At 45.1% G+C, this 1,153,433-nt stretch overlaps 8 protein-coding genes and 1 long non-coding RNA gene across 19 annotated transcripts in view; 3 read left to right on the forward strand and 6 right to left on the reverse strand.

Moving 5' to 3' along the window:
- Window positions 1-10,657, forward strand: part of CCDC66 (coiled-coil domain containing 66) — a 54,814-nt gene extending 44,157 nt beyond the window's left edge. For both annotated transcript variants that reach the window (XM_073644599.1, XM_073644600.1), the window contains exons 15-19: window positions 5,126-5,634; window positions 6,854-6,894; window positions 7,188-7,453; window positions 10,058-10,185; window positions 10,418-10,657. In XM_073644599.1, coding sequence (XP_073500700.1) covers window positions 5,126-5,634; window positions 6,854-6,894; window positions 7,188-7,453; window positions 10,058-10,185; window positions 10,418-10,471 — 998 coding nt within the window. In that variant the 3' untranslated portion in view covers window positions 10,472-10,657. The remainder of the gene's footprint in view (window positions 1-5,125; window positions 5,635-6,853; window positions 6,895-7,187; window positions 7,454-10,057; window positions 10,186-10,417) is intronic.
- A 29,316-nt stretch (window positions 10,658-39,973) lies between these two features.
- On the reverse strand, window positions 39,974-124,819 carry TASOR (transcription activation suppressor). 6 transcript variants are annotated; one of them, XM_073644602.1, is made up of 25 exons: window positions 124,279-124,819; window positions 119,548-119,690; window positions 119,093-119,185; window positions 113,511-113,583; window positions 113,087-113,178; window positions 112,692-112,850; window positions 112,251-112,381; window positions 110,385-110,459; window positions 105,289-105,320; window positions 103,096-103,201; window positions 102,903-103,006; window positions 102,704-102,807; window positions 90,230-90,302; window positions 89,847-89,921; window positions 85,320-85,964; window positions 72,578-72,936; window positions 65,077-65,200; window positions 59,711-59,770; window positions 51,345-52,198; window positions 49,178-49,300; window positions 48,870-49,029; window positions 48,534-48,642; window positions 42,448-42,626; window positions 42,210-42,368; window positions 39,974-40,648 (listed from the first exon to the last, which is right to left on the reverse strand). In XM_073644602.1, exons 1-25 carry the CDS (start codon window positions 124,613-124,615, stop codon window positions 40,176-40,178), a joined length of 4,842 nt encoding a protein of 1,613 aa, XP_073500703.1. In that variant the 5' UTR covers window positions 124,616-124,819; the 3' UTR covers window positions 39,974-40,175. The 6 variants fall into 6 exon arrangements, with proteins under 6 accessions (XP_073500703.1, XP_073500705.1, XP_073500706.1 ...); XM_073644601.1 differs by having other exon boundaries at window positions 39,975-40,648; window positions 72,539-72,936; XM_073644606.1 differs by having other exon boundaries at window positions 40,535-40,670; window positions 72,539-72,936.
- Window positions 124,820-124,907: 88 nt separating this feature from the next.
- On the forward strand, window positions 124,908-213,375 carry LOC141157398 (uncharacterized). The gene is made up of 3 exons (XR_012247791.1): window positions 124,908-124,983; window positions 202,338-202,417; window positions 213,105-213,375. It is a non-coding gene; the product is annotated as an uncharacterized lncRNA (long non-coding RNA).
- Window positions 213,376-214,959: 1,584 nt separating this feature from the next.
- ARHGEF3 (Rho guanine nucleotide exchange factor 3) lies at window positions 214,960-577,832 on the reverse strand. 3 transcript variants are annotated; one of them, XM_073644608.1, is made up of 12 exons: window positions 577,619-577,832; window positions 452,527-452,593; window positions 381,851-381,919; window positions 242,786-242,893; window positions 235,079-235,249; window positions 232,703-232,765; window positions 230,995-231,091; window positions 230,393-230,469; window positions 224,599-224,856; window positions 219,935-220,105; window positions 216,548-216,734; window positions 214,960-215,626 (listed from the first exon to the last, which is right to left on the reverse strand). In XM_073644608.1, exons 1-12 carry the CDS (start codon window positions 577,654-577,656, stop codon window positions 215,280-215,282), a joined length of 1,653 nt encoding a protein of 550 aa, XP_073500709.1. In that variant the 5' UTR covers window positions 577,657-577,832; the 3' UTR covers window positions 214,960-215,279. The 3 variants fall into 3 exon arrangements, with proteins under 3 accessions (XP_073500709.1, XP_073500710.1, XP_073500711.1); XM_073644609.1 differs by lacking the exons at window positions 452,527-452,593; window positions 577,619-577,832 and adding an exon at window positions 398,358-398,514; XM_073644610.1 differs by lacking the exons at window positions 381,851-381,919; window positions 452,527-452,593; window positions 577,619-577,832 and adding an exon at window positions 263,084-263,490.
- Window positions 577,833-663,205: 85,373 nt separating this feature from the next.
- Window positions 663,206-742,784, reverse strand: IL17RD (interleukin 17 receptor D). 2 transcript variants are annotated; one of them, XM_073644611.1, is made up of 13 exons: window positions 742,611-742,784; window positions 681,651-681,705; window positions 680,723-680,842; window positions 679,303-679,421; window positions 677,783-677,903; window positions 674,932-674,976; window positions 674,690-674,841; window positions 672,717-672,782; window positions 671,538-671,592; window positions 670,599-670,709; window positions 670,063-670,247; window positions 666,513-667,431; window positions 663,206-664,045 (listed from the first exon to the last, which is right to left on the reverse strand). In XM_073644611.1, exons 1-13 carry the CDS (start codon window positions 742,776-742,778, stop codon window positions 663,939-663,941), a joined length of 2,223 nt encoding a protein of 740 aa, XP_073500712.1. In that variant the 5' UTR covers window positions 742,779-742,784; the 3' UTR covers window positions 663,206-663,938. The 2 variants fall into 2 exon arrangements, with proteins under 2 accessions (XP_073500712.1, XP_073500713.1); XM_073644612.1 differs by lacking the exon at window positions 742,611-742,784 and adding an exon at window positions 710,660-710,680.
- A 63,719-nt stretch (window positions 742,785-806,503) lies between these two features.
- On the reverse strand, window positions 806,504-808,887 carry HESX1 (HESX homeobox 1). Its single transcript, XM_073642747.1, has 4 exons — window positions 808,657-808,887; window positions 808,193-808,389; window positions 807,939-808,040; window positions 806,504-806,734 (listed from the first exon to the last, which is right to left on the reverse strand). Exons 1-4 carry the CDS (start codon window positions 808,865-808,867, stop codon window positions 806,636-806,638), a joined length of 609 nt encoding a protein of 202 aa, XP_073498848.1. The 5' UTR covers window positions 808,868-808,887; the 3' UTR covers window positions 806,504-806,635.
- Window positions 808,888-826,452: 17,565 nt separating this feature from the next.
- On the forward strand, window positions 826,453-863,264 carry APPL1 (adaptor protein, phosphotyrosine interacting with PH domain and leucine zipper 1). Of its 2 annotated transcripts, XR_012247792.1 has the most exons (23): window positions 826,453-826,603; window positions 828,000-828,098; window positions 830,216-830,275; window positions 831,097-831,168; window positions 832,385-832,472; window positions 832,560-832,601; window positions 833,338-833,396; window positions 834,042-834,188; window positions 834,280-834,362; window positions 835,900-836,058; window positions 836,241-836,429; window positions 840,722-840,764; window positions 843,110-843,166; window positions 845,142-845,230; window positions 846,786-846,968; window positions 847,142-847,188; window positions 851,375-851,549; window positions 851,639-851,675; window positions 853,251-853,397; window positions 854,692-854,742; window positions 854,823-854,912; window positions 855,209-859,075; window positions 859,120-863,264. XR_012247792.1 is itself a non-coding variant. In XM_073644613.1 (22 exons), the coding sequence occupies exons 1-22, from the start codon at window positions 826,550-826,552 to the stop codon at window positions 855,356-855,358; spliced, it is 2,121 nt and encodes a 706-aa protein (XP_073500714.1). In that variant the 5' UTR covers window positions 826,453-826,549; the 3' UTR covers window positions 855,359-863,264. The 2 variants fall into 2 exon arrangements, 1 of the variants encoding a protein (XP_073500714.1); XM_073644613.1 differs by having other exon boundaries at window positions 855,209-863,264.
- A 1,645-nt stretch (window positions 863,265-864,909) lies between these two features.
- ASB14 (ankyrin repeat and SOCS box containing 14) lies at window positions 864,910-880,923 on the reverse strand. Its single transcript, XM_073642749.1, has 10 exons — window positions 880,481-880,923; window positions 879,362-879,492; window positions 879,179-879,231; window positions 878,010-878,141; window positions 877,193-877,351; window positions 876,477-876,722; window positions 873,688-873,859; window positions 871,632-872,175; window positions 870,015-870,168; window positions 864,910-865,665 (listed from the first exon to the last, which is right to left on the reverse strand). The coding sequence occupies exons 1-10, from the start codon at window positions 880,493-880,495 to the stop codon at window positions 865,487-865,489; spliced, it is 1,785 nt and encodes a 594-aa protein (XP_073498850.1). The 5' UTR covers window positions 880,496-880,923; the 3' UTR covers window positions 864,910-865,486.
- A 1,883-nt stretch (window positions 880,924-882,806) lies between these two features.
- On the reverse strand, window positions 882,807-1,044,314 carry DNAH12 (dynein axonemal heavy chain 12). Its single transcript, XM_073644615.1, has 74 exons — window positions 1,044,210-1,044,314; window positions 1,031,333-1,031,490; window positions 1,031,162-1,031,252; window positions 1,030,377-1,030,403; window positions 1,018,817-1,019,006; window positions 1,016,711-1,016,786; window positions 1,016,463-1,016,621; window positions 1,016,151-1,016,346; window positions 1,012,964-1,013,152; window positions 1,010,007-1,010,163; window positions 1,007,200-1,007,291; window positions 1,006,005-1,006,183; window positions 1,004,433-1,004,568; window positions 1,003,901-1,004,026; window positions 1,003,634-1,003,768; window positions 1,002,448-1,002,641; window positions 1,001,144-1,001,393; window positions 1,000,650-1,000,835; window positions 999,008-999,208; window positions 998,566-998,760; window positions 998,152-998,273; window positions 996,727-997,009; window positions 996,371-996,490; window positions 986,948-987,104; window positions 982,265-982,437; window positions 982,001-982,153; window positions 981,667-981,906; window positions 973,724-973,969; window positions 962,341-962,460; window positions 960,471-960,580; window positions 960,193-960,373; window positions 959,507-959,647; window positions 958,913-958,996; window positions 957,168-957,356; window positions 956,958-957,077; window positions 955,780-955,968; window positions 955,253-955,404; window positions 954,660-954,798; window positions 953,917-954,083; window positions 953,564-953,819; window positions 952,624-952,923; window positions 952,158-952,336; window positions 938,940-939,132; window positions 938,698-938,859; window positions 937,740-937,934; window positions 937,513-937,646; window positions 936,786-936,948; window positions 936,548-936,628; window positions 934,771-934,947; window positions 934,566-934,697; window positions 932,784-932,873; window positions 932,567-932,707; window positions 932,240-932,481; window positions 930,842-930,989; window positions 930,364-930,509; window positions 930,039-930,253; window positions 928,325-928,517; window positions 909,640-909,832; window positions 907,411-907,583; window positions 907,186-907,326; window positions 906,931-907,089; window positions 905,591-905,735; window positions 904,756-904,906; window positions 903,654-903,910; window positions 899,953-900,093; window positions 899,733-899,870; window positions 898,272-898,505; window positions 897,647-897,835; window positions 895,281-895,384; window positions 889,016-889,220; window positions 888,196-888,333; window positions 887,085-887,176; window positions 886,270-886,337; window positions 882,807-883,883 (listed from the first exon to the last, which is right to left on the reverse strand). The coding sequence occupies exons 2-74, from the start codon at window positions 1,031,488-1,031,490 to the stop codon at window positions 883,693-883,695; spliced, it is 11,889 nt and encodes a 3,962-aa protein (XP_073500716.1). The 5' UTR covers window positions 1,044,210-1,044,314; the 3' UTR covers window positions 882,807-883,692.
- Window positions 1,044,315-1,153,433: the final 109,119 nt, after the last annotated feature.

Consider the following 1,153,433-nt stretch of genomic DNA (forward strand, 5'->3'; position numbering starts at 1 on the left):
CATTGCTTCCCTTCTACCATGCGTTTTTCATGCGTTTCCGCGGCGTTTACGCAACTGCAAAAACGCCGCGGAAACGCATGAAATACGCATCGTGTGAACACAGCCTAATACCCAATACTCTTTTTAGGTATAATTTTATTTAACCCTTTTACCCCCGAGGGTGGTTTGCACGTTAATGACCAGGCCAATTTTTACAATTCTGACCACTGTCACTTTATGAGGTAATTACTCTGGAACGCTTCAACGGAACCCCCTGATTCTGAAGTTGTTTTTTCGTGACATATTGTACTTCATGATTGTGATAAAATTTCTTGGATATCACTTGCGTTTATTTGTGAAAAAAACGGAAATTTGTCAAAAATTTTGAAAATTTAGCAATTTTCAAAATTTGAATTTTTATGCCCTTAAGTCAGAGATATGTTACACAAAATACTTAATAAATAACATTTCCCACATGTTTACTTTACATCAGCACAATTTTGGAACCAAAATTTTTTTTTTGTTAGGGAGCTATAAGGGTTAAAAGTTGACCAGCGATTTCTCATTTTTCCAACAAAATTTACAAAACCATTTTTTTAGGGACCACATCACATTTGAAGTCACTTTGAAAGGTCTTTATGACAGAAAATACCCAAAAGTGACACCATTCTAAAAACTGCACCCCTCAAGGTGCTCAAAACCACATTCAAGAACTTTATTAACCCTTCAGGTGCTTCACAGGAATTTTTGGAATGTGGAAGAAAAAAATTAACATTTAACTTTTTTCACAAAAATGTTACCTTAGACCCAATTTTTTTTATTTTTGCAGGGGTAACCAGAAAAAATGGACCCCAAAATTTGTTGTGCAATTTCCTCTGGGCACGCATATACCCCATATGTGGGGTAAAACCACTGTTTGGGCGCACAACAGGGCTCGGAAAGGAAGGAGCGCCATTTGACTTTTTGATTGTAAAATTTGCTTGAATAATTAGCGGACGCCATGTTGCGTTTGGAGAGCCCCTGATGTGCCTAAACAGTGGAAACCCCCCACAAGTGACCCCCAGGTGCTTCACAAATTGATTCGTAAAAATGAAAAAGTGGAAAAAAAAAACACTTTTTCATTTTTACGAATCAATTTGTGAAGCACCTGGGGGTTCCAAGTGCTCACTATGCACCAAGATAGGTGCCTTGGGGGGTCTAGTTTCCAAAATGGGGTCACTTGTGGGGGAGCTCCAATGTTTAGGCACACAGGGGCTCTCCAAACGCACCATGGCGTCCGCTAACAATTTGAGCCAATTTTCCATTCAATTTGTTAGTGGACACCATGTCGCTTTTGGAGAGCCCCTGATGTGCCTAAACAGTGGAGCTCCCCCACAAGTGACCCCATTTTGGAAACTATACCCCTCAAGGATTTTATTAAGGGGTATAGTGAACATTTTGAACCCAGAGGTACGACACAGAATTTGATAACATTAGGTCATCATATTGAATAAGTTGTCATTAGTCTTGAGCGCAAGTGCTCGCTACTTGAGTTTGCATCGGGTACTCAGGTATGCACCATGTACTGCGTGTGCTCGAGTGACAAGCTTGAGTCCCTGCCCCGCATGTTTCACGGTTATTAGACACCCCAAAAAAAACATGCGGGGATCGCTCGTGCATGGCAGGCAATCCCTGCAAAGTTTTTTTTGGCCGCGAAGCATATGGGGCGGAGACTGGAGCATGTCACTCAAATACCCACGATACTCAATGCATACCAGAGCACCCAATGCAAACTCAAGTAGCGAGCACTTGCGCTCAACACTAGTCGCCATATCGTCATCTTTTTTTCTTACTTTTGAAAAAAATCCCAACCCCATCACAACCCTAACCCGAGAGTTTATTTTTTACGCCGTTCCTCGTGCGGTATAAGTGATTAGACGACTTTATTCTTTGGGTCGGTGCGATTACAGCGATACCAGAATCATATGGGGTTTTTATGATTGACAGCTGTCGCACACTAAAAGACGCATTTTTTGTAAAATCTAGTTTTTGCATCGCTATATTTTGAGAGCTATAATTTTTCCAGATTTTGGCCGACAGAGTCATGTGATGGCTTGTTTTTTGCAGGATGAGTTGATGGTTTTTATTGGTGCCGTTTTCAGGCACATGACATTTTTTGATCGCTTTCTATTCCGATTTTTGGGAGGCAGAATAAACAAAAACCAACAATTCAGGAATTGTTTTTTTTTATTCTGTTCCGCGTGTGGTAAAACTGATAAGGTAGCTTTATTCTTTGGGTCAGTACGTTTACAGCGGTACCACATTTATATTGTTTTTCTATGTTTTGCACTTTTACATAATAAAAGCAATTTTATAGAAAAAATTATTTTTTAGCATCGCTTTATTCTGAGAGCTATAACTTTTTTATTTTTCGGCTGATGGAGCTGTATGGCGGCTTGTTTTTTGCGGGACGAGATGACGTTTTCAGCGGTACCATTTTTATTTATATTCGTCTTTTTGATCGCGTGTTATTCCATTTTTTGTTTGGCGGTATGGTGATCAAGCATTGTTTTTTGTTTCGTTTTTTTATTTATTTTTTTTACCGTGTTCACTGAAGGGGTTAACTAGTGGGACAGTTTTATAGGTCAGGTCGTTCCGGACGCGGCGATACCAAATATGTGTACTTTTATTGTTTTTTTTTGATAATATTTATTGATGGGTACATTATATTTTATTTTTGGTGGATTATTTTTTTTTTTTTTTAATATTTTTGCAATTTTTTTTTTTTTTCCACTTTATGGCAGTTTTTTTTTACTTTGTCCCACTATGGGACTTTCACTTTTTTTACTCTGATCGCCTGCATGGCACAGGAATGGAGCACCATCCCTGTGCCATGCAGGCTGTCAGCGCTGGACAGGGAGAAGATAGTTTGGAAATGCACTGCGCATGTCCAAAAAATCTTCTTGCTGTCTGGTGACCCGGATGTTGTCATGACGACATCGGGTCGTCATGGCAACATCCTGGAAGCCACGGCAGACAGCGCTGGAGGCCGGAAGAGGAGGTGAGTATCCCTATCACCTCCCCTTAGCCACCGCAATGCTGCGATTGACTGCGATCGACTTCGATCGCAGCATTGCGGGGGTTAATGTGCCGGGAGCGGTGCGTGACCGCTCCCTGCACATAGTACCGGGTGTCAGTTGTGACAATCAGCTGACACCTGGCGGCGATCGCGCCCGCACAGCCTGTGTGCGGGTGAAATCGCCAGGGCGTATAAATACGTATCTGGTCCATAAGTCCCAGGGCACAGATGGGGTGTATTAGTACGTATGTCGTAAAGGGGTTAAGGGACTGTCGCATACATTTTTTTTAAAATGACTAAAATACCACATGCAAGGGACAAATACGGTCACACCATAACCAGACCACATATTACCACCACATAGTGACTGAATAATACCACAAGCAAGGGACAAACACCGCCACACTGTGACCAGCCCACATTACCACCACATAGTGATCGAATAATACGACATACTAGGGACAAATACCACCACACCATGACCAGACCACATTACCACCACATAGTGACCGAATACTACAATACTGATCATTAATAAAGAATCATAATACTAATATTACCATAAGGGACATTATACACAGGAGCCCTATGTATAGTATACAGTGTACAAATAACACACTGACACTGGTCGAAGTCCTTCATCTTCGCTTTTCCTTTTAATCCAGCGCAGACCGCCATCACTTCTTCTAGCCAGGACTCCTCTCTGCATAAAATAAGACAGTTATCTAGAGCAGCTTCCAGAGCACATTCCCCAACTTCTACGCTATACCATCTAGAAATAAATAAACACCGATAAATCATTAGGCCAAAAAAAGAGAGACAATGAATAACACCAAATTAGGGCAAAAGAAATGAATACATAGCCCAGGTAAGAATTTGCCAAAACTTTAATAAAGACATATAAAGGTAAATACACACAATAATAAAATCAAAGACACACCACAGAAGAAAAAGGATGGAGAATCTGGACCCCAATCGTATATGAGGTAATATATCCTACTAATAGTTCCCCCAGGTAAACATGTGACCACTAATATAACATTAAAGGGCATAAAATGTAAGGCAGCAAAAAATGTGAAATATAAAGAGATGACTGAAAATTACCAAAATGTTTTTTTATCAAAATATATAAATATATACAAATGGCAAGTGAAATATAGGTTAGTAGAATAAATAAATATATATGGTATAAAATAACACCACCCAATTATACATATATATATATACACACATAGAGCTGCATACATAGATGACAGTGTCAATAAAAAACAGCCCCTAACAGTATCATTAAAGAAGTAACCATAATTACCCACGGGAAGAAATCAAAGGTCCAGATCCCCACCACACACCCGACGCGTGTTTTGCATAGGAAATGCTTCGTCCAGGGCTATGTATTCATTTCTTTTGCCCTAATTTGGTGTTATAGCTATACCATCTAGGCTGAAGCCTACCGCTGTGGTCCGGTGAGCCGAAGAAGGGGGGCCTCTTACTCACCAGGCCCCATACGCCAGTAAGGGCAGTAATGCCCTGATGGCGCCCTGTGGACAACCCCTGTAATTCCTGTGGCTGGGCTTCATAGGAGAACGTCCTTTGTTTCTACTTTTTCCATTCAGTTGGACTTTTTTGCTCCGTTCCCTGTACCTTGTATTGTAAAATTAATTGTGTCATTCAAGACTACAACTTGTACAAAAGAAAAACAAGTCCTCGTAAAGCTATGTGGACAGAAAGAGGAAGAAGGTATGGCTCTTGAAAGGAGGTGGGGGGACTAAAGCCCAAAAGCGAAAATTGGTCACATTAGGAAGGGGTTAATCTATAGGACCCTAATCACCCATCATATGCCTGTAGTGCATCTTTTACACCTGCTGGTGTGTTTTTAACCTTCTCTTGCTGATGTATGCTTGATGCGCAAAGCCGTTTTTGGGGTTTTCCTTTTTTGTATACACGGTGTAACAGCTTTCTTGTAACTTAGAGACTTGAGTTACTTATGAACTTGAGAAAATACAATAATAAGGATCCATATTATGATGTTTACAGATTTTGTTCTGAAGAAATATCATTCTAATTTCTCCCATTTGTACCTTTTTATAGATAACTTGAATTTCGTAATGAAGCCATATCCTGTATCTCACTACAAAGAGATGACCTGGAGACATCCGCACAATGCTTCTCCTGATATTCCCATAGAGTTTAAGGACCAACAACGCAAAGCCGATGTACAAACAAATAAGTCGCACGTCCAGAGAGACAGAAATGACTCCAGCAAGGAAAACACTAATGCTTACAATGATGTTTACGATCAATTCGCGAGAACAGAAAAGCAGGGAAAGGAGCACGGTCGCAAACCAGACTGGAATAAAAACAGACCTCCGAAGAAATACATCCCTGCTTCGGAGCGGTACCCCAGAGGGCTTCAGAAGCAGAGGGAGGAGAGCAAAGTGCGGAGACAGATGGAGCTGATGCATTTAGTGGAAAAGAATTCTTCTAACAACTTGCATTTGAGAAAAGGGAATTCTCCAGAAAAGTCTCCAATTCCCAGAGAAGAAACCAAGATCTCTCCACATCATGAAGACATGAATACTGTTCAGGAGGCCAGAAAGGTAGTAATGAGAGGGTTTGGCACAAATGTAAAAAGTAGTGAAAAAGCTACTAAAAGTTAATTTCCTGAGTTACCATTCCTGGAAACTACGGGCCAAAAATACTTTACATAAGTACTCCTATGTCCTCATGACAATGCCTTCTTTGCGCTGGCCTTGTCTTGTCATAAGAACATGCAAAAAATTTAAAGCCCACGCACAATAACCGTAAACTAATTCGGATGCAGCCGTTGGGAATATGTATGGAAGCAAATACTATGACAAGACTAAACCAACAGAGCACTTTGTGGTTGTGGTATAGGAGTAGCACAAAAACTGGTAAGAGGAAACTGTCATGGACTTTCACCAATCTTTGGAAAGAATGTGCTGCCGCTGCTCCTTAGCTTAGTTTCACACGTTTCAACCCTCATTAATAACTCTGTCTGAAGACCTGAAAGACTGGATTCAGATGTGTCCCTGACTAAGCCATAGACTTCACTTAGTAGTAGACTACACTATTGCGTCTGGCTTAGAAAACTTGACACCCCTGAAAAAAGGTTAAAAGGGGTCCAAAGTTGCAAGCTTTTGTACCCTTTTGCTAATTGATTTCTTTAGCTCCGCTGATGTGCCACGTCTGAATCCTATTGTTTAGGGCTTCAGACAGAAGCTCCTGATGGAGTCAGGAATGGGGACTGAAACGTGGTCTGAAAGAAAAACTAAAAGAGCGCTCTGACGTGTTCATTCTCCAGAACGTTTCATAGCAATATTACTTTATAAGATGGAAATATCACTTTGATGGGAACCTGTCAGCTGATTTCTGCTGGCCAAACCATGGGCAGCATGAAACAGAGCTTGGCTGCACGATTGCAGTCGGATATATTTTCACTGAAATGCGCCGGTATTTCGTAAGGAAATATATTAGAAGGTCTGGACCATAGTTGAAGACAAGACTAGTCCCGCATTGCCCTAATAACAAGTCTCTAACACTGCAAAAGACTTGTTAATGTACTCTAGCAGCGCTGTGTAAAGCTGCCAAAGTGTTTCTGAGAAGATTGTCCGATTCATGATGCCCAAACTGCAGGCAGCATAAATCATTGGATAGGTTCCTTTTAAACTCTGCAGCCTGGAGCATGTAATCTGCAACTCAAGTTAGTGGTTTGTTTGTTTTTACATGTTTTTTTTTGTGTTTTTGTTTTTTTTGTGATGGGTGACTTGAAATATTTTTTTTTATTATTATTTTTAGCAAGAAGGCAGAGTCCAAACAGTCGAATCAAGTTTCAAGAGGTAAGTAGATCGGTCTTGCTCGTTGTTGCTTCAATCCCCACAAGTTTACTTTCTTCTAAAACAAGTGAAGTTCTCTATAATCCTTTAATATCCATTCAAGAATATCTATGTACTGTACTGTGAAGTAGGAAAGCATATATGTGCGTAGGTTAGTAATGTGTCGTTTCAGCACCATGATTAAGCGTAGTGAGGTAGGTAAACCTTTCATTTTAAGATCAATTTTCAGATCTGATTTTCACATGTTACCTTGATGGTGAAGTTACTTTATTGTCACCAGTGCGTTTTTGTCACAGACCAGACTCTCCACCCGTCCCTGCGGTGAAGAACAGATTACACCACGCTCAGAAGAGATCCACCGTTACACCCATTCCTTCAGTTCACAATGGAAACACTGTGTCCATCCAGCGACATGTCACTCCAGACCTGGAGAAATTGGAATCTGACCGACCTCCATCTTCACAATTTGTTCCGTATGTTCGGACAAAAGAGATTTACTATCTAGATCCTGATGCCCCTATTTCCAGGCCTTCAACACATGAACCTCAACACAATCCACCAGGTAAGAAACAAATGCAGTCTGATCAAACAATTTGTGTGTGTCTATTTTGGCTAAAGTTTCTGTATGGGTACGTCTATTCATTTACGTATTGCATGATTTTAATGGATGGATCCATTGGTGCATGAACAGTAGTGGAAGAGACTACCCCCCCCCCCATGCAAAAATCATAATATTTTGAAGATTGTCCTAGTGACAACCCAAATAGATACAACTGGAGGCCCCTAGTTCAAAGTCCTTCTCTCCCTAGAATGACTCAGGAGCCGAGTTCCATGTGTCGGCAGTGGGCACTGGTCGTAATATACAGCTGATTCCCTGCTGAAGTGTCTGGGGATTTCAGCTACCTCATCCCAGGCCATTGAATCAGTCTTACCTGGGACATCCTAAGCAGCTGGACAGAGGCTCAGGGCTACGTCTGTCACCCGGTCAGGGATGCTGATGGGCAAAGGCCCTAGCATCTGCCATTGCTTGTGAAACCCGACTTAATACGTGTATATAAACAGGCACAATACACTGCTAAACAAAACCATTGTGATGTATTACACACGCATTTAAAACTAACCTGTCGTTAAGGTTCTTTATACTAAACTGTTCTAGCTGTGCTCTCTTATCACCACCGTGGTCCGTCACACCATAGAGAAATGACTAATGCCTTTAACCTAAAGGTGGTGCATGTACATTCTCCATAAGGAAATCATCGCTGAGCTGTCCAAGTGCATCTTGGGTCTCATCAGTCTGATTGTCTCATCAGTATTTTGCTCCTGTGTAGCCGCCATCTTTATCATATGGGTTTACTGCATCCTGATAGTGCATTAGTTCTGAGACCTGGGCAGGTAAACACTGCTGCCCTTTCTTGCAGTGTTTATTCTTGAATTTGGGGGAATTTTAATTCCTCATATTGTCTTTGCTTTTAATTTCCCATCTCGGCCTTTGTAGCAAAGGGTCAGATGTAGTATACAGCTGACATGGACCGGATGAAGAAGGCTTTGCTCCTGAGCTTGCCCCATATACTCCCTGCATCACCCACTTTAAATAGATGGCGCCAAAAGGTTAACCCTAGAACGCATGACCATAAAAATCTACATTTTCACATACCTGGGGCCTTTTAGGCCCGTGTGCAAATAACATGGAATAACTCAAACAAAAATGACAAACAACTATATACCTGAGGAATACCTAGAGTTTCAAAATTCTAACTAAAGTAATCTTGCTGAAAATAAAAAAACAATTAACAGGGCGGGCCTGCGAGGCCCCAGGTATGCGTTCTAGGGTTAAAGGGGATTTCCACTTAGAGCACAAGTGTTTTTTTTTTATTTATTTTTTTTAACACTTTCAGACATGTAAAATATCAAATACTAATACTTCCTGAGTCCAGAGCCAATGTTCCAGTAGATGGCTTGTCTACAGTGATGACTTGTGATGAGCGAGTATGTTCTGTTAACCCTTTCGGCGAGTATGCTCGGGCTGAGCACCGAGTAGTTAAAGCTGCTCGGTGTTCTGTTTGAATCACTCCCATGTGCATGATTTGCAACTGTTAGACATTCCTCACATGTATTATAAAGCTGTCTATTTCTTACACATTCCTCACATGTATTAAAGTTGTCAAACAGTCGCAAATCATGCACACGGGAGCGATTTAAACATATCACCGAGCAGCTGTGACTACTCGGTGCTTGGGCCGAGCATACTCGCCGAAAGGGTTAACAGAACATACTCACTCATCACTAGTGGTGACATGTCAACTACAGTGCACATCACCGCTGCAGCCAGTCACTGAGCTCCACAAACTCTGCTAGACTGCACAAGTTGCTGAGCTGAGTGATTGGCTGCAGCTCCCTGAGCTCAGCGATTGACTGATCTGCCCTTTCTGGCAAGATCTCAGTACAAAGCATGTAAACTCTGGGTACATGAATCTTTTCTAAGCTGGGTGTCTTGTGTTGAAGGCAGTAAGATAAGGCCTTTATTTTATAAAGTACTGTGGGAGCAGAGTTATTCTCCATAGAATTCTATAGGTGTTGTGTAATTCATCTGCTCTATTGAGGTGCGATATGTAATGTACATCAGCCCTAGGTACCGCATGGCTGGAGGATCATACTACACTAGGGTTTCTTATAGTCCACAGCCTTGGGAACACACAGCTGCATTTTTATTGTAATGTTTTCTCAGGAATAGAAATAGGCGAACCCGACCAGAACTGTTTGGTGTTCTTACTGGACAATAACAGTCCGGGGCAGAGCACTGACTTTCTCTGGAAATTCAGAGTCTGGGTGTAAGTCTGTGTTGATGAGAGAGAAGAGGGAGAATTTTTTTTTTTCATTTCAGAGTTCAGGCAACCTTTATTTTTCAATGGGGTTCGGGTTGAAGTTCTGGTACCCAAACTGAACTTTGAAATATAGTTCGGGCCGGGTACCAGAACCCAAACTTCAACCAGTCTGCCCATCCCTACTCAGGAAGTCACCTTTTTCCCTGCTACCCATCAGATTCTTTCATCTCTTCTTACTTCTGCAATCAGTGGGCTCACATAACCAGTTTTACCCGAAATTATGTGAAATTTATGGAGAAAAAAAATAGTATTACTAGTTCTCAACAAAATACCCTTCTCTTTAGGCAATGACCTGGAATCTCGTCAAATATTCAGCTGTGATCATGGAAAAGACCCTTTGCTGAATCCTAATGTTGTCAGAAATAAGGACCGACAGCAAGCTATACTGAGGGGGCTATCAGAATTACGGAAGGTTGGTATGCTCTTCATTCTGGAATAATCGCCACTAGTTGTTGTAGAGTCAGGGCATTGTGTATTTCATAGTTTCTCCATAACAGATTGAACCATACCAGAAAAATAAAAGTGGGAAAGACCTAAAATTTGCGGCTAAAAAAACAGTGTAAATGTAGCTGTAATTGTCCAGATACTGCGGTAATCATCAGATAATGTAGTGTGTGGTTTTAACTTTTGTTCTTTTTCTTTAGGGCTTGCTTCAGAAACAAAGGGAATTGGAGACCGGATTGATGCCGGATGTTTAAGCTGGCGGACCTGGCTTCTGTGTATTGTACCCTAGGACTGTGCGTGACTATTATTATTATTATGTTGACTAGATGCACTGTAACATGATTAATGTGAACTGTGTTTGCTGCTGTGTATTTATCAGACTTCTCATAGGAGTGTTTGTCTATTTTGTAGATTTGTTTTTAATAAAAATTATTTTTGTATTTTTTTTAATTTTATTTTCGCAGCCCACATTCGCGTTATTAACCCTTTTTAAGAATCAGGAAAAAAAAAATCACATTTTTGCGCTTTTTTTTTTTTTTTCTCTTTGCTTTCAAGAGCCATAACTAATTTTTCTATTTTTACATCGACATAGCCGTAAGACCGGCTTGTTTTTTTGCAAGACCAGCTGTAGTTTTGAATGTTGCCATTCTTTTTACCATGCAATCTACTGAAAAATGGCCCAAAAAATTCCAAGTATGATGAAATGGGGGAGAAAATAAAATGTAATTCCGTCATTTTCTAAGGGGTGGGTTCATTTTTATGACATTCATTGTGTTGTAAAAATGGCCGGGAAGCATGATTCTCCACATCAGTCCGATTGCGGCGATACCAAACTTGCATAGATTTATTTTTATATATACTGTATATATCTAAGTGATTAATGTTTTTTTTTTTTTTTTATCACCTATACCAGATTTTTACGAACGTGGTGATACCAAACATGTTATTATTTATTCCATAGCGCGTTACATGTGAAAAAGGGGTTATACATAGCAAAAACAATCTTGAACAAAAACGCGACAGCTACTGGTACAGGAGGAGAGAGGACCTGTGTTTTTGGGGGTTTTTTTGTTTGTTTTTTTTCCCCCTTTATTTTTAATGGGGGAAAGAGGGGGTGATTTGAACTCTTATGTATTTATTTTTCAAACTTTTTCTTTATAATTTTTTAGTCTCCTTAGGGGACTTTGAATTTATGACCCTTTGATCACTTGTGCTATATAATGAAAAAGGCCCAAGATGATAGCAACCGGGGTCATCGAGCTGACCCCCGGCTGTGATGGTAACCCATCGGTCCTCTGTAATTGCGTCACAGGGGGCCGATGTGCCAGTGCATGGAGGCACCAGCTCCTGTTCCATTTACATGCCGCTGTCAGAGATAAACACTGGCATTTGAATAGTCAACAGCCACCTTGCCATACATACTAGGATCAACTTTATTCACTGCCATCTTACTAGGCTCTTGCCATATCTCCTCCTCATGAATGATCATAACCGTATTTAAAGGGGTTGGTCTCGTCAGATATGTCTAGCTATCCAGTTTTCAGAATTGTTGCGTACAGTGTTCCATGGTTTACAAAATTAAATTTTTGTTCATGATCCCAAACTATCTTTCGCTGCACTTCTCCACCTGCCTCAAGCAGCTTTTTTGTTTTTAATGCCATCCAGCTTTTTTCAGAGGAAGGATTGATAGACCCTGTGTTTTTTTTTTTTTTTTTTTTTTTTCTTTTTTTTTTTTTTTAGTGGTTTAGACCACTTCTACTATTTTTATTGATGTCCCCAGTAAGTATGACCCAGTATACCCAGCACTTGACCTTAAACACTGTCAAGGTGAAAGATTTTTGGACACTCAATGCATATGGAAATTTTTCTTGTTTCATCATTACGGCAAGAATGTGTATTAATACATATCCATCTAGCATTCTATTAAGCTCAGCCACTGCTAATTTGCTGCATTCCCATTTTATCCTGGCTGCTGCCCCGTGAGGCACATAGTTCCTTGCTTCCATAGTGCCTCACAGGGCTGTGGAGTTGGTAAGCCAAACCTTCGACTCCCTCATACATGGCTCATGTTTAAGTGATACATTTTCTGTAGCACAGATTCATCTCAGCTAAAAGTCCAGACCCTTAGATCAGGAATAGGACAGACATTTATAGGACATTTCATAACTTTCTCAAATTCTTATGAAAAAATATTCCCCACAAACTGCATTGAACTACTGTATCCAATTTATTATATATTTTAGGAGTCGGTCCATTTTATACCGACTCCACCAAAATGGATACCGACTCCGACTCCACAGCCCTGTTGCCTCATACCATATCGTACTTCAATAATATCATGGTCAAAGCCTGAGTGCTAAAATAGCTGGGTCAAAAGAATATTTTGGCAAACTTGCTGATTCTATGCAGCATCATTAAGACGAAGATGAGCATTGGCAGAATCTAGCATGTTTTTACTGTTTTTGTCTATAATGGAAGAATGTATTTGCCTATTTTTCTCATAACTTCACCGAAAGAGAATCAAAAACCTGGTGCATTAACTCGCCAATGCCTCCCAAAGGGTAGTGAATCGGTCAAAGAGGACAACCAGAAGAGCCTTCATACCACCCTCTACATCAGTGTTTCCCCAACCCCAGCCCTCAAGAGCCACTAACAGGTCATGTATTCAGGATTTCCTTAGTGTTGCCTGTGCAGATGATGCAGTTATCACCTGGGCAACACTAAGGAAATCCTGAACCCATGACCTGGTGGGGGCTCTTGAGGGCTGGGGTTGGGGAACACTGCTCTACATACTGATCCCTTTGGGTGGATGATCAACCACTTCAAATCTTTTCTCCACCTCTTTAAGTCTATAAACTTTACTGGGCTTGTGCTTTAATATCTCTGTGGCTGGAAGTTTCCTCCTGATTATAGAATTTTTCACTCTCCATCTGCCTGTCTCATGCATTCAGGGCTACAGCCTGATCCCCGTCTAGAGTTGGATGCAAGTTCTGGTTCTTATAATTTCTTCCCTATAAACTATTCAATATGCCCAGTTTCACCCTCCTTTCCCTCGCTACATTGGTGGATCCACTTCCTTCCACTTAAATGGAGAATCGTAACAGACGCCAAGCTAAACAGGTGGGTAGTAGTCTATTAAGATTGAACAGTCCAAGAAATCTGGTCCCGTCAGCAGTTCCCCTTTCTGATCAACATTCTGGAGCTATATGCCATCCTTCTCTCTCTCTCTGAGGCTTTGGCCCCATCTGAGCAGGTCATCCAGTCAGAGACCAGATGGACACCCAGACATGTTGAAATCAAAAAGAAGCCTGCAGTAAACAAAAAGCAAACATCCGAAACGACTTAGCAGTCCTCGTTCCAGGAGTGAACAAATGATTAGGTGGTTTTGTCACTACATCTAGACTTGTGCGCTGAACTCTGCTCTAGCCAGGGTCTTATAGACGTTGACCTCATGGCCTCCCTACAATTTGCCAAGGTTTGTGTCCAAGACTTGGAGTAAGTGGTGGATAGATGTTACGCAGCATAAAGTAGCCCTAGATTTTATTTTTCCAGATCACCAAGAAGGTCAAAGCGAAGGGCATATTATTGTTTGACTTTACTGCTGGAATTAAGTAACGTCATAGATAGACCATTATTTTTAATCTTTAAAGATTCCATAATAACAGGGTCTGTACCACACGACTGGCGTATAGCAAATGTGGTGCCAATATTCAAAAAGGGGACAAAAACCGAACTTGGAAATTATAGGCCAGTAAGCTTAACCTCTACTGTGGGTAAAATCTTGGAGGGTTTCCTAAGAGATGCTATACTAAAGTATCTGAAGAAGAATAACCTCATGACCCAATATCAACATGGGTTTATGAGGGACCGTTCCTGTCAAACTAATCAGATCAGCTTTTATGATGAGGCAAGTTCCGGACTGGACCAAGGAAATGCAGTGGATGTTATGTATATGGACTTTTCAAAAGCTTTCGATACGATTCCACACAAAAGGTGGGTACATAAAATGAGAACAATGGGAATAGAGGAAAATATATGTATGTGGGTTAAGAACTGGCTCAGTGATAGGAAACAAAGGGTGGTTATAAATGGAACACACTCAGACTGGGTCACAGTTAACAGTGGGGTAACACAGGGGTCAGTATTGGGCCCCCTTCTTTTTAACATATTCATTAATGACCTTGTAGGGGGCATACAGAGTAGTATTTCAATATTTGCAGATGACCCTAAACTGCAGGGTAATCAATACAGAGGAGGACAATTTTATATTACAGGAGGATCTATGTAAACTAGAAGCTTGGGCTGATAAATGGCAAATGAGCTTTAATGGGGATAAATGTAAGGTAATGCACTTGGGCAGAGGAAATAAAATGTATAATTATATGCTTAATTGTAAAACACTGGGCAAAACTGTTACTGAAAAAGACCTGGGTGTATTGGTGGACGACAAGCTCACGTTTAGTGGCCAGTGTCAGGCAGCTGTTGCAAAGGCAAATAAAATAATGGGATGCATTAAAAGAGGCAGAGATGCTCATGAGGAGAACATAATTTTACCTCTATACAAGTCATTAGTGCGACCACACTTAGAATACTGTGTACAGTTCTGGTCTCCAGTGTATAAGAAAGACATAGCTGAACTAGAGCGGGTGCAGAGAAGAGCGACCAAGGTTATTAGAGGACTGGGGGGTCTGCAATACCAAGACAGGTTATTACACTTGGGGTTATTTACTGTGGAAAAACGAAGGCTTAGGGGTGATCTTATTACTATGTACAAGTATATGAGGGGACAGTACAAAGACCTTTCTACTGATCTTTTTATTCTGAGGCCTGAGATGGGGACAAGGGGGCATCTTCTACGTCTGGAGGAAAGAAGGTTTAATCATAATCACAGACGGGGATTCTTTACTGTAAGAGCAGTGAGACTATGGAACTCTCTGCCGCATGATGTTGTAATGAGTGATTCACTACTAACATTTAAGAAGGGCCTGGATGCCTTTCTTGAAAAGTATAATATTACAGGTTATATATACTAGATTCCTTGATAGAGAGTTGATCCAGGGAACTAGTCTGATTGCCGTATGGAGTTGGGAAGGAATTTTTTCCCCATTGTGGAGCTTAGTGTTTGCCACATGGGTTTTTTTTTTTTTGCCTTCCTCTGGATCAACATGTTAGGCTATGGGTTGAACTAGATGAACTTAGTCTTCCTTCAACCTTAAAAACTATGTTTCTCATCACTCCAAACAAAATTGCTATGACAATCTAGTCGAACACCTAGTCAGTGTTTAATAGATGCTCAGATAAGATGGTTCTCCACCCAATACATTTTTTTTTATAGCCAAAAGTGGTAGCAGTATTCCACCACAATGCTGATAGTGTTGCTGTTATTTTGCAATTTTTTACCATACCAGGAAAAAGACCATTAATAATTTTGATATAGTCCAGACCGCTACCTCTCTCAAAGCACCTCATTTCAGTAGTCAGATTTTTTTTTTTCACTCTACCACAGGGTCCCAAATGGGGTCTGGTGCCATTCTGAGCCAATATAGCCTGTTTAATCTGGTCAACTGTAAATAACGCCTACCGCTCAATCTTTCCATTTCAGAGTCCATTTTACACAGTCTGTAGGGCAATTGAGGACTTTTTGTCACAAAGCCTCTGCCCTACAGGTGTACAAAGGGGCCATCTTTTCAAACTTTTACCAGTTTTACAGGGTACATATTTTTACATTCGCTGACACTGCTCTAGCATGCAGAGTGTTGGAGACGGCAGTTCACTGAACTTGACCATTTCCAGTGTTGTTCAAACATAAGGCTAAGAGAAAGACTGTAGGTAAGAAATTACCTTCGGGAGAAAGGAGGGAAATGGATGGTGGACAACCTTGCTCTTGTGGAGGATAATGAAGGGAGAGTAACAGAAAACCGACACAAACTCCAGAAATTCATGAATAAAAGTTAAGGTGACTTGGAAAGACACCTTCCAAGAAAGGAGAGGAGGACATCCCTGAGAGGTCCAAGAAGGCTGCCTAAAAACATCTCATAGAGGCATGGGTACAGTGGAACTAAATGAGCAGCGCACTTGAGGAAGGTCTTGACTTGGGAGTCTGGAGTCCAGAGTCTTGTAAAGAATGAACAAAGCAAAAACTTAGCTTTTCAGGGAGCTCAGGGTGAGGCCAAATTGAAAAAAAGAGGTGGAGTGGACAATACAGTAAAAGGTGAAATAAATATTGCACACTGTGAAGGCTGGAGTCCAGCCCACGTGATGTCATCCCAGGGGGTGTGTGGGCAGGTCTCCCCCTTCAGCATAAAAGACCCCACTGAAGATGGGTCAGTATTCATTGCCGGGGGAATAGAGATTATAAGAAAAGTATCACGTTTGATAACGGTCAAATCAAAGTGGGGTGCCCCCCCTTCCAGCTATACTGAATCGTCTCTGTGATCTTATAGTAAGTTCTCCTTTAATCCTTAATATTTTGTGTAAGGCTGTGTGCCCAATATGCGTTTTTTAAGCATTTCCGCAGCGGCAATTCCGCCGCAGAACACTTAAAAAACGCTTGGTAGAAGGTCTGCCATGGTCCCCAATGATAATCCGCATGTGCTGTGCACATGCTGCAGAAATTTCTGCTGCGGATTATCATTGAGGAAAAATCCGCAGCACTACCAATTATTTTGCATAATCGCGGCGTTTTCGCCGCCATTGAATTGCTTAATATCCGCATGACTACATGTGCACATGCGTATATTAAGCGATTCAATGTGCAGATGGTAACCGGGTTTGGAGAAGAGGAGACTCTCCTCTAGACCCGGGTACCATAGTACCTGTTAAAAAAAAAAGAATTAAAATAAAAAAATATACATTATACTTAGCTTCTGATGGCCCCTGGTCTCCATAGCGATGCGTCCTGACTTCCCGGCAGCTCGCGATGGTCTAAAAGGACCTGCCATGACATCATTTAGTCATGTGACCCACCGGGAAGACCAGACGCATCGGATAAGGAGACCGGGGGCCATCAGAAGGTAAGTATAATGTATTTTTTTTATTTTTTTTACCATTTTTTTTTTTTTTTTTAACTAACTTGGTCACACTATATAAAATCCATGCCGGTTGCATGGATTTATATAGTGTGACCAAGTTGTCAAGCACTTTCCAAGTGATGCTAAAATCGCTTGGAAAGCGCTTGACAACCCGCATGCGAAATCGCATGATCAAAACGCTTCAATTACGCTTGTCCCTGGCAGGAAAAACGCATGTAAAATCCGCATGTTTTTTCTGCCAGAGAGATGCAGAAACGCTCAGTAAAAATCCAGAGCATTTCTGCATCGTGGGCACTTAGCCTAACTGCAAATGTATTGAATTGTCTCCTTTTGTAAAAACTTTTGTATATTTTTCCTTAGCACTGCCTCCCTTTTGGATTAAATATAAAATTTAATAGTTGTTTCTTTTGTTCTGCAATTGTTCCCTCCCCCGAAGCCATATACGCTACCAGAACGCAGGCGTCCGACCCGGCCTGTATTATATTTCAAATTGGGTCGGTGGTGGCAGCGAATAATAGTAATTGGGCTATCGTGAAACTGGCAGTAACCGTAAGGGAGCATATACACATATTTCATGCGTTGGAATCCGGAGGTGTATACGCCATATGCTCACAGCGCGCTTGCTGATAGCTACGTAGTGGGTAGTCGGGACCGTGTGCGCACGAATTCCTGCTAAATCCTGACAAAGTGACGGCAGCGGTGGGATATTATGTGATCTCCCCGGTGTCGTCGCTGGTGAATCCCTGACAAACGCATCACCAATTTTCTAAGTAAATATATTTCTTAAGGTGCTATTGCCATGAAATTCTCCTGACCTGAATCAAATAGAGAATTTATGGAAGGAACTAAAGCTCAGAGTGCGTAGGAGCTCACGGGACCGTCTGGATTTGAAGAGTGTTTGTGCGAAAGAATGGGCCAAAATCACACCTCAGCAATGCCTGCAACTAGTTTCTCCATACAGGAGGCATCTTGAAGCTGTCATCACCAACAAAGGCTTTTGTATGAAGTATTAAATACATTTCAGTAAGCGTGTTTAATATTTTTTCCCTGTGTCATTTCTCATTATTACACATAACTTAATTTATGAACATCTATGGTTTGATTTCTTTGCTTGTGTGGATTGGATGGGTTGTTACTGACATCTGATGAGAAGTTCATATGAATAGCACCTTTAGAAATATATGTACTTAGAAAATTGGTGACGTGTTCTAGATTTTACAGCGGGTGAAATAAGTAATGGACAGATGTGGCACACAACACACAGAATAAGTATCCAGGTACGGTGATTAAAAGGAACTTGTCACCAGGTTTGTCCCACATGAGATACGGCCACCACCTTTCAGCCCTCATATACAGCATTCAATATGCTGCATATAAGCCCTTGATCCAGCCTGCAACAAAAAAAAAACACCTTTTATTATACTCACCTGCTGGGCGGTTGGGTCCGACGGGTGTCACTCCTCTTGGTCCATCGCCTCCCTTCTTCTTTCGATGTTGTCCTCTTGTACTTTGTGTGGATTGCGCGTTCCACAGGATCGTGCTCCTATGCAAACTTCTCTGTCCTGACTATGGCAGAGTAACCTGACCACTAAAAGCCTAACTACCACCAGCATGATCAGGCACATGTCATCTAAGCACCCGACTTGGTGGGCCGAATGCCTGAGTCCACAAATGGTGCCAGAGGGGGACACCACTGCATCTTCCCCTGTACTAGGTGTTTTACAATCCCCTGTCTATGACACTGGTGCAGATGCCTACCACCCTACACCTGTCGTTACACATTCTGAGTCCCAATCATCAGGCACTGACAAAAATGTCACCACAGCATTCATCTGTCCCTACCCCAGGCCTTGGAACAAAAAAGAAAGTACCCACAGACCTGAATGCTAAATGAGCATAATTCCAGGCTACTTGCCATGGAATTGTTGCCGTTTAGGCTTGTAGACACGGAGGATTTCCGCCAACTCATGGCGGCTGCCGTCCCTCGGTCCTCAGCCATCAATTTTTCTCCCGGTGTGATTTCACCGCCTTTTACCAGCACATGTCCAAGAATATTACCCGTGCCCTTACCAACGCAGTTACTGGGATTGTACACTTAACGACTGACACGTGGACAAGCACTTGTGGCCAGGGATGCTACATTTCCCTGACAGCACACTGGGTGAACATTGTGGAGGCTGGGGCAGAGTCCCAACCTGGCACAGCACATGTGCTACCAATGCCAAGGATTGCTGGCCCTATTTCTAGCAAGGTTTCCTCCACTTCCTACACCTATTTAAGCATCCCCTCCTGCTCATCCTCCATCTCCGACGTGTTATCTCCGAGCATGTCGTCCACATCGGCCGGAAGCTCTGCAGCACTGCCTCAGCGAAGCAGCAAGAGGCGCTGCTGAAGCTGATTTGTCTAGGAGACAAACCACGGAAGCTATTGAAAGGAATAACAGACCACACAGATCTGTGGCTCTCGTCGCTAAATCTCCAACCAGGCATGGTCGTGTGTGATAATGGCCGTAAGCTGGTGGCAGCTTACGTACCATGCTTGGCCCACGTGCTCAACTTGGTGGTTCAGCTTTTTTTGACAACCTACCCAGATTTTCCAGAGCTCCTGGTCAAGGTATGCCGTGTCAGCGCCCATTTCCACAAGTCGGCTACAGCTACCATCTCTCTAACAGTGCTACAGCAGTGCATACAAGTATCAGCTCACCGACTGGTGTGCGACATCACCACGCTCTGGAACTCCAGACTGCACATGCTGGCAGAACAGCTTGTGAACAGCAGAGGCCACTTGTTGAATACCAGCTCCAACACACCTGTCGGTATTTTGGGCTGCCTCCGCACATAACTGAAGAGTGGGCATGGATGTCTGACATTTGCGCAGTTCTCCAAGACTTTGAGGACACCACAAAATGGTGAGCAGCGATGATGCCATAATCAGCACAACAATCCCACTTCTGTGTCTACTTAAACAGTCGCTGCTCACAATTAAAGCTGAAGCTTTGCATGCGTACCAGGTGGAGATGGAGGAAGACATGAGACAGGGAGATACAGCCCAGCCTCATCTCCTCTGCTCAGCACAGATTGGGTAACAATAAGGAAGTGGAGGCTGAGGAGGAACAGGAGCTGGTTGCTAGCACAACAGAGTCTAGTACCCACACAAGCTTCGTCCAGTTTCTCCTACGTGGATTGGCTGTAGGGAGCTTGGTCAATATGGCTGACTTTATATACCGCTGCCTTTCCCATGAACCTCGCGTTATATTCATCTTGGCCAACCTGTTGTTCACCCAGCTAGACCCAAGATACCAAGAGAACCTTACATCTCTCCTTCCAGAGGTGAAGAGGTCTACTAAAATAGTGCTATACCAAAAGGCCATTGTGGAAAATATGTTGAAAAAATTCCCATAAGACAACGCTAGCGGCAGGGGGAAAGCTTCCTTCCCAACCAAGGAGGAGAGGCGAGGGAGATATACACCAGGTACAGCAGAGGTAGGGGTACACTGTCAAAGGCCTGGCCTGGGCCAATGTCATGACACCCTCCTAGCATCCAGGCCCTGATGATTGGGTATTTTTTGACAAGGAGGGATAAGTTTTTAAAGATGTCAAGTAATACCTGGCCAAAAAAAATAGCGTACTCCCTAATTCCTCTGTGACCTTCAACTATTGGGTCTCAAAGCTGGACACCTGGCATGAGCTGTCCCGCTATGCCTTGGAGGTGTTGTACTACCCTGCCGCTAGCGTCTTGTCTGAGAGGGTTTTTAATGCCGCCGGCGGGTGGTCATAACATACAGGCGCTTTCGCCTGTCAAAAAGGCTGACAGGCTCACTCTGATAAAAATGAACAAAGCCAGGATTAGCCTCAACTTTTCCACACCACCAAATCGGGTTTTTAAACTTCAATATTTGAATGAGGCTTGCCAATTGCTGCATTCAAGGGTCTATGGATGACCCTCCTTATAATTTTTTACTGGCTGTGCAAAGCCTTTATGAGTATAGGCGTACATCAACTACCCTTTAAAAATATTTGAATGAGGCCGCATGTTGTTGCCTTCAAGGGTCTATGAATGACTATTACCCTCCTTATCATTGTTTTCTGGCTTTGCACTGTGTGTAGAGCTTTTATGAGTGTAGGAGTACCACAACTACACTTTCTTAATATCTGAATGAGGCATTCCAGTTGGTGCATTCAAGGGTGTATGGATGACCCTGCTTGTAATTTTTGTCAGGCTTTGCACTTCGTGCATAGCCTTTATGAGTCTAGGAGTACCACTCATGACAATTTGAACAGTCTGTGTATGAGGCCCTCCTTTATGTCTAATACAGAGTCCCTCTTCCATCAATTCTTTGGCAGTTCTTGCTTCCTTCATAAATTACACTGACATTTCCAATGTTTTAATAAAAATTCAGATTTTGGTTTACCTAAAATTATTTTTTTTAAATCCTTTTTACATTTTGCCTTATATACAAGTCATTATACAGGAAAGAATGTTTCTTAACAGTTTTTTTCCTGTAAACTCGATTTTGAATGTTTTGTCAGTCCTTAAAGTGGAGTAAAAGTGTGACAACATTGTTCTCAGCAGTGATCTGGGAGTCAGAGATGCTTCCACGGGTCTTCCCCATGCTATTCTTCCATTCAGTACTTTTTCCATCTATTTCAATTTTTAATTTTCACAGCCCCACAGACCTCCTTGTAAGGTCTGACGGAAAAATTGCTCGGCTTTCCCATTGACTCTCATTATAGTCATTACTCAAAACGGACATCCGAGCATTAAGGAATTGCTTGGTTCGGGTAACGAGCATCAAAGAATTTTAGTGCTCGCTCATCCCCTACTCATTATCTCATCATCTTATTTTACAGGCTTTATCTTACCAGCTGAACAAATATAATTATTGCTAAATTTATGTTTTTAAATACTTTGTGTCACACAGATTCTTTTAGAGAATACATTTTTTTCATGTTTGCTTTGTTTTCTATCCACAGGTAGAAGGCTGTACAATGGGGGCAAAATTCTTTCCTTCATTGACCAACCTTTACATGTCATGGTGGGATGAAAATTGTCTGTATGCGACCACTAATCCATTTTTGGAACACATCAGATGGAATGGTCGTTATATGGACGACATCTTACTCACCTGGTGAAGTGATGAAATTTCTTATTTGTTTTTTTATTTTCTTAACTCAAATAAGTTGAGCTTGAAGTTGACAATGGAACGTCATAAAAATAGTTTCCTTTTTAGAATATTTGAGGATGAAAATGTTAGGTCCATAAAAACAACATTATACAGATATCCCCCATGATAAAGCGGTGAATATATACAGCGAAACGCTCGTAAGGGGTCCTTGAGGGGGATTCTCTTTTTGCTGGCCCATCGTTCTTTGAGATCTGTTTGCTACTTTAGGACATTCTGGGATGTTTTTATGAGAGGATATGGTATTTTTAACTAATAGGTTTGAGCACAGTGATGCCTGTGATATATTATATGTAGTTACTTGACATATTCCCAAATGCTCTACCATATACAACCCCTGGCAAAAATTATGGAATCACCGGGCTCGGAGGATGTTCATTCAGTTGTTTAATGTTGTTGAAAAAAAGCAGATCACAGACATGGCACAAAACTAAAGTCATTTCAAATGGCAACTTTAGGGCTTTAAGAAACACTAAAAGAAATCAAGATAAAAAATGTGGTACTCAGTAAGGGGAATTTTTTTTCAGACCAAGCAGAGGGAAAAAATTATGGAATCACTCAATTCTGAGGAAAAAAATATGGAATCATGAAAAACAAACACACAAAAGAACACTCCAATACATCACTAGTATTTTGTTGCACCACCTCTGGCTTTAATAACAGCTTGCAGTCTCTGAGGTATGGACTTAATGAGTGACAAACAGTACTCTTCATCAATCTGGCTCCAACTTTCTCTGATTGCTGTTGCCAGATCAGCTTTGCAGGTTGGAGCCTTGTCATGGACCATTTTCTTCAACTTCCACCAAAGATTTTCAATTGGATTGAGATCCGGACTATTTGCAAGCCATGACATTGACCTTATGTGTCTTCTTTCAAGGAATGTTTTCACAGTTTTTGCTCTATTGCAGGATGCTTTATCATTTTGAAAAATGATGTCATCATCCCCAAACATCCTTTCAATTGATGGGATAAGAAAACTGTCCAAAATATCAATGTAAACTTGGGCATTTATTGTAGATGTAATGACAGCCATCTCCCCAGTGCCTTTACCTGACATGCAGCCCCATATAATCAATGACTGTGCATGTTCTCTTCATGCAGTCATCTTTATAAATCTCATTGGAACGGCACCAAACAAAAGCTCCAGCATCATCACCTTGCCCAATGCAGATTCGTGATTCACACTGAATATAACTTTCATCCAGTCATCCACAGTCCACGATTGCTTTTCCTTAGCCCATTGTAACCTTGTTTTTTTTTTGTTTAGGTGTTAATGATGGCTTATGTTTAGCTTTTTTGTATGTAAATCCCATTTCCTATAGGCGGTTTCTTACAGTTCGGTCACAGACGTTGACTCCAGTTTCCTCCCATTCGTTCCTCATTTGTTTTGTTGTGCATTTCATGTTTTGGAGACATATTTCTTTAAGTTTCCGGTCTTGACGCTTTGATGTCTTCCTTGGTCTACCAGTATGTTTGCCTTTAACAACCTTCCCATGTTGTTTGTATTCGGTCCAGATTTTAGACACAGCTGACTGTGAACAACCAACATCTTTTGCAACATTGCGTGATGATTTACATTCTTTTAAGAGTTTGATAATCCTCTCCTTTGTTTCAATTGACATCTGTCCTGTTGGAGCCATGATTCATGTCAGTCCACTTGGTGCAACAGCTCTCCAAGGTGTGATCACTACTTTTTAGATGCAGACAAATGAGCAGATCTAATTTGATGCAGCTGTTAGTTTTGGAAATGAAAATGTACAGGGCGATTCCATAATTTTTTCCTCAGAATTGAGTGATTCCATAATTTTTTCCCTCTGCTTGGTCTGAAAAAAATTACCCTTACTGAATACCACATTTTTTTATCTTGATTTCTTTTAGTGTTTCTTAAAGCCCTAAAGTTGGCATTTGAAATGACTTTAGTTTTGTGCCATGTCTGTGATCTGCTTTTTTTCAACAACATTAAACAACTGAATAAACATCCTCCGAGCCCGGTGATTCCATAATTTTTGCCAGGGGTTGTAATGGTGTAAAGTTCCTTCCTCCTTCTCTTTCTGTTTCTCCCATGTGTCACTATGTAACCTAGGTTTACATTTATTGTGACATAATTATTGTGAACTCTTGCTATATGCAATAGTAATATTGTGTTGGCCATGCATTGTGTCATTGTATATGTCTCCTGTCTTTTTGTATTGTTTTTTATGTGATACCCTTTTAATGGTTCTAAAAATTAAATTTTTATACACTTGAGTCTATAATACTCCAGCCCTTCTCCTGATTCCTGATTATACAGAAAGCCTATTAATGGAAACGCCATTCTTCATGCGGACAGTAACCATCCCAGACACACAATCCGCAATCTCCCCATCAGTGAATGTTAGACCAAAGCATACTTAAACTAATAATATTGCATATGCACAAGAAGCCAAGATCATTAATAAAAGACTAACACAATGTGGCTATAAAATTAGAGAACTCTAATTAGGGCTAATAAAAAGAACTAAAAAACTGAGGATTAATTTTTCATACCCCAAAAAACTAATAATATAATTTTTGCTACTCCCTACAGTGTAGATTATGACAGTATCACTGGATGCGTTTTGCGCCAACTTCCCATTTTATATCAAGATGAGAGTTTATACAATTTAAGAATTTTGGATAATGTGTGTGTCTTGATGGGGAGTCTGCATTAGCAACATGATTTACGGAGGGATACAAAGCTGTTAAGGGGGATCTTTTCCATGTGCCACACCTAGATGTAATAAATGTAAATATATACACAAAACAAATCAGTTTTCGTCCTGTGCTACAAATAAAATTTACATACCACAAAAAAATCTAGAGCGGCATGTGACCGCCAGACAAGAAGAGATTCTGACACAATAAATAAAAATTAAATAATTTTATTCAAGTAAGGAATTAAAAGTACATTAAAATAGACAAGGAAATGAACCTCCAAAAATAGGGGGGATGGAATACACAATGCGGTCTACTGCATATACAAGATGTCAATAATGGCACCCACAGGATTATACACCTAAACAAGGTATGGTACTAAACCCTAACAGCTACAAGGCATGTGAAACAGAGGACTACTACACCCTAGTATTGCGCTAGTGCGACAAGGAGAGTATATCCACTGTATGTATCATAGAAATAAACCAGGAAAACTGAGGGATTTAGGATGGCAAAAAAACAATCTGCTGAGTGGAATCCTAATGAAGCAAAAGGAATGTGTGTGTAATGCCTGTGAAGGAGGGAATTGGAATACCTTGTGGTAAGGTGGATCCTGGTGCACTGGAGACCAGATGTGTCCTCCCCACACCCGACGGACGCCGTTTTGCTAAGTTGCTTCTTCCAGGGCGTGTCATACCAGGGGAGGGTCTATGATTGGTATAAATACAGAATCTAGCCAATGGAAGTCTGGGAGAGCCTGAATGCCCAGCTGAGGGATCATTCAAGAGGCAGGTACAGAGTCACGTTGCCCGGCGTCATAGATGACGTCATGCGTCTTGATCCATCCTCCTGATAAAGGGGACTTCCGGAATCGCGCTCCGTAAACCACAGGTGGAACGCACCGCGGTCACGTGATTGAGCACTTCCTTAAGTCCGGGAGGATGCCGATCAAGCGCAAGCGTGCTGACGTTGAGCAAGGCAGGTGGATCCGGAATGCAAGAGGGGTGGGTACTGAAAGCGATGTAAACCAATGAAAACAGAGGGGTAAATGATCCATGCATGCTGTTGATTTTATATGCCCTAAAATAATGGGACATAATTCTAAATGCCTGAAGCATACTAAAACCCTACATACTAAAGGGGACCTATAATTAATAACATAACACAAATAGTAAATGTGAATAATCCAAAATACATACACTAAAAGCGGGCCAATAAATATACTCTAAAAAATCTTAAAACAATGATAAATCCCACAGAGGAGTTACTTAGCGAGATAAACAATTATGTGTAAGAAAAAAAAAAGGAAGAGTGTGGGTCGAATGTGAGTGACGGAGGTGCCTACTGGAAAGGAGAAACGCGGGAAAAGGAAGTGCCAGATGAAATACATTTATTCATGGAAAATATTTAAACATAGAAAGTGCAAAGTGCATAATACTGTGCAGATTATCCAAAAAATAAGGGAGATCCTATCAAAGGATCACCTACAAAAAAGATCCGAAAAAAGGTAGGAGTGCTTATGCACAAAGTGCATGGTGGTAGCCTGCTACAAAAACGTGCGGACATGCACAATGAGGCCCATATTTAGTTGAAGAAAAGAGGGAGGGGGGGAGAGGGTCTTCTTTAGAAAATTACATGGACAAACAAATTATACCGAGAGGTTTACATATACAGCTTTTTCCTTCATTTGAATTAGAGGAAGAACCTTTACTCAAAAGATGGATTTCAGCAGCTACCACCTGCTCCTTAGGGTATGTGCACACGATGCAGAAATGCTCAGGATTTTTTCCTGAGCGTTTCTGCATCTCTCTGGCAGGAAAAAACGCATGCGGATTGTACATGCGGTTTCCTGCCAGGGACATGCGGAAGTGAAGCGGTCTTCACTTTCATTTCCGCATGCGGGTTGACAAGCGCTTCCCAAGCGATTTTAGCATCACTTGGAAAGTGCTTGTCAACTTCACACTATATAAATCCATGCAACCGGCATGGATTTATATAGTGTGTGATGTCAAAAAATAAAAAATAAATCTATACGTTACCATCTGATGGCCCCTGGTGTCCTGCTTCATCGGTCCCGGCTGCCGGCAGTGAAGACTGTAGGACCTTCCGACGTCAGCGTCACGTGACCCGTCACATGACTCTGACGTCAGCAAAGGTCCTTCATTCAACCGCGAAGTGCGCGGGAAGCCGGCAGGACGCAGCGCGGGCCGTCAGAAGGTGAGAATATATATATTTTTTATTTTATTCTTTTTTTTTTAATGGTACCTGGGTCTGGATGAGAGTCCTCTCATCCACACCCGGGTACCATCCGCACATTAGACCGCATGAAAAGCGCATCAACATATACAGTGATGCGGATTCCATGCGGTCTAATGCAAGTCAATGGCGGCAAAAGAGCAGCGTTTCCGCAAAATTAATTGACATGCTGCAGATTTTTGACCGCAGCGTTTACGCTGCAGAAAAATCCGCATCATGGGCACAGCACATGCGGATTTCCATTGGGGAACATTGCTGCCCTTCTACCATGCGTTTTTCATGCGTTTCCGCGGCGTTTACGCAACTGCAAAAACGCCGCGGAAACGCATGAAAAACGCATCGTGTGAACTCAGCCTTAGAGTTCATCCAAATCATCATTGATAAAAACTCCATGTCTTTAAAAGAAATTGATGAGGAAATTGAGGAGCTAGAAAAATTCCTATTAAAAGATATTCCAGTGGATAACTTTGACAAAATGATTGTAGAGATTAACAAAGAGGTAGACAAGTGGGAACATGAAATTAGTCTCAACAAACTAAAAAAATATCAGATAGACAGCAGGGACTATGATAGTGGCAATATTTTCCACTGGCAAAATAAGAAAGACAATAAAACTAGTAACAGAAATCTAAATATGAGAAAGGCGAAGGGATTTTCCAAAAGCCCCTCGGAAAGCTCATATCCGTCTCAAACGGATGTGTCATCAAGCGACAATGAGGGTACTAGCACACAAACATTAGGTGCAAGTAGCAGACCTGCTAAACGTCTTCCGGATATCTTTACGAGATCCAGAGGTCAGGTGACAAATGAGGACCGCCAGAAGGTAATCAATTTGTCAGAGCATGTATTGACATCCTGTCAACTTAAATTATTACAAAAAGGGCTAACTTTCTCCCCCACGTCTCATTTAGATCCGTTCACGACGGTAAAGGATTTACATCTATTCGCAAGGAAATTAATCCTTAAAAAACTGCATTTTAAAAAGGAACCCAGTAATAAATCTCTCTACATTAGAAGAGAAGGAGGCACTCCAGATTTTAGAATCCCTGTTGGAGGAAAGTAACGATGATGAGGTGAGTGACTTTCCATCATCATTGTTCACTAAATCGAAAAAATTCCCACCATTGAGTACCTGTCCTGCGGTTGAAGTATTCACTAAATTAGTAACCGCGGACATTGAAGCCTTTAGTCACAAACCGGGTTGGGCCTCAAATCTAACAGCACTAGAAAGAAAAGCAGTAAAAGAATTACAATCCCTCAAAAATGTTGTATTTAAATCAGCGGATAAAGGGGGAAATTTAGTATTGTGGCCCACGTCGCTATATGAAAAGCAAGCTTACACTCTCCTTAATGTGCCTCACTGCTACAAATTACTAAGTTTTAATCCTCTCATCAATTTTCAAACTGAATTAATATCCATTTTGCAAAAAGCTTTTGAGAATGGGATTATCCCTAAGAAAATGCTGGACAGCATCAGCAAGTTACAACCTAAACTCCCAACATTTTATTTGATTCCCAAAATACATAAGAATCCCATAGATCCCCCAGGCAGACCTATAGTAGCCGGTAATGGAGGCCTTTGCGAGATCATCTCAATTTATTGACCATTATCTGAAACCATTGGTGCCCTCTTTGCCTTCCTATATATAAGATACCACAGCTGCTCTACAGAGATTGAATCACCTCTGTCTGGAAAAAAACATGACCATGGTTACAGCAGATGTAGAGGCTCTATATACTTCCATCAGACACGAAGATGGATTGAGAGCGGCTACTTTTTATTTGAAATCGAGTAATCTGCGTCCGGCCTTGGTGGAATTGATCCTCACCCTCATGGAATATGTCCTTAAAGACAATATCTTTACTTTTAATAACAATACATATTTACAATTACAGGGGACTGCGATGGGGGCGTGCTGTGCCCCTTCGTATGCCAACCTGTTTTTGGGAGCGTGGGAGAGGGACATATTCCAGGGAGATGACATTGTAGAGATCAACCACATCCAGGGCTGGATGCGATATATCGATAACATTTGGTTCTTGTGGGAGGGCACAGTTGTGGACTTGGAAAGACTGATGGCAAGATTAAACAATAATCAATTGAATATTAAACTGACTTACAAATTTGGAAGAGATTTGGATTGTTTGGACCTGAAAATTACGGTTTCCGAAGACGGTAGGATTACAACAGATGTCTATAGGAAACCTACATCCACAAACTCTTTTCTCCATGCAACATCATCCCATCCTCCATCTACCATCAAGGGAATACCTATGGGGCAATTTTTGAGAGCTAAGAGGATATGCTGAGAAGGTAATGGTTTTGAGAATCAAGCGGTAGACCTAAGAAAAAGCTTTTTAGACAGGGGATATAGTCGACGTTCCATCAATAGAGGGTACAAAAGAGCTAAATATATCCCTAGGGAGAAATTGATCTACGGTATGTATGAAAAGAATCGGACTAACTCAAAAAATCAGATTACGCTTTATCTCCACCTATAGTGATCGGTGGGAGGATTTAAGAGAGGTTCTGTCAAAGCACTGGAAAGTTCTTCATAAGGATCCTATTCTTCGAAAAATGATCTCTCCAGCTCCATCCATGGTAGCTAGGAGAAGTCAAAATCTAAAAGACCTGTTGGTGCATAGTCATTATATTCCCGTCAGAGATCCTAAAAAACATGACTTAAGAATGGGATTCTTTCCATGTGGCCTCTGTAAAGCCTGCCTAAATTTAAACAAGTCAGTTAGTTTTGAAAATTTCAATGGAACCAAGCATTTTCAGATCAGAAAATATCTCACATGCTCTTCGAAAGGGGTAATTTATTATGCCAAGTGTCCATGTTATTTAATCTATATAGGCCTCACCACACGAGAGCTGAAAGTAAGGGTCAGAGAACATGTCAGAGACATTGAAAAGGCTAACACTATAGATGATTGGAACCTGCTAAAAACGTTACCGCGCCATTTCAAAACGTACCATGAATGTAATCCTGTCGGTTTAAAGATTAAGTGTATTGACCAGGTCACCATGGGGGTAAGAGGGGGTAATCTGGGTAAACTTCTGGCCCAATATGAGAGCCAATGGATTTATCGTCTTGGTACCCTTACCCCACAAGGTCTCAATGAAAACCTTGGTTTTGGGTCCTTTTTGTAGCTACTCTGAGGGTTTCTTTTAAAATGGTATGTATATACTTTTTAATATGTTTGTGAGTCTAATTTTTATTTCTCTATTTATAGTACACATACCAATGGGTATAACTGAAGCAGATGCCGTACATGTGGAGACCTGGCTTACCTAATCTGGGGGTTAATTTTTCTGTCCGAACCTTAAATACGGAAGATCTATTTTGGCTTTCTGATGAACACATGACTTTCCGGATGGATGAATGGCCTCAGCACTTCTTCTGGTTGAAGATATCAGTGGGATGGACTCGCGATGGACTCGCGATGGACTTCCTTCCTCCCCCGCCTCTCCCCTGTCCACCTTCCTCCCCCCCCCCCCCCTCTCACTTCCCTCCCCTCCCTCTTTTCTTCAACTAAATATGGGCCTCATTGTGCACGTCCGCACGTTTTTGTAGCAGGCTACCACCATGCACTTTGTGCATAAGCACTCCTACCTTTTTTCGGATCTTTTTTGTAGGCGATCCTTTGATAAGCTACCACCATGCACTTTGTGCATAAGCACTCCTACCTTTTTTCGGATCTTTTTTGTAGGTGATCCTTTGATAGGATCTCCCTTATTTTTTGGATAATCTGCACAGTATTATGCACTTTGCACTTTCTATGTTTAAATATTTTCCATGAATAAATGTATTTCATCTGGCACTTCCTTTTCCCGCGTTTCTCCTTTCCAGTAGGCACCTCCGTCACTCACATTCGACCCACACTCTTCCTTTTTTTTTTATTACACATAATTGTTTATCCCGGTAAGTAACTCCTCTGTGGGATTTATCATTGTTTTAAGATTTTTTAGAGTATATTTATTGGCCCGCTTTTAGTGTATGTATTTTGGATTATTCACATTTACTATTTGTGTTATGTTATTAATTATAGGTCCCCTTTAGTATGTAGGGTTTTAGTATGCTTCAGGCATTTAGAATTATGTCCCATTATTTTAGGGCATATAAAATCAACAGCATGCAGGGATCATTTACCCCTCTGTTTTCATTGGTTTACATCGCTTTCAGTACCCACCCCTCTTGCATTCCGGATCCACCTGCCTTGCTCAACGTCAGCACGCTTGCGCTTGATCGGCATCCTCCCGGACTTGCGGAAGTGCTCAATCACGTGACCGCGGTGCGTTCCACCTGTGGTTCACGGAGCGCGATTCCGGAAGTCCCCTTTATCAGGAGGATGGATCAAGACGCATGACGTCATCTATGACGCCGGGCAACGTGACTCTGTACCTGCCTCTTGAATGATCCCTCAGCTGGGCATTCAGGCTCTCCCAGACTTCCATTGGCTAGATTCTGTATTTATACCAATCATAGACCCTCCCCTGGTATGACACGCCCCGGAAGAAGCAACTTAGCAAAACGGCGTCCGTCGGGTGTGGGGAGGACACATCTGGTCTCCAGTGCACCAGGATCCACTTTACCACAAGGTATTCCAATTCCCTCCTTCACAGGCATTACACACACATTCCTTTTGCTTCATTAGGATTCCACTCAGCAGTTTTTTTTTTTGCCATCCTAAATCCCTCAGTTTTCCTGGCTTATTTCTATGATACATACAGTGGATATACTCTCCTTGTCGCACTAGCGCAATACTAGGGTGTAGTAGTCCTCTGTTTCACATGCCTTGTAGCTGTTAGGGTTTAGTACCATACCCTGTTTAGGTGTATAATCCTGTGGGTGCCATTATTGACATCTTGTATATGCAGTAGATCGCATTGTGTATTCCATCCCCCCTATTTTTGGAGGTTCATTTCCTTGTCTATTTTAATGTACTTTTAATTCCTTACTTGAATAAAATGATTTAATTTTTATTTATTGTGTCAGAATCTCTTCTTGTCAAGCCGCTCTAGATTTTTTTTGTGGTATTATAGTTTTGAAGTTGTCTGACCTCATGTTTCTGGACTTAGTTTTGATTTAAATAACATTTACAGTATTAATTCATTCATAAACAGTAATACAACACATGGCAGCAAAACGAGAAAAATGAAAACAAAACACATCTCGAAACGGTTCTCAACAGCAAGATAATAATCACAAAAAAAATGGTCAGGAGCATCATGAGATTTCCTAGAGATTCACTCTGGGGATTTAACACATTTCAAGAGTCTCAGGAATAGAGAGGGTTAAAACACAACTGTCCATGGCAGAAACTGTTGATGCACTGTTAACCCAGTCACCACCGGGCGATTTTCCGTTTTCTCCTCCCCTTCTTCCCAGAGCGATAACTTTTAATTTTTCCGTCAATATAGAAGTGTGAGTTTTTTCGGGACAAGATTAACTTTTGAATGACACCACTCATTCTACTACATGGTGTACTGGAAAATGAGAAACAAATGTCAAGAACGGTGAAATTGCCAAAAAAAAGGGCAATTCCACAATAGTTTTTCTTTTTTTTATTTAACATGTCCTTTATAAGGTAAAACTGATCTGGCAACATGATTCTCCAAGTCAATGTTTTTTTTTTAATGTAAGTGGTGAACAAAAATTGTGGAAACTTGTAAGAAAATTTTTTTTTTGCTTGTGTCACTATATTCGGAGACCCATAATGTTTTCATTTTTCCGGATATGGGGCTATGTGAGGGCTTTATTTTTGCACCCAAAGTTGACGTTTTTTATGGACTCCATTCTGGGGTAGATACGTTTTAATTGCCTCTTATTTCAATGTTGCGGAGGCCCAAAAAACGTAATTCTGGAATTTAAATTTTTTTTCGTTACACCGTTTAACGACCGGAATTTTATCGTTTGATTAATCTGACATTTCTGAATACAGCAATGCCAAATGTGTATTTTTTTAATGGGGAAACAGGGAGGTGATTGGAACTTGTGTTTTTTTATTTTTTTCATGTATATTTTTTAAAAACTTTTTTTTTTTTTTTTTACTTTTCAATGAATTTAACTTGAAGCTGCGACCATCCACTTGTGCTATACATAGCAATGATCACGATCACCCTAATTAAGTATAACGCCAAAGTCTGGACGTTGTGTAAAAACAAGAATGCAATGATTTGGAAATCTGGTAGCCATATTTAATTCACAACAGAATATAGATCACAGATCAGAAAGTGAAAAAGAGTAAAAAATTAACTCATTTTGAAATTGATGGCAGCAACGTTTCAAAAGTTTAGCCCGGGCAGTGTCTACCATTGTGGAGCACCCCCTCTTTTTATAACAGTCTGTAAATGTTTGCGAAGTGAGGAGACCAATCGCTGAAGTTTTGGGCGAGGAATGGTGTCCCATTCCTGACTGAGGAAGAATTCTTGCTGCTCCACAGTCTTGGGTCTTCTTTGCCGGATTTTTCATTTAATAATGCGCCAAATGTTTTCTTTTGGTGAAAAGTTCTGGACTGCACGTGGTCAGTTCATCACCTGAACTCTTCTGCAAAGCCATGCGGATGTGATGGGTGCAGTATGTGGTTTAGCAGTGTCTTGCTGAAATATGCAAGGGCTTCCCTGAAATAGACGTAGTCAGTATGGAGCAATTGTTGATCTAAAACTGCTATGTAATGCTCAGCATTGATGGTGCGCCTTTCATGTGTTAACGACTCATGCCATAGGCCAGTGGTCCCCAACCTTTCTGACCTTGAGAGCCACACTCAGCTCCGAGAGAGGTTGCGAGCCACATCCAGCTGAAGCCCCCTTCACAGTAGTGGCAACCAGAGCCCCCATTATCGGTATAATGATAACCATAGCTTTTCCACAGAAATCACCCTGAAGCAGTATACCAAGATTCCAGGGGTTCCCACAATAACCCCAATCAGTATTCTCCCATCAAGCACTTCCAACACACTGTCGCACCCAGCTTCAATCATCTCCTTTGACAGGTAGTATCATCTTGTCTCCAGCGTACCATACTTAAATTATCTCTACACCCCTAGTGTGTGCCCACTATGTGTTTTTCAAAAGTTTTTGATGCAGGATTTCTGCAGCGTAAACGCTTACAAAACGCTTGGTAATCCATGCCCCATGATCCCCAATGAAAATCTGCATGTTCTGTGCCCATGCTGCGGAATTTTCCGCAGCGGATTTTCCTTGCGGAAAAATCCGCAGCATGTCCATTATTTGTGCGTTTCCACATGTGGATTTGAGGTCCCAATACATTTGAAAAACGCAAGTCAAATCCGAATGTAAAAACGCGTCAAAAACGTGTGTAAAATCCGCAAGCGTTTTTACTGCCAAGAACATGCAGAAACGCTGCAGATTTTTTCTGCATCGTGGGCACATACCCCGAGACCAACATATGTGCATCCAGTTCTGCTCTTCTGTGCAGGGGTACACACAAAATTCACCAATTTAAGATGTACGCTTCATACCTGGTAGATCTGGAGCTAACGCACCAAGTTGGCAGACAGCCGCGAGCCACAATTCTTGGGACCGCGAGTCACATGTCCCTCCCGAGCTACAGGTTGGGGACCCCTGCCATAGGCACTAATAATAATATTTTATTTTTATATAGCGCTAACATATTCAGCAGCGCTTTACATACGTAATCATCGCTGTTACCATTGGGGCTCACAATCTACATTTCCTATCAGTATGTCTTTCAAGTGTGGTGGAAACCCACACAAACACAGGGAGAACCTACAAACTCCTTGCAGATGTTGTCCTTGGTGGGACATACTATCAGAGATTTAGGCAATTGAACTGTGCACTTATAACAATCAGGACTGTCACTCTCCTCTTGCGTTCACAGGACATGGTATACATGGTTCACAAATTTCACATTTTGATTTATCGGACCACAGAACAGTTTTCCTTTTTGCCTCAATCTGTTATAAATGTGCAGTGTTTTTGGATTCTGTTGATGTATGACTTCTTTGTACAATAGAGCTTTAAACTTGCATTTGTGGAGCGCACGGTGGATTGTGTTCACAGAACGATTTATGGAAGTATTCCTGAGCCCATGCAGCAATTTCCACGACCAAATGATGCTCGTTTTTAATGCAGTGGCACCTGAGGGCTTGTAGATCACGAGCTTCCAATATTGACTGTCCCTGGTTCCTTCTGGACATTGATTTCTCCAGAATCTCTTAATCTGTTATATTTAATATTATGTACTTTAGAGGAGATATTAAATTTCTTTCAAATTTAACAATGAGGAACTTTTTTTTTTTTTTTTTTTTTTTTTTTAACTGTTCCACAATTTGTAGGCATAGTTGATCAAAGATTGGTGAATCTCTGATCATGTTTGCTTCTGGGAGACTCTGCCTCTCTAACATGCTCTTACTGTCATGTGACTTAGCTGTTTTTTTTCCTGTTACATTTCCAGCCTCTAGTTAATCCTGTCCCAACTTTTTGAGACATGTTGCTGCCATCAATTTCTAAGTGAGACAATTTTTACAAATGAAATAGAAAAATGTCAACTTCTAACGTGTGATCTATGTTCTGTTGTAAGTAAAATATGGCTGTAAAAGATTTCCAAATTATCGTCTTCTTGTTTTCTTTACATTTTACACAGAGTCCCAACTTTAAGATTTTTGTTTGCATGACCAGGGAAAAAAGTTGAGGATCTATTAAACAAAAAAAAGTGGGGGACATGTAAACGCAAGTTATTGAGGTCTTGAGAAGGTCTAGGAAATGCGTCATTACAATGGATTATTAAGAAAACTATCCAAATTCATTAGTCTGCTTGAGGGGAAAAAAAAGTATCGGTGAGTGCCACCTTTCAAGAACACTTCAACGATGATGCAGGGGGGCATGTGGAACACATTATGGACGAAGGCCATTTCGCGCTCCAGCGCTTCTACGGGTCCTGTGTTACGGGGGAAATGATGAAGGTGCAACTTAGCCACGTACCATCCCTCAAATTGCGTCATTAACATATGCAAATTAATTAACCCCCGATATTGCACACAAAGAAATCACCTACAATATCATCTCTACAGTATGTATTAAAAGTAAAACATGTCTACCACGCTCATAAATATAAAAAGACAGCAATAGCACTAAGATGGATGGGGGGTAAGCCTCCCACTATCAACCAGTGGAAAAAGTTATTGAATGAAATACCATATGAGAATATATTATATAGAAATAGAGGATGTCCCCAGAAGTTCAAAAGGATATGGGAAAAATGGTGTGACTCGCCCCCAACATCCTTATCCCCTAATGCCATGACTTCGTCAATCTCACATTAGGAGCCCTGATATGTGCTCCTTTAAACACATAGAAAGTGATATATGATATAGACTAACATAGTGTACTTCTGATATAGCCATAATTGGTACGTGTACTGAATTTTGATAAGGAACTAGCTAAGTTAGTAAAAAGAGTTCAATGCTTCATAACGGAAGCTGTGTTTCAATTTGTTTGTTCGTTTTTCTTTGTTTACGCTAATTATTGAGAATGTGATGTTACATCCATGTTACTGTATTGAATTATTCTGACCTTATATGTTTGTAACTTTTATCCTGTGGAATCTTTCAATAAAAAGTTAAAAAAAAAAATTATAAAAAAGACAGACATGTCCAGTTTATCGTTAAAACCAGCTAAACCATGTGCCCGAGTGCACATTATCCAACTGGCTTCCTTCCTGAGCAGGAGTCTATGAAGATCTCCCCACCCCCCCCCCCCCCAGACCGGTAAGTGGACATTTTCTACACCTGCAAATCTTTAAAACCTGTGGGTTATGTATATATGTGTATGCCAAATATGTTGAATCAGTCCGAGCCATTTTTTTGGTTTCTATACATTTGAAATGTTCCTACAATTGGACAAATAACGCTCAAATTCTCTTGCCTGTGTAATAAAAGCCACAAGGGCGAAATATGACAGACAACACACCTGGTAAGACAGGTAATTAAATCCTGGACTGTATGTACAATGTCACCTATCTTCAGAGTTTTTTCTGTCAGATGAAAACAGCAAAAGTTATAATTGCCGCATCTGTGGTTGTCTGTTTATTCTTATTCAACCAGCTGTTCGATGTAGTTCTCAATCTGTTGTGGACCAAAACATCTTTTAGATTCTTGCTCTTCCTACAAGAGATCAAAGGGCTCACGCCACTACTTCAGCTAAACTATTATCTTGCTCCAAGACGGGCCAATTTTTATGGATTGCTGATCTAATCAGTTTATTCATGGCACCAAATTTGAAGCTGAAAATGAATCTTTTCTCTGTTTTTTCTGTCTAGTGACCTTTTAGTAGATCATGTTAGGAAAAGGCGCTTGCTCTCTGGAGGGCTAGATCCACAGTGGATTTAGGGTATCTCCTTTGTAAAAAAAAAAAAAAACACTTTTTTTTTTTGGTCGATTGCCTGTTCTCTAAAGTGTTCCTCATGCGTATTAATTCTCCTCAGCCTTAGAAACTGGTTGTAGGGTAGGGATTGTTTAGTGTAGAGAGGATGAGAACTGTCAAAATGCAGAAGGGAATTCATTGAGAACGGTTTCCTGTATACTTCTGTAACTGAGGAGCCCTCATTGACCAGAATTTTGACATCTAAAAATTCAAGGGACATCCCCCCATATGTGGAGGTAAATTTCATATTCATATTATTGGTCTGGTTCAGATAATCTACAAATTCTGAAAAGAGATCCTGAGACCCCGCCCAAACCATAAATATGTCATCGCCATATCGGAGACAAAGTCTGATCTATCTGAGATAAGGATTATTAAGGGCATAAATTAATCTATCTTCAAATACTGCCAAGAACAAATTAGCCAATGTACTTGCCACCAGGGTCCCCATCGCTGTCCCTGTCTTTTGTAGGTACCAGTTCTCCAAAAATCTGAAGGCAGTGTGTTTTAGTATAAAATCAACCCCCCACACAGATGAAATCAATGGTATCTGTACTTTTGCCCATATTGGATAGTATTGCTCTTATTACCCCCGTTTTAGAGAACAGGCAATTGACCTAAAAAAGAGGTTTTTATGAAAGGGGTTACCCTGAATCCACTGTGGATCTAACTCTCCAGAGAGCAAGAGCCTTTTCCCAACATGATCTACTAAAAGGTCACAGTAGACAGAAAGAAAAAAAAAAAAAAAAACAGAGAAAGGATTAATTTTCAGCTTCAAATTTGGTGCCATGAATAAACTGATTAGATCAGGAATCCATAAAATTGGCCAGTCTTGGAGCAAGATAATAGTTTAGCTAAAGTAGTGGCGCGAGGCCCTTTGACTTCTTGTAAGAAGAGCAAGAATCTAAAAGATGTTTTGGTCCACAACAGATTGAGAACTACATCGAACAACTGGTTGAATAAGAATAAACCATAAGGCAACCACAGATGAGGCAATTATAACTTTTGCCATTTTAATCTGACAGAAAAAAACTCTAAAAATAGGTGACATTGCATATACAGTCCAGGATTTCATTACCTGTTGTACCAGGTGTGTTGTCTATGTGATATTTTGCCCTTGTGGCTTTTATTACATAGGCAAAACAATTCGGCCATTATTTGTCCGATTCCGGGAACATTTTAAATCTATAGAAAGCAAAAAAGGGCTCAGACTGATTCAACATATTTTGGCATACGCATGATGGTAACTCACAGGTTTTAAGATTTGCAGGTGTAGAAAAGGTCCACTTATCCATCTAGGGGGGAGATCTTCATAAGACTCCTGCCCTGGAAGGAAGCCAGATGGATAAAGCGCACTCGGGCACAGGGTTTAGCCGGTTTTAACGATAAACTGGACATGTCTGTCGTTTTATAATTAGGAGCGTGATAGAAGTATTTTCCTTTTAATAGATGCTGTATAGATATTGTTGTAGGTGATTTCTTTGTGTACAATATTGGGGGTTAATTTGCGCATGTTAATGACGCAAATTGAGGGGTGGTAAGTGGCTTTGAGTTGCACCCTCGTCATTTCCCCCGTAACACAGGATCCGTAGAAGAGCTGGAGCGCAAAACGTCCGTGTCGTCCGTCATGTGTTCCACATGCCCCCTGCATCATCGTTTTTAATGTACAGAATAAAGAAGTGTTCTTCAAGTACCGGTGACTGCTACCTTTCTTTTCCCTTAAATGGACTATTACAATTGTTTTTTTTCATGAGTAGCACCCAGTACACACAAGGCTAGGTGTTGATTATTATCCCTAATTATATTGGCAATTTTTGGCAGTATGTCCTGGGTGCAGTTTCTTTTCACTATCCAAATTCATAAGATGCTGCCATTTTTCAGCTCAAAATACTGGCATGCATGAGGTGGCGTAAAGAATAACGTCTGGTATACTAAAGAAGTTGCACCAAATTTAGCATCCCGTATGTGCAATTTTGATTAATTTAGTAGTTTTCACCATTTTTACTCTCATATGAGACTATTAATAACTCTCCCCTAATGTTTTGTAGTCATAATACTTACATCAATGAATAAATACATTTAGGAACACCTGCTTTAGTGTTAAATCGAAAAAAAAAAAAATCAAACAAAATAGATAAACAGAAGTTAGTAATTAGAGAATGAAAAAAAAAAACACTTTCAATCTAAAGTGCAATTCTTTCAGTTTCCGTAAAAAAATTTATTTATTTGATGCGTAATGTACATGACAGAGAATCCAAAAAGAGGCAGAGAAAAGAGGGCTTTCCCCTCAATACATAATAAAATGTTATTTTTCTTTATGTAAGAAACAAAAAAAAAATCTTACAAAGTCATTTATATATAAATATTTTGTTTATATTGCAAGTAGATAGAAAATAAAAAAAAAGGATCTATTTTACATTCCACTTATGATCCCACTCAGAATGCGGTGCAGTCTCCTGATCCGTTGACTGACTGTATGAATTTGTGAAATTGTTTTCCCCTGATGCTTGGTTACGCAGCATAGGGTATACACTTGATCCAAGAAAAGTCTGATGTGTGAGAAGGTTGAAAGGGGAAATACCTAATTGCTTGCTGTTGTAGTCCCGGAAAGACAGGTCATCTCCTGTCACACTGCTATTGTCGCCCGTCGTGGAGCCGGCTGTGGAGACGGGCGTCACCGGCTGCATGTAATCGGTATCTACGATGGGAGACCTGGGATTTAAGCCCTCAGCCTGAGTATCTTCAGCTTCTGATAGGCTTGCAGCTTCACTTCTCTCCGATTTAGGGTTTGCAGAGTTGGCGCATAATTCAATTTCTAGAGATACGTCAGCAGAATCCAGGGACATGTCATCGTCTTCCTTAACATCAGCTGTGCTGAGAGCTGTTTTACAAAGAGAATTTTCCTAAATATTTGACCACAAAATGAGACATTACTTATTCATGCAATATAAAGTCAGAACTTTCTGGCATTTCAACGTCTGTCATAGGCAAGGAAGCAATTTACCTTCAAGTTCGATTAGGATCCTCTTAAAGAAGTTTAGCTCACTTTATATAATAGTAAATGTAGAGCTCAGGTTTAACCAAGAACTCGTGCAAATGGATATATTAAGTATATGTACAACCAACAAATTGAAAAAAAAACTAAAAAAAATTCTGTACACGTGGCTTAAGACGCACTTTTTAGCAAGAAAAACTCTGGATAAATGTGTGCGTCCTATAGTCTGAAGGCAGCTTCCTGTGATGGAGGAGAACGTAGACCGTGTCTTTCCCGATCACAGAGAGAACAGCTCTCTCCCTTCCTGCCCGACACTGACCGATGTGGTCAGTGCAGAGCAGGAGAGGAAGCTACCGGGAAATGAACGGAGACTGCACATCCCGAGCAGCTGAAGGACTTTCCACCCGACTGATCACAGGACATGAAATGTCCTGGAGCTAGTCATATGCCTGGAAGAAACTGCAAGATGTGGTAATGTATACACTGTGTGTCTACGCATGCATATGTAGCAGAAGTGTGTGTATATGTAGCAGAGCTCAGTGTATAACGCCCATGCTACACTAGATTTATTACATCCCTATTCTACCCTACAGCAGACCTGGGCATGACATCATCGCGTCAGCTGTGCACTGCGGAGAGGCATTGCACCAGAGACAAGAGCGAGATGAGCATGTGGGTTTCTTTCTTATGGATATGGGATGTTTGTATGTACATAACCTGCGCTGCGCTGTATACAGGAGGCCATGTGGGGGCTCGTGCTGTATACAGGTGGCCACGTGGGGGCTAGCGCTGTATACAGGTGGCCACGTGGGGGCTCGTGCTGTGTACAGGAGGGCTCGTGCTGTGTACAGGAGGCCACGTGGGGGCTCATTCGGTATATAGGGGGATGTCAGCATACTTAATAGCTCAATATTAAGTGATACAATTAAATGATAAAATAATTATAAATAATAGGTTACTAATATTGAGCAGAATTAATTTCAGCCTATTGGTTCGGCCCTCCACAAGTATCACTGTCTCTCATGCGGCCCCTCTGTAAAATTAGTTGCCCACCCCCGTCCTACAGCATTAAAATTTATGATAATGAACCCTCCACTTTACACCACCAGGGAAGTTTTAAAACAGGAAAAAAGTTTTCTCATTTTCTGCTGTCTAAACCTGGAGTGCATCTCATGGTAAAAAATACAGCAAGTAGTTTATGTTTTTTTTATTATTATTTAATTCGACAGAAAGGAAAATCTTAGAAACCTTCCTTACAACATGTATGGAAGTTTGGTGCTATACAGAGATACACCAAGTCTCTAAAGCTCTGTAGTATAAACAGTTAAGATGTGCATGTCATAGCGAATTGTCCACAGATCTAAGTTTTGATGCAAAGTGTAAGCAGGTGTCCGTTGTAAACTAATAGGCATCGTATCTAGACAGAGAACACAATCTCATTAAGTACCTGTCTCCTTTTCTTCAGTGACCAGATTGGGCAAGCATATCCCTTCACTGCTGGAACTATGATGGCCAACAAGGTTGGTAAAATTCTGCATGAACTCATCCATTCTTGTCACCACAATTCCATTGTCAGCGTAATGAAGAAACAAAGATACATTTTTCTCTGGAATAAAATATTAATTTTGTGTTTAGTTTGTCAGAGGCAAACAGTATTGCACGCAATAGAAATGTTTCACTGTTACCTGTCAGAAATATGAGGTGTCGCTGCTGTATGTTCTGGACCTGAAGTTTGATCAAGCACTCGAGTTCTGGAGCTTTTCGGCTCTGAGAATCACAGTAATGATAGGAAAGAATTTCGACTAGATGCTTTTTCTGGTACGTATTGAAGAGGGCCAACATTTTCAGTGCATTTGGTTTTGTCCTAAAATGGGATCAGAGGACTAAATAAAGTAAAAATATCACACTGAAATTCTTTAAACTGTAATGAAGGAGGCAGTGGAATGACAAATTTAAAGTAACCATGTTAGGACATTAATTTGGCCAACTGTTAAATGGGTTTTATAGTTGTATGCAAATACAATTTAATTACAGTAAATGGAAAGTTTGACAAATTTCTAATACACTGTGCTACAATGCCTCCCAACTTTTAAAATATCCATTTGCCCTCAGAGCATATCTTAGAGCACATCTTAACTGCCCTTTTAGGCCTCTTCAGGGCCTAAAAACTAGTACATAACTGGTTATGCTCTCTTATTAATTACACTGTGCTCCTTTTCATCAGCACTTCACAGACATCATCACTGTCCCCATTGGGGCTCAATCTAAATTCCCTATTAGTATGTGTTTGGCGTGTGGGAGGAAACCGGAGAACTTGGAGGAAACTCATGCAATCATGGGGAGAACATACAAACTCCTTGCAGATATTGTCCTTGGTGAGATTTGACCCCAGTGCTAACTACTGAGCCACTGTGCTGCTCTTAACTGAAAAGTGGATATAACAGAATTCTGTCACTGCTTATTAAGCCAATTACAGCTGTACAAATTGTGATTGTTTGCTAGAATGGTGGAATAAGCAGTGATCTTAAAAAAAACAGTGATTTTCCCCTGACCTTATAGGTTTTCACACAACAGATGGGATTCATTTGGAAAAGGCCGTCATGATAGCTGACAGACATTATGTGACCCATCACGGATCACTAAGAGAATCTGAAAGCCAAAAAGGCTTCTAATTGTAGGGATAAGGCCACAATGGCCCTTTTCAGATACAGACGGTGGAGGTAATGTCCCCAGAGATGAGCTGGGGACAAAATTCTTAATCAAGGAAATACGAATAGTAAATGGGAAACCTTCAAAATAATTCTGAATACTCAGTGCGAGAGGTATATACCGTATGGGAATAAAAGGGCCAGAAATAAGAGGAAACCAATATGGTTGAATAAGAACGTAAAAGGGGCGTTAAATAGCAAAAAAGAGGCATTCAAGAGATTAAAACAGGAAAACAGCAAGGAGGCACTAATGTGTTACAAGGAAAAAACGAGAACCTGCAAAAAACAAATAAAAATAGCAAAGGAGGAAATAGAGAGACGTATTGCTAGGGAAAGTAGATCTAATCACAAACTGTTCTTTACCTATATAAATAGTAAAAGGATTAAATCGAATAATATTGGACCGATAAAAAGTGATAAAGGCAAAATCATAGAGAAAGATGAGGATAAAGCTAATCTATTAAATAAATTTTTTTCGTCAACTTTCACAAAGGAAATAGAACTAACAGGAGAAATGAGAAGTGACAAGCTTAATCCTCCACTAAGTATGACAAATCTAACCCAAGCTGGGGTACAGAAACGCCTCAGTAACATTAAAATAAACAAATCACCAGGACCTGATGGCATACACCCACGGGTACTAAGGGAACTAAGTAATGTGATAGACAGACCGTTATATCTTATATTTAAGGACTCTGTTGAGACTGGGTCTGTACCACTTGATTGGCGACAGGCGAATGTAGTGCCAATATTCAAAAAGGGAGCGAAAAGTGACGCCGGAAACTATTGGCCGGTGAGTCTGACGTCCGTTGTGGGCAAAATTATTGAAGGCTTTATTAATGAGGCAATCATGGAGCATCTTGATGCTAATAATCTATTAACCCCGAACCAACATGGATTCATGAGGAATCGCTCCTGCCAAACTAACCTGATTGACTTCTACGAGGAGGTTAGCTCTCTAGTAGATCAGGGGGAACCAGTGGATGTCGTGTATCTTGACTTCTCAAAAGCGTTCGATAGCGTGCCACATAATAGGTTGGTATACAAAATGAGAATGATGGGGCTGGGGGAAAATGTCTGCAAGTGGGTAGCTAACTGGCTAAGGGATAGAAGGCAGAGGGTGGTTATAAATGGAATATACTCAGATTGGGTAAGCGTCACTAGTGGGGTACCACAGGGGTCTGTACTAGGCCCAATGTTATTTAATATCTTTATTAACGACATAGTCAACGGGATAAATAGTAAAATATCAATATTTGCAGATGACACAAAGTTATGTAAAACAATTAATACAAAAGAGGACAGTGCAGACCTACAGAGGGATTTGGATAAGCTGGGTAGGTGGAGCATTAAATGGCAAATGAGGTTTAACGAGGAGAAATGTAAGGTCATACATATGGGAAGGAAAAATGGAAGTCACCAGTACTCACTGAATGGGAAATCATTGGGGAATTCAGAGATGGAGAAGGACTTGGGAATCTTGATTGATAGCAAACTAAATTGGAGTGCCCAAAGTCAGGCCGCTGCTGTAAGGGCAAACAGGGTAATGGGATGTATCAGAAGAGGTATAGCTGCAAAGGAGGAGAACATTGTTCTTCCACTGTACAAAGCTCTGGTCAGACCACACTTGGAATACTGTGCTCAGTTATGGGCCCCAATATATAGAAAGGATATAAATGAGCTTGAAAAGGTACAAAGGAGGGCAACAAAATTAATAAGGGGAATGGAGGGACTGCAATACCCAGAGAGGTTGGCAAAACTAGGACTATTCAGCCTGGAAAAGAGAAGGTTGAGGGGGGACATAATAAATGTGTACAAATATGTTAGGGGACAGTATAGAGACCTTGCCCAGGATTTGTTCAAAAGGAGGGATATTACGGTAACAAGAGGGCATTCACTAAGACTGGAAGAGAAAAGGTTTCAGCACCAGCATAGGAAGGGGTTCTTTACGGTAAGAGCAGTGAGAATATGGAATTCACTGACTGAGGAGACGGTAATGTCGGATTCACTAAACCAGTTCAAGCGGGGACTGGATGCATTTCTAGATACCAGGCAGATTTCAGCATATACTTAAAAATAAAATAAAATAGTAGGTTGATACAGGGATTTATTCTGACTGCTGGTTTCAGAGTCGGGAGGGAATTTTTCCTCAGGTGAAGATTGGCTAAATCATTTGGGGTTTTTGCCCTCCTCTGGATCAACTTTAGCAATTACAGAACTAACAGGTCGAACTTGATGGACGCAAGTCTTTATTCGGCTTTACTAACTATGTAACTATGTAACTATGGTGATGGCCAAAGAAGAATAAGAGGATGATTATGTCCTCACACACTTGGAAGGCAAAGACCACCTTGGCAAAATAGGACAAGGTGGTCTTGCGCCCTGTTACTAAGGAGATCAAGGAAGGAGGCCTACAGGACAAAAGTAGCAAGCACAGCCACTTAAGACCTTAAGTTATCAACCAGGAATTCCACTTTCCACAAAAAACTTTGGTGAGATGCTGTGGAGAAGCTCAATGGAGTCTCTTGGGGTGCAGAAAAAACAAGGATAAGGTCTCAAGTAGTGATGAGCGAGTATGTTCTGTTAACCCTTTCGGCGAGTATGCTCAGGCCGAGCACCAAGTAGTTACAGCTGCTCGGTGATATGTTTGAATCGCTCCCGTGTGCACGATTTGCGACTGTTTGACAGCTTTAGTACATGTAAGGAATGTCTATTTCTTACACATTCCTCACATGTATTAAAATTGTCAAACACTCGCAAATCATGCGCACGGGAGCGATTCAAACATAACACCGAGCAGCTGTAACTACTCGGTGCTCAGCCCAAGCATACTCGCCGAAAGGGTTAACAGAACATACTCACTCATCACTAGTCTCAAGGCTTGACAGGATGCCTGAAAAAATGAAGTAACGAGCTACTCCCTGAAGAAAGGTCTTAGCCTGTTGGTGAGAAACCAGAATACACTGGAAAAGAATGGAGAGGGCAGAAAAAAAACATCTTTTTAAGAAAGCAAGAGAGTCCTCATTGTAGACCAGCATCAAGAAGAAGAATCCTAGGAATGGAAAGAAGTTTTGAAAGGAGGTCCCTCTGATCACACAAACCAAAGTAGAACAACCAGGTATGGCGGTAAGCCTTGGCAAACTGACTTACAAGCCTTCAGAATGGTCTGGATAAATGAGTGAGACAGACCCAAGGCATTTCAGAATCTCGTGTTCAACAGCCACATTAAGAAACGCAGTGATTTGAAGTGACGTGGGATGGAATAAGGGACCTTCAGAAGGTCAGGATAAGAAGGAAGGGTCCATGGAGAATATGCGATTACCAGGATAAAGCCGAGGTATCATGTACTTTGAGGCCAATACAGCGCTATCAGGATCGATGGAACACCCTCCGCTTTGACCAGCTTGAGAATGTGGGCAAACGGCAAAAAAGGAGGGGAAAAAAAATAGGGCAGAGAATATCTGTCCATGGAGTGACCACAGTGTATCACTGGCAAGAAGACTTTCGGCCTTGGCAACGTAGGATGAACCTACTGATTAAGGGCGTTTGTTATGCCGGAAACGAGTCAGAGGTGCAATATGGAGCCATGCATGTACAGTAACTTTTCAAACAATTGCACGAATAAAGCAAACCGAAGTTTTAATATTCTTGGAATTACCAGCTCTTTTTCTTCAGCCTCCACTTTTTTTCTAGCTAGTGACGAGCATTTTAGTGGCAGGGTATATACCCATGGTCCTGTGTCCCCAATGTCATTATAGAGAAAGCACAATTTCCGGTACACCCAGCAACGAATTTGGATACAAAAAGGTATGATTTTTATAAGGGTTATGCCTCCTACAAGGTGCTGCACCTGGTTTGAACAGTCATTTTGTGCTGACTAATTTAAACCACTCTTCTCATTTACATCTTCATGATTCCTTCCCTGTGATCCAGAATATCTGCCATGCAGACAGCCATATTACCACCTTACACAGGTTTCCTTTTATTGCTAGAAATGATTAATGGATTTAACATAAAATCTGCAAAAACTTGTACAACTTTATAGTGATTAAACAGTATTTGCATAAACCGGAAAACCCCCTTAACAGTTATTCCCTTCTCAAACTAATGAGGTGACCAATACAAGGCACCAACTTGTTCTTTTGTTTCATGGTTCTCTAATGATCACAAGCAAACATACAGCTAGATGAAAATACTGTAGACTTCAACACAGTTATTTCTTATCTAGTAGAAAGAGGAGGTATAACATAGCAACAGACTAGGCGCCTTATCATAGAAAAAGAGAATCAAGCAGGGAGCACTTCATAAAACATCAAGCTTTATTGAAAGCCATATTAAAATCCAAAAATGGAGAAGTGTTGTATATTCTCGCGGACATGTTTTCAGAGTGCATCAGTCCTTACTCATGGCTTACTGAGTAAAGAAAGATGCAGTCCGAAACATGGAGGCGCTGGGGTGTATAGTCCAGTCAACAGGTTTTTGACAGTATAAGTACTGATACAGTCAAAGACATTTCGGCTAGACTATACACATGGGCACCAAGTGGCTTTTAATGTAATTTGAATTAAACCAAATGGTTTTTATGGATAAGGGATTATCTGATTCTCAGTTTGCCGTTGCCCTGTTTGGAACGTCCATGCATGGGAAGGATTATCATTAACAGTGGGGAACAGACTATTTGTTTTGGGTGCCCTATTATGCCATAAAGATATCATACCCAAGTTATCCTACATGGACAAACCATCTATTAAGTCTGCAGACCACTTTTCATAACCATCAGTCTTATGTAGCCAAAATCAGGGTTGATAATACTGCACACTTTCTTTTCACTGTTTGCTAGTTGGGGCAACCTCTTTCTTTACTCAAGTGACAAATAGGTCTGTGTGACAGGTCGATTTATATAACAAATGAACACATTCTATAATAAGCTTTTAGAGTATATTTAACAAAAGAAAGTGTTGTCTTTGTTCTCAGCATAAACAAATCCAATTTTCCACTCTTGCCTGTGCTACCATCTGTGACACAATGAGGGTGACCCTAACTTTTAGCACAAAATCCCTCACCTTCCAAGCTCCTTTAGTTTTTTCTGAAATTTGCAATGGATTTTCAGTTGCCACTTTCTTTCAGGACTGTTTATTTGCTCAAGAAAGATGAGGAATTTTTCCAGTTCACCTGCAAAATAATATGAAGTATTAGTATACAAATTAAAGGAGTGCATCTATAAGACTGATTTTACCAAAAACTGTCAGAGAACATGAAAGTATTGTTTATCACATCCTTTCATCTCAAAAGCTCATTTACCAGTCTGAGGCTTTGGATACAAAAATAAACTAAGCACTGGTAAAATTTCGCCAAGGTTAAAATAATTAGGGTCAAAGTAGCCATCAAAGAGATCTTACCAGCTGTGACAGAATCTGGATTTAGCACAGAGTCATCAGGGACAATAAATCCACCAGACACGAAAAGTTCATTATATGTGCGGTTCTTCAAATCGTCTAAACTGTCCACACCGGCAAAACTGACGCACGACCTCTTTTTCAATTCGGTCAAGGACGGTATCTATTAAAAAGGAGAAATCAATAGAAAACTAGTAATGAATGCACCACTTAAATTAACATATAAATGTAAAAAGGTAAGATGTGGAAAACCATGGAAATGAAGGCAAAAAAGACTGTCAACACAGCCAAAGATGATTACTATAACTCACCGTATGAACGTTTTTCTCAATATCTTCATTGTGAATAACGATTAAGAGTTTATCAAACGCTGAGCTACTGTGCACATACTGGTCTGGGTGACAGTGTATATTACCAAGTTTTGTCAAGTAATTCTAAATATAAAGAAACAAAAGGAGAAAATGTTACTTAATGCGAAAAGACCAGACTCCAAACAAAATCCCAAACCCCTCTGATCATATGAAGACAAAGCAGCATAAAAGAGACTGTCCATGATACCCTGGCAGAGGAATTTCTCTAGTTTCGACACAGCGCCACGTGACTGAAAGCGTCCTCCCATTTTTGTTAGTGTCAACAATACCGTGACCTCAAAAGGCTTGTGGTCGCTGTTGTCCCAACACTAATGTGAGGTGGATACAAGGTGCTGAATTAGCTGTATAAGGGCGCGGTCAGATGGCCGCATAACACAGATGACGATGGCATCGCAATGCCTGGACTGGCTGTCAGCTCTCCTGACCTGAGTGTGACAGCATTTATTTCTATGCAGCTGTCACACTCGGGTCAGGAGAGCAGACAGCCAGTCCAGGCATTGCGATGCCATCGTCATCAGTGTACAGCGATCAGACTGTGCCCTAAGCACAAGTTTCAGCTCCGTGTGCTCACACTGCCTTAAAAGGACGGAAATATTTAAGGTACAGAAGAAACAAAGTACGGTCGGACTTGTTCGGTACCACCTCAAGGAAGAAGCGGTCATCCTAACGGGGTTAATTTGTACCATTTTTTAACATGTAATAACTATGAAAAAACAGGTTCTATTGTTTAATAAAAAAGGCTACTTTACTATCATAGACGAGGCCATTATTATCTACTTGCTTGCCAAAATTTGTGCATTACTCTTGAAAGAAAACTACCAGAAAGCTAGTCTGTGCTGTCACAATTCTGTTAGGGACAGGGAATGAGCCCCTGCCCTGGTGTAATCTAACACTAGGGGCGCCCTAGCTATCCCTGCTCCCCAGATTACTTCTGATGGTGAAGATGCTGGGGCCATGTACCTTGCTGAACTCCTGAATCAGCCCTATATCTGTCCCCCACCCAGGGAAGTGGAAGGAATAGTGTATGTAAATACAAAAACCAGACAAACAAGGAAGGATGTACAGGGATAAATGAAAATACCAATCATACACACATGCACTCACAGACAACAGTGGGGAACATCGGAGCGAAAAGGAAGAGAAACTAAATAGGAGAGGATGAGGAGTTGCTCACAGGCAAAACACCTACCAACTGTCAAAGATAAACACTTTAAAAGCCTCTAACAACAACAGACTCCTCCACTCCTCACCAGGCAGTACAAGACTTAACACTGGCAATCCAGCTTGCCAGAGACGAGTATATATAGGACAGGGGAGTGACCAATACTGAATAGCCAAGATCATCCAAGCTGGGAAGCGTCAGAGACTCTAAGCTGAACAGTTTAACCCCTGCACTATTAACAGAAACCTACACCGTTTAATATGAAGAAGTGCTTCTGATCAGTGCAGGAGCACATGAAATCAGACACTGTGGTCTTCTAGTCCCCCTCTGTCGCGGTAAACCCGTACCATGTGCATTGCCCTCTAGCCATTCTAACAGGTTATCTTTTAAATACCCTAAAGTCATCTTTGTCTAGCGACAGCTGCCATTTAACATATGTTCAGGAACAATCATTGCTCAATGACTTTAGTAATATAAAAGTAGTGGACAACTTCTTGAATACTGATGCCCCATCCGTAGGATAGGGCATCAATGTGTGATTGGCCAGGTTCCCGCACCCGGCGCCCCCGTTGAACAGCTGTTATCGGTGCAGGCAGCAGCGGCCGCTGGATGGAAGTGCTTACTTGCGGAGCTTGGCCTTCTAGCTGCAGTGGCCGCCGCGGGGTACTGCACATCCGCCTCCTATTCAATTCAATGGGAGATGGATGTGCAGTACCCCGCGGCGGCCACTACAGCTAGACGGCAGGAGGTGCCAGGTGCGGGACCCCGGCCGATCAGACACTGATGCCCAATCCTACGGATGGGGCATCAATGTAAAAGTAGTGGACAACTTCTTTAACAATTCAGTCAGAAAAAAGCCAGCATGTATGTAAATATGCATCTGGACATCTCATATTGTGTGGAGGATTGTAAATGTAACTCAGGTTTATGTCAGAATCACCTTACCTTGATTTCAGCACATAACGTGTTTTCTTCTAGTTCTGCATGAATATAAAATTTTACCATGTTTAACTTTTTGTTTTCGGGAGAGAAAATCTTTGCCAAGTTCTTGTATACATCCAGATTTATTTGGCTTATTAAAAAAGCATTAATCTCCAGATTTTTAGGCACATTATCCTGTGAAGTAGAAGGTGCTGTATCTATACAAGGAGCAGAACTTCTAGGTGGTGGAGTATCCGGCGCCTTGTTGGAAGGAGCCTCCTCTGTGCAACCATTATGATCCAACCCAGGCTTTAATGTCCTAGAAAATTCCATTTTAGGTGTATACTCCGCTGTACTGCATCCTTGCTGTCCATGCTCTAAAGCACCCATATTTTCATTACTTTCATATAATCCATCTGTAGGTCTTGCACGTGAATTTACAACAATATCCAGCTTCAAACGTAGGTCCTCAACGTACTGCTGCACAGATATCTCAGAGGCTTGAGTTGAAATCCATTCTGAAAGTTTGACCACCCTATCCTCCGAAGACAGTAAAGGCGTTGAGGTGGCATTAAACAAAATATCTTTTCCTCTTAAAACCTCCTGAAGCTGTTCTGAAAACTTACTGTACACCTCCACCACAGTTTGCTCAATCAATCCATCATGACAGTGTTTGCTCTTAAAATGTCCTTTCTTCGTGCGATCTCGGTAAGGCCCTTTATCGCTTCTGGAAGAATGCCTCCTTCCTTTCCTATACTCTTCAAGTGGGGAATATCCAGAACCTTTGCTTCGTTTTGCGTGGTTAACTCTCGGATCATTTGGAAGAGCATCTTCTTGTGGTGAAGAGTAGACAGACTGGTCTTCAATGAGACTTAACCCTAAAAATGGAGAAATGATGAGAGGATAAAAATTAGTTGATCTATAAAACCTTTTATCAGCTAGTTAAACCTACAATTATATTCAACCAAGTAGAAAAGGTGAAAATCCTTTTCTAGTGCCAGAGTGGAAATAAGTTGAACATTGAAATTTCCCTTTACTCACCATTTCACACAAACAAAGGTCTCACAGAATTCATACAAACTAATCTTTCAAATTATTCATAGCAATTCTTTAATATACAGTGGAAATCAAAATTATTCAACCCTCACTGCAAATTAAAAAGACTGTCCAGGCTTTGGGCACAAGTGTGCAGTCACTCCATGTGACTGCAGACTTATGAATCCTCACAGCGAACACTGTCAGGATTCTCTGGTGTCAGGAGCGGATGGTCATGTCACTGCAAGTATGCGATTTGCACACTTCCGGACACATTCCGACTAGACTGTGCCCAACCTCGCTCAGTAAACTTGTATTAAGGGAGGCCTTGTATGCCTAGACGGCACGTGACCACATGTAGGCAATTCGCATTATTTGCTGTCACGCGCCTACCAGCTCCCATCAAAGAATACTGCGAGCACTCCCACTGCGCGCTGGGAGGATCACAAGTTTGCAGTCACAGACTTGTACCCCAAGCCTAGACAACCCCTTTAAAGTCTGTAGTCACCATGTGACTGCAGACTTGTGAATCATCACAGCTCAAGAATCGCATGCACAGGATTCTCCAGTGCCGGAAACATGACAAAAAGTACACTTTCGACCACATTTCAACTAAAGGTGCGCTGCCTCACTCAATGCAAGTGAATTGAGAGAGGCCAAGCAGATCTAGCCAAAACATGACCACATGTATGCAAATCACATATTTTCCAGGTATGTGACCGCCAATTTTGCCGCCGGCACTGAAGAATTCTGACAGCATAACACTGTAAGGATTCAGAAGTCTGCAGTCACATTGAGTGACTGCAGACTTTTACCACAGATTTGAAAAAACCCGTTTAAGGATTATTAGCAAAATTTACAAACTTTTTGCTGTTTGCAATAAATTAATCAAGCAAGAAAAATTTAAATAGCTTTACACAGGTAATATAACTGGTGGTTTCTCCAAATCAAAATGCAACTTCTCTTCACTACTACTCCTTCTCAAAATCACTTCATGAGCAGTGTCTAATACTTAGTAGAGCCCCTTTAGATGTTATGAACTGCTACAAATGTGCTGCATATGCAGACACCAGCTTCTGAGCGCGTTCCTAAGGAACCTCAGCCTATTACTAATTTGACAGTGGCCTCAAGTTCACCAATATTCTTGGGTCTGTGTGCAGCAACCGCCTTCTTCAAATTCCAAAGTTTTTCTATAAGGTTCAAGTGATGCAACTGCGAAGGGCATTCCAGAATCTCCCAGAATCTTTTCAGGACTGTAGTCTCAACAGCCATACTGTTAAACTAAGCCAAGTTAAAGTGGGATGAAATAGTAAATCTTGAGAAAGGCAGTCAAGAGAAAGAGGCCACGAAGCATCTGCAAGCAACTGGATGATGTCAGGGAACCAGGCCCCATAAAGCAGGACAAAGCGTTAGGATTGTTTGAATGTCCACAGCCTTGAGAACGTCAGTAAGGGGAACAAGAGGAGAGGAAAGAAAACAGAGCGAGAACTCAGAGTGTTAAGCAAGTCCCGGAGCCGCAAGTTGGGACCTTGTTGTTGAGGGACATGAAAATATCTAAGTCTGTAATTTCCCAGCGATGGCACAGTTGGCCAAAGACCTCTAGAAGAAAAACCCACTCTCAGAGCTGTAATTTCTCTAGTAAGTTTGCAGCCCAGTTGTCCACCCCACATGTGGACTGCGGAGAGTGCTGGAACATGAAGCTCCACATAGTGAAGGATTCTGGACGCTTTCATCACTGCAGAGGAGCAACAAATGCCACTTTAGTAGTTAAAGTAGGTCACCACTTTTAAGTTGTCCATCTGGACTCAACTTAGTGTCATAGTAGAGATGGGATCAGTGGAGAGCTAGAAAGATGGATTTCAGTTCCAAGAAATGGATCTGGAGCAAAGTCTGTTCCAGCAACTTAAGACCCTGAATAGTATATTGGGCAAACATCGTTGGCTCAACCCAAAAGAATGCCATAGTTTATCGTCACCTTCCAAATGTAGGGTGAGGAAAGAATTTCACGAGGGCAGAGCAGGGGCCGCTACCCACCAATGGTGGTTTCAGGGGACCATTATACCCCCAGATCCTTCAAGCAGAAGCGCAATGGAGCACAATAACTCAGTTTATAGGTGGGACTATTCAGACAGAAGGGATAAAAGCTTGCCTGAAGGTTGAAACGACCATCCTACAAAAGGTGACAAAGGTCTTTCCCAATAACTTCATGCCTTTCGTTGGTTGAGGATTAAACCAAAGAACTCCAGGGCATCCAAGCTGTCTTCTCTGGATGGGGCCTTCACTAGTAGATTGGGTCAGGTAAGGGGCAATCTTTCGATAGCTAGATGTGGTGCCATGAGTATGGTGAGGAACTTACATCATGTGTCCAGTTCACATGGGAAATTTGGTGAAATAGTGACTGCAGAGTGGAATAAAACTTCAATTTAATTTGCCTCTCTGTTACAGAGATATTAGCAATCAATGTATTTGGCACATAAGGAGTTAACTTTAGTGAAGTTCAAGTGGGTGGTATTAGATACTTTTCACTGGAGGTGTGCACTTCTCCTTGTAGGAGTTGCCATCTGATAACATCCACTTGGACTGAAAGCCGGAGGCTGCCGAGAAGAATAATGTTAATTTTCTCCCAGTAGCTGGACTTTCAGAACAGCGGCCAGGCAGCTTTGGAATGTTATTATTCTGCACATTATCATCATATCTACAGGTTAATAGTGTTTTGAAACATGACAGGTTCCCATTGAAGAAGGCCCTAAAGGCTACAAAGAGTCAACAAAATGAAAAGAACAGTCAACTAAGCAAAGCAATTGCTGTTGTGATAAGACAATTGAAATGGAGGGATGCACATCCTGGTTGTTCACATTAGAGAGACACTCTTACTCCAGTGGCTTGGTGACTCAAATGCAGATCATAAGGATTCCATCTGAAATCTTTAAATCCACACACATCTGATGAGTCTCTTCAAATCAGGATGGGTCTAACTGATATATGCTTTTTTGGGACATTAAATAGGTTTGAGTAGTAACCTTGGAACAGGAAAAATGTGATTAGCTTGAAAGAAAGCAAACATGCAAGTCTGAGTCCTTGGAAGAGTTGAAGGAAAGAACCTACTTGGGTAAACAGCATCCAGGGGGTACAATGTAGAATGATCCCATGTCCCTGACCCAAGCATCACCCATAAGGGCAAGCCAAATCTATCTGAAGGAGAGAAACAAATGCTCACCCGATGGGAAGTTTCGAGTAGGGAAAAAACCCTCATTCAGAAGAGTTCTTGATTGTCTTGAGTGGGCAGTCCAGGAGGGTTTTAGTTTAAACGCAGGTCTTCTAGAATCAGAAAAATGAGAGGACTTCTTGACACCACTGAAGAAAAGTCCCCAAAGAGGAAGAACCTGTCGGATCACCTGAATGGTTGTGAGCATCTACTGTTTTAGAGAAAAGCATTCTTTGTCCCGGTGAAACCATAGAAAATTTCATCCAGATGCAGAAAAGCCTACCTCCAATAATGGGAAGGCCAGCAAGGTCATTTTTGATGCTGGATTGGCCACCCATGATCTGAGCTAAATGGAGCAATGAGTGTGCAACAGAATTAGCAGTTGGCCTGTCAGCAAGCTGTAAGAAATTAGAAGTCCAGAACTTTCTTCTAAGGGGCTCCAGAAGATTGGATCTCAAGTAATAGTCTATACTACACCATACAGATCTTGCAAACTTAAGCAGAAAATGCAGATGCAGAGTGGAAAATGCAGCTAGAAAGGTCACTTTGAAGCGGGTATCAATGTTATTTGGAGGGTCACTCATGGACAGGACATTGGGTAGAGGCAACATGGTCACTCTGGGGAACAGAGAGACCTGAGAAATAACAGGAGTGGACCACTTGGCAACCAACTTCTGGAAAAAGGGTACAGTAGGGCACACACCAGTACCCAAGAGAGGCAGACAGCGGCGCCGCCCAAGACACTGAGCTGCTGCAGAGAGCAGGAGCTGAGAGATGTGCCTTTAGAAACAGCTGCTAAGAAGTGAAGAGCAAAAAAAAAAAAGAAAAAAAGTTAATCTCAAAGAACTAACCCCCCTGACCATATACTCTAGCTGGGCATATGGACACTTCTCTGGGAGCTAGAGCAGTGCATCTGTATTCCAGTTCTTAACAATCCCCAAGCAAGTCATGTGCACAGGTAACACTGCTCTACAGCCAAATTGGCTCAGAGAAAAATACAGTTGAACTTAACTAATTTTGTGATGCTGAAAACGAATATGATGCTTAAAAGTTTGCTGATTGGCTCCAATTTTCAAGATCCAGAGGAGGTTGTAATTACTTATGACACCTTTCATGCAGGTTTATATAAAAATCGTGTCTTAATTATTTTATCATCATTATTGCATTGTTAGTAGCTAGTCTATTACATCATCGATTTTGTCTATTGAGCCTTCAGTATTCTATGTTAGGGTGACCAACCACAAATCGCCAACTCAGCCGAGATGACGTAATCTAAGTTACAGTTGCATCACCTACTTTTATAAATGCTTTCTGTGTAACGCATACAGTTTTAGAATTTCTTAGCATATTGACAGGTTTCTATACGTTTTTTTCAGATATACCTAGTACTTTCATTAACAAAGCAAATAGTTTTTGCTACACATGCAGAGAAGTCATTTTTGTGTCACAAAGGGTAAACTTGACTACCATAAGGAAAGCCTACAACCTGTACTTTGGTTGCAAAAGAGGAAATTAGGACAAGGGTTGGGCTCCACACACATGCTGCAAAAGATATGCATCACACCTTACCCGGTGGTTGCACGAGAAGAGGAAATCTATGCCTTTTGTAGTCCAAATAATCTGGATAGAGCTAACCAATCACGCTTCCAGTTACCATTTCTGCATGGTGTTCCCCATTAGGAAAGGAGTTTCAATGAAGAAGTGGACTTTACAGTATCCAAACATTCAATCTGCAACACGGCCAGTACCACATACAGAAGAACTGCCGGTTCCAAAAGCACCAGAAACATTTTCAGTCGAGTCAAGTGAGGAAGCATCTTCCTCTCAAGACCCAGACTGTCAGCAACCTCAACTGAACCACACTTTATAATACAAAGTGAACTGAACAATCTTGTTACAGATTTGGATCTGCCAAAGAGTAAGGCTGTGCTTTTAGTTTCCAAGCTACAGCAGTGGAATCTCCTAGCCGGCGATATTCAGATTTCTTTGTTCCGCACCAGTGATAAAGATCTTGTCCAATACTTCTTCATGGAGGGCGATCTTTGGTCATGCAACAACATCAACAGTTTAATGGAAGCTCTGAAGATAAATCATAATCCAAAAGGAAAGAAGGCTCTTTATCGATATATCCAAAACAAGACTAAAAGCAGTCTTGCTGCATAATGGCAATGTACAACCTTCAATACCAGTTGGTTATGCAATCTACATGAAATAAACCTATGACAACATGATACAGCTGTTGAGGTGCCTGAACTATGACCAACATTAATGGCCGCTCTGTGATGATTTAAAGGTGGTTGTCCTCTTTCTAGATCTCCAGGGTGGATACTGCTGCTTTCTGTGTGAGTGGGATAGTCGTGCAAGAGGATATCACTACAATTAATCAGACTGACCGCTCCGACATTCACTTCAGCCAGGGAGTAAAAACATCCTGAATCAAGGACTTGTTGACCCACATAAGATTTTGTTACCGCTATTGCATATCAAGTTGGGCCTAATGAAGAACTTTGTAAAGGCAATGGATAAAAATGAAAAAGCATTCAAGTATCTCACTGATAGAGGAAGGAGTCTTTATTGAACCTCAGGTTCGTAAGCTTCTTCAAGATGAGGAGTTTCTCTGTTTGTTGCAGGTCAAGGAAAAGGCTGCATGGGTAGCATTCGCTTCGCATTAGTGGTAACTAATTTTTTGGGAAACTCAAGAGCAGATAACTATGAAGAGTTGGTGGAAAATCTCCTCAAAACATATAAGGATCTTGGCTGTAACATGCCATAAAGATTCATGTCTTACATTCGCATCTAGACTTTTTCCCACCAAACTGCGGAGAAGTGAGCGCCGAGCATGGTGAGAGATTGCACCAAAATATGGCGGCTATGGAGAAAAGATGTCAAAGAAAAATGGAATACATCAATGCTTGCAAATTACTGTTGTCAATTGTAAGAGATGATCCGATGCAGGAGTACAAGAGACAAAAAAAAAAAAAAAATAGATGTCACTAAATGAAGAGGAAATTTTGTAGTTAATTTCTGAAACAGTTTATAATTCACAATGGTGTTTAGACATGTCTTAGTCATTTGAATTGTGGCTAAGTTTCTCCTAAATAAATAAAATTGGCATAACAAAATATTCTGCATCTTAATATTTGCAAAAATAATAATGTTTCAAAATACTGAAACTTGAATGCATTAATTATATGTGGCAGTAAAAGGAAAACTCTGATATAGAAACAAGAGCCAAGTAAAAATGTTCATTGTCAGATTTGAATTCAGGTCAAAACCATTGGGAAATGGCACATTTTATAACGGAACCTGACAACTTTTGAACATTTGTAGAACACTAACATAATTACTGTCAACGTCTCAGAAATAGGCATAAGTAATAGGACATCCTAAAATCATGACCGGTTGGGGGGTACTTGAGAAAGCCGAGCTTGTGAATACAGCAGCCCACATTCTATGTCTCCAAAATATGCCCTGCAGTAGATACTGCCATTTTAACTTTAATTAAAACAAAACCATTTTACCTTTGCTGTAAGTAATGAGTAGTTAGACACACACACAAATAAAAATGTGTAATGTACATGCAGATGAAATGATCTTAATTGATAAAAAAAAATTAGTTTTTTTTTTTCCAGTGAGGATGGTGACCGTGTCTGACCAAAAGATTTAAAAAGGACTGCAATAGTGTGGCCACTACAGTTGTACATGCAGTCATGAGACAGCAAGATGGTCTCCTGCAAAGCAGTTTTAGCAATTGGACCTCATGCTCTCCTGTCATTACTCTTAAATATATGTTTAAAGTTATCACTTAATCAGCTCTTACATACCGACCTAATTTATTTTTTCCCATCTTACTTGAACATCTTGAATTTTAAAACGCATCAATGCATGATCAGTATTGTAACCCCACTGACCTCAAAATCTAGGGGGCAACAATTATTCAACAACTCAGCAGTATGTTACTACTAGAGCAAGCTCTGAAATGGTTATATAGCCAAGATTTTTTTTCTCTAATAGAAGTTCTGCAATACCAGACAGCTCCAGCCTCGAAGTATGGAAGGCCCAAGTACAAAAAGGGCTTCCACACATGCTACAATTACATCAGCGCTTAATACATAACTTTAATTTGGATCACACACATTCCTCTCCTCACCTTGTTGTTTTTCATCTCTAAGATTTCCAATATGATCCTCAGGTATTCTTCCTTCCTCTCCTGGGGGAAACCAGTAGTTAGAAATCATGGATTCTTATCTAGGGTCTAGTCTATAGAATCCAATAGGTTATAAACAGGAGTTTGGCAACCCAACTACTACAATTTATAATCGCATGATGAGGTGATAGAATGGTTGATGGCAATGCTAAAAAAATAAAGGTACACACACAAAAACTTTGATGTATTATACAAGAGCAACTTGCTAATATTTTCTACAATAGCAGAAATAGCAAAGTGCTAAAATCTTATTTACTCGAACTAGTCTTTGTCTGACAGAGAAATTAGAAAACAGGCAGATCTGCATATAAAATTCGAACTCCCCCCAAAAATATTTTTTTATGTCCGTGTATTAGTAGACGTCCAGATCCAAAACAAAGACTTGTATAAACAAAGTAATGAGAAGATAGGGAAGGGAAAGGTCCAAATTCCTAGCAGCCTTGTTTATATACAGTACAGACCAAAAGTTTGGACACACCTTCTCATTTAAATATTTTTCTGTATTTTCAAGACTATGAAAATTGTACATTCACACTGAAGGCATCAAAACTATGAATTAACACATGTGGAATTATATAGTTAACAAAAAAGTGTGAAACAACTGAAAATATGTCTTATATTCTAGGTTCTTCAAAGTAGCCACCTTTTGCTTTGATGACTGCTTTGCACACTCTTGGCATTCTCTTGATGAGCTTCAAGAGGTAGTCACCGGAAATGGTTTTCACTTCACAGGTGTGCCCTGTCAGGTTTAATAAGTGGGATTTCTTGCCTTATAAATGGGGTTGGGACCATCAGTTGTGTTGTGCAGAAGTCTGGTGGATACACAGCTGATAGTACTACTGAATAGACTGTTAGAATTTGTATTATGGCAAGAAAAAAGCAGCTAAGTAAAGAAAAATGAGTGGCTATCATTACTTTAAGAAATGAAGGTCAGTCAGTCCGAAAAATTGGGAAAATTTTGAAAGTGTCCCCAAGTGCAGTTGCAAAAAACATCAAGCGCTACAAAGAAACTGGCTCACATGAGGACCGCCCCAGGAAAGGAAGACCAAGAGTCACCTCTGCTTCTGAGGATAAGTTTATCTGAGTCACCAGCCTCAGAAATTGCAGGTTAACAGCAGCTCAGATTAGAGACCTGGTCAATGCCACACAGAGTTCTAGCAGCAGACACATCTCTTCAACAACTGTTAAGAGGAGACTTTGTGCAGCAGGCCTTCATGGTAAAATTGCTGCTAGGAAACCACTGCTAAGGACAGGCAACAAGCAGAAGAGACTTGTTTGGGCTAAAGAAGATAAGGAATGGACATTAGACCAGTGGAAATCTGTGCTTTGGTCTGATGAGTCCAAATTTGAGATCTTTGGTTCCAACCACCGTGTCTTTGTGCGACGCAGAAAAGGTGAAAGGATGGACTCTACATGCCTGGTTCCCACCGTGAAGCATGGAGGAGGAGGTGTGATGGTGTGGGGATGCTTTGCTGGTGACACTGTTGGGGATTTATTCAAAATTGAAGACATACTGAACCAGCATGGCTACCACAGCATCTTGCAGGGGCATGCTATTCCATCCAGTTTGCGTTTAGTTGGACCATCATTTATTTTTCAACAGGACAATGACCCCAAACACACATCCAGGCTGTGTAAGGGCTATTTGACCAAGGAGGAGAGTGATGGGGTGCTATGCCAGATGACCTGGCCTCCACAGTCACCAGACCTGAACCCAATCGAGAAGGTTTGGGGTGAGCTGGACCGCAGAGTGAAGGCAAAAGAGCCAACAAGTGCTAAGCATCTCTGGGAACTCCTTCAAGATTGTTGGAAGACCATTTCCGGTGACTACCTCTTGAAGCTCATCAAGAGAATGCCAAGAGTGTGCAAAGAAGTCATCAAAGCAAATGGTGGCTACTTTGAAGAACCTAGAATATAAGACATATTTTCAGTTGCTTCACACTTTTTTGTTAAGGATATAATTCCACATGTGTTAATTCATAGTTTTGATGCCTTCAGTGTTAATGTACAATTTTCATAGTCATGAAAATACAGAAAAATCCTTAAATGAAAAGGTGTGTCCAAACTTTTGGTCTGTACTGTACATGCAGCTAAAAACTAACAGCACAGGAAAAAACACAAACGACAAAAGTTACAGAATATAGCCCAATATTCTAGGCAAACTCATTCTCTAGAAGTCATGGCTCCATATGAATACATATATCCTGCTGATACGCTTCTGTAAAAAACAAATAAAGCCCCTTTAAACAAAAATAAATTCGTTTGGAATTGGGTATTATGGGCCAAAGTGTTTCATTTTGTGAAAAGTATCAAGGAAAAGCTCTTCGTTTTTTCCCCCTCCCACACCTCGTGCTGTGTGGCATGCCACTGGACAACAGGTTCATATTAAAGGGGTATATATACTATATCTCGGACATTTAAAGGATATCACTCCTAAAGGGTATATGCACAGATTAAGTATTTGTGGCAGAAATTTTTGCACCATTTCGGCATCTTTTTGGCAGGAAAAACGCTGCATAAAATAGACGTTTTTTTTACATGCATTTTTGTTGCAGATTTTTCCCCACTGATTAGTATGGGTGAAATCTGAAAAATAAAAACTCTAAAAGAACATGCTACAGATTTATATCTGCAGGGAAAAAATAAGCAACATGGACATTAGACTTCAGGAATCTCATTCATTTTGCTGGCATTATGTTTTGTGGCAAATCTTGAGCAGAAAAAAAAAACACAACAAAACTGCAACGTATGCACTGATCCTAAGGCTGTGTGCACCCGTTACATTTTTGCAGCGCAGATTTGTCACAAAACCTGGAGGGTTTCCTGATGCCAACAAAGTGAGTCCTGAAGTCTCATGCACACGTTGCTTATTTGTGACTTGCATATTTTGCCAATTCTTTCAGCGTTTTTGCTGCAGATATCACTCTTAATGAGGAAGAATCTGTACCAAAAATCTAATCTAAAGTACCACACAACCCCTTTAATGGGTAAAATTGCGAAGTGCTTGTAAAATATAAACCCTCTCAGTTATCAAAAACGGAAGGATTGTACAAGAAGCCGGGAGCGTAACGTCCCAGAACGGAGGGGGAGCACTAAGGAGCAGATCCAGCTTCACATTAAATAGCTGGTACTGTCAGATTATAAACAACACAATGGATGTCAGTTTATGTTCTGTTTTTCAGTTTAGGAAGGCATGTCCATTAAAAAAAAAATTGTAATCTCCATGGAGAATCCCTTTAAGGTGGTCAATTTTGCTGAATCCAGCCATCTTCAGTGCCCGTGTGCTCTTCCCATGCTGCATAGGCAGAGCTGCCTTCGCGTGGAGCATTGGAAAGAGCTGAGTTCTGGCCAGCAGTGCGACAAAGTTGGTTTGAAATGTCAAACAGATGAGCACAGCCCCTGGCAAGCAGGAAACTGCTCCTGAAGTGCAAGATGAGAAAACCCCTTTAACAAGTTGAATGTGGTTCAAAAATGATAGGTTGGGGACCATGGGCATAGAAAATAGTGTAAGGCTTTAGGCATCAAGAACACCGGTGTGTTACAATTCTGTACAACCCCTTTGAGTTGTAGAGAGAGTAAACATGGCAATTGTCTTGTACCACTGTAGCTTTTGACTTTACAGTCACAGATTTTGCACCATTATTAAACAATCTGTGGCATTCAACATTATGGTACCAGTATGAAGAATACCACAATACTGTCCTGTACTGAAAAGTATACAAATTTATAAGTAGACACAAGTAATTTGTTAACATAGTTTCGTGTGTGTTCCTTGAAAACTACCATAAAAGCATGTCAATTGAATAGGAAAAATTATTTTTCATTTGCAATGTTTAGATTTCGGCCATATGTTTACAATGGCAACAAGATGCATTTTGTCACATCCTATTCATATACAATCAGAAAAGTAATTTCTTAAGTCTATGAGTCCCCCATACACGGCAAGCTTCAGGAATGCAGCTTCCAGAATAGGTGAGTAAACCCATTACTACAGGTATATCCTTCCGTGTGCCATCTTGCCTGAGCTGCCGCTCTGCCCTTAAAGGCAATTCGGAGATTTGCAGCAGCCACAGGTAAAGAAAGCTTAAAGCATGAAGATGGCTCATTGACTTTAATGGGAAGAGTATTTTAAGACAGTTGTGTGACCTGAGAGGAGGTCACTGAAGAGGTGAGAATATGAGCAGTCTGCACCATGTTTGTCAGTTGCGTGATGCTGTGTTATTTGCTCCAGATGTCTGTGATAATAATGAGATGACTGCGGACACGTGAAGTAATCTTTACAGATGAGGAAGTGCCAACTTTTTATAGGGCCTTGCAATTAAGTAAAAACTAGAAGATTTTATTACTTTTTAAAAACACCATTTCGTTTTTGTGATCATTTTTTCCCTCCTCCTCTTCCAATAGGGGCTGGTGTGTGCAGAAAAGGACTCTCCATATTGCTTGTGCCAGTGATTAACAGCAGCATTTAAAAGAGGTTAACAGAAGATCGGAACTAGTCAGATTTTGGCTAAGTAACACAACTGCCCATACACTCACACCTTGATGTCATAGTACGTCATGGGATGGGAAAAGGCTAAAGATGGTGACATGGAAAGTTTAGACATAAAAAAAAAAAAATTAAAGTAAAATCTGGATTTTAACAATAGGTTATTGCTTGTTATTAGCATCGGAGGACACAGAATTGTGGGTGTAAGCCCTGTAGCTAGGAGACTCCATTTTTAAGGGGATATCTGGGACTTTGATGGAAAACAATAATTGGGCCTAAGCACTAACAGGCCGTTCTTAGCCGGCACAGAGCGGTCACAGACTGCTCTTGCCGGCGATTCAGCTGACGTCACGTCGATAAGAGTGGCAGATTCTTTTCCACTCAGCTCGGTTGACAGGGTGGGACTTCTGACGTCATTCTGATAGACATCTGGATTCCCGTTGCTTAACTGGGGGAGCTAACTGTCAATAAACAGGACTTTGGAAGTCACACCCTGTTGACTGAGCAGGGCGGAAAAGAAGGCACCGCTCTGTCAACGTGACGTCAGCAAAGGTAACAATCGCCAGCGAAGAAAGGCGCTGGGCAGAACAGGCAGGTAAGTAGCAACTACCTGCCTGTTTGTGAAAAACAAAAAATGTGCCTAAGCACTAAGTCCTGGATATCCCCTTTAATGTTTGTGCAAGTTATATGAAAAAAAAAAAAAAAAAAAAACTTTAAATTGATTTAATTTGTTGCTATATATTTATATGTAGCCTACTGTGACTGCCCTAGAAAACAATTCACCACACACAAACACAAAGTTAAAAATAAGCAGATGAACTACCTGTGATTGGAATCAGTTTCCAGTGCATTTCAGAATCCATATTGCTTGAAGCAGAATTCTGTTGCGAGTAAAGTTCTTCTGTTGGTGTGCTAGGACAAGGACTGGCATATCCCGAATATGGCCCCTAAAAATAAATTGAAAAAGAAAAATTATTCCACCAGGAAAGTAGGATTTCTGTACTTAAAAGTAAAATTCCTCTCTCGTTGAATACATGAAGGGACAAAGGACTGCAAGTATAGGCCCCGCCACTGGAAGATTTGATACTAAACGGGGGGAAAAAAAAAATTATGTTAGCTCTGCCCAGTGGCCTATATACCCTGTCCTCAGACCTTAACCTTTTCGCAACCCTGGGATTTTAAGTTTTTGCTTTTTCGTTTTTTTGCTCCCCTTGTTCCCAGAGCCATAGCGTTTTTATTTTTTGGTCAATATGGCCGTGTGAGGGCTTATTTTTTGCGTGACGAGTTCTACTTTTCAACGCCATTACTAGTTTTACCATATCGTGTAGGGGAAAAAAGTTCTAAGTGTGGTGAAATTGCAAAAAAAGTGCAATACCAGTTTGTTTGTTTTTTTACCACGTTCACTGAATGCTAAAACTGACCTGCCATTATTATTCTCCAGGTCATTACGAGTTCGTAGACAGCAAACATGTATAGGTTCTTTTTTATTTAAGTGGTGAAAAAAAATTCCAAAGTAAAAAAAAAAAAAATAGCACCATTTTCTAAGACCTGTAGCGTCTCAATTTTTCGGGATATGGGGCTGGGTGAGGGCTTAATTTTTGCGCACCGAGCTAACGTTTTTATTAATACCATTTTTGGGTAGATCCGCTGTTTTGATCGCCCGTTATTGCATTTTATTGCAATTTTGCGGTGACCAAAGAAGCAATTCCGGCGTTTAGAATTTTTTTCTCGTTACGCCGTTTACCGATCGGATTAATTCTTTTTTTATATTGATAGATCGGGCGATTCTGAATGCAGCGATACCAAATATGTGTATGTGGGTTTTTTTTTATTATTTTATTTTGAATGGGGAGAAAGGGGGGTGATTTAAACTTTTATATTTTTTAATTTTTTTTATATTTTTAAAACTTTTTTTTTCACTTTTTGCTTGCTTCTACAGTCTCCATAGGAGACTAGAAGCAGCAACTGTCCGATCGCCTCTGCTACATACAGGGGACGAGTAGATCCCCTGTATGCAGCAGAAATGCTCCTGTGCTATGAGCGCCGACCACTAGGTGGCGCTTATAGCGACCAGCTCATGACAACCACAGGCGTCTGCTGCAGACCCTGGGTTGTCATGCCCACCCATCGGTGACCCGCGACCATGTAACGGGGGTCACCGATGGGTGGGGCTTAGGACGCGCTTCCCGGAAGCGCGAGTTAAAATGCCGCTGTCAGAGATGGACAGCGGCATTTAACATGTTAACAGCCATGGGTGGATCGCGATTCCACCCGCGACTGTTGCGGGCACATGTCAGCTGTAATAATCAGCTGACGTGCTCGGTTCAGTGCGGGCTCACCGCCGGAGCCCTCACTGAACCGGGGGATTACAGTCTGTGCGTACTATTACGTCACAGGCTGTAAAGGGGCTAAGCAGCTCAGATTCTGTTTAATGCCAAGCAATAGAAAAGCAACCCCCCAAAAAAGTACAATTTTGTAACAGGAAGCAACCAGGGACCATCATAATATGAACCCAGGAAAGAAATTAATGCCCCAAAAGCAACCTGAACTAATCCCAGGAAAAGAATACAAGGAATAGGTTAAGAGCTGTATCCACCAATGCATTTAACAGGAAGGGGATTTTATGGTATGCACAAAAATCAAATCTGCTTGATAAAAAGCACTGGGGGACACAGGAACTTGGGACATCCTAAAGCAGTCCCAGAGGGTGAGAAAAACAGATGATCACGTAGACTGCTTAGCAGACAGCAGCCTGAAGCACCTTATGCCCCAAGTTGCCAGAAGTCGGAGAGTGAGTCTCGTAGAACTTGGCAAAAGAGTGGACTCGTGGAGTCGGTATAAAATGGACTGACTCCAACTCCTAAAATATATAATAAATTGGGTACAGTAGTTCAATACAGGTTGTGGGGAATATTTTTTCATGAGAATTTGGTAAAGTTATGAATTGTCCTATAAATGTCTGTCCTATTCCTGGAGTTACAGACTTTTAGAGGAGATGAATCTGTACTACAGTAAATTTATCACTTAGACATGAGCCATGTATGAGGGAGTTGTGGAGTCGGGAGTAATGGAAATTGAGGTGTCGGAGGTTTGGCTTACCGACTCCACAGCCCTGGATGTTTTGCATGCCAAAAAAAGGACCTTATTACTGACTGCTCAAAAGGCCCTTGTGTAGCCAATTAGGGATTACAAAGAATCAGATTGCCAAAAGGCTTCCATAACAAAATGGTAGGTCCTAATGGCTCAAACGAGATTCAGACCGACAGTAAGGAGAACGCTTCTAGGTATGGATGCGAGATGAGCAAAAAGGAGGGAAGGATGAGGTCTTCATTGATATGGCAGGCTAAAACTACCTTTTGAAGGAAGGATGGTTGGAGGTTCTCCATCAGGACAAAATAGGACCACCCTTCTCCCGATACAAAATAAAGAAAGGAGCGTTGCAGGAGAGTGCAGACATCTTGATACCTTCCAGAAAAGGAACCTTAGGGAGATGCTGCAAAAAGGATTAATGGGAGGCTCTAAAAGCCCAGAAATAACTCGAGATTGGGGTCCCTAGGTTCTGAAAAAAGACCATGTGAAAGGACGTCGGGACGGGGACTAAGAGGAAGGTGCCATGGAGCATCTGTGACCAACTGGATGATGTCGGAGTACCAAGTCTGCTGAGGCTAGTCAGGATTGCCAGAATGCCTTGAGCAGCTTGAATACATGGGAAAGAAGGGGGAAGAGAAGCCTGTGCAAGAAGTGACCAGAGTGTCAATTGCAATGGGTCTCAGGACCAAGGTAACATAGGTTAGGACGGACCTAGTGATTGAGACAGGACAAAAAGGTCCACATCGGAGGTGCCCCAATTAGGCAGCACTCCCTAAAGATCTCTGGGAGATCACCCCACTCTCCTGGATCTAGGGTTTCTTAACCAAGAAAGCCCAAGATCCTATTTTCCATGGCAGGGATGTGAACTGCAGAAAGCGCTAGGATGTGAAGCACTGCCCAGAGAGCAAATCTGGTGGTTTACCTCGTGGTTGACAGGCTCCTGGTGTCACCTAGAGGGTTGAAGTAGGCCATTGCCTTTGATTGCTTGTGTGCTTTCAAAGTGGGAGAGGGATCTGGAGGCAGGATTCTTCCAGAAAGAGTGGTATTATGGTTGAACACTGCTCCCCAGTCAGATATACTGGCACCAATAATCGCTACCTTCCACTGGAGGCCCAGCCATAGAGCTGAACACGGGATGTCAAACACTAACAAAGGTCTCTGCAGTCTCAAATAGGGAGACAGATGTGAAGATCCACTGGCTTGCTCTAGTGAAACAATGTAGTGCTTTAGTGGAATTGGCATGAAACTGGGAAGAGTACAGCCTCGAAGACAGAGGCCATCCAGCTCGAGACCCTCATGCTGAAATGGATGGAACATGAAGGTCTCTGTCTGCAAATGACATACTCCGGCCTGAAAAGGAGAGAGTTTGTTTAGGAGAAAGAAAAACCAACTCACCAAGATGTTAAAAATCTAGCCCAGAAAGTCAAGGCATTGGGAAGCCATTAGACATGATGACTTCTGTTGGTTGAGGATCCATCCAAAAAAAACATTCCAGGGAATCCTAGGCGATCTGGAGAGTGGACAGATTTTCCACTGTGGGCGGGGCTTTCATCCAAAAATTTTCAAGATGAGGATTGATTACCACTCCTTTAGCAAGGAGAAGCATCACAAAAGGGAATGAGAGCCCTGGTGAAGGCCCTATGTGCATTATGAGTCGAAAGGGGAGTTTCACAAAATGTAAATGAAGAAAAGTGCCAATGAAGCAAAGGAATCGTTGGTACAACTTTGAGATGGAATATTGATACAAGTCACATATATATCCACTAAAGAGAGTGTTCCTAGCTCCAGAGAAATCTACAGATCTCAGAGATTGCATGCAAAATTTTCGGACACAAGACATTCTGTTGAGACTCTTAGGGTGCAGTATAGATCTGACCAAGTTATACTTTTTGGGAACTGTGAACAGGAGCAGTATTCCCTGGAAAAGTTGTGTCTGGAATAGGAACAGAGACTCCTTGGAACTGAAGGCCTTGAATGATCCAGACAAGCTGTTTGGGGGCAAGGGCACAAACTATCTTGTAACCCTCAGATGCTACCACCTTGACACAGGAATCATCTTTGAGAGCCAGCCAAACCTTTCTGAAGAGAGGACGTCAACCCACCAACGAAGATGTTTCGAGTGGTGAGAGACCTTCATGTAGTTGAGGACCTAAGAATACCTCAGAACTCTTAGAGGCAGATCTGCACCTCTCTAGGAGTTTCCATTCCTTGGCAAGATAATCAAAGTCTTTGTGGTTTGGAAAAGACTTGTTGCCAGCTGTGCTGCCAAAAGCAAACCACTTTCTGGGTAAGAGACAGGCTCATTCTTAACTTGGAGGGTGACCTCACTGTCAGCATAAGGTTCTGGTCGTAGGCAGGGAACGGTTAATCCAGGGCAGGCAGAAGCGGACGGAGACCCGCCTGTCTGACTAGTCTACAGTGGGATCTCGATCTTTAATGGCTTTTAAAGTATGTGTCTCCGAAAAGCCACAGCGTTTTAGAGTCAACTATAGCTGTCTGAGATCATACAGCCAGTGCCTGATACATGTTGCCCATGGATTGGCAGCATGTTCACTTTAGCTGTACCTCCTACTGGCCCAGCATCTCCACTGCATATGTTGGCAGTGAAGGCCCAGAGAAAGAAAAACCCTGGGTACAAGTAGAGGAAAATAGGAGGACCCCAACAAGAGAAGACACCCCACCCCCAAGTAGTGCAAGAATGTCAGAAGGATGAGTAGAATAAAAAACACAAAACACAGCCTTATACAAAAGCAGGCGAGAGGAGACTCAAGCAGCCAGTATACATGGAGGAGAGGCAACCACGGGAGTGACTGGCCTAGGGGTCAATAAAAAGGACGTTTTCAAGAAACTCCAGAAGGGACTACATAGAAAAAGGATCATGGAACTAGGCCAGGTGGGTGGGATAGATTACATTCCCCATTCTTCAGACACCCACAGGTTCATCTTTTCAGTGGCCAAGTGACTGCAGTAGTGTACATCCCTAAAGGAGTACAGTGTGTACTCCCTAGAGTGAAAAAATTGTGGAGGACATTCACATTACCTAAGGTTAAATGGAAAAAAAAATTGCAGAAGACTAGATACAGGTTGTCTGCCTTCTAAAGACCCCAGGCTAAAACTGAGCGGCCTTGAGAACAACATTCCTTATTTGACTGAGGTAGTGCACATGATATTCCAACGTATTGGACTATTTATTGACCTCTGTGAGTTTAAAAGGGTTGTCCACTACTATTTAAAATATGCCAAAGCATTTTTATGATGAAAAGCAGCTTCTTTGTAATTACCTCCCTCTGCCTTTTCTGCCTGTGAGCGGCGCCATCACTGGCCGCTCACAGGCATCACGTGACCCCCGGCTGCAGCCGGCTCTGACATCCGCTGACGTCACAACAAGTCCAGGCTGCAGTCGGGGGTCTCTCTTTCACGTTCCACGGTTGCTGCTGGGCTGTGGGTGGGGTTATCCCGACGCGTCATACCCAGCATCCACCGCGTTCTGCCTCTCCCCATTCATTGGGAAAGCGTGCTGTGGATGCTGGGTGTGACGCAGTGGGGTAACCCCGCCCACAACCCAGCGCTGAGTTACGCCTCAATAGACGGGACGTCAGTGGGGGGTCACGTGCTGCCTGTGAGCGGCCAGTGATAGTGCTGCTCATAGGCAGAAAAGGCAGAGGGAGGTAATTATAAAGAAGTTGCTTTTCAACATAAAAAAGCTTTGGCATATTTTCAATAGTAGTGGACAACCCCTTTAATTTGCACTAGGTATTCCTATTAAAATAAGTAATAAAAGTTATATTTTAATCGTCCTTAGTTAGGGATTTTTTGCCTTTTGACAATTTGTACTGAAAAAAGGCATAGCACCCCAGGGAGAGCGAACACTTTTCAGGTAACGTTAAAGGGGTTGGCCGGTCCAAACAGATAAGCCTGCAATCACTGTTTGACTGCAGACTTATTGTTCACCCAGCACACGCACTGTGGGGATTCACCAGTTTCAGACCTAGGAACAGAGGGTATGTATGAGTATGAGTGGGCACGACCTCGCTCTCCATACACTTGTATTGAGCAGAGGCCGCGTCCTGTCTAAGTGATGCGGCTGTCTGGTGGGCGGGGCCGGCTAAAAAGCGCGACCTTGCTCAATACAAGTGTATGGAGAGCGAGGCAGCGCCCATTGGCCGGGCTTATGTATAACTCATAAATAGCCTCCATTCCCGGGTCTGAAACAGGCGAATCCCCGCAGTTTATGTGCTGGGGGGTTCATAAGTCTGCAGTCACACAGAGACTGCAGACTTATCGGTTTGGACCAGACAAGCCCTTTAACCCTCCTTGTGTTAAGGCGTATACTCATAACCCTATGCCCCCCCAGTGCTATTAAAGGTGTGGTCCAAAATACAAATTCATTTGCATCCTAAATGCCCTTTTTATTTAATGCCATAAAGTAATCTATTTTATAATGTACTTAGAATTAAAAATCCCCTATTCTTCCTCAACTATACTATCTATCTAACTGCATTTCCTTTTTTTTTTTTTTTTTTTTTTACAGCTTCTTTTCTGATGAAGCTTCATTTTAGAATCCCAGTGCATGCTGGGATACTCAAAGAGTCATTAGGTCACTGCGGCATCCCCAGCCAACTCGCTGAAATGAAGAATCATTGGTGAGCTTAGTTTCATGGGCTGCGATGTGCAAATGGTCAGTGTGCTCTCTTGCCGGCTCAGATAAGTAGTAATGAGCCAGCAAGAGAGCGCACAGTCAGTGTGCGTTCTAAATATACCTGGCGTGCAGAGACCAGTGCTACCTCCACAAGTGACGACACTTAATTGGGTGGCACTGGTTTCTGTAAGCTGGGTATTTGTCTGACAACGAGCACTGACAGTGTGCACTGTTGCCGGCTCGTTATTACGGATCTGAGAAGGCGAGAGAGTGCACTGTCATTGTTCACATCACACTGACAGAGCAGGGACTAGCCAAGCCCCTGAAGCGAAGGTCACCAGGCACAGTTTGTGTAGTGAGGGAGGATAGGGAATTTTTGATTAAAATAGATTAGAAAATAAATTACATTATGACATGAAATAGATAAGCATTTAATGTGAAAATCAATTCATATCCCAGACCACCCCCTTTAATGGAAAATTTTTTATCGCCAACATAAATGCAATCTTTATTCAAAAGCAAGTAACACATGCAATTAAATAAGTAGCATTATTACCTGGATAATTTCCTCATTTGCCGATAAGTCATCATTTACCTCATCTTTCTCGCCATAGCCATCATCTTCAGGAAGAGCTGTCACAGGTGTCAAATCTACACTTTGTTCCTGTACATAAGTGCTTTGCTCGTAATGTGTAGCATTAGAGTCTGATGGCAGTGAAAACTCCATTTTATCGATCTCTTCATGTGCAGCTTGTAATTGATCAGGAAACAATTTGCTAATAGATTCTAATAAACCGATGGCTTCCAACGACTTTTCAAGCAGTTCATTGTAATTTTCAGGTTGTGTCGGTTCTGTCTCCATTTCCGGGTTCTCCTCTCTTAGATCGGTATCTTGTCCACCAAGCTCAGATATCAAAGTGGAAACAGAATGTGCCGAATCCACTGCGTCCTCTCCTTTATAAAATAAAACATTTCCTTTCAGTATATTTCAGATCAGCATGTTACTGGGGGGGGGATTTGAAAGTGAGGTGGCATCGGTTTAGTCTTACTGGCCTGAATAACATGGTACTGGATTATTGGATTATTATGGTAAAATAGAACTCCCATAGATCTGACATGAAATAAAGACCATAATGAAGCTGGATCACTAGGATTTGAGAATTGGGTAAAGGACAACTTTAAAGGGAACCCGTTATGTCCTGTGTACTATGTAAACTGCCCCCATTGCGTTGTTCGTGATGCAATGTGCATCACAAACACGCTTTTTTCATTAAAACTGGTGCAAATATAAATATATAACATTTTACATACTTATAATCATACCTGCTCGTTCAGTCATAGGGCTGTGATCCTCACATTCAGTCATGGGTGGCACCCCATCAGTGAGGGCCTGGCGCCGCCCACGTATTTGAATTTTGCTCCCGGTGAGCGCTCAAGTTATGCGACGCTTGTGCAGTATGACACAGCCGGCAGTAAAGCTTTGCAGCGCTGGGAGCCAAAAAACGCTTAAATGCTTGCTAATACGTGCCCTAAGGTCCCCAATGATAATCCGCATGTGCTGTGCACATGCTGCAGAAATTTCCGCTGCGGATTATCATTGCGGAAAAATCCGCATCATGTCCATTAATTTTGCGGACACGCAGAGTAATTGCCACCATTGACTTGCATTGAATCGCTTAATATCCGCATGACTACATGTGCACATGTGGATATTAAGCGATTCAATGTGCGGATAGTACCCGGGTCTGGAGAAGAGGTGACTCTCCTCCAGACCCGGGTACCATAGTTTGTTAAAAAATAGAATTTAGAATAAAAAAGACGGATTTTGGTAAGACCTTACCTGTAAAATCCTTTTCAGCGAAGGAAGGAAGGGAGACACAGTCATTACTAGTGGGTAGGCGGAGCCCACATAGGATAGAACACCTCAGATTAAAAAAAGAGTGTTGTCCGGCCCCTCCAGCTTGGGCTCCTCCTACTCCAGCTCTCCAGTCCGTACACAAGCTAAGGAAGAGCAAATATCACCAGCGGAGCAACATAACCCCTTCTGAAGAACTTCAGAGAAAAAACAAGAGACAGGTTATGCATATAACAGAAAAAAACACACAGTCCCAGGTACTACTCACTGGACCTGACCACTGTGATGAGCTGGCAATGCTGGAACAGAGCCTTAGCGCGCCGACCTCAGCCCAGATAATCGCTATCAGAGAAGGGTCACGCTGCATCTGAAAACACAACAACACACTTCTGCCATGGGAGGGAGCTGTGTCTCCCTTCCTTCCTTCGCTGAAAAGGATTTTACAGGTAAGGTCTTACCAAAATCCGTCTTTCAGCAGCAGATGGAAGGAAGGGAGACACAGTCATTACTAGTGGGACGTCCCAAAGCAGTCCAAAAATTAAGGGTGGGAAAAAACCAACAGAGGCAGAATCCCAACAACCTAGAAAAATGCGCAACTAGCGCTAAATACAAGTTAACGATAACTTAAACTACAGCCGCCTGCAGGACCCTACGTCCTAAGGCTGCATCAGCGGAAGCACGGACGTCCACCTTATAACACTTTGTAAAAGTGTGGACGGAGCGCCAGGTAGCCGCCCGGCAGAGTTGAGCTGCCGAGGCCCCTTGATGAAAAGCCCACGATGAACCCACAGCTCTCGTGGAGTGAGCTCGAATCTTAATTGGACAAGATTCGCCCTTGAGTCGGTAAGCCTCTAAAATGGCCGACCGAATCCATCGAGCTATAGTGTCCTTGGAAGCTCGTTGACCACGCCGACGACCTGCTGGAATCACAAACAGAGAGTCCGATTTCCGAAAACCTTGAGTAATAGACAAATAGAACTTCAAAGCCCGCACTAAATCCAATGAGTGCAAGGCCCGTTCCTTCGCATTCCTCGGTTCCGGACAGAGCGAGGGCAACACAATATCCTGGTTAACATGAAATTGTGACACCACCTTAGGTAGAAAGTCGCCCCGTGTGCGAAGCACCACGCGATCCGGGAGAAACTCCAGAAAAGGAGGCGAGCAAGAAAGAGCCGCCAGTTCAGAAACCCTTCTCAAAGAGGTGACTGCCACTAAAAAGGCAACCTTCCAAGAAAGCAAAGAAAGGCTAACGGAGTCCATAGGCTCAAAAGGCCCATGTTGAAGAGCCTCCAAGACCAGATTGAGCCGCCAAGGGGACACAAGCGCCTTCCGCGGCGGAAACTGACGGGTTACCCCGTGAAAAAAGGAACGAACGTCCCTACGCGAGGCGATAGCCTTCCGAAACAGCAAGGACAAAGCAGAAACCTGACCCCTCAGAGTGCTAACTGCCAAACCCTTGTCCAGGCCATACTGCAAAAAGGCCAACAAATTTGGAATGGAAAAAATCCTCGGGTTCCTTGAAGAACCCGAACACCATGAAAAGAAGGCCTCCCAAGACTTGTGATAGATCCTAGTAGTGGCAGGACCCCTGGCAGCTCGCAGAGTGGCAATGACTTCGGCTGAAAAACCTTGATGAGTCAAGATTTCGGTCTCAAGAGCCACGCCGTCAAACGCAGAGACTTCAGGTCCGGATGACGAACGGGCCCTTGGGTTAACAGGTCCGGGCGAAGAGGGAGAGGAAGTGGAGGCGCAGCCAGAAGCGACACCAGCGTCGAGAACCACGTCCTCCTTGGCCAGTCTGGGGCTACTAACATAGCCGGGACTCTTTCCAGTCTGATCCGACGCAACACCAGAGGAAGTAAGGATATCGGCGGGAACACATAGATTAGCTCGAATTGGTCCCACGGAGCCACCAGAGCATCCACCGCCACAGCCTTCGGGTCCTTGTACCTGGACATGAACGTCGGTAACTTGGTGTTGAACCTTGATGCCATCAAATCCACTTGAGGAGTTCCCCAACGGGAGCACAGCTGTGCAAAAATTTCTGGGTGAAGACTCCATTCTCCGGGATCCACCTTCTCGCGACTGAGGAAGTCCGCCGTGATATTCTGAACTCCCGGAATGTGAATCGCAGAGATGGCTGGCACCTTGGCCTCGGCCCATACCAGGATCCGAGACACTTCCATCATGAGCCTGGAGCTCCTCGTTCCACCTTGATGGTTGATATACGCGACCGCCGTCGCGCTGTCTGTCTGCACTCGGACTGGCAGACCGTTTAAAGGGACCGTCCAGTGTTGGAGGCAAAGGAAAATCGCCCTCAATTCCAGGATGTTGATCGGCAGGACAGACTCTTCCGACGACCATACTCCCTGAATCCAGAGATCGTTCCAGACACCCCCCCAGCCTGACAGGCTGGCATCGGTGGTTATGACCGACCACCTCGGAAGGAGGAAGGACTTCCCCAGGGATAACGCTTCCGGACGTAACCACCATTCTAGAGACTCTCGCACCCTGTGGGAGATGATGACACTGCGATCCAGCGAAGCCTGTGATCGATCCCAACGGTTCAGAATGAGCATTTGGAGAGTCCTGGAATGAAATTGGGCAAACGGAAGTGCCTCCATTGACGCCACCATCAAACCCAAAAGGCGCATACACCTTCAAAGGGACATTGCTGTCGAAGACTTCATAACCTGTACATGTCGAAGAAGACTTGCTTGCTTGTTTGGAGGCAGGGACACCACTGCTCGTACCGTGTCGAAATGCATCCCCAAAAACAGGATTGACTGCGACGGTTCCAGAGACGACTTCTTCCAATTGACCAGCAACCCGAAGTCCTCCAGGAGCTGAAGGGATAGATTGCGAGCCGTCACCGCCTCCTCCTTTGAGGACGCCACAATTAAAAGGTCGTCCAGGTAGGGAAGAACCGTAACCCCCTGTCTTCGAAGGATCGCCATGAGAGGTGCCAGAATTTTTGTAAAAACTCTGGGCGCCGAGGCCAACCCGAATGGTAGGGCCACAAACTGGAAATGGTCCTGACCTATGGCAAAACGAAGGAAGCGTTGGTGGGCCCTTCCGACGGGAACATGCAAATAAGCGTCGCGAATGTCGATTGACACCAAAAAGTCGTTCTGCGACAGGGCCGCCACAACCGAGCGAAGCGACTCCATGTGGAATTTCCGGGTGCGGACATGCCGATTCAATCTTTTGAGATCCAGAATGGGGCGAAATTTGTCCTCATTTTTGGGGACCACAAAGAGGTTTGAATAAAACCCTCTTCCCCGGTCCTCCGGCGGAACCGGTACCACCACACCCTTCTGCAGAAGGGAATCGACCTCCTGCCGTAGAGCGGCAACTAGCTCGGGCTCTGACGGAAAGCGAGATCGGCAAAACCTGTCCGGGGGTCGAGAAAGAAACTCTATGAAGTAGCCTGCTGACACAACCCGCGTCACCCAGGCGTCCGAAACGCGGGACGCCCAAGTCGATTCGAATTGGAGCAGGCGACCCCCCACTCGAGAGCCCTCGAGTGAAAACCTGGCGTCAGTCCACCTTAGCGGGCTTTTTGTCAGCTTCCCGCTTGTCTTGACGGAAGCTCTGTTTCCAGGGAGTGCGGGATTTCTGAGAAGCCTTTTTTCCTGAAAAAGAGGGACGACCCGATCCCCAAGAGGGCTGACCGGACCGTCCCCTGGACCGAAAGGGCCGCCGACTACTACCGGCACTAGGCCTGCCCGACGCAGAAGCCACAGTTCTTCGCTGTGGTAAGGCCGCTTCTTTTGCCTTTGCCTTGACAATCAGCTCCGTGAGGTCAGATCCAAATAACTGACCACCCTTGTAAGCTAAAGATAGCAAACCTTGCTTGGAAACCGCGTCCCCGGTCCACTGTCTGAGCCACAGTGCTCTTCTGACTGCCGCCGAGGATTGCGCCCTGGACAGCAGTGACGCGGTATCCAAACCTGCATCACTGCCATATCGGGCCGCATCCTCCAACAACTTGAAAAGCCCATCTACCTCGGATAGCGGGGATCCATCCTGCCACGCCGTCCGTAGATGGTCCAACCAGCTTAGGGAAGCTTTACAAGCACACATGGATCCTAGCACCGCTCTGAATCCATGACCCGCGGCCTCGTAGATGGATTTCGCCGCCATCTCCGTTTTTCTGTCCAGCGGATCCTGCAGACTCGCCTTCCCTTTAACAGGCAGTAATGAGGATTTGCTAAGCTGGGATAAAGGGACATCCAATTCAGGAGAAGGAATCCAATTATCAATCAACTCCGTGGAACACGGATACAGTGCCTCAAAAAAACCGTGTCCCCTGAAAACGTTTATCTGGACACAGGCGTTCCTTCTCCACTGCCCCATTAAGCTCATCCAGAGATGGTAATGCCAAGCGCGACCTATGCGACTCCTGAAACATCCGGGCCGACTTACCAGGACGTCTAGTTACCTCCTCCGGAAACTGTAACGCCTCCCTCATGGCTCCAATAAAAGCCTCTGCACGGCCCAAAAAAGAGGCAGAGTGCCCCTGCCGATCCTCCTTATCCGAATCGGACATCTCCCCATCTGAGCTTGAAGGGGAACCCTCCATAACAGAGATCTCCGAGTCGCTGCGTGGGGAGGGCAGCACCGGCCTGTGGCGCTTCCTGCCATGAGAGGATCTAGCTGACACCCAATAACCTAGAAGGTCAGACAGGCCATCAATAGAACGAGTGAGGGCCTCCATTTTGACCACTGCCCCATCACCGAAACCCCCGACCGCTGCGCTTGACGCCGTCGAGGACTCCTGCGTGTCAGACACGCGAGACTGATCCTGTAGCGGACCTCGGAGACGGTCCGCACCTCCTGGACCCTGATCTGACATGCCCTCACACAGTATATGGCAGGTTAAACCTGTCAGTAAGTAGGACAGTGTGGTTTCTTAAAAGAAAGCTGAAGGGTTAAAGCTCTTAAAGAGAGCTACCCCAGCTGACCCCCAATTAAGGGATAACCGCCTAATAAGGGGTTAATGTCGCAGACTCCCCACAACCTCTGTGAAATGAAAAGGATGTGCGAGCCCCAGACAAAAAAAGGAACCTCTATATGAGGTAATAGCTGCAGGACAGCACAGTCTGCCACCTTATTGTGCCTCAGAAAGGTGCCCTGCGCTGAGGGGGTGAGGGGTTAAGCTTCTGCCCTGACAGGCAGAAGCAACTCACCCAGCTGGCCGCGGTGCAGTGTTCCTTCGGTCTGTCGGGAGGAGAGGAGAGTGAGGAGCCCGATGGAAGCCGTTCAGTAATGGCCGCCGCGCTGTGAGGAGAGAGAAACCGGAAGAGGAGGGGCAGGAGAGAGAAACCGGAAGAGGAGGGGCAGGAGAAAGCGCGCGCTCAGAGCGCTTCCTGCCCGCGAAAGCGTGAAGCCACGCCCCCCGCCGGCTTCAAAAAAAGCGCGCGCGACTCCTCCGCTCCTGCCCCGCTTCCATGTCCTGCAGGCATCCACCTGCGGCCAAAAAAACACAAGTCACCACATGAATACATGTAGCAGCGGCTGCCGCAGCAGCCGCTGAAGCACTCAAAACACATTAACATGCTGAGTACTCACCCAGCTGAGCGCCACAGGGACCCCCAGGGATTTGTGGCGCTGTGCCCAAGCTTCCCCCCAGGGCGGAGAACGCAGGGACCCCAGATGCGCGGTTTGCGTCCCCGCCAGGGAAGCATCCCTCATCCCCCCGGGGCCGGCAGGGTTCTGCAGGGACCTCTCTCAAAGGGTAATGCAGATCCGCCAAGGGAGGGATGGGGGTCCAGCAGCGCTGAGACCTCAAGACCACGGGGGTCCAAGTCTCTGTCCGATAAAAATAAAAAAAATTTCTGAGGAGCTGCTTCCAGCAGCGACCATCCTCTGTGACCTCAAATTTTAGACTGGAGAGCTGGAGTAGGAGGAGCCCAAGCTGGAGGGGCCGGACAACACTCTTTTTTTAATCTGAGGTGTTCTATCCTATGTGGGCTCCGCCTACCCACTAGTAATGACTGTGTCTCCCTTCCTTCCATCTGCTGCTGAAATAAACATTATACTCACCTTCTGATGTCCCCCGGTCTCCTGTAGGGTGCGTCTTGGCTCCCCAGCAGCTCGCGATGGTGTAAAAGGACCTTCCATGACGTCATTTAGTCATGTGACCGGTCATGCGACCGCTGAAGTCGGCGCTCGCGTGACCTGTCGCATGACTAAATGACGTCATGGAAGGTCATTTTACACCACCACGAGCCGTACAAGAGACCGGACGCACCGGAGAAGGAGAGCGGGGGCCATCGGAAGGTGAGTATAATGTTTATTTTTTACCATTTTTATTCTTTTTTTAACTATTAACTTGGTCACACTATATAAATCCATACCGGTTGCATGGATTTATATAGTGTGACCAAGTTGTCAAGCACTTTTCCAAGTGATGCTAAAATGGCTTGGAAAAGCGCTTGATAACCCGCATGCAAAAACACTTGACAGACGCTTCTACCTGGCAGGAAAAAAGCATGTAAAATCCCAATGCGTTTTTCCTGCCAGGGAGATGCAGAAAAAATCTGCAGCATTTCTGCATCGTGAGCACTTAGTATCTGAGGGGAGGGTATAGCCTACCGGGCTGAGGCTAAGCGGCTCAGTTTAGTGCCAAAAGCAGTAGGAGCAACTAACAAAAAAACTGCAAAAACTTCATAACAAAAAAACTGAAAGCAACCAACATAACCTGAAACCAGGGAAGAAAACCACACAGATCACAAGCAAGCAGGTTTGACTTCCGGATAAAAGAAACAGGAATAGGGTAGGAGCTGTGTCCCCCAGTCTATTCAACTAGAATGGGATTTTACGCAAGTACAAAAATTCAATTTTCTCGATAATAGCATTGGGGACAAGACCGTGGGACGTCTCAGACCGGTCCCAATGGATGCGGGACAAAAAAAAACAGCTAATCATATAGATCACTTAGCATCACTGTATGGCTTCTGCCAATGCCAGCTTGACACAGAGTGGATCTTGTAGAATTTGACCAGGTAGTTTTATTATAGACCTGAGAAACAGAAGCCTCGTGCCTGACTGAATGGAAGAAGACTTCGTAACTGAAAGATAGGCCCTAAAGGCCCTGACCAGATCTAGACAGTGGACAGAATACTCCAATTGATGAACTGGAGGTGGAAAAAAGAGTGGAGGACAAAGTCCTCATTGATCTGGAAGACAAGACCATCTTTAGAAGAAAGGAAGGTACGGGGCATAAGATCACTTTGTTCTGATGTAGAACAAGGAAAAGAGCCCAGCAACAAACTAACACACCCTACAGATGAAGGCTAAAGCCACCAAAAATGCTACCTTCCATGAAATGAACCTGCATAGAGGCTCAAACAGATGCCTGGAAGGCAAACAGGATAAGGTTGAGGTCCCAGGAAGGAGGGATGCAATGTACCACTAAGGAATGTCTTAACTGGCTTCTCAAAAGCTAGCACATGCCAAGAGTATATAAAGGGCAAAAACATGTTGCTCCAGAGAAGCAAAGCTAAGGCCTGCATGCAGACTGGACTAAAGAAAAGAAAGTATCCTAAAAATGGAGAAAAACATGGTATTGACATCTCAGTCATCGAAAGTAGGGCCTCCAGGTACAGTGGTAGAACTTGCAGACTGAAACTTATAAGCATTCAGCATCGTTTGGACAATCAAGTCAGAGAGACCCTTAGATCCCATAAAACACACCTAAAGCAAGTGGAGTGAAACAGAGAACCTTGTGAAAGACATTTGTGAAAAGGAAGAAAGAACCATGGATCATCTGCGATAAGCTGCATAAGGCTGGAGTAATATGCATGAGCGAGGACAGTCATGAGCAGTCAAGATCACCGGAATGCCCTTCACTATGACTCCTTGAGAATGCGGGGGAAGAGGAGGGAAGACATAGAGCAGAGAGAACCCTGTCAATGGAGTGACTTGAGCGTCTAACGAAAAAGCCTAGTCTCTAGTGGTGTTAAACACCACTTCCAAGATACTGGCATTGGTCATCATCACCTGTCATTGAAGGGGAAGGAAGGATCTGACAGAAAGCAGAGTAGGGACTGTCAGGTACAAAAGAAGATCTCTGCGGACTCGAATGCAAAGACAGATGCGATGATCCAAGGAGTCAAGTGATTTGTTCCAAAGAGACAGTATGGAATGTAATAGTGGGCCATTGTATAATTAGGCAAATGGCACCGCCTCAAAAACAAACCATTCTGTCCACGGATGGAGCTCAAAAAAAAGGAGACACCTTTATAGTGGGAGGAAAACTCAACCCACCCATTTGCCAAAGGTCATGCTCCGAAACTTTAGGTGCTGAGTTGGAGTCAGACACTACTATCGGTTGAGGATCCAACCAAGTGCTCCAAAGAGTCTAAGGTGATATGGAGATTTCACAGATTTTCCTCGCTAGACAGGGTCCTTCAACAAAAAATCATCAAGATAAGAGATGACTGCCACCCCTCTGGCATAAAAGAATACCATAAAAGCACAAGCATCTTGGTGAAGAACCTTCGAGCTGTCAATAGTCCAAAGGAGAGTGACAAACCGGAAAGAAAAAATTGATAAAAGCACAATTGCTGGTGGGATGGTGTTGTGAAGATACAGGTTGTTTATATTAATGAAAAGAGCAATTCTCCTAGTTACAGGAAAGCAACGATGGATCATGCAAAATCTTCAAATGCACTAATTTGTTGAGTCTTTTCAAGCCCAGAAAACGTCTGACCAAGCAGTTCTTGGAAACTAAAACAGGTTGGAGTAGTAAGGTTATGTGCACACGTAGCATTCTTGTAGTATTTTTTATGGCCGCGAAAACGCTAGTAAAACAGTCTGCCATGCAAAGCAATGTGAATTCGGATGTGCAAAACGCAGCATGACCATTTCTACCACGATTACGCCGCAAATTCGCGGCCATCGAGGAACATTGAAACGCAGCAAACCCGCAGGTATATGTGGATTTGCTGTGTTTCAATTAAATTCAAGGGCCGCGAATTTGCGGCATAATCGCGGTGCGTGTGGTACCCAGGATGAAGAGGAGACTACAACTCCTCTTCCATCCCGGCTATCAAGCGGTGAAAAAAAGAAATAAAAAAGTTAAAAATAAAAGAAACCTGTATACTCACCTCTCCGGTCTCCTCCCGGCGGCGGCGACCCGCTCTCCCCTCGGCGTCCCGAGGTGTACTGGCAGGACCTGGGGTGACGTCATTTAATCAGTTGATGGTCACGGGACCGCTGACGTCAGTGGTCAGGTGATGGTTACGTGACCATCAGCTGACTAAATGACATCACCGCAGGTCCTGCCAGTACACCGCGGGCCGCCGAGGAGAGAGGATCGCCGCCGCCGGGAGGAGACCGGAGAGGTGAGTATACAGGTTTTTTTTATTTTTAACTTTTTAATTCTTTTTTTTTTTTTTTTTTTAAACTATAGATGTAGCATTTAAAAACATACAAGTTGGTCACACAATATAAATCCATGCCAGTTGCAAGGATTTATATTGTGTGACCAACTGGTCAAGCACTTCTCCAAGTGATGATCAAAATCGCTTGGAAAAACACATGTAAAAAAGCACTTCTCCCTGGCAGAAAAAAAAACGCATGTAAGGCTATGTGCCCACGATGCAGAAATGCTCCGGATTGTTCCTGAGCGTTTCTGCATCTCCCTGGCAGAAAAAAACGCATGCGGATTGTACATGCGTTTTTTCCTGCCAGGGACTTGCGGATGTGAAGCGTTCTTCACATGCATTTCCGCATGCGGGTTGACAAGCGCTTTCCAAGCGATTTTAGCATCACTTGAAAAGTGCTTGTCAACTTGGTCACACTATATGAATCCATGCAAACGGCATGGATTTATATAGTGTGACCGTAGAGAACGTTTAAAAATAAAAAATCTATACTTACCTTCCGACGGCCCCCGGAGTCTTGCTTCACTCTCGTCCTCTCATGCCGGCAGATCGCGGTACACTGAAGGACCTGCCGACGTCAGCGTCGCGTGACCCGTCACATGACTATGACGTCAGCGCAGGTCCCAGTCCATCGCGATCTGCCGGCATGAGAGGACGAGCACACCGGGGGCCGCCAGAAGGTAAGTATAACATTTATTTTTTATTTTATTCTTTTTTTTTTTTTTTTTTTATAACAGTTTTCTATGGTACCCAGGTCCGGAGGAGAGAGTCCTCTCCTCTAGACCTGGGTACCATCCGCACATTGAAAGCATGTATTCCGCATGTGCTTATCTAGTGAAGCGGAATACATGCGTTCTAATGCAAGTCAATGGCGCCGAAAACGCATAACTTCTGCAAAATAATTGGTAGTGCTGCGTTTTTTTTCCGCAATGATAATCAGCAGCGGAAATTTCTGCAGCATGTGCACAGCACATGCGGATTATCATTGGGGAACATGGCAGGCCTTCTACTATGCGTTTTTTAAGCGTTTCTGCAGCTGCGGAAACGCTTAAAAAACCGCATCGTGGGCACACAGCCTAAATATGCATGCGTTTTTTTCTGCCGGGGGGAGAGGCAAAAACGCGCTGCATCAAATCTGCATCGTGGGCACATACCTTATTACCGTGGAAGTATTCTACATCTGGGACAATGACCCCCTTGGAGTTAAAGGATGAAGATGTAAACTAGGGGTCTCTGTTGCAGATAAGTGACTGGGAGAAAGAAACCCAGGTCTCGAAGTGAGGAGGAGAGGCTGGGAAACAAAGGAACCCTCCCACAATATACAAAGACAAACAGCATTGACTGCCATGAAAGATCCTGTTACGCAACCCTTCCCAGAAGGGAGTTCAGGAAAAGGACTAGAATTAGCTGTGGCCTCGATTAGCTATGGCTGTCATGGTCGTAGATGTCTGCGCAGTAGGCCAAAAAAAGGAAGGAAAGATTAAAGCCCAACAGAGAGGGCTATGGGGGACCAGAGAAGGTCCCTCAATAGCAGGAAAACCCCAGAAAATTGAGTAAAAGGCACCATAACAGTGGTCAGTCCAGTAAAATAAAAAGCCAAAGGGAAAGAGTCCATGTGGGATGTAAAGATTATACCCTTCCAACATCTTAAATGCCCGCAGGGATCAATGCCTTTGGTAACCGCTCACGAATGTGGGGGCTGGAGGTGGAGATTTAATGTCCACAGGGAATTACACTACTGTGAAGTACATGGTATGTCCTCCCTGAGAGTGAAGAAAAAAAGCAGAGGATATCCACAACATCTACCTAGAAAGAAAATAAACTGTAGAAGATACTAGGCTAAAAACGGAGCTGCCTTATGTTGGAGGATAGGGGATAGCACACCAGACAGTCACTTTTCTCACTTAAGGTAAGCCTCCTAAATCCAGGGTGTATCCCCATGGTTCAGAGTCCCCCAATGCTACTAACGAGAAATATCTTCTGCTCACAAAAATTGCCAATGGAAACCAATTGTGTTCACCTCATATCCTAAAAGCTGCACTGCACACAAACCTAATACTTTAATGGAAACATAAGCCAATACTTACTGTTACAAAGGAAGTTTTCAGTAGTACGTTTCCATTCTGTTTCTGGGCTGTTCTCTGTGTTGTTTTTAGTTTTCAGTCCACTGGAAGCAATGCTATTTTCCGTATTATTGGAAGCGCTTTTCTTCATCTGAATTAGGTTAATCAGGTTTTTTATTCTGTCCTGATCATAACTTGCATGTTCGGACAGTCTTTCATTGGCAACTTTTTGTGTGTTTGTTGAGAGGTCATGATCATCTTCAATGGGTTCATAATCAGACACTGGACTGAACTGCTGAACCCTTCGAGTTTCCACAATCAGCTCTTTTGCCCTTTCTAAAGGGATGGTATAGGCTTCTGACCCATGAAGATAACTATTTAAAGAAGGGTGTATCTGAGCTCGATCATAAGGTGCAACAAAGAGGTTTTTTTTCAAATCCAACCTTTGATCATAAGGTCTTATAACATAGTCTTTGTGCTTATGGGACCCTTCTGCTCGCTGTTTCAAATAGAAGCGCACATGTTTCTCCACAACGATGTTGAAGTTATCAGAGGTGTCAGTCTGACACTTTAATATGGCATAGTGCAACGCAGAGACAAAGGTTGGCCGTTCTGGTATAATTTCTTGGCTGTCTGGCGTGGGACTAGATGGGGCTTTAAAATGTGATGCTGCAAAAAATAAAAAAAATTTAAAAAAAAATGCTTTTTTTTGTTATACTTAAGTTTACAACAAGAAGAAAAAAATATGGATGACTTCAATAAGTAAAATGACTTTCTGAGAAACTATAAAAATGCTGAAGTCACTTCAATTATATTTACTTTGTCTATGCTGTTTTAGAGACCCATATGAAGCTAAAATGTTAAAAGGAGTTGGCCCCTACTTTACATGTCCCTTTCATGTGAACTAACTGCCATAGATAAGCACTTCACTAAATACTTTGTTGCTGGAGCTGATGTTCTGGTCACATGATCTCTGGCTATAAATCTCCTGCTTCCTGTGATGTCATGACAGAGTCCCCCCTCACTTCTGGGGCTCTGAAAAGGAAAGGGGTGGGCAGGGCTGCATTCAGCAGAGCTCACTCGGTTTTTGATAAAGGTGCCAGACACAGCTCTCTCGTATCTGTATGTATACAGCACAGAGTTTACATACATGTGCATACACTGCTGGATACCTTGTCTAAAGTATATCTCTTACTAATATATACAGTAGTAAATACACCAGCGCCTCCAATCAAAGTACTAAAGATGCAATACTGACACACTGCTAGCTACTGGAGATAAATTATAGTTCTACGCACCCCATAGTAGTTTAACAATGACCAGTATAAAGCAGGTAAAGAATCTCCGCATGATTAATATAATGAAGACAACTACTTAACAGGCAGTGCCCTACACCAAAGACAACTGCTTAACAGGAGGTGCCATAGCACCAAAGACTGAATGAATCGAATCTACTTGATACAGCCATGGAATCAATGGCGCTATATAAATAAATAATAATAATATCCATGTGACAACTACTACAGATCTTTCATAACAGATATTGAGGGAAATTTCCTTACCATTTCTCTCCTTAGTATGCCATTTATATATAGATATTTTTTTTTTTTGTTTTTTGTCAAAGTCGCCATTTATATTTTGTTCTACTTAGCAACCTTATTTTTATTATTTAAATCGGTGATACAGTCATCATTTTCATGCTAGGTGCTTTTTAAATTTTCAATTATTGGTTGCTCCTTTTAAGCATGTGTCTTCATTATACTAATAGTGCAGAAATTCTTTACATTCAGATCTCTCCTCATCCATCCAGCCATTGTACATCCCATCATCCATGTAAGTGAGGAAGAGTAGGGGATAATCTTTATTTTTAGGGCTGGTGTAATGGTGCTTTATGCATTACTTCTATTCCCTTAAGAGTTCTGTACAGGACAAAGTGCTGGAGTTACAGGTCGGTGCTCACTGCCGACTTGCAGCCCAGCAGAAGGAATAATGGGAAATGTAGGAAGAAGAGAGCAGAGGATTCTGAAGAGGAAGCGACTGCTGTAACAGCTGATGCCAGGGCACAGGAGTCGAGATAGAGAAGCATAAAACAGGAAACTTGACAGAAAAGGTATACGAGATTATTTAGGGGCATTATCCTTAAAGAAGTTGTTCACTACTTGGACAACCCATGTTCATAACCCTCGCTTGGCCCCCATAAAATAAAACCTATACTCCCCTCCTGTGCTGCAGCCGTTCCCGCGGTGTCACACTCGCTCTCCCCGGGGCTCCCATGCGGTTGTTGTGACACCAGCACCCAATCAGCACTGAAGTCACTGTCCCAGTCTCCTGTTGAATTCAGCAAGAAAAGGAAGTCAGAGCAGCTGCATCCTTGGACTTCCTCTTCATGTTCGATTTGTCCGAAGGCGAGGACAGTGATGCTAAAGCTGATTGGGCACCGGCATCACGTGTCATAACAGCAGCAAGTGGGCCACGGGACCGCGAGCGCCGACACCGCCGCAACGGCTCCAGCATGGGTGGTAAGTATAGGCTTTTTTTATTTTATCGGGGCAAAACATTTTTATCAAGAATGGGTTGTCCAAGTAGTGGGACAACCCCTTTAAGCAGTTATGGAAAAACTAGTAACTCAGTCAGGGTAGTAGATAACTTCTTTAATGGACTGCCTATTGCTCCATTAATCCAGTTGCGATGCTCATGTGACCACTCTTAGGCACTTTCAATCTTCAGCATGGGTACTCTAGATGGTTCGGGGCTGTGCACACAGCTCCATTTGCACCAAACTGCATAGCAGTGTGTACAACTCTTTCATAGCATTTTTGAGATGATCTGAACTAAGTAATCTACCCATCACAATTTGGCACTTTTCAAAGTTGCAAATATCTTTACATGTGCCCATTTTGCCAGCATATATCTTAATTCAAATATCCTTAAAAGGTGATGTTCGGTCTTTAAAAAAAACAAAAAAACAACTGCAGACTTATAAATCCTCACATCGCACACACTGCATGCTGTGGAGATTCTCCAATATGCATACTCCCGGCTACATTCCGACTAGATAGGCAAGGCCTCGCTCAATGCAAGTGTATTGAGCAAGAACGTAAACAGTCTAGTCGAAATGAGGCTGGGAGTATGTGTGGCACCCCAGGAGTCCGGTTGCCACAGTGGCATTGCCTCCCTCACAAGGGGGGTGATGCCATGCCTGGAAGCAAGGAGGGGTCCCCTAATCAGGTTTTGCTAGCATGCAACACTTTCCTGGCTCCAGACCAGCAAGGGGAGCTCCTCCCCTTAGCAACTGGGATCTGGAGGCGGGGTTAGTTAGTGTGAGGACAGCAGAGAGGAGTTGAAGTCAGGACGTCGACGAGGAAAGACCTAGGGAGTGGAGCTGCACGGCAGTTCACCCCAGAGGAGAGAAGCGCAGAAGAACCCGGACAACGGAGTCCGAGGTTGTGGGGCACTGAAGGCCCAGCAGCAGAAACCGGAGGGCAGGAGACTGCAGGTCTCCTGGCCCAATAAGACGCCCGGAGGCTCAGCAGCACGATAGGGCCCAGCACCGCCACGTGGGAGCGACACTCCAGGAAAGCCCGAGCTGCCTCCCATACGGGTGAGGAACAGACGTTTTACTCAGGGACGAGGGCCACAGCACAGCTATAAGCAGCAGGGCCAAAGAGATTAGCGCAAAGGGAAGGCCTACAACTTCACCTGGCGAGGTGGATTCCCAACTTGCTTCCAGGCTGCCCAGACCTCTACTACCAGTTAGTACCCATGCCCCGGTTTGCCTAACCACCGCAAGTAAAGATAAGAGGAAACCGCCATTAAGTTGTGGACTGATTATTAACTGCGCCATCCTCTGCACTACACCGCACAGCAACATCTATAAAATCACCACTTCCTTCCCTGGAGCTGAGCTCTGCCTGTGGAGAGCTGAACCAACTCTGCTGCGTCATCATCGGCTCCAGAGGTTCAGCACCGCAGCGGTGGCTCCATATAGCCGCATACCACAGGTGGCGTCACAAACATTATATAAAAACTATAATCCCCTTTCTCAAATTCCCCTTTTATTGACCGCCCTTTGTCACGGACCGGGTCACCACCACTGTGACATCTCCCCTAGCAACGACCGGCCCGGCTACCGAGTACCCCACGGCCCAGGGGGCGCGTCATATGCATATGGCATACTTGCGGTCACATGACCACTGCCCCTGCCCCGGAAAATCCCCACAGGATGCAGTGCGCACGGTGTGAGGATTCACAAGTCTATAGTTACATAGAGTGACTGCAGATTAATACCGGACAACCCCTTTAATTGTGCTGTGGTGAATTCAACCAACATTCTGGATGATTTGTTTTTAAAAAGCTGGAACAATTTAAAATGGTTACAAAGATCAATATCCTGTCTGGGTCAAGAGCATATTTTTTCTTTAGTAATAAAGTTGTAACTGAAACAGTTAGAAAGGTTTTTTTTTAATGATTTGTGTTTAAAACAAGGTTCCTATAAAGCAGTTGACAGACAATACCGTTGATTCATAGAATTTTTATCAGGATCATACTCACCAGGCTGTAGAGTTTCTTTGGACTCTGGATAAATAAAAAGTGCATGCAGGGGGTACGACTTTGTACTTTGAGCACCTGAAATGTTAAAAACACCATTTTAGATTTACTAGAAACTTTTTAAAAATGGGTATTCTAGCCATAAGCATTTGCCATCTACCCACTCAGCTGTTTGTCAGTGCCATAGACATTGAGTGAAATAGCAGGGGACATGCTTGATTGCCACTTCATTCGAAATTCATCTAGTCATGGCTGTGTAAACTAAGGTTCCCCATTCTAATGATCCAACAGCTTGGACCCCTACTGAATAAACATTTACCATATAGGGTAAAAATGTATTTGGCTGAAATACCCTTATAATTTTCTGAAGATAACAAAACACCTACCATAGGAACCAGTCATAGGGGTTGGGAAATAGAATAGTAAGAATCCTCCATCGGCCAAGGGTTTTACGAGAGCCTACAAGGTAGATAAATATTTAAAATTTCTTTAGAATTTCAGAGGAATTTAAAAATTTCAAGTTTTTTTTCCAATGATAAGATTTTTAGGAAACAAAGAGAATTAATTCTCTGATGTTCTTGGACATTATGCTACATGACAAAACAATTAAACACAAAGTGTTTCACCTCATTAGGCCAGAGTTGCTCAAAAGAACATCTCTTGTTCCGGCAGCCCTGTCAATTCATCTGAAAGCTCAACATGTAATATTATATTACCCATGCAAAACACTAGAACTGTGTAATATGCAGCTTTATTGCATGATCAAATATAAAAAAAAAAATAAAAAAAAACTCATGCACATACTATGCACTAATTTAAAGTCATCCTTTCACCTTGAAAATAACCCTATATCTGCAGGTAAATGGCTAACATGCAGGCTAAGATGCAGGATATTTGTGTTTAAACCCTGCAGATCATGTATGCAGAGCAGGCTGTCAAGAGTACAGCGGAGCGATTACAGCTGTGCTCGCTGTGTAGTAAACATTGGGAGTGTAAGGCTAAGTGCCCATGATGCAGAAATGCTGCAGATTTTTTCTGCTTCTCCCTGGCAGGAAAAATGCATGCGGTTTTTACATGCATTTTTCCCGCCAGGTAGAAGCATTTGTCAAGCGTTTTTGCATACGGGTTATCAAGCGCTTTTCCAAGCGATTTTAGCATCACTTGGAAAAGTGCTTGACAACTTGGTCACACTATATAAATCCATGGAACCGGCATGGATTTATATAGTGTGACCAAGTTAGTTATAAAAAAAAAAAAAAAGAAGAATGATAAAAAAATAAAGAAAAAAGATTATACTTACCTTCCAATGTCCTCCCGGTGTTTTCTCCGCTGCGTCCGGTGTCTTGGGCGGCTCGCGGTGTTGTGAAGGACCTGCGGTGACGTCATTGAGTCATGTGACAGGTCACATGACTCAATGACATCATGGCAGGTCCTTCACAACACCACGACCCATACAGCAGACCAGACGGAGGGGAGAAAACACCGGGAGGACATCGGAAGGCAAGTATAATCTTTATTTTTTATTTTAAATTCTTTTTTTAACAGGTTTTATCGTACCCATGTCTGGATGAGAGTCTCTTCTTCTCCAGACCTGGGTACCATCCGCACATTGAACCGTGTGATATCCGCATGTGCAGATGCAGTGATGCGGATGTCACGCGTTCCAATGCAAGTCAATGGCGGCGATTACGCTGCGTGTCAGCAAAATTAATGGACATGCTGCGTATTTTTCCGCAATGCTAATCTGCAGCGGAAATTTCCGCAGCATGTGCACAGCACATGCGGATTAACATTGGGGAACAAGGGGCACGTATTACCAAGTGTTTTTTAAGCCTTTTCGCTGCGGAAATTCCACGGCAAAAAAGCTTGAAAAACGCATAGTGGGCACGCAGCCTAAGACTTTGCTTCTCAGTCGCTTTATTGGTGGGAGGAACACAGGAAACCATGGGTGTGTGCTACTGCCACAAGAAGACTAACACTAAGAATTATACTTGAAGAAAAAGTCGGCTCCCCCTCTGCAGACTCCATCCATCTGCAGACACCGGACTAAATTAGTTAAGCTTTGTGTCACGTAGGAGGCAGACATGTCTGCCTATGGCATTTTTTTAAACAAATCTTTTTCACTCTTCTCCTTTAAATAGGGAAACAGAGGGGGAATGGCCTCGGCTGGTGTTCCTGACATAAGACAGTACAGTCTCTTGTCTGAATGGCAGGACCATTTCCTGAAACAGTCGGCGTTCAGGTACTGGTGTGGAAAGTCCTTGCCTCTTGTTTCCAGCCTCCCAGAACTTGACATGCTGCATGGAGCGTACAGAATCTAGGCTACCTAACTCGGTAATGCAGTGGCATCAAATCTGACTCAAAATCAGACAATTGTGTATTCTAGAATCAAGCTTCTTCAGGACAGGAGAGTAAAGCCCCTTCCTTGAATGCTGCTGAGTTGTGCCAGCACTCCATCCCATGGACAAATAGGCTATCTGCTCCTCTAGGACCTCTCTGTACACAGCAGCATCCACTACCTCCTTCCTGCCATTTGCATTCTCTTTCTCAGAGAAGACTGCGCATACCAGCCCACCCGACACTCCCTGGTCACCATTTTGTTTGCACCCAACGAAGCGATAATTCCCATAGAACCTACCACTGGAAGCCCACTGAGTCTTGTGACGAGAGCACTCCCCTCCCTGTATGGGTTAATACTCTCTCCCAATTAGTGCCCAAACTGAGTAGGTATCCCAGACCCTATTCATAATTATTGAGCGTCTATCTATGCTGACTACTCCCTGGTAATCTGTCCGCTACACACAGCGAGTCAGACCCAACTACTCCACATCCAAAAGTTAGATTGTAGCATCAGTTTAAACAAGCTCGAGCAATTTTATCATCTCGGTCTCTGTATCTCACCATGTCTTCTAGTTTGCACTAGTTATCAATAACCGCAGAAATCGGACCAGCATGCCAACTTGGAACCGTGCCTGGATTCCGACTAGGCACTCAAGATAGAGACATGATCAACGCCCCGGTGTCGGGGCAGTGATCCAGTCCCTGAAGGTAAGGGATCTCTCCTTTCAGGGCTCCCATCTGTTTGAGACCAAGATGCACAAAGATCATCTGAGATGATCCCACAGGCTAGATCAGAAGACCTGCTAGCAAAGGTTGCATCAGGCGTTCTCCCCCCTCCCCTGTTGTCTTCCATTTGCCAAAAAATGCCTACACGCCTCAAGAAATGAAGAAACCTTCCTTTAAGCCGGTCCTCACGGCCAGTCAGACAATTCCTCCAGTTACAGAGGCATCCCGTTTTGCTCAGCATTACAAAGCACCCTACCCAATTAGGAACCATTTGGGGTAGGTGGCGGTTTTCACTTTTTCCAAGACATGCAGTTTCTGCATTTCCGACACATGGTTCTGAGAGGTCGTCGCCTCTTCTCCAAATGAGCAGACTCATCCTTGTTCTTGAAGCCTTACAGGGCTTTTCCTAGAACTGATCCAGGACATTTCTTTCCTAGTAGCAATACTTCCTTTAGACCAGTCTCCAGCTGGCAGCATTCTCCTGTCACTTTTCGTTCCTTGTATCTCTCCAAAATAAAGGTGGTCTTCGTCCAGTACCTTGCTTCTCCCTAAGGCAGCAACCTCAATGAGATTGTTCTACCTCTGTCTGTTGCACTCATCTGACTGAATAATCTTTACACAAATTAAACGTGATGCACTGCTCTTACCACTATCTATCAGTGACTGACTGCCTCTGAGATGTTCAGACTCTGTCCTTCTGGAAGGATCTCGACATAGTCTCTCCATCCTAAAGAATTCCATCGTTTGCTGCATGCATTCTGCCATTCATGAAGTTTATCCAGGAAAACACCAAGGTTACTTACCGGTAGCCGGTTTTTCCAGAACCCATGACAGCACACATGAGAGAGAATCCGCCCATCGAGGACAGGAAACCATCTAAAATAAAAGGGCAGCACCCCTACCCCGCTTAAGTTGGTTACAGAGCATTGAGAGGACCTACATAAAAAGAGTTATACAAAAATCCAACACCACATGACATAACACCCAGCTAGCGTGCACACCCATATGGTGATAAAAAAGGGGGGGGGGATATGCAGGTACTGTCATGGGTTCTGGAAAAATCAGCTACCGGTAAGTAACCTTGGTGTTTTCCCTTCACCCATGACAGCACACCTGAGAGACTTTTGTAGAAAGAAACACCTTAAAGAGGGACCACCGCTTGCAGCACCCTTCTACCAAAGGTTAAGTCAGTTACGTAGGATAGATCGAACCAATAGTGTTTAAAGAAGGTACATGGTGACGACCAGGTAGCAGCCTTACAGATTTGCTCTATTGATACCTCTGCCTTCTCTGCCCAGGAGGTAGCCATGGCTCTGGTGGAGTGAGCCTTGATGCCGTCAGGGATCGGGGTGTCACTGGCAGAATAGGCTAAGCAAATGGCCTCCCTATTCCATCTGGCTATAGTCCCTTTTGTCACCCCGCAACCCTTCCTACTCCCCTGGAAAGCTACAAACAGGGATTGGCCTCGTCTCCACTGGCTAGTTACATGTATGTATTGCAATAGAGCCCTTCTAACATCAATGTTATGACAATTTTGTTCTCCTGGGGTCTTCGGGTTGTCACAAAAGAAGGGCTGAACAATTTCCTGAGTTCTATGAAATTTGAGCGCAACCTTAGGAGGTATGCTGGGTCAGGTTTCAACACTACTCTATTATTATTTATTACTATAGCTCCATTTATTCCATGGCACTTTACATCTGAAAAAGGGCTATACATACAAGAACAATTACAATAGCCTCAAATATTTGTGTATATGAAGGATTTATGGATAGGGCCTGTAAATCGCTTACTCTGTGGGCTGACGTTAAAGCCACCAAAATAATTGTTTTGAGAGTAAGGTATTTTGCCGACAGCTCCTGAACTGGTTAAAAGGGTTTCTTGGTTAAAGGCTCAAGTACCAGATTCAAGTCCCACGGGTGCGCCTTGGGTATAGAGACCAGCCTGGACCTACCGCAGGATTTGATGAACCTTGCACTCCACTTATTAGCTGCGAGGTTGCAGTTATATAAAGCCCCAAAGGCTGATATCTGGACCTTAAGCGTGCTGGTAGCTAGTCCTAACTCGAACCCCTTCTGCAGGGACTCCAAGATGGCGTTGACTGGAGGTTTTCCTAGAAAATGTAAGAATTTTTTCCATGTTCTACCGTAGATTTTGGTAGTTATGGGTTTTCTGCTCTTTAACAGTGTAGAAACCAAGCCTGGTGAAAACCTCTTGCCAGTCAATATGGCCCTCTCAAATTCCACACTGCAAGGTGGAAACCCTTTACTTGAGTGAAATATTGGTCCCTAAGCAAGAAGGTCCAGGATTTCCAGTGGGATCCATGAGTCTGATAGTGACGACATTCTCAGGAGAGAAAACCATGGTCTTTTTGGCCAAAAGGGTGCAATGAGAATCACTCTCGCCTGATACTCCCTGATCTTTCTCACTCTCCACACTGTAATCATTCTCCGGGGTGGTATGCGGTGATATATTAAATAACCAAATTTTATTAAGATAAGCATACAACACGTTTCAGCTCTTTTGAGCCTTCTTCAGGTACTACATATAGGCTACTACTGCTTTGTGCATTTTATATATAAGGTCAGTGCATATCATTTTTGGGCGTGTGTTTTACCAAGGTTTTAAATCCTTCACTCCCATTTTATCAAGAGCTTTACAAGCATAGAAGTATAAACATTAAAAACTAATCTGAATGAAACCAAATAAAAATTTTTTTTTTTTCCAATGTCTTAAGAGTGGAGGAATCGTCATACAAAATCGTGCCGATTACCTAAGGGAGGCATACAATATACTCTCGGGTGAGAGGTATTATGGGAAATTGGATATAGATCCCTCAAAAATTTTTAAGGAGGATTATGACAGCCTGATTAATAATGCCTTCAAACAAAACATCTTAAATAGAAAAGAAAAACTATTTTTAACAAATAAACTTCCAAATAAGACCCTATTTTATCATCTACCAAAGGTCCATAAAGACCTATTGAATCCACCAGGGCGCCCAATTATATCAGGCATAGGATCTTTGACCTGCTACCTGTCAAACTAAATAGTTCTGTTCTTACAAGAACAGGTCAAGAAATTACCATCTTTCCTGCTAGATTCTAGTCAACTTATCACAGAATGTAGAAATGTAATATGGGAGGAAGACTGCATATTTATAACCATGGATGTTAATGCACTCTACTCTAATATAGAGCATGATTTGGGTATACAATCAGTTGCATATTATTTATCAAAAATAACTGATATGCCAGAAAAACAAAGGGTGTTTTTGTTGGATGGTATAAAGTTTATTTTGGAGCATAATGTGTTCACCTTTCAGGAACATCAGTATATACAGCGGCTTGGCACCACAATGGGGACTCAGGTTTATGGGGAACTTCAAGTCCACATCGCCAATCTGCCAGCCGCCCTATTGTCATCATATAACATTATCGCCACTATATAGACAACTTGATCCTATTTTGGAAGGGTGAAGAGAAGGCGGCACAAGAGTTCATTAGAGCAATGAACACGAATACCTGGGGGATCTCCTTCTCTGCAGAGTTAAAGAAAAAATATTTTTTTTGGACCTAGAAATTAGCCATCAAAACAAAATCATTACAAAAACCTTTTTTAAAAAAACTGATACTAATGGCTTTTTGGATAAAAACAAAATATTCCTTTAAGTCAGTTTTCGCCGTATCAGAAGAAATAATACCAATGATAAAGACTATATAGAACAATAAGACTATATAGAACAATCTAAAATACTGTATAATAGATTTATGGATAAAAAATTCCCTAAAAAACTTATGGGGGAATTTCTATCCAATTTAGAAAAAAAATCAGGATGAATGCCTCAGCAGGAAAGGAGTTAAAGAATATCAAAAAACAAATGACAAAGGGGAGGAAAATAGTGGGAAGTGGCGATATAATTTTATTACTGCCTTCAACAGTGACAACATCTAAATAAGAAATATTTTAAACAAATATTTTAAACAAATATTGGTATTTGTTGAAGAATGATCCATTTTTAAAAAATTGTATACCAGAGAAGCCCGGGATTACTTTTCGCAGGGGTCATACAGTTAAGAGTATTATAGCACCAAGCAACCTCAGAAAAACATCAAACGAGGGACAAAAACTACCAGAGAAAAAATTCTCTAAAAAACATATGGATGTAAAACCAGGGGTGTATAGATGTGATTCTAATAAATGCTGTAGTTGTAACAACATTGGACATAATAGCAGATCCATTACAGCCTACAGCACTGGAGAGACGTATGAAATCACACAGAATCTAACATGTGATAAGGATTATGTCATATCTGTGATTACCTGTGCCTGTGGACTACAATATGTGGGCCGCACAACACAACCCCTGCGTGCCCGCATGAATTGCCACAGGCACAAAGCCAAAAATGGAATATTAGAACATAGTCTATGTTTAAAACATAATAAACAATTTAATGTTATTGTCACCCCAATTGAACAAATAAGTTCAAAGTGTTTAAGTGTTTAGCAAAAAAGGAAAAAGGATAAATGAAAAAGAAAGGAGGGAATAGAAGAGAAAGAAAAACCCACATGTATTTATTTTGTTAATTTATTTATTTTTTTATTTTTTAAAAGGGGAAAAAGTGGGAAGAAAGGGGAGGAGAGAGAAGGAGAAAGGGAAGGAAGGGAAGGGGAAAAAAAAGTTTTTTACTGAGATATGAATTTTATACATGACATTGGAAACATTACATTTTTTAATTGGTTTCATTCAGATTACTTTTTAATGTTTATACTTCTATGCTTGTAAAGCTCTTGATAAAATGGGAGTGAAAGTTAAAACCTTGGTAAAACACACATCCAAAAATGATATGAACTGACTTTCTTTATATATAAAATGCACAAAGCAGTAGTAGCCTATATGTAATACCTGAAGAAGGCTCATAAGAGCTGAAGCGCGTTGTATGCTATGTTAATAAAATTTGGTTATTAACTATATCACCGCATCCAGCCTACCGGGTTCCGGGAACGCATACCACCTGGAGAATAATTACATATGTGGTTTCCTACTGAAACACCTTGAGTGCTTTCACAAGTGCCCAGGATTATGCGGCAAACCGTGAACAGGAGGAACCTACAACTAACCCACCCAATGGAATTATTGACAAGTTTATTATGACATCAAAAAGGTGAGTGCAACCAGCACTGATTTTATATATACTTGAATCTTGATACTGCACTTAGATTCTGCGCTCTCTCCCCTCTCTCCACTTTTCTTATTTGATCTTTCTCACTACAAGAGGAATCATAGCCATCAGAGGGAAGGCGTAGGCCAACTTGAAAAGTTCCGTAGTATCTGGAGAGCATCTATCACCAACGGGTCTCCCCTTGTGTCTAGAGAACAGAACCTCTCTACTTTTCTGTTTCTGACGGCAAATAAATCGATCTCTGGCAGCCCCCATAGCTGTACTATCTGCTGGAACACTCCAGCGTTCAGGGCCCATTCCCCTTGCGTCAACTTGCTGCGGCTTAGAAAATCTGCCCTTGTGTTCTCTATACCCCGTATGTGTAGTGCCGTGAGAGAGAGGAGACTTTGTTCTGCTATCTGAAAGAATCTGCTCACCGCTTCTAGAAGGGAGTGGGACCTTGTTCCTCCTTGACAATTTATATATGCTACGGCAGCTCTGTTGTCCGACAAAATCCGACTCTGTAGCAGAGGAAGGAAGGCCTCCAAGGCGTTCTTTACTGCCCATAGCTCCTTTAGATTTGATGAGCTCTCTCCTTCTGGGACTGACCATGACCCTTGAATTATGTGGTCACTCGGATGCGCCCCCCAGCCTGAGCTGCTTGCATCGGTCGTGATGACGTTCTCTATTGGTGTGCCCCATTGGACCCCGAGTGTTAGATTTCACCTGTCTGTCCACCACAGGAAGGAGTTTCTGACTTAAGGAGAGATGTACCTTTCCTTCCGAACACCCTTTTAACCCTTTTAACAATTTCTTTGCGGACAGGACCTCGCACTGGAAGTGTCTTGCGTGAAATTGGGCCCACCTTACTGCCGGAATGCATGCAGTCAAGGTTCCTAGCAGGGACATATCTGGGTTTTTTATGGCCACCGAGACCAAATTTACGATCTTGTCAATCTTGTTTTCAGGCAGAAGACAAGTTTGCCTCTCTGCGTTGAGAACAAACCCCAGGAAGGTCTGACTCTTTGCGGGCTCTAGTCTTAACTTTTGGGTGTTCACCAACCAGCCTAGATTTTGCAAGATGACAGTGACTTCTTGTAGTTGTGTAGTACAGTGTTTTTCTGAATTCCCCACAATAAGGAAGTCGTCTAGATAGGGTATGATGATTAGGTTTCAAATGCGTAGGAAGGATGTCATTTCGGCTATCAGCTTGGTGAACACCCTTGGAGCCATTGACAGTCCGAAGGGGAGGGCTCTAAATTGGAAATGCGGGCACTTTTCTTGAATGTAAATAGCAACACTTAGATATTTTTGGTAATCTTTCAGATCGATCGCCATAAAACAATTATGATAGAGAAGTTTTATTGCTGTATTTACAGACTCCATCTTGAACGTATGGTTGCTTATAAGACGGTTGAGGTCCTTTAAGATTTATAATGGTCCTGTATGAACCGTCCATTTTTTTATCAAAAAGAGAGAGAATAAAATCCCCTTCCTTTTTGATCGTCTGTAATTTCGCATAAGACTTGTTTCTCTAACCGGCTTGAAATCTCCGTTTCCAGGGCCCTTGGTTCCTCCGGAGACTTCCTGACAGGAGTCATCACGAAAGAGTGTCGCGGCTTCTGAAGGAATTGAATCTTCAGTCCATCCCTCACTATGCTGAGGACCCAGGAACTGGAGATGTTCTCCCAGGCTTGAACAAAATGAAACAGTCTTCCTCCTACTTGTGGCCTGGCGTCATTGTGGAGGTTTCTTGGAGGTGGAGGAGCGACCTCCGAACATATATCCGGATTCCCTGTTTTATAAATCCCACTATCTTTTCTCTCCTAGGAGGCGACCTCTATTAAATTTCCCCCTCCGAAATCCAGGGAACCCTTTTTTTTTTTTTTTGCTAGCCTTCTTCCCAAAGAGAAATTGGCAATCGCAGGGTATGGAACACAATTTAGATCTTGATTGTAAGACCCCAGGGCATCCCTTGAGCCACAAAACGCGCCTTGCTGTGTTTGATAGACCGGCCGACCTAGCCGCCAGTTTTACAGGATCAGCAGAGATATCTGCTAGGAAGGCTGCCGCATCATGGGTAAGGTTGGATAGATTTTTTTCCCCTTGAGGTCTTTTTATCTTTTAGCTGATCTTCCAACTGCTGCAACCACACAATAAAGGAACGAGCAGTACACATTCCTGCAATAGCTGGTTTTAGACCTCCCGCTGCTGATTCCCAAGTATGCCTTAAGAAGGTATCTGCCTTCTTGTCTAAGGGGTCTCTAAGTACCCGAGTCCTCAAAGGAGAGTGCTGATCTCTTTGATGACCTAGATACAGAACAGTCAATTTTTGGTACCTTATCCCAATTTTCAGAGTCATTTAGCTCAAAGGGATCCTTCCTTTTTGAGGATGAAAACAAGGCCCCTGCTTTATCTGGCTTCCTCCATTCTCTATTGATAAGTGCCTGGACCTTGGCGTTTACTGGGAAGGTGTGTTTTTTTCTTTTCTTCCAACCCTCCAAACAGGTCTTCTAGCGACTTAACGGATTTATCCTCCTTTAACCCCATAGTGGTTCTGACAGGTTTTACCAATCTATCGGTGTCTTCTATAGGAAAGTATGGTCTCCCCCCTCTATCACTGTCTGAAAAGGATGAGGGTGAAGCCTCACTACAACACTGTCCATCCAACAACGCAGGAGGCAGAATCAGAAGAAGAAATGGGTGATTTTTCTTCTCTTCCTCAAAATTGTTTTAAGGGAAGCCTCTACCTCCGATCTGATGACAAACCTGAGGCTAGCTGCAAAATCCGGAGTACCCTCACAAATGGTTCTCTGAACGCAGTCCGAGCAGAGCTCCTTCTGCCAGTCTATCGCTAGAGGGCCTTGGTATAACACACATTCCTTGTTCCGCTTCTTGGCGGTAACTTTCCTGGGTTCCTCATGGTGATTTAAACACACAATAGGAAGCCCATTAGCAAAATATATAGTGACATTCACGAAGATCATTCACCCAGCCACGAAGGATACCAGAATTGAAGTCTGTTTCAGGATACGCGACGCATCCCTCTTGGAGACCGTGAAGTCCTCAGAAGCTTTGCTCCTCTGACTGAGACGGCTGCTGCTCTTACCGCTGGACCCGCTCGACCAGCAAGCAGACGGAGGTGGTGATGAAGGTGGTGGCAACCGTGGTGGCGACAGCTGCTGCTCTCTGTCTGACATGATAGAACTTGTGGAGCAGTGTTCTGACCCCAAGTGCTCCTTTATATAGGGAGGTGGGCGGGGCCAGCCACCTCCGGATTCCTGCGGCCTCCTTCCGGTTGATTTCACCCCCGCCCCCAACCGCAGCAGCTGACACCACCAGCATTTGCCATGTCGGTCAGCATTACACAGGGCTCCGCCATCTTTTTTTGGCGCCGCCCCCGACGTCACCGAGGCATGCCCTACACAGAGTGCCCCGCACCGCGACGTTAGAGGCGTGCAACCGCGTCACTTCCGGTCACGTGCGCGGCAGGGGGAGGGCAGCACGGTGGTGTACGGAAGCTTAGGACCTCTTCACCACCCGCACGTGCAACAGGTTCCCAGGGAACCTGTGGACGGCGCTACCAGCACCTGAAGGCCGGCGCCACAAACCCACAGCCTGTTCTTCCAGCGCCGGTACAGGCCTGGGTAAGTTGATGTTCTCTCTTGACAGCCGCCGATTTCTTCACAAGGATTCCCATCAAGGACAGGAAACCAAATGAAGTGGGGGAGAGGTGCCGCCCTTTTATTTCAGATGTTTCCTGTCCTCGATGGCTAGATACTCTCTCAGATGTGCGGTCATGGATGAAGGGAAAAGACAGGGTTGCCTCTGCCGGCGTTTAGGCTCAACACACCCAGGTGGTGGGGGCCTCCTAGACCATTCTCGCCATCAGGCTTTGCTGTTCCGCAGCTCTGTAGGCTGAAACTTGATTCTCCGTCCACATGTTCTCAAACTTTTACAGGGATTTTAGCTGATGCTAGACCGGGTAGAAAAGTGCTGCAAGCAGCAGGCACCCAGGTTATGGCCTGAGGGATCTGCCTTAAGATCCCATAACCTTTTTTTTCCTGGCTTTCTTCTGTTTCCCACATCCCATGGTTTTTAAATATCCCCCAATGAAGTCATAGAAAAAAAAAAAAAAAGATTTTCGGACCATAAAATCCGTTTCTCATAGTCCATTAGGGGACACAGCACCAACCTTGATGGCTCTTTAGGTTTCATTTCTTTTGCGGTTTATGACTTCTTGTTCTGCTCTACTGTATTGTACTTAATAGTCGTATAGCTCCTCCTACAGCTTTCTCTCTAACTGGTTTAGTCCGGTATTTGCAGGTGGGTGTAGTCTGCAGGGGAGGAGCAGACTTTCTTTGTATGTAATTCTTAGTGTTGATCTCCTGGTGGCAGCAGCATGGATTTCTGTGTCCCCCCCCCCCCCAATGAAAGCCATGAGAAAGGGATTTTACAGGAAGTACCAAAAATCTTCTTCCTTTCTACCACAAAATCCCTTTCTTCCTGCCAGCATTCTTCAATTAAGCCAGGTTTAAACACTATTTACCTGTAGATTACCATTATGTCAGCAGGTAAATCACATTTCTCGAGGTGACAGGTACCCTTCAACACCAAAAATAAACAAAATCTTACCAGTTTTTCCTTCTCCAATTTTTGTAGTAAACTCTGCAATTCTTTTCCTGTCTTGGTCTTGTTAGACACTTCATAGAGACGACTATATATTCCACCTTTTAAAACTGAAAAGACAAAAAAAAAGCAGTAATTAAAAAAATATAAAAAGGGCAGTTGTATTAATCACCGTACCACATTCTAATAATATCCCCAGGCTCACCTTCCTTACACCTGCTGTGGGTTTCCTTAAAGAACAGCAATGGTGGAATTCTTCTTTTAATCTGCTCCAGGCGCATAACAATGTCCAAGTCCAGTTTATCAGGCCTAGGGTATGAAACGTATTACATTTATTGTATAGCAAGGAAAACTGAACAACTCTAACATGCAAACATAGAACAAATTGGGGCACTCACAGTTTGTATGGGAAAAAAGGGCCGCTTGTGGATTTCAGAGAAGCAAGGCATAGAAGTTTTCCTTTACTCAAAAGCTGCCCTCTCCATAAAATGAAACTGCTACGGTCTACAAAAGTAAAGAAATAATTATGTTCAATATTGGAGTTGCATATCAATAACCATTATACTATACAGCATTTAGTTAAGCAAATACATATAGCGCATCCAAATCATAACTTTAAATATCCAATATAGGTAGTCCCTGGGATAAGGTAGGTATGATCGTAACTTGAATTTGTATGCAAGTACAAACAGATGCAGGGATGACAAAAATACAAAAAGGAAACTCATACCTCATCACTCCAGTCTCCAGCTGCCCCCAGTCCTCTTCTACCTTCCATTGTACTCCTTTTCTGCAAACTCTTAATTATAGGCTGCATCAAGGGCTCAGAGGTCAGTGCATGTTTCTAAGGTTGCAACTTCAAGACATGCATCGCGACCTTATAACGAGCAGTGACCTACGAGGCTGAAACACAGCTCGAAGTCCTGACCTATAATGAAGAGGCTGAAGATGCGGCACATGATGGCAGAAAGAGGAGGACCGGACAGCAGGCAGCCAGGTAGGTGAGCAGAGGCATTGTTTTTTTTTTACATCTTACGTTTGTAACACGTTAGAGGCGAATGTAAGTTAGATGTTTGTAACTCGAGGACTGCCTATACATGATTTAGATGGTAAACAGTACTTTTTTTCACATTGTCCTGCCTGTATATTCTGTTAAAGGAGTTGTCCACTACTCGGACAACCTTCTCAATCCTTATGTTTCCTCTTTGTAAAAAAAGCACAGCGCTGGATACCGGAGAAGATGGCAGTAGGTGAATATTCAGACACACTGACACGACACTACTCTCACAGGCTTAGTGGGAAACAGTTAATGGTAGGGCTTTTTTAACAGCAAAAGCTGGAGTGAAACCAAAAAATAAAAAAAACACATTTTCAGTAACAAACCAAGGTGTTCAATGGTAGTAATTGTAGGAATGGAATCTTATATTCTTATGTATTACTATTCTACTGAAAAGCAGCAAAGAATCTTTTAACAATGTATAAATGTCAAAAAATGTCTGCTCCTCCATCAGCAGGTATTCTAGGTCAGAAGTGCTCGTCAATTTGTGAGGAAAGCTGGCCTAAAAAGTGAAAGTGCTCAACCCCTTTACGCTATAATTCTGGTTCATTTAGTTTAGTAATCTACACCAGTTTCTGAATTTCGTCAGTGTTTTGGGGAGTAGACCCTAATCCAGTTTTCAAGTAGATGATCCAGGTCTCAAAAGTGTGTAATAAAATAATCTTGTTTTCTTTCATATCCTTAAAATACAGGACAGTAACAATTGAGATAAAACCTCAACTCCTTAGGACTCAGCATCCTTCGTCATGTAACCCTAAACCAACTGCAAACACAATTCAACTAGTAAACCACTCACGTGGTCAATCTGAGGAGGAGTCATAAAATTTAAAGGCCGTGTAAAGCACCACTCCAGCGTTTGCTTTTTTTGGTAGTGCTTCTAATCTAAGGTCCCTGGCCCTACTCTCATACTTACCTGCCGCTGTCTTCACCTTTTATCACCGCATCTCCAGTCTGTCTTTGGCAGTTTGTGACTTGCTGGATCACTTCAGCATTTCAAGCGAGTCAGAGGTCACAACTCAATACAAGTCAATGAGAGCTTCATTCTGGCCCTCAGACTTGCAGTGAGACCTTGTGACGCAACTTCTGACTTCCGGACAGTCAGAAGTTGCTGTCACAAGATGGCTCTGTGGGATTGGAGCGGTGCCGGAAAAAGGTGAAGTCACTGTAGGGCGAGTATAAGACTAGGGGCAGGGACTTTACATTAGAAGCACTACTCCAGCGCTAAAAAAAAATAAATAAAGTGGTGCTTTAAGCATATAAACCACAGCAGGAGGTCTCTTTCCTCTTCTAAATGGGACATGTTCCCCATAAGAAAAGGGATAACCCACAAGAAAGCAGATTCCCCCACGTGCCGTACTCCGCAGCAAACCAGCCCAACATGACCCAAACGCCACCCACAGATTATCACTGTATTCCACAAGCAAACAGCACCCCACAGGCAGCAGTCCTTTCAAAATGTGTCCTGAAATCGCAATTATAAATGCATATTGTAGACTTAGTATGGCATGGAATTGGCTTTATTTCACATACATACCATTATAATGATCAACACTGACGTTTACTGGCCTGTTTAAAACAAAAAAAATACCATATTAGGTCAAGAAAGAACTGGACTATTATCGATTTTATACTAGAAAATTATTCAACTGTATGGAATTTGACAAACTTTTCTGTCTGACAAAAGAGAAAAACATATGTTAGACCGGGTGAGGCAGTTGTACTTACTTGGAAAATCCAAAGCAGAATGGTATGGTGTTAAAATAAGCATTTTAGAAGTCCAGCTAAGGAGCGCGAGAGCTCATTAGTCCCAGTTTATTTACTATCTGCCCACCCAGCCTGACTGAATGCTGCAGCTGTTTCTGAGTAGTGTGAGATCTCAGCAGCAGCGTGGAGGAACAACACACTAAGAAGCTGCCAATAAGGCCATTTTGGTGGAATTTAAGGTTTTTTCCAGTACTTTTATGTTAATTACCTATCCTATAGAGATTGGTAGGCTTTCGGACACTCGACAACCCCCAATCAGCCTAAAGATCGATGTAAACAATGAATGGAGAGGAACACCACAGCTCCATGCATTTAGTGCCTGCTGCCAGGCACTGGAATGCAGCACCTATTCTTTTAATCCCTTGCCACCATCGCCAATTTTTGTTTTTTTTCTTCCTCTTCTTCCAAGAGTTTTAGCTTTGAATGACATCATTTTCCGCAAAGGAAAATAACAAAAAAAAGTGTAGTGAAATAATGAAAAAATGCAATATTGCCATTTTTGGGGATTTTGTGTTTTAATAGGATTAACTGTGCAGCTAAAATGACTAGGCAGCATAAGTACTATTACAGTAAAACCAAACCTATCAAGTGGTTTGGTTAAAAAAAAAAAAAAAAAAAGTGTGTCTTTATTTTCTGAAACTCTAAGGCTGAGTTCACACGATGTGTATTTAATGCGTTTCCGCTGCGTTTTTGCAGCTGCGGAAACGCATTAAAAAGCATGGTAGAAGGGCAGCAATGTTCCCCAATTGAAATCCGCATGTGCTGTGCCCATGATGCGGATTTTTCCTCAGCGTAAACGCTGCGCTCAAAAATAAGCAGAATGTCAATTAATTTTGCAGAAACGCGGCGTTTTCGCCGCCATTGACTTGCATTAGAACGCGCCAATTCCGCAAGACTGCATCTGTACTTGCGTTATTGGCGCGTTCTAATGTGCGGATGGTACCCGGGTGTGGAGGAGAGGAGAGTCTCATCCACACCCAGGTACCATTAAAAAAGCTGTAAAACAAGAATAAAATAAAAAATAAATATATACTTACCTTCTGTCGGCCCGCGCAGCGCTCCTGCTTGGTTCTCGGCACTTTGCAGTGAGTTGTAGGACCTGCGCTGACGTCAGAGTCATGTGACGGGTCACGTGACGCTGACGTCGGCAGGTCTTTCAATTCAAAGTTGCCGGCAGCCGGGAGAACGGATTGAGCAGGACAGCGCGGGCCATCGGAGGTAAGTATATACACTCTCTCGGGTCACACTATATAAATCCATGCCGTTTGCATGGATTTATATAGTGTGACCTAGTTGTCGAGCACTTTCCAGGTGATGCTAAAATCGCCTGGAAAGTTCTTGTCAATCTGCATGCGGAAAAGCATGTGAATCCGCATGTGGATCCACATGTATTCTGCAGGAAAAAAGCATGCACAATCTGCATGCGTTTTTTCTGCCAGGGAGATGCAGAAATGATGCAGAAATTTTCTGCTTCATTTCTGCATCGTGTGCACATACCCTAATTTTTCCATCGATGGAGCTGTGCAAGAGTTTGTTTATTTGTTTGGCAAGCTGATGTTTTTATTGATAGCATCTGGGAGGTAAATATGATGATTTGATCAGTTTTTGTTGCATTTTTTGGGGAGAGGTGTGACCAAAACACTAAATTCTGGAATTTTGATTGCTGCTGTTCCAGGCAGATGCCGGCTGTATAACACTAATATATGGTGCAGGCTCAGCTGAGCCAGCTTCATGCACCTGACGTGTGCCATACATGTAGGACAGATTTCAGAAGGATATATTCATAGCAATTCAACCATTAAAGAAGCACTTCCATCAAAGTTTTTATCCTCTTAATATATTACAATCATATTATATAGCACTGCGTACTTACAATTGCTAATTCTGCATTTCTACCCAGCTAATGCCTCTGTCTTCCATTAGGTCTATGACATCACGTGAATAAAAACTGACTAGCTGAATCCTAAGCTTTATGTAGAAACAAATGGTCAGTTTCTCCTGCATGATTCATGGGTCACTGTAAATATCCCAGGCAGGAGGGAGCAGCTGGGTCAGGAGTTGAAGAGGGGAATGAGTCATACAGGGAAAAGAGACTTCCTGTTTCCACATAGAGCAGAGAAAAGAGAATTTACTGTGTAGAAAGGCAAAATGAGCAACTGTAAGTGCACAGTGCTGTATAATAAGGTGACTGCAATATATTCCGATAAAAACTTTGATGGGAGGAGGAGTGCTTCATTAATATTGCATTTTAAATGTTGGCGCTGTTCAGAATATGGCATGCATAATGTGTTAGAAGAAAAAGTAATAGAATTGCAAGATAACTGGGAATATAAATACTAACATTTTTACAACAAAAAGGTTACAGCGGCAAATTAACACTTTTTTTTTTTTATAGTTTACAATTGATGCAGATGGATTATAAAATTATATATAATTATATACACAGAAACCTATACAAACACACAGACATCATGTATACACACACACGCACCAGTACTATAATAAAGCTTTTGAAGTTACACTTTTAAGTTTCTGTGTTTCATATTTGTCACATGTTCATGAGCCAGTTCCTGGGCAGGATCATCATTCATACACTACACTTCATGGCAGGACTTCTGGAAATGCATGCCACGTGTCAGCAGCCCTTCCATGAAGTGGGGCATGACGGATATCCTTTATACAATCCACTTCATCGTAAGACCAATGGCAAGTTACTCGCTTTCACCAAGATTTCCTGTAATCCTCCAATGTTCATTTACATATGACAGGCATCAGAATAATAGTTATTATAAACCACAGATATGTTTGATTGTAACTTCCAAAGCGTCATATATTTATATTGGCAGTTTCCAAAGCTTGAGAACCTGAGCGATTCACTTTAAGCCCTCTTTCCACAACCAATTTTCATTATTGTGCTTTCAGTGTTTTCCTCCCCTCTTCCAAGAGCCATAACGTTTTTATTTTTCCGCCGACAAAACTGTATGAGGGTTTCTTTTTTTGCCAGACAAGTTATAGTTTTAAACGTCAATATTCGTTTTAACGTTGCAGGAATAATGGGAAAAAAATTCCAAGTGTAGTGAAAAAAAAAATGCAATTCACTCATGGTTTGTAAAAGATTTTACAGCATACAATTCTGTGGTAAAAATTACTCTGCCTCATCATCAGTCTCTAGGTCAGTAGGATTACAGTAATACCAAACTTGAGTACTGTATATATTTTTTTGTGAGAACAAAAAAAAAAAATTTTAACAAAATTGTTACCGCATTGCCATTCTCCGAAACACACAACATTTTTATTTTTCTGTCGATTGAGCTGTGAGGGCTTGTTAATTTGAGCTATATACAATATTTTGATCTGTTTTTATTAGAGAGGAGTGGTGACAATAAAAACCACAACTCTGACATTTTAATTTTTTTTCTCATAGTGTTTACCGATCAGGTTAATTTCATTTTTTTTTTTTTTTATAGAATGTGGTGATAGTAAATATTTATTTTTTTACATTTCTTTACTTTTAATGAAGTAAAAAAAAAGGATATGAATTTTTATATATTTTTTTTCCCTAAACTTCGTTACAATATTCTAGTATAATGTAAATTCCGGTCTCCTTTGAAGCTCAGTGTATAGTCTAAGCTTCAAATGCCATAGTAACCAATAAGCACCCCGCGATCGCATTATAATGAGACACGGAGCTGGTAAATGCCAGCAATGGCACATGTTCCATTTAAATGCCGCTGTCCGAGATTAACAGCAGCATATAAATGATTCATGGCTTAGCTCCGACTGAGACTGTTGAGCCACGTTTACATGTTCAGTATTTTACATCAGTATTTGTTCCATTCCAGATTTTGGCTTACAATCAGAGGAAAAGTATAATAGAAACATGTCACCACTTCTGTATTTTTCACCTACTCCTGGTTGTGGCTTACAAAGACAGATGTAAAATACTGAACATGTGAACGAGGCCTTGGTAACACATGCCAGCTACGTAATACAGAGAGTTTCTGCCACGTGTGGAGAGAGCTCAGTTCTTGCGCCAGTGATCACATACATGTCTGATTTTTTTTTATTTATTTATTTATTTTTTTACTAAGAGTGCACAGTTCCCTATCCTCCCAACTGCTGCTATAAAGGTTCGTCAATTGACGCTGTAGCAGTGAAGCTGGCCGAGATCATGAACTAAGAGTGCCCTCCATTGAGGCTAGCTAGCCTCAGTGAAGTGCTTTCTTTCAAGTACTGCGCATGTGCATCCATTGCCAGACTGCAGCAGTGGCTGCTGGTCCCTTGGCAACAAGCAGTAAAAATTAAAAATTAAAGTTTAGCAAGGAACGTAGGGGCCAAATTTTTAAATAAATTAATTGCAAATTTGACTTAGTAAATGCATCCATCTTGGAAGATGGGAAGAAAATAGTAATTGCTCAAGAGGTTAACAAGTGTACACTTTCAGACCCTATATACTTCATAAAATCAGATAACCGGACAAGTACAACAGCTATTTACAACCATGTCTACGTTCATAAAATTTTATGACAAAAGTCACATGCAACTATAATTAGCATTCAGTCTTACATACTAAATACATTGGAAAAATTAGGCCAAACCATGCCAGATTAGTGTATAGCACATCTACAAGACCTTGTGCTCATTCCGTGAAAAGTTGTCAAACATATCCACTCTTAAAAACACAACAGGCAAGGATTAGGGATACAAATCGATTCACACTCGCCAACTTCGTGCAACTTGATCATCAGGTTATTACTAATTATTGAATTTGCTTGCAATGTTTTTTTTTAATCTCTATACTTATCACTATGACAGACCCTTAACAGCACTATGTAAATATGTAAAATGTACAGAATTCATACATACCGCACATGCCTATGTCTGCACACAACTTCCTCCTCAAATCCATCAAACTTACATGAATGCAAAATCTTTTTTTCCCTTGCAAATATGAAAAAATGATAGTGTGAATTACACAACCTAAAATGTTTTCTATAACCAAAACTAAAAGTATTTTTAATAAAACTGCAAGAACGTAAAGAATGAGGGTACGACTTTTCAGTACAAGAACATCGGTAAAGACATGGCCGGGAGTCCATTAGGCAGGTCCCTACCAGCTTCTTCTAGCCCAGCTAGACTGGCAGGTCTCCGTATGTGTGTATAGGGCGAGACCTGTCAGTCTAGCTGAGTGGGAGGGGACATACCTAAGCAACAAACCACCTTTGTCCCTGGCAGTGCTTTCAGTGTTTTATAAGTAAAGCGGATGACTGTTATGCAGTATCCTGTTGCAAATTCATTGTGCCCGGACCATATGTGACAACATGTGATTGGGAATTCCTTATCCTCCCCTATACTTCAGTAACCCACAATTGTCAATCCCTAAACCTAATCTGAAAAGGCCAATGAAGTAAGAAAAGAAAGTCAGCTCTGTGAACCACCATAGAGCCTCTTCCTTAGCACTCTATGCTATGCAGTTCCTATTATTCCAAGACAGGGGTGGGGAACCTCAGACCCCCAGGCAATTTCCAACCCTTGCTGACCTTTGATCTGGCCCCCAGGCAGATTCCCGGGGACCGCAGTGCTTGGACCAGCAGCTGTATTTTGCTAGCGGCCGGCCCATTAATTTCTTCTTGCTCTGTGAGCATGCACACACAGTGTTCACTACTGAATGCTGAAGCGCATGCAATGAAAGATTACATCCTTACTTTGTGAGTGGAGTAAGAGCGCAATTTGTACTACCCCCAAAAGGATGGTGTAAATATCCAAAAGATTCCCCACCCCTGCTCTAAGACAATATATGAAATAAAACTGACAACTAAGCATTATTACCCTGGTTAATGGGGCTTGACCCTAGACCTTGCGAATAAGTACTGACAGTGTTGAAGAAATGGTACACGAATGACACAAAGGGAAGAAAATAGTATTTACTAAAGATGAGCACTTTCCTGGTCCGGCATCTAGTATGGTCCTCTGCGGCAGCCGGCTCTTCAATTCAGTGCCTGGCATCTTTAATCCAGCATCTTGGGTGCCAACTAGACAGGGTGACATCATGAAGTTGCGGAGCACCAGAGGTGCTCATAATGCTGGAGGAAGTAAAGATCAGCTGCCAAAGACCACCACAATGGAAGCAGGACCAGGGCAGTGCAAACTGAATTGCTCATCTCTAGTGTTTACTCAAAGAAAGGGCTGGAAGCACCTGGTATTAATAAAGAAGCGGTCATAGGAGAAGTTCCGGTAAGGACTGAGATAAGGGATAGTGTAAAATGTACAATCTTTATTAAAGTGTGTTCATGTTGGGTGTAAGTGCTTGGTGCAACTTAAATTCACAATCTTCAGTGATGGAAAACATCCGGTTCAGAGCCGATAAGTGTCCTGGTTAGGCTCAGGGCGGTAACTAGTTGAGCCTGCCTATTTTCTCAGCCCTTTAGTATGGAAAACCCCTTTTGTTACAAAGGGTATGTATGCCCTGATCGGTTAGGTGGTGTAATATGTGATCTAACGTTCACATATCACACGCGTAAGGTGATGAAGACCAAAATCAAATGTTCAGCTTCCACGGTCTGCTTCCCCGCCCCTTAAGACATTGAAGAAAAGAGCTCTAATTTCATGCGGTTCCCTGCATCAAAAGAATAAGGTCCATTGCATTGAGGTCTGGATGCATATTGTCCATGGTGAATAACATTTTTGTTATTAATTGGTAAACAGGAAACAAAATGGAGATAAACTACTAACCCTGGCAGAGGTGAAGATGGTCTTCTGGTTGGTTTCTGACCGGTCTTGTATAAAAATGACACAACAGCGTATGGACACACGTGGCGAGGTCTCTTGAGAATTTCATCAAATCCATACTCATAGAAATAATACTAAAGACAGGGAAATTATTTTAGACAACTGAAGATTATGTTTTTATTTTTACATTACATATACACAATTCAAAAGATTTTATTATAAGATGAAGACTGATATTGATGGAGCACAACAGGATAAGAATGGTGTTCAATGTGATTTATAGCTATCTTTTTTTTTTTTTTTTTAAAGGTGCTTTAATATGGACTATATCAAAAAGCAGAACAGGTCTTTCCTTTATAATTATAATTCAGTCTAATATGTTGAAATTTATTGAAGGCTGGGATTTTAATCAGCAAGTGCACATATATACAGATAAAATGGTACCTGGGAACGCTCAAATGCCCTGTAAGACAGCAGGGTTGTGACCGCATTCATGTTCTTTAACACATGACACTCATGTTTAGGCGCTGGATCCAGAATGGTAGCGCCAGAAAAAGACTCCTGGTTATTCCTAAAGTTATCATAAACTGCTTTCATTTTTCCCTATGAAAAATAACGAAACATAAACCAGATTAAATTATATTGGGGAATTTGTATTGAGAATGTCAAAAATGAAGTAATTTCCATGTAAAACTGCTAAGAGATGGCAAGTCGCTCTCAAAACATAGCAATCCCTTCCTTCTAAAGGGTGATGGCGAGATCCAGGTTATTCTCACTTTTTAATGACAGCATATAAAAAAAATGAATAAATATAGTTTGTGCCATTCAATTAACGTTACCTTTATTACTTTAAATATGAGAATACATCCTGTTGCTCCTACTTCTAAAGGATTGACCTGCAATAAATCAGCGCACTTAGACAGGTACACACCTAGAGGTAAAAAAAAAAAAAAAAAATCAAAACAAACACAAAAACAAATTATTTCCGCTTGAGCAAAATTTAGGTCTAATGTTACTCAAAACCTAAAAGAGAAAGCCCAAGGCCTCAAAAAAGGATTCATGGATATTCGCCTTGAAGGATAGCAGACCTTTTGGCACAAAACTTATTGAATAAGAGTCTGAAAATCACACTTCTATTCATCTGTATAGTCTCAAGGGGAGGCCACAGCTAAAATCCATTGATTGGTGCGGGTGGGGAGGTAAACTTATTTACGGTTCACTAAAGTCTCCTAAAATAAAAAATTAAAAATTCCAGTAACTTACCCATTGAGGACTTGCCAAGTGTGGTTAATTTGGAATTTCCCACTTGTAACCCTTTCTCACTTATCGTTTGCACCTAGAATTAAAAGCATGTCCATCAGAAGGAGTTTGGCATCACAGTAGTGATGAAATCAAAGAAAAGGGGAACTGCATATTAAAACCACAGACTGCTGTTAGACCTCCAACCAACCTATACGGGTCATTTCAAGTGCACCCATTTCAGATAACTTTTCAAAACAAGACGTCATATGCGACCTATATCTTGCATTTTTCACCATTTTTTGCTATAATTTTCAGTTATTTCTGAGTTAACTCCTGAACACCGCACACTGGCAGAGGGATTCCTGCTCTCCTGTGTCTATGTAGCACATATTCAGAAGAGGCGGCAGCATGGAGGATATTATACGGTAGTACTGAGCAGTGTAGCTGTGAACCCAAACACTGGCGTGAGGCAAAACACTACTAGAAAGCAGCAGCACAATAGGTCTCTCTGCCGAGGCTCGCTCTGCTCCACCTTCCAGAGCTTACAGTCTTTAGCTTTTGGCTTGTTTTTTTATGTTAGGATTCAGGGCTGAGCAGAATAAAATCGATTTGTAAGTGGAGAAAGAAGCAGATTTCTCAGAAAAAGTACTTCCATTCATTTGGAACTTTAAAGGGGAAGTATACTTTCACGTAACTTTTCAGAATAAGCCACTATGTGCAGGACGATTAGCACGATTTCTGGTCATTGTAAGATTTGTATACTGCATTTTTTCACCAGTTTTATCCTGAAATTGACTGAACTGTTAGGAGGAGACATTGCTCTGATGTCTCCCATACACTAAAAGACACAGAAGAAGGGATTTTTGCTTTTTTTCCTTAAGCAATACAAACGAAAGCAGCAGCGTGGAGGAAATTATGTAGCAGTCATGAGCTGGAACTGTGCAGATGTGAATCCAGAACTGGATAAGGTTGTTGAAATCTGCACAATCTTTTTTTCCTTGCCTTTCACTCTGATACTCACTACTCCCTTCCCATACATTTCAACATATTGCGCACAATTCAACATCTCATTGTGCGGGCAGGCCTGCATTTGAGCAAGACCGTTTTAAGCAGTTTTTTTGAGTTAATGAGATGGTCAGGGGAAAAAAAAAGTCCCTGATGATATTATTACTACAGTAAGTTTCACATTCAATTGTAGTATTAATTAATGCAAAAATTGATGAAGGCGAAGTTCCAATCCAAGACCCACATTTAAGTCATAGAGCCAGCCATTTGGTAGAACAGTTTGACCACCTGATGTGTATGGCGGCCTCCCAACTATTCAACCAACAGATATTGGGGAAGAGTAGGAAGAATCAACTAGTGTGAATTTGAAACTCCCAATATTTTTGTTCTCCTGCAAGATAGCGGCTTACTTCCCTTTTCCTGTTGAAAACACATGAACACTTGTTTTTTTTTATGGAGAGTTGCCAGTTGAATGAGAGCACAGTTGACTATCGAATGTAGTTTTTATCTGTATTGGAGTGTATTCTCAACCTTTGTAGGAGTTTGTATTGCTTTTATATTTTCTATCCTTCATTAACAATCTGTTTAGATATTTTCTTTCATTATAGATGGTATGCTTCTGGTGCTTTCCATTGCTTTTGATTGTTGAGTAACACATGCCCTTTATTGACTCATGTTTCCCAAGACAGGTTCCGCCTTACCTCTAAGTTAAACCTCTTTCCTAAGCTCATATTGAGGCCTTGGTGAGCACACAAGAGGTCATGGTCCATCCATTTGACGTCACCTTGATGCTGGTCGATATTTTATGAAAAATGTATACACCAAGTTAACCAAGGGCCTCACTTTTTTTTTGTCATGTGTCGCATTAGTGGAATTCATGTATTAAATTTTATCACAGTGTATGCATACAGTGGTGGCCAAAAGTATTGGCACCCCTGCAATTCTGTCAGATAATACTCAGTTTCTTCGTGAAAATGATTGCAATCACAAATTCTTTGGTATTATTCTCTTCATTTAATTTGCTTGCAAGGAAAAAACACAAAAGAGAATGAAGCAAAAAATCTAATCATTGATCATTTCACACAAAACTCCAAAAATGGGCCAGACAAAAGTATTGGCACCCTCAGCCTAATACTTGGTTGCACAACCTTTAGCCAAAATAACTGCGAACAACCGCTTCCGGTAACCATCAATGAGTTTCTTACAATGCTCTGCTGGAATTGTAGACCATTCGTCTTTGGCAAACTGCTCCAGGTCCCTGATATTTGAAGGGTCCCTGATATTTGAAGGGTGCCTTCTCTAAACTGCCATTTTGAGATCTCTCCACAGGTGTTTTATGGGATTCAGGTCTGGACTCATTGCTGGCCACCTTAGAAGTCTCCAGTGCTTTCTCTCAAACCATTTTATAGTGCTTTTGGAAGTGTGTTTTGGGTCATTGTCCTGCTGGAAGACCCATGACCTCTGAGGGAGACCCAGCTTTCTCACACTGGGCCCTACATTATGCTGCCAAATTTGTTGGTAGTCTTCAGACTTCATAATGCCATGCACACGGTCAAGCAGTCCAGTGCCAGAGGCAGCAAAGCAACCCCAAAACATCAGGGAACCTCCGCCATGTTTGACTGTAGGGACCGTGTTCTTTTCTTTGAATGCCTCTTTTTTCCCTGTACACTATGTTGATGTTTTTTCCAAAAAAGCTCTACTTTTGTCTCATCTGACCAGAGAACATTCTTCCAAAACGTTTTAGGCTTTCTCAGGTAAGTTTTGGCAAACTCCAGCCTGGCTTTTTTATGTCTCGGGGTAAGAAGTGGGGTCTTCCTGGGTATCCTACCATACAGTCCCTTTTCATTCAGACGCCGACGGATAGTACGGGTTGACACTGTTGTACCCTCGGACTGCAGGGCAGCTTGAACTTGTTTGGATTTTAGTTGAGGTTCTTTATCCACCATCCGCACAATCTTGCGTTGAAATCTCTCGTCAATTTTTCTTTTCCGTCCACATCTAGGGAGGTTAGCCACAGTGCCATGGGCTTTAAACTTCTTGATGACACTGCGCACGGAAGACACAGGAACATTCAGGTCTTTGGAGATGGACTTGTAGCATTGAGATTGCTCATGCTTCCTCACAATTTGGTTTCTCAAGTCCTCAGACAGTTCTTTGGTCTTCTTTCTTTTCCCCATGCTCAATGTGGTACACACAAGGACACAGGACAGAGGTTGAGTCAACTTTAATCCATGTTAACTGGCTGCAAGTGTGATTTAGTTATTGCCAACACCTGTTAGGTGCCACAGGTAAGTTACAGGTGCTGTTAATTACACAAATTAGAGAAGCATCACATGATTTTTCAAACAGTGCCAATACTTTTGTCCACCCCCTTTTTTAGGTTTGGTGTGGAATTATATCCAATTTGGCTTTAGGACAATTCTTTTTGTGTTTTTTCAGTGAAGACAAATTAAATGAAGATAATAATACCAAAGAATTTGTGATTGTAATCATTTTCAGGAAGAAACTGAGTATTATCTGACAGAATTGCAGGGGTGCCAATACTTTTGGCCACCACTGTATATGATTTGTGAGTAATTTAATTTCTTGTTTCGAAGGAAAAAAAAACTCCATACAGATTAGAGTAACATTGTCCAAACTCACAGATTTCACCTAAACCAACAGACCATCTAATATGTATAGGCTAGTCGGATACTCTGAGAAAGGGGTCAAGCATGATGTATTTCACAAGAGGTGACCGGCAGTCGATCTCCCTTTTGAGCTGAGCATACATGTGAACGAGGAGGGGAGGGTAAGCTGACAGCTATTTTAAGCATTTCGGCAGCTAAAGTTCATAGATCTGTAGGCTTTATTAAACTGCACTGTGTAATAACGTCAGCAACATCTAAAGCAATATTTCTAGTAAAAATAAAACTGGTCATGCACTAGAAACTCTCAGTTGTCTTTTTGTGAAACAGGCATCAGGTACTGCCGCAGAAACATCCTCCAAGGTGAACAATGGCTTTGCATCCATTCAGAAGAAAATATATGGCATTGTAGTCTAAAATAACTTTTACAGACAGACTTAATAGCTGTCTACAAATATGTCAAGGGCTGTCACATTGTAGAAGGATCATCTTTATTCTCATTTGCACAAGGAAAGACTAGAAGCAATGGGATGAAACTGAATGGGAGGAGACACAGATTAGATATTAGAAAAAACTTTTTGACAGTTAGGGTGATTAATGAGTGGAACAGGCTGCCACGAGAGGTGGTGAGTTCCCCTTCAATGGACGTCTTCAAACAGAGGCTGGACAGACATCTGTCTGAGATGATTTAGTGAATCCTGCTTTGAGCAGGGGGTTGGACCAGATGACCCAGGAGGTCCCTTCCAACTCTACCATTCTATGATTCTATGATTCACAAGTTGTTCAGCAAATGTCTGACTGTATGGCTAAGACTAAACCAGGTAACAGATTTTGCAGGGAATTAAGTTTTGTTTCCCCCCCACCCTCCCAATCGAGTCATGTTGGGACAAAGCATTCTGAGACTTGCCAACACAATTATAAAACATTCTGAAAGCCTAAAGGAAGTTCAACCCACATCCTGAAAATTGCATTCCTACATAAACTGGATTACAAAAGAACAAAAAGTTCTCAGCTGAGGTGCAATGCTCATTTAGAAAATCAGCAAGCAGCTCAAAGCTTGCATGCACTTTTAATTTGTTGCAACTTCCTGTAGGATTGATGCCACTTTAAACTATCCAAACCACAAGATGCTTGATGTCCTTCCAAAGGATTTCTCACATATTTCTAGGTGCCAAGAAAAGCTGCAGTATGTTTTCACTTCATGATATCTTTTCACAAATGGAAGAAAGTCCTAGGTGCATATCTTTCCACTTTATTTTTTTATTTTACCAGAATCCTTGGTGGTTTAGGAGATTTCATGTTTCTTTCCGTTAGAGTTGGTGAGAGAATGTCCAAACCGTATATTCACTACTCTTTAAGCAATAAAATCCTTCAAAAACCAGATATGGACTTAGTCTTTTCATGTGAATACTGCAATTTGAACGTGTGCCACCAGATTTCCATCAATGCACATAAAAATACTAAACAGTAGCTGACTAAAACAAAGTCAATTTTGTCCAGAAAAACACCTAATGCGGGTAGCAAAAGATATGCTGTGAGATCTAAAACTGCTAGAAAACTGAGAAATTAAAAGAATAAAATAAAATGCAAGTAGATAGTGGTGGGAACATTGTCCAATCATCTAAACCCTGACTTACATCAGAGAATCACTGAAAAAAATATTGCAAGCATTATCCGAGCTTTCATATTCAAGGTTCTATTTTTATCGGCTATAGGCCATCATTAATCTGACCAAACAGACTCCGAACAACGTATAATTGCAAGAAACGCAAGGAGGCAGCCAAATCCTCAAAACTGACATTTTAGCGCAAGATAGCAGTTCATCTATATTAGAACCGAATTTTCGTGATAGTTTTAAAGGGCTGTGAAAATAGTATAGACAAGCCTCTATACCAGCAAACGTTTTCTTCAGCGTATACTTCGCTAAAATAAAGGACTTCATGAACAATCAACCGCATTTGATTTCCTTACCTGATCTTCATCAACCAAAAGAAAAGCGTAAGATTCGACAAGTTCTTTATCTGATCGACTCTCAAATTTCAATTGTCTTCTTTTTTCAGTAAACTAAGGAAAAAAACAAAAGAAAAAAAGACGTATGGAATTTGGGAAAGGATTGGTAGAAAAAAAAAATCAGACGTTCCTCATCCTAAGTAGTAAAGTAAGCACACAAAACAAGTGAACATTACTATGTGCCAAGTAGGATGCCACTGTCTTGATTTAAAAAAAAGGGGTACATATTTCACTTTCCGAGAGGTACTTTACTGGTTTCTTTAAAGCAGGTTAAATCCAAAGCCTTTGAGGCGTTTCTTTTTTTTTTTAACGCAGTCTTCCAAAAGAACAATAGTGATTAAAGAGTAACGTGCCAGAACAAAAAGGTTCTACAAAGCACAGGTGATCAGTCAGATGACCAATTTACTCTCACTGACCTCTTTCTCCAAGAATTCGTTGTGAACCATTCGAGCAGACTGGTACGTAAAATGCATCTTTGAATTTGCATCCAAGTATGACGAATGTAGAATTTTCAGTACCTCCTCAAAATCCCGTGAGCCAGAGTTAATTGGCTGAAGAGCTAAAAGATGAACAAAAAAAAGATTTTTTAAAGTTTCTTCCAAGATATGTTGTGTACCTTTTTGAATTGTCAAGTCATTATCGTGGTTTTATTAAAACAAAAACGCATAAACAAAACAATGGTGCAAAAATTTTATTATGCTTTACTTAGAATTAAAGAGACAGCATGAAAATCTGTAAAAAGAACATTTACAAAAGAGTGATATTTAATTTTAGCGTTTACTTAAAATTAAGACACTGCTTTAAACACCAAGAAAATATATGAAATGGCAAAATTAAGAGCAGCAAAAAGACAATGGTATTGTGCAATCGCGGACAATAATTTAAACTTATTGACTTCCAACGTGAATTGGCATGCATCCTCCGGGGACCACACTATTTTAGCATAAATGTGAAAATCTCTTACAATTGTAACATTTTTACGCAACAGAAGGCCATCTGAGATCAAGCTGTTAAGCATGGCTTTAGGTTACCTAGGTCTGCAAATTAGTGAACAGAGTAAGTCAGATTTCCATGCACAGCTCTAAACAGGAGAGAAACCTAGTCTCCTAGCCAATTTTTTTTTTTAAGCTTCAGATCTATTAAGACACCAAAAAACATCAAGATTTATACATTAAAAGGTTTAGTAAAAAAAAATTTTTTTTTAACAAAAATCATGCTCATTTTAATCAAATTTGTATAGAATTGTTCTATTTTATATCCCTGCTCCATTTTATATCCCCATTCTTCTCACAATTCATAGGTCTGACATGAAATATACCAGGATATGTTTTATAACTTGTCATAGTATACCATTAAAATCAAAAATGGTCATATACCAATGAGTGGAACCAACCAAAATCTTAAAAAGTGCAGGACTATTTTTTATTTCCATGAATAACGCTAATCATTGACTCTAAACCGCTCGTTTTGCCGTCAGCCTTTCCTCCTGACCGCCACATACACAAGTACTATCAGTTTCGAGGAGCATGCATGTGTACTGAATGAGGGGAAGGAAACTAAACCACTGCTAGGCACCTCCGGCGCTGGTTAATTTCCCCCAAGAACAAAGGATCAGTTATTAATGATTTCCCCTCCCCCCCCCCCCAAAAAAAAAAAAAAAAACTACAAACGGGAAAAGTAAATCGCAGGCCTATCTCACTTCAGAGAAAAAAATAAAGACTAAATTTGACTTGTATGGCCATTTATTGCTAGAGATTAAATATATCCCAATGGCTATGCATCTATGGAATTTAAAAGGACGTGCACACGATGAAGCATCCATAGATTTTGAGCCCTCGCGGGCAGGGTCCTCGCTCCTCCTGTACCAGTCGCTGTCACATTGTGTTCAAGATTATTGCAATTGTTCTTGTATTATACCCCTTTTTTCACATGTAAAGCGCCATGGAATAAATGGCGCTATAATAATAAATAATAATCTTGCATAGCATCTACAAGAATTTGTGCATTGGGTAGATTTTAACAGAACCTCATGGGTGGAGCCAAACTATCATCCACTCCTTGCGCTTTTCCTGAGAACGCAAATTCTACTTTTTGTGTTTTGAATCAAAAATATAGGATATACAGTTAACTGAAAAAGTTTGGGCACCCCTATTAATCTTAAGCTTAATGTTTTATAAAAATTGTTGTTTTTGCAACAGCTATTTCAGTTTGACATATGTAATAACTGTTGGACACAGTAATGTTTCTGCCTTGAAATGAGGTTTATTGTACTAACAGAAAATGTGCAATCTGCATTCAAACTAAATTTGACAGGTGCATAAGTATGGGCACCCTTATCATTTTCTTGTTTTTAAATACTCCTACCTACTTTTTACTGACTTACTAAAGCACTTTTTTTGGTTTTGTAACCTCATTGAGCTTTGAACTTCATAGCCAGGTGTATGCAATCATGAGAAAAGCTACTTAAAGTGGCCACTTGCAAGTTGTTCTCCTGTTTGAATCTCCTCTGAAGAGTGGCATCATGGGCTCCTCAAAACAACTGTCAAATGATCTGAAAACAAAGATTATTCAACATAGTTGTTCAGGGGAAGGATACAAAAAGCTGTCTCAGAGATTTAACCTGTCAGTTTCCACTGTGAGGAACATAGTAAGGAAATGGAAGAACACAGGGACAGTTCTTGTTAAGGCCAGAAGTGGCAGGCCAAGAAAAACATCAGAAAGGCAGAGAAGAAGAATGGTGAGATCAGTCAAGGACAATCCTCAGACCACCTCCAGAGAGCTGCAGCATCAACTTGCTGGAGATGGTGTCACTGTGCATCGGTCAACTATACAACGCACTTTGCACAAGGAGAAGCTGTATGGGAGAGTGATGCGAAAGAAGCCGTTTCTGCAAGCACGCCACAAACAGAGTCGGCTGAGGTATGCAAAAGCACATTTGGAGAAGCCAATTTATTTTTGGAAGAAGGTCCTGTGGACTGATGAAACCAAGATTGAGTTGTTTGGTCATACAAAAGGGCGTTATGCATGGCGGCAAAAAAACACAGCATTCCAAGAAAAACACTTGCTACCCACAGTAAAATTTGGTGGAGGTTCCATCATGCTTTGGGGCTGTGTGGCCAATGCCGGCACCAGGAATCTTGTTAAAGTTGAGGGACGCATGGATTCCACTCAGTATCAGCAGATTCTTGACAATAATGTTCAAGAATCAGTGACAAAGTTGAAGTTACGCAGGGGATGGATCTTCCAGCAAGACAATGATCCAAAACGCCGCTCCAAATCTACTCAGGCATTCATGCAGAGGAACAATTACAATGTTCTGGAATGACCATCCCAGTCCCCAGACCTGAATATCATTGAACATCTGTGGGATCATTTGAAGAGGGCTGTCCATGCTCGGCCACCATCAAACTTAACTGAACTGGAATTGTTTTGTAAAGAGGAATGGTCAAAAATACCTTCATCCAGGAACTCATTAAAAGCTACAGGAAGCGACTAGAGGCTGTTATTTTTGCAAAAGGAGGATCTACTAAATATTAATGTCACTTTTCTGGTGAGGTGCCCATACTCATGCACCTGTCAAATTTTGTTTGAATGCAGATTGCACATTTTCTGTTAGTACAATAAACCTCATTTCAAGGCAGAAACATTACTTTGTCCAACAGTTATTACATATATCAAACTGAAATAGCTGTTGCAAAAACACCAATTTTTATAAAACAATAAGCTTAAGATTAATAGGGGTGCCCAAACTTTTTCATATAAATAAATATATATATATATATATATATATATATATATATATATATTTTTTTTTAAATGACACACTACAATGTGTAAATTACACCACCTAATGGAAGGCAATCCTGTACAGTTAATGTATTCCCATGGAAGCTTTGAATTCCCAAAGGCTCTTCAAAAATATATCACGTTACACTATTGAGCTGCGATTTCTTTTATTTACCGTTAATGACACAAGACGAGATCATGTGAAGCCATGGTAATTACTTAAAAGTACAAAAGTAAGGCACTGTTGGGAGATAACCATGTGTATATATAATTACAACCATCCAAATGGCTAACAGCCACAGATGATATTGAAAAGTGAATTCTGTAAATATAAAATGCCAAAACCAAGTTACATTGCATTTTTCCCACCAATTTAAAAAAAAAATCCAGAACAGAAATGAAACATAATGTGGAACTGTAAAAAGTAACAGCAATAAGTTTAAAACTTTCCCTCAAAAAAAAAGAAAAAAAAAAAAGTTGTGAACATTTTTATTTTAGATTTTCTCAAACTTTGAAATATACTGTAAATCCAGAAAGTAGTAATCAAAAAGCCATTGAATCCCCAACCTAGAACAGTCTAACTGTATGAGGATGCCAAAGTTTACCCGATCCCACAAAAAAACAACGTTCTCAAAATAATTAGAAGTGTATATATTCTCAAGCAGGAACCTGCCACAAGGACATCCGTACAACGCCCCCTTTACGCTAAACCTTGAATTGCATCTATCCAATCCCCCCTAAACAGGTTGAATCACTGGCCCTAAATCACAGGTGTCAACTAAAACACTGAAAAAATAAAAACTTGAAACTTAAAAAATATATATGCCTACTACAGACTTAGTGGAAGAGCCAGAATCCCTATTATACTGTAAGCTAATTCCCATCTTTATTACTGTGGGATGGAACCACAATCTATAGCGCTCAAATCGTATAAGGAAAGCCCATTCAGAGACAGGTTTCCTTTAGAAAAAGTGTCAATATAAAAGAGAACCCCCAAAAACTACACACTAACTGCAATGCATAACATCCCAAACACGTCCTCAATAAAAAAGTAAAACCACGCGTCATCTCTGGTTCCCTGCACAACGCATGGGTGTGGCCCAACAGCGTGGGAGGAGCCGTCCAACTGTCAACGCCCCCTTTACAACGGAACTGTTGCTCAGCTCACGCTCGCCCTCTAGTGGACAGAGACTTTTTTTTTTTTTACCGCGCTAGTAATACAAGTCAGTCTCTCCTCCTACATTGGCCCTACAGTGTGGCCCCCGGGATAGCGCCGAGGTGATGGGTTACTTCATAGGCATGCAACAGGACACCATTCACATAAGGAATGCTAGCTACACAGGGAGGGAGAAGATGACCACCTTTCTTTTCTCTGCTCTTCTTAGGAATCTGAAACCTCTTTCTGGGGGGCTCTTCTGTGGGGGTGCTACCCCCTCTAACGCCCTCCGTGCTGGCCGGTTCGCTGGTAACACTGCTGTTTCTCCTCTTGCAGCTCGCTCTTTCCGCAGCTGCCATCGCCGCCGCCTCGTCCTCTTCAGCTTCGCCATTTTGTGAGTCACAGAGTCTTGTGTCTTCAGCTGCTGCTGCCTGTCTGTTATTTCCACCGCCTCCCCCGTCGACGTCCATATTAGCCGCACTGAGCTGCTTCTCTTCTTCCATCGTTTCAGCGTCTTCTTTCTCTCTGTCGCCGTTGGACATTACACACACGGAGCGTCGTCAAAGTTTTCTTCGTCCTTGCTTCTGTCACAAATCTTAATGGCGCGGGGAGAACTTGGTGAGAGGACGCCGCATTCTCCTCAGCTTCCCCTCAGGACGCCATCTCACTGCCGTCTGTGCCCGCGTGTGCCGCGCTCCCGCACTACACCAACCCCTCTCCTCCTCCCTCCCCTACTCTGCCCAGCAACGTCACGAAAGGCGGGAGAACGAGAGTTGACCAATAGGCGAGCGCGATCGGACCTCACTGACCAATGAGAGCCGAGAAGAAGGATTCCTGTCAGGACCGGCCGCCATTTTAAATGCTTGTTGTTTTTTTTTCTCCTTGAGACGAGTCTCGCTACAGCTCTGAGGTGCGCGGTTTCCTTCTTTTTTTCTTTTCTGTCATATGCTCACGTTGTATGTTATAATCTGCTTTTCTCAGTATTACATTGTACAAAGTTTTCATTTTGGTGATACTTTTGGTTTAGTATATATTTTTTTCTTCGATGCATTATTACGCACGTACTAGGTAAAACTTTGGTTTCAAAATATAGCAAATATTTAAAAAAAAAAAAAACTATTGCACCCCTAAAATTAAAAGCATAAAGGTCTACATTTCAGAGGTTTCAATGCAAAACTGAAGAGTTTGGAAGTGTATTGACAAAGGGACTATGAAGGAAAAAAAAAATGTCTTGATGGTTGTGCTATATTTATAATGGACATGTTTGTGGTGGTGAAACAGCACAGCAAGACTGCAAAGGATCGAAATGTCCCTGTTAATGGGAACAGTGTACCTAAATGGAGAGAATAAAGGCTGCCAAGTTTGGCATAAAAGTGGTGCAACTCTCTGTTTACCCCAGCGATGAGTAACAGACATTACCGCCCTTCATGTACCTTCTTCTGTAGAAACAATTGCTCAATCTGCCAAGAAGTGGAACGGTAGGTGTCAAAGCTGCTCTTTGACGGCCAAAACTTTTAAGAGGTTGCCCAGCTGTATTCTTGATCGGACCTGAAGAGACGTAAGTGAAAACTGAGCCGTATTCTTGATCGAATCTGAAGAGACGTCAGTGAAGACTGAGCCGTATTCTTGATCGGATCAAAAGAGAGACGTCAGTGAAGAGTGAGCCATATTCTTGATCGGACCTGAAGAGACGTAAGTGAAAACTGAGCCATATTCTTGAACGGACCTGAAGAGACCAGGGCTGTGGAGTCAGTAAGCCAAACCTCCAACTCCTCAATTTCCATGACTACGACTACGACTCCCTCATACATGGCTCATGTTTAAGTGATAAATTTACTGTAGCACAGATTAATCTCCGCTAAAAGTCAAGCGCAAGGAACAGGCAGCCCGCTACATCGTAGGGATTCAGCTTAGTCTTACTGTAGGGACAGCTTTCCCCTTTCTTTCCTTAGTACATGTTGCAGATCATAACAGTAAGTCCAGCCCGAAAAACTAAAAGGAAAGTTCGGGGATCAGTATGGTTTCCGTCCAGGATTTGGCTCAACGCTTGCAGGGATTGTCTCTGGAGGTGGCCGAGCTCCAGCAACACGTGAGTAGCTGTTCAGGAGCGCATTTTGTGGAACCCAAGGTAGGACTGCCTGATGTTTTTTATGGTAAACAGCAAGATTTTTTTCCCTTTAAAAATGCTTGTTTATTATATTTTCATTTGAGACCAAGGTCCTCTGGGAATGAATCACAGCGCATTGGTTTTATTATGTCACTTTTGCTCAATGAACCAAACGGGTGGGCCTTTTCTCTCCAACCTAATGATTCATGATTAAGGTCGGTAGAAGAATTTTTTTCTGCTATGGGGCTATTATATGACGATCCTGATCAAATCTCATCTGCTGAGGCAGAACTCAGGCGTTTGAATTAGAGGTCAGGTGATGTTGAAAATTATTGCACACACTTTAGAAGATGGGCTTCTGAAGTTAAATGGAATGATCCTGCTCTGAAGTGTCTATTTCTTGCTGGTCTGAGTGAAAGGGTTAAGGATTTGCTAATTGCATTCCCTGCACCTGAGACTCTGCAGGATGCCATGCAATTAGCTGTTTGTGTGGATAGGAGGCTGAGGTCCAGGCTGAATGATGTAAAGACTCCTGTAATGCCAGGTCCTAGTCCCCAGAAAATCTGCTCAGACGGCGGAGAACCGATGGAGGTTGGGGCGATGTCACTCCACTCTCAGGAAAGAGATCGGAGGTTCGCCGAGGGATTGTGTCTTTATTGTGGTAAAGCTGACCATTTTATTAAGTATTGTGAGCTTCGTTTAAGTAAAGAAAAAGAGGTCAGGTACGCCCATATTGCTTGTTTACGCTCTGCAGGAGTATTTCTTTCTGGGAGTACTACTTTGCAGGAAAATTTGATTGAATTTCAGGTATTATTTGTGGAATGTGGTTGAACACTTATTGTGATTGATAAAGGGTTTTTGGAAAAACTTAAATTGAAATCCAAACCTTTGTCATCACCTATTTCTGGGATTGCAATTGATAACACTCCCTTGAAATGTATTACTCACAAGGTTGCTGCATTTCCCCTCACTATGAATGGACTTCACCAAGAAATTTTGGACTTGGTTGTATTAGATAATTTACCCTCTCCGGTCGTTCTAGGTTTGCCTTGGTTAAAACTGCACAATCCTTTACTGGACTGGTCTACTAATGTGATTAAGCCTTGGAGTCCGAAGTGCTATGATAAATGTTGTAATGGTTGCATTGCTGTGGAAAAAGGGGAATTACCTGTACCTATTCAAGATTTTTGGAGGGTTTTTTCGGAGGAGTCGCAAGTTTTACCTACTCATAGGGATTATGATTGCACCATTGAGTTTGTTCCGGGAGCTACTCTTCCCAAGAGTCGCTTGTTTAATCTGACTATCCCTGAAAGAAAGGCCGTGGAGGAGTACATACAGACTAGCCTGGCTGCTGGTCACATTAGACCTTCTAAGTCTCCTGTGGCAGTTGGATTTTTCTTTGTTAACAAAAAAGGACGGGGGTTTACGTCCATGTCTGGATTTTCGTGAAATTAATAAGATTACCGTACACAATTCCTACCCATTGCCGTTAATTCCTGACTTGTTTAACCAGTTAGCGGGGGCCAAGTGGTTCTCTAAAATTGATCTCCGGGGGGCATACAATTTGTTACGAGTGAAGGAGGGTGATGAATGGAAAACTGCTTTTAACACTCCGGTAGGTCATTTTGAGAATCTGGTAATGCCTTTTGGTCTTACCAATGCACCTGCATTTTTTCAGAACCTTATTAACGACATCCTGAGACCTTTGGTAAGAATGTGGTTGTGTATTTGGAATGACATTTTGATTTATTCACCAGATCTAGAGTCCCATTGGCAGAGTGTACGTGAAGTTTTGCAGTTATTGAGTGATAATTCACTCTTTGCTAAGCTGGAGAAATGTGAGTTCGCTGTGCAGCAAATTAGTTTTTTGGGCTACATTGTCTCCAGAGAGGGCTTTGAGATGGACCCTGTGAAGGTCCAGGCTGTGCAGGAATGGCCTAGGCCTATTGGTTTGAAATCTATACAGAGATTTTTGTTTTTTGCCAATTATTACAGGAAATTCATTAAGAATTTTTCTGTAATTGTTAAGCCTCTAACCGATCTCACCAGGAAAGGTATGAATACGGTCCAGTGGACTACTGAGGCCATTGAAGCGTTTAAGTATCTCAAAGAGAGGTTCAGTTCTGCCCCTATCCTTATGCAGCCTGATGAGACCAAGCCTTTTTTGGTCGAGGTCGATGCTTCATCGGTGCGGGTCGGAGCTGTTTTGTCTCAGGAGAACAGGGATGGAGTACATCCTTGTGCCTTCTTTTCGAAAAAAATTTCGGAAACCGAACTAAATTATGATGTTGGAAATCAGGAGTTGCTGGCTATTAAACTCGCGTTTGAACATTGGCATCATTTTTTGGAAGGCGCTAGATTTCCTATTCAGGTTTTCACAGATCATAAGAATTTGATCTATCTGGATGCTGCCAAGCGCTTGAATGCCCGTCAAGCTAGGTGGGCACTTTTTTTTTTTCCCGGTTTCATTTTTCTGTTACCTATACACCTGGTACTAAGAATGTTAAAGCCGATGCTTTATCTTGCAGCTTTTCTCCTATGGTCGGTGCCAAGCAGGAGGAGAGCATTTTACAGAAAGGAGTTGTGGTGGCGGCATTGGACTCCGTTTTGGAGAATGGGATTCTGAAAGCTCAATATGATGCTCCATCTAACACTCCCCATGGCAGGTTGTTCGTGCCTAGAGCCTTTAGGAGAGACTTGCTTGTGGAGTGTCATGAGTCTTGGTTGGCAGGTCATCCAGGAATTTCTGAGACTAAGAGACTTATCAGTCGCAGTTTTTGGTGGACTGGATGGCAGAATGAAGTCATCAAGTGGGTGCGTCAGTGTACTGTGTGTGCTAGGTCAAAGGCTTCACATACTCCTGCTGCGGGGTTGCTTTGCCCTCGGGAGATCCCTAGTGCGACTTGGACGCATCTCACAATTAATTTTATTACTGATCTGCCTGTGTCCGAGGGTTTTACTGTCATCTTGGTGGTCATGGACCGTTTTAGTAAGATGTGTCATTTGGTTCCATTCATTAAGTTGCCCTGCGCCAAGACTCTCGATAAGGCGTTTGTTAAGGAAATTATCAAGCTTCATGGCATTCCCATGGATATTGTTTCAGATAGAGGACCTCAGTTTGTGGCTCGCTTTTGGCGTGCGTTTTGTGACAGGTTGGGAGTCCATTTGTCATTTTCGTCTGGGTATCATCCTGAGTCTAATGGACAGACTGAAAGAAAGAACCAGGATGTAGAACAGTTTTTGCGATGTTTTGTGGCGGACAATCAAGAGGTGTGGTCTGAGTTTCTGCCTCTCGCAGAATTTGCTCTTAACAATCATACATCCTCCTCAGCTGGGTGTTCTTTTTTTTGTTGTACTGGGAGACATCCGTCTTTTGGTTTGTTCTCCAAATTGGGGTCGGCGGTGCCGGAGGAGGAGAAGTTTTCCGGTGATTTGGAAAAAGTTTGGACTAATGTACGTTGCAACCTTCAAGAGGCTAACAAGAAGTCCAAGAATTATTTTGACAGGAAACGAAAGGAGGTTTTGTTCACTGTGGGTGACATGGTTTGGTTGTTCTCAAGGAACCTGCGGTTGAGGTTTCCCTCTAGAAAACTGGGTCCTAAGTTTGTGGGTCCATTTAAAGTGCTTCAGGTTATTAACCCGTCTGCAGTTAGGTTGGATGTCCCTACTTCCGGGAAGATTAATCCTGTGTTTCATGTTTCCTTGTTGAAAAAAGCTGATGTATCAGATAGCGATGCCACTGTCACAGTTCCTCCTGTGGTGGAAGACAGCGAATATGAAATTTCTCGTATCTTGAATTCTAGATGGCATACAGGGAGGGTCCCGAAGATAACTCCTGGGTAAGGGCGGATGATGTCTCTGCTCCTAGGCTTGTTAGAGATTTCCACAGGAGGTTTCCGGATAGGCCTGGGCCTGGAGGATGCGGAGGATCCTCATAAAAGAGGGGGTACTGTTGGAACCCTCCTGTTTGTTTTTTCCATCTTGTGTTTTGCGGTCACGTGACCATCTGCCTTTATATTCCAGCTCCGCCCTTTTGGCTGTGCTGGACATCAGTGTTGTTTGACTGTTTTGCTAGCCAGGTGCTTCGGTGCCTATTTCTGTCAGTTCTTGGTCCTTCTGGGACCTCTAGTACCTTTTTGTCAGTTTGTCTTTTTGTGTTCTGCAACAACTTTCTCTGTTCAGGAGGTGTCCCATTTTTTTGTTACAGTCCTTAGTTCTTTTAGGAACTCCTTCCTTTATTTTATAGGTCTTCGTTCAGACTAGCCGAGGACTAAGGCGGGCCCGTTCGCAAGGAACAGGCAGCCCGCAACATTGTAGGGATTCAGCTTAGTCTTACTGTAGGGACAGCTTTCTCCTTTCTTTCCTTAGTACATGTTGCAGATCATAACAAGAAGTCAGTGAAGAGTGAGCCATATTCGTGATCGAACCTGAAGAGACGTCCGTGAAAACTGAGGCGATCGTACAGAAATTCCTTAACCGTTCATTTAAAAAAAGGGCACTCCCCCACCTCTCCCCCACCAGTTAAATAAAAATTACATGCATCCGTATAAGTTTGTCTATACACGTATAGGGGCTTATGCACTCGTCAGTGATTTTTCTCGTAAGTAAATTGGTCCTCCTTTTATCAAAGTTTCAGCAGCTTTTCTTTGATAAGAAAAAAAATGTTTCTCCACCTTCTATCACTCTTGAGAAAAATGGATAGCATTCAGATGGCATCCGATTTTATTCATGGCCCCTGTTCCCACAGTGAGTTGACGCTGCTTATTTAAAAAAAAAAAATGCAGGTAACCTATCTTAATAGGCGCAGAAAAAAATCACCAAAAAGCTCATCGTGGAAACGTAGCCTTAGACTTGCATTGCCAAGATTGATTTGACTCTTGGATAACAATCAGATGTCTCTGGATTTTGCACAGATCACTCTGCCCGCGAGAAATCACGAACATCTCAACAGACCCATAGACTATCATAAATACCAGTGCTATTCGTGAAAAACACAGCATTCACACGCGAAAAAACGGATGTGTGAATGAGCCCTTATTCTGAATGTACTTATCATTTTTTCAGTTCACCGTAAATGCAGATGATGATTCATATCCGTATTATGGGCTTTAGATATGTCTCTTACAATGTTAATAATTGCGTCAATAAAAACAAGTTGGCTGTTCGTGATTTTTTTTTGATAAGCTGTCGGGGGAAAAAAAAAAGTGGGCAACCCTGCATACTATTCCTAGCGAATATAAGGGCTATGGACTCAGTATAAAATGTACTGACTTCAGCTTAAAAAAATATACAGTCATGGCCGAAAGTGTTGGCATCCTTGAAATTGTTCGAGAAAATGAAGTATTTCTCCCAGAAAATGATTGCAGTTACATGTTTTGTTATACACATGTATTTCCTCTTTTGTGTATTGGAACAACATGAAAAAAAAGCAAATTGGATATAATTTCACACAAAACCCCAAAAATGGGCAGGACGAAATTGTTGGCACCCTCAACTTAATATTTGGTTGCACACCCTTTGGAATAAATAACTGCAATCAATTGCTTCCTGTAAGCATCAACAAGCTTCTTGCACCGCTCAACAGGAATTTTGAACCACTCTTTTAAAAACTGCTCCAGGTCTCATATTTGAAGGGTATCTTCTCCCAACAGCAATTTTAAAATCTCTCCACAAGTGTTCAATGGGATTTAGATCCATACCTGTTTCTGGCCACTTCAGAACTCTCCAGCACTTTGTTTCCATCCATGTTTGGGTGCTTCTTGAAGTATGATTGGGGTCATTGTCCTGCTGCTGGAAGACCCATGACTTAGAACGCAAAGCCAGCTTTATGACACTGGGCACTACATTGTAACCCAAGTTCCTTTGGTAATCTTCAGATTTCATGATGTGTTGCACACAGTCAAGGCTCCCAGTGCCAAAGGCACCAAAACAACCCCAAAACATCTTTGAATCTCCATATGTGACTGGAGGTACTGTGTTTTCTTGTAGGCCATTTTCGGTAAAAAGTAGACTGATGTCCTTTACCAAAATGCTCTATCTTGGTCTCATCTGTTCACAAGATGCTTTCCTAGAAGAATTTTGGTTTACTCACGTACATTTTTGCAAAATGCAGTCTAACTTTTTTTGTGTCAGCAGTGGGGCCCTTCTGGGTCTCCTGCCATAGCGTTTAATTTCATTCAAATGTCGACGGATAGTTCATGCTGACACTGCACCCTGAGCCTTCAGCAAAACTTGAATGTCTTTAGAACTTGATTGGAGCTGCTTAACCACCATCTGGACTATCTTGCATTGCAACCTTACATAAATTTTTCTGTCGTCAAAGTTCATGGAGATTAGCTACAGTGTCATGGATTGCAAACTTATTGATTATGTTGCGTACCATGGACAAAGTGCGCAAGATCTCTCGAGATGATTTGTAACCTTGTGATTGTTTGCTGAAATTTTTCAACAATTTTGGATCTCAAGTCCTCAGACATTTCTCTTCTCTTTCTGTTTTCCATGCTTGGTGTAGCACACACAGACACACAATGCAAAGATTGAGTTAACGTCTTCCCTTTTTATATGGTTTCAGGTGTGATTTTCATATTGCCCACACCTGTTACTTGCCATCGGTGAGTTTGTACAAGCTTCACATGCTTGAAACAAAGTTGTTTATCCACATTTTTGGAAAGGTGCCAACAATCTTTTCTGACCCATTTTTGGGGTTTTGTGTGAAATTATGTTCAATTTGCCTTTTTTTTTCTCCGTCATTTTTGTGTTGTTCCAATACACCTAAAGGAATAAACGTGCAGGGGTGGATTAAGAGTAGCAAGGGCCCCGGGCAGTTTAGAAGGCGTGCCCCCCCCCCCCCACACACACACACACACACACACCTGATGTATCACGTGACTTGTCACACGATCGCCCTTTGATAGATCATGTGATAGTTCATGTGAAATTAATTCTGCACAATATTAATATATTAATTATAATTATTATTTTTATATTAATTGTTTGACTTAATATTGAACACAATTAAGTATTCTAACATCCCCCTAAGTATGTAGGGTCTCATACTGTATAATATGAGCTTCCACATAATCCTCCTATACACAGCAGGACGCCGCACGGCACCCCACCCAACGCAGAGCCGGAGGCCGCACGGCGCCCCCCCAGATACAGCCGGAGGCCGCACGACGCCCCCCAGATACAGACGGAGACCGCACGGCCCCCCCCCAGATACAGCATGGGGCCGCATGGCGCCCCCCCCAGATACAGCATGAGGCCGCACGGCGCTCCCCCCAGATACAGCATGAGGCCGCACGGCGCTCCCCCCAGATACAGCATGGGGCCGCGCGGCGCCCCCCCTATACAGCATGGGGCCGCGCGGCGCCCCCCCTATACAGCATGGGGCCGCGCGGCGCCCCCCCTATACAGCATGGGGCCGCGCGGCGCCCCCCCCTATACAGCATGGGGCCGCGCGGCGCCCCCCCCTATACAGCATGGGGCCGCACGGCGCCCCCCCCTATACAGCATGAGGCTACACGGCGCCCCCCCAGATACAGCATGAGGCCGCACGATGCCCCCCCAGATACAGCATGAGGCCGCACGATGCCCCCCCCAGATACAGCATGAGGCCACACGACGGCCCCCCCCAGATACAGAATGAGGCCGCACGACGCCCCACCCAGATACAGCATGAGGCCGCTCGGCGCCCCCCCCAGATACAGCATGAGGCCGCACGATGCCCCCCCCCAGATACAGCATGAGGCCACACGACGGCCCCCCCCCAGATACAGAATGAGGCCGCACGACGCCCCACCCAGATACAGCATGAGGCCGCTCGGCGCCCCCCCCAGATACAGCAGGAGGCTGCACACGGTCACGCGCACACACAAACAAAAGATATACAGACATATACAAAGACAAATACATACACGCAAAAACACATTTGAAACACAAAAATACATATAAACAGACATATCACACAATGATATCTGCACACACAGACATGCACTGTGCCACACACACCACTCACCATCCCCCTGCTCGGCTCCCATCGTCCAGCTCCTCTCTGGTGGTAAGAAGACATGCAGGGCACACTGCATGACGTCACGCTAGCAGACACTGCCGCACACAGGGCTGTGTCTTCTAGCTGTGACGCGGCCAGGCCAGCTCACGCATGGTATGCAGACATGCGCGCAGGCACGGTACGCAGAAATTCGCGCAAGCACGGTACGCAGACATGCGCACATGCACGGTACGCAGACGTGCACACACATGCACATGGTACACAGATATGTACACAGACACATGCATACGTACATATCTTATAAAAACATAAAACTGTCCAGCAGCTCCTCATGCATGTCTCAGTGCAGGGCCGCCGGCGTGTCACAAACATGGCCCTGGCCCATCAGAGGGGTCCACTCGCCGTTGGGGCCTGGGCTGCTTCTACGGCATCTGTGTAGGACCTTTGGCGCTGCTTGATTGCCGGCACTTCACCTGTCATGGCCGTGCGCTGTGCGGTTGTGTCTGGTAGTAATGACGCGGCAGGGGCAATACACAAGCACAATTATCGGCACAGTGTCGCCCCTGCCGTGTCATTAATACCAGACACAGCTCACGGCCATGTCAGGTGATGCCAGGCACAGATGCCAGGGAAGCGTCCCGGGCCACGACAGCGAATGAGCCCCTCTGATGGTTCACAATTACATAGACATAGATACATACATACACATACATACACATATATGTGTGTGCGTATGTGTGTATATATATATATATATATATATATATATATATATATATATATATAATACTGTAAGGTAGCGCTATTCATCACTCTGGGGTACTCGCTTCACCGGGTCAATTAAAGCACACATGCAACGTTTTTCTAGTAATATGTAGTCCAGCAGTTTATTACACATCATAAACCGCACATAACAGAGTCCATCTCAGTGGCTCGCAGGAATGTTACGCATGTATCCTAGAGCCTTTTCAGTGGCAGCTATGCTCGCTTGGCTTCAAATACAGACTTCAGCAAGGTACAGCAACAATATTCACTTATAGCGCCGATATACCTTTGCCGGGTCTCAGCTGCTTCTGTCAGCTCAGTTCTGCCACAGCTGTGGCTTTAAGGCTTCCCAAATGTGGCCTCCGGGCCACGTGCCTTCCAAGGCTACTGGTATCTCAAACACAGGGATCCAGCCTCTGCCTTCCAGGCTAGTGGAGTCCCACACAGGGACCAGGCCTCTTGCCTTCCAAGGCTACTGGTATCCCAAACACAGGGATCCAGCCTCTGCCTTCCAGGCTGCACCAGGCCTCTCTCTCTCTCTCTGTTTCAAAACCACCAGGATTTATATATCCTTCTGTGCCCACAGGACCTGTGATGATGTCACAGTCCTGTGATCAGTCACCTGAGGGGGAGGTAAATGGTCAGCCAGAACACACCCCCTGGACATTTTAGCAATGCAGCAAGCCTCTGCATTACATATCCCCCCCCCCACTCTGTTCAAACTTGTGGGGTTGAACACATAATATACACAATCATTATAACCCATAGTTCACACAGAGACCATGTACTTGACATTTGCGCTGCTCAGCCCCTGGAACATTAGTCATCAACATTAGCCCTTTCCTTAGGGACCTACCACCTGTCTGTGTCACAAACTTCGTCAAGTCACATTTCTGAGTCGTAACCTTGTCAGACCTCCCCCGCTCCCAGCGGTCAATACAGCAGTGTGACTCAATTGCCCTTGTATCTAAGGTCAGGTCTGACTTCGTGTTGTCCCGTACTCTATTGGGTCGTTTGTATAGGCCTCTCAGACCTGAGTTACTGGAGGTCTCACTACCTCTAAACCCACGCCCACTATCCTCAGGAAATCTTGGAAGGTCTCTAACTTCTACTGTAGCCGTCCTATTATTTGAAGGGCCCTTTCTCTGTCTGGTCCCACAACTTATAGACGGCTGCCTTCTTCTGCTGCTCAGACGATGCCGTCTTTCCATTCGCAGTTTGGCGAGATTCAACTGTTCTACCTCTCGCAGGTAGGTCACGCGGTACTCCATCAGCATGAGTATTTATACAAGATTTTCTTCCGTTCCGACAGCGGAGAATAACACATTGCCGTCTTCATCTGATATCCAGTCCTGACCATCACGTGGACTGCTTACTTTCATCACACCAGACTTCTTTACCATCATTTGCATGTTTTGACCATTTTTCCCAATGAGCTTTCTTACCAAAGCATGAGGCACCCGGATGACTTCTTCCTGCAGACTTTGAGCTTTTCTCATAAGCTCCAGTTGTCTAATGGCTTGTTACGTTTTCAACAGGACAAACCGCTTCATGCGAACACATCGCCAGTGCATGTCACTTAGGATAGCCACCCTCTTCACTGTGACTTCAGTTGTGGACAGAACCACCAGCTGTTTAGCTTCTGAGGTCGAGTACACCTTAAAGGCTCTCTTGGCCTTCTTAAACTCTTCATGCACTGACTCTCTGGTGCATTCTTCTCTCAAATCTTCGGGTACATCTATGAGACACTTGTACCGAGACGTTTCTGTCTCACCAGTGGTCTTCAAATGATCATCTGGCTCGGGTTTCAGGGACAACTGACTTTCATCTTCTTCACCCTGTATGCTTCCCCTGAGCTGACTCACAGCTATGAATTCAAGAATTCTCGTCTTGATCACTTCCATTTCATACTTATCTTCTTTTAACACTCTCTCAGGTCCACCTTCTCATGGTATAAAGGATTAAGCGCAACTTGTTTGCCCTTTTCCTTCTCCAAGGAGGCCTCATTCACTGATTGGTACTTTGCCAGGCGACCTTTGAGCTCGAAAACTTCTTCCTCTAGCTCAGCTACTCGCCTCTCTGTAACCCATCTCTGAAGCTCTTCCGGCTTCAACTGCTCCTTTATCAGCAGAATTTTCTCAGACCTCTCTGTCTCCAATGCGCCCACTTGGCTCTCGACAGCCAGTCTCTCAAGCTTCTGTTGCTTCAAATGGGCTTGTAGTGTCTCCTTGAGCGCCTTGATCTCGGCTCTTACATCCACCGAATCATCCAAGCTCGCATTATTCTCGGAGGTATTTGCTTCATACCTCTCTTCTCCGATAGACTCCTCCATCCTGCAGATTCTATCCTTAAGGCACGTCTCTACCCTCTGGATATCACCACAGAACGTCTGCAGCTCCTTCATCTGAGCTTCCAGTCCCGGGATCTTTCTGCGGAGATCATCATTCTCATCACGGGTGTCCTGTAGAGTAGTCTCAATCACTTGGCGCATGTGCTCTGCATCAATTTTATCATCCTCTAGTTTTTCCTTAACCTTGAGGAGATCCTCATAGTCTCTCTTGATTTGTTGCAGTTCCCTATTGAACTTTTCATGCCTATTTTCTGCCTCACAGTCGTGACCAGATACTTCATCTTTTATTGCCTCTTTCAGGGCGGATAGCTCCCGGTCTCGCTGGTACAGAGAGTCCACCAGTCGCTCCTTCTCCTGCATTAGAGGCTTTACCATACTCCTTCTTGGAGTCACACAGCTCCCGGTTGAACTGTTCGCGCAGTCGTTCTAGGTTTTGTTCACGTCCAGAAGCTTCATCCTGCAGCGCAGGACAGCTCCCTATCCCTCTGGTGTAGACCCTCATCCAGCTTTTGCTTCACCTGCATCAGCTCTAACTGTACCAGGGAGAAATGATCTTTTATCTCGCACAGCTCATCTTCAAACTCCGCTTTGTCAAGCTCCAACTGAAAAACCTCCTCTTTATTTTTCTGGAAATTTTCCTTCCAATTGTTGACTTCCTTGCTGCTTTCCTCCAGTTCTCGTTGTAAGTTCCTCACAACCTGGTTTATTTTCTGCCGTTCAGACTCCTGGCTCAGCTAGTCTGAGAACACGTTCTCCAGGTTTTTCCTTAGTTTCTGCATGTCTCTCTGATACTGCTGCCTGACAGGCTCCCGCTCTTGGTCAGGATTGGCCACCTCCTCCTTCAGGGCTGTCGGTTCCTGATCCTTCTGTCTCAGTAGATCATCCTGCTTGTAACTAATCTGCAGAACTGCATCCAACTCTTCCTCCTTATCTTCTGCTTCTAAAGGAGGATCCACACTCGGAATAAAGGCACACAACGTTTGCATTTTCTTTATTTGCCCTTTCAGCAAAGTCTACAGGAGCAACTTTTTTGTGGCCCTTGCACCGTCGACGACGAGAGGGGGACTTTCTCACCTCATCTCGCTCCTCCTGACTGAACTCTCTTTCTACTTTCGTAGTGTCACCGTCAGCTATGGGGTCTGTGTCACTCCTCATGGTGTTGTAGACCAACAAGTCACCTCCCACTTTGACGTCAACCCCTTCTACTGGAGCTACCCCGTTATCAACGGTCAAATTCTCATTTTTAGGCGGTACCAACCCACAACCAGTAACCAATTTTGATTTTCTATTCTCACGCTCTTTTGAAACTCCGCCCCCTTTTGAGACTCCGACCCCTTTCGGACACCCACACCTGTAGGGGGGATTTTTTAAAAAAAAACAAAAAACGTGATAGTCTTAGGACCCAGTTCACAACATCTCTTACCACCTCCCCGGGCACTCTGGGACAATACCGGCACCCCAGGAGAACTCACAGAATGGTCCGCTGCCGCCATTCTATACGGTGCCAAAAGCTCCTGCCGTTCCTGCACCATGTCCTGTTGCTTTAACTTTAACGGGTACCTTAACCGCTCAGCAGCTTCAGTCTCATCTGCTGCTCCCTTCACAGCTATCTTTATCTGCTCCTGCATTTCTTCAGAAAACTCTATTTTGCTGTAGAGCGTTTGCAGCCGGTCATCTAACCACTTCTCCATTCCGTCTGGGGATACGGCTCCATTCATAGCCATCGTGGTATACTGTTCACACTAGACACTTCACACCGCTCTCCCTGGAAAATTTTCGTGGCTCCACCAAGTTACAGCAAACCAGGTTTGAGTGCGACGACAATTTTCGTAACCCCACCGAGTTACAGCAAGATGCTTTAATCTTCGTGACCTCGCCGAGCCACAGCAAACCAGGTTTGAGTGCGACGACAATTTTCGTAACCCCGCCGAGTTACAGACAGATGCTTTAATCTTCGTAACCCCGCCGAGCCACAGCAAGATGCTTGCATCGTCGTCCTGTGCCGTTACCCCTAGCAACCAGGCTGCAGTTGTCCGCATTCTCCAACCACATGTAAGGTAGCGCTATTCATAACGCTGGGGAACTCGCTTCACTGGGTCAATTAAAGCACACATGCCACGTTTTTCCGGTAATATGTAGTCCAGCAGTTTATTGCACATCATAAACCGCACATAACATAGTCCATCTCTGTGGCTTGCAGGAATGTCACACATGTATCCTAGAGCCTTTTCAGTGGCAGCTATGCCCGCTTGGCTTCAAATACAGACTTCAGCAAGGCCTCTCTCTCTCTCTGTGTTTCAAAACCACCAGGATTTATATATCCTTCTGTGCCCACAGGACCTGTGATGATGTCACAGTCATGTGATCAGTCACCTGAGGGGGAGGTAAATGGTCAGCGAGAACACACCCCCTGGACATTTTAGCAATGCATCAAGCCTCTGCATTACAATACACACACATATTGCACATGGACTTACCCTTTCTGTATATGATGCAGGTTCTTCCATCTTCTCTGTGGGGCAGCCTCCCCTCCTCTTGGGACCCAACTGCAGAGCTCTCGGTGTAATTGCAGGACAGGAGGAGGAGAGCGGAGCAGTAACATTCAGAGCAGGTGAGGGGGCAGGAAGAGCAGTGGCCATGCTGTAAGCTGGCTCTGTGCTCTGCTGGAGGCCAGAGCTTGTGGGCGGAGCCTCCTCTCCTGGACTTACACAGCAGCTGGTGAGTCATCCTCTGCAGTGCTGATGGACACACCAGTTTTACAGGGCAGATTCCGGGCCCTCCTGTCACACATTAAAATGAGGGCAATCTGGCCTTGGGCTCCCTGGGAGCCCTGAGCCCCGGGCTGTAGCCCAGATTGACCTCATTATAATCCGCCTATGTAAATGTGTATAACAAAGCATGCGTAATTGCAATCATTTTCTGGGAGAAATACTTCATTTTCTGGAACAATTTCAGGGGTGCCAACACTTTCGGCCACGTCTGTATATATTATTGAATAACTCATTTAAGACCTTTCATAGGAATTCAGACAAATTTACAAATGTTAGCACATAAAACATATTTATATTATTATCTGGGGCCCCTGTTTTAAAAAAAAAAAGATTGCTGTGATATCATTTTGCTATAGTGAGGTTGTTATTACTAAATTTTGGCTATTCATTGAGGAGTCAGACTGTAGAAATATAGAATTGCAGGCAGCACGCTGGCTCAGTAGTTAGCACTGCTGCTTTGCAGCGCTGGGGTCCTGGATTCAAATCCCACCAAGAACAACATTTGCAAACAGTTTGTTTGTTCTCTTATTTGCATGGGTTTCCTTCGGGTTCTTTGGTTTCCTCCATCACTCCAAAGACATACTGATAGGAAATTTAGATTGTGAGTGCCAAAGGGGACAGTGATGATGATGTCTGTAAAGCGCTGTGAAATACGTTTGTACTATATAGGCAAGCAGGAACAAAATTGGAGCCTTGGCCTACCAACTCTACAGGCATGTTGAGTACAGTGCACAGGTCCTATACTAATAAGCAGCACCCAATCACAATACTGGCTACACTTCAGACTTTTGCCTCAGCAACTACACTGCCAAGTGTGGAGTCCTGATTATCCATGCCTGATGTCAAGATTTACATTGCTGCTATGGATAAATATTCCCTTTTAAAAAATTGCACGTGATTGCATCTTGCTTTATTATCCCAATTTATCACCTATCTCTCCCCTCTTCCCCATATTACTCACAGGAAACTGATCTATGAAGAAGAGTGTGGTGGATTCCTCTTACTTTAAAGTAGCTATAGCTCACCAACAATTGCCCTTATGCATTGTATGGATTTAATATACAGTGTTTCCGGCTTGGTGTGAGGAGCCACTGAAAATAAGCCATTTTTTTAACAACCATATATCGCCCATATGGATGCATATTGGTGTGTGATAGTTCAGGGATGAGGGGAGTGCACTGAGTCTCAAAAGATCCAAATTCCTTGAGTTATTCCTTGAGTATCTCTTTACCAGAGCAGAGCTACAAAGCAGATGACACTGAAGGAAATCAATAGCAGGTAAGCATTAACCACAGTTAGCAAATATTACTTTGTAAAGCTAATAGGACCTTTGAAATAGTGCAGCACATTACCAAGCTGTGTTCGCATTCATGATCAACAGTTATTTCCACGTCTAGTGTTGGTAGAAAATTGTGGCTTCAATTATAGATGGTTGGCCTTGATAGACAGATTCTGATTTACAATTTCACTCTAGTGCTGAAGTTATTATTCTAATACACACAATGATGACAACCCTAAAGATGGACATTTTTAACATTACATTAATCATCATCTTTCCTATCTAAGGCAAATTCAATTGTGTCTACAACGTACTTGTATAGGAATTATAAGACTAGTATTAACATTCAACTGTTTGGTAAATGATTATGTGTGGATTTTCAATTATTGATAACCTGTAATATTACTAATTGATTTCCGCTTTTATATTGGTTGTTTATCAGTACAATTGTTAAAAAATGTAGAATTGTAAAAATAGTTCGGCATAAAATAATGTTAAGGTCACAGACTTAAGGCAGCTGTTGGCAAAACAATCATGTGTAAAATTTTGCTATCAGGGGCATTGATGTCTCCAGACTGATGATGCAATCTACTGTAGACTTTCTATAAATTGCATCATGTTTTTAAGAAACTAGAAACCTTCAAATAGCTGAAAATGAAAAAGCTTAAGCCTATGTGTACAGCAGAGTATATAAAACATACACTGCTCAAAAAAATAAAGGAAACACTTAAACAACAGAATATAACTCTAAGTAAATCAAACTTCTGTGAAATCAAACTGTCCACTTAGGAAGCAACACTGATTGACAATCAATTTCACATGCTGTTGTGCAAATGGAATAGACAATAGATGGAAATTATTGGCAATTATCAGGACACACTCAATAAAGGAGTGGTTCTGCAGGTGGGGACCACAGACCACATCTTAGTACCAATGCTTTCTGGCTGATGTTTTGGTCACTTTTGAATGTTGGTTGTGCTTTCATACTCGTGGTAGCATGAGACGGACTCTACAACCCACAGAAGTTGCTCAGATAGTGCAGCTCATCCAGGATGGCACATCAATGCGAGCTGTGGCAAGGTTTGCTGTGTCTGTCAGCGTAGTGTCCAGAGGCTGGAGGAGCTACCAGGAGACAGGTCAGTACACCTGGAGACGTGGAGGGGGCCGTAGGAGGGCAACAACCCAGCTTCAGGACCGCTACCTCCGCCTTTGTGCAAGGAGGAACAGGAGGAGCACTGCCAGAGCCCTACAAAATGACCTCCAGCAGGCCACAGATGTGCATATGTCTGCACAAACGGTTAGAACTGACTCCATGAGGGTGGTATGAGGGCCCTACATCCACAGATGGGGGTTATGCTCACAGCCCAACACCGTGCAGGACGCTTTGCATTTGCCACAGAACACCAGGATTGGCAAAGTCCCAACTGGCGGCCTGTGCTCTTCACAGATGAAAGCAGGTTCACACTGAGCACATGTGACAGACATGACAGAGTCTGGAGACGCGGTGGAGAGCGATCTTCTGCCTGCAACATCCTTCAGCATGACCGGTTTGGCAGTGAGTCAGTAATGGTGTGGGGTGGCATTTCTTTGGAGGGCCGCACAGCCCTCCATGTGCTCGCCAGAGGTAGCCTGACTGCCATTAGGTACCGAGATGAGATCCTCAGACCCTGCGTGAGACCATATGCTGGTACAGTTGGCCCTGGGTTCCTCCTAATGCAGAACAATGCCAGACCTCATGTGGCTGGAGTGTGTCAGCAGTTCCTGCAAGATGAAGGCATTAAAGCTATAGACTGGCCCGCCCGTTCCCCAGACCTGAATCCGATTGAGCACATCTGGGACATCATGTCTCGCTCCATCCACCAACGTCACGTTGCACCACAGACTGTCCAGGAGTTGGCGGATGCTTTAGTCTGGGAGGAGATCCCACAGGAGACCATCCGCAACCTCATCAGGAGCATGCCCAGGCGTTGTAGGGAGGTCATACAGGCACGTGGAGGCCACACACAATACTGAGCCTCATTTTGACTTGTTTTAAGGACATTACATCAAAGTTGGATCAGCCTGTAGTGTGGTTTTCCACTTTCATTTTGGGGGTGACTCCAAATCCAGGCCTCCATTGGTTAATAAATTTGATTTTCATTGATGATTTTTGCGTGATTTTGTTGTCAGCACATTCAACTTTGTACAGAATAAAGTATTCAATGAGAAAATTTATTCATTCAGATCTAGAATGTGTTATTTGAGTGTTCCCTTTATTTTTTTGAGCAGTGTAAATTGTTTATCTCATGTCTTGCAACAGCTTTTTTTAACCCCTTGAGGCTCTTGCCAGTTTTGACCTTGAGTACCATAATAATTTGCATGATTTTTTTTCCTCTTCGCATTAAAGCAGTCAACTTTTTTATTTTTTATTCTAAGTAGTTGTATGAGACTTTTTGTTTGTGAGTTGTGTTATACAGTATATAGGTGCTAATTTTGGGTACATATACAGATACCTAATGTTTACTGACTTGTAATAAAGTTCGGAATGTTTAAAAAGAGAGAGCATTTGTGGAGGTTTTTTTTTAAAAAATAAACTTTAGCGCACTTCATATTTTTGTGCCAGAAATTTAGTCTATGTACTAATTGTGAAATGGAGGGTGTCACTTGTTTCATGTTGCCCCCAGCCAGCCAGTCATATTTTATTCTGAAACTCTCAGGCTATGTGCCCACGATGCAGAAATGCTCCGTTTTTTTTCCTGAGCGTTTCTGCATCTCCCTGGCGGAAAAAATGCATTCGGATTGTACATGCGTTTTTCCTGCAAGGGACAAGCGGAAGTGAAGCGTTCTTCACATGCATTTCCGCATGCAGGTTGTCAAGCACTTTCGAAGCTATTTTAGCATCACTTGGAAAGTGCTTGACAACTTGGTCACACTATATAAATCCATGCAACCGGCATGGATTTATATAGTGTGACCGAAAGAATGGTAAAAAATAAAAAATAAATATATACTTACCTTCTGATGGCCCCCGGTGTCTTTTATCCAATGAGTCCTGGCTTGCCGGCAGCTCGCGGTACACCAAAGGACCTGCCGACGTCAGCGGTCGCGTGACCCGTCACATGACTAAATGACGTCATGGCAGGTCCGTTTCAGACCATCACGAGCTGCCGACAATCCAGGACGCATCGCTATGGAGACCAGGGGCCATCAGAAGGTAAGTATAATGTATATTTTCTATTTTATTCTTTTTTTTACAGGTACTATGGTACCCGGGTCTGGAGGAGAGTCTCCTCTTCTCCAAACCCAGGTACCATCCGCACTGAAACGCATGGATTCCGCATCTGCAGATGCAGTGATGCAGATTCCATGCGTTCCAATGCAAGTCAATGGCGGCGAAAACGCCGCGCTTCGCAAAATAATTGGTAGTGCTGCAGATTTTTCCGCAATGATAATCCGCAGCGGAATTTTCCGCAGCATGTGCACAGCACATGCAGATTATCATTGGGGAACATAGCAGACTGTAACATCCCTGGCAGCGTGCTTGCATGGCTTACCACCTCCCACCATGCAAGACCTATCAGGCCAGGCTGCACACTTTGCTCCAGTATCTGCTGTTTGTATGTCTCTTGTCTGCTGGCTTAGGGCGGCGGCGCTGTTACTTCTTGATTCTTAAAGCTACAGTGTGCGCAGTCCTAATGCGTCCCCAGCCTATTGCTGTGAGTCACTGGATGCTTAAACCCCCTCCACCCAGTAGGAGGGGCCTGAGCAACACTTTCTTCCAGTGTGTTCTGTGCAACTGTGAGTTTCCAGGTCCTGTCCTGAATCTTGTCTGTTTCCGCCACCCTGGGGGCTGAGTACCCAGGGCCGTTACCTGTATCTCTGACTTCTAGTCTGTTTACACCTCCCTGGGGGCTGAGTTCCCAGACTCGTTCCTGTATCTTGTTCCCAGTTCAGTCCCTGTCTGAACAGTGTCCTAGCTCGTTTCCTGTTTGTCTCTATGTCCGAACCTTCCCTTTTCCTGCAGTGTCTGAACCTGCACCTAACCCCAACTCGTTGTCTCTGTACTGCTGTTTGTGAGTTTTGTGTACACTCGCTACTTCATTGTAAGTACCTTGTGTTTATCTGGTTCTGCTTGTTCACCGCTGTGACGGGGTATGTGGCAGAGCAAGAAGAGACCACCGGACTAAGAACGATCCAACGGGATTTATTAAAACAGGCAGCATACCAAATCAAAAATCCATGTTATTCCTAAGGTCCATAATAAGTCCACAATCACCGACGGGCGTGAGGTCTTGCCGCAGCTAAGAGCCCCCACTCTTCTTCCTCCAGAGATCTCCCAACACAACACTGGTCACGCATAAGTCCATTGTCTTGGGCTACCGGGAACAGCCCAAGGGTAGGGGAGGAGAGGTTTCCCCCCTCCTAGTCGATGGTTTAGTCCATGGCGTGGCTCCGATGTGTCTATAAAGATGTGTACTGTGAGTTCTCCCCCTGCTTAAGAGAACAATGGGGAGTCCTCTAGCGGTGTTGACACAAGCCCAAGTTAAATTATGGTTGAGGAACAAAGATCTGGGAAAGGGCATGGGTACTTACATCACATCATGACATTTTATACATAAATGCAGGACAGGGAAAACTATGTACCATGACAATTCCTTCCCCTCCAATTTTGTGTATGTACGAGGGACCTCTACAGGTCGCTTGTTAAGTACACACTGGCAGGGCTGACCGGACTCAGGGCTCCTCCTGCCTGGACAGTCCATCTGCATTTTGGTGTTGGCTGCCTCTTCTATACTGTACTGTAAAGTTATAGGGCTGCAGAGCCAGACTCCATCATAGTAAGCGTCCATTGTCCCCAGAGGCTCTGTTCAGCCAAGTGAGGGGATTGTGATCAGTAACCACAGTGAATTCTCATCCATACAGATACGGCTTTAGTTTCCGGAAGGCCCACACTATAGCCTGACATTCTTTTTCCACAGTTGCATAGGCCACTTCTCGGTCCAGCAGTTTCCTGCTGAGGTAGACGACGGGGTGCTCGTCCCCCGCTGCATTCACCTGGCTGAGTACAGCTCCCAATCCATAAGCAGAGGCGTCCGTCTGCACAATGAATCGCCTCTTGTAGTCCGGAGCAGCCAGAACAGGGTCACAGACCAGGGCGTCCTTCAGCCGGTTAAAAGCCTCCTCACAGGCTGGAGTCCAGATTACCAGCCTGGGCATCGTTTTCTTGGTCAGGTCGGTAAGAGGCTTGGCCACAGTGCTAAAATGAGAAACAAATTTTCGGTAGTAGCTAGCAGTGCCCAAAAAAGCCATAACTTGTTTCTTAGTTTGGGGTACAGGCCAGTCTCTAATAGCCTTGATTTTTACAGGTTCTCTGCGGAGCTTCCCTCCCCCCCTACTCTATGCCCTAGGTACTGGACTTCACCCATCCCCAATTGACATTTATCGGGTCGAATGGTTAGGCCGGCTGCAAGAATCAAGTCAAGAATAACGGCTACTTGATTCAGATGTTCCTCCCACGTCTGGCTGAAGACGGCGATATCATCTAAGTAGGCACAAGCAAAGTCCCCACATCCCCGGAGGATCTGATCTACCATTCTCTGGAAGGTTGGCGGGGCATTTTTCATTCCAAAAGGCATGCTTAGAAATTCATACAGACCAAAGGGGGTTATAAAAGCGGACCGTCCTCTCCCTTCCTCCGTCAGAGGAATTTGCCAGTATCCCTTACTGAGATCTAAGGTAGTGACATATCGGGATCCAGCCATTCGGTCTAGAAGTTCGTCAATACGGGGCATTGGGTAAGGATCACTGACAGTATGGTCATTAAGTCGTCTGTAGTCCACACAAAATCAAGTACTCCCATCCTTCTTTGGTACTAACACCACAGGAGAGGCCCAAGGGCTATGAGAGGCCTGGATTACCCCCAGCTGTAACATCTCCTCTAGTTCGTGCTGCATGGTATTTCGAACTGATTCAGGTACCCGGTAAGGAGCCTGTTGTATGAGACGGATACCCTGAGTGTCTACATGATGTTGGGTGACGGTGGTTCGACCTGGTTGATATGAGAAAGCAGCCCGTCTCTGTTGAAGCACTCCCAGCATCTGGTCTTTCTGTAAGGGGTCCAGGTGATCTCCCAGAGGAACCTGTTCCACAGTGGACGGGGCTCTGGTGGCTTCCACGAGATCCGGTAGGGAGTCTTCTATCTCGGGACCGTCTTCTGAAGCTAGCCGACAGCTTGCTATCATTGGAAGGTTCCTGTCGTGGTATTCCTTAATCATATGGACAGTCTTTTGTCTTAGTCCCTGATCATCTAGAGCAAGAAGGTAATTGGTGTCATTTAGTTTCTTGAGAACCCGGAAGGGACCCTCCCACGTGGTCTGCAGTTTATTTTGTGGATGGGGAATAATCATTAAGACCAGTTGTCCTTCTACAAACTCCCGATAGCGTGCTTTACGGTCATACCAGGTCTTCCGTCGGGTTTGAGCCATATGCACATGACTCTGGGCAAAACTAGCAAGTTGAGCCAGGGTTTCTCGCAGCTTTAGGACATAAGGGACAACAGGGGCTCCTGTATCTTCAACTTGCCCGCCCAGTATTCATTTTTTGAGTTAAGGGTCCTCAGACCTTTCTTCCATAGAGGAGTTCAAAGGGGGAAAACCCGGTGGACTCCTGAGGACCTTCCCGATAGGCAAACAAGAGATGGGGCAGGTACTTTTCCCAGTCTGAATCTCTGTCCGTGAAGGCCCTCAGCATATTCTTCAGAGTGCCGTTAAATCGTTCACAAAGTCCATTTGTTTGTGGATGATACGGTGTCGTTCGAATCGCTCGTACTCCACAGGTGCGCCACAGACACTGGACTAGTTCTGACATGAACTGGGAGCCTTGGTCCGACAAGATCTCACTGGGAAATCCTACTCTGGTGAAAATGGTAACCAGGGCCTCGGCCACCTTGGCTGCAGAAATACTGGACAAGGCCACAGCTTCCGGATATAGGGTGGCGTAGTCCACAACAGTGAGAATGTACTGCTTTCCTGATCTACTTGGCTTAGCTAGAGGCCCAATGATATCGACAGCTACTCTTTGAAATGGCTCTTCTATGATAGGGAGTGGTTGCAGAGGGGCCTTTGGGTGATCTCCGGGTCGCCCTCTACGCTGACATATATCGCAAGTTCGGCAGAAATGATCCACTGCCTGAGAAATCCCTGGCCAATAGAAGGTTTGAGTCAATCGTCTCTCGGTGCTTGTTTTGCCTTGATGGCCAGCAGTAGGGATATCATGAGCAAGGTGTAGTAGGGGAATCCTGTATTTCTGAGGAACAATCATCTGTTTGTTACAAGTCCAGGGCTTATCTGGGGAGGCAGCATTGGTAACCCTATACAAAAGTCCATTTTCTCGGATAATCCTTTCCCTGTTCTCCCCTAACTGACCTGTCTCAGCTCGTGCTCTAAAACTAGCTAGGGTGGGGTCAGTATCGACCTCTTGTCGAAACTGAACTCTATCCCAGGTATCACTCACATTGTCCCCACAAGAAGAATCACTCACCGGCGGTGTCGGCGGTTCTGGTGGCCTCATTTCCATGGATGAGTTGTATGCGTCCCCATCTGCTGCTCTCTTGGCTTGACTTCTGGTTACCGCACCGACGAAGTGGCAATGCAGATGTCCCACATCATTTCCTAAAAGAACGTCTGCGGGGAGGCCGCTCATCACACCGACCACGCATTGTTTGGCCCCAAAGCCATAATCCAGGGTCACCCTCGCTCTTGGAATATATCTCTGGGTGCCTCCAGCCAATTCAATGGCAATTCCTGGTCCCTTTTGAATTGCTTCTGGCTGAAGTACACGGGGATCGGCTATGGTGAGAAAAGCCCCAGTGTCACGGAAGCTGACAACCTTTTGGCCATCCAGCATGACCTCCTGTAGATGTTTGTGCTTACGGTCAGAAGAACAGGTGGCTGGGGCTCGCACCCCATAGACTCCTGGTATGGGAGCCAGGGTATCGGAGTCACTTGGCAAGTCGTCAGGGACTGAATCCAGCTCTTCTCCTGGTGAGGGTGTCTGTAGATAATGAACCGGCAAAGGCGGTCTGTAGCTGTCCTGCCTCCGAACACCTGGACATTGGAATTGCAGATGCCCAGGCTGCCCACATCTATAACATCTGCGCTCTGGGACTCTTCCTCCACGTCGTAGTCCCGAAGGCGGAGCAGGAGTAATGCGAGGCACAGTCACACGAAGGTCACCATGAGTGGATGGTCTATTGCAGGGTTCCCCAACTCCAGTCCTCAAGGCCCACCAACAGGTCATGTTTTCAGGATTTCCTTAGTATTGCACAGGCAATAATTCCATCACCTGCACAGGCAATAATTCCATCACCTGTGCAATACTAAGGAAATCCTGAAAACATGACCTGTTGGTGGGCCTTGAGGACTAGAGTTGGGGAACCCTGGTCTATTGGGATGGTGAGTATGGGAGGCCGAAGGACCAGGGGCCACCATCGTCAGGGGGCTGGTAGTTCTTTTCTCACTGAGTAGTAGTTTTTTCCATTGAGGCTTGATGGTGAAAGCCTCATCCGCTAGAGCTGCAGCTTCCTCCACCGTGGCTGGTCTCCTTTCACGCACCCATTCTCGTATCTCAGCGGGACACTTGAAGTAAAACTGCTCTTTCAAGATGACCTGGAGGAAGGCCCCCCAAGTTAAGGCCTCCTCTCCCTCCAGCCAGCGATGACATATTTGTTTGAGTCAGTGGGCATACATCTTGAAAGACACCTCCTCATCACAGGCCAAAGTGCGAAACTGGGTCCTTTAAGTGTCTGGGGTCACAGCATAGTGTTCGAGAATAGTCCGTTTAATGTCTGCATACTCACAGTCCCCCCGAGGGTCCATAGCTCTAAAGTCTGCGGCAGCTCCACCCTCTAAGAGCCCCACCAGATGTCGGACTCGCTCCCTTTCTGGGACTTCCATTAATCGACACTGATGCTCAAAGTCCTGGAAGAAGCCCTCAATGTCACCTGCAGCCTTCTGGAACGGCTTGAAATCTTTGTGGGACACTCTGGGGAGTTCCCTCATGGTGGGTGCTGGGGTTACAGTCTGTCTGGCGCTTCTAGCTGCTTCCAAAGCTATCTGCCTCTCCAGCAATGCCATCTCCTTAGCTCCTCGCATGACCTCCATCTTATAGTCTATGGAGACCTCCTCTCCCATCATTGCCATCTCCTCCTCGTACCACACAGCCCACTGACTTTTTTGGGTATTTACCTCTGTCTGTTGCCTTTCCTCCATTGGCTGTGGAGGTGCTTCCTCAGCGTCCTCTTGCAGGCGAACTCCTTCCAAAGCCTCAGTTAGCTGCTCCTTTGAGAGTCCCTTGTAGCTGACCCCCAGTTCACGGGCCTTTGTTTGTAAGCTCACCACAGTCCAGTTCTTGTACTCTGAGGCTCTGGTTCCAGCAGTTGATGGGCCGTTGTCCTCCATTCCTTCTGCTCTGATCCCACCGCTGCCAACCAGTTTGTGACGGGGTATGTGGCAGAGCAAGAAGAGACCACCGGACTAACAACGATCCAATGGGATTTATTAAGGCAGGCAGCATACCAAATCAAAAATCCATGTTATTCCTAAGGTCCATAATAAGTCCACAATCACCGACGGGCGTGAGGTCTTACCGCAGCTAAGAGCCCCCACTCTTCTTCCTCCAGAGATCTCCCAACACAACACTGGTCACGCATAAGTCCATTGTCTTGGGCTACCGGGAACAGCCCAAGGGTAGGGGAGGAGAGGTTTCCCCCCTCCTAGTCGATGGTTTAGTCCATGGCATGGCTCCGATGTGTCTATAAAGATGTGTACTGTGAGTTCTCCCCCTGCTTAAGAGAACAATGGGGAGTCCTCTAGCGGTGTTGACTAGTATTGAGCGAACATGCTCGACACTGCTCGGTACTCGCCCGAGCATCACGCTACTCGGGATGTTCGGCGAGCACCGAGCATTTCCGGGTTACTCGGGCGGGAGCTCGGGTCTCCGCCCTGCATGTTTGGCGCTCTTTACAGAGCCAATGAACATGCAGGGATTGCCAGCCAGTCACAGTAATGCTGCAGCCATGTTGGTTGTGGGCATTACAGTGATTGGCTGGCCGCACAGCGTCACCTCGAGTATTTAAAACGGGGCGCCGCCATCTTTGACACAGTCGCTCCGGATTAGACAGTGTAGGGACAGCGCTGCTGATTTAGAGAGAGATATAAACTGCAAAATAGTTAGTGTAGGGTCTGTAAAGGCTGCCAGAACAAACAAACAGTCCTTTTCAGGACTAATATCCATCCCAGATACCAGGCAGGCAGGCTGTATAGGAGACACAGTGGTTATACCAGCAAACGCTGCATTACAGTCCTGTGTGCTCCTGTTGCTGAAATTGCTGGACTTAGCACCAGGTGTCGGGGGCCAGGAAAAATCCTTTTTTTTCATCTAAATCCTCCTTTTTTTTTCCTCATTCACACTGTACAAATACCCTTCTTATTAACCTTTTGGTGTGTGTGTCCCCCCCCCCTCCCAAAAAAAGCGTGTCTCTGATTTTTCAGACACAAATATAACTGTTGAAAATAGTCTGGTGTAGGCTAGAGAAACAGAAGTGTTGTTTTGCACTTCCACGGTTCAAACCTCTGTATTATTCATTTTGGGCCATTTGTATCTTAAAAAAAAAACAGTTTGAGTGTGTCGCTCACTGTTCAGCCGCAAATATCTCTATTTAAAAAAGTGTGGTATACCCCAGTAAACAATAACTGTGGTTTTGCCATCCCACGGTAAAAAATCTCTATTATTCAGGTTTTGGTATTTTTTTCCGTAAAGAAAAACAGTAGTGTCTCCTGACTGTTGTGACACAAAAATATATCTGTTGAAAATAGTCTTGTGTAGGCCCGACATCCCAGTGTGGTTTCGCAGTTCCACGGGTCAAATCGCTGTACTATCCAGTTTTGGGCCTTTGGTATCTAAAAAAAAAAGCAGTTTGAGTGTGTCTCTCACTGTTCAGCCGCAAATATCTCTATTTAAAAAAGTGTGGTATACCCCAGTAAACAATAACTGTGGGTTTCCTCTTCCACGGTTCTAATCTACTCTTTATTACCCTTTTTCCATTGATAGTGCAAGTGTAAGCTATTTTACTTCATTTACAATGGGCAAGGCGCGTGGCAAGGGACGTGGAAGTGGACGTTCTGGTGATGGTTCGTGCAGAGGACGGGGCTGTGGCCAAGGTGAAAATGTGCCACAACCAACAGCCACATCTTCTCGCTCCCACTTCTTGACCGAATTACTAGGGAAGCACAGAACAACACCAGTATTGAGAACTGATCAGTGTGAACAGGTTATTAATTGGATAGCAGATAATACTTCCAGTTACCTGGGCACCACCATCTCCGGTCTGTCTTCCACACGGTCAACTCTTAGTAGCCGTGAGTCTCGACCGCATACGCCTCCTCTCCCTGATGCTCCTTCCTCCCACCATGCCGAGTGTCGTCAGACAGCAAGTGATCCCACACTTGGACACTCTGAAGAGCTGTTCACTGGTCCATTTCCATATTTGGGCCCCTCGCCTGATACGCTTGAAGTGGTGGAAGAGGAGATCCCATGTTGCGATGCCCAAATATTTGAACAGCCACGGCCACAGGAAGTCGACGTTGGCAATCTGTCACAAGAGGTGGACGATGACGAGACACAATTGCCAGGAAGTGAGGAGGAGGAGGATCGTGGTGCGCAAGTGGAAGAGGAGGAGGTGGTGGATGATCTATTAACTGACCCAACGTGGAAGGAGGACATGCAGAGTGAGGCCAGCTGCACACAGGGGGAGAGAGGCAGAGTACCCCAACAGGCAGGAAGAAGCAGTGTGGTGGCCGCAGACAGAAGGCTGGCAACCGTTCCCCGTAACACCAACACGAGGGACGTTGCCAGTACAAGCGGTAGGTCTTCCAGAGTCTGGAATTTTTTTAAAGACTCTGCTGATAACCCCAAAAAGGCCATATGTTCCACCTGCCATGCCAGCATCAGCAGGGGTGACAAAACTACCAGCCTGACCACCACCAGCATGATCAGGCACATGGCAGCAAAGCACCCGACTTTGTGGGGCGAAACCCAGGGTCCACGACCAGTGTCAGCGGCTGTCACCACTGCTTCATCCACTGTTGTGCGTGCAATAGAACCCCCTGTTGTGTGTGCAAGGCAATCCCCTGTCCATACTGCATGTAAAGATGCCCCCTCCTCTCAGTCTTCACTTGTTATGGCAGTTTCTCAAGAAACAGCATCAACGTCCACGTCCACTTCCCACCGCAGCGTTCTATTGTCCATATCCCAGACCTTTGAACGAAAGCGGAAATTCGTAGCTAACGCCCCACAGGCCACAGTCCTAAATTCGCACATTTCACGACTGCTTGCATTGGAAATGCTGCCTTTTAGGCTGGTGGAGACGGAATCCTTCCGCAATCTTATGGCGGTGGCTGTCCCTCGGTACTCGGTCCCCAGCCGACACTATTTTGCCCGGTGTGCCATCCCCGCACTACACAAGCACGTGTCCCAAAGCATCTGCCATGCCCTCAACAACGCAGTTACTGGGAGAGTCCACCTGACAACGGACACGTGGAAAAGTGCTTGTGGCCAGAGACGGTACATCTCTCTGACGGCACACTGGGTAAACATAGTGGAAGCCGGGACCCAGTCGGACCTTGGGACGGAACACATCTTCCCCACACCGAGGATTGCGGGCCCTATGTCAGTCTGAGTTGCCCCCACAGTGTACAGCTCCTGCGCATCCTCCTCCTCCTCCTCCTCATGTTCAGCCTCCATCTCAGATATCACCACATCAGTTACAAGCTGGAAGCACTGCAGTACTGCCTCCGCCAAGCGGCAACAGGCTGTGCTGAAACTCATAAGCTTAGGTGATAAACCTCACACTGTTTCTGAGTTGTGGACAGCTGTGAAAGAGCAGGCAGATCTGTGGCTGAGACCGCTGAACCTACATCCCGGCATGGTCGTGTGTGACAATGGCCGTAACCTGGTGGCGGATCTGAGGCGAGGTGAGATCACACACGTGCCATGCCTGGCTCATGTGCTTAACCTCGTGGTTCAGCAGTTTCTTAAATCGTACCCCGAGTTGCCAGATCTGCTCGTGAAAGTACGCCGCCTGTCAGCTCATTTTCGCAAGTCGGCTACAGCTTCCGCCGCCCTTGCTGTGTTGCAGCAGCGTTTGCAGCTTCCAGCACACCGACTGGTGTGTGATGTCCCCACACGTTGGAACTCTACCCTCCACATGTTGCAAAGGATTTGTGAGCAGAAGAGAGCAGTTGTGGATTACCAGCTGCAACAAGGCCGTCGATATTCAGGTCAGACTCCACACATAAGACCTCAGGAGTGGACCTGGATGTCTGACATATGTACCATCCTGACAAACTTTGAGGAGGCCACCAAGATGGTGAGTGGCGATGACGCCATCATTAGTGTCAGCATCCCACTTGTCTGTCTTTTGCAACGCTCTCTGCAGAGAATTAAAGAGGAGGCATTGCTGCCAGAGTATGATGAGATGGATCAAGAAGCCGTAGCGGGCGATTACACACAGCCCAGCCTCATCTCATCCCAACGTGCATTGGGGGACAATGAGGGAGAGGAGGAGGAGGAGGAGGAAGAACAGGAGCTGCTATCATGCGTTGTAGACGGTAGTACGTGTACAAGTGTCATACCGTCGGTTCAGCGTGGGTGGCCTGAGGACAGGGGGGAGGAGGAAGAGGAGGAGGAGGAGAGCATGGTCAGGCGTCATCTTGGTGAGGACACGGAAATCTTGCCCGTTACCAGTCTGGCACGCATGGCTGACTTTATGTTACGCTGCCTTAACCGTGACCCTCGCGTTGTCAAAATGTTGGGTGACAGTCATTACTGGTTGGTGACACTTGTAGACCCCCGCTACAAGGAGAACTTTCACTCTCTTATTCCTGAGGTGGAGAGGTCTACAAAAATGGGGCAATACCAGAGGGCCCTTGCTGCAGAACTCTTAAAAAAATTCCCATCTGAACACGCTAGCGGCAGAGGTCACAGTTCGTTGCCCAACCAAGGCGTACAGGCGAGAGAGATGCAACTCCAATTCTGCAGAGGCAGGGGAACACTGTCAACGTTCTGGGACAGTTTTCTGACACCTGCCCAGCTTACAGGCCCTGAGGCGTGGGGTACTCTCACAAGGAGTGGAAAGTTTCAAAAGATGGTGAGGGAGTACATTGCCGATCGTACCAGCGTCCTCCGTGATTCCTCTGTGCCTTTTAATTATTGGGTATCCAAGCTGGACACTTGGAATGAACTCGCTCTGTACGCCTTGGAGGTCCTGGCCTGCCCTGCCGCTAGCGTGTTATCGGAGCGTGTTTTTAGTGCCGCTGGGGGAATTATAACTGATAAGCGCACTCGCCTGTCAACTGACAATGCTGACAAGCTGACCCTTATCAAAATGAACAAGGGCTGGATTGGGCCAGACTTCTCATCACCACCAAATGACAGCAGAGTAACATAAAGTCAAATCCACTGTGTTATTTCGGGAGGTGTATTCACATGCACCGCTTCACACCCACACATGGGTATACGCTTCCTCGTTTCAGCTGTTTAATCTTCTTCTCCTTATCCTCAGCCTCCACCACCACTATACCACCAGGGTGCCAGCATTGCAAGTTCCTCCGTCCTTATTTTTGGCAGCTTTTGCTTGGAAAGCATAAGCAAATACTATGGGACACCCACTCCCCAATAATGGGACTTATGTTTGTAATATGCTGTACTGCATGGCTCTTGTAAGGGGCATTGCAAGTTGCTCCGTGTAACGGGTCCGGGAGGCGGAACCTCTGAGCTACTATACAAGGGGGCGGCCCTTGTAAGGGAGCGGGTGGCAGTCTCTGGGTGAACGGACAGGGAGTTACGGCAAGTGATCAGGGCAGTCTCTGGGTAAGGGGTAGGTACGACCTGTGATGGCAGAGCCTCCGGGTAGGCTAGCAGGCAGATGGTAGATGTGTGCTCCCAGGTGAGCAAGCGAGAGTCTCTGGAATAGCAGGTGGTCACGGCACGTGACGGCGGAACCTCCAGGCTGGCAGGCAGGTAGGTAACGGAGAAGCGCTCCCAGGTGAGCGGGAAAGAGTCTCTGGAATAGCTGGTGGTCACCGCACGTGACAACGGGACCTCCGGGCTGGCAAGCAGGCAGGTAACGGAGATGCGCTCCCAGGTGAGCGGGCAAGAGTCTCTGAGATAGCTGGTGGTCACAGCACGTGACAACGGAGCCTCCGGGCTGGCAAGCAGGCAGATAACGGAGAAGCGCTCCCAGGTGAGCGGGCAAGCTGGTCCATAGACAGACTGACCGGAGTAGTAAGGCAGACCGTCGGACCTCAGGCAAGCAGGCAGGTAGCTGATATGCGCTCCCAGGTGAGCGGGCAGGCTGGTCCTTTAGACAGACTGACAGGAGTAGTAAGGCAGACCGTCGGACCTCAGACTGGCAGACAGGTAACAAGTATTCAGGCAGGAATCAGGCAGGTAACTGGCAGGTAACTAGCAGGAAACTGGCAGGAAACTGGCAGGTAACTGGCAACGGGACCTGAGGGCTGAAGCACAGGTGAGACACAGGTGCAAACAACATTGCTCGGGCACCTCCATTTTGGAGGAGGTGCCTTATATATGATGAAGTCCTCCGGCCATTGGCCGGGGACTCCTTAGGACGGCGCGCGCGGCCCCTTTAAGAGGAGGGGAGCGCGCGCGCGCGCGCCCTAAGCACAGGGGCCGGGAAGGAGCGCGCGCTGAGAGCAGAGCGGGAGGAGGACGCCGGGAAGGAGCGCGCGCTGACAGCAGAGCGGGGAGAGGACGCCGGGCACGGAGCAGAGCGGTGAGGGGAGCAGCGTCCCTGCCTAGCAGAGGGCAGGGACGCCAGCGCTACAGTACCCCCCCCTTTAGGCCCCCCCTTTCTTAGGCCAGACAGAAATTTAGCTAGGATGAGAGGGGCATGGATGTTCTCCCGGGGCTCCCACGTTCTCTCCTCAGGACCAAACCCCTTCCAATCTACCAGAAAAAAGGTCTTTCCTCTTACCCTTTTGGTGGCAAGAATGTTCTCTACCTCAAACTCGTCCTCAGCAGAAACCGGAGCAGGAGGCGTACCTGTAGACTTGGAAAAAGAGTTAAGCACCACAGGTTTGAGGAGAGACACATGGAAGGAGTTAGGGATCCGTAAGTTGGCCGGGAGTTTCAATTTATAGGCCACCGGGTTGATCTGACTGATGACCTCCAGTGGGCCGATGAACCGAGGCCCTAACTTATAGGAAGGGATCTTGAGCCGGACATATTTGGACGAGAGCCAGACTTTATCCCCAGGGCGGAATTGAGGAGGGTCCAGACGTTTTTTGTCAGCGTGTCTTTTCATACGCTCGGATGACAGAAGGAGTGCGGACCGGGTACTCTCCCATATGGAGGAAAATTTGTTGACAAGAGATTCCGCAGCCGGATTGTCCGCCGAGGTGGAGACGGGAAACGGGATCCGAGGATGCTGACCGTAGACTACAAAAAACGGGGATTTGGAGGAAGACTCGCTCTCGTGATTGTTGTACGAGAATTCGGCCCATGGCAGGAGATCCACCCAGTCAGAATGGTGGGCATTAACGAAGTGCCGAAGGTAACTGGTCAGGTTCTGATTGATCCGCTCCACTTGACCATTAGACTGTGGGTGGTAAGCGGAGGAGAAGTCCAGGGTGACGTCCAGCAATTTACAAGTGGCTCTCCAGAAACGGGAAGTGAACTGTACCCCACGATCCGACACGATGTGACGGGGCAGGCCATGAAGACGGAAGATGTGGCGGATAAAGTCTTTAGCCAGCTCGGGTGCAGACGGAAGACCTGGCAGTGGAATGAAGTGAGCCATCTTGGAGAAGCGGTCAGCGACCACCCAAATGACTGTACAACCGGCAGAGACGGGTAGATCAGTAATGAAGTCCATCGCTATATGCTGCCAGGGGGCAGCAGGTACTGGCAGAGGTAGGAGGCGGCCGGCCGGCAGGTGTCTCGGAACTTTGTTGCGGGCGCAGGACACACAGGCAGAAACAAAGTCTATTACATCCTTGTGCAGGTTAGGCCACCAGTAGTGCCGGGTAATAAGCTGGAGGGTCTTTTTCTGACCGGCGTGGCCAGCTAGTTTAGACGAATGACCCCAGTGTAGGATCTTCTCCCGATCAGGTACTGGTACGAACGTCTTACCAGGAGGAAGACTATTTAGACTCACGGGAGCCACCTGCATTACTCTGGCGGGATCGATGATATGTTTCGGATCCTCCTCGAGATCAGACACCAGAAAGGACCGAGACAAGGCGTCCGCCTTGACGTTTTTGTCAGCCGGGCGAAAATGAAGGACAAAATCAAAACGAGCAAAAAACAAGGACCACCGGGCTTGGCGCGGGTTAAGTCTCTGGGCATGCTGGAGGTAAGCCAAGTTCTTGTGGTCAGTGTAAATTATTACCGGGTGAAGAGCCCCCTCGAGCAGGTAACGCCACTCCTCCAATGCCAGTTTGATGGCCAATAACTCTCGGTCTCCTATGGAATAGTTGCGCTCAGAGGAGGAGAAGAGTTTAGAGAAGAAGCCACAAGTTACCATCCTCCCGGAAGATGATTTTTGAGTAAGTACCGCTCCGGCTCCAGAGGAGGAGGCGTCAACTTCCAGGAAGAACTGCTTGTTGCCATCTGGGCGATGCAGCACCGGGGCGGAAGAGAAGGCCTGTTTAAGGGAAAGAAAGGCCTCCTCTGCTTCGGGTGGCCACTCTTTGGGATTAGTACCTTTACGGGTGAGCGCAGAAATTGGGGCCGTCCGGGAAGAGAAGTGTGGTATGAAGAGGCGGTAGTAGTTGGCGAAGCCCAGGAATCGCTGAATGGCCTTCAACCCCTCCGGTCGGGGCCATTTCTCGATGGCAGACAGTTTCTCAGGATCCATTTGTAGGCCGGTCTGAGAGATAATGTAGCCCAGAAACGGAAGCGAGGTCTGCTCAAAGAGGCACTTCTCAAATTTAGCGTAGAGATGGTTCTGCCTTAGCCTGAGCAGGACCTGACGAACGTCCCTCCGGTGAGTCTGGAGATCCGGAGAGAAGACCAAGATGTCGTCCAGGTACACCACTACGCAGGAGTAGAGAAGGTCCCGGAAGATGTCATTGACCAACTCTTGAAAGACGGCAGGAGCGTTACAGAGACCAAAGGGCATTACCAGGTATTCATAGTGGCCGTCCCGGGTGTTGAATGCCGTCTTCCATTCATCCCCCTGACGAATACGAACCAGGTTGTACGCCCCACGAAGGTCCAGTTTGGTGAAGATCCTAGCCCCCCTCAGGCGATCAAATAATTCTGGAATGAGCGGAAGGGGGTACTTATTCTTCACCGTGATCAGGTTTAGGCCTCTATAGTCTATACAGGGACGGAGAGAGCCGTCCTTCTTTTTGACGAAAAAGAAGCCTGCTCCCGCCGGGGAGGTAGATTTCCGGATGAATCCTCTGGCCAGATTCTCCTCAATATATTCGGACATTGACCGGGTCTCAGCAGCGGATAAAGGATAGATACGCCCACGGGGAGGAGTAGTACCGGGTAGCAGATCGATGGGACAGTCGTATGGTCTATGTGGTGGTAATGTCTCTGCCTCCTTTTTATTAAAGACATCTGCATAAGACCAATAAGGAATCGGAAGTCCAGGTAGATTAGCTGGGGTAGGAGAGGGACGGACGGGATGGACGGGAACCAGGCAGGTTTTATGACAGTCTTGTCCCCAGCGAAGGACCTCTCCGGTTTGCCAGTCTAGCACGGGTGCATGTCTCTGGAGCCAGGGCAGACCTAGCAAGAGGGCGTGAGAGAGTCCAAGCAGAACATGAAAGGAGATACTTTCAGAATGCAGCATTCCCACCTGCAGGGTAATGGATTCGGTGATGAGTTGAATGGGGCGAGGTAAGAGGCCCCCATCCACGGCAGCGACAGACAAGGGTACAGCCAGAGGTTTGGTGGGGATGCGGTATTTCTCAACCAGGGACTGTGAAATAAGGTTCCCGGCTGCTCCAGAGTCAAGTTGGGCTAGTTCGAAATAACGGTTCTCCCCGTAGATGATCGAAACTGACAACAGCAGGGATGGAGAGGATTTATTCTTGTCTAGGTGGACCTCTCTGAGCGAACCTAGACACAGGCGTTTCCCGACCTCTCCGGGCAGGCACGGATCCGGTGCTCCTTACTGCCACAGTAGAAGCAGCTCCCCTCGGCACGGCGTGAGTCCTGACGGGTTTTGACCATCTTGGTCTGGTCGACCTGCATAGGCTCAGGAGAGTGTACCTGGGGAGAGATGGAGGGAATGACGGGTTTCTGGAAAGTAGGAGCTAAACGTGGAATCCTTCTCTCACGGGTGACCTCTTTGGCACGCTCCTGGAACCGTAGGTCAATCCGGGTGGCAAGGGTTATTAGATCATCGAGAGAGGTAGGAATGTCCCGACCAGCAAGTTCATCTTTAATACGACCGGACAGACCCTCCCAGAAGACGGATACCAGAGCGTCGTTATCCCAGGCCAGCTCCGAGGCAAGGGTGCGGAACCGTATGGCATATTGGCCCACGGTGAGACCCTCCTGACGGAGGCATAGCAGAGAGGATGCGGATGAGGTCTTCCGTCCGGGTTCGTCGAAGACTTTCCGGAAAGCCGAGAGAAAAGCAGGCAAGTTGGACACCAGGGGGTCTCCTCTCTCCCATAGAGGATTTAGCCAGGCCAGGGCCTCCCCGGTGAGATGGGACATGATAAAGGCAATTTTGGCCCGGTCGGAATTAAACTGATGGGACAAAAGTTCAAAGTGCAGGGTGCACTGATTTATGAAGCCCCGAGCCTGGACGGAGTCGCCTCCGAAGCGAGGAGGTGCAGACAGCCGGGGACCGGGATAGGTTACCATGGTATTAGTGGGTAGCGGAGCTGCCGGGTTGCGAGTCATGGTACTGGCAGTGGCTGCAGGTGGTGCAGTCAGAGTGTCCAGGCGAGTATTGACATTCCGCAGGTGACCCAGGATGGACTCCTGTTGGGACCTTTGACGGGACAGTTCATGACACAGGTCCGTGAGCGAGGGAGCTTGGGTGCCACCGGGTTCCATGGCCCGAGCAAACTGTAACGGGTCCGGGAGGCGGAACCTCTGAGCTACTATACAAGGGGGCGGCCCTTGTAAGGGAGCGGGTGGCAGTCTCTGGGTGAACGGACAGGGAGTTACGGCAAGTGATCAGGGCAGTCTCTGGGTAAGGGGTAGGTACGACCTGTGATGGCAGAGCCTCCGGGTAGGCTAGCAGGCAGATGGTAGATGTGTGCTCCCAGGTGAGCAAGCGAGAGTCTCTGGAATAGCAGGTGGTCACGGCACGTGACGGCGGAACCTCCAGGCTGGCAGGCAGGTAGGTAACGGAGAAGCGCTCCCAGGTGAGCGGGAAAGAGTCTCTGGAATAGCTGGTGGTCACCGCACGTGACAACGGGACCTCCGGGCTGGCAAGCAGGCAGGTAACGGAGATGCGCTCCCAGGTGAGCGGGCAAGAGTCTCTGAGATAGCTGGTGGTCACAGCACGTGACAACGGAGCCTCCGGGCTGGCAAGCAGGCAGATAACGGAGAAGCGCTCCCAGGTGAGCGGGCAAGCTGGTCCATAGACAGACTGACCGGAGTAGTAAGGCAGACCGTCGGACCTCAGGCAAGCAGGCAGGTAGCTGATATGCGCTCCCAGGTGAGCGGGCAGGCTGGTCCTTTAGACAGACTGACAGGAGTAGTAAGGCAGACCGTCGGACCTCAGACTGGCAGACAGGTAACAAGTATTCAGGCAGGAATCAGGCAGGTAACTGGCAGGTAACTAGCAGGAAACTGGCAGGAAACTGGCAGGTAACTGGCAACGGGACCTGAGGGCTGAAGCACAGGTGAGACACAGGTGCAAACAACATTGCTCGGGCACCTCCATTTTGGAGGAGGTGCCTTATATATGATGAAGTCCTCCGGCCATTGGCCGGGGACTCCTTAGGACGGCGCGCGCGGCCCCTTTAAGAGGAGGGGAGCGCGCGCGCGCGCGCCCTAAGCACAGGGGCCGGGAAGGAGCGCGCGCTGAGAGCAGAGCGGGAGGAGGACGCCGGGAAGGAGCGCGCGCTGACAGCAGAGCGGGGAGAGGACGCCGGGCACGGAGCAGAGCGGTGAGGGGAGCAGCGTCCCTGCCTAGCAGAGGGCAGGGACGCCAGCGCTACACTCCGTCCTAATTTTTGGCAGCTTTTGCTGGGAAAGCATAAGCAAATACTACGGGACACCCACTCCCCAATAATGGGACTTATGTTTGTAATATGCTGTACTGCATGGCTTTTGTAAGGGGCATTGCAAGTTGCTCCGTCCTAATTTTTGGCAGCTTTTGCTGGGAAAGCATAAGCAAATACTATGGGACACCCACTCCCCAATAATGGGACTTATGTTTGTAATATGCTGTACTGCATGGCTCTTGTAAGGGGCATTGCAAGTTGCTCCGTCCTAATATTTGGCAGCTTTTGCTGGGAAAGCATAAGCAAATACTATGGGACACCCACTCCCCAATAATGGGACTTATGTTTGTAATATGCTGTACTGCATGGCTCTTGTAAGGGGTATTGCAAGTTGCTCCGTCCTAATTTTTGGCAGCTTTTGCTGGGAAAGCATAAGCAAATACTATGGGACACCCACTCCCCAATAATGGGACTTATGTTTGTAATATGCTGTACTGCATGGCTCTTGTAAGGGGCATTGCAAGTTGCTCCATCCTAATTTTTGGCAGCTTTTGCTGGGAAAGCATAAGCAAATACTATGGGACACCCACTCTCCAATAATGGGACTTATGTTTGTAATATGCTGTACTGCATGGCTCTTGTAAGGAGCATTGCAAGTTGCTCCGTCCTAATTTTTGGCAGCTTTTGCTGGGAAAGCATAAGCAAATACTATGGGACACCCACTGCCCAATAATGGGACTTATGTTTGTAATATGCTGTACTGCATGTGACGCGCCCCCTGGGCCGTGTGTACACGTGTGTGGGATACCCGGTGCCGGGTCTCTGGGGTCTGTAGTCTCCGTGGCGGTGACCCGGTCCCGTGGCTCAGGCTGGTCAAACCAGTGGCAGTTTTTCTTAGGTTTTGAGGTTAATTGTCCGACTGCGCCACCCGTGGATTGCGGTCAGGGAGTACCACCGCTGCTTGGCAGACCGCTGAGGCTGGTGTTGTGTGCGCAGCATAGAATGGGATAACTCCCCTCGGGAGGAGTATAGCCTCAGGGCAGTGAGTGTGGATGATGGGGGTGATGGTGCACGAGCGCAGCAGGAATGACTCAGAGTCTTTGCAGTGCAGTTCAGGGTCTTTACTGATGATTATAAGGTAGACCCTCCCGGGAGTACTGGCTAGCATAAGAGGCCTGGTCAGTCTGTGAGCAAGCAGGAGTTCCCCTTGCCAGGTGGAGTTGTAGGCCTCCCCGTCTGTCTGCACTCTTCCTGGCTACCTTGCTGTAAGCGGGTAGAAGTAGCCCACGTCCCTGAGTGTACCGTGTAGTGCTCACCCGTATGGCTGGTGACTTGGGGCCTTCTGTTAGCCTCCGCTCCACGACGGCGGTGCTGGTCCCTTGCTTGTGACTGAGCCTCCGGGCTTCTATGGCCAGAGGTCCTGAAATCCCCTGCCGGCTGGTTTCTGCTGCTGGATATATAAGTCCTCACAGCTTCGGACTCCTGTGTCCGGTTCCTATTGTCTTCTGCCAGGGCGAGCTCTGCTCAGCTTCCAGCCCCTGGTCTTTAGCTCCTAGCTCCTACAGAGCTCCTTGCTGTTACTTTCCCTTGCTCTCACTCTGACTCTGACTGTTCTCTGACTCACTCAACCCCGCCCCAGATCCAGTTTATAAGGGCAGAATTCTCCCCTCCCAGGATTGGGGCAGGAGGATGGTGCATGTTTAAGGGATCCTGACCAGGAAACCTCCCACTTGCTCTCCGACCTAATATCTCTATTACTGTGGTGACCAGACTCCTGGGGTGCCACACATGGCTCTTGTAAGGGGCATTGCAGTTCCTCATAATTTTTGGAAAGCCTTCCATTCACTGCTTAGGCCTACAGTGCACGGGAGACCCAGTTGCTATAAATGGAAAAAAAGGTTTAGTTAACGCCCTCTGACCTCCATGTCATTTCCAAGGGGCATTGGAGTGGCTCGAAATTTTTGGTAGGCATTGCACTCACTGTATGCCCTATAACTGTGTAGCCGAACCGCTCCTTTTGTTACAGAAACATATCCTACAAGACATATCTGGTTGACTGGCCTGATATTGATGTGAATGGTCCCTGTTCCTCCTGCTCTTTCTCCTTTGCCACTACCTCATCCATCATTTATCACCTGAAGCTTTGTTTTAACGGGAGTCATAGAACTTGGATAGTAGCAGGAAAACATCCAGCTATCCTCGGAGGAGGTAGGATATGCGCCAAAACGCTGACCACCTCAGGCCTAGCCGCTACTACATACATGCACTTGCATTACAACAAAACAAAGCAGATGCTAACTTCTATCATCCTCGTCATGCTCCTCACCTTGGCACTCTCAACTCCCCTGATGGAGAAGCCAGGGCCCACCGGAGGAGTCTGATAGTCCGGTGGGCTCGGCCAATGCTGCCCTAAAGCAGGCCAGGCTAAGAAAAGTGTGGGAAAGGTTACCGGGACAAATAGGGGTGGCTGGGGACCGAGTATGGACACCCGGCCACCCCCTGGAGGCTGGGGAGCAAGCGGGGACACCCGGCCACCAGGCGGCTGGGGACTGAATATGGATACCAGGCCGCCGACACAGCCATGGCGTGGTGGCCAGATTCCGCCTCCACATACCTAAAAGGCCCAATTTAAAGTGCAAGCAAGCAGTATGGTATTGCAGCCTGGGGGTGGGTGGGTGGCAGGCTGTTTACTTGCGCTTGCATTGCAAGGAATGGGAGAGGTACAATTGAACACTGCCCTGGGACAAGGACTTGAATGGGGATAGTTGCAAGTCTGTAACGACAGGTGAAAGGTGGGAGGCATCTTCGCATGTACCATGAACAGGGGTTTGGCATGCACACACTACAGCGGAATAGGCTCTCCTTCCCACTAAATGCATTGGGGAGGGCACAGGTAATGTTTTGGTATACGCGCTTAATCTTATGTATAAGGCACACCAGGACAAATATGGGCGGCTGGGGACTGAGTATGGATACCTCGCTGCCGAAGCAGCCATGAGGTAGTGGCCAGCTTCGGCCTCCTCCAAACTAAAAGGCCCCATTTCAAGTGCAAGCTAGCAGTATGGAATTGCAGTCTGGGGGTGGGTGGGTGGTAGGCTGCACACTTACACTTGCATTAAAAGAAAACATAGCAGATGCTAACTTCTGTCATCATCATCATGCTCCTCACCTTGGCACTCTCAACTCCACCGATGGAGAAGTCAGGGCCCACCGGAGGAGTCTGGTTCTCTGGTGGGCTCGTCCAATGCTGCCTAAAGCAGGCCGGGCTAAGAAAAGTGTGTGGGGGGATGTTCCAAGGAGAAATAGGGGCGGCTGGGGACCGTTTATGGACACTCGGCTGCCACCAGGCGGCTGGGGACCGTGTGTGGACACCCGGCCGCGGGGCGGCTGGGGACTGAGTATGGACACCCGGCCGCCGGGCGGCTGGGGACTGAGTATGGATTCCAGGCCGCCAACACAGCCATGACGTGGTGGCCAGATTCCGCCTCCACATGCCTAAAAGGCCCAATTTCAAGTTCAAGCAAGCAAGCAGTATGGTATTGCAGCCTGGGTGTGGGTGGGTGGCAGGCTGCATACTTGAGCTTGTATTGCAAGGAATGGAGGAGGTACAATTGAACACTGCCCTGGGACTAGAACTTGCATGGGGATAGTTGCAAATCTGCATCTTCTGATGCGGTAAGGATCACTTATGATGGGCACACTTTTAGACAGTGACCTGGGAGTGAGAGATGCTTCCAGGGGTCTTCCACATGCTGTTCCCTTGTCCTTTCAGCTCTTTATGCATGTGTCACACAGCACATGGCCAGATAAGGTTGTAAAATGTTAAAATGACATTTCACGGTGAATGCATTTGTCATAGTTGAAAGCAATACAAAAGTGCAAAAACGCATAAAAAATGCTACTTGTGAACATAGCCGAAGGTGTGGAGGAGTATTTTTGTTTTTGGTCATTTATTTTAACTTATACACAAGTCTTTACCCTGGAAAGGATGTTCCTTAACATATTTCACAGGAAAAAAGTTTCACTCTCTTTTTTGAACGTTTTATTGTGAGCCTGTAAAAGTGGCTTAATACCTCTGACCACGTTGTTGACAGCAGTGACCTGGGGGTCAGAAATGCTTCCTGGGGCGATCCCCATGCTGTCCCCATGTCATTTGAGCAATGTCACTATCGTTTTGGGCACTTGTTAGGCTTTTAATAGACTGCCGGGGGTGCCACCGCAAAAATGCTCGAGTCTCCCATAGACTAACATTGGGCTCGTTGCTCGGGTCGAGCACCCGAGTATCACGGCGAGCTCGGCCCGAGCTTCGAGCACCCGAGCATTTTATTGCTCGCTCAACACTAGTGTTGACACAAGCCCAAGTTAAATTATGGTTGAGGAACAAAGATCTGGGAAAGGGCATGGGTACTTACATCACATCATGACATTTTATACAGAAATGCAGGACAGGGAAAACTATGTACCATGACAACCGCATCTGTGGTTTTGCTCTGCTCTGCTTGTTCACCGCACCGGCGGTTTTGCTCTGCTCTGCTTCTTCACCGCACCGGCGGTTTTGCTCTGCTCTACTTGTTCAACGCACCGGCGGTTTTGCTCTGCTCTGCTTGTTCACCGCACCTGCGGTTTTGCTCTGCGCTGCTTGTTCACCGCACCTGCGGTTTTGCTTTGCTCTGCTTGTCTACCGCATCTGCGGGTTTTGCTCTGCTCTGCTTGTCTACCGCATCTGCCGGTTTTGCTCTGCTCTGCTTGTCTACTTGTGGAATTATATACTTAACAAAAAAGTGTGAAACAACTGAAAATAGGTCTTATATTCTAGGTTCTTCAGAGTAGCCACCTTTTGCTTTGATGACTGCTTTGCACACTCTTGGCATTCTCTTGATGAGCTTCAAGAGGTAGTCACTGGAAATGGTCTTCCAACAATCTTGAAGGAGTTCCCAGAGATGCTTAGCACTTGTTGGCCCTTTTGCCTTCACTCTGCGGTCCAGCTCAAACCATCTCGATTGGATTCAAGTCTGGTGACTGTGGAGGCCAGGTCATCTGGCGTAGCACCCCATCACTCTCCTTCTTGGTCAAATAGCCCTTACACAGCCTGGGGGTGTGTTTGGGGTCATTGTCCTGTTGAAAAATAAATGATGGTCCAACTAAACGCAAACTGGATGGAATAGCATGCCGCTGCAAGATGCTGTGGTAGCCATGCTGGTTCAGTATGCCTTCAATTTTGAATAAATCCCCAACAGTGTCACCAGCAAAGCACCCCCACACCATCACACCTCCTCCTCCTCCATGCTTCACGGTGGGAACCAGGCATGTAGAGTCCATCCGTTCACCTTTTCTGTGTCACACAAAGACACGGTGGTTGGAACCAAAGATCTCAAATTTGGACTCATCAGACCAAAGCACAGATTTCCACTGGTCTAATGTCCATTCCTTGTGTTCTTTAGCCCAAATAAGTCTCTTCTGATTGTTGCTTGTCCTTAGCAGTGGTTTCCTAGCAGCTATTTTACCATGAAGGCCTGCTGCACAAAGTCTCCTCTTAACAGTTGTTGTAGAGATGTGTCTGCTGCTAGAACTCTGTGTGGCATTGACCTGGTCTCTAATCTGAGCTGCTGTTAACCTGCGATTTCTGAGGCTGGTGACTCGGATAAACTTATCCTCAGAAGCAGAGGTGACTCTTGGTCTTCCATTCCTGGGGCGGTCCTCATGTGAGCCAGTTTCATTGTAGCGCTTGATGGTTTTTGCAAGTGCACTTGGGGACACATTCAAAGTTTGCCCAATTTTTCGGACTGACTGACCTTCATTTCTTAAAGTAATGATGGCCACTCGTTTTTCTTTACTTAGCTGCTTTTTTCTTGCCATAATACAAATTCCAACAGTCTATTCAGTAGGACTATGAGCTGTGTATCCACCAGACTTCTGCACAACACAACTGATGGTCCCAACCCCATTTATAAGGCAAGAAAGCCCACTTATTAAACCTGACAGGGCACACCTGTGAAGTGAAAACCATTTCCGGTGACTACCTCTTGAAGCTCATCAAGAGAATGCGAAGAGTGTGCAAAGCAGTCATCAAAGCAAAAGGTGGCTACTTTGAAGAACCTAGAATATAATATATTTTCAGTTGTTTCACACTTTTTTGTTAAAGGGGTATTCCCATCTCCAAGATCCTATCCCAATATGTAGTAGGTGTAATAATAATAATATTAGCAAATACCTTCAATTAGAAATGTAGTATAATATTTTTGATTCGCTATCTCTCTTACCTCATGTGCAGGTATCGCAGGACCTTAGGTATCCATGGTTACGACCACTAGCAGCTAGCTAACTAACTGTGACTTTATCAGTGGACGTAACCATGGATACCCAGGGTCCTGCGATGCCTGCACATGAGGAAAAAGACATAGCGAATCAGAAAAAATATACTACATTTCTAATTGGAGGAATTTGCTAATATTATTATTATCACACCTACTACATATTTGGATAGGATCTTCGAGATGGGAATACCCCTTTAAGTATATAATTCCACATGTGGTAATTCATAGTTTTTATTCCTTCAGTGTGAATGTACAATTTTCAGTCATGAAAATATAGAAAAATCTTTAAATGAGGAGGTGTGTTCAAACTTTTGGTCTGTACTGTGTGTGTGTGTATATATATATATACATACAGATGCTTCTCACAAGATTAGAATATCATCAGAAAGTTAATTTATATCAGTTCTTCAATCCAAAAGGTGAAACTCATATTATATAGAGTCATTACAAACAGAATGATCTATTTCAAGTGTTTATTTTTGTTAATGTTGATGATTATGGCTCACAGCCAATGAAAACACAAAAGTCATTATCTCAGTAAATTAGCATAATTAACAAAAAACACCTGCAAAGGGTTCCTAAGCGTTTAAAAAGGTCCTTTAGTCTGTTTCAGTAGGCTCCACAATCATGGGGAAGACTGCCCACTTGACAGATGTCTAGAAGGCAGTCATTGACAGACTCCACAAGGAAGGTAAGCCACAAAAGGTCATTGCTAATGAAGCTGGCTGTTCACAGAGTTCTGTATCCAAGCATATTAATGGACATTTGAGTGGAAGGAAAAGTGTGGTAGAGAAAGGTGCACAAGCAACCGGGATAACCACAGCATTGAAAGGATTGTTAAGAAAAGGACATTCAAAAATTTGGGGGAGATTCACAAGGAGTGGACTGCTGCTGGAGTCATTGCTTCAAGAGCAACCATACACAGACGTATCCAGGACATGGGCTACAATTGTCGCATTTCTTGTGTCAAGCCACTCATGACCAATAGACAATGCCAAAAGTGTCTTACCTGGGCCAAGGAAAAATAGACTAGGACTGTTGCTCAGTGGTCCAAGGTGTTGTTTTCAGATGAAAGTAAATTTTGCATTTCATTTGGAAATCAATGTCCCAGAGTCTGGAGGAAGAGTGGAGAGGCCACAATCCAAGCTGCTGGAGGTCTAGTGTGAAGTTTCCACAATCAGTGATGGTTTGGGGAGCCATGTCATCTCCTGGTGTAAGTCCACTGTGTTTTTTTCAAGACCAAAGTCAGCGCAGCCGTCTACCAGGAAATTTTAGAGCACTTCATGCTTCCCTCTGCCGACAAGCTTTTTGGAGATGGACATTTCATTCTCCAGCAGGACTTGGCACCTGTTCACGCTGCCAAAAGTACCAATACCTGGTTTAAAAACAACAGTATCACTGTGCTTGATTGGCCAGCAAACTCGCCTGACCTTAACCCCAAAGAGGAAGATGAGACACACCAGACCCAACAATGCAGCAACCTGGGCTTTCATAACACCTGAGCAGTGCCACAGGCTGATCGCCTCCATGCCACGCCACATTGATGCAGTAATTGATGCAAAAGGAGCCCTGACCAAGTATTGAGTGCATTTACTCAACATACATTTCAGTAGTCCAACATTTCGGATTTTTAAAATCATTTTTTCAAGCTGGTGTTATAAAGTATTCTAATTTAATGAGATAATGACTTGTGTTTTCATTGGCTGTAAGCCATAATCATCAACATTAACAGAAATAAGAACTTGAAATAGATCACTCTGTAATGACTCTATATAATATGAGTTTCACTTTTTGTATTTAAGAACTGAAATAAATTAACTTTTTGATGATATTCTCATTTTGTGAGAAGCACTTCTATATATATTCAACACTGTAAGTGAGGACATGACGCTTAGGTGCTGTCACAGAAGGACATATACTTTTAAATATGGTTTGAGGGACATGTATTGTTGTTACTCCTCCATGCAGTAAGATATTCCCACACACAGTATGATCCCCCTACAGTGCCCCCAACACAGTATGATGCTCAAACAGTTGCCCCACAACACAGTACTGACAAAATAAATACTGTGCCATACCAAGCGATCTAGCCAGTCATATGGCCTTTGGGTTTTTCCTTGGGCTGTCTCCTAATATTATACCTTGGGTTTCACAAGTCATAAATAATGAAGATTTCTGAAATAGTTGTCTGATTACCCCAATAATGCTTAATCTCCCTTTTTAAAAAGAAAGCAGCTCCAATACTGTCATGGTTTTGCTGTCCATGAAAAGCTAAAAGATGTATAGGTAATTTGAAGAACACAAGTACTATTATAATTTACTCATTCTTGATTCTAATATTCTGCAGTGCTTTACATATATTGCTATAATTCACTGATGGCAATCACTCACAAAGGTCCATTTAGAACTGTACTAATACTGTGTGGGACTTCATTTGCATATGAATTAAATGCTAATTTCTTTTAAATGCAGTAACAAATAGATACAAAGGTGTTGAATATACATTTCAAAGACATGCATAAAAATGCGGTTTGGGGGGTTGCTCTTACTGACAGATTCCCTTTAAGTCTTCTGCTAGGAAAACCTAAGTATCTGGAGGGAACCCATGATTGTTGACTTTGTGAAGGTTCACCAAACATTTACAAAGGCTATTTGTGCTATCTGATAAATGCATCATAAAAACTAAGCCCAGGTAGGATCAAATCCTTGAGTCAAACCCCTTCAGTTTTTCAGTTGAATTATGGAGCAATTCAAACTCTTTCTTGCCGGATAGATTTTCAGAAGGTGAACGTTAAAGTGTCAGGTCAGAGTGATGGGCGAGCACTAAAACGCTCGGGTGCTCGATGCTCGGGTCAAGCAAATTGGAAAGCTCGGGTGCTCGACCCGAGCAACGAGCCCAATGTAAGTCTGTGGGAAACTCAAGCATTTTTCAGGCGGCTCCCCCCGGCGGTCTGCAGAGGGCTTAAAAATTTCCGAAATCGATGGTAACAGTGCTCAAATGACATGGGAACAGCATGGGGAAGACCCCTGGAAGCATTTATGACTCCCAGGTCACTGCTGTCAACAACGTTGTCAGAGGTATTAAGCCACTTTTACGGACTCACAATAAAACATACAAAAACAAATGACTTGTAATGACTTGTATATAAGGCAAAATAAATATACAAAAACAAAAATGTTCCTCCACACCTTGGGCTATGTTCACACGTAGCTTTTTTTCACTTTTGCATTGCTTTCAAGCTGTTAAGAACTAAGAAAAGAAGGGGAAAGCTTTCCCTACAGTAAGACTAAGCTGAATCCCTACGTTGTAACGGGCTGCCTGTTCCTAGCGAACAGACCCGCCTTAGTCCTAGGCTTGTCTGAACGAAGAACTATAGAATAAAGGGACGGGGTCCCTAAAAGAACTAAGGACTGGAACAAAAATAGGACACCTCCTGAACAGAGAAAGTTGTTGCAGAAAACAAAAGATAAACTGATGAAAAGGTACTAGAGGTCCCAAAGGACCAAGCGAACTGAGAGATATAGGCACTGAAGCACCTGGCTAGCAAAACAGTGAAACAACACTGAAGTCCAGCACAGCCAAAAAGGCGGAGCTGGAATATAAAGGCAGATCGTCACATGACCACAAAACACAAGATGGAAAAAACAAACAGGAGGGTTCTAACACAAGCAAGACAAATGCATTCACTGGTAAGTGTCATTTTAACATTTTACAACCTTATCTGGCCATGTGGTGTATGACACATCATCCGACACATCCTTTTTCATTTATGATGGAGGGACTCTGAAAGTCACAAAGCCTATTTTTATAGGGTCATCAGGCGGCCCTTACTATTCTTAAAGGGCCAGTAGTCGGCCCTGGCTATTGTTAGAGAGCCATCATCTGGCTATGCTTTGTTGTTCCCATTATTAACGAGTGGGTCTCCTATACTATTATTGCATATGCAGTGACTGCAAGAGCTGCCAAAAATTTGGAGGAACTCCAGTGCCCCTTGCAAGAGACGTAGAGGTCGGAGAGCCTCCTCGAAACAATGTTCCCATTATTAGGAAGTGGGTCTAACCTAGTGTTTGCCTATACAGTGAATGCAAAAGCTACCAAAAATTTGGAGACACTTCAATGCCCCTTAGAAGAGACATAGAGGTCGGAGAGCTTCCTGAAAACAATGTTCCCATTATTAGGAAGTGGGTCTCCCATAGTGTTTGCCTATGCAGTTAATGCAAAAGCTGCCAAAAATTTGGAGGCACTCCAATGCCCCTTGCAAGACACGTTGAGGAGGTGACATGGTAGATATGGTGGTGAATGATATGGTGATGGAGGATGAGAAGGAGGAGAACAAGAGCAAATAGACAAAATTAGGAAGCGTATACCCATGTGTAGGTGTGAAGATGTGCCAGGGAATAGACCTCCCAAAAAAAGACAATGGATTTGAGTTTATGTTACTCTGCTATCATTCGGTGGTATTGAGAAGTCTGGCCCAATCCAGTCCTTGTTAATTTTTATAAGAGTCAGCCTGTCAGCATTTTCAGTTGACAGGCGGATGCGCCTATCGGTTATAATTCCACCGGCGGCACTAAAAACCCGCTCTGATAAAACGCTAGTGGCAGGGCAGGCCAGGACCTCCAAGGCATAGAGAGCCAGTTCATTCCACGTGTCCAGCTTGGATACCCAGTAATTATAAGGCACAGAGGAATCACGGAGGACGTTGGTACTGTCGGCAAGGTACTCCCTCACCATCTTCCCAAACTTTGCACTCCTTGTGAGAGTACCCCATGCCTCAGGGCCTGTAAGATGGGAGGGTCTGAGAAAACTGTCCCAGAACTTTGACAGTGTTCCCCTGCCTCTGCTGGATTGGAGTTGTGTCTCTCTCGCCTGAACTCCTTGGTTGTCCAGCAACCTGTGACCTCTGCCGCCAGCGTTTTCAGAAGGGATATTTTTTAATAATTCCTCAACAAGGGCCTTCTGGTACTACCCCATTTTAGTAGACCTGTCCGCCTCGGGAATAAGAGATAGAAAGTTCTCCTTGTAGCGTGGGTCTAGAAGTGTCACCAACCAGTAATGACTGCCACTCAAAATTTTGAGAACGCGAAGTTCACGGGAAAGGCGGCGTAATATAAACTCAGCCTTGCGTGCCAAACTACCAACAAGCAAGACTTCCATGTCCTCATCCAGAGGATGACTGACCATGCTCTCCTCCTCCTCCCTGTCCTCAGGCCATCCACGCTGAACAGACGGTATGACAGTTGTTCAGGTAGTCCCGTCTATAGCGCATGAAACTAGCTCCTCCTCCTCTTCCTCATTGTCCCCCAATCCACGTTGGGATGAGATGAGACTGGGCTGTGTGTAATCACCCTGTATGGTTCCTTGCTCCATCTCATAGTGCTCTGCCTGCAATGCATCTTCTTTGATTGTGAGCAGAGAGCGTTTCAGAAGACAGAGAAGCGGGATGGTGATGATAATTATGGCGTCATCGCCACTTACCATCTTGGTTGAGTCCTCATAGTTTTGGAGGATGGTACATATGTCTGACATCCATGTAAACTCCTGAGGTCTTATGTGTGGAGTCTGAACTGAATACCAATGGCCTTGTTGATGCTGGTAATCAACAACTGGCCTCTTCTGCTCATAAATCCTTCCCAACATCTGCAGTGTAGAGTTCCAACGTATGAGGACATCACACACCAGTCGATGAGCCGGAAGCTGCAAACGCTGCTGAAACACGGCAAGGGTGGTAGAAGCTGTAGGTGACTTTCTAAAATGGGCACACAGGCAGCGTACTTTGACAAGCAGATCCGGCAGCTCCAGGTAGGTTTTGAGAATCTGTTGACCAACAAGGTTAAGCTCATGGGCCAGGCATGGTACGTGTGTGAGCTTGCCTCGCCTCAGAGCCGCCACTAGGTTCTGGCCATTGTCACACACGACCATGCCTGGCTGTAGGTTCAGCGGTGTCAGCCACAGATCTGCATGCTCTTTCAGAGCTGTCCACAACTCTTAAGCGTTGTGTTGTTTGTCACCTAAGCATATTAGCTTCAGCACAGCCTGTTGCCGCTTGGCCGAGGCAGTGCTGCAGTGTTTCCAGCTTGTGACTGATGTGGTCATTTCGGAGATGGATGCTGAAGAGGAGGAGGTGCAGGAGCTGTAAAATATGGAGGCAACCCTGATTGACCCAGGGCCTGCAATCCTCGGCGTCGGGAGGACGTGTTCCGTCCCAACGTCTGACTGGGTCCTGGCTTCTGCTATGTTAACCCAGTGTGCTGTCAGCGAGATGTACCATTCCTGCCTACAAGCACTTGTCCACGTGTCCGTGGTTAGGTGGACTTTCCCAGTAACTGCGATGTTGAGGGCACGGCTAATATTGTGGGACGCATGCTCGTGTAATGCGGGGACGGCACACTGGGAGAAATAGTGGTGGCTGGGGACTGAGTACCGAGGGACGGGCGCTGCCATCAGGTTGCGGAAAGCTTCCGTCTCCACAAGCCTAAAAGGCAACATTTCGAGCGTAAGCAGTCGCAACATGTGTGAATTTAGGAGTGAGGCCTATGGGGTGTTGGCTGCGTATTTGCGCTTGCTTTTCAAGGACTGGGGTAGGGACTACTGAACGCTGCATGGTGGGAGGCAGGAGGATTAATTAATTGGAACAGGAAGGTTGAGCGAGAAGATGTGGGTGTTCGTTGTGGCACAATTTCAGCTAGCCAACGGCCTCGGCCTCTGCATGCTCCATTATCACCATCACGTCCACTTCCCCGTCCCTTGCCAAGTGCCTTGCCCATTTTTAAATGGAGGACAATATTTTCTACGTTCAGTACAAATGGCTGGATTTCAACCGCAGTGATATGTGATACGTGTGACGGAAAACCACAGTTTCAAATAGCTGGCCTGTAGGTAACTATTTTTAACAGCGACCTCATGTCAATAATTTCACTGACACACTGCAACAAAATTTCAATGGAGGCCAGAAATGGCTGAATTTTCAGCCCAATTATATGTGATACGTGTGACGGACAAACCACAGTTTTAAATAGATGGATTTTTAGCGCTGTAATATGGAAAGGATCTGGCTGTATTCTCCAGTGCCAACAAGCAAATGGAGCAGAAAAACGGTGTTCTCTGGATTGCTTTTTAAGCAAATAATCCGGATTACGATCCAAAAAAAAATTATTCCTGGCCCCTGATACCTGGGGCTATTTCTAGAAATATCTGTAAAAGCACCAGCAGACAGAACTGGAACTCTTTTTTTTTTTTATTTATGAAAGTACAAAACACAAATGCAAAACACAAATACAAACATTATACGAGAAAAACTAAAACCCCAGCAAAACATAACCCAAAACCGCCAAGAAGTCCAAAAATTTCCAGAGTCCAACAAAATAATACATAACAAACACACAGAAGTGTCCTCGCTTTCCTGAGGACCCCCCAGCAAGGGAAGACCTTGACGTACTTTTTTGACCAACCTTGCCCGAAGGCTCACAAAAACACCAACATCCGCCCACATTCATACCCGCACATTCACACCTAACCCCTTGGCAAAAGGAAAACAAAAAACTGGCCCATCGCCCAAAATAAGAGGCCACCTGGCCAAAACTTAACTCTATACACACAGAATTTTTTTTTTTTTTTTTTTTTTACTACCCACAACCAACACCCAGCAAACAGAACTGTAATGGATCCTCTTGCTATATGCACTGCAGTCTGCCACATACACTGCCTGCCTGCCTAGCACTGATATCTATGCAGCTGGATTAGTTCTCAGAAGGACTGTTAGTTGAGATGGATATGTGTAGAATATGTTGTGGTAAACCTACACTAAGAAACAAGCAAATCTTTCCCTGATGCAGCAGCACCTCTTCCTACACTGCCTGATTCCGGAGTAGACTGTGACGAGCATGGCGGCGCCAAGTCTGATATAGACCTGATGACGCTGTGCAGCCAGCCAATCACTGTAATGCCACAACCAACATGGCTGCGGCATTACAGTATGTGGAAAATAATCCCTGCATGTTCATTGTCTCTCTAAAGAGCACCAAACATGCAGGGAGGGGACCCGAGCTCCCGCCGAGTAACCCTGGAAATACTCGGCAAGCGCTGAGCATCTCGAGCAGTGAGATGGTCGGGCGAGCACCGGGCAGTAGCGAGCATACTCGCTCATCACTAGTCAGAAATCAATTTCAAAGTAAACATAGAGACTAGTAGGGGACTGTGTACTAAAAAAAGCTATAGGTTAAAAATCCATACGTGAGTTTTAACCAAAAACTTTTTTAGGCCGAAATGTAAATACACTGTGTTCCAAATTATTATGCAAATAATATTTTCTCAGATTTTCCCAAATTACCTATATGAATTGCAGTCATTGTAATTTTCCAGTCAAATAACTATTAGAGTACAATTGAAAGGTTTTTGTACAAACTGCCTATGATAACAGTATATTTTTAAAAAATTAAAAAACTCAAACTGCACTCAAAATGCATGTTCCAAATTATTATGCACAGCAGAGTTTTCAACCTTTTCGTTTTAATAAAGAACAAAAAAATGGTCATTTTTGAAATTATAAGCATTAGCAGGTTATTACAAACTGAAAACAAACAGTTTTCAACTCAAAACTTTATTCTAGGTGGTGTAACATTTGCACATAGGACCCCTTGTTCGAAAGGAGCTTCTGAACTCTCTCGTCCATTGAATTTGTCAGGTTTTGGATGGTTTCTGCTTTAATTGTTTTGCATGAGGACAGAATACCCTCCCAGAGCTGTTGCTTAGATGTGAACTGCCTCCCGCCATCATAGACACTCCTTTTTTTGATGCTCCAGAGGTTCTCAATGGGGTTGAGGTCAGGGGAGCATGGGTGCCACACTATAAGTTTGTCCCCTTTTATGCCCATAGCAGCCAGAGATGCAGATGTGTTATGTGCAGCATGAGACGGGGCATTATCATGCATGAAATGATCTAAATGGTCCAGATGGATGGAGTGGAGGATGGCTGGTTGATGGACACCCCATGCAAACATGGCTACGGCGCTAACAAGGAGGAGGTGGAGTAATGTTTTGGGCTGGAATCATGGGGAGAGAGATTGTCGGCCCTTTTAGGATCCCTGAAGGGGTAAAGATGAACTCCATAATGTATGTTGAGTTTCTCAAACAGCACTTCCTGCCATGGTTCAAGAAGAAGAACCGTGCATTCCGCAGCAAGATCATTTTCATGCATGATAATGCCCCGACTCATGCTGCACATAACACATCCGCATCTCAGGCTGCTGTGGGCATAAAAGGGGACAAACTTATGGTGTGGCACCCATGCTCCCCTGACCTCAACCCCATTGAGAACCTCTGGAGCATCATCAAAAGGAGTGTCTATGATGGCGGGAGGCAGTTCACATCTAAGCAACAGCTCTGGGAGGGTATTCTGTCCTCATGAAAAACAATTGGAAGCAGAAACCATCCAAAACCTGACAAATTCAATGGACGAGAGAGTTCAGAAGCTCCTTTCGAACAAGCGGTCCTATGTGCAAATGTAACATCACCTAGATTAAAGTTTTTAGTTGAAAACTGTTTGATTTCAGTTTGTAATAACCTGCTAATGCTTATAATTTCAAAAATGACCATTTTTTTGTTCTTTTTTAAAATGAAAAGGTTGAAAACTCTGCTGTGCATAATAATTTGGAACATGCATTTTGAGTGCAGTTTGAGTTTTTTATTCTTTTAAAAATATACTGTTATCATAGGCAGTTTGTACAAAAACCTTTCAATTGTACTCTAATAGTTATTTGACTGGAAAATTACAATGACTGCAATTCATATAGGTAATTTGGGAAAATCTGAGAAAATATTATTTGCATAATAATTTGGAACACAGTGTAAGGTACTTGGAGCACCATGGGTGGGGTCTATGCTGCCTAAAGCAACCTCTCAATGATATAGACTTCTAGCTTAGACTTGCCATTCACCTTCACTAATCCAACTTTTCCCTGTTCCCCCTTTTGCTTAGAATCTGGTCCCTTATATTAACCTGTCTCCTCATCTTCCATGCACCCAATAGCCCTTGGTAACTGTACTTTGACAGATACTGGCTGGTGACCGGTTCATGCAGCTTTATTTGAAAAGCCCTATTTATTATAATGATGGCTGGACCATACATGACAAGCACTTTTTATCTATTGTATCCGTCCATTTCCTTATAGATTGTAAGCTTGCAAGCAGGGCCCTCACTCCTCCTGTAACTGGTGAACTATGTGTTACTTTGTAATGTCTACATTGTCTGTACATGTCCCATCTTAATTGTAAAGTGCAGCGGAATATGTAGCTACTATATAAATATTATTATTATTATTATTATTATTATTAACTCTGCCCCCTGCAGACTGATTGACATTGCTGATTCACTTGAATGAATCTGCCCAGAGAACAGTTGTTCTGCGCATGCCCAGAACTGGAGTGGAGACCATTATTATGTCCCAGGTATGGCACAGGAGTTGTGACCATGCTATCTACTGCAGGAACTGGCTGCTATATCCAACAGGCTCCGGCTGCAGGTGCTGAGACAAGATATTGCGCCGAGCTCAACACTTTATCCCCTCATATGCTGTTGTCAATGGTCATGTTTAAGTCCCTTTGAGGGACCAGAAAACACTATAAAAAGAAAAAATGTTTTTAAGTATTATTAGAAAAAAAAACTTGAAAAAAACAAATATGGTAAATAAAAAAAGATTTTTCTTGAAAAAGTAGTAAACCATTTAAAAAAATAAACCAATATTAATTGGGTATCACTTTAATCATATTGACTCACATAATAACGTTACCCTAGTACTAAGGGGAGCAAAGTCTGTCTGTGAAATCCCTATTAGAAGCTGTCAAGCTTTCACTTAGGCTATGTTCACACTAGGTGTTTTTTTATGCAAATTTTCAGCTGTGTTTTGCAGTACCAGCGAAGTCTATGAGATTTCAGAAATGTCATAGACACACCTTGTTTTTTTTTGTCGGTATTTTGTGCTTTGCGTGTTTTTTTCACAACAGAGCATGTCACTTCTTTCAGCATTTTTTAAGCGTTTTTCACCCATTGAAAGTAATGGGTGGTGGAAAAATGCTGAAAAAAATGCAAGTATCAGGTTTTGCAGAGTTTTTTTGTGACAAAACCTGATGAAATAGAATCAGAACATTTTTTTTTGTACTAACCTTTATCAGCATGCACAAGAAACAAATGTAGCATGACAAAAACACACCAAAACCTGCACTTTTGCTGCAGCTTCTTTTCTGTCAAGAAATCAGGATTTGCTGCAGAAAGAAAACACTGAAAAAAACACCTAGTGTGTTAGCCTTACAGTTTACCATTACAAGGTGTTTTCTATGTGTTGGCACCTTAACCCCTTTACGCCCGAGGGTGGTTTGCACGTTAATGACCGGGCTAATTTTTACAATTCTGACCACTGTCACTTTATGAGGTAATTACTCTGAAACGCTTCAACGGATCCCCCTGATTCTAAGATTGTTTTTTTGTGACATATTGTACTTCATGATAGTGGTAAAATTTCTTCGATATCACTTGCATTTATTTGTGAAAAAATCGGAGATTTGGCAAAAATGTATGTATGTAATTCCACATGTGTTAATTCATAGTTTTGATGCCTTCAGTGTGAATGTACAAGTTTCATAGTCAGGAAAATACAGAAAAATCTTTAAATGAGAAGGTGTGTCCAAACTTTTGGTCTGTACTGTATGTTACTCAAAATAGTTAATAAATAACATTTCCCACATGTCTACTTTACATCAGCACAATTTTGGAACCCAAACTTTTTTTTAGTAGGGAGCTATAAGGGTTAAAAGTTGACCAGCGATTTCTCATTTTTAGAACAAAATTTACAAAACCATTTTTTTAGAGACCACATCACATTTGACGTGACTTTGAAGGGCCTTTATGACAGAAAATACCCAAATTGACACCATTCTAAAAACTGCACCCCTCAAGGTGCTCAAAACCACATTCAAGAAGTTTATTAACCCTTCAGGTGCTTCACAGTAATTTTTGGAATGTGGAAGAAAAAAATGAACATTTAACTTTTTTCACAAAAATGTTACTTTAGACCCAAATTTTTTTATTTTCGCAGGGGTAACAGGAAAAAATGGACTTCAAAATTTGTTGTGCAATTTCCCCTGAGCACGCAGATACCCCATATGTGAGGAAAAACCACTGTTTGGGCGCATGGCAGGGTTCGGAAGGGAAGGAGCGCCATTTGACTTTTTGAATGTAAAATTTGCTTGAATAATTAGCGGACACCATGTTGCATTTGGGGAGCCCCTGATGTGCCTAAACAGTGGAAACTCCCCACAAGTGACACCATTTTGGAAACTAAACCCCCCAGGGAACTTACCTAGATGTGTGGTGAGCACCCTGAACCCCCAGGTGCTTCACAGAAGTTTATAACATTGAACCGTAAAAATAAAATTTTCACATTTTTCCAACAAAAATGTTTTTCAGCCCCCAAGTTTGCATTTTCATAAGGGTAACAGGAGAAATTGCACCATGCAATTTGTTGTGCAATTTCTCCTGAGTAAGCCGATACCCCATATGTGGGGGAAAACCACTGTTTGGGCGCATGGCATGGTTCGGAAGGGAAGGAGCGCCATTTGACTTTCTGAATATAAAATTTGCTTGAATAATTAGCGGACGCCATGTTGCGTTTGGGGAGTCCCTTATGTGCCTAAATACTGTAAACCATCCCCCCAGTGACTCCATTTTGGAAACTACACCCCTCCAGGATTTTATCAAGGGATATAGTGAACACTTTGAACCCAGAGGTACGACACAGAATTTGATAACATTAGGTCATCGTATTGAATAAGTTGTCATTACTCTTGAGTGCAAGTGCTCGCTATTTGAGTTTGCATCGGGTACTTGGGTATGCACCAAGTATCGCGGGTGCTCAAGTGACATGTCACTCGAGCACTCGCTATACTCGGTGCATACCCGAGCACCCGATGCAAACTCAAGTAGCGAGCACTTGCCCTCAACATTAGTCTCCATATCGTCATCTTTTTTTTTTCTTTACTTCTGAAAAAATCCCTACCCCAACTGTAACCTTAGCCTAACCCTAACCTTAGCCTAACCCTAGCCCAACCCTAACCCTAACCCTAACCTTAGCCTAACCCTAGCCCAACCCTAACCCTAGCCCAACCCTAACCCTACCCTAGCACAACCCTAACCCTAGCACAACCCTAACCCTAACCCTAGCACAACTCTAACCCTAAAGTTTATTTTTTACGCCGTTCCTCGTGCGGTATAAGTTATTAGACTTCTTTATTCTTCGGGTTGGTGCAATTACAGCGATGCCAGATTCATATCAGGTTTTTATGATTGACAGCTGTCACACACTAAAAGACTCATTTTTTTGCAAAGACTAGTTTTTACATCGCCATATTTTGAGAGCTATAATTTTTCCATATTTCGGCCGACAGAGTCATGTGATGGCTTGTTTTGTGCGGGACAAGTTGACGTTTTTATTGGTACCATTTTCGGGCACGTGACATTTTTTGATCGCTTTCTATTATGATTTTTAGAAGGCAGAATAAACAAAAACCAACAATTCAGGAATTGTTTTTTTGTTTGTTTTTTTTACGTTCTGCTTGTGGTAAAATTGATAAGGCAGCTTTATTCTTCAGGTCAGTACATTTACAGCAGTACCGCATTTATATATTTTTTTATATTTGGGCGCTTTTACACAATAAAAACTATTTTATAGAAAAAAGAATTGTTTTTGCATTGCTTTATACTGAGAGCTATAACTTTTATTTTTCGGCCGTTGGAGCTGTATGGTGGCTTGTTATTTGCAGGACAAGATGACGTTTTCATAGGTACCATTTTTATTTACATTCGTCTTTTTGATCACGTTTTATTCCATTTTTTGTTTGGCGGTATAATGATAAAACATCGTTTTATGTTTCGTTTTTTTTTTTTTACCATGTTCACTAAAGGGGTTAACTAGCAGGATAGTTTTATAGGTCAGGTCATTCCGGACGCGGCGATACCAAATATGTGTACTTTTATTGTTCTGTTTTGTTTTTTCATAAGATTATTTATTTATGGGTCCAATATATATATATTTTTTTATTATTATTTTTTTTATATTTTAAAGAAATTTTTTTTTTTTTTTTTCACTTTCTGACATTTTTATTACTTTTACACTTTGTCCCACTATGGGACTTTCACTTTTTGCAGCCTGATTGGCTGTATAGCACAGAAATGCAGAACCATCCCTGTGCTATGCAGTCTGTCAGCGCTGCACAGGGAGAAGTTACTTTGGTTGTGCACTGCGCGTGACCAAAGCAACTTCCTGCCTCCTGGTGACCCGGATGTTGTCATGATGACATCGAGTCGCCATAGCAACATCCGGGACCGGACTCAGACGCCTCGGGACGCCGGCAGAGAAGGTAAGTATAGCGCTTACCTCCTCTTGCCACCGGAATGCTGCGATCGATTTAGATCGCAGCATTTCAGGGGTTAATGTGCAGACAGCGGTGCGGCACTGCTCCCTGCACATAGTACCTGGTGTCAGCTGTAACAGCTGACACCCGGCGGCGATCTCGCCCGCACCGCTTGTGTGCGGGCGACAGAGGCGGACTGGCCCACCGGAGGATCAGGAAAACCCGCGGTGGGCCCGGGTCCCATTGGCCACGCCCCCAAGCCCTGCTCCCTACCCCCCCTGGGCCCTGTACAGAGAACAGAGGGCCCCCCCGGTTCGCTAATCATATCGGCAGCACTGCCGATATGATTAGTGATGGGCCCTCTGCAGCGGTAAAGCAGGGAGAGCGATCTCCCTGCTCTGTCTGCTGCCGCAGTGCCCCTCTGCCTCCTCTGCGCAGCGCGACACTGCCGGCGCATGCGCAGGAAGTCAGTCTCAGGGCGATGACGTCATCGCCCTGGGACTGCTTCCTGTGCGCTCTGTGGAGGATGGACCCGGCGGCGTCCCAGGCAGCGGCAGCAGAATACATGGGCTCCTGTCATGTATGTATTATTGGAGGCAGCAGAATGTATGGGCTCCTGTCAGGTATATATTATTGGAGGCAGCAGAATCTATGGGCTCCTGTCAGGTATATATTATTGGAGGCAGCAGAATCTATGGGCTCCTACCGGGTATATATTATTGGAGGCAGCAGAATCCATGGGCTCCTGTCAGGTATATATTATTGGAGGCAGCAGAATCTATGGGCTCCTACAAGGTATATATTATTGGAGGCAGCAGAATGTATGGGCTCCTGTCAGGTATATATTATTGGAGGCAGCAGAATCTATGGGCTCCTGTCAGGTATATATTATTGGAGGCAGCAGAATCCATGGGCTCCTGTCAGGTATATATTATTGGAGGCAGCAGAATCTATGGGCTCCTACAAGGTATATATTATTGGAGGCAGCAGAATGTATGGGCTCCTGTCAGGTATATATTATTGAAGGCAGCAGAATCTATGGGCTCCTGTCAGGTATATATTATTGGAGGCAGTAGAATGTATGGGCTCCTGTCAGGTATATATTATTGGAGGCAGCAGAATGTATGGGCTCCTGTCAGGTATATATTATTGGAGGCAGCAGAATCCATGAGCTCCTGTCAGGTATATATTATTGGAGGCAGCAGAATCTATGGGTCCTGTCAGGTATATATTATTGGAGGCAGCAGAATGTATGGGCTCCTGTCAGGTATATATTATTGGAGCCAGCAGAATGTATGGGCTCCTGTCGGGTATATATTATTGGAGGCAGTAGAATGTATGGGCTCCTGTCAGGTATATATTATTGGAGGCAGGAGAATGTATGGGCTCGTGTCAGCTATATATTATTGGAGGCAGGTGAATCTATGGGTCCTGTCAGGTATATATTATTGGAGGCAGCAGAATGTATGGGTCCTGTCAGGTATATATTATTGGAGGCAGCAGAATGTATGGGTCCTGTCAGGTATATATTATTGGAGGCAGCAGAATGTATGGGTCCTGTCAGGTATATATTATTGGAGGCAGCAGAATCTATGGGCTCCTGTCAGGTATATATTATTGGAGGCAGCAGAATCTATGGGCTCCTGTCGGGTATATATTATTGGAGGCAGGAGAATGTATGGTCTCCTGTCAGGTATATATTATTGGAGGCAGCAGAATGTATGGGCTCCTGTCAGGTATATATTATTGGAGGCAGCAGAATGTATGGGTTCCTGTCAGGTATATATTATTGGAGGCAGTAGAATGTATGGGCTCCTGTCAAGTATATATTATTGGAGGCAGCAGAATGTATGGGTTTCTGTCAGGTATATATTATTGGAGGCAGGAGAATCTATGGGCTCCTACCAGGTATATATTATTGGAGGCAGGAGAATCTATGGGCTCCTGTCAGGTATATATTATTGGAGGCAGGAGAATCTATGGGCTCCTGTCAAGTATATATTATTGGAGGCAGCAGAATGTATGGGCTCCTGTCAGGTATATATTATTGGAGGCAGCAGAATGTATGGGCTCCTGTCAGGTATATATTATTTGATAATCATGCCCATTGCCCAGCTCCCGCCATATGTTGATCGCCAGCCAGATAAAACAAGGCAGCTGGGGGCTGGGATTCTCAGCATGGTAACGCCCAAGCGTTCTTGGCCCCCCACGCTCAAAATCGCAGCCCGCAGCCACCCCATTTCCAGGTGCTTTACCCGGCTCTTCCAGCAGCCCAAGTGGTGAGTGGCACCCTGGGTAATAATAGGGTTAGTACCAGGCCAGCTTTGTATTATCAGCTGGTACTAAGCCCGAAATTCATGGTGTCACGCCAAATTAGACATAGCCACCATGAATATCTAGTAAACAGAAAAAAAAAAGACAATTTTTTTTATTAAAAATAAAACACATTTAGGGACTCCATCTTTAATAAATAAAAATCCTCACTCCAACGTAATCCATAGGTCTTCTGTCTTCAGCTCTGCTACATCTTTGCCATCAGACAAATATGTCTGCTGACAGAGATGAGCAGGCACAGAATGACACTGGAGCACTGTTACTGTGTAGTGTGGCACTTTGTTTCTTTTTTTGTCATTTCATGCAGTGTAGAAATCTTGGGAAAAGTGTGTATTGTGCTCTTGAAGTGATCAGTTATAGCAAACTATGTTATTTTCTGCTGAGATAAGTCCTGCTTAGAAGATGTGATATATCGCTCTGCGGCACATAAAAAACTTCACCTAGAGACATCACTGGTGAGTATGTGTATTACCTATACACACACACTGACACTATATACAGAGCTCCTGTGTGTAATATCACTGGTGATCACTGTATTACCTATACACACCACTGACACCATATACAGAGCTCCTGTGTGTAATATCACTGGTGATCACTGTATTACCTAATCACACACACTGACACTATATACAGAGCTCCTGTGTGTAATGTCACTGGTGATCACTGTATTACCTATACACACACACTGACACTATATACAGAGCTCCTGTGTGTAATGTCACTGGTGATCACTGTATTACCTATACACACACACACTGACACTATATACAGAGCTCCTGTGCATAATGTCACTGATAATCTCTACATTATCTGTACACTGACTCTATATACAGAGCTTTTTTACATTTTCATTATCAGTCACTATCTGGTGCCATTTTGTGCCATGGTGTGGCGGAATTTGTCCCTTGTATGTGGTATTATTTGGACAGTCACTATGTGGTGGTAATATGTGGTCTTCTCCTGGTGTGGCAGTATATATACCTTGTACTTGGTAGTGTTTGATCACTATGTGGTGGTATGTGTTCTGGTCATGGTGTGGCGGTATTTCTCTCTTCTATATGGTATTATTAGTCTAGGGATGGTTGTCAGTCATTTGTTTTTTCGGATATTAAGAATGGGAACATTCTTTATTTGCAATACATAATAAATACTTGGATGTTTAAGCTCTCCCTGTGTTGTGACTACTACACAGCAGCAGAGATGCACGTCAGCTCAAGAAGCAAAAAATAAGCCGTCACACAGCCCCAGATCCAAAAAAGTGAGAACACTATGGTGCACAGAACATGGCGTGAAAAGTGTGATTTTTTTTTTTTTTTTTTTTTAAAACTTATGAATTTGTTTTCACCACTTAGATACCAGTAAAGGTATACATGTTTGGTATCTACAAACTCCTACTGACCCGAGGCATCACCCTGTCACGTCGGTTTTTCCATGTAGTGTACATGGTGACTAAAAAACCCAATAAACAAATGTGTAATTGCACTTTTTTTGCAATTTTACTGCACTTGGAATTTTTGTTGCCATTTCCCTGTACACTATATGGTAAAATAAATGATTGCATCTGAAAGTACAACTCGTCCCGCAAAAAATCTGTCTTTCCTGCTGCTACAGACTTTTATATGACTACAATTTACATTCTGCTGCTTACGCAAACATTTTTGCAGTTTACAAGAAACTTCTTACACTTGCTTGCACCCAGGTTTCATGTGAAAGAGTGTTCTCAAAGCTGAAAATTGTAAAAAATCCTCTGAGGTCTTCGATTGGACAGGAGTTTTTAGTCACTCCTTCTGTTGAACATTGACTATGACATTTCAAGGAACTTAGACTATGACATTATTAATAAGTATGCAATGTCATCTTCTGTTCTGAAAAAAAAAACTTTTGTAATTTTGCTGCTGAATGACTGTTAGTGTGTGTTTATTTGTTGTTTTGGGCCTTTCACTAACAATTGAATGGTATTGTATTATAGAGGAGAGGAAAACGTGCAATACAGACTTCCAAAATGCTTACAGAATTCTTTAAGTTTTCCCAGTGGGCCAAGTTTGGTGCTGCTACAATGATGCTGGCTGCTGGGATGCTAGATAGATGCAGGTTCAATTTGTGGCACTAATACTTTAAGAGAATGTACCTTGAGGCTATGTGCCCACGATGCAGAAATGCTCAGGATTTTTTCCTGAGCGTTTCTGCATCTCCCTGGCAGAAAAAAACGCATGCGGATTGTACATGCGGATTGTACATGCGTTTTCCTGCCAGGGACATGCGGAAATGGAGCGGTTACCCACTGACATTTCCGCATGTGGATTGACCAGATCTTTCCAAGCGATTAACATCACTTGGAAAGTGCTTGTGACAACTAGGTCACACTATATAAATCCATGTAAACAGCATGCATTTATATAGTGTGACCCGAGAGAGTGGTAAAAATAAAAAAATAAATATATACTTACCCTCCGATGGCCCCCGGTGTCCCGCTCACTCCGTTCTCCCTTGCCGGCAACAGTGAATTGAAAGACCTGCCGACATCAGCGTCGCGTGACCCGTCACATGACTCTGACGTCAGCGCAGGTCCTTCAATTCACTGCAAAGTGCCGGGAAGCAAGTAGGAGCTCAGCGCGGGCCGACAGAAGGTAAGTATACATTTATTTTTTATTTTATTCTTTTTTTACAGATTTTTTAATGGTACCTGGGTGTGGAGGAGACTCTCCTCTCATCTACACCCGGGTACCATCCGCACATTAGAACGCTTGGATTACGCATCTACATATACAGTGATGCGTAATCCATGCGGTCTAATGCAAGTCAATGGCGGCGAAGACGCAGCACTTCCGCATAATAATTGGTAGTGCTGCGTTTTTTTCCGCAATGATAATCCGCAGCGGAAATTTCCGCAGCATGTGCACAGCACACGCGGATTATCATTGGGGAACATTGCTGCCCTTCTACCATGCGTTTTTAATGCGTTTTTAATGCGTTTCTGCAGCTGCAAAAACTCTGCGGAAAAGCATTAAAAACGCACCGTGGGCACACAGCCTGAAAGTATTTATTGTTATTGTTCTGGCACTTTATGGCTATGTGCCCACGTTGCATTTATGAAGCAGAAAATTTCTGCTTCATTTCTGCAAGTCCTCTCCCGGAAAAACGCATGCGGAATTCCGCACGCGTTTATCGCGCATTTTTCGCGCGTTTATCACGCGTTTTCCACATGCGGAATTGCCTTGCGTTTTTTATGCATTGGACAAAGGCAATTCCGCTTGCGGAAACGCAAAATTAAATGACATGCTGCGGATTTTTGAACGCAGCATAAACGCTGCGGAAAAATCCGCAGCATGTGCATAGAACTTGCGGAATCCCATTGGGGACCATGGGGTGCGGGTTACCAAGCGTTTTACAAGCGTTTCCGCTGCGGAAATTCCGCATCAAAAACGCTTGAAAAACGCTACTTGGGCACACAGCCTATCACACACTTGTGTGAATAAGATAACAGTGTTCCTCTTTTGCCAGGAGTGTTTCTTTAGTTTGTTATTTATTCATTATATTGGTTATTTATTGGTTAATAAAGTTGATTAATTTTGAAAGAGTTTGTGGACTTATGTTATTCCTATATACGGTAACTGCAAGGTGCTGGTGGCCCCAAGATTGATTTTTTTCCTGGTGGGCCCCAGGTACTCCAGTCCGGCGCTGGCGGGCGAAATCGCCAGGGCGTACTAATACATATCAGGCCCATAAGGCTCAGGGCACAGATACGTATTAGTACGCCCTGGGCCAAAAAGGGGTTAAAGAAGTTGTGCAGTACTATATATTATCCCCCCCCCCCCAATGTATCCCCCTGGGGCCCCTAAGGATTTTTGTGATTACCCTCTGTTGCAGGTTCTGCCTGTGAGCGGCGCTATCCTTGGCCGCTCACAGGCATCACGTGACCCCGCGCTGACATCACGACAAGTGAGGCGTGACTCAGCGCTGGGGTCCCCGCGGTGGCTGTTGGGTTGTGGGCGGGGTTATCCCCCGCGTCACACCCAGCACTTTCCCAATGAATGGGGAGAGGCAGAGCGCGCGGTGGATGCCAGGTGTGACACGGGGGGGGAATACTCCGCCCACAGCCTGACATCCACCGTGGAACGCAGAAGACAGAGACCCTCGGCTGCTGCCAGCACTTGTCGTGACGTTAGGGGTGATGCCTGCGAGCGGCCAAGGATACCGCCGCTCACAGGCAGTATCTGCAACGTAAGCTAATTAGAAAAATCCTTAAGAGCCCCGGGGGGATACATTGGGGGGGGATAAAAAGTACTGGACAACCCCTTTAAGGCCTTTACAAACCTGACATGATGCCTAAAAAGGAGGCCCCAAAATTTCCAATGTAATTGATTTTTTTAGGTCTATAGTTTGAGTTAAATAGCACATTATGTGGGATGTTTCTAAAAATGGTAAGATGAAAAGATTTTTTTTGGTCGGACAAAAAAAAGTTATGCGGAGTTCATTTTTTTGATCATTACTGCTGTCAGACATTTTAAGACATATCATTCCCATTAAAATCAATTTATCTTGTACTGGATTATTATATTTCCATAGTCACCCACAACAGACTTAAAAACTGAAATAACTACTAGACATGTGAACATAGCCTTTTATTAAATCCCAATGGGTAATTGTACCATGCTTGTCCAATACAGAACATCAACCAACAAAATAGCATTAATTAAACTACAGAATATCAACATAAAAATATATTTATTCATATCATTTAAAGAGGTTGGCCACTTTATTTTGTTACTAGTACAATCTTCCTCACAAACTGAATAGCACTTTTGTCCATTTAATGTCTGCTAATGGGGTGGACAAACCTTTCCATCAGCCTTCTCCAATGGAAAAGCAGCTTTCCAATATGAGGTGTTTAAAATTGGAGGAGGCTGATGGACTAGTCTAGTCATATGTGACTCGCCCCCAGGGCCGTGGGGTACTTGGCAGCCGGGCCTTATGGCTGCTTTTAGGGGAGATCACGGTGGCTGGCCCGGTCCGTGACCCAGGGCGGTCAGTGCAAAAAGGGGATATTTATAGGGGATTTGTCGTGACACCACCTGTGGTGTCTGGTGAGGATTACCAGCGCAGTGACAGGCAGGTGTTAGGGCAGCTTGAGATGGAACGGCTCCCCACAGGTGGAGCAGGCCTCAGGGCAGTGAAAACGATGCAGGTTGCGCTGGGCGTTGTGGTGCAGGGGGAGCGATGGCGCAGCAGATGTAACGGACAGAGACAGGGGATTTGCTTCATTACCTTTACTGGTGCTGTTGTTAGGTACGGTCCAGGGTACTCCAGGTGAAGGGCGCACTTTTGGACTTCACCCCAGTGAGCGGGTATAGGGCCTCCTGATCCGTGTCTGTCTCTGTGTACGTTCCTGGCCAGCCTGTAACTGAGCCTAAACTATGTGTCCTGCTTTTACTTCACCTGTTGCTCAGAAGTAGGACCTCTGGTTGGTAACCACTTTCCCTGGACGTCGGGGCCTTCGTGGTTCCTGCTCCTGTAGGTGTCTAGCTTCAGGTTTGCCAGGGACTTTTAGTCCTCCTGGGATTCCGGTTATCCCTACTGGGTGTAAAGGGTCCCTGTAGGTTCGGACCCGGTGTCCGGTTTGTATAACGGGTGAGCTTACTATGCTCCTCTGCCCCCTTAGCTCCACTCTCCTTTTCTCCTCGCCATCGACCACACTCGGGGCCCTCACTACTCGGCATCTGGTGTGCTGCGTCTTCACCGCTCTCTGAGCATCGGCACGCTCTCTGCTCAACTCTGAGCTGTGATCCTCTCTGAACACTCACTAAACTCTGACTAAAACTGAGCTGCCTGCCTCCACCCTCCCTTTATATATCCCTATCAGGGCTCCCTCTGGTGGTCTGAGGTGGTAGGGTGGAGGTGTGTGAATGTGTGAGGGCCTCTTGTGGAGAAGTCCATCCATGCACCCTTCTGGGTTCTGTGGCACCAGTGCGCAGCAGGGCGCCACATATGCGTCACCAACATTTTATGAACAGCAGATTGTGAAAGAAGTTGTAGTAACTGTATTGTTGTATATAGAACAACTGATCAGACTACCACAGGAACTTAACAATAAAAAAACAAACAAAAGCAAAACAATAAAAATTAGAAATAACAAACTTCTGATTCACACTTTTTTTTTTTCCACGGATGTTCACACAACCTTTTTGTTTTTTCTCTTTGGCCCGACTACTGTCCATGAAGAAAATGCTAACAGCACTTGGACCAATATTATTCAATAGGGCTGTTGAAATTACCATTTTGCTTTCACGGACAGAATGTGCCCATGAAAAATTTCACAACATGCACGAGTCTGTTTCTATTTCAGATGCGACTTGCATATTCAAGTCTATGTGTATGCAAAAATATAAAATTGGATCCCATACAGCATCCGATTGTTATGTATACATTGCAATTATTATTAATTGCATAGGAAACTTGTCTTGTAAGTTTTAATAACTGCTGATGTATAGAAGCGGATGACGATGCAGATGAAAATCTGTCTGCATTTTCTGCATGAAAATGTAACTATTTTTTTTATATGCCCATGTGAATTTAGCCTTACTTTGGTGGTTTATGTGGTGGAGACATACAAATCTCATATCAAAGCCAACTACCTTATTATTATTTATTATGCTTCTATTATATAGCGTCATCTTTTTTGGAAGTGCATTGAGCTGTAGGGTGCATTGCTGCAAAAGGGAAAAAAAAAAAAAACTTTTTAAATCTTCTTCCTTAGCGAGTGTGAACGAGTTGAGTGTGACCGGAGAGTAAGTGCAAACGAAAGTAAGTGTGTGACTTGTTTTTCAGTGACTTTGGATTCAGGGAGATTGGAAGGGAGGAATTTGGACTGAATTGCTGTCTGTATTTTATTAATTCTTTACATTTCTTTTTACTTAACATTTCTGTCTAGTGCAATCCCCATTAGGACATGAGCTCCATTATTGACAATGCTATCCAGTGTACATCTTGCCACATGTATGCAATCCTTGAACAGCCGGTCGGGGTGGCATACTGCTGCGCGAGATGTGTGCACGTTGTGCGTTTGGAAGCCCAGGTACTGAATCTAAATGAGCAGCTGGCAACACTGAGATCCATTGACGATATGGAAAGGAGTTTGCTGCTCGCTGAGCAGCTGCTCACTGGGGTAGATGTGGGGGAGGGTGGTAGTAGGGAGCTGCAGGACAGTGAGGCAGCTAGAAGGGGGGGGTAGAGGGAAGAGTGCCAGGGAGGCTAGTCCTGATCTGGCACACCCCAATAAGTTTGCAAAGTTGGCAGATGAGGGGGGTGACGGTACAGGGGTAGCACTACTGCAGCAAGGCATGTCCCCTGAAAGCCGGAGGAGTGTCAGCTCCAGTAAGGAGGGAAATAGGAGAGCAGGGCAGGCCAGGCAGGTGCTGGTAGTGGGGGACTCAGTTATTAGGGGAACAGATAGGGCAATCTGTCACAAAGACAAGGATCGTCGAACAGTGTGCTGCCTTCCTGGCGCTCGAGTCCGGCACATCGCTGATCGGGTTGACAGATTACTGGGAGGGGCTGGTGAGGACCCAGCGGTGCATATTGGCACAAATGGCAAAGTTAGAGGTAGGTGGAAGGTCCTTAAAGATTATTTCAGGGAATTAGGCTGCAAGCTGAAAGCAAGGACCTCCAAGGTGGTTTTCTCTGAAACACTACCGGTACCACGTGCCACGCCAGAGAGGCAACGGGAGATTAGGGAGATAAATAAGTGGCTCAAGAACTGGTGTAGGAAGGAGGGATTTGGGTTCCTGGAGAACTGGGCCGACTTCTCAGTTGGCTACAGACTCTATGCTAGGGACCGGCTGCACCTCAATGGGGAGGGTGCAGCTGTGCTGGGGGAGAAAATGTCTAGAAGGTTGGAGGAGTGTTTAAACTAGGGATTGGGGGTGAGGGTATTCATTTTATAGATGGGGAAGATAGTGCAGATAGTGACCTGGGCACAAATAAAGAAATCGGGGGTGGGGTTAGAACAGTCAATAAAGTAAGATGGAATAGAGGTACAGAGAGACACATAAAATGCATGTACACTAATGCCAGAAGCCTCACCAACAAAATGTTATAAGTCTCCAAAAATAATGGAAGCAGCGGAGAATATCCTCGTAAAGCAAATAGATGAAGCAGCGACTCAAGAACATTATTATGGGGGACTTCAACTACCCTGAAATACATTGAGGGACAGAAACCTGTAGTTAAAGCAAAAGTAATAGGTTTTTGACAACTATGAGAGACAATTACCTTTTCCAACTGGTTCAGGACCCAACAAGAAGGGGGGCACTGCTAGACCTAATATTAACCAATGGGCCAGACCGCATATCAAATATACGAGTTGGGGGTCACTTGGGTAATAGTGATCACAAAATAATACGTTTTCATGTAACCTTTAATAAGATGTGTAGTAGAGGGGTTACAAGGACACTAAACTTCAGGAAGGCAAATTTCCAACGGTTGAGAGATGATCTTAGTGCAATAAACTGGGACGATATCCTGAGACATAAAGCTACACAAAGCAAATGGGAGACATTTATTAGCATCCTGAATAGGACCTGTGCACAACATATACCCTATGGGAATAAACATGCTAGAAATAGGAGGAAACCACTATGGCTAAATAGAGCTGTAAGGGGCGCAATAAGCGACATCAAAGCAAAAGGTGGCTACTTTGAAAAACCTAGAATATAAGACCTATTTTCAGTTGTTTCACACTTTTTTGTTAAGTATATAGTTCCAAATGTGTTAATCCATAGTTTTGATGCCTTTAGTGAGAATGTACAATTTTCGTAGTCATGAAAATACAGAAAAATCTTTAAATGAGAAGGTGTGTCCAAACTTTTTGTCGGTACTGTATGTGGGTTAAGAATTGGCTCAGTGATAGGAAACAAAGGGTGGTTATTAATGGAAAACACTCAGACTGGGTCTCAGTTAACAGTCGGGTACCACAGGGGTCAGTATTGGCCCCCCTTCTTTTTAACATATTTATTAATGACCTTGTAGGGGGCATACAGAGTAATATTTCAATATTTGCAAATGACACTAAACTCTGCAGGGTAATCAATACAGAGGAGGACAATTTTATATTATAGGAGGATCTATGTAAACTAGAAGCTTGGGCTGATAAATGGCAAATGATCTTTAATGGGGATAAATGTAAGGTAATGCACTTGGGCAGAGGAAATCAAATGTATAATTATATGCTTAATTGTAAAACACTGGGCAAAACTGTAACTGAAAAAGACCTGGGTGTATTGGTGGACGACAAGCTCACGTTTAGTGGCCAGTGTCAGGCAGCTGCTGCAAAGGCAAATAAAATAATGGGATGCATTAAAAGAGGCATAGATGCTCATGAGGAGAACATAATTTTACCTCTATACAAGTCATTAGTGCGACCACACTTAGAATACTGTGTACAGTTCTAGTCTCTGGTGTATAAGAAAGACATAGCTGAACTAGAGCGGGTGCAGAGAAGAGCGACCAAGGTTATTAGAGGACTGGGGGGTCTGCAATACCAAGACAGGTTATTACACTTGGGGTTATTTACTGTGGAAAAACGAAGGCTTAGGGGTGATCTTATTACTATGTACAAGTATATGAGGGGACAGTACAAATACCTGTCTACTGATCTTTTTACTCTGTGGCCAGAGACGGGGACAAGGGGGCATCTTCTACATCTGGAGGAAAGAAGGTTTAATCATAATCTCAGACAGGGATTCTTTACTGTAAGAGCAGTGAGACTATGGAACTCTCTGCCGCATGATGTTGTAATGAGTGATTCACTATTAAAATTTAAGAAGGGCATGTATGCCTTTCTTGAAAAGTATAATATTACAGGTTATATATACTAGATTCCTTGATAGGGTGTTGATCCAGGGAACTAGTCTGATTGTCGTATGGAGTCAGGAAGGATTTTTTCCCCAATGTGGAGCTTAGTGTTTGCCACATGGGTTGTTTTTTTGCCTTCCTCTGGATCAACATGTTAGGCTATGGATTGAACTAGATGGACTTAGTAACATAGTCTTCCTTCAACCTTAAAAAAAAAACTATCATATTCCACAGCGCTTTACATACATTATCATTGCTGTCCCCCAGGGACGTACATAGAAATCATGGGGCCCATGGCAGAAGTTCTAATTGCCCCCCCCCCCCCCCAACAGAAAAAATAATAATAATAATAATTGTCGGTGTCACAAAAGAGCATATCTCACAATTTTGCATAGTAATTTTCTTCCTGCTGAAGTCCTAGATTCCTCTTTCATTGACCCCATGAAGTATGATGCCAACAAAAGTGTCCCCCAAACACAGTATGATACCTCCATGGTGAATTCCTCCACATTAGCCTCCACATGCACAGAATAATGACCCTACTGTCCCCCACCTCAACTCCCAAGGCAAAATATGGTGACCCCCCCAACACAGTATGATCCCCCTAACTGTAACTCCCACACTGCCCTCCATGCAGTATAATGGGCCTACATTTACTATATAATTGTCTTATCCCGTCTGTCTGTCTGTCTGTCTGTCTGTCCAGGAAATCCCGCGTCGCTCATTGGTCCGGCAGCAGCCAATCAGCTCCGCGGGATTTCTGAAAAAAGATGGCGGCCGTTAGCGGCTCATCTGGCGGACGGAGGTCAGGGGCGATGCAGCGGGGAGATGAGCGGTGCTAGCAGCACAACTTCTCCGACCGACGCCGCTGACCTCTATGCGACTAACGTCGGAAGATCAGCGGCTTGGCCCGCTGATCTCCCGACAGCAAGTGTGAACGGAGGACCGGGGAGCGGCGCCGCCGGTCGGGATGCTTCTGCTGCGAGCAGCCGCTCATCTCCCAGCTTCTCGCAGCAGAAGGAGCCGCACAGGCAGCTCCTCTCACCGGTCCTCGCTAATATGGAGTCGCACAAGCAGCGCCTCTCCCGGGCCCACACTAATACGAGGCTGATTGGTCGCAGTGGCCGGCCGCGACCAATCAGCGATATTGGCGCCATATTTAAACACCGCTCTGCTCATTGGTCGCGGTTACCGGTCACGAATAACCAGCATTATTGGCGACAAATTTAAACGCCGCTCTGCTGATTAGTCGCGGCCGGCCACCGCGACCAATCAGCGAGATGGCCGGGAAATTTAAACGCCGCTCTGCTGATTGGTCGCGGCCGGCCACGATTAATCAGCGAGATGGGCGGCAAATTGAAACGCCGCTCTGCTGATTGGTCGCGGCCGGCCACCGCGACCAATCAGCAAGATGGGCGCCAAATTTAAACAACGCTCTGCTGATTGGTCGCGGCTGCCAGCTGCGGCCAATCAGCGAGATTGGCGCCAAATTTAAACAACGCTCTGCTGATTGGTCGCGGCCGGCCACCGCAACCAATCAGCGATTTTGGTGCCAAATGTAAACTCCGCTCTGCTGATTGGTCGCGGCCGGCCACCACGACCAATCAGCGATATTGGCGCCATATTTAAACACCGCTCTGCTCATTGGTCGCGTTACCGGTCACGAATAACCAGCATTATTGGCGACAAATTTAAACACCGCTCTGCTGATTAGTCGCGGCCGTGACCAATCACCATTATTGGTGCCAAATTTAAATAACGCTCTGCTGATTGGTCGCGACCGCCGGCCGCAACCAATCAGCATTATTGCCGCCAAATTTAAACCCCGCTCTGCCGATTGGTCGCGGCCAGCGAACGCGACCTATCAGCATTATTGGCGCCAAATTTAAACCCTGCTCTGCTGATTAATCGCGACCGCCGGCCGTGACCAATCTGCGATATAGGCGCCAAATTTTAACACCGCTTTGCTAATTGCTCGCAGTTGCCGGCCTCGACCAATCAGCGATTTTGGCGCCAAATTTAAATACCGCTCTGTTGATTGCGCCCGGTCGGCCACATACCTATTCTAGAATACCCGATGCGTTAGAATCGGGCCACCGTCTAGTACAGTATAATGGCCCCACACTGTTTAATGGCCCCCACACAGCCCTCAACACAGTATGATAGACCCCCACACAAACCTTCATATTGTATAATTGCTTGCATACAGTATAATAGCCCCTAACATAGCCCTCCAAATATTATAATGGCTCCACATACCCTTCCACATAGTATAATGTGCCCCCCTAAACCTCCATGTAGTATAATGCGCCCCCATAATCCTCCATATAGTATAATACACTCGCCATGGTTCTCCATATAATATAATGCACCCCCATGGTCCTCCATACAATATAATGCACCCCCCATTGAGCTCCATACAATATAATGCCTCCCTATGGTCCTCCATCCAATATAATGCACCCCCCATGGTCCTCTATACAGTATTATGCACCCCCGATGGTTCTCAATGCAGTATAATGCACCCCCATGGTCCGCCATACAATATAATGCACCCCCCATGGTCCTCCATATAATATAATGCACCCCCCATGGTCCTCCATACAAAATAATGCACCCCCCATGGTCCTCCATGCGCTATTATGGCCACCAGTCACTGATTTAAATAAATACAATACTCACCTCTCCTCTTTCCACCCGATGCTTCGGTCTGCTGAGCCTGTGATGTGAAGTGCCCCACATGTCAGAACAGCAGGCGCGCTGTAGTGACGTCATCGTGCTCACTGTTCTGACACTTCAGACTCCAAGGCAGAATGATGGGGGTGAAAGCATCAGCTGACGCTCCCTCCGCCATCATCATTTCTCGCGCAGATGGTCGGAGCCTCCACCACCATCATTCTGTGCATTTGGGTGCTGACAGGCTCATGCAGGGCTGCAATCAGGGCATTAGTGCCCTTACTGGCGTATGGGGCCCGGTGAGCAGTGGGGCCTGAACAGGGCCCCCCGTCTGCTCACCAGGCCCCAGCAAACTGAATTTGCATCCTCGGACGCAGGTTCACTTTAAATCTATTGCCGTGTGGGAGTCTTCCCGCACAGCAATAGTTAACAGCCACCATCCAATCACAGGCCGGCAGCTGATGTCAGTGCACATGTCGCTGGCGTATGACGTCAGTGCCGGCCTGTGACTGGCTGGCGTTCGCGCTTCCTGGCAGAGTGGTTTTTCAGCCCATGTTGATACAGTAGTCGTTTCACTGTGGAAAGTCTTTTGCTTTTGTCCTTGGGTTGATATGCACATGTCGAACCAAAGCACATTCAGCTCTGGGACACAGAACCTGCCTCCTTCCTGAGCTGTATGATGGCTGCACAGTCCCATCTTGTTTGTACTTGTGTATATTTGTTTTTACAAATGAACGAGGCACCTTCAGGTATCTTGAAACTGTACCCAAGGATGAGCCAGACTTGTGCAAGTCCACAATTCTCTTCCTGATATCTTGGCTGATTTGTTTAGACTTTCCCATGATGCTACACAAAGAAGCAGTGTGTTTCAGGTGTGCATTAAAATACATCTACAGGTGTGTCTCTAATGAACTCAAATGTTGCCAAAAAAACTATCATAAGTTTCCAAACACATGACATCATCATATGGACAGTCCAGAATTGTTTAAAGGCATAGTAATCATCTTAGTGTATGTAAACTTTTGACTTTGCACTAAGTAGTAAAAATGCCTTAAAACATTCTCTCTCTCTCGTTATTCTGGCATTTGACAAATTAAAAATTATGGTAATCCTAATTGACCTAAAACTGGAAAGGTTTATCCTGATTTCATGTCAGATATTGAGAAAAACATGCATATATGTCTTTTTATATAGTGTACTAGATGGTGGCCCGATTCTAATGCATCGGGTGTTCTAGAATATGTATGCGGCCGACCGGGCGCAATCAGCAAAACGTTGTTTAAATTTGGCGGCAATATCGGTGATTGGTCACGGGTGGCGGCCGCGACCAATCAGCGAACTGTGTTAGTGAGGACCGGAGAGCTTGTTTAAATTTGGCGATAAAATCGACCAATCAGCAGAGCGTTGTTTAAATTTGGCGGCAATCTCGCTGATTGGTTTTTCGGCCGGCGGCCGGGACCAATGAGCAGAGCGGTGTTTAAATTTGGCGCCAAAATTGCTGATTGGTAGCGGTCGCTGGCGGCCGCGACCAATCAGCACAGCGGTGTTTACATTTGGCGCCAATCTCGCTGATTGGTCGGCCGACGGCCGCGACCAATCAGCAAAGCGGCGTTTAAATTTGCAGTCTATATCGCTGATTGGTCGCGGCCGGCCACCGTGACCAATGAGCAGAGCGGCGTTTAAATTTGCCGTCCATCTCGCTGATTGGTCGCGGTGGCCGGCCGCGATTAATCAGCAGAGCGGCGTTTAAATTTGCCGTCCATCTCGCTGATTGGTCGCGGTGGCCGGCCGCGATTAATCAGCAGAGCGGCGTTTAAATTTGCCGGACATCTCGCTGATTGGTCGCGGTGGCCGGCCGCGATTAATCAGCAGAGCGGCGTTTAAATTTGCCGTCCATCTCGCTGATTGGTCGCGGTGGCCGGCCGCGATTAATCAGCAGAGCGGCGTTTATATTTGCCACCCATCTCGTTCATTGGTCGCGGCCGGCCGCCGCGACCAATCAGCAGAGCCTTGTTTAAATTTGGCGCCAATCTCGCACATTGGTCGCGGCTGGCGTCCGCAACCAATTAACACAGCAGTGTTTAAATGTGGCGTCAAAATTGGTGATTGGTCACGGCCGCTATTTAAATGTGGCGCCCAAATCAGTGATTGGTCGCGGGCAGCGGCCGCGACCAATCAGCAGTGCGGTGTTTAACTTTAGCGCCAAGATCACTGATTGGTCGCGTGCGGAGAGCGACCAATCATCGAATCATCTTGGTGAGCATCGGGGAGCGGCGCTGCCTGTGCGGGTACTTCCGCTGCGAGAACCCGGGACATGAGCGGGCGCTCGCAGCAGAAGTATCCCGACCCGCAGCGGGGCTCCCGGGTCCTGTCTTCCGCATGGAGGTCAGCGACGTCGGCGGTCCATCCGCTGCTACCGGCCGGGAGATGAGCGCCTCGCGCCGCTCATCTCCGTCCCGCAGATGGGTCCGAAGGTCGAGGTCCTTCTGCTGGTACCGGCCGGGAGATGAGCGCCTTGCGGCGCTCATCTCCCGGCTGCATCGCTGCTGAGCTCCGTCCCGCAGATGAGCCGCTAACGGCCGCCATCTTTTTTCAGAAATCCCGCGGCGCTGATTGGCCGCTGCCGGACCAATGAGCGACGCAGGATTTCCTGGACAGACAGACAGACAGACAGACAGACAGACAGACAGACAGACAGACAGACAGACGGGATAAGACGATTATATATATAGATGTAAACTTCTGGTTTCAACTGTACTTAAAAAGAGTATTGGATATTATAAGAAATGTTTAATAGGTTAGAGTAGAGTAGGGTCCGGCCAGAAGAGTCTACCTTGTCGTGACGTGTCGCTTAAAAAATCTTTTGGCCAAAACAAAAGCTGATGGCTATGTATGTGATGTGGTTCAATGGGAACTGTTAACGTATGATTGGTGAGGGCGTGGTGCAGAAGTGGAGTTTTTCCAAGAGTGCTCGGTGGGACTGTGGAAGGTTCGAGCGGTGGAGGCGGAGCAGGTGTGGAGCCTGGGGCAGAGTCTCAGGAGGGCCCAAAAATTTTGCCAGTATGGGGCCCTGAAATTGCTGGTGGGAGCCCTGGGCTCATGGGCCCCATAGCAGTGGCGTGGCCTGCCATCATTGGTGGTACAGCACTGCTGTCCCCAGTGGGGCTCACAATCTAGATTTCCTATCAGTGTGTCTTTGGAGTTTGGGAGGAAACTGGAGGAAACACATACAAACTCCTTGCAGATGTTGTCCTTGGTGGGATTAGAACCCAGGGCCCCAGGGCTGCAAAGCAACAGTGCTAACCACTGAGCCAACGTGCTGCCTTACATCTGCTATGGCAGTTTTCTTGTTAGCGCTCGAAATTAAAAAGGTTGTCTATAGCTTTAATATTAATAGCCTGACATCATTCTAGTGATTAAAGGGTTTTTCCCACGAACAACAGTTCATTTTAAAAATTTTCTTTGTCTGACCGTGTACGGAACATACCACAGCTCCTGGGCAGGGGAGGAAGCAAAAGACTATACAGACATTACAGCAGGGGATCGAAAAGGATTCATTTTGTGATGTAAAATATTTCACTGCCTGTTTTTAAACAATATTTGACCTCACAAAATGAATCCTCTGTGATCCCCTGCTGTAATGTCTATACAGTCTTTTGCTTCCTCCCCTGCCCAGGAGCTGTGGTATGTTACGTACGGACACAGACAATTTTTAAAATGAATCCCTTTAAGACAAGCTATGGAAAGCTGATCATGTGGACCAGCTAGTGTCTACGTTATCAATGAAGAGGATGAGACACAACCTTTTCTTTGTAGTAATCTGCAGTGGTCCAGAGATTGAACTCCCATCAATGAAAAATTCATGGATGTTCTAAGGATTCGCCATCAATATGAATGTCGTGTAAACACCTAATGTGAAGATTTTTCCCTATTTTCGGCAACAACAATTTTTTTTAATATGAAATAATTGTCTTTAACGTTATTTGTAACATTGTTAGCAATAGGAGAAATAAACTAAAGCAGATCATAAAGCAAATAATTTGTGGGTCTATTTTAGTTTTTGGCTTGCTCTTTGAGATCATCATGTTCATATTCTGCACTCCTTAAATGTGTGTGTTATGGAAAAATTAATTCACAATTTTTTCTATAGAGCATTACATTTACAATTTTTTTTTCTTCTATTTCTGTTCCACCAGATGGCAGTACATCACTAGTAATAGTGACAACCACTGAGGACTCTCAGATTCCAATATTGTTCTATCTACTGGCTAACACGGTATAAATATTCTTTACCTTAGTAATAGTGACATAATTTTCATTCCGTTTTCTCCTAGCAATGGAAGGGTGTATCATATATTCATGATTTTTTTTTAAACAAATTGTAAGACTGCTAACAGTGTTAGATAAGCCATCTGTAGAGGTGTTTAAACATATAAGTCACCTGATGAGACTGGTGTTCTTACTTTGCAAATCCAAATCAGAATAATTGTATAATCCTTGATGAAGGTTTTCTCACCTGATATTAAATTGCTCATCTTCACATCATGATTATACAGGCTTTCTGACATAAAGTAAATGAGTATACCAGCCTCATCCAGTCTAAAAGATCTATTCACTGACATGTATTTTACAATGTGAAATCTGGTGACAGACCCGCTTTAATAAGTTGAAAAAAAGGCGAAACAGTAAAGTCTTGGCTGTAGGACTGAGCTAAAACTTTCTATCAACAGGATAGAATGACTGTAGAGAATTCGGTATCTTTCCAGTTCTTCTGGTAGAAAAAGCAGGAGCTTCAGGATGCCACATTGTTTACAAAGCTTATGCTACCAATGCTATTTACTTTGTTGTTAGCCTATAGCTACGGTGGTTTCATTCTACAATAATTCCAACCCCCCTTCCTTCTTATGGATGCATGCTTAGCTTAGTTGAGTGTGCATGTGTTCTAAATAGGGAAAAGGAAGTACGAATTGCTAACTCTAGCTACTTGGCGTATAGTACAGAGCGGCGGCTGCACAGGTGTAGAGCTGCTGATTAAAGGGAATCTGTCACCCCCTGGGCGATATCAGACCTCTACTATGGGCATACAGGGTATAGAAAAGTAAATCTATACATACCTGTATGGTCCAAAGTAGAGGTTTGATTGCAGGGAAATCTGTTTTTATAAACTCCATTTTGCACAGGCTTGGCGTCCCCCGGACGCCAAGTAATCCCCGCCTAACTGTTTATTATTCACCGAAATCCCTACCTATATGCTTAGTTACCATGTTATCCCCCCCCCCCCCCTCCACTGCACGTCACAGGGCCCTGTGAAGTGCACTGTGCTCCCTGACTTCCCGGGCATGCGCAAAGCGCCGCTCACATAGAGGCGCTTTGCTTCCTCCCGGCCCCAAATCTCTGTGCACTGCGCCGCAGGTTTCTATTGCGCAGGTGCTGGGGGTCACTGTCACTTCCTGGCGCCTGCGCACTATAACCCTGCGGCGCAGTGCACAGAGAGACGGGCCGGGATGAAGCAAAGGACGCTCTATGTTATCGGCGCTTTGCGCATGCCCGGGAAGTCAGGGAGCACAGTGCACGTCACAGGGCCCTGTGACGTGCAGAGGAGGGGGGGAATATGGTAACTAAGCAAATAGTCGGGGATTTCGGGGAATAATAAACAGGTGGGGATTTCTTGGCGTCCGGGGGACGCCAAGCCTGTGCAAAGCGGAGTTTATAAAAACAGATTTCTCTGCAATCAAACCTCTACTATGGGTCATACAGATATGAATACAACAGGAGAAACAGAGTTCATATAGGCATAAAAACAGTATAGCTTTATTAAATGCAAGATAATAAAAAGGCCACAACAGTGGCGACACCAAGTAAATCAGATTACAAAAATACAGTACATGGTAACATTCGTATAAAGTATATGTAGCAAAAGCCCCCCCAAAAAGAAAGAGGGGAGTGGTAAGCGGAGAGCATATGGAATACACCATAAGTAAAGGGTATCCGCACAAGTGTGCAGGTATGCATCAAGTGTCAAGAAAAAATTCCAAATACCGCTTACCAGTCACTAATATGGTAGGGCCAGCAGAAGAAAGGTGACAAGTAGATCAAGAACAGGGTGAACTTAATGCACCAAGTGGCCAAAATGGAGCCTCGACGCGCGTTTCGCCCCGATGCAATGGGCTTTCTCAAGAGGCATAGACTTGTGGAGGTCAAGGACCTTTTTAAAGTTTTTTCATGCGGTCACGTGACCGCAATGTTAGTCACGTGACCGGAAGTAAGTAGGTGACCGATGTTCGTCGGCGCATGCGCTGGGCGCCAGAAACTGTCGGTGCGGGCAGAATCCGTCACCTGGCAACGCGCATGCCGGAAACACATGATACGTGAACCGGAAGTGTGCGGCCAGAAGAAAGACGGTCATGCCCGGGCCGAGAGCAGCGTGCCCAGAGCGCATGCGCACCGCATCGTATGTCATCTAGTAACATAATGGCCAATAGCTGAGGCCGGCATTCTAAAGGAACAACAAAGGGTCAAACAGTCATAAGTTCTGCAATGCATTATATATATGAGCATAAGTGGACAATAATACAAATCACAATAATATAACATCAAATATGTAGAGATGTCCATGTATACAGTACACAGGGCCGGTCTCATTAGATCCAGTGTTGTTAGTCAGTGCATAAAATAGGATGCGGTTCCGTTCTCATGCTATATGTGGACAAAAGAAAAAAGGAGCCAAGAGAAAAAAAGGAAAGAAAAAAGAATAATGATTAAAAGATAAAAAACAAAAATTAAAAATACCAGATAAGTATTAGGAACAAAATAGCCAAAAAGGCCAAAATTGGTTGTATAACATCTAAGGCGGAGAACGATATAACAGGCGAGGCCCATGTCACAGGAAGGGGGCAAAGCTAAGTGCCTCATTAAGGCCCCGAGGAGACATGGTGTTCAGACATACAATCCATTTTGCTTCCTTTTGACCAAGAGCCTTTGTCCAATCACCTCCACGGGAGCCAAGATGTAAAGTATCAATTCCACGCACCTTCAGAGATTTTGGATCGCAGTTGTGTTTGCGTTGAAAGTGACGCGGGATAGTTTTTAGCTCCCGTGGGTCGGCCACCGTTCTGGCCGCGCCAATGTCGCGCACATGCTCCCGTATCCTCACTCTTAGCTCTCTCGTGGTCAAACCGATGTAGATTAAGTTACAAGCACAAGTTGCGTAATAAATAACATGGGTTGAACCACAGGATATATAATTACGGATTTGGTATTCACGAGAGCCGTCGGATGAGGAAAAGGAAACAGAGCGCACGGCATTGCGCACGCCAGACAGTGGCCGCAAGGAAAAAAGCCAATCCTTGGTCCTCGGGACCCAAAAGGGTTGGTAGGTGGGGGAACATAATGACTCCGTGTCAACATGTCACCCAGGTTATTGGCTTTCCTGGGTGTCATGAGTGGATAGTCCCCCACATATTCTCGTAGGGAGGGAGACCAAGGATTTAGAAGTGACAAATTATATATTTTTATTAAAGAGGTGTGTCAATCTGGGGCATGTATTTCATTTTGAAAGAATATGCCATTTAGTGTCTGGGTCCCACCAATAGGAAACTTGGGAACAGGAGGTGATTGCATATGCTGACCTCCCTATTTATTTCTCTGGAAGTTCTGAAAATTGCCAAGCAACCTTTTTTGGCTCCAGAAAACGGCGCATACTTGTGCTGCGTTCAAGGCGCTGCACATAGGTGTTCAATGAACACATGTGGATTCACCGCATCCTATACATTGCACCGATAGAATTTCTCTTGCAGAGACTAGCGTCTCTGCAAAAGAAATTAATATGCTGCGGTCTGTGAAGACACGCCGCATGTCCATCTCCGCGGGTGAGCAGCAGGAGCACAGAGACGCATAGTGGGCATGGGATTTCTTGAAATTCCATCCACTATGCTCTAACATCTGGCCGCTGCAGATTGCACACAGCGCAAGCGCGCTGCGTCCAATCCACAGCGTTTACTGACCGTGTGCGAAGTCACCCACCTGACAGTGTATGTAGTTTACTGAGCACAATCCTGCTGACAGGTGCGCTTTAAGTGAAAAAAGTTTGTATAGGAGTTTCTAAATCTTCTACAAAAAATGCTCCATTCTCACCCTGGTGGATCGTTGACCCACTTCGCCACGGACTGGTCTTACCCTGGAGGGTTGTGGCTAAGAAGCTACCTGATATTCACTAGAGCTCTTAATGGTGGAGTTGGACTTGAGCTGCAGGTAGCCGCCAGGTCCCATGCCTAGGGCAGTCCCCGGTACTACAGCAGCTGACCCCAAGGGTCAGATTAGCAGAAACGCACTCGGAGTAAAAGGCAGGACCGGATACACATGGTACTGACATAGTACTTTATTTCCTGCCCCCTACACAATCTTATTATGTATGTGTAAGCGTGGTGGGACTATACTGTCATGTTCCTACCCCTGAAGACCCCAATTGCTTCAATATGCACAGTATCCTGCATCTTTGTATATACAGTGGGGAAAAAAAGTATTTGGTCAGCCACCAATTGTGCAAGTTCTCCCACTTAAAAAGATGAGAGGCCTGTAATTGTCATCATAGGTAGACCTCAACTATGAGAGACAAAATGAGAAAACAAATCCTGAAAATCACATTGTCTAATTTGGATTTGTCTGATTCTGTGTTGCCCAGCGACAGCCCCAAAACATCACTGCTCTAGAGGAGATCTGCATGGAGGAATGGGCCAACATACCAGCAACAGTGTGTGCCAACCTTGTGAAGAATTACAGAAAATATTTACCTCTGTCATTGCCAACAAAGGATATATAACAAAGTATTCAGATGAACTTTTGTAATTGACCAAATACTTATTTTCCACCAAAATTTTAAAAAAATTTCTTTCCAAATCAGACAATGTGATTTTCAGGATTTGTTTTCTCATTTTGTGTCTCATAGTTGAGGTCTACCTATGATGTCAATTACAAACCTCTCTCATCTTTTTAAGTGGGAGAACTTGCACAATTGGTGGCTGACTAAATACTTTTTTTCCCCACTGTACTATGTCATGTAAATTGTCTTGTAATGTACAGTATAGGGTGTATAGCGCTAGACCTAATGTGTAAGGTAGGTAGTATAGAGATAGTGACTGTAATTTAGGTAATGACATTAGGGTAAGCTAGAGTTGATGTTTGGGACTAGACCATAGTGGGAAAACCTTAGTGTTATGGTGAGTGACTGCTTCCTGTAGGTAGTTAGAGTTGGAGTGTAATGTGAGCATTGCTGCTGTTAGGTTGATCCACACTAGAAAGTGAGACTTGCAGATAGGGTTAGAGAGATAATAAAGAAGAAGTGACTGACAAAATATAGTGGCCTTCCGGGAAGGGGGCATCTGTGGAAAGAACGCCAAGTCATAAACCTCGGGGCTCACAACGCCGAAGGTAACGTTCCTAAACAGGACTGAGTTCGTGAGACTAGTGGGGGGTCCTGAGCGGTAGATCCAGGGCGCCAGTAGTGGAAGAAATAGGACGCGGAACCGCTGAGCGAGAAGAGAGACTCACTGATCAGGAGTGTGATGACCGGCTGGGTTGTGGCGACGTAGTGTACTAAACAGTGTGTCTGCAAAGCCCTGGAGTAAAACTACAGAGGAAGGTCACGGTGTGATGGTGAATGCTTTTTACTGTAGAGGAAACGACCATAAGACTTTGTGCCTGCTATTCCTTGTATATATCCTTTGCCAAGTTATTGTTCATTAAAGATTCTATGTGTGAACGACAGCCTCCTTTATTGAATTGTAGAACCTATGATCCTGGCCACCCCACACCACCAGCTACAGGTGGCCTGCACTGGTGTGATGGCCACACAGCACAAGCCCACACACCCAGCCGGAACTCACACTTTCATGTAGCGTGCCGTTGCGAAAAGGAAATGAGTAACTCACCCTCGGTACACATGTATGTAGTGCCAGCTAGGCCAACTTAAACCTCATGTCTATGGGCAGCAGTCTACTTATTCCCTTCTTGGAAAATGACTCAAAAGTACCGTATTTTTCGGACTATAAGACGCACCGACCATAAGACGCACCTAGGTTTTAGAGGAGGAAAATAGAAAAAAAAATGTAAGCAAAAAATGTGGTCATGATGCCCTGTTAAGTGAGAGGGGTTCTGCTGCTGACACTGTTATAGGAGTAATGTCCCCCAATTCTGTTAATACATGGCCCTCATCCCCATCCTAATATGCATGGCACCCCAATCCACCATCCTGGTATGCATTGCACCCCAATCCCCCAGCCTGGTATGCATGGCTCCCTCATTCCTCTTCCTGGTATGTATGGCACCCTTCATCCTGTTATGTATGGCCCCCCTCACACCCATTCTGGTATGTATGGCACCTTCATCCCTCTTCCTGGTATGTATGGTACCTTCATCCCTCTTCCTGGTATGTATGGCACTCTTCATCCCTGTATGTATGGCCCCCCTCATCCTGGTATGTTTGGCCCCCTTCAACCCTGTATGTATAGCACCCCTCATCCTTCATCCCTGTATGTATGGCCCCCTTAGTCCCTGTATATATGGCTCCTTAGTCCCTGTATGTATGGCCCCCTTCATCCCTGTATGTATGGCCCCCCTCATGCCTCATCCCTGTATGCATGCCCCCCCTCATCCTTGTATGTATGGCCCCCTTCATCCCTGTATGTATGTCCCCTTCATCCTGGTATGCTTGGCACCCCTGATCCCCATCACACTGCACAGAAAAAAAATAAACTTTCATATTCACCTCCTCTCTCCTGCAGCGCTGTGTTCCGCTCTGTGCCGGAATAGTCACTGCTCCCCACGCCGGGACTGCGTGCGTGGGTTGCAGTGACCATTCATTCTCCCTAATAGCGTGCACGCCATGGGCGTGGGGAGCAGTGAATATTCATTTTCTTTAGTAGTGGGCACAGTGTAGGCTGCAGCAGGCGGCTGCTGCCTCCTGTGCACCGCTACTCTGCCGCTGTCGCTTCCCCCACATTCCCCACCACCCACAGCATTTATGTATATCTGACTTTAAGACGCATCCCCCTATTTCCTCCAAAATTTTGGAGGAAAAAAGTGCGTCTTATAGTCCGAAAAATACGGTAAACAGTCACTTTTATATTGATCTGTGAAAATCTGTGTTCCACTTTTATTTCAGTTTTTTGCCTTTTCATATAATTGATATGCATTATGCAAAAAAAAAAAAACTGGATTCCCTTGTACAAATGTAAATCTTAGGGCCTTAATTGGGGTTAAAATTCCTGACATCAGGAATTCCACATTTTGACCCAAATGTATCTTCATATTTATTTTCTCATAATAGTAAAGATGGATTAGAACATTTAGTATCCTCCTACCAATTCTTACCTTTCCCATCTATGTTTATATTCTGACGCCAACAACCAGAAACGCCCTTCCTTACTTTGCTTAGGCCTTTCCTTCAGAAATGCATTTACTTTCTAATCTTTGATTATTTGAAAGTGTAACTCTATCAGTGCCGCTAAAGTCTGTGGACCACAGCCAAAATATTTCCTCAGTCACTAGTGTTGTTGATAACTAGTGGTACTCCTGAAATCTAAATATATAGATGAGTCATTCCAGACAAAATCTACTTAGTGCCAGAGACTCTACAAGTATTCTAAAGAAATCACAAAATAAACAAGAAAGGACCTGAGTTACAGAAACCATAACATACATGCACTGAAAAGATAAACACACAGAAGTAGATGTTATTGTAAGGATCAGTTCATGACAGTATACAGCATCCACCTGAAAAGTGCTGTTTTTGTGCAGTTTTTAATTTTCTTTAAGCCAAAATCAAATCCGGATTGGATCCAAAAACTAGGAGCAGTATAAGTCTTTTCTGTGCTCAGTCTTGCCATTGTGTATGATCTGTGACATGAAACAACCACAAGCTCACCTTTGTAGCAGTTTGGCTGTTCCTCACCAGGTTTAAAGCCTCCCACACACCTGTTTGACTTAATGACTTTTTCAAGCTACATATGAAAATTATCATCACCACCTGTTTGGTATAATTAGTCAGTTATATATCTGACTATAATCCTACAAAATCCCTGACCCCCTCTGAAGACGTCTTGGATCCTGGGTGATGAACGCTGTGGGAGAGAGAGTGCAGCACCAGCACTCTGCTTCTATCTACACTGCCGTAGCTTCTAACTGAAATAAGTTGTCGCCAGGGCGGCGGAGATAGAAGAAGTGAGTAACACAAATGCCGCCCCCTGATGGCGATTCATTTGAGGGCGGTGTTAGAAGCTGTGGCAATGCTGGTGTCACTCACTACTTCTATCTCCACCCCCTGACGACATCTTCTTTCACAGAAGCTGTGGCAGCGGCAGAGTACCAGCACGGCACTCACCTCTCCCACAGGGTCCATTACCCAGGATCCACAACGTACTCAGAGGATGGCGATGCAAGAAACTAGTGAGTAACTGTAGTGCTCACCCCTGTGCTGTCTTGTTCCAGAAAGGGTGATGGACGCTGCAAGGAGTGAGTGCTGACCCAGCCTCCTGTGACGTCACAATTGAGACTCCTCTCAAACGAAACGTCACAGGAAGTACAGTAAAAAGCACATATAGGGAAAAGTGCAGTGTATTGTGTAATAAAGTGAATTACAAAAATGGATTGGGTGCAAGGATAGATATTTAGAAAATATATTTTAGTTGCTAGACCACCCCTTTAATTATTCGATAAAAATAAATTGTTAACGCTTCTGGTGTTGAAAGCATTCTTACTTTGCAGCATTTTTCTGTATATGTATATATTGTAAGGTGGCTAATGGACACATAGTTGATGGGATGTATGTATCACAGAGATGGCTGTCCTCTTTGATGTAACCCGGATTGTTGCTCTAGTGCACGTAAGCACTAAGAGGACTGTTTGGTGCACCTGGGAGCCGGGTTACAGGTAGTTGGAGATATGGGCGGGTCTAGCTACCCACATACCTCACCTCTGGGTGTGGTTAAGGTATAAAATGAAGGTCATTCTTTGGGACATGGTCTGTGTGTTCACTCGGCTGGTGTTCACAGTTCGGGACCCAGTCCTTTGTCTGCCCTTATTCACACAGAGGTCAACTTTGACACATGGTAAGGTTTTTTATATTAGACAGTGTAGAACTTTCCCGAACAGATCCACCTCATCGCGGTAGGAAAGATTTTATACTATTTTTGATCAAAAACAGTGTTACTAAGAACCCTATTTTATTTAAATGTACTTGCTTTTTATTTATTTACAGCAGGGTTTATGTTCATTTTGCTTCTTGTAGGTTTTTAATTTTTCTATACGGTACAGACCAAAAGTTTGGACACACCTTCTCATTTAAAGATTTTTCTGTATTTTCATGACTGAAGGCATCAAAACTATGAATTAACACATGTGGAATTATATACTTAACAAAAAAGTGTGAAACAACTGAAAATATGTCTTATATTCTAGGTTCTTCAAAGTAGCCACCTTTTGCTTTGATCACTGCTTTGCACACTCTTGGCATTCTCTTGATGAGCTTCAAGAGGTAGTCACCGGAAATGGTCTTCCAACAATCTTGAAGGAGTTCCCAGAGATGGTTAGTGCTTGTTGGCCCTTTTGCCTTCACTCTGCGGTCCAGCTCACCCCAAACCATCTTGATTGGGTTCAGGTCTGGTGACTGTGGAGGCTAGGTCATCTGGCGTAGCACCCCATCACTCTCCTTCTTGGTCAAATAGCCCTTACACAGCCTGGAGGTGTGTTTGGGGTCATTGTCCTTTTGAAAAATAAATGATGGTCCAACTAAACGCAAACCAGATGAAATAGCATGCCGCTGCAAGATGCTGTGGTAGCCATGCTGGTTCAATATGCCTTCAATTTTGAATAAATCCCCAACAGTGTCACCAGCAAAGCACCCCCACACCATCACACATCCTCCTCCATGCTTCACAGTGGGAACCAGGCATGTAGAGTGCATCCGTTCTCCTTTTCTGCGTCGCACAAAGACACGGTGGTTGGAACCAAAGATCTCAAATTTGGAGTCATCCGACCAAAGCACAGATTTCCACTGGTCTAATGTCTATTCCTTGTGTTCTTTAGCCCAAACAAGTCTCTTCTCCTTGTTGCCTGTCCTTAGCAGTGGTTTCCTAGCAGCTATTTTACCATGAGGGCCTGCTGCACAAAGTCTCCTCTTAACAGTTGTTGAAGAGATGTGTCTGCTGCTAGAACTCTGTGTGGCATTGACCAGGTCTCTAATCTGAGCTGCTGTTAACCTGCGATTTCTGAGGCTGGTGACTCGGATAAACTTATCCTCAGAAGCAGAGGTGACTCTTGGTCTTCCTTTCCTGGGGCGGTCCTCATGTGAGCCAGTTTCTTTGTAGCGCTTGATGGTTTTTGCAACTGCACTTGGGGACACTTTCAAAGTTTTCCCAATTTTTCGGACTGACTGACCTTCATTTCATAAAGTAATGATGGTCACTCGTTTTTCTTTACTTAGCTGCTTAATAAGAAATCCCACTTATTAAACCTGACAGGGCACACCTGTGAAGTGAAAACCATTTCTGGTGACTACCTCTTGAAGCTCATCAAGAAAATGCCAAGAGTGTGCAAAGCAGTCATCAAAGCAAAAGGTGGCTACTTTGAAGAAGCTAGAATATAAGACATATTTTCAGTTGTTTCACACTTTTTTGTTAAGTATATAATTCCACATGTGTTAATTCATAGTTTTGATGCCTTCAGTGTGAATGTACAATTTTCATAGTCATGAAAATACAGAAAAATCTTTAAATGAGAAGGTGTGTCCAAACTTTTGGTCTGTACTGTATCTACGCTTGCACAAGATCGATCTTCCTACAGAGCATTCATCCATCAAGTCGCCATGGCTTCAGATCGATCCAAAGGTCATTAAAAAAATAAAATGTGACAGAATTCTGGTGCAATTTGTGCCAAAAACTGACTTGCACCAAATTTAATTTTGGTTTTAGACACTTTTTGAACCTCGTCCATCAACGAGATGTGGCCTGGCTGGAAAAGGGGCATGATCTAGCAGAAATGAGCATGGTCTGAATGCAACACTGTGCACTGAAAAGAAAAGCACAAATTTCTGGAACAGAGTAAGCCAAGTAGTAGGTTGTGTAAACTTAAACTAGACAGTCTTCAAATGACCCACAGTTATCAAAGTGTTTTATGCTAGACTCTATACTGCACCATCTGAAAATTAGACAGTATTGATAAATATGCCCCAATGTGTCTATCATCTGTGTGATTTTTAAAATGATGATCAAGTGTTCAAAAAGTTGCCACAAATTAAAGGTACAATTGTGTCTAAATGTATAGGACATGCCCTTTGAATATATTCTTTGGATATTTCCTAAGCAGTCACAAAACACAAATTTACCCTGAAATAACAGCATCAAGTACTAATGCCAGTAGTGGTCTAATGAACATATACTGTGAACGCCTTTTATACATTTGGATTTTTAACTTATTACTGAAGTCTACTATCTTGTTAATTATAAGTCTACATTGCCTGAACTAAATCAACAGGCACGGAAAAACGTATACAAGGTTTTGTGCCTAGTGCAAAGCTTTAGGAGAATTTGGAAAACTATACAAAAAAATAATCTATTTTTTTGTGCTGCTCGCCTCCTTTTAATTGTCTGCAGATCGGTAGTGGTCATAGACTTTCTGCGTGTGCAAGGAAGAGCAATTCTCTCCTATGTGCGCACTTCTTCGGGGTCTTATTAGTAATCGATGGGAGTCTCTGAATCTGAACACCCAGTGAGCTGCAGACAATTAAACGGACACAAAAAATATAACATTTTGCCCCAGACGTTTAGATATTCTTCGGTGTATAACACAACGTATCCGTTTTGTGAGGAATGTTACTGTAAGTGACACACTTACTTCATTTTATTAAATGTTTAGCCTTCTTTCTATAGTTAGTTTGTGAAGATGGATCAATACAAACTTTTTCAATGTTCCTAAGATTAGAGTCTGGCACAATTGCGCATTTTAGTAATGAAGAATATTGGTAAAAATGATTTGTCTGATAAAAGAAAACATACAAACAAACTGTGCTAAATGTCTACATACTGTGACATTTTGCAAATACGTTAACTAAATTGATATTCTCATCCTCATTTGCTACATTATATTACTAGAGTATGCCATAAGATTATTATAAGTCAAGGTATGATCTCTAGGATCCAGATAATCCTGAAAATGAAAGGAGAGTGGGGAGACCTACAACACAGCTTCGCATCATAGCATCATTGTGATGGAGTTTTTCTACTCCTTTCTATTAGGTTTACACACAGCCCTGTAGTGGTGAAAAAGTTAAGAGGATATATGCTCATATTGATGCCCCACTGCTTCTCCATCTCCCGCCAGTCTCCTTTCCTTTTCTTCCAGTGTGGCAGTGCTTGACAGCTGCAACCTGATTGGCTGTAGCAGTCACATGCCAACTATGCCAGCAGGAAAATAAAGAAGACCAGCAGGGAACATGGCCAGCGGACGGAGGAGTATCTGGACAGCAATAGTCTATATTTATTTTTTTTATCACAATAGGGCCATATTTAAATTTTAAAGAGGGCGGAAAACCCCTTTAAGGAGTTCTCATTCTGACACAGGCGAGGCACCAGCAGTCATATTCCCACAAATTAGGAAATGATAGCTTATCCTAGCAAAATGCCATTACTTGTAAAGGTAAATCCCCATAGCTCACATATTGAACTTATCATGTTTATGCAATGTAATATTAAGATTTCCCTTATTTGATCTCAGGTTTTTTGTACTAAAGACACAGTGTTGATTGTTGAAAACAAAAGTAAAAAAATGTTTTTCTTTTTACAGTAAACATATATTTTTGTATATAATACACATATAGACAGTAGTTTAAGAGACTCTTCTTGACAGCATGCCGGTGGTACTATCTGGATAGACAGAATCAATCCCAATGCACAGCCGATTTAGAAGACAGGGGTAGGTGCAGGTCCAGCTCACAGTTAAAGCTGGTTGTTACAGTACTGTTGACCATGAATACTATAAGTCTTGATGGCGCCCTCTGCAAGAATATTATAAAAGTGCTTCTCTCCAGCTGCTCCATACATGGAATGCAAATACTGTACAGGTAACAAGCAGGTCAATTCCAGGTTTTGTCAAACATCACTCTCAACCTGCTTGCTGTGTATGCTACAGTCCGTCTGTTCCATCTGTTCACAGTCCATGCTGACCTCACTAGTGTCCATACTGCAGTCTGAGATACTATCTGAGTGGTCCATTTGTTCAAATCTCGCGGCCTGCTGAGGATTGCCGCTTCCCTCTGCAGATATTAACAATTGTCCTTCTGAAGGCAGCAGGTTGTCTCCTCCAGTACACAGGACTGACTCTTTAGCTTGCCGGATACAATTCAGCCACTGTTGCTTGTTGAAAGTGTCATTTGCTTGAAAAGAATGAGCCTGGGCTTGGGGTCCGTTCTTGTAACCTACTCTGAAAAAGTTTTTAACTGCAAATAGAAACAAAAGAGAAAACTATAAATATGCAGCTTTTACTTTACATTTATAAAACAACCAGATCTAGTACTGAACAGAACAGAGATACTATTTTTAAATAATCATGTTTTCTGTGGATGTTCCTGCAGAATTCCACTACCACTACAGTGGGGAAAATAAGTATTTGACACACTGTCGATTTTGCAGTCCATGACGGTGTAGTGTGTTACTAACGGTAATGTTTGAGACTGTGGTCCCAGCTCTCTTCAGGTCATTGACCAGGCCCTCCCATGTAGTTCTGGGCTGATTCCTGATCTTTCTCAGAATCATCCTTACCCCACGAGACGAGATCTTGCATGGAGCCCCAGTCCGAGGAAGACTGACAGTCATCTTGTGTTTCTTCCATTTTCTAATAATTGTGCCAACAGTTGTTGCCTTCTCACCAAGTTGCTGCCTATTGTCCTGTAGCCCATCCCAGCCTTCTGCAGGTCTACAATTTTGTCCCTGGTGTCCTTAGACAGCTCTTTGGTCTTGGCCATGGTGGAGAGGTTGGAGTGTGATTGAGTGTGTGGACAGGTGTCTTTCATACAGGTAACGAGTTAAAACAGGTGCATTTAATACAGGTAATGAGTGTGAGTAGGAGGGCTTCTTAAAGAAAAACTAACAGGTCTGTGAGAGCCAGAACCCACACTGATCATACACTACAGCATATCCTAGTGATCCTAAAACCCTTTTAAACTCGGCAAAATCAGTGCTAAAACCTTATCCATTTAAAACAACCTGTTCGCAAAATATGTTACTTGGCATTTCAAAAATAAAATAAACAAGAGCCCAACTTCAAAATCCAGCTTTTCTAAGCTCCCACTGGAAGCCTTTATTAAATTCTATAAGTTTGTTAAAAATTCGCAAAGTGGATACAATGAAGCCAGACTCACTTCTCTCATTGTTGGTAAAGGCTCCACGTAACGATCCGGCCACGCGGACCTCTCCATCTTGCAAGTCTTCCACTACAAGATCCTTTACAGGAATTGGTTGTCGATAAAGCTGATAGTAAACTTTGTCATTTTGCGTTATAGTTCTTGTAATAACCAGGACTTCTTGAAAGAGGAACACATGAAATTTCTGAGAAAGAAAGAACTGTGGTAAGTAACAGATAGTCTTATGTGGCATTTATTTTTCTAAGTGAAATCTGTTAGTGAAATATGAACCAAACATTACCCGATATGCATTAGATAAAACCTGATGATGTTGCTGTGACCGGACAACAACCTGACGTGTTAAATCGGCCATAAACATTAGATAGCCGTCTGCTTCAACCCGCAGACATCTCTACCGTCTTTTCCATACACGGGAGACGAGCTTGCTCGTCTGATTGATCCTATGTTTTCTCATGAGAAAGCCGCCAATAGACATCTCGGCCGACGGATTATCTCCGCAAGTACAAAGTGATCTGCAGTCCAAAATTGGACATGCCCGATCAGCATCTCCTTCAATGATCAATTGGCCGGCGACCCCATACACCTGTCGGCAGACCCCGTCGATATTTGCCGACATTAGTCTGTGTATAGGGGCTTTTAGAGAACCTCATGGTGGCTCAGAGGTTTCCACCGTTGCTTTGCAGCGCTGGGGTACTGGGTTCTAGTCCCAATAAAGACACCATCTGTAAGGAGTTTGTATGTTCTCCCCGTGTTTGCGTCGGTTTCTTCCGGGTTCTCCGGTTTCCTCCCACATTCCAAAGAAATACTGATAGAGAATTTAGATTGTGAGCCCCAATGGGGACAGCAATGATGTCTGTAAAGCGCTGAATAATTAATGGCGCTATATAAGCAATGCATAATAAATAACCTCCTTGATCACACCCAACAAATTATATCAGAGGAGGGAAGAGTCTGGGAGCAGCTCGAAGCTCGGCCAAATCGTGAGTTTGTGTGATGCTGACAGCTATCGCATATGTCTCGCCAGCTTAAGGTATGATAGATGTTAAATATCAATAAATATTGTCAGTAAAGAGTATAGCGAGATTAAATCTGTATAACTGCACTGGAAAATAGTGAAATTATGAATAAAGAGGAGAAAATAAGTGCAAGTTTTCTTTTGTAACCTACAATGACCAGAAATTTCACTTAAACGTTGGAGGGCGGTATAGTATTTATCTGTACTGAAGGATGAGATTCTGCAGGATTATATCTGCAGCTAGAGATCCTTCCAATATGCAGTACACATAATTAAGGGTGAAATTGGATCCTACAAGATACATGGAGCTCTTTCATCTGTGAGTGACACATGGCGCTGAATATAATGGATAGGTTACATAAAACAATGGCAGCTGGGGTGAAGTAAGAGATGTAAGAACCTCACTCGCCAATAATCATGTAATCAGTACAAATAACAAAATGATCACATTTGAAGAGCAGCATGTACAAAGATCAAAGTGCTTCAGTTCTGGCTGATGTCAAACCCTTTACTGTTGTTGAAAGGCTGTGGGGAGGGGACAGGGGTGGGGGTTTTGGGAGGCTTAATGAGTGCTATGCAAGAACAGAAAGGATCTGACTTTACATGACTTGATCTGAGGATATCACATAAAAGTGCAGAAGAGTTAAAAAGAGCCCTGTGACCTTCATCTGACAATTTACCATGAAGATTTTACAGGATATAATAAGATCATAAAGATTAAATAAATTATCTACTTTTTACTTTTGCAAAAACAATGCTACCCCCATGTCATTAAAAACTATCTGAAATCCAACCCAAAATAAAGGTTTACAAATACTAGTCTTAAAGGGAACCTGTCAACCCCAAAACTGAAACCACTTATACAGCATATAGGGGACTTGGTAACTATAAAGATCATACCTGTACTATGGATTTTACCACTTTAGTCTTACATAAAAAAAACACTTTTAATACATATGCAAATAAAGAGTGGCCAAAGACTCAGTGTACAGTTCCACCCCCTCATTTAACATCCAACGCACTTCCCCTTAACATGATTGACAATGCTCACTTGCCCAGAGCCAGCAGTGCCTGACTTGAATCCCCAACCCTGCATGTCTTTACTGACACTGCTGGAGCCGTACATACGCTCACACACATAGTGTTATAGCGGGCACACTCTAATTCCCCTCTCCTGTCTGCAGCGTTCGTCCGCTACCTTGTGATCCAGCATGCAGCTGCTGCAGAAAAGAGAGAGGGCTAAGAGCGTATAATTTACACTGTGTGCCCACACCATTAGCCTCGGTTCATTTTACGTTAGGATTTAACCTAAGGGTGTTTTCACATTGCGTTCTGGTGGCCCCGTCGGGGCTTTCGTCCAAAACCCCGGTAAAACTGGTTTCGGAGGTATGTGCTGACTAGACTATAGACTATAATGGTGCCGAGAGAGCGAACGTGCGCTCTGCCGTGCATCATTTTTGTGAGTGTACGCCTACTGGAGGCAGATACTCAGACGCAGTCTACTACATCTGAGTGTCCGCCTCCAGTAGGCATACACTCCCAAAAGCGACGTCCGCTCTGCTGGCACCATTATAGTCTATGGCCCCGTCAGTGCATACGTCCGAACCCCATTTTGCGGGGGGGTTGAACGTAAGCCCCGATGCTTCCAACGAAAGGGGCCTGAACACAATGTGAAAGCACCTTATCCTTTCTAGCATTTTTGATGACCAGAATAGAGATGTCCTTGCAGTCAAAAGTATCAGAACTAGAGATTAGCAATTTGATTCGTGCGGCCACAGTCCGATGTCCAGTCCAGTCCTGCATGGCAGACTATCTTTAATTCTCTACCCAGCATTGTGGATGCATCTATCGTGCCACGATACCATGGTATCCCAGGGTTTAGTAAGCACCAGCGGCACCCAGGATGTCATGCCGGGTGCAGAAGTGAAATCTGGATGTCATGGAGGATCGGAGTGGATGGCGGATCATCTCTAATCAAAACCCTTATGCAATCTGTTAATGTTAATGGGGTCCTTTCGGATTTGCCAGTAAATCTCTAAACAGGGGTTCAGTACAGCTGTCATGGCTCCATCAGCTATGTCGGATATGTTTTTAAACAAGTATCTTCTAATTCGTAAGGACCACTGAGTTATATTGTAGTCCTTTAGGTTTTCTTTGTAGTTATTTCACTTTTAATATTAAGCTGAGCACTGCAGACTGCACTATTCTCAACGTCATCAATACTGTAAACCCTGAAAAAGCCCTAAAAAGACACCTTTAAAATGAAATAAAAGCAGAGTCAGGTTTGATACAGTATATTATAGGTAGCAGTGTTATTATAATACTGAAAAAAAACAAAACAAAAGAGTCACATTGACTGAATTTCTTACCGCTCCTCTGTTATTCTTCAGCTCCCCATGACATGACAGAGCCCGAGAGTTATCAATTAGTGGATCCCTCTGACAATCCTCAAGATAAATCAGCCTCTCCTTGTAGTAGTGACATTCAGACTCTCCCGTTTTAATGTTAATTTCCGTTACAATCCCCTGAACAATATTAATCTGCCAGAAAATAAGGGACAGTATTAGAATAGACTCCATCCACCTACATTCTGCACATCTAAAATTCATAGAAAAAGAATGAACAATTACAGTGGTGTCATCACAGCGTGAAATAACCATTGAAATATTCCAAAAATAGAAGAGAACAAGACGGGAGTTGCTGAATTATTTAACCTCTCATATATTTTCTCTGGACTGTATTAAACTTTCCGTGACAGTCTGCAAGATAAGCAATCAACTATCCAGACAGCAAAGGGTACGCAGAAATGGGCATGTGAGGTCTTTCTGGATGACTTCAGCTTTTTTTTTATTGAGGGAAACTCACATATAATACCACTGATGGTGACATACTTGGAAGAGACTCTTTCCAGGTATAAATATGCTTGGATTGTTTAATAAACTTCTGTCCAGATACAACTTAGCAGTATATTTATCTTAGCAAGATTGTGCAGAAAGACTTCATTGTTGTTACACCATGCAGACCGGGAAGGGCAGAGGATGCCGACCTGTATTTATTGGGAGCTGGTATGATCTTAGTTTCACTGTTTATGTGATATCTTTATTCTTTTAGACAGTCCGATAATATTAATAATATATATATTTGCACTTTGAGAGATTTTGAATTGACAATAAGCTAAAAAATTAATATGTGATAGAGGTCCAACTCAGAATTAGAGCAGAAAACGAATGCATGGATAAATTCCCACTCTTGTGGACCTGGCTTGCTGCATTTATTTGAATTGGTGTCGTACACTAACATGTGTCCACTGTAGGGCGAAGTAGGAGACCACGTGTCCACTTTAGGGCAAAGTAGGAGACCACGTGTCCACTGTAGGGCAAAGTAGGAGACTACGTGTCCACTGTAGGGCAAAGTAGGAGACCACGCGTCCACTGTAGGGCAAAGTAGGAGACCACGCGTCCACTGTAGGGCAAAGTAGGAGACCACATGTCCACTGTAGGGCAAAGTAGGAGACCACGTGTCCACTGTAGGGCAAAGTAGGAGACCACGTGTCCACTGTAGGGCACAATAGGAGAGTACGTGTTCACTGTAGGGCACAGTAGGAGAGTACGTGTCCACTGTAGGGCACAGTAAGAGAGTACGTGTTCACTGCAGGGCACAGTAGGAGAGTACGTGTCCACTGCAGGGCACAGTAGGAGAGTACGTGTCCACTGTAGGGCAAAGTAGGAGACCACGTGTCCACTGTAGGGCAAAGTAGGAGACCACGTGTCCACTGTAGAGCAAAGTAGGAGACCACGTGTCCACTGTAGGGCAAAGTAGGAGACCACGTGTCCAATGTAGGGCAAAGTAGGAGACCACGTGTCCAATGTAGGGCAAAGTAGGAGACCACGTGTCCACTGTAGGGCACAATAGGAGACCACGTGTCCACTGTAGGGCAAAGTAGGAGACCACGTGTCCACTGTAGAGCAAAGTAGGGACCACGTGTCCACTGTAGGGCAAAGTAGGAGACCACGTGTCCACTGTAGGGCAAAGTAGGAGACCACGTGTCCAATGTAGGGCAAAGTAGGAGACCACGTGTCCACTGTAGGGCACAATAGGAGACCACATGTTCACTGTAGGGCACAGTAGGAGAGTACGTGTCCACTGTAGGGCACAGTAGGAGAGTACGTGTCCACTGTAGGGCACAGTAAGAGAGTACGTGTCCACTGTAGGGCACAGTAGGAGAGTACGTGTCCACTGCAGGGCACAGTAGGAGAGTACGTGTCCACTGCAGGGCATAGTAGGAGAGTACGTGTCCACTGCAGGGCACAGTAGGAGAGCACGTGTCCACTGCAGGGCACAGTAGGAGAGCACGTGTCCACTGCAGGGCACAGTAGGAGAGCACGTGTCCACTGCAGCGCACAGTAGGAGAACACGTGTCCACTGCGGGGCACAGTAGGAGAGTACGTGTCCACTGCGGGGCACAGTAGGAGAGTACGTGTCCACTGCGGGGCACAGTAGGAGAGCACGTGTCCACTGCGGGGCACAGTAGGAGAGCACGTGTCCACTGCGGGGCACAGTAGGAGAGCACGTGTCCACTGCGGGGCACAGTAGGAGAGCACGTGTCCACTGCGGGGCACAGTAGGAGAGCACGTGTCCACTGCGGGGCACAGTAGGAGAGCACGTGTCCACTGCGGGGCACAGTAGGAGAGCACGTGTCCACTGCGGGGCACAGTTGGAGAGCACGTTTCCACTTTGAGAGATTTTGAATTGACAATAAGCTAAAAAATTAATGTGATAGAGGTCCAACTCAGAATTAGAGCAGAAAACGAATGCATGGATAAATTCCCACTCTTGTGGACCTGGCTTGCTGGATTTATTTGAATTGGTGTCGTACACTAACATGTGTCAACTGTAGGGCAAAGTAGGAGACCACGTGTCCACTGTAGGGCAAAGTAGGAGACCACGTGTCCACTGTAGGGCAAAGTAGGAGACCACGTGTCCACTGTAGGGCAAAGTAGGAGACCACGTGTCCACTGTAGGGCAAAGTAGGAGACCACGTGTCCACTGTAGGGCAAAGTAGGAGACCACGTGTCCACTGTAGGGCAAAGTAGGAGACCACGTGTCCACTGTAGAGCAAAGTAGGGACCACGTGTCCACTGTAGGGCAAAGTAGGAGACCACGTGTCCACTGTAGGGCAAAGTAGGATACCACGTGTCCAATGTAGGGCAAAGTAGGAGACCACGTGTCCACTGTAGGGCACAATAGGAGACCACGTGTTCACTGTAGGGCACAGTAGGAGAGTACGTGTCCACTGTAGGGCACAGTAGGAGAGTACGTGTCCACTGTAGGGCACAGTAAGAGAGTACGTGTCCACTGTAGGGCACAGTAGGAGAGTACGTGTCCACTGCAGGGCACAGTAGGAGAGTACGTGTCCACTGCAGGGCACAGTAGGAGAGTACGTGTCCACTGCAGGGCACAGTAGGAGAGCACGTGTCCACTGCAGGGCACAGTAGGAGAGCACGTGTCCACTGCGGGGCACAGTAGGAGAACACGTGTCCACTGCGGGGCACGGTAGGAGAGTACGTGTCCACTGCGGGGCACGGTAGGAGAGCACGTGTCCACTGCGGGGCACAGTAGGAGAGCACGTGTCCACTGCGGGGCACAGTAGGAGAGCACGTGTCCACTGCGGGGCACAGTAGGAGAGCACGTGTCCACTGCGGGGCACAGTAGGAGAGCACGTGTCCACTGCGGGGCACAGTAGGAGAGCACGTGTCCACTGCGGGGCACAGTAGGAGAGCACGTGTCCACTGCGGGGCACAGTAGGAGAGCACGTGTCCACTGCGGGGCACAGTAGGAGAGCACGTGTCCACTGCGGGGCACAGTAGGAGAGCACGTGTCCACTGCGGGGCACAGTAGGAGAGCACGTGTCCACTGCGGGGCACAGTAGGAGAGCACGTGTCCACTGCGGGGCACAGTAGGAGAGCACGTGTCCACTGCGGGGCACAGTAGGAGAGATACGTTTAAAAAATGAGACTTGTAGTGATTAGCTTATCTCTGTTGAAGCTTGGGTTATCTAGTTGGGAAAACCACTTTAAATAAGATTTTTGCAAAAAAAAAACATTACCATAAAAATTAAATATTGAATGAAGAAGTTCCTCTTTTAAAGGGAATTTGTCAGCAGGTTTTTACTATGTAATCTGACAGCAACACAAAGTAGGGATTGAGACCCTGATTCCAGCGATGTATCACTTATTTTACTGGGTGCAGCAGTTATGATAGAATCACAGTTTTCTCTGCTGCAGAATGCTGAGCTGTGTATAACTACGCCAACACCACTGATTAGCTGCTTGCTGTCACAGAAAGCTGCCAATCAGTGGTGGTGGTGTGGTTGGACCAGAAGACACGAGACACCTAGTCCTGTAATGATAATCTCCTGCTGATGATTAAAACACTGATTTTTATTGAAACAGCAGAGCATAGCCTAGTAAGTGACACATCACTGTAATCAGGCTTTCAACCCCTACATCACACTGCTCTCAATTACATAGCAAAAACCTGCTGACAGATTCCCTTTAAAATCACAGATAACTTGTCTAGTGCACTAGTGTTGTTCCACCAATATCGGCGCCGGGTATCCTAGGGCTTGCGTGACATCGTTGTACTACGTGAGCCCTGCTGCCAATCAATGTCCGCTATTGTGTTGCTGAACACTTGCTTCCATCAGACAAGTGGAAGAAGTGAGAGGACATACAGCCTAATAATGGCAGCTGACTGGCTACAGGGCTCATGTGGCACAACAATGTCATGCAAACCCCGGGAGACTCGCTGGAATGGTGCTGGAGGTGAGTATATCTAATTTTTACAAGGTGGGCTACTTTCAAATAAAGAAGTTTGTTGGAAAATAGGATTAAGTTGCCGGAATGCAAAATGTAAAAAAAACAACCCATAAATTATGTACAGAATTATGCAATTACCTAACTTTACTAGACCAGACATTGTACACAATTACAGTCTCTGACATCTCATGAGACAGAAATAAAATGTCACTTACAGCCTCCTCCAAATGCTGCTGGTCCGGATGATCATTTGGAGTATGTCGGAGTATTTCCTTCAGTAGCAAGTGATATTTCACTAGCCGACTCCTAGGGATGTCTAAGAAATTCCATAAGTCTAATTTGCGGCTAAATGGTGACTCTAGACAGCGCTGTAGAAAGTCCTGCACTCGATGGTCCTGTTTCTTGTGGTCCAGGAGCGCTTTGGCTGCCACTTGATTACTGCAATAGCTGTCGTAGGAGTTTAGGCAGGGCAACTGCAAAGTGGGAGAAGAAATGTACTAATAAATGTCATCGTATAGCATAGTAATAAATGATAAATGTTATACTGGCTGGTTTGCCATAAAGATGTGCACTTGTTAATTAATGTCCTTTAACCAAGCAGAGACTAGGATTAGGTTTAGGGGAAAAATCTAATTTTTCACATCCAAATTACTTGTGAAGTTCTATGAAAAACGCGATGCTTTCTGCGGAGACAACATCCCGAGCTCGGAGCCAAGGTGCTCAGGTTCTGAATGGGATTGAGCTGTTATTCGGATCTAATTCACTTCAAAAAGTAAAGTGAATGGAAATGGTTAATTCACACTAAGTACTTAAATACTCATAACCGCTTCCCATAAAGAATGTTGAGACCAATTTATAAACTTCAAGAAACCCTTTCAGATGTGATGAGGGTCATGAAGATCAAAGAGAAACTCTACCAGCGAGTCCTTCAAGAATAAGGTTAATGGTAATTTTCAGGCTTTTTTTTGTCTTTCTTCTATCCTGATGATAATACCCCTGACATGTTTCATCAGTGACAGACAGTAAACACAATGTCAGAGAGACTGAATCAAAGGGCAGTCAGTCGCTCCCATCCTTTCACAAACGCCACTAACGGGAGTCGAACAAAGCCGGCCTGACAACCTATTGAGTCCTAACAAATGAGCTAAAATAACTCCTGGTAAGTCAGACACAGTTTTGTGCACACATTCACTGCAACACAGAGCAGGACTATAATCCTTTGTTAGAGTTCTACATGGAGGTGTATGTATGTGAGTCTCTGTCACGCTTGGCTGGGGCTTTGTCTAGTATGGTCTACTTTATATGTTATGATATAAATAAATGCATAATGCAATTTGAAGAACAGGGAGCGCCGTAGCAATGTTATCCAGTATTCGATGAGAACTCTTCAAAGTCCTGATCTAGTGCTGTGATTTAGCTTACCATTGCCTTGTCGGATTCAGGTTAGGGGGAGGTCACTATTATAAGTTAGATGAAATACTTTATGGTTTGACACCCATGGTAACTTTTAACAAAGTTTTCTTAATAGTCGTCTTGTGAAAACGGCTGAACATAATCCAGACGAGCATATGGATGTGACCTATGTACACTACACAGATCACTGGCAGCTTATTATAATTACACGTTGGTCTACATTTACTATTAGTGCATCTGAAGTCTATTGTAAGTCACACCTTTTTAGGTGCAAATCGATTCAGAAAAAAATTATTGATTTGTGCCAAAAAGAACAGATGTGTGCACTTTTCAAGAGCATCCAGAAAAGAGGCAACGTTTCAGTCTGCAATCACAGCCTGAGACGAGTTTCAGATTTTCTATTGACATGTGTATTCATATCTCCTATATCGGCGCAGCTTCTATCCTGAACTTATTTCCTCCTTATTTGTTTTCCTCCTGTTTTCTCTACCCTCCCCGAGATATTTTCTTCCCTCTCCATGAATTGGAAATCAGTCAATGAGCCCCTCCATGCTGCTGTCTCTAACACTGAGAGAAGATAGGGGGAGGGCAGAGAGAGCCATCAGGAGCTCGAAGGGATTTGGATTATTTTTGCGGATCATTCAGCTAGATAAAGGACTTCACTCAGCATCAGCAAAAAAGTAAAAAAAAAAGGCTATTTAGAAAGTTGTTGAACTTTGCCGTTAGGAAGCAAATGAATGTAAAAAAAAAATCTATGTGAAGGTGTACATAGCCTTTAGGGTTCCTTATGTCATACAATTTTAGAGTTGAAGTTTCAGACTCAAAGGTCTAAAGTGTAACTTTTCTCCTTGTGGAGAGTGACAAGCCAAGCCTGGCATGTCAGAGTAAGGAGATTTATAAGCCATGCATGCTCCTCCGGGAAATTAAACATGCAAATTGTCTCTTCAGAGAGGAAGAGGACTTGAACTGTAGTGCCACCTATTGAAAGCAGCAATCCTAAAAGTCAATATCGACTCTTATGATCCTTGCAATAGGGCTTGGGATAAAAGCCAAACCAGAATCTCAGTTTGCAGACACTGTGTTTCGGGGTGTTGTCCCTCATCAGTGCAAAGCATGAAATCTGATTTGGCTAGGTGAGAGACTCGGAGGTCGAAAGAAACTACCTGGATAATGGAAGAAAATGTCTTCCCAAACACATGACTTGTAGCAGCAATTCACGGACCGACCAGCAACACAATACAGCTGCCAATTGGTAAGCCTTTACCAATCAGTGGTCATTTAATAGCCTGTTTCCACAGGCAAACCAAAGCAAGCGATGTGCACTTTAATAGATTGTGCAGTGCACATAGGCAGCCATTATTCTCGGCAGCACAAATCCAGTAAATACAGTACAAAGCTTCTTCGAGAACGATGATCTTTCGCTCTGTGCAAAAGATCACTGCACTTGATGAACGAGTGTTTTTTCCTCATTCATCTGGTGATCGGCAGCCTGTTTACATGGCAAGATAATTGTGAAATGAGCTTTTTTTTAAGAATGCCCATTCACGATGATCTTTCAGTGTAACTGCAGCTTTACTCATCAATGATTATATAAAGGGATATAATCTCCTACACAAGTGCTTTAAGGGAATATCCCAATCTACACCAAAAACAATTGTTTACTGAAGAATAGGTCAAATCAGAAATGAGTGCTGCACCTGCAATTAAGGTTTGCCATTTAAATGCTGATTTAAGTTGCCTTGGGGGATGAATAAGTAAGACTTCCTGAGACCTGTAAATTGCTCCCACTCCTTATAGAAGAACAAAAGATTAAGTCGGTGGAGGGGGGATGTACAGCTCCAGGTCTATGAAAATCCTAACCTATCATTCCCTGCTTCACAGTTTTATCCTGCAACCTAGGTTGATAATGAAGTTCTCCCACGCAGGAGGCTAGGCAGGGTGTGTGGATTTCCTGATAAGCTGAATAACCCTGGGGGAATACAATGCATTCGCACCTCACTTAGCCAGTTAAACCGCCCTACATATGCGAAGGCGAGCCGCAGATGACAGTCATTCTTTGCGCTACAACAGGAGGTCCACAACAACAACCATATACTGGTAAAAACAATTTTGCTGCATTATAAAGGGTAGTATTACCTTTAATCGTTCGTTAATGTTGAGGTTTCTGTCACTCATATATGTATTGTATAGGAATATTCATTATTTCTTGGTTCTGAAAACCAATTACAATACATTTCTTCTAGATTCTGTTCTCTTATTTTGAACCGCAGAATTATTCAAGTTAATGGGGGTGATACATCAAACCTTTTTCGCTGTGACGAGAAGCGACAATTGCTACGCCACAAGGTGCAGAGGCTGGAGTAAGATTTGTGGCGAGTCGCCTCTTAATGAATCATAAATCATCCGATAAATAGATAAGACTCCTTCACATAGTTTATCAAAGTACACACTTCTTTATTAAATTATACACAAGACAATATTAAAAACACTAAATACATAGTAGGCAGTGAATATAATCTAAGTGAAGGATATTACCACAAAGTTATTGCCACTAGGAGCCCCTTGACGCGCGTTTCACATAGCTTCCTCGGAAGGGGTGCTGCCTACTATGTTTTGACACCGTAATCTGGGTTGTTTGTGCTTTTGTACACTTTATGTTACGCTATCACTGGAACTGCATAAAGCAAGCATGCCCACACTAGGTGTAACGTCACAGACATAATATGCTATGCAATCAGGTGCATTACAACATGGATCCGATGTATCACTATGACTGTCTGATCCAGTGTTCAGCATTAAATTATTCTTCTATTGTGATACTACCTGAATCTTGTAATCTCCCCCTATTTTCATGTATTCAGTGTTTTTAATATTGCCTTGTGCATAATTTAAGAAAGAATTGTGCACTTTGATAAATTATGTGAATGAATCTTATCGATTTGTCGGATAATTTATATTGACTCCTGGTCATTAGAAAGGCCAAATAGGTTAACTCTTAATGAATTAGGAGCGTCCGCTCTAAAACACCCACTGATTCTCTCGCTGGTCTTGATGAATCGTCCCCAAACTGTATGCATATATAATTATGTAGGGAAAAGCAAAAGTATGCAAATTTTCTCTACAGAAATAGCCTCCAACTATTGCAAAACTACAACTCATCATGCTGGGAGTTGTAGTTTCCCAACTACTGGAGACCCTTCCACTACATGGTATGCCTGGTGTTAGATTTTCAGATTCTGTTGACTGATATGCATAGTATTAGCTCCTTGATACCTTTTCCTTTCTTTCTAATGGTGCCATGTAACATAGATGACTTTAAGCCCACAACTACAGCTATATCGTTCCCCATTCACATGCATTGAGCGGCTGCAAATTGCCTCTTCAGAGAGGAAGAAGACTTGAACTCTAGTGCCATCTATTGGAAGTAGCAATCCTAAGCATATTTAATTTCCCAGATGAGCACTGCATTACTCTCCTTACACTGACATGCCAGGCCTGGCTTGTCACTCTCCACAAGGAGAAACCTTACCCTTTAGATCTTTGAGCTGCTGCCACACACCGCTGTTAATAGCTAACATCCCCTGGAAACAAAAGTATCAGCGTGCGTGGAAAATTCAACTTGCCAATCCGTGTTTTCCACAGCATTATCTATCAAAGGAAAGCCAGGAGGACCCTATACACACTGAATCTTTGGCAGGATCAGACTACTTCTCTGTATGGACGGAATTAAAATCTCACCTTTTCCGTAAACTTCTTACTTTACATAACATTATTTTGCAAGGTCCTGCCATCTAGTATGTGCGGTATAGTAAAATTACATTCTGATCGATCCGCTTTTGATTATTTAAATATAAAGCATTTTGTATTATAGACGATAGGCAGATACGTCATGCAATGTTACTATTTAGGAACACAAAGAGACGTCCGGTGAATATCGAAAAGAACAAACATGCAGCCAAATATGTGCATAAATGAGTACAATACAGATTCGGATATGGTATTTCCTCAAACAACCCATTTTACAGGCACAAGATTACGTATGTAATGCGATTATGTTATTTTAAGGATTACAAAAGTGAAATAACAAGACAAAAGTTTTCTCGGTTCTGCATTTCACTACGTGAAAGGGTTAAGTCTCGCTTCCTTATGCATTTGTAGAAATTCCATAAGTGTTAAGTATCATTTTCTAGTAATTGTCACTTGGTCATTATCACTTGTGGAAATCACCACGAAACAAAAGAATTTTTCATGTGACTCAGGAGATGGAAATTCTGAGATTTTCTTACAAAATGAACAGTGATAATTTCTTATAGGGATTATATAGATATATTAAAGTTTAGAAAACCGGCGTTCCCAAAATGCCGACATGCTTCCTATGGAGATCACCACAAGTTATCCAATCCTGATTAAACTCGTGTATTCTCAGACACGTAGCTTTGTTTCTGGAGGAGTGAATAGAATTTTTCACCCCCCCTCCAACCCCAATGCAGTTGCTTCCTCAGTTACTGGTAAATTGAATAATAATGCTGGCAAAGCACCACTGAAATGACAGGACATTAAATCATACTCCCATCTGAAGAATGAGTCAGGTCTTACCCAGCCTACTAAAATGTGGCCAACATGTTCTGTGGATCCGTCTGGTTTCCTGACATCACGCAAGCGTCTGAGGAGATCTGTGGGAATTGTAAAAATAACATGATCAAAAAAATTCTCTAACTTTTAGGGTGGATGAACTTAAAGAGAATCTGTCAGCAGATTTTCGCCATTTATTCTGAGAGCATGAAGTAGGGGCTGAGACTCCGATTCCAGCGGTGTGTAACTTGCTGGCCTGCTTGCTGTCATCTTACTACAATCACTGTATTCTCTGCTGCAGATCTAGCAGTGCTCAGAATTTGGAGCCCTGTATAACCCCGCCCATATCAGCTTTCCCGTGTACACTGTATAGTGACAGAAAGCTGCTAATCAGTGGTGGGGGTGTGGTTACACAGACCAGCTGACTAGCAGGCACGCAAAAACTAGTCTTGTAGTGATAATCTCCTCCTAATAAAACACTGATTTTATTGAAACCGCAAACACAGCCCAGTAAGTGACACATCGTTGGAATCAGGGTCTCAGACCCTACTTCATGCTGCTCTGATTGCATAAGAAAAACCTGCTGACAGATTCTCTTTAAAGCAGAGGTTGAGAAGAATGTTTACCTTCATGCAGTGGAATGAGAGAATCCAAGGTTCCAAAAATTTGCATTAATTCTTCTTCTGTCATTATGGATAATTTCAACATTGGGTCATGATATGCCTGAAAGAAAGGGAGACACGTTAAAAATAGCTAAACATTTATTATGCAGGAGCTTATGAACAGCGCCATTTTTGTCCATGGCACATGCCTGGTACTGTTATTGCTATTAATGGAGTTTTCCATGCCAGAGCTACTTTTGTCAGGTAATTGTATCATGCCGAATCTTCTGCTTGTAGTTCAAGCGGGCAACATGTGATTTTCATTCTTGCGGTCACGTGCTGAACTAGGTTCTCTTTTGTTTCTCTCACATGAACGCAAGTATACAAATCATATATGAGCGGTCAGAATCGGCAATCAGAGCAGAATCTGTATATATTACACACAGTTCAGCGGAGCAATAGAAAAAAAAACACAAGTCCTCCAATTACAATGACAAATGAAGTTAAAGGGGTTGTCCACTACTAGGACAACCCCTTCTCATTCCCCATGTTAGGCCCCGATAAAAATAAAAACCCCTACTGTGCAGGTGCTGTTCCAGCAGTGTTGGCACTCACATTCCCAGAGTTTTTGTGCGGTTGCTACAACTGGTGAGCCCTGCGCTCAATCAGCGCTGGCGTTACGGTCTTCTCCTTTGGACGCATAAGTAATCCAGAGGAAATCCGGGCTACAGCTGGCCGCTCACTTACTCGATTATGTATACGTCTGAAGATGGGAACAGTGACGCCAGCAATGATTAGGTGCAGGGCTCACGAGTTATGGCAATAGCACAAGAACCCTGGAAATGAGAGTTCCAACACCGCTGGAACAGCACCGGCACGGGAGGTGTTTTTAAAACTTGATATAAAAATGCTGGTAGATTGTTCCATGTTGATAACGATAATATCCCTGAAGAATTCCTCGGGTGTCTGTACAAATAGCTGTGTAACCGATGAGGTCTTGGATCACGTAAAAGCAAACATCCAATTGATGAAAACAACAATAATGTAAATCCACTAAATAAAATCGCTTATGATGATTTTCACTAGCACTTAATTTATTCTTTTTCTTATTATACTTCTTCATTTAGTGTGCAAGTGGGAACTATAATGATTATGCAAATTGTGTATTGTATTTAAATTAATGGATGTATGTATACACGCTTGATCATGCTCCGGAAGAAGCCGAAATTATGGACGAAACTCTTGGTCGCGCTGATCAATCAGCGTTATATGGAACCTTGATTTATAAGTATTTATTGAAGCTCTTTTTTATATATGTTTGTGAGTATAACTTAATAAATAATTGTTACTCCAATACGCAGTTTGGTGGATTTGCCCTATGATTTTTTTCATTTATGAGACGGGCTGCACGGTGGCTCAGTGGTTAGCACGCTTGCTTAACAGCACTGTGAGTTCAAATCCTACCAAGGACAATATCAGCAAGGAGTTTGTATGTTCTCCCCGAGTTTGTTTGGGTTTCCTATGGGTTCTCCGGTGTCTTCCCACACTCCAAAGATGTACTGATAAGGGGCTTACACTTTTTAATCTTCTTTTGCTCTGCTAAACTGTGATATTGGATTGAGGCAGCAACACAGAATCCATGTGATATTACTGCCGATGTTGCTGCCTGGCCCAGAAAACCCCTTTAGAGATCTCTTCTATTAGATTCATGTATTTGTCAGCGACAGCTTACCTTTTTTGCCAATTTCAAGTCCTCAATTAAGTCTTCCTCCCCTTGGGATAACTCGAAAATAGCCTGTGAAAATGTATATAATTATATATACAGTTGAGGCAATCGCATGGTATACAGTCATACGGGGCATAAATATTTTGTATTGTAAACTCATTCACTTTTTATTTTAGGTTTACGTTTCAAAACTAATGCACCATCTCCTGACTTTTCCTCCTAAATTGCAGTGTAAGAATGATCAAAAGTAAAGCACATCTTTAAAAGTGCAGCACGCAAAGATCAAAGTTGTGAGAAGAGCGAGACCTCTCACCTGCTGCCGGCAAATGCCAAACCCATTTAACATATAAAGTATTTCACACGTGTGGCGAGAAAAGTGCCGCAATCTGAAGGAGGGAAAACCGCCACTTTTCCTTGCTCTGTCATGCTGCTGTGCTCTGCAGGGGATGACCTGAGACTACATAATTACTTAGTCATGTCTATATTATTCCCTGGGAAACTATGTGATCCCTTAACAATGGTCATAGTGCTTTAAACACACATCATGCTGGGATGTAATGATGTCCATAATTATCAGTAAAACCTCTGCTGCATGGTGTGTAACGCAGCTTAGCAGGAGAAAGAAGAGGCCATGGTCTAGGCCAGGGATGTCATACTCAAACACACAGAGGGCCAAAATGAAAAACTTGGACTAAGTCTCAGGCCATCCAGTATACAGTATAATGGGCCCCGCATAGTCCTCCATACAGAATAATGGGCCCACTTAGTCCTTCATACAGTATAATGGCCCCACATAGTCTTCCATACAGAATAATGGCCCCCACATAGTACTCCATACAGAATAATGGGCCTCACATAGTCCTCCATACAGAATAATGGCCCCACATAGTCCTCCATACAGAATAATGGGCCCCACATTCTGCTCCATACAGAATAATGGCCCCACATAGTCCTCCATACAGAATAATGGCCCCACATAGTCCTCCATACAGAATAATGGGCCCCACATTCTGCTCCATACAGAATAATGGCCCCGCATAGTCCTCCATACAGAATAATGGGCCCACTTAGTCCTTCATACAGTATAATGGCCCCACATAGTCCTCCATACAGAATAATGGGCCCCACATAGTGCTCCATACAGAATAATGGGCTCCACATAGTCCTCCATACAGAATAATGGCCCCACATAGTCCTCCATACAGAATAATGGGCCCCACATAGTCCTCCATACAGAATAATGGCCCCCACATAGTACTCCATACAGAATAATGGGCCTCACATAGTCCTCCATACAGAATAATGGCCCCACATAGTCCTCCATACAGAATAATGGGCCCCACATTCTGCTCCATACAGAATAATGGCCCCACATAGTCCTCCATACAGTATAATGGGCCCCACATAGTCCTCTATACAGTATTATGGCCCCACATAGTCCTCTATACAGTATTATGGGCCCCACATAGTCCTCCATACAGAATAATGGCCCCACATAGTCCTCCATACAGAATAATGGCCCCACATAATCCTCTATACAGTATTATGGGCCCCACATAGTCCTCCATACAGAATAATGGCCCCACATAGTCCTCCATACAGTATAATAGCTCCACATAGTCCTCCATACAGAATAATGGCCCCACATAGTCCTCCATACAGAATAATGGCCCCACATAGTCCTCCATACAGAATAATGGCCCCACATAGTCCTCCATACAGAATAATGGCCCCAGATAGTCCTCCATACAGTATAATGGGCCCCACATAGTCCACCATACAGAATAATGGGCCTCACATAGTCCTCCATACAGAATAATGGCCCCACATAGTCCTCTATACAGAATAATGGGCACCACATAGTCCTCTACACAGTACAATGGCCCCACATAGGTCCTGGTGTCACGGGCCAAATAAAGCCACCCTGCGGGCCAGATTTGACACATGGGCCGGAGTTTCACATGTATGGTCTAGGCTGTATGGTAGAAAGCAGTGCAATTAAAGGGATTGTCCAGAACTCTTATTCGGGGATTGTGTCCGCGGCTTAGCCCCAACCACTTGAACGGGGATGAGTTGCAATACCAGACAGAGACCATGAAAAACAGTGGCACCGTTTCTAATCCTAGACAATCCCTTAAAGAATATAAACAGTGTTAGGCCTTGGGAGAAAGGATCCCATAGTTTGTTATGGGATTGTTCAGTTTTTGCATCTTCAAGGAGCCAGATCAGGTAATGCTACCCGTTGTGTTTTATGATCCGGCTCACATGTTTTGAAGTAGAAACTGGTGAAAAAAGCCTGATTATGTTGTTTGACATCAATTGAAGAACAAAATAATCTAATCTGGATGGCACAAATATATGGAAACCATCAGTGGTACAGACCTCCTGACGCTTGATCTCTTTAGACGTCAGCACTTGATTGACGCAAACATCGAAGGTCTCGCTCCAGAGTTTGCTGTCCCGGCGTTTTGTGATGGGTGGAGGAGCATTTCTTGACCAAGGTCTCGGGGTAAACAGATCTGGTCGGCTGTCACCCCGGAAACTGATAGAGCGCTGAAAGTGAAAAGGGATAAAATAATATACATCATTAGATATAGAGCAGCAGATTAGCTAAGGCCAAGTTCACACGTTCAGTATTTGGTCAGTATTTTTCATCAGTATTTGTAAGCCAAAACCAGGAGTGGAACAATCAGAGGAAAAGAATAATAGAAACACGTCACCACATTTTTCCCACTCCTGGTTTTAGCTTACAAATACTGATGTAAAAAACTGACCAAATACTCAACGTGTGAACGTGGCCTAAGACCAGACCGATGCAGTATGACACGGGGTCACATAGGTGGACAAGCAGCATTGACAGAATTGCTGGAAACCTTAGACGAATGCAAGAAACTTCAGAAAATCACTAGAAGATGATAATTTACAGATAAGGAATTCCAAGTAACTACATACATACAGCGCCATCTTTAAGCATGTGACTAGCAAGGCTGCATTATGAAAAAAGAACAAATGGACTAGTAGAACTTTTTAATAGAAGAAAGCGACTATTCACTTAATTTTACTTAAAAGAAAAGTCTCATCAAAATTTTTATTTCAATATCTAATTATGTAATGATATGTAAGTGTATTAAGATACTTACCGATCGTCGTTTTCCCAGTGTCCAGTGCCACCCCGGTTTTCTTCTGACCCTCATGACCTGAAATCAGACTAGCCGGCTCACACGGGTTTATATGTGGACCGCAAGTCGCTTTCTCAATGTAAATTTATGGAGCCTTGTTTTGAGTCTCATGGATTTACACTGGGAAAGCAGCTACCACTCCACAGCGTCAGCCGGCAAAGCTGCAGGGCGGTCACAAAGAACCGGAGCAGCGCTGGACACCAAAGAAAACGGCAATCAATAAATATTTTGATATACTTATTACATAGTTTATTAGAACGGATTTTGAAATAAAAATGTTGATGAGACTTCCGTAAATGGAATATGTCAGAATGTTTTTCCATGTAATCCGAGAGCAGCATGAGGCAGGGCTGATACACTGATTCCTGCTATGTGTTACTTACTGGGCTATGTTTTCCCATTTACATAAAATAAGTGTTTTATCAGCAGGAGATTATAACTACAGGACTAGGTGTCTCGTGCCTCATGGTCCAACGACGCCCCCATCACTGGTACACAGAAAGCAGCCAATCATAGTAACATAGTCTTCCTTCAACCTTAAAAAAAACTAAGTCCATCTAGTTCAACACATAGCCTAACATGTTGATCCAGAGGAAGGCAAAAAAAAACATGTGGCAAACACTAAGCTCCACATTGGGGAAAAAAAATCCTTCCCGACTCAATACGACAATCAGACTAGTTCCCTGGATCAACGCCCTATCAATGAATCTAGTATTTATCACCTGTAATATTATACTTTTCCAGAAAGGCATCCAGGCCCTTCTTAAATGTTAGTAGTGAATCACTCATTACAACATCATGCGGCAGAGAGTTCCATAGTCTCACTGCTCTTACAGTAAAGAATCCCCGTCTGTGATTATGATTAAACCTTCTTTCCTCCAGACGTAGAAGATGCCCCCTTGTCCCTGTCTCAGGCCTCAGAGTAAAAAGATCAGTAGAAAGGTCTTTGTACTGTCCCCTCATATACTTGTACATAGTAATAAGATCACCCCTAAGCCTTCTTTTTCCCACAGTAAATAACCCCAAGTGTAATAACCTGTCTTGGTATTGCAGACCCCCCAGTCCTCTAATAACCTTGGTCGCTCTTCTCTGCACCCGCTCTAGTTCAGCTATGTCTTTCTTATACACCGGAGACCAGAACTGTACAAAGTATTCTAAGTGTGGTCGCACTAATGACTTGTATAGAGGTAAAATTATGTTCTCCTCATGAGCATCTCTGCCTCTTTTAATGCATCCCATTATTTTATTTGCCTTTGCAGCAGCTGCCTGACTCTCGGCAACTAAACGTGAGCTTGTCGTCCACCAATACACCCAGGTCTTTTTCAGTTACAGTTTTGCCCAGTGTTTTACAATTAAGCATATGATTATACATTTTATTTCCTCTGCCCAAGTGCATTACCTTACATGTATCCCCATTAAAGCTCATTTGCCATTTATTAGCCCAAGCTTCTAGTTTACATATATCCTCCTGTAATATAAAATTGTCCTCCTCTGTATTGATTACCCTGCAGAATTTAGTGTCATCTGCAAATACTGAAATACTACTCTGTATGCCCCCTACAAGGTCATTAATAAATATGTTAAAAAGAAGGGGGCCCAATACTGACCCCTGTGGTACCCCCACTGTTAACTGAGACCCAGTCTGAGTGTGCTCCATTAATAACCACTCTTTGTTTCCTATCACTGAGCCAGTTCTTAACAAACATACATATATTTTCCCCTATCCCCATTGTTCTCATTTTATGTATCAACCTTTTGTGTGGAACCGTATCGAAAGCTTTTGAAAAGTCCATATACACAACATCCACTGCATTTCCTTGGTCCAGTCGGGAACTTGCCTCCTCATAAAAACTGATCTGATTAGTCTGACAGGAACGGTCCCTCGTAAACCCATGTTGATATTGGGTCATGAGGTTATTCTTCTTCAGATACTCTATTATAGCATCTCTTAGGAAACCCTCCAGGATTTTACCCACAGTAGAGGTTAAGCTTACTGGCCTATAATTTCCAAGTTCAGTTTTTGTCCCCTTTTTGAATCAGTGGTGTGGACGGGGTTATACAGAGCTCAGCATTCCGAGCACTGCTAGATCTGCAGCAGAGAAAAGTGTGATTGTATCACAACTGCTGCACCCAGTAAGCTAAGTGACACATCACTGGAATCAGGGTCTCTGTCCCTACATCATGCTGCTCTCACATGGCAAAAACCTGTTAACAGATCCCCTTTAAAGATCTAAATCTGAAACTAAGCGATGCATCACTGGAATCAGGGTCTCTGTCCCTACATCATGTTGCTCTCAGATTACATGGCAAAAACCTGTTAACAGATCCACTTTAAAGATCTAAATCTGAAACAAAGTGGCCAGTCTGTGCTCTGTCATCCTATTTTAACTACAAAAACGTATACATATAGCCATATATACTATGCATACACAAGGCAACTTCATGAAATATATGGGGTAAAGGGGGTCACCACTAAGTGATGTCATTGTGTTGCAGAATTATAATTAATACGTATAGCTTGACGGGGCCAGACTGTAAATCATCTCCTCATACAGAATCCTATTGTATTCTGAATGGGATATTTGCATCTTATGAAATGCACATCTGAAACGAGCACAGAATTATTTCTTTGTCACGGCTACTGTGGTCTCTGTCTGGTGACTTTTTGTCATCAGCAACTTTCCAAGCCTTAATTTCACTTTCTGTCTTAAAGTGGCCGCAGTCGACATTTTGGAAGGACGAAATGGCCCATGTAGACCATTTTATAACACATGAATGATCGTGACAGATGACAAGTTAATCAGATGTTTTCGGGGGGCTTTGGTTGAAGGGTCATTTATCTTCATCCCTTCAATAGACGCTCACCACAGATCTCAGCAGTGGTCGGTCATTTCAATTTATGGCTTCCAAAACGACAACTTGGACAGATGAATCATGAATGGCCGTCTGATATTCTTAAAGTATTAACCAACTTTGTTTGTTTTACCATCTGAACGGGTTTAGATATTCAGGCTCTCTTGGATACAGCACTGATCAGCTCTACCCTGTGTACAATGTAGATGTCTCCACCAATAGGCTCTACAAGGTATCCATCTGCAACCGTAAAAACTACTAAGGTGGCCGTCCACATCCAACAGAAGTTGTTTAAAGGATGAACAAGCACTGAAGGAAAAATTCTCTTGTGAACGATGTCTCTGCAGAAGTGATACACATTATAGTCCGTATTCACCAGTACAGTCGTTCAAGCTGACATCTTTAATGACGACTGATCCTTCTGGGAACAATGCGGAATGTTGTTTTTTTGCGGAAGAATCATTCGTGGACTAGTGATGAAACTAGTGATGGACCAGTGACGATAACTGTAAACACGGCTGACTTTCTACCAGACGATGACTGTCATCAGTCATGTTAAATTACACCCGTGCGAAGGTGCAAACAAACTTTTATGTTCCCCATGGAGCTTTTAAAAGGGCAAGGATAATATTTTCTGAACGCCACACTGTCACAAGATGTCTTTTGCTATCCCAGCTATCTTGATTTCTCTACTTGTGTTTAACATGTTCTTTCCCTTAATGTCCTGCAGATTCTAAAAATGTCCCAAATGCTTTTATTATAATTAATGGGAAATCAAAAAAACTCCTTTTATTTTAGGGGAAGACAATCACTTCTCTAAACACAGCCAGAAGCTGAAACCCCCCCAGCAATAAGCTGATGACGAGGGAACTTTTGTGCAGAAGCCATACAATTCACAAGCTGCAGGCGAAAAGTCATTTAAATGGATGGCCCACCATAAAATACATCATTGGGCTGGGCCCGTCATAGAAGGAGCTGAACAGCCACTCAATCTGGCTCATAGAGGGAATCCTTTCCATGCCCTTAGAAATGTCTTTATGATTAATAGTGATGAGCGCAAGTGCTCGTTACTCGAGTTTGCCGAGGGTGCTCGGGTATGCACCGAGTATCGCGGGTGTCGAGTAACTTGTTCGAGTCCCCGCTGCCGTATGTTTCGCAGCTGTTCGATAGTTAGATTTCCAGTGTTTGTCAGGCAATCCCCACATGTTTTGTGACTCAGCCAAAACATGCGGCCGCGGGGTCTTGAACATCTCACTCGAGCACCCGCGGCAAACTGAAGTAACGAGCACTTGGGCTCATCACTAATAATAAACCATCACTAGTCTTTTGGACCTTATACAAGCCACCATCTCAGACTTCGAATATATTAACTTTTTTTTTCCAATTGCCGATACATAAAGTGGAATTAATGGACACCTGGAGCTCAAACTTGGACGGTCGGCAGAATCTCTAGAAGGAGGATTTCATACATTTTTCCACTATATTATTTATGCTTGTCTTTATTATTCTGGCTTTGTCGACATTCGTTGGCCGCAGTCTTGTTTAGGTTATTATAGGTCTCGGTTACTTCTTTCCTCCTACTCTAAAGGTCTCTGTCCTTAAGTAACTGTATCCTATGGATCATTCTGTTTTGATAGTTTCTAATTCTGTGACTTTTTCTTTAAAACGTCGACGAACCTACGGTAAAATAATGAGAACATTTACAGGAGGGAAACAGCTGTTTAAGCCACAAAAGTAAAGCTCGGGCCTCTGAGAAAAGTTTAGCCAAAACATAATTTACTTTCCACATTGGTGCTCACAACTGTAACTAATAAAAAGCCTTTCTTTTAGACCTAAGACATATTTTCTTTGACCTCTTCAGCACCGGCGAGCTTCTGCAAAGTATTACACGTCTGTCCCCCGACGTTATACAAGGAGGCTGTTGGCTGCCAAGGTGGGATCTTTCCAGACCAGTGACTGTACACTATTTTCTGTTCCAGTCACGCTATATGCGGCTTTCTGGATGAGAAGCCAAAGCAACTTCAGTAACTTGCAGCCTGTCTATAAAGGCCGCCATTGTATATATCCCACAACCATATGGGAGACAGAAGGGTCCCTGTGTGTACACAACACGTAGTATGTCACAGCTGTACTATAGTGCAGTGTCTGGAGAACTAGTCCTTCTCCTACAAAAGGCCATTGACTCCACAGCTGCATCCGAGCAGATACTGACAGATCACAAGCTCTCGCCGCTTAGGTTATTTCATGAAATCTCAATATAAGAAGAGATCTTATGAGTTTAAATGCAGAGTAAACTTACGTCTCACTTCTTTAACTCGTTAGAACTTGAGGCAAAGTTTTAATCCCAAAATAAGAGGGATACAATTTTTTATGTTTACAGCTTTTAATATGCAGCTTATGCTCATTTCTTCTTTTAAGTTTCCAAATAATACAAAATATTCTACCATTTAAAGGGCGTTGTTCTAGCATCGCACTTATGTCATATATATATTCCAGTGAACATTACAGAAAACTCCACTATGGATACTTTTCAATTTATTCAGTGTTTGCTACATATACAATTACAATATATCTCGGAAAAAAAAAGCAGGCCAATTCTAAATTTCGATAATCTAAAATCATTAAGAACACCATGCTGGACAAATAGACAGACCGCCTATGGCAAAGATGTTTCTGCATCCCATATACAGATGTTACAGTGTAAGTGCCGTTGCCCCTACGTTGTGCTGATTGGGGAGGTCATTGAGGTTGATGTCCGCATTGATGCCTATTGTCATGGTTTCATATCTGACTGTGGCCTAGGGACGCTTTGAGTGACAGTCCAGTCATCCAATTTGATCCTGAGGCATGCTGGGCCGTGAGCATTTTTATTTAGAGCTCAATCTGGTCTAGCCTGTGGGGATTTCCCCAGGTGCCTCCAGTCTTTAATTATTTGCAAGCTATTTAGCTGGCTTGCTGTTTGCAGTCAGTGTCGGTTTTAGCTTTGCTTACTTAGATGTGTGTGCTCGCTCTGTGCCTGACTTTTTGATCTTGTTGCGGACCTCGGATTTGTTGTGACTATTCGTGTGGATTATCCCTTCTGCTTTTGACGCTCTCTGACTTCAGGTATCTAACTTTGCCTCTGACTATCCATTTGTTATATTCCCTTGTCTTGATGTACCCTCCTGGAATTTGACCCCCGACTGTTACCTGACCACGCCATTGTCTTGCCCATCTGTACTATGAGCCCTCCTGGTATTTGACCTTGGACCACCTGACTACTCACTGCTTGCCCATGAGTAGTGACTTAGTGTCACACCTATCCTAATAACCATTATCTCTTTAATGATCATTTTGATAAATTTAATGCTGATCTACCAGACCCCCCTTCCTTCCCTAAAATGGTTGTCCATTAGCATTATGATAAGAAGAGCATGCTAAACACTTATGTTTTCAGGTGCCCATACACATTAGCAAAATGTCAGCTGAACCCATCGATTTTGGCAGGATCTGATGACCATCTAATGTGTATAGGGGTCACTAGACATCTGTTGGTGGGGAAAGAAGGATCGGGCATGCTGGAATTCAACATGCCCGATCCTTGGTCCCAGCGGGAGATAAACTGCTGACAGAGGTGTTTCCCTCTTAGCTGTGCATGTTTGAGTCTACAAGTGCTCAACCTAAAGCTATCAGAAAGGGAACTTGTCAGCATGTTTTTATGTACGGTAGTAGTCGCATGGCTGGACAGATGCTTGTCCTCCAATACAAAAAGGATTGCTTTTTTTGCAGAAATCCGAAATGGAGACATTCTTCCAAGTGTTTTGTGACTCCCCAAGTGCATTTCCACCCTTATTTGCATGTGGTTTCTGCCATGATTTCTGATGACTGGCACATTGGATCTCTATAAAAAGGTATTATTTTTATGATGAGACAACCATAGCATGAAAAAATGCGCTGACAGGTTCGTTATAACTGTATTGGTACGCTAGGATGCTGGAGGAACACTAGGGTTACATACATAGACTACAGGTAAAGACGTCATATAGCACAGAAGATGCACACAGCAAAACTCACTTACCTGCAGTGACTGGCTGAATCGCTTCAGAGGAGTTGCACGCACCGGGGGAATGAGATTCGCAAGTGATGTGACCCTTGAAAGTGGTTTGACCCGTTTGGTACTTGGCTCCTATGAAGAAAGCAAAGAAAGCAACACATTACTGACCCCATTAAATGTGAACAAAATTTCTGGACTCAACACAGACAATATAAATAATATAAGTGATATTAGTAAAAGCAAAATGACACAATTGCCAAGCGGCCAATCTGTACGTTCATCATTAACAAGGATGTGTATATACAGTGTCAGACTGAAGAACATTGGGCCCACCAGCTGCAAGGTTTACACTATGAACTCTCCTGAAGGAGAAGCCAGGGCCCACCGGAGGATTCTCCGGCTCTCTGGTGGGCCAGTCCAACCCTGTGTATATGCATTGTTTCACTGACCAAGGAAGGGAGACTAAGTGACAATGGTGATGCAAGACCAGAGGGAAGAAAAGAAAAAAGGTGGTGGTTGGGTAGGGGGGGGGGTAAGGTAATTGCAAGAAATCATTTATTATTTTAGTGTATTCAGCACCATCCCATGGGAAATGGAAACCAAAACCTGATGCTCACAAGCAAATAGCAGTATCAGCACACTGTGAGATAAAACTTCATCGAGGGCCAAGAAAACTAGAAGTTCACATCTCTGGTGTACAGATCCATAATAGGTCACCCTTTACCCATAAAGCTGACCATACACATTAGATGGCTGTCGATCGAACGATGCTTCAGCCGATCATTCGGCTGACAGCCATTTCCTGTGTCCCATACACAGGAGACCTCGCTCGGTCGAGCGATCCTGTGTTCTCTAGAAGAAAGCTGCCGAATGATACGTTGGCTGGCGCCTTATCTCCAGGAAATCGGACATACACGATTGACATTTCTCCCAGCCATCAGTTGGCTGGTGCCCCCATGCATCTTAGACCGTCAACCGACCCTGGCGACATTAGCCTAATGTGTATGAGGGTCCTAAGTCTATACTCCCCTTGATTTGACAGGTTTATAAAGGACCTGTCGTTAATGTTCCTTTGGACATATGATGTGTATGGTTTCCTCCCGACTCTTCTCCGACCAATTATGTTGGGGGAGAGAAGGATTGAGAATTAGGAATTTCAGCGCTTGATCCTTTTGTTTTCAGGGGAGATAAGCCAAGTGTCTGGCAGCGGCTTTCTCCTCTCTCCAAGATGAACATATGAATGCTTGGTGGAGCCAAGCACTCAAGTATATGGGAGAGTTGGAAAATAAAGATGTCTGACAAACAATCGGCTGACAGCTAAATCGTGTATTTGCTGCCCATATCGTGTATGGCCAGCAAATACACTCTCCAAAAATGGAGAGTGACTAAGTACAACAATGAAAAAAATTATACAGAACCAATATAGAAAGATGCAACAAGCAAAATCTGCAATAAATTCAGAGTGGACTCTGGTATCTTGTCTGGGATGACCATCATATCCACGTTCTATTGCTGTAAGACAACAATGAACTGGGAATGTGCAATGAAGGAAATGCACGAGAAGAAAACACAAGTTCCTTGTACATTCAAAACACAAACAAAATGTTTGATTTTCGGTCAATTGTACAGGAAGTTCCTGTATCTCATCCCGACTCCATGCAGCAGTCTTTTGCCTGGGTCCTCAAAAGAATGTAGTCCCACATCTCAGACCCTATTGTGTCCGTCTGAGGCAGACGGCATGTTATCTTCAAAGGACCACAAAGTTTGTTCTGATATTTCCTCTTTTGAAAGACTTGGGTTGCCCTAGTCAATGCCCTAACAATAGGACATTAGTCACGTCAAAGCCCTCTCCGTCAATTGTCCAGTGATATGTGTACCCCAGACTGTTCATGTACTTTATAAAGATAGATCGCTGGTCATTGTCTCTTAGCTTTGTAAGGTCTACGGGGACCTGAAAAGACGGGAATAAATCAGGAGGAGACAATCCTAATTATGTAGACTGACTCCTATCTTCCTTCCCTGTATTCAGAACATAATGAAGAGATTTATCGAATTGTCAGATTGATACTACACCCATAGTACAGAAAAACACTTAAGGTCACAAAATAAAGGGAATTGGAGGCAATTGGGTGCACATGATACAGATCTATGTTGGGGAGCATTTAGATGGGCCGATTATCCTAGGACTGATCGTTTCCCGATAATCAGCCGGTCTAAACAGGCTGCCGACGAACAACTGAAATGCTTGTTTGACGGATGAAATGATTTTCATGTAACCAGTACATGTGTTGCCAAGAACAATGATATTCTATGCACAGAATGATCATTTGATGATCGTTCTATGCTTATGTAAGTGCGGTCGGCCTGTCTAAACAGGCAATTAAGCGAAATGCCGATCAGCTTCTACGTAGCCGATCGGTGGTTGTTCAAAGCCGCGGGTAGGCCAGTGTAAATGCAGACTTGTCGAAATCACTTTCAACTTCCAATCAGCAGGTAATGTAGCGCCAACCTATAAATCATATCGGCTCCTCTATGACTGGATTTCCATTTATCAGTTGTATCTGGCAAGTTGTTTTATGCTTGAGATGGACAAAACTGATGGTAAAGTTGTGCACTTTGCACATTGGTCCATTATTTGTAGCCGGGTTAAAATAATGCTGCATCCAGCTCTAGAACCAGTTTGGCACAAGTGAGGACCGGGAATGATCCTGGCATCAGTGGTAGAAACGCCGGAAGAAAGAAACAACAACAGATAACAGTATATATGAAAAGAAGACAAAAAAAAAAACCCAAGAGAGTTCTTAGAGAAGCTGCACAGGCTATGTTTTGTACGGCATGCACTAACTTTTTGCCTCTAGTTGGCATATGGGGATTGGGATTCACACAACACATAAGGTGTCCATAGATTTCTATTGCCCTATACTATACCTCCGCTTTTGTAGAAAGGAATGTTACCTTTCTTAAATAACTACGGTAAACTCTATCCTTGTTACAGAGATATTCTCCCCCAGAGACAATGTAGACTCTCACGGATGCACCACGTAGAGGGCCTACACTTGAATTATTCAACAAATATTTATTAATTTATATAATTATGTACAGGTAATTTATAATTTAAAAAAACAGTTATCATATAATTGGATATAAAATTGTGAGAGTCATCTATAGATATTTTTTTGGGGGGGGGGATTCTCTGATCTCTTTTGCCTGTCACCTACACGGCGGCCTATAGTTGTTCCCCTGCTCGCTATATTTTGATGGTGGATTCTTCTGGACGCTGGTTTTGTTTGATAGACTGTTTATAAACAGGATGTCAAACCGAAGAACTTGTCAGAGTTACAAAGAAGCAAATTAGCTCAGCAAACAAGCCAGATTAGGTACAAAGCAGCTGTTAATGTATTGCAGACACCTGAACCGGTATCACCAAGGAAAGCTGGGGTAGTCTCTAAACAAGTCAGGATTTGTATTCTGTGTGCTCCATGTGCATTGTGTGGCCATGTGTATGCAAACAGCAAGACAAAAGACCATCATGCTGTGCAAACGTGACGGTGGTAATCACATCTGGAGAAGATTTAGCTTCTAAGGTACATGAAGATTTGGCAGGTGATAAAATGTATACGGTATATATAAGGGTGCCTCCTAATCATGCCATGTAAACAGGCTGCCAATCATCTGTCGAACAAGCCAAGTTCTCTTGAGTCGAATAAAATAATTTTTAAGCTTGCTTAAAAATTACATTTCTCGGCAGCACATCAAGGGGTGTAAACAGCACATGTGCTGTCGAGAACAATGACAGTCTACACTGCAGTCAGCCTGTCTAAACATTCTGATTCTGAACATACAGGTCTCTCGTTGATCTGAAACTACATGTCCCAGCATGCTCTCACAGTCATCAGATATTAGGGCATGGTCAGAATTGTAGTTGGCGACAGCCACAAGTTGAAGATGATTTCTGTAACGACTGGTATGTGAAACCTACAGATCTCCAGCCGTTCTATAAATCCCAATTTCAGCATGCTGGGATTGTAGTTTCACGAGAGTAATAAAGTCGCTTGAGTCACTTGTGTCCCTTTTTTACCTTGCTCTGAATGAAAAGATTTAGGATTTGCTTCCAGCTGAGAAGAAGATCTGTGAATGGAGGCAATGATCAGAGTAAAGACATCTGGTGCTGCTGTAACCTGGGACGTTCAGCAGATGTCACGTTGGGATAACGACCGCCTTATTTGCCCTTTCTCAGGTTTATCCTTTCTTCTCATTTCTTAGATTTTTACTTTGTGCATTAATAGTCTCTGCCTTCTAGCTCGATTAGTAAATATAGATAATGATTGCCTGAACCCAGAAATGGAAACATGAACAAGGATGCTTCACAAACAGTAGAGATTGGTGAACGTTTGGGTTATCAAGAATAAAGAAAGTCAAACTTCCATGTGTGATATGTTATCTCTCCTCACTGGAAATGTTTAGTTTTGTTAAAAAATTTTTTTATTGGTGGTAAAACTATAGAGGCTCCATACACATTAAATAAAAGTTGTCTGCAGGGCTGTGGAGTCAGTAAGCCAAACCTCCGACTCCTCAATTTCCATGACTACGACTCCAATACCGACTCCGACTCCCTCATACATGGCTCATGTTTAAGTGATAAATTTACTGTAGCACAGATTCATCTCATCTAAAAGTCTAGACCCTTAGATCAGGAATAGGACAGACATTTATAGGACATTTCATAACTTTCCCAAATTCTTATGAAAAAATATTCCCCACAAACTGCATTGAACTATTGTACCCAATTTATTATATATTTTAGGAGGCGGAGTTGCTCCATTTTATACCGACTCCACCAAAATGGACTCAGACTCCACAGCCCTGGTTGTCTGAGCCCACTGATTCCTGTTGGATCGGCCGATCATCTAATGCGTGTGGGTGGGTCCCGACTTTTCCCCGACAGAGGATGACAAAGGAGTTCAATTTCAGCAGCCCTTCCTTTTGTTTAGAAGGGAAATAAGCTGCTGCAGCGTCTCTTGCATGGAAAACACAGGAGCACTCAGCCAAACGTTCCTATGTACGGTGGAAGACAACAAGGATGAGATTGGCCCCATGGGTTTTTAATAAGGAGGAGAGTAAGGGTCTCTTTACATAGACCAACTGAGGGCACAATACAATTGCCGATCGGTAAAATTTTACCAATCGGCGGTCGTTTGAAAGCCTGTTTACACAGACAGACCAAAGCAAACGATGCGCATAGACTGCCATAGTTCTCGGCGGTGCGAGTCCAGTTTACACAGGACAATGTACCGCCGAGACAGATGATTTCTTCTTATGCTCCATATAAGATGATTTCACCTAATGAACGAGCATTTTGCCTGTTAATTGGGTGATCTGCAGCCTGTTTGCACGGCAATATAATCATGAAACCAGAGTTTTTAACAATGCGCGTTCACAATTCTCTTGCAGTATAAATGCACCTTAATTCATTGCCAGATACCTCTTATATGCTCTGAAAATAAAGCGTCAGGCGCTTAAATATAAACACCATTTGTCGAAGAAGAGTCAGGACGCCCCTATACAAATTTAATGATCAATAAATCTTGCCAAAATCAGTCAACTTTGCTCTGCAGACATATGGCCACCTGAAACACCAAACACATTAAAGAACTGTGTTAGTTGACTGGTGGCAGACCATGAACGTATGGAAAAAAATCAGCCATGTTTAATGTGTTCAGTTGCATGCAAGTATCAAGGTACACTGGCAGATATAATTTCACCAGGAGTTGCAGACAACTGGCTTTATTCATCCCGTAGACCTGGGAGGGGATTGGGAACCTCAGATTTGCGGGCCATTTACGGCCCGCGATGACCTTTTCTCTGACCCCCGGGGCAGATACTTGGGGATCACAGTGCTTGGGCCGGCATCTGTGTTTTGATGGCCACCGGCCTTTTAATTTCTTCTTGCTTTATGTGCACACAGTGCTCACTGCTGTACGCTGAGGCGCGTGCAATGAAACGTCCTGACACCAGTGCCAGCGTCAAGACTTACTTTGTGGGCAGAGTAAGAGCACAATTTATACGGCCCCCGAAGGATGGTATAAATATCCAAATGGCCCTTGGCAGAAAAAAAGTTCCCCACCCCTGCGCTAAACAGTTGCAGAATATATTTCTTAAGTAGCTGTGATCTGTTTGTAGGATTATACAGCCAAAAGCTGAATGCAACAAGAGTTTAAGGGGGTGTCTGAGATTAGGAATAAAGGGATTGTTCCTTCCTCATGAAACTGCACCACTCTCGTTTAATGGCTGAGCCTGGTATTGCAGCTTACTTTTCAAATTAATAAAGCTGAAGTGCACTACCAAACTCAGCCTCTTAGCAGGGGTGGCGTTCTATCAGGAAAGAAAGAAAAAAGCTCAAAGTTTTTCATATTCTGTATTATTCTAGAGAACAGTATTCCTTTTTTTTTGCAATTTATTGCAAAATTATCGAAGGTCAGATTCCTCCACTCTTTCACTACTTGGTTGTAATATTGAATATTGTGGCAAGGATATTAGTGCCTGATCCATAGGTCATAATGATTTTGAAGAAAGTGTCTATTCCGGATTGTCAGGTCATGTTAAATTGTTTTTCTCATAGTATTGATTAGCGCTCTACTGAATTTCATTGCACGGACCACCCACAATCGGCTGGAGAGCACACTCCACTGAAAGTCAAGTTTGATTTGGCTTCCTAAAAGAAAGACAAACTCCACTCAGAGCCGCTCGTATTGTGCTGCGAATACAAGAGCCAGTGACCTGGATAACATTAACCACGGATTCACTGTCTCGGACCAGGTGGCATACAATAGTGCGGTTCTTTGCTTTGTACTTTATGCTCCACCAGCTGTCAAGATGGCAAAATAGTTCTTGCTTCATCTGCGGAGGTCAAAAGCTCAGGCATATCCAGGGAAAAAGGGCTCAGTAAAAAATATGAAGGTCATCTCTGACTTCACAAGCGAGCGATGGTGCAGAGTTTTATCGAGCGCAGTCACTACGCAAAATGAATGTCGGTATGTGAACCATTAAACAAAAAATGAGAACAGGCCTGGTCATGGAAGATTATTAAGGTGGGAATCAAAAACTAAAGTCGCACAAGAAGAAAATTAACAAAAAGTGATAGTATGAAAAGTATAGAAATGCTCAAAACATACCGATATGCCATGGCATAACTTGAAGCTCATGGACCCCAATGCAAAAGCTCCAATGGGGCCCCCAATTTTTGCAAGTGTTTAATAACATTGTTTTTTTCATATAGGTCAAATTGACTTTTTGGGCCCCTTAAGCACCAGGGCCCGGGTGCGATTGCAACCCCTGCACCTATTGTAGTTAAGCCCCTGCCGATATATCTGTTTTAAAAAATACTAAAGGAAATAGTTTGTGCATTATACAGTCCCTCTATTATTCCTCTTGAAGAGCCATCTAAGCACTGGGGTACTGTCACCTCCTCTGACATCTATGTTTCAGTGAATGCATGCGTTCCCCAATAATTAGCTATTCTAGAGCATGGTTTGTTCTGGGGCTTGTCGTTCCTCCTGGAAACGGCTAAATAAATCAAAAACTGGATGTTGCCTTTGCCCTTATCAAATGAGTTTGTCCCGACACAGTTTTATCAGTGTTGACAGTGTCAGATCATATAAGGATACAACTCATCGAGAAGTCGAATATTAGCACCCATTCGTTAATTTGTTCATAGATTTCCAAGAGAAATAACAGAAGAACAACTCTATGACAAGTGCTAAAAAAAAAGGACCGGTCAGCTTTCCTGATATGTCTATTTTAGTAAATACATGTAGTCATCATTGAATCACAATTCTGGAGCATCTGGTCTTAAAACTCCTCATTGTATGGTTCCTCAAGTTATCCCTCCTAGAAATTTATGAACAAATTGATAACTAGATCTTACAAGTGGGGACGTGTTTTTTCAGTCTGACATTATCCAATCAGTGCCACAAGTGTCCAGGCACACCCCTCTTAGAGAAGAGCCAGACGTCCCGCATAATTCGGGCCAGGATAATAATGTTCGGACTGGCCATCGGCTCTCCCCACCCGAGTGTGACAGCTGCATAGAAATACATGCTGTCACACTTGGGTGGGGAAAGCCAATGGCCAGTCTGAGCACTGTGCTACCATCCTCGTCCAAGTTATACGGGCCGTCTGACTCTTACAAAAAGAATGGTAACGCCCTGTAGTCAATTTATTTATAAGGAATAACAGAGAAATGGAAGAACACGCAGTAATAAGAAAAGATGATCCACAATTATTATGTCAAGGGGAATGCAAGTAATTACTAAAACAGACATGTCAGGAGAGGTGACAGACTCTTAAAAATGTTTTAGGATCACATAGACCTAACGCAGTTATTATATTGCATATATCATGTTGCAGGACTACAGTGTTCCTTTATGGAAGTTTGTGCAAGTTGTGTCTGACTTCAAATAAACTTCTTGCTACCAATGGATCACAGTCTTCTGACTACAGAGAGGCCCTGAACATTTTGCTGATGACTTAAATACATCTGAAAGCTACCGCCGAGTCCCAGAAGTAAGAGTGCGGGCTTTGAAGTGGGTTTAGACGGTTTCTGAGTTAGTGTCTGTACGGAGAAGAAAGTCTTTATGCTTCTCGCCTGGGGCCAAAGTCAAGAGTTTTGGGGGGCAGTGATTAACTATGTAGATATTTATATATGAAGATGATGGTAAAACATATGGTACCCATGATGCATCCTCAGGAGAACTGACTGCAAACTTTGGATTTGGATTTTATGAACATCTGTAGAAATAGAATGAACATCTACTCTAAAACATGAGAGTCCATGTATAAATATGACCTTACAAACTGTGCTAAAAAAATAGTTAAATATCTTGTAAAAATCTCTAAGCTCTCCTGAGTCTGCTGCTCTTTTCCGTTTTGTGCTACATCGCTCCATTGCAGAGATATTCACATTTGTTTCCTCTGGAGTGCAGGCTGTGGAATTTCTCCTTGCACTAAGTGTTTCTTGAGAGTCTTCTTTAGGGTGTGTACTTTTATCCCTCTTTCCCAGACGCTACCAATCGCAGCGCGGCAGCATCTTTGACTGCTAAATCAACTCGTGAGCTGTGATTGGCAAAATCTTGGAGGGAGAGATGGAAGCATTCATCCCCAGAGAAAGAAATGTCCAGTTTAACTGCCAGGAGAGATTTCACATACTGCGCTCAAAAAGCAACAAATGTGAATATCTCTGCAATGGAGCGACGTAGCATAAAAAGGAAAAGAGGGGCAGAATCATGGGAGGTCAGGAATTTTTACCTTGTCTGGTATTGAAGCTCAGCCCCAGAACCAGCACCACTTTATCCACTGGTTATAAGTGGTACTGCAGCTTCACTTGAATAGAGCTAAGCTGCAATACTAGACACATTTTGTGCACAAGAGTGGTGCCTTTTCAGGTAGAAAGCAGCCATGTTTTACTAACGTCATACAACCCCTTTGTATGCTCATATTCACTGCTACACAGCTCACACCCTACAGCTGGCACCTAAAGAATTCCCATGAAGTAAAATGTTACCTGAACCTTTACATTCATGCAAATTGTATGCATATAGAGTTTTTCTCAAGAACATTTGACTGCAATCTGAACTTCCTGCTGCCATACATTACCCGTAATTTATGACAAAACTATTACCCCCAAATCACATGGGGGTCAAAGAAATCAAACAGAGCATTATTATTCACAGATGTTACATCTTGCCAACCTATTAATCTGAACATAACCTACAAGATATCAAGAGCATTCAGCAATCGGAAAGGTAAGTCAACATTTTCTCTGGCTTCCTGCCAAAGGACCTTACTTTATTAGTCTGCTACTGGCAAAACTGGCCCCGAATCCGCAGAATCCTAAGAGTGGAGTTTCATAACTTGACAGAAATCCAAAACCACAGCGAACAGCAAGAACATGAGATAGCATCAATCAAAGCAGGGAGTTATGAAACCCGCTCTTGTTACGTATGCATCTATATATCACGCTGTAGTTGTGTAGCCACCTACATTATGTAGATGCACCTAAACTTATAGATACTATATCCCCGGTTATCCTTGAGATCAGAGGGACAAAAAAACGTTTTAAATCGACGGTTGTAGTTTGATAATATACTTAAGTTTTCCAAGTAAACATTTATGGAAACAAGAATTATATGACCGGGACGAGGCTGACATGGAAAGTCCTTCCTACATTTTCACCTGGTACATGGTGATCATGAAGCCGGTGCAATATGATGAAACATATTCACCAAGAAATTATGAAAGATGCTAAAAAGAAATAAACCAGAAAATGAAACAAATCTGAAAATATTACAGCAGATCCACTCTTAATCTCCCCATTTTCTTCAATCCTGTATCTAGAGATGAGGAAACCCGAGCTGTAAAATTCAGGGTTCATACCAGACAGTTAGTGTCCGGTGCTGAACTCCGAACACGGACTTCTCTTGGAAGTCCATTTTAGAGTTCGAGAGAGATTTTCTGCACCAAAGTATGGGTCCCATTCATTTCTATGGAGTTCGGATTTTGGTTCAAGTTCGGGTACAGTTCTAGCACCCAAACCGAACTTTGGACTAAAGTTAGGACGAATCCAAACTTCCAAGGGTCTGCTCATCCCTACGTATATATAAATTGAAATCTGAGAAATATAAAAAGAAATGTTCTCCGTGTCTAAACAAATAGGTCATGTCCCTCGTCCTCCTCTACCTTTCTGTCCTGCGTTTGACTGTAAGACAACTGGCTGCAGCAGGAGCCTCCCCCCTCTGCAGTAGGATGGGATATTGGTAAGCTGGACATTATTAGAAAATAGGACTGATCAGCAGGAGACTAACCCCTTTGCAGTAGGATGGAATATTGGTAAGTCGGACATCAGCAGAAAATTGGACTGATCAGCAGGACAGTAACCTCTTTATTTGCTGCAGAATTTCGGCAAGACTTACTGACTGTTTTGGGATCACACAGAAAATTCTACAGACGAAAGCTGATCAGATGCATTAGATAGTTATTGGACGAATGATCTGACAGCTATCTTTCCCAACTCCTCCATGAGCTCTATGAATAGAGACCCTCTGCCAGAATCATGTATCAGCAGCTTACACCTTCCCACCAAATAAAAGGATCAGGTGATTGAATTCCAACCTTCCAATCTTTAGGTCTCCTTACACAATCTCTTGGGAGACCCCATACACATTAGATGGTCAGCCGATCTCGCTGAAATTGGCAGGTTAGACCAACTTTTATCCAATATGTATGGGGGCTTTAGCAATCAGTGAGGACAATTGTATTTTTGGTTTAATTTCTAGGCTAAGTTCTTATCAGGGGTCATATGTAGCAAATATACAGCCCATGTAGGAGATATATGGTGTGGAATGAAGAAGTCGTCTCTGCTCAGGTTGGACCCAAGCCCATTTCTTATGGCTGATGTGAACATGCTCAGAAAAGGGAGGAAATTGTGGATATCATTCATACAGATAGTGAGAAAGTGGAAGAACAAAAAAAATATTGTGCCTCTGCTATGTTTTCTATTGGACTATGATTCCAGTATCTTCAGAAACGTGAGATGTAGTCTTTACATTCATCACTTAGGTGACTCCAAATATGTTCACTATGTACACACGCCTTCTAGAATACATGAACAATTAAAATTCCTCTATATCTTCCTTGTCTGACAGTCACACTGAAGAGAGAGGTAATCACCCTAGGGCATGAGGAGGCTAGGGCGTGTAGGTATATTATCTTCTAGATCTGGAGGCACAGCATGGGAACGATGCCCTCAGTTTCAGCTCCACAATTTACACCCTCATTTTCACGTAATTCTATAGAGATTTATGCTGTTGAAAAGAGAGACTGGTATGGTAAGATCTGCACAATTCTTACATGCTACTATAAACTACCTACATCTTTCCCATTACGTAAGATCAACACATCCTAGAAATGTTATATTCATATAAAACCGGTCCGCATGGTTTTTTTGTGCGACTATGCTTAGAATCGACACCTTTGAAATGTGGTGCTAGAGAAGGATGTTATCAATGGATGGCAAAAAGAACAAACAAATCAATTTTGGAACAAATCAAGCCAGACAAGTCACTCGAAGCAAGGATCACAGCTAGGACTTGCCTACTTTGGAAACATCATACGAAGAGAGAACATGAGAAGGACATCATGGTAGGAAGAATAGAAGGAACAAAGTGAAGAGGAAGACCAACAACCCGATGGTTTGATACTATCAAGATAACGGCGGAGAAGAACCTGGTGGACCTATCTAGGCTGCACAAGATCGATCTTCTACACATCGTTCGTCCACCTAGTCGCCATGGCTCGAGATTGAGTCTAACGGCGTAAAAAAATATGTTTATTCATCATCCACTATGGAATTAGGACTAGATATAACAACAAACACACTCACACAAATCTACATTGTGCCGTTACATTGACGATGTTATCTCTCAATGTAACTTATAACTGGCACAGTGGCCCATACCAGTTACAGACTATTTCAGTATATATGATCAAAGCCTACTAAAGTTTGCAAATTGAAGCCATGTTCCCAACATGTCTATTTGACATATATATTAGAGATGCCCTTGGGGACGCCATACAGTGGCCTCATCCAACATCCATTGCCTCCCAATGTTAACAGAAAAAAAAGTGTACAGCATGGTATACATTGTTTTACTACATACCCTTGTATGGAACAGCATAGCCTTATTACACTATTCTAGAGTGACGAATACCAACCCGACATAGAACAAAAGGACACTCTTTTGGCTTCCATTGCGTTAACAGAAACCTATGAATATGCTCAGAGTTTTTCCTATCTTCCACAAAGATTACAATCATAATCTGAACAGAACCTAATGGTACAAAGACACCTTTGGGTTGCCCTGTGATATTGCATGCGTAAGACCATTGAAAAAAGTATGATACAAGATTATGCAACAATGTATCACAATGTGGCAACTTTGTTGCAATGACTTTCTAATCTATGTGGCCCAGTGTCCTGAGTGTTAATGCCATTATTTATAAACTAACCAAACAGTATAAAAAATAATTAATGAAATAAATGTAGAATTATAAGAAATAGATCAAAATAAAGAAATATATAAATAAGTAAAAATAAAAATAAAGATCACCCTAATTTAGCCAGTGTAACAAGACAGAATATAGGATTTCCCGTTCGTGCTTTGACACAGCAGTAGGAACTCCGCGCCCCAGACACGATTATTAATTATACTGTACCAGCATATTCTATTTCAACATGTAGCAAAGATTACATAACACAAGTATATCATACACACATTAAAGGAGCCGGCTCCTCTGTCAGGACGGGAGCTCATATAAACTACTGGCATCAAAGATAGGTGTCACGAAAGTCAATGGAAGATGTTTCCAACATATTGTAAAACCAATGATTTCTGACTGGCATGCTGGTATTTGTAGTTTTTGCAGCAGTTAGGGAGCCAATAATTTGGAAATAGTGATCTAGACTAATATATGACATTTTAGCAAGAATATAACCAATAAAACACGATCGAATTTGTATTGAACAGCCAAAAGGGCGAACAGCTAATCGGCTACTGGTGAAATCCCACACTTATTGATTGTATAATCAGCCGGGTTCTAACGGAAATATGTGTTCCTCGGCAAGGACACGGTTATTTTGATCCATTTATCATGGTTGAGATGACTGTTAGCACTTTAGCGTGGCCCCTGTCCCTTAAAGGGAGGTTACAGGGTTCATTTGGTTGGGCGTATGTGGGGGTTATCAGCTGGACAGTCAGTACATACTATGCTCTGCTGGTTTAAGAGCCGCTCTGATCATCCGTAACCAGTAAGTAATTAGCAGAAAGTTATTTGAACTCCTATGTGAAATTGGGTCAGTCTTAATCAATTTGCCAAAGGACTCTGACCCTAGTCTCAGCCATGTGGAGAAATTACAGGTCACTGTTTACCTGAAGCAGTCTACCAGAATGATGGAGATTACAAGTCATACATTATGCATAGAACTGTTTTAAGTGGTGGTGGTCCAGGTGCTGAGACCCCCAACGATCAGTAAAATGAAGACCTGCTCAAACTCCAAGACTAAAAAGTGTATCAACTGGATTCAGCCGAGCCCTTCTATTCCTTCATGTTAGGGATTAGTAGGGGTTCAGCACCTGGACCCCCCCCAGTCGAAACTTCTGATACTTCTCTATGGCATGTTGGCAAACATTCATGTCCGGATTGTCAGCCAGTGTTCTGATCTCTACTGAGTCTGATAGGCGTCTATGAGGCTGTTGAGTTTGGGCCAAGAGACCAGCGGGCGATCTAGACATCGCAGTCTGTACTCGGACTGTGAATGTCAGACTTGTGAAACTAGTCTAGGGTCTAAAGCACATAGTCGAGCTGTGCGCAGGAGACAGCATGGCAGCACTTGTGACTTTATAGTCCCTCTATGAAATTAGCCTTATACAGAGGTACAGTATAGTCTCGTGGCTCCATACAGCTCAGAGGATATGGGGTCATGTGCAGAAGGCTCAAAGTTGTGTTAACCAGTGGTGCACACCTTACTGTAAACTTTACAAGCCAGTTAGACCACTTCAGAAACCAGTTTGATACTTCTGCAGAAAAGAAAGAATAAAGACAACGGCAAATTGCTAGCCGTATGTACTTCAAGAATCCCAGGAATAGTCCTGGAGCTATAATACACGATGATTATCTCCGCAGTCATTAGATGGGCAAGAAACGGAGCAGTCTGAAGAAAAGGAATTTTTATAGACTTCTTAGTAATTAAAACATTCGCACCAGTATAAAAGATTTAACTAACGCATTTCTGACAACTGTTCATTACGTTGATTAATGGTATAGGATTTGACGTCCGTGTACAGACAGCTGTTGGAATTCGTCATCTCGTTGTAGGATAGGACGTAGCGTATGAGTAATAATTATTATCACATAAAAGGAGAACCCCGGGGTAATGAATGATGAGTTGTGCAACGCAGAAGTGAGGCCTGTGATGTGAGTAACAGCGCGGAGCGCTCGGAGCTCTGCAATTACCCTATTAATAGCATGGACAGTATGTAAGAGACAAATGCTGAACCTGACCTTTCCTTATTTACCGCACTCACAAAACACGTTGAATGACACGTCCTGCGAGGACAGAAAAAAAAAAGCTTCAACAGTTTTGTGCAGGATGCACCGACATATGGAGGATGCACAATATATCTTCTTACATTCAGCTGATATCATGCCAAACTCCGAGAGTTTCAGAAAAATTGTTACATTATCCCATAGATCTGCAAGGAGTTTGTAGGTTCTCCCCGTGTTTGCGTGGGCTTCCTCGGGGTTCTCCGGTTTCCTCCCACACTCCAAAGACATACTGATAGGGAATCTAGTTTGGTAACCTTAATGGGGACAGCGATGATGATGTCTGACGCGCTGTAGAATTAATGACGATATATAAGCATTATAAATAAAATTAGTCAATTATTATCCCCCTCCCCCCTAAAACTGAAAAATTGCCAATAAATAGCTTTTCTAACCATGTGCTGATAATTGGCTGAACAAGCGCTCATAAAAATGCCGATCATTGTAAGCACACCCCGCCATGGACTGGATTGCTCATATGGTCCAAATATCATCACTGTCGGCAGCACGTCTACATGTGTAAGATTAGGAATGTGCTGTCGACAATATCTAAAATGTATGGGGACTAAACAATTATCTCAATCCTTTTGGATCGGCACATAAAAGGACTTTAAACGAGCTCCGATCGACTTGTTTCGCTCGGATCACACAACTGTTTTTCTCTGGTCGGTCCGATAATGCTAATCACGCTCTGATCAGAATTTGATCAGTGTGATCCGATTTTCTCAGATATGGAGAATAAGAAATAATATTTTTTTTCTTCTTCTCCATTCTGTCTGTGAAAATCGGTCAGCACTCATACGTCATTCGAGTGCAGTCCGATTTTTGCCACGGATTCATAGACATGAATGGCCGAGTGCAATCCAATAATCAGAAGCAACCCGTGCATGCTGCGATTTTTCTCTACGGACAGAATAGAAAAAAAAATTGGACATAGAATAACATGGGGATGATGAGTGCTATCTGTCAAAACGAGTCCTTATGGTCAGAAATCTGCAATTTTAAAACGAGATTTAGTTCCCATTCAGGTGTTTCATTTCTTTCGAAACGTGATGAAAGGTTAACGAGAAGACGGCAGTAACAAGTACCGTCACTTACATTAGGGAAGACAAACTGATTTCAGCCAGCTTAGAGATGCTCGGTATGGGGCCATCAAAGCAGGTAACAAATCTTGGCAAGAACATATCTGGGCTTTACCCCCGCCTGTGCTCATTTTCTTTGCAGTGAGAATGAGAGTAACATAAAGTAGTGGCATTTGTTGGGGGGTTGCTCTATTGCAATATCATTGGGAACTAGTTAGTTACCCTCCATTTAATAAGACCTTGGTGGCAAGCTATATGGCTACCTATACGACCCCAACAAAAGCAATCAATCATTCCACTTTGTCTCAAATTTATGCCATGTAAATGCTGATGCTTCTAATTTACTATTGCAGCCATTTACACATTTTCTCTTAGGTCTGAATTTTACAGTAGACGCTTAAATAAAAATCAGTCTTTGCAGCGGCATGTTCCTACAGGGATCCCCCTGTCTGTGACCACAAGCTGCGTTGATGAACCCCTGCTGCCCCCGGACCTGGAATGCTACCTCTTTGGCTGTAAATGTCTCTTCAAAAGACTGAGGAAACCTGTTAATCCCATAGAGATCCTGGCAGCTGCTGCATGTCTAGAAGTGCCTGAGAAAACAAAGGTCAAAGTTTTTCAAGGCTCGGTTATCTGGGAGAACTCTCCCTCTCCTTCGGAAACTGGAAATACAATCTGTAAAGGAACCAAATTCATAACAAACCATTGTTCCCGGCACAATGTACCCGGAGCACAAACAGGGCTAGAAAGAAGTCAAGCTACAGTGGGACCAGTCCTTCCGAAATACTTACAAGAAAGTGATTGAACAGGCCTTTTACTTCTTACATCAAGCCCAGATTTACCAACAGTAAAGCGGTATTGCTCATAGATCCAGACACTTTAAGGCTGTGTTCACACATTGCGTTTTTTTTCAACGTTTTTCTTCTGCAGCAAAACCTTTGTTCAGAATTTTTTCTTGCTTTTTTGCTTGTTTTTTTTGCTGCTTTTTTTTAACTGTCCTTTTTGTCTCCGTTATGCATGTACATAAAGTTCAGTTAAAAAAAAGATCTCATTCTGGTTTTGGCACAAAAAACGCTGAAAAAACACTGAAAAACCTGACAACTGCATTTTGGTGTGGTTTTTTTTCTGTGTTTTTTTCACCACTCATTACTTCCAATGGGTGAAAAACTCTGAAAGAAGCGACATGCTGTATTCTGCAAGAAAACACGCAAAGCACAAAATATTGAGAACAAAAAACAAGGTGCGTCCATGAGATTTCTGGAATCTCTTAGACTTAGCTGGTACTGTAAAACGCAGCTGAAAATTTGCATCAAAAAAAGCTGAAAAAACGCAATGTGTGAACAAAGCCTAAGTGGGATCTGTTAGTGTCTAGGAATGAGCGGACCTGGGGAAGTTTGAATTCTGGTATCCGACCCAAACTTTAGTCCAAAGTTTGGTTCGGGTGCCAGAACTGTACCCAAACTTCAACCTGAACTCAAACCTCATTGAAAACAATTGGGACTCGACTTTTGGAGCTTGAAAATATTTTCTCTCTCTCCAGACTTCCCCCGTAACTTCAAACATTAAAACGGACTTCCGGGAAAAGTCAGTGTTCGGAGTTTAGCACAGTTTTCGGTAAGAGCCTCGAGCATTTAAGTTCGGGTTTGCTCTTCTCTATTAGTGACTTGTGGTCTACCATAGATTGTCGGAAGATCACACCAAAAATTGCATACGGTGCAAATTGCTTCTCTCATTGCTAAGCTGCCTATGCACAAAGGATGAAAGTTGGCCAAAGTTGACCATTTTTATATATTATTGAGCAAATGATCTATAGTCAAAAATATGATGTGTCAGGTTAGAAAACTTCAATCATCATCTGCTAAGGTAAATGTTGCTCAATTTGACCACTTTGTGCAAACACGTTGCACTGAAATGAGATGGAAACATTAAACGCTCTACAGTACTAGAAAATAAATTGGTGCAATGAAATGGATGATAATTAGAAAAGTACCACCACTCATTCGGCATTTTATTCTCCTACTATTTGGATACAATGAAGCGTTATATGATGGTCATCATTCCCAAGGGTGGTTACCATAAAACCAAAGGACAAGGCCATTGTAATGCAGCATGCAATGTTTCTCTTAGGCAGGACAGGTATTTTCAATGGACATTTTCGTGGTAAAAAAAAAAGGACAAAACTTTTGTAAAAAACAGAGGGCATGGAGCCTGAGCTTTAGATATTTATATCAGCACAGAACCTTGATCTTACAAGGATCTTACAGCTTTGTACAAGGCAGTGCCTGGTGGTGTCTCCAACTCCGCTCTGTAAGATTCTTGCATAACCTATCACTCAATGCATCAACCAAAGTGTAAAAAGAGATACGCTGGAACCCAAGTTCACATCAGTATCTCATAAGATCACCATTTGAGCTGCCTCCGAAGACGATTTCCTGCTATTTTATCATATCAGTTGTTGTTTCCAGATAGTTACACATAAGATCTTATCGTCATTCTTCTGCTTGAATAAGATACTCAATTCAGATCAGATTTCATATTTTTCTGAAGGCTAAATATAAATTACTAATAAAACTGTTGAACAAATGGAACAAAAAAAAACTCCCTTAAATGAAACAGTGGTCGAGAGGAAAATTATTGATTTGGGGCTACATTTGCACATCAACATTCCTGCAATTGCCATATTCAGATGGGACTTACAGAAATCTAGGCACGTATTCCGGAAAAAAAAAAACAGATTTTGGGTTTGCTCATCTGAGCGTATAACTCGGGCGAGTGTAATCCGATAAAAAAAGGGATCAATGTTATTCAATGAGGCAGTGCAGATCTGCGGGTTTTTTTCAGATGAGAAAAAAATTGCAACAAGCTGCGATTTCACTCAGAAATGGGAAAAAAAAAAATCGGATGACATATAGACCATCAGAGTGGTGTCTGATTTTTATGGATACATTACAATTCTGTAACATAGGAAACTGTAAATGATTAATAACTGCTGAGTAAAAAAATGGGTTACACGTGGATGACAGGTGAGAAAAAAATCGTTCCACTATTCTGGATGAAAATTGGACCCGTATTTATCATCTTATAGAAATGATGTTCAGTAGCGGAAATTTCTGCAAAAAATATGCGGAGTGAATTATCTTGAATCCAATCAATGCTGAGTTACTATTGATATGTCACTACACATCCACTGGCATTACAATTTTTCACATTGATTATTTTGCTACTAGGAACCCTCAGGTTTGTCTTTAGTAATCACCACGTGCAATAGTGTGAATTTCCTTATGTAATATCGCCATACTGGTGAACTCTGCTTACATGTACGGTATGCACATAGAAGTTAATAACAGGCTTCAATAAAAATAAGCCAGAGAGGGATGGGTAACGATTATTATACCTGACATGTTTAGATTGAAGCCACCTACTAGAAGATTACAGGATGGATTATACTAGGTTTGGTTTGATGCTTTAACCTGTAAGAAGGGAATTCTCTCTCTGTGTCCTGACAGGTAAAGCTTCACAACAGATGTGTCCAGACAGGTTAGAAAATGTTCTGTTTTGCAGTCTGGCATGAGTGACACTTCACTGGTGTCCATTACCTGCCTAGCTAACCCAATCATTTAACCATGTCACCACTGGCTGAGTGCACCATGCAAACACCTGGGAGATTTACACTGACTTGTGGACATCTCCCACAGTGGAATTCACAATTGCTGTGATGTTTGTAGACTACACTGTATCCATAGAGTCAAAACAGACTATGAAGAACAAAGCAAATGAGACATAGGACATTTGGATACAGATATTGCACTGATTGCTACAAAAAAAACACCCTTGTCTTCTACAGTGCAGCAAAATAACCTCTGCACAGAAATCAGACTTCAGACAGAGACTTACAACCTGAATCTAAACACTAATGAACATAACCAGACAGCCTGGACAGCATCCAACATAGTATGGAGAGTGTAAGTCTCATTCATTTCCCTTCTCCAGGGAAAGCTCATATTCCTAGTAAGAGAGCACACAGACAGCACCAGGGAAGACCCTCATCATCCATCCATTCAACCATGCATTCATCTCAGGTTACCTCAATGCTCTTGGTAGTTGCACTCTTGACTTCCAGAGTTAAATTGACTCTCTTGACTGTGAGATAGAAGGGATAATCCTTCGCCACCATTGTGGCTGTCGGGTGGGTGGTTTGGGTGGTCACAGTGGATCCTGAGCGCAAAACTGATGCGTAAAAGCACAGCCTTCAGCTCCAGAGAGAGAGAACAATCCAGCTGTGATGTGAGTGCATTACACTGGCTGACTAACAGGGGAGGAGAGGGGAAAGCTTCTGGTGTCAGCAATGGAAACACTACACCAGAGTCATTAGAGAAATCCCTCCTCTCTCCTGTTCTGGGGGAGGAAGTGGCTGCAGCTCATCACCACAACCTGCGCTCTGCCAGCTCTGCAGGAAGTGCACAGAGCTCTGCAGCCACCGATCACTGGTAGCAGCCTCTCCTCCCACCCTGCACTGCTCTGCACTCAGCTCCCTCCCTCTGCCAATCATCCCTCATTGCTCTATAGCCTATGTACATCTTTGTTTCACTGTGTGACAGTCTCTCCCCCTCACTCTTTCTCTCTGTTCCTGTCTCAATTCTACAGAAGCCCCCTTTTGTCTCTCTGCTCCTTATTGCTCTGGATATGGCTCTCTGCGTCTCTCCCCCTCTCTAAATGCTTTGTATATGACTTTCATTGTCTCTTCCCCTAACTGCTCAGTCTATACCCTTCACTGTCTTGTTCGCTCTCTTTGCTTGGTCTACTATATGTCTCTTTCCCTCTGTTTGCTTGGTATTATTATTACGCATTGCTTATATAGCGCCATCCTATTTCACCATCTTCATTACCATTGCTGTCCCCAATGGGGCTCACAATCTAAACTCCCTATCAACACCAGCGCTGCAAAGCAACAATGCTAACCACTGAGCCACCTTTACAGTCTGTCTCCTCCCATATCTCATTGCTTTCATTATACCCTTACTGTCAGTCTCTTCACCTCTCATTGCTCTCTATGTCTGTCTCTCTTTTTCTCTACACTTTTCTATTTTCTGTCTCTTCCTATGTTTCTTTGTTCCATTCCTCTATATTCTTCTTGTCTCTTCTCCTCTCTTCTTGCTCCACTCTACCTCTATCTCATCCTTATACACTTCTCTGGCATTGCTCTCTAAGTCTCTCTCTCACCTTTCATTGCTCTCTCTCTATCGAACTTTCTCTCCACTTTTCACTTCTATTTTCTGTCCCTTCTCGTGGTTTCTTTATCTCATCCCTCTCTACATACCCCATCTCTCTCATTGCCTCTTTCCCTTACACTCTACGTCTCTCTCATTCTTATGTACTTCTCTTCCAGTACTCTCTATATATTGTGCTTTGCTGCATGTCTGTGTACTCCTCTTTCATCTCATCTCTTGCCCCCTTTCTATTCCTTTATAATAATAATAATAATAATAATAATAATAATAATAATAATCTTAGCTAATGTCTTTCTACACTTTTCTTTTCTTATGGTAATTTTTTTTTTGCATGGACAGATAAAATGCCCATATAAGCATCCAATGCCTATTTTTTGCAAGTCATTAATGATAACAAGAATTACAATTAAATGTTAGGCTACGTTCACACTTGAATTTTGCCATCTCGTTTGTTGATTCCATTTTTTGTGACAAATGGAATTAATGTCAAGAACAGATCTGTGGTATAACTGATGCAAATGGAAGTGGGGGGAACCTCATTGATTATTTTTGGGTCCATCTGAATTTTGTTAAATGACAGTTTTTAGAATGGAAGAACAAATTCTCGATGCTGAGCCAAGACAGACCCCATATTAATCAATGGGATCCCCCTGCTTCCATTTACATCAGTTATGTAACAGGTCCATTTTTGCCATTAATTCCATCTGTCTGTTCCAATAAAACAGAACAAACTGAATGTCAAATCACAGGTGTGAACGTAGCCTTATAACTAACTACCTGAGATCGCTCGTCTTTCGTCCCGAGCTGCTTCCATTACAAACGTCAGGCAGATCTCTGTTTATGTAAGTAAAGCACTGGCTTTATTTCTCAAAGAATTTCTATCTAAAATTAAAGGTGATAAAAAAATATTTTTTACCCTTATTCCTTGAATGTTTATCATTTCCTAATACAGGACCAATACGAGCAAGGAGCTTCATTTACACATTTCCATTCTGGGCAGGTTTTCCAATTCCCTATCAGAATTTTAGCTTCAGATACTTGTTGGGCAGATTTTGTACATCCTTTTCTATATTTTCTATGAAAGACAGGTGTCAAGACGGTCTGCATTACTGAGAAGTCCACATAGCTTCCTCAGTAAAATAAATCTAATACACGAGATATTATCAAACCCTAAGATACATGAGTCATTGTAACGCAAAACTTTATCTTGGTTTGGAGGCTTAGATGAGAACTACACTTTCAACAAACTTTGCATAAATCAGTAGAACAAATGAATATGAGAAACTTTGTAATATACCTTATCAGAGAAATCTGCGTTGTTATCCACTTATGAGTCACTTTTTCCCTTCCCCCTTGAACTCATAATTCACTTTAAGAAAAAAAATAGCAGCTCAACTCCTACTGTTCAAGGCAAGACGGACTGCCAGCATAGAGAGGTGTCTAGTTACACTTCCTATTATTTTCTACGGAGAGGGGAGTAGAGAAGTAAAGAGCAGAGTGAGAAAAAAGCAAGAGAGACACGAAAAGATTGTGCTGAGCTTTCTAACAAGTCTTTTACTTCATACCTGGATGCACATCTACACAGCTCAGTACTGCTGTATAATGTCCTCCACGCTTCTGCTGCTTTTGCCTGTGTGCTAAATAAGGAATGAGAAGCAGGAATCCCTCCCTGTACCCTTTGCTGTGTATGGGAGACATCATAGTATCTAGTTTCTTCCCAACATCTCAGACTCAATTGCAAATTATGACATATAGGGATAAACTGTTGAAAATGCAGGATACAAGGAATAGTATGGTCAGAAATAGTTATTTTGAACATATACACATGTAACCGCTCTATAAAGATACTTGAAAGTATATATCATGCCAAAAGTTCAGTTTTAACCTTCTGTAAGTATTACACATCTGTTCCTGCGCTGGGCTCTGCTCCATCTGCCCCGGTCCATTGAAATTTCTGTTGAACCACGTCGGGCTTTGCAGGTGGCCTGGCATGCTTCCATGTGATGAACTTCCTGGGCCTATTTTAGGGCTTCTAAGACACACATCCGAGTTGGCATTGACTCAATCTGAGACTAGACTTGCAGTTTATGTGTGCACAGCAACTTGGCTGTGGGCTACAGGACGCCTACTGTACACCAGCACCTTCTAGTATCTCTATCTACTTGTCCGCGGCTTCTAGTAACTTCAGAGATCTGTCGGCTTCCTGTCCCGGGTTTCCTGGACCCCCTCTTTGTGTCCGCCTGCGGTTTTCAGGACGTCTTCCTGGCCATGTGCAGCTTCCTTGGTTGCTAACTTTCCCGTTACTCCAGAATGCTATCTGCTACCTGCCTGCGATTTCCTGCACTCCACAAGCTTGCCTGCGGTTTCCTGATGTTCTCCATATGCCTGTGATTTCCTGTACTTCACCGGCTTGCCTGCGGTTTTCTGCCATCCGCTGCTTCCCTGCAGTTTCCTGATGCCCTCTACCTGCCTGCTGATTCCTGTGCTCTGCCTGCTTGCCTGTGGTGTTCTGGCATCCTCTGCTTGCCTGCAGTTTCCTGACGTTCTGCGCCTGCCTGCAGTTTCCAGCATTCCACCTGTCTACCTACAGCTTCTAGTCCCTTTACTTACCAACCTGCTGCACTACCACCCGTGGCCTATGAACTCACCTTGACCTTGAGCTTAGAGGATCCACCTCACGCAGCGAGCCCCCTGAGCTTCTCATAACAGTAGGTATTTTATAGATGCATAGAACCACTTTCTCAGTTCCAGTGATCAACAGGACTCTGGCAGTTGTGGTCATAATATTTATATTAATATAAGACTGTATTATAGCAGTGTGAAGCCAAAGCAATGACCATGTCAGGTATGATTTTTGATCCAGTTTTTTTTTTTAAATATATATAAAGAAACCGTTCTAGGAAAACCAGTTTTATGGGAAAGCCCGATTGTACTGCTCATCCACTGAAGTCAATGGAGCAAAGCACTATGTATATCGTACATGATGCTCTTTGGGTGTACTAAATATAGACTAATTGTCTATTTACATGAGCCGTTCAGCGTTCAGCCTGGCATTTAAGAAGTACTCCCATCAATATATTTATCCTCTTAATATATAGCAATCATCATATTATACAGCACTGTGTACTTACAATTGCTCATTTTGTCTTTCTACCCAGTTCATTCTCTTTTCTCTGCTCTATGTAGAAACAGGAGGTCTCTTGTCCCTGCATTTATCAACCCCCTCTTCAACTCCTGACCCAGCTGCTCCCTTCTGCCAGGGACTTTTGCAGTGACTGATGAGTCATACAGGAAAAATTAACCTCCTGTTTCTACACAGAGCTTAGAAGGATTCAGCTAGTCAGTTTTTAATCAAGTGATGTCATAGACCTAATGGAAAAGAGAAGAATTACCTGGGTAGAAAGGCAAAATGAGCAATTGTAAGTACACAGTGCTGTATAATATGATGACTGCAATATATTAAGAGGATAACAATTTTGATGGGAGGAGGAGGAGGAGTGCTTCATTGTCCTAGGCGGCACATTGTCCTGATTAAACAGTAATGATGATATTCAGGAAGAGGAGCTGCTAAACCCGGGATCAGGAGAGAAATGATTGGGGCACCAAAGAATATTAATAGGTTATATATTTAGGTATAATTAATAATGAAGTATATTTTTATAACAGCACTATCCCTTAAAATCAGTGAAATATTATTGATGAAATTCCATTTTCTGGTAAGTCAGTTTCTATATGGCTGAATGACTGGGAAGGGGTGATCACTTTTTTGTACTCTATGTAAATATGCTGCTTTCCATAAGAGAAGACACAAATAGGACTTAGCTATGGTAATGAAATGAGCCTGAAATTGGGGGGTGGTACTGACATTATACCCATTAATCAGTATCGCTACTCCACAAAGTGCCCTCTGTCAGAGACCTATAGAGTTGCAAATTCCCTTAAGAGGGGAGTGGGGAATTCTAGAGTAATTGGTGTTTTTGTAATTCGGGGATCCCATTAACAAAGCTTTTAGGGCTGTATTTGCTCCCTGGGTATGAGGTATCTGTAATTTAGCAATACCTGTAATTACCAGGGCATTTACTGATAATGCGTTTTCTCTATACCTGTTGGATTCTCAAGGGGACAGGGGGCAATGGGTTTGTTCAGAGTGAGGGGCTTTTAATGTATTTGAGAAACTCATTATTTTTATTACCATTTTTTTAGCAGAAAAATAAAAATAACCCATAAAGTAATTAGGATAGGTCACCAATATGAGAATGGTGAGAGTCCAACCCCCGGCATCAGTGCCGATCAGCTGTTATCAGTTCTGGACAGATGTTACAGTATATATAGAGTTGGAACAGAACAGCGCCGTACACTATATAGTGGTCACTCTCAGGTACTGCAGCTTAGTTCATATTCAAGGGAATTGTTGCAGGACCCAGTAGCATCCATTAAGCGGTGTATGGAGCTTTGCTGTTGGTAGACCCAGTATTGTATCAACTTTGTCGATTATGCAAATGATCTGGCAAGTGCTCTTTAATTGTCCTCAACCCTTGGAGTCCTCCAGTTATCCTCACGTAACCCTGCCTAAAGCCTCACACTAGTTCTTGTTGTGATATGAACTGAAATCTTGGGCATGCACTATCCATTTCTATTCCTGTGCATGCACGGGACTCTCCCTGCGGCAGGAGACGGCTTTATTAATATGCGTCGTATGTCCGTGAGTCCGTTACGTGGGGCATGTGCAAGATTTCAGTGCCTGTCAGAACGGTACAGCCATCAATCAAGAATAAACAGTAGGTGTTAGGGTGCAGTCAGACGGCCGTATAAAATGGATCACAATGCTCGGACTGGCCGGTGGCTCTACCCACCCGAGCATGACAGCTTCATATATTTCTATGCAGCTGTCAAGTTCAGGTGGGGAGAGCCGCTGGCCAGTCCGTGCACTACGGTCCGATCTCGGTCCAATTTATACAGCCGTCGAACTGTGCCCCTAAGAGGGAGTTTAATGCAGAGGACCTGGGGTATGCTCACACACTGTTTCTCGTTCAGGTGGGCTAAAACAACGAGACTTTCAAGCGTAAACTGCTTCAGGAAATGACATTTTCCCTGCATTTTTTTCCCTAAAGCGTCTTTTTTGCAGATTTTCTCTGACTTTTCCTGAAGTGGTTTGTAAGTGATATTTGTTATCGTTTTCTTAAGTGTTTTTTTCCAGGGCATATTTTGAGTGTTGGGGTTTTTTTGTAGCATTTTTGGGCATATTTTGAAGTTCATAAAGTAATAAGTAAAATACAAGTGTTTTTGTTTTTTTTTTTTTAAGACGGAAACACTCACAAAACACTCCAGAAAATACCCAAGCATCTTTCACTTGTTTTTTTTTAGTATGAAGCATATATAGAGTGGAAACCATCTGAGGAATAGTCAGCTCATTTATTTTAACCACTTGGAAGCCTGAACTGGTTAAAAAAACACTCAAAAGACTGAACATGTGAACAGCAAGTGGTTTTTACGTAGAAATGAAAAGAAAGATTCTTCGGAGTGGTTTCTGAGTGCTGCACCAAACCTGCCTGTAGAAGCATCGTGTGAACATAACCCATAGGGTATGTTACTGTTCTTTTGCCATACCCCTCCATTGCTTTAATCTGGCCATACACATTATATGGTTGTCAGCCCGTACACAGGAGCGCTTTTTCGGCCGAGCTCTCCTGCGTTCTTTGAGAAAACCACTGAGAAACATGTTGGCAACAGCTTATCTCCGGGAGAACAAAGTGATCGTCAGTCCGAAATCTGGCATGCCTGATCGATATTTCCTCCTCTGACAATCAGTCGGCCGGCGTCCCTGTACAAATTAGAGTGGGGTTCAGCCGACATTAGTCTAATCTGTATGGGGACCTTTACCTCTCTACTTTTTAACATAACCCGAAACACCGTGTCTGCAAATTGAGATTCTGATTTGGCTTTTATCCTAAGTCATATTGCAAGGCTCGTTAAAGGGTCGATAGTGACTTGTAGGATTGCTGCTTCCAACAGGTGGCGCTATAGAGTTCAAGTCCTTTTCCTCTCTGAAGAGGCAATTTGCATAACACTTTTTAACATGTAATTGTGGGATTTGTGATCAGTGCCACTGTGGATATTGCAAAACTCTCCATTACTGTTCCTATATAACACCAATGTGATTGTACACGATCACTCACAATACAACATGCCATTTGTGTAAATTTCCCATAGACATTGACTTACAATTTGACATTAACGCAAAAGTCAACACATCATTTGCAAGTGTAATAATCATCAGTGTATCCTAAGTGTTACCAGTACAAATTGGCACACGTACCCGTGATAAACAAACACAGCAGCAATCAATGGCACAGAGGTCAGCGACTCAAAATCTCCAGGTTTTCTGCTCCAAGAATTGACCTACAATAGTACAGTAAACGACAGCTCCTTCCCTATGTACCCAGATTTCCTTACTGTAGGGGGATCGTTCAACCTGATTTTTCTTTTCCGCACTAAAGCAAAGTGACCTAAACTTGTATATTACAATTCACACTTACAAATTTTGCTTCAATCGACATTTAAGGAACCTGAATAGAAGTGGTCCCCCATTAACGGGATTTCTCATTACTTTTTACAATTGGCCAGAGCAAAGAGATTGCTACAAAATAAAGAAATAAGTCTTGCTTACCACCCTATTCCCCAGACGCTGTGGTTTCTGTTGGGATCAGACATGATGATAGGCCATCCATTCAGTAACCTACCCCCTAATTCCACAGGCGACTACTGAACGGGATATTATCCCACCAAAAATGATAACATCCCGTTCATCAGTCACTTGGTCTTGCAGTTTGGCCTCATTAAGACGTCTGATGTTCTCATACGAGTGCTTTTCTTGGTTTTCATGGATAGCACTCGTAAAATCAAGGATACATGTCCAATTTTGATCCGAGGCTCAACTCAAAATCGACATTGCAAGTCTATGAAAAAGGTCATCAGTGTGGTCGAATTTTCACGGAATGATAGATGCAGAAAGAAAAACTGATGACGATTTCACAGGAGCGCTCCGCTCGGCTGAGAGTCACAGAAGAGCTTGGCTCAGCTGAACGTCAGAGGAGCGCTCGGCTGAGCGTCACAGGAGCACTCGGCTCGGCTGAGAGTCACAGGAGCGCTCGGCTGAGAGTCACAGGAGTGCTTGGCTCGGCTGAGAGTCACAGGAGCGCTCGGCTGAGCATCACAGGAGCGCTTGGCTCAGCTGAGCTTGGCTCAGCTGAGCATCACAGGAGCGCTTGACTCAGCTGAGCATCACAGGAGCGCTCGGCTCAGCTGAGAGTCACAGGAGCGCTCGGCTGAGCGTCACAGCAGTGCTCGGCTGTGCATCACAGGAGCGCTCGGCTCAGCTGAGAGTCACAGGAGCGCTCGGCTTGGCTGAGAGTCACAGGAGCGCTCAGCTGAGAGTCACAGGAGCGCTCGGGCTCAGATGAACGTCACAGGAGCACTCGGCTGAGCATCACAGGAGCGCTTGGCTCGGCTGAGCATCACAGGAGCGCTCGGCTTGGCTGAGAGTCACAGGAGCGCTCGGCTTGGCTGAGAGTCACAGGAGCGCTCGGCTTGGCTGAATGTCACAGGAGCACGCGGCAGAGCATCACAGGAGCGCTCGGCTGAGCATCACAGGAGCCCTCGGCTTGGCTGAGAGTCACAGGAGCACTTGGCTTGACTGAGAGTCACGGGAGGGCTCGGCTCAGCTGAATGTCACAGGAGCACGCGGCAGAGCATCACAGGAGCACTCGACTTGGCTGAGAGTCACAGGAGCGCTCGGCTCAGCTGAGTGTTCATGTGCCTTCAACGGACAGAAAGGAGAAAACCTCCAGCAACGGCTCATCTCCCCCCAAAAAAGTCAAAAGGATCGGGTGTTTAAAAATCCATCTGCCCGATCCCTCTCTCTCCCAACATGATCTGTAGGGGGAGAGTTGAGGGGGCTCAAGTACATACGAGATAGTTAGCCGATCCTACAGAAATCGGCGGGTTCAGCAGACTTTCATCTAGTGTGTATGAGGTGGGGTGGGACCTTTATCGCCAAGTTCACAATAGCCGATTGCTCAAGATCACAAATGCAGGACATACTGTCATCAGTTTATCATTGGGGAACCTTTTTAACAAAAATGAGCGTCCAATGCTGAGAATCCCTACTGTGAGTATGTCTCACTTTATGAGCAGGATTCGGTTTTGCCCTCCAAGTCTGTTTATAGCAGCCGGCGTTCTGTTTATGGAGCGGCAGACACGCTGTCAGAAAACATCATACACCCCACCAGAGGGGAAATTAACGGAAATTAGATTTTCCTTAGGTTTCCTTGCTCTGTTATGAAAATCTTTGCTGGTCACAAAGCCAGTAGTCAAGTAATTGCTGCAAATGCAAAGTGTACGATGTGCCAAGGAATAAAATTCAGGGCTCTCGCTTTCAGTAACTGAAGTTCATTACTGTTCTCTGGTGCATTTTTTTTTACGTTTCTCTTATTTCTGTAATTATACCTTCATTTTAGGACGAAGCTTATTTGGATGATCCAGAACAGAATGCTTTGTGACCATGTAATGATAAAAATTATGTAACAAGCCTTTACTGAATGTGATTCACAAGATCTGGGGCACTTATTTCATTTACTGTTCTTCCCATAACCCAAGCGTTCATTAAATCAAATCAAATTTTTATTTTCTCATTGCAAAAGTTCTGCTCCCGGCAGAGACCATTCATGTGATATTTCCTAAAATAAATCATAAGAGCCCGCCAGTGCAGTGATCCCAATGTGATGAGCAATGGACGGCATCACACTACAATGAATGCTATAGAAGATGCTCCTATCCATATGTATAGCCACTGATATGTACAAGCCCTTAAAGGGTTATTCCTATTGCAGACACCTTCTTGATCCTCTCATCTCTGTAGTATAGATATATCCTTCTTCCTTTAGGACCCAGAAGCGACCTCCACCTTCTGCTGCTGATTGACACACCTGTTTGGTAGTGAAATATTCTCAGTTTCTCCAGAGTGATAGTTCTATGTAGTTCTGTGCAGACTTGGAGCACTAGCAGTCGGCTAGTCTCGTCTTTTGTGTCCTTGGAGGACAGTTGGTGTTATCTCTCTGGTGTCTGCTCAAGTTAAGTGTTTCCCATTTATTTGTCTACCTTGTTGTCTTTAGTTTATAGTGGGGCCTGACTAGTGCTCAACCCGTCCCTTTCCTATCCAGGGCCTAGCTCTAGGGACATTCAGGGATTAGGTTCCTGCTCAGCGATTGGTGCAGAACCAATATAGGGACGATAGGGTAGGCAGAGTGATATTAGATCTGCCTAGGGTTCTACACTCTCCCATTCCCTAGTTGTTGGGCTCCCTTCCCCCTCTTCCCGTCGTTGTACACTTATTCCTTCCCTCACCTTGCGTGACACATTGGTGGCGTGTAGCTGTATCCTGAAACCTCAGTGCATGGACATGCCCCCATGCACTTCCAGACGAATCTGCATTTGGCTTCAAAGCTCTATTTCTCAGCCCTGGCACATCGGATTACTACAAGACAGGTCTCATTTTTATTGTTATACCACAACCTATACAGCCATACTACTAATTTGATTAGTAAAAACACCCCTTTAAATGGTAATAACTTCAAAAACTGACAAATATCCGCAGTTACCAGTTTAATGCCCAGTCAGTCAATCGGCTGCCAAACTATTATGAATATGTTTACTATACCTGTACTGTCAGTGAAGGCTTAAAGCGCAATTTAAAGGGGTTTTCCCAAAATTGTTGTTGTGCCCTATCCAACGTCTGAGACCCCTATTGAATCCAAGAATGGGTTTGCAAAACCCCCAAGACACAGCCCCATATTGAATGGAGGAGAGGTGCTCTCCATTCACAGTTCATAAGACTTCAGGATAATAGCTGAGCTCTGTGCTTGGCTTCCTCCAGCAGTCCCATAGACAATGAATGATATGGAGGTTGAGCATGCGCACTTCTGCTCCATTCAAGATAGGGCTGGATAATTGCTTGGGGTCCTAGCGGTCAGTGATAACTTGTGATTTTTGGAAGAATCCTTTAAAGACTTTCATTATTATTATTTTTTAAATAGTTTTGTAAACTACAGAAAGTTATGAAACTTTACAAATCACTTTATTATGACTTCATTCCTGTAAAAAAATGCTTGTAAGTGGTTTCCAACCCCCAGCTTTTCCCCCAGTCTATTTCCCTACCTTCAGCTGCACTGAAAACAGAATGTAGTCATTTGGAGTACAGATGATGACAGTGATGGGTCAGCTGAGTCCTTGTGTCTCACTAACTTTGGGGATAAGCTGCTGCAGGAGATTGTTCTGATAAGCAGAGGTCTTAGAGGAGGAGACAGGAGCTGACCCTTCACTGCCATCATCTGTACTCCACATGAGTATGTTCTGATATTAGTGCAGCTGAAAGCAGGCATATAGTTTGGGGAAAAGTACAGGGTTGGAAGCAATTTTTATAGGAAAGAAGACAAATCCCCTAATAAAGTGATTTGCAAAGTTTCATAACTTTCCACGTTGGACAAAATTATTAACCAGAAAAATGAAAGTCTAGTTACTCTTTATTTTGTTTGAAAAGACAATAATAAAATGGGCTTTATGCATTAAAAAATTCTTCCCAAAAAAATATGTGTGAGTTTTATCCACAGCAATCAACCCGATCATTGATTTTCATTTCTATCGTGCTCCAGAAAATTTTCAAAAATAGCTAGTTGGTGGGGAGTGCTGGGTGACGGACCCCCATCAATCTGATTTTGCTGACAGATTCTAAATTCTGGACAACCCCTTTAAAATGTCTAAAATCCAGGCCCTGTTTACTGATCTTGAGGACTGTGTTCGTATTGGGGCACTAATCAAGAGAGACAAGGAAAATGAACAGTGCCCCCTGCCTCTGGATTCTAGATCTCGGTTTATTATGTCTTCCTAATTGATATATTTCTGGAGAATCGCTTTTACGACAACATCAATTACTGTGTTGCAATCTCAAACATGGTTCAGTGAATTATATATGGTAGTAAAAACAGCCGCATAATGTGTATAAATGTAACCACTGTATCTCCCCGTAGGATAAACTTCTGTCTAGTGCTAGTCCCCCCCTCCACATCAAAACAAAAATGCTCGTCTAAGAGTGCACGCTTATTGGGTCACCGATAGCTGTTGTCCGAGCATGAGTGTAAGGGTACTAGCAGACTAGCCGACCCATGGTGTTAAACGACTGCTGATCTGCTATATAAAAACTGATTGGCAGTAATTTAATGGCCTGTTCAGACAGGCTGAGCGCACTTCCATGTGCACAGAACGATTGTTAACACGATCGTTCTGTGCTCATACAATACTATTTTTCTCGACAGCTGGGTTGAACTAGATGGACTTAGTCTTCCTTCAACCTTAAAAACTATGTTACTATGTTACATGTCCTGTTTACGGGAGATGTGATGATTTTCAAGCAAGAACGATGATTTTTAAATCATTTTACCCAACAAACAAGTATTTTGCTCGTTTGTAGGGTGATGTGCAGACTCCACAATTATCGGGAAGGCTCGTTCCCCATAATCCGCCATTGTAAATGTATCCTAATGTGTATGACATGTCTAAAGCTAGACTCGCACACCCATTTATCTTGGTCTGAGGAGCCTTGTAGGCATATAGGAGGCTGCTGAGTTCGGGGTCAGGAGACCCGCGGCCGGCCACTTGGACCATGACAAATGGATGTGTGAATCTGGCCTTAGGGTCCTTTTTGAAGAGCAGATAAATTGCCAGCAAAAAACGCAATCAACGATATTGCAGGTTGAGACACTTTTCCCCCCCATTTTTTTCCTACTAATGTAAAGCCCCATGTATCACAAAAACAAAAAACACAAATTTTTTATTAACTGATTAAAAGAAAATTGTCAGGAAAAAATGTCAGAGTCTTAAACTGGTTAGGGCAGTTACAATTTTTCCCTATAGATATTTTATGCAAAAACACCATGCCTGGTGCCCTGCTTATAATTGCTGTTCCTGCCGCTTTCAAGTCCTGGCACCGCTGCCTTTAGGACCAAAATGGCCACTGCAGTCGCATGGGGAGTATAGTAAGAGTATTATTATTATTGTTTTTTATTATAGCACCATTTATTTCATGGCGCTTTACATGTGAAAAGGGGTATACATAATAAAAACTAGTCCAATAATCTTAGACAATACAAGTTAGCAACTGGTACAGGAGAAAGGAGGACCCTGTCCACGAGGGCTCACAATCTACAAGTATGAGCTACTTTTACCTAAACTTTTTAAATGCTAATGATATCATCTGAAGGGCCAGGCTTCGGCTCCATTCTCATCTCTGTTTTGGCTATGATGGTATACATCACAAATATTCTCCAACGTGCGACTTAAAGGGGACTTGTCACCAGGTCCTAAGTAAGCAGTTTTTGCTCTTATTTTATTCTGGTTTCTCACCTGAGTATTCTGTTTGTTGTTTTTTAAAAATCCACCCTACGGTTTCAAAGATATGGGCCTTTGAATTTAGTATAAATTTTATGGTCTTTATAAGGAGGGCATGGCTCACAGGGTAATTATGCAAAGCAACCTAGAGACACGCCCCCCAGAGAGATTCCTTTGAGCCACGCCCCCCTTGGTAAAGCCCATAAAAGTTAGCACTACATATAAAGGCCCATATCTCTGGAACCATAGGGCGGATTTTTAAAAAACAACAAACAGAATACTCAGGGGATCAGTGGGAATAAAATAAAAACAAAAAGACTAGTGACAGGTCCTCTTTAAAGGGGAATTCCCAGAGTAAAAAGTAATGTCTTATCAATAAGATAAGGGATCATTTACTAATCGAGGCTCAGTTCCCAGCATCCAAAGCCTCAATCAGTCTTGAAGTGCATATGCTCAACCTATGGGAGTCATGGGCCAAGGAATGCCTCTGTATACCGATACAGTGGCATACGTCAGAGGCTTCCATCTGACGTATACATTGGAGAATACTCATGACGTAGCCTAAAATGAGCCTTTGCTGGCCGGGAGCTGCACGGTATCTTTGGGTAGCCGGCTGGCTCATCCGATAAGCAGTAAACAACTTATCATTTTCTATGTACAAACAGCTTTTATAAACCGTACACATTTTGCAGCGATCACAGGGATTTAGACCTGGCACAGACAACAGGAGGAAAATCCTTTCAGTTATGAAAGCAATGAAAATTCCAGAGGAAAGTATGGACTTTAAAGCAGAAATGAATTTCGCCCCTAGGGGGGAAAAAAGCCGTAGAAAGCAGAGGTTCACTTATACAGCTTCACTTTTCTTTACAACTTGTCAGCCAAGACATTTTTACTTTCGCTCTGGGCAATAATAAAGAACCTGCGATTTAAGTGAAGCATTTTCAACCCTGATTAAAACTCCAGGTCAGAAAACGGTTAAAGCTTAGATCATTGTGGAATAAAGATGTAACTGTTTCCTGGACCGGTCTCTATGAAGTTATATGTTCCATGCCGGCTCCTGCACTTTATGTACAGAGCACCATCGGTGCCAAAACTTTTTTTTTTTCATTAGTGCAAGTGCAGAAAATTAGATGGAATATGAAAAGTTTAAGTCGTCCTTAAAGGAACAGTCCAAGTCAAACAGATCCGACTCGCTATGCAAGGGTCAATCTACTACATTTTATGTTCCTTGAATCCCTGTATCAAGCAAGCCCTTCTCAGGGTATTCTTTTTGACTGGAGTGTTCCTTTAAGACAACAGTCCTCCTTGGACAACCTCCGGCTCTACGAGTCATTGATAATATCTAGTTGTATTTCTATTTGGATGCGAGCGGCTGGAGGCTCCATTTTGTATAAAACGGGTTAAGGCTACGTTCCTATTGCGTTTTTGGCTACTGTCCTTGGCTCAGTCTGGTTTTCCATTTTAAGCCCTGAAAAACGGGTTTCAGACTTTGGCACTGACTTTAATGATGGAGATGGAATCACTATATGCGCTGTCGGACATAATTTACAGTCATATCCACCAATCTGAAGTGGGCACCAAAATGTTGTTGACTATACTTTGTGGCTGGCCTCAAATAGGTGGACATTGCAGAAAATAATGTCCAAAAGAGCATATAGTGACTCTGTCTGCATTATTAAAGTCAATGGCTCCACCAGGGCAAACATTCAAATCCAGTTTTCCAGGGCTTCTGACGTAAGCCTCGATGAAACCACCGAAAGTAGTCTAAAACGCAATGTGAACATAGCGCAAAGGAGAACATACAATGGGGAAAATAAGTATTTGATACATTGCCGATTTTGCAAGTTTTCCCACCTACAAGGAATGGAGAGGTCTGTAATTTTTATCATAGGTACACTTCACCTGTGAGAGACAGAATCTAAAAAAAATCCAGAAAATCACATTGTATGATTTTTACTTATTTAATTTACATTTTATTGCATGAAATAAGTATTTGATACAATAGAAAAACAGAACTTAATATTTGGTACAGAAACCTTTGTTTGCAATTACAGAGGTCAGACGATTTCTGTAGTTCTTGACCAGGTTTGCACACACTGCAGCAGGGATTTTGGTCCACTCCTCCATACACATCTTCTCCAGATCTTTCAGGTTTCGGGGCTGTCACTGGACAACATTGAGTTTCAGCTCCCTCCAAAGATTTTGTATTGCGTTCAGGTCTGGAAACTGGCTTGGCCACTCCAGGACACTGAAATGCTTCTTACAGAGCCAGCCTTCAATATGGTGCAGTTGTCCTGTCTCCTTTGCAGAAAAGCACCCCCAAACTATGATGTTTTCCTCACCATGCTTCACGGTTGGGACGGTGTTCTTGGAGTTGTACTCATCCCTCTTCTTCCTCCAAACACGGCGAGTGGAGTTGATACCAAAAAGTTCTACTTTGGTCTCATCTGACCACATGACCTTCTCCCGTGCCTCCTCTGGATTATCTAGATGGTCACTAGCGATCTTCAAACGGGCCTGGACATGTGCTGGGGTAAGCAGGGGGACCTTGCGTGCCCTGCAGAATTTTAATCCATGACGGTGTAGTGTGTTACAATGGTAATTTTTGAGATTGTGGTCCCAGCTCTCTTCCTGACCTTTCTCACAATTATCCTTATCCCACGAGGCAAGATCATGCATGGAGCCCCAGACTGGGACAATTGACAGTCATCTTGTGTTTCATCCATTTTCTAATAACTGCATCAAAAGTTATTGCCTTCTCAACAAGCTGCTTGCCTATTGTCCTTTAGCCCATCCCAGCCTTGTGCAGGTCTACAATTTTGTCCCTGGTGTCCTTAAATAGCTCTTTTGTCTTGGCCATGGTGGAGTGGTTGGAGTGTGATTGATTGTGTGGACAGGTGTTTTTTATACAGGTAACGAGTTCAAACAGGTGAAACTAATACAGGTAATGAGTGCAGAATAGGAGAGCTTCTTAAAGAAAAACTTACAGGTCTGTGAGAGCCTGAATTCTTGTTGGGTGGTAGGTGATCAAATACTTACCGTATTTCATGCAATAAAATGCAATTTAATTATTTAAAAATCATACAATAAGATTTTCTGGATTTTATTTTTAGATTCTGTCTCTCACAGTTGAAGTGTACCTATGATAAAAATTACAGACCTCTCCATTCTTTGTAGATGGGAAAACTTGCAAAATCGGCAGTGTATCAAATACTTATTTTCCCCACTGTAAGTAACCTATGATACGGTTACCCTTCCTGAGCTTTGGAATAGTTGAGCTTTGTCCCATGCCTCATTTTTGGCTAAAGGTCCCCATACTCATTTGATGAAAGTTGAACCCACTAATTTTGGCAGGAGCAGCTGACCACCATCTGGTGCCTCCCAACTCTTCCCCAATGGAATGATGTCAAGGATCGTACAAATGGAACATCAATGCCCAATTTGTTTGCTTTCAGGGAAGATACCCTGCTCCGGGAGGTGTCCTGCAGCAGCTTTTAGTGCCCTCCATGTTGAAAACACTTGATCCCTCAACCGAATACTCATATGTTTGGGAAATTAGAGAGAGATTGATAGAGATGGACATGCCCAGCTTAAAAGTAAGAAAGGATGCAAAAAATAGAGGAGACATAAATCTCTTATTTGTTCCATTTTTGCTTTAGCTCAAAAATTGTGCAGACAAAATTGCATCAAACCTTGGCTGTAAAATCACATTGTGTGGTGTAAATCATTATCTACATCCTGACTGGCTCGTATAGTCTCAGATCCCTATGTATATCTATGAATTTAAAAAAAAAATTCCACCTCTGGAGACATTTTATTTTTACTTAAAGGCATGGATTTGTTGCCAAAAACCATTTTTGCAGTTTGATTTCATTACAATTTTTGCACCGTTTGGCTTTCCCAGGCTCTTTCAACTTTGCTGTGGTCCGTGGTTATAAATCAGCTGAGAGGAGCTCAGAGAAATACAGATAAAAGTTTGGGGGTCTCAGAGGTCAGACCCTTATTGACAGTGATGGTTTATGCTAGTGATGTACCAGATTTTTGCATTTCTAAGGCAGGAAGTGTTGTCATAAGGACATTGAAGTTGATATTCTTTCTAAGCTGGTAAAAGAGAATATTAAATTATTACTTTTATATTCTTTCCTTGCTCCAATGGTCCCTTTAATAATTCTTCTAGTTCTTAGATCTCATTAAACATGCCCCATGGAGCCTTATTCAGACGTCTGTTTTTCACGTCTGTTATCCGTGTTTTTCACAGACAGCACTCATACATATAGTGAATAGGGTAATTCACATGTTCTTGATTTTTCACGGACTCAGTGGTTTGTGCAAAATCGCTAAGACATGTCGGATTTTGCTGTAATTGTCATATCAGAATCAACAATACAAGTCCATAGGTGCGGGAAAAAAATGGACAGCACTCGGATGCCATCCAAGTGCAGTCTGATTTTCACCAACTATTAGATAGAAGGTGGAAAAACATTTTTTTTTTCACGTTCGAGAAAAACCGATGACACCTGGACCAAACTCTGATCAAACTCCGATGACAATCACTAATGAAACTTGGTCCGTTTTCTTGTCCGTGAAAATAACGCATGACATGAGCAGTAGCACTGATTTGCAAAATTATAGCAAATTGTGTCACTGCTGGTAAATATTCTAATTTGATTGATTTTTACTTAAATCTAATCAGGCACCAGACATGAAATAAAGCAATAATTATTCACCTTCCGGAGACCACACAGCCAGATATATGAGACTTATATGAGACTATAGTTACGCAATATTAACACAGCTTTTGCAATGTGTCAGGCTGACATATGTACTGACAGAGAATGGAAGAAGTACACACTTTGTATAGAATGTACATCAATATTCATGGCAATCAACATAAAAGAATTTAATAGCAGACATAGAAAGTATATAAAACCTACTCTCCTAATTTATTATAGTTTTGTAGTTTCCCTTTATTTCTTCTGCGAAGTTATTAAAAAAAAAATAACAATCTCCGGTAACTACTGTATCGGCGGCTATATTGCCCAAGAACTGTGGGGGACCATTTCCACTCAGACATAACATGCAATTTGTGATGACTGTGGACGATGGCACTGTGTGTATAAATTATATACAGCCTTCCAGGTTGTACTACTGTGTGCATCACCTTTTCTTTGTATCATTACTTTTTCCATTATTCTTGTGCTGCAGCATTACTGCAATATCTCTGTGCTGTGACATTATGTGCGCATTATAACTGTGTGTGACATCACACATTTTTTCATATTCTGTGATGTCACAATATACGTGGCAACCTTGTTTGTTTTCTTGTACTACGATGTTATGGTGTGCATTACTTTTGTGCGGTGATATCAATGCCACATCACTGTGAACAGTGCAGTGTGGATGTACTGTTATATTACTGTGTGTATTATATCCGCACTGTGACATTTATTACCCATGTACTGTGATATCATTGTATGTATATGACGACACAGCTTCTAATCTTAATTATCCAGATGATTTGTCAGGCCAGGAGAAATACACTATTATCTTTGTGTTGACTTTTGAATTTATGTGTTTTTCTTTGGTGGATCAAGAAGGACAGACTAGTATTTGTATAAACCTGAATGTTGACATTTGAGTTGATATTTACTGCAACTTATTGTATGGAGGACAGAGACTCAGGATTGGGGAACAATGATGTTTGTTAATATGCTAATTACATATTGTACTAGGCCAGCTAGTTTGTTCATTTACAGAGCAGGGGGATACAAATTGATTAAATGTTCAAACAATGAGACATGAGCCCCTGATCTGTGAATGATGACCTGAGCCACAGATGTATATATAAAAAGGGATTTCTATCATGCTGCAAGGAGAAATCAGAGAGACTCTTCAGGACAGCAGCTTGGTAGCATGGCTCCATCCAGAGGGACACAGATTTGGATTCTACAGGATGCCAGCCTAAGGGAACACATCCCTGGCTGGAAGGATACAGATTTGCACCATTGACCATCACTGACCCTATGGAGACATTAGAGGAAACCAGGATTGTGACCCTCCGGTCACCTGGTTCCATGGATATGTTTGGGTTAGCCAGGATGGGACCATCCGGTCACCTGGAACCCATGGATACACTCGGAGAAAGCCAGGTTGGGACCATCTGGTCACCTGGTTCCATGGATATGTTCAGAAAAGCCAGGGTGGGACCCTCGGGTCTCCTGGCCTTGTACCTCAATGGACTGTCAGCTTCCTAAGCTTGCAGCTACCTCCTCTCTGTGGGTGTCCACCCAAAGCGGGGGGCCACTGGTTGAGGTGGTTGGCCCTGGAAGTCCCAGAGTCGCAGCTGCTCTATTCCCGGCGGGCCAGCGGAAGGGTGAGACTGTGTAATGTTGTACCATCTTGGGTATTTGCTGGGACTGTTCTATGTGTTTATTGTCTGTTTGGTGGTTCAATAAAATATTGCCACACTGTTTTACCCTCACCCTGTGTTGTCTGAGTAGTACTATGCCCACGAAAGACCCCGGGTCTTCACAATGTATTATCCTTGTACTGTGACATCACTGTGTTTATCATGCCTGTTCTGTGTCATCACTGCTCTTATTATCCCTGTACCGTGACATCACTGTATTATCCCTGTACTGTGACATCACTGTGTATTATCCCTGTACTGTGACATCACTTTGTGTATTATCCCTGTACTGTGACATCACTGTGTTTATTATCCCTGTACTGTGACATCACTCATCATATTATCCCTTTACTGAGACATATTATGTTTATTATCTCTTTACTGTGATATTACTATATCCTTGTATTGTGACATAACTGCTTATTATCCTTGTACTATGACATCACTGCTCTTAATATCCCTGTACTGTCACATCACTGTTTCATATTCCTGTACTGTGATATCACTGTATATATTATTCATGTATTGTGTCATCACTGCTCCTATCCTTGTACTGTGACATCACTGTTTCTTATTCCTGTACTGTAACAACACTGTGTGTATTATCCCTGTACTGTGACATCACTGTGTGTATTATCCCTGTACTGTGACATCACTGGTCATATTATCCCTTTAATGAGGCATCACTATGGTTATTGTCCCTGTACTGTGACATTACTGTGTTTATTATCCCTGCACTATGACATCACTGTTATTATCCATGTACTGTGACATCACTGTGTGTATTATCCCTGTACTGTGACATCACTGTGTGTATTATCTCTGTACTGTGACATCACTGCTCTTATTATCCCTGTACTGTGACATCAATGTTTCTTATCCCTGTACTGTTACATCACTGTGTGCATTATCCCTGTATTGTGTCATCACTGCTACTATTCCTGTACTGTAACAACACTGTGTGTATTATCCCTGTACTGTGACATCACTGTGTTTATTCTCCCTGTACTGTGACATCACTGCTTTTATTATCCCTGCACAGTGACATCACTGTGTGTATTATTCCTGCACTAGGACATCACTGTTTATTCTCCCTGTACTGTGACATCACTGTGTATTCTCCCTGCACCGTGACATCATTGTGTATATTATCTCTGTACTGTGACATCACTGTGTTTATTCTCCCTGTACTATGACATCACTGTATGTATTATCCCTGCACTAGGACATCACTGTTTATTCTCCCTGTACTGTGAAATCACTGTTTATTCTCCCTGTACTGTGACATCACTGTGTGTATTATCCCTGTACTGTGACATCACTGTGTTTATTATCCCTGTACTGTGACATCACTGTGTGTATTATCCCTGTACTGTGACATCACTGTGTTTATTCTCCCTGTACTATGACATCACTGTGTTTATTCTCCCTGTACTGTGACATCACTGTTTATTCTCCCTGTACTGTGACGTCACTGTGTGTATTATCCCTGTACTGTGACATCACTGTATGTATTATCCCTGCACTAGGACATCACTGTTTATTCTCCCTGTACTGTGACGTCACTGTGTGTATTATCCCTGTACTGTGACATCACTGTATGTATTATCCCTGCACTAGGACATCACTGTATTTATTCTCCCTGTACTGTGACATCACTGTGTGTATTATCCCTGTACTGTGACATCACTGTGTGTAATATCTCTGTACTGTGACATCACTGCTACTATTCCTGTACTGTAACAACACTGTGTGTATTATCCCTGTACTGTGACATCACTGTGTTTATTCTCCCTGTACTGTGACATCACTGCTTTTATTATCCCTGCACAGTGACATCACTGTGTGTATTATTCCTGCACTAGGACATCACTGTTTATTCTCCCTGTACTGTGACATCACTGTGTATTCTCTCTGCACTGTGACATCATTGTGTATATTATCTCTGTACTGTGACATCACTGTGTTTAATCTCCCTGTACTATGACATCACTGTATGTATTATCCCTGCACTAGGACATCACTGTTTATTCTCCCTGTACTGTGACATCACTGTTTATTCTCCCTGTACTGTGACATCACTGTGTGTATTATCCCTGTACTGTGACAACACTGTTTATTCTCCCTGTACTGTGACATCACTGTGTGTATTATCCCTGTACTGTGACATCACTGTATGTATTATCCCTGCACTAGGACACCACTGTTTATTCTCCCTGTACTGTGACCACTGTATTTATTCTCCCTGTACTGTGACATCACTGTGTGTATTATCCCTGTACTGTGACATCACTGTGTGTAATATCTCTGTACTGTGACATCACTGTGTATATTATCCCTGTACTGTGACATCACTGTGTTTATTATCCCTGTACTGTGAGATCACTGTGTGTATTATCCCTGAACTGTGAAATCACTGTGTTTATTCTCCCTGTACTGTGACATCACTGTGTGTATTATCCCTGTACTGTGACATCACTGTGTGTATTCTCCCTGTACTGTCAAATCACTGTGTTTATTCTCCCTGTACTGTGACATCACTGTGTTTATTCTCCCTGTACTGTGACATCACTGTGTGTATTATCCCTGTACTGTAACATCACTGTGTGTATTATCCCTGTACTGTGACATCACTGTGTGTATTCTCCCTGTACTGTGAAATCACTGTGTTTATTCTCCCTGTACTGTGACATCACTGTGTTTATTCTCCCTGTACTGTGACATCACTGTGTGTATTATCCCTGTACTGTAACACCACTGTGTGTATTATCCCTGTACTGTGAAATCACTGTGTTTATTCTCCCTGTACTGTGACATCACTGTATTTATTCTCCTTGTACTGTGACATCACTGTGTGTATTATCCCTGTACTGTGACATCATTGTGTGTATTATTCCTTTACTGTGACATCACTGTGTGTATTATCCCTATACTGTGACATCACTGTATGTATTATCCCTGCACTAGGACACCACTGTTTATTCTCCCTGTACTGTGACATCACTGTGTGTATTATCCCTGTACTGTGACATCACTGTATGTATTATCCCTGCACTAGGACACCACTGTTTATTCTCCCTGTACTGTGACCACTGTATTTATTCTCCCTGTACTGTGACATCACTGTGTGTATTATCCCTGTACTGTGACATCACTGTGTGTAATATCTCTGTACTGTGACATCACTGTGTATATTATCCCTGTACTGTGACATCACTGTGTTTATTATCCCTGTACTGTGAGATCACTGTGTGTATTATCCCTGAACTGTGAAATCACTGTGTTTATTCTCCCTGTACTGTGACATCACTGTGTGTATTATCCCTGTACTGTGACATCACTGTGTGTATTCTCCCTGTACTGTGAAATCACTGTGTTTATTCTCCCTGTACTGTGACATCACTGTGTTTATTCTCCCTGTACTGTGACATCACTGTGTGTATTATCCCTGTACTGTAACATCACTGTGTGTATTATCCCTGTACTGTGACATCACTGTGTGTATTCTCCCTGTACTGTGAAATCACTGTGTTTATTCTCCCTGTACTGTGACATCACTGTGTTTATTCTCCCTGTACTGTGACATCACTGTGTGTATTATCCCTGTACTGTAACACCACTGTGTGTATTATCCCTGTACTGTGAAATCACTGTGTTTATTCTCCCTGTACTGTGACATCACTGTATTTATTCTCCTTGTACTGTGACATCACTGTGTGTATTATCCCTGTACTGTGACATCATTGTGTGTATTATTCCTTTACTGTGACATCACTGTGTTTATTATCCCTGTACTGTGAGATCACTGTGTGTATTATCCCTGTACTGTGACATCACTGTGTGTATTATCCCTGTACCGTGACATCACTGTGTGTATTATCCCTGTACTGTGAAATCACTGTGTTTATTCTCCCTGTGCTGTGACATCACTGTGTTTATTATCTCTGTACTGTGACATCACTGTATTTATTCTCCCTGTACTGTGACATCACTGTGTGTATTATCCCTGTACTGTGACATCACTGTGTGTATTATCCCTGTACTGTGACATCACTGTGTTTATTCTCCCTGTACTGTGACATCACTGTTTATTCTCCCTGTACTGTGACATCACTGTGTGTATTCTCCCTGTACTGTGACATCACTGTTTATTCTCCCTGTACTGTGACATCACTGTTTATTCTCCCTGTACTGTGACATCACTGTGTTTATTCTCCCTGTCTGTGACATCACTGTATTTATTCTTTCTGTACTGTGACATCGCTGTGTGTATTATCCCTGTACTGTGACATCGCTGTGTGTATTATCCCTGTACTGTGACATCACTGTTTATTCTCCCTGTACTGTGACATCACTGTTTATTCTCCCTGTACTGTGACATCGCTGCGTGCATTATCCCTGTATTGTGATATTACTGTTTGCATGTTAATACAGGTGGTAGTCAGTGGGATTTGCCTGGCACCATGTCAGTCTCAGGACAGACCTGTTTCTTGCAGAAGTTCAATATTTCTGATATAGGAACTTTGAACACAAGTGTAAACCGAGCCTTACACAATGACTGAGAGGATACACAGGGATTTGAGATTTTATTTTTACACAGGAAACTTCCCTGAGGTGGAGATTTCCTTTAAATATAAACAGAAAAAAAAAAAATCTTCGCCCAATACCGCGGCTCTGCTTTAGGCAATGAGCATTGAAGGAATCAGCAACACTGCCTCTCCCGTGTACACACCCTTGTAGTCCTCTATGTCATGGTAATTACTGACTATGGTGGTCTTGTCTTGGTGTGTCATTATCATGTACACACCCTGATTACAGCACCGTGAGGTTTAAGACATTTTTATTACTGCTTAGGCTGTGTGCCCACTATGCGTTTTTCAAGCGTTTTTGATGCGGAATTTCCACAGCGTAAACGCTTGGTAATCCGTCCCCCATGATCCCCAATGAAAATCTGCATGTTCTGTGTCCATGCTGCGGAATTTTCCTTGCGGAAAAATCCGCAGCATGTTCATTGTTTGTGCGTTTCTGCATGTGGATTTGAGGTCCCAATACATTTGAAAAACGCAAGTCAAATCCGCATATAAAAACGCTGCAAAAAGGCATGTAAAATCCGCAAGCGTTTTTGACTGCCAAGAACATGCAGAAACGCTGCAGAAATTTTCTGCTTCATTTCTGCATCGTGGGCACATACCTTTACACTGAGGATTTTACGCACTGAGGGACTTACTCATGTACAGTGCTAAATATATAAAAGAACAGCAACATATGCAAAATATCCACATAGTAATTATTGGAAATGAAGAAAATGACTGACTCTACTACTTAGCACATCTGTACTCCATTGTGGTATTAACTTACAAAGTAAAAGATACATTGGAGCATTTCACATTTTCAGATATGTCGGAGCTCTCGGCTTAAATTGGGTATAAATGAGGACATAATGCTTTTGATAATTGGTGTTGACTGTTGAGGTTTTTAACACTTAATGGACTTTTAATTTGATTTAATAAACTTATACATCGGTTGTGCCGGAATCTACCTTCGTTTTTTTTCTCTCTCTCAGCTGCAATCACCAGGTTTCTAATCGCAGCAATGGATCATCCATGTTACCAGTGTGAACAGCTCCAACCTTTCTCCTCTCCCCAATTCCTTCTCTTCTTTTGATGATGTAGTTTTAGGATTGGTCTACATGGCAACTTAGCCACAACACCGGTCGCACTGCCAAAGGTCACTGTATGCGGCTGCTACACTGCAGTACAATGCAAGACAATCGGGTTGCATTATGACTCGCAAAGTACCACGATCACAACAAGAAAGTTGCACAACGTCCAACTGGTTCAAGCTTTTTGTGACTTGCATGCTGCGATTCTTTGCGGGATGCGATGTGACGCCATTCTATTGCATTGTGCTGCAAAGTTCCAGCGATTTTTTTTCCCACATGACCAATGTAACGGCCATGGGTCCCCAGCCTGAAACTCCGTTATCAAGAGCAATATAATCTTATTTATTCCCAAAAAGCCAAAGTTGGGCTTATAGGCCAATGTTACACTGCATCCCATAAACATTTAGGTATAATACTGGTACCATAGACCATTATTTATTTTCTATATAGTAAGTGCCCTAATTATAAGCATTGCAGATGCCAGATAGTTTTTGGTGCAGATACTGAGCTGTGACAGGCTACCTTATCCTTCTTTCAGTTTTTCGATAAGTCTTAGGACTTAGTAACTATGGTGTTTAGTCTGAATGACATTCTTTCCAAAGCAACTTTGCCCGAAAACACCAAGTCCAACTGCATTGATAACTGAGCCATCACATATAGAGAGATGGACTTAATGGGTTTGTTCATACTTTCCAACTTTTGTTAATGCTTTTACGGGAGCAAAATGCTTTTTAAAAACCGCACCCATTTTTTTCAGGCTACCACCCCGCCATGCCCTGTTGCTCACCCCATGAATCCATTAGTTCAATGTGACGCGCCCCCTGGGCCAGTGTTGTTTGGGGGATACCCGGAGCCGGATCAGATGGGGGTTGTAGTCTCTGAGTGGTGGTGACCCGGTCCGTGCCCAGGGTGTCAAGCTCAGTGTGTGGCAGTCCTACAGATGTTACTGGATGTTCTTTAGTGTCGACTACGCCACCCGTTGATTTGCGGTCACTACGGCCGCCGCTGCAGCAGGGTCCGCTGAGGCTGGTGGTGTGTGTGCAGCTCAGGTAGTATAACCCCCAACGGGAGGGGTATAGCCTCAGGGGTTCAGTTGCAGAGGATGGTGGTTGTGGAGGTGCAGTGAGGATGGTAATGAAACTCAGAGTCGGGCTGTGCAGTTCAGGGTTTTTACTTACTGCTTTTGTGTTGGTCACTCCGGCCTTGAGTGACCACCCGAGCCGTGCTGCGTCCACCAGGTCCTGGACTCGGCCAACCCCCAGGTGATTCTGGAGCGTGTTCCTGAGCTCCCTTTCTGACTTGTCCTTCTCTCTGGCCTTCCCCACCAGGGATCCACCTAAGTCCGGCTCCCTCGGGCCTCTTGTTGGTAAAACCCTTGTCTCTGGGTTCCCTGACCCTATTCTTGGTTTGCCTTCCGGGTGGATTTAGTGGGTGGTCGTGGCAGATCCTGCCCACGACCTCCGGTCTCTGGCTAAGGATTAGTGCCCTCCACCAACTTGGGATCCGGTACCCTTGTGCCAACTCTTCACCCTCTGGTCTAATTTTGGGTTCTTGGAGTTCCCTCTTCTCCCCCTCTGGGTCCTTCTTTTCTCCTCTCTCTCACTCTCTTGGCCTTGGAGCTGGCTGAGCTGCTCTGCTTGTCTGACCAAACCTCTACAAAAGACCCTGTTCTAAGATGGTTCCCACCTTATATACTCCCTCTATGTGTGAGCTCAGGTGACCAGCACCCAATGAGCTCCTAGCATTACCCAGACTGCTCCCCCTATCTGCCCCTACACTACTGGGATGTTCCACCCCCCTCCCACTCCAGCCAGGGACAGACGCTGTCGTACCTGCACATAAACTGGTGGGAGTACCGTCGTTCTGTCCCCCGGAAATGGGATGTATGTAGTGCATGCAGCCTACTGAGCTCAGTTCCACACTCCATCCTTACCCGGGAGTGGAATACCACACCTCTGGCTTGAGGTGTAATACCCCTGTAGCAGCCGAATCCTCAGGGTGCTACATTCCCCCCTGGTAAATCACAGCACGTCCTCGGGCTGTAAGATATAAAAAACATCCAAAACATACAATTTTTTTTTTCATAAACATAAACATATAAAACATCACATATATTATCAGCAATAAAACTTTTCATATAAAACTTTTCATAAATAACATCCTTGTAAACACTCTTGCTCCTCCGGCCACGGTGCAACTTGTGACCGGGAAAAGTGCGACAGTCTCCTTTAGAAACACGGTTTTCCTATAAAACCAGTAGAGGGCGCCTTAGAAAGCGCAACTATATACAGGGGGAATATGGCCGCTCTCAGTCCTCGGCCAGGTAATGGGAATAGGGACACACGGGTTAACAGTTCACTCTTGTCCCAACGGGGACATATTTAAAGCAGCAACAGTTCACTGTACCCCGATGGGTAACTATTTACAGTCTCTTTACCGTACTTTAACGACGGCGTCCTCCTGCTCCTTCTTTATCTTCAGACCCGTCCGGGTCCTCTTGCTCCTCCTCACACCGCAGCTCCTCCTCCGTCAGGCGATGCACATGGAGGGCGTAGGGTCCTTTGGCACATTTGTGCCGGGTGAAGGTGACCTCGTCCCCTACATACAGGTCACGACCTCTGTGTCCCTCCGGCAGATGGCTTTCTACGTCTCTGCGGGTGACAAAGACGTCGCCGGGGGTATGATGGTCTCTTATGAAGCCCCACCCATGCTGCAGGTTGAATTTAATCACAGTCCCGGTGGTACGGGGACCATGAGCTGCACGGGGATCTCTCCTGGTCCGGCTCTTCTGCTCCGCGCTCCTTATCTGTGCTTGCTGTTCCCGGACCCGCCTCTCTCTCCGCTCCCTCTCGAAGACCTCGAGCTGCTGGCGGCAGCACTCCGCACGCTCAGCTGCGGCTGCCCGAGTCTCTTGGGTGAATCCCATGAGGTCTTCTCCGGTGGGGTCCCACGCAAACTGCGCTTCCTCCAACGAGAGTGGGGTGATCTTAACGGGCTTCGGAACCGGAATCAGGGGCTCACACAGGGGCCTCGCCCTTTGGAGTTCCAGTTGGTAGTACTCCTGGGGCCATATGAAGGGCTGCCCATCCGGGCACGTATGCTGGGCGAACAGGTCCTCACCCAGGTGCGGTACTTTAGGTGTTATGGGCGCTGTGGTGGTAGCGGCGCCCGGGTTGACCAGGCCTTGCGACCAGGCTTGGGGCACGCTAAAGGAAAAGGGCACCGTAAGAACGGCGGCGCCCGTGGTTACTCGGCCCTGCGACCAGGCTGGTGGCTCCGCGGAGGTAGGGGGCGCTGTTGGAATGGCGGCGCCCGGGTGTACTAGGCCTTGCGACCAGGCCGATGGTATTTCCTGCTTTGCCGCGCTCAGGGTCGAAGCGCGTGACGTCACAGGGGTCGCGGCCGCGGTTTCCGGTTGAGGCCTAGTCTGCGGCGGTGACGATGCAGCGACGGGCACGGCAGGGGGAATTTCGGGCTCTGCGACGGGGAGCTGGGGCAGGCACGCGGTTTCCCGGCTCGGGGTAGAGACGTCCCCTTTACCTGCCTCCATTCGTTCAGCTCCCTTCTCGGCGCCGTCTCCGGCCTTGAGTCCTCCTGCACCATCCTCAGAGGCGGTCTGTCTCCTCGTCTCGGGTGGCGTGCTCCGCTGACGGGTTTCGGTCCGCTGGGCCATCTCTCGGCTCCACTCCGCCAATGTCTCTCGCTGCACCTGGGCCATCCTCCGTGCGAGGCCCTCCAGCGCAGTCTGTGCACACTCCCGGTCTCGGGGGAGCTGTGCCAGGACCTCCACTAGGCCTAGTGGCGTTGTTGCTTGCAGCAGGCTCCTGACCACTGGGTCGGTGCTGCCTGTCTCTCCCTCCATCTCCGGGTAGGCTTTCTCTGGACTCCTCTCCAGACTTCTTGTCTCCGGGTGCGCTCTCTCCAGACTGCTCCAGGCGACACCCATCTTTGCTCTCTTGTTCTGTCTCCGCCCACATTGAAGGTGGTCCCGGGGCAACTTTGTGATTGTCAGTTCCAGGGGCAGTTCTCTCACGCTGATGGACACTTCCAGCATCACAGTCTCTGTTGGTGGGCGCGGTTTCCGCTTTTGGCGCCATTCTTCGACCTGGCCCACGATGGGAGGTAGCCTCTTGCCACCCTCTGGCACGCCCATAATGGCGTCCGCTCTTCCAAGGCGGGAAATCTTTGGAAATGGCGGGAAAAAGCTGCAAATGGCGGACAACCGGCGGGAAACGACCTGTGATGGAGTCCGTTGGCGGGGACCCTCCGGAACCGGCGGGAGACTTCTTTTTGAGGTAACGGTGAACTTTTCTTCAGGCACGCAGTACCCGGTTGTTGCGGGCACGTTATCCTGCCGACTACGCCAAAGTTGACGCGCCCCCTGGGCCAGTGTTGTTTGGGGGATACCCGGAGCCGGATCAGATGGGGGTTGTAGTCTCCGAGTGGCGGTGACCCGGTCCGTGCCCAGGGTGTCAAGCTCAGTGTGTGGCAGTCCTACAGATGTTACTGGATGTTCTTTAGTGTCGACTACGCCACCCGTTGATTTGCGGTCACTGCGGCCGCCGCTGCAGCAGGGTCCGCTGAGGCTGGTGGTGTGTGTGCAGCTCAGGTAGTATAACCCCCAACGGGAGGGGTATAGCCTCAGGGGGTCAGTTGCAGAGGATGGTGGTTGTGGAGGTGCAGTGAGGATGGTAATGAAGCTCAGAGTCGGGCTGTGCAGTTCAGGGTTTTTACTTACTGCTTTTGTGTTGGTCACTCCGGCCTTGAGTGACCACCCGAGCCGTGCTGCGTCCACCAGGTCCTGGACTCGGCCAACCCCCAGGTGATTCTGGAGCGTGTTCCTGAGCTCCCTTTCTGACTTGTCCTTCTCTCTGGCCTTCCCCACCAGGGATCCACCTAAATCCGGCTCCCTCGGGCCTCTTGTTGGTAAAACCCTTGTCTCTGGGTTCCCTGACCCTATTCTTGGTTTGCCTTCCGGGTGGATTTAGTGGGTGGTCGTGGCAGATCCTGCCCACGACCTCCGGTCTCTGGCTAAGGATTAGTGCCCTCCACCAGCTTGGGATCCGGTACCCTTGTGCCAACTCTTCACCCTCTGGTCTAATTTTGGGTTCTTGGAGTTCCCTCTTCTCCCCCTCTGGGTCCTTCTTTTCTCCTCTCTCTCACTCTCTTGGCCTTGGAGCTGGCTGAGCTGCTCTGCTTGTCTGACCAAACCTCTACAAAAGACCCTGTTCTAAGATGGTTCCCACCTTATATACTCCCTCTATGTGTGAGCTCAGGTGACCAGCACCCAATGAGCTCCTAGCATTACCCAGACTGCTCCCCCTATCTGCCCCTACACTACTGGGATGTTCCACCCCCCTCCCACTCCAGCCAGGGACAGACGCTGTCGTACCTGCACATAAACTGGTGGGAGTACCGTCGTTCTGTCCCCCGGAAATGGGATGTATGTAGTGCATGCAGCCTACTGAGCTCAGTTCCACACTCCATCCTTACCCGGGAGTGGAATACCACACCTCTGGCTTGAGGTGTAATACCCCTGTAGCAGCCGAATCCTCAGGGTGCTACAAATGCACAAAAAAACTTCTGGAACCGCTACTTTTCCTTGAGCATCCTGGACTATTAGGGAGAATTCAAAAGTATAGATTGATTTCATGAAGTCACACTGTATAAGCCTTAGGCTTTAATCACACGTTGTGCATTTGGTGCTGATTTTAGGCACAGATTTTCTTACACTTTTGCCAGCACAGAATGACTGTTCAAACTAAGCGCAGGTACTCGGTGCACCATGGCGGGGCCAATCATATAAGTGCACCTTCCCACCTACTAGTTTTCCATCTATCTCCCCTCTCACTCCCCTCTTCTTTGAATGACAGCTCTGGTTATATAGAGCCAGAGAAGAGCGGAGATGGAAAACAGGTAGGTGGTAAGGCGCACAACAAGGGTGCACCGATCTCCTGTGCTTGGTTTGAACAGTCATTCTGTGCTGTCCCTTTAAAATCCACAGCATTTTCCAAAACCAAGTTGATGAATTTTAACTTAACCTCATCCCCATGCTGAGTTTTTATGCAGAATCTGTTCGTAAATCGATGTTTGCTGTGATTATAAATCTGCTACATGTCAATTTCTGTTGTGGAAATTCACCTCATTGGTGCCTATGTTACCCCTAAATTCCCCTTGCATTTTTTTGTGTGTTTCTAGTGCATTTTGGCACAAACATATATATAAAAAAGCATTAGATAAATGCAGAAAATATGTGCAAATTTTCAATGCAGAGACATTTGAATTTCAATTTTACAAATCCATGCATAAATTCTGCACTAAGTACACAACATGTGAACCTGTCGGGATGATTTTACCATTAAAACCAGTTGTGTGGCTGTATAGGACACTAGACAACAATTAAAGTCATAACTGAATCGTGGGAAACCAATATGGCATCCCTGAAAAATGTAGGTTCCAAGCAAAATTACTTTTAGCCTAGAAGTGCACTCAGGTGTGTAGATGAGCTCCGAGTGCTTCAGCCTTCTTCATTGTTCCCTGCCTGGCACCACCTTCTTTTCTTTGATTGACAGCTCCGCCTGCTGCTACGTCAGGCATGTGGTCAGCTAATATTTCAAGCATGTGCTGTTGTCATCTAGGATGGCGCATGCGCTGCTGTCATCTATGATGGTGCACGCGCTGCTGTTGTCTAGGATGGTCCATGCGATGCTGTCATCTAGGAAGGTGCATGCGATGCTGTCATCTAGGAAGGCGCATGCGCTGCTGTCGTCTGGAATGATGCATGCGCTGCTGTAGTCTAGGATGGGGCATGCGCTGCTGTAGTCTAGGATGGCACATGCAATGCTGTCGTCTAGGAAGGCGCATGCAATGCTGTCGCCTAGGATGGCGCACGCGCTGTTGTCGTCTAGGATGGAGCATGCGATGCTGTCATCTAGGAAGGAGCATGCGCTGCTGTCGTCTACAATGGTGCATGCGCTGCTGTCGTCTAGGAAGGAGCATGCACTGCTGTCGTCTAGAATGGTACATGCGCTGCTGTAGTCTAGGATGGGGCATGCGCTGCTGTAGTCTAGGATGGGGCATGCGCTGCTGTAGTCTAGGATGGCACATGCGATGCTGTCGTCTAGGAAGGTGCATGCGCTGCTGTCGTCTAGAATGGTGCATGCGCTGCTGTAGTCTAGGATGGGGCATGCGCTGCTGTAGTCTAGGATGGCACATGCGATGCTGTCGTCTAGGAAGGTGCATGTGCTGCTGTCGTCTAGAATGGTGCATGCGCTGCTGTAGTCTAGGATGGGGCATGCGCTGCTGTCGCCTAGAATGGTACATGCGCTGCTGTAGTCTAGGATGGGGCATGCGCTGCTGTAGTCTAGGATGGGTCATGCGCTGCTGTAGTCTAGGATGGCACATGCGATGCTGTCGTCTAGGAAGGTGCATGCGCTGCTGTCGTCTAGAATGGTGCATGCGCTGCTGTAGTCTAGGATGGGGCATGCGCTGCTGTAGTCTAGGATGGGGCATGCGCTGCTGTAGTCTAGGATGGCACATGCGATGCTGTAATTTAGGAAGGCGCATGCAATGCTGTCGCCTAGGATGGCGCATGTGATGCTGTCGTCTAGGATGGCAGATTTCAGCCGGCCAATCTAAACTCATTCTAGCAGGTTCCCTTTAATATTCAGACTGTTGAGATAAGTGCTCTACGTTCATAAAGTAACTAAAAGGATATAATTGGGCCAGCGTCCCTGACATCCCTGCAGTTTCTCTTCGATACTTTGTATTTCCTCCTCGGTAAAAGTTTTATACAAACACTTTAATGCCATTAACAGAAGATAAACAAAGATGCTGGTTCTGGAGGACCATTGCGTGTGATCCCTACCCTACAAGATACATCTTTATAGGCTCTCGCAGACCACAGTAAAGGTCACTTTAATCCCCCAGTGCGGAGTGTATATAATAAAAATCATATCATAATCCAAGCTGCCACTTGCTATCGCTTGCACGGGGAAAATTTACAATAAACCTCCAAATACCAAATCTAGCAAATAAACTGCCGTAGACGCTTTTATTTTAACCCCACTGTTTACTTGGACTTATGTCTCTGTTACATTGCAGGAACTGGCGCCAAGTGAATTATGACAAAATCCGCCTATATATTTAAGGCTGTTTGCATACATTGAGCAGAAGCGTAAGTGGTTGGTACACAGATATAAAGAATAATGGATGGAGACAGTAATACATCAGCTGAGTATGAGCCACTCATAAAGAGCTGGGAGCTTTACTCCCTCCATATTTGTAAAATTCAATAAAGGGTCACATGTACGGCGGCTCTAACAAGACAGACTTACAGCTACTTAACATTCTAATACTGCTTATCACCTCTGGATTTATACTAAGCTGCAATCCCACTTAACCAAGAAAAAAAGACCCATTTGCGCCTATAAAATAATAAAGCAAAAACAGAAAACACTGATAGGGAACTAGTCAAATGCAAATATTCCAGATTAGTGTCCCTTTAAGGAGGGTGCACAGACAGCTATCTTTTTAGAAAGCAATGCTAAATATGCTGTAACTCAATATCCAGAAAAGAGCTACAGGATTGATTACATTATGTAAGGGATTTGAAAAACCCTCTAAGTGCCCTGTAGACCGGTCAGAAAATATGTTGTAGTTTTTGGCCATTATAAAAGGCCCTGGATGTGTAGGATAAAGGACCTGTACATATTAGACTAATGTCATCTAAACTCGCCGACATCGAAGGGATCAGTCGACAGTCTAATGTGTATGGGGATCTCCTGACTTTCTTCTGATGTCGGGGGAGAGAAAGTCAACCTGTTTAATTTTGATGGTCAATCCTTTTGTTCTCTCTGACCAGCTCTCCTATAAAGAGCACAGGAGCGCTTGGCCGAACTGAGTGTTCATGTGAAAAGAAGAGTCGGGAGAGATACTTATTTGTTGAAAGAATGGTGGTGTCCTATCGCTTCCTCAACAGAAGTTGGAGTAAAGAACGATTGGGTATGTTGGACCCTTCTGTATAGTCATTCAAAAAGACAGTGTGGACAGCAGTGTGACCAGCCTCTTCTTATCTCAGCACCCCTGGTATTATCAAGCAGTGTGAGCAGCCTCTTCTTACATTAGCACTCCTTGTGTCTCCAGTATTTAATCAGATACACATGCTGGATGGCAGTATGAGCAGCCTCTTCTTACTTCAGCACCCCTGGTATCTCCAGTATTAGCTCAGGAAGACAGGGTGGACAACAGTGTGAGCAGCCTCTTCTTACCTCAGCATCCGTGGTATCTCCAGTATTAGATCAGAAAGACAGGGTGGACAGCAGTCTGAGCAGCTTCTTCTTACCTTAGCACTCCTGGTATCTCCATTATTAGATCAGACATTGTGTACAACAGTATGAGCAGCCTTTCCTTACTTTAGCACCCCTGGTATCTCCACTATTAGATCAGGAAGACATGGTGAACAGCAGTGTGAGCAGCCTTTTCTTAACTCAGCACTCCTGGTATCTCCAGTATTAGATCAGATAGACAGGGTGGACAGCAGTGTGAACAGCCTCTTCTTACCTCATCACCACTGGTATCTCCAGTATAAGATCAAAGCCAGGGTGGACAGCAGTGCAAACAGCCTCTTCTTACCTCAGCACCCCTGATATCTCCAGTATTAGATAAGATAGACAGGGTGGACAGCAGTGTGAGCAGCCTCTTCTTACCTCAGTGCCCCTGGTATCTCTAGTATTAGATAGGATAGACAGGGTGGACAGCAGTGTGAGCAGCCTCTTCTTACCTCAGCCCCCTGGTATCTCCAGAGCTAGAACCAAGTACTCACTGGGAGCACATCTTCCTGCATATGAAGGGAGAGGGCATGAGCTTCTATTGCGCATGCTCACAGGCACCAAAGCTTATGATCAACTTTAGGCTGAATAAAATTTCCAATTTAACTATTTTACTAAAAAACTGATATTTATGCAGTTGCCTATGTTTTATTTCAAGGCAAAGTGTTATTTAGGGGGAAAAAAAAGTGCCTCCTTTTGAATAAACACGCTCTTTTCTTATTGCTAGTGAAATTAATTTCTTAAAGGATTATTCCCACTACAGATGTTTAGACATATCCACAGGATACCACCACCTCTAGGAACCTCAGTTCGAGAAAAAAAGGTTAGTAACCCCAATCCAGTTTCATCAGTGGTCGCTTCTACACCAAGTGTTGGAGACCCAGTGTTCTGGAGATAGCTGTGGGCCGTGTGGATGTGCCATATATGTTTGCAACGGGGATAACCCATTAAAAGAGTTATTTTCCAGAAATTGCACCACTCTTGTCCACGGACGATGACTTGTATTACACTCTATTCAACTTTAGAGTTTAGAGGATGATCTCTGTAATTAATATATTGGGCTAATAGCTGATGGGTTCCCATAGATTTTCCCTTTGTAGACAAGAGACTAAGCTGTAGGTCTTATCCTGTCCCATCCTACTGGCGTAGGCAATCACTCTCTCTCTGCCCTGCTGTACCTGGGACAGCACCGCTCCCAATCCCATGTTGCTGGCATCCGTGTGGAGTATAAAGTGTTGGCCATAGTCGGGGTAGGCCAGGACTTCGTCTCCAGCAAGAGCCATTTTCAGTCAAGTGAAAGATTCGTCTTCTGGTTTACCCCATGAATGGAGGTTTTGGGTTCTTGGCCTTCTTGGACTGGCCCACTAAGAGGTCCTGCATGGGTGCCGCTATCTTGGTGAAACCCTTGATGAATCTCCTGTAGTAGCCTACCAGCCCAAGGAACTGGCGCACTTCTTTGATAGTGGAGGGTCTTGGCCAGTCCTTGATCACGGTGACTTTTTCTGGGTCTGGTGCTACACCTTCGGCGCTTACCACATGACCTAGGTACTGCACCTTGGGCTTCAACAGGTGGCACTTGGACGGCTTTACCTTCAGGCCAAAACCAGATAGGGCTTCGAACACCTTGGCCAGGTGCTCCAGGTGGTCTTCATATGTCTTCGAGTAGACAATTACGTCGTCTAGGTACAGCAGGACGGTTTTGAAGTTTTTGTGTCCTAGGCAACACTCCATTAACCGCTGGAAGGTTCCTGGGGCGTTGCAGAGCCCGAATGGCATGCAGTTGAATTCGCTGAGGCCCATTGGTGTTGTAAACGCGGTCTTTTCTCTGTCCGCCTCTGCCACAGGAACCTGCCAGTACCCACTGGTGAGATCCAAAGTGGAGAAATAGTTAGCTGATCTCAATGCTGCTAATGAGTCCTCAATTCTGGGTAATGGGTAGGCGTCCTTATGTGTAATGTGGTTAATCTGCCTGTAATCAACACACATCCTCATTGTACCATATTTCTTTCTAACGAGAACTAATGGAGCTGCCCAGGGGCTACAACTATCTCTGATCACCCCAGCCTCCTTCATCTCCCGTAACATTCCTTTGACACTTTGATAGTGAGCTGGGGGTACAGGCCGGTACCTCTCTTTAATAGGCAGATGATCTCCCGTGGGGATATGATGTTGGACCCCTTTTACCTGCCCAAAGTCTAGTGGGTGTTTGCTAAAGACTCGCTCATATTCTTGGACCACCCGGTATACTCCATGCTTTTGGTGCAAAGGGGTGGAGTCAGTACCCACTTGTAGCTTCTCACACCAATCCTCCATCTGCTCCTTGGAGCCATTATCCTCCGCCGGTTTGGATGGAGGCAAGGGTTCCACTGTCTTTATTGCGTTGTTACTGACAGTGAATAGCTTAGCAAGGGTAGAATACCGGGGTAAATGGACCTCTTTCTCCCCACAATTCACGATGCGTATCGGTACTCTCCCCTTGCGGACATCGACTACCCCCCTGGCTGTCAAGATGGTGGGCCTACTGTCAGAGTACACAGGTTCTACCAGGGCCTGATAATCTTGACCCCTGAGACCGATTGCTGCCCAACACCATATTAACATTTCACTCCTAGGGGGCATTGCAATGGGGAATGGATCACTCATTCTGATACTGCCAACTTCTCCTCCAGACAGCTCTACCTGTTGTCTTTTCATCAGGGCTCTTATTTCCTTCTGCAGAACTCACTGCTGACTGGAACTGGCAGTCTCTGCGACCTGTTGCAACAAAACAATAATTTCTCCAAGACAATTTTCTATCAAATTGGTGCCTATAGTTATCATAGGATGACTTTCTCGGCGATCAATATCAACAATAATCATTCCTTGTGATGGCAATTCCACTCGGCCAACCTTTATGGTCACCTCTTTATACCCCACCTGAGGCAAGGGCTGACCATTGCTGGCATAGAGGTTAAGATGTTCATCTGGACTGCGGGTAATGTCTGAATCGGTCCAGTATCGTTTGAAAAGGATATATGGCCTCGTTGTCACCTGGGAACCAATGTCCAGCAATGCATTCATTGGGATGCCATCAAGCACGACAGGTAGGACCGGGCGTCCTCCGACATACTTGTCTTGCCAGCTTTGTTGGCCTGGTCGTCTTACTCCTGGGGGTTGGCCCTCTGCCCCAGGGGTTGCTCGTTTTAAATCACAGAATCTTGCGAGGTGCCCCGCCTTTTGACAGCGGCGACAGATGGGTTGTCCGTTCTGGTCATAGCAATCGCTGTTTCTCCCTCTGGTCGGTGGAATCCTTCTCTGCCATCGCCACGGGACATCATCTGGACTAGAAGCCAGCTGGATCCTTTCCTTTGGAGACACTTGCATGGTCTGCACGGTTTTGGTTAGTGTAGCCACACTTTTGGTCAGCTCCTGGACCTGAAGGCGTAGGTCTGCAGAAGGGTCATTATCTAGGGTCTGCGCGTCAGCCTCTACAGGTGCCGGGGAAAAGGACGCCACCTCCTGGTGGTATGTGATAGCTGGACGCCGGAGGGATGCAGTGCCACCTGGGGTTGGGTCTCGTAGCACCCGGATGGCTCGGTCTTTAAATTGCGCAAAGTACAGATCAGGATTTTGCAGAGCCATAATGCGCAGCTGTGTCCTGAGAGCATTAGACAGGAGCACCTCAATAAACTGCTCAGTTAGCAATCTGTCCTCGTCTCGCACACTGTCGGGGTCTACCTGTTTAATGGCCCGCCGCGCCTCCTGCAGGTTTACAGCATAGTCCCGTACACTGTCCTGCACCCTTTGTTTGCACCTGTAGAACTTCATCTTAATTTCTGCTGCGGTGCGGGTGTCAAAGGTATCTTTCAACTGGGCCAGTATTTCCTTGACAGTGCTTTTGTCCCTGCCCGGCCAGGACTTCACCTCTCTCTGGGGTGCACCGATTAGCTGGCCTATGAGGATGCTGACTTTTTGCTCCTCAGACAGGGGGTACACTTTAAACAAATTGCGCAGTCTCTCCTCAAAGTCGCTCAGGGTGTGCGACTCCCCTGAGTACTGGGGCAACCACGCCGCCCCCGATATATAAGGCATTGATAACGGCATTACAGTGGCGGCGGCCGCGCCTGCGGCTGAATCCTCTCCCAGGTTGGGCATCTTCCTCCCCCCTAGTGAACCTCAGCCAAGTCCTGAGTTTCTACTGACGTACCAGTATGCTGCTCTGCAGGCGGGAGGGATCGCTTACCCGGCGGTTCTGGATCGGGGCCTCCTGCTTCCCCTCGGCTGACGGCAAACGTCGTGATGACACAGTAAAGTCTATGGCACACAGGACCCAGTTATACCAAGCTTCATGAATCCTGTTCGTGATGCCAAGTTGACGCGCCCCCTGGGCCGTGGGGTACTCGGTAGCCGGGCCGGTCGATGCTGGGGGATGTCACAGTGGCGGTGACCCGGTCCGTGACCCAGGGCGGTCAATAAAAGGGGTGTTAAAGAAAAGGGAATATAGTTTTTATATAATGTTCGTGACCCCACCTGTGGTATGCGGCTATATGGAGCTGCCGCTGCAATGCAGATCCTCTGGAGCTGATGATGACGCAGCAGAGTTGGTTCAGCTCTCCAGAGCTTAGCTCCAGGGCAGGAAATGGTGACGTTATAGATGTTGTGTGCATTGTAATGCAGGGGATGGCGCTGTTAATAATCAGTCCACAACTTAATGGCGGTTTCCTCTTATCTTTACTTGCGGTGGTTAGGCAGACCAGGGCACGGGTACTAGCTGGTAGTAGAGGTCTGGAAGCAAGTTGGGAATCCACCTCGCCAGGTGAAGTTGGAGGCCTTCCCTTTGCGCTAATCTCTTTGGGCCCTGCTGCTTATAGCTGTGCTGTGGCCCTCGTCCCTGAGTAAAACGTCTTTGTGCTCACCCGTATGGCAGGCAGCTTGGGCCTTCCTGCAGTGTCGCTCCCACCTGGCGGTGCTGGGCCCTATCGTGCTGCTGAGCCTCCGGGCGTCTCATGGGGCCAGGAGACCTGCAGTCTCCTGCCCTCCGGTTTCTGCTGCTGGGCCTTCAGTGCCCCACAACCTCGGACTCCGGTGTCCGGTTCTTCTGCGCTCCTCTCTGGGGTGAACAGCCGTGCAGCTCCACTCCCCAGGTCTTTCCTCGTCGATGTCCTGTATTCAACTCCTCTCACTAACTCTAACTAACCCCGTCTCTAGATCCCAGTTGCTAAGGGGAGGAGCTCCCCTTGCTGGTCTGGAGCCAGGAAAGTGTTGAATGCTTAGTAAAACCTGATTAGGAGACCCCTGCTTGCTTCCAGGCATGGCATCACCTCTTGTGAGGGAGGCAATACCACTGTGACAACCGGACCTCTGGGGTGCCACATATGTATAGCCCTATGCATCCTTTTCATTACCTTGTATATGTATAACTAATAAAGTGGTTTCTATTTTTGCTAATATGACCTTTCTTGTCATTCCTTTTGGCCCTATGGCCAACTCCCCCTTTATGTTGATAGTGCTGCAGCCGATCACTAAGCTCAGTGGCTTGTGCTGCACCTGATATCAACATTTGGTTGCAGCTCTGTCGACGTGGCATCACTGCTGCAGATGATTAACAAAGACCTAATCAGCGGTGGATGCAACACTGGACCTAGGGTGGTGGGTAAAAGCTCAGTTTGTTTTTTTTGATATGCATCTTTGTGCCTACCCCTATGCCTTGTGACCCCATGGGTAGGGTCAGTCATACAAAATAAATAGCTGTCAGCTGAACATGATCCAGTACAGCTAGTGATTGGCTGCAGTGGTGACAAGCCTCTGTGTCAGGACATCATCACTACAGCAGGAAGTAGAGACCAGAGGGGAACTAGGCAGAGTTCGAATGGGAGGGGCAGGGGATTAGTAATATGATTATTTTATTTTTTTAACCCAAATTTCTTGATAGCTTTGACTTGGATTCCACTATAAATCTTCTTAATGCTCCCATACACATGAGAAGAAACCAAGCTCGTTGCTCTTGAAGGTGTGGGAGGTGACTGCCCCACCATCTACTGTTGATGGGGGTCTATAGACCATGCCCCAAGTGATGATGTCAGGAGAGATAACGATTGGGTAGATGGAATTTCAACACCTGATCCTTTTATTTTCCGGGGGCTTTCGACCCTCTGCCTATTGAAAACACACGTGTATGGTAGAGTTGGGGAGCTTTAGGCTCTTTCCCCAAATAAAACCATCAGGGTATGTTCACACAGACTTTTTCTTTAATGTGGATTTTGATCCAGATTTCTTGAAAAATCCACTTGAAAGAGTATTTTAACGGTATTTCAAGGATTTTGAAGCCGAGCTACATAAAATCCACCTAAAAAACTCACAGTTAAAATATACTAAAAAAATTAATAAATTTACTTTAATGGAATTCTTCGATTTTCCAGATTTTTTTTTGTATTCATGTTTGCCATTTGCATACCATATGCAGGAAACAAAGTCAGTAAACGGCATATACAGAGAAAAAGGCAAAGTATATGGCATAGGCTACTAATATACAAATATACATGAGTCAATATGTAAAGGGTATTGGATATATGGGTGGGATATAGGGGTCCCTGGTATACAAAGTGTCATTATGATAAGCCTGTGAGTCTTATGGATGGAGCAGATCCATAGTGAATTTCAGGTTTGACGATTTTTTACAAAATAGGCCATTGAAGGCTACAGGACTCTAACAGAACGGAATATAACTGGTGCCAGTTGATACCAGTAAAATGGAAATGTAAAAAAATCAACTTTTTTATGTAGAGAAAAATTCACATAAAAAAACTGCAATGTCTCCAAATCCATAAAGAAGGAGAACAGTAAGAGCAGAGGGTTATCACGATCCTTGGATACGTCTACCATATCAGTGTATTTAGGATAATCTGGTTACGTGGTCCTGAACAGTCCGTGATGTTCTAGCTTTAACAAAAAAATTTCTATTTTAGAAAATGATGTGATCATAAGTCACAGGGTCGTATATGAAACAATGGGGAAACCCAACCCCTGTAATTGACAAGTCAGTTGAATTGAAGTTGAAAGGACAGGAAATAAGGATGAGGAAGACATCCTAAATACTCATCAACTATTGTGGACATAGAAAAATCCCTAAAATAGCGATATTCTTCTGTCTCATCTTTAAGAAAAGAAAACCTGGTAATTTTCAAAAATCACTGCAGAAAAGGCCAAATTGACCTCTAAATTCTACGATTTTATATGACCTGTAATTTTTAAAATATTATTAGGGAACATCGAGAGGTGTTTGGCTATGCCTTCGGCAGGGGTCTGTGCCCCATCACACTCATAAATCATTAGTATAAATAGGCTATTGCTTCCTTTCTAGAAAGTCTTCGGAGTCTGTCGTCAGAATCTCACATTGACTGAAATAGGACAACAGAGTCATGTACTGTGCTGGCGATCAGCGGACACAGATCCTGATGACATCTACAGGGTCTCTGTGACATCTGATGACGTTATTTGAACAAATATTAAAGATCTCTTTTATCTTATCTGTCTTACAACACAGGCCCTCATGCAGACCGAAGTTGGCCAAACTTTTTGGCGTGACCAGCAGACAATCTTATGTGTTTGGAGGCTTCCTGACTCTTCCTTGATCAGGGAAAAGAGGGGTTGAGCATATTGAAATACAACGCCTGACCTTTTGTTTCACCAGGAGATAAGCAGCTGCCAGAAGTATCAGGGAGCGGCTTGGAGGCCCAATGCATAATAGATAGCTGTTGGCCGAGCGATGGTTCTAACGATTGTTTGGCTGGCAGCTATCTCTCCCAACTCCTCCATACACAGGACGCTCCAAAGTTCTCTATGAGAGAGCCACCCCAGGACATCTGGTGGCAGCTTATCTTGCTGAGAACAAAAGGATTGGCAGTCTGAAATCAGACATGTTGGATCCTTATCTACCCCGACATTATCTGTCCGGGATCACCATACACATTAGACTGTTGGTTGGCAATCGGACTTTAAGATGTTCCATAAACAAAAATTATCAACTATCCACTGCTCGGGTTCTGGCTGCTGAGAAAACCCCAAGTAATCCTGAGAACGAGAAACTCAAAGACCCCTGTGTTAATGAAGCGTTACTGAGCATGTGCGACCACTGCTCTATGAACCACCAATAGGAGTTATAGATACTAAACTAATAGAGTAGTGGTCGCACATGCTTGGTGATGCTTCCTTCAAACAAGTGAAGACAAAAGATGGCATTTGACGTCGGAAAAATCACTGTATAATACAGTGTTAGGCTCACCCGGTAAAGTGGACCCTCTAAGCCTTAGGTCTGGGTTGGCACACGACCTCGGGTGTTGGTGCAGCAAACAGGAAGGCACATGGGCAGCAAGGACTTGGCAAACACAGGAATCTCAGGAGAGATATTTGTAGCAAACCAAACATGGCAGACTAGAGTCTCAATCCCAAGACACAGATGTGTGTCCTAATGGGCCTTAAATGTCATTGATCCAAGCTGGACAATTAGCAAAACCCGACATGGAGCACAACAGAGCCAAGTGGGCCAAAGGGAATCAGAGACCAAGATACTGGGGACAGGGGTGTAACAAAAAGAATAAATATAATACAAAACAACACATACATAGGTATGACCAAAGCCTAATATATGTAAAACAACGATGGTAAAACAATGCTGTGAATATAAGGACAGTCCACAGAAGCTATGCATCTAAGATAGAATAGCGTGCCACAATTTTTTTTTAATTCCATATGGGAAAAAATGCTCTTTATTACAGCATAGGAGGCATAAAAAGGTAATGTAGATGGCTCATATACAAGTGCTTCTCACTAAATTGGAATATCATCAAAAGGTTAAATTATTTCAGTTCTTCAATACAAAAAGTGAAACTGATATATTATATAGAGTCATTACAGAGTGATCTATTTCAAGTGTTTATTTCTGTTAATGTTGATGATTATGGCTTACAGCCAATGAAAACACAAAAGTCATTATCTCAGTAAATTAGAATACTTTATAACAACAGCTTGAAAAATGTTTTTAAAATCTGAAATGTTGTCCTACTGAAATGTATGTTCAGTAAATGCCCTCAATACTTGGTCGGGGCTCCTTTTGCATCAATTAGTGCATCAATGCGGCAATGTGGCATGGAGGCGATCAGCCTGTGGCACTGCTGAGGTGTTATGGAAGCCCAGGTGGCTTTGAGCCTTCAGCTCGTCTGCATTGTTGGGTCTGGTGTCTCTCATCATCCTCTTGACAATACTCCATAGATTCTCTATAATAGATTCTCTATGGGGTTAAGGTCAGGCGAGTTTGCTGGCCAATCAAATACAGTGATACTGTTGTTTGTAAACCAGGTATTGGTACTTTTGGCAGTGTGGACAGGGGCCAAGTCCTGCTGGAGAATGACATTTCCAAAAAGCTTGTCGGCAGAGGGAAGCATGAAGTGCTCTAAAATCTCCTGGTAGACGGTTACACTGACTTTGGTCTTGATAAAACACAGTGGACCTACACCAGCAGATGACATGGCTCCCCAAACCATCACTGACGGTGGAGACTTCACACTAGACCTCCAGCAGCTTGGATTGTGGCCTCTCCACTCTTCCTCCAGACTCTGGGACCTTGATTTCCAAATGAAATGCAAAATTTACTTTCATCTGAAAACACCACCTTGGACCACTGAGAACAGTCCAGGTCTTTCTCTCCTTGGCCCAGGTAAGACGCTTCTGGCGTTGTCTATTGGTCATGAGTGGCTTGACACAAGGAGTGCGACACTTGTAGCCCATGTCCTGGATACGTCTGTGTATGGTGGCTCTTGAAGCAATGACTCCAGCAGCAGTCCACTCCTTGTGAATCTCCCCCAAATTTTTGAATGGCCTTTTCTTAACAAACCTTTCAAGGCTGCAGTTATCCCGGTTGCTTGTGCACCTTTTCCTACCACACTTTTTCCTTCCACTCAACTTTCCATTAATATGTTTGGATACAGCACTCTGTGAACAGCCAGCTTCTTTAGCAATGACCTTTTGTGGCTTACTCTCCTTGTGGAGTGTGTCAATGACTGCCTTCTGGACATCTGTCAAGTCAGCAGTCTTCCCCATGATTGTGGAGCCTACTGAAACAGACTAAGGGAACTTTTTTAAACGATTAGGAAGCCTTTGCAGGTGTTTTTTGTTAATTATTCTAATTTACTGAGATAATGACTTTTGTGTTTTCATTGGCTGTAAGCCATAATCATCAACATTAACAGAAATAAACACTTGAAATAGATCACTCTGTAACGACTATATAATATATGAGTTTCACTTTTTGTATTGAAGAACTGAAATAAATTAACTTTTTGATGATATTCTAATTTAGTGAGAAGCACCTGTATCTCTATGTAGTGAAAAAACTGAGCAGTAATACAGCTACGTGTGCAGGAGCCCCTACCTAGAGGATGATGAAAATGTGTGTGTGTGTATGGGTTGTTCTGTGTCAGTCGGTAGCAGAAACTAATATATATTGTGCCATTTGCTACATGATGGGAAAAACACAAATCTTCAATCCCTGGTATAAATACAACACCCATAAATAAGATAAAGGGATTAATATATTTGCAATGAAATTAAACATCCCTTGGATGGCAAATTCCAAGGTTTCACGTCTACCGCCCGACCAGCCCCCGCATTAAAAATATGTGTCTGAGAGGAGAAAGAAGCAAAGCATCCATCATCAAAGAGAAGCAGGGACTCTCCCACCAAAGCTTTTGTCTATTTTACAGTGGAATTGACTCAGGTACTTTCTAATATCTTGCGGTTTAATTTTGGAACTGGACTTGATCCCAGAAAATCAGCTACTGCATTCCGAGACGGCATTTTTCACATTATTGTATCTTCCTCCCAGATTGTACGAGGATTTAAAAAGGCAGATGAAACACCAAGGAGAGACCACCTTAGAAAGGAGCCGGTGCTGTAATCTTCTTCTACCTCTACTGCATAGTCTCACGGGTCTTATGTGCTTTGTACAAGTGGTACCGGCACGGAGAACATGTTATATATTAACTATTAATCTGGATAACAAAGTCCTATATAGTATAGGATCAATCCAGATGCAAGGCTGGGATATATAAGGATTACCTTTATTTTATATTAAAAAAAAAACAATTAAATTTGCCTTTTTTTTGGCCACCCAGCAGCCCACTAATGAAATTAAAGGGGTTTTCCATTTTTCAAAAACTTAATGTTAGGTCGGTGGAGGAACATTAGCCAATCGACAGTTTAAAGAGGCCAAAGAATTCCTGCAAGTGCAGAGTCCCCTTCATTGCTCTATACTTCTACTAGTGGTTGTGCCTGGTATTGCAGCTTAGTTCAAATAGGGCGAAGCGATAATGGTTCAGTAATGCCAGGCACTGCTGTTAATAAAACGACGGCATTGTGCATGGCACACAAAAGGATTTGGCTCCTGCAGAAGAGCCATGACCCATTCAAACAGCTGATTAAAGGGTCGGAGTCAGACGGACCCCCACCAATGCAACTGGGATAAGTATAATTTTTAAGGAGCCAGAAATTCTTAACTGTTGGCCTTTATTTAATGCTTATAGTCTGTTTGAGGAGACAATACTATCTATGGGCATCTATGGAGAACTCCGAAACATTTTGCTTCTCAGTTATTCTTCTTAGAAATATATGGATAAATTGATTATCAAATGGATGTTTCCCTAACAGTCAGACACTATCAGCATTGATTACAGTAAATCTGTCATCAGGTTTTTTCCACCTAATCTGTGAGCAGCTCGATAAGCAGCAGATACAGAGTCCTTGATTCCAGCGATGTGACACTTACTGGGCTGCTTGCTGTTGTTTTGATAAAATCACAGTTTTATCAGCAGGAGATTATCACTAGAGGACTAGTGAACCTGCTGCCATATAGACCTCCATATGCTTGAGCTCTGTGTAACCCCGCCCCACCACTGATTGGAAGCTTTCTGCCTATGCACAGGGTACACAGAAAGCAGCCAATTTGTGATGTGGGTGGGGTTATACAGGGCTCAGCATTCAGAGAACTGCTAGGTCTGCAGCAGATAAAACAGGGATTTTATTAAACTACAGCAAGCAGCCCATTAAGTGACATATCACTGGAATCGGGTTCTCTGCCCCTATATCATGCTGCTCTAAGATGGTGACAGACTCCCTTTAACAGCTAGCAGCTGTGGCACCACAAGAAAACTGTAAAAAGGAGTATATTCTCAACATAGGTTGGGTCCCAAGAGTCAGATATCACTGATCATATTGTACCAATATGCTATCACTTTTTGTAGACCCAGAGGTTTTCTGGAACACTAATATTGATGGCCTGTCCTTAGGATTGGAACTGACATGCAGTGCCAGGAACATCCCCTGCAAGATGTCCGAACCTGTGTCTGGTAAACAATGAAGAGGCATGGTATTCAGCCTGCTGCAGTTCCTTTTGTCAACTGATTGGTGATGGTGGCGCTAGTTGATTCAGTATCATATCAATAAATTTGAATAGATTTTGCAAATAGTGCTAACTTACTTTTGTCCACTGTTTCTTTAAATCAAGTAACATGGTAGAATGCATTACCAACAAGAACAAGCAACTTCAGCAACTGTAATACTGACCTCTGTGCAATCCGTCTGCTCCTATGAAACCAGATCACACAACTGATTCTACTGACACATGTGGAAACTTTGGGCCCGATTCATCAAAACTGGCATTGTTCATATCGGTCTTGATGAGGGGGCACGCTGGAGTCAGACATAGAGACAGCAGTGCACGCCTCTTCATGAATCTGGAGCGTCTGACGAGTGGCATGCGAAATCTCACTCCAGTTAGGGACTGGAGTGAGATTTCTGACATATGGAATGAGCTGTGACATCATGCCCTGGGCCGTCATGTCCCATCCCACCCCAGCTCCACCCATTTCGGCGGACCCAGGAGAAACTGGTGTGAAAACTCCAAAAGTTGCAAAATTTTGGCTACACTTGCAACTTTTCAAAACTTTCACACGAGAATTCTTGCTTGAAAGCTTTGATGAATCAAGCCCTATATGTTTCGTCATCTTGAGATCCCTCTTTCTTACAATCTGAGGACTGTGAATTTTGTTTTTCAGTTTGAAGATCACGATCAGATTTTCAAGTCTCTAAATTTTCAATAATTCTCAAACATTGCAGTATACTTGAAAGGGAGCAACTTTGTCTATATGTCTATATAAACTCATTCTTATAGACAGTATAATTAAGAATATGAACTTTTGTGTAGAAAAAAAATATTTTTACATGTTAGCTAGCATGCAGTTTACATTCCTTCGTTAATTTTCAGTGTTCATTAGATACAGTTCACAACCTGATTACATTTTCTCATGTTGGTGTGTCCTCCCCAGTAATACAGGCTGGATGTGAGTTTTGTGTGCAACAAGGGAACTGCTGTCTTCTCTGCCCTCCCTAAGATACTTTCTTCCCTCTCCATGCTGAGGAAATATGTGTACAACCCCCACCCCTTCCCTGCAATAATCTCTAACACTAGGAGAAGGAAGGGGACAGAGAAGGGAGAACCCTCAGGAACAAGAGCTGTGATGGATTTGTAACATATTTGAAAAAGCACTCTGCTAGATAAAGGACTTACGGACGCTGCAATAACAAATTGGTAGAATAATTTCAGTGTAAAAGTATGCCTGTCCTTTAAAAGGGTTCTCCGAGAATGTAATAAAATGGCCCCCATCATGTAATTCAAATGGAGGCCTGTCTAATCTCAAGTCAGGATGGGCTGCAGTCTGAAGAAACACAGCTTCTGAGCCCTGTGTCTCAACTGACAGAGGAGCTGTATCATAAACACACATAGCAGAGGGGTTGTGACAGGATAAGAAATATATCTATTTCTTTGCTGATTGACTGCCCATTGAGAACTGAGGCTGGAAAAAAATAATCTTTTCTGTTCAGTCAGCCAAGATGAAGATTTATTTCTTATAGCACAGCCCATCGGGTCACAGAGGTATATATGCTTATGATACAACTCCTCTGTCAGTTGAGACACAGGCCTCAGGAGTTCTGTTTCTTCAGACTGCAGCCATCCTCCCATGTGACTAGGTCAGGCTGCCATTTAAACTACATGATGGGGGTCATTTTATTACATTCATGGAAACCCCTTTATGTACTGTTCAAAGATCCATATAAACAAATTAAATAACAATAGAAGTTAAAACGTGAGCGTACATCATTTTTATAGTATTATTAGTTTACCAAAATGTATTATGTACACAACTATTATGTATGATTTCATATATGTGCCTGTACTTGTAGGTCAGTGAATGTATGCTCAGGAGATTATGAGGTGTGAAGTGTTACCAAAAATCAAGTCTCCTGCTGTGTTTGGAGTTCATGTAATCACAGATCAGAGTCAGGAAGGAAGTGGGAGCTACAGAAGAAGAGCTGAGGAAGGAACCAGACACTTCAGGTACTCAACAATTAAAACATGACAATGTTCGTTTGCAGACAAGGTCAATCGAAAAGTTCTTCTAATTAAGATGATATGTTATCTGTGCTTTTAGCTTATTATATGTCAAAGTCAGCACTACTACAACTGCGACTCTACCAAAGAGCTAAGCAGAATATTCTTCACAGACGAATTTGACTTAAAGGGGTTATCCCTTGAAAGTTAAAGGGAACCTGTCACCAGGTTTGACTGATATGAGATATGGCAACCACCTTTTAGGCCTGATATACAGCATTCTATAACGCTGTATATCTGCCCCCAACCCAACCTGAAAGACAAGAAAAAGAGCTTTTATTATACTCACCTGTCCGGTGGGCTGAGGTCTGAAAGGTGGTGGCCGTATCTCATATATCGGTCAAACATGGTGACAGGTTTACTTTAAAATGAACCTGTAATCACGATTTAACCTGTTAAAGTAAAGGTATGGCCATAATGGCCCTGTTATACTGATTTAATGGATACCTGTAGTGAAAAAATCGGTAGCCTGGTTCTTGTTTAATTCATCTTAGAAGTTTTGGTGCAATAGCCTCTTTGTGCATTGGGGAGGGACTGTGGGTAGGGTGTTCGGCTCTGCTGTGGCCCCTCCGCATTTGTATGAGCCTCCTTTTTTAAATTTGACGCTAGAGACGCCCTTGCTACAGGCGGCGCTTGCGCACATTAATATCCCTGCGTTCTTCAACAAAATGGCACTGGAGGCGGCACATGCTCAGATCAACCAGCAAATCGAGATCTCAGATTGGCATTGAGCCAAGATCCCAATCTGTGCATGCGCATGCACAGGTGCCTTTTTGCTGGAGACCGCCGGAGGTTAATCTGACCATGCACTGCCTCCATGGCCATTATGGCCATACCTTTATTTTAACAGGTTAAATTGTGATAACAGGTTCTCTTTAAGTTTTGTGTACAATCCATTCAAGCCTTTCATTGGAAGTATTTGTGAAAAAGATTTCAGTATATGCCATTTTCTATCCATGTTGGCGCAGTCGTTATCATGGTGGCTCATTGGTTAAGATTGTTGGGTCCTGGGTTCAAATCTGACAAAGGGCAATTTCTTATGCTTGCATTGTTCTGTACAGTGGGAAATAAAAGGTATATAGGCATAAACCTGCCTGATATAGGTCAAAAAGACACTCTTTTGTACTCCATCAAGTAAATGGATTCCTGTACTGATAAGGCTGGTGTACTTACTTTGAAAATCCATGTTAGAATGACTGTATAATACTGATATTAAAATAAGATAAGATAAGATATACTTTATTTATCCCGGAGGAAATTGCGGTATCACAGCAATGAACATTTTACAAAATGAACATTTTACAAGCCCAGCTGTAGAACGAAAGAGGTAAAGCCCCCCATACACACTCCAGTAATATTGGCCACACCCGCCGATTTTGTCAAGTTTAGCCGACACTCTAATGAGTATGGAAGACCTGGTCTATTTATTGTCGGGGAGATATAAACTGTCCAACTTCGGACTGACGATTAATTTGTTCTCCAGAGAAAAGCCACTGCCAGGCATGTCTGGCGGCGGCTGTCTCATAGAAAACACTGGAATGCTCAACCGAACGAGTGCGCCTATGTATGGGACAGCCGTCCGCGATGATCGGCCGAAGCATCATTCAGCCAACAGCCATCTCATGTGTATGGCATTGGCAGGCCTAAGTTTATTCAGTCTCCGGCCACCCAGGATGACTAACAGCTGCAGTTTGTGCTGAGCAGTGTGAGATCTCAACAGGGAGGAGGGACATTGAGCAGCTGTCATGAAGGCTAGATGGACAGAGATTCAGTCTAAACTTTCCTAAATTATTATGGATTTTCAAATTAAGAACACAAGCCTTATCAGGTCTAAGAGATCTATTTATTGCAATGAATGCACTTTGTATTGTTAAATCCACTGACAGATCCAAATAAGACATTTCCCCCTACATACCCTAAAATAGAAGCAGTACCCAATTTGGCAAGCGACAATGTATTACCTAGTCATTTATTCAGTTCCTCTTATAATAACAATGGATAAACAGGAGTGATCAAATATTCACAGTGAATCACGTTGATGCACATATATGCTGGAAATATAGGATTTGGACAATTTATAAACTAAGGCTTTCATAAGACATGAGCGTAATGTATACAGAACGTCTTGCCTTGCAAGATATATGACTACATAAGGCTTCTTTTAAAACAAATGAGCTGAATTGTTGCATGCATAGTAATGTGGGTAATAGGACATTGGAATTGACCTTTTATGTCTAATAGTGACCTCAAAGATAGAGCATGTGCAAAAGTATCTGTCCGGATTACAGAACAAGGTGAAGAGTTCAGTCTTACAGAGGATGACGTAATATTCACTCCAAATCCAGTGGAAACCAGCCGTCTACGGGATGGTGGAATCGCACTGACTTTGAAATCCTATTCTCTTTTCGGGAAGTCGTGAGTTATCCCGCTCCTCGAGACCGGCTGTGATTAGATGATGAGTAATATTTTAGCAGTCGGCAGCCACAGACTTATAACCGCATCCTCGATGAGACGACAATTATGTAAAACCCAATGCACATGTTACATACCAGGCGCAAAACCTAATAATCAAACTGTAGGATTACAAAAATTATGGGAATATTAGGCAGACAGAATACCAATGATTAAGTCTCCCCATCACAGATATACAGACTCATGGTCTGCTATCTCCCAGTCTTGACATGCAAGAAGAAATTTGGGGTCTCATTCATTCTTGCTTTTGCGCCTGATTTTGTCGAGTTCTTGGTCTTTTTTCCTTTTTTTTCTTTGCACCTGATTCATTTTTCCATTTGTGCCTTTTTTTTTAAAAAAAGTCACTTTTCCAGGTGTGTTTGTCTGATTCATCATTTGCAATTTTTGAAAAAGTCACAAAATTTGTTGCAAATGTTCTCCATGCCCCCTTCCTGTAAAGATTTCATGTAAGTTAGAAATGTTGGTGCGAATTTTGCTACAATTTACCGGATCATCAAAAAGTCATAAAACGGGTTTTAAAACAAAAATAAAGAGAGTTGTTTTTCTTTATTTTGAGCAAAATTAATTACTCGAGGAAAAAAATGGCAACAAGAGAAAAAAAGAAAAGAAAAAAGACTTTAAAAAAAATGAATCGCATTCACATTGGATGAAAGTTAGCCGGACCCGCTGAGTTCGGTGGCACCAGCCAACTATCCACTGCGTTTAGAGGCTTCTTAAGTCTCCCCCGACAAGGATCAAGGTATTGGAATATCAATGGCCGATCTTTTTATTTTTAGGGAAGATCAGCGCTCAGATCAGAGTCTGGTAGTGGCTTTTTCTTCTTTCTGCACTGAAACACAATAATGCTCCAAAAAACAAACTCTAAATTAATATTGTCATCAATGTAACGTAAAAAAACAAAACAAGGTTCACATTTGTGGTATAACTCCTCTATTTTGGTAGCACATGACGTGTTTGACGGATGACCCCATTATGCTATAATGGGGCCAGTTGTGATTTCGGGGCAGTGGCGGTCATTTTACCGGACGCAGTGTTATCTTGATTGCCATTTGTGGTAGAATCTGCGATGGAGGCTCCAAGGCAGATGTGAACACCGCCTAATATATTTTATGTGAAAGTTACTTTGATCCTACATCGCTAGCTTGGTGCTGAGCTAAGGCGAGTGGTATGTGACTGCCTTTGGCTGTTGTGTGCAAGAGACCTATAGATTGTGAACGTCTCGAAGGATGATTTAAGCTGCTTCTAAGGACCAGACTTTACATGACTCACATACCGGCCCGAGCCTATGTGTATGCATGCATTAAAATTGTGTAAAATCCAGTAAGAGTCATTGGGATACTGTCAGATCTGCCATTCCCTTATATTGATAGCCTATCCTAAAGACAGACCATCTTTATCCCAGCATTTCATGGTTCTATCTATTGACATTTTCAGATCCATATCTTTGAATCTGGTACATCCGAACAACTGTTCCTGGCCATTCCCGGCCATACTGACAATAACAAACCACTTTTTCTCTTACTTTTCCAGGTGGGTGCTTCAACTTAAATCTCGATTCTTGCATACAAACTGTCCCGGGGTTTTTCGGGTTCAAGAGCAATTTATGCTGTCACTCTATGTGGCTACAGTTTGCCAAATTATGACTGTTCAATATGCACACTGTCAGGATTCCCCTCAAATTTCCACGGGTGTACAGTCAAGTGACCGCAAAGTTCTATTTAGAGAAACAGATGAGTATCTAGTTAGCATGTGGCCACAAGGTTGCAAATCACATACTTGCAATCACTGGATCACTCATTCGCGGTGGGAATAAAGGGGAATCCAGACAGTGTGCACGTTGCATGCTGCAATTTGGTGATTTGAAGTCACAGAGTGACTGCAGGAATTTCTCTTGAGTCCAAGAAAACCTTTTAATTGGAGGTGGTGAAAAAATTGGGTGTGAAAAAGGAGCAATCATCTCACCTGTCCAGGTGCATGGCAAAATATTCCAGTAATAGCAACAGTCCAAACGATGGCCAGCACGCACATCTTCTTAAAAGGATTGCTTTATTGATCCAGCAATATAAAAAGCACAAAAAATTGTCGAACACAACAGCACAAAAATTAAAAAGGCAGAAAAGAAATATTGACTGCGCTCCCAGGCAACATGTTTCAGACCTGCACGGTCCTTTGTCAAGCTTTGTCAAGGACCATGTAGGTCTGAAACATGTTGCCTGGGAGCGCAGAGGATATTTCTTTTCTGCCTTTTTCATTTATGTGCTGTTGTGTTCAACCATTTTTTGTGCCTTTTATATTACTGGATTAATAAAGCAATTATTTTAAGAAGATGTGAGTTCTGGCTATTATTTGGACTGTTGCTATTAAAAGTATTGGGTGCTGTAATTCAATACGCCCGATCTTTATCTCCCACAACTTCATCTATCGGGGAACAGTTCGGAAGCCCTATACACACTAGATGGTCAGCCATCAAAGCTATGAGATGTTTGCATTTCGCACTTTGTCAAATCCTATCATGAGGCTGAATCTGAATGTGACCCAAGTGCAAAAACAACGAAAAACTCCTTCATTTTGAATCTTTTTATATATTTATTCATATGGTGAAGCTATATTGCTGATTGTATATAACTACTTTTTGGGTGGTATTACACTTTAGCTTTCATTTTCCTCAAACGATTACTTCTTTGAAGCTTGTTTGGTGCAATATATTTTGTCTAGAGGAGGCAGCAGCTCATCCTGACCTAAACTCCGGCTGGAATTTAGGAAGGATCGCTGTTTTAGATACAAAACACTTCATTAAGTTGAGAATGACAAACAAACATCAACAGCAGCCGCAATATTTTTGGGGATAAAACCATTGTTCTTAGCCTCTCCTACAGTAGGTCCATTATCCTTATTGTCTGTAACATTGTGTGTGGTATTAATCAGTCCCAGAGCCCGCAAAAGATAACTTAATCTCAGAGTGTGGGAATTTATAATATTTTTAACAAAACCCAGAGCATTGAGGAAGTCAGACAAAGAGCAGGGAAGTCTGACGGCAGGGAATGAAAGCACCTATTTGATGAATACTCCACGGAGGTCTCGCAGAGAGTTAAAGGGATAGGATCAGCAGATAGCTATTCTTGCTGCGAATCATAAAGTCTGAAGGAGATTTAGCTGCACGAGCAGCTGGGAAAACCCTGGATTTAACACATAAACAGCATTTTAATAAGAAAACACAGAATTCAGCTTCGATATCCACGTAGATCCAGGGTTTTCAAAGATATAATAAAAAGGAGATACAAAGTGAGATTTTGTCTGATCCACAATTCAATAATCCAAAGTGAATATTAATACATTTTTAGTTTCTATAGAGCCTTAAAGAGAACCTGTCATAAGGTCAAAGTAGGCACTTTTTGCTATTATTTTAATCCCACTACTCCCGAGTATTCAGCTTTTTTTTTTTAAATCTATCATACGGTTTCAGAAACATGGGCTTTACTATTTCACAGGATCCTCTTGGGCGTGTCTTTAGGCTGCTCTGCATAATTACCCTGTGAGCCACGCCCATTTGTAAAGACCATCTGTGATGATACAGCTTAAAATCTTAATAAACCAGATGATTAGATTAGTTAAGCCAACAGAGAAAAATAAACTATTGTGTTTACATTGACTTTTATATTTTTGTGTATTTCTAAAGGACAGACCAGTATTTTTATAACCCTGATTGCTGTCTCCTCTTGGTTAGGTGAACAATGTTGTTTGTTACTATGCTAATTACATATTATACTAAGTCAGTTGAAAGTTTATTTACAATAACCCCTGTGATATTATGTAAATTGATTAGCTCAAACAATGAGACATGAGGTTGCCCTCTCCCCCCAACCTGTGACTGATGTCCTTACACAGATATAAATATAAACAGAGATGTCTGTAGTGCTGGAAGCAGAGAATCAAGGAGAAGCAAGAGGACACACAGACTCTGAGACCATCAGCTTGGAAGCATGGATTTTACCTAAAGATACACAGATTTGGATTCTACATGATTCCGGCCTAAGGGTATCGGCCCTGACTGGAAAGATACGGATCTGCTCCATTGACCATCAGAGAGACATGGATACATTTTGAGGAGACCAGGTTGGAATGAGGAAAACCCATGGATATGTTGTTTGGGGTTGCAAGGAGGGACCCACCGGTTTTACTGGAACCCATGGAGACATTCAGAGAAGCCAGATTGGGACCTACTGGTCATCTGGCCCCATGGAAACTCTCAAAGAGGCCAGGTTGGGACCCTCAGGTCTCCTGGCCTTGTACCTCCATGGACTGCTAGCTTCCTAAGCTTGCCGCTACCTTTTCTCTGTGGGGGCCCGCCAGAATCGGGAGGCCACTGGTTGAGGTGGTCGGCCCTGGAAGTCTCCAAAGTCGCAGCTGTTCTATCCCAGGCGGGCGGAAAAGGAAGGGTGAGACTGTGTAATGTTGTACCATCTGGGACTGTTCTATGTGTTTATTGTCCGCTTTGTGGTTCAATAAAGTATTGCCACACTGTTTTACCGGCACCCTGTGTTGTCTGAGAAGGGTTACGCCCACGGAAGACCCTGGGTCTTCACACCATCAAAAGCAGTACTAAATAAAAAGGGCCATATCACTGGAACCATATGGCAGATTTAAAAAGAGAAAAAAAGCAGAATACACTGGGGAGCAGCAGGAATACAATAAGATGAAAATGCCCACTTTTGCAGAACTGACAAATCTTTAAAGGGGTCAAAATTTTTCAAAACTGGTCTAAAGGCAGAAAATTTGTTAAAATAATGAAATAATCATTAAATACCTATTTAATTCCTTGCCACTAGAGGACAATCACTCCAGATGTCCTGCAAGGACATTCTGTGCATCATTCGGTTGGCTGCTTCACTGTCCTCAGCAGTCATGCCAACATCACCGTTGAGTCCAATGACTGCCAGAGATAGCGGTACGGTGCTCAGCTATCTCCGGCAGCCCCAGAGGCAATGAATGTGACGCCCCCCTGGGCCGTGGGGTACTCGGTGCCGGGCCGGTCGTTGCTTGGGGAGATGTCACAGTGGTGGTGACCGGGTCCGTGACCCAGGGCGGTCACTCAAAAGGGGATTTTTATAGGGGATTTATATTTAATGTATAAAGTTCGTGACGCCACCTGTGGTATGCGGCTATATGGAGCCACCGCTGCGGAGCAGGTCCTCTGGAGCTGATGTAAATGCAGCAGAGTTGGTTTAGCTCTCCACAGGTAGGACTTAGCACCGGGGCTGTGCCGAGTTGATATAGATGCTGTATATGATGCTGGGCAGTGTAGTGCAGGGGGTGATGGCGCAGCAGTAATTCACAGAGACAGTGGGGTGCAGTCTTGAGAGTTTACTCACAGTTGTTAAGTTCCTCAGGTTGCACTGTACAGGTTACAGATTCCCACCTCACGCTGTGTTCACCAGGCAGGGGTTAAACAATCCCTCAGGTAGTTCAAGAGTGCCTGACAAGACCCGTTTCTATGTGCCTTCCTCAGTCGTCTTCCTGCGCTGGCTCTCGCCCTCCTGCCCTGCGCCTCACAATCAGTGTCCCAAGCCGGTAGCCTCGGGTCTTGTCGGGCGACCTGCAGTCCCCTGGACCCTCTGTGGCCACCTTCTCGGCAATATAATTGTGGTTGTGGCCACTGCACCTTGCAAGTACAGCAGCCTCCGGTTTCTAGCTGAGCCTTGTAGTTCTCCACTAGTTTAGGGGCCGGTCCCCTCTGCGGCTCGATCCCTCCACCGCCTGGCAGATTCGGGCGTACGGGTGGCCTCCAGCACTTCCCGTACCCCTGGGATCCCTTTTGTTCCTGGAGCCTATCTCCTGCTCCCTCTCCTCTCTCAGTCCTGGGCCTCTCCTCGGGCCCGCTCCGGAGCAGAGCTCGTGCAGAGCCCCTGCTTCCCTCACTTTCCTCATCCAACTGAACACTCTTACTGGACTGCTTGTCTTTTCAAGATGGTTCCCCTTTTTATACAGCTTCCTTTCATGTGCTCCCCTAATCAGATTCCTCCACCCACACCCACTACATGGTTCCCCCTCACTTGGTTCCCCTCCACTCCAGCCAGGGACCAGGCACTGTGCTCTCCCTTAGGAGCAATCTCGCCCTGCCCTACTGAAGTGGACGTGTTGGATGCAGGTGTTAGGATCCCGGGCAGCACTCTATCCTTACCTGAGAGTGGGATACCACACCTCTGGGTGAGATGTAGTACCTCTGTGGCGACTGAACCCTCAGGGGCGCCACAAATGGAGCGCTGGTGCGCATGCACGGCTATCAATCCATTTAGAAGGAGAATTTCTGATATCTTGTTATCAGGATCGGTGGGGGCATTATGGTGAGATTCACAGCCATCAGCAAGTCATTACTTATTTTTAGGGTAAGATGGAAATAACCCTTTAAGTCTAACTTAACCTCCTTCTAGATAAAACTCAAAAGTCAAACAGATCTTTATAGGATAAGATGCCCAATTGGAAAATTACCTCTGTACCAAGTAACCAGTCTCAGGCAGCAGCTGTCCGGCATGGTCAGCTTTGTTCAAGTCGGACATGTCTCCTGTTCATGCATGCACTGACTGATCTAAGTGTTTAAAACTTATCTAAAGCTGACGATATACACAAGTTTATTGCAAACTGACCGCCAATAGTCACCAATTCTTGTATGAAACCTGACTTAATTTTCCCACAATTATAGATGATCTATTACCAGATTTCACAATCCAAATTGCAAACATTATTAATTAGATCTCTGAGACCTTCTAAGGCAGGTGTACTTACTTTGAAAACCCATGTCAGAATGGCTGTATGATCCTTTCTGAAAAAGTCAACCCCCTTGCTATTAAAACAAGTTTAATATCAGGAAAATACAGCCATTCTGACACAGAATCTCAAAGTAAGTATACCAGCCTCATCAGATCTAACATATACCACTTATAATGCACACCATACATATTGTAAAATCTGGTGCCTGATCCTCTTTAATGGATCATCAAGTTGAGTTAGGTGTATATTCAGACCCCTTTAAATTTTTCACTCTTTGTTTCATTGCAGCCATTTGGTAAATTCTAAAAAGTTCATTTTTTTCTCATTAAAGTACATTCTGCAACCCATCTTGACTGAAAAAAAACAGAAATGTAGAAATTTTTGCAAATTTATTAAAAAAGAAAAACTGAAATATCACATGGTCATAAGTATTCAGACCCTTTGCTCAGACACTCATATTTAAGTCACATGCTGTCCATTTCCTTGTGATCCTCCTTGACATGGTTCTACTCCTTCATTGGAGTCCAGCTGTGTTTAATTAAATTGATAGGACTTGATTTGGAAAAGCACACACCTGTCTATATAAGACCTCACAGCTCACAGTGCATGTCAGACCAAGTGAGAATCATGAGCTCAAAGGAACAGCCCAAGGAGCTCAGAGACAGAATTGTTGCAAGGCACAGATCTGGCCAAGGTTATAAAATAATTTCTGCATTACTCAAGGTTCCTAAGAGCACAGTGGCCTCCATAATCCTTAAATGGAAGAAGTTTGGGACCACCAGAAGTCTTCCTAGACCTGGCCGTTCAGCCAAACTGAGCAATCGTGGGAGAAGAGCCTTGGTGAGAGAGGTAAAGAAGAACCCCAGATCACTGTGGCTGAGCTCCGGAGATGCAGTAGGGAGATGGGAGAAAGTTCCACAAAGTCAACTATCACTGCAGCCCTCCACCAGTCGGGCCTTTATGGCAGAGTGGCCTGACGGAAGCCTCTCCTCAGTGCAAGACATATGAAAGCCCGCATAGAGTTTGCTCAAAAACACATGAAGGACTCCCAGACTATGAGAAATAAGATTCTCTGATCTGATGAGACGAAGATAGAACTTTTTGGTGACAATTCTAAGAGGTATGTGTGGAGAAAACCAGGCATTGCTCATCACCAACCCAATAAACATGGTGGTGGCAGCATCATGCTATGGGGGTGTTTTTCAGGACGACTGTTAGAATTTGTATTATGGCAAGAAAAAAGCAGCTAAGTAAAGAAAAACGAGTGGCCATCATTACTTTAAGAAACGAAGGTCAGTCAGTCCGAAAAATTGGGAAAACTTTGAAAGTGTCCCCAAGTGCAGTTGCAAAAACCATCAAGCGCTACAAAGAAACTGGCTCACATGAGGACCGCCCCAGGAAAGGAAGACCAAGAGTCACCTCTGCTTCTGAGGATAAGTTTATCCGAGTCACCAGCCTCAGAAATCGCAGGTTAACAGCAGCTCAGATTAGAGACCAGGTCAATGCCACACAGAGTTCTAGCAGCAGACACATCTCTACAACAACTGTTAAGAGGAGACATTGTGCAGCAGGCCTTCATGGTACAATAGCTGCTAGGAAACCACTGCTAAGGACAGGCAACAAGCAGAAGAGACTTGTTTGGGCTAAAGAACACATGGAATGGACATTAGACCAGTGGAAATCTGTGCTTTGGTCTGATGAGTCCAAATTTGAGATCTTTGGTTCCAACCACCGTGTCTTTGTGCGACGCAGAAAAGGTGAACGGATGGACTCTACATGCCTGGTTCCCACTGTGAAGCATGGAGGAGGAGGTGTGATGGTGTGGGGGTGCTTTGCTGGTGACACTGTTGGGGATTTATTCAAAATTGAAGGCATACTGAACCAGCATGGCTACCACAACATCTTGCAGAGGCAAGATGGACCATCATTTATTTTTTGAACAGGACAATGACCCCAAACACACCTCCAGGCTGTGTAAGGGCTATTTGACCAAGAAGGAGAGTGATGGGGTGCTACGCCAGATGACCTGGCCTCCACAGTCACCAGGCCTGAACCCAATCGAGATGGCTTGGGGTGAGCTGGAGCGCAGAGTGAAGGCAAAAGGGCCAACAAGTGCTAAGCATCTCTGGGAACTCCTTCAAGATTGTTGGAAGACCATTTCCACTGACTACCTCTTGAAGCTCATCAAGAGAATGCCAAGAGTGTGCAAAGCAGTCATCAAAGCAAAAGGTGGCTACTTTGAAGAACCTAGAATGTAAGACATATTTTCAGTTGTTTCACACTTTTTTGTTAAGTATATAATTCCACATGTGTTAATTCATAGTTTTGATGCCTTCAGTGTGAATGTACAATTTTCATAGTCATGAAAATACAGAAAAATCTTTAAATGAGAAGGTGTGTCCAAAGTTTTGGTCTGTACTGTATATATGTATATATATATATATATATATATATATCTATATATATATATACATATATACAGTATATAAATCATTACCATTTATCTTAGTTTTTTATAACCTTATAACTCAGAGCAAATACTAAAAAGAATCCAAATACATTAAAATAAGAGTATTATCCTTGTAATCTACATGGCGATAGCTATACATGTGTATAAATCTGTAGACTTGGGCCACACAAGAGCAGTAGATAGTCCTGCAGTCTTGAGAAATGATCTGTTTCTTATCTCAGACTTAATTATAAAGGATGAATACAGTTGTTCTTTCCTTGTTTCTAAAGCTAAACATCATAAGCTTTCATATCAGTCTGAGTTGGGCTGTGTCACTTTGCCTCCAGCGTCTGCATCAGAAAAATGTGTGTACAGAGGGCCTGCAACTCTCACGCAACCGTGGGCCGATCATCCAGCATGACAGGGAAACAAATGACTTTATGAAATGAGCAAGTTCGGGTTTAACCTGGTGGATACGGCCGTCTGCTCCAGTGGATTCTCTGCAGACCAGTTACTAAGCATTTTCCTTCCGTGAATCATCATGGCTTCTGAGATTTACTAAGCACCACATAAAGAATCCATACATCAAATATCAATTTCTTCTCACTTCCAACCTCAGAAAAGCAGACGTGGCGTTAAATGGAAGTCGTGGACTTGTCTAAGACCCCTTAACTCGAATTATGTTGAACTTCCTAGAAATAAGCAAGAGATAGAGCCTGAGCTAACCATAAATCCATTGGGCTATGTTCACAAGATTTTTAAGGAGTTAAAAAACCATGAGTTGTTCAGAAGTCCCTTTGTGAACTTCTGTTTGATGACACTCAAAAACTAGGCATGCACACTGGCATCTCAAAGACATCACGTGCACAAACCATTTTGGAGGAGCTTTTCTTTTCCTGAAGTTGTCTAGAAGAGTTTTTGAACAGTTTTTTTTCTCCAAAAGAATTTTTTTTGCTTTGGACAGTGCCTAGTTTGGAGAGGTTTCCTTCAGCATTTGCTTCAAAGAAGTGACATGTACTTTCATTTTTCCTGGAAGAGTTTCGCTAAACCTTTCCAGAAAAAGAAAAAAGCTAAAAAAAACCCTCCTTATATGAATAGCAAAGTGGATTTGGAATAAAAATGACTTTAAGGGGTTGTCCAGTACCATTTTATTTTTTTTCATTATGGGCCTAAAAACTAATAGGCAGGTAGTTGCTAACAGAGATAACCAGCTACTTGCTTTGCCCAACGCTGGCTCAGAGAAGTCACTGACCATTCCTGTGGCCAATTAAACTGCTCCACTCAACAGAGCAACTCTTCTTCCAGGCTGCTCTGTCAACGGGGTGTGACTGCCGACATCGTGCTGATTGACAGCCGGCTCCCCGCAGTGAGGCAGTGGGGAGCCGGCTGTCAATCAGCATTACATTGGCAGTGACTCCCCTTTAAATGAGCAGAGAGGATGAGTAGCCGCTGCTCTGTTGATGTGACGTCAGTGGAAGCCGCTGAATCGCCAGTGGTCTATGCCGGCAGAGATTGGCGTCACACACAACAGACAAGTAGTTAACAACTACCTGCCTATTAATTCTTAAGCCTATAGTAAAAAAATATATATATATTCCTGGAAAACCCCTTTAAGAAGAGTTTTACGAGAGTTTTTTATGCAGTTTTTCAGCAGGATTTTGGGAAAGTTTCCACTCCAAGATCTGGAAAAAAAAAATCCAACCCAATTTGAACTTAGCGTTAGCAGTAACGGAAGGCTACTCTTTCAGATAGCTACACAATTTTCAATATTTCCAACATTAAAGGGGTTGTCCAATTTATCTTTTCATTTTGTATCAAATATGTTGACGACATGAATTTGTGACACTCACTAATATAAAAGTATCAATGGTTCTCCTCCTCCGACACTGCTCTGCCTCTTGTCCTCACAATGGCTGGAGGAGCATGTGACCAGACCTGCCCAGCAGCCTCCTCCAGTGCTGTTTTTTAATTGGAGGAGGTTGATAGTCATCTTAGGTCACATGTTCCTCCATCATTTGCAATTTTGAGAAAAGGAGTTGTAAGGAGAGCTGCACTAACAAGATGAAGGAAGAAAACCTGAAATATGTATATTAGTAAGTGCTAGTGATGAGCGAGCATGCTCATTACTCGAGATTTACAAGCATGCTCGGGTGTTTTCCGAGTATCTTCATCATGCTCGGCTGTTATGTTTGAGTCACGCTGTGTGCATGATTTGCGACTGTGTGACAGCTTTAATACATGTGAGGAATGCCTGTTTCCTAGGCATTCCTCAGATGTATTAAAGCTGTCAAACACTCGCAAATCATGCGCACGGAGTGACTCAAACATAACAGCCGAGCACACTGAAGATTCTCGGCGAGCACCCGCGCATGCTCGGTGAAAGGGTTAACAGAACATAATTGCTCATCACTAGTAAGTGCCACAAAATCAAGTCACCAACACATTTGTTAAACTAAAGATAAAGTGGACAACCCCTTTTAAAAAAAAACACAAAAAATCGCGGACGACCGTTTACAGTAGTACACGCTCAATATTAATAGTAACGGTAATTAGTGGCTCACATTGTATGGTATGTAGCTGGTATCCATCCTTGCAAAAAACATCTGTGAAGATAGAGTTGTCAACCACTATCAATATTAGTCAAAGAAGACATAATGAATGATCTTACAGTGGTAGAAGCCACATCAATAAAAAGTGAAAAAGAGATAAAAAATAATACATTTGGCTTTAACACCATCATTAAAGCTCAACTCTTTATGTCATTGGCATTTACTGTAATTAATTTAATTGTGCAAAATAATTTCCTTGCAATTTGCTACATCCTAATCCGTCCGACTTGTAGCACGTCTTGTTACAGAACATTATGTAACAGCAAATAAACAACATAACATACACATAAAAAGAGAATAAAACATTACTTAAAGTTTAAAAATATCACAACATTGGATGTTTTCTTTGTTATTCTCATCATCATAAATGGTTAAAATGAAAAAGTGCTTATAAAAACAAGGTCATTTGCCATTTAGCTCCTATTAAAAAGCCTCTCCGTTCTCAAGAAAAGAGGGATTTTTAATTTTACTGTTTACTGCTCGTTGGCTATTTTACTGGCCACCTCTGAAGCATATCAGAGGTGGCCGGTTTACTAGACAAAGAGCATGTGCTTGCATACTCTTTGCAATACAACTAGCAAAGGCTGCTCCGAAGATGACCAAATCGCAGGATCCGGCTAGCTTTAGTGCCCCTGCGCTCCTCTGAAGCTGTTTCTGCTTGCATCGGAGAGCGCATAGTCTCGATCACACATGTCGAACTATGGCCCGGGGGCCAAAACTGGCCCGCAGGGTGATTATGTTTGTCCCGCAACGCTGGCACCGCCCCTCCCTCCCCATTATACTGTATGGAGGCCTATGTGGGGCTTTTATACTGTATGGAGCACTATGTGGGGCCCATTATTCTGTATGGAGGACTATGTGGGGCCCATTATTCTGTATGGAGGACTATGTGGGGCCATTATTCTGTATGGAGGACTATGTGGGGCCCATTATACTGTATGGAGGACTATGTAGGGCTTTTATACTGTATGGAGGACTATGTGGGGCCCATTATTCTGTATGGAGGACTATGTGGGGCCATTATTCTGTATGGAGGACTATGTGGGGCCATTATTCTGTATGGAGGACTATGTGGGGCCACTATTCTGTATGGAGGACTATGTGGGGCCACTATTCTGTATGGATGACTATGTGGAGCTATAATACTGTATGGAGGACTATGTGGGGCCCATTATTCTGTATGGAGGACTATGTGGGGCCCATTATACTGTATGGAGCACTATGTGGTGCCCATTATTCTGTATGGAGCACTATGTGGGCCCATTATTCTGTATGGAGCACTATGTGGGGCCATTATTCTGTATGGGGGACTATGTGGGGCCCATTATACTGTGTGTAGGACTATGTGGGGCCCATTATACTGTATGGAGGACTATGTAGGGCTTTTATACTGTATAGAGCACTATGTGGGGCCCATTATTCTGTATGGAGGACTATGTGGGGCCCATTATTCTGTATGGAGGACTATGTGGGGCCATTATTCTGTATGGAGGACTATGTGGGGCCACTATTCTGTATGGATGACTATGTGGGGCTATAATACTGTATGGAGGACTAAGTGGGGCCCATTATTCTGTATGGAGGACTATGTGGGGCCCATTATACCGTATGGAGCACTATGTGGTGCCCATTATTCTGTATGGAGCACTATGTGGGCCCATTATTCTGTATGGAGCACTATGTGGGGCCATTATTCTGTATGGGGGACTATGTGGGGCCCATTATACTGTGTGTAGGACTATGTGGGGCCCATTATACTGTATGGAGGACTATGTGGAGCCCATTATTCTGTATGGAGGACTATGTGGGGCCCATTATTCGGTATGGAGGACTATGTGAGGCCATTATTCTGTATGGAGGACTATGTGGGTGCCATTATTCTGTATGGAGGACTATGTGGGGCCATTATTCTGTATGGAGGACTGTGTGGAGCCATTATTCTGTATGGAGGACTATGTGGGGCCATTATTCTGTATGGGGGACTATGTGGAGCCCATTATACTGTTTGGTGGACTATGTGGGGCCCATTATACTGTATGGTGAACTATGTGGGGCCCATTATACTGTATGGAGGACTATGTGAAGCCATTATTCTGTATGGAGGACTATATGGGGCCATTATTCTGTATGGGGGACTATGTGAAGCCATTATTCTGTGTGGAGGACTATATGGGGCCCATTATACTGTATGGAGGACTATGTGAAGCCATTATTCTGTATGGAGGACTATGCGGGCCCACTATTCTGTAGGGAGGACAATGTGGGACCCATTATTCTGTATGGAGGACTATGTGGGGCTTTTATACTGTATGGAGCACTATGTGGGGCCCATTATACTGTATGAAGGACTATGTGGGCCCATTATACTGTATGGAGCACTATGTAGGGCCTGTTATTCTGTATGGAGGACTATGTGGGCCCATTATTCTGTATGGAGGACTATGTGGGCCCATTATACTGTGTGGAGGGCTGTTTACAGATATCAAGGTTGGCCCGTGAATTTGTCCAAGTTTTTTATTTTGGCCCTCACTGTATTTCAGTTTGACATGCCTGGTCTAGATCATTGGCTCAACCAAGTCGCTGGTCTGAACGGTCAATTATCAGGAGCGCACTGCAGGAAGACAAGAGGTACGGAAGTAGTGTGCTCCTAAAGATTGAAGATGAGAAAACTCCTTTGACAGAAAGATAAGTACAGCACGCTGTGATATTCTTGCCATCAAAATTACAGAAACCCTGACAAACCCCATTATGGTTGAATCATTTTTTGGAGGATACAATCCAGGGGGGAAGGTTTCTCCTTTCAGAGAGTGACATGTTAAGCATGTCAAGGTGAGGAGCCTTTTAAGCCGCAATGCTCCTCTGGGAAATAAGCAATTTATCTCTTCAGAGAGGAAGAGGACTAGAATTCTAAGTCATATGACAAGATTCGTTAAAGGGTCAATATTGACTTTTAGGATTGCTACTTCCTATAGGTGGCACTAGAGTTCTAGTCCTCTTCCTCTCTGAAGAGACAATTTGGAAGATACAAAATTTTAGAATCGAGAAGTTGAAACCATTGTATTCTTAATCTGCTCCCAAAAGTATATATTATAACAAATTTTCGGCTACAATTACTACTTACTAAAGCTCATAACTCCCAATGTATCCTGTTGGTTCAGTGTCTGTATATAGAATAGTCAGGTGGTACCGTACAGCACTAGACTTTGACCAGGACATTTAGCACTTTAGGCTACGTTCCCATCTTCGTTGGAAGCTCCATCTCAGATTTCATTACATTTAGCAGAAAAAAAAATTAGCTGCGTTATTTTTTTCTGGTAAATTGATGGACACCATGATTGAAATCTGATGGGCCCCACAGAATCCTCCATACAGAATAAAGGCCCAACATAGTCCTCCATACAGAATAATGGGCCCCACATAGTCCTCCATACAGAATAATGGGCCCCACATAGTCCTCCATACAGAATAATGGGCCCCACATAATCCTCCATACAGAATAATGGGCCCCACATAGTCCTCCATACAGAATAATGGGCCCCACATAGTCCTCCATACAGAATAATGGGCCCCACATAGTCCTCCATACAGAATAATGGGCCCCGCATAGTCCTCCATACAGAATAATGGGCCCCACATAGTCCCCCATACAGTATAATGGCCCCACATAGTCCTCCATACAGTATAATGGCCCCACATAGCCCTCCATACAGAATAATGGCCCCACACAGTCCTCAATACAGTATAATGGGCCCCACATAGGGGTGGTGGTTCTAGTGTCAAGGGCCAAATAAAACCACCCTGCGGTTCAGAGTTTGACATGTGTGTTTTAGAGACTATATACACCTATTATTTCCTTTTTTTGGAGCCTTCCAGATTTCTGTTAAAGTAAGAGAAACCCACAATGGTCAATGAAATAACTTGAAAATTACAAAAGAAATTTCAAATTTATATTTACTGCATATCAACCAACAAAAATCAGACATTACTTATGAATTGCGAATCAAATATAAAGAGAAAAAAATTAATGAAAATGGCCTGGACATAAAAAGATGGTACCCCTAGAAAAGACTGAAAATAATTTGACCAAACAAACATGTTAAACTAAGGTGTGTTTTGTAATTAGCATCACAGGTGTATATAAACTTGTGATCAGTCAGTCTTTCTATTTACAGGGTAAAAAGTAGTCCTTGTGCTGTTTGTTATCTTTGTGTGCACCATGGACCAAAGAAATCTAAGGAGAGAGTTGTGTCAGGAGATTAGAAATACAATTATAGGCAAACATATATACACAAATACATATAAATATATCAAGATAAATATAAATACATAAGCATATACATATACATATATATATATATGTATATACATACACATATATATACACTACACCACTTGTCTGCCACAGTATTACAGTAAGACTTCCCCATCTGCATTTGCTGTAGTAACCACCCATGTTGATGCTGACCCAGTGGGATAAGGACAAGATGAAGGATTGCAGGGAAGCACATGTGGGATTGGAAGTCATCCCTCTGATCACTTATCAGGCGCACTCAGCGACTGGGACATGTTTGAAGGGCTGACGTTCACAAGTCAGAAGATTAAATGTTGACTTTGTACAGTTCTCTGAGAGGATCCAGCTGACAGCTAGTCACATTATGACCCCAGATAGAAAACCGCAAATACTTCCAAGCAGAAGTGTCAGGAAAATGACTTCATCCACTGACGGCTCGTGGTGTGAAAATATATTTCTTGTAACTGGAAATTAAAGGGCTTTGCCTTCATCTGTCATCTAACCCCTATAAGATGCACTAGATTCTTTGCTCTATTGACATCCACCGTATTTGACTCCATCACAAAATGAAAACCAGAAAGATTGGAAAGGTTTTATATTTTCCTTGCCTTTTTGATGGGGTATTAAAAAATGGGTGTCCCCATGATAAACTGTCTAGTCACAAGTACCCAGAATGTGATAAAATATAAGTATGCTCCAAATATAATTATTAAATGTTGTCGTTAGCTTGCACAATCAGTAGCGATCTATGTGACAACCTCAAAGCAAGTGTGCAATTTTCCTGCAGTGCCCCCAAAGGGGAAACAAAGTATTACACAATTCTTATTAAACTAATGAGCTGTCTATGTATCGCACAGACGTGATAGGTCTTTATAAGTGGGTGATGCTCTTTGTAGCCCATTTTGCTCTCACTAATAGATGAAAGTTCTAAAAAAATAGATGAAGGTCCTAAAAAGTATTTGAAAATTGGTTTTGTATATCAGATATTGCCGTATAGGCTCGGGCTACACAATGAGTTAGAGTCCAGACATAAGATCACGATGTTTCGCTACTATATCACAAACCAATGATGGTATATGTGGTCGTAATAGCTGCCTGAACTATTAGGCAGAAATCCAACATTGCCAAATTTCTAGGCGATTGCATTTACTGTGATTAGTTGTTTCCTTGAAGGCATCATTTGCGATTTTTAATGTTGTGAGTTTGTAAGTCGTTGTATAGTCCATACCTTAAAGGGCTTGAATCGTCTCATTTTTCATTACATATTTCTTCAGCTTTGATCGCATGTGTGTTATATCCTGATGAAGTCTGAAGACTTCGAAACACGTTGATAATAAAACCACATCAAGTCTACTTTGCATCGTGGACAATTATTTTGGATCTGCATGAGCATCGAAGGTGACCCACCTATTATTTCTCCTCTGGCATTTCTGCTTTGATCGGACACAGCAGTTGTTGCAAGAGATCAATATATACAGAGACCATCCGGGGAACCATTCACGGAGACTCTATAACACCAGAGAGGGCAAGTTTAGGAATTTTTTTTTCTAAACTTTGTAGAAAGTGGAGGGCTTTCTTAGAGTTTACAGATTTTGTTGTAGATCTGTGGAAAATCTGAACCAAAATTCACAACTGATTTTTTATTTAACTTCCCTATCAAAAGCAATGGGGAGGATCATTTTCAAATCAGCAACATATAGTAGTGATATGTCGTGAGCTTAAAATTTGCATTACCGGTCAATTTCCACTGCAGTATTTTTCCACAGTGTGTGGATGAGCTTTGATAAATTCATCATTTACTTTGCTGCTAGCCGTATATGCAGCAGATTTTCTGCCTAAAAATCCGAACAGGAAATCTGCAGCCTATCCGCCGATTCAGACCCACATCACACACACAAATATTATTTTGACATTTAACTTGTAGGTTTCAATTTATAAACACATTTTCTATGTAAGATTCATGACGATGCCATAATATAACACAGAGGCAGGAATTTGTGAATGGCTAGCGTAATAAAAACTGACAGCAACGCCATTAAAATGTAAGGTTAGGAAGCCATGCATTTTCTATGTTTGCCTCTACATCTGGAATCTATACATGTTCACTCTTGTTCCAATTAATAGCCAGAGCGAAAAAAAATAATCTGGATGTCAGTATCCTGCGCTCTATTCAATGTGACAGCTCTGGCAAGACAATTTAACAAGCAGTAGTGAGCCAGGGAGGAGTGAGCTCGGCTTTAATTGCTTTATTGCAGTAAACAGAGAGAGCTGTCAGGATAAATTACTCCGTCTGGTCAGTGGACACAAGATGTCACGTTTAAGTTCATGGAGATCTGGGGTTCTTTACCTTTATGGGTCTGGAATCCAGTATTAGAGCTTGTGTCAACTTTGGGTACCAATGGATGGATATCGTATTCCATAGACACTATATGGAAAATCATGGTTGAGTATAACCTACACATTACACCCAGTGTCAGACTGAAGAACATTGGGCCCACCAGAGGATTTGATTCTGAGGGCCCACCTTTCTCCCCCACTCAAGAGACCCATAGCAGCTGCAAGGTTTGCGCTATGAACTCTCCTGAAGGAGAATCCAGGGCCCACCGGAGGATCCTCCAGTTCTCTGGTGAGCCAGTCCAACCCTGATTACACCTACAGGACCTTTTATGACCTCCCATTCTACATCCATAGACATTAACCGCTTCCCGACCGCCCACTGTACATAAACGTCGGCGCTTACTGGGCTCTGTGCAGCGCCGATGTTTATAAACGGTCGGTGGTCCCGCAGCCCTCAGGACCCCCAGGGTCCTGCAAGCGCTGCGGGTGCGGTGCAGAGCGACAGCTCTGGCAGGGGACATCATCGGGACCTGATTGGATCAGGTCCCAATGATGTTAAAGCTTTGCTATCTTCTATATGCCACGATCTATTGTGATCGCGGCAATTAAGATAGTGAGAGGAGAAGGGGTCGTCCTCTTACCTCTCCGACGGCCCCCTGATGTCTGACAGGACCTGCCGTTGTCATGGCAGCCGGAGGTCACATGACCGCCTCCGGGTCTGCCATATATGGTGTCCTGCTAGACTCAGCCTGCAGCTGAAGTCTAACAGAAGACACTGACTGTGAAACTGTCAGCAGAGCTCTCATGCAATACAATACATGTCTATTGCATTGCATGAGAACAGTGATTAGAAAAATAAAAATTAATGTCCCATACAGGACTAAGTAAAAATGTAAAAAAAAAAAAATGTCTAAAAAATGTTTTCAAACTGTTAAAAAAAATCACAAAATAAATAAAAATAAATAAATAGAATATTAAACCAATAAATCCGTATATATTTATGCAAAAACAAAAAAAGTACACATATTTGGTATCGCCGCGTCCGAAACAACCCAATCTATAAAACTGTCACACTAATTAACTCCTTCTATGCACACCGTAATTAAAATAAAAAAACTGAGCAAAAAACTATGCTTTTTCATCATATCGCCAAACAAAAAGAGGAAAAAAATGCGATCAAAAAGCAAAATGGAAATAAAAATGGTACGGCTGAAAACGTCATATTGTCCCGCAAAAAAAAAGCCCCCATACTGCTCCAACCCTCTGAAAAATAAAAAAGTTATAGCTCTCAGAATAAAGCAATGCAAAAAAAATATTTTTTCTATAAAATTGTTTTATTGTGTAAAAGCGCCAAAACATAAAAAAATATACGGTAAGTGTAGTATCGCTGTAAACGTACTGACCCGAAGAATAATGCTGCCTGATCACTTTTACCACACGCAGAACGGCATAAAAAAAACTCAAAAAACAATTCCTGAATTGTTGGTTTTTGTTAATTTTACCTCCCAAAAAATGGAATAGAAAGCGATCAAAAAATGTCACGTACCCAAAAATGGTACCAATAAAAATGTCAACTCGTCCCGCAAAAAACAAGCCATCACATGACTCTGTCGGCCGAAATATGGAAAAATTATAGCTGTCAAAATATGGCAATGCAAAAACTAGATTTTTCAAAACAAGCGCCTTTTAGTGTGTGACAGCTGTCAGTCATAAAAACCCGATATAAATCTGGTATCTCCGTAATCGCACCGACCCAAAGAATAAAGTAATCTCATTACTTATACCGCATGATGAACGGCGTAAAATATAAATAAAACCAATTCTTCACCTGCTACTGATTTGTTTATTGTGTCTCCCAAAGATCGCAGTAAGGCTCTGCTCACATTTATCCTGCGCTCTGCGCTGAGCACTTACACCAGAGTTTCCGTGTAAATCTCTGAAATACGTGATTCAGACGGAACCCATGATGGAAGATTCCCTGTAATGAGGCAGATATAGGCCACTTTGGATGCCATCTGGCCTGTGATCCCACGGTGTCAGTTTTTTTAGGCGTGCATAAAAGTGCGGTTGGCCACAGTTTTGTGCACTTCTGAAAAAAAGGACACCGCTAAACAGAGGCCAGACGGAGTCCAGAGTAACTCTGCTGCCTCATTACAGTGAATGGATCCCGCAGGGGTTTCATCTGAATTACATCACTTGGAAATTTAGATGGAAACCCCGATGTAAGTGCTCAGCCTCAAGCGCCGGATAAATGTTAAGTAAAATGTTCCCAATAAAAGCTTCAACTCAGTCCTCAAAAAAAAGCTAGTCCCCACTCAGGTCCATCATCTGTTAAAAATATTCCAAGTTACTGGTAGCAGAAAGGCTCTGGAAAAGCGAAATGGCCCTTGTCCCCCAAAAGAAATTCAGAAAATTTTGTGCTCCCAAATCCAAATGCCTATTCTACAATAATTTGTTCTCCAATTGTCAAATAGCGCTCCGTCCCTCCCAGATCTCGCCTTATGGCTGAGCGGTACGATACAGCCACATATGGGGTATTGCCACTTTTGGAATATATTGCGTGACACATTTCGGCACCATTTTTACCCATTGCCCTGTGTGAAAATGTAAAATCTGAGGGTAAAACATTTTTTTGTGGTAAAAATATAATTATGTTTTCTTCACTGCCCAATGGTATAAATTTAAAAATTAAAAAATACTCACTACTTCCCTAAATGAATTCATTGAGAGGTGTAGTTTACAAAATGGGGTCACTTGTGGGGATTTCTGCTGTTTTGGCATGTCAGTGACTCTTCAAATGTGACATGGTGTCTGCAACCTATCCCAGCCAACATAGCGCTCCTTTCTCTTCCGAACCCTGCCGTACACCAAAGCAGTGGTTTTCCCCCACATATGGGGTATCGGCGTACTCAGGAGAAATTGCACAACAAATTTCATGGTGCAATTTCTCCTGTTATCCTTATAATAATTCAAAATTAGGGGATGAAAAACATTTTTTGTGGGAAAAATGTGAAAATTTTATTTTTACGGCTCCATATTATAAACTTCTGTGAAGCACCTGGGGGTTCAAGGTGCTCACCACACATCTAGATAAGTTCCCTAAGAGGTCTAGTTTCCAAAATGGTGTCACTTATGGGGGGTTTCCACTGTTTAGGCACATCAGGGGCTCCCCAAATGCAACATGGCGTCCGCTAATCATTCAAGCAAATTTTACATTCAAAAAGTCAAATGGCGCTCCTTCCCTTCCAAACCCTGCTGTGCGCCCAAACAGTGGTTTTCCTCCACATATGGGGTATCAGCGTGTTCAGGAGAAATTGCACAACAAATTTGATGGTGCAATTTCTCCTATTACCCTTATGATAATGCAAAATTAAGGGATGAAAAACATTTTTGTGGGAAAAAATGTGAAAATTTTATTTTTACAGCTCAATATTATAAACTTCTGTGAAGCACTTTGGGGTTCAAAGTGCTCACCACACATCTAGATAAGTTCCCTAAGGGGTCTAGTTTCCAAAATGGTGTCACTTGTGGGGGGTTTCCACTGTTTAGGCACATCAAGGGCTCTCCAAACGCAACATGGCGTCCGCTAATTATTCAAACAAATTTTACATTCAAAAAGTCTAATGGCGCTCCTTCCCTTCCGAATCCTGCAGTGCGCCCAAACAGTGGTTTTCCCTCACATATGGGGTATCAGCGCGCTCACGAGAAATTGCACTACAAATTGTGTAGTCCATTTTTTCCTGCTACCCCTGTGAAAATGAAAAAATTGGGTCTAAAATAACATTTTTGTGAAAGAAAGTTAAATGTTCATTGTTTTCTTCCACATTCCAAAAATTCCCGTGAAACACCTGAAGGGTTAATAAACTTCTTGAATGTGGTTTTGAGCACCTTGAGGGGTGCAGTTTTTAGAATGGTGTCACTTTTGGGTATTTTCTGTCATAAAGGCCCCTCAAAGTCACTTCAAATAAGATGTGGTCCCTAAAAAAATGTTTTTGTAAATTTTGTTGGAAAAATGAGAAATCGCTGGTCAACTTTTAACCCTTATGGCTTCCTAACAAAAAAAAATGTTGGTTCCAAAATTGTGCTGATGTAAAGTAGACATGTGAGAAATGTTATTTATTAACTATTTTGTGTGACATATCTCTCTGATTTAAGGGCATGAAAATTGCAAAATTTTCAAAATTTTCGCCAAATTTCTGATTTTTTCACAAATAAACGCAAGTGATATCGAAGAAATTTTACCACTATCATGAAGTACAATATGTCACGAAAATACATTCTCAGAATCAGCGGGATCCATTGAAGCGTTCCAGAGTAATTACTTCATAAAGTGACAGTGGTCAGAATTGAAAAAATTGGCCCAGTCACGAAGGCAAAAACAGGCTCTGGTGCGAAGTGGTTAATATGGAGATAGACTTAACTTTGCAGCGATAACATCTTCCACTCTTCTGAGAAGACTTTTTATATGATTTTGGAGGTGTCTGTGTGAATTTTTACCCCTTCATTCAGAACATTAGTGAGGTCAGACACTGATGTTTGAGGAGAGACCAGGCACACAATCTCCAATCCCAAAGGTGTTGGATGGGGTTGAGGTAGGTCCGGGCTCTGTGCAGAGAGGTCATGTTCTTCTACACCAAACTCCCCAAACATGTCTATATGGACCTTGTACACTGGGCACAGTTAAGGTAAACATAAAAGGCCTGCCCTCAAAGTGTTCCCACAAAGAAGAAACTTCAGTTGTCCAAAATGTCTTCTATTGAAGGATTAAGATTTTCCTTCACTGGAACTAAGGATTGAAGCCGACCGATGAAAAACAAGCCCATAGTATTATTCCTCTTTCACCAATTTAAAGTTGCCACAAAGCAGTCAGGCAGGTAACGTTCTCCTGTTATTTGGTTCCTTCCACTCCTCAATAATATCACTCACGGATGATGGGGAATATTTAGGAGGGAAGAAATGCCATGACCTGTCTTGTTACCCTGGTGGCTCCTATTACAAGACCACGCTGGTATCAGTCAGCTCTTCACCACCAGTTGTTCTGTCACATGATAGTAAAGGCAGACGACAGGCGAGGGGCCGGATGTTATACACCAGGGTGGCAAGGGGCCCGATGTTATATATTGGGGGGTTAGGAGCTGGATATTATACATTTATGGGGTTAGGGGCCGGATGTTATACATCGGGGATGAGGAGCTGGATATTGTTATACACTGGGGGATGAGGGACCGGATGTTGTTATACACCGGGGGGCGAGGGGCTGGATGTCATACACTGGGAGCAATGGGACTGATTGAATAAAATGAAGTTGATTATTAAGACATGTCCTAATACGTTTGTCCACAAAGTGTTTGCTATACTACTGCAGTCTCTAGCTCATATTAACACTGCTTTGTCATTATGTGAATTCAAGGCACAAGCACCTTTCTAACTTCTTCTGGCTTTGTCTTTCTATTTTCAGAAATGATATGGTGGTTTTCAATAATAGCGGGTATATGCTTAAAGTACACAATGAAGGACCAGAACAGCAGAGAAAGCTGGATGGTAGGTAACGAAGCAGAGCAGGACACGCCAGGAGACACAGAGCCAGGACTGTAGACGAGCACAGGAACTGAAAATGTTTAGTCAGTCCATTAATAGCAGCAGTGTTTGTATTGAACTAGTCCAGAGAAGAGTTTCTTATCCTTACAGCAGATGAAGGGTTAAACAGCAAACAATGGATAACCACTGGCAGCAGAAGCGAACGGGCAAACTTGTCTGTAGAAATCATACACTCTGATGCAGTAGTGCTTGAGGGGTGAAGAAATCCAGATAACAGTTTATGCTTACAGCAGATGAAAGGTTACTCAGCAGGTCTGAGCCAGAAAGTAGATGCCGGTTGTAGAAACACAGATGTTTGCAGAGATGATTGCAGCTGAGAGAAGTAAATGTTATCAAAAGAGTGCAGCCACAAAATGTGTATTATACCCTATGATATAGGGAAGCATGGTGGCTCAGTGGTTAGCACTGCAGCCTTGCAGCACTGGTGTACTGGGTTCAAATCCCACCAAGGACAACATCTGCAAGGAGTTTGTATGTTCTCCCCATGTTTGCGTGGGTTTCCTCCAGGTTCTACAGTTTCCTCCCACACTCCAAAGACAACTGATAGGGAATCTAGAGTGTGAGCCCCAATGGGGACAGTGACCATAATGTTGGTAAAATTGTCTGAATTGTAAAGCACTGGCGCTATATAAATAAAAAGATTATTATTATTATTATGATAATCAATGCTCCAGATTTGTTACTTAATAGGGAATATAATTATTTATTAAGGCTGACATGTCAGAAATAGTTTCTGTTCCTTCTTCTGCAACCTCAGTCACATGCATCTGAAATTACATTATACAATGCTCTAAATCCCCTACACAGACATAGATGTAAAACATGCTATACTGTGTGCCTGCTATCACAATTAGGGGGAGCTTGGAAGCTTTCTGCACATTGTTCTTTTAGTGAAGTCAATGTATGGACAGTATGCAACGAGCTCTAAAGCTCCCTCTAGTGGTGCCTAAAGAATGAAAAAAATGATTCAAACAGAATTTTGAACCTGAAAACAACATGGAGCAACAAAGTGGGAATTAACTTTAATTCAGTTTAACATTAGGTCAAATACGAGTAAACATAAAATGAATTTCCAGAAAGTGGAATCTTATAAATGTATCGCTTGGAAACTGATAGGCGAATTCTGTTGTGAGTTGGCTGAATCCAACAATTCAGAGGTCGGAAAATAAATAAGTTACAAATGAGAACTGTTAGCACCTATTGTGGAAATAATAATGCCGAGAAGCAAGTGCCAGGAAAGGTCTCAGCAAGAAGGGCAATTCGTAGGAAAAGACATTCATTTCGGCTGGCTGGGGAACATCTCCCGTTGCTGGCCTGCTGCAGCTTTGCTCATCACCCACCCAGTTCTCCTTCTCTGTGTTTTAGGTGAGGCCGTGCTATTTTTACTAAGGGAGTTAACCCACAATAAAGGCCCTGTAATTCCACGTAGATGTCTGTACTTTCCGCATTTTAAAGGAACACAGATGAGAAGATTTATGTGGATAATATTTTAATAAACTAAAGCTGGGAATGGTTGTTGTCTAAGGGAAAACATACTGTAGCTGCTGTTACAATTTTGCAAAATACAACAAGCAGTTTCTTGCCTTCTCTGCAAAAAAACACTTTACACAGATCATTACAAAGAAAGCTTAAAATAGAAAATGCACAAAAAAAGTAAAGAATAAATTCCAGCACGTCCTCCCTTAAACTCCTAATTTGATCATTTTGTGACATATTGCAAATAAAACTGAAAAATATATAAAGAAATGTTATCTATGTGTCCCTAGAGAACAGTCATGCCCCCCTTCTCCTCTCAATTACCCTGTGTCTGGCAGTAAGACAACTGGCCTCAGCAGGATCCTCCCCCCTCTGTCCTGCCTGCAGTGGATTGTTGAGCTCTGCTCTTTGGTATAGTCCTACCCTTCAGTCGTTTATCAGCCAAAAAATGGAATAGAGCAGCAGGAAACGAACCCAGTGCTCTCTGCAGGACTTTTACAAGACTATTTGCTTAGGAACGTGTGAACAATCTGGCAGTCTAACAGGGTGACCAAATTTATCACGGCTTTATTTCCAACCAACATTTCTTGTTTTAGTGTTTCTTTGGTGGGGTTGGGGGTAAAGTCGACCATAAATTTTAGTGAAAGAGCAATTATGATTTTAGCCCCATAGCCTACACCTTTTTCCATGCCATTTACATGCCAAAGTTTATCCCATATTAAATGAACACTGAACCTGAAAAAATCCCAGCAATTCTTCCAATTCCTCCCTCCTTTCATTCTATTTTGATTTATATTGCCATCAAAACTACAAGATTTCTTCTGTATATGTCCCATGAGTTCAGACTTATCCCCTATTCTCCTTCTTACAATCCTATGTCTGGCCATGAGACAAGTGACTGCAGCAGGAACCTCCCCCACTTTCAAGTCTGCAATAAGAAACAATATTAACCCCTTTACAACCCAGGACAATTTTTACAATTCTGACCACTGTCACTTTATGAGGTAATTACTCTGGAACGCTTAAACGGATTCCCCTGATTCGGAGATTGTTTTTTCCGCGACATATTGTACTTCATGATAGTGGTAAAATTTCTTCAATATCACTTGCGTTTATTTGTGAAAAAAACAGAAATTTGGCGAAAATGTACAAAATTTAGCAATTTTCAAAATTTTAATTTGTATGCCCTTAAATCAGAGCGATATGTCACACAAAATAGTTAATAAATAACATTTCCCACATGTCTATTTTACATCAGCACAATTTTGGAACCAAATTTTTTTTTTCAATAGGGACCAGCGATTTCTCATTTTTCCAACAAAATTTACAAAACCATTTTTTTAGGGACCACATCACATTTGAAGTCACTTTGACGGGTCTTTATGACAGAAAATACCCAAAAGTGACACCATTCTAAAAACTGCACCCCTCAATGTGCTCAAAACCACATTCAAAAACTTTATTAACCCTTCAGGTGCTTCACAGGAATTTTTGGAATGTGGAAGAAAAAAATTAACATTTAACCTTTTTCACAAAAATGTTACTTTAGACACAATTTTTTTTATTTTTGCAGGGGTAACAGGAAAAAATGGGCCCCAAAAATTTGTTGTGCAATTTTCCCTGAGCACGCAGATGCCCCATATGTGGGGAAAAAACACTGATTGGGCTCGCAGCAGGGCTTGGAAGGGAAGGAGCGCCATTTGACTTTTTGATTGTAAAATTTGCTTGAATAATTAGCGGACACCATGTTGCGTTTGGAGAGCCCCTGATGTGCCTAAACAGTGGAAACTCCCTACAAGTGACACCATTTTGGAAACTAGACCCCTCAGGGAACTTATCTAGATGTCTGGTGAGCACCTTGAACCCCCAGGTGCTTCACAGAAGTTTATAACATGGAGCCGTGAAAATAAAATTTTCACATTTTTCCCACAAAAATGTTTTTCAGCCCCCAGTTTTGCAATTTCATAAGGGTAACAGGAGAAATTGCACCATGAAACTTGTTGTGAAATCTCTCCTGAACACGCCGATACCCCATATGTGGGGGAAAACCACTGCTTTGGCGCACGGCAGGGTTCGGAAGGAAGGAGCACCATTTGACTTTTTGAATGTAAAATTTGCTTGAATAATTAGCGGATGTGCCCCTGATGTGCCTAAACAGTGGAAAACCCCCACAATTGAAACCATTTTGGAAACTAGACCCCTCAGGGAACTTATCTAGATGTGTGGTGAGCACCCTGAACCCCCAAGTGCTTAACAGAAGTTTATAACTGTAGCATCGGCGTCTCTGCCCCTTGTTAGGCAGAGACGCCGTCCCTCTCACCTCCCCGCTCCTGGCGCGGCGTCCTCCAGCGCTTCTCTCCCCGCTGCTTCCGGCACGCGCTCCTTCCCCGGCAGCGTGCTTAGGGCGCGCGCGCGCTCCCCCTCTCTTAGAGGGACCGCGCGCGCCGCCCTACGGAGTCCCCGGCCAATTGCCGGAGGACCTCCCATATATAAGGCACCTCCTCCAAAATGGAGGTGCCCGAGCAAAGTTGTTTGCACTGTGTCTGATCTTTGCTTCAGCCCTCAGGTCCCGCTGCTAGCCTGACTCCTCGTCCTGCCTGCCAGCCTGTTATCTGCCCATTACCTGCCGAGCCTGCCAGCCTGCTCACCTGGAGCACTCACCTGTTACCTGCCTTGGCTGTCTGTCCGCTCACCTGGGAGTACCCGCCTGTTATCTGCTGTGTCCGTCAGCCCGCTCACCTGGGAGCGCCCACCAGTTACCTGCCAGTTACCTGCCTCCTCTGTCTGCCCGCTCACCTGGGAGCGCCCACCAGTTACCTGCCAGTTACCTGCTGTGTCCGTCAGCCCGCTCACCTGGGAGCGCCCACCAGTTACCTGCCAGTTACCTGCCTCGTCTGCCTACCCGCTCACCTGGGAGCGCCCACCAGTTACCCGCCTCGTCTGTCTGCCCGCTCACCTGGGAGCACCCGCCTGTTTCCTGCCAGCCTGCCTGGAGACCCTGCTGTCACTTGCTGTGACCACCTTCCTGGTAAACCTAAAGACTGCTACTTGCCCGGCTTTCTCGAACTGTGACCACCAGTCGGCTACCAGAGACTTCCGCCTGCTTGCTGTGTCCATCCGCCATACCGGTCAGTCCCAGCCATCTGACTCGTGGGAGTCACCTGCTCTCTTACAAGGTCGTCCCCAGAGTAGCACCTGGTCCCTCAGCCCGGATCCTCCCTGGTCACGGTGTCGTTTGCTGCCGTACGACCAGGGTCGGTTCGGGTGGATACTTAGTCACGGCCCTCTGGGTCCCTCCTTGCACCTCGGCACAGAGGTTCCACCACCCGGACCCATAACAATAACATGGAGCCGTGAAAATAAAAAAATCAAACTTTTTCCACAAAAATGATGTTTTAGCCCCAATTTTTTTATTTTCACAAGGGTAAGAGGAGAAAATGGACCACAAAAACGTTTGTGCAATTTCTCCTGAGTACGCCAATACCCCATATGTCGTGAAAATACAGTGTTTGGCCACACAGCAGAGTTCAGAAGGGAAGGAGCACTGTGTGACTTTTTGAACGCAAAATTGGCGGGAATTGAGAGAGGACGCCTTGTCACGTTTGGAGTGCTCCTGATGTGCACAAGTGACCCCATTTTGGAAACTACACCCCTCAAGGATTTCATCAAGGGGTATAGTGAACATTTTGAACCCAGAGGTACGACACAGAATTTGATAACATTAGGTCATCATATTGAATAAGTTGTCATTAGTCTTGAGAGCAAGTGCTCGTAATTCAGTTTGCATCGGGTACTCAGGTATGCACCATGCTCAAGTGACATGCTCGAGTCCCCGCCCGCATGTTTCACGGTTATTAGACACCCCCAAAAAAACATGCGGTGATCGCTCGTGCATGGCAGGCAATTCCCGCAAGTTTTTTTTGGCTGCGAAGCATATGGGGTGGAGACTCGAACTTGTCACTTGAGCACCCGCGATACTCAGTGCATACCCGAGCACCCGCTGCAAACTCAAGTAGCGAGCACTTGCGCTCAACACTAGTCACCATATCGTCATCTTTTTTTTTTACTTTTGAAAAAAATCCCAACCCTAACCCCAACCCTAATATAATACAACCCCAACCCTAACCCTAGCCCAACCCTAACCCTAACCCCAACCTTAACCCTAACCTTAGCACAACCCTAACCCTAGAGTTTATTTTTTTATGCCGTTCCTCGTGCGGTATAAGTGATTAAACGACTTTATTCTTCGGGTCGGTGCGATTACAGCAATACCAGAATCATATCGGGTTTTTATGATTGATAGCTGGCACACACTAAAAGACGCATTTTTTTTGCAAAATCTAGATTTTGCTTCGCCATATTTTGAGAGCTATAATTTTTCCATATTTTGGCCGACAGAGTCAGGTGATGGCTTGCGTTTTGCGGGATGAGTTGACGTTTTTATTGGTACCATTTTCAGGCACATGACATTTCTTGATCGCTTTCTATTCCGATTTTTGGGAGGTAGAATAAACAAAAAACAACAATTCAGGAATTGGTTTTTTTTTTTTATTTTTTTTATGCTGTTCCGCATGTGGTAAAATTGATAAGGTAGCTTTATTCTTCGGGTCAGTACATTTACAGCGGTACCACATTTATATAGTTTTTCTATGTTTTGGCACTTTTACACAATAAAAACTATTTTATAGAAAAAATTATTTTTTTACATCGCTTTATTCTGAGAGCTATAACTTTTTTATTTTTCTGTTGTTGGAGCTATATGGCTTGTTTTTTTCGGGACAAGATGACGTTTTCAGCGGTACCATTTTTATTTATATTTCTTTTTTTGATCGCGTGTTATTCCATTTTTTGTTTAGATCGCAGCATTGCAGGGGTTAATGTGCCGGGAGCGGTGCGGGACCGCTCCCAGCACATAGCACCGGATGTCAGCTGTGACAATCAGCTGACACCCGGCGGCGATCGCGCCCGCACAGCCTGTATGCGGGCGAAATCAACAGGGCGTACTAATACGTACCTGGCTCTTAAAGCTCAGGGCACTGGTACGTATTAGTACGCCCTGGGCTTTTAAGAGGTTAAAGGGAAAAATTACAGTTTCCCAAGTGCCCCAATCTGCTATTATTTTTATTTAACAGCCTTCAGCTCAATCTTGAACCATGATGACTTGATGGATGAAGGCTCTGTAGGAAGATCGATCTTGTGCAAGCCTAAATAGGTCCACCAGTGTCTTCTTCACCATTATCTTGATAGTATCAAGCCATCGGGTTGTTGGTCTTCCTCTTCGCCTTGTTCCTTCTATTCTTCCGACCATGATGTCCTTCTCCAGTGATTCCTCTCTTCATATGATGTGTCCAAAGTAGGCATGTCCTAGCTGTGATCCTTGCTTCGAGTGACATGTCTGTGACATTTGTTCCAAAACTGATATTTTGATAACATCCTTCTCCAGAACCATATTTCGAAGGCGTCGATTCTTCTTCTGTCTTGTTTCTTTATCGTACAGGTTTCGCATCCATATGTTACCAGAAAAAAGACCAAACTATGCACGAGCCGTGTCTTCGTCGGCAGTATAGTGTTCCTTGATTTGAGTGAATTTACTGCTGTCTTTATAGCCTTCCTAACAAGATCTTTTTATTGTTTTATTAATTACTGCAGATCCAAAAAACTATTTTATACCTGCAGTGACGTAAGCTAATGATTTGGTGACTAGTCATGGGGGCGTTGTTTTTCACAGACTAGTCATCCCACTAATCGCGGTATCACGCCCCTGTGGGCGTGAGTAACATGATTTGCAAGAGTGATGTCACCGCCAGCTCTTTGCAAATCTCTTCCTCCCTAATGAGGGAATCTTTCTCTATTTTAATAGCGTCATGTTCTTTTGGTCATTAGACATTACAAAATAGGTAATTTTAAAGTGCACTTTAACATATGATTTGCATTAGTTATTTGTAGCTTTAATTTAACAATTAAAAGTTATGTCTTATTTTGGATTGGTTAAAATGTGACAGTCCGATGCCAATGTTTTCATCAACCAAGTAACTAAATAATGTGGAATTTAAATCTGTTTCAGCCTTTAATCTGTGAATAATGTGTAGTGTGAGAGGACACATGCCAGTAAGAGGCTTGTTCTCCTCTGTGACCCTAAAACGTCAAGTAGAAAGAGCAAACACATGGAACGGGCAACTAATTGTACATACGCCATAACTCCCACGTATGCTCCGCTACAGATCCACTTATCAGATTCTCAATTTCTTTTTTTTTTTATATTTATTTCTATATTATTATTGTGGCTTTAAAAATGACCTACATTTTACAGACAGATTCTGGGAAGTGTGTATTGTAATGTAGGCTCTGAGATTCATACTTCTGTTTTTAGTAGGGCTTTCCCAATTGTGTCAGCCATGTGTTAGAACTTTAAAGTGTTTCCTGTGTTGGCAGGTCGTGAGAACTTAGTGTCAAGGGGGATGGCAAAGCCAGCCTCCTTCTGTCACGCCACTGCATAGATGGAAGAGGGGGGCTGGATTAAACACATGCTATAAGGACTGATTGGTGTGCTCAGTTACAGTTAGTCTACAAACATTAAGGGGTTGCCCACTAATCCTTAAAGTTTGGAAGTTATCTCCAATCCAGGGAATAGGGGATAACTTGCCGATTACTGGGGTTCCCACTGCTGAGACCCTCACCAATCTCGAAGAGCCCCATGTGAATGGAGTGGTGGTCGATCATGCACACTGCCGCTTAATGCACGTAGTGCACATGATCGACTTCGACTAAAGGGTTCTTCAGAGCCCCAGTTCTCGTGAGCGGAAGGGGGTCCCAGTGGTTGGACCCCCAACAATTAGGAAGTTATCCCCTATCTCATGGATGGGATATCTTCCAAACATGAGAATACCCCTTATAGATGGCCAAAGGATGGTAGAGCAAAAAAAGAAAATGCCCACCTCGTGCACTGGAGCTGCTCCTCTGTATTCAGCACTGTGTCCCTCGTTGGTCTCATGACATCAACATCCAACATAGGCAACACATGACCGCTGCAGCCAATCAGCGGACAAAACACTGTTTTTTCTGATAGGATGAAATGTGTAGGCAGCTGCTGATCTGCCGCTTCTGACTCGTTGCAGCGGTCACAAGACGCTCACCTTGGATATTGTCTCCTTGAGATCGTCGAGGACACAGTTTTTGAGTACGGAGGAAGCTGGAGCTGATCTCGGAAGTGAGTATCTTTTTTTTTTTTTCATTTTTACACAACGCTGGGGTCATTCAAAAGGCCTTAAGAAGTGGACAACCCCTTTAAAATGAGTATACACATGAGAGCAAGTTATCCAAGCTCACAAGTTATCTTATATGTATGGGGATATCCTGATAGATCACCAAGCTACGACTTTCCCACTTTGGACACATCATACGAAGAGAGCAATCGCTGGAGAAGGACATCATGGGGGGAAGAATAGAAGGAACAAGGCGAAGAGGAAGACCAGCAACCTGCTGGCTTGATACAATCAAGATAATGGTGGAGAAGACCCAGGTGGACCTATCTAGGCTTGCACAAGATCGATCTTCCTACAGAGAGTTTATCCATCAAGTCGCCATGGCTGGAGATTGAGCTGAAGGCCGTTAATAATAATTATAATCCTGATAGATGATGTCGTATAAAAGAAGGATCGGGCATGTTGAATTTCAATACCAGATTTTTTTGTTCTCAGGGAAGATAATTCACCACTGGAAAGGACAGGGTTGTCTGGCAGCGGGTTACTCTCCTCACCCCATTGAATACACCAGCACTTTTGGCAAACTGAGCACGCATGTGTATGAAGGTTGGGGGGAATAGCTGTCAACTGGATGAGTCTTCCGAGGCTGGAGGACATTTTTTTAATACAGTAATAGGTACAGTTTTCAGGTTTTGACTAAAAAGAACTTGAAATGGAAAGTCATCATTCAAATTAATTGACAGAAGTTATTCGCATTAGTTTCTCTCTGTTAAAACAACTTTATTACTTTTTTTTTCTCTCTCTGTAACATTTTTTTTCCTTTGACCTTACTCATAATCCGCAGAGAGGACAGACATAAAATCATAAATACCTATAGAGGAGCGTGACCGTCCGCTTGGAGGGGACACCAAGTAGGAGAATAATCTTTAAAAGCTAAGTCTCATATTACGTTCACTTTGTGATGATTGATGAGGTTATATTAGTGCTGGAACTGTCTTCCGAACAATTCATCTCATTTCATCCTGTTCTTTCCATTTCTACGGGTCAAAAGACCAGTGTAGAGAAAGGAGGAGGGAAAATCCATTTCTCAGCATGTTGGTCGCCTTTGTCCTTTGAAAGATAAGTACTTTGGCAGTGGACTAAAAAAAAAATTGCTTGAAAGTAAACCTGACATTGCAGTAAAAATTTTATATCTGAAGGTTAGGGATAGGAATCCTGATATTTAGGCTTAAAGGGAGCCTCAACTTGATTTGTCTGGTCATTGAGACATGTCAGAAGACTTTTACGAGCAAGAAGGTTACCAGTTGCGAGAATGAAGCCGTTGTAGAGTACCTTGCTCTTTTGGTTCATAGTCGTATAGATTTATGCAATGGCAGCTTCATGTATCTGTAATATGCATTATGGCCATTTTGGACTCAACAGACCTGCCGTCTCCAAAGAAGTTCCTTCTGGGTGGGCAACCCAGTTCATGGACCTCCACCAATGACATCTTCTGACAGCATTGATGTCCGACTAGACTGCCATTACACTGCTTCACCCACAAGTTATTTTCCGATGGCACCAGGAACGATATAACCTCCCTCCAGTTTGGGGTGCTGCATAATGCGAGTGCTTCTAGGACTGACCAGTTTAAAGGGAGTCTGTCTCACAAGGTTGCCCGGATGGGGCGTCCTTCTTCCAATAACTTTGTTGGCTATCTCTGCCCTCTTCTGCACTGATTGACAGTGCTGAGAAGGGTGCGCCAGACTGCCCGGCCCCGCCTATAGAGCTCCACGAACTGCATTAGCATATGAATATAAAGAAGATTGTCTCTAAAACGATCCCGAGTATTTTAAACTTAAAGCGGTTTCTGGTTTTGAAAAACCCCTGACTGCAGTTTGTATAAAAATGAAAGAAAAAAACAGTGCTTTACCTACCCTCCCCAGGTCCAATGCCGAGTCTCTGCTTCTCCCAGTGTCTATTATTCTCTACAGCGCTGATGTCAAGCCAACAGTACTGCAGCCAATCACTGAGCCCAGTGGACTAAGGCAGAGCCACTGAGCTCAGTGATTGGCTGCCCAACTGTCAGCATAACGTCAGCAGTGGAGACAACAACAGACATCGGGAGCAGTGGTGGAGACTCAGCACAGGACCTGGGGAGGGTGAGTACAGCGCAGTTTGTTTTTTAAACAAAGAACGCCTTGGAGCAGTTTTCTGAAGCAGGAAAACTTCTTTTAGGTATAGTCCCTCTTTGCAAAGAGGCCTGTGTCTCTTTTCATACTCATTATGGAGCTGACAGACTCCCTTTAAGGGTAGCTTCACACGAGCGTATTTTCGGTCTGAGTTCTGTCCGTGAAAAAGCTAACAGCACTCGGACCCATGTTATTCAATGGGGACGTGCAGATTAACAACTTTTCAGATCTAAGTGAAAAAAATTACAGTATGCACAAGTTTCTTCATTGCGTTGGATGAAACTCCCCCATTCAAGTCTATGGGCGCGCAAAAAAAAATCGGATGATGTACGGAGCCACAGTATAGTATCAGATTTTTACAGATACATTGCAATTCTGTAACATAGGGAACTGTAAATGATCTTGTAAATGATTAATAGCTGCTGTAAAAACGGATTGTACACGGATGACAAGTCTGGGTTTTCTGGATGAAACTTTTTCATATGGTTGTGTGAACTTAACCTAATCATGATGGGCACATTAATCATACGCTTATTTAAAGTGTCTCATGGCAGATGATGATTATTCACGTTCACATACTCTCATCACTGGGAAATCTAATGGCAGACATTCAGTACAGACCATAAAATAATAGTGATAGAAGTGTATATTTAATACCCGGCTTGTTTAGTTAACTTTATTAGTAGTTTTATCTATTATGAGAAACTTCCTGAGTTTTAATTTGCAAGTTGACTTGAGCCTCCAGAAATAGGCAAAATGAAATCATGACTCACGCCAAGTTGTTATACTTTTCCTCCGTTCTCTATTGTTTTACACTCCTTCACAAAGGCTTTATAATATGAGGGCATCCTGCTCCGCAGAACGGGAAGTGCACAAAACCGAGCCCCCCGGAAAAAAAAAATCATTGCAATGGCTGATCAATCCATAACATGATTTATTTAATTAAATCAAATTTGGTAACTATGTACTAATTTATAAAACCTATTAATATTCTATCAGCCCTTATGACCCAATTTCGCCGCCAGTCCTGCGGCACGTCTGACGCAGAAAGGAAGCTTTATGATTTGACTTGCTGAGCCAGCCCCCTTCTCTGTTATGGCTGACGCTTCTACACATAGAGGCCCGATCCATCATTACATTTTCACCATTTTTCTTTGCGTGAAAACCTCTCAATTAGCCACTTTTTGGTTTGCGACAAATTCATCAAAGCTTTTTTTTCAAAGTTGTCTTTTATCGTTTCGTTAATTTTTCCGTTTTTATTTCAATGTGGTTTTTCCGGATATTTTAAACTGATTAATCAAAGGTGACTTTTGCAAAAGTCCTACATTTTTTGTCCAATTGTACACAAACTCTGAATTGGAGTGATTTTTTTTTTGGATGTCAAAAATTTGTGGATGAATTTTGCAAAATTTTACAGAACATGTGACATTTTTACTCTAAAAAGGCGCGGAAAAAAAGGTGAAAGACGAAATTACAGACCATTTCTTACTTTGCGCAAAATTCATGAACCGCGTGCGCCATTTTGAAGAATTCAGTCGAGAAAATGGCAACAAATACTACAAGATGGAAAAGAAACATGACTTAAAAAAAACTTATTTTATGGATGGTGACCCAAAAAAATCTAATATGACTGGCACGGGATGAGATGCTTTTCTTACTGCCGAAAAACAATCATTTGTCTGACCAATGAACAATCGTTCATTGTCCCATATTTGCCTTACGTGTATGAACTCCTTAAAGAAAATCTGTCATCAGGATTTCGCTGCCTGGTCTAAGAGAGGGCTGCTTGCTGTAGTTCTGGTAAAATCACTGCTTTATCAACAGGCAATTATTATCACTAGAGAACTAGTTAACCTGATGCCATATCGTCCTGTCACGCTAGGTAAGAGAAGGACCAAGTGTATGACGATGGGAAAAGGAGGGAAGCCCAACAACTAGGGAAAGGGAGAGTGGAGATCCCCTAGGCAGATCTTACAACACCCTGACTCCCCTACCTTCCCTAAATAGGTTCCGCACCTATTGCCGAGCAGGATACTTAATCCCGAACTGTCCCTAGAGCTAGGCCCTAGGTTGGGAGGGGAAGGGGTGAGCACTAGTCAGCCCTCACTGCACCTAAAGACAAACAAGGAAAACAGACAAGGGGATACACTTAGCTTGAGAAGACACCAGAGAGAAGACGACAATAATCCACCAAGAAACTCCAAGAAGAAACTAGCCGACTGCTAGTACTCCAGGCCTGAGCAGGGGAAAATAGTTCTATCACCGGCGACTCTCTGGAGACAATGTGAGTTTTTATATATCAAGCAAGGGTGTGTCAATTAGCAGCAGAAGGTGGAGATCACTGCTGGGTCCTAGCGAAAGAAGGATACCACTACACTCCAGAGATGAAAGGATCAAGAAGGTGTCTGCAAAGCCAAGCACAGAGATCTTCTACAGCTGGATCCAGAACGACTGTCAAACCTGATACACCCGTGACAAGTCCTCCATATTCATCAACTTTGAATAACCCCATCTCTGATTGGCAGCTTTCTGCCTATGCGGAGTGTACACAGAAAGTGGGCAATCAGTGGTGGGAGTGAAGTTATACAGGGCTCAGCATTCATAGAACTGCTAGATCAGCAGCAGATAAAACTTTAATTTTATTAAAACTGCAGCAAGCAGCCGAGTAAGTGAGACATCGCTGGAATCAGGGTCTCTGCTTAAGTGTAGAACTGTGATTTGTGTTGTTCACTAAGCCTTTTGCAGTGTCCTCCTACGTAAGTGGCCGCTTAGTTGTATCTTTATTGGTATGCAGACGGTGCAATTCACATTACATGCTAAAGCAAACAAATAATGCGATGAGCTAGAATGTAACTTAATTACATATTTTCAAGACTAGACATTTGATATTTTAATTGGAACTAGTTACTTAGAGGCTGAAATAAGTTATATAACAGAGGGTCTGAGTCAGTCTCCAGGGACAGATGTCCCCCTAAACGTCTGAAGTGTGAGACAGCAGTAAAGAAGACCACATAAAAGCTGGTGTGGAGCATGCCGCAGCGTGCCGCCCAAAGACATCTAACTCTAAGGACTGCATTATAGAACAAGGCACTAATTTTGTCAATTGTCATAGATTTGTCCTTTACTGCCAGTAATTTGAGGCCGGGATAATAGACATAAATGTACAGCTGCGAATCAACATGATATTAGGTGCATGGAATGGGACATGGCCTTCCGACCGCAGTCTCTTGTGCCCAGGGCTGCCGTAAGTGAGGTGGGTAACTGTCCTGCTAGGACAATTACACGCCCCCCCACCAAAATGAAAATGGCAGAAATAAAAATAAATAAATAAAAAAATATTAATGTTCATTTAATTTTGTATTAAAAAGAATTGATTTTATAATCAATAATTATTAATATAAAAATTAAATTCCCTTTAAATAGAATGAACACGATAATACAATATTGATAAACTGGAAAGCACGAAGGATAGGCAGGTGGGAAATCCAGAAACCTGATAGGGCCCCATTGTCTGCATTTCTATCTTACTATTTAGGGGCACCCAAACCTTTTTCCTAACAAACAACACTTATGACATGGACAAAACCCCTGTCCCCAGCTGTAGTTTTTATTTTTTTAATTTTTTTAAACAAACTAAGCTTTACTCACCTTCTCCAGCTCTCCTCCTCTGCTCCTGGTGTCTGTTATTGTCTGCAGAGCTGATGTCACGTCTACAGCACTGCAGCCAATCACTGAGCTCAGCAGTTATGAGTGACTCATGACACCAACTTGGGCTGAGCTCAATGATTGGCTGCAGCTCTGTCATCGTGACGTTGGCGCTGTAGATAATAAGAGTCTCGGAGCAGAGAAGGAGACTCATCACTGGACCTGGGGAAGGTGAGTAAAGTTCAGTTTGTTTATGTTAAATAAAATGCAGCAGGGGGACCGTGGTTTTCCTGAAACCGGAAAACCCCTTTAACTCTATAGATTAATGGTGTTATTAGTCTTGCAGTAAATCTTGATTTCCTCCAACATCAGCCAGGGTCATATGTAATAGAGAGCCCGTGGGCCTGTTTTACCATTAAGTTGGGTTTACACACACAAATTTCGACCAAAGATTTTCGACCAGGTATTGCCTTTAACTAAGTAAATTGCGCAAATGTTTTAGAGTTGGAAAAAATGCTGTAAAGTAAGAATGCCTTCAAAAATAGAAGTGTTAAAAGTTAATTTTTATCTATTTTTATCAATTGATAAAATGCAAAGTGACCACCCTTTCCCTTCAAAACAGCATCAAATCATGAAATCTAGGTACACTTGTACTCGCATACAGTTTTTGAAGGAACTCAGCAGGAAGATTGTTCCAAACATCTTGGAGAACCAACCACACATCTTCTATGTTTGAGGCTTGTACAAATCCTTCTGTCTCTCCGTGTAATCCCAGACAGACTGGATGATGATGAGGTCAGGACTCTGTGGGGCAGTATCATCAGTTCCAGTACTCCTTGTTCTTCTTTACATTGAAACTGGTTCTTAATGACAATGGCTGTACGTTTGGGGTCATTGTTCTGCTGCAGAATAAATTTAGAGCCAATCAGACGCCTCCTTGATGGTATTTCATGATGGATAAGTGTTTGCCTGTATTTCTCAGCATTGAGGTCACCATTAATCGTGACCAAATCCCAATTTAATTTATTGAATGCTACCCGAAATTTGCAGAACCCTCCACAATGCTTTACTGTTTCTGCAGACACTCATTATTGCACCGCTCTCAAGCCCTTTGGTGAACAAACTGCCTCCACATCCAAATAATTCACATTTTGACTCATCAGTCCAGAGCATCTCCTGCCATTTGTCTGCACCACAGTTCCTATGTTTTTGTGCATAGTTGAGTCACTTGGTCTTGTTTCCATGTCGTAGATATAGCTTTTTGGATGAAATTCTTCCATGAAGACCACTTCTGGACAGACTTCTCTGAACAGTAAATTGGTATAGCTGGGTCCTACTGGTTGCTGACAGTTCTAAACTGATGGCACTGCTGGACATCTCTCAATTGTGAAGGGAAGTAATTATGATGTGTCTTTCATCTGCTGCACTAAGTTTATTTGGCTGACCACTGCATCTACTGACCTCAACGTTGCCTATTTCTTGGGGTCCTCAATGCTGAGACATACAGGCAGATACTTATCCATCATGCAATACCATTAGGGAGGCGTTAGACTGGCTCCAAATTTATTCTGCAGCAGAACAAAGACCTCAAACATACAGTCAACGTCGTTAAGAACTATCTTCAGAGTAAAAAACATTAAGGAGTCCTGGAAGTGATGATCCCGCCACCACAGAGACCTGATCTCAACATCATCCAGTCTTTCTGGGATTACATGAAGGATTTGCACAAGCGACACCCACAGAAGATCTGGGGTTAGTTCTCAAAGATGTTTGGAACAATCTCCCTGCCGAGTTCCCTCAAAAACTGTATGCAGGTGTAGAACCTAGAACTGATGAAGGCAAAGGGCAGTCACTAACTATTGATGCGATTTATATTTCTCTTTTGTTCATTCACTTCGCATTTTGTTAATTGATAAAAATAAACTATTAACAATTCTATTTTTGAAAGGGTTACTTTGCAGAATTTTTCCCCACCTGCCTAAAGCTTTTGCACAGTACGGTATGTTTTTGTTGATCCCTGAAAGCCCCTTGCACCAATTAAGCGGGCCCTAGCAGGTGTCCTTATGGGCCATATTTATATTATTTTTTCATTTGGTTTTCACACAAAAGATGCAGGATAGGTTTTGATGTTTAGTAGGATGAAGTTTATAATAAGTCATCTTATGGGTTTCGCCATCTGTACATCAGTGAATTTCACGCTTTATGCCAGCTTCGCATTTCTCCAGTACCTGGCCTCATATATTCCCAGTTGTTGTAAAGAACTTTTCAGAAAGATAATTTTGCAGAGGATGGGGATTGTCTCTGACACCTCTTCACATGTGACATAGAAGGGCTTTTAAACAAAGGAAGAGGAAGCATGCTTATTAACACCATGACCTCAGCTTGGGTGTAACCCCTATGATAGAAATGAAGCATAACAGAACTTAGCACCTAATTAATGAAGTGTGACTACGGCTGCATGTCGCCGGCTGTTGTCTGATTTGCATGAGATATACAAGCAGTAATATTCACATCAGCAGTGGATACAAACAGCATAGGACCACATAGGACCCCTATTCAAAAAAGTATGTGCCCCCTTGTTTTGTTGCACTTTAACGCTCGTCTTTTTTGGCAAATCCTTTAAGGATGCACCAATTTTTGCGCCAGCAAATCTGAGCCATTGTAATCATGAACAATCCTTTACGTGCAATCCAGTAGTAGAGATTTAGTGGCCCTGTTATTATTATAATTTTTTTTAAAAGATGGTTTTGAGCCACTTTTCCTAAAGAGCCCCTATGCCGCTGCACATCCACCCACATTCACAACAGTGGGATGTGACTACTCGTTATTTAAAACAATTGTTTGCCGAGTGACCGGATTGTTTACACCAGCATCAAAATTGTTGCACGTCGTCCCAGGTAAACGGGGATGTGCTGAAGGTAACATGGTGCTGTATAGAGTCAGAACAATCGTATTAATGATCGTTGTTTTCCCATCAGTAAACATGGACTAAGAGTGCTCATCCCGATTATTGACCCGTTTAAACATACCGCAGATCAACCAACATAACACACATAGTCCATGTCGGCATAACTATCATCGTTGTCAGCACATCGTCCTGTGTAAACAGATGTGTTGCTGTATGGACAAAAGGATCATAATGACATCACTTTTGCCCATACAGTTTTTGTCAGCCCGTGTGAAAAGGCCAGTGTGTGAGCGCCGACAGGCACATAGCATAAATGAATATGTGAAGTAAATGGGAAAAATACAATAACTACAAGCCAAAAGTTGTTTTCCACTACCAGTTCTCACCCCAGTAAATTCTGCCTGGATGAACATTCACAGTCATTTCTATGGGAGAGTGCACACAGCTGTGTCGTAAGAAGCTGAGATAGGACTGCCACAGAAGTCTACAAGATCTTTACATTAGCTTCTAATATCATACAGAGGCGCAAAGAGGTGGCATACTCCATGAGATTACATATCTATGGAGGTATTCTACGAGAGAAGCATTAAAGGATTATGCTCCCCTCCATCTGATAGCAACATTCGAGTGATGTATCACTTACTTTACTGTTTTGTACACTTTCATCTGCTGCAAATTTAGCAGTTCTCTGAATGCTGAGCTCTGTGTAACCCCGCCCACACCACTGATTGGCTGCTTTCTGGTACACTGTGCATAGGCAGAAGACTGCCAATCAGTGGTGGAAACGTGGTTGGACTAGGAGGCACGAGACACATAGTCCTGTAGTGGTAATCTCTCTTGCTGATAAATCAATGATTTTATAAAAACTACACTAAGAAGCCCAGTAAGTGACATACTGCTGGAATCAGGGTCTCTGCCCCTAAATTATGCTACTCTCAGATTAGGTAGCAAAAACCTAGCAAAGGATTTTCTTTAATTGTAAAGGAGAATATCTCTGTACATATGGGGTCAACTGAGGAGCCATACAGCCACCCTACACAAGACTATCATGTCCATTAGACCTCATAACCTGGTCACACTCACCAGTTTTTGCATGCAGTTTTTCATAGCAAAAACTAGGAATGAATCCAAAAGGATGAGACTTACAAAGTTTTAATCATACTGCTCATTGATTCAACTATGAACCTCTGGGTTCGTCGGGTGAAATGATCTTTTGTGCTGCATAAAGCATCGACGTTCTCAGGAGCGCATTGTTTTATGTAAATTGGACATGTGCTGCCGAGAACAATGGCAGATTTTTTGCACTGAACGATATTTTACAGATGCACAGAAAAAAGTTGCAGTGGTCATTTATATCTGTGTGAATGGAGAGTTGGGCAGTGCGAATGATTGACCTTTGCTCCATTCACACATGGACCTTCAGAATCCAAGTTCTCCGAATAGGTCGTGGCCCCAGTGGTCGGATCTCCAGCAGTTTGGAAGTTATCTCCTATCCTAGGTTTAGAGAATAACTACCAAACTTGAGAATGCCCCTTTAAATTAACTCAAAAGTGTTACTATGGGAGCATTTTCTGGTTATTGCAGGTGAAGCTTCCAAGACTTAGGGATGACTTAATGAAAAAAGCAGCTGGTAACAAGTCATCTTATTTATGGAGTGGAGAAGATCAAAGGAACACAGTGTATGGAGAGAGAAGGCATGGCAACGGACAAAGCAGAAGCCCACACTGATAACATGGTGGTTGTAGGAGACCTCCTACAAGTAATTTATCTCCTGTACATTTCTCCTGGAGCTGTCCAATCTATTTCCCTATAACATAACACAGATTTCAGCCCAATCAGTACCATGGGTGTATTGAACTTTCCAATGAAAAAAACCCCACACAATTTCATAAAGAAAAATAAATGAAGAAGAAAGTAGATTAAATGAGCAAAACCAAATCATATTATTCTAAAATGCTTATTTCTCACAAGCACCCAGCGGTCAGGTTTCTTCATTTACACAGAAAGTGTGTAATCTTTCGATCATCAAGCTAGAAATCTTTTAAAAAGGTGCAGCCACTGACTTCCCTGAATGCCTGATTTCTGGCATTTGAGAGATAATATAGTTTGAAGATCCAGCCGGAGACCATTGGGAGTGACCAGGCTAGTCTATCTCCGCCCCTGGCCGTCTCCTCCCAGCGCTGCAGCAAGTGATTGACAGGTCTATACCTATGTACACGCAAGGGAGAGACCTGTCAATCACATGCAGTGGCGCTTGAAACAGCCAGCTCGGTGTACAGCTGGACTAGTCTTGTCTCTCCCTATGATCCCCAGCCAGATCTTCATAGAATATCATCCATGAAATGCTGGAGAGTTTCAGAGAATAATATACCTGTGTGTAATCTTTCGGTCATCCAACTAGGGCTGGAAAACTTTTTAAAAGGTGCAGCCACTGTCTTCCCTGAATGCCTGATTTCTGGCATTTGAGAGATAAAATAGTTTGAAGATCCAGCCAGGGACCATTGGGAGTGACCAGACTAGTCTATCTCCGCCTCTGGGATAGAGGGAGAGACCTGTCAATCACATGCAGTTGCGCTTGAAACAGCCAGCTGGGTGTAGAGCCAAAATAGTCTTGTCTCTCCCTATGATCCCCGGCCAGATCTCTGTGAAATGCTGGAGCGTTTCAGAAAATAATATTCCTGCCTGCAATCATGTAGCCAGGCTGCGAGTCATACTGCCTGGGGATTGGGCAGCATGAATTGCCTGACAGTTTCCTTTTAGGCTATGTGCCCACGATGCAGAAAAGCTCCGGATTTTTCCTGAGCGTTTCTGCATCTCCCTGGCAGAAAAAACGTATGCGGATTGTACATGCAGATTGTACATGCGGATTGTACATGCGTTTTCCTGCCAGGGACTTGCGGATGTGAAGCGTTCTTCACATGCATTTCCTCATGCGGGTTGTCAAGCGCTTTACAAGCGATTTTAGCATCACTTGGAAAGTGCTTGACAACTTGGTCACACTATATAAATCCATGCAACCGGCATGGATTTATATAGTGTGCCCGAAAGAATGGAAAAAAATTAAAAAATAAATATTATACTTACCTTCTGATGGCCCCGGTCTCCATAGCGATCCGTCCGGTCTTCCCGGTGTCTCGCGGTTATGTAAAAGGACCTGCCATGACGTCATTTAGTCATGTGACAGGTCACACGACCGCCGACTTCATGGCAGGTCCTTTTAGACCATCGCGAGCTGCCGGCAAGCCAGGACGCACAGTACTGGAGACCGGGGGCCATCAGAAGGTAAGTATAATGTATATTTTTTATTTTAAATTCTTTTTTTTTTACGGGTACTATGGTACCCGGCTCTGGAGGAGAGTCTCTTCTTCTCCACACCCGGGTACCATCCGCACATTGAATCGCAGAATATCCACATGTGCACATGTAGTCATGCGGATATTATGCAATTCAATGGCTGCGAAAACGCCGCGATTACGCAAAAAAATTGGTAGTGCTGCGGATTTTTCCGCAATGATAATCCGCAGTGGAAATTTCCGCAGCATGTGCACAGCAGATGCGGATTATCATTGGGGAACATGGCAGGCCTTCTACCAAGCGTTTTTTAAGCGTTTCTGCAGCGGAATTGCCGCTGCGGAAACGCTTAAAAACGCATAGTGGGCACACAGCCTTAAAAGATAAAATTTTGCTGCCACCATTAGAGGGAGCTTATGAGCTTACTGCATACTGTGTAATTATGAAATTCAATGTGTAAATTGTATACACTGGGCTCATAAACTCCCCCTAGTGGTGTCTATAGACCCAAAAGTTTATTCCCATCTCGAACATGTGCTGAGCGAAGCAATGCAAATAATGAAGGGGACGTGTCACTTGTTGGAACACCATGGTGCTTTCAGACAGATGATTATTGGGGTGCTGAGAGTCGGACCCCCAGATACCTTACATAGAAGACCTATCTTATGGATTAGTAATCAACTTTAAAGACATGGAAAGCCCCTTTAAGAGCTCTGTCTGATGACAGGTGTTATTTAATGTATTTTACACAATCAATTCTTAATAAATCTTGATGTAAAAGTACTCAGAATCTTTGGGGGTCCCAGCAGTCGGACCCCCGGCGATCAGTAAGTCATTCAGTGATTAACCCTTATAGCATGTGCGTATCTTTCTTGTTTGTGTTATACACCTTTTTTTCCAAAATGATTTCTAAATAATATTAATTAAATACCGGTGGTGTAGAAGCCCCCCGTACTGCTCCTGTATTTATTTCTTATTGCATTAGGAGATTGGCAAATAAAGTGTGAAATTCTAATGAAATTCTAATAAACTCTATTGTTGTGCTCAGTCCTACCCCAACTAATTCTTAAGAATGTAAATACACAAAAGCAACCTTCCCATCTGTGTGCAGAACACAACCACTGCGGCCGACAGACATGTCCTATCACGCCAACACATGAAGTGGGAGAAATTCCGTCTGACAGAACAGATGGTTCCTAATTGATCCTCAAGAGAAATATGTGTTCGCATAGATTAAAGATCGCCATTATAAGGGAACGATTCAGAAATATTATACAATGTGGTTTAGTACAAATGTTTTGTAAAACATCAAGTAGAGAAGTGCTAGTACTAGTAATCGGATTCTTCTCAAATACAAAATGTCCAATATCCCATCTTTAGATTATCATATGTATAAAATAAAATATTCAAAAGTCATCATACCACCAATTCTTGACATCGGACAAATGTTAAAACTTTCAAAAATTAATTTTTCATTTGGAACCTTACATAAATGGTTGACATCTCCATGCTATCCAGGCTTGGACTGGCCCACAGGAGAGCAGGAGAATGCTCCGGTGGGCCATCGCCCTCTTATATGAGCAGTAGTTGCCACAATATACTTGAATCACTATGTACAGATAAAGGCAGCATCTTATTCATTTAACAATCTACCCAATTGATTGTTACATAAATTTGTGATTGAGGATAATGTCACATTTGCATGAAGTTGAAAAGTGGGGCCCTGGAGTTGGTTACTGGTGGGCCCTTGGCACCCCAGTCCGACACTGATGCTATCCCTAACTATGCCTACATAAATTGATCTTGAACACTGGTGACTTGCGGTGCCGTTCAGTTTCCAAGATGTCTATTCTGAAAAAATGCTATCACAATACTCTTTAAAGGATTATTCTCTTGTTTAAAAGATGGGTAAAGAACAGTAGACAGTGAGAAATTAACCATGTTTGCTATTGACTTACTATTTCTATATACTCCCATTCTCCTCCTATCCCTGCTTTTCTCTGTTGTTGTTGCAGTAACGGTGGTTGAACAGGCACAGTGCTTACACTATTGAGCTTGTAAGCACTGCGCTGAATCTGGCTGGGATCACTGGAGTAGTGCACTGTTAGCTTCTGATCCCGGTCAGCTTCAGCTCAACTGCTTTTCCGGTGCTCCAGAGGATAATCTGCTTCATATAGCAACATCGGGATTGCACAATTTGGGCACTTGGGAGAAGGAAGTCATCAGTCTTGGTGTTACACACATGTCCCAAGCCCGCGCTCTGCTCCCTTCACCCCGGTAAGTTTAACCCTGTTGTGCTCCACATTGGGCTTTACCGGTTGCCTGGCGTGTGACATCATCTCCCTAGGCCTTTTAAGGTCCACTTAGACACACACTTCATGCTCTAAATGCATTTCTTTTTAAAGAATTTTTCCATGGGTTTTTTTATTAGAGAGCAACAATACACCAAAAAATGCACCTGAGCACTAAAAAAGCACAAAAAAAATTCTTGTAACGAAAGTACGAAATTCATGTGTTTTTTTTTTTTTTTACAAGCAAAAAACCCTATTGAAGGAAGCCTTCACAGGTGGTGTCATGAAGACAACCTATGATCATATATGTTATAAAGGCAAAGTAAAGGTGTAGAGGAGGGACCTGAAAGGAGACCCCCTGTGTAAGCTTAATTACAAAGTTGTCCGATCATCCGAATGGGCCATACATAATACGGTAATACATTACAGCGGTGGCCAATGAAGGGAAAATGGAATCACTTGGAAACTGATAAAGAAAGAGCAAAATGCTAGGGAAACTGGAGAATGGAGAACGCACACCCAAGGCAATCAGAGAAGGCACTTAGAGAAGGGGTTGCCTCAATTAAACAACTCCTTGATTATTAGAAAAATAAATAAACCCTGCTCACATATTCTGGTGTCCTCAGTGTTCAAGAAAAGCCCCTTTCTCCTTTCAGGTCCTTCAAGGATTCTGCACTTCTTGGTCACATGGATCCAAAATCCACTGGAACATAAACACCAAGAACAGTTCTATCACACAAGCAGTGTTTTAGTTAAAGGTCCCTTTGAATCAAAGCCTTTTCGGATCAGCGTGTAATATACTTGTCAAAATCTATGTCCTTGTAATGAAAAACATCAATAGCTTCGTAAGAGAAAGTGATTCTATCAAGGTTTAAGTCCTTGAATTTAAGCCAAACGGGAATATTCCACTCGGCTCCGAAACATATAAGGAAAGTACTGAAAATGTAGAAATACTGTGATACTCAAGATAATGGGTGAATGAATGGAGAACTATATGGGCAAAAGATGGAAAAAGGGACCAATAACATCCTGGGGCAAAATAATTGTCACATGTAAGCAGGGCTGTGGAGTCAGAGTCGTGGAGTCGGAGCCCATTTTGGTATAAAATAGACCGACTCCAACTCCTAAAACATACAATATATTGGTTGCAGTAGTTCAATGCAGTTTGTGGGGAATATTTTTTTATAAGAATTTGGGAAAGTTATGAAATGGCATCACAGTAAAAGATAATGCCTTACCAACACCAGGCCAGATTAACAATGCACTGCAGGATGCAGCAAGCCTCCATGATAAAGGCGGGGGCAGCACATGTGCAGGATACTGATGCAAACAGCCACTCACTAACCTACCAATTCTTGGAGGGGGTGGCTGTGTAGTATTATATTATTATATTATTATAATACTACACAGCCACCCCCTCCATGAATTGGTAGGTTAGTGAGTGGCTGTTTGCATCAGTATCCTGCACATGTGCTGCCCCCGCCTTTATCATGGAGGCTTGCTGCATCCTGAAGTGCATTGTTAATCTGGCCTGGTCTTGGTAAGGCATTATCTTATACTGTGATGCTTTTTGAAATGATGTCTAATGTTAACCGTATTAAAGTTATGAAATGTCCTATAAATGTCTGTCCTATTCCTGATCTAAGTGTCTAGACTTTTAGCTGAGATGAATCTGTGCTACAGTAAATTTATCACTTAAACATGAGCCATGTATGAAGGAGTCGGAGTCGTGGAGTCGAAGTCAGTGGCATGGAAATTGAGGAGTCGGAGGTTTGGCTTACTGACTCCACAGCCCTGAATGTAAGAATATCCATTTTTCTTAAGCGCTCATTGTAATTTTTCAGCTCGTTTCATGGTCGGAAGAATAGAAGGAACAAGGCGTAGAGGTAGACCAGTAACCCGATAGCTTGATACAACCAAGATAACGACGGAGAAGACCCTGGTGGACCTATCTAGGCTCTGTGCTACAGAGGTATTGCACCTCAACCAGAGGTGTGATATCTCACTCTCAGGTAAGGATGGAGTGTGGATGAGGACCCCGACACATGCATGCATTACACCACATTTCCGGGGGGCAGGGCGACCAATATGCCCCTGAGATGGGCACGACAGTCCCTGTCCCTGGTTGGAGTGGGGGGAGGGAACACCGAGGAAGGGGGAACCCTGTAGTGCAGGAGCAGGGAGGAAGCAGTTCCTGGGTGCACTAAGAAGAAGATATAAAAGATGGGCACCATTTGGGAGGAGAGAGTGAAGAGAGGTGACAGTGAGCAGGGGCTCTGCACAAGCTCTGCTCCAGAGGTGGGCCTGGCAACTGAGGCCCACGCCTGGAGGAAGGAGAAGGAAGGAAGCGGAGCGGAGGAGCTCCAGGAACAAGGAAAGAGGGGACCCCAGGGGTGTGGACCAGCTGGTAGCGACCACACACCCGAATCTACCTGAGTGGAGGGGTCAGGCCAAAGGGGGAGACCGGTCCCCGAAACTAGTGGAGGCGGGGAACTACCCTCAGCTAGAAACCGGAGGCTGTGACACTTTATGTGGCGCAGCCCCTTGCCATACCCGTTAGGAAGGCACCACATAGGGCCAGGGGAAACGGAGGCCAACGTTTACCCGCCAAGGCCCGAGGCAGCCGGACAGAAGCGTGGTCACTGGTGGGGTATGATAGGCCAGGGAAAGGACACATAAAGGGGGTCCTGTGAAATGCTCCAAAGTTATCTGGGAGTTGGCCGAGCCCCTCACGTGATGAGCACAGTGCGACGCGGGAAGTTACAGCCGGCCGGAGTAACGTGGAGTAACGAACTGTGAGTAAAGATCCCGGACTGCATTACAGAGACTCTGAGTCATTATTCCCGCGCACCATCACCCCCATCATCTGCACTCATTGCCCTGAGGCTATACTCCTCCCGTGGGGAGTTATACTACACTCTGCTGCACCCACAACACCAGCCTCAGCGGTCTGCCCTGCAGTGGCGGTTCACTCTGACCGCAATCCACGGGTGGCGTAGTCGGACATTCAGCATATAGACTGCCATTTGGTTTGACCGCCCTGGGCACGGACCGGATCACCGCCACGGAGACTACAACCCCCAGCATCCACAACGGGTCCGGTTCCGGGTATCCCCACACACACACGGCCCAGGGGGCGCGTCACTTGCACAAGATCGATCATCCTACAGATCGTTCATCCATCAAGTCGCCATGTCTCGAGATGGAGCTGAAGGCCATTAATAATAATAATAATAATAATAATAAAACAATTGGGATATCTTCTTGAACAATTACTCCTGTCTTCACTGAAGAACAAACTACTTGTAGCATGGACATTTATTGTATGGACTTTTTTTTAAAAAAAACTGCTAACCACTAGATATATTGATGGGAGCAAGAAGGAAAAAGGATCATGAATTGAAATTCAACATGCCTGATCCTTTTTTCTAAAACATCATCCGTCAGGTGAAAGTCAGGAGGTACCGGAGACATTAGATAGTAGTCTGTTCCTGCCATAACTGCTGGTTTTGGCCACCTTTTCTCTAAGATCTATGGGGCCTTCAAGCTGGCCATACACTCTTTTTTTGGCAAAAACTATTTCTCGATTTCAGCATAAATATGCACCCTCAACTCAAGGCAGCATGCATGTTTACCGCAATGAGATGAAAGAAGGAAGTAAGTGCCAGCAAGATATATTTATTGGCAGTTTGTCTCCTAGGGTAACAAATGTTTAAAGGGTTTGTCCGGTCTTAAGCTACAAGTCTGCAGACTTGTGCATCCTCACATCGCGCAAGCTGAGATTTGTGAGGATTCTCCAGTGCCGGCGCCAGAAGTGGGCAGTCATGTGACCACAAGTATGTGATATGCATACTCCCAGCCACATTCCAACTAGATGAGTGTGGTCTCGCTCAATGAAAGTTTATTGAGCGAGGCTGGAAACATACTAGTTTGGGAGTAAGGCTGGACAACCCCTTTAAATTCAACATGCCTTACCCTTCATTGCCACAATACCTGCGGTTGGGGTGTTACACATCTGTACCTCACAGACATCATCACATCATCATCCCAGGCCTTTTAAGGTTCATTTAGCCACACGCTTGTGTCTGAGTATTCAGTATTGTGTTCAGTTGCCATTTCTCTTGGAGCTTTGCCACCATTCATTTCCTTCAGCTGCAACCATCTCTGCAAACTTCTGTGATCTGTACAACCTACATTTACTGCTCTTCAGTAATTAACCCATTGTCTGCTGTAAGCATTACAAACTTATGTAGTGACTGTACACATTATGCTGCCTGCAAACTCCTGTGATTTCTACAACTCACAAATACTGCTCCTCAGACCTGCTGATTAACTCATTGCCTGCTGTAAGTGACGCGCCCCCTGGGCCTGTGTTGTGCAGAGAATACCCGGAGCCGGATCGCTGGGGGTTGTAGTCTCCGTGGCGCTGACCCGGTCCGTGCCCAGGGTGGTCAATTCAGTAGCAGTCTTAGTATTATGATAATTGTCCGACTACGCCACCCGTGGATTGCGGTCAATGGGGACCGCCGCTGCAAGGCAGACCGCTGAGGCCGGTGTTATGTGTGCAGCTAAGAATGGGATGACTCCCCATGGGAAGAGTACAGCCTCAGGGCAGTTAGCGTGGAGGGAGTGATGGTGGAGATAGTCCCAATACCAATAGTGCTGGAGGAGCAAGAAGTCACAGACAATGTGTTGCAATCCAATGTCCTTTACTCACAGTTTGTATTCTCCAGGTCACTCTCGCGAAGCAGTGACCACCCAAGCCGTACTGCGTCCACCAGGCAAGGGACTCGGTCAACTCCCAGGTCTTTCTGGAGTATGTGTTAAAGCTCCCTTCCGTCCTTTCTCTGGCTCGTGCCCCACCAGTGACCAATCTTATGTCCAGCTCCCCCGGGCCTTCTCTTGGGAGGGCTACATGCCCACGTCCCTGACGCCAGTTCTTTTTTTTTTTTTTTTCTCTCTCTCTCTCTCTCTCTTTCTTCTCTCTCACTCTTTCTTCTCTCTCTCTCTCTGTCTCTCCTCTCTCCACACTATGCTGCAATCATGTCTGCCAACTCTTATCTTTCTTCTCCAGCACAGCCTCACTATTGTGCCTACGCTCATTGGATCTATCTCCTAAGTTTAGCCTTAACACAGGGATTGTCAGGTTGCCACTATATGCATTAGATCATCAACCAATCCCACTAAATTGTCTATAATGGTGTTTTACAGGAGTAGAAAAAATGGTGGCTTACTTCTAAAAACAGTGCCACACTGCTCCACTGGTTAAGTCTAATATACCATACCAGCCCCATTGAGCTAAGCTGCAATACCAGACGTAACCCGTAGACATTTGTAGCGCTGTTTCAAGAAGAAATCAGCAATGTTCTTCTAATCCTGCACAACCCCATTAACCTAATGTCCGTTACTAGCAGTAGAAGCAATACATGGGCTTAGTCTGATACATACCAACAACTGAGAATAAATCCTGATATTGACTGTATGACCAATCATTGTATCGTGTGAGCTTATTATCACAGATCAGAATATCCAAAAACATTGCAGAACGGAATATACACTTCAGAAATCAGCTTAGAACATTGTTTAGGAGGGATAAGTATTACAGAACTAGCTCACTGAAGGATTCACTGTGAACTCATTCCAAAGATTATGTACAGTGATACATAGAGGCTGTAAAAACACATTTTTACCAAACTGTGTTAAAAAAAGTTTTGTTTTTCAGACCAAAATATATCCATTTAATAAAAAAAAAGTCCTTTAAAGGCGGTGCTCTCTCCCATGCAGATCAACTTGATCCTACTATCAAAACGGCCTCGAAACCCGGCACTCTTGCCTCTGGTTTCCACAATATAGCTCTCACACTTTAATATATAAAACTTTCTATTTCGAGGTTTATCCGGCCTTTAAACTATGCCACAATTCACCTTTCCAGTAATTCCAAAGATCAAACTTTTTATTTTGCAGACCCTGAAAAAAGACATGCGGGCTTGAAAATTTCCATTGACCATCGGCTTCTCTAAATAAAAGACGCACATCAAACCCGTACATACAAATATTTGGGACACGGATATAAAAAGAGCTTTGAGCTCACACAAACTGACAGATCCCTATTTCCGATATTACTGAAATAAAAGTGAAGAAGAAACACAGATGTTTGGGAAGGAATGTGCGCTGTCATTTATTTTAGTCTTTGCTCTTAAGTCTATTTATTGGGGAGGAATTAGGGGGGGGAAAAATGCATACAATGAAATATAACCAAGAATGCGGAGTCACTATAAATACCTTTCCTGGTTTTGTTCTGTTTCGTTTCCAAAACTTTGAGCCAAATCACAAGATCTGCTCCTTTCAGCACCAGTCAGCTCTGCGCTCCCCTGTGTATTCCCATTATATTCTTCTATTCTCACCTGCCAAGTTTTTACTGAATATTCGCACCGCTCTGTAAACACAAAAGCTGAATATAACTCGATACCATCTGATAGATGAGGGCAAAGTGTTCAAACCGTTCGCTTCATTAAAGCATTTCACCGTAAACTTAGTACCAAGAAAACCCGAGACCAATTTAACCTCTAAATGGCCAAGCCTTAAAGGAATTTTCCACTTTAAAGGGTTTCTTCGGTCTTAAAATGACTGCAAACTTGTAGCCTATGTGTCTGCAGAACTGTGAAGCCACACATCACAATGCCGGGAGCCGGGCCATCATGTGACCGCAAGTATGCGATTTGCATACTGTGACGATACAGCCTATAATCATAATAAACCAGACGTTTAGATTTGTTAATCCAAGAGAAATACACTATTATCTTTGCGTTGACTGTATTAATGTATGTGTATTTATGTGGCTGGTCAAGAAGAACAGACCAGTATTTCTATAACCCTGATTGTTGTCTCCTCTTTGATTCTGAAACAATAATGTTGATTTAAACAACCCCCTACTATACCAACTATGTAAATAGATTAGCTCAAACAATTATACTGGAGCCCTGTGAGTAATACCCTCCCCTAAACCCTTACCTGTGAATGTGTACTTGAAGGACAACTGTAACTATTTTAAGGGACATGTGCTTCTGTAGCAGTCAGACTTGGAACAGAAATTAGAAAGAGAATTTACAGGGAGAGTCAAGGTTCAGACTCTGTCACACCATTTGTTTGGAAGCATGACTTTACCTAAAGAGACACAGAATTGGATTCTACATGATTCTAGCCTAAGGGTATATAGCCCTGACTGGAAAGATACGGATCTGCTCCATTGACCATCAGAGAGACCACGGATACATTTGGGGAGACCATGTTGGGACGATGAAGTCACTTGGCCCCATGGATATGTTGTTTGGGGTTGCCAGGAGGGACCGTCCTTTCGCCTGGTACCCATGGAGACATTCAGAGAAGCCAGATTGGGACCAGCCGGTCCTCTGGCCCTATGGAAACTCTCAGAGAAGCCAGGGTGGGACCCTCGGGTCTCCTGACCTTGTACCTCGATGGACTGCTAGCTTCCTAAGCTTGCTGCTACCTTCCTCTGTGGGGCCCGCCAGAAGCGGGGGGCCACTAGTTGAGGTAGTTGGCCCTGGAAGTCCCAAATTCGCAGCTATTCTATCCCAGGTGGGCGGAACGCAAGTGTGAGACTGTGTAATGTTGTACCATTTTGGGTATTTGCTGGGACTGTTCTATGTGTTTATTGTCCACTTTGTGGTTCAATAAAGTATTGTCACACTGTTTTACCTTCACCCTGTGTTGTCTGAGTAGTGTTACGCCCACTTAAGACCCCGAGTCTTCACACATATTTCCAGCCACATTCCGACTAGCCTTTCCCGGCTTCGCTCAATACAATTGCACTGTGCGAGGCTGCGCCCAGCTAGTCGGCATGTTCCCACATGTATGCAAATCACATACTTGCAGTCATGCACTCGTTCGCTCCTGTCACGGCAACCAGTGCGCACAATGTGAGGAATCACAAGTCTGCAGTCATGTAGAGTGACTGCAGACTTGTAGCCCAAGACTGAACAACTCCTTTAATATATGCATAAAACTTAGGGCTCATGCAGACGTCTGTGCTAATCGGGCTGATTGCAATGCACGGACTGGCCACGGGTCTCCCGATTGGAGCATGACAGCGTCATATACTGTATGTATGAGGCTGTGACACTCAGGCGAGCCGTGGCCGGTCCATGCACTGTCGGCTGCATGAGACCTTACAGATATCTTAATATCTTAAGATCTGACCCCAGATGACTATTCAACAATGAGCAATAAAAACTCAAATTTAGCCTCTCCGTCAAAGCAGAGACTGGTAATTAAAAAGGTTTGTCCACCTTTGTGTATTTTTTTTTTAAATTTATTTATTTGCTTATATGCTTGTGTTTAAAAATCATTTTTGCAATTGGGTCTTCTTAAATAATTCACACAGTTTGCCTTCTATAGCCTATGTGTTGTACTATCTATTTCTGACTGCAGAGTGAGTTCACTGATAATCCATCAGTGAGCTCGTTCTGACTGATGAGAGAGTTCACCCTGATTGGCTGTTGTCGGCTTTTTGTTTCCTTGCATATTCTACTTTAATGTGGTCTGTAGTCATAAATCAGCTCAGAAAAAGACAGATAAAAGAGTTAAATGTCCCGTCAGTCCATCACAGCTCATCTATTGACAGATTCTTAATTAACTCATTCTGCAGCTTATGCAACTCAGAAGCTATAGAAGGCAAAGGTGCAAATTTTTTTAAAGAAACCCAATTGCAAAAAATATTTTTAGCCCTAAATACATGCATTGAAGTAAAAGAACAAATAAATAATTGTCCCCCAAAGGTGGACAACCTGTTTAAAGAAGTATGGCCCTGGGTCTAATCACCCTTCTTTACTCTGTGCCTGGGTCTAGACTTAACAAACTTTAACTTTCCATGGGCAGGTGTTGAAACAATCTGGACTGGGTCCTTCTCTGCGAGGTTTAATAGTAGAGATATGAACCATCCTGATTGGCTACACTTTGTTGTGGTGGGATGATCCTGATTAGGTACACCTTATCACGGTGGGATGATCCTGATTGGGTACACCTTGTTGTGGTGGAATTATCCTGATTGGGTACACTATGTTGTGGTGGGATGATCCTAATTGGGTACACCTTGTTGTGGTGGAATGATCCTGATTGGGTACACCTTGTTGTGGTGGGATGATCCTTATTGGGTACACCTTGTTGTGGTGGGATGATCCTGATTGGGTACACCTTGTTGTGGTGGGATGATCCTGATTGGGTACATCTTGTTGTGGTGGAATGATCCTGATTGGGTACACCTTGTTGTGGTAGGATGATTCTGATTGGGTACACCTTGTTGTGGGGGGATGATCCTGATTGGGTACACCTTGTTGTGGTGGGATGATCCTCATTGGGTACACCTTGTTGTGGTGGGATGATCCTGATTGGGTACACCTTGTTGTAGTAGAATGATCCTGATTGGGTACACCTTGTTTCGGTGGGATGGCTTTTGCTCTCTTTTGATAAAAATAATCTCATCTAAGTACCCTATGTTATTTACATATACTATTACTATTTATTTATTACTGTAGGTTCATTTTTTATCCTAGGTTCTGTCTGGATCTAGACTTAGAAAAGTTCTGCAACCCCTTTCTGTAAACCAATAATATTACTATTTTCACACAACTTTTTCAGATGCGCCTCCAACTCAATTTTTTCACCTCGTTACTAGATTCCTTCTTAAATTTTCTTCTATTTATTTCCCTCCAGACTGATGACAGCCATCTCTCGCATCGCTGTTTTTGACATGTTCCATGACCACTTCATTTTCAGACCTAAGTTCTGCAGGTTGAAGGGTTTGTAGACACGCTCAATCCTCAACCTTTACCCTCTAAGATCATCCGAATGTCTCCAGCTTGAGACGTCGTTTCCAATTATTGGGACAATGGAAATGAAGAGACTGGAGTCATCTGTTACTTGCTGGAATGTTCTCTTGAAAATAAGTCAATCACAGGGTGTTTCTCTGCGGGTACCCCAGCAATCAGCCATAATCTGTTGGAAAACTTGGTAATAAGTATTCAATTTCTCTGCAGCACAGGAGTAATGAAGATATGCAAAGTTTTTTTTTTAATTGAATTCCATTGTATGGATTATGGCGGTCAATTACACTTTTCCATACTTTTTTTTCATCTCTATCTGGCAATAGAAGATTGTATATACTCTATGTCTAGCATAAATATGCTGGTAAAGAACTCCTGGCATGTATGAAATACAATTCCATAAAGAATATACACAAACTGAGTTGATTAATACACTTAAAGCTTTCATATCTTTAGACAAACATTGGGCAAACTTGCCAACTGATGATCCTTTTATTCTCTGGCGAGACAAGCCACCGTCATAGTAGTCTCACAGCAGCTCTCTCATAGAGAACACAGGCTGAGAGAGCACTCCTATGTATAGAGGAGTTGGAAGAGACAGCAGCTGGCCATCCATCCTTCAGCCAACAGCTACTTATTGTGTATGGGAGCCCCTTAGGGCTAGATTCACACTCACTTCAAAGTCTCCATTGAAAGAGTTGTCCACTACTTGGACAACACCTTCTCAATCTCTATGTTACGCCCTTGTAAAATAATACCTGCTATACTCACCTCTGGTGTTGCTCCAGCGGTGTTGGCAGCGGCTCTCCTGGGGCTTGTGTGACATTATTATGTCACGTGATCCCTGTGGACAATCAGCGCTTGCTTCACTCTCCCATCTTTCGAACAAATCAAGACATCCAGAGTAAGTGAGAGCTACGGCTGCTTTCTCACTTTCCCCGGATGTCAATTACGTCTGTAGGATAGACTGCTGATTGGCATGACATAACAATGTCACGGGATCTCCTGGAGAGCGAGTGCAGACACCACTCGAACGACACAAGAGGGTGAGTATAGCTGTTATTATTTTACTGCGGGGGGGGGCATATGGATTCAGAAAGGGTTGTCCAAGTAACGGACAACCCCTTTAATCATCATGGTAGTCTACTGAGCTATTTTTTCGAGGTAAAATGACAGCCACTCAAACGGAAACCAATCACAGAACTCTGAACACTATTGCAAACCCAGCCTTACCTATCACTCATAAAACTATATAGACTTTGTCATTAATTTTTCTTTTTTTTTTTTCCCTAAATGCAACGAAAATGAAAAATGAAGCAGCTTTTAAACAAATTTTCTTTAAAATTCTCCACTTAAACAACCAACAATCTCTATATCGCCCAATCCTGCAGCCACACTCCCATCCGTCTCTCACCTCAATATCCTAATGGATGTGTGTTAGCAAGAAGAAGGGGGAAAATAGAAAGGAGTATGATGACAGAATCAGACTACACAAAGATTGTTTGTAGTCTGTTACCACGGAGATGTATATCTTTACAGCGAAGTTGTAGATATAAAATAATACTTTTTTTTTTTTTTTTAAATCAAAACAATTTGTTTCACGTTTCCATTTTAGATCCATGAGAACAATTTTTGCGACGGCTTTATCTACTATGTTACAGATAACTTTCTACACCAAATAACTGCAAATCTGCAGACGATATCCCACTGGTTTCACTAACGTTTATGGATGGTTACGGAAAACTTGTTTCTGACATAACAAAAATACTGTAGAAGTAAGAAAACATTGTTCTCAATGCCACATATATCTCCTATTCGTCTGTGTCGTGTAGCTAGTGACTCAGGCAACTAGAATGTAAAAGAGTAATTTGGCAGAAATCACTTTCTTTTGTCACCACTTTCAAAGTGATTTCTGCCCACATTGGATGAAGCGTCACAATATCCAAGCCTAAGCATACACACAACATTGTGTACAGAAGTGTGTTGTTGGATCACTTCTAGGAGTCACATAATGACGTACGTTCTAGCTACTAAAATTGGAAAAATTCTAGCGATCTGTATAGATGTTTGTGCACAGATCACTACAATATCTCCAATTTTAGTATCTGGAATGTACCTTATATAGGCGCGCACAAAGGTAACGAAAAATCAATAGCACAAAGTCTTGACAAAAAGGAGGAAAGGTGGAGACACCTCTCAAGTTGGTAGAAAGTACTTTGTAGAATAGTTGTATGTATCAGTAGCTGACAAGTATGTGAAAAATGAAGAAAGCATTGCCATGCCGAGCCTGGGGCTGCGAGCCCTGGATGTTTTTATGTTTGCAATCCTATAGACACACCTCACGAGGAAATCAAGTTAGCGTTGCCTAAAGCTGGCCAAATGTAGACCAATTTTTTTTGCACAAAGGGAACCTGTCATGTCCCCAAATTCTATTAACCTGCATATACTTGTATGAGGTTAATCTGCAGGTTAATAGCCAAAAAGTGTGGCTCCTGGAAGAAAATGAACTTTATTCCTCCCTGGAGCCGCCGGCTTTCAGTCATAGGGTTGTGCCGGAGCAGTTCAGTCACCACAATGTGACCGGCAGTTGCATGCACATCCTGGCACTTTGATTGACAACTGCACAGATGCGCTGCAGAGATCGCTATCAATCAAAGTGATGGGGACTGCTTACAACTGCCTCTATGACTGAAAGCCGGCGGCTCCTAGGAGGAATAAAGTTAATTTCCTCCCAATAGCTGCTCTTTCAGTATGACTGTCAGGGTGAATTTACCAAACAAACTAATCGTATGGCTGTATAAATTATAGAACAACTGATGATACCGTTCTCGTAATAATCTGATGTACTAGCGCACTGTACAAATCTGCAGTGAATGCAAAAGCAAACAAGAAAGATAAAGGAGCCCCCCGTGCATTAATATATAAGAAAACGTTGTGTTGTTAGAATAATTTAGAAGATATTTTGCTAACTTGCGATTATTATATATGTTACGGAGCCATATTAAAAAATGGATTTAATATACCTAAATGGATTTTCATTGAGATCACCATATTGTGGTAGGTGGGCTTATACAAATGGATCATAATGAGCACTAAGCGCATGAACCTTACACTTATAACTATAGTACATATAGCAATAGTGTAATATAAAATGACAAAAAAATATATGTTCTAATGTATCTTAGTGCATTGTCTCTACATTGGAGAAAAGGGCAGAATGTATTACTGCAAACTGTGCTGCTTATACAGTAATGCAGATGTATAGATGTCTGCAAGGAACAGATAGGCAAATATGAGATAGATAGATAGATAGATAGATAGATAGATAGATAGATAGATAGATAGATGAGGGGGCCCGCCAGCACCAGCGCCTATTTCAGCTGAATGTGTGTCCAAGGAGTCACATTCAGCTGAAGTATATCGCTGCGCAGGGACCCACCAGGTCCCCGTACTGCAATACATGCCACCGGCCAATCAAAGGACAGTAGCTGATGTAGGCGTGCTAGTCACGAGTGGGAATGGCAATGACATCATGCTCTGCCCCTTGCCGACACACTGACGTCAGCTACAGAAGAGGACGCCGCATGTCGTGGGAGTGGAGGAAGGTATGGAGAATCATTTATTTAATGTATTGGAAAAGAATGGTAGAACATTATACTAGGAAGGGGCCCAGGATGCATGCAGATCATTATACAAGGAAGGGGCCCAGGATAGGGAGCATTATACAAGGAAGGGGCCCAGGATAGGGAGCATTATACAAGGAAGGGGCCCAGGATGGAGGACATTATACAAGGAAGGGGCACAGGATGGGGAGCATTATACAAGGAAGAGGCCCTAGGATAGGAAGCATTATACAAGGAAGGGGCCCAGGATGGGGAGCATTATACAAGGAAGGGGCCCAGGATGGGGATCATTATACAAGGAAGGGGCCCAGGATGGGGATCATTATACAAGGAAGGGGCCCAGGATGGGGAGCATTATACAAGGAAGTGGCCCAGGATGGGGAGCATTATACAAGGAAGGGGCCCAGGATGGGGAGCATTATACAAGGAAGGGGCCCAGGATGGGGAGAATTATACAAGGAAGGGGCCCAGGATGGGGATCATTATACAAGGAAGGGGCTCAGGATGGGGAGCATTATACAAGGAAGGGACCCAGGATGGGGAGCATTATACAAGGAAGGGGCCCAGGATGGGGATCATTATACAAGGAAGGTGCCCAGGATGGGGAGCATTATACAAGGAAGGGGCCCAGGATGGGGAGCATTATACAAGGAAGGGGCCCAGGATGGGGAGCATTATACAAGGAAGGGGCCCAGGATGGGGAGAATTATACAAGGAAGGGGCTCAGGATGGGGAGCATTATACAAGGAAGGGACCCAGGATGGGGAGCATTATACAAGGAAGGGTCCCAGGATGGGGATCATTATACAAGGAAGAGGCCCAGGATGGGGAGAATTATACAAGGAAGGGGCCCAGGATGGGGATCATTATACAAGGAAGGGGCCCAGGATGGGGAGCATTATACAAGGAAGGGGCCCAGGATGGGGAGCATTATACAAGGAAGGGGCCCAGGATGGGGAGCATTATACAAGGAAGGGTCCCAGGATGGGGATCATTATACAAGGAAGAGGCCCAGGATGGGGAGAATTATACAAGGAAGGGGCCCAGGATGGGGATCATTATACAAGGAAGGGGCCCAGGATGGGGAGCATTATACAAGGAAGGGGCCCAGGATGGGGAGCATTATACAAGGAAGGGGCCCAGGATGGGGAGCATTATACAAGGAAGAGGCCCTAGGATGGGAAGCATTATACAAGGAAGGGGCCCAGGATGGGGAGCATTATACAAGGAAGGGGCTCAGGGTGGGGAGTATTATACAAGGAAGGGACCCAGGATGGGGAGCATTATACAAGGAAGGGGCCCAGGATGGGGAGCATTATACAAGGAAGGGGCCCAGGATGGGGAGCATTATACAAGGAAGGGGCCCAGGATGGGGAGCATTATACAAGGAAGGGGCCCAGGATGGGGAGCATTATACAAGGAAGGGGCCCAGGATGGGGAGCATTATACAAGGAAGGGGCCCAGGATGGGGAGAATTATACAAGGAAGGGGCCCAGGATGGGGATCATTATACAAGGAAGGGGCTCAGGATGGGGAGCATTATACAAGGAAGGGACCCAGGATGGGGAGCATTATACAAGGAAGGGGCCCAGGATGGGGATCATTGTACAAGGAAGGTGCCCAGGATGGGGAGCATTATACAAGGAAGGGGCCCAGGATGGGGAGCATTATACAAGGAAGGGGCCCAGGATGGGGAGCATTATACAAGGAAGGGGCCCAGGATGGGGAGAATTATATAAGGAAGGGTCTCAGGATGGGGAGCATTATACAAGGAAGGGACCCAGGATGGGGAGCATTATACAAGGAAGGGTCCCAGGATGGGGATCATTATACAAGGAAGAGGCCCAGGATGGGGAGAATTATACAAGGAAGGGGCCCAGGATGGGGATCATTATACAAGGAAGGGGCCCAGGATGGGGAGCATTAAACAAGGAAGGGGCCCAGGATGGGGAGCATTATACAAGGAAGGGGCCCAGGATGGGGAGCATTATACAAGGAAGGGTCCCAGGATGGGGATCATTATACAAGGAAGAGGCCCAGGATGGGGAGAATTATACAAGGAAGGGGCCCAGGATGGGGATCATTATACAAGGAAGGGGCCCAGGATGGGGAGCATTATACAAGGAAGGGGCCCAGGATGGGGAGCATTATACAAGGAAGGGGCCCAGGATGGGGAGCATTATACAAGGAAGAGGCCCTAGGATGGGAAGCATTATACAAGGAAGGGGCCCAGGATGGGGAGCATTATACAAGGAAGGGGCCCAGGGTGGGGAGTATTATACAAGGAAGGGACCCAGGATGGGGAGCATTATACAAGGAAGAGGTCCACGATGGGGGGCATTATACAAGGAAGGGGTCAAGGATGTGGATCATTATACAAGGAAGGACTCCAGGATGCAGGACATTGTACCAGGAAGGGGCCTAGGATGGGGGACATTATTACAGGATGGGGGCATCGAAGGGGGAGATTATTAGAGGAAATAGCCAGGACGGGCAATATTATTACATGGGGGACAAACACGTATGTCATTATAGTATCTAGAAAGTTACAAGGGCCCATACATCTGACCAACATGCAGGTGGGGGCCCAGGTCCAAATTTTGCAATGGGGCCTATCGGACTCTAGTTACGCCACTGTATAGATAGATGGTATTTGTCTGGTCAGTCCACAGGGAATGCTTCTATGTTACAGCAGTGATCGACAACTTGACGGACTTACTTTGCAAAATTGCTCGAAATAGATCTAAATGAGAGAACAAGACCAATGCAGTCAATGCAACTCTCCAAACCAGCCTAACACGACGTTCAATTTACCCTGAAGCCTCTGTCCTTTTTTTTCTGAACTCACTTCACCCAACGCCTCTGCATACAGCTGTATTATCATGTAACATATCAACTTATTATAGACCAACACATTGTCCTGCCTGGTGCCCAATTTGGTTATAACCCACCGAAGATCTTACTGATGTGGTTGAAAAAAGATTGTCCTAAAACTGGGGAACTTTTAAGACCCAGGCTATACAACAACTTTTGACATGCGTGTCTACCAGTCACACTAAAATCCCAAATCAAAGTTAGGTGCAACTTTTTTTTTTTTTTTTAACTTCTCAAAATTTGTCTTGACTAAGTTCACATCACCTATAAATTGGCTTAGTTTGTGAAAGAAATCTGTGTAACAATTTTATCGCATGATGTTGTATAATTAGTTCATGGCCCTCTTGATTAGCCATCTCCTTGATGGACAGAGCACAAAAAGTTCCTAAAAAATAATAAATATGGTGCAAATCATGAAAATCAGTTTTGGGGGGTAAATTACACCAGAATTATGCCGCATTTAAGCTCGATACCTTTCCTCCAAAGGTGGAATGTAAGGGTTCGCTATGACTTTTTAGTTATTTTAATGTTTTGCCAAGGTTATAGTGCACTTAAGTCAATAGGCGATGTGGACTCACTGGGTCCCTGACGAATATGACTATGGCTGAACCAAGATTGTGAATGCTTTACCCTTGATGGCCATACCAGAGTGTGGACGTTCTTACACAAAATCCACTGATGTCTACCCCTGGGGCAGCCTCAGCCAGCAACAACTGGTGAGCAGAAGGACTGAAAACACCAAGATCTCACCTATAAATGACGTCTACCTTTGATAAATTTTTTCTACGATTTTGTCCCTCTATACAACCTACTTCTTTGGCTTTTTTATACACCTTTCATTACAGCTTCCTGTTGTTAATGATTGTGTTACGATCCTGGCATAGTACGAAACCAGTGGCTGAAGAAGTACAAGCAGAAACAGCAAGCGGTAGTAAAATTTCTTGGAGATAGCAAGGAGTTTGAAGGAAATAGTCCATAGATGAATAGAACAGTATGGGTAAGGATGTTCAAGAGCTGGAGACTAAAACTAGGCTCACAGCTAGACACAATACTCAAGCAATGAGTAAGAGATCCATGCGGCTTTAAGTAGGCCCAAACAGGAAACAAGATGGATTCCATAGATTTAGAATCCGCCATCTTGGCAAAGGGCAATTGCAGAACACAAAAGCAGCCTCCAGAGGTAAGGAGTGAAACTGCAGCACAATATTAAAGTGAACAATAGCGGCCACGAGTGGTCAAACTGTAGAAGGGCAACAGAAATCCTGACAGATTGAGATGATTTTGCAGCTTCTATAATCAGTAAAGTGAAACATTCCATTAACAAAGCTCCAAATATGCATTATCTGTGGGCCAAATGGAGCAGCCATAGTGGAAACCTTCTCCCAGTAATCGTCTACCTCTTGACGATCACAAATTATTCCACATCTGTTAGTAATCTTCTGGTTACCAGAGTTCCTGCAATCTGTTCCTTTCCTTCCCCTTCTAGAAGATGGACATCGATACTTCCTCTGCATCCACCTGCCCTCCAGTCATTTCCTCTATTTCGCGTCTCACCTGCTTTTTTCAAACACTTCCCCAGTATATATTACATTATGATGCTATACAGGGTCTCTGGTTTTTACCTCTTCCAGTGTCTTCAGTTAATGTACAGATCATTTTATATACTTACGCCGTACCACGCCAATAATGCTCACCCACCACACTTGGCATTATTGCACTGGGCTGTGGCACTGGTTTTCTTTTAGCATGGTCTCAGGAGGAGTCCTATCACTTGGTCTCCCCAGTTAGAGCCCGTACCCCCATGGGTGTCTTATTCAGCCAGAAAAAACCCTGCTCTGTGCTGATGAGGGGCAAAACTCTGAAACAGAGGTCTGTAGATCAGTGTCTACCCTGGATAATATCCCTGATCATGTTAAAGGGCCAGACATTGACTTATAGGGTAGCTTTCTCCAACAGGTGGCACAAGTGAGATTTTTTTAAAGAGTAAATCAAAAGTACACATGAAAATCAGAAACTTTCTAATAAATCTGATAAATCTGCTTCTTTCCCTTCCTGGATTGATCTCAATTCATGGGTAAAATCTATTTTAAGTGAAGACAGACGTTCCCATTAGTGAGTTTAGAGGAGATGACAGTTAGTGTTTCCAATAGGGTTTCCAATAGATGGCACTAGAGTTCAAGTCCTCTTCCTCTCTGAAGAGGTAATTTGCATATTTGATTTCCCAGATGAGCACTGCATGGCATAAAAGTCTCCTTACACTGACATATCAGGCAGGTCACGCTTCACAAAGAGAAACGTTACCCATAGGATGCAGATGTAATGATTTTCCTTGTGGAGACCACCTAGCAAGTGTAAGGAGACATAGAGCACGCAATGCTTCCTGGAAAAAATAAATGCAAATTAGCTCTCCTCCAAGGAAGAAAGTGGTTCTCTGTTGCCACCCTATAAATCAATATCCAGCCCCATAACGAGTCTTTTCACGTGACATAGAATATTTAGCCCAAAAGGAAAATACATCATATATACCGTACATAGCTATTTTGAGTTTCTCGTCCTTTATAAGTTCGGAGTATGACACTTTTGACGGAGCTGGTGTTCTGTGACACTGTTTCTGCTTGTCGGAACATTTTGATTGTTTTTGGTATCCCCCATATTGATGCTTTAATTGCTGCTTGAGCATATATTTTCTAATAGAACCCATATGTATTTAATGGAAACTGCACTTTCAACAAGCAATAGAACAACCGAATGTACGAAACTTCGTAATTTATCTTATTAGAGAAATCTGCTTCCTTCTCCACGTATAAGCCACTTCTTCTTCACCTCCCTCCTGAACTCCTACAAGTCTATCTCGCTCAACACAAGATGGACTTCCAGTACAATGAGGAATCAAGTTACATAGCAAAATCTATGGAAAACTGAGCAGGGAAACAGATTGTGCTAATTCTAGCTAGCTTGAGCTGGATTCCCATCTACACTGCTCAGTCATGTTACTGTATAATGTCTTTTATGCCTCTGTTACTTCGGTCTGTGTGTTACCAAAGAGAAAAAAAGAGCAGGAATTCATCTTTCTTTGTATTTAGCGTATGGGAAACATCAGAGCAGTTATTCTCCACCCACAAGCTCAGAGAAAACTGAAAATTAGAGATAGAGCCTGCAGAGGGGAAAACCGGTGAAAAAAGCAGGATACAAGTCACATATTGGCCAGAGATAGTGTTATACTTAATGAACACACACAGGACAGCCTTATCTGAAAAGATATTTGAAAGTATATTTTCCCTTTAAATTCATAACCATAAGCCAATGTTAGCCAGCATTTTGTGCTGCCTAATCTCTTTTTTCACACTCCAATAGAAGCAAATTGTGAAAGTGAAGCAGCGATATCAGCATCACTGCCGTAGCTCCATTAACGTCCAATCAAGTTTCTTGGATGCAGAAAACAATTGAAACTAAAGAAGAACTCACATCATTCCTGCCGAGGCTGCACACGCTGAGAGCGTCATCCTGATCCTGGGAACTCTGCTTCCTTTTCCTCTGCGAATCAAATACACACAAAAAAAATAAGTCTCAAATTCCTCTGGTCACAGTAATCAAGTATTCACCACACACTTTACTCGCTGTGCTATTAGTTGCAGAAGAAACAGACGTCAATAAATATTGTTTTTTTTCCCACATTATTTAGTGTTTTTTTTCTTTTAGACCAAAACATCTAAAACTACATCACTGAAGAGGACCATACATTTTCGTCTGACAGTAACAGTTTCACTGTAGTAACAAAGATTGCAGGATTTGTAATATGCAGACCACCTAATCTGCATATCTACAGGTTAATAGCGTTTTTTTTCTGGTGAAAAGGGGTTGTCAAACTGTGGAGACATTTTTTTTATTTAAATGCATATATTTGGGACTGAAGATCATTTTTGCATTTGGATTTCTTTAAAAATGTTGCATTGTTTGTCCCTTCTATAGCCTCGGTCTATTGCTAACAGCTGAATGAGTTGACTGGGAATCCATAGGTGAGCTCGTTCTAATGGTCTGATGTATAATGTATTATGACTGATAACACCTCTATATACAGTAGATAACACAGGATCCACCATTCACAATAGGTGATATCACAGCTCACCTCCTCCTCCTGTACAATGACTGATAACACCCCTATATACAGTAGATAACACAGGATTCATCATTCACAATAGGTGATGTCACAGCTCACCTCCTCCCCTTCCTGTACAATGACTGATAACACCTCTATATACAGTAGATAACACAGGATCCACCATTCACAATAGGTGATATCACAGCTCACCTCCTCCTCCTGTACAATGACTGATAACACCTCCATATATAGTAGATAACACAGGATCCACCACTCACAATAGGTGATATCACAGCTCACCTCCTCCTCCTGTACAATGACTGATAACACCTCTATATACATTATATAGATAGATAACACAGGATCCATCACTCACAATAGGTGATATCACAGCTCACCTCCTCCCCCTCCCGTACAATGACTGATAACATCTCTATATACTGTACATAACACAGGATCCACCATTCACAATAGGTGATGTCACAGCTCACCTCCTCCTCCTTCTGCACAATGACTGATAACACCTCTATATACAGTAGATAACACAGAATCCACCATTCACAATAGGTGATGTTACAGCTCACCCCTCCTCCTCCTGTACAATCAATGATAACACCTCTATATACAGCTGATAACACAGGATTCACCATACACAATATGTGATATCACAGCTCACCTCCTCCTCCTCCTGTACAATGACTGATAACACCTCTATATACAGCTGATAACACAGGATCCACCATACACAATATGTGATATCACAGCTCACCTCCTCCTCCTCCTGTACAATGACTGATAACACCTCTATATACAGCTGATAACACAGAATCCACCATTCACAATAGGTGATGCCACAGCTCACCTCCTCCTTCTGTACAATGACTGATAACACCTCTATATACAGTAGATAACACAGGCCCCGCCATTCACTATAGAGATGTCACAGCTCACCTCTTCTTCCTCCCTACACAATGCCAAAAACTGTTTACTATTTTTCTTTTACTTTTTCCCTTTATTGTTAGAGACATTCCATGAATATTATAGTTTTAAGTTTGTCAATAATGTGAGATTTGTTGTATAAGATTTCAAACACCAATAAAACAACAACAAACATTGGTTTTCCCTTTTCTCACAGTGTAGTCAGTCATATAAACTTGGATGCAAAAAATAATAAGAAGAAAGACAGAGGACGGTGGAGAGTCAATACCTGGGAATGAGGAGTTTTACACAGTTCTTAATAGACATATCCTGCCTCCGTACAACAAATATGTCACCATTTGTAGCGACAGGAAATGAGGAAGGAAGAGAACGTTGTACACAAACGTCACCCATTATGGGACGTCTTCATCTCTGCTGTATTTTTCTGCAGTGCGGAACGCTGTGATATAACAAGAAATGCTCTCATCACAGTTTCCCTATGAACAATCTCATCCGTCCCGACTATGAGAAAATCAATTTAGCACAGTCCATTTAATTGGCGGGGTCGTGGAGAATTAGATGGGACAGATGATTGGATCTGTGTTTTTGCAGCTGTCGTGTTGGGCTCTGCTGCAGCGCCAGGTACCTCTGGATGGAGCTGTGCAATTGTCATTTCCCATTTGGAAAAAACATCTTTATAAATCTATTTGACGGGTCGGTGTATCAAGTAGCTTCATAGGAAATCATATGCTTTCAAATCAAAGTAAACATATGAAATATGTATTAAGAAAGGATACCATATGTCACGGTCGGCTGAGCCCTCCTGATAGCGCACAGAACAGCCGAGTCCTGCGGTGCGCCAGGAACCTGTCACACTATCTGATACAGACGTATACATTTCTTTGGAAAGCCGCCCTAATGCAGAATGTCAGCTGGGAACAGTTGTAATAATATTGCAAACTTCCACCAGGTCTTCTCCATTACGCTACTATGTAATATTTTATTTTGCATGTAAGGTTGGGGTCACAGATCGCTCTGCGCACTAATTTTGTGCAACTAATTTCTAATAATGTAGCGGAAAAATGCTGCGATATTAAGGGGGTTTCCAATTAAAACAACTTGTTATCTATCCAAACAGATGATAACTTGCTGATCGGTGGGAGTCCGAGCACTGTAAATGTAACTTTTATCCCCTTTACAAAATGAAGTGGCAGGTCGGATGGCCGAGGACAGCGCTCAGCTGTCATGAATGGAGCAGCGGCGAGCATGCGCACCGCCAGTCCATTTAATCAGGGATAGAAGTAGTAGTAGGACTCCCACCGATCATCAACAATTACCCTGTGGATAGGTTATATTTTCATCGGACAAGCCCTTTAAGGTTGGGGTTATACAGCGACACAGGTTGCACCAACAAAGATCACCGTATGCCGCTTCTATGTCGCAGCATAGTGCAAATGAATGGAGCTGCATTACAACCCAAGGAAGTTGAAAAAGATGATAACTAGTTGGAGATTTTGCAACTTGCTTGCTGCGGTACCTTGCAGGTTGCAGTGTAGCGAGGGCATACAGCAATCATTGGCCACACAACCTGTGCCGCCTTAGGCTAGGGCTACATGGCGACATGTGTTGCACAACAGCCATACTCAGACCAAAAATATTTGAACAACTTGTTGATGTGCGACTATTTCTAAGCTGAGATTTGGCTGTAAAACCAAAAAACAACTGAATCACCGGAAAGTCGCATGCAGGTTGCAGTCCTATGCAAGTCCTATGGCAGGTGAGTCACTTGAGCCTTGTGATCAGGGAGACAAAAAAAGGGAATATATTTGGAGACATTCGCCAATCTGCATCACAAATGCAGAAGACCGCAGGTTTCAATGTGATAGAATTGGAAATCTTTATATGCTGCCACATCGCAATGTCAATATCGCGCAGTACAGGTCACTGTGTAGTCTTAAATGGATCCTGTCACGTCGCTGTTAACCTGTAGATATGGAGTTAATCTGCAGGTTATTAGCATTAGGAAGGTGCCCGGCTGCAGTACTGAAGGCTGCGGTACTGAAAGAAAGACTCCTGGGAGATAATGAACTTTATTCCTCCTGGGAGCCGCCGGCTTTCAGTCATAGAGACATTCCAGCATGGCCACAGTCACTGCTCACTATACGGTAATCGCCGCGTGTGAGCACGCCCACTTAGACTGACAGCTGGCACTGCGCTGATGCACTGCAGAGCCGGCTGTCAGTCACAAAGTTGTACCATGCCGGAAGGGCTCTATGACTGAAAGCCGGTGGCTCCCAGGAGGAATAAAGTCCATTTTCTCCAGCATCATCAGTCATTAAGTATAAGTAACCATGGGCTCTCGGAGAATCCAACTGACTGAATGAGGCTTTGTAGAGACATGTTGTAATGTTTTATCCTGAGTTCAATGAGCCTCCAGATACACCGCTGGCAACAACTTTTCACTGACGTTTCCAGGTCGCTATTGTCAGTGCTGAAATATCTCACTAGTGACCCCTTTTTGCCAGCACAGAGAACAGATGTCTCCTCCCGATCTGACATTACATACAATGCTGCTGACGTGTGACATTTCATAACCAGACTTGCAAATGTCACATAGAAAAATTCGATATCAAGCTGTCAAGTTGTTTGTCTTGTATTAATTGCTCCCTTTAAAGATAATGTGCCTATTACAAGGGGCAATGAACCCCCCAAAACAATCGCACAAACTGCCCCACGATCTAGTGACAAAACTAATTTTTCTCCGAGAGCATCTTTTATGCATAACATAAAAATGATCATTTGTGGGCAGGACATCCTCTGCTGCAAACCGGGGACGTGTTACTGACAATTATGTAAAGGGTTTCCTATAAACATTCAAGCAAAAACCTCACAATGGCTGCAACACATAAATGTTATCAAACATACACCAATCCACTATATTGTCTGTCGGTGCTTGTTGCAGACCAAGAAAGGCTATTTGCTCCTTTGCACAGGATTTTTTTTGCTGTTGTCCATTTGCTTCCTAAATGCAAAGTAAACAGATTTCTAAATAATCTTCATTAAAAATTGTCTACCATTTTGCTCCTGCAGACTGTAACTAATTTATCTAGCTGAATAGTCTGCAAAAATGTTACAAATCCTTCACAGATGCTGTTCATGGTTCTGATAGCTTTCTGTAATCTCCCCCTCCCTTCTCTCTGTGTTAGGGCTCGTTCACACATCCAATTTTTACATGTACAAGAAAAACGGACCAATTATTCTGACTTTGATCAGAGTGTGCTCCGAGTGTTTTTCTTGTACATAAAAGAAAATAAATATTTCTTCACCTTCTCCTTTCCGACAGTAGGTGAAAATCGGACCACAATCAGATATCATCCAAGCGTGGTCCGATTTTTTCAAGGACCCATTGATTTGCATTGCCAATTTTGATCTGACCCTCGGATCAAAATCAAACATGCCTCTACAATTTTCCACAGACCGATAGGTCATCAAAAAATCACGGACATGCGCGTGGCTCCATAGACTATCACAGGTCTGTGAAAAACAGATAGCACTCGTACATGAAAATAGGACGGCTGAATAAGCCCTAAGAGATAGCAGCAAGGAGGAAGATAGGGTTGTAAACAGATCTGCAGTGAAGAGAATATCCAAATTTTTATGGCGAGCAGAGAAAAATGGCTGTAGACAAGGAGAAAAGCATGTGAAGAGGAAATAAGTTCAGGATAGAAGCTGTGCTGGCTGGCATATGAGCAGTGAAAACATCAGCACCCTGAATATACACTGACCTCACATTCAGCCTATATTACTGAGAGAGACACTCCCACAAGAAACAATCTGAAACTTGAATCAGACTGCAAACTGCTCTTCAGGGGGTCAGAAAATAAATAAAGGAATGAAGACTGCAGACTACAAATGTTATTAACTAAAGATAGCCACTAACATGTGTAAATAGAATTTTTTCTACGTCAATGGTATTCATAGCCTTTAATGGGACGTTCCATCTCAATATGAAAAATTCTCAATAAATGCTTAGTTAAACACATCCTCTTGGCATCTATTTTTGCCATTATAGTCTATAGGGATATATGAACAGGGCCGGCGTCAGCAGCCGGCGTACCCGGGCAAGTGCTGGGGCCCTAGACCATCAGAGGGGCCCAGTTGCTGTTGGGGCCCGGGCTGCTCCCCTGGCATCTGTGCAGCCAGGACCGCCAGCACTGCTTGATTGCCGGCACTTTACCAGACATGGTAAGCTGTGCGGCTGTGTCTGGTACTAATGACACGGCAGGGGCGACACTGCCCCTTTAATTTTGCTTGTGTGCCCCCCCTGTCGCGTCATTGGTAGCAGACACAGCCTCACAGTGCACCGCCATGTCTGAAGTGCCGGCAATCAAACACCGCCGGAGGTCCTGAACAGATGCAGGGGGAGCAGCCCGGCCCCAACGGAGAGTGGCCCCCCTGATCATCCAGGGCCCCATGTCTGTGACAGGCCAGCGGCCCTGCACAGATGAGGGGGAGCAGCCCGGACCCTGACAGTGAGTGGGCCCCTGTGATGGTCCAGAGCCCTATGTCTGTGACATGCCGGCGGCCCTGCACAGCCACATGGCAGAGGAGCTCGACTGGAGACAGGACCGGGGGCAGGTGAGCGAGGCTTGTTGCCAGCTTTCCCAATCCCCATATTAAAAATATTTCTAATGCGTGTGTGTATGATGTAAATGTCTGTGTATGTCAGTATGTATGACTGTATATATATATTTATGTTCATTTTATATATGTTTTTAAGAATTTGTTTTCAAATATGTATGTATGTCTGTATTTGTATATGTTTGTGTATGTGTGTGTCTACGTATTGTATGTACGAATATCTGTGTATGTGTGTGTGCGTGCATATCTGTGTACTGTGTGTGTGCGTGCATGTCTGCGTACTGTGTGTGTGCGTGCATGTCTGCGTACTGTGTGTGTGCGTGCATATCTGTGTACTGTGTGTGTGCGTGCATATCTGTGTACTGTGTGTGTGCGTGCATGTCTGTGTACTGTGTGTGTGCGTGCATATCTGTGTACTGTGTGTGCGTGCATGTCTGCGTACTGTGTGTGTGCGTGCATATCTGCGTACTGTGTGTGTGCGTGCATGTCTGCGTACTGTGTGTGTGCGTGCATATCTGTGTACTGTGTGTGTGCGTGCATGTCTGCGTACTGTGTGTGTGCGTGCATGTCTGCGTACTGTGTGTGTGCGTGCATGTCTGCGTACTGTGTGTGTGCGTGCATGTCTGCGTACTGTGTGTGTGCGTGCATATCTGTGTACTGTGTGTGTGCGTGCATGTCTGCGTACTGTGTGTGTGCGTGCATGTCTGCGTACTGTGTGTGTGCGTGCATGTCTGTGTACTGTGTGTGTGCGTGCATATCTGTGTACTGTGTGTGTGCGTGCATGTCTGTGTACTGTGTGTGTGCGTGCATATCTGTGTACTGTGTGTGTGCGTGCATGTCTGTGTACTGTGTGTGTGCGTGCATATCTGTGTACTGTGTGTGTGCGTGCATATCTGTGTACTGTGTGTGTGCGTGCATGTCTGTGTACTGTGTGTGTGTGTGCATGTCTGCATATATGAAGGAAGAGGGGACAGCTTGTGTTAAAGGGGCCCACTGAGACTCTTTCGCCCGGGGCCCATGAATACCTGGAGCCGGCCCTGTATATGAATATATATTCATTTCCCTGCACCCCCATCAGAACATCACAAACATGTGAATTGATCCTAACATATGCTATTTTTGCTACTATTTCCATGTAAGCACCGAGAAAAAGCTTCATAATATATTATCGCATATTTGTGGATTATTTTGGGAGGCAGAAAATGTTCCAATACAGCAGTGCTGCCCCCTAATGGTAGCAATGCACTGAAATAATTTGAAGTACACTACAATTTTTAATCTTTATTACTAGATCATGGTGATTTTATATATTATCACTCCCTTTTCTCCTCTCAGTCTGAAAACTGTAGAACTCATTTATTTTTTTTTATGTTTAAAAGATTTAAGTGGAAACTTTTTCACTCTGCCAAAGAAATCCCCCTCCCACCTAAAGCAGAATAAAGTCATTACTGGCTCTATAAGTCTACAAGTCATGTCTGAAGTTTTATTGGGTAGTGGGCCTGGAACGTTACACACTGGAAAATACAAGTTGGACGTATTAATAGAAGTAATTACATTTTAGAAGAAAAATAGATAGATTTATTGTTTTCTCAGGCAGGAAGCCCTGTAATGGTGGGGAAATAGGAAGAAACTCATCTGAGCTCAGATGTCATGAGAAGAATAAATAATAATGGTTGTGAAAAACAGGTGAAACAAATGTCCATGGCTACTGTGCTGTACATTTTAAAGGGGATTTCTGGTTTAATTTAAGGGTTTGTACCAAGTTTTTAAGTTACCGCTGATCAATGAGGGTCTGATGACTGGGGCCCCCACTGACCCTGAGAACAGAAATTTGCAGAGCCCCATCTGAATGGAGCAGAGCTCAAGCATGCACATCTCTGCTCCACTCATTCTCTATTGGACCGTTATAAGGGTATGTTCTCACTAAGTTTTTATCATGAGTTTTTGGAGAAACTCCCAAAAATCTTGAGTATTCATTGGGAAAGTTGGCTAGTTTCTGCTCCAAAAACTCCTGCCAGAAAAACTCAGTGTGAACACACCTTTAGATAACACAGCTCACCGGCAGTTAAGAGAGAATGTATGGAGCGGAAATGTGCATGCTTCATCTCTTCTTCATGCAGGTGGGTTCTGTAAAGCACCGTTCCCAGGATCAAGGGGGGTCTCAAAGTCCTAAAAAAAAAAATAAGTGTCAGCACACCCTAAGGCTGTCTTTAGAGAATGGAGAGGATGTGTGCATGCTCAACTGTCACTAGGTGAGGTGGATCCTCCATGCCCAAGGTCCGGGTGGGCACATGGGTGTCAGTGCAGTAGACGGGTGAGGCATGCAGGAGACAGATAGCAGACAGGAGACAGTTAGCAGAGGTAAGACGGCACAGACAGACAAGCAGCTGAGGTACTGGAAGCTGCAGGCAGACAGGAGGCGTCATTGAGACCGCAGACAGGTTGCAGAGGTACTGAAGGCTGCAGGCAGATAGATAACTGAGGGACTGGAAGCTTCAGGCACAGACAGACAAGTAGCTGAGGTACTGGAAGCTGCAGGCAGACAGGAGACATCCTGGGGACTGCACACAGGTTGCAGAGGTACTGAAGTCAGCAGGCAGACAGGCAACTGAGGGATTGGAAGTCACAGGCAGCTAGGAGAAGTCCTGGAGAACCCAGACAGGTAGCAGAGGTACTGGAAGCCGCAGGCGGACAAGAGCGGTCCGGGAAGCTGCAAGCGGACAGGTAGCTGAGGTCCTGGAAGACCAGGAACAAGTAGCAGAGGTACTGGAAGCCGCAGGCAGACAGGAGACGTCCTGGAGACCGCAGACAGGTAGCAGTGCACTGACAAACTAAAAATCTTAATATCAAGACACACGTGTGTGTCTTGGTAGGTCTTTTATAAGCTTAGGGAGATAAACAAATGGAAGCATGCCAGGCCACTTGCAAAGTCCAACGTGGAGCACAAGAAAGTTTAGTGGTCCGGGGTGTAGGGAGCAGAGCCCAGACCCAGGACACATGTGTAACATCAACCTCCACTCAGCAGAACTCAAGATTGATGGGGGTCCAAGTAGACAGACACCCAGAAATTAGTTAGGTATTCCCTATCCTAAGGTACAGTACAAGTAGGGATCTTGATGCGTGTGAATAATTAACCCCCAAAAAGTTGTACAACTTTTAATTATATAATGAACAAGTAATAGCAATTTAGTAATTAGTGATAATTTATTCATGCAAAGCCAGTATTCCCCTTTAATATTTTTACATGTGCGTGGTTGTGTGTCAACTCTCCCCTGATGGCAGATGTCTTGGAAAAAAAGGGTGAGGCATGATGAACTTCAGATCCTTCATGCTCACTGTAGATAAGACCCTACTCGGTGTTCGCTAGCAGCTTATTCTGTTCTCCCTATTGAGAACACATGCACACTCAGTCAAGTCGCATATACGAAGGTCTGGGGGAGCCAGGGAGAAATGCTATCGCTAGACATATAACTATCAACAGTGTATGGAGTAACAACACCAAAGATCAACAACAACCTGATGTTTATGGACATTGGCAGCCGTTTCACACTGCAGAACGGTGGTCAGGGAATACAACATCTCCAGGGAATGAACCACTATTTCTCAGAGCTATTGTAGATCTGAAGCCTCTGTCACTCCAGCTCTACTGTCATCCAGCGCCACCTCCTCCTGCTTAACTGACAGCTCCTTATTCTGACGTCAGACAGCATATAGGCTGTCAGTTAAGCAGGAGGAGGCGGCGCTGGGTGGGGAATTATTTATTTATTATACTGTGCTTATATAGTGCCATCATATTCCGCAGCACTTCACAGACATCATCATCGCTGTCCCCATTGGTTCTCACGATCTAAATTGCCTATCAGTATGTCTTTGGTGTTTGGGAGGAAGCCAGTGATCCCAGAAAAGATGTACAAAAAAAAAACAGAGAAAACATACAAACTGCTTGTAGATGTTGTCCTTGGTGGGATTTGAACCCAAGACACCAGCGCTACAAAGCTACAGTGCTAACCACTGAGCCACCATGATCTGGAGTGACAGAGGATACAGATCTTTCATAGCCATTTGCATATTAATTCACAAGCTGATTTCTCTGGAACGGAATAACGGACTGGCCATGTAAAGGTATTGCTGGACTTGCTTTTGAGAAAGCTACAAGAGCATATAAATAGCTTGGGGTGAAATCCTGCTGACAAAGCTTTTCACATCTGATAAAGTTATGGCACATCTCTAGGTTATGTCATTATTTTATTATTAGTGGGGGTCCAAACTTTGTGTTACGTCTTGCCCCTGCCTCCCAACCCTCCCCTGACTGCAAATGTAGCAGAAAAAAACGAGAATTGTCAAGCGCCCAGTTGTGCATTATCAACAGGACCATCACAGATCCCAATAGACAAATTTTGAAAAATGAAGGAAACTGGGATAAAATGTATCATATGGCGTTCTGCCAAAATTTCATTCATTTTAAAGGGGTATTCCCATCTCCAAGATCTTATCCCAATATGTAGTTGGTGTAATAATAATAATAATATTAGCAAATACCTCCAATTAGAAATGTAGCATAGTTCTTCTAATTCACTATGTCACTTACCCCATGTGCAGGGCATTGCAGTAGCTTAGGTTATAACCACTCATAGTGACAGTTAGTTAGCGGTTAGTCTTCGTAACCATGGATACCTAAACTACTGCAATGCCCTGAACATGGGGTAAGTGACATAGCGGATCAGAAGAACTATACTGCATTTTTAATTGGAGGTATTTGCTAATATTATTATTATTACACCTACTACATATTGGGATAGGATCTTGGAGATGGGAATACCCCTTTAATGCAATTTTGTAAAAAACTGGCGCAACTGTGCTACTAAACTGGGGAATTTTACAAACCATCTTTCAATGAATGGAATATATTACTAATAAAGTTCCGTGCTCCAAAATCTATAAGTAAAAAACGACAAACCGTGACCTATATAACACTGAAATAGCATACCAACTGTGGGTAAAACTGATTGTTATCCGCTTCACCTGGATATCTGATGCTGGCAGGAAATATCAGACAGATCACTAACCCTTTGCACAAGTTCAGTGTCCCTTTAAATAACCGTAATACTGAGATGTAATCATTCAGTGCTACTTAATAATAACGTTACACGCGACAAAGGAAAGGTTGATGTGGTCACGTATCCAAGGACGGAGATAAGACCTTCAAATTACTATCCTATCTGACACATGTAAGTTGCAAAACCACAGCTGACTACCCAGGACCGACTCTGAAAAGCCGAGATAATATTTCAACAGTAAAAAAAAGAGAACAATTTCAAAGAAACATCACAAGTGTGAAATCGGGGAGTACGCAGCTGAAGTTTATGGTAAACCGCACTTCAAAGTCCTTATTTAGAGTAAGTACAGTATGCCCTGTCAACGCTGAGGAACGTTTGTCGTAGGAGTGGAAACGCGTTGGCCTTAGACGTAAACTTTGTTACAATGGTGGTCAGAAACTCAATCCCTGACACTAATGGAGAACGGACCAACCGGGAAGGAAGGGCATGTCCAGTTGCACAAAGCCACGTCCACACAGGAAGATGAAGGTGACGTTGGCCGGTGTTGTTTGAAGCGAGGTCAAGGCAAGTCTACAATATCATGCAACACTTGGAGCAGGAGTGGAAGGGACTAATTACTTATTGCTGAAAGGTTTGCCTTAAAAAGCAAAGCTGGATGCAGCAAATGTGGTCTGAAAGATAAGAGCAAATCCCAAGTCGGAGATGTCCACCATGGCCGCATCCTGGTGGGGTCTGGAAAGAAATTTAGGAGCCTATGTGTGCAGCTTTCACATGTCCCACATTCACGGTCAAAGTATGGACCATGATGTCCGCACCGGCTGCGGGTTTCCTCACCCCAACTCAACAGCCTCAGGTGTGAGCTAAGGTCGGGAAACCCGTAGCCGGTTCAGAAATCACGGTTCCTTCTCAGACCCTTGGAGTAGTGAAATTGGACAGTCTTTGGGAGTAACTACCATGGAGTACATAGATGATATGGCTATTAGCAGATGTCTCACACTGCAGAATGATGGTCACAGAAAACCCAATCTCCAGGTACTGGGCCACCATTTGTCAGACGTGCATGGCATATTCACAAATGCCAAATTAAAAAATACCCCTTAAATAAATCAGGATGCAGAAAACTCCTTAGGGTACGTGCACACAAGATCTTTTTCAAGAGGAAGACACTACGGGAAATGCAAGCGTTCTCTTTTACCTTTTCCCTGAAGCGTCTTTTTTATAATTTTTTGTTGTTGCACGAGAGCTTTTTTCAATATTTTAGGCGGCCGGCAGGTTTTATTTAGCGCTTTCTAATGGCGTTTTCCGGAAAGGTTTTTTTTTTACTCCACTCAATAATAAAGACATCGCTGGAGTTTTTTAAGAAAAAATGCCGGCAAAACAGTCAAAAAGACACCCGGGAGTCTCTTGTGCCTTCTCATTGACTTTTATTATAAAGTACACAGCGTCTTCAGAGCGTAAAACGAAGAATGGTCGGGTCACTTCTTTTAACCGCTTGGTGTCTTTGTAAACATGAAGCAGATAAAAAAGACTGAACATATGAACTGCGAGTCGTTTTTATATAGAAATGCATATGTTCATTCTTTTGAGCGTTTTCTGGGCGTTTTTAAGGTGGCTTTCGGACCGGACCTGCCTGAAAAAGATGTTGTGTGAACATATCCTAAAAGACGTTTTTCCATCTCTCATGTCTCTAGTGAGGTCTTGGTGGGGATTCAACCTTTGGGACTCCCACTAATCCTGAAAAAGAAGAGGATGAAGCACTTTTATAGTGTTTTGTCCCCGACCTTAGTAAATTACAAATTTTTAGAAGCGTGTGCTAAAAGTCTAACCTCTTTCATTCTGTACAGTTCAATGCAGGTGGCAAGACCCACATTTTATTTCAGATATATAAGTCTCTAATATAGGACGATGTGCTGACGAGAACGATGATCTTTTGTTGACCAAAAGATTAGTTCACCCAACAAACAAGCAGTTTGCTCTTTCGTTGGGTAATTGGCAGCCTGTTTCGCCTGCAGGAGACAGCATGTGTTTTTATTGTGAAGGAGCGTTCCTATGAACTACCATCCATGATAATCATGCAGTGTAAATGGACGTTTAGGTATGTTAACATCCTGGGACACGACCAGCCCTTTATCAGTCATTTTCCTAAAAGAAATAGCTGAAGTTACACTATTAATCCATCTGAACAAGCAAATCATTTGGCGGTAATTAGTCATCGTATTTTGCAGATGGATGATTAAAGGTGCCCATGCACAATGCAAAGCCAGAAGACCAATGTATATGAATGTCTTGTCTTTCTGACAGCATATGACAGGGTTAAGAAGCAACAGGCATGTTGGATTCAACATGGTTGATTCTTTGTTTTCACAGCGAATAAGCCACCGCCAAAGGCTCCTGGCAGTGGCTTTTTCCTCTCTTAGATTGAGAACCAGTGCACGCTCTGTAAAGTTGCTGCAAACCAATTTGCAGGACCCTGTCCATCAGGTGCATCGATAATCTTTGGCCGACGGTCGGGAGCTTTGAGAACTGTCTCTTATCTAATGGCCTAGTGTAACATCATAATTGCATTGTGACGCACGTGTGACATTGTGCCAAAATGGAGATCGGCCTATGCTGCGAAGAAGGATGCAGTTGTCAGGCCTCCAATCTGGTGGGGACACATTACTGATGTGGTCAATGGACTGGGTGCTGCAAATGGATTCACACTAACTTTATGCATGCGTCTGAGTTTGGAAAGGGGGGTTGGATGGCCGGTAATCATTCTGTATCGAGCAATCTGCTTACTGACCACCAATCATTGATTATACAATATACTCAAGTGGCCACGAAGAGACGACAGAGAGGTAAATGTATATCAGAATGGAGCTTGCTCAAATATAAATGCCTGGAAGACCAAGATTGATCATGGATTTAGTCCCATATTGCCAAATGGTTTGCGGTGATTACTTCTATTCAATTCAATTCTACTATAACTAGGACAAAAGGTCCCCAACAACATTATACTTTAGTTGCTGAAAACGGGCGATTTCAACTAAAACGATCATTGATCATGTTTAGCCAACAGTTCACAGCAGATCATCATGAAATGAATTCAGCTCTGTTTCATTTATTTATTTATTTTTGCTTCATAGTCAAAATCTTTTGCTCAATGAAAGTACTTTCATCCACGAAAGAAATATCTTATACAGAATATTCTTAGAAAGATCGCTCATTGGCTGCCCAGTGAACACACAAGGCCCAAATCAGGCTGGGACTGGCACACAGGAGAACAGGAGAATCCTCCGGTGGGCCCCCTCTTATATGAGCAGTACATGGCACAATATAAATGAATCACTATGTACAGACAAAGGCAGCTTCTTATTTATTTAACAATCTACCCAGTTGTTATATAAATTTGTTATTGAGGATAATGTCACATTTGCATGTAGCTGAAAAGTGGGGCCCGGAGTTGGTCACTGGTGAATCCTTGGCACCCCAGTCCGACACTGGACCAAATCAACAACTGTAATGGCCAAGATGTATTAAAATGTGCATGATCGCTCACTCAATGAGTGTTCAAACATCAAACCACTTTGATCCAATGTATATGGTCACCTTAGCCCTTGATAAAACAAAAACATGGCCATGAATGGGGAAAAAAAGAATAAAGTAATAGCAGGCAGAGTCAGAGAAAATGAGACCAATAAATTCTAGCTGGCTAAATCTATATTTCTTGTTACGGGTGGAGTGTTACAAGCAGGTAAAAAAGGAAAGATATTGTTTGTTGCTCTCTTCGGGATGCACATCGGATTCTATCGTCTTAAAAAAAACAAAAAACAAAAGTAATAGCAAGCAGAGTCACAGAAAGTGAGACCAATAAATTCTAGAGGGCTAAATCTATATTTCTTGTTACGGGTGGAGCGGTACAAGCAGGTAAAAAGGGAAAGATATTGTTTGTTGCTCTCTTCGGGATGCACATCGGATTCTATCATCTTAAAAAAAAAAAGTAATATCAAGCAGAGTCAGAGAAAGTGAGACCAATATATTCTACAGGGTTAATCTACGGTATATTTCTTGTTAGGTGTATAAGCAGGGAGAATTGGAAAAATATTGTTTGTTGTTCTCGTCAGGGGGCGAATCAGATACGATAGTCTTAAAAAAAATAATAAAGTAATAGCAAGCAGAGTCAGAGAAGATGAGACCAATACATTCTAGCGAGCTAACTTTATACTTGTTGTTGCACGTAGAGCGTTATAAGCAGGCACAAATGGAAAGATATTGTTTGTTGCTCTCGTCAGGTTGCGCATCGGATACTATAGTCTTAAAAAATAAAATAAAGTAATAGCAAGCAGAGTCAGAGAAAATGAGACCAATACACTAATCTAGAGGGTTAATCTATATTTCTTGTTATGTGTGGAGCGTTATAAGCAAGGAGAAATGGAAAAATATGGTTTGTTGGTCTCGTGGGGGTACGAATCAGATGCAATAGTCTTAAAAAATAAAATAAAGTAATAGCAAGCACAGTCAGAGAAGGTGAGACCAATACATTCTAGAGGGTTAAATCTATATTTCTTTTTACATGTTGAGACTTATAAGCAGGGACAAATGGAAAAATATTGTTGGTTGTTCTCAGGGTGCACATCGGATACTATAGTCTTCCACAACATCACTGAATATTCACTAATCATACGGATTGCTACTATATTACATCATGTCAGGAGACGACCTAAAATATGACAACGGATTGACCAGCTGTCAAGTTGGCCTCTCATGATGACTTTTAGTCCTTCTCCAAACATGGTTGCCTGATACACAGATATAAAATGCAAAATCTAGGCCCATTCACATCCTTTTTATATTGAGGTCAAAAAATTGGTAAAAAAAAAAAAAAGAAATAATATAAATATATCATATTAATATATACCATGCTTCAAAAATGCAAAAAGTTCTAAACGACCCCTTGAATGCCCATTCTTCCAAGAGGCAGAGGCCATCTCCTATCCCATCCTATACGTAAGTACAGTACATACATACATTTCCATGACAATGTTAAAATTACATATCATAATAAAAGTAAAAAAAAACTTTAAAAATTAAGAAAAAATTATCTTAATGATGGAAGGAATAAAGATTAAAGATTTGGCAAATGAGGATCTTTCCAGATCAACTTGAATGCCGCAGATAATTTTTTTTTTTTTTTTCGATAAAATTGATCGAAATAGTTAAAGATCTAATAATTTAGGTGACTCCTAAAATAAGTGCTAGATAAGGGTGGACTCACCTGGTGATGCACAAAACAGCAGCACCACACCATGAGGCTGCATGAGATGGGATTCCCACCAGATATGTAATCAGCTCAGTATGTGAGTGCTCGGGACGAGTATCGGGACGCTGCAAAGTTGGCAATACTGCTTCATGATTTCCTTCCAGCTGCTTTGGTAACCCCTCCCAGTGAATAGCCTAAAGTGCAAGGCAGGAAGCGACTATCTGTTGCCATCAGAGAATATATCATTTACCCCTACGTGTGGTTTGTAAAAAGCATTCATTGGGGAAGACACATTACACCTCATGCAGCTCAAAAGACTAGGACTGATAGGACCGATGCGGATGTTTTATGCTCAGAGCTGTCATGTCTCAATCTCCAGGACTGTGGTTTGTGTCTGAGATAAGAAGCTCAGTCATCAGTGTCTTCTACATCTAGGATGATGCCTTTTGATGCTCCAAGGTGGTGGGCTCAGATATATGTGCAGCACGCCTTCAGATAGATAACGGAAACGGCTAGAAGACCACAATAAACGAGCCAACGTCTACGGCACTGTAAGCAAGTAACGTGAGGACTGGCGTAATGCAAACTTTGGACAACATGAACATTTTCTCAAAGGCTAACCGTGATTGTCATTTTTTTTAATAGATCAACAGTACACGTGAAAATAAGAAACTTTCTAATATATTTTATCAGAGAAATCTGCTTCTTTCTCCTCCTGGACTGATCATTCATTCTCAAAATTCTCAATTCATGTGTAAAATGTGTAGTCAGTGAATACAGGTTGTTCCATTAATGAGATAAAAGATTTCAGTTGGTGGTTATAAGGTTCCATGGAGAACTGTTTTAGCCTCTAGCTCCGCCTCCTCCATAGCATTTAAGAAGAACCAACTGTCATCTCCTATCTCAGTAATGGGAAAGTCTGTCTTCACTTAATACTGATTTTACCCATGACTTGAGAGTGGAAGATCAGTCCAGGAGGAGAAAGAAGCAGATTTATCTGATAAGACATAGTACACAGTTTCTCATTTTCATATGAACTATTGATTTATGAAATAAAAATTGAAAAGACTCTTTAACTGACCTTACAAGAAATTATACAAATGGCAAGTTCACAGTCAGCACAATTCAGGATACACAGTCTGACAAAATGGCAGCTAATAAAAGGTAATATCCATCACCGAATATAATTGATAGGAACTTCCCAGAAAGGAACTACTCAAAAGTCTGCAGCAACAATTACACACCATCAATCTGTGGCACCTGATGGGTACTATGAAGTGTGCCAGTCCTATTAGCCATGTTGTTGGTACACCACGTTCCCTTTCCAATGCCGTCAGCTTTTTCTGCCATTGCATGTCTTTTTTGTTCTACCTGTCAGGGGCGTACATAGAATACATAGGGCCCCATAGCAGAAGCTCTAATTGCCCCCCCCCCAAATAAATAAATATTTGTCGGGGGCACAGAAGAGCATATTTTACAACTTTCCAGCCTTTACAGTAATTTTCCTCCTGGTGAAGTCCTAGATTCCTCTTTCATTTCCCCATAAAGTATGATGCCAATAAAAGTGCCCCCCAAACACAGTATGATACCCCCATGGTGCATTCCTCCACATGAACAGTATAATGATCCTACTGTACCCCACCTCAACTCCCAGGGTAAAGTATGGTGACCCCAACACAGTATGATCCCCCAACTGTGACCCCCACACAGCCCTCCATGCAGTATAATGGGCCTACATACAGGATAATGGCCCGCAGTAGCCCTCCAAACAGTATGATGGACCCCACACAAACCTTCACAACGTACAATTGCTTTCATACAGTATAATGGCCCCCCACATAGCCCTCAAAATATTATAATGGCCCCACATAGCCTTCCATATAGTATAATATGCCATCCATAATCCTCCATATAGTATAATGCGCCCCCCATAATCCTCCATATAGTATAATGCGACCACCATAATCCTCCATATAGTATAATGCGCCCACCATAATCCTCCATATAGTATAATGAACTTCCCATGGTCCTCCATAGAATATAATGCACTCCCCAAAGTCGTCTATACAGTATATTACACACCCCATAGAGTAAAATGCAGCTCCCATATAGTATAATGCACCCCACAGTCCTGCAGTATTATGAGCACCACATACTCATTGATTTTAAAATACCATATATTTTAAATAAGCTTACCCGAGTATAAGCCGAGGCCCCTAATTTTACCACAAAAAAAGGGGAAAATTTATTGACTCGAGTATAAGCCTAGGGTGGATAATGCCGCAGCTACTGGTAAATTTCCCCATCCTGGTATGTATGGCACCCCTCATCCCCCAATCCTGGTACGTATGGCACCCCTCATCCACCAATCATGGTACGTATGGCACCCCTCATCCCCCAATCCTGGTACACATGGCACCCCTGATCCCCCAGTCCTGGTATGCATTGCTCCCTCATCCCCCAAACCTGGTATGTATGGCACCCCTCATCTCCCAATCCTGGTATGCATGGCCTCCTCATCCCCCAATCCTAGTATGTATGGCCTCCTCATCCCCCAATCCTGGTATGCATGGCCTCCTCATTCCCCAATCCTGTTATGCATGGCTCCCTCATCTCCCAATCTTGGTATGTATGGCACCCCTCATCTCCCAATCCTGGTATGCATGGCCCCCTCATCCCCCCATACTGGTATACATGGCCCTCTCATCCCCCAATCTTGGTATGTATGGCACCCCTCATCCCCCAATCGTGGTATGTATGGCACCCCTCATCCCCCAATCCTGGTATGTATGGCCCCCTCATCCCCCAATCCTGGTATGTGTGGCTCCCTCATCCTCCAATCCTGGTATGTATGGCCTCCTCATCCCCCAATTCTGGTATATATGGCACCCCTCATCCCCCAATCCTGATATGCATGGGCCCCTCATCCCCCAATCCTGGTATGAATGGATCCCTCATCCCCCAATCCTGGTATGCATGGCCTACCCCCCCCCCAATCCTGGTATGTGTGGCCCCATCACTGCACATACAAAAAAATAATCACTTAGGCTGTGTGCCCACTATGCGTTTTTTAAGCATTTCCGCAGCGGCAATTCCGCTGCAGAAACGCTTAAAAAACGCTTGGTAGTAGGTCTGCAATGCAATGTTCCCAATGATAATCCGCATGTGCTGTGCACATGCTGCGGAAATTTCCGCAGCGGATTATCATAGTGGAAAAATCCGCAGCGCTACCAATTATTTTGCGTAATCGCCGCCATTGACTTGCACTGAATCGCTTAATATACGCATGACTACATGTGCATATGCGGATATTAAGCGATTCAATGTGCGGATGGTACCCGGGTCTGGAGAAGAGGAGACTCTCCTCCAGACCCGGGTACCATAGTACCTGTAAAAAAAAAAGAATTAAAATAAAAAATAACCTTATACTTACCTTCTGATGGCCCCCCGGTCTCCATAGCGATGCGTCCGGGCTCCCCGGCAGCTGGCGATGGTCTAAAAGGACCTGCCATGACGTCATTAAGTCATGTGACAGGTCACGCGATTACTGACATCGGCGGTCACGTGACCAATCACATGACTAAGTGACGTCATGGAAGGTCCTTTTACACAACCGCGAGACACTGGGAAGACCGGACGTATCAGATAAGGAGAGCGGGGGTCATTGGAAGCTGAGCATATGTTTTTTTCTATTTTTTACTATTTTTATTCTTTTTTTTAACTAACTTGGTCACACTATATAAAATCCATGCCGGTTGTATGGATTTCTATAGTGTGACCAAGTTGTCAAGCACTTTCCAAGTGATGCTAAAATCGCTTGGAAAGCGCTTGACAACCCGCATGTGAAATCGCATGATCAATACGCTTCACTACGCTTGTCCCTGGCAGGAAAAACGCATGTAAAATCCGCATGCGTTTTTTCTGCCAGGGAGATGCAGAAAAGCTCAGGAAAAATCTGCATCGTGGGCACTTAGCCTCATACTCACCTTCCTTCCTCACCTCTGCTCCAGCGCTGCTGTGTCCTGTCTCCCAGGCAGTTCATGTCGGCATCTGAGCAGCCGCTCTCAGATGCTGAGGTGACCTGCTGCTGCCGGCATATTCACTCTTCTCCACGCCGGGACTATGGGCGTGGAGAAGAGGGAATATTCATTCTCTTTAGTTCCGGGCACTGTCAGCAGGAGCCGAGGCTCAGCGCTCCTCCATGCCCGCTACTAAAGAGAATGAATATTCCCTCTTCTCCATGCCCATGGGAGTGGAGAAGAGGGAATATTCATGTCCCTTTAGCAGTGGGCACACGTGGTAGCTGCAGCAGCTGCTACTGTGTGTGCCCCGCTCCTCCGCAATCCGCTCCTCAGCCAATACTCACCTATCCTCCTCGTTCCCCCGCTGCTTCGGGGCCCCCGGCTCATAGTCCCCCCCCAGCTCACGGGCCCCATAGCAGTGGCACGGCCTGCCGCAATTGGCAGTACGCCACTGCTGCATGTCCTGAACTCTCAGGGGGTGCAGCAGTGGATCCTTTTTTGTGATAGTCTCCCTCAGAAAACAAGGAGGACTAGGAGGTTGTCTCTGTTTTCCCATCGGTCCTGCTGTCACTCTATCAACTGTTGCCACTGGTCTGTCATCGCTCTCTCTGCTGCTATGACTCTGGAACCACACACTGACTACTACACTCTGGAGGAGCTCGTCAACCACTCTTGAGGGCTCTTCCGATCCCTCCTAAAATACTGCCCTCTCCTTTCCCCCAAACACCACTCTGTCTCTGTAACATCCCTGGCAGCGTGCTTGCATAGTGCACCACCTCCCACTATGCAAGACCGCAATCTTACCTGTCAGTCCAGCCTACAAACCTTGCTCCAGTTCATGCTATGTGCATGTCTCTTGACTGACTGTTTAGGGCGGCGGCCCGGTTACTTCCTGATTCTTATAGCTGCTATGGGCGCACCCCTAATGCGTCTCCAGCCTATTGCTGTGAGTCACTGGATATTTAAACCCCCTCCACCCAGTAGGAGGTGCCTGAGCAACACCTTCACTCAGTTAGTCTTTGCTACTGAACTGCCAGGTCCTGTCCTGATTCTAGTCTGTTCCCGCCACTCTGGGGGCTGTATACCCAAGCTCGTTCTTGTATCTCATTGCAGTAGCAGTTCCTGTCTGAACTGTATCCTAGCCTGTTACCCGTTTTGTCTCTATGTCCGTACCTTCCCTTTTCCTGCAGTATCTGAACCTGCACCTAACTCCTACTCGTTGTCTCTGTACTTCTGTTTGTGAGTTTTGTGTCCACTCGCTACTTCATGAGAAGTACCTTGTGTGTATCTGGTTCTGCTTGTCCCTTTTCCCTTCCTCCATATCTTCCTCCTGTGTTGTAGCCTGCATTTTCCTGTGTGTTCCATGTGAACAGAGCCCTGTCCTCTCTGCCTTGTCCACCGCACCTGCGGTTTCGCTCCGCTCTGTCTTGCCCACTGCTCCGGCGGTTTCTCTCCGCTCTGACTTGCCCACCGCTCCGGCGGCTTCCCTCTGCTCTGCCTTACCCACCGCTCCGGCGGTTTCTCTCCGCTCTGACTTGCCCACCGCTCCGGCGGCTTCCCTCTGCTCTGCCTTACCCACCGCTCCGGCGGTTTCTCTCTGCTCTGACTTGCCCACCGCTCCGACGGCTTCCCTCTGCTCTTCCTTACCCACAGCTCCGGCGGCTCCTCTCTGCTCTGATTTGCCCACCGCTCCGGCGGCTTCCCTCTGCTCTGCCTTACCCACCACTCTGGCGGTTTCTCTCTGCTCTGCCTTGCTCACCGCACCAGCGGTTTCTCTCTGCTCTGACTTGCCCACCGCTCCGGCGGCTTCTCTCTGCTCCGCCTTGCCCACCGCTCCGGCGGCTTCTCTCTGCTCCGCCTTGTCTAACCTGCCTGTTCCTGCATTCCCCGGTGTGGGTCAACAACTGTGACTGGGGTCTGACCTGGAGTAGCACCTGGTCCCTCTGCTCGGTTCCTCCTTGGTCCACAGAGTCAACTAAGCTGCCGTGCGACCTTGGTCGGATCGGGTTGATACTTAGTTACGCTCCTCCAGGCACTCCTCGGTTCATGGTACAGTGAGATCACTAATCACGCTCACGCCAGTCAGTCCGGGCGCGAGCGTAACAGTCTCTAAGGTACCTTCACCTGTAGGTGATAGAAACACTTCTCCAAGATATACATATATAAAGCTGTCAGTCAGAAGATGATTCGTCCGATAGTTTAGCTGACAGCCATCTCTCCCGACTCCTTCATTCACAGTTGGACGATCATTTCTGTGTTCTCTATGAGAGAGCCACTGTCAGACTCCTCTTGTGGCGACTTAAAGAGGCATTCCCAACTCCAAGATCCTATCCAATATACAGTAGGTGTAATGATAATAATAATAATATTAGCAAATACCTCCAATTAGAAATATAGTATTGTTCTTCTAATTTGCTATGTCGCTTATCCCATGTGCGGGGCATTGCAGTAGCTTAGGTGTCCATGGTTAAGACCACTCATATAGTGACAGTTAGTTGTTATAGGTTGTAACAATGGCTACCTAATCTACTGCAATGCCCTGTACATGGGGTAAGTGACATAGCGAATTACTACATTTCTAATTTCATTGCTAATATTAATATTATTACACATACTACATATTGGGATAAAATCTTGGAGACGGGAATACCCATTTAACGCTCCAAGAATAAAAGGATCAGCAGTCCAAAATCTTTCATGCTGGATCCTTATCTCCTCCAATATCTTCTCTTGGGGGAAAATTGGCTTGCATCCCCATACACATTAGACTGTCGGGGGAACTTTAGTTTATGAAGTTTGTGCAGTAGATAGCTGAACAAGTCAGAATTCCAGAGTTCCAGAATTCGGAACCAGCCTCCCCAGTTTGAAGTGAGCGGTGGTCACACATGCGAGCTGCCACTACATTCAAAAGTCTATGGAACGAATGAAGATAGCAGCGTACAATGCCCAGCTATGTTCATTAGGCCAACAAAGATACAGATCAAGACAAGGGTCCCCAGCTGTGGAAATCAGTAAGGCCACCAGCAATCAGACCACCACTGGTATAGATATTACCACCAATCCACAGATGTTTCCATCACTCCCACAGCTTCTGAGTAGGAGTAGAGGAACAGTGAACATGGGGACTCAGGACCTAGTGATCGATGGGGGTCTAAACGATTGTACATTAATCACCTACTCCGTGGTGAGGACCTCTATTAAGCAGAAATGCAGACTGGCTCGACTTGGCCGGTTATTATACATGTAATTATCATGGTTCTGAAATTCACATTAAATGCTGTAAATGTGTTACAATTAATGATCTGAGACATGATTAATTTTTGGCTTTCTAATTTGTCGGTGAATTTTGGCCAAGCTGTCCAGACAAAAATTAAACCTAAGGTTGGCAATGTCTCTGTTCGAAGACTAAAATAAACTATTGCTGCCTGTTGCAGTCACAGAGAGAAGTCTGAAGAACAGACAAGTGGTTATGGACGACAGCTCCAACTATTGCCTGCACTAGTTTTTTATATAAGTTCCTATATGTTTATGTAGCACCCCGAGGACTCGGCTGCTACAGGGGTATTGCACCTCAAACCAGAGGTGTGGTATTCCACTCCCGGGTAAGGATGGAGTGTGGGACTGAGCTCAGATAGCTGCATGCACTACACTCACCCCATTTCCGGGGGACAGAACAACGGTACTCCCACCAAATAGTTGTGCAGGTACGACAGCGTCTGTCCCTGGCTGGAGTGGGGAGGGGGGAGGAACATCCCAGTAGTGTAGGGGCAGATAGGGGAGGGGCTCTGGGCATAGAGGTAGGAGCCCATTGGGTGCTAGTCACCTGGGCTCACACATAGAGGGAGTATATATGGTGGGCACCATCTAGAGACAGGGTGAGTTCTGAGGGAGAGTTCAGCCAGGAGGGCTGACAGGGAGCTGTGGCACCGTCTGGGCCCAGCTCCAGGGCCAGGCCTGTAGTGGAGAGAAGGAGGAAGAGAGGCCCAGAGACACAAGACAAGAGGGAACCCTGAGATCCCAGAAGTAAATCAAAAGGGTGAAGGGTTGGCAGAAAAGGGTACCGGAGCCCAAACTGGCAGAGGCAAAATATCCTTAGCCAGGAACCGGAGGTCGTGGTCAAGCTTTGGCACGACCCTCACCACATTCACCAGGAAGGCATACCACGAATAGGGTCAGGAAAGCCAGGAAAGGTTTTGCCACCAAGAGGCCCGAGGGAGCCGGACAAAGGTGGGTCCCTGGTGGGGACGGCCAGTAGGAAGAAAGAGAGAGGGGAGCTCAGGACCACGCTCTGGAACTGCCCGGGAGTTGACCGAGTCCCGCACCTGGTGGACGCAGCACGGCCCGGGTGGTCACCCTTGACCGAAGTGACCGGAGCAACACCTGTGAGTAAAAACCCTGAAACTGCATCACACGTCTCTGAGCTTCCTTGCCGCACCATCACTACCACCATCATTTACGTCTGCTGCCCTGAGGCCATACCCCTCCCGTTGGGGATTATACCATCTACGCTGCACAACCATATCACCGGCCTCAGCGGACTGTCCTGCAGCGGCAGCTCCATAGCTGCATTCAACGGGTGGCGTAGTCGTTCAACATCTACTGCTAACACTCAGCCACACAGTTTGACTCCCTGGGCACGGACCGGGTCACCGCCACGAGACTACTACCCCCAACGGGCCCGGCTCTGGGTAGTCCCCGCGTGCGCAACGCTACACCAAGTAGGCCCAGGGGCGCGTCAACTTTGGCGTAGTCGGCAGGATTTCGTGCCCGCAACTACCGGGTACTGCGTGCCTGAAGAAAAGTTTATATGTACCGTCAGAAGAAGTCTCCCGCCAATTCCAGAGGGTCCCCGCCATCGGACGCCATCTCGGGTCGTTTCCCGCCGTTTGCCCGCCATCTGCAGCCTTTTCCCGCCATCCACGGAGTTTCCCGCCATTAGGAGACGATTCCCGCCATCTGAGACGATTTCCCGCCCTGGCAGAGCGGACGCCATTATGGGCGTGCCAGAGGGTGGCAAGAGACCACCTCCCATCGTGGGCCTGGTCCCAGAAGAGCGCCAAAAGCGGAGACCGCCCCCACCAGCAGAGACTGCAATGATAGAGATGTCCATCAGAGCGAGGGGTCTGCCCCTGGAACTGACAATCACCAAGTGGCCCCGGGACCACCCTCAGTATGGGCGGATCAAGAACAAAAGAGAGAGGATGGGTGCAGCCTGGAGGAGTCTGGAAAGATCGCACCCGGAGATGGAGGGAGAGTCAGGCAGCACCGACCCTCTGGTCAGGAGCCTGTTGCAGGCCGCCACCCCAGAAGGCCTGGTGGAGATCCTGGCACAGCTCCCCAAAGATCGGGAGCATGCACAGACCGCACTGGAGGGCTTGGCTCGGAAGATGGCCCGAGTGCAGCAAGAAGTGTTGGCCGAGTGGAGCAGAGAAATGGCCCTGCAGGCTGGAACCCGCCAGCAAAGGACGCCACCCGGGACGAGGAGTCTGTCTGCCTCTGAGGATGGTGCAGGAGGGACGAAGGCCGGAGACGACGCCGTGGAAGGAGCTGAAGAGATGGAAGCAGGTAAAGGGGACGTCACCACCCCAGGCCTAGTAGCCGTGAGCCTGCCCCAGCTCCCCGTCGCAGAGCCCAAAATCCCCCTTACCGTGCCCGATGCTGCACCGCCACCGCTCCAAACTAGGCCTCAAGCGGCAGGAGCCGCGGCCACGCCCCCTGTGACGTCACGCGCCTCAACCCTGAGCGCGGCCAAGCAGGAAACGCCACCGGCCTGGTCGCAAGGCCGAGTACCCCCGGGCGCCGCCGTTTCCACAGTGCCCTTCACCTTCAGAGTGCCACCGGCCTGGTCGCAAGGCCTGGTGAATCCGGGCGCCGCTACCACCACCGCGCCCTCAACCTCCACAGTGCTGCCCTTGGGTGAAGACCTGTTCGCACAACATACTTGCCCGGATGGGCAGTCCTTTGTGTGGCCACCGGAGTACGTCAATCCCCGACTCCGGAAGGAATGGCCCCTGTGTGAGCCCCTGATCCCGGCTCCGGCGCCCGCCAAGATCACCCCACTCCCGTTGGAGGAGGCTCAGTTCGCATGGGACCCCACCGGTGAAAACCTCATGGGGTTCACCCAAGAGACCCGGACGGCCGCAGCCCAGCGTGTGGAGTGCTGCCGACAACAACTAGAGGTCTTCAACAAAGAACGGCAAGAGAGGCGGGTCCGCGAGGAGCGGCTGCAGGTACAGAGCGCGGAGCAGAAACGCCGGACCCGGCGAAACCCCCGTGCAGCCCACGGTCCCCGCGCCACCGGGACCGTAATCAAGTTCCAACTGGAGCACGGTTGGGGCTTTATCCGGGATCACAGAACCCCCGGCGATGTCTTTGTCACTCGCAGGGATGTCGAGTCTCACCTGCCGGAGGGACACCGAGGACGTGACCTTTACCTGGGTGATGAGGTCACCTTCACCCGGCATCAGTGTGCCAAAGGACCGTACGCCCTTCACGTGCACCGATTGACGGAGGAAGAGCTGCGGTATGAGGAGGAACAAGAGGACCCGGACGGGTTTGAAGATTACCCTCCGGAAGGAAAAGGAGGGCATAGTTATCACTGAACGGTAAAGTTACCCGTCGGGGTACAAGAACTGTTGCCAATTTAAGTGGTCCCCGTTGGGACTAGTGTGAATTGTTTCCCGTGTGTCCCTATCCCTAACCAGGCTGAGGACTGTGAGCAGCCATTCCTAATCCCCACTGGCCGAGGACTGAGAGCGGCCATATCCTGTAAATAGTTGCGCTTCCTAAGGCGCCCCCTACCGGTTTTATAAGGAACTGTTTTTCTACTAGTGACTGTTGCACTTTACCTGGTCACAAGTTGCACCGTGGCCAGAAGATCAAGGGCGTTTTATATGAAAAATTTTTATATCAAAAGTTTATGCTGCTAAAATTATAATATGAAAAGTTACCTGTAATGTTTTATACCTGTAAAGATGAAGGAGAAAAGTACCTCCCATAAAGGGATGAGTTCTTAGTTAATGTTTTATATGTGAGTGTACACTTTAAAATTTTGTATGTTTTGTTTTGCTCTTTTCCAGCCCGAGGGCGTGCTGTGGTTTACCAGGGGGGAATGTAGCACCCCGAGGACTCGGCTGCTACAGGGGTATTGCACCTCAAACCAGAGGTGTGGTATTCCACTCCCGGGTAAGGATGGAGTGTGGGACTGAGCTCAGATAGCTGCATGCACTACACTCACCCCATTTCCGGGGGACAGAACAACGGTACTCCCACCAAATAGTTGTGCAGGTACGACAGCGTCTGTCCCTGGCTGGAGTGGGGAGGGGGGAGGAACATCCCAGTAGTGTAGGGGCAGATAGGGGAGGGGCTCTGGGCATAGAGGTAGGAGCCCATTGGGTGCTAGTCACCTGGGCTCACACATAGAGGGAGTATATATGGTGGGCACCATCTAGAGACAGGTTGAGTTCTGAGGGAGAGTTCAGCCAGGAGGGCTGACAGGGAGCTGTGGCTCCGTCTGGGCCCAGCTCCAGGGCCAGGCCTGTAGTGGAGAGAAGGAGGAAGAGAGGCCCAGAGACACAAGACAAGAGGGAACCCTGAGATCCCAGAAGTAAATCAAAAGGGTGAAGGGTTGGCAGAAAAGGGTACCGGAGCCCAAACTGGCAGAGGCAAAATATCCTTAGCCAGGAACCGGAGGTCGTGGTCAAGCTTTGGCACGACCCTCACCACATCCACCAGGAAGGCATACCACGAATAGGGTCAGGAAAGCCAGGAAAGGTTTTGCCACCAAGAGGCCCGAGGTAGCCGGACAAAGGTGGGTCCCTGGTGGGGACGGCCAGTAGGAAGAAAGAGAGAGGGGAGCTCAGGACCACGCTCTGGAACTGCCCGGGAGTTGACCGAGTCCCGCACCTGGTGGACGCAGCACGGCCCGGGTGGTCACCCTTGGCCGAAGTGACCGGAGCAACACCTGTGAGTAAAAACCCTGAAACTGCATCACACGTCTCTGAGCTTCCTTGCCGCACCATCACTACCACCATCATTTACGTCTGCTGCCCTGAGGCCATACCCCTCCCGTTGGGGGTTATACCATCTACGCTGCACAACCATATCACCGGCCTCAGCGGACTGTCCTGCAGCGGCAGCTCCATAGCTGCATTCAACGGGTGGCGTAGTCGTTCAACATCTACTGCTAACACTCAGCCACACAGTTTGACTCCCTGGGCACGGACCGGGTCACCGCCACGAGACTACTACCCCCAACGGGCCCGGCTCCGGGTAGTCCCCGCGTGCGCAACGCTACACCAAGTAGGCCCAGGGGCGCGTCAACTTTCCTGCCGACTACGCCAAAAGTTGACGCGCCCCTGGGCCTACTTGGTGTAGCGTTGCGCACGTGGGGACTACCCGGAGCCGGGCCCGTTGGGGGTAGTAGTCTCGTGGCGGAGACTACCCGGGAGTGGAATACCACACCTCTGGTTTGAGGTGCAATACCCCTGTAGCAGCCGAGTCCTCGGGGTGCTACATTTACAGCTTAGGAAACTTCCTCAGACTTCCTATCACTTCCTATATCACATAAACCCCGGCAAATTTCTACAGTCAAGGGAAGTTATGCTTTGATTGAAAGGGAGTGTGGCTTCCCCTCTTCTATCAATATGCAAAATAGCTCATACCAGCCAAACCCGAGACCTATCTGTAGACAGTGATGTTTCGGGGTTTCTGCCCTTCATTAGCACAAAGCAGGGTACTGATTGGCTGAATCAGATGCCTTAATCGCAGCTCAGGAGGGGATATATTAACTCTCATTGATGAGACCCTACTGTGAGCTGCGTTGCATTTTCTTGTTCTCATGGAACATTACCTTGGAACTAAGTCTAATACTGATGAGGGGCAAGAACCCAGAAACAGTGCCGTCTACAGATGGATCTTTGCTTTGGTTGGTATTAGCTACTTTTCATATGTTTTCCCATGGAGCATTGCCATAAAGGAGTTCTACGGTAAAAATAAGTTATCAACTACTTACAGGACAGGTGATAACTGTTAGAACCCTCCTGTTTGTTTTTCCATCTTGTGTTTTGCGGTCACGTGACTATCTGCCTTTATATTCCAGCTCCGCCCTTTTGGCTCTGCTGGACTTCAGTGTTTGACTGTTTCTCTAGCCAGGTGCTTCGGTGCCTTTCTCTGTCAGTTCGCTTGGTCCTTCTGGGACCTCTAGTACCTTTTTGTCAGTTTGTCTTTTTGTGTTCTGCAACAACTTCTCTGTTTAGGAGGTGTCCCATTTTTGTCCCAATCCTTAGTTCTTTTAGGGACCCCTCACCTTATGCTATAGGTCTTCGTTCAGATTAGCCGAGGACTTAGGCGGGTCTGTTCGCTAGGAACAGTCAGCCCGCTACATCGTAGGGATTCAGCTTAGTCTTACTGTAGGGACAGCTTTCCCCTATCTTTCCTTAGTACTTGTTGCAGATCATAACAGTAAGTCCAGCCCAAAAAAACTAAAAGGAAAGAAATTCGGGGATCAGTATGGTTTCCGTCCAGGATTTGGCTCAATGCTTGCAGGGATTGACTCTGGAGGTGGCCGAGCTACAGCAACATGTGAGTAGCTCTTCTGGAGCGCATTTTGTGGAACCCAAGGTAGGACTGCCTGATGTTTTTTATGGTAAACAGCAAGATTTTTTTTTTCCTTTAAAATTACTTGTTCGTTATATTTTCGTTTGAGACCAAGGTCCTCTGGGAATGAATCACAGCACATTGGTTTTATTATGTCACTTTTGCGCAATGAACCACAGGGGTGGGCCTTTTCTCTCCAACGTAATGATCCGTGTTTAAGGTCTGTAGAAGAATTTTTTTCTGCTATGGGGCTATTATATGATGATCCTGATAGAATCTCATCTGCTGAGGCAGAACTCAGGCGTTTGAATCAGGGGTCAGGTGATGTTGAAAATTATTGCACACACTTCAGGAGATGGGCTTCAGAAGTCAAATGGAATGATCCTGCGCTGAAATGTTTATTTCTGCTGGTCTGAGTGAAAGGGTTAAGGATCTGCTAATTGCATTCCCCGCACCTGAGACTCTGCAGGATGCCATGCAATTAGCTGTTCGTGTGGACAGGAGACTGGGGTCCAGGGTGAATGAGGTAAAGACTCCTGTAATGTCAGGTCCTAGTCCTCAGAAAATCTGCTCTGATGGCGGAGAACCGATGGAGGTTAGGGCGATGTCACTCCGCATTCAGGAAAGAGACTGGAGGTTCGCCCAGGGATTGTGTCTCTATTGTGGTAAAGCTGACCATTTGATTAAGTATTGTGAGCTTCGTGTAAGTAAAGAAAAAAAAAAGTCAGTTACGCCCGTATAGCTTGTTTACGCTCTGCAGGAGTATTTCTTTCTGGGAGTACTAATTTGCAGGAAAATTTGATTGAATTTCAGGTATTTGTGGATTGTGGTTCAACACTTAATGTGATTAATAAAGGGTTTTTGGAAAACCTTAAATTGAAATCCAAACCTTTGTCATCAACTATTTCTGTAATTGCAATTGATAACACTCCCTTGAAATGTATTACTCACAAGGTTGCAGCATTTCCCCTCACTATCAATGGAGTTCACCAAGAAATTTTGGACTTGGTTGTATTAGATAATTTACCCTCTCCGGTCGTTTTAGGTTTGCCTTGGTTAAAACTGCACAATCCTTTGCTGGACTGGCCTACTAATGTGATTAAGTCTTGGAGTCCGAAGTGCTATGATAAATGTTGTAATGGTCGCATTGCGGCTGTGGAAAAAGGGGAATTACCTGTACCTATTCAAGATTTTTGGAGGGTTTTTTCGGAGGAGGAGTCACAAGTTTTACCTCCTCATAGGTATTATGATTGCGCCATTGAGTTTGCCCCTGGAGCTACTCTTCCCAAGAGTCGCTTGTTTAATCTGACTATTCCTGAAAGAAAGGCCTTGGAGGAGTACATACAGACTAGCCTGGCTGCAGGTCAAATTAGACCTTCTAAGTCGCCTGTGGTAGTTGGATTTTTCTTTGTTAAAAAAAAGGACGGGGTTTTACGTCCATGTCTGGATTTTCGTGAAATTATTAAAATTACCGTACGCAATTCCTACCCATTGCCGATAATTCCTGACTTGTTTAACCAGTTGGTGGGGGTCAATGGGTTCTCTAAAATTGATCTCCGGGGGGCATACAATTTGTTACGAATGAAGGAGGGTGATGAATGGAAAACTGCTTTTAACACTCCGGTAGGTCATTTTGAGAATCTGGTGATGCCTTTTGGTCTTACCAATGCACCTGCATTTTTTCAGAACCTTATTAATGACATCCTGAGACCTTTGATTGGTAAGAATGTGGTTGTGTATTTGGATGACATATTGATTTATTCACCAGATCTAGAGTCCCATTGGCAGAGTGTACGTGAAGTTTTGCAGTTATTGAGTGATAATTCACTCTTTGCTAAGCTGGAGAAATGTGAGTTCGCTGTGCAGAAAATTAGTTTTTTGGGCTACATTGTCTCCAGAGAGGGCTTTGAGATGGACCCGGTGAAGGTTCAGGCTGTGCAGGAATGGCCTAGGCCTATTGGTTTGAAATCTATACAGAGAATTTTGGGTTTTGCCAATTATTACAGGAAATTCATTAAGAATTTTTCTATAATTGTTAAACCTCTGACCGATCTCACCAGGAAAGGTGCGAATACGGTCCAGTGGACTACTGAGGCCATTGAAGCGTTTGAGTATCTCAAAGAGAGGTTCAGTTCTGCCTCTATCCTTATGCAGCCTGATGAGACCAAGCCTATTTTGGTCGAGGTCGATGCTTCATCGGTGGGGGTCGGAGCAGTTTTGCCTCAGGAGAACAAGGGTGGAGTACATCCTTGTGCATTCTTTTCGAAAAAAATTTCGGAAACCGAACTGAATTATGATGTTGGAAATCGGGAATTGCTGGCTATTAAACTCGCGTTTGAACATTGGCGTCATTTTTTGGAAGGCGCTAGACTTCCTATTCAGGTTTTCACAGATCATAAGAATTTGATCTATTTGGATGCTGCCAAGCGCTTGAATGCCCGTCAAGCTAGGTGGGCACTTTTTTTTTCTCAGTTTCATTTTTCTGTTACCTATATCCCTGGTACTAAGAATGTTAAAGCCGATGCTTTATCTCGCAGCTTCTCTCCTAAGGTCGGTGCCGAGGAGGAGGAGAGCATTTTACAGAAAGGAGTTGTGGTGGCGGCATTGGACTCCGTTTTGGAAAATGGGATTCTGAAAGCTCAAGATGATGCTCCATCTAACACTCCCCATGGGAGGTTGTTTGTGCCTAGAGCCTTTAGGAGAGACTTGTTTGTGGAGTGTCATAAGTCTCGGTTGGCAGGTCATCCAGGAATTTCGGAGACTAAGAGACTTATCAGTCGCAGTTTTTGGTGGCCTGGATGGCAGAAGGAAGTCATCAAGTGGGTGCGTCAATGTACTGTGTGTGCTAGGTCAAAGGCTTCACATACTCCTGCAGCGGGGTTGCTTTGGCCTCTGGAGGTTCCTAGTGCACCTTGGACGCATCTCACAATGGATTTTATTACTGATCTTACTGTGTCCAGGGGTTTTACTGTCATCTGCGTGGTCGTGAACCGTTTTAGTAAGATGTGTCATTTGGTTCCATTCATTAAGTTGCCCTGCGCCAAGACACTCGCTAAGGTGTTTGTTAAGGAGATTGTCAAGCTCCATGGCGTTCCCACGGATATTGTTTCTGATAGAGGACCTCAGTTTGTGGCTCGCTTTTGGCGTGCTTTTTGTGACAGGTTGGGAGTCCATTTGTCATTTTCGTCTGCTTATTATCCTGAGTCTAATGGACAGACTGAAAGAAAGAACCAGGATGTTGAACAGTTTTTGCGTTGTTTTGTGGCGGACAATCAAGAGGTGCGGTCTGAGTTTCTGCCTCTCGCAGAATTTGCTCTTAACAATCATACATCCTCCTCTGCTGGGTTCTCCTTTTTTTTGTTGTACTGGGAGACATCCGTCTTTTGGTTCGTTCTCCAAATTGGGGTCGGCGGTGCCGGAGGAGGAGAAGTTTTCCAGTGATTTGGAGAGAGTTTGGACTAATGTACGTTGCAACCTTCAAGAGGCTAACAAGAAGTCCAAGAAGTATTTTGACAGGAAACGTAAGGAGGTTTTGTTTACTGTGGGTGACATGGTTTGGTTGTCCTCAAAGAACCTGCGGTTGAGGATTCCCTCTAAAAAACTGGGTCCTAAGTTTGTGGGTCCATTTAAAGTGCTTCAGGTTGTTAACCCCTTTACAGCCCATGACGTATTAATTCGCGTCTGTGCCCTGGGACTTAAGAGCCTGACCCGCATTAGTACGTCATGGCGATCGAGCGCGCAGACAGGCTGTGCGGGCGCGATCGCCGCCGGGTGTCAGCTGATTGTCACAGCTGACACCCGGTACTATGTGCAGGGAGCGGTCCCGCACCGCTCCCGGCACATTAAATCCCTCAATGCTACGATCGAAGTCAAATTGCAGCATTGCGGTGGCTAAGGGGAGGTGACCACAATACTCACCTCCTCTTTCGGCCTCCAGCGCTGTCTGCCGCGGCTTCCCGGGTGTTGCCATGACGACCCGATGTCGTCATGACAACATCCGGGTCACCAGACAGCAGGAAGATTGTTTGCTCATGCGCAGTGCATGAGCAAACAATCGTCTCGCTGTGCAGCACTGACTGCCTGCATAGCACAGGGATGGTGCCCCATCCCTATGCTACGCAGGCAATCAGAGTAAAAAAAGTGAAAGTCCCAGAGTGGGACAAAGTAAAAAAGTGTAAAAACTTTCAGAAAGTGAAAAAAAAAATAAAAAAATTGTAAAAATATTAAAAAATAAATAAAAAAAATAATCCACCAAAAATAAAAATATAATATACCCATCAATAAATATTATGAAAAAAAAACAAAAGAAAACAATAAAAGTACACATATTTGGTATCGCCGCGTCCGGAACGACCCGACCTATAAAACTGTCCCACTAGTTAACCCCTTCAGTGAACACGGTAAAAAACTAAAATAAAAAACTAAGCAAAAAACAATGCTTTATCATCATTCCGCCAAACAAAAAATGGAATAACACGCGATCAAAAAGACGAATATAAATAAAATGGTACTGCTGAAAACGTCATCTTGTCCCGCAAAAAACAAGCCGCCATACAGCTCCATCATCCAAAAAATCAAAAAGTTATAGCTCTCAGAATAAAGAGATGCAAAAAAATTATTTTTTCTATAAAATGGCTTTTATTGTGTAAAAGCGCCAAAACATAGAAAAACTATATAAATGTGTTACCGCTGTAAACGTACTGACCCGAAGAATAAAGCTACCTTATCAATTTTACCACACGCGGAGTAGAATAAAAAAATTAAAAAAAAACAATTCCTGAATTGTTGGTTTTTGTTTATTCTGCCTCTCAAAAGCTGGAATAGAAAGCGATCAAAAAATGTCACGTGCCTGAAAATGGCACCAATAACAACATCAACTCATCCCGCAAAAAACAAGCCGTCACATGACTCTGTCGGCCAAAATATGGAAAAATTATAGCTCTCAAAATATGGCGATGCAAAAACTAGATTTTACAAAATATGTGTCTTTCAGTGTGTGACAGCTGTCAGTCATAAAAACCCGATATGATTCTGGTATCTATGTAGTCGCACCGACCCGAAGAATAAGGTCATCTAATCACTTATACCGCATGAGGAACAGCGTAAAAAATAAACGCTAGGGCTGGGGTTGGGGTTAGGGTTGTGCTAATGTTAGGGTTGGGGTCAGGGTTGGGCTAGGGTAGGGTTAGGGTTGGGGTTAGGGTTGTTTTTTTTATATAAAAAAAAATGACGATATAGCAACTAGTGTTGAGCGCAAGTGCTCGCTACTTGAGTTTGCATCGGGTGCTCGGGTATGCATTGAGTATCGTGGGTGCTCGAGTCTCCGCCCCATATGCTTCACAGCCAAGAAAACCTCGCGGGGATTGCCTGCCATGCTCGAGCGATCCCCACATGTTTTTTTGGGGTGTCTAAAAACCGTGAAACATGCGGGCGGGGACTCGAGCATGTCACTCAAGCATGCGTGATACATGGTGCATACCTGAGTACCCGATGCAAACTCAAGTAGCGAGCACTTGCGCTCAAGACTAATGACAACTTATTCAATATGATGACCTAATGTCATTAAATTCTGTGTCGTACCTCTGGGTTCAAAATGTTCACTATACCCCTTGATAAAATCCTTGAGGGGTGTAGTTTCCAAAATGGGGTCACTTGTGGGGGGTTTCCACTGTTTAGGCACATCAGGGGCTCTTCAAACGCGACATGGCGTCCGCTCTCGATTCCAGCCAATTTTGCGTTCAAAAAGTCACACAATGCTCCTTCCCTTCTGAACTCTGCCGTGCGCCCAACACTGTATTTTCCCCACATATGGGGTATTGGCGTACTCAGGAGAAATTGCACAACAGTTTTTGGGGTCCATTTTCTCCTCTTACCCTTGTGAAAATAAAAAAATTGGGGCTAAAACATCATTGTTGTGGAAAAAGTTTGATTTTTCTATTTTCACGGCTCCATGTTATAAACTTCTGTAAAGGACTTGGGGGTTCAGGGTGCTCACCACACATCTAGATAAGTTCCCTGAGGGGTCTAGTTTCCAAAATGGTGTCACTTGTGGGGGGTTTCCACTGTTTAGGCACATCAGGGGCTCTCCAAACGCAACATGGCGTCCGCTAATTATTCAAGCAAATTTTACATTCAAAAGTCAAATGGCGCTCCTTCCCTTCCGAACCCTGCCGTGCGCCCAAACAGTGGTTTTCCCCCACATATGGGGTATCTGCTTACTCAGGAGAAATTGCACAACAAATTTTGGGGTCCATTTTTTCCTGTTACCCCTGCGAAAATAAAAAAAATTGGGTCTAAAGTAACATTTTTGTGAAAAAAGTAAAATGTTAATTTTTTTCTTCCACATTCCAAAACTTCCTGTGAAGCACCTGAAGGGTTAATAAAGTTCTTGAATGTGGTTTTGAGCACATTGAGGGGTGCAGTTTTTAGAATGGTGTCACTTTTGGGTATTTTCTGTCATAAAGACCCCTCAAAGTGACTTTAAATATGATGTGGTCCCTAAAAAAATGGTTTTGTAAATTTTTTTTTGAAAAATTAGAAATCGCTGGTCAACTTTTAACCCTTATAGCTCTCCAATAAAAAAAAATTTTGGTTACAAAATTGTGCTGATGTAAAGTAGACATGTGGGAAATGTTATTTATTAACTATTTTGTGCAACATATCTCTCTGATTTAAGGGCATAAAAATTCAAATTTTGAAAATTGCTAAATTTTCAAAATTTTCGCCAAATTTCAATTTTTTTCACAAATAAACGCAAGTGATATCGAATAAATTTTACCACTATCATGAAGTACAATATATTACGAAAAAACAATCTCAGAATCAGGGGGATCTGTTGAAGCATTCCAGAGTAATTACCTCATAAAGTGACAGTGGTCAGGATTGTAAAAATTGGCCTGGTCATTAACGTGCAAACCACCTTGGGTTGTAAAGGGGTTAACCCGTCTGCTGTTAGGTTGGATGTCACTACTTCCTGGAAGATTAATCCTGTGTTTCATGTTTCCTTGTTGAAAAAGGCTGATGTATCAGATAGGGACGCCACTGTCACAGTTCCTCCTGTGGTGGAAGACGGCGAATATGAAATTTCTCGTATCTTGAATTCTAGATGGCATAGAGGGAGATTACAGTATCTTGTCTCCAGGAAGGGTTTCAGTCACGAAGATAACTCCTGGGTAAGGACGGATGATGTCTCTGCTCCTAGGCTTGTTAGAGCTTTCCACAGGAGGTATCCGGATAGGCCTGGGCCAGGAGGATCCGGAGGATCCTCATAAAAGAGGGGGTACTGTTAGAACCCTCCTGTTTGTTTTTTCCATCTTGTGTTTTGCGGTCACGTGACCATCTGCCTTTATATTCCAGCTCCGCCCTTTTGGCTCTGCTGGACTTCAGTGTTTGACTGTTTCTCTAGCCAGGTGCTTCGGTGCCTTTCTCTGTCAGTTCGCTTGGTCCTTCTGGGACCTCTAGTACCTCTTTGTAAGTTTGTCTTTTTGTGTTCTGCAACAACTTCTCTGTTTAGGAGGTGTCCTATTTTTGTCCCAGTCCTTAGTTCTTTTAGGGACCCCTCCCCTTATGCTATAGGTCTTCGTTCAGACTAGCCGAGGACTAAGGCGGGTCTGTTCGCTAGGAACAGCCCGTTACATCGTAGGGATTCAGCTTAGTCTTACTGTAGGGACAGCTTTCCCCTATCTTTCCTTAGTACTTGTTGCAGATCATAACAATAACTTATTGATCGGTGGGGATCCGACCGCTGGCTGAGATCCTCACTGATCGGCAAAATGGGGCACTTTTATCCCCATTAAAATGGAGCGGCAGTGTATATGCTCGACCGCTGCTCCATTCATTCCCTATGTGGCTGCAGAGCTTTGCACTTGACTTCTTCTGACAGTCCCACAGAGAATGAATGGAAATCTGGTCGGTCGTCCAACGTACTGCTCCATTTTGTAAAGGAGATAAAAATTCTCCATAGGGGATAATCCCATTCTGCCGATCGGTGCAGTCAGATCCCCAACGATCAGTAATTTATCACCAATCTCACTGAGACATGATAACTTTGTTTTTCACTGGGTAAACCCTTTACATATTCCATACTGAGTCGAGTCTCTTCAGTGTGTGCCCCTTGAACCTCTTTGACCAAAAAAAGACATTTATGGCAAACAGACTGTATAGTACTTACAGATTCCAGCTCTCATTTTTAAAGACTTTTATATAAATAGTAGCATAAACCTGGTTTGTTGTTATAAGTATCTGCACCCCTTTATCTTTGGACCAGTTTTGATAATTCTCCACCAATGTTTATGAGTAAGGGGTACCAAGTAACCTTCTCTTAATCTTTTACCTTTATGACCTACCCATTATCGGTAGACTAAACCATGTACGCTGTGGGCTAAGGCTGGCTATACACATTAGATGGCTGTTGGCCGAACAATGCTTTGACCGATCGTTTGGCCAACAGCCATCTCAGCCGACACTCCCATACAACAATAATCAAGGAATCCATCGCTGATCGCTTGCTCGCTTAACAAGGAAATGATCAGGATTGATTATTCCTTTGCATGATCATTCAGACAATTATGGCTCCATGTAAGGCCCTTAAAAGGTTATTGTCAAGATAGTACGTTATCGCATATCTTATAACTTACTGATTTCTGGGGGTCAGACCTTTTCAGACTAACAGTGGTCCCAAGAACTGGACTCTGGGACCTGGGAACACAGCTTACAGGATGGAGGTGCAAAATCTATATTCTCACAGAGGGTGCGACCACAACTAGCCACCGATGCTAGCACATATTTCAGCTTGATGTACGTCCGAGGACACACATTCAGCTAAAATGCAATGAAGCGCAGAGAACCACCGGGGTTCCTGCACTGCAATACGAGCTGCTGCAGGCCAATAAGAGGCCAGCAGCTGACGTCGGCGTGCAAGTCATGTCGGCATATGGCAGTGACGGCATGCGAAGATATATACCAGGATTGGGGACATATATACCAGGATGGGGGACATATATACCAGGATTGGGCCAGGATGGGGGACATATATACCAAGATGGGAACATATATAGCAGGATTGGGCCAGGATGGGGGACATATATACCAGGATGGGCCTAAGATGGGGTACATATATACCAAGATGGGGGGCATATATACCAGGATGGGGGACATATATACCAGGATGAGCCTAGGATGAGGGACATTAGTAAAGGATGGGGGGCAACATAACATAATTGAGGAGGTGGACAACACGTATATCCTTATAGGTGTTAGAGCGCTACAAGGGCCCATACATCTGACAAACATGTGAGGGGGCGGCCAGTTCCAAATTTTACACAAGGGCCCATCGGACTCTAGTTATGTCACTGGTATGGAAAAACTTTTTTAAGGCATAAGTAATTATGGAAACACCAAAATATTGAGGACCAAGAGGTAAAAAACTCTGACATCCATGTGAAGAACGCTTGACCCTCAAGTCATTCCCGGCAGAGATACTGCAGCATTAACGGCCGTGATGAGACATTTGTATGGACATGAAAGACACAATATCAGGAACATGGGAGCTGTACATGCTTCGGAAACGTGAACATCACAAAGCTTGGCAGGTTGCCCTGTCCGTAGCCAGCTGCAAGTGGCTTAAAAGACTGTTTTCATATATTTTTGTGTCATAGGAAACAATGAAAATGTTGATGGAGGGTATACTGCTCTGGAACGGGTTGTCCATTCAGGAAATAAGGATTTTGCAGGACGAAGGCAGCCACCTGGCTCCATATCACAGGCTCCAAAAAAAAGCAGTTTACTCAGCGAATTATAGAATATTAACAAGCAGTAAATCGGTGAGTGGTTGTACATAAAAATGATCTATGGTGTTTATCACTGTCTACATCTTCAAAGTCTGCGTTATGTCAGTGGTGGGGAACAGGAGACCGCTCCCCATCGTTACAGGACTCTGATGAGAGTGAGACACAGATCACACGAGTAACGAAATCCTGATGCAATGTTTATGGATTGTGCGTAATCAAAGGTACAAATTGCAAAGCCCACCCATCTTGAGTAATGATGTCCTGATTTGTGCAAGACGGTAACAATTTGGGAGTCTCTTTTTGATCTCCTCCGTTGCACCATCAATCCATATTGGACGTGATATACGACGATCTTGCGATGACCTTTCAGTGGTTTTGGGTTGAAGACAGAAAACTTTTAGACAAAAGTTAAACTTTGCTATTTGCGCTAGAAAATTGTAGAGCAATTTAAGGGAAACTAATAGCTTTTGGCAAAAATTTTGATATAGTTACATGGAAGAAAAAAAAATAGAACTTTGAAACTTAATGAAGTGAAGTCTGTGATAATTACACCTTCCATTAGCACCTTATTTGGTCTCATATTTCTATTGTAGACATAGTCTGCCATAAAGCCAACAAGTAGCCAACTTCTGAATGAATATGACCCAATATGGCCACGGCGGTACTGGAGCCTTCACGTGGTGTATGGATTGAGTTCGATGTATAACAAGAGGAAATGTAATGACTATCTCACATACAAGTGAGCTTGCAGTTCCATTTATGGCCACTACACAATCTATGGAGCTGTGTCGCTTTTGGTGCACTATGGCCCCTTCAATCAGCTGATCGGTGGGGGATGCTGGCAGTCAGACTGCCACCGATCTGATAGTGATGACCTATCCTTAGAATAGGTATTGAATTTTAAAGTTTCTGGAAAACTCTTTTAAAGGGGTTGTCAATTTTAATGCAATTTACCACTACACTGATATTGTTAGGAAAGGTCATCAATATCTGATTAGTGGTGAGCCCAAACCTGACCACCTCACTGATCAGTCACTAGCAGCTCTGGATGTCAAGACCGTTACAGGGCATCTCAATGTTGAGTGGTTACTTTTGGGTACTGTAGATGAAGTCCAAGTCAAAGGAATGGAGGTGATCTGCAGTACCATAGAGAGGCCACTAAAAAGTGTGTTCTGCAGCTGATTGGTGGTTGTGCTGGGTGTTGGTCTCCCACCAATCTGATATTGATGACCAATCCAATGGATAGGTCATCCATATTAGTGTAGTGAAAAACCTCCTAAAAGAATCCTTTATATTAGAAGAATCGCTCCCTAAATAAACTGATAAAGGAGTATCTGAATCAGTACCTCTCAGCAAATGTTCGATTTCCCTGCAGTGTCCCCACAGGGAAAATGGTGCATTACACAATTTGCATTGAAACCAATGGGTTGTCCATACAATGTTGCGGTGCGATGTACTTTGTAAGCCATTCTCAATTCCGTCTTATAGATGAAAGTCCTGAAAGGGGGCCTATTAACGCATAATACCTTGAGGCCAAGTTGACAAAAACAGACCAGTGTTATTCAATGGGGCTGTCCACATGACTGATTTTTCAAGTGGACCGAGTCTGTGCATGGACAAAAAAATATTGCAGCATGGACTAGACTGTATTCTGTATTTCAAATGAGACTCACCTATTTAAATATTTTTAACACACGGGTGTGAACTTAGCCCAATGGTGTGTTCACACTGTATTGTTTTCTCTGCTGAGTTTTCAGAGCATCAACTCTCCAATATCGACATGTGTTTTTTGGAGAGTTTCTGCTCCAAAAACTCAGCAAAAAAACAACTCAGTGTGAACACACCCGAACTGTGCATTTAAGAGCCCTTGCACACAACGGTAGTTTTGGTATAAGTGCGTTCCGGCAAAATGTTGGATCGCACTCGAACCAATGTTATTCTATGGAGCAGTGCACATGTCCGATTTTTCAGTCTGTCCGAGGAAAAGATTACAACATGTCCAAGTTGGATGCAATATTTGGATCACACTCGGCCATGCAAGTCAATAAGTCCGTGGAAAGCATCGGTGCAGTTCGATTTTAACAGACTGACAGAATGGAGAAGATGGAGATGTTTTGTTTTCCATCTTCTTCTCATCTGAGAAAATCGGATCAAACTATGATCACACTCTGATCAAAGTGTCAATTGCATAATCGGCCCGATTCTCTCGGATGACAGAAAATACGGTGGTGGGACCCCAGCTAAAAGGTGGGTTTTCTATACCAGTTGTCTAAACCTTCGGTGCAATCCTGTGCAATTTTTCCATTAATTATACCCACCTCACATACAAATTACACCTTTTTAGCAGAGAATAACTGAAGTCACGATTAAACTTCTTACACATATTACCCCAACGTGTTATAATAATCACCTACGCAGAAGTGGATGCACTTGTATTGTTCACAGGGTCGGAGTTAAAAAAAAAAAAAAAGAGGAAAGTGTCCTGCGTCTCTTTTTCCTGGAAACGTTTTAAGATTTCCGTACACACGTATATCCTGGATTCTGAAGACAAAGCTTTTCACAGTATACACAGATCCGAAAACACGAAAAGGGCCACAAAAGCATGTCTGATAGTCAAGGAACTCGCATTGTAAATGTAGTTATTCTGCACTTGGTAACAAACCGACTAATAAAAGTCTTACTCAAAATAGTACAGGTTGCCAACTAGATACATATTTCTCATGAGAACTGTGTACAAGATACGGGCTTAAATAGTAAAACAGCATATTTTCCATTTTAAAAGAAAAAAAAATACCGCTATCTATTATCCTAGAATCTTTAAATAGAGAATTGCGGTTATTTATATCACAACTAATGTTATGCACAGGACGATTATCATAAACTAGAGCCAGAGGAAAAACGGAGCTGGGACATCATTTACTTTCCTAGCTGCCAGACAGACGGCTATGGCAAGATGACTTTGTACGTTACGCGACATGTAGTTCTGCAGGCGATATATCAATGTGAACCTCCATCGAGGTGTCAAGGGGGTGCGATATAATGGGATGCAAGTGAAAGTCAGTTCTCGGAGTTGATGTGTTGAAAAAATAAATAGAAAGAATATTGATTGGAGTGACTACATGGTTAGACGATGGGTTCAGAAGTCTTGTAGTGGTAAATAGATAAAATAAGTGGTCCAAGATAGGACAACCATGGGCGCCCAAGACTCACTGATGTGCATGTTGGAGTGAAGGATAGCTGTCTTGTCCGATTCCAAATAAGACCAATTATAGCACAAATTACGAGTGTCTGATCCGACCCCTGTACAACGCCAAGATCACGTGAGCATCAGAACTGGACCAAGGAGCAGCAGATCATGGTGGCATAGTCTAATGGATCATGATTGCTTTTATAGCATGTGAACGGCCGAGTATGTAGGGATCCAGCGAGCTCTACAGTAATCCCTTATGGCAGTGGGCTCCCGCCACACTGAAAAAAAATATGTTCAGGAATGGTTTATGCAACATGACAAAGAGTTCAAACTGATGACTTAGCCTCGAAATGCTCCAAGTCTCAATCTGAATGGTCATCTACGGGGTTCGGTAGAAAGAGAAATCCTACCTACCCAATATTAGGCTTTTCATGATATGGCTGATCTGCTTATCTATCTGTCTACCTATCTATTAAAAATAAAACGATGAAGCAGCACAAGTCTATCAATCAATTGAAGGGGATAAAAAACAATTGGCGCTCCCTGTGTAACACCGTGGGTAAAAGGTGAGGGTGAGTCGGAGGGTTGGTCGCTCACCTGATCAGGTTGTGCGCGGTACAACTACATAAAGGTTGATGTATAATCCAATCATGGCTGCTGCTCCGGCCGCTGTACTCACAACAAATGGAGAGAGGACATAACAAGTAGAGGAGAGAGGAGTGCGGTGGATCCCGGGCGCTGACAAAGGTTAATCCAGGTGGAATATATAAAAGCAATAAATTGGACGTCTTTTTATACTTACCGTCTGGATTAACCTTTGTTAGCGGCAGTGCACGGGATCCACCGCATTCCTCTACCCTTTAATAAAGTAAAGGGGTTATCCATGACTATTTTTTTTTACTGTAGGCCTATGAACTAACAGGAAGGTAGTTGCTAAAAACCGGCCTATTGTGCCCAGTGCTCATCTCTGCCAGCACAGAGCGATCACAGATCACTCCTGCCCACGTTTTATCGGCCTCTGCTGACATCATGTCAACAGAACGGCAGCTTCTCTTCTGCTCTGCTCTGTCAACAGGGCAGGACTGCTGGCGTCATGCTGATTGACAACCGGATCCCCACTGCCTAATTGCGGGGAGCCGGTTGTCAATCAGCATGATGTCGGCAGTCACGCCCGTCTACAGAGCAGCCGGGAAGAGGAAGAGCAGCTCTGTTAATGTGGAACAGCTGAATCGTCAGCAGGAGCGGTCAATGACTGTTTTGTGCCAGTATAGGGTAGAGCGGGGGGGTATTTAGCAAGTACTTGCTTGTTAGTTTTTAGGCCCATAGTAAAAAAAAAATAGTCCTGGGCAACCCCTTTAAGTAGGTGGTGCGAGTCCACAGGTTGTAACCCAACACACTTATTAATCACAGGCAACATTTTATGCAAAAGGAGCAAAAATATAATGGGCCATGAGTAAAACAGCAAAATTTTGGCTTCACAAAATTGCCATTTTGCACATGGGCCAATACATTTTTGCACCTTTTGCATTGAATGCTGCTTGGAGTGCTGTTATTTGGAATATTCATCCATCCATCACATACCGTATTTATATATCTATCTACCCGGCCTTGGTAATTATGCAGGATTCGCGCAAATCAAATTTCCAAAAAATTGGATTCTCTAGAAGCTGTCAATTTTTGGAAAATTCTAAATTATTTTGATTTGTTTGGAATCTATTTGCTCATCTAATATATATAATTCTCTTATCCCGTCTATCTGTCTGTCTGTCCAGGAAATCCCACGTCGCTGATTGGTCAGGCCGCGGCCAATCAGCGACGCGGGATTTCAGAAAAATATGGCGGCCGTTAGCGGCTCACCCTCACACGCTCACCCTCACCTGCTCACCCTCACACGCTCACCCTCACACCCTCAGACGCTCACCCTCAGACGCTCACCCTCACGCTCTGACGCTCATGCTCGGACGCTCACGCTCTGACGCTCACGCTCGGACGCTCACGCTCTGACGCTCACGCTCGGACGCTCTGATGCTCACGCTCTGATGCTCACGCTCTGATGCTCACGCTCGGACGCTCACGCTCAGACGCTCACGCTCTGACGCTCACGCTCGGACGCTCACGCTCGGCTGCTCACGCTCTGGCGCTCACGCTCGGCTGCTCACGCTCTGGCGCTCACGCTCACACTCTGACGCTCACGCTCGGACGCTTACGCTCTGACGCTCACGCTCGGACACTCACACTCTGACGCTCACGCTCGGACGCTCTGACGCTCACGCTCTGACGCTCACGCTCTGACGCTCACACGCTCACGCTCAAGCTCAGACGCTCACGCTCTGACACTCACGCTCTGACGCTCACGCTCTGACGCTCACACTCACGCTCTGATGCTCACGCTCTGACGCTCACGCTCTGACACTCAGGCTCTGACGCTCACGCTCGGACGCTCACGCTCTGACGCTCACGCTCTGACGCTCACACTCACGCTCTGATGCTCACGCTCTGACGCTCACGCTCTGACACTCAGGCTCTGATGCTCACGCTCGGACGCTCACGCTCAAGCTCAGACGCTCACGCTCTGACACTCACGCTCTGACGCTCACGCTCTGATGCTCACGCTCACGCTCTGACGCTCACGCTCTGACGCTCAAGCTCTGACGCTCACACTCACGCTCTGATGCTCACGCTCTGACGCTCACGCTCTGACACTCAAGCTCTGACGCTCACGCTCGGACGCTCACGCCCTGACGCTCACGCTCGGACGCTCACGCCCTGACGGTCATGCTCGGACGCTCACGCTCTGACGCTCAAGCTCACGATCTGACGCTCACGCTCGGACGCTCACGCTCTGACACTCACGCTCTGACGCTCACGCTCTGACGCTCACGCTCTGATGCTCACGCTCAAGCTCAGACGCTCACGCTCTGACACTCACGCTCTGACGCTCACGCTCTGACGCTCAGACTCACGCTCTGATGCTCACGCTCTGACGCTCACGCTCTGACACGCAGGCTCTGACGCTCACGCTCGGACGCTCACGCCCTGACGCTCATGCTCGGACGCTCACGCTCTGACGCTCACGCTCACGATCTGACGCTCATGCTCGGACGCTCACGCTCTGACACTCACGCTCGGATGCTCACGCTCACGCTCTGACGCTCACGCTCTGACGCTCACGCTCTGATGCTCACGCTCTGACACTCACGCTCGGACGCTCACGCTCAGACGCTCACGCGGATTTCAGAAAAATATGGCGGCCGTTAGCGGCTCACCCGCACACGCTCACCCGCACACGCTCACCCTCACCTGCTCACCCTCAGACGCTCACCCTCAGACGCTCACCCTCAGATGCTCACCCTAAGAATCTCATCCTCAGACGCTCACCCTCAGACGCTCACTCTCACGCTCTGACGCTCACGCTCACGCTCGGACGCTCACGTTCTGACGCTCACGCTCTGACGCTCGGACGCTCACGCTCTCACGCTCTGACGCTGACGCTCAAGCTCTGACGCTCACACGCTCTGACGCTCACGCTCTGACACTCGGATGCTCACGCTTGGACGCTCTGACGCTCACGCTCGGACGCTCACGCTCTGACGCTCACGCTCTGACGCTCACGCTCGGATGCTCACGCTCACGCTCTGACGCTCACGCTCTGACGCTCACGCTCAGACGCTCACGCTCAAGCTCAGACGCTCACGCTCTGACGCTCACGCTCTGACGCTCACGCTCGGATGCTCACGCTCTGACGCTCACGCTCTGACACTCAGGCTCTGACGCTCACGCTCGGACGCTCACGCTCGGACGCTCATGCTCGGACGCTCACGCTCTGACGCTCACGCTCTGATGCTCACGCTTGGACGCTCACGCTCGGACGCTCACGCTCTGACACTCAAGCTTGGACGCTCACGCTCAGACGCTCACGCTCTGACGCTCACGCTCGGACGCTCACGCTTGGATGCTCACGCTCGACGCTCTGACGCTCATGCTCACGCTCGGACGCTCACGCTCTGACTCTCACGCTCGGATGCTCATGCTCTGACGCTCATGCTCTGACGCTCACGCTCACGCTCAGACGCTCACGCTCGGACGCTCATGCTCTGACGCTCACGCTCGGACGCTCACTCTCTGACGCTCATGCTCAGGCTCTGACGCTCACGCTCACGCTCGGACGCTCACGCTCGGATGCTTACGCTCACGCTCGGACGCTCACGCTCTGACACTCACGCTCGGACGCTCACGCTCTGACACTCACGCTCGGACGCTCACGCTCAGACGCTCTCACGCTCTGACGCTCACGCGGATTTCAGAAGAATATGGCGGCCGTTAGCGGCTCACCCTCACACGCTCACCCACACACGCTCACCCTCACCTGCTCACCCTCACACGCTCACCCTCACACCCTCAGACGCTCACCCTCAGACGCTCACCCTCAGACGCTCACCATCACGCTCTGACGCTCACGCTCGGACGCTCATGTTCTGACGCTCACGCTCTGACGCTCTGACGTTCACGCTCTCACGCTCTGATGCTCACGCTCACGCTCGGACGCTCACGCTCTGACGCTTACGCTCGGACGCTCACGCTCGGACGCTCACGCTCTGACGCTCACACGCTCAGACGCTCACGCTTGGACGCTCACGCTCTGACGCTCACGCTCGGACGCTCACACTCTGACGCTCACGCTCTGACTCTGACGCTCGGACGCTCACGCTCTGACGCTCACGCTCGGACGCTCTGACGCTCACGCTCGGATGCTCACGCTCGGGCGCTCACGCTCACGCTCTGACGCTCACGCTCGGACGCTCACACTCGGACGCTCACGCCCTGACACTTACGCTTGAACGCTCACGCTCTGACGCTCACGCTCTGACGCTCATGCTCGGACGCTCTGACGCTCACGCTCGGACGCTCACGCTCTGACGCTCACGCTCAAGCTCAGACGCTCACGCTCTGACGCTCACGCTCTGACGCTCATGCTCACGCTCTGACACTCAGGCTCTGACGCTCACGCTCTGACGCTCACGCTCGGACGCTCACGCTCTGACGCTCATGCTCTGACGCTCACGCTCACGCTCAGACGCTCACGCTCGGACGCTCATGCTCTGACGCTCACGCTCGGACGCTCACTCTCTGACGCTCATGCTCAGGCTCTGACGCTCACGCTCACTCTCGGACGCTCACGCTCGGACGATCACGCTCGGACGCTTACGCTCACGCTCACGCTCGGACTCTCACGCTCACGCTCTGACGCTCACGCTCGGACGCTCACGCTCTGATGCTCACGCTCGGACGCTCACGCTCTGACGCTCACACTCGGACGCTCACGCTCAGACGCTCACGCTCTGACGCTCACGCTCGGACGCTCACGCTCGGACGCTCACGCTCTGACGCTCACGCTCGGATGCTCACGCTCACGCTCTGACGCTCACGCTCGGACGCTCACGCTCTGACGCTCACGCTCTGACACTGACGCTCGGACGCTCACGCTCTGACGCTCACGCTCGGACGCTCTGACGCTCACGCTCTGACACTGACGCTCTGACGCTCACGCTCAAGCTCAGACGCTCACGCTCTGACGCTCACGCTCTGACGCTCATGCTCAGGCTCTGACGCTCACGCTCTGATGCTCACGCTCTGACACTCACGCTCTGACGCTCATGCTCACGCTCTGACGCTCACGCTCTGACGCTCATGCTCACGCTCTGACACTCAGGCTCTGACGCTCACGCTCTGACGCTCATGCTCGGACGCTCACGCTCTGACGCTCACGCTCGGACGCTCACGCTCAGACGCTCACGTTCTGACACTCACGCTCGGACGCTCACGCTCAGACGCTCCCGTTCACGCTCTGACGCTCACGCTCTGACGCTCAGACGCTCTGACGCTCACGCTCGGACGCTCACTCTCTGACGCTCATGCTCAGGCTCTGACGCTCACGCTCACTCTCGGACGCTCACGCTCGGACGATCACGCTCGGACGCTTACGCTCACGCTCGGACGCTCACGCTCGGACTCTCACGCTCTGACGCTCACGCTCGGACGCTCACGCTCACGCTCTGACGCTCACGCTCGGACGCTCACGCTCTGACGCTCACGCTCGGACGCTCACGCTCAGACGCTCACGCTCGGACGCTCACGCTCGGACGCTCACGCTCAGACGCTCACGCTCGGACGCTCACGCTCGGATGCTCACGCTCGGGTGCTCACGCTCACGCTCTGACGCTCACGCTCAGACGCTCACACTCTGACGCTCATGCTCTGACACTGACGCTCGGACGCTCACGCTCTGACGCTCACGCTCGGACGCTCACGCTCTGACGCTCACGCTCACGCTCTGACGCTCACGCTCTGACGCTCATGCTCAGGCTCTGACGCTCACGCTCTGATGCTCACGCTCTGACACTCACGCTCTGACGCTCATGCTCATGCTCTGACGCTCACGCTCTGACGCTCATGCTCACGCTCTGACACTCAGGCTCTGACGCTCACGCTCTGACGCTCATGCTCGGACGCTCACACTCTGATGCTCACGCTCGGACGCTCACGCTCAGACGCTCACGTTCTGACACTCACGCTCGGACGCTCACGCTCAGACGCTCCCGTTCACGCTCTGACGCTCTGACGCTCACGCTCACGCTCGGACGCTCACGCTCGACGCTCTGACGCTCATACTCACGCTCGGACGCTCACGCTCTGACGCTCATGCTCAGGCTCTGACGCTCACGCTCTGACGCTCACGCTCGGACGCTCACGCTCTGACGCTCATGCTCGGACGCTCACACTCGGATGCTCACGCTCGGACGCTCACGCTCGGGCGCTCACGCTCGGGCGCTCACGCTCGGATGCTCACGCTCAGAACCTTACGCTCGGACGCTCTGACGCCCACGCTCGGACGCTCATGCTCTGATGCTCACGCTCGGATGCTCACGCTCTGATGCTCACGCTCTGATGCTCAAGCTCACGCTCTGACGCTCACGCTCTGACGCTCACGCTCGGACGTTCACGCTCGGACGCTCACGCTCGGGCGCTCACGCTCGGATGCTTACGCTCAGACGCTCATGCTCAGGCTCTAACGCTCACGCTCTGACGCTCACGCTCTGACGCTCACGCTCGGACGCTCACGCTCTGACGCTCACGCTCGGACGCTCACGCTCAGACGCTCATGCTCGGGCGCTCACGCTCGGATGCTCACGCTCGGACGCTCACGCTCGGATGCTCACGCTCGGACACTCACGCTCATGCTCTGACGCTCACGCTCAGATGCTCACGCTCTGACGCTCACGCTCGGGCGCTCACGCTCGGATGCTCACGCTCAGAACCTCACGCTCGGACGCTCACGCTCTGACGCTCACGCTCGGATGCTCATGCTCTGACGCTCACACTCGGACGCTCATGCTCTGACGCTCACGCTCTGACGCTCACGCTCGGATGCTCACGCTCTGATGCTCAAGCTCACGCTCTGACGCTCACGCTCTGACGCTCACGCTCAGACGCTCACGCTCGGACGCTCACGCTCGGGCGCTCACGCTCGGACGCTCACGCTCATGCTCTGACGCTCACGCTCGGATGCTCACGCTCTGACGCTCACGCTCGGACGCTCACGCTCGGGCGCTCACGCTCGGATGCTCACGCTCAGACGCTCACGCTCGGACGCTCACGCTCTGATGCTCACGCTCGGACGCTCATGCTCTGACACTCACGCTCGGATGCTCACGCTCTGATGCTCACGCTCACGCTCTGACGCTCACGCTCTGATGCTCACGCTCGGACGCTCAAGCTCGGACGCTCACGCTCTGACGCTCAGGCTCTGACGCTCACGCTCACGCACTGACGCTCACGCTCGGACGCTCACGCTCGGATGCTCACGCTCGGATGCTCAGGCTCTGACGCTCACGCTCTGATGCTCACGCACTGACGCTCACGCACTGACGCTCACGCTCTGACGCTCACGCTCTGACGCTCACGCTTTGACGCTCACCCTCGGACGCTCACCCTCGGACACTCACCCTCACACGCTCACATTCTCACGCTCACATTCTCACGCTCCCATGCTCACCCTCACACGCTCCCACGCTCACCCTCACACGCTCACCCTCACACTCTCACCCTCACCCACTCACCCTATGCTAGCCGGTCATCTCCCGGCTGCTCGAAGCAGAAGTTCCCCGACCGGCGGCCTCGCTCCCCGGTCCTCCAAAATTCATTAGGGGCCCGGGGGGGATACATTGGGGGGTTAATTTAAAGTAGTGCACAACCCATTTAAACACAGCTTCGCTGATTAGTCGCGCCCGGTTGGCCGCATACATATTCTAGAATACCCGATGCGTTAGAATCGGGCCACCATCTAGTCCTTAATAAATGCATAATATTTATGCTTCTCTATCTATCTATCTATCTATCTATCTATCTATCTATCTATCTATCTATCTATCTAATCCCCTAAAGAGTAACACTGTCGTATTATGAATCCGTAAAACTGATTAAACTGTGCATAAGACATTAAATAGAGATGAAAATCCCTGGAAAATCTCCAAAAAGTCCATTTATATCCGCTAAGTCGGTAATGAATGAAGGCTCTTGACGATGCAGCGCTGAACTCATTACTATGTATATGAAAGCCCCTATAGAGCCGTGAGCCGGATCGATCACAGTCTCAATGAATCCCCTTACACACTGCAGATGACCGAGTGCTAGTAAAGGTTGTAACAACATTCAAGTCACAAAGCGTTCACACAAGCGAGTAACGAACAGGCCCCAGTCCTTGATGTGCAAGAGTTTATAATTACGTCCTATGAAACACAGAAGCCCACCAGTCGCTGAAAATGTCCAGATTAGAGGCAGATGGTGCCGGCGCCTTACATAATGTTTTATGGTTGGTAGAGTGTATGTACGTGCTGCAAAACAAACATGTCAATAACGCTCACTGAGAAGAACCTCGGGGAGAGGTCACAATGCAGCATGTAATATAAAATAAAGGTTTATTATTGCATGATAGAAACAGAAAAAAATGACGGCAGTGCCTGATCCATCACATGATCTGAAGTCAACGGAGCTTATAAGAAAAACATTTCTGAAAGGGGACAAGCCCTTTAAAAAAGGAAAGGACCTGTCACCAGGTCAAAACTAGTTGAGATTTTTGTAATTTTTTATTTTAATCCGCTATACGGTTTCAGAGATAAGGGCCTGTTTTATTCGGTGATAATTTTATGGTCTTTACCAGGGAGCGTGGCTGACAGGGTAATTATGCAAAGGAGCTTAAAGACATGCCCCAGAGGAGCATGTGAGCCACGCTCCAGAGGAGCATGTGAGCCACGCCCCAGAGGAGCATGCGAGCCACGTCGCATAGGAACATTTGAGCCACGCCCCAGAGGAGCATGTGAGCCACGCCCCATGGGAACACGTGAGCCACGCCCCATAGGAACACGTGAGCCACGTCCCATAGGAACACATGAGCCACGCCCCATAGGAACATTTGAGCCACGCCCCAGAGGAGCATGCGAGCCTCGCCCCAGAGGAGCACGTGAGCCTCGCCCCAGAGGAGCATGTGAGCCACGCTCCAGAGGAGCATGTGAGCCACGCCCCAGAGGAGCATGCGAGCCACGTCGCATAGGAACATTTGAGCCACGCCCCAGAGGAGCATGTGAGCCACGCCCCATAGGAACACGTGAGCCACGCCCCATAGGAACACGTGAGCCACGTCCCATAGGAACACATGAGCCACGCCCCATAGGAACATTTGAGCCACGCCCCAGAGGAGCATGCGAGCCTCGCCCCAGAGCACGTGAGCCTCGCCCCAGAAGAGCATGTGAGCCACGCTCCAGAGGAGCATGTGAGCCACGCCTCAGAGGAGCATGCGAGCCACGTCGCATAGGAACATTTGAGCCGCGCCCCAGAGGAGCATGTGAGCCACGCCCCATAGGAACACGTGAGCCATGCCCCATAGGAACACGTGAGCCACGTCCTATAGGAACACGTGAGCCACGCCCCATAGGAACATTTGAGCCACGCCCCAGAGGAGCATGAGAGCCACGTCGCATAGGAACATTTGAGCCACGCCCCAGAGAAGCATGTGAGCCACGCCCCAGAGGAACACGTGAGCCACGTCCCATAGGAACACGTGAGCCACGCCCCATAGGAACATTTGAGCCACGTCCCAGAGGAGCATGTGAGCCACGCCCCATATAAACATTTGAGCCATGCTCCAGAGGAACACTTGAGTCACGCCCCAGAGGAACACTTGTGCCAAGCCCCAGAGGAACACTTGCGCCACGCTTCAGAGAAGAATGTGAGCCACCCCATAGGACCATATGAGCCATGCCCCAGAGGAACAATTGAGACACGCCGCAGAGGAGCATGTGAGCCACATCCAGATGACCATTTGAGCCACGACCCAGATGAACACTTGAGCCACTCCCCAGAGGAGCATGTAAGCCACGCCTCCTTGTAAAGAGTATAGAAATTAGCACTAAATAAAAAGGCCCATTTCTCTGGAACAGTATGGGGGATTTAAAAAAAGACAAAAAATGGTATACTCAGGGAAACGGCGGGAATAAAATAATGATGAAATTTGGCAATTTTTGACCTGGTAAGAGGTCTACTTTAAGTTGCACCAAATACGCCATCTTTCTTAAATAACTGATGCAGTCTTTTTCTATCGGATCAGAACTTTCTCTGTAAGCCGTCATTCTTATAACACCTTTGCAGTATGTGTTTAATTCCCGTTCAGGCCAGTTTTTATTTTTTTCCACCATTATAGACAATCATGATTATCTGCTGCTCCAAAAACAATAAATCTTAAATATTACAAATAAGACAGGTTTTATCGTACAATTTCATTGCTGTTCTTGGCTTGTGTCGGGTCCAGACCAGGTGTGTGATGTACAGACGAAAGCCAAGAACTGTAAGTGCTGTGTACCAAGGCAAAAAAAAAATATTTTATGAAGAAGGAGTCCAAACAAATCAAAAATGGCCAATGCCCACAGGATTTACCCACCCTTCTCTGCAGAACACCCACATGACCTTGGCATCAAAAGTTTTTTTTGTTTTGTTTATTCTTCCAATTACAAAAATGCAACTTTGAAGCAAAATCAAATCCCATACAGTATTTATTGTAGTGATTTTGCAGATCAACTGATAAAGTAATAATGTACTGTAGTTGACAATCATGTGTGCATGTTGGAGTCGGTGGAGGTCAACGTATTGGACTGTCTAGACCATCGTTCTACTTGATTCCTGGCAGCGATCCTCCCTATATGATTCACATACAGTGTTTTCATACATTGCCAGCTATGAGTCACTGGCTAAATCCTGCAGGTGCTCTGGTAATATATGAGAGGGCCGCCTATGTCTTTAAAATACTCGTATGCGCTCATTTGAGCTGTAAACACTCACATTCTTCCACCTGATTCCTGGACGACCACGAATCACGCTCCAAACAGACCATCACTCCTGCATACGAAATGATCAATAGCCGAATTCGGGTCTCACATGTGCAGTCCATGCAGTGCCATGCTACCAAACCATATGGCTCCCCATTACTGTGTCATTCTCCTCCAGATGCAAGGTTCTTTGCTTGTGGTTGGCTGGGACAACCGTCATACAGGAGACTGCAAATGAGCACCACATAACGGGAAGCTATCATCTGAAAATCACCTGTCACTGTAATTTTACCTGTTGTCGGATATCCCGGGACCAGGAGCTCTTTCCCTGTCCCTAGCCCCACATAGTGCTCCATACAGCAAAATCTGCTCCACATAGTGCTATATACAGTGTAATGGCCCAACATAGTGCTTCATACAGTATAATCTACTCCACATAGTGCTCTTTACAGTATAATGGCCCCACATAGCGCTCTATACAGTATAGTGGCCCCACATAGTGCTATATAGAGTATAATGAGTATAATGGCCCCATATAGTGATCCATACAGAATAAAGGCCCCATATAGTGTTCCATACAGTATTATAGCCCCATATAGTGCTCCCCACAGTATAATGGTCTCACACAGTCCTCCATACAGTCCTCCATACAGCATAATTGCCCCACATAGTATTCCATAGAGTATAATGGCACCATATAGTTCTCTGCACAGTATAATGGGCCCCATATAATGCTCCATGTAATATAATGGAACCACATAGTCCTCCATACAGTAAAATGGCCCCACATAGTCCTCCATACAGTATAATGGGCCCCACATAGTCCTCCATACAGTATAATGGGCCCCACATAGTTCTCCATCCAGTATAGTTATTCATATAGCAAAATTATTATGCGCTACGCAGAAAGACCCAGCAAGATTGGCACCAAACCAGCAAAGCCGCAGCCACAGACGCACTTGGCACAAGCTGCCCAGCTGGACGAGTCCTTGAAGGCCGGGAATACTCTTCACCCAGCTACCAGTAAATCGAAGGGGGACTTTGGCAGAGCCCTTCCCATGCCTACTGTCGCCGGACAGCTGGCGTCTGGTCACGCGGCTGATGCCTAGTCAAGAACAGCATAATGGCCCAACATAGTGCTTCATACAGTATAATCTGCTCCACATAGTGCTCTTTCAAATATAATGGCCCCACATAGCGCTCTATACAGTATAGTGTCCCAACATAGTGCTATATAGAGTATAATGAGTATAATGGTCTCACACAGTCTTCCATACAGTCCTCCATACAGTATAATTGCCCCACATAGTATTCCATAGAGTATAATGGCACCATACAGTTCTCTGCACAGTATAATGGGCCCCATATAATGCTCCATATAATATAATGGTACCACATAGTCCTCCATACAGTATAATGGCCCCACATAGTCCTCCATACAGTATAATGGTGCCACATAGTCCTCCATACAGTATAATGGGCCCACATAGTCCTCCATACAGTATAATGGCCCCACATAGTCCTCCATACAGTATAATGGGCCCCACATAGTCCTCCATACAGTATAATGGGCCCCACATAGTCCTCCATCCAGTATAATGGGCCCCACATAGTTCTCCATCCAGTATAATGGGCCCACATAGTCCTCCATACAGAATAATGGCCCCACATAGTCCTCCATACAGTATAATGGGCCCACATAGTCCTCCAAACAGTATAATGGCGCCACATAGTCCTACATACAGAATAATGGCCCCACATAGTCCTCCATACAGAATAATGCCCCCACATAGTCCTCCATACAGTATATTGGCGCCACATAGTGCTACCTACTGTATAATGGTTTCACATAGTTATTCATATAGTAAAATTATTATGCGCTACGCAGAAAGACCCAGCAAGACTGGCACAAAAACCAGCAAAGCCGCAGCCACAGACGCACTTGGCACAAGCTGCCCAGCTGGACGAGCCCTTGAAGGCCGGGAATACTCTTCACCCAGCTACCAGTAAATTGAAGGGGGACTTTGGCAGAGCCCTTCTCATGCCCACTGTCGCCGGACAGCTTGCGTCTGGTGACGCGGCTGATGCCTAGTCAAGAACAGCATAATGGCCCAACATAGTGCTTCATACAGTATAATCTGCTCCACATAGTGCTCTTTACAGTATAATGGCCCCACATAGCGCTCTATACAGTATAGTGTCCCAACATAGTGCTATATAGAGTATAATGAGTATAATGGCCCTATATAGTGATCCATACAGAATAAAGGCCCCATATAGTGTTCCATACAGTATTATAGCCCCATATAGTGCTGCCCACAGTATAATGGTCTCACACAATCCTCCATACAGTCCTCCATACAGTATAATTGCCCCACATAGTATTCCATAGAGTATAATGGCACCATATAGTTCTCTGCACAGTATAATGGGCCCCATATAATGCTCCATATAATATAATGGTACCACATAGTCCTCCATACAGTATAATGGCCCCACATAGTCCTCCATACAGTATAATGGTGCCACATAGTCCTCCATACAGTATAATGGGACCCACATAGTCCTCCATCCAGTATAATGGGCCCCACATAGTTCTCCATCCAGTATAATGGGCCCACATAGTCCTCCATACAGAATAATGGCCCCACATAGTCCTCCATACAGTATAATGGGCCCACATAGTCCTCCATACAGTATAATGGCGCCACATAGTCCTCCATACAGAATAATGGCCCCACATAGTCCTCCATACAGTATATTGGCGCCACATAGTGCTACCTACTGTATAATGGTTTCACATAGTTATTCATATAGTAAAATTATTATGCGCTACGCAGAAAGACCCAGCAAGACTGGCACCAAACAAGCAAAGCCGCAGCCACAGACGCACTTGGCACAAGCTGCCCAGCTGGACGAGCCCTTGAAGGCCGGGAATACTCTTCACCCAGCTACCAGTAAATCGAAGGGGGACTTTGGCAGAGGCCTTCCCATGCCCACTGTCGCCGGACAGCTGGCGTCTGGTGACGCGGCTGATGCCTAGTCAAGAACCAGTAGAGTACCTCTGCAAGAAACCCAGGAAGTGTAACCAGAAGAGAAAATGAGAAAACCCCTAAAAAGATAGCAACACGAATGTTAGCACCACTCACCACCAAGCACATAGGAACTGCAATAAACAGCAAAGAACTGAGCAAGTATCAGGATTAAATAGCCCGCCTAATGATCAGGTGTTCAATACCTCCCAATCATCCCCAGGCAACCATTCCCTGCTAGCTTGCACAGCAGAATGGACACAATCAAATCATTTCCTAGTGCCAGATACAGCAGCGTCCTGCGTTGTGTGGCAACCGGGGAATACAGCGGCTCCTGCGACCGGAGTAGCATAGTACCGAACTTGATCCATTCACAGGTGGGAGCACAGAACCACAATTCCTAACAATAATGGGCATTACATTGCGCTCCATAAAGTATAATAGGCCCCACAATAAAAAAAAAAGTACTCACCTCTGCCCATTTTCCCGCTGCTCCGGTCTCTTCATTGTGTCTTTAGATCCTATGCACATCTCGGTACAGCGGGCGCATTGTAATGACGTCATCGCGCCCGCTTCGCTGAGATGTCAGACGCATAGGGGAAATGATGGGAGAGGGAGCGTCAGCTAACACCCCCTCCTCTATCATTGCTTTCAACTGCATCAGAATCTAGGATGCTGATATAGTTCAAAGTGTGATGCCAGGCGGGTGACCCGTACGGCGTCAGCGGCCAAACAGACCCGGGGTATCCGCCCGCTGTCGTGAGTCAATAAAACCCACCCTGCAGGCCAGATTTTGCCCGTGGACCTGAGTTTGACAAATGTGCTTTAAGGGAATTAGGTAAATGAATAAAGAGCTAGAATAAATAACAATGGGGTCTTTTCATTTAAAGGTTCATGAGGGTCCACAAAGCCAGAAAAAAAAGGAGAAAAAACAATCTATCACCAACTAATCATATTAGAGGAGGAAAGGGGAAACTCTGGCCTGCGGGCTCTTTATCATCAGTAATATAATTTTCTACCATACCCAGGCAGATTCCTAGGAACTGTAGTGCTTTGGCTGTCGGCCCCTTGTTGCCGGCCGCTGGTAAGAGATCCCTCCTGCCTGCAGAGCAGCTTACTGGTACGTCAGCAGAAACCCAGGACCTGGCAGCCCCAGTGTCTTCTTTGTTATATGTACAGCAGCTCCATTGTTGGCTATGTGATGTATACACAGCAGTCAGTCCCAGTGTCTCCTATGTGATGTATACAGCAGCCCCAGTGTCTCCTATGAGATGTATATAGTAACCCCAGTGTCTCCTACGTGAGGTATACAGCAGTCCCAGAGTCTCCTATGTGATGTATATAGCAGCCCTAGTGTCTCCTATGTGATATACACAGCTGGTCTCCCACTACTTGAGTTCTATGAACGTTACATGAGCAGTGATGAATTTCCCCCGCAAAGAGTTGACTGCGATTAAGACTGACTCAAACCTGGAAAATCATCAATACCACCTAACATCAGAGCTGCACAAAAGAGAAGCAGTTTCAGCCATCATACTAGGGTGCGTTAATTCATTGTTTGACCAAATATAGCAGGGTAATCTTCAAGTTGATACTTTTGATGATGGTATAAATATACAAATAGTCTTTGGAAGTGAAAACGTTCCTCACCCCTGTATTAGGGAATCAGAACCATGTGAAAAGGGGGCTGGCTAATTGGCTCATTTCAATAGCTAAGCATGGTCTGATTTAGCAACTGAAATGAGCAGTCAGTCTGCCCCCTTTAAATACAACACTGATGGTGACCGGACACAAGAAATGCTTTACTGTGTTAAAAAATTAGTAGACGCCTTTTTAACTTCTAAATGTAAACCAGAAAGTTTTCACCCACTGGCGGCAAACAGAGATGATGGAAATGGAAAAGGAATTAAAACATAAAGTTTATTAGAAAGTTACAGAACTCTTCATTATGCATTGAATCACATTGAATGTTGGGGTAAAATTAGAGAAGTCACAAAAAAAGTTTACCTGGACTAAAATATTGAACCCTAGGGTCCCCCGTGTCCAGCACCAGTCATCAAAACTGCAAGCAGCTGCATCTGAGCCCCATTCAGGTGAATAGGATCTGAATTATAAAGGATAGGTCATAACCGGGAAATTATTTGGGGTGGGCCGTATACATTTTATTTTTACTTTTTTACTCGCTTACATATGCCCATTTATTTTGTACAGCGCTTTACAGAAATGATAGTCATCACTGTCCCCATTGGGGCTCATAAGCTAACTTCCCTATAATTAAGACTTTAGAGTGTGGGAGGAAAAGAGAGAACCCGGAGGAAACCCACGCAAACTTGGGGAGAACATACAAACTCCTTGAAGTTGTTGATCTTGGTAGGATTTGAACGCAGGACTCCCGCGCTGCAAAGAAACAGTGCTAACCACTGAACGACCTGGTGCCCATAGTTAATGGAAAGTCATGATGTTTGCTGTTGGAGATTTCGGATATCAATATACCAGATCCTTTTGGCAGATATTATTAAAAGATTGCTGCTCCATATACTTAAGATATTTATATGATCCCCCAATATTAATATATAGTGTATTCCACTGGTCCTTGTTACATTTCTAGGTCTCTACCATCACATCACTGACACTGCAGCCTTAAGGTGGGAAAGAAGATAAAATGCGTTCAGTTTCCTCCCAGCTGACAGGATATATACCCCAGTTAAATAACTGGTCTAAAATAGACATTGAATCGATAAAGGAGAAGAAAAAAAGTAAAAGAATACAAGATCGGAAGCTCAGCCATAGTAAATCATGGGCTGTGACAGAGGCCGCAGCACCAATCTGGAGGAAAGATGATTGTTTAGAGCCGAAGAAGTCATGACTCTTCCTGTACGGGGAAGCCTCCTGGGATAGCATTGTAGGGTGGGCAAAAGAATAAGGTCACTGTCTATATATATTTGTAAAAGAAAGGATTATTCTAAAGATATCATTGCGTTTGAGTGTGGTGAGACCAAGCGGTGCAGCTGACCGGGTGACTGAGACTTTGCCAATGGCCAAAGGACTTTATTTTATGGCTCTGATTCACCAAAGCAATTTCACCAGAATTCTGGCATAAATTGCCTTGCAATGTCGGAAAGTTGTCCAAAAACGTTGTGACTTTTGTTGTTTTCATGCCAGTTTCTCCCAGCTACTCCAATATGGGCAGAGCTCAGTGGAGCTGGAGCACGATGGGGGCGCAGCTGGAGTGCTCCTCTAATTCATGATGAGCTGTAGGGTTCTTTATGCCAAAAATCTTACTCCAGTCGGGGACTGGAGTAAGATTTCTGGCGGGGCACAATGAGGCACAAGCCACTCGTCAGATTCTCCTGATTCATGAAGAAGGGTACCCTTCTTCATAAACCAAGAGTGTCTGACTCCATCACACCCCTCATCAAGACAGGCAAAAAAAAAAATGACAGTCTTGATGAATTTGGGCTAATGTGTTCTCACCCTAATCGGATACCAATATTGTAAATCTCTTGCCATCATAATATTCCAACATTACCCGGTATTACTGAAAAGTGAAGGTATTTAAGGAGTGCAGGAACTCCGCCACAAAGTGGAAACCATGTAAGGTTACAGAGTAGGGTCACCGAGTGCTGAGGCGCAGAGGGCAGAAAAGTCACCAACGTTCTGCTGACTCCATAACTGCACAGTCCAGAACTCCTCTGATATAACATCAGCACAAACACTGTGCCCCCGCCAGAAGCTTCATGACCGAGCAGCGGCATGCAGCCTTACATCACCAAGCACAATGCTGAGCGTCGGATGGAGTGGTGTAAATCTAACGTGGCGCGGGGCGGCAGCCGTAGGCAAGGTACTCGTCTCTTATGCCCCATCACATTACATGAAGATGGGGATCCTGGCTGGGTGTGTGGACTTCATCTGAAAGAGCGCTACACCCTTGCAGGCCGCAGGATGCTGGTGACTTTGGTTGGCCAGGACTTCTATAAGGGAAGACAACCAGTCAAAATGAACTTTTTGCTGAACGATAAGTTGGTGGGGATTATGCACTAAAGATAGCGGATACACAACTTTATGAACGTTTCCTTCACAATACGGAGCATGTTCACACACAGTCTCAGTCCTTTTCTCTTAATTCGCTTGGTTTCTGTCTCCACTAGTTCACCTGCCTTCACCACAACCCAGCACAGTGCTACAGCCCAGTTAGTGAGAGTCCTACTCTCAACCCGCGGTTTCGCATCCTCTTCCCTCTTAAGGGAACCAGTTTGCCAATATGGCTGGTATTTAGCTTCTCTAATTGCTGACACCTTGGAACACCGGCCCGGGGCACGGTCTTCATCTCACATTCTCTGTGCCATCCTGGGCCATTATCTCTCTGAGTTATAAACTCAGGACCAAACTGCCAGGCGTCCTGTCCCAGGACCCGTCTCCAGTGCATCACTCTGTCCTTCTGTCACTTCTCTCTTTCCTTCTCTCTCTTTACTCAGGATCTCGTTATCCACAGCCTCGGTCTCCGATCACGCCAGGGACACCCACGTCATGCGGCTCTGCTCACTAGTCAGACCATAGGTGCGCTTTTACTGCACGCTGGGCCCTATCTAATTTCTGGCCCTTCACCTTATCCCCTCCCACTATGGGCTATCCCCAACTATTAACACTGTTTCTCTCTGCTAACTACCTCTTGCTGGGCAGAGCATAACTCGGTCATGAACAACACATGTCACAATCCACATTATATGTGAAAACAAAACTTGTGTATTCAAGCGGGAATGTGGGCAGTATGTCCATCTCCTTACATAAAGCCGCCACCACTGGATTCTGGAGCAGTGGATTCGTGCTCTGCGCATTGACGGATCACACTTCCCAGCGGTTGGAATCTGAGCGATCAGCAGGTAATCAGCTATTCTATTGTTTCTTGGTACAAACCCTTTAGCTGTGATGATTAGGTGTCTATATACAGTTAGGTCCATATATATTTGGACAGAGACAACATTTTTCTAATTTTGGTTCTAGACATTACCACAATGAATTTTAAACAAAACAATTCAGATGCAGTTGAAGTTCAGACTTTCAGCTTTCATTTGAGGGTATCCACATTAAAATTGGATGAAGGGTTTAGGAGTTTCAGCTCCTTAACATGTGCCACCCTGCTTTTAAAGGGACCAAAAGTAATTGGACAGATTAAATAATTGTAAATAAAATGTTCATTTCTAGTACTTTGTTGAAAACCCTTTGTTGGCAATTATTGCCTGAAGTCTTGAACTCGTGGACATCACCAGACGCTGTGTTTCCTCCTTTTTGATGCTCTGCCAGGCCTTCACTGCGGTGGTTTTCAGTTGCTGTTTGTTTGTGGACCTTTCTGTCTGAAGTTTAGTCTTTAACAAGTGAAATGCATGCTCAATTGAGTTGAGATCAGGTGACTGACTTGGCCATTCAAGAATATTCCACTTCTTTGCTTTAATAAACTCCTGGGTTGCTTTGGCTTTATGTTTTGGGTCATTGTCCATCTGTAGTATGAAACGATGACCAGTTTGGCTGCATTTGGCTGGATCTGAGCACACAGTATGGCTCTGAATACACCAGAATTCATTCGTCTGCTTCTGTCCTGTGTCACATCATTAATAAACACTAGTGACCCAGTGCCACTGGCAGCCATACATGCCCAAGCCATCACACTGCCTCCGCCGTGTTTTACAGATGATGATTTGGATATTGATACGCCTACCTCCTGCAGAGTGTTGTTCACTTGGTTGGCTGTTGTGAAGGGGTTTCTCTTCACCATGGAGATTATTCTGCGATCATCCACCACTGTTGTCTGCCGTGGGCGCCCAGGTCTTTTTGCATTGATGAGTTCACCAGTGCTTTCTTTCTCAGGATGTACCAAACTGTAGATTTTTCCACTCCTAATATTGTAGCAATTTCTCGGATGGGTTTTTTCTGTTTTTGCAGCTTAAGGATGGCTTGTTTCACCTGCATGGAGAGCTCCTTTGACCGCATGTTTACTTCACAGCAAAACCTTCCAAATTCAAGCACCACACCTCAAATCAACTCCAGGCCTTTTATCTGCTTAATTGAGAATGACATAACGAAGGGATTGCCCACACCCGTCCATGAAATCGCCTTGGAGTCAATTGGCCAATTACTTTTGGTCCCTTTAAAAACAGGGTGGCACATGTTAAGGAGCTGAAACTCCTAAACCCTTCATCCAATTTTAATGTGGATACCCTCAAATTAAAGCTGAAAACTGAACTTCAACTGCATCGGAATTGTTTTGTTTAAAATTCATTGTGGTAATGTCTAGAACCAAAATTAGAAAAAAGTTGACTCTGTCCAAATATATATGGACCTAACTGTACTTTTGGCCATATAGTGCATGTAGCGATTCAGCCTCGGGTAATAACTTCCAGATGAACAGAATTTTGATGCAGTAAATGTTGAACTTTTGCGAATGAAATGTCCTTACGTGAAAATCTCATGAAATGAAGGAAGCAATGTCATAGGAATCAGATGAGTTTTTGAACTTTTTAATATACGAATGTCAATTCGGCGGAATGTATTAATTGCTATGACAACCTCTTCCTACAAGGACGTGGCGGATATTCTATAAAAGATGTTTAATCTGAGTGATTTTCTGCCAGCTGCGCCCAAGCTTAGTTCATTTAGGCTGGACAATAAATGTCATTTGCTCCACAACAAAGCCGATCCGATTCCCTGCCATGTATAAATAAATGTTCTGACGTCGGAGCGTCCTTCCATCTCCCCGTCTCGTTGACCTATAGCGGATTCATACAACGTTACGTTGCAGTCGTTCTGGATGTGATGTAGGAAGACAAAAATGTAACATTTAGAGCACAAGATTGCGGGTTTGTGGTTTTGTAAAGAAAAATTATTGCTAAAAAAAAAGATTTTTTTTTGTGATTACAAAAGTAAAGAAAGAATTTGTCAGCGTCTGTAATGGTGACCTATAAGGTCACGTACAAATACGATAGAGCAGGGGTTGGGGGAAACACGTGATACTGCCCAAAGTAACTGGTGAAAACCTTTTTGACCTACATTTGGCCATACAGAATACATTCAATTCAGAGAGTATTTTTGGAAATTTTCCAAGTCTAGATGCAGGCAGTACACTGAGGGCGAGTTTTAATAGAAAAAAAATAAAGGGGTTTTCAAGTTTTGGAAAACCCTATATCCTCCGAACAGCAATTTGTATAACAAAACAAACAAAGTGTGCTTTACACACCCGCCCCCAGGTCCGGCGCGGAGTCTTTGAGGCTACTTCCGGTGTCCTGGTGATGCCATGAGCCGCTTAGCTCATTGATAGGCTGCAGTGTTGTCAACGTGACTTCAATAACAAACAACAGTGGAGGAAACTGAATGATGGACCTGGGAAGGGTGAATAAAGAAAACTTTTTTTTTCCCGTTTTCTTTTTTTTAACTATTATGCCTGGTGATGGGATTTATGAAACTGGAAAATCCCTTTTTAATATTAATATAAAGTGAAATTTCCCAAAGAACTCAATAGTATCTATATATGGAGGTCCATAGCAATAACAAAAATGTTCTGCTCTGGTCCATGTTTTAATCATCACGCTCTTACAAGAAGGGAACAAGAAGGGCAGCATAACCATTGGTGCTGGGTAGGCTAACACTGCTCATGGTCGGGGTCCTGTTTTTCGCGGACTGTAAGGAAAATGCCTCTGCTGCCTATAGGGTACATACGCCCACCACAATGAGTCTTTTTTTGGGATGAGTACACATGTTTAACCCTTTAAAGAAGTCAAAAGTGAACAATTTTTGCTGTTATTTTATTACCGCTGGTCCCTTTAAATCTGTCGTATGGCTCCAGAGCGTCAATCAGAGAGGAATTAAATACAAAGATCTATGTCTCTGGATCCGTACAGTGGATTAAAGACAAAATTAAAAAAAAATACTCAGGGGAATAGTGGGAATAACATATGAGTGAAAACTGGCCACTTTTGACCTAGTGATCTCTTTAAGGTCACAGCCATTTTTAATTTTTGCGCTTTCATCTTTTTCTCCCCTTTTTTCTCCAAGAGCCACAACTTTTATTTTTCTGTTCACATAGACATATAAGAGCTAGGACAAGTTGTACTTTTGAATGACGTCATTCATTTTACTATACAATGTACAGAAAAATGGGAAATAAAATTCCAAGCGGGGTGAAATGGTGAAAAAAATTGCAATTCAACCATTATTTTTGGGATCTATAGTTACAAATGACAGTATGATCCTTTTTATTGTATTTTTGGGAGAAAGCATAGTAGATCACCAAAATTGTTGCAATAGGGGGGGGGGGCACACCGTTTGAAATCATTTCAGAGATTAAGAGTGGCAACTAAATGGTTGAAAGCATCAATCAGAATTATCTCTTGTCGTTGCTCTAATAGGCAGGTTCTGGCTGTGTAATACAGCTGACACCCACCATTTATAGAGTGCTCCCTACATCCACTCCCAACCTGTGAAGTATATATATGTCACAGGTCGTTAAAGGGTAAATGGGGAAAGGTGATTAACCGGTTACGTGATGACTATCTACTGGGGAATATAAAGGGAAGAGGCAACGTAATTCACCATGTCGATCCTTCTCTCTTCCTACATCATCTTTTTGGAGACCCTTATTTATTCTTTAATACAATATGTATGAGGGCTGTATATTGTAATCCAGATCTATACGATACAAATGTATCACTAAAGATGTGACCCAACTTCTTGGCTAAATTCTCACTTGTCCACTGTTTTCAGTAACACATATTAAAATAAATGAATCTTATGATGCCCTAATAAAAGCCATTGTATGGGGTACAATTAGATCCCACGTTCTTAATAAAAAGGGATTTTAAAGGGCTTAGATATTGAAGACTTACAGGCTAGAGTGGCACGACAGTATTTTCTCTCATCCGAGAGAGTCGGATAGATGATACTGATCAGACTTTGATCATAGTGTGATCCAATTTTCTCGTATGAGGAGACGATGAAAAGAAAGCCCACCTTTTAGCTGGGGTCACACCACCGTATTTTCTGTCATCCGAGAGAATCGGGCTGATTATACAAATGACGCTTTCATCAGAGTGTAATCATAGTGTAATGTAATTTTCTCGGATGGGTAGAAGATGGAAAACATCTGTGAAAATCGGACTGCACTCAGATGTCATCCAAGTGCAGTCCGATTTTTTTTGTATGGACTCATTAACTTGCATGGCTGAGTGCGATAAGAATATTGGATCAAACTCGGGCATGCAGCGATTTCCTTCTTGGACAGACTGTCTGAAAAAATATCTGACTTGTGTACTGCCCCATAGAATAACATTGGTCGGATCGCACTCGGACCGATAATACAGTTGTGTGCACGAGCCCTTAGCCTATGTCATCAATATCAGATTGGTGAAGGTCCGACGCCCGGCACCCCCAATAATCCAGCCGTGGCAGGATGCGCGCAGAGTATGCAGCCAGAACGCTCGCACCTCCCATTCACTTCTATTGGAGTTGAGTAGCTGCAGCTTTGAAACTTTAAGGAGAGTGTGTGCTCAGCAGCTACTCGGTGCATTTGATCTCCAACCTGAGACATCTGATACGCCTTTCACCTGACCTTTCTCAAGTTGAGCAGCAATTAAAATAAGTAAAGTGACACGAATGCTGCGCTTCTGCATCGATCGCATTCACTTTTATCGCAGTGCGACTGTTCAGCGCCGTCATCTAATGTATCTCCATTATACCATGTTATTACATTTGCATCGAGTTGCACATTAGGCTTAGTGAGCACAAGCAGAAACCTTTTACATGCTATGTTTTGCGTGTTTCCACTTTGCAGCTACAACTGGATTATGTTACGATGCAAATTATAATGTGGCTTTCTGTAGTTTCATCCTCGGACAGGTTTCATCTGTCTGACTTCCCTGCAGCCCCTGAAAATACTATGGTAGCGATATGACCGTATGGTGAGCAAATGCCACAATGAGATGTCATCTGCTTAAAGCAATAAAGACCTCATATTCCCTTCCAACACTCTCGCACACCTCCAATCTATACTAAACTCCGCTGCCCAACTAATCCACCTGTCCCCCCGCTATTCCCCAGCCTCCCCCCTCTGTCAATCTCTTCACTGGCTCCCCATTATCCAGAGACTCCAGTTCAAAACCCTAACCATGGCATACAAAGCCATCCACAACCTGTCTCCTCCATAAATCTGTGATCTAATCTCCCGGTACTTACCTGCACGCAACCTCCGATCCTCACAAGATTTCCTCCTCTACTCCCCTCTTATCTACTCCTCCCACAATCGCATACAAGACTTCTCCCGTGCATCCCCCCTACTCTGGAACTCTCTACCCCAACACATCAGACTCGCGCCGACCGTGGAAACCTTCAAAAGGAACCTAAAGACCCACCTCTTCCGACAAGCCTACAGACTGCAGTAACCACCACTCCACCACACCGCTGCACAACAAGCTCTGTCGTCATCTACTGTATCCTCACCCATCTCTTGTAGATTGTGAGCCCTCGCAGGCAGGGTCCTCGCCCCTCCTTTACTAGTCACCGTCACATTTTGTTCAAGATTATTGTAATTGTTTTCGCTATGTATACCTCTTTCTCACATGTAAAGCGCCATGGAATAAATGGCGCTATAATAATAATATGATTTCCATATTTATCAGACACATGTCTATCACATTCATCAATAATTTGCGGCATAGACTCTCCAACCCGGGCACAAGGTAGACTAGCACTGCCTAGCAGTGGACACTGACGTCTGAAGTCAATTGAAAGATTATATATATATATATATATATATATATATATATATATATACAGTACAGACCAAAAGTTTGGACACACCTTCTCATTTAAAGATTTTTCTGTGTTTTCATGACTTTGAAAATTGTACATTCACACTGAAGGCATCAAAACTATGAATTAACACATGTGGAATTATATACTTAACAAAAAAGTGTGACACAACTGAAAATATGTCTTATATTCTAGGTTCTTCAAAGTAGCCACCTTTTGCTTTGATGACTGCTTTGCACACTCTTGGCATTCTCTTGATGAGCATCACGAGGTAGTCACCGGAAATGGTCTTCCAACAATCTTGAAGGAGTTCCCAGAGATGCTTAGCACTTGTTGGCCCTTTTGCCTTCACTCTGCGGTCCAGCTCACCCCAATCCATCTCGATTGGGTTCAGGTCTGGTGACTGTGGAGGCCACGTCATCTGGCGTAGCACCGAATCACTCTCCCTCTTGGTCAAATAGCCCTTACACAGCCTGGAGGTGTGTTTGGGGTCATTGTCGTGTTGAAAAATAAATGATGGTCCAACTAAACGCAAACCGAATGGAATAGCATGCTGCTGCAAGATGCTGTGGTAGCCATGCTGGTTCAGTATGCCTTCAATTTTGAATAAATCCCCAACAGTGTCACCAGCAAAGCACCCCCACACCATCACACCTCCTCCTCCATGCTTCACGGTGGGAACCAGGCATGTAGAGTCCATCCGTTCTCCTTTTCTACGTCGCACAAAGACACGGTGGTTGGAACCAAAGATCTCAAATTTGGACTCATCAGACCAAAGCACAGATTTCCACTGGTCTAATGTCCATTCCTTGTGTTCTTTAGCCCAAACAAGTCTCTTCTGCTTGTTGCCTGTCCTTAGCAGTGGTTTTGTAGCAGCTATTTTACCATGAAGGCCTGCTGCAGAAAGTCTCCTCTTAACAGTTGTTGAAGAGATGTGTCTGCTGCTAGAACTCTGTGTGGCATTGACCTTGTCTCTAATCTGAACTGCTGTTAACCTGCGATTTATAAAGCTGGTGACTCAGATAAACTTATCCTCAGAAGCAGAGATAACTCTTGGTCTTCCTTTCCTGGGGCGGTCCTCATGTGAGCCAGTTTCTTTGTAGCGCTTGATGGTTTTTGCAACTGCACTTGGGGACACATTCAAAGTTTGCCATATTTTTCGAACTGACTGACCTTCATTTCTTAAAGTAATGATGGCCACTCGTTTTTCTTTACTTAGCTGCTTTTTTCTTGCCATAATAGAAATTCTAACCGTCTATTCAGTAGGACTATCAGCTGTGTATCCACCTGACTTCTGCACAACACAACTGATGCTCCCAACCCCATTTATAAGGCAAGAAATCCCACTTATTAAACCTGACAGGGCACACCTGTGAAGTGAAAACCATTTCCGGTGACTACCTCTTGAAGCTCATCAAGAGAATGCCAAGAGTGTGCAAAGCAGTCATCAAAGCAAAAGGCGGCTACTTTGGAGAACCTAGGATATAATACATATTTTCTGTTGTTTCACACTTTTTTGTTACGTATATAATTCTACATGTGTTAATTCATAGTTTTGATGCCTTCAGTGTGAATGTACAATTTTCAAAGTCATGAAAATACAGAAAAATCTTTAAATGAAAAGGTGTGTCCAAACTTTTGGTCTGTATATATATATATATATATATATATATATAGTGCCTGGCACCGATCTGCACCGGCAGAGAACGATCACAGACGGCTCCTGCCATCGATTCAGCAGCTTCCACGTCGACAGAGCAGTGGTTTCTCTTCCTCTCTCCTCTGTCGACAGGACGGGACTGTCAGCATCATGCTGATTGATAGACGGACCCCCAATGCCTAAGTGGTCTTTCACACATCCGTGTTTTGAGTACGTGTGGTGTCCATTTCCACACGTACCAGAGACACTGATACACGTAGACCCATTCAAATCTAAGGGTCTGTGCACATGTCAGTGTATTGCACTGAGAGAGGGGCAGTACCCCGAAATACAGTGTCTGTAAATTGAGATTTTGGTTTGGCTTTTATCCTAAGTCATGTGACAAGGCTCGTTAAAGGGTCGATATTGACTTTTAGGATTGCAACTTCCAATAGGTGGCACTAGAGTTCTAGTCCTCTTCCTGTCTGAAGAGACAATTTGCATATTTTCCAGAGGAGCACTGCAAGGCTTAAAAGTCTCCTCACCTTGGCATATCAGGCTTGACATGCAATTCTTCACAAGAAGAAACGTTAACCCTTGGTTTCCAGGAGGAATAACAGAGGAACGGCACAAGGCATAGTTATGAAAGAAGTTGGGAGAATTTAAGTGTTTACAAAAACATATACGTCAGGTCCATTTCAATTTTAAATTCATGCATATAAAAGAAAAGGAAAAAAAATGTCTTACCCCTTTAAAGTTCCAGCCTTTAGAAGAAGAAAACAAGGAGAAAGAATTTGTCGGCTGCCATGTTGTTCTGCAAAGGGAGAAATGAGAAAAAAAAAGTACTTTTAGTATGTGCCTACCAGCGAATACTCTCTCACCTAGCACAGCCTCAAATTTGGTATCACAATCCTAAGACGCGACACTTTATATTTTTGTCTTATTTTCTTCTTGTTTTGTAAACATGTGCAGACAACGAAGCCCCCCGATAATGATGGTTTACTGACACCCAATACCCGGGGGGCAGCACTAACTGCGAAGCCGAATGACTCCACGAGAAGAAGACACTTCATGTAAGAAGATAAACAAGCGCCTGTCAACACCTCAAGGCTCATTTACTGTTACTTAGAGCATCACAGGAGCCTTTATCCTAAGTCAGCCATTAAAGAAAACACCAAGGGTGATGCCCGGTTCAGAATTTGCAGGACTTTTTTTTTTTTAAGTAAATTTTTTTTTCATCTTATGTTATTAGTCTACATTTTTTCTTTTGCATAAGATACTTAAAAAAAAATGTAAAAAAAATGCTGGAGGTCACATATAAAATAGACATTAAAAAAGCTCAAATTATAATATACAATTTTTTTTTTTTTTTTTTTTTAAAAAAGCAGCAAAAATAGCAATAATCTTTAGTGATATGGAAACCCCAAAAGTCTCTGTCTTAAGCTTAGAAGCAATTTCGAAAGTTAATTTAGAAGTGAAGTTATAGTAGAAAGAGTTAAAGGGGTATTCCCATCTCCAAGATCCTATCCTAATATGTAGTAGATGTAATAATAATAAAATTAGCAAATACCTCCAATTATTATTATATTATTATTATTATTATTAATTTATATAGCGCCATTGATTCCATGGCGCTGTACATAAGGGGTTACATACCAAATACAGATATCACTTACAGTAAACAAACTAACAATGATAGAACGGTACAGAGGGAAGAGGACCCTGCTCTTGTGGGCTTACATTCTACAGGAATGGGGAGGAGACAGTAGGTTGAGGGGCTGCAGTAGCTCCGGTGTTGTTGAGGTGGCAGCAGGCAAGGTCATTGCAGGCTGTAAGCTTGTTTGAAGAGATGGGTTTTCAGGTTCCGTCTGAAGGATCCAGGTGTGGTGGATAATCGGACATGTTGGGGCACAGAACTCCATAGGACGGGGGATATTCGGGAGAAATCTTGGAGGCGATTGCGTGAGGAACGAATAAGTGTGGAGGAGAGAAGGAGGTCTTGGGAGTTACGTGAGGGAATATATCGGGAGATTAGTTCAGAGATGTATGGAGGAGAGAGGTTATGGATGGCATTGTAGGTCAGTGTTAGTAGTTTGAACTTGATACCCTAGGCAATTGGGAGCCAGTGAAGGGATTTGCAAAGGGGGTAGCAGAGAAGTAGAGAGGCGAGAGATGGACCAGTCGTGCAGCCAGAGTTGAGGATGGACTGGAGGGGTGCGAGAGTGTTAGCAGGTACGCCACATAGGAGGGTGTTGCAGTAGTCGAGGCGGGAGATGATGAGGGCATGCACATCAGTTTAGTAGAGTTAGGGTTGAGGAAAGGACGGATTTCTGGAAATATTTTTGAGCTGGAGGCGACAGGAGGTGGCGAGAGCTTGGATGTGGGGTTTGAAGGACAGGGCAGAGTCAAGGGTTACTCCGAGGCAGCGGACTGTCGGTGCAGCGGAAAGAGTGATGTCATTTATTGTGATAGAAGATCATGTGCGAAAGATATGCGAGATGGGGGAAAGATAATGAGTTCAGTTTTGTCCACATTGAGCTTGAGGTAGCAGGAGGAGAAGAAGGAGGATATGGCTGCCAGACATGCCTGGGATTCTGGACAGCAGAGAGGTGACATCTGGGCCAGAAAGGTAGATCTGGGTGTCATCAGCGTACAGATGGTACTGGAAGCCATGGGATTTTATGAGCTGTCCCAGGCCAAGGGTATAGATTGAGAAGAGTAGAGGTCCTAGGACAGAGCCTTGAGGGACTCCAACAGAGAGGGGGCGGGGTGAGGAGGTAGTATGGGAGTGGGAGACGCTAAATGTGCGGTTAGAAAGGTATGAGGAGATCCAGGATAGGGCAAGATCTTTGACACCAAAGGAAGAGAGGATCTGTAGTAGGAGGCAGTGGTCAACTGTGTCGAATGCAGAGGACAGGTCAAGAAGAAGTACAGAGAATTGTCTGTTAGCTTTGGCTGTGAGTAAGTCATTGGTGATTATGGTAAGGGCAGTTTCGGTGCAATGATGGGGGCGGAAGCCGGATTGTAGGTTGTCGAAAGAGAGTTACATGAGAAGTGGAGGAAAGTTCAGCGTAAACGTGTTGCTGAAGGAGTTTGGAGGCAAATGGGAGAAATGTAGTATAGTTCTTCTTATTCGCTATGTTGTTTACCCATGTGCAGGGCATTGCTGGTGCTTAGGTATCCATGGTTACGAACACTCATATAGTGACAGTTAGCTTTTAGCAGTCATAACTAGGATACCTAAGCTACTGCAATGCCCTACACATGGGGTAAGCAACATAGCGAATCAGAAGAACTATACTGCATTTCTAATTGGGTATTTGCTAATAGTATTATTATTACACCTACTACATATTGGGATAGGATCTTGGAGATGGGCATACCCTTTCAGGCAATGTGCAGATGGATTTTTTTTTTTGAGGGGAACAAAAAATGACTAGGTTTTCAAGAGGAAATCACTTTAGGAAACTCTCCTTTTTTGGGGAGCTTTTTTTTCCAAAAGATTTTTCTGCAGCCTTTTGATTTATCAGTGCCTAATTTCGAGTGTATCAACTTGAAAAAAATGATATGCGCTTTCCTTAGAAAAAATAAAAATGAGAGGATTAACATTGAAGTGAATGGGAAGAGTTTTTCACATTTTTTTTAGCCGACTTTTGTAGCATTTTTTTTTGGAATGAATCCACTCCCAAAAATATCCTCAAAAAACTCACTGTGTGCATAGGCTGAAAAAAGAGTAATGAAAGAAAGAATAAAAGTACATGGCCACGGAGAGTTTATCCTCACTTCTAAATAAACTTTCTAAACTTGCTGAGACTGAAACTTTTGGGGTTTCCATATCAAGGGGATATGGAAGGATCTCCAGGTCCTGGTTCTCAATCCGCTGGAAAAAAATATAAAAACATCATCACGGCTACATAGGTAAGGAAGCTGCTGAAGTGATTGATGCCGCCTGACCCTGGTCAGTGACATAGAGAAGAATCCAGCTCTCGGTGAGTGAGAATATGATGTCAGTAACACGCTGCGGTGGACTAAGCCACTTTCCAGAGAATGAGCCTCCATCAGATCAGGCAGTCAGCGCTGAGATTAATGAGACCACCTGGATAGTCACTGACCGAATCCAGATGTTTATATCTTGGACTATATCCTGCCGTCTGGGTGTTTATTCTTTTATTTCATATTCATTAAAGTTTCTGAGGCTCAAAAAAATAAGACCGAACTTGTAAAAACCAGTTTATGTGGTTTTCAGCTGGACAAAAATAAAGGAGGATGACACTTGAAGACCTCCTGCCATCTGTGACCACACGGCACGGATCTATCTATGGGCATTCATAAAGCTGGGCTGTTTTGTAGTGACTTTGCTGCATTTTCTCATTGATAAAAACAGCATAAAAAAGTGAAAAAAAAACAACATACTATTTTATTGAAACAATACGGTTTTCCATAAAAGAAATAATAGAAAAAAATCAGCATAATGCCAGGTTCAGAAAATCGTCTGATTCTCATCCATTTTTTCATCTGTTTTTCTACTTTTTACATACTGTATGTCTGTTTTTATACATCAACATTTTAAGGAAATGTATAAGACCAGATGTAGATTCCTGTTAATAACTGCAATTTATCTGTAAAAAAACAGATGCAATATGGCCCTGGCGGACACAGACAGAAAAGGGTCCCTGTGCAAGAACAATATATGGGTCCTTTGCAGTCCCAAAGCTCCTCATAATGCACATTTCCACCTGCTTTGGAGATGGATGTGGCCTTCTTTCCTCTTGGGCCCCTGTTGCACCAATGGTATGTCCACCCCTGCCATACGGATCCGTTTTCCTTTTGTGCACTCATAGACTTGAATGCGTGAGTCTCACCCGAAAAATGGAAAAAATGCTGTGATTTTTTTTTACATGGTCACCCGGTCCGCATTAAAAAATGCTCATCTAAAGATGTCTACTTCTGTCTAACCTGCAGTCTACTGCCTGTTGTAAAGTGTCATTATTATTATTTTTATTTTACTCATTTATATAGCACCATTAATTCCACAGGGCTTTACAGACATTATGGGCACTGTCCCCATTGGGGCTCACAATCTAGATTCCCTATCAATATCTCTTTGGAGTGTGGGAGGAAACCCAGAGGAAACCCATGCAAATACGGGGAGAACATACAAACTCTTTGCAGATGTTGTCCTTGGTGGGATTTGAACCCAGGCCCCCAGCATGGCAAAGCTGCAGTGCTAACCACTGAGCCACCCTCTGCCCATCATCCATATCCAGCAGCAGAGACACCAAGACAGAACAAAAAATGGGGTTCAGTATTTGTCTCTTCATCCAGGGATGGAACAATGGAAACTGAATCAGCTGAAGATCGGAGCAGCAGAGCACCATGGGGATGGTGAGATGCTGACTGCAGGGAACCCAGGAGGCCATCCAAGCAAGAAAAACCAATGCCTGCTGAATGGTAGAAAGAGTCCCAGGCCTCACCAAATGGTGAGTCTAGTAGAAGATCATCAAGCTGGCTCCTCTTATTCAAAAGTTTGCTCTGGGCGCTGGCTCTTCTAGTAATGATCCTGTCCCTGCTTTCCTGTCTCTCAAACAGTATAGAGGCATAACATAGAGACGGCTTTTGGTTCAAGGCAGGCAAACCATTAGACAATGACATGTGCACCGCACGTTGGAAAGTGACCGAAAGACAATTTCATAAAGCCAGGGGATGTGGGCTTCAAATGCGCTGCTGATTCCAAAAAGGATCCCAAGACATGATAAGATGAATAGTCGTTTATTGTCAACGCGTTTCAAAGTCAAAAATGACTCCTTCCTCAGGACAACCCCATGTGAAGTGTCCTGAGGAAGGAGTCATTCTTCACTTTGACAATAAGCCACTATTCGTCTTATCCTGTCTTCGGATCCTTTTTGGAATCAGAGGCGCATTTGAAGTCCACATCCCATGGTCAACGTCAGCACCTGGCGCACCCAAGCAAATGCCGGGGCCCTGGACCATCAGGGGGGCCCACTCGCCGTCGGGACCCGGGCTGCATCCCCAGCATTTGTACAGGACCTCTGGCAACCATCAGGGGGGCCCCGACGGCGAGTGGGCCCCCCTGATGGTCCAGGGCCATATATGTGAAAGTGACGGCCATCAAACACACCAGCGGCCTTGCACTGCCACATGCCTGAGGAGCTGGATGGGACACAGACCGGTGGCAGGTGAGCGAGGCTTGTTGCCGGCTTCCCCAATCCCCATATTAAAAATATTTTTAATGTGTGTGTATGTATGATGTGAATGTCTGTATATGTCAGTGTGTATGACTGTGTATATATATATTTATGTCTGTTTTACATGTTCTTTTTAGAATTTGTGTTCAAATATGTATGTATGCCTATATGTGTAGGGATCTGTGTATATGTTTGTGTATGTGCGTGTCTGCGTATTGTAAGTGTAATAGGAAAAACGATGATCCAGTTCCACAGACTCCAATAGTAAAAATAAATGTCTTTTATTTAGAATTTTTTAAAAAAATATCCACATGGCGATAATGTAACTCCAGCTAGTAGAAGAACGATACTAAAAGGGAAACACAGGGGCACCAAGGAGGGGTGCGCTTCCCAGTCTACTGAGTGCTAAAGCAGCGCTGATCACGGATCCCGGAGACACCCAGCTGGTTCATGGAGGTGAGCTGTTTTTTTATCTTTTCCCTTTCCGTATTGTAAGTGTGCATATCTGTGTACCATGTGCATGTGTGTATGTGTGTGCATGCCTGCATGTGTGTGCATGTCTGCGTACTGTGTGCATGTGTGTGTGCGTATTGTGTGTGTGTGTGCATGTCTGCATACTGTGTGCATGTGCATGTCTGCGTATTGTGTGTGTGCATGTCTGCGTACCGTGTGTGCGTGCATGTCTGCATACTGTGTGCGTGTGTGTGTGCGTATTGTGTGTGTGCATGTCTGCATACTGTGTGCATGTTCATGTCTGCGTACTGTGTGTATGTGCATGTCTGTGTACCGTGTGTGCGTGCAGGTCTGCGTACTGTGTGCATGTCTGTATACTGTGTGTGTGTGCATGTCTGCGTACTGTGTGTATGTGCGTGTGTGCATGTCTGCATACTGTATGTGTGTGCATGTCTGCGTACTGTGTGTATATGCATGTCTGCATACTGTGTGCATGTCTGTATACTGTGTGTGTGTGCATGTCTGCGTACTGTGTGTATGTGCGTGTGTGCATGTCTGCGTACTGTGTGTGTGCATGTCTGCATACTGTGTGCATGTATGTCTGCGTACTGTGTGTGTGTGCATGTCTGCATACTGTGTGTGTGTGAATGTCTGCGTACTGTGTGTGTGTGCATGTCTGCGTAATGTGTGGGTGTGCATGTCTGTGTACCGTGTGTGCGTGCATGTCTGCATACTGTGTGCATGTATGTCTGCGTACTGTGTGTGTGTGCATGTCTGCATACTGTGTGCGTGTGCATGTCTGCGTACTGTGTGTGTGCATGTAAGCATACTGTGTGTGCATGTCTGCATACTGTGTGTGTGTGCATGTCTGCGTACTGTGTGTGTGTGCATGCATGTCTGCATATGTGACAGATGAGGGGCCAGGCTGGGCCCTGTGTTGTATACCTATATTGCTCCGCCATATCTGTGCATCATGAATCGTGGGCCCGCTGAGACTCTTTCGCCCGGGTTCCACGAAAACCTGGATCCGGCCCTGCCACATCCCCTTGCTTTATGGTACAATTTACATTCACCTGTGGATGATGCAGCAACTGACAACTGTGCAATACTAGTGGTTTTGTCACACACAACCCCATCAGGTGAGCACCCTACCATTGTTCACCCATTATAATACTTGGATCAGACCATATTGCACTTTGAAAATTTTATCAAAAGACAATTCCAGCACATATAGTGCTGACAGAATGCTGATGAAGGCAACTGCCCACTTACAAGGACTGAATGTTAATTTACAGAGCATGACAATCTACGTAACCGAAATGTTTTAAAATTAAGCATCGTATATAGCAATCCCACAATATAAGACGCAGATTTAAAAAAAAACTTTAAATGCTGCCATATGTTGTCAGAAGCGCCCCCTAATGTCTGATTTGTCAATTATAACTAACAATTTTTCTTCAATCCATCAGTAAAACAGCATGAATCATACTTCAGCTGCAGCCATCACCACATGTCTGGTACATAGCCCAGCTGACAGGCAAGTCCTCAGTTTTCAAAGAAAAAAAAAAAAACTTTTGAAGTTCAAAGCCGCGTTCATCTGGTCGCTGCCGAACTGGTGGGGTCTCTAATTATGTAACACGTAAATTGCGCTCAAGGGAAATCTGATCAGGGTTTTCCCACATAAATTGCACCTTCTCCTCTCCCTCTTCTTTCATCAACTTTTCTGCTCTCGGAATATTTTGCCAGTGTCTCATTTGACCTGAAGACAATAAAACTTATTGACGTGTCCTGTAAAAACGTGTTCTGTGCAGTAAACATCTGAGGAGTAAGTGGGTACAGTCCTGTCATTGGCACAAAAATAATCGTTTTCTATACTTCAGCAGAAAAGAGGAATATAATCCTGTGTGGTCCTGGGTTTCATTTGGAAAACTACCATCAAATTTGGCAATTTGGGCAACGTCCTTTGTAAAAAGTAGTAATAAAAAATAACTTTGTAGAAGGATTGGACTGCAGAGGATGGAGGTAAAGTGATCTTCTCTGATGAAGCCCCCTTCAGACTGTTTGGGACATTAGAAGAATGATTGTCCGGAGAAGACAAGGTGAGTCCTGTCACACGCCAACAGTAAAGCATCCCAAGAAGTTTGCAAAAAAGAAGACTAAGAGGAGACTTAATAGCTGTCTACAAATATCTGAAGGGATGTCACAGTGTAGAGGGATCATCCTTATTCTCATTTGCACATGGAAATACAAGAAGAAATGGAATGAAACTGAAAGGGAGAAGATACAGATTAGATATTAGTTGACAGTGAGGGTGATCAGAGAGCAGAACAGGCGGCCACGAGAGGCGGTGAGTTTTTCTTCAATGGAAGTCTTCAAACAGAGGCTGGACCGACATCTGTCTGAGATGGTTTAGTAAATCTTGCATTGAGCAGGGGGTTAGACTAGATGACCCTGGAGGTGCCATCTAACTCTAAGATTCTAAGAACACTCATGTGTGGGGGCTTCTCATCCATGGAAGGGACTACTCACAATTTTAACTAAGAATACTGCCATGAATAAAGAATGGGATCTAACCATCCGTCATAAGCAACTTTTCCCAACAATCCGGGAGCAATGTGGTGTTGACCAATTCTTTTTCCAGCATGATGGCAACCATGTCACAAGGCAAAAGTGATAACCAAGTGGCCCGTTGAACAAAACATTGACATTTTGGGTCCATGGCCAGGAAACTCCTGAGAATTCCATTGAGAAACTGTGGTCAATCTACAAAATGTGGGGGGGGGGTAAAAAAAAAACAGAAATTGTGTTAAACTCCAAGCACCGATTAGACAAGAATACATTGTCATCAGCCAAGATTTGGCCCAGAAGATGATATCCAGCTGCCAGGGCGAAGGGCAGAAGTCTTGAAAAATAAGGGACAACGCTGAAAGTATAGAGCCTTTGTATAAACTTGAGAATAAAAGTTTAAAAACTTCTGAAATCTTATAATTGATGTAACCACAGAAACATCTGACTTAAAGATCGAAAAACACTGAATTAGCAAACGGTGTGAAAACCAAAATTTGTCTCAGTCTCACATTTTTTGACCATGACCGTCCAGGCTCAAAATGGTACAGCATGAGTCTGTAGCATTATGGATCCATACAAAACAGAAAGGTGAATGTGCATGAACCCGTAATGCAGTGCCGGATGCCGAGTGTTGGTACACGGCAGGACAGTCTCTCACTTGTCAGTCTCATTGGAATACCAATTGACCGATATATCAAGAATGTTGCAGGGACAAGTTCTAGAGCTATGTCAAGTATGCCATTCGCTGGATGATAAATGTCATTATTGCTACACCCTATTATAAGACAGGTCTCGCCTGTCCTTCATGTACTTCTTCCTTGTAAGACGCACTTCTGTACACTATTTTACTGAAGTCATTCTAGAGGAGAATTCATGTGTATGGGGGAGTCGGGAGAGACGAGCATCCGGCCAACAAACTTCCACCAATTAAAAATTGCTGGCAAATCCTACTGAATGGTCATCACTTTAAAGGCGTTGCCCCAAACTTTTGAAATGGGTAAAATTGGAAAATGCTTGTAAAAACAAGCACATTTTCACTTTTCTATAGAACAGAGGGATTTTTGGTACTGTAGTTTGCAGCTTGTTGCCTAGCTTCCGGCCACTTCTGTGGTCTATCACTGGCAGCTGGTCTCATATGTCAAGAGCACCCGCCATTGTTTACCATAGGCTCATTCCCATTCATTTCGTGCATCAGTTGTTGTGACAGATCCTTCCAGGATCCGGATGAGAAAATACTCCAAGTTGTGGTTTTTGCTCCAGCTCACCAATTTTGTAGTAAAAATTGGTGAAGAAGCCAGATGACAATTGATGCTGTTTTAACATCAGTTGAGGCACAAAAAAACTGATTCAAATATATTAAAACCTGGCTTAACAGATATAGACACATATGCCCCAAATCATCAAGACTGGAATTGTTCAAGCTGGTCTCGATGAGGCGGAATACTGGAGTCAGATGCTCATTATTCATTAAAAGGTGCACACCTCTTAATGAATTAGGAACATCTGAGAAGTGGCATGTGCCTCCTTGTCCCTCACTACAAATCTTACTCCAGTCACAGACTGGAGTAAGATTTCTGGAATGAGGAACATGCATTAGATGAGCTGTGGAGTCATGCCCCTGTCACATTTTGGCGGAGCTGGACGAAACTGGTGTGAAGATGCCAAAAGTCCAACAAAAGTTGGCGCAACTCCATTTTACTCAAATATTTTGTAACTTTTTAAAGCAATTTACGCCAAAATTCCATCAGGGCCATAATTTGCAGATGAATACCGACTTGTACTTTTCTTGAGGAGACCTTCCCCACTGTGCCTTTTTGGCCTCCCAGAGATGGTGCAAATTGATTTGTAGGGCCGGGTGCAGCAGTCAGTTCAGTAGTCTGTGGCCACTGGTTGGGATCCCTAAAATCCGCCTTTTTATCTGACTCTTCTTCCATCAGGGCCATAATTTGAAGATGAACACCGACTTGTACTTTTCTTGAGCAGACCTTCCCCACTGTGCCTTTTTTAGCCTAAAAGAGATGGTGCGAATTGATTTGTAGGGCCGGGTGCAGCAGTCAGTTCAGTAGTCTGTGGCCACTGGTTGGGAGCCCTAAAATCCGACTCTTTATCTGACTCTTCTTCCATCAGGGCCATAATTTGAAGATGAACATCAACTTGTACTTTTCTTGAGGAGACCTTCCCCACTGTGCCTTTTTGGCCTACCAGAGATGGTGCGAATTTATTTGTAGGGCCGGGTGCAGCAGTCAGTTCAGTAGTCTGTGGCCACTGGTTGGGATCCCTAAAATCCGCCTTTTTATCTGACTCTTCTTCCATCAGGGCCATAATTTGCAGATGAATACCGACTTGTACTTTTCTTGAGGAGACCTTCCCCACTGTGCCTTTTTGGCCTACCAGAGATGGTGCGAATTGATTTGTAGGGCCGGGTGCAGCAGTCAGTTCAGTAGTCTGTGGCCACTGGTTGGGATCCCTAAAATCCGCCTCTTTATCTGGCTCTTCTTCCATCAGGGCCATAATTTGAAGATGAACAAAGACTTGTACTTTTCTTGAGCAGACCTTCCCCACTATGCCTTTTTGGCCTACCAGAGATGGTGCGAATTGATTTGTAGGGCCAGGTGCAGCAGTAAGTTCAGTCGTTTGTGGCCACTGGTTGGGAGCCCTAAAATCCGCTTCTTTGTCTGACTCTTCTTTTGATTAGCCAGTCTGGCACGACGTTATTGTTGCAGCATTACACAGGCTGGTTAATCAAAAGTAAAGCAGCAGATGCTGGCAAGTAGGAGGAAGTTCTCGGGGCTCTCATCCAGTGGTCATGGAACATGGACCTGACCGCATGACCAGGTCCTGCGAATCAGTCCGTACCATCTCTAATGCTTATAGGTAAAGATGGCCGGCCTGGTCAGAAATGATCCTCTCTATAGTATAGGATACTGCGACAATCACTTTACCAGGGAAAATCTGGAAAGTCCACAGTCCAATGGGCGATGTGCAATGCTGTTGATTCTACTTTGGAAACTGGATATATGAGAGGTTTAGGGCAAAAGTTATCTCACATCAAACAGAAAAAAAAGATGAAAGACGAATGCTCAGTGGCCAGGCCGCTGCCCCGCACTACGACACACACACAAATACATGGGCCTGTGATGTAGCCGGGGCTGCGGAAAGTCTCCCAGATTATACTTACATTCCGAGCAAGTGCTCAGACGTATAATGTGCTTTGATACTCTGCCAGACCTCTATTATCTGTTCTCAAGGTTTTATATTCAAATTCTGAAGATTTTTTTTTTTTTTTGGCGTCTCTTTGTGCCAAGTAAATAAAAGCCATGAGCTTATTTTTTCCACTGTGAAATTTAGGAATGAAGAAAGAATTCAGTGGCCCCTGTCAGGTATGTATAAAGTGACGTAATCTGAAGCTGGCAACCCAATGCAAAAAGAGTCCCCATCCCACCACAGGCTATTCATAAGGACTCGTTCACACCACCGTATTATCGGGCCGAGTTCGATCAGACAAACATCGGATTGCACTAGGACCAATGTTATTCTATGGGGCCGAGCACATGTCTGAAAAAATTCGCAGAATGCACAGGTTTGATCCAATATTCGGATGGCAATGAGTGCGTGGAAATCACCGGACTGCACTTGGATGACATCTGAGTCAGTCCGATGTCTGCACACTGACACAATGGAGAAGATGGAGAAATTTTGTTCTCCATCTTTTCCTCAGTGTGCACCAATTCTCTGTTGATATTAATAATATAAACTATTTGGAGCCCCAAGGCTCTTCATTCCCGCAGCACAGCCCGCCTAAATGTTTCCATTTTTGCCATTATACATCTGGAAGAACCCTTTCCTCCGGGGAAGCAGCGGCTTTCCAAGGTTTTATAGATGTTCTATTCTGAAGGCCCTTTTACACGTACCAATAATTGGCAAACGACGGATCATCCGTACATGAACCGGTGTAAAAAGGAGATGCGCTGCTGGCTATGTGCATGCTGTATGGAGGCACAACCATCCTATTAATGATTGTTCTGTCCCTATACGCCGGCCATATCAACAGGCCATTAAACAAGTGCCGATTGACTTGGACTTGAATATAATCAATTTGTGCTAATTTATAAGCCTATGTTATGGTCCCTAAAAGGGAGTTTCTGGGACTAACATCCTTAAATGGGACGTCCAAGATAATGAAAGTGCAGCATCTACATTGTCTTGAAAAACCCCTTTAAGGATGTCAGTCCCAGAAACTCCCTTTTAACAAACCATAATATTGGAGATAATAAAGGGATTTTCCAGAACAGATAACCTACTAAGTCTCTTTGACTTAAATCTTCAATATCTTCTCATCCACAGGGGACGGTGTGATAGACACAGAGGAGTCTTCCAATACCGTCCATTATCAATTTAATAATATTTTAATATCGCAGACTTGTTTGTGCAAAATGTTTTGGGAGTTGGGTTATTTCCCCAGCTGGATTCCTGTGGGAACATATCCTAATGATAAGTCTTAATATAGCCGTCCTCGCTCTTTGTGCAGGGGGAGATTGGTGCTCTAATGTTATCCAATGCTGGCACACGCTCCTTCCCGTTATCAGGACTGAATCTCAGAAGAGTTCAGAGAAAAGAAAATGTTACATCATCTGCTCCATAACTTCTTATCACCATGTGGGAAGTGGCTAAAAATGGTGTAATAATCATAAATGTTTAATATCTGCTTTAGAGACCTGAAGAAATATTAGATTCTTCGATGTAACCCAATAACTAAGACGTTCTGAGAAAAGAACAAGGAAATTAGTCTACACAATCATGGAAAAGAGAATAGAAGAGTTATATTAACTTAGAAGTGAGAGAGAACGCAGTACCATTCACAGCCACTGCACAATGTAGGGCGCTGTGCCCCTTCTGGTGCTCCCATCAGCTAGTTGCTGGGGGTGCTGTGAGGGAGACCCCCAATGATCTGAAACTGATGACCTATCTGACGGACATGTCATCCATATTAATGTCCAGAGAAAGGAGGGAGGGAAAGAGGGATGGAAGGAAGGAAGGAAATAGAGGAAGGAATGGAAGGAAGGAAGGAGAGGGGGGAAGGGAAGGAAGGAAGGGAAGGAAAGAGAGGGAGATAGGAAGGAAGGAAGGAGAGGGAGACAGGAAGGAGAGGGAGGAAGGATTGGGAGGAAGAAGAGGGAGGGAGCAAGGAATGGAAAGAAAGGATGAAAGGAGAGGGAGGAAGGAATGGAAGGAAGGAGAGTAAGAGAAGGGAGGAAGGAAAGAGGAAGAAATGGAAGGAAAGAGAGGAAGGAAGGTAGGAGAGGGAGGGAGGAAGTAAGGGAAGAAGGGAAGGAAGGAGAAGAAGATAGGAAGGAAGGAGAGGGAGATAGGAAGGAAGGAAAGGGAGAGGAAGGAAGGAGAGGGAGGAAAAAAATAAGGTAGGAGAGGGAGGAATGAATAGAAGGAAGGAAGAAAGAGAGGAAGGAAGGAGAGAAACAGGGAGAGAGGCAGGAAGGAATGGACTGCCTTGCTTCCGTGTATCGAGCTCCTACAACCCACGTGTATCTTGTCCTCAGACAGTAGACCGTCATATTCAGTAGACTGTCATTTTCTGTTTCGCAATATTTATATTGTCAGACAACAGAACAATTTCTGCAGTTTTAGAACCACGGCTCAACTGATAATGAAGTCACATCTATTTAGATATAACGAGTGTTATAGCATTGTTATTATGTAGACATGAAATGTTATAAAATGTTGTATACTATGGCAGCTTTGGAAAAAAAAAGTAAAAATTGCTTATAATTATATAAGTACTGAAAAACTAGATAAGATTCTAAATAACAGGGGAAGTGAGGGTTTAGGAATTGTTTCATCCACTGGATATTTTCCAAGGAAAGATGTTTCAGAGAAGGGGAGGAACAGGGGAATTCTGCTTATTATTATAATCAGTTGTTTTTTTTTTTATAAACATATTCTGCTTTAATTTTTTTTTTCTTATGTTTGATTTGACTACTCACAAAACAAAAATTATAGACAATAGTTTGACACTTTCCCTTTTTTGTAGATAATTTTCAACAAAAGCAAAAAATGGCTATGAACAAAGCCTAAACAGTATAAAGACAAAGCCTAAACAGTATATGAACAAAGCCTAAACAGTATATGAACAAAGTCTAAATAGTAGATGAATTAAGTCTAAATGGTATATGGACAAAGCCTAAACATTATATGAGCAAAGCATAAATGGTGAATGAAAAAAGCTTAAGTAGTAACTGAACAAAGCCTAAAAAGTATATAAACAAAGCCTAAACTATATATGAACAAAGCCTAAACGGTAGATGAATAAAGCCTAAACAATATATGAACAAAGCTTAAATGGCAAATGAACAAAGATTAAACAGCATAAGAAAAAAGCCTAAATGATATAGGAACAAAGACTAAACTGTATATGAAAAAAAGCTATGACAGTTAGCATACAAATTACAAACATTATACAGTAATATGTCCCAAGTAAATATTAAACTACTGTAAGTTGTAACGGGTCTGGGAGGCGGAACCTCTGAGCAACTATACAAGGGGGCGGTCCTTGTAAGGAAGCGGGTGGCTCCCAGGGAAGACGGGCAGGTAATCACGGCAAGTGACAGGGACAGTCTCTGGGTAGAAGGGCAGGTAGTCACGGCAAGTGACAGGGACAGTCTCTGGGTAGAAGGGCAGGTAGTCACGGCAAGTGACAGGGACAGTCTCTGGGTAGAAGGACGGGTACTCACGGCAAGTGACAGGGACAGTCTCTGGACAGGCAGGTGGTCACGGCTAGTGACGGCAGAGCCTCCAGGTAGGCTAGCAGGCAGGTAGCAGGTGAGCGCTCCTAGGTGAGCAGGCGAGAGTCTCTGGTCAGGCAGGTGGTCACGGCAAGTGACGGCGGAGCCTCCAGGTAGGCTAGCAGGCAGGTAGCAGATGAGCGCTCCCAGGTGAGCAGACAAGAGTCTCTGGACAGGCAGGTGGTCACGGCAAGTGACGGCGGAGCCTCCAGGTAGACTAGCAGGCAGGTAGCAGACGAGCGCTCCCAGGTGAGCGGGCAGGCTGGTCCATAGACAGACTGACAGGTGTCGGAAGGCAGACCGTCGGACCGCAGGCTTGCAAGCAGGTAAACGGATATCTGGCAGGTATCAAGCAGGAATCTGGCAGGTGACTGGCAGGTAACAGGCAGGAATCTGGCAGGTGACTGGCAGGTAACTGGAAACGGGACCTGAGGGCTGAAGCAGAGTGAAGGCTTTGCAACAACATTGCTCGGGCACCTCCATTTTGGAGGAGGTGCCTTATATATGGTGAAGTCCTCCAGCCATTGGCCGGGGACTCCTTAGGACGGCACGCGCGGCCCCTATAAGAGAGGGGGAGCACGCGCGCGCGCCCTAAGCACCGTGGCCGGGAAGCAGCGCGCGCTGCCAGCAGAGCGGGAGGAAGACGCCGGGCACAGAGCGGAGAGGTGAGGGGAACAGCGTCCCTGCCTAGCAGGAGGCAGGGACGCCGACGCTACAGTACCCCCCCCCCCCTTTAGGCCCCCCCCTTTTTTAGGCCAGAGAGAAATTTATCAAGGATGAGAGGGGCATGGATGTTCTCCCGGGCTCCCACGTTCTCTCCTCAGGACCAAACCCCTTCCAATCTACCAGAAAAAAGGTTTTTCCTCTTACCCTTTTGGTGGCCAGAATGTTCTCTACCTCTAACTCGTTCTCAGCGGAAACCGGAGCAGGAGGCGTACCTGTAGACTTGGAAAAAGAGTTAAGTACCACGGGTTTGAGGAGAGATACATGGAAGGAGTTAGGGATCCGTAAGTTGGCCGGGAGTTTCAATTTATAGGCCACCGGGTTGATCTGTTTGATAACTTCCAGTGGGCCGATGAACCGAGGCCCTAACTTGTAGGAGGGAATCTTGAGCCGGACATATTTGGACGAGAGCCAGACTTTATCTCCAGGACGGAATTGTGGAGGATCCAGGCGTTTCTTGTCAGCGTGTTTTTTCATCCGTTCGGACGACTGAAGGAGTGCGGATCGGGTACTCTCCCAAATGGAGGAGAATTCGCGAACGAGAGATTCCGCAGCCGGATTGTCCACCGAGGTGGAGACGGGAAATGGGATCCGAGGATGCTGACCGAAGACTACAAAAAACGGGGATTTGGAGGAAGATTCGCTCTCGTGATTATTGTAAGAGAACTCGGCCCATGGTAGGAGATCCACCCAGTCCGAATGGTGGGCATTAACGAAGTGCCGGAGGTAACTGGTCAGGTTCTGATTGATCCGCTCCACTTGACCATTGGACTGTGGATGGTAAGCGGAGGAGAAGTCCAGAGTGATGTCAAGCAACTTACATGTGGCTCTCCAGAAGCGTGAGGTGAACTGAACCCCACGATCTGACACGATGTGGAGGGGCAGGCCATGGAGACGGAAGATGTGGCGGATAAAGTCTTTAGCCAGTTCGGGTGCAGACGGGAGACCCGGCAGGGGAATGAAGTGCGCCATCTTGGAGAAGCGATCAGCGACCACCCAAATGACCGTACAACCGGCAGAGACAGGAAGATCCGTTATAAAGTCCATAGCAATATGCTGCCACGGGGCAGCAGGTACTGGAAGAGGAAGAAGGCGACCGGCTGGCAGGTGTCTCGGAACTTTGTTGCGGGCGCAGGACACACAGGCAGAAACAAAGTCTATTACATCCTTGTGCAGGGTAGGCCACCAGTAATGCCGGGTAATGAGCTGGAGGGTCTTTTTCTGACCGGCGTGGCCAGCTAGCTTAGACGAATGACCCCAGTGTAGGACCTTCTTCCGATCAGGTACAGTTACAAACGTCTTACCGGGAGGGAGACGATTTAGATTCACGGGAGCCACTTGCATTACTCTGGCGGGATCAATGATGTGCTTAGGTTCCTCCTCTAGATCAGACACCAGGAAGGATCGGGACAAGGCGTCAGCTTTGATGTTTTTGTCTGCAGGGCGAAAATGAAGAACAAAATCAAAGCGGGCAAAAAACAAGGACCACCGGGCTTGGCGCGGGTTATGTCTCTGGGCGCTCTGAAGGTAAGCCAAGTTCTTGTGGTCCGTGTAAATTATTACCGGGTGAAGAGCCCCCTCGAGCAGGTAACGCCACTCCTCCAGTGCCAGCTTAATGGCTAACAATTCACGGTCTCCAATAGAATAGTTGCGCTCAGAAGAGGAGAAGAGTTTGGAGAAAAAACCGCAGGTTACCATTCTTCCGGAAGATGACTTTTGGGTAAGTACCGCCCCGGCTCCGGAGGAGGAAGCGTCAACTTCTAGGAAGAATTGTTTGTTGCCGTCCGGACGATGCAGCACCGGGGCGGAGGAGAAGGCCTGTTTTAAGGAAAGAAAGGCCTCCTCAGCTTCGTGCGTCCATCTTCTGGGATTAGTACCCTTACGGGTGAGCGCAGAGATAGGGGCAGTCCGGGAAGAGAAGTGCGGTATGAAGAGGCGGTAATAGTTGGCGAAGCCCAGGAACCGCTGAATAGCCTTCAACCCCTCTGGTCGGGGCCACTTCTGGATGGCAGACAGTTTCTCAGGATCCATTTGTAGGCTGGTCTGAGAGATTATGTAGCCCAGAAATGGAAGAGAGGTCTGCTCAAAGATGCACTTCTCATATTTAGCGTAGAGGTGGTTCTGCCTGAGCCTGAGCAGGACCTGACGAACATCCCTCTGGTGAGTAGGAATGTCCGGAGAGAAGACCAAGATGTCGTCCAGGTACACCACCACGCAGGAGTAGAGAAGGTCACGGAAGATGTCATTGACCAACTCCTGAAAGACGGCAGGAGCGTTACAGAGACCGAAGGGCATTGCAAGGTACTCATAGTGGCCGTCCCGGGTGTTGAATGCCGTCTTTCACTCATCCCCCTGACGGATACGGACCAGGTTATATGCCCCACGGAGATCCAGTTTGGTGAAGATTCTAGCCCCCCCTCAGGCGGTCAAATAATTCAGGAATGAGCGGGAGGGGGTATTTATTCTTCACTGTAATCTGGTTAAGGCCTCTATAATCTATACATGGACGGAGTGAGCCGTCCTTCTTTTTGACGAAGAAGAAGCCTGCTCCCGCCGGGGAGGTAGATTTCCGGATAAATCCCCGGGCCAGATTCTCCTCAATATATTCTGACATGGACCGGGTCTCCGCTGCGGACAAAGGGTAGATACGCCCACGGGGAGGAGTAGAGCCGGGTATCAGGTCGATTGGACAATCGTATGGTCTATGAGGGGGTAATGTCTCTGCTTCTTTTTTATTGAAGACATCCGCATAAGACCAATAGGGAACCGGTAGACCGGGTAGACTGACTGGGGTAGGAGAAGGACGAGCAGGATGAAGGGGAACTAGACAAGTCCTATGGCAGTCCTGTCCCCAGCGAAGGACTTCTCCGGTCTGCCAGTCAAGCACGGGTGCATGTTTCTGGAGCCAAGGTAGGCCTAACAAGAGTGCGTGAGAGAGTCCAGGCAGAACATGAAAGGAGATGCTCTCAGAATGCAGCATTCCCACCTGCAGAATTATGGATTCAGTGATGAGTTGGATGGGATGTGGTAAGAGGCCCCCATCCACGGCGGCGACAGATAAAGGTATGGCCAGAGGTTTAGTGGGAATGCGGTATTTCTCTACCAGAGACTGAGAAATGAGATTTCCAGCAGCTCCTGAGTCAAGTTGAGCCAGTTCGAAATAGCGGTTCTCTCCGCAGGTGATAGAGACTGACAGCATCAGAGATGGAGAGGGTTTACTTTTGTCTAGGGCGACCTCTCTGAGCGATCCTAGACACAGGCGTTTCCCGACCTCTCTGGGCAGGAACGGATCCGGTGCTCCTTACTGCCACCGTAGAAGCAGCTCCCCTCGGCATGGCGTAAGTCTTGACGGGTTTTGACCATCTTGGTCTGGTCGACCTGCATAGGCTCAGGTGAGTGTGCCTGGGGAGTAACGGAGGGAGTGATGGGTTTCTGGAAGGTGGGGGCTAGACGTGGAAACCTCCTCTTTGGCGCGCTCCTGGAATCGGATGTCAATCCGGGTGGCAAGTGTTATTAAGTCGTCAAGAGTGGTAGGAATGTCCCGACCGGCGAGTTCATCTTTAATTCGGCCGGACAGACCCTCCCAGAAGACAGACACCAGAGCGTCGTTATCCCAGGCCAGCTCCGAAGCAAGGGTACGGAACCGTATGGCATATTGGCCCACGGTGAGATCTCCTTGACGGAGGCGTAGCAGAGACGATGCGGATGAGGTCTTCCGTCCGGGTTCGTCGAAGACTTTCCGGAAAGCCGTGAGAAAGGCTGGCAGGTCGGACACCAGGGGATCTCCTCTCTCCCACAGAGGATTTAGCCAAGCCAGAGCCTCCCCCGTGAGGTGGGACATGATAAAGGCTACTTTGGACCGGTCGGAGATAAACTGGTGGGACAAGAGTTCAAAGTGCAGGGTGCACTGGTTTATGAAGCCCCGAGCTTGAGCAGAGTCACCTCCGAAACGAGGAGGTGCAGAAAACCGGGGTCCGGGACAGGATACCATGGTATTGGTGGGCAGCGGCGCTGCCGGGTTGCGAGTCATGACACTAGCGGTGGTTGCAGGTGGAGCAGACAGAGTGTCCAGGCGAGAGTTGACACTCTGCAGGTAACTCAGGATGGACTCCTGTTGGGACCTCTGACGGGACAGTTCATGACATAGGTCCGAGAGCGAGGGAGCTTGGGTGCCACCGGATTCCATGGCCCGAGCAAACTGTAACGGGTCTGAGAGGCGGAACCTCTGAGCAACTGTACAAGGGGGCGGTCCTTGTAAGGAAGCGGGTGGCTCCCAGGGAAGACGGGTAGGTAATCACGGCAAGTGACAGGGACAGTCTCTGGGTAGAAGGGCAGGTAGTCACGGCAAGTGACAGGGACAGTCTCTGGGTAGAAGGGCAGGTAGTCACGGCAAGTGACAGGGACAGTCTCTGGGTAGAAGGACGGGTGCTCACGGCAAGTGACATGGACAGTCTCTGGACAGGCAGGTGGTCACGGCTAGTGACGGCAGAGCCTCCAGGTAGGCTAGCAGGCAGGTAGCAGGTGAGCGCTCCTAGGTGAGCAGACGAGAGACTCTGGACAGGCAGGTGGTCACGGCAAGTGACGGCGGAGCCTCCAGGTAGGCTAGCAGGCAGGTAGCAGATGAGCGCTCCCAGGTGAGCAGACAAGAGTCTCTGGACAGGTAGGTGGTCACGGCAAGTGACGGCGGAGCCTCCAGGTAGACTAGCAGGCAGGTAGCAGACGAGCGCTCCCAGGTGAGCGGGCAGGCTGGTCCATAGACAGACTGACAGGTGTCGGAAGGCAGACCGTCGGACCGCAGGCTTGCAAGCAGGTAAACGGATATCTGGCAGGTATCAAGCAGGAATCTGGCAGGTGACTGGCAGGTAACAGGCAGGAATCTGGCAGGTGACTGGCAGGTAACTGGAAACGGGACCTGAGGGCTGAAGCAGAGTGAAGGCTTTGCAACAACATTGCTCGGGCACCTCCATTTTGGAGGAGGTGCCTTATATATGGTGAAGTCCTCCGGCCATTGGCCGGGGACTCCTTAGGACGGCGCGCGCGGCCAGCAGAGAGGGAGGAAGACGCCGGGCACAGAGCAGAGAGGTGAGGGGAACAGCGTCCCTGCCTAGCAGGAGGCAGGGACGCCGACGCTACATAAGTGATGTCCAGACTAGCCGCGTGTCTCCTCTCCCTTCTAAGCTTATCACATCCTATCACATTTCTATGAATAAGGTCAATGTAACACCTCTAAATTAACTAAAATATAAAGCTTTCTATAGGATGTTAACGTGGATCTCCGATTTCAGGTACCTATTCAGAATAAGCTGTCATGTGTATGTACATGAGGAATAACACCATATCTGAACATCTCTGGTATAACTTGTATCCTGCATTTACACCAGTTTTCCTTTCTGCAGGCTCTAATCTGATGTAAAATCAAGATTAAAACGGACACAAAAAGATATAAGAGGCGCCTGTCAAGAGTTGCCATTTTTTGTTCACTTCACCTCCCTACAAAAAAAAAATACATCACATGAAAAGCAACAAAAATGTTGTATGTATTCCAAAATGGTACCAGTAAAAATTACAGATGGAAGATGACTGTATATTCCTTAGTGAAAGTTTAAACTCAAGCTCCATCCATATATCCTTACTGACATCTCAGTGTCCCTCCTCCCTGCTGCTGACTCTCCACTCACCTATCCTGACAGCTCTTCAGTATCCCTCCTCCCTGCTGCTGATTCCCAATCCACCTATCCTGACTGACAGCTCCTCAGTATCTCTCCTCCCTGCTGCTGATTCTCCATCCACCTATCCTGACTGACAGCTCCTCAGTATCCCTCCTCCCTGCTGCTGATTCTCCATCCACCTATCCTGACTGACAGCTCCTCAGTATCCCTCCTCCCTGCTGCTGATTCTCCATCCACCTATCCTGACTGACAGCTCCTCAGTATCCCTCTTCTCTGCTCCTGACTCTCCACCCACCTATCCTGACTGACCGCTCCTCAGTATCCCTCCTCCCCGCTGCTGATTCTCCATCCACCTATCCTGACTGACAGCTCTTCAGTATCCCTCCTCCCTGCTGCTGATTCCCAATCCACCTATCCTGACTGACAGCTCCTCAGTATCTCTCCTCCCTGCTGCTGATTCTCCATCCACCTATCCTGACTGACAGCTCCTCAGTATCCCTCCTCCCTGCTGCTGATTCTCCATCCACCTATCCTGACTGACAGCTCCTCAGTATCCCTCCTCCCTGCTGCTGATTCTCCATCCACCTATCCTGACTGACAGCTCCTCAGTATCCCTCTTCTCTGCTCTTGACTCTCCACCCACCTATCCTGACTGACCGCTCCTCAGTATCCCTCCTCCCCGCTGCTGATTCTCCATCCACCTATCCTGACTGACAGCTCTTCAGTATCCCTCCTCCCTGCTGCTGATTCCCAATCCACCTATCCTGACTGACAGCTCCTCAGTATCTCTCCTCCCTGCTGTTGATTCTCCATCCACCTATCCTGACTGACAGCTCCTCAGTATCCCTCCTCCCTGCTGCTGATTCTCCATCCACCTATCCTGACTGACAGCTCCTCAGTATCCCTCCTCCCTGCTGCTGATTCTCCATCCACCTATCCTGACTGACAGCTCCTCAGTATCCCTCCTCCCTGCTGCTGATTCTCCATCCACCTATCCTGACTGACAGCTCCTCAGTATCCCTCTTCCCTGCTGCTGACTTTCCACCCACCTATCCTGACTGACAGCTCCTCAGTATCCCTCCTCCCCGCTGCTGATTCTCCATCCACCTATCCTGACTGACAGCTCCTCAGTATCCCTCTTCCCTGCTGACTTTCCACCCACCTATCCTGACAGCTCCTCAGTATCCCTCCTCCCCGCTGCTGATTCTCCATCCACCTATCCTGACTGACAGCTCCTCAGTATCCCTTCTCCCTGCTGCTGATTCTCCATCCACCTATCCTGACTGACAGCTCCTCAGTATCCCTCCTCCCTGCTGCTGATTCTCCATCCACCTATCCTGACTGACAGCTCCTCAGTATCCCTCTTTCCTGCTGCTGATTCTCCATCCACCTATCCTGACTGACAGCTCCTCAGTATCCCTCGTCCCTGCTGCTGACTTTCCACCCACCTATCCTGACTGACAGCTCCTGAGTATCCCTCTTCCCTGCTGCTGACTTTCCACCCACCTATCCTGACTGACAGCTCTTCAGTATCCCTCCTCCCTGCTGCTGATTCTCCATCCACCTATCCTGACTGACAGCTCCTCAGTATCCCTCCTCCCTGCTGCTGATTCTCCATCCACCTATCCTGACTGACAGCTCCTCAGTATCCCTCTTCCCTGCTGCTGACTTTCCACCCACCTATCCTGACTGACAGCTCCTCAGTATCCCTCCTCCCCGCTGCTGATTCTCCATCCACCTATCCTGACTGACAGCTCCTCAGTATCCCTCTTCCCTGCTGACTTTCCACCCACCTATCCTGACTGACAGCTCCTCAGTATCTCTCCTCCCTGCTGCTGATTCTCCATCCACCTATCCTGACTGACAGCTCCTCAGTATCCCTCCTCCCTGCTGCTGATTCTCCATCCACCTATCCTGACTGACAGCTCCTCAGTATCCCTCCTCCCTGCTGCTGATTCTCCATCCACCTATCCTGACTGACAGCTCCTCAGTATCCCTCCTCCCTGCTGCTGATTCTCCATCCACCTATCCTGACTGACAGCTCCTCAGTATCCCTCTTCCCTGCTGCTGACTTTCCACCCACCTATCCTGACTGACAGCTCCTCAGTATCCCTCCTCCCTGCTGCTGATTCTCCATCCACCTATCCTGACTGACAGCTCCTCAATATCCCTCCTCTCTGCTGCTGCTGAAATCTGTTAGTTATGCTGGGGTAGCGGATATTCAATACACATGGACTCCTGAGCTCTCTCCTTTTTTAGCCATAGTTAGAAAATGCTCATTTTGATATCAGGACTATACAGTCATTCTGACATGGAAGTAAGTACCCCAGGCTCATCAGGTCTACGAAATCTATTTAATAATGTTTGCAGTCTGTATTATGAAATCATGGAGACAGATCCGTTTTAAGGAGCAGCATATCCTTCAAACAGACAAGTGTTTCCTTTCTGTTGCTTTTTTCTCATTTATTTCTACGTTTACTGTCTCTTTAGAGGCCCCTAAAATAACCAAAGTAAAAAAAAACTGAATGGAAATAATCCTGAAAGATTACAGGGCACGTCAGGTGAGCGGTGAGATGCGTGCTATCTGCAGGCTATTTGATCTTAATGAAGCAGAGAAGATACATCTCGCTCCACATGAACTGTTACCAGAGATCTGCAGATGGCGCCTCAAACGCTGAAAACGGCCGACATGGCAAATACAACTGTGAAAGGTGCTGAAAACGACCTGACGACCACACAGCCACAGCACTATAATAAGAGAGACGCAAGATTGGAGCAAAAGTGCGCACGTCAGGGCAGCTCTATCTTTTTTTAATCATTTCATTATCCTCAGACAATGTAAACCCAGACTCGACAGTCTTAAAGTGCAAAAAAATTATCAAAGCGGTTCATGCTATTTGCTGCAAAGCGTCGCACATTAAAAAATGCCCCCTCTCCAACAAGCCATGCCACCTAAATGTAGTTACTTAAAGAGGTTGTCCACTACTTTTTCATTGATTACCTATCCCTAGGCTAGGTCATCAATGTCTCATCAGCCGGGGTCGGCCTCCCGGCACCTCCGCTGATCAGCTGTTACCGGCGCCGGCTGGAAGTGCTCACTTGCGGAGTTGCTCTGTCTTCTGGCAGTGGCAGAGGGAGGATACTGCACATCCGCCTCTCATTCAAATCAATAGGGGGCGGATGTGTAGTACCCTGCAGTGGACACTATCTGAAGATGGAGCAGCACCGCAAGGAAATACTTCCGGCCGAGGGTGATTGATGGGGGTGCCCGATGTCAGACCCCAGCTGATCAGACATTGATGACCTATCCTGAAAAAGTAGTGGACAACTTCTTTAATAAGAAAGAACCTGTAGTGCTCAATGTAAGACCTGGTGCCTGGCACAGTGTCCCTTCAAGCATTAGCTAGCCACATTTGGCATTCTCCGATAGAACTTTTTTGGACATGATGCACCTTACCAGCTTGGTATTATACCCACCTGAATGCAGTCATGAAGGCAGCTATACTGTTACACAGTGTGCAACCAAAAATCACCCACCGTGCTAGTCGATGGCTGCAGGTTTAGTCTTTACAATCCTTCGACCACTGGCCAAACACAGAGACGGGGGAACTGGTGGATTTGAAAACCAGCAAAGTCAATACGGAGTTTCACCAATAGATGACCACCCCTACGTGCGTTCTACCCAGTGTGCCAGGCAATTATGACCCATGTGACCCCTTAGAATAAGCATTATCATATGATCTTTGTGAACAAACCAATGTGCCCGGATAAGTACCATGAACACTGCAGAATACCATAGCCCCTTCAATTTACTGTTTGGCGGGGGTCCAAATTCCCAAAAAAGCTAGGGATAGACCATGAAAGTATAACCACACAAATCCTCCTTATTGCAGATATTTTGGTCCAGCGCCCAGGTCAGTAGTCCATAGCCACTGGGCAGGAGCCCTGCGAGTCGCCTCCTACCTGACGGCATCCCATGCTCCTCATTTGATTAGCCTGCCTGGAGTGACTTCATGACCCACACCCAACATCCTGCCAGGCCGGCTAATCAAAAGAGGAGGGAGAGATAGTGGCAGGTAGGAGGCGACTCACAGGGCTCCCATCCAGTGGCCATGGACTTACTTGGCTGCTTGTGGACCAGGCTCCTGTGAATTTATTCGCTCTTCTCTACTCTATCAGGTGAATTCCCGTGACCGAAAGACCCTTTATCAATGGCCACAGGGTCATACAGAGAGTAAAAAAAAATAAAAAGTAAAAAAAATAAAATCTATACATACTCCCACAATCGGTGTCCAACAGAGGGCCAAGAGCGGAGCAGTGGCTCCGGTCCAGGAGGTAAGTATAGATTATTTTTATTTAATCCAGCACCCTGGGGCCATTGATAAGGAGCTGTCCAGTAGTGGACAATCCCTTTAAATGGCATTTGTCACCAGGTGTTTGCTACCCCATCTGAGAGCAGCATGATGTAGGGACTGAGGCCCTGATTCCAGCAATGTATCATTTACTGAGTTGCTTGCTGCCATTTTGATAAAATGACTGTTTCCTCTGCTGTAGCTCTCACTGGTTCTCTGAATGCTGAGCTCTGTATAAACCCGCCCAAACCACTGATTGGTAGCTTTTTGTGTACAATAGGCAGAAAGCTGCCAATCAGTGGTGTGGGCGGAGTTATGCAGAGCAGGAGGACTTTATGGCATGAGACACCTAGTTCTGTTGTGATAATCTCCTGCTGATAAAACATTAATTGTATTAAAACTACAACATGCAGCTCAGTAAGTGACACATCACTGGAGTCATGGTCTCTTCCTCTACATCATACAACTTAAATTGACAGGATTTTTAATGCAGTGTGTGGATGAGATTAAGTAAAAACTTTGCTTCTACCCAGCGGATTTGCCACCTGGAAATCTAGGAAGAAAATCTGCAGTGCCATCTGTTATATTAAGATAATAATATCACTAATAATCCCTCATGTCAATCAAGGTTGTAAATTATGGAGTTAAATGTTTATGACTTTTTATATATTTTAATGTCTATTTAAATAAAACATTTTTGGGATGAATTCATTTAGAACCATAAATAGGGATTTTTTTGTATAATAATTTGTATTTTCAGATATATTGCGCATTTCTATGATTAGATATAAATGTGGTTATGATGTAGATGGTATTTGGAGGAATTTATAGTTAAATTAATAATATATACAGAATATTTCTAGCGTATTTTTTCCATTGAGAGATTAGTAACTGACAGATAAACGGTCCTATAAACTAAAGAGAGTGGGGTCATGTTATTATCTCACTATAATAAAGCTTTTTGGAATGGGATGTACTTACTTATCATATACTTTAGTCTTTAGAGCCAGTTTTATGTCTCCTAGAAAAAAAATCTGTTCGCTTTACGATTGACTTTGGAGAAAGTTTTTTCCTTTGAAAACAGCGCCACCTACTGGTGTTCTAAGTTCTTACATTGATAGAACTCTTAATTCCTCCTTGCCATAACTTATGAAGTCAGAATGAAGTGGTGCACATATTAAGAACTGTCAAAAAGTAAAAAGGAGTTAATTACTACATGCAATGATTTTGGAAACCTACATTTTCAGAACATGTGGTACACGGGGTCCGAGATCGGGTTGTCTCATATGGAATTGCTAAATGTAAAGTACATCAAAGCCAGAAGAAAGGAATAAAAAAAAACTATAGCCTCATATTATACAGTTACATAGCATTAAAGGGGTTTTCTGGATTTAGAAAAATAAAAAATAAATAATAATAAAAAAGGGCTTTGCTCATCCTCTGTCACACACAGTGTAGGAAAGACAAAGTGCAACACGAAGGGATAAGAAGAAGGGAGCCAAGACACTAGGGAAAGGGGGAGTGGAGACCTCCTAGGCTGATCTAATATCACCCCGTCTCCCCTACTGTCCCAATTTTGGTTCCTCCCCAATCGCCAAACAGGAAACCTAAGCCCTGTATCTCCCTAGAGATAGGCCCTGGATAGGGAAGGGGGGATGAGCACTGGTTGGTCCCCACTAACCACTAAAGACAACAAGGGAGACAAACACAGGAGGAAGCAACTTAGCTTGAGCTGACTTCAGAGAGATTACACCAAACGTCCTCCAAGCACCAGAGAGGAAGTAAGCCGACTACGATAGCTTCAAGCCTTCACAAGGGAACATGTGAATATCACTGGTGCCACCCTGAAGCAAACAGAAAGTACCAGGCCATGGTGTCAATCAGAGCAGGAGGGAGGTAGCCGCTTGGTCCTAGAGTAAGACAGATTTAAGAAGGTGTCTGTAATGGCAAAAGAAGTGACCTTCTGCAACCAGCTGCAGAGCGACTGTCTGCTACATCTGACACACCCGTGACATCCTCCCCAGGTCCATTGCTGAGTCTCCGCTGCTCATCGGGTGTCTATTACTGCCTCCAGTGCTGTCGTTACATTTCCAGTGCTGCAGCAAATCAGTGAACCCATTGGCTCTTGCAATCAACTGGGGCAGAGTTGCTGAGCTCAGTGATTGGCTGCAGTACTGTCGATGTGACGTCAGCACAATAACAAACCCCGAGAGCAGCAGCGGAGATTCAGCACTGGATCTGGGGAGGGTGAATATAGGACTGTTTTCTTAACTGCACCTAGGAACAGAGGTTTTTTTGAAACCAGAAAACTCCTTTAAAGCCAATTTCAGGTGAGGTTTTATCCAGACACAATGGACAATTTTCATTCATACTTTCATACATTCATCCAACTTTTTGAGTTAGTTATCCAGGAGAATCTTGAGTGGAATGAGGCCAGAAATGTTCATTCTCTCACCAAATACAGACTTATAAAAAGCTACAGGTTCTCAAAGACCACCTAAATAAATAGAGACTCCAGACTAGACCCCTAGACAAGTACAGACCAATAAATAGATACATAATTGTCCAGAACCCCTAAACTAATTGACAACCAAAACCAGATTAACTAAATAGAGACCCCAGACCTCCTAGACAAACACAGACCCATAAATAGATTCTCAAAGACCCCAGACATCTCTACTTACAGACCCCATACCAGATCCTCATATTTACAGACAACAGACCTCTAACCTACTTACAAACTATAGATCAGGATACTTTCCCATTAACCTCTTCGAATGGACATTGGCTCCATCCAATTACAGATCAGATCTTTATTTTGATTTATTTATTTTACTTACTGATATAGCGCCATCATAGTCCACAGAGCTTTACAGACATTATCCAGAAACGCTAGTTTTTGGGAGGATTCCAAGAAAAGAAGGGAGTCTTAAGTGGAGCACTGAAGATTTTCTAACTCTTACGAGAGTCTGGGAAGTTTCCGTATATTTTGTGGGACTGAGTTTCAATCTGACATTAAAAAAAAAGTATGGCTTTGCAAGAAATAGGAGGAATAAGGGTATGCAATATAGACTCATAGACTTACATAGATTACCTTACCTTTTTTTTAAGATTTTGGAATAATTTTGGTGCATAGTGTCACATTTTACACCTCTATTTAAGGCAGGTTAGTCAAAAGTTCTGGGGTCAGAGACCAAGAGAGCATGTAGTAAACTAAAGGGGAAAAACAAAGGTGAAGTCAGGTCACAGTCCAAGGTCAGAACTCTAGGTAGATAGCGGATCAGAGCAAAGGGGCTAGGCAAATGGATGGCCAGAACACGGTCCAAATTCAGGCAGAAATAGATCAATAAACAGAGCACAGAAACACAAGGCAAACCACTGAGCAGATACCAAGTCTGGCAGAGATCTGAGACCAACAGCTCAGTTAAATAACTAGGTAATATCCCTAAATAAATACCCACCTCAGACCAGAGCACCTAAAAAACACAAACCCCAGACTTTTGGGAAATATGGAGAATTGTAAACAGCAACAATAATGATACAACATGTAGTGATGGTTTACAATTTGGGATAGACTTTTATACAGAAGATATAAAATATTCCAAAAACAACCCAAAAAAAGAGTTAATTGTGACCACAGCATCTTTCATGTGACTTTTTGACTTCTTTCAGGGAAAAAGAAAAAAAGGATCATCCCCCCACAAACAATGGACGTTTTGTAATCCATATATCACACCATTGGTGAGTGACATGCTACTGAACATTTTATTGTTCCGAGAAGAGCCACCGCTGCTTCCTCATCCCACATGACAATTTACTAACACATGGCGGTTACTATAGAGCCAGAGTTGTTTGGGTTTTATTTTCCCTGTGACCTCAGCCAGCAGCCGGGATATCTGCGATGAGCAGCTGCCAACGCGGTGTCGCTGATCCGGACCCCACACCGGGTGCTATAGAGCAGTGAGGCTGATACATCTGCTCTGTCACTGCTATATCAGTCTTAAAAGGGACCTCCTACCACTCCTGACTTGTCTGTTTTAGTAAACACTTGCATTGCACATGAAATAACGATCCTAAATCACCTTTTCTTATATCTCTGTGTCGTACCATTCCTCCGTTATTCCTGCTAGAAAGTTGTAAAGAAATTGACAACTAAGTGTTTCCATTCACAAAGAGGCATGTCCTGACACACTCTGATACCGGCCACACTGATTGGACAATGTCACACTCTGAAGGGACACGCCCCCAAATGGTAACGGACGGTCAGTTATTGGCTATTTATACACACATTTCCAGAATGAATAACAAAGGAAATGAACAATATAAAGTTCTAAGGAAAACTGATCCAGAATTGTTATTTCATAAAAAATATGTACGGTACATTTATTAAAACAGACAAGACAGGAGGGCTGACCGGTCTTGTTTACCTATGTGATCTAGTTTGGGTCTTAAAGGAGGTTTTTAGGGATTTCTCAAAAGTTGGAAAAAAGAAGAAAATGTTCCGAAAATAAAGAAATATCCATAATTTATATCTAGAGTCGACTACTATTCTTGCTTCTACATAAATGATGGTGATAAGTACAATATAAGATGTAGATGTAAATGTGCCCACCTGAGATCAGCTCTCAGGGAGAATAAGGGGCACAATCAAAGTTTCTGATATACTTAATATTTAGGACTTCTTTGACAATTCGGAAACTAACAAGGTGGGATACAGCGAACCGATCCGTTTTCCAGGTCTGGTAAATGACCTCACGTATTTAAAGGCATTTAACAATGAAATGTTTCCATTCTGCTGCTGTACCCATATAATATAAAGCACGTGCAGCTGCCGGGACTCTTTGAAGTGGCCGGCTCCATATTCTGCCTGCTGGCACCAGGAACGAAATGAGGTGATTTTCCACCACATTTGGCGGGACAGCAAAGCCGCAGACTCAGCCGACTGGCATCAGGTTCAAAACCTTTAAAAATGATCCTGTTGTGAACGTTCCCATGGCAGATGCCAATTTTATCTACTGTCTGCTGCCATGTCTAATGTAAAAGAGAAAAAAGCCCAAGCGAGACGCGGAACGGGACCATTTACCAGTTTTAGCAAACTGGCTAAATAATGGAATACTGGCTGCACAGCGGAATAAAACATATTTTTTATTTTTTAATTTCCCATTTCCATTGCGGAAATATTAACCAGTAAAGTTTATATGTCAATTTCCCCTTCAACCAAGTGGGCGTCAACAGAGCTTCTTCTCTGGGGGCATTTACTTTTTCCTGACATGGACTCAACAGATCATAAGCAAGAAAATAAAATTACCCAGAGAAGGTCAGAACTGGCTTTCTCTGTATGATATAGTAAGACCTCTAATGACACACAGCTCTGCTCTCCTCCCCGGGTCACACAGATCTCCATGTCAGCATCTACTGTGATTACAGGTGCAAAGCAGAGCTGTGCGTTATTATAAACACCTCTCTGCATCTATAGAGGCATCAGGGTATACCGCCCTGATAACTTGCTCAAATCCAGACACTTTGCAGCTCTCATCTCACAGCACTGTCAGCTCTGCACTATTCCACCTCCCATCACACTGCCAGTGCTGTGAGATGAGAGCTGCAGATGCACAGGTGTCTGTAATGGAGAAAGTTGGATGAACACGTAGCTGGGCTGCTCTACTGGAGTAAATCAATTCTTTAGAAATGATGATGAGAATAAGGTTATTTTATTCATAACGCGTTTCATCACCGTACTGGTGTTTGTAGTGACACATAGCTTTGCTATCCTTCTCCACACCACACTCTGTCAGCTATGTTCGTATGGGGGACTCAGGACCGCCCATTCTCATGATGGTAGGTGTCCAAGCAGTGGGATCCCCAGAGATCGTATGGATAGGTGATAAGTTGTAATTGTGGGGCAACCCCTTTAAAGACTTATTCGCATCTCATAAGTAATGGGAATTACTAGGATATGGCTTCACTTTGTGTCTGGTGGGGCCGCAGCACTGATTTAACAATGCGGCCACGTCACTCTTTTTCCCTGCATAGTGGCATTCCTGGGCACGTGCTATGCAGGGAGTTGCAGCACGGCTCCATCCACTCGAAGGTTGTCTCAGTATAGACATGCATGACATTTCTGTAGATGTGACTGATGTCCAATCCGTGGTGGTCCAACTGCCGTTAAAAGTGGTAATAATGCAAGGATGCCTCCTGTTAGCATCGTCAGTGAAGGTCGAATAATCAGATCGATTTTCTAGGTCAGTGAAGGGAATCTGTCACAAATTTTTTGCTATTTAATCTGAGAGCTGCATAATGTAGAGACAGAGACCCATGATTCCAGTGATGTGTCACTTACTGGGTTGCTTGCTGTAATTTTGATAAAATCACTATTTTATCACCAGGAGATTATCACTAGAGGACTAGAAAACCTGCTGTCATGTAATCCTGCATATTAATAAACTCTGTATAACCCCACCCCCACCAATGATTGGCTGCTTTCTGCCTATGCACAGTGTGCACAGAAAGTTGCCAATCAGTGGTGTGGGCGGGGTTATACATACCTCAGCATTCAGAGAACTGCTAGATGTGCAGGAGATGAAACAGTGATTTTATAAAAACTGCAGCAAGCAACCCAGTAAGTGACACAGAGCTGGAATCAGAGTTTCTGCCCCTTCATCATGATGCTCTCAGATCAAGTAGAAAAAGCCTGGTGACACATTCACTTTAATTTGTGCAAAAAAAAACATTCCTTCATGGGAAACAGTTTTCTATTGCTTCAAAAATCTGCATTTGTGTTCTTTTCTGCAAACGTGACCTGACGAGAAATAATATTGGACATTGCTGGTTTACAAAGAATAACTTGTATAACTTGCAAGAGCCAGACTCTGCTGCCCTCTAGTGGAATTTTGGAACAGTACAGTTATAGCAGCATCTCAGATTATCCATTTATTTCCCGTTACTATTGATCACCCGCTATATTCTACAGCGCTTTATATACCTTATCAACAATCCGTTCCAAATAAATTCAAGATTATTGCATTTTGTTTGCTTCCATAAACAGTACAGACCAAAAGTTTGGACACACCTTCTCATTTAAAGATTTTTCTGTATTTTCATGACTATGAAAATTGTACATTCACACTGAAGGCATCAAAACTATGAATTAACACATGTGGAATTATATACTTAACAAAAAAGTGTGAAACAACTGAAAATATTTCTTATATTCTAGGTTCTTCAAAGTAGCCACCTTTTGCTTTGATGACTGCTTTGCACACTCTTGGCATTCTCTTGATGAGCTTCAAGAGGTAGTCACCGGAAATGGTTTTCACTTCACAGGTACACAGTGCTGTATAATATGATGACTGTACTATATTATGAGGATAAAAACTTTGATGGGAGGAGGAGGAGGATTCTTTAATGTAAAATTATCTATGCGATCCATTTTTTTTTCACAGACCCATTGACTTGAACGGGTGATTTTAATCCACAAATGGGAGCAAAATCGGACGTCTCCATTTTTTTTATTTTACTTTGTGGACAATCAGCAGTACGATTGTCCTTAAAATCGGTTGGTAGACTATTGGGTGAGCGTTCTATCCGTAAAAAACACAGACACGTACAAGAAAATCAGATGTATGAAAAGGGCCTAAGGGAAAGGGACCCGGCATCAGATGAGTTGACTGAGAGAAGAGGTCTCCTTACAGCCAATAGATGGCACATTCATAACAAAAACTTCTGGCGTATACATAGAAAACATTCATAGAGCTCAATTTACAATATAGAGATCAAAAGAGTAACTTTTTTTGAACTCTGTCAGTATAACTTTTATGCTACTCGGTAATCTAAGGGGTAACGTTTCTCCTTGTGGAGAATGACAAGCCAAACCTGGCATGTCAGAGTGAGAAGACTTATAAGTCATGTATGCCCTTCTGGGAAATTAAATATGAACATTGACTCTTCAGAGAGGAAGAGGACTAGAACTCTAGAGTGACGCGTTTCGCTAGAGTTCTAGTCCTCTTTCTCACTGAAGACACAATTTGCATATGCTACTCTGTACAAGGGTATGCAGAGAAAAAAATTATATATATATATATATATATATATATATATATATATACAGTACAGACCAAAAGTTTGGACACACCTTCTCATTTAAAAATGTTTCTGTATTTTCATGACTTTTAAAATTGTACATTCACACTGAAGGCATCAAAACTATGAATTAACAAATGTGGAATTATATACTTAACAAAAAAGTGTGAAACAACTGAAAATATGTCTTATATTCTAAGTTCTTCAAAGTAGCCACCTTTTGCTTTGATGACTGCTTTGCACACTCTTGGCATTCTCTTGATGAGCTTCAAAGGGTAGTCACCGGAGATGGTTTTCACTTCACAGGTGTGCCCTGTCAGGTTTAATAAGTGGGATTTCTTGCCTTATAAATGTGGTTGGGACAATCAGTTGTGTTGTGCAGAAGTCTGGTGGATACACAGTTGATAGTCCTTCTGAATAGACTGTTAGAATTTGTATTATGGCAAGAAAAAGCAGCTAAGTAAAGAAAAACGAGTGGCCATCATTACTTTAAGAAATGAAGGTCAGTGAGTCCGAAAAATTGGGCAAACTTTGAAAGTGTCCCAAAGTGCGGTTGCAGAAACCATCAAGCGCTACAAAGAAACTGGCTCACATGAGAACCGCACCAGGAAAGGAAGACCAAGAGCCACCTCTGCTTCTGAGGATAAGTTTATCCGAGTCACCAGCCTCAGAAATCGCAGGTTAACAGCAGCTCAGATTAGAGACCAGGTCAATGCCACACAGAGTTCTAGCAGCAGACACATCTCTTCAACAACTGTTAAGAGGAGACTTTGTGCAGCAGGCCTTCATGGTAAAATAGCTGCTAGGAAACCACTGCTAAGGACAGGCAACAAGCAGAAGAGACTTCTTTGGGCTAAAGAACACAAGGAATGGACATTAGACCAGTGGAAATCTGTGCTTTGGTCTGATGAGTTCAAATTTGAGATCTTTGGTTCCAACCACCGTGTCTTTGTGCGACGCAGAAAAGGTGAACGGATGGACTCTACATGCCTGGTTCCCACCGTGAAGCATGGAGGAGGAGGTGTGATGGTGTGGGGGTGCTTTGCTGGTGACACTGTTGGGGATTTATTCAAAATTGGAGGCATACTGAACCAGCATGGCTACCACAGCATCTTGCAGCTGCATGCTATTCCATCCGGTTTGCGTTTAGTTGGACCATCATTTATTTTTCAACAGGACAATGACCCCAAACACATCTCCAGGCTGTGTAAGGGATGTTTGACTAAGAAGGAGAGTGATGGGGTGCTACGCCAGATGACCTGGCCTCCACAGTCACCAGACCTGAACCCAATCGAGATGGTTTGGGGTGAGCTGGACCGCAGAGTGAAGGCAAAAGGGCCAACAAGTGCTAAGCATCTCTGGGAACTCCTTCAAGATTGTTGGAAGACCATTTCCGGTGACTACCTCTTGAAGCTCATCAAGAGAATGCCAAGAGTGTGCAAAGCAGTCATCAAAGCAAAAGGTGGCTACTTTGAAGAACCTAGAATATAAGACATATTTTCAGTTGTTTCACACTTTTTTGTTAAGTATATAATTCCACATGTGTTAATTCATAGTTTTGATGCCTTCAGTGTGAATGTACAATTTTCATAATCATGAAAATACAGAAAAATCTTTAAATGAGAAGGTGTGTCCAAACTTTTGGTCTGTACTGTATATATATATATATATATATATATACAGGGATATTAAAAAAGATATATACCGCTATATATATATAAAAAAAGAAAAATGTTTTATATATATATCACGTGATATACATTTTTTCTTTTAGATGGAAACCTTACGCTGAGTTATCACGTATGTATAAAGAGAGATCATTTCAGGGTGATGTGAACAGAGTGGAGTATCATACAATTATCCTTTTATCAATAAGTATGGTATTTATAAATAGGATATACATTGTAGCTCAAGGAAAGTCGATTCTGCTCACTGGCTTCTCCTTTGTGACGACAATATCCTTTACTCGCCCCTAGGATGTAAATATTCATTACACCGACTCTTCGTTTCAGGCAAATACTCCGATTACAGAATATGAAGAGCACAGACATAACTGTATATGATGATATAATCCACGTATCCGTAACCCAACCATCAATGACATTTTATTCCTTGTGAAACCCAAGACATATAGAATAAGATGATCCTCCGTCCAGCACCTGTCCTTTACACATTGACACTCTTCTTAAAATAGTATATAACAGAAGAGCTGACGTACCTTAATGCTGTCACTATGTGGAGTTTACAAGAAAAGTGATCCATAGGTTTAATAAGAGAAATGTATCAATGATTAAATGGAGCAGATGTTCCCCATATAGAGCGGATAATCTGACGGGAGGGAATGACTGTCGGCAGCAAGAAATGTTCAACTCATTGTATCATCGCTGTGATTTTTTGTTATTTTTGCAGCAAAAAAATCTCTGGTCAATTATTTGTGAATCTGGAGGGATTTTTTTTTCTTCTTATTTTTTTTCTTACATTTTTTGTTTTTACTCCTGGTATTTTTTTTAGTAATGCACTATGATACAGATATGTCGATTTTCCCATAGGCTTCTTTACAGAAAAAAAAGTACATACAGTTGAAACCAGAAGTTTACACACACTATATAAAAAGACACATATGCATGTTTTTCTCAATATCTGACATGAAATCAGAATAAACCTTTCCCGTTTTAGGTCAATTAGGATTACCATAATTTTTAATATCTGCCAAATGCCAGAATAATGAGAGAGAGAGAATGTTTTAAGGCATTTTTATTACTGCAAAGTCAAAAGTTTACATACATTTCATTAGTATTTGGTACCATTGATTCATAAACTGAATGACTTGGGTGAAACGTTTGGGATATCCTTCCAAAAGCTTTTCACAATAGTTGGCTTGAATTTGGGCCCATTCCTGACAAAACTGGTGTAACTGATCCAGTTTTGTAGGTCGCCTTGCTCGCACCTGCCTTTTCAGCTTTGCCTATATATTTTCAATATGATTGAGATCAGGGCTTTGTGATGGCCACTCCAAAACATTGACTTTGTTATCTTTAAGCCACATTGTTACCATTTTGGCAGTATGCTTCGGGTCACTGTCCATTTGGAAGAGCCATTTCTGCCCAAGCTTTAACTTCCTGGCTGATGTCTTGAGATGTTGCTTCAGTATTGCCATATAATCTTCTTTTCTCATGATGCCATCTGTTTTGTGAAGTGCACCAGTCCCTCCTGCAGCAAAGCAACCCCACAAAATGATGCTGCCACCCCCGTGTTTCACAGTTGGGATGGTGTTTTTAGGCTTCCAAGCTTCTCCCTTTTACCTCCAAACATAACGATGGTCATTATGCCCAAAAAGTTTAATTTTAGCTTCATCAGACCACAAGACATATCTCCATAAATTAAGGTCTTTGTTCCAGTGTGCATTTGCAAACATTAATCTGGATTTTTTATGTTTCAATTGGAGTAATGGTTTCTTCCTGGCAAAGTGGCCTTTCAGCCCATGTTGAAACAGTACTCGTTTCACTGTGGTTATTGACATAATCTTACCAGCTTCTGCCATCATCTTCACAAGGTCTTTTGCTTTTGTCCTTGCGTTGATATGCACATGTCGGACTAAAGCACGTTCATCTCTGGGACACAGAACCTACCTCCTTTCTGAGCGGTATGATGGCTGCACATTCCCATCTTGTTTGTACTTGCGTGTAATTGTTTGTACAGATGAACGAGGCACCTTCAGGTATCTTGAAATTGTACCCAAGGATGAGCCAGACTTGTGCAAGTCCACAATTCTCTTCCTGATATCTTGGCTGATTTCATTAGACTTCCCCATGATGCTACACAAAGAAGCAGTGTGTTTCAGGTGTGCATTAAAATACATCCAGACGTGTGTCTCTAATTAACTCAGATGTTGCAAAAAAAAACTATCAGAAGCTTCCAAACACACGACATCCTCATATGGACAGTCCAGAATTGATTAAAGACATAGTGATCTTAGTGTATGTAAACTTTTTACTTTGCAGTAAGCAATAAAAATGTCTTAAGGCTGTGTGCCCACGATGCATTTTTTAAGCATTTCCACAGCGGCAAAAACGCATGGTAGAAGGTCTGCCATGTCCCCCAATGATAATCCGCATGTGCTGTGCACATGCTGCGGAGATTTCCGCTGCGCATTATCACTGCGGAAAAAAAAGCAGCACTACCAATTATTTTGCGGAAATGCTGCATTTTCGCCGCCATTGACTTGCATTAGAACGCGCCAATTCCGCAAGACTGCATCTGTACTTGCGTAATTGGCGCGTTCTAATGTGCGGATGGTACCCGGGTGTGGAGGAGAGGAGAGTCTCATCCACACCCAGGTACCATTAAAAAAGCTGTAAAAAAAGAATAAAATAAAAAATAAATGTATATTTACCTTCTGGCGGCCCGCGCTGCGCTCCTCCTTGCTTCCCGGCACTTCACGATGGAATGAATGACCTGCGCTGACGTCAGAGTCATGTGAGTCACTCTACCGCTGCCGGCAGCCGAAACGGAGGGAAACAAGACAGAGCGGGCCATCGGAGGGTAAGTATATATTTATTTTTTGACATTCTCTCAGGTCACACTATATAAATTCATGCTATTTGAATGGATTTATATAGTGTGACCAAGTTGACAAGCACTTTCCAAGTGATGCTAAAATCGCTTGGAAAGCGCTTGTCAACCTGCATGCGGAAATGCAAGTGAAGAATGCTTCACATCCGCATGTCCCTGGCAGGAAAAACGCATGTACAATCCGCATGTACAATCCGCATGTACAATCCGCATGTACAATCCGCATGTACAATCCGCATGCATTTTTTTCTGCCAGGGAGATGCAGAAACGCTCAGGAAAAAATCCTGAGCATTTCTGCATCGTGGGCACATAGCCTAAAACATTCTCTCTCTCTCATTATTCTGGCATTTGGCAAATATTAAAAATGATGGTAATCCTAATTGACCTAAAAAGGGAAAAGTTTAGTCTGATTTCATGTCAGATATTGAGAAAAACATGCATATGTGTTTTTCTATATAGTGTATGTAAACTTCTGGTTTCAACTGTAGAGGTATAAAATGAAATGTCACAAAAAGTGCTTGTTAGAACTTTCTACAAAACAAAACTAAACACGACAAAAAAAGTGTTAACCTCCTAAATAAAACTATGTGTGCACACTCTCTTAAAAGGGGTGTTCCGGTTTCGGAAATCCTCTGTCCTCCGGCTGCAGCTTGTTTTAAAAAAAAACAAACTTTGCTTTAGGCCCCTTTCACACGTCAGTGTGTCCGGTACGTGTTTTGACAGTTTCCACACATACCGGAGACACATACACACACAGACCCATTCAAATGAATGGGTCTGTGCACATGTCAGTCTGTTTCCACGGACCGTGTGTCCGTGGGCAAAACACGCTGATATGTCTGTTTTTTTCACGCTGCACGGGCCACAAAACGTCCCACACTGATGACACACGGATAACATCCATGCGTCATCAGTGTGACACGTACCGGCACCTGGGAATCAGTGTCCAGTTAGCACTGTTCCCAAGCATCAGGTGCTGAACGCTGCCCTCATCTTTGTCCCCTGCTTGTGCTGCGATCAGCGCGCGCAGGTGACAATGATGAGAGTAGTATTCTGCTCCTGCCATGTCCTGTTTTAAAAATAAGAATAAAATAAAAAAAATCCTTTTACTCACCTGTCCAAAGATGTTGCCCGCTGTAACCCATCTGACTGCTCATGCCGTGGAGCCAGGGAGAATGAGCCGCTCCAGCGAGCGGGCCCCGAAGATGCGCTGAGCTCAGTGACAGAACACCGCTCCTGAACTCCGCACAGTGCAGGGGCCTGCTTGCTGGAGCGAGTCATTCTCCCCGGCTCCTTGGCGTAATTGGTCAGATGGATTACAGCGGGGATCATCTTAGCACATGTGAGTATAATGATTTTTTAATTTTATTCTTATTTTTACACCAGGACACGGTGGGAGCAGAATACTACTCTCATCATTGTCCCTTGCTCGCGCTGATCGCATTACAAGCAGGGGATAATGATGAGGGCAGCGTTCAGCATCCAGCGCCTGGGAACAGTGCTAACTGTACTGCTGATTCCCAAGCGCCGGCACATGTGATTCTGATGTGGCACACGGGCGGCACACATATGCCACACAGGCACACACGGACACGGATATCTCCGGTACTGATTTTTCCAGTACCGGAAATATCCGGACGTATGAAACTGTCCTTATTCACCCTCCCTGGGTCCAGTGCAGAGTCTCTGCTCTACTCCCAGGGTCTGATACTGTCTGTAGCGCTGATGATTGACAGTGCTGCAGCTAATCAGTGATCCAAGTGACTTTGAGCAGCTTTTGCAGAGCTGCTGAGCTCACTGATTGACTGCAGTGCTTCTGACATTACATCAGCATTGCAGACAATAACAGATACCAGGAGCAGCAGCGGAGATTCAGTGCTGGACCCGGGAATGAGAGTTTGAGCTGAGTGTCAGTTTACTGTGATCCTATTCTCTCGCATGAGAGAATCACAGCCAGGGGCGGGCTGGGCCGGGTGGCAGAGGGGCAATTGACCACCAGGCCGGTCCTCCAGCAGTGGTTTTGGGCTGCCCGACCGTCAGCCATCGCCTCGGCCGGACGGCCCCAACTGTGCCGCCTGACGGCAATACTGACGCGGCCACTCTCCTCTGCATGCACCCTCCCGTCAGGGCACGCGGCCTGCTGTGAGAGCGAGCGGCCTGCTGGGAGAGCATGCGGCCTGCTGGGAGTGCGAGCGGCCTGCTGGAAGGGCTCGCGCAGAGAAGGGTGGCCGGCGGCCGCGGCGCTAGTAAAAGAGGGATGGCTCGTGGGCCCACAGGTAAGTAGGGATCAGCGTTGGAATGGCAGAAGAGCACTATGCAGGGCCATATATACAGTACGGAGAACTATGCGGGGCCATATATACAGTACGGAGCAGCACCATGTGGGGCCATATATACCTAATGGAGCACTATGCGGGGCCATATAAACAGTACGAAGCACTATGCGGGGCCATATATACCTAATGGAGCACTATGCAGGGTCATGTATACAGTACGGAGCACCATGCGGGGCCATGTTTACAGTACGGAGCATTATGTAGGGTCATGTATACAGTACGGAGAACTATGCGAGGTCATGTATACAATACGGAGCACTATGCGGGGCCATATATACAGCAGGGAGCACTATGCCGGGTCATGTATACAGTACGGAGCACCATGCGGGGCCATATATACAGTACGGAGCACCATGCGAGCCATGTATACAGTACGGAGGACTATGCGGGGCCATGTATACAGTATGGAGCACTATGCGAGGCCATATATACAGTACGGAGCACTATGCAGGGCCATATATACAGTACGGAACACCATGTGGGGCCATATATACAGCACGGAGCACTATGCGGGGCTATATATACAGTAAGGAACACCATGTGGGGCCATATATACAGCATGGAGCACTATGCAGGGCCATATATACAGCATGGAGCACTATGCGGGGCCATGTATACAGTATAGAGCACTATGTGGGGCCATTATTTTGTATGGAGGACTATGTGGGGTCCTGTATACTGTATGGAGGACTATGTGGTTTCCATTATTCTGTATAGAGGACTATGTGGGGCCCATTATACTGTGTGAAGGACTATGTTGGGTTCATTATACTGTATGGAGGACTATGTGGGGCCCATTATACTGTATAGAGGACTATGTGGGCCCATTATTCTGTATAGAGGACTATGTGGGCCCATTATACTGTATGGAGGACTATGTGGGGCCATTATCCTGTATGGAGGACTATGTGGGCCCATTATACTGTATGGAGGACTATGTGGGGCCATTATACTGTATAGAGGACTATGTGGGGCCATTATTCTGTATGGAGGACTATGTGGGGCCCATTATACTGTATGGAGAACTATGTGGGGCCATTATACTGTATAGAGGACTATGTGGGGCCCATTATACTGTGTGAAGGACTATGTTGGACTCATTATACTGAATGGAGGACTATGTGGGGCCCTGTATACTGTATGTAGGACTATGTGGGACCCATTATACAGTATGTACGACTATGTGGGGCCCATTATTCTGTATGGAGGACTATGTGGGGCCATTATTCTGTATGGAGGACTATGTGGCGCCCATTATTCTGTATGGAGGACTATGTGAGGCCATTATACTGTATGTAGGACTATAGGGCCATTATACTGTATGGAGGACTATGTGGGACCCAATATACTGTATGTAGGACTATGTGGGACCCATTATACAGTATGTACGACTATGTGGGGCCCATTATACTGTATGGAGGACTATGTGGGGCCATTATTCTGTATGGAGGACTATGTGGGGCCCATTATTCTGTATGGAGGACTATGTGGGACCCATTATACTGTATGGAGGATTATGTGGGGCCTTTATACTGTATAGAGGACTATGTGGGGCCCATTATTCTGTATGGAGGTCTATGTGGGGCCATTATACCGTATGGAGGACTATGTGGGGCCCATTATTTTGTATGGAGGACTATGTGGGGCCCATTATTCTGTATGGAGGTCTATGTGGGGCCATTATACTGCATGTAGGACTGTGTGGGGCCCATTATACTGTATGTAGGACTATGTGGGGCCCATTATACTGTATGGAGGACTATGTGGGGCCATTATACCGTATGGAGGACTATGTGGGCCCATTATTCTGTATGGAGGACTATGTGGGGCCAATTATACTGTATGGAGGACTATATGGGGCCATTATTCTGTATGGAGGACTATGTGGGACCCATTATACTGTATGGAGGACTATGTGGGACCCATTATACGTATGGAGGACTATGTGGGGCCATTATACTGTATGGAGGACTATGGGCACCATTATACTGTATGGAGGACTATGGGGGGCCATTATACTGTATGGAGGACTATGTGGGACCCATTATACTGTATAGAGGACTATGTGGGCCCATTACACTGTATGGAGGACTATGTGGGGCTATTATACTGTATATAGGACAATGTGGGGCCCATTATTCTGTATGGAGGACTATGTGGGGCCATTATTCTGTATGGAGCACTACGTGGCGCCCATTATTCTGTATGGAAGACTATGTGGGGCCATTATACTGTCAGTAGGACTATGTGAGGCCCATTATACTGTATGGAGGACTATGTGGGGCCCATTATACTGTATGGAGGACTATGTGGGGCCCATTATTCTGTATGGAGGACTATGTGGGACCCATTATACAGTATGGAGGACTATAGGGCCATTATACTGTATGGAGCACTATGTGGGACCCATTATACAGTATGTATGACTATGTGGGGCCCATTATACTGTATGGAGGACTATGTGGGGCCATTATTCTGTATGGAGGACTATGTGGGGCCATTATTCTGTAAGGAGGACTATGTGGGACCCATTATACTGTATGGAGGATTATGTGGGGCCTTTATACTGTATAGAGGACTATGTGGGGCCCATTATTCTGTATGGAGGTCTATGTAGGGCCATTATACTGTATGGAGGACTATGTGGGGCCCATTATTTTGTCTGGAGGACTATGTGGGGCCCATTATTCAGTATGGAGGTCTATGTGGGGCCATTATACTGTATGTAGGACTATGTGGGGCGTATTATACTGTATGTAGGACTATGTGGGGCCCATTATACTGTATGGAGGACTATGTGGGGCCATTATACTGTATGGAGGACTACGTGGGGCCATTATACTGTATGGAGGACTATGTGGGCCCATTATTCTGTATGGAGGACTATGTGGGGCCAATTATACTGTATGGAGGACTATGTGGGGCCATTATTCTGTATGGAGGACTATGTGGGACCCATTATACTGTATGGAGGACTATGTGGGACCCATTATACGTATGGAAGACTATGCGGGGCCATTATACAGTATAGAGGACTATGTGGGGCCATTATACTGTATGGAGGACTATGGGCACCATTATACTGTATGGAGGACTATGGGGGGCCATTATTCTGTATGGAGGACTATGTGGGACCCATTATACTGTATGGAGGACTATGTGGGGCCATTATACTGTATGGAGGACTATGGGCACCATTATACTGTATGGAGGACTATGGGCTCCATTATACTGTATGGAGGACTATGGGCACCATTATACAGTATGGAGGACTATGGGCACCATTATACTGTATGGAGGGCTGTGTGGGGATTACAGTTGGAGAATCATACTGTGATGGGGTCACCATTCTTTGCTGGGGGGATTGAGGGAGAGGGGTACACTGGGGAATTCACTGTGGGGTGTCATACTGGGTTTGGGGGCACTTTTGTTTGCATCATACATTATCTGTTTCATTCAAGGATTTTTATCCTGTGTTAAATTACATATTTAAATTAGGCCATTGGGCCATATGCTTTTTTCTGCTTTTACATAACATATTATAATATTCCACTATAATTTTTAAATTAATCGTTATATTTGATAAAGAAAAACTTCCTCAATTGTTGACACTTTTTTAATAAATATCAAGGTTGGTCCACGACTTTGTCCAAGCTTTGAACTTTGGCCTTCTGTGTATTTGAATTTGACATCCCTGGCTTTAAAGGGAACCTGTCACATCCTATCTACTATCTACACTGCCCCCATGCAATGTGCATCACTAACAAGCATTTTTCATTAAAATCGGTGGTAGTATAATGATTTTATAACATTATATACACTTTGTCCTTCCTGCTCGTTTTCAGTCATAGGGGTGTGATTCTCTCATTCAGTCAGGGGAGGCGCCGCCTTTACTCACTGCTGGCGTCGTCCTCGTGTTTGAATATTGCTCCGGGTGAGCACTGATACTGTGGGGCGCATGCGCATTTCTACATGTCCGGTGCTGGTCCCGCGCCTGCGCAGTGAGGCTGTGCCGCAGCTCATGGGCCACTGCTGTATGCATGCTCCCTAGGCCAAAATTTGCCAGCCAGCCTCTGGTGACAGCACAGGTGCGGAAAAGATGGAGAACTTAATTTCTCCATCTTCTCCATTGTCTCTGTCCGCGGATGTCGGACTGCACTCAGATGACATCCGGGCACAGTCACACGTTCAGTATTTGATCAGTATTTGTAAGCTAAAACCAGGAATGGAACAATCAGAGGAAAAGTATAATAGAAACACGTCACCACTTCTGTATTTATCACCCACTCCTGGTTTTGGCTTATAAATACTGATGCAAAATACTGACCAAATACTGAATGTGTGAACGTGGCCTAAGGGAGAAATCACATGATAAACATTTGCATATACACATGCTCCTTTTAGTATCTCTCACACGCCAGGCGTAGAGAGGTAATAGAATACCCTGTTCTTTCTATAAGGCTAAGTTCACACAAGATCGTAAAAAACTTAGGAGGGTCCCAGGCTTCTTATTCAGACATCAGTGTTTTTTCATCAGAGTTTGTATGCCAAAACTAGGACTGGAACATACAGAAAATAACTATAATCGAAAGATTGAGGCCTGTTCTGTGTTTTGAAGATACTCCTGGTTTCGGCATCCAAATACTGATGAAATACTGATGCAAAACTACTGACATGTGAATGAGCCCAAAATCTGGTCGTTTGTGCCCTTATCACGTGCCCTGTTTTTTTTATATAGTAGACCGTGTGAGATCTAAGTATAGTTTGCATCATACAATGGGAAATGACTATTATTATGTGTCTGAAAGTGGCATAAGACTGCAAAGATGGCGAGCCAACCTCCTCTAAAAGCGTCCTCTGCCCAAAGGTGTTACCAGGCTGTGGCCAATCCTTAGGTGGGCCACTGAATGTGTCTATGACGAAGGCCTCATTAAGACAGTGATTTTTCTCGTCCGAAAAAAATGAAGTAATTTGCATCAGTGTTTTGGATCAGAATATCACCAGTTTTTGCTCCGTAGAAGAAAAAAAAGTGCAAACTTTATCCTATTCACTACTTTATCAAAGCACCACTCTAGCGTTTCTTAATTTTATTTCAGTGCTGGAGTGGTGGTACTAATGTAAGGTCCCTGCCCCTAGTCTTATACTTACTGCCTGCCGTCATCAGCTCTTCCCAGTGCCGCTCCGGTCCAGCGCTACTCCGGTCCTGCGCCACTCCCTTGTGATCACAACCTCTAAATGACCGGAAGTCGAGGGAACAGTCAAAAGCTCTCAATATAAGTCTAAGAGAGCCTTGTTCTGCCTCTCATAGACTTACATTGAGTTTTGACTTCCAGATCACCCAGCAAACACTGGAGCGACCCGGCAGGTCACAAACCGCTTGACATCGGCCGGAGTGGTGCCGATAACAGATGAAGACGGCGGCTGGTAAGTATGAGACCTTACATTAGTAGCACACGCTGGAGTGGTGCTTAAAATGGATGGGCACACGGGCTGCACACTGATGCCATCCATCATTTTTCACAGACCCAAAGACTTGTATGGGAAATTTTAATCATGACTGGGATCAAAAACAGACATGTCTCTGTGATTTTTTTCTACAGAGCGTTTTGACCATGAAAAAAGGAAGTCTGAAAAAAACAAATTTTCAATTCACTGCAAAAAGAATGATTATCATTTCTGACTGCTTATAAAATAAAAGCATGAGTTTCCATGGCGGCTAGGCTTTTAATCTGTGTGAGATTATCTATTAACTTGCCTGGATAGTCACCAAACATGAAACCAAGCCTGGGGAATGACTGGAACCTGCAATTAGATCAGACTTGGCATCAACGCAAGAGCGGGCATGTGACGGAGCCAGAGTAGGAGTCCATCAGAGATGCCAGGACAGCGCCGTGAGATACCGCACTACCATACCAGACCCATGGTTACTTCCATATCAGTAAACTTTATTTAAGGCTGGAGTGAAAACTTTTTTTGGAAACAGTAAGAACTGTACCTCTGCTTAGCCTTATAGACTTTAGAGTTCACTATACGAATATACACAGAACCATACAGGAAACAGAATTAAATTTGTACCTTGCTAAATAAATATAGTCTAAATTTCTGACTACATTAATATTTTTTTTAAGTAATTAAACAAAATAAGAAAAAAAACTGCCGTAGTCCAAGAGCATTTTTTAATCAATGGGGCTTTTTATTTGTACCAATTCAGGATATATACAATGTTTTGGTCGCTTTTTGTTCCTTTTTTTTCCTAAAGAGTTAAAAAAACAGCAATTCTGACATTTTGATCTCTTTTTTGCCTTATAGGGTTCACCTTGTTTGATAAATCATGATAGTTCAGAGCCTTATAAGAACGAAGAAACCAAATATGTTTTTTTTATTGTATACACTTTTTAGACAATTTACATTTTTATCTTTTTTTGTTTCCTTTCTATTTACATTTTTATATTTTTTGTTTCTTTTCTACTTACATCTTTATCTTTTTTGTTTCTGTTCTACTTTCTACTTAGATTTTTAGCTTTTTTGTTTCTTTTCTATTTTTCATTTTTATCTTTTTTGCTTCTTTTCTACTTAGAAAATTGCTATAATTTTTCGGAGACTCACTGCTGAAATCTGCGATCACCTGATCGACTGTACATTATAATGTCATCCTAAAGGCCCTTTACATTTTGGATGAAAGTTGGCTAAATCTGCCAATTTCAACATGACCAGGCGACCATCTGATATGCATCAGTCCCTCCTCGCTCTCCTATCACAGATGTCGGGGGTGAGAAGGTTGGGGCAGTTGGAGTTTCAATTTTCGATTAATTTGTTTTGGAAAACCCGTCTGCCCTGGTTGCAGAAAAGAAAACAAAACTGTGCTTTACTCATCCTATCCAAGTCCAGTGTTGAGTCTCCAATGCTGCTCCTGGTGTCTGTTATTGCCTGCAGCGCTGATGTCACATCGACAGCGCTGCAGCCAATCAGTGAGCTCAGTGGCTTGTGACGTCAACTCGAACAGAACCACTGAGCTCACTGTGTGAGGAGCTGGCCACTTACTAAAGACTATCAGACTTTTCCAGCATGGAGCTACGCTTCCGTGGATATTATTATTGTGTTTTATTAGAGGTTTGCTTGTTGTGTTTTATTAATGTTCTGCTTGCTTGTAAGTGCACTATTATGTGCACTAATTTCACTTGTAAAATGTCCAGCATTCCAGTAATCTCATAAGTATCTCAGGAGCCTTAAGCCATTGTTCAAACACAGACTAGGCCCATTGTGATGTGGAAAGAAGATTCAGTGGAGATGGCACCACAGGGATTCGCACATGCAGACCCAGGTGATGAGTTGAGCCTGAGAAAAATACCTCCACTAATGCACACTTAGCTTTGAGGGGGTTGATCCCAGTGAAGGAGAAAAGAAGCCACTTGTTTAGTCAGCAGCTGTTGGAATAATGTTGAAGGGATAGGATCTATGAAGGACCTGGAGCCGACGGAGGGATGACCTATGAAGTATTGGAGATCAGTACCGACTTGGCTGGATGAACATGCTACAGTTGTGGGATCTGTCATTTGGATTTAAACTTGCTTAATGGACTGTTGCTACTGGATACCTGTGCTTCCATGGTTTTATCTGTCGTCTGGAGGATCGTGGACTGTGACTACAGACTATAATGGCTGGAGATACGAAATCTGTGGGCCAACCAAAAGTTGGGAGACAGTGAGTATCGCCTGGCACAAAAGCCGTGGAACTACCGTCCAGGGGAAAGGATCTTGTGGACTGAGACAATTTTATTTTATCCAGCTACCTGGAGATGTTGGAACACCTTGATGTAAGGAATAAAATATTGTTGCACCGTTAACCTGCCTAGGTGATTATTACAACCCACAAACTCAGATCTTCACACACTGATTGGCTGAAGTTTGGCCAGGCCTTAGAGCTTGGGAAAGTCTGGAGAGATACCCATCTGTTAAACGCACATTCAGCCCACAGGTCTATCATGTGTATGGGCAGTTATACAGGTGAGTAGGAGAGAAGCAGAGGAAAGTTGGCAAAAGGTAGAACGAAAGTGTTAAACACCCTACCGAGAAAGAAGGACGATGGTCTATTTATATGTGATGGTCCTGTTTTTAGGCCACAAATAAAGCCCCCAAAAAACACCTTGGAAATTAACAATTTGAAAACCGCGGCAAATGACAATTTGTCACATTTTCAGGCGGGATCCCGGCATGTGTCCTCACGGTCGAGCAATTACTTTTTCCATTCAAACTTTATACAGAAACTCTTTAGTTTTCTCAACATTTTGCAGCTGGAGCTGCGCTCTGCCAAACTACAAAGTAGGAAATAATCTCACCAGTAATAACTCCTCTGGGACTTAACGTGTATTCTGCATCGAAAAAGTCGTAAAAGGGAAGGAGCAGAGTAGAAAACAATGAGTCACGTTTGGAATGGAGGCCAATATTCACGTAGAGATCGGAGGATTACAATGAGTCACAAGCAAATAAAAACAGACCTGTCGTACAACCAGTCTGTACAGGCGCAGAACAAATTGGGATAATGTCGCTAGGAAGGATTAAAAGGACAATGCACATAAAGTAGAGTTGGATTATTTACCACTGTTCTCCTATCAGACAGCACAGTAATAGTGGGCACATAATCCAATAATACATAAAGATTAATGTTGTGAACTAATGTGTACAATGGTATTTAGTCATCCATCTGCCTCCATGAAATAATATACTAAGCCACTAATAAATGTATTTCATCTAATATAACTATTTATTAGTGTTTGTAATTTTGCCTTGCGGGGGGACTTGCATTCCTACTGGCAATGCTCCATGGGAAAAAACATGCAAATTATCTCTACTGGAAGAAAACAATCTCGGTACTGCCGCCTAGTGGAGGTTGATACCCTTTAGCCCAATGTCCAATACTTTTACCAAGTCTTGCAAAATTATTAGAATATTGGTCAATAAAGTTGAGAAAAAACACTTGTAGGACTCTGATCTAGCGGCCATGTTGGTAGTACGTGGCCATCAAACCACCTACTATCTGCTCTGATTACCAGCAAAGTGCTTACCTTGCGGAGAAACGCATGAACTAAATCAAGCCAGGCCTATTAATAAGAAAAGTCACTAGGAAGTCTGCAGGTAGGAGGCAGTTTGCTGCTCCGAACTGGTGTCCCGTGAATATTTTTGCTCAACTCTACCATCTACAGACAGCGGTTTCGGGGTATTTGCTCCTCTTCAGGGTTTGTTACATTTTTTAATTGTCTGGATTTTTACGCCATTATTTGAAAAAAAGTGGAAGGTTTAAAATTTAACATGTGTGGTTAATATTGAAAAGTATTTCAAAAACAATTTTTCATTTTTTTTAGTAACGCTATAGAAATTGAACCTGCGACAGCTTGACGGCAGGTACACTGCACTGTAATACTTACCTTTATAGCCTCCACCTCAGCATGATCCGGCATCAGATCCTGTCCAAATCACCCAGGACTCTGCAACTTGTACTGGACAGTGTAAGATTTTAGCAGCAGCAGGGAGGAGGAGTGCTGAGTAACCATGATTCAGGCTAGGTCAGCAGAGGATAAGTTCCACTCCAGCATTTTTTTTTATTTTACTGCTGGAGTGGTGTCACTAATAGTGTTGAGCATTCCGATACTGAAATATCGGGTATCGACCGATATTCGCGGTACCGGAGTTCCGATACTGAGTTCCGATACTTTTAGAATATCGGATACCGGAATCGGAATTTCCCATAATGCCTGCGCTCTGCAGTGTCTCTGAAGGATGACAAGCTGGATGGCAGCGCTCAGCTGCGATCCAGCCTGTCATCAGAATGCCATCCCAGCGTGAGAGAATTCTCCTGATTGTTTAAAAGCCGGCGGGCGGTAAAAAGCCGCCGGCTTTTAAACAATCACACAGCCCCATACTGCTTCCCCGCAGCCTCCCATCCCGATCCTCTGCTCCCCCCGCCACCTCCCATCCCGATCCTAAGTTAGGACCGGGCGGGGAGCGCAGCACCAAGGAGTGGGGAGCGAAGGACCCGGGCGGAGAAGCCGGCAGTGAAAAGACTTCACCGCCGGCTTTCCTGTTCTGTGCTGCGCTCCCAGCTCCCTGATGTATGTGGCATGATGTATGATTGGTGTGTGCGCGGTGTCTGCGGGTGTCTGCGCGATGTCTGCGGGTGTCTGCGTGCAGGCAGACATAGGCCGATGTGACACTACTACTCCCATCGGCCTATGTCTGTCCTCCGTCCACTCGTGCCAGCAGGATCAGCTCGATGGGAGCAGTAGTTCCCATCAGCCTGATCCTGCTATTTAAATTGCCCTACTGTGTCCTTTAAACTGCCCCATATGTTATTTTGGCCCCCATAGGTTTATATTTTTGCCCCTATACATGTTTTATTTTTTTAGGCCCCCATATTTTTTGTTCGCCACCTAAAATAAAGTAAAAAATAAAAAAATACACCTATACTCACCTAGACACCTAATTCCCCGAAGCCATCGATCTCCTGTAATAAAATATAAAATAATAAACCACAATTTTATCCTTACCCCTCCGTAGTAGTCCAAATCGAGTGTCCCACGATGATCTCCAGTTTAGAGCAGCCACATAAAATGTGACCGCTCTAAACCGCTGCCGCCGCTACAATGACGGGGCCGTAAAGCAGCCCCGTCATTGCATAAGCGGGTTCGCCGGAGTTCAGGCAGCGCTGCTCCGGTGACCTCCTTTACGGCCCCGCTGACCTCAGCGGGGCGGACGTGTTCCCAGCAGTGTGAGCTTACAGCAGCAATTACAGCTGTCACATCTCCAGATGTGACAGCTGTGCATGGGAGATCAGCGCAGGAACGTGGACAGGTAACTATTTTTTTTTTTAGTAAACTAAGAATTAAATAAAATTGTGTGTTTTATTTCAAATAAATTATTTTTTTCTGGGTGTAGTGTGTGTTTTTTCTTTTTAACACTTTGTAGGTTAGTAATGGGGGTGTCTTATAGACGCCCATCATTACTAACCTGGGCTTCATGGCAGCTGGCGCTGACATTAACCCCACCACTATTACCCCCTGCCACCGCACCAGGGTGACACGCCCAGGGGGATGGGGACGACTCGGTACCCTGGCCTTTGCCTGGCCTTGGGGATGTCGCGGTGGTCGACTCCCGGGCCCGTACCCTGGGGTCAGCTTTTAAAAGGGGATTGTTTGTTAATTTTATGTAAGTTCGTGACGCCACCTGTAGTTTCTGGTGAGAATCACCAGCGCTGCGGCAGTTCACTGAGGCCAGTGATAAGGCAGCTCGATGGTATAGCTCCCCACAGGTGGAGCTAGGCCTCAGGGCAGCATACGGAGAAGGGGTTGCAGGACAGGCGAGACCCAGCCGGGTCAGAGCAAGAACGGGGACGGACACAGTAGTCACTTCAGTACCTTTTACTGATGGTAGTTCAGGCACATCCCGGAGCACTGTAGGGTGAAGGGTGCATATCAGGATCCTCCCCAATGAGCGGGTGTAGGGCCTCCTGTTTCTTGCCTCTGCGTGGTAAGTTTCTGACCTGCCTGAAGCTAGGCCTAACTTTATCTCTGTCCTGCACCAGCTGACGTTGTGGTAGGGCCTTCTCTTGGGAGTGCACGCTCCCAGTTTACGGGGCCTATGTGTCTCCTGTCTCTGTTACGTATCAGCTCTCTGGTGAACCTGGGACCTGTAGTTCTCCAGGGATTCTGGTTATGCCTTACTGGGTCGTAGAGATCCCGGTAAGCTCGGACCCGGTGTCCGGTATAAGTTTCGGGGTGAGCTGGGCAAGCTCCTCTGCCCCCACTGCTACTCACTTTCCACTCGCCTTCGGCCATGCTCGGGCCCTCACTAGGCTACTCACACTAACGGCAGCTTGCCGGTCTTCACTGCTCTTACAGGCGTCGGCACACCTTGGGCTCACTAACTTGAGCTCCTGAGTCTAGATTGGGCTTCAGGTCCGCTGGAGGCCTAGCTTGCCTACACAGCAACCCACATGCTTCTCTGTGCACTCCAGACTAACACTGAGCTCGACTCTGTATTCAGGTCTGTACTTGCTGAACTCTCCAGAGGAACTGCTTACTGCCTAGCTCCACCTTCCCTTTTTATATCCCTAACGGGCTCCCTCTGCTGGTCTGAGGTGGAAGGTGGAGATGTGTGAATGTTTATGGGGGCCTCTTGTGGAGGATTCCATTAATGCACCCTTCTAGGATCTGTGGTACCAAGCGCAGTTGGGCGCCACATTAGCAGCGTGGAAGAGCGAGGCTAAGCGCCAGATTTGGCGCACAAATAGGATGTGCCAAATCTGTTAAAAAGTGTTAAAAAGAAAAAACACACACTACACCCAGAAAAAAACAATTTATTTGAAATAAAACAAACAATTTTATTTAATTCTTAGTTTACTAAAAAAAAAAATAGTTACCTGTCCACGTTCCTGCGCTGATCTCCCATGCACAGCTGTCACATCTGGAGATGTGACAGCTATCATTGCTGCTGTAAGCTCACACTGCCAGGAACACGTCCGCTCCCGGCAGCGTGAGCCCCTGACTGAGGTCACCGGAGTGCATTCAGTCAGCGCAGCTCCGGTGACCTCCTTTACGGCCCTGCTGTACCGTGGGAATTTCTCACAGTCAGCGGGCCGTAAAGGAGGTCACCGTAGCAGCGCTGCCTGAACTCCGGCGAACCCGCTTATGCAATGACGGGGCTGCTTTACGGCCCCGTCATTGTAGCGGCGGCAGCGGTTTAGAGCGGTCACATTTTATGTGGCCGCTCTAAATTGGAGATCATCGTGGGACACTCAATTTGGACTACTAAGGAGGGGTAAGGATAAAATTGTGGTTTATTATTTTATATTTTATTACAGGAGATTGATGGCTTTGGGGAATTAGGTGTCTAGGTGAGTATAGGTGTATTTTTTTATTTTTTACTTTATTTTAGGTGGTGATCGGCGGGGACAGGTAATGTATAAACTAATTTATTTTAGGTAACCACTGGCCACCAATGAAATGTATTTAAAATTTATTGGGGACCAAAAAAAAAAAAAATATATGGGGGCCTAAAAAAATAAAACATGTATAGGGGCAAAAATATAAACCTATGGGGGCCAAAATAACATATGGGGCAGTTTAAAGGACACAGTAGGGCAATTTAAATAGCAAGATCAGGCTGATGGGAACTACTGCTCCCATCGAGCTGATCCTGCTGGCACGAGTGGACGGAGGACAGACATAGGCTGATGGGAGTAGTAGTGTCACATCGGCCTATGTCTGCCTGCACGCAGACATTGCGCAGACACCCGTAAACACCCGCAGACACCGCGCACACACCAATCATACATCATACCACATACATCAGGGAGCGGGGAGCGCAGCACAGAACGGGAAAGCCGGCGGTGAAGTCTTTTCACTGCCGGCTTCCCCATCCGGGTCCTTCGCTCCCCACTCCTTGGTGCTGCGCTCCCCGCCCGGTCCTAACTTAGGATCGGGATGGGAGGTGGCGGGGGGGGCGGAGGATCGGGATGGGAGGCTGCAGGGAAGCAGTATGGGCCTGTGTGATTGTTTAAAAGCCGGCGGCTTTTTACAGCCCGCCGACTTTTAAACAATCAGGAGAATTCTCTCACGCTGGGATGGCATTCCGATATTTGTGTCCCATTGACTTGCATTGGCTTCCGGTATCGGAATCGGCGATATCCGATATTTTTTGGGTATCGGTCCGATCCAATCCGATCCGATATTTCCCGATATCGGAAGGTATCGCTCAACACTAGTCACTAATCTAAGTTCTCTGCCCCTAAAATTATACACACCAGGCGCTTTCTTCATCTGTTATCCGTGCTGCTTCGGTCGGTCTTCTGCAGGTTGTGACCTGCCGGATTGCTCCACTGTTTGCCAGGTGGTCCGGAAGTCATTACTCAATGTAAGTCTATAAGGCTGCACACGATGCGCTTTTCATGCGTTTCCGCTGCGGAATTTCCGCAGCGGAAACGCATCAAATACGCATGGTAATCCGCACCCCATGGTCCCCAATGGCATTCCGCAATGTCAATGCACATGCTGCGGATTTTTCCGCAGCGTTTCTGCAGCGCTCATAAATCCGCAGCATGTTCATTAATTTTGCGGAAGAGCAGCGGAAGCGCCGCCATTGACTTGCATTGAGACGCATAGAATCCGTGTCTGTACATTTGTACACGCGGATAATATGCGATTCAATGTGCGTATGGTACCCAGTTCTGGAGGAGAGAAGACGCTCATCCAGACCTGGGTACCATTGTACCTGTAAAAAAAAGAATAAAATAAAAAAAAAAAGTTTATATTCACCTGTCCGGCGGCCCCTGCAGCACTTCTCCTTCCAGGACCTGAGATGACGTCGCGGTCATGTGACCGCAGGCTGTCTCGTGAGATGCTGGCAACCCGGAAGAAGCCAGGACAAGCGCGACAGCACACGCGGCGGGGGATCGGGGGTAAGTATAGCTTTATTATTTTATTTTTATGGTCACACTGTATAAATCCATGCCGGTTGCATGGATTTATATAGTGTGACCTAGTTGTCAAGCACTTTCCAAGTGATGCTAATCGCCTGGAAAGTGCTTGTCAGTCCGCATGTATTCTGCAGGAAAAAGAAATGCACGATCTGCATGCGTTTTTTCTGCCAGGGAGATGCAGAAGTGCTGCAGAAATTTTCTGCTTTATTTCTGCATCGTGGGCACATAGCCTAAAAGCCAGAAGGACGTTTGCAATGTGTGCAAACTTGGTCAAGAACTACAGGAAATGTCTGACCTCTGTAATTGCAAACAAAAGTTTCTGTACCAAATATAAGATTCTGTCTCTTACAGGCGAAGTGTACCTACGATAAAACTTACAGACCTCTCCATTCTTTGTAGGTTGGAAAACTTACAAAATTGACAGTGTATCAAATACTTATTTTCCCCACTGTATATCCTTCTTTCCTTTTCATAGAGAGCTCTAATTCACAGTCAAAAAAAGCAAATAAAGACTGATAATATGGATTTCAGATCCCGCTACAGTCTCACAAAACTAGTATCGTCTTGTCAGCGGATATACAATAGAGAAAGTATCAGGGTATCATAATCCTCTACACTAAGACGGCTGCAGCCCTGAATGACTATTAACCCTTTTCTTTAAAAAAAAAAAAAAACATTAAAAAATAATTTGCTAAATATTGTAATCTTATATAAAAGCTACTGAGACCCGGCAGATATGGCTGAACCATGCAAGAATAACACCACTACCATGAAGTTACAAGAAACATCCATTGTCCTCCTTGTTAATGTCTGCCAATCTAAATTTTTATTATAGCCTACTTAGCTAAACCTCGCACCAAGTTAAAATTGACCAGATTTGCTCCCCCAAATGTTTAGGATTTTGTTCTTTTAAAATCCGCCATACGGTTCCAGAGATATGGGCCTTTTTATTTAGTGCTAATTTTTTATGCTTTGCCAACTGGGCGTGGCTCACAGGATCCTCAGGGGCGTGTCTTTAGGCTGCTCTGCATTATTACCCTGTGAGCAACTCCTCCTTGGTAAAGATAATAAATATTAAATAAAAAGGCCCATATCTCTGAAACCATATGGCGTATTTAAAATAAAGAAAAAAAATGAATACACAAGGGAGCAGCAGGAGTAAAATAAGAGCAAAAACTGCCCACTTTTGACCCGGTGACAAGTCCTTTTTAATGGGGTTTTCTGGGCTCAGGAGAACATCATTCTATATGAGTGCAGATTGCTCAATCATGATAATGTGCAATGTGCGCACGGTCAGGATTCCCCATCTACTTCCAGTGCAAGTGGGTGGTCACAATTTAAAAGATTATTTTCTTGCTGCCTGCAACCACCATTAGAGGGAGCTGAATAGCTTACTGCACACTATATTATTATTTAGGTTAATTCATTAATCTGGGGGGAACCACAACCTATAGTCTTAGGTATAGGCGGTTCTCAATGTCATTCTGTGCGACCCCCCAACCATCTATTCACGGACTTGCTTTTTCTGGTAATCTTTATGTCAGAGAGAAGTGGCATACAGCAAGAGCAGGTTGTGCTAAGTACTAATGGAGTATTGTGTGGTCATCTTTGGGACTCCCGTATAATGGCAGGATTGGGGGTCTCCTGACCCTTGTATGGCACTCTACAGGGGTGTAACTACAATGGGTGCAGGGGTTGCAATCACATTTGGGCCCTGGAGCCTATGGGGGCCAAAAAGTCCTTTTGGCATATATGATAAGACCAAAAACATGTGATAATTGGGGGTCCTGTTAGTGCTTTTGCATTGGGGTTCATGAGCTTCAAGTTACGATATTGGCACTTTAGTAAGGTGTGGATGACATTGAGAGGTGGTGATACATGAGAAAGAGTGGTCGCCATTTCGTATGTCCTTATACTCCCTTTTATATGCTTTCAGCTAATTATGTTATATTATCTTTTATTAACATGAGAGAAGTACAATGCTGATCTGTCTCAGCAGCGCGCTACATACAAGGTCTCTTACAGTAAGAGACTGGTCTTCTCCAGTAAGTATGAAGAAGAATATGACCCCTATCCTTCTGAAAGGTGAAAGTCCTGAAACAAAACTTGCACCTATGAGACATTTATAACATATAATGTAAATATGCCATAAATGTCTTAGACAGTAGAATCCATTTGAGTTTTTTGTGGCTTTTGTATTGGTTTTATCTGACAGTGTAGCCCTCTGACCAATAAAAGTAATGCAACCTGGTAAAAATAGTATGCAGTAAGCTCCTCAGCTCCCCCTAGCGGCAGCAGCAGGAAGACAGCAGGCGATCTTCTAAATATATGCCCTTATCATATCACTATCGTACTAACAATCCCTGCATGTAGTTTGATTTTATAGCCATGGCTAGTCTACAGGCAGTAGCAGATGAGCACATGGGTCTGATATGGCACAGACTCCGCACCAAAATCAGTGGCAGATCCAACAACACTCTGCATCCCACGCATATCAATATGGTTTCCACAACCCATTCTGCACGCTACTTATTTCCAGGAGATTCTGGATGGAGAGCTGAAGATTAGACCTACTGAATGACAATCGACCTCATCCTTGTGCGACTCTGCAGCAGAGTTCAAATAGAAAATGCAGAACAGAGATACGAGGGTCAGTCTTGGATTTTTGTCAAGAAAATACATGTTAGGATTATATTCTGGATGTGTAAAATAGCCCAAGAGCAATCAAAAGAAATTCTCTCTCTCCCTCACGCTCTCTCTCTCGCTCTCACTCTCTCTCTCTCACTTTCTCTCGCTCTCTCACTTTCTCTCGCTGTCTCTCACTTTCCCTCTCTCTCCCGCTCTCTTTCGCTCTCTCTCACTTTCTCTATCGCACTTTCTCTCACTCTCTCACTTTCTCTATCGCACTTTCTCTCTCTCACTTTCTTTGTCTCTCGCACGCTTTCTTCTGCTGTCTCTCTTCCGCTCTCTCACTTTCGCTTTCACTTTCTCTCTCGCTCTCTCTCACGCTCTTTCTCACGCTCTCTCTCACTTTCTCTCTCGCTCTCCCACTTTCTCTCTCGCTCTCTATCTTTCCCTCTCTCGTGCTCTTTCCTCTCTCTCCCGCTCTCACTTTCTCTCTCTCCCGCTCTCTCCCTCTCTCTCACTTTCTCTATCGCACTTTCTCTCTCCCTGTCACTTTCTCTCTCTCACTTTTTCTCTCGGTCGCTCTCTTCCGCTCTATCTCCTACTTTCTCTCTCGCACGCTCTCACTTTCTCTCTCGCACTCTCTCACTTTCCCTCTCTCGTGCTCTCTCCTCTCTCTCTCGCTCTCCCTCTCTCTCACTTCCCCCCTCTCCCGCGCTCTCGTGCTTTCTCCTCTCTCTCCAGCTCTCTCTCACTTTCTCCCTCTCTTTCACTTTCTCTCTCTCTCGTACTCTCTCCTCTCTCGTGCCCTCTCCTCTCTCGTGCCCTCTCCTCTCTCTCCCGCTCTCTCTCACTTTCTCCCTCTCTTACTTTCTCTCTCTCTCGTGCTCTCTCCTCTCTCGTGCCCTCTCGTCTCTCTCCCGCTCTCTCTCTCACTTTCTCCCTAGCTCTCACTTTCTCTCTCTCTCATGCTCTCTCCTCTCTCGTTACTTCTCCTCTCTCTCCCGCTCTCTCACTTTCTCCCTCTCTCACTTTCTCTCTCTCTCGTGCTCTCTCCTCTCTCATGCCCTCTCCTCTCTCGTGCCCTCTCCTCTCTCGTGCTCTCTCTTCTCTCTTTCGCCTCTCTCCCGCTCTCTCGTGCTCTCCCGCTCTCTCGTGCTCTCTCCTCTCTCTCTCGCCTCTCTCCCGCTCTCTCTCTGACTTTCTCCCTCTCTGTCTCCTGCTCTCTCGTGCTCTCTCCTCTCTCGTGCCCTCTCCTCTCTCTCCCAGTTTCTCCCTCTCTCTCACTTTCTCTCTCTCAAGTGCTCTCTCCTCTCTCGTACCCTCTCCTCTCTCGTGCCCTCTCCTCACTCGTGCCCTCTCCTCTCTCGTGCTCTCTCTCTCTCTCGCTCTCTCTCTCACTTTCTCCCTCTCTCACTTCCTCTCTCTCTCCTGCTCTCTTGTGCTCTCTCCTCTCTCGTGCCCTCTCCTCTCTCTCCCCCTTTTCCCTCTCTCTCACTTTCTCTCTCTCTCGTACCCTCTCCTCTCGTGCCCTCTACTCACTCGTGCCCTCTCCTCTCTCGTGCCCTCTCCTCTCTCGTGCTCTCTCCTCTCTCGTGCCCTCTCCTCTCTTCCGCTCTCTCGTGCTCTCCTCTCTCCCGCTCTCTCTCTCTCCCCACCTCTCTCGTGCTCTCTCCTCTCTCACTTTCTCTCTCTCTCCCGCTCTCTTGTGCTCTCTCCTCTCTCTTTCGCCTCTCTCCCGCTCTCTCTCTCTCCCCACCTCTCTCGTGCTCTCTCCTCTCTCACTTTCTCTCTCTCTCCCGCTCTCTTGTGCTCTCTCCTCTCTCTTTCGCCTCTCTCCTGCTCTCTCCTCTCTCGTGCTCTCTCCTCTCTCTCTCTCCCTTTCTCCCTCTCTCTCGCTCTCTCTGCAGCGGACTTCTAGGGAAAGTCGGTGTTTGGCGTTTAGCACTGGACACTCACTGTCCGGTTCCATCTCCCAACTTTTAAGTACAGTGTTGTTTTTTCCTGCATTGTATGACAGCACGTCTTAAGGGGACAGCAAAAATTGTTACATTTCATGTGCAAAAAGGACCCACATGACTTTAATATATTTCATAAAACTCGTCCTGTGTCGTCTATAGTGAGGGCAAGAAGAAGGTCGCCACAAATGCCTCAATCTGTTTAGTATACAGTCATGTACTGACAAATCCCAAATGTAACACAATACAGGCAACAGTTGCATCAGTCGCCCCAGAGAATTGTATATTTACACATTGAATTACGTCTACAGTGTGAATGTCACTAAATAAAGCCATTCCCTGGACAAATACTCTACAAAGGAATATCCAGACACATCTCTGGGAGATTACAGCTCAAACTGGAAAAGTAAAGCATTTCTTACTAAAAGAACCGACCAACTATATATCATTTTGTTATGATTTTCCATCACTTAGTGTTACCATATTCCTCAACATGGAATGGATGGGAGTGAGCGGGCTTGGACTGGCCTGTAGGAGAACAGGAGACTTCCCCGGTGGGCCCCCTCTTATATTCTTGAATCACTATGTACAGACAAAGGCAGCATCTTATTCATTTATCAATCTATCCAGTTCATTGTTATATAAATTTGTGATTGAGGATGTTGTCACATTTGCATGTAGCTGAAAAGTGGGGCCCTGGAGTTGGTTACTAGTGGGCCCTTGGCACCCCAGTCAGACACTGGATGGGAGTTCTGTGTATATATTCGCTTGAATCAATGTCAGCACAGAACTACACTTTTTCCTCTCCATGTGCTCTCTTGACTGATCTCCATAAGACTTTAGATACTTTCGCCCCTCTCCACTTCAGATCTGTCTATAATTCCCTCCAGCACTGAGAGAAGGGAGTGGGTGGGCAGAGAGACCCCAGGAGCAGGCGTTCTCAAGGATTAGCAAAAGCACCGACCTAGATCAATGGTAGAATGTTTAATGAAGACTGTTTAGAAAGTTTCCCGACTTTGTGTTTAGGGAACAATAAAAAAAAATCTGTGACAATGTGTACATAGTCTTTAGAGTAATAGCTAGGCAGAAAGAAATGGCAGGAGCCAGAATTAGCAAATTTCCTCCACTGTTTGATATATATATGGTGAATAGTATAATGCCTGATTACTGGACACTTTCTTCTTCCCTATTAGGGATTAGGAATGAAAGTGGTATGGAGGAAGTAGGGTGAAAACTTGGAGAGTCACTGCAAAAAAAGGCATTGGAGGACTGAAAAGCAGGGCTGCCTATTTATAATTATGGACACCATGTAATGCCAAGTTTCTCCTGCAGTGGCCACTGTAACGGAAATGTACAACTCCCTCAATCACTGATCTCCAGCGGATTCTCTGTAGAAGTTGTCCAGATGCAATGACCAATTTAACGCAGATTGCTTTACAGATCCTTTAAGCACTGGGATCGTTTTATTCACCTTGGATGAATTAGATCTCTTTTAAAAATACGCAGTTAAGAAAAGAAAATAAATATATCTTCATGCATTCACTCTATAACACATGCCGTACTGGACACTTTAATTATAAGTCAGACCCGCTGTACTCGGAGTCACAAGATCAGTCCTGGAATGTGAACGGACCGGCAGTGATTTCACCCATGATGGACTCAACACATAACAAAGCCAAGCTGGTAACGAAGTCCTGAAGAAAATGTTGTACCCTGCAGATTGCTGGGTGTTTTTTAAGAGGTCTTTTTCTACAGGCTAAGGCTATGTGCACACGGTGCGTTTTTTATTTGTTTTTGCTGCGGTAAATCTGTGCAAACCTTATCCCAGCATTTTCTATGGGATTTTGGAAGATCTGTGCACATGATCATGGATCTTCTTGACAGGATTTCATGTGCGGAAAAAGAAGCAACATGTCCGTTCTTTGTGCGGATTTGCCTGAGTTTTTCATATACAATGCATTGGATAAAACCCATGGCAAATCCGCAGGAAAAAACGCACATAAAATGAATGTAAATGCAAAAAATTGCAGAATTTCTACAGCGTTTTTGATGCCAAGAGGTGCAGAACCTTGAGGAAACGCTGCAGAAATTTCTGCAATTCCTCATCGTACGCACATAACTAACGCTTCATTCACACATCAGTACTTAAACCAGTGACATACGTGAAAAATTGTTACTGGTGTCATCAGTGTTTTGGATCAGTGTGTCATCTATGTGTCAGTTTTTACCATCAGTGTGTCATCCGTGTGTCCGTTTTTACCATTAGTGTCATCCGTGTGTCCGTTTTTACCAGTGTGTCATCCTTGTGTCCGTTTTTACCATTAGTGTTGTCCGTGTGTCCGTTTTTACCATTAGTGTTGTCCGTGTGTCCGTTTTTACCATCAGTGTCATCCATGTGTCCGTTTTTACCATCCGTGTGTCCGTTTTTACCATCTGTGTCCGTTTTTACCAGTGTGTCATCCGTGTATCTGTTTTTACCATCCGTGTGTCCGTTTTTACCATCCGTGTGTCCGTTTTTACCATCTGTGTCCGTTTTTACCAGTGTGTCATCCGTGTATCTGTTTTTACCATCCGTGTGTCTGTTTTTACCATCCGTGTGTCCATTTTTACCATCAGTGTCTCCGTTTTTACCATCCGTGTGTCATCCGTGTGTCTGTTTTTACCATCCGTGTGTCCATTTTTACCATCAGTGTCTCCGTTTTTACCATCCGTGTGTCATCCTTGTGTCTGTTTTTACCATCAGTGTCTCCGTTTTTACCATCAGTGTGTCATCCGTGTGTCTGTTTTTACCATCCGTGTGTCATCCTTGTGTCTGTTTTTACCATCAGTGTCTCCGTTTTTACCATCCGTGTGTCATCCGTGTGTCTGTTTTTACCATCAGTGTTTCCATTTTTACCATCAGTGTGTCATCCGTGTGTCCGTTTTTACCATCCGTGTGTCATCCTTGTGTCTGTTTTTACCATCAGTGTCTCCGTTTTTACCATCAGTGTGTCATCCGTGTGTCTGTTTTTACCATCCGTGTGTCATCCGTGTGTCTGTTTTTACCATCCGTGTGTCATCCGTGTCTGTTTTTACCATCAGTGTGTCATACTTGTGTCTGTTTTTACCATCAGTGTCTCCGTTTTTACCATCCGTGTGTCATCCGTGTGTCCGTTTTTACCATCCGTGTGTCCGTTTTTACCATCCGTGTCCGTTTTTACCATCAGTGTGTCATCCGTGTGTCTGTTTTTATCATCCGTGTGTCCGTTTCTACCATCCGTGTCATCCGTGTGTCTGTTTTTACCATCCTTGTGTCCGTTTTTACCATCAGTGTGTCTGTTTTTACCATCCGTGTGTCCATTTTTACCATCAGTGTGTCATCAGTGTCTCCGTTTTTACCATCAGTGTCTCCGTTTTTACCATCCGTGTGTCCGTTTTTACCCACCGTGTCTGTTTTTATCATCCGTGTCCGTTTCTACCATCCGTGTCATCCGTGTGTCTGTTTTTATCATCCGTGTATCCGTTTCTACCATCCGTGTCATCCGTGTGTCTGTTTTTACCATCCGTGTGTCTGTTTTTACCATCCGTGTGCCCGTTTTTACCATCCGCGTGTCATCCTTGTGTCTGTTTTTACCATCAGTGTGTCTGTTTTTACCATCCGTGTGTCTGTTTTTACCATCCGTGTGTCTGTTTTTACCATCAGTGTGTCTGTTTTTACCATCAGTGTGTCTGTTTTTACCATCCGTGTGTCTGTTTTTACCATCCGTGTGTCATCCGTGTGTCTGTTTTTACCATCCGTGTGTCTGTTTTTACCATCAGTGTGTCTGTTTTTACCATCCGTGTGTCATCCGTGTGTCTGTTTTTACCATCCGTGTGTCTGTTTTTACCATCAGTGTGTCTGTTTTTACCATCAGTGTGTCTGTTTTTACCATCCGTGTGTCTGTTTTTACCATCCGTGTGTCATCCGTGTGTCTGTTTTTACCATCAGTGTGTCTGTTTTTACCATCAGTGTGTCATCCGTGTGTCTGTTTTTACCATCAGTGTCTCCGTTTTTACCATCAGTGTGTCATCCGTGTGTCTGTTTTTACCATCCGTGTGTCATCCGTGTGTCTGTTTTTACCATCCGTGTGTCTGTTTTTACCATCCGTGTGTCATCCGTGTGTCTGTTTTTACCATCAGTGTTTCCATTTTTACCATCAGTGTGTCATCCGTGTGTCCGTTTTTACCATCCGTGTGTCATCCTTGTGTCTGTTTTTACCATCAGTGTCTCCGTTTTTACCATCAGTGTGTCATCCGTGTGTCTGTTTTTACCATCCGTGTGTCATCCGTGTGTCTGTTTTTACCATCCGTGTGTCATCCGTGTCTGTTTTTACCATCAGTGTGTCATACTTGTGTCTGTTTTTACCATCAGTGTCTCCGTTTTTACCATCCGTGTGTCATCCGTGTGTCCGTTTTTACCATCCGTGTGTCCGTTTTTACCATCCGTGTCCGTTTTTACCATCAGTGTGTCATCCGTGTGTCTGTTTTTATCATCCGTGTGTCCGTTTCTACCATCCGTGTCATCCGTGTGTCTGTTTTTACCATCCTTGTGTCCGTTTTTACCATCAGTGTGTCTGTTTTTACCATCCGTGTGTCCATTTTTACCATCAGTGTGTCATCAGTGTCTCCGTTTTTACCATCCGTGTCTCCGTTTTTACCATCCGTGTGTCCGTTTTTACCCACCGTGTCTGTTTTTATCATCCGTGTCCGTTTCTACCATCCGTGTCATCCGTGTGTCTGTTTTTATCATCCGTGTATCCGTTTCTACCATCCGTGTCATCCGTGTGTCTGTTTTTACCATCCGTGTGTCTGTTTTTACCATCCGTGTGCCCGTTTTTACCATCCGCGTGTCATCCTTGTGTCTGTTTTTACCATCAGTGTGTCTGTTTTTACCATCCGTGTGTCTGTTTTTACCATCCGTGTGTCATCCGTGTGTCTGTTTTTACCATCCGTGTGTCTGTTTTTACCATCAGTGTGTCTGTTTTTACCATCCGTGTGTCTGTTTTTACCATCCGTGTGTCATCCGTGTGTCTGTTTTTACCATCCGTGTGTCTGTTTTTACCATCAGTGTGTCTGTTTTTACCATCAGTGTGTCTGTTTTTACCATCCGTGTGTCTGTTTTTACCATCCGTGTGTCATCCGTGTGTCTGTTTTTACCATCAGTGTGTCTGTTTTTACCATCAGTGTGTCATCCGTGTGTCTGTTTTTACCATCAGTGTCTCCGTTTTTACCATCAGTGTGTCATCCGTGTGTCTGTTTTTACCATCCGTGTGTCATCCGTGTGTCTGTTTTTACCATCCGTGTGTCTGTTTTTACCATCCGTGTGTCTGTTTTTACCATCAGTGTGTCTGTTTTTACCATCAGTGTCTCCGTTTTTACCATCAGTGTGTCATCCGTGTGTCTGTTTTTACCATCCGTGTGTCATCCGTGTGTCTGTTTTTACCATCCGTGTGTCATCCGTGTGTCTGTTTTTACCATCCGTGTGTCTGTTTTTACCATCCGTGTGTCTGTTTTTACCATCAGTGTGTCTGTTTTTACCATCAGTGTCTCCGTTTTTACCATCAGTGTGTCATCCGTGTGTCTGTTTTTACCATCAGTGTGTCTGTTTTTACCATCAGTGTGTCTGTTTTTACCATCAGTGTCTCCGTTTTTACCATCCGTGTGTCATCCGTGTGTCTGTTTTTACCATCAGTGTGTCTGTTTTTACCATCAGTGTGTCATCCGTGTGTCTGTTTTTACCATCAGTGTCTCCGTTTTTACCATCAGTGTGTCATCCGTGTGTCTGTTTTTACCATCCGTGTGTCATCCGTGTGTCTGTTTTTACCATCCGTGTGTCTGTTTTTACCATCCGTGTGTCTGTTTTTACCATCAGTGTGTCTGTTTTTACCATCAGTGTCTCCGTTTTTACCATCAGTGTGTCATCCGTGTGTCTGTTTTTACCATCCGTGTGTCATCCGTGTGTCTGTTTTTACCATCCGTGTGTCATCCGTGTGTCTGTTTTTACCATCCGTGTGTCTGTTTTTACCATCCGTGTGTCTGTTTTTACCATCAGTGTGTCTGTTTTTACCATCAGTGTCTCCGTTTTTACCATCAGTGTGTCATCCGTGTGTCTGTTTTTACCATCAGTGTGTCTGTTTTTACCATCAGTGTGTCTGTTTTTACCATCAGTGTCTCCGTTTTTACCATCAGTGTGTCATCCGTGTGTCTGTTTTTACCATCCGTGTGTCATCCGTGTGTCTGTTTTTACCATCCGTGTGTCTGTTTTTACCATCAGTGTGTCCGTTTTTACCATCCGTGTGTCCGTTTTTACCATCCGTGTGTCCGTTTTTACCATCCGTGTGTCATCCGTGTGTCTGTTTTTACCATCCGTGTGTCCATTTTTACCATCAGTGTGTCATCAGTGTCTCCGTTTTTACCATCAGTGTCTCCGTTTTTACCATTCGTGCGTCCATTTTTACCATTAGTGTGTCATCATTGATTTTCACGGATCAAGATGTAAATAAATAAATGACAAAGCTTCTCCTATACTTTGCAATGTTAAACACGGGAGGAGCACGGACGCCATCCGTGAGCTGTAAGTGTTTATCACATACCCATAGACTTGTATTGGCCATGCTCCCAGAAAAAACTGACATGTGTCCGTGTGTTTTGCATCGACACAGGGTCTGTGAAAAAACACTGATATGTGAATAGCACCATAAATTATAATGGGTATCACGCTGCATCCATGAAAATAATGCATATAACACGTACCTGCAAAATGGAGGTGTGAATGAGGCCTTAAGGCCCTGTCACACTTAGCGACGCTGCAACGATCCCGACAACGATACGACCTGTCAGGGATCGTTGCTGCGTCGCTATGTGGTCGCTGGTGAGCTGTCAAACAGGCAGGCTCACCAACGATCAGGGGAGCAGCGACATCGTGGAAAGAATCTTTCCACGATGTCCTGCTCCTGGTTACGAGCCTGCTGAAGCAGGAGCAGGCTGGTAACTATGGTAAACATCGGGTTACTAGGGGTACATGCGCTCCTAGTAACCCGTTGTTTATCATGGTTACCACTCTGCTACAGTGAGCGGGATGTTACCGCTCACTTTAGCAGGCTCGTAACCATGATAAACAACGGGTTACTAGGAGCGCGTGTGCCCCTAGTAACCCGATGTTTACCATAGTTACCAGCCTGATCGCTGCTCCCGCTGGTCACACACAGCGATGTGTGCTGACCAGCGGGAGAGCAACGACCAAAAAATCAGCGACCTCACAGCAGGGGCCTGATCGCTGCAAAGTGTCACACATAGCGACATCGCTGGTGAGGTCCCTGTTGCGTCACCAAAACCGTGACACAGCAGCGATCTCGCTATGTGAGACGGGGGCTTTAAGGTGTGTTTACGGCATTATAAACGACCACAAATCAGTAAATATTTACCAGTAAGAGTTTATGATCCAGGTAACAAATCAAACATAACAATGCAAGCCTATGGGTTCATGAAAATCACAGACAGCACAGATATGCCAATGTTGTAGTGAATAGCAGAAGCTTTGCAATATATTTAATTTTCTTTTTTATATGAGAAAATCACTGATGATAAACACTGATGAGAATCGTAACAAAAACACTGATGAAAATCGGATCTTTTTTAAATAACAGAAAAATCACTGACATCTAAATGAGGCCTTAAGGTGGTTAATTCCCTAAAAGCATTAATTCTAGATTTTAATAGCCTAGGAATCCATTATGGCACCATGGTCCCGAATCATCAATTGCGTTTTTTCAAATCACTTTTCCTTTCTTGTTTTGTGGTTTTTGTTGATGATTTCTTAAGCTAAATTCTTCAAAATTACACACTTGGTTCGTATATGTTGGGCAAAATCAAAAATGCTCTTTCATTTTTGTATTTATCCTTTTTTGCAATTTTAACACAAAACAAGTCACATTATGCTTAAATGTCACAAAAATTTGAACATTTTGCGACTTTTTCAAAGGTTGCAATTCATGAAATCAGTCGAAAACATCTGGAATCCCCAGTCACAATGGTGAACATAAATAAAACAGGCAAAAACATAAAATAGGTGCAAATTAAAAGAATAAGGCCGGTTTCACATGTCCGAATATTTCCGGTACCGGAAAAAACAGTATGGGAGATATTCGTGTCCTGTGTGTGTTTTACGTGTTGCATCCGTGTGCATCAGGATTACACGGACGGCGTCTGGGAATCAGCGCTACAGTTAGCGCTGTTCCCAAGCGCCGCATGGTGTACACTGCCCTCATCATGGTTCCCTGCCGGCGCTGCGATCAGCACCGGCAGTGACAATGATGAGGGTAGTAGTAGTCCCGCAGAGTCCCCACCTGTAAAAATAAGAATAAAATAATAAAATCCGTGTACTCACCTCTCCTGGGTGTCCCCCCGCTGTAATCCATGCAACCGCTGCTGCAGAGGAGCCGGGGAGAATGAGCCTCTCGGGAGTTGCGCTCAGTGAGCGACAGGACAATGCTCCTGAGCCCCAGCTCCAGGGTCCGCTTGCTGCAGCGGCTCATTCTCCCCGGCTCCTCTGCAGAAGTGGTCAAATGGATCACAGATGGGGATACCTAGGAGAGGTGAGTACATGGATTTTATTATTTTATTCTTATTTTTACAGGTGGGGACACTGCGGGAGCAGACTACCACTACCCTCATCACTGTCCCTGCTGGTGGTGATCACAGCGCCAGCAGGGAACCATGATGAGGGCAGAGTTTAGCAGCCGGCGCTTGGGGACAGCGCTAACTGTAGCGCTGATTCCCAGGCGCCGATACGTGTCATACAGATGTCATCCATGTGGTACGTTTTGCGGACGTGTATCCGCAAAAAAATGGACTTGTCTCCGTGTAGAGCACATGGACACACGGTTCGAGAAAACACACTGAGATGTGTACAGAGCCATTTGTTTGAATGGGTCTGCGTGTGTCAGTGTCTCCGGTACGTGTGGAAACTGTCACCACTCGTACCGGAGATATTGAAGTGTGAAAGAGCCCTTAGGCACAAATGAAAAACACCAAAAACTAGCCAAAAAAAAAGGCTCAAGTACACAAAACAGATCGGTCTCCATTAGTGATGAGCGCCAGTGCTCGTTACTCAAGTTTGCCGAGGGTGCTCGGGTATGCACTGAGTAGCATGGATGCTCGAGTGAGATGTTCGTGCCCCCAAGTGTTGCGGCTGTTAGACAGCCATAAAACATGCGGGGATTGCCTGATAGACACGGGCAATCCCCCCATGTTTTGTGACAGCCACAAACATGCGGTCACGGGGACCTGAACACCCTCGGCAAACTCGAGTAACGAGCACTTGCGCTCAACACTAGTCTCCATGTGTACGAAGAAGCGGAGGCTTTGTGTGTCTTCACCAAAGGCTTCTGGACACGGCTCTTCCATGTGCATGAATACTAAATATCAGATGCCTGCAGCATACATAGGTATCAAACCTACTAACTAGCATCATACAAGTTAGTCATCTGAAAAGGCATTGTCCCAAACGTGAATATTTTTGCTGAATATCTCAGCAAACTCACATGCAACTTGTTCTTGCATGAAATCACTTTCGGTTCACAAAAGTACATATGTAATTAAATTATTTCCCAATCAAGGGAAAAGATTTCAGGAAAAACTGCTGTAATCTCACAGCATGGAGAATAAAGAGGGTGTAAGCTTTGCCAATCGGCTCCATATACAGGGGTTTTAAACTGCAACTGACTCAAATGATCAGCCATGACATGACAATACTTCACATCAGGATTCGTAAGGCCTTATTCACACGTCAGTGATTTTTCAGATTTTAACATCAGAGTTTTATCAATGATTTTCTTCTGAAAACTAAACAAACTGCAAAGCTTTTCCTATCCACTACATGTTAACCACAGACTGTGATAAAAAATGAACATGTCTTCTTGATTTTTTACGGACACATGGTCAGAAAAAAAAATGCAAACATGCGAATAGCTGCATAGATTTATTTTAGGTATGTGTTTTATCCATGAAAAATACAGATCGAACATATGTATGTGACTTACGGACATCTGAATGAGGCTTTAGCAAAAACCCAAAGCAAACAGAGAAAATTTACATTGCACTTCATAATTTTTGACCCACTTTTGATTTTGGCTTACAAATACTGATGTCAAATACTGCCGTGTGATCGTGACCTAAGGAAACAGACTAACATCAATATAGCTTCATTCAAGACAAAAAAATTGCAGGAAGGAAAATGTTTGACCACCTATATTATACAGTCATGGCCGAAAGCGTTGGCACCCTTAAAATTATTCCAGAAAATGAAGCATTTCTCCCAGAAAATTATTGCCGTTCCACATGTTTTGGTATACACATGTTTATTTCTTGTGTGTGTTGGAATACCACAAAAAAATAAGAAAAAAGGCAAATTGGACAAAATTTCACCCAAAATCCCAAAAATGGGGTGGACAAAATTGTTGCCATCTTTCCAAAATTGTAGGTAAACAACTTTGTTTCAAGCATGTGATGCTGGTTCAAACTGACCTGTGGCAAGTGACAGGTGTGGGCAATATGAAAATCACTAATGAAACCAGATAAAAAAGGGAGACGTTGACTCAATCTTTGCATTGTGTGTCTGTGTGTGCCACGCTAAGCATGGAAAACAGAAAAAGGAGAAGAGAACTGTCTGAGGACTTGAGAACCAAATTGTTGAAAAATATCAAAAATCTCATGGTTACAAGTCCATCTCCATAGATCTTGATGTTTCTTTGTCCAAGTTGCACAATATAATATAAGATACCTATTGCCAGACTCCTCTGGTGGCAGCTTATCTCTAAAGAGCAAAAGGTTCGGCAGTCCGAAATTGGACATGCCAGATCTTTTAATTCCCGATAGTCATCTGTTGGGGGCCCTACACACATCAGACTGTCATCCGAACTCGTGTTGAGCCGACATTAGTTTAATGCAAAGAGACAAAAGAGACGTGGATGACTTGAATCAGAGAAGATGTCACCTATTAGGTAACTTGATGTAAATGTAAATGTTCACTTGTTATACTGCCTGTATCTCATCAGTGCTGTGGTTCCTATATGGTCCGCAGTCTGATGATGGCTGGTAACAACAACTCCCAGCATCTCTTTACTATTGCTAAAGACCTACTGTGAATTGTAGTTTCAAGCAATACAATTATATATGGGGTTGACCAGACATTACAATTGATCGCTGTACTAAGCATGGTGCTGTATACATGTACTGACGGTGGCTATGGTGCTGCATTCTTTACTGACGTTGATTTTGGCGCTGAATTCATGTACTGATGGTGGTTCTGACGCTGTACTCATGTGCTGATGGTGGTTCTGGCACTGCATTCTTGTGCTGACGGTGGTTCTGGCACTGCAATCATGTACTGATGATGGTTCTGGCGTTGCATGCTTGTGCTGACAGTGGTTCTTGTGCTGTATTCATGTGCTGACAGTAGTTGTGATCTTGTACACATGTAGCATACAAAATGTGCTTCATGGCTATGTTAAAAGTTAAAAATCCTCAAAACTTACAGTTTTGGGATTATGAAGAGGATTTGGTGAGATTCTGCTCAGTTTCTTCTCCAAAAACTCAGTGTATGTTCACATCTATTTTTTGGAGCAGAAACTGAGAAGAATCTCTCCAGATCCTCCTGAAATATTCAAAACTTGGTTCTGGAGATGTATTAATGTACTGATGATGGTTCTGGTGATGTATTCATGTAAATATCCCTTTACATTTTTTGCGGCCCTTGTGATTGGTTCAGTATGGGATTACAGCCCTTGGACCAAAAAATGTTGTGCACCACCTGGTCTACCTAATGAGTATGGAGGCCTTAAGTGTAAAATCATGATAGTGCACTGGCTAACAATTCTGCTTTTAGGCAATGATTATCTTCCAATGCCATCAGTCTCAATGTATGAGTAAACGATAGAAAAGTGGCCATCTGAATTAAAGGGGTTGTCCCAACATTGCAAGTTATCACCTATCCTGTAAATAGGTGACAAGTTGCTGATCCCTACATGTCCAACCACTTAGATGCCCACCAATCCCAAGAATGGACCTCTGCAGAGCAGAATGAGGTGATGAATGTAATGCTCACCACCACTCTTTTTATCCTTTCGGGATGATGAAGGCAGATAAGTACAGCACTCGGTCTCATAAACAATAGATGGTCGATGGTGCGCTTATATGACGCTTTTCTCACAAATACAATTCATAGCATATCACTAGGATATGGCATCTCCTGATCATTAGTGGAGGTCTAAGTCTATTCTGAGCAATTGCTAAAAAGAAGAGCTACGGTATATTCCTACATGGGAGCACCATTGCATAAAGTCCCAAAAGGGGTTGGACCTTTCTTTTCATAAGCATGAAATACGTTAGAGACAACTAAGGCAGTGGACGTACTTAAAGCTGAAAACTAGAGTGGTCCTTGAGTTGTTGTGGTATTTGAACTGCTTTATGTTGACTCACTTAAAATCTCAAAATAAATTTTGGGGTAAAAGAGGTGTTTTCCTGCAAAATTAAAGTGAAAACAAGTCAACACCTGACTACAAGATAGGTAATGACTTGTTGATCGGTGGCGGTCCAACTGCTATGACTCGCACTGATTAGCCGAATGGGCAACACTTTTATCCTTGAGAGAATTGAGCAGCACAGCAGATGCTCGACCACCGTTACATTCGGTTGGAAGCTGGAGCGGTGCGCTCAACTTTTTCCAATAGCCCATAGAGGATGAATGGAGCAGCTGTCGGGTGTCGGAGCAGCGGTCGGGTGTCTGAGCGGCTCCTCCATTTTTTAACAAGTGTAAAAGTTCCCCATCCTGTTGTTCGGTGTGGGTCCCGATGGTGGGACACTCACCTGTGGGACACTGAATGTTGGTGATAACATGTATTCACTGGACAGCCCCTTTAAGAGATTTTTGAACAATTTCAATGACCACTGAAGCTCAGGGACGCTGCAGTTTTTGGCCACAAGCACGTCTGCCACGTGTGAATGCAGACTAAAGCTTTAGTGACCTTATCAGCAGGAATGATAAAAATTATGGAAATTATGCTGAGTGATATCTGATAATCACAATGTTGGAGGACTGGACGCACAACTTTATGTTGGTTATTATCTTTCATGCTTTAAATAGGGAACGTCACAGATCACATCTCACCAAGTCATCTAATTAATAACTGGCATTATATAGGATATCTCCAGTGAAAACCTATATCTGGCATCTAATGTGAACACGGTCATTAAACTACAGTCAGCAATCTGAACCAGACATTATCATAGGATAACTGATTAATTACTACCATCATGGGCCTCATATAGCAAAGCTGTATAAGAGAAAAACAGGCCTTGTTATTCATAGCTGCCAATCACAGCACGGCTTTCTTTTTTACACAGCAGCTTAACAAGTAAAAGCTGGGCTCTGATTGGTTGCTATGGTAGACAACATGAATCTCCTCCATAGTGATCTGTAATGATCAGTTATAACTATTGCATTTCATTTTTTTAGAACTGATTATTTAGCAACATTCACATACAATTATTGTGATCAATGGACTTTTCTTGACGCATTGCTAGAAAGAGTATTACGGTTATAGCAAGTTATCACTTATCCAAAGGATAGCTTATAACTATAAGATCAGTGGCGGTCCGATCACTAAGACCCTTACTTATTGCCAGAACCAGGAAGTTGTGTTACCTGTTTTAATGGCAGTAATAACAAATCACTAGAATACTTGCTAACTGAATTAATGTACTGACGGTGGTTCTGACGCTGCATTCATGTACTGATAGTGGTTCTGGAACTGCATTCATGTACTGATGGTGGTTCTGACACTGCATTCATGTATATTGATGCTGGTTCTGGAACTGCATTCATGTACTGATGGTGGTTCTGATGCTGCATTCATGTACTGACGGTGGTTCTGACGCTGTATTCATGTACTGATGGTGGTTCTGATGCTGCATTCATGTACTGATGGTGCTTCTGACACTGCATTCATGTATTAACGGTACCAGGTCCCTGGTGGACACAGTCAGGAGAGGGCCCCTGTGTAAGAAAAATACATGGGCCCTTTGCAGTCCAATATCTCATCATAATTCATAATTCCACCTGCTTTGGACATGGAAGTTACCCCTTACCTCTTGAGCCCCTGTGCAACCGCACAGGTTGCACCAATGATATGTCGGCCCGTGCTCCGGGGTCAAGCACCAATAATGAAAATGTTTTGAGCATTTTTCATAAAAATCCTAATTTACTATGTTTTTGCTTGGATTTGTTTTTCATGCCTCCTAAAACAAACTTAAGTATTTTAAAGGGAATCTATCAGTAAGATCAACCCAGTCCCACCATCCCCAAACCACATATATAGGCATATAGATCTTTGAAAGCTAAATCCATTGACATCTTTACATCTTCTATCTGTTGCTGCATTCCTGACAAATTAAGAGTTTAATTCATGTGCAAATGAGGCACTAAGTGTTCTGGGTGTGACAGAGCACTTGCTGAGCCTCTGCGCCTCTCGGGGTTGTTTCCCGCCCAGCAGCAGCCTCTTTAACTGGATTGATAGCTCACATTGTGTAATGTCAGGCACTAGGCAAGAAAATCAGAAAGTAAGCTATTAATATAGCTAAAAAGACTGGTGCTGGGCAGGGAACAACCTCGGGAGGCGCACAGGCTCAGGAAGTGCTCTGTCACACCCAGAGCACTTAATGCCTCATTTGCGTATGGATTAAAATGTTGATTTCTCGGGGACATAGTAACAGAAGATATAAAGGTGTCGATGGATTTAGCTTTCAAACATCTTTATGCCCATACAGTGGCATGTAAACGTTTTGGGCACCCCTGGTCAAAATTACTGTTATTGTGAGCAGCTAAGCAAGTTGAAGATGAAATGATCTGTAAAAGGCCTAAAGTTAAAGATGACACATTTCCTTTGTATTTTAGGCAACAAATATATATATATTTTCATCTTTTACCTTTTAAAAATTACAAAAAGGGAAATAGGCCGATGCAAAAGTTTGGGCACCCTTGGAGATTTGTGTGCTCAGATAACTTTGACCAAGGTTTCAGACCTTAATTAGTTAGGGCTATAGCTTGTTCACTATCATCGTTAGTAAAGGCCAGGTGATGCAAGTTTATATGTTTTTTTATTTGCTTTAAGCTTTGTGGGCGAATTTTAGTGATTCCAGATGTTTTCGCCTGATTGATCAATTGTGACTTTTTAAAAAGTTGCAAAATTTGGCACAGTTCTAATCCAGTCCCCCCCTTCCCTGAGTATTTTTATGCTACCTCAAGACAAAAAAAGAAAAGTGACTTAAAAAAAACACAAATGATGAATCCAGGCCAGAGTCTGCAGATGGGAAAATTGGAGAAAAAGTGCAAAAGTCATGTAATGGCTAGAAATAGTGTTATTTTTCACGAGACACCTGAAATGACAGGTAAGCTTTAGAAAAATAATCAAAATTCCTGCTTCATTTTTCATAAAAAGGTCATTATTTGCATTATTATGGAGTCTTGTCTGAATTCCTGGTTATTCCAGAATAACGAAGGTCTTCTGGCCAATGCTTTGATGTTGAGAAAGAAATCCAGAAACCTGTTTCCAGCTCTGTTAAATGAGGTTAGTATTCTGCCAGCTGCTCGAATGACGTGAAACAAGAATGAAGCAAATAAAGGAAATTAAATCTTTAGTTGTTTCAAATGTGCCAGAACCATGAATATGAAGGCTGACTCCTCATAGAATATTCGGAATCCTCCTGATGCAGTAAATGCCTTGTAATCTCGCAACACTTTTGCCATAACTTGGAGAAGCAGAAAGCTTTAAGGGTATGCTCACACTACATTTTCAAGTGTGTAAAGGGCTTCAGGAAACGTCAGGTTTTTTCTTATCCTGAAGATTTTTTTTTTTACTTTTTCTGAAGTTTTTTGTTATCATTTTTTGTAAGCATTTTTGGGTAGCTTTTTTTTTTTTTAGTAATTTTTGGACAATTTTTGTAAGTTTTTTTTTTTTTTTTTTTACATCCATGAAGCAATTAATAAAACGCTAGAACTTTTTAAAGCGAAATCGCTGCGAAAATGTTCAAAAAAATTCTTCCGTGTGTTTTTTATCCTTCCCATTTACTTATACAGTAAGGCCACGGCCCCACTATCAGTATTTGGTCAGTATTTTTTCTCAGGAGTGGGAGCCAAAACCAGGAGTGGGTGATAAATGCAGAATTGGTGACTTGTTTTCTATTATACCTTTTCTCTGATTGTTCCTCATCTGGTTTTGGCTCCCACTCCTGAGAAAATATACTGACCAAATACTGATAGTGGCGCCGTGGCTTTAGGAATGAAGTGGCTTACTAGCAGAAGACTCTCAAAAGTCTGAACATAAGAACATCATGTAGTTTTTCCATAAAAATGAGTATGATTGTTCTTTTCAGCATTTTGTGAATTCTCTTTTAGTGTTTTTCGGAGTGGAAAAATAATAGTGTGAACGTACCCCTGAGTCTGGAAGTTTTTGTTTAGTGGCAGCTATTTAGTATATCTGGTACCTTTCCATTGTTCTACTGTCATAAAACCTCAAACTCCATTTTAATATGAATATGTGAATTGTACTGACATTGGTTTTGGCGCTGAATTCATGTACTGACTGTGGTTCTGACGCAGTATTCATGTGCTGATGGTGGCTCTGACACTGAATTCATGTACTGACAGTGGTTCTGACACTGAATTCATGTACTGACAGTGGTTTTGACACTGAATTCATGTACTGACAGTGGTTCTGGCGCTGCATTCTTGTGCTGATGGTGGTTCTAGCACTGCATTCACGTGCTGACAGTAGTTGTGATCTTGTACACATGTAGCAAACCAAAATGAGCTTCATGTCTATGTTAAAACTTAAAAATCCTCAAAACTTACAGTTTGGGGATGATGAAGAGGATTTGGTGAGATTCAAAAACTCAGTGTAAATTAGTGTATGTTCACATCTATTTTGTGGAGCACAAACTGAGCAGAATCTCTCCAAATCCTCCTGAAATATTCAAAACTTGGTTCTGGTGATGTTTTAATGTACTGATGATGGTTCTGGTGATGTATTCATGGAAATATCCCTTTTCATTTGTGTGCGGCCCTTGGGATTGGTTTAGTATGGAATTACCACCCTTGGACCAAAAAATGTTGTGCACCCACTGGTCTACCTAATGTGTATGGAGGCCTTAAGTGTAAAATCATGATAGTGCACTGGCTAACAATTCTGCTTTTAGGCAATGATTGTCTTCCAATGCCATCAGTCTCAATGTATGGGTAAACGATAGAAAAGTGGCCATCTGAATTAAAGGAGTTGTCCCAACATTGCAAGTTATCACCTATCCTGTAAATATATGACAAGTTGCTGATCCCTACATGTCCAACCACTTAGTTGCCCACCAATCCCAAGAATGGACCTCTGCAGAGCAGAATGAGGTGGTGGATGTAATGCTCACCACCACTCTTTTAATTCTTCCGGGATGCTGAAGGCAGATACAGTCATATGAAAAAGTTTGGGCACCCCTATTAATCTTAAGCTTAATGTTTTATAAAAATTGGTGTATTTGCAACAGCTATTTCAGTTTGATATATGTAATAACTGTTGGACACAGTAATGTTTCTGCCTTGAAATGAGGTTTATTGTACTAACAGAAAATGTGCAATCTGCATTCAAACAAAATTTGACAGGTGCATAAGTATGGGCACCCTTATCATTTTCTTGTTTTAAATACTCCTACCTACTTTTTACTGACTTACTAAAGCACTTTTTTTGGTTTTGTAACCTCATTGAGCTTTGAACTTCATAGCCAGGTGTATGCAATCATGAGAAAAGCTACTTAAAGTGGCCACTTGCAAGTTGTTCTCCTGTTTTACTCTCCTCTGAAGAGTGGCATCATGGGCTCCTCAAAACAACTGTCAAATGATCGGAAAACAAAGATTATTCAACATAGTTGTTCAGGGGAAGGATACAAAAAGCTGTCTCAGAGATTTAACTTGTCAGTTTCCACTGTGAGGAACATAGTAAGGAAATGGAAGAACACAGGGACAGTTCTTGTTAAGGCCAGAAGTGGCAGGCCAAGAAAAACATCAGAAAGGCAGAGAAGAAGAATGGTGAGATCAGTCAAGGACAATCCTCAGACCACCTCCAGAGAGCTGCAGCATCAACTTGCTGCAGATGGTGTCACTGTGCATCGGTCAACTATACAATGCACTTTGCACAAGGAGAAGCTGTATGGGAGAGTGATGCAAAAGAAGCCGTTTCTGCAAGCACGCCTCAAACAGAGTCGGCTGAGGTATGCAAAAGCACATTTGGAGAAGCCAATTTCTTTTTGGAAGAAGGTCCTGTGGACTGATGAAACCAAGATTGAGTTGTTTGGTCATACAAAAAGGCGTTATGCATGGCGGCAAAAAACACAGCATTCCAAGAAAAACACTTGCTACCCACAGTAAAATTTGGTGGAGGTTCCATCATGCTTTGGGGCTGTGTGGTCAATGCCGGCACTGGGAATCTTGTTAAAGTTGAGGGACACATGGATTCCACTCAGTATCAGCAGATTCTTGACAATAGTGTTCAAGAATCAGTGATAAAGTTGAAGTTACGCAGTGGATGGATCTTTCAGCAAGACAATGATCCAAAACACCGCTCCAAATCTACTCAGGCATTCATGCAGAGGAACAATTACAATGTTCTGGAATGACCATCCCAGTCCCCAGACCTGAATATCATTGAACATCTGTGGGATCATTTGAAGAGGGCTGTCCATGCTCGGCCACCATCAAACTTAACTGAACTGGAATTGTTTTGTAAAGAGGAATGGTCAAAAATACCTTCATCCAGGATCCAGGAAATCATTAAAAGCTACAGGAAGCGACTAGAGGCTGTTATTTTTTCAAAAGGAGGATCTAGTAAATATTAATGTCACTTTTCTGGTGAGGTGCCCATACTTATGCACCTGTCCAATTTAGTTTGAATGCAGATTGCACATTTTCTGTTAGTACAAGAAACCTCATTTCAAGGCAGAAACATTACTGTGTCCAACAGTTATTACATATATCAAACTGAAATAGCTGTTGTAAAAACACCAATTTTTATAAAACATTAAGCTTAAGATTAATAGGGGTGCCCAAACTTTTTCATATGACTGTAAGTACAGCAATCGGTCTCATAAACAATAGATAGTTGATGGTGCGTTTGCACGGCCACCACTGCAATCCAGAGTTGGGACACCCCCTTTATTATATGACTCTTTTCTCACCTATTGTTCTACTGTCGTAAAACCTCAAACGCCATTTTAATATGAATATGTGAATTGTTATATAAAGCCTAAAGCTTCGATTGACTTGTGTTAATTGTGTATACAAAAAAAATCTAGGGTTTCTACATGAGCATGACACCTTAGCACACAGCTGAACTAAAAAAAAAAAGATAAGTCAGATAGAAAAAAAAGATAAGAAAATTATGTCTGATTTATTTTCAAAAACAGCGCCACACCTGTAGACAGGTTTTGTGTGGTATTGCAGCTCATCCCCCTTCACTTCAATGGAACTTTTTTGCAATACCAGATACAACCCAAGGACACGATTGGCGTTGTTTCAGGAAAAAAAAAGTCTGCAATGCAAATATCACTTATGACCGTGACAGTCTTAAATCTCTAGTAAGTGGCAAGTAAAGTACCGTAATTTCAACATTATTTGATTTTAGCCGACTTTTTATTTAGAAATTGGGGTGTGTCGGGTGTGGATACCAGCTCACCCAAATGTTTTATATTAAACTAGCAGAGTGCAGGAAATGTTTCTGATTTTAGGTCTAGCAGGAACTGTACAATGGGTTAAATAGTGCCAGGGCAAGGATCAGGTACCGCCTAATTTAAAGAATTCTAATTACTCATCTCATGTTAATGAATTCAGTCAGCAGAACAGAGGTGAACTATATTTTGTTTGAAAGTGAAGAGCTGTAATAATCAAAGCTTAAATGGCCATTCCATCCATAATATATGTATGTATTCCTGCCGAAAAGGATTTGGGCAGAATTCCCCCACCGACGGGACAATTGACTTTAAAGGGAATGTTAGCAGAAAATGACCAGTGGTTTAAATCAGGTTTTTGTGTTAAAAATATTGGGCAATTCTCTTTTCATATCACGTTTTTTAATTTAAAAAAAAAAAAATGGTAAACTTGCAATTTTCACACTGGCCACTGGGGTTATTTTAGACTCGCATTTCCTGACCTTTTAGGCAGAGTTTACAGCTGATAACACTGGATCCACCAATCACAGTAGGTGATGTCACAGCTGACCCTGCTCCCTTCCCTTCTTGACCTTTGCACACGCTCATTAAAGGCTTCAATGCAAAAAAAAGGGTCAGGGTCTGACCATTGTGGCTAATGTACATGTGCATGTGCATTTACTGAAACAGGAAGTTATATTCTAAAAAAAAGCCCCAGTAGCCAATGTGAAAACTGCAAGATCTTTATTTATAATAAAGATTGTAGCGGAAAAAAAAAGAAAAAACATTACCAAAAATATTTAAAATATATATTTAAAGAGGACGTTTCACCAGTTTGAGCATGTTAAACTGGCCATATTAATAGTGACTACAGAGCTAAATAAACATAGATATTGGCCTGTAAAGTCTAAGTTCTACTTTATGCCAAAAAAAGGGGGACGTTAGGAGAGATTCTACTCTGGGAGCATTTACTTTTTCCCCTGCATGACGTTGATCGTGATAAGCAGGAAACATCATGCAGGGGAAGGGAACATGCCCCTAGAAAGTCAGAGGAGCGTGTTTTCTGCTGTGAAACAAGTAATGAGACACAGTCCTTTTCTCAGCCTAATTTCTGCAACTACTAGGTAGAGTACAGCAGAGCTATGTGTCATTACAAACACCTCTGGCGGCTTTCACCTCCCAACAGTCAGTGTGACGGGAGCACAGCAGAACTGACAGCAATCTGAGAGGAGAGCTACCGCTGCAATAGATGTTTGTAATGACTCAGAGCTCAATTGTACTCCCCTTCCCCCACACTGACTGCCGTGAGGTTAAAGCTGCAGGTGTTTATAATGATACTCAGCTCAGCTGTACACATCTTCCCCAACACAGACCGTTTGTGACGAAAGCTGGAGGTGTTTGTAATCACAATCATCTCTGCTGATCTCTACACGGAAGGTGCTGAAATCATGGCTGAATGCAGGGCTATCCATCATTACATCTCACAGGAGAAAGCATGTTCTTCTGACCTTCTGGGGGCATGTTCTTTTTTTCTCCCTGTAGTACACACTCCAGACAAGAATCTCTGCTATAGGTCCATTCGGCTTAATATAAATTATAACCTAAACTTTACAAGTTAATATCTCCGTAATCACTTCCTGCCTCCATTGTGCAAAAAGCGCGGCTCAGTGCACTCTTCTAGCCCACTGTTTTTTTTTATTCGGTCACCACCCTTTGTCTTGATTAACAGCACTGGTGTCACAATTTCACCCCTCAGTGTGTCTGGAATTACGGTAATGACAGCTTAGCCGTCCAATGTGGTGCAGGGGCGTGTTGATATGTCAGTACTTTGATTGAACCCTTGGCCGTCCAATCTGAGACTGGGAGGTGCTGGGCTGCCTTCACGTGTTCCCTGTCCCAGGTGATTGCCCAGCTACTTAGCTGGGCTGTCAGTCCCACATCTCTGCCAGATGTAGATTCAGCTCTGTGTGGTTTGTTTCTCTATGCCTTGTGCTTTGCTTGAGGATCTTTTTGGTGCCTGACCTTGGACCTCGTTCTGACAATCCTTTAAGCCTAGCCCCTTTGCTCTGATCCGTTATCCTTCTGATATTCTAACCTCGGACCATTACTTGACTACACCTTTGTCTCTTTCCTCTATTTATAATGTGTCACCCTACCTGGATGCCACAAGTGTAATAAAGCTGTGTCTGAGAGCAAGGGGGAGGTTCTCTGGTCAGGGGAACATTAGCATGCAATGCCTCCTGTCTCAGGCCAGTAGGGGGAGCAGGCTGCCCCTATAAAAGCTGGTACTGGGGACAGGGTTAGGGAGAACTGGATTGCCTGTCTCAGCTCTGAGACGTGTCCCAGAGTGGAGCAGGGACAGAAAGTTGATTGCACCTAAGAGGAAGTGTGGCAGTAGGAGAGAGCCACCAGCCAGAGACAAGAGGCGAAGAGAGCCTGTCTTGGCAGATAAAGACTTACTTTACCAGACTTTGGTGTCTGAGGCTGGAAGGATTCTACATCCCCCAGCAGAGAACCAGTCCGCAAGGGACTGTACATTCCTTGGCCTAAGAAGCCTGGAGGCCCTGCCACAACCGAAGGGACCAGTGAAGCCGTACAAGGCTGGGAGCAGAAAGGAACCCTCGTCGCAGGCCATACAGGCGAGAAAGCACGGAAGCTCGGAACCGTGGGCTGTTACCCTATCAGGAGGAGATAGCCAGAAGGAGCGTAGAAAGCACGGTAGGCCTACACCCTCACCCTGACCAGGGCCAATTTCCCCGTTGCTCTCAGACATCCAGGTCCCCTCCTAGCTGGGACTGTTTGTGGGTCAGTTTACCTGTTTAGTAAAGACCCTGGACTGCAACCTGTTGTCTGTGTGCTCCTTGCTCCTCCAGCGCTATCATCACTGGGACTCTCACTATCATCACTCCCACCATCCACTATACTGCCCTGGGGCCGCACTCTTCCCGTGGGGAGTCACACTACCATAGCTGCACACCTCATCAGCCCCAGCGGTCTGCATGCAGCGGCGGTTCCTAATAACCGCAATCCACGGGTGGCGTAGTCGGACATAAACATCAGTACATAACGGACTACCACTGGCCTGACCACCCTGAGCCACGGAACCGGGTTGCCACTACTACTCCCATCGTTCCCCCTATTGCCCGGATCCGAGTGCCCCACGGCCCAGGGGGCGAGTCAGCTTTGGCGTAGTCGGCAGGATTTCGTGCCCGCAACCACCGGGTACTGCGTGCCTGAAGAAGACTGTTGTAAACTTACCTGTGGAGAAGTTTCCCGCCATCAGACGCCATCTCGGACCGTTTCCCGCCGTACGGAGTCGTTTCCCGCCATCCGGAGCCGATTCCCGCCATCAGACGCCATCTTGGACCGTTTCCCGCCGTCTTCTGCCGTCTTCCCGCCATCGGACGCCATCTTCAGGACGCCGCGCGGGAAGAAGAGGGGCGTGGACGTCAAAACCGCACGAGATCCGAAGCTCCGCCCCACGCACCGACACTGCGCAAGGTCCTGGAAGGGAGAGAGAGCGACGCTGACGTCATCGGAGTGCGACGCCAGGTCCTCGTCCAGAGCAGCAGCGGAGCCGTGGCCTACAGAAGAGGATCGTCGGAAGGTAGGCCACACTTCACTAGGGGGGGAGGAAGATGTCGGACACAGAGGCGCCCACTACCACCAACGCAGCTGCAGCAGCGGTGATGCCCTTTTCCTTGCCCTACATCCCTGGAGCGGCCTGGCTGCCCAAATACTCAGGGGAGCCCCATGCCCTAACTGACTTCAAGGAAAGACTGTATAGTTTGTTCCAAGTTTACCCCCTGACAGAGGAACAGAAGGTCAGCATATTGACAGGGCAGTTAACTGGCGCAGCCCAAAGGGAGGTAAAATCATGGCCCATTGAGGAGAAAGGGACTGTGAAGGGTATTCTGGCCCGGCTGCGGGGTACCTTTGATACACGTACCTCCGCTGAAATTAAAATAAGGTTCTATGGATGTAAGCAGCGGGCACAGGACAGCATCAGAGACTATGCCCTAAATCTGCAGGAATAATATAATAATAATAATAATAATAGTTTATTTTTATAGCGCCAACATATTCCGCAGCACTTTACAAATTTTAGGGGGGACTTATACAGACAATACAGAATAAGCATATCTCATATCGAACGGAGTGAGGGCCCTGCTCGCAAGCTTACAGTCTATGAGGAAGTGGGGGAGACACAAAAGGTAAAAAGTACATATATTGTATAATGCAGCCTTGATATACTGAATAGGATAAATAATAATACATGGACTGGTCGCCAGCCAGTATGTGTGCAGTCCTGACAGAGGCTTTTATGTGCATGGTTGGTTTGAACCCGAAGTTGAAGAAGATTTTAATATGGGGGAAAGCTGGGATGGACAGAGTGTGTTTAGGTGATACGCCAGTCTAAAGAAATGTGTTTTTAGGGTTCGCTTGAAACTGTGGGTATTGGGAATTAATCGAACTGTCCTGGGTAGTGCATTCCAGAGAATTGGCGCAGCACGCGAGAAATCTTGGAGACGGGAGTGGGAAGTTCGGATTATGGAGGATTTTAGTTTCAAGTCATTTGCAGAACGGAGGGCACGTGTAGGGTGGTAGACTGAGACAAGGGAGGAGATGTAGGGGGGTACTGAAGCATGGAGCGCTTTGTGGGTAAGCGTGATAAGTTTAAAACGAACTCTATATTGGATGGGCAACCAATGCAATGACTGGCACAGGGAAGAGGCATCTGAGTAGCGGTTGGCGAGGAATATGATCCTCGCTGCTGCGTTCAGGACGGATTGGAGAGGGGAGAGTTTAGTAAGAGGGAGACCGATTAGTAGAGCGTTGCAATAGTCAAGACGAGAATGAATAAGAGCGACAGTAAGAGTTTTTGCCGAGTCAAAGGTGAGAAAAGTCCTGATTCTTGAGATGTTTTTGAGGTGTAGATGACATGAACGAGCGAGTGATTTGATGTGAGGAGTGAAAGAAAGATCTGAATCAAAAATGACCCCAAGACAGCGGGCTTGTAGCTGGGGAGTAATGGTTGAGCCACAAACGGAGATGGCAATATCGGGCACAGGTAGATTAATGGAGGGAGGAAAGACGAGTAGTTCAGTTTTTGACAGATTCAGTTTTAGGTAGAGGGAGGACATAGTGTTAGACACAGCAGAAAGACAATCACTGGTCTTTTGTAGTAATGCAGGGGTGATGTCCGGAGCAGAGGTGTATAATTGGGTGTCATCAGCATAGAGATGGTACTGAAAACCGAATCTACTGATTGTTTGTCCAATAGGAGCGGTGTATAAGGAGAAAAGAAGGGGGCCTAGGACTGATCCTTGAGGAACCCCGACAGTAAGAGGAAGTAGGGAGGAGAAGGAGCCGGCAAAAGACACAGAGAAGGAGCGGTCAGAGAGATAAGAGGAGAACCAGGAGAGAACCGTGTCCTTGAGGCCAATAGTGCGGAGCATAGTGAGGAGGAGCTGGTGATCCACAGTGTCAAATGCTGCAGAGAGATCCAGGAGAATCAGCAGGGAGTAGTGACCATTAGATTTAGCTGTTAGTAGATCATTAGAGACTTTAGTGAGGGCAGTTTCAGTAGAATGTAAAGAGCGGAAACCAGATTGTAAAGGGTCAAGAAGAGAGTTGTCTGAGAGATAGCGGATTAGACGGGAGTGGACCAGGCGTTCCAGGAGTTTAGAGATAAAGGGAAGATTGGAAACAGGTCTGTAGTTGGCCGTGCAGTTCTGGTCGAGGGATGGTTTTTTAAGTAATGGTTGTATGCTGGCGTGTTTAAAAGAAGAGGGAAAGATACCAGATGAGAGGGAAAGGTTGAAAATTTTAGTTAGGTGAGAGGTGACAGCTGGAGCAAGGGACTGAAGGAGATGTGAGGGAATAGGGTCGCTGGTGCAGGTGGTAGGGCGAGAAGATGCAAGGAGCCTGATCACTTCATCTTCCGTGACTGGTTCGAAGTCAGAAAATGAGCAAGATACAATGTGGCGGGGGGGAGCATGCATAACATTTGGGGATTGGGAGAAAATTTCCTGTCGGATATGGTCAATTTTTTCTTTGAAATAGTTAGCCAGATCGTCAGCGCTGAGGTCGGTGGTCGGGGCCTGTGCTGTTTGATTGAGGAGAGAATGAAACGTGTCAAAGAGTCGTTTAGGATTATTGGAAAGTGAGATGATGAGGTTGTTAAAGTAGGTTTGTTTGGAGAGGTGAAGGGCAGAGTTATATGTTTTCAGCATAAATTTATAGTGGAGGAAATCTTCGGGCAGATTTGATTTTCTCCACAGCCGTTCAGCGCACCTGGAGTACCTCTGGAGAAGACGTGTTTGAGGCGTGTGCCAGGGTTGTCGCCGTCTATGCCGAATTGTTCTTTGTGTAGGAGGTGCGGCTTCATCCAGGGCGCATAGCATTATTTTGTTATAATGCTTCAATGCAGATTCGGGACATGAGAGGGAGGAGATTGGGGCCAATGATGATTGCAACCTTTTTATAAATTTCTGGGTGTTAATGGCGCGTAAATTTCTATAAGTGTGGACGGTGGGAGTGTCTTGAGTAGAGTCACAGTTCTTGACAGAGAATGAAAGAAGATTATGGTCAGAGAGTGGAAGGGGAGAGTTAGTAAAGTCATGTACTGAGCAAAGCCGGGAGAAGATCAGGTCCAATGTGTTCCCGTCCTCATGTGTAGGAGAATTAGCAAGCTGTGAAAGGCCGAAGGAGGAGGTTAATGATAAAAGATGCGTGGCAGATGGGGAAAGAGGATCGCCAATTGGGATGTTAAAGTCTCCCATGATTATCGTGGGGATGTCGCAGGATAGAAAATTTGTAAGCCAGGCAGCAAAGTGATCCAGGAATTGACGGGGGGGACCTGGGGGGCGATAGACAACCGCCACTCGCAGGGAGAAGGGCCGGTAGAGTCTGACTGTGTGGGCCTCAAAGGACGGGAAGATAAGGGAGGGTACAGGGGGGATAACCTGAAAAGTACATTTTGTTGAAAGAAGCAGACCAACACCTCCACCTGATCTGTTGTCAGGTCGCGGGGTATGAGAGAAATGTAGGCCACCATAGGAGAGAGCTGCAGCGGCGGTGGTGTCCGACTGCTGGATCCAGGTTTCAGTGAGAGCCAGAAGGTTGAGGGAATTAGAGAGGAAAAAGTCATGGATGTAAGAGAGTTTATTACAAGCTGAGCGTGCATTCCAAAGGGCACAGTTGAATGAGACAGAAGATATGCAGGGAATATTAATGAGATTAGCAGGGTTTCTGAATGTAACAGGGAAAGAGTTAGTGTTATTATTACTGGAGGGTCCTGGGTTGGGAGAAATATCACCTGCGACTAATAGAAGGAAGATACAGAGAGTGAGCAGATGATTGAGTGATTTGTGAGAGCGTTTCCTGCGTTGTATGGTGGGAATGAATGGATCTGCGTGGTATAACATTGTGAAGAGAGCATGACAACTGTACATAGGAGAAGAGAGGAGTGAGGGATTAATATGGATGAAGTGTGCCGCATTTGTGGGTGAACGGTGAATGTGGATGATTGTAGCAACCAGAGTATAAATGGCACAGATACAAATGGTGAATACTGTTTGCCAAAAAGGTGACCTGGAAGCAAGTTTGTTTAATTGTCTTGCATGTCTTACCTGTCTCCTGCCCTGTCCAACTGCCATTTTCTAACTGCCAGGGCACTTTGCTAAATTATGGCACTTCGATAAAGTATGCATAAATGCTATATGCATAAATGCCCCCGCATAAATGCCTCCCCTTAACCAAGTCTCAATATATAGGGATGTATCTGCTTAGATCTGCACAGATTTAACTCATTAACAATCAATCACTAGCTTAAAAGACAACAGGAGACCATAAAGTGCAGGAAAAAAAAAAAAAAACAGACTAGTAAACTCGGCATGGATCATAAACTCTTAAAGTAAGTGTGATGACCTTTAAGTATCATGGAATAAAAAAGCTAGAGGAGTGAAAAAATATATACCAGAAATTGATAGGCTGCAGAGCATTGCATGGAGATATAATGCAGTTTTCAGGACAGATCACACAAGCAGTGAAAAATATATACCAGAAATTGACAGGCTGCAGAGCATTGCATGGAGATATAATGCAGTTTTCAGGACAGATCACACAAGCAGTGAAAAATATATACCAGAAATTGATAGGAAGCCTTGAGGGCTATTCAACAAACTGACCCTGGCAGTGTGCAGGAAACCGATAAGCTGCTAACAGAACAATTCATAGAGGGTCTGCTGTCCAGCGCCCACAGGGCCCAGCTGCGCCTCATGTTCTTCCAGAACCCCGACCTGACCTTTGCCCAATTTAAGGACAGGGCCATAAGGGTGCTCCGTGAATCTGCAACCAGTGGCGCTATGAACCCCCGGCGCCCTGCTATCACCTACCACCAGGAGGCGGCGCCCTCCTCTATGGACTCCGTGGAGGCTGATGCACAGGCCCTGAACCAAGCCCCGTCGAAAGGCCTGCACCACCAAGTCCAGGAGCTGACCAGGAGCGTCGCGGCGTTGACCAGGACCGTCCAGGCGTTGCAAGTGGACCCGTCAAGACCCATCGAGCTGGCTTCAAGTCCGGAGGATGTCCCGTGGCGTCGACAGAGGAGGATCCCGTCGTTCCGAGGGAGGCCCACAGACCGCTACGCAGAGGATGGACAGCCCATTTGCCGTCGATGCAACCAGCCTGGACACATTTCCAGGTACTGTAATTTAAACGGGTCCAACCTGGGGCAGAGGGCCGACCCCCAGGCATAAGATCACCAGGCCCTTACAATTGGCGTGATAAGTACGTTGGGGGGCGCCCGGTTTTACCCGTGGTGCTGGACGGTATCCCCATGAGCGCCTTGCTGGATACTGGGTCGCAAGTAACCACAATCCCTTATGTACTTTTTAAGCAGTATTGGACTGATGCTGATATCACACGGTATCCAGACAGTAACTTGAGCATCATCGCCAGTAATGGCTTACCCGTGCCGCAGATGGGGTTCAAGGAGATGACCATTAAAATTGGTAAAGTTGAACTGCCGGCACATGGAGTGATTATTGTGGACATTGACCGTCATGAAAGTCACCCTAAAATAACTGTGGGTACTAACATAATTGAAAATTGTCTTTCAGAAGTAATTGTAATTCTACAACAGGTGGCGGTGAATGCTAGTTCCAGCCAACAGAGAGTCCTCAACAAGGAGATAAAAGCCCTGATGAGACGGCAGCAGGTAGAACTGTCTGGTGGTGAGATCGGTAGCGTAAGACTCAGTGATCCATTCCCCATTTCCATGCCTCCCAAAAGTGAAATGATGATCTGGTGTCGGACTGCAATCGGGTTGAGAGGTAGAGACTACCAAGCCATGGTAGAACCCGTGTACTCAGACAGCAGGCCCACCATTTTGACAGCCCGGGGGGTGGTTGATGTCCGTCATGGGAGGGTGCCCGTCCGCATCCTCAACATTGGGGAGAGGGAAGTACACTTACCCAGGTACGCTACACTCGCCAAACTGTTTGTCGTCGAACACAAAGCTATCAGGGCCGTGGAACCCTTGCCTCCATCTCCACAGGCGGAGGGTAATGGCTCCCAGAAACAAAAGGAGGACTGGTGCCAGAAACTCCACGTGGGTGCTGACTCCACTCCCCTGCACCAAAAACAAGGAGTCTACCGGGTGGTACAGGAGTACGAGAGAGTCTTTAGTAAGCACCCGCTAGACTTCGGCAGAGTAAAAGGGATAGAACACCACATCCCCACAGGGAGCCACCCACCAATAAAAGAGAGGCACAGACCTGTACCCCCTGCACATTATCAGAACGCCAAGGGTATGCTAAGGGAGATGAAAGAAGCTGGGGTCATTAGAGACAGCTGTAGCCCCTGGGCAGCCCCCTTGGTTCTGGTCAAAAAGAAAGACGGCACCATGAGAATGTGCGTGGACTATAGACAAATCAACCGTATCACCCACAAAGACGCATATCCGCTGCCTAGAATAGAAGAGTCTTTAGCCGCACTAAAATCTGCTAACTTCTTTTCTACTTTGGACCTTACTAGCGGGTACTGGCAGGTTCCTGTGGCAGAGGCTGACAAGGAGAAGACCGCCTTCACCACCCCGATGGGACTGAGCGAATTCAACTGTATGCCTTTCGGGCTCTGCAATGCACCAGGGACCTTCCAGCGGCTGATGGAATGCTGTCTAGGGCACCGAAACTTCGAGACGGTCCTCCTTTACCTGGACTACGTGATCGTCTATTCGAAGACCTACGAGGACCATCTCAAGCACCTGGCTGAGGTGTTCGAAGCCCTGGCAGGCTATGGCCTGAAGGTGAAACCATCGAAGTGCCACCTGCGGAAACCAAAGGTCCAGTACCTAGGGCACGTGGTAAGCGCGGAAGGAGTGGCCCCCGACCCTGACAAGGTCACGGCAATCAAGAGCTGGCCAAGCCCCTTGAACATCAAAGAGGTGAGACATTTTCTCGGGTTGGTAGGCTACTATCGAAGGTTCATCCCCGGGTTCACTAAGATGGCAGCTCCTATGCAGGACCTCCTAATCGGACAGTCCAAGTCCAGAAGTCAAAAGCCACCCTTCAAGTGGGATAAACCGGAAGAGGAGTCCTTCCGCGAGCTAAAGATGGCCCTCACAGGGGATGAGATCCTGGCCTACCCTGATTACGGCCAGCCTTTCATTCTCCACACTGACGCCAGTAATGTGGGACTGGGAGCCGTACTGTCCCAAAACCAACAGGGCAGAGAACGGGTGATCGCATACTCCAGCCGGAAGCTGAGGCCCACTGAGAGGAACCTGGAGAATTACAGCTCCTTCAAGCTAGAATTCTTGGCGGTGGTGTGGGCCGTGATGGAACGCTTCAAGCATTACCTGGCCTCCGCAAAGTTCACCGTGTACACGGACAACAACCCGTTGACACACCTGGACAATGCAAGACTGGGTGCCCTGGAACAGCGGTGGATGGCCCGTCTCTCCAACTATGACTTCGTGATCAAGTACCGGGCAGGTAAAACCAACGCCAACGCGGACGCCCTATCAAGAATGCCTCACTTACCTGAAGGTGACGAAGACCCAGAAGAGCTGGAAGAGGTAGAACTCCCTGCGTTTCACCGGTATGGAGCCGCTCAACACTCTCACCGCGTGAAGGAGGAGGATCTAACAACGGTGATGATGAATCCCCTACCTCACCACAGCTGGGCCGAGACACAAGATAGTGACCCTGCAGTCCGCCTGGTGAAAGATCTGCTGACCCGGGAAGACGCCCGCCTAGATCCAGATGCCCCAGAGGAAGCCAAGCAGCTGTGGAAGGAGAAGAGCAAGCTGTTCCTCTACGAAGGCAAGTTGTGCAGAAGGATTGTCAACCACCAGACGCACGAGCTGACCTGGCAAGTCGTGGTCCCAAGGCGGGATGCAGCTATGGTCCTGGGGGCTTACCATGACAGAGCGGGACACTTCGGTTGGAAGAAACTGGAGTTCCTGCTAAGAGGAAGGTTCTTTTGGGTCGGCATGAGAGGAGCTGTATAAAAGTGGTGCAGAGACTGTGGCCCTTGTCACCTGAGGAGGAAGGACCGCACCAGCCAGAAGACACCCTTGAGGCCCATCGTCACCACGCAGCCTCTTGAGCTGGTAGCTCTGGACCACGTCAAATTGGCTCCAAGCCGGTCCGGATACATCTACGCCCTGACAATCGTGGACCACTATTCCCGTTTTCTAGTGGTGATCCCGGTAAAGGACTTGACAGCCCAAACAGCGGCCAGAGCCTTCCAGCAATACTTCTGCCGTCCACACGGGTATCCGGAACAGGTCCTGACAGACCAGGGTCCAGCGTTTGAAGCTGAAATCTTCCAGGAGTTCTGCAACCTCTATGGCTGTAAGAAGATTCGTACAACGCCTTACCACCCCCAAACCAATGGGATGTGTGAGAAGATGAACAATATAGTCATTGATCTCCTGAAGACGTTGCCCCTGGAGGAACGCAGCCTGTGGCCAGAAAAACTGCTGGACCTGGTAGACATGTACAACAATATCCCGGTGAATGCTACAAACTGCACCCCGGCTTACCTGATGCGAGCTAGACCAGGTAAGCTGCCCGTAGACCTGGAGATGGGAGTCCTAATACCTGAGGACACCTCCCCGGATGCAGACTGGGATACGGAAAGGCAATTGCAGTACAAGAAGGTACAGGAGAGTGTGGAGAAGAGCCTGGCCCAGGTGAGAGAGAAGCAAGAAAGACTCTTCAATCAACACGCCCCTGCTAGTCCACTAGAACCTGGTGAGCAAGTCCTAAAGCGAAAAAGAAGGCTACATAAACTGGACGACCAGTGGGAAAGGGAACCCTACACCGTACTGCGGTCTGACCACGACAACCCGAAGGTGTGCGTAATCACCAAGGACGGAGGAGAAACCACTAGTGTCGTCTCCAGAGACCACCTCAAAAGGTGCCCCGAGCAACTCCGTAGTGCAGAAGAGGATCAGAGTGACCTTGAACCCGCAGAGGACAAGGAAGAAATGATCAGCACCGTTCTCGGAGAGTTCCCTCAGTCCTGGACTCGCATAAATGATGCCATAGTGGTACCTGTCCTGCATTTCCTGCAACCGGCACAGCAACAACCAACACCAGAGCCGGAAGGTGAAGAGGAGCAAGCGGTTCCAGAGGCAGAAGAGCCTGTTCCAGCAGCCCAGGAGAGTCAACCCTCTGCTGACAGTGAGCCTGCCATGCCTGCGGTAAGCCAAAGAACCCGCAGACAGCTGCCTGCCCTACCTGTACACCCAGCTGGTAGCTGTACCCCTAACGCTAGTGGGGAAAGCCAGGTTGGTCCACCACCAGACAGTGGGTTAAGGAGGTCAACCAGGAGCACAAAGGGACAGATACCCGCTCGCTGGAGAATATAGAGTGCACTAAGATTGTAAATAACCCTGTTGCCAAATGTTAAAATGTTTGCCAAAGTTACCTGCATGTTTATTAATAGTGTGTTTCAGTCTCTTGCAGCAACCGTAAGGACTCACAGGTTATGGACTTTTTATAACCGGGACCTGGTATGGACTGCGTTTGGAGCCTAACCCAGGAATGAACTAAGACTGTGAAGGACTTGGGTTAGGACAGACCCCCACCTGGTTAAGGCTCCCGTTGTATTGGTGATATGGACACCCGGTCACAGGCCACACTGTGACCTTAAGAACTCAATTTGTGCGTCGTCTGTCTATTAATGTTTTATTGTTATGCATATTGTCTTTGTTTATTGTTTAGTCCCGGAGTACTAAATTTCACTAGCGGGGAATGTGTCACCCTACCTGGATGCCACAAGTGTAATAAAGCTGTGTCTGAGAGCAAGGGGGAGGTTCTCTGGTCAGGGGAACATTAGCATGCAATGCCTCCTGTCTCAGGCCAGTAGGGGGAGCAGGCTGCCCCTATAAAAGCTGGTACTGGGGACAGGGTTAGGGAGAACTGGATTGCCTGTCTCAGCTCTGAGACGTGTCCCAGAGTGGAGCAGGGACAGAAAGTTGGTTGCACCTAAGAGGAAGTGTGGCAGTAGGAGAGAGCCACCAGCCAGAGACAAGAGGCGAAGAGAGCCTGTCTTGGCAGATAAAGACTTACTTTACCAGACTTTGGTGTCTGAGGCTGGAAGGATTCTACATCCCCCAGCAGAGAACCAGTCCGCAAGGGACTGTACATTCCTTGGCCTAAGAAGCCTGGAGGCCCTGCCACAACCGAAGGGACCAGTGAAGCCGTACAAGGCTGGGAGCAGAAAGGAACCCACGTCGCAGGCCATACAGGCGAGAAAGCACGGAAGCTCGGAACCGTGGGCTGTTACCCTATCAGGAGGAGATAGCCAGAAGGAGCGTAGAAAGCACGGTAGGCCTACACCCTCACCCTGACCAGGGCCAATTTCCCCGTTGCTCTCAGACATCCAGGTCCCCTCCTAGCTGGGACTGTTTGTGGGTCAGTTTACCTGTTTAGTAAAGACCCTGGACTGCAACCTGTTGTCTGTGTGCTCCTTGCTCCTCCAGCGCTATCATCACTGGGACTCTCACTATCATCACTCCCACCATCCACTATACTGCCCTGGGGCCGCACTCTTCCCGTGGGGAGTCACACTACCATAGCTGCACACCTCATCAGCCCCAGCGGTCTGCATGCAGCGGCGGTTCCTAATAACCGCAATCCACGGGTGGCGTAGTCGGACATAAACATCAGTACATAACGGACTACCACTGGCCTGACCACCCTGAGCCACGGAACCGGGTTGCCACTACTACTCCCATCGTTCCCCCTATTGCCCGGATCCGAGTGCCCCAGGGGCTTCACGGCCCAGGGGGCGAGTCAATAATGTACCCTACTAGCTCTTGACCTCGGACTCCTTGACTACCCTGACTCATGGCTTGTCCGTGAGAAGTGACTAGGCGTCACAACTGGCTTGCCCAGAGCAAGCAATGTCTGAAGAGTATACTCAATGTATGTACTCAATGTAGAAGTGCCAAGCACTCAGCCCTCTCTGCTGTGGCAGTTCTGCTAAAGAGCAGCACCTGGAAGTGTGGCGGAGAGGCCAAAGGAGACAGGTTCTCTTTAAGAAGTGCTTGCTGTGGTCAAGCCAGAGCTGTCAATCAAGGCAGTGGGAGGCAGTGGCATGCAAAAACCGGGAGGGAAGTGGAGTGGTAGACTGAACCGCTGGGCCACACCAAGGGTGCACTGAGCACCATAATTTGCATAATTTTTTATAGAGAGTTTTCTGCACAAAGGAGGCAACGATTAATAAAGTAAAAGTCAGATGATTTTTATAGAGACTAACTCCCCAATATGGATCTTTGGTAAGTTATTTAAAAAGTGTTTTGGAGATGACAGTCTTCCTTTCAAATCAGAAATATATTAAATTTAAGGAACTTCCTTATATTTTCAGGAAAAAATGGAAAAAAAAAAGAAAAACGAATTAATATCAAGACAATAACAAATTAGCATTGTAGGACCCCCTGTAAAAAAAACCTTACAAGTTTACCATAATATATGTAAAACTGGTATATTTATGAGGGAGATTCCAGGATATGAAAGCCTCGAGGCAAATAAGTATCTCTTTCCTGTAAGATCCATGCGGTATTATTTCTTTCCATAGCCTGACAATGCACAGTGACAGCTAATAAATCCACAGTTCTGTTACTATGTGGCTGCTGGCCTTATATAGCAAGAGCAATATACAATCACAAAGCCATGGTGTTATCTCATGCATCAAATATGTAAAAGGGAACCATTTAAAGAAGATTTACAGCTAAAAAAAAAAAAACAAAACCCAAAACACCAGGTAATATAAAGTTGTTTAGGTGTCCTCCTCTGACAAATTGCTTAAAACTTTATTTTGCCCTTTTCTTTTCTTTGCCTTTCAGAAGTGAACAAAGAAACCAGATGTCTGAGATAGAAAAAAAGAATCTCTATCCCACCCCATTATAAAAGAGCGCCACTCTAGTCCACAGGCTGCGTCTGGTATTACAACTCACCCAAAAGATGCAGGCCAGAGACAAGAGTGGTCATCCTTTTTTAGGGTGAAAAAAACAGATCTTTCGTTAGGGCTTGTTCAGACGAGCATACAGTTATATGAAAAAGTTTGGGCACCCCTATTAATCTTAAGCTAAATGTTTTATAAAAATTGGTGTATTTGCAACAGCTATTTCAGTTTGATATATGTAATAACTGTTGGACACAGTAATGTTTCTGCCTTGAAATGAGGTTTATTGTACTAACAGAAAATGTGCAATCTGCATTCAAACAAAATTTGACAGGTGCATAAGTATGGGCACCCTTATCATTTTCTTGTTTTAAATACTCCTACCTACTTTTTACTGACTTACTAAAGCACTTTTTTGGCTTTGTAACCTCATTGAGCTTTGAACTTCATAGCCAGGTGTATGCAATCATGAGAAAAGCTACTTAAAGTGGCCACTTGCAAGTTGTTCTCGTTTGAATCTCCTCTGAAGAGTGGCATCATGGGCTCCTCAAAACAACTGTCAAATGATCTGAAAACAAAGATTATTCAACATAGTTGTTCAGGGGAAGGATACAAAAAGCTGTCTCAGAGATTTAACCTGTCAGTTTCCACTGTGAGGAACATAGTAAGGAAATGGAAGAACACAGGGACAGTTCTTGTTAAGGCCAGAAGTGGCAGGCCAAGAAAAACATCAGAAAGGCAGAGAAGAAGAATGGTGAGATCAGTCAAGGACAATCCTCAGACCACCTCCAGAGAGCTGCAGCATCAACTTGCTGCAGATGGTGTCACTGTGCATCGGTCAACTATACAACGCACTTTGCACAAGGAGAAGCAGTATGGGAGAGTGATGCGAAAGAAGCCGTTTCTGCAAGCACGCCACAAACAGAGTCGGCTGAGGTATGTAAAAGCACATTTGGAGAAGCCAATTTCTTTTTGGAAGAAGGTCCTGTGGACTGATGAAACCAAGATTGAGTTGTTTGGTCATACAAAAAGGCGTTATGCATGGCGGCAAAAAAACACAGCATTCCAAGAAAAACACTTGCTACCCACAGTAAAATTTGGTTTAGGTTCCATCATGCTTTGGGGCTGTGTGGCCAATGCCGGCACCGGGAATCTTGTTAAAGTTGAGGGACGCATGGATTCCACTCAGTATCAGCAGATTCTTGACAATAATGTTCAAGGATCAGTGACAAAGTTGAAGTTACGCAGGGGATGGATCTTTCAGCAAGACAATGATCCAAAACACCGCTCCAAATCTACTCAGGCATTCATGCAGAGGAACAATTACAATGTTCTGGAATGGCCATCCCAGTCCCCAGACCTGAATATCATTGAACATCTGTGGGATCATTTGAAGAGGGCTGTCCATGCTCGGCGACCATCAAACTTAACTGAACTGGAATTGTTTTGTAAAGAGGAATGGTCAAAAATACCTTCATCCAGGATCCAGGAAATCATTAAAAGCTACAGGAAGCGACTAGAGGCTGTTATTTTTGCAAAAGGAGGATCTACTAAATATTAATATCACTTTTCTGGTGAGGTGCCCATACTTATGCACCTGTCAAATTTTGTTTGAATGCAGATTGCACATTTTCTGTTAGTACAATAAACCTCATTTCAAGGCAGAAACATTACTGTGTCCAACAGTTATTACATATATCAAACTGAAATAGCTGTTGCAAAAACACCAATTTTTATAAAACATTAAGCTTAAGATTAATAGGGGTGCCCAAACTTTTTCATATAACTGTATATTTGGTCCATGTGGTGTCCATACGAGCCAATAGAAGGCAGCTCCGACACCTGTCCACAATGCAAATGAGCCACAATAGTGGTCTGTTTTTCAGTAAGGCCTTAAAAAATAACTTTTGATATGTCAGTTAGACATGTTAGAAATTTTGAAGGGTGAGGGGCTGAGTGTTGAGACCCCCACCATTCTCTGAAGAGTTCAGCCGCTCATCCAACATTAAAGACTGGATTAATAAGAATAGCGCTTCTGCTCGCTATTTTCAGCAAACAAAGGGGTTTTTGATCCCCCTCGATCAAAATTTCTGAAATATCACTATAAAACGTCAAAAGCTTTTTGAATTGTCCGTGTCTCTTTAAAGGGGTTGTCCACTACTCAGACAACCCCTTCTCAATCCAGATGTTTGCCCCCAGTAAAATAATAACACCTATACTCACATCTGGTGCCGGTACTGTTCCAGCAGTGTAGGAGCTGTTCCAGCGGTGTCTGCACTGGCTTTACCGGCGCTTGCGTGAAATTGTTTCTGCTGCTCCCTCCCATCCTCAGGTTGTATGTGATACATCCGAAGGTGAGAAGAGTGAAGCCAGCACTGATCGGCCATAGGGATTGCCAGGATAGCCAGTGCCAACACGGCTGGAACGGCACCTGCATCGGAGGGGAGTATAAGGGTTATTATTTTACTCGGGGCAAACATACGGGTTGAGAAGGCGTTATCCAAGTAGTGGACAACCCCTTTAAGCTGCCCGTGCTCATTAAGCTGAGGTTGGTGAATTATGCCAGAAAGCCTTCTGAGTTTTTTAAGGCTTTCAAAAACAATGAGTTTTTCAAACAGAAACAGCTCCAAGAAACTTCCCCTTTTTGGGCAGTTTTTCTTTTCCTGAAGCAGTTTTGAAAAGTTTTGAAAGAGTTTTTTCTCTTGAACCTTTTTCTTTACAGCCTCTTGATTGGAGAGTGCATTGATTGTAGAGATTTCCTTCAGGATCCGCTTCAAAGAAATTACGTGCACTTTCTTTTTTTTTTTTTTGCACCAAGCATTTTTGAAAACGTCTCGAAAATTCAGTAAAAAAAATTCCATGCGCCTTTTAAAGAGAATTCCAAGAGTTTTGAAGCAGTTTTTGAGAAGGATTTTGGAGAGGATCCCCTCCAACAAAGCCGCTCCAGAACTTTCCTTTTCTGGCTCCCCATTGTAAAAACATGCAAAGCTGAGCATGCATATAAGTCCACGGCCCCACTATCCGTATTTGGTCAGTATTTGGTCAGTATTTTTTCTCAGGAGTGGGAGCTAAAACCAGGAGTGGGTGATAAATGCAGAATTGGTGACTTGTTTCTATTATACCTTTTCTCTGATTGTTCCTCACCTGGTTTTGGCTCCCACTCCTGAGAAAAAATACTGACCAAATACTGATAGTGGGGCCGTGGCCTTAGTGGGAAGGTTGGAGTGTGTTTTTTCTTAACCAGGTAAATGGTAAATGGGTTGAGATAAGTTATGCTATTTTACACACCAGAAAAACATTTCTTTGCAGAATAAAAACTAACTGAAATCATTGGGAAACACTTGCCATCATTATAGTCTATCGAAAAGTTAAGGTAAATATTTCTCTTATGTTTTTATCTGTAGCACTTAAAAGAATAATGTAGAAAAATACACAAATGTAACCAAGTTGGACAAATGCTTTAATACTTGTTCCGTAAACATCCCGGCTATGAAAAGGTTACGATGATGCAAAGATAATTGTCATTGTTACTTTTCAATCTAAAACGATTACCCATAACTCACTTTACTAGTTAAACCTGATGGAATTATTCAAAACATACCAACCAAAATCAGAACAAACGCCGCTAAAACATATAGAAAAGTAAAGCTCAATATGCATAAAAGATAGCGGAGGGTCAATATAACTCCTAGAATGATGCATTCCCAAACTTCTTTTCCACACACGTGTTTTGGGGTGTTTGCTCTTCATCAGTGCAAAGTAGGAGAACTCATTGGCTGGGTGAGAGGCTTCTGATAGGGCTTTAAGATGTAAAGTGTCTCCTTGTAGTGAGTGCCAAGTTGGCGTAGGGACACATATTGTTTTATATCTCAGTGTGGACTGACCCTAGAAGCAGACCCTATAACAATCTTGATTTGGGAATGTATCATACTATGTAGATGGTGCTATAGAGTCCGCTTCTAGGGTCAGTCCATGCCGAAATACAGAACCCTATAAGTCTCCCTATGCTAACTTGGTGCTCTCCACAAGGAGAAACTTTACCTCTTAAACCCCCTGTCAGAGGCCTCTCATCCAGCCAATGAGTTCTTCTACTTTGCACTGATGAAGACCAAACACCCCGAAACACATGTCTGCAAATTGATTTCCTGGTTTGGTTTGTTATCCTATTCCTAAGTCATTTGTCAAGGCACTTTGAAGGATCAATAATGATTTTTAGGATTGCTACCCACAATAGCTGGCACTAAAGTTCTAGTCCTCTTCCTCTCTGAAGAGGCTATTTGCTTCTAGAGGAGCATGCATGGCCTATAAGTCTCCTTACGCCAACTTGACACTCTCCGCAAGAAGAAACTTTAACCCTTAGACCTATGGACACGTGAAATAGGGTTAACCCTAGATTTAGGCATGTGGACAGGAGTTCCTCAGAAGAGATGCTAATAACAATTCCTTTAAGAAATGCCATTTTAGCTTCATGCATCTGTGGATCCTGCGAAGACAAATAGTCAACTTCCAAAATCCCAAATTGTTATGGCCTTTGTTCTACAAGCCAAGCAGCAAAACATGATAGCCATAAACATACCCTGTCCTTGTTTTTCATGGAACCACAAAGCAAAGAAGCTGCATTTCTCATCTAACCAAAGAGCCGCATTTTTAGGAGAAACCTTCATTACGTTTGGTCAGTGGTTTATCCTAAAGTAATAAACTGAGCTGGAAGAAGAATCTCCTGCCGCTGCAGTAATAGGAGACTATCTGATTCCAATGGAAACGATCATAGAAGGGTTTAACTACTTCCTTTATGAGGATGAAGATGGAGTCAAGATGTCTAATTAGCTGGGATGCATGGTCATTTGTGGAGGTCTTCTGTCCATTATCTGCAGCATTTTACCCTAACAATATACTGGATTGTATTGATTCTGAAGCACTGATATAACCTTCGTGTTCTATAACCGAGTTCACACCATGGGGGACATCACTACGTAAAATAAAGCAGACCTGTAGCATCAATTGTACTGAAAAAGTGCTGCACATGGAGTTTCACAATTTATGTGTTTTAGACACTTTTTGCACTTTTCTTGAAAGTTTTGAAAAGTTTTTAAAAAGGGTAGTGGGGAAGAAAAGTCATCAAAAGCACTTGATTTATTATGATTATAGCCAATATTGCAAATGGGTAGATCTTTATGGGAATTTTATACCATCTCACCAGAAGGAAGGCTTTTAAGATCCCAGGCAATGATTGACCATTCCATTGGACTGCAGCCGCTGGGACCCTCGACGTTCCCGAGAACAGGGCTCTATAATGCCCCAATGGGATTAAGCATTGGCCACGTATTGAAACCTATGCCCTATTTAGTGTCTATGGGACTGCTGGAGAAAGCTGAGCGCTGTTCCCTGCTATCTACCTCATTCCCACAGAGACCATGAATAAGAGGAGGTGGACATGCGCGGCCACCACTCCATTCCAACGCGGCACATCAGAGTCCTGTTTAAGGGATCAGTGGGGGTCCGAGCGGCCAGAACCCCAAATCTCAGCATGTTATAAACTATATTGTGCATAGGCGATAACTTGCAATGTTGTGAATAATATTGTGTCATGTTTGGAGCAAAATATTGAAATAGAAGGGAAAATAAGGGACTAAAGCCAGGTCATGGACATTGGATAAAAGTCAGCCCAACCTGCTAATTCTGGCAGAATTAACACAATGTGTAAAGCCCATAAAGTTCTCCTGATTCTGACCTGTCCACATGTTGAGGAAAAGAGGGATTGAACATGCTGGATGTCAATATGCCCTATCCTTTGTTTGCTATAGAGGATAACTCCCTGAACCAACAGGGCCTCCAACTATCACAAACTGCACAGTGGTAAAACAACTCACCCTCCCCGTATCCAGCGCCAGTCCTCTCCACTCTCCATTAAGTCTACAGTGCACATAACCACTGCAGCCAATCACTGAGCTCATCAGCTCTGTTGATGAAGATGGTACGAGCTGCTGAGCTCAGTGATTGGCTGCAGCAGTGAAATGTACTGTAGTCGTGACATTGCTTAAACAGAGACTGGGGCAAAGGCGGAGACCCGATGCTGGACCCAGTGAGGATGAGCACTCTTTGTATTTCTTTTACAACTATGCGATGGTGTGGGCACCCCTTTTGTGAAAGGGGAAAAGCCCTTTAACTGGTGAAATAAAGTCACAGGTGCTAATAAGTGACTTTTATGCTTATAGTGGGATTTGTTAAAAATATTTGACTTTTTTTAAGTGGGTAAAGTAGGGCAGAAAACGACACTATTCTGCCCATCTACGTAATTATCCCAAAGCGTCCTACTATGGGCTCAGCTACTTCATCTGGAGTTCAGTCCATGCTATGAAATACCAATCGTCTTTCCCACTACAGCTGATCCCAGCCCCGAACCAGCTGGCAGGAACATGCCCAACCTCAGGGCCGTGCCCAGAAACCACATGCAATGCAGTCCTGCAAGTGTGTTCTTAAATTAAACTGTCACTAGACACCACCAAAAACGTACCCATCACTTATCATGCCATCAGGAGCCCGACGGTACATTACTGTATATTATGCAATCATACATGAGCATCACAGATGGGGCTTACAGGCTTCTCTTCTAAATGAAGGAGTTGGGTAAGGGGTCATCTTCCTCAACTTAAATAGGCATCATCTATACATGCGATAAGTGTTAGATAATGGGGGTCTGACTCCTGGGACCACCATAGACCATTATAACAGGGGATCCATGTCTTTTTTTCTTTTAATCCTGCGTAGGAGGTGAGGAAAAAATCAGTTGACGCCCCGTTATAGTCTTTGCAACCCTATTTTGGAAATCAAGTAGATCCCACCAAACTGATCCTTTTCAAAGATTATCCCCCCATACGCTCAGAGAAGAAAAAAAAACAAAACAACAAAACTGAGCTCTTACTCACCCTCCCTAGGTCCAGTGCTGCGGTTCAGCTTTGCTCCAGTCTCCAATAGGCTGCAGTTTACGTCATGTCAACAGCGCTGCAGTCAATCACTTAGTTCGACAACCCTGTTGATTTTGATGGCATGAGCTTCTGAGCTTACTGATTGTTTGAAGCACTGTCAACATGACATCACCACTGCAGCCGATCAGATACCATAGCCTGTGGTGAAAGATAACCCTGGACCCCAGAACGGTGAGTTGTTTTTTTTGTGTATCACTCAAGCTTGGGGGTGGGAAAATTTATGAAACAAGACAACCCCTTCAGCTGGAATTTCAAGGCGTATTCCTATTATTAGGAGAAAATCTCAGACCCCAAAACAAATCCTGAAAATGAAGAGGATGAAGCGCTAGAGAAGAACTTTGTCTCCTTCAGCAGTGGGCCAGGAGCACTGACGAATGACAAACAGCGATATGTCAGAGCTGCAGGCCATCCTGTCCATGAAGACATGACTGCTGCAGACAATCATTGACCCACTGGACAGCCAGGAGCCAGTGATTGGTTTGAGAAGTCACGTCACCCATTCCCACCAGAACAGGAAGTTCAGAGGCCGGAGGAGGTCCCATGCAGAATCATGGAGAAGTGGTGGGGATTGGTAGGGGTGTATACTTTTTTTATTTTCTGGTTCTAGAAAAAATAGGCGGACAATCCATTTAGCACTGAGTAGAGGGTCACTACAGTTTTCCATGACCATTATTTTATTGAATTTTCTATAGCTTTCTCAATCTGCAATAATATCAATATTCTATTTATCAATACTGATAAATCTCGGGCTACATAGTGACACGCATCGTGTATGTACAGTATATGCTTCTATACTGGCCACATAGTGTATCTGTGCACCTGTACATTAATTTCATACTAGAAGTGCGTGGGCCCTAATTTTTCTTTTTCCTCTCTTTTTTTTCCTATTCTTTCTTCTTTATATTATATAAATATGTGTGTGTATATATATATATATAAGTCACAGACGAGTCATATGAAACTATATATATATATATATATATATACAGTACAGACCAAAAGTTTGGACACACCTTCTCATTTAAAGATTTTTCTGCATTTTCATGACTATGAAAATTGTACATTCACACTGAAGGCATCGAAACTATGAATTAACACATGTGGAATTATATACTTAACAAAAAAGTGTGAAACAACTGAAAATATGTCTTATATTCTAGGTTCTTCAAAGTAGCCACCTTTTGCTTTGATGACTGCTTTGCACACTCTTGGCATTCTCTTGATGAGCTTCAAGAGGTAGTCACCGGAAATGGTTTTCACTTCACAGGAGTGCCCTGTCAGGTTTAATAAGTGGGATTTCTTGCCTTATAAATGGGGTTGGGACCATCAGTTGTGTTGTGCAGAAGTCTGGTGGATACACAGCTGATACTCCTACTGAATAGACTGTTAGCTGCTTTTTTCTTGCCATAATACAAATTCTAAGTAAAGAAAAACGAGTGGCCATCATTACTTTAAGAAATGAAGGTCAGTCAGTGCGAAAAATTGGGAAAACTTTGAAAGTGCGCCCAAATGCAGTTGCAAAACCCATTAAGCGCTACAAAGAATCTGGCTCACATGGGGACCGCGCCAGGAAAGGAAGACCAAGAGTCACCTCTGCTTCTGAGGATAAGTTTATCCGAGTCACCAGCCTCAGAAATCGCAGGTTAACAGCAGCTCAGATTAGAGACCAGGTCAATGCCACACAGAGTTCTAGCAGCAGACACATCTCTTCAACAACTGTTAAGAGGAGACTTTGTGCAGCAGACCTTCATGGTAAAATAGCTGCTAGGAAACAACTGCTAAGGACAGGCAACAAGCAGAAGAGACTTGTTTGGGCTAAATAACACAAGGAATGGACATTAGACCAGTGGAAATCTGTGCTTTGGTCTGATGAGTCCAAATTTGAGATCTTTGGTTCCAACCACCGTGTCTTTGTGCGATGCAGAAAAGGTGAACGGATGGACTCTACATGCCTGGTTCCCACCATGAAGCATGGAGGAGGAGGTGTGATGGTGTGGGGGGCTTTGCTGGTGACACTGTTGGGGATTTATTCAAAATTGAAGGCATACTGAACCAGCATGGCTACCACAGCATCTTGCAGCGGCATGCTATTCCATCCGGTTTGCGTTTAGTTGGACCATCATTTATTTTTCAACAGGACAATGACTCCAAACACACCTCCATGCTGTGTAAGGGCTATTTGACCAAGAAAGAGAGTGATGGGGTGCTACGCCAGATGACCTGGACTCCACAGTCACCAGACCTGAACCCAATCAAGATGGTTTGGGGTGAGATGGACCACAGAGTGAAGGTAAAAGGGCCAACAAGTGCTAAGCATCTCTGGGAACTCCTTCAAGATTGTTGGAAGACCATTTCTGGTGACTACCTCTTGAAGCTCATCAAGAGAATGCCAAGAGTGTGTAAAGCAGTCATCAAAGCAAAAGGTGGCTACTTTGGAGAACCAAGAATATAAGACATATTTTCAGTTGTTTCACACTTTTTTTGTTAAGTATATAATTCCACATGTCTTGATTCATAGTTTTGATGCCTTCAGTGTGAATGTACAATTTTCATAGTCATGAAAATACAGAAAAATCTTTAAATGAGGAGGTGTGTCCAAACTTTTGGTCTGTACTGTACACACATTATGATATATACTGTATATGTATATGTAGAGCCCCGAGGGTTTGGCCGCTACAGGGGTATTGCACCTCTGCCAGAGGTGTGATATTCCACTCCCGGGTAAGGATGGAGTATGGACCAGGGCTCAGGTAGCTGCATACAGCACACACACCCCATTTCCGAGGGACAGTTCAACGGTGCTCCCATTAGACAGTAATGCAGGCACGACAGACCATGTCCCTGGCTGGAGTGGGGAGGGGGGAGGAAAACCCAGTGCTGTAGGGGCAGATAGGGGTTGGTTCCTGAGCGTAGGTAGGAGCCCATTGGTTGCTGGTCACGTGGGCTCATGCTTTAGAGGGAAGTATAAAAGGTCGGCACCATCTTAGATGCAAGAGAGAGTGAGAGCAGAGTTTGTTCAGGCAGAGGAGAAGACAGGGAGCAGAGGCTCTGTAGGAGCTCTGCTCAGGAGTGGGCCTAGAGAAAAGGCCGAGAAAGGAACAAGAGAAGAAGGAACAGGAGAAGAAGGAACAGAAAAGGAGGAGGAGAGATAGAGAAACAGAAGGGCTCAGGAACAAGAAGGTGGAAGGGACCCTTAGAACCCATGAGAATACCGGGTGAAGGGTCAGGCAGATTAAGGGTACCGGATCCCAAGTTGGTGGAGGAGAAACTACCCTCAGCCAAAGACCGGAGGTCGTGATCATTTATTGGTGCGACACCTCATCAAACCTGCTAGGAAGGCACCATATAGGACAGCGGGGAACGGGGCCCACGTTTACCCGCGCAGATCCGCGGCAGCTGGACAAAAGTGGGTCACTGGTGATGCAGGCCAGAGAAAGGACAAAAGGGGGTCCTGAGCCAGACTTCTGAACTGCCTGGGAGTTGACCGAGCCCCACACCTGGTGGACGCAGCACGGCTCGGGCGGTCACTACCTGTACAGAAGTGACCCGGAGCACATGAACTGTGAGTAAAAGACATTGGATTGCAGTACGTTGTCTGTGTACTTTCTCGCTTCTCCAGCACTACCGGTACTGGGACTCCCTGCACCATCACCCCCATCATCCATTGCACAATCCTGGGGCTACACTCTTCCCGTGGTGAGTTAAACAACCTCAGCTGCGTACACCATCAGCCTCAGGGGATTACCTTGCAGCGGCGGTTCATAATAACCGCAATCCACGGGTGGCGTAGTCAAACATGAACAGCACATAGCAGACTACCATTGGTCTGACCACCCTGAGCCACGGAACCGGGTCGCCACCACTACCCCCATCGTCTTCCTGTTGCCCAGCTCCGTGTACCCCACGGCCCAGGGGGCGAGTCATATATCACAGAGAAATATTTAAATCCATAGAGACATCTCTGGAGAGGGAACATACTGTATCACCCTTACATTGGGATTAATTTTGGCTAGGAAAGAGAGAAACTAATTATAATTGAGGAAGTAAGAAATTAATTAAAGCAGGGGAAGTGAGAGAGAGAGCTGACACTTCCATCACCATTGAAGTAGGGGCCTCCTGCAGTGACCAGGTAATGGCTGTTGCGCGACATATGGCCTCAGCCTATTTGTTGTTGGGGTATCTATGCAGTTTCCTAATATGTATGTAAATTTATTAGGTACCTCAAGTATATCAGCCTGTATGGGAACCTACTGTACATAACTTAAAGGTGTTGTCCAGTATTAGAAAAAATTGGTCAGAAGTACAACCACGTCTGGCCAGAAGTTGTGTCTCATGCTGCGGCTCAGACCAGTTCACTTGTATGTAGATGAGCTGCAATTCCAGACCTAAAGGCCCCGTCACACTAAGCAAGATCGCTAGCGAGTCACAAGTTTTGTGACGCAACAGCGACCTCAGTAGCGATCTCGCTACGTTTGACACTTAGCTGCGACCAGGCCCCTGCTGTGAGATCGCTGGTCATGTCGGAATGGTCTGGACATTTCTTTGATCGTTGAGGCCCCGCTGGGTAGCATGCATCGGTGTGTTTGACACTTACCAACGACCTTGTTGACGACTCAGACACAGAAACACATAGGCGTGCATCGTTATACAGATCGTTACGGGTCGCCGCATCGCTGCTGCGTCGTTGGGAAGATCTGACTGTTTGACATCTCACCAGCGACCACATAGCAACGCAGCAATGATCCCTGACAGGTCGTATCGTTGTCGGGATCACTGTAGCGTCGCTTAGTGTAATGGGGCCTTAATCCTAGACAACCACTTTAAGTACTGCCAGAAAATCGCCGCCTTCACTGTGTTGTAACCATTGTTGGACCGGGCTGCCAAGGGTCCACCAGTAACCAACTCCAGGACCCCACTTTTCAGCTAATGTGACAACATCCTCAATCACAAATTTATATAACTATGAACTGGGTAGATTGTTACATGAATAAGATGCTGCCTTTGTCTGTTCATAGTGATTCAAGTATATAGTGCATATAGGAGGCGGCCCACCGGGGGATTCTCCTGCTCTCCAGTGGGCCAGTCCAAGCCTGGTTGTAACGATGCTGTCAGTGCACCGAGGACACATCCTAGCAGCTTTCTTAGCCTATTTCTCTCACATAGGGCACAGAGGAGCCAAACTTCCAGTTTCAGGATGGAAAAGGATTTCTATTTTCTAGGAGGAAGCGATGTATTCATGCGGCAGTTGTACAGCCAGACATGTGTTTATAATCCAGGTTATTAGTGAAGCAGGACACATGCCCAGTCATGCAAATACGCTGAATGCTTCGTATGTCTCATCGCTCGGGAGTTCTCACAAGTTCTGTACTGCTGGGTAACTAGGAAATGGAAATGTTTATTTTTCTTCTAGTTAATCTCTTAACCGTTGTGCCACGAACGGAGCGGAGTGACCCCAGGAGGAAAAGAGTCTTATACGTGCATGTCGGGACATCAGAGAGATTTCCGGCTAATGCACTTTTATTTTATGCCAATCATGCAACCATAAAGCTCTGATCAGTGGAGGGGATCGCCCGTCTGGCTGCTTCTGATAATTTGAATAGAAAAGGCCGCTGAAAACAAAGGCTAAAAGGCTAAGATCACACAGTGTATGAAAAATTGTCCGATTTTTATCCTGAATAATTGGACGATTTCTCACCCAACATAGGAGGAGAATACTGCATGGTGCAATTTTTTTCACGCAGACATGTAAAAAAAAAATACTGTGATCTGAACAGCCCTATTGAATAACATTTATCCGAGTTTTGTCCATTTAAGGTCAATTTTTCCCATGAACAGAATTTAAATGAAATCCGTCAGCAGGTGTTGCTATGTAATCTGAAAGCAGCATGATGTAGGGGCAGAGACCCTGATTCCAGCGATGTATCATTTACTGGTCTGCTTTCTGTCATTTTGACAGAATCACAGTTTTTTCTGCTGCAGATTTAGCAGAGCTCGGAATGCTGTGCTCTGTATAACCCCGCCCACACCACTGATTGGCTGCTTTCTATGTATATTGTATATTGAGTGACAATCAGTGGTGGGGGGCACAAGACACCTAGTCGTGTAGTGATAATCTCCTGCTGATAAAACACTGATTTTATTGACGCTACAAAACTCAATACCTGTTTACACAGACAGACCAAAAAAAAAGATCTGTAGTAGATCGTGCAGTGCGTATAGGCTGCCATGGTTCTCGGCAGCACAAGTCCTGTTTACATAAGATGATGCATCGTCAAGAATGATGATCTTTTATGCTGCATAAAAGATCATTACACCCGATGAACAAGCATTTTGCAGCCTGATCAGCAGCCTGTTTACATGGCAAGACAATCGTGAAATGAGTGTTTTTAAGAACACTTGCTCACGATTATCTTGTAGTGTAAATGCCCCTCAAGTCCCCATCCTCAGATTACATAGCAAAAACTTGCTGACAGATTTCCATATAAAAAAAATTAAGGATGAGTTACAAACTAAGCAAAATTAATGCAAAATAGAAACTGAAGTTTCTGTTTTTTGCACAGAGGCATCTTGAAAAAAAAACAGACACTTTCCAGTTGTACCATACTCCTTCCATTTTTGAATGATGGATTGAACAGTGCTCCGCGGGATGTTAAGGGCTTGGGCTATTTTTTTTTATAACCTAACCCTGCTTTACTCTTCTCCACAACTTTATCCCTGACCTGTCTGGTGTGCTCCTTGTTTTTCATGATGATGTTTGATCTCCAATGTCCTCAAACAAACCTCTGAGGCTTTCACAGAGAGGCTGTAGTTACACTGAGAATAAATTATACCCAGGTGGATCTGGTGTTAGACTGCGGTGCCAAGGTCCCACCACTAACCAACTCCAGGGCCCCACTTTTCAGCTACATGTAAATGTGACATTATCCTCAATCACAAATTTATATAACAATGAACTGGGTAGATTATTAAATAAATAAGATGCTGCCTTTGTCTGAACATAGTGATTCAAGAATATTGTGCCAAGTACTGCTCATATAAGAGGGGGTCCCCCGGAGGATTCTCCTGTTCTCCTGTGGGCCAGTCCAAGCCTGGTGAACTCAATCTACTAATGATGTGACTTCCGGAGGCAATTGGCCACTCAGAATTTTATTTAGTGGGATCAAACTACAGGGGGGCTGAATACAAATGCACGTCACAATTTTCAGATTTATATGAAACAATTAGAAAACCATGTATCATTTCCTTTACACTTTGCAAATACTTGCCACTTTGTTTTGACATATCACATAAAATCCCAACAATATGCATTTAAGTTTGTGGGTATTGTAGCACCCTGAGGATTCGGCTGCTACAGGGGTATTGCACCTCAACCCAGAGGTGTGATATTCCACTCCCGGGTAAGGATGGAGTGTGGACCTGAGCTCGGTAGGCTGCATGCACTACACACATCCCATTTCCGAGGAACAGGCCGACGGTACTCCCACTTAGAAATGTGCAGGTACGACCGAGTCTGTTCCTGGCTGGAGTGGGAGGGGGGTGGTACATCCCAGTAGTGTAGGGGCAGATAGGGGGAGCAGCCTGGGTAAAGATAGGAGCTCATTGGGTGCTGGTCACCTGAGCTCACACATAGAGGGTGTATATAAGGTGGGCACCATCAGAGATCAGGGTCAGTCTGTCAGTCAGTCTGTCAGAGCAGAGCAGAGGAAGAGGAGCAGAGAAGCCCTAGAGAGAGAGAGAGAGGAGAAAGAAGGAAAGACCCAGAGGGGGAAGCAGAAGAGAGGACTCTAAGACCCCAAATTCAAACAACGGGTGAAGAGTCGGCATCAGGGTACCGGAACCCAAGCTGGTGGGGGCAAAAACACACCCCAGCCAGAGACCGGAGGCCGTGGGCAGCGTCTGCCACGGCCACCCACCACATCCACCACGAAGGCATACCACGTGGAGGGTCAGGGAACCCCAGGCCAAGGGTCACCCAACAGAAGGCCCGAGGGAGCTGGACCTGGGTGGATCAATAGTGGGGACGGCCAGAGAAAGGACAGAAGGAGAGCTCAGGGTCACGCTCCGGACTCGCTTGGGGGTTGGCTGGATCCAGGACCTGGTGGACGCAGCACGGCTCGGGAGGTCACTTGAAGCTGGAGTGACCGGAACATCAGCAGTGAGTAAATACCCTAAACTGCACAACCCGACTCTGTCTTCATTTTACATCTACGCTGCACCACCACAACCCCCATCCTCTGCACCTGACCCCCTGAGGCTATACCCCACCCGTTGGGGGTTATACCATCACAAGCTGCACCTACACCATCAGCCTCAGCGGACCCTGCTGCAGCGGCGGCCATAGTGACCGCAACACAACGGGTGGCGTAGTCGACATTAAGAACTTAATAACATCTGTAGGACTGCCACATACAACTGAGTTTGACACCCTGGGCACGGACCGGGTCACAGCCACTCGGAAGACTACAACCCCCATCTGATCCGGCTCCGGATATTCCCACTAAAGAATATGGCCCAGGGGGCGCGTCAACTTTGGCGTAGTCGGCAGGATTACGTGCCCGCAACACCCGGGTACTGCGTGCCTGAAGAAAAGTGCAAGTTTACCTCAGAAAGAAGTCTCCTGCCGGTTCCGGAGGGTCCCGCCATCGGACCCCATCACCAGTCAATTCCCGCCGGTTGTCCGCCATTAACAGCTTTTTCCCGCCATCTGCAGAGTTTCCCGCCACTGGGAAGCGATTCCCGCCATTTCCAAAGGTTTCCCGCCTTGGAAGAGCGGACGCCATTATGGGCGTGCCAGAGGATGGCAAGAGGCCACCTCCCATCGTGGGCCAGGACCGAAAATGGCGCCAAAAGTGGAAACCGCCCCCACCAACAGAGACTGTGATGCTAGAGGTGTCTGTCAGCGTGAAAGAACAGCCCCTGGAGCTGACAGTCACCAAGTGGCCCCGGGACCGCCCTCGAAGGGGGAGGAGACGAAAGGAGAGAACGAAGATGGGTGCCGCCTGGAGCAGTCTGGAGCGAGCGCACCCGGAGGCAAGAAGCCTGGAGAAGAATATCGGAGGAGCTTACCCGGAGATGGCGAGAAAGCAGAGCAGCACCGGCCCGTTGGCCAGGAGCCTGCTAGAAACAGAGGAGGGAGAGCAGAGCAGCACCGGCCCGCTGGCCAGGAGCCTGCTGGAAGCAACTGTAGGAGAGCAGAGCAGCACCGACCCGCTGGTCAGGAGCCTGCTGGAAACAATGACCCCACTAGGACTAGTGGAGGTCCTAGCACAGCTTCCCCGAGACCGGGAGTGTGCACAGACCACTCTGGAGGGCCTCGCAAGGAGGATGGCCCGGGTGCAGCGAGAGATGTTGGCGGAGTGGAGCCGTGAGATGGCCCAGCAGACCGAGACCTGTCAGCGGAGCACGCCACCCAAGACGAGGAGACAGACCGCCTCTGAGGATGGCGCAGGAGGACTCAAGGCCGGAGACGGCGCCGAGAAGGGAGCCGAACGAGTGGAGGCAGGTAAAGGGGACGTCTATACCCCAAACTGGGAAACCGCGAACCTGCCCCAGCTCCCCGTCGCAGAGCCCGAAGTCTATCCTGCCGTGCCCGTCGCTGCAACGTCACCGCCGCAGACTAGGCCTCAAACGGGAGCCGCGACCCCTGTGACGTCACACGCCTCGACCCCGGGCGTGACCAAGCAGGAAGTACCATCAGCCTGGTCGCAAGGCCTAGTACCCCCGGGCGCCGCAATACCAACAGCGCCCCCTACCTCCGCGGAGCCCCCGGCCTGGTCGCAGGGCCAAGTAGCCCAGGGCGCCGCCGTCCTTACGGTGCCCTTCACCTTCCAGATACCCCAGGCCTGGCCGCAAGGCCCGGGCAACCCGGGCGCTAACACCACCGCGCCCATAAGACCTAAAGTGCCGCATCTGGGAGAGGACCTGTACGCCCAGCATACGTGCCCGGATGGGCAGCCATTTATATGGCCACCGGAGTTCCACCATCCCCAACTCCGGAGAGAGAGACCCCTGGATGAACCCCTGATCCCGGCTCCAAAGCCCGTAAAGAGGATCTCGCCCCCGCTAGCAGAAGCGCAGTTCGAGTGGGACCCCACCGGAGAAGATCTCATGGGGTTCACTCAAGAGACTCGGGCAGCTGCAGCGGAGCGTGCTGAGTGCTGCCGCCAACAGCTCGAGGACTTTGAGAGGGAGCGGAGAGAGAGGCGGGTCCGGGAACAGCAAGCTCAAATAAGGAGCGCGGAGCAGAAGAGCCGGGCCAGGAGAGACCCCCGTGCAGCGCATAGTCCCCGCACCACCGGGACTGTGATAAAGTTTAATATGCAGCATGGGTGGGGCTTCATCCGAGACCACCGCACCCTAGGCGACGTCTTCGTGACGAGGAGAGACGTTGAGTCCCACCTACCGGAGGGACACAGAGGTCGTGACCTTTACATCGGGGACGAGGTCACCTTCACCCGGCACAAGTGTGCCAAAGGACCCTACGCCCTCCATGTGCATCGTCTGACGGAGGAAGAGCTGCGGTGTGAGGAGGAAGAACAAGAGGACCCGGACGGGTCTGAAACTAGAGCCAAAGGTAACAATAAAGAAAGAGCAGGAGGACGCCGTCGTTAAGTACAGCAAAGCAGGAGCTGTATATAGTTGCCCGTCGGGGCATCATAAACTGAAACTGAAACTGTTACTGCTGCTAATATAGTCCCCGTTGGGACCAGCATGTGTGAACTGTTACCCGTTTAACCCCTAAATCCCACTGACCGAGGACTGAGAGCGGTCATCCCTATTCCCATTACCTGGCCGAGGACTGAGAGCGGCCACTACCCCTGTATATAGTTGCGCGTCCTAAAGCGCCCCCTACCGGTTTTACAGGAAAGCCACGAGTTCCAAAGACTGTCGCACTTTACCCGGTCACACGTTGCACAGTGACCGGAGGAGGAGCCAGAGGCGACGAGAATGTTTTTTTATGAAAAGTATATGATGTTTTATTATGTTTATGTTTATGCGAAAATTTGTATGTTTTTGGTGTTATGTCTTACAGCCCGAGGACGTGCTGTGATTTACCAGGGGGGAATGTAGCACCCTGAGGATTCGGCTGCTACAGGGGTATTGCACCTCAACCCAGAGGTGTGATATTCCACTCCCGGGTAAGGATGGAGTGTGGACCTGAGCTCGGTAGGCTGCATGCACTACACACATCCCATTTCCGAGGAACAGGCCGACGGTACTCCCACTTAGAAATGTGCAGGTACGACCGAGTCTGTTCCTGGCTGGAGTGGGAGGGGGGTGGTACATCCCAGTAGTGTAGGGGCAGATAGGGGGAGCAGCCTGGGTAAAGATAGGAGCTCATTGGGTGCTGGTCACCTGAGCTCACACATAGAGGGTGTATATAAGGTGGGCACCATCAGAGATCAGGGTCAGTCTGTCAGTCAGTCTGTCAGAGCAGAGCAGAGGAAGAGGAGCAGAGAAGCCCTAGAGAGAGAGAGAGAGGAGAAAGAAGGAAAGACCCAGAGGGGGAAGCAGAAGAGAGGACTCTAAGACCCCAAATTCAAACAACGGGTGAAGAGTCGGCATCAGGGTACCGGAACCCAAGCTGGTGGGGGCAAAAACACACCCCAGCCAGAGACCGGAGGCCGTGGGCAGCGTCTGCCACGGCCACCCACCACATCCACCACGAAGGCATACCACGTGGAGGGTCAGGGAACCCCAGGCCAAGGGTCACCCAACAGAAGGCCCGAGGGAGCTGGACCTGGGTGGATCAATAGTGGGGACGGCCAGAAAGGACAGAAGGAGAGCTCAGGGTCACGCTCCGGACTCGCTTGGGGGTTGGCTGGATCCAGGACCTGGTGGACGCAGCACGGCTCGGGAGGTCACTTGAAGCTGGAGTGACCGGAACATCAGCAGTGAGTAAATACCCTAAACTGCACAACCCGACCCTGTCTTCATTTTACATCTACGCTGCACCACCACAACCCCCATCCTCTGCACCTGACCCCCTGAGGCTATACCCCACCCGTTGGGGGTTATACCATCACAAGCTGCACCTACACCATCAGCCTCAGCGGACCCTGCTGCAGCGGCGGCCATAGTGACCGCAACACAACGGGTGGCGTAGTCGACATTAAGAACTTAATAACATCTGTAGGACTGCCACATACAACTGAGTTTGACACCCTGGGCACGGACCGGGTCACAGCCACTCGGAAGACTACAACCCCCATCTGATCCGGCTCCGGATATTCCCACTAAAGAATATGGCCCAGGGGGCGCGTCAGGTATAATGTGGAAAAGTTCACTGGGTGTGAAGACTTTTTCAAGGCACAGCATATGAATACACATGATAAGACTACATTACATTGACACTGAACTTACTGTTAATCTGTTAGGCCAGGGGGACCTTCACTGTGTCACTGTATAAAACTTTCTAAACTTTCTAAGGCTTTTCTGGTGGCCTCCCTGTCCCGGGGCTCACTGCTGATGTAGCTGCAGTCATACGCAGTGCGTTACCTAAGCCTCCGTGTTACATGTGTTTATGGAACATCTAGGGATATGATTATTTTGAGCAGGATGATTCCCACAAGACCACATGCTACTTTTTGTCAGATCACTGTAATTAAAAATGTAGAAAGAGAAGCAATGCCGGGCACCCACATCAGCCTCAGCACATGCCCCCCGATGCCTGCCAACAGCTGCCACCCAATGCCCCCGAAACAACTGCCTCATCATATAGTGACATATACGCAACGTGGAGAACAAGCCAATAAATAAACACCTAAACATTGCTACAATTCATACCTTACTTTTTATATATTTAATAGATAACCCCTTCCAGACGCAGCCAATTTTCATTTTTCCCTTCCTTTTTTCCAAGAGCCAAAAAAAAATTTTACGCCAAAAAAAGTTTGGGCTTTTTTTGTGGAGCATTATTTACAATGTAAAATAATGTGCCGAAAATGGCTTGTTGTTTTTTGTTTTTTTTTAAGGTTTTAAAAATTCTGCTCTTTTGTAAAAAAAAAAAAATGTACATACAAAGCTTACAGCAATTTTAATTGAATTGTTTTTTTAAGTGGCAGAGGTGCAGTGACCAAGAAACTATAGTGGTTAAATAGTATTACATTTTGATAGATCAGATTTTTATGAATGCAGCAATACCAAATATACATTTTTTTATTTTTTTTTTTATTTTATGTTTTAATTTTGGAAAAAGCTGGGTGCTTTTAAACATTTTTTATACTACACATAGTACCATAGTACCTGTAAAAAAAGAATAAAATAAAAAATAAATATTATACTTACCTTCTGATGTCCCCCGGTGTCCTTTTCTTCGCTTGCCAGCAGCTCGCGGTGGACTGAAGGACCTGCGCTGACGTCGGCAGGTCCTTCAGTGTACCGCGAGCTTCCGGAAAGCCAGGACGGATCGAATAAAGACTGCGGGGGCCATCAGAAGGTAAGTATAGATTTATTTTTAACCATTCTTTAGGTCACACTATATTAATCCATGCCGGTTGCATGGATTTATATAGTGTGACCAAGTTGTCAAGCACTTTCCATGTGATGCTAAAATCGCTTGTAAAGCGCTTGTCAACCCGCATGCAGAAATGCATGTGAAGAACGCTTCACTTCCGCAAGTCCCTGGCAGGAAAAACGCATGTACAATCCGCATGTACAATCCGCATGTACAATCCGCATGTACAATCCGCATGTACAATCCGCATGCGTTTTTTCTGCCAGGAAGATGCAGAAACGCTCAGGAAAAATCCGGAGCATTTCTGCATCGTGGGCACATAGCCTAAAGCTGAAGCCTTGCTATGTGTAGCACAGGCGATCGGATGATTGCAGCTTCTAATCTCCCATGGAGACTACTGAAGCAAGTGAAAGGTACAAAAAAAAATGTTTTTAAAAAATGTAAAAAAATATAAAACTTTAAAATAACCCACTTTTTGCCCCATTCAAAAGAAAACAATAAAAAAAATCACATATACACATATTTGGTATCGCCGGTTTCAGAATCGCCCGATCTATCAATATATGAAAAGAATTAATCCGATCAGTAAATGGCGTAATGAGAAAAAAATCAAAACGCCAGAATTAGGTTTTTTTGGTCGTCGCAACATTGCAATAAAATGCAATAATGGGCGATCAAAAGATCGTATCTACCCCAAAATGGTATCAATAAAAAAGTCAGCTCGGTGCTTAAAAAATAAGCCGTCACCCGGCTACAGATCCCGAAAAATGGAAACGCTACGGGTCTCGGAAAATAGCGACTTTTTTTTTCTGCAAACTTTGGATTTTTTTTTCACCACTTAAATAAAAAAGAACCTATACATGTTTGGTGTGTACGAACTCGTAATGACCTGGGGAATTATAATGGCAGGTCAGTTTTAGCATTCAGTGAACATGGTAAAAAAACAATTGTGGATTGCACTTTTTTTGCAATTTTACTGATTTTTTTTGTCCCGTTTTCCAGTACACAATATGGTAAAACCAAACGTGTTGTTCAAAAGTACAACTCGTCCCGCAAAACTCAAGCCCTCAGATGGCCATATTGATGGAAAAATAAAAAGTTATAACTGGGAAGAAGGGGAGAAAAAAAAACAAATGAGCAAAAATGGAAAAACCCAATGTTAGAAACTGGTTAAAAGTATACATTGCAAGGATTTCCCAACGTATAAGTCTGACAGATGCCTCCGTCTAGGCACATAGGCATCCATCATCGCCCATGGACTACCATTGTAAAGAAACCACATAGGGTGCAGCACACGTATATCACAGAATTTACCAGTGCATGACTTAGTGCATGGCAGTCGGGGGGCATTCCTGGGGCGCTGACTTCTCTCCGTATAGGGAGCACCAAGTCCGCAGCTGTCACGTTCAGTGACCTTATCCCATCACAGCCCAGTTGTCCTGAGCAGAAAATGTGCACCACATGCATTTTTATGACTAACCAATATAACAAGCAGGGTTGTGCCCTTTTGCCCCCGAGTTCGCCTTTTGGGCACCTGCTTTACAATTTGACAGGTGTCCCATCCCCTTAGAAATAAAATATATTAAACAGGTTCTCTGGTTTGTTCCCACATAAATATATGTGACCCCCTTTACTGCAAATGGAAGAGGAGGCATTGTGAATGCAACAGAAAAAAAAAGATGTCTGCGCACATCAGCTGTGGAGGAACGGGGCGAGTAGTCCACCTTTCTGATAGGGCTTGTGCACACACTGATTTTCTCGGACAAGTGCTATCCATGGTTTTTACAGACAACACTTGTACCTGTGATATTCTATAGGGCTGTGCACATGTTGGAATTTTCCTCGGACAGAGTGGTCCATGGAAAATCGGAGATATATCCGATTTTTGATCCGAGTCTCAGGTTAATATCGGCAATGCAGGTCCATGGGTAGTTGCAGATATAGCTTATTTTAGCAATCGTTGTTAAAGGGGTTATGACACAGGATATGCCATAAATGTCTAATGGGTGCAGGTCCCATCTATCTCCTGAACATGCGTTTCTCGATCCTTCTTTCTGTCTGCAGTGACAGGACAGATGGCTGCACATGGCGCCGGTGCTCTCCGTTCAGTTCTGAATACGGCCGTGCACATTTGCTCGGTTTTATTCGGAGCTCCCATAGTAGTGAATGGAGAGGACCAGTGCACACGCAGCCAACTCTCCTGCCACTGCAATCAGGCACCAGTCCGTAAGAGGGATCAGGGGATCCATGATATGCAGATAGGTGCGGATTCCAGAACTGGGACCTGTATGTATTAAACATCCATTGGATATGCCCAGGGACTGGCTGGCAAATTTTGGCCTGGGAGGCAATCACAAAGCAGTGGCCCACGAGTTGCGGAAGCCCAACTTTAGCCTACATATCCACATTTAAGCAAAACCTACAAAAGACAAAAAATATATCTCATACCCTACCATCATTATATATAAATGTAAAGCAAAGTTGCATATTAAATATAGGGTACTTAGTGAACTATTTTTGATCAAAAAAAGTATACAAGCCGTCCCACCAGCGACAAGGTGACCCTAAATTGGGACGGTACCTACACTGTCTATATTAAAAACCTTACTGTATATCAAAGTTGAAGTAATGCATATAAAAAGGTAGACAAATAGGACCGGGTCCCAACTTCAGACCACCTAGGCCCATGGTAAGCTACATATATACTAATCAGCTCAACAAAGGGGATGCCATTTATATATAATGATGGTAGGGTATGAGATATATTTTTTGTCTTTTGTAGGTTTTGCTTCTTTTTGCTAGTGTGAACATGCTCCTATTTCTTGCATGTGTACCATCTTAGACCTCAGTTCACATTGCTTGGTTTTTTGTCTTGTTTGCATTCTGCGCAAATTAAGGGTGTGGCATCCCCTTTGTTGAGCTGATTAGTATATATGTAGCTTACCACGGGCCTAGGTGGTCTGAAGTTGGGACCCGGTCCTATTTGTCTACCCTTTTATATGCATTACTTCAACTTTGATATACAGTAAGGTTTTTAATATAGACAGTGTAGGTACCGTCCCAATTTAGGGTCACCTTGTCGCTGGTGGGACAGCTTGTATACTTTTTTTGATCAAAAATAGTTCACTAAGTACCCTATATTTAATATGCAACTTTGCTTTACATTTATATATAATGATGGTAGGGTATGAGATATATTTTTTGTCTTTTGTAGGTTTTGCTTCTTTTTGCTAGTGTGAACATGCTCCTATTTCTTGCATGTGTACCATCTTAGACCTCAGTTCACATTGCTTGGTTTTTTATATCCACATTTAAGCCGCAGAGGTAAAAGGCTTTCAAAATAATGGTGGCTGGTACATAGATAAGGGAACAGAATTGAGCTTACTGCATAGATACACTAAAAGAACCAAGCTTACTACATAGAAACAGAAACATAACGGAGCTTGCTACATAGATACAGGAACAGAACTGAGCTTACTACATAGATACAGAAACAGAACTGAGCTTACTACATAGATACAAGAACAGAATTGAGCTTACTGCATAGATACAGAAGCAGAACCAAGCTTACTACATAGATACAAAAACATAACGGAGCTTGATACAAAGATACAGGAACAAAATTGAGCTTACTACATAGAGGAACAGAATTGAGCTTACTGCATAGATACAGAAACATAACCGAGCTTACTACATAGATACAGGAACAGAACCAAGCTTACTACACAGATACAGAAACATAACGGAGCTTGCTACATAGATACAGAAACATAACAGAGCTTGCCACATAGATACAGGAACAGAATTGAGCTTACTACATAGAGGAACAGAATTGAGCTTACTGCATAGATACATTAACAGAATTGATCTTACTGCATAGATACACTAACAGAACCAAGCTTACTACATAGATTCAGAAACAGAACGGAGCTTACTACATAGATACAGAAACATAACGGAGCTTGCTACATAGATACAGGAACAGAATTGAGCTTACTACATAGATACAGAAACAGAACTGAGCTTACTACATAGATACAGAAACAGAACGGAGCTTGCTACATAGATACAAGAACAGAATTGAGCTTACTGCATAGATACAGAAACAGAACCAAGCTTACTACATAGATACAAAAACATAACGGAGCTTGATACATAGATACAGGAACAAAATTGAGCTTACTACATAGAGGAACAGAATTGAGCTTACTGCATAGATACAGAAACATAACCGAGCTTACTACATAGATACAGGAACAGAACCAAGCTTACTACACAGATACAGAAACATAACGGAGCTTGCTACATAGATACAGAAACATAACAGAGCTTGCTACATAGATACAGGAACAGAATTGAGCTTACTACATAGAGGAACAGAATTGAGCTTACTGCATAGATACACTAACAGAACCTAGCTTACTACATAGATTCAGAAACAGAACTGAGCTTACTACATAGATACAGAAACATAACGGAGCTTGCTACATAGATACAGGAACAGAATTGAGCTTACTACATAGATACAGAAACAGAACTGAGCTTACTGCATAGATACAGAAACATAACGGAGCTTGCTACATAGATACAAGAACAGAATTGAGCTTACTACATAGAGGAACAGAATTGAGCGTACTGCATAGATACAGAAACAGAACCAAGCTTACTACATAGATACAAAAACAACGGAGCTTGATACATAGATACAGGAACAAAATTGAGCTTACGACATAGAGTAACAGAATTGAGCTTACTGAATAGATACAGAAACATAACTGAGCTTATTACATAGATACAGGAACAGAATGGAGCTTACTGCATAGATCAAACGCAAACGCACAGAGGACCAAAATGAAAAACTTGGACAAAGTTGCAGGCCAACCAGTATACAGTATATACATATGGAACACCAAAAAGACTCCACCAATAAATGTGATGAAAAATGGAGCAAAATAAACGTGGCCCTGGCAATGATGGTGGCACGAAAATTGCTATGAACACAGGTATATAAGGAAAAAAAAGGGGAAAATTTCAGCCTACCATGCATATGCCATAAGGGTCCACTGGTGCACGGAAATCCTTGGTCGCAAATCCAGGGATAAGAAGCAGTAGGAAGTAGATTAGAAAAACTCCAGCACCTTCTCCGTATCCATCACAAGAAATGTAAAGTTAAAACGTCCAGAGAAGCCTCATGGAGTCTTAAATTTAACTCTCGCATTCACCAATGGTCTCAATTTTCGCAATGATCTAATGCACATTTTTTGATACTTTTTTCTAATGGTGTACTTAATTTGCCAGAATACCATGCACATAAGTTTAATTTATGCATATTATTGAGCAATTATCCTCAGGAGGATTTTCATTCACTAATAATAGTCCTCCATACAGTATAATGGCCCCACTTAGCTTTCCGTACAGTATAATGGGCCCTTCATAGTCCTCCATACAGTATAATGGGCCCCACAAAATCTTCCAGACAGAATAATGGCCCCATATAGGGTTCCGGTGTCGCGGACCAAATCACACTGATTTGGCCCATGGGCCAGAATTTGACATGTGTGGCATTGATACAGGAACAGAATATAGCTTACTACATAGATACAGGAACAGAACCAAGCCTACTACATGCCATAAGTGCCTGTTGTAAGAACATATTTCTGAAATAAGCGAGATCTGAAGACTGTCTTCAAATAAATATCTTATTCGTAGGTTTTTGTTGGCAGACACCTATCTCTCCTGACGTTCCCATGGACAAGACCTCTCCGCTGAGCGTTCATGTGTTGTCAGTGACCAGAGAAGAGACACCTCCGGCCGCAGTTTATCTGCATCGAAAACACGAGGACCAGACCTTGAAATTCCAAATACCCGATCATTGTCTCCCCAACAACGTTGGTGGGAAGAGACTCAGGAGGCCCCCATACACATCCAATGTTGGGCCGGTCTGGCCAATTTTCAACTAAAGTGTATGCGCAGGCTTTAGTCTACATTCTTAGGCTGCCATACACATTAGATGGCTGTTGGCTGAACGATGCATCGGCCGATCGTTTACTGACCTATTGTTTAAAATCAGGTTTACACTGTGTTCCAAATTATTATGCAAATAATATTTTCTCAGATTTTCCCAAATTATCTATATGAATTGCAGTCATTGTAATTTTCCAGTCAAATAACTATTAGAGTACAATTGAAAGGTTTTTGTACAAACTGCCTATGATAACAGTATAGTTTTAAAAAAATAAAAAACTCAAACTGCACTCAAAATGCATGTTCCAAATTATTATGCACATCAGAGTTTTCAACCTTTTCATTTTAATAAAGAACAAAAAAATGGTCATTTTTGAAATTATAAGCATTAGCAGGTTATTACAAACTGAAATCAAACAGTTTTCAACTCAAAACTTTATTCTAGGTGATGTTACATTTGCACATAGGACCGCTTGTTCGAAAGGAGCTTCTGAACTCTCTCGTCCATTGAATTTGTCAGGTTTTGGATGGTTTCTGCTTCAATTGTTTTGCATGAGGACAGAATACCCTCCCAGAGCTGTTGCTTAGATGTGAGCTGCCTCCCGCCATCATAGACACTCCTTTTGATGATGCTTCAGAGGTTCTCAATGGGGTTGAGGTCAGGGGAGCATGGGTGCCACACCATAAGTTTGCCCCCTTTTATGCCCATAGCAGCCAGAGATGCAGATGTGTTATGTGCAGCATGAGACGGGGCATTATCATGCATGAAAATGATCTTGCTGCGGAATGCACGGTTCTTCTTTTTGAACCATGGAAGGAAGTGCTGTTTGAAAAACTCAACATACATTATGGAGTTCATCTTTACCCCTTCAGAGATCCTAAAAGGGCCGACAATCTCTCTCCCCATGATTCCAGCCCAAAACATTACTCCACCTCCTCCTTGTTAGCGCCGTAGCCGTGTTTGCATGGGGTGTCCATAAACCAGCCATCCTCCACTCCATCCATCTGGACCATCGAGATCATTTCATGCATGATAAAGCCCCGTCTCATGCTGCACATAACACATCTGCATCTCTGGCTGCTATGGGCATAAAAGGGGACAAACTTATGGTGTGACCCCCATGCTCCCCTGACCTCAACCCCATTGAGAACCTCTGGAGCATTATGAAAAGGAGTGTCTATGATGGCGGGAGGCAGTTCACATCTAAGCAACCGCTCTGGGAGGGTATTCTGTCCTCATGCACAACAACTGAAGCAGAAACCATCCAAAACCTGACAAATTCAATGAATGAGAGCGTTCAGAAGCTCCTTTCGAACAAGGGGTCCTATGTGAAAATGTAACATCACCTAGAATAAAGTTTTGAGTTGAAAACTGTTTGATTTCAGTTTGTAATAACCTGCTAATGCTTATAATTGCAAAAATGACCATTTTTTTTGTTCTTTATTAAAATGAAAAGGTTGAAAACTCTGCTGTGCATAATAATTTGGAACATGCATTTTGAGTGCAGTTTGAGTTTTTAATTTTTTTTTAAATATACTGTTATCATAGGCAGTTTGTACAAAAACCTTTCAATTGTACTCTAATAGTTATTTGACTGGAAAATTACAATGACTGCAATTCATATAGGTAATTTGGGAAAATCTGAGAAAATATTATTTGCATAATAATTTGGAACACAGTGTATATGTTAAATATATTGAATAAGTTATTTTCTGATGACACCTCTGGCCATACACACGTCACGTCACAGGAATCAGCGACTTTAGTCAATTTTTGGTCAAATTGGGCAGGACCATGGTCTGATCATACCAGAGCAGCGGAGGAAGCAAAAGAGAGTATACAGACAGTTCAGGGGGGGATCGCAGCTGCTGCTTTCTGTGAGGTAAAACATCTTTAAAAACAGACAGAGAAATGTTTTACCTCACAGAAAGAATCAGCTGGGAACATAGGGCCCAACTCATTATTATATTGTGCCTTTTTTGTTTAGGTTTTGGTGTTTTTTGGGCTGTTTTTCATTTGAGCCTTTTTTAACTCTATTCCATTTGTGTTTGCCCGTTGTTGTCTTTTTGGTTTTTTTTTTGTTCATCATTGTGGATGCGGTTTGGCATTTTCAGATGTTCTCAGCTAATTCATCAATTGCAACTTTATAAAAAGTTGAAAAAGTTTTGCACAAATTTAATCCTGTCCCCCTTGGAGGGATTTTATGTACATTTGAATTTTTTAGAACAAATGTGAGATTTTAGCAGAAAATGTGACTTTTTGTACCCCCAGTTAAGGTACTGCTTTTTGCTTATTTGCAGGGGGGTTCTATGGCACACAGAACATTTTACAAGTTTTCTGGAAATCCGTCCAGTTTTCCCTTTTTTTTTGTTGGATGTTCCAGTAAAGTTGACAAGAGGTAGCCTCACCCCCCACAAACTTTTATTTATTTATTTTTTAGCCAAATCTGAACCAAATTCTGCATGAGATCGCTGCAGATTTTCCTGCTGATTTGTGCAGATTTGCAGTGTACATAGAAGAGTCACCATCACAGAGTACCGGTCATCACGGGGCTATGGGAATCACAGGGCTACGGGCATCACAGAGCACCGAGCATCACAGGGCTACGGGCATCACGGAGCTACGGGCATCACAAGGCTAAAGGGATCACGGGGCTATGGGCATCGCGGGGCTACAAGTGTCACAGGGCTACGGGCGTCACAGGGCTACGGGCGTCACAGGGCTATGGGCGTCACAGGGCTACGGGCGTCATAGGTCTACGGGCTTCACAGGGCTACGGGGATCACAGGGCTATCGGCATCACAAGGCTAAGGGCATCACAGGGCTACGGGCATCACAGGGCTACGGGCATCACGGGGTTACGGGCATCACAGGGCTACGGGCATCAAAGGGCTACGGGCATCATGGAGCTACGGGCATCACAAGGCTACGGGCATCACAGAGCTAAAGGGATCACGGGGCTATGGGCGCCACGGGGCTACAGGGATCATGGGGCTATGGGCATCGCGGGGCTGCAAGTGTCACAGGGCTACGGGCGTCACAGGGCTATCGGCATCACAGGGCTACGGGCACCGCAGTGACATCAGCTTACAGTCCTGTGATTGGTCCTGGTTAAAACTTATGCTGTGTCTCTCAATCTGGGGTCACTGTCAGTTTGTGCGCAATTTTCGTGAAACCATCACAGACACAGAATACGCCGCCCTGTGTATATAATATATGGCGCCTCACCTTGGCATATACTTTGCATTAATTACGACTAATTATATCTCTCTATACATACATATCTATAAATATATGGCATATATTACATTAGTGTCTCCACACAAGACACTGAGGGAATATAAGAGTATACAGAAGTCTGGGGTGGAGAGCGCAGCCCCCATCAGTGCTGTGCGCGGTGCTGGGCGCTGTAGTCCCCCAGGCTGCACTACATGCTGTCTCACCTCTCCGCAGCACTGCTCACGTTTCCTTCTTGATGCATGAGAGCGGCGCCGGCTGCTGGAGGCTCCGGGCTCCGCCGGTCACTGCCGGTCACTGCCGGCACTTCAGCCCCGGCTGCTCCTATAAAACTCGGGTGCACTGAGGAGATGAAGCGGCGCCGCTGTACGAACCGAGCTGTCCTGTAACTCTGCCCTCAGTGCAAGCACCAAACCCCGCCTGCTCCCTCCTCCTGCCCGGTCCTGACACCCGGGACTACCGCCCAGACTGCACACCGGCATAAGGCACAGATAGAGATAGTCAGATAAATAGATCATAGATTGATAGAAACAGTAGATAGCTACAGATATATATGTGATGGATAGATAGATAAATGATTATCATCTATTATATCTATTATCTATATCAATCATCTTTCATCTTGTTATCTACTATCTATCATCTATTATATCTACTATCATCTATCTATTATCTACTATCAGATAATAGATATAATAGATGATAGAAGATATAATCGATGATATAGATAGTAGATATGATAGATGAAAGATGATAGATATGATAGATAGATGATCAATAATAGATATAATCGATGATATAGATAGTAGATATAATAGATGATAGATAATCATCTATCATTTATCTATCATCTATTATATCTACTGTCTATCATCTATTATATCTATTATCGATCATCTATCATATCTATTATATCTATCATCTATCTATTATATCTATTATCTATTGATAGATAATAGATGATTGACAGGTGGATGGATTTTAATAGATATTATAGATTTGTGCATGGCAGAGCGCGACGAGTCAACAGGCAACCCTGGCACAACAACCTCACTAAACAGCTTCAACAAGCGTCCAGGGTTGCGGAGCGGCGTTGGAAGAAAACACATACTCAAGATGACTTCACTGCATTCAAACAAGCAACACTCACATTCAAGTCAGCACTCACCTCTGCTAAACAGGCCTACTTCACAACCCTCATATCCTCCCTATCCTACAACCCCAAACAGCTATTCAACACTTTTAACTCTCTCCTCCGCCCTCCACTGCCCCCCTCCGACCTCCGTCATCTCTGCTGAGGAGTTTGCCGCACACTTCAAAAACAAGATTGACCAAACAAGGCAAGTCTTTACAGCCCGACCACCACAACCCCTTTGTTTTCCACACCATTTCCCTACCCCCATTACCTCCCTTCCCAACATCACGGAGAGAGACCTTACTCGTCTCCTCTCCAAATCACACCTCACCACGTGCACTCAACCCCATCCCACCTCCTCCCCAACCTCACCCCCACACTCATCCTATCCCTAACCCATCTCTTCAACCTATCACTATCTTCTGGTACTTTGCCCGCTGCCTTCAAACATGCCACAATCACGCCCATCCTCAAAAAGCCATCCCTCGACCCAACCGCCTTGTCCAGCTATCGCCCCATATCTCTGCTCCCATTTGCCTCCAAACTCCTTGAGCAACACGTTCACGCTGAACTTTCCTCCCACTTTTCATCCAACTCTCTCTTCGACAACCTACAATCTGGCTTCCTCTCCCACCATTCCACCGAAACTGCCCTTACCATAATCACCAATGACTTACTTACAGCCAAAGCTAACAGACAATTCTCTGTACTTCTTCTTGACCTGTCCTCTGCTTTCGATACAGTTGACCACTGCCTCCTACTACAGATCCTCTCTTCCTTTGGTGTCAAAGACCTTGCCCTATCCTGGATCTCCTCATACCTTTCTAACCCCACATTTAGCATCTCCCACTCCCACACTACCTCCTCACCCCGCCCCCTCTCTGTTGGAGTCCCTCAATGCTCTGTCCTAGGACCCCTACTCTTCTCAATCTATACCCTTGGCCTGGGACAGCTCATAAAATCCTATGGCTTCCAGTACCATCTGTACGCTGATGACACCCAGATCTACCTCTCTGGCCCAGACGTCACCTCTCTGCTGTCCAGAATCCCAGCATGTCTAGCAGCCATATCCTCCTTCTTCTCTTCCCGCTACCTCAAGCCCAATGTGGACAAAACTGAACTCATTTTCTTTCCCCCATCTCGCATATCTTTCCGACCTGATCTTTCTATCACAATAAATGACATCACTCTTTCCGCTATACTGACAGTCCGCTGCCTCGGAGTAACCCTTGACTCTGCCCTGTCCTTCAAACCCCTCACCCAAGCTCTCGCCACCTCCTGTCGCCTCCAGCTCAAAAATATTTCCAGAATCTGTCCTTTCCTCAACCCTCAATCTACTGAACTGCTTGTGCATGCCCTCATCATCTCCCGCTTCGACTACTACAACATCCTCCTCTGTGGCCTACCTGCTAATACTCTCTCACCCCTCCAGTCCATCCTTAACTCTGCTGCACGACTTGTTCATCTCTCGCCTCGCTACTCCTCTGCTACCCCCCTTTGCAAATCCCTTCACTGGCTCCCAGGCTCGGACTGGCCTGGCGGGGTGCCGGGAAATTTCCCCGTGGGCCCCAGGCCCCCTGTAGAGAAGACAGAGGAGAATTTTTAAAAAAAGGGAAAAAAAAGTGGTCGCGGGCCCTTTAAGGGTGCGCGCACGCACTCTCACCGTCGCGATGCCCAGGACAGTAGCGGGAGGGGCCTGGGAGCAGGAGAGCTGAAGAGCAGAGCAGGGGCGGCACTGCAGTGTCACACTCAGCAGACAGGGACGCACATCTGCTAAAAGTGACATCACAGCGTGCCCTGCACTGCAGTCTCCCGCCTTAGGAGCGCGTCTGTACTGTACAGGTAGTGTAATATTTGTGTGTGTTTGTATGAATTTTTATGTATATGCCTGTGTGTGTGTATATGCCTGTGTGTGTGTGTATATGCCTGTGTGTGTGTATATGCCTGTGTGTGTATATGCCTGTGTGTGTGTATATGCCTGTGTGTGTGTGTGTGTGTGTGTGTGTGTGTGTGTGTGTGTGACGCCCAGCTGCGCTTGGTATCTCAGATCCTGGAAGAATGCATTGATGGATTCCTCCACAAGAGGCCCCCATAACCGTTCACACATCTCCACCTTCCACCTCAGACCAGCAGAGGGAGCCCGTTAGGGATAGATAAATAGGGAAGGTGGAGCCAGGCAGTTCAGTTCCTGCAGAGTGAGAAGCAGAAACAAGTTAGTCTATTCGTGAGTCTAGTTGAGTCTGGTTTAGCAGTGAATCCAGTACAGTCTGAGAAGAGTTACCTCAGAGGACAAAAGCCTGTTCCAGCTCCTGCAATTGCTATCCTGCAGTGGAGCTTATCCAGATCAAGACTCAGTGTAGCTCAGAGAAGTGAGCTTTAGGTGTGCCGGCGCCATAAGATCGGTGAAGCGCGGCAAGCTGCCGTTAGTGTGAGCAGACTAGTGAGGGCCCGAGTAGGCCGAAGGCGAGTGGAGAGTTAGTACATAGGGGGCAGAGGAGCTTAACTTGCTCACCCCGAAGAATTTACCGGACACTGGGTCCAAAGCTTACCGGGATCTCTATGACCCAGTAAGATATAATCGGAATCCCTGGGGAACTACAAGTCCCAGGATCGCTAAAGTGCTGATACGTAACAGAGCCAGGAGACACATAGGCCCCGCAAGCTGAGGAGCGTGTACTCCAAGGAAAGGCCCTACCACAAGGTCAGCCAGCGCAGGACAGAGACAAAGTTAGGCCTAGCTCCAGGCAGGTCAGAAATTTACTACGCAAAGGCAAGAAACAGGAAGCCCAAAACCCGCTCATTGGGGAGGATCCTGATATGCACCCTTCACCCTACAGTGCTCTGGGACGTGCCTGAATTTCCATCAGTAAAAGGTACTGAAGTGACTATCGTGTCTGTCCCTGTTCTTGCTCTGACCCGGCTGGGTCTCGCCTGTCCTGCATTCCCCTTTCTGTACGCTGCCCTGAGGCGTAGCTCCACCTGTGGGGAGCTATACCATCCAGCTGCCTTATCATTGGCCTCAGTGGACTGCGCAGCGCTGGTGAATCTCACCAGAAACCACAGGTGGCGTCACAAACTTTTATAAAATAAACAAACAACCATAAACGCTTTTAAGGAGCAACCCCCAGGGAATGGGCCCGGGAGCCGACCACCGCGACATCCCTAAAAAGGCCAGGCTAAAGGCTCGGGTACCGAGTCATCCCCATTCCCCTGGGCGAGTCATCTCCTCCTGGCATCACGAACAGGATCACGTGCCCGCTGAAACGCTGCAGTGTTATGCCCGTTACCACCGGGTACTGTGCGCCTTTATTCTGAACTGTGTACGTATAGTTGTGAAGATTGCCGCCATTGTTGGGCCGCCGAGCGAGAAAAAGGGCGTAACCACGGGAAAAAGTAGGGGTGTGTCACCCCAGGCCTGGATGCCACAAATATTAAAGGCTGTGTCTGAGAGCAGGAGGGAGGTTCCCTGGTCAGGTACCATTAGCATGCAGCACCTCCTGTCCCAGGCCAGTAGGGGGAGCAGGCTGCCCCTATAAAAGCTGGAACTGGGGCAGGGTTAGAGAGACCAGAACCCACTTCTGAAGTGACCAGAAGGGTTCTCAGAGGAAGGGACAGGTCAGCAGCAGCTGAGGAGGCCGTGAGGCAGAGGAGAGACTGCAAGCCAGGGACAGAGGTGACGAGAGCCGGTCCTGGCTGAGAGAAGTACACAACCGGACATTGGGGTCTGAGGCTGTCAGGGTTGCAAGCCCAGCAGCAGAGAACCAACCCGCGAGGGATTTCAGGTCCCTTGGCCTAAGAAGCCTGGAGGCTCCGCCACACAGAGGGACCAGTACAGCAAGGAGAAGCAAAAGGTACCCAAGGCCCGAGTCGCAAGCCATACAGGCAAAGTACATGGCCAGCTCAGGGACGTGGGCTATTACACCACGAAAAGCGGGATAGTCAGCAAGAGCATAGAGAGAGAACGGTAGGCCTACACACTCACCCTGACCAGTGGGGCTCGCCCGAATGCTCTCAGATACCCAGGCCCACTCCTAACCGGTACTCCTGTTGGGTCAGTAATAACATCTGCAATAAAGACCCTGGACTGTTTGAAGCGGACTCTGAATTCTTACTATCACCCCAGCATCCACCTACACTGCCCTGAGGCTACACTCTTCCCGTGGGGAGTTATCCTACCCCTGTGCTGCACACCAACACCAGCCTCAGCGGTCTGCCTCGCAGCGGCGGTTATCCCTGACCGCAATCCACGGGTGGCGTAGTCCGACATTCAAAACACTGATAAATAGACTGCCACAACATTGGTCTGACCACCCTGAGCCACGGGATCGGGTTGCCACTACTACCCCCAGCATCGTGCAGAAGCCCTGTTCCGGGTACCCCACGGCCCAGGGGGCGAGTCAGGGGCGTACCTGCATAAGAGCGCGAAACCCCGGACACGCCACACGCTTCGACGTCAAACCAGGAAGCGCCAGGTCCTGTAAGGAGCGTCGCCGAACGCTCTGAGGTAGGACGCAAGCGACGCAAGGTCCTGAAGACGACCGTCACCTGCGGAGCTGCGGCCTACCGGAAGAAAAACTAGAAGGTAGGCCACGGTTAACTAGGGGGGCGCCAAGGTGTCCTACGAATAGCAGAACGCCGACATGCCGGTCAACGTTCCTGAAGTTCAACCCGCGCCCGATGATGAGCAGGCCAAAGCCGCCGCTCCACCAACAGCGCCAGTAACACCTGTCATTCCTATGACTTTACCGTACATTCCTGGAGCAAAGTGGCTCCCCCAGTATAACGGCAAACCAGATACCCTGCCTGGATTCAAACGGAAGATATGTGGTATCCTAGACATGTATGCTATGACCGGCAAACAAAGAGCCGCTGTCGTATTGGGACAACTGACTGATGCTGCGGAACGGGAAGTGGAAACATGGTCGGCCGCAGACCAAGAGTCAGTGTCCACAATATTTCAAAAACTACAGACTGTCTTTGAGGACCTTACTGAGGCGGACCTCCGGATGAGGTTCTACAGCTGTTCCCAACAACCGGAGGACAATGTTCGGGACTATGCCTGGCGTTTACAAGGGGCCCTGCAGGCTCTGAAACAGGTTAGTCCGACCAGCATAGAAAATGAGAACAAAATGCTGAAGGAACAGTTTGTCCGAGGACTGAAGTCTCCAGAGGAGAGCAGGACTGTGCGTTGGTGGTCCCTGGATCACCCAGATGCCACCTTTGACAACCTTAAGGACATGGCTATAAAAGGACTGCAGCCCCAGTAAACAAATGCCATCCAATGTTACCAGGGTGGGGCTACCCCAGTGCCTGCAACACCCACCTTTTCCCCGGTGGCTGCTGAAGCCAAGGTTCCAGCAACGTCCCCTAGAGAACTGGACAGTCTGCGCTCTGAGGTGCGTCAGTTGAGCAAAACCCTGACCACTGTGCTGAGTGCTCTGCAGCTGCGGACGGAACCCGAGGAAGGAGGGAAAATCCTGTTAGCCGATAGCCCTGAGGATGTCCCCTGAATGCGAAGGAGGAGGAGGCCAACACCACCCTCACCGAGGACCAGTGACCAGCGCCGTCCACAAAAGGACCTTACCTGCTACCGCTGCCGCAAGACCGGACTCATCACCCAGAATTGGCCTTTAAACGAGAAAACCCTGGGTCCGAGGGCCGACACCCAGGAGTAAACTCACCAGGCCCATCAGACTGGTACAACAGGTTCGTCGGAGGAAGACCTTTCCTGTCCATTGTGCTGGACGGGATCCCGACGCACGCCCTGCTGGACACAGGATCTCAGGTAACCATCATGCCTGACGTCCTCTACAAGAGGTTCTGGTCCATGGACGACCTACGTCCGCCTGCTCCAAATCTTTCTGTTTATGGCTCTAATGGACTCCCACTTAACCTAATCGGGGTCAAGAATGTGACTGTAAAGGTGGGGAGAGTGGAGCTGAAGGACCAGCGGCTAATTGTAGTAGAGACTAATCCTGATGACACCAATCCGTGTATGGTACTTGGCACTAACATTGTTGGTAACTGTTTGGGAGAAGTTGTGTTCTTGCTCCAATAGATAGCTGACACTGCCAGACCAGGACAGAGGAGGGCGCTGCAGAAGGAGATCCGAGTCCTGATGTACCAACAGCAAGTGAGGTTAACGGAAGGTGAAATTGGTAACGTGCGGGTAACAGACCCCATACCCATTGTCATCCCCCCAATGAGTGAAATGCTCATCTGGTGTAGAGCTGCTATAGGTCTTAGAGGACAGAGCTACCAGGCAGTAGTAGAACCCTTTTGCTCCGAGCATAGACCCACGCTCTTAGCCGCCAGGGGAGTGATAGATGTACGTAATGGGAGGGTGCCCGTCCGTCTTCTCAATTTAGGGGAAGATGAGGTCAGACTGCCACGTTATGCCACTGTTGCCAAATTACATGCTGTCAATAACAACTGCATTCATGAGGCGGAGTCCTTAACTTCACCAGACGAAGTGGAGGATAATGACCCTGCAACCCAGGTGGAGGATTGGTGTCAACGGCTCCATGTTGGGACAGACACCACTCCTGCCCATCAAAAACAGGGTGTACACCGGCTGGTACAAGAATACTCGCAGGTGTTCAGTAAACATCCACTAGACTTCGGGAGAATTAAGGGGGTTCAACATCATATCCCCACAGGTGACCATTCCCCAATCAAAGAACGTTACAGGCCTATACCACCAGCACACTACCAGAAGGCTAAGGAAATGCTGCAGGACATGAGGAAGGCGGGAGTAATAAGGGACAGTTGTAGTCCCTGGGCCGCTCCCCTAGTGCTAGTTAGGAAAAAGGACGGGAGCATGAGAATGTGTGTAGATTATCGTTAAGTAAATCGCATTACACATAAAGATGCATACCCTTTACCACGCATAGAGGAGTCCCTAGCTGCCTTAAAGTCTGCAAATTACTTTTCCACCCTTGACCTCACTAGTGGGTACTGGCATGTAGCTGTGGCTGAGGAGGATTGGGAGAAGACGGCCTTTACAACCCCGATGGGACTCTGCGAGTTTAACAGTATGCCGTTTGGACTCTGCAATGCCCCTGGAACATTCCAGAGATTGATGGAGTGCTGCCTGGGACACCACAACTTCGAGACTATGTTACTCTACCTGGACGATGTAATAGTGTACTCCAGAACTTACGAGGACCACTTGAAACACCTGGCAGAGGTATTTGAGTCGCTGTCCCGGTACGGGATGAAGTTGAAGCCCTCAAAGTGCCACCTGCTCAAGAGAAAGGTACAGTACCTGGGGCACATTGTCAGTCCAGAAGGGGTAGCACCAGACCCGGAGAAAGTCACAGCCATCCAGAAGTGGCCGGAGCCGAAGAACCTCAAGGAGGTGCGTCAGTTCCTGGGACTAGTCGGATACTACCGGAGGTTCGTAAAGGACTACACTAAGAAAGCAGCTCCTCTGCAAGACCTCCTAGTAGGGCAGTCCCCCAAAGGCAGAAATCCACCATTCCACTGGGGTAAGGAGCAAGCCGAGTCATTTCAGGAGATGAAGGAGATCCTGACAGGCGATGAGATCCTAGCCTACCCTGACTACAGCCAACCGTTCCTGCTGTATACAGATGCCAGCAACGAAGGGCTGGGCACTGTTCTAAGTCAGAAGCAGAGTGGCCAAGAGAAAGTGATCGCATACGCAAGCAGGAAGCTCCGCCCGACTGAGAAGAAAACAGAGAACTATAGCAGCTTTAAGTTGGAGTTCCTGGCCTTGGTCTGGGCCATCACTGAAAGGTTTAAGCACTACTTGGCCTCCAGCAAGTTCACTGCCTTCACTGATAACAACCCCTTGACCCATCTTGAAACAGCTAAGTTGGGAGCTCTGGAACAACGATGGATGGCTCGGCTGTCAAACTACCAATTTACAATCAAATACCGGGCGGGCAGCAAGAACGCCAACGCCGATGCCCTGTCTAGGATGCCTCACCAGTCAGACACAGAAGAAGAAGTGGATGACTTGGAAGAGATAGAACTACCTGCCTTTCATCGGAATGGGATGATCCACGAGCAACGAGCCTCCAGGAAGCAGCGTGGAAAGATGTTAACCCCCTGCCTCACCACAGCTGGAATGAGAACCAGGACAGTGACCCGGTTGTCAGCCGCATCAAACAGCTGATAACCCAAGAAGGTGCCTCCCTGGAGAAGGAAGCGTCTCTGCAAGCAAAGCAGCTGTGGAATGAGAGAAGCCGGTTGTTTATCTACCGTGAGAAGCTGTGCCGGAGGTACGTTAATCCAAGAACTCATGAGATGGTATCGCAGATAGTAGTCCCGAAGACAGACATCCAGATGGTATTAGAAGCTTACTACGATCAGGCGGGGCACTTTGGCTGGAAAAAGCTAGAGACCCTGCTGAAGTGTCGATTCTACTGGGTAGGAATGTGCAGCTCCATTGAGAGGTGGTGCCGGGACTGTGGACCCCGTGGCCTTAGAAGAAAAGACTTCAGCAGCCAGAAGACACCCCTGCAACCCATCAAGATGACCCGGCCCCTGGAGATCGTGGCCCTGGACCATGTCAAGCTGTCCCCCAGCAGGTCAGGGTACTCCTATGCTCTGACCATGGTGGATCACTACTCACGTTTCCTGGTGGTCGCCCCTGTCAAAGACTTGACGGCGGAGACAGCAGCAAAGATGTTCCAAGTGTATTTCTGTAGACCCCATGGTTACCCTGAGCAGGTGCTGACGGACCAAGACCCGGCCTTTGAGGCTGAGCTGTTCAAGGAGTTCTGCCATTTGTACGGTTGTAAAAAGATAAGAACTACACCTTACCACCCACAAACCAACGGTCTCTGCGAAAAGATGAATAACATCATCATCGACCTGCTGAAGACCATACCACTTGAGGAGAGAAACCAGTGGCCAGACCTACTACCGGACCTAGTGGATCTGTATAATCATATACCAGTAAGTTCCACCAACTGCACTCCGGCATATCTCATGCGGGCAAGGCCAGGAAAGCTGCCCATGGACCTGGAGCTTGGTGTTGTTGAGCCTGAAGCTGATATGACCACTGAGGACTGGGACACAACCTGACAAGAGCAGTACAGAAGAGTACAAGCCTGTGTCGAGGACAGTCTCACTAGGGTGAGAGAAAAGCAAGAGGCGCACTGCAACAAGAATGCACCCGCAGAACATTTCACATCTGGTGAAACAGTACTGAAAAGAAAAAGACGCAATCACAAACTTGATGACCAGTGGGAAAAAGAACCCTACACTGTGTTACCGTCAAGATTTGACAATATGAAGACCTGCATAACCAGTCGAGATGGAGGAAGGACGACTGCAACAGTGTCCAGGGACCACCTAAAGTTGTGTCCAGACTTACTGAAACCCCAAGATGAAGTGCCTCTCACAATCCCGGAAGAACGTAAAGAAACAGTGATCCACACTGATTTAGGAGATTTCCCGGCAGATTGGCGTCAAATAGGACAAGCAGTAATCATTCCAGTACTCCAATTCTATGAACAACCAGAAAACCCTCCACAGCAAGTTGAACCTGTAAGTGCTGCAGAAGAGCCAGCTCAAGAAGTATCCCCGGATGAAGGATCCCCGGTAGGAGCAGAGCAAGAAGGCCCAGCCAATGGTAGACTTGCCAGCCCAAGAGAGAGGTTAAGGCAGTTTTATAACATGGTCACACGTAGAACTGGTAGAGTAACTGAGAATGCAGACACTGATACCCCACAGACCATCGCACTACGCAGATCAACACGTAGCATGAGAGGTAAACCCCCTGTGAGGTACACTCAGTAAATAGTTAACTTTCTGAAAATGTAGATAGTTACCCCTGGGGTATTATAAAGTATTGTGTATTAAATTGTAATGTACTGTATTATTGTGTACTTTCTTATATGTATGTCTTTATTAATTTGTGCTTAACCTCATTAATTCCTTTATTGTTGGCATAAAAGAACTTCGTGGCTGAGGACTGTGTGCAGCCCAAACACTGCTTGTGTATATAATTGCGCTCCTTGGAGTGCCCTTTTAGGTGACCTCAGAAGGAAAACCTGTCTGGAGTGGCTCTATTGGAGGTCCAACTTAGGATCTTCATACCCTGCAGCCACCCCAGGGCCTACGTAGAGGGTTTAGGACAGGTCCCTCAAAACCACCCAGTACTCTACCCTGTGAGATGGACATCCTTCTTGGGAACCTCACCATAGGAGACTTGAATTCTGTGGACACTCTGCTTTGTTATTGTTATGCAACGTTTAAGAAAATGTGCCTCCCATAAAGGGAAGATTGTTCTTGTATTGCTTATGTTTCCTATTGTTATTGTTTCATAAAAATGTACTTCAGCCCGGGAGTGCTGAGTTTAACTAGGGGGGAATGTGACGCCCAGCTGCGCTTGGTATCACAGATCCTGGAAGAGTGCATTGATGGATTCCTCCACAAGAGGCCCCCATAACCGTTCACACATCTCCACCTTCCACCTCAGACCAGCAGAGGGAGCCCGTTAGGGATAGATAAATAGGGAAGGTGGAGCCAGGCAGTTCAGTTCCTGCAGAGTGAGACGCAGAAACAAGTTAGTCTATTCGTGAGTCTAGTTGAGTCTGGTTTAGCAGTGAGTCCAGTACAGTCTGAGAAGAGTTACCTCAGAGGACAAAAGCCTGTTCCAGCTCCTGCAATTGCTATCCTGCAGTGGAGCTTATCCAGATCAAGACTCAGTGTAGCTCAGAGAAGTGAGCTTTAGGTGTGCCGGCGCCATAAGATCGGTGAAGCGCGGCAAGCTGCCGTTAGTGTGAGTAGCCTAGTGAAAGCCCGAGTAGGCCGAAGGCGAGTGGAGAGTTAGTACATAGGGGGCAGCTTAACTTGCTCACCCCGAAGAATTTACCGGACACCGGGTCCGAAGCTTACCGGGATCTCTATGACCCAGTAAGATATAACCGGAATCCCTGTGGAACTACAATTCCGAGGATCGCTAAAGTGCTGATACGTAACAGAGCCAGGAGACACATAGGCCCCGCAAGCTGAGGAGCATGTACTCCAAGGAAAGGCCCTACCACAAGGTCAGCCAGCGCAGGACAGAGACAAAGTTAGGCCTAGCTCCAGGCAGGTCAGAAACTTACTACGCAAAGGCAAGAAACAGGAAGCCCAAAACCCGCTCATTGGGGAGGATCCTGATATGCACCCTTCACCCTACAGTGCTCCGGGACGTGCCTGAATTTCCATCAGTAAAAGGTACTGAAGTGAATATAGTGTCTGTCCCTGTTCTTGCTCTGACCCGGCTTGGTCTCACCTGCCCTGCATTCCCCTTTCTGTACGCTGCCCTGAGGCCTAGCTCCACCTGTGGGGAGCTATACCATCCAGCTGCTTTATCATTGGCCTCAGTGGACTGCACAGCGCTGGTGAATCTCACCAGAAACCACAGGTGGCGTCACGAACTTTTATAAAATAAACAATCAACCATAAACGCTTTTAAGGAGCAACCCCCAGGGTACGGGCCCGGGAGCCGACCACCGCGACATCCCTAAAAAGGCCAGGCTAAAGGCCCGGGTACCGAGTCATCCCCATTCCCCTGGGCGAGTCATGTGTATATGCCTGTGTGTGTATATGCCTGTGTGTGTGTGTATATGCCTGCGTGTGTGTGTATATGCCTGCGTGTGTGTGTAAATGCCTGCCTGCCTGCATGTGTGTACAGTGTGTGTGTATATGCCTGTGTGTACAGTGTGTGTGTATATGCTTGCGTGTGTGTATATATACCTGCATATGTGTGTGTGTGTGTAGTGTGTATATGCCTGCATGTGTGTGTATATATACCTGCATATGTGTGTGTGTGTGTAGTGTGTATATGCCTGCATGTGTATGTATTTGAGTGCCTGCATGTCTACGTGTGTATATGTGTCTTCACACATGTGTGTGTGTGCTTCCCTGCGTGTCTGCAGTTTTGTGCGTGATTGTCTGAGTGTGTCTGTGCATGATTGCGTGTGCATTTCTGTGTGTGCTTGCCTGTGTGTGTACGTGTCCCCATTTCTGTGAGTATGTGTATCTGTGTGTATATTAGGGCTCTTTCACATGTCCTGATATTTACGGGACTGGAGATATCCGTGTCCACCTGTGTGTCATCCATGTGACACATACCGGCGCTTGGGAATCAGTGTACAGTTAGCGCTGTTCCCAAGAGCCAGTATAACTCCCCACGGGAGGAGTATAGCCTCAGGGCGGTAAATAGGGATGTTGGTGGTGATGGTGCGCAGGAGCAGCAGTAACCACACGGAGTCTGTCTTGCAATTCAGGGTCTTTACTGTTGGTGGTGTTAAGGGACCCGTCCGGAATACAGGTTAACAATGGAGGCCTGGTCAGTCTGAGAGCAACTGGGAAATCCCGCTGGTCAGGGGGAGTTTGTAGGCCTACCGTGCTGACTTCACTCTTTCTTAGCTATCCCGCTGTAGTGTGGTGGAAGCCCACGTCTCTGAGTGTACCGTGTTGTTCTCACCCGTATGACTGGCGACTCGCGCCTTCCGTACTTCTCACCCCTCCGGGTCAGTAGTGGTCCCTCTCGTGTGGCTGAGCCTCCGGGCTTCCTTGGGCCAGAGGACTTGAAGTCCCCTGCGTGGTGGTTTTCTGCTGCTGGGCTTATAACCCTCACAGCCTCGGACTCCAGTGTCCGGCTTTGCAAGTCTCTAGCCAGGATGAGCTCTGCTGGCTCTCCTCCTGGCCTCGTGTTCCTCCTCTGCCTACAGGGACTCCTCAGCCTGCTGCTGACCTGTCCCTATCTGCAACTTCACTGGAACTTGTCTCTAACTTGTCTGTCTAACCCCGCTCCAGATCCAGTTTATAAAGGGCAGATTTCTCCCCTCCCTGGACTGAGGCAGGAGAACCTCCCACCTGCTCTCAGACATGACATTGCTACCACTGTGGCAACCAGACCTCGGGGTGCCACATTCCCCCCTAGTGAAATTTAGTACTCCGGACTAAACATTTTTTTTTAGGAAACACAAATACAGGGTATAAGCAATAACATAAACATATATATAAACATTTTTAATTCTTGAGGGTCACAGCTTATCTGCAACCGGGTGTCCATGTCACCCAACAAGGTGTAACTTCAACGGTGTGGGAACCTGTCTCCATAAACCCCAAGTTCCTGGCCTTGGGCGTGGCGACAAGGCTGAGCTATCTACTTTGGGCCACAAGGGGGCCACGCCGGACAGGTTTTTCTTCCGTGGCCATCTTCGAAAGAGGGCACCAGGTGCAACTATCTACAAGACATTTCCGGTTATTCAGCGTCCATAACCTGTTAGTCCATTGAACTAGAAAGACTAGAAAAACATTATTAATAACCAGGTAACACAGACAATAAACATTTCAAACTTTTGCATCTGTACAGGGAAATACAACATATTAGATTCTCCAATGAGCGGGTACCTGACCTTTAGTGCTCCTGGTGGACCTACGTAACCCACTGTCTGGTGGTACTCTATTTGGGTCCCCTTTTTCCACCCCCTGTCTACTGGGTGTACTCATGTCTGCACTAAAGGTGTTTGCTGATGTTGCGGGTAGGCTGGGCAGCTTTCTGCGTACTCTTTGGCTCACCACGGGCATGGCAGGTTCACTACTAGCAGAGGGTTGATTCTCCTGAGCTGCTGGTATGTACTCTTCTGCCTCCGGGGCCACTTGCTCTTCCAACACTACTTGCTCTTCTGCAGGCCCTTGAGGGGCTGGCTGGAGAAAGGTAAGTGTAGCGCCGGCGTCCCTGCCCTCTGCTAGGCAGGGACGCTGTTCCCCTCACCTCCCTGCTCCGTGCCCGGCGTCCTCCTCCCGCTCTGCTGGCAGCGCGCGCTCCTTCCCGGCCACTGTGCTTAGGGCGCACGCGCGTGCTCTCCCTCCCTCTTAAAGGGGCCGCGCGCGCCGTCCTAAGGAGTCCCCGGCCAATGGCTGGAGGACTTCACCATATATAAGGCACCTCCTCCAAAATGGAGGTGCCCGAGCATTGTTGTTGCACTGTTCTACTCTGCTTCAGCCCTCAGGTCCCGTTGCCAGTTACCTGCCAGTTACCTGCCTGATTCCTGCCAGAGTCCTGCCAGTTTGCTGTCTGTTTCCTGCCAGTTATTCCTGCTACCTGCTTGCTAGCCTGAGGTCCGACGGTCTGCCTTACAACTCCTGTCAGTCTGTCTAAGGACCAGCTTGCCCGCTCACCTGGGAGCGCACATCAGCTACCTGCCTGCTTGCTAGCCTGAGGTCCGACGGTCTGCCTTTCTACTCCTGTCAGTCTGTCTATGGACCAGCTTGCCCGCTCACCTGGGAGCGCTCCTCCGCTACCTGCCTGCTTGCCTGCCCGGAGGCTCCGCCGTCACGTGCCGTGACCACCAGCTATTCCAGAGACTCTTGCCCGCTCACCTGGGAGCGCTTCTCCGCTACCTGCCTGCTTGCCTGCCCGGAGGCTCCGCCGTCACGTGCTGTGACCACCAGCTATTCCAGAGACTCTTGCCCGCTCACCTGGGAGTGCTTCTCCGCTACCTGCCTGCTTGCCTACCTGAAGGCTTCGCCGTCACGTGCTGTGACCACCTGCTATTCCAGAGACTCTCGCTTGCTCACCTGGGAGCACACATCCTCCATCTGCCTTGCTAGCCTACCTGGAGGTTCAGCCATCACAGGTCGTACCTACCCTTTACCTAGAGACTGCCCCAGTTACTTGCCGTGACCTCCAGCCCGTTCACCCAGAGAATGTCCCGGTCACCTGCTGTGACTGCCTGCCTGGTCGCCACCCGCTCCCTTACAAGGACCGCCCCCTTGTATAGTAGCTCAGAGGTTCCGCCTCCCAGACCCGTTACAGTTTGCTCGGGCCATGGAACCCGGTGGCACCCAAGCTCCCTCGCTCTCGGACCTCTGTCATGAACTGTCCCGTCAGAGGTCCCAACAGGAGTCCATCCTGGGTCACCTGCGGAATGTCAATTCTCGCCTGGATACTCTGACTGCTCCACCAGCAACCACTGCCAGTGCCATGACTCGCAACCCGGCAGCTCCGCTGCCCACCAATACCATGGTATCCTACCCCGGACCCCGGCTTTCTGCACCTCCTCGCTTCGGAGGCGACTCCGCCCAGGCTCGGGGCTTCATAAATCAGTGCACCCTGCACTTTGAACTATTGTCCCACCAGTTTAACTCCGACCGGGCCAAAATTGCCTTCATCATGTCCCATCTCACCGGGGAGGCCCTGGCCTGGCTAAATCCTCTATGGGAGAGAGGAGACCCCCTGGTGTCCGACTTGCCTGCCTTCCTCACGGCTTTCCGGAAAGTCTTCGACGAACCCGGACGGAAGACCTCATCCGCATCATCTCTGCTACGCCTCCGTCAGGGAAGTCTCACCGTGGGCCAATATGCCATACGGTTCCGTACCCTTGCCTCGGAGCTGGCCTGGGATAACGACGCTCTGGTATCCGTCTTCTGGGTGGGTCTGTCCGGCCGTATTAAAGATGAACTTGCCGGTCGGGACATTCCTACCACTCTCGATGACCTAATAACTCTTGCCACCCGGATTGACCTACGGTTCCAGGAGCGTGCCAAAGAGGTCACCCGTGAGAGGAGGTTTCCACGTCTAGCTCCTACCTTTCAGAAACCCGTCACTCCCTCCATCTCTCCCCAGGTACACTCTCCTGAGTCTATGCAGGTCGACCAGACCAAGATGGTCAAAACCCGTCAGGACTTACGCCGTGCCGAGGGGAGCTGCTTCTACTGTGGAAGTAAGGAGCACCGGATCCGTGCCTGCCCAGAGAGGTCGGGAAACGCCTGTGTCTAGGTTCGCTCAGAGAGGTCGACCTAGACAAGAATAAATCCTCTCCATCTCTGCTGCTGTCAGTTTCAATCGTCTGCGGGGAGCACCGTTATTTCGAACTAGCCCAACTGGACTCTGGAGCAGCCGGGAATCTTATTTCACAGTCCCTGGTAGAGAAATACCGCATCCCCACCAAACCTCTGGCTGTACCCTTGTCTGTTGCTGCCGTGGATGGGGGACTCTTACCACGCCCCATCCAACTCATCACCGAATCCATTACTCTACAGGTGGGAATGCTGCATTCTGAGAGTATCTCCTTTCATGTTCTGCCTGGACTCTCTCACGCCCTCTTGCTAGGTCTACCTTGGCTCCAGAGACATGCACCCGTGCTTGACTGGCAGACCGGAGAAGTCCTTCGCTGGGGACAGGACTGCCATAAGACCTGTCTGGTTCCCGTCCATCCCGTCCGTCCTTCTCCTACCCCAGCTAATCTACCTGGACTTCCGATTCCTTATTGGTCTTATGCTGATGTCTTTAATAAAAAGGAAGCAGAGACACTACCCCCTCATAGACCATACGACTGCCCTATCGACCTGTTACCCGGTACTACTCCTCCCCGTGGGCGTATTTATCCATTATCCGCTGCTGAGACCCGGTCGATGTCCGAATATATTGAGGAGAATCTGGCCAGGGGATTCATCCGGAAATCTACCTCCCCGGCGGGAGCAGGCTTCTTCTTCGTAAAAAAGAAGGACGGCTTTCTCCGTCCCTGTATAGACTATAGAGGCCTTAACCAAATCACGGTGAAGAATAAGTACCCCCTTCCGCTCATTCCGGAGTTATTTGATCGTCTGAGAGGGGCTAGAATCTTCACCAAACTGGACCTCCGTGGGGCGTACAACCTGGTTCGTATCCGTCAGGGGGATGAATGGAAGACGGCATTCAACACCCGGGACGGCCACTATGAATATCTGGTAATGCCCTTTGGTCTCTGTAACGCTCCTGCCGTCTTTCAAGAGTTGGTCAATGACATCTTCCGGGACCTTCTCTACTCCTGCGTAGTGGTGTACCTGGACGACATCTTGGTCTTCTCTCCGGATCTCCAGACTCACCGGAGGGACGTTCGTCAGGTCCTGCTCAGGCTCAGGCAGAATCACCTCTTCGCTAAATACGAGAAGTGCCTCTTTGAGCAGACCTCGCTTCCGTTTTTGGGCTACATTATTTCTCAGACCGGCCTACGAATGGATCCAGAGAAACTGTCTGCCATCGAGAAATGGCCTCGACCGGAGGGGTTGAAGGCCATTCAGCGGTTCCTGGGCTTCGCCAACTACTACCGCCTCTTCATACCACACTTCTCTTCCCGGACTGCCCCAATTTCCGCGCTCACCCGTAAGGGTACTAATCCCAAAGAGTGGCCGCCCGAAGCAGAGGAGGCCTTTCTTTCCTTAAAACAGGCCTTCTCTTCCGCCCCGGTGCTGCATCGCCCGGACGGCAACAAGCAGTTCTTCCTGGAAGTTGACGCCTCCTCCTCTGGAGCCGGAGCGGTACTTACTCAAAAATCATCTTCCGGGAGGATGGTAACTTGCGGCTTCTTCTCTAAACTCTTCTCCTCCTCAGAGCGCAATTATTCCATAGGAGACCGAGAGTTATTCGCCATCAAACTGGCATTGGAGGAGTGGCGTTACCTGCTCGAGGGGGCTCTTCACCCGGTAATAATTTACACGGACCACAAGAACTTGGCTTACCTCCAGCATGCCCAGAGACTTAACCCGCGCCAAGCCCGGTGGTCCTTGTTTTTTGCTCGCTTTGATTTTGTTCTTCATTTTCGCCCGGCTGACAAAAACGTCAAGGCGGACGCCTTGTCTCGATCCTTTCTGGTGTCTGATCTCGAGGAAGATCCGAAACACATCATCGATCCCGCCACAGTAATGCAGGTGGCTCCCGTGAGTCTAAATCGTCTCCCTCCCGGAAAGACGTTCGTATCAGTACCTGATCGGGAGAAGATCCTTCACTGGGGTCACTCGTCTAAACTGGCTGGCCATGCCGGTCAAAAAAAGACCCTCCAGCTTATTACCCGGCACTACTGGTGGCCTACCCTGCACAAGGACGTAATAGACTTTGTTTCTGCCTGTGTGTCCTGCGCCCGCAACAAGGTTCCGAGACATCTGCCAGCCGGTCGCCTCCTTCCGCTCCCAGTACCTGCTGCCCCCTGGCAGCATATAGCAATGGACTTTATAACAGACCTCCCAGTCTCTGCCGGTTGTACGGTCATTTGGGTGGTCGCTGACCGCTTCTCCAAGATGGCTCATTTCGTTCCCCTACCAGGCCTCCAGTCTGCACCCGAGCTAGCTAAAGACTTTATTCGTCACATCTTCCGTCTTCATGGCCTGCCCCTCCACATCGTGTCGGATCGTGGGGTACAGTTCACCTCACGCTTCTGGAGAGTCACTTGTAAACTGCTAGACGTCACCCTGGACTTCTCTTCCGCTTACCACCCACAGTCCAATGGTCAAGTGGAGCGGATCAATCAGAACCTGACCAGTTACCTCCGGCACTTCGTTAATGCCCATCATTCAGACTGGGTGGATCTCCTACCATGGGCCGAGTTCTCTTATAACAATCACGAGTGCGAATCCTCCTCCAAATCCCCGTTTTTTGTAGTCTTCGGTCAGCATCCTCGGATTCCTTTTCCTGTCTCCACCTCTGTGGACAACCCGGCTGCGGAATCTCTCGTTGGCAAATTTTCCTCCATTTGGGAGAGTACCCAATCCGCACTCCTTCAGTCGTCCGAACGGATGAAAAGACACGCTGACAAAAAACGCCTGGATCCTCCACAATTTCGTCCCGGAGATAAAGTCTGGCTCTCATCTAAATATGTCCGACTCAAGATACCTTCTTACAAGTTAGGGCCTCGGTTCATCGGCCCCCTGGAGGTCATCAGTCAGATCAACCCGGTGGCCTATAAATTGAAACTCCCGGCCAACTTACGGATCCCTAACTCCTTCCATGTATCTCTCCTCAAACCTGTGGTACTTAACTCTTTTTCCAAGTCTACAGGTACGCCTCCTGCTCCGGTTTCTGCTGAGGACGAGTTTGAGGTAGAGAACATTCTTGCCACCAAAAGGGTAAGAGGAAAGACCTTTTTTCTAGTAGATTGGAAGGGGTTTGGTCCTGAGGAGAGAACGTGGGAGCCCCGGGAGAACATCCATGCCCCTCTTATCCTTGCTAAATTTCTGTCTGGCCTAAAAAAGGGGGGGCCTAAAGGGGGGGGTACTGTAGCGCCGGCGTCCCTGCCCTCTGCTAGGCAGGGACGCTGTTCCCCTCACCTCCCTGCTCCGTGCCCGGCGTCCTCCTCCCGCTCTGCTGGCAGCGCGCGCTCCTTCCCGGCCACTGTGCTTAGGGCGCGCGCGCTCTCCCTCCCTCTTAAAGGGGCCGCGCGCGCCGTCCTAAGGAGTCCCCGGCCAATGGCCGGAGGACTTCACCATATATAAGGCACCTCCTCCAAAATGGAGGTGCCCGAGCATTGTTGTTGCACTGTTCTACTCTGCTTCAGCCCTCAGGTCCCGTTGCCAGTTACCTGCCAGTTACCTGCCTGATTCCTGCCAGAGTCCTGCCAGTTTGCTGTCTGTTTCCTGCCAGTTATTCCTGCTACCTGCTTGCTAGCCTGAGGTCCGACGGTCTGCCTTACAACTCCTGTCAGTCTGTCTAAGGACCAGCTTGCCCGCTCACCTGGGAGCGCACATCAGCTACCTGCCTGCTTGCTAGCCTGAGGTCCGACGGTCTGCCTTTCTACTCCTGTCAGTCTGTCTATGGACCAGCTTGCCCGCTCACCTGGGAGCGCTCCTCCGCTACCTGCCTGCTTGCCTGCCCGGAGGCTCCGCCGTCACGTGCCGTGACCACCAGCTATTCCAGAGACTCTTGCCCGCTCACCTGGGAGCGCTTCTCCGCTACCTGCCTGCTTGCCTGCCCGGAGGCTCCGCCGTCACGTGCTGTGACCACCAGCTATTCCAGAGACTCTTGCCCGCTCACCTGGGAGTGCTTCTCCGCTACCTGCCTGCTTGCCTACCTGGAGGCTTCGCCGTCACGTGCTGTGACCACCTGCTATTCCAGAGACTCTCGCTTGCTCACCTGGGAGCACACATCCTCCATCTGCCTTGCTAGCCTACCTGGAGGTTCAGCCATCACAGGTCGTACCTACCCTTTACCTAGAGACTGCCCCAGTTACTTGCCGTGACCTCCAGCCCGTTCACCCAGAGACTGTCCCGGTCACCTGCTGTGACTGCCTGCCTGGTCGCCACCCGCTCCCTTACAAGGACCGCCCCCTTGTATAGTAGCTCAGAGGTTCCGCCTCCCAGACCCGTTACAGTAAGGATGGGTACCACTATAGCGTTGTTGATTTTGTGTCCAGGACCGGGGAAATTCTCCGAGTACTGTACTGACCATTTCTTCCCTTTCCTCTGTGGGTTGAGGGCTATCTTGGTCTTCATCAGTGCTTTGCAGCTGCTCGGGACACTTCTTCAGGTGGTCTCTGGAGACAGTGGCTGTGGTCTCTCCTCCATCCTTACTGATAACACATACCTTTGGGTTTTCATGGCTTGAGGGTAGTACGGTGTACGGGTCTTTCTCCCACTGGTCATCCAACTTGTGGAGCCGGCTCTTCCTCTTCAAGAACTGCTCTCCAGGTGCCAGGGAAGCAGCAGGAGCATGCTGGTTGTAATTCCTCTCTTGCCTCTCTCTTGCTTGAGACAGACTTCGCTCCACACTCTCCTGTACTTTCCGGTACTGCTGCTGTCGTTCTGTGTCCCAGTCTGCTTCTGGTGAGATGTCCTCGGGTGTCAGGACTCCCATCTCCAGGTCAATTGGCAGCTTACCAGGTCTTGCTCTCATTAGGTAAGCCGGGGTGCAGTTGGTGGAATTTACTGGGATATGGTTATACAAGTCCACCAGATCCGGCAGTTTCTCAGGCCACAGGCTGCGTTGCTCCAGGGGCAACGTCTTGAGCAGGTCTATTACTACCTGGCTCATTTTCTCACACATCCCGTTGGTTTGGGGGTGGTAAGGCGTTGTCCTTATCTTCTTGCAGCCATATAGGTTGCAGAATTCTTGGAAGACTTCAGCCTCGAACGCTGGACCTTGATCAGTCAACACTTGCTCCGGATACCCATGTGGGCGACAGAAATGCTGCTGGAAGGCTCTGGCAGCCGTCTGAGCTGTTAAGTCTTTGACAGGGACCACACTAGGAACCGGGAGTGGTGATCTACGATTGTGAGGGCGTAGACTTATCCCGACCTGCTTGGAGCCAGCTTTACGTGGTCCAGGGCCACCAGCTCAAGGGGCTGCTTTGTGATGATGGGCCGCAGGGGAGTCGTCTGGCTGGTGCGGTCCTTCCTCCTTAGGTTGCACGGGCCACAGTCTCTACACCATCTCTCTATAGCCCCTCTCATGCCTATCCAGAAGAACCGCTCACACAACAGGAACTCCAGCTTCTTCCATCCAAAGTGCCCTGCTCCGTCATGGTATGCTTCTAGGACCATAGCCGCATCCCGCCTCGGGACCACTACCTGCCAGGTCAGCTCATGAGTTCGAGAGTTGACAGCTCTGCGGCACAGCCTACCCTCGTAGAGAAACAGCTTGCTCCTCTCCTTCCACAGCTGTTTAGTCTCTTCTGGAGCATCCGGATCAAGGTGTGCATCAGCCTGGGTCAGCATCTCTTTTACCAGGCGGACTGCGGGGTCACTATCTTGTGTCTCTGCCCAGCCGTGGTGGGGTAAGGGATTGAACGTAGCGGTAGCAGAGCACCTCTCCTTTATGCAGTGGGAACCCTGGGTGATCCCATGACGGTGGAATGCTGGGAGTTCAATTTCTTCCAGTTCTTCTGGATCCCCTCCCCCGTCCTGCAAGTGAGGCATTCTGGACAATGCATCTGCGTTGGCATTTGCGCGCCCTGTCCGGTATTTGATAGTAAATTCATAATTGGACAGCCGGGCCATCAATCTCTGCTCTAGGGCACCAAGTCTTGCAGTGTCCAGGTGTGTCAACGGGTTGTTGTCCGTGTACACAGTGAACTTAGAAGAAGCCAGGTAATGCTTGAAGCATTCGGTGACTGACCACACCACTGCCAGGAACTCTAGCTTGAAGGAGCTATAATTCTCAGGGTTTCTCTCTGTGGGTCTCAGCTTTCTGCTAGCATAAGCAATTACCCGTTCTCTGCCCTGCTGGATCTGGGACAGTACGGTTCCTAGCCCCACATTACTGGCGTAGGTATGGAGGATAAAAGGCTGGCCGTAATCAGGGTAGGCCAGGATCTCATCCCCCGTGAGGGCCATCTTCAGCTGGCGGAAAGACTCCTCCTCCAGCTTGTCCCACTTAAAGGGCGGCTTCTGTCTTTTAGTCTTTGACTGACCTAACAGGAGGTTCTGCATAGGGGCTGCCATTTTGGTGAACCCAGAGATGAATCTTCGGTAGTAGCCTACCAACCCGAGGAACTGCAGCACTTCCTTTATGCTGGAGGGTCTTGGCCAGTCCTTAATCACTGTGATCTTATCAGGGTCAGGAGCTACTCCATCAGCACTCACCACATGTCCCAGGTACTGCACCTTTGGTTTCAGTAAATGATACTTGGAGGGTTTCACCTTTAGGCCGAAGCCTGCCAGGGCATCGAACACTTCTGCCAGGTGTTTTAGATGGTCCTCATAGGTATTGGAATACACAATGACATCGTCCAGGTAGAGTAGGACTGTCTCGAAATTTCTGTGCCCCAGACAGCACTCCATCAGCCTCTGGAAGGTCCCTGGTGCGTTGCAGAGTCCGAACGGCATACAGTTGAATTCACTGAGACCCATCGGGGTGGTGAAGGCGGTCTTCTCCTTGTCCGACTCTGCTACAGGAACCTGCCAGTACCCGCTAGTGAGGTCCAAAGTAGAGAAGAAGTTAGCAGATTTTAATGCAGCCAAAGACTCCTCTATTCTAGGTAACGGGTACGCATCTTTGTGTGTTATTCTGTTGACCTTTCTATAATCTACACACATCCTCATCATGCCATCTTTCTTTTTTACAAGAACTAGAGGAGCTGCCCAGGGGCTACAGCTATCCCTGATCTCCCCAGCCTCCTTCATTTCTCGCAACATACCCTTGGCATTCTGATAGTGTGCAGGGGGTACAGGCCGGTATCTCTCTTTTATTGGGGGATGGTCTCCTGTGGGGATTTGGTGTTCTATCCCCTTTACTTGCCCAAAGTCTAGCGGGTGTTTGCTAAAGACTCTTTCGTACTCCTGAACCACCCGGTAGACTTCCTGTTTCTGGTGTGGGGGAGTGGAGTCAGTGCCCACGTGCAGCTTCTGGCACCAGCCCTCCATTTGTTTCTTGGAGCCGTTACCTTCCTCTGGGGAAGATGGAGGCAAGGGTTCCACGACTTTTACAGAGTTTTGGTTAATGGTGAACAATTTGGCTAGCGTGGCATACCTCCCTTACCCCAATGTTTAGGATGCGGACGGGTACCCTCCCATGTCGGACATCAACCACCCCCCATGCTGTCAAAATGGTGGGCCTACTGTCTGAGTAAACGGGTTCTACCATAGCTTGGTAGTCTCTACCTCTTAACCCGATTGCAGTCCGGCACCAGATCATCATTTCACTTTTTGGGGGCATGGCGATAGGGAACGGGTCACTCATCCTAACGCTACCAATCTCACCACCAGACAGTTCTACCTGTTGCCGCTTCATCAAGGCTCTGATCTCTTTTTGTAAGACACGCTGCTGGCTGGAGCTGGCATTCATTGCAAACTGCTGTAAAATGGCAATTATCTCTGAAAGACAATTTTCAATAACGTTAGTACCTAAGGTTATTTTAGGGTGACTTTCACGACGGTCAATGTCCACAATAATCAGTCCCTGCGCTGGCAGTTCAACTTTACCAATTTTGATGGTCACCTCCGTGAACCCCACCTGTGGCACGGGCTGACCATTGCTGGCGATGATGCTCAAGTCATTATCTGGGTAGCGGGTAATATACGTATCATTCCAGTACTGCTTGTAAAGTACATAGGGGATGGTGGTTACCTGTGACCCGGTGTCCAACAGTGCGCTCATGGGAATGCCATCCAGTACCACAGGCGAGACCGGTCGTCCCCCCACATACTTGTCACGCCAGTTTGACGGGCCTGATGACCTTACGCCTGGGAGTTGTCCCTCTGCCCCAGGTTGGGCTCGTTTAAATTACAGTATTTTGCAATATGTCCTGGCTGGCTGCAGCGGCGGCAGATGGGTTGTCCATCCTGGTCGTAGCGGTCCGATGGCTTCCCTCTGGATGGTGGGATCCTCTTCTGCCAGCGCCACGGGACGTCCTCCGGACTGGTAGCCAGCTTGATCTTTCCTGGTGAGGATACCTGTAGCGACTGCACAGTCCTGGTTAGTGCGGCAACGCTTTTGGTCAGTTCTTTGACCTGATGGTGCAGGTCTGCAGCCGGGTCTTTGTCCAAAGCCTGCGCATCTGCTCCCACAGGCTCTATAGACAAGGGCGCCGCCTCCTGGTGATAGGTAATAGCAGGGCGCCGGTGGGTTACAGCGCCACCCGGTGCCGGTTCTCGGAGCACCCGGATGGCCCTGTCTTTGAACTGCGCAAAGTCCAAATCAGGGTTCTGCAAGGCCATTGCACGCAACTGGGTTCGGTGGGCGCTGGACAACAGACCCTCAATGAATTGTTCAGTCAACAGTTTATCTGCATTCCGCACACTGTCAGGGTCTGCCTGCTTAATGGCTCCCAGGGCCTCTTGCAAATTCAGAGCATAGTCTCTTATACTGTCTTGGGCCCGCTGCTTGCACCCATAAAATCTCATTTTGATCTCTGCTGAGGTACGGGTATCAAAAGTGTCCTTCAGACGGGCTAAAATCTCCTTCACGGTCTCTTTGTCCCTGACTGACCAGGACTTTACTTCTCGTTGGGCCGTGCCGGTTAACTGGCCTATCAGTATGCTTTTTGTTCCTCCGTCAGGGGGTATACCTTGAATAGGCTATACAGTCTCTCTTTAAAGTCGCTTAGGGTATGCGACTCCCCTGAGTATTGGGGCAACCAGGCCGCCCCGGGGATATAAGGCATCGTGAACGGCATTACTGCGGCAGCGGCCGCAGTCCCCTCCGCTTCCAACATTTTCTTCCCCCCTAGTCAACCGTGGCCTACCTTCCGTTGCTTTTCTTCTGTAGGTTGCGGCTCCGCAGGCGACTGTCGGGGTTGAGGACCTTGCGTCGCGTCCTGGTGACGTCAGCATCCGCTCGGCTCCTTTCAGGACCTTGCGCAGCGTCCGTGCATAAGGCGGGGCTCCAGTTCTCGCGCGCTTTCGTCGTCCACGCCCCTCTTCTTCCCGCGCGGCGTCCCAAAGATGTCGCCCGATGGCGGGAAAATGGCTGCGGATGGCGGGAAACGGCTGCGGATGGCGGGAAACTCCACCAAGGTAAGTATTATAGTCTTTCTTCAGGCACGCAGTACCCGTTGGTGGCGGTCACGAAATCCTGCCGACTACGCCAAAAGTTGACGCGCCCCCTGGGCCGTGTGTGTGTGGGGATACCCGGAACCAGACCTTTTGTGGATGCTGGGGGTTGTAGTCCTTGCGTGGCGGGGACCCGGTCCCGTGGCTCAGGGTGGTCAACCCAAATAGCGGTCTATTTATAGGTTTTTGTGATTAAATGTCCGACTACGCCACCCGTGGATTGCGGTCAGAGTGAACCGCCGCTGCAGGGCAGACCGCTGAGGCTTGTGTTGTGGGTGCAGCTGAGGGTAGTATAACTCCCCACGGGAGGAGTATAGCCTCAGGGCAGTAAATAGGGATGTTGGTGGTGATGGTGCGCAGGAGCAGCAGTAACCACACGGAGTCTGTCTTGCAATTCAGGGTCTTTACTGTTGGTTGTGTTAAGGGACCCATCCGGAATACAGGTTAACAATGGAGGCCTGGTCAGTCTGAGAGCAACTGGGAAATCCCGCTGGTCAGGGGGAGTTTGTAGGCCTACCGTGCTGACTTCACTCTTTCTTGGCTATCCCGCTGTAGTGTGGTGGTAACCCACGTCTCTGAGTGTACCGTGTTGTTCTCACCCGTATGACTGGCTTCTCACCCCTCCAGGTCAGTAGTGGTCCCTCTCGTGTGGCTGAGCCTTCAGGCTTCCTTGCGCCAGAGGACTTGAAGTCCCCTGCGTGGTGGTTTTCTGCTGCTGGGCTTATAACCCTCACAGCCTCGGACTCCAGTGTCCGGCTTTGCAAGTCTCTAGCCAGGATGAGCTCTGCTGGCTCCCCTCCTGGCCTCGTGTTCCTCCTTTGCCTACAGGGACTCCTCAGCCTGCTGCTGACCTGTCCCTATCTGCAACTTCACTGGAACTTGTCTCTAACTTGTCTGTCTAACCCCGCCCCAGATCCAGTTTATAAAGGGCAGATTTCTCCCCTCCCTGGACTGAGGCAGGAGGTGCTGCATGCTAATTGTCCCCAACCAGGGAACCTCCCACCTGCTCTCAGACATGACATTGCTGCCACTGTGGCAACCAGACCTCGGGGTGCCACATTCTCATCATAGATCCCTGCCGGTGCTGCGATCAGCAGCTGCAGGGTCAATGATAAGAGTAGTAGTCTACTCCTGCCATGTCCAACTGTAAAAATAGGAATAAAATAAAAAAAATCCTTATACTCACCTCTCCTAAGTGTCACCCGCTGTAATCCGTGTGAGCGCTCACGCCGAGGGGAATGACTCCTGCAGCGAGCGGGCCCCGGAGCTGCGCTCAGTGATTGACAGAGCACCGCTTGTTGAGTGGGGTCCACTCGCTGCAGGAGTCATTCTCCTCGGCGTGAGCGCTTGCACGGATTACACTGGGTGACACTTAGGAGAGGTGAGTATAAGGATTTTTTTATTTTATTCCTATTTTTACAGTTGGACATGGCGGGAGTAGACTACTACTCTCATCATTGACCATGCTGCTGCTGATCGCAGCGCCGGCAGGGATCTATGATGACGGCAGCGTTCAGCACCCGGCTCTTGGGAAGAGCGCTAACTGTCATCAGTGTGTGGGACGTTTTGCGGGAGGTGCAGCAGGTAAAAACAGACATGTCAGCGTGTTTTGCCCACGGACACCACATTGTCTGTCTCTGGAAAGTGGACACACACTGACATGTGCACATTCATTTGAATGGGTCTACGTGTACCAATGTCTCTGGTACGTGTGGAAACTGTCACCGCACGTACTGACGTGTGAAAGAGCCCTTAGTATGTGTCTGTGTGTGCTTGTTTTCGTGTGTGTAAGCACGCTTCTGCATGTATGTGTAAGCGCGCTTCTGCATGTCTGTGTGCTCTTCCGAAGATTTATTATATTTGGGGAGAGATGAGAGAGAAATTTTAGGAGACCGAATGGGGAGATGTGTGAAGAAACAGTATGGTGAACTAGAGAAGGGGTGGGAATGAGTGCAGAAACAGAATGGGGAAGGGGGATGTATGAGGAAACAGTATGGAGAGTGGGGGAATAGTGGTGTGAGGAGACAGTATGGAGGGAGAAAAGTGTGAGGTGACACAGCACAGAGACTAGGTAGTGTGGGGGAAGGTATAGAGATGCGGCAGTATGGGGGGAACAGTGTGAGGGCACAGCAAGGAGGGAACAGTATGCTGAGGAGGGGGAGTGTGATGAAGGGGCACAGTATAGAGACTGGGCAGTATAGGGGAGACACAGTGTGAGAGGACAGTGTGAAGAGGGGGCCCAGTATGGTAAGGAGAGGACAGTGTGGAGAGCAGGTACCATAAGAGGGGTAGAGTGTATGTTATGTTTTGTGCAGGGAGCATTGTAAGAGTTAGGTTTATTCAGGGGCTCAGTGTAAATATTTTTATTCAGGAGCATTATAATGACTCTGATATCTTTAAGGGCATCGTGTGGGGATGTGCTGCAGAAGACCGGAGAAGATGGAAGTCTGCAGAGACGAGCTGTGGATGAGAAAAGTCATCATGTGTCTGGACAAGAGGAAGAAAAGAAAGAGAACAACTCTAATCAGAGAAGACGTCTCAGGTAAGATACCTGGATGTAAATGTTCATTTGTGATCGTGCCTGTGTCTCATCAGTACTGTGGTTCCTGTATGGTCCGCAGTCTGATGATGAATGATAACAACTCCCAGTATCTCTATTGTTAATTACATACTGGGAGTTGTAGGTTCTCACCATGAGTTTTTTATGAGTTTGACGCTGTATATATTTTCAGTTTCAAAAACGCAGCTTCTTACAGATCCAGCAAAGTGGATGGGATTCAGACATCCGCAGCAGGTCAATTTCTCCTGCAGGTTCACTGAGTTTTTTGTGCAAATTTTCCCCATAGACTTCCATTAGATGCGGAAACTCATAAAAAACGCATCTACTCTGCACCTGAGGATATCAATAAAGTTATGTCAAATCCAAATACCAGGAAGTATCACAAACAAAGCAACGTTATTTAAAGCATGAAACACCAACAAGACACGAAAATCGCAGCATGAAAAACGCAATGAAAAAATGCCAATAACCTAATTTAAATAATAGGTGCAGAAATTCTAAAGTGTCAAAAACTCACCAAAAGCTCATTGTGGGAACGTAGCCTTAGGGGGGGTCTATAAAAAGACAGTGCCCTGAAAGCGGGAACTAAAGATTTCCCATTTACCGTAGCTACCGTCCCCATAAATAGCAGCCATTTTGCCCCATGACCAGACTACACTATTCCCAATTCCCAGTTCGGTGGTCCTCAGATAATTCACAGTTCATTCATAAATATCTCACAGAGGTGCCACAGCATGTGCCCACTACACAGTGACGTCACTGGAGAGGGATATTGCACACAGTGATGTCACAGTAGATGGTTATTGCACAGGTTATTGCACACAGTGACGTCACTGCACAGGTTATTGCACACAGTGGCGTCACTGCACAGGTTATTGCGCACAGTGACGTCACTGCACAGGTTATTGCGCACAGTGACGTCACTGCACAGGTTATTGCACACAGTGGCGTCACTGCACAGGTTATTGCGCACAGTGACGTCACTGCACAGATTATTACAGTGATGTCACTGAACAGAATATTACACACAGTTATGTCACTGCTGAGGTTTATTGCATACAGAGACGTCACTGGAGAGGGTATGTTGCACACAGTGACATCACTGCAGCAGGATTTTGCACACAGTGACACTGAATCACTGCAGCTTCAATGTCAGATTGGTTGGTGTCCAACTCCTGGTACCTCCATCCATCAGTTGATCAAAGGGGCCATGACACTCCTGCAGGTGCAGCATCCTCTTCATTGTCGACCAGGGTACTGGAAAACCACAGCTCCTTAAAGGTGTGGATCGGCTGTGGTGCCAGGACCCCCTTTCCGATCTGATATTGATCCCCAACTCAAAAGTATAAGCCATCACAGTCCCAGAAAACCCCTTTTAAATCATATGTGCACATTTAGTGGAATAGTCATCAGGAAAGTCTTATATCAAAAAAATTATTTAAAGGTTTTTTTTCCATCTTTGAGGGGTTTTTTTCTTACTTAAATGCCTGTAATTAGGGCTAAAAATCATTTTTGTAATTGGGTTTCATTAAAAATGTTGCTTTCTACAGCCTATATGTTGCTGAATGAGTTAACTGAGATTCCATCAGTGAGCGCATTTATGACGGCGAGTTTGTAAATCTCATATCTATCTTTTTCTGAGCTCTTCTTGGCTGATTATTGAGCACAGACCACATCAGAGTTGAATGTACAAAAAATCTAAGAGCCAGTAAAAGCCAAATGGTGCAAAGTTTTTATTGAAGCCAAAAATGATTTTTAGCCCCAAATACATGCATTTAAGTAAGAATAAATGTCAGGGGAGGTGATGGGGTTCTCTTTGAAAGCTTCCCTGTACTTACATGACCTTCCTTTTTTTCTGTTCACTAAACTTATTAATTTTGTTGCCAAATATATGATGCTTCACACTCCTACACACTGGTGCGAGGCGGAGAAGTATCCGGATCATTGTCGTGCAGCTGCCTGCCTGTCCACGTTCTGCAGACCCGTCGCCTGCAGGGTCAGCTATTTCTATCATCATTACCGCAAGAACCCTTGGACACTGCGCAGAACTTTCATCATATCACTTCATGGGAGAAAAAGTGGGGAGATAGGAAAGTAGAGGACGCAGGCGACCCCCTTACAGAAACTGCAGCATCCACAGAATCACTGCCAAGTGCTCCAATAATGCCAGGTTTTTAATAGGAAAACCCACCCAAAAATCTATTTGTTTTGGACATTCCATAGAGATGCGTCACTGCAGCGGCGTCGCTATAGGAAGCACAGAGGTAGCAGAAGCCATCAATACAGTATTAGAAAGAGGTGTACCCTGGAATGAGAATCTCTGACATTTATTCTCAGCAAATTGTCATTTATACAAGTGAAAACCAAACTAATTTCTCCTAAAAAAAAAAAAAAAAAAAAATCAAGTGACTTCAGACAAACCAGTACAACAGGACATCATCTGGTGAATCCAGTTTCTGCCACAAGAAGTCAACTGTGTCAACTTGAAAATTTTCTCTTTTGGATCAAAAGAACCTCAGTCTTAAACTGTACAAGAAATTGTTAGTGGATCTTGTTGATAGCAGGACATTATGCACAAAAAAAGTTCTTAGAAACCAATTTAATTGAAAAGTCTACCTAAAACTCTTAATGCACAACATTAAAAGGGGTTGTCCACTGCTCAGAAAACCCCTTCTCAACCACCATGAAAAATAATTGCAGTCACCATTCCATAGATGTCACCGCCTAGTCTCCTGGGGCTTACGTGACATTATGTCAGGAGAGCCCTGCAGCCAGTCAGCAGCCGCATCTCTCACTTCTTTTGGACATAACTGACAACTGAAGGGAGTCAGAGAGCAGCAGCTCTCACTTCTTCTGATGTCAGTTTAGTCCGAAGGACGTGAGAGAAGCGGCCGCTGACTGACTGGCTGCGGGGCTTTCCTGACATAATGTCACGCAAGCCCCAGGAGAGCCAGTGCTGATATTGCTGGAAAGGGGTGGGCACCGGAGTTGAGCATATCGGCTATTATTTTACATGGAAGAACTATTGTGGTTGAGGAGGGGTTGTCTGAGTAGTAGACAACCCCTTTAAGATGGACGGTGTTTCTACATGTTAGGTAATATACACACTATATGGTCAACAATACTGGAACACTTCCACATTAAGGAGCTTTTCTGACTTCTTATTCTAGATCCATAGGCATTAATATGGAGTTGGTCCTACCCTGTAGCAGGGAAGGCTTTCGACATGATTTTGGAGGTGCTTTGGGGGATTTTTGCCTTTTCATCCAAAAGAGCATTTATGAGGTCAGACACTGATGTTGGAGAGAGGCTGGGCTCACAATCTCCAATCTGGTTCATCCTAAAGGTGTTGTATGGGGCTGAGTTCCGGGCTTTGTACAGCCAGTCATGTTATTCCACACCAAACTCCCCTAGCCATGACTTTATAGACCTCATGCACAGTCATGGGGAACAGAAAAGGAAATTCTCTAAACTGTCCCCACAAAACTGGAAGCTGCTATTGTCCAAATGTCTTGTGCTAAAACATTAAGATTTCCTTTCACTGGATCTAAGGGCCCGATGCCGACCCCTAAAAAGCATTCCCATAGTATTATCCGTCCTCCACCAAACTGTACAGCGGGCACAATGCAGTTAATAGGGTAACTTTCTCCCGGTATTCACTAAGCACAGACTCATCCATCAGATGCCAGATAGAGAAGTGTGATCCATCACTGCACAGAACACATCTCCTCCGGAGTCCAGTGGCGGCGGCTTTACACCACTCCATTCGACGCTCGGCATTGTGTTTGGTGATGTAAGGCTCTATACAACTGCTTAGCCAAGGAAACCCATGCCGTGAAGCTCCTGCCAGCTTGTGTGCTGATGATGCTTCGCTTCAGTCACTCATCAGCGCCAAGAGGCAACAGATACATTATTTAGGAAATAAGTCCCTATAGCAAAAATAAATACTAGAATAGGCGATCCAGATCAAGTGATGTCTGCATTTGTATCCAGCGTGTAGAGAAGAAGCCGCTATCAAACATTCCAGGGATCAGAGTATCTTCATTCCAGGGATCATCGTATCTTCATTCCAGGCATCAGCGTAACTTCCCTGAAAACAAAAGGGTCGGGCGTTGAAATTTAAAACGCTCTCCTACTTCTCATTTTTGAGGGGACGAATTCGGCTACCTTCACTTGCAGTGAAAATTCATATTCGCTTGCTGAAAATCAGTGCCAGTGAGAATGACTAAGGAACGTCCACAGTACATATGTTCTGTGGGACCACGGCTTCAGGAGATCATCACATAGTTGGCCAGTCCCACCGACATGTATAATGTGGATGGGCACGTTAACGCAGAGACTGAGTTAAGGATCATTCAGACATCCGTGCAAATCAGTCCAAGATCGGACCGCAATGCATGGACTGACCGCGGCTCTCCCGACCCAAACGTGACAGCTTCATAGACATTGGGTCAGGAGAGCCGCGGCCAGTCCATGCTTTAGCGATCTATGCTCAGACGCCTGAATGAGCTTTTATTAAACGCAGAGAATCAAGTGCAAGAAACACATAAGGATAAAATTAATGTTCCATGTAGAGGATCAAAGTCTCCACTCTGGAGAACACATGGCTGCTTAAGAATGAGCTCCAGATTATGGGTCGGCACGGACCCTTGTGATCATCAGGTGTGTACGTCAGCTTCATGGACAGGGAATGAAGAGGAAAAAGACAGACTCTGCATGTTTAGCGCCTTGCAGATATAATATGGTGGAAACCCTTTAACACTTTGTTGCCAATGGCGGCAGACCACGCCACTGCTATGGGACCTGTGACCGTGGGGGGCCCATGAGCCGAGGGGCCCCAAGCAGCGGGGGTACCCAAGTAGCGTGGGGACGAGTTGTATAGGTGAGTATTGGTGGATAGTAGTGGGGGGAGGGAGGTTGCGGAAGAGCGGGGCACACACAGTAGCCGCTGAAGCAGCTATCACGTGTGCTCGCTACTAAAGGGACATGAATATTCCCTCTTCTCCACTCCCATGGGCGTGGAGAAGAGGAAATATTCATTCTCTTTAGTAGTGGGCAAGGAGGAGCGCTGACAGTGCCTTCTACTAAAGAGAATGCATATTCATGCTTCTCCATGCTCATAGTCCGGGCATGGAGAGGAGTGAATACGCCGGCAGCAGCAGCTCACCTCGGGATCTGAGAATGTGCGTTGCTCAGATGCCGACATGAGCTGCAGTAGACAGGACGTAGCGCTGGAGGAGAGGTGAGGAAGGAAGGTGAGTATTAGTGTTTATTTTTTTCTGTGTGCAGTGATTGGGGGATGAGAGGGCCATATATTCCAGGATTAGGGTTTTGGGGGGCCACACATACCAAGATTGGGGGATTGAGGGGACCACATATACCAGGATTGGGGGATTGAGGGGGTCACGCATACCAGGATTGGGGGATTGAGGAGGCGACACATACCAGGATTTGGGGATTGAGGAGGCCATGCATACCAGGATTTGGGGATTGAGGAGGCCACGCATACCAGGATTGGGGGATTGAGGAAGCCACACATGCCAGGATTGGGGGATTGGGGAGACCACACATACCAGGATTAGGTGATTGAGGAGGCAACACATACCGGGATTGGGGGATAAGGGGTGCCATGCATACCAGGATTGGGGGATGATGGGTGCCATACGTACCAGGATTGGGAAATTTACTATTAGCTGCTGCATTTCCCACCCTAGGCTTACACTCCAGTCAATACGTTTTTCCAGTTTTCTTGTAGTAAAATTAGGGGCCTCGGCTTATACTCGGGTCGGCTTATTTAAAATATATGGTATTTTAAAAATCAGTGAGTACATGGTGCCCATAATATTGCAGGACTGTGGGGTGCATTATACTATATGGGGGCTGCATTTTACCCTATGGGGTGTGTAATATACTGTATGGAGGACTGTGGGGAGTGAATTATATTCTATGGAGGACCATGGGAAGTTCATTATACTATATGGAGGATTATGGGGGGCACATTATACTATATGGAGGATTATGGGTTGCATCATACTATATGGAGGATTATCAGTGGCATATTATACTATATGGAAGGCTATGTGGGGCCATTATAATATTTTGAGGGCTATGTGGGGGGTCATTATACTGTTTGGAGGGCTAGTGCAGGCCATTATTCTGTATGTAAGCCCATTATAGTGTATGGAGGGCTCTGTGGGAGTCACAGTTGGGGGATCATACTGTGTTAGGGTCACAATACTTTGCCTTGGGAGTTGAAGTGGGGTACTGTAGGGTCATTATACTGTGCATGTGGAGGCTAATGTGGAGGAATGCACCATTGGGGTATCATACTGTGTTTGGGGTGCACTTTTGTTGGCATCATACTTTATGGGGCAACGAAAGAGGGACAGAAAAATATTTATTTATTATTTGGGGCGGGGGCCCAATTAGAGCTTCTGCTATGGGGCCCCATGATTTCTATGTACGCCTCTGGTCACGGCTATAATCAATACCTATTTGGTGGATTACTTTACTATTAGAAATGTCCAGGAATAATTATAACAAACAACCATTGAGTTTCCAGCTAGCAAAGCACCGAAAAATGAAAGAATATTATGTACACGTAAAATTTCAACACCATAGAAATACAATATGGTGATTCTTGTTAGCAGATTTCCAGCGCTAGGAGTTCTCCATCAATAACTTTTATTGAATATCCATGAGACCACTGCCCATCGTGAGGACAGCGGAGGAGAATCTGCGGTCAGCCCTCTAAGTCCTGTGCTATATTTGTAAAATCAAGGGGTTTATCCATAGCTGATATCTAAGAGTCCGGAATAAAAAATGTGCAGGTGACTCTCCGGTCCCCTCCTCTCAACCCACAGCTAAACTACCAGGATCACTTCCATGGAGTTTGGGCTGAATTTACAGGACTTTGGACCCGATTTATCATTTGTGGGGTTTTGCATTCACTTATTTTTTGGCTTGTAGCGTTCATTCATTCATTTGTGTTTTTTTGCGCCAAATTGTTAGTTCGTGATTTTTGTGCAAAATAAAAAATGCTCTTTTTACTTAACTGTTTTTGTGACTTTCAACTCCAAAAGGACACAGGTTCATAAAATCACTCCATGAAAGAGTTGTGTTGAAGTAGATTTCTGCAAAAAATGAGACTATACATATACAGTGTCAGACTGAAGAACATTGGGCCCAACAGAGGATTTGATTCTGAGGGCCCACCTTTCTCCCCCACTCAAGAGCCCCATAGCAGCTGCAAGGTTTGCACTATGAACTCTCCTGAAGGAGAAGCCAGGGCCCACCAGAGGATTCTCCGGCTCTCTGGTGGGCCAGTCCAACCCTGTATATACATACGAAAGGGGACCCTGGATGTGGGTTGTAAAATGCATATTTTGGCCAAAATACCGATCAGTACTTCATGTATTTTATACATCTTTTTCACGTGTTTATTGCACATTTTTATGCAGGATGCAATTTTAGTGTTGGCTAAGTAAATTGGGAATGCCTGTCCTTGTAGGGTGCACTTATATGATACTGGGCAGGCCGCCTGATCGAATATGGACGCCAGCAATAAGCCAGACACTGTGTATAACACGTATCTGTGTGCATTTATAATACTAGGCAACCAACCCCTCCATAAATGGTTGTTTCATAAGTATTTTGCACTTGTGCTGCCCTCCGCCTTTATTATGGGGGTCTGTTGCATCCTGTAATGCATTAGTATTGGGACCTGCTGTTGGTAAGTAAGAATGCCTTTTTTTCTGTGATGTTTTTTGAACTTAATTTAGACAGCAGCACAGTGGATACACACAGAGCTCATATCCAACCTGTATTACTGGGAGAGACACTCCCACAAAAGAAAAATCCGAAACTTTGATGTATATCAGGGGGTCTGAAAATGAATGAAGGACTGAGACTGACAGCAATTTTAAAACCACTCCCAAAGCATGTAAAAAAGGTTTTGCTTTTTTTTTCCCTATGTTGAAGGTATCCATAGATTTTCATGCTTGGTAGCAATAAAATATAGTCCCAAGAATTAAGAAAGACACTGTGAAGATCTTTACCTGCAAAGAATTCAGATGGTTTGACAGCTGAGACAAAGTAGTTATCATAACCTGTTACCATTCATCTGGCACTATGATTTAAACACGGACTTAATCTGTTTTAACTCTCAGCTGTGTGACTTCAAGCAGGAGGAGGCGGCTCTGAATGGGAAATAGAACTGGAGTGACAGTGGCTTCAGATCTACTATAGTCTTTCAGCCTCATTTTTATATTAATTCAAACACAGATATCTCAGTAAAGGAGGAACGGACTACCCGTGTAAAGGTATTGCTGGACTTGACTTTGAAAGATCGATCTATCTATCTATGAGTGTGAGTGTGAGTGTGAGTGTGTGTGTGTATTGAGCATATCCCCAATAAAGTCCAAATTAAGTTGTGTTATAATGAGAAATGACACAGGAAAAAAAGTATTTAAACACGTGAAGAAAGAAAGGTGCAAATAGCCATGGAAAGTCATGACAGCAGCTGAAATCTATCAGTAATTACAAAGAAATCCTGCCACTTAGTGAAAAATAATATCAGCTGGTTCAACTGATGGCTTATAAAAAGGTCTCATTACCAAGGTGCCACATAAGAAACATCTCATGATGGGTAAAACCAGTGAGCTGTCTCAAGACCTTTGCAACCTTATTATTACAAAACATACTGATGGCATTGGTTACAGAAGAATTTCTAAACTACTGAAAGGTTCCAGTGAGCAGTGTTGGGGCTATAATCCGGAAGTGGAAAGAACATCATTTCACCATAAACCGGCCACAATCAGGTGCTCATCGCAAGATTTCAGACAGAGGAGCGAAAAGAATTATCAGAACAGTTGTCCAAGAGACAAGGACCACCTGTGTCCTACAGAAAGACCTGGAATCGGCAAGTAAAATTGGTTATAAAGAAAACAATAAGTAATGCACTCTACCAACATGGCCTGTATGCATGCTCACCACGCAATAATCCATTGCTGAACAAACAGCATGTTCACGAGCGTTTAAAGTTTTCTTCATAACGTTTAGACAGATGAGACCAGAACCATGTCACCAACAGCGAACAAAACCTCCTGTCGTTTCCTATCAAAGTAGTCCTTAGATTTTCTGTTGGCCTCCTGAAGATTACCACGCACATCCGTCCAAACTCTCTCCAAATCACCGGAAAAACTCTCCTCCTCAGGCACGGCAGATCCCAACTTGGAGAACGACCCAAACGACGGATGTCTCCCAGAACAACAAAAAAAAGGCGAACAACCAGCAGAAGAAGATGTATGATTGTTCAGAGCAAATTCAGCAAGTGGCAGAAACTCAGACCACCCCTCTTGATTGTCTGCCACAAAACAACGCAAGAACTGCTCAACATCCTGGTTTTTCCTTTCTGTCTGGCCATTAGATTCAGGATGATATCCGGACGAGAACGATAAATGAACTCCCAACCTGTCACAAAAGGCACGCCAAAAACGAGCCACGAACTGAGGACCCCTATCAGAAACAATGTCAGTAGGAACGCCATGAAGTCTAACAATTTCCTTGACAAAGGCCTTAGCGAGAGTTTTAGCGCAGGGCAGTTTGACAAAGGGAACCAAGTGACACATCTTGCTAAAACGGTCCACGACCACCCAGATGACAGTAAAACCCTCAGAGGGGGGAAGGTCAGTTATAAAGTCCATAGCCAAATGTGTCCAAGGAGCACTGGGAACCTCCAAAGGACAAAGCAACCCCGCAGCAGGAGTATGAGAGGACTTAGATCTAGCACATATAGTACATTGACGCACCCACTTAATGACTTCCTTCTGCCATCCAGGCCACCAAAAACTGCGACCCACCAGTCTCTTGGTCTCAGAGATTCCGGGATGACCTGCCAACCGAGATTCATGACACTCAACAAATAAATCTCTCCTAAAGGTCCCAGGCACAAACAACCTCCCATGGGAAGTGTTAGATGGGGCATTCTCCTGTGCTTTAAGAATCTCATCTTCCAAAACGGAGTCCAAAGCAGCTATCACAACACCTTCTTGTAAAATGTTCTCCTCTTTCTCAGCACCGACTATGGGAGAAAAACTGCGAGACAAGGCATCCGCCTTAACATTCTTAGTACCAGGGATGTAAGTAACGGAGAAATTAAACCGCGAGAAAAACAGTGCCCACCTAGCCTGACGGGCATTCAGGCGCTTGGCAGCATCAAGATATATCAGATTTTTATGATCCGTAAGAACCTGAACGGGAAATTCCGCACCTTCCAAGAAGTGACGCCAGTGTTCAAATGCGAGTTTAATAGCCAATAATTCCCGATTACCAATATCGTAATTCAGTTCAGTCTCCGAAAAATTTTTTGAAAAAAAGGCACAGGGATGTAATCCATCCCCGTTATCCTGAGACAATACTGCGCCAACCCCCACAGAGGAAGCATCAACCTCAACCAAAAACGGCTTAGTCACATCAGGCTGCATAAGGATGGGAGCAGAGGTGAACCTCTCCTTGAGATACACAAAAGCTTCAATGGCCTCAGAAGACCACTGAACCGCATCAGCACCTTTCCTGGTGAGATCGGTCAGAGGTTTGACAATACTAGAAAAAATTTTTATGAATTTTCTGTAATAATTGGCGAAACCTAAAAACCTCTGTATCGATTTCAAACCAATAGGCCTAGGCCATTCCTGTACAGCTTGAACTTTAACCGGGTCCATCTCAAAACCTTCGCTGGAGATAATGTAACCCAAAAAACTAATTCTCTGTACAGCGAACTCACATTTCTCCAGCTTAGCAAAAAGCGAATTGTCCATTAACAACTGTAATACCTCACGTACGCTCCGCCAATGAGACTCCAGATCCGGCGAATAAATCAAAATGTCATCCAAATACACAACCACATTTTTGCCGATCAAAGATCTCAGGATGTCATTAATAAGATTCTGAAAAAATGCAGGAGCATTAGTAAGACCAAAAGGCATAACCAGATTCTCAAAATGACCCACAGGAGTGTTAAAAGCAGTCTTCCATTCATTACCCTCCTTCATGCGCAATAGATTGTATGCCCCCTTAAGGTCAATTTTAGAGAACCACTTGGCCCCCATTAACTGGTTAAACAGATCAGGAATCAATGGCAGTGGGTAAGGATTGCGTACAGTAATTTTGTTAATCTCACGAAAATCCAGACAAGGACGTAAACCGCCGTCCTTTTTTTTTACAAAAAAAAAATCCAACCGCCACAGGAGACTTAGAGGGCCTAATGTGACCGGCGGCCAAACTTGTCTGTATGTATTCCTCCAAAGCTTTCCTCTCAGGAATAGTAAGGTTAAATAAACGACTTTTAGGAAGAGTCGCTCCAGGGACAAATTCAATAGAACAATCATAGTCTCTATGGGGAGGCAAAACCTGCGATTCCTTCTCAGAAAAAACTCTCCAAAAATCCTGAATAGGAACAGGCAATTCTCCCCTATCCAAAGCTGCAATACGCCCGTTACAACACTTGTCATAACATTTATGGCTCCAGGATTTAATTTCACTGGTAGACCAATCCAGTACAGGATTGTGAAATTTTAACCAGGGCAATCCCAATATTACTGGAGAAGGCAAGTTATTCAAAACTACCAAATCCAATTTCTCATGGTGAACACCATTAATAGTGAGAGGAAATTCACAGACCTTGAGAGTAATATTCTTCAAAGGGGAACCATCCACAGAAACCACAGCAATGGGGGATGATAAAGGTTCGGGTTTTAAATTGAGTCTTTCCAAGAATCCCCCATCAATTACATTCAGAGTAGACCCACAATCGACAAACACCCGAAATTCCATTAATTTTTCCTGAGCAATCGTGGAAGCAGCTAAAAATACACCCTTGGAATTTAAACAGGCAATACGGGCATGACTGACCATTTTTTTTTCTTTCTTCATACGAAGCTCACAGCCTTTAATCAAATGATCAGATTTTCCGCAATAGAAACACAAGCCTTCAGAAAATCGACGGTCTTTTTCTTGAGAGCGAGGTGCCACCGATCCAATCTCCATCGGTTCACCACTGTTAGTACACACATTCTCATAACCAGAAACTGACATAGCAGAGGATTTGCTCTCATTAACCCTAGCACGCAGTCTCCTATCCACCCGTATAGCTAATTGCATAGCCTGTTGCAAATCTTCAGGTGTAGGATAAGCAATTAGCAGGTCTTTAACCCTTTCACTGAGCCCAGCAAGAAATAGACTTTTCAGAGCAGAATCGTTCCACCCTATTTGAGTAGACCAACGACGGAAATGAGTACAATATTTTTCCACATTACCTGATCCCTGTTTCAAACGTCTCAACTCAGTCTCAGCTGATGCAACACGGTCAGGATCATCATATAATAGTCCCAAAGCAGAAAAAAAACTATCCACTGATCTGAAGCATGTATCACTAGGTTGCAAAGAAAAGGCCCACTCCTGAGGCTCTTTGCGCAAAAGTGACATTATGAACCCTATGCGCTGGGATTCATCCCCAGAGGACTTGGGTCTCAAACGAAAATACAATAAGCAAGCATTTTTAAATGAAAAAAATTCTCGATGTTCACCAAAAAATAAATCCGGCAAACATACCTTAGGCTCCAAGAAATGTGCTCCAGGACAGTTACTCACGTGCTGACGGAGCTCGGCCACCTCCAGAGAGAGTCCCTGCAGGCGATGAGCCAAATCCTGAACCGACACCATGATGGAACAGAAAAATCTTTCCTTAGAGAATTTGCAGGCTGGACTTACTGTTATGTTCTGCTACCAGAGCTAAGGAAAGAGAGGAGATCTGTCCCTACGATAGAACTCAGCTGAATCCCTACGATGTAACAGGGAACCTGATCCTGCGATCAGACCTGCTAAAGTCCTAAGCTAGTCTGTACGGAGACCTATAGATGTGGGGAAGGAATCCCTACAAGTACTAAGGACTGGGAGGAATATGGGACACCTCCTAACAGAAATAGTAGCAGACAGACGAACAAACAAAATATATAGAACATAGAGGTCCGTAGACCAAGCAAACTAACAGAGTAAGATACAGAGCAAAGGCTAGCTAGAAAGTAGAAATACAATGAAGTTCAGCAAAGCCAGAAGGGCGGAGCAGGCTTAAATAGGCCAACAAGGTCATGTGACCAGCAAAGGAAAAAAAACCTAAGAGCAAGGTTCTAACAGCGTGCATCCCTTTCTATGGCAGGAATAATTTCTGCAAATTTACTTTTGTACCGGGGATCTAACAGTGTGGCAACCCAGTAGTCAGGATTATTTCTAATTCTCACAGTTCGAGGGTCATGTTGCAGGTAGTGCAGCAAGAAGGCACTCATGTGTGTTGCGCATCCAGGAGCACCAAGTCCCTGTTGTGTTGGTGGCGAGGTAACAATCATGCTTCCTTCCTCTGTCCTCTCCCCCCAACCTCGCACAACAGAAATGTGATCAAGGTCTCCCTCATCTGATGAGTCTTCCATCAGTTCGTCCTCCACTTCTTCCTGGGCTCCTGCACCTTTCTCACTAGTTTGGCTGCTACCATGCGCCCTGGTAAAACCATCTCCCCCACCCTCACATGCCTGCCGCCTTGGTGCTGCCGACCGTCTGGACCTTGCAGATGTTAGCCCTTCCGCATACAACTCCTCCTCCTCTACTTCCTCCACCTCCTCTTGTGCCACCACCTGACTCCGAATTCTGTTTAACATGTGCTCCAGCATGTAAATCACCGGAATAGTCATGCTGATAATGGCATCGTCAGCACTAAACATCTTTGTCGACATTTCAAAACTGTGCAGAAGGGTGCATAGGTCCCTGATCTGAGACCACTCCTCCAGCGTGATTTGCCCCACCTCTGAATCTCGTTGGCCCAGGCTATACGTCAGAACGTATTGCACCAGGGCTTGTCGGTGCTGCCACAGTCGCTGCAACATGTGCAGAGTTGAATTCCACCGGGTAGGCACATCGCATTTTAGCCGGTGAAGTGGCAGGCCCAACGACTTCTGTAGAGATGTAAGTCGCTGAGCTGCGGGATGCGAACGGCGGAAGCGAGCACACAGCGACCGTGCCCTCTGCAGAAGGCCATCTAGTCTGGGATAGTGGGCTAAAAATTGCTGGACAACCAGGTTCAAAACGTGAGCCATACAAGGCACGTGTGTGACATTGCCCCGGCGAAGGGCCGCACCCAGGTTTGCAGCATTGTCGCACACGGCCTTCCCTGGTTTCAGGTCCAGTGGAGACAACCATTCATGAAATTGGTTCTCCAGAGCTGACCACAACTCCTCAGCTGTGTGACTCACATTTCCCAGACATTTCAATGTAAAAACCGCCTGATGACGTTGAGCCCTACTGCCAGCATAGTAAGGAGGTGTGCAGGATCCCTTCTGCGCAGTTAGAAAGCTTGTGGCATGACCAGACAGGCTTTGGGTGCAGGTGGAAGACCGAGAGGAGGTTGAGGAGGCAGAAGCAGTGGAGGAACTTTGACATAAAGAGGATTGACGCACAACTCGTGGGGACGGCAAGACTTGGACAGCAGCCCCTTGTCCTGCTGTCACCATAGTTACCCAGTGCCCAGTCAGCGACATGTAACGCCCCTGTCCATGCCTACTCGTCCAAGTGTCTGTGGTGAAATGCACCCTGTCACACACAGAGTTTCTCAAAGAAGCGGTGATGTTGTGTGCGACATGCTGGTGGAGCGCAGGCACACCTTTCTTTGAGAAGTAGTGCCGACTGGGCATCTGGTACTGGGGCACTGCGACGGACATAAGGTCTCGAAAATCCTCTGTGTCCACCAGGCGGAAAGGCAGCATTTCTGTAGCCAAGAGCTTGCAGATGGTGAAATTCAACCTCTTAGCTTTCTCATGGCTAGGAGGAAATGGTCTTTTACTTGTCCACATCTGAGGGACCGAGGGCTGGCTATTGTGCTTAGACGGGGTTGATAAGGGTGTCCCCGGCAAACTGCCGGTCTGTGAGGAAGATGCAGGCGGACATGTTAGGTTGCCTTGATCCAAAGGTGGTGCTATCGATGTCGGACAGCGCTCAACACCAGCTGGTGTTCCCACCTCCAAAGAAAATGATGACCTGCCAATCACGCTGGCTGTTGCGGGTAAAGAGGTGGCAGGTCTGCGCCCCAAAACAGGTGTGACTGCTGTCCCCCCAGTCACAGAGGATGAAGAGGCCGCGGATGCACAAGATATGGCAGACGGTGGTTGGCCCGGCCGGCTAGGCCGCATTGTAGCACACTGAGCTTCCCACTGCAACTTATGCTTCATGTCCATGTGCCGGTTCATGCATGAAGTACTCAAACTCTGTATTTTTTGGCCTCTACTTAGCTTTTGCTGACAAATGTTACAGATAAAACGAGTTGGGTCATCTTTATCGATCTGAAAAAATGCCCAGGCTATGCAAGGCTTAGCACCCATGCGACCTGAAGAGCCACCACGACTTGTGGTGAGAGGCAGAGTTGTGTTTGAGGATGCAGTTGTTGACGTGCTTCCAGTACTACGTCTCTGTCCAGGAAGGCGCAACCTGACCTCGTCGTCACTAGCATCTTCCTCCACCTCCTCTGCTGACCTCATCTCTTGGCTGACTGTGGGTTGACAGTAAGTGGGATCTCCAACCTCATCATCATCACCCTGTGTGTTATCACACCCGTCGTCCTCCGAGCCAGGGGCGGAACTACCGCCCGTGCAGCCGGTTCATTGAACGGGGGCCCCGAGGGAGAGGGGGCCCCTCCAGCAGGGCCGCCATCAGGGCATGTCTGCCCTGACTCCAGTGTGGGGCCCAGCCGGTAGGGGCCCCCTTGGAGCCCCGTTTGGGGCCCCCTCTTGTGAGTCTCTCTCCTCATGGGGCCCCCGGCCCCATGCCAAGCGCCGGGTCCGGGACATCTCAGCGCTGCGCTGCGCTCCTGCGGCAGCGCCTTCATGATTCCCCTGATTTCCGGTCATGTGACGGCGCCGTCACATGGCCGGAAGTCAGGAGAACCTAGTGTCAACGATTTGGACGAGCGCCAGGATTCTGCAGGGATCGCATGGGGGTAAGTATAACAAGTTTTGTTTTTTTCAAAATACAATTTACTAGGAGTGGGGGAAATGGGAGGGGTGTGTGTGTGTGAGTGAGATAAGAGATGCACATGGGGTGGGGGGAGATGATAAAAGATGCACATGGGGTGGGGGGGATGAGAGAGGTGCACATGTGCGGGGGGGGATGAGAGAGGTGCACATGTGGGGGGAGGGGGATGAGAGAGGTGCACGTGGGGGGAGGGGGATGATAAAAGATGCACATGGGGTGGGGGGGATAAGAGATGCACATGGGGGAGGGGGATAAGAGATGCACATGGGGGGGAGATAAGAGATGCACATGGGGGGGGAGATAAGAGATGCACATGGGGGGGGGGGAGATAAGAGATGCACATGGGGGGGGGAGATAAGAGATGCACATGGGGGGAGGGGGATAAGAGATGCACATGGGGGAGGGGGATAAGAGATGCACATGGGGGGAGGGGGATAAGAGATGCACATGGGGGAGGGGGATAAGAGATGCACATGGGGGAGGGGGATAAGAGATGCACATGGGGGAGGGGGATAAGAGATGCACATGGGGGGGATGAGAGAGGTGCACATGTGGGGGAGGGGGATGAGAGATGCCCATGGGGGGGATGAGAGAGGGGCACATGGGGGGGAGGGGGATGAGAGAGGGGCACATGTGGGGGAGGGGGATGAGAGAGGGGCACATGGGGGGTGGTGAGAGCTGCACATGTGGGGGAGGGGGATGAGAGAGGGGCACATGGGGGGTGGTGAGAGCTGCTCATGGGGGAATTGGGAGAAAATGAGCTGCACATGGGGGAATTAGGAGTAGGGGGGTAATGAGCTGCACATAATGAATGTGGGGTGGGGGAGAGTAAATGATAAATGACGATGGGGTGGGGAGAGCACGGACATGATATAATGAATTGGGGCAGGGGGTGCATGTAAATAATGAATGCGGGGAACAGGAAGTATAGAGTAGAGGTTCTAATTAAATTATATATTAAGTGCCTATTTACAGTTAATGGGGGCACCGTGGTGGATTACAATTTATATTTGGAATGGTAGGTTGCATAATAACTAACCATATATTGATGGTGGATGCACGTCTGTATTCAGCTGCGTAATGTAGAAGTTGGGGAATGTGCTCTAGATAACTGTGTTATTTTATGCAGAGACGAGTCCTGGCTGGAAGACGTGATGGCGGTCTGTGCTGGATGAAGGAGAAAAGCGTAGCTGAAGGACTTCACCTAGAGACGTCACCAGTGAGTCAGTGCATTACATGTACACTTACACTATATACTATGTACCGGGCTCCTGTGTATAATGTCACTGGTGATCACTGTATTACCTGTACACTATATACAGAGCTCCTGTGTATAATGTCACTGGTGATCACTGTATTACCTGTACACTGACAATATATACAGAGCTCCTGTGTATAATGTCACTGGTGATCACTGTATTACCTGTACACTGACAATATATACAGAGCTCCTGTGTATAATGTCACTGGTGATCCCTGTATTACCTGTACACTATATACAGAGCTCCTGTGTATAATGTCACTGGTGATCACTGTATTACCTGTACACTGACACTATATACAGAGCTCCTGTGTATAATGTCACTGGTGATCACTAGATTACCTGGACACTTACATTATACATACCATGTATAGAGCTCCCGTGTATAATGACACTTATGGTAATATTAGTAATGTGGTGGTAATATTAGTAATGTGGTGGTAATATGTGGTCTGGTCATGGTGTCGCAGTTTTTCTCCCTTCTGTGTGGTATTATTCGGTCACTATGTTGTGGTAATATGTGGTCTGGTCATGGTGTGGCGGTATTCCCTGTATGTGGTATTATTGGTCATTTTAAAAAAAAATTTATATGACACATTCCCTTAAAGAAAACTAAATAAAAATATTTCTAAAAAGAGTATTGGATATTTTAAGAAAATTTTAATAGGTTAGAGTAGGGCCCGGCCAGAAGAGTCTACCTTATCGTGGTGGCGGCTTTAAAAATCTTTTGGCCAAAACAAAAGCTGTTGGCTATGTATGTGGCACCGTCACATGGCCGAACGTCAGGAGAGCCTGGTGGCAGCGACGTGGACGAGCGCCAAGATTCTGCAGGGATCGCATGGGGGTAAGTATAACAAGTTTTATTTTTCTTAAATACAATTAATTAACTAGGAGTGGGGGGGATGAGAGATGCACATGGGGGGGATGAGAGATGCACATGGGGGGGGGAGATGAGAGATGCACATGGGGGGGATGAGAGATGCACATGGGGGGGATGAGAGATGCACATGGGGGGGATGAGAGATGCACATGGGGGGGGTGAGAGATGCACATGGGGGGGGTGAGAGATGCACATGGGGGGGGTGAGAGATGCACACGGGGGGGTGAGCTGCACATGGGGGGGTTATGTTTACATAACTTTGTTGCCTTATGAAGCGCAGGGGGGGCCCCCAAAAATTTCTTGCACAGGGGCCCACTACAGTCTGTGTCCGCCCCTGCTCAGAGCCAATCTGTTCCTGCCCTGACAAAAAACTAAAGTTGTCGCTCCAATCAGGTATTTGAGTCTTATCATCGTCTTCCTCATTGTCTCCACCAACAGGAGTTACAGTTTGGGAATGAGGGTCTACATTATGGTCAGAACCTTCTGCGTCTGGTCCTGGATCCGACTCATAAAGATTCTGGGCATCAGTGCAGATAATTTCCTCGTCTGGATTCACAGAAGCGCTGGAGTCGACCTCTGATTCCCAGGCTATAGTATGAGTAAACAGCTCTGCAGACTCAACCATCTGTTCTACCTCATACTCAGACGGGCAGCTGGAGATTTGGGAGCTGTGAGGAAGCAAGTGCGATTTGGGTGACACCTTTGAGGACTGGAGTATTTGTGATGTTGAAGTTGATGTGGAGGAGAGCCCACTTAAAGGAGCACTTGATATCCGTTGAAGCACCTGCTGTTTTTGTGCCTCATCTGGAATTTGTAGCGATTGGCGTGGCCGTAAGAAAGGGATCTTATCACATTGTCCGCTAAAAGAAGTAGACATTTTAGTTTGGCTGGAAGATGGTCTTTCTTCTGCAGATGTTACTGTTGCTTTAACACCTACCCCACGGACACAACCTTTTTTCCCCTTCCCAACACGCCTATTCCCCTTTCCACCAGCAGCAGGCCTTTTTCCACTCATTTTGGTGGTTAACTAATTCACAACTCTGGAGTTGTTTGCACAAAAAAACAATGGATGGTAACCGAGCAGAGCTGAGTGGCCAAACTGTGGTATTAGGCCAAAACTATTGGCTGGGTTAGATGCAGAAAAAAATTATATTCAATTTGCAACCTGATGGAGGTCAGTATAGATGGACTAATACAACAAGTCCCACACACAGCTAGAAGCCCAATATTTTTTCAGAGGTAGATGCAGAAAAAAATATATTCAGTTTGCAACCTGATGGAGGTCAGTATAGGTGGACTAATAGAACAAGTCCCACACACTGCTAGAAGGCCAAATATTTTTTCAGAGCTAGATGCAGAAAAAAATATATTCAGTTTGCAACCTGATGGAGGTCAGTATAGGTGGACTAATAGAACAAGTCCCACACACTGCTAGAAGGCCAAATATTTTTTCAGAGCTAGATGCAGAAAAAAATTATATTCAGTTTGCAACCTGATGGAGGTCAGTATAGATGGATTAATAGAACAAGACCCACACACAGCTAGAAGCCCAATATTTTTTCAGAGGTAGATGCAGAAAAAAATATATTCAGTTTGCAACCTGATGGAGGTCAGTATAGATGGACTAATACAACAAGTCCCACACACAGCTAGAAGCCCAATATTTTTTCAGAGGTAGATGCAGAAAAAAATATATTCAGTTTGCAACCTGATGGAGGTCAGTATAGGTGGACTAATAGAACAAGTCCCACACACAGCTAGAAGCCCAATATTTTTTCAGAGGTAGATGCAGAAAAAAATATATTCAGTTTGCAACCTGATGGAGGTCAGTATAGATGGACTAATACAACAAGTCCCACACACAGCTAGAAGCCCAATATTTTTTCAGAGGTAGATGCAGAAAAAAATATATTCAGTTTGCAACCTGATGGAGGTCAGTATAGGTGGACTAATAGAACAAGTCCCACACACAGCTAGAAGCCCAATATTTTTTCAGAGGTAGATGCAGAAAAAAATATATTCAGTTTGCAACCTGATGGAGGTCAGTATAGGTGGACTAATAGAACAAGTCCCACACACTGCTAGAAGGCCAAATATTTTTTCAGAGCTAGATGCAGAAAAAAATTATATTCAGTTTGCAACCTGATGGAGGTCAGTATAGATGGATTAATAGAACAAGACCCACACACAGCTAGAAGCCCAATATTTTTTCAGAGCTAGATGCAGAAAAAAATTAGATTCAGTTTGCAACCTGATGGAGGTCAGTATAGATGGATTAATAGAACAAGACCCACACACAGCTAGAAGCCCAATATTTTTTCAGAGCTAGATGCAGAAAAAAATTATATTCAGTTTGCAACCTGATGGAGGTCAGTATAGATGGATTAATAGAACAAGACCCACACACAGCTAGAAGCCCAATATTTTTTCAGAGCTAGATGCAGAAAAAAATTATATTCAGTTTGCAACCTGATGGAGGTCAGTATAGATGGATTAATAGAACAAGACCCACACACAGCTAGAAGCCCAATATTTTTTCAGAGGTAGATGCAGAAAAAAATATATTCAGTTTGCAACCTGATGGAGGTCAGTATAGATGGACTAATACAACAAGTCCCACACACAGCTAGAAGCCCAATATTTTTTCAGAGGTAGATGCAGAAAAAAATATATTCAGTTTGCAACCTGATGGAGGTCAGTATAGGTGGACTAATAGAACAAGTCCCACACACAGCTAGAAGCCAAATATTTTTTCAGAGCTAGATGCAGAAAAAAATTATATTCAGTTTGCAACCTGATGGAGGTCAGTATAGATGGATTAATAGAACAAGATCCACACACAGCTAGAAGCCCAATATTTTTTCAGAGCTAGATGCAGAAAAAAATTATATTCAGTTTGCAACCTGATGGAGGTCAGTATAGATGGATTAATAGAACAAGACCCACACACAGCTAGAAGCCCAATATTTTTTCAGAGCTAGATGCAGAAAAAAATTATATTCAGTTTGCAACCTGATGGAGGTCAGTATAGATGGATTAATAGAACAAGACCCACACACAGCTAGAAGCCCAATATTTTTTCAGAGCTAGATGCAGAAAAAAATTATATTCAGTTTGCAACCTGATGGAGGTCAGTATAGATGGATTAATAGAACAAGACCCACACACAGCTAGAAGCCCAATATTTTTTCAGAGCTAGATGCAGAAAAAAATTAGATTCAGTTTGCAACCTGATGGAGGTCAGTATAGATGGACTAATAGAATGATGCTATGCCCAAAAGATTTTACTTCACTAGGTGCAGTTAAAAAAATTGGTATTCTATACACAGGTGGTATATCTTGCAACACAGATAGGCTACTCCACTGACTAACACACTCTGCAGTAGGCCAAAAAGGATTAGCTTTGCTAGATTCAGCCAAATGCTGTGAAAAAAACTTGCACAGCACTGGCACAGACCTGCCTGGCAAAAACTGATAGGAACTGATGTAACCTAGTCCTGAAAAGGACTCCGATTACAATTAGTCTTTACTCCCACAACCTATCTATTTAAGAGCACAGACCTGCCTGATAAAAGTCGTAGGAAATGCTGTAACCTAGTCCTTAAAAGGACTGCAATCACAACTATTCCCTACTCCCAAGCTATCTGTATATTTGTGCGAAAATTGGCTTGAAATTAACAAGGTATAGCGCACACAGCAACAGCGGTGCCGTCTAACACGCAGCTGCAGCAGTGAGAAAATGGTGGCGACGGGGAAAATGGCTTGGTCTTATAGGGCAAGGACATGTGACATACACTGCCAATGACACATGCCCTTGCTTGTGTGAAAAAAAGCACTTCGCTCCGTGTGTGCGCTGCTGATAGGCTGACAGATTGCACCTCCCCACTGCAAATGCGGGAAAGAGAAAAAAAAATGGAGATCTTCATTGTTCCTGCAGAGATCCATCCCCTGCCCCTCCCCCCGCCCCGCTGTACACTCAAACTGCGTATTAACATTAATTTTCATCATTACTGAGAAAAAATCCAGTTATGATTTTGGTGCACGAACAGTTATCGAACATAACCTCGAACAGCCGAATTTTTCTCAAATTGTTCGTGTTCGCCGACCGGCTCGAACACCGCCCAAAACAGCTCGAATTTGAGATTGGCGAACAGTTCGAGTAGAACAACGCTCATCTCTAATTATGAAGTCTGAAGACTACCAACAAATTTTGCAGCATAATGTAGGGCCCAGTGTGAGAAAGCTGGGTCTCCCTCAGAGGTCATGGGTCTTCCAGCAGGACAATGACCCAAAACACACTTCCAAAAGCACTATAAAATTGTTTGAGAGAAAGTACTGGAGACTTCTAAGGTGGTCAGCAATGAGTCCAGACCTGAATCCCATAGAACACCTGTGGAGAGATCTCAAAATGGCAGTTTGGAGAAGGCACCCTTCAAATATCAGGGACCTGGAGCAGTTTGCCGAAGAAGAATGGTCTACAATTCCAGCAGAGCATTGTAAGAAACTCATTGATGGTTACCGGAAGCGGTTGTTCGCAGTTATTTTGGCTAAAGGTTGTGCAACCAAGTATTAGGCTGAGGGTACCAATACTTTTGTCTGGCCCATTTTTGGAGTTTTGTGTGAAATGATCAATGATTTGATTTTTGCTTCATTCTCTTTTGTGTTTTTTCTTGGAAGCAAATTAAATGAAGATAATAAGACCAAAGAATTTGTGATTGCAATCATTTTCAGGAAGAAACTGAGTATTATCTGACAGAATTGCAGGTGTGCCAACACTTTTGGCCATCACTGTATAATTGAAGGAAGGATGAATGAACAAATGAACAAAAACATTCTTGATAAGAATCTGCTGCCATCTACCAGAATGATAAATGTGAAACGAGGGTGAACATTTCAGCAAGACAATGATCCCAAACACACAGCCAAGGAAACTCTCAATTGGCTTCAGAGAAAGAAAATAAAGCTGCTATAATGGCCGAGCCAATCACCGGACCTGAATCCAATAGAAAATGTATGGAAGGAATAAAAGCTCAGAGCTCAGAGGAGACTTTCATGAGTGTTTGTGAGGAAAAATGGGCCAAAATCACACCTGAGCAATGCCTGCGACTAGTTTCTCCATAGAGGAGACGTCTTGAAGCTGTTATCACCAACAAAGGCTTTTGCACAAAAGTATTAATTCAATTTCAGTACTGTTTCCTTGTGTAATTAATTTCTCATTATTACGCATAATTTATGGACATCTATCAATCTTTATCGATCTCCAATGCTCCTCTTCCAGTGCTGCCCAAGTCCCCTGAAGGTTTCTTTGTTTCCTCCCCGGCCGGTCAGCAATGTGATTTGCTTCAGCCAATCACTAGACCAAACTGGTCACCGCTGCGGCCCATGATTGGCTGCTGCAGTCACGTGTCCGTACAGCAGGAATGAAATGTACAGAACAGGATATGAATTCCTCAGTCTTGAGGATGATTTTGCCTTATGTCAGTTTACTAAGAAATCCAGACCATCAGGTTCCAGGTTAAAGGACCTACACATATACAGTATATGCAAATATCGTACATCTATTATATCAGGCTAGAACAAATCTAACTTTGCTGGACACATTTTTGTTGAAGCGTCAGTGATATACCTTCCCTTTAGGCTACAATATCAAATGTTAAATGACTTTATGAAACAGGTAATTTTCCAGATTAAGTTACCAGCTGAAGTTCTTCCTTGGAAAAAAAAATTAAAAACCTCAAACAGGATGAAATTCGAGAGGAAAAATGGAGTTTTCGAAGCCAGAAGACTCATCAAGTTACCAGAGAAAAACATTGGGATATTTACAAGTCACATACAGATTAGCCCCTTCAGTCTCCCGTTTCTTAATGGGCGGCTAAACAATGTATGCATTTTCTTCTATGGAAACGTTTAAAAAAAAGTCTGATTTGAGATGTGTGGCAAAATCTGTATGTAAAGATCAGGAAAAGGGGTGCGGGGCAGGATTGCCACTTAGAATCAGCAACCAAACAAAACTACTTTGAAAAGGTTAATGTGAAAAATAGGGGTCTAAATGCTACAAGAACCCCCATTAGTTCCCACTGCTGTGACCACCGCTAGTGTCCGCTGCTGTGACCCACTACTGACAACTAATGTCCATTATTGTGCCCGCTACTCTAACCCACTGCTAATGCCCATTGCTGTGATCATCACCAGTGTCAATTACTGTGACCCACTGCTAGTGCCCTTTGCTGTGATCACTACTGGTGTCCATTACTGTAACCCACTGCTGTGATCTCCACTGGTGTCCATTACTGTAACCCACTGCTGTGATCTCCACTGGTGTCCATTACTGTGACCCACTACTGTGATCTCCACTGGTGTCCATTACTGTAACCCACTGCTGTGATCTCCACTGGTGTCCATAACTGTAACCCACTGCTGTGATCTCCACTGGTGTCCATTACTGTAACCCACTGCTGTGATCTCCACTGGTGTCCATTACTGCGACCCACTGCTGTGATCTCCACTGGTGTCCATTACTGTGACCCACTGCTGTGATCTCAACTGGTGTCCATTACTGTGACCCACTGCTAAGTTCACCACTGGTGTCCATTACTGTGACCCACTACTGTGATCTCCACTGGTGTCCATTACTGTAACCCACTGCTGTGATCTCCACTGGTGTCCATTACTGTAACCCACTGCTGTGATCTCCACTGGTGTCCATTACTGTAACCCACTGTTGTGATCTCCACTGATGTCCATTACTGTGACCCACTGCTTTGATCTCCACTGGTGTCCATTACTGTGACCCACTGCTGTGATCTCCACTGGTGTCCATTACTGTGACCCACTGCTGTGATCACCACTGGTGTCCATTACTGTGACCCACTGCTGTGATCACCACTGGTGTCCATTACTGTGACCCACGGCTGTGATCACCACTGGTGTATCTTACTGTGACCCACTGCTGTGATCAACACCGGTGTCCATTACTGTGACCCACTGCTAGTGCCCGCTGCTGTGATCACCACTGGTGTCCATTACTGTGACCCACTGCTGTGATCACTACTGGTGTCCATTACTGTAACCCACTGCTGTGATCACCACTGGTGTCCATTACTGTGACCCACTGCTGTGATCACCACTGGTGTCCCTTACTGTAACCCACTGCTGTTACCAACACTGATGTCCATTACTGTGACCAACTGCTGTGATCTCCACTGGTGTCCATTACTGTGACCCACTGCTGTGATCACCACTGGTGTCCATTACTGTGACCCACTGCTGTGATCACCAATGGTGTCCCTTACTGTGACCCACTGCTGTGATCACCACTGGTGTCCATTACTGTGACCCACTGCTGTGATCAATTCTGGTGTCCCTTACTGTGACCCACTGCTGTTACCAACACCGGTGTCCATTACTGTAACTCACTGCTGTGATCTCCACTGGTGTCCATTACTGTAACCCACTGCTGTGATCTCCACTGGTGTCCATTACTGTGACCTACTGCTGTGATCACCACTGGTGTCACTTACTGTGACCCACTGCTGTGATCTCCACTGGTGTCCATTACTGTGACCCACTGCTGTGATCACCACTGGTGTCCATTACTGTGGCCCACTGCTGTGATCACCACTGGTGTCCCTTACTGTGACCCACTGCTGTTACCAACACTGGTGTCCATTACTGTGACCCACTGCTGTGATCTACACCGGTGTCCATTACTGTGACCCACTGCTGTGATCACCACTGGTGTCCCTTACTGTGACCCACTGCTGTTACCTACACTGGTGTCCATTACTGTGACCCACTGCTGTGATCTACACCGGTGTCCATTACTGTGACCCACTGCTGTGATCACCACTGGTGTCCATTACTGTGACTCACTGCTGTGATCACCACTGGTGTCCATTACTGTGACCCACTACTGTGATCACCACTGGTGTCCATTACTGTGACTCACTGCTGTGATCACCACTGGTGTCCATTACTGTGACTCACTGCTGTGATCACTACTAGTGTCCACTACTGTGACTCACTCCTGTGATTACCACTGGTGTCCATTACTGTGACCCACTGCTGCGATCACCACTGGTGTCCCTTACTGTGACCCACTGCTGTTACCACCACAGGTGTACCTTACTGTGACCCACTGCTAGAGCCCGCTGCTGTGATCACCACTGGTGTACATTACTGTGACCCACTGCTGTGATCACTACTGGTGTCCATTACTGTAACCCACTGCTGTGATCACTACTGGTGTCCATTACTGTAACCCACTGCTGTGATCTCCACTGGTGTCCATTACTGTAACCCACTGCTGTGATCACCTCTGGTGTCCATTACTGTGACCCACTGCTGTGATCACCACTGGTGTCCCTTACTGTGACCCACTGCTGTTACCAACACTGTTGTCCATTACTGTGAGCCACTGCTGTGATCACCACCGGTGTCCATTACTGTGACCCACTGCTGTGATCACCACTGGTGTCCCTTACTGTGACCCACTGCTGTTACCTACACTGGTGTCCATTACTGTGACCCACTGCTGTGATCTACACCGGTGTCCATTACTGTGACCCACTGCTGTGATCACCACTGGTGTCCATTACTGTGACTCACTGCTGTGATCACCACTGGTGTCCATTACTGTGACCCACTACTGTGATCACCACTGGTGTCCATTACTGTGACTCACTGCTGTGATCACCACTGGTGTCCATTACTGTGACTCACAGCTGTGATCACTACTAGTGTCCACTACTGTGACTCACTGCTGTGATTACCACTGGTGTCCATTACTGTGACCCACTGCAGTGATCACCACTGGTGTCCATTACTGTGACCCACTGGTGCGATCACCACTGGTGTCCCTTACTGTGACCCACTGCTGTTACCACCACAGGTGTACCTTACTGTGACCCACTGCTAGTGCCCGCTGCTGTGATCACCACTGGTGTCCATTACTGTGACCCACTGCTGTGATCACTACTGGTGTCCATTACTGTAACCCACTGCTGTGATCACTACTGGTGTCCATTACTGTAACACACTGCTGTGATCTCCACTGGTGTCCATTACTGTAACCCACTGCTGTGATCACCACTGGTGTCCCTTACTGTGACCCACTGCTGTGATCACCACTGGTGTCCATTACTGTGACCCACTGCTGTGATCACCACTGGTGTCCCTTACTGTGACCCACTGCTGTTACCAACACTGGTGTCCATTACTGTAACCCACTGCTGTGATCTCCACTGGTGTCCATTACTGTAACCCACTGCTGTGATCTCCACTGGTGTCCATTACTGTGACCCACTGCTGTGATCACCACTGGTGTCCATTACTGTGACACACTGCTGTGATCACCACTGGTGTCCCTTACTGTGACCCACTGCTGTTACCACCACTGGTGTCCCTTACTGTGACCCACTGCTGTTACCAACACTGGTGTCCATTACTGTGACCCACTGCTGTGATCTACACCGGTGTCCATTACTGTGACCCACTGCTGTGATCTACACCGGTGTCCATTACTGTGACCCACTGCTCTGATTTACACCGGTGTCCATTACTGTGACCCACTGCTGTGATCTACACCGGTGTCCATTAATGTGACCCACTGCTGTGATCACCACTGGTGTCCATTACTGTGACCCACTGCTGTGATCACTACTGGTGTCCATTACTGTAACCCACTGCTGTGATCACTACTGGTGTCCATTACTGTAACCCACTGCTGTGATCTCCACTGGTGTCCATTACTGTAACCCACTGCTGTAATCACCTCTGGTGTCCATTACTGTGACCCACTGCTGTGATCACCACTGGTGTCCCTTACTGTGACCCACTGCTGTTACCAACACTGTTGTCCATTACTGTGACCCACTGCTGTGATCACCACCGGTGTCCATTACTGTGACCCACTGCTGTGATCACCACTGGTGTCCCTTACTGTGACCCACTGCTGTTACCTACACTGGTGTCCATTACTGTGACCCACTGCTGTGATCTACACCGGTGTCCATTACTGTGACCCACTGCTGTGATCACCACTGGTGTCCATTACTGTGACTCACTGCTGTGATCACCACTGGTGTCCATTACTGTGACCCACTACTGTGATCACCACTGGTGTCCATTACTGTGACTCACTGCTGTGATCACCACTGGTGTCCATTACTGTGACTCACTGCTGTGATCACTACTAGTGTCCACTACTGTGACTCACTGCTGTGTTTACCACTGGTGTCCATTACTGTGACCCACTGCTGTGATCACCACTGGTGTCCATTACTGTGACCCACTGCTGCGATCACCACTGGTGTCCCTTACTGTGACCCACTGCTGTTACCACCACAGGTGTACCTTACTGTGACCTACTGCTAGTGCCCGCTGCTGTGATCACCACTGGTGTCCATTACTGTGACCCACTGCTGTGATCACTACTGGTGTCCATTACTGTAACCCACTGCTGTGATCACTACTGGTGTCCATTACTGTAACCCACTGCTGTGATCTCCACTGGTGTCCATTACTGTGACCCACTGCTGTGATCACCACTGGTGTCCCTTACTGTGACCCACTGCTGTGATCACCACTGGTGTCCATTACTGTGACCCACTGCTGTGATCACCACTGGTGTCCCTTACTGTGACCCACTGCTGTTACCAACACTGGTGTCCATTACTGTAACCCACTGCTGTGATCTCCACTGGTGTCCATTACTGTAACCCACTGCTGTGATCTCCACTGGTGTCCATTACTGTGACCCACTGCTGTGATCACCACTGGTGTCCATTACTGTGACACACTGCTGTGATCACCACTGGTGTCCCTTACTGTGACCCACTGCTGTTACCACCACTGGTGTCCCTTACTGTGACCCACTGCTGTTACCAACACTGGTGTCCATTACTGTGACCCACTGCTGTGATCTACAGCGGTGTCCATTACTGTGACCCACTGCTGTGATCTACACCGGTGTCCATTACTGTGACCCACTGCTCTGATTTACACCGGTGTCCATTACTGTGACCCACTGCTGTGATCTACACCGGTGTCCATTACTGTGACCCACTGCTGTGATCACCACCGGTGTCCATTACTGTGACCCACTGCTGTGATCACCACTGGTGTCCCTTACTGTGACCCACTGCTGTTACCAACACCGGTGTCCATTACTGTGACCCACTGCTGTGATCTACACCGGTGTCCATTACTGTGACCCACTGCTGTGATCTACACCGGTGTCCATTACTGTGACCCACTGCTCTGATTTACACCGGTGTCCATTACTGTGACCCACTGCTGTGATCTACACCGGTGTCCATTACTGTGACCCACTGCTGTGATCACCACTGGTGTCCATTACTGTGACCCACTGCTGTGATCACCACCGGTGTCCATTACTGTGACCCACTGCTGTGATCACCACTGGTGTCCCTTACTGTGACCCACTGCTGTTACCAACACTGATGTCCATTACTGTAACCCACATCTGTGATCTCCACTGGTGTCCATTACTGTAACCCACTGCTGTGATCTCCACTGGTGTCCATTACTGTGACCCACTGCTGTGATCACCACTGGTGTCCATTACTGTGACCCACTGCTGTGATCACCACTGGTGTCCCTTACTGTGACCCACTGCTGTTACCACCACTGGTGTCCCTTACTGTGACCCACTGCTGTTACCAACACTGGTGTCCATTACTGTGACCCACTGCTGTGATCTACACCGGTGTCCATTACTGTGACCCACTGCTGTGATCTACACCGGTGTCCATTACTGTGACCCACTGCTCTGATTTACACCGGTGTCCATTACTGTGACCCACTGCTGTGATCTACACCGGTGTCCATTACTGTGACCCACTGCTGTGATCACCACTGGTGTCCATTACTGTGACCCACTGCTGTGATCACCACCGGTGTCCATTAATGTGACCCACTGCTGTGATCACCACTGGTGTCCCTTACTGTGACCCACTGCTGTTACCAACACCGGTGTCCATTACTGTGACCCACTGCTGTGATCTACACCGGTGTCCATTACTGTGACCCACTGCTGTGATTACCACTGGTGTCCATTACTGTGACCCACTGCTGTGATCACCACTGGTGTCCATTACTGTGACTCACTGCTGTGATCACCACTGGTGTCCCTTACTGTGACCCACTGCTGTTACCAACACCGGTGTCCATTACTGTGACCCACTGCTGTGATCTACACCGGTGTCCATTACTGTGACCCACTGCTGTGATCACCACTGGTGTCCCTTACTGTGACCCACTGCTGTTACCAACACTAGTGTCCATTACTGTGACCCACTGCTGTGATCTACACCAGTGTCCATTACTGTGACCCACTGCTGTCCATTACTGTGACCCACTACTGTGATCACCACTGGTGTCCATTACTGTAACCCACTGCTAGTGCAAGCTGCTGTGATCACCACTGGTGTCCAGTACTGTGACTCACTGCTGTGATCACTACTCGTGTCCATTACTGTAACCCACTGCTGTGATCACTACTGGTGTCCATTACTGTAACCCACTGCTGTGATCACCACTGGTGTCCCTTTCTGTGACCCACTGCTGTTACCAACACTGGTGTCCATTACTGTGACCCACTGTTGTTACCAACACTGGTGTCCATTACTGTAACCCACTGCTGTGATCTACACCGGTGTCCATTACTGTAACCCACTGCTGTGATCACCACTGGTGTCCCTTACTGTGACCCACTGCTGTTACCAACACTGGTGTCCATTACTGTGACCCACTGCTGTGATCACCACTGGTGTCCATTACTGTGACCCACTGCTGTGATCACCACCGGTGTCCATTACTGTGACCCACTGCTGTGATCACCACTGGTGTCCCTTACTGTGACCCACTGCTGTTACCAACACCGGTGTCCAATACTGTGATCCACTGCTGTGATCTACACTGGTGTCCATTACTGTGACCCACTGCTGTGATCACCACTGGTGTCCCTTACTGTGACCCACTGCTGTTACCAACACTGGTGTCCATTACTGTGACCCACTGCTGTGATCTCCACTGGTGTCCATTACTGTGACCCACTGCGGTGATCACCACTGGTGTCCATTACTGTGACCACTGCTGTGATCACCACTGGTGTCCCTTACTGTGACCCACTGCTGTTACCACCACTGGTGTCCCTTACTGTGACCCACTGCTGTTACCAACACTGGTGTCCATTACTGTGACCCACTGCTGTGATCTACACCGGTGTCCATTACTGTGACCCACTGCTGTGATCTACACCGGTGTCCATTACTGTGACCCACTGCTCTGATTTACACCGGTGTCCATTACTGTGACCCACTGCTGTGATCACCACTGGTGTCCATTACTGTGACCCACTGCTGTGATCACCACCGGTGTCCATTACTGTGACCCACTGCTGTGATCACCACTGGTGTCCCTTACTGTGACCCACTGCTGTTACCAACACCGGTGTCCATTGTTATGCACACGCCCGGGCTAAGCGGCGTGTGCGTGGGATTGGTAGTGATTCCACTGGACCGTGCCGGAGAGTGAATGCCTGGAGGGGCGTGACTAAGTATTCACCCGATCCGACCAGGGTCGCACGACGGCATACGACGCCAGTGCACCAAGGAGGAACCGAGCAGAGGGACCAGGTGCTACTCCAGGACAGACCCCGGACACGGCTGTTGACCCACACAGGGGAATACAGGAACAGGCTGGTAGGCTGGCACACAGACTGGAGGGTATAGGCAGGCACGACTGGTATGCAGGCAGGCGGGTATGCAGGCAGGGGGGTAAAGGCAAGCACAGCTAGAGTGCAGACAGGGAGGCACTAGCAGGTAGGAACACAGGCGGGATAGGACCCAGTACACACCGGGACTCAGGAACAATACAGGCAGAGGGTTACAGGCAAGGAGCGAGTTCAGACAGGTCAGACAAGATACAGGAACGGGTCTAGGTAATCGGCCCCTAGAAGGCAGGAGGAACAGGCTAGGAGCGTGTTCAGACAGGACTGACAAGAGACAGGAGCGGGTCTAGGTAATCGGCCCCTAGAAGGCGGGGGGAACAGGCTAGGAGCGTGTTCAGACAGGACAGACAAGATACACAGAAAGGACTCAGTTCAGACACGGGAACTAATACCGCAAAGCAGGAGACATACAGGACTCAGTTCAGACACGGGAACTAATACCGCAAAGCAGGAGACATACATGACTCAGTTCAGACACGGGAACTAATACAAAAAGCAGGAGACATACAGGACTCAGTTCAGACACGGGAACTGATACAAAAAGCAGGAGACATACAGGACTTAGTTCAGACACGGGAACTAATACCGCAAAGCAGGAGAAATACAGGACTTAGTTCAGACACGGGAACTAATACCGCAAAGCAGGAGACATACAGGACTAAGTTCAGACAGGCCTGGAAATACAGCCTCCAGGAAAGGCAGACAAGGAAACAAAGACGGGACCTGGCACCTTCAGAGTGCAAGCACACACTGAAGGAAAACACTTATGCTCAGGCAGGGATAGAAGGGAGCTGCCGAGCTATATACCAAGTGACAGACAGCAATAGGCTGAGGACGCACAAGGGGTGTGACCCACAGCAGGTACAAAAGGCAGGAAGTGATCGGGCGCCACCCTTAAGCAGCAGAAACAGACACAAACAGACAGCATGGAGGGAAGCCAGAGAGACATTCTGGACAGGAGATCAAGTGCGCCCTCTTGCACAGTGGGAGATGGACCACCATGCAAGGACGCCGCCAGGTATGTTACAGTACCTCCCCCCTTACGCCCCCTCTTCTTCAGGCCTGCCAGAATCTTCCGCAGGGAATTCGAGGACCAGTCGTTCACTGGGTTGGAGGGGGACAGAGACTTAAGGGTAATCTCTGCTTCGAGGTACATCTTGTCAAGCTCACAGGAAGAAATAGACGGGTTATCAGGTACATAATGAGGAAAAGTCACTGTCTCTTTGTTATCTGGTGGTATCCCGGAGGATTCAGGAAACAACTGGAGGTCCTCCGCCGGGTCAGAAGAGTGCAGAGGCTCAGAGAAAACAACTGCTTCAGAGTACACTAGGTCGGACTCACTGGAGGAAGCAGGCGAGGTATCGGGTACCGAGTATAGGAAAGTCTCTGTCCATTCACCACCAGGTGGCACCCCGAAGGGTTCTGAACACAACTGGAGGTCCTCCGCCTGGTCGGAGGGGTGTAGAGACTCGGGAGTAACCTCTGCTTCGGAGTACACTAGGTTGGACTCACTGGAGGAAGCAGGCGAGGTATCGGGTACCGAGTATAGGAAAGTCTCTGTCCATTCACCACCAGGTGGCACCCCGAAGGGTTCTGAACACAACTGGAGGTCCTCCGCCTGGTCGGAGGGGTGTAGAGACTCGGGAGTAACTTCTGCTTCGGAGTACACTAGGTTGGACTCACTGGACGAAGCGAGCGAGGTATCAGGTACAGAGTATAGGAGAGTCTCTGTCCTTTCGTTACCAGGTAGCACCCCGAAGGGTTCAGGAGACAACTGGAGATCCTCCGCCTGGTCGGAGGGGTGTAGAGACTCGGAGGTAACTACCACTTTGGGGTACCCATTGTCAGGCTCACAGGACGAAGCGGACAAAGTATTGAGTACCGGGTGTAGAGAAGTCTCTCTCCATTTGTCATCGAGTGGTATCCCGGAGGATTCAGGAGGCAACAGGGGATCCTCCGCCAGGTAGTAGAGGTGCACAGACTCAGAGGTAACCACAGCTTTGGAGCATCCTTGGACATGCACACCGGTTAAAGAGAGAGAAGCATCTGATGCCGGGTGCAGGAAGTTCTCCTGTGAGGAGTCTGGTTGGGCAGAAGTCTCTTCGGGCAGGAGAACTGGTGCACTACCCACGCACATTACCCATTGGGGTTTCTCCGGGATACAGGGAGATGAAGCTTCAGTAGGGACTTCAAGGTTGGGGTCAGGAGGTCTCAGGGAGGACAGACCCTGGCGTGACGGCTTGCCTCTACGTCTAGCACGTCTGGACTGCCTCTTGAGGTTGAGAGAAGTATTCCGGAAAGCGTAGTCACCCTGTGAGGATTCTGGGTGGGCAGTAGTCTCATTGGGCTGGAGGACTATTGCGCTACCCACACACATTACCCATCGGGGCTGCTCCGGGATATTGGGAGGTGAAGCTTCAGCAGGAGCCTCCGGGTTAGGATCATCGAAGACCATTAGAAAGGCCACCAGGAAGGCCATTAGGTCCCAGAGGATCGGATCCTGTGTTTCATATAGGGGGTTGATCCATTCCAAGGCATCACCCGCCAGGTAAGACATCATAAAGGCCACTTTAGCCCAATCGGAAGGAAAATAGAGAGGGTAGGCCTTAAAGTGTAGCATGCATTGCTCCACAAATGCACGACACTGTCTTGGATCCCCATAGTAACGTGGCGGATCCGCAGGAACGAGAGCTGATAGATCCATCTGGACGGTGCGTAATTCGCCTGGAACTCAGCTAAAGGGGGAAAAAAATTTATTTATTTATTTTAATGCATGTATTCGCTGGAAAAACTTCTCAAAGAGCGAAGGCCGTGGGGCTCAACGGGAACCATGGCCTGAGCATGCTGTTATGCACACGCCCGGGCTAAGCGGCGTGTGCGTGGGATTGGTAGTGATTCCACTGGACCGTGCCGGAGAGTGAATGCCTGGAGGGGCGTGACTAAGTATTCACCCGATCCGACCAGGGTCGCACGACGGCATACGACGCCAGTGCACCAAGGAGGAACCGAGCAGAGGGACCAGGTGCTACTCCAGGACAGACCCCGGACACGGCTGTTGACCCACACAGGGGAATACAGGAACAGGCTGGTAGGCTGGCACACAGACTGGAGGGTATAGGCAGGCACGACTGGTATGCAGGCAGGCGGGTATGCAGGCAGGGGGGTAAAGGCAAGCACAGCTAGAGTGCAGACAGGGAGGCACTAGCAGGTAGGAACACAGGCGGGATAGGACCCAGTACACACCGGGACTCAGGAACAATACAGGCAGAGGGTTACAGGCAAGGAGCGAGTTCAGACAGGTCAGACAAGATACAGGAACGGGTCTAGGTAATCGGCCCCTAGAAGGCAGGAGGAACAGGCTAGGAGCGTGTTCAGACAGGACTGACAAGAGACAGGAGCGGGTCTAGGTAATCGGCCCCTAGAAGGCGGGGGGAACAGGCTAGGAGCGTGTTCAGACAGGACAGACAAGATACACAGAAAGGACTCAGTTCAGACACGGGAACTAATACCGCAAAGCAGGAGACATACAGGACTCAGTTCAGACACGGGAACTAATACCGCAAAGCAGGAGACATACATGACTCAGTTCAGACACGGGAACTAATACAAAAAGCAGGAGACATACAGGACTCAGTTCAGACACGGGAACTGATACAAAAAGCAGGAGACATACAGGACTTAGTTCAGACACGGGAACTAATACCGCAAAGCAGGAGAAATACAGGACTTAGTTCAGACACGGGAACTAATACCGCAAAGCAGGAGACATACAGGACTAAGTTCAGACAGGCCTGGAAATACAGCCTCCAGGAAAGGCAGACAAGGAAACAAAGACGGGACCTGGCACCTTCAGAGTGCAAGCACACACTGAAGGAAAACACTTATGCTCAGGCAGGGATAGAAGGGAGCTACCGAGCTATATACCAAGTGACAGACAGCAATAGGCTGAGGACGCACAAGGGGTGTGACCCACAGCAGGTACAAAAGGCAGGAAGTGATCGGGCGCCGCCCTTAAGCAGCAGAAACAGACACAAACAGACAGCATGGAGGGAAGCCAGAGAGACATTCTGGACAGGAGATCAAGTGCGCCCTCTTGCACAGTGGGAGATGGACCACCATGCAAGGACGCCGCCAGGTATGTTACATCCATTACTGTGACCCACTGCTGTGATCTACACCGGTGTCAATTACTGTGACCCACTGCTGTGATTACCACTGGTGTCCATTACTGTGACCCACTGCTGTGATCACCACTGGTGTCCATTACTGTGACTCACTGCTGTGATCACCACTGGTGTCCCTTACTGTGACCCACTGCTGTTACCAACACCGGTGTCCATTACTGTGACCCACTGCTGTGATCTACACCGGTGTCCATTACTGTGACCCACTGCTGTGATCACCACTGGTGTCCCTTACTGTGACCCACTGCTGTTACCAACATTAGTGTCCATTACTGTGACCCACTGCTGTGATCTACACCAGTGTCCATTACTGTGACCCACTGCTGTCCATTACTGTGACCCACTACTGTGATCACCACTGGTGTCCATTACTGTAACCCACTGCTAGTGCAAGCTGCTGTGATCACCACTGGTGTCCAGTACTGTGACTCACTGCTGTGATCACTACTCGTGTCCATTACTGTAACCCACTGCTGTGATCACTACTGGTGTCCATTACTGTAACCCACTGCTGTGATCACCACTGGTGTCCCTTTCTGTGACCCACTGCTGTTACCAACACTGGTGTCCATTACTGTGACCCACTGTTGTTACCAACACTGGTGTCCATTACTGTAACCCACTGCTGTGATCTACACCGGTGTCCATTACTGTAACCCACTGCTGTGATCACCACTGGTGTCCCTTACTGTGACCCACTGCTGTTACCAACACTGGTGTCCATTACTGTGACCCACTGCTGTGATCTACACCGGTGTCCATTACTGTGACCCACTGCTGTGATCACCATTGGTGTCCCTTACTGTGACCCACTGCTGTGATCACCACTGGTGTCCATTACTGTGACCCACTGCTGTGATCACCACTGGTGTCCCTTACTGTGACCCACTGCTGTTACCAACACTGGTGTCCATTACTGTGACCCACTGCTGTGATCACCACTGGTGTCCATTACTGTAACCCACTGCTGTGATCACCTCTGGTGTCCATTACTGTGACCCACTGCTGTGATCACCACTGGTGTCCCTTACTGTGACCCACTGCTGTTACCAACACTGTTGTCCATTACTGTGACCCACTGCTGTGATCACCACCGGTGTCCATTACTGTGACCCACTGCTGTGATCACCACTGGTGTCCCTTACTGTGACCCACTGCTGTTACCTACACTGGTGTCCATTACTGTGACCCACTGCTGTGATCTACACCGGTGTCCATTACTGTGACCCACTGCTGTGATCACCACTGGTGTCCATTACTGTGACTCACTGCTGTGATCACCACTGGTGTCCATTACTGTGACTCACTGCTGTGATCACCACTGGTGTCCATTACTGTGACCCACTGCTGTGATTAATACTTGTGTCCATTACTGTAACCCACTGCTGTGATCAACACCGGTGTCCATTACTGTGACCCACTGCTAGTGCCCGCTGTGATCACCACTGGTGTCCATTACTGTGACTCACTGCTGTGATCACTACTGGTGTCCATTACTGTAACCCACTGCTGTGATCACTACTGGTGTCCATTACTGTAACCCACTGCTGTGATCACCACTGGTGTCCATTACTGTGACCCACTGCTGTGATCACCACTTGTGTCCCTTACGGTGACCCACTGCTGTTACCAACACTGGTGTCCATTACTGTGACCCACTGCTGTGATCACCAGTGGTGTCCATTACTGTGACCCACTGCTGTGATCACCACTGGTGTCCATTACTGTGACCCACTGCTGTGATCATCACTGGTGTCCCTTACTGTGACCCACTGCTGTTACCCACACTGGTGTCCATTACTGTGACCCACTGCTGTGATCTACACCGGTGTCCATTACTGTGACCCACTGCTGTGATCACCACTGGTGTCCCTTACTGTGACCCACTGCTGTAATCACCACTGGTGTCCCTTACTGTGACCCACTGCTGTGACCCATTGCTGTGATCACCACTGGTGTCCATTACTGTGACCCACTGCTGTGATCACCACTGTTGTTCATTACTGAGACCCACTGCTGTGATCACCACTGGTGTCCATTATTATAACCCACTGCTGTGATCACCACTGGTGTCCATTACTGTGACCCACTGCTGTGATCACCACTGGTGTCCATTACTGTGACCCACTGCTGTTACCAACACTGGTGTCCATTACTGTGACCCACTGCTTTTACCAACACTGGTGTCCATTACTGTGACCCACTGCTGTTACCAACACTGGTGTCCATTACTGTGACCCACTGCTGTGATCCCCACTGGTGTCCATTACTGTGACCAACTGTTAGTGCCCGCTGCTGTGACCATCAATATTGACTTCTCTAAATTTTTAACATCAGTATTTGAGAATAGGATTTCTGTAGGCAGAAATATAGCATCTATATATCTGTTCTTCTAGTAATAGCTGTTCAATGGTTGAAAAATATATTGCAGATCCAGACATGGTTGACTATTGGTTGTTCATCAGAATTTATAAAATTAAATTTGTTGTTGTGGTCAACTTTTCTCTCATCTCGATGGTCATCATTAGCATTAGTGATGAGCGAGCGTGCTCGTTTAACCCTTTAAACGAGCATGCTCGCCAAGTATTTTGGCGTGCTCGGCATTAGAGATGAGCGTTGTTCTACTCGAACTGTTCGCCAATCTCAAATTCGAGCTGTTTTGGTCGGTGTTCGAGCCGTTCGGCGAACACGAACAATTTGAGAAAAATTCGGCTGTTCGAGGTTATGTTCGATAACTGTTCGTGCACCAAAATCATAACTGGATTTTTTCTCAGTAATGATGAAACTTAATGTTAATACGCAGTTTGAGTGTACAGCGGGGTGGGGGGAGGGGCAGGGGATGGATCTCTGCAGGAACAATGAAGATCTCCATTTTTTTTTCTCTTTCCCGCATTTACAGTGGGGAGGTGCAATCTGTCAACCTATCAGCAGCGCACACACGGAGCGAAGTGCTTTTTTTCACACAAGCAAGGGCATGTGTCATTGGCAGTGTATGTCACATGTCCTTGCCCTATAAGACCAAGCCATTTTCCCCGTCGCCACCATTTTCTCACTGCTGCAGCTGCGTGTTAGACGGCACCGCTGTTGCTGTGTGCGCTATACCTTGTTAATTTCAAGCCAATTTTCGCACAAATATACAGATAGCTTGGGAGTAGGGAATAGTTGTGATTGCAGTCCTTTTAAGGACTAGGTTACAGCATTTCCTACGACTTTTATCAGGCAGGTCTGTGCTCTTAAATAGATAGGTTGTGGGAGTAAAGACTAATTGTAATTGGAGTCCTTTTCAGGACTAGGTTACATCAGTTCCTATCAGTTTTTGCCAGGCAGGTCTGTGCCAGTGCTGTGCAAGTTTTTTTCACAGCATTTGGCTGAATCTAGCAAAGCTAATCCTTTTTGGCCTATTGCAGAGTGTGTTAGTCAGTGGAGTAGCCTATCTGTGTTGCAAGATATACCACCTGTGTATAGAATACCAATTTTTTTACTGCACCTAGTGAAGTAAAATCTTTTGGGCATAGCATCATTCTATTAGTCCATCTATACTGACCTCCATCAGGTTGCAAACTGAATCTAATTTTTTTCTGCATCTAGCTCTGAAAAAATATTGGGCTTCTAGCTGTGTGTGGGACTTGTTCTATTAATCCATCTATACAGACCTCCATCAGGTTGCAAACTGAATATAATTTTTTTCTGCATCTAGCTCTGAAAAAATATTGGGCTTCTAGCTGTGTGTGGGTCTTGTTCTATTAATCCATCTATACTGACCTCCATCAGGTTGCAAACTGAATATAATTTTTTTCTGCATCTAGCTCTGAAAAAATATTGGGCTTCTAGCTGTGTGTGGGTCTTGTTCTATTAATCCATCTATACTGACCTCCATCAGGTTGCAAACTGAATATATTTTTTTCTGCATCTACCTCTGAAAAAATATTGGGCTTCTAGCTGTGTGTGGGACTTGTTGTATTAGTCCATCTATACTGACCTCCATCAGGTTGCAAACTGAATATATTTTTTTCTGCATCTACCTCTGAAAAAATATTGGGCTTCTAGCTGTGTGTGGGTCTTGTTCTATTAATCCATCTATACTGACCTCCATCAGGTTGCAAACTGAATATAATTTTTTTCTGCATCTAGCTCTGAAAAAATATTGGGCTTCTAGCTGTGTGTGGGTCTTGTTCTATTAATCCATCTATACTGACCTCCATCAGGTTGCAAACTGAATATAATTTTTTTCTGCATCTACCTCTGAAAAAATATTGGGCTTCTAGCTGTGTATGGGACTTGTTGTATTAGTCCATCTATACTGACCTCCATCAGGTTGCAAACTGAATATATTTTTTTCTGCATCTACCTCTGAAAAAATATTGGGCTTCTAGCTGTGTGTGGGTCTTGTTCTATTAATCCATCTATACTGACCTCCATCAGGTTGCAAACTGAATGTAATTTTTTTCTGCATCTAGCTCTGAAAAAATATTGGGCTTCTAGCTGTGTGTGGGTCTTGTTCTATTAATCCATCTATACTGACCTCCATCAGGTTGCAAACTGAATATAATTTTTTTCTGCATCTAGCTCTGAAAAAATATTGGGCTTCTAGCTGTGTGTGGGTCTTGTTCTATTAATCCATCTATACTGACCTCCATCAGGTTGCAAACTGAATATAATTTTTTTCTGCATCTAGCTCTGAAAAAATATTTGGCCTTCTAGCAGTGTGTGGGACTTGTTCTATTAGTCCACCTATACTGACCTCCATCAGGTTGCAAACTGAATATATTTTTTTCTGCATCTACCTCTGAAAAAATATTGGGCTTCTAGCTGTGTGTGGGACTTGTTGTATTAGTCCATGTATACTGACCTCCATCAGGTTGCAAATTGAATATAATTTTTTTCTGCATCTAACCCAGCCAATAGTTTTGGCCTAATACCACAGTTTGGCCACTCAGCTCTGCTCGGTTACCATCCATTGTTTTTTTGTGCAAACAACTCCAGAGTTGTGAATTAGTTAACCACCAAAATGAGTGGAAAAAGGCCTGCTGCTGGTGGAAAGGGGAATAGGCGTGTTGGGAAGGGGAAAAAAGGTTGTGTCCGTGGGGTAGGTGTTAAAGCAACAGTAACATCTGCAGAAGAAAGACCATCTTCCAGCCAAACTAAAATGTCTACTTCTTTTAGCGGACAATGTGATAAGATCCCTTTCTTACGGCCACGCCAATCGCTACAAATTCCAGATGAGGCACAAAAACAGCAGGTGCTTCAACAGATATCAAGTGCTCCTTTAAGTGGGCTCTCCTCCACATCAACTTCAACATCACAAATACTCCAGTCCTCAAAGGTGTCACCCAAATCGCACTTGCTTCCTCACAGCTCCCAAATCTCCAGCTGCCCGTCTGAGTATGAGGTAGAACAGATGGTTGAGTCTGCAGAGCTGTTTACTCATACTATAGCCTGGGAATCAGAGGTCGACTCCAGCGCTTCTGTGAATCCAGACGAGGAAATGATCTGCACTGATGCCCAGAATCTTTATGAGTCGGATCCAGGACCAGACGCAGAAGGTTCTGACCATAATGTAGACCCTCATTCCCAAACTGTAACTCCTGTTGGTGGAGACAATGAGGAAGACGATGATAAGACTCAAATACCTGATTGGAGCGACAACTTTAGTTTTTTGTCAGGGCAGGAACAGGTTGGCTCTGAGGACGACGGGTGTGATAACACACAGGGTGATGATGATGAGGTTGGAGATCCCACTTACTGTCAACCCACAGTCAGCCAAGAGATGAGGTCAGCAGAGGAGGTGGAGGAAGATGCTAGTGACGACGAGGTCAGGTTGCGCCTTCCTGGACAGAGACGTAGTACTGGAAGCACGTCAACAACTGCATCCTCAAACACAACTCTGCCTCTCACCACAAGTCGTGGTGGCTCTTCAGGTCGCATGGGTGCTAAGCCTTGCATAGCCTGGGCATTTTTTCAGATCGATAAAGATGACCCAACTCGTTTTATCTGTAACATTTGTCAGCAAAAGCTAAGTAGAGGCCAAAAAATACAGAGTTTGAGTACTTCATGCATGAACCGGCACATGGACATGAAGCATAAGTTGCAGTGGGAAGCTCAGTGTGCTACAATGCGGCCTAGCCGGCCGGGCCAACCACCGTCTGCCATATCTTGTGCATCCGCGGCCTCTTCATCCTCTGTGACTGGGGGGACAGCAGTCACACCTGTTTTGGGGCGCAGACCTGCCACCTCTTTACCCGCAACAGCCAGCGTGATTGGCAGGTCATCATTTTCTTTGGAGGTGGGAACACCAGCTGGTGTTGAGCGCTGTCCGACATCGATAGCACCACCTTTGGATCAAGGCAACCTAACATGTCCGCCTGCATCTTCCTCACAGACCGGCAGTTTGCCGGGGACACCCTTATCAACCCCGTCTAAGCACAATAGCCAGCCCTCGGTCCCTCAGATGTGGACAAGTAAAAGACCATTTCCTCCTAGCCATGAGAAAGCTAAGAGGTTGAATTTCACCATCTGCAAGCTCTTGGCTACATAAATGCTGCCTTTCCGCCTGGTGGACACAGAGGATTTTCGAGACCTTATGTCCGTCGCAGTGCCCCAGTACCAGATGCCCAGTCGGCACTACTTCTCAAAGAAAGGTGTGCCTGCGCTCCACCAGCATGTCGCACACAACATCACCGCTTCTTTGAGAAACTCTGTGTGTGACAGGGTGCATTTCACCACAGACACTTGGACGAGTAGGCATGGACAGGGGCGTTACATGTCGCTGACTGGGCACTGGGTAACTATGGTGACAGCAGGACAAGGGGCTGCTGTCCAAGTCTTGCCGTCCCCACGAGTTGTGCGTCAATCCTCTTTATGTCAAAGTTCCTCCACTGCTTCTGCCTCCTCAACCTCCTCTCGGTCTTCCACCTGCACCCAAAGCCTGTCTGGTCATGCCACAAGCTTTCTAACTGCGCAGAAGGGATCCTGCACACCTCCTTACTATGCTGGCAGTAGGGCTCAACGTCATCAGGCGGTTTTTACATTGAAATGTCTGGGAAATGTGAGTCACACAGCTGAGGAGTTGTGGTCAGCTCTGGAGAACCAATTTCATGAATGGTTGTCTCCACTGGACCTGAAACCAGGGAAGGCCGTGTGCGACAATGCTGCAAACCTGGGTGCGGCCCTTCGCCGGGGCAATGTCACACACGTGCCTTGTATGGCTCACGTGTTGAACCTGGTTGTCCAGCAATTTTTAGCCCACTATCCCAGACTAGATGGCCTTCTGCAGAGGGCACGGTCGCTGTGTGCTCACTTCCGCCGTTCGCATCCCGCAGCTCAGCGACTTACATCTCTACAGAAGTCGTTGGGCCTGCCACTTCACCGGCTAAAATGCGATGTGCCTACCCGGTGGAATTCAACTCTGCACATGTTGCAGCGACTGTGGCAGCACCGACAAGCCCTGGTGCAATACGTTCTGACGTATAGCGGTGCGGCAAATCACGCTGGAGGAGTGGTCTCAGATCAGGGACCTATGCACCCTTCTGCACAGTTTTGAAATGGCGACGAAGATGTTTAGTGCTGACGATGCCATTATCAGCATGACTATTCCGATGATTTACATGCTGGAGCACATGTTAAACAGAATTCGGAGTCAGGTGGTGGCACAAGAGGAGGTGGAGGAAGTAGAGGAGGAGGAGTTGTATGCGGAAGGGCTAACATCTGCAAGGTCCAGACGGTCGGCAGCACCAAGGCGGCAGGCATGTGAGGGTGGGGGAGATGGTTTTACCAGTGCGCATGGTAGCAGCCAAACTAGTGAGGAAGGTGCAGGAGCCCAGGAAGAAGTGGAGGACGAACTGATGGAAGACTCATCAGATGAGGGAGACCTTGATCACATTTCTGTTGTGCGAGGTTGGGGGGAGAGGACAGAGGAAGGAAGCATGATTGTTACCTCGCCACCAACACAACAGGGACTTGGTGCTCCTGGATGCGCAACACACATGAGTGCCTTCTTGCTGCACTACCTGCAACATCACCCTTGAATTGTGAGAATTAGAAATAATCCTGACTACTGGGTTGCCACACTGTTAGATCCCCGGTACAAAAGTAAATTTGCAGAAATTATTCCTGCCATAGAAAGGGATGCACGCATGCAGGAGTATCAGCAGAGACTGTTGCAGAATCTTACATGTGCTTTTCCACAAAATACCAGTGGTGCACGTAGTGAATCTCACAGTTCCAACTTGCCAACCGTGGGACCGTCAAGTGTTCAGCACTCAAACCGTAACAGAACCACAGTATCTGCTGGTAACATCAATTTTGCGGAATCATTTCACCACTTTTTTAGCCCATCCTTTGCAAGGCCACAGGAGACAAGAAGTCTGACACATAGTCAACGCGTAGAGACGATGGTACAGGAGTATCTCCAAGTAAACATTGAAGCCACGAGTGTGTCACTGGACCCTTGCTCTTTTTGGGCTTCCAATCTGGATAAATGGCCGGAGCTAGCCACTTACGCCTTGGAGATCTTGTCATGCCCCGCAGCCAGCGTTCTGTCTGAACGTGTGTTCAGCGCTGCTGGTGGTGTGCTGACAGATAAGCGCACGCGGCTCTCCACTGATAATGTAGACAGACTCACGTTCATAAAGATGAACAAATCATGGATCCGAAACGACTTTTCTACCCCTGTGTCATCCTGGGGAGAGTAAAAGCTTGATGATTGGTTAAAATCACCCTACCAACCGTTTTAAGCTTTCAAATTACTAATCATGTTTATCTGTATCTTGACTGGAAAATAATTTGGGCTTTGTAGCAGTGTGCAGCACTGATCCTATTAGGCCATCTATACTAAAGCTTCACCAGATTTAAAATTAAAAATAATTTTTAGCTGCATCTAGCCCGGAAAATAATTTTGGGGCTCCGAGATGCGCAAGACACATAAGTGCCTTCTTGCTGCAGTACCTGCAGCATGACCCTCATATTGTCAGAATTCGAAGTAATCATGACTACTGGGTTGCCACACTCTTAGATCCCCCAAACTTTTCGATCAACCTTTTCATTTTAATAAAGACCAAAAAAATGGTCATTTTTGAAATTATAAGCATTAGCAGGTTGTTAGAAACTGAAATCAAACAGTTTTCAACTCAAAACTTTATTCTAGGTGATGTTACATTTTCACATAGGACCCCTTGTTCGAAAGGAGCTTCTGAACTCTCTCGTCCATTGAATTTGTCAGGTTTTGGATGGTTTCTGCTTCAATTGTTTTGCATGAGGACAGAATACCCTCCCAGAGCTGTTGCTTAGATGTGAACTGCCTCCCGCCATCATAGACACTCCTTTTAATGATGCTCCAAAGGTTCTGAATGGGGTAGAGGTCAGGGGAGCATGGGGGTCACACCATAAGTTTGTCCCCTTTTATGCCCATATCAGCCAGAGATGCAGATGTTTTATGTGCAGCATGAGATGGTGCATTATCATGCAGAAAAATGATCTTGCTGTGAAATACACGGTTCTTCTTCTTGAACCATGGCAGGAAGTGCTGTTTGAGAAAATCCACATACATTATGGAGTTCATCTTTAGCGCCTTCAGGGATCCTAAAGGGGCCGACAATCTCTCTCCCCATGATTCCAGCCCAAAACATTACTCCACCTCCTCCTTGTTGGCGCTGTAGCCGTGTTTGCGTGGGGTGTCCATCAACCAGCCATCCTCCACTCCATCCATCTGGACCATCGAGCGCTGCACGGCACTCATCCGTGAACAAAACTGTTTTGAAATCAGTCTTCATGTAATGTTTGGCCCACTGGAGCCGTTTCTGCTTGTGTGAAGTGGATAAAGGAGGTCGACAGGATGGCGTATGCACAGCTGCAAACCTCTGAAGGACCCTGCATCTTGTTGTTCGGGGGACGTTGGAGGCACAAGCAGCTTCAAAAACTTGTCTGCTGCTATGACAAGGCTTTTTGGCCGCTGCTCTTTCAACCTGACGTAATTGCCTGTAGGAAAGAGTCCTCAATTTGCCCTTATCAGCACGCACACGTGTGTACTGTGAATCAGCTACATACTTCTTGATTGCCAAGACACTTCATCCTGATCATCGCACAATGTTGATTGTAGTCATGCCTTGACCTAAACACTCCACAATTTGTTGCTTCTCAGCAGCCGACACATCCTTTTTCTTTCCCATTTTGGCAGAAAATGTAGGCTGTGAGAGAGCCTTCTTAAGTAGTCTTGCCTTTCATTGGACACACCTGCCAAACTAATTAGCACAGGTGTCTGCAATTGCTTACAGTGATATAAAGAGCCCTGACACACATCACCATCAATGAGTTTAACTGACAAACAAACAAATTCTTCCCTTATCACTCCTAAACACTTTTTGCATAATAATTTGGAACGCGGTGTACATGTGCTTTTCCACAAAACACCAGCGGTTCACGTAGTGAATCTTACAGTTCTAACTTGCCAACCGTGGTCTGTATGGAGTTGTTCAATAAAGGGCCCAAAATTAAGATAACATAGATGGGAGAGGTCTCTATGAATAGGAATTCCTAAGTATTTGATACCCTGTGAGGGCCAGGCAAAGGGAAAGTTGGACTGGATGGAATCCTATATGGATTTGGGGAGGGAGACATCGAGGGACTCAGACTTCGCTGCATTGATTTTAAAATTTGACCATGTAACAAAGTGATCTATTTCAGCCATAACAGCAGGGATGGATATATGTGATTGAGTGATATATACTAGGACATCATCAGCAAATAGAGAGCACTTGTACTCGGTGCCTCCCACCTCAATCCACCTAATATTGGGGTTATGGCGAATTGATGAGAGCAGGTGCTCCGTCACTAGGATGTATAAGAGAGGGGACAGAGGACATCCCTGCCTTGTCCCATTGGTGATTGTGAAAGGTGATGAAAATGTTCTGACGCGCCCCCTGGGCCTTGGGACACCCGGAGCCGGACCCTTTTTGGTGGATGCTGGTGGTTGTAGTCTCCGTGGCGGCAACCCGGTTCCGTGGCTCAGAGCGGTCAAACCAGTGGCGGAACTATTTATGTGGTTTTGATGTTTAAATGTCCGACTACGCCACCCGTGGATTGCGGTCAGAGTGAACCGCCGCTCCAGGGCAGACCGCTGAGGCTGGTGTTGTGGGTGCAGCAGAGCGTAGCATAACTCCCCACGGGAGGAGTATAGCCTCAGGGCAGTGTATGCGGAGGATGGGGGTGATGGTGCAGGGCAGCAGCAGTAACGACACGGAGTCAGTGATGCAGTCCAGGGCCTTTACTCACAGTTCTTATTATCCAGACCACGTCTGCAGGTAACGGCTGCCCACGTCGTACTGTGCTCACCAGGTGAGGGGCTCAGACAACTCCCAGATAACTTTGGAGCACTTCACAGGACCCCCTTTGTGTGTCCTTTGTCTGGCCTTTCTTACCAACACTTCTGTCCGGCTGCCTCGGGCCTCCTCTTGGTAAACTTGGCGCCAGTTTCCCTGACCCTATGTGGTGCCTTCCTAGCGGGTGTAGCGAGGGACTGCGCCACATAAAATGTCAGAGCCTCCGGTTTCTAGCTGAGGGTCGTTTCCTGCCTCCACTAGTTCGGGGACCGGTCTCCCCCTTTGGCCTGACCCCTCCACGCAGGTGTATTCGGGCCTGCGGTGGCGACTCGCCCGTCCGCACCCCTGGGATCCCTTCATTCCTCGTTCCTGGAGCCTTCTCCGCTCCTCTTCCTTCGTTCTCCCTCTTCCAGGCCTGGGCCTCTGTTACTAGGCCCGCCTCCGGAGCAGAGCTCATGCAGAGCCCCTGCTCCCTGCCACTTCTGCTCAGACTTCTCTGCACTGAACTAAGATGGTGCCCACCTTTTATACTCCCTTCTCAATGCACCCAGGAACTGCTTCCTCCCTGCTCCTGCACTACAAGGTTCCCCTTCCTCAGTGTTCCCTCCCCCCACTCCAGCCAGGGACAGGGACTGTCGTGCCCATCTCAGGGGCATATTGGTCGCCCTGCCCCACGGCAATGTGGTGTAATGCATGCTGGTGTCGGGTCCTGATCCACACTCCATCCTTACCTGAGAGTGAGATATCACACCTCTGGGTGAGGTGCAATACGTCTGTAGCAACCGAGCCCTCAGGGTGCTACAGTTCCATTTATCTTCAGCCTAGGTGACGTATTGCGATACAGGGCCGTGATTTTGGCTATAAAAGGGTCCCCTAGACCCCTACCCCAAGCTTTTTAAGAGAATCATATATGGCGTGCCAGGAGACTCTATGGAATGCTTTCTCAGCATCCAACGAGAGTATCTAATTACAAATTTTTAACTGCATCTAGCCCAGGAAATACTTTGTGCCTAGTAGCAGTGTCTGCTAGTCAGCGGATTATCCCGGCTGTTAAGCAAGCTACACCACCTGTAGTTTAGACACTTAATTTTTTCAAAGGAAATGATTCGGGACCATGGGATACTTAGTGAAGAGCATCAGGAGGCACCCCAAGGCATAGGGGCTGGGACTGGCAGTAGGATGCCTTGCGGTGGACAGCCGAGCTCGATCCTTATAAAAGCTTTTTAACTGCAGCAGCTTTAGTGGACGCTACTGGAGCTGGAATTACGCGGCTGCTGGCATGAGACTTGCCCTCCAATAGATCCTTGTAAATGGATTTAAAGTGTATTCATTCAAATTAGAGAGACAATTTAAATTAAAAAGCTTAGAGCTGCCTCCACCACAGGGGGGCTCGCTCGACCCACCAGCGGACAGGCACCAGTATTGGGAGAGGGGGGCTGGCCGTCAGGGTTCACCGCGGCTCTGGCACAAACCCGGCGACACGGAGGTGGCACGGGCAGGAGCGGACTGGCCGTGTCGGCTTCTCACTTTTTGGATTTTAGAAGGGCATGACATGCCTATATCTGTGTCTCCCCCTCCTTTTACTCCTCCACCTCTTTTATTTTCGCATGACTATATGTACATGTCACTTTTCCATGTGTTAGTTATGTCTTCTGAGCAGTTTGTCAGCTTTTGGACACCTTTGAAGGTGTTTTCTATGTGCTTCTATGTGTTTTTGTTTGCCTGCCATTGTTTTTAACGGTGTTCGAAGGTGTTCGACGAACAGTTCGACAAACAGTTTGGCGAACACACGGGTGTTCGACGAACCGAACCGAACTCGAACACTACGGGGGTGGCTCAACACTACTCGGCATTTCTTTTACTGTTGCTGCGGCCGCAAGTGTCATGGCTGTTAGACAGCTGTGACACATGCATGGATTGCCTGACAAACAGGCAATCCCTGCATGTGTCACAGGTGTATGACAGATGTGACACATGCAGCCGCGGCGACACTTTCATCGATGCCGAGCACGCAGCAAATACTCGGCGAGCACCCGAGCGTGCTCGCCGAAGGGGGTTAACAATTCATGCTCGCTCAACACTAATTAGCATGTATTAACCCTCCGTCACGTACAATAGGCCTGACAGGCACATCTCTTTTGCTTTCATTTCTCCTTCCTCACCAGATTGTGAGGAAATCCCCTCCCTCCAGGTAGTCTCCTGTCTCTAGCAGCTCTGTGAAACCTCATACCACAGTTGGATTGCAGAGCTTCAGGAGGACAGATATAACTGCGCTAATCTCTCAGGCTCATTGTATGTGAACACGTCACACTCAATAAGGTTGGTATTTTATGTTTTTATTCATCACAATTGTTTATTTAGCTTGTTTTATGAATGTATAGCACAAAGTGTGAGGATATTTCATAGAAATAAGGCAGATTAAAAAAGAAAGTGTGCTGCTCAGGCATATACAGTAGTTCCCTAACACATATTCCTTCTCTTGCTTCAGATTATCTGCTGAAATGGAGAGGAAAATGTACAATTTATCAAAAAACCTTGATGTTGAGGAAGTAACAAACATGCTGTTAGATGATGCAGACCCCACACTGAATGAGGATTTAGGAGAGGAAAGTGAGATTGATTCTCATGATGAGGTGGAAGTATGTGAAGTGGATTCTGAAACAGAGCAAGATGGTGACAGTGATGAGGATGAAGATGTAGAATCTTATTATATGGGAAAAGATAAAAAAAAACAATGGAACAAGAAGCCACTCCAGAAAAAACGTAGGGAACCTCAAAACATTATTACTCACCTTCCTGCAGTTATAGGAACTGCAAGTAATGCAAAAACTGCAGTTGAATGCTGGAATAGTTTATTCACAGATGACATTCTGGACTCTATTGTCACATATACCAACCAATATATAGACATTATAAAGGACAAGTTCATCTGCAACAGAACCATCAAGGCCACAGATGAAATAGAACCGTGTGCTTTTTTTTTGGATTATTATACCTTGCAGGAGCTTATAGGGCAAATAGACAAAGTTTGGAGGAACTTTGGAGTAAAGATGGGGATGGAGTTGAAAAATTTGGCCTTGTTATGTCCATAAACAGATTCAAGCTTCTAATTCGTTGCCTTCGGTTTGACGACAGAACTACCCGAACCGAACGTAAAACACATGACCGACTTGCTCCAATTCGTGATATATTCCAAAAATTTGTTGAAAACTGTAAAAAAAGCTATTGCCCTGGGGAGAATCTCACTATTGACGAAATGCTCCCTGGTTTTCGTGGTAAATGTGCCTTTTGTTAATATATTCCATCAAAGCCTAACAAATATGGAATAAAAATGTATGCCCTTGTTGATGCCAGTAAGACCTACACTTACAACCTGGAAGTTTATGCAGGAAAACAACCAGAAGGTCCTTACTGTGTCAGCAACAAACCCAGTGATGTTGTAAAAAGACTGGCTGAGCCCTTATTTGGATCGGGTCGCAATATAACAGCTGACAATTGGTTTTCAAATTGTGATCTGATTGATTATCTGAAAATGCAGAAGCTTTCATATGTCAGAACTGTAAGAAAAAATAAAAAAGAATTGCCTACACAGTTTGTAAGTGTGAAAGGGAGACAACAGTACAGCAGTATGTTTGCATTCCATAATGGAAAGGTTTTGGTTTCCTATGTACCACAAGCAAAAAAAAATGTACTTCTTCTATCAACACTTCATGATGATGATGCCATCGATCCTGGGACTGAGGCACAAAAAAACCCGGAGATAATTACATTTTATAATGCAACCAAAGGGGGTGTTGATACAGCTGATCAGATGTGCTCAACTTTCAACGTCAGCAGAAACACCAAACGCTGGCCAATGGTCATATTTTTTGCTATGTTGAATTTGGGTGGTATAAATTCACAAGTCATTTACCTTGAAAACAAGCTTGAACCACTCCGTAGACGATTCTATCTGAAAAAATTGGCCCATGAACTAGTGCTTGGAGAGCTACGCAGGAGAAGTATGAAAACAATCGGTATCCCCTCTCGCCTTCAAGTTCAGCTCAAAAGATTCCGCCCAGAAGATGATAGTGAAAATTCACCACCTGCACCTCCTCCCAAAAGAAGGAGATGCACCACGGAAAGCGGAATCAGAAGGCTTTCTAATTATGAATGTCACAAATGTCATAATGCAATCTGCCTGACACATGCAAAAATGATGTGTAATTCTTGCTCTTTGCTCTGCAAGTGTAATTTTTCTGGGGAAACTTCAGGATCTAATTCTGATTGAATATGTGTTTAATAGTACTTAAGGTACCTTAAAATTAAGTTTGTTTCCATACATTTTCTTTGTAGAGTTTTTGGACAGAGTCGAACTGGGGACTATTTGGCGGGAGTTTTGAAATGTTTGTATTTCAGAGTTATTAGTTTTATGTTAAGTAAATGGTTTTTTTTTTGCACCTGATTATGTGTAGTCTCTTTTATTACATCCCTATGAAGGTCACTGATCACTTTTAGAGCACTGAAATTGCAAACATTAGATATTATAGGTATTTTTCTAGCCTGCGCCTGACAGTCACATTGTATGTGAACTCGTTAGAACTGATATTGTATGTGACGGAGGGTTAAAAGGGTTTTCAGGAGCTTTGATTTTGGTGGCATATGAGCTTGCTGGGGGTTCATGAGCAGCATTACTTGGCACAACTAATACAAAAAGGTACAGAGCTGTGCCCAGGAAATAATAAATTATACCACCAGGACAATCCATCAGTACCAAAGTCCTAGAACTTTCCTTTACAGACCTGTTTTATTTCTGTCATTCTTGTGTTATCAGCACTCAATGCCCGCAGCTCTAATCTGTGTCCTTTTAAGGCCCCGTCACACATAACGAGATCGCTAGCGAGATCGTTATGTCTGACAGGTAGCAACGATCAGGCCCCTGCTGTGAGATCGCTGATCATTACAAAGCTTCCTGGACAATTCCTGGGTCGTTGCGCTCCCGCTGGGCAGTGTGCATCGCTGTATTTGACATCTTATCAACGATCTCGTTAGCAATTCAGAACTGAGACATGTAGACGTGCATAAATTGGACTTTTCCGCGCCCCTCGTCCCCGATTGGTGGTCGCTACAGCGGTCTCATTTCCCGCCGTGCATAAAGAAGGCAACAGAATAGCGATTCCATCCTTTGTTTCTGACCTTGTGCTGGATTGCAGAATTCTCCGGGCTGTTGATATCCGTTCATTCGACTGAGTCCTGATTTTGCGGATTGTTGTAGCGACCAAGGCCGCCCAATCAGAACGCAGTAGCGTCCACCAATCGGAGATGAGGGACCGCGGAAAAGTGATTTTATGCACGCCTTTGTGACACAGTACAGTCCCTATCAAGGTTTGGATCGTTGAAATAGCCGCTGTGTGAAAGCGTCCCAACGACCGCCGAGATCGTTAGTTAGATCGCTGGGGCGGCCAAAATCGTTGGGAAGTTCTGCTTGTTTGACAGCTCCCCAGCGATCACGAAACGACTCTCCAGCAATCCCAAAACCGTGACGTACTAACGATCTCGCTAGCGATCTCGTTATGTGTGACTGGGCCTTTACTCTCTGTAAGGTGAGTAAATTCGGATGTGGCCCATTATTAGGTGACAATGTCCCTATGATAAATCTGAACTGGTGTAAATAATGCCAGCAGGAGGCGAACATTGTGTCATCAAAATGTATGTCTATGGTTCTATTATGCAGTAAAATAACAAAAAGCAAGAGCATAAAGCCCAAAATGTTATCTTGGCAGCGCAAGAAAATGCAGGATATAAGTCTGTTCACATCACATTTCTTGAGCATTGTAAAGGTCTGTGTTTTTTATTCCAAAATTTCAAAAGCATACCTTGCATTACAAACGTTCAATCGCCCCCTACCTAGCCTGATTGACAGCTCCTCAGTGTCCCTCCTCCCAGCTGAGATCTCACATTGCTCAATACAAGTCACAGCTAGGTGGGTGGAGAATGAAAACATATGCAGTCATGCGCTTGTTCTTCAGCTTAGCTCATTTTAATATCATAAGATTAAGATAAGCATTTTATAGGTCAAGATGAAGAGTGGAAGAGATCATAAGTCCAAGAGTATTCAGTCTTTGCCCACCTAGCCTGACTGGCAGCTTGTACTGAGCAGTGTAAGCTCTGAGCAGAGAGGAGGGACACTGAGGAGTACAACGACTGGGTGTAAAAATTAAAAAGGATTATACAGACATTCTAACATTGATTTCCAAAGTAAGCATACCAGCCTCATCGGGTCTAGGAGATCTAGATCATAACATATGCAGTTTGTATTTGGAAATCTGCTGACAAATTTGCTTTAAAGAAAAAAAAAAAGTGAACTTTTCTGAGTATAATGGGTAAATTAGAGAACGTTAACAATGACCATCAGGCTAAAGTATCCAGAATAAAAGAAATAATTTAGATTAGATGGCTGCTCAAATAAGAGAAACATAATTATGAAAAAAAAAAAAAGTTTTTATTATACAATATAAAGGTACCGTGACATCACGTCATTTCAATATTAACAAATCCGATACAAATCTAAATTTTTAACATAAATGTACATTTCACAACTTCCTACAGCTCGTATCAGTACAGCTACAATATGTACAGTAAAATAATTACATTACAGCTATTTGTTTTTTTTTTTTTTTATTGCTGTTTGCTACAAAGTGTAGAATTAGAATTCATTTTGCCATACATTCATCGCTTGGTTCCAATGCCGGTTATGCAAATTGCAAAAATTATTGAATTTAAAGCAAGAAGGACCCAAAATAATTATTCTGCTTTAGAACAAAGGTGAAAACGATTCTGAAGACTAAAAGGCGCCAGACGTCTCTCCAGAGGCAACTTATGGCAATGGGAATGTATAGATCTACAAAAGTAACTTGCTACCCGGGTTCTTTAAGATTTATCAAAATTCCTTGCACTGTAAAAAACAGTGAATTTTGCCTTTTGCTGTGGGGTTATAGTACCTTTAAAGGGATTGTCCAGGACTGTTTTATTGTATTACTATGGTCTTAAAAACTAAGGCAAGTAGTTGCTAAGATAGGCGACTGCCTGCTTGTTCTACTCGGCACCGGGTCAGAGCGGCCAGTGACTGCTCCTGCTTGCGATTCAGCGGCTCCATGTTAGAGCAGTTGCTGTTCTTCTAGGCTCCCCTGTCAATGGGGCGTGACCGCCGACGTCATGCTAATTGACAGCTGGCTCCCCGCAGTTAGGGAGCGGGGAGCCAGCTGTCAATCAGCATGGTGATGGCATCAACAGTCAACAGTCTGTCAATGTGACATCCGAAGCTATAGAGTTGCAGGCAGGAGTGATCTGTGCCAGAAGAGATTGGCGCTGTTTGGACACAACAGGCAGGTAAATAGCAATTTGTAAGCTTCAAAAAAAATTAAGAATTTGGTGTGGATTTTGCCGCTGCGTACCCCTTATGAAGAATCATAGAAGGATACATTATTATACTGGGGCATAATGCACACAAGCATCATGGGTCTTTTAATTCCAGCACTATCTGGTAATATTGGTGGATCACAGGTACTTAGAATTAAAAACTTCAGCTAAATCCTTGGGACATAACTTTAAGCTGCAGAACCTGGGGCTACCAACCATTGTGGTAATTAAGAATAATTGCTGTGCAGCTAGGAGTGTGCACATTACACCTTGTACCTGGTAAGCTTGAAACAAAAGCATACTTGAGATAAAATGGTTGCAATTTACAGGTGCTTGCTAAAACTTGTAAAACATTCACGTCTGTGTTCAAAGTGGACTTGTCGCCCACAAATAAAACATACATGTTGTAGGCTGAACGAAGAAACCATATAAAAAATAAAAAATTCTAGGGACTTGATGAACATGTATTTCTTATTATGACCACTAGAGGGCGAACATTTCTGAAAATCCATAGAAAAACTGCAGAGAAGTGGATCCCAGTAGCAAATTGGACCCACTTGCTGCAGAATTTTTTACGGTATATATATATATATACCGTATATATATAACATTATATATTATATATAACATTATACATTATATATAACATTATATATATATATAACATTGTATATAACATTTTTTTGTTTATATATATATATATATATATATATATATATATATATATATATATATATATATATATATATATATATATATATAAACAAAAAAATTGTAAATTTATATTTAATAGAATTTAGTTTCCGCTGTGACTGTCTCTCTCCGTTCAAGCTACTGGGTTTAAAACCCATTAAATATATTGGAAAGAACATAACATTTGTAAGAATCTACAAATACAGTGAAAAACCAGAATGGGGCATCACGTTAACGTTACAAAATAATTTTCTAAAATCAATTGAATTTTCGGGACATTTGGTTATAGTGTGTATAACTGCAAAGTGAAAAGAAATAAAAAGTACTACCGTGTGAGAAAATTGTTTCATGGTCAGAATAAAGTTTCTGATATGGCTCTAGGATCAGTGCGATGACCCCTTATTAAAGGGTTTGTCCAGGCCTTTGAAACAGATTACCTTTTCTAAGGATATCGGATTAGTGGGGGTCTGACCACCCCTTTGATCAGTTGTTTTAATGTATCGCGGTGGTCGGAATTAAAACAGGACTCCACAGTGCCATGCAGTGGCCATTTTGGGGTACTGCAGCTGAGCTTCCTTTGTAGTGAAAAACAGCTGAGTTGCAGTACCTAAGTACAGTCACTATGAGACAGTGGTGTTCCGGCTGCATACACTGTGTACATCCAGCCGCCACATACACTTCAATGGGATCTGAGCAAAGTCGCTACACCGTATATAGAGATGTGGTGCCCCTTAATCCATACACTATATATATCCGACCGCTGCGGGACCTGCTGATCAAGCATCAGGCCCCCTCCATTCTGATGACCTTTCCAACATCCAAGTCCTGGATAATCCCTTTAAATACACCAAAACGTTCTTATTAGGCACTTGTTGGTCAACGCAGGTAACACCTTTAAGATAGGGTCTACATAAAACATAAGCAGCCAAGTAACTTCGATGGTTGGTAGAGGTGTGTCATAAAAGTTAACCCTTATATAAATTATATTTACAAGGATGTAGTTTTCTACTATAGTTGAGCAAGGGTTTGCTAAATTCAGACCATTTTCTACACCAAGTTTTTTGAAGCACAAAATAAAGCAGACGATGGGACGGGGGTCACTAGTGGAGATATTACAAGGCTCACGTCTGGCGCCAATTTGTCCCCATATTCGGGTTTTTAATCTCGCTACTTGTAAAATGAATATATCATGGTGGGTAATAAGTCATTGGCCCAATTCGTCACTTGCCAATATTTGCACAAAAATTTTGGGCGTAGATTTATTTGAATCCACCCCATCTTCCTGGAGGATTTTGTGCAACATTCTGCGCAAAACAGTTGCGAAAAATGTTTTTAAAAAAAAAAAGTTTATGACTATGCGTAAAATTTAAGGAGGGCGGCAGGTGAGATTTTGAAGACTGTCACAAAAAACAGCAAGACAAAAAGAGAAAAGAAACTTTAAAAAAAATGCAAATGATGAATCGGGGGTCATAAATGTGGAAGGGCGTCCACATTTTCGGTGCCATCACCTACAGGAACTGGTGCACGCAGTACGTATACATGGCGACCTCCCGCAGGACATACACAATTCTGAGGCCTAGAAATCCATTAGTGGTCATGGTGAATCATCGTAGTCTTCTGGCTATTCTCAAGGTGCACGTTTCTTTATATCAAGGATTATAGATGCAATGGTCAAGTGTGAAGAAACAAGGGTCTGGGCTTCATGGTCAGAAAAAAAAATTATCATAAAATATCTAAAAACAGAAGCTACGAAATCCAGAAATGAATCCATTAAACATACGATGACCTTCAGTGATGTTTTTCATCTGAGCCCCCCAATATTTTCAGCCATTTCACTGGCCCGGAGGTCCCGGACTTGGGAAGCAAATGAGAATAAAACTCTATTATAGTCTTTTGTTAAAATTCAAGTAGGTTCAGGGTCTGCAGTGATACCTTGACTTTCTTCACAAAAAAACCTGTTTGCTAAAGTGGCAATGCATATTAACTCCTTCACTGCCAAGTGGGGGAAGGGTGTGGAGGTCGGGGGGGAGGTAGCCGGTCCATTGGCACAGAATGGATTAAGCAGTAAAACTACAAAGGTGCAACGGCCTGCAGCTCGTCCGGATGGATGTGGCAGTGAAGATCCGCTTTACACAGGCTGTACACAACGGATTTAGGGACGCTGGGCTCCTCCTCTCCTGTAAGGGAACAGAAAGTGATTAAAACACGATTGAAAATAGATGGAGAGAGTAACGTTAAGCAAAAAAGGTCTGCAGGACCCTGGTCCAGTGGTAGATGTCACTGGACCAACTCATCAGAAGAAGCACTAGCAATGCCAGCAGGTAGGAGATGGTTGGCAGGGCTCTGGCCTGGTCGTGGTTGTTGGACCATGGTCCTTAAATATTTTTGCTCAAATCTAAGATTTATCTTAAAGTATTCTGTATGGGGGGGAGGGGGGGGGGGGGGAGAGTTACGGCACCATTTACACTGCATGATTGTATAACTTCTTGATTATGTTGCGCACAGTGGACAAAGGAACATCAAGATCTCTGGAGATGGACTTGTAACCTTTGGATTGTTGATATTGTTCAACAATTTTTGATCTCAAGTCCTCAGACAGTTCTCTTCTCCTCTTTCTGTTCTTCATGCTTAGTGTGACACACACAATGCAAAGATTGAGTCACCTTATCCTCTTTGTATCTGGCTTCAGGTGTGATTTTCATATTGCTCACACCTGTTACTTGCCACAGGTGAGTTTGAATGACCATCACATGATTGAAACAAAGTTGTTTGCTTACCCACAATTTTGGAAAGGTGCCAACAATTTTGTCCGGCCCATTTTTTTTAATTGTGAAATTATGTCCAATTTGACTTTTTTGCTCTCTTTTTTTGTGTTGTTACAATACACACAAAGCAAATAAATGTGTATAACAAAATATTTACAATTGCAATAATTTTCTGGGAGAAATACTTCATTTTCTGGAACAATTTCAAGGATGCCAACACTTTTGGCCTTGACTGTATATATTCTCTTCAGAGAGAAAGAGGACTGGGTCTCTAGTGATACATATTGGGGGAAGGCATCCAAAAAAGTCAATATTGACCCTTTAAAAAGGGACCTGCCACATGACATAGTATAAAAAGCCAGTTTTCCTGTTTTGCACTAATGAGGGGCAATAAACCCAATACAAGTGTCTGCAGATGAAGTTTCCAGTTTGGCTTCTTATTGTAAGACATGTAGGCCCTTTATGGGGTTGCTATTGACTTTTCAGATTGCTACACCCAGTAGGTGATACTGGAGTTCCTGTTCTCTTAAGCCCCCGTCTCACATAGCGAGATCGCTAGCGAGATCGCTGCTGTGTCACGGTTTTGGTGACGCAACAGGGACCTCACCAGCGATGTCGCTATGTGTGACACTTTGCAGTGATCAGGCCCCTGCTGTGAGGTTGCTGATCGCTGCAAAGTGTCCTGGACCATTTTTTGGTCGTTGCTCTCCTGCTGGTCAGCACACATCGCTGTGTGTGACCAGCGGGAGCAGCGATCAGGCTGGTAACCATGATAAACATCGGGTTACTAGGGGCACATGCGCACCTAGTAACCCGTTGTTTATCATGGTTACGAGCCTGCTAAAGTGAGTGGTAACCTCCCGCTCACTGTAGCAGAGTGGTAACCATGATAAACAACGGGTTACTAGGAGCGCGTGTGCCCCTAGTAACCCGATGTTTACCATAGTTACCAGCCTGCTCCTGCTTCAGCAGGCTGGTAACCGGTGCAGGACATCGTGGAAAGATTCTTTCCACGATGTCGCTGCTCCCCTGATCGTTGGTGAGCCTGCCTGTTTGACAGCTCACCAGCGACCACATAGCGACGCAGCAACGATCCCTGACAGGTCGTATCGTTGTCGGGATCGTTGCAGCGTCGCTAAGTGTGACGGGGCCTTTAAGTCTCTGAAGAGGCGATTTGTAGAAATGTCCTGTATGGGGACAAGAAGGTAAGTCATTGACAGACTCCTCTGGCGGTGACTTATCTTCAGGGAGATCAAAAGGATTGAGTTATAATGTGCCATGTCTGATCCTTCTCTTCCCTGAAAGTCAGGAGGCCACCATCATCTTTAGATTGGTGGTGGATATGGACAACGAATGGTGGCCTTCAAACTGGACATCAAATACATGGATATGTATCACTCTGCAAGTTCCTAAAGCAAAAGACCTTGACGAAATCTTGCAGAGGAGAATGCAAAGCATTGCTAAAAGTTACAATTGTTTTATGTAATTTTATCCACATGGTCTATATATGGATCATAGTCATAAGCCCTATTATCTTTTAGATCAAACATGGCCCCTGGGTAAATAGCTCATTGCTCTGGGTCCTGATCCAAGAAGCCCCAGCAAGCCGCTGATTTTGCCAGTAGAAGCAACATCCAGCAAATTGTCCTGTCTGTAGTGACAGCTACAGCGGAACATCTATTCAGGCCAATAGACCTCCATGCAATGAAAGGACAACTCAAATCCACCACAATGAAAGCCACCTGGGCCAAGCAGATACCAGTGAAATACTAGAGTCACCCAATTGATTCCCTCATTAAGTAGCCAACGCTGAAAGCCACATGGAAATTGTCAGTCTGCAAGATTTGATCACATACTGATAGAAAGAACCATTCCTTACCCAAGCCAGAAGATGATGAGACACTTTCTGCAATAGACGATGTTTCCACCTGATCGGGTGATAATCCATCCATTAAAGGTAACGAGAGCTCAGAAGATGGAACAGAAGAGTCATATATCCCAGAGTCTCGAGGCATGTCCGCCTGGTTGACTACCTTCACAGAGTGAAGAACCGGTTGGAGAACACAACACTCAACCGGTGATGTTTGTCCTTCCATATCCTCCCCATTGTCATTGTTCGGTAAGTGATTTTCCGCCAATACCACCACATCGACCTTTACCGGGAAGTCATGTTCTGTCCCCGGTTTCCCTGCGACATCATTCAAGACTAAGCCGGAATCAAACTTTTCCATCACCGGTTCCTGGTAGTGCAGGGTTGGAGAGTGTGCAGGAATATGTTCCTTCTCAAACCAGTTGGGTTCCTGGTCAATATACTGGTGCATGTTACATATGGCGACGTACAGGGATCGTCCGGCTTTGCTTCGGAAATAATTGCGCTTGCTGATGTTGGTGGGATAGTGCTCATGGTCCTGCAGGCTCAGCTCTTTGGAGTAGAGGTGGGAGTACAGCTGGGGAAGGTGGTCCATGAGTTTGTATTTCTTGGTCACATCTAGAAGACTCGGAATGTCGTTCTCACTGGAGTAATCAAAGTAAACGGTGATGAATCTGCTCATGTCGTCCGAGCTGTCCTGGGCCTTGCTTAGTTTCTCGGCTATCATAGCCATGGCGCTCACAAAGATCTCCCCTTTTCCAGATTCAACATTGGTGCCCTTACTCTTTTTCTTCTTCTTCTCGATAAAATACTTCATTCCCTTGGAGCAAACGACAACGATGTAATGAGAATCTTTCAGCTTTTGTTTCAACCACTCTCGTTGTCCCTCTTTGCAAATTTTCAAGTTTTCCCATAAGTCCAAAGAAACCTAGAGGAGAAGACGGGACATTAAAAAAAGTGCAAGTGTGGAGGGCAAACAGAATGACATCAGGTTCGTTATTCTTATTTCCTTCCACAGTGAAGAAAACCCCCCACAAATAATGATAATAAGTGATTAATGATTAAAGGGTTACTCCTCTCTTTATGGATGGATATCGTCGTATAGGTATTGTAAAAACAAGTACTTTTGCAATTTACTGCATGTTAAAATTTGCAATCGTTCTTGAGATATCAGCACTTATATATTTACAGCTCGTTGCCTAGGAGACCGACCACCGCTGCTTGTCAGGCTTATAACAACTGCACTGAAGCTGGCCGGGATTAGGTGGTAGCAGCACCGCTCCAGCGAGCCTGGTCAGCTTCAAAACAATATTGATAAGTTCTATAGAAAAGAGCTTGTAAGCAGTGTGCATACTTTACTGTCTAGCAGCGGTGGTCGGGCTCCAAGGCAACGAACACTAAATATAGAAAGAAAAAAAAGTGTTAATATCTCAAGAATGGCTGAAAATTTTAATAAGCAGTTAATTGCAAAAGTGCTTGTATTTATAAGCTCTATCCAATACCTAATTTGTGAAGATGAGAACAACCCTTCAAGAAGTGGCTACTGGAAGACATTAAAGCAGCAGGTAGCAGGAAAAAGTCCAACAGGGGGCGCTCTTATCACAGTTTTTACACTTATATACAGTACCCAGACAAATTCATACACACAGCCCAGCTTATAGTTAATACGTCACTATGGTAGTAAAATATTAACACCATAGGTACTGGGACTGTTCTGTTTAACCCCTTCACCACACAAGACGTAATAGTAAGTCTTATGTGCGGTCCCTGAGTATAGAGGTAAATAGCCGTGTTACACAGCCGACATCAACCCGTTACTAAAGAGGAAATAAAACGTCTTTTTCACTATATACTGTATTATTGCACTATACAGAATAAGCGATCGGACTAAAAAAGTAAATTAAAAAAACAAATATATATATATAAAAAAAAAAATATATATATATATATATATATATATATATATATATATATATATATATATATATATACACACACACACATATATATATATATATATATATATATATATATATATATATATATATATATATATATATATATATATATATATATATACACACACACACACACACACACACATATACACATATATACACACACACACGTTTTAAAAAACATTATATATTTATTTTTTATGGGGTTTTTTGTTTGTTTTATTTACCCTTTTAAAAAGAAAGAAATTTTACTTTTTTTTTTTAAATCGCTGCTTCGATAAAAGTCAGATCAAAATGTAAAATTGATTTGCTGATTAGTAAACGGCACAAGAAAAATAAAAAAAGATCGACACCATAAAAAGTATGCAATGGAAAGCGAACAAATTGTCCTATCAAAAACGTGAACAAAAAACAAGCCCTGACAAAAAAAGAAAATAAAATAAAACGTTATGGATCTTGAAAAATAGTGACAAAAGCTAAAGGTTTTTTTTTTTTTTTAAAGAATTTTCAACATTTTTTTCACCCCTTAAATAAAAATATTTAAAAGGTTTTTTTATTCCTGCAATTGTACTGACCTGTTGAATCATATCATTTTTAACTCACAATATAATGTTCTTAAAAACTATATCTGTGACGCCTAAAAATGTAAAAAAATAAATAAGTATTTATTCCACACACACATAGAATATCTATATAATATATATTTTTTTTCCACATAGGGGACTTGAAAATGTCATCCCTTGATCGCTTATGCAATACACTATAATATCACAGTATTTCAGTAAAAAAAACAAAACAAAAAAACAAACCCATGATCTCTCAGGAAAAGGAAGGGGGTTGACACGCACCCATGCAGGATCACACACATTAAATGCTGCTGTGAGAGACTTAATGGTATTTAAGGTGTTAGACAGCAGAGATCGGAGCAAGCTGCAGTCACTGCTGTTAGAGACAGATGCAGGCGGTATAACACAGCCAGGACCTGCCGTTTGTGGATCATGCTCAGCTCCTGAGCCCGTTCTATATACCTGCACCTGACATAGAGCGTTCGATTACATCCTGTGTGAAGAAGGTGTTAATGCAATTTTAACAACTTAAAAGGAGTATTCTCATCTTGTATATTTATAGCATATCAACAAGATATCCCCTAAATTGGTGGGACCGGAGCGGAGGCGCGTATGTGGGAACCGCCTCTCCACAGATAGCAGAGCGTGACAGGACCCAGTTCTTGAGAGGTAACAGCTCACTCTGCTCATTGATATGACAATGCTTGACGTGGCCCTGTTTTTGAGACAGGCGTAAGACCCAGATCCAACAAATATTTATGGGATATCTGGTGAATATACCATAAATGTATCAGATGGGATGTCTACTGAAAAAAAAAAAAAAAAAAGGAAACTGGAAAAATTAAGAACTTATATTTAAAGAGTATCCAAACTGTGATCTAACTATTTAGATTTCCTAGCCACTGTTCTGTACTGGAGGTCCAGGCACTGAGACCCCATCAACCAGGGTGAAGAGGGCTCAGTTTTTTCCTGGAGGAGAGCGGTGTGCAGGCCGCAGACTTGAACCTGTAGAGCGCTGTAGACTTGGTAACTCACTTCACATCCGCAGAAATCCTGGAGAAAGTAGGCGAAGCATTGGATGACGTTGACGTGCTTCTGGCAGTCCTTATTGGAGTAGCAGATGAAGACTTTAGGCCGTGGCCGAGGCCTTTCCACATGGAGGCCTCCAGCATAAGTGGAGGACTCGGAGCTCTCCTCATCGAGGTGCGAGTAGATGTTTTCTACATGATAAGAAGAATGTCAGAGGAGGAACTGAGGCTACAGAAACAAGAGAAGACAACAGATCTGTTGCAAGTGGATCTATAATACAGTTTTGTGCATGATACTTTTAAATGGAATAAAAAAAAAAAAATATTCTTAAAAGTAGATGCTGTCTGGGAGATGACCTCGGCTCTTCTAGGTCAGCAGGTGTCGTGCCCCTGTCTTATTCATTAGCGACACCACCCCAAACACATCCACGTCCTGGCAGGCATCTACCGAGGCGACGTCAGCTCGCGATGCTGGAGTTTGTCGGAGAACCCATCTAATGAATAAATGTGACATTGACTTCCCCATTTCGGTTCGGCACATACCTTGCTGTTTCTTTCTGCACATGACGGTAAACAGCGTTGCAAAGGCTGAAATGATGACCAAAGGAACCGTGATGGCGATGGCACGAATTGGTCCAGCCCAGGGAGAATGCACTACAAACAGAAAGACGGACAGTGGTCAGATACCATCTGCTACCATCGGCAAGACCCCCCCAATGACCCACAAATCAGAAGGGCCCGTGCATGTGTGGTCACGGGTCATTACATTCCCAATGTTTCCCTGCACTCACACAACTGGAGTCAGCCCCCAAAAGGAGTGCAAGTCTGCAGAAACATGCATGGCCAAGAGGCGCAGCGGATAACTTCCTGAATTGTCCCTGTCCCCAATATTACCACAGTATAAAAATACTAATAATAATAGAATCTGAATTCAGATTCTAACATTTGTATACAGTTCTGGGCACCACATTTTAAAAAAGACATAGAAAAACTGGAACAAGTTCAGAGGAGAGTGACCAGGATGGTGAGCGGACTGCAAACTATGTCCTACGAGGAACAGTTAAAGGATCTGAGAATGTTTAGCTTGTAAAAAAGAAGACTGAGAGGAGACTTAATAAGTGTCTACAAATATCTGAAGGGCTGTCAGTGTAGAGGGATCATCCTTATTCTCATTTGCTCATGGAAACACGAGAAGCAATGGAATGAAACTGAAAAGGGAGAAGATACAGATTAGATATTAGAGAAAACTTTTTGACAGTGAGGGTGATCAATGAGTGGAACAGGCGGCCACAAGAGGTAGTGAGTTCTCCTTCAATGGAAGTCTTCACACACAGGCTGGACAGACATCTGTCTGAGATGGTTTAGTGACTCCTGCATTGAGCAAGGGGTTGGACACGATGACCCTGGAGGTCCCCTCCAACTCTAACATTCGATGATTCTATGATATTATCTCAGCAGCCTATACAGTATCAACTTACGTACCGGGTTTTAGCGAGTAGTGCATGGAGCGCCGCGTCGTGTTGGTGTCATCAAGAAGCTAGAAAGAAGAAAATAAGAATAAAATAGGAAATAAAGGAAGGTTTAAGACAAAGCAAGACTTCTATATGCAGTACGTTGATTGTCTCTTAAAGGGGTTGTTGGGTGAAAAAAACAAAGTTATCACCAATGAAATAGATAGGTGATAACTTATTGATCAGTGAGGGTCCGACTGCTGGGACCAGCACCGATCAGAAAAACAAGGGATATTTATCTATGTTAGAATGGAGCGGTAATGCCCATGCTCGACCGCCGCTTCGCTTATTTCCTATGGCCTCGCAGAGCGGCAGCAGCAGAGAGAAGGAGTAGAGGAGCGGGCGTCCGACCTGCCATTTTGTAACAGGGATAAAAACTCCCTATTCTGCCGATTAATGCAGGCCCTATCCTGCAGATCGGTGATAACTTGCTTTCACTGGACAACCCCTTTAACCCTAAAATGTGACTAATCTTAAAGTCTTGTTCACTTATAACCACATTTGTGAACGTTCACAATTTCCCAATGTTCCTGCATTTTTAACTGCAGCAACTTAGCACCCTCTAGTGGGTGATTACAGCAAGAAACAAGTATCGAGCCTAGATGCTCTTGGAACTTTAAGGTGTTGGCGAGAAGCAGCGTTACATTTCGCATCAGGCATTTGCCACAGTAAAATGTTTGACATTTTATTTTATCTATATGGAAAGTTTTCAATAGGGGATCTGTGCTAATCAGTATAACTAATCACACTGCCATATTATTTATGCTCACACATGAAACACAGTAGTGGGGATATATCCTCTGCCATGTCCAGCAACATTAAATCTGCACAGATCTTGTCCCAGAAATGTTGTGGGTTTACTGCATTACATGAATTGATAGGCGGTGGATTCAAATTCTGCAGCGCAGGTAAAGTTATCCAAGTTGGGGATGAAGTTCTGGAAAAGTTCATTCACAATACAACTATTGCAATACACAGCAGATTTTCCACCCAGAGAATGTATACCGCATATCCCATGTGCACATCTCAAGACTGATCTGGTGATGTGCCAAGTTTATGGATGGATTCATATTGTCTGACTGCAAATGTTCGTGGCTGGTGCTGGCACAAAAGTAACAGAGATAAAAATCATAACACACAGACATATTACCTCAATGACATAATCCCCGGGAGACACGTTCTGCAGGAGACAGTTTGTGTAGTCGGTGTTTTGAACCTGAAAGAATCATTGACAATTGTCTAAGTCTGCGTTCACACACATCGGTCATGCTGCAGCTTTTTGCCCTGTGCAGTTGCAGCCTTTCCAATGTTTCCCTGCAAAATCACATCATTTTACAAAAGTGCACAGTCTTGCATATGAAACTGTTCTCCCTCAAAATTAAGTGATTTTTCTATTTTCACAAGACTGCAGCGGTACAGAACTTAACACCATGTGAACGCAGACTTACAATTAAAAATCATTAACTCGTGTTCAATAATTTCACATTATGGATCCACCCCTGTCTGTGACTGGTACAGAGATTTCACAATCAATTTATAAACTTCCCCAGATGCTGTCAACCAAGGTTCACTTACATGTTCTACTCTCAGATTTTAGATTGGCAGCATGTGGAAAAGAATCCTCAGGGGCAGGGGAGGACCAAGAGGCAAGGGGAGGAAAAAAAAAAAAAAGAGGCAAGGGGAGGAAAAAAAAAAAAAGAGGCAAGGGGAGGAAAAGAAAAAAAAAAAGAGGCAAGGGGAGGAAAAGAAAAAAAAGAGGCAAGGGGAGGAAAAGAAAAAAAAGAGGCAAGGGGAGGAAAAGAAAAAAAAGAGGCAAGGGGAGGAAAAGAAAAAAGGCAAGGGGAGGAAAAAAAAAAAAAAAGAGGCAAGGGGAGGAAAAAAAAAAAAAAAGAGGCAAGGGGAGGAGAAAAAAAAAAAAAGAGGCAAGGGGAGGAGAAAAAAAAAAAAAAAGAGGCAAGGGGAGGAGAAAAAAAAAAGAGGCAAGGGGAGGAGAAAAAAAGAGGCAAGGGGAGGAGAAAAAAAGAGGCAAGGGGAGGAGAAAAAAAGAGGCAAGGGGAGGAGAAAAAAAGAGGCAAGAGGAGGAAAAAAAAAAAAAAAGAGGCAAGGGGAGGAAAAGAAAAAAAAGAGGCAAGGGGAGGAAAAGAAAAAAAAGAGGCAAGGGGAGGAAAAGAAAAAAAAGAGGCAAGGGGAGGAAAAGAAAAAAGGCAAGGGGAGGAAAAAAAAAAAAAAAAGAGGCAAGGGGAGGAAAAAAAAAAAAAAAAGAGGCAAGGGGAGGAGAAAAAAAAAAAAAGAGGCAAGGGGAGGAGAAAAAAAAAAGAGGCAAGGGGAGGAGAAAAAAAAAAGAGGCAAGGGGAGGAGAAAAAAAAAAGAGGCAAGGGGAGGAGAAAAAAAGAGGCAAGGGGAGGAGAAAAAAAGAGGCAAGGGGAGGAGAAAAAAGAGGCAAGGGGAGGAGAAAAAAGAGGCAAGGGGAGGAGAAAAAAGAGGCAAGGGGAGGAGAAAAAAGAGGCAAGGGGAGGAGAAAAAAGAGGCAAGGGGAGGAGAAAAAAAGAGGCAAGGGGAGGAGAAAAAAAGAGGCAAGGGGAGGAAAAAAAGAGGCAAGGGGAAAGAAGTGCCAAAGAGGAGAGAGCCAGTTACATTAAATGGAAAGCATGAAATCAAACACTTCTCACTTTACGCTTACAGTCATAAACTTGAGGAAAAGGTGCTTGGTACTTTCAACTTTCTAAATCTATAAAGTATGGCATGCTCCTCTTTCACAGGACCGCCCGTGGGCTGACCAAGGGGCAGGAAACCTCATATGTTGCTGACGCAGATTGGAAAGCGTCCTAGCAATGCCCTCGAGCATTTCAATGTGCAAATAGCGCCAGGATCCAACACACACAAGACAGTGATGATAACTCCGGCACTAAAGAATCTCGGCAAGGAGCCCAGAACTTTTGCTTCACTTCATCCAACTTCCTTTCTGGCTGGTTAACTGTCTCACAACAAGGAGGACGCAATACTGAAACCTAAGTGAGAAGAACAGCTCCAGCCCAAACAATCACAGAATAAAACAAAAAAAAAGAAAAGAAGAAGAGAATGTGGAAAAAGAAATCGGATAGTGCAGAAATATAAGAAACCTACCTGTCGGCAGATCTTCTGCTTAAAGGAGGAGTCGTGTTTCATCCTGTAGTTTACATAATAGGCGTTAAAACCGAAGTTATGGGGCGCGTGGTCGAAGGAGACCTGCATGTTAACGCCTTGCTGGGTGACATTCACGCTCTTTGGCTTCCAGTCTAGGGAGAGAGAGAAGAGGAGTCAAAGGTCTTCTAGATTATGAAGAGACGTTTTTCATTAATTGGTCACAGAATCCAGAGAGGACTTACATGGTCGGCAGGTTAGATTGTCTGGTTGTAGCAGAGTCTCACACGCTGTAAAAGAGATTGATACAGTCAGTAATGGAGGAAATCAGTGAGTTCAGGGTATAAGTGACGTGTAAGGGTTAACACCGGCGTTCCCTGTGAAGAGGTGCGAGGCTGCTGTGTCTGAAGCTACAGAATCCTCCCAGAGACCTGAAGTCTCCGTCTCACGTCTCATAATCCAGCAGACGCAATGTGAAGTTTTCCAACGGCAAATACTAAAGCCTCGGTGCTAGAGTCTGTCCCTTTGTGCATTGTGAACACGCGGACATGGTTGTAGAAGTCTTCCATTTGCAGATTTTATGCTCTTTTACATTCTTAAAATTTATTGCGATTCGGTCACTTTCCTTCTAAAGGAGCCCATATATCTTAAGCTAGGGATCGGATCTGTAGATTTCTCTACGCGCATGCATGCTCACTTTTGGCAAGCATGCATTCTGCAATAGGAGACTGGAGAAAAGGCCCCTTAAAGGGGTTGTCCACAACTTGGAAAAACCCCTTCTTGATCTAAATGTTTGGCCCCGATAAAATAGAAAAAGCTTATACTCACCTCCCATGCTGGCGCCGTTCCTGTGGTGTCGGCACTCGAGGTCCCGGGGCTCCCGTTCGGTTGTTGTGACACACGAGCCCGGCGCCCAATCAGCGTCACTCTCCCCGCCGGAAAAATCGAACATGAAGAGGAAGTCCGGGCTGCAGCTGATCTTCCTCTTCATGTTCAATTCGACAGGAGGCGGGGACAGTGATGCCGGGGTCACGTGTCACAACAACCGCACGAGAGTCCTAGACCAGCGAGTCCCGCCACCGTGGGAACGGCGCCAGCATGGGAGGGGAGTATAACCTTTTTTATTTTAACGGGGCCAAGCGTGGAGTATCACAAGGTGTTGTCCAAGCAGTGAACAACTTCTTTAACACAGAGAAAAGACAGCCGGACCACCCTATTTTGGAAACACTGGATGAACATCTAACGTGTATGGGGGTCCACATGTTCCGCTAAAATGTGGCAAAATTTACACAAAAATTTCAGACGTATATAAAATTTCTCCAGGAGGGTAATTGAATTTGGTTTGTGCAAAAAGAAAAGAAACATATAAAGTAGATTGAAAAAAGGCGCAAATTAAAAGAAAAAAATTGGCGCAATTCAAAAATAGGTTAAAAACACCAAAAAAATGACAAAAAAAAATGCAATAATGAAGCGGACCCTTGGTGATTTAAAGAGGATCATGGGGTTACAAATTACAGAAGGTCCTACCGGCTCTGCCACTGTATATCGGGGCATCCTACTGAGTGACCCGAGGAGTGCCAATGGAAAGGATCAGCGGCATACTGAGCTAGCAGCAGACACGGCGGCCACGATATATGCTACATATGGCGGCACATAGTATCGTATGAGCTTTATTCCAAGAGGGAAATCCTAGAACTAAAAGGACGGAAAGATCAGAGGAGGTCAACGGACAACTCTTTCTCTTCTCCTTGTGGAAACATTGAGCCATCAGATTTGGAGCGCGGTCATGAAGATGCATTTTGGCTCACGTTCGGGGGCCAGTGATGTGTCTGCGACCAGACTCCTGACTAGTGTTGAGCATTCAGATACTGAAATATCGACCGATATTCGCGGTATCGGAGTTCCGATACTTTTAGAATATCGAATTCCGCGCTCTGCAGTGTCTCTGAAGGGTGACAAGCTGGATGGCAGCGCTCAGCTTACTGTACTTGTCATTTAGTGTTAAAGGATTTATTTAAAAAAATAATAGTGTTTTCATGCACCGTCTCTTTAAAAAGCCGGCCGGCAATTCAGCAGCGGTACCCGACAATTTAGAATGGAAAGAATAGAGAATCACACATAGATTAGATAGATAGAAACATGTCAGTCACATATATAAGAAGTACAGTGACAGTGTTGATTACTGTACTTGTCATTTAGTGTTAAAATAAAGGATTTATTAAAAAAAAAAAAAATTGGCGTGGGGTTCCCCGTAATTTTAGTCTCTAGCGGAGGTTAAGCCTGGGAAGGGGGTAATACCCACGGAGCTTCCCAGGCTACTAATATCAGCCCCCAGCTGAATACCTAGCCTTTACTAGCTATTAAAATGGGGGACCCCAAAAAAATGACGTGGGGTCCCCCCTATTTTAATAGTTAGCTCTACCTGAATAAAAATAAATGGGGGAGACTAGCTGAAAAAAAAATTAAACGGGCGGAATGAAAAAAAAGTTGGGTCGCTTTGGGCAACAAGGACATTTTGTGCCCATTCCAAAAATTATTATAAATTATTACATTTTGGCATATGTAAACAAAAACCAAAAAAATACTGCAATGGAAAAAGTTTTCATTTTTCTGATGCAATAACCTGACTGGTAATAGAAGCACTTTTCCTAGTTTTGATCATTCTTGCAGGAGCCCAGAGGTTTAATCTTGTGAGCGTGCCGGTCCCCACCCTCTCAACCTTGCAGACTGGAGATTGAGTATTTGCACATTACTGCCACCTGCTGTCAAAAAAGGGTACCATCTAAAACGTTTTCACCTAAAACAAAATAAAACAGGCTACCACTTAAAATAGACTTAAAAACAGTTGCAAATTTTTAAAAAAAAAAAAAAAAAAAAAAAAAAAGGTGCAATAATGAATGGAAATTAAAACACTTGCCCCCATACTATGCGATGACCTGTATTGTTTTGGTTTTTTTTTGGACCTTTTATTTTGATCATCCATCTTTAGAAGAGGTCACCAATATCAGTGAGTATCGCACTTCCCGCACCCCTACTCACTGATCGGCCGATAGAAGAAGTCGCCGGAGGAGATCTTTCAGCACAGAGGACACTTACTGCGCGTTCGGAAGAAGAATGGATGGTAGTTGCTCTCATTTTTGATGGAAGGAAAGGGGACAATTTTCACAAAATAATCGGTTTCAAACTTCAGGTTCATAAATGGCTGAGTCTCCATAACCTGTAAAGAAAAAAAAACAATTCAGACAAAAAAATATGTATATATTATGAAGACCACAATATTAACTCCAGCTACGACAACCATGCAAAACCTTCTAATTATATTTTATCTGCTCTAGTCTTAAAGGAAACCAGTAGTCCAATCTGTGGACAGCACGGTATAGATAAGGAGAAGTCGAGAAGAATGATATATACCGTAGGTTTCTTGGAAAATATTCAGTACTTTATTCTTTAAAATCCCTGGTGTTTGTATACATAAGTCCAGTGGGTGGTCCTACTAGTGATTGACTCTGCATTCACCGTCATAGTATGGGACCGCCCACTGGACTCATGCATACAAACACCAGGGATTTCAATGAATAAAAAACAAGTTTTACTGAAACTTTTCCCATAAAAATGTCTATCAGTCTGATCAGCTCTTTAACATCCTGCCTGCAGATCAAATATAATTTTCAACATGACAGGATCCCCAGGGGTTGCCCAGTGATAACAAGTTGTCACAGGAAAACGATGACCGATTGATGGGTGTCTGACCACCAGGACCCGCATCAACCAGCTGAATGTGGAATTTTTATCCCTGTTACTAAACGGAGCGGCAATGTGCATGCTCGACCGCTATTCCATTCATTCTATACCTGGCTGCTGGAAAAAGCAGGTTGAGCATGCGCAGTGGGCTAAATAACGTGAGGTTGAGCAGCGCACTTGGCTAAATAAAATAAGGTTGGGCATGTGCACTGGGTTAAATAAAGTGAGGTTGAGCATGTGCACTAGGCTAAATAAGGTGTGGTTAATCATGTGCACTGGGCTAAATAAAAAGCAGGTAGAGCATGAGCACATGGCTAAATAAAGCGAGGTTGAGCATGCACACTGGGCTAAATAAAGCACAGGTCGGGCATGTGTACTGGGCTAAATAAAGCAAGGTTGAGAATGAGCACTGGGCTAAATAAAGCAAGGTTGAGCATGCACACTGGGCTAAATAAAAGGCAGCTAGAACATGCCCACTGCCGCTCCATTCTAACATGGATAAAAGTTTCCCGTTATGCCGATCGGTACCAGCAGTTAGACACTCACCGATCAATACGATATCACCTACCCTGTGGATAGCTTATAACTTGTTGTTACAGGACAATCCCTTTAATACTTGCATTAGTTAGCCCAAATATCAACAAGCAGGTTAATGAGCCAAGCAGAACCACAACCTAGTCGCACTACTACACCGTCCACTTCCTCTATATCTAGTGCACCAGTATAAGATCCATCAACAGCACTCGCTACTTGCTGACTGTTCCCATGTAACACTCTATTTGTAAATACTCGTTTGGCTACAATATTAATCCCGCGGTTCATCCGGCACACCACACACTCAGATGAAGGATGGGACAGGGTTTTACTTCACGTACAACTTTTTTAAAACTGGAATTCAGCTGCTTCGGGTCCTTGAGCACCATCTGCTGACACATTCGCCCCTCGGATTTCAGCTCCTCAAGAATAATGCGAAAACCTTTCAGATATTCGATGCCTGGAAAATACAACAATCACTTTTTCCTTTCCTTCAAACAAAAGATTTTTTTTTTTTTATTTGCTTGAATGCTATAAGTATATAACCGTTGTTACAGATGAGTTCACCGTAGATGACCAAACACAGAGGATTGCCAGAGCTGCAACTGTTTAATATCCCCCTGCTGCAAAGTAACAGACACAGCCCGAACTTGGCCAAAGTTTCACAAAGTTTGATTCACACTCTACTTTAGTGCTATGCAGTCTCTCCCGGCACCATGAACAATGTCAGCTCTGCGCTCTGCTCCCAAGGTATAGATTGTGCTGCGTCTTGGACGACATTCAACAATTCCAGTTTGGCTTTTCGTCGCTGACAGGAGAATAGAGCAGCTGTTTTATCAGGCAGAGCACAAAATCCAGCAGTTTGCATCTCTATATCACAGCCGAAGATCTGCCCTCCCATCAGCTGATCGCTGCTCATTTAATCAAATCGACCACGGCCAATAACCAACTCATGATCGGCAGGTGTTTAATGGCCTGTTAGACCCAAATGGCCTGTTAGACCCAAATTCTAAGTTAAAACGCTCGGTCTGTGAGCACAGATTATAATGAAGATGATGTGCTGCCGAGAATAATTATATTATTGCCAGCACGAACGATCCAATCATCTAACGTATGAATGTTTTGCTTATTTGTAGGGTCATCGCTGCCATATTTACACAAGCCGATAATCGGGAATCGAGATTTATAACCATTGCTCGATCAAGATTATCAGCTCGTCTGAGAGAGTGCTGTGTACATAAAATAGACTGCGATTCCTCAATTTTGATGGGCAAAGAAATCAAAATGCATGTCTATTTGGGCAGGAGAGATACAATTACGCATCATGGAAAAAAAATTGAGAAATAATAATATTGATAAATTAAAAGAGGTTGTCCACTACGTTATTACTGATGACCTACCCTTAAGATAGGTCATCAATGTCTGATCGGTAGTGGTCCAACACCCGGCACCCCCGACGATCAGCTGCTCATGGTGGCGGCCGGAAATGCTCAATAGTGGAGCTGCTCCATCTTCTCCTATTCAAGTCAATAGGAGGTGGATGTGCAGTACCCTTCTGCGACCACTACCAGAAGATGGAGCAGCTCCGCTATTGAGCTTTTCTAGCCGGCGACCGCAGCCACCCAGGACAGCTAATCGGCGGAGGGGGTTCCAGGTGTCGGACCCCGGCTGATCAGACATTGATGACCTATCCTAAGGATAATAAACTATACACATACGCGCGTGCACGCATATATACATATGTATGACCCTTGGACCTACCTGTGGCACTGGGTGTCCACATAACCGATATGGCCACCTGCTCATTGCATGCGTATTGACTGATGGTTATATTCTGCATATCGGCAATCAGGTGCTTCCCTCCAGAATTAATGGTGCAGTCTGATAGGAGAAAATGTATAATTTGTATGATTCGCTATGTACCAAAACCATCTGATCCAAAACATATGTGCTAAATTCCAGAATACAAGGCTTGTGATGCAGTTTTCTTACAAAGCCCGGCTTCACACATCCTTGTTTCGGACTTCGGGCCGCAGTTCTCCTGACCCCAAAGTTGAGGGTCTCATGTATGACTATGAGGCTGTCAGGTTGAAGTCAGGAGACCCGTGGCCGGTAACAAGAAGTGTGCAACTGGCCTACATCTTCTCTAATGCACAATTTAGTAACGCCATATCCCAACAAGAAAAATACACAAAAAAATGACATATGTTTATGGTGTGATCTCCAGCCCTATTCCTGGGGGTGATCCATATCTACTACAGCTGCTCGTCACATATGGTCTGTAAAACATCCACTTTTCATTTTTCCATCTCATTATCATTTTATGAGACACAACTTGTGGCAGCTTGTTGGAAAACTTCCTTGCACATGGTATATATGATGCTTGTGCCAATAAACACGTAAACCTTTATTAGCCTATCCTACTGCTAAAAGGGTAAAAGAAGGATTCACATCTTGAGTATTCATGGCAAATCCAATAAATACACCACAGATGCCCAATAGATGAGGATCCAACCACAGGGACCCCTAACTATCAAGAGAATGGGGGACACGTGACTCCCTTATGCTAATTCATAGCATCCACCAATGGCCACTTACCACACTGGAATAAAGGGAGAGGCGGCAATTTTAGAAAACATTGATTTACGTTATAGTAACTCCACTTCCAAGTTTTGCATGTAACACTTACTGTCGTATCGGAATGTGACATTGGGCTGTCCATTGTTCTTATTTAAAGAAGCGCCCTATGGAGAAAAAAAATAGAATAAGCTTAGCGAATGGTAAGCAAAAAGGTAAACTGCATCAATAAATCAAAACTTTGTATTGCCTAAACCTGTCTAAATGTATATGTAGTGTAGTTTAAGTGTGTTCATATATTCACCGATTGCAGTCTTCCCCAGTTTCCAGCACCGCTCTCATCTGGGTCACAACTTCTATCCCAACTCGCCGAATCACACTGGACTCGATGTGCGAGCTGGAAGTTGGTTTTAGGCCAGGGTCACGCGATCGTTTTCCTCTCAACTGACTCTGATCAGCAAAGTCGGACCGATTTTCTCAGAGTATCATACCCCTGATCACACCTCCTGATCAGTTTTACAGTCGTCAGCACGAGCCCTTACAATTTAAGTCTATGTAGAGTCAGAACGAGGCCCCATAGCCTCACATTGTAAATGTGACTTCTGGCGCACACATAGACCCCAGTGTAAGCCTACGAGTTGGAATAGCTGTCACATGACCCAGAAGAGGACCTGAGCAACGCGGAAAACTGGGGACGATGGCGATTACACTACATATACCCAGGTTTAGGCATTTTTTTTGTCTGTTTACAGCTTGCTGTCTTGGAGACCGACCACCACTGCTAGACGGCAGAACCTGCACAGTGCTTACAAGCTCTTTTCTATGAAGCTTATAAGCACTGTTCTGTAGCTGTCCAGGATCACTGGAGCGCACTTTTACCTCCTAACCCGGCCAGCTTCAGAAGACTACTTAAAAGAGAGCCAGCAGCGGTGGTCGGTCTCTTAGGCAACGACCTGTAAACAAAAGAAAACTTAATATCTCAAGAATGGCTGCAAATTCGAATTGCAAAAGTGATGATTTTTACAAGCACTATGTCACAATATTCATCTTTGAAGATGAGAATAACCCTTTAAATGATAGCCATTTAAATTATTGAGCAACCATCTACTATATAATTGTCTTATTCTGTCTGTCTGTCCTGGAAATCCCGCGTCGCTCATTGGTCCGGCAGCGGCCAATCAGCGCTGCGGGATTTCTGAAAAAAGATGGCGGCCGTTAGCGGCTCATCTGACGGACGGAGGTCAGTGGCGATGCAGCGGGGAGATGAGCGGCGCTAGCAGCACAACTACCCCGACCGGTGCCGCTGACCTCCATGCGGCTAACGTCGGAAGATCAGCGGCTTGGCCTGCTGATCTCCCGACAGTAAGTGTGAACGGAGGACCGGGGAGAGGCGCCGCCGGTCGGGAAGCTTCTGCTGCGAGCAGCCGCTCATCTCCCAGCTTCTCGCAGCAGAAGGAGCCGCACAGGCAGCGCCGCTCCCCGGTCCTCGCTAATACGGAGCCGCACAAGCAGCGCCGCTCCCGGGCCCACACTAATATGACGCTGATTGGTCGCGGTGGCCGGCCGCGACCAATCAGCGAGATGGGCGGCAAATTTAAACGCCGCTCTGCTGATTAATCGCGGCCGGCCACAGCGACCAATCAGCGAGATTGGCGCTAAATTTAAACACCGCTTTGCTGATTGGTCGCGGCCGCCGGCGACCGCTACCAATCAGCGATTTTGGCGCCAAATTTAAACACCCCTCTGCTCATTGGTCCCGGCCGCCGGCTGGCCGAGACCAATCAACGAGATTGCCGCCAAATTTAAACAACGCTCTGCTGATTGGCGATAAAATCGACCAAATTTAAACAAGCTCTCCGGTCCTCACTAACACAGTTCGCTGATTGGTCGCGGCCGCCACCCGCGACCAATCAGCGATTTTGGCGCCAAATTTAAACAACGTTCTGCTGATTGCGCCCGGTCGGCCGCATACATATTCTAGAATACCCGATGCGTTAGAATCGGGCCACCATCTAGTGTTATTTATATATGGCAAGGCCCAGACCACCGAAGAGTGGGCTGCTGTTACTTGGTTCATAGAGGTCGATGGGGGTGGGGAGGAGGTGTAATAAACATGTATTCATCTGTTTACCATGAAGAGTAAGGCACACCCGGCCATGTAAGGCCACAATAGCCATTTTAAGTACATGACCCCCGTAATGTTTTAGTACCTCATTAGTACATATGCCAGCTTTACTGCTCAGGTCACAATCTTCAGAGAGGAGCTGAGCCTAATTAATACCGACTGGACCCATTCAACAGAAATAAAAAAATATACATAAAACAAGTTAACCAACTTTAACTGAAAAAGTTTTTAAAAGCATTTAAAAGTTGTAAATAAAGTTGCTCAAAAGTTTTGAGTCATTGTACAAAACAGTGGCTTCTCTTCTTTCTTTCGCCTATCTGGTAAGATATAGAAGACATATAAAGGACCGCAACTAAAAGCCACAACAAGGATGTGATTGTTCTCTGGGAGTATTTTGTATACAGAGAGGTTACAAGCCACCTATTATATAGGAGCTAAACACACAAACCAAAAAAAAAGATCTTGCGGCCAGCTTTATCCAGGGGATCTGTATAGGATTATGTGCCCCGGGCGATATTAGTGCAGAGCCATCTGTTTAACCATATAACAGAAACTTCCTCTAGTGTCCTCGAATTAACACGAAAATAGCAGGCTAGGAGTGTCCTCATGCTTAGGGAGATCTGCACACGGCTGCCTCATGGTGTCCTAATCATGCCTCCCTATCCGCAACATAAAGGGGGGCTCCGATTTAGAGAACACATTTTTTAAAATAACCTATTAGGACACCGAGTAAGAGTCTCACATGCCAGAGCTCCATCGGTTAGGGTATTTTTGCACTGCAAACATTTCGGCTACTGAAAATCAATCTTATATATCTTGATGAGTTTGCAGAAATTTTGGCAATAAATGAGCCATATGGAAAAGTACATTTAAGGGCACAGTCAGATGACCGTATAAATCGAACAGAAATTGGAAAACAATGCTCGGACTGGCCGTCGGCTCTCCCCACCAGAGTGGACAGCTGCATAGAAATACATGAAGCTGACACGCTCAGGTCAGGATAGCCGCAGACCAGTCCGTGCACTGAGTTCCTATCTCGCTCTGAATTATGCGGCTGTCTGACTGCGCCCTTAACAGAACTTTCTACTAGAATTTTTTTTTATTTAAACCTATTACATGCACTGATTCTGGATCAGATTTTCTTTTTCTTCTGTGGCCCTCCTTTCCAAAGTTATGCCCCTTGGTAATAATGCTGCAAATTTTCCCTTTAACCAACTGGGCGTGGACCACAGAACTAGGCGTTTGCTTTTTCTTCTTTAATACAACCGCACCCACAGAGAAGTTTGTGGTCCACGCCCAGTTGGTTAAAGGGAAAAATTTGCACCATTATTACCAAGGGGTATTAACTTTGAGAACGAGGAGCACAGAAGAAAAAGAAAATCTGCTCTGGAATCATTGGAGGTTATCAGTTTAAATTAAACAATTCCAGTGAAAAATCCTTTTTAAAGGCTACACATGGGATCTGCATTTCTAGAGGACAAAGCAAGTTCTTCCTTTACATAGACAGATCATTGATTTGAAAGGGAACCAAACATGTAATGTTTTATTTCCCCTGCGGTGGCGCTGCAGGGGAATTGAACAGTTGCTGAATTCCTCCACAGATCACCGCTGATTGCTGGTGGTCCCTGCAGAAGGATCCCACCTGAACATATTTTATGGGACTTTTCCAAACTAGACAATTCTTTTAACTTCACATGAATGGGAATGAGCAACGGTACCAGGTAACCCTCGTACGGAGGAGCCACTGAGCCTAATCAAAAGCGGCACTCTGGCTGAGCAAAGTCGCCTTGGGTCTTTCTTTGAGGAGTTTCTTGAAGGGTTCCCAATGTACAATAATGTATAATGATATATTAGAATGTAATAATATCTAATAAATATGCAGTTTGTTCCCATACCAAGAGCTAAAAAGTTTTACTTCGGGCCAAAAGTTTTCACTTGCTATATATTTTTTCACTACTTTGTGGAATAGTAAACCCACTTTACAAGAAAAATTCGCTTTTCCTTTGGGAAACAAATATTCGAGCATAGAAGAAAACTTCTCCATATACATTGAATTATTAGAAAATAGCCGATGAGTGCAGGGCTGAGCTTTAAGGCACATGATCTCCGAAATGACAGATGACCTACAAACTCATACCCCATAGATAAAGCACCTTTCAGTAGCCGGGGCTATCGAATGACTACAAAGTCATAGGATGATATAATCCAAACATCACTGGGCCCGGCTGTCAACAGTCCGACAGGGGGAAAGGAAATACATCACTTTCTATCAGGTGAAATTCTTGTCTATAGACTCACATAGTAAAGGGGTTTTACAGTTTCTAAAACCCCCAACTGCAGTTTTGTTTTTTTCTAAAACAAACTGAGCATTACTCATCCTCCCCAGGTCCAATGCAGAGTCTCCTCCACTGTACCTAGTGTCTTTTATGGTCTAGAGCCAATCAGTGAGCTCAACAGCTCATGCTGTCTACTCAGTCAGAGCCCAATGATTGGCTGCAGCACTGTCGATGTGATGTCAGCGCTGCAGATAGTAACAGAATCAAAGCGCTGCACAGGGCCCTGGGAGGGACGAGTAAAGCAGACAATGAAAAAACATGTTAAAATATTTGCACACGCATATATCCATCCATTTAGTGACATGGTATGGGTTTCTGGCACCCGGAGGAAGGCAAGTCTTATTCCTCCTAACTCCGTAATGCCACCACCTTGAGTACCCCCTAAAAAAATAATAATGACAACTGTGTGCCATTATCTGCAAAAAAAAAAAAAGGTTTATACTTGCACCCCTAAGAGCCCCTGTGATCCCCCCCTTCGCCACTTAATATATTATAGTAAAGAGATTTAGAGGATAGGTCATCAATATTTCATTAGTATGGTGCCTGAGTTTCAACCTTCACCAGTTGTGACCCTACAGCAAGTGCAGCATGTACAGTCATTATATCCAGGCATAGCGCCCCATGTGCGGTTGTGGCCTTTCTTGGTGCTGCAGCTCAGTTTTATTCAAGGGGATTGAACACAGCCGCAGTAAATGGCGCAGCCGCAGTACATTGCGCAGCTGCAGTACATGGCGCAGCCGCAGTACATGGCGCAGCCATAACTGTATGTATGGCACTGTATCGGGGTAAACAACGTGGGGGACGCAGCCCCTACATTCAGTCAATTCCTGGGGATGCCAGGAGTCGGACCACCCCTTGGCTGTATGCATATGTAGCACCCTGAGGATTCGGCTGCTACAGGGGTATTGCACCTCAACCCAGAGGTGTGGTATTCCACTCCCGGGTAAGGATGGAGTGTGGAACTGAGCTTAGTAGGCTGCATGCACTAGATACATCCCATTTCCGGGGGACAGAACTACGGTACTCCCACCAGTAAATGTGCAGGTACGACAGCGTCTGTCCCTGGCTGGAGTGGGAGGGGGGTGGAACATCCCAGTAGTGTAGGGGCAGATAGGGGGAGTAGTCTGGGTAAAGCTAGGAGCTCATTGGGTGCTGGTCACCTGGGCTCACACATAGAGGGAGTATATAAGGTGGGCACCATCTTAGATCAGGGTCAGTCTGTCAGAGAGCCTGAGGAGCAGCTGAGCAGAGGAGCTCAGCCAGGAGGGCTGACAGGGAGCTGTGGCTCCGGCTGGGCCCAGCTCCAGGGCTGAGCCTGCAGTGAAGCAGAGGAGAGAGGAAGAGAAGAAGGACCCAGAGAAAGAGTCAGAAGGAACCCTAAGAACCTAGTCTTAAACCAAAAAGGGTGAAGGGTTGGCGGACACGGGTACCGGAACCCGAACTGGTGGAGGCCACTAATCCTCAGCCAGAAACCGGAGGTCGTGGTCAAGATTTGCCACGACCCTCACCAAATCCACCAGAATGGCACACCAAGCATAGGGTCAGGGAACCCAGAGGAGGTTTGACCACCAAGAGACCCGAGGGAGCCGGCCAAAGGTGGATCCCTGGTGGGAACGGCCAGGAGGAAGAGAGAGAGACAGGGAAGCTCAGGACCATGCTCCGGACTGCCTGGGGGTTAGCCGAGTCCAGGACCTGGTGGACGCAGCACGGCTCGGGTGGTCACTCAAGGCCAGAGTGACTAAAAGCAACATCAGTGAGTAAAAACCCTGAAACTGCATCTCCTGACTCTGCCTCTCCTTCCTGCATCATCACAACCCCCATCATCCACACCTGCTGCCCTGAGGCCATACCCCTCCCGTTGGGGGTTATACCATCACTGCTGCACATATACCACCGGCCTCAGCGGACTGCTCTGCAGCGGCGGCTTCAAAGCCGCACTCAACGGGTGGCGTAGTCGACACTTAACAACATCTACTGCCATAGACTGCCACTTAGTTTGACACCCTGGGCACGCACCGGGTCACCGCCACAAGGACTACTACCCCCATACAGATCCGGCTCCGGGTATCCCTTGAACATGGCCCAGGGGGCGCGTCAACTTTTGGCGTAGTCGGCAGGATAACGTGCCCGCAACCACCGGGTACTGCGTGCCTGAAGAAAAGTTCGCATTTACCTCAAAAAGAAGTCTCCCGCCGATTCCGGAGGGTCCCCGCCATCGGACGCCATCTCGGATCGGTTCCCGCCGTTTGCCCGCCATCTGCAGTCTTTTTCCCGCCATCCACAGAGTTTCCCGCCATCTGAGAAGATTTCCCGCCTTGGCAGAGCGGACGCCATTATGGGCGTGCCAGAGGGTGGCAAGAGGCCACCTCCCATCGTGGGCCAGGACCAAGAATGGCGCCAAAAACGAAGACCGCCCCCACCAGCAGAGACTGTGATGCTTGAGATGTCCATCAGTGTGAGAGAACTGCCCCTGGAGCTGACAATCACCAAGTTGCCCCGGAACCACCCTGAATGGGGGCGGAGAGAGAACAAAAGAGAGAAGATGGGAGCAGCCTGGAGGAGTCTGGAGAAGCCGTACCCGGAGATGGAGGGAGAGGCAGGCAGCACCGACCCAGTGGTCAGGAGCCTGTTGCAAGCGACAACCCCAGAAGGCCTGGTGGAGATCCTGGCGCAGCTCCCCAGAGATCGGGAGCATGCACGGACCGCACTGGAGGGCTTGGCTCAGAGGATGGCCCGAGTGCAGCGAGACGTACTGGCCGCATGGAGCAGAGAGATGGCCCAGCAGGCTGGAACCCGCCAGCGAAGCACACCACCCGCAACGAGGAGCACGCCTGCCCCTGAAGAGGATGCAGAAGGGACGGAGGCCGGAGACGACGCCACAGAGGGAGCTGAAGATACGGAGGCAAGTAAAGGGGACGTCACTACCCCAAGCCCGGCCACCGTAAGCCTACCCCCGCTCCCCGTCGCAGAGCCCGAAATCCCACCGATCGTGCCCGTTGCCGCTCCGCTACCGCTCCAGACTAGGCCTCAAGCAGGAGCCGCGGCCACGCCTCTTGTGACGTCACGCGCCTCAATCCTGAGCGCGGCCAAGCAGGAGACGCCACCGGCCTGGTCGCAAGGCCGAGTGCCCCCGGGCGCCGCAGTACCAACAGCGCCCTCTACCTCTGCCGAGCCACCGGCCTGGTCGCAAAGTCAAGTACACCCGGGCGCCGCCATCTTCACGGTGCCCTTCACCTTCAGGGTGCCCCAGGCCTGGTCGCAAGGCCTGGTGAACCCGGGCGCCGCCACCACCACGCGCCCTCAACTTTCACTGTGCCGCACCTGGGTGAGGACTTGTTGGCCCAGCATACTTGCCCGGATGGGCAGCCCTTTGTGTGGCCGCCGGAGTTCGTCAATCCCCGACTCCGGAGGGAACGGCCTCTGGATGAGCCCCTGATCCCGGCTCCGGCGCCCGCCAAGATCACCCCACTCTCGTTAGAGGAGGCGCAGTTCGCGTGGGACCCCACTGGAGAAGACCTCATCGGGTTCACCCAAGAGACCCGGGCGGCCGCAGCCCAGCGTGCAGAGTGCTGCCGGCAGCAGTTAGAGGTCTTCGACAGAGAGAGGAGAGAGAGACGGGTCCGCGAGGAGCGGCTGCAAGTAAAGAGTGCAGAACAAAAGAGCCGGACCCGAAGGAACCCCCGTGCAGCCCACGGTCCCCGTGCCACCGGGACTGTAATTAAATTCCAACTGCAGCACGGTTGGGGCTTCATCAGAGATCATCACACCCCCGGCGACGTCTTCGTGACCAGAAGAGATGTCGAGTCCCACCTACCGGAGGGACACAGAGGTCGTGACCTGTACCTGGGTGACGAGGTCACCTTCACCCGGCACCAATGTGCCAAAGGACCCTATGCCCTTCATGTACACCGGCTGACAGAGAAAGAGCTGAGGTGTCAGGAGGAGCAAGAGGACCCGGACGGGTCTGAAGGGTACACGGAGGAAGCATCAGGAGGACGTCGCCACTGATGTACAGTAGGAGCACTGTAAAATAGTTACCCGTGAGGGTACAGGAACTGTTACCATTATAGTCCCCGTTGGGACCAGCAAATTAAACTGTTACAACTGCTGCTAATTTAAATATGTTCCCCGTTGGGACAAGTGTGAACTTAAACCCGTGTGTCCCCTATCCCTTAACAGGCTGAGGACTGTGAACAGCCATTCCTTTTCCCCACTGGCCGAGGACTGAGAGCGGCCACCTCCCCTTGTATATAGTTGCGCTTTCTAAGGCGCCCCCTACCGGTTTTATAGGAAACTGTTGTTTTTTCTACAAGAGACTGTTGCACTTTACCCGGTCACAAGTTGCACCGTGGCCGGAGGAACAAGAATGTTTATAATGAAAAGTTTTTATATGAAGAGTTATTGCTGCTGATAATATATATAGTGTTTTATATGTTTATGATGTTTTGAAAAAAAATTGTATGTTTTTGGATGTTTGTTCTTTTACAGCCCGAGGACGTGCTGTGATTTACCAGGGGGGAATGTAGCACCCTGAGGATTCGGCTGCTACAGGGGTATTGCACCTCAACCCAGAGGTGTGGTATTCCACTCCCGGGTAAGGATGGAGTGTGGAACTGAGCTTAGTAGGCTGCATGCACTACATACATCCCATTTCCGGGGGACAGAACTACGGTACTCCCACCAGTAAATGTGCAGGTACGACAGCGTCTGTCCCTGGCTGGAGTGGGAGGGGGGTGGAACATCCCAGTAGTGTAGGGGCAGATAGGGGGAGTAGTCTGGGTAAAGCTAGGAGCTCATTGGGTGCTGGTCACCTGGGCTCACACATAGAGGGAGTATATAAGGTGGGCACCATCTTAGATCAGGGTCAGTCTGTCAGAGAGCCTGAGGAGCAGCTGAGCAGAGGAGCTCAGCCAGGAGGGCTGACAGGGAGCTGTGGCTCTGGCTGGGCCCAGCTCCAGGGCTGAGCCTGCAGTGAAGCAGAGGAGAGAGGAAGAGAAGAAGGACCCAGAGAAAGAGTCAGAAGGAACCCTAAGAACCTAGTCTTAAACCAAAAAGGGTGAAGGGTTGGCGGACACGGGTACCGGAACCCGAACTGGTGGAGGCCACTAATCCTCAGCCAGGAACCGGAGGTCGTGGTCAAGATTTGCCACGACCCTCACCAAATCCACCAGAATGGCACACCAAGCATAGGGTCAGGGAACCCAGAGGAGGTTTGACCACCAAGAGACCCGAGGGAGCCGGCCAAAGGTGGATCCCTGGTGGGAACGGCCAGGAGGAAGAGAGAGAGACAGGGAAGCTCAGGACCATGCTCCGGACTGCCTGGGGGTTAGCCGAGTCCAGGACCTGGTGGACGCAGCACGGCTCGGGTGGTCACTCAAGGCCAGAGTGACTAAAAGCAACATCAGTGAGTAAAAACCCTGAAACTGCATCTCCTGACTCTGCCTCTCCTTCCTGCATCATCACAACCCCCATCATCCACACCTGCTGCCCTGAGGCCATACCCCTCCCGTTGGGGGTTATACCATCACTGCTGCACATATACCACCGGCCTCAGCGGACTGCTCTGCAGCGGCGGCTTCAAAGCCGCACTCAACGGGTGGCGTAGTCGACACTTAACAACATCTACTGCCATAGACTGCCACTTAGTTTGACACCCTGGGCACGCACCGGGTCACCGCCACAAGGACTACTACCCCCATACAGATCCGGCTCCGGGTATCCCTTGAACATGGCCCAGGGGGCGCGTCAACTTTTGGCGTAGTCGGCAGGATAACGTGCCCGCAACCACCGGGTACTGCGTGCCTGAAGAAAAGTTCGCATTTACCTCAAAAAGAAGTCTCCCGCCGATTCCGGAGGGTCCCCGCCATCGGACGCCATCTCGGATCGGTTCCCGCCGTTTGCCCGCCATCTGCAGTCTTTTTCCCGCCATCCACAGAGTTTCCCGCCATCTGAGAAGATTTCCCGCCTTGGCAGAGCGGACGCCATTATGGGCGTGCCAGAGGGTGGCAAGAGGCCACCTCCCATCGTGGGCCAGGACCAAGAATGGCGCCAAAAACGAAGACCGCCCCCACCAGCAGAGACTGTGATGCTTGAGATGTCCATCAGTGTGAGAGAACTGCCCCTGGAGCTGACAATCACCAAGTTGCCCCGGAACCACCCTGAATGGGGGCGGAGAGAGAACAAAAGAGAGAAGATGGGAGCAGCCTGGAGGAGTCTGGAGAAGCCGTACCCGGAGATGGAGGGAGAGGCAGGCAGCACCGACCCAGTGGTCAGGAGCCTGTTGCAAGCGACAACCCCAGAAGGCCTGGTGGAGATCCTGGCGCAGCTCCCCAGAGATCGGGAGCATGCACGGACCGCACTGGAGGGCTTGGCTCAGAGGATGGCCCGAGTGCAGCGAGACGTACTGGCCGCATGGAGCAGAGAGATGGCCCAGCAGGCTGGAACCCGCCAGCGAAGCACACCACCCGCAACGAGGAGCACGCCTGCCCCTGAAGAGGATGCAGAAGGGACGGAGGCCGGAGACGACGCCACAGAGGGAGCTGAAGATACGGAGGCAAGTAAAGGGGACGTCACTACCCCAAGCCCGGCCACCGTAAGCCTACCCCCGCTCCCCGTCGCAGAGCCCGAAATCCCACCGATCGTGCCCGTTGCCGCTCCGCTACCGCTCCAGACTAGGCCTCAAGCAGGAGCCGCGGCCACGCCTCTTGTGACGTCACGCGCCTCAATCCTGAGCGCGGCCAAGCAGGAGACGCCACCGGCCTGGTCGCAAGGCCGAGTGCCCCCGGGCGCCGCAGTACCAACAGCGCCCTCTACCTCTGCCGAGCCACCGGCCTGGTCGCAAAGTCAAGTACACCCGGGCGCCGCCATCTTCACGGTGCCCTTCACCTTCAGGGTGCCCCAGGCCTGGTCGCAAGGCCTGGTGAACCCGGGCGCCGCCACCACCACGCGCCCTCAACTTTCACTGTGCCGCACCTGGGTGAGGACTTGTTGGCCCAGCATACTTGCCCGGATGGGCAGCCCTTTGTGTGGCCGCCGGAGTTCGTCAATCCCCGACTCCGGAGGGAACGGCCTCTGGATGAGCCCCTGATCCCGGCTCCGGCGCCCGCCAAGATCACCCCACTCTCGTTAGAGGAGGCGCAGTTCGCGTGGGACCCCACTGGAGAAGACCTCATCGGGTTCACCCAAGAGACCCGGGCGGCCGCAGCCCAGCGTGCAGAGTGCTGCCGGCAGCAGTTAGAGGTCTTCGACAGAGAGAGGAGAGAGAGACGGGTCCGCGAGGAGCGGCTGCAAGTAAAGAGTGCAGAACAAAAGAGCCGGACCCGAAGGAACCCCCGTGCAGCCCACGGTCCCCGTGCCACCGGGACTGTAATTAAATTCCAACTGCAGCACGGTTGGGGCTTCATCAGAGATCATCACACCCCCGGCGACGTCTTCGTGACCAGAAGAGATGTCGAGTCCCACCTACCGGAGGGACACAGAGGTCGTGACCTGTACCTGGGTGACGAGGTCACCTTCACCCGGCACCAATGTGCCAAAGGACCCTATGCCCTTCATGTACACCGGCTGACAGAGAAAGAGCTGAGGTGTCAGGAGGAGCAAGAGGACCCGGACGGGTCTGAAGGGTACACGGAGGAAGCATCAGGAGGACGTCGCCACTGATGTACAGTAGGAGCACTGTAAAATAGTTACCCGTGAGGGTACAGGAACTGTTACCATTATAGTCCCCGTTGGGACCAGCAAATTAAACTGTTACAACTGCTGCTAATTTAAATATGTTCCCCGTTGGGACAAGTGTGAACTTAAACCCGTGTGTCCCCTATCCCTTAACAGGCTGAGGACTGTGAACAGCCATTCCTTTTCCCCACTGGCCGAGGACTGAGAGCGGCCACCTCCCCTTGTATATAGTTGCGCTTTCTAAGGCGCCCCCTACCGGTTTTATAGGAAACTGTTGTTTTTTCTACAAGAGACTGTTGCACTTTACCCGGTCACAAGTTGCACCGTGGCCGGAGGAACAAGAATGTTTATAATGAAAAGTTTTTATATGAAGAGTTATTGCTGCTGATAATATATATAGTGTTTTATATGTTTATGATGTTTTGAAAAAAAATTGTATGTTTTTGGATGTTTGTTCTTTTACAGCCCGAGGACGTGCTGTGATTTACCAGGGGGGAATGTAGCACCCTGAGGATTCGGCTGCTACAGGGGTATTGCACCTCAACCCAGAGGTGTGGTATTCCACTCCCGGGTAAGGATGGAGTGTGGAACTGAGCTTAGTAGGCTGCATGCACTACATACATCCCATTTCCGGGGGACAGAACTACGGTACTCCCACCAGTAAATGTGCAGGTACGACAGCGTCTGTCCCTGGCTGGAGTGGGAGGGGGGTGGAACATCCCAGTAGTGTAGGGGCAGATAGGGGGAGTAGTCTGGGTAAAGCTAGGAGCTCATTGGGTGCTGGTCACCTGGGCTCACACATAGAGGGAGTATATAAGGTGGGCACCATCTTAGATCAGGGTCAGTCTGTCAGAGAGCCTGAGGAGCAGCTGAGCAGAGGAGCTCAGCCAGGAGGGCTGACAGGGAGCTGTGGCTCTGGCTGGGCCCAGCTCCAGGGCTGAGCCTGCAGTGAAGCAGAGGAGAGAGGAAGAGAAGAAGGACCCAGAGAAAGAGTCAGAAGGAACCCTAAGAACCTAGTCTTAAACCAAAAAGGGTGAAGGGTTGGCGGACACGGGTACCGGAACCCGAACTGGTGGAGGCCACTAATCCTCAGCCAGGAACCGGAGGTCGTGGTCAAGATTTGCCACGACCCTCACCAAATCCACCAGAATGGCACACCAAGCATAGGGTCAGGGAACCCAGAGGAGGTTTGACCACCAAGAGACCCGAGGGAGCCGGCCAAAGGTGGATCCCTGGTGGGAACGGCCAGGAGGAAGAGAGAGAGACAGGGAAGCTCAGGACCATGCTCCGGACTGCCTGGGGGTTAGCCGAGTCCAGGACCTGGTGGACGCAGCACGGCTCGGGTGGTCACTCAAGGCCAGAGTGACTAAAAGCAACATCAGTGAGTAAAAACCCTGAAACTGCATCTCCTGACTCTGCCTCTCCTTCCTGCATCATCACAACCCCCATCATCCACACCAGCTGCCCTGAGGCCATACCCCTCCCGTTGGGGGTTATACCATCACTGCTGCACATATACCACCGGCCTCAGCGGACTGCTCTGCAGCGGCGGCTTCAAAGCCGCACTCAACGGGTGGCGTAGTCGACACTTAACAACATCTACTGCCATAGACTGCCACTTAGTTTGACACCCTGGGCACGGACCGGGTCACCGCCACAAGGACTACTACCCCCATACAGATCCGGCTCCGGGTATCCCTTGAACATGGCCCAGGGGGCGCGTCACATACACCTTATACAAGCTATTAGAGACCGGTTATATTAACGCCAATTCAGTGTCGTGCTAATATGAGACACAAGGATAACATTTGGCGTCTTGAGTACTTGTGTACTTAGGGTAAGTTGTGCTGTCTTGGCACGATAACTTGTCTGCGTGACAAAGAGTGTTTGTGAAAAGGGGAGTAAAATTAACCACTTCAGGTCTGGACTGGCCCTCATCACTCTGGAATCTGTGACCGATTCCACATTCCCTTGCAGCAAGGAAAGAGTGATAAATTCCAAGGCTGCTCGAGATGAGAAATGTCTGAACAAACACGCGTGCGTTCATCCCATGTGCGTGCAAAGGAAGCCATCGCCACGACATACAGATGTTATCACGGGTTCTCAGCGGCACAATGCCGCACACAGGTGCAGGTAACAAGGGCCAGTGCACGGGGCGCGACTTCAAAAGGGAAAACAAACTCTGACATCGTCGTGTGCGTGCAAGCACGGGAAAACACTTGTTTCACTTTATGTCACATTTAAAGCGGCTTATAGTCATAATCTTAAGAAAGTCGAAGAAAAAAAGTTAGTTGAAGGAGAAAAGAGACAGACAGTCTTCATTCTTCTCCTACTGTAACCTGAGAAATCTGCCAGGTATGACATTCAGCAGATTCGTGGAACTTTTAGAAGAGGTCAGTATAGACCCATTTATTTATTACAAGTACCCCTCCCAGCTGACCTATGGGTAAGGTGCATACATATAAGGCTGGCCGTAGACATTAACTACATCACACCCCCATACACGTGCACACTTGTTTCTATGGAGAAAGAGAGGAATAAGCCACCGCCAGGCATCTCTCATGGCCGCTGTTCTCCCTTGAAAACAAAGGATCAGGCATATTGAAATGAAATATGCCTGATTCTTATTTCTCCTAACAGAGGAAAATCAAGACACATTAGGTGGTGGTCAACTGGTGCCGTCAACATTAATCTGATATGTGTATGAAGTTTGCATGTGGTCGGCATGGGGAAAGGGGAGTCAAGGCTCCCATGCCCATTAGATGAAAGTTGATTAAACCCACTGGTGTGGCCACCAATCATCTGATAGGGATGAGTCGGGAGGCCCCCATACACGACAGATAAAAGACATCGAAAAACTTGAGCAAGTTCAGAGAAGAGCTACCAGGATGGTGAGAGGACTGTAAACTATGTCAGACGAGAAACGGTTAAAGGATCTGGGACTGTTTAGCTTGCAAAAAAGAAGGCTAAGAGGAGACTTAATAGTGGTCTACAAATATCTGAAGGCATGTCACAGTGTAGAGCATACATGTCAAACTCCAGCCAGTGGGCCAAATCTGGCCCACAGGGTGGTTTTATTTGGCCTGCAACACTAGAACCACCACCCCTATATGCGGCCATTATTCTGTATGGAGGACTTTGTGAGGCCCATTATACTGTATACTGATTGGCCCAAGACTTTGCCCAAGTTTTTCATTTTGGCCCTCTGTGTGTTTGTGTTGAACATCCCTGGTGTAGAGGAATCCATCCTTATTCTCATTTGCACATGGAAACATGAGAAGTGATGGAATGAAACTGAAAGGGAGGAGACACAGATTAGATATTAGAGAAAACTTTTTGACAGTGAGGGTGATCAATGAGTGGAACAGGCGGCCACGAGAGGTGGCGAGTTCCCCTTCAATGGAAGTCTTCATACAGAGGCTGGACAGACATCTGTCTGAGATGGTTTAGTAACTCCTGCATTGAGGAGGGGGTTGGACACGATGACCCTGGAGGTCCCCTCCAACTCTAACATTCGATGATGGCAGTGGAGAGAAGGATGGGACAGATGGAATTTCGACCCCCAGTCCTTTAGTTTTCATGGATATTAGCTGCTGCAAGAGGTGTATGGCACAGGTCTTTTTTTTTCTCTCCACATAGAAAACATATTGTCCCTCAGCTAAGATGAGCGCTAATAAGAATGGGAGAGTCAGGAGAGATAGTGGTCTGCTGAATAAAACTTTAGCCAACAGTCTTCCTATGTGTATGCTTAGCTTAACAAACACTGCCAGAAACCTCCATTAGATCAATATAATCAGGCATATTGAATACCAACTGCCCAACCCATCTCTTCCCCCAACATGTGAAGCCCTCATGCACATTAGAATGTCGGTTGTTTCAACACTCTCTTTAGTGCACAGGAATTACTATGGGCAACAATGACACACTTACTATTTGGGCGCAGTCAGACAGCTGTATAAATCGGACACAGATTCAACCCCAGTGCACAGACTGACCGGCGGCTCTCCGGACCCGAGCGTGACAGTTTCATGTATTTAGTATGTGGTCGTCAAATTCGGGTCGGGAGAGTCGTTGTCAGTCCATGCATCTCGGTCTGATTTATACGACCGTCTGACTGCGCCCTTAAGAGTCCTCAACAAGGAGCCATTTGTAATGGAACTACAAATTCTGTGCAGCGGGGATCACAAGATTTTACCACTGGTATTTTTTACTATTGGCCCTTTTGAACCGTAACAATTTGCATGATTGCGGTATTGTAGTAATAACGGGTTGTCTGTATATGTTGCCTGACCTCAAAGTTCCCGTATTGGGGCAGTGCGGAGTTGTGTGCCAATGGCAAAAATATCTAAGTGGTCAAAATTCATGTTAATGTCCCAAGTTACTTTTTTTTTCCTCCATAAAGCAATAAAGCTGTGGTGACCGGTGGATTTATGGCAAAGGCCACCCAGCAAAATTCTGTGTGTAGCCCTAACTTTGCCTTGTCTGCCTTGAATACTCGAACAGCCCCCTATACAATATAGATTGTAGTAGGAAGAACAACTATTCGGCCAGCAACTATCTCTCGCTTTGCCCGGCGCTCCTGTGATCCCTATGGAGAGCCACTGCCAGACTCCTCTGGCGGCAGTTTATGGCTAGTGATGAGGGAGCAAGCTCGTTTAACCCTTTCGCCGAGCACGCTCGCGTGCTTTCCGAGTATCTTCGGCGTGCTGTTAGACAGTCTCAACACATTTGAGGATTCCCTAACAAACAGGCAATCTCTGCATGTGTTGAGGCGGTCTAACAGCTGTAAATCATGCAGAGCAGGGACTTGAACATAATATACGAGCACGCTGAAGATACTTGGAAAGCACTCGAGCATGCTCGGTGAAAGGGTTAAACGAGCATGCTCGCTCATCACTACTTATAGCCCTTTCACACTGCATTCTTCCCCGTTCAGTGGTCCTGTCACGGCTTACGTCCAAAACCCCCGAAAAACGAGAATCCGACGGGGCCATTGACTATTTATTTTTTATTTATTTATTTTACTCACTTATATAGTGCCATTAATACCACAGACATTATCGGCACTGACCCCAATGGGGCTCTCAATCTAGATTCCCTATCAGGACGTCTTTGGAGTTTGGGAGGAAACCCACGCAAACACGGGGAGAAGATACAAGCTCCTCGCAGATGTTGTCCTTGGTGGGATTTGAACCCAGGACTCCAGTGCTGCAAGGCGGCAGTGCTAACCACTGAGCCACAATGCTAACCACTGAGCCACCGTGCTGCCATAATTGTGTATACAACAACTGGAGGAGGACACCCAGACGCATTGACATAATCAATGGCCCGTCGGTGTATATGCCCGAATCCCATTTTGACGGGTGTTTGGAAGCAAGCCTCGGACCACTGAACATGGGGAAGAACACAAAGTGAATGGGGCCTTATGTCACAGAAAACAAAAAGGATCAACAGTCTGAAATCAAAACATGCCGGATTCTTATCTCTCCCCCGACATCATCTGTCAGAGTCGGGTGCCCCCATTTCAGCTGAGCCTGCCGATATTAGGGAGTTTGGCTGACAGTCTAATGTGTACGATGGCCTTTAAAGGTGTCTGTACATCTAGTGCTATACATCCATAATTAGAGGATTTTTTAAATTATTTTTTATTTTCACAGGGGAAGCATGTTTCATCCATAAAAAAACAACATATGCCACAGAACCCCAGCAACGCCTTTTAAACCTGCATGTGATTCTGCAATGCGGCACACTACAGCTCACTATACGAGCACCCTAAATAAGGGGCACTTCAGTTTTTCCACTCTAACAACTGATTCTTTTTAATCTTTTATATCCTTTAGAAGAAGAAAAAGAATGATCCCCTTCAAGTGGGTTTTCATAATAGATCCCTGATGTGTGTTTCTTTACGTCAGTTGTCTGTCTCTGATTGAAGGACTTCTGGTCTTCATTTCCTCAGTAGGGCTGTATATAAATTTTAACATACATGGTGATCAGGTGCTCTGCGGTATGTAGGCCGAGCTTAATGGGTCTAAGGGCACACGCACAGGGCAGTGGTGGGTACACAGCATACAGTCCGTCCCAGAGTCATTACTGCTAAAATTGCAAATCTTACACATGCCTTACTTATCGATCCGGAGCAGAAATCCAAGGCTACACTTGGAGTTCTGCTGTGGATGTGCTGCAGCTTTGCAGTAGACAAGCACAAGGATTAGCCCCATTGTTATTCCGCTGCCAATATTCAAAACACGTGTGAACAAACCCCTAAGCGTTACTTAAAAGGGAGCATACCAAGGATAGGGTAGAACGTCCTGATCTCAGCAGGTTTGTCCGCTGGGACCCTTAACAATCTTGTGAACAGACCTCAGAAGAGCCACATTTGAATAAAGCAGAGGTCGAGCATGCATAACCACGCATCACTTATTCTCTATGGGATTGCCAGAGATCACTGCGGACAACTTCGGAATAGGATATAAACCCTTTAAAGTGGCTATGCAAGTTAGATGAATATTGGACACATCCAGGCATTTTGGAAGGACCAGCCAACCATTGTGTTTAAGGGTGTCTCGACTCTTCCCAAACAACAAATACTGAAAAGGAGGGTCGAGCATGTCAAATGTCAACATGCCTGATCCTTTTGTTCTCACATGAGACAAGGGGAGCCAGTGAGAGGCAAGGGGGAGCCAGTGAGAGGCAAGGGGGAGCCAGTGAGAGGCAATGGGGAGCCAGTGAGAGGCAAGGGGGAGCCAGTGGGAGGCATGGGGGAGCCAGTGGGAGGCATGGGGGAGCCAGTGAGAGGCATGGGGGAGCCAGTGAGAGGCATGGGGGAGCCAGTGGGAGGCATGGGGGAGCCAGTGGGAGGCATGGGGGAGCCAGTGAGAGGCATGGGGGAGCCAGTGGGAGGCATGGGGGAGCCAGTGGGAGGCAAGGGGGAGCCAGTGGGAGGCAAGGGGGAGCCAGTGGGAGGCAAGGGGGAGCCAGTGGGAGGCAAGGGGGAGCCAGTGAGAGGCAAGGGGGAGCCAGTGAGAGGCAAGGGGGAGCCAGTGAGAGGCAAGGGGGAGCCAGTGAGAGGCATGGGGGAGCCAGTGAGAGGCATGGGGGAGCCAGTGAGAGGCATGGGGGAGCCAGTGGGAGGCATGGGGGAGCCAGTGGGAGGCAAGGGGGAGCCAGTGGGAGGCAAGGGGGAGCCAGTGGGAGGCAAGGGGGAGCCAGTGGGAGGCAAGGGGGAGCCAGTGGGAGGCAAGGGGGAGCCAGTGAGAGGCAAGGGGGAGCCAGTGGGAGGCAAGGGGGAGCCAGTGGGAGGCAAGGGGGAGCCAGTGGGAGGCAAGGGGGAGCCAGTGGGAGGCAAGGGGGAGCCAGTGGGAGGCAAGGGGGAGCCAGTGAGAGGCAAGGGGGAGCCAGTGGGAGGCAAGGGGGAGCCAGTGGGAGGCAAGGGGGAGCCAGTGGGAGGCAAGGGGGAGCCAGTGGGAGGCAAGGGGGAGCCAGTGGGAGGCAAGGGGGGGACAGAGGGAGGCAAGATGGAGGCAAGCGGGAGGCAAGAGAGGCATTTTTTGCAAAGGTCGGGCGTGCAAGTGTATTGAGACGTTGGGAAAAATAGGTTTCATTCAAATAAGAAATTGGCTAACAGGTACCTACAGCATATGGCCACCAATATACTAAATGTTATCATACTGATTATCTTGCGGAAGCTCAGTCTGCAGAAACACCCCATTAAACAGCAAAACTAGTGCATCGCTACAGGATGGGACATCAAGTAATGAACATAAGTTGCAAATTTACTATCCGACCATACTGTGAGTGGAATGCAGCCCACACCAACAGTTTGAGACAATTATGTTTTTCCGGTCCCTTTCATGTATAGAGGGGATATGACTGCTATCTCGCCTAACAATGGTCTCAAAGCCCCTCTGGCTTTATTGCCTAATAAATAGCTTTTGGTCTCCACACCAGTGAACACCTGCACCAACACCTCCAGTGCTTCAGAAAGTTTACACAAAGTTCAAAGGCAGTTTACAAGGATTGGGAAGTGGTGCTTTACTGTACACAGCGTCACACTCTGATGTGACCAGATGGATTTGTTTTGACATCCTAAACCTTTGAGTGTTATGGGCTCAAACATCTCACCTTAGGGCTATGTCCAGGCAAGACTTTGCTTTATTTTATCTATTGCTTTTTTTGCCTTCCACATAATACATACAGAGCCCATATCGGCCATTTCCTGACATAAAGGCCTATAGGCACTCTTGCAACCCTTATTTGTAGAATGTATAGATGTGAATGGTTTCAAATGCCAATTCTTGAAAGTTTTACAAACTTTATTTTAAATATTCAGTTTGATTTATTTATGTATTAAAATATTGGAAAACCTGAGCTACAAATTCCCCTGTATAGATAAAGCTGGCCCATGATTTTTTTCGCTCACTGTCTTAAAGGGGACCTGTCACTTACCATAAATATGCAAATAGCCTCTTCAGACAGGAAGAGGACTAGAACGCTAGCGCCACCTATTAGAAGTAACAATCCTAAAAGTCAACATCGACCCTTTAACGAGCCTTGCAATATGACTTAGGATAAAAGCCAAACCAGAATCTCAATTTGCAGAGACAGTGTTTCGGGCTGTTGCCCTTCCTCATTGCAAAGCAAGAGATCTGATTTGGCTGTATGAGAGGCCTCTGACTGGGGTCTAAGGGGTAACATTTATCCTTGTGGAGAGTGACATGCCTGGGGAAGAAGACTTATAGGTTATGCAATGCTCCAGAGGCCTGGCATACAGCCAAATCAGATCTCATGCTTTGCACTGAGATGGGGCAACACCCCCGAAACAACATGCCTGCAAATTGAGATTCTCGTTTGTCTTTTATTTTAAGTCATATGGCAAGGGTTGTTAAAGGCTCAATATTGTCTTTTAATATTGCTACGTCCAGTAGGTGGCACTAGAGTTCCAGTGCTCTTTCTAAATTTCCCAGAGGTTTATTGCATGGCCTAGAAGTCTTTTAACCCTGCATGTTACTCTCCACAAGAAGAGACTATGCCATAAATATGTAATATGCCGCTGTTCTATTGAATCCGGCGAGGTTTTTCCTTTTGTTCCTGCACCTCTCCATTCCTGAGAAATGGCGATTTCTTCCCGGAGTGTAAATTTAGTATTTTTAGCTAAGTGGGCACTGTTCTCAATTCTTCTCTATAGGAGTTTTTTGAGGATCACGCCAAGTTGGCTCTAAAAGACTAGATTTACATCTGGGGAAGAAGAGGGAGTCATGTCTCAGGAACAGCGAGACACAGGAATAAAGAATGCCAGATTCATGAGAACAGCGGCATTTACACCATATTTTTTGCAAGTGACCGATCCTCCATAAAGGGAATGTGTCACCAGGTTTTTGCTATCCCATCCGAGAGCAGCGTGATTTAGGGGGCAGAGAACCTGATTCCAGCGATGTGATTAAGTCAACAAAGCAGGAGGGATTTTTTACATAACATATATAATTTTTTATCACATTCCCTGCTTGAAGACAATTTTCTCTTACAGTCACTTCTAGGAAGAGCCAATGAGCTTACTGCATTCATCAAAATCAGTAGGAAAAAAAAGTTGTAGGCAATAAGCTCCTAGGCGCCCTCTAGTGGTGTCTGCAGACAATCAGAATTGTGTTATTTCATTCTGTATCTCTGCAGGGGGTTTGTAGCTCTGAAAATCAGAACTTGGACTGTTCAAAGATTTCGGATAAAACATTATGGTATTGTAATGTACTTTGCTGGACTTTCTAGAGTGGATTTTGAACCAGATCTAAAAGTTTTGAAAGTTCATAGATGAATGTCTCTCTCCCGGAGAAGAGGGAAGCAGTTGATGACTTTTGAGCACAGCGTTTAGGGGGCCAACATTTTGATTTCCAATTAGTTTTAGTGTGAAAAAAAAGTTTAGGAAGTGTTTCAAAGAAGTGGAAACCCCAGAGAGTGGGGCAACCATTCAGCCGCTTGCACCATAGTATCCCATGGATGTTGCTGGGTTTAAAGAAAAAGGAAACTCAGAGCTGAGCCGACGGCTATCCCCAGTAATCTGTGTCAGCCGCATGAGGCCTGATTATAATCCATGTCAGACACTCCAAAGTTCTCAGAGCACTTTAGAATCTAAAATCGCTGTGAAGATCCCCGATTGCTGGGATCTAGTTTAACCCTAGTTTATAATATATATATATATATATATATATATATATATATATATATATATATATATATATATATATATATATATATATATATATATATATATATATATATATATATATAGTACCGTAATTGAAAGCTCTAGGAGGCGGCCAGTATCTTAGGCAATGAACAGTAAACTAAAGGAATTAAAAATTTCTCTGTTCTTGAAAATGAAGAGGCTCTTTAATAGGAGGCAGATTACAAAGCTGCTTGTTTTTACAAGCACTTTGCAATAATTATGCATGATGATGAGAATAACCTTTTAAACCCTCAAGCGAATTGTGATGCTTTTCCCACGGAGCCTGAATGCTGGTACCCATAGTCTCCATACTTCGGCATTATGAAATGTGTACATTGCTGTATGGTAGTGTCAGTGGTGCACCGCTAATAGCGGCAGACTATGCAGCTGTCACAAGACGCTCCCTCCTCCGTCATTCTCCCTGTGCGTCTGACGTCTCAGCGCAGGGGGAGCAATGACATCATTACATTGCGGCCACTGTGCCAAGCAGTGCAGACCACCCACTGCAAAGACTGAAGCAGCTGGGGAACGGGTAGAGGAGAGCATTTTTTTTTTTTAAATCAATGAGTACTTTGTAGGGCCCATCATACTATGTGGAGGGCTATTTATGGGGCCCATCATACTATGTGGAGGGCTATTTATGGGGCCCATCATACTATGTGGAGGGCTATTTATGGGGCCCATCATACTATGTAGAGGGCTACTTATGGGGCCCATCATACTATGTGGAGGGCTATTTATGGGGCCCATCATACTATGTGGAGGGCTACTTATGGGGCCCATCATACTATGTGGAGGGCTATTTATGGGGCCCATCATACTATGTGGAGGGCTATTTATGGGGCCCATCATACTATGTGGAGGGCTACTTATGGGGCCCATCATACTATGTGGAGGGCTACTTATGGGGCCCATCATACTATGTGGAGGGCTATTTATGGGGCCCATCATACTATGTGGAGGGCTACTTATGGGGCCCATCATACTATGTGGAGGGCTACTTATGGGGCCCATCATACTATGTGGAGGGCTATTTATGGGGCCCATCATACTATGTGGAGGGCTACTTATGGGGCCCATCATACTATGTGGAGGGCTACTTATGGGGCCCATCATACTATGTGGAGGGCTACTTATGGGGCCCATCATACTATGTGGAGGGCTACTTATGGGGCCCATCATACTATGTGGAGGGCTACTTATGGGGCCCATCATACTATGTGGAGGGCTATTTATGGGGCCCATCATACTATGTGGAGGGCTACTTATGGGGCCCATCATACTATGTGGAGGGCTATTTATGGGGCCCATCATACTATGTGGAGGGCTACTTATGGGGCCCATCATACTATGTGGAGGGCTACTTATGGGGCCCATCATACTATGTGGAGGGCTACTTATGGGGCCCATCATACTATGTGGAGGGCTACTTATGGGGCCCATCATACTATGTGGAGGGCTACTTATGGGGCCCATCATACTATGTGGAGGGCTACTTATGGGGCCCATCATACTATGTGGAGGGCTACTTATGGGGCCCATCATACTATGTGGAGGGCTACTTATGGGGCCCATCATACTATGTGGAGGGCTACTTATGGGGCCCATCATACTATGTGGAGGGCTACTTATGGGGCCCATCATACTATGTGGAGGGCTACTTATGGGGCCCATCATACTATGTGGAGGGCTATTTATGGGGCCCATCATACTATGTGGAGGGCTATTTATGGGGCCCATCATACTATGTGGAGGGCTACTTATGGGGCCCATCATACTATGTGGAGGGCTATTTATGGGGCCCATCATACTATGTGGAGGGCTATTTATGGGGCCCATCATACTATGTGGAGGGCTATTTATGGGGTCCATCATCCTATGTGGAGGGTATTTATGGGGCCCATCATCCTATGTGGAGGGCTATTTATGGGGCCACCATACTATGTGGAGAACTATTTGTGGGGCCACCATACTATGTGGAGAACTATTTGTGGGGCCACCATACTATGTGGAGAACTATTTGTGGGGCCACCATACTATGTGGAGAACTATTTGTGGGGCCACCATACTATGTGGAGGACTATTTGTGGGGCTTCATAGTGTGTGGAAAGTTGTACAGGGGCTATTAATACTATTTGGAGTGCTAGAGACCATTATAGTGTGTGGGAACACTAAGGGGCTTCAGTAGGGGCAAAATTACTTTGTAAGGTCTGCAAAATCGTAGTACTATTTATGCTCTTCTTTGCCCCAGCCAAATATATACATTTGTTTTTGGGGTGGGAAGGGGTAAAATAATTTGCATGGAGTGCAGATTTGCCATCACAGATGCTAATGAATGTGGGTTTGTAGTGGAAATGGTGTGGAAAATTTCAGTCCCATGCGATTGTACCCTAAATTTTATCCTTGCATAAGAAAGCTATGCAATAATCTCGACAAACTGGAACAGGTCACCTTCTCGAACCCTTGGCAATAAGCTGGCCGACGAGCTGGGTGCTGTAGAGCTACTATCAGAATTAGGGCACAGTTAGATGGCCATATTACTCACATTGCAAACCTTGGACTGGCCATCAGCTTTTCTTACCTGAACGTGACAGAATGTATTTCTATGCAGCTGTCAGGCTAAGGTCGGGATAGCCGACGGCCAGTCCGAGCATTGCAATGCGATCCTCCAGTGAGTAATACGGCCTTAGAAGAGGGTGGTCCAGGCTACTATACGATGCCTATCTTAAACAAATGCCTAGACAAACAGAAGCTAATCAGTGCTTTGTGAGTATATATCAATCTGAACTGGCTCCAAAACCCCAAGGTCCGTGTCATGCACTTCTAAACACCAAATAGCATCAATTCCCCTTCCTGTCTGCCTCCATCAGATTCCATGGATCCATGAACAAGCTTCGTCTTACAGGAGTCAGTGACCCAGATCGGAAACACAAGACCACCCGCCTCAACTTTCTAATTTAGCAGGGAAGCCTCAGAAGATGTATTTAGCATATACCCCAAAAAAAAAAACCTCTGCCTAAAGAGAAACGATTTCTAGAACAGATATTGAACACTACAGCCCATCCTGCCATGGAGACACGGACAACTACCAGACGTTACAATCTTATAGTTAGATCTTCAATAATTAAATTACTTATATTGCAAAAATGTAAAAATAACTTTATTAAAGTTATCTTTTTTTAACAATAACTGCAAGTCCCAGAAAGCCTTTGGATTAGAAGTAGCATTTGGAGACTTGCAGATCAGCAGCAGTTGGAGCACCGCAGGCGGCAGAAAACTTTTTTATTTCCTTTAAAGACTTACAATTAGGGATGAGCGGACCCGTTGAAGTTCGGGTTCCACTGAACTTTAGTCCAAAGTTTGGTTCGGGTACCAGAATCGCATAAAAATCAACTTTAGAGCTGAAAAATCTCTCCCTCTCCGCTTTGTAAAATGGATTTCCAGGAGAAGTCACAGTTCAGCACCAATACAAACCTCAAACTTTACAGTTCGGGTTCACTCATCTCTACTTACAATGTCTATAAAAGGTCCACGGCCAACTTATGTTTTTTGCAAAAACTTCTCATGTAGTTTCAGAAAGCATTTCAAGCCCTGTCAGGACCGCTCAGAGCATATGACCGTCATAGATGGGGGTTATTCCCTATGAGCCACAGCAGATCGCAACCGCTTTCCCATCTAGCAAACTCTGTGCTTCCATGTTGGCTCTATAATGACTTATCTTGGTAAATGACAATTGCAGTAGAACAAAACATACTTTCCAACTTTTATGTATTGTTTACCATTGAGATGGGGTCCGTGCCCCCGTTTTATTTTTTTTCACATAAACACAACCCCGTCTTTAGGTCACGTCTCATCCATACGTCCCTCAAGCTCCCTGACGTCTGGATGCCGGGACTTGGCATCACAATGCAGGAAACATTGGGAAAGTGCAGCCTTATTGGAAGTCTGCGCAGAGCCTGGAAGATTTGCCAACTTTTCTGCGTCCCCCCTAAACATTTTGGAAGCATACATATGGGATAAGATAATGTGACCGTACAGCAATACTTCCACCTAATATCAACCCTACAAACCAGCTCAATTTGTGGGGTGCAGGTTTTCTAGTAATGTTAAAAGAATGTTAATAAAACTTTTTTTTGGAGGGGAGGGGGGGCGGAAAGATATAAAATAATATTATATATATATATATATATTTTATTAATAATAATAATAATTAGAAAGAAAAAAATAAATAAATAAATAAAAATAAATCGGCTTTTCCTGAGAGTTTAAGGTATTTGCAATGAGCATAAAATCAGGAAGCAACTTTGATACAGAATGTAAACTAATCAGGGAACAGCAGGGAAGTCAGGCATCGGTAATTGTTGCATAATAATTACAGCAGATAGGAAGCAGCTAAGCCCCGCAGCAGTGCTGAGCAGGGAATATTCTGCCAACATGTGGGATCCATTACTGGCCATGTGTTTTCGTTCCCCCCAGCTCCACCCATTAGGAAGCATCAGACATCGTGTTTGTCTGCACTTCCGTCTCCCGCAGTTCAATTCATTGATTGATCTGTGATTATGGCAGTCTGGGGCATCTAGAATGGAGGGTGCACCCACATGTGCCAAAATCAGGTGTGGATTCAAGTGAAAGGGAAGTACATAGGAAAGATTCTACTTCTGCACCCTAAAATTATTCTATAAGACAGCAAGTGATCATTTGCAATTTACTGCGTATTAAAATTTGCAGCCGTTCTTGAGATAGTAACACTTTTCTCAAGTGTTGTCAGGCTTGTTGCCTAGGAGACCGACCACTGCTGCTGTCTAAAGCATTTAATCATTGCTATGAAGCTGGCCGATATTAGGAGGCAACAGCACACTCCAGTGATCCTGGCCAACTTCAAAACAAAACTCAATAGAAAAGAGCTGATTAGCACTGTGCAAGTTCTACGGTTTAGCAGCGGTGGTCGGTCTCCTGGGAAACTAGCTGTAAAAAAAAAAAAAAAAAAAAGTGTTAATATCTCAAGAACGGCTGAAAATTTTAATAAGCAGTAAATTGCAAAATAGCTTGCACTAATCTGACGATATCCATTTGCGACGATGGGTTTGGGAATAACATTTTAAAGATGCAAATTAGCTCTCCTCATGAAATTAGGAAACTCTCACATGAGTCAAAACAATGTAGACAACCTTCTACTCTAAATTGGCTCATTCTGCCAACCAGTACCCTGCTATGTATTCATACGAGTCAAAAATCCTGCAGATGGGGGTCTGGTTAAACCGATGCGAGTGCACATCCTTCTGTACAAGAGCTAATTTGTATAGTTTCTTCCCATGGAGTACTGCCTGCAAACAATGCTCCATACACCAGCCAGGATCAGGTCAAATAGCATGAACCTGGTGATAGATACCCTTTAAAAAGCCAAAAAAAAGTTAGGTAGGTGACCATTAATAGCAGAGGAACTGCACGAGAAAGGGAATGAAATTCCATCCTCTGGGTGGCAAAACACAGCACATAATGGGAGGTCTAGGTTGATCTTTGCTATGGGGCCCCCTTTCTCCTATGCATGCCATAGGCTGGACATGCTCTAAATTTCTAAATATGTTCCGCGTTGCGCTCAGAGCCTGAATTTTAACATCTACTTTGAGGGTTGATTGTTTTCCTTTCGTCCACGAATGAGGCAAAAAGGTTACTTGCTACCGGCTGATGGATTTGCTCCAGGCCTGCTTTAATAAGAATTTCATTTTATCTCAAGAAAGTAAACAGCATTACAATGTCCATTCATGGCAATACTGAGATATATGCAGAAAAACTAGGATTCCTGCAGCGACAGATTCTAAGGCTTTACTTTATAATCTTAATAGGCATGTATAAAACGGTCATGTATGATCAGGAGACCTGCGGCCATGTCCATGCCTTGCAGTCCAGACTTGGACCGTGATATACATGTATCTGAATTTGACCTAAAAGAGAACCTGACAGCAGGGAAAAAAATTGTCCAGTTTTTGTTTTAATTTTAATTCCACTGTTCCCCTGAATATAACGCTTTTTATTTTTTAAAAATCCGCCACACGGTTCAAGAGATATCGGCCTTTTTATTTAGTGCCGAGTTTTAAGGTCTCCCTAAGGGGGCGTGACTCACAGGATTCTCTTGGGGGCATGTCTTTAGACTACTCTGAAAAATTACCCCATGAGCCACACCCCCTGGTAAAGATCATAAAAATGAGTACTAAATAAAAATGTCCATATCTCTGGTCCCATATGGAGGATTTAAAAAAAAACAAAAAAAAAAAACCGCATACTCAAGAGGAGCAACAGGAATAAAAAAAGAGCAAAAACTGGCCACTTTTGACTTGGTGACAAGTCCCCTTTAAAGGCAGATTTTTAGCACAAAAAATGCTTTGGGGGAAAAAGGGAACATGGCCTTAATTAAAGTAACTAGATTTTTTTTTTTGTCAAATCAAGGTCTCAAATATTTGTTCATCCTTCTGTATGCTGATTTTATCCATGCATGCCATTTATGTTGAATTCACTGAACCAAAACCCAAAATTAAAATTTTCAAACAAAAAAAAAAAGTCCAGCACAAACTCACAGAGCAGGCGGCAAAGGAATAAAAAACACAAGAGTCCAAAATGAAATCCTCATGAGCTCATGCACTTTGGAGACGGCACGCGCTAAGTAAGTTAATTGTGTATAGGCGGCCTCCTATGGTCTGCTTTATGATGTATACATTTTACAGAATTACATCAACTAAAGCCTCAGATCTTTGCTATGAACATATTAAACAGACCTTTCTGGGACCAATTCCACTCGGAAATCCAATCCAGCTGAGAAGAGATCTGTATCTCCGTCCTACAAAGTGTTTTTCAGGTACCTGCATCTGTTTTAATAGACAACAGGACTCGACTGTTCTGAAGGGAATTATATTCTTGTCAAACTACATTCATTCTTCACCGATCTCCTCCTCCTCCCTCTCGGTAAAATGAACAAAACAGGTATTGTGACGGGAACAAGCATACACTTTGTCCAAATGTGCCTCCAGTCGGTGGAGAACCAGTATAAAGGGGCGGTGGTGTTGAGTTGCCATATTACACGATCGCTAATAATCATCTAATCTGCAACACTATGTAATACCGTAAGTCAAGCCCACCATACTAAAACCACCATAAATATGACAGGATCCGTGTCACTAAAGCTAATAAATCTAGCTAATCCCAAGTCAAGTAGGGATTTGAAGATGGGTAACTAAAAAAATGGCTCTGCAAGAATGAAATTCATTCATTTGGACAACATCTGCTTTGGGAGGAATCGTCTAGCCCCGTATACAATCCTTGGTTCTCCTGCGAGCTGTCGTGATGTGGCGGTATAAATGATACTCCAGTGACCAGGCCAGAACCCTCGTTTCCTGAATATGTTTAGCAGAGTTTTCATTATTGTGAGAACAAAGGGCTGTCTGTGCGGATACCCTGCAACACGGGACACAGATTGGGAGACAAATCCAGGATTTGCAACAAGTGAAAGGCTTCTATCCACATGAATAATTAGGTGCTGCTTCTTGGAACGGCAAACAATTGAAAATGACAAACACTTTCCCCATATTTCTTTCTAAAAAACATCATAAGAGTAATCTCAAGTTCTATAAAAAATAATGCAAAACTTCTTCTGGAGTGTAGGTTTAGAAGACTATACACATTACACTAAAGTTGTCCGAACTTGAAGATTTTGCTAAGAAGGGCTAGGTGTACACCAAATCTGTGTGGAGGTATGCACGCGCCGGTAGCAACGTCAGGATGGTTGCCTAGACATCAGTACACCATAAGGAACTTGCCCTGCTCACAAATTACAATCTATAAGGGAAAAGAGGGGACATAAAAAAAAGTGTTTTTATTGTGTGGCCAAGGAGTGATGATAAAAAGGACCAGATTCTGACGAAAGTGTAGAAGGGAAGAATGGAGAACAGTTCGAGATTAGCAAGGTGAGGCGATAGGCCTGCCTAAAGAGATGTTTTTTCAGAACACACTGTCTGGGGTAGAGGATTTCAGAGAACTGGCGCAGCACGAGAACAGTTATGGAGACAGAAGTTGGAGGTTCAGAATATGAGGCTGTTCTGCTAATAATCTAAGACAACAGAGACCATGGGTAGAGTGATAGAGATGAGGGAGGAGATGTAGGGCGGTGCCGCAATATGGAGAGTTTTGTGGGTGAGTATGAGAAGTTTATGTTGAATTATGTAGCAGATGGGCAACCAGTGCAATGACTGGCACAGGGTGGAGGCATCAGTGTAGCAGCAGAACAGAAATATGACCCTGGCTGTTGTATCGGAGATGGGAGAGTTTAGTGAGAGTTGCAGTAGTCAAGATAAAAATGAATCAGAGCAACAATAAAAGTTTTTGCAGCTTCAAAAGGTAAGAAAAAGTTGGGATTCTGGAGATGTTCTTGAGGTTTAGGTGACATGAGTGAGGGATTGGATATAGGGAGTGAAGTAAAGATTTGAGTCACATAAAACCCCAAGACATCTTTAAATATGTAGATGACATTACTTTGTATTTCAGGGGAAAAAAAGGGATCAGGCTAAACTCTGATTGGAATACAAACTAAGGCTGAATTCACACATTCTTGTTTGACATCCATGTACACCTATGCTTATGAGGCTTTTGAGTCAGGAGACCCGCGGTCAGTCTGACCATCGTAGTCTGTAAATGAACTGGGAAACAGGGATGTGTTAATCCAGCCTAAACTTGAGTTCAGATGCCCGTAAAACACGGTCCAAGTACAAACTGTGATGTACAGACCAGTAACAGGTCTCCTGACCCAAACTCAACTGTTTCATATAGATGTAGGCTGTTGAGTTTGAAATAGGAAACCCATCACCAGTCCAGACATCATGGTGGGTGTTCGGATCGTGCCATGGTCTGTGCAGGATCCTATAGAACAGATTCTACTGATAAATGCCGGAAAAAACTGCGGTGTATGCTGCTCTATTTTGTTTAGTAAAATGACAGACTAGGATGGAAAATTGATGGATCCAGTAAATGCCAATGGAGTCTGCTGGTGTGAATATGGAATGGATCTGGAGCCCACTTAATTTAGTTTTCCTGCTTTTATAGTAAGGCCAAATAATGGAATTAACAAACGCTGACTTAAATGGAGCCTTAAAAAGTCATTTCCATGAAAAACAAGACGAACCCTGGAAACTTGCAAGCAACAAGATGCAGAATCAGACGGGATACCAACGAAGAGATCTGAAGTCAATGGAAAGTTCAGAAATCAGCCAGGATCGCCAGAACACGTTTATTGATGGTATTCAATCTCTCAAATTTTTTAGAAAACCTTTAAGTTGGAACCTATTTAGTGAAAAAAATTGCTCACAAAAAAATGAATTTTCACCTAACATTTGTTATAAGTACGCTTGTAAGCAAGCCAAAACAAAGGATTGCGTGATACCTCCCCAGTCGGATACTAACTCGTAATTACAGATTTTGTGCAACTACAGTTCCTCAAAAGAAGAGTAACTGGCCTGTTAAACCCGGCATCAAACACGGGGGATGTCAGAACATGCCGGGAGATGCAGGTTATGATGTGGTCGCGCTGGGTTATCATAAGCTAACATTGTCATCCTGGCACGCACTGCTGAACAGTAAAAGAAAAGTTTTCCATATATTCCTGCAATCTTACGAAGGAAAATGCAAACAAATTGTACATCTCCTTTAAAAAAAATTTATAATAATAATTTTTATAGCGCCAACATATTCCGCAGCACTTTACAATTTTAGGAGGGCTTGAACAGACAAAAAGACATTACAGAATAAGCATAACTCCGATATTAAAAAGGAGTGAGGGCCCTGCTTGCAAGCTTAATTTATACAGATGCCACCAAAAAAAGAGGATTTAATAAAAATTATATCTTCTAAGTACGGTTATCAATACCATGGATGACAAGAAGAACAAACAAATCAATCTTGGAACAAATTAAGCCAGACATGTCACTCGAAGCAAGGATCACCAAGCCAAGTCTTGCCTACTTTGGACATAAATGAAGAGAGCAGTCACTGGAGAAGGACATCATTGTCGGAAGAATAGAAGGAACAAGGAGAAGAGGAAGACCAGCAACCCTTTGGCTTGATACTATCAAGATAATGGGGTAAAAGACCCTGGTGGATCTATCTAGGTTTGCACAAGATTGATCTTCCTACAGATCGTTCATCCATCAAGTCGCCATAGTTTGAGACTGACTGAATTCAGTTACAAAAAAAAAGACTTATGGCACATCCTTTGGATATGCCATGAAAAGTTTCAGATGGGACAACCCCTTTAAAATATGGAGATACATAGCTTAGTAAAATAGTTCATTCAGGCCAGGTGACCCAATCCTCTGGTAGCTTCGTCATGGATCCCGGCAGCTTTACTTCCGGCACTATCCTTGACAATGTCGGCTGTCTGTGTGCATGCCCAGAGTGAATGATTGAAGGGGCCTGGCTCAGTACTTCTTTCAGTAGACAAGCCAGCCTCAAATTTGTCTTTGCACCGGGTGACGCCAAGCTATTGATGTGTCCAAGATGGCAAAAACAAGGATTTGTGATATGGCTGTTGCAAGTTGGTCAGCACGATTACAGATGTGCAATAAACTTGGTTTAGAGTGCTTGTGAGTGCCGCCACGTGGTGACATATTCTGGGGTTATTTATTTTCTATAACATAGCACTGGGTAGAGAAGGCTACAATTTTTTCTCTTTTAGATTCATATGGAAAAAGACAGAAGATAAATCTCTGTGTACGGACATATTAAATCAAAAGAATAGCGGTGTACAGTAAGGCCATAAAGTAATCTATTGGAGGTCCATTATAGCGCCACTCAACCCATCGTATTAAGAAAGAATCTTCCTCTCCTTTGCTTCTTTAAAGGGGTTTTCCCCAGGCTTGAGTTAAATTTCTGCAATATCTATGACTTGATAGCATTATACACAAGGTCAGCATTAAATTACCAGATCAAGCGGGCAGCCAGGAGACCACCAGTATGCAGTTAGCGTTCCGGCTGTCACGTGCCGACTAGACTCTCATCCACGTTTCACAATATTCTATTGAGAGGATAATCTAGTTTGCAGGTGACAGCCGCAATGAAAATCGCATACTGGCGGTCTACTGACCACCTGCTCAGTCTGGCAATTGAGGAGAATCCTGACAGTGTGCACATTGCACACACATTCAGGATTCGTCAATCTAGGGAGGGGCAGAGACAGAGAGGGGGGGGGCAGAGAGAGGGGGGGCAGGGCACATGAAAATAAGCAACTTTGTAATGTATCTTATCAGAGAAATCTGCTTCTTTCTCCTCCTGGACTGACCATTCATTCTCAATTCAGGGTAAAATCTGTTTTCTGTGAATACAGATTTTCCATTACTGAGATAGGAAGTGACAGTTGTTTTTTATTTTTAAATGCTACGGAAGAGGCGGAGCCAGAGACCGACAAAGACATTCTGCTGCAAGTTCTCATTAACAGACAGTCGGTGCTCATAAAGTTCTATGGAGAACTCTAACTGTCATCTCCTATCTGAGTAATGGGAAACTTTGTATTCACTGAAGACACATTTTAGTTGTGAATTAAGAATTTTGAGAATGAAAAAAATCAGTCCAGGAGGAGAAACAAGAAAGGTCTTCTCTCCTTTTGGTTTCCATGTTTAATATAATGGAAAAATGTGATGCTATATTCCACAAACTATAGAATTAAAAAAAATAAATAAATTACTACATTTTGTCACAAATACTACTGTAAAATTGTCTATTAATAAAGTTTCCCTTTGCTTCTGAATATAGAAAACATATTGCATTATCCTCCTTAAACCCGTACTCTGATCACTGGCGTAAAGTCTTGCCAAACTCACTTTGCCTGCACTAATACTGGACATTTTTTGCAGACTGGAAGTATTAACCTGAATCTGGGATTAACTCTTCCTTTCCTGTTACAGTAGCTGAATATAGTGGAGATGCATCTCATAATTTACCATTTCCTAATAGTAAAAAAAAAAAAAAAAAAAAAAACAATAAAAAATTGTGCACTTGCACCAAATGATGGAAAAGTAGAAACTATCAAAAAACTGTGGCATAAAAGACCCTATTAATTATCTTGCTATCTGTAGGGACTCGGCTGAAATCGGACACTTTTGCCCCTGCTCCAGCAATCTGAATTGGAAAAAGCCCCCTCTCCGGGACTTGCCAGCGTCGGCTCCCAGAGTGATACAGCAGATGTCATCTAGCACAATAAATTCCTTTATTAGACATAAATCTGAGACGCCTTCTGGGGGTTGAAGCGTTTGGTTCATGCTGAAAAAATGTAATGGTATCTACAGATTGTCAATGCATAGTCCAGGCCAGGGGTCTTTGATCGCAGGCGAAAAAAAAAATTAAAGGAGTACCATATTTATCAGATAGGACATTTTTGGAAGGAACCCACCCGAGTACACTGGTATACCCTAAGGTGCATGCCTAATCTTAGGAAAAGCATTAAAAACGGGCTACCAATTTCACTCACACAAATGTTAATGTCTTGAAGGGGACATCTCAGAACTTGAGATGAGGGTATTGATCATGGGGGAAAATGGGGAGACGAAGAGTTATTTTCTTTGACCTCATGAACGAATGGACTCCATTGGCTGAAAACTAGAAACCCTAGATCAATCAAGTGCAGATATGCAACTTCATGCAAGAAAAATTCTAATGGCAATAGAAAACCAGGGAGCAGAAAAAAGCGCAATAGGGTCTTATCCGGTTGACAATTAGACATTTAAAAATGCTAACCTGGTCTGATTGTGTTCACAAATTGTTATGGCATAAAAATCCAGCTGCTGCAGGTCGTCAGGTTCTCAGTCCAAAGAAAATCACAGGAAGGAAAAATTGTGGATAATTCGCTAAGCTAGTTATCGAAATGGTAAATCTAGGTCCACACAAGTAGGTTTTTAATCGAGTCAACGCGTTTCGAAGCATTACCCACTTATTCATCAGGACAAAAATAAAAAAAACAAATTTTTTTTTTTGTCATAATGAAGTCTGTAATACTTTGAAACGCGTGGACAATAAAAATAAAACGCAAACCTACTTGTGTAGACCGGGATTTTCCAATTAGATTACCAGCAGTGCAGATTATCCACAATTCTACCTTGCTGGGATTCTAACGGGGATAACATTTTCCCATTCTGCCGATCCATCCTGGTCCCAGTGACCGGACCTTTATCGATCAACAAGTTATCACCTATCCTTTAAAGGCCAGATTCGCTCGTCCGTTATTCACACTCCGAGTACAGACAGCGATGTCTCCCGAGTTGGACTCAACAGCCTCATAGGCATAAATGAGGCTGCAGAGTTCGGGCTAGAAGACCTGTGGCCAGTCGGGACCTCAAAGTCCACACTCGAACTATGAATATCAAACATGTGAAACTGGCCTGATCAACCAGGGATAAAATGCCCGATTGGTTAAAAAATTATATATATATATATATATATATATATATATATATATATATATATATATATATATATATATATATATATATATATATATATATATATATATATATATATATATATATATTATATAGTACCATGCCCCATTAGGAACCATAATATGGAGGTATTCTTGTAGGAGGGAACAGCTCCGTAATAAGGAGGCACCAGACAACGGCACATGGGGTGCCCAAGTCTTTAAATTTGTATAAAGTACAAGCAACTTTAGATGTCTGATGAGTGACAACCACAATGGGCATTATGGTACTCACTTTTTGGCTCACCTGGCCGTCATCCATAATTAAGCAAAAAAAAAAAAAGAATGAAAATGCACAAACTTCACAATCATTACTTTTGACAAAAAAAATCCTTTACAGCTCAGATACCAATAAATCGTCCTGGCATTACTATAATACCCATCTGTTTCCCTTTGGCAATAGCTCACGTACTATATTAATTTCCCCTATAATTAGAAGCTACTTAGATCTACCTGGTGCTAAGCGTGATATTATGTCGGTGGAATGTGAAGAATCCCCGGTACGGAATAATAATATTAGAAAACATACAATAAAAAGTGCATTCTGTGGCAATGATTCATGCTTCTTAGATAACGGCTTTATTATGTGCACTACAATAACAGCGCATTTAAGGATTAGTAATCGGAGGGTACAGGGTGTATAGGAAGAGATGGGGAAAATGAGAAAGAAAAGAGAAATTATTTTACAGAAAGAATTAAGACGACCTGGGAGATTTGGAGGCCGGTTCTGTTCAGGAGGGAATGCGGCAGGATTTCTCTACTTGGCTGAAAGCGACCGAACTCCACATGACACTTCACGCTTTACAGTTTTCTCTTAAAAGGGGACAGAACGAAAAAAAAAAAAAGTTGAATGCCGTGATTATGGGGCTATTTGCTGAAATTTAAGCTCCGCTAACTTCACATTGATCTGGCCTTATGAATAAAAGATGGGCCCTTTGTGAGAAGCTCCTTTTCTGTACACCAGGGGACAACTTTTCACCTGTTAAGTCGGACGGTTTTACTTGAAGTTTCACGCTGACCTTTTATTGGAGTCAAAATAAAAATGATATGTGCCCCCCTCCCCATCCCAATTGTAAAAAAAAGAAAAAGAAAAAAATCAAATGGAAAAAAAAAAAGTTATACATTCACCGGCAAATCCAGGGTATCTGAATAGAAACTGTTACGTTTGCGTCTTTTCTTTCACACCATTTCAAAACATTCGGCTCACTGCTTCAATGCAGATGAAGAATTGTATAGAGCAAAAGCGCTCAGCCTTGAGGCCCTGTACGCCCAATAGCAAAAAAATATATTTATTGTTACCCTTTTCATGCCAGGAATTGGACGACGAGAAGTCTTGAATTTCTAAAATTATTGTCAATGCCAAGATGAAATGTATAGGAGGCGTGCTTTAAAATATGGGATAGATTGTGCTTCCCAATGTTGATTTCTCCCTAAAATCCGGGAATGGAGTGATTATGGATTATACACTGCTCAAAAAAATAAAGGGAACACACATACTTAATTCTGTCACTGGACTGTCATACAACTCCACCCCTCCCTTGTGTAATTTGTCATACAACTCCACCCTCCCCTACCCCCTTGTGTATGTTGTTTTATAGCAGTTGAGATTCAGTCCAGCTATTATACACTGCTCAAAAAAATAAAGGGAACATTCAAATAACACATCCTAGATCTGAATGAGTGAAATATTCTCATTGAATACTTTGTTCTGTACAAAGTTCAATGTGCTGACAACAAAATCACACAAAAATCATCAATGGAAATCACATTTATTAACCAATGGAGGCCTGGATTTGGAGTTACCCCCAAAATTAAAGTGGAAAAACACACTACAGGCTGATCCTACTGTGATGTAATGTCCTTAAAACAAGTCAAAATGAGGCTCAGTATTGTGTGTGGCCTCCACGTGCCTGTATGACCTCCCTACAACGCCTGGGCATGCTCCTGATGAGGTTGCGGATGGTCTCCTGTGGGATCTCCTCCCAGACCTGGACTAAAACATCCGCCAACTCCTGGACAGTCTGTGGTGCAACGTGACGTTGGTGGATGGAGCGAGACATGATGTCCCAGATGTGCGCAATCGGATTCAGGTCTGGGGAACGGGCGGGCCAGTCCATAGCTTCAATGCCTTTATCTTGCAGGAACTGCTGACACACTCCAGCCACATGAGGCCCTAGGTTCCTCCTAATGCAGGACAATGCCAGACCTCATGTGGCTGGAGTGTGTCAGCAGTTCCTGCAAGATGAAGGCATTGAAGCTATGGACTCACCCGCCCGTTCCCCAGACCTGAATTTGATTGAGCACATCTGGAACATCACGTCTCACTCCATCCACCAACGTCATGTTGCCCCACAGACCGTCCAGCAGTTGGCGGATGCTTTAGTCCAGGTCTGGGAGGAGATCCCACAGGAGACCATCCGCAACCTCATCAGGAGCATGCCCAGGCGTTGTAGGGAGGTCATACAGGCACGTGGAGGCCACACACAATACTGAGCCTCATTTTGACTTGTTTTAAGGACATTACATCAAAGTTGGATCAGCCTGTAGTGTGTTTTTCCACTTTAACTTTGGGGGTGACTCCAAATCCAGGCCTCCATTGGTTAATAAATTTGATTTCCATTGATGTTTTTTGTGTGATTTTGTTGTCAGCACATTCAACTTTGTACAGAACAAAGTATTCAATGAGAATATTTCACTCATTCAGATCTAGGATGTGTTATTTGAATGTTCCCTTTATTTTTTTGAGCAGTGTATAATAGCTGGACTGAATCTCAACTGCTATAAAACAACATACACAAGGGGGTAGGGGAGGGTGGAGTTGTATGACAAATTACACAAGGGAGGGGTGGAGTTGTATGACAGTCCAGTGACAGAATTAAGTATGTGTGTGCCTCCCAGTTTAAGGACCGATGTAAACCAGTCCATTACAGCTCCATAAGAACTTCAAATTATAATGGGACCAAACTAATTTCTAATTTTCATTTCATGTTGCACTTGATACAGTGTATGGAGAGCACCCCCATTAGTATGTATTCCCTGTTGGTGCTGGCAAAGGAATCAACATGTGGCATCATTTCCCAATTGGTACACATCCATCAAAAAAAAAAAAAAAAAAAGTCAGCCAAAATGGTCAATTTCAACGTCAGATGGATCAGTGATTGTTCATTTAGACAGACGACTGACCGACAGACTTTTTGTTATCGTTGAAAGCGCTAGTTGGTGTTTTTCGGCTGCAAAAGTTCAACAAGGTGAGGTTTTTCTTTCCGGGGATGAACTACCATCAATTGTTCACGTGCCCATTTTATCAAATACATGTGGTTTTATAGCTGCCATACACAATAGATGCATCAGCCAATTTCTGCGAGTCCAGTAGACTAGTTTGTATGGGGGTGGGGTGGGGTGGGGGGGGCTGAGATTCTATGACTTTTCCCAAATGGCAAATAGTTGACATAAGGATTACACATGCTGGATTTCAATACGACATTTTAGATTTTTGTCCTTACATTTTATTTATTTTTTCATAATTTAAATAGTATAAATGAAAATAAGCAATTTTGTAATATATCCTTATAATAACAACCCTTTTCTTTGTCCTCATTGGCTGATCGCTCTCCAAATTTTCAATTATTGAGTAAAATCTGTGTTCGGTGAAGACAGATTTTCCCATTACTGAGATAGGAGGTGACAGTTGGTGCTCATAACATTGTATGGAGAACTGTAACTGTCTTTTCAGCTATACTTGCAGCAAAATGTCAGTGTCTGCCTCCAGCTACTCCCCTCTCCATAGAATCTCAGAAGCACTAACACATCTCCTCTCTCAGTAACGGAAACATCTGCCTTCACTAAACACAGAATTTACAGCTTTTATCCTTGGATAGAGAGTGAAAGATCAGTCCAGGAGGAGAAGGAAGCAGATTTCTCTGATAATATATATTACAATGTTCTTATTTTCACGAGTACTATTGATTTACAAAAGTTATGGAAGTGGCTTATTCTTCTCCGCTGGTTGAAAGCTCTTGCATATATTGGTAAATCTACCCAATTAAAGTACTTCGTTCATGAGGATGGCAAAAATAATTGCTTTCTAAGGGCAATATATTCAATTATGGACTGTACCAATTTTTTTTACAAGAGTTGATATACATTGATTCGCAAGATCCGGTCCAGCGGCCACACTGGTCGTCAGGTGGGAGCCCTGAGAATGGCCTCTTAGCGCCCGATGTCCGCGGCTCTTCTTTTGATTAGCCATCCTGGCGCGACATCATCGTTGCGTCATGACACATGTGACGTCGTGCCAGGACGGCTAATCAAAAGAAACGCCACGGATGTTGGACGGTAGGAGGTGGTTCTCAGGGATCCCATCCAGCGGCCATGAATTACGACATGGCCGCTGGACTGGGTTGTGCGTATCGATCCGCACCCAGTTATTATTGTCCATCATTGGAAGGAACAGTCAAAAATCCTCCTAAAGAAAAGACATAACACAGAAGTGTTTATAAGCCATTTATGAAGTGCAGAGACGCGGCACGCTCGCTTATTTAAACTTTGTGCCATTTTTTTGAAGAGTTACAGCTCAGCCTGAAACTTAAAGAGTCTGATTTTTTTTATTTCTTTCCACCAGATGCGACCACTGTGCGGAGCATTAAAATAATAAAAAAATAATAATAATACATTTCTACATAACTTTGCCGTAATGGTTGTATAACACAAAACATATTTGGGAAAGCACGGCCCGCGCCTTACAGCCAACAAAGACCTTTATCTCCCGAATAAAAGAAAAGATTTCAAGTTCATTTTCTGCGTTGTAATCATTTAGAAGTAAAGACATAAAATCATTGCTCGGCATTATAGGCTTAGGCGGAGGTTGGGAACGATTACATATCCTGCTATTAGACGGAAGCAGGAGCGTACGGGACTACGAGGGCTTCCCTTACACCGGCCATATTATTGTCTAAGCCAATAGTGAAGAAAATAATTAGTGCAATACTCAGCCCCAACCATACCAAGTAAGGCCTATATGGGCACAAACGTAAGTTTTGATAAAAAGGCCCAATGTTTTGCCCGGGCAACGGGATATTCCCAAACATAGAAGTCCCAACAAGCCCTTAATGGCAACCTGTCAGGAGGAATTTCTACCCATAACTAAAAAGTATGACTGTATACCCGATTCGTAGAAATACCCCATTGAAGTTTCATTGGGGTGTGACAACGCACTTGACGCTCTCCGGCTCTCGGTCCTGCGTTTGATTGACAGGCTAGTCCAGCAGCTTATCTGCTGCCGCTCGCTGAGGTCTTGCGCACCGACACTGACCCCTGGAACTAATGGAGCCCACAAGAGATCTCTGCGAGCGGCGGCAGATGACGGGGACTGGACTGACCTGTCAATCAAACGCAGGGGGCAGGCACTGGGCTGGTAATAAGGAATGAGGGCTGGTTGAAAAGCTGGAAGTGCTTTAATACGCCCCAATGCACTTGTAGTTAATCTGCATAGAACTTCAATGGCGAATTCCTACGAAAAAAAGTATAATTTTACTCAAAATAACAGCACCTATACAGTCATAACTTTAGTTTTAAGTAGAAGTTCCTCCTGACAGAAGTTTCATGGAAACCGATTAGCCAAACATATGCAAAAAAAGAGAGTCGTTATGTTTGGCCTTGCATACTTATCGGTTAGGTTTGTTTCAATCGTAAAACATCCAAAAAAGAAAAAACATAATGGACAACAAAATCCTCTGGCACTGTTGCGAGATTTCGGTTTTAACTCAATGGATCCATCAGGATCTGTTACACAATAAATCGATAATAACTGCCACGGCTCTAGGCAGGAAAAATGGAAGCAATGGCTTCAAGAGGTTGTCTGGTCTAAAGTGACTATGTGACTGCAGACTTGTGAATCCTTATAGCACAAGCACTGCACACTGTGAGGATTTGCCGGAGTCAGCAACGGGAACAGTGACGGACGGGTCTACAAGTACGCGATATGAATACTCCCGGCCAGAACCCGACTAAACTGTTTCAGGCGCGCTCAATACAAGTGTATTCATCTCCAAGGAGAAGTAAAGAGGCTTAATCAGTCTCTAATACCATGGATGGCAGGAAGAACAAAGAAATCAATTTTGGAACAAATCAAGCCAGACATGTCACTCGAAGCAAGGATCACAAAGCTACGACTTGCCTACTTTGGACATATCATACAAAGAGAACAATCACTGGACATCATGGTTGAAAGAATAGAAGGAACAAGGCGAAGAGCAACATCAACAACCCAATGGTTTGATACTATCAAGATAATGGCGGAGAAGACCCTGGTGGACCTATCTAGGCTTGCACAAGATCGATCTTCCTACAGATCGTTCATCCATCAAGCCGCCATGGCTCGAGATAAAGCTGAAGGCCATAAGCAGGCCGGCTGCAGATCGCCCAACCAGAACTCAACGGCCACATATATCAATGTGGCTGTCAAGATCAGATTAGGAGACCCGCAGCCGGTCTGAACATTGCAATCCGTACTCAGCGTGAATGTCGAATGTGTGAAACCGGCCTTGTTGCACTTTTTTGATGACGGACCACCAGTAAAACACTCTGTTGGTTTTTTGGACTCAACTGGAGAATGTGCAAAACTAATGTAAATCAAATTATTATCATGTTGGGTTTTTTTTGCTGTTGTTTTTTTTTAACAGAAAAAAAGCATCAAACACAAAACTACTAAAATGCATTAATTTTGACCAATTAAAACATCATCAGACAAAAAGAATAAATGAAGTAGATGAGGCGGCGGGGGCTTCAGAACATTCAGTGACGTCAATCACTGTACTCCAGGGGGGGGGTGATTGTCCCTATAAGACTTACAATAATTCCCAGAGATGAAGAGCGAATGGGGGCTGCTCCGAAGTGACAAGCACCGGCCAGGTCTCTGTGTGACACCATTGTCAGGACACAGGTACAGATAATTGTCCGCTCAGATTCCCATAGTATCCAACAAGTTTGCATTGACAAAAAAAAAAGGAGAGAATGGACATCGCTGGGTGACGGTAATGACTTCACGCAGCGTCACCTCGGAAACTTCTGATACAGGAGGTGTGTGGTGAGTCTCATTGTGCGGAGACTATTACTATGGAAGTCACATAATCCTACAAATCCATAATGCTATGTAAACTCCCCCTTAAGAAGGTTTATATGAGGAACAGCATTTAATAAAGCCGCAGGATTCGAGTCAAAGAGAGAATTTACTTTAATTCAAAGACACCCAACCGGGGATTTTCTCACCAGACAAAAGTCAGTAGACCCAGCAACTGAAAGACTGTATTTCAATTGATCACTTGGGAAAAGCACCAGCCTCTCATAATAATTGGTAACCTGCCATGGAACCACAACCACTTACCCCAGTTCCAAAAGGAAAATTTCTAGAAAGTGCACGAGTGGTTTACGTAGACCCTTCCGTTGGGTGATGGGACCTACTTCGTACCAGCCTACCAATGTCAAGACTCCCCAACCGCGTCCATTGCATAATGCACAATTAAAGCTCACTATTTGGACACCATTCAATCAGATTGTAGCTTTGGCCAATGTTCTAGATAAAAGGAGATAGTTGACATGTTTTTTATGCATGCGCCTGTCCCAGCATCTGCCAAGTCAAAAAGCCACAGACCTCGCTTTCATTCTGATGCCAAAGGACACATAGTAATAAAAAAAAGAGCTCAAAGCAATTATTATTTATCATGCATAAAGCCCACTGTGTGCGATCATTTCATTTCTGAATGATGAAATGCCATACTTCATAGCGAACTGCTACAAAAGTAAAGTTGGCGAAATTTGTGTTCCATAGGAATTCATGATAATAAAGCCTAATATTTTTATGGTATGATTTGATTTTTTATTACTTATCATATATGGATATCTGTTGAGGCCTTTTAGTTATGGAACATATAAACTGCAACTGGAGCAGGGTCATAAGTTACAAAGTAACGGCTATATACATGCAAATATTAGCCAGCCACATCCCATAATAAAAGATACGACTTAAAGAGGTTGTTCACTACTTTTACATTGATGACCTATCCAAAGGATAGCCAAAGGATAGGTCATCAATGTCTGATTGTTGCGGGTACCGGGAGTCTGACCCCGGCCAGTCAGCTGTTATCGGTGTCGACAGCGGGAAATACTCACTTGCAGAGCTGGCCATCTTCTTGTAGTGGCCGCGGCAGGGTACTGCACATCCGCCTACTATTCAAATCAATAGGAGGCGGATGTGCAGTACCCTGCTCCGGCCACTACAAGTAGATAGAGCAGCTTGGCAAGTGAGTACTTCCGGCCGCTGTCGCCAACACCAGTAACAGCTGATCGGCAGGTGTCGGACCCCCGCCGATGAGGATAGGTCATCAATGTAAATATAGTGGACATTCTCTTTAAAGAGCTGATAGAGCAGGGAGAGAAATACTGGAGCATTTTAATGAACCGTATAAAGGGTACCCCTGTATCATGCACCGACCCCTCAATTCCTGTGCTAGGGATAACATAGTGTAACAGTTCTCTAACAGTTCATAGTGCCTCTTTAAGTGCACATTGCTGTGGTTGCACAACTTGTAACCAATGTTAACAAGCTCAACTTTTATAAATGTCAAATAAAAGTTAACTATGGTAATAACCCCTTATCACTAGAGACGAGCGAATCAATTCATAGGACCCTTGCCCAACAGCCAGACCCTTGTCCAATAGCCCTGCAAAACGTCTCCTACCTGCCAACATCCCGGTTCCCCTTTTGATTTGTAGTCCCGACATAATGTCATTATTGTGCATGTCACGTCCGAACAATGACATAACACCAGGAGTACAAATCAAAAGAGGAGCCGACAGGTAGCAAGGGTCAGTTTGCAGGGTTCTGCTCCAGTTGCCATTATTTGCGTATCACCTATACAAAGGATAGATGATAACTTATGGATTCGTGGGGGGTTCAATCGCTGGGCCACCACTCTGTTCCAGCGCCTCGCACTTGGATCCACATAGATAAGAACTTTTAGGCTGTGGTCACACAGTAACTGGCCACGACACAAGTCATGTGGCTAAAGTTTGCTATGTTGTTTCGCTGCTACATCACAGGACAATCGCATTTCTACCCAGAGGGTACCGGGACAAACAAATTGCAAAAAAATCTAACACGATTGGACTTTTTGCGACTTGCTTTCCACAATGCGACCCCATTCACTTGCATTAAGCTGTGATGCCTAGCAGTCTTTGGCCAAGCGACTTATGTCACAACCAATGTCGCTCTATCGCCCCAGCCTTTATGATGGGAATAATTCTTTGAGAAGGTCCTTTAGGGTCACAATATTAATGGGCTATCCTTAGAATTGACCATTGATACCAGATCGGTGGAGGTCAGCCTCTCGATCAGCTGTAGGGAATGGGTCAAAGTTGTTATACGCAGCGTAGCCACTACTAAGTAAACGGTACACAAGACGACTGAGGATTTTGTGCTCATACTAGTACTGTGCCCCCCAAACAGCTGATTATTGGGGTAGGCGTTGAAGGTCTAACCCCACCGATCTGATATTGATAGCCTATCCAATAAAGACACCATCAGTATTCTGATCTTAGATAAGTATTTTAAGTTAGCGGTTAGAATTAACTTTCTCAGTAGGTTTCTGTTCACATGTTCACTTGTCTGTTCCATTTTTCCATTTTAGAAACAAATGGACTAAGCGATTCATAGCATCAGTTGTGCAAACGGATGGAGAAGTTGAACCATTGATAATTATGGGGATCTGTCTGGGTTAGTTTTTTTTTGTTTTTTTTTTTTAGAAGGGAAGAAAAAGTTCAGCATGCAGACCACCAACAAGCTCTATAATAATCAGAGGGAAACCTATGTTTTCATTTGAACAACTCATGAAGCAAATCACTTATACTGTTAGGAACAAGCTAAAGTTGACTATACACATTAGACTTATGTCGGTCAAACTTGCCAATATTGATGGGTTCGGCCGATGGTCTAATGTGTATGGGTCTGCCAGCCAATGGATGGGGTTGGGATAGATATCGATCAGGCATGTCCGATGGCGGAATGCAGACAGTGTTTTTCTCCATGAGATAAGCTGCCAGCTGACATGGCAGTCTTCGGCTTTCTCGTAGAGAACAAAGGAGCGCTCAGCCGAACGAGAGCTCCTGTGTACGGAGAAGTCAGCTGAGATAACTGTCAGCTGAACGATCTTTCAGTAGACAGCCATCTAATGTGTATGGCCAGCTTAACAGAATGACCGACCAGACATGTAACAGAACCTAATTGGCTACGTAGCACGTAGGGTTGGTTTGGCCCATTTTACTCCCATGGTTCATATAGGGTCGTTTTGACTGTACTGTAGTTGAAAACTTGATAATGGAAACACTGCGGTACATTTTTGGACATTTCCTCATTTTATTAAGGCTGTAGTTGCCCTTTCGAACCCCCCAGAGAGCAATATAGGAACAGGAAGAGATGAGAAAGTTTTTGGAATCAAAGTCTCAGATGTGTTCGTTCGCTAGATGAGACTACAGCGTTACCTTGCTTTCGAGCACTGGCGGAGCGGAGTATGGAGCCCCAGGGTGTATTCAGATTTCACAAACAGCTCACTACAGCTGTGCAGCTGACATCTAAACAGTCTGAAACTCTGCAGACACAAAGGCCTGGGGAGGAGGATGACGCCATTTCCACACACAGTTATGTCAGTCTCCTGAATGGGACGATTACACCAGATTCATCTACTCTTCTTATTAAAACAATACATTTAGCCGCATATTGCAGCCGGGGTGTTTTATAATTAAAGCCGACATGGGACAGCCCATAATATTAAATATATATAAATATAAATATATATATATATATATATATATATATATATATATATATATATATATATATATATATATATATATATATATATATATATATATATATATACACATACATATACACACACGCCAAAAGTTTGGACACACCTTCTCATTTAAAGATTTTTCTGTATTTTCATGACTATGAAAATTGTACATTCACACTGAAGGCATCAAAACTATGAATTAACACATGTGGAATTATATCCTTAACAAAAGTGTGAAACAACTGAAAATATGTCTTATATTCTAGGTTCTTCAAAGTAGCCACCTTTTGCTTTGATGACTGCTTTGCACACTCTTGGCATTCTCTTGATGAGCTTCAAGAGGTAGTCACCGGAAATGGTCTTCCAACAATCTTGAAGGAGTTCCCAGAGATGCTTAGCACTTGTTGGCCCTTTTGCCTTCACTCTGCGGTCCAGCTCACCCCAAACCATCTTGATTGGGTTCAGGTCTGGTGACTGTGGAGGCCAGATCATCTGGCGTAGCACCCCATCACTCTCCTTCTTGGTCAATTAGCCCTTTCACAGCCTGGAGGTGTGTTTGGGGTCATTTTCCTGTTGAAAAATAAATGATGGTCCAACTAAATGCAATAGATGGAATAGCATGCCGCTGCAAGATGCTGTGGTAGCCATGCTGGTTCAGTATGCCTTCAATTTTGAATAAATCCCCAACAGTGTCACCAGCAAAGCACCCCCACACCATCACACCTCCTCCTCCATGCTTCATGGTGGGAACCAGGCATGTAGAGTCCATCCGTTCACCTTTTCTGCGTCGCACAAAGACACGGTGGTTGGAACCAAAGATCTCAAATTTGGACTCATCAGACCAAAGCACAGATTTCCACTGGTCTAATGTCCATTCCTTGTGTTCTTTAGCCCAAACAAGTCTCTCTTGCTTGTTGCCTGTCCTTAGCAGTGGTTTCCTAGAAGCTATTTTACCATGAAGGCCTGCTGCACAAAGTCTCCTCTTAACAGTTGTTGAAGAGATGTGTCTGCTGCTAGAACTCTGTGTGGCATTGACCTGGTCTCTAAACTGAGCTGCTGTTAACCTGCGATTTCTGAGGCTGGTGACTCGAATAAACTTATCCTCAGAAGCAGAGGTGACTCTTGGTCTTCCTTTCCTGGGGAAGTCCTCATATGAGCCAGTTTCTTTGTAGCGCTTGATGGTTTTTGCAACTGCACTTGGGGACACTTTCAAAGTTTGCCCAATTTTTCGGACTGACTGACCTTCATTTCTTAAAGTAATGATGGCCACTCGTTTTTCTTTACTTAGCTGCTTTTTTCTTGCCATAATACAAATTCTAACAGTCTATTCAGTAGGACTATCAGCTGTGTATCCACCAGACTTCTGCATAACACAACTGATGGTCCCAACCCCATTTATAAGGCAAGAAATCCCACTTATTAAACCTGACAGGGCACACCTGTGAAGTGAAAACCATTTCCGGTGACTACCTCTTGAAGCTCATCAAGAGAATGCCAAGAGTGTGCAAAGCAGTCATCAAAGCAAAAGGTGGCTACTTTGAAGAACCTAGAATATAAGACATATTTTCAGTTGTTTCACACTTTTTTGTTAAGTATATAATTCCACATGTGTTAATTCATAGTTTTGATGCCTTCAGTGTAAATGAACAATTTTCATAGTCATGAAAATACAGAAAAATCTTTAAATGAGAAGGTGTGTCCAAACTTTGGGTCTGTACTGTGTGTGTGTATCCTAATATCAAGGATAAAAATAGTGCACGGCAAAAACATACATACTGCAAACAGTTCTTGCAAGCACTAAGCATGTAAGAATACGCAGGGGGAATAGCGCCATTGAATAACAATGGCAGCAACATTTGTCGATACCTAAAACACAAGTTATATAGAGATCCTATAAGGTTGTCGCACATTCACTACTCCTTTCCATGCTTCTTGTTATTCTATATGAATGTCAGAGATGGAGCAGTCGCTCTCAATCGGGCGAAACCAATCAATCAATCAGTCTATTTAGTATATGGATAGTCATTTAATTAAATAGCTGCATGTAAGGCAAGGTGCAGAATCGGGTCGATTATGCAAATCACACTCTGCTCAAGCTCAGGTATGGCCAACTGGACAGGGGCTATCAAGTTGGAAGTTAAGAAAACCAAAATACATTAGGCATCAGATTCTACATATTTTGCCTTGTTCACTCCCAACTTTCTCACAATGACAGAAAGTCACGGAAAAGAATTGGGCATACCAATTTCAACATGCCTAGTCTTTTGCTCTCGCGAGTGCAAAAAGTATTTGGCAGACAATTATTTTCTTCTACCCATTGAGAACACATGCAATGGAGAAAGCAATTTTCAATCCCTTGCCAGAGTTATCCTTCACCCCTGAAAATAAAAGGATTGGTGGCTGAAATTACAAAAGCCCGATCTTTCTCTCCTTTCACATCATTTGTTGGGTGAAGATACGGGATGTCCCCATATTCAGCAGATTGGTGGCTGGTACCATACTGTTGAAAATGGGTAGGTTTCGATAAGTTTCATCTAATGAGTATGAGGTTATTTTGTGGGGCAGGGATAACAGTTTTTGGCCAAATCGTGACCAGATTTACAATGTAACAGCTGCTACATGGAGTCAAAGTCAGTTTTGGGTGGAAGTTGGAGTTAGTAGAATTTTACAAATGTTTCGAAATTCCAATCATATAAATATAAGTTCTATCAATCTAAACCGCTTTTTGCCAATAAATGTATCATTAATAATAGATTAGATGAGCCATTTCTTAAAGAAGTTTGAGTTCGAGTAGACGTTCGAGTAGACATAGATGAGCTGAACTTTGGCTTACCACGACAAAAATTTTTGAAATTCACTATTCCCTTTATTTGTACCTTGGTCACTAGAAAAAAAAAATCAAAGTAAGTGAAGCCCATTAGCGCAGCTGGCTACATAACCGAAATAAAAGTTTACATCTGCTTCATGGGGCCAAAGAACAGGAGCAGTCATTTAGGAAATTTGTGTATAGCTTTGCGTGCAACAAATGTAACCAATTTGCATCCCTCCACATCCAATAACGATTGCGGTGGAAAGCTTTCATCCTAGTCAGTGGTTTCACCTATGCTGTAATCAGAGGCCGTGCATACATTGTGCCACAGGCCTTACTTTGCGGGGTGAAGAGGTTAATTGTAGCCTAGTAAATTACCAGGTCCGCAGACAAACACATGCTTGAACTAGGTCGAAATGAGCTTGTTCCTGGTGCAGATCTGCTTCCTGATTTTCCAACTGATCTGCTTGAAGGGGCAGCTGGTTCGCATTACGCGCCCCCTTTAAATACTCCAGGTTTAATTAAGCCATGTCCATATCACGCTAACATTAACAAACAAAGAAAAAACACGAGGCCCAAGCATCCAAATAACCTAGTAAAATGGAAGAAATAATGAGGGGGGAGCTCCTAAAACACAAGGCGTTAACATGAGGCGACTGAATGGTGCAAGGGCAAAGGGCAAGTCGGCCTCTAACCTCATCCATGGGAGTTAGGAATAACTGCTAATTGTAATCTGTGGTGGGAAGGAATTACCGGAGAGGAAAACCTAGCTTCTGGGGGAATACTGGAGACGGAGCACCATCAACCAGAGAAAATACTGGGACCATTCCACACCCTTAGGGCTTGTTCACATGACCGCTTTTCTCATAGGAGTGTTATCTGTGATTTTCCCCAGATAGCACTCATATCTATCATACTCTATGAAGTTGTGCACATGTGCAATTTTTTTCCTCAGTTCGAGATGTCCGTGGACAATATCAGAGACATGTCCGATTTTTACCAGAAGATCAGATTAAAATCGGCAATGTTAGTCTATGGGTCCATGAACAAAAGGGAAAAAAAAAAAAAAAAAAAAAAAAAAAAAAAAAATCGGACTGCACTGGAATGACATTTGATTTTTGGAGCCCACAGACGAGCCCAAAATTTTGGCAAAATTTCAAAGAGGGAAACTCGGACAATTTTTTTTTCTAAATTTTCATCAGATTTTCATCCATGCGCCATCCGTGTGTCCGTTTTTTACATCTGTGTGACATCCATGTGTGATCCGTTTTCATTCAACTACATTAAAACATGTACATGACTAGGTTTATAATAGAAATCTACCCGTAAAAATCAGATGCCACTCTGATGGTCCATGTGGGACCAGACTCCTACCAGACTCCTACCAGACTCCTACCAGACTCCTACCAGACTCCTACCAGACTCCTACCAGACTCCTACCAGACCCCTACCAGACCCCTACCAGACCCCTACCAGACCCCTACCAGACCCCTACCAGACCCCTACCAGACCCCTACCAGACCCCTACCAGACCCCTACCAGACTCCTACCAGACTCCTACCAGACTCCTACCAGACCCCTACCAGACCCCTACCAGACCCCTACCAGACCCCTACCAGACCCCTACCAGACCCCTACCAGACCCCTACCAGACCCCTGCCTGCTGTGCAAGGTTTTTAAATTCCACCGCATGTCAATTCTTCATTGCACTTTTCACTCTTGCCATGCATAGGGTGAAGTTCTCAATAAAATCTGCATGTAGCAAGTGAAGATTTTGATGTGGAAATACAGCGAAAACCCTGCAAAAATGCTGCGAAAAATCATCATCCAATCCCAAACATGTACAACCGGCCTTGAAGGAGTATTCTACAAAACGGATCATGAATCCACTGGTTTTGTTGTGGGTCTCACCAGTCGTCAGAACTAAAGTACTTATGTCCTTTGTTCTCCATTTGCGGCGAGACTGCACCCATGGGGCTGCCGGTTACAGCCTTGCACCCTTCCGCTCCTTCTATTGTCTACAGTAAGGATTTCAGCCTGGTATTGAAAATGAGTCTTATTTTACATTAACTGCACTACCAGACACAGCCCATGGACAAGAGTGGCGCCATTTCATTTCCCATTACAAATCATAAGAATGAAAACTTGAATTTTTTTTTTTTAGACACGGTGTCCGAATATACAGCTGGGAAATGCAGAAAAATATAAGATTACATACATAAACGAGGATAAATGTAAGGATTCTGAATCATTAATGGTAGCAAAGCTTTATTGCTTTAGCAGCCACAGAGAATATCTTCTGGGGATACCGCAGCGGAGAGCGAAAGGCTGGGCTGGAAGGCAGGATTTATGAGTTCATGGAAACCCCATACACGAGACAAATTATAGTTTATACGGAGCGCGACAATGTGAAATATCACTTAGGCCTTCCTAACAACTAAAGTGAAATTACAGCTCCGTCCTTGTCCCACATGGAAGGGATTTCACAAAGTTTAACTCCACTCGGTGTTTGATCCCATTACTCACAACTGGACACGTATGACGTATACATGATATACTGTAATTCGCGCAGATACAGGGCTGCGGTGAAATATTGTAGACCAGGGAGCCTTATATCTGCTGTACCCGCCGAAGCAAATAACTCCAATTAGAAATGTAGTATAGTTCTTCTGATTTACTATATCGTTTACCCTATGTGCAGGGCATTGCAGTAGCTTAGGTATCCAGTAACAATTAACTGTCTAACTATGAGTGGTCGTAATCATGGATATCTAAGCTACTGCATTGCCCTGCACATGGGGTAAGTGACATAGCGGATCATAAGAACTATACTACATTTCTAAATGGAGGTATTTGCTGATATTATTACACCTACTACATATTGGGATAGGATCATGGAGACGGGAATACTCATTTAGGGGTCAAGGGACATAAGGTTCCTATGTGTATGGGGGAGTTGGTAGCAATAGTTGTCAGCAGAATGAAATTTTGGACGTCGGCTATCTAATGTGCACCGCCAAATTAAGAGACTTTCCAAGATTAGATTAAACATGGCTGCTTTCTTCCAAAAATGGTGATGAACCTGTGAGCAGCAATACTAGACATAACCCATGGGACAGATGTGGTGCCCTTTCTGGAACACAGTAGGCATGTTTTCCTAACCTTATATAACCCCATTACGGGTATATTCACAAAGTATGGGTTATTTTTTGACAGTGGTCTCGCAGAAGAAACTCTCCAAAAAGCTTAAGCTAGGATTGGAGAGTTGGTGAGTTTCTGTCCTGATAACTCAATGTGAACACACCCCTAAAGGAAACAGGAGACAAGAAATTCAGACAGACTGCTCCATTACCCAGCCTTGAAGCGCTGGGGTCCTGGGTTCAAATCCCACCAAGGACAACATCTGCAAGGAGTTTGTATGTTCTCCTCGTGTTTGTGTGGGCTTCCTCCTGGTTCTCCGGTTTCCTCCCACACACCAAAGACATACTGATAGGGAATCTAGATTGTGAGCCCCAATAGGGACAGAGCCCATAATGTCTGTAAATTGTCTGAATTGTAAAGCGCTGCGGAATATGCTGGTGCTATATAGATAAAAAGATTATTATTATTACTACTGAAAGCTATGTTTTATTCTACAGAGTTTCCAAGCAATAAAACGAGCTGAGCAATGGCAAAAGAGTCCGGGCACGAGGAGAGGAGTCCACTGGGCGGCTCCCTTCTGCTTCTCCCCACCCATCTCAAGTTGATTGACAGCTCTCTCCATAACGGCCACTTCACATATCTTAAAATTTTATTTTGAGGGTTGAGGGAGAGTAAATAATAGTTGTACAAAAAAAAAAGTTGACCTCTTATTAAGTGGCTACGATAAAAGAGGGTCATTGTCACAGTGTAGAACATGACTCAACGCATTAATTGGCAGCCTTACAATGTAAGAACAGTTGTTCTGAGGATAATGGGAGGCTTTGATCTAAGGTTAGGCTGATAAATATATGGTTTGATTGTCGGGGTATGTGAAGAACACTGAAGATTATCCTTTATTTTATCTGTTAACCTCATATACACAAAATCATTCAAACCACTTCCCCTTTGGTTATTACGGGAACTCCTTCATTTACGTCTAACAAAAGAATTTTACCCTTAAAAGTCAACCTTTATTAATATACTTAAAACCATATTATATATAATTTTGTAAGAACGCCTTCATTTACTAGCAAATCCAACATTATCGTAGCACACTGGGCACTATATGGCGGTAATGCAAAACGAGTGCCATACAATTCAATGGCGAGAACAGGATCGGATTCGGTTGTGTGTAATCAAAGAAAAAAAGTTTTGCAAACTTTTCCAGATTACAAATAATATGATCCGATCTCCAGCTGACCCGAATAACCACCATGACCTAGGATCTGCACCAAGGAACATATTTTAAAGTCGCTGTGCTCATACAGCATAATCTGTAAGCATAATGTTCACATTTTGGTTTTGTTTTTCTATTGCAAAGGGTGAAATTACCAATGAATGTCGCACAATTTTTGCGCACCATGTAGGGGAGAACTATTTGAATCTCATCCATTTAGCATATATTGTCTTATGCTGTGGATCAAGGGTCGCAATAAAACCTGTATACTCCTCAGCTAAAAATCCTCAAAAATGCAAGGAGGAGTATTTTTACCCTGCTGTAGTGCGCATGCAAATCTGAACCCTTAAAGGGTGTGCGCACACGGCGTCTTTTTCGGGTGCATTCGGCCTAAAAAAGCACCATACTGCACAGCAATGTAAAAACGATATTGCTGTGCACATGTTCAGTCTTTTCTTACTACTTTTAACCAGTAAGGGGTTCAGGAACCAAGAAGCAGTTAAAAGAAGTAACATGTAAATTGTCCGGCAGCGGAAGCCTCTTGCTAGTTGTAGTTTGAAATATACAAAAAACAATCGCAAAAATGCTGGCAAAACCGCCAGCAAACATGACTTCCAGCATTTTCCTGCGGCTTTGCCTAGCACATGCATGTCAAACTCTGGCCAGTGGGGTGGTTTTACTTGGCCAGTGAAACCAGAACCACCACCCCTATGTGGGGCCCACCGCTCTGTATGGAGGACTATGTGGGGCCCATCGTTCTGTATGGAGGGCTATGTGGGGCCATTATTCTGTATGGAGGACTATGTGAGGCCCATCGTTCTGTATGGAGGACTATGTGAGTCCCATTATACTGTATACTGGTTGGCCTGCGACTTTGTCAAAAGTTTTTAATTTTGGCCCTGTGTGTGTTTGAGTTTGACATCCCTGGCCTAGAAGAACCTTGACGAGTTCACCGGTGTCTTAAAGATGATGTGTGTACATACCCAAGAGTGAAATCTGCAGCAAATCCACAGTGTATCTTCAACGGAATCCTGTGGATCCTCCGCAGTGGAAGTACCCCAAGAAGTTTTACAGCTTCATTGTGTTGGATATGTTTTTTTTTTTTTTTTTTTTTTTTTACAGAAAGCTAAAATGCACCTAAGCTTCATCCTGTTTGTACCATTACACATTTATCCCGGGGTCTTGTTTTCTAATTTTTGCTTTATCTGCAAAATCCTAAAGCGTAACTCTCTTTCCAGATGTCAAGATCTAGGCACAGTATTAAAAAAAAAAAAATTCTCCTTTTACTGACGAGAACCGTGCAAGTTCAACTCAATGCTGAAGGCCAGATCAATCCACATGTGCACAGCTGCCAGTAACGGGAGAAATTCTGCTTAATCCCACAATATGCCGCCAGCGCAGCGGTGCCCGGCCGATATACACAAACACCAGAGATGTAATTAGCCAGATTAGGACCTGGTTTATATTCTATTATTTGATCGGGGGTTAGATTTTATTAGAATCGGTTTGGGAAAAGTTCTCTGCAATCTCAAATTTGACCTCAGATGCCTTCTATAGTTTTAATCGCCTCCTCCCCCACCCCCATTATAAAACCGATTGCAAATGCGTTATTGTTCTTTGCAGGAATTTGTGCATAATGCGGCAGGAATATTTCCATTCCGCTGCTTACGGTGCCGAGACGCGTTGCATTTCAATCAGTCTGTGTCCCTGCAGTGCGTTGAATGACAGATGGAAGTGGCCTGTGGTTTAAGGGGAGGAAATGAAAAGGAATTTTAATAGAACAAACAGTGGCTTCGTTTCCTATAGGCAATACTTCAAAGGCGGCCCTACCCCAGAGCAAACAATATGTTACAGAGGCCGTCAGTCATCTAATAGCCTTGCAAGCCTATTCATGGTTTACACGAAGGCCCTTTACAATGCAAAGCTGGACAGAGGAATAAGGAACAAGTCATGCAAGTCTGCCCGAAGATGCAAGGATGAGCCACCGGTAGCGAGAAGCCAAGAGGCGCCGCTTACAAGAATGTCTAGTAAAACAAAAACTTTTTTCTTTTCTATGCACAGGAGCAACCTGAGAAGAGCGGTATTATTTCCATAATTATAACACTTCAAAGGGTTTTGCATTTTCGCACACAGTGTACAAGAGGGAAAAAAAAATCAAAGTGCATGCGGGGAACGGAAGTAACTTAAGACACATTATTAACTTCAAAAGAACTTTTGGCATGTTCGGTAGGCAGGCATGGACATGACAACTGTCAAAACTGGTATTAAGCTAAAAAAAAAAAAGAAAAATAAATATATACAGAATATGACAAGCTTGCTAACTATGCACAGGCCATAGAAAAGATAAATCTTGACATAAATGCCAATGTCAAAGTTGCATTGATGTACACAGCCTGCAGGAGCGGACACAGACTGAAGACGGCCCCTGTGCAAGAACAATACAAGGGTCCTGTGCAGTCCAATAACTCATCATAATGCACAATACCACCCAATTTGGAGATAGGCATTAGCCCCCTTAGGTCTTTGGCCCCAATGATGTCCGCCCCTGATCTGCATGGCTGAATGCAACTGTAGGCATCGGACCTCCTACTGGGTATAACTTGACAGTCAAGCGATAATTTTACACCAATAGGGCAGGTGCACACGACTGTCGATTATCTCATCCAAGGGAATTGAGACGATTATACAAATGATACGGTGTTCCGAGGGTGTTCCGAGGGTGTTCCGAGGGTGTTCCGAGGGTGTTCCGAGGGTGTTCCGAGGGTGTTCCGAGGGTGTTCCGATTCTCTTGGATGAGTAGCGGAGGAGAAGATGGGAAAAAAACATTTAACCATCTTCTCCATTCTGTCAGTCCATGGAAATTGGACAGCACTCAGATGTCATTCGAGTGCAGTCTGATGTTTTCCACGGTCTCATTGACTTGCATGGCCGAGTGCAATCTGAATATCGAATCAAACTCGGGCATTTAGCGATTTTTATCCTCAGACAGTTTCTGTTCAAGGAAAAAAAAAAATAAAAATCGGACATGTGCATGGCCCCATAGACTAACATTGGCCCGAGTGCAATCCAATGTTCTGTGGGATTGCGCTCGAACTGAAAAATGCACTCGTCTGCACCTGCCAATAGAAAAAAAAAAATAGAACCAAAACAGATGCAAGACTTTACTCATCCATTTTCACAAAAGATGTGTAGAAAATTATAAAGCTAGGTTCACACTTATACAGAGAATTCTGCTGGACTTAAATGCCTAGATTGCAAAAAAACTGTTGTATTCAGACATACATGTCAGCTTATCCGTAGACTAAAATGGGCCAAAAAAAAAAATGTTTTTAACTTTTTTCGGTCCATTATGCTCTACGGGAGACATTTTGAAATATATACAGGTATATTCCTGTCTGTACCGTTAATAGCGAGATTGAAAGTTCTATTCCCTACTGATCTCTATGGGGTTCTGGTTCAAGTTTGGGTACAGTTTTGGTACCCGAACCAAACTTTGGACTAACGAACCCAAACATCAGCCTGTCCGTTGATCCCTAGTGATCACAACGCTGAAGTTCTTATCTAGTGCTAGGTAGAAACGAGCAGAACTATCACTAACCCTATAAACTACCTAGAAAGTCCTCAAATGTGACCTGTAAATTGAGAATATTTGGGAAGTCGCAATATTTAGTAATATATATTTTACAGGTATGTATGGATATAGGGAGCTCACTCATTTGCCCCAAAGGTGAATTTTTAGTATCTTGGGTGGAAGATACCCAAAATTTAACGCACTGAATCATTGAGGAGCGAGAAAATACAGAACGATCACCGAGGAAGCATTAGAGCTAATAAAATATGTAGCCGAGACAATTCGCTTCCTCTTGTCCTATCCACACGAGTGATCTGCCCTCGCCATTCATCCCTACACACTCTCGGTGACCCCATTATCTGCCTGTCGGGAATCTTCTACTAGTTGAAGGGCAGACTGAGGGTGATGAAAAGCCTTCCTCACATGACTTCTTCACACTCTCTGGTTACAAGATATGTGTCTCCTCTCTGTGACAGACCGTGGAATAAAAGAAATGCTCATGTCTTTGGAAAGGGTCTGTTAGCCTCTCAGATCTCGCGTACACCGATCGAGGTTCATGCCATCGTTAGGTGCCCGTAACCAGTATGAGACTGAAGAACATTGGGCCCACCAGAGGATTTGATTCTGAGGGGCCCCTGCTCAAGAGCCCCCTAACAACTGCATGGTTTGCACTATGAACTCTCCTGAAGGAGAAACCAGGGCCCACCAGAGGATTCTCCGGTCCTCTGGTGGGCTAGTCCAACCCTACCCATAACGTTTGCATATCGTCAACAGAATATTCCTTGTTTTCATCAGGGTGTATAAAAGATGGACAAGAGCCGAGGGACAAGAGTTTGCTTGTTTGCTCGCTGATCACTGCCATGCTTCAACAGGCCAATGATCGGGAGCACGCAGCTGATTTTTGGCTCTAGGCCTCATTCAGACATGCATTTTTCACATACAAGTCTATGGGGGCTGTTCACATATATGTGATATTTTTTAACAGTGTTTCCATAGGAAAAAAAACAAAACTGACATTTGTTTTTGATTGGTCACAGATCAAACTCACCAATACAAGTCAATTGATCAATTTAAAAAAAAAAAAAAAAAAAAAAGATAACCTCATGGAGGCCATACATATACTCCATTCATTCCCTATGGGGCTGCATTTGGCTTTTTCCAGCAGCCACATTGAAAATAAATAGACATAAAAGTGCCCTGCCGGTGGATAAAATTCCCCAATCTGCTGATCAGTGCAGGTCTCAGCGGTCGGACCCCCACCGATCAGCAGGTTATCACCTATTGTAGATAAGTAATAGAAGGGTTGTCCGGTGAAAATAAGTTAAGGTCCATTAACACAGATCAACATCCCAATCATTGGCACATATAAACACGGCGTCCTCTTAAATGATGAAGTAGCGAGTTATCGTTGGATTACAGCCATAATAATCCTGGTTGTCGGCAGCACATCGCTTGGTGTAAAGGTGAATGTGCTGCAGACAACATGCAATCTGTATGGTGACGAATGACTGCACGGATAATCATTCATTTGCACACACCGCTCCATGTACATGGATGTAGATGAGCACAGAATGACTTGTATCATCTACTGGCCCTTATTATAGGCATATCATCTGCCGGCGTAGATAGCTTGTTACGCCACAATTCAACGAGAACTATTACATTAAAGGAATAGCAAGGCCAAGGACCCATGCACACAGATGAATCACAGATCCATGTTATACCCAGCACATTGCAACATCACCCATGGTTGGCACCCCAATATTTCATATGGCATTAATGCTGCAAACAGCACACCGACACTGCACCTCCCTACACAGAGGGCCACCTGTTATTTTTCTTAACAGTGGGATATCCAGCCACCAAAGGGCCCCATTGTAAAAACAAAACACTACATATGGTGCAGTATACGACTTTTTTTTGCAATAGGACCCTTTAGTGGACAGATGCTATCCAGTCTGTGCCCACTGTCGGACGTATACCCCGAGAAAGTATACACCCAACAGTAGCTGAAAACGCTCTGTGCACTTAGCCTTAGTACACAAATTACATCTACAAGTGCAGATTGACGCCACATTCACAAGGAACCGTCCAAAGTAAATGAGATTTTGTGTTGTAAACCAATTTAAAAAAAAAAAAAATCTGACTCCAATCGAAAACCTGGTCCCCGGCCACATAGGAGTAGCTGTACCGTAGTAAACAATCTAATCTGGATCCATTCATGATCTGATGATTGGTTCTGGTACAAAACTAACGACAAAGCCACAATCACAGCAGTCACTATATTATATTATACCTCCCCACATCCCTGTTATCCCAGAGCTGTCAAAATGTGGAAGTGCAAAACTTGGAATTAGTCCAGATGTAACTCTGACCCCGCTCCCTCCATCACCAAATACATTACATGGCAGGAACGGCAATCACAACCAGTTACTTCCTAATTACCCATCCTTTATACTACTAACACAACAATACATAAAGTTACACAACTAGAAATAAATGGCATTATGCGCTCAAGGTTCACATTTTATCGCATTGCAGGTTGTGGGAAATAACATGAAGTTTGCACCAAATCTGGACTTTCTGCCAGATCACCAGCGGTCACAGACACAGCGTATAAGTATACATCGACTTCTATGGGTCGCGGTGTCACATGTAAACATTTCTGTACAATACTGTATTTACTGTAGATAGTTATACGCTACCTACTTTACTCTACTTATATACTAGGTGTCATCAGTGTTGTCCCTCTTTAAGTGCCTGTACAGGCATAATGCTAATGACACAGTCAACAAGTAGAGTACCAAACAATAATTTATTATAATATATATATTATTTATTTTTCCCATTATCTATGGTGCACTACTTGTGGACTATGTCATTAGTGACACACACACACAACATAAACAGTAATATATATATATATATATATATATACTGTTACATTTATGGTATGTGTGTATATATATATATATATATATATATATATATATATATATATATATATATATATACATACATACACACAAATATACACACATACATACCATAAATGTAACAGTATATATATATATATATATATATATATATATATATATATATATATATATATATATATATATATATATATATACATACACACACACAAATGTGACAAATACTTTTTTTCCCCACACGCATAACAGAATACACACCATGTTTTATATACATGTACCCACACATCTAGCAGTATGTACTATATATATTATACACACCATCTATACATGTGCATGCATACATACAACAGTACATACATGCACATGTAACATATACCATATGTACATATAGACACACCATAATATATACATGCACATAACAGTGTACCATAATATATACATATATTACACACCATCTATATATATATATATATATATATATATATATATATATATATATATATATATATACACACACACACCTTATGTAGATGAGACACAAGCAGAGCACTATCCCCTACACAGATCCTGTACTACAATGCACATCATCTGCACCGGGATCCAGTCCTGTACAGACACTGGGAAAACTTTACAAGTCCGGACAAAACTTTCAGCAAAGTTTTAGCCAAGTTTCTCCCAGCCAGGGAGCACTGACCTTAGGAGCACACGAGTCCGCGGGAGACCTCCGGAGCCCCCCGGTAGCCGCACAGGCCGGGTCCGGATATATTAATACATTTAGAGATACCGCAAAGATGAGGAGACGCAGACACGGAGCCATGGTCTGCAGCCCTGGGGAGACTGGTCTGTGCTGTGCACTGCGCATGCGATGTAGAGCAGTGACGAGCTCCGCCCTCTGCTGGATCAGAGCGCACACTGCAGCCCCCGCTGTCAGTCAGTAGCCGCCGCCTGTGTGAGGAGGAGACCCCTGTGTCCTGGCAGCCCGGCCCCTCACACTCTTATTACTGTGCAGGAGACTCCAGCTGCTCCTGTCTGACAGTGGTGTGGGCAGCAGGCCTGTGCCATAAGAAGTAAGCTCAGTGGGCTCAGGCTTGTTGTGCTGTAAAACTGCTCCAACTGTTGCAAACTTTTTTTGTGCAACTAAGTTTTTTTTTGTTCTTTTTTTTTCTGAATTCCAAAAAAACCCCAAAACATACGTTGGTAAGATTCCAGAACTCTCAGTCACACATCATGTTTTTCTTTTTTATCAGTACTTTGTGCTCTGCTTGTTTTTTTTTTGCAAAATAGAGGATGTCACGTCTTTCAGCGTTTTTTCACCCATTGGAAGTAATGGGTGGTGAAAAAATGCACCAAAAACGCAGCTGTCAAGTTTTCAGCGGTTTTTTGTACAAACCAAAATGAGATTTTTTTTTTTTTTTAAACTGAACTTTATGTACATGCATAACAGAGACAAAAGGACAGTGAAAAAAACGCACCAAAAAAAAAAGGACAAGAAAACAGCAACTCAGATCAGGTTTTGCTGCAGAAAAAAAAGGCTGAAAAAAACATGATGTGTGAACATAGCCTTATCAAACATAAAAATGAACAGCACATGGGTGGCTTCTAATTTTTTCATGGACCCCTAGACTTGAATTTTGGGGGGTTTGATCCATGACTTGGATGAAAATTGGACGTCTCCATGTTTTAGTGTTGACCAATTGGTCCTCAAAAATACATGGACATGTGGAAAGCCCCATAGATTGTGACGGGTACGTGTTTTATTTGTTAAACTCATTGATAGAACTGGACTGTGAAGAACGGATGTCTGAATGAGGACTTTAACGTTACAGGACTAGAAAATCTAAATTCAGGACCAAGTCAATTATCAGCCTGTCAATGTCTAGGGATAAGGAGTTGCTTATGGTAAACCCTCGTTATGCCACGTTCAGTATTTGGTCAGTATTTTCTCAAAGCCAAAACCAGGAGTGGAACAATCAGAGGAAAAGTATAATAGAAACAAGTCACCAATTCTGCATTTATCACCCACTCCTGGTTTTGGCTTACAAATACTGATGGAAAATACTGACCAAATACTGAAGGTGTGAACATTAGAGAAAAGTAAAAGGTCAGACTTTCCAATGACTTCTATCATAGGTGACATTTCACACCTATACTTGTGAGCGGCCCTTGGGTCATTGTTAGGATTGTCAGCTTCTGTTTTGTCTCCAATCCATATGCATGAAAATAAATAGTGTTTAGGGAAAAACACCCAGAGGAACAGCTCAGGAATTCCCTGCTGAGATATTTGCAGACGCTCTTCCTGCCAGGGGTGAGATTTCCTCGCCTTATTCAGGGCTGACAATAGGATCTCCAGCCCTCAGTGCTCCTCAGACTGCCTGCTTCCTCCTGGCACCTTCTCTCCATGTCTTAAGTATTTGTTTCCTTGGGGCAATTCTGTCTTCACACAAACCCTGAACTAGTAAATAGTAAGAATTCACTCCGGCTACTTTTATATTCTGGAAACATCATGTACTTACTGAGGAGAACATATATATATAGGGGTTGTTCACTAAAGAAAGGCTGTCCATTATTTACCTAAAAGTTACTTATGTCTGAATTAGTCCTAAGAGTGAAAGTCTTTATGACATTTGATTTATATTTTGGTGGTGCGGAGTGGACAGGACTTGGGAACATCAAATACTGTTCCAGCTGCAACAAAGTGGAAACCATCAACAAGTAGTATGGCACTTGCTGACAGGTCTACCCACCACAGGAAATATCAAATTCAGCTGATGCCAGTACTGGGAAGTAATCACTGGCTTATTGTTCCAGTCTCGTTGGCTTTTACATGTGAGAACATTGTGATCTGAGCATGTTAGGATCGATATTGTAGGATGACCACAACACAGGGCCATGGATACGGAATGCTTTACTGGAAAAATTAACGATTGTTTAAAACAGGTTTTTCTGATAAAAAAATGATTCTAAATATTTTAAAAATATAAATCTGAACATTGTGACGTACATTTGTATTCAGCCCCCCGGTGTGAATACTTTGTAGAACCACCTGTCGTTGAAATTACTGCCCCAAGTCTTTTGGGGTATGTCTCTACCAGCTTTGCACATCTACAGGTTGAAATTTTTGCCCATTCTTCTTTACCAACTAGCTCTAGCTCAGTGAGATCGGAGACATCTGTGAACAGCAATTTTCAAGTCTTGCCGCAGTCTTGTCTGGACTGTGACTGGGCCATTCACACACATGAATATGCTTTGATCTATACCCTCCATTGTAGCTCTGGCAGTATGATTAGGATCGTTGTGCTGCTGGAAGGTGAACCTACTCCCCAGTTTCAAGTGTTTTACAGCCTCTAACGGGTTTTCCTCTAGGATTGCCCTGTACTTAACTCCATCTTCCTATCAATTCTGACCAGCTTCCCTGTCCCTGTTGAAGAAAAGCCTCCCCACAGCATGATGCTGCAACCACCATGTTTGGTGGTGGTGATGGTGTTTTCAGGGTGATGTGCAGTGCTAGATTTCCGCCACACATAACGTTTTGCATTTAGCCCAAAAAGTTCTACTTTGGTCTCATCTGACCAGAGCACCTTCTTCCACATGCTAGCTGAGTCCCCTACATGGCTTTTTGCAAACTTAAATTGAGACTTCTTATGGCTTGCTTTCAAAAATGCCTTTCTTCTTGCCACTCTTCCATGAAGGCCAGATTTGTGTAGTATATGACTAAGGCCACGGCCCCACTATCAGTATTTGGTCAGTATTTTTTTCTCAGGAGTGGGAGCCAAAACCAAGTGAGGAACAATCAGAGAAAAGGTATAATAGAAACAAGTCACCAATTCTGCATTTATCACCCACTCCTGGTTTTGGCTCCCACTCCTGAGAAAAAATACTGACCGAATACTGATAGTGGGGCCGTGACCTAACAGGTGTCGTGTGCACAGATTCTCCTACCTGTGCTGTGAATCTCTGCAACTCCTCCAGAGTGACCATGGGTCTCTTGGCTGCTTCTCTACTTAATGCTCTCCTTGCTTAGGATATCAGTTTAGGTGGATGGTCATGTCTTGGTAGGTTTGCAGTTGTTCCATGCTCCTTCCATTTGTGGATGAAGGATTGAACAGTGCTCCGTGAGATGTTCAGAGATTGGGCTATTTTTTTTTAAAACCTATCCCTGCTTTACTTTTCTCCACAATTTTATCCCTGACCTGACTGGTGTGCTCCTTGGTTTTCATGATGCTGTTTGATCTCTAATATCCTCAAACAAACTTCTGTGGCTTTCACAGAACAGATGTAGTTACACTGAGAAGAAATTGCACACAGGTGGACTCAACTTCCTAATTATCTGACTTCTGGAGGCAATTGGTCTCTCAGGATTTTATTTAGGGTTATCAGATTACAGGGGCCTGAATACAACTGCACCTCCCAATTTTCAGATTTATATTTTTTAAATATTTAGAAACCCATATATCATTTACTTTATACTTCACAAATACTTGCTACTTTCCATTGATATATTACCTAAAATCCATATAAAATACAATTAAGTTTGTGGGTGTAATGTGAAAAAATATGGATAAGTTCACGGGGTATGAATACTTTCTCAAGGCACTTTATATACGGTACATATAAATTTGCACACTGGCCACTAGGTTTTATATTACACCCCTACTTTGTGTTCTTCACATGGACATTAGCAGCAATAGGCCTCATTCACACTTCAGTATTTTGTATGCCAAAACCCGGAGTGGAATTTACGGAGAAAAACTACAATTGAAAGACTGACACCTGTTCTGTGATTTGGAGATACTCCTGGTTTTGGCACACAAATACTGATGAAAAATACTGATGTGTGAATGAGGCCATAGACTGTTTCCAGATCTACTTGTTTGCTTCTAATCTGGGCTAAGGTCCTTGTGCAGGGAGTTTCTTTCTACTCCAGATGTGTTACCTGTCATTGTAATCCGGTCTATGATGATGATGAGACTGATGAAAAGTCATTTGTACAGAACAGGAACTGTGGCCACTATTCATCAAAGCTTTTACGCCATTCAAATGGTGTAAAAAGCTTCAAAAAGTCACAAAGTTTTTGGTTAACACAAAGCGACTTTTCTCTTTTTCACTCCATTGTTGCCCATGTCTGACAAAGGGGGCCGAGATAGTGTGTGACAGTGTGTGACGACTCCTGCTTGTTAGAGTCATGACCAATGGTGGCGCTCTCTACGCTACTTCATACCTCGCCTGATTCATTAAGAGGCATGTGGACTCCATCGTGCCCCGTCATCAAGACTAGCGTATAAAACACCGATCCTGATGAATCAGGGCCTCTCAGTTTAGTATAAGATCGAATTGAGAAACTTGCAAGATTTAGGCTGTGTGCCCACTATGCGCTTTTTAAGCATTTCCGCAGCAGCAATTCCGCTGCAGAAACGCTTAAAAAAACGCATGGTAGAAGGTCTGCCATGTTCCCCAATGATAATCTGCATGTGCTGGGCACATGCTGTGGAAATTTCCACTGCGGATTATCATTGCCAAAAAATCCGCAGCACTACCAATTATCTTGCGGAAACGTGGCGTTTTTCACCGCCATTGACTTGCATTGGAACACATGTCATCCGCATCACTGGATCTGTACATGTGGATAACATGCAGTTCAATGTGCGGAATGTACCCGGGTCTGGAGACGAGGAGACTCTCCTCCGGCCATGGGTACCATAGAACCTGTAAAAAAAGAATAAAATAAAAAATAAATATTATACTTACCTTCTGATGGCCCCCAGTGTCCTTGTCTCGGCTTGCCGGCAGCTTGCAGTGGACTGAAGGACCTGCGGTGACGTCATTTAGTCATGTGACGGGTCACGCTACCTCTGATGTCGGCAGGTCCTTTAGTCTACCGCGAGCTGCTGGCAAGCCAAGACAAGGACACCGGGGGCCATCAGAAGGAAAGTATAACATTTATTTTTTATTTTTTACCATTCTTTCGGGCACACTATATAAATCCATGCCGGTTGCATGGATTTACAGTTAGGTCCATATATATTTGGACAGAAACAACATTTTTCTAATTTTGGTTCTAGACATTACCACAATGAATTTTAAACAAAACAATTCAGATGCAGCTGAAGTTCAGTTTTCAGCTTTCATTTGAGGGTATCCACATTAAAATTGGATGAAGGGTTTAGGAGTTTCAGCTCCTTAACATGTGCCACCCTGTTTTTAAAGGGACCAAAAGTAATAGGACAGATTAAATAATTGTAAATAAAATGTTCATTTCTAGTACTTGGTTGAAAACCCTTTGTTGGCAATGACTGCCTGAAGTCTTGAACTCATGGACATCACCAGACGGTGTGTTTCCTCCTTTTTGATGCTCTGCCAGGCCTTCACTGCGGTGGTTTTCAGTTGCTGTCTGTTTGTGGGCCTTTCTGCCTGAAGTTTAGTCTTTAACAAGTGAAATGCATGCTCAATTGAGTTGAGATCAGGTGACTGACTTGGCCATTCAAGAATATTCCACTTCTTTGCTTTAATAAACTCCTGGGTTGCTTTGGCTTTATGTTTTGGGTCATTGTCCATCTGTAGTATGAAACGACGACCAATTAGTTTGGCTGCATTTGGCTGGATCTGAGCACACAGTATGGCTCTGAATACATCAGAATTCATTCGTCTGCTTCTGTCCTGTGTCACATCATCAATAAACACTAGTGACCCAGTGCCACTGGCAGCCATGCATGCCCAAGCCATCACACTGCCTCCGCCGTGTTTTACAGATGATGTGGTATGCTTTGGATCATGGAGAGTGTTGTTCACTTGGTTGGCTGTTGTGAAGGGGTTTCTCTTCACCATGGAGATTATTCTGCAATCATCCACCACTGTTGTCTTCTGTGGGCGCCCAGGTCTTTTTGCATTGATGAGTTCACCAGTGCTTTCTTTCTTTCTCAGGATGTACCAAACTGTAGATTTTGCCACTCCTAATATTGTAGCAATTTCTCGGATGGGTTTTCTCTGTTTTTGCAGCTTAAGGATGGCTTGTTTCACCTGAATGGAGAGCTCCTTTGACCGCATGTTTACTTCACACCAAAACCTTCCAGATGCAAGCACCACACCTCAAATCAACTCCAGGCCTTTTATCTGCTTAATTGAGAATGACATAACGAAGGGATTGCCCACACCTGTCCATGAAATAGCCTTGGAGTCAATTGTCCAATTACTTTTGGTCCCTTTAAAAACAGGGTGGCACATGTTAAGGAGCTGAAACTCCTAAACCCTTCATCCAATATTAATGTGGATACCCTCAAATGAAAGCTGAAAGTCTGAACTTCAACTGCATCTGAATTGCTTTGTTTAAAATTCATTGTGGTAATGTCTAGAACCAAAATTAGAAAAATGTTGTCTCTGTCCAAATATATATGGACCTAACTGTATATAGTGTGACCAAGTTGTCAAGCACTTTCCAAGTGATGCTAAAATCGCTTGGAAAGCGCTTGTCAACCCGCATGCGGAAATGCATGTGAAGAACGCTTCACTTCCGCTTGTCCCTGGCAGGAAATACGCATGTACAATCCGCATGTACAAACCGCATGCGTTTTTCTGCCAGGGAGATGCAGAAATGCTCAGGAAAAATAAGGAGCATTTCTGCATCGTTGGCTCATAGCCTTATGCCTATATAAATATATACCCTGCTCAAAAAAATAAAGGGAACACTCAAATAACACATCCTAGATCTGAATGAATGAAATATTGTCATTGAATACTTTGTTCTGTATAAAGTTGAATGTGCTGACAACAAAATCACACAAAAATCATCAATGGAAATCAAATTTATTAACCAATGGAGGACTGGATTTGGAGTCACTACCAACATTAAAGTGGAAAAACACACTAAAGGCTGATCCAACTTTGATGTAATGTCCTTAAAACAAGTCAAAATGAGGCTCAGTATTGTGTGTGGCCTCCACGTGCCTGTATGACCTCCCTACAACGCCTGGGCATGCTCCTGATGAGGTTGCGGATGGTCTCCTGTGGGATCTCCTCCCAGACCTGGACTAAAGCATCCGCCAACTCCTGGACAGTCTGTGGTGCAACGTGACGTTGGTGGATGGAGCGAGACATGATGTCCCAGATGTGCTCAATCAGATTCAGGTCTGGGGAACGGGCGGACCAGTCCATAGCTTCAATGCCTTCATCTTGCAGGAACTGCTGACACACTCCAGCCACATGAGGTCTGGCATTGTCCTGCATTAGGAGGAACCCAGGACCAACCTCACCAGCATATGGTCTCACAAGGGGTCTAAGAATCTCATCTCGGTACCTAATGGCAGTCAGGCTACCTCTGGCGAGCACATGGAGGGCTGTGCGGCCCTCCAAAGAAATGCCACCACACACCATTACTGACCCACTGCCAAACCGGTCATGCTGAAGGATGTTGCAGACAGCAGATCGCTCTCCACGGCATCTCCAAACTCTGTCACGTCTGTCACATGTGCTCAGTGTGAACCTGCTTTCATCACAGATGGAACATTATAAGGGGGTCAGTATCCTGTTTGGAGCATTATATGGTGCCCATAATACTGTATGGAGGACTATACTATCCGGTCTGCACTGTGCGCTGTGAGGATTCGCCGGTTTCTGAGCTATTGTAGAATTTACAATAGATATCGCTCGTGTAATGGGGCATTATAAGGGGGGAACAGCATGCGTGGAGCGTTTTATGGGGGCCAATATTCTGTATGGAGCGTTATATGGGGGTCAGTATTCTGTATGGAGCGTTATATGGGGGACAGTATTCTGTATGGAGCGTTATATGGGGGTCAGTATTCTGTATGGAGCGTTATATGGGGGTCAGTATTCTGTATGGAGCGTTATATGGGGGACAGTATTCTGTATGCAGTGTTATATGGGGGTCAGTATCCTGTATGGAGCGTTATATGGGGACCAGTATCCTGTATGGAGCATTATATGGGGACCAGTATCCTGTATGGAGCATTATAAGGGGGTCAGTATCCTGTATGGAGCATTATATGGGGACCAGTATCCTGTATGGAGCATTATAAGGGGGTCAGTATCCTGTATGGAGCATTATATGGTGCCCATAATACTGTATGGAGGACTATACTGTCCGGTCTGCACTGTGCGCTGTGAGGATTCGCCGGTTTCTGAGCTATTGTAAAATTTACAATAGATATCGCTCATGTAATGTAGTAAGTGAAATCCTTGGCCTTGTACTATATATATATATTTCTCTGTGGTATCTGTGCATCATGAATCGTGGTATGTGTTAAAGGGGCCCGCTGAAACTCTGTCACCCAGGGCCCACAAAAACCTGGAGCCGGCCCTGGGGGTAAGTATAACAAGTTTTTTTTTTTTTTAAATACAATTAATTAACTAGGAGTGGGGGGAATCAGAGATGCACGGGGGGATGAGAGATGCATGGCGGGGGGGGAGGGGGGGCCCTTCATGCCCCCTATGAAGGGCAGGGGGGGGCCCCAAAAAAACTCTTGCACAGGGGCCCACTACAGTCTGTGTCCGCCCCTGGGTCCAGCTCACCCCAAACCATCTCGATTCGGTTCAGGTCTGGTGACTGTGGAGGCTAGGTCATCTGGCGTAGCACCCCATCACTCTCCTCCTTTGTCAAATAGCCCTTACACAGCCTGGAGGTGTGTTTGGGGTCATGGTCCTGTTGAAAAATAAATGATGGTCCAATTAAACGCAAACCGGATGGAATAGCATGCCGCTGCAAGATGCTGTGGTAGCCATGCTGGTTCAGTATGTCTTCAATTTTGAATAAATCTCCAACAGTGTCACCAGCAAAGCACTCCCACACCATCACACCTCCTCCTCCATGCTTCACGGTGGGAACCAGGCATGTAGAGTCCATCCGTTCACCTTTTCTGCGTCGCACAAAGACACGGTGGTTGGAACCAAAGATCTGAAATTTGGACTCATCAGACCGAATCACAGATTTCCACTGGTCTAATGTCCATTCCTTGTGTTCTTTAGCCCAAACAAGTCTCTTCTGCTTGTTGCCTGTCCTTATCAGAGGTTTCCTAGCAGCTATTTTATCATGAAGGCCTGCTGCACAAAGTCTCCTCTAGATGTGTCTGCTGCTAGAACTCTGTGTGGCATTGACCTGGTCTCTAATCTGAGCTGCTGTTAACCTGCGATTTCTGAGGCTGGTGACTCGGATCAACTTATCCTCAGAAGCAGAGGTGACTCTTGGTCTTCCTTTCCTGGGGCGGTCCTCATGTGAGCCAGTTTCTTTGTAGCGCTTGATGGTTTTTGCAACTGCACTTGGGGACACTTTCAAAGTTTTCCCAATTTTTCACACTGACTGACCTTCATTTCTTAAAGTAATGATGGCCACTCGTTTTTCTTTACTTAGCTTCTTTTTTTCTTGCCATAATACAAATTCTAACAGTCTATTCAGTAGGACTATCAGCTGTGTATCCACCAGACTCCATTTATAAGGCAAGAAATCCCACTTATTAAACCTGACAGGGCACACCTGTGAAGTGAAAACCATTTCCGGTGACTACCTCTTGAAGCTCATTAAGAGAATGCCAAGAGTGTGCAAAGCAGTCATCAAAGCAAAAGGTGGCTACTTTGAAGAACCAAGAATATAAGACATATTTTCAGTTGTTTCACGCTTTTTTGTTAAGTATATAATTCCACGTATTAATTCATAGTTTTGATGCCTTCAGTGTGAATGTACAATTTTCATAGTCATGAAAATACAGAAAAATCTATAAATGAGAAGGTGTGTCCAAACTTTTGGTCTGTACTGTATATATATTGTAATGCAGCGACTTGCGGCATTACGGTAATGGTCCAGGATGTGTTTTGGCTGACCATGTACCTCCCCCTCAGGTGACTGGTCACATGACTGTGACATCAGCACAGGTCCTGTGTGCATTGGAAGATATATAAACCCTGGTAGTTTTGAGACAGGGTGTGTAAGGCGTGAGGCCTGTTCCCGTGTGGGACACCGCTAGAGTGTGAGGCCTAGTGAGGCCTAGTGAGGCCTAGTGAGGCCTAGTGAGGCCTGGTGAAGCCTGAAAGGCAGAGGCTGGATCCTTAGGCGTAAGCGATCCCAGTAGCCTTGGAGGGCCAGAGTCCTGGAAGGCAAAGGCTGGATGTGAGGTGAGACCACATACCAGTAGCCTTGGATGGTACGAGGGCTGGAGACCCCCATCTGGGAAGTCGTAAAGGCTACAGCGGTGGCAGAATAAACCTGAAGCAGCTAAAACCCGCCAAAGGTAAAGACACTGCGTTATATGGACATTTATGTTGTTGCCTAGCTGAGGTCTGTAACTGGAGCCAAGTGGACGTGACTGTCGCTGGAAAGGCTCCCGAATGTTATGTGTGTAATATGCCGGGGAGCCACTAAGATGGACTGTGTGATAAGCAGTTATGAAGTGCAATAAACTGCTGAAGTGTGAAAACTGAAAAACGTGGCTGGTGTGCTTTAATTGACCCGGTGCAGCGAGTATCCCCCAGTATGATGACTAGCGCTGCCTTACAGTATATATATATATATATATATATATATATATATATATATATATATATATATATTAACTAATGGTATGGAAGATTGAAAAAGTAAACAAACTAGCGTTTTTTTCATCACCCATTACTTCCTATGGGTGAAAAAACACTGCAAAAATGCTGAAAGAAGTGACATGCTCTATTTTCCAAAAACGCAAGCAAGGCAGAAAATACGCAGCAAAGAAAAAGCAATATGTGTCAACAGAGAATTCTGGTTTCTCATTGACTTTGCTGGTACTTCAAAACGCAGCTGAATATTTGCATAAAAATCTGCAGCAAAATACGCAGCAAAACACAACGTGTGTGAACATAACCTAAGTATTTGGTGCTGAAATTTCTGCACCATTTCTGTCTCTGTTGGCAAGAAAAATGCTGCAGAAAATAGGCGTGTCTTTTTCGCATTTTTGATGATTTTTTTTACATGCGTTTTTGATGCAGATTTTTCCCCACTCATTACAATCTGCAGCAAAAACGCTGAATTGACATGCTGTAGATTTAAATCTGCAAGTCAAAAATAAGCAACGTGCGCATGCAGGGTCGGACTGGGGCACCGGAACACCGGAGAATTCTCCGGTAAGCCTGGGTCCTCGGTGGGCCCCCGAGCAGGACGCACGAGGGCCTGCTAGTTAACATGGCCGCCGGAGCAACTACATCGGGGCCCGAAGGTGGAGTGGGGAGGGGGCTTGCAGTGCGCTTGATGAGGGCAATCTGGCCTGCTTGTCGGAACCCCAGGCTCCGGGCAACCCATGGCCAGATTGCCCTCATGACAGGACATGCTGACAGGAGGAAAATGACAGCGGAGCAGAGGGATCCGTCCTCTGCTTCCTGCCCGGCGCTTCCTCTCTGAAACAGGCTCGCGCGGCTTTATGCCGTCATCATTGCAGCGCGCACCTGTTTCAGGGAGAAAGATGCCGGGCAGGAAGTCGAGGACGATGCTGTGAGGAACGATCAGAGAGGGTAAGTGTTGTTTTTTTTTTTTTTTTTTTTAACTAATACAATGCTGATGGAGGAGGTGGGGGGAGATGAGGGAGAGCAATGCTGATGGAGGAGGTGGGGGGAGATATGGCAATGATGATGGAGGAGGTGGGGGAGATATGGCAATGATGATGGGGAAGGTGGGGGAGATATGGCAATGATGATGGAGGAGGTAGGGGAGATATGGTAATGATGGAGGAGATATGATAATGATGGAGGAGGTGGGGAAGATATGACAATGATGGAGAAGGTGGGAGAGAGCAATGATAGAGGAGATGGGGGGAGAGCAATGATGGAGGACGTGGGGGGAAAGCAATGATGGAGGTGTAGGAGAGCAATGATGGGGAATTATTTGGATGCTATATCCTGTTAATATCTGGTCTGGTCACAGTGTGGTGTTATTTCTCCCTTGTATGTGGTATTATTCGGTCACTATGTGGTGGTAATATGTGGTCTGTTCATGGTGTGGTGGTATTTCTCCCTTGTATGTGGTATTATTCGGTCACTATGTGGTGGTAATATGTGGTCTGGTCATGGTGTGGTGGTATTTCTCCCTTGTATGTGGTATTATTCGGTCACTACGTGGTGGTAATATGTGGTCTGGTCATGGGTGTCACTGTATTTCTCCCTATGTGGTACTATTGGTGTTGGTATAGTGGATTGTGTTGTGTATGGCGGTCATTTGTTCTCTCTGATATTAATTAGGGGAAGATTCTTTATTTCCATTAGTGATTAAATACTTGGAACAAGATGCACTTACAGGGGTTCTCCGGGGAAAACAAGTAATCATCTCTCCACAGAATAAGTGATAAATTATTGATTAGTGGGGGTCTGACTGCTGGGACCTGCACCGATTGGTAGAATATGGAGCTTTTCTCCCCATTAGACTGGAGCTCATGTGCGACTTGACCACTGATCCATTCATTCCCTCAGTGGCTGTTCTTGTTTCTTTCTAGAAGCACCTAAGAGAATGAATGAGGTTCCGGCAGACGTCCCACCTGCCGCTGCATTTTAAAATGGGGATAAGTGTCCTGACAGGGATAAAACGTTGCCATTCTTCCTATAGGTGCGTTTACCAATGTTCGGACCCAAATGATCAATAAGTTATAACCAAAGTACCCGTTTAATGCAAACTACCGTAATTGCACATCCCAGTTATAGCATGTGGACATTAGATGTGCAGGAGCCGCCTGTGATTTACAGCAGACGCTCCACTATAACAGGGATATCGGCTAACAGTTATTTCCATATAGCTGTAGGGTGGACCCCGAGGATCAATTCCTCCTGTGGGCCCCAGACACCCCAGTCCGACACTGTGTGCATGAGACTTTAGGACTCTCATTCACTTTGCTGGCATCAGGAAACCCTCCAGGTTTTGTGACAAATCTGTGCAGAAAAATACGCTACAAAAATGCAACAAATCTGCAATGTGTGCACAGGCCCATATATAGTTTTATATGCTGAACAGTGTCCTCTTTTTATTGCTCACTCTTCTTGTACCTTGAGCAAGTTGGCACATGTTTTGTGCGCTATTTACACATGGGTGGTGATAACATCAAATATTACACAGCAATGACCTCAAAACCATCTATACATTTCTTGTCGGTTACTTCCCTTCGCTGTCAATATTTGTCTACTGCTTGGTGTAATATTCTTATCCTTAAATCCTCACCTCCTCATTTAAGAGGATGTAGTTGACCTTACAGAGTCAGACTTCTACAGTGTATTTGCTGTTCTTCAATCATACCTGTCACCTACCATAGCTGCAAAATAATCAACCAAGTACAAGGCACCAGGAGAGAACTGGTGGTGTTTAAAGGGACAATCCACAGACTCATGGACTTACATGGCCGAGTGCGATCCGAATATCATGCATGCTGCGATTTTTTTTTTTTCCTTGGACAAATTCTGTTCGAGACAAAAGTCGGACATGTTCACAACCCCATAGAATAACATTGGTCAGAGTGCGATCCAATATTTTGTCAGATCGCACTGCACGAGCCCTGACGGTCATACAATGGGCTAGTAAAGAGCCAAGGGTATTGCTGTATGGACTCCAGAGGTAGCACTTGTAATGAAACCTCTTCTTCCAGCAGTAGGAAATGAACAATTGGCGTAGGGGTCAACAATTTAGGGGTCTCAGCCAATGCCACATATCTACCCTAGGCAATCTACTCTAAAGATTCTTCACAAGTTATCTCAAGTGAATAGGACTGACTTGTAGTAACAGGCACAACCACTACAAAATGTATGGTGCTGTGCCTGATCAACCTTAAAGGGGATGTGGCACTTGTCACAGCACCACAGTCTTTTGAATCATCTGATCATTGGGGTGTTGGCATTGAGACCCCATCAATTTGATATTGACTTGACGTGTTGGTTAAATTGCTTTTGGGAACACGGTCGTTAGGACCCACACCAACTTGTTTTCAATTTGCGACATCCATTGTGTAGGTATGGTGGATGTACGCGCTGCGTATATGGAACGGGTTCAGGAGCTGAGTCCACTCCTTACATCTGACACCGAGTCTAAGGACAGGTCACATGACAGAATCGAAGCACAAGTGTGGAGAAGATGGAAAACTTAATTTCTCCATCTTCTCCATTGTCTGAATCTGCAGATGTCGGACTGCACTCGGATGTCATGAATGGGTGAGTGCAATCCGAATTCTGAAGCCACTTGCAGCATGCCGAATCTGCATGAGACAAAAATCGCAGATCTGCACTGCTCCATAGAACAACATTGGTCCAAGTGCTACGCGATAAAACATCGCCTAGCACTCGGCCGTGTTATACATTACACTCATGTGAACGAGCCCTAACTATTGTGATTAGAGGCAACTCCGATCACAGCAGTTTACCCAATTAGATGCTGTTGTCAATCATGACATTGCCATTTAAGAGCCTGGAAATGGGTGAAGGTATCCCTACCAACCCTCATCTGCAGGTGCAGATCGCAATGCTTTGGCATCTGGATGCCCACTGAAGGTCTCATTGTTTGCCATGTTTGTACACCTATGAAGATGAAGCCCAGACTGTCGCTGGACTTCATAGGAGATCTATAATTTTACAATATACTGTAATATTACAATATTGCAGTGCATTGTACAAGTGGTTTAAAAATAGATAGAATAATGACTATAAACACCACTTTTCCTGGGAAGTAAAAAAAAAAGCATACTTCGTAAAACTGCGTGTAACTGTCCAAACTAATAAAACGTAATTTTTATCCCTTGCAGTAAAGATTGTAACAGAAAAGAAAAATCTAGATGGCAGAATTACTGTTTTTCGGTCACTTCGTTTTGCAAAAACATGGAAGAAAAAGAGATAGAAAAAAAAAAACCTACAGTTCGTGCTGCAAAAAAACAAGCCCTGATATAAAACTATCAGCCGAAACAGAAAAAGTTACAGCTCATGGAAGGCGAGAATTTACTTAATTAGGGCTAAAAATCATTTTTGCAATTGGGTTCCATTAAAACTTTTGCACTTGTTGCCTTTTATAGCCTCTGTGTTGTGCTTGCTGCAGAATGAGTTAACTGAGAATCCGTCAGTGAACCCGCTTTAACAGTCTGACAGAGAATTTGTATCTCTTGTATATCTTTTTCTGAGCTCCTTTCAGTTGATTTATGACCACAGACCACATCAAAGTTGAATGTGCCAGGAAACATAGAGTCGGGAAAAGCCAAATTATGTACATTTTTTATGAAATTCAACTGCAAAAATATTTTTTTTAACCCTAAATACATGCATTTAAGTAAAAACAAAATTGACCCCGACTGTTGTAAGTTAGCCAAATTATAATGACTGTTTTAAGGCTTTAACGACAGGAACCCATACAACAAGTGAGGTTATATGAAGTCCGGATCTAGTAGCAGTTCATGCAGATGCTGGTGGGAAAGCACAATAAGAGTGGCGTACCGCCAAAGGCGGCAGATCACGCGGCTGATATGGGACCCATGAGTCGGGGGGTTCGTTGCCAGTGCCGGCACCACATCCCCCCCCCAGCATACTTTTAAACTGTTTCGGCATCCTGGATGCCAATACAGTTGATAACAATGATGGATGAGGGAGTCGCCCGCTGATGCTCCCTCTCCCATCATTCCCCCTCTGCATCTGAGCTCTGTGACGTCTCGGTGCAGAGGGCGCGATGACGTCACTACAGTGCACCCTCTGTGCCGAGCAGTACAGAGGGTCAGAAGATGCTGAGGAGACCAGAGAAGCGGGGAAACAGGAGAAGTGAGTATTTATTTATTTTTATGTATAGTGCAATATATGGGGCCCAATATACTGTATGGAGCACTATATGGGGCCCATAAAACTGTATGGAGGACTATGTGGTGAGCAGTGCAGAGGGTCAGAAGATGCTGAGGAGACCGGAGCAGTGGGGGAACAGGAGAGGTGAGTATTTATTTCTTTTTATGTATAGAGCACTATATGGGGCCCATTATACTGTATGAAGGACTGTGGTGCCCATAATACTGTATGGAACACTATGTGGTGCCCATAATACTGTTTAGAGGACTATTTATAAACAACGACCAACATATCATTAATCAAAAAGATCGGGTTAGGATCCCGGATGGCTGGGGCCAACCCAGAAAGCCTAATCAAATCATATTAGAAATGAAAAGAAGACTAGGAGTACAATTGGCTTAACAAGAAGAAAATTATGTATTAATCAATAGGTATACAGTACCAAATTTTAAATATCATGAGCATAAAAATAGGGGACAAAAAAGTGCAAAGTGCCTATCCAAAGCTCCCAAGATGTAATGCGTCCCATCCCAGTGCAGTAAAATCACTAGGGCCACCAAGGAACCCACATAACTAGTCAGGGATGCAAATATAGAGTGCTCCTATCAAAATTAGATCGCACTCACCACTAAAGTAGTGACCTGAGCAGGTATGAAAAGGACTCAACTTGCCATGTGGCAGGAAAATATGTACTCACCACAGGGACAAGACCAAACTGGATGGGAGCGCAAATAGGGGGGGGGGAGCCACAAGGTAGCAGGCGCACCTTGACGCGCATTTCGCTGTCACAAGGCAGCTTTCTCAAGAGGAAGTATGGAGGACTATGTGGTGCCCATAATACTGTATAAAGGACTATATGGAGCCCAAATACTGTATGGAGCACTATATGGGGTCCATTATATTGTTTGAGCACTATATGGACCCCATTATACTGGATGGAGCACTATATGGGGCCCATAATACTGTATGGAGGACTATATGGGGCCCATAATATTGTATGGAGCACTATATGGTGCCCATAATACTGTATGGACCACTATATGGGGCCCATAATACTGTATGGAGCAGTATGTGGTGCCCATAATACTGTATGGAAGATTATGTTGTGCCCATTATTCTGTATGGAGCACTATGTGGGTCCCATTATACTGTATAAAGGACTATGTGGGGCACATTATACTGTATAAAGGACTATGTGGGGCACATTATACTGTATAAAGGACTATGTGGTGCACATTATACTGTATAAAGGACTATGTGGAGCCATTATACTGTATGGATCACTATGTGGGTCCCATTATTCTGAATGGAGCACTATGTGGGGCCATTATTCTGTATGGAGCACTATGTGGGGCTATTATTCTGTATGAAGGATTATGTGGTGCCCATTATACTGTATGGAGGATTATGTGGGGCCCATTATACTGTATGGTGGACTATGTGGGGTCATTATACTGTATGGAGCACTATGTGACGCCATTATACTGTATGGAGCACTATGTGGGGCCATTATTCTGTATGAAGGACTATGTGGAGCCCATAATACTGTATGGAGGATTATGTGGGGCCCATTATTCTGTATGGAGCACTATGTGGGGCCATTATTCTGTATGAAGGACTATGTGGAGCCCATAATACTGTATGGAAGATTATGTGGGGCCCATTATACTGTATGGAGCACTATGTGGGGCCATTATTCTGTATGGAGCACTATGTGGGGCCCATTATTCTGTATGGAGCACTATGTAGGGCCCATTATTCTGTATGGAGCACTATGTGGGGCCATTATTCTGTATGGAGGACTATGTGGGGCCATTATTCTGTATGAAGGACTATGTGGTGCCCATTATACTGTATGAAGGATTATGTGGGATCCATTATACTGTATGGACGACTATGTGGGGCCATTATACTGTATGGAGGATTATGTGGGATCCATTATACTGTATGGCGCACTATGTGGTGTCCAAAATACTGTATAGACGACTGTGGTGCCTATAAAACTGTATGGAGCAATATATGGGGCCCATAATACTGTATGGAGGACTATGTGGCGAGCAGTGCAGAGGGTCAGAAGACGCTGAGGAGACCGGAGCAGTGGGGGAACAGGAGAGGTGAGTATTTATTTATTTTTATGTATAGAGCACTATATGGGGCCCAGTATTCTGTATGGAGGACTATGTGGTGACCATAATACTGTATGGAGGACTATGGTGTGCCCACAATATTGTATAGTGGAATATATTATGCCAATAATACTGTATGGAGGATTATGTGGGGCCATTATACTGTATGGAGGACTATATGGGGCCCAGTATTCTGCATGAAGGACTATGTGGTGACCATAATACTGTATGGAGGACTATGGGGTGCCCACAATATTGTATAGTGGAATATATTATGCCAATAATACTGTATGGAGGACTATGTGGTGACCATAATACTGTATGCAGGATTATATAGGAGTAATTGACTTTATAAGGGCTGCAAAGTTGTGAGATATGCTGTTCTGTGACCCTGCCAAATATTAAGGGTCTTGGGGGGGCCCAAATAGAACTTCTGCTATGGGGCCCCATGATTTCTTTGCACACCCTTGCACAATGGCATATCATGCTGATTGCAAAGTGTTGTCAATGTGCCGCCACATACTGTGTGATAGAGTACAATGTTACTGGGTCCCAGAGACCCCTGAGAATCGTCAAACAGTGTAAACAAAGGAATCTGTGCAGAACGGAAAGTAAAGACCCTGGAGTTCTTATAACATGCCTGCCATGAAGTCATCAAATCAATAAGCAAATATTATCTCGCATGGAAAATATCCGTATCGGTTCAGGGCAAATTGAATTATTTCACAGAGAATTATGTAAGAGCAGATTATGGAAGATAAACATGAAATACCATCTGGACTTGCTAAGTGGAGGCCACACAATCAGTTCCTGTTTCTCTCACCATGAGCAAACAACTCAGATTTCATATTTCAGTGCAAATATATATTCAGAAACTATCAGTTTAGAGAAGTGGCTATTGCACCTGTTCTGCGGCTGCACCACATCCCAACCACACGGTTATTGAAGAGCAAGTGGTTGGTAAATGTTGCCCTAATATATCATGTTACGGTCTTGTATGACTGGCAATAGTTAGCCCATTGAAATTACTAAGACACTGAGCGCCACCTGCAGCACATCATAGGTACTTCGCATCACTTTTAGAGCTCGTTCACATGACCGTATTTTTGGTCCGAATGCTGTCCGGAAAAAAAAAGGGATCACAGTCCGACCAATATTATTCAATGGGGCTGTGCAGACAAGCAATTTTTTTTTTTTAATGGAAATCGGATGAGACATGCCCATTCAAGTCTATGGGTACGCAAGAAAAATCCAATGCCATATAGAGCCACAGTATACCATCAGATTTTTACGGCTATGTTGCAATTCTGTAACGTAGGAAACTGTAAATGGTTAATAGCTGGTGTTAAAAAAAATGGATTGTATACGGATGACAAGTGAGAAAAAAATCGTCCGAGTTTTCTGGATGAAACTTTGAAGATTTTTCATACGGTTGTATGAACTTGGCCTTATTTGATTTTATTTATTGGCCTTACACTGTGAACCTATGCCAACATATTACATGAGCGGCAATAACCTAAAATAAATAATATTTCCTTAGTACAAACATACTGTATATTTTTGTTCTACGATAAATATTTTAAATATATTAATACAGTTGCTTCTCAATCAATATGAAATGTGTGTATATTTACAGCAGACATGTAGTATGGGTGCTGCCAGAAGGAGGAGTGCACCAACTGCTCTACTGTCTAAGGCTATGTTCACACTGCTCTCTGCCGAGAACCCTGTCACATGCAACATCTTTATACCAGTGACTGCTATGAAGACGTTCCCCATGACATGTCTTTTCATTGCCGTTAGGCAAAGAATGAATGTCTAGACTCGGTTTTAGCTCCTTTCTTGTGGTGTCCATCTTTTTTGAAGGATTCTATAGCGCGTACTTGACTCCGCTATTGTGTGACTCATTTCAATGAATGGACCTTATCAAGGGGCGCGTCTTAAAGAAGTTTTCTCAGCATCATAAATAGTTAAAATTGCAAAGTGCTTGTAAAGACAAGCAACTTTGCATTTTACTTGCTGATAAAAATCTGCTTTGTTCTCAAAAATGGAAGGATTTTTAACTTTACTGTTTACTACTCAGTGCTTAGTTACCGGCCACCTTTGTAGTCTATCAGAGGTGGAAATCTCCTAGGCATTTTTCCACCAAGCATTATCAATAACTGAAATAAAAAAAATAAAAAAACTACCAACAAACTGAACAAAGGGTAACAGTGTCTTCTAAGTGTTGTGTATACAGCAGTCTCGTTGTCTCTTATGTGCTGTATATACAGCAGTCTTGTCGTCTCCTATGTTAAGTATATACAGCAATCTCGGTGTCTCCTATGTTAAGTATGTACAACAGTCTCAATGTCTCCTATAATATAGGACCTATATGATGTATAAACAGCAGTCTCGGTGTCTCCTATGTGATGTACATACAGCAGTATCAGTGTCTCCTATGTGATGTATATACAGCAGTCTTGTTGTCTCCTATGTTAAGTATATACAGCAGTCTCGATGTCTCCTATGTTAAGTATGTACAACAGTCTCAATGTCTCCTATGTGATGTATATACAGCAGTCTCGGTGTCTCCTATGTGATGTACATACAGCAGTCTCAGTGTCTCCTATGTGATGTATATAGAGCAGTGTCAGTGTCTTTTATGTGATGTATTTACAGCCGTCTCAGTGTCTTCTATGTGATGTATATACAGCAGTCTCAGTGTTTCCTATATGTTGTATGCACAGCAGTCTCTGCTTCCTATGTGATGTATATAGCAGTGCCAGTTTTTCCTATGTGTTGTATATACAGCAGTCTCTGCCTCCGATGTGAACTATATACAGCAGTCTCAGTGTATCCTATGTTATGTAGACAGCAGTCTCAGTATATCCTATGTGTTGTATATACAACAGCAGTCTCCGTGTATCCCTATGTGATGCAGAAACAGCAGTCTCCGTGTATCCCTATGTAATGTATATACAGCAGTCTCAATGTCTCCTATGTAATGTATATACAGCAGTCTTTGTGTCTCCGATGTGAGGTATACAGCAGAGTCTCAGTGTCTCCTATGTGATGTATATACAGCAGCCTCGGTTCCTATGTGATATATACAGAAGTCTCGGTGTCTCCTATGTGATTTATACAGCAGACCTCCCTCTGCTTCAGTTCTATAAACATTACATGAGCAGTGATGAATTTCCCCCTGTGAGGAGACCTGCAGTGTAATATGTATCTGTGTGTTGGAACATCTTACTGCTTCGAGCAGGTCTTTACAAAACCTATCGACTGACGCAGACCTGGAAAAGCAGTTGCGAGATGCAACATCATTAACACCACCAAACATCATCACCGCACCAAAGAGAAGCAGCTCCAGCCATCACATTAGAGGGGAGTTAATTAAATACAGCAGGCTAGTTTATAAGTTGGTAATTTTGTTCTGACCCAGAATGATATTATAAATATCCAAATGGCCCTTGGCAGAAAAGAAGTTCCTCATCTCTGAGCTAAAGGGACATAAATCTGCCAGGGATGACAAGGAGGCACGGTAAAACCCTGGGCATCACGGCACATCTATCTGCTTAAGCAATCTGCACAGTCTTCGTGAACCATAGCTCTGCGTTCCTCCACTCAGGGCATACATAGTTTACTGCACTTGCCCATACCTCACACTCACTAAAATGTACTTGCGATATCACAATATCTAAAATTATCTGGCTAAATCAGCTGTGATGTCACACGAGTCAATGCCCCAATAGACATTAAGCTAAAGTCGCCAAATCTACCCATATCGATGGGTTTGACCAACAGTCTAATGGGTAAAGGAGCCCCTGACTCTCCTTTGACAGATGATGTTGGTGGAGTTAAGGCCCCGTATGTCCAGTTTCAGACTGCCGATCCTTTTGTTCTTGGTGAGATAAGCCACCACCGGCGATGTCTGGCAGCGGCTCTCTCATAAAGAACACAGGAGTGCTCAGCAGGTTGAGCTGTCAGCGAAACCATCGTTCATCCAACAGCGGTCTAATGTGTATGGGGGCTTCACCCGATAGAGACGTGATATCACAGTGTACCTGATCAAAACACGTGTTTGATGTCACAGCAGAAAGTCACTAGTGATGCCATAAAAATTGGAGTAATGCGTTTCAACATGGATTGTACAAGCAAGACCTTAAACATGGTTCTTCAGTCTTCTCCTAGCGGTTCCTAATTGTCCCTGTAAGCCATACATGTCAAACTCTGGCCCACAAGGAGATTATATTTGGCCCGCGACACCAGATCCTCCACCCCTATGTGGGGCCATTATTCTGTATGGAGGACTATGTGGGGCCCATTATTCTGTATGGAGGACTATGTGAGGCCCATTATTCTGTATGGAGGACTATGTGGGGCTATTATTCTGTATGGAGGACTATGTGGGGCCCATTATTCTGTATGGAGAACTATGTAGGGCCCATTATTCTGTATGGAGCACTATGCGGGGCCCATTATACTGTATAGAGGACTATGTGGGGCCCATTATTCTGTATGGAGGGCTATGTGGGGCCCATTATTCTGTATGGAGGGCTATGTGGGGCCATTATTCTGTATGGAGGACTATGTGGGGCCATTATTCTGTATGGAGGACTATGTGGGGCCATTATTCTGTATAGAGGACTATGTGGGGCCATTATACTGTATGGAGGACTATGCGGGGCCATTATACTGTATGGAGGACTATGTGGGGCCCATTATTCTGTATGAAGGACTATGTGGGGCCCATTGTACTGTATGGAGGACTATGTAGGGCCCATTATTCTTGTATGGAGGACTATGTGGGGCCCATTATTCTGTATGGAGGGCTATGTGAGGCCATTATTCTGTATGGAGGGCTATGTGAGGCCATTATTCTGTATGGAGGGCTATGTGGGGCCATTATTCTGTATGGAGGACTATGTGGGGCCCATTATACTGTATGGAGGACTATGTGGGGCCATTATACTGTATGGAGGACTATGTGGGGCCCATTATTCTGTATGGAGGACTATGTGGGGCCCATTATTCTGTATGAAGGACTATGTGGGGCCCATTGTACTGTATGGAGGACTATGTGGGGCCCATTGTATTGTATGGAGGACTATGTGGGGCCCATTATACTGTATACTGGTTGGCCTGTGACTGTGTCCAAGTTTTTCATTTTGGCCCTCTGTGTGTTTGAGTTTGGCATCCCTGTGTAAGCACTGGCCAGAGGAGACAACGTAAGCGCTCAGACAATGTTTGTCAAGAGTACAATGAGATTTGATCAGAAAAAGTCAGCCCCCTTTATTTATATGAAGAAAAGTTGGGAGAATGTTAAATAGATGACGACAATCACTAAACCCTTGGGTGTTGGCCACCAATGAGAAATAACAATAACAAGTTACATAGACACACATACCTTTATCATACTACGTAGGGTCACGGATATATCTAATCAGATACACACTGAACAATCTATTACTGATCGTCCAATGCGCATAAGCTGCCCTTGTTCTCGACAGCACAGGTTTTATTTACACAGAACGATGCGCTGCTGAGAACAATCATCTTTTGGGGAAACCAAAACATGATTTCACCCAACGAGCGAGAGTTTCGCTCATTGTTGGCAGCCTGTTTGATCCACAAAATTATCAGGAACCTAGCGTTTTTTGGGAGTGCGCGTTCACGATTATCGTGGAGTGTAAGTGCAGCTTAACACTACGTTCTGCACATTTCACCCTTTGCATGGCAAGGCGTGACATTTGCACATAAATATTCAGTATAAATTGAGGTGTCTCTTGACAGCTCTCGTCAATTTACACAGCTAATATGTTTTCTGCATGTACTGTAAAATGCAGAAGCAAATTCACAGTAGAAAATCTGCTGTGTTTTCATTCATTGTGAACTTAGCTTAAGGTCACATTCACACGTTCAGTATTTGGTCAGTATTTCACATCAGTATTTGTAAGCCAAAACCAGGAGTGGAACGATCAGAAGAAAAGTATAATAGAAACACGTCACCACTTCTGTATTTATCACCCACTCCTGGGTTTGGCTTACAGATACTGATGTAAACACTGAATATGTGAATATGGCCTAAGGCTGGCCATATACATTAGGTGTCTGTCGGCGGAACGGTGCTTCAGTCGTTTGTTCGGCTGACAGCCAACTCAGCTGACTCTCCCATACACATGAGAAAGTTTCCGACTGACACGTTGTCACACTAGGTATGGGGAGAACCCAGTGTATAACGATGGGAGAAGGGGAGGGAGCCCTACAAATATGGAAAGGGAGAGTGGAAACCCCTAAACGGAGCTAACGACAAACCTTGACCCCCCCCTATAGACCCTAAATAGGGTCTTCACCTACCGCCGAGCAGGGAACCTGGCCCTAGCTGACCCTAAGCCTAGGCCTTAGGTAGGGAGCGGGATGGGTGAGCACTAAGTCAGCCCTACTACAAGCTAAAGTACACACCGGGGAAACAAACAGGGGAATACACACCGGAGAAAGCACGGCAACAATCCACAAAGGAACTCCAAAGTAACTCTAGTCAACTGCTAGAATCCCAGGCCTGAATAGGGAGAACACGCTATCACCAGCAACTCTCTGAGGATCTGAGTGTATTTAAGGACACAGCAAGGACGTGCTGATTAACAGCAGAAAGGTGAGGATACCTCAGGGTCCTAAAGGGAAAGGTATAATCCCCAAGCAAGGTGAGGATCACCGCTGGGTCCTAAAGAGTGAGGAATCATGAAAGGATCAGGGAGATGTTTGTAAGGCCAAACGCAGCGACCTTCTGCAGCCAGACACCGTATGACTGTCTGTCAACCCTGACACATCTGTGACACACGTTGGCCGGCGGCTTATCTCAGGGAGAACAATGCAATCGGTAGTCCGAAATCAGACAGGCCCAATTGACATCTCTCCCTCCCATCAATTGGCTGGCACCCCCATCAATATTAGACTGCTGGCCAAACCTCTCGATGTTGGCGGGTTCAGCCAACATTAGTGTAATGTGTATGGGGGTCTTTAGAGTCAACATCTGCAAGGAGTTTGTATGTTCTCCCCGTGTTTGCGTGGGTTTCCTCCGGGTTCTCCGGTTTCCTCCCACACTCCAAATACATACTGATCGGGAATCTAGATTGTGATGGAGACAGTGATGATGTCTGTAAAGCGCTGCAGAATATGATGGCGCTATATAAGCTAATAAAATAAATAAATGAATGCATTGTGCAAAAACGCAAAGTCAATAGAATACAATGATACATGCTGAGACTCAGGGTTAATGGAATACAATACAATATGCAGAAGTTATACATAACGAAAGACCAAGCAATATGGCAATTACAAAATTATTTACTTTTTACTTCGTTTTTGGAGAATTACGCCAGAAAGATGCACTGTAAATGAATTGTGTGAACACTGCCTAAGGGTATGTTCACACGTAATTTTTTTTAATGCGTATTTGGTGCTTATCCATTTTGAAGTAACTCATTTTGCAGTTACTGTAAAATGCTGCATTTTTGTCCGCATGATAAAAATGCACAGAAATAATGCATCAAAAACGCTACGTGTGAACCCACTTGTGTCACAGCAGCTTATACAATGTATAAGTCAATCCTACCTGGCTTAAAGGGTTTCCCACTACTGAATTGCTTCTTATTAATGGGCCCAGTGAGGTGAGAAAAATAAAGAAAATGTATGTTAACGCCCCAAACCAGCACCATATTAAGTCAGAAAAAGTTGGACATAGTTGGATTTTTTTGGCAACTTGTGCATCATGGTCGCCTTACCCTAGGGTCATAATGAGACCCCATTCACATGTATTATGCTGTGATGTACCAGCGGCACATAGCGATCTTTGGCTGCGCGACTTGTCCAAAGTCTCCTTATAGCCCCAGACTAATAGATATTATGGTTGGATGATGTAAAAGTTCAAGTTATTCCCATGATTTTATGTAATGAGTTGGTGATTGCTAATTGGAGGTTTAAGAAAATTGTGTCTCGTAAACGGGCCATCAGTATATATGTGATGACAAAGTGGGATTTTCCACTAATGGTTCTTATTGGAAATGTGTATAAGTAATGAGACAACTTTGTCTCTCTGACTTATTAGTGTGATACAAGAACCACGCCTAACAGGTCAATCATGTGGACTGAGACTTTAATACCCTAAATCCCCGAAAGCCTGAAAAAGACATTAGTATTATCCCCCTGGACAAGTCCTCCATTGTGGCAAGATGCAAATGATGGGTTGTAATTGTGTCATCCACTAAAGCCGACCGCAGATATGTTATAAATATTGGCCAAAACAGTAAATTTTTAGAAGATCAGTCATTAATCAGTTGTATTCTTTGATGCTTTAATTTTGCAACTTTGTGTTGCATTTTGGCAATGGGACCAGGGATGTCCCAAGGTAGTTCTGTGTTAAGAAGATATTAGCCATAGGCATCGGTTGCAGATACATCTATGTCAACCCTTTTGGGCATTAGGCCTATGGTCAGGAGGGCCCTACAGACAGAATCAGTACAATACTTGAAAGTATTAGATTTTGTCCATAAACAGCGCCAACATCTATCCATAGGTTCCATGTGGTGTTGAAGCTTGGACCCAACAAACTGAATAGAGCTGAACTACAAGACCAGAGACCACCGATGGCCTCCTAAACATTAGTTTAAAAAAATTGTCAGATTCTTCTACTAAAACGTAGCGTTTATGGGCCCTTTCCTATCACCATTTCTGGAAAATTTTGAAACTAGAAGTGAAGCACCTGATGAAGGCTAACTCAGTTGAAACGCTTTGTGTTTTTTTCTTTGCATTTTAATAAACCGTATTGAAGAATCCTGGAAGCACCAATCTCTTGTATTTTTTTCACAAATATTTTTCAGAATGATGGGTGACACTATTAACGCTATTGCAGTTAGGCTGTGGGCCCACTATGCGTTTTTTAAGCGTTTCCGCAGCGGCAATTCCGCCGCAGAAACGCTTAAAAAATGCTTGGTAGAAGGTCTGCCATGTTCCCCAATGATAATCCGCATGTGCTGTGCAAATGCTGCGGAAATTTCCGCTGGGGATTATCATTAGGGAAAAATCCGCAGCACTACCAATTATTTTGCGTAAGCGCGGCGTTTTTGCCGCCATTGACTTGCATTGAATTGCATGATATCCGCATGACTACATGTGCACATGCGGATATTAAGTGATTCAATGTGCGGATGGTACCCGGGTCTGGAGAAGAGGAGACTCTCCTCCAGACCCGGGTACCATAGTACCTGTAAAAAAAAAAAAAAATAAAATAAATAAAAATTATACTCACCTTCCGATGTCCCCTGGTCTCCTTAGTGATGCGTCCTCGCTCCCCGGCGGCTCGCGATGGTCTAAAAGGACCTTCCATGACGTAATTTAGTTATGTGATGGGTCACGCGAGCGCTGGCGTCGGCGGTCGCGTGACCTGTCGCATGACTAAATGATGTCATGGAAAGTCCTTTTAGACCACCGCGAGCTACCGGGATGACTGGAGAAGGAGACCGGAGGCCATCAGAAGGTGAGTATACTGTTTTTTATTACTTTTTAACCATTTTTATTCTTTTTTTTTAACTAACTTGGTCACACTATATAAAATCCATGCCGGTTGCATGGATTTATATAGTGTGACCAAGTTGTCAAGCACTTTCCAAGTGATGCTAAAATCGCTTGGAAAGCATTTGACAACCCGCACGTGACTCGCCCCCTGGGCCGTGGGGCACTCGGATCCGGGCAACAGGGCAATAATGGGGGTAGTAGTGGCAACCCGGTCCGTGGCTCAGGGTGGTCAGACCAGTGGCAGACTACTATATGTTTTGCAATGTCCGACTACACCACCCGTGGATTGCGGTCAGGGCTAACCGCTGCTGCAGTGCAGACCGCTGGGGCAGATGTAAAAGTGCAGCACTGAATAGTACAACTCCCCACGGGAGGAGTATGGCCCCAGGGCAGTATATAATGGATGATGGAAGGGATGATTCCGACCGCAATAGCCAGGAAACGGAGGCCTCTTAAACAGTTCAGGGTCTTTATTAGAACAGGTGAAACGACCCAAAAACAGGCCCGGCTAGGAGGGGGCCTGGATGTCTGAGAACAAGTGGGAAGCTGGCCCTGATCAGGGTGAGGGTGTAGGCCTACCGTGCTCTCTGCGCTCTCTCTGGCTATTTCCCTCCTCGTGGTGTAATAGCCCACGTTCCTGAGCTTGCCGTGTCTTCTCGCCCGTATGGCTTGCAACTTGGGTCCCTTTCTACTCCCGGCCTGGTACGGCTTTGCTGGTCCCTTCTGCTGTGGCGGAACCTCCGGGCTTCTTAGGCCAGGGAACATACAATCCCCTGCGGACTGGCTATTTGCTGTAGGACTTGGAATCCTCACAGCCTCAGACACCAAAGTCTGGTAGATTAGTTTCTTTATCTGCCAGGACAGGCTCGCTTCGCCTCTTGTCCCTGGCTCGTGGCTCTCCTACTGCCACACGGCCTCTTAGGCTGCAACACAACTGTCTGTCCCAGCTCTGGGACACCTCTTCCTTCAGACACAGGTTGTCCAGTTCTCCCCTAACCCTGCCCCCAGTTCCAGCTTTTATAGGGGCAGCCTGCTCCCCCTACTGGCCTGGGATAGGAGGTATTGCATGCTAATGGTCCTTGACCAGAGAACCCCCCCCTTGCTCTCAGACACAGCTTTATTATACATTTGTGGCATCCAGGCCAGGGTGACACACATGTTAAATCGAATGTGCAAAATGCGTGACAAACGCTTCTCCCTGGCTGAAAAACGTATGTACAATCCGCATGCGTTTTTTCTGCCAGGGAGATGCAGAAACGCTCAGGAAAAATCCAGAGCATTTCTGCATCGTGGGCACATAGCCTTAGGCTGCGTGCTCACGTTGCGGATTACAAGCGTTTTTGCTGCGGATTTTCCGTAGCGGAAACGCTTGTAAAACGCTTGGTAATCCGCATCCCATGGTCCCCAATGAGAATCCGCAAGTTCTATGCCCATGCTGCGGATTTTTCCGCAGCGTTTATGCTGCGTTCAAAAATCCGCAGCATGTTCATTAATTTTGCGTTTCCGCAAGTGGAATTGCCTAAGGGTATGTGCACACGATGCAGAAATGAAGCAGAAAATTTCTGCATCATTTCTGCATCTCCCTGGCAGAAAAAACGCATGCAGATTGTGCATGCGTTTTTCCTGCAGAATACATGGGGATCCACATGCGGATTCACATGCGTTTCCGCATGCAGATTGACAAGCGCTTTCCAGGCGATTTTAGCATCACCTGGAAAGTGCTTGACAACTAGGTCACACTATATAAATCCATGCAAACAGCATGGATTTATATAGTGTGACCCGAGAGAGTGTATATACTTACCTCCGATGGCCCGCGCTGTCCTGCTTTACACTCCGTTCTCCCGGCTGCCGGCAACTTTGAATTGAAAGACCTGCCGACGTCAGCGTCACGTGACCCGTCACATGACTCTGACGTCAGCGCAGGTCCTTCAACTCACTGCAAGTGCCGGGAACCAAGCAGGAGCGCTGCGCGGGCCGACAGATGGTAAGTATATATATATATATTTTTTATTTTATTCTTGTTTTACAGCTTTTTTAATGGTACCTGGGTGTGGAGGAGACTCTCCTCTTCTCCACACTCGGGTACCATCCGCACATTAGACCGCGCCAATAACGCAAGTACAGATGCAGTCTTGCGGAATTGGCGCGTTCTAATGCAAGTCAATGGCGGCGAAAACGCCGCGTTTCCGCAAAATTAATTGACATGCTGCGGATTTTTGAGCGCAGCGTTTACGCTGCGGAAAAATCCGCATCATGGGCACAGCACATGCGGATTTCAATTGGGGAACATTGCTGCCCTTCTGCCATGCGTTTTTCATGCGTTTCCGCGGCGTTTACGCAACTGCAAAAACGCCGCGGAAACGCATTAAATACGCATCGTGTGAACTCAGCCTAAGGCTATGTGCCCACGTTGCAGAAATGAAGCAGAAAATTTCTGCTTCATTTCTGCAAGTCCTCTCCCGGAAAAACGCATGCGGAATTCCGCACGCGTTTATCGCGCGTTTTTCTCGCGTTTATCGCGCGTTTTCCACATGCGGAATTGCCTTGCGTTTTTTATGCATTGGACAAAGGCAATTCCGCTTGCGGAAACGCAAAATTAATTGACATGCTGCGGATTTTTGAACGCAGCATAAACGCTGCGGAAAAATCCGCAGTATGTGCATTGAAATTGCGGAATCCCATTGGGGACCATGGGGTGCGGATTACCAAGCGTTTTACAAGCGTTTCCGCTGCGGAAATTCCGCATCAAAAACGCTTGTAATCCGCAACGTGGGCACGCAGCCTTAGGGTGCAATGACTTTTTCTGGAAACTTTTTCAGCCTAGTTTTGGTCAGTTCTTCCCTTTGACTTTTTTCATTCCACATTTTGGATGGATATATATATATTTTTTTTATCTGACACAGAGTCAGTGATGATGTACAGGCCTGAAAGGATCTAAATCTACTCATCAACATAAAATACTAAACAGCTCTTTCCCCGTCAGGATTATAATATGCCTACATCTGGTACTTTTCTACCTCCTAACTATCCACATATGGAACTCGTTGAGTGAGATTTTATCTCTTAGATGTAAACTGAAAGTGGAGTTTAGAAGGACATTTTTTTTCTAAAATTGCCTTAAAGAAATATTTTATATGTTAAGCAGAACCATTATAGTCAGGGGTTTTTTAGTCTTTGTTCACATTGCGTTTTTGCCACACCTTAGTGGCTCCATCGGTGCTTCCATCTGAAGCCCTGAAAACGGGATTTGGGCACAACTCTCCCGACGGGTCCAATGTCATTAATGAGGCAGACGGAGATACTTTTTGCTCTGCCTGGCCCATGTTTCGGCAGTATCCCAATTCTTATGTATTCTCTAAATACCAGGGTTGCCAACGGTCTAGAAATTCCAGGACAGTCCGTAAAAATAGGGCACTTTTTTACTCTGTCCGTAAAAAAAAAATTCAAGTTGTCTGTGATTTTTTTTGAGGCTGAAGAAACTTATACAGATTATTTTGACTGTAATTATCATCATTTTACAGCGATTGCAGCTGATGTCTCATATCAGAATTATGGGCTGCAGACATGCATCGCTTATAATTATAATGATTTTTTATGGTTTTCCAATGTGTCTGTAAAAAATATTGTCTGTCTGTGATTTTTTAATAAGCCGTCCAGAAAAATTAAAAAGTGAAGTTGCTAAGTACAAAGGGCAAAGTAGAGTGGCTTGTTCCCAACTCTCCTGGCTCCCATGGCTGGTAGCCAGCCCCTTCCCGGATATATACACCCAGCTACTTCTGTTGTTCTAATAATCATAGAAGATTTTTTTATTGCATATAATTATGCTGAACACATAAAAAAAAAATGCAGCATTTGTGAACACGGCCACAAAGTACAGCTCTGGAACCATACACGGACACATAAGGCATGTAAAGGAGCAGAGATATATCAGTCAAGCTATGTATGTATACACTGTGTTCCAAATTATTATGCAAATAATATTTTCTCAGATTTTCCCAAATTACCTATATGAATTGCAGTCATTGTAATTTTCCAGTCAAATAACTATTAGAGTACAATTGAAAGGTTTTTGTACAAACTGCCTATGATAACAGTATATTTAAAAAAAAATAAAAAATTCAAACTGCACTCAAAATGCATGTTCCAAATTATTATGCACAGCAGAGTTTTCAACCTTTTCATTTTAATAAAGAACAAAAAAATGGTCATTTTTGAAATTATAAGCATTAGCAGGTTATTACAAACTGAAATCAAACAGTTTTCAACTCAAAACTTTATTCTAGGTGATGTAACATTTGCCCATAGGACCACTTGTTCGAAAGGAGCTTCTGAACTCTCTCGTCCATTGAATTTGTCAGGTTTTGGATGATTTCTGCTTCAATTGTTTTGTATGAGGACAGAATACCGTACCAGAGCTGTTGCTTAGATGTGAACTGCCTCCCGCCATCATAGACACTCCTTTTGATGATGCTCCAGAGGTTCTCAATGGGGTTGAGGTCAGGGGAGCATGGGTGCCACACTATAAGTTTGTCCCCTTTTATGCCCATAGCAGCCAGAGATGCAGATGTGTTATGTGCAGCATGAGACGAGGCATTATTGTTATGATCTGCTACAGGGACTAAGGAAAGACAGGAGAACTGTCCCTACAATAGAACTAAACTATATCCCTACGATGTAACGGGGAACCTGATCCTGCGATCAGACCCGCTAAAGTCCTCGGCTAGTCTGTACGAAGACCTATAGATGTGAGGGAGGGATCCCTACAAGAACTAGGGACTGGGATAAGTTGGACACCTCCTAGCAGAAATAGTAGCAGTCAAAGACAAACACACAACAAAAAGCATAGAGGTCAGAAGACCTAGCAAAACTAACAGAGAACGGCAACAGAGCACCAAGCTAGCTCAAGAGTAGTAAATACAATGAAGTCCAGCAAGACCAGGAGGGCGGAGCCGGATTAAATAGGCAAAAATGGTCATGTGACCAGCAAACTAAAAAAAAACTAACAGGAGAGTTCTAACAGTACCCCCTCTTCAAAGAGGATCCTCCGGATCCCCTAGGCCCAGGCTTACCAGGAAGCCTCCTGTGAAACGCTCTGACCAGTCTGGAAGCAGAAACATCATCCGCCCTCACCCATGAGTTGTCCTCAGGTCCGAAACCCTTCCAAGCGACGAGATACTGCAAACTCCCTCTATACCGTCTAGAATTTAGGATGCGGGAAATTTCATATTCCCCGTCCTCCACCACTGGAGGAACAGTGGCAGAGGCGTCACCATCCGACACATCAGCTTTTTTCAACAGAGAAACATGAAACACCGGGTTAATCTTCCAGGACGTAGGAACCTCCAACCTAACAACAGATTGGTTAACTATCTGAAGCACCTTAAAGGGCCCTACGAACTTGGGACCCAATTTTTTAGAAGGAATCCTCAATCGCAGATTCTTAGAGGACAACCAAACCAGGTCACCAACAGCAAACAAAACCTCTTGCCGTTTCCTATCAAAGTACCTCTTAGATTTTTTGTTAGCCTCCTGAAGATTACCACGCACATCCGTCCAAACTCTCTCCAAATCACCGGAAAAACTCTCCTCCTCAGGCACAGCCGAAACCAATTTGGAGAATGACCCAAAAGACGGATGTCTCCCAGAACAACAAAAAAAAGGCGAACACCCAGCAGAAGAGGATGTATGGTTGTTAAGAGCAAATTCAGCAAGTGGCAGAAACTCAGACCACCCCTCTTGATTGTCTGCCACAAAACAACGCAAGAACTGCTCAACATCCTGGTTCTTCCTTTCTGTCTGGCCATTAGACTCAGGATGATATCCAGATGAAAACGACAAATGAACTCCCAACCTGTCACAAAAGGCACGCCAAAAACGAGCCACGAACTGAGGTCCCCTATCAGAAACAATGTCAGTAGGAACACCATGTAGTCTGACAATTTCCTTGACAAAGGCCTTAGCGAGTGTCTTAGCGCAAGGCAGTTTGATGAAGGGAACCAAGTGACACATCTTGCTAAAACGGTCCACGACCACCCAGATGACCGTGAAACCTTCAGAGGGGGGAAGGTCAGTAATAAAGTCCATAGCCAGATGTGTCCAAGGTGCACTAGGAACCTCCAGAGGGCAAAGCAACCCCGCAGCAGGAGCATGCGAAGACTTGGATCTAGCACACACAGTACATTGGCGCACCCACTTAATGACTTCCTTCTGCCATCCAGGCCACCAAAAACTGCGACCCACAAGTCTCTTGGTCTCAGAAATTCCTGGATGACCTGCCAACCGAGACTCATGACACTCAACAAACAAATCTCTCCTAAAGGTCCTAGGCACAAATAACCTCCCATGGGGAGTGTTAGATGGGGCATTCTCCTGAGCTTTAAGAATCTCATCCTCCAAAACGGAGTCCAAAGCAGCAATCACAACACCTTCTTGTAAAATGCTCTCCTCTTCCTCCTCAACACCGACCATGGGAGAAAAGCTGCGAGACAAAGCATCCGCTTTAACATTCTTGGTATCCGGGATGTAAGTAACGGAAAAATTAAACCGCGAGAAAAAAAGTGCCCACCTAGCCTGACGGGCATTCAAGCGCTTGGCAGCATCAAGATAGATCAGATTTTTATGATCAGTGAAAACCTGAATGGGAAATTCAGCACCTTCCAAGAGGTGACGCCAGTGTTCAAATGCGAGTTTAATAGCTAGCAATTCCCGATTACCAATATCGTAATTAAGTTCAGTCTCAGAAATTTTTTTTTTTAAAAAAAGGCACAGGGATGTACTCCATCCTTGTTTTCCTGAGACAACACCGCACCGACCCCCACCGAAGAAGCATCAACCTCAACCAAAAACGGCTTAGTCACATCAGGCTGCATAAGTATGGGAGCAGAGGTGAACCTCTCCTTTAGAAACACAAAAGCTTCAATGGCCTCAGAAGTCCACTGAACCGCATTAGCACCTTTCCTGGTGAGATCGGTCAGCGATTTGACAATAATAGAAATTTTTTTTATGAATTTTCTGTAATAATTGGCGAAACCCAAAAACCTCTGTATCGATTTCAAACCAATAGGCCTAGGCCATTCCTGCACAGCTTGAACTTTAACCGGGTCCATCTCAAAACCTTCACTGGAGATAATGTAGCCCAAAAAACTAATTCTCTGTACAGCGAACTCACATTTCTCCAGCTTAGCAAAAAGCAAATTGTCCATTAATAACTGTAATACCTCACGTACGCTCCGCCAATGAGACTCCAGATCAGGCGAATAAATCAGAATGTCATCCAAATACACAACCACATTTTTGCCGATTAAAGGTCTAAGGATGTCATTAATAAGATTCTGAAAAAATGCTGGAGCATTGGTAAGACCAAAAGGCATAACCAGATTCTCAAAATGACCCACAGGAGTGTTAAAAGCAGTCTTCCATTCATCACCCTCCTTCATGCGCAACAAATTGTATGCCCCCCGGAGATCAATTTTAGAGAACCACTTGGCCCCCACTAACTGGTTAAATAAATCAGGAATCAATGGCAGTGGGTAAGGATTGCGTACAGTAATTTTATTAATCTCACGAAAGTCCAGACAAGGACGTAAACCGCCATCTTTTTTTTTTACAAAAAAAATCCAACAGCCACAGGAGACTTGGAAGGCCTAATGTGACCGGCGGCCAAGCTTGTCTGTATGTATTCCTCCAAAGCCTTTCTCTCAGGAATAGTAAGATTAAATAAACGATTTTTACGAAGAGTCGCTCCAGGGACAAATTCAATGGTACAATCATAGTCTCTATGGGGAGGCAAAATTTGTGACTCCTCCTCAGAAAAAACTCTCCAAAAATCCTGAATAGGTACAGGCAATTCCCCTTTATCCACAGCAGCAATACGTCCGTTACAACACTTGTCATAACACTTAGGGCTCCAGGACTTAATTTCATTGGTAGACCAATCCAGTACAGGATTGTGCAATTTTAACCAGGGTAACCCCAATATTACTGGAGAAGGCAAATTATCCAATACCACCAAATCCAAATTTTCTTGGTGAATACCATTAATAGTGAGGGGAAATTCACAGACCTTATGAGTAACACTCTTCAAGGGAGAGCCATCAACAGAAACCACAGCAATAGGGGATGACAACGTTTTAGGTTCTAATCTAAGTTTTTCCAAGAATCCCCCATCAATCACATTCAGAGTAGAACCATAATCCACAAATACCCGAAATTCAATTAATTCATCCTGAGCAGCAGTAGTGGCAGATAGGAATACTCCCTTAGAATTTAAACAGGCAATACGGGCAGAACTGACCCTTTTTTTTTCTTTCTTCATACGAAGCACACAGTTCTTAATAAAATGACCAGAATTTCCGCAATAGAAGCACAAGCCTTCAGAAAGCCTGCGGTCTTTTTCCTGAGAGCGGGGTGTCATCGCCCCAATCTCCATCGGCTCTCCATTGTCAGCACAGACCCTCTCAGGACTCGGAGCTGACATAGCAGAGGATTTGCTCTCATTAACCCTTGCACGCAGTCTCCTGTCCACCCGTATAGCTAATTGCATTGCCTCCTGCAAGTTTCCAGGTGTGGGATAAGCAATCAGTAAATCCTTAACCCTTTCACCTAGCCCTGCAAGAAACAAGCTTTTCAAAGCTGAATCGTTCCACCCCACCTGGGCAGACCACCGACGGAAGTGAGAACAATATTTTTCCACATTACCTGATCCCTGCCTCAAACGTCTCAATTCAGACTCAGCAGATGAGACACGATCAGGATCATCATACAACAAACCCAAAGCAGAAAAAAAACTATCCACTGATCTAAAGCACGGATCACTAGGTTGGAGAGAGAAGGCCCATCCCTGAGGATCTTTGCGCAAAAGTGACATTATGAACCCTATGCGCTGTGATTCATCACCAGAGGATCCGGGTCTCAAACGAAAATACAATAAACAAGCATTTTTAAAAGAAAAAAAATCTTGTTGTTCGCCAAAAAATAGATCAGGCAGACGTACCTTTGGTTCCACAAAATGCGCTCCAGAACAGCTACTCACGTGTTGTTGGAGCTCGGCCACCTCCAGAGAGAGTCCCTGCAAGCGTTGAGCCAAATCTTGAACCGAGACCATGATGGAAAACTGGAGGTCTTTCCTTAGAGAAAATTTTGTTTTCTTTTAGGGCTGGACTTACTGTTATGATCTGCTACAGGGACTAAGGAAAGACAGGAGAACTGTCCCTACAATAGAACTAAACTAGATCCCTACGATGTAACGGGGAACCTGATCCTGCGATCAGACCCGCTAAAGTCCTCGGCTAGTCTGTACGAAGACCTATAGATGTGAGGGAGGGATCCCTACAAGAACTAGGGACTGGGATAAGTTGGACACCTCCTAGCAGAAATAGTAGCAGTCAAAGACAAACACACAACAAAAAGCATAGAGGTCAGAAGACCTAGCAAAACTAACAGAGAACGGCAACAGAGCACCAAGCTAGCTCAAGAGTAGTAAATACAATGAAGTCCAGCAAGACCAGGAGGGCGGAGCTAGATTAAATAGGCAAAAATGGTCATGTGACCAGCAAACTAAAAAAAACCTAACAGGAGAATTATCATGCATGAAATGATCTCGATGGTCCAGATGGATGGAGTGGAGGATGGCTGGTTGATGGACACCCCATGCAAACACGGCTACGGCGCTAACAAGGAGGAGGTGGAGTAATGTTTTGGGCTGGAATCATGGGGAGAGAGATTGTCGACCTTTTAGGATCCCTGAAGGAGTAAAGATGAACTACATAATGTATGTTGAGTTTCTCAAACAGCACTTCCTTCCATGGTTCAAGAAGAAGAACCGTGCATTCCGCAGCAAGATCATTTTCATGCATGATAATGCCTCGTCTCATGCTGCAGATAACACATCTGTGTAACGGGTCTGGGAGGTGGAACCTCTGAGCAATGATACAAAGGGGCAGTCCTTGTAAGGAAGCGGGTGGCTCCCAGGGTAGGCGGGCAGGTAGTCACGGCAAGTGACGGGGACAGTCTCTGGGTAGAAGGACAGGAGGTCACGGCAAGTGACGGGGACAGTCTCTGAGTAGAAGGACAGGAGATCACGGCAAGTGACGGGGACAGTCTCTTGACAGGCGGGTGGTCACGGCAAGTGACGGCTAAGCCTCCAGATAGGCTAGCAGGCGGGTAGCAGGTGGACGCTCCCAGGTGAGCGGGCAAGAGTCTCTGGACAGGCAGGTGGTCACAGCAAGTGACGGCTAAGCCTCCAGGTAGACTAGCAGGCAGGTAGCAGGTGGAGGCTCCCAGGTGAGCGGGCAAGAGTCTCTGGACAGGCAGGTGGTCACAGCACGTGACGGCAGAGCCTCCAGGTAGGCTAGCAGGCAGGTAGCAGATGAGCGCTCCCAGGTGAGCGGGCAATCAGATCCATAGACAGACTGGCAGGGCTGGTAGGCAGACTGTCGGACCGCAGGAATGTAAGCAGATAGACAAGTATCAGGCAGGTATCAAGCAGGAATCTGGCAGGTAACTGGCAGGTAACTGGCAGGTATCTGGTAACGGGACCTGAGGGCTGAAGCAGAGTGATAGGCTATGCAACAACATTGCACGGGCACCTCCATCTTGGAGGAGGTGCCTTATATATGGTGAGGTCCTCTGGCCATTGGCCGGGGACTCCTTAGGACGGCGTGCGCGGCCCCTTTAAGAGAGGGGGAGCGCGCGCGCCCTAAGCACAGTGGCCGGGAAGCAGAGCGCGCTGCCAGCAGAGCGGGAGGAAGACGCCGGGCACGGAGCGGAGGGGTGAGGGGAACAGCGTCCCTGCCTAGCAGGGGGCAGGGACGTCGACGCTACAATCTGCATCTCTGGCTGCTATGGGCATAAAAGGGGACAAACTTATGGTGTGACCCCCATGCTCCCCTGACCTCTACCCCATTCAGAACCTCTGGAGCATCATCAAAAGGAGTGTCTATGATGGCGGGAGGCAGTTCACATCTAAGCAACAGCTCTGGGAGGGTATTCTGTCCTCATACAAAACAATTGAAGCAGAAACCATCCAAAACCTGACAAATTCAATGGACGAGAGAGTTCAGAAGCTCCTTTCGAACAAGGGGTCCTATGTGCAAATGTAACATCACCTAGAATAAAGTTTTGAGTTGAAACCTGTTTGATTTCAGTTTGTAATAACCTGCTAATGCTTATAATTTCAAAAATGACCATGTTTTTGTTCTTTATTAAAATGAAAAGGTTGAAAACTCTGCTGTACATAATAATTTGAAACATGCATTTTGATTGCAGTTTGAGTGTTTTATTTTTTTTTTTAAATATACTGTTATCATAGGCAGTTTGTACAAAAACCTTTCAATTGTACTCTAATAGTTATTTGACTGGAAAATTACAATGATTGCAATTCATATAGGTAATTTGGGAAAATCTGAGAAAATATTATTTGCATAATAATTTGGAACACAGTGTACAATATAAGTCTGCGCCTAGGGCATGTTGTAATAGCTGAAAAATCCATTTGTTCTCTATTCCTAAGAGTTAATGAGTACACGACGGGGAGCTTCTTAGCAGAACAATGCAGATCATCTCAGGCCCTTTGTCAGGCCCGGGGGGCTATGCTGGGTGTGAGGCCACTTCAACAAATTAGCAATATCCAGGTAATGGGTGAGGAGCAGAAAACTCAATATTTTTACCAACTGCTCCTATTCAGAGAATACCAAGTCATCCAGAGGTGTAGCTAAGGGTTAACCTCGGAGGTGGAGGGGGGGACACCTGACCAGGTAACCTTGATTACAGCTATGGTGGTGGACCCTAATAGTGGGGTCAGCAGATGACCGCACCATTGCTGAAAATAAATTTCTATACAAAAACCAATACTGATATTAGCGCCATATAGTGGTAGATCAAAGTCCTGCAGAACATACAAGTGATTACAGCACAATTACATATAGTGACTTATAGCTGACGTTCTTTCTGATGGGGTCATTCACATTTCCCGTCTTTTCCATCTGGCCCAGACCGACATGACAACTTCTTCCATCCACGACTCTTCTGTAGAGATTTCTACAAAGGACGGGGTCCCACTAGCGTATGGCATCTGATGCGATAGCATCGAATGCGATATGCTAATGACATGTGGCTCCTGCTCTGCTGCAAGCGGGAGGTGAATGTCAGTGCTCCATGCTCCAATCCTCTCGCACAGAGAGGATCGCAGCACAGCTGCAGAGGAGAAAGAGAAAGTGATTTCTCCATCCCCTCTGTTGCTGGCGTCGGCGGGTATCGCACTGCATTCGGGTGATATCCGAGTGAAGTGTGATGTCTCACACGCACCCATAGGCTTATATGGGTAAGTGCGATCCGAATGCAGCATGCTGTGATTTTTTTTCCAGCCCGATCGCAATCCGATCAGCGCTGGAAAAAAAAACGCCACTGAGCTCACCATCATGGGATTAAATTGGTCCGAATTAAATCCGATTTTTTATCAGATTGCATTCGTCCGATTTAATCGCAAGTGAGAGCGAGCCCAAAGTCACATTTGACTTCTCACATTTCCAGCCCCGTCTACATCTATTCCCAACCTGCACAAACTCCTCATCCTACTGATACCCCAATACTGAGCCTCTGCTAGTCTATGTGCCCCTGTTACAGCATCTCCTGCTTGGTTCAATAATGGCTCCTCTTACTGCACCACACAGTAATGCCACCACTGTGCCCCTTAAATAGTAATAATACCTCCATTGTGCCCTCTAGATGGTAAAATTGTCCTCAGAAAATATTAATGCCCTGTGCAAATGTAATAATGCCCCATGTGCTCCTATGATGGTCACAATACTCTGAGCGCCCCATAACAATAATGCTTAAGTCCCCACTTAACATTTAATAATGTCCCGAGCCCCCCTATGTACCCTCAGCTCCCCTATACACAGTATGATGGGCCCACAGCTCTCCAATACATAGTATAATGTCCTCACTGCTCCCCCAAGCTCAGTATACTGCCACTCACAGTAGTTGTCACACAGTATAATGGCCCTCACACTAGCTCCCTAACTGTATAATGCCCCCCACACTGTATGATGGCTCTCACAGTAGTCCCCACACTTTAAGGCCCCCCCACAATAGTACCTATACTATATGAGACCCCCCCATAGTAGTCCCCAAACTGTATATTGGCGCTCACATTAGCTCCCACATTGTATAATGGCCCCGACATTGCATGATGGTTAGTGTTGAGCGAATTTGTTCGGCATTTCAAATTCGTGTTCATGTTCGGGGTTCCGACTTGTTCGCACCAAAAAATTGGCTCCGCCCATGAACATCCCTGATATGCCACACTGTCATGCAGATGTTATATTTTTGGCTCAAACAAGTTGGAACACCGCACACGAACACGAATTTGAAATGCCGAACAAATTCGCTCAACACTAATGATGGTCTCCTCTTCACTTTATGATGACCCTCACAAGTAGTCCCCACAATTTAAAAGTCCCCACATTAGCATAGCTCCCAACTGTCCCGTATTCTACGGGACTGTCCCGTCATGGCTCAGCTGTTCTCCCGGACTCTATTTAATGTCGCTCCGTACAGGGTCGGCTCCAGGTTTTTCTGGGCCCCGGGCGAAAGAGTCTCAGTGGGCCCTTTTAACACATACACGATTCATGATGCACAGATACGGCGGAGAAATATATATATATATATATATATATATTTATTTATTACACATGGCCCAGCCTGCCCCCTCATCCTTCACATACGCAGACATATGCGCGCGCACACACGGTACGCAGACATATGCGCGCGCACACACGGTACGCAGACATATGCGCGCGCACACACGGTACGCAGACATATGCGCGCGCACACACGGTACGCAGACATATGCGCGCGCACACACGGTACGCAGACACACGCACGCACACACGGTACGCAGACACACGCACGCACACACGGTACGCAGACATATGCATGCACACACGGTACGCAGACATATGCACGCACACACGGTACGCAGACATATGCACGCACACACGGTACGCAGACATATGCGCGCACACACGGTACGCAGACATATGCGCGCGCACACACGGTACGCAGACATATGCGCGCGCACACACGGTACGCAGACATATGCGCGCGCACACACGGTACGCAGACATATGCGCGCGCACACACGGTACGCAGACATGCGTGCGCACACACGGTACGCAGACATATGCGCGCGCACACACGGTACGCAGACATATGCGCGCGCACACACGGTACGCAGACATGCGTGCGCACACACGGTACGCAGACATATGCGCGCGCACACACGGTACGCAGACATATGCACGCGCACACACGGTACGCAGACATATGCGTGCACACACACAGTACGCAGACATATGCGCGCGCACACACGGTACGCAGACATATGCGTACGTAGACATATGCGCGCGCACACACGGTACGCAGACATATGCGCGCGCACACACGGTACGCAGACATATGCGCGCGCACACACGGTACGCAGACATATGCGCGCGCACACACGGTACGCAGACATATGTACACATACAGACATACACATAGATAAAACAGACAAATATATATACACAGTCATATACACTGACATTCACATACATGCACTCACACAGACCCATTACTAATATTTTTAATATGGGGATTGGGGAAGCCTCACTCACCTGTCCCCGGTCCAGTGTCCTGTCCAGCAGCTCCTCGGGTATGGGGCAGTACAGGGCCCCCGGCGTGTCACAGACTTCATGGCCCTGGAACATCAGAGGGGCCCACTTGCGGTCGGGTCCGGGCCCCTCCCGCCCATCTGTGCAGGACCTCCGCTCCGACGGTGTTTGATTGCCGGCACTCCCCTAGACATGGCCGCGCGCTGTGCGGCTGTGTCTGCTAGTAATGACGCGGCAGGAGCGACACACAAGCACAATTAAAGGTGCAGTGCCGTCGACCCTGCCGTGTCATTACTAGCAGACACAGCCGGACAGCGCGCGGCCATGTCTGGGGGAAGTGCCGGCAATCAAGCAGCGCCTGCGTCCCTGAACAGGTGCCGAGGAAGCGGCCAGGGCCCCGACAGTGAGTGGGCGGGTGGGTGTGTGGGCCCGGCCCCGACAGTGAGTGGGCGGGTGGGTGTGTGGGCCCGGGCCCCGACAGTGAGTGGGCGGCTGGGCCCCTCTGATTTTCCAGGGCCCCAGCACTTGCCTGGGTACGCCGGGTGCTGACGCCGGCCCTGGCTCCGTAGCTCCTCCTCAGGAATGGGGGCTAAGCTGGCTGGTCAGTGAATAAATTAAATAAGTATATTAGTAATTATATTACTCACCTCTTATTTTTCTCCTGTGACCACACCTACCCAGGATTTGACCTGGGAACTCAGTGTTCTGAAGCTGCAGCTCTAACTATTGAGCTATAGCTCTCAATAGTTAACATAGGGAGAATTTAGTTAACTTGACAGGCAATGACTCCAGAAGTAGCTCATACAAGTTCATAGAAATACATTGTGTATAACTATGTATTTTTATGGTACCTGTATACTGAGCAGAAGAAAATGATTTTTTTGGTCCATACTACATGGAGAATAAGATATTTTTTCAACTTATAAAATTGCTAAAAAATAATAAAGAAAAACATTTGATAATGAAAAAAATATTGTCATATTTAATGCATTTTGTAAAAAATAATGAACATCACAAATCAGCAAATAACATGGACATATATGGTGTCCCAGTAATCGTAACGACCCGCACAACACAGCGATCAGATTATTTTTACGGGGATCGATAAATGGCGTAAAAAAAATGGCGTGATTGATATTTTTTCTCTATTAAACCCATAAAAAATGTAATAAAACTGTAATGCTGAGGCCGTGTTCACACGTAGCGTAAATGCTGTGTTCTTTCTGCTGCTTTTTTTCTGCAGGTGTCAGCACCACACTACGCAGTAACAATCTTCTGATTATTAGTGTTTGCTGCATTTCTTTTATGCGTTTTCCCGCTTTTTTGATGCGATTTTGGGGCAGATATGAAACAAAATTTTTAACGCTTTTTAATAGTACAGAAAAGCTTTGATTTTGCAGCGGCTTTTTTTTTCTCCATGCGTTTTTTTCAGAAGAAGCCTATAGAGAGAGAAATGCTCCAAAACCGCAGGGTACTGATGAGCGAGTGTGTATTGTTAACCTTTTCGGTGAGCACGCTCGGGTGTTCGCCGAGTATTTTCAGCGTGCTCGGCATCTATGTTTTAGCCTCCGTGGCTTCATGTGTTTCGGCTGTTAGACAGCGGTGACACAGTCAGGGATTGCCTGTTTGTTAGACAGCTGTGACACATTCAGGGATTGCCTGTTTGTTAGACAGCTGTGTCAGATGCAGCCGCGGCGGCACTATCATAGACGCCGAGCACCCCGAAAATACTTGGCGAGCACCGAGCATGCTTGCTGAAAGGGTTAACAACACATGCTCACTCATCATATTGCAGAGTTCAGCAGCGTCTTCAAACGCTTCTATGTAGAGCCTATAAAAAAAGAAGATACTTCATTAAGTGCAAAATCAAAGCTTTTCTGTATTATAAAAAGCACATTAAAAACGCGGCTTCACATCTGCACCAGAAACGCATCAAATAAAGAAATGGTAAATGGGCATGGATTGGGGTGTGGCCAGGGGCGTGGCCAAAATTTGCCACTGCAAAAAGTATGCAATCCTCACTCCAGCGGGGTATCCCCTTGAAACATTGCTTTTAGGGGACAAGACCTTGGAGAGCACTATAAGGGCTCATGCAGATGTCAGTGCAAATCGGTCCGATCTCGGACTGCAATGCACGGACTGGCTGTTCGAGAGTGGCAGCCTCATAGAAATATATGAAGCTGTAATGCTCCGGTTGGGAACCCACGGCCAGTTCGTGCATTGTGGTCCAACATCGGACTGATTTGCAAGGACGTCTGCATGAGCCCCCAACAGGCTCGGACTGGCTGACAGGTGAACTGGAGAATCCTCCGGTAGGCCCCTGTGAAAGTGTTTGATTCACAATTTGCAGAAAAATTATCATCTAATCATTAATTAAACAAGCTAGCCAAATTAATATTACATAGAAGCAAATGTAAATTTGTGTTCTAGGGTCAGGTCATTTTTGCATGTAGCTGAACAGTAGGCCCTAAGAATCAATCTCACTGTGGGGCCATTGCCAACCCAGTCCGACACTGAGCCCTAAGGCGGCTTTACCGATGTGGACACTTGGCTGCCATATGGTCCATTGCACACAGCTTTGCCATATACTGTAATGATTATAAGACTATAATCAATGGTTGAAAAAGAAATACATATATTATGCAATACATTATACTAACAATTAAGTTTCCCCCCCAAAGGACAAAGCAAGAATAGCAAACATAATGGGCCAATACTTTATACACATATTTTATATAATTCCTGGAAACATAGAAAATTGCTGAGACTTCAAATACTCCTTTCCCTGATGTTGAGTGCAAGAGAAGATTGCAGTGCCTACGATCTAAGATAAATGAATGGTCTGCCTTTAGTCAAACATATTAAGTAATTAGGGGAGCGAGTGGTAGAGGATAAATGAAGAAATCAAATTCATCAGGCAGGATTATGCATGGAAGCTCAGATAGCAAGAATGTTTGATTAACCCTTTAGATCACGTCTTCCCTCCCTTGGAACTTGTGGAGCTTTTTTTTTTTTGTTCTGAAATTACAGGGAATGTGCAGGAGTAAGGATAACGTTTGTGCCCAGAAATTTTTGAATGATCTCACAATCTAAATTTTCCCATACGCATTGATGTCATTGACATACGGATGATTGGTTGGACTTTATATTCGTGCGGACGATGTGCACCACACCTCTCCATTATGGACCACATGCTTATAAATGTACAATGTTCACAATATACAGGTGCTTCTCACAAAATTAGAATATCATCAAAAAGTTAATTTATTTCAGTTCTTCAATACAATAAGTGAAACCCATATATTATATAGAGTCATTACAAACAGAGTGATCTATTTCAAGTGTTTATTTCTGTTAATGTTGATGATTATGGCTTACAGCCAATGAAAACACAAAAGTCATTATCTCAGTAAATTAGCATAATTAACAAAAAACACATGCAAAGGCTTCCGAAGCGTTTAAAAAGGTCCCTTAGTCTGTTTCAGTATGCTCCACAATCATGGGAAAGACTGCTGACTTGACAGATGTCCAGAAGGAAGTCATTGACACACTCCACAAGGAAGGCAAGCCACAAAAGGTCATTGCTAAAGAAGCTGGCTGTTCACAGTGTGCTGAATCCAAGCATAGTAATGGAAAGTTGAGTGGAAGGAAAAAGTGTGGTAGAAAAAGGTGCACAAGCAACCGGGATAACTGCAGCCTTGAAAGGTTTGTTAAGAAAAGGACATTCAAAAATTTGGGGGAGATTCACAAGGAGTGGACTGCTGCTGAAGTCATTGCTTCAAGAGCCACCACACAGACGTATCCAGGACATGGGCTATAATTGTCACATTCCTTGTGTCAAGCCACTCATGACCAATAGACAACGCCAGAAGTGTCTTACCTGGGCCAAGGAGAAAAAGACCTGGACTGATGCTCAGTGGCCCAAGGTGTTGTGTTCAGATGAAAGTAAATTTTGCATTTCATTTGGAAATCAAGGTCCCAGAGTCTGGAGGAAGAGTGGAGAGGCCACAATCCAAGCTGCTGGAGGTCTAGTGTGAAGTTTCCACAATCAGTGATGGTTTGGGGAGCCATGTCATCTGCTGGTGGAGGTCCACTGTGTTTTATCAAGACCAAAGTCAGCGCAGCCGTCTACCAGGGAATTTTAGAGCACTTCATGCTTCCTTCTGCCGACAAGCTTTTTGGAGATGGAAATGTCATTCTCCAGCAGGACTTGGCACCTGTCCATACTGCCAAAAGTACCAATACCTGGTATCACTGTATTTGATTGGCAGCAAACTCGCCTGACCTTAACCCCATAGAGAATCTATTATAGAGAATTTATGGGGTATTGTCAAGAGGAAGATGAGAGACACCAGACCCAACAATGCAGACGAGCTGAAGGCTCAAAGCAACCTGGGCTTCCATAACACCTCAGCAGTGCCACAGGCTGATCGCCTCCATGCCACATTGCCGCATTGATGCAGTAATTGATGCAAAAGGAGCCCCGACCAAGTATTGAGTGCATTTACAGTAGGACAACATTTCAGATTTTAAAAACATTTTTCAAGCTGTTGTTATAAAGTATTCTAATTTACTGAGATAATGACTTTTGTATTTTCATTGGCTGTAAGCCATAATCATCATCATTAACAGAAATAAACACTTGAAATAGATCACTCTGTTGATAATGACTCTATATAATATATGAGCTTCACTTTTTGTATTGAAGAACTGAAATAAATTAACTTTTTGATGATATTCTAATTTTGTGATAAGCACCTGTACAACGTTAAACAAATAATAACTTAAAAAAATGCAATATTCAATAAAATCGGACCCGATCTTATTTTCCTATATAGAAAGATTGAGATACTGGCATTGAGTCTCGATAATGCTCCCATCTCATGTAGTGAAGGTTTTTAGGTAGAGAAAATACTTTCCTACCCAATAGTGCAACCCGAGGCTCACTGTTAGAGTCTCTGCCTTCCATAGGCCCAGAGACTAGATATAAGAAGAAGAAAATGAATTAAATATATAGAGACATCTACTGAGCATAGTTGGCGGGTTCCTGCTCCAATTTCCTGACACCGTCCATACTGTTCATACTGTATATGCTAAAATTTGCTCTCTCTGTCCTTTATATGAAATATTATTGGGAAACTGATCTCATAACTGATTCTATTGTTTATATTAGGAATAACTTGTGTCCCTTTTATTTCTGCAAAAGTGTCAGACATGGATATCCAAGGTTTTTTGTAAAACAATTAATCCAAAGGAACCTTTTTTTCCCCACGTTTCTTCTAGTGGGATTATAACGCCAGTGCTCTGCTGAATGGAAACCATAGGCATCACGTGTCCATTTAAAACAGCAGGGCACTAGCTTTTTAACAAAGTGAACCAATTTTCCCTATGATATATATATGCACAAGCCCTTTACAGACTTTTAGGTTTATGCTTCCATTGACATTACTTAGTCTATGATTTTCCAAAAATGTGGGCTCTTCTGCTGGGAAGCTACACTTAGAGCTAGAAGTCAGAGAAAACTCTTCTAAATTACGCAGGTAGACTAACCTAAGAGTAAGCAGATCCTACCAGTCTGACGCCGGTAATCCACCAGGATCAAGTAGGATTTTTCTTTTTTTTTTTCAAGCCTGAGGACTCCAGGTAATAGGTGATTAGCAAAACTGAGACATAAGCTGCTTTCATTTTGCATTTCAGTGTTACACTTGCAAATATGTATAAGAATCAAATTATAAAAAAATATCATGGTATATTTATAAGAGTGCGCTGTCTGATAAAGTCAAAGGGGGATTTTGTACCAGTTTTTTTTTTGCAAAGGAAAATTGCAGATCTTGTCAAAGCCATATTTGCTCCCCAAAAAGGTGGCTTTTTACTACTTTACAGAGAGCTCTCAACTAGGGATGAGCAAACCTGAACTGTAAAGTTCAGGGTTCGTACCGGTGCTGAACTTTGAACACAGACTTCTCCTGGAAGTCCGTATTACTTTTCAGAGTTCAGATGTTTAATAAAGCTTGTTGAAAGGCTGCGGCACAGCCAATCAACAAGCTTTTATGCATGGGGCACTTCCGGAGCCACCACAGCCATGCCATAGCTGTGATTGGCTGTCACGACCCGTGACCCGGCCTATATATCCACCGGATCACGGGTGGCGACACTGCTCGAGTGAGGGACAGAGTAAAATGAATAAATGGGAAAAAACTATGTGGGCCCACCCCCTATTTTTTTTTTTAATACTGTAAATTTTATTGAAAATTTGTAGGTTTAACAATAGAACCAAAGAAATAACGCATAAACTGCCACCCCCTATTTTTAATAACCAGCCAAGGGAAAGCAGAGAGTGGTGAGCTGGTCTTATTATGCTGAGAAGGTGACAATATCCATGGATCTTTCCTGCCTTTTAATATCACCTCCCAGCTGTCTGCTTTGCCTTAGCTGGTTGCTAAAAAATAGGGGGAATCCCACTTCATTTTTTTAGAGTCCTCCCATTTTTAATAACCAGCTAAGGCAAAGCAGACAGCTGAGGGCTGATATTAATAGGCTAGGAAGGTTCATGGATACTAGCCCCTTCCCAGCATAATAAGACCAGCTCACAGCAGTCTGCTTTCCATTGGCTGGTTATTAAAAATAGGGGGGACTCCATATCGTTTTTTTCCATTTTTTTTATATTTATTAACAAATGCAGTAAACTATACGGGCAAGGCACTGCTCCACTTGGACCTTGTTCAAGATTATTATTTTAATTTTTTTATTAAATGTTATTTTAAGTAATTTCCCTATCCACATTTGTTTTCATGGCAATTGTCCTGCTCTTACCCCCATTTTGTTTCCTTTTCCAGCCGCCTAGCCCTTACTACGCTAGCATTTTACTGCACCAAAGTTCGGGTCCCCATTGACTTATATGGGGTATGGGTCCGGGGTCAAGTTCTGGTACCTGAAAACAAACTTCGGACTAAAGTTCGGCTGAACGTGACAAACCTGAACTTCCACGGGTCTGCTCATCCCTACTCTCAACACGTTTTTGAAAACTGTGACAGAATTAGCCATGCAACCAAGCCGCAAGCCAGATTGATGAATTGCGTCATTTTCTCACTCCGTTAGGGACATGGCATAAAAAAGCTGAAAAATTACTCTAGACGGAAGTTTTCCTTGTAATGATGTGCCAAATATTGTGAGACAAGCGAAACTGACTGCAAAAATATCCCTCATGATGAATTGCCCCAAAGTCAATAGAAAATCACCAATATATTATATAGGCCTACAAAGTCTAAAAATAGAGGTTCAAAATAAAAGTTTTATCAGCTGTTCTATTTCAGCCTGAGTTTGCAGTATCATTGGAAGAATAAAGGGTTGATGGTAATCTTGAACAAATATGCACAGGAGCCCACTCTATCTTCTTCATAAGGTTTTTCCAACTATACAAAGCATAAATATTGGCTAAAATATGCCAATGGTTCCTCATGGGTGGGGCTCTGACTGCCAGGATTCTTATGAATCCTCGAAAGGAGGATTTCCCTTAAATCGATCTGTGTATCATGGTGGAGGAATAAGAGTACTACTGTCCAGGTAAACTTCCAAGGGGGTATTTTTGTTTTGGAGATCAGCTGGACCTCCAAAATGTTATGGCTAGAGTTGAGCAAAAAAGAATTCACTACTGCATCCTGGATACCTTTTTGTGTTTACTAGACCCCCAAATGTCAAGAAGTGCATCATGCCATGACACCCTGATGACATGAGGACTAATAAATGCAAAGATGTTGGCCGAAGAAATTAAGGTTGCCCTGGAAGCTATGGCTAGACCCCGGACCAGTGAAGCTCTAGTTATGGCATGTCCTACTGATATATCATTTCATCAGATTAGAAAACTTTTTTAACTAGAGACTAAAGGGTATACTCGAATTATGTGTTTGCTTAGTCTTTCAAGTCTACCTCCTTGTTCTTTCCCCAAACCGACATGGTCGATGGTTCAGAAATTCAGAACTAGATCATGATGGATACCAGGGACCACATCTCCTTGGGGTATTATCGAAACCAAACTAACTGTTGGAAATAAAAAGTCAGATAATAACATGAGTAAAGACCTCCATCACAAAGACTCCATTATTCCTCAAAGAGGCGCTTGCCCTGGCCTCAATGACACCAATATCTAGGACAATCCAGTTCTTCCAAAACTGGAAGTTGATAAGCCCTACATAAAATTTTCCAAAAAACCTCACCGTTAATCTTCAAATTCACATATCGTTACACCCACTACCTATCAGTTAGGTAAGTTTTCCCTTTTTGTTTCAAACATTGTATGTTTTGTACAATTTTATTGGGGCCTAAGGGGTAAGGTTTCTCCTTGTGGAGAGTGACAAGCCAAGCCTGGCATGTCAGAGTGAGGAGACTTATAAGCCATGCATGTTCCTTTGTAAAATTTAAATATGTAGAATTTTATTAAATGATACATTGGAATCAAAATATGTTTAAGATAGGTGCATGCAAGTATGAGAACGAAAACATTGGAGAATTGGCTTTCCATTAGGACAAATGGACTAACAAGCAATTGATTACAATGGGGATTATTGATAAATTGATGATTTTCCATCCTTAATTGGTATCTAAGCACCAGAGATGGTCAATTGTATTTTTTTTTATCCCTCCTGAGTCAGGTTCTTTGTCATTCTGCCTCTACGAGGGACACATTAGCCAGATTTTGGAAATTGCCAGTTAATAGTGAGATACTCAAGCTGATTTTCTCCGACTGGATTAGTTAGATCCTCCACTATTGTACAAGTGTTTTTCCCAGCATTAAGGTGAACAATGGAGAGGGAATTACCTGAAAATGAGTGACTCAGGACAGTGGATCCCTCACACAGTAGACACAAAATTTAATTGTATCTTCTGCATTTGACAAAAGTGAGGACTCAATGCAGTGTATTCAATGGCTAATCCATACATAGCCGATACTTTTCTGTTACTTCTGTTGAGATTATCTTGTTCCCATCCTTCTTCGGACTTGTGCTATACAGATGGGCAATGTAAAACACACAGATTTGATGAGAATTTGTTTAGAAAAGTATTTTCCCATTTATAAACTAATGGCATATTGATAGAAGAACACAGCATCCATTTTTTTAAATTTTTTTTTAGGCCACAACTGGGATTTTTCTGTTCCACAAATCAGCAATTTGTTTGTTTATGTCAGTCCTCTCCTGAAATCCTCCATGTTTTTGATGGTGAAGATAACGATCACTGTAAGTCCCAAGTAAAACAGTTCTTTATTCAACAAGATATGAGCAACAGTTCAGTGTGCTCGAAACGCGTGAGACTCTATAGGCCTAATTAATATGGTTTAAAGTAGTATATTTTAAAATGAAGAAGTGAGGATGTTTTTACTAGAATTACTGAAGTTGTTTTCCCACCTACATTCTCCCACAATGTCTCATTGTTAAATTATTCTGCTGAAAGCTGAAATTTGCAACAGGGAGTAAAATGTGACAAGTCATGTGAGCAGCACAAATGTTTCACTCCTGGATTTTTTCACTTTTAGCCCCGTGGGCTTGAAAGATGGGAAGTCCATGTAACAGTTAAGATACAATGCAGATATCGATTCAAATATATGATCTTATAGTCAAAAGAAACAGGTGACCAGATGTTGAAGAAAGGGGACATAGTGACGACGCATTTCAGAGTTGTTCTAACTTCGAGGTTGTTACGCTCGCGCCCAGACTGGCGTGAGCGTGATTAGTGATCCCACTGTACCATGAGCCGAGGAGTGCCTGGAGGGGCGTAACTAAGTATCAACCCGATCCGACCAAGGTCGCACGGCGGCACAGTCGACTCCGTGAATCAGGGAGGAACCGAGCAAAGGGACCAGGTGCTACTCCAGGTCAGACCCCGGTCACAGCTGTTGACCCACACCGGGGAATGCAGGAACAGGCAGGTTAGACTGGCATGTAGACAGGTGGGTACTGGCAAACACGGCTGGTATGCAGACAGGTGGATATTGACATGCAAAGCTGCTATGCAGACAGGTGGGTACTGGCAAGCACGGCTGGTATGCAGACAGGTGGGTACTGGCAAGCACGGCTGGAGTGCAGACAGGGAGATACTGGCAAGCACGGCTGGAGTGCAGACAGGCAGGTGCTAGTAGGTTGGAGCTCAGGCTGGATAGGGTCCAGTACAGACTGGGAGACAGGAACAGAGCCGCAGATGCGGTAGACAAGCAGAGTAAAGCGAAACCGCCGGAGCGGAGGACAAGGCAGAGCAGAGCGGAACTGCAGGTGCGGTGGACAAGGCAGAGCAGAGAGGAACCGCCGGAGCGGTGGGCAAGGCAGAGCAGAGAGAAACCGCCGGAGCGGTGGACAAGGCAGAGCAGAGCGAAACCGAAGGTGCGGTGGACAAGGCAGAGCAGAGAGGAACCGCCAGAGCGGTGGGCTAGGCAGAGCAGAGAGGAACCGCCGGAGCGGTGGGCAAGGCAGAGCAGAGCGAAACCGCCGGAGCGGTGAGCAAGCAGAGCAGAAAAGGGCTGATGGTGCAGGCAGAGAGGACAGGGCTCTGCTCACATGGAACAGACTGGAAGATACCGGAAGATGGCTAGAACACAGGAGGTAGATACGGAGGAAGGGAAAAGGGACAAGCAGAACCAGATACACACAAGGTACTTACAATGAAGTAGCGAGTGGACACAAAACTCACAAACAGAAGTACAGAGACAATGAGTTGGAGTTAGGTGCAGGTTCAGACACTGCAGGAAAAGGGAGGGTACAGACATAGAGACAAACAGGTAACAGGCTAGGAGACAGTTCAGACAGGAACTGATACTGCAACGAGATACAGGAACGAGCCTGGGTATACAGCCCCCAGAGTGGCAGAAATGGACTAGAAGTCACAGATAACAGGCCTGGGTATACAGCCCCCAGGGTGGCAGAAACAGACTGGAAGTCAGAGATAACAGGCCTGGGTATGCAGCCCCCAAGGGTGGCATAAACAGACAAGATACAGGACAAGACCTGGCAACTCAGAGGCAAGAAGCACACTGATAGATAGTGTTGCTCAGGCACCTCCTTCTGGGTAGAGGGGATTTAAATATCCAGTGACTCACAGCAATAGGCTGGAGACGCATTAGGGGTGCGCCCACAGCAGCTATAAGAATCAGGAAGTAACCAGGCCGCCGCCCTAAGCAGTCAGACAAGAGACATGCACACAGCATGAACTGGAGCAAGGTTTGCAGGCTGGACTGATGGGTAAGATTACGGTCTTGCATGGTGGGAGGTGGTGCACTATGCAAGCATGCCGCCAGGGATGTTACAGAGGTCTAGAAAAGAAACCAAAAGTCAGAAGCATCAGTGTTCCCAAGGTATCCTGCTACTTAAGACCCTAAGAACACTAAGTTGCAGGATCCCTTGGGAACACTGATGTCTCTGACTTTTGGTTTCTTTTCTAGACTGCGGAGTTAAAACAACTCCGAAACGCTTTGTCAGTAAAGTCCCCTTTCTTCAACCTCCTTGTCACCTATTTCTTCTGGACTTGGCAACGTCTCGTCTTTCAGCTCTCTTCTATTATGACCATTTTGGCAGATATTACTGAGATTTGTAAGACTGTTGAAGAAATATGTAATATCTATGTCCAATTATGATCTACTTCCTTTCCTTCCTTCCTTTCCAGTCAGTTGTGTCTATATCCAATACATTGGGTCCCTCATTATAAAACCAGAAAAACTGGGAAGTAACTTTACCAAACTAATGAATGGAGAAGGATATAAGATTTTATTCACATGTCAGATATTTCTCTCTCTGGTCCATTTTGAAAACCAAAGGGAATGATTCATTGCCAAAAAAAATCCGGACAACGCACCGATGGCATCTGCTTACTGTTCATTTTGTACTGACTCAATGTTAAGAGACGCTTGGAAAACAATCCAAAACTATTTTCTTTGTTGCAAGTGGATGACCCAGATTGTAAGAGGACATGAGGACCAAAATATGGATGAAAAAAGGATCCAAAGCTTGGTCTGGCTCACCGGCCTAGTCCTGGAAGATGAGCATACAGCGATGTGTATAAGTTCATTTTACTGAGATATGTGCAGTTCCATAAAGCTATAAAAAATAAAAGTATAGAAGCCACGGTAGGTAAGGTAATAGATGCTAAGGTAACAGATATTTGTTCTGGTAAATTTATGCTTTTCTCTATTAGTATTCTGGTTGAGAAAAACTTGAGGGATCTAAAATAAAAAAGTGGGAAAACCATTTTCTTGAGTAATAAGTGTAAAGAATCAGTAAGACAGACTGTAACAATCCCTGAACAAATTAGCTAATTATGAAAAGCACATACTAATGCCCCAATCACAGCACTAGTAAGGCATCAAACTAATCACCATGCAGAGGACAAGCGACATAACTGCTTTTGTCAATGCTAAAACCTATTAGCAAGAAAGCAGGATTTGGGAAAATTTGGGAATTGACAAAGTAATAAGAACGCAACGACCATGTTTATCTCTGCTCCCCAGCACTGAGTCGTGCGGACCTTTGCCGTAATGAGCCGTTGGCATCTTGCCCCGAGGATGTTTACAGAACTAATTGGACAATGTTCCAGAATTGTCATTGACATTTCTGAGAACAAATATGATGTTAAGGCAGAGGGGAGCAGACCACCGAGGAGTGAGGCCAGGATGACACACCTCATACAAAAACCCATGGAAATGTGCATAGAATTTGTAATAGGGGTCAAAAGTTCTAAAATGAAAAGTTACTTGACTTATTAATTGTTCTACCAATGTAGATGATGCTTTTCATGCGCATGTGCAGCACATAGAATATGCATTGTGTGTGGTATCATGGCTCTGTATGATGCATGGGCAAATCTCGTGGGATACACCAATTCTCGCAAGCCACATGGATTGGTACACTATGGGACACCTGCATGTATGATGTGGCAATGGATTAAAGAATTATTGCAAGCTTCATAAATTATCATCTATCCATGGAATAGGGGATAACTGTATACGCCGGAGGGATTGAATGAAGCAGCTGATCATGTGTATTCCCTGATGCACCATTTAGAGTCTATGGTACTGACAAAGATAGCCAAGTGCAGTGTTGCCTGGTGGCTATCTTCATATCCTCAGCGCCATAGAGGCTAAGAATAAAGCCTGACCAGCTGCCCCATTCAACAATCCCTGCAGTCAGGAATAGTCCCGCAAAGGAAGAGGAGAGACTCTAGTCCTTCGTTTTTGGGCCAGTCCTTCGTTTAGACACTGATCTAAATATTATGACCTTTTCTGTCGATAGGTGATCATTTGTGTAGACTGAAACAACAACCAACTCATAATGACATAGCCAAGGGTACAGGTAAATGCTGGACATGTGAAAGCAAACTTTTAGGGGAAAAAAATGTCAGTCATCTTCAGGAGGACAGGACAAGCCTGTAAATTGTGACTAAATCGGAGTACAGCAGACATTGTTAAATTGTGATTTCTACAGAACTACTACATCTTCCACGACTGAATTGATGGTATGTCTTTCTCCTTAGGTTAATCAAAGCTCTGCATTGGCAGGTAGATATTCCTTAGACTCAATGGTCTCACTGTTAGACTCACCAGGTGAGGTGGATCCTCCAAGCCAAAAGGTCCAGGTGGGCATACGAGCCATGGGCGTCGGTTGGACAGTTAGTTGGGACACGTGGGACACGGGCAGCTGAGGGACAGCAGAACTCAGGAAGATAGGCGGGATGTAGGAAACCGCAGGCACTCAGGAGACGTCCAGGAGACCAGAGGCAGGTTGGCAGGATGTAGGAAGCCACAGACAGGCAGGAGATGTACAGGAGACTGCAGGCAAGTAGGCAGAGTGCAGAAAACCACTGACCGGTGGTAGATGTCAGGAGATCATAGGCAGGCGGCAAAGTGCATGAAACCACAGCCAAGCAGAAGACATCAGGAGATCGCAGTCAAGCAATTTGAGTGCAGGGAACCATAGGCAGAAGACATTAGGAGACTGTCGGCAGGTGGAGCACAGGAAACCGCAGGCAGGTGGAAGACATCAGAAGACAGCAGGCCGGCAGGTGGAAGACGTCCAGCAGACCACAGGCAGGTAGGCGGGAGACACCAGGAGACCACAGGCAGGTAGGCAGGAGACACCAGGAGACTGCAGACAGCAGCTGAGCAGGTCAAGGAGTATAGAGTGTAACGGGTCTGGGAGGCGGAACCTCTGAGCTACTATACAAGGGGGCGGTCCTTGTAAGGAAGTGGGTGGTGACCAGGGAAGACGGGCAGGTAGTCACAGCAGGTGACCGGGACAGTCTCTGGGTAAACGGGCAGGTGGTCACGGCAAGTGACCGGGACAGTCTCTGGGTAAACGGGCAGGAGGTCACAGCAAGTGACCGGGGCAGTCTCTGGGTGAACGGGCAGGAGGTCACAGCAAGTGACCGGGGCAGTCTCTGGGTGAACGGGCAGGAGGTCACAGCAAGTGACCGGGGCAGTCTCTGGGTGAACGGGCAGGAGGTCACAGCAAGTGACCGGGGCAGTCTCTTGGTGAACGGGCAGGAGGTCACAGCAAGTGACCGGGACAGTCTCTGGGTATAGGGTAGGTACGACCTGTGACGGCTGAGCCTCCAGGTAGGCTAGCAGGCGGATGACAGATGAGTGCTCCCAGGTGAGCAGGCGAGAGTCTCTGGAAAAGCAGGTGGTCACAGCATGTGACGGCGGAGCCTCCAGGTAGGCTAACAGGCTAACAGGCGGATGCAGATGAGTGCTCCCAGGTGAGCAGGCGAGAGTCTCTGGATAAGCAGGTGGTCACAGCATGTGACGGCGGAGCCTCCAGGTAGGCAAACAGACAGGTAGCAGATGAGGACGCCGGGCTCGGAGCAGAGGGGTGAGGGGAACAGCGTCCCTGCCTAGCAGAGGGCAGGGACGCCGGCGCTACAGTACCCCCCCCTTTAGGCCCCCCCTTTTTTAGGCCAGAGAGAAATTTAGCTAGGATGAGAGGGGCATGGATGTTCTCCCGGGGCTCCCACGTTCTCTCTTCAGGACCAAACCCCTTCCAATCTACCAGAAAAAAGGTCTTCCCTCTTACCATTTTGGTGGCCAGAATGTTCTCTACCTCAAATTCGTTTTCAGCGGAAACCGGAGCAGGAGGCGTACCTGTAGACTTGGAAAAAGAGTTAAGTACCACAGGTTTGAGGAGAGATACATGCAAGGAGTTAGGGATCCGCAAGTTGGCCGGGAGTTTCAATTTATAGGCCACTGGGTTGATCTGACTGATGACCTCCAGAGGACCGATGAACCGAGGCCCTAACTTATAGGAAGGAATCTTGAGCCGGACATATTTGGACGAGAGCCAGACCTTATCCCCTGGACGGAATTGAGGAGGATCCAGACGTTTTTTGTCAGCATGTCTTTTCATACGCTCGGATGACAGAAGGAGTGCGGACCGGGTGCTCTCCCATATGGAGGAAAATTTGTTAACAAGAGATTCCGCAGCCGGATTGTCCACCGAGGTGGAGACGGGAAATGGGATCCGAGGATGCTGACCGAAGACAACAAAAAACGGGGATTTGGAGGAAGATTCGCTCTCGTGATTGTTGTAAGAAAATTCGGCCCATGGCAGGAGATCCACCCAGTCTGAATGGTGGGCATTAACGAAGTACCGGAGGTAACTGGTCAGGTTCTGATTGATCCGCTCCACTTGACCATTAGACTGTGGGTGGTAAGCGGAGGAGAAGTCCAGGGTGACATCTAGCAGTTTACAAGTGGCTCTCCAGAAGCGTGAGGTGAACTGTACCCCACGATCCGACACTATGTGGAGGGGCAGTCCATGAAGACGGAAGATGTGGCGGATAAAGTCTTTAGCCAGCTTGGGTGCAGACGGGAGGCCTGGCAGGGGAACGAAATGAGCCATCTTGGAAAAGCGGTCAGCGACCACCCAAATGACCGTACAACCGGCAGAGACGGGGAGATCAGCTATAAAGTCCATTGCTATATGCTGCCAGGGGGCAGCAGGTACTGGGAGCGGAAGGAGGCGACCGGCTGGCAGATGTCTCGGAACCTTGTTGCGGGCGCAGGACACACAGGCAGAAACAAAGTCTATTACGTCCTTGTGCAGGGTAGGCCACCAGTAGTGCCGGGTAATAAGCTGGAGGGTCTTTTTCTGACCGGCGTGGCCAGCTAGTTTAGACGAGTGACCCCAGTGTAGGATCTTCTCCCGATCAGGTACTGATACGAACGTCTTACCGGGAGGGAGACGATTTAGACTCACGGGAGCCACCTGCATTACTCTGGCGGGATCGATGATGTGTTTCGGTTCTTCCTCGAGATCAGACACCATAAAGGATCGGGATAAGGCGTCCGCCTTGATGTTTTTGTCAGCCGGGCGAAAATGAAGAACAAAATCAAAGCGAGCAAAAAACAAGGACCACCGGGCTTGGCGCGGGTTAAGTCTCTGGGCATGCTGGAGGTAAGCCAAGTTCTTGTGGTCAGTGTAAATTATTACCGGGTGAAGAGCCCCTTCGAGCAGGTAACGCCACTCCTCCAATGCCAGCTTGATGGCCAATAACTCTCGATCTCCTATGGAATAGTTGCGCTCAGAAGAGGAGAAGAGTTTGGAGAAGAAGCCACAAGTTACCATTCTCCCGGAAGACGATTTTTGGGTAAGTACCGCTCCGGCTCCAGAGGAGGAGGCGTCAACCTCCAGGAAGAACTGCTTGTTGCCATCAGGGCGTTGCAGCACCGGGGCGGAAGAGAAGGCCTGTTTTAAGGAAAGAAAGGCCTCCTCTGCTTCGGGCGGCCACTCTCTGGGATTAGTGCCCTTACGGGTGAGCGCGGAAGTTGGGGCAGTCCGGGAAGAGAAGTGCGGTATGAAGAGGCGGTAGTAGTTGGCGAAGCCCAGGAACCGCTGAATGGCCTTCAACCCCTCCGGTCGAGGCCACTTCTCGATGGCAGACAGTTTCTCAGGATCCATTCGTAGGCCGGTCTGAGAAATTATGTAGCCCAAAAACGGAAGCGAGGTCTGCTCAAAGAGGCACTTCTCATATTTAGCGAAGAGGTGGTTCTGCCTGAGCCTGAGCAGGACCTGACGAACATCCCTCTGGTGAGTCTGGAGATCCGGAGAGAAGACCAATATGTCGTCCAGGTACACCACCACGCAGGAGTAGAGAAGGTCCCGGAAGATGTCATTGACCAACTCTTGAAAGACAGCGGGAGCGTTACAGAGACCGAAGGGCATTACCAGATATTCGTAGTGGCCGTCCCGGGTGTTGAATGCCGTCTTCCATTCATCCCCCTGACGGATACGGACCAGGTTGTACGCCCCACGAAGGTCCAGTTTGGTGAAGATTCTAGCCCCCCTCAGACGATCAAATAATTCCGGAATGAGCGGAAGGGGGTACTTATTCTTCACCGTGATCTGGTTTAGGCCTCTATAGTCTATGCAGGGACGGAGAGAGCCGTCCTTCTTTTTAACAAAGAAGAAGCCTGCTCCCGCCGGGGAGGTTGATTTCCGGATAAATCCCCAGGCCAGATTCTCCTCAATATACTCGGACATAGACCGGGTCTCAGCAGCGGACAATGGGTAAATACGCCCACGGGGAGGAGTAGTACCGGGTAACAGGTCGATAGGGCAGTCGTATGGTCTATGAGGAGGTAGTGTCTCTGCCTCCTTTTTATTAAAGACATCAGCATATGACCAATAAGGAATCGGAAGTCCAGGTAGATTAGCTGGGGTAGGAGAAGGACGGACGGGATGGACGGGAACCAGACAAGACTTATGACAGTCCTGTCCCCAGCGAAGGACTTCTCCGGTCTGCCAGTCAAGCACGGGTGCATGTCTCTGGAGCCAAGGTAGGCCTAGCAAGAGGGCGTGAGAGAGTCCAGGCAGAACATGAAAGGAGATACTCTCAGAATGCAGCATTCCCACCTGTAGAGTAATGGATTCGGTGATGAGTTGGATGGGACGTGGTAAGAGGCCCCCATCCACGGCAGCAACAGACAAGGGTACAGCCAGAGGTTTGGTGGGGATGCGGTATTTCTCTACCAGGGACTGTGAAATAAGATTCCTGGCTGCTCCAGAGTCAAGTTGGGCTAGTTCGAAATAACGGTTCTCCCCGCAGACGATTGAGACTGACAGCAGCAGAGATGGAGAGGATTTATTCTTGTCTAGGTCGACCTCTCTGAGCGAACCTAGACACAGGCGTTTCCCGACCTCTCCGGGCAGGTACGGATCCGGTGCTCCTTACTGCCACAGTAGAAGCAGCTCCCCTCGGCACGGCGTAAGTCCTGACGGGTTTTGACCATCTTGGTCTGGTCGACCTGCATAGGCTCAGGAGGGTGTTCCTGGGGAGAAACGGAGGGAGTGACGGGTTTCTGGAAGGAAGGAGCTAGACGTGGAAACCTCCTCTCACGGGTGACCTCTTTGGCACGCTCCTGGAACCGTAGGTCAATCCGGGTGGCAAGAGTTATTAAATCATCGAGAGTGGTAGGAATGTCCCGACCGGCGAGTTCATCTTTAATACGGCCGGACAGACCCTCCCAGAAGACAGATACCAGAGCGTCGTTATCCCAGGCCAGCTCCGAGGCAAGGGTACGGAACCGTATGGCATATTGGCCCACGGTGAGTCTTCCCTGACGGAGGCGTAGCAGAGACGATGCGGATGAGGTCTTCCGTCCAGGTTCGTCGAAGACTTTCCGGAAAGCCGTGAGAAAGGCAGGCAAGTCGGACACCAGGGGGTCTCCTCTCTCCCATAGAGGATTCAGCCAAGCCAGTGCCTCCCCCGTGAGATGGGACATGATGAAGGCTACTTTGGCCCAGTCGGAATTAAACTGGTGGGACAGGAGTTCAAAGTGCAGGGTGCACTGGTTTATGAAGCCCCGAGCCTGAGCAGAGTCGCCTCCGAAGCGAGGAGGTGCAGAAAGCCGGGGTCCGGAGCAGGATACCATGGTATTGGTGGGCAGCGGCGCTGCCGGGTTGCGAGTCATGACTCTAGCGATGGTTGCTGGTGGAGCAGTCAGAGTGTCCAGGCGTGAGTTGACATTCCGCAGGTGACCCAGGATGGACTCCTGTTGGGACCTCTGACGGGACAGTTCATGACATAGGTCCGAGAGCGAGGGAGCTTGGGTACCACCGGGTTCCATGGCCCGAGCAAACTGTAACGGGTCTGGGAGGCGGAACCTCTGAGCTACTATACAAGGGGGCGGTCCTTGTAAGGAAGCGGGTGGTGACCAGGGAAGACGGGCAGGTAGTCACAGCAGGTGACCGGGACAGTCTCTGGGTAAATGGGCAGGTGGTCACGGCAAGTGACCGGGACAGTCTCTGGGTAAACGGGCAGGAGGTCACAGCAAGTGACCGGGGCAGTCTCTGGGTGAACGGGCAGGAGGTCACAGCAAGTGACCGGGGCAGTCTCTGGGTGAACGGGCAGGAGGTCACAGCAAGTGACCGGGACAGTCTCTGGGTACACGGGCAGGAGGTCACAGCAAGTGACCGGGGCAGTCTCTGGGTGAACGGGCAGGAGGTCACAGCAAGTGACCGGGGCAGTCTCTGGGTGAACGGGCAGGAGGTCACAGCAAGTGACCGGGACAGTCTCTGGGTATAGGGTAGGTACGACCTGTGACGGCTGAGCCTCCAGGTAGGCTAGCAGGCGGATGACAGATGAGTGCTCCCAGGTGAGCAGGCGAGAGTCTCTGGAAAAGCAGGTGGTCACAGCATGTGACGGCGGAGCCTCCAGGTAGGCTAACAGGCGGATGCAGATGAGTGCTCCCAGGTGAGCAGGCGAGAGTCTCTGGATAAGCAGGTGGCCACAGCATGTGACGGCGGAGCCTCCAGGTAGGCAAACAGACAGGTAGCAGATGAGCGCTCCCAGGTGAGCGGGCAAGCTGGTCCATAGACAGACTGACAGGGGTAGGAAGGCAGACCATCGGACCTCAGGCTAGCAAGCAGGTAGGAGGAATGTCAGGCAGGAAACAGACAGCAAACTGGCAGGTTTCTGGCAGGTAACTGGCAAGGGGACCTGAGGGCTGAAGCAGAGTAGTGAACAGTGCAACAACATTGCTCGGGCACCTCCATTTTGGAGGAGGTGCCTTATATATGGTGAAGTCCTCCGGCCATTGGCCGGGGACTCCTTAGGACGGCGCGCGCGGCCCCTTTAAGAGGGAGGGAGCGCGCGCGCGCCCTAAGCACAGTGGCCGGGAAGGAGCGCGCGCTGCCAGCAGAGCGGGAGGAGGACGCCGGGCTCGGAGCAGAGGGGTGAGGGGAACAGCGTCCCTGCCTAGCAGAGGGCACGGACGCCGGCGCTACATAGAGCAATCCAGCGTCTAGCAATACTGAAGTCTTAATACTAAGACACAGTTGTGTGTCCTGGGAGCTTTATATAGACCCGGGCAGATGCTCACATGGGACCATGCCAGGCCATCTGCAAAGCCCAACGTGAAGCTCAAGAGAGTCTAGTGGACCGGTGTAAGGGAAGCAAAGAACGGATTCGGGACAGGTGAGTAACACTCACTGCTTAGTAAAAAACCTAATAAAGGGAGCTACAAAAGGGCAATATACCCTGACCATGAAAAAGCCAGGCAGGGCGAAACTCGATTTCAGCTCTGCAGACTGTTTGGATGCCACATCAACTTTAATATATTATATGCTAGAATTTAACTAAAATATCAGAGCATAAAAATAAAACTCTGTGGCTGGATGAAGAATTTATTGCGGTCTACACAGGGGGTGATTTTGCTCATGGATTCAGGGTGGATTTTTTTTTATCCAGCATATGGGTGAGACTTAGTAAAATCTCATCCACTTTGTTGGTACTATAACAAACTGTGGACTTTTTGACGGTAAAATGGGGACAAAAAAAATCTCCTACATAAATATACCCTAAAAGTGGAAGAAAGGGGCGAGCCATGTGTAAAGAGTCACTGTGCCATTAAGTGGTCTATGATGTGCCTTTTTCTGATGACCAGTGTTTTTTTTTCTTAGGATTGGCCATCAGGAAAAAAGCAATATGTGGTAGATGGGCACCCGATATCCCAAAGGTATATAGTTGAGGGCAACAGTCAGCCTCAGCTACTAATGGAAACAACAGAGTAATAATAGACGATTCTTGACTGTAGTTTTTGGAGAACTTGGTTTTGTTTTGTTTTATTTTTTTTTTTACCAGGGAATACTTTGTGTAGAAATTTGAGAAACACAAATAATAATCACTTGTATTTTTGACTAATCTATTTAATTTATCGTGAAATATTATGTAATCATACCAGACCCTTTTTTTTTTAATAATCATTTAACATTTCTTGATCACAACCCCCTTAGAGACTGATATCTATCCTTTCTAATAGGAGTCAGTTTACTTTACCTGCATATATCACGTAATACACAGCAAATACTAGAATAATCAGTTTCAAAAATATTTATTAAAATTCATTAAAAAAAAAATTATATTTACAAAAAGTGCAAATTCTAATACAAAATATTTACATTAGACCGATTCAACACGACCAACGCAGTATTTCAGGACAAAACTTTATATGTTGGGTCCTTGGATCAGTGCAAAATATATCTATGTCTCCCAAACTGTCACGTGTCCAATAGTTAAACAGAGACATTACACGTTTGTTTGCATTTTTTGTTATATTTGATGTTACACTATTGTTACAGTAATATATGGTGGAGAGAGTGTTATTCTTGGATTTGTGGAGTTAGCGATTCTTTCACAATTAGGAACTGGGACTCCCGGTGGCATCTCTTCAGCTTGGCACGACGGTTTTGAAACCAAATCTAAAATCAGTGAAAAAAAAAAAGTAAAAATATATAAGTATTGGATAATATGTAGTTTGCTTGCTATGATCGGGACATAATGCAAAATCATATAAAAAACATCTAAAATCAATCATTTTAAAATCATATAAAAACTTCCCAAAAGTTGCCATTCGATTCATTATTTATGAAGAAAGTATGATCAGACTTTTAAGAAGCTGGTGGCATCCCAACTAATCCCTAATACCAGGTGTTGGGAGAAATGAGAGAGAGAGGGCATGTTAAATTCAGCATGCCCGATCCTTTGTTCATCAAGTGTCTCAGAGGTTTGAATTCTTCTCAGTTATAGCTTAATAGGATTATAGGTATTGGGGGAACAAACATTTTCTGTCTTGGTCAGGTTAAGGCAGGATTTACACCCCTAGATTTTGACACCAATCCAAAAATTGCTCCAATATCCATGAGACAGATCGCAATCAGATCAACTGACCGTTTACTCAGAGGACTGGTGGGCAGGCAAATTTGGTGTGTAAACCCAACTAAATACACATATTAAATCCATGGTATTCGTAGGGTGATGTATTTATCATATTTTGACTTTAAGGCCACGGCCCCACTATCAGTATTTGGTCAGTATTTGGTCAGTATTTTTTCTCAGGAGTGGAAGCCAAAACCAGGTGAGGAACAATCAGAGAAAAGGTATAATAGAAACAAGTCACCAATTCTGCATTTATCACCCACTCCTGGTTTTGGCTCCCACTCCTGAGAAAAAATACTGACCGAATACTGGCCAAATACTGATAGTGGGGCCGTGGCCTAAGAGATTTTCTCCCTATGTATGATATATGCCATGTGATTGACATGTTATATTATTTTTTTCCCTGACATTAGCATTATTGGAGTAAAATTTTGGCTTTCACATATTCCTTTCCAAATGTTACACAGATCAATCATGTATATAAATAAAAATATATATATATGTACAATGTATTTCATGTTAATAATCAATTTTACATTTTTTTAAAATACGATACTAAAATGTTATATGGGTAAAAAAATGTCCTCAATTTAAGAGAGTAATAGTTTCTGTAAACAGTAAAGTATATTTTGGGGTGTGTTATATATAGATGTGAGATTCTTTACAGTGAGGGGTTAAAGAATGAATTAGCAATATGAATCCAAAATTTAGAGAGATCCCATGTAATGGAAGGCGAAAATGTTTTACCTGGATTCTGTCTTCATCTAAAGACAACTTGTTAGCAAGTTCCTCTCTGACGTCTATACCCGGGTACGAATTGACTTGGAAGACATTCTCCAAAACTTCAATCTAAAAATAAAATGAAATTAATCGTGCCTTAAGATTGATAAAAAAAAAAATAAGTGATATTTAGAGAGATCAATAATACAAGATAGATAGATAGATAGATAGATAGATAGATAGATAGATATTGCATAGCTATTGGATGGATAGATAGTTACTTGGCTTCTCGTGAATGCCGTTCTGGGTCTCCTTCCCCGATACCAGCTTAGTTCTCTCTTATACGTCACGCGGTCACTTGTTGGACAGCACTTTTCATAGGTGACATCCTCTTCCTTCTCTGTATGTTTCGCGGGGTGCCCTAGTAGAGGTATTTCATAGCTGATGAGAGGTAGTCGCCAGCAGTGTGTACCAACCTCTAAAATAAAACACACATTTCACTAATTAATTAAGTAGGTTTGATATGGGAACACACCAAAGTTCTTTTCTCTTAATTTCCCTTTTATTTTGTTTGGGGGGGTATGCAGGTGTCGAGCTGGCAGGTGCTCAATAACGTTTACACCACAGCTGATGTCACATCTGATAACATTGAGGACAATGTACTAGTCAGATGGAGATGCTGGGTGATGCCACAGTGTCATAGGACATATACTGTTGGGGGGTTCGTGCACATAGGTGGTCCTACCTCTGCTGCAGTAGTTATCCATCCAGGGCCTATAGTGTCTTATGGAAGTTGAGTTCAAGTCCCTTTTCTTGTCCAATCCAAGGATACTTTCGATGGAAAACGAAGAGCTTGTGGGTTTGTTGCCCACCAGACAGGACCCTTTCTGGAGCTCCGCTGCCATCCTTGGGCTTCTCTCATACGAAGATACAGTTGTCTTGATTTTGGTCTCCATGTAGATCCACCAACACCAGAATGTCTGTGGTCGAGTCTTGCGGCCCCTCCTTATAGCTGTGTTAACAAGGGGGGCCGGATTTACAACCTAATTAATTAAAATCTTTCATTAGAAAGTCTTAGCATCTCAATGAAGACTCTCCCACCAAGAGGAGTTAATTGTTTATTTGTTTGGCAAGTAATTAGCAGCTAATGGGGACACTGGGGGGGGGGGTCACCTAGAGGGACAGTGTTATCTTTCCTGGCCAGAAGATCTCTACTTTCTCTGGCTGATGAGCAGACTTTTAACTCTTTTATTTGAAACCATCAATGTATAAAATTCTATTTTTTTTCTTAAATTTTCAATTTCACAGACACCACTCATTTTCAACAAGACATATTGTCGAGAACCGCTCAAGTAATAAGTAATCTTATTTAGATTTTTTTTTTTTCCGGGGGAAATAAAACAAATAAAGAAAGCTCTTAATGCTATTAGACTAATCCTGCTGAAAATGCAGCATTTATTTCATATGATTATTTAGTGGTTAATGTGGTCTGTTAGAGGAACAATAGCTTTCGACACAGGGCGCATTACTGCACGCTGGCAATGTTGTTCAAATCAGTGTAATTGTTTTTTAAGGACCCGGATTAACAAAGTGGGGCGGTGGCACGCTGTATTTTAAATAATAATACGGTCATTTATTTACTAGCTACTACTGAGTTGGATTCGGGATGTTAACCAATTGGTGTTTCGTTTTTTTTTTTATAGTTTCCGATATTTATTTACTTTTTTTTTGTAGTTACTATTGCAAAATAGTAAAAAATGAGATTATTTAAAGGGAAATGCTACATATATTTGTTTATTTTATTACGCATTTAATTCTATACTCGATTTGTATTGATTTTGGTCACATCGTTGGCACATTTAAAAATGGTGCCTGTAAAGCCAAACCTTTTGAGCCCCTTTAATGGCAAAAATATTTCACCCAATCAAATGAATGGGGAAAAAACAAGTGTAAAAAACACATGTATTTTACGCAGCATTTTTCCTGTCCAGAAACTGTTTTTTGGTGCAGAAAAATATGCTGCAGATACTCAGCATGTGCACATAACCTGTGTACGTGTCTAGGGAGGGACCTGTCACTCAAGGCGAGTGGGCAGGCACAAGCCGCCAGGGACGGGCATTTCCGACTTGGCTTGGTCTCCGGTCAGCTTTTAAAGTATGTTTTTCTCTGAAATGCCGCTGCGTGTCAGAATCAAAGGTCCCTGGCTGAGATCATGCGCTTAATGTCTGCTACCCATGGATCTGAGGGCATGTATCAGCTGTCAGGCTCCCTTTAAAGACAAAGCTTGTAGCATTAGGATACATGAGATGAGTGACAGCTGGATATCAACAATTTCCATTTTCCTATGAGCCTTTTTTTGTATATAATGATATTATTTTTTAATTTTTTTAGGTGTTCTAGGTCAAATGATGTCTCATCATATATCTCTATACAAAATATATTCAATGTTTCATTTGCATATATCTTGGTGCACACAATGAGCTGCTGATGCCCTCTTTGGTATGTATGTAATAGTCACTGCATCTTGTACCTGTTCACATTGGCTTCATTCTGTTAGGATGTGCTGGTCAGTCTTCGTTACTTTGTATCATATATCTCATTCTCTATGTCTCGGTTTAACATGGAAAGTAGGATATTTTTATGACTTCTACGTTAATTGGTACACTTACTGCCAAGGGGCAGCTGCTCAGAACATTTTGTACTTGTCCATTACTCGGACAACCCCTTTTGAGTCTTTATGTTTCCCCCCAGTAAAATAATAAGACTTATACTCACCTCCGGTACCAGTGACATTCAGGGGCGTTGGCACTAGCTCTCCCAGGGATTGCGTAGCATTGTTATGTCATGCTATCTCTGTGGCGTATCAGCGCTGGCTTCACTCTCCCATCCAGGACAAATCAAAACATCTGGAGGAAGTGAGAGCTGCTGCTCCTCCTTTCTTACTCCTTCCAGATGTCAATTATGTCTATAGGAGAGGAGAGTCAAGCCAGCGCTGATTGGTCACAGGGATTGCATGACATACTGTCACGGGAGCCCTGGGAGAGCCAGTGCTGACACCACCGGAACAGTGTTGGCACTGGAGTTGAGTATTTAGTCTTGTTTTCAGAAGGGGTTGTCTAAGTAGTGGACAACCCCTTTAATTCAAGGTTTCTCCATTTAAGACTCTTTCTGCATGTATGTAAATCCTACAGTTGGAGGTATAAAACCTTTTGATTAAAAAAAAACATAAGAAAATATATATTTTTCTTTTAAAGAATACTTACATTATATCGTATATATTATTGTACTGTATCTTAAAGCAATATGTCTATGGAGCATCAGTATAAAGGAGATGTAAGTAAATCATCACAAGTTCCCAGCCACAGTCTTTCAATGAAATGTAACCATACCCATCTATAACAATGTTCTTTCTCTTAGAAAAAAATGTGAATGCTGCAGACGGTCAGCGGCTGCTGATTGGAGGCATCTCTTACATAACTCCCCAGCCAATGTTGAATCCATTGAGCACGGAAAAGCAGTGCCGGTGCTGGGGAAGAGTATATATATTTTTACCTCCCTGGGCTTATTGATAATGGTAATTAATCATTATGGAACCATTTACCAGCGCTTCCTCATAGAAAATCTTATATTTCAGTTCTTCTGGATGATTTTGACAGGTGGAGATACTCTGAGGTTGCTCCAAGAGAAGGATATAGTGTCTGATGAAGACCTCAAACCAATGTAGAAACTCATTGCTCTTCTGGTGAATTGAGGGTCCTATGCCCTGTTTCCTCTGTGAGCCTCCTGGAATTGTTTCTCTCGCTTTCTCAAAAAATATCTTCTAAAAATATAGAAGAGCAAAAACATTTCTTGAGACAACTTTGTTAACTTATTACATTTTATTAACCAAACACCACAAACTATAACATATTGTTTGATTATTATGCTATAGAACATGTTTCCTTATAAATCCATTATATATATATATATATATATATATATATATATATATATATATATATATATATATACTTTGGATCATTTCTGTACAATTTCTTGTGTTCCGTTTAATAATTATAATATGCGAAACTTGAAAATTGTAATTATTTCTGTCCAGAAGTTGTATAGTCCGTAGCTCCTGAGCCGTTCTCATCCTCAGGGATCAGCAATGAGAGTTTTTGTTTTCATTGTTGGTCCCGAGGGGAATTAGTTAAAAGAAAACTTACATAAACCCTACAGTATTAGTAATAAGAGGATTTTACCAAATCAATTAGTATTTCAACAAGCCCAATTACCTGCCTGCGCTTTTACCTGAATCTCTCATCAAAGCCTTGGTTATTGCCAGGTGTGTGGTCATCATATATACATTTATATATCTTAATTGTATATTTCATAATAGGGTATTTTTTCTCTAAGGTTTCTTTATGGAGATAAAAGGAGTTGATCATTTAAAGATTTATTAAGTGTGAATGATATCTGCTTGTGAGATTTTGACAGTTTTTCATTCTTTTGTAGAATGTTCAGATTATAAAGTTGATTTTAAAAGAATCTTACATTGGATAACTGCAAAAAAAAAAAAATTAAACCGGACCTAAGCATTGATTATCATATTTTTTTTATTTTCTTTGTGAAGACACTATCCTTGAACATTTTATTTTTTTCAATAGATTCCAAAAATAACTAATTGATCAATTTATCTTTTTAGAACTTGGAGTTTTTTTTTTCTGATATAGAAGTTTAATTATGTCATCAAGAAGAATCCTTGGCTTGGGACCCCAATTTATGAGCCAGAACAGACTATATATAGCCGGGGCATTTCAGAGATAAATATACCAGGATGCAATGGGGCAGCGAGGCTCTGATTCATGCTGCCCCCATTTTGGGCAGAATAAATCAGCTGATAGTTTCCCTTTAAGGCACTCATCACTCAGTCAAAGATTGCGTAAAGTTGCTCTTACATCATAATGTTAGTGAGCGGGATCGAGTTGTGACCTGCAAGTTGGGATCCAGAGGAAGCGGGCACAGCAGAACCAGAAAGTCTGGGTAGTGCCACTCGTGTGACTAAATCTGAACAAAGTACAAAAAAAAGCAAAGCGCACAGGGTCGTCATTACTCAGCCCCTTCGCTGGTATCCTATCATAGGTTTTGCTGTGCCTCTTATTCACCTTCACTGGCACGTGTTGCTGGGGGTCTCTCCTTGGATGGTGTAGGTTATTTGCTTTGTTGTTTGACAAAGAATATTTGTTGATCCTTTAATATCTATTTTTAGATTTTTTTTACTTATACTAATGGTTTTTTTTTGGTCTGTATAATTGTATTTCCTAACTGTGACACTGAGTCACTTCTCACAGACAAGCTGTGACTCAGGGTGGTCAAGGAGTCCGAGGTCAAGAGCCAGGAGGGTACGTCATAAACAGAGGGAAGAGACAAAGGCGTAGTCAGGTCACAGTCCAGAGTCAGAAATCTAAAGGTCTAAATGCGTCAAGGCAAAAGGGTTAAAACTGGTAGTGAATAGGCAAATCCAAGGTCCGGCAACAAAAGATCAGAATGTCTGAATACAGACCACAGAGAACACACCATACTGAGCTCAAACCTACAACTGGCATAGATCTGGGACTGACAGCTTAGCTAAGTAGTTGGGTAATCACTTAGAATAGGGAACACCTGAAGGAAGCTCAGCACCTCCCAGTCTCAGATTGGACGGCTGAGCTGTCAATCAAAATACCAACAGCTCAGCACGCCCCTGCACTAGATTAGACAGCTGAGCTATCAGTCACTGCGTCCAAGACACGATGAGCGGAAGAATCGTGACAATAACCATGTAGCGCTAGCCTTAGTTGGGAATATTTTGGGGAATATTTTTGTGAAAACAAACACCAGTCCTTGTGCTTATACACAGATTTATACATACATACAGGAAGGACTCATTCACACATCCGATTTTTTCACGCACGAGAAAAATGGACCAATTATTCTGATCAGACTTTGATCAGAGTGTGGTCCGAGAGTCATCAGTTTTTCTCGTACATGGAGAAATAAAAACAAAATATTGTTCCATTTTGATAGTCCGTGAAAATCAATTGTTTTTTTCACGGACTCATTGACTGCATTGCTGATTTTGATCTGACCCTTGGATCAAAATTGGACTTGTCTCTGATATTTTCTGCTGACCAGTCGGGCCAAGGATAAAAATTGTACATGTGCACAGCCCCATAAAATATCATGGGTACGAGTGCTATCTGTGAAAAAAAAACGAATAGCACTCAGAAGAGAAATCTAACACACACATACACTACTCACAAAAAGTTAGGGATATTTGGCTTTTCGGTGAAATTTATGGAAAACGTAACAAGTTCACGCTACTGTCATATTTTATAATGAAAGTAGGACATTTAAGTTGAAGCAGCAATGGTGATTGCCTCATCTCAAACCATTCACTGAAACAAAAGCCAACAACAGTGGGGGGTATACCCCAACAAAACACGTCACTGTCTCAATAACTTGTCATGTGGCCTTGAGCATCAATTACAGCTTGACAACGATGTCTCGTGCTGTTCACAAGTGGAGTTCTTGTCTGCTGAGGCATGGTATCCCACTCTTCTTGAAGGGCGGTCCTCAGGTCATTGAGGTTCTGGAGTACAGAGTTATGAGCCTCTACACGGCGACTCAGCTGATCTCATAGGTTTTCTATGGGATTCAGGTCTGGAGAAAGTGAAGGCCACTACATTTGAGGTCTCCCAGTCTCCAGCAGCCGTTCCCTAATGATGCGACCACGATGAGCTGGAACATTGTCGTCTATGAAGATGAAATTAGGCCTGTGTTGTTCATGCAGAGGCATAATGACTGGATTAATGATCTTATTCAAGTAGTAGGGGCTTGTCACTGTACCATTCAACCATTCAATAAATGTAGGGCAGTTCTGTATTGTCTAGACACACCTGCCCACACTAACACCACCACCAAAGGCTCGTGTGGTGACAACAGTGGCTGATGCATAGTGCTCTCCTTGACGTCTCCAACATTGTTGTGTTGTCGGCCATCATTTCTGCTCAGTGTGAATCCTCTTTCATCAGTGAATAGCACTGAGGCCCACTGGTCCCTCGTCCAGCGTAGATGACGCCTGTGCCTGGTGGTGTGGTTAGGTACCCTTGCAGACCACGCTGATGTAAATGGTTCTGAATGGCCTGACGTGACACTTGGTGCCTCTCACCTCCCATAAATGTGTCTGGAGTTGTGTGGCATTCATCATCCGGTTCTGAAGGGCATTGTTCACAATGAAGCAGTCATCAATGTAGGATGTGGCCAAAGAACGTCCACTTCTCTGCCTTTCTGTGACTCTTCCAGTCTCTCTGTATCTGTGTTACAACCTGCTGATGACTCTGTGACTCTCTAAGCTCAGTGGCCACTTCCGTCTTAGAACATCCTGCTTGAAGCCTCGCAATGGCCAGTACTGGGGATCAATTCTTAGGTGTCGTCTTGGTCTCATGATGTCAAATGTGAACAGCATGATGAGGACTGTTTAATACCAATTCTAATTGAGCCGCAAAATGTATTGTGCGATTCATGGATCAAACACCTGTTGTGGATTTTGCCATTAAGCTGTTAGAACCTTGCTCTTAGTTTTTTTTCCTTTGCTGGTCACATGACCTTGTTGGCCTATTTAATCCTGCTCCGCCCTTCTGGCTTTGCTGGACTTCATTGTATATCTACTTTCTAGCTAGCCTGTGCTCTGTGTCTTGCTCTGTTAGTTTGCTTGGTCTACTGACCTCTATATTCTATATATTTTGTTTGTTCGTCTGTCTGCTACTATTTCTGTTAGGAGGTGTCCCATATTCCTCCCAGTCCTTAGTACTTGTAGGGATTCCTTCCCCACATCTATAGGTCTCCGTACAGACTAGCTTAGGACTTTAGCAGGTCTGATCGCAGGATCAGGTTCCCTGTTACATCGTAGGGATTAAGCTGAGTTCTATCGTAGGGACAGATCTCCTCTCTTTCCTTAGCTCTGGTAGCAGAACTTAACAGTAAGTCCAGCCAGCAAATTCTCTAAGGAAAGATTTTTCTGTTCCATCATGGTGTCGGTTCAGGATTTGGTTCATCGCCTGCAGGGACTCTCTCTGGAGGTGGCCGAGCTCCGTCAGCACGTGAGTAACTGTCCTGGAGCACATTTCTTGGAGCCTAAGGTTTGTTTGCCGGATTTATTTTTTGGTGAACACCGAGAATTTTTTTCATTCAAAAATGCTTGCTTATTGTATTTTCGTTTGAGACCTAAGTCCTCTGGGGATGAATCCCAGCGCGTAGGGTTCATAATGTCACTTTTGCGCAAAGAGCCTCAGGAGTGGGCCTTTTCTTTGCAACCTAGTGATACATGCTTCAGATCAGTGGATAGTTTTTTTTCTGCTTTGGGACTATTATATGATGATCCTGACCGTGTCGCATCAGCTGAGACTGAGTTGAGACGTTTAAAACAAGGATCAGGTAATGTGGAAAAATATTGTACTCATTTCCGTCGTTGGTCTACTCAAACAGGGTGGAACGATTCTGCTCTGAAAAGTCTATTTCTTGCTGGGCTCAGTGAAAGGGTTAAAGACCTGCTAATTGCTTATCCTACACCTGAAGATTTGCAACAGGCTATGCAATTAGCTATACGGGTGGATAGAAGACTGCGTGCAAGGGTTAATGAGAGCAAATCCTCTGCTATGTCAGTTTCTGGTTATGAGAATGTGTGTACTAACAGTGGTGAACCGATGGAGATTGGATCGGTGGCACCTCGCTCTCAAGAAAAAGACCGTCGATTTTTTGAAGACTTGTGTTTCTATTGCGGAAAATATGGTCATTTGATTAAAGGCTGTGAGCTTCGTATGAAGAAAGAAAAAAAAATGGTCAGTCATGCCCGTATTGCCTGTTTAAATTCCAAGGGTGTATTTTTAGCTGCTTCCACGATTGCTCAGGAAAAATTAATGGAATTTCGGGTGTTTGTCGATTGTGGGTCTACTCTGAATGTTATTGATGGGGGATTCGTGGAAAGACTCAATTTAAAACCTGAACCTTTATCATCCCCCATTGCTGTGGTTTCTGTGGATGGTTCCCCTTTGAAGAATATTACTCTCAAGGTCTGTGAATTTCCTCTCACTATTAATGGTGTTCACCATGAGAAATTGGATTTGGTAGTGTTGAATAACTTGCCTTCTCCAGTAATATTGGGATTGCCCTGGTTAAAATTTCACAATCCTGTACTGGATTGGTCTACCAGTGAAATTAAATCCTGGAGCCATAAATGTTATGACAAGTGTTGTAATGGGCGTATTGCAGCTTTGGATAGGGGAGAATTGCCTGTTCCTATTCAGGATTTTTGGAGAGTTTTTTCTGAGAAGGAATCGCAGGTTTTGCCTCCCCATAGAGACTATGATTGTTCTATTGAATTTGTCCCTGGAGCAACTCTTCCTAAAAGTCGTTTATTTAACCTTACTATTCCTGAGAGGAAGGCTTTGGAGGAATACATACAGACAAGTTTGGCCGCCGGTCACATTAGGCCCTCTAAGTCTCCTGTGGCGGTTGGATTTTTTTTTGTAAAAAAAAAGGACGGCGGTTTACGTCCTTGTCTGGATTTTCGTGAGATTAACAAAATTACTGTACGCAATCCTTACCCACTGCCATTGATTCCTGATCTGTTTAACCAGTTAATGGGGGCCAAGTGGTTCTCTAAAATTGACCTTAAGGGGGCATACAATCTGTTGCGCATGAAGGAGGGTGACGAATGGAAGACTGCTTTTAACACTCCTGTGGGTCATTTTGAGAATCTGGTTATGCCTTTTGGTCTTACTAATGCTCCTGCATTTTTTCAGAATCTGATTAATGACATCCTTAGACCTTTGATCGGTAAAAATGTGGTTGTGTATTTGGATGACATTTTGATTTATTCGCCGGATCTGGAGTCTCATTGGCGGAGCGTGCGTGAGGTATTACAGTTATTAATGGACAATTCGCTTTTTGCTAAGCTGGAGAAATGTGAGTTCGCTGTACAGAGAATTAGTTTTTTGGGCTACATTATCTCCAGCAAAGGTTTTGAGATGGATCCGGTTAAGGTTCAGGCTGTGCAGGAATGGCCTAGGCCTATTGGTTTGAAATCGATACAGAGGTTTTTGGGTTTCGCCAATTACTATAGAAAATTCATAAAAATTTTTTCTAGTATTGTCAAACCTCTGACTGATCTCACCAGGAAAGGTGCTGATGCGGTTCAGTGGACTTCTGAGGCCATTGAAGCTTTTGTGTATCTCAAGGAGAGGTTCACCTCTGCTCCCATCCTTATGCAGCCTGATGTTACTAGGCCGTTTTTGGTTGAGGTTGATGCTTCCTCTGTGGGGGTTGGCGCAGTATTGTCTCAGGATAACGGGGATGGATTACATCCCTGTGCCTTTTTTTCCAAAAAATTTTCGGAGACTGAACTGAATTACGATATTGGTAATCGGGAATTATTGGCTATTAAACTCGCATTTGAACACTGGCGCCACTTCTTGGAAGGTGCGGAATTTCCCGTTCAGGTTCTTACGGATCATAAAAATCTGATATATCTTGATGCTGCCAAGCGCCTGAATGCCCGTCAGGCTAGGTGGGCACTGTTTTTCTCGCGGTTTAATTTCTCCGTTACTTACATCCCTGGTACTAAGAATGTTAAGGCAGATGCCTTGTCTCGCAGTTTTTCTCCCATAGTCGGTGCTGAGAAAGAGGAGAACATTTTACAAGAAGGTGTTGTGATAGCTGCTTTGGACTCCGTTTTGGAAAATGAGATTCTTAAAGCACAGGAGAATGCCCCTTCTAACACTCCTCATGGGAGGTTGTTTGTGCCTGGGACCTTTAGGAGAGATTTGTTTGTTGAGTGTCACGAATCTCGGTTGGCAGGTCATACCGGAATCTCTGAGACCAAGAGACTGGTGGGTCGCAGTTTTTGGTGGCCTGGATGGCAGAAGGAAGTCATTAAGTGGGTGCGTCAATGTACTATATGTGCTAGATCTAAGTCCTCACATACTCCTGCTGCGGGGTTGCTTTGTCCTTTGGAGGTTCCCAGTGCTCCTTGGACACATTTGGCTATGGACTTTATAACTGACCTTCCCCCCTCTGAGGGTTTTACTGTCATCTGGGTGGTCGTGGACCGTTTTAGCAAGATGTGTCACTTGGTTCCTTTCGTCAAACTGCCCTGCTCTAAAACTCTCGCTAAGGCCTTTGTCAAGGAAATTGTCAGACTTCATGGCGTTCCTACTCACATTGTTTCTGATAGGGGTCCTCAGTTCGTGGCTCGTTTTTGGCATTCCTTTTGTGATAGGTTGGGAGTTCATTTGTCGTTCTCGTCCGGATATCATCCTGAATCTAATGGCCAGACAGAAAGGAAAAACCAGGATGTTGAGCAGTTCTTGCGTTGTTTTGTGGCAGACAATCAAGAGGGGTGGTCTGAGTTTCTGCCACTTGCTGAATTTGCTCTGAACAATCATACATCTTCTTCTGCTGGTTGTTCGCCTTTTTTTTTGTTGTTCTGGGAGACATCCGTCGTTTGGGTCGTTCTCCAAGTTGGGATCTGCCGTGCCTGAGGAGGAGAATTTTTCCGGTGATTTGGAGAGAGTTTGGACGGATGTGCGTGGTAATCTTCAGGAGGCCAACAGAAAATCTAAAGACTACTTTGATAGGAAACGACAGGAGGTTTTGTTCGCTGTTGGTGACATGGTTTGGTTGTCCTCTAGGAATCTGCGGTTGAGGATTCCTTCAAAGAAATTGGGTCCCAAGTTTGTAGGGCCCTTTAAGGTGCTTCAGGTTGTCAACTAATCTGCTGTTAGGTTGGAGGTTCCTACCTCCTGGAGAATTAATCCGGTATTTCATGTCTCTCTGTTGAAAAAAGCTGTTGTATCAGATTGTGACGCCTCTGCCTCTGTTCCTCCGGTGGTGGAGGACGGGGAATATGAAATTTCTCGCATCCTTAACTCTAGACAGTATAGAGGTAGTTTGCAGTATCTTGTGGCCTGGAAAGGTTTCGGTCCCGAGGATAACTCTTGGGTGAGGTCGGATGATGTTTCCGCGTCCAGACTTATCAGAGCGTTTCACAGGAGATTTCCTGATAAGCCTGGTCCTAGGGGATCCGGAGGATCCTCTTAGAAGGGGGGGGTACTGTTAGAACCTTGCTCTTAGTTTTTTTTCCTTTGCTGGTCACATGACCTTGTTGGCCTATTTAATCCTGCTCCGCCCTTCTGGCTTTGCTGGACTTCATTGTATATCTACTTTCTAGCTAGCCTGTGCTCTGTGTCTTGCTCTGTTAGTTTGCTTGGTCTACTGACCTCTATGTTCTATATATTTTGTTTGTTCGTCTGTCTGCTACTATTTCTGTTAGGAGGTGTCCCATATTCCTCCCAGTCCTTAGTACTTGTAGGGATTCCTTCCCCACATCTATAGGTCTCCGTACAGACTAGCTTAGGACTTTAGCAGGTCTGATCGCAGGATCAGGTTCCCTGTTACATCGTAGGGATTAAGCTGAGTTCTATCGTAGGGACAGATCTCCTCTCTTTCCTTAGCTCTGGTAGCAGAACATAACATAAGCTCCTTGTTAGACAACAGCAAGTTGTGCAAAAAGTACTGAAACATTGAACAGTTGGACATGTGCATTCAAAAGTCTAGAGACGGTCACATTAAGTTCTCCTAAAAAGGTTAGAGGGCAGTTTATGATCATCCTGAAAATTTCACCAGAAAGCCAAATATCCCTAACTTTTTGTGAGTAGTGTGAGTGCAATAACATCTCCATACAGACAGACACACAAATATGTATGTACAATTACTAATCGGGTGACAGGTTCAAGATGTTTCATTTGGGGCAAAATCAGTACCGTGTCTCTTTTGGGCCACGCTTCTTATTCCATTTAGACGGTAAGATCTTCTGTGCAGGAACTTCCCTTCCCTTTAAGGCCCCTGTACACATTAGATTCATGTAATCTGAACTCGCCGATATCGACAGATTTGGCCGACACTCTAATGTGTATGGGGGCTCCAGCCAACGGATCATCGGGGGAGATGTCCATCGGCAGATCAGATTTCAGATCGCCGCTCACTTTCTTTTCTTGGAGATGAGCCATCGCCAGAGATTTCTGGCGGCAGCTTTCTCATAGATGGGACGACCGGCTGAGATTGCTGTCGGCTGAAGCATTTGTCGGCGGAGAGTCATCTAATGTGTATGGCCGGCTATAGTCTTATTGTCTATTTGCTTAGTTCACTATCTGCCCAATATGTTGGCGCTCCGTACAGTACATTCAATCATTGAAGGATGGGTATAAAAATCCAACCTCATTTTCAGGAGAATCTGGCATGATTATGGGCACCTTTTATGCAGAAGTTCTTTTTGGCTGCCTCTTCCTCATGGCTGTTAATGAGTGCTTTGTTTTGTAACAGGTTCTTATCCCAGGAGATCATGTAACAATGGCTATAGTAACAATGTCACAGTGGGTGGTCTGGAGCCTTAAGACCTGAAATAGCTACTGTTACTACATCCAATCCATTGCGATGACAGTCTTATTACTGGCCATGCACAATGGACCTGAGAAAGCGCAAAAGTCACATACGTCCCTGAAATCGCCCATTATGTCCACGATAAAAATTGGGTAACATCTTCTGCCAAGTAGAGGCCCTTTTACACAGGCCAATAATTAACAAAGTCACATTCATAAGAACCCTCATTTCCAATTATTGGCGTCATAGGTTTAAAGCGACAGAGAGGGGCCAGAAGACCAGGGGTCTGATTTCATGTACTCCTGCACTGATCAGAAGCACTTCACCTTCATATTAAACAGTGCAGTTCTCTGCTAACAGTGCAAGGGTTAATCTGTTCAGTTGAGAGTTCCTGGAGCTTTCCTGCTTTGATGGTTTCAGCTGTTCAGTGTTGGCCACTCCCCTCTGCTATATATACTCACCTCTGGCAATCCGGATTAGTTCATACTGCCTGGTTATGGAGTTGGGGGTGTTGGTTGTTGGAGGTGGCACTTGGAGAGTTGTTCAGAACACCGTTGCTTGGTGATTTGTCTGTGTGCACATCATCATCCTCTCCCATTTGGTTTCTCCTTCCTTAACTCCCCGGTGTTCCACTCTGTTGTTTGTGAGTACATTTTTGTATGATAAATGAAAATATCAATCCCTGTACGTATTCCCTTGTTAGTCTGGTTTGAGTATTCTTATACACTTCTACTCACCACTTCCCTGGTTGGGGGAGGAGACAGATAAGGGTTGATATAGGAGCACAGCAAGGCACACGGCCCCGGCATCTTCGCCATCAGAAGTAATCCAGGTAGCATGGATAGATTATGGCAGCCCCTAGCTTGAGGGATAGGGAAAGAGCCCCTAGCCCCGGGATATCCTGCAACAGGGCCGTGACAATTGGTCTGTGTAAACATGCCGTCAATCACTGGATGAACAAGCTCAGAGATCATTGGCTGATAGGATCATTTATGCTGGCATGAAAATTGTAGTTGTTGACAGCACATCACCAGTTTAAATAGAGAATATTCTGACAACATGATGATGTATGGGAACAGAATAATCGTATTAACAATCTTGCTCCTCGTTCAGTTTTTGACAGGTAATGTGAATAGACGAGTAAACAGGCTGCCATCGGCTAGTGTAAATGGACCTTAAAGGGCTATTCCTCTCTTTATAGGTCACTATTATTGGATAGCGCTTGTAAAAACAAGCACTTTTGTGATTTACTGCTTATTAAACTTTACAGCGGTTCTTGAGGTATTAACACTTTTGTTTACAGATTGTTGCCTAGGAGACCGACCACTGCTGCTATGTAGCTTGTAAGCAATGTGCTTGAGCTGGCCGGAATTAGGAAGTAACAGCGCTGACAAAATGAATAGAAAATAGTTTGTTAGCAATACACATGTTCTGCTGTCTGACAGCGGTGGTCGGTCACCAAGACAATGTGCTGTAAAAAAGGTGTTAATATCTCAAGAATGGCTGAAATTTGTGATAAACAGTAAATTGCAAAATTGCTTCTATTTACAAGCACAATATCTTCGAAGATGGAAATAACCATTTAAGGATGTGCTGATCCCCCCTACATTGCAATCAAGATGTAGTAAGTTGCACAAACACCTCCCAATGGCACATAGCAAAGCTTAAAAAAATGGGGCATTGTTTTAATTTCGGGGTTTTCACACCATTGGAAGAAATAGCATTTTGCTACTATATACCATCTGTTGAGGGCAGTAAGATGTGGATTTCTTGGTTATAAGGCCTGCATGGCCTTCACCCCTGGTATATTCTCACCATCTCCCTGTCCTCTGTCCTTCCTTCAAGCACATTGACCATTGTAAATGGCACATATGCTGCAGAGAATAATGGCAGTCTATGCGCATAGAACGATCTATTACCAATTGCTCTGTTTAAGCAGTTTATTAAAGGACCACCCATCAGTAAACATGTTGCTGATCAGTGGTCATTTAACGGCTGCCATTGTCTAGTGTGAATTCGCCCTAAAGAAAGATAATTGAAGTTTTACAAGGTGTAACTGGAGAAGTCAGTTACATATATATCACACATCCCATAAATAGTCCAAAATCCAAAACAAGCATATGTCAGCAATATAATGAGTTAATTAATAACTTCACACAGAGAAAGTAATAATCAAAAGAACTTTATACAAAAGAATATGCCTTTGAAAAGCACGCTGTTAGGGCATGCTGGGAGTTGTAGTTTCACAGCAGCTACAGATCTGTAGTTAGGAGACCGTTTTTGTCAAATTCTTTGGCTAAGGCCTCATTCACATGTAAGTTTTTTCACTGATTGAGTTTCATCTGTGATTTTTGGTCAGGTCCCAGCAATCAGACCCCTACTGATCAGCAATCCTGTGGATAGATGACAACTCCTTTACACTGGACTACCCCTTAGAAAGCCGCTCCGGAGCTGCTGCTTTGGCTATCATTGCCAGATCTGCTGTGATGACGTCACATACATCATTCACATGACAACTGCAGCCAATCATTGGCCTGAATGCTGATGCTTGAATAGATGTCACAATTTGACTACTGAGGCCAGCGATTAGCTGCAGCCTTCACCTGAATTATCTACATGATCTCATTGCTGCAAGACTAGCAGGGCAGTGTTGCTGGAATTGGGTAAAACTCTGGTGGGCATCAGAATTCATAAGTTTCTGTATACAGCAGTGAGCAGGCGTGGTCCATACACTTATACATAATATAAGGGTATACAATGTAAAGCTCCCATAGATTTCTATGGGTTTAACCATGCTGCAAGAGTTTAATAGGCTCACTGTATTATCAGGGAGGACATAAGAGAGAGAAATAGAGAGTAAGAGAGAGAAAAAGAGCGAGAGAAAAAGAGAGAGCGAGCGAGAAAAAGAGCGAGCGAGAGAAAGAGTGAGCAAGAAAAAGAGTGAGAGAAAAAAAGCGAGCGAGAAAAAGAGTGAGAGAAAAAGAGTGAGCGAGTGAGAAAAGGAGAGAGCGAGCGAGAAAAAGAGCGAGCGAGAGAGAAAAAGAGCGAGAGAAAAAGAGCGAGCGAGAAAGAGTGAGAGAAAAAGAGAGCAAGAAAAAGAGTGAGAAAAAAAGAGAGAGCAAGAAAAAGAGTGAGAGAGAGAAAAAGAGCGAGAGAGAGAAAAAGAGCAAGCGAGTGAGAAAAGGAGAGAGCGAGCGAGAAAAAGAGTGAGAGAGAAAAAGAGCGAGCAAGAAAAAGAGTGAGAGAGAAAAAGAGCGAGCGAGAAAAAGAGAGAGAGAAAAAGAGCGAGAGAGAGAAAAAGAGCGAGAGAGAGAAAAAGAGCGAGAGAGAGAAAAAGAGCGAGAGAGAGAAAAAGAGCAAGCGAGCGAGAGAAAAAGAGCGAGAGAGAGAAAAAGAGCAAGTGAGAAAAAGTGTGTGAGGCTGGGTGCCCACATAGCGTTTTTCAAGCGTTTATGCTGCGGAATTTCCGCAGCGGAAACGCTTGTAAAACGCTAGGTAATCCGCACCCCATGATCCCCAAGGGGATTCCGCATGTTCTATGCACATGCTGCGGATTTTTCCGCAGCGTTTATGCTGCGTACAAAAATCCGCAGCATGTCATTTAATTTTGCGGAAGCGCAGCGGAACTCCCGCCATTGACTTGCATTGAAATGCATAGAAACCGCGACTGTACATTTGTACAAGCGGCTTCTATGCGTCTCTATGTGCAGATGGTACCCAGTTCTGGAGGAGAGGAGACTCTCATCCAGACCGGGGTACCATTGTACCTGTAAAAAAAGAATAAAATAACAAAGTTATATTCACCTGTCCGGCGGCTTCTCTCTGAATGCCGGCATCGCTTGAGGACCTGCGGTGACGTCACAGTCATGTGACCGCAGGCCCTTCACCGCTCTGTCTCGCGATATGCCGGCAGCCGGGAACCAGACAGGAACGAGCGCTGCAGCCACGCCGGGGCCTCGGGGGTGAGTATAGCTTGATTTGTTTTAATTTTTACGGTTCACACTGTATAAATCCATGCTGTTTGCATGGATTTATATAGTGTGACCTAGTTGTCAAGCACTTTCCAAGTGATGCTATCGCCTGGAAAGCGCTTGTCAATCTGCATGCGTTTTTTCTGCCAGGGAGATGCAGAAATGCTGCAGAAATTTTCTGCTTCATTTCTGCATCGTGGGCACATAGCCTGAGAGAGAAAAAGAGCAAGTGAGAAAAAGAGTTTAGGTAGGGTACCAGAACCTGAACTTCCACTGCTCCGCTCATCCCTACGTCTTAACCTTTTGGGCCACAGGTTGCACCAATTGTATATCCGCCCCTGCTCTATCATGGCCATTTTCTGACTGAAAACAGCAATTCTACCTCGTTTATATATTGTTTTGTTTCGGCCTTCACCATACGGGATAAATATTATGTTATCTTATTAGTTTGGTCAGTTATGCTCGTGGCTGAATATATGTATTTTTTTATCATTTTCAAGGGATTTGGAACCTGCAATCATTTGTACAATACATTGTAATACTGCAGTTTATTTCAAAATGACCGCTCTCCTTTGTAGTGATATAGGGGTGATACGGGGGCCTTCAGTAGGACCCAGCAGCAACAACGATGTGAGCAGCACCCCAAGATCACGTTGTGGGGAGGGTAAGGGAGGCGACAGGTGTCAAAGCGGAAACTCTCCCCACCACATTTCCAACCGCAGTTGTGACTAACAGAAGCATCTAAGGGGTTAAACTGCTGTGATCGGAGAGTTCCACATATATTCTGAGGGCACAGCGCGCGTACATGGCACCCTTCATATATGAGGTGACCCTTTCAGGGGCAGTGACCCTGGCACTAGTGAGGGTGGTGTGGCCCAGTGTAGGTGCTCTATATGTGGGTGCATGTCCTGTGGGCTGGTGCACGCAGTGGAAGCCTCCAGTGTGTGAACATTCCATCCCAGACACATTGTATCACTGTCCTTCCTCCTCCCATTCCCGGCCGTCACGATAACTTCCTATGTTCCCGCCCCCATAGCAACGCAGTGACTGGCGCCTCGATTCACCAATGAGCCTACAGCATTGTTGAGTGACGGCTCCTGCTAACCAATGAGCTGGTTTGGAGGCGGGACATCCGCTGTGTGCGCTCCTGGATGTAAATCAGCTGCTGTCGCTCCGGTTGTGGTGTCTCGTTTCCTCGGTTCCTCCGTCGCCATGCTCGGTACCGATAAACTTCCCATCGAGGAGACGCTGGAGGACAGTCCTCAGGTCAGGGCTCTGGCTGGGGGAGGTAGAGTGAATTTGACGTCATTTTATGACGTCAGCTTCTGACTGGAGCAATCTCTCAGCATTATGGGCCCTCACCCCCCTCTTCATGGGCATCAAGTGCTAGAATTATAGTTGAGGGACAACTTTTCTGCTGGAATTGCTGCAGAATGATGATTGACAGGTGAAGCGGTGATGATGACATTCCTCCTGATCTGTCACCTCTCCTGCCTCATCTAACATAGGAAACGTGTCTGCTCCCAGCGCCTTCTCTCATTACGGTGTGTGGTGCCGTTCCCCTGTTGCTCCTCCTGGAAATGCATGCAGAATTTGACAACTGGGTGTAACCATTCTGCCGCTTGTGAAATGGGTGTGAACCTGTGCGGTCTGCCACTGGTGACGCTGCTTGGACAATGTCAGGCAGTGCAGAGACATGTCCTCAATACTAACACACACATTTTCAAACTTTCCTCTTGAAAGGTCCAATGAGCCCCTAAAACTTCAGCTTCCTCACACAAGGCATGATATTTTCTCCTAGGATTTCTTGATACTTTATTGAGTCCATCTTGCCATGCGCCACTGTAGGCACAACGGAACCCCCGCCATCTTTCACTGTAGGCATCGCCGAGCTCCCCGCCATCTTTCACTGTAGGCACTGCCGAGCCCCCGCCATCTTTCAATGTAGGCACCGCCGAGCCCCCCGCCATCTTTCACTGTAGGCATCGCAGAGCCCCCCGCCATCTTTCACTGTAAGCATCGCCAAGGCCCCCGCCTTCTTTCACTGTAGGCATCGCCAAGGCCCCCGCCGTCTTTCACTGTAGGCATCGCCAAGGCCCCCGCCGTCTTTCACTGTAGGCATCGCCAAGGCCCCCGCCGTCTTTCACTGTAGGCATCGCCAAGGCCCCCGCCGTCTTTCACTGTAGGCATCGCCAAGGCCCCCGCCCTCTTTCACTGTAGGCACTGCCGAGCCCCTGCCATCTTTCACTGTAGGCATCGCCGAGCTCCCCGCCATCTTTCACTGTAGGCATCGCCGAGCCCCCCCCATCTTTCACTGTAGGCATCGCCGAGGTACCCCGCCATCTTTCACTGTAGGCACCGCCGAGCCCCCGCCATGCTTCATTGAGTGTTGTTTTCAGCATGTTTCATTCTTCCATAATCTTAGTGACCTCTGACCCCAATAGTCACAGCCGCCCCTACTCCCCTGAGTAGTCACAGCAGAGCCACTACAGTCTGACTCCCGCAGTAGTCGCAGCAGGCTCCCACCTCACTGATCACAGCCCCTCTTCCTGTAATGGTATGACTCGGCAGGGAATGTCTATCGTGACCTGATAGTTACTGAATTATCATCTGTGCCGAATAATTACACAGCCGCTTACACCAGACCTGTCCTTGTTTCCAGACCCGATCTCTCCTAGGAGTGTTCGAGGAGGATGCTGCTGCCATCTCCAGTTACTGCAGCCAGCTCTATCATGCCATGCGCAGGATTTACGATGCCCAGGTACTAACTACTTTATATATTATTATTAAAGGGGCTTTGTAGGAAATTAAAGGGAACCTGTTGCATACATGAGTAGCTGAGCAGAATGATCTATAGATTTATGGGAAAAGATTCAGTATTACTTGTATTTTTTCAGTGAAATCTCTGCGGTTTCTGGGCTTGGGAGTCCAGTGGGTGGAACTATCAATGATTGACAGTTGTCTCTGTGTGCACAGTCAGTAAGTAGGACCGCCCACTGGACTCTGAGCACTGAGAATATGTCCTTAGCTGCTGGGAACCATTGTTTCCTTTCTTCTCTACTTCTTACTGGCAGAATACCACTATGACCAAAATCCGGGAGGAACGAAATGTTAACATTGTTATTTTCAACTATTCTGTCAATTTGCATCTGTAACAATTCTTTGGTTATGATACAAAGTTAAATACGAGTTATTGCTGGATAAATTAATAAGGATATCTGATGAGCATCACTATTGCCATGGTCGGCCATAATAAAAATAAGCCATCAATGTTAGTCTTAGGAATCCCCTTTTTTAACATTGACAATACATAGATGACTTTTTGATTGTTTACTTAATTTTTTTTTATAGTTGTGATTTATTTTGACAATTTTTGCAGTTACGTATTTTAAAGGGAATCTGTCAGCAGTTTTCTTTTTTGCTATGAGATCTGAGATCAGCATCATGTACGGACAGAGACCCTGATTCTAAGCACGTGTCACTTACTGGGCTACTTGGTGCAATTTTGATAGAATCCTTGTTTAATCTGATGTAAATGTTGCAGAGCTCCGAATGCTGAGCTGTGTATAACCACTGATTGCTTCCTGTGTACTCTGTGCCAATCAGTGGTGGGGGCGGGGTTATACAGATTAGCCTGACTTGTCTGCACCTGACACCTAGTCCTCTAGTGATAATCTCCTGCTGATAAAACACTGATTGTATTGAAACTACCTCAAGCTGCCTAGTAAATGACACATCCCTGGAATCAGGGTCTCTGCCCCTACATTACGCTGCTCGCAGATTAAATAGCAAAAACCTACTGACAGATTTTCTTTAAATTACCACCATCTTGATTCTCGATTATTTCATTTAGTTCAGTGAATCGATTGAAGAAATTGATTTTGAAAAGTGTGATTTAAAAAAAAAAATTACTAGACTGGCAGAAAGCCATTGATCATAATGATGGACCATTCTGGAACGTTCTACTAGTTTATTACATTTGGTCTAATTTTCCTACATTACTCTTAGTGACTAGTGGAGCATTGATCTGTAAAGGCTTAAAATCATATTTTCACTCGCTGACTTGTAAATCAAGCCAAAAAAAACAACCTCAAATCTGAAATATCTAAACTTGTGGAGAAGAAGTAATGGTGAGAAATAAGTTGCTTAAAGGCAGTATTGTGGTTAACATGATGACAACACTACCACGTTTCACTTCCCTTCTGATTCTTACAAGACGAGTGTTGTATGCGCCGAGTAAATGTAATTATAATGCCCATTTCTGTAGAAGTATCACTTATGTACAAGAAGGATATTGCAGCTGTTTCCATCTCGACTGTGTCTATACATTGTGGATGTGGATTTTATTTTCTGAAATAGCAGCAGAGAACACAACATGTGAACACAACCTTATCACCTAACCAGACACAGCGTTTGGGAAATGAATGGGTATTTTAGCTGATCAGTAATGGACTGACCTCTGAAACCTCCACACAATTAGAGGAGGGGGCTCTGAAATGTCTGATCAGAAAGGAGTGATGGTCGTATGCGACTACCAGACATGGCGATGTTGAAAGCTCAGCTTTTTCCAACATTCCCATAGAAAGCGAATGGAGCGAAGGTATGCATACTCAATGACTGCTTCATTCAGACTGGGCTTTCCAGAGTCCAATTCTTGGGATCGGTGGTTGTGGGTGAGGGGGAGGGGTCCCAGCAGTAGGCCCCCCACCAAATACCAATGTTGGATAGGTGATAACTTCTAAATATGGGAATAACCCTTTAATTATATTGTGACGTTTTCTATACCTCCAGTAAAAACATTATTAATATGAATAACCACATCATTATTAATAATTATTTTATTTATGTTTAATGATCTTTGTTGTTTTGTGTCACCAGAATGAACTTAGTGCCGCCACTCACCTGACATCCAAACTATTGAAAGAGTACGAGAAGCAGGTATGTGGACAGTTGTAGAACAGTATGTCTGACTTTAGTTGGTTGTTTCAAAGTCAAAATATATTGACTCTCCAGTGAATGCGCCTTGAAGCCCCCGATATCAGGTGAACTGGGGTCCCTGAGTCCCCCTTTGTGAGTGTAGTGGGGTTGGGCATGCTGCTGCACTGCTATCAGCTTGCACACAGTGAGACCCATTATCGCATTTTCAGGGGATATCCTCTGGATAGTTATGTTTTGATCGTTGCTTTCTTCTTGAGCCTTTACAATTTTGGCTGTTCCTCGGGGGCGGGGTTATCGTGCTTCTTATCCTAACAGTGGGGGGCAGCTCCTGCTGCAGCTTGTTGCCTTAGGGTGCTTTCACACTGCGTTATGGCACCCATTCGTTGGTTCCTTTTGGGGCTTATGTCCGAACCCCCTGGCCGGACCACCAAACAGGGGCCAGGTGGTCTTATCTGAGGTTTGCAAATAGAGAACAAGAATCTCTGCCACGTGTCCTCAACGTGTGAACGTGGCCATATGCGTCGTCACTTTCTACTGGAATGTGGATAACTATTCATATCACACTTTGATCGCTCTTTTAACCTATGTTATGGGTGAAGATAAGCCCGGCCTAAGTGCGTGCTGGGTGTTATAATCTCAGTGCAAAGTACAGATTGTCGTACACTGATTAATTCTCAATTAAAAATATCTATTTTTTTTTGTTTCTTTACTGCAAAAAGAAACGCATCACAATTCTATATTATTGGTTGTAGCGGAAGAACTTACCGCAGCTGCATCTACCTACACATTATATTATATACCATGTGTGCTTGTATTTGCAGCGCTTTCCACTAGGGGGCGACGATGAGGTGATGACTTCAACTTTACAACAGTTTTCAAAAGTCATTGATGAAGTAAGTCTTACAGATACACCCGTATCCGCTCACCCTTTAGGTTCAAGTGAGGAATATATAGTTATTTGGCAACATCTATGTTTTTCCTTTCACCCCTTCCTGTCGTGGAAATTTTTAGTTTTTTTTCCTTCCCCTTTTTTCAAGAGCCGTTTCTTTTTTTTTCTTTTTCTACATAGCCGTACCTGAGCTTGTTTTTTTTCACAAGTTGTAATTTTCAATGGCGCCATTCATTTTACCGGGCCAATTATGGAAAAACACATATACAATTTTTTTTTTCTTTAAGTGCTGAAAAAAATCAGAACTTTGTTAAAAAAAAAAAAAAAAAGTTTGTGCTGCCGTTTTCCAAAATCAGTGACTTTATTTTTTCTTATTTTTCCATTGCTGCAGAATGGCTTGATTTTTAGCGAACTGTAGTGTTTATTGGTATTTTTTTTTTTTTTTTGGGGGGGGGTTATATACAATCTTTTTATCGCTTTTTATTGCGTAACTGGGGAGAAAAAGTAGATTTTTTTTTTTTGTTGTTCACCCTACAGTTTAAATAACGTTGATTAGACTTTTTCAGACATGTTTGTTTGTTTGTTTATTTATTTACTTAAATTTAATTCACTTCCAAATTAAAATATCTTCTTTTTTTTTTAAATATTTTTTAAAACTTTTTTACACTTCTTTCTTTTTTTTTAATTCACCTAGGGGTCTGGAACCTGTGATTCTTTGATCGCTTGTACAATACACACTGTAATACTACAGCATTGCAGGATATAGTGAAAATCACAGTCTCCTATGATGGCTTCACAGGAGTACCTGGATGGCAATTCTTTGCAACTTAAATACAGTACTCAGTGTGGCATCTAAGTGGTTAAACAGAAGCGATCAGAGCCAACTCTGATTGCTGCTGTTACACCAGATATTGGCTGTACAATACAGTCAGCACCTTCCCCGTATGGAGCTAGCTCTACTCCTGAGCCCGCTCCAGGATATAATAGTACATCCTTCGTATTGCACAGTCCTTGGGGGGATCTACCAAACCCTTTAACAACTTGGCGCCATCTGATGTACATTTCCGGCGCCACTTTACTAGGGGTCGTCTATTACAGCCAAGAGTCAGCTCCAGCATCCGGGATCGGAGAGAACTTGGATCCGCCGCCATTTTTAACCCCTGAGATGCCACCCCATCTACATTATTTGCGAGTGTGACTTTCATCTTTTCTACCCACAGCTGAGCTCGTGCCACGCGGTTTTATCCACGCAGCTGGCGGACGCCATGATGTTTCCCATTAGCCAGTTTAAAGAGAGGGATTTAAAAGGTAAATGCTGTACATAGCCGGAGCGCCGCACTTATTTTTGCTGCTGTGACATGAAGCGACTGTTTTCTTCTCTGTTTTACATGACAGAAATCCTGACTTTAAAGGAGATTTTCCAGATTTCCAGTAATGGTACGTAAGTGTTATCTGTGCGTTACTTATAGACACCAGGATATGTGATATGTTACATACTTAGCTGGACGTGTAGTATTTTACATTGCCGGGTGGAATGATGAGGATTAGACTCCGCAGCTTTAATTCTTTTTGCAAATGAAGCCCAGATATTCTCGTTGGGTGGGATAATTGTGACATTTCTGACAAGTATATACAATGTACAGCGGGCTCGGCTATTCTCCTCAGAGCCAAAGACCTTAACGCCTTTCCCGATGTAGGACATATAAGAAATTCCAAAGTCGGGCGTATAGATCTAGTTCAGATCGCTGCAATTTAACCGTTCGGATGCCACTGTTAGTCTTTGACAGCAACATCTAAACGGTTGCAGTGTGGGAACCGCCCTGTTTGGTCAACAGTTGCTGCCTGGATCAGAGCCGGTAGGTCATCATGGCTCTTAAGAAGGGGAGGATATAAATTTAAAAAAAAAAAAAGGTGCAAAAACTAAAATTCTCCTGGTCATGAAGGGGTTGAATGGAGCTGCCCGGCACATTTCCGGCCACTTCTGACCACCGTGGTCTTGCAGCTGGGAGGAAGTGAAGCACTCACAGACCCCCTGCTTGGTAATTGCTGAATACCCCTTTAACAGCTTTGGTGAAAAGTCCTGATTCCCATCTATAGTGATGTATTATATTGTTATATTTCCGTATTATAATCAGTGATGTGATGAGTGATCCGTGTATTCTTTTTATCTTAGATCACGATGTAGCAATCAACAGATACAGCCGGTTGTCTAAGAAGCGAGAGAATGAAAGGGTAATTGTTGTTTTTTTTTATAAATGTTATGTAGCTTTTTTTTTTCATTTTTCTTCCTTTTTCCTATGGATCCGCTTTCATTTCCACCTTCTACGGCTGATAGCACATATTGTGGATGGTAGATCTTGTGTTGTCACAGTTCGCCTCCTCCCCCTCCTGTACAATGACTGATAACTCCTCTATATACAGTAGATAACACAGGATCCACCATTCCCAATAGGTGATGTCACAGCTCACCTCCTCCTCCTGTGCAATGACTGATAACACCCCTATATACAGTAGATAACACAGGATCCATCATTCACAATAGGGGATGTCACAGCTCACCTCCTCCTCCTGTACAATGACTGATAACACCCCTATATACAGTAGATAACACAGGATCCATCATTCACAATAGGAGATGTCACAGCTCACCTCCTCTTTCTAATTTTGAATACTTTTGTTATTCAATAAAGTTTAGATAGCTTTGCATTGGCTTTTGCTTTCTAAGTTTACACTTTGACTTACTGTGCAGCCACCTATGGATGGAGCAGAGCTAATATGCAGCTGTTGTTGTTTTTGGGATTTTTTTTGGCATTGGGTCCCATGAATTTCTTGGCTTTGCAGTTATGATATGAGCCGACATCTGACTTTTATTTCTAGACCAAGTTTGAAGCCACAGAAGACGTGTACACGGCCAGGAAGAAGCAGCACCAGACCATGATGCATTATTTCTGTGCACTGAACACCATCCAATACAAGAAGAAGATTGCCATTTTGGAGCCGCTTTTAGGCTACATGCAAGCGCAGGTAATGTCACCTTAGATTTGGGCTGGTAGAAAAAAAAATCCATGTAAATCTGTCCGATGTTCAATAGTTTTTTTTTCTTTTTCTTTTTCAGATTAGTTTTTTTAAGATGGGCTCGGAGAACCTGAATGGTCAGCTGGAGGAATTCATGGCCAACATCTCTACAAGTGTGCAGAAGTGAGTATGAGAAGCAGATACATCGCAAAGGAGAAGTAGATTAATAGCTAAAATCGGCTATTTTTTGGCTCAGATCTTTTTAACAAACATAACGTAACACCTTCACGACATATGACGTACATTTACGTCATATGTTGTATCTCTGCCTTTGATGTGGGTTCGCACGGCAAGCCCACAGCTTTCCCGGCAGATGATTGCTGTTAATCAGCCATCATGTGCCTTTAACCACCGCAGGAGGAGCGGAGAGGCTGTTGACCTGTTAAATTCTGATGTCAATCACTGACAGCAGCATGTAACACACTGACCTGGAGAATCACAATGGCAGGTCAGTTTTACTGTTTGGTTAACATGGTAAATAAAAAACCCCGAAAAACAATTGTGGAATTGCACTTTTTTTTTGCAATTTTACGTGAATGGTGTCATTCAAAATTACATCTCTTCCTGCCTGCAAAAAAAAAAAAGCAAGCCTTAATACGGCTATGTGGACAGAAAGCTAAAAAAAGTTATGGCTCTTGGAAGAAGGGGAGATAAAAACATAAAAAAAAAACAAAAAAGCAAAACGGAAATTTGCCTCGGCGTGAAGGAGTTGGGCTGCGTGCCCACTATGCGTTTTTCAAGCTTTTTTACCGCGGAATTTCTGCAGCAAAAACGCTTGGTAATACGTGCCCCATGGTCCCCAATGATAATCCGCATGTGCTGTGCACATCCTGCGGAAATTTCCGCTGCGGATTATCATTGTGGAAAAATACGCAGCATGTCCATTAATTTTGCGGACACGCAGCGTAATTGCCGCCATTGGCTTGCATTGAAACGCATAATATCCATGTCAGCACATTTGCACACACGGATAATATGCTTTTCTATGTGCGGATGGTACCCGGGTTTGGAGAAGAGGAGACTGTCTTCCGTACCCGGGTACCATAGAACCTGTTAAAAAAAAGAATTTTAAAATAAAAAATAAAGATTATACTCACCTTCCGATGGCCCCCGGTATTATCTTCGCTCCGTCCGGTCTCTTGTACGGCTTGCGGTGGTGGGAGGACCTGCCATGACGTCATTTAGTCATGTGACAGGTCACGCTACCGGTCGCGTGACCTGTCACATGACTCAACTACATCATCGTAGGTTCTTCACACCACCACGACCCGTACAAGAGACCGGACGGAGCGGAGATAATACCGGGGGCCATCGGAAGGTGAGTATAATCTTTATTTTTTACCATTCTTATTCTTTTAACTATTACTTGGTCACACTATATAAATCCATGCCGGTTGCATGGATTTATATAGTGTGACCAAGTTGTCAAGCACTTTTCCAAGTGATGCAAAAATCGCTTGGAAAAGCACTTGATAACCCGCATGCATTAATGCATGCAAAAACGCTTGACAGACGCTTCTACCTGTCGGGGAAAAACGCATGTAAAATCCGCATGCGTTTTTCCTGCCAGGGAGAAGCGGAAAAAATATGCAGCATTTCTGCATCGTGGGCACTTAGCCTTTAAAGGGGTTTTCTCATCAGTGACTTATCTCCATTTTAGTGTTCGTAGAGAAATGGACGGTGACATAGAGACGATGCATCAAACCATCCAAGACATGGAGGTGGCTAGTGAGCCCTTGTACTTACCCGACCCGGATCCAAAGAAGCTTCCCGTCAACCGCAATCTTACAAGGAAAGCCGGCTACATCAACATACGCAAGTATGAGAAAGTTATCGCTGCTTTTGCACCATTGCTATATGCCTATATGTGCCTTTTTTGTGGCGGCCTGAATGTACTGTGTGATGCCCATGTGTTTGTTGGTAGCATTACGCATGCGCATTGCGTGCAATATGGCACCGGCTCCCTGCACCACTAAGTTTCCGCTTCTTTTCCTGTTTCAGTAAGACGGGGCTAGTGTCCTCCACTTGGGAGCGACAATACTTCTTCACTCAGGGAGGAAATCTGATGAGCCAGGCGAGGGGGGACGTGGCTGGCGGTCTGGTGATGGACATAGACAACTGCTCCGTGATGGCTGTGGACTCCGAAGATCGGAGATATTGCTTCCAAATCACATCCTTCGATGGGAAAAAGTTGGTATCAATATAAAACCCCTTATACTCACACATCTGGATGGTCTCCCTCCGACCATGTGGGGGCTTGTTTTTTCCGTGGCACCTTTTTGGGGTACATATAACTTTTTCATTATTTAACGCTTTCTGGGGGAAAAAAAAGGCAAAATTCAGCAATTCTTGTATTGCTCGTTGCATTAGGAGTCGGCGTCCTTTGAGCAGTATAAATGATGTGTTAACTTTATTTTGAGGATCAGTATGATTACTGAGTTACTTTATTTATACTTTTTTTTTTTTTTTTTTTTTTTTTTTTTTTTTTTTTTATAATTTTCCTCAATTAAAACACTTTAAAAAAATATATATTGCTACGTTCAAAGAACCCTAACATTTTTCCATCTATGGAGCTGTGTGAGAGTTTTTTTTTTTTTGTGGAACGAGTTGTAGTTTTATTGTCTGCCACAGAATACATAGGATCTTTTGATTGCTTATTATTTTATATTTTTTAGATGTGAGACACCAATTCTGCCATTTTTTTTAAAAAATTTATTTCGTTTTTCCAGCCTTCACCATGTGGGTTAAGTATTACGGTAATGTAATAGGTCGAGTTGTTCCTAATACAGAAATACCAATAATGAGTATATATATATATATATATATATATATATACACTGCTCAAAAAAATAAAGGGAACACTCAAATAACACATCCTAGATCTGAATGAATGAAATATTCTCATTGAATACTTTGTTCTGTACAAAGTTGAATGTGCTGACAACAAAATCACACAAAAATCATCAATGGAAATCACATTTATTAACCAATGGAGGCCTGGATTTGGAGTCACCCCCAAAGTTAAAGTGGAAAAACACACTACAGGCTGATCCAACTTTGATGTAATGTCCTTAAAACAAGTCAAAATGAGGCTCAGTATTGTGTGTGGCCTCCACGTGCCTGTATGACCTCCCTACAACGCCTGGGCATGCTCCTGATGAGGTTGCGGATGGTCTCCTGTGGGATCTCCTCCCAGACCTGGACTAAAGCATCCGCCAACTGCTGGACGGTCTGTGGGGCAACATGACGTTGGTGGATGGAGTGAGACGTGATGTTCCAGATGTGCTCAATCAAATTCAGGTCTGGGGAACGGGCGGGTGAGTCCATAGCTTCAATGCCTTCATCTTGCAGGAACTGCTGACACACTCCAGCCACATGAGGTCTGGCATTGTCCTGCATTAGGAGGAACCCAGGGCCAACCGCACCAGCATATGATCTCACAAGGGATCTGAGGATCTCATCTTGGTACCTAATGGCAGTCAGGCTACCTCTGACGAGCACATGGAGGGCTGTGCTTCCCTCCAAAGAAATGCCACTACACACCATTACTGACCCACTGCCAAACCGGTCATGCTGAAGGATGTTGTAGGTTGCAGATCGCTCTCCGCGGCGTCTCCAGACTCTGTCACGTCTGTCACATGTGCTCAGTGTGAACCTGCTTTCATCTGTGAAGAGCACAGGGCGCCAGTGGCGACTTTGCCAATCCTGGTGTTCTGTGGCAAAGACCTAGCATCCTGCACGGTGTTGGGCTGTGAGCACAACCCCCATCTGTGGACGTCGGGCCCTCATACCACCCTCATGGAGTCGGTTTCTAACCGTTTGTGCAGACACATGCACATTTGTGGCCTGCTGGAGGTAATTTTGCAATGCTCTGGCAGTGCTCCTCCTGTTCCTCCTTGCACAAAGGCGGAGGTAGCAGTCCTGCTGCTGGGTTGTTGCCCTCCTACGGCCCCCTCCACATCTCCTGGTGTACTGGCCTGTCTCCTGGTAGCGCCTCCAGCCTCTGGACACTACGTTGACAGACACAGCAAACCTTCTTGCCACAGCTCGCATTGATGTGCCATCCTGGATGAGCTGCACTACCTGAGCAACTTCTGTGGGTTGTAGAGTCCGTCTCATGCTACCACGAGTGTGAAAGCACAACCAACATTCAAAAGTGACCAAAACATCAGCCAGAAAGCATTGGTACTGAGATGTAGTCTGTGGTCCCCACCTGCAGAAACACTCCTTTATTGAGGGTGTCTTGATAATTGCCAATAATTTCCATCTATTGTCTATTCCATTTGCACAACAGCATGTGAAATTGATTGTCAATCAGTGTTGCTTCCTAAGTGGACAGTTTGATTTCACAGAAGTTTGATTTACTTGGAGTTATTTTCTGTTGTTTAAGTGTTCCCTTTATTTTTTGGAGCAGCATATGTGTGTGTATGTATATATATATATACGGGACAAACAATTTTTTAAATTTTTTTTTTTAGAATATTATATTATATATTACTTACATACATACAGTACAGACCAAAAGTTTGGACACACCTTCTCATTTAAAGATTTTTCTGTATTTTCATGAATATGAAAATTGTACATTCACACTGAAGGCATTAAAACTATGAATTAACCCATGTGGAATTATATACTTAACAAAAAAGTGTGAAACAACTGAAAATATGTTTTATATTCTAGGTTCTTCAAAGTAGCCCCCTTTTGCTTTGATGACTGCTTTGCACACTCTTGGCATTCTCTTGATGAGCTTCAAGAGGTAGTCACCGGAAATGGTTTTCACTTCACAGGTGTGCCCTGTCAGGTTTAATAAGTGGGATTTCTTGCCTTTTAAATGGGTTTGGGACCATCAGTTGTGTTGTGCAGAAGTCAGGTGGATACACAGCTGATAGTCCTACTGAATAGACTGTTAGCTCCTTTTTTCTTGCCATAATACAAATTCTGAGTAAAGAAAACGAGTGACCATCATTACTTTAAGAAATGAAGGTCAGTCAGTGCGAAAAATTGGGAAAACTTTGAAAGTGTCCCCAAGTGCTGTTGCAAAAACCATCAAGCGCTACAAAGAAAATGGCTCACATGAGGACCGCCCCAGGAAAGGAAGACCAAGAGTCACCTCTGCTTCTGAGGATAAGTTTATCCGAGTTACCAGCCTCAAAAATCGCAGGTTAACAGCTGCTCAGATTAGAGACCAGGTCAATGCCACACAGAGTTCTAGCAGCAGACACATCTCTTCAACAACTGTTAAGAGGAGACATTGTGCAGCAGGCCTTCATGGTAAAATAGCTGCTTGGAAACCACTGCTAAGGACAGGCAACAAGCAGAAGAGACTTGTTTGGGCTAAAGAACACAAGGAATGGACATTAGACAATGGGAAATCGGTGCTTTGGTCTGATGAGTCCAAATTTGAGATCTTTGGTTCCAACCACCGTGTCTTTGTGCGACGCAGAAAAGGTGAACGGATGGACTCTACATGCCTGGTTCCCACCGTGAAGCATGGAGGAGGAGGTGTGATGGTGTGGGGGTGCTTTGCTGGTGACACTGTTGGGGATTTATTCAAAATTGAAGGCATACTGATCCAGCATGGCTACCACAGCATCTTGCAGCAGCATGCTATTCCATCCGGTTTGCGTTTAGTTGGACCATCATTCATTTTTCAACAGGACAATGACCCCAAACACACCTCCAGGCTATGTAAGGGCTATTTGACCAAGAGGGAGAGTGATGGGGTGCTACGCCAGATGACCTGGCCTCCACAGTCATCAGATCTGAACCCAATTGAGATGGTTTGGGGTGAGCATGGCAGAGTGAAGGTAAAAGGGCCAACAAGTGCTAAGCATCTCTGGGAACTCCTTCAAGATTGTTGGAAGACCATTTCTGGTGACTACCTCTTGAAGCTCATCAGGAGAATGCCAAGAGTGTGCAAAGCAGTCATCAAAGCAAAAGGTGGCTACTTTGAAGAACCTAGAATATAAGACATATTTTCAGTTGTTTCACACTTTTTTGTTAGCTATATAATTCCACATGTGTTAATTCATAGTTTTGATGCCTTCAGTGTGAATGTACAATTTTCATAGTCAAGAAAATACAGAAAAATCTTTAAATGAGAGGGTGTGTCCAAACTTTTGGTCTGTACTGTATATATATTAGATATATATCATTTGAAGGCATTTCAATGGGAAAAACATTTACGTTATTTTTTTTTTACTTTTTTTATTTTTCATCTTTTACTGTAGTAACACTAGGGGACTTGAACTTCAGTGTTCTCGATCGCTCATATAATGCACTGCAATATTTTTCTAGTGCAGTGTATTATCCTATTGGCAAAATGCTTGCAGGCCTTTTTTTAGCTTGTGCCTTAAGAAGAGCCTAATAGGGGCAGTATGGACATGGGGGACAATGTTGGGCCTTTTTTATTTATTTTTTAATATATTTGGGAATAATAATTGTATGCATCTGTTTTATTTTTTTTTCTGTTTTTGCAGATCTGTAATTCTACAAGCAGAAAGCAGGAAGGACAGCGAGGAGGTACAGACATCTGCATCCTTATTTTCTGTGCATTCACATAGAAAATAAAATGAAACATCTCTGACCTTCACTGTACAGACAACAGTATTGAAACATGTCTATTAATTAGTGAATTACAGTTTTTCATCTAGTCCTATTGTGTAACATTCAGCCCCTCCTCGTGACGTCTGCCTTTGCTAATGTGTGACAGAATGGGTTGTTCTAAAAGAACAAAAAACTAATCAGCTTCATGGCCGAGCAGCTGCATGAAACCATACATCACCAAGCACAATGCTGAGTGTCGGATGTAGTGGTGTAAAGCCGCCATCACTGAACTCTGGAGGAAACGTTCTGTGCAGTGATAGATCACACTTCTCTGTCTGGCATCTAATGAATGAGTCTGGGTTTGGTGAATGCCACGAGAAAGTTACCCGCCTGACTGCATTGTGCCCGCTGTACAGTTTGGTGCAGGAGGATAATGCTATGGGCTTGTTTTTCAGGGGTCAGCATTGGTCCCTTACATTTTTTAGGAGTCGGCATTGGTCCTTTAAATCGTCATGCTTCAGCACAAGAAATTTTTGACATTTGATTCCAGCTTTGTGGGCACAGTTTGGGGAAGCCCCTTTTCTAATCCCCATAACTGTGCTCTGTGCACGAAGTCCATAAGGACATGGTTGGGGGAGTTGGAAGAACATGACCGGCCGCACAGAGCCCGCACCTAAACCCCATCCAACACCTAGAATGGAGATTGTGAGCCCGGTGTCTCCCCAACATCAGTTTCTGACCCCACAAATGCTCTTCTGGATGAAAGGGCAAAAATTTCCACAGACCTCTCCAAAATCTTGTAGAAAGTCTTCCTGGAAGAATAGAAGCTGTTAAATCTGTTACGGGACCGACTTCATATTAATGCCTATGGATGTAGAATAGGAGGTCAGAGAAGCTCCTAGAGGTGTAATGTGGAGATGTTCCAGTATCGGGTAATGCCTAGCTTTTTTGTAAGCGAAAGACTTTAACCCCTTAACGACCTTGGATTTTTCCGTTTTTGTGTTTTCAGTTTTTGCTCCCCTTCTTCCCAGAGCCATAGCCTTTTTATTTTTCGGTCAATATGGCCATATGGGGAATATTTTTTGCGGGACAAGTTGTACTTTTAAGCGCCATCCCTGGTTTTACCATATCGTGTACTGGAAAACGGGAAAAAATTCCAAGTTCGGTGAAATTGCAAAAAAAATCCAATTCCACTTTTTTTTGTTTGTTTTTTTACCACGTTCACTGAATGCTAAAACTGATCTGCCATTATTATTCTCCACGTCATTATGAGTTCATAGACACCAAACATGTATAGGTTCTTTTTTATTTAAGTGGTGAAAAAAAAATCCGAAGTTTGCTAAAAAAAATAAATAAAAAAGGCGCCATTTTCCGAGACCCGTAGCGTCTCCATTTTTTGGGATCTGGCGCCGGTTGAGGGCTTATTTTTTGCACGTCGTGCTGACGTTTCTTATTGATAACATTTTAAGGCAGATGTGATGTTTTGATTGCCCTTTATTGCATGTTATTTCAATGTTGTGACGACCAAAAAAATGTAATTCTGGCGTTTAGAATGTTTTTCTCGTTACTCCGTTTATCGATTGGATTAATTCTTTTTTTATATTGATAGATCGGGCGATTCTGAACGCGGCGGTACGAAATATGTGTTTGTTTTTTTATTTTATTTTATTTTGAATGGGGCGAAAGGGGGGTGATTTAAACTTTTAATATTTTTTAAATATTTTTAAAAACATTTTTTTTCCACTTTCTGCATGCTTCAATAGTCTCCATAGGAGACTAGAAGCAGCACTTATCTGATTGTTTCTGTTACACACAGGCGATGAGCAGATCGCCTCTGTGTAGCAGAAATGCTCATGTGCTCAGCACCGACAACTGGGTGGCGCTCATAGCAAGCGAGACATGACAACCACAGGGGTCAGTTGCAGACAACGGGTTGTCATGTCCACGCATAGGTGACCTGCGATCAGCACCGATGGGCGGGGCTAATGCCGAGCTTCCGGTGTGGCGCTGTTAAATGCCGCTGTCAGAGATTGACAGCGGCATTTAACTGGTTAACAGCCGTGGTTGGATCGCGATCCCACCTGCGGCTGTTGCGGGCACATGTCAGCTGTAAGAATCAGCTGACGTGCTCGGTTCAGTGCGGACTCAGCGCCGGAGCCCCCGCTGAACCGGGGGTGATGGCCTGGAGCGTACTAATACGCCCCAGGCCATTACGGGTGTTAAATAATTACACAGCAATTTTTTTTTTTTTTTTTAACGGGTCTGTATATGTGATGCATCTTCTCCATGACAGTGACCCCATGTTCTTTCTTATGTTGCAGTGGATAACTACAATTAATAACATCTCCAAGCGCATCTATCTGACCGAGAATCCAGAGGTGAGTGTCCGTACTAGAGATGCTACTTCTCTATGGCAATTTACAGAATCCCAAGATGTAATATGCCATATATGAAATGGAGCAGCGTGAAATATCACATCCAAACTGCGACATGGCAGAACGGTCTGTTTTGCCAGTTATATGGCAGACTGTCATCTGAGGTCCATTAAGTGACCATACAAAAAATATACCAATAAATGTCCATAGAGACGTGCGATGGTCCAAGATGGGAACTACAAGACCAATCTAGAGATCTGTGTCAGTTTGCCTTTACTTGTCACTTAAGTTTACTTGAACTGTTACTAAACTTTTAAAAGTTTTGTAGATGTTTTAGCCCCTTTAGCTTCCTGTCAATCACTCGGATGACTGTGCTGAAGCAATCGCCTCCTTCTTGAGTGTCCACAACAGTGTATGGGGTCCGCTCACCACTGTGCTCAGGCATGAGCTCTGCACTTTTGCACAGTATTTTAACCCCTTCACAGCATGATGTATATTTGCATTATATGTCGTGTCCAGCCATCATATGCCTTTAACAGCTTCACTCCACCCTCGACTGTTAACCTGTTAAATCCCACTGTCAAACTATGACAGCGGCATTTAACATACATCGGCATGGAGCGCGTCATTCCACTCTCCCATCGGCGCCCCCGTGACTTGATCGTGGGTTGCCACGGCAGCCTGGATTCTGCTGAACACCCCCCCCCCCCCCCACCTGTGCCTGTTATTACAACCCTCTTGTGAAGACTAGTCTGTGCCCGGCGTGCGTAGGAGATTGTGATTTTTGGCTATACATAGCAGTGCTAAAGAAGCTGCGATCATTAGATCGCTTGTGCCAGTCCCCTAAGGGGACTAATTTAATCCAGTAAAAAGTTTTAAAGAATATGAAAAAAAAAACAAAAAACACAAGTTCAAATAATCAAATCACTCCCCTTTTTTGCCCCATTAAAAATAAAACTACTACACTTTTAAAAAAAAGAAAATAAAAAAAATACACCAATTTGGTATCGCTGCATTTTTAAAAGTGAGTGAGTACTCTGCAAGTGAGTACTTTCGACCGGCGGCTGCCACCGACAACAGCTGATTGGTCGTGGTCCGACACCCGGCCCCCCACCAATCAGACATTGATGACCTATCTTAAGGATAAGTGATCAATGCTAAAGTAGTGGACAACCTCTTTAACCCAGACAGTCCTATAGCTGCCTGTATTCTCATCCATATTACTTCCACATTTCCCGGCCTGACCTTGTTTCTTGTCCTGGAGCAAGAACATCAGATCTGCTTGCGATTCTGTATGTTGGGGTGCGGAGACCTTTGATTGTTTTGGTAATTATGTTTGTAATACTGACGAGTGAATATGGATTCTATGCGCTCACTTGAATTAGTCCCTAAAAGGGTTGTCCACCTTTAGGAACATATATATATTTTTTACAAATGTCTTTCACTATGTTGCACAATTTTGGCTTTTACAGACTGTAGCCTTTGGCCTTAAATCAGCTGAGAAGAGCTCAGAAAAAGAAAACTGAGTTCCAAACTTCTTCATTAGACCATCAGAACGAGCTCACTGACAGATTCTCAGCTAACTCATTTTGCAGTTAGCAATAGTGCAACACAGAGGCCATAGATGGCAAACTCTGCAATATTTTTAATTTAAAAAAAAAATTGTCCCCAAAAGTGGACAACCCCTTTTAAGGTTTGCGTTAGAGCTTCATGTGATTCTCTATACAATTATGGCATTACCATCTCTCGGATGATTTAGGTTAACACGTTGGCAATGATCCTTGCAGACAATGCAAAATACTCTGACCAAGTCAGGTGCTTTTGCAATGTTTGCAATTTTGTTACCCATAGAAGAATAAATTCTTTTTTTTTGTGATATTTTTAGCAACTTTACCATGAACTGAATTGTCCCTGTGGTGTCCTGACCTAACTGGGTGCTTTTTATTTTTTTACATAATAATGAATGTTTCCAACACAGGAAACTGCTGCAAGAGTAAACCAGTCTGCCATAGAAGCGGTGACTCCATCTCCGTCTTTCCAGCAACGCCATGAGAGCATGCGGCCAGTGTAAGTTAATCTTCAGGACAGTCAAGACAGATATCAATTATTTAGTTTTCTTTTGGGCTACGCTGCTCAGAATAATCACCTCTCTGGTTTAAAAAAAAGAAAAAAAAGTTTAACGATCTTTGAAAAACTTTGTCAAAACTTTTGCATTACAAAAAGTTCCATATTGACTTGGAGTATGGTGGGTGCAGGGTATGATTACGAGGAGGGTATATACGTGTGTGTATATATAGATAAGTATCTGGGGAAGATGTGTAGACACTGCAGTCATCGTAGAGGCAGGATTAAAGGGGCAGCAGATCTCAACCCTGGCTGTTTAAGAATAGACAGCAGCTTTACCTGGTATTCACTTATGGAGCCCGAGTCCTCAGGATAAATCTTCTCTGGTAATCGGACACTGTGAAGATTGTGGCGCTGTCCTGTGACCTCCTGACCATGAGGGCTCAGCTATTCTTGTCTTTGTCTTATCTTTTGGCACAAATTCAAATATGTCACTTTTAGCATGACCACAAGTTTTTAAGTTTTTTTTTATTTTTTCTGGGGGGGGGGGGGTTGGGGGAGGTCTGAACTGCACTTTTGGGAATACAATTGATTTGTAGCCTCGCATGCCCGACTGCTGCTCCATCTACTCTTTATGGGACTGACGGAAAGAGAGGCGAGTGCAGCACTCGGCAGCCCCATAGGGAATAAATAGAGCGGCGGTCCAGCATGCGATCTGCCATGCATGCCCAGTCTTCTGCTAATTGGTGCAGGCCCCATCACGTTACATCAGAGAGGAGCTGCAGGGGTTTGAAAGTTTTTCAATGGTCCCTTCCCTCTAAAGACTTTTGAAAAGCCCTTTAATTTCCTTCTTTCTGTAAAGTTTTAATGGGGTTAATGCTTTAAACCATCCCTTTTTGTTAGGTTTTGTTCACAGTAAGTTGATTACAGGGTGGTGCCGCTGCTTGATCACCAACAATCTGCTATAACCTATGGGGCTACAAATGTGCAATCCTCTTACCATAGGGTAAATGGGGTATTATACGGCGCCCATCAATAGGCTTCTGTATAATGCACCAATGTGTCAGACCCACCTGGTACAAGGTACCCTCTTTGGCCAGGTCATATTTGTGCATTTTTAACCTGTTCACGCTGAGGCCAATTTTCGTTTTCGCATACTAAATGTTGCAGATGCCGGCTATGTAACATAGCCGGCATCTGCCTGGTGTGTTGCAGGCTCAGCTCCTGAGCCTGCTCCATAATTGATTAACCGGCCTAAGATGTACTTTTTACGCCCTTTATTGGGAACGGGTTAAACATCTGTCTTTTTATATTTACTGCTTTGTTCCAAGATGGATTACGAGGGCTCAGCTGAGAAACTTGGCTGTGTTCTCCTCCCTATTCTTTCCATTGTAAGGCAATTTTCTCGGTACAGTGAGGTTTAGCCGGCAGCACTGAGGACCTCCACTCCGATGTCTTGGCGAGCTGCTAAACTTTACGTCCGCGTCTATCGAGCATCACTCGTATGCCCTCATTGCGATTTAGAGCAGAATTGATTGTTTCACACTTTCCTTTACAGACAGTCTCGTCCTCGCACCACCCGCACAAACAGCACCGGCTCGGTGGGCTCCGACTCCTCCGCTTTGACTTCGATGTCCTTGGACGCCATTGTAGCACCAGATACTCCTATCCAGTTTGACATAATTTCACCAGTCAGCGAAGACCAATCTGGACAACCCAGGACCCCTGGACAATCCGGCAGGTACAAGCCGTACCATGTGTGTCATGGTTGTAGCTTTGGATATTATACTTTTTTTTTTTTTTCTTCATTCCTGTTTATATAACACCAACATTACATAGCACTTTATGGAGAAAGCTCTGATTCACCATAGAAGCTTGCACTCTAATGTCAATGTTTTTTTTTTTTTTTTACAGACGAACAAACCCTTTTGGAGAATCTGGAGAAAAATCTGAATCTGAAGGTAATGATTATGCAAAGCTTACACATTCAAGCTCTACGGTCACAATATTCCCTTACTGACTTAAGACACACTGGGGCGTTCCGTCTTGGGGCGCACCATTTCTTCTATGTGCTGCAGTACTGTAGGTTCAATCTTCATTAGAGGATTTAAAAATAAAGTAACAACAAAGGCAATTTTTATAAAAAAAAATATATATATCTAAAAAAGAAAAAATAAATTGTAATAACTTGTCTATTTTCACAGTTTAAAAAAATAAAAAAAATTAACATATTTGGTATCCCCGCATCCAATCTGTGAAAATATAAAATTAAGTCTGGTAAACGCCTAGAGACAAAAAAATCTAAACAGAATTGCCATTTTTCATTTGCCGCACCTCTCACAAAGAAGGCAATAAAAAGTGATTAAAATGTTCTATGCAACCCAAAATAGTATCAATAAAAAACATCAGTTCGGTGTGAAAAAAACGAGCACAAAATAAAAAAGTTCCTTACCCAAAAAAGGGTAAATCGACAAACCAACTATTTTTTTTTTTTAACAAAGTTCTGTATTTTTTTTTTACCATCTAATTACAGTTGTGCTCAAAAGTTTACATACCCCGGCAGAATTTTTCCTTCCTTGGCCTTGTTTCAGAGAATATGAATGATAACAAAAAAAACTTTTTCTCCACTCATAGTTATTGGTTGGGTGAAGCCAAAAGTTCACATACCCTGGTGATTTTGCCCTGATAACATGCTCAGAATTTGACACAAATGGGTTTGAATGGCTACTAAAGGTAACACCTCACTTGTGACCTGTTTGCTTGTAATCAGTGCGTGTGCATAAAAGCTGAGTGAGTTTCTGGGATCCACACAGATTCTTGCATCTTTCATCCAGCCACTGACGTTTCTGGATTGTGAGTCATGGGGAAAGGTAAAGAATTGTCAACGGATTTACGGGTAAAGGTAGTTGAACTGTATAACACAGGAAAGGGATACAAAAAGATATCCAAAGAATTGATAATGCCAGTCAGCAGCCTTCAAACTGTGATTAAGAAATGGAAAATCAGGGGCTCTGTAAAAACCAAACCACGGTCAGGTAGACCAACAAAACCTTTGGCCACAACTGCCAGGAAAATTGTTTGGGATGCAAAGAAAAACCCACAAATAACATCAGCTGAAATTCAGGACATTCTGAAAACTAGCGGTGTGGCTGTTTCAAGATGCACAATAAGGAGGCACTTGAAGAAAAATGGGCTGCATAGTCGAGTCGCCAGAAGAAAGCCATTACTGCGCAAATGCCAAAAATTACCTCGCCTACACTACACCAAACAGCACAGAGACAAGCCTCAAAACTTCTGGAACAAGGTAATTTGAAGTGATCAGACCAAAATTGAACTTTTTGGCCACAACAATAAACTTTACATTTGGAGAGAGGTCAACAAGGCCTATGATAAAAGGAACACCATCCTATTGTAAAGCACGGAGGTGGATCGCTGATGTTTTGGGGATGTGTGAGCTACAAAGGCACAGGAAACTTGGTGAAAGTTGAAGGAAAGATGAATGCAGTACGTTATCAGCAAATACTGGTGGCAAATTAGCACTCAACAGCCTGGAGGCTGCGCATGGGACTTACTTGGACGTTCCAACATGACAACGATCCAAAACACAAGGCCAAGTAGACCTGTCATTGACTACAGCAAAACAAAGTGAAGGTTCTGGAGTGGCCATCTCAGTCTCCTGACCTCAATATCATTGAGCCACTCTGGGGAGATCTCAAACACGCAGTTCATGCTACACAGCCCAGGAATTTACAGGAACTGGAGGCTTTTTGCCAAGAAGAAGGGGCAGCTTTACCATCTGAGAAAATAAAGAACCCCATCCACAACTACCACAAAAGACTTCAACTGTCATTGATGTTATAGGGGGCAAAACACGGTATTAAGAACTGGGGTATGTGAACTTTTGATCAGGGTCATTTGGATGTTTTTGGTTGCCATTAAGATTTAAAAAGAGAAAACACAGTAGTTTGACAATAAATGGCTTCACCCAACCAATAACCATAGGTGGAGGAAAAGTTTTTTTGTTATCATTCATATTCTCTGAAAAAAGGCCAAGAAAGGAAAAATTCTGCCGGGGTAAACTTTTGCGCACAACTGTATATACAACCCCTGGCAAAAATTATGGAATCACCGGGCTCGGAGGATGTTCATTCAGTTGTTTAATGTTGTTGAAAAAAAGCAGATCACAGACATGGCACAAAACTAAAGTCATTTCAAATGGCAACTTTAGGGCTTTAAGAAACACTAAAAGAAATCAAGATAAAAAATGTGGTACTCAGTAAGGGTAATTTTTTTTCAGACCAAGCAGAGGGAAAAATGATGGAATCACTCAATTCTGAGGAAAAAAATATGGAATCATGATAAACAAACACACAAAAGAACACTCCAGTACATCACTAGTATTTTGTTGCACCACCTCTGGCTTTAATAACAGCTTGCAGTCTCTGAGGCATGGACTTAATGAGTGACAAACAGTACTCTTCATCAATCTCGCTCCAACTTTCTCTGATTGCTGTTGCCAGATCAGCTTTGCAGGTTGGAGCTTTGTCATGGACCATTTTCTTTAACTTCCACCAAAGATTTTCAATTGGATTGAGATCCGGACTATTTGCAAGCCATGACATTGACCTTATGTGTCTTCTTTCAAGGAATGTTTTCACAGTTTTTTCTCTATGGCAGGATGCATTATCATCTTGAAAAATGATGTCATCATCCCCAAACATCCTTTCAATTGATGGGATAAGAAAGCTGTCCAAAATATTAATGTAAACTTGGGGGCATTTATTGAAGATGTAATGACCGCCATCTCCCCAGTGCCTTTAACTGACATGCAGCCTCATATCATCAATGACTGTGGAAATTTGCATGTTCTCTTCATGCAGTCATCTTTATAAATCTCATTGGAACGGCACCAAACAAAAGTTCCAGCATCATCACCTTGCCCAATGCAGATTCGTGATTCACACTGAATATGACTTTCAACCAGTCATCCACAGTCACGATTGCTTTTCCTTAGCCCATTGTAACCTTGTTTTTTTCTGTTTAGGTGTTAATGATGGCTTATGTTTAGCTTTTCTGTATGTAAATCCCATTTCCATTAGGCGGTTTCTTACAGTTTGGTCACAGACATTGACTCCAGTTTTCTCCCATTCGTTCCTCATTTGTTTTGTTGTGCATTTCATGTTTTGGAGATATATTGCTTTAAGTTTCCAGTCTTGACGCTTTGATGTCTTCCTTGGTCTACCAGTATGTTTGCCTTTAACAACCTTCCCATGTTGTTTGTATTTGGTCCAGATTTTAGACACAGCTGACTGTGAACAACCAACATCTTTTGCAACATTGCGTGATGATTTACATTCTTTTAAGAGTTTGATAATCCTCTCCTTTGTTTCTATTGACATCTCTCCTGTTGGAGCCATGATTCATGTCAGTCCACTTGGTGCAACAGCTCTCCAAGGTGTGATCACTCCTTTTTAGATGCAGACTAACAAGCAGATCTAATTTGATTCAGGAGTTAGTTTTGGAAATGAAAATTTACAGGGTGATTCTATAATTTTTTCCTCAGAATTGAGTGATTCCATAATTTTTTCCCACTGCTTGGTCTGAAAAAAATTCCCCTTACTGAGTACCACATTTTTAATCTTGATTTCTTTTAGTGTTTCTTAAAGCCCTAAAGTTGCCATTTGAAATGACTTTAGTTTTGTGCCATGTCTGTGATCTGCTTTTTTTCAACAACATTAAACAACTGAATGAATATCCTCCGAGCCCGGTGATTCCATCATTTTTGCCAGGGGTTGTAGTATAGGTTTAGCATCAATGTAATCGTACCAACCTGAAGAACTATGTGACCAGATAATTTTTATCTCACAATGAGCACCGTATAAACAAACCCCTTGGATCTGCATTTTTTTTCAGTTTCATCGCACCTTCCAAGATGGAAAAAAAAAAAGTTTTAATAACCCCGTTCACAATCCTTGCACTGGATTTTGTAGCAGATTTTCCGTGTAAAATCCTATAATTCCTAGCTGATACTCAATTTGCAAGACCCCATTATAAAGGAAATATGTCACCTCCGTATCCGCACAGTGAGACGTTTTGCAATTCTGAACAGTTAATTTTCCATTATTTTCATGTTTCTCCCGTCTTTAGATTCAATCCTTCACCAGTTATTCATCGTCCGTTTCCTGGGATCCATGGAAGTGAAAGCGGACGACTGTCCGGAGGTCGTGTATGAAACTATGCGCCAAATCTTAGCGGCCCGCGCAATACACAACATATTTCGCATGACGGAGTCTCATCTCCTTGTAACTTGTGACTGTTTAAAGTAAGTTACTTCCATTCATGACTCAGATGAAGCTTCGGATGATGATGATCTACTGTTCGTCCTAAACCTTTTACATCTTGTCATTATAGGCTGATTGATCCTCAAACACAAGTGACAAGATTGAGGGTAAGTGCTGGAAAAACCTCAACTCGTCAATATAAAACTGATCCACTAGAGGGCAGTATAACAATGCATTTCATGCCTCAGTGTTCTATGATCTCTAGGCTCCTCTCATATTCCTAAGTTACATCCGTCATCCACTTACATAGGAGCGTTTTGGTTTTTTTTGGTGGATTTATGCTAAAATTCTTGATACTGCACCCTACAAATAGACGAGAATCCGGCATCGGAGGATTACACTGTATTTTGCTTTTTCTTGGATTCCATATGACTACTGGACATAATATATCATCCTCTGTTCCTCCATGTAAAATTATAGGTGCAGCATGCTCCCGTAACTACCGTATTTTTCGGACCATAAGACGCACTTTTTTCCTCCAAAATTTTGGAGGAAAATGGGGGGGTGCGTCTTATAGTCCGAATGTTGGGGGTGGGGTGTATATTTATGTGGGGTGTGGGGGGAGCGGTATCGGTGGAGGAGCGGGGCACAGGAGGCAGCAGCCGCCCCCTGCAGCCTACACTGTCCCCGCTGCTAAAGAAAATGAATATTCACTGCTTCCCACGCCCATGGGGCGTGGGGAGCACTGAATATTCATGCTCCTTAATAGCAGCACACAGTGTAGCCGCGCTGCTGCTGCTGCTGCCGGCTATCTCCTGTGCCCGCTGTTAAAGGGCATGAATATTCAACCTCTCTCCACGCCCATGGGCGTGGGGAGGGGGTGAATATTCATGCCCTTTAATGAGCGGGCACACGAGATAGCCGGCAGCAGCAGCTGCAGTGGGGCTCGGTGTGTGCCGGCTGTTAAGCAGCATGAAGTCACTGCTCCCCGCGCACACAGTCCTGGCGTGGGGAGCAGTGACTTCCAGCAGCTGATCTGTCCTTGTGAGCCGCAAATGGCAGTGATCTCATGGGCGGCTCACATGGAGAGATCAGTGCAGGCAGACCGGACGCAGCGCTGGAGGAGAGAGAAGAGAGGTGAGTAGGAGTGTTTATTTTTTTTATTGTGCAGCCTGATGGGGATTAGGGGGACCATGCATACTAGGACAGGGATTAGGGGTGCCATGCATACCAGGACAGGGATTAGGAGTGGCATGCATACCAGGACAGGGATGAGGGGTGCCATGCAATTCAGGACAGGGATGAGGGGTGCCATGCATACCAGGACAGGGATGAGGAGTGCCATGCATACCAGGACAGGGATGAGGGGTGCCATGCATACCAGGATGGTGAGGGGTACCACATATAAAAGGAAGGGGGGCGGCATATATACCAGGATGGGGGATATTGTCAGAATTGGGGGACATTACCCCTATACCAGTGTCAGCAGAAGACTCCCTCCCCCTTAAAAGTGCATCATGAACACATTTTTTGCTTAAATTTTTATTTTCCTCCTCTAAAACCTAGGTGCGTCTTATGGTCCGGTGCGTCTTATAGTCCGAAAAATACGGTATATATGGGTCCCTGTGTTATGGATCCGTACATGAATCTGTAAAGGTGCACAACTTGTGACGCTGTGGATGACGTCTGCTTCATGCATCAGTAAAGATCCATTATAATTGCCTTTGCTGTCTTTTTTTCAGTTTCCACTACCAAATGTGGTTTTATACGCCACCCATCAGGAGAACAAGCGTCTCTTTGGCTTCGTGCTCCGAACGGCCGGGGGGCTGACGGAGGGCAGAGCTGTCTCTGTGTGCTACATATTTGAGTCAAACAATGAAGGAGAGAAGGTAAATCTAATATATCATTATGTCCATGAATGGTCTGTGCCATGAAAGTCTCCATTCCTTGCACTGGTAGATCTGACAGTCCCCAGGAAGTGCTTCGCCAATCACTGCCGGTGTATCTACCCTAGATGCTCAATATAGGATCTGATCACTCAGGGTCGGGGATGTAGTCGCTAGGCTGCACGCGGGGTCGGGGATGCAGTCGCTGTGCTGCACGCGGGGTCGGGGATGCAGTCGCTGGGCTGCACGCGGGGTCGGGGATGCAGTCTCTGGGCTGCACGCGGGGTCGGGGATGCAGTCTCTGGGCTGCACGCGGGGTCGGGGATGCAGTCTCTGGGCTGCACGCGGGGTCGGGGATGCAGTTGCTGGGCTGCATGCGGGGTCGGGGATGCAGTTGCTGGGCTGCACGCGGGGTCGGGGATGCAGTCGCTGGGCTGCACGCGGGGTCGGGGATGCAGTCGTTGGGCTGCACGCGGGGTCGGGGATGCAGTCGCTGGGCTGCACGCGGGGTCGGGGATGCAGTCGCTGGGCTGCACGCGGGGTCGGGGATGCAGTCGCTGGGCTGCACGCGGGGTCGGGGATGCAGTCGCTGGGCTGCACGCGGGGTCGGGGATGCAGTCGCTGGGCTGCACGCGGGTTCGGGGATGCAGTCGCTGGGCTGCAGGCGGGTTCGGGGATGCAGTCGCTGGGCTGCAGGCGGGTTCGGGGATGCAGTCGCTGGGCTGCAGGCGGGGTTGGGGATGCAGTCGCTGGGCTGCAGGCGGGGTTGGGGATGCAGTCGCTGGGCTGCAGGCGGGGTCGGGGATGCAGTCGCTGGGCTGCAGGCGGGGTCGGGGATGCAGTCGCTGGGCTGCAGGCGGGGTCGGGGATGCAGTCGCTGGGCTGCAGGCGGGGTCGGGGATGCAGTCGCTGGGCTGCAGGCGGGGTCGGGGATGCAGTCGCTGGGCTGCAGGCGGGGTCGGGGATGCAGTCGCTGGGCTCGTAAGCATGCTATTACAAGGGTTTTCACATGGTGTTATGGTCTTGACTCTTCTGCATTGTGGAGCCATGGCCAATCACCGTAGGGAATGACAGCAGGACCCCAATAGTGTAAATGGGACTGACTGCAGTTTTTTGCACAATGCTGCACCACAAGTGGTCAAACCCTCCATATTCTAGCGATATGTCCTAACTTTGAGTTGGAAATAACCCTTTAGAAGTGGAATGTTTTGAATGCGCACTATATACAGCGGTTTATATACCTCAGGCCTTTCCCCTGTAGCTCCTCCTGGACCTAATCTACTTGATCTATCCACAGATTTGTGACTCGGTCGGCCTGGCCAAGCAGATCGCTCTTCACGCTGAGCTAGTAAGTGATCGTCCGTTCTTCGCTATACTTGTATATTTTTTCTTTTACAAACTCTACATCGTCTTACTGTTGTTTTCAAGGATCGGAGGGCTTCGGAAAAGCAAAAGGAGATTGAGAAAGTGAAGGAAAAACAAGAAAAGGAAATCTGCAAACAGAAACAGATAGAAAAGGTAAATGGGAAGTATTTGGGGGCTTTATATAAAGGGTCCGCAGTATAAGTGTCAGTCGGGTTGTCCAGAAAGTAAAAAAAAAAAAAAGTGCGTTTTTTTTTATCCCAGAAATCGTGCTAACCTGGTCTTTGAAATGTTTGATGTTGCAGAACCCAATGATATAAGATGGCGCTGTTTCTAGGGGAAAACCATTCTGGACGACCCCTTAAAGGAACAAGATATATCTAATATTATTGGAAATACTTGAATTGACACTTGCACTCAAAAAAGTAAAAAAAAAATAATTATTGTTTCAGGACTTGGAGGAGCAGAGTCGGTTGATAGCGGCTTCCAGTCGACCCAACCAGACGGGCACAGAAGGACATATTGTTGTTCTTGGTGCCAACCAATCGGAGGATGATGACCACTGCGAGGAAACAAAAAAGAAAGGGGAGTCTGAGGCGTGAGATATGACCCAGGCAGAGACTCGTCGCCATAATGCTCCTGCTCATTTGTGTGACACAAGAAGCAAGCAAGACAGAAGTTTTGCATCTCTTGTGATTTTGGAAGCCTTCAGTCATGTCTGCAGCAGTGCGTCACTCCGGCCATGGATCACGGGCTGGTGATTTCACTTGGGTGGAATCTAATTATTATTATTTTTAAGAAATCCTAAGAAACAGACTTCAGATTTGGGGTCTGAGTGGTTTGGTTTTATTGTCTTATTTAGAATTGTTTTTCAGAAATTGACCTCATTCTGCTTTTCTACTCCTCCGCTGTTGGTCGGCTTTTCTTACTGTGTGTTTACTGAGCAGGTTATCTCGTCCTCAAAGGGTTTTTTTTTCCTGGGATGCTGGTAGCGTATCCTATCCATAGCTGAAGTCATGGCCTTTAACAAACAAAGCAACAACCATAACCGTTTATGTACTAGAAAAAGTTAAAGGGGTACTCCCACCTCTGACATTAATGGCTTATCCGCTGCATATGCCATTAAAGATGTGGGGCCTGTATCTCTCTGGAGAACAGGGGGCACTTTTTGTGCCAGTGTGAAAAAGTTGGTGACTGCGCATGGGTAGCAAATGGATAGGTGGCTGGGCATGCACAACTTTTTTTTATTCATTTTTATAGTTGTGGGAACTGCAATGGGCACGTACGCATGGGCTGCCAGAGCTGTGGAGTCGGTGTCCATTTTGGTGGAGTCTGAATCGGAGTCGGTATAAAATGGACTGACTCCAACTCCTAAAATATATAATAAATTGGGTACAGTAGTTCAATGCAGTTTGTGGGGAATATTTTTTCTTAATAATTTGGGAAAGTTATGAAATGTCCTATAAATGTCTGTCCTATTCCTGATCTAAGGGTCTAGACTTTTAGCTGAGATGAATCTGTGCTACAGTAAATTTATCACTTAAACATGAGCCGTGTATGAGGGAGTCGGAGTTGGAGTCTGAGTTTGGCTTACCGACTCCACAGCCCTGGGAACTGCGATGGGCACGTGGGCCACAAATGGATAGTTGACTTCACATGCTCAACATTTTCTATTTCATTTTTGTTGGATTCCCCCCCAAAAATGGCAAAGTATGTTTGTGGCACAATACTGGGCCCAACATCAAGATAGATGCAGGTGAATGGAGAGTTGGCTGCACATTCACAGGCTAACACCGCAGTCGTGAAGGGACATTAAACCTAAAGGGTTTTCTATATTTCCAGTGTAGTTGAGACTGCCCACCGTACTTAGACCTGAGACACACGACTCCCTCTCGAAAACACTTTTCTCCAGTGCTTAGAACCAAAAAAAAAGCCACATACCTGTGTGATATATATCAGCCGCAATCTTTACTTTTCTTAACTTGGGGGCCGATTCATCAAGCAGTTGACGGCGTAAAACCGCCTGAAATATCGTCAGTTTTCCACAACTTTTAGATTCGCAAAAAATGTTTTAACTTTTGTCCTTTTTGAAGGCAGTTCAATAGCTTTTAAAAAGTGGGCAGAGCTCCACCGGGAGAGGACAAGGTCCATATAGTGGCATAAATGAAGGCCGAAATATACACTAGTCCCCAGCTGGCATACATTTCTTACGGTGATGCACGGCAGCTGAACTATGCGCCAAATTCATGAAGAGGCGTAAATTTGGTCCCATTCAGTGATCACTTCAGGTGTACAAAATGTTAGTCTTGATGAACCGGACCTTGTATTTATAGTTTGCCTCTTTTTTAATAGTGGTTTCACAAAGGGGTTCTCTAATGCAACACTTTTTTTCGATGCTCATTCCCAACCATCAATCAGTCAGGTGGGCTTCTTTCCCGTCATGGGACACACGTCTGTCCCTTTTCCTAGAGGCGAATGGGGACATCGGAAATGGACAATTTGGGGTGCACCCAATAGCTTGTTCCATGTATACTAATGCTTTATGCTGCCTTCAGTCTTTGGCACTGAGAGGTCTCATAGTATCCGGTTCCCTTATATGATATTTGGGTGCGTCCTTATGGTTTGGAAATGCTGCAGATTTTTGCAGAAAATTTGCATCGTGTTGCAGTAGGAGCCGCGCTGAGGCTTCACCGGAGTTACCCTGTGGTGCTGCAAGTCCATTTCTTTTATTTCTTTTGCCGATTATGACACCGGATTTCATCCTTTTCTATATACTGTTGAATCCACGGTGAAATTCAACACAAATCAGCAGCAGAATTCACTTTTTTCCTTGTGCAGATTGTACTCCTGTGGATTTTTTTTTTTCATCCCGTATAATCGTACCCTCTCAGTGCTCTCGTCTCTACATTTTCTAGAACGGCCGTTCACGTCAGACATCGTCCCTGGAGTGCGTTTTTCATACATAGACGTATTTATCAAGAGCCAAATTTCCTATTACTATTTCTGTGATTTGAATGATGAACCTATGAATCTATTTCTATGTGAATGTAACCTTTTGCACTAATCTTTGTAAATAGTTTTAATAACTAATTTAAAGGGGCTGTCCAGGATTTAATTTTTTTTTGTTTTTCCAGAAACAGCGCCACTCTTATTCATAGGCTATGTGTGGTATTGCAGTGTTGTCCCTTGCACTTCAGCTACAATATCACTTACGACCCATGGATCTATGTGTTGCTGTTTTTGGGGTAGAAACTGATCATGGACGACTCTTTTAAGTCACGTTTGACGAGGGAATTTTATGACTAGACGTTCATGTGGAAAGGTTTTTGGGACGGGTGGTAACATATAGATGGATTCGGGGGTTATTTGCTTCTCGTTTGATTACTATGGTGGTAAGAGTCATTTATCATATTTGTAAACTGATCGGCGTATTTGTACGCGTCTGTATACACCACCGAGGGGTCGGACGTATTTAAAGGGTTTGTCCGGCTTTGAACAATCCAAAAATAAAATAGTCACTTGGTTTCTTTTGACTTTTAATGGAAAGTGTCATCAGAAAAGCTTTTAGGTTTTATGTTAAGTGTGATTTTTAAAAAGTTTGATAATGTTTTTTATTTTTCGTATTACTATCTATTTAAAAAAAAAAATCTGCAATTTTTACATTGGCCACTAGGACTAATATTAGACTTTTACTTCCTGTTCTTCACATGGACATTTGCAGCATTGTACAGGGAGGGGGAGGATGTGAGCTGTGACATCATCTAAGGGAATGGTGGATCCTGTGTTAACCTCTCTATATACACTGGGTATGGAAAGTATTCAGACCCCCTTAAATTTTTCACTCTTTGTTTCATTGCAGCCATTTGGTAAATTCTAAAAAGTTCATTTTTCTCATTAAAGTGCACTCTGCACCCCATCTTGACTGAAAAAAACAAGAAATGGAGACATTTTTGCAAATTTATTAAAAAAAGAAAAACTGAAATATCACACGGGCATAAGTATTCAGACCCTTTGCTCAGTATTGAGTAGAAGCCCCCTTTTGAGCTAGTACAGCCGTGAGTTTTCTTGGGAATGATGCAACAAGTTTTTCACACCTGGATTTGGGGATCCTCGGCCATTCTTCCTTGCAGATCCTCTCCAGTTCCGTCAGGTTGGATGGTGAACGTTGGTGGACAGCCATTTTCAGGTCTCTCCAGAGATGCTCAATTGGGTTTAGGTCAGGGCTCTGGCTGGGCCAGTCAAGAATGGTCACAGAGTTGTTCTGAAGCCACTCCTTTGTTATTTTAGCTGTGTGCTTAGGGTCATTGTCTTGTTGGAAGGTGTACCTTCGGCCAAGTCTGAGGTCCAGAGCACTCTGGAAGAGGTTTTCATCCAGGATATCTCTGTACTTGGCCACATTCATGTTTCCTTCAATTGCAAGCAGTCGTCCTGCCCCTGCAGCTGAAAAACACCCCCATAGCATGATGGTGCCACCACCATGTTTCACTGTTGGGATTGTATTGGGCAGGTGATGAGCAGCGCCTGGTTTTCTTCACACATACGGCTTAGAATTATCAACAAAAAGTTCTATCTTCGTCTCATCAGACCAGAGAATCTTATTTCTTATAGTCTGGGAGTCCTTCCTGTGTTTTTGAGCAAACTCTATACGTGCTTTCATATGTCTTGCACTGAGGAGAGGCTTCCGTCTGGCCACTCTGCAATAAAGGCCCGACTGGTGGAGGGCTGCAGTGATAGTTGACATTATGAAACTTTCTCCCATCTCCCTACTGCATCTCTGGAGCTCAGCCATAGTGATCTTGGGGTTCTTACTTACCTCTCTCACCAAGGCTCTTCTCCCACGATTGCTCAGTTTGGCTGTGTTATCTACTATATGCAGAAGTGTTATTAGTCATTCTACGGGAGAAGGAGGAGGTGAGCTGTGACCTCACCTATAATAAATGGTGGATCCTGTGTTATCTACTGTATATAGAGGTGTTATCAGTCATTGTACAGGAGGAGGAGGTGAGCTGTGACATCACCTATTGTGATTGGTGGATCCTGTGTTATCTACTACAGTGGTGGCCAAAAGTATTGGCACCCCTGCAATTCTGTCAGATAATACTCCGTTTCTTCCTGAAAATGATTGCAATCACAAATTCTTTGGTATTATCTTCATTTAATTTGTCTTCAATGAAAAAACACAAAAAGAATTGTCCTAAAGCCAAACTGGATACAATTCCACACCAAACGTAAAAAAGGGGGTGGACAAAAGTATTGGCACTGTTTGAAAAATCATGTGATGCTTCTCTAATTCGTGTAATTAACAGCACCTGTAACTTACCTGTGGCACCTAACAGGTGTTGGCAATAACTAAATCACACTTGCAGCCAGTTAACATGGATTAAAGTTGACTCAACCTCTGTCCTGTGTCCTTGTGTGTACCACATTGAGCATGGAGAAAAGAAAGAAGACCAAAGAACTGTCTGAGGACTTGGGGAAACCAAATTGTGAGGAAGCATGAGCAATCTCAAGGCTACAAGTCCATCTCCAAAGACCTGAATGTTCCTGTGTCTTCCGTGCGCAGTGTCATCAAGAAGTTTAAAGCCCATGGCACTGTGGCTAACCTCCCTAGATGTGGACGGCAAAGAAAAATTAACTAGAGATTTCAACGCAAGATTGTGCGGATGGTGGATAAAGAACCTCGACTAACATCCAAACAAGTTCAAGCTGCCCTGCAGTCCGAGGGTACAACAGTGTCAACCCGTACTATCCGTCGGCGTCTGAATGAAAGGGACTGTATGGTAGGATACCCAGGAAGACCCCACTTCTTACCCCGAGACATAAAAAAGCCAGGCTGTAGTTTGCCAAAACTTACCTGAGAAAGCCTAAAACGTTTTGGAAAAATGTTCTCTGGTCAGATGAGACAAAAGTAGAGCTTTTTGGGAAAAAGCATCAACATAGAGTATACAGGAAAAAAAGAGGCATTCAAAGAAAAGAACACGGTCCCTACAGTCAAACATGGCGGAGGTTCCCTGATGTTTTGGGGTTGCTTTGCTGCCTCTGGCACTGGACTGCTTGACCGTGTGCATGGCATTATGAAGTCTGAAGACTACCAACAAATTTTGCAGCATAATGTAGGGCCCAGTGTGAGAAAGCTGGGTCTCCCTCAGAGGTCATGGGCCTTCCAGCAGGACAATGACCCAAAACACACTTCCAAAAGCACTATAAAATGGTTTGAGAGAAAGCACTGGAGACTTCTAAGGTGGCCAGCAATGAGTCCAGACCTGAATCCCATAGAACACCTGTGGAGAGATCTCAAAATGGCAGTTTGGAGAAGGCACCCTTCAAATATCAGGGACCTGGAGCAGTTTGCCAAAGAAGAATGGTCTACAATTCCAGCAGAGCATTGTAAGAAACTCATTGATGGTTACCGGAAGCGGTTGTTCGCAGTTATTTTGGCTAAAGGTTGTGCAACCAAGTATTAGGCTGAGGGTGCCAATACTTTTGTCTGGCCCATTTTTGGAGTTTTGTGTGAAATGATCAATGATTTGATTTTTGCTTCATTCTCTTTTGTGTTTTTTCCTTGCAAGCAAATTAAATTAAGATAATACCAAAGAATTTGTGATTGCAATCATTTTCAGGAAGAAACTGAGGATTATCTGACAGAATTGCAGGGGTGCCAATACTTTTGGCCACCACTGTATATATGGAGGTGTTATCAGTCATTGTAATCCTGTCTGTGATGATAATAAGACTGCTGAAAAATCATCTGTACTGAACAGGAAGTGTGAGTCTAGTACAGGGCTTTTAATATATTTACAAATATGTATATAGTGGTATGGGGGAAAAAACATTAGCAAATGTTTAAAAAAAAAAATAAAAAAAAAAATAAATAAATATATATATATATATATATATATATATATATATATATATATATAGCATTAAAACCCATTTTAAACAAGATTTTGTTTTCTGATGACACATTCCCTTTAACATGTATCCATTACATTATGCAATCAGCAGGCAGCATGTTAAAGATCAAGAGGAACTGAACAGATTAATGTATAACTTAGTGGCAAAAGATTCAGTATAGCTTTATTGAATTACAGCCTTGCTCACTGTGGAATTAGGAGTCCGGTGGGCGGAATCACTCTATGATCGACAAGGATTTTTTTATAGGAGTCTCTGCATTTTAAGATTTTGACTATTAACCCAAAGCTACTTTCACCCCAAATATTCCTATATTTCTAAAGTATGTGAATTTTTTGTGCTTTAAACTATTCGTCTCCCAAGTTGTGACTCTCTTGGCGTGCTAGAAGTTGCAGTTTTGCAAGAATTGGAGAGCCGCATGTTGGAGACCGTTCATCTAGACTCCCGGTACAGTATCAGGTGGAGTTCCTAGATATCAAAAGCGAATAAAACAAAAGAGAAGATATTTTGTATATGAACAAATGAGATTCCACTTCTCATTTCTCAGCGATTCTTGGAAAGTAAAAGCAGTGATCTGATTGATTGCCTTGTGCCACTGCTTCACTTCTTCTTTTACAACAATTTTCATAAATCTATCCTATTAATTTTACAGTCATTTTTGCTTTACCTTAATTTTTTTTTTTTTTTTGTAAAATCATTTTTTCGTGCCCCTAATTGTCCATAATTAATAATACAGGTCACATACTCTATAAATATGATTACAGAATTAACAGGGTTGTCCAGGTTTGGGATTAAATTCTGCAGTCACTCTATGTAGCTGCAGATTTCTGAATCCTCACAACATTCGGACCGCACGCAGTTCGGATTCTCCAGTGCTGGCGGCAACAGCGGTCAATCACGTGAACGAAAGTATGAGATTGTCATACTTCCGGCCACAATCCGACTAGTCGTGCGCAGCCTCTCAATACAAGTGAATTGAGCATGTCTAGTCTACATGTGACTGCATGTATACAAGCAGCGGTGAATCCAGACTACGTGATGTGCGCTGTGAAGATTCAGAACTTTCATCCTAAACCCCTTTAAAGATGCTCTTATTTTAGGGAGTTTTTGCATTTTATTATTTACTGGAAAGCTTTATTTCTTGGATTTTAAGGTGCAGGTAGAAAATATTTTAGCTGATCCTATATAAGCCGACTATGAATTCCCGTCATTGAGGCACGAGACACTGTCTGCTTCATGCCTCTTTGTTGCATATTCACAGAAGACTGTCGACAGTAAGCTCGCGCCATGCCTCGGGATCTCCTGACCATGCACTGACTAGCTGGAGTTGGGCAATCCTCTCCAGATATTCTCCGCAGTAATATACTTTGTGGATTTTAACGGTTACATGGTAATTTACCGCTATGGACATGTCTGTCCTCCGTGCTGGGTGCCCTGAGAGTACGACCATGCCTTGTCATTTAAGTGTTTGCGATTTGTATATAACACTAAATAGTTGCGAATTTTTAAGACTCTTGTCGATCCTTTTTTTGGAGATTCTGTGTACTGTATGTATCTGTTATATGTGATAACGGCACAAGAAAGCATTTTACTAAACTGACTGTGTGGATTTATTTGTTCAAATTCCATATTCCTTGGTTTATTGAAGCTTCTTCCTTACTTCTTCTCTTGGTTCTAAGTATCTTGAGAAGAATGGTGCAAGATTGCCGGCTTTAAAAAATAAATAAATTAAAAATAATAATAATTTTGCCATATTCTGTGGGCAGCTGTTTATACCATATGTGATCTAAATTACAGCCTGCAAAATAAAAAAAAAAGGATAAGGGTGGACATATCTGTGAGTCAGGGCTACGCTGCCCCCTGCCACCTCGTCTATGGCTACGCTGCCACCTCGTCTATGGCATGTTTGCACTAGGTTAGATGTTGCGTCTCTTCCCAAGTCATCACCTTACTGTCGCCTTGCTCACAACTCCGGAATGGACTGAAGAATTCAAAAGGGTCGTTCCATTTTGATTTTGGCTCTGAAGCATCACTCCACTTCCAGCAGCATGAGGACACCTCGGCTATTCCTTGGCACCATTCAGATGAATGTCCTATGGATGGTGGTGCTTTGCAGCAACTCACCACTATAAGGCTGTGCACACATGCAGTTTTTAAAGCAGAAACTCCAAATCCTCCTCTAAATCTCAAAACCTCTCAATAAGGGCGCAGTCAGATGTCTGTATAAATCCACCCGAGACTGGAACGCAGCGCATGGACTGGCCGGCGGCTCTCCCCACCCGAGCGTGACAGCTGCTTAGAAATACACGAAGCTGTCACATTCTAGTGGGGAGAGCCGCTGGCCAGTCCGTTCTACTTTCCGATCTCTGTCCGATTTATATGGCCGTCTCACTAGATTCTGCTCAGTTCCTGATTTTCAAAAACTCAGCAAAAAGACTTCACGTACCCTAAGGTTACATTCACCCCACCGTATTTTCGGTCTCGGTGCTGTCCATAGAAAAAAAAAATCCGACTTCCCATGAACAGCAGTAGGACCAGTTATATTCAGTTGGGCTTGTCCGAGGACAGTATTCTCACTAGGACTGAGTGTCCATGTAAAAAAAAATCACAGCATGCATTATCTTCTTCCAGAATTCGGATGAGACTTGCCTACTTGCCTATTCAAGCGTATGGGTGCACAGAAAAAAAGCATCTCATATGGATCATCTGATTTTTACGGATACATTGCAATTATTAATATAGGCAGTTGTATTGGTCTTTTTTAATTGTATTAACTTCTGATAAAAACTATGCCATGCCGATATAAAAATCACCCATTTTTGTTTTTTGGATGAAAATCAGCCACTTTTTAAATTATTTTCATCCGCTCGTGATATTTGGATCGCACTCGGCCATGCAAGTCAGTGAGTCCGTGGAAAGAATCAGACTGCACTCCAATGACCTCCAAGTGCAGTCCGATTTTTACAGATTGTCAGAATGGAGAAGGTTGAGATTTTATTTTTTCTCCATCTTCTCATCCGAGATTATTGGATCACACTCTGATCAGCAGAATCTGCCCGAGTCTCTCGGATGAGAGGCAATACAGTGGTGCGACCCCGGCCTAAATTCACTGGAAAAATCTTATTTCAGCAGAATTTCCCAGATCTCGACCACATCCATTATTAAATGCATTTTATTAACATGACGGAATAATTACATAGATGGAAACTGTGAAGAATAATCAGCAAAATATCCTCCTCCTCTGATGATGTTGTTTTTTATTCAATAACCAGAAAGACAATTTTTTTTTTTTTTAATATTCAGTCCATGAGGGCTGCCCATGACCACTCGTGATTACTTAACCTGATTTAGAAGTAAGTTTCAGAGTTTTTAACGTGGAAAGAAGACACAAGTGCTTCGTGTCCAACCAAGAACCCAACATGTTGATCCAAAAGAAGGCAAAAACCCAATAAGTTGGGTGCAGAGAAGGTCTAACCTCTGGGACCACCTGCCAAATCGAGAAACCACAAATATCTGATCTTGGCTCTTGCGCTATTCTTTTCCATAGAGATGATGAAGAACTTGGTAACTTTGATTGGCAATGCTAAAAACACAGATTCTCCCCAGCGATGGGGGTCTCAGAGGTCAGACCCCAAGTTTAACAACCAACTGATTGATGATAAAAGTAAAATGGATTGTCCAAAAATGCTAAAAGTGAACATGGACCTGATCGATTCTCTGCTTCCATCAATAAGGGAAAGTTACCTTTTGATGTTCATGAAAGTTAATCAGAAAGTTGAAAAAGTAGAGAGTCAGGAGTCGCTGCACTTTATGGCTTCTCACCAGCTCCGCACAAAGTTCCCTTGTCCGTACAGGTCATATTCCTTGTACAGGATATAATCCTTTAATCTGTTGGGCAGCGGCATAAATGACATGAAAACCGGACAGCGCAGGTGAAGCCTCCCCATACACTTCCGGATCTTCAGACGACACAAGTGCTTCAGGGAGCGCGGATTGGCTGGGGAAAATAAAAGGAAACTGGAAATGTGCTATCCAAAATGTTTATGTTCCCCTTTCTTTCTCCATCCCTGCATAACAACATATTATGTTCCCTTTTGCATTTTTTTAAGGGAGATGGTAGAAACCATCCCCAAATAGTGGTGTATCCATGGAGGTCACAGCAGCTCCACATGCTCCTGGGTGTCTACCCCTCAGAAGCCAACAGGACACATTCGGTATGGTTACACCTATGGTGGAGGACTTCTTGGTACTCCATACCCCTTATAGTGCTAGGTCTTGAAGTTTAGGCAAAGTAGAAAAACGTGGACATCATGAAAGACCTAAAAAATGCAGAAAGCCTAGAACGGGAGGTATATACATCTCGATACTCCGTAGCTTTTTGTGGAGCAGTTTAGTGGAACAGGGGTAGACTGAGTAAGTTACTGCCACTGTAGGAGGTAAGGAACAAACAGAGAACAGACACAAATTTTCCCTTAAAGGCTATAAATACTTTTGACATGGGGGGAGGTGTAAAAAAAAATATTTTTACGCATGTTAGTGGATGGCTTTAGTTACATTTCAATTTGCAATATTTATTCCTTTTGTTTTCAAAATTTTACAGGCTGATCCAACTTTCAGATTCCTTTCTTATGGGATTGACTCTCCCAGTAATATAGGCTGGATGTGAGTCTTGTGTGTATCCAGGGTGTTGCTGTATTCCCTGCTCATATATCAGCACTGCTTCTATCTTAGACTTTCCACTATCTTGCACTTATTTCCTATGTGCTTTTCTCCCTTTTCTCTAAGCTGTTTTTTGTGCCCTCCCTAAGATACTGATCCCAGGAAGGGCAGAGAACAGTTGATCAGCGGGGGTGCCGGGTGTCGGACTTCGGCCGATCAGACATTGATGACCTGTCCTAAGGATAGGCCATCAACGTAGAAGTAATGGATAACTTCTTTAATCTGCAGGTAAATAGCATTACAATGCTTCCTGGCCGTAGGCTTTCAGTCATGGGATGGCTTAACTGTAAGCACGCCCCAACACTTTGACAGCTCGCAGTGCAGCGTGTATGTGCAGTGCGAGCTGTCAATCAAGGTGGCGGATTGTGCTTACAGAATAGTGAGAGGTGCTGAGCGTTGACTGTAGCCGCTCCGTGCGCGCCTCTATGACTGAAAGCCAGCGGCTATTGGGAGGATATTAGTTAATTTTCTCCCAGTAGCTGCACTTTCAGTACAGCGGCGAGGCAGCATTGTAACATTATTTACCTGCAGATTAATCCTACATCTGCATGTAAATAGCGGTTTCCGAGGCGACAGGTTCCCCTTAAAGGGTAGGTGGGATTTTAAAGATTTTTCTGCTCGGTTTTGACATATCTGTGCTTTACACCACAGCAATGAATCTAGAACCAGGGGCGGAACTACCGCCCGTGCAGCCGGTTCATTGAACGGGGGCCCCGAGGGAGAGGGGGCCCCTCCAGCAGGGCCGCCATCAGGGCATGACTGCCCTGACTCCAGTATGGGGCCCAGCCGGTAGGGGCCCCCTTGGGGGCCCCCCTCTTGTGCGTCTCTCTCCTCATGGGGCCCCCAGCCCCATGCTAAGAGCCGGGTCCGGGACATCTCAGCGCTGCGCTGCTGCGGCAGCGCTTTCATGATTCCCCTGACTTCCGGTCATGTGACGGCGCCGTCACATGACCGGAAGTCAGGAGAACCTGGTGTCAGCGATTTGGACGAGCGCCAGGATTCTGCAGGGATCGCAAGGGGGTAAGTATAACAAGTTTTTTTTTTTTTTAAATACAATTTACTAGGAGTGGGGGGAATGGGAGATGCACATGTGGTGGAGGGGGATGAGAGAGGTGCACATGTGGTGGAGGGGGATGAGAGAGGTGCACATGTGGTGGAGGGGGATGAGAGAGGTGCACATGTGGTGGAGGGGGATGAGAGAGGTGCACATGTGGTGGAGGGGGATGAGAGAGGTGCACATGTGGTGGAGGGGGATGAGAGAGGTGCACATGTGGTGGAGGGGGATGAGAGAGGTGCACATGTGGGGGAGGGGGATGAGAGATGTGGACATGTGGGGGAGGGGGATGAGAGAGGTGGACATGTGGGGGAGGGGGATGAGAGAGGTGCACATGTGGTGGAGGGGGATGAGAGAGGTGCACATGTGGGGGAGGGGGATGAGAGAGGTGCACATGTGGTGGAGGGGGATGAGAGAGGTGCACATGTGGTGGAGGGGAATGAGCGAGGTGCACATGTGGTGGAGGGGAATGAGAGAGGTGCACATGTGGGGGAGGGGGATGAGAGAGGTGCACATGTGGGGGAGGGGGATGAGAGAGGTGCACATGTGGGGGAGGGGGATGAGAGAGGTGCACATGTGGGGGAGGGGGATGAGAGAGGTGCACATGTGGGCGAGGGGGATGAGAGAGGTGCACATGTGGGCGAGGGGGATGAGAGAGGTGCACATGTGGTGAAGGGGGATGAGAGAGGTGCACATGTGGTGAAGGGGGATGAGAGAGGTGCACATGTGGTGAAGGGGGATGAGAGAGGTGCACATGTGGGGGAGGGGGATGAGAGATGTGCACATGGAGGGGTGAGTGCTGCACATGGGGGGATGAGAGCTGCACATGGGGGGATTGGGAGAAAATGAGCTGCACATGGGGGAATTGGGAGTAGGGGGATAGCGAGCTGCACATAATGAATGTGGGGTGGGGGACAGTAAATGATAAATGATGATGGGGTGGGGAGAGCACGGACATGATATAATGAATTGGGGCAGGGGGTGCATGTAAATAATGAATGCGGGGAGCAGGAAGTATAGAGTAGGGGGCGTTGCGGATGCAGGAGTGTAACTAGTAACAAATTGGCGGAAAGAGTAGAGGTTCTAATTAAATTATATATTAAGTGCCTATTTACAGTTAATGGGGGCATCGTGGTGGATTACAATTTATATTTGGAATGGTAGGTTGCATAATAGCTAACCATATATTGATGGTGGATGCACGTCTGTATTCAGCTGTGTAATGTAGAAGTTGGGGAATGTGCTCTAGATAACTGTGTTATTTTATGCAGAGACGAGTCCTGGCTGGAAGACGTGATGGCGGTCTGTGCTGGATGAAGGAGAAAAGCGTAGCTGAAGGACTTCACCTAGAGACGTCACCAGTGAGTCAGTGTATTACATGTACACTTACACTATATACTATGTACCGGGCTCCTGTGTATAATGTCACTGGTGATCACTGTATTACCTGTACACTGACACTATATACAGAGCTCCTGTGTATAATGTCACTGGTGATCACTGTATTACCTGTACACTATATACAGAGCTCCTGTGTATAATGTCACTGGTGATCACTAGATTACCTGGACACTTACATTATACATACCATGTATAGAGCTCCCGTGTATAATGACACTTATGGTAATATTAGTAATGTGGTGGTAATATTAGTAATGTGGTGGTAATATGTGGTCTGGTCATGGTGTGGCAGTTTTTCCCCCTTCTGTGTGGTATTATTCGGTCACTATGTTGTGGTAATATGTGGTCTGGTCATGGTGTGGCGGTATTCCCTGTATGTGGTATTATTGGTCATTTTTAAAAAAAAATGTATATGACACATTCCCTTAGAGAAAACTAAATAAAAATATATCTAAAAAGAGTATTGGATATTTTAAGAAAATTTTAATAGGTTAGAGTAGGGCCCGCCCAGAAGAGTCTACCTTATCGTGGTGGCGGCTTTAAAAATCTTTTGGCCAAAACAAAAGCTGATGGCTATGTATGTGGCGCCGTCACATGGCCGAACGTCAGGAGAGCCTGGTGGCAGCCACGAGGACGAGCGCCAGGATTCTGCAGGGATCGCATGGGGGTAAGTATAACAAGTTTTATTTGTTTTAAATACAATTAATTAACTAGGAGTGGGGGGGGTGAGAGATGCACATGAGGGGGGATGAGAGATGCACATGGGGGGGGATGAGAGATGCACATGGGGGGGGGATGAGAGATGCACATGGGGGGGATGAGAGATGCACATGAGGGGGGATGAGAGATGCACATGAGGGGGGATGAGAGATGCACATGAGGGGGGATGAGAGATGCACATGAGGGGGGATGAGAGATGCACATGGGGGGGATGAGAGATGCACATGGGGGGGTGATGAGAGATGCACATGGGGGGATGAGAGCTGCACATGGGGGGGGGATGAGAGATGCACATGGGGGGATGAGAGCTGCACATGGGGGGGGTTATGTTTACATAACTTTGTTGCCTTATGAAGCGCAGGGGGGGGCCCCCAAAAATTTCTTGCACAGGGGCCCACTACAGTCTGTGTCCGCCCCTGTCTAGAACTCACTGAAGAGCATCAGTTACTTACTTGCGATGGAGTGAATTTCAGGCCAGAGCTTCTGCTTGATCAGTGTCTCTCTGAGCTTAGAGCAAATGTCCACACGGTCAACGTAGTCCAGCATGACCCGAACGACGTTCCCCGAGAGGTGCCGGAGCCATGTCAAAGTGATGACCTCACAAAACTGAGGAAGTGACAGATATAGATGAGATTTGGTGAAATAAACTCATACTTCTGGTACATGATCGGTTTTATTAGTGCCCAATGGTAACTGCCGTTGTGAGCATAAATTGGATGGAAAAAGTTACTGTAAATGTGGGGAGCCAACTATTTTACAGGGTCTCTACCTTTCTACTCCAAGCGGATCTGTTACCATATTTCCCAATCCGATCGGCAAAAATTGAACCTGATGAGGCTGGTGTGCTTACTTAGAAAATTCCAAATCAGAACGGCTGTTTAATCCTGAAATTATTAAGGTGAGCATATTATGACAGGCAGGGAAACGCAAAGGATTATCCAGCCTTCACTTCTGAAATGAAGTTGCAAGGTAAGTACAACAGTCTCATCAGGTCATAGAGATCTATTTAGTAATCTATTCAGTATATATATATATAATATATTGGCATCAGAAAGTTAAAGGGGTTATCCAACCAGGGACCACCCCACTCCAACTTCCTTCTCTATGGTCATATGGAATGGAACTTCTATGGTGTTGGATACAATATGGCATAGATCAGAAGGCAATTATTTCACGTAAATCTCATTAGCGGGTGGTTTCCATATTGGATGTCACCCAACAATCTCACAAATTAATTTATTAAGCATTGTATTTAGGAATAACATTTTGGATTTGGTAGAAAAGAAAAACTTAAGAACTGAACTTAGGATCTGAGGTAGAATAACATCAGTGTAACAGTGTTATGAAGCTTGAACTTTACTTACCTCTCACACCCCAAATACAAAGGAGTTTTCTTTAAGTGGATTTTTCAGGCCCAAAAATCCACATAAAAAAAAACATTTTTGCCATACACTTTTGGTGTTTTTTTTATGCATTTTTTTCAGCTTCAATTGATTCAGATGTTTTGAAGTTTTTTTTCTTCGAGCAGAAAAACATGTCACTTCTTTTTCCATGTGCACTATAGGCATGTGTTACCATTGGAACGAATTGGAAGATTATGCAAAGAGTATTTTGATATGGATTTTGGAACAGAACATACCTTAAGAAGAAATTCAAACAAATCTGGAACAATCACTATCGCCCTTTTTTTTTTATCCAAACGGCCGGTCTGTACAGGAAAGTTTCAAGTGAAGGTTGAAGACCATTCCTGTTTTTGGTATTCATAAGGCAGGGGCTACATGCCATTTTAGGCTGCGACACGGGTCAGTTGGCCAAAGTTTGGTACCTGGCAGCATCGTGTAAGTGAGCCGGGCTGCACGGTGAAGTACAAAGTACCGCAACTGCAACAAGAAAGTCACTAAAAATCCAATTTTTCGTCGCGGTACCTTTTAGGTCGCAATATAATCCCATGCACTTGCATGATGCTGCGATGGAGAAGCAGCATACTGAAACCTTTGGCCACGCGACCAGCCCCAGCCTTAATGCCATGCTGCAGATATCTCAGATAGCCACATGAATGTAATAAATACCATGGTATCTTTGATAACTGTAGAAGTCCATCCTTCATAGCCGAGTATAGAATGTATATTATTTCCATGCGGACACTCGAAACACTTGTAGACGTCGTATCCATAGTTCAGTAACATCCTTAGCATGACTTCATCCTTGAGCGCGTACTGCAGGGCCGACGGGAAGTGCAAAGGGTTAACTCTGCATACGTAGTTGACGTTGGCCCCGTGGCGGAGCAATAAGTTCACCAGTTCGTAATTGCCCATTCTTAGAGCCACCTGCAAGCAGTTAATGGGGTCTTGGTTGGGGAGAGCCCCAGCGTCTAGGAGAAGCTTAGCTGAAGAAATATCACTATTGCTAACGGCAAAGTACAAGGCCGACTTCCTCTCGTCATCGTAACCTTTGCGAACCCTTTGGGCCAGCATAAAATTGACATCAAAACCAGATCGGAGGAGAAGATTCAGGCACTCGGGGTGTCCACCTGCCGCGGCGGAGTGAACTGGACTGATGCCACTTCTTCTGATCGCAGTAATGTCAGTAACTGGAATCAGCTTCCGTAACGCCCTGGACATGATAGATGGAAAACATTACTAACAGAGATCATACATGTACGGGATCCATACCGCCACCCCAGAACTATCCGAGACCATGACCAGATGTGATGTAACTATGAATCGCTGCAGTCCTCAAACATCAGGCGAACATATTCTGCTCCTAAGGCCATTTTCTCACATCTAACATTCATGGTAGAAGCGCAGACCACGATGCATGGACTCAACATGGGTCTCCTGATCGGAAGTGGCATCAGTCCAATCCAACGGTCTATGAGGCTGTTGAGTTTGGGTCAGGAGATGGGCAGCCGGCCCAAACATTGGTCTCCATACTCCGACCATGAATGTTGGATGTGTGAAGTTGGCCTCCAGATGAGCGTGTTTTAGGTCTGTGCGATGTTCACTAGCACAACACAAGTCAGGAGGAGTTGTACAGAGCGGACAGTCTCGCCAACCTTACCCCATATCTAGCAGGTGCCAGCTATTTTACACTGCAGACACCTGTCGGTAACTGTCACAGTGATATTTGACCATAGGATCTTACATAGAGGATCCCAAGATTATATGGACGCCACAACACAACATCCGGTGTCATGTCATTTGGGGACTTTTGGGGGATGGTCCGATGAGGACCATTGATTTAGGTGCCCCTGGACATCTATGTACGTCCCTATTCACCTCGTAGAATGACACATTCCTTTCATTGGTGCAAAAACAGTGGTCAAAGTTAAGAAATCAACCTATCATGGTCTTTCTTTCTGTAGCAAAAGGAACAGATTGGTGCGAAAGGAGGCAGGTAAGTGACCACTGGTCATCAGTGCACCAGCCCCCATGTTCTGCTTTCTCCACAAAATCACTAAAAACAGAAAATTTCACTGATGGTAACAGTATATAATATCTATTGATGTCATTAATACAACTACACGTCCCAAAATAGCCTGATCGCTAATGAGGGTCTGATCTAATGAACTTTTTGAAGGGCATCAGCGGGATCATTTTAACTAATGTTGCAAGCAAAGCACTTTAAGATAACTCGGCGTTAATGCATTTAATGTTTGGGTGATGGTGAGCCGGTAGTCTAGCAGCTATTTTAATTGGGCGCTAATACTACCAGATTATAACATTCGTCAAGGAGAATGATTATGACTGCACAGCTCCACTTGTCAGCACATCTTCCTGCAAATGACAGACATGTTCTGCAGAAAGCTGGACCTGCCAACAGGCTGACTAATCCATTTTATCTGCTTCATATTCAGGAAAATACAACCAGTGTACAAGTAGGGGTCCTACAAATCCTCTGTCCGGCTGGCGGAGAGCAATATGTTTTCTAATCCCCCTAGGGCAAGTGGCTAACTTCCATAGAGTGGGTACCTGGTATCTTTTCATTTCCAGAAACAGCGCCCTTGTGCAGTTACTTGGATAGGGTTGAGCTGCAATACCAGACTCGGCCTACCAGACAAGGGGCGCTGTTTCTTTTTTTTTTTTTAAAAAAAGGCAGAACAGTATAACTGTAATGTGTACTCACAGGAGATGCCCTCGGTATGCTGCCCTGTGTATGGGTAAGTGACCAGAGTGTTTTGGTATATTGGCGTCTGCTCCATACTCCAGGAGCTGAGATACAGCATCGGGGTTACCAGCGGCGGCTGCTTCAAACAGGATCGATGCAGAGTCGGAGGCTTGTGCCATAACGCTGGCTCCTACAGAAAGAGAATAAGGAATGGTAAGTCGGGAAGGAATATATGGGGAAACCAATGTTTGCCTTCTGTAGAATAACACGGCAGGTCTATAGGTTGGAGTTGATAGTCCGGTGTCGGTTCCAGGGCCATGTAAAAGATAGAAACACAATGAGAGACGTAAACTATGGTCGCCATCATCTACCGGCATTTTACGGCTACGACTCCCAACAAAGCACTATCCTGTAACATTGTCCTATCCTTCCCACACCGCAGTCTGTCCATAACGATGTAGGAAGGGTAAGGGCTTGTTCAGATGAGCGGATCGGTCCGTGTGCACCAAGGACAGCACACGGAGAGCACATGGACACTTTATAACCAGTGTGTCGGTGCATGTGGACTAATCTGCTTAGAAAAAATGGCAGCATCTCCTACGTTGGTCCATTTTATGGACCGGAATAAAGGGCCGCTCCAGCACCTGTCCACCATGCGGATGAGAACAAGGAGCCCATCACATCTGCAATTTGTGGTTGTGACTGGCCCGATTTTCTGTCTGAACCTGGTGTAACCTGAAGCAACAGTTGGGTTACCCCAAAATATGTCAGGGTCACCCCAGGTTAAACCAGATGTACGATATATATCACATCATTACCCCATCTGATTTATTGGGCAAACCGCAATATCTGTTTACAAACCTGTGCCCATGTCATCCCCTGTGCCAAGTCTTACATAACCTCACTACCTGGCAAGGAGCCTGGATGCCATATGCCAGGCATAATCTCCATATTGTATGTACAAGTCCCTCTCACTAAATTAGAATATCATCAAAAAGTTAATTTATTTCAGTTCTTCAATACAAAAAGTGAAACTCATATTATATAGAGTCATTACACACAGAGTGATCTATTTCAAGTGTTTATTTCTGTTAATGTTGATGATTATGGCTTACAGCCAATGAAAACACAAAGTCATTATCTCAGTAAATTAGAATACTTTATAACAGCTTGAAAAATGTTTGTAAAATCCGGAAATGCTGTCCTACTGAAATATATGTTCAGTAAATGCCCTCAATACTTGGTCGGGGCTCCTTTTGCATCAATTACTGCATCAATGCGGCAATGTGGCATGGAGGCGATCAGTCTGTGGCACTGCTGAGGTGTTATGGAAGCCCAGGTTGCTTTGATAGCAGCCTTCAGCTCGTCTGCATTGTTGGGTCTGGTGTCTCTCATCTTCCTCTTGACAATACTCCATAGATTCTCTATAATAGATTCTCTATAGGGTTAAGGTCAGGCGAGTTTGATGGCCAATCAAGCACAGTGATACTGTTGTTTGTAATCCAGGTATTGGTACTTTTGGCAGTGTGGACAGGGGCCAAGTCCTGCTGGAGAATGACATTTCCATCTCCAAAAAGCTTGTCGGCAGAGAGAAGCATGAAGTGCTCTAAAATTTCCTGATAGACGGCTGAGCTGACTTTGGTCTTGATAAAACACAGTGGACCTACACCAGCAGATGACATGGCCCCCCAAACCATCACTGATTGTGGAGACTTCACACTAGACCTCCAGCAGCTTGGATTGTGGCCTCTCCACTCTTCCTCCAGACTCTGGGACCTTGATTTCCAAATGAAATGCAAAATTTATTTTCATCTGAAAACACCACCTTGGACCACTGAGCAACAGTCCAGGTCTTGTTCTCCTTGGCCCAGGTAAGATGCTTCTGGCGTTGTCTATTGGTCATGAGTGGCTTGACACAAGGAGTGCGACACTTGTAGCCCATGTCCTGGATACGTCTGTGTATGGTGGCTCTTGAAGCAATGACTCCAGCAGCAGTCCACTCCTTGTGAATCTCCCCCAAATTTTTGAATGGCCTTTTCTTAACAATCCTTTCAAGGCTGCAGTTATCCCGGTTGCTTGTGCACCTTTTTCTACCACACTTTTTCCTTCCACTCCACTTTCCATTATTATGCTTGGATTCAGCACACTGTGAACAGCCAGCGTCTTTAGCAATGACCTTTTGTGGCTTACTCTCCTTGTGGAGTGTGTCAATGACTGCCTTCTGGACATCTGTCAAGTCAGCAGTCTTCCCCATGATTGTAGAGCCTACTGAAACAGACTAAGGGAACTTTTTAAACGCTTAGGAAGCCTTTGCAGGTGTTTTTTGTTAATTATTCTAATTTACTGAGATAATGACTCTTGTGTTTTCATTGGCTGTAAGCCATAATCTTCAACATTAACAGAAATAAACACTTGAAATAGATCACTCTGTCTGTAATGACTCTATATAATATGAGTTTCACTTTTTGGATTGAAGAACTGAAATAAATTAACTTTTTGATGATATTCTAATTTAGTGAGAAGCACTTGTATAATCTCCATAGTGGCGGCAAATCAAATATTCTTTCCTTCCAAGAGCGGCAACACAATCTGTATACTGCCCGCTCACAAATAAGTCCTACCGGGGTACATAGCTTTTATACAGGCTTGATTGTTCCTCTTGTCTAACAACCACGTCGAAAACGGTGACGGGAAATTTATGTAATTTGAATAAATAATCACATTTGTCGGGTTCAGCGGATTCCAAAAAATTCAAGACGAATTATATGTCTGGTAATATGAGGGTAAAATAAACTGAAGCCAGATACCTTTCTGAATGAGCAGCTCCATCACTTCCGTGTGCCCGTTCTGCGCGGCCAGAGCCAGAGGAGTGAACCCGAAGTTACTGGCACAGTCGGGGTCCGCCCCTGAGCGGAGCAGTAGACCGGTGATGTCTTTGCGCCCCAGCCGTGCCGCCTCATGGAGGGCAATCCTGTTATCAGTACACGCTAAATTAACGTTTGCATTATGGCGCAGTAGGAGCGACACTATATCGTAAGATCCATGGCGTATCGCTGAAAGGACAGGAGAAAATAGGGAATAATTAATGTGTGCCGAGCGCTCGGCCCACCGCTACTGACGGTGTGTGTGTGCACATTCAGAACTAATTGTTTTCTGCCTTGCAAGTATTTTTTTTCTTATGTCGTAGCCTTGGCTGCAAATTCGGAAATCCCCTGCGCTTCGGCTGCAATTTATTTAAAAAAACAAACAATAAAAACTGTGCTTTATTCCCCCTCCCCAGGTCCAACACTCAATTACTGCCGCTGCTTCCAGTGTTTGTTATTGTCTGCAGTGCTGACGCCCTGTTGCCAGTGCTGCAGCCAGTCAGTTGTCTGCTGAGATCACTGATTGGCCGCAGCACTGTCGATGTGACGTCAACACTGCAGTCAATAACATACCATGGACCTGGGAAGGGTGAAGAAGACACCATTTATTTATCTGTTTGTTTTAAACAAACTGCAGCCAGGAAAACCCCTTTAGTTACCCATGACAAGAGGAGAATCTTCCGTATCGTTTTTGGCGTCGGGGTCACAGTTGTTTGCCAGTAGGAAGTTGACATTGTCCAGTCTGCTGTGATCAACGGCAACAAACAGGGGGGTTTCACCTTTCAGGGTCTCCTGCTCCCAAACTCTATAGCTGGAAGCTGAGGGAATAAAATTGGGTATAAGTAATGTCTGAGCATGGGTGCAAATTTTACTCCTCCTGTTCTTATATTAAGTTGGTATTCCCATCTCCAAGATCTTATCCCAATATGTAATAGGTGTAAGAATAAAAATATTAGCAAATACCTCCAATTAGAAATGTAGTATAGTTCTTCTGATAAGCTATGTTGCTTACCCTATGTACAGGACATTGCAGTAGCTTAGGTATCCATGGTTACAACCACTAACAGCTAACTGTGGCTATATGAAAGGTCACAACAATGGATACCTAAGCAGCTGCAATGCCCTGCACATGGGGGCAAGCAATATTGCTTATCAGAAGAACTATACTACATTTCTAATTGGAGGTATTTGCTAATATTATTATTATTGCACCAACAACATATTGAAATAGGATCTTGGAGATGGGAATACCCCATTAAGGCGATGTTCAGTATTTGGTAAGTATTTTACATCAGTATTTGTAAGTAGTTGAACAGTCAGAGGAAAAGTATAATAGAAACACGTCACCACTTCTGTATTTATCACCCACTCCTGGTTTTGGCTTACAAATACTGAGGTAAAATACTGAACGTGTGAACGTGGCCTTAGAAATAATCGGCTATTTTTATAAATTGTAGGTTTGCACAAGTCACTCACATTTGAATGTGGTTTCCAGGATGGTTTTATCTCTCTGAGCCGCGGCCTCATGAAGTGGAGTCCAGCCTCTGTCATCGGCCTCCTGAAATGCTGACTGATGGACGCACAACTTTTCTAAGGTTTGTTCATCTCCTGCGAGTACATCGAGTAATAGCGAAGTCAGTGAGGACATTAAAAAAAATCTGCAACTAAATATTAGTTTTGTAGATTTTTGCTGCAGATTACTGATAGATCTAGGTTATGTTTTCATATTGCAGATTTTTGCTACAGATTACTGATAGATCTAGGTTATATTTTCACATTGCAGATTTTTGCTGCAGATTACTTATAGATCTCGGTTATGTTTTCACATTGCAGATTTTTGCTGCGGATTACTTATAGATCTAGGTTATGTTTTCACATTGCACATTTTTCTGCTGTATATTTGCAGCAAAATCCAGATTAGTTGATTATTACCTTGGATTTAGCTTTGGAGTTTCTGCAGCAGATTTTCAGATTTTAGCTGAAAATCTGCAATTCTTTCACACTGAAAATTGCCATGGTGCAGATTTTAAATTGTAAATTTTCCAAAATTTCAACAATGTGTAGATTAAATTTATTGGGGTCTTATCTATTTTGCTGATGCAGATGGTTGTAGAAAATACGGAACGTGGGATCGTTACTTAGAAGCCAAGAAAAAAAGCGATCAGTTGTCAGAAGGTTCAAGGTAATTTAAGCCTGGTAATTAGGAAGATCGCATTTATTTATGTGGACAGGTGGCTGAGCGCACGTACCATACGGTTATATAATCAGTGTCGGACTGGGCAGCCAAGGACCCACCAGTCACCAACTCCAGGCCCCCACTTTTCAGCTACATGCAAATGTGAAATTATCCTCAATCATTTATATAATAATGAACTGGGTAGATTGTTAAATGAATAAGATGCTGCCTTTGTCTGTACATAGTGATTCAAATATATGAGGGGGGCCCACCGGAGGATTCTCCTGTTCTCCCATCAGCCAGTCCTCGTTACATTTGTGATCTTACATTTTATTATGGGAATATCCCAGGGAATTTTATTTTTTTTCTAAAGTACATTTATATATAAATTTCCGACTGCTCAGAATATGAGAGCGCTATTTATATGGTGATTATGTTACAGTACAACCTGTTGTCTATTGATACGTACCGACCCGAATAGCCGCTACTATCTTGTCATGTTCAGAACTCATGGAGCAGGAGCTGAGAAAGTAACAAAATAAAATCCATATTATTCCTGAAAAATACATCATCGTCATCTATAAATATTAATTATTTTGCAACTAATCTTTGTTGAAGATCTAAAAACAATGCAGAAAGAAGGACATCGTACCTGCAGTTCTCAGTGGCTTCCACAATGGAGTCCTTCTTGTAAACCTCTCGAAGGCTTTGATGTATAACATACTGAGCCGCGATATCTTCATCCAGATCATCACTGAATGTAGACACATCCATGATTTCACACTGGTTGTAGGGGAGGGAAACAAGAAATGATCTGATCTGTCCCTCTATATTACTAGATGCTGTAATGTTATGCAAAATTTCTAAAATTATCAATATTGCTGGCTTCCTATGTCTGTAGTGGATCATAGCATTGGAGTACTTGCTATATCTGAGTTTAGAAGACTTTTTTTTGCACTTGATGTGAAATAATATGTCATTTTCTGGAGATATGTTCACTTTAAATCATAAAATTTTGGTTGCCTGCAGCCACCACTAGGGGAGCTTGATGAATGCAGTTTATTGTGTTCAATATATAAACAGTATCCAATGAGCTCCCCCTAGTGGTGGCTGCTGGAAGTGAGAAATTTATCATTTAATGCATTTATGGATTCATCCTTCGGATCAGAAAATAACAATCTATATAAAAATAGTTCTAAATCTTTTTTGCATCTCATACATGCATTTTTTTTTTAACAAAATTGCTTATACATGAATTTCATGATTAAATAAAATTATGCAGATACATGGAAAGGTTTGGTTTATTTTAGGGTTGCATAGTCTAATATTAAAGGGGTTGTCCAGGATTTTAAGAAAGTGGGCTATTATCAGTTTTTAAACCCCCAGCTGCTGATGCAGATTCATCATTATTTATGTGAACTGTCCAGTCAATCAATTTTCTTAGCTGTCACATAATGTATTACCAGTGATTGTCTGCAGTGGTTATAAGTTGAACGATGGATAGGGTCATCCGTACAGGACTGGGGGGTGAGGGAAGGGGAAAAGTAAAGGGTGAGTAATGGTGATTTTGGCTACATATCTGGCATAATAGGAGTAGTAGATAAAAGCATCTTTAAGCATTGCAGTGCAAACATAGCACCACGTTAATCAGTCATATATAGACTGCAGACAATTCCGGGACTTATATTGTGTTGTATGTCCGTTATATATGCACCATGCTTATAGCCCACTGCATCTTCTATAAGCCCCCGTCCCGGCTCTGATGTCTTACCTCGCTTCCCAGCATTCAGCAGATCTTCAGATTTCTTCATCCACCTTCTCTGATCCGATCTTTACAAAGCAGAAGGTTTCTCTTCTTTACGTGACGGCTCCATTCCTCAGCATTAGTGTTGTTTTGATGCAGACATGAACAGGGTCTTTGGCGCTGACCTATAAATACTGGATCATGGGACAGTCGGAGACCTTCTCCTGCCCCCGTCACGTGGCTGAGCTATGTTTGGTAACACAATCAGGTGGATTACAGGAGAGGAATTAGAGGAGGCTGCAGATGCTGGACTCAAGACGCTTCTCCGCGCTGCGCCACCAGAGCTTTATGTACTAGAAAACTGCAATAATGCTCTGCAGCACTGCTCAGACACACCAGCTGCTTATAGTTCTGGATAACTCCTATGCTTTATTATAAATATTGAGGGAAAATTTGAGTATATACAGTGCTGTAATTTAAGTATAATGTGTAGAGATGGGGGCCATTATACTGAGTGGGGGGCTATCATACTGGGTAAGGGATTGTGGGGGTTCCATACTAAGAGGGGGCTCCTATACTGAGTGAGTGACTGTGGGGACCCTCATTCTTTGTAGGTACTCTTATACTGAGTAGGGGGTCCTATACTAAGTGGGGGGCTCCTATACTGGGTGAGTGACTGTGGGGGCCCTCATTCTGTGGTGGGAATCTTATACTGAGTATGGGGCTTTGGTGGCCCCCATACTGTGTGAGGAGCTGTGGAGGCCCTCATACTGACAGGTCAGTAACCTCCTTACCTCCCGGTCAGGTTAGTAACCTCTTTACCTGCCAGACAGGTCATTAACCTCCTCATCTCCGGACAGGTCAGTAACCTCCTTACCTGCCGGACAGGTCAGTAACCTCCTTACCTGCCGGACAGGTCAGTAACCTCCTTACCTGCCGGACAGGTCAGTAACCTCCTTACCTGCCGGACAGGTCAGTAACCTCCTTACCTGCCGGACAGGTCAGTAACCTCCTTACCTGCCGGACAGGTCAGTAACCTCCTTACCTGCCGGACAGGTCAGTAACCTCCTTACCTGCCGGACTGGTCAGTAACCTCCTTACCTGCCGGACTGGTCAGTAACCTCCTTACCTGCCGGACAGGTCAGTAACCTCCTTACCTCCCGGACAGGTCAGTAACCTCCTTACCTCCCGGACAGGTCAGTAACCTCCTTACCTCCCGGACAGGTCAGTAACCTCCTTACCTCCCGGACAGGTCAGTAACCTCCTTACCTCCCGGCATTTCCAGGCTCTTCTTTTCATTAGTTGGGCTTGCTCAACGTCATCATTGCAGTGTGATGTGCACACGACGCTGCGCCAACCCGGCTAATCAAAAGAAAAGCCGGGAATGATGGGAGGTAACCCATCCAGCGGTCACAGATTACTGACATGGCAGATGGACCGGAGTCCTGTGAATCGATTCTCCCATCTCCAATAATGTGTTCACATTTAGTATCCTAGAGCCAAGGATGATACGATTGTTTGTGACCTTTCTCTATAGGCTTATCCATAGGGCCGGCAAATAGCTCATTGCATTTTAGATAGATATCTACGTGTGCATCCTGATTGGCCACATGCCAATTTATTCTGCAGATTTGCATTGCCAAGGGTGAAATCTGCAGTAAACTCTCCAGGATTTCTTGACGTTTTTTGCCATAGTGGATAAGTGCCATGTGGATGTATCCTATATGCTTATCTGAAGTAGCTTATTCACGAGTGGTCATAAGTGGTCCCATCTCCTCCCGGCCCTGCGGAAGGAACAATGTGGCACTTCCTGCAGTGGCCTGACTTCCCGTGTGTCATTCACATGGGTTGCTCTCCTGCTAGACCACAAATTGCATTCTAAGGATGAGGGGCTTGCATGTTATTTCTACAAGTACATGTGCCCTGTATGTATCCGTCACCTTCCACAATCCTTCGGAGGGGGCTGGACAGAAGAGTAATCCATGGGATTGTATATGGGACGTCATTCCATTGTAGGAAGCAAAGTATTATTCATCTGACTGGGGGAAAGTCCTCACCTTGCAACCGAAATTTGGCGCTTACACCTATTTGTGACCATCTCTGGGCTTAGTGGCTTCCTCATTGCTCTAGATTACGCTGGGGTGTAAAAGATAAGAAAATATGTCCGTTTTCTTCCAGAATCAGAGACACTCCCGTCTACATTGCAGTTCACCTCCATTCCCTTTCATCAAGCCAGACATGATCCTTTGGCAGGTGAAAAGTGTATTTATAAAAAATAAAAGCCATATTTTTCTAAACTTAAACAACCCCTTTAAATTTTACTTATAATGTCCTTTAAACATAAATCGTACCATTTTTATGAAGATATGTTTGCATTCTTCAGACTTTGTTTATTTGCAGGCATATGTACAGGAAAGTAAAAGGAAAAATTCACTGTCTTTCTTTGTACGATGCATTCAATTCTGTATCCAAATTAACATTTAAAGCGAACCTGTCATCAGGAATTAAGTCTCCAAGCCATCACCAGCCTGCTATCAGTGAAGATCTTTAATTTTCTGTCTTTCATACATGGAACAACTTCCGACGCATGCGCAGTGCTGTGAGGTGTATCTGATCGGGCGCCATCTGTCTATCTCCGGTGAATGGCTTCACCCCTTAACAGTATACAGGTCTGGAAATACAGCTTTCAAATTTACTTTTCTGCAAGGTGTCACACTTGCCAGAAAATAAAGGAACATCATTGGGAACCTGCTACCGGACTGGATAAGAGGATGGTGGTGATTCGAGGGCTTATCTCCTGATGACAAAACAAGAACATTATGGGGACTCTGTCAGCACAAAATGACTGTTCAAATCAAGCACAGGCTTGTTTTCTCTCTATTTCCACCCTCCCGCTTCTTTGATTGACAGGTCTGGCTTCATAGAGCTATAGAATGGTGAAGATAGATGGAAAACAAGTAGGTGAGAAGGTGCACTCAGACGTCCGTAAAGATCAGACTGCAATGCTCGGACTGACCGGCGGCTCTCCAAACCCTAGTGTGGGAGCTTCATATATTTCTATGAAGCTGTCACGCTCAGGTAAGGAGACCGGCGGCCAGTCCATGCACTGTGGTCTGATCTCGGACCATCTGACGGCGCTCTAAATGTTTGGCCATGCCATGATGCGTTTATGCTTGGCTTGAACAGTCATTCTGTGCTGACAGTCTCCCTTTAACAAATAAATACAATACGGCGTTTCCTCAGTCGTCGAGCTGACAAAGAAGTGCAACCCCCCTCTTTATCCAGTGCTGCACGGGTTTAGTTGTCGGCAGCAGCATGGCGATGACGAAGTTGGTGGAGTGCCCTGTAGTGGACAGGGTGCCCTTCCGTTCACTGGTCTTGTAGAGTGGACACACGTACGACTTGCTCTTCTTTATGTCTGACTTTTTATCTAAAAAAAAAGAGAACATAAAATGGAGAATAAAAGGAGCAGATACTCTTATCTCATCTTCTCTCCCATTTCATGAATTTTGTCTTAGGGTATGTTCACACCAAGTCTTTTTTTCAGTGGTCAAAAATATTTGTTTTTCAAGCAGAAGACACCTCAGGAAACTCAGCTTTTTTCTGGCGCACCTTATGGTCAGGTCCCTTCTTGTAAAGGGTAGTTCTCATAACAGTAATACCCAATCCACAGGATAGGGGAGAACTTTTGGATCGCTGGGGGTCTGAATGCTATGGCCCCCAAAGATACCAAGAACCGGGGATTTTCCCGGCTGAATGATGGGGTGATCGATCATGCGCACGACCGCTCCATTCATCCTCAATGGGAGATTGCTGAGCGCAGCGCTCGGCTGATCTTCGTGCTCCTATTAGGATGAATGGTGCCGTGATGTGCATGATCCACTCTGCTCCATTCAGCCGGGAAAAACCCTGGGTCTCGGGATTGGTCGGACCCCCAGCGATCAGAAAGTTATGAAATTGCGTGAGATTTCAGCACTGAAACTTACAGAAGTGTGAATGCAGCTGTGGACATTAATACATTCTCTAACGCAGAATCAGTATAATGTAGATCACTTCTACCTATACACTGCACGCCGATCACTAGTGACCACACAGCAGCCAGGATGCGATTCTCCGTATATCTGATGTGTGCCGTTCTTTGTACAGCTGACCAGGAACGTCTGTCATTGCAGCAAATGTAATATAGATTTATTACTAACTCCGCTGAGCAAGGATTGCGCTCACATTAGGGACGCTGAATGTCCCGGACATCAGAGACATGGAGGTCACCGTGACCTGTGATGACACTAATTGGGATCATAAAGTTATTTCACAAACTTCATAACACAGCGATTCCTTACCTTATAATATTAATGCTTACCAGGGCGGTTTAGTAAAAATAAAGCATTGTGGGTATGCCCATCTATGCTAGTAATTTCCTTTTTTTTATAATTCCAATGCATTTAAAAAGAAAAATTTACCAATGTTTCGTTTACCAATTGTCCTATCATTTCGTGTCTACCCCTTCTATGTAACCATGGTAACAGACAACAAATAAACCTTGTGTAGTCTGATTCTGCAGCTGTTAGCCTACCAAATGTACGGGCTCCTGCAGCTGATCGCAGAGGATGCACTGTGCCATCAGGATGACGGATATATCCGTCATGGAGTGACATGTACTCATGACGGATATATACGTCAAATAGTGCAAAAGGTTTAAAGCTACTGATAATTTTTTTTTTCAGGTAATAAGCTGGTGTCAGAGATGTCTGACACCAACTAATTACCTCTCCCCATTGAAAACGTATGCATGCTCGGCTTAACTGAGCATGCATGTGCAGGAATATATACTACAACACTGAGGATTACAAGGTATGGAGATGGGCAAAAAGTAGCCAGAAAACTTAAGAAGTGGGCGTTCATGATCAAGTGCTCTTGATGTGTGTCTGACCTAGCATTATAAAAAAAATCACACAACGTGCAATTAATCTCACATTGGTGGAGGGTGAATTAATGACAACAGCTGCAGGGTCGCTCATATGTTCCCTATTAAGACAAAGTTCTATATCTAACACTGCGGATTTGCCAGCTGGATCCGGAGTGTACAGTAATGTTCTCATTGTGGACGACTTCCAGATTCCAAATCATGCGAAGGATAATCCACAATTTCTTGTCCTTTATTGCAGCACACAACCTTCCTGTGCGCCGGAGTAAGGTCACAGGGCCCAGTGAAGGAAGGCTTGCTCCGATCGTGGACATTTCTGGCATATCCATAGGAAATGCTATAGATGTCTGCTAGTTGTTTCGCTCCCATCTCTGGGTCCTGTAATATAGAGGTGTCTGACAATATACAGCTCTCTTCATTCACTTTTGTGGTGGTTCTGAAAAGTCAAGCAAGTATGATAGGGAATTTTTCAGAACTTCAGTTGAAGGGAATAGAGGAAGCTGCGCATGTGCAGCCGCTTCTTATTTCCAGATGACACAAGACAGGCCCCCATTCTCAGGATAGGTGCAGATCCCAAAGGTGGCACCTGTGCCCATCAGACTCTTATGGCATTTTTGCATATCCGAGCTGAAATCTACATAAAAACTTTGATGCCTACTGGCATGGCTTCATTGATAATAGCATTACACTGTGGGTACAAACCAAAGAAATGGCCATTTGCCTAACTGCCGATGCTGTGTCAATTACCGTACTCGCCGAGGTGTATAGTCAGGGGAAGGGTTAACAAGACAGATCCATCAGCAGCATAACTCACCGCCAACATATCAGTGCCGTGTATTGTACAAATGTCCTGAATTGAATGGATAATGTACTTTTGCCTTCAGTCACTTACTTGGCTTTATCCAGATTATCGGCACAGAGTCAAACAGGATCTTGGGGTACTGTTCTGCGAGTACGCCACTGGAAGAACGGTATTAAGAAGAGAAAGGGAAAAACTTTAATATGAAAAAAACTTTTACCCATCTAATTAATATACATTTATAATTGAAATGTTATTTCTTTAAAAAAATAAATGGTTCTATAGCCTGTCCATTCACTTAATATAGGAGGGGTTTACATTGGATATTTTGGTGCAATTCAAAATTCTGATTCTTCTTTGTAACGACCCAAAACCCACAGATTTGGGATGAATCTTAGCAGCCTAAAAAAATCTGGATAGTACCTGAGGATTTGGTAATTTGGTGTTGTAGTCTGTACGGGGTTCTAAGTTTTAGCTGAACAATTCAAGTGGAGCCTCAAAATGCTTCTGTCCAAGTGGATTGGACTAGAAGACTCAATTAATGCTCCATTTTCAATTGCCTGAAAGAGCGCTCCAGGTAAAAGGAGTAATCTATTCCCTTGGCTGTGTACTGTTCCTCTGATGCCTCACGCTAGGCATCCCATGATATATTAGCCTTTCCTAGAAGATTCCTTTAATTTCCATTACTATTGGATGCTATTATATGATCACCAGAATCTGCAGCAGCAAAAGTAGTAAGTTATGCAGGATCTAGCAGGTGGGCTTTTATATTAGGTGGAAAAAAAAGCAGGGTGGTGTGAATACGCCTTTCTATCATACATGATTTGGTATTAGTAAACTCTGATTTATCCTTGATATTAGATATATAATGTCAATGTATAAATCGTGCAGCGACTGCAGTCACCGACCTCTCTTTGTCCCAGCGAGCTCCGTCTAAGAACAGCCCACTGATGTAGACTCCATCCTCTGGTGAGGTATCAGACGTGTCCAAGGGCAGCACCTGATAGGAAAAAAAAACTGCTCTTTTAGTTTAGAATAAATTGGTATATTACATGAAATCAATGTCTCTGGCACTGAATTTCATATATTGACTTTGCTATATATATTTTTCTTGGTCTGAAGGCCACATTGTTAGATTGAGCCAATACCAAGAGCAAAAATAAAACTTAAATGGAAATTACCATTTGAGACATTTATTTCATTTAGTAGGTATAGGCCCTCAATGCCGATTACATTTCCAGGCGCCCACTTATTGGGAAATTGGGAGAATATCTTCTTCTACGTTCGCACCCTAAAAATGAATTCACCATGCATGTGGCCCTCTCCATTCTACATGGTCGAGTGTTTCTCCACTCTCATGCATGGCTGCCGTTCCTTTCTTGATTGCCACATGGCGGTCAGGGGACCCCCATTCTGATAGACATGACCATAGAATGCACCATTAGTACTTACCCAGCCTTGGTCCCATTTTATATGCGGCTATGGATTTCTTGGAAAATACCTGTGAGCGGCTGCCACACATCGTCAAGCATGTCTGTGACTAAATGTTTGGGGGCCACATGGAATGACACTGTGGGCCGCAGTCTGTGCACCGCTGCTTTATAAAAATTCAAATGCGTACACACGTGAACCCTTCAGCCAATCATTGGCCTCAGTGATCATGTGATGACTGGTCAACTGTCACTGTTAAAGCCAGTGATTGGCTGCAGTGGTAACAAGGGGGTAATCTGGACCTAAAAATGACTGGAGAGACCACAAGAGCAGCACTGGAGAGGCAGGGGATTATCCGGTAAATATAGATATTAATTAAATATTTTAAAGGTTTGACTGGCTTATATATAATCTGCACAAAGGGTGTATAATTGGCATAATAAATATGTTCTTACTTGGCTTTGCTAGCCAAGTCTTTGCTCTTTAAAGCATTGTTACTGCCTATACTCCCCTTCAATATAGATTACATATAAGGTGACCAATCCCTTTAACGAATCCTTAAGGACTGATGTACTCATGGGAACGCACCTGAAATTCATAGCCTAGCAAATCAATGGGGATTCTGTATTTCCTGGCATAATTCTGCATGGCTCCAGTTAAAAATGCTTGCGTGAAGAAGAATCCCGACAGCCAGAAGACGTGAGGCTTTCCACAATCAAACCAGGTCTGGAAGAAAGCACAAACATATGGAGGTATTTCATTAATAATGGATTTATTTCTGTCCTATTCCATTGGATAAAATGAATAATAATCATACAATGCTTTGCTATGGTGCAATGACTGAGTATGCTGTCTGTACCTGGAGATGTCCCTTTGGAGCCATGTTGAAGACTTCCCATCACAGTAAGACTAGGTGCAGATGAGCGTCTTTTTTCTCATCTGAGAAAATCGGATCAATGTTGCTAATCACGCTCTGACCACAGTGTGATCGGAAGTAGAGAAGAGAAAATAAAATCTCAATCTTCTCTATTCTGTCAGTCTGTGCAAATCACACTGCACTCAGATGTCATCTGAGTGCAGTCCGATGTTTTCCACGGACTGCATGGCCGATCTTAATATCGGGTCAAACTCGGGCATGCAGCAATTTTTTGCCTCGGACAGACACTGTCCCAAGAAAAAAATATCGGACATGTGCACGGCCCCATAAAATAACATGGGGACTAGTGCTATGCGTCAAAACGACGGGCAGCACTCGTCCGATTATTACGTTGGTCTGCACGAGCCCACAGGTATAACATATTGCTAAGGAAGATTACTTACATGTGGGGCTGTATCCGCTCGACCCTAAAAGAGGCCGCAGTGCAAAGACCCCATTTATTTAGTGAATGATCATCATTCTTGCACTCACCTGCAGGAATTTAAGCCGGGCCAGGAAATCACTGACATAACTTCCTAGGGGTTTCAGGCTGGGATAAGATCGCTTTGCCCATGTTTCGGGAACCTTCCCTACGATTAGGCTGCCAGATAGGGCTTCCAGTTCTGAGTCCATAACGACCAGACCCTTGATGGCTTTCTGCAGGTTCTGTAGAGTTGTCCTTATCGTGCGGATTAAACTGGAAAGTATAAGAGAAGATACATTGATTTAGTTCTCGTACTTTCACTCAATACATTACATTTGTGTGGCTCTCCTAGAAATGCATAGAGAAAGTGGCTACTGGTCCAAAAGGCAATCAGGCTAGTCACTGTGCCGGCCGTATAACGCCATTGATAATGGCAAAATGCCACTAATTAATAAATGTGAATTATCTCCGGTATAGCACGAGGGCAAATACAAGGGCCCAAATTATAAAGCTTTTCCCCTTGAGTGTTCCCATCAATCAGCCCATGGCCGAGCGGAGAGCCAAAAAGAAATAAATCCGCTCTATAGGAGCAAAATCTGCTATACCAACTTATTTGCGCACAGAATTATCTATTTTCTCTCTTATTTCCGATTTCTTTAATTCTTTTTTTTTTTCCTAGGGAGTTAATAAAACGGATGCAACGTATACGCTGACATAAAAATAATATTCTGGCTTTAAAATTCATCCAGTTACTTTGGTTTTACACCAGATCGTTTTTTTTTTTCCTTATAATATAAATACGTGTAGCTTATGGAAAATATCCATTTTGGACACTAAGGGCTTGTTCACACGTTGCATTTTTTCCGCAAAAAAAAAAAAAGCAACGTTTTACAGCACCAGCAAAGTGAATGAGATTTCTAAAATCCAAATCACATGTTGCTTATTTATCTTTGCAGTTTTAACTCTGCAGCACGGCAATTCTTACAGCGTTTTTCACCCCTTCAAATGGAAAACACAGCGTTTTTCCTGCCAAGAGACACTTTTTTGGTGCAGAAACGTCTGACTTAAATACTTAACGTGTGCACATACCCTAATTCTGTTTGTCTGTTCCCAAAAACGAAATGCATGAATGCAAGTGTGAACGTAGCCTTAGCAGTGTTCATAAATTGATGCAAAGGCAAATACAGCTCCTGACTAGAGATGAGCGGTGTTCGACTAGAACTGTTCGCCAATCTCAAATTCGAGCTGTTTTGGGCGGTGTTCGAGTTGTTCGACGAACCCGAACGATTTGCAAAAAATTCGGCTGTTCGAGGTTATGTTCGATAACTGTTCGTGCACCAAAAGCGTGTCCTGCATGTCTGGCGCTATTTAGAGCACCAATCATGCAGGGATTGTCTGCCACTCACTGTAATGCCACAGCCATGGTGGTTGTGGCATTAGAGTGATTGCCCAAATCGATGGGAACTGTGCTCACAGTGAAACATGAAAAGCCGGCAATGCAGCAGCGGCATACACCTGTACCCGACAATTTAGAACCGAAAGAATAGAGCTTCACACATAGATTAGATAGATAGAAACATGTCAGTCACATATATAAGAAGCACAGTGACAGTGTTGCTTACTGTACTTGTCATTTAGTGTAAAGGATTTATAAAAAAAAAAATTAGTGTTTATATGCGCAGTCTCTTTAAAAAAGCCGGCCGGCAATTCAGCATCTGTACCCGACAATTTAGAATAGAAGGAATAGAGAATCACGCATAAATTAGATAGATAGAAACATGTCAGTCACATATATAAGAAGTACAGTGACAGTGTTGATTACTATACTTGCCATTTAGTGTAAAGGATTTATTTAAAAAAATATTAGTGTTTTCATGCACCGTCTCTTTAAAAAAGCTGGCCGGCAATTCAGCAGCGGTACCCGACAATTTAGAATGGAAGGAATAGAGCATCACACATAGATTAGATAGATAGAAACATGTCAGTCACATATATTTGAAGTACAGTGACAGTGTTGATTACTGTACTTGTCATTTAGTGTTAAAATAAAGGATTTATTTAAAAAAAAATTAGCGTGGGGTTCCCCTTAATTTTAGGCTCTAGCGGAGGTTAAGCAGACGGCTGGGGCAGATGTTTGAAGCCTGGGAAGGGGGTAATACCCACGGAGCTTCCCAGGCTACTAATATCAGCCCCCAGCTGAATGCCTAGCCTTTACTATTAAAATGGGGGACCCCCCAAAAAATTGACGTGGGGTCCCCCCTATTTTAATAGCTAGCAAAGGCTAGGCAGACAGCTGGGGGCTGATATTAATAGCCCAGGAAGGGTGCCATGAATATTGGCCCCCTCCCAGGCTAGAAACACCAGCCGTCAGCCGCCCCAGAAATGGCACATCCATAGGATGCGCCAATTCTGGCACTTAGCCTCGCTCTTCCCACTGCCCTGTAGCGGTGGCAGTGGGGTAATAGGGCTGGGGTTGATGTCAGCTTATAATGCCAGCTGACATCAAGCCCAGGTTAGTAATGGAGAGGCGTCTATAAGACACCCCCATTACTAACCCCATAGTCAAAGTTAAAAAAAAAAACACAAACACCCAGAATAAAGTCCTTTAATTGAAATAAAGACACAATTCTTTATTGTTCTAAATTAAACCATACTTACCGTCACGCCCATTCCAGCTGAAGCCAACGATCCCCTGCAATAAAATAAAAATAATAAAGCAACATCATCCTTACCTTTCCATGGTTCCCACGACAGCTTCAGCTCTGCTACATCGAGATGACAGGCTGGACCGCAGCAGAAAGCTGCCATCCAGCCTGTCATCCCGCAGACACTGAGAAGTGCAGGCATGCTTGCGCTCCTCAGCGTCTCTCTGTGACGGCATCCAGATGAGCCGAGGTCATGTCCAATGAACTCGGCTCACCTCATGCACGTCACTGACAGCGTGGGAAAATTCTCACGCTGAAGCGCTGAGTGCAGGAGAATTCTCCCACGCTGTCAGTGACGTGTATAAGGTGAGCTCATGTCCAATGAACTCAGCTCACCTCATGCACGTCACTGACAGCGTGGGAAAATTCTCCTGCACTCAGCGCTTCAGCGTGAGAATTCTCCCACGCTGAAGCGCTGAGTGCAGGAGAATTTTCCCACGCTGTCAGTGACGTGCATGAGGTGAGCCGAGTTCATTGGACATTAACTCGGCTCATCTGGATGCCCTCACAGAGAGACACTGTGGAGCGCAAGCAAGCCTGCACTTCTCAGTGTCTGCGGGATGACAGGCTGGATGGCATCGTTCTGCTGCGGTCCAGGCTGTCATCTCGATGTAGCAGAGCTGAAGCTGTCCTGGGAACCATGGAAAGGTAAGGATGATGTTGCTTTATTATTTTTCTTTTATTTCAGGAGATCGTTGGCTTCAGCTGGAATGGGCGTGACGGTAAGTATGGTTTAATTTAGAACAATAAAGAATTGTGTGTTTATTTCAATTAAAGGACTTTTTTCTGGGTGTTGTGTTTTTTTTAAATACTTTACTAGAAATTCATGGTGGTCATGTCTAATATTGGCGTGACCCCATGAATTTCGCCCTATTTTTGTGTCCAGCCAGGTACAACTAGGCAGCTGGGGGCTGGAATCTGCAGCGTAGGGAGGCCCAAGCTTTCTGGCCCCCCCCCCGCTGCAAATTGCAGTCCGCAGCCACCCCGGAAAATGGCGCATTCATAGAAGCGCCATCTTCTGGCGCTGTACCCAACTCATCCAGGGCCCTGGTGCGGTGGCTCACTGGGTAATAAAGGGGTCAGGGCCAGCTTGGTATTATCAGCTGGCCCTAAGCCCAAAATTCATGGGGTCACGCCAGTATTAGACATGACCGCCATGAACTAGTAAAGTATTTAAAAAAAACACAACACCCAGAATAAAGTCCTTTAATTGAAATAAACACACAATTCTTTATTGTTCTAAATTAAACCATACTTACCATCACGCCCATTCCAGCTGAAGCCAACGATCTCCTGCAATAAAAGAAAAATAATAAACCAACATCATCCTTACCTTTCCATGGTTCCCAGGACAGCTTCAGCTCTGCTACATCGAGATGACAGGCTGGACCGCAGCAGAACGCTGCCATCCAGCCTGTCATCCCGCAGACACTGAGAAGAGCAGGCTTGCTTGCGCTCCTCAGTGTCTCGCTGTGACGGCATAAAGATGAGCCGAGGTCATGTCCAATGAACTCAGCTCACCTCATGCACGTCACTGACAGCGTGGGAGAATTCTCACGCTGAAGTGCTGAGTGCAGGAGAATTCTCCCACGCTGTAAGTGACGTGCATGAGGTGAGCAGAGATCATTGGACATGAACTCACCTCATGCACGTCACTGACAGCGCTTCAGCGTGAGAATTTTCCCACGCTGTCAGTGACGTGCATGAGGTGACTTCATGTCCAATGATCTCTGCTCACATCATGCACGTCACTGACCGCGTGGGAGAATTCTCCTGCACTCAGCGCTTCAGCGTGAGAATTCTCCCACGCTGAAGCGCTGAGTGCAGGAGAATTTTCCCACGCTGTCAGTGACGTGCATGAGGTGCGCCGAGTTCATTGGACATGACCTCGGCTCATCTGGATGCCGTCACAGCGAGACACCGAGGAGCGCAAGCATGCCTGCGCTTCTCAGTGTCCGCGGGATGACAGGCTGGATGGCAGCTTTCTCCTGCGGTCCAGCCTGTCATCTCGATGTAGCAGAGCTGAAGCTGTCCTGGGAACCATGGAAAGGTAAGGATGAGGTTGGTTTATTATTTTATTTTTATTACAGGAGATCGTTGGCTTCAGCTGGAATGGGCGTGATGGTAAGTATGGTTTAATTTAGAACAATAAAGAATTGTGTGTTTATTTCAATTAAAGGACTTTATTCTGGGTGTTTGTGTTTTTTTTAACTTTTACTATGGGGTTAGTAATGGGGGTGTCTTATAGACGCCTCTCCATTACTAAACTGGGCTTGATGTCAGCTGGCATTATAAGCTGACATCAACCCCAACCCTATTACCCCACTGCCACCGCTACAGGGCAGTGGGAAGAGCGAGGCTAAGTGCCAGAATTGGCGCATCCTATGGATGCGCCATTTCTGGGGCGGCTGACGGCTGGTGTTTCTAGCCTGGGAGGGGGCCAATATTCATGGCACCCTTCCTGAGCTATTAATATCAGCCCCCAGCTGTCTGCCTAGCCTTTGCTAGCTATTAACATAGGGGGGACCCCACGTCATTTTTTTTGGGGGGGTCCCCCATTTTAATAGCTAGTAAAGGCTATGTATTCAGCTGGGGGCTGATATTAGTAGCCTGGGAAGCTCCGTGGGTATTACCCCCTTCCCAGGCTTCAAACCTCTGCCCCAGCCGTCTGCTTAACCTCCGCTAGAGACTAAAATTACGGGGAACCCCACGCCAATTTTTATTTTAATAAATCCTTTATTTTAACACTAAATGACAAGTACAGTAACCAACACTGTCACTGTACTTATTATAAATGTGACTGACATGTTTCTATCTATCTAATCTATGTGTGAAGCTCTATTCTTTCTGTTCTAAATTGTCGGGTACCGCTGCTGAATTGCCGGCCGGCTTTTTTAAAGAGACGGTGCATGAAAACACTAATATTTTTTTTACTAAATCCTTTACACTAAATGACAAGTGCAGTAACCAACACTGTCACTGTGCTTCTTATATGTCTGACTGACATGTTTCTATCTATCTAATCTATGTGTGATGCTCTATTCCTTCTTGTCTAAATTGTCGGGTACCGGTGTATGCCGCTGCTGAATTTGCCGGCCGGCTTTTTTAAAGAGAGTGTCTTCTGAGCAGTTTGTCAGCTTTTGGACACCTTTGCAGGTGTTTTCTATGTGTTTCTATGTGTTTTTGTTTGCCTGCCATTGGTTTTAACGGTGTTCGACGGTGTTCTAAGGTGTTCGACGAACAGTTCGACGAACAGTTCCTCGAACATCCCGGTGTTCGACGAACCGAACAGAACCCGAACACTACGGGGGTGGCTCAACACTACTCCTGACACCACTCCTGAGAATATTACCTGGCTGTACCGTGTCATTACTGGGTTATGTTACCAGGATTAGTGTGCCCCCTGCTGGTAAAACCTGGTATGTATGTATATTAGGATTATAATTCTTATTATTATTATGTAGAATTTCTCAAAAACGGGGCAAAAATGTGACTATTTTACGCGGCGTTTTTCCTGCCGCGAGATGCAGATTTTCTGCACCAAATACCTAGTGTGCACATACCCTAAACTCGGACATGTGCCTGTCCTGCCCTCGTGAGCTTACAATCTCTCGAAAAAATCCCTTACTTGTTAAACCTCTCCATCTCTTGCACCAACACTGTGTTCATACTCTCTTCATACCGCACCGGAAACTTCTGCAAAGCTGCCTCGATGTCAAAATCCTTAGGAAGCTGCAGAAATACGTACAATATTAGGATGGTTTCTACTTATATTATTTCATTTTATTTTATTTTTTTTACCAGATTTAAAGAAGTTTTCTGGGATTTGACAAAAAGTTGCCCAATTAGTAAGGAATGTTAGAAAATAAAGAAATAATCACTACTCACTGACTAAGTACCCGATAATTATAATCGTTTCTATATTCAGGATAATGTCAACACTCGTCGTGTTATCGATGATTACTTTTTGGTTTGGTTCCTATATTTCATTTCTGTATCCCCCAAATTCATAAGTTTCGGAAAATTCCCAATAAATAGGACATTTTCTTTAAAACAAATAGAATGGTGTGAAAAAGTGTTTGCCCCCCTTCCTGATTTCTTATTCTTTTGCATGTTGGTCACACTTAAATGTTTCAGATCACAAAACAAATTTAAATATTCGACAAAGATAACACAAATAACCACAAAATGCAGTTCTTAAATGAAGGTTTTTATTATTAAGGGAAAAAGAAATCCAAACCTACAGGGCCCTGTGTGAAAAAGTGATTGCCCCCTAAACCTAATAACTGGTTGGACCGCTCTTAGCAGCAACAACTGCAATCAAGCGTTTGTGACAACTGGCAATGAGTCTTTTACAACACTCTGGAGGAATTTTGGCCACTCATTTTTGCAGAATTGTTGTAATTCAGCCACATTGGAGGGTTTTCGAGCATGAACTGCCTTATTAAGGTCATGCCACAGCATCTCAATAGGATTCAGGTCAGGACTTTGACTAGGCCACTCCAAAGTCTTAAGCCATTCAGAGGTGGACTTGCTGGTGGGTTTTGGATCATTGTCCTGCTGCATAACCCAAGCTTGAGGTCACGAACAGATGGCCAGAAATTCTCATTCAGGATTTTGCGGTAGACAGCAGAATTCATGCTTTCATTTACCACATCAAATCTTCCAGTTCCTGAAGCAGCAAACAGCCGCAGACCATCACACTACCACCACCATATTTTACTGTTGGTATGATGTTCCTTTTCTGAAATGCTGTGTTACTTCTATGCCAGATTTAATGGGACATACTTCTTTGAAAAAGTTCAACTTTTGTCTCGTCAGTCCACTGAGTATTCTCCTAAAAGTCTTGGCGATCATCAAGATGTTTTCTGGCAGAACTGAGACAAGCCTTTTTGTTCTTTTTGCTCAGAAGTGGTTTTCATCTTGGAACTCTGCCATGCATGCCATTTTTGCCAAGTCTTTTTCTTATGGTGGTGTTATGAACACTGACCTTAACTGAGGCAAGTGAGGCTTGCTGTTCTTTGGATGATGTTGTGGGGTCTTTTGTGACTTCTTGGATGAGCCATCGCTGTGCTCTTGGGGTAATTTTGTTGGGTCGGCCACTCCTGGGAAGGTTCACCACTGTTTCATGTTTTCACCATTTATGGATAATGGCTCTCACTGTGGTTCGCTGGAGTCTCAAAGCTTTAGAAATGGCTTTATAACATTTTCCAAACTGATAGATCTCAATTACTTGTTTTCTCATTTGTTCCTGAATTTCTTTGGATCGCAGCTTGTCTAGCTTTTGAGGATCTTTTGGTCTACTTCACTTTGTCAGGCAGGTCCTATTTCAGTGATTTCTTGATTGAGAACAAGTGTGGCAGTAATCAGTGTGGCTAGGGAAATTTAACTCAGCTTCCCAAAGATGTGATAAACCACAGTTAATTTATGTTTTAGGGGTGGGGGCAATCACTTTTTCACACAGGGCCCTGTAGGTTTGGATTTCTTTTTCCCTTAATAATAAAGGCCTTAATTTAAAAACTGCATTTTGTGTTTACTTTGTCTAATATATAAATTTATTTTGTGATATGAAACATTTAAATGTGACAAACATGCAAACGAATAAGAAATCAGGAAGGGGGCAAACACTTTTTCACACTACTGTAATTACTCCTCACATATTCAATCCCCAGGCACTGGCACGAATGATGTCCTATTCATAATCACATGATCGCTGCAGCCGATCACTGGTGTCAGCAGTGATGGTGACATATATGCCAGTAATTAGCTACAGCAGTCATGTGACTGATGGGTGGGACGTCATTGCTGTAAGACAGGTGGGGACCACCAGGGAGTCAGCGTTGGATTCAATAGGTGAGTATTGTTTTTCTTTGCTATTCTCTAACATTCCCTACTTTTGGCTAAGTTTTCACAGAAACCCCTTTAAGATCAAAATAAAGGTATATTTGATAGGAATTGATGATAGCTGAATTGATGATTGATGTAAGGTCTCACCTTGCTGAGTATATTGTTAGCGATTTCATACAGCGTGTGATCGCTGGCCCCGGATGACCCTCCTTGACGACCTCCCCCTTGGGTCAGGAGCAAAGATTCGAAAATGATCTTCGTTTGCTGCAGATCCTTTGATATGTCAACATTTTCGTGCAATCCGAAAACCTCAGGGTGCTGACTAAACGGGAGCCTCTGCCAGACAGGGAGAGAGATGGAAGAAAGTCATACATATGATGTTCTGGGTAGAGAACAGGACGGAGTGTTAGAGACGGAGAGGCCGTAGTATCGCTTTCCAGATTCCTCTGCTAGTGTCATCTAAGGAGGGTATTTGAAGGTCCTATAGAAAAAAATGCTGCTTTATTTGATCACAGCTCCAGAGCTGAAATCCCCCAGCATTCTTTTACCCTGGTTATTTCCATTCTGGGATGTAAAGTCTTTAGGGTCAGGTGGCATACATTAAAGTGAGCTCTATCACTACATAACAGCAAGCTCTTGAGAGTGTAAACTTCAACAAGCATGCTGACTGTTTCCAATAGCTGCAGGCAGGCAGAACAATCTAATGGTAGTAATCCTACTGAATCATGCTAATAACAGCATAGTACAATGTATAGTGGAGTCTCACAATCACCTTGATGAACTCAATGTAATCGTCGTAAGTGCCTTTAGGTGGCGCTAGGTAGTTCCCACTTGGAGAGAAGGAATAACGTGGATTTTCCACTATGTCATTATTATAAAAATCTGCCAGAGAGGTCAGCAGAAGGCGCCGGTCCCAGTCATCGGTCACACGACCTCCATAGTTGCACTCTCCGGTTAGGTACGATATGGCCTCAAATGGTACATGCTCATAATCGTTCACAAAGAGCTGAAATTAAAAATCAAAACAAAAAAAACATTATTTCATTACTATGAAAAAAAAAATAATTGTACACACTATGTCAGAGGTGAATTTAGTCTTTAGGGACTTTAAGGGTACTACTGGGTGTAGGCTATAGTTGGCAGCCTGCACCCAGGAGTACCCTTAAAGTCCTTAAAGAGTAAATTCACACCTGACAGATCTAGAGCAATGTGTATAACATGTTGCAGCTCTCATCTCACAGTACTGTCAGATCTGCTCTCCTCCCCCCTCAAACTGTCAGTGCTGTGAGATGAGTGCTGCAGCATGTTGCACATATCACTCTGAATCTGTTACCACTATCAGGACATTATTACAGATGCCTGGGATAATTGCTGAGAGGTGTTTTTTTATGACACACAGCTCTGCTTTCCTCCTTTCACCCCGGCAGGGAGATCTCTGTGACCTGTAGAGGAGAGCAGAGCTGTATATCATTACAGATCTTTCTATACCACACAGAGAAAACATGTTGATGTCATGCAGGAAAAAAAGTAAATGACTTCCAGTAAAGAATCTCTGCTATCGTACACTTGGTTACAGACGAAATTAGCATATTTGCGACCATGAAATGTAGTTGCTAAAATCTCCACAACGGAGAAGAAAAATAAAAAAAAAAACAATGTTTTATTCAGCTCTGCAGCCATTATTCTATGATGTGGCCAGTTTAACATGCTCAACCTGGTGAAAGGTCCTCCTTAAAGGGAATCTGCCACCAGGTTTTTGCCACATATTCTGAGAGCAACATAATGTAGAGACAGAAACCCTGATTCCATCCATGTATCACTTATTAGGCTGTAGTTTTGATAAAATCACTGTTTTATCAGCAGGAGGTTATCACTAGAGGACTAGTAGATCTGCTGCCATGTAGTCCTCCATATTCATGAGCTCTGTATAACCCCACCACTGATTGGAAGCTTTCTGCCTATGCACTGTGTACACAGAAAGCAGCCAATCAGTGGTGTGGGTGGGGTTACACAGAACTCAGCATTCAGATAAATGCTAGATCTGCAGCAGATAAAACATGGATTTTATCAAAAGTGCATCAAACAGCCCCAGTAAGTGATATATCGCTGGAATCAGGGTTTCTGTCCCTATATTATGCTGCTCTCAGGTGGGGAAGCAAAAGCCTAGTGACAGAATCCCTTTAAGAGGGATACGGTCACCATATAACAGTGATATAAAATGCAAAATAAGTACTTGTAGTTGCCGAATGCTGATTCTCAAATCAGACTCATTAAATCCATAGGGAATATTCCATCCCAAAGGTCCAAACTTCTTCCTTTCCTGAACCAAAGCGTGGAAGAAACACACTCCAAAAAGTAACTTCTCCCATATCTGGAAGGCAAAAAACAGACAACATGGAGTTAAACTCTATAGCCCTACCATCTCTCATATAATATTAGATTGAATCTCTTACTTGCTCTTTTCCTGAGCATCCACTGAAAAATTCTGGGTCGGAGATTGGGTCGGTGAGATAAGACTGCAGCAGATTTAGTCTCAGTCCTGTCGGGGGCTCATTCGTCATCTTCACACCGTTCTGGAGAATGGTCACAGGAAACTGGGGGCATATAAGAAAGATTGTGAAAAGCAAAGCGCTGGTAATGAATTTTATCCTGGGTTATCATCATTTTATGTAAATATACACTTTAACAAAAGTTATCCATCGTCTCGTTGGTGCTCGTCGTCCTAAATCTGGAAGGACTTTGTATATAATAATAAATGGGATAGTTTGTTAAATGAATGTTGAGATGATGATCTTGTCTGTACATAGTGAAACAAATGTATTGTGCCAACTACTTCTCATATAGGTGGAATGGAGAATGCATTCCTGCATGGAGGGCCCACCGGAGGATCCTCCTGTTCTCCGGTGGGCCAGTCCGAACCTGATACAGTTGAAGTTTACATACACTATATAAAAAGACACATCTGCATGTTTTTCTCAATATCAGACATAAAATCAGAATAAACCTTTCACGTTTTAGGTCAATTAGGATTACCATAGTATTTAATATTTGCCAAATGCCAGAATAATGCGAGAGAGAGAATGTTTTAAGGCATTTTTATTACTTATTTGGAAAGTCAAAAGTTTACATACATTTCATTAGTATTTGGTACCACTGCCCTTAAACTGAATGACTTGGGTCAAACGTTTGGGATATCCTTCCACAAGCTTCTCACAATAGTTGGCTTGAATTTGGGCCCATTCCTCCTGACAAAACTGGTGTCACTGATCCAGGTGTGTAGGTCGACTTGCTTACACCTGCCTTTTCAGCTTTGCCATTAAATTTTCAATAGGATTGAGATCAGGGCTTTGTGATGGCCACTCCAAAACACTGACTTTGCTATCCTTAAGCCACTTTGTTACCATTTTGGCAGCATGTTTCGGGTCATTGTCCATTTGGAAGACCCATTTCCGCCCAAGCTTTAACTTCCTGGCTGATGTCTTGAGATGTTGCTTCAGTATTGCCACATAATCTTCTTTTCTCATGATGCCATCTATTTTGTGAAGTGCACCAGTCCCTCCTGCAGCAAAACAACCCCACAACATGATGCTGCCACCCCCATGTTTCACAGTTGGGATGGTGTTCTTAGGCTTTCAAGCTTCTCCATTTTTCCTCCAAACATAACGATGGTCATTATGCCCAAAAAGTTAAATTTCATCAGACCACAGGACATGTCTCCAAAAATTAAGGTCTTTGTTCCTGTGTGCATTTGCAAACATTAATCTGGCTTTTTTATGTTTCTTTTGGAGTAACGGCTTCTTCCTGGCAGAGTGGCCTTTCAGCCCATGTTGATACAGTACTTGTTTCACTGTGGATATTGACACAATCTTACCAGCTTCCACCATCATCTTCACAAGGTATTTTGCTTTTGTCCTTGGGGTGATATGCACATGTCGGACCAAAGCATATTCAACTCTGGGACACACAACCCATCTCCTCCCTGAGCGATATGATGGCTGGACATTCCCATCTTGTTTGTACTTGCGTAGAATTGTTTGTACAGATGAACAAGGCACCTTCATGTAATATACCTGGCGGCATGCTGGCATGGCTTACCACCTCCCACCATGCAAGACCGCCATCTTACCTATCAATCCAGGCTGCACACTTTGCTCCAGTACCTGCTGTGTCTCTTGTCTGATTGCTTAGGGCGGCGGCACGGCTACTGCCTGATTCTTATAGTTACTGTGTGCGCACTCCTAATGCCTCCCCAGCCTATTGCTGTGAGTCACTGGATACTTAAACCCCCTCCATCCAGTAGGGGGTGCCTGAGCAACACTTTCATTCAGTGTGTTCTGTGCAACTGAGTTGCAGGTCCTGTCCTGTATCTTGTCTGTTCCGCCACCCTAGGGGCTGTATACCCAGGCCTGTTGCCTGTATCTGTGACTTCTAGTCTGTTTCCGCCACCCTGGGGGCTGAGTTCCCAGGCTCGTTCCTGTATCTTGCTCCTGGTTCAGTTCCTGCCTGAACAGTGTCCTAGCCCGTTACCTGTTTTTCTCTATGTCCGAACCTTCCCTTTTCCTGCAGTGTCTGAACCTGCACCTAACTCCAACTCGTTGTCTCTGTACTTCTGTTTGTGAGTTTTGTGTCCACTCGCTACTTCATTGTAAGTACCTTGTGTGTATCTGGTTCTGCTTGTCCCGTTTCCCTGCCTCCGTATCTACCTCCTGTGTTCTAACTATCTTCCTGTATTTTCCAGTCTGTTCCATGTGAACAGAGCCCTGTCCTGTCTGCCTGCACCTTCTGCTCTGCTTGTTCACCGCACTTGCGGTTCCGCTCTGCTCTGCTTGTTCACTCCACCTGTGGTTCCGCTCTGCTCTGCTTGTTCACCGCACCTGCGGTTCCGCTCTGCTTGTTCACCGCACTTGCGGTTCTGCTCTGCTTGTTCACCGCACCTGGGGTTCTGCTCTGCTTGTTCACCGCACCTGCGGTTCTGCTCTGCTTGTTCACCGCACCTGCGGTTCCGCTCTGCTCTGCTTGTTCACCGCACCTGCGGTTCCGCTCTGCTCTGCTTGTTCACCGCACCTGCGGTTCCGCTCTGCTCTGTTTGTTCACCGCACCTGTGGTTCCGCTCTGCTCTGCTTGTTCACCGCACCTGCGGTTCCGCTTTGCTCTGCTTGTTCACCGCACCTGCGGTTCCGCTCTGCTCTGCTTGTTCACCGCACCTGCGGTTCCGCTCTGCTTGGTCACCGCACCTGCTATTTTGCTCTGCTCTGCTTGTTCACCGCACCTGCGGTTTCGCTCTGCTCTGCTTGTTCACCGCACTGGCGGTTCTGCTCTGCTTGTTCACCGCACCGGCGGTTTCGCTCTGCTCAGCTTGTTCACCGCATCTGCGGTTTCGCTCTGCTCTGCTGTCCACCGCACCTGTGGCTCCGTTCCTGTGTCCCAGTCTGTACTGGTCCCTATCCGGCCTGCGTTCCTACCTGCCAGTACCCGCCTGTCCGCATGCCAGCCGAGCCTGCCAGTGCCCACCTGTCTGCATACCAGCCGTGCCTGCCAATACCCACCTGTCGTCATACCAGCCGTGCCTGCCAGTACCCACCTGTCTGTATGCCAGCCTAACCTGCCTGTTCCTGCATTTTCCGGTGTGGGTCAACAGCTGTGACTGGGGTCTGACCTGGAGTAGCACCTGGTCCCTCTGCTTGGTTCCTCCCTGGTTCACAGAGTCGACTGAGCCACCGTGTGACCTTGGTCGGACCGAGTTGATACTTAGTTACGCCCCTCCAGGCACTCCTCGGTTCATGGTCCAGTGAGATCACTAATCAAGCTCACGCCAGTCAGTCCGGGCGCGAGCGTAACACTTCAGAGATCTTGAAATTGTACCCAAGGATGAGCCAGACTTGTGCAAGTCCACAATTCTCTTCCTGATATCTTGGCTGATTTCTTTAGACTTTCCCATGATGCTACACAAAGAAGCAGTGTGTTTCAGGTGTGCATTAAAATACATCCACATTTGTGTCTCTAATTAACTCAGATGTTGCCAAATCAGAAGCTTTCAAACACATGACATCATCATATGGGCAGTCCAGAATTGTTTAAAGGCATAGTAATCTTAGTGTATGTAAACTTCTGGTTTCAACTGTATATGATGCATATAACAGATTATTATTATTACCTTGGGTGAAGGATAACTAGTTAACCACAGTCTGAAGTCTGGATGACAGGTGTCGCTGGTGAACTCCTCGCATATCTTCTCCAGCGTTGGCATCCAGGACACAGCCAGGTGACAATTCTGCAGACAAACCCACGTCCCGTTTGCTGCGGCCTCCTTGATCATTTTTGCAGCTACTGGCCCCTGTCCTTGTCCTAGGGAGATGGCTTGGAACTTGTCACCTCCTCCCATATTTTTGTCATTGGCAAATTTTAGCAAACCTGAAATAGAAAAGTTTCAATTAGCGATAGAGGAATAGATCTATTTATAAGAAATATATCTAAAAATGCATACAGGGTAAAATATACCAAAAGGGGAGATAGAGATTTTCGGTAAATCCAAAAATTCTCTTTTTTCTGCTCCTCTCTTTCTCCTAGCCTTCACTGTGGGACACAGGAGACCATGAGCTACTCCTGAGCTCCTCACCGCTCCTGTCACAAGGACCTCTCCTCCAGCACTCCTCAGTCTGGTCTGGTGGGCTTCCTGACCTGGGACCCCATACTGCGCAGGTCACCACGGGTTGGCCTGACGGGAACCTTTGCTTACAGGATATGCAAAAGTACATGACCAGCAAGGGCTGGGAGAAATGGCGTGTATGTTTTTCTATGGGGCCTGGAGAAGAAATAGGGACAGGCAATAATGGTTGCCAGAAGAGGATGAGCCAGCTTGGGGCCACTGTATGGGGTCCCAGGGCAGGCGGCCTACCAGACTGGAAAGCTGGAGGAGATGTCCTGGTGACAGGTGTAGTGAGGAGCCCAGGAGAAGCTCACGGTCTCCTGTGTCCCCCCAATGAAGCGACTGAGAAATATATATATATTTTTAATTTTTCAGAAACAGCTCCACTCTTGTCCTCAGGCTATATGTGGTATTGCAACACAGCCCGATTTAAAGTGAATGTACAAAGAGCATGTGCATTGTCGGTCCCTCAGGACAGCTGCTTTAGTGCACATTAGTGACTGATCAGGGCTCTGTGTGTTACTCTTGTGCAGAGATTTCAGTAGTTTAGAAATAGCCGATAAGCTTTTTTTTTGTATTTTTACTGAATATGGTTTTATTCTTTACTTACTTGCCATCGGATCAGCTCCAGGAGACAAGACAAAGATGAGCGGGATTGTGGAATTAGAGTCCAGGTAGCTTTTAGATAAATCGAATGGAGGCGGTTCCACAAATTTCTTTCCAAGTTTGTCAGTCACATAGTTGGTCACAGCTGGGCTCATCTAATAGTAAAAAAAAAGGAAAATTGTCACAACAAATGACACTTTTTCTTTTTTACTTAAATACTTGAAATTTTGGTTAAAAATAATTTTTGCAGTCTGGTTTCATAACATTTTTTTCACTGTTTGGCTCTTGTGTCCCTGCACATTCAGCTTTGATGTGGTCTGTGGTCACAAATCAGCTGAGAGGAGCTCAGAAAAAGATGGATAAAAGAGTTACAAACTCCTAGTCAGATTGCCATAGAGAGCTCACTGGTGGATTCCCTGTTAACTCATTCTGCAGCCAGCAATATTATTATTATTATTAGCAGATTTCAGTCCTGGCTAGTACAAGGAGATCCTGAGAGGGCGCTCAGAAAAAGATGAATTAAAGACTTACAAATTCCTAGTCAGATTGCCATAGAGAGCTCACTGGTGGATTCCCAGTTGACTCATTCTGCAGCCAGCAATATTATTATTATTATTAACAGATCTCAGTCCTGGCTAGTACAGGGGAGGGCCTGAATGGGAACCCTCTTATCAATAACATCCATATGGTCTAATAGGTCATGGGGACAGGGGCTTTCTTCATCAGATAACCTCTATTTGTAATGTAATGTGTTAAAGAGAAGATAAAGGGCAACAACTAAAAGAAAACGGGTAAAATAAAACTACAATTAAAAACAAGAGACAACATATATTTCTTACCTTGTCTGGTCTGAGGCATCTCAGAATAATCATCTTCTGCAGCTCATTCAGCTTCTCTTTATATGGATTAGGTAATAGGACGTTGTGAGGTTCCCTGCTGTCATACAACACGTGCCATTCATCGGGATTTTCAATGAAATGTTCTCTATCAATACAAGAATACAGAGACGAAGATGAAATACAATATATTGCTTATAGGCCAAAACATTTATAGTGCTCAACTATGTAACTACAAGGATCAGTCATTACAAACACCGCTCTGCATCTCTCCCAGGCATCGGGGAATGAATGAATACAGCTCTCATCTCACAGCGCTGTCATGCTGTGAGATGAGAGCTGCAGTTCTTCGATCAGTATTTGTCACATTCAGCGTTCTGCATCTATCCCAGGTAATGGGGCATTATTCTCCGATGCCTGGGACAGATGCAGAGTGATGTTTGTAATGACACACAGCTCTGCTATCCTTCAGCACTGGCAGTGACATCTGTTTGACCCAGTTAGACATATCAGTCTTACCATAACACACAGAGAAAGCCAGGTCTGACTTAATCTGGGAGGCGTTTTCTATTTTTCCCCTGTATGATGCCTCCTGCTTATGATTGAGCAATGTCAAACAGGGGAAAAAGTAATTGGTCCCAAGTGAAAAATCTCTGCTGTTGTCTCCTTGGTTATAGTGGACATTAGCATACAGTTTACTAGCTAATATCTCTGCAATGGAGATGAGAAATAAAAAAGATAAAAAATACGTTTTATTCAGATCTTCAACCACTTCATCATGATTTGACCAGTTTCTCATATAAAATGAAGTGAAAATCCTATTTAGGATTCCCTTAAAAATGTCCATACAGGTCACTACTAAAGTCGCTGACAAGTAAAATGGCTGCAGGTGAGGAAGTATCACTTCAAAACTAGGTGACCCTTCAGTTTAAAGAAACCTATAATCCAAAAAAGTAATTTCAATATAAATGGGAGCACACGGAGCAAAATATCATATAAGTGTTGCTCCATAATAGTCAGAAATAAAACAAATGCATATAAACAATATATATTATATTGAGCTACACAACTATGCAATAAAGATAAAAAGTAGGTAATTAAAATCAAGAAGCAATGAAAGCAAGGGGAGGCCAATGAGAGACACAAAATAATGAAGATAGGAAGACAATACAAAGGGTAGCCTCCAAACCTTTCAGTTTAGTAATTTAGGAACATGAGAACCCATCTAAAAACGATAATAGTATCCATTTTCGTGGACCGATTGTAGTAGGCTTCAGAAAGCACAATTGAAAATTATAAAATAATGGCTACTTAAAGGTGCTATGATATATTACAACCCTTACCTCATTCCCTTAAAAGAAGGTAAATCGCTTGCACGACAAATCTCATCCCAGCTTTTATCTGGAAGCCAGCCTGGCGCTGGGTTGGCAATATTATTTTGCAGGCCTACACCGCCAGTAAGTAAGAACATAAATTCTTGGTGTTCAACTTCTTTCTTTGCCCTAAAATTATGATGGGCAAAAAGTTAGTGGGAAAGTTGGTAAACAATTACGTGGCCGTAGTTTATACCCCCTACTGGCACTCAGAGGAAGACGTACATGAGGAGGTTGCAGCAGAGCAAGAAGGAGAACAGCAGCTTGTCCTTCTCAAACAGCGAGCGGCACACGTTGCTGTATAAGTTATAGGTGAAGTGATCGTTCAGGTAGCGGAGACGCTTTTCAAGGATTTTAGATTTGTTGCTGAAAACAAACATAGGAACATCATTATACTGTATATTTATGTACACATATATATCGTGACCAAGTGTAATAGGAAACCCTCACCTGTCCTGAATGGAGTTGATATAAAGGTTGACAAACCAGTTGAGCGCATACTGGTACATTGGGTCAATGTTGGCAAGGTCCGCGATACTGAAGAACAGCACAGATGAATGTTTGGCGATGGGCCTGTAGCCTTCTCTGGACTCTGCAATTTTTAGTTCAGTTTTCTCTGCAATCTATAGACAAAAAGTATAAAAATCTAGAAAATCAGCAGTCAATTACTATCAAAAAATACAACTTTACTAAGGACTCCTAGCTCCGGGAACCTGTCTTTTCAGGTGACTTTACAGACTAAGCTACATGATAAATAACACAATTTCTGGCCATTATATGACTTGTATCCCACATGTTTTTCATTAATTTCCCCCTCTCTCTAATTTTCAGTCGTCTCTGAGCTGGTGATGTAGAATAACTCCTATGATGTCTCCCCTACACTGCACACACAGACATGATGGATTCCTGCTGCTCTGTCTCTATGTAGCAAATGTTCAGAAGTAGCAGAAGGATGAAGAATGTTATACAGCAGTACTGAGCAGTGTAGAGGTGAATCCACTCTGAGGTGAAATAAAACAGTACTAGAAAGTAGGAGAAGGATGAAGAATGTTATACAGCAGTACTGAGAAATGTAGTTATGAATCCATCACTGAGGTGAAATGAAACATTACTAGAAAGTAGCAGAAGGATGAAGAATATTACACAGCAGTACTGAGCAGTGTAGAGGTGAATCTACTCTGAGGTGAAATAAAACAGTACTAGAAAGTAGAAGAAGGATGAAGAATGTTATACAGCAGTACTGAGAAATGTAGTTATGAATCCATCACTGAGGTGAAATGAAACATTACTAGAAAGTAGCAGAAGGATGAAGAATATTACACAGCAGTACTGAGCAGTGTAGAGGTAAATCCACCACTGAGGTGAAATGAAACATTACTAGAAAGTAGCAGAAGGATGAAGAATATTACACAGCAGTACTGAGCAGTACAGAGGTGAATCCACCACTGAGGTGAAATGAAACATTACTAGAAAGCAGCAGAAGGATGAAGAATATTACACAGCAGTACTGAGCAGTGTAGAGGTGAATCCACCACTGAGGTGAAATGAAACATTACTATAAAGCAGCAGAAGGATGAAGAATATTACACAGCAGTACTGAGTAGTGTAGAGGTTAATCCACCACTGAGGTAAAATGAAACAACACTATAAAGTACCAGAAGGATGAAGAATATTACACAGCAGTACTGAGCAGTGTAGAGGTAAATCCACCACTGAGGTGAAATGAAACATTACTAGAAAGTAGCAGAAGGATGAAGAATATTACACAGCAGTACTGAGCAGTGTAAAGGTGGGATCCACCACTGAGGTGAAATGAAACATTACTAGAAAGCCGCAGCAGGACCTGTCTATGTTTTCCTCTGCTTGTTCTCCCTCTTTCTGCCTGTACTCGCTGTCCTCCAGCCTCCTCCCCCTCTCTCCATAAACTTCAACCGGCAGCTGTAATCATATCCCTCAGTGAGCTAGCAGTCTGTATTGTTTTGCCCAAGATGGATTTTAGCTGTTTCTCAGAGTGGATGATGAATTTATTAGATGGGGGAATGGGAGACATGGAGAGAACTGGCTCATAAGTGGAGAAAGAAGCATATTTCTTGATATAAGATATATTACAATGTTTCTTAGTTTTGCTTACTATTTATTTATGGAGTTTGTTGACCATTTAAAGGGAACCTGTTATGTGCAAAATAATTATTTTCCTGCAGATACTGGGTTAATTTGCTAGTAAATAGCGTTAAAATGTTGCTTGGCTGCCTTACTGAAAGTGCGGCTACCGGGGAAAATTAACTTATATACTCCTGGGAGCTGATGGCTTTCAATCATGGGAGTGTACATGGCGTGGTTACAGTCGGCCCATAATCACTCCTCGGAACTTTGACTGACAGCTCACTCTGCAGCGTGTGTACAGTGTGTGTGTGCAGGGTAAGCTGTCAATCAAAGTGCCGGGGAGTGGGTACAGTCGGTGCTCACAGTACAGTGAGTGCTGCCTGTAGCTTCGTGCACCGCCCCGCTACCTCCCAGGAAGGTACAAGTTAATTTCCTCCTGGTACGTGCTTTCAGTAAGGTGAACAGGCAGCATTTTAATACTTTTTTTTTCCTGCAGATTAACCCTATATCTGCAGGTAAATAGCATTTCTGCACATGACAAGTTCCCTGATTTGATTTCTGTGGCCTTTTGCTCACCTGTTGCTTTTTGGTGATCTCATTGCTCATAATCTTGGCTGAATCCAAGATCTGAATGGCACTCTCATCTTCCAAGATGTTCCCTTCTGAGGACTGTAAGGTCTCCAATATCTTATCTTCAATCTCCTTCAGCTGTTTCTTATTGGCGGCTGATTGTAAAATTAGAGCGTTTCTCTCTTCTTCGAGCTCAGGCCTGTACATGAGGAAAGTAGAAAGGTAAATTCAGCCATATAGAAAGAAAAAAACTATAATAGTAAAACTAAAGCAGAGCTGCAATCACAATGAAGCTTTGGTTGTAGACATTTATCCCTCACAGTCTTGGTTCTCAGGGGGCACGTGTCTGTGAAAGTGCGATTCCACAGTTGTTTTTGGTTGTTTTCTTTTTACCACATTCACTAAATGGTAAAACTGACCTGTCATTATGATTCTCCAGGTCATTACAAGTTTGTAGACACCAAACATGTATAGGTTCTTTTTCATTTAGGTGGTGAAAAAAAGGAGATTTTTGTGTACTCACCGTAAAATCTCTTTCTCTTAGCATCTAATTGGGGGACACAGGACCATGGTGTTATGCTGCTGTCCACTAGGAGGCGACACTATGCATAATCTGAAAAAGATTAACTGTGGCTCCTCCTCTGCAGTATACACCCCTGGACGGCGTCAGCCTTCTCCAGTTTTGTGCAAAAGCAGTAGGAGGAAAGTAACATTGATAACATAACCATGCCTATAATAAGTCAATTATGTACGAGCTCAAAACAATATGAGAACTCAACATAACAACGGCCCGGAACGGGCGACAGGGTGGGAGCTGTGTCCCCCAATTAGAGGCTAACAGAAAGAGATTTTACGGTGAGTACACAAAAATCTCCTTTACTCTGTCGCCTCATTGGGGGACACAGGACCATGGGACGTCCCAAAGCAGTCCCTGGGTTGGAAGCAATGGACGAATATTTTGTAGACGGGCCCCTACAATTGGGGTGCCGCCGCCTGCAGAACACGTCTGCCCAGGCTCGCATCTGCTGAGGACTGGGTATGAACGTTGTAGTGTTTTGTAAACGTGTGTAGGCTGGTCCAGGTGGCTGCCTTACACACTTGTTGTGCCGAGGCCTGGTGCCGAATGGCCCAGGAGGCCCCTACCGCACGTGTAGAGTGTGCCGTAATACCTGCTGGAAGAGGAGAATTTTTTAGGCGGTAGGCCTCTTGTATGGTGGATTTGATCCACCTGGCAAGGGTAGCTTTGGAAGCTGGCAGACCCTTGCGGCCGCCTTCCAGAAGAAGGAAAAGAGAATCAGACTTCCGGAAGGGCGCAGTCCTAGACACATAGATACGCAATGCTCTGACAAGGTCAAGCGTATGCAGAGCCTTCTCCACTCTATGAACCGGGACCGGACAGAGGGATGGCAGTGAAATTTCCTCATTGAGGTGGAAGTTGGACACAACCTTCGGAAGGAAGGATGGGACCATACGGAGAACTACCTTGTCCTGGTAAAAAGCCAGGAAGGGCTGTCTGCAGGAGAGTGCTGTCAGTTCAGACACCCTGCGTAGCGAGGTGATTGCCACCAGGAAAACCACTTTCTGGGATAGAAGGCGGAGTGGGACTTCCCTAAGGGGTTCAAAGGGTGTTTCCTGCAATGCTGTCAGCACCAGGTTGAGGTCCCACGTTTCTAGTGGTCGTTTGTAGGGGACAACCAATCGGGAAAACCCCTGAAGAAATGTCCTTACTTGCGGCTTGTTCGCAATGCGCCTCTGAAAGAGCACTGAGAGAGCTGACACATGGCTCTTAAGGGAGGCCATGGACAGTCTGGCCTCCAGACCCGATTGGAGAAACCCAAGTACCTTGGGGAGGGGATAAGGGAATGGGGTCTGGCCACGAGATTCGCACCAAGTAAAGAAGACTTTCCAGGTACGTTAATAAATCTTAGCAGAGGTTGGCTTCCGTGCACTGATCGTGGTTCCAATGACGTCCGGCGAGAACCCTGACTGGGTTAGAACCCAGGTCTCAATGGCCACGCCGTCAAATTGAGGGCCCCTGAGTTCTGGTGGTAGAACGGGCCTTGTGACAGAAGATCCGGGAGTTCGGGGAGACGCCAGGGGACTGTCTGCTGTGAGCTGTACGATGTCGGCGTACCATGTACGTCTGGGCTAGTCCGGTGCGATTAGGATGGTTGGAACTCCCTCTTGCTTGATCTTCCTCACCACTCTGGATATCAGGGGGAGAGGTGGAAAGATGTACAGGAGCTGGAACTGGGTCCAGTCCTGAACCAGGGCGTCCGCTCCTAGCGCCCGCGGGTCGTGAGTTCTGGCCATGAAGTTGGAGACCTTGGCATTGAAGTAGGATGTCATTAGGTCCACGTCCAGAGTCCCCCAGCGATGGCAGATCTGTTGAAAAACTTTGGGATGGAGAGACCACTCTCCCGAGTCCATTCCTTGCCGGCTGAGGAAGTCTGCTTCCTGTAATGCACACGCCCGGACTGACTGGCGTGTGCGTGTTTAGTGGTTCCACTGTGCCATGAACCGGAGAGTGTCTGGAGGGGCGTAACTAAGTATCTGCCCAATCCGACCAAGGTCGCACGACGGCATACGATGCCAGTGCACCAGGGAGGAACCGAGCAGAGGGACCAGGGTCTACTCCAGGTCAGACTCCGGACACGGCTGTTGACCCACACCGGGGAATACAGGAACAGGCAGACTAGAGTGCAGGCTGGGTAGGGTCCAGTACAGACTGGGAGACAAATTCGGAGCCGCAGATGCGGTAAACAAACAGAGTAAAGCGAAACCGCAGGTGCGGTAGTCAAGGCCGAGCAGAGCAGAACCGCAGACGCGGTAGACAAGGCAGAGCAGAGCAGAACCGCAGACGCGGTAGACAAGGCAGAGCAGAGCAAAACCGCAGACGCGGTAGACAAGGCTGAGCCGAGCAAAACCGCATACGCGGTAGACAAAGCTGAGCAAAGCGAAACCGCAGAAGCGGTGGACAGGGCTGAGCAAAGCGAAACCGCAGACGCGGTGGACAGAGTTGAGCAAAGCGAAACTGCAGACGCGGTGGACAGGGCTGAGCAAAGCGAAACCGCAGACGCGGTGGACAGGGCAGAGCAAAGCGAAACCGCAGACGCGCTGGACAGGGCTGAGCAAGCAAGAACCGCCGAAGCGGCAAGCAAGGCAGAGCGGAGGGGACAGGGCTCAGTTCACACGGAACAGACAGGAAGGGAAAGGCAGAACCAGATACCCACAGGGTACTTGCAGAGAAGTAGCGAGTGGACCACAAACTCACAAACGGAAGTACAGTGACAACGAGCAGGAGTTAGGTACGAGTTCAGACTCTGCAGAAAAAGGGAAGGTACGGACATAGAGAAAAACAAAACAGGCTAGGAGAGTATTCAGACAAGAACAGACACAGCAGCAAGATACAGGAGAGGGTCTAGGTATGCGGCCCCTAGAAGGCGGAACGAACAGGCAGGAGCGTGTTCACACAGGCCTGGAAATACAGCCTCCAGGATAGGCAGAAGACAACAGGCTAGAAGATAATACAGACAGGACACAGTTCAGACATGGGAACTGATACCGAAGGCAGGAAACATAAACGGGACCTGGCATATCAGTGACCAGAAGCCAACTGACAGAACACAATGCTCAGGCATGGGTTAATTGGAGCAGCTGGTTTAAATACCAGGTGACAGACAGCAATAGGCTGAGGACGCACAAGGGGTGTGCCTGCAGCAGGTACAAAAAGCAGGAAGTGATCGGGCGCCACCCTTAAGCAGCAGAAACAGAAGCAAACAGACAGCATGGAGGGAAGCCAGAGAGACATTCTGGATTGGAGATCAAGTGCGCGCTCTTGCACAGTGGGAGATGGACCACTATGCAAGGATGCCGCCAGGTATGTTACACTTCCCAGTTGTCCACACCCGGAATGTGGACCGCAGAGAGAACCGAACCTGTGTCTTCCACCCAGTGGAGAATGTGTGTCACTTCTCGCATCGCCTGGGCACTGCGGGTCCCCCCTTGGTGATTCACATATGCCACAGCCGTGGCATTGTCCGACTGTACTCTGATGTGAGAGGCTGCCAGTAAGTGATGGAAGGCTCTCAATGCCAGTAGGATGGCACGAATTTCCAAGATGTTGATGGGCATGGTCGCTTCCGCTGGGGACCACTTGCCCTGTGCTCTGTGGTGTAGGTGTTTCGCACCCCAACCCGTCAGGCTCACTTCGGTGGTGAGAACCTTCCATTGACCCGTGAGAAAGGATTTCCCCTTTGTTAGTAAGGTTGGCTTGAGCCAGCAGTGCAGAGACCTCCTAGTTGACGACGTCAGCTGGAACTCCCTGTCGAGAGAAAAAGGGTTCCTGTCCCAAGACTTGAGGATGGCTAGTTGGAGAGGCCTGAGGTGAAGCTGGGCAAATGGGACCGCTTCTATTGCCGCCACCATCCAGCCGAGGACTCTCATGGCAAACCGGAGAGATCGAGGGGGTTTGCTGAGGAGAGTGCGAACTCCTAGACGGAGAGGCAGTGCCTTGTCCATGGGAAGGAGCACTAGACCCCTGAAGGTGTTGAATAGCATTCCCAGGAAGGTCAGAGACTGACTCGGGGTTGGTGATGACTTTTGTAGGTTGACTAACCAACCCAGGAGACTCAGAGTGTCGATTGTGATTGAGACGCTGAGCTCGCAGTCCTTGAAGGTGGGAGCCTTGATAAGGAGATCGTCCAGGTATGGAACGGCTACTATGCCTCTGGAGTGCAGGACGTCTATGGTGGCTGCCATGACTTTGGCAAACACTCTGGGAGCCGTGGCGAGTCCGAATGGGAGAGCCACAAACTGGTAGTGGTCCTGGTCGATTGCAAACCTGAGAAATCTCTGATGGGCGGGTGCAATTGGTATATGCAGGTATGCGTCTTGTATGTCTATGGAGGCGAGAAATTCTCCCTTTTCCATGGACGCAATGATGGACCGAAGGCACTCCATGCGGAAGTGACGTACCCGTACATATTTGTTGAGCTGTTTTAGGTCTAGTATGGGTTGTCCGCCGCCTCCTTTCTTGGGGACTACGAATAAACTGGAGTAGAACCCTCGGAAGCACTCGGCCGCGGGGACCGGTACTATGACTCCTGCTTGAAGAAGAGAGAAGACCGCTTGGCGGAAGGCAAAAGCCTTGGCTGGCGGTTCAGGGGGAACAAAAAGAAAGAGTGTGTATGGTGGGTTGGAAGTGAACTGTATCTTGTATCCCGAAGACACTAGTTCCCTGACCCACCTGTCTTCTGTAATAGGCAGCCAGACTTGATGAAAGAGCAAAAGTCGGCCACCTACAGGTGGGGTGTCTTCCGGAGTCCGTGAGTCATGATGAGGAGGAAGTCTGAGATTTTCCTCCTTATGAACTATGACTGGCCTGCTTTTGACTGCCAGGTCTTGTCCAACTTTTGCGTCGACCGCGAGTTGTCCCTGCGTAGGGAGCGGTTGCTATTTTGTGCTGGCCACGAGACGGACCAGCCCGAAGAGTTCCGAAAGGATCGGAATCGAGTTTGGTTACGCTTCTTGTAAGTGCATTTGGGTTTCAGTTGGGGGAGAGAGGTACTCTTACCTCCGGTGGCGTTGGATATCATCGTGTCCAACTGTTCACCAAAAAGTCGACCACTGAAGTACGGGAGGTGCGTGAGGGACTTCTTTGAGGCTGCGTCTGCTTTCCATTCCCGCAGCCAGAGGATACGCCGAATCGTGATGGCGTTTGATGCTATCCCCGCTGCACCCCTTGCAGAATCCAGAGCTGCATGAAGCATGTCATCTGCTACAACTGCTATTTGAACCGCTTGGTCCGACAGCTCAGGAGCAGATACTTGGAGGCCAGCTTGTAAATTTTGGGCCCAAGCCAGGATGGCCTTGGCAGCCCAAACTGAAGCGAACGCGGGAGCCAGGGAGGCCCCTGCGGCCTCGAAAATTGAACGAGTCATGCGTTCTACCTGCCGGTCTGCTGTGTCCCTGAGGGTTGAGCTATCTGGCAGTGAAAGGAGTGACTGTGCTGCTAGCCTAGAGACTGGGGGATCCACTTTGGCTGAATCTGTCAATTCCTTGGTGGTCTCCTGTGGGAAGGGGTACCGCGCCTCCAGATATTTGCGATTGGCAAACTTCTTCTCAGGCTGTGAGAACTGCTTTTTAAGGATCAATTTAAACTCTGGGTGGTCAAAGAAGCCTTAGGCGGCTTCAGAACTCCTGCAAAGGAAATCTTGTGTCGTGGTGCCTCCGGGGGCGGATCAGAAATGTGCAGCACCCGATGGATGGACGAGATTACGTCCTCAACTAGCGCTGTATTGCTAGGGGGGATTGGGATCAGAGACCCTTCAGTTTCCTTGTCTGAGTCGGAATCACAGATGCCTTCCGAATCCTGTGTATCGCTACGACGTCTCCTGCTGGGTGAACCAGGGTGGAGGCCTTCTCTGGTCAGGGATCGCTGCGGAGAACTGCATTGTCTGTCCCTGGTAGGGGACGGTCTAGATGACCTGGAACTATGGTGTCTCTCCCTAGAAGGGGATGACCGTGTGCTATGGGATGACGCAAATGAACGTGACCTGTAGGTCCGCTTGCGTCTTGACCTAGACGTGGATGTGCCCAGGTCATCATGTCCCTGAGTCGAGCCTTCCCTTTGCTGGGTAGCGTTCATAGCCGGGGCATGACTCTGCAGAGCCTGAAGCAAAGTGGAGGTTAGGTTATCTACAGACTGCGTCATAGATTGCGACATCTGAGTGACCCATTCCAGAGTGGCATTAGACACCGAAGCATTGGCAGGGGCTTCTTGGGGCTCTGGCACAGTAGTCTGGATGCATTCCTGGCAGTGCGGATACGTGCTGCCACTTGGGAGAGTATTGCTGCAGGCTGTACAGAGTGCGTAATAGCAGTCCTGCCTGGTTCTCTTGGACCTTGAGCCCGGCATAGTGCACTGGTGTGGCTATGCAGAGAGCCCTACAGGGGTGGCTATGCAGAGGAGCCTGGACTCACAGCCGAGGAAGAACTCCAGCTGTGATCTTATCCCACCAGTGTGTCCCTAGGTCCAGCGCCGAAGATCCACAGTCCTGTGCCCCCCGGAGACTGGCTGGTCTTCCCCTATCCTGCAACAGATAATGGCCGCCGAAGTAAAGTTAAGAAAGAAGGGGGGCGGAGAGCTGAAAAGGGCGGCAGAACTGTGTGAAATCGTGCCCTTTCAGTCTCGATCCTCCCCCTCTATGACACTGTAGAGTGTCATATTTGTCATCCGGGGGGCGGGCCGGGGAGAGGAGGTGGCGGCTTCGGCAAGGCCAAAGCCGCGGCCTAAATTAGATACCTGATGCCCAAAGGGACTGCAGGCCGGCGCGGAAGTCCGGGAGGGGGCCGTATCTGAATTGGACCCCCGGATTTAAAGGCAGGATAGCGGGTATAAGCGGAAGGGGGGGGGCCTGTGAAGAGTCCCCCTGAGTCACCGTAGAGCTGGTGCTGCCGCAGAAACAGGGCGCAGGGAGGCCTGTGCCTCTGTTGTGTTCCGCCTGCACTCCCCCTGGCCCCGACAGTAGCCCACAGCAGGGCTGGGGTCCCTGGATTCAGCCGTAGTGTGCTGGCTGCTGGGAGCTGCTGCCAGTACAGGCCCTACCTGAGGCATTTCAACCTAATATCCCCAGGGGGGATTAGGGAGATGCTGTTGTCATCATCAGGGGGCTATATCCTCGCCTCGACCTCAACCCAGAAACCAAAAGTAATTGGGGAAGGAGGGGGGTCTCGACTTCGAACCAGCACCCGAGGGGCTGGGGAATGAGCGACATGGGGAATAGCCATCTCAACTTCAACTGTGCACCCCATAATAAGGGGCCGAGGAAGGAGCCATGCCGGGAGTCTTGCAGTAGATCCACTTTTCTTCATCTGTAATCCCGTTGGTGAAAACGGAGTGAAAGTTTTAGGTGTGCCTCCTATGCGACACTAAGCAAAAACTGGAGTAGGCTGATGCCGTCCGGGGGTGTATACTGCAGAGGAGGAGCCACGGTTAATCATTTTCAGATTATGCATAGTGTCGCCTCCTAGTGGACAGCAGCATAACACCTATGGTCCTGTGTCCCCCAATGAGGCGACAGAGTAAAATCCAAAAAAAGAAAAAGGCGCCATTTTCCAAGTAGCGTCTCCATTTTTCGTGATCTGGAGCCAGGTGAGGGCTTATTTTTTGCGCGCCCAGCTAACGTTTTTATAGATACTATTTTGGGTAGATATGATGTTTTTATTGCATTTTATTGCAATGCTGCGGCGACCAAAAGAACGTAATTCTGGCGTTTAGAATTTTTTTTCATTATGCCGTTCACAGATTGGATTAATTCTTTTTTTTTATATTGATACATTGGGCGATTCTGAACGCAATGATACCAAATATGTGTATGTGTGTTTTTTTTTACTCTTTTATTTTGAGTGGGGCAAAAGGAGGGGATTTAAACTTTTAGAGTTTTTAATTTTTTTTTATATTTTTAAAAGCATTTTTTTACATTTTTTGCATGCTTTAATAGTCTCCATAGGAAACTAAACTATAAGCTACAGTTGTCTGATTGCCTCTGCTACACACAGGTGATGATCTGCCTGTGTGTAGCAGAATTTTTCACTTGCTATGAGCGCCGACCACTGGGCGGCGCTCAAAGCAATCTGGCAGTCAGAACCACAGGGGTTTCCTGCAGACACCGGGTTGTCATGCCAACCCATCGGTGACCCACGATTATGTGAGGAGGTCCACCCGCGGCTGTTGCGGGCACACATCAGATGTATAGATCAGCTGACATGTGCCCGGAAAGGTGCGGGATCCGACGTGGGGGGATCTGACGTGGGGCGTACTATTACGCGCCAAGTCAAAAAGGGGTATTCCCATCTCCAAGATCCTATCCCACTATGTAGTAGGTGTAATAATAATAATATTAGCAAATACCTTCAATTAGAAATGTAGTATAGTTCTTCTGATAAGCTATGTCAGTTGGCTCTAAAACATACATCGCAAACTCTGGCCCGTGGGCCAAATCTGGCTTGCAGGATGGTTTTATTTGGCCCACGACACCAGAATCACCACCCCTATGTGGGGCTCATTATTCTGCATGGAGGACTATGTGGGGCCATTATTCTGTATGGAGGACTATGTGGGGCCCATTATTCTGTATGGAGGACTATGTGGGGCTCATTATTCTGCATGGAGGACTATGTGGGGCCATTATTCTGTATGGAGGACTATGTGGGGCCCATTATTCTGTATGGAGGACTATGTGGGGCCATTATTCTGTGTGGCGGACTATGTGGGGCCATTATTCTGTATGGAAGACTATGTGGGGCCATTATACTGTATGGAGGACTATGTGGGGCCATTATACTGTATGGAGGACTATGTGGGGCCCATTATTCTGTATGGGGGACTATGTGGGGCCCATTATTCTGTATGGAGGACTATGTGGGGCCCATTATTCTGTATGGAGGACTATGTGGGGCCCATTATTCTGTATGGAGGACTATGTGGGGCCATTATTCTGTATGGCGGACTATGTGGGGCCCATTATACTGCATGGAGGACTATGTGGGGCCATTATTCTGTATGGAAGACTATGTGGGGCCATTATACTGTATGGAGGACTATGTGGGGCCCATTATTCTGTACGGAGGACTATGTGGGGCCCATTATTCTGTATGGAGGACTATGTGGGGCCCATTATTCTGTATGGAGGACTATGTGGAGCCATTATACTGTATGGTGGACTATGTGGGGCCCATTATACTGTATGGAGGACTATGTTGGGGCCCATTATACTGTATGGAGGACTATGTGGGGCCATTATTCTGTATGGAGGACTATGTGAGGCCCATTATTCTGTATGGAGGACTATGTGGGGCCATTATTCTGTATGGAGGACTATGTGGGGCCATTATTCTGTATGGAGCACTATGTGGGGCCCATTATTCTGTATGGAGGACTATGTGGGGCCATTATTCTGTATGGAGGACTATATGAGGCCATTATTCTGTATGGAGGACTATGTGGGGCCCATTATTCTGTATGGAGGACTATGTGGGGCCCATAATTCTGTATGGAGGACTATGTGGGGCCCATTATTCTGTATGGAGGACTATGTGGGGCCCATAATTCTGTATGGAAGACTATGTGGGGCCATTATACTGTATAAAGGACTATGTGGGGCCCATAATTCTGTATGGAAGACTATGTGGGGCCCATAATTCTGTATGGAGGACTATGTGGGGCCCATAATTCTGTATGGAGGACTATGTGGGGCCATTATTCTGTATGGAGGACTATGTGGGGCCATTATTCTGTATGGAGGATTATATGGGGCCCATTATACTGTATGGAGGACTATGTGGGGCCATTATTCTGTATGGAGGACTATGTGGGGCCATTATTCTGTATGGAGGATTATATGGGGCCCATTATTCTGTATGGAGGACTATGTGGGGCCATTATTCTGTATGGAGGACTATGTGGGGCCATTATTCTGTATGGAGGATTTGTGGGGCCATTATTCTGTATGGAGGACTATGTGGGGCCCATTATTCTGTATGGAGGATTTGTGGGGCCATTATACTGTATGGAGGACTATGTGGGGCCATTATTCTGTATGGAGGACTATGTGGGGTCATTATTCTGTATGGAGGACTATGTAGGGCCCATTATACTGTATGGAGGACTATGTGGGGTCATTATTCTGTATGGAGGACTATGTGGGGCACATTTTACTGTATGGAGGCCTATGTGGGGCCCATTATACTGCATGGAGGACTATGTGGGGCCCATTATTCTGTATGGAGGACTATGTGGGGCTCATTATTCTGTATGGAGGACTATGTGGGGCCATTAATCTGTATGGAGGACTATGTGGGGCCATTATACTGTATGGGGGACTATGTGGGGCCCATTATTCTGTATGGAGGACTATGTGGGGCCATTATTCTGTATGGAGGACTATGTGGGGCCATTATTCTGTATGGAGGACTATGTGGGGCCCATTATTCTGTATGGAGGATTATGTGGGGCCCATTATACTGTATGGAGGACTATGTGGGCCATTATTCTGTATGGGGGACTATGTGAGGCCATTATTCTGTATGGAGGACTATGTGGGGCCCATTATACTGTATGGAGGACTATTTGGGGCCCATTATACTGTATGGAGGACTATGTGGGGCCCATTATTCTGTATGGAGGACTATGTGGGGCTCATTATTCTGTATGGAGGACTATGTGGGGCCATTATTCTGTATGGAGGACTATGTGGGGCCCATTATTCTGTATGGGGGACTATGTGGGGCCCATTATTCTGTATGGAGGACTATGTGGGGTCCATTATTCTGTATGGAGGACTATATGGCCCATTATTCTGTATGGAGGACTATGTGGGGCTCATTATACTGTATGGAGGACTATGTTGCGCCCATTATTCTGTATGGAGTACTATGTTGGGCCCATTATTCTGTATGGAGGACTATGTGGGGCCCATTATTCTGTATGGAGGACTATGTGGCCCATTATTCTGTATGGAGGACTATGTGGGGCCATTATTCTGTATGGAGGACTATGAGGGGCCAATTATTCTGTTTGGAGGACTATGTGGGGCCATTATTCTGTATGAAGGACTATGAGGGGCCAATTATTCTGTATGGAGGACTATGTAGGGCCCAATATTCTGTATACTGGTTAGCCCGTGACTTTGCCCAAGTTTTTCATTTTGGCCATCAGTGTGCTTTAGTTTAACATCCCTGCTCTAGAGGAATATACAGTAGATTGGAATAGAATCCCATGTAAAATCTGCAATATTTTCATTGTCCAAGACGTAGCCAGGAAGGGGGCATACTTGGTCCATATGTTCCATATGTCCATAGACTTGGGGAATTATGGGGCAAGGTGGGTGGGCTAGTAAGAGAGGTATATAACGCTCGACTGCCTCTGAATTGCAAATCTTGTGTTTTAGGGTATGTGGGAGATATTGGAGCCTCTCCTCCACTACAACTGGCAATAGGAAACATTTTCAACCACACAAAAAAGTCTATCGCTAAACATTGACTGTCCAATACTTCACCCACAATAGAGGAAGTAGTTCAGTGCCTAAATACTACTATTTTATTGGAGAAAAAGGTTTACATTAAGAGGGGGGCCATAGCCAAATTCAGGAAGCAGTGGGGAGACTGGATTAAATGTCTTACTGAAGGTCTCACTGCAATATTTTCGAGGTTTAAGTAACAACATTAATTAGCACCCCTTCAAAAAGATCTTCATAGCATCCCACGCTATATTACTAGACCCCACATTTGTATCAAAGAACTCCACTAATTTCTCTTTAATATTGTTGTAATTAGCTTGAGCAAAAACAGGTTAAGCTTCCAGCGCAAGGAGTGTCAAAGTCTTAATGGATCTATCTGTACCTGAAATAGTACAGGAGAGTGATCTGATAAGTATTTAGGGGAGTACTCAATGTTTAAGATAAAAGGAACCATAGAAGAATTGAATAGAGCCATATCTATTCTTGAAAGAGAATAAAATGTTGAGGAGGCACACGAGAATGCTCTTAAGGATGGGAAGTGTTCCCTCCATACATCTGTCTACTAATACACTGACCGAAGACAGAGTGTCATTGCCTCCTGAGAACTTATTTTTACCAGGATTGCAAATATTGTTAAAGTCCTCCATTACTATTATAGGTATATCTGGCCAATAAACAAGATTTCCCGATTCTCTTGAGAGGGATATTGGAATATGGAGGAGGAACATATAACACTACAATGATACACTCGAAATGGGCTATTGTACAGCGTACCTCAACAAACCTTCAGGGTCTCAAGACAAGATCTAATTCCATATACATATACATATATATATATATATATATATATATATACACAGTACAGACCAAAAGTTTGGACACACCTTCTCATTTAAAGATTTTACTGTATTTTCATGACGATGAAAATTGTACATTCACACTGAAGACATCAAAACTATGAAATAACACATGTGGAATTATATACTTAACAAAAAAGTGTGAAACAACTGAAAATATGTCTTATATTCTAGGTTCTTCAAAGTAGCCACCTTTTGCTTTGATGACTGCTTTGCACACTCTTGGCATTCTCTTGATGAGCTTCAAGAGGTAGTCACCGGAAATGGTCTTCCAACAATCTTGAAGGAGTTCCCAGAGATGCTTAGCACTTGTTGGCCCTTTTGCCTTCACTCTGCGGTCCAGCTCACCCCAAACCATCTTGATTGGGTTCAGATCTGTTGACTGTGGAGGCCAGGTCATCTGGCGTAGCACCCCATCACTCTCCTTCTTGGTCAAATAGCCCTTACACAGCCTGGAGGTGTGTTTGGGGTCATTGTCCTGTTGAAAAATAAATGATGGTCCAACTAAACACAAACCGGATGGAATAGCATGCCGCTGCATGATGCTGTGGTAGCCATGCTGGTTCAGTATGCCTTCAATTTTGAATAAATCCCCAACAGTGTCACCAGCAAAGCCCCCCACACCATCACACCTCCTCCTCCATGCTTCACAGTGGGAACCAGGCATGTAGAGTCCATCCGTTCACCTTTTCTGCGTCGCGCAAAGACACGGTGGTTGGAACCAAAGATCTCAAATTTGGACTCATCAGACCAAAGCACAGATTTCCCATTGTCTAATGTCCATTCCTTGTGTTCTTTAGCCCAAACAAGTCTCTTCTGCTTGTTGCCTGTCCTTAGCAGTGGTTTCCTAGCAGCTATTTTACCATGAAGGCCTGCTGCACAAAGTCTCCTCTTAACAGTTGTTGTAGAGATGTGTCTGCTGCTAGAACTCTGTGTGGCATTGACCTGGTCTCTAATCTGAGCTGCTGTTAACCTGTGATTTCTGAGGCTGGTGACTCGGATAAACTTATCCTCAGAAGCAGAGGTGACTCTTGGTCTTCCTTTCCTGGGGCGGTCCTCATGTGAGCCAGTTTCTTTGTTGCGCTTGATGGTTTTTGCAACTGCACTTGGGGACACTTTCAAAGTATGCCCAATTTTTCAGACTGACAGACCTTTATTTCTTGAAGTAATGATGGCCACTCGTTTTTCTTTATTTAGCTGCTTTTTTCTTGCCATAATACAAATTCTCACAGTCTATTCAGTAGGACTATCAGTTGTGTATCCACCTGACTTCTGCACAACACAACTGATGGTCCCAACCCCATTTATAAGGTAAGAAATCCCACTTATTAACCACTTCGCGCCAGAGCCTGTTTTTGCCTTCGTGACCGGGCCAATTTTTTCAATTCTGACCACTGTCACTTTATGAAGTAATTACTCTGGAACGCTTCAACGTATTCCTCTGATTCTGAGATTGTTTTTTCGTGACATATTGTACTTCATGATAGTGGTAAAATTTCTTTGATATCACTTGCGTTTATTTGTGAAAAAATTAGAAATTTGGCGAAAATTTTGAAAATTTTGCAATTTTCAAACTTTGAATTTTCATGCCCTTAAATCAGAGAGATGTGTCACACAAAATAGTTAATAAATAACATTTCACACATGTCTACTTTACATCAGCACAATTTTGGAGCCCAAATTTTTTTTTGTTAGGGAGCTATAAGGGTTAAAACTTGACCAGCGATTTCTCATTTTTCCAACAAAATTTACAAAAACATTTTTTTAGGGACCACATCATATTTGAAGTCACTTTGACAGAAAATACCCAAAAGTGACACCATTCTAAAAACTGCACCCCTCAAGGTGCTCAAAACCACATTCAAGAACTTTATTAACCCTTCAGGTGCTTCACAGGAATTTTTGGAATGTGGAAGAAAAAAATTAACATTTAACTTTTTTCACTTTTTTTTTTTATTTTCGCAGGGGTAACAGGAAAAAATGGACCCCAAATTTTTTTGTGCAATTTCTCTTGAGCGCGATGATACCCCATATGTGAGAGAAAACCACTGTTTGGGCGCACTGCAGGGTTCGGTAGGGAAGGAGCGCCATTAGTCCTTTTGAATGTAAAATTTGTTTGAATAATTAGCAGACGCCATGTTGCGTTTGGAGAACCCCTGATGTGCCTAAACAGTGGAAACCCCCCACAAGTGACAGCATTTTGTAAACTAGACCCCTCTGGGAACTTATCTAGATGTGTGGTGAGCACATTGGGAGACATAATAAACAAATCAGTAGCAGGTGAAGAATTGGTTTTATTTATTTTTTACGCCGTTCCTCGTGTGGTATAAGTGATGAGATTACTTTATTCTTCGGGTCGGTGCGATTACAGAGATACCAGATTTATATCGGGTTTTTACGACTGACAGCTGTCACACACTAAAAGACGCTTTTTTTTGCAAAATCTAGTTTTTGCATCGCCATATTTTGAGAGCTATAATTTTTCCATATTTCGGCCGACAGGGTCATGTGACAGCTTGTTATTTGCAGGACGAGTTGACATTTTTATTGGTACCATTTTTGGGTACGTGACATTTTTTGATCGCTTTATATTCCGTTTTTTGGGAGGTAAAATTAACAAAAACCAACAATTCAGGAATTTTTTTTTGATTTTTTTTATGCCATTCTGCGTGTGGTAAAAGTGATAAGGCAGCATTATTCTTTGGGTCAGTACGTTTACAGCGATACTACACTTACTGTATATTTTTTATGTTTTGGCACTTTTACACAATAAAACAATTTTATAGAAAAAATATTTTTTTTGTATCACTTTATTCTGAGCGCTATAACTTTTTTATTTTTCGGCTGATGGAGCTGTATGGTGGCTTTTTTTTTGCGGAACAAGATGACGTTTTCAGTGGTTCCATTTTTATTTCCATTTTGCTTTTTGATCGCATTTTTTTCCACTTTTTGTTTGGCAATATGAGGAAAAAGCATAGTTTTTTGCTCCGTTTTTTATTTATTTTTATTACGGTGTGCAAAGAAGGAGTTATTTAGCGTGACAGTTTTATAGCTCGGGTTGTTTCGGACGCGGCGATACCAAATATGTGTACTTTTTTTGTTTTTGCATAAATATACGGATTTATTGGTTTAATATTTTATTTATTTATTTTGTGATTTTTTTTTTTAACAGTTTGAAAACATTTTTTTTACTTTTTTTTTACATTTTTACTTAGTCCCTGTATGGGACATTAATTTTTATTTTTCTGATCACTGATCTCATCCAATGTAATAGACATATATTACATTGGATGAGACCACTGCTGACAGTTTCACACTGTGTCTCCTGCTGGACTCAGCTTGCAGGCTGAGCCTAGCAGGACACCATATATGGCAGATCTGGAGGCGGTCATGTGACCTCCAGCTGCCATAACAACGCAGGTCCTGGAAGGTATCAGGGGTCGTCGCAGAGGTAAGTAGACGACCCCCTCTCTTCCTGCTGTCTTCTATATGCCGCGATCACTATAAATCGCGGCATATAGAAGAAAGCAAAGGGTTAACATCACTGGGACCTGATCCAATCAGGTCCCGATGATGTTCTCTGTCAGAGCTATCGCTCTGCACCGTACCCGCAGCGCTTGCAGGACCCTCGGGGTCCTGAGCGCTGCGGGACCACCCACCGTTTTTAAACGTCGGCGCTGCACAGAGCCCAGGCAGCGCCGACGTTTATCTACAGTGGGTGGTCGGGAAGCGGTTAAACCTGACAGGGCACACCTGTGAAGTGAAAACCATTTCCGGTGACTACCTCTTGAAGCTCATCAAGAGAATGCCAAGAGTGTGCAAAGCAGTCATCAAAGCAAAAGGTGGCTACTTTGAAGAACCTAGAATATAAGACATATTTTCAGTTGTTTCACAATTTTTTGTTAAGTATATAATTCCACATGTGTTAATTCATAGTTTTGATGCCTTCAGTGTGAATGTACAATTTTCAAAGTCATGAAAATACAGAAAAATCTTTAAATGAGAAGGTGTGTCCAAACTTTTGGTCTGTACTGTATATATATATATATATATATATATATATATATATATATATATATAAAACAAACTATTTATGTCAGGCAGCTAGTTTTCATCTTCATATGCAGTCCTGTTGAATCTGACGTTCATGAGTGTCCAGCCTCATCAGGGCATACTTGGGAGATTCGAAGAATGAAATTGAACCCAGAGCCATCACTCTCAATTTAGTGGGATAAATCACAGACTACTGTATTCCTCAATATCCAGGAACAAGGATCCTCTGTGTTGAACTTCAACGGAAAAGTCTGGAAATATTGAAATCTTTTGTTCACCAAGCTGGATATCTTGCTTCTCCTGTGCCTTCCTTAGTATAATGTCTCTGTCTTTATAGTGGAGAACTGTAATTAGGATAGGTCTGGGGGGGCCTACCCACCGGCCCAGGTCTTGAAGGGACTCTGTGTGCCCTCTCCATGGTTAACAGAGGAGGAAAGACCTCTTTTCCAAATGTATCTAGGATACACTTTTCAAAAAAACTGTCAGGGTCTCCCCGTTCCACCTTTTCCGGGACACCAACTAGTCTTATCTTATTACATCTCAGGTGATTTTTCCAGGTAGTTGCTTTAGCAAACAGTGCCATCATGGCCTGTGTATGGTTCTGAACATCTCTGCGGACAGGGGGAAGAGAGTCCTCCAACTCACTGACTCTGCCCGCATCTGCCGCGGCGCGTTAAGGTCCCTTCTGTACATCATGACGGATTATGGAGATGGTTTCTTGGATATTGCCCACCAGGCCTGCCAGGGTAGTTAGAGTATATTTATTGACTGTGGTGAGGACATCCATCAATGAGGGAGCTTCCCTTGTGAGGAGCACTTTTATTTCTCATAGGAGAGTTGGACATTACAGGAGATTCCTGTGAATGCGCGACCGTTTCATGGGAACCATCATCTTCCTCTTCCTATGCTAGGGGGGAGTATCTAGATCCTGTTGCGGACGTTCTCTGAGGCCCTTGCAGGATTGATCCCGACTTCTGCCTACTGGGGGTCATGGTCAGTGTTTTATGAGCTTCCCTGCTACATCCCATCCAATATCTATCTGCTTGTTACCGCAAGACATGCAGGTGTCATCTTGGGAGTATGTTTGCTGCTCTCCCTCATCTTCCCCAGCTTCTTGCTGCTTCTCATGGTCCCTTCACATCCCCAAGCCTTAAGTTTACAGTACCAGGGGTTCAAGATATTCACCTAGGGGCCTAGGACAGAGGACTATAATATATTTTATTATTTTAACCCCTACTTGACCCACAATGATACCAAAAAAATGGCAGGCGGATGGCTGTGATTTTGCAGGGTTCATGAGCATTGAATCTCAAAAATTTTAGTACCTCCAGAATCAAAGTTTTCAGGAAAGCTGTAATGGATTGGATTTGTTTTGGATTAATCTTTTCATCTCTAGTCATTTCAGAATATCTTGAGCCAAGGTGTTTACACAAAATTTTGGAAAAGTGCCAACAATTTTGTCCAGTGCATTTTTGGGATTTTGTGTGAATTTATGTCCAGTTTGACTTTTTGTCTCAGTTTTTTTTTGTGTCGTTCCAATACACACAAAGGAAATAAACATGTTTATAACAAAATGTGAAATTACAATAATTTTCTGGGAGAAATACTTCATTTTCTGGAACAATTTCAAGGGTGCCAACCCTTTTGGCCATGCATGTATTGTTATTACACAGGGGCCCTCTTCGGCCTGTCCCCGCCAGTGTTAAAAGGAGACAGAATTACTAAAAACGCATTTACAGGAATGCAGCAAAGACCACTAACCTCTCTTTTGCTACTACGATGCCAAGTAACTGATCTTCTAGTCCCTCGGGGGTGATCATAAAGTTTAGCAGGGACACTTTTGTTGCTAACTCAGGTAGATAATGTGGATTTCTGAGTTTCGTTGTGATATAAAATCTAAAGTCTCCAGAATATTCGATAATTGTTTCTCCGAGTCTGATACAGTCCATGCCGCCTGTTAATACAAAAGGATTTCATTATACGACGGGCGTAAAGTGGAATCAAACATGAAGACTTTAGAAAATATATTTATTATTGGGGACAGAGAAAAAGAAGCTCTTGAATCCCCACAATAATCATACACCAGCGGTAATTTTTGTACATTGCTCATATTGTTAAATGGGTAAAATTGCATGTAAAAATAAGTAACTCTGCAACCTGCCCATTATTAAAAATGGTTGCGCTCCTAAAGACAACACAAGACAATCCCTTTAGCACAATATATCTAATATTTTACATGCTTCACCGACAAGTGGGGTCTCAAGTGGGGTGACAAGAATGTCACTGCTGTAATGTTTGTAGACAGGAACATCTAATGATAAGATGTGGATTACCTTCATCTGTTCCAAGGAGGCAGAAATAGAGAGAATGGTGACAATAAAAAAAGTGATTAAAACATATAAGAGAAGTGGATGAAGAATCAATGTCAAATTTTTTTTCTATAACTAATTTTAAAAGGGCTTTTTTTCAGAAAGACAACCCCAATTAGGGCCTATGGGCATCATAGAAGCATTTACCTTTCTATAAGGGCAGAGTTAGACGGCAGTATAAATCGGACCGAGATTGCAACGCAATGCGCGGACTGGCCGGCGGCTCTCCCTACCCGAGCGTGACAGCTTCATGTATTTCTCTGGGTCAGGAGAGGCACCGTCCATTCTGAGCACAGCATTCCAATCTCAGTCCAATTTATACAGCTGTCGGACTGGCCGGCGGCTCTCCCAACCCGAGCATGACAGCTTCATGTATTTATCTGGGTCACGAGAGTCGCCGGTCAGTCCGTGCACTGCATTCCGATCTCGCTCTGATTTATACAGCTGTCGGACTGGCTGGCGGCTATCGCTACCCATGCGTGACTGCTTCATGTAATTCTTTGTGAACGGAGAGCCGCCGGCCAGTCTGAGAACAGCGTTCCGATCTAAGTCCGATTTACACAGCTGTCGGACTGGTGGCTATCCCAACCTGAGTGTGACAGCTTTATGCATTTCTTTGGATTACGTGAGCTGCCGGCCAGTCCGAGTACTGTGTATCTATCTCACTCCGATTTATCCAGCCGTCAGACTGGCCAGCGGCTATCCCCACCTGAGTGTGATTGCTTCATGTATTTCTCTGGGTCACGAGAGCCGCTGGCCAGTCCATGCACTGTGTTCCGATCTTGCTCCAATTTATACAGCCGTTGGACTGGCCAGCGGATCTCCCGACCTGAGCGTGACTCCTTCATGTATTCCTTTTGGTCAGGAGAGCCGCCGGCCAGTCCGAGCACTGCCTTCCAATCTTGCTCCGATTTATACAGCCGTCTGACTGCACTCTAATGGAGAGTGGACAACGGCTAACAAACAAAAGCCCTTGTTTGGGAGGACTGGAGCCTCTTATATGTCACGTAGATGACCACACATATAAGTGGCCACCATACTCCCTGCAGTGAGCACTAACATTACAAAGTGACCACTTTCATACAATGAGAAATTGTCGCACGTGCCTTGTTTAAACGTTTGCTTTAACAGTAAAGGCTCCAGCGACGGATCCAAATCTTCTCCCACGTTTTCCAATAAAAGTGGCGTTCCGAACTGTATGCAGTTTTCCAGGGTTCGCATGTAGTCCGAATCTGTCAATTTGATGACACTTAGTTGATTGTCTTTCTCTGAATTCTTAATCCACTTGTTAGCTTGGCCCTGAGGGTCGATCATTAAAGGCCTGCAGAAAAGAGACAAAGGGGGCATTCATCTTGGTTTTATTCTTCTTCTAAACTTGACAACATTGAAAAACTAAGATCAATCATTTGTTAAAAGCGACACAATACTGACCAGCGTCTTGAGTTGCTGACAATGACGCCGTTATCCACCGAGAAGCTGTCAGTCGGTAATCCGGCGATATTCCAGGCTCTGATTTTGATCGGGTCACCAAGAGTCTTACTCAATGAAAAGTCATCGGAGCACGGAATATTTTTACTCTAAAAAAAATAAAAATATTGCCTTTAACTTACTGGGATTTTTCAGGATTGGGTTTTTTATGCTTTGCATGACGCCTCGCAGCCACAGCCCCCAGTATTTCTTGACAGGCTGCAGGTGTGATGTTAGAACTACAGCATATGTGACCGCTGCAGCCAATCACCGGGCTCAGCAGTGATGTCAAGTTAGTTGGCACAAGACAGATGATTGGCTCATCTTGCTGCTAAGACTAAAGTGATGAACTTTTGGATTGTTTTTTTTCTGCGATTCTGTTGAGACCAAAGTAAATGTACAGTATAGCACAAAAACAAAGAAATAACCCCGGTACATTCACCTTGCACAGCTTGCTCCATTCTCTGGTACATTCCTGTCTGAAGCCGGCAGTGAAAGCTCCCAGGTAGGCAATGACACCGGCGGATACCAGGACGTCTCCGGTTAGATTATCATACATGTTTTGAAGTGAATCGGCAGCATTGGACCATCTGATGATTGACGCAACAAAAGAAAAAAAAGAAAAATACAACATCCAACATCCATAAAGATGAACAGAGGAGAAACAAGTAATATAATGGCAATGACGACAGGACCACAAAAATTATGTTTAGAATTTATAGGTTAGATTTCTATGTGGCAGAACTGGTAAAATATAAATAGATAATTAAATTTTTTTTTCCCGTTCAACCCATTTTCCAGCTGCAAATTTTTTATATGCTGTACTCATCCTCCCTGGGTCCAGCGTTGAGTCTCCGCCTCTGCTCCCAAAGCCTGTTATTGTCTGCAGTACTGACATGATGTCAAAAATGCTGCAGCCAATAAATGAGCTGCTTGGGTTGATGGCAAAAGCCGCTGAACTCACTGATTGGCTGCAGCGCTGCCAACGTGATGTCATGGCTGGATCTGGGGATGGTGAGTAAAACACAGCTAAGTGACAGGGGTTTTCCAAAACCGGAAAATCCCTTTGGGAAAGAGGTGAAGCCCAAGCTGTTTGGCAGCTGCTCCTCTCCCTGGCATTAGAGCTGGCAGCTGTTGTGCAAAAGCTCCTTAACATGTATGGAAAAGAGTTGGAAAGTCAATCGCTGAAGCTTTACATCTTAAGGCAGTTTGTCATTGGTTTTTCACACCAAACTATGGGAATAAAGTATAATGTACTCGTCTGAATTCGTCCTGAGGGTCTCTGCGTTAAATGAGATTTTATTTTTGCAGGCTTCCCGCAGATGTCACCACATGCATCGTAATGGTGAAGTGCCAATTAATTCTGCAAAAAGAATCAGCATCACAATTTATAAACGGGAAAAGTCCACGTTGCGTAGATGAGGTTTCTTAAAGTGTTAGTCCCCTCCAAAATATACAAGTTATCCTTGGGATCACTGAAGATCCATCCGATCAATGCTCTGGAGCTGGAGCATGAGGCTCTGCAGCCCCATTTTGGATGGAGTGGAGGTGCGCACGCTTGGACCCTGCTCGATTCTTTGTCTATGGGATTGCTGAGTACAAAACTTGACTATTTAAGGCAAGAAAGGAGCAGAATTCGAGCATGCTCACCTCCGCTCTAATGAAAAGCCCCGTTCTCGGGAACCTTTGGTTCATGGGAGATCTCAGTGGTTGGATCATCTAGTTTTCCTCTACAGGATAGGGGATAAATTGTTTCTTGGGAACAATATTTACTGCACAAAACTGCAAGCATATGCATGATGTGCAGGGAACCTAAAAAGGTCACTTTAAGAAGACGAACCTGTGTTTTTCTCCACCTAGCCCTCCTATCAGCTTCTCTGCCCGTTCTAGTTTCTTAGCGCACAGATCTACTTGGAACTCCAGTCGAACTTTCTCCTCTGTTTTTTCCCGAAATGTCTCCTGGAGTGCAGCGAGTCGATCTTCCACTTCTTTCAGTTCTGCCCTCTTCTGGTTGAGTACTGACATTGTTTCAGCCAGTGACTGCTGGGCCTCTGCTAGACGAGCTTTCTTGGGTGCGACAACCTAGAACATGGCATATGATAAGAAAAGGGAACATGAAGAAACCGTAAGAGGTGCAAATCCGACGCGCCAAATTATCAGCCGGTACCTTTGCGACTCTGTCATAGACCTCCATAGCAAGAATCCATCGGCACAATCCTTCTGCTGCGGAAGACGCTTTCACTACTTTGGCCGGATCAAAGTCGGGATTGGTGATATATTCACTGCGGATCTTCTGCATCACTGACACCTGCAAGAAATAAAAACTTTACATACGGAGCAGGTATCGTCTTTGTTACTAAAAAAAAAAATTCTTCTTTACTTACCGGAATATTATCTTTGTCGTATTCCCGCAGGTCTTTGAGAAAGTTCATGTCTCCCAGAACTTTTTTACTTGGTCCCCAATAATCAAGTATCTACAAAATATTAATAATTATAAAAAAAAAAATCTAAAATCACAATATACAGTACAGACCAAAAGTTTGGACACACCTTCTCATTTAAAGATTTTTCTGTATTTTCATGACTATGAAAATTGTACATTCACACTGAAGGCATCAAAACTATGAATTAACCCATGTGGAATTATATACTTAACAAAAAAGTGTGAAATAACTGAAAATATGTCTTATATTCCAGGTTCTTCAAAGTAGCCACCTTTTGCTTTGATGACTGCTTTGCACACTCTTGGCATTCTCTTGATGAGCTTCAAGAGGTAGTCACCGGAAATGGTTTTCACTTCACAGGTGTGCCCTGTCAGGTTTAATAAGTGGGATTTCTTGCCTTATAAATGGGGTTGGGACCATCAGTTGTGTTGTGCAGAAGTCAGGTGGATACACAGCTGATAGTCCTACTGAATAGACTGTTAGAATTTGTATTATGGCAAGAAAAAAGCAGCTAAGTAAAGAAAAACGAGTGGCCATCATTACTTTAAGAAATGAAGGTCAGTTAGTCCGAAAAATTGGGAAAACTTTGAAAGTATCCCCAAGTGCAGTTGCAAAAACCATCAAGCGCTACAAAGAAACTGGCTCACATGAGGACCACCCCAGGAAAGGAAGACCAAGAGTCACCTCTGCTTCTGAGGATAAGTTTATCCGAGTCACCAGCCTCAGAAATCGCAGGTTAACAGCAGCTCAGATTAGAGACCAGGTCAATGCCACACAGAGTTCTAGCAGCAGACACATCTCTACAACAACTGTTAAGAGGAGACTTTGTGCAGCAGGCCTTCATGGTAAAATAGCTGCTAGGAAACCACTGCTAAGGACAGGCAACAAGCAGAAGAGACTTGTTTGGGCTAAAGAACACAAGGAATGGACATTAGACCAGTGGAAATCTGTGCTTTGGTCTGATGAGTCCAAATTTGAGATCTTTGGTTCCAGCCACCGTGTCTTTGTGCGACGCAGAAAAGGTGAACGGATGGACTCTACATGCCTGGCTCCCACCGTGAAGCATGGAGGAGGAGGTGTGATGGTGCTTTGCTGGTGACACTGTTGGGGATTTATTCAAAATTGAAGGCATACTGAACCAGCATGGCTACCACAGCATCTTGCAGCGGCACGCTATTCCATCCGGTTTGCGTTTAGTTGGACCATCATTTATTTTTCAACAGGACAATGACCCCAAACACACCTCAAGGCTGTGTAAGGGCTATTTGACCAAGAAGGAGAGTGATGGGGTGCTACGCCAGATGACCTGGCCTCCACAGTCACCAGACCTGAACCCAATCAAGATGGTTTGGGGTGAGCTGGACCACAGAGTGAAGGCAAAAGGGCCAACAAGTGCTAAGCATCTCTGGGAACTCCTTCAAGATTGTTGGAAGACCATTTCCGGTGACTACCTCTTGAAGCTCATCAAGAGAATGCCAAGAATGTGCAAAGCAGTCATCAAAGCAAAAGGTGGCTACTTTGAAGAACCTAGAATATAAGACATATTTTCAGTAGTTTCACACTTTTTTGTTAAGTATATAATTCCACATATGTTAATTCATAGTTTTGATGCCTTCAGTGTGAATGTACAATTTTCATAGTCATGAAAATACAGAACATTTTTTAAATGAGAAGGTGTGTCCAAACTTTTGGTCTGTACTGTATATATAGGAAGGCAATTACCTTCTGTCCCGTCCCTGCCGGGTCATTAATCCTCTCTGGTTTAACTTCTTTCATGACGCAAATAGCGGCCATGACGAGCTTCACCCCCGATGGAGGATTCTTCATGGTTTTTACAATGGTGATATCTGCTGGCTGTATAGATAGTAATTATCAGTCTACATTGCTATGATAGAAGCAGATAAAGTGGCATCTCTGCAAATCTTACTTTCAGAGTGTCCAGGGCAGACATGGCCGCCTCCAAGGCAGGAATGGCTTCTGCCAATTCACTTTCACATTCGTTTTTTAGCACTTGGGCCTCGGTGGCTTTTTGGGTGGCCACTTCTTCATCTGCTCGGACCACTTTACTTTTTGCTTCCACCTCTGCGGACTCTTTTTCTATGATCTACAAAGATAAGACAAGTTGTAAAGATAGTTCAGACTTTCCAATCATAAAACGTAACACGCAAGCTCCAATTTTTTCTCCTACCCATCAAGCATTAAAGAAAGGAAAGCACTCGGATGACTTCTGACTGCTGTCCATTTTTTTCACAGATCCATAGATTGTGAATGAGTGATTTTGGATAAAAATTGGACATGTCTCTCTTTTGTTTTGCAATCGATCCACAAAAACCCACGGACCTTTGAACAGCCCCATAGACTACAAAGGAAATGTGTTCTCTTTGTGAAAACCACAGACAGAAAGCTATGTGAAAAATGGACGCCTGAAGGTCCTAATGTGTATGGAGTTACATTACTGATCTATTAACATGTCTAGGACCAGTGCTGGGGTAGACCAAACCTTTGGCCATCTTGTAAAGTTTGGCACTGTGGAACATGACATGCTCACACTTTAATAAGTGTAATTTTCTTCACGGCATCTAAGGAGTGCAGTGGTCATTCTTGTATTATTGTTGGGATATCCATCCTACCACTGACCACCACCATCCACCATAATTTTTCTGATGCGTATTAGATGAGAAGAGTTGGTGCAAATTCATTTGCGGGATATGATCAGTAACCTGTGGCCATCAGAAGCCCTGAGAAATGCTTCCTAGAAGGGTCCGACAGCGACTTGTCTTTATCGTCCCTTTAACCATTCCTGTCAACCATTATGGTCTGGTTGGCAAGAATCTTAAGGATATGAGAACGTTTATTTAACACATCTCTGTCAATCTTTGTATTACCAGTCCCGGCCATACCTGCTCACTGTCACCTTTAGGGTTGGGGTCACGCAACCGTTTTCTCTCCATCCAAGAAAGACAGTGTGATTATTCTGATCAGACTCTCATCAGTTTTTCTCGGAGTTGGAGAGACAAAAACTTTTTTCTCCATTCTGACAACCTGTCATCTGAGTGGGGTCCGATCTTTTTTATGAACCCATAGATTTGCATTGCCGATTTAGATCTGACACAAAATCAGATATGTCACCGATTTATTCCTTGGATCACTTGGTCCAAGGAAATAATTGGACATGTGACTGGCCCCATAGAATAACATGGGTACGAGTGCTATCCATGAAAACCACGGAGAGCACTCGTCCGATCTCATCGGAGCCCTTACACCCAGAAACATGTCAGCCCGCTTACATTTCAAATTTACTAATAACAACTAAAAGTTCAGATAAAAGACTCCTTTATAAAGTTTTATCCCTGGTTATACCTACAATGTGACGATATGTCCGAAGCTCATGAAAGCACGGCGTACAAGCACTTATTTGGCACATGGTTCTAGGTCCCAGCTTGGTGCATATAACTCCATGTTTGTACCTCGCCCTTATAATGATCAACTTTCTTATAAAAAATTGTGATCACTAAAAATGTTACATTTTCTAAACTGAGCATTACAATTGTCCTGCATCTTTGCTCGCATCAAAATGATATTCTCAAGACAATGGTTTCCAATTCTAGCAAATAATCCGTGTAACAATTAAAAATTAAAATATCATAAAAGCCTGTGTTATTCTATTCTGCATCACTAATGTCCACTGTGAATATCACAATCACCTTCATCATATTTGCATTTTCAATTTTGGCCTCTTCCAGTTTGGGCTGCAGGTCGACCAACTCTTTCTTCATTTCTCCAACCTAAGGAAAGCATAGTGATGAATAAATGATAAGTCAGAGACTGGAGAGATATATATTGTTTTACCTTGATGTTACAGGCACTTTACTGTTAGTCGTATTGGAAAAATAATCAGTCTTGCTGAAAAATGTTAGGGGTGTAAGTCACCCTAATACCAACCTGAGACTCGGCGAACGCCAGCTTGTCCAGCCCATTTGTGTATCTCTTTTTTGCTTTCATCACGGTGTCTCGCTTCTGTGATAGGAGCTGGCGGAAAGCAGCGATCAGCTCTAGGTAAGACGTTGGCGTGACATAATTGTGTCTTCCCAATTCTCTCAAAAACCTGAATATGGTAAAATAAAAACATTCATACGGTAGTAAAACCATTCATTTTACTTTCTATATAGAAGTTTTAGTTGCGTTTGTCACACACTGCAGAAATTGCTGCCGGCGTGAATCGCTTGCACCAGTTTCCAGATGATTTTCGCAGTATACAGCGATACAATAAGATGTGGTTTTGGTAAGGTGACCTGATTCCCCCTTGTAGCTGCTCCATTACACAGCTGGAATGGTGCCGGCACCGAAGGGGAGTATAAGGGCACAGCCAGACAGCCATATAACACAAAGGATGATTTCATCGCAATGCTCGGACTGGCTGTCGGCTATCCTCACCTGAGCATGACAGCTGCATAGAAATACATGCTGGGTCAGAATAGCCGCCAGCCAGTCACTGTGATATGATGTGATGTCACTGTCAATGTTATACAGCTGTCTGACTACTCTCTAAATGTTATTATTTTACAAGAAGGAAAAATGAGGCTTGAGTAGTGGACCATCCCTTTTAAGTGTTTTCTACTTTCAGAATTATATTTTTACAGATCTGCAATACAAGAAATAGATGAATTACTTGTCTGACAACACTATGGCAGATGTGTGGAAGTATTTACAGATGGGAACCACTTCCTGGTGCTCAGTATTGGAGAGTTCAAGGGTTTCCAGAAACTTTACGGCCACCCTCTCGAGGGCGTCCTCTGGCCATGGCTGTAAGAGAAGAAAACAATCATCAGTCAATAATGAGAGAAGAACTGAATCTCTAACAGTCTATAGATGCCGCCGAGCAGTCTCTAAACTCACCTGGAACCAATCAATAGTGCAGCAGTTGATAAGTGACGGGAACTGTCGGAGGCGGTTACGAAAAGCATCGCCAATTGGGCTGAAAGCCACCACAATGTGCAGGTTTTCCTTGCAGCGGTTCACAAAAAAGGCAAAAAGAGCCAAAGGGCTGAGCTCCACGTTTTTATTTCCAGCTTGGGCGGCAGAACGAACCCCCTGTAATAATCAATATAATCCGGGATAATGGAGGGATGTAATGAGGAACAGTCAACTTTTCTGCTTTTTAATTACAGGAACATTTTTTTGCATTATTTTTTCAGAATTTATAGAATTTAATATAAAAAATAACCTGCATTTTTGCAAATTTTTCAGGAGGCCTGACAAGTGCACCCTGCCTCTCTCTACTATGTTGTTAGGTTTTTTTCGTCCTGATTAGGAGTGCACTAGAGAAGAAGCTGGGCTGACAAGTAATGCCTGATTAGCCTGATGATGCCCCCAGCCGGCTTCTCCCCACACAACTTAGAGGTTGCCCACTACTTTAGCATTGATGGCCTATCGTTAGGATAAGTCATCAATGTCTGATTGGTCAGGGTCCGACACCCAGCACTATCAGAAGACACCCGCATGTGAGTTTTTCCGGCCAGCGGATGCCAACCCCTACAACAGCTGATCGGCGGGGATGCCGGGTGTCGGACCCCGACTGATCAGACATTGATGACCTATCCTGACCAATGCTAAGGTAGTGGACAACCTCTTTAAGTTGATTGACAGGTCTTTCCCTACATTCACACATGGAAAAGACCAATCAACCAACTGGAGATGGGCAGAGAGAAGACAGCTAGGGGCAGCGCTGGACTAGGTCAGGTCATTCCCTATAGTCCCCTTCCAGTTTTTCAAACTAGGTTTTCTCTGAAATGCCGAGTGCTGACTGATTTGTATATAGTAGATTGTCAGTCATTGATCAGCCCAAATACTTAACCTCCATTATTTCTTGCTTTTCATCTACGGCAAAAAGATTTGGAACCTCCCCGGTGTTGAGCAGACTGTCCACATCCTCCAGGAAAGCCTCCTGTTTGATCTGTGTGTCAGTGATCAGAAAAACCGTCTTGTGTCCTTTCATCCCTGCGCTCCTCAGTAAACTCTGAAAAGACGGAACAGCGGAGGGAATATTACACCATGTCGCCGAGTGCATCCACATCAGCCGTCTTCCAGAAGACTTACCTTCAGGTCCTCCCTCCATTCATTCATACCATAGCTCTTCGAAATCTCAGGTTGAAAGATATTCATTTTTGCCATGGAAGTCGCCAAGCGAGTCAGCGATTGACGTCCGCTCCCTCCAACCCCAACCAACAGGGCGTTACCCCCGGGCTGCTTTAGGATCCGACAAATCCGAGATAAGTGTTCCAATACGTATCTGTTTTTGGAGAATTCAGATGAGATGGAATGACATAGCAAGTAAGATGATATTACTACATGCAAATGGTGGCGAACGATGCAGCTTCAGACACGGTCAGTGGTGGGACAGGCTATTTCCGAATGTGCCCACCGTGCATGTCCCTGAGGTTTAGCATCATAGTTGTCAGAAGGACAGAGCTCATAGCTATCAGGCCTGATGCATCAAGTAACATGTACAGTATGTCTGGATTTGCTGAGCATGCGTGTTATATCTATGTGTGCAAATGTGCTCTCCTCCGCTGCTTCCAGTAGGTGGCAATAGAGTTCTAGTCGTCTTCCTCTCTGAAGAGACAATTTGTATATTTAATTTCCCAGAGGAGCATTGCATGGCCTATAAGTCTCCTTACTCTGACATGCCAGGCTTCACGTCACTCTCCACAAGGAGAAACGTTAACCCTTACACCCCTCTCCTCCAAAAGAAAGATAAAATGTCCCTCTAGTGCCACTATTGGAGGCAGTTACTCTAGAAGTCAATGTTTGACCCTTTACAGAGCTTATCCTGACAGGTCATCAATATTGTAGTTTGGAAACCCCTTTAAAGAGTTGGCTATTGACTTAAAGGGAGGCTACTTCTAGAGCACACAAGTCAAACACTGGCCCGTGGGCAAAATCAGGCCAGCAGGGTGGTTTTATTTGGGCCGCGGCACCAGAACCACCACCCCAATGTGGGGCCATTATTCTGTATGGAGGACTATGTGGGGCTCATTATTCTGTATGGCGGACTATGTGGGGCCCATTATTCTGTGTGGAGGACTATGTGGGGCCCATTATTCTGTATGGAGGACTATGTGGGGCCATTATACTGTATGGAGGACTATGTGGGGCCCATTATACTGTATGGAGGACTATGTGGGGCCATTATACTGTATGGAGGACTATGTGGGGTTCATTATTCTGTATAGAGGACTATGTGGGCCCATTATACTGTATGGAGGACTATGTGGTGCTATAATACTGTATGGAGTACTGTGTGGGGCTCATTATACTGTATGGAGGACTATGTGGTGCTATAATACTGTATGGAGGACTATGTGGGGCCATTATACTGATTGGAGGACTATGTGGGGCCATTATTCTGTATGGAGGACTATGTAGGGTCCATTATTCTGTATGGAGGACTATGTGAAGCCATTATTCTGTATGGAGGACTATGTGGGGCCCATTATTCTGTATGGAGGACTATGTAGGGTCCATTATACTGTATGGAGGACTATGTGAAGCCATTATTCTGTATGGAGGACTATGTGGGGCCCATTATTCTGTATGGAGGACTATGTGGGGCCCTGTATACTGTATGGAGGACTATGTGGGGCCCATTATTCTGTATGGAGGACTATGTGGGGCTCATTATTCTGTATGGAGGACTATGTGGGGCCATTATACTGTATGGAGGACTATGTGGGGCCATTATTCTGTATGGAGGACTATGTGGGGCCATTATACTGTATGGAGGACTATGTGGGCCTCATTATTCTGTATGGAGGACTATGTGGGGCCATTATTGTATATGGATGACTAGGTGGGGCCATTATTCTGTATGGAGGACTATGTGGGACCCATTATTCTGTATGGAGGACTTTGTGGGGCCCATTATTCTGTATAGAGGACTATGTGGAGCCATTATTCTGTATAGAGGACTATGTGGGATCCATTATACTGTATGGAGGACCATGAGAGGCCACTATTCTGCATGAAGGACTATGTGGGGCCATTATACTGTATGGAGGACTATGTGGGGCCATTATTCTGTATGGAGGACTATGTGGGGCCATTATTCTGCATGGAGGACTATGTGGGGCCCATTATTCTGTATGGAAGACTATGTGGGGCCAATAATACTGTATGGAGAATTATGTGGGGCTCATTATTCTGTATGGAGGACTATGTGGGGCAATTGTACTGTATGGATGACTATGTGGGGCCCATTATTCTGTATGGAGAACTATGTGGGGTCCATTATTCTGTATAGAGGAGTATATGGAGCCATTATTCTGTATGGAGGACTATGTGGTGCCCATAATACTGTATGGAGGGCTATGTGGGGCCCATAATACTGTATGGAGGACTATGTGGGGCCCATTATACTGTATGGAGGACTATGTGGGGCCATTATACTGTATGGAGGACTATGTGGGGCCATTATTCTGTATGGAGGACTATGTGGGGCCATTATACTGTATGGAGGACTATGTGGGCCTCATTATTCTGTATGGAGGACTATGTGGGCCATTATTCTATATGGAGGACTAGGTGGGGCCATTATTCTGTATGGAGGACTATGTGGGGCCCATTATTCTGTAAGGAGGACTTTGTGGGGCCCATTATTCTGTATGGAGGACTGTGTGGGGCCCATTATTCTGTATAGAGGACTATGTGGAGCCATTATTCTGTATAGAGGACTATGTGGGATCCATTATACTGTATGGAGGACCATGAGAGGCCACTATTCTGTATGAAGGACTATGTGGGGCCATTATACTGTATGGAGGACTATGTGGGGCCCATTATTCTGTATGGAGGACTATGTGGGGCCATTATTCTGTATGGAGGACTATGTGGGGCCATTATTCTGTATGGAGGACTATGTGGGGCCATTATTCTGTATGGAGGACTATGTGGGGCCCATTATTCTGTATAGAGGACTATGTGGAGCCATTATTCTGTATGGAGGACTATGTGGTGCCCATAATACTGTATGGAGGACTATGTGGGGCCCATAATACTGTATGGAGGACTATGTGGGGCCCATTATTCTGTATGGAAGACTATGTGGGGCCCATTATACTGTATGGAGGACTATGTGGGGCCATTTTACTGTATGGAGGACTATGTGGGGCCCATTATTCTGTATGGAAGACTATGTGGGGCTCATTATACTGTATGGAGGACTTTGCGGGGCCCATTATACTGTACACTGTGTTCCAAATTATTATGCAAATAATATTTTCTCAGATTTTCCCAAATTACCTATATGAATTGCAGTCATTGTAATTTTCCAGTCAAATAACTATTAGAGTACAATTGAAAGTTTTTTGTACAAACTGCCTTATTTGCATAATAATTTGGAACACAGTGTATACTGGTTGACCTGCGACTTTGTCCACGTTTTTCATTTTGGCCCTCTGTGTGTTTGAGTTTGACATCCCTGTTCTAAAGGGACAGCGTTCTTTATTTTGGAGGAGAGGTAATCTGCAAACCTATTGCTCAGCCTATAACATACATATATACACTGCTCAAAATAATAAAGGGAACACTCAAATAACACATCCTAGATCTGAATGAATGAAATATTCTCATTGAATACTTTGTTCTGTACAAAGTTGAATGCGCTGACAACAAAATCACACAAAAATCATCAATGGAAATCAAATTTATTAACCAATGGAGGCCTGGATTTGGAGTCACCTCCAAAATTAAAGTGGAAAAACACACTACAGGCTGATCCAACTTTGATTTAATGTCCTTAAAACAAGTCAAAATGAGGCTCAGTATTGTGTGTGGCCTCCACGTGCCTGTATGACCTCCCTACAACGCCTGGGCATGCTCCTGATGAGGTTGCGGATGGTCTCCTGTGGGATCTCCTCCCAGACCTGGACTAAAGCATCCGCCAACTCCTGGACAGTCTGTGGTGCAACGTGACGTTGGTGGATGGAGCGAGACATGATGTCCCAGATGTGCTCAATCGGATTCAGGTCTGGGGAACGGGCGGGCCAGTCCATAGCTTCAATGCCTTCATCTTGCAGGAACTGCTGACACACTCCAGCCACATGAGGTCTGGCATTGTCCTGCATTAGGAGGAACCCAGGGCCAAACGCACTAGCATATTGTCTCACAACGGGTCTGAGCATCTCACCTCGGTACCTAATGGCAGTCAGGCTACCTCTGGTGAGCACATGGAGGGCTGTGTGGCCCTCCAAAGAAATGCCAGCCCACACCATTACTGACCCACTGCCAAACCGGTCATGCTGAAGGATGTTGCAGGCAGCAGATCGCTCTCCACGGCATCTCCAGACTCTGTCACGTCCGTCACATGTGCTCAGTGTGAACCTGCTTTCATCTGTGAAGAGCACAGGGCGCCAATGGTGACTTTGCCAATCCTGGTGTTCTGTGGCAAATGCCAAGCGTCCGGCACGTTGTTGGGCTGTGAGCACAACCGCCATCAGTGGAAGTCAGGCCCTCATACCACCCTCATGGAGTTGGTTTCTAACCATTTGTGCAGACACATGCACATTTGTGGCCTGCTGGAGGTCATTTTGCAGGGCTCTGCCAGTGCTCCTCCTGTTCCTCCTTGAACAAAGGCGGAGGTAGCGGTCCTGCTGCTGGGTTGTTGCCCTCCTATGGCCCCCTCCATGTCTCCTGTTGTACTAGCCTGTCTCCTGGTAGAGCCTCCAGCCTCTGGACACTACGCTGACAGACACAGCAAACCTTCTTGCCACAGCTCGCATTGATGTGCCTTCCAGGATGAGCTGCACTACCTGAGCAACTTCTGTGGGTTGTAGAGTCCTCTCATGCTACCACGAGTGTGAAAGCACAACCAACATTCAAAAGTGACCAAAACATCAGCCAGAAAGCATTGGTACTGAGATGTGGTCAGTGGTCCGCACCTGCAGAACCACTCCTTTATTGAGTGTGTCTTGATAATTGCCAATAATTTCCATAGGTTGTCTATTCCATTTGCACAACAGCATATGTAATTGATTGTCAATCAGTGTTGCTTCCTAAGTGGACAGTTTGATTTCACCGAAGTTTGATTCACTTGGAGTTATATTCTGTTGTTTAAGTGTTCCCTTTATTTTTTTGAGCAGTGTGTATATATATATATATATATATATATATATATATATATATATATATATATATATATATACAGTACAGACCAAAAGTTAGGACACATCTTCTCATTTAAAGATTTTTCTGTATTTTCCTGACTATGAGAATTGTACATTCACACTGAAGGCATCAAAACTATGAATTAACACATGTGGAATTATATACTTAACAAAAAAGTGTGACACAACTGAAAATATGTCTTATATTCTAGGTTCTTCAAAGTAGCCACCTTTTGCTTTGATGACTGCTTTGCACACTCTTGGCATTCTCTTGATGAGCTTCAAGAGGTAGTCACCGGAAATGGTCTTCCAACAATCTTGAAGGAGTTCCCAGAGATGCTTAGCACTTGTTGGCCCTTTTGCCTTCACTCTGCGGTCCAGCTCACCCCAAACCATCTTGATTGGGTTCAGGTCTGGTGACTGTGGAGGCCAGGTCATCTGGCGTAGCACCCCATCACTCTCCTGCTTGGTCAAATAGCCCTTACACAGGGCTATTCCCGTGATCCCTCCTTCATATCCCACAACCAGGTATGTCAGTTCTCTGCTTAATACCATGTGCATGTGCATTCATTGTTTCACTATATATCTTACATAAACAAGTCGGCACCTGGTACTTATCTATTTTTGTAGCAGCAATCTCTTTTCTTATATAGTCCCATAGATCTTTGTGTGGCAGTATATACTTCACCCCTAATACAGTTCTACAAACTATTGCGCTGAAGTATATATACTATTTTCTTTGGTGCTGACACACCTGCTTATTACATCTTTCTCTTTTTTTTTTTTTTTTTTTTTGTGGATTTGTAATGTAATATATTTTGTCCATTGCAACCGTTACATCTATTGTGTCATGTTCCTCTTTTAGGTTGCAATTACATTTTTTAGATATGGTGGGTTCTCATGTGTTTGTAGCACCACTTTGACCATTGTCTAATAAAGGTCTTTTTATATATATATTTTGGTTTATGTCTCTTGTATATTGGACTGGACATTCGGTGGTTCTCCTTTCTCCTGTATATATATATATATAGATATATTGTAAGGTGGCTGCCGGACAGGTTGTGGACGGGAGGTATGTGTCCTCGAAGTGCCAGGCTTCGGTGATTGTAGCATCGGCGTCTCTGCCTCCTTCCAGGCAGAGACGCCGCCCCTCTCACCTCCTCTCTCCCCGCGCTCCCCGCTCTCCTTCCCAGCCTGCTGTCGGCGTGCGCAGTCCTGCAGCATCAGCGTCTCTGCCTCCTGCCAGGCAGAGATGCTGTCCCTCTCACCTCCTCTCTCTCCGTGCTCCCCGCTCTCCTTCTCAGCCTGCTGTCGGCGCGCGCAGTCCCCCGGGCACAGTGTTTAGGGCACGCGCGCTTCCCCCCTCTTAAAGGGGCCACACGCGCCATCCTAAGGAGTCCCCGGCCAATAGCCAAGGGTCCTCCCATATATAGGGCACCTCCTCCAAAATGGAGGTGCCCGAGCAAAGTTGTTGCACAGTTTCTTATCTCTGCTTCAGCCCTCAGGTCCCGCTGCTAGCCTGGCTCCTCGTCCTGCCTGCCAGCCTGTTATCTGCCCGTTGCCTGCCGAGCCTGCCAGCCTGCTCACCTGGAGCGCTCACCTGTTACCAGCCTGTTACCTGCCCTGGCTGTCAGTCCGCTCACCTGGGAGCATCCGTCTGTTACCTGCTGTGTCTGTCAGCCCGCTCACCTGGGAGCACCCGCCTGTTACCTGCTGTGTCTGTCAGCCCGCTCACCTGGAAACACCCGCCTGTTACCTGCTGTGTCCGTCAGCCCGCTCACCTGGGAGCACCCACCTGTTACCTGCCTGTTACCTGCCTTGTCTGTCTGCCCGCTCACCTGGGAGCACTCGCCTGTTTCCTGCTAGCCTACCTGGAGGCTCTGCCGTCACTTGCTGTGGCCACCTGCCTGGTAAACCTAGAGACTACTACTTGCTCTGCTGTCACGTACCGTGACCACCTGTCAGTTAACCAGAGACTTCTGCCTGCTTGCTGTGTCCATCCGTCATACCGGTCAGTTCCTGCCATCTGACCCATGGGAGCCACCTGCTCTCTTACAAGGTCGTCCCCAGAGTAGCACCTGGTCCCTCTGCCCAGATCCTCCCTGGTCACGGAGTCGTTAGCCGCGGTCCGACCAGGGTCGGTTCGGGTTAATACTTAGTTACGCCCCTCTGGGTCCCTCCTTGCACCGCGGCACAGAGGTTCCACCACCCGGACCCGTAACATGTTGCTCGGGCCATGGAACCCGGTGGCACCCAAGCTCCCTCGCTCTCTGACCTATACCACGAAGTCTCCCATCAGAGATCCCAACAGGAATCTATCCTGAACCACCTGCGGAATGTCAACTCCTGCCTGGACACACTGACTGCTCCACCAGGATGCGCCTCTAGTTGCACGACTCGCACCCCGGCAGCTCCGCTGCCCACCAATACCATGGTATCCGGCCCCGGTCCCCGGCTTTCTGCACCGCCTCGTTTTGGTGGAGACCCCGCCTTGGCTCGAGGTTTCATAAACCAGTGCACCCTGCACTTTGAACTCTTGGCACATTAGTTTATCTCCGACCGGGCCAAAGTGGCATTCATCATGTCCCATCTCACTGGGGAGGCACTGGCTTGGCTAAATCCCCTGTGGGAGAGAGGGGATCCCCTGGTGTCTGACCTATCGTCTTTCCTCACTGCTTTCCGGAAAGTCTTCGATGAACCGGGACGTAAGACCTCATCAGCCTCCTCTCAGCTACGTCTCCTCCAAGGGAGTCTCACCGTGGGCCAATATGCCATACGCTTCCGCACCCTCGCTTCTGAGCTTGCCTGGGATAACGAGGCCCTGGTGTCCTTCTTCTGGGAGGGCCTTTCTGGTCGGATTAAAGACGAGCTCGCTGGTCGGGACATTCCGACCACCCTGGATGACCTGGTGTCGCTGGCTACCCGGATTGACATCCGGTTTCAAGAACGCACCAAGGAGACCACCCGTGAGAGAAGGTTTCCCCGCCTTGCTCCTACTTTCCAGAGACCGGTCTCCTCTTCTGTCACACCCCGGGCGCACTCACCCGAGCCCATGCAGATCGACCAGACCAAGATGGTCAAATCTCGCCAAGAGTTACGCCGAGCCGAGGGGAGCTGTTTCTATTGTGGCAGTAAGGAGCACCTGATCCGTTCCTGCCCGGAGAGGCCGGGAAACTCCAGTGTCTAGGACCGCTCGGAGAGGTCGCCCTAGACAAAAGTAAGCCCTCTCCATCCCTGACTTTGTCTGTCTCTATCTCCTGGGGAGGGAACCGTCACTTTGAACTCGCCCACCTGGATTCTGGAGCAGCTGGAAACCTCATTTCCCAGTCCCTGGTTGAGAAATACTGTATTCCCACCAAGTCTCTGGCTGAACCATTGTCAGTCGCATCCGTGGATGGAAGACTCCTTCCGGTGACCATCCTGCTCGTCACAGAACCCATAACCCTGCAGGTGGGAATGCTGCACTCTGAGGAAATCTCCTTCCATGTGCTACCCGGACTCTCTCACTCCCTATTGCTAGGCCTACCTTGGCTCTGGACACATGAACCCGTGTTGAACTGGCAATCCGGTGAAATACTCCGGTGGGGGCATGACTGCCACAAGACCTGCCTGGTTCCGGTTTGTCCACCACCTACCCCAGCTAATTTACCCGGTCTTCCGGCTCCTTATTGGCCCTATGGTGATGTCTTCGGTAAAAAGGGAGCAGAGACTTTGCCACCTCATAGGCCATATGATTGCCCGATCGACCTGGTACCTGGCACCACTCCACCCCGTGGCCGTATTTACCCGTTGTCTGCGGCCGAAACCCAGGCCATGTCTGAGTACATTGAAGAGAATCTGGCTAGGGGATTCATCTGGAAGTCTACCTCCCCGGCTGGAGCCGGATTCTTCTTTGTCAAAAAAAAGGATGGCTCGCTACGCCCCTGTATTGACTATAGAGGACTCAATCAGATCACGGTAAAGAATAAATACCCCCTGCCACTTATCTCCGAGTTGTCTGATCGCCTTAAAGGCGCCAGGATCTTTTCCAAGCTGGATCTACGTGGAGCATATAACCTGGTCCGTATCCGGCAAGGAGACGAGTGGAAGACGGCATTCAATACCCGGGACGGTCACTATGAGTACCGTGTGATGCCCTTCGGTCTCTGCAATGCTCCCGCCGTCTTCCAAGAACTGGTCAACGACATCTTCCGTGATCTTCTTTACTCCTGCGTGGTGGTATACCTGGACGACATCTTGGTCTTCTCTCCGGATCTTCCTACACACCGGAGGGATGTTCGTCAGGTCCAGCTTGGGCTCAGGCAGAACCACCTCTATGCTAAATACGAGAAGTGCCTCTTCGAACAGACCTCTCTTCCATTCCTAGGCTATGTTATCTCCCAGACAGGCTTGCGAATGGATCCCGAGAAACTCTCTGCTGTCCTAAAGTGGCCCCGTCCGGAGGGGTTGAAGGCGATTCAGCGATTCCTGGGCTTTGCCAATTACTATCGTCTCTTCATTCCACACTTCTCGTCCCGGACGGCTCCCATATCTGCGCTCACTCGTAACGGAGTAAATCCCAAGGTATGGTCGCCCGAAGCCGAGGAGGCCTTCCTTTCCTTAAAGCAAGCCTTCTCCTCTGCCCCTGTACTGCACCGTCCAGACTGTAATAAACAATTCTACCTGGAGGCTGATGCTTCCTCCTCCGGAGCCAGGGCGATGCTCACCCAAAAATCTTCTTCCGGGAGAATGGTAACCTGCGGCTTCTTCTCCAAAATCTTCTCCTCATCTGAGCACAACTACTCCATAGGAGACCGAGAATTGCTAGCCGTCATATTGGCACTGGAGGAGTGGCGCTACCTGCTTGAGGGGGCTCTATACCCGGTGATCATCTATACGGATCACAAAAATCTGGCATATCTCCAGAATGCCCAAAGACTCAATCCGCGTCAGGCCCGGAGGTCTTTGTTTTTTGCCCGCTTCGACTTCATCCTGCATTTCCGCCTGGCGGACAAGAATGTCAAAGCCGATGCCTTGTCCCGATCCTTCCTGTCCTCCAATCAAGAGGAGGAGCCTATGCACATCATCGATCCCTCCAAGGTGATGAATATGGCCCCCTTGGATGTAACTCGTCTTCCACCCGGTAAGACGTTTGTAGCGGTTCCAGACCGTGAGAAGGTTCTTCGCTGGGGCCATTCTTCTAAACTAGCTGGCCATGCTGGCCAAAAGAAGACCTTCCAGCTCATTACCCGGCATTACTGGTGGCCTACCCTGCGTAAGGATGTGGTAGACTTCGTCACAGCCTGTTCATCTTGGGCCCGCAACAAAGTTCCCAGACATTTACCAGCCGGTCATCTCCTGCCTCTTCCCGTACCTGCTGCCCCGTGGCAACATATCGCTATGGACTTTATTACCGATCTCCCTGTTTCTGCCGGTTGTACAGTCATTTGGGTGGTCGCGGACCGCTTTTCTAAAATGGCCCACTTCATTCCTCTGCCCGGTCTCCCGTTTGCATCTGAGCTAGCTAAAGACTTCTTTCACCATATCTTTCGTCTCCATGGCCTACCCCTCCACATCGTGCCGGATCGAGGGGTTCAGTTCACTTCGCGCTTCTGGAGAGCTACCTGTAAGCTGCTGGATGTCACCCTGGATTTCTCCTCCGCTTACCACCCTCAGTCCAATGGTCAAGTAGAGCGGATCAACCACATCCTTACCAGCTACCTCCGGCACTTTGTCAATGCCCACCACACTGATTGGGTGGACCTCCTGCCATGGGCCGAATTCTCTTATAACAATCATGAGAGCGAATCCACTTCCAAGTCCCCGTTCTTTATTGTCTATGGCCAACAACCCCGGATTCCGTTTCCCGTCTCCGCTTCTGTGGACAACCCTGCAGCTCACCCGTTCCACCGCCCGGACCCGTAACAGTGATGTAGAACCCGGAGAAGCAGGCTCCAGCACACATAGTGCTGAGAGGAATTTAATGGGCCCGGATTACAGGGCCAGGTTGTACGAGCAGCTGAAAGAGCTGGGGGGGAACAGCGGCTCATTTACCTCCAGTCCAGGTCTTGGAAGGCTGATTTAAGACAGCTGCGCCTGTCTCAGTCTGTGTGTGTGTTGGGCAAGGTGAGCAGACCCTGCATGTGCTTCTCAGACTCTGCAGGAGGCAGCGGAAGGCACTTTGTTTAAACGGCTGAGGCCGTGCTGCATGGACTTGTTATTTTGAGCCTTGTTCTGTTATTCCTTTTTGTGGCAGGAAAAGGCTGTTACTTTTGTTTACTCACTGGTGTATGGACACTAAATAAACCACCAGTTTGTTTGAACCCGCGGACTGCATCACTGTGTGAACCTATGTCTACCTCCAACGCGGCTCAATGAGTACAAATCCTTACAAGATATATATATATGTATATGTATATATATATATATATATATATATATATATATATATATATACACACATACATAGAGTCCCTGGTCTGTGATTTTTCCACTATTTGGGAGAATACTAGGTCCGCACTTCAGTCTTCCGAGCGGATTAAGAGATTTGCTGACAAAAGACGTCTGGATCCGCCTCAATTCCGTCCGGGCGACAAGGTTTGGCTCTCCTCCAAACATGTGCGGCTCAAAGTACCCTCCTACAAGCTGGGTCCTCGGTTCATTGGTCCATTTGAGGTCCTTAAACAAATCAATCCAGTGGCCTACAAGTTGAAGCTTCTCCTTCCACGTATCTCTCCTCAAACCTGCTGTCTTTAACTCTTTTTCCAATAATTCAGGCACTCCTCCTGCTCCGGTTGCTGCTGAGGACGTTTTTGAGGTAGAGAATACTCTGGCCACCAAGAGGGTAAGAGGGAGAACCTTTTTTCTGGTGGATTGGAAGGGGTTTGGCCCAGAGGAGAGAACTTGGGAACCCAGGGAGAACATTCATGCCCCGCTTCTCCTTGAAAAATTCCTTTCTGGCCTAAAAAAGAGGGGACGTAAAGGGGGGGGTACTGTAGCATCGGAGTCTCTGCCTCCTTCCAGGCAGAGACGCCGTCCCTCTCACCTCCTCTCTCCCCGCTCTCCTTCCCAGCCTGCTGTCGGCGCGCGCAGTCCTGTAGCATCGGCGTCTCAGCCTCCTGCCAGGCAGAGACGCCGTCCCTCTCACCTTCACCTCCTCTCTCTCCGTGCTCCCCGCTCTCCTTCTCAGCCTGCTGTCGGCGCGCGCAGTCCCCCGGACACTGTGTTTAGGGAGCGCGCGCGCTCCCCCCCTCTTAAAGGGGCCGCGCGCGCCGTCCTAAGGAGTCCTCGGCAAATAGCCGAGGGTCCTCCCATATATAGGGCACCTCCTCCAAAATGGAGGTGCCCAAGCAAAGTTGTTGCACAGTTTCTTATCTCTGCTTCAGCCCTCAGGTCCCGCTGCTAGCCTGACTCCTCGTCCTGCCAGTGATGTAGAACCCGGAGAAGCAGGCTCCAGCACACATAGTGCTGAGAGGAATTTAATGGGCCCGGATTACAGGGCCAGGTTGTACGAGCAGCTGAAAGAGCTGGGGGGGAACAGCGGCTCATTTACCTCCAGTCCAGGTCTTGGAAGGCTGATTTAAGACAGCTGCGCCTGTCTCAGTCTGTGTGTGTGTTGGGCAAGGTGAGCAGACCTTGCATGTGCTTCTCAGACTCTGCAGGAGGCAGAGGAAGGCACTTTGTTTAAACGGCTGAGGCCGTGCTGCATGGACTTGTTATTTTGAGCCTTGTTCTGTTATTCCTTTTTGTGGCAGGAAAAGGCTGTTACTTTTGTTTACTCACTGGTGTATGGACACTAAATAAACCACCAGTTTGTTTGAACCCGTGGACTGCATCACTGTGTGAACCTATGTCTACCTCCAACGCGGCTCAATGAGTACAAATCCTTACAAGATATATATATATGTATATGTATATATATATATATATATATATATATATATATATATATATATATATATATATATATATATATATATACACATACATAGATATAAATATAAATATATACAATATACTTATCATATGCTCAGACACAGTTTTCAATTGGGTGTAAAAAAGGAGGTTCACAGTGGCACCCTTCACTCAATGGTGCCCAAGCTGGCCATCTAGCTCTGGCCATGGCCCTGGACAGAGTGAGTGCAGAGGCAGCTATATGCTCCTATTACAGGCATACCTGAATATAACAAGGTTCATACGGGTTTTGTGGGTCTGGTTGTATTCATCCAGACATCTCTCCACAACATCGTTGAACTGCTGCACACTTGGTATCTCGGCATACAAACGTTCATCGCCTTCAAGATCAGGATTCATGTAGTCGCCAAACAGCAAGTTTCTAATATCTTCCTCTACGAGCTGCAAAAAAAAACTCGACAATTATATATCCAATTATTATAGAACATCAAATATCATAGCTTGCGCTATGATAGCAAACGTATTTTACACTACATGTTACATTGCATTTCCCAATCCTACCAAGATTCTGCCGGTCCCAAACTAACAGCGTCATAGATGGTTATGAGGCTATGCTAGTTCAAGTTAGGACAGTCGGCCCGGGAACTGCACCAATAACACGACCGACCGTAGAATACGTCCGCTATATAGACGTCTGATTCTAGCCAAGTCAGTATTTCACTACTTACAGGTTTGTTTTCTTGTTTTAGGTTCTCAAAAACAGAATCGAAACTTTCTTTGAAATGATCTTTCACCACATCTTTCAATAGTTTGTATAGCCAGGATCGGTCCTGGTCGTCGACTAAGCGGTCATAAAACACCCGCAGAACTTCGTGGACAAAGAGTCGCACCATGACACGTTTATTTTCCGTTGACTCTTTCTTGATCAGTAAGCATCCCTGCACCACTCGAGAGAAATCCCGCAGATTAAATGTATAATGGGATTTAGCCGGGGTGGGTAATAGGTTCTCCATGGCTTTCTTGTACACCTAGAATTTAGATACAAAACTATGAGTGAAGTAAAACTTAAGAAAATTGTATAAGCCATCAAAATCAGATTGGTTGGGGTCTGAATTCAGGTACCCCCACCAATCAGCTGAACAGACGGTGGATTTGGCGCGGCATTCATGCACTGAAAGTGGTTCCAGCGCTGCATTCGTGTACTGACGGTGGTTCTGGCGCTGCATTAATGTACTGACGGTGGTTCTGGCGCTGCATTAATGTACTGACGGTGGTTCTGGCGCTGCATTCATGTACTGATGGTGGTTCTGGCGCTGCATTTATGTACTGACAGTGGTTCTGGTGCTGCATTCATGTACTGACGGTGGTTCTGTCGCTACATTCATGTACTGGTGGTGGTTTTGGCACTGCATTCATGTACTGACGGTGGTTCTGATGCTGCACTCGTGCTGATGGTGGTTCTGATCTTGTACACATATAGAAATCCATAACATGCTTCATAGCTATGTTAAAACTTAAAGATCCTTAAAACGTAGAGATTTGGGATTATGAGGAGGATTTAGTGAGTTGGAGGGCCTGCAGCACCACAAGAATACTCTTTTTAAAGTGGCACTGTATGGGTCATAGAGTCAAATGATATATATATAAAAAAAATGTAGTATTTCTCACCTCCATGGTGCCGTTAACTATTTGGTTCCCAACAGTAAAAAATTCGGGTGAAAACTCATTGTTTCGTAGATAGAAGGCCACCACGGCGGAGAAGATTCGGACCATGGTCTCATCACTGAAGGCGTTAATAGTGCAGATGTTAAAATGACGCAAAAATCGAGGTGTAACTGCGTTTCTTCCGCCACCGGGGGGACCCATTGCTGCAATCAGCTGTACATCAACCAAAGAGATTTTGGAGGTGTCCTTTAAGTCGTACCTAAAAGGTGTGAAAATATTTTTTTAGATAGTGGAAAAGATAAAAGAAAATAACTTACAAATAAAAAAAATATAAATTTTTTTGCTTCGAATATTACCAATTCCCGTGGTCGAAGAACTGCCGCAGGAGTTCGATAGGTGGCTGTGCTCCATATTTTTCTAATGCTGGCATGTTCATATCATCCACAAATATGACACATTTCTTCCCCATCTGAGGTCCGTACACACCTTTCCGTCTTTTGTCCAGTCTGTCCATGACAATATTCTAGAAAAAGATGCAAACTATGTGTAGGAAGATTCAATAGGTTGACCACTACTGCCTGTGTCTCATTTTCAGGTAGAAAATATCACATGACCGCTGCAGCCAATCAGCGACTATTGATTGGCTGCAGCATTGATGTTTCATTCGAGCCAGACAAAACAGTTTGCTAGCTCTCTTTTCTGGCTCAGAAAGTCACTACTGCAGGCGATCATCAGACACTGGTTGGCTTCACTGGAAGTCCTTACCTGTGGTGCTTGGCCATCAAGTTGTAGTGTAGTGTAAAGTTCAATTGAATGGGAGGCGGATGTGCAGTACCCCTTGGTGGCCACTACAAATGGACAGCAGGAACCACAGGCAAGGACTTCCGGCTGTGGGTCGCTGCCGCCGGCACCGATAACAGCTGATCGGCGGGGATGCCGCATGCAGGACTCCGGCCAATCATACATTGATGCCCTATCCTATGGCTCTGGCTCATAGAAGAGGGTCCTAAGTGGCATATCCCCCCAATGACATCTATGTATCGTAATGAAGCAACCTCTTTCATTTGTCATAAGGCAGGGTGATAAAAAGAAGACAAACCTGAATCTGATTGGCACTGGTACGAGCAGAAAAGTTGATGAAGAAGGGAAAGAATTTTTCTTTGTCCAGATTGTTCATCAGTTTGTCTTTGACGTAAACAGATTTCCCTGTCCCCGTCGGTCCCACAAATAAGAGTGGTCTACGAAAAAAGGAAAGTAGTTTGTAGGGCAACCATAAAATCAAACATTTTACAGTGTTGAGAATAAAACTACACATTTAGGCCCGAATTCAGACGTCCGATAAACACCATCCATGTACGGACCAAGATCTCCAGACCCAAACTCGCCAGCCTCATGTATGTCTATGAGGCTGTCAATTTCAGGTCAGGCGTCCCGCGGCCGGTCCGTCCATCGTGATCCGTGTTTCACGTCCTTAAGTAACTAGCAAACTATTTACATTTATAGAAACTGTGTTTGCTACAGACATAAAACAGACAGGTGTGAATGGCGGCCAGTTTTCTGTTGATAGACCAATAGGGATTCCTAATTTGACTCCATTATCCCAATGGTTTTCCCATACAATAAGTAATTGTGATGGCAAAATGGATAATTGTCAAGAAGGTTTCCTAATGAGAGTCATTTTGTTACTCTTACTTGGTGTTTCTGATGCACATATCCATGAGGAAGGTGTATCTGACAGTATCCATAGTTGGCACAATGATATCTTGGATTTTGGTGCTTTTGTCCCATGTGGCTGTGCCTTTAATAAACTCATTCCAGTGAACCCAGCGCCCTCGGCCTTTTAACTTCAAAGAAAAAAAAAAAGTAGTTACAACTTTGATAAACCATATTCGGAGACATTTGATGTAGGGATAAGAGAGCACTGACACATTACATAAGTTTGACATTTAGGTCCTGTTCACACTGCGTTTATGCAGCATGTCTATTACTCTGCTGGAGGATCTGACGGAATCCACTTAGGTCATTGGACTCTATGTCTCCTTCTGAATTCAGTTTTTTGGGGATTCAATCAGAACCTCTGGCAGAGTCATAGATGTATGGTATAAACACAGTGTGAACATGTCCTAAGAGACCTAAGATAATAACCCAAAGGCCAAAGTTATAAGTTGCTGAGCATTAGGCTTGATTTCCATGAATCTGGTTCCAAGAAATCCCTTTACCTCGTACATGTAGTCATAGACCAGGCCTTTATCGTCCAAAGGACATTCCCATTTCCCCACGGAGGACGGGAAAGGGCTCTGATCGTTTTTTCCTGCAACAATTTCTTTGAAAAAAGCATCAAACTTCACTCGGCTGTCGGTGTCACAACAGCCACCAATGGACCAAACCAGGGAGAAAGCAAAACTGGCCTAAAAGAGAAGAAAAGGGATACAATATACAGCGGGCGAAATAAGTATTGAACACATCAGCAATTTTCTAAGTATATATATTTCTAAAGGTGCTATTGACATGCAATTCTCAGCAGACGTCAGGAACCTGCCTTTAACAATCGCGGATGACGTGGCCGGGCTTCAAAGGAGACCGCGATTTTTGCTATATGCAGCAATGGTGTAGCATTGCTGTATATAGCACAAGCGATCAGACGATCGCAGCTTTAAGTTCCCTAAGGGGGCTAATAAGTACAGAGAAAAGTTAAAAAAAAGTTTTAAAAAATATGAAAAAAAACAATAAAAAAACCCCCATAAAACTTGAAATGTTTTTTTTCCTCCCACTAAAAACAGAGAAAATAAGTTTTACAAAAAATACACATATGTGGTATCGCTGCATTCAGAAAAGTCCAATCTATCAAAATATAAAAATAATTAACCCGATCAGTAAATGGCGTAACAAGAAAAAAATCAAGAACGACAAAATTATGTTTTTCTGGTCGATGCAGTATCACAAAAAATGCTGCAACAAGCGATCAAAATGTAATATCTATCCCAATATGGTATCAACGAAAACATTGTCTTGTACCGCAAAAAATAAGCTCTCAAACAGCTCCATGGACTAAAAAATGAAAACGTCATGGGTCTCGGAAAATGGTGACACAACCCAAAAAATGTTTTTACCGAACTTCTAATTTTTTTTTTTCACTACCAATCTAATAAAAAAACTGGACATGTTTGGTATCGGTGTAATCGTACTGATGAGTGAATCATATTGCTAAGTAATTTTTACCACACAATGTACACCGTAAAAACAATTCCCCAAAAATAATGTCAGAATTGTGATATTTTCACAATTTCTCTCCACTTGGAATTATTTCCCCCGTTTTCCAGGACCATAGGAAAGAACTGTCTATACCTGCACATGGATTAGCCACACTGTGTATGGGATCGGCAGATCTTCCACTTACCATGATCCAGATACGAATGTGCTTATTATTCGGATCCTCTCTCACCACATCAAAAATCAGCATCTCCAATAATCGTGTGAGTGATATTACCACATTGCCATTGCTGGCTGTCACCAGTTCCTATGAGGAAAGACATTAGGACACTGAGGGTAAATCTAGACTACAAACTTGTGCAATGCTCCTACAATTGAGAGGACACATGGCGCCCACCTTGCACTGCTTTCGGAGGAATCGAAGGGAAGGTTGGACGAGCCACTTAAAGAGTTCCTCTAGAAGAGCAAGGTGGTCCTTAGTCTTCAGTGCATCGGGAAGGGTGCTGAGCCAGGACTTCACCAGGGGCGCCCAGCCCAGTTGTTGGGGTTCCAGATAAATCATACCGCAGCGGCTAACAGTGGCGGGCTGGAGAGAGAGATATACTAAGTAGGGTTGCCCTAAGACACAAGCCGATCCAGTTATCTAATTATCTCGCTGTGTGGATGAAAAAACAGTCTACAAAGTCGTTTCCAAGTGTCCTGACATTTCCATCATCCATAGATTACATAGACATCCATTTATTTGAGTAGAAGCTATGTAACATTACATTTTCCCTACATTCAGTGCTGGTGTCAGGAACTGCATCCTCACCATTTAGATGATTGTTGTAGTAGCACCAGAATGAAAGGGACTGACAATCCCTTTAATTATAGCGACTAAAATGAATGTAGAGATGACTGTCAGTGGCGTAACTAGAGTCCGATGGGCCCCCATTGCAAGATTTGGACCCCCTGCATGTTGGTCAGATGTATGGGCCCTTGTAGTGTTCTAAGTCATATAAGGACATACGCGTTGCACCTCCTACCCCATTATGTAGTAATGTCCCCCATATTGGGCTCCTTCCTGGTATATATGTCCCCTGTTCTGGCCCCATCCTGGTATATATATCCCCCATCCTAGTGTACATGTCCCTTATCCTGGGCCCCACCTTGATATATATATCCCCCATCCTGGTATATATGTCCCTTATCCTGGGCCCCACCTTGATACATATATCCCCCATCCTGGTATATATGTCCCTTATCCAGGGGCCCCATTCTGGTATATTTATCCCCCATTCTGGTATATATATATCCCTGATCCTGGTATATACTGTATATCCCCCATCCTAGTATATATAGACCCCATCCTGGTATATGTCCCTTATTCTGGGCCCAATCCTGGTATATTTATCCCTTATCCTGGTATATATATCCTCCATCCTGGTATATATATATCCCCATCCTAGTATATATATCCCCCATCCTGGTATATGTCCCCCATTCTGCCGTTGTACTTTAATGCATAGAAAAAAAATAACTGATTCTGCTCGCTTTTCCTCCGCTCCCCCGCTGTGCGCCATCCTCTTCTGAAGCCAGCATCTTACTTCAGAGTGCAAACGTCGGGAGCATATGATGTCACTGTCATACGCCCTCAGTCACGTGCACGTCGACATCAGCTGCTGGCTTCTGATTGGCCGGCAGTGTGCATTGCCGTGCACAGACCCAACGGGTCTCTGCGCCTCAATACACTTCATCTGAATGTGCGTTCGAGGGCGCACATCCAGTTGAAATTTGCGCTGATGTCGGCGGGCCCCTCACCTGCACGGGCCCAGTCGCGACCTCTGCAAAAGCGATCATTACACCCCTGATGACTGTGTATGTAGGACTTCCAAATCGGTGAATGGAAGTGTTGCACATGCTGCCAAACTCTCCTTTCACAGCGGCACAAGATGGGGCCTCATATTCGAGAAAAGTTAGGGTGGGTGCCAGAGGAGAGACCCTCATCTATCAGACAATTATGGCCATTTTTGTGGATATGCTTTAAAAGATGAGAATACCCATAAAAGTCAACCCTATAACTAAATCTGATTAGTTAGCATTAGATACCCCGATGTACAAGTATATGGGAACTCCTCTCTTATAGGATGAGTGAAAACCTACCGACGCCTGGGAAAGGTCCATTGTTTCAAAAATCAGACTCATCTGAGGTGACATCTGAATGATCTCCCCACTCATCAAGCAAAGCTAAAAATAAAAGGACATATTTAAAACAATATGAAATGTTGAACAAATGAATAATAATTTAATCCACAGAGTCTGATCAGTAACCTCATAAAGGATCATTGTAAGCTTTAGTGGAGAAAGTACAATCATTATGTGCACAAATTAATATCTGAAAAAAGTGCAAAAATCTAGTAGCTGATTTATAATTGGAAGATGATCCTGCAATGAATATCTTTTAAAGCGTTACTCTCCACATACAATACATAAGTCCTCTACTAAAGGGTTATTTCCATCTTCATGAATGGATATTGTCGGATAGTGTTAGGAAATACAAACAGTTTTTGCAATTTATTGCTAATTAAAGATATTTAGATGCAAAAAAATCTAATGTTTTATATTCTCCATCATGGTTGTAGATATACATGGAGGATAACTTTTTCTATAACTTTTTGTTATGCTACATGGTGATGAAAACAGAAAAGGATTTAAAAAAAAAAAAAAAAGTTTTCACAAAGTAAAATAGAGAGTTACCTTTTTATTATCATCTAGGACTGTGTTCATACTTTCTATCCATAGCGTATCAATAGGTCCATCAAAGATAACCCATTTTCTTTCCGGGGTCTCAGATAACGCAAACTCCCGGAAAGTATTAGCGACTATCCCATCGGTCCACTGCAAATGAAGAGAGGCATCAATAAAATTGCTCTTCCCATAAAATCCAATACAATCCCACAATTGAAAGGATTATTAAAGGGAATGCCTGGGATTATGATATTGATGATACACATGTATTGACTACACGTGGCCCCTATTGAAGTGAACGTGCCGGCACCGGGAGTGACTGCAAGTAAGTGATTTGCATATATGCGGTCACATGCCAACTAGAAGTGCGCGACCTCACTCAAAGCAAGTGTATTGAGTGAGGCCAGACACAGTCTAGTCAGAATGTGTCTGGAAGTATGCAAATTTATGCTAATTTCTGGCATAAATAATACAGTTTGTTGCTTCCATGTCTGATGGGGAAAATAAAACAGTTTCCAATTTTTGTGCAAACAGGGAGTAAGTCATAATAAAATGATTGCCCGGCAATGTATGGCTGGGGTCTATGTCTCTGAAGGAACCCCTTCTACCATGTCCATAAGCCATAAAAGGGGAGATTTTCCCATTTTCAGCAAAGATATTAGTATTATAAACAATAATTCCAATCATAGACGAACCTCATGTGACACTGGATCAAATTGCCCGAACAGCTGCCCCATGGTGATGGCTTTAGGGTTCACTGTCCGGTAAATCACTTTTTCTTCTTCGCACCCTCGCTCATTCATAAGAGACAGCGTATCAGCGAGGACGTGGAGGACCTTCGTTTTTCCAGAGAACGGCTCTCCAACCAACATAAAACTGTACGGGATAAACAAAATGCAGCATGGCCCATTGTATAAAATGGAAACTGAAGAATAAATCCCCCGTCCCATGGACTTCTGTAGTTACAGCTTACCCGTGTCTGACAATCATCATCTCATACGTCTGTATCATTTTCTCCAGGAAGACCTTCTCGGGCTGGATGTTGTGTCCAGCACAGCTCTCCTGTGCGCATTCGAGTAAATCCTGAGCAAAAGGAAGGTAAAATATTTCATCAGTTTCTTTACAGTGGATCCAATTAGAGGTGGGAGAATACATTTTCAGGACCCAGATCAGTATTCTGTGGCCGCTGGATGGGACCCCTGAGAGCCGCCTCTTAGCTGCCGGCATCCCCGGCTCCTCTTCTGATTATATGGCCTGGTGTACATCATGCTGCAACCATAGCGTCATGCCAGGCCGGCTAATCTGAAGAAGACCCGGGGGGCAGGAAGAAATAAGGTGGCTCTCAGGGGTCTTATTCAGTGCCCACCACTGACCTGATGTCACGCACAGTGTAGGAAAGACAAAGTGCGACACAAAGGGATGAGGGGAAGGGAGCCCAGACACTAGGGAAAGGGGGAAATGGAGACCTCCAAGGCTGATCGGCAATCACCCTGTCTCCCCTACCCACTCTATATTGGTTCCTCACCAATTGCCGCACAGGAACCTATCCCTGTATTTCCTTAGCGCTTGGCTCTGGATAGGGAAGGGGGGGTGAGCACTAGTCGATCCCCACTGACAACTAAAGACGGCAAGGGGAGACAGACATGGGGGAAGTAGCTTAGCTTGAGTCAACTTCAGAGAGATGGCACACACATCCTCTTAGCACCAGAGAGGAAGTAAGAACTGCACTTGCTCCAAGCCTTCACAAGGGGTCATGTGAAGATCACTGGCACCTCTGTGTGTAGCAACCAGGAAGTATTTAAACACCCAGGCCTGATTGTCAATTAGAGCAGGAGGGAGGTAGCCACTGGGTCCTACAGTAAGACCGCTAAGAAGATGTCTGTAATGCCAAAAGAAGGGATTTCCTGCAACCAACTGCAGGGATGTGTGTCAGATGTCTGTCACATCTGACGCACCCATGACACCTGGCCATTGGATCAGTCTACTGCGAATCGATTCATTCATCTAAAAAAAAAAAAATGTCTCCATAACCTACAATTAAACTAGTGATAAATCACTCACAGATGTTTTAACCATTTTTTTTCTACATCAGATCATCCTGCATTGGAGGTATAAGTGTGCCCCTGTGCAGCTGCCCAGGTTGCACTAATGGGACCGGACGATGAGTGACAAGGTCATGTAACCCAATTCCAAAGCAGTGGATCAGGATCAGGTAATTTCAATGGGATTGGTCTACCATCTACTGTTTATGGGGGCCTCATGACAGATTATGTTGGGGGACATAAAAATCGGGTGGTTGGAGTTTAATCACCCGATCCTTACTTTCTGACCCTGAAATTAGCAGCTGCCACAAGATTCTGGCAGCGACTCTGTCATAGAGAAAACAGGAGCGAGCATTCCTGAATATGGGGGAGCCGGGAAAGATAACTGTCATCCAAATGATAGCTGGCCAGCTATATAGGACCTATCACTTGCCATTAATATGCAATTTTATTACCTGGTGTAAATGCCGCTGTTCTCCTGAATCCGGTGTTGTTTTTCTTTTGCTCCTGCGCCTCTCCATTCCTGAGATATAGCCTCTTTATAGAAATCTAGTTCATAATTTTTAATAGCCAAGTGGGTGTGGTCATCAAGTCCTCTCTGTGGGAGTCTTCAGGAAGGCCTTGCCCAGTTGGCTTAAAGGGCTAGAGGAGAGTGACAGATGTCAGGAACGGAGAGGAGGAGGAAGAAAAGAAAAAAATTGCCGGAGTCAGGAGAACAGCGGCATTTACATATTTATGGCGAGTGACAAGTCCTCTTTAAGTCTTGGAAAACCCCTTTAAGACACTATTATATTTTAATACCTTATAGTCGGCTTCCGGAAGTTGAATGCCAGGGAACAGGTCACTGGTAATCCCATTGAACAGAGGAATATCATGAGACAAAAATTTGGGTTCGTTTACATCCTTAATTGACCGCAAGAGCTAAATAGAATGAAAAAGGATTAATTTATAAAATAATTCATATACAATATGACATGAAACAATATTAAAATTGAAGAACCCCATTACAAAGGAGCAGTCAGTTCTTGTGGTATGTCTGTATTAGTAAAGAATAGTATTCTCCAAAAAAGGAGATTTTTGTGTACTCACCGTAAAATCTCTTTCTCTTAGCCTCTAATTGGGGGACACAGGACCATGGGTGTTATGCTGCTGTCCACTAGGAGGCGACACTATGCATAATCTGAAAAAGATTAACCGTGGCTCCTCCTCTGCAGTATACACCCCCGGACGGCGTCAGCCATCTTCAGTTTTGTGCAAAAGTATTAGAAGGAACGTAACATGGATAACATAACCATGCCTATAAGAAAGCAACTATGTACGAGCTAAAAAAAAAACAATATGAGAACTCAACATAATAACGGGCCAGAACGAGCGACAGGGTGCGAGCTGTGTCCCCCAATTAGAGGCTAAGAGAAAGAGATTTTACGGTGAGTACACAAAAATCTCCTTTACTCTGTCGCCTCATTGGGGGACACAGGACCATGGGACGTCCCAAAGCAGTCCCTGGGTGGGAAGCAATGGACGAATATTGTGTAGACAGGCCTCTACAATTGGGGTAATGCTGCCTGCAGAACACATCTACCCAGGCTCGCGTCTGCTGAGGACTGGGTATGAACCCTGTAGTGTGTTAGTAAATGTGTGTAGGCTAGTCCAGGTGGCTGCCTTACACACTTGTTGTGCCGAGGCCTGGTGCCTAATGGCCCAGGAGGCCCCTACTGCACGTGTAGAGTGTGCCGTAATACCTGCTGGAAGAGGAGAATTTTTGAGGCGGTAGGCCTCTTGTGTGGTGGATTTGATCCACCAGGCAAGGGTAGCTTAGGAAGCTGGCAGACCCTTGCGGCCGCCTTCCAGAAGAAGGAAAAGAGAATCAGACTTCCGGAAGGGCGCAGTCCTAGACACATAGATACGTAATGCCCTGACAAGGTCAAGCGTATGCAGAGCCATCTCCACTCTATGAACCGGGACCGGACAGAGGGATTGCAGTGAAATTTCCTCATTGAGGTGGAAGTTGGACACAACCTTCGGAAGGAAGGATGGGACCATACGGAGAACTACCTTGTCCTGGTAAAAAGTCAGGAAGGGCCGTCTGCAGGAGAGTGTTGTCAGTTCAGACACCCTGCGTAGCGAGGTGATTGCCCCCAGGAAAACCCTTTCTGCGATAGAAGGCGGAGTGGGACTTCCCTAAGGGGTTCAAAGGGTGTTTCCTGCAATGCTGTCAGCACCAGGTTGAGGTCCCACATTTCTAGTGGTCGTCTGTATGGGGGGAACCAATCGGGAAACCCCCTGAAGAAATGTCCTTACTTGCGGCTTGTTAGCAATGCACCTCTGAAAAAGCACTGAGAGACCTGACATCTGGCTCTTAAGGGAGGCCAGGGACAGTCTGGCCTCCAGACCCGATTGGAGATACCCAAGTACCCTGGGGAGGGAATAAGGGAATGGGATCTGGCCACGAGATTCGCACCAGGTAAAGAAGGCTTTCCAGGTACGGTAATAAATCTTAGCAGAGGTTGGCTTCCGTGCCCTGATCATGGTTCCAATGACGTCCGGCGAGAAACCTGACTGGGTTAGAACCCAGGTCTCAATGGCCACGCCGTAAAATTGAGGGCCCCTGAGTTCTGGTAGTAGAACGGGCCTTGTGACAGAAGATCCGGACGGTCGGGGAGACGCCAGGGGACGTCTGCTGTGAGCTGTACGACGTTGGCGTACCATGTACGTCTGGGCCAGTCCGGTGTGATTAGGATGGTTGGAACTCCCTCTTGCTTGATCTTCCTCACCACTCTGGATATCAGAGGGAGAGGTGGAAAAATGTACGGGAGCTGGAACTGGGTCCAGTCCTGAACCAGGGCGTCCGCTCCTAGCGCCCGCGGGTCGTGAGTTCTGGCCATGAAGTTGGAGACCTTGGCATTAAAGTGGGATGTCATTAGGTCCACGTCCGGAGTCCCCCAACGATGGCAGATCTGTCGAAAAACTCCGGGATGGAGAGACCGGTCTCCCGAGTCCATTCCTTGCTGACTGAGGAAGTCTGCTTCCCAGTTGTCCACACCCAGAATGTGGACCGCAGAGAGAACCGAACCTGTGTCTTCCGCCCAGTGGAGAATGTGTGTCACTTCTCGCATCGCCTGGGCACTGCGGGTCCCCCCTTGGTGATTCACATATGCCACAGCCATGGCATTGTCCGACTGTACTCTGATGTGAGAGGCTGCTAGTAAGTGATGGAAGGCTCTCAATGCCAGGAGGATGGCACGAATTTCCAAGATGTTGATGGGCATGGTTGCTTCCACTGGGGACCACTTGCCCTGTGCTCTGTGGTGTAGGTGTACCGCACCCCAACCCGTCAGGCTCGAGTCGGTGGTCAAAACCTTCCATTGACCCGTGAGAAAGGATTTCCCCTTTGTTAGTGAGGTTGGCTTGAGCCACCAGTGCAGGGACCTCCTGGTTGACGACGTCAGCTGGAACTCCCTGTCGAGAGAAAAAGGGTTCCTGTCCCAAGACTTGAGGATGGCTAGTTGGAGAGGCCTGAGGTGAAGCTGGGCAAATGGGACCGCATCTATTGCCGTCATCATCCTGCCGAGGACTCTCATGGCAAACCGGAGATCGAGGGGGTTTGCTGAGGAGAGTGCGAACTCCTAGACGGAGAGGCAGTGCCTTGTCCTTGGGAAGGAGCACTAGACCCCTGAAGGTGTTGAATAGCATTCCCAGGAAGGTCAGACACTGACTCGGAGTTGGTGATGACTTTTGTAGGTTGACTAACCAACACCAGGCGACTCAGAGTGTCGATCGTGATTGAGACGCTGAGCTCACAGTCCTTGAAGGTGGGAGCCTTGATAAGGAGATCGTCCAGGTATGGAACGACTACTATGCCTCTGGAGTGCAGGACGTCCATGGTGGCTGCCATGACTTTGGTAAACACTCTGGGAGCTGTGGCGAGTCCGAACGGGAGAGCCACGAACTGGTAGTGGTAGTGGATTGCGAACCTGAGAAATCTCTGATGGGCGGGTGCAATTGGTATATGCAGGTATGCGTCTTGTATGGCTAGCCGTGCTTGCCAGTACCCACCTGTCTGCATACCAGCCGTGCTTGCCAGTGCTCACCTGTCTGCATACCAGCCGTGCTTGCCAGTACCCACCTGTCTGCATACCAGCCGTGCTTACCAGTATCCACCTGTCTGCATACCAGCCGTGCCTGCCAATACCCACCAGTCTGTATGCCAGTCTGGCCTGCCTGTTCCTGCATTCTCCGGTGTGGGTCAACAGCTATGACCGGGGTCTGACCTGGAGTAGCACCTGGTCCCTCTGCTCGGTTCCTCCTTGGTTCACGGAGTCGACTGAGCCACCGTGCGACCTTGGTCGGATTGGGTTGATACTTAGTTACGCCTCTCCAGGCACTCCTCGGTTCATGGTACAGTGGGATCACTAATCACGCTCACGCCAGTCAGTCCGGGCGCGAGCGTAACAGTTTGCTCAGGCCATGGTTCCCGCTGAGCCCCACGGTCTTTCGCTCTCAGAGACATTTTGAATCCTTGTCTGGCGAATACGTGCACCAAGAAATTTTTTTTCTCAAGCTATGGCCCGGGCGATTTACGCACCAGCCCAAATGGATCTATCAGCACTCGTTCCTGCGGATCCTCCACGGTACTATGGAGATCCAAAACGTAGCCGTGCATTTGTGGAGCAATGCATGCTGCATTTCAAGTTCTATGCTCACTATTTTCCTACTGATCGGGTTAAAGTAGCATTTATGATGTCCTACCTAGCGGGTGATGCCTTGAAATGGATCACCCCCCTATGGGAAGCATGGGATCCTATCGTCTTTGACCTGCAGGCCTTCCTGGTGGCCTTTCTAATGTTCTTCGATGACCCTAATCCTGAAGCCTCCGCTAAAGCTTCCCTTCCCAATATCCCGGAGCAGCCCCGATGTTTAATGTGTGTGGGTAGCCTACCAGTTTTCCAGCCTGAAGAGACTGCTGCCTACCCAGAATTCACACAGGATGACTATACTCCACAGAATACTTCTCTTCCCAACCTCAAGGGGCAGTCCAGACGTGCTAGGCGTAGAGGTAAACCGTCACGTCAGGTTCTGTCCTCCCAAATACATCCTGTTTCCCAGCCTGTAGAGGCAGCTTTCCGCACAGAATCCATGAAGGATGACTATGTTCGTCAGGCAAAGCAGAGGCCAAAACTCAGTCACAAAATCAGATTGCGGTCCCACTGCGGTGGTTTGGGACCCCCTGACGGTCTTTGTCCAGCGAAGGTTGGAGTATCCCAAGACATTAGGCCTGTAGGAGAGGCAGCCCTTGGCGTTAGTGTTTCCTCTCCACAGATGACCATGACTGTCTCCATGGCAAGTGAAGGCCTCGGATTAACCGGAAGTTTTGGGCTTAAAGCCTTGAAGAGTCGGTGTCTGATTCCCGTCCGACAACTCCAGAAGCCGTTTTGAGCATTGTCAGCAGAAGGACGGGCCCTACTCAGAAACAGTCAAAATATGTCTGTACAAATTAAGCTCCAGATTGGAGCATTACACATAAAGAAGTTCACATTCCAGGTGCTGACTGGCTTACCCACAGGTCGTCCAGAGCCGAGAGATCTAGTGCCCGCTCAGGTCTGGAGATCCTGCATGGTGTATCCTGGGGGACTGCTAAGGTACAAGGGGTGTCCAGTCCCCATATCTTCAGGACAGTCAGCAGTTTCTTCTTCTTCTTCACCAGATCAGCTAGTCGCTGACTTGCTGTGCGCTGAAGTCTCTGAAGGAAGAAAAGCGGAGGCGATGTCCCCACACAGTCTCGACGATTGTACCAATGATCTGGCTTCAGGTACCGTCCTGCCTCACAGACATGTCATCTCTGAAACCAGATTGAAGATGGTCCCAAAGCAAGGACCCTCCGTCTCTAATAAATCTGGTCTTACGTCCATCAAGGCGGTGTTTACCCCCGAGTCTCTGCACCCCTCCAACCAGGCGGAGGACCTCCAGTTGTCTCCTGAATCCTCCAACCAGGCGGGGAACCTCCAGTTGTCTCCTGAATTCCGCGGGGTGCTACCTGATAAACGGAGAGAGACTTTCCTACACCCGGTACCTGGTACGCCGCCCATTTCATCCAGTAAGCTTGGTAAAGTGTACGTCAAGGCGGTGGTTACCCCCGAGTCTCTGCACCCCTCCAACCAGGTGGAGGACCTCCAGTTGTCTCCTGAACCCACCAGAGACTTTTCTGTGTGCTTTTCCTGGTACTTCACCCACTTCATCTGTTGCTGAGGATGGCTTGATAGGAGGAAGCATCCTAGTCACCAAGATGATGAGACCAGTTTCGTTTCCTCTAGTGGACAGAAGAGGTAATCCTCTTAATGAGAAGGATTGGTCTCCAAATTCTCTGCAGACGACCCTTGCAGGCTTGAAGAAGAGGGGGCGTAAAGGGGGGGGTACTGTAACATCCCTGGCGGTGTGCTTGCATAGTGCGCCACCTCCCACTATGCAAGACCGCAATCTTACCCATCAGTCCAGCCTACAAACCTTGCTCCAGTTCATGCTGTGTGCATGTCTCTTGTCTGATTGCTTAGGGCGGCGGCCCAGTTACTTCCTGATTCTTATAGCTGCTGTGGGCGCGCTCCTAATGCGTCCCCAGCCTATTGCTGTGAGTCACTGGATATTTAAACAGAATCCACCCAGAAGGAGGGGCCTGAGCAACACCTTCACTCAGTTTGTCTTTGCAACTGAATTGCCAGGTCCTGTCCTGCATTTTGTCTGTTTCCGCCATTCTGGGGGCTGCATACCCAGACCTGTTATCTCTGACTTCTAGTCTGTTTCCGTCACTCTGGGGGCTGCATACCCAGACCTGTTATCTCTGATTTCTAGTCTGTTTCTGCTACTCTGGGGGCTGTATACCCAGGCCTGTTACCTGTGACTTCTAGTCTGTTTCCGCCACCCTGGGGGCCGTATACCCAGGCTCGTTCTTGTATCTCGTTGCAGTATCAGTTCCTGTCTGAACTGTCTCCTAGCCTGTTACCTGTTTGTCTCTATGTCCATACCTTCCCTTTTCTTGCAGTGTCTGAACCTGCACCTAACTCCAACTCGTTGTCTCTGTACTTCTGTTTGTGAGTTTTGTGTCCACTCGCTACTTCATAGTAAGTACCTTGTGTGTATCTGGTTCTGCTTGTCCCTTTTCCCTTCCTCCGTATCTACCTCCTGTGTTCTAGCCATCTTCCTGTATTTTCCAGTCTGTTCCATGTGAACAGAGTCCTGTCCTCTCTGCCTGCACCCTCAGCCCTGTTCGGCTCTGCTTGCTCACCGCTCCAGCGGTTTCCCTCTGCTCTCACTTGCCCACCGCTCCGGCGGCTTCTCTCTGCTCTGCCTTGCCCACCGCTCCGGCGGTTCCGCTCTGCTCTGCCTTGTCCACCGCACCTGCGGTTTCGCTCTGCTCTGCCTTGTCCACCGCACCAGCAGTTTCACTCTGCTCTGCCTTGTCCACCGCACCTGAGGTTTCGCTCTGCTCTGCCTTGTCCACCGCACCTGTGGTTTCGCTCTGCTCTGTCTTGTCCACCGCACCTGCGGTTTCGCTCTGCTCTGTCCTGTCCACCGCACTTGCGGTTTCGCTCCACTCTGCCTTGTCCACTACTCCGGCGGTTCCTCTCTGCTCTGCCTTGACCACCGCTCCGGCGGTTTCTCTCTGCTTTGCCTTGACCACCGCTCCAGCGGTTCCTCTCTGCTCTGCCTTGTCCACCGCTCCGGCAGTTCCGCTCTGCTCTGCTTTGCCCACCGCACCTGCGGTTTTCGCTCTGCTTGTTCACCGCACCGGCGGTTCCTCTCTGCTCTGCCTTGTCCTCCACTCCGGCGGTTTCGCTTTACTCTGCTTGTCTACCGCATCTGCGGCTCTGTACCTGTCTCCCAGTCTGTACTGGACCCTATCCAGCCTGCGCTCCAACCTGCTAGTACCTCCCTGTCTGCACTCCAGCCGTGCTTGCCAGTATCTCCCAGTCTGCACTCCAGCCGTGCTTGCCAGTACCCACCTGTCTGCATACCAGCCGTGCTTGCCAGTGCCCACCTGTCTGCATACCAGACGTGCATGCCACTACCCACCTGTCTGCATACTAGCAATGCTTACCAGTATCCACCTGTCTGCATACCAGCCGTGCCTGCCAATACCCACCTGTCTGTATGCCAGTCTGGCCTGCCTGTTCCTGCATTCCCCGGTGTGGGTCAACAGCTGTGACCGGGGTCTGACCTGGAGCAGCACCTGGTCCCTCTGCTCGGTTCCTCCTTGGTTCATGGAGTCGACTGAGCCGCCGTGCGACCTTGGTCGGATCGGGTTGATACTTAGTTACGCCCCTACAGGCACTCCTCGGTTCATGGTACAGTGCGATCACTAATCACGCTCACGCCAGTCAGTCCGGGCGCGAGCGTAACACAAAGAAGACCTTAGGTGGTTTCAGAAGTCCTTCAAAGGATATCTTGTGTTGTGGTGCCTCCGGGGGCGGATCAGAAATGTCCAGCACCCGATGGATGGACGATATTACGTCCTCAACTAGAGCTGTATTGCTAGTGGGAATTGGGATCAGAGGCCTTCAGTTTCCTTGTCTGAGTCGGAATCACAGATGCCTTCCGAATCCTGTGTACCGCTAAGGCATCTCCTGCTGGGTGAACCAGGGTGGAGGCCTTCTCTGGTCGGGGATCGCTGCGGAGAACTGCATTGTCTGTCTCTGGTAGGGGACGGTCTAGATGATCTGGAACTACAGTGTCTCTCCCTAGAAGGGGATGACCGTGTGCTATGGGATGACGCAGATGAACGTGACCTGTGGGTCCACTTGCGTCCTGACCTAGACGTGGATGTGCCCGGGTCATCATGTCCCTGAGTCGAGCCTTCCCTTTGCTGGGTAGCGTTCATAGCCGAGGCATGACTCTGCAGAGCCTGAAGCAATGTGGAGGTTAGGTTATCTATAGACTTCGTCATAGATTGCGACATCTGAGTGACCCATTCCGGCGTGGCATTAGACACCGAGGGATTGGCAGGGGCTTCTTGGGGCTCTGGCACAGTAGTCTGGATGCAGTCCTGGCAGTGCGGGTACGTGCTGCCACTTGGGAGAGTATTGCTGCAGACTATACAGAGTGCATAATAGCAGTCCTGCCTGGTTCTCTTGGACCCTGAGCCCGGCCTAGTGCACTGGGGTGGCTATGCAGAGGGCCCTACAGGGGTGGCTATGCAGAGGAGCCTGGACTCACAGCCGAGGAAGAACTCCAGCTGTAATCTTATCCCACCGGAGTGCCCCTAGGTCCAGCGCTGAAGATCCACGGTCCTATGCCCGCGGGAGACTAGCTGGTCTTCCCTTATCCTGCAGCAGATAATGGCCTTACGAATCCTGTGTATCGCTAAGGCGTCTCCTACTGGGTGAACCAGGGTGGAGGCCTTCTCTAGTCGGGGATCGTTGCGGAGAACTGCATTATCTGTCCCTGGTAGGGGACGATCTAGATGATCTGGAACTACAGTGTCTCTCCCTAGAAGGGGATGACCGTGTGCTATGGGATGACGCAGATGAACGTGACCTGTGGGTCCGCTTGCGTCCTGACCTAGACGTGGATCTGCCCAGGTTGTCATGTCCCTGAGTCAAGCCTTCCCTTTGCTGGGTAGCGTTAATAGCCGAGGCATGACTCTGCAGAGCCTGAAGCAATGTGGAGGTTAGGTTATCTATAGACTGCGTCATAGATTGCGACATCTGAGTGACCCATTCCAGCGTAGCATTAGACACCGAGGGATTGGCAGGGGCTTCTTGACGCTCTGGCACAGTAGTCTGGATGCAGTCCTGGCAGTGCGGGTACGTGCTGCCACTTGGGAGAGTATTGCTGCAGGCTGTACAGAGTGCATAATAGCAATCCTGCCTGGTTCTCTTGGACCTCGAGCCCGGCATAGTGCACTGGGGTGGCAATGCAGAGGGCCCTACAGGGGTGGCTATGCAGAGGAGCCTGGACTCACAGCCGAGGAAGAACTCCAGCTGTGATCTTATCCCACCGGAGTGCCCCTAGGTCCAGCGCCGAAGATCCACGGTCCTGTGCCCCCGGGAGACTAGCTGGTCTTCCCTTATCCTGCAGCAGATAATGGCCGCTGGAGTAAAGTTAAGAAAGAAGGGGGGCAGAGAGCTGAAAAGGGCGGCAGAACTGTGTGAAATCGCGCCCTTTCAGTCTCGATCCGCCCCCTCTATGACACTGTAGTGTCATATTTGTCATCCGGGGGCGGGCCGGGGAGAGGAGGTGGCGGCTTCGGCTAGGCAGAAGCCGCGGCCTAAATTAGATGCCTGATGCCCAAAGGGACTGCAGGCCGGCACGGAAGTCCTGGAGGGGGCCGGATCTGAACCGGACCCCCCCGGATTTAAAGGCAGGATAGCGGTGGGGTATAAGCGGAAGGGGGGGCCCTGTGAAGAGTCCCCCTGAGGCACCGTAGAGCTGGTGCTGCCGTAGAAACAGGGCGCAGGGAGGCCTGTGTCTCTGTTGTGTTCTGCCTGCACTCCCCCCGGTCCTGATAGGAGCCCGCAACAGGGCTGGGGTCCCTGGATTCAGCCGTAGTGTGCTGGCTGCTGGGAGCTGCTGCCTGTACAGGCCCTACCTGAGGCGTTTCAACCTAATACCCCCAGTGGGGGATTAGGGAGGTGCTGTTGTCACCGTCAGGGGGCTATATCCTCGCCTGAACCTCAACCCAGAAACCAAAAGGAATTGGGGAAGGAGGGGGGTCTCGACTTCGAACCAGCACCCAAGGGGCTGGGGAAGGAGCGACATGGGGAATAGCCATCTCAACTTCAACCGTGCACCCCATAATAAGGGGCAAAGGAAGGAGCCATGCCGGGAGTCTCGCAGAAGACCCACTTTTCTTCATCTGTAATCCCATCAGTGAAAAATGGAGTAAAAGTTTTAGGTGTGCCTCCTATGCGACACTAAGCAAAAACTGGAGAAGGCTGATGCCGTCCAGGGGTGTATACTGCAGAGGAGGAGCCACGGTTAATCTTTTTCAGATTATGCATAGTGTCGCCTCCTAGTGGACAGCAGCACAACACCATGGTCATGTGTCCCCCAATGAGGTGACAGAGTAAATAAGTATGAAACCTCTTTTCCTAAAACTCTACATTGTATCGTCCCTGTGTTATACCTCCTGGAAATGTATGTGTAAATTATATATAATGTATATATAATCTATATAGGGGACAACCCTATACAATCTGACTGTGCCCAAACAGTGGTGACATTGTCAGACTGTGTAGGGTACTTGTTATTGACAGATTTCAATTAATTCGTACATTTCCAGAAATGATAAAAGAGGAATGAAACGCTGCTGAGTTGCACTAAAATATGCTGCAGAATTGTTTTTCCATAGGGAATACATGTGGCCTCTGTGTTGCACTGTTAATTGCCGGCTGCAGAATGAGTTAAGTGAGATACTGTCAGTGAACTCGTTTTTGCTGTTTGACGGGGAGTTTGTAAATGTTTTATCTGTCTTTTTCTGAGCTCCTCTCAGTTTATTTATGACCACAGACCTTATCAAAATTGAATGTGCAGGGAATCAAAAAGCTGGTGAAAGCCAAGCGATGCAAAATTTTTAATAAAACCCAATTGCAAAAATGATTTTTAGCCTAAAATACATGTGTTTAAGTTAAAAATCAAAACTGTCCCATAAGATGAACAGGCTACGTGTTTAACAACTATAGTTTTGACATTTTTGCACAGATGAGATCTAATAAGCCAGGAACAGCAATGTGCAGAAATTATTTGTAAGTTCCTGTTTGCTATTCTAAAATCAGACATCTCTAATTTTTGTGATTTATGATCCAAATGCCTTTTGGTAAGATGGTAATGCTGTCAAACAACTATAGTTTTGACAATTTGTACACATGAGATCTAATAGGCCAGGAATAGCAATGTGCAGAAATTATTTGTAAGTCTGTCTTCTATTCTAAAATCAGACATCTCTAATTTGTGTCATTTGTGATGCAAATGCCTCTTGGTAAGATGGTAATCCTGTCAAACAACTACAGTTTTGACATTTTTGCACAGATGAGCTCTAACAAGCCAGGAACAGTAATGTGCAGAAATTATTTGCAAGTCTCTGTCTGCTATTATAAAATCATACAGCTCTAATTTTTGTGATCCAAATGCCTCTCGGTAAGATGGTAATGCTATCCTATACGAGATGTAAAGCGACCAACAGTTCAGAACTTACAAGAATATCTTCATTTTCATGGGGGAATTTCAGCTTCAGATTGCCAGCAGCGATCAGCACAGCCTTTACTGCACGCATCCCATAATCATAATGGAACTGGGACGAGAGCTGCTCCGAGCACAGCCGGTAAGTCATTACGATCTTCACCGAGAGAGGTTTAGCGTGCAGAAAACCGTAAGAATAAAGGGAGATCTCCGCAATCAGAGCATAGTTGGGGACCATCATTGCTACAGTCCGGAAAAGAACCTGAAATGCGCAAACCAGATGGGTCAGTCAACAAATGAAACTAAATTACTGTAAACTAGGCAGAGAGCCGGGGAACCCATTATGTCCATTTCATAGAATCATAGAATCATAGAATGGTAGAGTTGGAAGGGACCTCCTGGGTCATCTGGTCCAACCCCCTGCTCAAAGCAGGATTCACTAGATCATCTCAGATCTAGTGAATCTGAGATCAGATCATTTACACTATCCTCCATCACAGACCTAAAAGTGATGTGTCTATTCCACATCAGAGGAAAGTCAGTCAAAGTGTGGTTAAAGGGGTATTCCCATCTATAAGATCCTGTCCCAATATGTAATAGGTGTAATAATAATAATGTTTACAAATATCTCCAATTAGAAATGTAGTATAGTTCTTCTGATTAGCTATGTTGCTTACCCCCATGTGCAGGACATTGCAGTAGCTTAGGTATCCATGGTTACGACCACTCATAGTAACAGTTAGTTATTTGCTAGTGGTCGTAACCATGGATACCTAAGCTACTGCTATGTCCTGCACATGGGGTAAGTAACATAGCTAATCAGAAGAACTATACTACATTTCCAATTGGAGGTATTTGCTATTAATATTATTATTACACCTATTACATATTGGGATAGAATCTTGGAGATGGGAATACCCCTTTAACACTTTCCAAATCTATCTCCACACCTCTACTGTGTACATTTTGGAAAATAGGAGAATGGGACATCAATATTAAGGAGCTCGCAGAAATGAGGGCATCAGGTGTTGTGATTATACATAGGAAATGTACAATCTCATAGAGGTTTGGGGGAGAATAATCCCTTTGATGAAATCTTATGTTTCTTTTGTAAACCTAGTATTTACTTGAAAGTTTGTGAATCTCTCAAAAATTTCTGTATTACTGCATAAAAGGAGATTTTTGTGTACTCACCGTCAAATCTCTTTCTCTTAGCCTCTAATTGGGGGACACAGGACCATGGGTGTTATGCTGCTGTCCACTAGGAGGTGACACTATGCTTAATCTGAAAAAGATTAACCGTGGCTCCTCCTCTGCAGTATACACCCCCGGACGGCGTCAGCCATCTTCAGTTTTGTGCAAAAGCAGTAGGAGGAACGTAACATGGATAACATAACCATGCCTATAAGAAGGCAACTATGTACGAGCTCAAGAAAAAACGATATGAGAACTCAACATAACAACAGCCCGGAACGGGCAACAGGGTGGGAGCTGTGTCCCCCAATTAGAGGCTAAGAGAGAGAGATTTTACAGTGAGTACACAAAAATCTCCTTTACTCTGTCGCCTCATTGGGGGACACAGGACAATGGGACGTCCCAAAGCAGTCCCTGGGTGGGAAGCAATGGACGAATATTGTGTAGACAGGCCCCTACAATTGGGGTACCGCCGCCAGCAGAACACGTCTACCCAGGCTCACGTCTGCTGAGGACTGGGTATGAACCCTGTAGTGTTTGGTAAACGTGTGTAGACTAGTCCAGGTGGCTGCCTTACACACTTGTTGTGCCGAGGCCCGGTGCCTAATGGCCCAGGAGGCCCTTACTGCACGTGTAGAGTGTGCCGTAATACCTGCTGGAAGAGGAGAATTTTTGAGGCGGTAGGCCTCTTGTATGGTGGATTTGATCCACCTGGCAAGGGTAGCTTTGGAAGCTGGTAGACCTTTGCGGTCACTGTTAGAACCTTGCTGTTAGGTTTTTTTTTCCTTTGCTGGTCACATGACCTTGTTGGCCTATTTAATCCTGCTCCGCCCTTCTGGCTTTGCTGGACTTCATTGTATATCTACTTTCTAGCTAGCCTGTGCTCTGTATCTAGCTCTGTTAGTTTGCTTGGTCTACGGACCTCTTTGTTCTATCTATTTTGTTTGTTCGTCTGTCTGCTACTATTTCTGTTAGGAGGTGTCCCATATTCCTCCCAGTCCTTAGTACTTGTAGGGATTCCCTCCCCACATCTATAGGTCTCCGTACAGACTAGATTAGGACTTTAGCAGGTCTGATCGCAGGATCAGGTTCCCTGTTACATCGTAGGGATTCAGCTGAGTCCTATAGTAGGGACAGATCTCCTCTCTTTCCTTAGCTTTGGTAGCAGAACATAAAAGTCGCCTTCCGAAAGAAGGAAAAGAGAATCAGACTTCCGGAAGGGCGCAGTCCTAGACACATAGATACGCAGTGCCCTAACAAGGTCAAGCGTATGCAGAGCCTTCTCCACTCTATGAACCGGGACCGGACAGAGGGATGGCAGTGAAATTTCCTCATTGAGGTGGAAGTTGGACACAACCTTCGGAAGGAAGGATGGAACCGTACGGAGAACTACCTTGTCCTGGTAAAAAGCCAGGAAGGGTTGTCTGCAGGAGAGTGCTGTGAGTTCAGACACCCTGTGTAGCGAGGTAATTGCCACTAGGAAAACCACTTTCTGGGATAGAAGGCGGAGTGAGACTTCCCTAAGGGGTTCAAAGGGTGTTTCCTGCAATGCTGTGAACACCAGGTTGAGATCCCACGTTTCTAGTGGTCGTCTGTAGGGGGGAACCAATCGGGAAACACCCTGAAGAAATGTCCTTACTTGCGGCTTGTTCGCAATGCGCCTCTGAAAGAGCACTGAGAGAGCTGACACCTGGCTCTTAAGGGAGGCCAGGGACAGTCTGGCTTCCAGACCTGATTGGAGAAAACCAAGTACCCTGGGGAGGGAATAAGGGAATGGGGTCTGGCCACGAGATTCGCACCAGGTAAAGAAGGCTTTCCAGGTACGGTAATAAATCTTTGCAGAGGTTGGCTTTCGAGCTCTGATCATGGTTGCAATGACGTCAGGCGAGAACCCTAACTGGGTTAAAACCCAGGTCTCAATGGCCATGCCGTCAAATTGAGGGCCCCTGAGTTCTTTTGGTAGAACGGGCCTTGTGACAGAAGATCCGGGCGGTCGGGGAGACGCCAGGGGACGTCTGCTGTGAGCAGCACGATGTCGGCGTACCACGTACGTCTGGGCCAGTCTGGTGCGATTAGGATGGTTGGAACTCCTTCTTGCTTGATCTTCCTCACCACTCTGGATATTAGTGGGAGAGGTGGAAAAATGTACAGGACAAGGAACTGGGTCCAGTCCTGAACCAGGGCGTCCGCTCCTAGCGACCGCGAGTCGTGTGTTCTGGCCATGAAGTTGGAGACTTTGGCATTGAAGTGAGATACCATTAGGTCCACGTCCGGAGTCCCCCAGCGATGGCAGATCTGGTGAAAAACTTCGGGATGGAGAGACCACTCTGCGGAGTCCAATCCCTGCCGGCTGAGGAAGTCTGCTTCCCAGTTGTCCACACCCGGAATGTGGACCGCAGAGAGAACCGAACCTGTGTCTTCCGCCCAGTGGAGAATGTATGTCACTTCTCGCATCGCCTGGGCACTGCGGGTCCCCCCTTGATGATTTACATATGCCACAGCCGTGGCATTGTCCGACTGTACTCTGATGTGAGAGGCGGCCAGTAAGTGATGGAAGGCTCTCAACGCCAGGAAAATGGCATGAATTTCCAAGATGTTGATGGGCATGGCCGCTTCTGCTGGGGACCACTTGTCCTGTGCTCTGTGGTGTAGGTGTACCGCACCCCAACCCATCAGGCTCGCGTCGGTGGTCAGAACTTTCCATCGACCCGTGAGAAAGGATTTCCCCTTTGTTAGTGAGGTTGGTTTGAGCCACCAGTGCAGGGACCTCCTGGTTGACGACGTCAACTGAAACTCCCTGTCGAGATTTTCCTCCTGTAAATTTTGACTGGCCTGCGCTTGATTGCCAGGTCTTGTCCGATTTTTGCGTCGACCACGAGTTGTCCCTGCGTGGAGCGTGGTTGTTATTTTGTGCTGGTCGCGAGACGGACCAGCCGGAAGAGTTCCGAAAGGATCGGAATCGTGCTTGATTGTGCTTTTTGTAAGTATGTTTGGGCTTCAGTTGGGGGAGAGAGGTACTCTTACCCCCGGTGGCGTTGGATATCATTGTGTCCAACTGTTCACCAAAAAGTCGACCACGGAGGTACGGGAGGTGCGTGAGGGACTTCTTTGAGGCTGCATCTCATTTCCATTCCAGCAGCCAGAGGATACGCCGAATCGTGATGGCGTTTGATGCTATCCCCGCTGCACCCCTTGCAGAATCCAGAGCTGCATGGAGCATGTAATCTGCTACAACTGCTATTTGGGGCACTTGGTCCAACAGTTCAGGGGTAGAAGCTTGTAGGTCAGTTTGTAAATTTTGGGCCCAGGCCAAGATGGCTTTGACAGCCCAAACTGAGACAAACGCGGGAGCCAGGGAGGCCTCTGCGGCCTCGAAAATTGAACGAGCCATGCGTTCCACCTGCCGGTCTGCTGTGTTCCTGAGGGTTGAGCTATCTGGCAGTAAAAGGAGTGTCTGTGCTGCTAGTCTGGAGACTGGGGGATCCACTTCAGGTGGCTCTGTCCACTGTTTGGTGACCTCCTGTGGGAAGGGGTACCGCGCCTCCAGATATTTGCGATTAGTAAACTTTTTCTCAGGTTGTGAGAACTGCTTTTTAAGGATCGCTTTAAACTCTGGGTGGTCAAAGAAGACCTTAGGCGGTTTCAGGACTCCTTCAAAGGAAATTTTATGTCCTGGTGTCTCCAGGGGTGGGTCGGAGATGTCCAGCACCCGATGGATGGATGAGATTAGATCATCAACTAGCACTGTATTGCCAGGGGGGATAGGGATTAGGGACCCTTCGGTTTCCTTGTCTGAGTCGGAATCACAGATGTCTTCCGAATCCTGTGCATTACTAAGGCGTCTCCTGCTGGGAGAACCGGAGCGGAGGCCTTCTCTGGTCAGGGATGACTGTGGGGATCTGCATTGTCTGTCCCTGTCAGGGCACGGTCTAGATGAGCTGGGAGTACGGTGTCTCTCACTGGAAGGGGACGACCGTGTGGTATGAACGTGACCTGTGGGTCCGCTTGCGTCCCGACCTAGACGTGGATGTGCCCGTGCCATCATGTCCCCGAGTGGAACGCTCCCTTTGCTGAGTAGTGTTCATAGCCGAGGCATGACTCTGCAGAGCCTGAAGCAATGTGGATGTGAGGTTATCTATAGACTGCATCATAGATTGTGACATCTGAGTGACCCATTCCGGTGTGGTATTAGGCACCGAAGTATTGGCAATGGCTTCATGGGGCTCTGGCACAGCAGTCTGCATGCAGTACTGGCAGTGTGGATACGTGCTGCCACTAGGGAGAGTATTACTGCAGGCTGTACAGAGTGCATAATAGCAGTCTTGCCTGGTTTTCTTGGACCTTGAGCCCGGCATAGTATACAGGGGTGGCTATGCAGAGGGGGCCAGTAATGCAGAGAAGCTTATAGGATTCACAGCCGAGTGAGAGACTCCAGCTGTGATCTTACCCCACCAGTGTGCCTCTTAAATCCAGTGCCATAGATCCACAATCCTGTGCTCCCCGGAGACTTGCTGCCGACCGGTAACTGCAGGGTTAATGATCCTTCAGCAGATAATGGCCGCTGGAGTGTGGAGAAGAAGGTGGGCGGAGAGCTGAAAAGGGCGGCAGTATGCTGAAAAACGCGCCCTTTCAGTTCGGAGAGTGGGCTGCGGCTTCGACTAGGCCGGAGCCGCGGTGTAAATTTAAAACCGGACCCCCCCGGTTTTAACGGCAGAGATGGCGGTGGGGGTATCAGCGTAAGGGGGGGCCCTTAAAGGGTCCCCCTGAGGCACCATAGCGCTGGTGCCAGCAGAGAGACAGGGCTGGGAAGGCCTGTGTCTCTGTATGCCTTGTCTGCCTGCACTGTCCCCCGGCCCCAACAGGAGTCTACAGCAGGGCTGGGATTCCTGGAAATCTGTGCAGAGTGTCAGCTACTGGGAGCTGCAGATTGCTGCCTGCACAGGCCCTACCTGAGGTGTCTCAACCTAATACCCCCCAGAGGGGGATTAGGGAGGGTGCTGCTGTCACCATCAGGGGGCTGTTATCCTCGCCTCAACCTCAACCCAGAGACCAAAAGGAATTGGGGAAGGAGGGGGGTCTCGACTTCGGACCAGCACTCGAGGGGCTGGGGAAGGAGCGACATGGTAAGGAGACGTCTCGACTTCAACTGTGCACCCCATAAAAGGGGGCAGAGGAAGCAGCCATGCCGGGAGTCTCGCAGGAAACCCACTTATCTTCATCTGTAATTCCGTCGGAAAAATAAAAATCGGAAAAAAATGGAGTAAAAATCTTTAGGTGTGCCTCCTTGCGACACTAAGCAAAAACTGAAGATGGCTGACGCCGTCCAGTGGTGTATACTGCAGAGGAGGAGCCACTGTTAATCGTTTTCAGATTAAGCATAGTATCGCCTCCTAGTGGACAGCAGCATAGCACCCATGGTCCTGTGTCCCCCAATGAGGCGACAGAGTAATTTGACTTAAAGCTACATCAGTCTGTGAGGTCACAAAGAAACTCAAGGTAACCTCTAAGCCAGAGGTCCCCAACCTTTTTTGCACCAGGGACCGGCTTTAAGCAAGACCAGTTTTCCATGGCCCGGTGGGGGTGGGGGCGGGGCTTAGGTCATATGGGGGTGGGGTTATGGAGGGGTGGAGCTGTATGGGGAGGATGCTGGCGGGACCTCGGTGTACAGCGCTGCTAAGTAGCAGCATTGTACATTGAGCGTCAGTGCATACAACGCTGCTGCTTAGCAGCGCTACACACTGAACACCGGTACCGGGAGCCGCGTCACTGAAGCCAGTCTGCTGCCCCAGCACGCCCCACATAACATGTTCTGCCGGGGGCGTGTCAGTGAGGAGAGCCTGCCGCCCCACCCCGTCAGGAACACACCATGCTGTGCAGGAGGGCCGCGTCACTAAGACCCGCCCCGTGACGTACAACAGGTACCATGCTGTGCTGTGGAGGGCTGCGTCACTAAGACCCGCCCGACGCCCCACCCCGTCCTGCATAATGTTCTCTGCCGGGAGCTGCGAGCTGTCACGGCTATGGCAGAAAACATTATAAATCCACACAGAGCGAGCTCTGACCAGGCGCAGGGCCGCGGAGCTAGCTGTCAGCGGCGCCGCGGACCGGCTGAAAAACCCCAACGGCCCGGTCCTGGTCCGCGGACCGGCGGTTGGGGACCTCTGCTCTAAGCAACTAAAGGCCTCTCCTCACATTAGCTAATGTAATTGTTCATGAGTCCACCATCAGAAGGACAATGAACAACAATGGCGAGCATGGCAGGATTGCAAGAAGAAAGCCAATGCGATTTAAAATGTCACTGCTAAAACTCACCTGGGCACACCAATAGGTAACTGGAACAATGTGTTGTGGAAGGATGAGACCAAGATAGAGATTTTAAGTGAGAAGCTACATGTTTGCAGAAAGAAAATACTGCATTACAGCATAAGAACCTCCTATCATCTATGAAACACAAAGATGGTAATCGTAACATGCTTTGGGCCTGTTTTGCTGCACTTGGCCAAGGACGGCTGCCATCATTGATGGAACAATGAATTCTAAAATCTATCAGCAAATGCTAAAGGAAAATATCAGGATATCAGTTTATGTACTGAATCTCAAGAAAACGTGGGTCATGCAGCAAGAAAATGGCCCAAAGACACAAGTCGTTCTACAAAAGAATGGTTGAATAAACATAAAGTTTTGGAATGGCCGAGACATAGTCCTGAGCTTAATCCTATAGAAATGTTGTGGAAGGGCCCGATGCAAGGCACTGGGACTCTTTACCTTGAGGTTATCCGGCAGCTCAGAACGTCCCGCGTAGCCAGGATTCATGGTAATGGCTACGAAGCAATTTGGGTTAAGCTTCAGTTCTGTTCCTTCGAAGTTGAACATGTCCATCTTCGTCTGGATGGCTCTCTGGATGCAGAGAATCTGCTGGGCCACCACGGACAACACCTCCAGCTCAATACGGTTAAACTCATCAAAACACGCCCATGCTCCCGATGATGCCAGCCCTTTGAAAAACTAAAAAAAAGTATATATAATCAAAAGATGTCAGCAGAACATCGGTTGGAGTCAGTTTATTATCTGCAATGGAGCAGCTTAACATTGTATGTACCTTTGACATTGCTATGTAGTCCAAACCATCAGAGCAGTTAAAGACCACACACTGCACGGCCAGCGCCTTGGCCAAATCTTTGGTGGTCTCGGTTTTTCCTGTGCCGGCCGGACCTTCTGGAGCTCCACCAAGATTTAGATAAAAAGCACCGATCTACCAATGAAACATGAAAGAACTAGTATGAAATATCAATAAACTTGCTAATAAGTTTCATGCATCATACAAAAGTAAAAAGATTTCTGAGCATAACCCATCACATCATACCAGAGTCCGATAGCATCTGTCAGTGAGCGGAGTGATGACCAGGCGTGGGGAGTTGCCCAGGTACTCATAGGCGTACTTCACATTGCAGTTGATGATTCGCACTCTCGCATTCTCATTCTCCCAGTAATAGCGGAGTTGGGCAAGCCACTGGAAGTCTGTTTCATGAGAAACTCCTGAGGAATGTAGGAAAAGATAGTCAACCTCTAAGACACTGCAGAATCACAAGGGAGAGTTTCTAAAGGGAAGGCAAATGCACATACATTATAGGACAAAACTCCTAGTCACCCAATTCTGCTTTTTTCATTTAGTCCCATTGCCCACGGTGTATAACATCTGGACTCTCAACCCCCAGTTTATAAAATCCGGCCTCTCGACTCCCCCGGTGTATAACATTCGCCCCTCGCCCCTAGTTTAGTATAACATCTGCCCCTCGTCCCTAGTTTAGTATAACATCCGTCCCCTCGCCCCCCCGCCAGTGTATAAAATCCATCCCCTCAACCCCAGTGTATAATATCCAACCCCAAGCCCCACATTGCAAAACATCCGGCCCTCAGGGTATAACATCCGGCCCCTCGCTCCCCCCTCCCCCGGTGTATAACATCCGGTCGCTCGCCCCCCCCCCCGGTGTATAATATCCGTCCCCTCGCTCCCAGTGTATAACATCCATCCCCTCGCCCACGGTGTATAATATCCGTCCCCTCGCCCCTGGTGTATAATATCCGTCCCCTCGCCCACGGTGTATAATATCCGTCCCCTCGCCCCAGTGTATAATATCCATCCCCTTGCCCCTCAGTGTATAACATCCAGCCCTCGGACATGTATAACATCTAGCCCCTCGTACCCCCAGTGTATAACATCTGGCCCCTCGGCCTTGTATAACATTAAGACTCTCGCCCCCCACCAGTGTATAACATCAATCCCCACGCCCCCCGGTGTATAACATCCGCCCTCCCATGCTGTGTGCTGTTACTAACATATGACAGAACGGCTGGTGGTGCAGAGCCCACTGATACCAGCGCGGTCCTGTAATAGGAGCCACCGGGGTAAAAAGTCTGGATATTACATTTTTTCCCTCCTAAATCTTCCCCCATCACATGTGTGTGATATTATTAAGGAGTGGCAGGAACTGCAGCAACTCAGAAGACCCCGGAACATTACAGAGCGGGGTCACTGAGTGCTGAGGAGCAGAGGGCAGAACGCTCTCCTGACTCCATAACTGCAGAGTCCAGATTCTCCTTTGGTAACAACATCACCACAAACACTGCGCCCCCGCCAGGAGCTTTATGGCCGAGCAGCTGCATGCAGCCTTACATCACCAAGCACGATGCCGAGCGTCGGATGGAGTGGTGTGAAGCCGCCACCACCACAGGACTCTGGAGGAGACCAGTTCTGTGCAGTGACGGATCACACTTCTCTATCTGGCATCTGATGGATGAGTCTGGATTTGGTGAATGCCAGGAGAACGTTACCCTATTAACTGCATTGTGCCCGCTGTACAGTTTTCTGGTGGAGGTATGGCCTTGTTTTTAGGGGTTGGTCTAGGCCCCTTAGTTCCAGTGAAAAGATATCTTAATGCTTCAGCACAAGACATTTTAAACAATTGTAGCTTCCAACCCTAAAGGCCCCGTCACACTAAGCAAGATCGCTAGCGAGTCACAAGTTTTGTGACGCAACAGCGACCTCAGTAGCGATCTCGCTACGTTTGACACTTAGCAGCGATCAGGCCCCTGCTGTGAGATCGCTGGTCATGTCGGAAAGGTCTGGACATTTCTTTGATCGTTGAGGCCCCGCTGGGTAGCATGCATCGCTGTGTTTGACACCTTACCGACGACCTTGTTAACGACTCAGACACAGAAACACATAGGCGTGCATCGTTATACAGATCGTTACGGGTCGCCGCATCGCTGCTGCGTCGTTGGGAAGATCTGACTGTTTGACATCTCACCAGCGACCACATAGCGACGCAGCAACGATCCCTGACAGGTCGTATCGTTGTCGGGATCGCTGTAGCGTCGCTTAGTGTGACGGGGCCTTTAGGGAATAGAAGAGCATAACTGTTTCACACACGTTCTCAACCTCAACCCCACTAGGATGATTAATTAGAAAAAATACTGGACAATGGCAGTATAAATATGTCACTGCAATATAGGGAAGAACAATGTCAATCACACATCAATTAAATTGACATATGTCTGCTCAGGCTTAGAATGGCTGACCATTCGGAGAATTACATAATACCTACAAAGAAACCGAACAAAAGGTCATTAAAGTAATTGAAATAAAAACCCTTTATTAGTACATCCATGGTTATGGAATGACACTGCACAGAGGAGGGCACACACACCATTGATAGAAAATATTAAAAACCGGACCTAGGCCATCCAAAACATTGACTATAAAGAATATTAATTGTGGCAATGAGTCATATACAGGGGATGCCTACACCTACAGATGCCAAAACATTCCTATATAGTGACCACCATCTCAATATGAATAAATGACTACTGCCCCATAGACGTCATTGTAAGTATACCCCAAGATTGCTTTACTGTGACAAGATCAATTGTGTCCTATGAAAACTCAAAGAAAAGAGGGGGGAATATAACATAGATATGGAAAGAACATAGGAATGTGGTCAAATGTATTAAGGTGCTCTGCATATTGAGCTATTATATCTGTAGAGTGTTATGCACACGCCCGGGCTGACTGGCGTGTGCGTGATTTAGTGATTCCACTGTGCCATGAACTGGAGAGTGCCTAGAGGGGCGTAACTAAGTATCAACCCGATCCGACCAAGGTCGCACGACAGCTAACGACGCCGTGCACCAGGGAGGAACCGAGCAGAGGGACCAGGTGCTACTTCAGGCCAGACCCCGGACACGGCTGTTGATCCACACCGGGGAATATAGGAACAGGCAGGTTAGGCTGGCACACAGACAGGTGGGTATTGGCAGGCACGGCTGGCATGCAGACAGGTGGGCACTGGCAGGCACGGCTGGAGTGCAGACAGGAGGCACTGGCAGGCACGGCTGGAGTGCAGACAGGAGGATACTGGCAGGCACGGCTGGTATGCAGACAGCAGGGTACTGACAAGTATGGGTGGCGTGCAGACGGAGAGGTACTAGCAGGTTGGAGCACAGGCTGTATAGGGTCCAGTACAGACTGGGATTCAGGAACAGAACCGCAGATGCGGTAGACAAGCAGAGCAGGGAGAAACCGCCGGACCAGTGAGCAAGGCAGAGCAGGCAGGAACCTGCCGGAGCGGTGAGCAAGGCAGAGCAGGCAGGAACCGCCGAAGCGGTGAGCAAGGCAGAGCAGGCAGGAACCGCCGGCGCGGTGAGCAAGGCAGAGCAGGCAGGAACCGCCGGAGCGGTGAGCAAGGCAGAGCAGGCAGGAACCGCCGGAGCGGTGAGCAAGGCAGAGCAGGCAGGAACCGCCGGAGCGGTGAGCAAGGCAGAGCAGGCAGGAACCGCTGGAGCGGTGAGCAAGGCAGAGCAGGCAGGAACCGCCGGAGCGGTGAGCAAGGCAGAGCAGGCAGGAACCGCCGGAGCGGTGAGCAAGGCAGAGCAGGCAGGAACCGCCGGAGCGGTGAGCAAGGCAGAGCAGAGAGAAACCGCCGGAGCGGTGAGCAAGGCAGAGCGGGCAGAAACCGCCGGAGCGGTGAGCAAGGCAGAGCGGGCAGGAACCGCCGGAGCGGTGAGCAAAGGCAGAGCAGAGGGGACAGGGCTCTGTTCATACGGAACAGACTGGAAGGGAAAGGCAGAACCAGATACACACAAGATACCAGCAATGAAGTAGCGAGTGGACTCTAAACGCACAAACGGAAGTACAGTGACAACGAGTAGGAGTTAGGTGCAGGTTCAGACTCTGCAGAAAAAGGGAAGGTACGGACATAGAGAAAAACAGCTAACAGACTAGGAGAGTGTTCAGACAGGAACTGAGTGTTCAGACAGGAACTAACACTGCAGTAAGATACAGGAGCGGGTCTGGGTATGCGGCCCCCAGAAGGCGGGACGAACAGGCTAGGAGTGTGTTCAGACTGGCCTGGAAATACAGCCTCCAGGAAGGCGGACAGACAGGCAAGAAAACACAGATAACAGATCTAGGTATGCGGCCCCTAGAAGGCGGGACGAACAGGCTAGGAGCGTGTTCAGACAGGCCTGGAAATACAGCCTCCAGGAAGGCGGACAGGCAGGAGAAACAGAACAGGACCTGGCACATTCAGAGTCAAGGAGCACACTGAATGATAGGGTTGCTCAGGCACCAGCTTCCAGGTGGAGCTGGTTTAAATATTCAGTGACAGACAGCAATAGGCTGAGGACGCATCAGGGGTGTGCCCACAGCAGCTACAAGAAACAGGAAGTAACCGGGCCGCCGCCCTAAGCAGTCAGAACAGAGACAAACAGACAGCATTAATAGAAGCCAGGCTAGCAGACTGGACTGAAGATCAAGTTTGCGATCTTGCATAGTGGGAGATGGTGCTCTATGCAAGCCCGCCACCAGGTATGTTACATAGAGGGACTGACTCCATATTAACATACTGTATATGGATTTAGAATAGGAGGCCATAAAAGCTCCTGTAGGTGTAATGTGGAGGGGGCACAATACCTTTGTCCATGTAGTGTATAATAAATAGAACATGGTATTGGAAAGTTTGGTGCCAGCAATGATGTTTGCACAAACCTGTTTCCATCATCTCCATGATCACGTCACGAGCGTGCACATCTATGGTGACGAGAGCCCCCAATGTGGTGCGAGTCTGCTTGGACAATTTGCCTCGCACAAGCTCCACAATATCATTTAGCTGGAGCTGCAGATTATCATAGTAGTTTTTCAGGCCCTACAAGAAGGATGTAACGGTGAAATCATCTGCAGAAACATTCATAGAACATACATATTGCAAGGGGGCTGAAATATATACAGATTATAAGCCTGCAGACTAGATTGAGAACTCCACAATATGCAGTCACTTTTTAATGTACACAACAATTTTACAACATATCTTTATAGAAGTTGGAGATCTGGATTGAACACAGAGCTCCAAATACCCAGATGTACCTCTATAAAACCCTGCCACAAACAGCATGGAAAACTCAATGCATATGGATTAATTTTATGCTGGTATTATGGGAAATCCCATACAATGTCTTCCCTTATTGGTAGATATGACGAGAGTAGAGATGAGCGAATGGATTTGCAGGACTCTGGTCCAACAGTCGGGTCAGTATTCCACGGCCGCAGGACCGGAGCCCCGTGAACCGGCATCTCCGGCTCCTCTTTTGATGTCGATGTCATAGTTGTGGTGTGAGGCACAAATGACATCATGCCTGGCCGGCTAATCAAAAGCGGAGCCAGGGATGCCGGCATGTAAGAGGCGGTTAGCAAGGCTCCCATCCAACAGCCACAGACTACTAACCTGCTCTCTTAGACCAAGGTCCTGCAAATTTAGTTGCTCATCTCTAGACAAGATGCATGAATCAATGCAAAATCCCAACTATCAAATACTATGGAGCCTTTTGGGTACCTTCAAGATATTGAGCCGCTGTACAACTGCAACCCCCAGGAGAAGACCCCTGGGCAAGAACATTACATGGGCTTTTTGCAGTCTAATAACGTACTGTGAAAGAAGCTGCTTGCATCTTTTGATGTGAATGTGGGTCACCTTACCTCTGTTGCACCAATGGTACATCCGCCCCTGGAAACTCCTATAAGCTGCGTCCCTGGGTATGACAGTCTATTAGCAGGAGAACTCATGAAGTCTATCTATGAATGCATATATATATACAGTACAGACCAAAAGTTTGGACACACCTTCTCATTTAAAGATTTTTCATGACTTTGAAAATTGTACATTGACACTGAAGGCATCAAAACTATGAATTAACACATGTGGAATTATATACTTAACAAAAAAAGTGTGAAACAACTGAAAATATGTCTTATATTCTAGGTTCTTCAAAGTAGCCGCCTTTTGCTTTGATGACTGCTTTGCACACTCTTGGCATTCTCTTGATGAGCTTCAAGAGGTAGTCACCGGAAATGGTTTTCACTTCACAGGTGTGCCCTGTCAGGTTTAATAAGTGGGATTTCTTGCCTTATAAATGGGTTGGGACCATCAGTTGTGTTGTGCAGAAGTCTGGTGGATACACAGCTGATAGTCCTACTGAATAGACGGTTAGAATTTGTATTATGGCAAGAAAAAAGCAGCTAAGTAAAGAAAAACAAGTGGCCATCATTACTTTAAGAAATGAAGGTCAGTCAGTCTTAAAAATTGGGCAAACTTTGAATGTGTCCCCAAGTGCAGTTGCAAAAACCATCGAGCGCTACAAAGAAACTGGCTCACATGAGGACCGCCCCAGGAAAGGAAGACCAAGAGTCACCTCTGCTTCTGAGGATAAGTTTATCCGAGTCACCAGCCTCAGAAATCGCAGGTTAACAGCAGCTCAGATTAGAGACCAGGTCAATGCCACACAGAGTTCTAGCAGCAGACACATCTCTACAACAACTATTAAAAGGAGACTTTGTGCAGCAGGCCTTCATGGTAATATAGCTGCTAGGAAACCACTGCTAAGGACAGACAGGAAGCAGAAGAGACTGGTTTGGGCTAAAGAACACAAGGAATGGACATTAGACCAGTGGAAATCTGTGCTTTGGTCTGATGAGTCCAAATTTGAGATCTTTGGTTCCAATCACCGTGTCTTTGTGCGACGCAGAAAAAGTGAACGGATGGACTCTACATGCCTGGTTCCCACCGTGAAGCATGGAGGAGGAGGTGTGATTGTGTGGGGGATGCTTTGCTGGTGACACTGTTGGGGATTTATTCAAAATTTAAGGCATACTGAACCAGCATGGCTACCACAGCATCTTGCAGCAGCATGCTATTCCATCCGGTTTGCGTTTAGCTGGACCATCATTTATTTTTCAACAGGACAATGACCCCAAACACACCTCCAGGCTGTGTAAGGGTTACTTGACCAAGAAGGAGAGTGATGGGGTGCTACGCCAGATGACCTGGCCTCCACAGTCACCAGACCTGAACCCAATCGAGATGGTTTGGGGTGAGCTGGACCGCAGAGTGAAGGCAAAAGGGCCAACAAGTGCTAAGCATCTCTGGGAACTCCTTCAAGATTGTTGTAAGACCATTTCCGGTGACTACCTCTTGAAGCTCATCAAGAGAATGCCAAGAGTGTGCAAAGCAGTCATCAAAGCAAAAGGTGGCTACTTTGAAGAACTTAGAATATAAGACATATTTTCAGTTGTTTCACACTTTTTTGTTAAGTATATAATTCCACATGTGTTAATTCATAGTTTTGATGCCTTCAGTGTCAATGTACAATTTTCAAAGTCATGAAAATGCAGAAAAATCTTTAAATGAGAAGATGTGTCCAAACTTTTGGTCTGTACTGATATATATATATATATATATATATATATATATATAATGTATTTCTCCCAGAAAATTATTACAATTACACATGCTTTGTTATTCACATGTTTATTTCATTTGTGTGTATTGGAACAACACAAAAAGAAGATATTGGTCAACAATTTTGGTTCTCAAGTCCTCAGACAGTTATCTTCTCCTCTTTCTGTTCTCCCTGCTTAGTGTGGCACGTAACAGCGCAAAGATTGAGTCAACTTTTCTGCTTTGTATCGGGTTTCAGGTGTGATTTTCATATTGCCCACACCTGTTACTTGCCACAGGTGAGTGTGAACGAGGATCACATGCTTGAAACAAAATTGTTTACCCACAATTTTGGAAAGATGCCAACAATTTTGTCCGGCCCATTTTTGGGGTTTTGTGTGAAATTATATCCAATTTGCCTTTTTTTTCTCTGTTTTTTTTTGTGTTGTTCCAATATACACAAAGGAAATAAACATGTGTATAACAAAAAAGGAGATTTTTGTGTACTCACCGTAAAATCTCTTTCTCTTAGCCTCTAATTGGGGACACAGGACCTTGGGTGCTATGCTGCTGTCCACTAGGAGGCAACACTATGCATAATCTGAAAAAGATTAACTGCGGCTCCTCCCTTGCAGTATACACCCCTAGACGGGGTCAGCCATCTTCAGTTTTGTGCAAAAGCAGTAGGAGGAAAGTAACATAGATAACATAACCATGCCTATAAGAAGGCAACTATGTAAGAACTCAAAGGAAAACCAATATGAGAACTCAACTTAACGGCCCGGAACGGGCAACAGGGTGGGAGCTGTGTCCCCCAATTAGAGGCTAAGAGAAAGAGATTTTACGGTGAGTACACAAAAATCTCCTTTACTCTGTCGCCTCATTGGGGGACACAGGACCTTGGGACGTCCGAAAGCAGTCCCTGGGTGGGAAGCAATGGACGAATATTGTGTAGACAGGTCCCTATAATTAGGGTACTGCCGCCTGCAGAACACGTCTGCCAGGCTCGCATCTACTGAGGACTGGGTATGAACGCTATAGTGATTGGTAGACGTGTGTAGGCTGGTCCAGGTGGCTGCCTTACACACTTGTTGTGCCGAAGCCTGGTGCCGAATGACCCAGGAGGCCCTTACCGCACGTGTCGAATGTGCCGTAATACCTACTGGAAGAGGAGAATTTTTGAGGCGGTAGGCCTCTTGTATGGTGGATCTCATGCACCTGGCAAGGGTAGCTTTAGAAGCTGGCAGACCCTTGAGGCCACCTTCCAGAAGGAGGAAAAGAGAATCAGATTTCCGGAAGGGCGCAGTGCTAGACACATAGATACGCAATGCCCTGACAAGGTCAAGAATATGGAAAGCCTTTTCCACTCTATGAACCGGAACCGGACAGAGGGATGGTAGCGAAATTTCTTCATTGAGATGGAAGTTGGACACTATCTTCAAAAGGAAGGATGGAACCGTAAGGAGGACTACCTTGTCCTGGAAAAAAATCAGGAAGGGCTGTGTGCAGGAGAGTGCTGTGAGTTCAGACACCCTGCATAGCGAGGTGATTGCCACGAGGTAAAAAACACCTTCTGTGATAGAAGATGGAGTGGGACTTCACTAAGGGGTTCAAAGGGTGATTCCTGCAATGCAGTCAGCACCAGGTTAAGGTCCCACGTTTCTAGTGGTCGTCTGTAGGGGGGAACCAATCGGGAAACCCCCTGAAGAATGTTCTTACTTGCGGTTTGTGAGCAATGCACTTTTGAAAAAGCACTGAAAGAGCTGACACCTGGCTCTTAAGGGAGGCCAGGGATAGTCTGGCTTCCAGGCCCAATTGGAGAAAACCGAGTACCCTGGGTAGGGAATAGGGTAGTGGGGTTTCGTTACGAGAATCGCACCAGGTAAAGAAGGCTTTCCAGGTACGGTAGTAAATCTTGGCCGAGGTTGGTTTTCGTGCTCTGATCTTGGTTCCAATGACATCTGGCGAAAAACCTGCCTGGGTTAGAATCCAGGTCTCAATGGCCACGCCGTCAAATTGAGGGCCTCTAAGTTCTGGTGGTAGAACGGGCCTTGTGATAGAAGATCCGGGCGGTCGGGAAGAAGCCAGGGAACGTCTGCTGTGAGTCGTACGATGTCGGCGTACCATGTACGCCTGGGCCAGTCCAGTGCATTTAGGATGGTTGGTACTCCCTCCTGTTTGATCTTTCTCACCACTCTGGAAATCAGGGGGAGAGGTGGAAAAAAGTACAGGAGCTGGAACTGGGTCCAGTTCTGAACAAGGGCGTCCTCCGCTAGCGCTCGCGGGTCGCGTGATCTGGCCATGAAGTTGGAGACTTTGGCATTGAGGTGAGACGCCATTAGGTCCACGTCCGGAGTACCCCAATGATGGCAGATCTGTTGAAAGATTTCGGAATGGAGAGCCCACTCTCCTGAGTCTATTCCTTGCCGGCTGAGGAAGTCTGCTTCCCAGTTGTCTACACCCGGAATGTGGACCGCAGAGATAATGGAGCTAGTTTTCTCCGCCCAGTGAAGGATGCGTGTCACTTCTCGCATTGCTCTGGCACTGCGGGTTCCCCCTTGGTGATTGACATATGCCACGGCCGTGGCATTGTCCGATTGTACTCTGATGTGAGAGGCTGCCAGTAAGTGATGGAAGGATCTCAACGCAAGGAGGATGGCACGAATCTCCAGGATGTTGATGGGCAAGGTTGCTTCCGCTGGGGACCACTTGCCCTGTGCTCTGTGGTGTAGGTGTACTGCACCCCAATCCGTCAGGCTTGCGTCGGTGGTCAGGAGCTTCTATTGACCTGGGAGAAAGGAGTTCCCTTTTGTTAGAGAGGTCCGGTTGAGCCACCAGTGAAGGGACTTCCTGGTTGACAACGTCAGCTGGAACTTCCAGTCGAAAGAAGAAGGGTTCCTGTCCCATGACTTGAGAATGTCTAACTGGAGAGGTCTGAGGTGAAGTTGGGCAAATGGAACTGCTTCTATTGTCGCCACCATCCTGCCAAGTACTCTCATGGCAAACCGCAGAGATCGAGGGGGTTTGCTGAGAAGGGTGCGAACTCCTAAACGGAGAGGCAGTGCCTTGTCCTCGGGAAGGAGTATTAGACCCCTGGAGGTATTGAATAGCATTCCCAGGAATGTCAGAGACTGGTTTGGGGCTGGTGACGACTTTTGTTGGTTGACTAACCAGCCCAGGCGACTCAGAGTGTCGATCGTGATTGAGACACTGAGCTCGCAGTCCTTGAAGGTGGGAGCTCTGGCGAGGAGATCATCTAGGTATGGAATGACCACTATGCCTCTGGAGTGTAGGACGTGCACGGTGGCTGCCATGACTTTGGTAAACACTCTGGGGGTCGTGGTGAGTCCGAATGGGAGAGCCACGAACTGGTAGTGGTCCTGGTCGATTGCGAACCTGAGAAATCTCTGATGGGCAGGTGCAATCGGTATATGCAGGTATGCATCTTGTATGTCTATATTCTCCTTTTTCCATGGATGCGATGATGGAACGAAGAGACTCCATATGGAAGTGACGTACTCTTACATATTTGTTGAGCTGTTTTAGATCTAGTATGGGCCGTGCCCCACCTCCTTTCTTGGGGACTACGAATAGATTGGAGTAGAACCCCTGGAAGCGCTCGGCTGTTGGGACACATATTATGACACGTGCTTGAAGGAGCGAGGAGACCGCTTGGTGAAAAGCTTTTTCTGGCGGTTTTGGGGGAACAGATATAAGGAATCTGTTTGGTGGGTTGGAAGTAAATTTTATTTTGTATCCTGAAGATACTAGGTCCCTGACCCACCAGTCTTCTGTAATAGGTAGCCAGACTTGATGAAAGAGTAAAAGTTGGCCGCCTACAGGTGGAGTGTCTTTTTGAGTCCGTGAGTCATGATGAGAAGAATTTTTTTGGATTTCCCTCTTTTTGATTTTGATAGGCCTGCATTTAACTGCCAGGTCTTGTCCGACTTTTGTGTCGATCTCGAGTCTTCCCTGCGTGTGAAGTGGCTGTTATTTTGTGCTGGCCGAGAGACGGACCAGCCGGAAGAGTTCCGAAAGGATTGGAATCTAGCTTGGTTACGCTTGTTATAATTGCGTTTGGGTTTCAGTTGGGGAAGAGAGGTTCTCTTACCCCCGGTGGCGTTGGATATCATTGTGTCCAACCTTTCACCGAAAAGTCGACCGCTGAGGTATGGAAGCTGCGTGAGGGACTTCTTAGAGGCTGCGTCCGCTTTCCATTCACGCAGCCAAAGGATACGCCGAATAGTGATGGCGTGTGATATTGCCCCCGCTGCACCTCTTGCAGAATTCAGAGCTGCATGAAGCAAGTAGTCTGCCACAACTGGTATTTGAACTGCTTGTTCCGACAGTTCAGGGGCAGAAGCTTGAAGGCCAGTTTGTACATTTTTTGCCCAAGCCAGTATGGCCTTGGCTGCCCAGACTGAAGCGAACGTGGGAGCTAGGGAGGCTCCTGTGATTTCGCAAATTGAACGAGCCATACTTTCTACCTGACGGTCTGCTGCATCCCTGAGGGTTGAGCTATCGGGCAGTGAAAGAAGTGTCTGTGCTGCCAGCATGGAGACTGGGGGGTCCACTGCTGGTGGGTCTGTCCATTCTTTGAGGATAGATTTTAAATTCTGAATGATTCAAGAAAAACTAAGGCGGCTTCAGGGCTCCTTCAAATGAAATGTTATCTTGTGGTGCGTCCGAGGTCGGATCAGAGATATCCAGCACCCGATGTATGGACGAGATTATGTCCTCAACTAGCGCTGCATTGCTAGGTGGGCTTAGAGTTAGGGATCCATCAGTTTCTTTGTCTGAGTCGGAATCTTCTGACTCTTGTGTGTCACTAAGGTGTCTCCTAGGTGAATCAGAATGGAGTATTTCTCTGGACGGGGAATGGTGCGGAGAAATATAATCCCTGTCCCTGGTAGGGGACTGTCTAGATGACCTGGGACTACGGTATATGTCCCTAGACAGGGATGACCGTGTGCTGTGTGATGACGCAGATGAGCGTGACCTATGGGTGCGCTTGCGTCCTGACCCTGACCTGGATGTGCCTGGGTCAGTATGTGACTGAGTCAGACTTTCCCTTTGCTGGGTAGCATTCATAGCAGAGGTATGACTTTGCAGAGCCTGAATCAATTGTAGGTCATGTTATCTATGAACTGTGTCATAGATTGTGACATTTGAGTGGCCCATTCCACTGAAGGGTAGTAGGGGCTGCTTGGGACTCTGGCACAGTAGTCTGCGTACAATCCTTGCAATGCGGATATGCCGCTGGGAAGAGTATTACTGCAGGCTTCTCACCACTCTGGAAAAGCAGTCCTGCCTGGTTTTCTTAGACTTTGAGCCCGGCATAGTGCACCTGGAGTGGCTATGCAGGGGGGCTAACTGTGCAGAGGAGGATACAGAGTATTAAAAAATTCACAGCTGAGGGGTAACTCAAGCTGAGAACTTACCCCACCAATGTGCCCCTGTGAGCAGCGCTGAAAAAGCCTGGTCCTGTGCCTCCCCGGAGACCTGGCTGGCCTGTGAATGTCCTGCAGCAGTAATGGCCGCCGTAACTCTTCTCCTGTATGCTGAGGTGAAGGGGGGCGGAGCGTTGCAAGGGCGGCAGTTTCTATGGGGATGCGCGTCCTGCAGCCTAGATCCGCCCCCTGTGTGACAGCGCAGAGTGTCAAAATCGTCATCCGGGGGGCGGGCCGGGGGGGCGGAGAATGGGCGGCAGCTTCGGCTAGGCCGAAGCCGCGGTCTAAATTTATTTTCTATGCCCAAAAGGGCTCCAGGCCGGCGCGGAAGTCCGGGGGGGGGGGGGGGGGGGACGGATCAGAACCGGAACCCCCCGGATTGAAAGGCAGAATGGCGGTGGGGGCATAAATGGAATGGGGGCTCTGAAGAGAGTCCCCCTTAGGCGCTTTTAGGGAGAAAGCTGCCGCAGGTGCAGAGCCTGTGAAGGCCTGTGCCTGTATGTGCCATGGCTGCCTGCACTCCCCCCGGCTCCTACAGGATCCCACAGACAGACTGGGACTCCTGTATTGCTGCTGGTCCTCGGTTGCGGTATGCTGGCTGGTGAGAGCTGCAGATGCTGCTGTCCAGGCCCTATCTGATGGTGTCTCAACCTAATACCCCCAGGGGGGATTATGGAGGGTGCCGCTGTCACCGTCAGGGGGCTTTGTCCTCGCCTCAACTTCGGACCAAGACCGAGGGAATTGGGGAAGGAGGGGGGTTCTCAACTTCGAGCCTGACCCGAGGGGCCGGAGAAGGAGCAGCATGGTGGCTACGCCATCTCAACTTCAACTGTGCACCCCATAGTAGGAGGCAGAGGAAGGAGCCATGCCAGGGGTCTCTTAAGAGACCCTCTTTCCTTCATCTGTAATCCCGTGCTGAAGCGAGGGACGAGTGAAGGTCTGAGGTGTGCCTCCTTGCGACACTAAGCAAAAACTGAAGATGGCTGACGCCGTCTAGGGGTGTATACTGCAAGGGAGGAGCCACAGTTAATCTTTTTCAGATTATGCATAGTGTCGCCTCCTAGTGGACAGCAGCATAACACCCAAGGTCCTGTGTCCCCCAATGAGGCGACAGAGTAAATACACATGCAATTGTAATAATTTTATGGAAAAATACTTCATTTTCTGGAACAACTTCAAGGGTGCCAAAACTTCCGGCCATGACTGTTTATAGTGAAGCAACCTTGATCAGTAAAGGAGCTTATGCCGTACCTCTGGGCCACTGCCGATAGCTCCATGCACTTCACTTGTCCAGAACATCTGAGACACACAGAGCACGACCTGTCCCGGCCATTCCCTCACCCAGTCTTTTCTTGCAGTCTCAGGGTATGCCTTTTAAAAAACAAAGTTAAATTACGTTGACAGAAGCATTTAAGAGAGGAACAACCTTACTAGTATTATCTAGCAAATTCATTTCTACCGATTGCAGGTAGAAGATCTGCTACCTGGCTCTATTGCAAGAGATACATCATCCACAAATCATTCACTGCCGCCAAATAATCTTATACAAATATAAAAGTACTAGATTAGTTCCAATTAATTCTTTTGGTCTGTAGGTAGATCCGTACCATTCGTGACCGAGCAATAACATCATGCACGCTCCTTAACATGACATCTTCCACTTGGATGAGCCACTTCTCCACGGCCCCCCGAGCCTCGGAGGTGGAGATGGTCTGGATGAGCTCTACGCGTTCCCCCTCGGTGCTGTACATAGCTTTGATATCCAGGTTAGGAAGGAACTCCAGCTTTGCGATGCCTTCAAAGCACTTCTTTAGATGTGGTTGGACCCGCAGAGGATCTTTAGTCTCAGAGAGAATTTCTAGCATTTCGTCGTTGGACAGGAAGAAAAAGCTAAAGCGAAAATGCACAATATGATAAAAATGTCATTAAAGTATTGGGTCAGGCGCCATTTGTATTAGTGTCTATGTGAGAAAATAGAAAAGCAAAGCTTTAAAGTAAAGATTCAGTCCCCATACACATTGGATTAAAATAGTTTAAACCTGACGATTGCAGCAGGACCGGCCTACCCACTGATGTGTATGGGGGTCTCCTGACTCTCCCCCGATAGAGGATGTCAGGGCCAGAAGGATCGGGCAGATGGGATTTCAATACCGGGTCTTTTGGTTCTCAGGGGAGATAACCCACTGCCGGAGGTGTCCAGTACCGACTTTCTCCTCTCTGCCCATTAAAAACACAAGACTGTTCAGCAGAATATGTGGGAGTCAGGAGAAATAGCCAAATAACCATTCAGACGACGGGTATCTCATATCTCATGCATATGGCCAGCTTAAAGGGGCTATCCAGCTTTGGGAACTTTTTTTTTTTTTTTAACTTAAATGGGTATTACCATCTCCAGGATTCTCCCCCCATATGTAGTACGTGTAATAATAATAATAATATTAGCAAATACCTCCAATTACAAGTGTAGTATAGTTCTTCTGATTTGCTATGTCGCTTACCCCATGTGCAGGGCACTGCAGTAGCTTAGGTTACGATCACTAGCAAATAACTGTCACTATATGAGTGGTCGTAACCACGGATACCGAACCTACTGCAATGCCCTGCACATGGGGAAAGCGACATAGCGAATCAGAAGAACTATACTACACTTCTAATTGGAGGTATTTGCTATTATTATTATTATTACTATGCCTACTACATATTGGGATAGGATCTTGGAGATGGGAATACCCATTTAATTGCGAGTATTTGTGGCAATTCAGTTTCATTAAAAATGTTGCACCGTTAGGCTTTTTGTTTCCTGCACATTCAGCTTTGATGTGATCTGTGGTCATAAATCGGCTAAGAGGAGCTGAAAAAAGACAGATTAAAAATAAGTCCAATAGCCAGCGCAACACAGAGCCAATAGAAGGCAAACAGTGCAAAATTATTAATGAAATCCAATTACAAAAATGATTTCAATGCGTTTAAATAAGAAAAAAAAAATATTTAAGGAGTATATAGAGTCATTGCAACAAGTGAAAGGACTATACCGTGGGAAAAAAAGCCTCTTCTTCTCCAGATAGGCATTCAGCCCTTTCATGATTTTATCCAGAAGCACATTGCTGTCCTGAAGTTTTTCCAGAAGTCCGGTCAGAGAAGTGGCGCTTAAAACCTAAAAGTAAGTAGATAGCCCATAAGTAAGATTCCATTATAAAGTTATAGAGACTGAAAAAAGGTCACATTCATTGACTATTGTGCCAATAGTTCATATTAAAAAAAAAAATTAGAACCTATTTGGATAGAAAATAGAAGATGCGGGAGGCTGGAGTCCAGGTAGTGCGGAGCCCCATAACCCGGGATCCTTGTGATGGAAGCATCAGGACACGGACTCTTGGAAAACATCAATCCTGGATGCAAGATGACCGTGCTTTCTTGTATCAGTCCACCATGAAGCATCCATTTACCTTCGGGTCTTTAACGCAATGTTTCATGATCTCTCTCCAGTTTCTGTCCACAGTCTGGAATAAGCGTCCTTCTTCAGGCATTTGCTGCATGATGTCCTCAGAAGAGAAGATGGGGTCTAGATAAAGCCACTGGGCCTGCACCTTCAGCCATTCATCAATGGTTTCCTGGATCCTTATCAGTTGTTCCTCCCATTGCTTAAAGGAGGAGAGCAAAAAGTTAATTACACATAAAATGAAAATGATAGAAAAAAAATCCTATCATTTTAGAAGATAAATTATCAATGGATATGAATTGTGAATTGTTGGACATTTGTAGGGAAAGTTTGGTGAGACTCCTTGATACCATCCCCTTTACATGTAAGCTGGAGCCGCATGTAACTTTAGCCTCGGAGATCCTAATGAAACCTTAGCTTCTGCTAATAAGCAAGTGAATATTTTATACCTTGATTTCTTTCTCATAGGGCTTGATGAAAGGCGATCCCCTCATTGTCTGAGTCTTCACAATTTGGTCATCCAGAGTGGTTTGGATTTCATCCACTGCTGATAGAATAGAAACGCCAGATTCTCGATAGGGACTGGTATTAAAGGATATGGAGTCCCACATTTCTTCCATGGTATGCATCGCTTTCTCCAGGGAAAACTCCTAATAAGAAAACACAGAAACTTTTCACTAGTAGCAGATTCCTCTTTGTTCCGACATTTGCCAACAGGCGATAGCGAGACGGCCTTCATTCACATTAGATTGTTGGCTGATCAAGTTGACTTTTAGCTTGAGCTTTAGGTTGGTCATTAAGGCTACCCAACAGCTATCTATCCCACCCCATCTCTCAAAATATACATGCATGCCTATCTGATCTCAGCGTGCATATGTCCTGTACATGAAGAGGAGAGTAAGCGGATGTCAGTCTCTGCTAACTGGACTATTTGGCAAACAGGCAGTTGAAATTCAAGTTATCATCTCCACATTTGTGATCGTCATTCCCCCATCTCAACCCCATACACATTGGATGGTTAGTCCTGTCAAAAATGTAGGTTCGGCCAATATATATCTAAAGTAAGTGGGTAAGTGACCAGTTTCATACTGTAAAAAAAAAGTTGATCTGGTCGCACTCTTGAGATTACCACTGGCGAAACTGCCACACTCTTGAGAAAGCCACTGGTGAAACTGTCATACTCTTGAGAAATCCACTGGTGAAACTGTTATACCCTTGAGATAGCCACTGGTGAAGCTGTTATACCATCTAGATAGCCACTGGTGAAACTGTTATATCCTTGAGATAGCCACTGGCGAAACTGTCACACTCTTGAGATAGCCACTGGCGAAACTGTCACACTCTTGAGATAGCACTGGCGAAGCTGTCACACTCTTGAGATAGCCACTGGCAAAAAATCCACTGGTGAAACTGTTATACCCTTAAGATAGCCACTGGTGAAACTGTTATACCCTTGAGATAGCCACCGGTGAAACTGTCACACTCTTGAGATAGCCACTGGCGAAACTGTCACACTCTTGAGATAGCACTGGCGAAGCTGTCACACTCTTGAGATAGCCACTGGCAAAAAATCCACTGGTGAAACTGTTATACCCTTAAGATAGCCACTGGTGAAACTGTTATACCCTTGAGATAGCCACCGGTGAAACTGTCACACTCTTGAGATAGCCACTGGCAAAACTGTCACACTCTTGAGATAGCCACTGGCAAAACTGTCACACTCTTGAGATAGCCACTGGCAAAACTGTCACACTCTTGAGATAGCCACTGGTGAAACTGCCCTTTGGTAGACAGCTATTTCTCCCAATACACATTCACACCCTGCTCGGCTGAGCATGCATGCTTAATTAAACAGCGAGATGGGAAAAAGTCCCTGACAAACAGTTTGCAGCAATTTATTCCTTGTGGGAACTAAATGTTGTGCTTTCTAAAATGTAAAAAGCTCAAGCACTTTCCCCTGACAGCTATCGGCTTTCTTTTAACTCAATTCTCCTTTAGTTTTTTTTCGGTTTTCCATTGTTTGTTATTCATTTCAATAACAGGATAGTATTCTCGACCACCGATACACATTTATTAGCCAAAGATGCTTACCTTACTAGCTGCCGCACTAATCTGTTCAAACTGGTCTAAGTACGGATCCAAGCTCAGCTTCAGTACCTTCCTCAGGCTGGTGCCAGAATTCGGAGTGAGCTCATAGCCAACTATCTCAGACATCTGGAGCCAATGTCGGGTTCTGATTCCTGGGTTGCAAAGGATGCTCACCAGAGGGATATATTCCTGAAAAGGAGTCAATCATAATCAGTGTCCCGGGATTACAGCTACAAAAATGAATTAAAGGGTTATTCCCATCTTCATAGATATTGTAAAAACCTGCACTTTTGCAATTTACTGCTTCTTGACATTTGCAGCTGTTCTTGAGATATTAACACTTTTCTTTTGTTTACAGATCGTTGCCTAGGAGACCGACCACCGCTGCTGTCTCGATAGTAACCACTGTGCTGAAGTTGGCTGGGATTGGGAGGTAACAGCCCGCTCCAGCAAACCTGGCCCAGATTACTGACATATCCATTATTTGATGCATCTACCTTAAAAGCCTTGATTTGCTCGGTGATGGCAGAACACATGAGAACTATGCGGCTTTCCTTCTTTTCCTCGTCCACCGAATCCTTATCTTCAGACAGTGTCCGGTGTTGAGCCGCCTTTTTCTTCTCCTCTTCTAACTTCTTCTGCTTCTGCTGAAATAGTTTCATCATCTTGTAGACCTCTCGGAAGAATTCGTCCACCTCGGCTTCCATGCTTTCTCCGTTCAGGTCAAGGAAAGCGCCGTCGATCCACCTGGAAGCGTGAGATTTTTCAAGACATATTTTGATAAATTTCATGTTTTTAGCTCATCTATTACTGTTTATTCTGCTTTTTTTTTCTCTTCTACATCTATGGCTATGGTTGTCCCATAAATAATGTTTAATCACCTATCCACAAGGTTGCTGATAAATGTTTGATCGCTGGGAGTCCGACTGCTGCAGCCCCCAGCAGCTTTGAATGTGGTGGGAGTGATGGTTACACACGTGCATGACTGCTCCCATAGACATGAATGGAAAGCTGGCTATGCATGTGCACGATCACTCCATTCACACAGCGAACTTTGGAACCTCTGTCCTCAGGATTACTGGAGGACTCCTATTTTGCAGAAGGGATTGTCCGGCCTTGGGGTACAAGTCTACAGTCTATGTAACTGCAGACTTGTAAATCCTCACATTGCACGCAAGTATGTGATTTGCATTCTTTTGACCACATTCCGACTAGACGTGTCTGGCTCCACTCAATGTGCTTGCATTGAGCAAGGCCGGATATGTCTAGTTGGGATGTAACCGTATGTATGCAAATCACATACTTGCTGTCACACGCCTGTGCTCCCGATGCTGGAGAATCCTTATAACGCACACAGTACGCATGCTGTGAGGATTCACATGTCTGCAGTCACATGGAGTGACTGCAGACTTGTGCGCCAAAGCCGGACAGCCCTTTAATAACACATAATCCCCTTGTAATATATGCAAGACTTTTGGCGCTTGGTTATTTCCAGGGCCAAAGAACAGTGATGGGGACAGAACGATTGGTTATTAGACATACTTTGTCCCTATAACGTTACAAGGGGCGAAGTGCTGTAGATAAAGATGATTTTTGCTGCCATAAATGATTCGTTCCCGACGAATTAGTGTTTTGCTTGTTCATCGGGTGATTACTGGCACATTTACACGGGTTGATAATTGGGAATGATCATCAACTTGTTTAAATGCGCCATTTACTCTCCACTTCAGATCACGTATGGTGTTAATAAATAACGGTATGCCAAGAGTTAACTCAGAATTCCCCAATGGGGTGCACATACTTTTTTTCAGTTTTTTGCCATTTGTAAATCAGTGCAAAAAGTTTCTGGTAAGGTTCGATGTTGACTTTTGAAGAATCCAGCTGAGGGTATGTTGTAAGGTCCCATTTATACAGTGCTTCTTCTTTGTTAATATAAGCCACCGCCTCCTCTGCGTCTGCTATTCGCTTCTGTACAGTCCTCACATCTGTCACGTACTGAAACCAGGCACAATTAACACAGATAAGTAAAGGGTTAACCGGACTGCCTCCATTAAAGAAAATGAGTTAGACATTCACAAGTTACAGTATGAGACTGACTTCTCACCAGTGAACTTTACTTCTCGTTTGCAGAATACAGACTCCTATATGCTCCACTTTATAGACAGCTGATGTCAGAGGTGTAACTTTCAGGCCTTTCAGGCCTATTGGACACAAATTGTTTCAGGCCTATTGGACGCAACGCATTTCAGGCCTATTGGAAGCAACGCGTTTCAGGCCTAGTGGATGCTTTCATACACCAGTGCTCAGGTGTGACGACTGCCTCTGACCTGCCTTTGTTTGACTGCACTTCAGGTTAAGCACTAGGGACTGCCTCTATAAAGACTGCTCCGGCTGATAATGGTGGTCAGTCGGGTTTATGTTTTTTTCATAGATTTTTTTTGCATAACAAAAATAATGCTGCAGTCAAGGGCGTAACTACAGTGCGTGCAGGAGTTGCAGTCGCATCTGGAGCTAAGGGGGGCCCAAAAGGTCTCTTTGATTCATATGAGAAGACCACTACTAATAAAGACCTGCAATAGTTGGGGGCCCTAATGGAGATTTTGCATTGAAGCTTCAGGTTACACTATTGGCTGTAGTCTCAATATTCTTGATTCTTGTCTTTAAAAAGGGATAGAACCCCCCAAAAAACAACATTAAAAAAAAGCCTAATGCAACTCCAAACCGGAGTTAGGGAGCATTTTATAACTACTTCCCAGGGACGCTCGTTTAAGGATAATTGTGCAGTATAAATAGGCTGCCAATCACCGACGAATGGCCAAACACTTGATCATCGGGTGAAATGATCTTTTGTGTTGCACAAAAAAATTATCGTTCACGACAACCATGATGCGTTTTGGGTAAAAAGGATCTGTACAAATATGAACAGAGTCTTAAAGTAATGAAAGTAAGAAGAGGGAAAGCTATAACACAGCCTGTGACTATCATACCTGCTGCATCATATCCAGCTCAGAGCACTCTGCAAATTCTTCCATCCGACGCAAAAGTTTCTCCAGTTCCAGCATAAGCTTCTCTCTTTTCCCCAGCAGCTCGCCCTCTCCTTTACGCTTGGCGTTTTCAATCAGCTTTTAGAAAGGAACAGTTGTCAAAAAACACTCCCAGAGCGTCCCCTGTTTAATTACATGGACACTGCAGGGGGCTGCTGCTTCATTGGAGCTGGCACCCGAGACCCCATTTTTAGAAATGAGCCCACATACCTGGTCATTTTCATCAAACACTGGGTTGATATTTTTTGGCCACAGTAACACTGTTGAGTTCAGGATGATATCTTCAGGTACAAATAAATGAACATCTAGAAGATAATTCATCCTCCGCTGACACTCCTAAAATTAAAAAAATGAAACTCACCATGTATCAATGTATCTAGCATCTACAATCACAGGGGTTGCACCAATTATATTTTTTCCAAAAGCTTAGGTTATAAAATTATACTGATGCTCCACAACTACAGTTCCCTCCATCGGTTTGTGTTCTTCCTGCTCTATGTGGACATGTGATTTCTGTAGCCAATCACTGGCTGTAGCAGGTTACCACCGTAGTCACTGATAGGCTGCAGCAATCACATGATCATGTTGGGGATCTCATCACTGAAACCTGGAGGGGGACTGGTAAGTATAGCTAGTATGACATGACCTATATATGGAAAAATACATACTAACCAAGACACAAGAAATATCGGAATAATTCTATATTATGTTTTACACTAATTATACCCAGGGACGTACGTACAGCAATTCGGGACTTTAGTTCTACCAGGCTTTTATTCTTCGCCTGCTCCACAAATGCAATCTCCTCTATTACATCTTCAGTAGTTTCAGGAACCTTTAACGCTTGTTCCTTGATTTTCTCAAATTCCATGCAGATCCTAAGCGAAGCAAAGATTATTACATACAGGTGCATCTCACTAAAGTAGAATATCATCAAAAAGTTAATTTATTTCAGTTTTCAGTAGAAAAAGTGAAACTCCTATATTATATAGAGTCATTACACACAGAGTGATCTATTTCAATGGTTTATTTCTGTTAATGTTGATGATTATGGCTTACAGCCAATGAAAACACAAAAGTCATTATCTCAGTAAATTAGAATACTTTATAACAACAGCTTGAAAAATGTTTTTAAAATCTGAAATGTTGTCCTACTGAAATGTATGTTCAGTAAATGCCCTCAATACTTGGTCGGGGCTCCTTTTGCATCAATTACTGCATCAATGCGGCAATGTGGCATGGAGGCGATCAGCCTGTGGCACTGCTGAGGTGTTATGGAAGCCCAGGTTGCTTTGAGCCTTCAGCTCGTCTGCATTGTTGGGTCTGGTGTCTCTCATCTTCCTCTTGACAATACCCCATAGATTCTCTATAATAGATTCTCTATAGGGTTAAGGTCAGGCGAGTTTGATGGCCAATCAAGCACAGTGATACTGTTGTTTGTAATCCAGGTATTGGTACTTTTGGCAGTGTGGACAGGTGCTAAGTCCTGCTGGAGAATGACATTTCCATCTCCAAAAAGCTTGTCGGCAGAGAGAAGCATGAAGTGTTCTAAAATTTCCTGGTAGACGGCTGCGCTGACTTTGATCTTGATAAAACACAGTGGACCTACACCAGCAGATGACATGGCTCCCCAAACCATCACTGATTGTGGAAACTTCACACTAGACCTCCAGCAGCTTGGATTGTGGCCTCTCCACTCTTCCTCCAGACTATGGGACCTTGATTTCCAAATGAAAATTGGAACTCTGGACCTTGTGGAGTGTGTCAATGACTGCCTTCTGGACATCTGTCAAGTCGCCAGTCTTCCCAATGATTGTGGAGCCTACTGAAACAGACTAAGGGACCTTTTTAAATGGTTAGGAAGCCTTTGCAGGTGTTTTTGTCAATTATTTTAATTTACTGAGATAATCACTTTTGTGTTTTCATTGGCTGTAAGCCATAATCATCAACATTAACAGAAATAAACACTTGAAATAGATTACTCTGCTTGTAATGACTCTATATAATATATGAGTTTCAATTTTTGTATTGAAGAACTGAAATAAATTAATTTTTTGATGATATTCTAATTTAGTGAGATGCACCTGTATATTATATACTGGAATGTGATGATATTTTCTGGTAAAGTAAAGTAATGTGAGATTCTTAACTTTTACTGTAGCATCAGCATCTATAACTCACTGTATGAAATCATAGCAGAAGTAGCACTTGACCTCGACCCCAAGGGCCCCTGAATGGCACATGGCAGGTAGAGGCCCATTACAGATTATTTTTTTCTATTGTTAAACCTCCTTGAATCCAGGATTTTACTCACTCTTCATTCTCCAATCTGTGATTTGTCACCAGTCTATGTAGTAATATATTTGCAAAACTTTTTGCTTTGTCAGCCAGGCCTTGCTTTAAGTCATCGCAGTCGAGGTGTACCATGGTGAAGTAAGCGCGGGTGGGCAGTCCCATGATATCTCTGGCCAGGGTGTGAAATTGTTCTATAAACTGGAATACAAATATAAATCGGTCTCGTTTACCCTTGATATTTCTGATTAGACCCTCAATTATTATCAGACACGTTGCACCCCTCGCTCTGTAGGACTTAGGACAATATTGATTCTAATGGGAATGGTAAGAAGATGATTCCTGCAACTTAGTCCTCGTTGCTGCGTCCACACTACAGCTGTGATCAGCTTATTGTCAAGGGACCCTTCAAATGAACCAAAGCGGGTCCCCGTAAAGTGAACCTGTCAGGTCCTTCAGGCATGCCAAATTCCAGCATTGACATCCACGGTATATATCTGGCAAAAATGTTTCTACCTTGAAAAACTAAGCTTTTTATGTGCCGGCCGTCATATGCAAATTGGGCATGTGAAATTAAGTATTATACACCTGTCTTGGGTATCCGAGCTCTGCTTCCTTCACTTCGGTCTGCTGCCCCGTGTTGTGCTCCACGTCAGGTTTTACAGGTTGTCCTGTGTAGCTCAGTGACATAATCTCCTAAATCCTATTTATGGACCGTTAGGACACACACCTGGGTCTTAGGACTGAGTTTTTAGACTTTTGTTTGGTGTGCTCCACCTTCTGCGTTAACTTTCTTCCATTCCTACTGGGTTACGCTACATCCATCCTGCAGCTCCCAAGATTCCTGAGTGCCAATTCCTTGCTGCTCATGTGCCTTCCTGCTTGCCACACCAACGCCCGGGGTCCGTGTGCCCACCCGAACCTGAGGCTTAGAAGATCCACCTCGCCAGGTGAGACTAAGATGCCATGATTTGGGTGTGATCACAGCATCTGAGGTCAGATCTGTTTGTGGGAAGTGACGTCCCGCTGGACTAGTCCTAGATAACTTGCATATGATGAACGGCGCATAAGCAGTCGATTTTTACTAGAAACATCAAAGCCAGTGTTGCTGTGCAGGGATGAGTCAATTTAACATAATGATAGTCCAAGATAATATGCAAGAAGGTCCAATATGTAAAAAAAAAAAAAAAAAACACAATATGATCACACATACGTACCTCTGTGTATTCATCAAAACTGTGCTCCTCGGATAAGAAAGTTTCTACTTTCTCCGCGGCTGAACCATCCACCAGCCAGCTGAAGCTTTCAACTATCAAATAATATAACACACAATTTATAGTTGTATCTAGACTCATCTTAATGTCGGGCGGAGAAAACTTTCAAAGAGGATTATACAGCTGATCGGACATGGATTTTTGAAAGTAAGTTCTCTGGCTTCATCATGTCTAAGAGATCAATTTGATAATCTACATTTATATGGTGAAATCTAGAGACAGATTCTCTTTGAAGTACTTGTTAGACCAATGATATATAGTATTTCTGCATGATAATGTCTGATAGATGAGGATCACACCTCTGGGAACCCCTAACACTGAGTTCAATGGCTTTTGGAAAGGTATCAGGATCAAAGCGTCCACAGGAAGATCACGCTGCAAGCGCCGGCAGGAGATTTCTGATTGTGATTGTTCCATCCCTTTAATACTAGATTCACGTCCAGCTTCCCATATGTTCCATCGCTTTAATACTTACGATTCACGTCCAGCTTACTGAATGTACCATCCCTTTAATGATTCGCGGCCAGCTTACCATATGTACCATCCCTTTAATGATTCGCGGCCAGCTTACTATATGTACCATCCTATTAATGACTCATGTCCAGCTTACCGTATGTACCATCCCTTTAATGACTCACATCCTGCTTACCGTATGTACCATCCCTTTAATGACTCACATCCTGCTTACCGTATGTACCATCCCTTTAATGACTCACATCCCGCTTGCAGTATGTACCATCCCTGTAATGACTCATGTCCAGCTTACCGTATGCACCATCCCTTTAATGATTCATGTCCTGCTTACTGTATGTACCATCCCTTTAAAGATTCACGTCCAGCTTACCGTATGTACCATCCCTTTAAAGATTCACATCCAGCTTACCATATGTACCATCCCTTTAATGATTCACGTCCTGCTTACCGTATGTACCATTCCTTTAATGATTCACGTCCAGCTTACCATATGTACCATCCCTTTAATGACTCATGTCCAGCTTACCATATGTACCATCCCTTTAATGACTCATGTCCAGTTTACCGTATGTATCATCCTTTTAGGCTGAGTGCACACGATGCGTTTTTGATGCGTTTCCGCAGCGTTTCTGCAGCTGCGGAAACGCATTAAAAACGCATGGTAGAAGGGCAACAATGGTCCCCAATGATAATCCGCATGTGCTGTGCCCATGATGCGGATTTTTCTGCAGCGTTTATGCTGCGCTCAAAAATCCGCAGCATGTCCATTAATTTTGCGGAAACGCGGCGTTTTCTCCGCCATTGACTTGCATTAGAACGCGCCAATTCCGCAAGACTGCATTTGTACTTGCGTAATTGGCGCGTTCTAATGTGCGGATGGTACCCGGGTGTGGAGAAGATGAGACTCTCCTCCACACCCAGGTACCATTAAAAAGCTGTAAAACAAGAATAAAATAAAAAATAAAGATATATTCACCTTCCGACGGCCCCCGGTCTCCTTCCCTCTGCTCGCGTGCAAGACTGAAGGACCTTCTTTGACGTCACAGTCATGTGACCGCAGGCCCTTCAGCGCAGTGTCTCGCGATATCCCGGCAGCCAGGAACAAGCCAGGAAAGAACGCGGCAGCACACACCGGGGCATCAGAGGGTAAGTATAGCTTTATTTTTTTATTTTTAAACATTCTTATACGGTCACACTATATAAATCCATGCCGGTTGCATGCATTTATATAGTGTGACCTAGTTGTCAAGCACTTTCCAAGTGATGCTAATCGCCTGGAAAGCGCTTGTCAGTCCGCATGCCGAAACGCATGTGGATCCGCATGTATTCTGCAGGAAAAACGCATGCACAATCTGCATGCGTTTTTTCTGCCTGGGAGATGCAGAAATGATGCAGAAATTTTCTGCTTCATTTCTGCATCGTGTGCACATAGCCTTAATGATTCACGTCCAGCTTACAGTATGTACCATCCTTTTAATGACTCACGTCCAGCTTACCGTATGTACCATCCCTTTAATGACTCACGTCCAGCTTACCATATGTACCATCCCTTTAATGACTCATGTCCAGCTTACCATATGTACCATCCCTTTAATGACTCATGTCCAGCTTACCATATGTACCATCCCTTTAATGACTCATGTCCAGCTTACCATATGTACCATCCCTTTAATGACTCATGTCCAGCTTACCGTATGTATCATCCTTTTAATGATTCATGTCCAGCTTACCATGTGTACCATCCCTTTAATGATTCACGTCCCGCTTACTATATGTACCATCCCTTTAATGACTCATGTCCAGCTTACCATATGTACCATCCCTTTAATGACTCATGTCCAGCTTACCATATGTACCATCCCTTTAATGACTCATGTCCAGCTTACCGTATGTACCATGCCTTTAATGATTCGTGGCAAGCTTACCGTATGTACCATCCCTTTAATGACTCATGTCCAGCTTACTGTATGTATCATCCCTTTAATGACTCATGTCCAGCTTACCGTATGTATCATCCTTTTAATGATTCATGTCCCGCTTACCGTATGTACCATCCCTTTAATGACTCATGTCCAGCTTACCATATGTACCATCCCTTTAATGACTCATGTCCAGCTTACCGTATGTACCATCCCTTTAATGACTCATGTCCAGCTTACTGTATGTACCATCCCTTTAATGATTCACATCCAGCTTACCATATGTACCATCCCTGTAATGATTCACGTCCAGCTTACCGTATGTATCATTCTTTTAATGATTCACGTCCCGCTTACCGTAGGTTTGGAAATGCATGAATGGCTGGTGTAGATTGTAGCTGACGGCCTCCTTCAGCTTCAGCGCGGCAGAATCAAAGATGTAATCAGGGAGTTTGGCCTCGATGATCTGAACCGTGTTACTACCAGAAAGCCACGACTGCACCGTCTGAATGTTCTGGACAAAGAAAAACATTCTATAAAGTGACATGAATACTGCAGAAGTCTCTAATATAAACCCCCTGAACATCCACCTATTATGATATAAATAAATCAAAAACTCCATACAAAGCTCCATATCCTCAGCATAGACATGGAATAAAAGCTGCCATGCTGTGTATCCTCAGTGGCCACTAAAGGGAGCTTAAAGGGCATCTGTCTCCCCCAAAATTCAGATTTAACCACTTATACAGTACAGACCAAAAGTTTGGACACACCTTCTCATTTAAAGATTTTTCCGTATTTTCATGACTATGAAAATTGTACATTCACACTGAAGGCATCAAAACTATGAATTAACACATGTGGAATTATATACTTAACAAAAAAGTGTGAAACAACTGAAAATATGTCTTATATTCTAGGTTCTTCAAAGTAGCCACCTTTTGCTTTGATGACTGCTTTGCACACTCTTGGCATTCTCTTGATGAGCTTCAAGAGGTAGTCACCGGAAATGGTCTTACAACAATCTTGAAGGAGTTCCCAGAGATGCTTAGCACTTGTTGGCCTTTTTGCCTTCACTCTGCGGTCCAGCTCACCCCAAACCATCTCGATTGGGTTCAGGTCTGGTGACTGTGAAGGCCAGGTCATCTGGCGTAGCACCCCATCACTCTCCTTCTTGGTCAAATAGCCCTTACACAGCCTGGAGGTGTGTTTGGGGTCATTGTCCTGTTGAAAAATAAATGATGGTCCAACTAAACGCAAACCGGATGGAATAGCATGCCGCTGCAAGATGCTGTGGTAGCCATGCTGGTTCAGTATGCCTTCAATTTTGAATAAATCCCCAACAGTGTCACCAGCAAAGCACCCCCACACCATCACACCTCCTCCTCCATGCTTCACGGTGGGAACCAGGCATGTAGAGTCCATCCGTTCACCTTTTCTGTGTCGCACAAAGACACGGTGGTTGGAACCAAAGATCTCAAATTTGGACTCATCAGACCAAAGCACAGATTTCCACTGATCTAATGTCCATTCCTTGTGTTCTTTAGCCCAAACAAGTCTCTTCTGCTTGTTGCCTTTCCTTAGCAGTGGTTTCCTAGCAGCTATTTTACCATGAAGGCCTGCTGCACAAAGTCTCCTCTTAACAGTTGTTATAGAGTTGTGTCTGCTGCTAGAACTCTGTGTGGCATTGACCTGGTCTCTAATCTGAGCTGCTGTTAACCTGCGATTTCTGAGGCTGGTAACTCAGATAAACTTATCCTCAGAAGCAGAGGTGACTCTTGGTCTTCCTTTCCTGGGGCGGTCCTAATGTGAGCCAGTTTCTTTGTAGCGCTTGATGGTTTTTGCAACTGCACTTGGGGACACTTTCAAAGTTTGCCCAATTTTTCGCACTGACTGACCTTCATTTCTTAAAGTAATGATGGCCACTCATTTTTCTTTACTTAGCTGCTTTTTTTCTTGCCATAATACAAATTCTAACAGTCTATTCAGTAGGACTATCAGCTGTGTATCCACCTGACTTCTGCACAACACAACTGATGGTCCCAACCCCATTTATAAGGCAAGAAATCCCACTTATTGAACCTGACAGGGCACACCTGTGAAGTGAAAACCATTTCCAGTGACTACCTCTTGAAGCTCATCAAGAGAATGCCAAGAGTGTGCAAAGGTGGCTACTTTGAAGAACCTAGAATATAAGACATATTTTCAGTTGTTTCACACTTTTTTGTTAAGTATATAATTCCACATGTGTTAATTCATAGTTTTGATGCCTTCAGTGTGAATGTACAATTTTCAAAGTCATGAAAATACAGAAAAATCTTTAAATGAAAAGGTGTGTCCAAACTTTTGGTCTGTACTGTACATTTAAAGCGCACCTGTCTGCAGGATTGTGCTCAGTAAACCACATACATTGTCAGGTGGGTGCCACTACACTGATTAAAATGATACCTTAGTTGATTAAATCCGTCCTGTGGTTCTTGTGTAATCTTTCCTTTCAGTTTGGAGATAATGATATGCTCGTGCTCCGGGGCTGCCTGTGGGGGGTGCTCTATCTGGTGCTCTGATTACATATTCATCTGTATGCTCTTATGACAGCTCACTGTGCCTTCACTGACCTGCGTCCTATTTTACATAATGCATCTAGTAGTGCAGGGCTAGGTAAAATAGGAGGCAAGTCAGTGGACGATCAGTGAGCTGACATAAGAGCATACGGATCAATATGTAAGCAGAGCACCAGATAGAGCGCCCCCTCACGCCGCCCCGGAGCACAAAAGTATCGTTATTTCCAAACTGAAAGTAAAGATTACACAAGAACCACAGGACGAATTTCATCAACTAAGGTATCATTTTACTCTGTGTAATGTCGCCCTCTTGACAGTGTATATGGTTTACTGAGCACACTCCTGCTGACAGGTGCACTTTAATAGGGGACTGGAGTGGAGAGCCATCCACTCTTCATGGGGGCCCACCGGAGGATTCTCCAGTTCTCCTGTTGGCCAGTCCGAGCCTGTAAAAGGGTTCATGCTATCCAACTCTTCTACTCATAATTCTCATATATTTTTGCAATGTGTATTATAAAGTCAATATACTCATTGTCCTATCCCTGCATGGGGGCCCACTGCTGCGGACGGTCATATACTAGGTGATAACCAATAGCAATTGTAAATCAGCCAGTACAATATTTTTTTTTGCTGTGATATTCCAAAATGGTGGCAGCAAATTTCCAATTTTTTTTACTGCAGTTTTTACCTGTGAGCCACACATGTACCTACTATAAAAAGTAAGTTGTCAGCATTGAAAAAAAATCCTGATACCTGAAGGGTCTTGGAGATCCGAGTTAATATAAATAGTACAACTTCTTCTACGTCCTGGAAGCTTGGATAGAAATCCATTTTCTCGTCATCAAATGTAAGTTGCATTTTGAAGATTGGTAAAAATTGCACGTCTTTCAGGTCAAATAAACGGACATAAGTTTCTACAGTTTTCTGCAGAAGGTCTCTCACCTGTGGGGGGAGAAATCAGCAAGTATATATTAGTGTTTATAAGGAGAAAAAATACATGACTACGAGAGTGGTGCAGAAAACAGGGAGACGGACTGGGCCATAAGAGAAGAAAGCTGAGTGACAACATTTACTGTGGGTGGGAAATCCTTAATTCCTTCAGGACCGGATAATTTTTTGTTTTGCATTTTTTCCTTCCCTTCTTCAAAAAGCCATACATTTTTTAATTTTTCCATTGATCTAGCTGCAAGAGACTATGTAATGTGCTGTAGCTTAACCCCTTCCCAACATATGACATACTGTTATGCCATATGTCATGTTCCTGTAGATGTGCAAAATTTGGACCTGGGCCCCCACCTGCATGTTGGTCAGATGTATGGGCCCTTGTAGCGTTCTAGATCCGATATGATGCGCGTGTTCGCCCCTGCCTTGGCTGTTTCCTGTAATAATCTCCCCCATCGTAGCCCCATCCTATAATAATGTCTCTCATCCTAGGCCCCTTCCTGGTATAATGTTCCCCATCCTGTGCCCATTCCTGTTATAATATCCCCTATCCTGGGCCTCTTCCTGTTATAATATCCACATTCTGAGTATAATACCCCCCATCCTGAGCCCCTTTCAGCAATAACGTACCAATCCTGGGCTCCTTCCTGGTATAATGTCCTTGGTCCTGGGCCTCTTACTGTAATAATGTCCCCCATCCTGGCTCCTTCCTGTAACAATGTCCCCCATCCTATAACAATGTCCCCCATCCTGGTACAATGTCCCCCATCCTATAACAATGTCCTCCATCCTGGTATCCTGTCCCCCATCCTAGGCCCCATTCTGGTATAATGACCTCCATCCTTGTGCCCTTCCTGGTGTAATGTCCTTCATCCTGGCCCATGTCATGGTATAATGACCCCCATTCAGGTATAATGCTCCCTATCCTGGGTCGCTTCCTTGTACAATGCCCCCCATCCTGGACCCCTGCCTTGTATAATGCTCCCCATCCTTGGCCCCTTCCTTGTAAAATGCTCCCCATCATGCGCCCCTTCCTTGTATAGTGCTCCCCATCTTGCGCCCCTTCTTTGTGTAATGCTCCCCATCTTGCGCCCCTTCCTTGTATAATGCTCCCCATCCTGCGGCCCTTCCTTGTGTAATGCTCCCCATCCTGCATCCCCTTCCTTGTATAATGCTCTCCATCTTGCGCCCCTTCCTTGTGTAATGCTCCCCATCCTGCGCCCCTTCCTTGTGTAATGCTCCTCATCCTAGGCTACTTCCTTGTATAATACCCCCCATCCTGAGCCCCTTTCAGCAATAACGTACCAATCCTGGGCTCCTTCCTGGTATAATGTCCTTGGTCCTGGGCCTCTTACTGTAATAATGTCCCCCATTCTGGCCCCTTCCTGTAACAATGTCCCCCATCCTATAACAATGTCCCCCATCCTGGTACAATGTCCCCCATCCTATAACAATGTCCTCAATTCGGGTATCCTGTTCCCCATCCTAGGCCCCATTCTGGTATAATGACCTCCATCCTTGTGCCCTTCCTGGTGTAATGTCCTTCATCTTGGCCCATGTCATGGTATAATGACCCCCATTCTGGTATAATGCTCCCTATCCTGGGTCGCTTCCTTGTACAATGCCCCCCATCCTGGACCCCTGCCTTGTATAATGCTCCCCATCCTTGGCCCCTTCCTTGTAAAATGCTCCCCATCACGCGCCCCTTCCTTGTATAATGCTCCCCATCATGCGCCCCTTCCTTGTATAGTGCTCCCCATCTTGCGCCCCTTCTTTGTGTAATGCTCCCCATCCTGCTTTCCTTCCTTGTGTAATGCTCCTCATCCTAGGCTAATTCCTTGTATAATGCTCCCCATCTTGCGACCCTTCCTTGTGTAATGCTCCCCATCATGCGCCCCTTCCTTGTATAATGCTCCCCATCATGCGCCCCTTCCTTGTATAATGCTCCCCATCCTGCGCCCCTTCCTTGTGTAATGCTCCCCATCCTGCGCCCCTTCCTTGTATAATGCTCTCCATCTTGCGCCCCTTCCTTGTATAATGCTCCCCATCCTGCGCCCCTTCCTTGTGTAATGCTCCTCATCCTAGGCTACTTCCTTGTATAATGCTCCCCATCTTGGGACCCTTCCTTGTCTAATTCCCCCCATCCTGGGCCCCTTCCTTGTATAATGCTCCCCATCCTGGGACACTTCGTTATATAATGCTCCCCATCCTGGGCCCCTTTTTTATCTAATTCTCCCCACCATGGGCCCCTTCTTTGTATAATGCTCTCCATCTTGCGACCATTCCTTGTGTAATGCTCCCCATCCTGCGCCCCTTCCTTGTGTAATGCTCCTCATCCTAGGCTACTTCCTTGTATAATGCTCCCCATCTTGGGACCCTTCCTTGTATAATGCTCCTCATCCTAGGCTACTTCCTTGTATAATGCTCCCCATCCTGGGCCCCTTCCTTGTCTAATTCCTCCCATCCTGGGCCCCTTCCTTGTATAATGCTCCCCATCCTGGGACACTTCCTTATATAATGCTCCCCATCCTGGGCCCCTTATCTAATTCTCCCCACCATGGGCCCCTTCCTTGTACAATGCTCCCCATCCTGGGCCCTTTCCTGGTATAATGTTCTGTTGTTCTTTTCCAATACATTAAATAAACAAAAATAAATGATTCTTCTTACCTTCCTCCGCTCGCACGACATGCGGCGTCTTCTTCTGTAGCTGATTTCAGTGTGCCGGCACGGGCAGCGCATGACGTCACTTCCATGCGTCGCTCGTGACTGGCACGCCGACATCAGCTACCGGCCTTTGATTGGGTGGCGGCATGCATTGCAGCTCAGGGACCCGGCATGTCCCTGCGCAGCAATATACTTCAGCCGGATGTGCGTCCTCAGACTGTGGAAGTGCCATAAATATATGACATGGGAATACCACTCTGAGTCTATGTTTGATCCAGAGATACAATAATGAACATGAATCCTTATATATCACGGATCTCGCAGCCGCCTTTACCTGGTTGGACATAAGTGTCGAGACGCAGTTATAAAAGGAATCCAATTTGTCTGCTTTAATCAACTGCAGGGCATCTTGATTGGCAAATAGATTGATCACTTTGGGGTACCAAGTGTTCAGCAACTTTTCTTCTGTCTTGGCACAAGCCAAGGATACGCTGTTCCTCAGGGATTCACATTCTACAGGACCCCTGGACCTGACAAAGAATAAAGCACTTTATCATATTTGTGATGATAGTGCATACCTGCTATCTTTATAATTGCTAAATTATACATAAAAATGGGGAAAAGGATCGATCAACATCAGTCCAACCTGTATCCAGATAGATCAACAATTAGCAGATTGGAGAAAGTTGTGTATCCCAAATCAAGCATGGTGCGAATTGTCGGATGGATGAGATGTAGGTTTTTAATGATCTCATTTCTTGCTTGGACGAAGCTCTGGTGCCACGGCTTGGAGAAATCCAGACCTCTGACAGGGCAAGAAGCAAAATTAATAATTAGTGATTAATGTGCGCTCATGTCTGACATAATGCAAGGAGCAGATAAAGAAAGACTCACGTGGGAAATTCAGGTAATAGACCCAACTCTTCTGCTTCTAATCCTTTAACCGCTGGCTTAACTAGAATACTTTTCACTGAAAATGCAAAAAGGGAAAATAAATATGTAAATTATTTCACATAACAGAAAGCTTAAAGTGGTTGCCGCATATTCATTCTTTAGGAGAGCAATGATCCCCTGCCTTCCGAAGCACACTGATCCCGTCTCCTGGAGCTCACTGATCCCCTGCCTCCCGGAGAGCACCGATCCCCTGTCTCCTGGAGTGTTCTGATCCCCTGCCTGACGGAGTGAACTGATCCCCTGTCTCCTAGAGTGTTCTGATATCCTGCATCCCGGAGTGCACTAATACCCTGCCTGCCAGAGTGCATTGATCCCCAGCCTCCCGAAGAGCACCGATTCCCTGTCTCCTGGAGTGCACTGATCCTCTGCATCCCGGTGTGCACAGATCCCCTGCCTCCTGGAGCACACTGATCACCTGCCTGCCGGAGTGTACTGATCTCCGGCATCCCGGATCGCACTGATCCCCTGCCTCCCGGAGAGCACCGATACCCTGTCACCTGGAGTGTACTGATCCCCTGCCTGCCAGAGTACACTGATCCCCTGCCTCCCGGAGTACACTGATCTCCTGTATCCCGGAGCGTACCGATCCCCTGCTTCCCGGATAGCACCGATCCCCCTGTCTCCAGGAGTGTACTGATCCCCTGCCTGCCGGAGTGCATTGATCCCCTTCCTACCGGAGTACAATGGTCTCCTGCATCCCGGAGTGCACAGATACCCTGCCTGCTGGAGTGCACTAATCCCCTACCTGAAGGAGTGCACTGATCCCCTAGCTGTCGGAGTACACTTATCCCCTGCCTCCCGGAGTGCACTCATACCCGGCCTGCCGGAGTGCAATGATCCCCTACCTGCCCGAGTGCAATGATCTCCTGCATCCCGGAATGCACTGATCCCCTGCCTCCCGGAGAGCACTGATCCCCTGCATCCCGAAGCGCTCAGTGATCCCCTGCCTCCCGGAGCGCACTGATCCCCTGCCTCCCGGAGCGCGCTGATCCCCAGCCTCCCGGAGCGCATTGATCCCCTGCCTCCTGGAGCGCATTGATCCCCTGCCTCCCGGAGCACACTGATCTTCTGCCTCCCAAAGCGCACTAATCCCCTGCCTGCCGGAGTGCACTGATCCCCTGCCTCTCGACTTCTTGCTTGCCAGGAGGTTTTGCGCACGACTGACAGTTTGGACCAGTAATATGGTGGCGCCGCTGGCCCATACTGTGCACTTTACGATGCAGCATCAAATGAGTACAGAGACAATCAGAATCTGTCCGGATCCAAGCTTTATAGAAAAGAACTTGTAAGTGCTGCGCTCTTTGCCAAGGGGACTGGCCAGGGCTGCTAGACTGCAGAGGTGGCCGGCAACATAGGCAACAAGTAGTAATATATCAAATAAAAAAATCCTTCATTCTTGAGAGAGTATTTTTAATAACAAAAAAATTACATTTTTCAAGAAATTCCTAACGAATCGACCTCATCAATCAACAGGTCTTTTTTCTGATGACACATTCTAAATGTGTATAACATGCCGATGGCAAAAACACAAATTTCACTCCTCTATATTAAATATGTAAATTGCCTCTTTAGAGGACTAGAATGCTAGTGGAGCATAGCACAGCCTATAAGTCTCCTTACACTAGCATGTCAGGCATGTCACTCTCCACAAGGAGAGGCGTTACCCCTTATGCCCCTCTACATTAAAATTTGTGGTTAAAAACAACAGAAATTGGCATACTGTGGATTTAAAAAAAATTGCCAGCACATGGCTGGTAGTGAGATCTGCAGCAGATTTACGATGCAGATTTGAGCAGCATTTACGCTCCGTGTACATTTGTCCTAATGTGGAATTGTAGGGGCTCCATGGGCTGCAATATTGGCTTTGTGCAAATGGTGCTGCTATTGGGTGATAAGTAATGGGGGCTTTAGTTTATAATCACTGCAGCAAGAAAAGTAATTAAGCACCTAAACACTGCAAGGAAACAAGCCGTTCTCAGTGGGGGCGATAGGTAGAAGTACGGGGCATGTTTGGCTGCAGGGCATTTAGATTTAGATTGGACTCACCCAAATGTCTCTTCATACTTTTCTCAAAATCTTGGGAAACTTCCTCCAACAGATCTGCGACCAGAGCCTCGCTATCCTTTCCGTTCTGGAGAGACTGTGGTAGAAAGCTGAGCATGGAGTCTAGCCAGTGCTTCTGGATGGGCACCACCGGGCTGCTCTCTACACTTTCCTTCATGAACAGATAATTGATCTGCAAGAGAACTTAAGAGATTGACCAGGAAAGAAATCAAAACCCGACACCCAAACATTGTGCTGCATGGGGATCAGGAAAGTTCCTTCTGTCAACCATCTTAATGAAAATAACAAATGACAACCAGCAGAATAGTGAGTGCAGCTCTGGAGTATAATACAGCATCAGTAATATAATGTATGTACACAGTGACTGCACCAGCAGGATAGTGAGTGCAGCTCTGTAGTATAATACAGGATAAGTAATGCAATGTATGTACACAGTGACTGCACCAGCAGGATAGTGAGTGCAGCTCTGGAGTATAATACAGGATCAGTAATGTAATGTATGTACACATCGACTGCACCAGCAGAATAGTGAGTGCAGCTCTGGAGTATAAATCAGGATCAGTAATGTAATGTATGCACACAGTGACTGCACCAGCAGAATAGAAAGTGCAGCTCTGGAGTATAATACAGGATCAGTAATGTAATGTATGTACACAATGACTGCACCAGCAGAATAGCGAGTACAGCTCTGGGATATAATACAGGATGTAATTCAGGATCAGTACAGGATCAGTAATGTAATGTATGTACACAGTGACTCCACCAGCAGAATAGTGAGTGCAGCTCTGGAGTATAATACAGGATGTAATTCAGGATCAGTAATGTAATGTATGTACACAGTGACTGCACAAGCAGATTAGTGAGTGCAGCTCTGGAGTATAATACAGGATCAGTAATGTAATGTATGTACACAGTGGCTGCACCAGCAGAATAGTGAGTGCAGCTCTGGAGTATAATACAGGATCAGTAATGTAATGTATATACACAGTAACTGCACCAGCACAATAGTGAGTGCAGCTCTGGAGTATAATACAGGATGTCAGTCAGGATCAGTAATGTAATGCATGTACACAGTGACTGCACCAGCAGAATAGTGAGTGCAGCTCTGGAGTATAATACAGGATGTAACTCAGGATCAGTACAGGATAAGTAATGTAATGTATGTACACAGTGACTGCACCAGCAGAATAGTGAGTGCAGCTCTGAAGTATAATACAGGATGTAACTCAGGATCAGTACAGGATCAGTAATGTAATGTATGTACACAGTGACTGCACCAGCAGAATAGTGAGTGCAGCTCTGGAGTATAATACAGGATGTAACTCAGGATCAGTAATGTAATGTATATACACAGTGACTCCACCAGCAGACTAGTGAGTGCAGCTCTGATCAGCTGTTGCTCAGTGTGCTGATTACGGGTGTGGTGGCTGCAGACCCTGCTGTGTGCTCCTGATCTCTCTGAGAACCAACACCTCTCCACCTGGGGACCTGCTCTCTCTCCTACCCAGGGAGGGAGCGGGTTTCTGGGATGAGTGATGGAGCCAAGTCCCAGGCTTCTGCTTCCCGAACCAGGCCGGCGGGGGGCAGGAGAAACCAGCAACCGGCCTGCACATCGGAGGACTCGGGGGTGAGACGCTCCAACAGGAGTCGCAGCAATGTGGCTCCTACTCCCCCCGGGACTGTGGAGACTCCCAGAAGCCGCAAGGCTTCCAGCATGGAGGTAAAGCCTGACAGCGGCGTGCATGATGGCGCTCCTTCCGGAGAAAAGCTGAGTGCTCACGGAGGTGAGGCCGACCTCACTGAAGGGGGTTGGGCGCTGCAGGGACCCCGGGAGTCTGTGTCCACCTATGCCTCCCGGGTCATGATCCACCTCCGTGAGTATGAAGATGCAAGTAAGCTCGTCAGGAGGCTCCGGGAGGAGCAGCGCTGCACAAGCGCAAAAGCTGCGGGGGCCTCCAAACAGAGGAAGACAAAACTCCAAGCGGAGGTAAAGAGGCTGACCAGTGAGATTCACCTGCTGGAAATAAGGAAAGCCACCATCAGAGAGCAGAGTGGTCCATTCAAAGAAAAACTAATAAATGAAGACCGCTTCAGAGAAATGGCTGATAACAGAGAGCAAAGGCAGATGGGGCTGCAGCCTGAGAGCCAGGTGGATGATGAGAGTGATGATGACCAGCAGGAAGCCCCACCTGGCAGCCTGCAAAGTCACCCGCAGGCCACGTGCAGCGAGCTCCCTGCAGGACAGGCGGCAATGGCATCCGGTCGCAGTTCTGCCGGCTCTGGGGAGGACAGTGACAGCAGCGGCCAGGGAGGGGCGCTAATGGCCGAGATAAAGCTCCTGGAGTCCCCAGTGTGCCTCCAAAACTTCCATCTTGGTGACGATCTAACAGAAGAGGCACCTGGGGGCCACAAAAAGGCTAAGAAGACCAAGCCAAAGCTGCAGGAAGCGGTAAGCTATGTCTATGCCCCCCTCCCTGTACCCCCTGAGTCGGCGGCAGGTTCAGCTCGCTGTATAAGCCTCGTTGTCCAGCCCAGCCCGGGTTCTGCTGTGGATCCGGTGCTAAGGCGCGGGGAGATTGCACAGCGCGGTAGTGAGGCGCAGAGCTCCGTCTCTGCTTGTAGTAGCGGGGACGCAGCAGGAGGTGCATCAGCCGAGAGGCTGGACAGTGAGTGCGGCCCAGCGGCGGGCGTTCCGTCAGGCCACAATGCTGTGGTGCGCTCCTCAGTGGGAGGGGGGAGCGGCCCGGTATCGGGGGCAGCTCCGGTAGCCTTGGCGCCTCTGCATGCTGTTGCCGCTGATCACTTAGTTGAGGAGTGGTGGCAGTGTGAGGGGGCTGTCGGGGCTGAGCGTTCCAGTCCTCCCACCAAAGTGCTATTCTGTGTTGGCGCCGCTGGTCAGGAAGATCCTGATGCTAAAGATCAGCGGCGCCTCACAGCGGCTAAAGATCAGCGACGCATCACTACAAATTAAAAACAGCGGAAATTACCGACTGATGATGTGGAGGGCACACACAAGACCAGGGGTGAGGTCGCCTCCAGTTCTATGGAGGTGACTGAGCCCCTTGTGCCTGATGCGGAGGTCAAAAGGTCATCCACCATTGTCACTGGTCCAGCAGGAATGAATGTGGTGGTGGGTGTGAATGAGGCCAATTCATTGTCTAGTGGTGTTGTTGCTGGTTTGGTGGAGGGTGAGATGGAGGTGGGTAATAGTGATGCTGTTGGGGCTGATGTAGTCACTGGTCCGGTTGCCCCCCCGGGGGTGGCAACGCCTGTCCAGAGTTATGCCAGTGTCACCTCCGGGGCAAATAGGGCTTCCTCCTCGTCTCCGTGCTTTGGGGACGGCATGTTGCAACGGCGCCTTCTGGAGGCTCTAAAGAAGGGGGAGAGATCACTAATGGTAGAGGGTCGAGAGGTTGATCTATCCTTCTGGATAGAGAGGCATGGCCTCGGGGCCTTCCGAGAGCAAAAAGGGGGGGATACAGTGTGGTCCCTCCCAACAGCCGTGCCAGGCAGTGTGCGTAGGAATGTGGTCCGTCTTCGGTGGAGGGGCAGTGATGCATGTCCTCCAAGGTCTAAAGTTGTGGAGCTCTTGCTAAGGATGGGCTTCAAGGCGATTGACATCTACGCCTTGATACATCCCTATTCCACGCCTGAGTTTGATGTCAGTTTGTTCGGCCGGAGGGGCTTGAGCTCTTCTGGACGAATTATGAGTTGGCAAAAAATGAGCCCGGCTGGTGAGACTTTGCCGTTCAGGCAGTGTCTCGCCAAAACCAGATCAAGAAAGTGACCGTGATGACTCGTAACGAGTTTCTTGTTATGACATCATGACGTGGCTTGGTCGGTATGGAGAGGTGGTGGAGATGCCAAAGAAAAACCGCGACGAGTTTGGTATCTGGTCAGGGGCTGGACGTTTATGGTAAAACTTAAGCGTTCAGGTGGTACGGTTGCGCACATTCCATCATCTGCCTTCCAGGGTAGGGATCGTATCCTGGTCTTCTACCAGGGGCAACAGAAGCTCTGTCACAGGTGCGGCGACCCCACACACTTCAGTGCAAACTGCACTGTGCAGAAATGTGCGTTGTGTGGGGGTGTCGGCCATCTTGCTGCCTCTTGTGTGGAGATTAGGTGCCACCTGTGTGGTGAGTTAGGTCACCCATTCAGCCGTTGTCCTCGCTCCTTCGCTAATGCAGTCGAGACCCCGGTGGGAGAAAGCCGTGAAGCCGATTCTGCTGGGGAGGGGACTAGCAGGGATGGGGGAGCTGAGGGGCCAGGGAAGAAAATCAATAAAAAGACGCCTGCCCAGCTGAGGCGTCTAGACAAGCGCAGACAGGCGAGGGAGCGAGGCGAGCCACGGGATACTGGGGCGGCCCCTGTCCTGGATGCCAGTGTTGCTGCTGAGGCCCCGAGGGATGATGAGCTGGATGAGGAGGTCAGGAGGATCCACAGGGAGGAAACTGCCTCTGCCTCAGAATCCTCCCATTATGAAAGTATGGATGAGGATAATAAGTGGTGGCTAGAGAACAAGCGTAAGCTCGGCACCAAAAAGAAGGGAAAGAAGGGAGATAAAACATTTTCTCCCGCTCTGACCAAGGTACCTAAGGAAGGTAAAACTGACTCCCCTCTGGTTGGTCTTTCTAACCGGTTCCAAGCCCTTGATAACATCTCTTCCTCAGAAGAGGAGGCTGAGGGTGAGGTTCCGGCGGAGCTTACAGGGGGCGCTGAGTCTCCTTCTCCTGGGGATGCAAAGTCCTTGGGGGGAGAGACTGGCCCAGAATCCGGAGACTAGGATGAAAAAAGAAGGAAAAATGTGGGAATGGACACCTTTGTGTCATTAAAGAGGGGGAAGGATTCCTCCTCTGAGGCAGAGGATAAGGGGAGTGGGAAGAAGAAAGCCATCTAACTCAATCACCAATGATGGCTGTACCCACTCCGTTGACGCTGGCGTCCATTAATGTCGTCAGCATTAAGTCAAATATGGCTAGATTTGCGGCCTTTGATTTTCTCAGCCGGGTTGAAGCTGACATTTTCTTTTTGCAAGAGACCAGGCTGCCAAATATGGCAGAGGTGTTTATAGCTAAGAGGGAGTGGAGACTCGGGCCCTCCTATTGGTCTCTTGCGGCCGAGCCGTATAGCGGAGTGGGGGTCCTTTTTACCGCAACGGTAGAATGCCGACGGGTTATTGAGTTAGAAATGGGTAGGTGCCTGATATTAGATGTCCTCATGAAGGGACAGGAGCTTCGGCTCATTAACATCTATGGTCCCCAATCTAAGTGGGACCGAAAGTGTCTCTTTCTGAGGATCAAGCCCTACCTTTTTACGAGTCGGCAGGTCGGTTTTGGAGGGGACTTCAACACTGTCACGAGGCCCCGGGATAGAGGAGGTTCCAGAGACAAGCTGACTTATGATAGCGTCGCCCTTAATAGTATAGTTAGTGAGGCTCGCCTGGTGGATGTCCACATCTGGCACACCGCAGGCCACGAGGGGTTCACCTATCATAGAGGTAACTGTAGGTCCAGGATAGACAGGTTTTATTTAAAGGAGGAAGCCATCTCTTCAGCAGTATCTATTGTTGAGGTGGAGTTCTCCGATCACTGTTTGATTTTGTTTTCCCTGAATGTTACAGAGACCCCCCGGATGGTAAGAGGCTTTTGGAGGCTCAATTCGTCTCTCTTGGAAGAAGCGGAGATAAGACAGTCCTTTGAGGATTTTCTTCAGAGCCAGGTACCCTTACTGGATCTTTGTAGTAGTAAGTCAGAGTGGTGGGAGATGTTTAAGAAAAGGGTGGCGAGATTCTTCCGCCAGCTCTCGAGCCTCAGGAGCCTAGACAGGTATCGCCTGTATCAGGGCCTGAGGAGGAAACTCGAGCATCTGGTCTCAACTGGAGGTAGCCGTGAGGAGATCTTCAGCGTGAAATCTTTGATAATGAGGTGTCAGTATGATAGACACGCATCTTTGGTTTTTGAGAGGGATTATGGGAAGTACCGCTCGCTCGACCCTTACAGAAACTGCAAGATGTCAGTGAATAGTACAGTCATGGCCAAAAGTATTGAGAATGAGACAAATAGTAATTTTTCCAAAGTTTACTGCTTCATTTTTTGTAATGGCAATTTGCATATACTCCTGAATGTCAAAGAGTGATCAGCTTAACAGCAATTACTGTACTTGCAAAGTCAATATTTGCCCAGAAAATGAACTTTAACCCCCAAAACACATTTCAACATCATTGCAGCCCTGCCTTAAAAGGAGCAGCTAACATCGTTTTAGTGATTGATCCATTAACACAGGTGTGGGTGTTGATGAGGACAGGGCTGGCGATCAATCAGTCATGATTAAGTAAGAATGACATCACTGGACACTTTAAAAGGAGGCTGGTTCTTGGTATCATTGTTTCTCTTCAGTTAACCATGGTTATCTCTAAAGAAACACGTGCAGCCATCATTGCACTGCACAAAAATGGCCTAACAGGGAAGAGTATCGCAGCTACAAAGATTGCACCTCAGTCAACAATCTATCGCATTATCAAGAACTTCAAGGAGAGAGCTTCCATTGTTGTCAAAAAGGCTCCAGGGCGCCCAAGATAGACCAGCAAGCGCCAGGACCATATCTTAAAACTGTTTCAGCTGCGGGATCGGACTACCAGCAGTGCCGAGCTTGCTCAGGAATGGCAGCAGGCTGGTGTGAGTGCTTCTGCACGCACTGTGAGGCGGAGACTCTTTGAGCAAGGGCTGGTTTCAAGGAGGGCAGCAAAGAAGCCACTTCTCTCCAGAAAAAACATCAAGGACCGACTGATATTCTGCAAAAGGTACAGGGAGTGGACTGCTGAGGACTGGGGCAAAGTCATTTTCTCTGATGAATCCCCTTTTCGATTGTTTGGGACATCAGGAAAACAGCTTATTCGGAGAAGAAGAGGTCAGCACTACCACCAGTCTTGTCTCATGCCAACTGTAAAGCATCCTGAAACCATTCATGTGTGGGGTTGCTTCTCAGCCAAGGGAATCGGCTCACTCACAGTCTTGCCTAAAAACACAGCCATGAATAAAGAATGGTACCAGAATGTCCTCCAAGAGCAACTTCTCCCAACCGTCCAAGAGCAGTTTGGCGCCCAACAATGCCTTTTCCAGCATGATGGAGCACCTTGCCATAAAGCAAAGGTGATAACTAAATGGCTCATGGAACAAAACATAGAGATTTTGGGTCCATGGCCTGGAAACTCCCCAGATCTTAATCCCATTGAGAACTTGTGGTCAATCATCAAGAGACGGGTGGACAAACAAAAACCAACAAATTCTGGCAAAATGCAAGCATTGATTATGCAAGAATGGACTGCTATCAGTCAGGATTTGGTCCAAAAGTTGATTGAGAGCATGCCAGGGAGAATTATAGAGGTCTTGAAGAAGAAGGGGCAACACTGCAAATATTGACTTGCCGCATTAACTCATTCTAACTGTCAATATAACCTATTGGTACTCATAATATGATTGCAATTATATTTCTGTATGTGATATAAACATCAGACAAACACTAATAAAAACCAGAGGCCAGCAGATCATGTGAAAATATAATTTTGGTGTCATTCTCAAAACTTTTGGCCATGACTGTAAAGTTGTTACAGGACTGGTTGACACTGCGGGGTCCCTGAAAAGATCCAGATCAGGGATCCTGGAGGTCGTCAGATCATTTTACTCTTGGGGAAGAGGGATCTGGATTAGGATGAGATGTCGGCTTTTCTGGCAGAAGTCGTCCCCAAACCAGGGGTAGACCCCTCTCTTGGCGTTTTGACAGAGATGATCAGGGAAGAGGAAGTTAAGTTGGCGATTGAAGGGCTTGCCCTAAAGAAATCTCCCGGTCCAGATGGCTTAACATCTGAATTCTATAAGACCTTTAAGGACGCCTTGGTTCCCCTCTTGACTGAGGTATTCAATGAGTGTCTTTCCTCGGGCACTCTGCCAAAGTCAATGAGGAGGTCTGCCCTGATCATCTTGTCAAAGGGTAAGGACTCATCTTGCATTGAGAATTGGCGTCCCATAGCGCTTCTCAATGCAGACAGGAAGGTTTTGGCAAAGGTGCTGTTTAATCGTCTGGTGAAATTTGTGCCCCGACTCCTTTCGGGAGCCCAGCATTGCTCTGTTCCGGGCCGCAGTACAATTAGTGCTGTACTCTGTGTCCGAGAGGTGGTGGAGCAGGGTAGGGCTGGCCTCTGGTAGGGGTACATGCTGTCATTAGACCAGGCAAAAGTGTTTGATTGGGTTAATCATAAGTACCTCTGGTCTGTCCTTCTGAGGTATGGCCTGTCGGGGGGGTTTGTTGATTGGCTTAAGACCTTGTACGCTGGGCTGGGACAGAGAGTTTCCCGCTTGTGAACGGTTGGATTGGCAGCTCTTTTGAGGTTGGGTGTGGTGTTCGCCAGGGTTGTCCCTTGAGCCCGCTGCTGTACGTGTTTGCGATTGACCCTCTTCTTAGGAGGGTGGAGCGTGGACTGTTGGCTGGGATCAGGATGGACCAGGCAGCACCGGAAGCCACTCTGACAGTGGTGGCATATGCCGATGACGTCACCGTTTTTGTTTCCTCTGATGGGGAGGCAGAATGTCTGATATCAGAGGTAAATCGCTACTCGGAGGCATCCGGATCCAAGAGCAACCGGGATAAGTGTGAGAGTCTCTGGTTGGGAGGAGGAGATCCTGGTTTTGATCTCCCGGACACCCTTCCAGGACCCAACGTCTCTGCAAAAGTTCTTGGCATCGAATTTGGCCAGGGGGATTACCCCAAACAAAATTGGGACAGCAGGCTAGAGATCGCCACTCAGAAGGTGAACCAATGGAAGGGTTGGTCTTTGACCCTAAGGGAAAGGATAAACCTGATCAAAAGTTACCTGCTCGCTTTGCTGATCTATCTGGACAGTGTGTGCATCTTGCCGGAGCCTCTCTGGACTCGGGTCTACAGTTTGTTCTTCCAACTGTTATGGGGAAATAGACTGAATCTGGTCAAGAGGGAGGTTACTTGCCGTACGAGGAGACTAAGAGGGTTGCGTATGGTCAACCCTGTGGCATTCCTTGTGAATACCTTCATTAAGATCAATATTGCAAACCTCTGGAAAGAGAAGGCTCCTCCATGGGTATTCTCCTGTAGGGGATGGTTTCAGCCTTTCCTCCAGGAATGGGAGACAGGAGGGCAAGTGAAGGATCTCCGCACACCGCATGGACATCTCCCGGCTTACGCTACCGTGGTTCTGAAGGTAATTCGCCGGTGGGGTCTGGGAATGTGGGAGGTCAGGACTCTGCCAAGGAAGCTCCTTGACAAAAGGGTTCTGTTGACCCATTTTCAGAGGCATCTGGCGCTCAGGGATTGCCCAAGTCGGGATCTTGGGGTGGGTCTGCATCTTTTGAATTCTATCAGGATCCCCTCGAAGTTTTGGGACTTGGCTTGGCGCTGCTTCCATGGGAAACTGTGTATGAGGGACAATCTGAAGTGTAGGAGCTCTGAGGACAGGAACTGTCCTCGGGAGCATTGTGTTACCATGCTTGAAAGCATGGACCACTTCCTGCTTCGTTGTCCCTTTAACACAGAGGTGTACAACAGGGTGGGCGTCTCCACTGGCTGGCCCTGGCTGTCCGGTCTCTCTTATGCGGAATGGGCCTATGGAGCATTCAGGGACCTGGCTGGTCGGGACCGCTGCACCTTATTTCTAGTTAGCGCAGTAGTGAGGTATCACACGTGGAACGCACGGTGCTTAGTATCGACGCAACGGAAAATCATCCCAGTGGACGATGTGTTTAGGACCATACTCGGTGACCTGGTGAAGGTGCGTTCTCTGGAGTATGAGAGACTGGGTACACGGAGGGCCGCTCTCCTCTGGAGGGGCTTTTCTTTTTGTGTGCCCTAGTCTGGTCGTCTCCTCTCCTGGTGGTGGGCTGCTGCTGACACCATAGATTTTTGTTTTTGATCAGTAGATAGTGATGTAGGGCTGCAGGCGCCGAACTTGGGCTTTGTCAGTTGTGGTTATTGTATTGTTTGTTTCTGTATATATTGTATATATGGATTTGGGTGTAGGTGTTAGGTTGGGTGGTGGGAAAAGGGGGGAGGTGGGTTCATCTTGAGGGACACTAGTTATTTGGGTGAAAAACTGGCACTGCCTGATCTGGCCTATGGACGTTGGATATAGGCATGAGACGCAGGACCAGCTCTCAGGTCAGTGCCGGGGTTGGGAATGGTGGGCGTGAGTGTGGGGTGTTTTGTTTAGTATTCTATATACTTGTATAGTTAGTATTTATTTTATATAAAAAAAAAGTTTGTACATATTTGTCAGCTATTGTTTATTTTGTTTATGTTTATTTTATTTATTGTTTGTGGTTATTATTTTCTTTGGTAACCGGACCAGAAGACTGTAGTGTAAGTTCTTATTATTGTGTGTATATGTATAATATGTGTGTGAGGAGAGAGGGAGCGGCTGGACCAGTTCATTACATTGTTTATTTTCTGGTTATTAATTTTGTTATGTTTCTGTTATTATTATTGATATGTTTTTCATTTTTATAATAAAAGATCTACAGGATGTAACTCAGGATCAGTACAGGATAAGTAATGTAATGTATGTACACAGTGACTGCACCAGCAGAATAGTGAGTGCAGCTCTGAAGTATAATACAGGATGTAACTCAGGATCAGTACAGGATCAGTAATGTAATGTATGTACACAGTGACTGCACCAGCAGAATAGTGAGTGCAGCTCTGAAGTATAATACAGGATGTAACTCAGGATCAGTACAGGATCAGTAATGTAATGTATGTACACAGTGACTGCACCAGCAGAATAGTGAGTGCAGCTCTGGAGTATAATACAGGATGTAACTCAGGATCAGTAATGTAATTTATATACACAGTGACTCCACAAGCAGAATAGTGAGTGCAGCTCTGAAGTATAATACAGGATGTAACTCAGGATCAGTACAGGATCAGTAATGTAATGTATGTACACAGTGACTGCACAAGCAGAATAGTAAGTGCAGCTCTGGGTTATAATACAGGATCAGTAATGTAATGTATGTACACAGTGACTGCACCAGCAGAATAGTGAGTGCAGCTCTGAAGTATAATACAGGATGTAACTCAGGATCAGTACAGGATCAGTAATGTAATGTATGTACACAGTGACTCCACCAGCAGAATAGTGAGTGCAGCTCTGTGTATAATACACGATGCAACTCAGGATCAGTACAGGATCGGTAATGTAATGTATGTACACAATGACTGCACCAGCAGAATAGTGAGTGCAGCTCTGGAGTATTATACAGGATGTAATTCATTGTAAGTACAGGATAAGAAATACATAGAAAAAAAACATCTCCCTCCCTGCATGAGCACAGAAAGTCTATGAGCCCGTCTGCCGCTCGTCCAGGATCTCAGTGCTGATCAGCTGCTGCCAAGTGTTTTTTGGGCCATCAGTGAGGATCTCAGGACCTGGACACCTCTTAGCTGCAGGATGTGTAAGTTAGGAAAAAGATGTAAATAAAAAACATACGGTAGGTATTCTGTAATTAAAACTCACCCTTAGTTTTCTCTGTTCACTGTTCATCTGTCACAAAAAATAAGAGAATTTCACATGAAATATTTCAAATAAAGTAAGTGTTATCAATAACAAGAGACGGGTAATGTAGAAGATTCCTGAGAACTAGTATAGGGGGTGATCTGGGCATTGGGGGTCATAGGCATACGACCAATCACTGCAACCAAGAAGAGTCACATGGTTTGGGTTAAAAAAAAAAGTCTTGCTTATCACTTGCAATGTTTTAGGCACGGCCCTAAAGCCCCGGGTGTAAGAAAATCATAAAACAAAAAATCCCAATACTCATTTCTGCCTTCTATATAAGTCCCAAAAGCGGTGTATTTCTATATGAGAAAGTGTGAGAAGAGAACGGCAGCAACCAGATACCGATTTGTTCATATATTTCCAGATGAAGTAACCACGAAATACGGAATTATTAAAGGGGTTTTCTTTAGGAAAAGTAGATCTCAACCAATCAGATAGTAGTAAAAAAAAAAAAAAAAGATATAGTACTCACCCTCCTCTGATCCAGCAGCGGCTCTCTGCCATCTCTGGTGGTGTCTGTGTTTGGCTGCAGCGGTAACATCATGCACATCACTGCTGTGGTCAATCACTAAACTCAGTTGCTCTGCTGCTGCCGCCAAGCTTAGTGATTGACAGTAGCGGTGATGTTACAGCTGCAGCTAAACGCTGGACCGGGGGAGGGTGAGTACCATATCTACTTTTTCTTTACTAGTATTAGTTGGAAAAGTGATCTAATGCAAGTGAAAACAGACATATGATCTTACAGTAGACGGTAATTGGGGCTCAGGGGGTGAGGGGATTCTGCGCTTCTGTTCTGTCACAGTTTCTTCATAAGCCTTTAAAGCCTCCTTCATGCTGTAAAGGGAAGACATGGCGGTAAGAAATAAGAAGAGAAGAGACGACTGCATATCTGAATCCCATCAGAAGTAACATACATGATGCCACTGAGGGTCGTCTGCTGCTCTCGGCTTCTCTTGTGTCTCATCAGCTTCTTGCCTGTAGTGCTCAGGGAGGTGGTCGGGAGGGTGACGGGAGGTAGGTGAACACTAAGGCGGTCTGCAGGAGGCAGACGGGAGGTTCTGTTGGAAGCCATCTATTAAAGAAACAAACATTAAAGAAAAATTAATTGTTGTTTTATGATGCAGTCAAACAGTACTGACTGCTTTATAAAACGAAATGCATAAAAAGGCACGCAACTGAGCTGCGGCACATGCCTGGGTGGCACGGCTATATGTGTCTCCTTGTTGGTTCTGTAGTAAAAAAAAACACCATGCTCCCAATGATTACACATTACAGGCAAGAATAATACACACTTCCTTCGTGTTGAAATATAAAATTGATGGACATTTGCGAACTACATTATACTTTAAACCTGACCATAATTGCTTATTAAAAAGAGACAGCTATCATGCCCCTCAAGTCTTCCAAAGTAGGAGACAATTTAATAGGGTCTATAAAATTTGTAGCGAGGATAGGGCTACTCATTATCATAAGGATCAAAATATAAAGAAGTTTGTTGAAAGGAGATATAATGAGGAGAAAATTAAAAAAAAATGGTGAAGAGATAGGTCAAAAACCAAGATGAAAAGGTGTGAAAAAATCACTAAAATGGGTTTATTTAAACCCAGATACAGAAATAATACTTTTTGGTACGATACTGTAACTTTCTTTGAAGCTGCGGACGTCGGTTGCTCAGAAATTGATAACTTCATAAGCCCAGCACAAGCGGTCCCTGTCTCACAGCAACTTGGGCTATAAAATGGCTGCCTAGAGCAAGTGACCCATCAACTGCCGTTTGAAGTTTGAACCAACTACTGAGCTCCAAAAATGCAGTAGGGAGATGGGAGAAAGTTCCACAAAGTCAACTATCACTGCAGCCCTCCACCAGTCGGGCCTTTATGGCAGAGTGGCGCGATGGAAGCCTCTCCTCAGTGCAAGACATATGAAAGCCCGCATAGAGTTTGCTCAAAAACACATGAAGGACTCCCAGACTATAAGAAATAAGATTCTCTGGTTTGATGAGACGAAGATAGAACTTTTTGTTGATAATTCTAAGAGGTATGTGAGAAGAAAACCAGGCGCTGCTCATCACCTGCCCAATACAATCCCAACAGTGAAACATGGTGGAGGCACCATCATGCTATGGGGGTGTTTTTCAGCTGCAGGGACAGGACGACTGGTTGCAATTGAAGGAAACATGAATGCGGCCAAGTACAGAGATATCATAGACGAAAACCTCTTCCAGAGTGCTCTGGACCTCAGACTTGGCCGAAGGTTCACCTTCCAACAAGACAATGACCCTAAGCACACAGCTAAAATAACAAAGGAGTGGCTTCAGAACAACTCTGTTACCATTCTTGACTGGCCCAGCCAGAGCCCTGACCTAAACCTAATTGAGAATCTCTGGAGAGACCTGAAAATGGCTGCCCACCAACGTTCACCATCCAACCTGACGGAACAGGAGGGGATCTGCAAGGAAGAATGGCAGAGGATCCCCAAATCCAGGTGTGAAAAATGTGTTGCATCATTCCCAAGAAGACTCATGGCTGTACTAGCTCAAAAGGGGGCTTCTATTCAATACTGAGCAAAGGGTCTGAATACTTATGACCATGTGAGAGTTCGGTTTTTCTTTTTTAATAAATTTGCAAAAATTTCTACATTTCTTGTTTTTTTTTCAGTCAAGATGGGGTGCAGAGTGTACTTTAATGAGTAAAATGAACTTTTTTGAATTTACCAAATGGCTGCAATGAAACAAAGAGTGAAAAATTTAAAGGGGTCTGAAAACTTTCCGTAATCACTGTATATACACACCTATACAGTATACATATACAGATATACAGTATACATATATATATACACACATATACAGTATACATAAACAGATATACAGTATACATATATATACACACATACAGTATAAATATAAACACACATATACAGTATACATACAGTATATATACACACATACTGTACAGTATACATTGTCATGGTACATAGTTTTCCCTGTCCTGCATTTCTGTATAAAATGTCATGATGTGATGTAAATACCCATGCTCTTTCCCAGATCTTTGTTCCTCAACCATAATTTAACTTGGGGTTGTGTCAACACCGCTAGAGGACTCCCCATTGTTCTCTTAAGCAGGGGGAGAACTCACAGTACACATCTTTATAGACACATAGGAGCCATGCCATGGACTAAACCATCGACTAGGAGGGGGGAAACCTCTCCTCCCCTACCCTTGGGCTGTTCCCGGTAGCCCAAGAGAATGGACTTATGCGTGACCAGTGTTGTGTTGGGAGATCTCTGGAGGAAGACGTGTGGGGGCTCTTAGCTGCGGCAAGACCTCACGCCTGTCGGTGATTGTGGACTTATTATGAACCTTAGGAATAACTTGGATTTTTGATTTGGTCTGCTGCCTGCCTTAATAAATCCCGTTGGAGCGTTCTTAGTCCGGTGGTCTCTTCTTGCTCTGCCGCATACCCCGTCACAAACTGGTTGGCAGCGGTGGGATCAGAGCAGAAGGCATGGAGGACAACGGCCCATCAACTGCTGGAACCAGAGCCTCAGAGTACAAGAACTGGACTGTGGTGAGCTTACAAACAAAGGCCCGTGAACTGGGGGTCAGCTACAAGGGACTCTCAAAGGAGCAGCTAACTGAGGCTTTGGAAGGAGTTCGCCTGCAAGAGGACGCTGAGGAAGCACCTCCACGGCCAATGGAGGAAAGGCGACAGGCAGAGGTAAATACCCAAAAAAGTCAGTGGGCTGTGTGGTACGAGCAGGAGATGGCAATGATGGGAGAGGAGGTCTCCATAGACTATAAGATGGAGGTCATGCGAGGAGCTAAGGAGATGGCATTGCTGGAGAGGCAGATAGCTTTGGAAGCAGCTAGAAGCGCCAGACAGACTGTAACCCCAGCACCCACCATGAGGGAACTCCCCAGAGTGTCCCGCAAAGATTTCAAGCCGTTCCAGGAGGCTGCAGGTGACAATGAGGGCTTCTTCCAGGACTTTGAGCTTCAGTGTCGATTAATGGAAGTCCCAGAAAGGGAGGGAGTCCGACATCTGGTGGGGCTCTTAGAGGGTGGAGCTGCCGCAGCCTATAGAGCTATGGACCCTCTGGGGGACTGTGAGTATGCAGACATTAAACGGACTATTCTGGAACACTACGCTGTGACCCCAGACACTTATAGGACCCAGTTTCGTACTTTGGCCTGTGATGAGGAGGTGTCCTTCAAGATGTATGCCCACAGACTCAAACAAATATCTCATCGCTGGCTGGAGGGAGATGAGGCCTTAACTTGGGGGGCCTTCCTCCAGGTCATCTTGAAAGAGCAGTTTTACTTCAAGTGTCCCGCTGAGATCCGAGAATGGGTGTGTGAAAGGAGACCAGCCACGGTGGAGGAAGCTGCAGCTCTAGCGGATGAGGCTCTCACCATCAAGCCTCAATGGAAAAAATTACAACTCAGTGAGAAAAGAACTACCAGCCCCCTGACGATGCCTCCCCTGGTCCTTCAGCCTCCCATACTCACCATCCCAATAGACCATCCACTCATGGTGACTTTCATGTGACTGTGCCTCGCATTACTCCTGCTCCGCCTTCGGGACTACGACATGGAGGAAGAGTTCCAGAGCGCAGATGTTATAGATGTGGGCAGCCTGGGCATCTGCAATTCCAATGTCCAGGTGTTCGGAGGCAGGACAGCTACAGACCGCCTTTGCCGGTTCATTATCTACAGACACTCTCACCAGGAGAAGAGCTGGATTCAGTCCCTGACGACTTGCCAAGTGACTCCGATACCCTGGCTCCCATACCAGGAGTCTATGGGGTGCGAGCCCCAGCCACCTGTTCTTCTGACCGTAAGCACAAACATCTACAGGAGGTCATGCTGGATGGCCAAAAGGTTGTCGGCTTCCGTGACACTGGGGCTTTTCTCACCATAGCCGATCCCCGCGTACTTCAGCCAGAAGCAATTCAAAAGGGACCAGGAATTGCCATTGAATTGGCTGGAGGCACCCAGAGATATATTCCAAGAGCGAGGGTGACCCTGGATTATGGCTTTGGGGCCAAACAATGCGTGGTCGGTGTGATGAGCGGCCTCCCCGCAGATGTTCTTTTAGGAAATGATGTGGGACATCTGCATTGCCACTTTGTCGGTGCGGTAACCAGAAGTCAAGCCAAGAGAGCAGCAGATGGGGACGCATACAACTCATCCATGGAAATGAGGCCACCAGAACCGTCGACACCGCCGGTGAGTGATTCTTCTTGTGGGGACAATGTGAGTGATACCTGGGATAGAGTTCAGTTTCGACAAGAGGTCGATACTGACCCCACCCTAGCTAGTTTTAGAGCACGAGCTGAGACAGGGAAGTTAAGGGAGAACAGGGAAAGGATTATCTGAGAAAATGGACTTTTGTATAGGGTTACCAATGCTGCCTCCCCAGATAAGCCCTGGACTTGTAACAAACAGATGATTGTTCCTCAGAAATACAGGATTCCCCTACTACACCTTGCTCATGATATCCCTACTGCTGGCCATCAAGGCAAAACCCGCACCGAGAGACGATTGACTCAAACCTTCTATTGGCCAGGGATTTCTCAGGCAGTGGCACATTTCTGGCGAACTTGCGATATATGTCAGCGTAGAGGGCGACCCGGAGATCACCCAAAGGCCCCTCTGCAACCACTCCCTATCATAGAAGAGCCATTTCAAAGAGTAGCTGTTGATATCATTGGGCCTCTAGCTAAGCCAAGTAGATCAGGAAAGCAGTACATTCTCACTGTTGTGGACTACGCCACCCGATATCCGGAAGCTGTGGCCTTGTCCAGTATTTCTGCAGCCAAGGTGGCCGAGGCCCTGGTTACCATTTTCACCAGAGTAGGATTTCCCAGTGAGATCTTGTCGGACCAAGGCTCCCAGTTCATGTCAGAACTAGTCCAGTGTCTGTGGCGCACCTGTGAAGTACGAGCGATTCGAACGACACCGTATCATCCACAAACAAATGGACTTTGTGAACGATTTAACGGCACTCTGAAGAATATGCTGAGGGCCTTCACGGACAGAGATTCAGACTGGGAGAAATACCTACCCCATCTCTTGTTTGCCTATCGGGAAGTTCCTCAGGAGTCCACCGGGTTTTCCCCCTTTGAACTCCTCTATGGAAGAAAGGTCCGAGGACCCTTAACTCTGCTCAATGAATACTGGGCGGGGCAAGTTGAAGATACAGGTGCCCCTGTTGTCCCTTATGTCCTAAATCTGCGAGAAACTCTGGCTCAACTTGCTAGTTTCGCCCAGAGTCATGTTCATATGGCTCAAACCCGACAGAAGACCTGGTATGACCGTAAAGCACGCTATCGGGAGTTTGTAGAAGGACAACCGGTCTTAATGATTATTCCCCATCCACAAAATAAACTGCAGACCACGTGGGAGGGTCCCTTCCGGGTTCTCAAGAAACTAAATGACACCAATTACCTTCTTGCTCTAGATGATCAGGGACTAAGACAAAAGACTGTCCATGTGAATATGATTAAGGAATACCACAACCGGAACCTGCCAATGATAGCAAGCTGTCGGCTAGCTTCAGAAGACGGTCCCGAGGAAGAGGACTCCCTACCGATCTCGTGGAAGCCACGAGAGCCCCGTCCACTGTGGAACAGGTTCCTCTGGGAGATCACCTGGACCCCTTACAGAAAGACCAGATGCTGGGAGTGCTTCAACAGAGACAGGCTGCTTTCTCATCTCAACCAGGTCGAACCACCGTCACCCAACATCATGTAGACACTCAGGGTATCCGTCCCATACAACAGGCTCCTTACCGGGTACCTGAATCAGTTCGAAACACCATGCAGCACGAACTAGAGGAGATGTTACAGCTGGGGGTAATCCAGGCCTCTCATAGCCCTTGGGCCTCTCCTGTGGTGTTAGTACCAAAGAAGGATGGGAGTACTCGATTTTGTGTGGACTACAAACGACTTAATGAACATACTGTCAGTGATCCTTACCCAATGCCCCGTATTGACGAACTTCTAGACCGAATGGCTGGATCCCGATATGTCACTACCTTAGATCTCAGTATGGGATACTGGCAAATTCCTCTGACGGAGGAAGGGAGAGGACGGTCCGCTTTTATAACCCCCTTTGGTCTGTATGAATTTCTAAGCATGCTTTTTGGAATGAAAAATGCCCCGGCAACCTTCCAGAGAATGGTAGATCAGATCCTCCGGGGATGTGGGGACTTTGCTTGTGCCTACTTAGATGATATCGCCGTCTTCAGCTAGACGTGGGAGGAACATCTGAATCAAGTAGCCCTGATTCTTGCAGCCGGCCTAACCATTAGACCCGATAAATGTCAATTGGGGATGGGTGAAGTCCAGTACCTAGGGCATAGAGTAGGTGGAGGGAAGCTCCGTCCAGAACCTGCAAAAATCCAGGCTATTAGAGACTGGCCTGTACCCCAAACTAAGAAACAAGTTATGGCTTTTTTGGGCACTGCTAGCTACTACCGAAAATTTGTTTCTCATTTTAGCACTGTGGCCAAGCCTCTTACCGACCTGACCAAGAAAACGATGCCCATGCTGGTAATCTGGACTCCAGCCTGTGAGGAGGCTTTTAACCGGCTGAAGGACGCCCTGGTCTGTGACCCTGTTCTGGCTGCTCCGGACTACAAGAGGCGACTCATTGTGCAGACGGACGCCTCTGCTTACGGATTGGGAGCTGTACTCAGCCAGGTGAATGCAGCGGGGGACGAGCACCCAGTCGCCTACCTCAGCAGGAAACTGCTGGACCGGGAAGTGGCCTATGCAACTGTGGAAAAAGAATGTCTGGCTATAGTGTGGGCCCTCCGGAAACTAAAGCCGTATCTGTATGGACGAGAATTCACTGAGGTTACTCATCACAATCCCCTCACTTGGCTGAACAGAGCCTCTGGGGACAATGGACGCTTACTACGATGGAGCCTGGCTCTTTACAGTACAGTATAGAAGAGGCAACCAACACCAAAATGCAGATGGACTGTCCAGGCAGGAGGAGCCCTGAGTCCGGTCAGCCCTGCCTGTGTGTACTTAACAAGCGACCTGTAGAGGTCCCTCGTACGTACACAAAATTGGAGGGGAAGGAATTGTCATGGTACATAGTTTTCCCTGTCCTGCATTTCTGTATAAAATGTCATGATGTGATGTAAATACCCATGCTCTTTCCCAGATCTTTGTTCCTCAACCATAATTTAACTTGGGCTTGTGTCAACACCGCTAGAGGACTCCCCATTGTTCTCTTAAGCAGGGGGAGAACTCACAGTACACATCTTTATAGACACATCGGAGCCATGCCATGGACTAAACCATCGACTAGGAGGGGGGAAACCTCTCCTCCCCTACCCTTGGGCTGTTCCCGGTAGCCCAAGACAATGGACTTATGCGTGACGAGTGTTGTGTTGGGAGATCTCAGGAGGAAGAAGTGTGGGGGCTCTTAGCTGCGGCAAGACCTCACGCCCGTCGGTGATTGTGGACTTATTATGGACCTTAGGAATAACATGGATTTTTGATTTGGTATGCTGTCTGCCTTAATAAATCCCGTTGGATCGTTCTTAGTCCGGTGGTCTCTTCTTGCTCTGCCGCATACCCCGTCACACATATATATACACATACAGTATACATACACATATACAGTATACATATATACACACATATACAGTATACATATATACACACATATAACCACCGTGTCTTTGTGCGACGCAGAAAAGGTGACCGATGGACTCTACATGCCTGGTTCCCACCGTGAAGTATAGAGGAGGAGGTGTGATGGTGTGGGGGTGCTTTGCTGGTGACACTGTTGTGGATTTATTCAAAATTGAAGGCATTCTGAACCAGCATGGCTACCACAGCATCTTGCAGCGGCATTATATTCCATGCGGTTTGCGTTTAGTTGGGCCAGAATTTATTTTTCAACAGGACAATGACCCCAAATACACCTCCAGGCTGTGTAAGGGCTATTTGACAAAAATGGAGAGTGATGGGGTGCTACGCCAGGTGACCTGGCCTCCACAGTCACCAGACCTGAACCCAATCGAGATGGTTTGGGGTGAGCTGGACCACAGAATGAAGGCAAAAGGGCCAACAAGTGCTAAGCATCTCTGGGAACTCCTTCAAGATTGTTGGAAGACCATTTCTGGTGACTACCTCTTGAAGCTCATCAAGAGAATGCCAAGAGTGTGCAAAGCAGTCATCAAAGCAAAAGGTGGCTACTTTGAAGAACCTAGAATATAAGACATATTTTCAGTTGTTTCACACTTTTTTGTTAAGTATATAATTCCACATGTGTTAATTCATAGTTTTGATGCCTTCAGTGTGAATGTACAATTTTCATAGTTATGAAAATACAGAAAAATCTTTAAATGAGAAGGTGTGTCCAAACTTTTGGTCTGTACTGTATATACACACATATACAGTTTACATATATATATATATATATACACACCCATATACAGTATACATATATACACACATACAGTATATATATACACACATATACAGTATACATATATATACACATATACAGTATACATATATACACACCCATATACAGTATACATATATATACACATATACAGTATACATATATACACACCCATATACAGTGTACATATATACACACATATACAGTATACATATATACACACCCATATACAGTATACATATATATACACACATATACAGTATACATATATATACACATATACAGTATACATATATATACACACATATACAGTATACATATACACCCATATACAGTATTCATATATATACACACATATACAGTATACATATATATACACACATATGCAGTATACATATATACACACATATACAGTATACATATACACCCATATACAGTATACATATATATACACACATATGCAGTATACATATATACACACACATATACAGTATACATATATACACACATACAGTATACATATATACACATCCATATACAGTATACATATATATACACACATATACAGTATACCTATATATACACACATATATACTATACATATACACACATATACAGTATACATATACACACATATACAGTATACATATATATACACACATACAGTATACATATATATACACATATAGAGCATACATATATACACGCATACAGTATACATATATACACACCCATATACAGTATACATATATATACACACATATACAGTATACCTATATATACACACATATACAGTATACATATATACACACACATATATACTATACATATACACACATATACAGTATACATATATATACACACATACAGTATACCTATATATACACACATATACAGTATGCATATATACACACATATACAGTATACATATATATACACACATATACAGTATACACATATACACACATATACAGTATACATATATACACACATACAGTATACATATATATACACACATATACAGTATACATATATACACACATATACAGTATACCTATATATACACACATATACAGTATACACATATACACACATATACAGTATACATATATATACACACATATACAGTATACACATATACACACACATACAGTATACATATATACACACATATGTAGTATACATATATATACACACATACAGTATACATATATACACACATACAGTGTACATATATATACACACATATACAGTATACATATATACACACATACAGTATACATATATACACACACATATACAGTATACATATATACACATACAGTATACATATATATACACACATATACAGTATACATATATATACACACATACAGTATACATATATACACACATATACAGTATACACACATATATACACACATATACAGTATACATATATATACACACATATACAGTATACATATATATACACACACATACAGTATACATATATACACACATATACAGTATACATATATATACACACACATACAGTATACATATATACACACATATATAGTATACATATATATACACACACATACAGTATACATATATACACACATATACTGTATACATATATACACACATATACAGTATACATATATACACACACATATACAGTATACATATATATACACACACATACAGTATACATATATATATACACACACATATACAGTATACATATATACACACACACATACAGGATACATATATATATATACACACACATATACAGTATACATATATACACACACACATACAGGATACATATATATACACACACATACAGTATACATATATATATATATATATATATATATATATATATACACACACATATACAGTATACATATATATACACACACATACAGTATACATATATATATATATATATATACACACACATATACAGTATACATATATACACACACACATACAGTATACATATATATACACACATACAGTATACATATATACACACATATACAGTATACATATATATACACACATACCGTGTACATATATACACACATATACATATATACACCCATATACAGTATACATATATACACACATATACAGTATACATATATATATACACACATAAAGTATACATATATACACACATACAGTATACATATATATATACACACATACAGTATACATATATACACACATATACAGTATACATATATATACACACATACAGTGTACATATATATACACACATATACAGTATACATATATACGCACACATACAGTATACATATATATACACACATATACAGTATACATATATATACACACATACAGTATACATATATATACACATACACAGTATACATATATACACACATATGCAGTATACATATATATACACACATATACTGTATATACACACACACACACACATATATATATATATACTGTATATATACACACACACATATATATACTGTATATATACACACACACACACATATATATATACTGTATACATACACACACATATATACACACACATATATACTGTATATATACACACACACACATATATATACTGTATATATACACATACACACACACATACAGTATACCTATATATACACACACATAGTATACATATATACACACATACAGTATACATATATACACACATATACAGTATACATATATACACACATACAGTAAACATATATACACACACATACAGTATACATATATACACACACATACAGTATACATATATACACATACAGTATACCTATATATACACACATACAGTATACATATATACACACACATATACAGTATACATATGTATACACACATATACAGTATACGTATATACACACACATACAGTGTACATATATACACACATATACATTATACATATATACACACATATACAGTATACATATATATACACATATACGGTATACATATATATACACACATATACAGTATACATATATACACACATACAGTATACATATATACACACACATATACAGTATACATATATATACACACATATACAGTATACATATATACACACACATACAGTATACATATATACACATACACAGTATACATATACACACATATACAGTATAGATATATATATACACACATACAGTATACATATATATATACACACATATACAGTATACATAAACAGATATACAGTATACATATATATACAGTATACATATATACACACATATACAGTATACATATATACACACATACAGCATAAATATATACACACATACAGTATACATATATACACACATATACAGTATACATAAACAGATATACAGTATACATATATATATATACACACATATACAGTATACATATATATACACACATACAGTATACATATATACACACATATATAGTATACATATATACACACATATACAGTATACATATATATACAGATATACAGTATACATATATATACACACATATACAGTATACATAAACAGATATACAGTATACATATATATACACACATATATACTATACATATACACACATATACAGTATACATATATACACACATACAGCATAAATATATACACACATACAGTATACATATATACACACATATACAGTATACATAAACAGATATACAGTATACATATATATATATACACACATATACAGTATACATATATATACACACATACAGTATACATATATACACACATATATAGTATACATATATACACACATATACAGTATACATATATATACAGATATACAGTATACATATATATACACACATATACAGTATACATAAACAGATATACAGTATACATATATATACACACATATATACTATACATATACACACATATACAGTATACCTATATACACACATACAGTATACATATATACACACACATATACAGCATAAATATATACACACATACAGTATACATATATACACACATATACAGTATACATAAACAGATATACAGTATACATATACAGTATACCTATATACACACATACAGTATACATATATATACACCCATATACAGTATACTTATACACCCATATACAGTATACCTACATATACACACATATACAGTATACATATACACACATATACAGTATACATATACACACATATATATACTGTATATATACACATACACACATATATAGCTACAGGCCCCGCTGCGTCCTCTGTGTCTCTGTACAGATATAAGTGTAACACGTACTGGATCCAGCACAGGTGACAGTCTGCCATAGAGCTGACGTGCAGTACATACACTGTGTTATGGGGGCGCTCACCTGTGCGGACCCCGCGCTCCGGCCGCTACTTCTCTACTCATATAAGGTCTCTCTTTCTGCCATTAAACAATTCAGTTGTCATGGCAGCGGAGGCGGGGCGTTGGTAGGGGGCGAGTCTGGTATAGGACAGATTGGGGCGGGGCTGTCATGCAGTGCTCGTCTCATCGCTGTAATTTCCTGCTGATGCCACCTGGTGGACAGCATTGGTCAGTACACGCTGAGAATGCTACATTTGCATTGTACTGTGGGAGCTGCTGGTACTACTGGTGCTTCCTGACTGCTGTCCCTATGAGGTATATAGTATATCACATGGTGGGGGAGGGACAGTTTATCCACTTCGCACCAGAGCCTGTTTTTGCCTTTGTGACCAGGCCAATTTTTTCAATTCTGACCACTGTCACTTTATGAGGTAATTACTCTGGAGCGCTTCAACGGATCCCCCTGATTCTGAGACTGTTTTTTTGTGACATATTGTACTTCATGATAGTGGTAAAATTTCTTCGATATCACTTGCGTTTATTTGTGAAAAAATTGGAAATTTGGCGAAAATTTTGAAAATTTTGCAATTTTCAAACTTTGAATTTTCATGCCCTTAAATGAAAGGGATATGTCACACAAAATAGTTAATAAATAACATTTCCCACATGTCTACTTTACATCAGCACAATTTTGGAACCAAAATTTTTTTTTGTTAGGGAGCTATAAGGGTTAAAAGTTGACCAGCGATTTCTAATTTTTCCAGCAAAATTTACAAAAACATTTTTTTAGGGACCACATCACATTTGAAGTCACTTTGAGGAGCCTATATGACAGAAAATACCCAAAAGTGACACCATTCTAAAAACTGCACCCCTCAAGGTGCTCAAAACCACATTTAAGAACTTTATTAACCCTTCAGGTGCTTCACAGGAATTTTTGGAATGTGGAAGAAAAAAATTAACATTTAACTTTTTTCACAAAAATGTTACTTTAGACCCAATTTTTTTTATTTTCACAGGGGTAACAGGAAAAAATGGACCCCAAATTTTTTTGTGCAATTTCTCTTGAGCGTGCTGATACCCCATATGTGAGGGAAAACCACTGTTTGGGCGCACGGCAGGGTTCGGAAGGGAAGGAGCGCCATTAGACTTTTTGAATGTAAAATTTGTCTGAATAATTAGCAGACACCATGTTGCATTTGGAGAGCTCCTGATGTGCCTAAACAGTGGAAACCCCCCACAAGTGACACCATTTTGGAAACCAGACCCCTTAGGGAACTTATCTAGATGTGTGGTGAGCACCTTGCACCCCTAGCTGCTTCACAGAAGTTTATAATATTGAGCCGTAAAAATAAAATTTTCACATTGTTCCCACAAAAAATGTTTTTCATTCCCTAATTTTGTATTATCATAAGGGTAACAGGATAAATTGCACCGTGAAATTTGTTGTTCAATTTTTCCTGAACACGCCGATACCCCATATGTGGGGGAAAACCACTGCTTTGGTGTACGGCAGGGTTCGGAAGAGAAAGGAGCGCTATGTTGGCTGGGATAGGCAGCAGACACCATGTCACATTTGAAGAGTTGCTGACATGCCGAAACAGCAGAAACCCCCACAAGTGACCCCATTTTGTAAACTACACCTCTCAAGGAATTCATCTAGGGAAGTAGTGAGTATTTTTTAATTTTTAAATTTATACCATAATTATATTTTTACCACAAAAAAATGTTTTACCCTCAGATTTTACATTTTCACACAGGGCAATGGGTAAAAATGGTGCCGAAATGTGTCACACAATTTCTTCTAAAAGTGGCAATACCCCATATGTGGCTCAGCCATACGGCGAGATCTGGGGGGGACGGAGCGCTATTTGACAATTGGAGAACAAATTATTGTAGAATAGGCATTTGGATTTGGGAGCACAAAATTTTCTGAATTTCTTTTGGGGGGCAAGGGCCATTTCGCTTTTCCAGAGCCTTTCTGCTACCAGTAACTTGGAAGTCCCTTATATTTTTAACAGATGACGGACCTGAGTGGGGACTAGCTTTTTTTGAGGACTGAGTTGAAGCTTTTATTGGGAACATTTTATGTAACATTTATCCGGCGCTCTAGGCTGAGCACTTACATCGGGGTTTCCATCTAAATTTCCAAGTGATGTAATTCAGATGAAACCCCTGCGGGATCCATTCACTGTAATGAGGCAGCAGAGTTACTCTGGACTCCGTCTGGTCTCTGTTTAGTGACGCGCCCCTGGGCCTGAGTCGCGCAGCGTTGCGCACGCGGGAGCCTACCCGGAGCCGGATCTGATAGGGGTAGTAGTCTCGTGGCGGTGACCCGGTCCGTGCCCAGGGAGTCAAGCTGAGTGGCAGAGTTTAGCAGAAGATGGTACGGTGTTCGACTACGCCACCCGTTGAATGCGGCTATGAGGCCGCCGCTGCAGGGCAGACCGCTGAGGCCGGTGGTACGATTGTGCAGCGTAGATGGTATAACCCCCAACGGGAGGGGTATGGCCTCAGGGCAGCCGACGTGTTTGAAGGGGGTAGCAGAATAGCATGCAGGTAGCAGGAACCACTCAGAGACGGTGCGGTGTAGTTCAGGGTCTTTACTGATGACCAAGGTAGACCCTCCCGGAGTACTGGCTAGCGATCGGGGCCTGGTCAGTCCGTGAGCAGATGGGATCTCCCCTGGCCAGGCGGAGTTGTAGGCCTCCCCAACTAATTGTACTCTTCTGGCTACCTTGCTAGAGGCGGGTAAAAGTAGCCCACGTCCCTGAGTGTACCGTGTGGTGCTCACCCGTATGGCCAGTGACTCGGGGCCTTCTGGTAGCTTCCGCTCCACGACGGCGGTGCTGGTCCCTTGCGTGTGACCGTGCCTTCGGGTTTCTTGGCCAGAGGACCTGAAATCCCCTGCCGGTCGGTTTCTGCTGCTGGGTAAGGATTAGTCCCCACAGCCTCGGACTCCGGGTCCGGTGAGAACTCTTCAATCAGGGCGAGCTCTACAGCTTCCAGCCCCTGACTCCTTTTAGCACCGCTCCCACTGAGCTCCTGATCTTTCTTTCCTATAGCTGCTCCTCTCCAGACCAGACTAAGTCTCTGTCTGGGACTCCTCTTCTCCTCTTTTTCCTTCTCTCCAACCCTGCCTCAGCCCCAGTTTTATATAGGGGAAGTTCTTCCCCTCCCAGGACTGGGCAGGAGGTGTGGCATGCATAGGATTCCTGACCAGGAGACCTCCCACCTGCTCCCAGACGTAATATTGCTATTACTGTGGAAACCAGACCTCTGGGGTGCCACATTCCCCCCTAGTGAAATTTAGTACTCCGGGACTAAACATACTTTTGTAAACATAACAAGTTATAAACAGAAACAGTACAATAAAGAAAAACACATTAGGATGGTCACGGCGTGTCCGCAACCGGGTGCAGTTTTTGAAGAAAACAAGGGTGTCCATTTCACCAAAGAACAGGGAGCCGTAACCAGGTAGGGGTCTGTCCTGCCCCGAGTCTTTAACAGTCTTTAGTCCGTTCCTGGGTTACGCTCCAAACATATGTACAAAGGATTCCGGATAATCCATAAACGACACCTATAAAATAACTAGAAATACACAATTATTCACAAGCAACAATAAACAGGTAAATACAAATAAAACAGTTTGAGCACTTTAAATCCTCCAACGTACGGGCAACTGGCCTCTAGTGACCCTAGTAGACCTACGGAGCTGACTGACTGGTCCTGAGCTACAGGGTGTAGGGGCTGTCAAAGGTAAACTGGGCAGCTGTCTACGGGCTCTTTGGCTCACTAGGGGCACGGCAGGCTCACTATAAGCAGAGGGTTGATCCTCCTGGTCTGCTTGTGTGGGGTCTTCTGCCTCCTGGACCGGCTGCTCTTCCAGCTCTACCTGTTTCTCCATAGGTACTTGAGATGCTGGTTGGAGGAAGGTGAGGACGGGTACCACAACAGCGCCATTGACTTGAGTCCAAGACCGAGGGAAGTCTCCGAGCACAGTACTGACCATATCTTCCCTTTCCTCTGCGGGTCGAGGGTCTTCTTGTTCTTCTTCAGGGTTCCGTAGCTGTTCGGGACACTTCTTCAGGTGATCTCGGGGTACAATGGCTGTGGTTTCTCCTCCATCCTTACTGATTGTGCAGACTTTCGGGTTCTCATGGCTTGAGGGCAGTACGGTGTACGGGTCCTTCTCCCACTGGTCGTCCAACTTGTGGAGCCGTCTCTTCCTCTTCAAGACCTGCTCTCCAGGTACCAGGGGAACAGCGGGAGCATACTGGTTGTAAGTCTTCTCCTGTCTTTCTCTAGCTTGACAGAGACTTCGCTCCACGCTCTCCTGTACTTTCCGGTACTGCTGCTGCCTCTCCGTGTCCCAGTCTGCTTCTGGTGAAGTGTCCTCGGGTGTCAGGACTCCCATATCCAGGTCAACAGGCAGCTTACCAGGTCTTGCTCTCATTAGGTAAGCCGGGGTACAGTTGGTAGAACCTACAGGGATGTGGTTGTATAGGTCCACCAGATCAGGCAGTTTCTCAGGCCACAGACTGCGTTCTTCCAGGGGCAATGTTTTCAGAAGATCTTTCACCACCTGGTTCATTTTCTCACAGAGTCCATTGGTTTGTGGATGATAGTGTGTTGTTCTTATCTTCCGGCAGCCATACAGAGTGCAGAACTCCTGGAAGACCTCTGCTTCAAAGGCAGGTCCCTGGTCCGTCAGCACCTGCTCTGGGTATCCGTGTGGACGGCAGAAGTGCTGCTGGAAGGCTCTAGCTGCTGTTTGAGCCGTTAAGTCCTTGACGGGGACGACAACCAAGAACCGGGAGTAGTGATCCACGATGGTTAACGCATAGACGTAGCCACTTCTGCTGGGGGTCAGTTTTACATGATCCAAGGCTACCAGTTCCAACGGCTGCTTGGTGACGATGGACTGCAGGGGAGTCTTCTGGCTAGCACGGTCCTTCCTTCTTAGGTTGCATGGGCCACAGTCTCTGCACCACCTCTCGATGGTTCCTCTCATGCCTACCCAATGGAACCGTCCGCGCAGTAGGAACTCTAGCTTCTTCCATCCGAAGTGCCCAGCTCCGTTGTGGTATGCCTCCAGTACCATAGCCGCGTCTCTTCTTGGCACCACTACTTGCCAGATCAGTTCATGCGTCCGGGAGTTAACCATTCTGCGGCACAACTTCCCCTTGAAAAGGAACAGTCGACTCTTCTCAACCCACAGTTGCTTGGCCTCCTCCGGAGCGTCTGGGTCAAGGCGGGCATCTGGCTGAGTCAGCATCTCCTTCACCAGTCGGACGGCGGGGTCACTGTCTTGCGTTTCCGCCCAGTTGTAATGAGGTAAGGGGTTGAACGTAGCAGATTGCTTACCCCTTACACGGTGGGAATACTGGATAGTCCCATGACGGTGGAACGCGGGGAGTTCAACTTCTTCCAGTTCCTCTGGATCTTCCCCTACGTCCGGTAGGTTTGGCATTCTGGACAAGGCATCCGCGTTGGTATTGGAGCGTCCTGCCCGGTATTTGATCGTGAACTCATAGTTGGACAGGCGGGCCATCCATCTCTGCTCCAGGGCACCGAGTCTTGCCGTATCCAGGTGTGTCAACGGGTTGTTATCCGTGTACACGGTGAACCGGGAAGAGGCAAGGTAGTGCCTAAAGCGTTCGGTGACTGCCCACACCACTGCCAGGAACTCTAGCTTGAATGAGCTGTAATTCTCAGGGTTTCTTTCGGTGGGTCGCAGTTTTCGGCTGGCGTAAGCAATTACCCGTTCTTTCCCCTGCTTGATCTGGGACAGTACGGCTCCTAGCCCGATGTTACTTGCGTCGGTGTAGAGGATAAAGGGCTGGCTGTAATCAGGGTACGCCAGGATTTCATCCCCCGTGAGGGCCATCTTCAGCTGGCGGAAGGACTCTTCTTCCAGCTTCTCCCATCTGAAGGGTAGCTTCTGGTTCTTGGCCTACCTGGACTGGCCTATCAGGAGGTCCTGCATAGGAGCTGCCTTTTTGGTGAAACCGGGAATGAATCTTCGGTAGTAGCCTACCAACCCGAGGAACTGCCGCACTTCCTTTACGCTGGAGGGGCTTGGCCATTCCTTAATTGCGGTGATCTTATCAGGGTCGGGAGCCACTCCGTCAGCACTCACCACGTGTCCCAGGTACTGCACCTTTGGTTTCAAGAGGTGACACTTGGAGGGTTTCACCTTTAGGCCGTAGTTTGCCAGGGCTTCGAGCACTTCTGCCAGGTGTTTCAGGTGGTCCTCATAGGTCTTGGAGTAGACGATGACATCGTCCAGGTATAACAGGACCGTCTCGAAGTTTCGGTGTCCCAGACAGCATTCCATCAATCGTTGGAAGGTTCCTGGTGCGTTGCAGAGTCCGAACGGCATGCAGGTAAACTCGCTAAGTCCCATCGGGGTGGTGAATGCGGTCTTCTCCCGGTCCGCCTCTGCTACAGGAACCTGCCAGTACCCGCTAGTGAGATCCAAAGTGGAGAAGAAGTTAGCAGATTTTAAAGCAGCCAAAGACTCCTCTATCCTTGGTAAGGGGTACGCATCTTTGTGTGTGATACGGTTGATTTTCCGGTAATCTACACACATTCTCATGGTGTTGTCCTTCTTTTTAACCAAGACTAGTGGAGCTGCCCAGGGGCTACAGCTATCCCTGATTACTCCAGCCTCCTTCATGTCTCTAAGCATCCCCTTGGCGTGTTGGTAGTGTGCAGGGGGTACGGGTCGGTATCTCTCCTTTATGGGAGGATGGTCTCCCGTGGGGATGTGGTGTTCTACCCCCTTTACTCGCCCGAAGTCTAACGGGTGTTTACTAAACACTCTCTCGTACTCTTGAACCACCCGATAGACTCCCTGTTTCTGGTGTGAGGGAGTGGAGTCAGTTCCCAAATGTAGTTGCTGACACCAGTCCTCCATTGGTTTCTTAGAGCCGTTACCTTCCTCTGGGTGAGATGGAGGCAAGGGTTCCACGGACTGTACAGAATTTTGGTCGATGGTATACAATTTGGCTAGCGTGGCATACCGGGGCAGGTATACTTCCCTCTTCCCGATATTTATTATGCGAACGGGCACCCTCCCATGGCGTACATCAACCACCCCCCGTGCCGTCAAAATGGTGGGCCTACTGTCTGAGTAGACTGGTTCTACCATTGCCTGGTAATCTCTACCTCTCAGACCAATAGCTGCCTGGCACCAAATCATCATTTCACTTTTCGGGGGCATGGCAATAGGGAAAGGGTCACACATTCTCACGCTACCAATCTCACCACCGGAGAGTTCCACCTGTTGCCGCCGCATCAGTGCCCGGATCTCTTTTTGGAGCACTCGCTGCTGGCCGGAGCTGGCGTTCTTGGCATCCTGTTGTAAAATGAAAATCACCTCTGCAAGACAATTTTCAATCACATTAGTTCCTAGAGTTATCTTTGGGTGACTCTCGCGCTTGTCAATGTCTACAATGATCAGTCCCTGTGCTGCCAGTTCGACTCTACCGATTTTAATGGTCATCTCTTTAAATCCGATCTGTGGCACGGGCTGACCATTGCTGGCAATGATACTCAAGTCGTCGTCAGGGTAGCGGGTTATATCCGAGTCATTCCAGTACTGCTTGAAGAGCACGTACGGGATGGTGGTGACCTGTGACCCGGTGTCAAGTAGGGCACTCATAGGAATGCCATCCAGTACCACAGGCAAGACTGGACGTCCTCCCACGTATTTGTCACGCCAGTTCGATGGGCCTGGTGATCTTATTCCTAGGGGTTGGCCCTCTACCCCAGGTTGTGCCAGTTTAAAGGACAGTACCTTGCCATATGTCCGGGTTGATTGCAGCGGCGGCAGATGGGTTGTCCGTCCTCGTTGTATCGGTCGCTGGGTCTTCCTCTGGCCGATGGGGTCCTCCTTGGTCGACGCCACGGGGTGTCCTCCGGTCCGGATGCCAGCTGGATCTTCCCTGGAGCAGAAACCTGTAAAGACTGCACAGTTCGGGTTAGCGCAGCAACGCTTTTAGCTAGCTCTTGGACCTGATGGTGCAGGTCTGGAGCCGGGTCATTGTTCAAAGCCTGCGCGTCAGCTCCCACAGGCCCTGCCGACAAGGGTGCCGCCTCCTGGTGGTAAGCGGTAGTAGGGCGCCTGTGGGTCACAACGCCACCCGGTGCCGGTTCTCGGAGCACCCGGATGGCTCTGTCCTTGAACTGTGCAAAGTCCAGATGAGGATCCTGTAAGGCCATTGCCCGCAACTGGGTTCGGTGGGCATTGCAATATAATCCCTCTATAAATTGTTCGGTCAACAGCCTGTCCTCGTTTCCCACGCCGTCAGGGTCGGTCTGCTTAATAGCTCTCAGGGCCTCTTGTAGGTTTAGTGCATAGTCCCTTATATTCTCATGTGCTCGCTGTTTGCACCCGTAGAATCTAAGCTTAATCTCAGCTGAGGTGCGGGTATCAAAGGTGTCCTTCAGCCGGGTTAATATCCCTGCGACAGTCCTCCTCCCAGGTGGCCAGGACTTTACCTCCCTTTGGGCTGCCCCGGTTAGTTGGGCCACCAGGATGCTCACTTTTTGCTCTTCTGTGAGGGGGTACACCTGGAAGAGGCTATCCAGCTTTTCTCTAAAGTCATTCAGGGTATGTGACTCCCCTGAGTACTGGGGTAGCCAGGCTGCCCCCGGGATATAGGGCATGGTGAAAGGCATGACCGCTGCAGCGGTGGCGCTGGCGGTGGCGGTGGCAGTGAAGCTCTCCTCCGTATCCGACATCCTCGTCCCCCCTAGTGGACCGTGGCCTACCTTGCGATGATCCTCTTCCGTAGGCCGCGGTTCCGCAGTGGATCATCAGGGTTGAGGACCTTCCGTCGCGCTCCTGTGACGTCGGCGTCTGCTGGGCTCCTTCCAGGACCTTACGCAACGTCCGGACGTGAGGCGGGGCTTCAGTTCTCGCGCGCTTTCAGAGTCCACGCCCCTCTTCTTCCCGCGCGGCGTCTTCAAGATGGCGTCCAACGGTGGTAAAACTCCACGGATGGCGGGAAGAAGGCAGAAGATGGCGCCGGATGGCGGGAAAACTTCACGGATGGCGGGAAGAAGGCAGAAGATGGCGCCGGATGGCGGGAATCTTCACCACAGGTAAGTTTAACAGTCTTCTTTCAGGCACGCAGTACCCGGTGGTTGCGGGCACGGAATCCTGCCGACTACGCCAAAGTTGACGCGCCCCTGGGCCTGAGTCGCGCAGCGTTGCGCACGCGGGAGCCTACCCGGAGCCGGATCTGATAGGGGTAGTAGTCTCGTGGCGGTGACCCGGTCCGTGCCCAGGGAGTCAAGCTGAGTGGCAGAGTTTAGCAGAAGATGGTACGGCGTTCGACTACGCCACCCGTTGAATGCGGCTATGAGGCCGCCGCTGCAGGGCAGACCGCTGAGGCCGGTGGTACGATTGTGCAGCGTAGATGGTATAACCCCCAACGGGAGGGGTATGGCCTCAGGGCAGCCGACGTGTTTGAAGGGGGTAGCAGAATAGCATGCAGGTAGCAGGAACCACTCAGAGACGGTGCGGTGTAGTTCAGGGTCTTTACTGATGACCAAGGTAGACCCTCCCGGAGTACTGGCTAGCGATCGGGGCCTGGTCAGTCCGTGAGCAGATGGGATCTCCCCTGGCCAGGCGGAGTTGTAGGCCTCCCCAACTAATTGTACTCTTCTGGCTACCTTGCTAGAGGCGGGTAAAAGTAGCCCACGTCCCTGAGTGTACCGTGTGGTGCTCACCCGTATGGCCAGTGACTCGGGGCCTTCTGGTAGCTTCCGCTCCACGACGGCGGTGCTGGTCCCTTGCGTGTGACCGTGCCTTCGGGTTTCTTGGCCAGAGGACCTGAAATCCCCTGCCGGTCGGTTTCTGCTGCTGGGTAAGGATTAGTCCCCACAGCCTCGGACTCCGGGTCCGGTGAGAACTCTTCAATCAGGGCGAGCTCTACAGCTTCCAGCCCCTGACTCCTTTTAGCACTGCTCCCACTGAGCTCCTGATCTTTCTTTCCTATAGCTGCTCCTCTCCAGACCAGACTAAGTCTCTGTCTGGGACTCCTCTTCTCCTCTTTTTCCTTCTCTCCAACCCTGCCTCAGCCCCAGTTTTATATAGGGGAAGTTCTTCCCCTCCCAGGACTGGGCAGGAGGTGTGGCATGCATAGGATTCCTGACCAGGAGACCTCCCACCTGCTCCCAGACGTAATATTGCTATTACTGTGGAAACCAGACCCCTGGGGTGCCACATTAGCGGTGTCCTTTTTTTCAGAAGTGCACAAAACTGTAGCCAACCACACTTTTATGCACGCCTAAAACAAATGACACCGTGGGATCACAGGCCAGACGGCATCCACAGTGGCCTATATCTGCCTCATTACAGGGAATCTTCCGTCATGGGTTCCGGCTGAATCACGTATTTCAGAGATTTACATGGAAACTCTGGTGTAAGTGCTCAGCGCAGAGCGCAGGATAAATGTGTGCCGAGCCATACTGCGATCTTTGGGAGACATAATTAACAAATCAGTAGCAGGTGAAGAATTGGTTTTATTTATTTTTTTACGCCGTTCCTAGTGTGATATAACTGATTAGATTACTTTATTCTTCGGGTCGGTGCGATTATAGAGATACCAGATTTATAACGGGTTTTTATGACTGACAGCTGTCAAACACTAAGACGCTTTTTTTTTGCAAAATCTAGTTTTTGCATCGCCATATTTTGAGAGCTATAATTTTTCCATATTTCGGCTGACAGAGTCATGTGATGGCTTGTTTTTTGCGGGACGAGTTAACATTTTTATTGGTACCATTTTTGGGTACGTGACATTTTTTGATCGCTTTCTATTCCGTTTTTTGGGAGGTAAAATTAACAAAAACCAACAATTCAGGAATTGTTTTTTGAGTTTTTTCTTTATGCCGTTCTGCGTGTGGTAAAAGTGATCAGGCAGCGTTATTCTTCGGGTCAGTACGTTTACAGCGATACTACACTTACTGTAAATTTTTTTATGTTTTGGCGCTTTTACACAATAAAACAATTTTATAGAAAAAATATTTTTTTTGCATTGCTTTATTCTGAGCGCTATAACTTTTTTATTTTTTGGCTGATGGAGCTGTATGGCGGCTTGTTTTTTGCGGAAGAAGATGACGTTTTCAGCGGTGCCATTTTTATTTCCATTTTGCTTTTTGATCGCATTTTTTTCCACTTTTTGTTTGGCGATATGAGGAAAAAGCATAGTTTTTGGCTCCGTTTTTTATTTATTTTTATTACGGTGTGCACAGAAGGAGTTAATTAGTGTGACAGTTTTATAGCTCGGGTTGTTTCGGACGCGGCAATACCAAATATGTGTACTTTTTTTTATTTTTGCATAAATATATGGATTTATCGGTTTAATATTTTATTTATTTATTTTTATTTATTTTGTATTTTTTTTTAACAGTTTCAAAACATTTTTTTTTACTTTTTTTACATTTTTACTTAGTCCCTGTATGGGACATTAATTTTTATTTTTCTGATCCCTGATCTCATGTAATGTAATAGACATGTATTACATTATATGAGATCTTCACTGACTGTTTCACAGTCTCCTGCCTGGCATCAGCTTGCAGGCTGAAGCCAGGCAGGAAGGACACCATATATGGCAGAGCTGGAGGCGGTCATGTGACCTCCAGCTGCCATAGCAACGCCAGGTCCTGAAAGGAATCAAGGGGTCGTCGGAGAGGTAAGTGGACGACCCCCTCTCCTCCTGCTGTCTTCTATATGCCGCGATCACTATAGATCGCGGCATATAGAAGACAGCAAAGGGTTAACATCACTGGGACCTGATCTAATCAGGTCCCGATGATGTTCCCTGTCAGAGCTAATGCTCTGCACTGCTCCCACAGCGCTTGCAGGACCCTGGGGGTCCTGAGCGCTGCGAGACCACCCACCGTTTTTAAACGTCGGCACTGCAAAAAGCCCAGCAAGCGCCGACGTTTATCTACAGTGGGCGGTCGGGAAGCGGTTAAATATGTATATGCACTGCTCAAAAAATAAAGGGAACTCCAAAGAAATGCCACCCTACACCATTACTGACCCACTACCAAACCGGTCATGCTGAAGGATGTTGCGGGCAGCAGATCGCTCTCCACGGCGTCTCCAAACTCTGTCACGTCTGTCACATGTGCTCAGTGTGAACCTGCTTTCATCTGTGAAGAGCACAGGGCGCCAGTGGCGACTTTGCCAATCCTGGTGTTCTGTGGCATTTCTTTGGAGGGCCGCACAGCCCCCCATGTGCTCACCAGAGGTAGCCTGACTGCCATTAGGTACCGAGATGAGATCCTCAGACCCCTTGTGAGACCATATGCTGGTGCTTTTGGCCCTGGGTTCCTCCTAATGCAGGACAATGCCAGACCTCATGTGTCTGGAGTGTGTCAGCAGTTCCTGCAAGATGAAGGCATTGAAGCTATGGACTGGCCCGCCCGATCCCCAGACCTGAATCCGGTTGAGCTCATCTGGGACATCATGTCTCGCTCCATCCACCAACGTCACGTTGCACCACAGACCGTCCAGCAGTTGGCGGATGCTTTAGTCCAGGACTGGGAGGAGATCCCACAGGAGACCATCCACAACCTCATCAGGAGCATGCCCAGGCGTTGTAGGGAGGTCATACAGGCACGTAGAGGCCACACACAATACTGAGACTCATTTTGACTTGTTTTAAGGACATTACATCAAAGTTGGATCAGCCTGTAGTGTGTTTTTCCACTTTAATTTTGGGGGTAACTCTAAATCCAGGCCTCCATTGGTTAATAAATTTGATTTCCATTGATGATTTTTGTGTGATTTTGTTGTCAGCACATTCAACTTTATACAGAACAAAGTATTCAATGAGAATATTTCATTCATTTAGATCTAGGATGTGTTATTTGAGTGTTCCCTTTATTATTTTGAGCAGTGTATATAGTCACATTGCAGCTAGGGGTGTGTTCACACAGTGTTTTTTTAGATGTTTTTTTCCACATTATAAAACTCAGTGTTGTCAGGAAAAGCATTGCATGTATTTTTGATGCACGCCTCATACAAAATACATTTTTTAAGATTTTTTTTTTAATCTTCCATCCTAAACTCGGGCACTGGCTGTATATTGTTGTGGCCCTGGGACTTGCTTAGATCCGCTGGGTGGCATTGCCAGCTACACTGCAGTAAATGGGTGACCTGAAATCCCACATTTATCCTGTGACCAGTTAGGGACAGTTTTTTCTTAAAGAAGGGGCTCGTGTTATTAATCCCAGACAATCCATTAATGGAGTTTCCAGTAGTATAATAATGATGATTTATCCTGGGGATGGGTTATCAATATCAGATCGGTGGGGCTCCGACACGCGGCACCGGCTATACCCATCAGCTGATTGCAGTGCTCAAGTGTAAATTGTGTGAAGATTGAACATCACCGCTCCATTCACTGTACTGCGGGTCCTGCAGATCAGCTAATATTCATGTAATAGGAGCTGATCTGCAGCACCAGGAAGCGGCCACTACACAGTGAACAGATCAGTGATGTTCAGCTCCTCCACACTGTTTACATCCGACCTCTGCCGAAGCTGCAAACAGCTGATTATTGGAGGTGCCGTGTGCTGGACCCCACAAATCTGATATTAATGAGCTAACCAGGGGATAGGCCATCAATATGTTTGTCCTGGATAATCCCCTTAAGGCCCACCTGCACATACTATGTATATAATATATATATATATAGCAAAGAGTGGGAAGGGGTTAATCACAGGCTCATAAAACGGACAAACAACACAAATATTGGTTCTATCTGGGTGTGGCTGCTCTGTGATTGGTCAGCATTATGACCTCACAGTGGTGATGACTCATACCTCCTGGGTGGTTCTTCTGGGCAGTACTTGACTAGCCTAGGGGATGGGGATGACTCGGTACCCGGGCCTTTGCCTGGCCTTGGGGATGTCGCGGTGGTCGGCTCCCGGGCCCGTACCCTGGGGTCACTCTTTAACAAGGGGATAATAGGTTTCTTAGTTTTATGAAAGTTCGTGACGCCATCTGTGGCTTCTGGTGAGAATCACCAGCGCTGCGCAGTCCACTGAGGCCGGTGATAAGGCAACTCGATGGTATAGCTCCCCACAGGTGGAGCTAGGCCTCAGGGCAGCGTACGGAAAGGGGGATGCAGGAGAGGCGAGACCCAGCCGGTCAGAGCAAGAACAGGGACGGACACGGTAGTCACTTCAGTACCTTTACTGGTGGAAATTCAGGCACATCCCGGAGCACTGTAGGGTGAAGGGTGCATATCAGGATCCTCCCCAATGAGCGGGTATAGGGCCTCCTGTTTATTGCCTCTGCGTAGTAAGTTTCTGACCTGCCTGGAGCTAGGCCTAACTTTGTCTCTGTCCTGCGCTGGCTGACTTTGTGGTAGGGCCTTCTCTTGGAATACACGCTCCTCAGCTTGCGGGGCCTATGTGTCTCCCGGCTCTGTTACGTATCAGCACTTTATCGATCCTGGGACTTGTAGTTCTCCAGGGATTCCGGTTATGCCTTACTGAGTCATAAAGATCCCGGTAAGCTCGGACCCGGTGTCCGGTAAATTCTTCGGAGTGAGCTAGTTAAGTTCCTCTGCCCCCTACGTACTAACTCTCCACTCGCCTTCGGCCTACTCGGGCCCTCACTAGGCTATACACACTAACGGCAGCTTGCCGCGCTTCACCGATCTTATGGTGCCGGCACACCTAAAGCTCCCTATTCTGAGCTTCAAATGAGTCTGGACTGGGCTCCACTGCAGGCTGACCTCTCTCAGGCTTCTCTACTGCAGGAACTCTCTCAACAGACTGCACTATCTGGCTCCACCTTCCCTATTTATATCTCTAACGGGCTCCCTCTGCTGGTCTGAGGTGGAAGGTGGAGATGTGTGAATGTTTATGGGGGCCTCTTGTGGAGGAATCCATCAATGCACACTTCTAGGATCTGTGATATCAAGCGCAGCTGGGCGTCACATACTGTTTACTGATTGGTGGAAATTCTAATCAGCATTATGACCTCACAGTGGCCGTGACTCATGCTTCATGGACTGTTCTATCTTGTTGACCTTAAACATGCTGATCTCTGATTGGTGGAAATTCAAGTCATCTTCATGACATCACAATTGGGAAAAATGAATATCCAATTTGCTTAATATAAATGACCAGCAATGCTGTTCTCTGATTGCTGGAAAATCAAATAATTTTCATGACATCACAATCAGCATGTTATTGCTGCTGAGATGTTCAGTTTTTTCCTGAATTTCCTACGTTTTATCCTAATTTATTAGCACATATATACCACTCATTCCTACAATCAAAGGATCAGGAAACCACTCTGAAATCAATATCCTACAATTTACCCCAACAGCAAAAAAACAACTATACACAAAATACCAAAAGATATATCAGATTATTAATGAGCAAATAAAAGACACTACCACACAAAAATAATTTTTAGAAGTGTGTAGAAAAAATGCTGTAAAGTAAGAACGCTTCAAAAATAGAAATGTTAATGATTTATTTAATCAATGAACAAACTACAAGTGAATGAACAAACGAAAAATCAAGATCCAATCAATATTTGGTGTGACCAACTTTTCACTTTAAAACAGCATTAATTCTTCTAGGTACACCTGCGCAAAGTCAGGGATTTTGTAATAATACAGTCAGGTGTCTGGTCATACACCATGGCAAGACTGAGCAAGAATACACAAGGAAGTTATACTACATCAGCAAGGTCTCTAAGGCACAAATTTCAAAGCAGATTGAGGGTTCAAGATTTGTCATTCAAGCACTTTTGAAGAAGCACAAAAAAAATGGGTAACGTTGAGGTCAGTAGATGCAGTGGTCGGCCAAGGAAACTTAGTGCAGCAGATGTATGACACATTATGGTTACTTTCCTTCAAAAGCGGAAGATGTCCAGCAGTGCCATCAGCTCTGAACTGGCAGCAACCAGTGGGACTCAGCTTCACTCATCTACTGTTCAGAGAAGACTGGCCAGAAGTGGTCTTCATAGCAGAATTGTGGTGAAAAAGCCATATCTTCCACATCAAAACAAGGCCAAGTGACTCAACTATGCATTAAAACAAAGAAACCGGGGGGGAAGGGGGGGATTGGCAGGATGTGCTCTGGACGGTTGAGCCAAAATATGAAAAATGTGGTTGTTACAGAAGGGAGTTTGTTCACCGTAGGGCTGGAGAGCAGTACAATAATGAGTGTCTGTGGTCAATAGTGATGCATAAGCACGGTGGAGGGTCCTGTAAGTTTGGGGCTGCATTTCAGCAAATGAAATTGAGAATTAGGTCAGACCTCATGCTATAACATTTTCTCCCATCATGGGCCCGTCTCTGGTATAGTGTCCCCATTCTGGCATAATTTCCTTCATTTTGGTATAATGTCTCCATCCTAGTATAATATCTCACATGCTGGTGTATGCTCCCCATTCAAGTATAATGTCCCCCATGCTGGTATAATGCCCCACATCCTGCTATAGTATTTCCAGTTCTAGCATAATGTCCCCCATGTTGATATAATGTCCCTATTTTGGTATAATGTCCCCCATCTTGGTATAATACCATAATTCTGATATAATGTCCCCCATCCTGGTATAATATCATCATTTTGATATAATGTCCTCGTTCTGACATAGTGTCATCCATCCGGGTATGGAGTACCCCATGATAATACAAAACCCATTTTCTTATAATAAAATCACAATAACACAGGTGTGGATAAATAATGGCCGTGATGTTTATTTTGGGTAACTTTATTAAATAAATATAATATTAATAACCAACAAATAAATAATTAATTTACCAATAAATTCCAATCCGCCCAGCACTCACTGGGTGATTTTCTCGAAGAGGAATAGCACCCCCAAAAAACAACACAGCCATTTCTGAATAATAGACTGTAAGGCTGTGTGCCCATGTAGCATTTTTCAAGCGTATATGCTGCGGAATTTCCGTGGCATGGAAGCCATTAGCATGGGTGAACAAAGAGCCGGGGCCTTGAATCCTTAGCGTCAGCCATTTTTTATTATTGTTTACGGGACAAGTGGCAGAATCTGTTATGGCGTTCAGCCTGATTGACGAACCTCGGCCTAGTTGGTCAGTTTTTGAATGTCTAATAAACAAGTTGATGCTATTATCAACTACCTCGACATCTTCAATAAACAGACCGGAAGGTGCTGTTTTTTTTGTATGAAACTATCTCCCCTACCCGTAATGCAGCAAAAAATGCTAAAGAAAATGCTATATTAAATAAACACGCTTCAATTACATCCGAACATACCGAGTAAAGAGCTACAACTCCTTAAGCAAGGAAAAGGAAATAAGACGTCTATTGTCCCGAGTTAAATTATTTTTCTTAAAGCCCTTCAGAAATTGTTTAACTGGGAATAAGCCCGACAAAGGAGTCTTTCCAGCTAATTTAAGAAAAAATGACACCCCCGCCATTGTTTTTGAAAGCGCTGAATAGGATAGACCCCTTTCAATCAAATGCTCAGCAAATTTTAAGGCTGAATCAGGATGAGATTCACCGTAATTAAAATTATTTCTAGTTCAAAAAATTATCCATTTATGCCATGCTACCGAATAATCGGTCCATGTTCTGTTGGCTAAGGACTTATCAATGAAATATGGTATCAAGCCCAAATCAAATCCCATAGCTGTGGTGGGCAACATGCTCCTGTCACGTCTTCTTCCGGCACCCTTTGGATAAATTCCGACCACTGGCCATGGCAAATAAATTGAGAGATTATTGGTTCCTTTCTAAGAGAATAGGACGCTTTCATCCATAATTTGAGCTTCAAGGATAATAAAACTGTGTCACCCTGGCCTGGATGCCACAAAATCTAATAAAGCTGTGTCTGAGAGCAAGGGGGAGGTTCTCTAGTCAAGGGAACATTAGCATGCAATGCCTCCTGTCTCATGCCAGTAGGGGGAGCAGGCTGCCCCTATACAAGCTGGTACTGGGGGCAGGGTTAGAGAGAACTGGATGACCTGTCTCAGCACTGAGACGTGTCCCGGAGCAGAACAGGGACAGAAAGTTGTATTGCACCTAAGAGGAAGTGTGGCAGGAGGAGAGCCACAAGCCAGAGACAAGGGGCGAAGTGAGCCTGTCTTGGCAGATAGAGGACTTAATTTACCAGACTTTGGTGTCTGAGGCTGGGAGGATTCCACATCCTACAGCAGATAACCAGTCCGCAGGGGACTGTATATTCCTTGGCCTAAGAAGCCTGGAGGCTCTGCCACAACAGAAGGGACCAGCAAAGCCGTACAAGGCTGGGAGCAGAAAGGAACCCACGTCGGAGGTCATACAGGCAAGAATACACGGAGAGCTCGGAAACGTGGGCTGTTACCCTATAAGGAGGAGATAGCCAGAAGAAGCACAGAAAGCACGGTAGGCCTACACCCTCACCCTGACCAGGGCCAATGTTCCCCATTGCTTTCAGACATCCAGGTCCCCTCCTAGCCGGGACTGTTTGTGGGTCAATTTACCTGTTCTAGTAAAGACCCTGGACTGCAACCTGTTGTCTGTGTGCTCCTTCCTCCAGCACTATCAGCACTGGGACTCTCACTACCATCACTCCCAACATCCACTACACTGCCCTGGGGCCGCACTCTTCCCGTGGGGAGTCACACCATCCCAGCTGCATACATCTCCAGCCCCAGCGGTCTGCCTTGCAGTGGCGGTTCCTAATGATCGCAAATCCACAGGTGGCGTAGTCGGACATAATCGTCAGCACATAACGGACTACCACTGGCCTGACCACCCTGAGCCACGGAACCGGGTTGCCACTACTACTCCCATCGTTCTGTTCCCCTATTGCCCGGATCAGAGTGCCCCACGGCCCAGGGGGCGAGTCAAAACCAAAGCTCTCAAAATCCTAGAAACCCATTTTTTTTTACGATAATGCATTCAGCGAAAAAACGAAACCCTGATTATCAGAGGAAATTAAAATCCTTGAATTCTGAATTAACGAGCCCCAAATGTAAGCGGCTACATAGATTGAAAATAAATCCAGAACCGTCTGGTTTAAAGTGACTCGTTTGGAAGACCATATCTGAGGGCAGAATTCAGCTGCCCAATGTGAGAAGAATAAAATTCCAAAACCTTCTTCCTTATCTGCAAAAAATTATATGATATGCTATCAGCCGATAGAAAGGCGCTCTGCCAACAAGACCGGCCATTAAAATTAGAGAGGAAACTCAGCCAAATCCTCAGGTCCTCTTTGGCATCGGAGGAGAGTCTAATATGAGAGCCCGGAGAAGAAAGTCCTGCTGTGGCTTCATGTAAGCGTCTGGAAAAAACCCTACCCATAGGAATAATTCTCAGAGCAAAGTTCAGCATTCCCAATAGGGACAGCAATTCCTTTAAAGTAACTTTTTCCTTCTCAATGCAGGTTACTATAGCGCTGCAGAGTTTAGAGATTTTATCCAAGGGTAGGCAGCATTGCATGTTATCCGAATCTATTAGAATACCCAAAAACTCAAGAGACGTACAAGGATATACCGTCCTCTCATTAGCTAATGGGATACCAAAATCATTGCAGATAGCAAAAAATCTCTCCAGTAACTTGATACAACCATTGGTATTATGCGGGCCTAAAAACAAAAAGTCGTCCAAGTAGTGTAAAATCCCACCCCCTAAAATACCGTATTGAACGACCCAATGTAAAAAAGATGAAAAACTCTCAAAATAAAAACAAGAGAGAGAAAAACCCATGGGCAGGAATTTATCGAAAAAATATTGATTATCTAAACAAAAACCGAGAGAATTAAAACCGTTAGGATCTACCGGGAGTAACCTACATGCAGATTTAATATCTGACTTAGCCATAAGGGCACCTTTTCCAAATGACCTGAGCATGTCAATAGCCTCATCAAAAGAAGCATACTTTACTGAGCATAATTTCTTATCCACTGAATCATTTAAGGATGAACCGTAAGGATAAGAAAGATGGTGAATTAACCAATATGCTGCCGGATCTTTTTTTGGAACGACTCCAAGCGGGGAAATCCTAAAATTAGCAAACGGAGGAGAATCAAAAGGACCGGCTACACTACCAGATTCAATTTCTTTATATATTTTTTCCTTAACTACATCATACAATTTTATTATAGAAGGCAAATTATTAACTACATCACAGCCAGAACCTTGAAATGGTGGAACAAAAAAAGCTTTTGAAAAACCGCAAAAAATTAAGTTACTGCTCAACCGATCTGGGTAAATGTCTAACCACGGTAGCATTTTTTGCAGCATCACTGGAGTCGCTGCTCTTTGCATTACTGTCTCTGAAATTATTCTGTTGGCCCTGATTCCGCTTCTTAAAACACTTTGACATTGGATGGAGCCTCCACAAAATGAGCATTCATGGTGAAAGCGGCAGCTATTGAGCCATGTACAAGATGCCTCATTAAAGGCGAAACAAACACCTTTTTTATTGGTGTTTTTATTGGTGTTACTCAAACCTGTCCTAACGGATGAAGTCTTCTGGGGGAGCATGAGATTGATCCATAGGCCAATATCTTTGCTCTCCCAGCACAAATTTGGATAAACTGCCAGCTTTTGCCTAAAAGTTTTATCGTAAGGTAGCCAGGCCATGCCGCCAAAATTAGGATATGCTTATAGAATAATATCAATATGTTGAAATAAACCTGAACAAAGTCTCGGATACTTTTCACCCGGAACAGCTGACTAAATAGCAAAAGCCTGAAGCCAATTATTAAAAGATCTGTGCGTATTACGCTTTTTTTCATCGGCTTCAGGTTTCTCATCTTTTTTGTCATATTTGATCAGCTCTTCTTTTGCTGAGGGCAGCAAGGAACAAATATCAATGTAATCCCTATTCCAAATCTTCTCTTTCAGAGAAGCACTTAAATGAAAGCCTAAAGGGGAGAGCTCACATGTAAGCGCTTCTTTTAGATGTATCTCAGGCAAGCCTGGCCTTATATTAAAATTTACACCTGTGTTAGAAATGTTCTGTGAAGTATTAGGGGGAACGGTACTAACTGGCCTGCCCAATACTTCACCTAATACCTCAATTAAAATGTTCCTAACATCAGTGTGGGGAACAGACAGGGGGACATGGATGTTCTCACCCCTTCCTTTATTGGCTGGACACGGGACGATGTCCTGATGGTTGCCAGCACTCGAGCCCTGCGACTGGGGCAAGTGCGGAATGTGAGGAGCTGCGCTGTCATCATCTTCCTCCTTGTCCTCGGAGTCGGCTGCTGGGGACCTCCAGGACATAGCTGCAGCTCTGTCAGCCCGAAGCCTCGGTGATTCTGCCAGAGGGGGAATCTCCGGTGTTGAGTATCCCTTGGTGCTTTTCCGACTGCGGCAGCTAGATGTATCCCCAGCAGGTCGACATGACGCCGGCAGCTCAGGACCCCTCAGCTGCTGCGGTCTGGATGATGCCAGCGACTCCGCTCCTCTCAGCTGATTCAAATCTCGCGCCTGGCTGCGAGACTTCCTGGACTCCCGCGGCTTCTTCACACGGCTCACTTCCGATGCGCGGCTGCTGTTCTGGGGCAACGACGGCGGTGAGTAGATCACTCTGGCTCTGCCGCTCCTCTTGGTACTCCGCCTTCTCCTGGGCTGCGGCAGTGATTCAGGGACGACATGGAGAGAGGATGACGATTCTGGCATCGGAGCTGCCTGCTCCCCAGAAGCTGCGGTAGGTTCTATAGCAGGTTTCGTAGCCAGGCAGCTCCTCTGCCAGTCCACGCCACCCTCCTGCTCCGCTCTGCTGATCAACTGCTGAAGCCGGGATTTCATCTTCAATCTTCTTATCTTCTGACACCTGGAATGCCGTACAGCTGGCGAACAGCTGTCTTTTATATCCAACTTCTTTCCTGCACTTTTTCCGATATCCAATCAGAATAGAGGGAAAAATGACCCCCCAAAAATCAGTTCAAACCAGAATAACCTGCTCATGGCTCCCACAGCTGACAAATTCAAAACATTTACCCCTTAATTAACCTGAAGAAAAAAGGGGGGTAGGGGGTTGAAATATCACAATGACTAGAAGGGCCTGTATTATGTGACCCCCCTTTTATTATGGCCTACGGGGGTGGCTTACATGAGTCAAAGACTGAAAGTCTACACTTTTTTTACCATTTAATAGGCAGGAGAAGCTGGGAAGATCCAATACGTGGGACGCACAACAGGTCCCCTAAAGAGACGCGTCAGAAGGCACTTATCTGATGCGAGTAGCTCCACACAATCAATATCTCAGCAGTTTCCAGACATTTTTCATAAGTCCATAAAGGGGACATTACATTTTTGAGATTTGCTGGGATTGAAAAAGTATAAAAACCAATAATATGTGGGGGCGATTTAGAAAGAACAATTTTAAAGAGAGAATCATACCGGATATTCAAGTTACAAATTGGAGTCTCACAAGGAATGAATATTAGACAAGATCTCATTTTGCAATATAACTGTATAACTATCTTCATTGATTTTACAATGTTTTAATTGTTTTTTTCCGATTTTTTTTTTCCTTTTGTGGATTATAGGGTTAACCCCTTCGCGACCTTGGGTTTTTCCATTTTCCCTTTTTTGCTTCTCTTCTTCCCAGAGCCATAACTTTTTTTATTTTTCGGTGAATATAGCCATGTTAGGGCTTGTTCTTTGCAGGACGAGGTGTAAATTTGAAAGACACCATTGGTTTTGCCATATTGTATAGTGGAAAAACGGAAAAAAAATCAAAGTGCGATGAAATTGCAAAAAAGTGCAATTCCACAATTGTCTTTTTTTTTTTTACCATGTTCACTACATGCTAAAAATGCCATTATGATTCTCCAGGTCATTATGAGTTCGTAGATATCAAATATGTATAGGTTCTTTTTTATTTAAGTGGTGAAAAAAATACAAAGTTTGCAAAAAAAAAAAAATGTTGCCATTTTCCGAGACCCGTAGTGTCTCCATTTTTCAGGATCTGGGGCAGGGTGAGGGCTTTTTTTGTGCGCCAAGCTGATGTTTTTATTGATACCATTTAAGAGTAGATCCGATGTTTTGATCGCCCGTTATTGTATTTTATTGCAATGTTGCAGTGACCAAAAAAACGTAATTCTGGAGTTTTTTATTTTTTTCTCGTTACGCCGTTTACCGATCCGATTAATTATTTTCATATGTTGATAGATTGGGCGGTTCTGAATGTGGCGATACCAAATATGTGTATATTTGATTTTTTTATTGTTTTATTTTGAATGGGGCAAAAGGGGGTGATTTGAACTTTTAGAATTTTAAATATTTTGAAAAAATTTTTTTTTCACTTTACACATGCTTCAATATTCTCTATGGGAGACTAGAAGCTGCGATCATCTGATCACCTGTGTGTAGCAGAAATGCTCACTTGCTATGAGCGCGGGCAACTGGGCGGCGCTCATAACATCCTGGCAATGATCCCGGGTTGTCATGTCAACCCATCGGCGACCTGCAGTCATGTGACATGGGCGCTGATGGACGGGATTAGTAACGCGCTTCCGGCACCACCATGTTAAATCCCGGTGTCAGAGATTGACAGCGGCATATAACATGCTAACAGCCGCGGGTGGATCACGATTCCATCCGCGGCTGTTAGGGGCACATGACAGCTGATCAGATGTCATGTGCCTGAAAACATGCGGGCTCAGTGCCGGAGCCCGCATGCAGTGCAGGGATACCACCTTAGATGTACTCATATGTCCAAGGTGGTAAAGGGTTAATTACTGGCTTGCAGTGGTTAATGATGCACACAGGTGACGAGCAGAAGGAGATACATAACCATTACTAAACCTTCCACAACAGACCATGACTAAGGCTCTCTAGCCGAAACGCGTTGTTTTTTCTGTGGATCCTCTGTGGTTTGCCAGTAATATTGGTTTTTAATATGGATTAATAAATGTAGAATTTTATTCCATATCACACCTGTCATCACTGCTGATAGGAGCCGGACCAGGGCGGCTCCGCGTGGTGATTTCTATCCTAAGGGCTCATACCCATATGTGTGAAAAAAAAGTTCCAATATCTGGACCGAAAAATCGGACGAGTCTCATGCGATTTTCATGAGAGGACAATGCGACTTTTCACACCTAGCATCAGTATGACATCAGTATGACATCCGTATGCAATGCGTTTTTTTTCTCTGCAACTATTATTCTGCAATCATTTACAGGACCATTTACAGTGCTCTGTGCTACAGAATGGTAATGTTCCGTAAAAATCGGATGCCATACGGATGGTCCGAGTGCCGTCCGTTTCTTTTCTCGCACCCACTGACTTGCATTAGCGAGTCTCGTCCGAGATACGTGGCGGTACGCAGCAGGCGGCAATTTATTTCTCAGTCCGATTTCAGCTGAGAAAAAAATCACAGATGAGATGTCACCATTGAATAACATCGGTCAGAGTGCAATCTGATTTATCAGGTTGCACTCGTCCGTTTTTCTCGCAGATGAGTATGAGCCCTTACAAGGTGCATCTGCACTCACTAACATGCTGCAAATGACGCAATCAGAGACAATTGTGTGACTGTGACCTGTCACCATTTCACCAAATTACAGATATGTGAAATGACAGCGGCCATTTACAAAACTAATATTCAAATATGTGGGATAAAATTTTGTTCAACCAAATATCCCAAAGGCGCAAATCTGTGGTGACAATAACGCCACGGCCGCGTAAAGTCATTAGATCAAATATTACAATGCAACTTTACATGTAGACCTAAAATATACACACTAATATATATATATATATACAGTACAGACCAAAAGTTTGGACACTCCTTCTCATTTAAAGATTTTTCTGTATTTTCATAACTATGAAAACTGTACATACACACTGAAGGCATCAAAATATGAGTTAACATATGTGGAATTATGTAGTTAACAAAAAAGTGTGAAACAACTGAAAATATGTCTTATATTCTAGATTCTTCAAAGTAGCCAACTTTTGCTTTGATGACTGCTTTGCACACTCTTGGCATTCTCTTGATGAGCTTCAAAAGGTAGTCACCGGAAATGGTCTTCCAACAATCTTGAAGGAGTTCCCAGAGACGCTTAGCACTTGTTGGCCCTTTTGCCTTCACTCTGCAGTCCAGCTCACCCCAAACCATCTCGATTGGGTTCAGGTCTGGTGACTGTGGAGGCCAGGTCATCTGGCGTAGCACCCCATCACTCTCCTTCTTGGTCCAATAGCCCTAACACAGCCTGGAGGTGTGTTTGCAGTCTTTGTGCTGTTGAAAAATAAATGATGGTCCAACTAAATGCAAACCGCATGGAATAGCATGCCGCTGCAAGATGCTGTGGTAGCCATGCTGGATCAGTATGCCTTCAATTTTGACTAACTCCCCAACAGTGTCACCAGCAAATCACCCCCACACCATCACACCTCCTCCTCCATGCTTCACGGTGGAAACCAGGCATGTAGAGTCCATCCGTTCACCTTTTCTGCATTGCACAAAGACACGGTGCTTGGAACCAAAGATCTAAAATTTGGACTCATTAGATCAAAGCACAGATTTCCACTGGTCTAATGTCCATTCCTTGTGTTCTTTAGCCTAAACAAGTCTCTTCTGCTTGTTGCCTGTCCTTAGCAGTGGTTTCCTAGCAGCTATTTTACCATGAAGGCCTGCTGCACAAAGTCTCCTCTTAAAAGTTGTTGAAGAAATGTGTCTGCTGCTAGATCTCTGTGTAGCATTGACCTGGTCTCTAATCTGAGCTGCTGTTAACCTGCGATTTCTGAGGCTGGTGACTCGGATAAACTTATCCTCAGAAGCAGAGGTGACTCTTGGTCTTCCTTTCCTGGGGCGGTCCTCATGTGAGCCAGTTTGTTTGTAGCGCGTGATGGTTTTTGCAACTGCACTTGGGGACACTTTCAAAGTTTGCCCAATTTTTCACACTGACTGACCTTCATTTCTTAAAGTAATGATGGCCACTCGTTTTTCTTTACTTAGCTGCTTTTTTCTTGCCATAATACAATTTGTAACAGTCTATTCAGAAGGACTATCAGCTTTGTATACACCAGATTTCTGCACAACACAACTGATGGTCCCAACCCCATTTATAAGGCAAGAAATCCCACTTATTACACCTGACAGGGCACACCTGTGAAGTGAAACCATTTCCGGTGACTACCTCTTGAAGTTCATCAAGAGAATGCCAAGAGTGTGCAAAGCAGTCATCAAAGCAAAAAGGTGGCTACTTTGAAGAACCTAGAATATAAGACATATTTTCAGTTGTTTCACACGTTTTTGTTAACTATATAATTCCACATGTGTTATTTCATAGTTTTGATGCCTTCAGTGTGAATATACAATTTTCATAGTCATGAAAATACAGAAACATCTTTAAATGAGAAGGCGTGTCCAAACTTTTGGTCTGTACTGTATATATACACACACACAAATACAGTATATATACACACATATACAGTATACATATACAGTATACACACATATACACATACATATACAGTATACAAATATACACACACATATACAGTATAGATATATACACACACATATACAGTATACATATATACACACATATACAGTATACATATATACACACACATATACAGTATAGATATATATATACACACATATACAGTATACATATATACACACACATATACAGTATACATATATATGATGCACCCCTGGGCCTGTGTTGCACAGCGTTGCGCATGCAGGAGCTTACCCGGAGCCGGATCTGTTGAGGGTTGTAGTCTCGTGGCGGTGACCCGATCCGTGCCCAGGGAGTCAGACTAAGTGGCGTTGTATTAGCGGTAGATGTTGGACGACTACGCCACCCGTTGAATGCAGCTATGGAGCTGCCGCTGCAGGGCAGACCGCTGAGGCCGGTGGTAGGATTGTGCAGCGTGGTAGTATCACCCCCAACGGGAGGGGTATGGCCTCAGGGCAGCCGACGTGGATGATGGGGGTAGCAGGAATCACTCAGACGATGCGGTGTAGTTCAGGGTCTTTACTGGTGATAAAGATAGACCCTCCCGGAGTACTGGCTAGCGATCGGGGCCTGGTCAGTCCTTGAGCAGATGGGATTTCCCTGGCCAGGCGGAGTTGTAGGCCTCCCAAACTGACTGTACTCTTCTGGCTACCTTGCTAAAGGCGGGTGTAAGTAGCCCACGTCCCTGAGTGTACCGTGTGGTGCTCACCCGTATGGCCGGTGACTCGGGGCCTTCTAGTGGCGTCCGCTCCACGACGGCGGTGCTGGTCCCACGCGTGTGACCGTGCCTTCGGGTTTCTTGGCCAGAGGACCTGAAATCCCCTGCCGGGCGGTTTCTGCTGCTGGGTAAAGATTGGTCCCCACAGCCTCGGACTCCGGGTCCGGTGGTAATTCTTCAATCAGGGCGAGCTCTACAGCTGCCAGCCCCTGACTCCTTGTAACACTGCTCCCACAGAGCTCCTGATGTTCTGTTCCTATATTTGCTTCTTTTCTCTGTCTCTACTTCTTCTCTACTCACTAACCCTGCCTCAGCCCTAGGTTTATATAGGGGAAGTTCTTCCCCTCCCAGGACTGGGCAGGAGGTGTGGCATGCATAGGATCCCTGACCAAGAGACCTCCCACCTGCTCTCAGACGTAATATCTCTATTACTGTGGCAACCAGACCCCTGGGGTGTCACATTCCCCCCTAGTGAAATTTAGTACTCCGGGACTAAAATATTTTAGAAAAACATAACAAGGTATAAACAATTATAATACAATAAGAAAAACACATAAAGATGGTTACGGCGTGTCTGCAACCGGGTGCAGTTTTGAAGAAAAACAAGGTGTCCATTTCACCAAAACAGGGAGACGTAACCAGGTAAGGGTCTGTCCTGCCCCGAGTCCTTAACAGTCTTTAGTCCATTCCTAGGTTACGCTCCAACCAATTGTACAAGGATTCCCGGTAAATCCACCAAGGACTCCTAAAAATAACTAGAAACACATAATTATTTACAAGTAACAGACAGGTGACCACAAATAAAACAATTTAAACACTTCAAATCCTCCAACGTGCGGGTAACTGGCCTCTAGTGGCCCTAGTGGACCTACGGAGCTGACTGTCTGGCCCTGAACTACAGGGTGTAGGAGCTGTCAAGGGTAAACTGGGCAGCTGTTTACGGGCTCTTTGGCTCACTAGGGGTACGGCAGGCTCACTATGAGCAGAGGGTTGATCCTCCTGTTCTGCTGGTGTGGAGTCTGCTGCCTCCTGGACCGGCTGCTCTTCCAGCTCTACCTGTTGCTCCGTAGGCACTTGGGATGCTGGTTGGAGGAACGTGAGGACGGGTACCACAACTGCACCATTGACTTGAGTCCAGGACCGAGGGAAGTCTCCGAGCACAGTACTAACCATATCTTCCCTTTCCTCTACGGGTCAAGGGTCTTCTTGCTCTCCTTCTGGGTTCCGTAGCTGTTCGGGACACTTCTTCAGGTGATCCCGGGATACAATGACTGTGGTTTCCCCTCCGTCTTTACTGATGGTACAAACCTTCGGGTTGTCGTGGCTTGAGGGCAGTACGGTGTACGGGTCCTTCTCCCACTGGTCGTCCAACTTGTGGAGCCGTCTCTTTCTCTTCAAGACCTGCTCTCCGGGTACCAGGGGAACAGCGGGAGCATACTGGTTGTAAGTTTTCTCTTGTCTTTCCCTAGCGAGACAGAGACTTCGCTCCACGCTCTCCTGTACTTTCCGGTACTGCTGCTGCCTCTCTGTGTCCCAGTCTGCTTCCGGTGAAGTGTCCTCGGGTGTCAGGACTCCCATCTCCAGGTCAACAGGTAGCTTACCAGGCCTTGCCCTCATTAGGTAAGCCGGGGTACAGTTGGTGGAACCTACAGGGATGTAGTTGTATAGGTCCACCAGGTCGGGCAGCTTCTTAGGCCACAGACTGCGTTCTTCCAGGGGCAGCGTTTTCAGAAGATCCATTACCACCTGGTTCATTTTCTCACAAAGTCCATTAGTTTGCGGATGATAGGGTGTCGTCCTTATCTTCCGGCAGCCATACAGATTGCAGAATTCCTGGAAGACCTCCGCTTCAAAGGCAGGTCCCTGATCCGTCAGCACTTGGTCCGGGTACCCGTGTGGACGGCAGAAGTGCTGCTGGAAGGCTCTAGCTGCTGTTTGAGCTGTTAAGTCCTTAACGGGGATGACAACCAAGAACCGGGAGTAATGATCCACAATGGTTAACGCGTAGACGTAGCCACTTCTGCTTGGGGTCAGTTTTACATGATCCAAGGCTACCAGTTCCAACGGCTGCTTGGTGACGATGGACTGAAGGGGGGTCTTCTGGCTGGCACGGTCCTTCCTTCTTAGGTTGCACGGGCCACAGTCTCTGCACCACCTCTCGATGGTTCCCCTCATGCCTACCCAGTGGAACCGCCCGCGCAGCAGGAACTCCAGCTTCTTCCATCCGAAGTGTCCAGCCCCGTCGTGGTATGCCTCCATCACCATGGCTGCGTCTCTTCGTGGCACCACTACTTGCCAGATTAGTTCATGCGTCCGGGAGTTAACCATTCTGCGGCACAACTTCCCCTTGTAAAGGAACAGTCGACTCTTCTCAGTCCACAGTTGTTTGGCTTCCTCCGGAGCGTCTGGGTCAAGGCGAGCCTCTGGCCGAGTCAGCATCTCCTTCACCAGTCGGACGGCAGGGTCACTGTCTTGCGTTTCCTCCCAGTTGTAGTGAGGCAAGGGGTTAAACGTAGCGGCTTGCTTACTCCTTACCCGATGGGAATACTGGATAGTCCCATGACGGTGGAACGCGGGGAGTTCGACTTCTTCCAGTCCCTCTGAATCTTCTCCTACGTCCGGTAGGTTTGGCATCCTGGACAGGGCGTCCGCGTTGGTATTGGAGCGTCCTGCCCGGTATTTGATTGTGAACTCGTAGTTGGACAGACGGGCCATCCATCTCTGCTCTAAGGCACCGAGTCTTGCCGTGTCCAGGTGTGTCAACGGGTTGTTATCCGTGTACACGGTGAACCGGGAAGAAGCGAGGTAGTGCTTAAAGCGTTCGGTGACTGCCCACACCACTGCCAGGAACTCTAGCTTAAATGAGCTGTAATTCTCAGGGTTTCTTTCGGTGGGTCGCAGTTTTCGACTGGCGTAAGCGATTACCCGTTCTTTCCCCTGCTGGATCTGGGACAGTACGGCTCCTAGCCCGATGTTACTTGCGTCGGTGTAGAGGATAAAGGGCTGGCTGTAATCAGGGTACGCCAGGATTTCATCCCCCGTGAGGGCCATCTTCAGCTGGCGGAAGGACTCTTCTTCCAGCTTCTCCCATCTGAAGGGTAGCTTCTGGTTCTTGGCCTACCTGGACTGGCCTATCAGGAGGTCCTGCATAGGAGCTGCCTTTTTGGTGAAACCGGGGATGAATCTGCGGTAATAGCCTACCAACCCGAGGAACTGCCGCACTTCCTTTACACTGGAGGGACTTGGCCATTCCTTAATTGCGGTGATCTTATCAGGGTCGGGAGCCACTCCGTCAGCGCTCACCACGTGTCCCAGGTACTGCACCTTTGGTTTTAGGAGGTGACACTTGGAGGGTTTTACCTTTAGGCCGTAGTTTGCCAGAGCTTCGAACACTTCCGCCAGGTGTTTCAGGTGGTCCTCATAAGTCTTGGAATATACGATGACATCGTCCAGGTACAACAGGACCGTCTCGAAGTTTTTGTGGCCCAGACAGCACTCCATTAATCGTTGAAAGGTTCCTGGTGCGTTACGGAGTCCGAACGGCATGCAGGTAAACTCGCTAAGTCCCATCGGGGTGGTGAATGCGGTCTTCTCCCGGTCCGCCTCTGCTACAGGAACCTGCCAATACCCACTAGTGAGATCCAAGGTAGAGAAGAAGTTAGCAGATCTTAAAGCAGCCAAAGACTCCTCTATCCTTGGTAAGGGGTACGCATCCTTGTGTGTGATACGGTTGATTTTCCGGTAATCTACACACATCCTCATGGTGTTGTCTTTCTTTTTGACTAAGACTAGTGGAGCTGCCCAGGGGCTACAGCTATCCCTGATCACCCCAGCCTCCTTCATGTCCCTAAGCATCCCCTTGGCGTGTTGGTAGTGTGCCGGGGGTACGGGTCGATACCTCTCTTTTATGGGAAGATGGTCTCCCGTGGGGATGCGGTGTTCTACCCCCTTGACTCGCCCGAAGTCTAACGGGTGTTTACTAAACACTCTCTCGTACTGTTGAACCACCCGATAGACTCCCTGTCTCTGGTGTGAGGGAGTGGAGTCAGTACCCAAATGTAGTTGCTGACACCAGTCCTCCATTGTTTCCTTAGAGCCGTTACTTTCCTCCGGGGAAGATGGAGGCAAGGGTTCTACGGACTGTATGGAGTTTTGATTGATGGTATACAATTTGGCTAGCGTAGCATACCGGGGCAGGTACACTTCCCTCTTCCCGATATTTATTATGCGAACGGGCACCCTCCCATGGCGTACATTGACCACCCCCCGTGCTGTCAAAATGGTGGGCCTACTGTCTGAGTAAACTGGTTCTACCATTGCCTGGTAATCTCTACCTCTCAGACCAATAGCTGCCCGGCACCAAATCATCATTTCACTTTTTGGGGGCATGGCAATAGGGAAAGGGTCACACATTCTTACGCTACCAATCTCACCACCGGAGAGTTCTATCTGTTGCCGTCGCATCAGTGCCCGGATCTCTTTCTGGAGCACTCGCTGCTGGCCGGAGCTGGCGTTCTTGGCAACCTGCTGTAAAAGGAAAATCACCTCTGCAAGACAATTTTCAATTACATTAGTTCCTAGAGTTATCTTTGGGTGACTCTCGTGCTTGTCAATGTCTACAATGATCAGTCCCTGTGCCGCCAATTCGACTCTACCGATTTTAATGGTCACCTCTTTAAATCCAATCTGTGGCACGGGCTGACCATTGCTGGCGATGATACTCAAGTCGTCGTCAGGGTAGCGGGTGATATCCGAGTCATTCCAGTACTGCTTGAAGAGCACGTACGGGATAGTGGTAACCTGTGACCCGGTGTCCAGTAGGGCACTCATGGGGATGCCATCCAGTACCACAGGCAAGACTGGACGTCCTCCCACATATTTGTCGCGCCAGTTCGATGGGCCTGATGATCTTTTTCCTGGGGTTTGGCCCTCTACCCCAGGTTGTGCCAGTTTAAAGGACAGTACCTTGCCATATGTCCGGGTTGATTGCAGCTGCGGCAGATGGGTTGTCCGTCCTCGTTGTATCGGTCGCTGGGTCTTCCTCTGGCCGGTGGGGTCCTCCTTGGTCGATGCCACGGGATGTCCTCCGGTCCGGATGCCAGCTGGATCTTCCCTGGAGTGGAAACCTGTAAAGACTGCACAGTTCGGGTTAGCGCGGTAACGCTTTTAGCTAGCTCTTGGACCTGATGGTGCAGGTCTGGAGCCGGGTCATTGTTCAAAGCCTGCGCATCAGCTCCCACAGGCCCTGCCGACAAGGGCGCCGCCTCCTGGTGGTAAGTGGTAGTGGGGCGTCTGTGGGTCACAACGCCACCTGGTGCCGGTTCTCGGAGCACCCGGATGGCTCTGTCCTTGGACTGTGCAAATCCCAGATGAGGGTCCTGTAAGGCCATTGCCCGCAACTGGGTTCGGTGGGCATTGCAATATAAACCCTCTATAAATTGTTCAGTCAACAGCCTGTCCTCGTCTCCCACGCCGTCAGGGTCGGTCTGCTTAATGGCTCTCAGGGCCTCTTGTAGGTTCAGGGCATAGTCCCTTATACTCTCGTGTGCTCGCTGCTTGCACCCGTAGAATCTAAGCTTGATCTCGGCTGAGGTGCGGGTATCAAAGGTGTCCCTCAGCCGGGTTAGTATCCCTGCAACAGTCCTCCCCCCAGGTGGCCAGGACTTTACCTCCCTTTGGGCTGCCCCGGTTAATTGGGCCACCAGGATGCTCACTTTTTGCTCTTCTGTGAGGGGATACACCTGGAAGAGGCTATCCAGCTTTTCTCTAAAGTCATGCAGGGTATGTGACTCCCCTGAGTACTGGGGTAGCCAGGCCGCTCCCGGGATATAGGGCATGGTGAAAGGCATGACTGCAGCAGCGGTGGCGCTGGCGGGGGTTGAGGCAGTGAAGCTCTCCTCCGTATCCGACATCTTCCTCCCCCCTAGTGGACCGTGGCCTACCTTGCGATGATCCTCTTCCGTAGGCCGCGGCTCCGCAGTGGATCGTCAGGGTTGAGGACCTTCCGTCGCGCTCCTGTGACGTCGGCGTCTGCTGGGCTCCTTCCAGGACCTTACGCAGCGACCGGACGTGAGGCGGGGCTTCAGTTCTCGCGCGCTTTCGGAGTCCACGCCCCTCTTCTTCCCGCGCGGCGTCTTCAAGATGGCGTCCAACGGCGGGAAAACTCCACGGATGGCGGGAAGAAGGCAGAAGATGGCGCCGGATGGCGGGAAAACTTCGCGGATGGCGGGAAGAAGGTAGAAGATGGCGCCGGATGGCGGGAATCTTCACCACTGGTAAGTTTGAACAGTCTTTTTCAGGCACGCAGTACCCGGTGGTTGCGGGCACGAAATCCTGCCGACTACGCCAAAAGTTGACGCACCCCTGGGCCTGTGTCGCACAGCGTTGCGCATGCAGGAGCTTACCCGGAGCCGGATCTGTTGAGGGTTGTAGTCTCGTGGCGGTGACCCGGTCCGTGGCCAGGGAGTCAGACTAAGTGGCGTTGTATTAGCGGTAGATGTTGGACGACTACGCCACCCGTTGAATGCAGCTATGGAGCTGCCGCTGCAGGGCAGACCGCTGAGGCCGGTGGTAGGATTGTGCAGCGTGGTAGTATCACCCCCAACGGGAGGGGTATGGCCTCAGGGCAGCCGACGTGGATGATGGGGGTAGCAGGAATCACTCAGAGACGATGCGGTGTAGTTCAGGGTCTTTACTGGTGATAAAGATAGACCCTCCCGGAGTACTGGCTAGCGATCGGGGCCTGGTCAGTCCTTGAGCAGATGGGATCTCCCCTGGCCAGGCGGAGTTGTAGGCCTCCCAAACTGACTGTACTCTTCTGGCTACCTTGCTAGAGGCGGGTGTAAGTAGCCCACGTCCCTGAGTGTACCGTGTGGTGCTCACCCGTATGGCCGGTGACTCGGGGCCTTCTAGTGGCGTCCGCTCCACGACGGCGGTGCTGGTCCCACGCGTGTGACCGTGCCTTCGGGTTTCTTGGCCAGAGGACCTGAAATCCCCTGCCGGGCGGTTTCTGCTGCTGGGTAAAGATTGGTCCCCACAGCCTCGGACTCCGGGTCCGGTGGTAATTCTTCAATCAGGGCGAGCTCTACAGCTGCCAGCCCCTGACTCCTTGTAACACTGCTCCCACAGAGCTCCTGATGTTCTGTTCCTATATTTGCTTCTTTTCTCTGTCTCTACTTCTTCTCTACTCACTAACCCTGCCTCAGCCCTAGGTTTATATAGGGGAAGTTCTTCCCCTCCCAGGACTGGGCAGGAGGTGTGGCATGCATAGGATCCCTGACCAAGAGACCTCCCACCTGCTCTCAGACGTAATATCTCTATTACTGTGGCAACCAGACCCCTGGGGTGTCACATATATATACAAAATGGCAACATCTGGCTCCAGTACTTCAGTGACGTATACAAAGACATCCCGAAGGAAGGACTAAGTAAAGAACAGGAAAAAATGATTGCAAAACTAAAGGCAATGGAGGAAAAAGTATAAGATTTCCAAAACCCTCTGGATACACCAATTACATTACAGGAAGTTTCAGAGACAATCTCTTCCATAAGGTGTAGAAAAACCAGCAGCCTGGATGGAATCCCACCAGAAATGCTGAAATACAGCCCACCAGGAATACAGGCTGCAATGGCTAAACTGTTCAACATCGTGCTGAGCGCCAGTTACTTCCCTCACACCTGGAACCAAGGCCTCATCTCACCCATCCACAAGAGTGGGGACAGGTGTGACCCTGCCAACCACAGAGGCGAAAAGAAAAGGGAAAGGGCGCATGTGTAGACTCACAGGGCTATTTATATAAATTAAAAAGTGCCAGTGCACTCACCTGTGATGGTTGTGTACGTCTACACAACCAAGATTAAGCGTGTGATTAATGGGGCTCCGGTTCGCCTCTCTCCATTTGTAATACCGTCCTGTCGGTGTTTGCATCGCAACTCCGTGCTCCTCGAGTGGTCACGCGATCCTGCTGGACCGGATAACACGTCACCGGAGGTCCTCAGTTGTTTATCCCAGTTGCTGGATAACCGCAGGTCCTCAAACATCCAAATATGCCAGGCTGCTCCTGCCGCTTTGGCTCCGTATTGAGATATTTCACATTGAAACAATGGTGCAGCGGTCTCAGGGAGCGCCAAAGGAATACTGGACAATTTAATAGATGATAACCGACCTTTATTCTTCCTCCAATACCACAGCGCGTTTCCACGGTCTAAGCCGTCTTCATCAGGTGGAGTAAAGGAGAATGTTACAATGACAGCTTTATAAAGGGGTGGTATTTTGCATAATTTAGACTACGTGTTGTTGTGGCGCCCTACTGTGCATTGGTGCCACAGATCCTAGAGGGGTGCATGGACGGATTCCTCCAATAGAGGCCCTTGTAGCATACACATGTGACACCCCAGGGGTCTGGTTGCCACAGTGATAGAGATATTACGTCTGAGAGCAGGTGGGAGGTCTCTTGGTCAGGAATCCTATGCATGCCACACCTCCTGCCCAGTCCTGGGAGGGGAAGGACTTCCCCTATATAAACCTAGGGCTGAGGCAGGGTTAGTGAGTAGAGAAGAAGTAGAGACAGAGAAGCAGAGATATAGGAAAAGAACATCAGGAGCTCTGTGGGAACAGTGCTACAAGGAGTCAGGGGCTGGCAGCTGCAGAGCTCGCCGTGACTGAGAAGTATCACCGGACCCGGAGTCCGAGGCTGTGGGGACTAATCTCTACCCAGCAGCAGAAACCGACCGGCAGGGGATTGCAGGTCCTCTGGCCCAGAAACCCGAAGGCACGGTCACACGCGTGGGACCAGCACCGCCATCGTGGAGCGGAAGCCATTAGAAGGCCCCGAGTCACCGGCCATACGGGTGAGCACCACACGGTACACTCAGGGACGTGGGCTACTTTTACCTGCCTCTAGCAAGGTAGCCAGAAGAGTACAGTTAGTTGGGAAGGCCTACAACTCCGCCTGGCCAGGGGAGATCCCATCTGCTCAAGGACTGACCAGGCCCCGATTGCTAGCAAGTACTCCGGGAGGGTCTATCTTTGTCACCAGTAAAGACCCTGAACTACACCGCATCGTCTCTGAGTGGTCCCTGCTATCCCCATCATCCACGTCGGCTGCCCTGAGGCCATACCCCTCCCGTTGGGGGTTATACCATCCACGCTGCACCATCCTTCCACCGGCCTCAGCGGTCTGCCCTGCAGCGGCAGCTCCATAGCTGCATTCAACGGGTGGCGTAGTCATCCACCATCTACTGCTAATAGACTGCCACTTAGTCTGACTCCCTGGGCACGGACCGGGTCACCGCCACGAGACTACTACCCCCATCTGATCCGGCTCCGGTAGGCTCCCGCGTGCGCAACGCTGCGCGACTCAGGCCCAGGGGCGCGTCACACACACCTCCACCTTCCACCTCAGACCATTAGAGGGAGCCCGTTAGGGATATAAAAAGGGAAGGTGGAGCTAGGCAGTCAGTTCCTGCAGAAGATGAGCCTGGGAGGGGTCAGCCTGCAGTGGAGCTCAGTCTGTGAGGAAGTTAGTCTGCTGCAGCCAGAGAAGTTGCCAGTCCAGTACAGACTCAGTGAGCTGAGGTTAGTGAGCCTAAGGCGTGCCGACTCCATAAGAGCGGTGAAGAGTAGCGAGGCCTACTGCCAGTGTGAAGCCTAGTGAGGGCCCCAAGCGAGGCCGAAGGCAAGTGGAGTAAACGAACTACATAGGGGGCAGAGGAGCTTAACCAGCTCACCCCACAAGCATTTACCGGACACCGGGTCTGTGTCTGCAAGGATCTCTAGGACCAGCATAAACAACCGGAATCCCTGGAGAGCTACATGTCCCAGGAACAGCAAAAGCTGACTGTCATACCAGGGTCAGGAGTCACTGAGGCCCAAGAGAGCAGGGAGTGTGATCTCCAACAGAAGGCCCTACCACCAGGTCAGCCGGTGCAAGACAGAGACCAAGTTAGGCCTAGCTCCAGGCAGGTCATAAACTTAACAGGAAAAGGCAAGAAACAGGAGGCCCCACACCCGCTCACTGGGGAGAGTCCTGAAATGCACCCTTCACCCTACAGTGCCCTGGATCGTGCCTGAAACACCACCAGTAAAGGTACTGAAGTGAACCGTCGTGTGTGTCTATTCTTCCTCCGACCCGGCTGGGTCCCCTCTGTCCTGCATCCCTTCTCCTACGCTGCCCTGAGGCCCCGCTCCACCTGTGGGGAGCCGCACCAACTAAGCTGCCTGACCACCGGCCTCAGAGGACTGTAGCAGTGCTGGTGATCCTCACCAGTCTCCACGGGTGGCGTCACAAACTTTCCCCTTTCACATACACCTTTTTCCCAATTCCTTGCTTTTTAAGAGTGACCCAAGGGTACAGCCTCGGGAGCCGGCCGCCGCGGCATCCCCCAAAACCAAACAGCAAGGCCCCCGGGCGCCGAGTCCCCATCCCTTGGGCGCGTCATTGTAATCAATTAACCCTGTCATTGAAAAACTCCATATAATGCATTCTTTACCAATTAACCTCTTATTTCCCCTTGAAACAGCATTGTGCACTCATATTTAAAAATCCCTACATGGATACATAAACTCACAATTCTTAATAAAAACTTCCTATTTGTGTTTACATTTTTTTTTAATTTTTTTATTTTTTTATTTTTTATTTTTTTATTACCAACTATTAAAGTCACCCTGGCGACCTTCTTTGGGTGTCTTGACAGTGCTATACTGCGATTTCCAGCCCCCAATTCAAAAGTTAAGTTTCTTAAAGAGACAGTACACTTTCAAATAAAATGGCCGAAAATGACCTTGTACCGTTGCCCACTACGATTATAAACCCCATACATTTTTAAAATTACCCTGGGAACCTTCACAGAGTGTCCTGACAATGCTATACTGCGATTATCAACCCCCAATTCAAAAGTTAAATTTCTTAAAGAGACAGTACACTTTCATATAAAATGGCCGAAAATAACCTTGTACGGTTGCCCACTACTATTATGAAGCTCCTAAAACCCAATACTATCCATTATCATGATCGGAACCTATGCTTCCAGTAAACCAAGTAACCGACGACAATAGGAAAAATGAGCTAAATGACAACCCGAAAGGGCGAGCAAGTCTCCTGCTAGGCTGCCTCATACCATACCTTCAATCCTGTGCAGGTAACCCCGCAAGCCGTCATTAAACGGCTGATGACAACCCGGTAAAGATATGAGAGGGACAACATTAAACTTTCTCGGATTTAATGGTTTGATGTGTTTTCAATCGTAAGGTTCAAACCCTCAGGGTACAAAGTACCCATTTTGTATATCCAAAAACTTTCTTTCTTTATAAGTGGTCAATGATGGTTATTTTCATTTTCCTCGGGTCTTTGTGGTGATGGTTTGCATAGTGTCTGGAGACACTATGTAATTGATATCCTACCCTTATATTAGATCTGTGTTTATTTAATCGGGCATGGGCCGTTTGAATTGTCCGGCCGATGTATTGCAAGCCACAAGGGCACTCCAACAGGTATACTACATAGGTGGATTGGCATGTTAATCTCTGTTTGATCTGAAAAACCTCATTAGTGGTATTCAGGGGCGGAACTACCGCCCGTGCAGCCGGTTCATTGAACGGGGGCCCCGAGGGAGAGGGGGCCCCTCCAGCAGGGCCGCCATCAGGGCATGACTGCCCTGACTCCAGTATGGGGCCCAGCCGGTAGGGGCCCCCTTGGGGGCCCCCCTCTTGTGCGTCTCTCTCCTCATGGGGCCCCCGGCCCCATGCTAAGAGCCGGGTCCGGGACATCTCAGCGCTGCGCTGCTGCGGCAGCGCTTTCATGATTCCCCTGACTTCCGGTCATGTGACGGCGCCGTCACATGACCGGAAGTCAGGAGAACCTGGTGTCAGCGATTTGGACGAGCGCCAGGATTCTGCAGGGATCGCAAGGGGGTAAGTATAACAAGTTTTTTTTTTTTTAAATACAATTTACTAGGAGTGGGGGGAATGGGAGATGCACATGTGGTGGAGGGGGATGAGAGAGGTGCACATGTGGTGGAGGGGGATGAGAGAGGTGCACATGTGGTGGAGGGGGATGAGAGAGGTGCACATGTGGGGGAGGGGAATGGGAGATGCACATGTGGTGGAGGGGGATGAGAGAGGTGCACATGTGGTGGAGGGGGATGAGAGAGGTGCACATGTGGGGGAGGGGAATGGGAGATGCACATGTGGTGGAGGGGGATGAAAGAGGTGCACATGTGGTGGAGGGGGATGAGAGAGGTGCACATGTGGGGGAGGGGAATGAGAGAGGTGCACATGTGGGGGAGGGGAATGAGAGAGGTGCACATGTGGGGGAGGGGGATGAGAGAGGTGCACATGTGGTGGAGGGGGATGAGAGAGGTGCACATGTGGGGGAGGGGAATGAGAGAGGTGCACATGTGGGGGAGGGGAATGAGAGAGGTGCACATGTGGGGGAGGGGGATGAGAGAGGTGCACATGTGGGGGAGGGGGATGAGAGAGGTGCACATGTGGTGGAGGGGGATGAGAGAGGTGCACATGTGGAGGGGAATGAGAGAGGTGCACATGTGGTGGAGGGGAATGAGAGAGGTGCACATGTGGGGGAGGGGAATGAGAGAGGTGCACATGTGGGGGAGGGGAATGAGAGAGGTGCACATGTGGGGGAGGGGGATGAGAGAGGTGCACATGTGGGGGAGGGGGGTGGGAGAGGTGCACATGTGGGGGAGGGGGATGAGAGAGGTGCACATGTGGGGGAGGGGGATGAGAGAGGTGCACATGTGGGGGAGGGGGGTGAGAGAGGTGCACATGTGGGGGAGGGGGATGAGAGAGGTGCACATGTGGGGGAGGGGGATGAGAGAGGTGCACATGTGGGCGAGGGGGATGAGAGAGGTGCACATGTGGGGGAGGGGGATGAGAGAGGTGCACATGTGGTGGAGGGGGATGAGAGAGGTGCACATGTGGGGGAGGGGGATGAGAGATGTGCACATGGAGGGGTGAGTGCTGCACATGGGGGGATTGGGAGAAAATGAGCTGCACATGGGGGAATTGGGAGTAGGGGGATAGCGAGCTGCACATAATGAATGTGGGGTGGGGGACAGTAAATGATAAATGATGATGGGGTGGGGAGAGCACGGACATGATATAATGAATTGGGGCAGGGGGTGCATGTAAATAATGAATGCGGGGAGCAGGAAGTATAGAGTAGGGGGCGTTGCGGATGCAGGAGTGTAACTAGTAACAAATTGGCGGAAAGAGTAGAGGTTCTAATTAAATTATATATTAAGTGCCTATTTACAGTTAATGGGGGCATCGTGGTGGATTACAATTTATATTTGGAATGGTAGGTTGCATAATAACTAACCATATATTGATGGTGGATGCACGTCTGTATTCAGCTGTGTAATGTAGAAGTTGGGGAATGTGCTCTAGATAACTGTGTTATTTTATGCAGAGACGAGTCCTGGCTGGAAGACGTGATGGCGGTCTGTGCTGGATGAAGGAGAAAAGCGTAGCTGAAGGACTTCACCTAGAGACGTCACCAGTGAGTCAGTGTATTACATGTACACTTACACTATATACTATGTACCGGGCTCCTGTGTATAATGTCACTGGTGATCACTGTATTACCTGTACACTGACACTATATACAGAGCTCCTGTGTATAATGTCACTGGTGATCACTAGATTACCTGGACACTTACATTATACATACCATGTATAGAGCTCCCGTGTATAATGACACTTATGGTAATATTAGTAATGTGGTGGTAATATTAGTAATGTGGTGGTAATATGTGGTCTGGTCATGGTGTGGCAGTTTTTCCCCCTTCTGTGTGGTATTATTCGGTCACTATGTTGTGGTAATATGTGGTCTGGTCATGGTGTGGCGGTATTCCCTGTATGTGGTATTATTGGTCATTTTTAAAAAAAAATGTATATGACACATTCCCTTAGAGAAAACTAAATAAAAATATATCTAAAAAGAGTATTGGATATTTTAAGAAAATTTTAATAGGTTAGAGTAGGGCCCGGCCAGAAGAGTCTACCTTATCGTGGTGGCGGCTTTAAAAATCTTTTGGCCAAAACAAAAGCTGATGGCTATGTATGTGGCACCGTCACATGGCCGAACGTCAGGAGAGCCTGGTGGCAGCGACGAGGATGAGCGCCAGGATTCTGCAGGGATCGCATGGGGGTAAGTATAACAAGTTTTATTTGTTTTAAATACAATTAATTAACTAGGAGTGGGGGGGGTGAGAGATGCACATGGGGGGGGTGAGAGATGCACATGGGGGGGGATGAGAGATGCACATGGGGGGGATGAGAGCTGCACATGGGGGGGATGAGAGCTGCACATGGGGGGGTTATGTTTACATAACTTTGTTGCCTTATGAAGCGCAGGGGGGGGGCCCCAAAAAATTTCTTGCACAGGGGCCCACTACAGTCTGTGTCCGCCCCTGGTGGTATTAGATTTAAAGGTTTTTGCATTATTGGTTATAACGCCGCAACACATACATTTAGGTGTATTGCATGCGAAACAGCCTCCTGTGTTAGTATTAGTCGTCACATCCCTTATTTTTTTCTTTCTATTCGTGTTGCTGGGAGCAAGCAAGGTTTTTACACTTCTATTCTTCCTGAAGATAATATTTGGTTTCTCTGGAATGCTTTTGGAGAGAATGGGGTCACCTTTTAAAATAAACAAATGTTTCTGTAATAACTCCCGTACTACCGACCTGGATTGGCAAAATGTAGTAATTAAACTCCACTTTGTCTTTTCCTCTGTTCTTAAAGAAGCCCTATCCAGATTCTCCCTTCTATCCAAGCACGAATCTTGTGATAGGGTGCACGTTCCTTTACATGCATCTTTTAAACGTTTTTTTGGATAGCCTTTTTCCAAGAATCTCTTTTTGAGAATCTTGGATTTCACCTTAAAGTCAGAATCCAGAGTACAGTTTTTCCTGACTCTCCAATACTGCCCATAAGGCACATTTTTGATCCATCCGGGAAGGTGTCCACTGTTGAATTTGAGGTGGCTATTCACATCCACTGGTTTAGAAAACGTGGATGTGAATACTCTCCCCAGGTGGTCGAACTGCACCCATAGATCCAAGAATTGGAGAGAAGTGGATGATGCGGTGGCCGTGAATTTTATCCCCCAATCATTGATATTTAGTTTGTCCGCAAAGCTCAATGCCTCCTCCATTGATCCATGCCATATAATGAATAAATCATCTATAAAGCGCCTATAGAAAAGTACTCCACTCGTGGATGATCCCGGCTGCGCGATGAGGACGGATTCCACCGCATCCATAAAGAGATTGGCATAGCTTGGTGCAAATCTCGTCCCCATCGCGCAGCCTTTGATCTGTTTATATATAATCCATCCTTAAAAGAAAACACATTGTTCTCCAATATGAATGCTATTGCGCTCAGAATGAATTCTCTTTGGTTTATAGGCATATTAGTGTCTCCAGTTAAAACCTCTTCGATGACCTTTATTCCCAATGTATGTGAAATATTATTGTAGAGGGCCACTACATCCAGAGAGAGGAAGATGCATCCCTCCATGAGTGGTAGAGCCCTTAATTCTTTAATGAATTGTGACGAGTCCTTGTTATGATCTGCTACAAGAACTAAGGAAAGATATGAAAACTGTCCCTACAATAGAACTAAGCTGATTCCCTATGATGCAGCGGGCAACCTGTTCCTTGTGAACAGACCCGCCTTCGTCCTCAGCTAGTCTGAACGCAGACCTATAGATATAAGGAAGGGGTCCCTAAAAGTACTAAGTACTGGGACAAAGTTGGACACCTCCTAGCAGAAGTTGTAACGGAGCAAAAAGACAAACAGACAAAAATACTTAGAGGTCCAAGGACCAAGCAAACTATAGAGATAGGTACAAAGCACCTGGCTAGATTAAGAGTCAAAGTAACACTGAAGTCCAGCAAAGCCAGAAGGGCGAAGCTGGAATAAATAGGCAGCAGGTCACGTGACCACAAAATAGAAAAAAACCTAACAGGAGGGTTCTAACAGTACCCCCTCTTCTATGAGGATCCTCCGGATCCTCCAGGCCCAGGCCTATCAGGAAACCTCCTGTGAAACGCTCTGATAAGTCTAGGAGCAGAGACATCATCTGCCCTTACCCAGGAGTTATCCTCAGGACCGAAACCTTTCCAAGCGACGAGATACTGCAATCTCCCTCTATGCCTTCTGGAATTCAGGATACGAGAAATTTCATATTCACCGTCTTCCACCACTGGAGGAACTGTGACAGTGGCATCCCTATCCGATACATCAGCTTTTTTCAACAAGGAAACATGAAACACCGGATTAATCTTCCAGGAGGAGGGAACCTCCAACCTAACAGCAGACTGGTTAACCACCTGAAGCACCTTAAATGGTCCCATAAACTTCGAACCCAATTTCTTAGAAGGAATCCTCAACTGCAGATTCTTTGAGGACAACCAAACCATGTCACCAACCGTAAACAAAACCTCTTGACGTTTCCTGTTAAAATACTTCTTAGACTTTTTGTTAGCCTCTTGAAGGTTACAACGTACATCAGTCCAAACTCTCTCCAAATCACCGGAAAAATTCTCCTCCTCTGGCACAGCCGACACCAATTTGGAGAACAAACCAAACGACGGATGTCTCCCAGTACAACAAAAAAAACGGAGAACACCCAGCAGAGGAGGATGTATGATTGTTAAGAGCAAATTCTGCGAGAGGCAGAAACTCAGACCACACCTCTTGATTGTCTGCCACAAAACAATGCAAAAACTGCTCAACATCCTGGTTCTTTCTTTCTGTCTGTCCATTAGACTCAGGATGATACCCAGATGAAAATGACAAATGGACTCCCAACCTGTCACAAAAAGCACGCCAAAAACGAGCCACAAACTGAGGTCCCCTATCAGAAACAATGTCGGTGGGAACGCCATGGAGTCTGACAATTTCCTTGACAAAAGCCTTAGCGAGTGTCTTAGCGCAGGGTAGTTTATTGAAAGGAACCAAGTGACACATCTTGCTAAAACAGTCCACGACCACCCAGATGACAGTGAAACCCTCGGACACAGGAAGGTCAGTAATAAAATCCATTGCAAGATGCGTCCAAGGTGCACTAGGAACCTCCAGAGGGCAAAGCAACCCCACAGCAGGAGCATGTGAAGCCTTTGATCTAGCACACACCGTACATTGACGCACCCATTTAATGATTTCCTTCTGCCACCCAGGCCACCAAAAACTGCCACCTACCAGTCTCTTAGTCTCAGAAATTCCTGGATGACCTGCCAACCGAGACTCATGGTACTCCACAAACAACTCTCTCCTAAAGGTTCTAGGTACAAACAACCTCCCATGGGGAGTGTTAGATGGGGCATCCTCCTGGGCTTTCAGAATCCCATCTTCCAAAACGGAGTCCAATGCTGCTACCACAACTCCTTCCTGTAAAATGCTCTCCTCCTCCTCGGTACCAACCATGGGAGAAAAGCTGCAAGATAAAGCATCAGCTTTAACATTCTTAGTACCCGGGATGTAAGTAACAGAAAAATTAAACCGCAAAAAAAAAAAGAGCCCACCTAGCTTGACGGGCATTCAAGCGCTTGGCAGCATCTAGATAGATCAGATTCTTATAATCAGTGAAAACCTGAATGGGAAATTTAGCACCTTCCAAGAAATGACGCCAATGTTCAAATGAGAGTTTGATAGCCAGCAATTCCCGATTACCAACATCGTAATTAAGTTCGGTTTCAGAAATTTTTTTCGAAAAAAAAAGCACAGGGATGAACCCTATCCTTGTTCTCCTGAGACAAAACCGCACTGACCCCCACCGAAGAAGCATCAACCTCAACCAAAAAATGCTTGGTCTCATCAGGCTGCATAAGGATGGGGGCAGAACTGAACCTCTCCTTGAGCTACACAAAAGCTTCAATGGCCTCAGTAGTCCACTGGACTGTATTCGCACCTTTCCTGGTGAGATCGGTCAGTGGCTTAACAATTATAGAAAAATTCTTAATGAATTTCCTGTAATAATTGGCGAAACCCAAAAATCTCTGTATCGATTTTAAACCAATAGGCCTAGGCCATTCTTGCACAGCCTGAACCTTCACCGGGTCCATCTCAAAGCCCTCACTGGAGATAATGTAGCCCAAAAAACTAATTCTCTGCACATCGAACTTGCATTTCTCCAGCTTAGCAAAAAGTGAATTGTCACTTAATAACTGCAATACCTCACATACGCTCTGCCAATGAGACTCCAGATCTGGTTAATAAATCAAAATGTCATCCAAATACACCACCCGATTTTTACCAGTCACAGGTCTCAGGATGTCATTAATAAGGTTCTGAAAAAACGCTGGTGCATTGGTAAGACCAAAAGGCATAACCAGATTCTCAAAATGACCCACCGGGGTGTTAAAAGCAGTCTTCCATTCATCACCCTCCTTCATTTGCAACAAATTGTATGCCCCCCGGAGATCAATTTTAGAGAACCACTTGGCCCCCACTAACTGGTTAAACAAGTCAGGAATTAACGGCAGTGGGTAGGAATTGCGTACGGTAATTTTATTAATTTCGCGAAAGTCCAGACATGGACGTAAACCCCCGTCCTTTTTTTTTTTTACAAAAAAAAATCCAACAGCCACAGGTGACTTAGAAGGTCTAATGTGACCAGCAGCCAAGCTCGTCTGTATGTATTCCTCCAAGGCCTTTCTTTCAGGGATAGTAAGATTAAATAAGCGACTCTTGGGAAGAGTAGCTCCAGGAACAAACTCAATGGTACAATCATAGTCCCTATGAAGAGGTAGAATTTGCGACTTCTCCTCTGAAAAAACCTTCCAAAAATCCTGAATAGGTACAGGTAATTCCCCTCTTTCCACAGCAGCAATGCGACCATTACAACATTTATCATGACACTTAGGACTCCAAGATTTAATCTCCTGTGATTATAAAGATACTGATATTAGGATCATCCTCCAATTTTTCATAAAATTCCGTATCTCTCAATATTCTCATGCCCTCTTCCACATACCAGGATCTATCCATAAGGACAATTCCTCCTCCCTTATCTGCATTACGAATGATGATATCATTATTTTCTCTGATGGATTCAATGGCTGCTCTCTCTTCTTTTTTCAAATTATCTCTCATTTTCATGCGGGGAATTGATCTTACTTCCTTTAATATTAGTTGTTGGAATGCCTCAATATGCGACCCCTTATGGTGTAGAGGATAACATTTTTATTTGGGTGTTTGATCTCTACAGTCATGGACAAAAGTATTGAGAATGAGACAAATTGTAATTTTTCCAAAGTTTACTGCTTCATTTTTTGCAATGGCAATTTGCATATACTCCTGAATGTCAAAGAGTGATCAGCTTAACAGCAATTACTGTACTTGCAAAGTCAATATTTGCCCAGAAAATGAACTTTAACCCCCAAAACACATTTCAACATCATTGCAGTCCTGCCTTAAAAGGAGCAGCTAACATCGTTTTAGTGATTGATCCATTAACACAGGTGTGGGTGTTGATGAGGACAGGGCTGGCGATCAATCAGTCATGATTAAGTAAGAATGACATCACTGGACACTTTAAAAGGAGGCTGGTTCTTGGTATCATTGTTTCTCTTCAGTTAACCATGGTTATCTCTAAAGAAACACGTGCAGCCATCATTGTACTGCACAAAAATGGCCTAACAGGGAAGAGTATCGCAGCTACAAAGATTGCACCTCAGTCAACAATCTATCGCATCATCAAGAACTTCAAGGAGAGAGCTTCCATTGTTGTCAAAAAGGCTCCAGGGCGCCCAAGAAAGACCAGCAAGCGCCAGGACCGTATCTTAAAACTGTTTCAGCTGTGGGATCGGACTACCAGCAGTGCCGAGCTTGCTCAGGAATGGCAGCAGGCTGGTGTGAGTGCTTCTGCACACACTGTGAGGCGGAGACTCTTTGAGCAAGGGCTGGTTTCAAGGAGGGCAGCAAAGAAGCCACTTCTCTCCAGAAAAAACATCAGGGACAGACTGATATTCTGCAAAAGGTACAGGGAGTGGACTGCTGAGGACTGGGGCAAAGTCATTTTCTCTGATGAATCCCCTTTTCGATTGTTAGGGACATCTGGAAAACAGCTTATTTGGAGAAGAAGAGGTGAGCGCTACCACCAGTCTTGTCTCATGCCAACTGTAAAGCATCCTGAAACCATTCATGTGTGGGGTTGCTTCTCAGCCAAGGGAATCGGCTCACTCACAGTCTTGCCTAAAAACACAGCCATGAATAAAGAATGGTACCAGAATGTCCTCCAAGAGCAACTTCTCCCAACCGTCCAAGAGAAGTTTGGCGCCCAACAATGCCTTTTCCAGCATGATGGAGCACCTTGCCATAAAGCAAAGGTGATAACTAAATGGCTCATGGAACAAAACATAGAGATTTTGGGTCCATGGCCTGGAAACTCCCCAGATCTTAATCCCATTGAGAACTTGTGGTCAATCATCAAGAGACGGGTGGACAAAAAAAACCCAACAAATTCTGGCAAAATGCAAGCATTGATTATGCAAGAATGGACTGCTATCAGTCAGGATTTGGTCCAAAAGTTGATTGAGAGCATGCCAGGGAGAATTACAGAGGTCTTGAAGAAGAAGGGGCAACACTGCAAATATTGACTTGCTGCATTAACTCATTCTAACTGTCAATATAACCTATTGGTACTCATAATATGATTGCAATTATATTTCTGTATGTGATATAAACATCAGACAAACACTAATAAAAACCAGAGGCCAGCAGATCATGTGAAAATATAATTTTGGTGTCATTCTCAAAACTTTTGGCCATGACTGTACATGTACTATTTCATCTATTGTGGTTGTATCCTTTTCTGTCTCTTGTTCATCATGGGGGGGTTTCCTCTTAACATTTTTACCATTTTTTTCTTCAAGTAAGAAATGTCTTTGTACCGTGAGTTTCCTAAAAAACTCATTAAAGTCAAGGTAAAGCTAGAAAGTGTCTATTTCTGCTGTGGGACAAAATGAGAGCCCCTTACTTAGAAGGGAGCGTTCATCATTAGTAAGTGTATAGCTCAATAAGTTGTATATTCCACTATCCTGATCATCAGGATTCTCTGTTTGTATCATGCTTATGGGGTTTAACCTGATTTTGTCTTTTTCAGAGTGGTGCTCTGTGCCGTGGGGTTCTCTTCTTCTAGTTCTTCCACTGCCTCTACACCCTCTTGTTCTCTTTTTCTTTAGGGGTGTCGCCCTGGGGCCACCCGAAAAAAATTGAGTGATTTTTGAGTCTTTTAGGTTTGTTTGTATAATAGATTTTGGTAAGTTACCTTCATTGGAGTTTCTTTCCTTTTGAGGTGCATACATATTTACATTTGATGTCTCTGTGATTACAGGTAAAATTTCCAATTGACCCCCAACTGTAATACCAGTAAAGCTATCTATATACCCATTTTCACCCGTATTTTCCATATTACTATTTTCCTTTTCATTTATTATTATTTCCTGTGTACATATTTCAATGTTCTGATCTATATTTTCTATATTTTTTTCAATTTCTCGGACGAGACTCGCCAATGCAAGTCAGTGGGTGCGAGAAAAGAAACGGACGGCACTCGGACCATCCGTATGGCATCCGATTTTTGCGGATACATTACCGTTCTGTAGCACAGAGCACTGTAAATGGTCCTGTAAATGATTGCAGAATAATAGTTGTAGAGAAAAAAAACGCATTGCATACGGATGTCATACTGATGTCATATTGATGCTAAGTGTGAAAAATCGCATTGTCCTCTCATGAAAATCGCATGACACTCGTCCGATTTTTCGGTCCAGATATTGGAACTTTTTTTTCACACATATGGGTATGAGCCCTTAGGATAGAAATCACCACGCGGAGCCGCCCTGGTCCGGCTCCTATCAGCAGTGATGACAGGTGTGATATGGAATAAAATTCTACATTTATTAATCCATATTAAAAACCAATATTACTGGCAAACCACAGAGGATCCACAGAAAAAAACAACGCGTTTCGGCTAGAGAGCCTTAGTCATGGTCTGTTGTGGAAGGTTTAGTAATGGTTATGTATCTCCTTCTGCTCGTCACCTGTGTGCATCATTAACCACTGCAAGCCAGTAATTAACCCTTTACCACCTTGGACATATGAGTACATCTAAGGTAGTATCCCTGCACTGCATGCGGGCTCTGGCACTGAGCCCGCATGTTTTCAGGCACATGACATCTGATCAGCTGTCATGTGCCCCTAACAGCCGCGGATGGAATCGTGATCCACCCGCGGCTGTTAGTATGTTATATTCCGCTGTCAATCTCTGACACCGGGATTTAACATGGTCGTGCCGGAAGCGCGTTACTAATCCCGTCCATCAGCGCCCATGTCACATGACTGCAGGTTGCCGATGGGTTGACATGATAACCCGGGGTCATTGCCAGGATTTTATGAGCGCCGCCCAGTTGCCCGCGCTCATAGCAAGTGAGCATTTCTGCTACACACAGGTGATCAGATGATCGCAGCTTCTAGTCTCCCATGGAGAATATTGAAGCATGTGTAAAGTGAAAACAAAATGTTTTAAAAAATATTTAAAATTCTAAAAGTTCAAATCACCCCCCTTTTGCCCCATTCAAAATAAAACAATAAAAAAATGAAATATACACATATTTGGTATCGCCACATTCAGAACCGCCCGATCTATCAACATATGAAAAGAATTAATCGGATCGGTAAACGGCGTAACGAGAAAAAAATAAAAAACTCCAGAATTACATTTTTTTGGTCACTGCAACATTGCAATAAAATACAATAACGAGAGATCAAAACATCGGATCTACTCTTAAATGGTATCAATAAAAACATGAGCTTGGCGCACAAAAAAAGCCCTCACCCTGCCCCAGATCCTGAAAAATGGAGACACAACGGGTCTCGGAAAATGGCAACATTTTTTTTTTTTTTCACCACTTAAATAAAAAAGAACTTATACATGTTTGATATCTACGAACTCATAATGACCTGGGGAATCACAATGGCATTTTTAGCATGTAGTGAACATAGTAAAAAAAAAAAAAACAACAATTGTGGAATTGCACTTTTTTGCAATTTCATCGCATTTTGATTTTTTTCCGTTTTCCCACTATACAATATGGTAAAACCAATGGTGTTTTTCAAAATTACACCTCGTCCTGCAAAGAAAAAGCCCTAACATGGCTATATTCACCGAAAAATAAAAAAGTTATGGCTCTAGGAAGAAGAGGAGCAAAAAACGGAAAATGCAAAAACGGAAAAAACCCAAGGTCGCGAAGGGGTTAACCCTATAATCTACAAAAGGAAAAAAACAATTAAAACATTGTAAAATCAATGAAGATAGTTATATTGCAAAATGAGATCTTGTCTAATATTCATTCCTTGCGAGACTCCAATTTGTAACTTGAATATCCGGTATGATTCTCTCTTTAAAATTTTCTTTCTAAATCGCCCCCACATATTATTGGTTTTCATACTTTTTCAATCCCAGCAAATCTCAAAAATGTAATGTCCCCTTTATGGACTTGTGAAAAATGTCTGGAAACTGCTGAGATATTGATTGTGTGGAGCTACTCGCATCAGATAAGTGCCTTCTGACGCGTGTCTTTAGGGGACCTGTTGTGCGTCCCACGTATTGGATCTTCCCAGCTTCTCCTGCCTATTAAATGGTAAAAAAAAGTGTAGACTTTCAGTCTTTGACTCATGTAAGCCACCCCCGTAGGCCATAATAAAAGGGGGGTCACATAATACGGGCCCTTCTAGTCATTGTGGTATTTCAGCCCCCTACCCCCCTTTTTTCTTCAGGTTAATTAAGGGGTAACTGTTTTGAATTTGTCAGCTGTGGGAGTCATGAGCAGGTTATTCTGGTTTGAACTTTTTTTTTGGGGGGGTCATTTTTCCCTCTATTCTGATTGGATATTGGAAAAAGTGCGGGAAAGAAGTTGGATATAAAAGACAGCTGTTCTCCAGCTGTGCGGCATTCCAGCTGTCAGAAGATAAGAAGATTGAAGATGGAATCCCGGCTTCAGCTGCTGATCAGCAGAGCGGAGCAGGAGGGTGGCGTGGACTGGCTGAGGAGCTGCCTGGCTACAAAACCTGCTAAAGAACCTACCGCAGCTTCTGGGGAGCAGGCAGCTCCAATGCCAGGATCGTCATCCTCTCTCCATGTCGTCCCTGAATCACCGCTGCAGCCCAGGAGAAGCCGGAGTACCAAGAGGAGCGGCAGAGCCAGAGTGATCTACTCACCGCCGTCGTTGCCCCAGAACAGCAGCCGCGCATCGGAAGTGAGCCGTGTGAAGAAGCCGCGGGAGTCCAGGAAGTCTCGCAGCCCGGCGCGAGATTTGAATCAGCTGAGAGGAGCGGAGTCACCGGCATCATCCGGACCGCAGCAGCTGAGGGGTCCTGAGCTGCCGGCGTCGTGTGGACATGCTGGGGACATATCTAGCCACCGCAGTCGGAAAAGCACCAAGGGATACTCGACACCGGAGATTCCCCCTCTGGCAGCCTCACCGAGGCTGCGGGCTGACAGAGCTGCAGCTATGTCCTGGAGGTCCCCAGCAGCCGACTCCGAGGACGAGGAGGAAGATGATGACAGCGCAGCTCCTCACATGCCCCACTTGCCCCAGTCGCAGGGCTTGAGTGCTGGCAACCATCAGGACATCGTCCCGTGTCCAGCCAATAAAGGAAGGGGTGAGAACATCCATGTCCCCCTGTCTGTTCCCCACACTGATGTTAGGAACATTTTAATTGAGGTATTAGGTGAAGTATTGGGCAGGCCAGTTAGTACCGTTCCCCCTAATACTTCACAGAACATTTCTAACACGGGTGTAAATTTTAATATAAGGCCAGGCTTACCTGAGATACATCTAAAAGAAGTGCTTACATGTGAGCTCTCCCCTTTAGGCTTTCATTTAAGTGCTTCTCTGAAAGAGAAGATTTGGAATAGGGATTACATTGATATTTGTTCCTTGCTGCCCTCAGCGAAAGAAGAGCTGATCAAATATGACAAAAAAGATGAGAAACCTGAAGCCGATAGAAAAAAAGCGTAATACGCACAGATCTTTTAATAATTGGCTTCAGGCTTTTGCTATTTAGTCAGCTGTTCTGGGTGAAAAGTATCCAAGACTTTGTTCAGGTTTATTTCAACATATTGATACTAGCTATTGAACCTGTGGCGAGCATTTTTATTGGTATATGGTCTCCCATGCTGGTATGTACTGTCCCCCTCCTTGTATTTGTGCTGCCCCCACCATCCAATCCCAGTATGCGTGGCACCCCTCATCCCCAATACCGTTATGCTTGGCACCCCTCATCCCCAATCCTGGTATGCGTGGCACCCCTCATCCCCAATCCTGGTATGCGTGTTATCCCTCACCCCCCCCCCCCAATCCTGGTGTGCGTGGTACCACCTCACCCCCCCAATCCTGGTATGTGTGGTACCCCTCACCCACCAATCCTGGTATGTGTGGTACTCCTCATCCCTTTCACACTGTACACACATACAAAAAAAATAAAGTTATACTCACCTTTCTTCTCTGTACTCCAGCGCTGCTGCGTCCTCTTCTGCCGGAGGCTGGGTGAGGAGTGCGGCGCCGGAGCACTGCGCTGTCCGGCGCCATTTTGCTGAAGACACACTGTAAATGTGTCTTCAGTAAAATGGCGCCGGATAGCGCAATGCGCACGCGCAAGTCCGACGCCTTCACTCCGCCCCCGGTCTCCAGCAAAGAGAGGCGCCGCGGCAACGCTCCTACCGGTCAGGTAAGTATGGCGCCGGAGATCGCGGAATGCGTTCAGTGTCTATGCATACCGCGCGATCTCTGGCGCCATACACTTCCTCTTACCTGTAAAGGCTGGATGCCTGCTTCTCTCTGGAGCCAGACTGCGCGTCACGCATGCGCAATCTATCGAGGCTTCAGACAGAAACACGCATCCCCGATTATATTATAGATTATTCTATAAGCATATCATAATTTTGGCGGCATGGCCTGGCTATCTTACGACGAAACTTTTAGGCAAAAGCTGGTAGTTTATCCAAATTTGTGCTGGGGGGAGCAAAGATATTGGCCTATGGATCAATCTCATGCTACCCCAGAAGACTTCATCCGTTAGGACAGGTTTGAGTAACACCAATAAAAACACCAATTAAAAAGGTGTTTGTTTCGCCTTTAATGAGGCATCTTGTACATGGCTCAATAGCTGCCGCTTTCACCATGAATGCTCATTTTGTGGAGGCTCCATCCAATGTCAAAGTGTTTTAAGAAGCGGAATCAGGGCCAACAGAATAATTCCAGAGACAGTAATGCAAAGAGCAGCGACTCCAGTGATGATGGACAAAATGCTACCGTGGTTAGACATTTACCCAGATCGGTTGAGCAGTAACTTAAATTTTTGCGGTTTTTCAAAAGTTTTTTTTTATTCCACCATTTCAAGGTTCTGGTTGTGATGTAGTTAATAATTTGCCTTCTATAATAAAATTGTATGATGTAGTTAAGGAAAAAATATATAAAGAAATTGAATCTGGTAGTGTAGCCGGTCCTTTTGATTCTCCTCCATTTGCTAATTTTAGGATTTCTCCGCTTGGAGTCGTTCCAAAAAAAGATCCGGGAGCATATAGGTTAATTCACCATCTTTCTTATCCTTACGGTTCATCCTTAAATGATTCAGTGGATAAGAAATTATACTCAGTAAAGTATGCTTCTTTTGATGAGGCTATTGACATGCTCAGGTCATTTGGAAAAGGTGCCCTTATGGCTAAGTCAGATATTAAATCTGCATGTAGGTTACTCCCTGTAGATCCTAACGGTTTTAATTCTCTCGGTTTTTGTTTAGATAATAAATATTTTTTCGATAAATGCCTGCCCATGGGTTTTTCTCTCTCTTGCTTTTATTTTGAGAGTTTTTCATCTTTTTTACATTGGGTCGTTCAATACGGTATTTTAGGGGGTGGGATTTTACACTACTTGGACGACTTTTTGTTTTTAGGCCTGCATAATACCAATGGTTGTATCAAGTTACTGGAGAGATTTTTTGCTATCTGCAGTGATTTTGGTATCCCATTAGCTAATGAGAGGACGGTATATCCTTGTACGTCTCTTGAGTTTTTGGGTATTCTAATAGATTCGGATAACATGCAATGCTGCCTACCCTTGGATAAAATCTCTAAACTCTGCAGCGCTATAGTAACCTGCATTGAGAAGGAAAAAGTTACTTTAAAGGAATTGCAGTCCCTATTGGGAATGCTGCACTTTGCTCTGAGAATTATTCCTATGGGTAGGGTTTTTTCCAGACGTTTATATGAAGCCACAGCAGGACTTACTTCTCCAGGCTCTCATATTAGACTCTCCTCCGATGCCAAAGAGGACCTGAGGATTTGGCTGAGTTTCCTCTCTAATTTTAATTGCCGGTCTTGTTGGCAGAGCGCCTTTCTATCGGCTGATAGCATATCATATCATTTTTTGCAGATAAGGAAGAAGGTTTTGGAATTTTATTCCTCTCACATTGGGCAGCTGAATTCTGCCCTCAGATATGGTCTTCCAAACGAGTCACTTTAAACCAGACGGTTCTGGATTTATTTTCAATCTATGTAGCCGCTTACATTTGGGTCTTGTTAATTCAGAATTCAAGGATTTTAATTTCCTCTGATAATCAGGGTTTAGTTTTTTCGCTGAATGCATTATCGTCAAAAAATGAGTGTAACATACCTGGCGGCGTCTTTGCATAGTGGTCCATCTCCCACTGTGCAAGAGCGCGCACTTGATCTCCAATCCAGAATGTCTCTCTGGCTTCCCTCCATGCTGTCTGTTTGCTTCTCTTTCTGCTGCTTAAGGGCGGCGCCCAATCACTTCCTGCTTTTTGTACCTGCTGCAGGCACACCCCTTGTGCGTCCTCAGCCTATTGCTGTCTGTCACCTGGTATTTAACCCAGCTGCTCCAATTAACCCATGCCTGAGCATTGTGTTTCATTTCGTGTGGTCTTTCACTCTGAATGTGCCAGGTCCCCTTCTGTGTTCTCTTGTCTGCCTATCCTGGAGGCTGTATTTCCAGGCCTGTCTGAACACGCTCCTTGCCTGTTCGTTTCGCCTTCTAGGGACTGCATTCCTAGACCCGCTCCTGTATCTAGTCTGTCCTGTCTGAACACGCTCCTGGCCTGTTCCTCCCGCCTTCTAGGGGCTGCATTCCTAGACCCGCTCCTGTATCTTGCTACTGTGTCTGTTCTTGTCTGTATACTCTTCTAGCCTGTTTTCCCGTGTTTCTCTATGTCTGTACCTTTCCTTTTTCTGCAGAGTCTGAACTCGTACCTAACTCCTGCTCGTTGTCACTGTACTCCCGTTTGTGAGTTTGTGGTCCACTCGCTACTTCACTGCAAGTACCCTGTGGGTATCTGGTTCTGCCTTTCCCTTCCTGTCTGTTCCGTGTGAACAGAGCCCTGTCCCCCCTGCTCTGCCTTGCTCACCGCTCCGGCGGTTCTAGCCTGCTCTGCCTTTGCTCACCGCTCCGGCGGTTCTAGCCTGCTCTGCCTTTGCTCACCGCTCCGGCGGTTCTAGCCTGCTCTGCCTTTGCTCACCGCTCCGGCGGTTCTAGCCTGCTCTGCCTTTGCTCACCGCTCCGGCGGTTCTAGCCTGCTCTGCCTTTGCTCACCGCTCCGGCGGTTCTAGCCTGCTCTGCCTTTGCTCACCGCTCCGGCGGTTCTAGCCTGCTCTGCCTTTGCTCACCGCTCCGGCGGTTCTAGCCTGCTCTGCCTTTGCTCACCGCTCCGGCGGTTCTAGCCTGCTCTGCCTTTGCTCACCGCTCCTGGCGGCCTCAGCCTGCTCTACTCTCGCTCACCGTTCATGGCGGCCTCGTCTTTCCCTGCTCTCGCTCACCACTCTGGGCGGCCTTACTCTGCTGTGTTTGTCCGCCACATCTGTGGTTCTGTTCCTGAGTCCCAGAGTGTACTGGGTCCTATCCCGCTTGTGTTCCTACCTGCTAGTGCCTCCCTGTCTGCACTCTAGCCGTGCTTGCCTGTACCCCCCTGCCTGCATACCCGCCTGCCTGCATACCAGTCGTGCCTGCCTATACCCACCAGTCTGTGTGCCAGCCTAACCTGTCTGTTCCTGTATTCCCCTGTGTGGGTCAACAGCCGTGTCCGGGGTCTGTCCTGGAGTAGCACCTGGTCCCTCTGCTCGGTTCCTCCTTGGTGCACTGGCGTCGTATGCCGTCGTGCGACCCTGGTCGGATCGGTTGAATACCTAGTTACGCCCCTCCAGGCATTCACTCTCCGGCACGGTCCAGTGGAATCACACGCACACGCCGCTCAGCTCGGGCGTGTGCATTACAATGAGTTTCTAGGATTTTTAGAGCTTTGGTTTTATTATGCTTGAAGCTCAATTTATGGATGAAAGCGTCCTATTCTCTTAGCAAGGAACCAATAATCTCTCAAATTATTTGCCACCGCCAGTGGTCGGAATTTATCCAAAGGGTGCCGGAAGAAGACGTGACAGGAGCATGTTGCTCACCACAGTTATGGGATTTGATTTGGGCTTGATACCATATTTCATTGAAAAGTCCTTAGCCAACAGAACATGGACCGATTATTCGGTAGCATGGCATAAATGGATAATTTTTTGAACTAGAAATCATTTTAATTACGGTGAATCTCATCCTGATACAGCTTTAAAATTTGCTGAGCATTTGATTGAAAGGGGTCTATCCTATTCAGCGCTTTCAAAAACAATGGCGGGGGTGTCATTTTTTCTTAAATTAGCTGGAAAGACTCCTTTGTCGGGCTTATTCCCAGTTAAACAATTTCTGAAGGGCTTTAAGAAAAATAATTTAACTCGGGACAATAGACGTCCTATTTCTTTTTCCTTGCTTAAGGAGTTGTAGCTCTTTACTCGGTATGTTCGGATGTAATTGAAGCGTGTTTATTTAATATAGCATTTTCTTTAGCATTTTTTGCTGTATTACGGGTAGGGGAGATAGTTTCATACAAAAAAAAACAGCACCTTCCGGTCTGTTTATTGAAGATGTCGAGGTAATTGATAATAGCATCAACTTGTTTATTAGACATTCAAAAACTGACCAACTAGGCCGAGGTTCGTCAATCAGGCTGAACGCCATAACAGATTCTGCCACTTGTCCCATAAACAATAATAAAAAATGTCTGACGCTAAGGATTCAAGGCCCCGGCTCTTTGTTCACCCATGCTAATGGCTTCCCTGCCACGGTTTTTCAGTTTAATGCGATACTTTAAAAGATGTTTGAATAAGATTGGGAAATCTAATTTGAGGATTTCTTCCCACTCCTTTCGTATAGGAGCTGCAACTGAGGCGTCCCGATTGGGCTTACACGACGAGCGGATTATGAAACTGGGCAGATGGGAATCGAACAGATTTAGATTGTATGTTCGTCTAAACCTATACAGTCATTAATGTTTGAATTCATCTTTTAGGTCCGATCGTTATATGGATTGTGGGACATTCATTCGTTTTTTTTGGGCTGAAAAAAGAGCAGCACTCAGGTCTTATACAAAGAACTTGTCGTTTCACCCTTCTTCAGCTGAGGTCTGGTGGCATAGCGTCAGAGGGATGAAGTGGGAAAACTTGTGGCTATACCCTGACTTAATTGTTTTTCACCGTGGGGGGAATGATCTCGGAAAGATCAGCACATTGGATCTATTATCATTTATGCGGAGGGATCTTTCTTTACTAAAGACTGAATTTTACCATTCATGTTTTTTTTTTTCCGAGATGATTCCCAGATTAATTTGGTCGTCTAACAACCTTCGTTTTATGGAAAGAATCAGGAAGAGGGTTAACAGGAGCATGGTGAAATGTATGCTTTTGTTTTTCATTCAGACATATAGACCTGGAAGGCTTTACTCCCGGATTACACCGTAGGGACCTAGTTCATTAATCAGATATTGGCTTAGACATCTTTAATTTAGACTTACAGTCTATTATTCAGAAATGGCTGTGTTGTTTTTTTGGGGGGCTATTCCTCTTCGAGGTCTAGCTAGTGGGAAAATCACCCAGTGAGTGCTGGGCGGATTGGAATTTATTGGTAAATTAATTATTTATGTGTTGGTTATTAATATTATATTTATTTAATAAAGTTACCCAAAATAAACATCACGGCCATTATTTATCCACACCTGTGTTATTGTGATTTTATTATAAGAAAATGGGTTTTGCATTATCATGGGGTACTCCATACCCGGATGGATGACACCATGTCAGAACGAGGACATTTTATCAAAATGATGATATTATACCAGGATGGGGGACATTATATCAGAATTATGGTATTATACCAGGATGGGGACATAATACCGAAATAGGAACATTATATCAGCACTAGATAGTGGCCCGATTCTAACGCATCGGGTATTCTAGAATATGTATGCGGCCGACCGGGTGCAATCAGCAGAGCGTTGTTTAAATTTGGCGCCAAAATCGCTGATTGGTCCGGCCGCGGACCAATTAGCGATGCGGGATTTCCTGGACAGACAGACCAGACAATATATATGGATGGGGGACATTATGCCAGAATGGGGACATTATATCAGGATTAGGTCATTATGCCAGAATGTGAGACACTGTAACAGAATGGAGTGCATTGTACCAGGATGGGGGACATTAAACCAGTATGATGGTCATTAAACCAGGATGGGGGGCATTATACCAGGATGGGGACATTATACCAGAATGGGGACACTATACTAGTATGGGGACATTTTACCAAGATGAAGGACACTATGTCAGAATGGGGACAATATATCGGAATGGGGACAATATATCGGAATGGGGACATTATATCAGAATGGGGAAATTATACCAGAATTGGGGACATTATAGCAGAATAAGGGACACTATACCAGAATGGAGTACACCATACCCGGATGGGTGACACTATATCAGAATGGGGACGTTATATCACAATGATGATATTATACCAGTATGGGGGATATTATAGCAGCATGGGGGACATTATGCCAGAACTGGAGATACTATACCAGGATGTGGGGCATTATACCAGCTTTGGGGACATTATAGCAGAATTGGGAGCATTACACCAGCATGGAGGATATTATACCAGGTAAGAGACATTATACCAAAATGGGGACATTATATCAGAATGGGGACACTATACCAGGATGGGGACATTAAACCAGAATAAAGGAAATGATGCCAGAATGGGGACATTACCAGACAGGGGCACAGGTGGGGACAAATGTTATAGCATGTGGGAGATTATTACAAGAAGGAACCAGGATGGGGGACATTACTACATAGGGAGAGAACACATATACTATATCTTTATAGGATCCAGAACACTACAAGGGCCCATACATCTGACCAACATGCAGGTGGGGGCCTATCAGACTCTAGTTACTGCACTGGGTGGGACCAGATCATTTCCAGGACTCCTTGTTCTTTACATTGAAGATAATTCTTTATGACATTGGCTGTACTTTTGGGGTTGTTGTTCTGCTGAAGAAAACATTTGGATCCAATCAGACACCTCCCTGATGATATTGCATGATGGATAAGTATCTGCCTTTATATCTCAACATTGAGGGAACCAATAATTCTGACCCAATTTACACCACCATTTGCTGAAATGCAGCCCCAAACTTACAGGACCCTCCACCGTGCTTATGCATCACTATTACCCACAGACACTCATTATTGTACTGCTCTCCAGCCCTTCAGTGAACAAAATCTCTTCTGTAATAACATTTTTCATATTTTCACTCAACCGTCCAGAGCACATCCTGCCAATTTTCTACACCCTGGTTCCTCTGTTTTAATGCATAGTTGAGTCACTTGGCCTTGTTTTGATGTGGAAGATATGGCTTTTTCGCCACAATTTTGCTATGCTTCTGGCCAGTTTTCTCTAAACAGTAGAAACAGTAGATGAGTGAAGCTGAGTCCCACTGGTTGCTGCCAGTTCTGAGCTGATGGCACTGCTGGACATCTTCCGCTTTTGAAGGAAAGTAACCATAATGTGTCATACATCTGCTGCACTAAGTTTCCTTGGCCGACCACTGCATCTACTGACCTCAACGTTGCACATTTTCTTCATAAGTGCTTGAATGACACATCTTGAACCCTCAATCTGCTCTGAAATTTGTGCCTTAGAGACCTTGCTGATGTAGTATAACTTCCTTGTGTATTCTTGCTCAGTCTTGCCATGGTGTATGACCAGACACCTGACTGTATTATTACAAAATCCCTGACTTTGCGCAGGTGTACCTAGAAGAATTGATGCTGTTTTAAAGTGAAAAGTTGGTCACACCAAATATTGATTGGATCTAGATTTTTCGTTTGTTCATTCACTTGTATTTTGTTAATTGATTAAATAAATCATTAACATTTCTATTTTTCAAGCGTTCTTACTTTACAGCATTTTTTCTACACCTTTCTAAAAATTATTTTTATGTGATTGTGTCTTTTATTTGCTCATTACTAATCTGATATATCTTTTGGTATTTTGTGTATAGTTGTTTTTTTGCTGTTGGGGTAAATTGTAGGATATTGATTTCAGAGTGGTTTCCTGATCCTTTGATTGTAGGAATGAGTGGTATATATGTGCTAATAAATTAGGATAAAACGTAGGAAATTTAGGAAAAAACTGAACATCTCAGCAGTAATAACATGCTGATTGTGATGTCATGAAAATTATTTGAATTTCCACCAATCAGAGATCAGCATTTTCTCTCTCTTGGTATCTCCCGGTATCTCTCCCTCCCCTCTCTCTTCTCTCTCTTTGACCCAACGGCCCTCTTAAGGGCTACCCCAAATGTGTAAAAGATAGAACCAATATTTGTGGTGTTTGTCCGTTTTATGAGCCTGTGATTAACCCCTTCCCACTCTTTGCCATATATATATTATACCCATAGTATGTGCAGGTGGGCCTTAAAGGGATTTTCCAGGACAAACATATTGATGGCCTATCCCCTGGTTAGGTCATTAATATCAGATTTGTGGGGGTCTAGCACACGGCACCTCCACTAATCAGCTGTTTGCAGCTTCGGCAGAGGTCACATGTAAACAGTGTGTAGGAGCTGAACATCACTGATCTGTTTACTGTGTAGTGGCCGCTCCCTGGTGCTACAGATCAGCTCCTATTACATGAATATTAGCTGATCTGCAGGACCCGCAGTACAGTGAATGGAGCGGTGATGTTCAATCTTCACACTATTTACACTTGAGCGCTGCAATCAGCTGATGGGTAGAGCTGGTGCCGCGTGTCGGAGCCTCACCGATCTGATATTGATAACCCATCCCCAGGATAAATCATCATTATTATACTACTGGAAACTCCATTAATGGATTGTCTGGGATTAATAACACGAGCCTCTTCTTTAAGAAAAAACAGTCCATAACTGGTCACAGGATAAATGTGGGATTTCAGGTCACCCATTTACTGCAGTGTAGCTGGCAATGCCACCTAGCGGATCTAAGCAAGTCCCGGGGCCACAACAATATGCAGCCAGTGCCCGAGTATAGGATGGAAGATTAAAAAAAAATCTACAAAAATGTATTTTGTGTGAGGCGTGCATCAAAAATACATGCAATGCTTTTCCTGACAACTCTGAGTTTTATAATGTGGAAAAAAAAGTAAAAAAAAAAAACACTGTGTGAACACACCCCTAGCTGCATTGTGACCATGTATATCTATAATATAACCGGGGATGCGTGTTTCTGTCTGAAGCCTCGATAGACTGCGCATGCGTGACGCGCAGTCTGGCTCCAGACAGAAGCAGGCATCCAGCCGTTACAGGTAAGAGGAGCTGTATGGCGCCGGAGATCACGGTATGCGTAGACACTGAACGCATACCGCAATCTCCGGCGCCATACTTACATACTTACCTGACTGGGAGGAGCGTTGCCGCAGCGCCTCTGTTCTGGCCGGAGACCGGGGGCAGTAGTGAGGCGTCGGATCGGCGCGTGCGTATAGCGCTATCCTTCGCCATTTTACTGAAGACACATTTACAGTGTGTCTTCAGCAAAATGGCGCCGGACAGCGCGGTGCTCCGGCGCCGCTCTCCTCCCCCGGCCTCCGGCAGAACAGGACGCTGCAGAGCTGGAGTACAGAAAAGAAAGGTGAGTATAACTGTTCATTTTTTTTTTTTGTATGTGTGAAAGGGAAGAGGGGGCCACACATATCAGGATTGTCGGGTGAGGGGACCATGCATATACCAGGATTGTGGGGTGAGGGGTACCACGTATACCAGGATTGGGGGGTGAGGGGTACCACGCATACCAGAATTGGGGATGAGGGGAGCCACGCATACCGGGATTTTGGATGAGGGGAGCCACGCAGGCCAGGATTGGGGATGATGGGAGCCACGCATACCGGGAATGGGGATGAGGGGAGCCACGCATACCGGGAATGGGGATGAGGGGAGCCACGCATACCGGGATTGGGGATGAGGGATGGGGTACCATACATACCAGGATAGGGATGAGGAATGGGGTACCATGCATACCAAGATAGGGATGAGGGGTGCCATGCATACCTGGATAGGGGATGAGGGGTGCCATGCATACAGGGATTGGGGATGAGGGGTGCCATGCATACCGGGATTGGGGATGAGGGGTGCCATGCATACCAGGATGGGGGCAGCACAAATACCAGGAGGGGGGCAGCACATACCACACGTACCAGCATGGGAGACCATATACCAATAAAAATGCTCACCACCCGAGCGCAGAACGGGTTCAACAGCTAGTACATATATAAGATGCCCCTCTCCCACCATGTAAGCATTCTCAGCGTGTACTGACCAATGCTGTCCACCAGGTGGCATCAGCAGGAAATTACAGCGATGAGACAAGCACTGCATGACAGCCCCGCTCTAATCTGCCCTATATCATACACGCCCCCTACCAATGCCCCGCCTCCGCTGCCATGACAACCGAATTATTTAATGGCAGAAAGAGAGACCTTATATGAGTAGAGAAGTAGCGGCCGGAGCGCGGGGTCCGCACAGGTGAGCGCCCCCATAACAGTGTATGTACAGCACGTCAGCTCTATGGCAGACTGTCACCTGTGCTGGATCCAGTACGTGTTACACTTATATATCTGTACAGAGACTCAGAGGACGCAGCGGGGCCCTGTAGCTATATATGTGTGTGTGTGTATATATACAGTATATATATGTGTTTGTATATGCTGTATTACTGTATATATGCGTGTATATATGTACTAGCTATTGAACCCGTTCTACGTCCGAGTGGCGAGCATTTTTATTGGTATATGGTCTCCCATCCTGGTATTTGTGCTGCCCCCATCCTATTGTGGTATGCATGGCACCCCTCACCCCCCCAATCCTGGTATACATGGCACCCCTCATTCCCCAATCCTGGTATGCATGGCACCCCTCATTCCCCAATCCTGGTATACATGGCACCCCTCATCCCCAATCCTGGTATGCATGGTCCCCTCACCCCCCAATCCTGGTATACATGGCACCCCTCATTCCCCAATCTGTACCACTTGATTGGCGACAGGCGAATGTAGTGCCAATATTCAAAAAGGGAGCAAAAAGTGACGCCGGAAACTATCGGCCGGTGAGTCTGACGTCCGTTGTAGGCAAAATTTTTGAAAGCTTCATTAAAGAGGCAATTACGGAGCATCTTGATGCTAATAATCTTTTAACCCCGAACCAACATGGATTCATGAGGAATCGCTCCTGCCAAACAAACCTGATTGACTTCTACGAGGAGGTTAGCTCTCGAGTAGATCAGGGGGAACCAGTGGATGTCGTGTATCTCAACTTCTCAAAAGCGTTCGATAGCGTGCCACATAATAGGTTGGTATACAAAATGAGAATGATGGGGCTGGGGGAAAATGTCTGCAAGTGGGTAGCTAACTGGCTAAAGGATAGAAGGCAGAGGGTGGTTATAAATGGAATATTCTCAGATTGGGTAAGCGTCACTAGTGGGGTACCACAGTGGTCTGTACTAGGCCCAATGTTATTTAATATCTTTATTAACGACATAGTCAACGGGATAAATAGTAAAATATCAGTATTTGCAGATGACACAAAGTTATGTAAAACAATTAATACAAAAGAGGACAGTGCAGACTTACAGAGGGACTTGGATAAGCTGGGTAGGTGGAGCATTAAATGGCAAATGAGGTTTAATGAGGAGAAATGTAAGGTCATACATATGGGAAGGAAAAATGGAAGTCACCAGTAATCACTGAATGGGAAATCATTGGGGAATTCAGGGATGGAGAAGGACTTGGGCATCTTGATTGATAGCAAACTAAATTGGAGTGCCCAAAGTCAGGCCGCTGCTGTAAGGGCAAACAGGGTAATGGGATGTATCAGAAGAGGTATAGCTGCAAAGGATGAGAACATTGTTCTTCCACTGTACAAAGCACTGGTCAGACCACACTTGGAATACTGTGCTCAGTTATGGGCCCCAATATATAGAAAGGATATAAATGAGCTTGAAAAGGTACAAAGGAGGGCAACAAAATTAATAAAGGGAATGGAGGGACTGCAATACCCAAAGAGGTTGGCAAAACTAGGACTATTCAGCCTGGAAAAGAGAAGGTTGAGGGGGGACATAATAAATGTGTACAAATATGTGAGGGGACAGTATTGAGATCTTGCCCGGGATTTGTTCAAAAGGAGGGATATTACGGTAACAAGAGGGCATTCACTAAGACTGGAAGAGAAAAGGTTTCAGCACCAGCATAGGAAGGGGTTCTTTACGGTAAGAGCAGTGAGAATATGGAATTCACTGAGTGAGGAGACGGTAATGTCGGATTCACTACACCAGTTCAAGCGGGGACTGGATGCATTTCTAGATACCAGGCAGATTTCAGCGTATACTTAAAAATAAAATAAAATAGTAGGTTGATACAGGGATTTATTCTGACTGCTGGTTTCAGAGTCGGGAGGGAATTTTTCCTCAGGTGAAGATTGGCTAAATCATTTGGGGTTTTTGCCCTCCTCTGGATCAACTTTAGCAATTACAGAACTAACAGGTCGAACTTGATGGACCAAGTCTTTATTCGGCTTTACAAACTATGTTACTATGTTACTATGTTAATCCTGGTATGCACGGCACCCCTCATCCCCAATCCTGTTATGCATGGTACCCCCTCATCCCTATCCTGGTATCTATGGTACCCCCTCACACCCCCAATCCTGGTATGCATGGCACCCCTCATCCCTATCCTGATATGAATGGCACCCCTCACCCCCAAACCTGGTATGCATGACACCCCTCATCCCCAATCCTGTTATGCATGGTCTCCTCACCCCCCAATCCTGTTATGCATTGTCCCCTCACCCCCAGTCCTGGTATGCATGGCACCCCTCACCCCCCAATCCTGGTATGGATAGTTCCCTCACCCGCCAATCCGGGTATGTATGGTCCCCTCACCCCCCCCAATCCTGGTATGTATGGCACCCCTCACCCCCCAATTCTGGTATGGATAGTCCCCTCACCCCCCAATCCTGGTATGTATGGCACCCCTCATCCCTATCATGCTGCACACACATACAAGAAAATAAACACTTATACTTACCTTTCTTCCCTGAGCTCCAGCGCTGTTTCCCGTTCTGCTGGAGGCCGGGGGAGGAGTGCGGCGCCGAAGTACGCGCGTGCCCATACCACGCTGTCCGGCTTCATTTTGCTGAAGACACATTGCAAATGTGTCTTCAGTAAAATGGCGCCGGATAGCGCTAGGCGCATGCACCGATTCCGACGCCTCCCTCTTCCCCCAGCCTCCGGACAGAACAAAGGCGCCGCGGTAACGCTCATCCCGGTCACGTAAGTATGTAAGTATGGCGCCGGAGATCGCGGCATGTGTTCAGTGTATACGCATACCTCGATCTCCACCCCATACACTCCTCTTACCTGTAACGGCTCCATGCGTTCTTCAGTCTGGAGCCAGACTGTGCAGGCGTGTCGCGCTAGCGCAGACTATAAAAGCTTCAGACAGAGGGACGCTTGTAACGTTATATTATAGATACTGTATATGTATGTATGTTTGTATATATATATATATATATATATATATATATATATGTGTATACTGTATATGGGTGTATATATGTATACTGTATATGGGTGTATATGTATACTGTATATGTGTGTATATGTATACTGTATATGGGTGTATATATATGTATACTGTATGTGTATTTATATGTATACTGTATATGGGTGTGTATATATTTATACTATATGTGTGTATATATATGACTCGCCCCCTGGGCCTGTGTCGTGCGTGCACGTGTGTGCGGGGAATACCCGGAGCCGGATCGCTGGGGGTTGTAGTCTCCGTGGCGATGACCCGGTCTGTGCCCAGGGTGGTCAAACCAGTGGCAGTCTTAGTAGTATTACAATTGTCCGACTACGCCACCCGTGGATTGCGGACAGTGGGGACCGCCGCTGCAAGGCAGACCGCTGAGGCCGGTGTTGTGTGTGCAGCTAAGAATGGGATGACTCCCCACGGGAGAAGTATAGCCTCAGGGCAGTCAGTGCAGATGATGGTAGTGATGGTGCACGAGCGTCCCAGCACTGGTAGTGCTGGTGCGGCGAAGAAGCACAGAGACGTGTGGTTGCAGTTCCCAATGCTTTACTCACAGTTCTTTACTGGTCCTAGTCACCTCGGTACCGGCGGTGACTGCCCAAGCCATGCTGTGTCCACCAGGCAAGGGGCTCGACCAACTCCCAGGCAATTCCAGAGCGTGGCACAGGGCTCCCTTCTCTTCCCTTCTCTGGCCGTGCCCCACCAGTGACACTACGTTTGTCCGGCTGCCTCGGGCCTTCTCTTGGGATGCTGATTTCTGCGTCCCTGACCCTATGTGGTGTGCCTTCCTGGTAGGTGTAATGAGGGGTCGTGTGAAACAACTGAAAATATGTCTTATATTCTAGGTTCTTCAAAGTAGCCACCTTTTGCTTTGACTGCTTTGCACACTCTTGGCATTCTCTTGATGAGCTTCAAGAGGTAGTCACCGGAAATGGTCTTCACCTCACAGGTGTGCCCTGTCAGGTTTAATATGATAAAGTGCTTTATTCTTTGTCAGGTCCAGGGGTCCTGTAGAATGTGAATCCCTGAGGAACAGCGTTTCTTTGACTTGTGCCAAGACAGAAGAAAAGTTGCTGAACACTTGGTACCCCAAAGTGATCAATCTATTTGCCAATCGAGATGCCCTGCAGTTGATTAAAGCAGACAAATTGGATTCCTTTTATAACTGCGTCTCGACATTTATGTCCAGCCAGGTAAAGGCGGCTGCGAGATCCGTGATATATAAGGATTCATGTTCATTATTGTATCTCTGGATCAAACATAGACTCAGAGTGGTATTCCCATCTCATATATTTATGGCACATCCACAGTCTGAGGACGCACATCCGGCTGAAGTATATTGCTGCGCAGGAACATGCCGGGTCCTTGAGCTGCAATGCATGCCGCCAGCCAATCAAAGGCCGGTAGCTGATGTTGGCGTGCCAGTCACTAGCGACGCATGGAAGTGACGTCATGCTCTGCCCGTGCCGGCACACTGAAATCAGCTACAGAAGAAGACGCCGCATGTCGTGGGAGTGGAGGAAGGTAAGAAGAATCATTTATTTTTGTTTATTTAATGTATTGGAAAAGAACGACAGAACATTATACCAGGAAAGGGCCAAGGATGGGGAGCATTATACAAGGAAGGGGCTCAGGGTGGGGAGAATTAGACAAGGAAGGGGCCCAGGATGGGGAGCATTATATAAGGAAGGGGCCCAGGATGGGGAGCATTATACAAGGAAAGGGCCCAGGATGGAGGGAATTAGACAAGGAAGTGGCCTAGGATGAGAAACATTATACAAGAAAGGGTCCCAGGATGGGGAGAATTAGACAAGGAAGGGTCCCAAGATGGGGAGCATTATACAAGGAAGTAGCCTAGGATGAGGAGCATTACACAAGGAAGGAGCGCAGGATGGGGTGTATTACACAATCAAGGGGCGCAACATGGGTAGCATTATACAAGGAAGGGGCGCAGGATGGGGAGCATTACAGAGGGAAGGGGCGCATGATGGGGAGCATTATACAAGGAAACGGCCCAGGATGGGGGGAATTAGACAAGGAAGAGTCCCAGGATGGGGAGCATTATAAAAGGAAGATGCCCAGGATGGGGGGAATTAGACAAGGAAAGGTCCCAGGATGGGGAGAATTAGACAAGGAAGGGTCGCAAGATGGGGAGCATTATACAAGGAAGTAGCCTAGGATGAGGAGCATTACACAAGGAAGGAGCGCAGGATGGGGAGCATTACACAAGGAAGGGGCGCAACATGGGTAGCATTACAGAAGGAAGGGGCGCAAGATGAGGAGCATTACAGAAGGAAGGGGCGCATGATGAGGAGCATTATATAAGGAAGGGGCTCAGGATGGGGAGCATTATACAAGGAAGGTGCCCAGGATGGGGGGAATTAGACAAGGAAAGGGCCCAGGATGGGGAGCATTATACAAGGAAGTAGCCTAGGATGAGAAGCATTATACAAGGAAGGGTCCCAGGATGGGAAGAATTAGACAAGGAATGGTCCCAAGATGGGGAGCATTATACAAGGTAGTAGCCTAGGATGAGGAGCATTACACCACAAGGAAGGGGCGCAGGATGGGGAGCATTATACAAGGAAGGGGCGCAAGATGGAGAGCATTATACAAGGAAGGGGCGCAGGATGGGGAGCATTACACAAGGAAGGGGCGCAGGATGGCGAGCATTATACAAGGAAGTATCCTAGGATGAGGAGCATTACACAAGGAAGGAGCGCAGGATGGGGAGCATTACACAAGGAAGGGGCGCAAGATGGGGAGCATTATACAAGGAAGGGGCGCAAGATGGGGAGCACTATACAAGGAAGGGGCGCATGATGGGGAGCATTATACAAGGAAGGGGCGCATGATGGGGAGCATTTTACAAGGAAGGGACCAAGGATGGGGAGCATTATACAAGGCCAGGGTTCAGGATGGGGAGCATTATACAAGGCCGGGGTTCAGGATGGGCGGCATTGTACAAGGAAGCGGCCCAGGATAGGGAGCATTATACCCGAATGGAGGTCATTATACCATGACATGGGCCAGGAAGGACATTTCACCAGGAAGGGCACAAGGGTGGAGGTCATTATACCAGAATGGGGCCTAGGATGGGGGACAGGATACCAGGATGGGGGACATTGTACCAGGATGGGGGACATTGTTATAGGATGTGGGACATTATACCAGGATGGGGGACATTGTTACAGGAAGGGGCCAGGATGGGGGACATTATTACAGTAAGAGGCCCAGGACCAAGGACATTATACCAGGAAGGAGCCCAGGATTGGGACGTTATTGCTGAAAGGGGCTCAGGATGGGGGGTATTATACACAGAAGGTGGATATTATAACAGGAAGAGGCCCAGGATAGGGGATATTATAACAGGAAGGGGCGCAGGATGGGGAACATTATACCAGGAAGGGGCCTAGAATGAGAGACATTATTATAGGATGGGGCTACGATGGGGGAGATTATTACAGGAAACATCCAAGGCAGGGGCGAACACGCGCATCATTATCAGATCTAGAACGCTACAAGGGCCCATACATCTGACCAACATGCTGGTGGGGGCCCAGGTCCAAATTTTGCACATCTACAGGAACATGACATATGGCATAACAGTATGTCATATGTTGGGAAGGGTTTAAGCTGCAGCACATTACATAGTCTCTTGCAGCTATATCAATGGAAAAATTAAAAAATGTATGGCTTTTTGAAGAAGGGAAGGAAAAAGTGCAAAACAAAAAATTATCCGGTCCTGAAAGGATTGAGGAGTTCCCACCCACAGTAAATGTTGTCACTCAGCTTTCTTCTCTTATGGCCCAGTCCGTCTCCCTGTTTTCTGCACCACTCTCGTAGTCATGTATTTTTTCTCCTTATAAACACTAATATATACTTGCTGATTTCTCCCCCCACAGGTGAGAGACCTTCTGCAGAAAACTGTAGAAACTTATGTCCGTTTATTTGACCTGATAGACGTGCAATTTTTACCAATCTTCAAAATGCAACTTACATTTGATGACGAGAAAATGGATTTCTATCCAAGCTTCCAGGACGTAGAAGAAGTTGTACTATTTATATTAACTCGGATCTCCAAGACCCTTCAGGAATCAGAATTTTTTTTCAATGCTGACAACTTACTTTTTATAGTAGGTACATGTGTGGCTCACAGGTAAAAACTGCAGTAAAAAAAATTGGAAATTTGCTGCCACCATTTTGGAATATCACAGCAAAAAAAAATATTGTACTGGCTGATTTACAATTGCTATTGGCTGTCACCTAGTATATGAGCGTCTGCAGCAGTGTCCTCCGGTGGGCCCCCATGGAAGGATAGGACAATGAGTATATTGACTTTATAATACACATTGCAAAAATATATGAGAATTATAAGTAGAAGAGTTGGATAGCATGAACACTTTTACAGGCTCGGACTGGCCAACAGGAGAACTGGAGAATCCTCCGGTGGGCGCCAATGAAGGGATGGCTCTCCACTCCAGTCCCCTATTAAAGTGCACCTGTCAGCAGGAGTGTGCTCAGTAAACCACATACACTGTCAGGAGGGCGACATTACACAGAGTAAAATGATACCTTAGTTGATGAAATTCGTCCTGTGGTTCTTGTGTAATCTTTACTTTCAGTTTGGAAATAATGATACGCTTATGCTCCGGGGCGGCGTGTGGTGGCACTCTATCTGGTGCTCTGCTTACATATTCATGTGTATGCTCTTATGACAGCATTTACTGAACATACATTTCAGTAGGACAACATTTCAGATTTTAAAAACATTTTTCAAGCTGTTGTTATAAAGTATTCTAATTTACTGAGATAATGACTTTTGTGCTTTCATTGGCTGTAAGCCATATTCATCAACATTAACAGAAATAAACACTTGAAATAGATCACTCTGTCTGTAATGACTCTATATAATATATGAGTTTCACTTTTTGTACTGAAAACTGAAATAAATTAACTTTTTGATGATATTCTAATTTAGTGAGATGCACCTGTATGTAATAATCTTTGCTTCGCTTAGGATCTGCTTGGAATTTCAGAAAATCAAGGAACAAGCGTTAAAGGTTCCTGAAACTACTGAAGATGTAATAGAGGAGATTGCATTTGTGGAGCAGGCGAAGAATAAAAGCCTGGTAGAGCTAAAGTCCCGAATTGCTGTACGTACGTCCCTGGGTATAATTAGTGTAAAACATAATATATAGGATTATTCCGATATTTCTTGTGTCTTGGTTAATATGTATTTTTCCATATATAGGTCATGTCATACTAGCTATACTTACCAGTCCCCCTCCAGGTTTCAGTGATGAGATCCCCAACATGATCATGTGATTGCTGCAGCCTATCAGTGACTACGGTGGTAACCTGCTACAGCCAGTGATTGGCTACAGAAATCACATGTCCACATAGAGCAGGAAGAACACAAACCGATGGAGGGAACTGTAGTTGTGGAGCATCAGTATAATTTTATAACCTGAGTTTTTGGAAAAAATATAATTGGTGCAACCCCTGTGATTGTAGATGCTAGATACATTAATACATAGTGAGTTTCATTTTTTTAAATATAGGAGTGTCAACGGAGGATGAATTATCTTCTAGATGTTCATTTATTTGTACCTGAAGATATCATCCTGAACTCAACAGTGTTACTGTGGCCAAAAAATATCAACCCAGTGTTTGATGAAAATGACCAGGTATGTGGGCTCATTTTCGAAAATGGGGTCTCGGGTGCCAGCTCCAATGAAGCAGCAGCCCCCTGCAGTGTCCAGGTAATTAAACAGGGGACGCTCTGGGAGCGCTTTTTGATAACTGTTCCTTTCTAAAAACTGATTGAAAACGCCAAGCGTAAAGGAGAGGGCGAGCTGCTGGGGAAAAGAGAGAAGCTTATGCTGGAACTGGAGAAACTTTTGCGTCGGATGGAAGAATTTGCAGAGTTCTCTGAGCTGGATATGATGCAGCAGGTATGATAGTCACAGGCTGTGTTATAGCTTTCCCTCTTCTTATTTTCATTACTTTAAGACTCTGTTCATATTTGTACAGATCCATTTTACCCAAAACGCATCATGGTTGTCGTGAACGATAATTTTTTTGTGCAACACAAAAGATCATTTCACCCGACGAACAAGTGTTTGGCCATTCGTCGGTGATTGGCAGCCTATTTATACTGCACAATTATCCTTAAACGAGCATCCCTGGGAAGTGGTTATAAAATGCTCCCTAACTCCGGTTTGGAGTTGCATTAGGCTTTTTTTTATGTTGTTTTTTTGGGGGGTTCTATCCCTTTTTAAAGGCAAGAATATTGAGACTACAGCCAATAGTGTAACTTGAAGTTTCAATGCAAAATCTCCATTAGTGCCCCCAACTATTGCAGGTCTTTAATAGTAGTGATCTTCTCATATGACTCAAAGAGACCTTTTGGGTCCCCCTTAGCTCCAGATGCGACTGCAACCCCTGCACGCACTGTAGTTACGCCCTTGACTGCAGCATTATTTTTGCTATACAAAAAAAAACTATGAAAAAAACATAAACCCGACTGACCTCCATTATCAGCCAGAATAGTCTTTATAGAGGCAGTCCCTAGTGCTTAACCTGAAGTGCAGTTTAACAAAGGCAGTCGTCACACCTGAGCACTGGCATATGAAAGAGTCCACTAGGCCTGAAACGCTTTGCGTCCACTAGGCCTGAAACGCTTTGCGTCCACTAGGCCTGAAACGCTTTGCGTCCACTAGGCCTGAAACGCGTTGTTCCAATAGGCCTGAAACGCGTTGTTCCAATAGGCCTGAAAATCGTTGCGCCCAATAGGCCTGAAACACGTTGCGCCCAATAGGCCTGAAACGCGTTGCGTCCAATAGGTCTGAAACGATTTGTGTCCAATAGACCTGAAAGGCCTGAAAGTTACACCTGACATCAGCTGTCTATAAAGTGGAGCATATAGGAGTCTGTATTCTGCAAACGAGAAGTAAAGTTCACCGGTGAGAAGTCAGTCTCATACTGTAACTTGTGAATGTCTAACTCATTTTGTTTAATGGAGGCAGTCCGGTTAACACTTTACTTATCTGTGTTTATTGTGCCTGGTTTCAGTACGTGACAGATGTGAGGACTGTACAGAAGCGAATAGCAGACGCAGAGGAGGCGGTGGCTTATATTAACAAAGAAGAAGCACTGTATAAATGGGACCTTACAACATACCCTCAGCTGGATTCTTCAAAAGTCAACATCGAACCTTACCAGAAACTTTTTGCACTGATTTACAAATGGCAAAAAACGGAAAAAAAGTATGTGCACCCCATTGGGGAATTCTGAGTTAACTCTTGGCATACCGTTATTTATTAACACCATACGTGATCTGAAGTGGAGAGTAAATGGCGCATTTAAACAAGTTGATGATCATTCCCAATTATCAGCCCGTGTAAATGTGCCAGTGATCACCCGATGAACAAGCAAAACACTAATTCGTCAGGAACGAATTATTTATGGCAGCAAAAATCATCTTTATCTACAGCACTTCGCCCCTTGTAACGTTATAGGGACAAAGTATATCTAATAACCAATCGTTCTGTCCCCATCACTGTTCTTCGGTCCTGGAAATAGCCAAGTGCCAAAAGTCTTGCATATATTACAAGGGGATTATGTGTTATTAAAGGGTTGTCCGGCCTTGGGGCACAAGTCTGCAGTCACTCCATGTGACTGCAGACATGTGAATCCTCACAGCATGCGTACTGTGCGCGTTATAAGGATTCTCCAGCATCGGGAGCACAGTGACAGCAAGTATGTGATTTGCATACATACGGTCACATCGCAACTAGACATATCCGGCCTTGCTCAATGCAAGCATATTGAGTGGAGCCTGACACGTCCAGTCGGAATGTGGTCAGAAGTATGCAAATCACATACTTGTGGTCACAAAACAGGCCGTTCCCGGCACCGGAAAATCCTCGCAGTGCGTGCAATGTGAGTATTTACAAGTCTGCAGTTACATAGACTGTAGACTTGTACCCCAAGGCCGGACAATCCCTTCTGCAAAATAGAAGAAAAATGTATGACCGGTAGGGGTGCTCTAGCCACAGGGTCCTCCAGTAATCCTGAGGACAGAGGTTCCAAAGTCCGCTGTGTGAATGGAGTGATCGTGCGCATGCGTAGCCAGCGCTCCATTCATGTCTATGGGAGCAGTGATGCGCATGCGTAACCATCACTCCCATATATGCACACATGCCTCATTCACAAAGCTGTATCTAGGGCCACCGCTTTCAAAACTGCTGGGGGCTCCAGCAGTCGGACTCCCAGTGATCAGACATTTATCAACAACCTTGTGGATAGGTGATTAAACATTATTTATGGGACAACCATAGCCATAGATGTAGAAGAGAAAAAAAGCAGAATAAACAGTAGTAGATGAGCTAAAAACATGAAATTTATCAAAATATGTCTTGAAAAATCTCACGCTTCCAGGTGGATCGACGGTGCTTTCCTTGACCTGAACGGAGAAAGCATGGAAGCCGAGGTGGACGAATTCTTCCGAGAGGTCTACAAGATGATGAAACTATTTCAGCAGAAGCAGAAGGCGCTAGAAGAGGAGAAGAAAAAGGCGGCTCAACACCGGACACTGTCTGAAGATAAGGATTCGGTGGACGAGGAAAAGAAGGAAAGCCGCATAGTTCTCATGTGTTCTGCCATCACCGAGCAAATCAAGGCTTTTAAGATAGATGCATCAAATAATGGATATATCAGTAATCTGGGCCAGGTTTGCTGGAGCGCGCTGTTACCTCCCAATCCCAGCCAACTTCAGTACAGTGGTTACTATCGAGACAGCAGCGGTGGTCGGTCTCCTAGGCAACGATCTGTAAACAAAAGAAAAGTGTTAATAGCTCAAGAACGGCTGCAAATGTCAAGAAGCAGTAAATTGCAAAAGTGCAGGTTTTTACAATATCTATGAAGATGGGAATAACCCTTTAATTCATTTTTGTAGCCTTAATCCCGGGACACTGATTATGATTGACTCCTTTTCAGGAATATATCCCTCTGGTGAGCATCCTTTGCAACCCAGGAATCAGAACCCGACATTGGCTCCAGATGTCTGAGATAGTTGGCTATGAGCTCACTCCGAATTCTGGCACCAGCCTGAGGAAGGTTCTGAAGCTGAGCTTGGATCCGTACTTAGACCAGTTTGAACAGATTAGTGCGGCAGCTAGAAAGGTAAGCGTCTTTGGCTAATAAATGTGTATCGGTGATCGAGAATACTATCCTGTTATTGAAATGAATAACAAACAATGGAAAACCGAAAAAAAACGAAAGGAGAATTGAGTTAAAAGAAAGCCGATAGCTGTCAGGGGAAAGTGCTTGAGCTTTTTACATTTTAGAAAGCACAACACTTAGTTCCCACAAGGAATAAATTGCTGCAAACTGTTTGTCAGGGACTTTTTCCCATCTCGCTGTTTAATTAAGCATGCATGCTCAGCCGAGCAGGGTGTGAATGTGTATTGGGAGAAATAGCTGGCTACCAAAGGGCAGTTTCACCAGTGGCTATCTCAAGAGTGTGGCAGTTTCACCAGTGGCTATCTTAAGGGTATAACAGTTTCACCAGTGGCTATCTCAAGAGTGTGACGGTATTTCCAGTGGCTATCTCAAGAGTGTAATAGTTTCACCAGTGGATTTTTTGCCAGTGGCTATCTCAAGAGTGTGGCAGTTTCGCCACCGGCTATCTCAAGAGTGTGGCAGTTTCGCCACCGGCTATCTCAAGAGTGTGGCAGTTTCACCAGTGGCTATCTCAAGGGTATAACAGTTTCACCAGTGGATTTTTTGCCAGTGGCTATCTTAAGAGTGTGACAGTTTCGCCAGTGGCCATCTCGAGTGTGACAGTTTTGCCAGTGGCTATCTCAAGGGTATAAAAGTTTCACCAGTGGATTTCTCAAGAGTGTGGCAGTTTCACCAGTGGCTATCTCAATAGTGCGACCAGATCAACTTTTTTTGCAGTATGAAACGGGTCACTTACCCACTTACTTTAGATATATATTGTCCGAACCTACATTTTTGACAGGACTAACCATCCAATGTGCATGGGGTTGAGATGGGGGAATGACGATCACAAATGTGGAGGTGATAACTTGAATTTCAACTGCGTGTTTGCCAAATAGTCCAGTTAGCAGAGACTGACATCCGCTTACTCTCCTCTTCATGTACAGGACATATGCATGCTGAGATCAGATAGGCATGCATGTATATTTTGAGAGATGGGATGGGATAGATAGCTGTTGGGTAGCCTTAATGACCAACCTAAAGCTCAACCTAAAAGTCAACTTGATCAGCCAACAATCTAATGTGAATGAAGGCCATCTCGCTATCCCCTGTTGGCAAATGTCGGAACAAAGAGGAATCTGCTACTAGTGAAAAGTTTCTGTGTTTTCTTATTAGGAGTTTTCCCTGGAGAAAGCGATGCATACCATGGAAGAAATGTGGGACTCCATATCCTTTAATACCATTCCCTATCGAGAATCTGGCGTTTCTATTCTATCAGCAGTGGATGAAATCCAAACCACTCTGGATGACCAAATTGTGAAGACTCAGACAATGAGGGGATCGCCTTTCATCAAGCCCTATGAGAAAGAAATCAAGGTATAAAATATTCACTTGCTTATTAGCAGAAGCTAAGGTTTCATTAGGATCTCCGAGGCTAAAGTTACATGCGGCTCCAGCTTACATGTAAAGGGGATGGTATCAAGGAGTCTCACCAAACTTTCTCTACAAATGTCCAACAATTCACAATTCATATCCATTGATAATTTATCTTCTAAAGGGATCCAGGAAACCATTGATGAATGGCTGAAGGTGCAGGACCAGTGGCTTTATCTAGACCCCATCTTCTCTTCTGAGGACATCATGCAGCAAAAGCCTGAAGAAGGAGGCTTATTCCAGACTGTGGACAGAAACTGGAGAGAGATCATGAAACATTGCGTTAAAGACCCGAAGGTAAATGGATGCTTCATGGTGGACTGATACAAGAAAGCACTGTCATCTTGCATCCAGGATTGATGTTTTCCAAGAGTCCGTGTCCTGATGCTTCCATCACAAGGATCCCGGGTTATGGGGCTCCGCGCTGCCTGGACTCGAGCCTCCCACATCTTCTATTTTCTATCCAAATAGGTTCTAATTTTTTTTTTTAATATGAACTATTGGCACAATAGTCAATGAATGTGACCATTTTTTCAGTCTCTATAACTATATAATGGAATCTTACTTATGGGCTATCTACTTTGTTTTAGGTTTTAAGCGCCACTTCTCTGACCGGACTTCTGGAAAAACTTCAGGACAGCAATATGCTTCTGGATAAAATCATGAAAGGGCTAAATGCCTATCTGGAGAAGAAGAGGCTTTTTTTCCCACGGTATAGTCCTTTCACTTGTTGCAATGATTGTATATACTACTTAAAGAAATTTTATTTTTCTTATTTAAACGAATTGAAATCATTTTTGTAATTGGATTTCATTTATAATTTTGCACTGTTTGCCTTCTATTGGCTCTGTGTGGCGCTGGCTATTGGACTTATTTTTAATCTGTCTTTTTTCAGCTCCTCTTAGCCGATTTATGACCACAGATCACATCAAAGCTGAATGTGCAGGAAACAAAAAGCCTAACAGTGCAACATTTTTAATGAAACTGAATTGTTGCAAATACTCGCAATTAAATGGGTATTCCCATCTCCAAGATCCTATCCCAATATGTAGTAGGCGTAGTAATAATAATAATATTAGCAAATACCTCCAATTAGAAGTGTAGTATAGTTCTTCTGATTCGCTATGTCGCTTTCCCCATGTGCAAGGCATTGCAGTAGCTTCGGTATCCATGGTTTCGACCACTCATATAGTGACAGTTATTTGCTAGTGGTCGTAACCTAAGCTACTGCAATGCCCTGCACATGGGGTAAGCGACAAAGCAAATCAGAAGAACTATACTACACTTCTAATTGGAGGTATTTGCTATTATTATTATTATTACGCCTACTACATTTTGGGGTAGAATCCTGGAGATGGTAATACCCATTTAAGTTAAATAAAAAAAGTTCCCAAAGCTGGATAGCCCCTTTAAGCTAGCCATGCGCATGAGATATGAGATACCCGTCGTCTGAATGGTTATTTGGCTATTTCTCCTGACTCCCACATATTCTGCTGAACAGTCATGTGTTTTTAATGGGGAGAGAGGAGAAAGTCGGTACTGGACACCTCCGGCAGCGGGTTATCTCCCCTGAGAAACAAAAGACCGGGTATTGAAATCCCATCTGCCCGATCCTTCTGGCCCTGACATCCTCTATCGGGGGAGAGTCAGGAGACCCCCATACACATCAGTGGGTAGGCCGGTCCTGCTGCAATCGTCAGGTTTAAACTATTTTAATCCAATGTGTATGGGGACTGAATCTTTACTTTAAAGCATTGCTTTTCTATTTTCTCACATAAACACTAATACAAATGGCGCCTGACCCAATACTTTAATGACATTTTTATCATATTGTGCATTTTCGCTTTAGCTTTTTCTTCCTGTCCAACGACGAAATGCTAGAAATTCTCTCTGAGACTAATGATCCTCTGCGGGTCCAACCACATCTAAAGAAGTGCTTTGAAGGCATCGCAAAGCTGGAGTTCCTTCCTAACCTGGTCATCAAAGCCATGTACAGCACCGAGGGGGAACGCGTAGAGCTCATCCAGACCATCTCCACCTCCGAGGCTCGGGGGGCCGTGGAGAAGTGGCTCATCCAAGTGGAAGATGTCATGTTAAGGAGTGTGCATGATGTTATTGCTCGGTCACGAATGGTACGGATCTACCTACAGACCAAAAGCATTAATTGGAACTAATCTAGTACTTTTATATTTGTATAAGATTATTTGGCGGCAGTGAATGATTTGTGGATGATGTATCTCTTGCACTAGAGCCAGGTAGCAGATCTTCTACCTGCAATCGGTAGAAATGAATTTGCTAGATAATACTAGTAAGGTGGTCCCTCTCTTAAATGCTTCTGTCAACGTAATTTAACTTTGTTTTTTAAAAGGCATACCCTGAGACTGCAAGAAAAGACTGGGTCAGGGAATGGCCGGGACAGATCGTGCTCTGTGTGTCTCAGATGTTCTGGACAAGTGAAGTGCATGAAGCTATCGGCAGTGGCCCAGAGGTACGGCATAAGCTCCTTTACTGATCAAGGTGGCTTCACTATAAACAGTCATGGCCGGAAGTGTTGGCACCCTTGAAGTTGTTCCAGAAAATGAAGTATTTTTCCATAAAATTATTACAATTGCATGTGTATTTTTTGTTATACACATGTTTATTTCCATTGTGTGTATTGGAACAACACAAAAAAAACAGAGAAAAAAAGGCAAATTGGATATAATTTCACACAAAACCCCAAAAATGGGCCGGACAAAATTGTTGGCATCTTTCCAAAATTGTGGGTAAACAATTTTGTTTCAAGCATGTGATGCTCGTTCAAACTCACCTGTGGCAAGTAAAAGGTGTGGGCAATATGAAAATCACACCTGAAACCCGATACAAAGGGGAAAAGTTGACTCAATCTTTGCGTTGTTACGTGCCTCACTAAGCAGGGAGAACAGAAAGAGGAGAGAGAACTGTCTGAGGACTTGAGAACCAAAATTGTTGACCAATATCTTCTTTTTGTGTTGTTCCAATACACACAAATGAAATAAACATGTGAACAACAAAACGTGTAATTGTAATAATTTTCTGGGAGAAGTACATATATATACATTCATAGACAGACTTCATGAGTTCTCCTGCTAATAGACTGTCATACCCAGGGACGCAGCTTATAGGAGTTTCCAGGGGCGGATATACCATTGGTGCAACAGAGGTAAGGGGACCCACATTCACATCAAAAGATGCAAGCAGCTTCTTTCACAGTACGTTATTAGACTGCAAAGAGCCCATGTACTGTTCTTGCCCAGGGGTCTTCTCCTGGGGGTTGCAGTTGTACAGCGGCTCAATATCTTGAAGGTACCCAAAAGGTTCCATAGTATTGTTGGGATTTTGCATTGATTCATGCATCTTGTCTAGAGATGAGCAACTAAATTTGCAGGACCTTGGTCTAAGAGAGCAGGTTAGTAGTCTGTGGCTGTTGGATGGGAGCCTTGTTAACCGCCTCTTACATGCCGGCATCCCTGGCTCCTCTTTTGATTAGCCGGCCAGGCATGATGTCATTTGTGCCTCACACCACAACTATGACATCGACATCAAAAGAGGAGCCGGAGATGCCGGTTCACGGGGCTCCGGTCCTGCGGCCGTGGAATACTGACCCGACTGTTGGATCAGAGTCCTGCAAATCCATTCGCTTATCTCTACTCTCATCATATCTACCAATAAGGGAAGACATTGTATGGGATTTCCCATAATACCAGCATAAAATTAATCCATCTGCATTGAGTTTTCCATGCTGTTTGTGGCAGGGTTTTATAGAGGTACATCTGGGTATTTGGAGCTCTGTGAAATTGTTATGTACATTAAAAAGTGACTGCATATTGTGGAGTTCTCAATCTAGTCTGCAGGCTTATAATCTGTATATATTTCAGCCCCCTTGCAATATGTATGTTCTATGAATGTTTCTGCAGATGATTTCACCGTTACATCCTTCTTGTAGGGCCTGAAAAACTACTATGATAATCTGCAGCTCCAGCTAAATGATATTGTGGAGCTTGTGCGAGGAGGCAAATTGTCCAAGCAGACTCGCACCACATTGGGGGCTCTCGTCACCATAGATGGGCACGCTCGTGACGTGGTCATGGAAATGATCGAAACAGGTTTGTGCTAACATCATGGCTGGCACCAAACTTTCCAGTACCATGTTCTATTTATTATACACTACACGGACCAAGGTATTGTGCCCCCTCCACATTACACCTTCAGGAGCTTTTATGGCCTCCTATTCTAAATCCATATACAGTATGTTAATATGGAGTCAGTTCCTCTACAGATATAACAGCTCAATATGCAGAGCACCTTCATACATTTCACCACATTCCTATGTTCATTCCATATCTATGTTATATTCCCCCCTCTTTTCTTTGAGTTTTCATAGGACACAATTGATCTTGTCACAGTAAAGCAATCTTGGGGTATACTTACAATTACGTCTATGGGGCAGTAGTCATTTATGCATATTGAGATGGTGGTCACTATATATGATTGTTTTTGCATCTGTATGTGTAGGCATCCTCTGTATATGACTCATTGCCACAATTAATATTCTTTATAGTCAATGTTTTGGATGGCCTAGGTCGGGTTTTTAATATTTTATATCAATGATGTGTGTGCCCTCCTCTGTGCAGTGTCACTCCATAACCATGGATGTACTAATAAAGGATTTTTATTTCAATTCCTTTAATGACCTTTTGTTTGGTTTCTTTGTAGGTATTATGTAATTCTCCGAATGGTCAGCCATTCTAAGCCTGAGCAGACATACCGTACAGACCAAAAGTTTCATGACTATGAAAATTATACATTCACACTGAAGGCATCAAAACTATGAATTAACACATGTGGAATTATATACTTAACAAAAAAGTGTGAAACAACTGAAAATATGTCTTATATTCTAGGTTCTTCAAAGTAGCCACCTTTTGCTTTGATGACTGCTTGGAACACTCTTGGCATTCTCTTGATGAGCTTCAAGAGGTAGTCACCGGAAATGGTTTTCACTTCACAGGTGTGCCCTGTCAGGTTTAATAAGTGGGATTTCTTGCCTTATAATTGGGGTTGGGACCATCAGTTGTGTTGTGCAGAAGTCTGGTGGATACATAGCTGATAGTCCTACTGAATAGACTGTTAGCTGCTTTTTTCTTGCCATAATACAAATTCTAAGTAAAGAAAATGAGAGGCCATCATTGCTTTAAGAAAAGAAATGAAGGTCAGTCAGTCTGAAAAATTGGGAAAACTTTGAAAGTGTCCCCAAGTGCAGTTGCAAAAACCATCAAGCGCTACAAAGAAACTGGCTCCCATAAAGACCACCCCAGGAAAGGAAGACCAAGAGTCACCTCTGCTTCTGAGGATAAGTTTATCCGAGTCACCAGCCTCAGAAATCGCAGGTTAACAGCAGCTCATATTAGAGACCAGGTCAATGCCACACAGAGTTCTAGCAGCAGACACATCTCTACAACACCTGTTAAGAGGAGACATTGTGCAGCAGGCCTTCATGGTAAAATAGCTGCTAGGAAACCACTGCTAAGGACAGGCAACAAGCAGAAGAGACTTGTTTGGGCTTAAGAACACAAGGAATGGACATTAGACCAGTGGAAATCTGTGCTTTGGTCTGATGAGTCCAAATTTGAGATCTTTGGTTCCAACCACCGTGTCTTTGTGCGACGCAGAAAAAGTGAACGGATGGACTCTACATGCCTGGTTCCCACCGTGAAGCATGGAGGAGGAGGTGTGATGGTGTGGGGGTGCTTTTCTGGTGACATTGTTGGGGATTTATTCAAAATTGAAGGCATACTGAACCAGCATGGCTACCACAGCATCTTGCAGCGGCATGCTATTCCATCCGGTTTGCGTTTAGTTGGACCATCATTTATTTTTCAACAGGACAATGACCCCAAACACGCCTCCAGGCTGTGTAAGGGCTATTTGACCAAGAAGGAGAGTAATGGGGTGCTACGCAAGATGACCTGGCCTCCACATTCACCAGACCTGAACCCAATTAAGATGGTTTGGGGTGAGCTGGACCGCAGAGTGAAGGCAAAAGGGCCAACAAGTGCTAAGCATCTCTGGGAACTCCTTCAAGATTGTTGGAAGACCATTTCTGGTGACTACCTCTTGAAGCTCATCAAGAGAATGCCAAGAGTGTGCAAAGCAGTCATCAAAGCAAAAGGTGGCTACTTTGAAGAACCTAGAATATAAGACATATTTTCAGTTGCTTCACACGTTTTTGTTAAGTATATAATTCCACATGTGGTAATTCATAGTTTTGATGCCTTCAGTGTGAATGTACAATTTTCATAGTCATGAAAATACAGAAAAATCTTTAAATGAGAAGGTGTGTCCAAACTTTTGTCCCTATGAGGTATGTAGTATGTCACATGGTGGGGGAGGGACAGTTTATATATGTATATGCACTGCTCAAAAGATAAAAGTAACTGTGTGGCCCTCCAAAGAAATGCCACCCCACACCATTACTGACCCACTACCAAACCGGTCATGCTGAAGGATGTTGCAGGCAGCAGATCGCTCTCCACGGCGTCTCCAGACTCTGTCACGTCTGTCACATGTGCTCAGTGTGAACCTGCTTTCATCTGTGAAGAGCACAGGGCGCCAGTGGCGACTTTGCCAATCCTGGTGTTCTGTGGCATTTCTTTGGAAGGCCGCACAGCCCCCCATGTGCTCACCAGAGGTAGCCTGACTGCCATTAGGTACCGAGATGAGATCCTCAGACCCCTTGTGAGACCATATGCTGGTGCGTTTGGCCCTGGGTTCCTCCTAATGCAGGACAATGCCAGACCTCATGTGGCTGGAGTGTGTCAGCAGTTCCTGCAAGATGAAGGCATTGAAGCTATGGACTGGCCCGCCCGATCCCCAGACCTGAATCCGATTGAGCACATCTGGGACATCATGTCTCGCTCCATCCACCAACGTCACGTTGCACCACAGACCGTCCAGCAGTTGGCGGATGCTTTAGTCCAGGTCTGGGAGGAGATCCCACAGGAGACCATCCACAACCTCATCAGGAGCATGCCCAGGCGTTGTAGAGAGGTCATACAGGCACGTGGAGGCCACACACAATACTGAGACTCATTTTGACTTGTTTTAAGTACATTACATCAAAGTTGGATGAGCCTGTAGTGTGTTTTTCCACTTTAATTTTGGGGGTAACTCCAAATCCAGGCCTCCATTGGTTAATAAATTTGATTTCCATTGATGATTTTTGTGTGATTTTGTTGTCAGCACATTCAACTGTATACAGAACAAAGTATTCAATGAGAATATTTCATTCATTCAGATCTAGGATGTGTTATTTGAGTGTTCCCTTTATTATTTTGAGCAGTGTATATAGTCACAATGCAGCTAGTGGTGTGTTCACACAGTGTTTTTTAAACGTTTTTTTCCACATTATAAAACTCAGTGTTGTCAGGAAAAGCATTGCATGTATTTTTGATGTATGTCTCATACAAAATACATTTTTTAAGATTTTTTTTTTAAATCTTCCATCCTATACTCGGGCACTGGCTGTATACGAGAAGGGGCTCGTGTTATTAATCCCAGACAATCCATTAATGGAGTTTCTAGTAGTATAATAATGATGATTTATCCTGGGGATGGGTTATCAATATCAGATCGGCGGGGCTCCGACACGCGGCACCGGCTCTACCCATCAGCTGATTGCAGCGCTCAAGTGTAAATAGTGTGAAGATTGAACATCACCGCTCCATTCACTGTACTGCGGGTCCTGCAGGTCAGCTAATATTCATGTAATAGGAGCTGATCTGCAGCACCAGGGAGCGGCCACTACACAGTGAACAGATCAGTGATGTTCAGCTCCTCCACACTGTTTACATCCGACCTCTGCCGAAGCTGCAAACAGCTGATTAGTGGAGGTGCCGTGTGCCGGACCCCACAAATCTGATATTAATGACCTAACCAGGGGATAGGCCATCAATATGTTTGTCCTGGATAATCCCCTTAAGGCCCACCTGCACATATTATGTATATAAGAGGGCCTTTTGGTTGGGTCAAAGAGAGAGGGAGAGACAGAGAGACGAGAGAAAAAGGGGAGGGAGAGATACCAAGAGAGAGAAAAAGAGAGAGATACCGAGAAATACCGAGAGAGAGAGATACCGGGAGATACCAAGAGAGAGAAAAAGAGAGAGATCCAACCAGTGCAAGGCTAAGCCGGGCAGACAGCAGCGGCTATTTATACCCACTGATGATCTCTGATTGGTGGAAAATCTGGGTGTGGCTGCTCTCTGATTGGTGGAAAATCTGGGTGTTGCTGCTCTGTGATTGATCAGCATTATGACCTCACAGTGGCGATGACTCATACCTCCTGGGTGGTTCTTCTGGGCGATTCTGTTTACTGATTGGTGGAAATTCTAATAAGCATTATGACCTCACAGTGGCCGTGACTCATGCTTCATGGACTGTTCTATCTTGTTGACCTTAAACATGCTGATCTCTGATTGGTGGAAATTCAAGTCATCTTCATGACATCACAATTGGGAAAAATGAATATCCAATTTACTTAATATAAATGACCAGCAATGCTGTTCTCTGATTGCTGGAAAATCAAATAATTTTCATGACATCACAATCACCATGTTATTGCTGCCGAGATGTACATTTTTTTCCTAAATTTCCTACGTTTTGTCCTAATTTATTAGCACATATATACCACTCATTCCTACAATCAAAGGATCAGGAAACCACTCTGAAATCAATATCCTACAATTTACCCCAACAGCAAAAAAACAACTATACACAAAAGACCAAAAGATATATCAGATTAGTAATGAGCAAATAAAAGACACAATCACAAAAATAATTTTTAGAAAGGTGGAGAAAAAATGCTGTAAAGTAAGAACGCTTCAAAAATAGAAATGTTAATGATTTATTTAATCAATTAACAAAATACAAGTGAATGAACAAACGAAAAATCTAAACACAAATTTCACTCCTATATTAAATATGTAAATTGCCTCTTTAGAGGACTAGAATGCTAGTGGAGCATAGCACGGCCTATAAGTCTCCTTACACTGGCATGTCAGGTATGTCACTCTCCACAAGGAGAGGCGTTACCCCTTATGCCCCTCTACATTAAAATTTGTGGTTAAAAACAACAGAAATTGGCATACTGTGGATTTAAAAAAAAATTGCCAGCACATAGCTGGTAGTGAAATCTGCAGCAGATTTACGATGCAGATTTGAGCAGCATTTACGCTCCGTGTACATTTGTCCTAATGTGGAATTGTAGGGGCTCCATTGGCTGCAATATTGGCTTTGTGCAAATGGTGCTGCTATTGGGTGATAAGTAATGGGGGCTTTAGTCTATAATCACTGCAGCAAGAAAAGTAATTAAGCACCTAAACACTGCAAGGAAACAAGCCGTTCTCAGTGGGGGCGATAGGTAGAAGTACGGGGCATGTTTGGCTGCAGGGCATTTAGATTTAGGTTGGACTCACCCAAGTGTCTCTTCATACTTTTCTCAAAATCTTGGGAAACTTCCTCCAACAGATCTGCGACCAGAGCCTCGCTATCCTTTCCCTTCTGGAGAGACTGTGGTAGAAAGCTGAGCATGGAGTCTAGCCAGTGCTTCTGGATGGGCACCACCGGGATGCTCTCTACACTTTCCTTCAAGAACAGATAATTCATCTGCAAGAGAAGTTAAGAGATTGACCAGGAAAGAAATCAAAACCCCGACACCCAAACATTGTGCTGCATGGGGATCAGGAAAGTTCCTTCTGTCAACCATCTTAATGAAAATAACAAATGACAACCAGCAGAATAGTGAGTGCAGCTCTGGAGTATAATACAGGATAAGTAATGCAATGTATGTACACAGTGGCTGCACCAGAAGAATAGTGAGTGCAGCTCTGGAGTATAATACAGGATCAGTAATGTAATGTATGTACACAGTGACTCCACCAGCAGAAAAGAGAGTGCAGCTCTGGAGTATAATACAGGATCAGTAATGTAATGTATGCACACAGTGACAGCACAAGCAGAATAGAAAGTGCAGCTCTTGAGTATAATACAGGATCAGTAATGTAATGTATGTACACAGTGGCTGCACCAGCAGATTAGTGACTGCAGCTCTGGAGTATAATACAGGATCAGTAATGTAATGTATGTACACAGTGACTGCACCAGCAGAATAGAGAGTGCAGCTCTGGAGTATAATACAGGATCAGTAATGTAATGTATGCACATAGGGACTGCACCAGCAGAATAGTGAGTACAGCTCTGGGGTATAATACAGGATGTAATTCAGGATCAGTACAGGATCAGTAATGTAATGTATGTACACGATGACTCCACCAGCAGAACAGTGAGTGCAGCTCTGGAATATAATACAGGATGTAATTCAGGATCAGTACAGGATCAGTAATGTAATGTATGTACACAGTGACTCTACCAGCAGAAAAGAGAGTGCAGCTCTGGAGTATAATACAGGATCAGTAATGAAATGTATGTACACAGTGACTGTACCAGCAGAGTAGAAAGTGTTGCTCTGGAGTATAATACAGGATTAGTAATGTAATGTATGTACACAGTGGCTGCACCAGCAGATTAGTGAGTGCAGCTCTGGAGTATAATACAGGATCAGTAGTGTAATGTATGTACACAGTGACTGCACCAGCAGAATAGTGAGTACAGCTCTGGGGTATAATACAGGATGTAATTCAGGATCAGTACAGGATCAGTAATGTAATGTATGTACACGGTGACTCCACCAGCAGAACAGTGAGTGCAGCTCTGGAATATAATACAGGATGTAATTCAGGATCAGTACAGGATCAGTAATGTAATGTATGTGACGCGCCCCCTGGGCCATATTCTTTAGGGGGAATATCCGGAGCCGGATCAGATGGGAGTTGTAGTCTTCCGAGTGGCTGTGACCCGGTCCGTGCCCAGGGTGTCAAACTCAGTTGTATGTGGCAGTCCTACAGATGTTATTAAGTTCTTTATTGTCGACTACGCCACCCGTTGTATTGCGGTCACTATGGCCGCCGCTGCAGCAGGGTCCGCTGAGGCTGATGGTGTTGGTGCAGCTTTCGGTGGTATAACCCCCAACGGGTGGGGTATAGCCTCAGGGGGTCAGGTGCAGAGGATGGGGGTTGTGGTGGTGCAGCATAGATGTTAAAGGAGGACAGAGTCGGGTTGTGCAGTTTAGGGTATTTACTCACTGCTGATGTTCCGGTCACTCCAGCTTCAAGTGACCACCCGAGCCGTGCTGCGTCCACCAGGTCCTGGATCCAGCCAACCCCCAAGCGAGTCCGGAGCGTGACCCTGAGCTCTCCTTCTGTCCTTTCTCTGGCCGTCCCCACTATTGATCCACCCAGGTCCAGCTCCCTCGGGCCTTCTGTTGGGAGACCCTTGGCCTTGGGTTCCCTGACCCTCCACGTGGTATGCCTTCGGGGTGGATGTGGTGGGTGGCCGTGGCAGACGCTGCCCACGGCCTCCGGTCTCTGGCTAGGGTGTGTTTTTGCCCCACCAGCTTGGGTTCCGGTACCCTGATGCCAACTCTTCACCCGCTGATGGACTTTGGGTTCTCAGAGTTCCTTTTCTGTTTCCCCCTCTGGGTCTTTCTTGCTTTCTCCTCTCTCTCTCTCTCTGGGACTGCTCTGCTCCTCTTCCTCTGACTTCTCTGCAAAGACTCACAGACTGACTGACCCTGTTCTTTGATGGTGCCCACCTTATATACACCCTCTATGTGTGAGCTCAGGTGACCAGCACCCAATGAGCTCCTATCTTTACCCAGGCTGCTCCCCCTATCTGCCCCTACACTACTTGGGATGTACCACCCCCCTCCCATCCAGCCAGGAACAGACTCGGTCGTACCTGCACATTTCTAAGTGGGAGTACCGTCGGCCTGCTCCTCGGAAATGGGATGTGTGTAGTGCATGCAGCCTACCGAGCTCAGATCCACACTCCATCCTTACCCGGGAGTGGAATATCACACCTCTGGGTTGAGGTGCAATACCCCTGTAGCAGCCGAATCCTCAGGGTGCTACATTCCCCCCTGGTAAATCACAGCACGTCCTCGGGCTGTAAGACATAACACCAAAAACATACAAATTTTTGCATAAACATATAAAACATATAAAACAACATATATTAGCAGATAAAACATTCTCGTCGCCTCTGGCTCCTCCTCCGGTCACTGTGCAACGTGTGACCGGGTAAAGTGCGACAGTCTCTCTAGAAAACTGGTTTTCCTATAAAACCGGTAGGGGGCGCTTTAGGACGCGCAACTATATACAGGGGTAGTGGCCGCTCTCAGTCCTCGGCCAGGTATTGGGGAGGAATGACCGCTCTCAGTCCTCGGTCAGTGGGATTTAGGGGTTAAACGGGTAACAGTTCACACTTGCTGGTCCCAACGGGGACTATATTTAGCAACAGTAACAGTTTCAGTTTCAGTTTATGGTGCCCCGACGGGCAACTATATACACTTCTGCTTCGCTGTACTTAACGACGGCGTCCTCCTGCTCTTGCTTTATGGTTACCTTTGGCTTCAGACCCGTCCGGGTCCTCTTGTTCTTCCTCCTCACACCGCAGCTCTTCCTCCGTCAGACGATGCACATGGAGGGCGTAGGGTCCTTTGGCACACTTGTGCCGGGTGAAGGTGACCTCGTCCCCGATGTAAAGGTCACGACCTCTGTGTCCCTCCGGTAGGTGGGACTCAACGTCTCTCCTCGTCACGAAGACGTCGCCTAGGGTGCGGTGGTCTCGGATGAAGCCCCACCCATGCTGCATGTTAAACTTTATCACAGTCCCGGTGGTGCGGGGACTATGCGCTGCACGGGGGTCCCTCCTGGCCCGGCTCTTCTGCTCCGCGCTCCTTACTTGAGCTTGCTGTTCCCGGACCCGCCTCTCTCTCCGCTCCCTCTCAAAGTCCTCGAGCTGTTGGCGGCAGCACTCAGCACGCTCTGCTGCAGCTGCCCGAGTCTCTTGAGTGAACCCCATGAGATCTTCTCCGGTGGGGTCCCACTCAAACTGCGCTTCTGCTAGCGGGGGCGAGATCCTCTTTACGGGCTTTGGAGCCGGGATCAGGGGTTCATCCAGGGGTCTCTCTCTCCGGAGTCGGGGATGGTGGAACTCCGGTGGCCATATAAATGGCTGCCCATCCGGGCACGTATGCTGGGCGTACAGGTCCTCTCCCAGATGCGGCACTCTTGGTCTTATGGGCGCGGTGGTGTTAGCGCCCGGGTTGCCCGGGCCTTGCGGCCAGGCCTGGGGTATCTGGAAGGTGAAGGGCACCGTAAGGACGGCGGCGCCCTGGGCTACTTGGCCCTGCGACCAGGCCGGGGGCTCCGCGGAGGTAGGGGGCGCTGTTGGTATTGCGGCGCCCGGGGGTACTAGGCCTTGCGACCAGGCTGGTGGTACTTCCTGCTTGGTCACGCTCGGGGTCGAGGCGTGTGACGTCACAGGGGTCGCGGCTCCCGTTTGAGGCCTAGTCTGCGGCGGTGACGTTGCAGCGACGGGCACGGCAGGATAGACTTCGGGCTCTGCGACGGGGAGCTGGGGCAGGTACGCGGTTTCCCGGTTTGGGGTATAGACGTCCCCTTTACCTGCCTCCACTCGTTCGGCTCCCTTCTCGGCGCCGTCTCCGGCCTTCAATCCTCCCGCGCCATCCTCAGAGGCGGTCTGTTTCCTCGTCTTGGGTGGCGTGCTCCGCTGACAGGTCTCGGTCTGCTGGGCCATCTCACGGCTCCACTCCGCCAACGTCTCTCGCTGCACCCGGGCCATCCTCCTTGCGAGGCCCTCCAGAGCGGTCTGTGCACACTCCCGGTCTCGGGGAAGCTGTGCTAGGACCTCCACTAGGCCTAGTGGGGTCGTTGTTTCCAGCAGGCTCCTGACCAACGGGTCGGTGCTGCTCTGCTCTCCTTCAGTTGTCTCCAGCAGGCTCCTGGCCAGCGGGCCGGTGCTGCTCTGCTTTCTCGCCATCTCCGGGTAAGCTCCTCCGATATTCTTCTCCAGGCTTCTTGCCTCCGGGTGCGCTCGCTCTAGACTGCTCCAGGCGGCACCCATCTTCGTTCTCTCCTTTCGTCTCCTCCCACCTCGAGGGCGGTCCCGGGGCCACTTGGTGATTGTCAGCTCCAGGGGCTGTTCTTTCACGCTGACAGACACCTCTAGCATCACAGTCTCTGTTGGTGGGGGCGGTTTCCACTTTTGGCGCCATTTTCGGTCCTGGCCCACGATGGGAGGCGGCCTCTCACCACCCTCTGGCACGCCCATAATGGCGTCCGCCCTTCCAAGGCGGGAAACCTTTGGAAATGGCGGGAATCGTCTCCCAGTGGCGGGAAACTCTGCAGATGGCGGGAAAAAGCTGTTAATGGCGGACAACCGGCGGGAATCGACCTGTGATGGAGTCCGATGGCGGGGACCCTCCGGAACCGGCAGGAGACTTCTTTTTGAGGTAAACTCGTTCTTTTCTTCAGGCACGCAGTACCCGGGTGTTGCGGGCACGTAATCCTGCCGACTACGCCAAAGTTGACGCGCCCCCTGGGCCATATTCTTTAGGGGGAATATCCGGAGCCGGATCAGATGGGAGTTGTAGTCTTCCGAGTGGCTGTGACCCGGTCCGTGCCCAGGGTGTCAAACTCAGTTGTATGTGGCAGTCCTACAGATGTTATTAAGTTCTTTATTGTCGACTACGCCACCCGTTGTATTGCGGTCACTATGGCCGCCGCTGCAGCAGGGTCCGCTGAGGCTGATGGTGTTGGTGCAGCTTTCGGTGGTATAACCCCCAACGGGTGGGGTATAGCCTCAGGGGGTCAGGTGCAGAGGATGGGGGTTGTGGTGGTGCAGCATAGATGTTAAAGGAGGACAGAGTCGGGTTGTGCAGTTTAGGGTATTTACTCACTGCTGATGTTCCGGTCACTCCAGCTTCAAGTGACCACCCGAGCCGTGCTGCGTCCACCAGGTCCTGGATCCAGCCAACCCCCAAGCGAGTCCGGAGCGTGACCCTGAGCTCTCCTTCTGTCCTTTCTCTGGCCGTCCCCACTATTGATCCACCCAGGTCCAGCTCCCTCGGGCCTTCTGTTGGGAGACCCTTGGCCTTGGGTTCCCTGACCCTCCACGTGGTATGCCTTCGGGGTGGATGTGGTGGGTGGCCGTGGCAGACGCTGCCCACGGCCTCCGGTCTCTGGCTAGGGTGTGTTTTTGCCCCACCAGCTTGGGTTCCGGTACCCTGATGCCAACTCTTCACCCGCTGATGGACTTTGGGTTCTCAGAGTTCCTTTTCTGTTTCCCCCTCTGGGTCTTTCTTGCTTTCTCCTCTCTCTCTCTCTCTGGGACTGCTCTGCTCCTCTTCCTCTGACTTCTCTGCAAAGACTCACAGACTGACTGACCCTGTTCTTTGATGGTGCCCACCTTATATACACCCTCTATGTGTGAGCTCAGGTGACCAGCACCCAATGAGCTCCTATCTTTACCCAGGCTGCTCCCCCTATCTGCCCCTACACTACTTGGGATGTACCACCCCCCTCCCACTCCAGCCAGGAACAGACTCGGTCGTACCTGCACATTTCTAAGTGGGAGTACCGTCGGCCTGCTCCTCGGAAATGGGATGTGTGTAGTGCATGCAGCCTACCGAGCTCAGATCCACACTCCATCCTTACCCGGGAGTGGAATATCACACCTCTGGGTTGAGGTGCAATACCCCTGTAGCAGCCGAATCCTCAGGGTGCTACATATGTACACAGTGACTACACCAGCAGAATAGTGAGTGCCGCTCTGGAGTATAAAACAGGATAAGTAATGCAATGTATGTACACAGTGGCTGCACCAGCAGAATAGAGAGTGCAGCTCTGGAGTATGATACAGGATCAGTAATGTAATGTATGTACACAGAGACTTCACTAGCAGAATAGAGAGTGCAGCTCTGGAGTATAATACAGGATCAGTAATGTAATGTATGTACACAGTGACTGCACCAGCAGAATAGAGAGTGCAGCTCTGGAGTATAATACAGGATCAGTAATGTAATGTATGCACACAGTGACTGCACCAGCAGAATAGATAGTACAGCTCTGGAGTATAATACAGAATCAGTAATTTAATGTATGCACACAGTGACTGCACCAGCAGAATAGAGAGTGCAGCTCTGGAGTATAATACAGGATCAGTAATGTAATGTATGTACACAGTGACTGCACCAGCAGGATAGTGAGTGCAGTTCTGGAGTATAATACAGGATCAGTAATGTAATGTATGTATACAGTGACTGCACCAGCAGAATAGAGAGTGCAGCTCTGGAGTATAATACAGGATCAGTAATGTAATGTATGCACACAGTGACTGCACCAGCAGAATAGATAGTGCAGCTCTGGAGTATAATACAGGATCAGTAATGTAATGTATGCACACAGTGACTGCACCAGCAGAATAGAGAGTGCAGCTCTGGAGTATAATACAGGATCAGTAATGTAATGTATGTACACAGTGACTGCACCAGCAGAATAGTGACTGCAGTTCTGGAGTATAATACAGGATCAGTAATGTAATGTATGTATACAGTGACTGCACCAGCAGAATAGTGAGTGCAGCTCTGGAGTATAATACAGGATAAGTAATGTAATATATGTATACAGTGACTGCACCAGCAGAATAGTGAATGCAGCTCTGAAGTATAATACAGGATCAGTAATGTAATGTAAGCACACAGTGACTGCACCAGCAGAATAGAAAGTGCAGCTCTGGAGTATAATACAGGATCAGTAATGTAATGTATGTACACAGTGACTGTACCAGCAGCATACTGGGTGCAGCTCTGATCAGCTGCTAGTCAGTGTGGTGATTACGGGTTTGGTGGCTGCAGATCCTGCTGTGAGCTCCTGATCTTTGAGAAACCAACACCTCTCCACCTGGGGACCTGCTCTCTCTCTTTCCCAGAGAGAGAGCGGGTTTCTGGGATGAGTGAAGAAGCCAAGTCCCAGGCTTCTGCTTCCCGAACCAGACCGGCGGGGGGCAGAAGAAACCAGCAACCGGCCTGCACATCAGAGGACTTGGGGGTGAGACGCTGCACTAGGAGTCGCAGCAATGTGGCTCCTACTCCCCCCGGGATTGTGGAGACCCCTTGAAGCCGCAAGGCTTCCAGCATGGAGGAAAAGCCTGACAGCGGCGTGCATGATGGCGCTCCTTCCGGAGGAAAGCTGAGTGCTCATGGAGGTGAGGCCGACCTCCCTGAGGGGGATTGGGTGCTGCAGGGACCCCGGGAGTCTGTGTCCACCTATGCCTCCCGGGTCATGATCCACCTCCGTGAGTATGAAGATGCCAGTAAGCTCATCAGGAGGCTCCGGGAGGAGCTGCGCTGCACAAGCGCAAAAGCTGCAGGGGCCTCCAAACCAAGGAAGGCCAAGCTCCAGGCTGAAGTAAAGAGGCTCACCAGTGAGATTCACCTGCTGGAAATAAGGAAAGCCACCATCAGAGAGCAGAGTGGTCCATTCAAAGAAAAACTAATAAATGAAGACCGCTACAGAGAAATGGCTGATACCAGAGAGCAAAGGCAGATGGGGCTGCAGCCTGAGAGCCAGGTGGATGATGAGAGTGATGATGACCAGCAGGAAGCCCCACCTGGCAACCTGCAAAGTCACCCGCAGGCCACGTGCAGCGAGCTCCCTGCAGGACAGGCGACAGTGACATCCGGTCGCAGTTCTGCCAGCTCTGGGGAGGACAGTGACAGCAGCGGCCAGGGATGGGCACTAATGGCGGAGATTAAGCTCCTGGAGTCCCCAGTGTGCCTCCAAAACTTCCATCTTGGTGACGATCTACCAGAAGAGGCACGTGGGGGCCACAAAAAGGCAAAGAAGACCAAGCCAAAGCTTCAGGAAGCGGTAAGATACGTATATGCCCCCCTCCCTGTACCCCCTGAGTCGGCGGCAGGCTCAGCTCGCTGTATAAGCCCCGTTGCACAGCCCAGCCCGGGTTCTGCTGTGGATCCGGTGCAAAGGCGCGGGGAGATTACAGAGCGCGGTAGTGAGGCGCAGAGCTCCGTCTCTGCTTGTAGTAGTGGGGACGCAGCAGGAGGTGCATCAGCCGAGAGGCTGGACAGTGAGGGCGGCCCGGCGGCGGGCGTTCCATCAGGCCACGATGCTGTGGTGCGCTCCTCAGTGGGAGGGGGAGCAGCCCGGTGTCGGGGGCAGCTCCGGTAGCCTCGGCACCTCTGAATGCTGTTGCCGCTGATCAATTAGTTGAGAAGCGGCGGCAGTGTGAGGGGGCTGTTGGGGCTGAGCGTTCCGGTCCTCCCACCAAAGTGCTATTTTGTGTTGGCGTCGCTGGTCCGGAAGATCCTGATGCTAAAGATCAGCGGCGCCTAACAGCAGCTAAAGATCAGCGGCACATTATACCGAATGCCAAACAACGGAAATTACCGACCAATGGTGTGGAGGGCACACATAAGACCGGGGGTGAGGTCGCCTCCAGTTCTATGAAGGTGACTGAGCCCCTTGTGCCTGATGCGGAGGTCAAAATGTCATCCGCCATTGTTACTGGTCCAGCAGGAATGAATGTGGTGGTGGGGGTGAATGAGGATAATTCATTGTCTAGTGGTGTGGTTGCTGGTTTGGTGGAGGGTGAGATGGAGGTGGGTAATGGTGATGCTGTTGGGGCTGATGTGGTCACTGGTCCGGTTGCCCCCCCGGGGGTGGCAACACCTGTCCAGAGTTATGCCAGTGTCACCTCCGGGGCAAATAGGGCATCCTCCTCGTCTCCGGGCTTTGGGGATGGCATGTTGCAACGGCGCCTTCTGGAGGCTCTAAAGAAGGGGGAGAGATCACTAATGGTAGAGGGTCGAGAGGTTGATCTATCCTTCTGGATAGAGAGGCATGGCCTCGGGGCCTTCCGAGAGCAAAAAGGGGGGGATACAGTGTGGTCCCTCCCAACAGCCGGGCCAGGCAGTGTGCGTAGGAATGTGGTCCGTCTTCGGTGGAGGGGCAGTGATGCATGTCCTCCAAGGTCTAAAGTTGTGGAGCTCCTGCTGAGGATGGGCTTCAAGGCGATTGACATCTACGCCTTGATACATCCCTATTCCACGCCTGAGTTTGAAGTCAGCTTTGTTCGGCCGGAGGGGCTTGAGCTCTTCTGGGCGAATTATGAGTTTGCAAAAAATGAGCCCGGCTGGCGAGACTTTGCCGTTCAGGCAGTGTCTCGCCAAAGCCAGATCAAGAAAGTGACCGTGATGACTCGTAACGAGTCGCTTTCTTGCTATGACATCATGAAGTGGCTTGGTCGGTATGGAGAGGTGGTGGAGATGCCAAAGAAAAACCGCGACGAGTTCGGTATCTGGTCAGGGGCCTGGACGTTTATGGTAAAACTTTAAGAGTTCAGGTGGTACGGTTGCCCACATTCCATCGTCTGCCTTCCTGGGTAGGGATCGTATCCTGGTCTTCTACCAGGGGCAACCGAAGCTCTGTCACAGGTGCGGCGACCCCACACACTTCAGTGCAAACTGCACCGTGCAGAAATGCGCGTTGTGTGGGGGTGTCGGCCATCTTGCTGCCTCTTGTGTGGAGATTAGGTGCCACCTGTGTGGTGAGTTAGGTCACCCATTCAGCCGTTGTCCTCGCTCCTTCGCTAATGCAGTCGAGACCCCGGTGGGAGAAAGCCGTGAGGCCGATTCTGCTGGGGAGGGGACTAGCAGGGGTGGGGGAGCTGAGGGGCCAGGGAAGAAAAGCAATAAAAAGACGCCTGCCCAGCTGAGGCGTCTAGACAAGCGCAGACAGGAGAGGGAGCGGGGCGAGCCCCAGACTACCGGGGCAGCCCCTGTCCTGGATGCCAGTCTTGCTGCTGAGGCCCCGAGGGATGATGAGTTGGATGAGGAGGTCAGGAGGATCCACAGGGAGGAAACTGCCTCTGCCTCAGAATCAGTCTCTGGCTGGGAGGAGGAGATCCTGGTTTTGATCTCCCGGACACCCTTCCAGAACCCAAAGTCTCTGCAAAAGTTCTTGGCATCAAATTTGGCCAGGGGGATTACCCCAAACAAAATTGGGACAGCAGGCTAGAGATCGCCACTCAGAAGGTGAACCAATGGAAGGGTTGGTCTTTGACCCTAAGGGAAAGGGTAAACCTGATCAAAACTTACCTGCTCCCTTTGCTGATCTATCTGGGCAGTGTGTGCATCTTGCCGGAGCCTCTCTGGACTCGGGTCTACAGTTTGTTCTTCCAACTGTTATGGGGGAATAGACTGAACCTGGTCAAGAGGGAGGTTACTTACCGTACGAGGAGACTAGGAGGGTTGGGTATGGTCAACCCTGTGGTATTCCTTGTGAATACCTTCATTAAGATCAATATTGCAGACCTCTGGAAAGAGAGGGCTCCTCCGTGGGTATTCTCCTGTAAGGGATGGTTTCAGCCTTTCTTCCAGGAATGGGAGAGAGGAGGGCAAGTGAAGGATCTCGACACACCGCATGGACATCTCCCGGCTTACGCTACCGTGGTTCTGAAGGTAATTCGCCGGTGGGTTCTGGGAATGTGGGAGGTCAGGACTCTGCCAAGGAAGCTCCTTGACAAAAGGGTTCTGTTGACCCATTTTCAGAGGCCTCTGGCGCTCAGAGATTGCCCTTGTCGGGATCTTGGGGTGGGTCTGCATCTTTTGAATTCTATCAGGATCCCCTCGAAGATTTGGGACTTGGCTTGGCGCTGCTTCCATGGGAAACTGTGTGTGAGGGACAATCTGAAGTGTAGGAGCTCTGAGGACAGGAACTGTCCTCGGGAGCATTGTGGTACCATGCTTGAAAGCATGGACCACTTCCTGCTTTGTTGTCCCTTTAACACAGAGGTGTACAACAGGGTGGGCACCTCCATTGGCTGGCCCCGGCTGGCCGGTCTCTCTTATGCGGAATGGGCCTATGGAGCATTCGGGGACCTGGGTGGTCGGGACCTCTGCACCTTATTTCTAGTTAGCGCAGTGGTTAGGTATCACACGTGGAACGCACGGTGCTTATTATCGACACAGCGGAAAATCTTCCCAGTGGACGATGTGTTTAAGACCATACTCTGTGACCTGGTGAAGGTGCGTTCTCTGGAGTATGAGAGACTGGGTACACGGAGGGCCGCTCTCCTCTGGAGGGGCTTTTCTTTTAGTGTGCCCTAGTCTGGTCATCTCCTCTCCTGGTGGTGGGCTGCTGCTGACACCATAGATTTTTGTTTTATTTTGATCAGTAGACAGTGATGTAGGGCTGCAGGCACCGAACTTGGGCGTTTTCAGTTGTGGTTATTGTATTGTTTGTTATTGTATTGTTTGTTTCTGTATATATTGTATATATGGGTTTGGGTGTAGGTGTTAGGTTGGGTGGAGGGAAAAGGGGGGAGGTGGGTTCATCTTGTGGGACACTGGTTATTTGGGTGAATAACTGTCACTGCCTGATCTGACCTATGGACGTTGGACTGAGGCATGAGGCGCAGGACCAGCTCTCAGGTCAGTGCCGGGGAGGGACTGGTGGGCTTGAGTGTGGGGTGTTTTGTTTTGTCTTGTATATATTTGTATAGTTAGTATTTATTTTATTTAAAAAAAAAAAAGAATGTATATATTAGTATGTATATAATTTGTCAGTTATTGTTTATTATATTGTTATTATTTGTTTGGTAACCGGACCAGATGTCATGGTGTAGGTAGTTATTATTGTGTATATATGTATAATATGTGTGTGAGGAGAGAGGGAGCGGCTGGACCAGTTCATTACACTGTTTATTTTCTGGTTATTAATTTTGTTATGTTTCTGTTATAATTATTGTTATGTTTTTCATTTTTATAATAAAAGATCTACAGGATCAGAATTGTAATGTATGTACACAGTGACTGCACCAGCAGGACAGTGAGTGCAGCTCTGGAGTATAATACAGGATCAGTAATGTAATGTATGCACACAGTGACTGCACCAGCAGAATAGAAAGTGCAGCTCTGGAGTATAACACAGGATCAGTAATGTAATGTATGCACACAGTGACAGCACCAGCAGAATAGAAAGTGCAGCTCTGAAGTATAATACAGGATAAGTAATGTAATGTATGTACACAGTGACTGCACCAGCAAGATAGTGAGTGCAGCTCTGGAGTATAAAACAGGATCAGTAATGTAATGTATGCACACAGTTACTGCACCAGCAGAATAGTGAGTGCAGCTCTGGAGTATAATACAGGATCAGTTTTGTAATGTATGTACACAGTGACTGCACCAGCAGAATAGTGAGTACAGCTCTGGGGTATAATACAGGATGTAATTCAGGATCAGTACAGGATCAGTAATGTAATGTATGTTCACAGTGACTGCACCAGCAGAATAGAGAGTGCAGCTCTGGAGTATAATACAGGATCAGTAATGTAATGTATGCACACAGTGACTGCTCCAGCAGAATAGAATGTGCAGCTCTGGAGTATAAAACAGGATCAGTAATGTAATGTATGCACACAGTGACTGCACCAGCAGAATAGTGAGTGCAGCTCTGGAGTATAATACAGGATCAGTAGTGTAATGTATGTACACAGTGACTGCACCAGCAGAATAGTGAGTAGAGCTCTGGGGTATAATACAGGATGTAATTCAGGATCAGTACAGGATCAGTAATGTAATGTATGTACACAGTGACTGCACCAGCAGAATAGTGAGTTCAGCCCTGGGGTATAATACAGGATCAGTAATGAAATGTATGTACACAGTGACTCCACCAGCAGAATAGTGAGTGCAGCTCTGGAATATAATACAGGATGTAATTCAGGATCAGTAATGTAATTTATGTACACAGTGACTGCACCAGCAGATTAGTGAGTGCAGCTCTGGAGTATAATACAGGATCAGTAATGTAATGTATGTACACAGTGACTGCACCAGCAGAATAGAGAGTGCAGCTCTGGAGTATAATACAGGATCAGTAATGTAATGTATGTACACAGTGACCGCACCAGCAGAATAGAGAGTGCAGCTCTGGAGCATAATACAGGATCAGTAATGTAATGTATGCACACAGTGACTGCACCAGAAGAATAGAAAGTGCAGCTCTGGAGTATAATACAGGATCAGTAATGTAATGTATGCACACAGTGACAGCACCAGCAGAATAGAAAGTCCAGCTCTGGGGTATAATACAGGATAAGTAATGTAATGTATGCACACAGTGACTGCACCAGCAGGATAGTGAGTGCAGCTCTGGAGTATAAAACTGGATCAGTAATGTAATGTATGCACACAGTTAGTGCACCAGCTGAATATTGAGTGCAGCTCTGGAGTATAATACAGGATCAGTTATGTAATGTATGTACACAGTGACTGCACCAGCGGAATAGTGAGTACAGCTCTGGGGTATAATACAGGATGTAATTCAGGATCAGTACAGGATCAGTAATGTAATGTATGCACACAGTGACTGCACCAGCAGAATAGAGAGTGCAGCTCTGGAGTATAATACAGGATCAGTAATGTAACGTATGCACACAGTGACTGCACCAGCAGATTAGAAAGCGCAGCTCTGGAGTATAATACAGGATCAGTAATGTAATATATGCACACAGTGACTGCACCAGCAGATTAGTGAGTGCAGCTCTGGAGTATAATACAGGATCAGTAGTGTAATGTATGTAGACAGTGACTGCACCAGCAGAACAGTGAGTACAGCTCTGGGGTATAATACAGGATGTAATTCAGGATCAGTACAGGATCAGTAATGTAATGTATGTACACAGTGACTCCACCAGCAGAATAGTGAGTGCAGCTCTGGAATATAATACAGGATGTAATTCAGGATCAGTAATGTAATGTATGTACACAGTGACTGCACCAGCATAATAGTGAGTGCAGCTCTGGAGTATAATACAGGATGTAGGTCAGGATCAGTAATGTAATGTATGTACACAGTGACTGCACCAGCAGAATAGTGAGTGCAGCTCTGGAGTATAATACAGGATGTAAGTCAGGATTGGTAATGTAATGTATGTACACAGTGACTCCACCAGCAGAATAGCAAGTGCAGCTCTGAAGTATAATACAGGATGAAACTCAGGATCAGTACAGGATGAGTAATGTAATGTATGTACACAGTGAGTGCACCAGCAGAATAGTGAGTGCAGCTCTGGAGTATTATACAGGATGTAATTTATTATAAGTACAGGATAAGAAATACATAGAAAAAAAACATCTCCCTCCCTGCATGAGCAGAGAAAGTCTATGAGCCCGTCTGCCGCTCGTCCAGGATCTCAGTGCTGATCAGCTGCTGCCAAGTGTTTTTTGAGCCATCAGTGAGGATCTCAGGACCTGGACCCCTCTTAGCTGCAGGATGTGTAAGTTAGGAAAAAGATGTAAATAAAAAACATACGGTAGGTATTCTGTAATTAAAACTCACCCTTAGTTTTCTCTGTTCACTGTTCATCTGTCATAAAAAATAAGAGAATTTCACATGAAATGTTTCAAATAAAGTAAGTGTTATCAATAACAAGAGACGGGTAATGTAGAAGATTCCTGAGAACTAGTATAGGGGGTGATCTGGGCATTGGGGGTCATAGGCATACGACCAATCACTGCAACCAAGAAGAGTCACATGGTTTGGGTTAAAAAAAAAGTCTTGCTTATCACTTGCAATGTTTTAGGCACGGCCCTAATGCCCCGGGTGTAAGAAAATCATAAAACAAAAAATCCCAATACTCATTTCTGCCTTCTATATAAGTCCCAAAAGCGGTGTATTTCTATATGAGAAAGTGTGAGAAGAGAACGGCAGCAACCAGATACCGATTTGTTCCTATATTTCCAGATGAAGTAACCACGAAATACGGAATTATTAAAGGGGTTTTCTTTAGGAAAAGTAGATCTCAACCAATCAGATAGTAGTAAAAAAAAAAAAAATAGATATAGTACTCACCCTCCTCTGATCCAGCAGCGGCTCTCTGCCATCTCTGGTGGTGTCTGTGTTTGGCTGCAGCGTTAACATCATGCACATCACTGCTGCGGTCAATCACTAAACTCAGTTGCTCTGCTGCTGCCGCCAAGCTTAGTGATTGACAGCAGCGGTGATGTTACCGCTGCAGCTAAACGCTGGACCTGGGGAGGGTGAGTACCATATCTACTTTTTCTTTACTAGTATTAGTTGGAAAAATGATCTAATGCAAGTGAAAACAGACATATGATCTTACAGTAGACGGTAATTGGGTCTCAGGGGGTGAGGGGATTCTGCGCTTCTGTTATGTCACAGTTTCTTCATAAGCCTTTAAAGCCTCCTTCATGTTGTAAAGGGAAGACATGTCGGTAAGAAATAAGAAGAGAAGAGACGACTGCATATCTGAATCCCATTAGAAGTAACGTACATGATGCCATTGAGGGTCGTCTGCTGCTCTCGGCTTCTCTTGTGTCTCATCAGCTTCTTGTCTGTAGTGCTCAGGGAGGTGGTCGGGAGGGTGAGGGGAGGTAGGTGAACACTAAGGCGGTCTGCAGGAGGCAGACGGGAGGTTCTGTTGAAAGCCATCTATTAAAGAAACAAACATTAAAGAAAAATTAATTGTTGTTTTATGATGCAGTCAAACAGTACTGACTGATTTATAAAACGAAATGCATAAAAAGGCACGCAACTGAGCTGCGGCACATGCCTGGGTGGCACGGCCATATGTGTCTCCTTGTTGGTTCCCCACACTTGGAACTCTCCTGGGGTACCCTCACACATATTATTCCCTCATTTAGCGGATATTTTCACAAAAAAGTGAAATTTTCATAAATTCAGAAAATTGGCTGAAAACGACTAAATATCATGGACTCATCTGGTGAATCGCTCTGGAACAGAAATCGGAAAGCTCACTGACATTTCCCTTATCTGAAAGTCTGATAAACGCCGGAAAAATGACTAAGTCCAGAAATTTTTTTTTTAAACTTTTTCAATTTTACTCCCGTGGGATAGGGGTATTTCCCCTATCTGAAAGTCTGATAAACGCCGGAAAAATGACTAAGTCCTAAAAACAAATTTTTTCAACTTTTTTCAATTTTACCCCCGTGGGATCTATATTCTACCCACACACATTTGGAACTCTCCTGGGGTACCCTCAAACATATTATTCTCTCATTTAGTGGATATTTTCACAAAATAGTGAAATTTTCAAAAATTCAGAAAATTGGCTGAAAACGACTAAATATCAAGGACTCATCGGGTAAATCGCTCTGGAACTGAAATCGGAACGCTCACTGACATTTCCCTTATCTGAAAGTCTGATAAACACCGGAAAAATAACTAAGTCCAAAAAAAACTTTTTTTTCATCTTTTTTCAATTTTACCCCCGTGGGATATATATTCTACCCACACACATTTGGAACTCTCCTGGGGTACCCTCACACATATTATTCCCTCATTTAGCGGATATTTTCACAAAAAGTGACATTTTCAAAAATTCAGAAAATTGGCTGAAAACGACTAAATATGAAGGACTCATCAGGCGAATCGTTCTGTAACTGAAATCGGCACGCTCACTGACATTTCCCCTATCTGAATGTCTGATAAACGCCGGAAAAATGACTAAGTCCAAAAAAAAATTTTTTTCAACTTTTTTCAATTTTACTCCCGTGGGATATATATTCCACCCACACACATTTGGAACTCTCCTGGGGTACCCTCACACATATTATTCCCTCATTTAGCGGATATTTTCACAAAAAAGTGACATTTTCAAAAATTCAGAAAATTGGCTGAAAACGACTAAATATCAAGGACTCATCAGGCGAATCGTTCTGTAACTGAAATCGGAACGCTCACTGACATTTCCCCTATCTGAAAGTCTGATAAATGACGGAAAAATGACTAAGTCCAAAAAAAAAATTTTTCAACTTTTTTCAATTTTACTCCCATGGGATATATATTCTACCCACACACATTTGGAACACTCCTGGGGTACCCTCACACATATTATTACCTCATTTAGTGGATATTTTCACAAAATAGTGAAATTTTCAAAAATTCAGAAAATTGACTGAAAACGACTAAATATCAAGGACTCATCGTGCGAATCGCTCTGGAACTGAAATCGGAACGCTCACTGACATTTCCCCTATCTAAAAGTCTGATAAACGCCGGAAAAATGACTAAGTAAAAAAAAAATTTTTTTTCAACTTTTTTCAATTTTACCCCCGTGGGATATATATTCTACTCACACACATTTGGAACTCTCCTGGGGTACCCGCACACATATTATTACCTCATTTAGTGGATATTTTCACAAACAAGTGACATTTTCAAAAATTCAGAAAATTGGCTGAAAACAACTAAATATCAAGGACTCATCGGGCGAATCGCTCTGGAACTGAAATCGGAACGCTCACTGACTTTTCCCCTATCTGAAAGTCTGATCAACACTGGAAAAATGACTAAGTCCAAAAAAAAATTTTTTTCAACTTGTTTCAATTTTACTCCAGTGGGATATATATTCTACCCACACACATTTGGAACTCTCCTGGGGTACCCTCACACATATTATTCCCTCATTTAGTTGATATTTTCACAAAAAAGTTAAATTTTCAAAAATTCAGAAAATTGGCTGAAAATGACTAAATATTAAGGACTAATCGGGCAAATCGCTCTGGAACTGAAATCGGAACGCTCACTGACATTTCCCCTATCTGAAAGTCTGATAAACGCCGGAAAAATGACTAAGTCCAAAAAAAAATTTTTTTCAACTTTTTTCAATTTTACTCCCGTGTGATATATATTCCACCCACACACATTTGGAACTCTCCTGGGGTACCCTCACACATATTATTCCCTCATTTAGCGGATATTTTCACAAAAAAGTGACATTTTCAAAAATTCAGAAAATTGGCTGAAAATATCAAGGACTCATCGAGCAAATTGCTCTGGAACTGAAATCGGAATGCTCACTGACATTTCCCCTATCTGAAAATCTGATCAACACCGGAAAAATGACTAAGTCCAAAAAAAAATTTTTTTCAACTTTTTTCAATTTTACCCCCGTGGGATATATAAGATAAGATAAGATAAGATATACTTTATTTTATCCCGGAGGAAATTGCGGTATCACAGCAGCAGAACACAGATCTCGAACATGACACATATAATAACAAAACATTTGGAATGCTTTAGACATTGCTTTTCAGACATTTGTTAAACACCCCCATAGCTGTTGGAACAAACGATCTCCTGTATTTTTCCTTTTTACACCTTAGTTGTATTAGGCGATTGCTGAATGTGCTCTTCTGTTTCGCAAACAGTTCATAAAGCGGGTGTGTGTTGTTGCCCATTATAGCTCTGCACTTCTTCTTAATCCTATCCTCTACCACCTCTTCAAAAGTCCCAAGCTGTAGGCCCACCGTCGCGCTAGCCTTCTTTATAAGTTTGTTGAGCTTGTTGGCGTCAGCAACACGCACACTGTTACCCCAGCAAATTATTGCCGCAAAGGTGGCACTAGCCACAATGGATTGGTAGAACACCTCAAGCATTTTGCCACACACATTAAAAGACCTTAACTTCCTTAGGAAGTACAATCTACTCATCCCCTTCTTGTAGACCTTCTCCATGTGGCACTTCCAGTCTAGCTTGCTATCCAGGTAAACCCCCAAATATTTGAAACTGTCCACCATCTCCACATCCTGACCGTCAATGGTAACAGGTAGGCATACCTTCTTGCACCTTCCATAGCTCATCACCAACTCCCTGGTTTTCTTAACATTTAGTTCTAGATGGTTAGCCTGGCACCATACTACAAAGTCCGCAACCACCCTTCTATATTCCTCTTCGTCCTGGTCCTTCCCAATACCGCCAACTATCACAGAGTCATCCGAGTACTTCTGGAGGTGACAACGGTCTGATTTATACTGAAAGTCAGCTGTGTACAATGTAAAGAGGAATGGCGACAGCACTGTTCCCTGCGGGGCTCCGACACTGCTCAGTACACTATCTGATGTAGCCGTCCCCCACCTAACAAACTGTGGCCTATCCGACAGGTAGTCAATTATCCAATTCACAAGTCCCTCATCCACCGCCATTTTAATCAACTTTCCTCGCAGTAAGAGTGGCTGTAATGTGTTGAACGCACTAGAGAAATCAAAGAACAAAGCACGCACTGTGGTTCCATCATTGTCCAAAAAGGAATGTACTGTTTGTAGCAGAGACGCTACAGCATCGTCCACACCCAGTCCCTGCCGGTACGCAAACTGAAGAGCATCAGTATGCGCCATCACCCTCGGACACAAGTGAGCAAGTACTATTCTCTCCAAGGACTTCATCGCATGCGATGTTAAGGCCACCGGTCTATAGTCCCCCGGGGAAGCCGGGAGGTAGTCTTGGGAATCGGCACCAGGCAGGAAGTCTTCCATAGCACTGGTACTCTCTTTGATTGTAAGCTCTGGTTAAAGAGATGCTGGAAGACAGTACATAACTCATTTGCACACACTCTGAGGACACGTGGACTGAGACCGTCAGGCCCTGCTGCTTTGCCAATGGCCAGCTTACTAAACTGGTCCCTCACGTCATTTTTGGAGACCGAGAAATGATCTATTTCACCCCCTGTTAATTTAGCTAGTTGTTCCCCGGCCTCCTCCCCCTTCCCTGCTGCTACCGCACCTTTATTGCTGAATATATTCCACCCACACACATTTGGAACTCTCCTGGGGTACCCTCACACATATTATTCCCTCATTTAGTGGATATTTTCACAAAATAGTGAAATTTTCAAAAATTCAGAAAATTGACTGAAAACGACTAAATATGAAGGACTCATCGGGCAAATCGCTCTGGAACTGAAATCAGAATGCTCACTGACATTTCCCCTATCTGAAAGTCTGATAAACGCCGGAAGAATGATTAAGTCCAAAACATATTTTTCTATAACTTTTTTCAATTTTACTCCCGTGGGATATATATTCTACCCACACACATTTGGAACTCTCCTGGCGTACCCTCACACATATTATTCCCTCATTTAGTGGATATTTTCACAAAATAGTGAAATTTTCAAAAATTCAGAAAATTGACTGAAAACGACTAAATATCAAGGACTCATCGTGCGAATCGCTCTGGAACTGAAATCGGAACGCTCACTGACATTTCCCCTATCTAAAAGTCTGATAAACGGCGGAAAAATGACTAAGTCAAAAAAAATTTTTTTTTCAACTTTTTTAAATTTTACCCCCGTGGGATATATATTCTACCCACACACATTTGGAACTCTCCTGGGGTACCCGCACACATATTATTACCTCATTTAGTGGATATTTTCACAAACAAGTGAAATTTTAAAAAAAAATCAGAAAATTGGCTGAAAACAACTAAATATCAAGGACTCATTGGGCGAATCGCTCTGGAACTGAAATCGGAACGCTCACTGACATTTCCCCTATCTAAAAGTCTGATAAACGCCGGAAAAATGACTAAGTCCCCCCAAAAATTTTTTTCAACTCTTATAAATTTTACTCCCGTGGGATATATATTCTACCCACGCACATTTGGTGTTACATCTCTCCTGTTAGGTTTTTTTTAGTTTGCTGGTCACATGACCAATTTTGCCTATTTAATCCGGCTCCGCCCTCCTGGCATTGCTGGACTTCATTTGTATTTACTACTGTTGAGCTAGCTTGGTGCTCTGTTGCCGTTCTCTGTTAGTTTTGCTAGGTTTCTGACCTCTTTACTTTTTGTTGTGTGTTTGTCTTTGACTGCTACGATTTCTGCTAGGAGGTGTCCAACTTTTCCCAGTCCCTAGTTCTTGTAGGGATTCCTCTCTCACATCTATAGGTCTTCGTACAGACTAGCCGAGGACTTTAGCGGGTCTGATCGCAGGATCAGGTTCCCCGTTACATCGTAGGGATCTAGTTTAGTTCTATTGTAGGGACAGATCTCCTGTCTTTCCTTAGTCTCTGTAGCAGATCATAACAGTAAGTCCAGCCTTTAAAAAAAAAAAAAAAAAAAAAAATTTCTCTAAGGAAAGACCTCCAGTTTTCCATCATGGTCTCGGTGCAAGATTTGGCTCAACGCTTGCAGGGACTCTCTCTGGAGGTGGCCAAGCTCCAACAACACGTGAGTAGCTGTTCTGGAGTGCATTTTGTGGAACCAAAGGTACGTCTGCCTGATCTATTTTTTGGCGAACAACAAGATTTTTTTTCTTTTAAAAATGCTTGTCTATTATATTTTCGTTTGAGACCCGGATCCTCTGGTGATGAATCACAGCGCATAGGGTTCATAATGTCACTTTTGCGCAAAGATCCTCAGGGATGGGCCTTCTCTCTCCAACCTAGTGATCCATGCTTTAGATCAGTGGATAGTTTTTTTTCTGCTTTGGGTTTATTGTACGATTATCCTGATCGTGTCTCATCTGCTGAGTCTGAATTAAGACGTTTGAGGCAGAGATCAGGTAATGTGGAAAAATATTGTTCTCACTTCCGTCGGTGGTCTGCCCAGGTGGGGTGGAACGATTCAGCTTTGAAAAGCTTGTTTCTTGCAGGACTAGGTGAAAGGGTTAAGGATTTACTGATTGCTTATCCCACACCTGGAAACTTGCAGGAGGCAATGCAATTAGCTATACGGGTGGACAGGAGACTGCGTGCAAGGGTTAATGAGAGCAAATCCTCTGCTATGTCAGCGTCGAGTCCTGAGAGGTTCAGTGCTGACAATGGTGAGCCGATGGAAATTGGGGCGATGACACCCCGCTCTCAGGAAAAAGACCGCCGATTTTCTGAAGGCTTGTGTTTCTATTGCGGAAATTCTGGTCATTTTATTAAGAGCTGTGTGCTTCGTATGAAGAAAGAAAAAAAATGGTCAGTCATGCCCGTATTGCCTGTTTAAATTCTAAGGGAGTATTCCTATCTGCCACTACTGCTGCTCAGGATGAATTAATTGAATTTCGGGTATTTGTGGATTGTGGATCTACTCTGAATGTGATTGATGGGGGATTCTTGGAAAAACTTAGATTAGAACCTAAAATTTGTCATCCCCTATTGCTGTGGTTTCTGTCGATGGCTCTCCCTTGAAGAGTGTTACTCACAAGGTCTGTGAATTTCCCCTCACTATTATTGGTATTCATCAAGAGAATTTGGATTTGGTGGTATTGGATAATTTGCCTTCTCCAGTAATATTGGGGTTACCCTGGTTAAAATTGCACAATCCTGTACTGGATTGGTCTACCAATGAAATTAAGTCCTGGAGCCCTAAGTGTTATGACAAGTGTTGTAACGGGCGCATTGCTGCTGTGGATAGAGGGGAATTGCCTGTACCTATTCAGGATTTTTGGAGAGTTTTTTCTGAGGAGGAGTCGCAGGTTTTGCCTCCCCATAGAGACTATGATTGTACCATTGAATTTATCCCTGGAGCGACTCTTCCAAAGAGTCGTTTATTTAATCTTACTATTCCTGAGAGAAAGG

Source organism: Phyllobates terribilis, unplaced genomic scaffold (genome assembly GCF_046119375.1).
Source record: "Phyllobates terribilis strain yellow unplaced genomic scaffold, ASM4611937v1 Scaffold_8__6_contigs__length_399053987, whole genome shotgun sequence".
In the NCBI taxonomy this organism is placed as follows: domain Eukaryota; kingdom Metazoa; phylum Chordata; class Amphibia; order Anura; family Dendrobatidae; genus Phyllobates; species Phyllobates terribilis.

Coding starts and splice junctions, on each gene's coding strand:
- TASOR (XM_073644601.1), bottom strand. CDS start 124,615: ATGTCCAACGGCGACAGAGAGAAAGAAGACGCTGAAACGATGGAAGAA. Junction 102,808..102,902: donor CCACAGCAGGTGTAAGGAAG/GTGAGCCTGGGG, acceptor TTGTCTTTTCAG/TTTTAAAAGGTGGAATATAT. Junction 42,627..48,533: donor AAACTAAAGGAGCTTGGAAG/GTGAGGGATTTT, acceptor ATCCCATTTTAG/GACAAAACCAAATGCACTGA.
- ARHGEF3 (XM_073644608.1), bottom strand. CDS start 577,656: ATGCATCAAGAAGGAAACGTGAGCAGTGCTGCGGAGAG. Junction 224,857..230,392: donor GCCACATTTTAGTAGGCTGG/GTAAGACCTGAC, acceptor CCCACTTTGCAG/TTGCCCTGCCTAAACTCCTA. Junction 216,735..219,934: donor TGAAGAATAACAGAGGAGCG/GTAAGAAATTCA, acceptor TTTCTTTCTCAG/AAATTTCATGTGTTCCTCTT.
- APPL1 (XM_073644613.1), top strand. CDS start 826,550: ATGCTCGGTACCGATAAACTTCCCATCGAGGAGACGCTGGAGGACAGT. Junction 830,276..831,096: donor TGAAAGAGTACGAGAAGCAG/GTATGTGGACAG, acceptor TTGTATTTGCAG/CGCTTTCCACTAGGGGGCGA. Junction 854,743..854,822: donor TCGCTCTTCACGCTGAGCTA/GTAAGTGATCGT, acceptor GTTGTTTTCAAG/GATCGGAGGGCTTCGGAAAA.
- ASB14 (XM_073642749.1), bottom strand. Junction 876,723..877,192: donor AGATTCTCCTCTTGTCATGG/GTAACTAAAGGG, acceptor CTGTCCTTTCAG/CGATACGCCATGGATCTTAC. Junction 865,666..870,014: donor TGAAATTCACTCCATCGCAA/GTAAGTAACTGA, acceptor TATTTTCCCCAG/CCAATCCGCGCTCCCTGAAG.
- IL17RD (XM_073644611.1), bottom strand. CDS start 742,778: ATGCGCAGTGCACAGCACAGACCAGTCTCCCCAGGGCTGCAGACCATG. Junction 677,904..679,302: donor ATTCCAGTTTTAAAAAAGTT/GTACGTGAAGTA, acceptor TTTTCTTTACAG/GTTATGGAGACTCAGCCATT. Junction 674,842..674,931: donor CAATCTAACCTGCCGACCAT/GTAAGTCCTCTC, acceptor CTCTCTCCCTAG/ACTGGAAGCCAAAGAGCGTG.
- DNAH12 (XM_073644615.1), bottom strand. CDS start 1,031,490: ATGGCTTCCAACAGAACCTCCCGTCTGCCTCCTGCAGACCGCCTTAGT. Junction 1,016,622..1,016,710: donor CTATTACCTGAATTTCCCAC/GTGAGTCTTTCT, acceptor TTGCCCTGTCAG/AGGTCTGGATTTCTCCAAGC. Junction 934,698..934,770: donor CTGCCCTGGACACTCTGAAA/GTAAGATTTGCA, acceptor CTATCTATACAG/CCAGCAGATATCACCATTGT.
- HESX1 (XM_073642747.1), bottom strand. CDS start 808,867: ATGGAGACCAAAATCAAGACAACTGTATCTTCGTATGAGAGAAGCCCA. Junction 808,390..808,656: donor GGATAACTACTGCAGCAGAG/GTAGGACCACCT, acceptor GTTTTATTTTAG/AGGTTGGTACACACTGCTGG. Junction 806,735..807,938: donor TAGATGAAGACAGAATCCAG/GTAAAACATTTT, acceptor CACTGATTTTAG/ATTTGGTTTCAAAACCGTCG.